At 37.3% G+C, this 1,037,979-nt stretch overlaps 3 protein-coding genes across 5 annotated transcripts; 2 read left to right on the top strand and 1 right to left on the bottom strand.

The window, feature by feature from the left end:
- The first annotated feature begins 9,405 nt into the window (after positions 1-9,405).
- Positions 9,406-11,152, top strand: HNRNPA0 (heterogeneous nuclear ribonucleoprotein A0). The gene has a single exon (XM_070933893.1). It carries the CDS (start codon positions 9,705-9,707, stop codon positions 10,644-10,646), a length of 942 nt encoding a protein of 313 aa, XP_070789994.1. The 5' UTR covers positions 9,406-9,704; the 3' UTR covers positions 10,647-11,152.
- A 10,335-nt stretch (positions 11,153-21,487) lies between these two features.
- On the top strand, positions 21,488-73,340 carry KLHL3 (kelch like family member 3). 3 transcript variants are annotated; one of them, XM_070937279.1, is made up of 15 exons: positions 21,488-21,550; positions 32,898-33,011; positions 37,570-37,676; positions 40,553-40,674; positions 42,731-42,893; positions 48,321-48,430; positions 50,324-50,440; positions 53,255-53,404; positions 54,296-54,413; positions 56,705-56,902; positions 57,505-57,606; positions 58,651-58,779; positions 60,423-60,563; positions 62,712-62,855; positions 67,795-73,340. In XM_070937279.1, the coding sequence occupies exons 1-15, from the start codon at positions 21,537-21,539 to the stop codon at positions 67,821-67,823; spliced, it is 1,758 nt and encodes a 585-aa protein (XP_070793380.1). In that variant the 5' UTR covers positions 21,488-21,536; the 3' UTR covers positions 67,824-73,340. The 3 variants fall into 3 exon arrangements, with proteins under 3 accessions (XP_070793380.1, XP_070793381.1, XP_070793382.1); XM_070937280.1 differs by lacking the exon at positions 21,488-21,550 and adding an exon at positions 22,064-22,137; XM_070937281.1 differs by lacking the exons at positions 21,488-21,550; positions 32,898-33,011 and adding an exon at positions 37,922-38,011 and having other exon boundaries at positions 37,611-37,676.
- A 162,931-nt stretch (positions 73,341-236,271) lies between these two features.
- SPOCK1 (SPARC (osteonectin), cwcv and kazal like domains proteoglycan 1) lies at positions 236,272-746,930 on the bottom strand. Its single transcript, XM_070933894.1, has 11 exons — positions 746,742-746,930; positions 584,787-584,832; positions 489,635-489,749; positions 434,847-434,979; positions 354,022-354,136; positions 333,357-333,467; positions 271,261-271,377; positions 255,111-255,332; positions 248,982-249,044; positions 239,232-239,369; positions 236,272-236,453 (listed from the first exon to the last, which is right to left on the bottom strand). Exons 1-11 carry the CDS (start codon positions 746,928-746,930, stop codon positions 236,272-236,274), a joined length of 1,431 nt encoding a protein of 476 aa, XP_070789995.1.
- Between the last annotated feature and the right edge of the window lie 291,049 nt (positions 746,931-1,037,979).

Genomic DNA, 1,037,979 nt, shown 5'->3' on the forward strand with positions numbered 1-1,037,979 from the left:
AAAAAAAGCTCTTTTTAACTAGGGAATTGTAATAATTGAGATATTATTAATTGTATACTATGTTGAAAGCAGAAATGGTTAAGTTGTGGTTTGGAGGAATATATGGGGGAAATTATTTGGTTTATTATTATTGGTAAGTATAATTAATTGATTTGTAAGAAATTGGATTGCATGGAAATAATTGGAATATTCATGTTCATATTGATTAATATACAAAAAAGATAGTTATATAACTAATTGATTTATATTAAAATGTTGAATTTGTATTAAACAACTGTATTACATAATTACATAATTAACCAATGTGAGGATGGATATAAAAATAGATGACAATGGGAAGGGGTATAAAATAGAATGGAAAGGAAAAATTGAATTTGATTAAGATTAGAGATGAGGATGAAGGGTAATATTGTTTTTTTAAAAAAATAGATGAGGAATAAATATGGCAAAAAGGAAATATAGAAATTGTAAATTTAATTGAAATGACTAAACACTGTTAAAATTTGTGAACCAGCCAAATATTCTGTTCAAAGAAAATACATTGTATGATGTGTGTTTCTAATTATTGCTATTTATTCATATTTGTTCTCTTTTATTCTTTAAAGTTTAACAATTCATTCTTTATCTTAATATCTTTATATTTGTTTGGGGTTGGCTTTCTTTCCTTTCATCTTTTTTATTGTACAGCAATCTTTCTCCTCAAACCTACCACCTCTCTTTTCTTTCCTTCTTACTTTCTCTTCCCCCCCTCTTCTTCTCCTCCCTACTTCCTCTTCCTTTCTCCTTCTCCTCCTCTCTTCCTCCCTCTCTTAACCGTCACTCCTACTCTAATTTCCCTTCCCTTCCTTCATCCCTCTCAATTACTGTATCCTTTTATGCATATGGACTACTCAGAGGGCTGAAAAAGTTATTTTTGACTGGTCCTCGCACTTTTGACCAGTCCTCGAACTTACGACTGTCCTCACATTTTACATTTTTGCCCTATCTTGTCATCATGGTGAAGAGAAGCAGTTGTGAAATGAGTGACATGGTTGTTAAGAATGCTGCACGGGCATAAATGTGAGGATGGTCATAAGTGTGAGGACCAGTCAAAAGTGCGAGGACCTGTCAGAAATGACTTTTTTCAGCCCTCTGGTTAGTCCTTTTGTGCATATGGACTACTCAGAGGGCTGAAAAAGTTATTTTTGACTGGTCCTCGCATTTTTGACCAGTCTTCGAACTTACGACTGTCCTCACATTTTACGTTTTTGCCCTATCTTGTCACCATGGTGAAGAGAAGCAGTTGTGAAATGAGTGACGTGGTTGTTAAGAATGCTGCACGGGCATAAATGTGAGGATGGTCATAAGTGTGAGGACCAGTCAAAAGTGTGAGGACCTGTCAGAAATGACTTTCCAGCCCTCTGAGTAGTCCCTATACACATAGCCATGGCCACCCGGTCACATGACCAGCTAGCCACGCCCACCCAGTCACATGGCCTCCAAGCCACGCCCACACAATAAGCCACGCCCACAATGGTGTCCCTCTTACCAATGTTAAAATCTGTTCACCTTACCCTATACACATAGCCATGGCCACCCGGTCACATGACCAGCTAGCCACGCCCACCCAGTCACATGACCAGCTAGCCACGCCCACAAAATAAGCCACGCCCACAATGTCCCTCTTTACCAATGTTAAAATCTGGTCACCTTAGTTTAGCTGCATGTTGAGCTGCACACAGACTAACGTGTAGTGGGGACAGAACAGTGAAACAGCGGCTACCCAGCAAGTGGGATCCAGGATAAAATTATAGAGACCGGCTACTCTGCTAATGCAGCTACCTGCATAAGGCCACACAACAGTCTCTAGACAGTCAAGCACCACCGAAAAACACTATGTCACAGAGCTGGGCATCTATACACGAGACAAGGTCTCAATTCTTCCAAACGGTCATCAGCTTGTGATACATTGGCCATTGCCAGTGCAAAAGCCGAAGCAGCAAAAGCTCAAGCAGCCTTTGCTGAGCAAGAAATAGAAATAAAAAAAGAGAAAGCCTTGTTAGAAGCGAGCCTGGATAATGACAGAAAAAGAAGTCACAGCTGCCACAACGGAAGTCAAAGCCTTAGAGGGAGCCATATATTCTGATAATGACAGAAAAAGAAGTCACAGCTGCCACAACGGAAGTCAAAGCCTTAGAGGGAGCCATATATTCTGATGATGAATGCAGTAAACGCAGCAATGTGAACCCTAAGATCTTCTACAATGCACTTCAGAGTACGTCTATCAGCACTTCAGGCCAAGCAGCAATGCCCACCTTGGTAGGGAAGACAATCTTCAAGAAACAAGCCAAAGATGCTACTCAGCACCACTACAAGCTAATGACAAGCCCCAAGCTGACAAACGAGAAAGCTTCAAGCAAAGCTGCACCTGTGATAGCAGATCCCTTACACCCAAGGTACTTGACCCTGCAATTTATCCCACAGGATAAGCCTTCATGCCCGAGCAGCATAGAAAGGGCCAGATGAAACCGAGACTCCTAAAAGGTATGACTACTCCACACCTTTTCACCACAGCAATGCACAATTGGCTAATCAAGTCACCATAGATCTTGCCAAGTTCCTTGCATGATGTGAGCTGGTCACACAAGGAATTGAAAAGTTTAACGATCGTCCTGAAAGCTATAGAACTTGGCGATCTTCCTCCAAAAATGCCATCAGAGGCTTAGATCTGTAGTATAGTGAGGAGATAGATTTAATAATTAAATGGCTTGGAATTGAATCTGCTGAGCATGCAAAGCGAATCAGGACAATAAGTATAAACTACCCTGAAACAGGCCTTAATACAATCTGGGATAGACTTGATGAGTGCTGTGGCTCAGCAGAAGCAGTGGAGAATGTACTGTTCGAAAGACTTGATAGGTTTCCCAGAATACCTAACAGAGCCTATCAGAAACTTAGAGAACTTAGCAACTTACTAATGGAACTTCAAGTAGCTAAGTTGGAAGGGGACTTGCAAGGACAGCCAGAGGTGTCAACCCCATTGTGCAAAAGTTACCCCATAACTTACAAGAGCACATGGCTCCAAATACAAAAGAGAGCACAATGTTCCATTTCCCCCCTTCTCTGTTTTTGTGGACTTTATGTGCCAACAAACTAAAACAAGAAATGATCTTAGCTTTGACTTCACATTGTCATGTGCTATTCCTTCAGAACGTAATCCTCGCAAGCCTCCAGTAGCAGTCCACAAAACTAATGTGGCTCCTCCAGATTCCCTTCACAGGTCTACCAGCTCCTCTCACATAGAAACGGAGATCCTGGTAAGCAGTGTCCTCTACACCAGAAGCCACATCATCTCCTAAAATGCAGAGCCTTCAGGGAGAAGTCCATAGAAAATTGCAAAGCTTTCGTGAAAACGAACATCTGCTACAAGTGCTGCTCATCAGTCTCCCACCTTGCCAACGACTGTAAGGTCAGTGTAAAATGTATGGAATGTGGCAGCACAGGCCACAACACAGCCTTACACCCAGGGCCAGCAACATGGACTTTACAGCACACTTACAGTGTCAGCGAACACAGCATGAAGAACACATAGCTACAACCACAGCAGAAATCAACACAAAATGCACAGAAGTCTGCAAAGAGATTGCTCCAAAATCTGTTTAATCAGAGTCTACCCAGCAGGCCAAAGAGACAAATCCATTAAGCTTTACTCCATTCTAGATGACCAGGGCCAGCTCAGCCTTCTTTGATGCCTTTGGCATTAAAGGCCCCAGCACACCATATTCCTTTTAAACTTGTGCAGGAAAGCGGGGAGAAGAGCATTTGGTTATCAAGTCAAGTCAGTAGATGGGAAAACATGACTGACTTTACCAACTCTTATCAAATGCAATCAGATCCCTGACCATAGATCTGAAATCCCTACACCAGATGCAGCGATTCATCACCCACATTTGAACTACATAGCACATCTGATACCAGAGCTCGATCCTCAGGCTCAGATAGTCTTGCTCCAAAGGAGATATTTTACGAGTCCACAAGGTGAGAGCTCGGATCAATGGTCCCCACAATGCCCTCTACGCTCAGAAATTAGACCTAGAGTGGTCATTATAGGAGATGTCTGTTTAGGAAGCATGCACAAACCAAACTCCGTTAGCAGCATGCTGACAAGCACATTGGAGAATAGACATCCTTCTATCTTTCAGCCCTGCCACAACCAACTCCTCTTAAAGGAACCACTGCACATTACCCATTTGCCTTGTCCTTTCATAGAATCCTTTAGTGACAACCTCACCTATGACAGTGACCAAGGTCATTTGAAATGCAGAGTCTTCCAAAAGACAGAAGATGGTAATCAGGTGGCAGCATCTACTGAGGACAAACTCCCTTTACAAAAGACAGGGCAGGGATTAGTCAAAAAAGATAGTGACAACTGAGTCATCCATCTTCCCTTCAAACCAGAGAAGACGCCTACTGAACAATAGAGAACAAGTGCTGAAGCACTTCTCTTCCCTTAAACATAATTTCCAAAGAAAGCAAGAAATGAGAGGCCACTTCTTTTCCATAATTACATAATTAACCAATGTGAGGATGGATATAAAAATAGATGACAATGGGAAGGGGTATAATATAGAATAGAAGGGAAAAATTGAATTTGATTAAGATTAGAGATGAGGATGAAGGGTAATATTGTTTTTTTTAAAAAAAAATAGATGAGGAATAAATATGGCAAAAAGGAAATATAGAAATTGTAAATTTAATTGAAATGACTAAACACTGTTTAAATTTGTGAACCGGCCAAATATTCTGTTCAAAGAAAATACATTGTATGTTTGTATGTGTGTTTCTAATTATTGCTATTTATTCATATTTGTTCTCTTTTATTCTTTAAAGTTTAACAATTCATTCTTTATCTTAATATCTTTATATTTGTTTGGGGTTGGCTTTCTTCCCTTTCATCTTTTTTATTGTACAGCAATCTTCTCAAACCTACCACCTCTCTCTTTTCTTTCCTTCTTACTTTCTCTTTCCCCCAACCTCTTCTTCTCCTCCCTACTTCCTCTTCCTTTCTCCTTCTCCTCCTCTCTTCCTCCCTCTCTTACCCTCACTCCTACTCTAATTTCCCTTCCCTTCCTTCATCCCTCTCTATTGCTGTATCCTTTTATGCATATGGACTACTCAGAGGGCTGAAAAATGGTTGTTAAGAATGCTGCACGGGCATAAATGTGAAGATGGTCATAAGTGTGAGGACCAGTCAAAAGTGCGAGGACCTGTCAGAAATGACTTTTTTCAGCCCTCTGGTTAGTCCTTTTGTGCATATGGACTACTCAGAGGGCTGAAAAAGTTATTTTTGACTGGTCCTCGCACTTTTGACCAGTCCTCAAACTTACGACTGTCCTCACATTTTACGTTTTTTGCCCTATTTTATCACCATGGTGAAGAGAAGCAGTTGTGAAATGAGTGACATGGTTGTTAAGAATGTTGCACGGGCATAAATGTGAGGTTGGTCATAAGTGTGAGGACCAGTCAAAAGTGCGAGGACCTGTCAGAAATGACTTTTTTCAGCCCTCTGAGTAGTCCCTATACACATAGCCATGGCCACCCGGTCACATGACCAGCTAGCCACGCCCACCCAGTCACATGACCTCCAAGCCACGCCCACAAAATAAGCCACGCCCACAATGGTGTCCCTCTTTACCAATGTTAAAAATCTGGTCACCTTAGACTTGAATCACACAGATTTTGCAGATTGTCAACCTGGAATTCAGTCATTCGGGCTATTACTTGCCAGACTCACATAGCTCAGTCATTTAAAGGAGCCACACACATCAACTTCAAAGGCTGGCACCACTGCCAACACATCTGTTCAGTAATAGAACGTAAGCAATCTAAAAATATCATCATTTGCACCGTGCAGTATGAAACTTATGCATGAGAAATTGGCTGTATGCTAAACAAGACGTATTTCTAGAGACAGCTCCCTGAAAAGCTGTACACATTTCTTGATCAAAATGGCCTATTGAGAGTAGGTGGTATCTACAATATCAGAAATGTCAGCAATGATGTCTGCTTCCATGGATAGATTATGTCCAAAAGATGTTAAATCTGATGCAGAAATACTAGAACCAGAAATACTGTATAATTATATTATAATTATACAATGATCAATGATCAGCATGATTTTGTAATGATAGAAATAGCTTGAAATGTTGTGAAATATAAAGCAAAAGGCTTGTTGCCTCAAATTTAAGACTTCCTTATTAACATTTTAAAAGGTGATATTTATAATTTTAACATGGCAGTCCAAGGCTCTTCTCTATCTATAAGATAACATGTTTTTCTTTTAGCCAAGGTCATTTCTTTTGGTATGCCAGAACTTGCCTTTTCAGCAACCGCACAATAGAAAGAGTATTCTGAAAGTCCTTGAGTGCACTTGCAACTTTCAAGAAAGATACTAACTTAGCTAAGAAAAAGTAATATAATCCATAAATTTATCACTTGTAGAATGCTATTTAGAAGCAATGTTTTCTATTATTCAAACTTCACATGCAATCAATGTATTTTGTTTGATCATTTAGTTACTGACGAATCACACATACTGGAAGTTATGTATCATTTGTTTCTGTACCCTATAAAAAGACTTGAACCCCCCTCCCCCCCAATAAATGCTTTTTGCTTTGCATGAATTACTTGGCGATTCTTATTTTCAGGAGGCAAAGAAGCCCCTTTGCAAAGGTAAAGGTATTTTATCTCTCAAATTCAGGGAATTGATCTTCAGCTCCATGTACACTTGGGATGCCTGAATTTTGAGGCAGGCCTAGGACTAAATTTATGGACTTGCATGTTGGTATGGGATGAGTTATAGAAGATATATTTCACCCTCATAAAGGGTGAAGTTATCAAATTTGTTTTTACTTTTTGTGATTAAGATTGGAAGTCACTTCTATACGAGTATATCTTTTTCTTACTTACTTCTTTGTACTTTTTATTCTTTTTATTTTTAAAAACTGATCTGCTTTGTGACCTATCAGGAGAAAATGCTGGTGGCATCCCATTTTTGTGAAGGAAGACAGAGGCTAATTAGAATATATTACTGTTGAGCAGCTATAGACCAGCTTTTCCTCAGAAGCTAGACTTTCATTTATTGCCATGTTGAAAATGATTAAAATGATGCCTGAAATCACTTTGTGTGAGATGGATGAATATATAAATTTGACAAAGACATAAATAAAATGGAGTTCTCCTGCAGGACATTTAGGAATTGATTAATTGATGCCATGAATGCATATATTGAGTAATGAATAGTTTTTTTCTTGTATTGAATTATTTTTTGTTCTGATACTCCTTTGTAAATTTAAAACTTCTTTCCTTCCTTTGAAACTTCTATGGTTTCAGTGATATAAGCTACCACTGTCAGATTTGGCAGCATGCAACTAAAATAAAGTTCTTTACTGAGGGCATTGGAATTTTCTGCTTTATGCATAATGAACGTTGGACTTTCAGAAGAAAAGAGAGGAATCTGCCCCACTTTACACTGAGGGGGGCTGTGTAGAGAGTTCCTCCTTTAAATTCCTGGGAGTCCATCTCAGCGAAGACTTCACCTGGAAAAACAACATGATCCAGGTGGCCAGGAAGGCCCAACAGAGACTCCATTTCCTTAATGTCTTGCGTAAGAACAGGGTAGAACAACAACTGATTACCTTCTTTTACCGGTCCACAATAGAAAGCATCCTCACTTATTGCATCACGGTATGGCATGTTGGTTTGACAACCGCGGATAGAAAAACATTACAGAGTGTGGTGAGTACAGCACAAAACATTGTGCGCTGTCCCAATATCACTAGATGAAATTGGTAGGGCTCGTTGCCTTAGAAGAGTGAGGGAAATTCTCAGGGACGACTCTTACCCTGGTCATCACTTCTTTACCCACCTGCCATCAGGAAGGAGATATAGAAGTATAGCCAGCTGCACAAACAGGCTGAAGAACAGTTTTTATCTGTGGGCCATCAGACTCCTGAATGAGAAATAACATCATAACTATATAGTATGATGGACTGCAGGGCTGGCACAATGTATAATATGTTCACACTGGTGCAATAGGACTGGGTGTTTTGTTAATATGATTTATTGGGTTAGGGATTTTCTGTCTTCACTGTGAGTTGTATTGTGTTGGGGGGGCACTGAGGGAGCTCAACCAATCTTATTGTACATGTTGTGCACTGACAATAAAGATTTGAAATTTGAATTGAAATTGAATGAATAGAAGATAAAATTGTAATTAATTGTGTGAACAAGAAACTTCCTTCACTATAAATATTTTAATCTGAAATATAAACTAATCTTTCTAACAATTTAGATAAATAACAGATTATCTAATAATTTAGAATATTTACATGTAGACATGTTAAACATTACTACCTTTATATTTCTTGACATGATTAACTGAAATGGAAGGTGAGTATAATCAGGTATCAGCCACGTATTTATAATAAATCTACAATATACAAGTATAAAAACTGTAGTAGAGAAATGCTATTAAATAAGCCGTTATTAGCTTCAATATACTGAAGTATTGCAAAGGAAGTATCTTTTTCAATATGTAATTTCTAAATAGACAAACTACTTTTGTTTTTTTTCTCCCTCTAAATTTTGGGAGTCTTTCTTTACCCTAAATTTTGAGAGATTATTTCTTTACCCTTGGGAAGAGAATTTGTATTGAGTCCTTCGGGAGAAGGGCGGTATAAAAAATTAAATAAATAAATGTATGCTTGTCAAATTCTACCATACTCTACTTGGGAAAGATATAACTCTATTCCTCCCGCCTCTCCCCCTCCCCCATGGAATTATTTTTTTCCGAAAAACTGAACAACAGTTGTACGTTAAGTATTTTTAACTGATCTAATACAGGCACGGCCTTAATATGGATTTTTGGGTCAATGGAGGTGCCTTCGCTTTCATTCGTGCTCAAGCTTGCTCTCATAAATGTTACTCAGAAGGAGCCTAGAGAAATGTAGAGCGCGACATCAGATAACGGCCAAACGAGCTCAATCTTTCAAATAAACCTCGTTATCTTTATTGCGCTATCAACCCCGCCCAAGGGAGAAGGGAGCTCTCCAAGAGAAAGCGCGCGCTTACAAGCGGGGCAGCCTATTGGCTCATGCCTTTGGCCATGGGCGTATCGGAGTGGCTTTTGTCTCCTTTGGACTTCGGCTCAGTACGTAACCGCTTGTTTCATGCGCGGCTGTTTAAAGCAGAAATGTGATAGGTTCCTTCCTGACGTCAATTAAAGGATTCACTCCGCCTCATACTTTTTAAAACGCACCTCGTCGCTCAGACGGGGAAGATGATTGGCTTTGGGATCTATCATTCAGTAGCAACGTAAGAGGGCAATGGCGGACGGTTGTTGGATCGGTCGGTATTCCAGGAAAGGAGGTGTGTCTCGCACTGCCACGGAAGGCGGGCCCTTTGGCGTTTCCTTTGTGTGTGGGCACCAGTGGCTGGCTGCGAGCGCGCCTGAGGAGGAGTAGAAATCGCAGACGCCATTTTGTACGTTTCCTTTCCCCACCCCCTTTTCCCCGTTCTCTGCCGGTGGACCTGGGCCGACCTGTCCCACGACGAACATTGCCTCGTAGCGCCTGTCGATTTTTATCCGGCGGCAGCTGCCCCCTACCGGTGGCAGCAGCAGCGAGGAGGAGGAGGAGGAGGCGTGTGACGGCCGCGGCTCCGGCATGGAAAACTCCCAGCTTTGTAAGCTGTTCATTGGCGGCCTGAATGTGCAGACGACGGAAGCTGGGCTGCGAGAATACTTCGAGGCCTACGGGACCCTAACCGACTGTGTGGTGGTGCTCAACCCGCAAACCAAGCGCTCCCGATGCTTCGGTTTTGTCACATACTCGGCTGTGGAAGAAGCCGATGCCGCCATGGCTGCCTCCCCGCACGCTGTCGACGGCAACGTGGTGGAGCTGAAGCGGGCCGTTTCCCGCGAGGATTCCGCCCGGCCCGGCGCCCACGCGAAAGTGAAGAAACTCTTCGTTGGAGGCCTCAAGGGGGACTTGGGGGAGAACGACCTAGTTGAGCACTTCAGTCAATTCGGCCCCGTGGAAAAGGCCGAGATCATCTCCAACAAGCAGAGCGGCAAGAAGCGGGGCTTCGGCTTCGTCTACTTTCAGAATCACGACGCCGCTGACAAGGCGGCGGTGGTTAAATTCCACCCCATCCAGGGCCACCGGGTGGAGGTCAAGAAGGCCGTGCCGAGAGAAGACATCCAAGCAGGAGGCGGCGGCTCTTCCAGGTCGAGTTGGGGCGGACGGGGAAGAGGAAGGGGCGGAGGTGCCGGCAACCGGGACCACAACGGTCTCTCCAAAGGAGGAGGAGGCGGCGGCGGCGGCGGCGGCGGCTATAACAGTTACGGAGGCTACGGAGGTGGCGGAGGAGGAGGAGGAGGCTACGGCTCGTACGGTGGCGGCTCTTACGGCGGAGGTAGCAGCGGCGGCGACTATGGCAACGGGTACGGCGGCTTCGGCAGCTACAGCCAGCACCAGTCGTCCTACGGCCCTATGAAGAGCGGCGGTGCGGGTGGAGGCGGTGGCGGCAGCTGGGGCCCCCGCAGTAACAGTGGACCATACAGAGGCGGTTATGGCGGGGGAGGTTATGGAGGCGGCTCTTTCTAAGCGGGAATTCCCACCGATCCTTCTGGGGGACGTTAGTTTTGTCTGCATGGAGTATGCTCTCCGTTTGTACCGGGCCAGGCCAGGCTTTCAATACTTCCCCTACACTTCGCCTAAAGGCACCTTCATACAAAAAGGTTCCAGTGATGCGAAGCAGATCTCGAATGTTCCTGGTGGGGTCGCTCTGCTGCCTGTGTCACTTTCTTGAAGATGTACTGGGTCTTTTCACACAACGATTTTGTGTTAGTCATTGATGGACTCTATTTTTTTATTGCTTGGACATTAGTCGTTTTTTATACTAGGAACAAGATATTGTTTTAATTTTGGTTTATTTGGGGTTGGGAGGGAAAGTCATGATTCTGAAGTAAAACTTGGGATGGGAAAGGGAATTAACTTTGTAAGGACTTGGAATATCTACACATTTTTTTCTACAATGATTCCATGGCTGTAAAAGGGGTTAAATCGTTTTTACATTTTTATTTTTTAAATAAATCATTGTGTTCATTGACCTTTACATGTCTTTTTTCCTAGGGTTCATTCCGTACATTTCAAACAAAAGTTTTTTAAGCCAGTAAAATTTACTGATGCTTGAGTACATGTGTTAAAAAAAAGATTGCTTTATTTCAAGTAAAGAGCCCAGCTCTTGCTGCCTCACTACATTGGTTTTCTTACTGCTAGAGTTTGTGCCAGTTTTTGAAATATGTTGGTGGATGAAGTTGGTTAAAATACCTTATTCTACATCCACAGTTTTGCAGTTGGGCATTTGCCTTGCAAACACAGTTGGTTTGTTCTTTTATATAGGGAGTTATTCATAAAAATGTTCTAACACATTTAAAGCATGTGCTTTTTTATATATACATGTTCAAAATGTCAGATTTCTTAGTTTCACATTGTGTTATTTATTGGCTTGTCTGTAACAATCCATTTTTAAAGGGGAGAATTATTTCCCTTATAAATATTTTGTTTGCATAGTGAAGTCATTTCAATTGGATACTATCTTAATTGTTCTTATTAAAAAAAGCCAAGTATTAAATAGAGTGCCATCTGCTGGCAGACTAGTTGACTTTTGTGTAAGTTTTATTAAAACAAATTGGCTCTCAGAATGTAGACCATTAGATCTTTAGATGGCAAGGATTAAATTAACATGCCAATAAAATATATTGGCAGAAATGAAATATTAAAATACAAAAAAGTAAAATTATTGATTGACCAATTTAAGTATTCAGTTTTTAAAATTTGCGCTCAGTGAACAATAAATGAGCCAATAACTTAGGCCAATTGTAAATCAAAATTTCTGTAGTCTGCTTGATGTATTTGTAGCCCTTTCACATAGTAGAATTAACGTTTGTTGTTCTATTAACAATGTTCTAGACAGAAACTGACTTCCTGAATAGAAATATAGAATAGTTATGAATATTGCAAATAAAAAATTGAATTCTTCACATGCTTCAGTGAGTATGTATGAAATGACTAAAATATTGATTTTTATTAGGATTTCAACCAAAGTATTTTACTTGAGCTGCTTTATATTTCAACATTTGCTAAATCAATATTTTACATAGAACTAAGGTGTTAAAGTCAAAACTAGGTTATATTTAAAAGTTTATTTGACCCAGTAGATTTTATTAAATAAGGTTTGATAATCTTTAATAGGTGATAGTTATGGTTGAAGATAGGAGCTAGCTACTGAATGTCCTGATACATTATTAGTGTCATATACTCTGGAAGGTTAGTTATATTAAATTGAAACATAACAATAAATTGGCTTTATTTATTTGTTGCCCTACACTTTTTATGTGTACAGTTATCCATTTGACTTCTACAGCAAATATTTGTTCAGTGTGGTGTGGAAATTCATTACATTATCTGCAGCTTTGTTCTACATAAGCCTTAGCAAAGTTCTAATTCAGCTAGAACTGTTCACATACTTTATCCATCAATAAGTTTGATTTTCTAGATTTAACAAAATATTACAATTTTTATTGGCTTGAAAATTTATGCTGCACAAAAACTTGGGTTAAAATGGTTTGAAGCAAATTGGAACCTGGAATAGGTGCAGTGGTGGGTTTCTACTGGTTTGCCCCAGTTCGAGCAAACTGGTAGTGGTGGCGGCGGGAAGCTCCACCCACCCATCCGGACGTTGTCATGGGTGCTCTACGCATGCGCAGAAAGTTCTGCACATGCGCAGAAGTGCCGCATGTGCACTCCCAGTTCCGAACCGGTAGCGAAGGTAAGAGAAACCCACTACAGAATAGGTGGCTTAACCATGTTGAATAAAAACTATTCTTGTTCTTTAATTTCATTAAATTTTAGTGATTTACTTGTGCCTTTATCTTTTGGGGGAAGATAAGGTACTGAAGTCAAATATCTGGGACTGTTACCATTGCCTAGAAAAAAAAACTGGCTTCTAATAACTATTTGCCTTGTAGCTATAATTTCTATAGTAACAACCTTATTTCTGACTTTTCAGGCCCTTAAAATGCTTTATTCTAGGCTTGATAAAAAGGTAGGCTAATTGTGCTAAATTTTAAGTGTAAAACAATCCAGTGAAAAATTAATTGCCATTGTCTTTGAAATGCATTTTGTTATCTTCAACATTAGAGCTTACATTACTTTTACACCTGGGGTATGTTTGCCTAAAAGAACAGAACTACACACAGCTCTCGATGTATATATGAATATTCCCCCCATAAAGGGTAAATTAAGCTGTATTAACAGATTTGCTAAAGATAATGCAGTGATGTTCTTAGAAATTGTTATGTGCAGACCTTTGCAAGCTACTTTTTTGGACAGTAAAATTTAATTGCTGCTTATAATGCTTTTTCTGTTTTCCAAAACCACATCATGGTGATAAAACACTGTTTGTTATAATAGTAAAAGCAGTTGTATATTGCCTGTAATGCTGTCCTCTCATATTATGACCTTTCAAATCTTCTGTGAGGTAATAATCTCATATAATGAACTACAAACTTTTAACAGATAGTGATTCTTAAATAACTGGTGCTATACACCCACATGGAGGTTGATTACTAGCAGGAAATACTTTTGAGTCCTGAATGTATAAAATCTACCTATATATTTGGAAATATGTACATGATTCAATCATACTGTTCATTACTGTTTGGTTAGGTCAGAATATCTGGTTTGGTCTAGTTTTCGTATGACAGGCAGAATTTGCCAATTTTTATACATTATAACTTGCTCTTGAGTATTGCAAAGATTAACAAAGAGTAAAAAGTTTTAACAAACATTTAAATTCCTCTATCTGAAACCTCAATGATATATTTTATTGCACATATTTTATTCTAACATAAACCTACCTTTTGTATTGGATTCGAGAAGCTGACTACCATAACATTTTGTACTTTATGAAAGAATGAGTTAACAGAACATTGAAGACCAACATTTGGCATTAATAATGACAAGTCTAAGAATTATAGCTAACTTGAAACTTTTTTTTAGTATGTGAACAGTATCATAGAATCCAATGACACTTTACTTAATTCTTTTTGCAAGTGTTTCAGGATAAGCTGTAGTAGGCTGTTCATGTATGGCAGTGTTCACTGCAATGAAGTCTTGTGTCTTTATTGATCATAAATTTGAACTGTTGTTCTTTTGGAAAATAAGCCTGGTGATATTGAAATAAATTTGCCAATCAACCTTAATAATTCTATTTTTAGGCCTGTGACTGTTAATGTCTACCTGGTGAATTAAGAACAGCACAATGTTTTATTTATCATGTTTGCTTTCTCTGTATTTTATTTTAAAGCTATGTTGAGAGAATATGCAAATCTTTTCACAATTTTGTACTCCAGATGTTGTGGACTTAAGCTCCAGTGATTTCCCAGGGCCAAAGTCCAACATATCTGAAGGCAGAAGGTTAGGTAAGTCTGGACTGCAAGCATAATTAAACTATAAAGATACCAGATTGAAATGCCTTATATGTCTAAATTATATGAGTCTTTATCATCTCTGACCATACAGTTTTGGACGCTTGTCTGTATTAGCAGACTGGTCAGCCATAGAAGTACTGTTTTCTAGTTTGAAACCCCAAATTTGTAATCTGCATATCTGTATGTATGAGAGAGAGAAAGAGAAAGAGTGCAAGTTTCCTACCCAATGAGTTATGCAGAAAAAGTTTTTATTAACAGTACATTGTGACACATTTCATACAAGATGATGTAATTTCAACATCCTGTCATGGCATCCTGAAAGAAAGGTACAGTTTAAGTTCAGAAATTACATGAAAATTCCTATTTAAAACTTACCTATGCATTATATGATGTGAAGTTGTATCTTTGAACTATTTATTATGTGTGATTAGCTTTTAGTATTTTTAGATATTTTAATTTCAGATCTAACATAACCTGATTGCCTCAGAGAGCATTCACAAGATTGGCAAATTTAATTGCTCAAAATCCTATGAGTGCTTGTATGTGTTAGTGTTGAATTAAATGTTTCTGCTTTTCAGAGGCTTGGTGAAATTGTCTGGTGCTTGTTCATATAGTTGCATTCTAAAATTCAGGCACCCTTTGGTCACATTGTATGTTTCAATGAATCCCTAAGTGAAAAGTGACACAGCTTCTAAATAGTGCAAACAACAAACCTCCATAAACGAGAAGACAAATATCAATGAAGAAAATTGAAGCCCAAAAAGTTCAGTAATAAATTATTTGACGTATATATGGAAATAACCGTGAAATGTAAGAAAGAAGGTTTTCAAATGGCCCTTGGATATTACTTAAATTCAGTATGGGGAGATCTCCATCTAAGGGAAAATGCTTCTGCAAGGAAGAGTGAAAAATTCCAAAAGCCATTACAGAGAGACTTAAATGCAGTGACATCTGTATGTAGAGAGTGTTTAACAAAAGTCAAGATGATTGCAGTAGGCCTATCAAAGGCCAGTATAAAATGCTGTATGTGTTGTGGTAAAGCATTAAGGTATGGTTTCATTTGTGTTGGGACTGTGACCTGGACTTGTATGTATTTATATTCTCTCCCCTCCATCCTCCGGCATTGCATCTTAACTGGCTACCAAAGACATTTTTATTAGATTTTTATTCTGCTTTTTTGTCTGCTTTTTTACTTTATAAGTAACTCAAGGCAGTGAGCATACCCAATACTCCTTCCTCCTATTTTCCCACAACACCTTGAGAGGTTGATTGGTCGGACAAAATGACTGGCCCAAAGTCACTCCAGCTGGTTTTCATGCCTAAAGTGGGATTAGAATTTAGTCTCCTGGTTTCTTGAAATTGTTATTTCTGCCAAAGGAAGGTGTTAGAGAGTATTGTCTAAAAGGATGTCCAGACTTTTACACCTGACATACTATTAATTCTCTAAATACAGTATTAATGCCTTCCAATTTGCAGAATGATTTGTTTAACTCTACTTCATAGAGCAGAGGTGACAAACTGGCAGCCCCATGGGCTGGATGCATCAAGTGCAGGCCATGCCTAACCCAGCTCCACGAATGGGAAAAACCACGAAACGTTATGTGATAGTAACGTGATGCTGCGAGTTTGACAACCGTGGCATAGAAGTATCAGCCTCTATTCGGTTAAGGATCACTGAAACAGAATTTTATGATGGTGCCTAAACTTTTGCCTGCAACTACATATGGAATAATTGAAAGTTATTTGGTTCACTATCTAAGTGATTTATATGGAATCTAAACCTGCAGGTAATGGGCATTTTAAAAGGAAGCAATACAGGCAATCTGAGGTTCCTGTAAAGGAATTCATTTAAGTTGTTTTACTAAAAATGTAAATGTATTATAAAACTTATTAGATTGTATAAAAGCAACTCATTACACAGGATGGTTATTGACAACTCTTTAACTACTTATACTAAATGCTGTGCTTGTATAACATTTTTAGTGCTACATAATGTACCCATATTCTAATGCTAGAAGTTAGTATAACCAGACAATATTTATTTATATCCTGTCTTCATTATATTTATAAGCATCTCAAGGCAGTGAACATATCCAACCCATCTTCCTCCACCTTCCTCCAACAACCCTGTGAGTTGTCTGTGAGGTGGTTTGGGCTGAGAGAGAGTGACTGGCCCAAGGTCACCCAACTGGCTTCCATAGCTAAGGCAGAACTAGAACTTAGTGTCTCCTGCTTTCCAGTTTACTTCTTAACCATTACACCAAACTGGCTGAATATGAGGACAATTTCAGTAAATCTTGATTTCAGTTGCCTTATCAGTAGTAATGATGTATTTTAAAAATTCAATATTACACAGAAGAATGGAATAAATCAATATTTATTTATTTTATTTTATTTATTTATTTATTTATTTATTTATTTTATTTTATTTTATTTTATTTTATTTTATTTTATTTTATTTTATTTTATTTTATTTTATTTTATTTTATTTTATTTTATTTCTATACCGCCCTTCTCCTGAAGGACTCAGGGCAGTGTACAGCCTAATTAAAAACACAAAGACAGACAAAATTTAAAAATAATTGAAATTATTAAATAATAGGCTCAATTTGTAAAACCCCAAATTTAAAATCCCATTTAAAACCAATTAAAAATCTTTACATTGATAGCCCAGCCTGGCGGAATAACATGGTTTTGAGGGCACAGCGAAACACACAGAGATCAGAGATTTTACGAATTTCTGGGGGCAGATCATTCCAAAGGGCAGGGGCTCCCACAGAGAAGGCCCTCCCCCTGGGTGCCGCCAGCCGACATAGTTTGGCCGATGGCACCCTGAGGAGACCTCTCTGTGGGAGCGAACTCCCACCGGTGAGTGGGAGTGGCTGGTGGGAGGTTACTGGTGGCAGAAGACGGTCTCGAAGGTATCCAGGTCCAATGCCATGGAGCGCTTTAAAGGTGGTAACCAACACCTTGAATCGCACCCGGAAGACCACTGGGAGCCAGTGCAGCTTGTGCAGGAGGGGTGTCACGTGGGCACAATGAGCTGCACCCATAACCACCCACGCGGCCGCATTCTGGACCAGTTGGAGCCTCCGGATGCTTTTCAAGGGGAGCCCCATGTAAAGAGCATTGCAGTAGTCCAGTCGGGAGGTGACAAGAGCATGAGTGGCTGCGCAAAGCGTCGCGGTCCAGAAAGGGCCGCAACTGGCGGATCAGGCGAACCTGATAAAAAGCCCCCCTGGCCACGGCCATCATATGTTCTAAAGACAGCCGTGCGTCCAGGAGGACACCCAGATTGTGGGCCCTCTCTGGGGGGGGGGTAAAGACTCACCCCCAATAGTCAGCGATGGCACCAGCTGACTATATGGCGACGCCGGGAACCACAGCCACTCGGTCTTGGAGGGGTTGAGTCTGAGCCTATTTCTCCCCATCCAGACCCGCACAGCCTCCAGGCAGCGAGACATCACATCAAGGGCATCGTTGGGGTGGTCTGGGGTGGAGATGTACAGCTGAGTATCATCAGCGTACAGATGGACTCTCACCCCAAAACCACGGATGATCTCACCCAGCGGCTTCACATAAATGTTGAACAGAAGGGGCGAGAGGACTGACCCCTGCGGCACTCTCCATGCAAGGCACCTCGAAGTCGACCTCTGCCCCTGTCAACACGAACTGCGAGCGATCGGAGAGGAAGGAGAACCACCGCAAAACGGTTCCCCCTATTCCTAACCCCCTCAACCGCTGCAGCATGATACCATGGTCGATGGTATCAAAAGCCGCTGAGAGATCTAACAGGACCAGGACAGAGGAGTAGCCCCTGTCCCGAGCATCCAGAGATCATCCACCAACTCGACCAATGCCGTTTCTGTGCTGTACCCCTGCCTAAAGCCTGACTGGTACGGGTCCAGATAGATCTATATGATCTATAGCCTGTTCTGCTTTATAGATTTTATTATATGCTTGTATGGACCAAACTCCACTGGCAGCTTAGAATTTCTACATCTGTAATCTGACTATTGGGCAGATGTTAACAACAAACAGCTTAAATATGCTTCTGCAGGAAGGAGCAGTATATTTTAGAAAAATAATAGAATATGCTTTAATTTACATTTAAATTTAATTTAAAAATGTGAAATTCGTAGGATTCTAAATAGCTTTATTTTATCCAAATCTTCCCATTGGAACCAGTAAGATAAAAGTAGGGCATATGTGTACTAAGCTTTTATTTTTCAAAGACTTAGGCTATTGATAATTCTATTGCTGAATTTTATTATAATGTATGTTTCTGCCCATGTCAAACATCTTAATGAAGATTTAAAAAGACTGAACACATAAGTCTGGTCAGGATCATATACTGAATAAAATTGAATGAATATTCAATGAACTTATACCAGGGTTGATAATAATTTTATACTGGTAGATATATATGTGACCTGTTTGCTGATAGTGTCTGGTGACTGTGGCGAACCGTTAACCAGATAGTTGGTGAGATTGCTCCCTGCCACCCCACATTTTCTTTGGTTTCTGGGCAGTTGAGCACATAAAGCACTGGGTTGTGCTCATTTTCTATTGTTATTTTTAAAGGGTATCTGTAGGGTACATGTACTCAGTGGCATAATAGCAAATGAAGATGCCAGAGGGCCGATGCTTGGTTGCAGTATGTCACCTTTCCTTAGTAAAAGAATAATAGGACAGAACCTCTCAATTACTAAGGTTCATATTTATTTCTGTACTCAGTTATATATATAAATACTGATTTTGGTTAATTCATTTGCTATGTTGCCAGAATGACATGATCCACATACATGTAATTGTTAGAAGGCAAGAAAGCAGAAGATTGCAGAAATGCAAAACAGAGTAAATTTGCTTGGGAGACAAGGTATAAATTCTTTCAAAAACTAGTGAGTAAACAACCCCACATGGAAGCATCATTTGATCATGCCTGACTTACATTGTCACTTTCAGGTGTGGTCATTAATTGAATCACTGCGTTAAGTGCAGTGTCACATGACCACAACTTGTGACTTCCTGTCAGCTTCCACATTGATTTTGCCTGTTGGAAATCAGCTGTGAAGGTTGCAAATGGCGATCTCATGATTGGGATGTTGCTACCATTGTAAATATGCACTGGTCGTCAAATCGTGACTGCAGGAGACTGCAATGTTTGCAGTTTTAACGAGCCATAATTCATCCTTTTTCAGCACCACTGTGAATGGTCACTGAATGAGTAGTTGGTAAGTGAGGACTACCTCTAATAGTTAAGGGATAAGGCTAGAAACTGAGAGGTAGTGCCTTCTAGTCCTGCCTTAGACTCAAAACCAACTGTGTGACTCAGGGCCACTCTTGACCCCTAGAATAAGGTAATGGCAATACACATTTGAAAATTGCCAAGGAAACTACAGGGGCTAATCTAGAAAATTACAAGAAGCCAAACTGATTTGAAGACAAAATAGAACAATTGGAACAGCTGGTTTGTTTGGCTGGCTGCAAACTCCAAAGTCTAAAAAATGCATGCCCCATTATGCCTTTTCTAATTCCAATAGTGCATTGATGAAAATCAACATGTTAATATAAATAAGGTCAATCGATATTTTGGTTCTGCATCCATATTTGAGCTGGTAACTAGTATATTTTCTAGTTTTATTACTGTTCAGCTAATACACTATAATCACTGCATGAGATGGGATTATGAGTGATTATGAGTTTCCATCTCTACATTTGATGCTGGCAATCTGCATTGAATATGAAAAGCATATACCAACTAGCAGTCTTGTTTATCATTTGTATGATCAAAGATTCAGTAAATATTTAAGCTATTTTTCAGTCTCCATTCCATTACTTTAAACCAGCCTGAAGTATAGCAAGGCATCTATATAATTTCAGTTGAACATGTGGCATTTAATCTCTGCTATGCCATGTCACTTGGAGAGTAAAGGAATTAAATAGCCTATAAACCCCATTTTGATTCTATGTCTTGGTGGGGCTGTGGTTTAATTGAGCTTAAAATGCACACATTCAACTTTTTTCTTTACTCCTCTGACAATCTATCTGAAATGTAAATTATGTGTATAGAGATTGGTACTTTGCAGTTGAAATAAGAGAATATGGTTTTTTTTAAAGGAAGTCCCTCCCTCCAATCCGTGCTCTATATTTAACAAGGTGTATACAGTGCTGACACTTTACGAACTCGAATGCCTTTATCTTGGTTGCCAAAAATGATTTTCCTGCTTTTACTTAAGCTGAAAATTGCCCCTACTAAGAGGGAAAATGGATGTGCAAGCTAATATTACTCTCACAATAGAGCACATTTTGCCTTAATAACCCTACCGGTTTTTAAAACCAAAGAATGCAAAGAAACAATGGAATTGTTTCCCTTTTTAAGACAACCTTTAAACGTATGGGTTAAATAGATTGTCCTAGAGCTTTGGAATAGGACGAGACCGAAACCCAAAGAAGTGCGATGTAAAGTGCGTTCTGAAGCACGCCTCCCCTTCCCTAGCCATAAACCACGGGATCAAGTCAAGACCCAAAAATCGTTCCCTTCCCTTTCCGCCCTTGGTGCATTTGCTTCGTTCCCTTGGTCGGTCTTTTTAAAACCGAGCAGAACCCCGCCAAAAAGATGCCTCGGGCAAATGCAGCAGCCGGGGTGGTGCAATGTACCTATCCGCACAGCTGGTGTTGCCAGGAGACCGAGTCGCATGCTCGGAGCGGGAGAAAGGAAGGCAGAAGGGAGTGGGCTGCCGAGGCTGGAGGCAGAGTAGCGGCGGCGGCGGCAGCGGGGACCTCTGGGAAGGGAGTGTTCTGGCTGCTGCAAAGTTAACCTGCCGCTGTTGCTTTAGGCGTGAGAGGAAGCGGCGCAGGGGCGATAAGGAAGGCGGCCAGCTGAGCGCAGCCAGATAAGGGGGCGCCGAGCGGTTCGCTGCGGCAGCGCTGGAGAAGCGAGCGGGCAGGAGGCGAGAGCGCATGCAGCAGGGCTCCGGCTCCGCTCCGGCGGCGCACAATGGACGACGAAAGGTTGGTGCGGTGCGCTCTTTCTTTCTTTCTTTTTTGTTGCTTGCGTCGGTCGGTAGGGGTGGGCGCGTGGGCGCGTGAGCCTGGCGGAAGATGTCGCCGGCCGGATTCGCTAGCATCCCCCGAAAGTTGGCTGCGGTAACCTCCAAGCGACGCCGTTTATTTGCGTCTGTTTCTGGGTCGCGGGCCCCGGAGGTTGCTCCGCCGCCGCCCCTTGTTGGGAGACGCTGCCTCTAGTGAATCTTCTCCCTTTATTAGGGGAGAGGCGGTGCCGTTTGCGCTGGGTGACTTTTTATTTTTTTTTATTTATTTTTTTAAAAATCACGGGTTCATTCATCGCGAATCTCTTTCATCAGTTTTACAAACCCCCTTACACACACACACAAACACACACATACACACACTTCCTGTCTCCGGTGGCCCTTCTTTGAAAGTGTCTCCTTCTCTCCCTTCCGTTCCTCTGGCGAGCCTCGACGCGCAATTTCTAGGGTCTCCTTCGAAAGCGGTAGTCATTTTGGCAAGCCGATTCCTTTCCGGCGGGGCAAACTTCGTGCTCCGAGTTTTAATACGCTCGTCGGAAAGATGGTGAGGTGAGGAGTGTATGTGCTTGCGTGTATGGGTGTGTTTGACCTGCGGGTGAACATCCCGGGCGTTAAGAGACAAGAGCAGTGATTAGATTCGGTCCTGCCGATTCGTGCAAGAACTCCGCTTTCCCTTTTGCCTCTGTTCCCCCCCCCCTCCACCCCGCCTTCTTTCCACCGTTCTGCAATTCGCTTTTTAATCCACACATACAAGCCTGCTTAGTTGCTTGCCACAGCAATTAAACATAGGTGAAAGGTTAAATTGTTTGGGTTTTTAATGAATCTCAACTGCAGGAAATATGTGTGAGTGGGTGCCTTTGCCGTTGCTATGGGAACATTTTTGTACAGCTACACCGGGGAGATTCACACAATCTGCTCTCTTAGTGTGGGATGCTGCTGCTCTTTGAGAGTTATGGTGGTAGTTGTTGACTGAATAATAGCTCCGAAGTGGGAAGCAGTTTTGTATATACGAATTCCCAAGAGAAGCTTCTATATGATCCATTGGAGAGTAATATCCTAATATTTAACCATAATGCTAATTTATGACAAAAATACACTGTGTATCACAGTGAGGGTTCTTGCTTTGCACACTACTCAAGGATAGCAAATTATGCAATTCATTACCTAAGTAAAAAGCTGAACTCTGGTTTCCAGCTGAGTGCCAAATGATGTTTTCAAAAACATTGTAATCTGTAATTTTTCTATTGTTTTTGATGTTTGGCGTTTCTTTGATGTTTATTTGAAATCTTCTTAACCTGCCTGTTTTTAAGAAATCTGAGAAAAGTATAATATGTTTACAAAGATATTATTGCAAACACAAAGCTGACACTAGTTATGACTTGTAAGATGCCAGGTGAAGACGCGTTAACATCTAATAAAAAGATGACTAACTTATATCAGAATGCATGAATTTTGGGGCCCAAGGCCAGAGTTATGAACTCAGAACTAAATCTAGAAGGTTGCCAGGGCCAGAACAATGACTAAATTTGATGTAATTTATGCTTACGTTTAATTACAATTAAATTTAATGAAGTGCTGTTCTTATGATGAACAGTACTTCATTAAATTCATTTGCCTGTATTTAACGTGCCCTGTCACGTTGCATTTTTGGAGGATCTGAAGTCTGAAGGATCCATTTAAAACTTTTGGGTCTGTATGCAATTGTGGGAACTTACGTTACAGTGCTATTAAATACTCAAGGTGTATGAAATAAGATGAGAAATTGTATTATTTCCTAGTAATCAAATTAGAAAAGTTCTTTCCTCTCAATGTGGGAGAATTCAGATTGATGACACAGTGGCCATTCCTACCCAATACAAACTCAAATCTTGCTCTCTTGGAGAAAACAGGATATGTCAAGCACTTCCTTTTTACATTGTTAACCGGACTTGTTCTGGAAAAAATAACACAGAGAGACCCCTGTAGAGTAAGGTAGAATAGCAACTGCTTGCCTTTGCTATTGTTAGTATGGGAAAATGCTGCTATTCAAGTTATTTTAATGCTTGGGAATTAGCTCTATTAAAGTGGGTGAGACATGCCCTCTTTTTCTCGCTTTCTGTGGCCTGGTTCACTAAGCCAAAAGGAGAGAGAAAATGTTTTGGGTTCAGTATATTTTTCAAACCTACACTTTTTTTACTTATAGTTTGTGACAAGGTACAGTGTGCGAACCCAATCAGTTGTGGTTTATTTGGCAAACTTATCTATAGTATTAAAACTATGGTTTGGCACAGGAGTAAGCAATATTTAGAATTTCAAAAGCATATAATTAGGATACAGTTAATCCTCGATTTACAACCATTCATTTAGTGACAGTTTGAAGTTACAACAGCACTGAAAATGTGATTTATGAGTAGTTTTCACGTTTACAAGCATTGCAGCATCTCCTTGATCACGTGATCAAAATTCAGGTGCTTGGCAAACTGGCATGTATTTGTGATAGTTACACTGTCCCGGGAACATGTGCTCACCATTTGTAACCTCCTCAGCCAGTTTCTGACAAGCAAAGTCAGTGGGAAGCCAGCTTCGCTTAACAACCGCATGATTCATGAACAAATGCAGTCATTTGCTTAACAACTATGACAAAAAAAGGTTGTAAAATGGGTCACAACTCATTAACAACTGTCTTGTTTGGATCAGAAATTTTGGGCTCAATTATGGTCTTAATCTGAGGACTATCTGTATTCATGAGACAGCTGTAGTCTATATAGCCATCACAAAATTCCCACTTAACAGAAGAGCCAATGTGGTATATTGGTTAAAGCACCAGGGTAGAAACGGGGGAACTGAGGGCTAGTCTTTCCCTAGGCACAGAGCCAGCTGGATGACCCTGTGTCAATTGGTCTCTCTCAGCCCTAGGAAGGAGGCAGCGACAAGCCACTTACAAAAAAAATATTGCCAAGAAAGTGACAGGGACTTGCTTGGACAATTTCCAGGAATCAAAATTGACTCAAGGGCCTGTGCGCACATACAGAAGGCAAACTGGCATCCTAAAGTGATCACTCTCAAAGAACAATTAAACATTAAAATGAACAATGATAGCTAGGTTGAACCATGCTTAAAAACCCCTAAAAGCTTTTGTGAAATGACAGGTTGAGGATTTCGGGTCCTGCTTCTGAGTCGGGAAGGGTGTTTATATTTATGGAATGATCTTCTCTGGAAATCAGATTGACCACACACATTGGCTTTCCCTAAGCTTTTAAAAATCAAATTGTTTTGGAGATCCTAAGGAGGAAGAAACTATCCCACTGATTTGTTCTTTGATTCATTTTATTTTATAATTTTAAATTTTATAGTGATTTTGTTAACTGTAAGTTTACAGTATTGTTTTCACATGGCTTTTGTTAACTGCTGAAAGTTGAAATAGTGGCAGGGATAAATCTACCGGTAATAAATCAATAAAAACCAAATAAGTATTTTAGAACAAGCAGTAATTTGACAGTTATACCATAGTTAACTAAATACATAATTAACATGAAACAATAGGCATGTGGGCACATAAAGAAAAAGCAGTTCTCTACTTCTCCCCATAACCTCAAAATCAAATTCAAATAGCTAAATGGATTGCTGATTTCAGTGATTAAAATAACCTTTTGCATTAGAATGATAACATTCATTTCTTTGAAAGTACAATAGAGGATAATCGTGTTTTAATCTGATAACTAAAAAACAGGTTCCTGTCAAATTCCGTTATGAAAGGAAATCCATACTTTGGGTATCAGAACTGGGGAATGGGGAAGAATCTTATTGTCCACTCATTTTTTTGTAGCTAGTGGCACTTTGAACGTACTCCTTCCAAAACTGGCAGGAAGAGCTACTGTATATAAATGGGCAGCAAACCCTATACTCATTTGGGAATTAAAATGTTATCATTATTTCTATGACTGGCAAGGTAAAACTATATAAACAGTCAGCAAACCACTTACTTATTTACACTGATGATGTTACCTGGTTGGGTAATGAAATGTCTGTAAGCAACAACCAAGCTGAGAATGCCACAGTTCAACCCTGAGCTACAGATATTCTTTTCTCTTGAAGTTTAATATCCTGATTATTTGACCTGGGTAGAGATTAGAGTGTATTGGAAATGTCCTTTCTCTCTCCCCCCCCCCCCCAATAACTCCTTGCCTTAGGAGCCTGTAGGTCATATTCACCGACTGGCTTTTCTGGTTTTGGTGGAATTGCTTTCTTATCCTGGCATTTACTTTACTGACTGAGGACAATTACTATAGCATGTTGCACCTGATTTTATATTAGCCTGCAGGTAGGGATAGATGACTTGTCCTCTAGCATTCACATTTTAAAATTCAAATAACATATTTTGTAATAAAAAAAGCATTATTAGGATACAAAAAACGGTTGCCCTCCAATATAACTTGACCTAGATGGACAAATGCTTGCAATTTTTACGGCAAGATATAGAATGGCTTGCCATTGCTTTCTTCCAGGATAACCAGGAGTGGGTGGGTGGTTTTATTTTTGTTTTTTACTCTAACAACTCTGTATTATCGTATTATTAATGCATCTTATTTTGAGTGCCCTATATGTCCATATATTGTTTTTTAGTGAAGCCACTTCTATAGCATTTGAGTAATTCCAAATGGGTTTTTTTTTTTCTAAAATGTTTTGGAAGAACTGAAAGAAGCTTGGCTAGAGAAGAAAGAACACACTTTTGTTTAATTTATCTGTTTTTTCTCCCTTGCCCATTATGCGTAATTCTTTTTTTTTTTACTAAATGGACATGTATGTGACTGCTGCTCTCATTCTGGAGGGGAACATATTCCATTATAGATAATATGATATAGATATAAATCTACATTTAATCAGTTCATGGCAAGAATCCTGAGCTTGTAGAAGGGTAATCCACTCTGGCTTCTACCATTTCATATTACTCTGATCTGACATTCTAGTGGAGTGTTTCTTCACATGGTTTATTCCAATAGAAGGTATGCATGGCATGTAGATTGTTTTAACACATCTGCTATCCTTGGAATGTGTTTAATAGCTATACACGCATAGATTCTATTCTTCATTGAATTTTCTGTTGATTATGCATTATGTAGTATAAAGTATATTTTAATGTTGTCATAAATATTGGCAGGTTCCCTGATTTTCAGTGTTGAAAGCAAGTTAATTTTGCTTCTGGCAGTTTGGAAAACTGACCAGTGCCTAAAGCTGAGATTTTTTCCTTTTCTGGTAATTAAGAATATATTGTGACTATTAGTGAATGCAGGAAAAAGAAACAACAACCACAGTCTCTTCATTTTTAATGAAAGCATTTTTAAAATTATTTAATGTACTTTAAATTTATTTATTAGATGCGTATCCTACCTTTTGTTCAGCAGCTCAGAGTGGTAACAGTAGCACTGGGGGAAAGATCTTCAGATTTAGATTTAAAAAAAATAATGATGTCTTCTCTAAATCTTTTTTAATCTATCTTTTCAGCAGCTTTGTTTTGGTTTTGCAATCAGTTTTTCCTGTCAGTCTCTTTGTATGTTTCTTGATTAGCAACTGATTAACTGAATTATACCAGTTAATCAGTTATATATTCCAATTAAAGGCAAAGTCATTAATATAACATGTATCGTTTACAGATTAATTCTATGATTTTAGCAAGATCTAGGACCTAACCTATTAAGAATCTCTTAAGAGAATGCAAAGCACCTACTGGTAGAAGCACATACTGCTTTTTCTACATACCCAAATAACACAACAGAGTACTCATAACTGTGAATTTCCCTTGATTGTTAGGATTTGTTTGCTAAAGCTTTCCAGTCTATGATTATCTAATGTCTGGGATATGTTTATTGTCATCCCACGTTACAATATCCCCAAAAAACATACATTTTCCATTGTTTTTTAGTCATGTTAGTTTGTTCAGGAGGAAGAAATCTGAAAAATTGTTGTAAGGTGGTATTTCTATTAGAGCTGATTAAATCATACAATGCCAAGAAACCTTTCAAGTTCTTCAGAAGTACATATAAAAGGAGAGGGGAGACTAATGCTATAGAAAGCCCTGTTTTTCCATTGGAGTGCTCAATTTCCCCTTGGTGCAATTAAATGTAGTTAAAAGGCAAATCTTAAAAAATATTAACAAGAGAAAGGGGCGGGGGAAGTTTGACCCAGCCAAGCATATATTACTAGTAGTTGAGAAGTATTAATGTCCTTGTGGTTTTAGACTGAAACAAAAAGAAAGCAGAAAGAAGGAAGGACAAGACTGTTAAGACTCAAAAAAATCCAACTACCCCAAAGCAGAAAACTTTCTTTTGTGGCTCGTGGGAAAAAAAGTTTACTAAAATGTATAAAAGCTTCTGGCCTTCATTCTGGATCTAATCATTTTAAATAAACAATAATACAATAAACCTTTGATTTAATGGACAATCTGTGCTAGATCAAAATTTTGTCCAAATTTCAGTCTGTAATACTATTCAAACAATGGATAAAGTCTGTTGTTTGGTGGATTGGTGTCCGTTTATTTTCAAAAAGTTATTAGTTTTTATCAGTAAAACAGACTATTTCAGGTAAGAGCATGTTTTGTCTTAACAGACATTTTAGTTTCTTTCCATTAGTCCATTATTATATTAGTGTTTATTTCTGAGTTTGGGAACTGAATGCTTCTCTTTGTTTTTTAAGTCCATTTCTAAAACAGCAGTGGTTTTGGTACACTATAATTTTTAATTCAAGTTATGGTTTTATTCTACTCCATTTCTTGTTATGAGCCTTGAATGCACTGTTAGAAAAGTATTTGAAGTATTTGGTTCTTTCTTTTACTTGATTTGAAATTCACATGGGCAGTATTTTGATTTGCTCGCTGCTATCATTTTTATATTTCCAAAAACATATTGAGAAAAAAATAAATCCTAATTAAGCCTAGGTGCCTATAATCTCACAGCATATGGGGATTTTGCAGGAGATGAGATTGTCAGAATCCTGCAAGTTCTGGACTATTTTAAAATTGGGTTATAGGAGGATTGGTACTTGTTAGCAGGAAAAATGTCTGACTGCTGTCGTAGTCAAGGCAAGGATAGGCAACTATTTTGTGGCAGCCATGAGCTATCTTTTAGTTAGTATTTTTTCTGCCTACATTGTTTTATGATGGAGTACATCATAAAAGAGTGTGAGGCTGATTTTTTTCAAACTTTTTATATGGTGTGTGTGGGAGTCTTGGTTCTTGTTTTTTAACAGTTGAAGCTTAAATCTTAAAATACTGGAATAATATTCAAATGATGGACCACCACGCTGCCAATTTTCAATGTTATCCAATTGCATTTCAGTAGTGTTTGTGAGCTGCAGATTGATTGAGATTAAATGCTTCTACTCCAAAAAGAGGCATATTTCTATTTTAATACCCTTTGTAGCATTGCTTCAAATAAGCCTTGGGGTGAAAAAGTGAATTGTACTGTAGTCGGCAATGGAACTGAGCATCCATTATGAACTCGGCAGTACATACATTAGGGCTGTCTCCATTCCTGAGATTACAAATAGTAAAGCATAATTTATTTTTTCCATTATTTCTTTTTGTATTTTCTTCTTATTTTTGTAGACTGTGGATTCCTGCTGGGTAGATCATGGACATAGGGTGGAGTCTATGAATTCCAATCCCACTAAAAAAAATCTCCTTGCTTTGTTAGGAAATGGTTATACTCTGTAAATCATTTCTTTTTTACCCATTAGGTGCTACACTTTGATAGGGAATTATGAGAATTGTGGGCTCAGAAAATATGTTGCTATCGAAATAGAACAAACTGCTTCACAATTAGTGTTCCAAAAAATTAAAAATATAGTGATCATATTGTACTTGGCATTTCTTATTTTAGAACTCATCCTCATTTGCTTCCTTCCAATTAGTTCATCTGTTCAGTTCTCTTTCATTTTATTCATGACCCACGAGAAGCTGTTGGGTTTGTTATGGACAAAGCAGCACACATTTAAAGTATGTTTACATTTGCACCACATAAACTGAATCCAAGTTCCTGGCATTGAAATGGTCACAATTAATTACAGGTAGTCCTTGATTTACGACCATAATTGAGCCCCAAATTCATGTTGCTAAGCAAGGGAGTTATTAAGTTTTGCCCCATGTTATGACCTTTCTTGACCCAGTTGTTAAGTGAATCACTGCAGTTGTTAAGTTAGTAACACAGTTGTTAAGTGACTCTGACTTTCCCATTGACTTTGCTTGTCAGAAAGTTGCAAAATGAGATCACGTAAGCCCAGGACAGTGCATAATTACATGCCAGTTGCCCAATGTCTGAATTTTGATCATGTGATCATGGGGATGCTGCAACGGTCATAAGTGTGAAAACCAGTCGTAAGTCATTTTTTTCAGTGCTGTTGTAACTTTGAACAATCACTAAACCGACTGTTGTAAGCCGAGGACTACCTGTAATGAGCAAACCTGTTAAGGAGATCCGTTTGAAGAAAAAACTTTTGCATGTTAGCTTTACTAAAACTTTTGGTCTAATTGGAAGGGTGTTTTACTTGCCCTTCAGGGAAGTGCTATAAATAACCTGAAAGCACATAAACGTAACTTTAAAGCTTTCAAAACATGAATTGGGGAGAAAGAGCTGTTTTTCTATCTAAGTGGTAACATTTTCCCCACTTTTCTGAACAAGCAAAATGTTCAGTTAGGCCCTACTGAAATATGTCCCATTTCTTCTCATGTTTGGGACCTGTGTATCAGTTGCTTTTGGACCAATAGCTGTAATTTTGCTTTTAAAATTCTACTGAAATTTTGCACTCAGCTCTTTGAACATCTTGTCTACCTTTGTTATTGGTGTTGCCTCACCAGCAAATAAGAGCCAAGTTGGTCTACTTATTATAAAGTGCTGGCCTAAAAACCACAAGGGTATGAGTTCTAATCCTGCCTTAGCAGTGGTGGGTTGCTACCGGTTCGCACTGGATCGTGCGAACCGGTAGCGGTGGTGGCGGGAGGCTCTGCCCACTTGCCCGGATGCTTCTGTGCATGCGCAGAAGCGCCACATGTGCACATGAGCACGCATGCGCACACGAGCGAACAGGTAGCAATGGAATATTATGCGCCTTATGCATGAAAAATCGGCTGGATGACCTTAGGCCAGTCACTGTCTCAGCCCAGTTCACTCCACAGGGTTGTTGTGGGGAAAATAAAAAGAGGAAGGAATATTAGGTAACTTTGCTAGCTTGAATTACTTATAAAAATAATAAAGGCTGGAAACAAACAAGGAAGCCAACAAATAAATGAATGCCTCTTTTCTAAAGGTTTGAATGTCCAGTTGCACTTTCTTTTTCCCTCTAATAAACCATGATTTTATTTGCCATTGCTTGCCATCCCTTTTTTCTCCAGTCCAAGACAAGACAATCATTCTAATCCTACCAGCCTAAGCATATAAAAACCACCTTGATTGCTTTTTTCCCCATCCACTGAAGAAAACTCCATTGTGGGGCATTTTGCCTGGTAGCCTGTGCTAATGCATTGCACAAACCTAGGAAGGGTGAAGGGTGAGGGTTGGGAGATGCTGTAGAAGTTACCTGATTGCCAGACTGTTTTCTCTGGTTAAGGAGAAGCCCTGAAGGGAATGCCTGTTTTTCTGTTGAGCCTGTGGGAATTGAATACATTTAGTCCTTGACTTACAACAGTTTATTTATCGACAGTCCAAAGTTACAGCGGCACCAGAAAAAGTGACTTATAACTGTTTTTTACACCCAGTGCAGCATCCCCATGGTCAGGTGATCAAAATTTGGATGCTTGGCAGCTGACTCACAATCATCATGGTTGCAGTGTCCAGGGGTCATGTGATCCCCTTTTGCGACTTTAAAGTCAACGGGGAAGCCAGATTCACTTAACTGTATTATTAACTTAATAACTGCAGGGATTCACTTAACAACTGGCAAAAGTTGTAAAACGGGGCAAAATTCAACTAAGGAATGTTTTACTTAGCAACAGAAATTTTGGGCACAATTGTGGTTGTAAGTCGAGGACTACCTGTATTGGAGGAGGGACACACCCCGTGGGATTATTTGCAGGGGAGACAAGTTTTGGAGAGCATGTGAAGTTGGATCTGAAAACTTCTGGCTGGATACGAAAGAGGGCAGAAAGCAATTGCTTTCCTTAAAAAAAAAAAACCCAGAGAAACAGCAGGAAGGGTTCCAGTATCTTGTATACATAAGCAAAATCACCCAGTTCTCAGCCTCTATTGATGGTGGCTAAGGGCCCAGTTTAAAAGTGAAAGCTGTCTTTGTGAGATGCTACGTGGGTAGGTTTGCTGCTTCCCCAGGCTCATGAGGCGGCTCTCTTTAGGGAATGGTTCAATTAGCCTTCTGTCTTTTCAGGAAGCAGTTTACCTACAGCTAAATTGGCCAGTGCTGTCAGTGAATGTGTTTTTTGTTTTATTTTGATGGAACTGGTTTGGCAAGTTTCTGTGTTTGTTTCTGGCCTGAGTGTAAGTAGAAATGGCCTTGCCATTATTAACAGATGCTTTCGGATTAGGTAGTACATTCATGCCAGTAGTCCTCTCCATTTGACCTTGAGAGTGTACTGAAATATTGGGAAACAATGTATGAACTGCTTTTTTTTATATCCGTAAATAAAGTGCTGAATATTTTATTTCAGGTTGTGGCTGCAGAGTGATTGTTCTTAACTGTATTGCCATTCAAATTTGGGGATCCTGGTTTCATACACTGGATGTGGGTATTTCATGGGGAAAAACAAAAACATTTCCTAATAGTGTGTTTTTTTGCCAGGTGCAATAAATAGATCAGTTGTAATTCCAGTGGCTCTGACTTTCTACTTTTTAATCCAGATGTCATACTGTATTTACCAAAAAGGATAATGACTTCATTTTCCCCAAGATTTAGGTAGAAAAACTGATCTGCCTTCATTACCTTATTCTTAGTATATCTAAGAGTCAGAGAGTTAAATACATAGCTTTCCACGTGAATATTTTTTAAAAAGTTACACATACATGTGCATAGTTCTTTAAAACCTCATGTGTGCTATTCACAAATGCTTGTGTTGCTTAAGCAAAGAATTTGTGCATGTGTTCTGAGCACATATTTCACATAGTTACATCAAAAGCATTCACTTTGGCATAGTTGAGATATTAAAATAGGATTCCAATTACACTAGGCAGACATAGTATGGACAGCTGGTTGTGTAAGCTAAACACTTGCGATCACTTATAACGTGATAACAAATGAGATACTGATTTCATGTTAATTTTTTAGGTCATATTTTATCTTAGATCTTGAAAATTAAAAGGAAGTGTTTACTTGCTTTTCTTTCTTGTCTTTAGCATCAAGAGGTGCCCCCAAACACCTGAGGCAGATGGAGATAAGGATCAGCGGACAGTGACCATCAATCCTTGTCATATGGGAAAGGCATTCAAAGTCATGAATGAATTAAGGAGGTACTTCTTCATGTTCAATTTGCCTCTCTGTGCAATTATTAGATGCTGGCTGGAATTGGAGGCATCTAACTTGTAGAACGCTTTGTTCAATTCAAGCATGATCTTCAAATAGGTTGCTGTACTTTATATGAAGTTCTTCATTTGGATCGCCCAAATTGTATGGTGCTTCACAATAGACACAATCGCTAGTGCTGTTGTACAAAACAACAGGGTTGTTTAAACAATTTGTTGGACATTGTACCTTAGCAATATAAATATATTTATTTATTCTATTATAAACAGTAGATTTGCTTGAGTCGACAACCTAACTTTGGGAATCTACAAACCAGGACTTACTTCGTTTTTACAGGGCCCTGATAGCCTCCTATGCCTTCCGTCTCTGCTACTGGATTTTCTTCCTTCCCCACTTCCATCTCGCTAACCACATATTTGCTTCTTCTCTTTTTTCCCTGTAGCTAGTTTGATGTTGGTTGTAATAAACTACAGAACCCTAGCAAAAGGGGCAGGGAGATGCTCATCTAGAATGCAACATGATGGCAGGAACAGATTTCTCAGGTGCTGAAAGGATGTGGGGGCTGTTGTGGACAGCAGCAAGCACTGACGTGGCTCAGGAGGATCTTACGTCTGACTAGGAAAATTCAAACAGTAGGACAAAAAAAAAAAATCAAACAAAGGACAGAAACTCTATAGCACTGCTTTCCATTCCGAGATAATGCAGTTAAACTTCAATAGTGTACAATTGAAAAGAGCAGGCAAGATAATTTGGCCAATAATGCCAAGGTAGGTACTCTACAGCAATCACAGGTGGCTGCCTTTATAGTAAAGTGCAGTATGTAGAATGTAGAACCATTGTAGAATGGTACTAACTGAATTGCTACATATTGTCCAAGAAAATGGCCAGGACATGGATCTAGTCCTTTCCAGAGGTACCTCTGTTGCATTCCTTGACTGTGTCACCCACAGAACCATTATCCTATGAGTTCACATAAAAATCAGGAATCTAACTCCCATACTTTTTAATAATATGTTTTTTAAAGAAACTTTGTTAGTAGGAAAAAGTATTACTGGGCTCCTGTTTTGTTTTTTTGCCCCGAGAGACTAACATAGCTCTCTTCCTACAATGAGTTCACAGACGTGCAGCTAAAATGTTTTAACAGCTCATCATCGGCCATTACTTATTGATACACAGACCTTGCTTTATAACACCACAGCCATGCCATGAACACACGGAAAAGCATTCACATGTCCTGTTTAGGAAGGCGCCAGTCCTGAGTGAATTACCTTGCCCGTGTCCCTTGGTAGCAAGTAGCTTTTGCCTCTTCTTTGCTGGCATAGCACATGAAAGGCTGGAAGACTGTGGATTGTTTGGTACAAAGCAGATTAGTATGATAAAATACTAGATTATTCTATTTGTAACTTAATGCTATGGGGGATAATGGGAAAAGACTGACAGCTTTCCTGTTAGGAAGAACTAATAATATAGGCTGCCTATGACGCCCTTCTAAACAAGTTACATTGCAGCTGCCCTGAAATCCCTCTCATTTCTTCCCTTTCCTGCTTACCGCTGATTTATTCTCACTGCTGTTGTTTCTGCTGCCGCTGCTAAGCCATTGCAGAATTAAGGTTTGGCATTTGTTGAATACTTTAAAGTGGTAGGTGACAGCTGATTGCCAAAGCAGGGTTATGTCGAAAAGGTGTTGAGGGGCCACTGAATCAGTGTAGGGACAGGAAAAAGAGAAAAGCCCGTCTGCCTCCAGTAACATTCTTTAAGAAAGGGATATACTGTACCCATGAAAAGAGGAAGAGTCTTAGCTGGCGAGACTTGATGCTACCATCTGCCCATAGAGTTTGGGATTCCTTAGTGCTGCTGACATTAAAAGTCAGCTGCAATCTGGAGTCTTCCCTGTCAAGCTAGTCCAAGAATGGATGGTTGATTTGACCTGCCATTTTGTTAGCTCTGGAGCTGGAAAATTCAGACATCATTAAATGATGTTTACTTATTGATTATTCTGATCTGTTAATGTTTGCTAATCCCCAGATGAGCCCACTCAAATACATGTATATGAAACAAGTTTTGATTTTTTTAGTGAACATTTGAGCCTTTATGTAGATATTTATTTGTTTGTTTGTTTGTTTGTTTGTTTAGATTTATATGCCGCCCTTTCTCCAAGAGGACTCAGGGCGGCTCACAACAATAAAGCAGAAAAATAAAACAAAAACTCTGGGTTAAAAATTACACATAAAAACCCTAAAATCAATTAAAATCCATTTAAAAAACCCCCATCAGTCCAGGCTGGCCAGGCTGAATAGCCACGTTTTTAGTTTGCGGTGGAAAGAGTGAAGGTCGGGGGCCATCTGGAGCTCCAGGGGGAGCTGATTCCAGAGGGTAGGTGCACCCACAGAGAAAGCCCGCTCCTTAGGGGTTGCCAGCCGACACTGTCTGGTTGACGGCACCCCGAGTAAGTCCTCTCTGTGGGAACGCACTGGGCGATGGGGAGCTGTTGCTGGCCGCAGAAGGTCCGCCAAATACCCCGGTCCTAAGCCATGTAGGGCTTTATAGGTAATCACTAGCACCTTGAATCTCACACGGAGGGCAACCGGTAACCAATGCAGGTCGCGCAGGAGGGTTGTAACATGAGAGCGTCAGGACACTCCCATCACTACCCGCGCGGCCACATTCTGCACCAGCTGAAGCCTCCGAGTGGTCTTCAGGGGCAGCCCCATGTAGAGAGCGTTGCAGTAGTCAATCCGGATAATTTAATTATAATTATATATAATTATATAATTATAATATTTATCAGATAAATAAGAAATTTGATCTTTGTATTTTAAAAGTCAAGCACGGGGGTAAATGGGCAATCGAAATAGGAGCAGTGCTAATTCTCTTTTAAATGAAGAAACTGATGCTACTTGCCACAAGCCTTGTAGGTTGAGTAACGGTGTCCTTGGGGTCATCCATTTTAGCTTGCAGCAATTATGCAATGCAAATTCAAAATAATATAAAAAAGTGGATGTTAACTATATTGATGGAAGTACAGGTAGTCCTTGACTTACAACAATTCATTTAGTGACTGTTCAAAGTTACAGCGGCACTGAAAAATGTAGCTTATGACCATTTTTCATACTTATGACCTTTGCAGCATCCCCATGATCATATTATCAAAATTCAGATGCTTGGCAACTGGTTCATATTTATAACTTGCTGTGTCCCAGGGTCATGTGATCACTTTTGTGACCTCCTGACAAACAAAGTCAATGGGGAAACCAGATTCATTTAACCTTCTTACTATAACTATCAACTTCAGTGATTAGCTTAACAACTGTGGCAAGAAAAGTCGTAAAATGGGCATTAACAAATGTCTCACTTAACAACAGAAATTTTGGGTTCAGCTGGGGTGGTAAATCGAGGACTATCTCTACCAGTTTAAGGAGGGTAGACCAGACAATCATGGAGTTGGATTAACTTCATCTTTATTTTTGGCCAATTGTCCTGCTCTAAACTAAGCTTTAAAAACAAAACTGGTAACTAGAAGATGCTTAGAGACAGTTGAAGGTGGCTAGTGAAAAATAAATCCAGAAAGACAGAGATTGTAGGGATTGGGAAACTACCTATTTTGGAGTGAGTTTTACACCATATTTTAATCTGGATTGTACTTCTGATGGGCCAAATACTGAGTTCTGTATTCAACACTAACTAGGAAGTCTAAGATAACATTGAAAGTTAGGAATGCTTTTTACCAGCTTAGATTGATTTTAGTTGTCCATGCTTTGTAGTGCAGCTCTCCAACCTGGAGTGCTTTCGATGAATTGGAACTGCTACATCTCAAATTCTTTGTTGAAAAACTAGAATCTGAGCGTTTTAGGAATTGTTCCAATAACTCTGAAATATTACCAACTTGGAGACTGCTTTAGGTTATCATTCTGTAACATGCAGTAGATAGGTCTATCCCATTCGGAAAATTCAAATGGTGCAAATGTTGTTTGCTAATGCATGCAATTACAATGTGTCACGTTATACCACTTTCAGATTCTGTACAACCACTCTCCAGCCCACATTAAGTTGCCCATATTTGCAAAGAGAAAAGCAGTTGACCAATCTGCGTGATAAATAGTTGGCACTGGAGTCCTGCTTTTGTAGCTCATTATTCGTTTCACCAGATTGAACAAGGGAGTACTATTTCTCAGTAGTGACTTGCTTGTGGCATTGTTTTCCATGGGATGTTTGTTATGCCTTATCTCTAGTCCTCTAAAAGCTTACATGACTACCTTAGCCTGTAATTGAAACTGAATTCGGTCAGGGGCACTGCATATATGACACTGACTCATTGGAATTGGGGATGGGTGGGTTACTGTATGATTGTTTTTCTTATTATTTTGTTTATATTTTTGTAATTTTTATTATTTGGGAAGTTTTATTCTAAAAGGTGGCATATACTGTAGATCCTAATAAAAATCTAAACAAGCATGGCAACTATTGCGTGCATTTACTTAACATTTATTTAATAGATCTGTATTTGACAGATTGATTCTGAAACCATCATTGTTGATATGTTCACAGTAAGCGGCTTCTTTGCGACGTGGTAATTGTTGCTGAAGACGTTGAAATCGAAGCCCACCGTATTGTCCTAGCAGCTTGCAGTCCATATTTCTGTGCAATGTTTACAGGTAACTTTGTTTTCTAAACAAATAACTATTCTTATTTTGGGAAGAGTAAAAAGAGAATGTTACTTGGTGGCGTTACATGGGATGCTGTTATATGGATGAGGGATGTTAAATGGAGGTACAGCTTTTATTAAAAAGTGTTTTGCTGTGGAGCATCATGTTATGGATTTGATTGTGGAGATAGTGCAAGTTAAAATCAATATACTCTTCTTAGTGTAGGGTGTTTTTTTTTTGTTCTTTGCATAAAGGCTGCCATTGGACTGGCTTTGATGGTAGAGCATAGATGTCCAACCTTTTGTCCTGCCTGGGCCGCATTGACTGAAGAGGAATATATACAGGTAGTCCTTGACTTACAACAGTTTGTTCAACATTACAACGGCATTGAAAAAAGTGATTTCAGTTACGACCTTTGCAGCTTCCCCATGATCATGTGCTGAAAATTCAGATGCTTGGCAACTGGCTCATATTTATGACTGTTGCAGTGTCCCAAGGTCATGGGAGCCCTTTTTGTAACCTTCTGACAAGCAAAGTCAATAGGGAAGCCAGATTCACTTAACCAACTGTGTTACTAACTTAAGAACTGCAGTGATTCACTTAACAACTGTGGCAAGAAAGGTCGTAAAATGGGGCAAAACTCACTTAAAAAGTGTCTCACTTAACAACAGAAATTTTGGGCTCAATTGTGGTTGTAAATCGAGGACTACCTGTAGTTAATGTATATAAATCACATAATATTAAAAGTTTACAATTTTTGAGTTGTAAAGAGCCAGGGTTGCACAGTAGTTAAAATGCAGTACTACAGGCTACTTCTGGTGACTGCTGGCTGCCTGCAGTTTGGCAGTTCAAGTTTCACCGGCTCAAGGTTGACTCAGCCTTCCATCCGTCCGAGGTCGGTAAAACGAGGACCCAGATTGTTGGGAACAATATGTTGATTCTTTAAACCACTTAGAGAGGGCTCTAAAGCACTGTGAAGCAGTATATCAGTCTTAAGTGCTGTTGCTATTGCTATCTTGTGAGACCACATAACTAGATGTCTAGGTCTATGGGCTGGAGGTAAGACCCTTATTTGAGCATCAAGGTGATGACTGGAACTCATTGATTTAAAACAAATACAAGCTCCATTAACTTTTGTCTCTCCTCCATTTTTTGCGTTATAGCCTCTTTATGGCAACTGAGGTTATGACTTCATCCCAAAAAATAGAAAAAAAATCATTTGGAGTGTAATATCACCCTTGGAGTAAATCCTCTGCAGACTACAATTCACTAAGCATCCTACTTGTGTTACTATGTTCCATCAGCATTATATTTTACAATTAATAATGAGCTCTTTTGACTTTTTGATCACAGTCATTAAAAAGGCATGGTTTCTTTTTGCTTGAGCAAATGAAGAAGTGGAAGTGTGCATGTGCACATGTATAACCCTTGATAGATATAATCCAGGTTTTTAAAAACATTTTGTTTGTATGAAGTGATCTTTAAAATACTTAAGTATTCTTTAATGGCTGTAACATTGTGATTGTACAGACTGACTTGGTTGTCTGCAAAGCACTAAATAAGAGACCAATCTCCATTTCTTCGTTGTTTGAAGTACATGAGTACACAAGTGTTAATAGATCTACTGCTAATTAATCCTAACTGCCCTATAATGTTACAGCATTTTGCTACCAATGGGGGGATGTTTATGAAAGCAGATTATATTCTTGCTATTTTAAGACATATCCTCACTGATAATGCTTGTAGTTCTTTCCAAATAGTATGCACCAATTTTATAAGGTCTTTTAAAAAACAAACAAACACTAGTTCCTCTTTTTTTGTGCATGTGCCCATAATGGCTGTGCAGATTCAAAGGGAGAAAAAGCTCTGAAGCATATCCAATGCTCTTGTACATTTTATCAGCAACTCCTTAAAGCAGGTGTGCTTTTTCCCTCTCGCCCATGAATATTCCCTATTGCCTTTTTCTCAAATCTACTGCGTAACATCCTTTGAAAATGAAAAAGCCTCCCCAGATAATTACATTAGATAATAAATTACCAATCTTCAGTTGTTGTTGTTGTTTTTTTCCAGATAAGGCAATGTTGGCTAGATGTTGCCACTCATTACTAGTGACATGGAACACAATAGTGAACAACAGGGATAGTTTCTGTGCTGAAATGCTTTGCTATGATAATACAAAGTAATCCATGATAATGCAGATTATACAACTGTATGGGCAAATATTTTACTACTCGGTGAAGAGCTAAGGATTTGCTACATATCTGAATGTGTGACAGAAAAAGAATAAAGTTCACATTTCATATATATTAATGATTTGGTAGAATATTTGCTGAGGAAATTCATTGCCAGTGATAGGTTGGAATTATGTTGTCCTCCATGATTAAAATTTACTAGTGATAAATCCAAAGGAATTATCTACTGCCCGGAATGCAGGGATTTTGTCTTATTCACGGCATTTGGCCTCGTTTTGAGTAATAGACAAAATCGCTTTTTGTGTAGGAGAGGCAAGAAAATATTTTCCCCCTTCCTAGGAATAAAAACTGTGTTGAGGGCATACAAAAATTACTCAATTTATCATTTCAGAAAAGAAACAGAAACATGTTGGTTTGGTTTTGTTTTTGTACAAAATTAGGTAGAACTCTACAGATTGTAAAGAGATGGAAGGGACTTGGGAGATTGTATAGTCCTAACCTCTGACCACTCAGGCATTCTCAAAACAATAGGTCCCTAATAATTGGTTCAAAAAGAAATTTGGTCACTTTCCCAAATGTATTTAATAAAAGGATGATAAACTGATGGAACCTAATGGGAACTCTCATTAATAATAACTCTCCCAGCTCAGACTCTGATTGCCTCTTAAAATAATGTCTAAAATTGCATTTCAGGAGATATGACGGAAAGCAAAGCAAAGAAGATAGAGATCAAAGACGTTGATGGACTAACCTTAAGCAAACTAATTGATTATATCTACACAGCAGAGGTAGAGGTCACGGAAGAGAATGTCCAGGTGAGGGAAGCTGAGTAGAATCTTTGGTTACTCTAAAATAAACAATGTGTCAATATCTCCTCGAGTATGAAATATGACAACATAAGAAAACAGTTAAAACTATTTAAAAGTATATAACATTCAAAATCTTAAGAAATAGAGCCATTTTAAACTTCCATATTCAATATTACTATGCAAAATAACAGGAAGCTTAGAGGAAGCTTATTTTCAATCTTACTGATATAACTAAAATGCAGAGATCAATTTTGAACAAGCAACATTTAACCGATAGTAGGGTTGAAATGAGGATTCTTGGTGCGCTCTGAGTTTGGTTGTTTTCTTGCAGATGTTTCTTTACCTAAAATAGGTAACATCATCAGAGAGTAGCAAGGACACCTCAAGCAATATTTAAAGAATATCTGAGGCCTCTTTGCTAACTCTTGAAAACCTCTCTTTCAGCCAATGCTGTTTCTTGTGTTGTTCAAAATCATTGATCTGAATATATGTGTATTTTAGTTCCGTAAAATTTTGTATAAGAAAATACTATAAGAAAAAATTATTGGGAACCGAGGTCAATAAACCTACAGTTTTATTACTAAATAAGCTTTTTAAATATTTTGTTTCTTTTCGTTATTTTGTTGCTCTTAGTGCATTTTACTGTGTTATCTTGTACACATCTCAGTCAAAAGATCCACTAATTTTCAGGACAATTTATCCAAAGTAGCGAAAAATATTACTGCTTTTCTTATGTAAGCCACTTTGGAAAGTTTTCATTTTTAATGATGGGCAGAAAAAAAAATAGCAAAGTACAGAATACATTTTAGGTTGAAATTTAGAATGAATCATTATCATTTTATTTATTATAATGTGTGCATGAATGTACACATACAGTTGGTATTGTCTTTTGAAATTGAGTATCCCCAAAGATATTAAAAATACAGAATGTACTTTTGGAGCATTACATTTGACAGGACAATGAAAATATAATAGCTTTGTCTAGTTTGGTGTTTAAGATTTCAGTTCAGGTAGCGTTTAATGAAGATGATGAAAGTTGAGAACTAAAGATTTGAAATTTACAGTCCACTCCAGTGTGATTATGGACGCCCAAAGGTTGGTGTTCAGTTCATATTATCTGGTTTAGTATATTCCACCACCCAGTGTTATATTCTAGTTGAAATCATTTTGAAACCCTCTCTAGGCATTATAAAATAGGAAGTATGGATAGGAGCATGATAAGAAGCTGTCTCCATCTCTTCCTTGAATTGGCAGGGAAAGTCTGTATTGAGCTGTAACTGTCTCCATCTTCTCAGAGTCATTATTCACCAGAGAGTCAGGAACTCGCATTTTAGGATTGCCAGTTACGTGGAAGACGATGAACAAGAGATGAAACATCTTTAAATCTTTCCTCTCAGTTTGAGGAGATCTGTGAAGGGGTTTTCAAAGCATAGAGTCTTGGCAGTCCAGTTTGCAAATTTTGAAAGTGCTGGCTCTTGTTCTATTATATCCCAATAATTTAACCATTGAAATGCAACATGGATGTGGATGAGCCTCTTCCTGGGAAGCGTGCTGTTAATTATATTTACATTTTGTCCTTCATTGTTTGAGGAGAATATTAAAACCTTGAAAAACTGATGTTAGCTGAAGAAACCCAATTATTATTAGTTTCTCTTAACCAATTATTATTTAGTTTCTTTTTTCTAATCTATTCTAAGAATCAAAGTGTATTGAGGCCTAGAGACTGATAGTTTAATTTTATTGATGCCTGTTGGGGTTAGTGCTCTCTAAAATAGTTACTGATTTGTAATATTCCCGTGTGATCCAGCTGGGTTGGATTATTCTTGCTGGAATAAGAGAATGAATGCACCCCAGGGTATATTGCAGTTTTATTGTTCTGTTTGGCTGAAATATGTTAAAGAAGTAGAGAAATATGATTCTTTTCTGGCTCAGGTGTGTCATATTATGGTTAGTCTTTAATACTTTTAAAAATCGTGCTTCAATATTGTTGTTTTTTTGGAGGAACCAACATATGGGACTTCAGTTGCTAATTCTTTGTTACCTTTTCTTTTTCAAATTTCAGGTTTTACTGCCAGCTGCCAGCTTGTTACAGCTAATGGATGTTCGACAGAACTGTTGTGACTTTCTTCAGTCTCAGCTCCACCCCACAAATTGCCTTGGAATTCGCGCCTTTGCAGATGTGCACACCTGCACAGAATTATTGCAACAGGCCAATGCCTATGCAGGTGATTGTAACAGCCCTCAAGATGTTCCTGGCTTTAAAATATGAAAATATTGATGTCATGGATATTAGTACACATCCTTCAAACCTAAATCAAAACAACAAAGGGGGAGAGAACTAATTTGCTGCGTAAGCTTGTAGGTGATTCTCTTGCATCATAAGAGGACTTTTAACATATATAAAATGCTAATTCTTACTGGTAAAATTCAACTGAATGTACACATGATCTAAATCCCTCAAGTAGAGAAAGGCAACATGGCATCTCTTACATATTTCAGAATGAATTTTCATAATTCTTGAATAATGATCATGTTGGAGGAAGTATATCAAAATTGTAGTTTGGAGGTCAGTATGTTTCATACTCTTAACCCAGAACAGCCACCTCAACCTAGACGCCTTTCAGAAGTTGGACTTCAGCTCTCCAAATTCCTTAGCCAGCATGCTGAAATGTCTGGAGGGACAAACATTAGAGAAAGTTGCCGTTAAGATATTATCTAAATCTACATCTGGTATTTTAAATACAACTTTTCAGGCTAGATGTTCCGAACAGACATGAGAATTACAAAATGCTTTCAACTTACAAGCAGGCAATTTTACAGAATCTTTTACAAAAGATATTATACCAATGTTTCGAAGCAGCAATGTTGAGTAAAATTACAATTACGTATTTAAGATATACTGAAACAACAATCAGCCTTATCCTTCCTAGTAGTAATTGTCTGCTCCTTAGCCAACTCTTAAGTTAATATAGCATTAACTAGAAAAGGATATGGGGGAAGTTAGGTAGAATATTGAGGTTCTACTTGGGCTCATATCTTTGCTCTCTTGGACATACCTTTCAGTACAAGAGTACCACTGAGTTTAAAAGTCAAGGAACATTTTATCTTTTGAATAGGAAGGTGGTGGAGTCAAGTTAGCATAGGAAAGAAACACCATGATGTGTTTTTTTGGAAATGGTCTAAAAACCAGAGAAGGTTAAGAGAGCTATGGAAGGAAGCAAGTTTATAACTAGGTTCTAATATACGATTAGAACCACTTGGAAGAAGAAAAGTGTACAATATCTAAAAAAAGAGAAGTAACAAAGAACAGATGTAAGTAGAGAGAGCTTATATAATGAATAAGCAAATATTGAAGGAGTTACAAAGAAGAGGTTTTTATCATGTGTAAGTGATTGTTTGAGTAGAAGGAGCTGAATAGAAGGAGTATTAGGAAAATATAAAGTCAGGTTGAAGGACAAGTTTTTAGTGAAAATATACTCTTCTTTTTCTGCTGCAAATTTGTCTCAGATATTTCGGAATTGAGAAGATAGTGTGAGAATAGGAAAGGGAAGTAGTTTTTGCCCCACTAGGGTGCCTTTTAGTTGACCTTACAACACTTGAAGCCAACTGGTAGCTTGCCACTGGCCCGTAATAGGAGTAAAAGATAGTATTTTTCTGCAGCTATAATATTAAAGTCTTTGTACTCCATTTGCTGGAAGTGAGCATACAGTATTTGAAAGAAGTTGTAAGAAGGTAGTCTTGTTCAGTTTCCAATTGGCAGGTTTCTGATATGGGGAGTACTTGAACCACACAATACTGTTACATGCTCTCAAAAGAATAAACAATTATAGAAAGTTATGAGTCAAATAGTGAAGAATACAGTAGTGAATCTTAAAGCATCCTCCCACTATTTTTATTTACTGTATAGGCCCTAAAGTCAAATACTTCAAGCAGATCTGCATAAAATGCTTTACACTGAAGCAAATTCTGTTTTTCTCCAAAGATTTCAGATATATTATGAATTGGTGCATTGGTTGACTGCTTATCAATAGGAATTCTTGTTCTGACTTCATTATATCAGTAACAAGACCTTACAAAATTGTATTCCCTAGACACACTGTAGCTTTCATCATAATTGTACTTACATGTAGTGCCTTACCTGAAGCTTTCCTTAAAGGAATGGAAGAGGTGTCCATATCAATGACACAATCTTCTTTTTTGATGATGATAACAGTAGTACATCATAGGATGATTCTATATAGCTGCAGTTCTGTTTCTGTTCTCTTTGTCCAAATAAAGCGGACTTGGCTGGTAAATAAGAAATTTTCAGTTTGAATCAAATTAATTTGCAAATCCAGGTACACGTCTTTTCAGCATCTCTTGAAGACTGACTAAAAAGGAGGACTTTGAAACATGACAGATTGATCTAGGCCAGGGGTCTGCAATCTTAAGCACTCAAAGAGCCATTTGGACCCATTTCCCACAGAAAAGAAAACACCGGGAGCCACAAAACCTGGCTGGGCATGGCCAACTTGATGTCACTCACTTCCACCAGTCACATGACACCTCGCCAGCCACATCTACCCAGCCGATCATTAGGGCAGAGAACCAGTTGTTAAAAAACACCGGGAACCACAAAACCCTTTTGACATATATCTCTCTCCCCTTCCCCCCTCCCCCTCTCTCTATATCTCTCTTATGTCTCTCTCTCTCCCCCTCTCTCTGTATCTGTCTCTGCCCTGACCACTTCTCCATCCCCTGTCACCGTTACCTTCTCAGGCCAGGCGAGGAGTGACTGGGAGGGGAGGGCGAGGGGCGGGGCCAGGCAGTGGTGGGATCACCCGACGGAGCCACAGCAGAGGGCCCAAAGAGCCGCATGTGGCTCCAGAGCCGCAGGTTGCTGACCCCTGGCCTAGACAAACATCGGTGCATTCTGTGATATGTGTAGAAAACAAAAGGCAAATTCCAGGCTTGGATGCATTAGGAAAGGAAGAATTGAAAATGAAATAGCTCGTACAGGAGTTAGCACAATTTGTTATCTGCACTTTTGTATTGACATGGTCACTAAACAAACCAGATCTAAAGGTTTTTACATATCTGCAATATTGATCTTGTATTTTGTTTCTTTACTTAAGCGCAGGCGACCTTTTTCACATGCATAAAATACATTTTTGTAAGGTCTTGTTACTGATGTAATGAAGTGAGAACAGAATCCCTATTGATAAGCAGTTCAGCCAATGCACCAATTCATAATATATCTTTGGTGATACTGTACTTAGTGCATGCTTACAACTTTTCATCAAACCTCGGCTAATTTGACACTGGGAAAGATATAACCAAGATCAGTTCAATATGATTATGGGGCTAGGGCAGCAGTTTTATGAAAGAAAGGTACAGTGTTTAGATTCGTTAACTTGCAGCAAGTTAAGTGAACCATGTGGCTTTTTAAGCAAATCCAAATTTCCCAGTTGACTTTGTTTGTTGGAAACTGGTTGGGAAGGTTGCAGACGGTGATCTCATCATCTTGGGATGCTGCATGCCGGTTGCCAAGTGCTTGAATTTTGATCATCTGATTGTGGGGACGGTGTATCGGTTCTTAAGAGTGAGAACTGGTTGTAAGAAGCTTTTGTAACTTTGCTAAACGAATGGTTGTAAGTTGAGGACCACCTATAAAAGATTCCGGGGAAATTATGGGTTATCGTTGCCAACAAAGATGTTTGTTACAACCGACCTGCCTTGAAAATCAGCGGCTAAGTTTAACATTTTTATTGAGTTATAAAATACTGTAAAATACAAAATACAAAAGTAAATAGAAAAACGGGAGGGGGGGAGGAGAAAGGGGGAAGAAAAGTGAGGATAGATAAGAAAAAATAAAGAAAAAGAAGCATTGGCTTCCGACTTTCTCTGTTACAGTAAAATAAGGCACTAACATCAAATCACAACTTTTTGCTTTTTCATAATAATATGAACAAGCCATTTCTGTAAAGATCTATCAATCTACTCGGTAAAACCCAAAATCAAAGTTACATTCTTTTCCACATCAAGCACTAAGTTCAGAAATGGTCTCCATGTGGAAACAAAAGTACTTATATCCTTTTCTTTAATCAAAGTAGTCAATTTTGCCATTTCAGCCAACTCCATCAAAATCAGTGGCTTAATGAAGCCTGTTGCTCTCTTGTCCACGTTTCTGAATTTGAATGTAGGGCGTTCAGAGCTTTGCTTGCTTTCTTATATCTGGGACAAATAATTACCTTTAAATGCTTGATTTTAAAAACCATTTAATCTTTAACCAGACCAGCACTGAACAACGTTTAATTTAAATCTGGTTTAATTGCAAGCTCTTGAGGTTTTGTTGCCCTTCATGAGGAATATATTACTTTAACATCCCCCTATGAAATGTTAATGAAAATATCCCAGAAATGCATTCAAGATTCTTTTGGCTATACATTAACTGTGTACAGTGAAATATTTTGCAGTTTAAAGCAGCAGAAAGCAACCTATGAGCTCACTGAATACCCTCTTTGAGAAATACCTAAAGCTGATAACTTGTGTTATCATTGTGATTTGTTTGATTTTGGTTTAGTGTGCTCTATGGTCTACAGTCTAGTTACCACTAGAGTGTAAATGTTTGGCTTCATACAATTTTAAATATTTCTTCAGAACATTACATTCTCATTTTAAAAATTGTTTCTGTAATAAGATATTGAATAACCTGTGATAGTTCATTATAATTATAATAAGTTGTGTTGAGATTTATGTTCTCAAGAGCCACCTGCTGGTGAACAGAAGTATTTTACAGAGCCACTTTAAAGAAATATTCAGAACTGATATTGTAAATGAAAAGAGCTGAAGGTAATATCTGTATTGCAGACATTATCTTGAAAACAAGCTAGATTCCAATCTATTATGTCTAAAGAGAAATTCAGTTTCTTTGTGCAGTTTTCCACACTAGTACCAGAAGTTGTCTTTCTTGGGCCTACCCTCAGAAAACATTATTCTATCAATGTAGAGTTATTATTTTATATACCGCTATGTAAACAGTCTTTACAATTACAGTTTTTACAAGCTTTTTCCAGCCAAGCACTTCCCAGATCTGTTGAACTACAGTTATATTACCTACAGTCAATGTAACAGATTGTACGTTGGTTGATAGATGCTCCTGCAAGGTTTCAGTTAAATGTTGTTTCTTGTTTTCTGCACATGACTGAATCTGAAACTCCTTGCATGTCAAGTATGCTGTAAGCCAGCGGATCCCAACCTTTTGGGCACGAGGGACCAGTTCCGTGGAGGTTTTGCCATGGACTGAGGGGACGTGGTTTCATGTGCTGCCTGCATCCCATGGACGGGGCTTTGCTTGTTTGCACAGTTGGTTTCTGCAGTGCAGGTCCACAGACCAGAGGTTGGGGACCCCTGTTCTAAGCTGTGGCTCTTCTACAGTATGAAATTCAGAGTTTCACACACTCATAGCAGTAGGTTATACATTTCCTGATGTGACAGTGGAGCTCATTTTCTTTATTGGTGTCATCTTTGAACACCAGTCAGTCTGGGTTTTTTTCTTCATACGCTGTAATCCCATTGTTGTTCAAGCTATTGTTGCTAGTCCTTCATGTTGAATGAAAGCTTGGATTTTCATTATGATCTTCCTTTTCTTAATTTCCAATTCTTTGGAACAGAGCAGCATTTTCCTGAAGTGATGCTTGGTGAAGAATTTCTTAGCCTAAGCTTGGACCAGGTTTGCAGCTTGATATCAAGTGACAAGCTCACAGTGTCATCAGAGGAAAAGGTATTCTTGATTTGTGTCTTCTGTAATATGGAAATAGAGCTTGACTGCATAGACAGAGGAGAAAAAGAAATATCTGAGCATTCAGAGAAATGGCAGCTTTTGCTAGCTGTCACATGGCTATGAAATAAATGCTCTTCTTTGAGAAGAGCCTCCCCTGAAGTTCTCAAGGCACAGATATACTGCCATAAATAGGGAATGATGCTTTTTTAGGTATTTGGATCCCAAGCTAATTAAGGTTTTAAAGATTGGCACAATTGTGTTCAAAAGCATCTGCAAATGGTGCTGTCCAGAACTAAGAAACATTGGAATAAACTCCAGCAGGCTTTGAAATTCTCTAACTTAAAAAAAAATAAAAAAAAAATCAGTGTGCCTAAAGGCAGAAGACTTCTATGATCCGGAAAGGGATATACCAAAATGGCCACTAATGAAGCTGAAAAAATAAGAAGGCATACAGATCAAGGCTCACAATTTAAAACATTGCTAAATGAGTATTTGATTAACCTTTTGTAGAAAGTATAACAAGCTGGATGGAATGCAATTAGTGTCACTTGCAATTTAATGTCCCATCTCTAATTTACACTGGCTGAAGGATTCATTTTTTTAAGCAACACAAGCATACGAATGTGCACAAGAGCCATCAGCACCTTTAATCTGGACATCTCACTGGCGACTTCTTCCTACTGCATATTCATTAAATGAAGCTCCTTTTTTCATTAACATTCTTTCTGATGCTGTCAGATGATATTTAGGTCTCCAGCCTGGAAGTTCCTTAATCAGGTACAACTCCCGTATTGAAAGAAATTTGCAGTTGCTGGTGATGGATGATTTCAACACAAACCAAGATTTGAGATGTACAATTGTTATAGATATGTGACTACATTTGTGAACTAGACTATTTGATTTTTTTTCCGTAACTCTCATAATCTATTCTAAACTAAAAAGTAGAATTTCCAATGGTTGATGTACATCTTTGTTCATTTCATAGAACTCCGTGATTTTTCCATGCTCTTTTTGTGTTGCCTGCTGTCACATACTCTAGTATCCTCTTTCCTATTGTCTTTTAGAACACTATAGTCATGCAAAAGACTCAAAACAGGCAAATTAAGTACAACGTTCAAACACATTTTTATTCTAGTGATGAAATCAAAATATGACTACATATTACTTATGATCACAATTCAGCCCAAAATTTCCATTGCTAAGCAAGACAGTTAAGTGAGTTTGTCCCATGTTTCTTGCCACAGTTGTTAAGTGAATCACTGCAGTTGTTAAGTTAGTAACATGGTTGTTAAGTGAATCTGGCTTCCCCATTGACTTTGTCAGAAGGTCGCAAAAGGTGATCACATAATGCTGGAAAACTGCGGTCATCATACATATGAGCCAGTTGCCAAGTGTTCAAATTTTGGTTGCGTGGCCACGGGGATGCTGCAATAGCCCTAAGTGTGATAAAATGGTCACCGGTCACTTTTTCGATATTGTTGTAACTTCATACTGTCTTTAAACAAATACCTGCTGTAAGTCAAGGACTACTTGTATTGCCCTTGAGGTTTTAAATTAGATTCAGAATGCTAACAGTTATAATGTATACTTATTGCACAACCTGTAAACAAATTGAGATGTCTCTGGATTGGAAGTGTGCTACACAATTTGAAGTCCAAAAGTGTGCAAGGTATGGCTTATTTAAACGACTGTGTTTTCATCCTGCACATGATCATCTTTTTTTCTGCATTTATAAATCTTATTATGTCACTATCCTCTGCCTTTTAAAAAGTGTTTTAAGTTGTTTCTGCAGACTTAACTGTTACATAATTTATGAAATCGTTGCTTGCAAATTTGGGTTCCGTAATGACAAATTAGGTCCCTTTTAGACAAAACAAGTTTTGCTGTTTGCAGGTCTTTGAAGCTGTCATTTCGTGGATTAATTATGACAAAGAATCTCGCTTGGAACACATGGCAAAGCTGATGGAGCATGTTCGTCTTCCTCTCTTGCCCAGAGACTACCTTGTGCAGGTTAGTAGTCATCAGAACTTTGCACAATTAAAAATAATACAAGCTCTTTATGACTTGACATCCATTCATCTATCTCCCTTAGGAATCATAATCTTTGCAGCCTTCCAATGCTTTTTTCACATGAAGGCTCAGTTGGATAGAACAGGGATTGCATTTATCTACAATAAATGGTGCAAGAAAGGCTGCCGTTTGGTATTCTAACGATACAGGAATTTTGAATTTTTAAAACCAACTTCACGTATAGACTTTTTTTACTGGTGTAATTACTGAGAGATTATTTAGGGTGACGCTGTAGCCATATGCTTGATGATAATTATTTCTACATCTCTACCTCTGGCTGAAGAGGCTATCAAGATTCAGTTCTAGCAAGCTGAAGTAGCTGTGGATTTAGAATTTTAGCATTGAATAGGGTTGTGTTTACAGTGGTTCAGTGGTTAAGACGCTGAGTTGTTGATTGAAAGATTGGCAGTTCAGCGGTTTGAATCCCTAGTGCTGCGTAACAGGGTGAGCTCCCGTTACTTGTCCCAGCTTCTGCCAACCTAGCAGTTCGAAAGCATGTAAAAAATGCAAGTAGAAAAATAGGGACCACCTTTGGTGGGAAGGCAACAGCGTTCTGTGTGCCTTTGGCATTTAGTCATGTCGGCCACATGATCACAGAGACGTCTTCGGACAGCGCTGGCTCTTCAGCTTTGAAACAGATGAGCATCGCCCCCTAGAATCGGGAACGACTACACATATGTGTGAGGGGAACCTTTACCTTTACCTTAGGGTTGTGTTCCTGTTCAAAACTCACCCATAATCTGGGGGTCCTCTTGGATTCATGGCTCTTTCTTGAAGAGCAGGTGGAGACCATGACATAATTTCATCCTGTGAACCAATTGTAGTATTTGTGGATTGAGATATTTTGAGGACTCTTGTCATTTCATATTTGGATTACCATACTTTGATTTAGATCAGGGGTGTCAAACTCACGTGATGTATTGGGACTTTTTTTCTCCTTTGCTAAACAGGGTGTGGGCATGGCCAGCGCGTGACACATTCAGCCCACGCCCTTGGAGTTTGACAGCCCTCATTTAGATGCACCAGACTAGAAAGCGGGAGATGGTGAATTCTAGTCCTACCTTAATCATGAAAGGCAGCTGGGTGACTTTGGGCCAGTCACACACTCTCGGCCCAGCTTACCTGACTGGCTGATGGTTGTGGGGAAAATAGGAGGAGAAAGATGTGTTAGATATGTCCGCTGTCTTGAGGCATTTGTAAAAATAATAAAGGCAGGATACAAACAAATAAATGTAGTAGCCTGAGTAGTAATGGGCACTGCCTGGTTGCCGTGTCCCTCCTTTAAGAGCTATACCTGTTGCCGTTGGGCTTCTCAAAACCTTTTATGCCTTAGAATTTTCATATCTACTTTGTTTGGGTGGAAACTTCCTGTTCAATAAGACTAAGTTGGGGAACCTTGCTGTAGGTTCGGGCTCCAGTAGTGTACTGTTTTTGAGTGGCTCACATACCTCATGTATATATGTATGAATGTACAGTACGTTGCTATTGTTCTTGCTGCTGTTAGTTGCTTTTCAGAGAAAAAATTTTCCAAGAGAATGTATAGAATAAGATAATGCAGATTTCAATGTTAATAAAGAGCAACTTAATCTTTTCCCAAAATTTGAATCATTAAGCAAACGCTGTTAAAAAAAATTAAGATCATGAACTACAAATTAAACTTTTAGATCTTCCTAAAGAGACACTGTCTGAGAAAGTTCGAATGTAAAAAAAAAAAAAAAATCCTCTGCCTTGTGCCTGCTATCTGGCTGCAGCTTACAATTTCATAAATAGTCATCGCACAGTTTATTTAGGTAGTTTTAGGATTTTGAAGGTAATTCAGTTCTTTCCTACTGTGCACAATTTGGCTTTCCATGCCTTTTTTTTTCTTCTCTTGTCCAAAATCTCTTGTGTATCCTATTTCAGTGTTGCCCTAAGCAACTTTTAAGATGTTTGGACGTCAACTTCCAGAATTCCCCATGCTGGGAGTTGAAGTCCACACATCTTAAAAGTTGCTGAGGTTGGCAAACAGTTAATGAGATAAGATTGTTGCACAATTTCATGCACAGAATATGCATCAGTGCTAACTTGAAAATAGAAGTAACATTGCAAGGAATGACAAATGGGAATCACTTAATGAACTAGATGTTGAATAGGCAGAATGCCCTATAGCTTCATACTGTTACATCTAAATTCTTCAGAACAAATCCAGCAAACTTCTTTTGGCACATATTTTTGTAATGTTCACTACCTAACCCAGAGATGCTAATGTTCATTACCCATTATCATTATCCTTCAACGCTGTCAAACTATTTACTAACTCTGCACTACTATTAATTTTCTCATCGTTCCCACCACCCATCTCCTTCCACTTATGACTGTATAACTGTAATTTTGTCACTTGTATCCTTACTATTTATATTGATATTGTTTCCTGATTGCTTATGACTATCATTAAGTGTTATACCTTATGATTCTTGACGAACATATCTTTTCTTTTATGTACACTCAGAGCATATGCACCAAGACAAATTCCTTGTGTGTCCAATCACACTTGGCCAACAAAAAATTCTATTCTATTCTATTCTATTCTATTCTATTCTATTCTATTCTATTCTATTCTATTCTATTCTATTCTATTCTATTCTATTCTATTCTATTCTATTCTATTCTATTCTATTCTAGTCTAGTCTAGTCTATTCTAGTCTAGTCTAGTCTAGTCTAGTCTATTTTCATTAGTGAAATGAAGCCATTGCGCTAACCTGTTTTGACATTTAGACAGTTGAAGAAGAAGCTTTAATCAAGAATAATAATACATGTAAAGACTTCCTCATTGAAGCCATGAAATATCACTTGCTTCCTCTGGATCAGAGACAGCTGATAAAAAATCCTAGAACCAAGCCAAGGACTCCAGTCAGTTTGCCAAAGGTAAATAATGTTTCCTTGTTGAAAAAATTCAACACCGACAGTAATTCCAGCCCAAGCATAAAAATATGTTGGCATTGTATTCCAGTAATTAACACTTTTTCTACCCAAATGTTTTTTCTATTTAGTATTGATATAATTTAGAATATATTTACCCTGTTATAGGATAGGTACAGTGCAAAGAAAGCACAAAGGAGAAGATTACATCTAGTCTTCCTATAGATGTTAAATGTTGGCATGTAATTGGATGACCATGAATATCAATTCAGATTAGCCAGCTTGTAGAGGAACAGTTTAGTTTTGGGCAAATGTGAATTTTTGAACTTCTTTGTTAGATATATTATTTATTTATTTGATTTCCATAGTACCTATCTCAACAAGTGACTTACATAAGAATGCAAACAAATATTAAGCATAGATTTAAAATGTGAAAATACTGTTTTTATTAACTTGATTTCATTCTGTCTTCTTTCACATTCTAAATTCCTGTACTACTATCTTCTGATATTAATCACCATTGCCAGGCATTCATAGAATTGTCATATGTTTCCAGGCTGTTAACAAAAACCTGTGTTTTAGATTCTAAATTACTGGCCTTTTCCAAAGCAATATAGTTTATTAAGCCAAAGTGCAGAGGCCTCATCCAAAGATAACAGCAGCAACTTTCTGGCCGTACTTTTAATTTTAATATTTTGCATATGTCAAATTGCCATGCTTCTATTATAAAACATTTTTTTTCTGGAGCAATTTTCTTTTACTCCGTTTAATGCACTCAGCTATTTTGGGAGATAACACAGTTTAAGAATTCTTTTTCTAAAGGTGTATTTCTATTGAAAAGGCTGTGATTCTATGGGATTTTTTTAAAACAATAATTACTTTTTCTTTCTCACCAAGATAATGATTGTGGTGGGTGGGCAGGCACCAAAAGCCATTCGAAGTGTAGAGTGTTACGACTTTGAGGAGGAGCGATGGGATCAGATTGCTGAACTTCCTTCTCGGAGATGCAGAGCAGGTACGTTTTGTTCTTTATAATGTCCTCAATCACTATTTAAATACTATTTGTTCTATTATTTATATATTCTGCCACCTGTAAGTAATTACGAAATATATCCATCACCTTACTGCCTTTCTGAGTAAGCAATATTACGCAAAGTACAGAAAAATGGTAAATTTTGTAAGAAAAGGAATTGGACACATGACAACAAGACAAACAGGGCTCGTTCATTCTTTCTTACAACTGAACCACTTGCTTCATTTTTTGTGGTGACTCATTTTTTATACTTAGTCTGCCTTCAATCAATATTGATTCATTGATTCATTCTATCCGTTTTACACACAGACTTCTTAAATAAGCAATTCTCAGTGCATTCAACTTCTATGTCGTTCATGACACGTCTAGCTATTGTTTCTTTATAATAAAACTATTTGCACTTGTAGACAGCAATCTTGTAGATTGCTTTTATCAACAATCTGCATACTACCTACACCTTTACCACTAGCATTTACACATCTTAAAATGTCTTTATTTATTTCCCCATAATCAGCATGCGAGGTACACAGATTCATTTACTTACTGTAGTGTTTTATTTTTGACTTCGTGTTCTCTGTTGAACACAACTATCTTGACATTTAGTTTCTTAATTCCTGAGGTTTTTCAGTCAGCCCCAGAGTGGAGAGAAACGTCTCTGTTCCGGAACTGAAAATCCTCCATGGCTGAAAATCTTGCTTGGATTTCAGGAGGGTTTTTTTTTCAGCTAGCCCCTGAGTCAATAAGTTTCCCTGTTATCTCTGGGAGTTGGCTGAAAAAGCTGCTTATGGAGTCCAGGCTTCTTATCACAGCCACCTTTTACCAGTTTCATTTTACAAAAAGTCAAGTTGCAAAGCCAGGCCCAGAGGTTCCATACCATTCTTAAAAAATAAAACTAGTAGTGCTTTATCTATTTATTTAAAGAATGTATGTGACTATTCACTTTAACCAAATAACTCTGGACAAGTAACAAAACAAGTTCATAAATCACACATTTATGTGAAACACTACAAAGCAATAGCAGTTAGACATATACCGCCCCATAGTGCTTTTACAGTGCTCTTGGAGTGATTTACAGTGTCAGGATATTGCCCCCAACAATCCGGGTCCTCATTTTACCAACCTTGGAAGGATGGAAGGCTGAGTCAACCTTGGGTCCCGTCAGAATCAAACTCCAGGCTGTGAGCAGAGTTTTCTTGCAATACTGCATTCTTGCCACTGTGCCACCAGGGCTCCTTAACATAATTACCTAATTACAAATAACCTTATAGCACAGAACACAACAAAATACACATACCAGGCTTCACTAACATCCTGGCCTCAGTGCCTGAAGGAAAGCCAGATCTTCAGGACCACTCAGACTTTGGTGGAAGGCGGTTCCATAGGATGAGTGCTGTGACAGAATAGGCAAAGCCATTTGGGTCCCACTGGATGACATTGCTTCATAGAAGGGACACTGACCCTGCCAGGTCTGATGGGACAGACAGAAACCAGGGGAAACAGGGAGTCTTACAAGTAACCTTCCCCTGAGCCATGCAGAGCATTAAAGGAGAAAATCAGCACTTTGAATTGCCTCTGGGAACCAGTGCAGTTCATTAACGGTCGTGTTATGTGAACATATCCACATACCCTAGCGGTAAACTCCAGATTACACATGCTGCTGCTTTTTGGACTAGTCCTGGATGATCATCTATTTGGTGAGGATATGCTTTTCAAACTTGCCTGCTGCCCCCCCCCCCCCCAATTTTGGGAACCACTGTAATGAACAATAATAATTAGAATTGAATTAGCCTTTGCTAATAAGTTCTCTAAATACATTATAGCAGCTGCTAAAAGCTATTTAATACACTGTGCTAAAATCTTGTTGAGTGTAACCATTGAATATGCAATTGCATATTACTTATACATCATTCAAGGAAAGTTCATCAGAAATTACAGGTGGTTGTTGAGACTACTTGGAGCCTAGTCCAGATTTATATTTGTATAATATTTGAAATAACTCATACTGGTTGTTATCAAAGGTATCTTTTGACTGGTGGATTACACCTATTGAATATAGATCATGTCAATGCTAAAAGCTGCCAGAAATTGATAATAGAAAAGGTTAACATGGTGAATCATGCAATCAGAAGCTGTTAGATGAACAGACACTCTCTTTTATTATTAGTTTTTTAATGATTCCTATACTTGCATGTAAGAAGTTGGAATAGGAATTTTGTGGTAGGCAAAGATTGATTTGCTTAAAGCTTTGCGCTCTCTTCATTTATTTTTAACAGGGGTGGTATTCATGACAGGCAAAGTCTATGCGGTGGGAGGTTTCAATGGCTCTTTGCGAGTTCGGACAGTCGATGTGTATGATGCAGTGAAAGATCAGTGGACATCTATAGCTAGCATGCAAGAAAGGCGAAGCACTTTAGGAGCTGCTGTGCTCAATGAGCTCCTGTACGCTGTTGGTGGATTTGATGGAAGTACTGGTAAGCTGATGCACAAAAGCCAGCCCCAATGGGAGAATATTCAACTCTTTATTCTTAAGACTTTCTTCTGGAGTAAGTTCCTCTGTTCATAAATACAAACTTTGGCATTCTGTACCTACTTTGTGACGTTCTCATTCATTTTAATAATGATCTCTCAGGAAAATGGATGGAGCTGAAGCCTAATTTTTAAGGGTGGTTAATTTTGGCTTGAACCATGGGAAGAAAAACTAAATGTTTACTTAAGAAAATTCATTGCTTCCAATTGCCACCATAATGGGTAGTTAATCAGATTCTACAAAAACCCTTCATTGAACTTCTCTTCCCTGTTAGGGAGTGGTTTTAGAATGCCCTGTTAAGCATAGATCAATAATAAGAACTGGGGTGTTATTCTCAGGGGTGACTTCTTATTGCAAAAAGCTCATGATGATTGCAATAGGTAAGGATAGTGTTAATGCCTGAAAAAGAAGCTTCCTGATTAGCAAAGGAGCTCTGGCTTGCTTCCTTCCCTTTGTTTGCCTGAAGGGAAATGATCATTATGAAATGAATTCTGTGATAGGAAAACACAGTGTTATGTGTTTCCCCTTTTCATGTTTTCAAACTAGGTCTGGCATCTGTGGAGGCTTATAATTATAAGGTCAATGAATGGTTTTTTGTGGCGCCTATGAACACAAGAAGAAGCAGTGTTGGAGTTGGAGTTGTAGAGGGTAAGACTTTTCTGTTTTGAAGTCACTCCTATTTTATTTACAGTGATGCAACATTGCAACGATCAATATCACAAAATCACATCCAGCCAATTAAACGAGTCAGAGGATGCTTGATGTTTTTTCTCTAAATACATCTCTGCCATTCTATAAGTACAACTGTCTCTGAAAGCTTAGTTGGTCATGTTTTCCATGTTCCCATATTTTCTTCTTATTAAAAGTGGCAATTGTTTTTTTATTCCATATCCTGGAAAGAAATCAAGAAATTAGTGAAAGAAAGAGTTTCTGAACTGGTTAATATGTGTCATTTATTTATTTATTTACTTATTTATTTATTGGTTCGATTTATATGCCGCCCTTTTCCGGAGACTCAGGGCGGCTTACAGTGCGTTAAGCAATAGCCTTCATACTTTTGTATATACCTGCTTAGTAGGGCTTTTGCCCCTCCCCCCTCAAGCGGTGTTCTTTTTTATACAAAGTCAGCTTATTGCCCCCACAAACTGGGTCCTCAGTTTACCTACCTTAGAAAGGATGGAAGGCTGAGTCAACCTTGAGCCTGGTGAGATTTGAACTTGCAGTAATTGCAGGCAACTGGTGTTACTTAACAATGCTTTAGTCTGCTGCGCCACCAAGGCTCTGTCGGTAGTCCTCAACTTAAAACCATTCATTCAGAAACTATTTAAAGTTACAACAGCACTGAATGAGGGGAGCTTAAGGCCCCTGAGTTTTGGCCGATTTTAAAGTGTCAGTAACTACTAATGCTTCCACTTTATAATAAGGAAAAAAAACCCCTGAAATGATTGCTGCTTGAAGCTGGAGCTTTTAAAAAGCTTCTTGCTTTATAAGAGTTTCTCATTGCCTTGATATTTCATTGGAAATGCCCAATAGAAGCATATTATAACTATTGCCACCAAATTTGTAGATATTCAACAAACTTATGTGTATTATGTGATAATCAGATGAGCAGTGATTAAAACCTGGTTATTAAATATTCGCCATATATTTTCCTTTAATTGATCCTGTTGACGGCTGTTGCTAAAATTCTAGGTAAACTCTACGCTGTTGGTGGATATGATGGAGCATCACGCCAGTGCCTTAGTACTGTGGAGCAGTATAATCCATCTACAAATGAATGGTCTTACGTTTCTGATATGAGTACTCGGCGCAGTGGTGCAGGTATTCTATCCCAAATTATTATTATTTGTTTACTTAAAGTGTTAGACTTCTGTAACACACAGCAATATTTCCTTTTATGTTGTTGTTTTCTCAGTTCTTTGTGTCAATCTCCTTATGGCCTGGTTGATAGGCATTCAAGTCAAAGCAGATAGTCTCATAACAGGCTGGAGTAGATAAATATGAACCATCTAAAGAAAAGTAGAATGTAATATTGATTAGCAAGTTGGTATGTTCAATGGACTTAGTTCTATAAACATCTGTCATGATTACTGATGACTAACTTGAAGTCTGCTTCAGATTGACAATTCAGTCTAGGCAGTATTATGTTCCAGTAGTAGCCAAGATTGACATATTGACATTGGACGTGGAATATTTATAGTTACAGCAATTCCTTTTCACAAATGCCCTTGCAGATATCATGAACATGGTTAGAACGTACAAGTGACTGTCTACTTGCCTCATGGCTAAGGCTGCTTCCAGAGAGTTGATTTTTTCCCCTATTACTTTCACATTTCATGGTACGCATTAGGAAATGGATTACTAAGGGAAAACCTCTAGTTGGCCACTCTAGGAAGCACAGCACTTCTGGCAGTAACATCTCTTAATGGTTAAAAATAGTTTTTTTTAAAAAAAGACAGGTTGTCATGCTATTTTGCCTCTTATTTCCCAGATTGGAAACATCAGCCCACTGTTGAGAGGGTTTGGGCAAGAGTTAAAGCTTCTACCTCATCCTTCCAAATGCCTAAAATGCCCCCGCAAAGAAATAAATAAAAGAAAAAAGAGGCTAAAAATATCAATTCCCAGAGCCTGGAAAAAGGGTGCTTAGGTAGCTTCAGATTTTCTCCCCATTCTAGGCCAATTTTGTAATCCTTTCAAGGGGATCAGACTAAATGTCTATGGCACGGGTATCAAACTCGATCGTGTCACGTGACATATCGTAACGTTTCACAATGTTTTTTCCCTTTGCGGAGCCGGGGTGGGTGTTGCCTGCGTGTGATGTATCTGGCCCGTAGGCCACCAATTTGATAGGCCTGGTCTATGGAGATTCTCAGTCATCCAGGTCATGGTTGTCCCAAAGGTGCTTTTTCAAGAGGCAACTGGACTTTCTGGTTTTTTTGATTTTGAAGATGTTTTGTTTCTCATCCAAGAAGCTTCTTCAGCTGAAGAAGCTTGGATGAAAAGTGAAATGTCTTCAAAGAAAAACCAGAAAGTCCAGTTGCCTCTTGAAAAAGCACCTTTGGGATGTGGACCAGACTAGTAAACTAAAGTTATGGATGCTAATGCTATTTTTATTATAAAAATACAATTACAGAATCTTGCAAGACTCTATGCGCTTCCCCCTCCCTCCCTTTATTTTTATGAGAACTAGAGAAAGTTAAATCAAATGCTTTCTCAGATTACATTTTTGCCCTGGACTCAGATTTCTTTTATCTGACCATTGTATTGATTGTGGCTCTTCCTCCTATTCCTCATGGTTATTCTTTCTGCCTCTTACAAACTCTTAATTTTGCGTAATAACTACCCTGATGGGTACTGGACTGTTTACTGTTCTGTCAGGGCTATGCTTTTGGCACAGCGATTTATCATCCCTGACTAGAAGTCGATTTACAATAGATCCTGAAACTCCCTGTTTGGCTTTTTAGGGGTTGGTGTTCTTAGTGGTCAGCTATTTGCTACTGGAGGGCATGATGGTCCTTTGGTGAGAAAAAGCGTGGAAGTGTATGACCCTGGAACAAATACATGGAAACAAGTAGCAGATATGAATATGTGCAGAAGAAATGCAGGTATTTTCCTCCCATATTTCTCTATCACTATTCAGGTATAAACAAAGTAATTGAGGGGAATATTAATACCAAGGATATACAATAATAAATGTGAGTCTTTAAAGCACTATAGCACTTTTAGTTACTTTAGTAATAAAAAGGTCATGATGTCTTATTTTAAATTAACGTTTGATTAAGTCTACGTACTTTAACTCCAGCAGATTTGAAAATATTAAAATCACATTTTAAAATGGCAGAATTATGGAAATTACAGTAAAATGTAATTGAAAAGCGACATGTACAGAGTTTGGTAAGAGAAGAGATAAAGCTCAAGAATAAATATATTTATTTTAAAGGGTTTCTAGATATCTGAAATTTGACCTTTTTGTCTTGTAAATCTCATCATTGCCAGGTCCCAGAACAAGCATTTTAAATAGGGTATTATTGCTTATTTTTAATTAATTAAATGTTAAACATAAGGGGGATATAGTTCAATTCATATTTATTGCAGATTAGATGTCATGATTAAAGCATATATATGTATATGTATATATATATATATGTATGTATGTATGTATGTATGTATGTATGTATATATATATATATATATATATATATATATATATATATATATACATATATATACATATATATATATATATATATATATATATATATATATATATTCTTACTTCTTCGTAGGGTTTATGTGTGTTTTTCTTCTAGCCAGGTTTTTCCTACGTAGCCAAGGTTTTTTTTTTTTTGTAGCTCCAGCTCAGTAGAATCTCATCTACTCGGTTCTGGGCTTTTTTCTTTTCTAACACCTAGCAAGCTCTCACTGCTAGGTGGGAGACCTAAATAGATCCATTTCTAGCTCGTTAGCTGTCATCAGTAGGCCACACCCATATCCTCCCTGTAAAGGCACAGTATCAATTTTCTTACTTCTTCGTAGGGTTTATGTGTGTTAAAACTTGGCTACGTAGGGAAAACCTGGCTAGAAGAAAAACACACATAAACCCTACGAAGAAGTAAGAAAATTGATACTGTGCCTTTACAGGGAGGATATGGGTGTGGCCTACTGATGACAGCTAAAGAGCTAGAAATGGATCTATTTAGGTCTCCCACCTAGCAGTGAGAGCTTGCTAGGTGTTAGAAAAGAAAAAAGCCCAGAACCGAGTAGATGAGATTCTACTGAGCTGGAGCTACAAAAAAACCTTGGCTACGTAGGGAAAACCTGGCTAGAAGAAAAACATATATATATATATATATATATATATATGCTTTTGCTAATAGTTTGTTATTTTAGTTGTTTTCCAATTATGAATGACTAGAATTATATAGATTGCTTTTGAGATCTCGTAAGTAACAAGAATTTTCAGATCCTTTTTTCATTTTTATTATTTTTCATTTTTATTAAGGATTACCATATTTTTCAGAGTATAAGATGCACTGGAGTATAAGATACAGCTTAATTTTTGGAGAGGAAAATGGGGGGGGTGGAATCTGCCTACCAGGTATTCATCTGGCTAGCGTCCTTAGTCTGGTCAGCTTCAGCACATTAGTTTGCTGATTTTTTATCCCCTGCTTGGAGATAAAAAACCGGCTTCTAAGGCACAGCTGAGAGGAAACAGCAATGAAAAAAAAAGGCAAAGCACAGGGTGGGGAAAACTCGGCTAGTGCCTAGTTAGGGCTGAAAAAAGCTTCTAAAGAACAGCTGAGAGTTGGAGCAAAGCATAGCAGGCAAAGCTGGGAAGATCACTAGCTAGTGCCTCATTAGCGCCTCGTTAGGGCTGAAAAAAAGCTTCGAAACAGGTACATTCGGAGTTTACGACGCACCCAAATTTTCAGCTCTTTTAGGGGGGAAAAAGGTGCATCTTATACTCCGAAAAATACGGTACAAACACAACTATTGATAGTCATTATTTGTTACGCATGCAGGTGGGCTGGCTTTTCACAAATTATATCTTCTTAATGGTTAGAAAAAAAGCAAAAAAAAAGGATACAAGCAGAAACCCATTAGTATGACTGACAAAATGTGTGTGATTTCAGTAAATAGTGAAATAACAGATGTTAATAATAAAAATCAATGTTAAATTTGCCCTTCTGTCTTGTCATGACAGCAGCCTATAAAAATTAGAACTTCTACTGTACTGTTTTTGTTCTCTGTAGGTGTGTGTTCAGTGAATGGACTTCTTTATGTAGTTGGGGGAGATGATGGCTCTTGCAATTTGGCCTCTGTAGAATACTATAATCCTGTCACTGACAAATGGACACTATTGCCAAGCAACATGAGCACTGGAAGAAGTTATGCAGGTAAGCAGTGCATTGGTCTAGACTGGCATAGGATGACCGGCAAGTTGATTATATGTTGTTTAACTTCTTTCTATAGCTCTTGCTGAGTATTGCTTTTCTTAACTGAATCGGATAGGATTCCAGATCTTTGCTACATGTTTGCTAATGCTCTTCATTAGATTTATCCATTGGCGATTTAGAGTTGTGCCATTGACATGTATGTAACTATGTAATCTCCACTAACAGGTATATTAAATTGTTCTGGGTAGCCTTAGAATGTATATACTTAAACTCTCAATGACATGACTTTTAACTGGGTCGAATGAGACACCATACGGCGCCAATTTTTGAACCAAGGTACTTCAGATAGGCTAATAATGTGTCCAAAATCTGGGACTCATGATTGCTGAGGGAATGAAATGTGGGTAAGATGTGGCTCCTTCAATGCTATTGGCTGCTGCAATCACATGATCTTCATTTTCAACATTAAGTGACAATTTCCCAGCCAGTCCTGCAATCCCTTTCTCCATCCCCCACACAGCAGCAGGCATTTATCTATTCACTAGAAAAGGAAGAAGGGAAGAACAGCGAGGAAAGAACATTTCCCGGCCCATGCCACCTTCTTGTGCACTTCCCCAATCTGTGCCAGCTCTGATCCATGCCAACCCCACACATCATCCCTGACTCCCATGTGCCATGGCCCATATGTATCCTCCCAAACCCACCTCACCCCATGCCTGTCCTGTGTGCCTTCCCTGACCTATGCAGCACCTCTTGGGTACACCACACACGCTTTCCAACTCAAATGGCACCTCTTGTGCACCCCCACATACCATGTCTTATTTGCACATACCCCAGATGCTCCCTCCCTCCCTGAGCACCAGCCGCTTACCTGCCTGTTGGCTTTTCAGTCTCACATGGTTCATATGAGAAATCTTGGAAATTCTATCTCTCAAAAACCATTAAGACAGGCTCTAGAAAATGCTTATGAAACTCATGATAAAGTACATGATCTTTTGATCTTTCAAGTCCTAATGGCAATCATTTTGGGAGAGGCCCTGTCAGAGCACATGACCTACAGTATATCATCTGACCTATAATTGTCCAATAATATTAATAAGAACCCAGTTGAAGTCTACTAAATAAAATGACAAGCCAAACTATAGCTTTTGACTTTCAGAAGCTCAGTTTCTGTGTCAGAATGTATTAGGGATACATCTAGGAATAAAATATATTATAAAATAAAATAAAATAAAATAAAACATTAGAAAAAGACGGCACTTTAAAAAAAAAAAATGAAATTAGAATTAAGGCCCAAAAAAGAGATCTTAAAAAACCTGACTGTAGTTTTTCAAGGGGATGAAGTTAAATGGCCTAGGCTCGGGATATTTGTCGGACCCCTTGCAGCCAGCAACAATCTCCAATTGCCCGGTGCATTCCCACAGACAGGGCCTCCTCAGGGTGCCGTCGGCCAGACAATGTCAGCTGGCGACCCCCAGGGGGAGAGCTTTCTCTGTGGGCCAACTTTGGAACCAACTTCCTTTGGAGCTCTGGATGGCCCCTGACCTTCGCTTGTTCCGCCGTGATTTGAAGACCTGGCTGTTTCGCAGCCTGGACTGATGGGGTTTTCTTAATAGATTTTAAATTGTTTTAATTTGGACTTTTAATTTTATATTGTTTTAATGTGCAATTGTGCATTTTATTGTTGTGAGCCGCCCTGAGTCCATTGGGGATAGGGCGGCATATAAAACTAAACTAAACTAAATAAAACTCTAATTGTACCCCATGCGGTAATTACAGGATGGCAGTTGGAATGAATAATAATTTGATGGCAGCTGGAATAAAATTCTCTCCTTGCATCCACTAAAACTGCTTGGGTGCTTTTGGGGTCATGGAGAAAGTGTAATTCATTGTAGAGGCTTGAAAAATATCTCCCACAATTTTTAAAACATCTCACCTGCTCAACAAAAGTCTAGAACCGTTCAGGTCTGTCACTAACACGTGGTGGAGATGTTTCTCAAACCTTTACAATGAATTACAATTTCTCCATGATCCCAAAAGACCAAATTTTTCTATTTTTATTAAAAATGCAAATTCTCAATTAAAACACAGCATTTTTTTTCTTAGTAACAGTATAATAGAGTTGGCAGGGATCTTGGAAGTCTTACAAAGTCAAGGTGCTGTCCCAGCCTAGCAGCATAGCTCAAAGAGGATTTGTGGTGCACCATAGCTGTGGGGCTGCCAGAAGCCCCTGACCTGCAATGCAAAGCCTAGTTCTGCCCAGTGCAAAGCTGCACCTGGCCCTGGAAACCACAGCTGCCACAGTCCAGCTGCAGTCACTCTTGCCACTCTACACTCGGAGGTCCCTGCCATCCTATACTTTGCCACCCCAGCTGACTACTTTCACAGTGTTTTTATTCCTGCTGCTGGCAAGGTTTGCCTGGCCTGGCCTTTCACAAGGCAACTCTGGCCACGTGAGGCCACCTTCTCCATGTTTCTTAAGGAAATTGCCGTGCATGACCTGGGGAAAAGCCTCCTGTGGCCAGCAGCTGCCTCATGATAGGCCATGCTGAGCAAAAAAATGGTGAAGGTTGGCTTAACCCTGGACCCTTTTCAGTCTGGCTTCAGGCCTGGCTACAGCACTGCTACAGAAACTCCTTTGGTCACACTGATGGATGATCTCTGGCGAGCCCGAGATGGGGGTCATTCCTCCATCTTGGTGCTACTTGACCTTTCAGTGGCTTTCGATACCATTGACCATGGTATCCTTCTGGGACGACTAAGGGAGTTGGAAGTGGGAGGCACCGTGTTGCGGTGGTTCTCCTATCTCTCTGGTCGGTCACAATCGGTGTTGGTAGGAGGACAGAGGTGACCCCTAGGCCCCTCGTTTGTGGGGTGCCTCAAGGCTCGGTCCTCTCTCCCCTCCTATTTAACATCTACATGAAGCCACTGGGTGAGTTCATCCGACGATACGGGGTGAAATATCAGCAATACGCTGATGATACCCAGCTGAATATCTCTACCCCATGTCAATTCAGTGATGCAGTGGATGTGATGTGCCGGTGCCTGGAGGCTGTGAGGGTCTGGATGGGAGTCAACAGGCTCAGACTTAACCCAGACAAGACCAAGTGGCTGTGGGTATTGCCTCCTAAAGACTATGTTGATTGTCTATCCTTGGTTCTGGAGGTGGGGGGGGAGAGAAATTGCCCCCTCAGAACGGGCTCGTAATTTGGGTGTCCTCCTAGACTCACAGCTAAGATTAGAGCAACATCTGACAGCTGTGGCTAGGGGGACCTTTGTACAGGTTCGCCTGGTGCACCAATTGCGACCCTACTTGGATTGGGAGGCTCTCCTCACAGTCACTCATGCCCTTGTCACCTCATGGTTAGATTATTGCAATGTGCTCTACATGGGGCTACCCTTGAAAAGTGTTTGGAGACTACAGTTGGTCCAGAATGCAGCCGCGCAAGCTATCATGGGTGCACCTAGATACACCCACATTACACCAATTCTCCGCGAGCTGCACTGGCTTCCTATTGGTCTCTGGTCACAATTCAAGGTGTTGGTTATTACTTTTAAAGCCCTACATGGCTCAGGGCCAGGTTATCTTCAAGACTGCCTTCTGCCACATAGCTCCCAGCGACCAGTAAGATCCCACAGAGTTGGTCTCCTCCAGGTCCCATCAGCTAAACAATGCCGACTGGCGGGCCCATGGGGGAGGGCCTTCTCTGTGGCTGCCCCAACTCTCTGGAACCAGTTACCTCCTGAGGTCCGGACCACTCCCACCCTATTGGCCTTCCGAAAAGTGGTGAAGACCTGGCTTTTCCGGCAGGCCTGGGGCCGTTGATCTCGCTGTTGCGATCTTGTGAGATCCGGCCATGAATGGTGTGAATGGGTTTTAATGTTTTAATTTGTAAATGTTTTTATAATGGTTTTTTAAATGTATTGTAAGCCGTCCTGAGTCTTCAGAGAAAGGCGGCATATAAATTGAACTAATAAATAATAATAAATAAATAAGGCAACAGGCAGCCAAAAAGGCATAGATATGGGAGAGTGGTGGATAAGGGTGAGTTGAAGAATACAAATTCGTGAAGGTGTTAGGGATAGGATTAGTGTAGGTGGGCTTCCAAGCACCTGAATTTTGATCACTGCAACAGCCATAACTTCAGGGACTGGTTTGTTAGCACTGGCATAATTTTGGCCGATCACTGAACAAATGGTGATAAGTTGAAGACTACCTGTATGGTTGTTTGTATTGTTTTTCATTTATCATTTTATAACCAAACAGTGTATTTCTCAAAGGAAGTGAATTAGCAATTTCTCATAGACTTTCTAGTAAATTACCGTATTTTTCGGACTATAACACGCATCAGTGTATAAGACGTACCAAGATTTTGAAGAGGTAAGTAAGAAAAAAAAAAGGGTTTTGCCCTCCCCGGCCCCCAGGAGCACTCTGCAGGCCTCCCAAACCCTTTGCGCGCCCCATTTTTCACAAAAATGGGGCCATTTTTCGAAAAATGGGACTAGCAGGGTGGGGCTTCAGGAGGCCAAAAATGGCTGTATTCAGTGTATAAGACGCACCAACATTTCCACCCTCTTTTGGGGGGTGGAAAGTGCACCTTATACTCTGAAAAATATGGTACTCAGTGATTAACAACTGTGTCAATTTTTGCTGATTACTTCAGGACTGGGTACAATATTATGCTTTCAGTCAATAATAACTCCCATCAATATTATGCTTTCAGTCAATAATAACTCCCATCGGTGGTATACATGTGACAGAATAATACGCCTGTTTGGAATCTATCTGCTGTAACAATGATAAGCAAAGGAGACTTCATTTGTGAAAGACTTACTAGTTGAAGGCTCAAGAGCTTGAATGTTTCATTGAAGTGAAAATTGGTCTCTAATCAACTTGAATAGAATACATTGAGTACCCATCTACTTTTCTCCCTTGCAGGTGTAGCTGTGATCCATAAACCATTGTGACACCCATTTGTGTGAATGCAACACAAGAAATGATGTCTGTCTAGTTGTGTTTTGGAAGACACGGGGGATTTTTAATTGCCATACTAACGCCGCACTTCTAGTCTGACAAGCATATATAATAAGAGCATCCCTTTCTTCTCAACATGCCACTGCTGGGAACAAATTCCAGAAATAAGGTGTTGCTTATTTTGTGGGTGTTCTGTTCTGTTTTTGTGTGAGCTGTTTTATGTACAGCCAGGATTGAGATTGAAGTGAATTTCTCAAGAAAGAGAAAATGTTTCTCTACAGCTTGTGACTGGGAGAAACTTTTTTAAAAGAATTCTTTACTACTGACAGTGAATTAAGTATTAGACATAATTTTTTACTTGGTTATAAATACTTAATTACACCCACAGAAACTAGAAAAACTGTCAGGGAAGCCGACCAGAAGTTTATTTGCTGTATTGTATCCAATCTGTGTACATATCCTATTTGACTACTGTAAATGTATAATTTTGGGTGCTGGAAGTATCCACTGTATGATTTTTCTCTTGTGGCAAAAACCCAGATTCATCAAATTGGCTTGATGAGCCAAGTAGTGTGTTTCTCTGAACTTCAAATGCCCAAACACCAGAAACACCGTTGAAATGCAGTGTTCCACTGCTTTTTGAACAGACTTTTTTTTCTCAAGGTTGACTTTGGTGGAGTGGAGTGATGGGGAAATGTAATATATTCGTTGGCAACAATTGAAAAACTAATCAGAAAAAGCAAGCTGAACCTGCAATCTGTTTTTGGTACTGTGATATTGTGTCATCTTCAACAGTGTAGAACAGGCCTGTCAAACTGGCGGCCTGTGGGCCAGATGCGTCATGTGCAGGCCACGCCCACTCTGGCTCTGCAAAGGCAAAAAAGTCACAATACGTTGCAATATATCATGTGATGCAATCGAGTTTGCCATCTGTGGTGTAGAATGATGGAAATATGCCACAAAGTTCCACATTGCAACTTTTATGATGATTCGGGGATTTCAGGTGGACCATAAGCCACTTAGGAACAGACGCAGTATTGTGCCAGGATGATAAGGTACTGCCAAGTACAAGAGCAGAGGTAATTTGGGGCAAGGTTTTCTATGGAAATGCATTTTCAGAAGACCAAAGGGGATATCAAGAAGACTGGGACAATCTTCTAGGAAATCCCAGCTAAGCTTTGATTAGAAGGAACTGGATTCCTGCATATACCTCTCATGCATTTGACCATACATTATCAGTTGCCCAAGATATTTAGAACTTTTAAATGTCTTTCACTTCATCATCGTTTAACTCTTCTAGTCAGAGCTATCCTTCCAAATGTTATCCACACGTTTGCTGTTCTATATGTAAAAACAAAAATGATTTGGAATTAATTTATTCTAAAAAAAGGAAAGGTAAGTGACTTCTCAGAATAGGGAAGATGTCCAGCTATACAACTTTATCTATATCCAATCCTATTATAGTTAAAAAATTTTTTAAAAAAATCAAAACTACCACCACATGGAAAATAATTCTGTTGCTCAAAAAATATTCTTTTTTTCTTCCAATTTTTCAGTCAGGTAACATTCCCCAAAGCATCTATTTCCCTATTCGTCACTATCTTTTTCTTTAATACATTTTCTGTTTTATTTTGATTTAAGAAAAGCATTTAAATCATTTGTCTTGCTTTCACTTTTTCTGTAATTAAAGCAACTGTGAAACATTAGTGAAGCAGAAAATGCAATTGAACATAATTTTCAATAAGTGTTTCTAAAGGCAAGACTGGATTATTTTTTTTTATAAGGGATTTCTTCTTTTTAAAAACAAACTCTTTACATCTTAATTGTTCTTTTTTGTATATTGGCAGAGAGGGTATAGTACCAAAGGGTAAGAATGCACATAGAATAATTATAGCTGCTGTTTAAAATTCTTTGAGCAGTAAACTGATTATTGTCTGTTTAACACATACTTTAAGGTAAAATACATGGCATTTTCTTCATTTGTCTTTCTTCCTTTTTACTAAGGTTGCCTGTCACTAAGGAATTGTTTTTTCAAAGCTGGGAACAATAACTACATTGCATCAATTGCATTTTCTATACTGAGTTTGAGGGTGAATAAAGTACAGCTTCCTTTTCTCCACATAGAAGTTCCATTCAGAGTCATTGAATATGGACCTCCTGTGGCAAATCTCTAGTCCTTCTGAGGAAGATTTCAGAATGCCATGGAGATTTTGACAGGGCTTAGTCAGGCCTGGCTTGGATGTTTATTGCTGAGCAATAAATGAGTTGAGTTGACATTTAGCTAAAAGCAAACAAGTCTCATCCTGCCTGAAAGTTAAACGTGAACTAGGGCTTTGCATGTGATGGTAGTAAATAACATTAAATGCTTTATAAACAAGTAGACATGGAACAGGATTTAAACTTCCTATTTTTCCCTCACTACCCACACAAACCTCCCAAGAAGATCTGGCCACCATAGTTTTTGCTCAAAAATCTCTAGGATGATGTCTGAGTATAAATTCTGTCATCCTCATTGGGGAATCATCTGGGTGTGATTCTGTTAATCCTGCCTGTAGCACATGTGAATCACTCAACAGGTGAAAAATGCTTCCAGTAATCTGCATGTGAAGACCACGGTATGTAAATCAGTCACATCTTTGAACTATGATGAGATTTTTTTTTCTTTTTGCTCTGTGATGCTAATTGAGGAATTTGCGAAGTAGTAAGATGCCATGTTTACCTCATTTGATGATGCAAGTATTTCTACAAATGTATATGCACTAAAATCCAACTTCTTATCAAAGCTATATGCATGCTACATTCCACCACTGATAGGCAATGTATGTTGCTGTCTAGCTTTACTATAAAGTGGCCCCTAGGTTCCCATGTGACAAACGGGGGTGGGTGGGGGAATTAGAAACTCGTGTGCTGGCTGTTCATAAATGGCATTGGTTTCAGCTAAGAGCCACTTATCACTAGCAAATGGTATGTGTCACTCTTCTGTGGGTAAACTTGCAGGGTTAATGCAAGTCAAGTGACCTCATTTCTCAGCTATGCAATATTAATAATTGTGACACAACAACCAGCTGCAATTGCCCTTTCAAAGCGCTTTTGAAATAACTTTCATTTGCACCATGCCAATTCTGAGCCGCAGCTTTTCAAAGATTGCCTTTTTATAGGGCTTGGAAATACAGCTTTAGAGCTGGCAAATTTAAATGTAATTATTTTTGTAAGATAATTCTTAATGAGTTCTTGGATCTCTTTTGATGTTGGTGGCAATTATGATTAGTGTCTAATCCTTACACCATGGGCCCAATTCTCACCAGCCATTTATTTATGATGGCTTATGGAAAGGACACAATCCTGCTCAATGTTAATTAACAGTGGACTGTTACCTCTATATTAGTAAGATTCTGAACTAAGGCACACAGCTATGACCACATGTTCATCTATTGGCTTTTTTCTTTTCTTAAGAAAATGGACATAATTTGGCTTCAACTTGTACATCAGGATTGCTTTATTTTCTCTTTGGTTCTCTAGTAACAATAGGCTCTGCAGCTCAATGCTAAAGACAAATTAAGAAGCAGAGTCTCTTTCCAAGATGGCTTTGAGAGAGCTAATCTTGTTCAAATATTATTGACTGAAGCTGTTTTACAATCTCTTGTCCAAAAGCTGACTCATTTGATTGTGAAATAATCTTCCATAAATCCGGATTATAGATGCAAAAGTTAAAAACCATTGCGAAAGACTGTTTTTATGTCTGTGCTCCACATATGCTCCTAAACATAGTGCAGATTTTCCTTCTTGGAAGCTTCTGGCAGAGAATCCCGTCCCTCCCCCACTATTTTAAAGGAAATCTGTATGGGATGGATATACTATTAATTTTCTCTTTTTCAGTTGCTGTTGTAGTTCATTAGATGGTACATAAGCGGGGTGCAAAAATCCAAAATTTTCATGTGTCTCTGTTGCCATCTAGTTGCTGCCTGGATTTTTAAAAAAAACCAGAGATCAATGAACAGCCCAACCTCATTGATATTTCAAACTTAAGAATTTCAGCAATTGAGGTTTGCAACCAGCGAACTTATTGGATAAGCTTATGTCTAGATATTAAAGCACAAAGTACTACTGTATTTAAAATGAATTCAGAACCAAGTGCTGTATTTATGTGGCATCTGTAAATGGGGCTAGTTTCTCTGCCCTAGTATTACAAATTAGCTGCTAGCTTTATTTGAATTTGGGTATCAATTGGCTTAAATAAAGTTCAGACAGGTTAGCTGGATTTCATTTTATATGTAACTAGCTTTAGCCAGATTCTGTCTATATATATATTCAATAGACCCTGAATAACACTGCATGGTTAAGCAGTGAAAAGGGAATTATTTTTATTTTTTGCACTATATGTATATTGAATACTTTGGATATTATATTATTTACCTTTTCAATCAAACGAATACATGTGTCCACTACTTAAATGGGCTTGTTTCCTGTTTATGGGTAGGAATCAAGAGTTACTTGAAGGCACTGAAGGAAGAAAAAAAACCTTTTAAAAGAATTCACATTTAGAGCATAACTGAATTAACAGATTAGGGTAATATAAATTGCACAATGTTTCTGAAAACATGAAATGATTACTTTTGATTGAATTTCAGGCATTTAGAGATTGTCTTTTGCAATCCAGTTTTCAACTGGATTCCATTGTTTGTTCCTAAATTATCACTCCAAGTTAGAGTTTAATCCTGGATTATGGATAGATGATTATTTGTTGCCATGCAAAATCAGGAGGGAGCCTGTAAGATGCTGCTGGTGCTTATAATGGTTTGGTTAAGGCTGACATCTGAATGTGCTTAATATGTGATAAGTATATCATATGATAAGAATCCAAAATACTTTGTTTCCAATATCCTAAATTATTTTATTTTTTTGTGTGGTAGCAATAAACACTAGGAGGTTTAATTTATAAACATAATGTTTAAACATAACGTTTAAGATACAGTTTAAGACTAACAGATGATTATAAAGGCAAAGCTTTTTTTTAAAAAAATAAAATAAACTAGACTGAGATACAATGTAGCTGTGATCCTGTACTATTTACAGCCCAATCCTCTGCATGTTTACCTCTGCATACTCATTTTAAACCAGGGTTGTCAAACTCTCGGCCCGCAGGCCGGATGCGTCACACGCTGGCCACGCACACACCTGTTTTAGCGAAGGGGGAAAACGACCCGATAAGTCACGTGACGCTGTGAGTTGACACCCCTGCTTTAAACAATGGGAGTTAATTCTAAAAAAACCTGCACAAGATTGCAGCTGTAATTGGTTCTATGACCCTTCAATCACATTGCCCATAATATTGATTTGATAACTCTTTATACCTGATTAATGCTGAAGGAGGAACTGGTTGGTAGTGCGATTCTATTTCCCCGCCTTTCTTTCGGCTTCAAGACTTCATAAAAATGTTAACTTGTCAACAGGAAGTTATATGTATTTTCTAGAACATTGAATTTTGGTTGAATAAAGTTGAGCAAATGAAACTGATCTTGCATTTCTTCTGATCCTGTCAAGGATTTCAGTGAGAGAAAATGTGTGGAAGTGTATTCTTTTTCTCCCAATGATGAAGCTTCAGTACTATCGCATTCATGCAATTACGATACATGCACATTATAACTTAGCTGGGTGTATGATTAAAAAGTCAGCCTTTCCTGTTCCTTCAGCTAGCTAATAGAAACATTTTTGGGGGAAAATTATATTAAAGGCTTTGGTAAGGTGCCTATTGCTTGGAATGAGTAAGAAAAGGCAATTAAAATGTTGGCTGAAGTGAATTCTGCCTGCAGGAGATGCTCAGGAAAAACTGCTTAAAGTTGTATGGGAAGTAGCAAGCTGTAACTGCACTGCTGTGGGAATTAATGGTTGAAAAACATGGATACAAACAGCCTGAGAAAGTTTACAAACCAATCTCTTGAGAGCCTAAGTTGCTTCAAATGTCATTGCTTGTGCAACTTGATCTGTAGACTTCCACAACTTCCCTTTGGGTACGTATTGAACTGCCTATGGCAATGAAAAGCAATTGTGTGAATTGAGCAGGATAACTTTTATACAGTATATTTACTCATGACTGATACCCACTCAATGGCTCTTATGCTCAGATGTGCATAGCACTGTGATCTAGATAAACAGTTGTGGAAAATAACATGTTGGGAAGTAGTTGAGGTGATCTCACTCTATATATACAGGTAGTCCTCGACTTACAACAGTTCATTTAGTGACTGTTCAAATTTACAGCAGCACTGAAAAACATGACTTATGACCGTTTTTCACAGTTATGACCTTTGCAGCATTCCAATGATCATATGATTAAAATTCACACACTTGGCAACTGGTTCATATTCATGACAGCTTGTTGTGTCCTGGGGTTGTATGATCCCCTTTTATGACCTAACAAGCAAAGTCAATGGGGAAGCCTGGTTACTAACTTTACCAGCTACAGTGATTCACTTCACTAACACTGGCAAGAAAGGTCGTAAAATGACAAGCAATATGTATACTAAACAATACTCTTTGTGGAGAGGCTCACAAAATTACCCCACCAAAAGGAATATCCAGAGGAATGTCCACCTGTTCGCAGCGATCTTGTTGATTAAATTGAAGGTGGTTGTCTCAGAAAAATAGAAGATATGCCTAAATGCCAAGACTCCCAGAGAGAGATGAATAAAATTCACCATTTAAAACCTTTTATTTCTTTAATCATTTTTAAAGAATGTTACAAAATTATTGGTTAAAAATAAAAAAAGGTCCTTTATCACAGATAATTTGAAAACCATAGGGTTAAGAGACACATACGTTCCTTAGTATTTTTTTAAACACATCAATGAAAAAGTGACTTGCACAACAGAATATATCCCCCTTTCTTACTATTGAAATTACAGTTATGTACTATGATTCCTTGGAAATAATGTTGTCAAAGGATAATATAATTTAGTACACTTTTTCATAAAGAAGGTGCAGGTTCAAGTCAAATACTTCCCATTTGTTATTTAAAATCCTTTTCCATTTCTGTGAATCCAGCTTTGTATATCTAATTTTAGAATTCAGAAGTTGTGTACCTAAACCTAATTTTGACAAGTAACAATTAGAAGTCAACTGGACAATCAATCAATCAAAATGGATCAAAAATAGCTTTTCCAATAAAAATAACTCACTTTCTAGCATGACAGCCAGAAGATTATAGTACTGTAGTTTTGCAACCAGACACTAGAGGTCGCTAGAGCCAAATAGAAAAATATGAAGCTTGGTGACTGCAAACTGCTTTCTCAAAATACCTTGCTATAGTATATAAGGTATTTGCAGAAATGTGAATGCTCTCAAATTGTGGGTTATCATAATAGCCCTGGTGTGAACTAGAATTATCATGTCCATGTTGGTTTCTGTGTCTGTATGTTTTCTCCAGCTAGTTCAAATGCCAGCTAGTGAAAGTGTGAATTACAAAAGAAGCACTTGTTTGCATTCAGTTCTGTCTTCAGTGCCAGTTTATGATTTTTCTAAAATTTCTATCAGATCAATGGGTAGAAAACTTCTGTTTTCAATCATTTCATCTCTTTACTGGCGTATGAGTGATTGAAAGCCAGAGGTGTTGTCTCTTTAAAAGTCTTGTATGTAGGCATGTATTTCATGTCACAAAGGGTAGAAGTCCTTTTATAAAATGTGATGCGTGTCTGTACATAATATGGCAACATGTGGAATAATGAAAGAAGAAAAGACAGATGCAGTCTCTGTCATCTCTCTATTAAGTGTTACACTTACATTATGCAACCAGGATGTCTTTGATTCTTTATGTGTACTTTTCTCATATTGAATTAGCACATAGCTTCCTGACCTATAAGAAAAGAAAAACACCAGCTAAATCAATAATTGGGAAAGTTTCAGATCCATTCAGAACTTTCTAATTTATGGTAAATTTCTTCCAGCCGGATTATAAAACTTGGATGGAGGCTAGCTTGCCTTTAAGAAGGGCAGCGTTATACTATATTGAAAATAATTTTTCTTTGATAAGAGAGGAGACATGAATTCTTGGCTGGCCACAGTTATTGAATTTTTTTTTTGAACTGAATATTTTGCAATACTATGCCAGACTGAAATGGCTGGCTTTTGCTCTGTATTGGATTTCAATTACTGAATCCATACCCTGTTCCATCATGGGAAGTAACTTCACTGCTATCAATGTTTGCTTGGATTTCTTTCTGATACAGGACAAAAAGCTGGGAAAGGGAGACAAATGAGCCAAGAAAAATAAATTATAATCTAAAGGGGAAAAAAACGGTGGTAGGAGTTTTTGGACTTTCATACTCTTGACATGTTGCACCTTCTCTCCCAAATGTAGAAGCAGGTTGGAACCAGTGGGCAGATTTTTTTTTTTTAAAAAAAAATACACCTAACTTCTGTCTTCCAAATTGGGACTAATGGACTGCTTACTCTGATAAATGGACTAAATACAGGAGCTTGAAACCATGACTGCATCAGGTTTTTTTAAAAAAAATATGGTAGTTGGGTTGAAAACAAAAGGAGGGAAGGCATTGCCTACTCAATGGATCAACCCATCTTTTGCCCCCTCTAGGTACTGAAAATTCTGTTTCCAGGAAATGGTTGCTAGACTGGAGTGTGGTTGTATTAGGATTTTGTAATATAAACCTGAGAGCCAATTTGGTGCAATGGTTAAAGCATCAGGTTAGGAACTGGGAGACTGAGTTCTAGTCCTCCTTAGGCACAAAGCCAACTAGGTAACCTTGGGCCAGTCATTTTTCCTCAGTTCTGGAAAGGAGCCAATGGCAAACCACTTTTGTAAGAAACCTTGCCAAGAAAACTGCAAGGATTTGTTCCAGGCAGTTTCCAAGAATCAGACACAGTTGAGTGGAAGGAAACTATAACTCCTCCCTCCCTCCCTCCCTCTCTTTCTCCTCCCCCCTTCCTCCCTCTCCCCCTCTCTTCCTCCCTCTCCCTCCCTCTTCTATCTATTGCCAAGTTGGGCAAGATCCATAGATGCTGCTCTGGTGGCCCTGAGAAGTCAACTTGTTAATTTGTTTCTGCCAGTTGGTGAAGGCTGGGTAGATGAATTTTCATTTAAAAGCAAGTGTTTATATTTATTTGCAACATATTTATTTCAGAAGTCCTTTACACTTCGACTTAGAAAAATCTTTTATCTTTTATTGCCATGTTACTCCTATAAGGTAACTACAGTAAATTAGGTAGGAAGGTAAATATAACTATTACCAATCATCATGTTTCCTTTTACTGCAATTCACTTAAAGGGTAAGAGAAACTTCTCTCAGGAATATCTGCAGATTATTGGTGGGGAGGGGGGAGAGACTCAAGGTGGAAGTCAGAAGGATGCCATCAGAGCATCGGCTTGATGGTGATCACACCTCTCTGGCTACCACCCTGTCTTTTTCTTTTTTCTTTTTAACATAATATCTCTGTATTTCATAAATGGGTGAAGAGAAAACTATTCTTTAAAAACAATAATGGAAGAACCTGTTAAAAAATGGAAAATACGTCCCGTTGCCGTGACTCAACCTTCAGACAATTTTACCTGAGCATCTTCATGGAAATAACAGGGGAACTTACTCTGGTGAGCATAAGAAAAATCCCTAAACCTAAACCTACAAAGTTCCTTTGGCATCGGAAGACAACGTGTACCATTTCAAGTGCAGCTTGAAGCAGCCTTCCAGGTAATTTTGGACCCTGCCTTCCTCCCTTTCTAAACATCGGTCACACTGACTAAGGCTCATGATCAGAATGTTTGTTCTCACTGAACAAAAGGAACATAAAGCTGCATTGCAGCAAATCTGCCCAGTAAGTAAAAAGTATTTGGTGGCTTGTGTCATAAAAGAATTTTATTCAAACATTTTGTCTGCCTCACCTTCTATGTCTCCAATTTAGGGGGCCTCAAATATTGTCTGGATCTATTAAATTTAATTGAAAAAGATGGTTTGAAATGATTGATGGTGTGTCCTAGAAATGTCTGCAGTCTGGCACTTGAAAGAACTAATGACTGAGAAGACACCAAGAGTGTTTTATCCTTTAAAAAAAAAAAAATGTGAGTCTAGGAAACTCAGAGTCTCTCAACTTCTCAGGATACTTGTGACTGGGGTAATTGAATATTGGTCCTGACCCTTTGCTTATCCATGGAGAACAACTTTAGAAATAATCTTATATTTCAGTCTGGTATGTGTGTGTGTGTGTGTGTGTATGTATGTGTGCGTGTGTTTTAATATTCCACCGCCAGAAACGAGATCATGCCTCTGCAGTGCTACTGACTATTTCTTCTTCTTTATAATGCAGAATTATTAGCTTGCCAGGTCCTGAAAGCTGAATATTGCAAGAAATAGCTCAGCATGTAAAATGCAGGGGTGAAATCCAGCAGGTTCTGGAGAACCAGTAGCAGAAATTTTGAGCAGTTTGGAGAACCGGTAGTGGAAATTTTGAGTAGTTCAGAGAACTGGCAAATACCAACTCTGGCTGGCCCCAGAGTGGGATGGGAATGGAGATTTTGCAATATCCTTATCCCAGGAGTGGGGTGGGAATGGAGATTTTGTAGTATCCTTCTGCCACGCCCACCAAGCCACACCACGCCCACCAAGCCACACCCACAGAACCGGTAGTAAAAACATTTGGATTTCACCAGTGGTAAAATGAGTTCTAAACCGGCCCTGCTTTGAAAGGGCTTTTTAAAAATGGCTTGACTAATTCTGTGCAGCCATTTCTACAGAGCATGGAACCAGCAGTGGTGCTGGAGAACCACGGTCCTGTAAACATGTAAGCTACTTCCTTCCCAAAGATGGTCATGCTACTGAGGCCTTTGCTTCTTCTGAAAATTAGACCGTATTCAGGCCTAGAGTGTCATGCCGTCAGTGAAATAAAATTTAGCTGTGGGTTGGACAGCTTAAAAGGCAGGATTTATTGTCCCTTTTAGAATACAGGTATTCTCAATTTACAACTGTTCATTTAGCAACTTTTCAAAATTGAATGTCTACGGAGATACTCAGTCATCCAGGTCATGGTTGCCCCAAAGGTGCTTTTTCAAGAGGCAACTGGACTCTCTGGTTTTTTTTTCTTGGAAGATGTTTCGCTTCTCATCCAAGAAGCTTCTTCATAGGAGAACAAACCCAACAGGGCTAGATTCAACAATCGGCATTTAAAAGACAAAGTCCGCATCTTGGGCAGAGAGGACCTCCGGTTTGAAAGGGGTTAAAAGAGTCCATCTATGTCAAAATTGAACAGCCCTCTCTCAACAGAGGGGGAGGCATACAACATCATCTATCTCCAATCTATAGCACAGTCCTTTCAACAGTTCCAAGAAAGCTACATACACATTTGCACTACTCAGGTGACCCTGATGATAGAGATAAACCTCCAGGTGGCCTCAATCAGAGGTGGTATTCAGCAGGTTCTGACCAGTTTTGGAGAACTGGTAGCGGAAATTTTGAGTAGTTCGGAGAACCGGTAAATACCACCTCTGACTGGCCCCGCCCCCATCTATTCTCTGCCTCCTGAGTCACAGCTGATCGGGAGGAAATGGGGATTTTACAGTATCCTTCCCCCGCCATGCCCACCAAGCCAAACTCACCAAGCCACCCCATGCCATGCCATGCCCACGGAACCGGTAGTAAATTTTTTTGAATCCCATCACTGGCCTCAATGACTCTAAAAGAATGCAAATCTTTATCTTTATTTGATTTGTATACCGCCCTACTCCCGAAGGACTCAGGACGGTGAACAGTCAAACAGTAAAATGCATAAATACAAAATTTAAAAACAGGATAAAATTGAATTAAACAATTTGGCCCAGACAAATTAAAACACCCCAATCATTTAAAAAACAGATTAAAATTTGCATATTAAAAAGAAAAGAGGGAAAAGATTAGGCCAGGCCCGCAAATGACCAGCTTTCTGCAAGGAGTATAAATCCTTCCATTGCCCGCCATCCAGTCAGAGCTGAAGAAGCTTCTTGGTTGAGAAGCGAAGTGTCTTCAAAGAAAAAAACAAAACAAAACCCCAGAAAGTCCAGTTGCCTCTTGAAAAAGCACCTTTTGGGACTTTCAAAGTTGAACTGAAAAAAGTGACTTACAGTCTTTGCACTTACAAATGATTGGTTGCTTGATCAGATGACCAAAATTTGGGTGTTTGGCAACCAGCCTGTATTTAGTGATGGTTGTGGTGACCCAGGGTAATTTGATCACTGTTTGCAACCTTCTCAGCTGGTCAACCGTGACAAAAACAGTTGTAAAATTGGGTTCAACTTATTTAACAACCGCCTTGCTTAGCAATGAAACTTCTGGTCTCAATTGTCATAAGTCAAGGACTACCTGTATTTAGACATATTAAAAGCCTTGCACTTCATAGTTTTGCTTCCTGTTTCTGATATATTTTTGATAGTTGCATGATACATAGAGATTCAGTAGGTGAGGCCTCATACATTTAATTTTGCGAACGTCTGACAAGCAAAGTCAATAGGGAAACCATTGACTTAACCAAATCACTTAACAATCATGTTACTAACTTAACAGCTGCAATGATTCACTTAACTGTGGCATGAAAGGTTGTAAAATGGGGCAAAATTCACTTAACAAATGTCTCATTTAGCAACAGAAACGTTGGCCTCAATTGTTTTGCATGTAAAATGTAGATGGAATTTCAATTGTGTCGGTATAGCCCCATGTTTGGTTTGACTTTCCATGGATGTCCTTGCTCTCCCCTCTTAGAGATCCTTTAAGATTACATTTTATTCTTTAGCTTTTAACATCAAAATTGAACAAGAATGTTGAACAACTGATAGATTTAACACACTTTTTAATAACAACCCCAAATTCAGAAAGAGCTAAAATAATTGTCCTTGCCCCTTCTAGTACCACTGCATCATTACCATGTGCCCTGTAGCCTTTCAGAACAACACATACGAATACAAACTGCATTCACCATACTAGTAAATTGTGGTTGTAGGTCACAAAAGGTTGACTTAATCTTCTTGTAAAAGGCTATAAGAACGATTTCTGTTCTTTGGATGCAATACAAATGGGTTGGCCAAAGTAATCTATATAGAGAGAGTGCTCAATCTTCACCAAACAAAAGAAATATGTCTCCATAAGATGTCCTTGTCTTTGAAAGATAACATTACAGGGGAGATTTTATTGTGATGTCATAATGACCTAGAGTTGATCTCTGCTCCTCTTGCCTTTAAAGACACAATTCTATAAAATAACCAATCTGATTAAAATGCCTAATTGGCTTGATAGAATATAAACATAAGAAAGGCTATTAAACAGAAAAGAGTTTATGATGAGCAGGAAATTAACTTAATGCTCGCCATTTACATGAACTTGTGATTACCAGACTGCTGGGAGCCAAAATGGGGGGCTTGCAAAGTAAAAAAAAACACCTAACAGCTGAGGAATGGAGAATTACTCGGGGGCATACAGACAAGATGCCACAGGCAAGGAACCTTTGTGATAATGACAACTTCACCATCTGCAGATGTGACTGTTAATCTTTTAAGTAAATGTCTATCATACTACCAGAACAGCTTTGCTGGAAAAATGATCCGCCCTTCTGGTGACTCTTTCTACGTTATCTCAGTTTGGATTTCTAGCTGGACCTCTTCCCATCTTCATATCTGGCAGGGGAAGCTATTGCCATGAGATCCAAGAATCTGGTGATGGCTAATGGTCCAAATGCAGATGACACATCTGGAAGCTAAGGGCAGTGAAGAAGGCAATCTGTTCAGGATATGGAAATTGGCAGGATAAAGTTGAAATTTTGCAAGCCTCATGGTCTGTAAATACCATTAGATCTGTTTGGAGCAAGATGGCTGAATTTTAATACAAGAAAAGTAGTTTTGAATCTGGAAGCTAACTGCAGTGGGAATCAAATAATATTTTTGCTAGGAGACATTACTGATTCATTGTGATAAATCATAAGAGACGTGAGCAGAATGCCTTTACCAGGGTTATAATTTCACAAAGTATCAGGTATAGTAGGTATCTTTCTGGTTTTTGTTTTGTTTTAAATGAATTTAATCATGGCCACAGGGTGGCTGCTATCTTATTTAAGCTTTGGTTAACAAATATAGACAAGCCTAAGAAAAACAACAAAATATTGACAGCTGGTAGTATTGACATCATATCCCACCTTCAGCTATAATTACGCATAATGCAGTTTGCTTCTTAAAAGGATCACAGAAGTCACAGATAATAACTTTACAGAGAGATCTCAGCAACCTTATTTGAAAGAAGCTTTCCTATTTATTAATGCAAATGTTCAGCCAAATGCCTTTATAATTCTATATTTTGTTGCATACATGTCAAACCCTTTGCAGCAGCTGATAAAGTGAGATTCTCGCAGATTCAGAGGAGACGGGATTATTGCAAAGCAAAACGAGTTTCAGTTATAGAAACTTGGAAATTGGCTAAGTGTATCTTGGTTAATGTTACCAGTGAGTATGATAGAGTGGGGATTGTGTGCAGATGGTTGTTGACTTACAATTAATCATTTAGTTCGACATTCCAGTGGCATTGAAAAAAGTAACTTATGGCCAGTCTTCCCATGATTCTCACAGCATCTCCAGGGACAAGCAAAGTCAATGGGAGAAACTGGATTTGCTTAATGATTGTTTGATTCAATTAACAATTGCAGAGATTTGTTTAACAGCTGTGGCATAAAAGGTCCTAAAATTGGATACAACTCACTTAGCAGCCACCTTGCTTAGCAGTGGAAACTCTGTTCCCAGTTGTGGTTATAAGCTGAGGACTATCTGTACTGTCTTTTTTTCCTCACAGGCTGTCTTGATTTAATGAAGAAGATGCCAACTGCTGATTTCATGCTACAGAATATCCATCTGTCCCTGTTCTGCAATACTTTAAAACCACTCATTCTCATTCCACAGAAGCTGTTGTGGTTGGGGCTTTGATTATATTTTTGCTTTTAGAGACCACACTTTTTCCTTTTATCTTCATATAATAGCAATGTTTCAGAGCTTATTTTCCTACACACACACTAAGCTTTTAAATAGTGTTTGTTTCAGCTGACACTGCTGTTAGGAACTGTATAAAAACTGCCTTGTTCTAAACCATTTTAAACCAGCAGATTTTAAAACAGATGCAGAAGCATAAGCAAGTAATGAAATGAGAAGAACTTAAGATGCTGACAGGAATAAGATGTCCTTCAGCAGAAAACAAAATATAAGATATCTTTAGGGTGAAAAACAAATTTAGATTATGAGTGTTGTTTTTTTCCTGTCCTGCACTACAGCATAATAGCTCTGCATACAATGTTTTATTGTGGGCCACACTAACCAACAACAGGCCCATTAATTCCATCCTTCTAGACTTTGCAAGTTGATGTTGCCATGTAAATAGAACTAATATATTTACATGGCAATTAATCAAGGAGAGAAGCAATCTAGAACTAAGAAGAAATTTCCTAACAGTGAGAACAATTAATCAATCGAACCGCTTGCCTTCAGATGTTGTGGGTGCTCCATCACTGGAGGCTTTTAAAAAGAGATTGGACTGCCACTTATCTGGAATGGTATGGGGTGTCCTGCTTGAGCAGGGGGTTAGACTAGAAGACCTCCAAGGTCCCTTCCAACTCTGCTATTCTGTTAATACTCAGTCCTATAAGCAAACAAAAGCCTCAATCTGTAAAGTGACATAAAACATTTTCCTCCCTCCAAAAGGTCTTGCATTTGTTTGCATGAGATACTGCCTCATTGTGGTTGGTCCTTTTCTGGTTGTTGCCAAGCTCCAGCTAAAGTCCCAAGCTTTGCTCTTAAGTGTGGTTGCTTTTGAACACTTCATCTAACCTCCTAAGCCAAGCTCCAGGCAGGAATCCCACCCGGATTTAGAGTTTACTGTAGCTTGTAGTTCTGGCAGTTGACTGATAACTCTCTTGCCTGCATGTAATAATTGTCAATCTCCAAAGTCACTTCTTGCTTCCCCATCTATTTGCTGTTTTCTTATATTATTTTCTTCTACACAACCTTACACGCACTGTCTTAGCTCTTGTTTTTATAAGATGAGGGACTCAGTAAGGTGAGGCTGCTTCTGCATGTCTGCACCTTCCTGAAGGGTGTGGCTGAATTAGCCAGTCAACTGGAATGATGGCAGGGATGTTTGTAAGTAGACTATGAGTAAGTGAATGAATGAGCCCATCTCTCAAATTTCTGGGTTGCAAACTTTTACAGCTCTCTTGGGGGAAAAAAACCCATGAGTTATGCTAAGTCTTGGGGCAGTGCGGGTGAGAAGCATTTCTGCCTATCTGCCCTTGCTTTTTCCAAACACAGACAGCAATCTCAGTTTCACTTCCTCACAGACACATGCACAACATACACAATATAGCTCAGAAGCAGTACATTGGAGAAGACCTTAGGTGTGGCCATTGGCAACAATCTGCACATGAATTGGCAGTGGGAGATTGTTGCGAGAAAGGGTAATATAATTCTGGGCTGCATAGAAGAAGCATTATATCAAAGGTGTATGAAGTCCTTGTTTCTCTTTACTCTGCACTCCCTGAGACCTGGAGTGCTATATACAAATCTAGGCACCACATTTCCAGAAGAATATTGACAAGTTCAGAACGAAGCAACAATGATGATGCAGGGACTTGAAGATGTGCATGCCTTCTCAGGACAGAGAATATTCATTCTGGAGAAAAAAAGACCATGGGGAGATTTCAGTGTTAAGGTTCGTAACCGAGAGCCACATGGAAGATATATGAAAAATAAATGAGAACAATTAACCAGTGGAATGGCTTGCCTTCAGCAGTTGTGGGTGCTCCTTGGAGGCTTTAAAGAAGAGACTGGACAGCCACTTGTCTGGAATCGTATAAAGTCTCCTGCTTGAGCAGGGAGTAGACTAGAAGACTTCCAAGGTCCCTTCCAACTCTCTTATTCTGTTATAGTCATTGTCACAGAAACAAAGGAACAATAATAATGAGTGCAAATTGCAGCTACTTAAATTTCATTTAAATATAAAGAACAACTGCTGGTAATATCTCCCACACCTCTTAAACAGTCTGCTCACAAAAGCTGTGGATTGTCTATTTCTGGAGATTTTAAAGAAGAGGGTAGTCAGCCACCTCTACAAGGATGATTTAATTGCTTTTTTCTGCACATTTCAGGGAGTTGGACTAGATGATCCTTTTGCTCTCTCTTCCAACTCTACAATTCTGTGATGCTGAAGAAGGAAACTCTGTTGTTGTCCGCTAGTAGAGTGGCATGTTTCAGAACTGCTTTGAAATCCTACAGTAGATGAGATTGCTGTATTGCTCCACTGGAACCTGTCTGCAGCAAGATTCAGGCTTTCTCTTACAACCTAAAGTCAGTGGAAAAACTGTTGTAGGAAGGCATGTATTAGTTGCATCCTTCAGTGGTGTGCTGGATTTTTTCAAAGGCTCCCCGTACAAAGGGGAAAGACCTCATTTGTTCTTGACAGAAGCTCTGGGGTGACAGGAGCTGCAGAGCAGGTTGAAAACTCACCAACTTCAGCTTTCTCATAAGGCTAAGTCTGGTTGCCAGATGGAGGTACAGCTGCCTTTGTTGCAGCTCTGGATGGAATGGTACTTTTGTCAGGGAAATTGGTAGGAACAAGGTTTACCCATTCTTTATTGGGAGGGTATATCTAAACTATATGTTCACAAGACTCAGTTAATGGAAACAACTGCTCTGCACCCAGTTTGCTGCCTGTTCCTTTTCTGTCATTTGGGCCACAGGCAATAAGAAACCCACAGAGATAGGAGACGCAACATAACTATGTAAGTGTACATAAAAGATTTTCATATGATAGAACAAAGCTCCTGGGTGGGTTTACTTTTGAAAAAAAAAAAACACTTTTGTACTGAAGCAAAATATACTTTTTAAAAAATGACTTCATACTTTCAAGGTTTTCTTCGTAATGGCAAAAAACATGCCCTAATTTGTGTATTCTGTATATAGTTCCATAAATCGTGTTTAACGAAGGCTTGGCATAGAGGCATGTTTTTCTTGGCCCTCTTCTTGTTATGTTCAAGGATCAAGAACCACCTTAATTTAAATCACATTTTCTTTATTAACTGGAATTGTGGCTTTGTCTTGTTTAAGAGGCTAGAAGTCTTCCTTTGTTAATCATTATTAAATTAGAGTTCCACTATTCACATGGGAAAAACTGGCTTGATGCAAGCCAGGATCTCCACAGCAGAAATTAAAGGGAGGGAAACCAACAAATGATCTGTCTACACATTGGCAAATAATAATAATAATAATAATAATAATAATAATAATAATAATAATAATAATAATAATATCAGAACACAAAATACAAGCTGGGCCGATACGATCTTGTAGACAACCCTCACTCTGTCAAGGACCTTGGAGTACTCATCTGAAATGATCTAAGTGCCAGAACTCACTGTAACAGCAATGCCAAAAAGGCATTAAGAGTTGTTAACCTAAACTTGCATAGCTTCTTCTCTGGTAATATTGAACTGCAAACTAGGGCATATAAAACTTTTGCTAGACCAGTTCTTGAATACAGCTCATCTGTCTGGAACCCTCACTGCATATTGGACATTAATACAATCAAACGAGATATTTGATTGAGATATTTCACGAGAAGAGTCTTCCACTCCTCTGCTCGCAACAGAATATCTTATGCCACCAGACTCGAAATTTTGAGTTTATACAATTTAGAACTTCGCCATCTTCGGTCCGACCTAAGCATAGTACATAAAATTATCTGCTACAATGTCCTACCTGTCAATGAATACTTCAGCTTCAACCACAACAACACACGAGCACACAATAGATACAAACTTGTGGTAAACCACGCTAAACTTGATTGCAGAAAATACGACTTCAGTAACAGAAGTCATTACTCTGTGGTTTCTTCCCCTAACCCCCAAAACTTTAACCTTAGACTATCTACTGTCGACCTCACCCCATTCCTAAGAGGTCTTTAAGGGGCATGCATAAGCACATCAGCATGCCTACTGTCCCTGTCCTAATGTTCCCTTTTATTCGTATCCATTTCATATATTCATAATCATGTTTATAGTTATATCTGTTATCTAATACATGTTTAACGAAATAAAAAAAAAGAAAAAACACATATGACTATACAAATCATGCACTTCACAGCCAGATACAAGTGTAAAACGAACACTCCTCTGACTGTAATTTTAGTTACATTCTCATTGTCTATAATGTGATATGTAGAGAGATTTGTGAACAATTTTCACTTCATTTATCTTGTCTGTAACGGCCAGGCAGTGTATTTTTTCAAAAAACACTTTACATAGGTGGATGTTTTAAACTTAGTTCTGAAACTGAGAAGCCAGCCTCCAAAAGAGAATGACATTGAGCACATCTGAACGTATTTCATGACTGAAAGAGCACAGCAAGCGGTGTTGTTTCCCGAGTGGAATATGTTCAGCCTTAGTGGACTTATAGCTTTTTAAAAAGCTTATGGGGTTCCTATATTTGCTGAAAAATAAAAATCCAGATATCATTTTGGTTTCTTAGAATTTGTTATAGTGTCGATTTTATATAGCCAGCCAGTCAGCTAGTAATTTATGTGTTATCTCTATATGTTATGATGTAGAACCTTGCAGTATTATGAATGTGAATAAAACGTAAGTTGTCAGGAAGAGCTCCTAGGTACTTGCTCTCAGGTATTTATTCTTATTGTCTGACAATTGCTATTATTTTTAGTCTGCCTCAGTATCAGTCCATCAAGAGGCGATATTATTGCTTCTGCTTCCTCACAGCATTTACTTCAAATGCAGAACATATTGCTTATATAAATGCTTTTCGCCTCATTTTGAATAGCTAACTAAAGGCATACTTTATCATGACTACAGAATTATGCACAGTATGTAGAAAAAGAGTTGATCATGTCTGGAAAAACAGTACTGGGATAGATGTTCTTTTCAGTTCTGTCTTCAAGCAAAACAAATACAGGAAATCTACCCGTTTTCTTAAGTGCTGCTGTCGGCCATTCCTGCTGTTTTACAAGTGAAGGTTGTGATTAATGAGTCACCAGTAATGAAGGTATAAATAGCAAAATGACTGGTAGGGCTGCAGGCTGATGATCAAGCGTTTCAAATATGGTCATGGTCTACTCTGGGATTCAGATTTTCTCAGTGGCATTTTTAATACCTATGTACAGTATACTCAAATGGATCTGTAGGCAATTAATTAAACAATGCCTGGATAAATCTTCATGAAGAAAGTCATATTTTATACACACACACTCACACACACACACATATACTAAGTGTTTTTCTATCGAGAATATATATATATATATATATATATATATATATATATATATATATATATATATATATATATATATTAGGAAAAGCATCTTTTATCACAATCACTGTTTATGGAACCGATTTTGATCTCCTATGTCAGATTATTATTAGCAGCTTCCTGATGGAGCAGATGAGATGGGTGCTACCATGGCTGAATTTTCCACATTTATCTTTGTCTCCTATGAATGAAGCAGCCACCACAATAGCTGCCTTGTGAAAAGCAATACACATAATGCTGGTAGTTCTGCTCCAGGAGAAATGCATAGATCTTAGCCATATGGGAAGGATATCTAGTGATAGCGAATAAAAAATTCAGCTCAAGTGAAATGCACCTAAGGAGAGCACTTACTGCCTGCACGCATATTTTCCTTGGCTTCATTGAGCACGGAGTGAATCAGAAATGGTGACTTGTGTATGTGAACTATCAAGGACAATACAATAGGTGAAATGCGTATATAGCAGGGCTGTTAAACTCCCGGCCCGCGGGCTAAAGGCATCATACACTGGCCATGCCCACGCCCTGTTTAGCAAAGGGGAAAAAAGTCCTGATATGCCATGTGATGCTGCTGTGACGATGTGAGTTTGACAGACAGAAACATGCCAAACTAAAGTACCCTACTATCTACAACAAGCATATTATCTGACAACTATTATGGAGGGGCTGTCTTCACCCTGTTTCTTTCACATAAACTTTCTGAACTGAGCTGCCTCTTACCCAGAATAACAGAGTTGGGAGGGACTCTGAGGTCTTTGAGGTCTTTTAGTCCAATCCTCTGCTCAGGAAGGAAATCCTATACCATCTCAGACAAAAAGTTGCCCAGTCTCTGGAGCGCATCCTCTCCCTCCTTGAAATCCAGACTACATTCCATCACAGATTGATGATTAAGTGATGAGTAAATCAAGTGATATTTAAAAGTCACAAATTAAGAATTTAAGAAAACCTAATACTAGATCAAACCTGAGCTGTAACTAGTTCAATGCTGTATTCGCATAGCAATGATTGTCTATGGAAAGGTTAGACAGGAGCACTATGGTTCCCCTCCTCCATCTCCTCCATTTTCTGATATTGAGAGGTATTTTGGATTTATGTAAGATTTATCTGGTAATTATGCATACTATCATAACCAATAAAAAAAACAGGGCTGAAGAACTATCATATATTAGAAGCATCTCTCATATATTAGAAATATCTCTACTAACTCTACTGGTGGAACTGGGTATGCCTACTTTGATGAAAAGAAGGACTCGGGTGACATGATAGCAGTGTTCCGATACCTCAGGGGCTGTCACAAAAAAGAGGGAGTCAAGCTATTCTCCAAAGCACCTGAGGGTAGGACAAGAAGCAATGGGTGGAAACTAATCAGGGAGAGAAACAACTTAGAGCTAAGGAGAAATTTCCTGACAGAACAATTAATCAGTGGACCAACTTGCCTCCAGAAGTTGTAAATGCTCCAACACTGGAAGTTTTAAAGAAGAAGTTGGATAAACATTTGTCCAAAATGGTATAGGGTTTCCTGCCTAACCAGGGGGTTGGACTAGAAGACCTCCAAGGTCTCTTCCAACTCTGTTATTCTATTTTATTCAACTGCTACCAACAGATTAAGAAAAAGCTAAAATGTCATAGTCTTTATAATACTAATTAGGGAACTCTTCTTCAAGTAGTCCTTGTTTAATCAATGCCTCATTTAGCTACCATTTGCACTTACAATGATGATGAAAAAGTAACTTTATCATCAATCTTCACGTTTATGACTTTCATAGGTCTGTAAAGAAAGGAAAGCTGCAGTAAGATTTTAAACACAGTCCCAGTTCTGGTTGCTAAATGAAGACTACCTGTATTTACATTCCTCTCTATTAGCACCTGGTTTCTATCCATACATGCACAAGAGGATCTTTTTTAAATATAAGACTACTCATTCTACTTGGAGGAATCCTTTCTGGATATCTCCATATCCACAACTGTTCACATCCATAGAACCAAAACTGACTAATGAAACCATGGCAGCACTATGCACCTAACCTAGTGCACAACACACAAATTTACTTAGGCAACTTCACCATTTACTTCCATTTTGATGGGCAAATACACAAATAAGTCAGAGGAACAGAAGTGGGATTGTCCATGTCAGGATTCTTAATAGAGCTAGTGATGTAATGTGTTCTTTTTTTTTTCCTTTTGTGAATCTGATTCAATGGAAAATGCTGTTGATGGTTTTCTAGGAGATGACCAGGCTGAGCCCAAGGGAAGGGTCAAACGCATCATCAGTCTTGAGTTCCTTCATGCCCACAGCAGGTCTAAGTCCAGTCTACCTTGAATTCCATTGACTCTTACCTACCGCCAATTTGCTACTGCCATTAATAGTTCAGTTTCATAGAGAGCATAACCTTGCAATAAATCTTTATGCCCATTTGAACTGCCTGGAACTTCTGATTTTCCCATGCTTGATAGGCTTTATGTGTATACTCTAGTTGATTTTTTTTTTGTTAATGATAAATTTGTCATTCACATAATGAAGCCATATTTGGTTTGTATCTATGGGAATACTGTTTTACCAGAACAGACTTACATATCAGCAGGGAAAATAGCAAACTAGAAATCCAAGTGTACTGCAGAACAAATCATACTGATCGAGGTGTTTTAGTCTTCATCAAATCAAGTAAATAATAAAAGAATTTAGAAGCCAACATTACAAAGCTGTATTTTAGAAACATACTCTGTTAGTGCGAGTTGGTCACTGGGCTAATAAAAGCATACTTGATCTACTATACAATTAAATATTGCTCAAATATTTAAAATATTAATTAAATAATATGTCAGTTTAGTATCCAGATTTGGGTTAATTAACTGAAGCTACAGTCCAAGCACAACTGCAGTCAATAATTGGCAACAACTAACAACATCCCTATAAGTGTAGATGAGGGTAGAAAAAGCAAAAAAAAAAAAAAAAAGCTATAAATCTAAAATGAAATCAAATAATAACTCACATACTCATTTCCATTTTACCCCTTTTTGGCAGCATTTGATCTCCCAGGCTCCTCTTACTTTGAGTTAAATACCATTGACTGTAAAAAGGCTTTCTTTAAGCAGAAATATATGTGTTTATATGTTGGTCTCTTGCCTCTCCACCACATGATGGCACCAGCATACAGGATCTATACCTGTCATATGAGTAGAAGTCTATTTTTTTTTTTTTCATAAAGAAGAAAATTGAAATAGACAATTTATTTATAATATGGATTTCTCTGTAAAACTGGTTCCTGGCCCTGTTATTTTTAATGACATGTTTCCATTAAAAATGCTTTTAAAAATCATATGATTGGTGTTTGTCAAAATAAAATAAGGGTGGACAGTCTAAAACACAGGCGTCAAACTCGGCGCATTACGTTGCTGTCACATGATGTATCATGACATTTTTTTGAGAAGCTGGGGTGGGCATGGTCTGCTTGTGACGCAGCCAGCCCATGGGCCACCAGTTGGACACCCCTGGTCTAAAGGCTGTATGAAGACTCTTTTCTTTGAAACCAAGTACCCTGAATTTATAAATTCAGCAGAAAAAAAAAGAAAGCAGAAAACTTCAGTGATCTGGAAATTTTAAATGTGGGGTTAACAGCAAGATGCCCCCTGCCATTATCAGTCTTAAGCAGGGGTGGATTCTACTTACCTCTGCTACCAGTTCACAACGGGAGCATGTGGCAGAGCCTCCCGCTGCCGTTACTATCAATTCGCAAGAACCGGAATGAACCAGGAGCAACCCACCACTGGTCTTAAGGCCTCCAACTGCCAAAATAAGGGATCCCAGTCACATCTTTTGGGGTGAGGATATCACATCTTGACATAGGCATCTGTGTCCTCACCTCTAGACTAGCTCATCCTACGACAGAATGCTATTTGTTTTGCAATAAAGACCAGTCATGCATTGTGGAATCACAACTAAGTGATATGAATTGCTGGCTATTCCTTCAATATTATTATTTCAATAGTATCTATTGGTATTGTTAAGATTGCTTCCTACTATGACACTAAGATTTGCTTCAGCAGGAGCTTTTTCATAATCATAGTTGCTCGTAGACAGGTGATGACACTAGACTGACAACACTTAGGCAAGAGATTTTAGATTAATGAGGCTACAAAAGCCAATTTTTTATGTTTGTTTTTAGAAAGTCACTAGTCAAAGAAGCAACTACTTTTTTTGGTCTTTCTTCAATCTTTATCCCAAGTGCGAAGGCTTTTTAGATCTTAGACCCAGGTCTTTCAGATTTCTTCCTAAAGATATTTTACTCTGGCTTCCTGGTCGACATGTTATCCTCTAATCTTAAGGGGTATTATTATCTTGGAAATGGTAAGAATTGTTTTAAACTTGTTTTACAGAGCCAGATTCTTACTGCAATACTGTTCCCTGTAATTAATCCTGCAGATGCTGAGAATCCATGAGGCATATTTACTGATTATCATGCCTCAAAATGTTTAGGCAATTTTGTGTTCATGCCACGAATGTAAATGTTTATTCATAAATATATGTACAGCATGGAGATAAGCTACTTTCATGGGCATGCTGTGCTTGCTTAATATGTCTATAAAAAGCTTAAAGAACAGCTTCTTGAAGTCTGTATGCTTATGTTTTATTTGCATTAAGGGTAAAGCTATTAGAATGTCTCTCGGTAAATACTAAGTGTAAGATTATTCTTGAAAATAAAACACATCACACAATCCAGACATGTATAGGATGATATGGTACCTTCTCCCCCACCACCATATGCTGATCCAGCTCCAACCATGAAGTTAACAATACATTTATCATGAAACGAGCTCTCCTCTGGGTAAGGATACATCTGGTTAACCAAAGGAAACGGATAAAAGTCTCCCCTACCATGATTATGAGATAATTACCCAGTATCAGTTTTGGATCAAGGGGAACCCAGAATGCAAATCTCATCCCTCAGAAGGGGTGCAACCTCATTCAGGATAGCATATTCTCCAATCGCTGGACACCAGACCATGGAAACAGCAATAACTCTGTTTGGCTGAATTCATCTTGTTCTATCACCTCTATATTTGATTCTTTACTTCCTGGAGGCCTAATCCTAAACTCCAAAGAAATGAGAATTACAGCTGAACATTGCGAGCATAACAAATAGTAGGTAACTCCAAACTTCAGAAAGACTATTCCCAGCAGCTTCTTACAGGTGTTAAATAACATGATAGAATGATAGACATGATAGAACCCACCAAGGCAATTCCCAAATAGACATTTTTCTGAATTATCTTTTGTTGAGTCCAAAGAGAGAAGAAGACAAAACTGAAATGGTATTCTAAAAGATTACTGAAGTCAATATTGTCAAAAGCTGCTGAGAGCTACAGGAGTTTCTCACATACCATTACAACGATTAAGACACAGGCAGACTCTTTCTTCTCATCTGATTGGTCAGAATAAGATACATACCTAAAAAAATAGGAAGTTCCAAAGATGGAGCCTGGAAAGTGAGATAGCAATAGCACTTTGACTTATACAGCCCTCTCTAAGCAGTTTACATAGTCAGCATATTGGCCCCAACAATCTGGATCCTCATTTTACAGACCTCGGAAGGATGATGGACCCTTTATGGTACATTTGTATGGGGAAAAATAGTCATAGAGTAGAAAATCTCAAGGAACAAAGACTGGCCTTAAAGTTTCTTGCCTTTCTTACAGCATTACATCATTTCTCTTGGTTACAATTTTACACATCTTTTAAGCTGAAACACAGGTTTTAGATATTCAGATTTGAAACAGTTTATCAGAATTATTGTTATTTGAAGATGACTAATGGCCCTTTTAGCTGCATATCCCACAATTGATTGGACCTTCTGGATAACCTTAAAAATTATGTTAAAGTTTTCAAATTACACAAATTGCTTCCAAAATAACTCCTATTGTCCTCACACTTAGCCTGTTTTGCAACAAAACAGGCAGAGAATATAGACTTCAATATGTGCATTCATTAATTCAGACCATACATTCATTGTAAAAAATAAATAAATAAGCAAAATCAAATCAAATCACCTCACAACATTATCATTTGAACATTGGTTGAAGTCTGGTGTGCTCAAACTAATAAGCATTTCCTCCTCAGCCAGCAGCAGAATAACAGAATAATTGGCATCAGGAATAGCACTGCTGTGTATCTGTCAAAAGGCACAGGCTAACAGATGATCCACTTGGTTCTGTTGCTGGCCATAAAAGTATGGAGAAAGAGCTGTATCCTCCACTGCCTTTGAATTATGACTCAGAAGCAGAATATAGATGGTGGCTTGGCCTTCCTGATGCTAGCATACCCCAAATGGTTAAAGTTAGAACTGGAAATCATTGGGGACCTTGTGACCCCCCCCATCTGTTTTTCCCTTTCCCTCTTAGATCAGGTAATGATATAAAATACAGGATATGACCCATTTTTCAAAGTTATGAATTCATTAATGACTGTCAGTGAAACAGCAGAGACAGCCGGGATACTTGTGATATGATCGAAAATGCTAAGGAGGATAGTTTAGTTCTCCTGTAACTGATAGTATAGTTGTATTGGACAGCCTGCTGAAGATGAAATTATCTAGAATGATAAGGAATTTGAGAAATGATTTTTTTTTTCATCTAGTAAAAGGGTAAACCAATCCTCAAATCTAACTTTTCCTATGCATTACAGTATTTTGTTGATTGCCCATTATGGCAACATGGTGAGCTATATATTCTGGAATAAGTGCAAAAATTAGAGAATTGGTAGATGCACGCATAAAATGCATGTCTTTCAGTGGGTTTCAAATTTTTTTACTACTGGTTCTGTGGGTGTGGCATGGTGGGCGTGCAGGGGAAGGATACTGTAAAATCTCCATTTCCTCCTGATCAGCTGGGACTTTGGAGGCAGAGAATAGATGGGGGCAGGGCCAGTCAGAATTTTTACTACCAGTTCTCCGAACTATTCAAAATTTCTGCTACCGGTTCTCCAGAACTGAAATCCACCTCTGATGTCTTTGATTTGTATGGCCAATGTTTTGCTTAACTAGTGAGTTTGGTTAAACTAACCAAACTCTCTCCCATTCATCTGAATCCTCTGTGTTTTTATCCAGCACTTATTGAATCTCAAGTACAGTTAGTCCTCAACTTACAACAGTTTGTTTAATGACAATTTTTCACATTTGCAACCATTGCAGTATCTTCATGGTCATGTGATCAAAATTCAGACACTTGGCAACTGACTAAGTCATGGGGTTATGTGATTCATCTTATGCTATCTTCTGACAAGCAAAGTCAATGGGGAAGCCAGATTTACTTAACAACCCTGTTACTAGCTTAACAACTGCAGTGATTCACTTAAAAACTGTGACCAAGAAAGATTGTAAAGATTGTAAAATGGGGCAAAACTCACTTAACAAATGTCTCACTTAGCAACAGAACTGTTGGGCCCAGTTGCGGTTGTAAGTCAAGGACTACCTGTACTGGACAAAGGCTTTGTTTAAGTTTGATTATTTTTCCTCTCTTGTTGAAAGAGGAACATTCTCTTATCAAGAATGTTAATGATATAAATTTTCTGTATCCTATATAACCTCTATACTCTTCAGAGTAGATTTTGAAGTTTCTCAACAATTTTATTTTATGAGAATTATCCTCCAGCATGCTACAGCATACTTTGCAACCATGGATCTGAAGGTTGAATAAATCATACTCTCAAGTCATTCCAAAAGCCTGTTCTGTATTTTGTAGAATTTCCATCTTCTAATTTAATGCACAAATTCCTTCACATCCACTCAAACATTCTCATCGCTTTGAAGTCAGCTGTCCCAAGTAAACAAACGTAGACAAACATAATTGTTTAAATAGGGATAGATGAGAGATATATTCTGTGTCCTTTCACCTGCTTTGGGTTCAAGCTATTTGCTTTCCATTTTGGTGCAAATTTCCTGAATTATTTCAGCTCTGTCAGTATGTGGCAATTGAATATGTAATTACATTGTTGGGAAACTATGTTTTTCATATCATCTTAAATTGGGGGGAGGGCATGCTTCTCTCATTGAAGATATACTGTATATATCTGGACTGGTCTCATATTTAAAGATGCTTAGAGAAAGCAAATCTTAATGGCCCTTTTAACCAAATGTAAAACTCTTAAATGACATTTCTAATCAAAGAAATGATTACGGGACTGCCTTAAAAAAGCAAAAGGAAAGTATTCTCTGTAAATTTTATGTCGGTGTATTCTAGATTGTCTAAAAACTAAGTGATGGTAAAACAAAAAGGATTAAGTGGCTAGAACAGAAGCAAATAATCAATATAAAACCTTGCTGAGCACCTGAATCCAATTAAGAGTAGCGTTTTGATATTATATAGATTGATTCTAGATAATAGTATATTCTGCTTTCTTAGCTCTGTATTCTGCCCTCTGAAAAATATCCTTTCCCATACTATTTCAGTATGCATATGAACTGAAGTGATTTGATAGGAATGGACTTTAATTCTTCAGCATTTTCCCTCTCAGTGGTCTAAATGCATTTGCATTAACCGAGATGGGCGTATATAATGGAGAGCAATGCTGTTTTGCTGTTAAATATAGCATTTTATTATAATAATATTGAAGAACATTGTATTTCATTCCAAAGCCAGTTTATAAATCCAGCAGTATCTTTTACATAAACTGTGAACTTATTTCTACCACCACGGGACTCACATGGCTATGTATTTGAGATAACAAAAAATAGTTTAATTGATTTAAAACCTTTAAATTTAATTCTTATATTTATTGTAACTTTTTGTGTGAACTTTATGCTTGAGTTGGTATATTTCTTCTTAAACTGATTTATAGGCAATGATTAAGAGCTGCTTTACACAGTCTGGTTTTCTTTTGTGGATAAGAAATTTCCATATAAGGAAAACATATATTAAATGAAAAATAGGTTTCTGTCATTATGAACGCAGGGCAGTTGATAGATACATAATTAGGTATATCCAGATGTGGTCTTCCTATAGTTCCTGTAGTACCACCCAGGGTTCCTGTTTGAGGGAGTTGGGTGGTTTAAAAAATATGAAATATAAATTATATATATATATCCCAGAAATTCAAGCCAGCTTCACTTATAATAGAGACACTGTATGCACACAGCAGACAGTGGTTAAGTGCCTTGATTTTTAGATAGCACAATAGAGATGTACTATTATAAGGCAGTCTAAACTAATTTAAATACACCATATGAGTCAACTATTTTATGGACAGTTTTTATGACATACTGTTTGTACTAAAAAGCAAAATGATAAACATTTATTTGAAAATAAAATTTCAGGTACATCTATGCATTTTAAAAACTTTACATAATGACTTTTGTCCTTTTTACTAGCAGAGTTTCCTAAATCTCTCCTATGGCAGATATGGTACCTTAAATCATCATCTTCCATTTCTCTCCAATGAACCATATAAATCATTTACCAATCCGCTCCTGCATGGTCCAAATCATTTTCAAGTTTATTACTATTTCCTCTTAAATTGACAACGATTTGCCCCTCCAGTTTGTGCCATTATCATGTTCTTTATCACCTTCCTACATATTTTTTTCCAGACCAGTGATACAAAAAAAATGAATAAAACCTGCCTTGATAGTAATCTTTATAACATTTTCCAAAAGAGCAACTTCCATCCCCAAAATGCACTGAAATGAATGTCAGTGAAATGAATTCTGTCATACATTTTAAAAAAATCTGTTTCATTGCCAGCAACACATTAGCCTTGGGTTTTACATGGCAATGTCACAGAAATTAGAATGACATAATATTAGAGACATTCACAAAAGGAAACATGGACATACATTTATATTTTCTAGCTAGGGTCAGTCTCTTCTGATCATAGATGATAATGAGTTCTCTTCCATTGGGGAGTGGGATTCTATGGACAATAGGAATTCTGTTGTGAATCAAGATCAAAGAATCAAAAAACCCTAAATAGATAAATAGATCATAGGGGGGAAATAAGGTAGGACTTTATCAGTTTGTGTGAGGTCTGCAAGGTCATTAACATTTGGGAAACCTACACAGGGCAGGGGATGTTGTCTTGAAGAACTGAGAAGAAAGAAATTAATTCAGGGTGGGAACATAAAAGTTGTACAGCTGTAGGTGCAAGGTACATTATTATATGTTGACAGACACATTGGAGAGAAAGAAGAGAAGCAAGCATTAACTGGGAAGCAATGGATACTAAAGAAAACCATTGGCCTTGAAGAAGAGACAAACAGTCAACACTCAAGGAGAGACAGAAAATCTTGCAAGTAAGAGAGAAAGGAGAGAAGGCATGAGGGTTTTGTATATAACGAATTGGATTTTTCATCACTGAGAGCACCCTGGACTTGTCATCTGGGAGTGAATGAGATGAAGAAGAAGTGGAGCAGATTGATTTGAATGGACCAGCAAGGAGGAAGTTTCAAGAAGAATCTAAAAGAGGCATGTAGGATATGATTCTGAGGGACATGGCAAGGGTACATGAATTAACAAAATGGGGTGGAGGAGAAGTGAGAATTGAATTTGTTTGGTTCTATACTGTGCTCTTGAATTGTACTGTCTCTTTACAAAATCTTTCTAGCCTATTGGCACTGGCACTTCGGATGAACCAGTTGTTAAATTGCTGGCTGGCCCCACCCCTCCATGCCCCATCCCTTCCAGAAGTCCCCACACGCCCTGTTTTGGCTCCCAAGTAAGTGCAGGGAGGCCTACTAGGCCCAAAAGGGGGCACAGAGGGGTATGATGCGCCCCCCCTGTGGCCCATTTTTGCTCCCAGGGGGGTGCAATAGGCCGAGTGCTGCCTGTCACACCCCCTGGCCACGCCCACCACACCCATGCCCACCCACCCAGTCATTAGGGGAGAGAACCAGTTGTTAAATTATTTGAATCCCACCACTAAGAGAGAAACTGATATCCCTGAAGCAACCATCTTCATGAATGAGTTTATTATTCATTCCCATTGAGTTCAATAGTTACTATTTGGTTAAAAAAAATTCTAAATCCCTGCAGTGATGAAAAAATCCTAAATCCCTGCAGTGATGAAAAACTAGGCTGCGTTCAAGTTAACATTTTGTTTATTTTGCCTTTCGTGTCTCATGGAACCCACTCAATTTTTTGCAGTAAATCCCAGGGTTCTTCAAAACACAAATTGAAAACTCTGATTTAAATAGACATCTCGATAGATATCTGATTTAAATTATATACCCTTCCTTCTTTTTTTTGAGATCCCCCCCCCGTTTATTGTTTTTATAAATAACTGAAAGTGGCAAATATACCTAATACTCCTTCCTCCTCCTATTTTCCTCACAAAAGCAATGAGGTGAGGTGTATTGGGCTGAGAGAGTATGTGTGTGAGAGAGAGTGATTGGTCCAAAATCACTCAGCTGGCTTTTATGCCAAAGGCAGGACTAGAATTCACCATCTCCTAGTTTCCAGCCTGGTGCTTTCACCACTAGACCAAACTGGCTTTCTAATAAATGTTGTTTTGAGAAAACAATTTTCCAGGTGCTGCAATACCTGTCAAAGATATTCCATCATACATGGATAAAGAAAACAGATTATTAACTTTATGATTAAGAATCTGAGATTATGCTCTGCTGATTTCATGGATAAAAGATAAATACATTTTGCAATGGATAAATTGTATCTAAAAATCCCCCACAAGGTGTAATAAATATAATTTTATTTTTATTAAATTTATATGCCTCCCATATCACCATCAAGCTACTCTGTGACTCTCTAATGCAGGGGTGTCAAACTCGCAGTCCCCGGGCTGGATGTATCACATGCTGGCTATGCCCACCACCGGTTTAGCGAAGGGAAAAAAGTTGTGATACGTCACAGGACAATGTGACGTTACGAGCTTGACCCCTGTGCTCTAATGCAATGGTTATAATGCAATCAGTGATTAAATAACACCAATTAGACTTTGTGAACTACTTTTTCATATAGTATCATTCAAATTTATGACCAACTGTTGATGCAGTAGAAAAGGAATGGTCAATGTTATGGTTAATTTCAGTGTGAAATAGACAGAACATGCATATAAGATGTGTTGGTTGTATTGACTGGAATGCCAAAGTCTAAAGTGCTATAGAGAACAACTTAATTGGATGGCATAACCTTTAAAAGAGAATGTAAGCAGGATAATGGTTTGTTAGTTCTCCTGATCGGAAAGAGAAGAGGATGGCCAGTAGCAAGGTGAATGGACTAGATTACGATGGCAATATTCATTGTTGGGCCAACCTGAAGGACCAACATGGGGATAGAGCATCTTGGAGATCTATCTATATCAGGGGTGTCAAACTCACATTGTCACAGTGACATCACATGACGTATCAGAACTATTTCCCCCTTTGCTGAACAGGACGTGGGCATGGCCACTGCATGATGCATGTGGCCTGCAGGTTGCGAGTTTGACAGCCCTGATCTATATGGTTGTTAGGACTTATCCACAACTTGATAACATAGATTTATTAAATTAAACTTATTTTGTTAGGGGAATGTTTTGTTATCACACAAGGAGGAAAATGGGGAACAGTAAGAAAAGGAGAGAAGGGGAATTAAATGTAAAAGAAAATACTAGCCTGTAGTGAAGAACAAACCCATAGCTAGATATTCATCATTCTATCTTTTATTTTCCATTCAGTCCTATATGATTGCACAATTTGATTGCACAATTAGCCAAGAGAACAATAGAACAAAGGATGCATTCACAAATTCAGTTCAGTATAATTGTAAGGTTGGCCGAAACAAAACCCAAATCAAATAAAGTAGCTCTTAAAGAGAGCTGGCATATTGACCATTAATTTGGTTGGAAGAAAGTTTTATGATAAACTTATTGAAACTCAAAGCGGGTGCTAAAATAAAGTTTCAGGTAGTTGAATTGCTAGCTTAGAAATATTATTACATAGTGGGCTGATGTTGAGAATGGAACATTTCCATCTCTGCAGCTAAGCATAACATGCAAGTTAGATTTCTTGGAATAATTTGCAGCAAATTTGCAAACCAGGTCATTGTTACCCCTTATTACATATTGAAGGGTCATTCTGAAAGAGAATAATTTGCTATGCCTTTATAATGCATGATAGATCTCTCTAGGTAGATATTCTTCCACTACTGAACCTGGGAGGTGACACCAATGGGCTACATTTAAAAGTACATTTTAAAATTTGAGTTCTTTCCAGGCCAAATCATGTTTTTAATTAAATGCTGTTTGGAACTCTAGCATGGTGCAGCGCAGACTGGCTGTAAGAGCTTTATTTACTGATTGATTGCATATGATATATATTAAAGCAAGGATTCCTACTTATGATGCCAATTGTTTTCAAGCTCTTTGAGACAGAGACTTGGGTTGTTAGCAGCTTTAGGGAAAGCTGAAGGATTTTCAGAATTGCATGTTAGGAGGTTTTGGGGTGTGTGTGTGGGAGAGACTGCTGTGAGGATAAAATACAAAATGAGGCTAGAATATTTCATGAGGACATGAAACACTGATGATTGGGGAAAATCTGCAGTATTGTTTAGAAAAGGAAGTGGAATGTAGAACTGGAACACTGGAAGAAGCGTATGACATTCCAAACTTTTGCTGCTGACCCCACATACTTTTTACAACTGGTATCAGTCAAATATTAATGTTTGCTCAACCCCCAATCTGTCCACCCGACTGTTGTAAATAATTTTGCAGCTGTATGCATGCCGAGAAGTCATTTTTCCGTTTCTCAGTGTGTTGTTGCAACAAAAATGATAATGCATTCATTAGAGTCTATCTGAAGTTTGTAGATGTCCATCCATGTAGGACATTCATTATGTATGAAGTGGTACTAATTGAATTAGTAAGTATGCCCTTATGTAAAGCGAAATTGCATTTATTCCGTAAATTAAGAATACTTATGTCTTTATAACGTTCTCATTTGTAACTGCAGGAAGAAAAAAAGATGGAAGTGGATTTGAATAATTCCCATTAAAGTTTCTTGCCTGGCTGTTCCTGTCAATATTGAAGCAGTTGTTTTTATGCCAGCTGAAAGATTCTGAATTCAGGATCCTATAAATCCTAAACAATGCATTTATTAAAAGAAGGGTATTTTTTATTTGTTTAAAAAAATGTAAGATTTTCCCTGGCCTCATTCTATTTTTCTCCTTTTTCTTTGGTTGGAAAAAATATTTTCTAACTCCTTGAAAGAAAACTAAACCACAAAAAGATATTCCTCTAATTTAAGCATTTCTGCTACGTAAACATCTTTGATAGCAATTCATGATCTGAAATGCATTTCAGCCATACTACTGCTTAGGAAATAACATTTGCTTATAATGATAGTAAAAGGGATACAGTAAGCTTTGACATTTCACATAATGCTGAGCTAAGGAAATAGATTATAATTATTTTAGAAAAACAGGCTGTAAGTGTTATGAGAATATGTAAAAAGAGGAAGCTAAAGGCTAAAAATATTGAGTCAGGAGGCAGTGTCAGAACAACAAGCAACAAGAACCAAAACAATACAGAATTTATTTTAAATTTACATTTTATTTATATACCAAATTTAGAGATTCCCCATCTCATTCACAGAGTGACTCTGAATAGTGCATAATTACCAGGGGTGAAATCCAGCAGGTTCTAACAGGTTCTGGAGAAGTGATAGCGGAAATTTTGAGTAGTTTGGAGAACTGGCAAATACCACCTCTGGCTGGCCCCGGAATGGGGTGGGAATGGAGATTTTGCAATATCCTTCCCCCAGGAGGGGAGGGAATGGAGATTTTGCAGTATCCTTCCCCTGGAGTGGGGTGGGAATGGAGATTTTGCAATATCCTTCCCCTGCCACGCCCACCAAGCCACACCCACAGAACTGATAGGGAAAAATTTTGGATTTCACCCCTGGTAATTATGTTAGCTATAGGAGATCTCAAAGAAAGCTAGCAGTTGTTAGGTTCCTAGCCATGTGCTCATTTTCAGAATGCATCTGACTCTTAGAATGAGGAAGTTGGTCTGTCCTAAGAGCATTAACACTTATAGACAATGAAAACTAAGAGACTGGGTAGAGGTAGCATAATTGTGATATGTCTGAAGAGATCATTCTAAAAAGTAGCAAACAAAAGTTTAGGGATAGGCAAAATGTTTCAAATTCATTTTGGGCTGTTTAGACCACTTTGAGATCAAAACACTATTGAGTTTGAAACTTTTCCAAAATGGATGAAACAATTATTTTCATCTGGAAATGATTGGAATTCAAGATGTTTGCCCACCCCTCAATATTCAACCTTATACAAAAGAAACACTGGAATACTGCATCCAGTTTTGGTCACCGCATTACAAAAAAGATGTTGAGACTTTGGAAAAAGTGCAGAGAAGAACAATTAAGATGGTTAAGAGTCTGGAGACAAACACATATGAAGATCAGTTACAGGAATAGGGTATAGAGAAAAGAAGAACTGGGGGGGGTATGTTCCAGTATTTGAGGGACTGACACAAAGAAGAGGGGGTCAACTTATTTTCCAAAGTATCAGAAGGCAAGACAAGAAACAATGGATGGAAACCAATCAAGGAGAGAAACAACCTGGAACTAAGGAGAAACTTCCTAATAGTGAGGACAATTAACCAGTGGAACAGCTTGCCTTCAGAAGTTGTAGGTCACTGGAGGTTTTTAAGAAAAGACTGAACAGCCACCAGTCTGAAATGGTATAGGGTCTCCTGCTTGAGCAGAAAGTTGGACTAGAAGACCACCAAGATCCCTTCCAGGTCTATTCCGATTGATTCTGAATAACTATATTCTTCACTCCTTTGAATTCATCACCTATCACTTGGCATTAGAAATTGTATTGATATAAAGTATCACACAGAGCAATAACAGAAAACAGGGAACTCTACTTAGAACAAAGAGCATAGAGCAGGGGTATCAAACTCAGGTCATCATGGTGGCATTACGTGACGTATCAGGACTTTCCCCCCTTTGGCTAAAAGGGCGTGGGCTTGGCCAGCGTGTGATGCTTCTGGCCTGCGGCCCAGGAGTTTGACAGCCCTGGAATAGAATATATACCATAGATCCAAACTTGTAAACACTGCCATCTACTGGCTGAATACTACTGTAGTTGTTGCATAAAAATACATTCCAACAATGAATTCCAACAGATGGGTGGACATAAAAGATTTGTTGTTGTTCATGAGGTCGCAACTCTTCACGTCCCCATAGACCACAGCACACCAGGACCTGTCCTTCTCTGTCTCCTGGAGTTTGCCCAAATTCATGTTCATTGTGTTGATGACACTATCTAACCACCACATCTGCTGCTGTCTCCTTCTCTTTTGCCTTCAATCTTTCCCAACATCAGGGTCTTTTCCAATGGATTTTGTCTTCTCATTTGGTGGCCAAAGTATTTGAGCTTCACCTTCAGAATCTGCCCTTCCAAAGAACAGTCAGGGTTAGTTCCTTTAGGATTGACTGTTTTGATCTCCTTGCAGTCCAAGGTACTCTCAAGAGTCTTCTCCAGCACCACAATTCAAAAGCATCAATTCTTTAGCTCTTAGCCTTTTCCTCATGGTCCAGTTCTCACAGCCATACATTACTACTTGGAAAACCATAGCTTTGACTATATGGACCTTTGTTGGCAAGGTGATGTCTCTGTTTTAAATATGCTGTTTAGGTTTTCCATAGCTTTCATTCCAAGGAGCAAACATCTTTTAATTCCATGGCTCCAAGTTACATAAAATATTGCAGAGCAATATTAAAACATTTTGTTTATCTTTTTGCATGCATTCTATAAGGTTATTGGTTAAGTTACTTGGAAAGTATGCAAACATACATTGTTGGTATGTTTATTTGTCTGAAAATCTTTTAGCTATCATGCTAAAAAGAAGTCTGTTAGGTTTTTTTTCTCTCCTAGTTTCTCAGCATAGCCAGTACAGGGAAAACATAAACTATGGAGAATACAAGGGAAAAAAGTATTTCACTATATTCTACCTCATGGGTTTCAGCCTCATGGGATCAGAACATTGTGGCTGGCAGGTATTACATGGAAACCCTCAAATACACAGAAAGACTTTTTGACAGAGGCATCCATACATTTGTGGGAATAATGTTTTTTCCTAATTTTTCTCCTAGTCAATAATCTACTTTAATATATCAAAGCTGATATATTTGCTTTAATATATCAAAGAGGACACATTTATCAGGTTTAAAATTCTGATTTTTTGAAATGAAATATATCAAAAACAGTATTCAGGAAGGTAATTATTTCAAGTATATGATGTAACTTATTAGTTACAAAAACTCCCTTGAAAATTGATTGTTTCCATTTCTAAATTGAAAGGACCAAGTATGCCGCAGTGCAAAATGGGTTCATACAAAATTTATTTCTGTTTCAGGAGTGCTGTTATATAAAAGAATATGGCCTTAAGGCAATATTATAGATTGCTAAATTATCTAATGATAGTGCATAGTTCATATTTGCTGGTTTCTTTGTATAATACAATAATACTGTAATATAACAGCACACACAATTCTAGGTGCATTTTCAAAGCATACTCTGCTATTAAATTATAATCTCAAATTCTGTTAATGCTGTCTGTAAGATAAATGAACAATTTTCAGATCTTTCTGAATCTTCAGACCTGAACAGGAATGTCAAAGGGAGTGGAGGAATACTCACCTTGAAGATTGGCAGTGTTTATGAAATACTACTACAATATTTGTAAAGTGTGGGTTGGATCCTGACTTGGGCTGATAGGATTGAAATAAGTCTTTAAAAAAGTCTTTAAATCTATTTCCGTTCAATCTGCATATCTGCTGAATTACCAAGTGTGATTCCAAATTAGTTGTTCCATGGCAGAGAAAAGCACGTGTGAGCCATTGTTTTCATCAACTATTGTACCCCATAAGCCAAAGTTAGCTCAGGTGAATCTTTGTATCAGGATGTTCTCAAAGTGAAGACATCAAAGCTAATAGACAGAACACTAGAAATTTCCATATTCCTTTGATTCTGTCACCACAACACACACAAAAATGTTGGGGGTCTAGAAAGAATGCAGAGAAGAACAACAAATATGATCAGGGGTCTGGAGGCTAAACCATGCAAAGAACAGGTGCAGGAAGTAGGTAGGTCTAGTCAAAGAGAAGACTAAGGGTGACATGCAGAAGTGGGTTTCAATTTAGTTTGCTACTGGCTTGCTCATGCGCACGCAGAAGCGTCCAGACAGGTGGGCGGAGCCTCCCACCTCTACCGGTTCACCTGATCCAGGGCTAACTGGTAGCAACCCACCACTGGTGACATGATAACAGTCTTCCAATACTTGAAGGGCTACCACAAAGAAAAGGGGGTGAACCTAATCTCCAAAGCACTTGAGAGCAGGACAAGAACTAACAGATGGAAATGTATCAAGGAGGAATTCAACCTAGAATTAGGAAAAAAATTCTGACAGTGAGAACTATTAAAACATTGGAATGGCTTGCTTGCAGAAGTTATGGGTGCTCTTATCACTGGAGATTTTCAAGAAGAGATTGGACAACCATTTATCTGGAATGCTATAGGGTCTCCTGCTTGAGCAGGCGGTTGGACTAGAAGGCCTACCAGACCTCTTCCAATTCTATTATTCTATGACTCCATTTTGACTTGGCAGAAAGTCCTGGTAATTGTATAATGTTGTTATTGTCCCTTGATTTTCAGTACAAGAGATTGAAACATCTTCAATCTAATTTCTTTCCTTTATAACTCAATTAAAGGTATGGTATGGAAGTATTGCATACCATAACATCAATATTCTTGTTAAAGTTCAGCAGTTCCCCCATCCAAAGGCTGTTTTTATTATCTGTTTTCATCATTATTTCTATTCTTTGCAGGAATCAATCTCTTTATATATGCTGGGTGAAGCTAAAGGGAAAAGTGAGGGTTTCACAAAGAATATATAGCCTGCTCAGACTGCATTGCATTATGCAGCTTAATGCTAGCCATTGTGTGGCTTGTGCTGCTTCAGTATTGGCATACACAATATACATACCGCATTGTAGACCTCGGGGACAATCAGACTGCTGGAGGCTTGATAAAGATTTTATTTTCTCCAAAAACAGAATATATACAAACTCTGGAGTAGTCCCCACAGATCTGAAGAGTATGGAATAAGCAACAGATGCTTATGTAAAACTGAAACCTAATTAAGCCAAGAACAATCTAATATGCCAGAAAACAGAAGATTCTGGATTGCCATAATCATGTGCTTTGGGTTTTAAAGTATGGAACACATGGTTTGTTTAGTGTTGTTTTTAATTTAAGATTAAAATGCTGATCCTTTTTGACTTGTAGAACATAGACAAATGCCTTGCTTTATAAAACAGCTTCATTGCATTAACTTATTCTATCAAGTTTCATTTGAAAAGCAGATATATGTTGCAAGCATAGAAGCTGGTCTGCTTTGTTCAACAAATGTAAAATAGCTGCATTAAAAGAGACCATGATGAACCAAATTCTGAAATATTTTTTGTAGAAAAGTTTACATTGATTTCTCTTAACGTGCAATTTCTTTAGGTTCTATTACTATTGTCTACATTCTACCACTATAACTGCATTTTTAAAATTCTGAAGTAGAGATTAATATGGCATTTCCATACCTCATTCCATTCCACCTATTTCTAGTTTTTTTCCAATTTGTATATAACCTAGAAGCAAGTGAATTTGCTTCCTCTAGTTGACAATAGTCTACTCACAACCTGAAGTAATGCTTTAGATCAGGGCTTTATGAATTTGGATGAGAAAAAAAAACATTACTTTTTTCACTAATTTCTTAATGAAATTTAATTGTTCATTCAATAATATACAGTATGTATGCAACAAAGTAATTTGTGACTTCTTGACTCCAAAAATGTTAGCTTTAATAATTCTCACTATCTAAAATTATTATAGCCTAAAAAGAGCATTATTTTGTTATTGATTCAATAGATTAATAAAGAAGCACATATATTACTACAATGTCATATTTGATAGCTGCATTTGAGCATAATTGGTCTTATTTGTAATATAATATATAACTATGCATTCCATTTTATGCATGTAAATATACTTTGTAAGAAGGAATCCATAGGCTTAATCAGATGCATAATTTGATATCTTCACATTTCCAGAATTTCTCAGAGGACAAATCTAATATGGAATTACATGGCATCAAAGGAATTGCATGCTACTAACAGAGGAAAAACAATCAATCAGAAAGTACAAATGACCAGGCTCATATTATCGTACTTCTTTGGATACATTATGCAAAGACCTATTAGCTCTCTGGAGAAAATTCTAATGCTGGGAAAGGAGGAAGCAAAGAGAAGAAGAGGAAGAGCAGCAGGCTATATGGACTCAGTTACAGTAGCAGCGAGTGTACTGTTGGAAGACCTAAAACAGGGCTGTCAAACTTGCAGCCCGTGGGCTGGATGTGTCGCGTACTGGCCACGCCCACACCAAATTTAGCAACAGAGAAAAAAGTCCCAATACGTAAAGTGATGCTACTGTGATGCTGCAAGTTAGACATCCCTGACCTAAAAGATCTGGTTAAGAAGAGAGCATAATGGAGACAATCTATGCATGTGTTGCTAGGACTTGATAATGATTTGATCGTACGCAATCAATAAATGGGCAAACAAAGGCTTGGAATCTCTAAGCATTTGTATGCTTTATTTATATCCTTTGCTAGTTAGCAACTCTTTGATAGCACCCAATCTCACATTTCCAGGCATTGATTATTTCTAACCATTTGACATAATGGTTAAACAAGAGAGGCAACTGTGAAACATTGATAAACCCATCAGTGTAACTGCTAAGGGGACAACTACTCCTCTAGCATCCTTTTTGGAGAGCTGTTCCCAAAGATGCCACTGCAAAACTTCATGTTTTTGCAGGATGCTAACAAGACATCTCAACAGGGATTGATTATTTATTTATTTATTTATTTATTTATTTATTTATTTATGCATGTATTTTAGGGCAGATACAAGTGTAAACATAATTATAAATCCATGAAAAGTATCCGAACAAAAAGTAAACATTAGGACAGGGACATTAGACACACCCCTTACAGACCTCTTAGGAATAGGATGAGATCAACAGTAGACAGTCTAAGGTTAACATTTTGGGGGTTTGGGGAAGAAACCACAGATTCAGGTAGTGCATTCCAGGCGGTGACAACTCTGTTGCTGAAGTTGTATTTTCTGCAGTCGAGTTTGGATTGGTTTACCTTGAATTTGTATCTATTATGTGCTCTTGTATTGTTTTGGTTGAAGCTGAAGTAGTCATTGGCTGGTAGGACATTGTAGCAGATGATTTTATGTACTATGCTTAAGTCAGACCAATACTGTGATTATTAATTTAAAGAACTATTAAGTGATTTATAGGAATCCATTCTCCTGTCTAAACTCTGGTTTAGTCATCCAGTAAAAGATCCAATTTAGTAATCAATGCTTGGTCTAAACTCAGATTGGAAATAATGCAAAATATGAGTATTGAATTGAAAAGAACTCAGATAAATAAGAGCTTCTGTTTCTATTTTTTTTAAATACAATTTTATTGATTTTTTATACACAAATAAAATATAATAACAATTCTGTTTAACATCAGATTCACAGTGTTTATACATATATACATGAATAAGTGTCTGGTGTCATTTGTACTATACATTTCTAATTGATTTCTGCACCTTTTGTTTCTTCCTTAATTCTATCATTTATCCATTCTTTCGCCTTTTTTTCTGTTTCTATTTTTATCTTAGCAGGTGGAAGCATCTCTCTGATTTACTTAAGCTGATAGTTCATAGTTAAGGTGTTGTGGCCAATTATTGCTTTCATGAGAGACTGTAAGAAAATACCAAAACTACATGCTAATCTGGGAAGCCAAAAAACGAAAAGAAGCAAAACCAAACAAATCCCAAAACCATCTTGGAAGAAAGCAATAGCAAACGGATTCCTTCAGTGATGCCAAGACAACTTCATGTCCAGGTCCATAAACTGCCAGAAATCAATATTGACTCCCAGAGTTGGGGTTTGGTTACTGAATATTTAACAAGGACAGTTAGCAAGTTTGAAAAAGCAGAAGTACAGATGGTTTTGGTCTAAACCAGATTAGCTATATTGTCTATTTTTTTGTATTGCCTTAGTTTCTTGGGTTTATTATCTCTTTTCTTTTCCACTGCTTTTTTTTAAGCACCAGTTCACATTGACCTTAGACTAGTGGATCTGCTGGCAGGACCCAGAGAGCTTTAAATTTCCCCAAATAAAGATATTTAGATAGTATTCTTATCAGGAAAGACTACACTGAGAACTGTAGTTCATTACTCAAGTAGGCTTCACTAAATGGAATTCCAGATGCAGATTCCTATCTAACAAATTGTTTCCTTCTCTGCTACCATCAAATTATTCGAATTGTATTTCCTTCAATGGAATTGTGAGGTGAGCTATATTGAAGCTGGCTACTTTTTCCACAGATGGCATTAGAAGATGAATGAAAAAGACCTTGTTTTTTGAGGCAAGTAGTTCTTACACTCATGGCTCAGAACTGAGAACTAATTTGATCATCTAACTGGCTTGAGCTCTTTAATGAAACTACAGAATAATTACAGAATAGGGTAAAGCCATCAAATAAACTAATTAGTGAATCTATGAGCCAAGCAGTTCAAACTGATTGAGCTGACGAAGCAAATTCCTGTTTGCAAAGCAAGACAGTAAGTCACAATTACTCACTCTGTTTTTCCTCAACTGTGCAAAGCATATGTTGAATTGAAGTTGGTGAAATTCATTATTCCTATTAGCAAAATGAGAAAAAAAAGCCAATATCATTGAAGAGAACTGGCTTACCTGGACAATTGTCTTTAAAATCATTCCTGGCTTCTGGGACTTAAATGGCCAAAGTATTAATATCAATTCAATTCAATTAAACTTAAATAGATCAATATATAATATATATAGAATGATCCCAAATCTCACTTCCTAAATAAGAACTATTTTGGATATTATTCATTTTCTATATGGATGTTTTTAAACATATTTTTGAATTGGACTCCCCAGTAGTGGGTTTCAAATCCCATCGCTACCAGTTTGCTTGGGGATGAGTGTGCACTTCTGTGCATACGCAGAGATGTCTGGGCGGATGGGCGGAGCCTCCTGATGCCACCGCTACCGGTTCGCCTGATCTGGGGTGAACTGGTAGCAACCCACCACTGGAACTCCCCCTCCCCCATGAATGCCAAAGGTGATTTACAACTAGTAAAGAAAGTGCAAGATCTATTTCACAGACAAAAGCCAGAAAAGCATCAGGCCCAGACAAGATAACTCCTTGCTTAAAAGTTTGTGCTGCCCAATTGTGCTGCCCATCTTCACTCAAATGTTCAATAAATCACTAGAGATGTGCTATGTTCCTTCTTGCTTCAAATGCTCCACTATCATCCCAGTGCCGAAGAAGCCCCCCATCAAGGAACTGAATGATTACATACCAGTTGCTCTAACATCTGTAGTTATGAAAACTTTTGAAAGGCTAGTGATGTCCCACCTGAAAACCATCATGGATCTGCTGTTAGAACCCCTGCAATTTGCATACCGAGCAAATAGATCGACAGATGATGCTGTTAATATGGCTCTTCACTACATCCTACAACATCTTGAATCTCCAAAGACCTATGCAAGGGTCCTCTTTGTAGACTTTAGTTCAGCACTAAATATCATCATTCCAGACATTCTTCTAACTAAACTAAACCAGCTAGCGGTACCTGACCACACTTGTAAGTGGATCATAAACTTCCTAACAAACAGGAAGCAGCAGGTGAAGCTAAGCAGAATCACATCGGAAACCTGTACAATTGGTACAGGGGCTCCCCAAGGATGTGTGCTCTCTCCACTTCTCTCCATATACCAATGACTGCATCTCAAAAGATCCATCTGTTAAACTACTGAAGTTTGCAGATGATACAACAGTCATTTGAGACAACGATGAATATGCATACAGATGGGAGGTTGAACAATTAGCCTCATAGTGCAACCAGAACAATCTTGAACTAAACACACTCAAAACTGTAAAAATGGTGGTAGATTTTAGGAGAAATCCTCCCATATTACCACCTCTTACAAAACTAGACAACACAGTATCAACAGTAGAGACCTTCAAATTTCTAGGTTCTATCATATCTCAAGATCTAAAATGGATGCTTAACATCAAAAATGTCATCAAAAAAGCACAACAAAGAATGTTCTTTCTGCGCCAACTCAGGAAGCTCAAGCTGGCCAAGGAGCTGCTGATACAGTTCTACAGAGGAATTATTCAGTCTGTCATCTGCACCTCTATAACTGTCTGGTTTGGTTCTGTAACCCAACAAGACAGACACAGACTTCAGAGGATAATTAAAACTGCAGGAAAAACAGTTGCTACCAACCTGCTTTCCATTGAGGACCTGTATGCTGCATGAGTCAAAATGAGGGCTGTGAAAACATTTACAGACCCCTCACGTCCTGGACATAAACTGTTCCAACTCCTACCCTCAAAATGACGCTATAGAGCACTGCACACCAGAACAACTAGACACAAGAACAGTTTTTTTTGCCGAACGCCATCACTCTGCTAAACAAATAATTCCTCAACACTGTCAAACTATTTATTAAGTCTGCACTATTATTAATCTTCTCATCATTCCCATCACCCATCTCCTTCCACTTATGACTGTATAACTGTAAATTTGTTGCTTGTATCCTAATGATTTATATTGATTGTTTCCTAATATGATTTGATTTCTTATTTGTTCCCTATGACTATCATTAAGTGTTGTACCTTATGGTTCTTGATGAATGTATCTTTTCTTTTATGTACACTGAAAGCATATTCACCACATTGTGTGTCCAATCACACTTGGCCAATAAAGAATTCCAATCTAATCTAATCTAATAAAAAACAAACCACCAACTTCTTGAAACAAATAAAGCACATTACAATAAATGGAGAACCCTTCTAAACTCCAAGAGTTTACATTACATTTTTTTCCCTAGCCATCTGAAGCCAATAATTCCATGCTCTGCTGCAGAGAAGGATTTTATTACAGTATATACTCCCAAACATGTCTAGGAATCAAATACAACAGGAACATACTTACTTATTCAGCTAAATTTGAAAGCATGTATGTTATGTTTACTAAAGACAAATACATAGATTCTTGAAGGAATAGAATAGATTAAAAGCAAATTATTGTCTCTCTGTGGAAGAGGGATAGCTTCCCTCCTCCCCAGAATTCATGCATACCCAGATGCCACCAGGACAGGGGTCTGTAGACCATAATTTACTCATCAGCTGAAAGGAAACCCATTTTTCGTTGGCAAACATCTCACCCTTCTCAAACCATTGAAGTGAATAAAACATAATGTTAGGAATATCAGGACAGCAGTAAATTGATACAAATGAGCTTGCCATATTCTAAATTCATTTTATTTTACCAACACTTGGGCAACAAATAATTCATTTTTTTGAGGGGGGTGGAAATAATACCCATAGGTTATTTATATTTCTCAGCATAGCATATATTGGAAGTACTAAGAAAATGTGGTCCTCTTCACAATTTAGCAGATCCATGATTTAAAATAGGTTGAAGGAACACACACACATGCATCTGCTATTGTGTGACATAGCATAGGCAGTGCTCTTTCATGCTTCACTGCAATCCTATAGATTGGTAGTTCAGTCCACCTGTGTTCCTTGGGGCTTAATGCCAGACTGTTGTCAGGTAAGATTACAATGAAACATTTAAGAAACATTTTGAGCAAACCCCTTAGTGGATGCCCACATTCCTAGAGTGCGTAAGGAGAACACTCAGTGAAATTAATTTTTAAAAGATCACAACATCATAGAGTGGAAAGGGATCTTGGAGGTCTTCTAGTCCAACCCATCACCCAAGATAGGAGTCCTCATAATAACCTTTGCTTCAAAATCCCTAGGCATGGAGCCCCATAACACCAAGAGGCAGGCTGTTCCATTGTTTAATTGCTCTCACAGTCAAGAAATTCCTCTTTGTTCAATTTTGGATTTCTCTCTGTAAAATGTCCACCCATTAGTCCTTACCTTATCCTTGGGTGCTCTGCAGAAGAATTTGGGTGCTCTGCAGAAGAATTTGATACTCCTTTCCCTGTGAGCATCCTTCAGATCAGGGCTGAAATCCAGCAGGTTCTGACAGGTTCTGGAGAACCGGTAGCAGAAATTTTGAGCAGTTCGGAGAACCGGCAAATACCACCTCTGGCTGGTCCCAGAGTCGGGTGGGAATGGAGGTTTTGCAGTATCCTTCCCCCAGGAGTGAGGAGGGAATGGGGATTTTGCAGTATCCTTCCCCTGGAGTGGGGTGGGAACGGAGATTTTGCAGTATCTTTCCCCTGCCACACCCACCAAGCCACGCCCACAGAACCGGTAGTTAAAAAAACATTGGATTTCAACACTGCTTCAGATACTATTCTATGATGACTATGTGACCTTTCAGTAGAGAGGAAGCTTATGCAGCAAAAATAGTAAAGAAAAGTACCTTATTATTGTAAGTTAAAGAGTTAGAGCATGAAACAAGAACTTTATGCTCTAACTCTTTAAGTTACAATATTAAAGTACTTTTAATATTTAATATATGTATATTGAGGTTTAGTGGAGGTTTTTTTATATTGGGTTTTTATTGTTTGCAAGCCACCCAAAATCACTGAGAACTTTTTATAACAGCTAAAGTAGAGTGTAGTTCCAGATTAGAAATAGAACCAGTTCTTTTGTCTTTTTCCAAAGCCATAGCATTATAATTCATAAATAGCACTGAGATTTGGTCACCATAGTATTGGCTTTCACAATTTGTGAAGATCAAAGCTTTGATTTATTTATTGGCTATACATTTTAGGCAACACAAGTCACTTAGCTTTTGTTTTCTATTCCCCTTCATGTATTCACATTTGAGATTTATTGTAATCAAAATGTTGGCTTGCAAAATCTTTTTTCAATAGAAGACAGCAGCTTTTAATAGCTTTTCTCCACTGAAGTCAAAATAAACAAAGGGTGCAATTCAGTACAAATGAATGACTAGGAATGGCCAATTCCCTTTTGACAAAGCCAAACTGAGACAGTCAAGGAACATAGCAAAGAATGAGAATTTTCTTTGCTGCCAGTAAATGATGGACTAGGTTTTTTGCAGCCCATTTCTGATTGATCACATTTAACTCTTCATTTTGAAACCAGAAGCAGAATCCCACAGAACCTTTCCATAACAAACTTGCAATTTGCAATAATAGAGAGAAATTTCTATAGCAAAGTAGCCAATGTATGAATGTCTAAACTTTCAATAATGGAAGCTATCACGCATGGAGTTGCTGTTAGTTTCCCGTCCCTATGCCTATAAATTCAATTTTAGCTTCAAGGCTTTGTTGATCAGTGGATTGCTTCTCCTACACCATCAGTAATGATGTTCTTTGGCTAAGTATTCAAACATTTGCAAAGGCTGGCTGATATCAAAGGACCTTCTGTTGATTGGCGTCTGTCATGTATCCTAATTTTTATGTAACATCTCATTATATGAGATTGTTTTGTAATCATGCTTAATTTTGGTTTACCCATGGTGGAGAAATCTAGCTGCAGGCTAGATGCTTCATACTCTCTGACTCTGTTTAGAATTCAACTCTTTTGCTCATATAACATTTGATTTAGCATTTGTGCAACAGAATCTGGCATGGCATTGTCAAGCGCTTGCCCTCCATTAAATCTGTTGATCCTCTGTTGATCTTGAGTAGAAAGAGGCAGAGATGAGAACTATGATCAAAAGCAGTGATCAGGATAAACATAGGGTTATAAAGAAACCTGGGGATTTGATCTGGGACCAATTAGGGTTAATATTTGGAGTGATATGGGATTGAAGCAGTGGTAAATTTTCTATGAGTTGATTACAAAAACAGTTTGTTAATAGAGGGTTTTGGATCTTCAATCTTGTCTTTCTCTTACTGTTCACAATTTTTATTACTTTTATACTTTTGTATAATATGTTTATTATTATTGTTTTTTTCTGTTAACCATTTCATTATTAATATCATTTATAGATGACAGGCTAATAATTTGTAAATAGATTTAGTAGCCTTAATAGTTTAAAATTCTTTTGGCCTGTTTCACAAGTGGTGGGAAACCAACATTGTTGTATTATATTAATCAGCATTCAACTAGGGAGGATGTTATGTGTATATGTGTTAGTTCTTTTTTCTTTTTTAAAATGACACTTTAAAATGTCTTCTTTGTGGTTTTTAAAAAATTCTTTTATCCTTTTTAAAAATATCTTGGTGTTTTGTATTTTAACTTTCTTTGAATAAGTTAAAAATTTCCCAGTTAAAAAAAATGAATATAAGATAAGCACACACATACACACTCTTTTCCATTATTGAATGAAAGGGCAATATAAAGGTTTTACCCATACTCATTCCTCAGCATAAGCAAAAGTTTTAAATCTATGTCCTTATAACATTCTGATTGCAACCTGTGAAAGTTTTGCAAAAAAATTGATTTTTTTTAATAGAGTTAAATACCATGCAGGAGAGGGTGTGAGAGAGGAAATATTGTATTCTGTGGCTGCCAGGTCTATCTGTTATGCTGCCTATCCTTTGGAATAGTGCCCCCCCCACCTGAGATTTCTATGGCTGAAACCCTGCTGATGTTCCAGAAAGCATTAAAAATGCAATTATTCTCTCAGGTTTGGGGGAAGGATGGGGACAAGCTCTTATAAGTGTGTTTAGTGTGTTTGCTACATTTTTTTTAAATGCACAACTCTTTGTTCTCTTATGTGATTTTTCAAGCTTTTAGAATGGTGTAAAGGACCCAGAGACACTAGGAGTCAGATATTTCTTAAATTTGTGTAAATAATATATAAAGCATAATCAGGTTAGAATGACCGCTGTGATCTGAACATTCTAATCAGCCCCTTGTGAAGAATTAGATCTTCTCTTTTGAGAAAAACTTGTTTTGCATTTGCCAAATATTGTTTTTCCATTTCCATTTGGATTAGTTGGTTCAGCTGTTCATTCTATCCCAACTCTACACATAGAAAAATTAAAGGAATTTTATCCTAGGATGGGGAGGGGGAGGAGGAAGTTCCAGTTTTCCGAATCCTACATTTGATTTTCAGAGGAAAATTAATTGGACTCCCATCAAGCTGACTCTAAGCAAATCAACACTTTTTGGAATTCTGAATCTCTCTTCAGGCATTTCCAAGGATTTCTGTATATAGTATATTTGCATGAAGTTTATATTTTGTTATCAACTGTCAGTACATTTTGCATAAAATGATGTAGATTTATTTTTATTTATTTTTATTTTAATTTGATTTATATGCCGCCCTTCTCCGAAGACTCAGGGCGGCTTACAATGTGCTCAGCAATAGCCTTCATCCTTTTGTATATTTATACAAAGTCAGCTTATTGCCCCCACAAACTGGGTCCTCATTTCACCTACCTTAGAAAGGATGGAAGGCTGAGTCAACCTTGAGCCTTGGCAAGATTCGAACCCTGCAGTAATTGCAGGCAGCTGGTCTTAAGCAGCTTAATAACAGGGTGCCTTAAACCCTTGTACTACCAAGGCTCTTAGATAAAACTAAGGACTTCCCAGCTATGTGTCTTCAGATTTTACCTCAATTTGAAAATTACTTCCAAAATGAATCCCAGAAATTCTTAATAAAAAACAAATACAAATACAATAAGCATCCTATAGTTTACGAACATAATTAAATGAACATGAAATCCATAGAACAGTGAAATAATACCAGATAATTTTTCTGTTTATCTAAAACAAATTAAGCAATTTGTTTCCCGGATTAATATTGTTCAACTCTTTCTATGTCAGTCATTATGACTTTGTCAATGGGGGAAGCTGAATTCACGTAACGACCACAGCAGAAAAGGTAGTAATGTGATGACTCAATTATTGCATTGCTTAGCGACGTAGCTTCCGGTTTAATTGTGGTCATAAGAGCCATGGTGGCACAGTGGTTAGAATGCAATATTGCAGGCTAATTCTGCTGACTGCCAACTGCCAGCAGTTCAGCAGTTCGATTCTCATTGGTTCAGGATTGACTCATCCTTCATCCTTCCGAGGTCAGTAAAATGAGGACCCTGATTATTGGGGGCAATATACTGACTTTGTAAACTGCTTAGAGAGGGCTGTAAAGCACCTCTCTAAGCAGTATATAAGTCTAAGGGCTATTACTATTGCTGTAAATCAAGGATTACCTGAATAGCTTTTTAAATGTAGTTATGTTACTGTTAGAATCCAACTGATATCTATTAAGTTCTTGGGTCAGAGGTAGTCATATTGTATTGTATTCTTCTTAAAGCCATAGATATGTGTGTCCATTGTCATGAAAGGAGGAAGTACTCCTTTTCTCAGTTATTATTTTGGCAACTTTAATTGCACAGCGTTATGTGCACTGCTTTAGAAGTGTGATGTGCAGGAACAAATAATATCCAACTATTATTCTATCTGAACTTGAAATCTACTACCAGAGGTACCAGAGAAGGTTTTCCTTCTCCATTGTTCACTCTCTCCTGGAAAGCAAGCTCTTCCTTTTCTTCTTTGACATTAACAAATTCCTATAAAAAACAGCTAAATAATTTAGAGCCCCCAAATTAATTGGGGAGTGAAACTTTTAAAACAATCTTCTTAGAAACTTCACCCTCGCTGCTACCACATGTAGTTACTTTTCCCCATTAACTGTCATTGATTTTCCCTGATTTATGGGAATCTTGCATCAGTGTTCTTCTCTGATTGACAAATTGCTTTCCGAAAATTCATTTTCAACATTTTTCTTTGGTGCTACAATCTTCTTTTGCCTCTTCCTCAATCTTTAATCAAACCCTTCTCAATCTTGCACATAGACCCTTTACTAAACTTTTCCCCAAAATTCTCCTCATTTTGAATCTTATAGTCCAAGTCAACGTCTCTTTCATCTACACAGATAGACCAACCTGAAATAGGCAATCGTTTGATTGTTGAATACATTATTTATTTCATATAGCTTTTCCCATTCTTGGACAATGCTATCAGTTCACTTTTCTTCAGTTCACTCTAATATGGCTCTTTGCTGATTGAGAATACTTTACAATGATAGATAGCTCCATCATAACTCCTACTTGCTTAAGGCCTGATAATATGCTTTAACATTTGACTCCAAAACATGATGTAGTGTAAGATAATTCTATTTTGTTATTGCTCCAGAGGATACATAAATCATACATGTAGTCCATTTCTAACAGCCTGCTTTAAAAGTAGTGATGATTTGCTTTACCGCAGTTAAAGCAATTAACTGCAATTAACTATTAAATTTGAAAGGGATGGAACATTGCAACTTTGTCTTATATGCAATTTTTCCACATGCATCTAAGCCTACTTTGAAACCATAAGAATAGGAAGTTAATGATGTTCGGTGGATTTTTGCACAAGAGGTATCAGAACTCTGTTTTTCATAAGAGATCTCACAACAGAGATATTGTGTAGTACAGTAGCTCGGTATGCCAGTAGTTGGGCACCAGTGCAAGAATAGTCAACCAAAAAATATGCCTTTTTCCAGCTGCTTCTAGGCAACTAAAGTGAACATAATCAAAACTTTCAGAAGTGGACCTGGATTGGGGAAAATGAATATGGACATTCCACCCCCCCTCCCATGATATTTGACTTTGGGGTAGTGTGATAAAATTGATTGAAAGAAGATTCAGGACAATCAAAGGAAAGTATTTCATTATATTCTACATAATATGATCAAGAGTGGGATTTTGTACTTAAATAAAATGAATGAATTGATGTTTTTATAGAATTTCTTTGAATGAGAATATCATGTTATTATCTTATCAATTGAAAAAATCAATTTATAGAAGATAAATCTGCAATGATCATTTTGCTTCTGGGCTTTGTGGAAATATTTTGTTTACTTTTAAAAAGCGATTTAACTATCTATTATAGGGCACTTACTTGCAGTGTAGTATTTATTCAGCTACCTATTTCAGATTCAGAAACTTCTTTCACGCGGAGTCTAGCTATTATTTCAAAATCACCTGGAGCTACACAAGAACAGAGCACATAAATCCTAATCACAGGTACAAATCTTCCTTCAGTATTTTCTGAGCACTAAATCAACTCACTATCTTTTCCTTTATTATTGTTTAGAACAGACTCAGAAATGGAAAGCAAGACAGAAAAAGATATGAATACTCTGACACAATCTACTGTAAGCATATTTGTCCATTTAAAGATTAAAGTCTTGCCTGAAAAAAATGTCCTTAAAGTTTATCTGAACCTACCTTTTTCAAAACTTTAAAATGGTTCAGAGGTGGCATTAAAGCACTGCAGTCAAGAGTATTAGGTTAACTTACATACTCTGGGCTCCATCTTTTTATCCTAATTAGATGCAACCAAAATTTTCAATTAATAGGCATCTTTGATTTGGACTCATTTTTTTATATTTGGGACAGAAATCAGCAACCAATGGAATCCTTAAGTCCACTGATACAAGATAAAGCCTCTAGAACAATCCTACTTGGCCTGCAACTTCCATTTCCAGTCTTTTGACGCGCTCTAGAAGTTTGAACCAATCTCTAAGATGAACAAGCAACAATCAGGTAAGAGGGAAGTATGTCTAGAAAACCAGGACAGATTATAGCAATAGCACTTAGACTTATATACTTTTTTACAGTGCTTTACAGCCCTCTTTAAGCGGTTTTACAGAGTCAGCAACTTGCCCCCCAAAATCTGGGTCATCATTTCACTGATCTTGGAAAAGATGGAAGGCTGAGTCAACCTTGAGCTGGTGAGGATCGAACTGCTGAACTGCAGGCAGCCAGCAGGCAGCAGAAGTAGCCTACAGTACTGCATTCTAACCACTGCGTCACCACAGCTCATTATGGTAAAGTAGCACCTACAATTTCTTCTTCTACAAACCTTCCATGGGTAGGTTTAGGAAATTTAATGGCAGTGAGATAAGTAGAGAGTATTGATACCCTTCCTTCTAACAGTCCTGAAGATGAATCTATTGATGGCCAACTTGCATTCCTGTTTTTTATCTAGCTGATTTATAAGTTTTAAAAAATCCTTTGTATCCAGGTCCCCACCCCCCATGGACTAGAAGCTCACTATGCCTTATTTTCCTTAAAACAGCAATATTGCTGAGCAAGAAATTCATAAGTAATATATACCCCTATCACGCTGATGGTTTCTCAGTCCACTAGTCCACTGAGGCTGACATACTGTAATTTGCTTGGGGCAAATTTTGACTATTCTATCCCAACTGCTTTTTAATGCTGATTTTTCTCTCCTTTAAAAATGGTAATTTTCTTAATGTTGAATTCTGATTTATTGCTCAAAAAGGTTTGATATCCCAGAACTATGCCTGTTTTCAACCAAAATGTTGAGAAAATAATTATTTCTCTTTTTAAGTCAGATCTTTATTGAGATCTTTGACTGACTTGAAAAGGCTTCAAAAAGGAATAAAAAACCCCAGTATTACTAAAATCTCAGGTTAAAACTACGAGATTAAAATTAATTGCACGGGACCATACATACTGTAGAATAGAATACATGGAATATAGAGCCATACAAAGAACCAGTTTGGCCTGGTGCTTAAGGCAGCATGCTAGAAACTAGGAGACAGTGAATTCTAGTCCCATCTTAGAATAGTGGTTGTGACTTTGGGCCAGTCAATCTCTCTCAGTTGAACCTACCTCACAGATTTGTTTTTGTGGGGGGAAATAGAGGAAGGAGTGTTAGGTTTGTTTTGGTGCCTTGAATTGATCAAATACTTTTTTTTAAAAAAAGAGGGATAAAAATCAAGTAATAATAGTATAGTGTTAATCCAGTTACAATATTTAATCCAATACAGAACTCGTCAACCATATTAACCAGAGATGAACCACAAAGGACTATCTACAGAACTATCCCCAAGAAGAGTCTCTGAGATAAAATCAGTTAAGGAATAGGAACTCCAGTATCATCCTGCAGCGCAACACTGGCTTCATTGCAAACTGAATTGGATTTTCCAAACTTTCATAAGGAACAACCCCAAAAAAGTCTCAGCAAACTTCAGAGGACCAGAATCTTGTGAATCTTGCACATCAAGCAATAGAAACAGAGGTTCTGTTTCTCTTTTTATCAACAGGCTTTTTATTTCCAAAAGAAGAGGTGTTTTCTTAAAAACTTGATGCGTTAAAGGAGAGTACCTAATTTTTTGTCTTTTGTCAGTTGTTTATTTATTTATTTTTTAAATCTGTTTTGGACTAAAACTCACACTTATATTTTGCATGCAAAGGAGAGTGTCACAATTTACAGCTTTCGGGAATTAGACTAGTATTTAAACAACGGGCCAAAAAAATTTTAAGAAATAAATTTAATGAAGGTGAAGGTTATACATTATAGTGATATTTCACCAATTCATGCTTCTCTTTGCCTTTGGCTCTCCACTGAAAGCTTTTCCAAACCTCATTGTGGCTAAAGAAGCAAACCTTGGACATCTGAATGGTGCTTTGAGTCTCATTAAGATGCAACAGAGGAGTCTCACTTAGAGGAATAGAAATCACACTTTCAATATTTTTCTCAGGACTATGAATGAAAAATTAACCACTTAGCAGGATACACATATTAAATTTGAAATTGCCTTACATGGGCTTGAATGGGTACAAAGCTTGGCAGAATACTTTGTTATACACTGTAATTGGTCATGGTTACTATAAGCATTTTGATGAATTTAGAAAGTGGCCCTCTAATGAAATTAGAGTCATTACTATAGCAGAGGTCACACTATATAATCATCTGAGAAAGCAGCCCAGCTTTATCCAGACCAGATTGCAGTCAGAGAAAAAAAAATACAGCATGCTCTGAAGAGAGACTATACCATGGCTGTCAAACTCGATCACGTCACGTGACGTATTGTGATGTATCATTATGTTTTTTGCCTTCACAGAGCTGGGGTGGGTGTGGCCTGCTTGTGACGTATCTGGCCCTTGGTTGCCAGTTTGACACCCCTGGGCTATACCACTGATGCAATGTTCTCTCTGTTACATTTCTACTTGTCACTAAGGTGGTGGCCACCTCCCCAGTCAAATGAAGACAACAAACAATTGCAGCGATATCCTGAAACCATGTTTGAAGACCTGAAGTAAAGACAACTTAAGGAAGAACATTTGATTTCACCTTGATGCAATGGTTAGAAAGACAGCTTGTTTGGGTTTTAATTCCCCAGACTTTCCTTTCGTAGGTTGTAAATTAATTTTTCCAGCAATACTGAGACTATTCTGAATTATCTTTGGGTCCAGATGAATTATCAATAAAGGAAGAACTGAGAAAACAATGCAAGCATGAAGATATTGCATTTAAAGAACCAAAAGGTTGCACAGATTTTTTTTTACTACAGCACAGCTCTGCCTGACTGTGAAGTCCATTGCAGTTCAGGAAGAATCTAGGATTTTTTTCTTATTGTACAGTGCTAAAACGAATCACAAGTCAATGCTTTTCTTTCTTTTTCCCTCTTCACCCTACATTTCTTTCTCTTCCCTTTTCCCTCTCCCATTTCCCATAATTTTCATTTTCTACCAAAGGAGCAATTAACAAACCTATTGATCTAGCTCCAGCATATGAATACATAAGAAACCAGACCATTCGAATAACCAATCAACAAGAGAACCAATCAGCTGCTCAGAATTTCAATATAGCTCCAAATGAACAACCAATCACACCACTGACCACACTGACCACACTGGCACACAACACATTTATAAATTAAGGAGAATTGGACAAGAAAATCCTGCTGATGATGTTTCCTAGTCTGGTAACGAAACGTTCAGAAACTAAATTGAAACAAGCTTGGAGAGCAAACAACTGCCAAAATCTAAAACCAGAGCTATGTGTTTTCTATTATTTCAAAGCTTTACAGCCCTCTCAAGTAGTTTACAGACCCAGCATATTGCCTCCAAGAATTTGGGCCCTCATTTTACCAATCTCAGAAGGATAGAAAGCTGAGTCAACCTTGAACCACTGAGAATCAAACTGCTGAACTGCAGGCAGCCGGCAATCAGCAGAAGTAGCCTGCATTCTAACCACGGTGCCATCATGGCTCACAATACAATTATTATTTTTTTTTAAAAGAATGAATCTAAGATCACTCAGAACTCCAGTTTAGTTGCACACTTGGTGTGCAATTAAAAATGAAATGAGGTTTTCGTGGGTGTTTGTATGTAGGTCTTTGGTTATTCGGGTTTTCTCCCACGTGAAATTGAAGGTGTCTTGGCAACGTTTCGACGAAGTCTCATTCGTCATCTTCAGGCTGGTGTTTTTGGCTTCGTGCTTCTAGGAGCAATGTGTGTGATCGCAGCTGTTTCTTCCTTTTAACTGCCAATGGGGGTGTGAACTATTGGGTGGGAGCTTGGCTGTGTTCTGATTGGGTGGAGGTGTGTTCTGATTGGTTGGGGGTTTGGCTGTGCTCTGATTGGATGGGGGGTTGGCTATGCTCTGATTGGCTGGGTGTGTGTTCTGTTTAGGTGGGGGCTTGGTTGTGCTTGGGTTAGTCTGAGTAGCAGGGGGATTTGAGCTGGTGAGTTGTGTTGCTGTTGTTTGGCTTCATGTTCGTGGCCGTGCCACCTCTTTATGGTGGGTGTTAGTCTGCTTCATGTATGGATTGGAGGGGTTTAAAGTGGCTAATGATGCAGCTGTGGTCTGGCTTCTGGTCCGTGGTCATGCCTCATCATCAGTGTGGGCTTGAGTCTGCTTTCTGCGTGGATGTGTGGTGGTTATATCCTGTGTGGCTCTCGTGAGTGTGGGTCTGGTGTCATTCTTTGTGTTAGGGACTCGTTTGTCAATAAGGGGGGGTTTCCAAATGGCTGGTAGATGGGAGGTATCATCTAGTTTATTCATGCTGTGTGGACGTTTTTCTATCTCGATGGCTTCTCTGATTATTCTGTTGTTAAAGTGTTCAGTTTTGGCGATAGTTCTGGTCTTTTTAAAGTCAATATCATGTCCTGTGGCTTTGAGGTGTTGGACCAGGGAAGAAGTTGGTTCTTCTTTTCTGACTGAGTTCTTGTGTTCTTCAATGCATGAACTTATTCTTCTGTTGGTTTGTCTGATGTATGTGGTGGGGCAGGCGGTGCATGGGATTTCATATACTCCTTGATTTTCTAACTCAATTTTGTCTTTGGGGCTTCTTAGGATGGTGGATATTTTTCGGTTTGTGCAGAATGCTGTCTTGATGTTGTATTTGTGGAGGATCTTGCTGATTCTGTCTGTGGTGCCTTTTATGTATGGGAGGAGGGCTTTGCCGTTTTCTTGTTCTCTGTCTTGGATTTTAGTGGGGGTGTCTTCAGGCTGGTGTTTTCGGCTTCGTGCTTCTAGGAGCAATTATACATATATATATACATACATACATATTTACATATACATATATACATATATACATCATACATACATACATACATACATACATACATACATATATATATATAATACTTTTTTAGTCAGGGTTTTTTCCTATGTAACTCAAGATGTTTATGTAGCCATAGTGGGGTGATATCTCAAATCACCACTTTCAACCTATGAATTAAAAAGAAATATATATATATATATACACACATGCAGCAGCATATTCATCTTTAGTAGGACCAGCTAACTCAGGTGCAGGAAAACTTGATTTGAGGCTTCTGTTTCTCTACAAATCATTGGGACGATAGAGCACAGGTAATAAAATGAATACAATTTGACTGATACTTTACATTATGCCAAAGTAGGAGTGGCATCTTCTATTTTTATGGGATCAATATTTAGTGGTTGAGTAATGAACTGATATTGCCTGAAAAATACAAATCAGCATATGCAGCTTTTACATGTCTGCATATATACTTGGTGTTTGGTAGAATAATTGTTTTCTCTAGATAAGGATGACAATATCCTTTATGTTGTTATTCCATGCTCTCAGTGGATTGAAAGAAATTACTTTGCGATGTTGCATGCATATAATGACTCCTTTCCAGCATATGATCTGACTTGGTTGATCACTGTGATTTAGAACCCACTATTTTTGTTTGATGGAAATGGATTTAGGAGAGACAAGACTGAGTGGCAATGTTTCTTGTATCCTGTTTGCTAATGAGAATGATTTATCTGGGACAATAGACTGTATGACACTCAATGACTGTGAATGACAAAATTATGTGGATTCAGAATTAGAAAGAGGGATTGTAACAGATTCCCTTGAGTAAACTTGAATGTATAATTTGTAGTTATTTAACTACAAATAAATAAATCCTTTTATGTCATTGGTGCTGTACCAATTTGTGATCATGGCTTTTTCAACTGGGGAACTCCAAACAGATTGTGTAATCTTTATCAGCAGTTTTACTTAACTTCACATTATACTAATTGTATACTTCCCCAAGTATGTAAATAGTAATAATTAATAATAAAAGTATTAGTAATAAAATTAATTGAATAATATATACACCAACTGCTTTTCAGTAAAGACAGGAGGGGAGTAAAAGAGCTCCCCCTGAAAAATTTAATTTGCATGACAATATTAGGGAATCAAATAAGGAAACTAAGAAAAAGCATCTGTGTACAGAGACCAATGTAATGAAAAAGATTCTGGGGATAATATACATTTATAGAGGAAGTTACAGAATAATTATTGAAGAAAACACTTTACAGATATTCTAGCTATGTGGAGCTTCCCCCCCCCTTTGGTAAATCTATTTTGTAAATATGCAGTATATGCCAAAGATTTAACAGAAAAACATGTTCAGATTTAACAGAGAAGAAAGACAGTGTTATCTCAAGGAACCTGTTCATAAATATCTGTCAAATGTGAGACATGAACTCTTAAGTAAATATGAGATTAGGAGAAATGTAAATGGAAAACTCATGCGGAAACTACTTTAGTTACCCTAACTGGATATTTCAATTCCTTTTTATTCACACTTTAAATTGACTGTGTAAACAAATCAAAATGAAACAAGGAAAATAACATATGAAAAGGGATTGTATGATTTTGTAAACCAGCTTCCATCAAAAGCCTTTATTTTTTCAACCCTAATTTTTCCATTTGAGAATTCAAAGGAGTCTATGCAAAAACACCAGTCAAGATCTTTTTGGTTTGTGGATTAGTTCCTCAAGTTTTGGGTTCAGGTAGAGTTAGCTTTTGGGGGAGTAGCATGGGAAAGACTGTTTCCAATTTTCTTAATATATTTTAGTAAATTCACTCCACACACTAATCTCTAATAAAAAATATACAATCTGCATCATTGCATGATATAAACAGGGAAGGAAATAACTGTTTGAATTCTTCTGAAAGCCAATTGATAATTGAATTGCTTTTCCAAAAAAGAAAAATACTAAAAGAAAATGTAAATCCGCTTCTCTCCACGCGTTCAATCTTGCCATTCAGTCTTATTTCTACAGGGAAAGATTATCATACAAAGTTCCCTCTTTCCTTGAGCTAGATTACAAAGATCGTTTTTATTTTCTTTGATAAAACGTGACTGTAACAAGCAAAGCATATTTAATCTAAAATCCCAAGCATGTTGCTATAAATAAAATGTGGGAGGTTTTATTTACAAACCAATGCAACACTTTTACTCTTGCTCATTTTCGTCTTAGCTGTGCTTTGCAGTTCTAACTGCTTTCCTAATTGAATTTAGCTGGCATTCTACTTATCATTGTGATTCATATTGTAACAGGGCCTGAGAATCTCCAATATTAGAACAGCGTCCATCAGTTTACACAACTGGCACTCCCACCATATCCTAAGGCTAATTTTCTCAAAATATGTTTAATAATGGGTTCAGGAAAGAAACAAAATACACTGCCTTGTGCATTGTGCATCTGAAAAGGGTTACATGACTAATTCATAGGTCTTTCACCAGTTCCAAATAACACCAAAAGAGTGGTTTCTTTTTTCAGATATACCCACTCAATGTCAGCGTTCCAGAAAACCCCTCAGCTCCAAGTAAAAACTCTGAAGCAAGCATTTTTCAAAATTGTATTTACTAGAATAGGTAAATGGCACATCTGGGAAAACCTGAATCTGAGAGGTCCGGATTTTCCCTCAGTAAATCAAAACCCCCAAAACCATCCCCTCAGTCCTCAGTCGATCACATGCTCCAATCACCATCTGTCCCATCCTGAGACAGCATTCCAACCACTCCTTCTCCAGATACAGGATTGGCCTGACCTTGACCGACAGGAAGAATGTTATTATGTATAAAGACAATCCCTCTACTAAATCCCCCCTCCTACTTTCCCACACATGAGAAGGTGGCAGCATGGAAGCTTCTGGCCTAATACGGCTTCCAAAGCTGACACTCACTGGATTTCTCTGAATGTGTATGTATCTGCTTTTTTATAGAGAGGCAGATGAGTAAATTGGAGGCTTGAAGTGGACAATGGAATTCCTTAGCTATCTTCCACTTCATCGTGTTCAGCAGATGTAACTGTCGTGGTAAAAATTTTCAGGAGTTGCTTCATGAGGGAAGTCGATCTCTGTGTCATATGTAATGAGTGCATTGGGAGAAGCTGGAAATGGACTTTAATTCATATCAACATACAACTCTTGGATACAGAAACGATAGGATAATATTTTGTAGTAACACTGGAGTCAAATCTAAATATGCATCCATCCAGAGTTTTATGTCTTGGGTCACATCAAGGAACATTACATCCCACATTTTTTTTCTAGTACTTGTTCCTCTAAGAACTGTGAAAATATAGTTTTGCTGAAATATTGGATGGAAATATGAGCACCATGATGCCTCTTCAAGGCCCAGGACACTTTAGACAGCAAAACAGAGATCAATACACATATCTTCCACTTATATTCTCCAATTGTGTTCCAGTAATGATGATATGAAGCTGCTGATACTGTATATATAAATCCAAATGGGAGATTCCACAGAAAGTCATGGAGAACATCAGAGCTAAGATCCTATGGGAATTCCAGATTCAGATGGACAGGTAGTACTGGCCGATCAACCAGATATTGTAATAGACAAGGACCAGAAGACAGCAATGGCGATAGGTGTAGAAGTTCCAAGTGTCAACAACATCTGGAAGAAGGAGTATGAGAAGCTGAAGTAGTACCAGGATCTGAAGGAGGAACTAGAGAGACTGTGGAATGTAAAGGTCAAAGTAGTTCCAATGATGACAGAAGCAGTCAGGGCTATGACTCCTAAACTGGGAGGGTGGCTTCAATAGATGTCCCTCCCTGCCTCCCTCTCTCCCTCCCTCTTCTTTTTCTCTCTCTCATCTTTCTCATCTATCTGTTCTCGCTCTCTCTGTTTCATCTATCTCTATCCATCTATCCATCATCTATCCATCTATGTCTCTGTCTATCCGTCTATCCATTTATCCATCTGTCCATCCATTTATCCGTCTGTCTGTCTGTCTGTCTGTCTGTCTGTCTGTCTGTCTGTCTGTCTGTCTATCTATCTATCTATCTATCTATCTATCTATCTATCTATCTCTATCCTCATTATCTATCATCTATCTATATCTCATAACCACATATATGTATATCTCCTAAAGCTTCTGAATGTTTCAAACCCTGATTGCAATAATAAGAAAAACCATATCAGGTCAAAGCCTATCTTATTTCAGAACTGTTTCTTATAGTGATCTTTCTGGGATGATTACAAACAAGAGATGGAGTCATATCCCTTTCCTATCTTTATTGCCCTGTGAGTATTATTTGGAGGCATGCCTCAGCTACCTTGGAGGAACACAAAATCTTCAAAAACAGCCATCAGCAGATCTCTCCTCCATGAAGGTATTCAATCCAGTTTTCAAATCATGAAGAACCTGTTAGGGAAGTGAACAATTTATGACTTGAGATCCTTGTATTAAAATGATTGAAAGTTTACAAATTAGTTTATAAACTCCTTGTGAATTTATTATATAAACAAATGATAAAGTCTTCCTAATTTTAGTAAGTTTCTAAACTTTTTTGGGGGGAAACTTCATGTTGACAATGAAGTCAACCAACAAACCAATATATAGCAAGATTGCCCTCTCCATACTTCATCCCCTCTCCCTCCACCATCCCCAATGGTTCTGATTTTTTAGTTTAAATTTGAATGTTTCTACTTATGCACATTTTTAAAAATGCTTTTTTTATCCACCATAAAACTTTCAAAATATATTCTCTTCTATAACCATCATCACATGGTAGCAACTAACTCTTGAATAAGCAAGTCTGGATAAAACTGGACAGCATAAAATCCATCAGTTCTTCAAGAAAATCAACTGTATCCACCTTATTTCAAAGCCCTCTATAAACTTCTGAGGAAACTATATGACAACGATATGCCCAGAACTAAGGAAGTAAAATTATTTTCTGTGCTTTGATAGCTATATATATTTTGCACTGTAGGATTCTTCTTAAATTTAGAAAGAAAAGCTAGAAGAATTGATAACTGCTGCTTAGATAATCTGAAAAGATGGAATGGTAGAAATGGCTCTTTGAACTCAGAATGTGTTTCTTCTTTTTTAAAAAAGAAATGGAGTTCTATTTATATGTTTACCATGTGGTATCTTTATAAAATGTACTTTTCACACAAAATACAATATGCAAAAGAAGAGTGGAAATAAATACCGTAAGTTTTTGGTATGCTTTTAGACTTGCTAAACCTTGGATCAGAGGCAGAAGTTTTCCATGTATTATTTTTTTCATCCTGTAATTCATCCAAGGAGCTCAGGACAAAGGCACAGTTCTTTCTCCTGTTATCCTGGTAAGAATGCTGTGAAATAAGGTAAAGCTTCCCCTGCACATGCGTGCTAGGCATTTCTGGCTCTAGGGGCAGTGCTCATCTTCGTTTCTAAGCCAAAGAACCAGTGCTGTCCGAAGACATCACCATGGTCATGTGGCTGGCATGACTAAACCGCGAAGGCACATGGAGCGCTGTTACCTTCCCACCAAAGTGGTCCCTGTTTTTCTACTTGCATTTTTTATGTGCTTTCGAACTGCTAGGTTGGCAGAAGCTGGGATAAGTAATGGGAGCTCACTCCATTATGCGGCGCTAGAGATTTGAACCGCTGAACTGCCAACCTTCTGATCGACAGAAGGTTGGCAGCGTCTTAGCCACTGAGCCACCGCGTCCCTTCCACTGAGCCACCGCAAAATAGCTAACAACTAAAAGATGCAACTCTCAATTTTTATTTTCATGGTTATTTTAAAATCTTCATGGGCTGTTTGTTCCTGAACTACTAAATTCTAAGAACAAGTACCTGGATCTTTTCAAATGATAGAGCTTTGTCTAGATGAACATATTTACTGCCATGTACAAATATGTTTATAATTGACTTGCTCCTCTCTTATAATCATGTTATTATTTTTAGAAAAAAAGTATATTACGTTCACTACATTGCAAGCAGCCTACTTTCTAAGTGAAAAAGTTAGATGTCCAAGTAAAACTCTCCTCTTCCTCCTTCTTTTTTTATAATCACTCTGCCTGCTTTTGACGTCATGACATTCTACTTTGACTTACCACATTTTAGTTGATAAGAGCAGATACAGGAAAGCTTGAATTGTCACATTAATTGCTGTAAATTGGCATATGGGTGAATTAAGCCACTGCATTAAGGCTAATACTGAATCTGACTAGTCAGAGATACTGCAGATAGATGGTTTTCAGATCTGTGAAGCCAACTAGGCTGGGTCTGCCATCTCCTTGAAACAATAAGCTTGCAATGCTTGCAAGTTTAACATGGGAGGCTATGTGACTTCAGCATCAGAATCATTTTACTACTAGCTGCCACCACTCCTGAAGAGGACTCAGCAGATTCTAGTAAACCATGCTCTTATAATCTTCCATCTTACTATTCTTTTAAAAATGGTTTATGTGTGGGAAAGCTTTTGAAGATGTCACAGATACTTCAATTAGGGAAATACATCTGAAAAATGGTTGAATATTTGACAGACTGATTCTGAGGTACCACATCAGTTGTAAGAGAAGTGTGTTGGCAGTGTATTCATTTCTGATACCAACTTCTGACTCAGTTTCTCTAATAACATAAATGCCAAAGAATCTGATTCCTTCATGGAGCATCTCTTTCTTTAGCAGTTAGTTCATAAGATCTATCCCTTCTTCGTGATATCAATTTATTTTGCAACTATAAAGCAAAAAGCTTTTTTCAGCAGGGTGGAATTCCCTATCTTCAGAGGGATACATGTGAAACATCGTTATTAGAATTATCCAGAGTTTGGCAGTCAAAAATATAGGTGGCCACACGAAGGCAGCAGAGTTAGTCTTCTTTATCTCACCTGGTGGTCCTTCAGATTTTTGCTGCTCTAATCTACATTAAGATGATAAATTTTCCTAATTATATTTTTGGTGCCATTTTACAACATTTGTATTTGGCTGAGCATTTTAATCTGCATTTGCATCTTGGGGATGCTTTGTGATTTCTAGTTGCCACTCTTATTACCGTCATTAATCCTACCGCAGTCTGCTGTAAATCTTGCATTATTTATATTTTGTAACACTTTGCCCTAAAATCCAAATAGGATGAAAGACAAGTATGTGAATGCATTAAATAATAAATACATGCAATTATAATGCCTCAATTGGGCTGATAGTTCAACACTACGGAATGTCTGAAAGAAGCACCAAATAAATAGAATCATAGAGTTGTAAAGGATCTTGGAGGGTAGTTAAAAGTTACTACAGTGGTGTGCTTCCTGGATACTCAGGTGACTGATTTACAAAAATTTCATTTATATTCAAGGTCCTTTTGGGCACCTGGATATATTTCAGAGACATTTTGGAAAATTATTGTCATAAAGCATAAGAAATAAACCACAAATGAAATTACTATACCTGGATTTTTAAAACTAAAATGGCTTGTTTTTTTTGTTTTTTTTGGTCTGAACTTGGTAGCAGCTCTTTCTCTTGTCCTTCAAGACCATCCCCTCCACCCTCTCCAAAACCCAGTAGGGCAGGGGTGAAATCTAAATTCTTTTGCAACCGGTTCTGTGGGCATGGCTTAGTGGTCATGTGACTGGATGGGCATGGCCAGTTTGACGTCACTCACGTCACTCACTGTTAGAGCCAGGAGCTCCACATTCTGACACAGAAGCACATTCTGTCTTTCACAGAATGTCACAGAAGCCAGGAGCTGCACAAATCACATTCTGCCTTTCTGAAGCCCCCACCGCTTTGAGTTTCCCTCTGGCTTGACTGCCCAGGCAAACCTCGGAGCCTTCTCTTGCCCTGCTCTTCATCCCGGAGGGCCGCACATCCCCCCCTTGCCAATCCTCCATACAAATCGCTCACCCTACTTCTGGAGGCAAGTGGTTTCACCAATTATTTGTTCTAACTGTCAGGAAATTTCTCTTTAGTTCTAGGTTGCTTCTCTCCTTGATCAGTTTCCATCCATTGCTTATTCTCATATATATTTTGCTTCCATCATACACCATTGTCACAACATTCAGCAATTAACCATCAGTTTCACATAAGCCTATTCACTTTCACATAGTTTTTCTCTAAAACAATATGGTACAATAAACTTTATTTTTCACATGTATACAATTCCCAATTACCTACTGAAGGCCAAACATCTGTTTGGCACACCAACACACATACAGTAAATGACACTGTATTTCCTATATTTGGCTCATTGTTTCTTTGCAGGATTCTGCCAAACATCTTCCCAGGTACATACATTTAACAAAGCAGTTCTCCCACAGTTTTTGCATGCACCCTTGGTACCCTTTTCTTTGTGTAGGAACAATAACAGCATTCTTCTAATCATCAGGCACAGATGTGCTTTCACACACATTCACTTAAACAAATCACACAACTATTCCATAATAAATATTATCAGTATTATTACAAAGACTTATGCAGTTAAAGAGCTAAGTCTTGAGTACAATGGCTGGTGATGGCTTAATTTATATCTAAAATTAGTCTCCTGGGATGCTAGAAGAAAGCCACTATTGTAATTAAGTCTTAGCTTTCTAAATGCACCGAGTTACAAAGTTTTATGATAATAGGCTAATAGGACTTGCCAAAACTCTATTTTGCCAAAAAGTCATTAACAACAATAGAGAGTTGTTAGCAGATTCTTCTTTGACTCTGAATGAGAAAAGAGGAATCAACTACTGCCTCCTCTCAACAAACACACAAAGGTTTTATTTTTTACAAATGGAAAACCATTTATGTTGATGCTGTGGAAGTACTTGCCATTAAACAGGTGGACAAATTACAGGCAGGTGTTCTTTCTGTTCTTTGGTTCAGGTATGCTAGAACAATGCTTCCTTGTTTGTGCCCTCCATGCCTTCTGCCGCTTCAGTGTTTGTGAGTAAGGTGTGACCATGGTAAATAATATTTAAAGTAGACTGCTCTGTCCATCTTCCCAGAACACAAGATTCTACCAATCTCTGTACAACGTAGAGACATTGAAATTATGGCTGGCATTTGAATGGACTCCCAAGAGCCCAATCTAAAACTTATGCTTGCACACCAAGCCTACAAACCTGCACTGTCCTGCATCTCAAGCAGGGGTGGGTTCAGGGTCAGTGGGTGGGGCCTCCCGTCGGTTTTACTACCAGTTCTATAGAACCGGTGTGAACCGGGGGCAACCCACCACTGATCTCAAGTGAGGATTTGTTTGCATGTACAGGTATAGTTTTGTTGTGACCCCGGCCCCGGAGGTTGATTTATCTTCTCATGCTGAGTCAGAGGATGATATGGAGAAGGAGGAAGCTGTCACGAGCTATGTGCCAGAGGGGCCATCTTCACTGGTGAGTCAGCAAGAACTGACAGTTGCTGACGTGCCTCTGGACCCCAGTCAAATTGAGGAGGAAACAGAGGCCAGTAACAAGGAGGGGGAGCCCCTATTGGATGCAAGAGAGAGATGTAGGAGACATCGTAGAGAACAGCTATTGCCACGTCCCAAGAGGTGTGGTCAGGAGATGTAGGGCCACACCCTACAAAGTATAAAAGGGGTGCGACTGGGCTGGAAAGGCGTAGTAAACAATTTGTTGGCGTTTTGGATGTAGTGGATTTACAACTGTTGTCTGGAGTTTTTTGACAAGAGTCTGCATTCCTGCAGTAGCCTGCTGGCCGTCTGCCAAGACCTTTGGAACATTGCCTGGTAACTATTGGACTGATAAACGCTTTGGAAGAGAACTATTTATTAAAGGGCCAGCTTCAGTCTATCTAGTCTGTATTTGTTACTGCCGGGCTATTTGAGCCTCTGCAAGGCCACTCGTGGGAGGGGACAGAACAAGTTTGTTCTCCTTTGAAATACTATGGGTTTCTAAACAAGCATGGCATAACAAATCATCTCCCAACTGAGCTGTTCCAGCATTTTGGATGAAGTTTCAGTGCCTGCTGAAACCCACCTCCCGAATGCAAATGCTTTTACTGAGCAAGTAAAAGGCAGTCAAGAGAATTGTCAGGACAAATGAACATCAGATATGTTCCAAGGCGGCATTCTTACTGGGGTCTGCAAAAATGGTCCATACCAACGTGGCACAAGTTTGAAAAGGGAGAGGGAAGAAATTGTCTTCTGGGTGAGGGAAGGAGGAGAGACAGGTTGCAAGATTGAAAAAATTATCACAATATTGTGGGGAAAAAATGGATTTGCCATTCTGTTCCTTTGGAAAGACGAATGAGGGCAGCTAACGTTTTGTCTTAAAAATCTGTGTTTAAAGAATGCTCCTTAATTTCTCTAGAGGAAAAAAGAGATTGATTTAGGAGAGAGAAAACAATCCTTCTAGATCTGGTAATTTCTTCTCATCTCTATTAGGGAAAAAGAATTTTCCTCTTCCTCAGACTTGAGCACTAGATGAAGTTTGCTCATTCAGAGCCACAGTCATTTGCTAGTGGGAGTCAGCTTCAATAAAACCATTTGTTTCATTTGTTCCTTAATTTCTTCTGCCCAAGTAATTTCAGTCTGATATAATTTTTCTTTATTTTTTTTTATATTACTACGTTTTTTAGGGCTGAATAAGCAATTGAAAACCCTGTACCTAGAAATGAATTGTTTGACTACTGAGGTTGAAAGCCTCATGTATGGTACATTGGGAATAAATCAATCTGTGCTACTGAACTGCAGTATTGGCCCCATCCACACAGCTGGGTCATAGTTCACTACTTTCTTCTCTTACAAGACTTGTTCAATCATGCAGGAAATACATAACGTACATCCAAGTCTAACCAGCTTACTATTTTATATGATACTGTAGGACAGGGATCATCAACTTACAGCTTGTGGGATGGATGTGGTCCATCATTCAAAATCATTTAGCTCATGGTTACAAAATAGCCCACCATTTTGGTGAAGGCTTCTCCAGTTGTCTTGGGTAGTGGAACAAAAGTGATCCAGAAATGAGGATGGCAATGGCATGTCTCTGGCTTTTATGCAGGAGAAGGTTGCCAACACCTACTGTAGAGGAAAGCTGTGTTAGTCTATGCAGAATGATTGTATGCATCAGGACTTCCCATTGGTTAATACCACTTTCTCAATAATGTGGGGCATGATTAAAGCACCACCCTAGAAAACAGGAGACCAGGAGTTCTAGTCCTTCCTTAGGCACAAATCTAATTGGGTGATTTGGGCCTCTCTCTCTCTCTCTCTCTCTCTCTATCTTAAGAAGGCAAGGCCAGCCAGTCTATCCAGTAAGGATGGTGGTGGAAAAGAGAAAGCTGCTCCATGTAAGCTGCCATGGGTTCCAAAATGAAAAGCAGGATACAAATCTAACAAGTAAATGAATACATGTATGGAAATTTAGCCCAAATGTGCCATTTTCAAGGAAGGTGACATTTCTAGACTCGGGGCATTTTATACCCTATTTGGAAAAATAAATGAATATTTTTGAATGTTTTTTGAATGTTCTTTAAGAATGTTCCTTAAAAATTCAATATTTTTGTTTTCTTCATTTTAACTGCATAATCTTGCTTCATTTACTACAATAAGTTTATTCACAGGAAAAAGGCACAGATTCTTGTTTCGGGGCTCAGCAAAAGGATGTGTCCATTTCTTGCTTGAAAGTATGCTAAGTCAGCTAAGCGCAATTGCTAATCAGTTCCCTGAGTTGACTAGAGAGCTGAACAAAATACTTCTTAGTATTCTTTCATACCAGCTGGGGAATTCTGGGAGCTGAGGTTCATACCTTTTAAAGTTATGAAGACTCAAGAATTCTCACATTAGCTGTGGTAAAGTGATTGGATCCAACAAGTCTATCAGTAGCCATGGGCAAATAAATAAACACAGATTCTCACACTGTTTTCTACTAATTAGTAGTTAAACTTATTTTCCTAAACAACTATTTTTTGAGGTAGGCTGAGCTGAGGATTGGTGCCTGGCTCAGAGTCACCCAGTGAAGCCTTGTTAGCGGAGAGTGGATTCAATCTGGATTTCTCTAACCCAATCCAGCACATTCACCTCTACATCATATTTTAACTGCATTGTTTCCCATGTCTCAGAACGTTGTGCTGGGAATTGGAGGAGGAAGAAAGGGTACCCTTACGAAATGTGGTGGAAAAGACTCAAGAAAAGCTGTCTTTTTCAGGAGAATAACAAGATAAGTGTTATTTTTCATGCAATTCCAGTATTTGTTGTAATCGTGAAATAATGAAATATGTATAATTCTGAATATTGGATATAGAGAAAATCTTTGTTTTTCCTACAAACAAAGTGTATATCTCACTTGAGTTGTTTCTTCCCCATTCACGATGTATTACAATATAATATAATAAAGATTGTGCTGCTGCTGATAATAATAATAATAATAATAATAATAATAATAATAATAATAATACACACATTAGAGAGTAAGTTATACTTAATAAGTGGTAGATATTTGGGAGATGAAAGTCAAAATGTTCCATCATTGCAACTTTGCTCAGTCACTCATAGAGTTATACAATCAGTCCATCTACTTATCCCTAAGTACATATGTAAGAATGATCATTATTGTTCACTCATGTAGAATAATCAGACTACATTAGTTGCAGTCCTATAAATACAGTCGGTTCTCCACACACATCACATGAATTATGGCCCCATAAACAAATAGTCATTGATTTCCGTAATGCCCCCTGCACAAAAGACACTGCAATATAAAAGGAAAGTCCCAGCGTTTTTCCTTCTCATGTCTGGTTATGGAAGATAAAGTCATATATATGAGTGCTGGTATATTGAGAGTGATTTTATTTAAGAAGCACCCATACATTTATATACAATGAGATTTATTTTTTTTAATGTTGCTGGGTTTTAATATACTGAAACTCTGTACAGAGTTTGGAAAATGGTGTTGAAAAATAAGTCCAAATAAATAAAATTCACAGTCATATGAGCACCATCTGAATTATTAACTAATGCTTCACAATAATTCTTCTCAAGAAAAATGGCATCACTTAGAATCATGCTGCATTACATTTGTTTACACTCTAAATACCCTGAATGCTTTGAAAACCAAATACATATAGGAGTCAATTTGCAATAACAATGGAAAAGCTTTGCAGAATTTGGAGGCTATAAAACCAAATCTCTCCTGAGATTTTATGGTGTTGTTTTCAAGATCCCAACCTACCTGCTTGTATCCTGCTGGTCCCCTGTCTGAATACAGGGGCACCAATTGTTTGAGTGTGATTAGAAAAATCAAATACAATAGACCTCAGTAAAATGGTAAGATACTCAGAAATTTTAGACGAGAAAGGAGAATTAAAATCAGTGCAAACATTGAAACACAAGGAATAAACACAGAATGGTGGCCCTATCTACAAATCAAAACAAGACTAAAAAAAGATCAAGAACAATTCAGCATATATGAAAAACAATTGGAGTTGGATAAAATTTTACTGGGAACAGAAGGAAAAATTATTACAAAATTATATAAATTTCTACTAAGACATAAAATGGAGGAGGAAGTTGTAAAAGAAATGATGATTAGTTGGGGAAGGAATTTCGACCACAGCATAGAATTAGAATAGTGGGACAAACTATGGGAAAGGAACTACAAACTCACAACAGCAGTTACCTATAAAGAAAACCTCTATAAAATGTTTTATAGGTGGCATTTGCCACCAGCGAGATTGGCCAAGATGTATCCCAATTTATCACCTAATTGTTGGAGATGTAACTATAAATCTGGAACATTCTACCATATGTGGTGGACGTGCCCCATCACAAGGAAGTATTAGTGTCAAATTCAAAAATGGTTAGAAGAAATTACAAAGCAAAAAATAGATATGAAAACTGAATTGTTTTTATTAGGAATACTGGACCTGAAAATGAATAAAAACCTTCAATACATTATATTGCACATACTTACCACAACAAGAATCATATTCGCAAAAAATTGGAAACAAAAAAATATACCGTCAGATGAAACTGTAATAAGGAAAATTCTAGAATGTGCAGAGATGGATAAAATGACTATGGAGTTGAAAGAGAAAGAGGATTTGGACTATTATGAAATATGGAATAAAATATACAGTTGGCTAGAAAATAGAAATCAGAACAAGAAATGTTTAACTTAATATTGATGAAACTTAAAGTAACTGAACAACATTAAATAAAGAGAGGTAAATATAAACGAATATAAATGTGTAGATAAGAACAAATGAATATTATAATGTGTATATATATATTGGAGTAATGCGATTATTCTACTATTGAGTAGTAAATAGAAATGATAGAATAGAGAACTACAAAAGCAAAGTACATAAGTTGATATGAAATGCCGTAAAATTACCATTCATGTTATGTAATGTTCAATACGTTACGTTTTGACATGTTTTGTTTCTATATATGTGTGATTGTTTTTTGTGTTGTTTTTAAAGACAAACTGTTTAATAAAAATTATTTTTTTTAAAAAAGAAAAATCAAAGTGGCAGATGTGACTATGTGATTGTTGCCCATTTGCTTGTGCATTGCAAATTTGAAAGAGTTGGATTTTGCAGTATGTCACATGCTACATTTGTTACCTTGATAAAAGATCTTCAAAACACCATGACTGCATTAAAGTAAACAGAACTGCTGGTCTTCTCATATAAAACAACACACACACACACCATACACACCATAGCCCCCTGCCTTTTTATCATGTGCCATCAAGTCATACAAAGAATTTCTCCAGGAACATTTGACCCCAACCTGGTCCAACAATTCTTCAACTTTGTTCTTATCACTGCTGTAATGGAGTCCATTCACCTTGCTGGTGGTTATCCTCTAATTCTCCTTGCTTTCACCTTTCTCAGAAATATAGACTTCTCCAGAGAGCTAAGTCTTTGCAAAATATTATGTGAGTATAATAATTTGAGTCTGGTCATTTGTGCCTTGAATCAGAATTCTGCGTTGTTTTGTTGAATGATCTTTTCCCTCCCTGGCTATCCATGGTATTCTGAGGAGTCTTCTCCAACACTAGAGTCCAAAAACATCCTACTCTTTCCATTCCATTTCTTCAAGGTCTACCTTACTTAAGAGGATATGCTGTATGTAGTACCTATAAAACAAATAAACTAAGTTTAGAAGTCCGTACTTATGCCCTTCATTGGAAAATGCCATCATGGAGTGACAGAGATAACTCCTGTAATAATTTTGTATCATTGCAACTATAGCACTTATTGTGGTTGTTGTCTGTTAGCTGTCATGCCAAAGTCCATAAAGACATGATATAGAATAGGGCAGGAGAATGTACTACCCTGCCAGTGTGAAGAGGTGAACCAATTGGCTAATTCATCTCATTAAAAATATAGGAAAAGAGAACTAATATAGTGTGAAATATTTTGCTGATTCAGAACCTGGTCTGTTTGTGAACACAGTCCTATCTAAGCAGATACTAATGATGATGGGAAAGAGTGTTTGAGCTAAATAGATAGTCTGAGAGATAGCAGAAAATAAGAGAAGAACCTATGTGACTATAGCCCCTTCCACTCCTGATTGTCTGATGTCTTTTCACAGATACACATAGGCTACAAATATACACCTAAGTAGGCAAGCTATTTTCAGACTTCTTTTGAAAGATAATAGTAGCCCAAGTCACCTTACTGAATTTGAGAAATAGCGGAAGATTGAATAGTCATGTCAAAGTACAGGTAATGTTTGACTCAGAATAGAACCAGCGTTCCAGACCATAACAAGCAATGTTGTGCATGGCACAGAAAATTGATGTGCCTTCAGAAATGAATTTGGGAAAGTGCAGTACTTCCAGAAATATGTATCTACACTTGCAAAATACAATCTTCATTTGCCAGGTGAAGTTCAACTCCCTCCAGAGCAAAAGGTATCAGTGTTACTTACAGAACATGACACCTTTCTTCTTAATAATGAATAATGGCGGTGGCACCAGCATCAATAACTGTTTATACCTGCTTTTCTGCAAGCTGCTTTTTAAGATTAATGTATGTAGTAGACCTTGTTCTTCAGAGCTCAAAGGTAACTGAGCTCTGGTGAAAAGATGGTCACTTCAAACACTATTTTCCAGCAACAAATATAGTTTCTATAGAACTGAGGCATGATACTTTGCTGGAGAAAAGTTCCCTGAGGATGGGCTCCAGCATGAATCTGAAAGCTTGGAAGACAATACCTCTGGTCCTGATGACTGACCCATATTGCAGGGTTGAAATCCAGCAGGTTCTGACAGGTTCTGGAGAACCGGTAGCAGAAATTTTGAGTAGTTCAGAGAACCAGCAAATACCACCTCTGGCTGGCCCCAGAGTGGGGTGGGAATGGAGATTTTGCAATATCCTTCCTCCAGGAGTGGGGAGGGAATGGGGATTTTGCAGTATCCTTCCCCTGGAGTGGGATTGTGCAGTATCCTTCCCCTGCCATGCCCACCAAGCCACGCCCACCAAGCAATACCACGCCCACCAAGCCCACAGAACCAGTAGTAAAAAAAATTTGGATTTCACCACTGCCATATTAGATCCTGCAAGATTGTTGATTGTTTTGAGAGGGGAGGGGTAAAGTGTGGAAATGGGAGTTGGGGAATCTCTGGAACATAAACTGCTAATATGCTTAGCTGTAATCTTTTTCCCAACTCCCCCTGCCCTCAATTGCTCAAAATTACATTGCTGAAACTTGGGCATTGGTCATCAAATTTAAGTGGTGCAATAAAAGGGTGCTTGTGGGGTTGATAGGGGTCTCATATAGTCCATTGAGATGTAGTAAAAGCTGCTGATTTTAAGAGTTATGATGATTTTTTTTAAAAAAAATTCCATTCTCTCCCCGCCCCCCATGCTAAGACTTAACAACCTTAACAATGAAAATAGACTTTTGAAAACTCATGCCATGATTTATGTTTGATAATATTGAGGAATATTATTTATTCTTTACACATCTAGGTAAGGACACAGGAAGAACTTCATCCATTACTGAAATAAGAGAAAGGTGGAAAATGTTCCTCCTGTCCCAAAGAGATTAATGTTTAGCCTCTTCGATGCCATGGAGAGAAGACAAAAGTGCACGGATTTGACCCTTGATTTCACTACATTTAAATTTTTTATTTAATGCAGCTGCAAAACATGTGAACAAGGAAATATGAAACAAACAGAAAGGAAGGAGGAATTTGAAGATATAGAATAATTAAATTATGTAAACATTATTACAGTTTATTTTTTAAGCAAAAAATTGACTACAACAATCATATTGTCCATTGTTTCCATTGCACCAATGACAAATGAATTCAATTGCTGAGAAATGACACAATTCATCAGCGAAACTTTGACACTGGGTACACAAGTGTCTTATGATGGACATATAATGATATTTTTGGCAAGATCTCAGGCATGGTTGATCCAAAATTTTTCAGAGATACATTGCAAATTTGAAGGACATGCATTTAGCAATGTATGAATATCTCTAAATTTAGCCAGAGGGATGGAAAGTGCCAAGTCCAGATCCAGGATGACTCAAAGAGTGAGCAGACTTTAGGAGCCTTTTTATTCTCTAAGGCAGTGGTGGGTTTCTACCGGTTCGCCCCGGTTCAGGTGAACCGGTAGTGGAGGCGGCGGGAGGCTCCGCCCACTCACCCGGACATCATCACGGATGCTCTGTGCATGCGCAGAAGGTTCTGCACATGTGCACAAGTGCCCCATGTGCTCACAGTTCCGAACCAGTAGCGAAGGTAAGTGGAACCCACTACTGCTCTAAGGTCCTTGTTTTGTTGATTTACAAATCTGGTAGCTGTCAATAGGCTTGATGGCTTTTCTAAATGCTCAGCATCCAGCCTCCTTTGACTGTCTTTTGTTAACATTTCTTCTTTCTTCCTTAACAATTCATCCTTAACATCTTACCTATCTCCTGAAAGAACCTTTTTGAAAAGATTCCCAGCTTTTGCCCTCTTGGCATCCACGCCTGCTCCATTTTTAGGGTATGGCACCTTTAGCCTGGTCTCAACCCCAAGAATGACTTATTTTTTTCATACCAAATGACATTACAGCAACATTTCTGAGTTTAAATAAAAATAATTGGAATTCATTGAGATCCTAATATTTTCAAATTAGTTAATACTGTGGTCAGGGCTTCAATGAAAAATATAATTTGTAATTCTACATACCACTAGAGGAAATTAGTTCCTTAGGAACTAGGAACTAAGGTGTTCTCCCTCTTCAATATATCACAAGCTAATAGGGAAAATGATTTGCCAATCGTGAAGCTGCAGCAATCCGGTGTGGCTGCAGGATTGTGCCCATCATCTGCATATCCTCCACACGTTCCTATTGTCCCATCTGATTATAAGCCAAGTTGCACACATAAAAAAATAATCAGGTTGAAATCATGAAGTGCTGAGTCACAAACAACCCTTTATTTAGCATTTCTTTCCCTTTTCTTTCATTTCTTTATTTAGGCACCAATATTGACTTTTTTTCCCCATGCCCTGTCTGGGAGGCAATGCAGTGGCAACGGGTGGTTTTTCCACGATGTTATTTCGTGCTTTGTTAAACCAGTAAGGGCCACAGAATTCAAGCAGGTACTGCCAATTGAACAGAAGTGCTACTATGCAATTCTGGTAGACCATCTGTGCATCCAGCTCTTTGGAGATGCAGATTGGAAGCTAACAAGGCTGTTCAGGGACTAGAAGAGAAAAAGCATGTCGCATTAGTCTGAATGGCCAATAAACTTTGCTCTGATCTCATCCAACATTAGTCAGCTAGTTTGCCTCCAAAATAATATGTGGGTGAAGCATAATCATTTTTATTTATTGAATAAATTTATATGCTGCCCATCTCACTCTGCAAAGAGATACACATTGCAACCATGTTTGGGTACTCTTGACTTAAATGGAAAGATACTCCTTTATTCATAGGACTCATGGGCTGGGAATAAGATAAGAGAATCTTAGAGACATGGCAGAAAAAAGATTGTCAGAACACTTTGTACCATTGTTAGGTTGTCAACAAAAATCCCATGCTCATTTATGCTGTACCTCTGCTGATCCAAACCATGAAAGACTAGGATATATGTGGTCTTCATCTGGAAGTCAAAGGTAGCATACAGTAGATTAAATATTTTATTTATTCATTAAATTTATATGTGACCCATCTCACAGTTCAAGGCAACTCTAGGTGCCTTATAAATTTTTTGGTATTTTAACAGAGATTAAATGTATTTTATCAAAGTTAGTAAAATAGGTAGGTCATAACATATTAATATTTTTCAATACACAAAGAATTGAGTAACAATCAATCAGAATAGATCTGGAAGGGACCTTAGAGGTCTTCTGATCCAATCCTCTGCTCAAGCAGGAGACCCTATACCTGTGATGGCGAACCTATGGCACGTGTGCCAGAGGTGGCAGACAGAGCCCTCTCTGTGGGCATGCGTGCCATCGCCAGCTGGTTTTCTGGGTTCTAGCGAGCGCATGCATGCTGGCCAGCTGGTCTTTGTGCAAAGACTAGCTGGCCGATGCACGTATGCACACGCTGGAACTCAAAAGAGAGCAGCTGTCTGGCGTGCATGAACGTTACAGAACCTGGAAGAGCAGCTGGCTGACGTGTGCATGCGCAGTGGCCAACTGCTCTCTTTTGGGTTCCGGTGTGTGCATGCTCCAGTTTCGGCACTCGGTGCCAAAAAGGTTAACTATCCCTGCCCTATACCATTTCAGATAGGTCGTTGTCCTGGTGTCCAGTTCTTAAAAACTTCCAGTGATGAAGTGCCCACAATGTCTGAAGGCAAACTGTTCCACTGGTTGATTGTTCTCACTGTTAGGAAGTTTCTCCTTAATTCCAGGTTGTTTTTCTCATTGATTAGTTTCCATCCGTTGTGTCTTGTCTTGTTTTCTGGTCCTTTGGAAAATAAGTTGACCCCCTCTTCTTTGTGGTAGCCCCTCAAATATTGGAATACTACTATCATATCCCCCTTAGTCCTTCTTTTCTCTACATTGGTCATAACCAATTCCTGCAACCGTCCTTCATATGCTTTTATTTCCAGGCCCTTAATCATCTTAGTTGATCTTCTTTGTACTTTTTCCAAAGTCTCAACATCTTTTTTGTAATGTGTGATCCAGGTGTAATCTTACTAAGGATTTATAAAGTGGTACTGATAAGGTAATAGTAAGGCAATAAATATATTCTATAGTGGGGGATCAGCTAAGATAAGAACTGAGACAGGCATATTAGTGTTAAGCTTTGAACTAAATACTGTAGCTTTATGACCTTATTTTGGTCCATACATTGTGAATCATTTGCATTGAGTGCAAAATGAAAAATGTTACCCAGAACAAATCTTTTTTTTTTTAAAAAGGGAGAGAAGAGAGCTGAAAACTAGAATCAGAAAATGTGACTGAAAGAGAACAAGTGATATGGTATTTAAGGGCAGAACTGGCATTGGTAACAAGTATTTAGAGATAGGTTTTCCTAATCTGTATGATATTTTTTAGATCCATGCAAAAGATGCATTCTGCATTCAAGCTGCAAAAGCATGAAGGGCAGAAATCAAAGCACAGGAACGTGCTGCCTGAGAATTTAATGGAGATCAATACGAGGAGGCCTTATATACAGTTGAGGAGCCCTCATCAGTCCCTTCAAAAGCCAGTTTATGAACTCTGCGCCTCTCCCCAACATCAGTGCATATATTTATAATGCATGCAATCACATCTGTCAGCCTAAGGTTGGTCTTCCATCTTATGAGGGAAGCCATAAAAAGGAAGAATTCAAGCTGACAATAGCTGTACATCTGTCAAAGAAATGGTGATAGAAAGAAGTGGGGGTGGAGAAAATTACCATTTCCCCTTCATTAGAGTAGGCTGGCAGCTGCATTAAAGCGAGCGCCAGATGCCTCTTGGTATGAAACCAGGAGGTAAAAGGCAATGTACCTACAAGACTTCACCACATGAGTTTCACAAACTGGTAGTTGGTGCAGCCATAGGCTTCATTTACATTTTTATTGGTATTAGACCGATTTAGCTTTCTGTCAATCATTGAATGACTTATGGCCTTTGCTACATTTCTCCTATTTCTTCTTATCTTCTTCTTAGATTTAAAATGACCTTCCTGGTGTGTAAGTCCTGAAGCAAAATTATATTTTATAACAAGGATTAGGCTGCTGCTGTTGCTACAATATATTTTGGAAAACACATCCTTGGAATGGAATACATACTTGTATGTCTGCCAGTCTTGGAAGTTGACTTGATTATTTCTCCTTCAAGCCTAATTGTTTTATTCATATGTGCTATATTTTGCGATGTGAAACCAAATAGGAACCCTTGCAAATTCCACTTAATTTTATGGAAATAAACTGATGAAGGGGTTCCAGGTTTGATAAGAGGACTTGAGGCAATAACAGCATTTCAACAGGATAATTTTGAAAGGCTTACCAGTTCTTATTTCCCCAAATGAAATTGTGTTTGGTACTTGATAAAAGAGTTCCTGTAAAGTTTAAAAAATCTAAATGGAAAAAAGTGATTCCAGCTGCCTTTTCCACAGCATTTTCCCTAAGTGATTCCTAAACTTGAGGCAAGTTATATTACATCTCTGAGATGACTTCACCTCTTCCTGTCACTTAAGGAATAATAAGCTCATCAAATAGTTGCAGAGATGAAACTTCCAGTTCCTAGCCCAGCTTGGCCTATTTGGCTTTATTAAATCGTTTTGTTAGGAGATTTCCGTTTTCAATTTTAAACTTCCTAAAAGGTATTTTCAGAGGAACATAAGAAGTTTCTGCACCTAACTTTTCTAATGACAGTAGAGAAATATTGACACTAGCTAAGCTTAGTTTTAAGTGAATTTTAGACAACAACAGTTATGGGATGGAGATAATTTAATCATTTAAGAAGAGACTGGATGGCCGCTTGTCTGAGCAGGGGGTTGGACTAAAAGACCTCCAAGGGCCCTTCCAACTCTATTATTCTGTATAATCACCAAGATACCTATAGATGATTGAAGTATCTTTCAACCAGTGGATATGAAAGCTGAAGACATCTGGTTAGCCACCATCTACCAGAAATGAACTTGCATTCATAGCCACATGCCCTTGCACTGGCATTCCATTGTATCACAACCTTGCCTAACTGACCAACATTGCTTTATTGCCTGGAAATCAGATGCGTGAAACAGTCATTCACTTTCACCAAAATGACACTATTCCTCAACTCTTTGCCTATAGTTTTGTAATACTAACACGTCTTTCTAGTAATTAAAAAACACAGAGAATAATTCAGTGAAACATTCTAAACCCTCTAGATTTAGAAGGTGGCTTGTTTTGTTTTAGAGTTGGTGCCAAGCCATGTTTAAACCATGGTTGGCTGAACAAATCGCAGTGGCTTTCTTAATATATAAAACTAAATCAAAAACTGTAATTGATTATGGCTTGAGTCACACAAGCTCTCCAGCTAAACCCACAATATAACATGGTTAGTAAATTGAGTGAATTTTCATACTGAGATTGGAAGCTGACAGTTCATTATTTGTCATCTTTGCTGCATTCCGTAGAAGAGGGCAGCTACCTATGAATGTAAACCATCTCCCAGTTTACAGTGAGTACTGACTGCAGTTTATTGTTTACATTATCAACATCTTTTTTATGCTTGCCCTGGTGTCAACTCTTTTGTTCCTTTATTTTCATATTTTCAAAATTAGTACAGTATTTATAGCTTAGTTAAATAAATAGCCTTCCCTCTCATTATTTCAGAGCACAAAGGCATCCAACAGAGCACCTTTTCAAGAAATTTGAGGAAACATTTTCAAACATTTTCTGCTTTATTATCTAGTGATATTTTAAATTCCAGGTTGCTGCTTGAATCTTCCCAGAAGCAGTAATTTGCTCTGACCTATCGGTGCTCCTCATTTTCTTTCAAGCATTGATTTTCTTATGTTCCTAAGAGAGCTTGAAATTAACAAAGCTGAACTCATGATTAAAATACAAACAACCTTAGTTACTGCCTTTAGAATTGGCAGCAACTATAGCAAAGATATGATGACCCTCCTTCTCCCATGAAATCCTTGCAGAAAGGCTGCTACTACGTACTGGTGTCCTGATGTCTGCTGCAAGCCGGTAACTTGGGTTTTTTTTTTTGCAGCATTTGCACTTTGATGGTTTGTCCCATTTGTATCTTCATTCATCCCTCCCCCCACCACAATACTGAAGTCTATATGTATACCTTGTTAAAGGTATACTGTACATATACCTTTATGTGCATACATGTACATAATTAAGTAGGGTTGGGATGAATAATTGTTCCAGGATTCCTTATAGGGCAGGTCTGTCAAACTCCCAGCTCGAGGGCCGGATGTGTCACACACTGGCCACGCTCACACCCAGTTTAGTAAGGAAAAAAAATCCCGATATATCATGTGACGTCCCCGTGACAATGTAAGTTTGACACCCCTGTTACAGGGTAATTCTTTGCACTTTGATAACTCCATTTTGTGGGAGGTCAAAACAGATGGAAGAGGGTCAGTTTGGAAGGAAGTTGTGTTAGAGAAAAGGAGTAGCAAATATCAAAAAAGAAGACTTCCCCACTTTCTCCATATCCTAGTTTGTAGTTAAACTGGGTATCTATGAAGAACTGAGGTTTTAGAGATTAATGGAGACACAACTGTTTTCTATCATGTGAAATCCATAGAAATCTGATGGGAGCCATGCTTTTGAAATAGTTTTAAGTGCAATGCGTATATATGAGTAACAACGTCTCCCCTACATTGTGAAATGCCAGTCTAGATGTTTCCAGAAAAGCATTTTATTGTGCAATTGCCCCATCTCTTTAATGATTTCCTTGCAGTGTCACAGAATTTCCTTTGTTTAGAATTGAAAACAAGAGACTGAAAAAGCTGAAGATCAGATCGGATCAGAACAGAATAAAATAGAATAACAGAGTTGGAAGGGATTTTGGAGGTCTTCTAGTCCAACCCCCTGCTCAGGCAGGAAACCCTACATCACTTCAGACAAATGGTTATCCAATCTCTTCTTAAAAACTTCCAGTGTTGGAGCATTTACAACTTCTGGAGGCAAGTTGTTCCACTGATTAATTATTCTAACTGTCAGGAAATTTCTTCTTAGTTCTAAGTTCCTTCTCTCCTTGATTAGTTTCCACCCATTGCTTCTTGCCTTACCCTCAGGTGCTTTGGAGAATAGCTTGACTCCTTCTTCTTTGTGGCAGCCTCTGAGATATCGGAACACTGCTATGATGTCACCCCTAGTCCTTCTTTTCATAAGACTAGACATACGCAGTTCCAGCAACCGTTCTTTATATGTTTTAGTCTTCAGTCCCCTAATCATCTTTGTTGCTCTCCTCTACACTCTTTCTAGAGCAGTGGTTCTCAACCTTCCTAATGCCACGACCCTTTAATACAGTTCCTCATGTTGTGGTGACCCCCAACCAGGGGTGGGTTCTAAATTTTTTTACTACCGGTTCTGTGGGCGTGGCTTATTTTGTGGGCATGGCTTGGAGGTCATGTGATTGGGTGGGCGTGGCTAGCTGGTCATGTGACCGGGTGGCCATGGCTATGTGTATAGGGACTACTCAGAGGGCTGAAAAAAGTGATTTCTGACAGGTCCTCGCACTTTTGACTGGTCCTCACACTTATGACCATCCTCACATTTATGCCCATGCAGCATTCTTAACAACCATATCACTCATTTCACAACTGCTTCTTTTCACCATGATGATAAGATAGGGCAAAAAACGTAAAATGTGAGGATAGTCGTAAATTCGAGATCTGGTCAAAAGTACGGGGACCAGTCAAAAATAACTTTTTCAGCTGAGTAGTCAATGTGCACAAAAGGACTACCCAGAGGGCTGAAAAAAGTGATTTCTGACAGGTCCTCGCACTTTTGACCGGTCCTCGCACTTATGACTGGTCATCATTTATGCCCATTGTAGCATTCTTAACAACCATGTCACTCATTTCACAACTGCTTCTCTTCACCATGGTGACAAGATAGGGCAAAAACGTAAAATGTGAGGACAGTTGTAAGTTCGAGGACTGGTCAAAAGTGCGAGGACCAGTCAGAAATAACTTTTTCAGCCCTCTGAGTAGTCCATATGCATAAAAGGATACAGCAATAGAGAGGGATGAAGGAAGGGAAGGGAAATTAGAGTAGGAGTGAGGGTAAGAGAGGGAGGAAGAGAGGAGGAGAAGGAGAAAGGAAGAGGAAGTAGGGAGGAGAAGAAGAGGGGGAGGCAGAGAAAGTAAGAAGGAAAGAAAAGAGAGAGGTGGTAGGTTTGAGGAGAAAGATTGCTGTACAATAAAAAAGATGAAAGGGAAGAAAGCCAACCCCAAATAAATATAAATATATTAAGATAAAGAATGAATTGTTAAACTTTAAAGAATAAAAAAGAACAAATATGAATAAATAACAATAATTAGAAACACACATACAAACATACAATGTATTTTCTTTGAACAGAGTATTTGGCCGGTTCACAAATTTAAACAGTGTTTAGTCATTTCAATTAAATTTACAATTTCTATATTTCCTTTTTGCCATATTTATTCCTCATCTATTTTTGTAAAAAACCAATATTACCCTTCATCCTCATCTCTAATCTTAATCAAATTCAGATTTTCCCTTCTATTCTATATTATACCCCTTCCCATTGTCATCTATTTTTATATCCATCCTCACATTGGTTAATTATGTAATATTACTGTTGTTTAATATAAATTCAACATTTTAATATAAATCAATTAGTTATATAACTACCTTTTTTGTATATTAATCAATATGAACATGAATATTCCAATTATTTCCATGCAATCCAATTTCTTACAAATCAATTAATTATATTTACCAATAATAATAAACCAAATAATTTCCCTCATATATTCCTCCAAACCACAACTTAACCATTTCTGCTTTCAACGCAATATACAATTAATAGTATCTCAATTATTACAATTCCCTAGTTAAATAGACCTTTTTTTCTTTTGTGTTTTAAAATCTTGAACTCTCCTCTTTTTCCCTAAATTTCCCATTGTTTGCACCTACCTTTTTTGGTGAGGAAAAAGAAAAGAAATCTGCATGCCTAATTTTCAGTTTCGTTTTTCAGCATAGATAGGGGAAAAAAAAAAAGCAAGCAGCAGAGCCCTGAGCAAAACAGCTGAGAGCAAATCAGCTGAGAGTCGGGAGCCGATCTAATCAAGGGCTAATTAGCCTATGCTGAAGCTCCGCGAGCCAATAAAATTACAAAAAAAACACCGAACCGTTTGTTAAATTGCTGGCTCGCCCGCCCCTCGCCCACCACTATTTATTGGCAATAAATAGTGGTGCGGAGGGGCGGGGCAAGCCAGCAATTTAACAAATGGTTCAGCTCCTAGAACCGGCAGAATCCCACCACTGGCTATAGGGCGGCCCTTTGAAGCCTCGCGGCAAGAATTTAAACAGTTTATTTTCCTCTAGCCATCAGCTGGGACTCAGGAGGCAGCAATAGATTGGGAGTGGGCAGGGTAAGTGAATGGCCGGCGATCCAACAGAGCAGAGACTGAGGGTGAGTGAAGGCATGGGGGGGCGAGAGAGGGCTTTGGTGACCCCTGTGAAATGGCCGATCGACCCCCAAAGGGGTCGCGACCCCCAGGTTGAGAACCGCTGTTCTAGAGTCTCAGCATCCTTTTTTACATTGTGGCAACCAAAAGTGGATGTAGTATTCTAAGTGTGGCCTTACCAAGGCATTATAAAGTGGTATTAGCACTTCACGTGATCTTGATTCTATCCCTCTGTTTATGCAGCCTAGAACTGTGTTGGCTTTTTGGCAGCTGCAGGATCACTTCCCTGCAAGATCAGATCCACAGATCTTGAGTTGGACAAAGCCTAAAGGACCACCGAAACCTAGGAAGCAAAGGTGTTTTAGGGAGCAAGTTCCAAAGTCCAGGGTAGATTTCAGTAACAAATCTTCTTAGGACAAGGAACACAACCCTATTTAAAAGAAGCAGTTTCATCAACAGCAGTTAAATAACTGGCAGTGGAACGAGTAGAAAATTTTGATGTTTCTTCCAATCCTAGAAATAACATTTCTTCACCTTGTTGTCTTCACTTATCTCCTAATGGATACTCTGGTACTTGAAACAGTGATGACTTTGATATTGGTTCTTTGTTGCCTACCTGCCTGAATTTCAGGCAGGAAACCTACTTTGCTGGTTCTGGTATAAATTACTGCTCTTCTGTCTTTCTGCGTTAACAATTAGCTTGGAAATTTACACCCTAGCCAGCATACGTGGAACTTCACAGATAGCCCAGATGTTATTGTTGATTGGTATTTGCAATCTTTGCATTTTCTTTACCGTTGTTTCTATTTTTTTATTTTGCATCAACATCCATCAACGAGGAAACATTTTAATATTTTTGCAATTTATTCTGCTTGATGGCAGTAGAAGCCATCTGTTGGCAGCAGCCATCTACTGACTGATTCTAGAGAGACCATATTCAGGGCAAAACTGTTTTGAGTTTTCAGCATTGAGAGTTTTGGGTCAAGCTTTTTTGATTAGAAGCTACTAATCAAAGCTAAACACACAGGGCTGTCTTCATAATTCTCATTTAGCTCACAGCGAGGATCACATTTGGTAGTGATTGGACCTGCCTCCAGCTTTAGTGTGACATTAACCACTGGCAATAGTTATGCTAGGACCTTCCTCATATATTTGGCATAAATGTACGCAGTGAGTAACGGGGCAGGAAAACTGGGCTGTTCATGCCACTGTAGCATCTTTCTTCAAAGGATCACAAGAGGTTAGTGCTTCCAAGGAGAGACAGCTCTTGAGTCAAAAGACACCACGCAGAATCCTTCCTTGCCACGGTTCACTCAAGTTCATAATGCTCAGGCAAAAGCACTCCACCACATGGGGAGAAACCTGGAAAGGATAATGGGGTCACGAAGGTTAACTTGATGGAAATTTTGAATCTCTATCATTGTGACACAAAATATTCATTTGCTGGCATTTTGCTAATTAGCTTTGAGCAAAAGGATGGCTTTGAATCAAGCTGCTTTCAAGAGTTTACACTGTTTTTTCTCCTTTACCCACTCAAGAGCGTTCATTGCTCAAATAATAATGTTTCTCTCCCCCTTGACATGGTGCAGTACATGAAACACCACCCCAGACAATCATAGTCATGCCTATTAGTTTCCAAGGCAACCATCTTGGATACGTTTGTCTGAACCAATTTTGGAAGGCTGACTAAAAACCAAATAAGAAAATTAAAGTTTCTTCTGCTTTGCAAAATTGGGGAAGCAGAAACCACCATTACACATTGTCTTTGTTAGCTCCACAGATTCTGATGGAAAAAGTAAGGGGAAGAGAAAATATACTTTCATGCAAAGAATCCAAATGCAGGAATGAAAGTGAAATAAATTATGTATGATTGCCAAGAATACAGAATTATGACTGAGCCAAAAGCAGATGAGCTGGTAAAATTGCTTATGGATTGATAGACTGAAGGTGGTGGAGGTAAAGTGCCTGAACTTTGCCCCATGAAATCTGTGGAGAAACATAGAAAGCTAACATATCTTGAAAAAGGCTATATGGGTAGTGTTTGTTTAGTTGTCCTTTTGTCTATGTTAGATATCTTGGCAAATTTGTCTTACATCCATGAATACATTGATACATTGATAAACCATCCACTCCCATTCTAACTTGAAGTAGCTGATCTCTTCTCTTCTCTTCTCTTCTCTTCTCTTCTCTTCTCTTCTCTTCTCTTCTCTTCTCTTCTCTTCTCTTCTCTTCTCCTCTCCTCTCCTCTCCTCTCCTCTCCTCTCCTCCCCTCCCCTCCCCTCCCCTCCCCTCCCCTCCCCTCCCCTCTCCTCTCCTCTCCTTTCCTCTCCTCTCCTCTCCTCTTTCCCTTATTGACTGGGGATAATAAAGTGCTGGAGTTAAAAACCTGGGTAAAAATATCCTGGGAAAGAATCCAGCTTGTGGAAGATAAGGCTATTAGGAGAATTATGACAGTAGTAAGTTTGAATTACAGTACCAAATGGAGAATAAAACAAGGCTCTGTTACTTGGCCACATTTGCCATGTCTTACTGAGAACATTAACCTATGAATTTATTCCACGCCAGTGCTTTTTTTGCCGTCGCTTGTGCCTTTTGTATCTCAGTTAGAACAAGCTGAATCTGTTCTTTGTTCAAAAGCGCACTCTCTTGACTGGATTCCTGACCTAGCAACAACAAGACCATGTATAACTGTGCACCATATTGCTCAGCCAGAGGGGAAAATCCAGTGACATTACAAAGCATTAGCTTTAATTAGGTGGTGAGGCGAGAGATCGTTGGCGCAGTGTGTGAACTACTGAGCGGCATGTTCAGCTTGTCCCAGTGAAGGTCACGGTGGCCCAAGTATGCCATTGATTTTAAGGCCGTACCTGATCAAGGCTAAAAGTTTTTTACGCTCTGTGAAGTGAATGCTGATTTTTCTTGAAAGGAAATGCTGCTCAGCATCTCTTCATTCAGAAAGTGTTTCTTTTTTCGTTAAGAACAGCAACTTTAAAAACAAAAAAGAAAAGACAAAACAGAACTTAGGGACTGGATGTTCTATAACCGTGATGGCGAACCTATGGCACACGTGCCAGAGGTGGCACGCAGCACCCTCTCTGTGGGCACGTGAGCCGTTGCCCCAGTTCACCTCCGCCGCGCATGTGCACGTGCCCCCCCCTGGCCAGTTGGTCTATGGGTCTCTGTTGCGCATGCATGGGGGCAGGGCACTTGCGGGGGGTGGGCACGTGTGAGGGGGCACTTGCACATGCATGGAGGGGTGGGGTGCATGCACATGTGCAGGGGAGGTGCATCCACGGGGACTGTGCGTGCATTGCATTTTGGGGGTTTAAGCGTGCACACATTTGCACGCACATGTGTGCACTTTGGGCACTCGGTCCGGAAAAGGTTAGCCATCACTGTTCTATAACTTAACTTGTTAGGTTTTGGTGGACCTGTGAGACAGAGGATTTTATCAATAATGGTCAGATCCCTACTTGGAAGAGGTTCTGCTTCCTTAGGTTATTAGGCACTTTCCCTGCTTTATTTTGTTTTGCCCCTATTTTCATCAACAGTGTCATGTTACCTACCAATTTTTGGAAGTTGTATTGTATATTACATTATATTTTATGTTACACTATACAGGTAGTCCTCGACTTACAACAGTTCATTTAATGATGGTTACAATGTTACAACGACACTGAAAAAAAGTGACTTATGACCAGTTTCCACACTTGCAACCATTGTAGCATCCCCACGGTCACATGATCAAAAATTCAGATGCTTGGCAACTGATTCATATTTATGTCAGTTGCAGTGTCCTGGGTGATGTGATCCCCTTTTGCGATCTTCTGACAAGCAAAGTCAATGGGGAAACCAGATTCACGTAACAATTGTGCTACTAACTTAATAACTGCAGTGATTCACTTAACAAATCTGGCAAGAAAAGTCGTAAAATGAAATAAAATTCACTTAACAAATGTTTCACTTAGCAACAGAAATGTTGGGCTCTATTGTGGTCGTAAGTCAAGGACTACCTGTATTACATTGCATTGTATTGAATGTAGAAAGGTTGGATTAACAGATGTTTGTCAGAGTATGAATATTCATAGACGGGAATAGGCAACGGATCAGCCAATGGGGACTGTTTGGATAGACATGGTAACAGGTCAGCCAATGGGAGACTGTTTGGTAACTGAAACATTGTAACTGTAAGAGACAGTCTGGAGCCTGGGCGTGGCTTAACTGTTCTGTATATAAGCTTGAGAGCACTAGCTTCTCTCTCTTCCATTTTTGCCTTCTCCATTTTGTGCTTCCATTATGTGCTGTGTTTGTACTTGCTATTTCTCTTCTCTACAACATGGAAAAACCTGCAAGGGTATTGTATGCCTTATATGTTGTTATGTATATAAAGGCGTTTTGAATCCTGCTTAATAGTCTGCTTGTGTGTGCTGCAACAAACTCTGACAATATTTAGTTAGGAATATGAAGACTTATCCCCTTTCTAGCCTCCCAGAGCTATTCTGAGCTGGGTGGCATCAAAACAGAAATAAATGAAACAATCTTATAAATGACAACTGACATATTTTAAAATGGTACAATACACTACTTGTGGCACTCGTACAATTATATTTATTCTTTTCTATAACATAACGCTGCACAATATTTGCAATGTTCATTCAGAAAAATGCTGTTTTGCTTTTATTTAATCCAACCAATTTCAGGGCTTTTCTCCCTGTGCATTCAATCTACTCCTAAAGCACTGCAAATAGACATATATGTTATTTTGGAAAATGTAAAGTAGCTGAGGCCAAATTAGATGTTATTGTTAATTGATTGAATACAATTAGTAATTTTTGGTGTTTTTTTTTTTAAAACACAAATAACAAGGGAGCCTAAGTAGCACTGACCAGGGTGTGTTTTACTTATCTTTACTACTGGTTCGCAAAGTAGTAAAGAGCTCACACAATCTTCTGCACATGCGCAGAAGCATTCTGATGATGTCGGGGCCGCTGGGTAGAGCCTCCCGCCGGTTTTACTACCGGTTCTATAGAATCGGTGCGAACCGGATGCAACCCACCACTGAGCACTGAGAATATCTGAGAAAGGGAGATGCTCATCCTTTGCTCCTTCATGTCTGAAAAAAGAATTGGTCTATTAGCAATATGTACCAGAAGCGATTCCCAGCTGGTATTGCATTTTTAAAGTACTGTTTTTGTACAGTCACAGATATTTCCCCTCCAAAAGGCTATTACATTATTTAGCTCCAATGTAGTCTTTCTTCCTGATGATAACAGCAGATTTCCTTTTCTGTGATATCACAAGGAAAGAGTTAAGCTCTTCTTCTCCATCTCCTTTAACCTCAGTATTGCCTAGGCTTGTCCACAGCAGCTACTAACAGAATAAAAATGTGTGTGTTGTTGCTCACTGGCATTAAGAAAATGAGCTGTAAGTTTTAAACTCCAAACTTAGCTCAGCTGTAACTTCAATGCTGCATGCTTTATGCAAGGCACCATCTGGTCTGGCTACAGGTTTGAGAAGGCCCTCAATAAATTGCTTTCAGAGGCCTCATCAGTAATGTCGGCAGAGGTCCCCAAATATGAATTTAAATCAAGGCAACAGGTAATGTATTTTGAGCAAGAATTATGAAACATTGATGGACCAATCAAGAATAGATGGGATTTGCTGAAAAATTGGAGATTCAATATTAAGGGGTGAAATAGTAACCCTGTTCCTACACTTTCAACCTCCAGTCATCTGCAATAAAGTAATAATAAGCTTCAACAACTGCATTGGGTGCTTGGTGAAATTTTTGAAAGTAATATGAGATATCACAGATGCGGTTTATTCCTTGCCATTCCTTTTATAGGACACTTTACCCCACATTATTTTACTAAGAAACACTTTCAGATGCTCTCTACAATTTTTGTTTTTTAGAAGTATATTCCTATTCAGGGTACTTTTATTTTAAATTGTTTAAAATTACCTTCAATCAGTGTGCCGAATAAGGTTGTATGAACCTAATAAATATAATTCCTTAGGAGCAAATGCCTGATCCATAGAATAAGACCTAAGCTAAGAATACTGAATAATGAATGTGGTTTTATTTATTTTATTTATTTTTTTATTTTGAATGGCCCTTTGAATTTTTGAAGCAAAAGAGCAATGACCACCTGGACAAATGAGATAACTTAGAGGCTTTTTTCCCAGCCATTAAGTTTTATGGCTCTTGTAAACTTTTGTGTTGTTTGGAGAAATTTTATTTTAATTAAAGCAACAGTCCAGCAGAGAGTGACATAGAAACAGATACAGTTACAAAAGAGGAAAAATAAGGCTTAAGAGTTTGTCTACTGGAAAATAACAGCTTTCCCACATCCCACATTCTGGCAAGCACGAGCAATAGCTTTGTTCCAGTATAATTATATACTTTCCCCACATGCTTTCCTTTCAATTAAGTTCAAGTGCATGGCCATTTAACTAGGTTTAACGTGCTCATTGATAGCGAGCTATTTCAGAAATCCAGAATTAGTGCAGCAAACCACTGTAATGCTACATGGCTTGTATGTCTGTATTACAATGCCCATAGCTTCCCCCCCCTTTTTTTTTTGCTGTTGCCTCTTTTGAAAATCTGTAACAATGGAATATTTCTTTTCATAGCTTTATAAAGGAATTGGGGGGAAAGGAGTTGGCAGAATTGAATGCACAATGACCTTTTAGAGATAGGCAGAGATGTGTTAATATTGAAAGACAATTATCTGAAGTGCCTGTGGCTACCAGCTTCCTGTTGATAACCTGCAATGCTAATTACCTCTAAGAATCCAGGGCTGATGTTTGTGACTTGAATTAATTGGCACTCACAAAAAAAATAAATAAATGTTTATTATGGTCACTAGCAGAAAAGAATGTAAGAAAGAGAACACAATGCTCAGAGATAGCACAGACTTTTTAGAATTCTGATCTTCTCCAATCTTGATTAAGCTACAATGATAAAATTCATTTTAGTGGATTGAAATTACTGCTTTAAACATTATTTAGAAGAAAGGCTTAGGCAAGCCTAGGATCTCTTTGCTCTTCATCAAAGCAGAGCCTCAAAGAGAGGCCAGAAAGATGGTAGGCTTGAGTCAGATCCAAAGGACTTCTTCATTTTGCTACAGGCTGCATCATTTCAGTTTAGCCGTGATTCCTAATGCTTGAGAGGGTTGGGATTTATTTATTTTTTCAGTGGGAAGAAAGGCTTAAAATGATGTGATAATCTTTTCCAAGATAGAAAGATGTGATTTCCAAATTAAAGAGGATGGTGTTATAAATCAGACTAAACAAAAGGAAGGCTATGGAAACAATGTTGTTTTGTGGAATTTTTGACTTGTAAATAGGGGCCAGTGGATTTGGGTGTCAGCAAACAGTTTATTTGACATATCATTGAGGGTTTTTTTTTCTGACTTGTTTTTCTGGCTTTTACTGCAAGCAGCTGGGAATATTGCAGTGCTGCAGAATTAAAAAAAAATGCAAATAAATGTATAGATCAATCAATCACAGATGTAAGCCTATGCAAGTTTAATGGAGTTAGTAAGTAGTCTTGGAACTTTTAACAAATCTTACCAGGGATTTTCACCTCCTTATTGCCCTAATAAAGGGAAGAGTGTGAAGAATGCCCTGCTAATCAAAATGAATTTCCATTTCAGTCAGAATACCCAGTATTTTCAGTATTTAATTTAATTTCAGTCTTTCTAACTGGGGTTTAAAGAGGCATAATTGAAACTAAAACTGGTTTAAGAAACAATGACAGAAAAGCCTAAAACAGCAACCATAAAAACAAAAATCAATGCAACTGCAAATAAAATGGCAAATTAAAAACTATCCAGCAGAGTTTTTAATAAGCCCAGTCATTGTAAAATTAGTAAGCACAATCCAATAACACTAAATTAAACACCAATAGTCAAGGAAAACATGAATGTAATTTGCCTGGCACCTAAAATAAATATTAGAATAATATAGAAAATATATTAGAAAAATAAAGATTAAGTGCCAGTTATTTTGGTGGGGGAGACAGAGAAGAATCCCACAATTGGGATCATGAAATAAAAGCCAGAACATTTTTTAGTAGACAAACGGGAGCCTGCAAGGAAAGTGCCATACTACTTTAAATACAATTTCATCTACTAACGATAAAATATTGTAGAGAGTAAGGAATATGACCTTGATAGAAAGATGCAGAAACCATTACCTAGAAAAGGTAAAACATTTTTTAAGTCCAAAGCATCAAGATAACATTCAGAAGCAATTCAGGACGATGCTGCCTTGACTAACTAGAGTAAAAAAGGGGGAAGAAAGTCCAACACAAATAGATTTGCTAGATTCTGTTAATGTAGCGAATTTCAATAAAGGGTACAAATATTTTATAGATGGTACATAACCCCATCAATTGCCTAAAATGGTCAAACTGTACAATAACAAATGTTAGGAAAATCAGAATAAACAAGTAATATTCTACCACATATGTTGGCTATGTAAACACACATGCACATATACCTATACATATATGTATACATATGTATATATACATAGGTCTTTGGTTATTCGGGTCTTCTCCCACGTAAAATTGGAAGTGTCTTGGCGACGTTTCGACGAAGTCTCATTCATCATCTTCAGGCTGGTGTTCTCGGCTTCGTGCTTCCAGGAAGAAACAGCTGCGATCACACACATTGCTCCTGGAAGCACGAAGCCGAGAACACCAGCCTGAAGATGACGAATGAGACTTCGTCGAAATGTCGCCAAGACACTTCCAATTTTACGTGGGAGAAGACCCGAATAACCAAAGACCTACATACAAACACCTGCGAAAACCTGAGAAAACATGTATATATACACATATACATATACACATATATACACATAGTATATTGGAAGGAAATACACCAAAACAAGTAAAATTTCCTTCCTTCCTTCCTTCCTTCCTTCCTTCCTTCCTTCCTTCCTTCCTTCCTTCCTTCTGTTATGTAAATAGGTTTTCTTGGCGGGAAGTTTGAACTAACTGACCATCAGCTGATTGGCTGACCACCACAGCTGCAAGGTATATAAAGGGAGCTGTTTCCCTAGGTCAGTTGCTGGGTTCTCACCCTACAATAAAGAGCTGTTGTCACTCACTGCCTGGCTTGCTGCGTCCTCATTCACCCAACTTAACATTGGCGACGAAGGTGGGATTTTGAGGCCAGAAGCCAAGGAAAGAGCTGAAGCCACAACCAAAAAGAGCTGAAACCACATTCCGAGAGAGAAGCGGAATGCCCGAATCCAGAATCCAGTCAGGCGAGCGAGCAGAGCACCGGAGAATCGCGAACGATGTCTGCCTACATCCTGCCAGCGCCTTTTAACCCCAAGGAGGAGAAATGGGGGTCTTACATGTCCCGTTTCAAGTGCTTCATGGTGGCCAACGACCTGCAAGGGCTACCGGACATGCAGAAGAAGGCCCTGTTCCTGAGCCACTGCGGAACATGGGTGTTCGACACAGCCGAATTCTTTTCGGAGCCGAATTGGGTCCACACCATATCACGGTCAATGCTACAGATCCTGCTGAAAGACCACTATGCCCCAACGCCTTCCAAGTAAATCCAGTGGTACAAGTTCCGGCAAAGGCTGCAGCAGGACGGCGAGTCGATCAGCGAGTACGTTGCTGCCCTGCGTAAGGCTGCAAACCAGTGCGAGTACTGAGACTTGGATGAAATTTATTTATTATTTATTTATTTATTTATTTATTTATTTATTTATTTATTTTATTACATGTATTTATATGCCGCCATTCTCCTGAAGGACTCAGGGCGGCGAACACAAGTTAAGAAACAAGTACAATAAAATCATAATTTAATCCAAATAATTAATTAGTAGTAAATAATAAAGCCCGGAATCAGTCTCAGCCTATTTGTTTGAAAAACCAAGTCTTCAAGTCCTGACGGAAGGAGCGGAGATCAGGAGCCATCCGGAGCTTAGTAGGTAATTCATTCCAGAGGGTGGGAGCACCCACAGAGAACGCCCTACCCCTGGGCACAGCAAGGTGACATTGGCTCGCTGTCAGAACCCTGAGGAGAGCGGCCCTATGTGAGCGAACAGGATGGTGAGAAAAATGCTGCTAGAGCAATTAATTTGCAGAGTGAGGGACGGCCAACTGCAACGGAGGCTACTTGCGAGATCGAACCTGACCCTGCATATCGCCCTAGATGAAGCAAGAGCACAAGAGTCGTCTATAAAGGCCGCCAAAAGACTGCAAGGGACCATCCATGGCCAGACAGTGCAGAGGTCGGTGACTGTGCACCGTGAAGCCGTAAGCACCGAGAGCGAAGGGGAGTCTGAGGAGGAAGTCTACCGCACAGAGCAGTCCAGGCCAGACTGACGGGGACCCAGGGATGACTGCGCCAGCTGCAGAGGCCCCCACCCCTGACACAACTGCAAGTTCGGGATGCAATCTGCTGGTTCTGCAAGAAAAAGGGGCACACCGCTCGAGTCTACAGAGCCAAGCAAGCACAAGGCTACAAACCACGAGGCCAAACCAGCCAATCCGAGACTGCGCTGTGCCAGAAGCCCAATAAAGATGGCGGAAGCCGGAAGGGCGCAAAAATCGAAGACATCGAGGCCTACACAATCTGCATCGGCCAAACCTGCACCTCTCCCAAAGAAAAGACCTACACCGCGGTCGAGATCGAGGGATGTGAGTGCCAGATGGAGATCGACACGGGATCCCCCATATCCATCATGTCGTGGGCCAACCTCAAGAAAGCCATCCCCAGCACACACAAGCGGCAGCTCCAACCACAGCGACGCCAGCTAAAGGACTATCAAGGGAACTGCATCCCCGTAGAAGGAATAGGCGAGTTCCAAGTGCGATATGGGGAGTTCAGCAAGAGACTCCCCCTCACCATTCTCAGCAGCAAGCTCCCAAGCCTCCTGGGCATGGACTGGTTTCAAGCCCTGGGCATGGGATTCACCAGAGTGAGGAACATCCAGAGCACCCTGAGAGACAACCTGATGCAGGAGTTCCAGGATGTGTTCAATGAACGGCTTGGCAAGTATGTGGGGACCCCTATTTTGTTCAATCTTGACCCCAACGTTGCCCCGATCCATTTAAAGCCTAGGAGGGTACCCTTCGCCCTGAAACCCAAAATAGACGTCGAGCTGGACAAATTAATTAAGCAAGGGGTGCTTGTGCCAGTCGACCACACCAAATGGGAGACCCCAATTGTGACACCCGTGAAACCAGATGGGTCAGTGCTCATATGCGCTGATTATAAGTGTACAATTAATAAGGCCCTGCAACAGAGCACTTATCCGGTCCCAATTGTACACCATCTGCTGCATTCCCTAGGTCCCGGCAAGATTTTCGCTAAACTTGATCTTGCGCAGGCATACCAGCAGCTGCCAGTAGATGGCACTACCGTGGAAGCACAGACTATCGTAACTCATAGAGGGGCCTTCAAATGCACCCGTCTGCAATTTGGAGTTAGCATAGCCCCCAGACTTTTTCAAAGTACCATGGAGCGGTTTTGCAGGGGATCCCAGGGGTGGTCCCCTACTTCGATGATGTACTCATCACAGCAGAAGATGAACAACAACTAGGGGGGAGGCTGAGAATGGTCTTAGAAAAATTCAGAAATGCAGGACTCCAGGTCAAATGCAACAAATGCATGATTGCAGTCCCCTCCGTAGAGTTCCTGGGGTACCAAGTAGACGGCATGGGCATACACACCACCAAAAGTAAAATTAGGCGATCCAAGAGGCCCCCAAACCTAAAGACAAGGCGGAACTGCAGGCGTTCCTGGGGCAGCTTAATTTCTACGCAATTTTCTTAAAGGACAAGGCAACAGTGGCTGAACTCCTACATAGACTGTTAGCCAAGAAGTCCACCTGGAAATGGGGGAAGGACGAAGACAATGCATTTGCGAACATTAAGAAATTGCTGTCAGCCGAGAGTTTCTTGATACAATACAACTCTACGCTTCCCCTTGTTTTAGCTTGTGATGTGTCTCCTTTTGGCGTGGGAGCCGTCCTGAGCCATAGACTCCCGAATGGCCTAGAGGCACCCATCGTCTACTACTCCCGAACTCTGTCAAGTGCCAAGAGAAATTACAGTCAGGAGGCCCTCGCCGCCGTCTCGGGAGTAAAAAAGTTCCACGAGTACCTATTCAGGAGGGACTTCGACCTGATCACTGACCACCGACCGCTCCTGGGTCTCATCGCAGGAGACTGACCAACATTGGCAGCCCTATCACCCAGGATGACACACTGGGCCATCTTCCTCGCAGCATACTCGTATTGCCTGATACATTGACCAGGGGCGGACATGGGCAATGCCAGTGCACTCAGCCATTGCCCATTACCAGACAAGCTGGAAGATCCCATGCCAGGCATCCCCATCCTGCTGATAGACATTTTGGACTCAGGGCCCATGACATCAGCAGAAGTCCACGTGATCCGGACGGTCGCAAGTTGGGTGATGAGGGGGTGGCCGGAAAAGACTGGGGGTGGGGAATTTAAACAGTACGCGAGCAAACGGGACGAGCTAACCATGCAAGGGGGGTGTTTGCTATGGGGCGACCGGGTTATTGTTCCCTTGTACCTAAGGGAAAAAGTCTTAACACTGTTGCATGAGGAGCACCCTGGGATTGTATGGATGAAGGGACTAGCCAGGAGCTACATCTGGTGGCCCAACATGGATGTAGACATTACCGAGTGGGTGGGGAGATGCCAGTCCTGCCAAGAGTCTAGGCCAGATCCACCGACAGCACCGGTGAGAGAGTGGAAAAGACCCAAGGGGCCCTGGTCCAGGATCCACATAGATTTCGCTGGACCGTTTCATGGACAGACCTTTATGGTCGTAGTAGATGCTTTTTCGAAGTGGCTAGAGATTAAGCTCATGAGGGCCACTACCACTGACGCGGTTAATAGGGAACTGAGACAGTTGTTCGCCACCCATGGGTTACTGGACGTCTTAGTGTTGGACAACGGCCCCAATTCAAGGCCACACAATTTGAGGAGTATTTAGTGGATTTGGGGGTCAGACACATCTTCTCGGCCCCGTTCCATCCGGCTAGTAATGGTCAGGCTGAGAGATTTGTAAGAACGGCCAAGGAGGCCCTCTCACGCCTAGGCCCCCGGGGACTGGCAGGAAAGAATAGATCGATTTCTAACAGCCCAGCACTCCACACCTTGTACAGCCACAGGCCGAAGCCCGGCAGAGCTATTAATGGGAAGGAAGCTCCGAGGGGTACCTGATAGGCTAAATCCCAATTATTCCCCCGAGGTTTTCAAAGGGGGGGGAGAGGAAGCTCAGGGAGTTCACCATAGGGACTCCAGTCCACGCCAGGAACTACGGGAAGGGCCCACTCTGGGAAGCAGGAACAATCACAGAAATCACGGGGCCCAAATCGTACAGAGTGGACATGGGGGATGGGAGAGTTTGGCGCAGGCACATAGATCAACTGAGAAGGCGAATCGCAACAGACGCTGAGGAAAACTTCAACGAACCGCTCCTTGACTATCAGCAGAGGACTATCAGCCAGAACCACAAACTACGTCAAGCCCGAGTGCAGCGGAGGACTTATCTGATGATCCTGGTGTCCGGAGCCGCCCCAGCGAAGAGATTCCAACGGCCAGAGAAGTCGCCACCCACAAAGAGATCTCGGAGGTTCCATTGGCGGAGCAGGGAGAGACAGGGAATCCCTCCAACCTGCTTGACGCTGCCCCTCCAACTGAACTGCGCAGGTTGACCAGGTTACATACATGCCCTGGTCACCTGAGAGACTTTGCATGCAAATAACACCCAAAGTGACTTCTCGGAGGGGAGGAGTGTTATGTAAATAGGTTTTCTTGGTGGGAAGTTTGAACTAACTGACCATCAGCTGATTGGCTGACCACCACAGCTGCAAGGTATATAAAGGGAGCTGTTTCCCTAGGTCAGTTGCTGGGTTCTCACCCTACAATAAAGAGCAGTTGTCCCTCACTGCCTGGCTTGCTGCGTCTTCATTCACCCAACTTAACACCTTCCTTCCCCATTGTCAAATTCTGAAAGCCTACTTCCATCTCATCAAGACTGAATTTCAACTTACTTGCTCCTTATTCCACACAAAACACTCCACTAATTAAAATGATTGTATATTCATTTAATCTTTCCTTAAATGGATATTTTTCTGAAAAAAACTCCCAAATTGTGGAAAGAGACAGAAAGGTTACTAATGGAGAACAGGGTCATCTCATAATATTCTCTGAACAAGGCAAGGCTAATTGTACAATCAAAGCCTTGTCAGGAAACATTTTTCTGACATCAGAATGTGTTCAGAAAAGCCACTGTCTTATATGGTTCATATAGGAAAAAAGTGTATATTGATGATATCTTATTCAAAAACTCTGGAAGAGTGTTTCTCAACTTTGGCAATTTTAAGATGTGTGGGCTCCCAGAATTGCCCAGCCAGCTAGAGGACTTTTCAGAAAATATGGAGACTTGCAAAGCATGAAGAACAAAAAAAATCTCCAATAGCCACATTTCATGAAACTATGGTACACAACAAAATTACCTGATCTTCCCTCTGGATTTGATTTAACAGAAAGAAAGCAAAATCACGAGATCAAGTGCTTCTTCCTCATACTCCTGATAGGATAGCTGGAAAGAGCACCACCAATTTGGCAGAATCAACTACTCTATTTGATAGATACATGTCTAAATTGTATCTATAAAATAAGGGAGGGAGATGTATCGTATCTATCAAATAGATATAAGGGAGGGAGATGTATCGTATCTATCAAATAAGAGGGAGATGGATAAAATTAACAGATTATATCCATCTCCCTCTTAGTGAAATCTGTCAGATATGTAGGCCACAATCCTGCAGAAAGATGGACTGATAAAGAGCTAAAATTGTCAGAAGGCAGCAGGGAAGCACAAGTATGATTGAGGTAAAAGACTAACCTGGATCCTGGGAAAACAATATGGAGGAAATTGATCTGACAGTTGAAGGGGAAGGTATTTCAATTTGCCTGACTCTTGTTCCTGTAAAGAAGTGTGTGAAACCAACCTTTGCTTAATTTGTGAGTAGAGCTGATGCGGTAAAAGTCAAAAAACTTTTTAACTTTGGTGATAAATTCCAGTGAGAAAATTGTATTTTTCAGTGGAATTTCACTGCGTATGTTTCTCAGTGTATTTCACAGAGAAAAGTTACATTGAATTGTCACTTTCCAAAGCAGGCTGTACTCTTTTAAGTGCTATGTTGTTTTTCCAACAGAAGATAAGCAAACCTACATTATATTGGAAGGTGCATCTCGATTTTGATTTATATAAAAATGATTTTTTTTAACCTTTTAAACACATAGACACATAATGCCAGTGGTGGGTTGCTACCGGTTCGCCCTGGATCAGGCAAACCAGTAGTGGCGGTGGTGGGAGGCTTCGCCCACCCACCCAGAAGCTTTTGCGCATGTGCAGAAGCGTCACGCACGCACACGAGTGCACGTGCATCCATGAGCAAACTGGTAGCGACGGGATTTGAAATCCACTACTGCATAGTGCCATATGCTAAATAATAACAACATGCAGAGTAAAGATAACTTTAGTTGCAAATCCAGTTTGAAAGGCAATTTAGAGTGAATCATTTTCATATATCACATTTCCAAATGTGGATTCTGCACCAATTTGAAAGCAGGCCTGGAATCCTGTGTTCCTATTACATCAAACTGCTTTATTCCCAACTGAACTGCAGTAGTTGAAAAGCAGCGTGATTATTATCAGGTTTCTCCAGGACTCTGAGCTTTGAGACTCAGGAAAAGAATAGTTTGATGATTCTATGGTTCCTTCTTAATATCATGTATTACTTTTCCTTTCTTCTTGCATGGAAAATGGACTTCAGGGTCTACGGTACTGATGAAAAATCACAAACTGTAATGATGCCAAAACGATGACACGCATGCAATGCAGGTCCTGCCATGATGAACTCAAGTCACAGTATCTGATGCAACAACATCATGACAGCTTGTACATAATAATATCATGATGTACAATTTCCTAATATAACTCCTGCCCCCTTGAATGTCCATGAGAAGGGGAAGGGGGATTTTTGTTCCTCTAGGTAGGGGGATCTAAAGCAGCTCAAGATAAAGCAGCAATTCTCTTTCCTTGTTTTCAGCATTTCAAATTGGGGGAAGCGAAGACACTCACAGAACTAACCATGTAGGTTTTTGAAGTGTTTGTGAAGAGTTAAACTCCACACTGGAGGCAATTGTGTTGTATCTCTGACTGACCAGCTGTTTGCTGATGTTACAGTACAACGTAGAAATGGGGCTGCTCACTGACCCTTGTATGTTAGGATCTAAATTTGAACTATTGTATTTCTGAGGATTCAAGAAATGAAAATTAGGGTGTACAATTGCTTGTACTATCCAAAAATATCTAAGATTGGACTGTCAATTTCCTACCATAGCATCTACAGTATTTTCCCCTTCACCTATTATTAATACTGCACATTTCACACAACTGGATTAGTGGGAAGATTAGTGGAAATATGCTCCTTTCTTTTTGCTCTTGCTACACGCTGTATATTACCTATAGAAAGTACTTAGAGCAGTTAAACTCTAACATTCTGTGGTATTTGGGAAGGACTGTAATGGCAAAAGAAAAAAAAGAACAAGAAATCAATTGAAACTCTCAACACATATTTCAATTAGGATGAGTAATTGAGCACAAGGTTAACTACCTGAGTACTGGTCTACTTTCATTTTATTTAGAAAGCACCATTGCCTCAAAATACAAATAGGATAGGAGGCAAATCTTAATCCATCAGATGACACTACCATTAATTTTTAATGGCTGTGAAAGAAAAACTGTTAGTCCTGGAAACTTTGCTGAGAACTGAGGCTGAGAAGCAGATGATAACTTTGTTCAAGCAATACGTGGGTTTTTTTTTTCAACACTAGAGAGCAGAGAGCTGCTTATCTCTCTAAATTGTTGGTGGAGAACATGAGTTTACTGTCCAGTCTTAGAAAGAAGATAATTAAATATCAGAAAAAAACAAGAGACACGTAATTAATCATGAAACAGTTGCAGTATGCAGAAAGGGCAATAATAACTTTATTTGTATATATATGTTATATATTTAATGAAAAGAAGGACTAGGGGTGACATGATAGCAGTGATCCAATATCTAAAGGTCTGTCACAAAGAAGAGGTGGTCAACTTATCCTCCAAAGCACCTGAATGCAGTACAAGAAGCAATGGATGGAAACTAATAAAGGAGAAAACCAACCTAGAACTAAAGAGAAAGAGACAGTTAGAACAATTAATAAATGGAATGGCTTGCCTCTAGAAGGTATGGGTGTTTCATCACTGGAATCCCAAAGGTGATTTTTCAAGAGTCAACTGGACTTTCTTGTTTTTCTTTGAAGAAGTTTCGCTTCTCATCCAAGAAGCTTCTTCAGCTCTGACTGGATGATGGGGAATGGAAGGATTTATACACCTTGCAGACAGCTGTTCATTTACATTTCAAAGTTCTAAGTTCAGAAGTTCCAAGAAGGCTCCATACCCATTTGCACTCCTCAGGTGACCCTGATGACACTGATAAACCTCCAAGTGGGCTCAATGACAAAGAATACAAACGACCAGTTGTCTGCAAGGAGTATAAATCCTTCCAGTCCCCACCATCCAGTCAGAGCTGAAGAAGCTTCTCAGATGAGAAACAAAAGTTCTTCAAAGGAAAAAAACAAGAAAACCCAATTGCGTCTTGAAAAAGCACCTTTGGGACAACCATGACCTGGATGACTGAAACTCTCCATAGACATCCATCATTGGAGATTTTTAGGAAGAGATTGGACAACCATTTGTCTGAAATGGTATAGGGTTTTCTGCTTGAGTATGACCTCCAAGATCTCCAAGATCCCTTCCAACACTGTGATTCTGTAACATGATATTTCTATCTTGAGAGACCCAGTTTAGTGTAGTGGTTAAGGCATCAAGCTAGAAACATGGAGACTTTGAGTTTTAGTTCCACCTTAGGCATGAAGCCAATTGGGTCACCTTGAGCTGGTCACTCTTAGCTTTAGGAAGAAGGCAATGGCAAACCATTTCCTAAATCTTGCCAAGAATACTAAGGAGACTTGTCCAAGCAATTGCCAAGAGGTAATACTGACTTGAAGACACAACAACAACAAAAGCTCCCTTTTGCTGCTTCTACTGTCATTGTTACACATTTCATACTTTCTTTATTTTTATTACAATTTCTTGAGAACCCCAGATTAGATGATTTCACAGCTGAATTATGGTTTGGCTCTGGCTTATCTGTCTCTCTTCACCAGTTTGATTAGTGGCCTGAAATCAGAACTCTGAACTTTATTGCACTTTGACTGAAACTTCTCCAGAGACAGTCAAAATAAAACCAACATTAAGCAATTAGATGTTTTCTACTCATCTGAAGAAATTGAACAGAGGACTGTATGAATATGAGGGAATTCATTCTATTAACAGTCTCTATCCTTCTGTTGTTGGAAGGACATTGGTGGATACTTCTCTCTTTTACATGATATGTTTAAATTTAGCAAAAATAATTTTGGAAATTAATTTGAGAGATATTACAACAATATTTGTAGCAACAATAGACACCACCACAAATCAGTATGTAAATAAATCCAATTCAATGCTTTGTAGAGATCAATAGTTTGTCTCTTTCTTCAAAGAAGGATCGTATCTCAGTTTGCAGATTGGGGAAGCTGAATCTAGGAATTAAGAATTTTATTTGGTTTGGACAAAACAACAGTTCTGATAACTGATGGCTTGTAGCCTGTTGCCTGCATCAATGAAGACAGAAAAAAAGAGAAAAAAAACGAATGTTTAACAAATATAAATTATCTTGGGTGGCTAGTGGAAGAACAGAAAACAGCATCAAAAGCAGGATTACATAGTCGGATTGGCCAGATCACTGCTGTTTTGGACAATTGAACTTGTTCCTGTGGTTCCTGATTTTGGCAAACTGTTTAAAGGGAATTTTAATTTGAATGAGCAAATTAAAACAATTTGGGTCATTAGCAAGTTTAATAAACAAAAGACAAAGATGTTAACAAAAAACAGAAGGACTGAATAAAATAGGTTTCAAGACTGAGAAGGTATATAGGTAGAAATATTTGGGAATAATTGTGACAATGTTGAATCGTTTGTTATTTCAAAGCAATTATGTTAAGACATGGAATGAAATTAAAAAAGATATGCCAAGACAGGATAAAGTACAATTATCACTGTTGGTGATAAATCCTGTGATTAACATTTTGCCCAGAATGTTATTTTTGCTCCAGCCAATATTTTGTTTTGACAACTGATGGGAGAAGGATATATCTAAATTTGTATGGCAAGGGGAAAAAACCTCCACACGTTAAATATAAGGATATGACAAGATGTGAAAGAAAGAGGGGGATTGGGTCTATCAGATTTGAAACTACTTTGCTTGCTGTTTTGTTGGGACAAAAGAGTAGGTGTTGTTAAGAAATAGAAGGTTACTGGATTTAGAAGGTCATGATTTGAGGTTTGAATGGCCTGGTTATCTATGGTATGATAATGTTAAGGTGAATGTAGACTTTAAAATCATTGTGCTACTAAAAATACCAAGAATTAAATATTGCAAGATACCAAAGAAGGAGGTGGGCTAGGATAAGCTGAATTAAAATATTACTTTGCCCATTGTTGTCTGGTATGGATGAAAGATTGGGTGAGTCTGAGGAATAAGAAATTACTGGAACTGGAAGACTTATGATCTGAGATTTGGGTGGTATGGCTATTTATGAAATGACAAAGTTAAGGTCAATACAGGTTTTCAAAATAATTTTATTAGGCATGTCATAATGATGATCTGGAATAGCTATAAAGCAAGACTGACTCCAAAATTCCTTTATAATTGTCACTCCTAGAAGTTTTCTTTAGAAGAGAAATTATAGCTTCACAAGCATGATTACCCTATGCTGAGTTACTGACTTTCTCTGAAGGAAACCTAAATTAAAAACCAGAGAAAAACTGGAAAAGGAATGTTACATTCATCAATGGTTTACTTATGCTCAATTGACAGATAAATTCAAATTGAATAAGAAGAATTTTGTTTTCATGAACGAAATAACTGATTTTGACTTAGATTTATGTACTACTGATGAGCATGTTATTGCTAAGATATATACATTCTTATTGAAAATGAATACAGAAGATAAAGATGTTAAAGTTTGTATGACTAAAGCAGGGGCCCTCAAACTTGGCAGCTTTAAGACCTGTGGATTTCAATACCCAGAATTCTGGAAGTTGAAGTCCACAAGTCTTAAAGCTGCCAAGTTTGAAGACCTCTGGACTAAAGGGACAAAAATTTTGGTTACAACACAATACTTGAGCAAAGGGTCAACTTGTGGAGTAAGGGTTTGAAATATAATACCAGATAAATTATCAACGAGTGTGTCAAATATATGTTGGAAATGTAACCAATATGAAGGTACTTTTTTATTAACTTTGGTGAACAATAAGAAAGCTAAGAATCATTCCAACCAGATTTATATTTTAATTCTTAAAATAAATGTACAATTGATATTAGAAGTTTTTTTCTTCTAGATGTGATGGACAAAAAGATTGGGATAAAATGGGACTATAAATACAAACTTGCGTTTTGCCACAAAACACCTTTATGATTTTGAGCACAAGAAGCATTCATAGATGAAAAATATTACGTAAACATAAACTGTTAAGCTACCAAGATTTATTAGAATTTTCTCATGGACACTGTAAAATAAAATCAAGAGAAGACTCAATAACAAAAGAATATTCTTGTCAATGGTTTTCTTATATATAATTAACAGAAAGGTTTAAAGTGGATAAAATATTTTATGGTTTTCAACAAAGTTAAGACTGAATTTGAAATAAAATTATGTACTAATGATGAACATGTTTATTTTTTAAATTTCTATAGCTGCCCATTTAAATCAGTGACTCTGGGCAACTTTCAATTAAAAAACTATGCAATTAAAAGAATAAAAACTTTTTAAAACAATACAAACAATAAATAATTGTTTAATGCAAAATAAATATGCATAAGAGCTGAGATGCTTGGCTACTTAACAATAATAATAATGGGGCCCTTAGCACATTCAACACCCCAGTCTTGGGACGACAGCCAGGTTTTTATGGCCTTACAAAAGACTAACAGGGTTGGGATCAGGGGTGAAATCCAGCAGGTTCTGACAAGTTCTGGAGAACCTGTAGCGGAAATTTTGAGTAGTTCGGAGAACCGGCAAATACCTCTGGCTGGCCCCAGAGTGGGGTGGGAATGGAAATTTTTCAGTATCCTTCCCACAGGAGTGGGGAGGGAATGGGTTTTTTTTTTTAAGTATCCTTCCCCCAGGAGTGGGGAGGGAATGGGGATTTTGCAGTATCCTTCCCCTGGAGTGGGGAGGGAATGGAGATTTTGCTGTATCCTTCCCCTGCCACACCCACCAAGCCAGGCCCACCAAGCCACACCACACCACACCACACTCACCAAGCCATGCCACAGAACTGGTAGTAAAAAAATTTGGATTTCCCCACTGGTTGGGACCATTCTAATCTCTGACGGGAAGATATTCCACAGAGAAGGGGCTACTGCAGTAAAGGCCCATCTTCAGGTCCCTTCCAGCAGACACTCTAATGGATGGGATCTGCAGCATGTCCAATTTGCTAGAGTGAGTTGGACAGGTAGAGACTCTTGGACAAAGGTGGTCCCAAGCCAATTTTAGCTGTATTGTTAAAATTTGTAAATTTTTGTTGAAATATGAAACAGAAGAAGAACAAGAGAAAGAATATATGATAAAATGGGCTAAAAGTTTTGGCCATAATATATAAATGGACCAATGGGAATAGATGTAGTTGAAAGGATTGAAATTTTCATTAGGTTCTAGCCTTTAAGAGAATTTTTAATAAAATTATGTATCCTTGGTATTTCTCACCAAAGAAATTGTCTAGGAATGTATAAAGGTATTTTTAAAATATTTTTTGAAAATGTGAATAACATGAAGGGACACTTTGATGGACATGTAAAAATCCCAAAACATTTTGGATACAAATACATGGACTAATTCAGAAGATCTTAAAGCTTGAAGTGCATTTGAAACCAAAGACTTTTCTTTTGAGACTTCTGGATAAGCAAAAAAAAAAAAGTCTCATAACTTTGTTTTTATTTTTATATATGACAACTGCAGCGATTATTATATGCTCAAAAGTAGAAAGGTTTATACTGCTTACATCAGAAGAATGGTTGGTGAAGATAATGGAATTTGTGCAGATGGTTAAATTAGCCTCTTTGATTAGAGAAACAGCAATATCTGCATTTATGGTTGAGCAGAAATCTCTTATATGGTGAATAAGGAGGAGGAGGAAAAAAAGAAAAAAAATTTGTCTGATAAATTAAAAGAATGAAAAAAAAATATATCCAACAGGCTTAGTGCAGAATCCCAGTAAAAAACCAATAACTTTTTCTTAGCTTTGCCCAATTGCCAAATAACAACTATGCTAATCAGTTCTACTCTTGAATTGTTTTTCAAATTAATATTCCAATACAAGAGTGGGAACAACATAGAGAAAATTCCCAAACGATATAAGGTACCATTGTCTTGCCGATGCCACCATTTTCCTCGATATTGCTTTCCTCATCTAATATAAATTCATTCTGGGGTTGCCAAGTTGTGTGATCTGTTGTCATCACTATTCCAGTGCAATAATCATTGTGTTGAGGAAATATCATAGGCAGGGGTGTCAAATTCAATTTCATTGAGGGCCACATCAGGGTTGTGTTTGACCTGGGGGAGGGAGTATGGGGGCAGGAGGGGTGTGGCCAGCTTGATGTCACTTGTGTCAGCGGTGCCTGTGGTGGCCCAAGCACCCTGCCAGCGAAAATGGGCTCCCAAGCTCCATTTTTGCCTGCGACAGCCTCCTGCAACCCTCTGCCAGAGAAAACGGAGCTCAGAAGGGCTGCATGCATTTTCGCTGGCAGAGGCATTGGTGGTCCAGTCCTTCGCTGTTTCCAGGGCAGCCCCTCAGGCCAGATCTAAGCACCCCACAGGCCAGATCTGGCCCCAGGGCTTTGAGTTTGACATGCCTGTCATAGGAGAAATGGCTGGTTTTTAATTTAAGCCAGTGTAACATAATGTGAAGGACTGAATGTGGAACATCTCACTTTGGATATTATGCTAAGGCAGGGGTGTTAAACCTGCAGCGTCACGGAGGCATCACGTGACGTATCGGGACTTTCCCCCCCTTCGCTAAACCGGGCGTGGACCGTGGGCGTGACCAGTGTGTGATGCATCTGGCCCACGGGCTACGAGTTTGACAGCCCTGCACTAAGGTTATTAGCTGGCTACAATGAGTTCTGTGCCTGCTTAAAGGAAAAAAGTCTATTTTAGTACACAGAGAGGGGGTACTTTGATTATAAGAATATTTTAATTCTAATGACTGTGAATCAGACTGTATTTTTACACTGAGCAGCTATGCAGCTTCATGAAAGCAAATATGCAGAATGTAATTTTGATTCTGGCTTTAGCATGGAAATAGGGGACTTTAAATTTTTGCCTGAGGTTGAAGTCCTAGTTTCCCAGGCCTAAAATCTGCATCTCCTGCCAAATTTTGTTGAAATAAATGAATCTATATAACAAAGGGTGTTTTAACTGATAAATAGAGTTCAGTTTCTGGGTGAAAAAAAATCTTAGAAATGCAGTGTTTAATTGTGTTAACTCATACACATACTCTTATGAAGTCAGTATGAATACGTTCAACAGAAAGCTGTATGGAAGAGAATATCTTTCACAATTAATCCCAGATTAATTTCTAGATTGATAAATTGTCCATGACCTTAAGGAAAGAATAGACAAAAATGTAAATGTAAACTCCATTTTTTTTCTTTTTAAATAAAATATCAGAAACAGTGTCCAAACTCATGGATTTTCCTAGACAGCTCATGAAATTATTGCCTTATAGAAGTAGCGACCCAATATCCCTGAACTATTTGTTATCTGAATATCTTGGATGTCCCCAGGGGAAGAGAATAAATGAGGTTGTGCCATAATTAAAATTTTACTAGATCAGTTATGCTTTCAGGTTACATGTGTGGCATATGCCAAAGTTAAATTGTAATTGAGAAGGATTTACAGTCCTTAGATTATATAGTCCCCAACTGCAAATAAATCCATCTGGACTCATTTTTACAGTTTATCCCACACAACTGATGAGTATTAACCCTGAAGTTCTTAATTTGACTGTATTTTTATCATCTGCAAGTTAAGATTAGACAAGTTTAAATAGAGTCGTCACACTAATGTGTGTAAATATTTACTGTTGATGTTGTTACCCAGCCAAGTGTTTACACAGTCCTCCTCATCGGGCTACATACATTTGTTTCTCTCCCAGGAACATTAACACGCGTCTAAATGTGTGTGTCCTGAATACTGAGCATTGGAATCAAGTTTGCATTCATTTTGACTATTCTGCTGTCAATGAAATCAGTTTCATATCTTTTCAAAGGTTAGATGGAGAAAATCTTTACATTTTGTTAGAGTGATTGATTGGTTGATTGACTGATTGATTGATTTAATACAGTTCAAGATCAGGGATATAACTGCTGGAAATAATTAATCCTGTCTCTTTAGTATTGTTATTTTTTTTACACTTCCCTGCAAAAAATAATCGAGGCCTAGAAGCCATCTTTTTTGTTGGATCTTCAAGCCTGCCACATTTACTACTGTGGGAAACTGGGAGGGGGGATTGTATTGAGCATGGGTAATATATAGTCAAAATAACATTCCTTTCTCAGAAAGTCAAGGACATCTTGCCCTGCACCTGGACGCCTGGAACTGGGAGGCATCACTAGATGGCATGGTGTTTGGATTGGACCATGTGATGGACATGTGGGTGTTGGGCAGGGACTTGAACTTTCCTTTGGGTGGGGAAAACCTGGAAGCTTTCAGATTCAGGTTTTCCCAGATGTGCCAATATGACATCTCTAATAAAATGTAACTTTGAAGAAACTCAAGCCTTAGCGTTTTCTTTCATTGGGGGTGTTACTTGGAATTTGGAACAATCTTTGGATTGTTGTAGCCTGTTGTCCCTGAAAAAAAAAAAACAGGATACTGCAGGATGGCCAAGATTCTTAGATCTGATACAGATCGTGTGATCTGCATTCCACAGTACACAGCTATGCTATGCTGCTTCTCTAAAAAGAAAACTTTGGTAAAATGTCCTTGTGAAACTTACATTGGAGCACAACAAGGCATTGGTCTATAACCCACATGGAAAGCTAATCTACAGTCTCATCCAATGTGTATGCACAGGAGTGAGCTACAATAGTAAGGTTGAACTTTAGAAGTCTTAAGCCTCTAAAGTGTCTCTTTTGGCCTGTTTGTAAGCACAGGAAACAGAGGAAACAATCTTGGAAGGAAGGTTAGACTGGAAAATAAGACTAGACTAGACTAGACTAGACTAGAGCAGAGCAGAACAGAGCAGAGCAGAGCAGAGCAGAGTAGAATACTTTATTTGGCTAAGTGTGATTAGACACACAAGGAATTTGTCTCCAGTGCAGAAGTTCTCAGTGTATATGCAAAGAAACAGAGTAATCATAATCATCATAATAATCCCAATTAGAGGGGGTAGACAGGAAGATAAGAAGGATAATAATAATAATAATAATAATAATAATAATAATAATAATAATAATAATAATAATAATAATAATAATAATGCTACAGTCATACAACATGGGTAAATGTATATAGATATTAGACAGTACTGTGAGAATTAGATGTTCAGCAGAATGATGGCATGGGAGACGAAACTGTCCCTGTGTCTAGTTGTTTTGGCATGCAGTTCCCTATAGCGGCTTTCCAAGAGAAGGCGTTGAAACAGTTTATGTTCAAGATTTGGGGGGGGGGAGGTCTGTAAATATTCTCTCAGCCCTCCTTCTGACCTGTGCAATACTTTTTCTATGGAAGTGAAGATGGTTGCAACTGTTTTTTCTGCAGTCCTAACTATCCATTGGAGTCTGTACCTGTTCTGTTTGGTTTCTATACTAAGCCATACAGTTATAGAAGTACAAATGACAGACTCAATAATTCCTCTATAAAACTGTATCAACAGCTCCTGGAGCAGTCTGAACTTCCTGAGTTGATACAGGAAGAACATTCTTTGTTGTGCTTCTTAAATGATGGCTCTAATGTTAGGTGTCCATTACAAATCCTGGGAATTATAGAACCCCAAACTTGAAGGATTCTACTGCTGATACTGTGCTGTATATATAGATATAGTAAGAGGTGGTAGAATAAAAAGGCTCCTCCTAAAATCCATTTTCATCTGTACATTTTTCACATGTTCAGGTCAGTGGTGAAATCCAAAATTTTTTACTACTAGTTCTGTGGGTGTGGCTTGGTGGGCATTGGTGTAGCTTGGTGGGAGTGGCACGGGAAGGATACTGCAAAATCCCCATTCCCTCCCCACTCCTGGTGAAGGATATTGCAAAATCTCCATTCTTCAGCCAGAGGTGGTATTTTCTGGTTCTCCGAACTGCTCAAAATTTCCACTACTGGTTCTCCAGAACCTGTCAGAACCTCCTGGATTTCACCCCTGGTTCAGGTCCACATTGTTCTGGCTATGCCACAGATTTATCACCATCTTGAATGAGACCAATGGCTGTTGTATCATCTATTTTGTTTATTTCTTAAAAAAAATAAACCTGAATAGAATCAGCCTGACAAATCTGACTGATTTCATTTGTTTTCGGTCTTCATGGTTGGTCTACCACGTGCTGGTTTTCAGAGTATTTCTTGATTGCTTGTTCTTTAACTCATGATAGTTAATCTTAAAAGGCTTGTTTCTTATCATACATGTTATAGCTAGTTGACACCATTGCAGAATAGTGTCTATATTATTCCAGGTGGCTGTTTTTGTCAACTTTTTGTGTGGAAACACTTCTGATTCCTGCCTGAAAAGCTGGATAATTATTGTAGTTCAGTGATGGAAATGCATGCAGAACCACTCAAATGCAGGTCCTGCTCCTTCAGGAAGGTCAGGGAAAACTATTTAAGTCAGGGCTGTTCAACCTTGCCAACATTGTGGACTTCAATTCCCAGAATTCCTAAGCCAGCATGTGTTGAAATTTACAGGTCTAAAAGTTGTCAAGGTTGGACACCCCTGATTTAAGTATTAAACAGTTGAGTAGACAGTAGATATAGTCCAGGTTCTTAAACTGCTGTCAGTTTATTAGAAAACTACATACTGCTTGGTAATGTATGATAAATATTAATGGAGTTGTCATGAAGGAGTGCCTAATTCTTGGCTTTGAACAGGGTACCGACTTTCCATTTGATTTTTTTAAAATTAATGTTGGCTTTTTGGTTCATTTTCAGTGGAAGTTTGTAGGGCCATTTTTCATTTTTCCCAATGCTTTGAGCATATAAATCCTTTGAATATGAGCAGTCATATGTGAACTCACAAAATAATAAATACTGGAGTGAAAAAGATTTAAGAAAATGAATGAGCTTTCAGTGGTAATAGGGCTATTGTGTTTTATTATTTTAAATAGATTACCAACAGAGGCTATTAGTGCCTTAGGACCCATCCTTTAGGCTGAGATGTTGAATTTTGATATTTACCATGGCATCTACAAATAAATTAATTGTTTTCCTTCACGTACCCATAAAATTGAATTAGCATTATGACAAAGTGAAATATTAGACCTTCAAAATCATTTAAGCGATGATTCCAAAAAGGTAGTAGATTATAGTATACATGGTGGACTATGAAGCAAATGTAAATGTATATGTGAATGTACATGTGTAGAAACCTCCTGTTGACTTCAAAAGGAGGAGAACTCTTCTTGCAATTAGTCTTTGGTATTTGATTTACAAATAACACTTCTATGTTATTCTAATTGGTCATTTGTCCAACTTCTAGTGCGAAGGTTTTGGTCAGCAATAGAGTGCAACTCTGCATGCTTAAATAAGAGTAACCATTGTCTCCCCTTCAGAGTGAATTGTTACTTATTTGACACCAACAGATGGTTCCAAGTGACTAGCATCTGCAGAGCTTAGTAACAGAATGACAACATTGGTAATGATTGGTTTTGGCAACAGATGGCTTATAGACAGATTTCTGTGTAAACTGACAATGGTACATTTGAAATGAAGGCGCCAGTGAACCTGCACATTATTTCTATGATTACAGCATTGCTTGGATGTTGAAAAATTAGGTTATGCTTTAATGCCTTGTGTAATGTCTGAGATGAAAGGTTAAGAATGATTGATTTCATAATTATCAGCTTAACACATCTGTAGCATTTTCATATACACATTCCCTACCTCAATTGTTGTGATGATTGTTTGAGCATTTATTAGGTGGATAGGAAAGCAGAGTGCTTGCCTTTTAAAATACATGAATTTGTGTTTCAGCTTTAAAAGCCTTGGTTAATAGAAAGATATCTCTTGTCAAAAGCTAAAATGTCAAAATGTTAGGTCCATGTTAGGATGAATGACACATTGGAGACAATTTTGGAGCAGATATTCCAAATACAATACAAGTAGGCCTTGCTTAATGACTGGTTGCCTAGTGACTGTTTGAAGTTATGGCAGAATCCAAAAAATTTAAGACCTGACCAACCAGACCTGTGAAGCTGGCCTACCTTCACAGCCATTTGAAGTGTCCCATGGTCATGTGAAACTTACTTTTACTTCCAGTTTACAGCAAAAAATGCCCATTGCGAACAATGGCTTCGCTTAATGACTATGATATTCACTTAATGACCACAGCATTTGTTTTATGATTGTCACATTCACATTCACCACAAAAAAGTTGTAAAGTTGGGTAGGTCATACAATGACCCGCTTAACAACAAGCATGGCTTATGAATGTAATTCCAGGCTCAATTATGGTTATAAGATGAAGACAACCTGTAGACTGAAAAATTGGCTTGTTACTACAGCCCGCTAACTTGGAGCCACAATTCCATAGTCAGATATCAGAACATCTATGTGCAGTTTCTACAGTGAACTCATAGTCTCAGTTTCCAAATAGTTACAACTACATTGTACAACACCTCACAGGCCTGGGTTATTGCAACCTAGAAGAGTTAAGATTAAACATGTATATTAGTTTGAATAGGTCACCCATGACTGGCATTGATTGATTGCTCTTGCCTTATTGTTCTTCATGACTGAAAACTGTTACAAGCCATTTTCAGCTTGTTTCTAAACTCTTTTCATTGAGGTGTAATGATTTATGTGTAGTTTCTATGGGATTAATCCATCTGATACCACCTTGAAACTGAAACTGTAAAATACAGAAGTGAATTTCCACTGAGCATTGTTCTCTCTTTTGTCAAACTGCACAAAATAATTGCCCACTTCAAGAAAGGGAAACATTAAAATCTCAAATTCCCTTAAACCAACCACTCATATAAATATTGTTGGAAATGACAGGTTCTGTGCTCTTTGACTTCAAGGTTGTATTTCTTGGAGAAGGCAATAACTGTTGCTTTCTTGCAAGATGTATTGCTTGAAAATCATTCTGCTCAGTTTTCATTTTTGTTAAACTGCTACCATTTACAGTACAAGAGACTCCAGTACAGCAGGAAAGTTGCACAGTAAACATGTATCAAAATGCTAAGCCTAGTTAATTTCCATAAAATATTCAATTCACAGTTTATTTTGGATCACTTTGCAACACAAATAATCTTTTCATGGATGCAGAGGGTTTTTATAACGATAGCGGAGGCTATTAGAGCATCAGGTTTTCACAGTGCTCAAATTGTACAGTAAAAATGTCATGTGTCTAACCCTTGCTGTAAAGACAACTGGTTTATTCTTTTGCTTGTTTTGAAGAAAAAGCGAAATAAAGATCTTCTTTTTCTTCAACTGGATTTTTTTTTTAAATAAGGAGTCTGGTGTTTATTGGATAGAAATGATTTTAAATGCAAAAAATGAGAGATGTCAAAACTGCAAGTTCGGGACTGAAAAGAACAAAGGAATTTAATGAATGTAATCCAGAAATTGTAGGATCTTGGATATGTATGGAATACATGCAAGTATTCTTCTGCATTTCAGCCACAAAAATGTTATGGTGATTAAATATAGTTCTCAATAGAAGTAGAAATTAATGTAATGGTACTAGATGAGGCCATAATAGGGTAGATATAGCAGCCTAGTCCTAAATCTCTCCAGTTGCCTTTAAATTTTTATAGACAAATACTATTTCAATAATTGTATGGAAGACTTACAAACTAAGTCTTAGTTTGTAAGTCTTACCAACTAACTCTGTATCCCTTTCTTTCATGTGCTCCCCTTGTGTTATGTTAACTATAAATATGACAGTAGATTGAGATTATTGTTTTCCCAGTCTAAGGTATCTGCAGTAGATTTTTATCTTCCCCATGAATTTTATTTCAACATTTTGGTATCGTTCAGGATGCATTAATTTTAACATACATGTAATTGCATTAAAGCTGGTAAATAACAAGGAAGGGCATATTAAAATAGGCATGAAAGTGCTTACCTAGTATATTAGAGCCTGTTAATAATGTCATAATGCAGGAATAAAATGCTAATGCCAAGGAATAGCAGCTGTGCACCTTATATTCTTTCTGGAAGCAACAATCTGTTTTGATGCCTGTATAGCAAGAATAATTACATCAAGGATATTACAGAAATAGTAGACTCTTTCTGTAATATTACATTAGGTAGCCAAAGATAACTATCTTTTTGGTTCTGATTGAATGAACATGTGACAGAGACCCAATCAAGTCATGAAACTGTAGCCAATCTTTGTTGGAAAATTATTGTGGATAATTTTCAGTTCAGTTTGTGTCTCACATAATCCCAGCCAATTCAGATCACAGAAAGCTTACACATTACTTAGTTCAGCCCACAAAAAAAGTTTATTGTTTATTTATTAATCATCAACAAATATAAAACATAATCAATGGGACAAAAAGCAGACAAAAGTATGGGGAGAAAGAAATGAATAATAAGAAAGAATCTATCTATCATCTGTCTGTCTCTGTCTATCATCTACCATATCTATCATCTATGTATCTGTCATATCTATCTATTGCATCTATTTATCATATCTATTGTATCTAGCTATCATATCTATCTAGCTATCCTATCTATTATATCTATCTATCTATCTATCTATCTATCTATCTATCTATCTATCTATCTATCTCATCATTATTATCTAGCCTCCTCCTCCTCCTCCTCCTCCTCCTCCTCCTCCTCCTCCTCCTCCTCCTCCTCCTCCTCCTCCTCCTCCTCTATTTATTCCTATCGCAGAATTTTCCAGAGTCAAGGGAAATAAGATTGTAGGCATGGAGACTTCCAAAAGGAGAGGTTGTTGCTCATTGCAGCTTTAACCTTGTTATGCACATAATGGCAGTAGAATAGATTTGGATGATGTATCCAACACCCTTGATAGCAATGGAGAGATGGATGAAGATTTTCTGGCAAGCAGTTCTGATTTAGGTTTTTACTCTCAACAACAGCTTAACATATGACTTCAATTGCGAATAATAAACTGGTGATTTTCAGCTGGTGGTGCCTAACAACTGTCAAGGACTATGTTAGGACTATTATACTAAAGAGCAACATGAGATTATCCTTGTTACTGCAGCAAAGATCCATAGAGCACCATAAAATCAAACCCAGCCTGTAACTGATATGAGGATGAGGAAATGTGCTGCATTTTTCTGAAGATGCAGAAGCAAACTGCTGGATTGATAATGCCCACATGGAACAATGTTTCTAATATAATGGTGTTTCCAAATTCATGACTATTTGGGGAAATTGCCTTTCTGTCCAACGCATGGCGACTTTCCAAGATGAATTCGACCAATGGATTTTAGTTTTCTAAACACACTTTCCTGCAAATAAAATGTTTGAACTCAGTGGTGGTGACATTTGAATAAATATGCATGGGACTGTGCTGCTATCTGGGCATGGTAACTCATAAGGAGCCTGATAAATGTCATAGCTTGTCAGTTCGTTGGGAACTGCCAAAAACTCAGGACGGGCACTGTATGGATCCCAGTGCATTGTTAACAATGCCTGCTGTGATGCAACTAAACTGAAGTATTGATTTTATTTAGCTGTTTAACTCTCATCCATCATTTTCAAAAGCAAAATGACTTGATTAAACTATTAAGCTATCTTATCCATTCTTTAATCCCTTATAGTCCTAATGATAATGAATGTTTTTCTTGGATTTTTAAATCTTACATGGACTCTTGATGCTATCTTGTTTTGCCTCATTGACTTGGGTGCTCCTCTCTCCCTTGAACATTTCAGGTTCGTGATAGAGCAGCTGCTACTGTTTCCTTTTATGTTTTCCTAATCAGCGCAGACAATGGGATTCCATATGTGAAGTCAAACAAGATGATCTTCTTTTTTTTTTACAGGAGTTATACTGCATTGCACCAGAAATAATAACCCAAAATTTAGAGTGGGTAGCACACACTGTTACCTGAGAATCAATGGATTATCTACTTAAATTTCAGCCAAAGTTCCATACATTTTGTCCACAGAAAATAAATGCTGTTGAATTGGAACACAATAAAAATAGTAACACATTTATGTGACACAGATCAAGTAGGATGAAATTACAGCAGCCAGTAACCAAGCGAAATTCGTACCATAATTTTGGAGTAAAAAGCATTTTTATTTCATTTGACTAAAGTCATCAATACCCATGAAAGTGGAAATCATGAGAATACAAACTTTACAGCAGTTGAGATGACAGGCCAGGAACCAGTCTGCAAAGTGGTATAAAAGATTTCCTATATTGTGTCTGTTGTTAAGACAACAATTAAAAAAAAACATTTAATTATGGTTTAGTTAGAACCCGGGGTCCTCATTTGTACAATACTGCCACTAACAAAACATGGACTAGATTTCCACCCCCCCCCCACATCATGGCTTGTTACAAGTAATACAAAACCATGAAATGGACTTCTAGACTTTATGTCTATAACAGAAAGAACGGTTTTAGGCCAGGCCACTACTAATATTGTAATTTTTTGTACTTACAGAACCTCAACTGTTTTGCATAGGAATATTTGGCTTTGTAATGTTTAATACTTTTATTACTCTCATCTTATTAGCCTTGGAGAGAATTGGATCTGAAAAGAGCAAGCTGCTTGGTCCCTGTCTTTATAGGGTAAAATACGCCTATTTGGTTTGTAAGTATTACTTCAATGGCAGTGAATGCTTTCTCATGCATTTTTCTTCTGTACAGAGAAAACTAATGTGTTACAAAGAAGGCTTGACTAGTATCTAGTCTGTACTCAGGAACGAATATATTTTCATGTAGGCAAATATTCTATAAGGTAAGTTTCGACCTTTGCAATCAGAAATTAGACTTTATTACTAGTACTTTTAACCTTTAATACATTAGTAAGAACTGAAAGAACATCCAACAGCCTTCTCTGCTGCTACTCCTGCCCTCTGGAACATTTTGCACCCAATCCCCATGTGAGTTGACCACAACCTTCTTATCAGTGGTGGGATTCAAATAATTTAACAACTGATTCTCTGCCTTAATGACCAGCTGGGTGGGCATGGCCATGATGTGCGTGGCCAGGAGGTGTGACGGGCAGTACTTGGCCTCCTGCAGCCCCCTCAGAGCAAAAGCGGGATGCAGGGGGGATGCGCTGCCCCCCACACCCCATTTTGGGCCTAGTAGGCCTCCCTGCAGCCTTCTGGGAGCAAAAACGGGCCACAGGTATGTGTGTGTGTGTGTGTGTGTGTGCACCGCACCCTTCCGTGCCCCATTTTGGGCCTAGGAGGCTCCCTGCAGCCTCCACGAAGTGAAAATGGGCCATGTGGGGATTCCTGGAAGGGGCGTGGCGGAATCAGCCAGCAATTTAACTATTGGTTAACTCTGACTCTGCCAGTTGGCTCAGGACCCCAATGGGGTAACTGCACAGTGGAGGTGGCTGATCTAGTAATAACCTCCCCCATTCTGCCTTCACTTGTCCTTAGCTTTTAATTTTTGCTTTTAATTTAATAACATTTTAATGTACATGTATAGACACATTTTTATGACAGTAAGCTGCCCGGAGTTACCCTATGGTAAGATGGGCTGCCAATAAATTTAATAAATGAATAAATAAATTTGTCATGCAGAGACTATAGAGAATAACACATTGAGAATAACCATGTGTTAGTTCTACACCAATATTTTCACTACCAGTGATTCCTTTTCCAACATTTCTCTACTAACTGAATATCTTTACAACCTATCCTGGCATTTCCTGCGATTGGGAACCATTCATTTGACAAAGACTACACATTTTCAGATATTCTGCTAAATCCTGAGAAAATAGTATTGAGCTCCTTTGGAGAATTTTAAGTTAGCAACATGAAAACTAAGAACCTCAGTTGCAATCAGAGTTGATTCTATTCTGTACGGTTATCATTAAATAAACAGCTCCAATTTCAACTTCACAAGTATAATATGATAGGAATACTTCCTAAATTCATTTTTAAATGATGGCTGATTCAGGGGTGAAATGTAAAATCTGTTACTACTGGTTCTGTGGGCGTGGCTTGGGGGGGTGTAATGTGACTGGATGGGCATGGCCAACTTTTTCTTTTTTAAACTTTTCAAAGCATTTTTTCTAATGCTTTGAAAAGCCTCTCTGCCGATCAGGGAACTCAGCTGGGATCATCAGAGAAATGCCTCTCTGCTGATCAGGAACTCAGCTGGGATTGTCAGAGACTTTTCAAAGCATTTTTTTTACCACCTCTTTGGCCAAAAGGTTGCAGAAAAAAATGCTTTGAAAAGCCTCTGATGATCCCAGCTGAGCTGTGCGATCATCAGAGCCTTTTTTTTTTTTTTTTACTTTTAAAAGCATTTTTTCCATCGGAAGAGGTTGTATAAAAAATGCTTTTAAAGGTAAAAAACAAAGCCTCTGATGATCGTGCGGCTCAGCTGGGTATGGTGGGGTGTGTGTGTGCAGAGATTTTTGCTACTGGTTCTCCGAACCACCTGCCGCCATCGCTACTGGATCGGGTGATCTGGTCTGAACCGGGAGCATTTCACTCCTGGGCTGATTAATAAAAATATCAATTTCACTTAAGATTCATGGAACTCATCAATATTGTCCTTTATTTCCTTTTATATTAATTTGATGTTGGATCCATTGGTCTCTCCTCATCAAGCAATTGAAGAACTTTCAGTGAAATGGCTAGAGTTAAACACAATCTATTATATGCCAATAATGTATTGTTTTATGATACTCATAAATACTCCAAACTTTGAGAGAGCCTGTTTGATGTAGTGGTTAAGGCATAAAGCTAGAAACTGGGAGACTGTGAGTTCTAGTTCTGTCTTACGCTCAAAGTCAGCTGGATGATCTTGTGCAGTATCTTTCTCTCAGTCCTAGGAAGGAGGCAATGGCAAACCACTTATAAAAACCTTGCCAAGAAAACTTCAGGGACTCATCCAGAAAGTCTCTAGGAGACAACACTAATTCAAAGGTACACCCCCCCCCAAAAAAAAACCCTTATAGATACAGTACAAAAATATGATTAACTATTAAGCTGCTCAATCTACTTAAAGACCAAGTTATGGACAGGTTATCATGGAGAAAATCTATGTAGCTGCTAAAAGTTGAGTATGTCTTAATGGCATACTTCTATTAGTATGCCATCATGATACTCCTATACTAATGCCATCCTATTACTCCTATCCATTATTAGGATGGGATAATCCTAATAATCAGAAACATGCCTTATTAAACTTAAACTCTATGTTAGTGATGAAGATTGCCAAGGCCCCTTCCAACGGTCATATTTCTTGCTATAATAGAGGAAATAAGGAGGAAGTTGAATTAGAGAGATTTTTCCTTTAAGGGAGGGTTTAGACAAATGTTTGGACTGCTGGGAAGCACTCAATTCAATGGCAAGGGATCTCTCTCTCTCTCTCTCTCTCTCTCTCTCTCTCTCTCTCTCTCTCTCTCTCCCTCCCTCCCTCCCTCCCTCCCCCCTCCCTCGCCTGCTCCCTCTTCCTCCCTCCCCCTTCTCTCTCTCCCTCTCCCTCCCTCTCCCTCCCTCCCTCTCTCTCTTTTCACTGAGATTTGTCTTTGTTCTGTCAAGCTATGCTAAGAACTTATTCTTCTGAGAAGTGATACCTTTGCCTACTTTTACAACTTGCATGCATAGTACTTTGTGCATTAAGGAACACATGGAAAACTTGCTAGATCTTATGTGAATGGATAAATAGAGAAAGAGAGTGTAGTTAAAAGAAAAAAAAGACTCATTGTAGCCCAACTCATCAATCTTAACTATTTTTATAGCAGCCTAATTTACATAGCCTTAAAACCACTGTATTTTATTTTAACAATGATAATTAGTGAGGAATTTCAGGCAACAGAATAGCTTGACTCCTTTGAAGTCATGGGCATAAGATAAAAACTTTCATAACTTTCATAGTATTTCATATATTCCTCCCTAAGCAGTGTGGAAGAAGAATCAAATACTCATAAAAATTCAGCAAATGCTACTTTGTGATTAAGTCTAGAATTGATGTTGAATGGATCATACTTTGATAACTAGAAACATTGGTCTGGCACCCTCCAATTTTGGCTCTAATAAGTTGAGGAAAGGAAGCCTTATTCTGGAAGTTACTGTTTCTCTGGAGCCTAGAGTGTTATGTAAATCAAGTGCTGTCAGGAATAGAAATGACTTCAAGACTCCAAAACTTTAATAGAATTCTAAGAATCAAGAAAATCAGCATTCATCATTATTAAGCAAACTCCTTTTCCACTGCTATATACACTGAGTGGGATTTGCTTTGTTATAATATCTTTTAGTTACATTTACATGAGATATTACTATAAAGCATAAAAATATCTTCAAGCTCTTGATGCAAATGAAATTTTTAGCAGGGGAAATCACACCCCACCGGCAAGTTTTTCACCATTAGATTGTAATAAGACACTACTGTTCACACTATCTTAATTAATTTCACCTTTTCAGGCCTTCAAGTGAGCTTATCAGCTAAATAGGTTTTGTTAAACCGATAAAATACTCCATATATTATTTGACTCTATGTGTTTCCATTTATTACCTAGCCTGCCTCATCTCGGTTGTATAGTTGTGAAGAATTTGCTGTATAACTTCAAGCACTATACATTTATTTCTGTTATCTTTGAATACCGTTGGAGACAGTAACTTTACTGGGTTGAATGGATATGATCTAAACTTTTATCAAGTAAGATGGTAAGTACAAAGCCATGGATATTTTCTTTCTAATAGAACATTCTGCTTGTCTTACTTAACCTTATAATAATCATTTATCTTGTCCACCTTTTGTCCTACCATCTTTTGACCCACCATTTGCATTTGACCCATCATTTCCATTACCAAATAAGGGATTTCTTTTGCCCACCTAGAAAAAGTAGAGATAACCTGATAAGGATTTCCTGTACCATCTTGAGTGAACAGGATCAATGCTCCGAATCAATGAGACTATATCAGATGCCTTGTGGCGAGATGGGCAGCAAATTACACAAGGATGAGCATCTTTCAATTTTTTATTTTATTTTATTTTTATTTATTTATTTTATTTTATTTTATTTGTCAAGAACATATTAGGTAATATATATATAAGTGTAAGCATGAATTGAATACATATAATGGATACGAATAAAAGGGAACATTAGGACAGGGACGGTAGGCACACTGGTGCTCTTATGCACGCCCCTTACAGATCTCTTAGGAATGGGGTGAGGTCAACAGTAGACAGTTTAAGGTTAAAGTTTTGGGGGTTTAGGGATGAAATCATAGAATCAGGTAGTGCATTCCAGGCACTGACCACTCTGTTGCTGAAGTCATATTTTCTGCAATTGAGTGTGGAGCGGTTCACTTTAAGTTTGTATCTGTTATGTGCTCATGTATTGTTGTGGTTGAAGCTGAAGTAATCATTGACAGGTAGGACATTGTAGCAGATAATTTTATGAGCTATGCTTAGGTCATACCGAAGGCAGTGTAGTTCTAAGTTTTCTAAGCCTAGAATTTCAAGTCTGGTGGCATAAGGTATTTTGTTGCAAGCAGAGGGGTGGAGAACTCTTCTTGTGAAATATTTCTGGACATGTTCGATTTTGTTTTTTTCTTTTGAGGTTAAAGTTTTAGGAAAAATCTTTGCCCTAAAAAAGGGCTAATTTGTCCAGGCTTTTCTTTTTTCAACAGATTTTGTTTTATTCCAAGGCTCAGATCAGAATGGTTTTACATGCATAAAAAGAAAAGAAACATGGCTGTGCACTCTTTTAGTCATGGTGACTAAAATGTGTTAAGGTTAAATACTCATAGACATAGACTCTTGTTACATTCTTGAGCCTTCATTTAGGTGCCTGACAATCTTTTTCTTCTGTATTATTTTTCACAAAGAGCTGAAATAGCAACAGCACTTAAACTTAAGTGGTTTACAAAATCAACATATTGCCCCCAACAATCTGGGTTCTCATTTTACCGACCTTGGAAGGATGGAAAACTGAGTCAACCTTGAGCTAGTGAGGCTTGAACTGCTGAACTGCTGGCAGTCAGCAGTCAGCAGAAGTAGCCTGCAGTACTTCATTCTAACCATTGCGCCACCACGGCTCTAATATTATCTTGCACAGGTACTCAACTTACAACCATTCATTTATTGACCATTTGAAATTACAACAGCACTGAAAAAAAAGTGATTTATGTCCATTTTCACAGTTATGACCTTGCATCATTCCAATGGTCACACAATTAAAATTCAGACACTTGGTAACTAGCATATATTTTTGATGGTTGCAGTCAGTGGTGGGATTCAAATTTTTTTCCTACTAATTCTGTGGGCATGACTTGGTGGGCGTGGAGGGGAAGGATACTGTAAAATCTCCATTTGCTCTCCACTCCAGGAGAACGTTACTGCAAAATCCTCATTTCTTCCTGATCAGCCAGTCAGAGGTGGTATTTACCGGTTCTCCAAACTACTCAAAATTTCCACTACTGGTTCTCCAGAACTGGCCCACCTCTGGTTGCAGTGTCCTGGAGTCATATGATCACTTTTTGAAGCCTCTGACAAGCAAAGTCAATGGGGAAGCCAGATTTACTTAACAACCATGTTACTAACTTAACAATTGTCTTGGTTAGCAATGGAAATTTTGGGCTCATTGAAGAGTTCCTGTAGCTGAAAAACAAGGCTTGGGAATTTCTGCATCTTTCACTTGATACTGTGGAGATGTTTTTTTTGCAGTTTCCATTAGCAACAGGTCACTTTTCAACATACTGGTTGATCAAGGCTAACAATGACACTGTTGTCCCAGGAACATGAGGTCCTTAGACTGGGGTGTCCATACCCAATCAGAACACATGAGATGTGCAGATTGTTTCCAAGTTCATTCTGTACAGAAGAAAAGTATCCTTGGAAATACTTCCACAAAGCAAATGCATGTGCTTGTCTCACAATTTATACATTGGTAGTCAGAGAATTTATACACTGTAGTCCGAGAAAAGCTGAAGTCTCATTGGTTCTCAGAAATTATTATTATTTATTAAATTTATTTGCTGCCCATCTTGCCACAAGGCATCTGATATAGTCTCATTGATTTGGAGCATTGATCCTGTTCACTCAAGATGGTACAGGAAATCCTTATCAGGTAATCTCTACTTTTTCTAGTTGGGCAAAAGAAATCCCTTATTTGGTGAATTAAATCAGACAGCATGAGTATAAATTACGGGCATTTGTGGATGACCTGGTTGTTACCTTAGCCCAACCAGCACAATCGATTACAGCCTTAATGGATGTAATTAACCCATATGGACAAGTATCTGGTTTTAAAATAAATACAGCTAAAACAAAGATAATTGCTAAAAATATGACTAGAAGCCAAAAAGAAGAGATAGAAAGGGTAACAGGATTTGAGATAGTAAAGAAGGTTAAATATTTAGGGGTTTATATTATGACCACAAATATGAAACTATATCAGCACAATTATGAACCATTGTGGCAAAAAATACAGGAAGAGATGGAAAAGTGGAAAAAATTACAATTGTCTTTGCTGGGAAGAATAGCGGCAGTAAAAATGAATGTCTTACCAAGGTTTTTATTTTTTTTTTCAAATGATACCTATACTTTAAAAAGATGAAAATTTGAAGGAATGGCAGAAGGGCATAAATAAGTTTGTGTGGGCAGGGAAGAAACCAAGAGTAAATCAAAAGATAATGCAAGATACAAGAGAAAGAGGAAGTCTTAAAATGCCCAATTTAAGATTGTATTACGAAGCCGCTGCCCTCTCAGCAGTTACTGATTGGATAAATTTAATGGAGGAAAGGATATTAAACATTGAAGGATATGGTCTGATCTATGGCTGGCATGCTTATTTATTGTATGACAAGAAAGTAGATAAGACTTTTAAAAGTCATATATTAAGGAATGCTTTATTGTGTGTCTGGAAGAAGTATCAATACAAATTAAACAATAAGTTACCAATATGGACAGTATCCAGACACGTGATAGAGAATATAAATGTGGAGCAAAAACAAGATAAGATTACATATAAGGAACTCCTTTATAAAGAAGGAGTTAGATTACAACTAAAATCTATGGAACAATTAAGAGAAGAAGGAATATTTAGAACTTGGTTTCAGTATGGACAGCTGCAGGCCAGATGGGGAGAAGATCAGAAAACTGGTATTTCGCAACAGGATGAGAACTTGATAAAACAAATAAGAGACAAAAGTCAAATGCATATAAAAAGGTTGTATAATGTATTAGTGGAAATAGATTCAGAAACAGAGCTAGTCAAGGATTGTATGATAAAATGGGCACAAAATATAGGAGAACCAATAATGATGGAAACATGAGAAAAGATATTGGTTAGAAATGTAAGATTTATGCAAGCCCAAAATTTAAGAGAGAACTTTTATAAAATGTTTTATAGATGGCATTTAGATCCAAAAAAAACTAGCCTGTATGTATCCAAATTTACAACCTAAATGTTGGCGATGTGAGTGGGAAGACGCTACGTATTTTCATATATGGTGGACATGTAAAAAAATTAAGGCTTTTTGGATAAAAATATGGTGGATTATTCAAAATATTTTAAAGAAAAAGATCAAATTTACACCACAGGTTTTTTTTTGTTGGGAATAGTTATGGATTGTACTGTGACAGAGACTAAGTTGGTTTTGAATTTAATAACAGCAGCCAGGTTACTGGTGGCACAGTATTGGAAGAAAGAAGATCCACCTACTATTGAGGAATGGACACTAAAAGTCGCGCATTTGGCAGAGATGGCGAAAATTTCATCATATCTTAAAGATCACTCAAACGAAAGATATATATCGGAATGGAGAAGATGGATTGACTATATTCAAAATAAGTATCAGACTAAGAAGTTTCATATAGCTTATAAATGAAACATTTTTAATCTTTATGTTTATAGTGTTTTGAGTTATAAGGAGTTAAAGACCTAGGGAGAATTTGAAGCCAACAAATTGTTAGCATATTTTAGTTTTATGTTTGTGAATGCTATACCCTGTGCTTGTTCTGGGAAGTTTAGGGAGGGGGGTGGGGGGGGAAGGGGGAGGGGGAAAGGGTAGGTGGGTGGGCAAGGGGGGTGGGATGGGATGAGGGTGGAGGGGTGGGAAGGAGGGAGAATATGTTTGTATTTTTTATAAAAATTTTCAATAAAAAGAAAGAAATTCCTTATTTGGTAATGGAAATGATGGGTCAAATGCAAATGGTGGGTCAAAAGATGGTAGGACAAAAGGTGGACAAGACAAATGATATTATAAGGTTAAGTAAGACAAGCAGAATGTTCTATTAGAAAGAAAATTAGAATCTTTAAAGTACATGGTAAAAACAAAACAATATTGATCAAAGACTAATAAATAGGAGGCAAATGCTCGCTTTCATTCTGTTGAAGTAGGATCATTGTAAAACAGTTATCTTCAAGAAAGCAAGGCAAGGCCAACAATGCTGGTTATAATGAAATTAACAGATCATTGTTAGTGTAAATTGTATACTTGTCAAGTACATTGGGTTTATGATCCACAAGTCATAATCTCACTTGTCTTTCCTAGAAGGAGGGGAAGATGATAGAAAGTATTAAGATAAATATAAATGCAATACTAATACCAGATACTAATACAAAATACAGTAGAAAATGACTGGATACTAATATGTAATACAAATATGAAATAACTAAACCCTGGCTCATCGATAGCAACTATTGGCTGCAAGTAGGATGAATATAAACTCAAGTCAACCACAGGTCTCATTATTTTTCAGGCTATGGATGGAAACTACCTAGAAGCAACCTAGAATTAAGGAGAAATTTCCTGACAGAACAATTAATAAGTGAAACCCCTTGCCTCCAGAAGTTGTGGGGGCTCCAATACTGGGAGAGTTTTTAAGAAGAGATTAGATGACCATTTTTTTTGAAATAGTATAGGATTTCTTGCCTGAGCAGGGGGTTGGACTAGAAGACCTCCAAGGTCCCTTCCAACTCTGTGATTCTATTAAGGAGGGAGACTTAAATATGCCAGATTTGCAACCTGCAGGTATTTGTGATAACTATGCTGGTGATGTCACTTCTGATCAACTTGTTGTCAACATGTTGCAAATATTTCAGCAGTGGTCTCTCTCTTCTGATTTATCACGAGACACCAACAGCTGGAACAATCCTATTTTTCCTGAATCGTCTGTCAGCCTGGGTGACTGCTGAGACTTAATAAGTTTTTCCTTGTGGCGTTTTTTTTTTAAAAAGGCTGAAGTTGACATAAACCATAATTATTCATTTCCAATCAAGCTTCTAGATTTTCTGAAACATTAGTCAGGAAACTAGGCACTGGCTCTGCCTTTCAGTACCTTAGATTACTATCCTAAAATCCTATTTAGGCTGTGTTGTTGATAACAAAGCAGGCAGGACTTGCATTTGCAAATACTATGGTAGAGAAGAGAGACAGGTGTTCAGCAATATCAAGCTCTAGTTATCTCTTTAATATGACTGTTGTAAACAAAATATCCCAATTTCAGGTCTAAGGAATAGCTCATGGTGCCCTCGTGATTTTTTTAAAGGATTTTTCAGAATGAATATGAGGACTAAATTAAGCTACACTCTGGAGAAGATCTGTTTTGTAAGTGCAGACAATTTTTAAAAATCCAATAGTTCCTTTTTATTTTTAGATACTATCTTTTTCTTTCCTTCCCTAAACAACAGATTAGAAAAGACTTCTGCATTCTTTTCAGAAGCATAAATAGTTTGCTTGCAGCAGAGTTTTGAAAGGCTATATGAAATTAAAGAAATGGCCTTCTAAATCCTTATAAATTGTCAATCCCTACCCCACAAACACATACATATAAGTAGATCCTTCCTAGTGTTACTATCAGATTTCATCCAATCAGGAACTCTCCTCAGTTGTCATGCTACTATGTTCTCTCACTACTAGTAGCCTAGGGTGATTATCCCAAGTAAGGGGTAAATATGTGTTATGCCAAAATCGACCATGTTGGCAAAGATGAAAAACATACCTAGGTCAATAAAGAAAAGTAAAAACAAATTTCTTCTGAGTCTCCTTGGTATGTTTATCTAGATATATGGTTTTTCTCTTTGAGTTTCCTGATTGTTCAGAATGCTAATGGTAAACAAAATTGTTTTTAGTTTGCCTAGGATATATTGATATGAAGTAATTGCTAAACATTCCTACACGGGCCTTCTACATTAAATCTCTAGAACAGTGTCTCTAGATCAAATATATTGAAGCCAGGGTAGTTGCTTCATTCATATCATTTCCTGTAATTAGTATGATTTGAGGCTCATCAGTTTCTTCAGTAGTTATGAAAAGACAAACTCACATTGGTGCCTCAACGATTCTGTCATTTGCTATCCAACGTCAGCAGCATAAACCTGAATATTCAAAAAAGGTACTCAGGGCTGAATACCAAAATTGAAAAACGCATTAAGCAAGCCATTTTTTGCTTTATCATGGTTTTACAGAATTAACTACAATTGGGTGAGTTCCCACAACACTTTTATCTATAAACCACATTATAGTTTTTTATAATATGTGAATCCAGTCAAAACAGTATTGGGTTGGTCACTAACCTACACCTGCAGTTTATTTTGACTACATGTAATGTATGAACTCATCCATTATGTCTCAGTGTTTTACTTAACCAAACCACTAAAGCTGGCTACGCCCACCACCATTTTAGCAAAGGGGGGAAAAGTCACGATACGTCATATGACAACATGACGCCACGAGTTTGACACCCCTGCACTAAAGCATATTCAAGAACCTATGCTTCAGAAACTTTAGCTTAAGCATTAAGTGAATGTCATCATTTAATTGTATGGGAATTTCTTTATTTTTCAATGAATATCCAGCTTAATTCCATCCAGGTTTTGTTTGTTAGTTAGTTTTAGTCAAGTCTTTTTATTGAAGTCTCATTTGAAAGTTGGCCAAATGTTAAGTAAGGCAAACAAGTTAGCCCAGAAGAGAGATAACAAAAAAGTGTCATTTTCTGAAAGAGTCAGAAAAATTGTATGTTTATTTTTCTTAGTTCTTGACTATTGTTCAAGCTAATGTTAGCTAATGTTAGTGCCTCTGTATATAAAACACAGATCATGAATATTATATATTATTTCCTAAACTAATAAAAATGAAGGTTTAAAAGGTATGATCATCTGAAAAATGGCACAAACTGATTCAAATGCTTTAAACACTAGAATTTTCAGTTGTGACACTGTTGTTTTAAGAAACAGATTATTAGTGGGAAATTGATTTAAACCTCCATTGTCCTCGATTAAATCAGTGATTTTAATCTTCTTGATTTAAATCAAATGGAGAACTTGATTTAAATGTAAATCAATAGGAAACCTGATTTAAATCTCCTGGATGTGAATCAAATCTCCTTGACTTAAGTTATATAAATGAGGATGATCAGTGAAGTAGAAACCAAATCGTACAAAAAAACAATTCAAGGTGCTGAGCTAGAGAAAGAAAAAGAGAGGAGAAGAGAGGAGAGGAGAGACAGGGGATGTGACAATACTTTTCAAATCCCTGAAACAACATCAGTGAGAAGTTCAAGACCTGTTCTTCAAGACCTACTTCAGAGGGTAGTTCATACAGCAATGAATTTTATATACAGGAAGACATATTGCATATTGGATGGGAGACAGGAAAATAACAAGTTGGGAGGGGGGAATGGCATAATTCAACAGAGGGAGATGGTAGGTTCCCTTGCACTGGATGTGTTCTAGCTGAAGATAGACTGCATCTATCAGGGATGCTTTTCTGCATTTAACAAGACTTTTGCCTTCTACTCATGTGGTCTGTAAAAATATGAAATCTCCACTCTGTGGACATGTCCAGGATAGAAATAATATGCAAAGCTAGGGAACAGACTTTATTAATTATAATGCTGTGAGTGTTAGAACTAAACAGAGCCTCATATATTAAGGTTAATATATGTTATTAAATGTCTTCCAGTTCAATGTAGAGTTTGTATGTGATGGATTTGGAATATAATGTAATGAACTTGGCATCATGGAACTGTGAGAGTTGATTAGCTATTTTGCAAGTAATTAAAGTAAGCTCCAAGCGTCTTGTTCAGATCTACTTTGATGAATGACATAATACGAAAAAGATGGTTAAAATAAAAATGTAAAATCTCATGATTTAGATGAGAGTGTGTGCTTGGCAGACATGATTACTCTTCCAGTCCATTCATCACCATTACAAAATCTTAGCCAAGAGAAAAATAATTACCAGTCAGGATCATACTCAACTGCTGTTCAGTTCTCTGTAATCCACATCTTACTATCATTTACAAAATTTGCAGCTTTTCTAGAACCAGATCTTCAAAGGCAGGCTTATATGTGTCATAACTACCATAGAGGAAATGCATGTTCCCAGATATTGAGTTCTTATTTAAATAAAGAAATTGTCCTTATGAGCTGGAATCTTCTATTTAGTCCTTACAAATTTACCTACTAAATAACATATTGGTTTGACAGGATTTAGTAACCTACTAATTCCAGGAGTTACTACCTTAAGAAAAACTTACAAAAATGCAACTAATCAAAATGTGTCACCCATAATGTAGCCTATCTGGAAGCACATGAGATATCTCAGAAATCTGCAATTCAAGAAGTGGCCATCATATTGTCTTGCAATTGGGATAGTATACTTTTGGTTCAAATGTGCCACTTTAGTACTTCAAGTAGTTCTGTGCTCAGGCAGCATAAAGCTTTCCTATAAAGGAGGAACCAACTTTGTGTTCTGCATCAATGATGGCTAAAGCTGTAAGATGTATGAAGCCCCCTAAAGAGACCTCTTTATGATGAACTGTATGATGAACTGTGGCTTGGGCAAGTCATGGGCAAGTGTGGGTCTGAGGCCATGAACAATAACAAAATGCAGCTGTTCAGTTTTCTGATGTTAAACTTCTGGCCAATTGCCATAGCTTATTGAGGCACAAACCCATTCATCTATTCAGCTGGTATTCAGAAGCATTAACTGCTGCTTCTATGGCTAATTATTTCCAGAAAGGCAAGCACTTGAAGGGCGGTGTTAATGATGACAGGGTGCTGAGCAGTACAGAAGTAGAGACAAGCCATCATCTGGTTTGGTACAAGATCAAATTGAAATTGAAAGCTGTGCCATGTTGCCATCCATCACTTTGACCTCATCTGAACTTACTGTACTCTCAAAAATTCCAAGCAGCATTTTAACTAGACTTGTGCAATGGATTTGGGGTTGTGACCAAATGAAGGTGATGACAATTGGGAAGAAGCAGTGGTCTGAAGTCAGAGACAGCATCAACAAGGAACCAGAAACCATCTGTCCTCACTTAGAGAAATGACAACTCTAAACACGAGTAACAGATGAACTGCTGACGTGATCCAAGAAAGACGCATGGCTAGGCTTGACAATGAGTTGTCAAAAGAAAATTGCAAAAAATCCTGAAAAGTGAAAAGGAGACCTTTGGGGATGACATAGTTGCAAAGACACTCTTCAACTTTGAAAGGCTTTCAGTTGAGCGCAGCTCACCCAACACAAGCATCTATCAAGTGACAGGGCAAGTTGCTAAAACCACAGCTGAATTGTTACAATGATGGAAGTAGCATGTTGGTTTCCTTTTAATCAAAAGTAGAAAGCACCAACAGCACTAGATTGGGAACTAGATTATCTAGGTGCACTCACTAACGTGCAAAACTGAACCAAGCAAAATAGAGATTTAACATCTTGAACATGGCAAAGCTGTAGGACTTGACCAAGACATTGTGGAGGCACTGAAGGTAGGAGGGCCTGTTGTAGTTAATTACATCATATTCACAGCCTGTTTTCAATGAATATGAACAGAAGAATGGGTTCCATTTGATAGGAATCTTGCTGATATTATCCCCAATTCAGAGAGTGATAAAGCGCAATGTGAAAGCTATGGTGAAATCAGCCTTAGCTCTTCATAGTTGTAAAGGTTCCTTCCTATGCATATATGCATAATCATCACTGTGATGGTAGATTGGGTAATGGGGAAAGCCTGGCTGGGCATGCAGGATGAGCTGAACTTCATAGGTGCAGCATAACCCTTGCTTTCCCAAAGGAATCAGCGCTGAAGGCACAGGAGCCATTAGATGCCATAAGCATTGACTATAACTGATGATTGCATGTTTTACCCTTTTGGTTGCGATATGACTTATGAGGTTTCAGATAACACACAATCACTTTGCAACAGTGGTGAAATCCATTTTTTTTACTATCGGTTCTGTGGGCGTGGCTTGGTGGGCGTGGTGTGGCTTGGTGGGTGTGGCAGAGGAAGGATGCTGCAAAATCTCCATTCCCACCCCATTCTGGGGCCAGCCAAAGGTGGTATTTGCCGATTCTCCGAACTGCTCAAAATTTCCACTACTGGTTCTCCAGAACCTGTCAGAACCTGCTGGATTTCACCTCTGCTTTGCAAACATTCTGACTTCTGGTTTCTAATTCTTATCCTTCATTGCTGCATCAGATCCAGAGGCCCCAAGATCTTTGTTTTCTCTCAAAGAAAGCTCCATCAGGCCCTAGGCAGGGACTGCTATTCTAGTAGGACTCTCCTAGGATGGTGTATGCCTACCTGCCTTGATAATAATAATTTGACACAGAATTTGGTTTGCATGCCGTGGGTTCCTTGGTGCTCTCTGAGCTTTGTTGTTTTCTTGCAGACATTTCATTACCCAACTAGGTAATGTCATCAGTTCACAAAAACACTCTTATTTGCAAGAAAACGGCAAAGTTCAAAGAACACCAAGCCCCACTGTCCAATACAAATATTCCCTTTTATTGATAAGTCTGCAGGCTTGCATCAAATTGTTCGGTTGGATTGATTTTCTTTTTCTTTTAGTGTCTTTCTAAATTGGAATCTTAGGGATCAACTCCTGACTTGATTTTATATGGAGCTGTCCCTTCCTTGTTCGATTCTTGACCAAATATAATTTCTTTTAATTATTTTATTTAGTGGGGTTCCCCTTTCAGTTTCAGTCCAACTGGGAAAAGTAATTCCTTTATTCCAAGAGTTGTTTGCAAATAAAACAAAAAACTACCACCTGCTATCCAGAATATTGAACAGATGTGTTTTGGCTGCAGAAGGCCTTGGCAGAATTGGTAATTTGAGGAGCAGATTTTCAGAAAGCATTAGTAAAAACCTCCCATGGAGCAATGGAAAGGGCTGTCTTGATGTAGCCCCCTCTGTCATGGAAGAATTTTCAGGAAAGGAAACTCTTCTGAACAATTCCTCTGTGTTCAAAGTCCCTTTTATCTTTATTTTTGTTAAGCAATTAGCTTAACACTTACCAGATAGGGTTTATTGAAGTAAATTGACAGACTTCCCTGGAGACATGTCTCTTGAGATTTGAAACAGACATTACTTATCTTTAAATCATTCTTTGAGGCATTTCTCTCTTTTTACTCAAACATGTACCTGTGACTTGTTAAAACTGGTGAAAAGATGTTATCTTAATCTCTCGGCTTAGATGCTTCTACTGCTTTCCTGTGTTGTGTTCGATAGTTAGACACAATGCACACCCGCGCACACACATATAGATATAAACAGATATACACACACATACACAATTAGTAAAATTAAAGTGTAAAGCTATAGGTTCCATAGTTTCTCTACAATAGCATGAAAGATCATTTTAGGATTATCTTTTCATGCTATGACAAAAGGTAAAGAAAATCTGCTTCGGTATTTAGGATTGTTAAGTAGAAAGTCTAAAATGGATCACTATTCAAGTGCCAACCAGTACAGACTCTTCAGCAGGGGAAACCTGAGAAGGGAGGCGGCTAACTCAAACCCTACGTTCTGTAGGATTGCAGCTCCTGAACTCTTCCCACCATGCTTGCAGATTTGACACTGAATGGACCTTGTGACCTCTTTCCTACTATGAGTTGTAAGTCAAATATTCTGTCAAAGGGATTTCCAGAATATATATGTGAACTTCCACCAGCAACTGATAAACCTCAACCCCTGAACAAGACAGTCTTTTTAAAAATCAATAATCAGCATAAACAAAATCAATGAAAGGTAAGGAAGAAGAAAATATCATTTCAAGCACCTTTTCTAGATAAAAGTATAAAATACAATGGCAAGGATAGGACTCATTTTCCAACTGTGTGAAATACATTGATGTAGCATTATAACTTACTCCATGTGCAGATAGTCCTTGATTCAGGACCATAAGGGAACCTGCCCATTGCAATTGTAAGTCACAATGGTTGTAAAGTGCTCTATGTAACTGACCTGATATAACAGTCTTTTTTTGTAATGGTTGTTAAGCAAACACTGCAGTTGTTAAACAAATCCTTTGTACTGGATGTGAAAGCCAATTTTCGGTAAGAATATTGTAAATCATGATCACGTGCAGTGGTGGGTTTCAAAAATTTTTACTACTGGTTCTGTGGGTGTGGCTTGATGGACGTGGCATGGCTTGATGGGTATGGTTTGGTGGGCGTGGCAGGGGAAGGATATTGTAAAATCTCCATTCCCTCCCCAATCCAGGGGAAGGTTACTGCAAAATCCCCATTTCCTCCCGATCAGCTGGAACTTGGGAGGCAGAGAATAGATGGGGGCGGGGCCAGTCAGAATTTCTACTACCGGTTCTCCAGAACTGATCAGAACCTGCTGAAACCAACCTTTGATCACATGACTGTAGGTCTCTGCAAAAAAGCCATAAATGCAGACTATTTGGCAAGCACCCAAAATGCAATCATGTGATTGTGTGTGGGATCTGAAATTGAAACTTTAGAATTGAGTCATAAGTATATTTTGGATGATCCATCATAACTTCAAGTGATTACTAAGCAACCAGTCATAAGTGGAAGGCTATCTATATGGAGGTGCTCACTCCTATGGCACTAATTTTCTGAATACCTCTGTACAGAACATCTATCTCTGTTTGCCAAATCCTTCTTGAAGATGGAAATATATGAAATGTATGCATGCAAAGCACATGTACTGGCTCTGACTTATGAGTTTTCCTTGTCTCTCAAGCTTTTTTCCCAGCTATTGAATCTTTTCCTTATACAAATCATTCTGATTAAGAAGCATAGATGCTTTTCTTGTATCTGCATAAGAATTCCATCAAGGTTATTAGTCTGAAAAACGTTAGTACATTCAGGCATTTATCTCTTATCTGCGAAGGCTGAAAAGTCGCTAAGAAGACAGAGCTATCTATGGTAGTCCCACTGTGTTGTTCTTTTCTCTTAGCTGCTCCATGCTTTGTTCTTCCTAATATTCAGGTAGGAGGTCTAAAGAGAAGCTATAATTATGTTCACAAGTGAGTATCACTTTTGGTGTGCTTAACCTCTCTTTATTAGTGTCCTAAATTGACTTCAATGCAAATGCAGCTTTCTGCACAATGCAAACGTATCTCTCTTTCAGTCTTTCTGAATAAATGTCCCTTTTTCTACCCAAATTCAAAGCTTCAGCAATTTAGGCAAATCAGTTAACAGTCCTATTTCTGTGCAAAATTTGAAATAGGTTGCTGAAGTAGATTCTTCAGCAACCTATTCTTATGTCCATAATATCCTATCTAGACTAGGCTAGTCTATATACCATTCAATGTTAATCAACAGAAGACTTTTCATGAAAGTGGTTTTTTATTCCATTCTGGCAGGGATGGAAGTATTTTTCACTCTCTATAAAAGGTCTTAGTGAGTGAGAATGAAGGAAAATCAAGTGGAACATGATTGGAAAGGACTAATATTTAAGAAAAAGGCAGGCATAGAATTCAAACAGAAAGAGATATTATGAGGAGTGATGAATGATATGTTTCTCATAATGATGTCTATTCTGAAAGTAGAAAAAGGTTCCTGGTGTATAACAAATGTTTCTCTTATAAATAAGCCTACATTATCACATTGGGGAGAAGCCATTTAAATGTGGAATGTGGGGGACAGAATTCAATTACCACCAACAAATTCACACCAAGGAGAAACATTAAATGCTCTGAGTCTGGAATTAACTTTCATTGAATGGTGAGTTTGTTTAGAGAACAAAATCTGCACACAGCACAGAAATCATCTATGTCTAGTTTAATGAAAAGAAGGTCTAGGGACAACATGATAGCAATGTTCCGATATCCCAGGGGTTGCCACAAAGAAGAGGAAGTCAACCTATCTCTTTTTATTTATTTATTTTAAAAGATTTTATTTTATAAACAAACAAACAATACAATACATAATCAATCATTCAATATATCTTCTGAATACATCTTTTGTGTCTTCTTTTTACTCCTCCAATATTTATCATATCTTAATATTATCATTTCTTTTATTATGACATTTCCCCCACTTTTCTTACTTCTCTATTAATACATTTGTCTATCTTTTAATTTTACTAAAAATTAGACAACTTTATCCCCACACAACCTTCAACCCTCCCTCCCCACCCCCACCCCCGACTTCCCAGAGCAAAAACAGGGTATAACATTAAACAAACATAAGCCAAAATATACTAACTTACTACAAGATTCAAAACTCCCTCACACTCTTTAACTCCTCTTTTAAAAATTATTCATCAGCCTCCCCTTTTAAAATTCTAATTTAAACATTTTAAAACTTTCTTTAAAGCATATCTTTTTAGAAAAAAAAATATTATTTTAAGTTAAACCTTTTAAAATCTCTTAATACCTTCAATAAGACATTTTTCAAGATACAAGTTTCAACCCCCCCCCTTTTTTTAAAAAGGCTATCCATTCAATTTTAAATTAGTCATTTTAGTATTTTAGTAAGTTTTTTAAAAAAACACTTCAATAAAATATTCTTCAGAATATAACCTTAAAGATATTATTAGTCCATTGAGTTAAATTATTTCTAACTCTTGAGTTCATTCTTCAAAATATCAATTTCAAAACTTTCAGAAAGCTATCCATTAACTTTAAAATTAACCATTTTAATATCTCAATAATTTTTAAAAAGCTATCCATTTTTAGTTAAACATTTTTACTTAAACTTAAAAAAATACTAATTTCAGTAGACTTTTCAGATTTATTATTAAAATCCTCCCCAAAAGAAATTAATCTTCAATTCTTCCTTTCTTTCTATATTTTTTCCAGTCCTTCTTCTTCAATAATACTTTCTTCTTCAGCATTGCTCCTCCGCCTGCTTTTATTTTCGAAAATTTTTGAATATGGATTTGAGGCTGATGTATCTTTGGAATTCGTTTGGATTTGTCCTTTAAATTGAAACCTATCTCTTCAAAGCACCCGAGGGCAGAACAAGAAGTGATGGATGTAAACAAATCAAGGAGAGAAGCAACCTAGAACCAAGAAGAAATTTCCTGAGAGTTAGAACAATTAAATCAGTGGAACAACTTGCTTCCAGAAGTTGTGAATGCTTCAACGCTGGAAGTTTTTAAGAAGAGATTGGACAGCCATTTGTCTTAATAGGATTTTCTGCCTAAGTAGGGGGTTGGACTAGAAGAACTCCAAGGTCCCTTCTAACTTTGCTATTCTATTCTATTCTATTCTATTCTATTCTATTCTATTCTATTCTATTCTATTCTATTCTATTCTATTCTATTCTATTCTATTCTATTCTATTCTACTCTACTCTACTCTACTCTACTCTACTCTACTCTAGTCTAGTCTAGTCTAGTCTAGTCTTTGTATGTGTGCCTATATAACCTATTATATTTTACTGAATTGTCACATGAATATAACTACAAACAGGACAGTGGATTTTTTTTTACCTTGTGCTTCAATGCATTTTTATATACTGTATGTCTGTGTATACATAAACACACACATATGCACTTCACTTTGTGAGTCAACCTTAATGAAATACAAGTGGATTTCTATAGTTCAAGCACCAAAGAGACATGTACCTACTGTAAATAGCTTAAGACTGGAACTGGGGTTGTTCCATAGACCTAGATGGCCTTCTGCACTTTTGCCAGTCTCCTTGAACCTTTGCCTGGAGTCCAACATGAAAACCTTGTGCCTATATCCTTACCTGAAAAAAGACGTTTTGGAAATTTAAGTCCATGATTGTTCCCTGTTACCATGAAAAAGACCTGTTTCCTTCAGGCTTCTGATTTGCACTGCCTAAAGACAGACGGTAAGAAATGGGGCCTCTGCTGGACAACCTGTTTAGTTTGTTAATGAATTTACTCAATTGGCTGAGAGTGAAAGTTACACCTGTAGTGAGGAAAGTACCAAGAAGAGAAGTCCTGTATAACAGCTCACCAAAAAATTCACCACATGAAAGATAGTACTTAAATGTTCAGAGCAGAGATGGGATTTCAATCACCATGCAAACCATGATAAATTTACACAAAGGGCAAACCATTTCCCATGTCCCACATGTTGGAAAAAAATTCAGATGCTGGAAGGACTTGGTTTCCCACCAAATAACTATCACAGTAGAGAAGCTATTAAATGCTTGGTGTGTGGAAAACACTTCTGTCACTCTTCAGACCTAATTAGGCACCAGAGAATTCACACCAGGGAGAAACTAATTAAGGGCTCAAAGTGTGGACTTGCAGAGAAAGCCTTATTGGCACAAGTGATCTCACACGGGAGATGGGAGAGGAGAGCCGTGTTAGCCTAAACCAGCAAAAATCAAAAGGCATAACCTTCAGGAGCTACACCTCCCTGCATCAGATCTATACACTTTCATGAGTTTTAGCCAACTTCAAATGCAACTTACAAAAGCTGATTGTTTTATTTGTTTACTGGGAAAGATGTTACTAAACTTCTTCAGATTTGTGTTGCATTGAGGAGAGAAGCGGTACATGAACCCGGGATGTGGGGTCAAAGACTTCATAAAAGGGAGAAGCCAGCCTTGGCAGATCACAAGTCATAGGTCACAAGTCAATCTGAGAATTCAACAGTGCAATGTCTCTCTGGCAGCTGATAAATAGCTAGACTGCTATCATTGGTAAAGAATACATGTATCAACCCTGAAACTGACCTGACTGTGGCCATTTTGGGCTTCAGGGCTGCCACAACTGGAGCTAAGAGATAGGGACGGGGGGAGTAGAGATAACTGGGGTTTGTAGCCAAAACAAAATACTTTATGTTGGGAACCAAAGACATTTCAGCAGGTGCTTGAAAGGATTGGACCATGTGACCGATTGTTTTGAGAAAGTGAAAAATGTTTACTTTCTCTTATGGGAATGGTTAGAGTTGGTTTTCACCAGCCTGTGCCAATATGGCATATCCAATAAAACTATTCTTTGAGAACTCTACCTGCCTCAGAGTTTTGTTTGCTGTGGGCATGTTACTTGGAACCCTGACAACATGACTGGTAACTCACTCTTCCATATTGCACAATGGGCTGTCAGTGTCCTTCTTAAATTCATAATATTTATACTGGATCTTAGTCCTGGTGACTTCAGGAATATGTCCACATAATTTCCTTGGCACAAAGATGGAAATGGATGCATACTGTTTCATTCCAGAATATTTTTTAAAGATACTATCTGGTGTATCTGTGTGCAAGGCAATGACAGGATTATTCATCAATCAGATGAGTTTCAGTTAGAATCAACTTGTCAGTCAAACAAGCAGATTTAGGCAATTGTAAACTGGTAAATTTCTTGTGAATTTTACAGCTTGCTGAAACAGACATAAAAACTTGTTAATTTCTTCTAAAATTAAGTTGGCAAGTTGGTTGGGGGGAAGAAAAAATGGTACAGCTAAAGCAGCCTCATCGACTAAAAGCTGTTATTTAGATTTACAAGTCCAAAACTGAAAATTGTAAGAGTCATAAAAGACCACAACCAGTGAACAATTTTCTGGGTTTTCCAGAACTCTATAAAGCTATCTGTTATACAAAGGGAAAAGAGCATTAAAACCTTATTTATTCTGATTTTGGATCCTGATTCTGGCTGATTATGACTAATGTTCTCACTGATCAGAGAATCAGAATGGAAGAAATACAGTAAAAAGCTTTCTAGTCACATCTAGAGATGCTAAAGCAAAGATTGGTTCTTTTTTTATTTTTGCAATTATAAAAAGAACTTGCCAATTATATTCATTACTTTATAATTATATCAAAGTTTTTCTAATTGAAAATAAAACTGAAACACATTCTCTCTTTCTCTCCCCCTCCCTCTCACTCCTTTTGCAAATCATCAGCAATGTTGTTAAAAGTTTCTACAGGTGGAACAGAAGAGAGAATAGAATAGAATAGAATTTTTTATTGGCCAAGTGTGATTGGACACACAAGGAATTTGTCTTGTGCATACGCTCTCAGTGTACATAAAAGAAAAGATATATTCATCGGGTACAGATAAGCAATCAGGAAACAATATCAATACAAATTGTAAGGATACAAGCAACAAAGTTACAGTCATACAGTTATAAGTGGAAGGAGATGGGTGGTGGGAACAATGAGAAGATTAATAGTAGTGCAGACTTAGTAAATAGTTTGATATTGTTGAGGGAATTATTTGTTTAGCAGAGTGATGGCGTTCAGGAAAAAACTGTTCTTGTATCTAGTTGTTCTGGTGTGCAGTGCTCTATAACATCATTTTGAGGGTAGGAGTTGAAACAGTTTATGTCTAGGATGTGAGGGGTCTGTAAATATTTTCACAGCCCTCTGAAGTCTGTGTCTGTCTTGTTGGGTTGCAAAACCAAACCAGACAGTTATAGAGGTGCAGATGACAGACTCAATAATTCCTCTGTAGAACTGTATCAGCAGCTCCTTGGGCAGTTTGAGCTTCCTGAGTTGGCACAGAAAGAACATTCTTTTTTTGTGCTTTTTTTGATGACATTTTTGATGTTAGCTGTCCATTTTAGATCTTGCGATATGGTAGAACCTAGAAATTTGAAGGTCTCTACTGTTGATACTGTGTTGTCTAGTATTGTGAGAGGTGGAAGTATGGAAGGGTTTCTCTTAAAGTCTACCACCATTTCTATGGTTTTGAGTGTGTTCAGTTCCAGATTGTTCTGGTCGCACCACGAAGCTAGTTGTTCAATCTGTCGTCTGTATGCGGATTCATCATTGTCTTGAATGAGACCAATCACTGTTGTGTCATCTGCGAACTTCAGTAGTTTAACAGAAGGATCATTAGAGATGCAGTCATTGGTATACAGAGAGAAGAGAAGTGGGGAGAGCACACAGCCTTGGGGGGGGGGCTGTGCTAATTGTACAGGTATCTGATGTGATTCTGTTTAGCTTCACCTGCTTCTTCCCGTTTGTTAGGAAGCTTATGATCCACTTACAAGTGTGTTCAGGTACCTGTAGCTGGTTTAGCTTAGTTAGAAGAGTGTCTGGAATGATGGTATTGAATGCTGAATTAAAGTCTACAAAGAGGATCCTTGCGTAGGTCGTTGGAGATTCAAGATGTTGTAGGATGTAGTGCAGATGTAGAACTTAGAGGAAGTTCTAAGGAAGAAAAAAAGAGGAAGAAATGCTAGAATGAAATAGTTTGGGATTGCCATCTATTACCCTTGAAATGATTAGGTAGAATGAGTCTTATCTATTTTTCTTCATGATTATTTTGCCTGAAAAGAGGAAGTTTTCTACCCAGATGAATTTATCTCTGATCCATGTTTTCTAACCGAATCCGCTCAGAGAAAGGAACCCTATAAAGGCCCACCGTTTAGCTGGCTTGCATTGGAGAAGAAGAAGAACCTCAAAGGGATGGGATCAGAGGTGGGTTCCAGCAGGTTCTGACCAGTTCTGGAGAACAGGTAGTGGAAAATTTGAGTAGTTTGAGTAGAGGACCTGGATTGTGGGGCAATAAGCTGACTTTGTATAAAAAAGAACACCGCTTGGGGGGGGGGCTGAAAGCCCTACTAAACAGGTATATACAAAAGTATGAAGGCTATTCCTTAACGCATTGTAAGCCGCCCTGAGTCTCCGGAGAAGGGCAGCATATAAATCGAACCAATAAATAAATAAATAAATAAATAAATAAATAAATAAATAAATAAATAAATAGTTCGGTAGTAAAAATTTTGGTAGTAAAAACCGGTAGTAAAAATTCTGACTGGCCCTGCCCCCATCTATTCTCTGCCTCACAATTCCCAGCTGATTGGGAGGAAATGGGGATTTTGCAGTAAACTTCCCCTGAGTGGGGTGGGAATGAAGATTTTACAGTATCCTTCCCCTGCCATGCCCACCAACCCACACCCACAGAACAGGTAGTAAAAAATTTTGAAACCCACCACTGGATGGGATCTTATATAGGGGTGAAGCCTTTAAATAGGTCTTGACTGATTGAAGAGGGGCAGGAAACCATGCTGATCAGGTGCAACTTTGGGGATGCTTTCCCCCTTTCCTGCCCTAGTTAAAACACACGACACTGATTTTTTTTGCAAGCCAATCAACAGAGTCTGTTTATGAAGAGAAGACAAGTTGTGATGCTCATTCCTAATGTCAGTAAACTGGTTTTGTTTCTTGGCTGGAAAGTGGAGAAAGTGAAGGAGGCTTTTCAATAGCTAAAGGATGGGAAGAGCTTTTCTCAGAGACCTAAGAACTCATTGGATAACTCACATGGCAGAGAAACTGTGCACCTACCTGGAAGACCACTCGTCAGGTTCTGGCTCAAATTGTTCAGCAATGCATTCATGCAGCCGAGCAACCATCCGCATGTGTGAAATGTGGAACGAATTGGAATCCTTGATCACAGCTGACTTGACATCCAACAGTTCCCCCAGACGAAAAGTAATATGCATGCTGGCCGCATGGAAAGAGTTTCAGGCAGAATACAAATCTTCCTCTACTTCAGAGAAATAATGTACATAGGGGAAATGTGGAAAAGAGAATAGAAGCGCTTTCAGGCAGTTTCACTCACTTAGGACAGAAGCAATGTATTTGCAGAGTGCTCAAAATATCACCCTTAAATTCACAGGGGGATATATTAGCAGAAGCTTTATTTTATATCGATAAGTTCATACAATGGTATAACAGTGATTTACTTGTGGTATTCTGAGTTTGAGAAGAGCTTTTGTATGACTTATTCCTCTCCTCTGTTATGTTATCTACCTGTGTCTGTCTGTATATCAAATCTATCCACTCTCTCTCTCCCCCCCATATCTATCTATCTATCTATCTATCTATCTATCTATCTATCTATCTATCTATCTATTTATCTATCTATCTATCTATCTATAGACACCAGCCTGAAGATGACGAATGAGACTTCGTCAAAAGGTCGCCAAGATACTTCCAATTTTACGCTGGACAAAACCCGAATAACCAAAGACCTACATATAAATACCTGTGAAAACCTCAGAAAACAACTATCTATCTATCTATCTATCTATCTATCTATCTATCTATCTATCTATCTATCTAATCGATCATCTTTCTATCTATCATCTATCATCTATCTTCTATCTATCAACTATCATCTATCATCTTTCTTTCTTTCTTTCTTTCTTTCTTTCTTTCTTTCTTTCTTTCTTTCTTTCTTTCTTTCTTTCTTTCTTTCTTTCCATCTATCTAATTGATCACCTATCTATCTATCATCTATCTTCTATCTATCAACTATCATCTATCAACTACCTTCTCTGAATAGTAGCTGAGGGCCTTTTCTTTAAATTCCAAAGATATTCCTATTCCCAAGAATCTATACACCAGTATATTGGTGATACTGTTCTTTGTTAGCATTTGAAATAGATTTTTTTTTAAAAAAAGGGGCACTGTCAAATTTATTTTGGAATTAATCTGACTATAACATAATTTTCCATGACATTTTCTTTCTTTTTTCATCTTTATATTATCATGACTATAAATATTGAGGTCACACTATACTAATACTGTTCTGTCTACTTTACTTATTAATTGGTTTAATAATAAGAATAAAATGAGATCCCAGGATTCCAGTTCTATCCATTTTCTAAGTCACAATTCTAACCTAGAAAGTTTTGGGGTTTTTAGGATATTGCTAACAGTCTGTCAAATCATGATATGTTGTGATTAAAGTAATGCTGTACTGTACATCAAAATTATACAATAATCTAATGACTCTAATAATGCCTATAGTAATTACAAATGAAACAAAGAACTAAATCTAAATAAATATGCCAGTTTAAATGTAAATGTACACACAACATTGTGTATATTTGACCCTTTCAAAAGTATTGACACTTTTGAACTTTGGAATTGGAGAAGACTCCTGAGAATACTATTGCTAGCGAAACAAACAAACAAATGGTTCATCAAACAAATCCACCCAGAGTTCTCACTCAAGGCACAAATGACAAGACTCAAATTATTCTACTTCAGGTACATTCTGCAAAGACACAACTCTCTGGAAAAGGCTGTAATGCAGGGAAAGATGGAAGAAAAGAGAAGAAGAGAACAACCAGTAGTAAGGTGGATGGACACAGAGTATCAATGTGGGTAACATTGTGAACAGATCTCCTGGAGAAAATATATCCATGTGATCATGTGAACATTTACTGATATTTATTAATCTGACAGATTAATAACTGACAGATGCTCTAGTTGCAGTTATCAAAAGACAGGATTTCTCACTCCAGGCAAGAATAATGTTTTAATCATGAAACTGTGGCCAGTCAAAATGGTCATTGACTCTTGATGCCTTCAAACAAGGATTTAATCTTTATTCTGAACTAATTTATTTAAAATTACAACTATATAAATAGGTGGGAAGCAGGCATATTGCAAAGCAAACTGCCGGCACTTTGATAAATTTTGTTTATGAGAGTGCCTCCAAGCATTTCTCCCTCCACTCCTGCGCTCCTTGCTAGGGTGTAATCTGTGTCTATTAACATCACCCCCTCCATAAAATGGAGTTATAAAAAGTATTCTTGGCCCTAAAAGAGATAATAAATGGCCTGCTCACACCTACTGTGTCAGCCATTTTGTAAAATCCCAAGAGGTCCAAAGATGGCAAAGGAAACTCTTACAAGACTCTAAACAAGCAACCACAGCAACCACAAACAAAGTCTGTGTTTAACAATTAAAAATGACCATACCTTGTGAGATTGACAGATTTTGTGAATTTTTAGCATTGTTTCATATGACTTTAAGAGAGAAGATTTCCAAAGCTTGGAAAATTTTGTAGTTGCCAAGGTTTGAGTTAGCTCCAATACCCACTCTGAAAGCAATAGCACTTAGACTTATATATCACTTCACAGTGCTTTACAGCCCTCTCTAAGCAGTTTACATAGTCAGCATATTGTCGCCAACAATCTGGGTCCTCACTGATGACTAAGAAGAATGCACCCTCACCTTAAAAAATAACTGATTGATGGCCTGAAATATTGGGCTAGGCTGATAAACTTGCCTCACACAATAATAACAGTTTGTTGCATTGCAAATCTGTATGTAAGATTTGCATACATTTACTTACTCCTACTTCTAAGGAATAAGCACAACTGGACCGAGAACTAGATCGAGTTGGCAGTCCCAATTCTTGTCACTAAATGTCTCTGTCTAGCATAGTATTTACACTATTCAGGACGGAGTGTTATCTGAATGTTGTAACAATCATTTTATGTAATAAGGTGACCAGTGCAGATCCCCTCAGAGTAAAGCCCTGTAGATCCATGAGATTCACTGCCTGAAAAAGAGGTAGGATTGCCGTCTAAAAGGGGCTCTTCCTCCATTCTCCAGTGTAAACACTACCCAAATGTGTGCCAATCTAACATCTTTACTCCTTTCTTTTCTGCATGACCCTCCCACAGGCCTGCATTGCCCCTTTTCCTTCCTTTCAATTGCACTTGTAATTGTGATGGCCTTCCTTACCCAAGATGTTTCATGAAAGACTGCCTCCAATGTTTATTTTATTTTATTTTATTTTATTTTATTTTATTTTATTTTATTTTATTTTATTTTATTTTATTTTATTTTATTTTATTTATTTTATTTTATTTAGTTTGTCAAATATGTACGAGAAAACAGGTATAAGTATAAACATGGACATGAACACAGGAAATAAGTACGAATAAATGGGGACAGTAGAACAGAGATGGTAGCATACCAGTGCGCTTATGCACGACCCCTTACAGACCTCTTACGAATGGGGTGAAGTCCACGGTAGACAGTTTAAGGTTAAAGTTTTGGGGTTCGCGGATGTAATCACAGAGTCAGGTAGTACCTTCCAGGCATTGACCACTCTGTTGCTGAAGTCGTATTTTCTGCAATCGAGCTTGGAGCGGTTTACTTTGAGTTTGTATCTATTGTTTGCCCATGTATTATTGCGGTTGATGCTAAAGTAATCATTGACAGGTAGGACATTGTAGCAGACAATTTTGTGTACTACACTTATGTCAGACCGTAGGTGGCATAGTTCTAGATTGTCTAAGCCCAAAATTTCAAGCCTAGTGGAATAACGTATTCTATAGTGAGCAGAGGAGTGGAGTATTCTTCTCGTGAAATACCTCTGGACTCACTCAATTGTATTAATGTTCAATATATGGTGTGGATTAGAGGCAGACGAGCTGTATTTGTGAATTGGTCTGGCAAAAGTTTTGTATGCCCTAGTTTGCAGTACAATGTTACCGGAGAAGAAGTTTTGCAAAATTAGGTTAACAACTCTTAATGCCTTTTTGGCAATGCTGTTACAGTGAGCTCTGGGGCTTAGATCATTTGAGATGAGTATTCCTAGATCCTTGACAGAGTGAGGGTCATCTACAAGGTCGTATCCGCCCAGCTTGTATTTAGTGTTCTGATTTTTGTTGCCAATGTGTAAGACAGAGCATTTGTTGGTTGAGATTTGAAGTTGCCAATTGTTCAACCATTCTGACACATAGTCAAGGTCACATTTGTCACATGAAGCATAACAAAATTTGTCACATGAAGCATAACAAAAGAAAAGGGAAAGCAGGAATATCTTCATTTCTGTTTCAAATGGCCACTTGAATCTCACCTCAAAGTGGAAAGGAAACTACTTTGTTGTATCTTTACAAGGCCTCAGAACTGAGCTGTTGTAGCTAATTTGGAACTAGAAATCATTGGGAACTGGAAATGTAAGTCGATCTCCTTTTCTTGAGTTGCTATGGTTTGGGTTTACTTTTCCAGTTTACTTCCACCTTGTTAACTTTATTAAAGTTAAGCTTGTTAAGTTTTATTAAACAACTGGTTTACAGCAGTATTTTTGAAACTTGGCAAGTTTAAGATGTGTTGATTTAAACTTCCAGAATTTCCCAGCTAGCAATTCTGGGAGCTGAAATCCACACATCTTAAAGTTGCCAACACTGTTATAGAGAAAACAGAGAAGACTGAAGTGACTAGATACCTCCACTTATTCAGGAGAATGAATGAGAAAATGCCATATCTCTATCCAGTGTTTCAATCCTTCAACTTTAACGGCAGCCACTCAGTTTGAAAGACTGCACTTGGTTTTGCTAATAATATATTTGGAAAACAAAAGATATTTCTCTATTTCTCTTGTATTTTTCCACTCTTTCCAGATAGACAAAAGCAAATAATAATGGATTTATTTCTCACTTTAGAAACATCTTCTCCCACAATTTCTCTCTAAATAACTAAGCAGCTTTGTACTGGTATAGACTCTTCAGAAATAAAAGAAGCTTACATACAGAGAGTATTTGAAGCATTCTTCAACAGTACATGGAGGAGAACCTTTGAGGTGAAGAGAGAGACTTGAAACAAGCTTTAGTGACACATATTGTGCTTCTTAACACTTGAAGTATTTCTTTCTCTCTCAGTATCTCAATGGTTACTTTTTCACTCTCAATTGGAAAGCCATCAAAGTTGGATAGGAGGACCTGAGCTGTAATGTAAATCTGAACAAATAGTTTCTTTGATGTTATGTACAATAGTCATTTTGAAGATTTTTTTCTCCCTAGTGTTGTGCTTCATAAAGGCTCCAGATCCATTATAAAGGGTCCAGAACTCTTCGGTGAATATTGGAGAAAAGAAGCATGTCAAACAAATCATTGCAATAATTGCCAAAGCCAGACTGCAAATGCATTATATCATCAGAGATATGTGATAATAGCTGGACAAGATTCGGTACTTTTCATCCTGACCTTTGCAGGCTACCAGGTCTTGCAGTGGCTGTTTACTCCATGATATGAGGAAGGGACAGTTTCTGACATAAATCTTGCCATTATTGCAAGCAGTCAGGCAACCAAGAGCTTTGGCACAATAAGAGTCCATATGGATCCTATGCTAGTTCAAGGACAACTTCTCTGTCCTTTTGTTTATAAGTAAAATCTCTTAAATGTCTTTTGTTATGTATAATAATTAAACTGTAGACCATATTATGTCTCCGTTTTACCCAAGTTAACAAAACTCTAAATTTAGAAGAACTTCTTGTTCCATAAAACTTCGGTGAGCTGTTAGTTTGGTAAACTTGAATGAAGCTAGATAGCCTTTTTCCAAGAGCAATGAAATACAAAAAGCATATCATATTTTCAGATTTTCAGATTATACTTAGGCAACAGAGCCTCCTGGTCAAAGAAAATAGTAATTTTCTGACAACCGTACATCAATGGTCTTGTTGTGGAATTATTGTTACTTCTGGATGAAACCCAATTGGGAGATACAATACAAAGTCATTACAAAAAGTGCTCACAGAACTAAACCTACCATGTAATTCAAAAATATAACAAAGAACACTGGAAGTCATTGAGAAGACCAGAAAAACTAGAAGGATCAATAGAAAAGACTATTTTTAGTTTAGGGCTGAATCCTTGGTGCTCTCTGAGCTTGGTTGTTTTCTTGCAGACGTTTCATTTCCAAATAAGGTTACATCATCAGTGCTAGTAGGGAGTGGGATTTGCTCTCATTTTATATACTAGTGTCTTGCCCTGTCAGTATTGATGGGAGTCAGGTCAGAGACCACCAAGCACCCCAAACTAGATGGACACAGATCTTTTTTTCCCAAGGTAACCATAAAAGTCTCCATTCTGAGTCCTGGCTGCAAACTCAGTATAAATGGCTCTAATTAATCAGGATCATCCATGTGTGGGATCAACTAAATCAGTGGTCCCCAACCTTTTTATCGCCGCGGCCCGCTGAGCGCGCGCAGGGGTGGGGCCGCGGCCCACTGAGCGCGCGCAGGGGTGGGGCCGCGGCCCGCTGAGCGCGCGCAGGGGTGGGGCCACGGCCCAGGAGCCTTTGCGCAGGCCCATTGCGCACGGCCCAGGAGCCTTTGCGCAGGCCCATTGCGCACGGCCCAGGAGCCTGAGCCTTTGCGCAGGCCCATTGCGCACGGCCCAGGAGCCTTTGTGCTGAAGCGTTCCTGTCCCCCGGCCGCTGCGCGGCCCGGTGCCAGGTACTTCACGGCCCGGCACCGGTCCGCGGACCGGGGGTTGGGGACCACTGAACTAAATGATATTTACAACTTTTTCCTATTCTACAATTCAGGAGTAGGAACAGTGGTTAGAATGCAGTATTGCAGGGTAACTTTATCCACTGCCTGGAGTCCGATCCTGGCCGGCTCAAGGTTGACTCAGCCTTCCATTCTTCTGAGGTCAGTAAAATGAGGACCCAGGTTGTTGGGGGCAATATGCTGATATTTGTAAATCTCTTAGAGAGGGCTGTAAAGCACTATGAAGCAGTATGAAGTCTAAGTGCTATTGCTATTGTTATTCAGCGAGCCAATTCAATGCAAAATCAATATGATGCACATCGGCAAGATATCCTATATATTTATTTTGCTTTCAACTGCATACCTGACTGACAATAAGCCATTTTAAATCTCTGTTAAAACCCAGCATTAGAAGCAAATTATTCTCACCAAGAATATGTCCTAGTGACATAATTGATAAACAGACAATGTGGAGATATAATTGAAACAAATGGAAAAGAACTTAGTGGAGAAAAAAGAAAAGAAAAATAGGAGAATAATGAGCTTTTGTAAATAAAACCCACAAACAATACATTCAAATTACGAAGTGACAAGCTGTAAATAATCAGTGTGACTTTGTTTAAGTAATGACATGGCTCTGCTTTAGGGAAATTCCATTTTAAAAAATGGGGAAAATGAGGAGAATGAGAAGGGCTTTCCTTAACTGTGAGGCATAAGTCAAATGCCTAATTTAACCCTTGGTGGTTTGTAGAATAATAATAAAAGTTAATTATTGTGCCTATTGAAATTCAATCAATCCTTTATGCCACTTGCTGCATAAAAAGTGCCCAGTAGTGAAATAACTGAGAGTTTGACTAGTCTCAAATACAATTTGTTGAGAATTGTTTGAGATGAATCAATTAGGCACAACTGAAGACAGAATGAGATGTAATTCAATACATGCAGCATAACATTTGCCCAGTAAGAATGTTTTTTTCCCTATGAAAAACTTATGTGGTTGTCTGCAAAGTTGATCCTACACATAGCTTGTATTGATTCTACAGCGCTCCTGTAGAATTATATAAAATTATATAATTTTAAAAATTATACAGGTGGAAACATCTGCACGTAAGGATCAGGTGTACATTTTGTTTGGATTGATTGAAACTATATACATTACTTTTAGTCATGTTTCTAGTTTAAATTTAGTTTGTTTCACTCCTTCCTAAGTAGGCATTTGTGGACAGGGAAAGTGAATTTAACCATGACTATTCCAATATAAGAATCCAGAGAGCTCGGTCCTCTTTCGTATGTATTTTAACTTCTATATGAAGCCTCTGGGGAAAGTCATCAGTTGGTATGGGATGGAATATTACCAGAGGTGGGTTTCAGCAGGTTCTGACCAGTTCTGGAGAACCGTTAGTGGAAATTTTGAGTAGTTTGGAGAACCAGTAGTAAAAATTCTGACTGGGCCCACCCCCATCTATTCTGTGTCTCCCAAGGCCCAGCTGACCGGGAGGAAATGGAGATTTTGCAGTAACCATCCCCTGGATTGGGGAGGGAATGGAGATTTTACAGTACCCGCCATGCCCACCAAGCCATGCCCACCAAGCCACACCCACAGAACTGGTAGTAAAAATTTTTGAAACCCACCACTGGATATTACTGTCAGGGTTTTGATCGATCCCATCCTGGCTATGAGATAATCACCCTGATTAGAGGAGATGGATTGTGGCTCTCTCCAAGTTGCAATATTCTGAAATAAAACCCGAAGAAGTATTCTCTAATAAAACTCATTTATTTGTTATAAAGAAAATAAAACACCTCACTAACTAAGAAAAGTAATTGTTACATTTTGAAAATAGTTCGTGCCAGCTGCTTTTCTCAGCAGCCGGACCCCTGGCAAGAGAACAAAGGAAAGAGGAGTAAAGGAATGTGGGTGGATGGACATGCGTGGTAGCTTTTGATAACAATTCTTGGCAAGCTACGGAAAGTCTGATAGTCCAGAAATAATGAGCTCAGCTGGTAAATAAAAGAACGCAGTGACAATTACTAAGTATAGTAACAACACTTGGCCACTCCAGGATGGATGAATGTCAGGAGGTGATAAAGATCTAGATGGGTCAAAACAAGCTTGGATGAAATTCTTGCAAGATGAAATTGCTATTTATTGGTGACTGATCTGTCTTGAGCCCAGTTCTAATATTGCTGCTGAATAGGGTCTCATTCCCTGAAGTTTATAAGTTGGGAGTTTCTGGGACTCTCAGCTCCTCTTAGCTGCTGGGGCCAGGGATGCCATTGCTCATCTCCTACTGTTTGGTTAATTACAAGGTGTTTTTTTTTTTGGTTTGAAATGCCTGACAACACTAATGCCCACTAATCTTATGTATAGACTACTGTATTGTAGTCTATACACAAGACTGTCCTGGAAGATGATTTGGAATTAGTTGAAAATGGGGTGATCCAGCTGCTAATTGGAAATAGATTCAGCAGAGTTGCACCCATTGAGTTATTACTTTGGCTACTGGTTTGCTTCTTGGTTCAGTTCAAGGGACTTTGCGCCCAGATACCTACAAAACTATCCAGAGTCAGCCCACCCTGTAAAGTCATTGAGGGAAGAATCATGAGATTTCCTACTCCTCACCCATGAGGACACCAAAGCCATCTCCTTGGTTCCTAACTGTTTTAGCCTGGTATTGTTGATGCAACATATATTATGGTAGTATAATATTTTCTAGTTAATTTTGCCCTCTGGCAGTTCTTGGGTCTCAGTAGCTGCTTAATTATATCATCTAGACTTATTTTTAGTAAGTACCTGTAGCTTTTTTTAAAAAAAATAAATGTGCCATGTCTGTACAGTACAAGTAATAAGAGAAAAATGTTATTTCATATTTTCCAGTAAGAACGTTAAAGTAGTTTTGTCACGTAGGTGAAATGAATAAGAATCAAATTGTTTATACCATATACATAGGAAGAATGAAAGAGTCAAGAGGAAAGAGAAATCTAAGAAAGTTATGTTATATAGAATTGATGATCTCTTGAAAAAGATTGGTGAGAAGTTTAAATAAAAGGCAACACACAGAGAGGTGTGAGGACACAAGGTTGTTTTGCAAGGAAAGAGAAATATTGTGAATGGTGTCGTTGATTGGATGTCAACTAATCTCACAATCATGTGAGATTAATGGTAACCTTTAATGCTGACCTGGAAAATATACAATAACATGATCCCTTATGGAGGAGAAGTATTTCTTTGATTCCTACAAATGGCTCTCTACATTTTAATAATTACTTTTAGTCAGAACCTATTATTTTGGCCCTTCCCTTCCTATAAAGGTAAAGGTAAATGTTCCCCTCACACATATGTGCTAGTCGTTCCTGACTCTAGGGGGCGGTGCTCATCTCTGTTTCAAAGCCGAACAGCCAGCACTGTCCAAAGACGTCTCCATGGTCTCCATGTGGTCTCCATGTGGCTAGCATGACTAAACACCAAAGGCGCATGGAACACTGTTACCTTCCCACCAAAGGTGGTCCCTATTTTTCTACTTGCATTTTTCACGTGCTTTCGAACTGCTAGGTTGGCAGAAGCTGGGACAAGTAATGGGAGCTCACCCCGTTATGTGGCACTAGGGATTCGAACTGCTGAACTGCCAACCTTTCGATCGGCAAGCTCAGCGTCTCAGCCACTGAGCCACCATGTTCTCTTCCCTTCCTATACTGATCTTCTTTTCTCTTCTTCAGAACAATCTCCTGAAGAGAGGGTAGAGGTAAAAGGATACTTGCTCTTAGTTTGCTTGAAAGAAAAGCCCCATTCCACACACCACCAACCAGGCATTCTGCATCTGGCAGAAATAGGGAGAGAAAGAGAGAGAAGGAAGATCAGAAGTTATGTATGGACACTATTCTTTTTTTTAATGCTACTGTATTCTTTCCTTTCTTTAGGAATGAGGCAATAAGAACAATAGGGAGTAGTACTAGCTTGAAGCACTGGAGACCTGGCTTCCCCACCCCACCCCACTCCAAGCGCTGGAATAATATGAGTTGATTGCACATTGAAAGCTTGACTTGGCACCAGTTTTTGTTTTTATAACTTTGGTTTTAATAGTTTTAACATGGTTTAACATGGTCATTTTTGATTGGGAGCTGCACAGAGCTATTTGTAAGTTGGGCAGCTGTATAAATGTTATAAATAAATAAATAAAATAAATGAATGCCACCTAGGAAACTGACCATTCATTTAAATATAGGCTGCCTTCTTGTTTACACAGTCTTTCCCAATTTGGTGAGCTTCAGATGTTTTGAGTTACAAATGACATCAGTTGCAGTCTGCATGGTCTATAAGAATTGGGACTGCTTCCATATCCAACTATTTTTTTCTAGATTTATGCTAATTAAGAGAGAGATGGCTCACAGTGTCGTGATGACTGCTGGTTGAAAAGAAGGGCAAATTCATAAACACCATAAATGTTCAATCAGCCAATTTGACAGCTTGCTGATTTGGTCATTTGCACTGGTACAAAAGGAATTAGCCACTCTAGGCCTGCAAACCTCATCAAAAAAGACAAATTAGATAGGCAGTTTCATTAAACATTTATCATTTTATCCTCAAAGAGTCTAGATTATAACATAAGGAGGAGGGAACAAAGAGGCTCAGCGGAGAGAGGGTCTTCCAATCCTTGTGACAGTTGGGAGACGCAGAGGTCGGGAGAGGGGGGGGCTAGGAGGGCGCCGCCACTTCGTTCAAGCGGTGGTGCCCTCCTGCCCCCTCAGCTCATCCTGCTCCCCCGACGGCGACAGAGTGCGGAGCCCTGGACTCCGACTGGTGTACTTAAATGCCAGGTCCGTGGTGAACAAGACACTCCTCGTCCGAGATCTTATAGACGAGGAGGACGCGGACCTGGCTTGTATCACTGAGACCTGGCTGGGGCCGGAGGGCGGTGTCCCTCTCGTGGATTTGTGTCCCCCAGGTTTCCGGATACTACACCAGCCACGACTCCAGGGGAGGGGCGGAGGAGTGGCGGTAGTTATTAAGGAAAGTCTTAGGCCTAGGGAGGTCACTGTTCCTCAGGTTGGCGGGTGTGAATCCCTCCTTCTGAGATGGGACCCTGGAGTTCAGTCTGGGCTGTTGATCATGTACCTCTCCCCCAGCTGCGTGGCCTCAGCCCTGCCCGCACTACTAGATGTCTTAGCCGAATTGACGGTGGAACTCCCCAACCTTTTGGTTGTGGGAGATTTCAATCTGCCATCGGCCGGTGAGTCATCTGAGTTGGTGCGGGAGTTCATGACCTCCATGACGGCCATGGACCTGACTCAGATTGTACAGGGCCCAACTCATATTGGAGGACACACACTCGACCTTATTTTTCTCTCTGGACAGTGGATAAATGATCGTGGGGAGGGGACTCTATCTATTGACCCTCTGTCATGGACCGATCATTCCCTCCTTAGACTCGACTTTTCCTCCGCCACCCCCCGTCGCAGGGGTGTGGAACCAGTAAGATGGTTCCGCCCCAGGCGCCTGATGGAACCCGAAAGTTTCCTGATGGAGCTTGGGTCATTTCCCGCCTCCTTAGCCCACGATTCATCTGAGTCCCTTGTCGCAGCCTGGGAACAGGCTGCGGTGGGGGCCTTGGATCGAATCGCGCCTTTGCGGCCTCTGATCCGACGCAGATCCCGGGCGGCTCCTTGGTTTACCGTGGAGCTCAGGGAAATGAAGCGTCGGAAAAGACGCCTGGAGGGTGGTTGGAGATCCTCCCGATCCGAGTCCGACCGAACACAACTAAGAACCCATATTAGGTCTTATCTTGTGGCGATGGAAGTGGCGAAACGTAACTATTTCGCCACTCTCATTGCATCTGCAGAAAATCGCCCAGCAGCCCTGTTTAGAGTGACCCGCTCCCTCCTTAATCAGGGAGTGAGGGAGGACCCCTTACAGGGCCGTGCTGAGGATTTTGCACAGTTTCTGCAAGATAAAATCACTCAGATTCGGACCGGGTTGGACTCCGACTGGACAGAGTCCGTTGAGGTGACAGGGCCTAGTCTCGGTGGAGTCATCTGGGTTGAGTTTGAGCCTGTTTCATTGGATGACGTGGACAGGATTATGGGTAGGTTGGGGTCTTCCACATGTTTACTGGACCCTTGTCCCTCCTGGCTTGTTTCGGCAGCCCGGGAGGTGACTGGAGACTGGATCCAGGCTATTGTCAACGCTTCACTAAAGGAAGGGGTCTTTCCCACTGCGCTTAAAGAGGCGGTGGTTCGACCCCTCCTTAAGAAGCCTAACCTGGATCCTGACGTACTTAACAACTACCGTCCAGTCTCCAACCTTCGCTTTTTAGCTAAGGTTGTTGAGTCCGTGGTGGCACAGCAATTCCCTCAATTCCTGGAGGAAACTGACTACCTGGATCCTTACCAATCTGGTTTCAGGCGTGGCCACAGCACGGAAACGGCATTGGTCGCCCTAGTAAATGATCTCTGGCGGGCCAGGGATGGGGGTTGCTCCTCCATCCTGGTCCTTCTTGACCTCTCAGCGGCATTCGATACCATCGACCATGGTATCCTGCTGCAGCGGCTCAGGGGGATAGGGTTAGGAGGCACTGTTTTACAGTGGTTCTCCTCCTATCTCTCGGGCCGTCTGCAGTCTGTTTGGGCGGGGGGTCAGGGATCCTCCCAGAGGCCTCTCACTTGTGGGGTGCCTCAGGGATCGGTTCTCTCCCCTCTGCTCTTTAATATCTATATGAAACCGCTGGGTGAGATCATCCGTGGTTTTGGGGTGAGGTATCATCAATATGCTGATGATACCCAGCTTTACATCTCCACCCCTGACCACCCTAGGGATGCCCTTTCCGTGATGTCCCACTGCCTGGAAGCGGTGCGGGTTTGGATGGGGAGGAACAGGCTTAGACTCAACCCTTCCAAGACTGAGTGGCTGTGGATGCCGGCATCCCGGGATCTGGAGGTTCCATCCTTAATGATCGGAGGTGAAACCCTTGCTCCCTCCGACAGGGTCCGCAACTTGGGTGTCCTCCTGGATTCTCGGCTGTCTTTAGATGACCATCTGACGGCCGTAACCAGGGGGGCCTTCGCACAGGTCCGTCTTGTGCGCCAGTTGCGCCCGTTCCTAGACCGGGATGCCCTCGCCACGGTCACTCACGCCCTTGTTACCTCTAGGTTGGACTACTGTAACACCCTCTACATGGGGCTGCCCTTGGGATGTGTCCGGAGGCTTCAGCTAGTCCAAAATGCAGCCGCGCGGGTAGTTACGGGGGCGTCTAGATACTCCCGTGTAACACCTCTCCTGCGTGAGCTGCACTGGCTACCGGTGGCACTCCGGATACATTTCAAGGTGCTGGTGCTCACCTATAAAGCCCTTCATGGCTTAGGCCCGGGGTACTTGCAGGACCATCTCCAGCCGTTCTCCCATCGTCCTGTCCGCTCTCACAGAGTCGGCCTCCTCAGGGTGCCGTCGGCCAAACAATGTCGGCTGACGACCCCCAGGGGGAGGGCGTTCTCTGTGGGAGCCCCGACCCTCTGGAATGGATTGCCCACTGAGCTCAGGACAGCCCCCGACCTTCTTTCCTTCCGTCGCGAGCTGAAGACGTGGCTCTTCCGCCAATTAAACTGATCCGGTTGGGGGTACACTGGTATAATTTTAAATCGTTTTTAATTGGGTTACTGATTTTAATTTGGTATTGTATTGTGATTTGTATTGAAGTTGTCATTTTGTAAGCCGCCTTGAGTCCCTAGGGAGAAAGGCGGCATATAAATCGCAATAAATAAATAAATAAATAAATAAATAACTATATAGCAGTCTTGATGAAGTCAGTATTATTCATAAACTTTATTTGCTAAGTATCTTGCTTCTCCTTTGCCAGCACTAGGGCTTTTATTTGCTATATACATGGCTTTCCATGACAAGAGAAATATAAAGTAATCCTGGGTCATTTCCCATCTCTGGAGTTTAGGATTCTTCATGCTGATTTTAATCTGCATTCACCATATAGGGTTTACAATAATCTGAGTGAGCACTAAATGGCAAACTAGAAATACTGAGGTTGATCTCTCTGATGGATGCCTGCAGAGCTGTCTTAATGCATGGGCCTGATGGGCACTTGCCCATGGGCCGGGGTGAAATCCAGCAGGTTCTGACAGGTTCTAGAGAACCAGTAGCGGAAATTTTGAGTAGTTCGGAGAACCGGCAAATTCCACCTCTGGCTGGCCCCAGAGTGGGGAGGGAATGGGGATTTTGCAGTAACCTTTCCCTGCCATGCCCACCAAGCCATGCCCACCAAGCCACACCACACCGCACCCACCAAACCACGCCCACAGAACCGGTAGTAAAAAAATTTGAATTCCACCACTGCTGTGGGCCCCATGAGCATAGGGGCCCCATACTAATCTGTGTATGTTAACCTTTCAATGCACCTTGTATCATTTAAATACAGCAACATATTTATTACAATTTACTGCATTTTTAAATTAATACTAACATGCAAATATATGTTTAATTTTATCGACCATTTACATTTTTATTCCTGTGAGTAGTTGTCGTAGGGGCCCTAATACACTGCTTTGTCCAGGGCCCATAATGCTGTTAAGATAGCCCTGGGTGCCTGGAGTTTTGTATGCCAGACACAACAGCTCTATCAGCTTTTAAGATGTGTGATGCTGACAATTAGAATATCAGCTTTAACATGAGCATGACAGTAAGGTGGTTTGGATAAATGTTATCTTATTTCTTTAAAAATAATAATAATATAAATTAACAAGCTTTCAGCTTAAAAAGAAAAATGTGAAAACCAATCAGGGAACCTCTATCTATCAAGGCATTCCTATCCTTTCTTTTCATAAAATGTCTAATGAAATGGAAATATTAAATAAAATCTTAATAATCCTAGAATGGGTGAAGTGAAATAATACTTAAATGAATTATCTAACCCACAAATCTTTTGTGCAAGGGGAAAGAGTGTATCAAGCATAAAGGGGAGGGTTAGTTTAAGGCACCTCTCAGATCTTACCTGACTGCAGAGCAAAGAGCCAAGTGCCTTCACTTCGCACAGCTTTTTTTCTTTGGCACACAGTCTGAAGGAGATGGTTAAAAATTTCTTTGCAGTGAAGGGGCTGGGATGCACTTCAAGATACTGTGAAGGCCTGTGCCATTATACTAAATAACAGTGATATTTCTCTCTCATCAATCAAGGAGGGGATCAAAACTCCAAAATCATTAAAATGTTAAATAAAACGAATAACACTCCTTGGAAAGAAAATGGGGGGGGGGGGGGAGGAATTCTGCCTGGTGCTTTTTAATGGTGTTGTGCCTTTCTCTCACACACATTGTCTCTCACACAGCTTCTCCCCCCCATACATTCATTCATTCACGCCCTTAAATGGAAAAAGCAATAAAAAAGTTTACTAATAGTGTCTTGACAGCCAAGTTATTCACAAGCAATTACACTGAAATGGGTAATGATCCTTTTAACTGTATTTTTTTTACCTTTGTGTTCCATCCTTCTTGATCAGCATTAGACTCAAGGTCATTTGATTCCTCATGTTTATAGTTATTTTTTCAATTTATAATGCCAGCCATCTTGACATTTACTGTCTCAAAATACTAGCATTGTCTACATGGAATGTTTCTACCTTACTGTATCAGCTTCTTAATTCTTTGGTTTTATGTTAAAATGCAAAGTGTTTCCATCCCTTTAGTTACTGCTAACTAATTTATTGGCCCAGGATTTTAATGAATGAAACCCAATCAATCAGAGTTTGGTGAAGGGAACATTTAAAGGAATTAGTGACTAGATGGGAATACTGTATTTAAAGGCTTCACATGAAGCTTTTATCTGCTCCCAAAGATGACTTCTCCATGACTGTAGGAACCCTCCAACAAATTATAGGAGATTTTAGTGGAAGACCATATAGCTAGTCGTCAAATTACAATAATAATCGAGTTGCCAATCATAAGTTGGGGCAGTTGTAAAGCAGGTCTCCATATGACCAGACCTGATTTTTATGACCTTTTGTGCCACAATTGTTAAGTAAGCGCTATGATGGTTAAATGAACTGGTTTAAAATCATTGTTTGATGAAGGCTGGTTTTAAATAGCAATAGCAATAACACTTAGACTTATATACCGCTTCATAGTGCTTTACAGCCCTCTCCAAGCGATTTACAGAGTCAGCATATTGCCCTCAACAATCTGGGTCCTCATTTTACCCACCTCAGAAGGATGGAAGGCCTTGAGCCTGTGAGACTCAAAACTCCCGGAGTAAGTCGTGAGTTAGTCCTGCAGTACTGCATTCTAACGACTTCGCCACCACGCCACGCATGGTCATGTGACTGGCGCATACTGAAAATGGCCATTAATGTGGGCCAGTTGCCAAAGGTGGTCACCTGATTAGGGAGGGTGACACTGAAACTTCAAAACTGGGTCATAAGTAGCTTTTGTGACTTGCTGTGGTAACTTCAAAAGGTCATTAAATTTACTAGTCATTTACTTGTATAGGCATCTGTTCAGCACAGGTAGTCTTTGACCACAATTAAGACCAACATTTCTTTTGCTAAGCAAGACAGTTCTTCAGTGAGTTTGGCCCTGTTTTATGACCTTTCTCGGTATAGTTGTTAAGTGAATCATTAGAGTTGTTAAGTTAGTAATATGCTTGCTTGTTAGGCGAATCTAGCTTCCTCATTGACTTTGCTTGTTAGAAGGTCGCAAAAGGTGATCACATGACCCAGGGACACTGTAAACTGTCCTAAATACCTGCCAGTTGCCAAACATCTGAATTTTGATCATGTGATCATGGGGATGCTACAATGATGGTAAGTGTGAAAAACAATCACGTCACTTTTTTCAGTGTTGTAGTAACTTTGAATGGTCATTAAAGGAATGGTTGTAAATCAAGGACTATCTGTAGTGCATGTATTCACATTTAAATAAAGCCCAATGTATATCTGTTGAAATTCATAAACAATATTCAACAATAAAGTTATCCCAAGTGGGTTCCGGAGAAAGGAATTGCTGTTATATACTGTAATCCAAGTATTGGTTGAAATATGCTTCCCTGCTACAGACCATCTCCTTTTGTGTATAATATATATTTGCAAAAAAAGTACAGGCTTTTTGCTAGATTTTTTTTTTTAAACTAATATAAAATCAGACAGTAAGGCATCTCGGACAAATAAAAATTTATTAAGACAGACAAAAATGCAACTACTTAGGACTACAATTCAGCATTTACAATTAACCAAGGAAATCAGCAAAATATTCACATTCCTTTTAAGTTTTCATAGGGAAAAAGCATTCAAAATTGACTATACTACTCTAACCATGGTATTTATACATTCCGTCTACAGTAGGGACATGAAACTGAAGCACTTAATATTTGGACCTCTCCTTAACAACGCTACACATTAAGCAGTAACAGATGTCAGCAGCATTGAGAAAAGTATAAGAAGACCAAGTACCATGCATGTAGAAAGGGCTCTTAGATGCTAATGACGCAGACATTCTGTGCGGTTAAAGCAAAGTGGATGACAGAAAGAAAGAAGAGCTGGGAAAGCAACAAACAGGAGGGAAAAAAAGAGGTGAGATTTCAAATGCTTTGATAACAGTGAGAATCCAGGATTCATTATGTATCATCAAGCTAAGGGTAAGCCTATTACTTGTAGGAGAAAAAAGAAAAAAAAGAAAAAACCCACCATACACTTAACTTTGCCATGTGCTAACAAGGTGTGAGTTATTTCTTATCGTTGGATTGTGCCCCATGTCATTTGCTGCCTAAAGAATATGAAATCATTAGCATTCAAATCTCTGGAAAAAAGTGAAACCAAAGAAACCAGTAAATGTATTATTCTACAGATGAGTCCTGTGTGGGAAATATAAACTATAAGAATAAATATGAAATGGATAGTTCGGCAAAAAGGAGCAGTTTGCTCCTGCACAGGCTTACTTAAGAAGCTCATGAGGTTCTATGTGACAAATTTCATCATGCATAGGCTCATCTCTTACGTATCATCATACTGAATTTTGTGTCATGGTGGCAATACCAGCTTCCCTTCAGCATTTTCTCTCACCCTCAAGAGTTATCCTGAGCAGAATTTGCAATTTGGCTTTCCCTTTGCAATTCCCAGCTTATTCCTCCTGTTTCCCGAGGAATCCCTCATCCTATTGCAACAGGGGAAGAAAGCAACTGTCAAAATATCCTTGTCTATCTTTTCAAAGGCGACAACTTGGTGTTAAACAATTCAGTCACTAAGTAAAACTGTGACTGTGCTTATTATCTTACTTCCGCTTTCCTTTGCTTTACAGACTTCTGGAGATTGTAAAATGTGATGCTTGGTCATAAAGTCATTTTTTTTTCATCATAATTCAAACAGTCACTAAATGAGGCAGTTGCTAAATGAGAATACCAATATTGGCATCCAAGTTTTTCAATTTGGATACAACCTATTGCAGAATTTCAGAGGAAGCCAATGAACAAAATGAACAAAAGCTCTATTTTGTAGGAACAGCATGTGAAATACAATGTGAAACCATAATGATTCTTTTAGTAAAGATAATGTAACAAAATTAGGCAGCAGCTCTAAAAGCTTCCATATTTCAAAATGGCTCCATTTACACAGAGTTAATAGGTTGGAGTATTTCTAGACTGCCCTGGTTCCTTTTTTATATGGGAGTTACCAGTTTTCTAATATTGGGAAGGTCAATGATTCGAAGAAAAATGGAATACTTTAAGGGAAATAGAAATAAAATGAAGCTGGAGGAAAGATAAAAGCTTTTTGTTTCCCAATGGGAGAAACAGAATACTTAATTCGCTCTAGGGTATAATATTTATGACTCTACCTTATACAGAATTAAAGAACTCATTTATTTATTATTTTAATGAACTAAAATCCTTTTTTTGAAGCATAGTTTCAAACAAGAGGGCAAAAGGCTACAGTAAGAGTTCTTATATCATGGCTTTAATGGAGCTTGCGTTAAACCATTTAAAAAGTAGGTGTTAATTATGAACAAATAGAGTACTAATAATTCTAATAATCAGTGTTGATGGTATATTTAATACCTCATAAAATAATTCAATTAGATTATGAGATTTGCTTTCTAGAAAGATTTTTCACTCTTCACTTTGCCAGATTTTTTTTGTGCTATTAGAAGTTTTTTTAAAAAATGAATATGGTTTCTAAATATTGTTTCCATACACATTGAAATACTGTAGCAGGCATAATCTTTATATGTCCACATTATTATACTGACTTCCATTCTGAGTGCGTATGAACCCATTCATAAAACCAGTTCAGTAGATGGCAATTAACTTGGGTTAAAAATCATACTCTTGGCTTTGGAGTACCAAAATGGTCATAATAATCCAGATATAACCTTAATAATGCAGATGCTGTTCTAAATATATATTTGTAAAAAACCATTTGCTTTCTTACGTGATTAAGAGTTTACATGAATGTAAACATCATGCAACAATATATAACATTAATTGTCTATAGCCATTGTTTACATTTCATTGTAAATCTTAAGTGCCACTATTTAGGCAAGGTTTCTATACATGCATCTGTTCTCCACTATATAATGTATTAGATTATATTACATCATGGTTTTTAAAAATTATTCTGATAATAATTACTGGAAAATTGCAATTAAAACTGCACCATTTAGAAGGAAAATCTTGTCACAGTGCAAATCAAGAATCCAATATGATTAGTGAAAAAAAATCTTTGGAATATCCTTGTGTTTTAAGTGTTGGTTGGAAATAGGGAAGGCCTAAAGTCACAAGCTTCTTTTTAAGAAGCAGGCTCCCCAAAAACATCAATGTGATGTCAGAGCTTCTTTTATTTAGTTATGGTCCAGCAGGTGATGCCAATAGAAGCTTCAGAGGAAAGTAAGCAACATTCTAATATCTGAGATCTAGTAGTTAACTATTCTTCCTCTTGTTCTTAGTGCTATAGTCTTTTAGAGTAACGAATACCACCTATATACCTGCAATAGTTCCTCCCTCCCAAGCTCACATATTGCAAGTATGCTTTGCCCTATCTCCTGGTGCAACCAAGTTCAGGACCTTTTAGGTTATTAAACATTAGAATAGAAGATTGTGGCTCTTCAAATACGTCTAAAGTTAGTTGATTTTCAGTACTGTCCCTCTATGTACATACACTTTGGAGGAAATGGTTATCTGCTGAGGTTAGAATTTCCTAGCTCGAAGGCAGAAAATATAAGAATTATTTGGGCAAACATGAATTTGTTTGTCCTGATGCAGAAATTCTGATAGGCAGCAACATGGAAGAGGTACAACTTTTGCAGATGAGAATCTTCCTGGTAAAATGATGGTACTTGGGCATCAACTTGTAACTGAGGTGGATGGAATGGGATATATGAGGTAGTAATGGAAACTCCAATAGCTAATTACAGGAAAAACTGATAGTGTCAACAATAGGTTTAGCATGGATGAGAAACAATGGGAATATTAAAAGGGAGCGTATAAATTTTCTAAAAAGATGATTCATAAAACAATGGAATGGAAGCTGCATGTTTAGAGACAAGTCCACAATATGGCTTGGTCTTTGACAAAGATTGCTCTTGATTATAATCTCTTTGAACCAGCTGCTGGTTCATATCACTGTATCAAAACTGAATATAATGTAGTACAAAATAACCCAATTTGTGTTCTGGTTATACGCATAGCCAAACATCGTTGTTATCTTTTGTCCGGTAGCAGTTCAATCCATGAAAAGCTATAAAGTATTATTATTTTTTTTAGAGAGAAGCTAGGACAGGAGGCCTATTATTGGCTTGATAAGACAAAATAGTAGTTACATTATTATTATGTTTTCCCTTAGAAGTTTAATGAGAAATGAATTGCTGCATTCTCTGGCTTGATAGGAAACTCAGAGATGCTGCCATGGCTTTGTGTTCGGACGTGTTCTAGTTTTGCACAGTTTTGCAGAGGAATAATAGGTTATAAGGCTTGCTTAGATTATCCTGTGTAGTTTTGCCCTTTTGTCCCTTTCCCCAAAGTTTATTTACTGTTTACTGTTTTTTAATGAAGCAAAGTATTTCTCATGACAATGACTGGGAAATTATGCTGCCACTTTTCAGTTCCTCCAAAGGCACAGTTCTATTCTGTTTCTTTGGCTCTGCTTTCATGGGGCTACCAAGGCTTGGTCTTTCTTTTACATACTCTTGATAAATTGATATAATTATAGTTGTAGTTGTTCCTGAAAGTTTCCCACCTGAAATTACATAAATCCATGGTGGTTTATAACACATCCTTGAAATCTTGCCCCCTTTCCAAGCTTAAAATGATTTCACTAATCAGGGTGTTCAACCTTGGCAACTTTAAGATTCATGAACTTCAACTGCTGGTGGCCTTCTGAGTCCGCTTCAAGGTGCTGGTTCTTACCTATAAAGCCCTTCATGGCATGGGCCCGGGGTACATGCAGGAACACCTCCTACCGGCCTCCCACTGCCCAATGCGTTCGCATAGAGCTGCCCTCCTCCGGGTGCCGTCGGCCAGACAATGTCGACTGGCGACCCCCAGGATGAGGGCATTCTCTGTGGCCACACCGACCCTCTGGAATGGGTTATCCACCGGGCTCTGGACAGCTCCTGATCTCTGCACTTTCTGCGCTGGCCTGAAGACATGGCTTTTTTCAGCAAATTCCCTGATCGGTTATGAGGCTTTTAATTTTGGGGATTTTAATTGGATTGGTTTTAGTATTTATTGATGATTGATGTTGTTTTTATTGAGTGAGCCGCCCCGAGTCCCACAGGAGAAGGGCGGCATATAAATTATAATAATAAAATAATAAAAAAAACCTCCCAGAATTCCTCAGCCAGCCATTCCATGAGACTTGAAGTCCACTAGTCTTGAAGTTGCCAAGGTTGGACATCCCCTGCTCTAGACAAACAGGAAATCAGATGAGAGGAAATCACAAACAGGACAATGATTATAGTTTGCAGGTACAGACAAAATGAAGATGGACCAGGGCAAATCCATAACAGTTTATTTTATATGTGTTCTTAAAATTAAGGAGGTTATCAGTTACACTTCATTTCTATTCAGCATATATTAAATGACTTTCTCCTTTATAACATTCACATCTTTTGCCATGGTTTAGTGTAGGATATTATATTTCAGGGAAAACATTTCAAACACCTCTTCAACAAATTGTACACCACCATGTGTTGGCAACTTTGAATGCACAGAGGTACCACATACAAACAAAAACTGTATTACCATAAGACTGTGGGATCAACAGATGGATTACAGATTTTGAAGAAACAAGAAGATAAACAAACTCTTTTTTTGTACAAGTCTATAATCAGATGAAATGTACTGTTAATATTACATTTAAACCCAACAGATCTCCCAATTTGGATCCCTCCCAACTTTTGGATTAGGGCTGTTTTATTCATGAAAGTAATCATGTCTGCTACATCCATTTTAAATCAGTGGGAATTTTATTGTCGGATTTAAATAGAATTTCCTGTGAGTTGCAGAGGTGGGTGCTAGTGAAGTAGGAGAAATCACTGATTCAATATTCAGCAACAGGGGGACACCAAACAAACATGCACATACACATATGCAAACCCCCTCAAAAAGCTTCTCTCATGTTACTGTTTGTGTTGAAAATGAAGCTAAATGTAAGTTACTTTCCAGTGTGCGACAGACAGCATTTCATTGCAACTAAAGGGAAGATGATTTCTAGGAGCTTTATTAAGCAGAAACCTCACCTTTAATCAGGAGAATGAAAAGTGGGCATTATATTACAGCTTCCAACTGGCTTTTGACTTTTCTTTAATAGCTCTGCAGCCAAATCTAAAGACTGCAGCCAGTGCAATTCATATTGTACATTGCACTTAACATCACTTGCCTTCGGGAGCAAACCTCATTAATTTTACAGAACTTTTAAGCACGAGTCCGGGAAAAACATCCCACAGTTTGGTTTTCTGAAGTACCTTACAAGTGTGATATGTTACAGCACTTGGAATGAGAAGATGATATCAACATGTAATGGCTTTGCAATGCTCCAAGGTTTGACCCAGTACCAGTTGCTGGATGTAGCCAGCAGTATAACTTTTACCATCAGCTGCTACTCATTTCTGTTGCAGCTCTTCTAAACAAAATTAGTTTCATGGCTTTTTTTTTTTTTTTTTTTTGAAAGAGGGTTAGGGCTTGGTAAGAAAATCAGGTAACAGTTTATATTCCTTTGCTTCGGAGTTCTGTACAAACCTCCAGTGTACATGATTGGCTATAAGTAGAGGCCAAATGGCAATTAGGGCAGAGCCCAATGGCTTCATTGTATGTCATATTAAATGTAATAACACACATCACAGTTTGGGTTGCTATAGATAAAGCATTCTTTTTTTTAAAAAAAAAGAAATCAAAGCGACTATATGAATTTCTTTATTGGGGCTCCGCAGTAGATGATAGATAGAAATTTGATTCCTTAGGAGTCAAATATCAAATAACCTTAGGAATCAAATATCAAAGCCAAACTGTGTATTAAGATATTAGAAACCTTTGTGGGAAAAAAAATTCAGAAAATGTTCTGTCTGGGAAGCACCTTTTCTGCCGACCAATTAATTTGGATTGCTCTCTCTAGGAGGAGTTAAACAAGATGAAAACTGCAGTATTAAGCTTTCACAAATTTGGTATTATTTTGAAGGATTCATTTTCAGGCCTTTTTTGTATAACTTCTGTTTAAATGCAACTTGGACTACATCGCACCAGAAACAAAAGGCATAAATAAGCCAAGTTCTAATAGAATAAGCAATGATCTATGGGTAGATGCCAGTTTTTAGTTATTTAGAAAAAGTATTAGAAATTTATATCAAAGAAGTAGCATCTTTAACATACACTTTTCTTTCTTTTTTAATTTGCATTCAAATACAAATATTTTTGTATTTGTCTTTAGTGTTAAGACTGAGGATCAAGACAGACTAGAGACGGCCCTTAGTTTTTGCAGAATTTAAAAGACTTATGCAGCAGTTGATTTTCTTGCATTTAATAAGAAAAAAATGGGCACCTGTTATAATGTCTGCAGTAGCACATTTATTTTCCCACAATGAATGGCAATTGAGCACAATAAGATGCTGCTATGGAGATAGAATAATTCAGGACCGTTTATGGGATAATTCTATTCCACACTCTTCTGGTTCATGAGTGTAAGTTTCTCTTGTGATGTTAACTAGGAGTGATATTAACCATGGAAACAACTGCCTAAGGATATTTTTCTTCTAAACTGGAGCAAATAAATACTAACAATTTTAAATAAAGGAAAGACAGCTTATTACTTTTGATGGTTAGTGCCTCTGACAGTTTCAGTGCTTCCCTATGAGGAATCATTAGACTAAATGGAAAAAAAAAAGCATTTTCAGCAATCCAATGGTATGCTATTCCGGAAGCAGAGAGAAGCTTGCATAGCATTAGCGCAAACTCGATTAAAACAAATTCGAGACTTGCAAGTCTGCAAAAAGACTAACAAGAAGCAAAGAAACGGCTTTGCGAAGCATGACTTCCTCCTATGTGTTGAAAAGAAGGTTCCTCTTTGTTAGAAGTCAAAAAGTGAGCCTCGTGTGTAAGCATGCAAATCAACAATTTATTTTTGAAGTCAACATCACTTTCATTAACTTAAACTGAACTGAAATTGATTAATGGGCTGAAAGGTCAACTGAGATCTTGTCCTCTACACTCCTAGTCAGCAGGGAGAACTTTAACGGAGTACTATTGGCATTCGGCTCTCCTTTCGCTAAACAACATCAGGCAAAGAAGGAGATAAAATGAAATAATTTGGCCAAACCAGAACGCTAAAGCAATTTGATCTTTTCTAACAGGTTCTGCATAGCAAGACAAAACGATCGCCTGCCTTAGCTGCTGAAAAGAAAAAAGAGTGGGTAGCTGACAGCAAATATCACAATGAAAAAGGACCCGCCATATGAAAACCATGGAAGCTATAGCGTGAAAGAAGTTTACTATGGACTATCTCCCCCTCCTCCCTTCTGTGGTCTCTATTTCATTCAAAATGATATGCTGCATGAATGGGTTAATTATGGAAAAAAGTGAAAAACAAATGAGAATAATGCATATGGTTATGCTGAAGAGAAGGAGAATTTGAGAGTGAAAGTGGTCTTCCAAATTAATACAGAACATACAAAATTAAATCAAGTGGCGAGAAAGTTGTCCTTACTGGTGGCATGATGGCTGCAGGAACCCAAATGCACATGTATGTATAAAGTTACCCCCTGTGTACAAGGTGCACCACATGCAAAAGGTCTTCCCAGTTCACTTTAGTGACAAATTCAGCAATGCATGCTGATCTCCAGTGTGCCTGTGGAGGTGAGGCTACCAGTAAAGTGAAAAGAAAGCTCAATTGGGAAGGAGATCAGTGTGCATACTGGGAGGCCCGTACAGTTATTGACTGAACTTCGTGTGTGATGCCTGATGTTTTCCATTATCTCTGCAGAGATACAAAATGATTTGTGACATTGTGCAAAACATGAGTCCTCAGAGTTATGGGAACTACCATATATACCCAATTTCATCATCCTTATCGTCATCTTCATCTTCATCGTCCTCATTAGTTGCTCTTACATGTATCTTCTGTTTGTCCTTTTTTGCTGCTTCATGTGCTTCTTCCAGGTCATCCAACAATAGCACTGATCCACCACTACCAAAATCCCCTGAGGTTTCTTGCTCTTCTTCTGCAAAAGGGAAGAAGTCACAGCTATAATTTAAGCCCAGTTTTCTGCCTTGGCACATCAACCATTTCCTCCATTAAGTTATACTCATTCTTCTTGTCAGTTTTATTTTTAGATATTTCCCCCCACAATGGACCATATCACAATGGGAACTCAAAAGTGCATACAGTTCTGGCAGAACCCCCCCAAACCATGCGTTTTCAGGAGGAAGCAACAGCTGAAGACAGAACCTTACATTTCTAAATAGTTGGTTCAAATCCATTCCAGGTCAATGGTGACTGAAAGACATCACCATCTGATGAGTATTCGAAGGTATCTGAAATGAGTTGGTGGTCTCAGTAAATTGCAAGCCTCAAAACACCTCCCCACAAGCATCATTAAACACTACTCTCAATCGTGATTCGACATCTCAAGAAATAATATAATATAAATGGAACAAGAAATATTCCAATTGTGATCCTATCTACCAAGTCGAATAAGAAGATAAAAGTCATTCAAAATAATTATGTGGTTTGTTTGTCGCTTTGGTTGTTGGGCTGCATGGTGTATACAGATTTGGCTTTCAACGTCTATGTGCCTTGAGAGCTGAGTGGATGTTCCCTGCAAAGATCAATAATAGCCGACAAACCTTCCTGACAGTCAGCCTGTCTACTATTCCTGGCTGGTTGCACTTTTCTTAATTGAAAGTTAAGCCTTAATAAAAAAATAAATAAATCCAGAGGTCTCTCCAACACAGAATGTTCCCATTGCAAATGTACAGGATGCAAAGAATATATTTGCAGCTAGGAAAAATGGAAAAGGGCCCTTGAAGTCTAAACTCCTCCACTTTCCTTATATGTAGTCATTTTACAATTAAATAAACTCCAACTCTGTGGCTGCTCATGCTTTGATTTTAAAGAAGAAATTCCAGACTCAGACTTTTCATTTATAGGAATCAATGCCTCTGAATAGACTGCCTTACAAAAATTTCAGGACTGCATTTCTCAAAAGTCAAAATGTGCCCTTTTCATTTTCCTCACTTGGCGCTCCTAGAGGAGTTTGTAGTGGCAATGTAGAAGACCATTATTATTTTGAGAGTTTGGTAACGTATTATGATTTTTCTTCCATCTTAAGAAAAGTCTAGAAGTTTAGAGCTCATTGTGCACTAAACTGCTTGTTTTTAAATCTTGCTTGCTGAAAAAAGGAAAAAGCAGGAGAATCCTTACACAGACTCTCGGTTTGCATTCAAGAGTCATGTGCCAGCCAGCCAAGGTCAGGTCCTGCAGTCTCATGACCACAGCAGAGCCATGAAGACAATGATGCCAAGCTTTGATAAAAACTATTTGGTTATCGAGCCACGGTAGCGCAGTGGTTAAAGTGCAGTACTGCAGGCTACTTCTGCTGACTGCCAATTGCCTGCAATTTGGCAGTTCAAATCTTACCAGGCTCAAGGTTGACTCAGCCTTCCAGCCTTCTGAGGTAGGTGAAATAAGGACCCAAATTGTTGGGGGCAATATGCTGACTCTTTAAACAGCTTAGAGACGGCTGTAAAGCACTGTAAAGTGGTATATAAGTCTAAGTGCTATTGCTATTGCTATTGTTGCTTGTTGCTTGTTGCTTGCCTCTGCACAGAACCTAACAATGGGTAATGTGGAATCTGGATGCCCTTGGGATATCACTGCTATACTTATTAAAGAGCTCCAGCAGTTTATGAGAGATTTGGGTATTATGTTGTTTGATGAGTATACTTTTTATATTACGCTCTTACATCTGTCTGCTTGAGTTAATAATACAGTAGAACCTCTGGTCACAAATGCTTCTGACCATGACCAAATCGGGATCCAACCAAAAAATTCACAATTTTTTTTTTTCACGGCCAATTTCCCCTTCCCCGCCATTTTTTTTGTACACGCCAAATTTCCAAAATTAGGTTCGGGTCATGACCAAATCGGTTTGCAACCAAAGTTATGGAACGAATTATAGTCGTGACCAGAGGTTCTACTGTATAGCTTGAAATCCTTTCATTCTCTGGTGTGCTTACTGCCACTGTATCAAAAAGAACCAATTGCCTGGGCACCTGCTCACTGTCTTGGCACTTGACAAACATAATTCCTTTTTGGTGTTGTTTGCATCTCATTTGACCGAGAATGATTGAGGCAGAGGAGTGAAGAGGACATGGCCAGCAATGGTGGGCAGTGGATTCTGGATTCTGCTTAAGGTCCAGTGAGCCTTTAGTGGGACTTGCTGGTTTGAGATGTCATATTTGCAACATGCAATATGTGCGGTTGCAGTGTTAGCAGCAACCATTTTTATGAAACTTCTGTGACGATGCTTGTGCAATGCTTCAGTTGCAATTCCAAAAATGTGCTTTGAATAGGGGTACCCCAGGAAAAGATATGGTTCCTTCAAAGCATCTTTTATGAATGATTTCTGAAGCATTGCCTAATCCTAAAGCAACTCTGATAAATTCCTTATTTGTATGTGGGTTCCCCTCCCCGGTATGGAGTACATCATATTATTTTAAACCTCAAACAAAACATCCTACCCCCAATAATCACTCCATCAGAATATTTTACGTAAGTATAAACCACTCTTGTCTTTTAAACTGACAGAAAAAGCAGACTGGATACTTTTACCAATTTTATATTGTCTTTCATGCTTAGAAAGATATGTTTACTGTATGAGCACATCTGCTCTGAATATGGTTGTCCTAATATATTTATTCGATGTCATATTGTGCTTTCCTAGTCAGCATTACAGAGTTAATTCCTATTTTCTTGCAGAAAGTATGATGTTACTCACCACAGCTTACGGTTCCTTGCTTCCTAGAGCCAGCAATCTCATTTCCATACTTATCCACACACCAGCACTGGCCAGTGCTTCCATGACACTGAGTTGCTTTGTAATAGCCTTCTTCATTGCAGCGGGGGATGAAGGCACCTGGAGGCAAGCAAAACAGAGACCAGGTCAGTCATAAGCCTGAGCCTGGCACTGATTTTCTAGATTTTTCCTTTTGGATTCTACATAGCTAGATCAAAATTATCATGCCTCCTATTTATGCCCGAATCAATACCTCTTAGGTAAATTAGATACTTTGATACAAGGCACATATTCAGGATGAATGGAGGCCAGAGCTTACCTGGAATTACTTTAGTTTATGAAGGAGCAAAGTTTGCCATCTTAAATACTCAGCCCAACCTTTGGCAGTTCTCTCCCAATACTTGTCTAAGAACAGTGTATTGGATACTGCAGATGTGCATCTCAGATTCATTTTGCTGGATATACTTAAGCTAATATTATGCAATGGAGCCTGTGCCATGTATTGCTAGCTAGTTATTCCAAAGCAATCACTAAAATGAATTTACACGTGCGCGCACGTGCGCACGCACACACAAATGCCGTGTATTCCATTTCATTATTAAACACAGCACAAATCAATGCAGTCTTTTTCAACCATAGATGTATGAAGTGCATGTTATCTTGGAAAGAATCAGAAAATTATTAAGACTTTAGAACTACTGCTGGAATTATTCACAAGAATGTTTAGGATGTACAAGTTTTGTCTGAGTGGAAGGGTCTACCATATTAGACCCATCAAAGTAAATCATCCCAGAATGGCATGACATAGGGGTGATCCTTCATCCTTACAAAGTCCCACTTCATTCTCCAGCCTCTCCACTGAAAGTTAGCTTCCCAAGAATAGTTTATTTGCATTTGGGGTGCCTGGGAAAATACTGGCTCTAGTATCTCTCCAGATTGGATCTCCATATAGTACTAAACTGACTCACCTCAGGGATGGAATAGTATTCACACTGAGTTTACTGAGAAAACAATTTACTGGAAGATTATTCCTGCCTTAGACTTTTTGACTCAATCTGGTTTAAAATTAAGTTTGATGACATGTCTCACTTTTCTACATATGAAACATGTGGATGCTGGGTCTGTCAGGAACTTTGCTTATAGTAGTATGTTTTATGATGAAAAATGTAGTATAATGTAGTATTTTTAGTGCTTGACATGGTATAAGACGTTGACTGACTTTAACCAGAATTCCTCTTAAGTCTGGTGAATATCTTGGGATGGTTGCTTTGGTACTTTACCATTTCCCCTGGCAGTCTTGAAGTAACCTCTTAGTGTCTTTCAAGTTTCTTAGCATCATTAGAAATGCTTGATCATAAATATGGTTGAGTAGTTAGCCATGAACTGTTTCAGTTTCATCAGTGTTTTGATTTCTCTAATTGTATCGGCTGTTTACATCAGGTATATGTCATGTCCATTCTATGAGTGAAGGCTTTAAAGGAATCAGACATCTTTCACCATAGAGCCTTGAAATTTCTTTTTAGGACTTTCAGGCATCAATTCTTGCAGCATTTTTAAAAATAGTGCATAGTTGTCCATTTCATCTCAAGCCATTTCATAGGCCTTACCAAAGGGTTCAATTTTATTTATTTATTTATTTTATTTTGTTTGTCAAACATGTACGAGATAACAGGTATAAGTATAAACACAGACATGAGCACATGAAATGAATACAAATAAATGGGGACAGTAGGACAGGGACGGTAGGCACACTTGTAAGCTTATGCACCCCTACAGTTAACACATACATAAACTGATTTTCCTCCATACTGGCCAGTCTTTTCTCAAACACCCAGTTTAGAGGATAGGACCCTCTCTTTTCCTGTATTCTGGATTTTCCACAGGAGCTTCTGGAAGTGTGGATTGGTTGCAGGAGTAATAATCCATTCTTTAGCCACTCATTTTTAGTTGAGAAAACTCTTATTCCAACACTGCTGTCTTTAATCTTTCCACTTGCTCCATTTCCAATGTTTAATGTTTCCCCTCCCTCTGGAATGCCATTTTTCTTAATTACAATTTCTTAATTTAACTCAAGTGGGTCAACAATGCTTAGTTCATTGTGTCCAGTTGTGCAGTTGAGTCATCTGCCCTTTCTTCAGGCACAAGACTCTTGGAATCTGGAATTTCAAGATGTCTTTGACTAGCTGGGCCTAGATGTCATCTCACTTTTCCATAGTATATGAGAGACTTCCATTCCTTAACACTAATCTAGCTATCCTGTCAAAGCCTGGAAACTCAAAATAAAAATAACTTTTTGTTATTTTTTGTCACTTTATATCTCTACTGAAAAAAACTGTGAAAAAGAAAAAAATATTTTTCCTCCATCTATGTGGCCCAGTTAAGACTCCTTCCTGTGTATCAGGCACAAAACAATCATGCCCCCACCAGCGGTAAAATCCTCTGAAGTCTGCTACCCATTCTGTGAGTTTCCTCCCGAGTGTGCGCTTTGCGCACATGCACGCCTAAGGCATACCCACGCAGCACTAAAAAAGGAACATTTTGAAGACTTCCGAGTCTGCAAAGGTAAGTGAGGGGGGGAATCTGCAGTGCCATGTGATTTAGATTAGCTAGAAAGCATGAAATCCGACAATTCTAGCTAATATAAATTGTGTGTCACAGTTGATCATCGGAAATACCAGTTCACACAAACTGGTAGCATTTTTTACTACCGGTTTGGGAGAACCTGTCAGAACCAGTACATTTCACCCCTGGCCCCCACCCAAAATCTTGGAAGACATAAGGAGAGGAAAAAATTATTTGAGGCATGAGGTTGGTTCTTAATGTCCTTTTTTTGTTTTTATCTACTGTAGTGGCAGGATGGAAGAACTGTTCCCAGAGGTCCTTTGGGTCTACACACTCTAGCTCTCACCCTGCCTTGATGCAGCATTTGGTGATTCTTGCTGTCTCCATCTAAAAATCAGGAAACACCTCACATATACTCTCCCCTTAGCCCTGGGGCATGAGTGAGACTAGGCTGCCATACCTCCTGCCTAATAGTATGGAGAAATCTAACTAGTGAAATTCAGCCCTCCTTTCCTTTCTGCTTTGTGGAAGATAGACCAAATAATTCACAAAACACAGAGACAATAAAAATGTTATTAAAAGGAAGGGGGGAGTATATAAAGTTCTTTTTAGCTTTAAAGCATCCTGTGGATAAAACATTCAGTAGCTAAGGAGATGAAAATAGTGCTATTTTAATGACAGACAGCATCTGAAAAGAACCTCTGAGAGAAAAATTTCCAAGCTAATTCAAGGCTCTGAGCAAATTACATGATACTACAATATAGAAGCAACTCTGACAGAAAATGGTGCTCACTTGTATAAAGCACACAAGGAATGAATTAGACCCAAACACCCACAGTCAAATTAACAGTAATCTAAGTCAATATTTCTATTTTAGCAATTTTTAAAATCCGTATTATCATTTTTTTTTCCTGAAATAGGTTTTCCCCTGAACGCTTCTCCCCAATTGTCAGGTCTGGGAGATGCCCTGAATTCCCTCCCCCCCCCAATTCTGTCATTGTATCTAAAATATAATGTGTCTTCTAAAAGGAGAAGTTAATCTGACTTCGTATGTGATCAAGGTCATATCAGTGAAGATACATATTCTGTATCTTGAGATGGTTGAAGATAAATTGAAACTCAGGAGTATCTAACAGGGAGAGGAGTTTGCTACATAAGCCTTTCTGTGAAAGAAAAGAAAAGAATTTTCTAGGCATGGTTTCATTTTATAACAGGGTTGCCCAAAGTGGTCAATACTGACCCCCAAGGGTTGCTAGGATTATCCAAGGGGTTGATAGGTGGCTAAGGGTCAAAAGGGGATCAGTAAATGTATGGTGGTCAGTAGGAGGCTGATAAATGATAGAAGATCAATTGGGGTCAATTAATTTTAGTTGGTGTTGAGATCCACACTAGTCCCTAGTCCTGAAGTTGAGGTGGCCGGCAGTGAAACAGCATTATTATTTATTAAATTTATATGCCGCCCCTCTCTGGAGACTCAGGGCGGCATTCCCCAGGTTTGGATGGTCAACCATCAGCAAGGCTTGATGATTGAGTTGTCTCTATTATGGTTGTCATTGTTCATAGTACTGTTAGTTAAAGTAGCATTTATTAAATTATTTTTACACAATATACTGTATATTAGGGGTTGACGAACAATCTGAAACTCAATGAAGGGGTCAGTGAGCTGAATAATTTGGGGATGACTCCCTGATACAAGCTCATTTTGTGTGCAACTGAATAGACAATGCTGGAAACTGGCCAGAGTTGTTCACGAAGAGATGGACGGTAGATAAATCCAATAAATAAATAAATCCAACAAATAAATCAATCCAATCAATCCAATCAATCCAATCAATCCAATCAATAAATCAATAACTGATGCTGGTCAATTAATTGGTCCTGCCTTAAGAAAATTGGCTTATTTCTGTTATCAGCTTCAGCAGATACAGCGATAATGCACTTCAAGGCATCCCTCCAACACCTGTTACTTTTCCCTGGAGATCAGTTAGATTCATTCCTCATGGGTGCCTCTGTAGTAATTTCCATTCTCAGCTTCACTTTCAAGCACAGAGAAGCAGCTTTTATTATGTCCAATGATACTGGGTGGTGGCGGAAGAGGAACCCTCACTCTTTTGTCAGATAGATGCTCCTTGATTTACTGGTAGTAATAATGAAAAAGGAGCTTCTTTCACCAATTCTATACATGGAGTGTGTCTGCAAAGTGTGAGCATATGTCAAAAGGGCTATTTTCACTCCATTTCCCATGGAAGGAAAAAAATGAAGAAAATGCATTACTTGAAATGCCATGCCATTACTTGCCTAAGAGACAGAGAAATGAGAAATCGCTCTAATATTTCATACATTATAAATAAATGCATTTTCTATCTCAGCTATTGCAGATATTAAAGTGACTGTCCAATTTTTAAAAGTTACAAACACAGTTTATAAATAGCTGTATATTACTCTTCCTATATCTGATCTGAGTCCAGCTTTGATAATAGTACCAAGCCAACTTTTGGAGGCTTTTTTAAAAAAATGCGAAGCAGAGTTGGATCTAACTAGTTTGTGGATGGGAGATCACCAGTAAAAGCCAAAGGTTTGTAGGCTAGAATGGCAAGTTGAAAAATCATCCCAGAAGAAGCCAATGAAAAACCATCTCTGTCATGAAAATAACACAGATGTCTCAAAGAGCTCCTGCCCTTTGGAACGATCTGCCCCCGGAAATACGCACAATCTCTGACCTCCGAGTTTTTCGCTGTGCCCTCAAGACCCTGCTCTTCCGACAGGCAGGGCTATCTTTGTAAAGGAGTTTTAAATTCGGAGTTTTAAATTTTTGGGTTTTAACGAATTTTGGCCCTAAATGTAATAATTTTAATAATTTTTAAATTTAATTGGGATTTGTACTGTGTTTTTACTTGGCTGTGCACCGCCCCGAGTTCTTCGGGAGAGGGGTGGTATAGAAATAAAATTATCTATCTATCTATCTATCTATCATCTATCATCTATCTATCTATCTATCTATCTATCTATCTATCTATCTATCTATCTATCTATCATCTATCTATCTAAATTAATCACCAGGAGTCACAATTATCTTAAAGAGTCTGTACCATTTTCTCTTGCCTAATTTTAAGCAGTTGTGGTGAAAATAATATATATTTTTTTCCTTTCCAGACACATTAGAGATCTTAATTTCATGAAGCAAACTACAAAGCATTAGTGGAAGCTGAGTATATGAGATTATGAAATTAAAGTCCAGAACCCAATAGACATGGAATGTTTAACTCCTTTGTGCTCAAAGCTCTCCAGGCTAATCCTCATTTATTATTCTAAACCAGGTAAATGTTGTTTTTTTATTGGGAGAGTGGAGGAGCAGGACACAATTCATTTCTTTTAGTAAGTAGGGGAAAATTACATTTAAGAGTCATATCGTGACATCACACCCATAAAAGAAAAAAAATCTCATTGTTTGTGGCAATGGCCATAGGAGTAGAGTTTGGCTTATTATTTTACCCAGAACACATGATGCTAATTGAATTATATGCTTCAATTAGCATGCTTCCAAATGCATGCAAAGTTATTCTGGCCACTAATTCTGCCTCAATGGGTTCAACTGCTTTTCAGGACAAACGTTATCGCTAGGTAATCTCACTTTGCAAAATTACAGTTTAGAATGGCTGGAGTGGATTTTCTTTTTATGGTCCTGCTTTGGTACTCACAGAAAACTGTGAGGACTAGTGGTATGGACCCCCTTGGCTCTTTACATATACAGGAAGTACTTGTGCAGAAAGGATTATTTAGACACATTGCATGTAATTTGGAACGCTTTGCATTGCAAATTCCTCCACAAATGAGTTTAGACTGTGTGGATTGCATGTTGTTAATCACTCTTGGCTGCTCCTTATCTGTATTCTTGCTTGTAACCATTTAGATAAAGAGGACAACGCCAACTCTTTAATCTAATAGCTGCCAAGGGAAGAGGAACAATAGCTGCCTAAGTACAATGTTCTCATTAACAAAGGTTCACATATCTGGATTTCCAAGGTCCTGACATTAGACCATCCCCTGGTACTATCTGCTAGAGACCTTGTCTTCAATTAAAAAAAAAAATTGTGGCAAGGGTTCTACTGTCTAAAATTATGATCAAGTGCCTGATAAGGTGTGCTATCAGATGCTTTTGGTTATATGGCCTGACTGAGAAGATGCCAAAAGCTCCCACACAATTTAAACCTCAGTGTAGACCCAAAATCCTGAAGGCTATTATGGAATTCCCAGTTTCACCATTCTTGGGATTTGGATCCTGCTGAAGAAATATGGATTGAAATTTCTCTGTTTTTTTTGGTATTCATTCCATAAATATCCTCTTTGGCATCTTCCCCACTGGGTTCCAGTGTATTGTCTTTGAATCCTAAATAATGTATTGGATTCCAGTTAGCCAATAGACATCAATAACTGTGCTTCACAGATACAAATGGGGAAGGGGGAAGATAAGAAAAGTGTACAAAGGGAATTGCAACCTGGTGGCCCAGTGATTAAGTGCAGTATTGCAGGCAAACTCTGCCCACAGCCTGGGGTTCAATCCTGACAGGACTCAAAGTTGACTCAATCTTTTCATCCTTCTGAGGTCAGTAAAACGAGGACCCATACTGTTGAGGACAATATGCTGACATTTATAAACTTCTCAGAGAGTGCTGTAAAGCACTATGGAGTAGTATATAAGTCTAAGAGTGCTACTGCTAATCTAAAGCTGCCTGGAAATGATAGCACACATTTTAAAGCAGTTTCACTCATCTCAATGAGTCCTGTTGATTCATAGTTTATCCAATTTCCAACGGTTCTAACAGAGTTGAAGGACCACTTATCTCCAGAGGTTTCTGCCTAGCCATCTTAGTGAGCCAACCAAGTCCCTTCAATTAAACATTGTCACCTGTTGGGATGATTCTATTGTGCTGCCTGCCCTTTGGAATGAGGTCCTTCTGAGATAGCAATAGCAATAGCAATAGCACTTAGACTTATATACTACTTTACAGCCCTGTCTAAGCAGTTAACAGAGTCAGCATATTGCCCCCAACAATTTGGGTCCTCATTTTAGCCACCTCGGTAGGATGGAAGTCTGAGTCAACTTGAGCCTGATGAGATCTGAACTGCCAAATTGCAGTCAGCTGGCAATCAGCAGAAGTAGCCTGCTGTACTGCACTCTAACCACTGCACCACCATAATCAGATGATTTCCACTCTGATGATACTCTGGAAGATCTTCAAGAGCTGACTGTTCTATCAGGCTTTGTGTTAGGTGGCTGCATTTTATATGTATTTATCTAAGATATTGGTTGTTCATCATTTACTGATTATTATCTCTAAGAAAAGAAACCTTATTTTGTCATATTGTGATTGTTCAAAGTCAATTTGGAGTTGGATGGTGCCAAAATCAAATCAAATCAAATCAAATCAATCAATCAATAAGCAAGACCAAAGCTTTAAAAAGGTTGGACTAGAACACTTCCAATTCTGTTATTCTGCTTCAACTGTTTCAATTATAGGGAGTGAGTTAATTAACTAAGGGGACAGTGTGTGGTTCCAAAATGATTAAGAAATTATTTCAATCACACATAAACACAGCATCTCTCTTCTATTCATTAAAGAAGTCCTTTTTCTCAAATTCTTAAGGCGGCTGTTTTTTTTAAAAAAATAAACTAGGTAGCTTTAAAGATATATATTAGAGAGATAATATGGTTGTGCAAGATCCAAAGTATTTCTTCTCAATTATTTACAAAGTGGCCACAGTGCTATTAACCATGCAACCCTATTTAAAAATAAATTCCATTGGCTTAAATAGGTCTTGATCCCAAGATAGCATGCAAAATAATCAGTGAGATTAATCAATACTCTGAAATAATGCAACAAAGGAAGGAAGGATTTCATGCCACTTTCATCTGAATCAATTAGTTTCAAATGATTTTCCTAATATATTACTTTATTTTAATCATGGATGATTAAACACAGAAGATAATGCAATTACAGATTTTAAATCTTCATTATTAGTATTAGTATCCTGCAATTTAACAGATGGATTCTTTGGCTTCCAAAGATGTTCCATCTATTTGTGTCTTGAATATTTCTATCATTATAATATTGTTAAAAAGTACAATTTAGACTTTAAGGAAGAAAAAGAATGAATAAGTACCATTCATGCATGTTGACTCAGAAAGATCAACTGAATTTAGTAGGCCTTATTTTAAGGTTAGTATGATTATGAATGTAGCTTTGGTTCTTTCTTATGCTTTAAATTTCTAAATCAGTAAAAAGAAAATATATCTAACTATATTTAATATAAATTTAATTTAATGGATCAGATTTGAGATTTTGGCAAGAAGGCAATGTTTTTTTTTTGTTACAAAGAAGATGTCAAGTCAGGAATCATATATATTACTCTTCAGTTCTGTTTGTGATTTTATAAAGTGGAAAAAAAACAAGGACCATTGCTATTTCAATCATATAATATATTAGATCTGGGTTCCATCAATTGAAGAATGCCATCCTGTGGAACCTAAGAACTGTGTCTTTTCTGACACAATCCTGCTCTCTAGAACACCTTGCTGTCTGTGTGACGAAGAGTAATGTAGCAGGTTCTCAGGAAGGAGGGAGCATGTTCCAAGGATGGGGTGAGACAAAAAGCAGCCCAGTACAGAGTTGGATTGTAGGAAGAGGAAGAGATGTAGGATAGCTGACCTATAGAATCTCCAGGATATATCAGTTGGGTGAGCACCTTATAGGTTTAGTCTGGCAAGATCCTGTCTATATGGTGTCAGGAAATAAAGAACTGAACTTTGTTCAGTTACTTTTGGGCCAATGTTCTTGGGCTATGTCTGATGTTGAGATCAGATTGGCTCCAACCCTCCTTGCCATCTGAAAAGTTTGGAAAACCTGGTTGTTTGCCCAAGTGTGTGAATTACGTACCCAAGCGGGTTGATATTATATTGTATATTATATTTTTTTATTCTGTCAGATGTCTTCCTTTTGAATTCAATATGTAGCATTTGTACTGTTGTTCTATTTTAACTTGTTTGCTGCTCGGATGAGAAAGCCGATCGTGTAAAAATAAATAAATAAATGTATGGTATTCTAATAATAATGATTTATTAAATAATTAATATATTGAGTGAATGAGTGAGAGGCAAATTGTTAAACTTACCCATCAAGTTCTTCCCTTTGCCCATCTTTTGAATTCTGTTCATCTCATTCTGGCACGGGAGGCCTAAAACATAATTCACGAGAATGAGTTTCCAGATGGTGAGGGACAGACCCTCTAATGATTAGCTTCACAATTGACAGGCAGTGTAGTCTATTGCTCACCTGGGAATGAATGAGCTACATATGCTTGTACAGTATAGCAGAACAAATGCATGGGATTAACTTTACTAATTAAAAAAGACACAACCTGCTATGCTTAAAAATAGTGTTTGGGGGCCATTTTATTGTTAAATACTTTATTTTCCCCCTTTCTCTTCATCAGCCTGATATAAACAGGATGCTAATTTACCACTGGCTTGTCAATTAATTTCCACATTTTAAGCAATTGCCTATGCTATAAACTAATAGCAGCTGAAGCAGTTCTGAAGATTTAATTGCAACTGATGACCAAGGATCTATATTTCTTGGGGTATTTATGGAGCATCCTGCTGCTTAATCAATGGAACAAAGTTCTCGTGTGATAGAACATGGTGTGTTTTGTAGTAGTTGAGTAGCAGACCATGCATGATTTACAAGGGCAGTTGTTTTTGGTGTGGGTATGTCAGATACATCATTCCTGAGCCTTCCTTCCCTGCCTTTAAGCTGAATGTCTACAAAGACTGAAATTCTGTTAGATTGTTTGCAAAAATCTGTATGGGATATTTCAGATGGGAATAGTTCTCCATTTCTCTCAGCAGCAGCCCCAAAGCATCTGTTATTCCTGCTTAGACTATTACTGAAACAGATGGGATGGAGAAGGTGTCATGTTGATATAGAGCTGTTTTTGAGGACATGGAAACAGATTCTCAGCCTTTGCAGAATACTCTAACATTTCTAATTCCATGTAACATTCTGAATGGATATCTTTTGCTTATGTAATAATAGCTTTGTTTATGATTATTCAAATATGCAGTGTAGCAAGAAAAATATGGACAAAGTAAAAAATAGAAAATTGGAAAAATGTGGATGAAAACTGAATATTTTGTTCAAAATGAATTATTAGGATTCAAAACATATAAAACATATTAACAGAGAGGAGAATGGCATGAAAAAGACATCATGAAATGGAAAAAAGAAAGATACAAAAGAATATATTAAATTTGATAAATTTATCCTTGAATGTATTAGAGACTGACTGGCTGGCTGGTATCTTTCTGAAGACGCCATTCAATCTTCCTTTGTTCTCTTTAAATGAAGAATGTAAATGAAACAACCATAGGAAAATAGCAAAACACTTCCATATCTGAAATTATGTTTTTGGATAGGAAAAAACAGCTCCAAAACAGACATCATGGCACTTACTGGAAAATAATCTTAAATTACTATATTATGCAAAACCTTTCTTTCAGCTGGGAAAAAGCTGGTCCTTGATCTCAAACAGGCTCTGCATATCAATAAATGTTTTTGTTCTCCCTCTCAGGTGGCAATAAGCAGATATGGGTACGGGAAAAGTCAGGTGTCTTCTATTAATCCATTTTACTTTGGGGGAGCAGACAATGTTATAAGTCAAGTGTCAGGGTTCCAAGTAACAACCCCAACAAATGGAACAGGCCTGAAGATCCAATGCAAAGATGGCTTCCAGGCCTGACATCAAGTTAATGAAAGCATACTGGTTACGGGACTAATTGCTATGCCATAAGATGGAGAAAAGGACTAAAGGAATTGGGCCAAGCTATAAATATTGACTTGATGCAAAAGTCCAAAATGAATCTCCATTGAAAACTATTTGAAAATATGAACTAGGAACCTATAGGCAACAGCGGGTGCTTCTATGCAGAAAATGGTAGGTTTTGTTGCTAACACATTCTTTCAGCAACCCAAATGACAGCTATATACCTGAATATATCCAAATGAACAACACAGTAATGGAATAGATTACATCTTATGTAGCAACATATGGAAAAATTTTCTGCTAACTTGTAAAACACTGTAAGGTGCTGAATGTGGATCAGACTATCAGCTGCTAATCATAGAAATATGCTTTAGACCGAACAAGATTAGAAAGAATCAAATCTCAATGAGATGTAACATATTTCTGAGGAATATAAGTTTGAAGTCAGGGGCAAATACCCTGGATCTTTGTGGGAAGAAATCAAAAGATAAAGCTGGAAAGTATATAAAAACGTGGAGTATAAACAGAAGAAAATAAAGCTGGAAGAACAAGGGATCTATTTAGGAGAATTAAAGAAATTGCAGAAATAATCCAACAGCATATTAATGTCATAAGGGACATGCATGAAAAGGATTTAATGATGGAAAAACCTATATACCACTAAAATTCTTCTGTTTATAACCTTAAATTGGGTGAAATGTTGTATCATGAGGGAACTTTTTTTGAATCAGTCTACCTCAAATAGGCTAACTGAAGGAGTACATCTCAAATCTGGGACCCGTTACTCCTGAAGCACTGAAATTTGGCAGAGTTGTGGTTGCATCAGTGCTGCATGCCTCCATGCTGCTGTGTTAACTGCGGCCACATGATTGTCATTTCCAATGCTCTCTGTCACTTTCTCACAAGGAAAGTCAATGGGGAAGTCAGCAAGAAGTTGAAAATTGCTCCTGTTCCCACTGCCTTTTTGCCCACCTGTGGTCATTCTGTTTCTCATTTAGGTAAGGAAATATATCTGAATCATTGTCTAGTACTGTTTAAAAAAGTGGAAGGAATAAATGAACAAATTGTATAAGACAACCAACTTGGATAAGATTGTATTGAAGACAAAAGAAGTTTACAATCAATTGGTTGTGTTTGAGAAGAAAGTCAGATTATTATAAAATAACTATCACTTAGAAAACCCCCATTGTGTATAAAATTGCCATAGAGTGCTTAAATGAAACTGGTATGAAAATAGTAAAGACTATGATAGCTCTCTGCTGACTAATATATAAAAAACATGGTAAAAAGACTGGAAAAGGCCAATCCCAATCCATAAAACAGGAGATTTAAAAGAATTACAGAATAACTTTAATACCACATGCCAGCAAGACATAGCTGAAAATCCTTCTGAAAAGATTAGCGCTTTATATAGAGATAAGTGGCAATTGAATAAGCAGACTTCAGAATCAACGATCTGATTCTTCTGATAAGAAGTCTCTATAATAATCAGGATGCCACAATGAGAATGGAATTTAATTTCAACAAATGGTATCTAAATCAATAGATGAAAATAAATGACCTGAGATAACTCTGAGGCAGAAACTGAAGAAGAACTAAGACTGATCATTCTAAAAGTAAAGCTCTGGTGGCACTGTGGTTAGAATGCAGTATTGCAGGCTAACGTTGCCCGTTGCCAGGAATTTGATCCTGACCATCTCAAGGTTGACACAGCTTTACATTCTTCCAAAATTGGTAAAATTAGAACCCAGATTGTGGAGGCAATATGCTGACATAAAGCTCAAAGAGTGCTGTAGAGCACTATGGAGCAGCATGTAAGTCCAAGTGTTGTTGCTATTGCTAAAGCAAGGGAGTGAGAATGCAGGGCTTTCTTTGAATATCAAGAAAATAAAGATCATGTCTACCGGAAAGTTAGAAGAATTTAAGATAAACAGTTAGACAATAGAAGTTCTAGGCTTCAAAGTTCTAGGCTCCAGAACTGATCAAATGAGGCGTATGTAAAAGAGAAACAGAGAATACTAATGATGAGCAAAAAGGTTTCGAATCCTATAACTCTCATGAAAAATCAGGACATTTCAAATAAATCAAAAGCTAGAATGGTCCACTCGCTGGTCTTCTCCTATATGAAGTACAGATGTGAGGGATGGCTTATCATGTGAGAGGAAAAAGATTAATTCCTCTGACCTATGGCGGAGAAAGAACTGCTTTGCATTCCTTTGAGAGCCAAGAGAACCAACGTCTTAGTACTTGAGTAAATCAAGCCTGAGTGTTCATTGGAAGTCAAATCACAAGACAAAAGCTATAAAACTTTGGGTGCATCATGAGGGCAGATATGTCTATGAAAAAGAAGATAATATTCAACAAGATAACAGAAGATAAAGAAAAGGCTGACAGAACATGAGATAGAAAGCAGAAAAGTATTTACTAGGATTGTGTAATGTGGTGAAAGATAGAACAGCTTGAAGAGTTTTAACCAATAAAGTCACCCAGAATTGGTTTAAATTTACTAAGATGTAACAATAAATATAACAGCATTGGTGGTGTTGGTGGATTATCTCTGGAGGGCTCGGGGTAGGAGTTATTCCTCTATCCTGGTCCTGTTAGATCTTTCAGCGGCTTTTGATACCATCGACCATGGTATCATGTTGCGCCGGCTGGAGGGATTGGGAGTGGGGGGCACTGTTTTGCGGTGGTTCTCCTCCTATCTCTCCGACCGGTCACAATCTGTGTTGACAGGGAGGCAGCGGTCGACCCCGAGGCGCCTTGTTTGTGGGGTGCCACAAGGGTCGGTCCTCTCGCCCCTTCTGTTCAATATTTATGTGAAGCCGCTGGGTGAGATCATCTGTGGTTTTGGGGTGGAGTTCCATCAGTACGCTGATGATACTCAGCTGTACATCTCCACCCCAGACCATCCCAACGATGCCTTGGAAGTGATGTCCCCGTGCCTGGAGGCCGTGCGGGTCTGGATGGGGAGAAACAGGCTTTGACTCAACCCTTCCAAGACCGAGTGGCTGTGGTTGCCGGCATCCCAGTATAGCCAGCTGGCGCCATCACTGGTTATTGGGGGCGAATCATTGGCCCCCACGGAATGGGCTCGCAACTTGGGCATCCTCCTGGACGCACAGCTGTTTTTAGAAGAGCATATGACGGCCATGCCCAGGGGGGCTTTCTATCAGGTTCGCCTGATACGCCAGTTGCGCCCTTTTCTGGATCGGACTCCCTATGCAGTCACTCAAGCACTCGTCACTTCTCGTCTGGACTATTGTAACGCTCTCTACATGGGACTCCCCTTGGGGTGCACCCGGAGGCTCCAACTGGTGCAGAATGCAGCCGCGCGGTGGATTATGGGAGCGACGGGGTGCTCCCATGTGACTCCTCTCCTGCACGAGCTGCATTGGCTTCCGGTGGAGTTCTGGGTGCGCTTCAAGGTGTTGGTGATCACCTTTAAAGCGCTCCATGGCTTAGGGCCGGGGTACTTACGGGACCGTCTTCTGCCACCAATTGCCTCCCATCGGTCAGTTCGCTCCCACAGAGAGGGTCTCCTCAGGGTGCCGTTGGCCAGACAATGTCAGCTGGCGACCTCCAGGGGGAAAGCCTTCTCTGTGGTGGCACCTACCCTCTGGAACAATCTACCCCCCGAGATACGAGTGATCCCAGACCTCTGGACTTTTCGTTGGGCCCTTAAAACCTACCTCTTTCAGTTAGCCGGGCTGCCCTGTTTTTATGATGGGTTTTTAAAATTTGAAATTGGTTTTAAATTGTAATGTTTTAAATTATGGGCCAAATTATTTAATTATTTTAAATCTATTTTAACTTTTGTATATAAAGTGTTTTACTTGGCTGTTCACCGCCCTGAGTCCGAAAGGAGAAGGGCGGTATAGAAATTTGAAAATAAATAAATAAATAAATAAAAATAAATAAAAACAAATTTAAAGAAATGAGAGGGCTCTGTACATTGTAGTGCACATGGGAAGGACATAACATTTGCTCTTTGTACCATTCAGCAACAGCCGCTATTCACTAGATTCAAATATTAGATATTTGGATTTTGGCATCCTTAGGCGCTTAACATGTGAACATTGCTCTCTAGGTCAGGGGTATCAAACTGGTGGCCCGCAGGCAGGATGCGTCATACATAGGCCACACCCACCCCAGCTCTGCAAATGGGAAAAAATGTCACAAAACATCATGTGTTGGCAACGTGATGTGGCAAGTTTGATATCCATGCTTTAGATGAATAGATAGATGAGGCATCAAATCATTTATGCATGAATATTAACATCAATACCATTCTTAAAGAATTAACTCCAGAATTTGCTTGTTTCTTCCATTAAATACCACATCAGTTGTATTGTGGAAGTATGGTTATAAATACTATACAAAGAATCACAACTTCTTTTCCTCTTAATTTTATTGGAAGTAAAGTATAGAATACTGATTTGTAATCCATTTTCTCTGAGGTTGAATTTGGTCAATTACCTCCAGGCTTCTGAAAGCAGTAACACCACTCATTGTTGGAAAGCTTTCCATCTTTGAAGGAATCACAGGAGTTGAAGAGAGGCTTAATGCATGGTTCATACTTATCAAGGTAAATAGCATTGATCTCAGAGTGATCAAGAAGAAGGTCATAGTTCATATCCAGTTTGTTGAACATCCAGCCCAATGAATCCTTACAGATGGGTAATATGCTAGTATCGAATCCTATAGAGGAAGGAACAAACAATTCCAGCTGAGAAGAAAATACAGATATCTAAAGAAATATTTAAAAATCTCTCTCTAATTCATTGTATTCTCATGTTTTGCAAATAATGGTTGTAAAATTGGATTTCACATTGTCTTTTCCTTCCTGAGTTGCTAGTAAATAGAACATGATCTTAGTTCAGAACTAAATGAAAATCAAATGCATGGGTTGAAGCTATGGTAAATACAATTTTCAGAGTCTGCATCATAGCATTATGATTGTTTTATAAAGATGCATGTAGCTCAAAGTTAAATAAATACTTTTTCAATCAGCCCTCAGTTTATATGTTCATCTATAAATGGAACACTCTTCAATAAATAAAGTGATTTTATTATACTTAAGGAATGTTGGTTTTCAAAGAACCATATATTTCTACAGTGATTCAAAGAAATCATTAAATTATAGTACAGAATGCTGATGGAATTGGCATTTATAATTGAAACAGGAGTCATATACATTCTCCTCCCTCATAATTTTAACAGAAGCAGCACTAATACCTTCAAATTATCTAAAAGTTGACAGCAAGAGCTACCATTAAGGACATCTTAGTTTTTGCATTACATTCATTAATATCCATAATTTCACATTCCTTAAAAACATTAGATCTCTGAAAACATTTGCTTTGGAAGCAAAAAGCAGCATTCAACCTGCTAGTGAGCATTTCTTTCTTTTTAAAAAGAAAAGATAAGTGGCGTGCATATATTTTGAGGCAGAATCATTTTAAAACTTCAGGTGTACATGGATGAGAATTAACTGTGATAAAATGATCCTGCATTTCTAGGAAAAGTATGCAATTACATTTTCTCTCTTCCAAACTTTTTAAGATTATAATCTGCAAATATGACAAGTTCCCCATCTTCCTTTCAAGACCTAAGTGTGCTAAAATTTCACTTTCTCTTGCATCTCTTTGCTTTTTCTTCTTTCAGGGTTACTGATAAGAATGACACACAATTTATCAAATGGTTTTCTGCGATAGTTACGTATCTAGGTAGGTAGGACTCAGTGATGGGTTTCAAATTTTTTTACTACGTGGCTTGGTGGGCATGACATGGCGGGCATGGCAGGGGAACGATACTGTAAAATCTCCATTCCCTCCCCAATCCAGGGGAAGGTTACTGCAAAATCCCCACTTCCTCCCGATCAGCTGGGATTCAGGAGGCAGAGAATAGATGGGGGAGGGGCCAGTCAGAATTTTTACTACCAGTTTTCCGAACTACTCAAAATTTGTGCTACCCGTTCTCCAGAACTGGTCAGAACCTGCTGAAACCCATCTCTGGTAGGACTTTTTGAACTCATGGTAACCAGGTAAGTAGGCCACTTCTCAGAAAATCCAATCAACAGATCCAAGCTGTTATTTTCTCATGACATATAAACAAAAGAGTTGCATTCCCATTTGTAAATATTATGTACAGTATCAGAATTTTCCATACGATGTTTCAGTTATAAAGGTCATTTTTATCACCTGCACTGAAGTAACCTGAAAACTGAAAAGGCACTATAATGTACTCACTATTCTAGATGTTAATTTTTAGAAACAAAAAGGCATTTTGCTAGAAGAATTAATGGCAAACCCAGATGAGGATTATCACTGACACTGAAGAAGAACCATCAAAAGAGGCTTTGGTAAAATACTTTGGCAGACACTAATGCTATTTTATAACAGGCTGCACTTAATAGATAAGCTAGAGATGTGACGGATGAGGTCTGAGCAACAGTTCCAGGATCTTCCTTTTTTTGGCAGCATGTGATGTGGTTGAGCAAAAATATATCAAATAGTGCAAATTCTTGTTCACAGTTAGCTAAACAAACTTCAGTAACTAGAGGAAAAAAGGTCCGATTCACTATTGAACATTGAACATTTTTTGAATCAGGTATAAGTGAGTCAAGAAATTGTTTATAAACTTATTTATTAATTTTAGACTGTTATCTGTTAAATATATCCAAAGCTCTATTTGTTTATTGATAAATATGCTTTATAACATCATGGCATACAAGCAGCAGAAGTGGTGGGAAAAAGGATGCTGAGCTGGCTAGTTTTTTGGGTGATTCCAACAGAGTTTTTGTTGTGCTTATTCTGAACCATTTACAACCTGATTCAGCCTGTGATGATGTTTTCTGCATCAATGTAACTTCATACATATGATGCACATTATATAATTTATTTCATTTATGTGATGATCACAGTCAGTGGTGGGATTCAATTTTTTTAACAACCGGCTCTGTGGGCGTGGCTTAGTTGGGGTGTGGTTTGCTGGTCATGTGACTGGGTGGGCGTGGCTAGCTGGTCATGTGATTGGGTGGGCGTGGTTAGCTGGTCATGTGACCGGTGGGCGTGGCTATCTGCATAGGGACTACAGAGGACTGAAAAAAGTCATTTCTGACTGGTCCTCGCACTTTTGACCATCCTCACATTTATGCCCGTTGCACCATTCTTAACAACCGTGTCACTCATTTCACAACTGCTTCCCTTCATCATGGTGACAAGATAGGGCAAAAACGTAAAATGTGAAGACAGTCGTAAGTTCGAGGACTGGTCAAAAGTTTGAGGACCAGTCAAAAATAACTTTTTCAGCCCTCTGAGTAGTCCATATGCACAAAAGGACTACCCAGAGGGCTGAAAAAAGTGATTTCTGACAGGTCCTTGCACTTTTGACCGGTCTTTGCACTTATGACTGCTCATCATTTATGCCCATTGTAGCATTCTTAACAACCATGTCACTCATTTCACAACTGCTTCTCTTCACCATGGTGACAAGATAGGGCAAAAACGTAAAATGTGAGGACAGTCGTAAGTTCGAGGACTGGTCAAAAGTGCGAGGACCAATCAGAAATAATTTTTTCAGCCCTCTGAGTAGTCCATATGCATAAAAGGATACAGCAATAGAGAAGGATGAAGGAAGGGAAGGGAAATTAGAGTAGGAGTGAGGGTAAGAGAGGGAGGAAGAGAGGAGGAGAAGGAGAAAGGAAGAGGAAGTAGGGAGGAGAAGAAGAAGGGGAGGAAGAGAAAGTAAGAAGGAAAGAAAAGAGAGAGGTGGTAGGTTTGAGGAGAAAGATTGCTGTACAATAAAAAAGATGAAAGGGAAGAAAGCCAACCCCAAACAAATATAAAGATATTAAGATAAAGAATGAATTGTTAAACTTTAAAGAATAAAAGAGAACAAATATGAATAAATAACAATAATTAGAAACACACATACAAACATACAATGTATTTTCTTTGAACAGAGTATTTGGCCGGTTCACAAATTTAAACAGTGTTTAGTCATTTCAATTAAATTTACAATTTCTATATTTCCTTTTAGCCATATTTATTCCTCATCTATTTTTGTAAAAAACCAATATTACCCTTCATCTTCATCTCTAATCTTAATCAAATTCAATTTTTCCCTTCTATTCTATATTATACCCCTTCCCATTGTCATCTATTTTTATATCCATCCTCACATTGGTTAATTATGTAATATTACAGTTGTTTAATATAAATTTAACATTTTAATTAGTTATATAATTAGTTATATAACTATCTTTTTTGTATATTAATCAATATGAGCATGAATATTCCAATTATTTCCATGCAATCCAATTTCTTACAAATCAATTAATTATATTTACGAATAATAATAAACCAAATAATTTCCCCCATATATTCCTCCAAACCACAACTTAACCATTTCTGCTTTCAACACAATATACAATAGTATCTCAATTATTACAATTCCCTAGTTAAATAGAGCTTTTTTTCTTTTGTGTTTTAAAATCTTGAACTCCTCTTTTTCCCTAAATTTCCCATTGTTTGCACCTACCTTTTTTGGTGAGGAAAAAGAAAAGAAATTTTCTCTTTTTTTGCCTAATTTTCCTACGTTGCAGCAACAGCAAAGCCAACAGCCTGCTTTACTTTCAGTTTCCTTTTTCAGCATAGCTAGGGGAAAAAAAATCTGCTCAAGCACTCTTTGCAAGCAAGCAGCAGAGCCCTGAGCAAAACAGCTGAGAGCAAATCAGCTGAGAATCGGGAGCCAATCTAAGCAAGGGCTAATTAGCCTATGCTGAAGCTCCGTGGGCCAATAAAATTACAAAAAAACACCGAACCCTTTGTTAAATTGCTGGCTCGCCCACCCCTCGCCCACCACTATTTTTTGGCAATAAATAGTGGTGCAGAGGGGCGGGGCAAGGGGCGGGGCGAGCCAGAAATTTAACAAAGAGTTCGGCCGAACCCCCTAGAACCGGCAGAATCCCACCACTGATCACAGTGCAGATGCTGTTTGTCCCTTTTTGCTCCTCCTGAGGATGCCCACGGGCATGGGTCAACCGTTATTTATTTATAAAATTTATTCCATAAAACAGATAAGTCCTTTCTTATAATGATCTCATAAGAGCATTTTATTTCAATAAAGAGGCTTATATGATTTCCTTCCCCCCCCCCTTTTTATGACTCTTTAATCCCTTTGTTTCGGGATGGAGTTGGGGCGATTGAATGGAGCTGAGTGTTTACTGGCTGGATGGTTTCCTAATGCCTACATGGAGTTCGCAGCAGATATTTTCTCTTTGAACCCTGATAGAGAAACATCTAGGATTGAATTCTCAACCTTCCGAGTGAGAGGCAAGCATCTTTACCTCTCTCTCTCTATGCATATTATAGAATCATCCTAGAATTTGTCTGTAGAACTTTGCATCCACTGATGTCAGCTGGAATTTCTAAATGGGCATAATTTCAAGTAATCTAAAATGAAATGGTCCAAAATGTGCAAACTAATTTCTATAACTAACATTTTAAACTTTAATAATAATACTCTATTAATTTATGTTTTTAATTTATCTAAAATGAATGTGTTCACATGTCCTCTCTCTAGCTTTTTCTGCCAAAGGAGATATTTTGCATATTAAAAACAAGGTTATTACATATCCCAAGTCCAATATTAACCTTCCATCTCTCTCTCTATAAAAATTCCATAATGTACAAAGTGATGTCATTTCCATTTCCTGCTCATTTTTTCCCATAAATACACACTAAGAGGATTAATTCACTAATAAAATCTCTTCGATTGCTATTAAATTAATCAGCTGGTTTATTGGATAATAAAATCAATGGCTACTATAACAGTAATTTTCAATTCTGAATTCTGTACACAGTTTATTGGTTTTCTAGTATGCAAGAGATTTAATATAATTATTCTATGGTGTGGCTAAACTATGAGAGAAATCAGAAATCTAGGAAAATTGAGTGATGATAAGACATAACAGCACATCTCTTAAATGCAGCCAAAGGCAATTTTATAGTCTAATCCAGTGTTTCTTAACGACAGCAACTTTAAGATGTGTGGACTTCGATTCCTAGAATTTTGGCTGACTGGTCTAATCCATTGGAATATGTATCAGCAAATCAAACCATTAAAAAAATCTGTACTATTTATGTCTCCTTTATGTTGAAGTGGGTAGTTCCTTTAAAACCAATAAGAACAGCTGTGATACCTACCATGAAATGTTTTTAAAGGGACTGAAATGGAAGGGGTTTCCTTATTACAATGTGGGATAAGAAGAAAGATGATAAAGAAACGAGCAGAAATTAGCTATTTCTGTAAGAGAGACATGTAAGTACATTCCATGTGAATAAAGCACCACCCTTATCTACAATGTTTCAATATACATTTTAATACATAGAATGGAAATATTGAGGTAAAAATAGGAGTCATGCAGGTAGTCCTCGGCTTATGACAATTGAGCCCAACATTTATGTTGCTAAGCGAGGCAGTTGTTAAGTGAATCACTGCACTTGTTAAATTAGTAACATGGTTGTTAAGTGAATCTGGCTTCTCAGAAGGTCGCAAAAAGTGATCACATTACCCTGACACACTAATGTAGGTAAATGCGGATCCAGCTGGATGATTACTGAAGGGCCCTCTTTATTCATAGTATTGTAAGAAAGGAAATGTGCTTGTTTAAGGGAAGCCAATTAACCAGATGAAAGGCAGAGAATTCCTTTGAAGTAGGAACATTCAGAAGAGAGGCCCCTCAGTTGTCAGAGATACAAACATTTGGTGATATACAGTTTGAAGGTTAAAACAGATCAAAGGATGACCACATGTAATATCAACAAGAGATAATTTGAATCTATGCTTCAGTAATTTACAAGAAGAATTATGACTTTGGCAAAGAATATGTAAAACTTAATAATTAGGAAATGTCAATTAAATATAACAAATGTATATGATCATATGAACTGCTGAGTTAACAGAATCCTTTGTTTGAAACTATATAAAACTGGAGACTAATGATCATAACCTTGCTCAGATCTTGAGGTAGCAATACCTATCTGAACCTTATTGCAATAATAAACTGACTCTGTCTGCCCCGAAGGGATGTCTCTTAATTCCTTCCTTCCATAACAACACTGCAACCATCATAAAAATGAGTTAGTTGTTAAGTGTCTGAATTTTGATCACATGACCACAGGGATGCTGTAACAGTGTGAAAAATGATCATAAGTCACTTTTTTGTGTTGTAACTTCGAACAGTCACTAAACAAATCTTGTAAATTGAGGACTACCTGTAATTCTGTTACGATGCACTGCAAAGATCAGATATGGAACAAAGATGTTAACTATATTTTTTGAAATACTAAATATTAAAACTCTTAATACAATGTCTATTATTTATAATTACAAGTTTTTTTATATCTTCTAGAAAATTTACTTTATTTTGATTTATAGACATTTTGAAAAGAATTAAGAAAAAATAGCTTAAGAAAAAAGAATTAAGAAAAAATGCACATTGCTGTTGAAAATGTTAATGCTAGGAAATGTTTCCAGGACTATAATCTACTGAGATACTTAAAATTGCAAGCGTGTTAAAGTGGATTTTAATGTCAACATTAGGCAAGGTACAATTTCCTGCACTTTTCTAAATCATCAAGAACAAAAATGGAAAATATATTTTCTTATTTCTTCCTAAACAAGCTGAATTTTAAGTAAGCAATGCATTCTACATATTTATCTGAATGTAAGCAATACCAGGAATGTGATGCACCCAAAGAATAACTCACTTAATGTAAGTTCTATATACTGTAGGAGAGTATTTACTTGTCTATGATAACGAGAAATACTGCCCTAAAACTTACAGGCTTTGAAAAACTACCTCAATTGCTAGACATTGCTTCCTATTTCAGGAACTAGGACTAATATAGAGTGTGTTTTTTGCACTAAAAACGTTGCAAGGTAATTTTAGATGAATAAAATCCAACAACAATTCTGCTTCATTTCATAGATCTTATAATGCAAATAGTAACTTAACTGATTGTACTTCTTAATCCTACAATCCTACAGAACAGTGGAACACTCCAGCCAAAGATACAATGAAAAAAGTCACATATTAGAGTTGTAGAATTTGTGGAATGTTGAAGCCTGGAATTTTTTTTTTTTATAGTAAATACTTTTTAAAAATACTCCTAAAATTTACAATTACTTTCTTACTTTGGGTATCATAATGTATGGTGTAAAAATTATAAACTGTGTGTTTCATCAAAACTGTTTGGCAAGTGTTGCAAGTTAGTAACTTCAATTATTGACACAAATTATAGAAATAGACCAATAAAATGAAATAGACCATAATGTGCAGAAAAGGGATTATTTTAGATTCTTTGCCTTGTTTTATTGTTCTAAATGTAAAGTTCACAAGGAGAGACAGAAGAGCCTTTTCTAGCCCAAACTTTTAAGACTTGTTATATTCTTTTGCAAAAAACAAAATAATATATATATATATTAAAAAAGCAGAGACATAACCCTGCCAACAAAAGTGCGTATAGTCAAGTCTATGGTTTTCCCAGTTGCAATGTATAGCTGTGAAAGTTGGACCATAAGAAAGGCTGAGCGCCAAAGAATTGAGGCCTCTGAACTATGGTGCTGGAGAAGACTCCCGCGAGTCCCTTGGACTGCAAGGCGATCAAACCGGTCAGTCCTAGAGGAGATAAATCCTGACTGCTCTTTAGAAGGCCAGATTCTGAAGATGAAACTCAAATATTTTGGCTACCTAATGAGAAGGAAGGACTCACTGGAGAAGAGCTTAATGCTGGGAAAGATTGAGGGCAAAAGAAGAAAGGGACAACAGAGAACGAGGTGGCTGGATGGAGGCACTGAAGCAGTAGACGTGAGCTTAAATGGACTCCAGAGGATGGTAGAGGACAGGAAGACCTGGAAGAATGTTGTACATGGGGTTGCGATGGGTTGGACACGACTTTGCAACTAACAACAACAATATTCTTTTGTGCAAGCACAATAGCTAATACCTGGTTTCTAATTTAGAAATAAATAAATGCTGCCTGCCTGCTATTCTGCCTTTCCAGTTCTTTGATTCCTAGTTAGGGTAGCTGAGGACAGGAAAAGATCCTCCAACTTATACAAAACTGCCCCAATAGAGCACTAAAACAAGGAAGCGATTGACAGCATCCTGAAAGCAGAAATGCATTTTTTTTTTCCTGGCAAGCATCACTTACTAGGAATTATAGGACTAATAAGATTTACTGTGATCCTCTGTGGAAATTCTTCCTGTTACATAGCATCATTCCTTTTCTTGAAGAAGGAATTATGTAACCAAATATAATTTTTCATTTTTTTCAGTTCTCAGGAAAAATGAAACAAAATTAAAAACAAGTATTTGGGGAGGGAGTTTTTCTTAAGTACAAACTTATTGCTAATAATTCCTGTTTTGATATCATTGATTCAGATTAAAATACATTTAAACAACATGATTTAATGAAGGTGAGATGTCAAAAACTTGCCCAGATATAGGATGCTAGGCAATATAAAAGTTATACCAGGAGACACTGTGACAAAATTCCATGCAATGCCAGTATTGGTTCAGTCTAAGAATTATAAGAAAAACATGGACAAGAAAATTATGGCTAGAACACAAAATTTATTTATTGATTTATTAATATCCCGCCTTTATTATTTTTATAAATAAGTAGTGAACATACCTAGCACTCCTTCCTCTTCCTATTTTCCTGAAAGCAACAACCTGTGAGATGAGTTGGGCTGAGAAAGGATGACTGAGCCAAGGTCACTCAGCTGGCTTTCATGCCTCAGGCAGGACTAGAACTCACAGTCTCTTGGTTTCTAGCCTAGTATCTTAACCACTACATACTCTCTATCTTCTCCTCCATTCCCACTGGAGAAATAAAAAAAACTTCTTCTGATGAGATAGGCAAGCAGGGTGAGATATTCTGATTGGGATAGAGTTGTACATTGGCCTCAAAGTTAAAGGGCTTTTTTGGGGGGGGGGTCTATTTATCAAAACCATGTAACATGTCTAATTAGGATATACCTGAGATCAAGCTCACCTGTCTCTTACGGAGAGTATATCAACAGGACAGATATATTAAGCAATAGAGGAGGTAGTTGGGCATTGTTAGTGTTTTATATGAGCTGTGTGGACTGGAGATGATGTATGAATCCAGGAACAGTTAGACAGAAATCTGCAACTGAGGACGTTTCAGGAGCAAGCAGAGATCTATCTCCTGAGCAGTCGGACTGATGAAAAAGACCGCTGGGACTCAGTGGTGCAAATGGTTTAGGAAAGAGATATTTCCCCCTCTTTTCCTCCTCCTCTCCAGGTTAAACAAGCCCAAGACATAACAAAGCTACCTAAGAGAGCGAGCATATCAAAGTTGCGATTTCCCTGTGTGGATTAGTGAAAGAATAAAGAATCAATTAAACTGTAAATTTTGTGTAGAAATGTATGCATAGGTTATTAAATTACATCTACTGAATACATAAGAGATAAACACAAATTATTGACTTGAAAAGGAACAATAAACCTTGCTGTAATTCAGTGAATTATTGGTTTGCATCCAGAAAAGTTCCCCATCCCCCCAAGCCTCAAAAGGGACTCTTGTGAATCAGCTCATCATAAATGAGTTGAACCATTATCTGGAATGAGGCCCACCCCAAGATTCTCAGGCACTATTGAAGGCTATTCAAGGACAATAAGATAATTCTGGAGAAAATCATTTTAGAGGAGACAAATTCAGTACAGAATAGGATCTTCTACAGCATTCGCAAGAAACAGATGTTAATTCTTATATTTCTAGTCTTATGACTAATGGAGACAAAAGTGGGTGGAGAAACACCTGATTTCTAAATCTGTAGAGAACAATTAGCACATTGAACTGCAGGCAATGAAGCTCAGTGTGTTCATTATAACCTTCACCACAGGATAAAATCACTAGATGAAAACAATAGGGAGGGAACAAACTAAAAATAAAATGGTAATACAATGATGGATAAAATAGAATAGAAAACTTTTGACTGTGGAATTTTAGACTCTGGACATATGTCTCACAAAAACAAAAAACAAAGCTAAAGAAAGCAAATATTAGTAAATATACTACAGTAACAGCAAAACAGAGACAAAAGGAATCTGAACTGATCTCACAACTAAATCTAGGAACAGTAGTTTAAGACATGACTTTGATTCTGCCAAGTAGTTGTCAGATTGGGCTACTTCTCTCTGGGTATCCAAAAATTGACTTATATTCTTTTAGTTGCAAAGAAAGAAAGAAAGAAAGGAGCTTTGTCTGTAACAGAAGAAGGCTAGTACTTAAATCTTTGTTGATATTCCCATTTCAAGTTAGAACATTTTTACTGTTTTGATTGTTTTTAATATTTACATTCATAGCAACATTTTAATATCTCATGTGATACACCCAAAGAAGGTTTTACCCATCATTTCCCATTATCTTTAAGTCACTTTAAAACTTTAATCCTCAATGTGGTATTCATGGGGCTTCCTTCTATGTCTCATTTTGTTAAAAAAGAAAAAAAGTTTGTTTTACTGATGTTATTATTATTATTATGATTATCACTACTCTGTTGCTTTGCATGTACACTGAGAGCTTCTGTACTGGAGACAAATTCCTTGTGTGTCTAATAACACTTGGCCAAATAGTCCTGTCCTGTCCTGTCCTGTCCTGTCCTGTCCTGTTCAACTCAACTCAACTCAGCTCAGCTCAGCTCAGCTCAACTCAATTCCTTTTTTAAAGAAAGGAAACAAAATATTGATCTCCAAGTACATCTTTATTTCAGTAATGTTTCCAGGTATCACATGAGCCCACAGACATTTTTAGAAAATAGAACTGATGGATGACAGCAGTATTTTGCTTGGATATGTGACGTATCTATGCAGAAAAATACAAACGTGACATGGATGGTAGTGGTTAAAAGAAAGCACTCTAGGAAATTAGAAGATTCGGGAGCATATCCTCACCAATTTTTGATTTAAAAAATAGCATCTCTGTAACTTCTCATTCTCAGCAAGGTGCTCTAACTATTTAATGATAATATCCATGACATACTCCCAACATTGTAAATGTTTGAACTTTGCTTGAAAACCATAAAGCCATATAAACAACACTTTATGGGGGAATTATATGCTTACTACAGCTTCATATGCATATCCTGATAACTCATGTCAGGGAGGATTGTAAAAGAAAGAACAAGTCAATGCTAAACATAAGAAGAAAGTGCCTTATGCCTAGTTCATGTAGACATCACTGAGATGATAAATGTACTCCTAATTTGTACGATAAGTGACTGCAAATCAGTTCTTCCTGTATGTATGTATGTATGTATGTATGTATGTATGTATGTATGTATGTATGTATGAAGAATCTGTATACATCCAGCAGAATAAGTTGAAATTCTAAATAAAAATTTTATCCTTAGTCTGTATGTCCAGAGGGGATATAAAAGTCCTTTGATCTACATCTGAATCAAGTTGCTCTGACCTGCAATTCATGCATTCATGCATGGAATGGAATGCAGGTTTTATAATTGTACAAATTTTGCACTGTGGCAAACATATCAAAACTTGTGAAAAAAAATACTATTTTAGACAAGCACACCTTTACCATGTATGCTGAATAATGTGATTCTGCTCTTTATAATCTCAACTTTAAAAAGTACAAAAATTGTGTGGAAGGGTCTGCTGAGTAAAAGGCTTGATATAGCTGTATGAATGTTTGAATTTCAAGAATTACAAATGCAATTCTTTTCATCTGAACAGGTGTCCAAAGGCATAGCAAGGTCTTATGGTACACCTATAGGTTCTAGATTAGATCACTGATTCAAGGGATAAGCCAACTTTTCTCCAATGCCCATCATTCCACAAAAAGAAACATTTAAAATTTGTTTATCCTGACTTTTTTTCATTTGTACAGAGAAGATCTCAGAGATAATTTGCTCACAGAGATGGGCTTGCACGCTTCATAATAAATGTATGTTTTAAAAGATATATTTTGCTAAGGTTATGTTTTCAATTGAGAATGTGTCAGGAACATATATATTTTTGTGATTTTTTTTTTAACCTTCAGACTGAATAAATGACCAAGTTTGATAAAGTCTATCATGAATAGCTCGGAAGTTGCTGACAGGTTCAGCAAAATCTGCTTCCCACCGCTGAAAGAAGGGAATATCAGACTGGCAGATTTATTTCTCTTCTTGCTGACATCTACCAGGCTGGTGTGAGAAACAGCAGGGCTGCCAAAGGCCTTTTTATGTTGCCCTGTGCTTTGGTTCATAATCAGGGTTTTGTGGGGCATTTGGCAGGTGATTATAATTAGAGCCTTACCTGCCCTTTCATCAGTGCTCTTTGTTTATGTGTAATTATGATTTAGATTTTTCCAATGACATTTGCTATTTTACTGAGTGCTATACGCCACCCAGAGTTGCTTCTTGTGAGTTGGGCAGCCATATAAATATGAGTAATAAATAAAATATTGAGACACTCTGTGGTATGAAACTTGGGCTTGTTATGTAGTGTACAGATTTGTCTTTATAAGGATGCCCTTATAAGCTGTTCAATCAAAGTTTTAAAGTTCCCAAAAAAACCAATATTCCATGTCATTGATGAAAATTCTCAGTCATCCAGGAAGAATTGTCTGGAAATTGAATCATGGCAACTGGACTTACTTTTTTGTTGGTTTGAGACATTTCACTGCTCATCCAAGCAGCTTCTTCAGTCTGAATAAGTTTTAGTTTTAGGAGGAGGCACATTTCAACAACTCTCTGTCTACTTAGATTTCCCCTTAACTATCTTGTTCAGATTGAAGAAGCTGCTTGAATGGGCAGCAAAACATTTCAAACCAACAAGAAAATATCTCCAGTTGTCATGACTCAATTTTCAGGCAATAATCCATGTCCTTCACTCAACCTGCTCAGTGAGCTAGAATTTGACTGAATTTCTTTTGGAGCCCATATCACACTTTGCTGTCTCAGATTTTGGCTCAAACAAATCCTTTGGGGTGAGTCTCCAGTTCATCTGTTTCTAGCAATAGCTATGGCTCACAGAAACAGGATGATATATTCTTCTACAATTGGTTCAGGCTTGTTTTTTTTCTTCTATGCTAAAGTTTGCATTTGTGTTTGATTGGGCTGGGCTTCAATATTATTCTTCATATGCATTCCTTGCATTAGTTATAGTCTAATGTTTTTAGGGCCACAACTCTTGCTTTTCTCATTTTCCTAGATATTTGCTCTGATTCCCACTGATAACATGAGTCCAAATCCTGGGGGTGTGAACTTTCTGTTTCCATTTTCTGTTCTCTTGGGGTAAACAGTATCTCCTGAATAACTATCTGGTTTAATGATCAATAATTCTGGGATAACACAGATGATTTAGAATAGTGTTTCTGAAAGTAGTTTTTCTCTAGGACTTTAGTCTCCTAGGATTCTTTAGTAATGGCCATGCTGGTTAGGGAATTCTGGGAGTTGAAATTCACCTATCTTAAAATTCCTGAAAGTTCAGAAACACTGATTAATAACATTTAGTATAGGTAATCCTTGATTTATGCCCACAATTGAGCTCAAAATGTATATTGCTAAGCAAGACAAGTTAAGTGAGTTTTGCCCCATTTATGACCTTTCTTGCCATTGTTAAGTGAATCTAGCTTCCCTATTGTCTTTGCAGGTCACAAGGTTGCAAAAGGTGATCAGGACATTACAACCATCATAAATATGAGCCAGTTGCCAAGCATCCCAATTTTGACCATGGGGGAATGCTGCAATGGTTGTAAGCGTGAAAAATGGCCATAAGTCATTTTTTTACAGTTCTGTTGTAGCTTCAAATGGTCATTAAATGAATGGTTGTAAGTTGACGTATACCTGTAATGTACTGTCAAAGCAATTGAGTCAATCACACCAATTAGTCACCTTTTAATTCTGTTCTTATACCAAATTCTCAACTTTTTTGTGGTGGCTAAATATCAGTTTAATCTTTTTATTAGAAGCTGTAGAAATGGTTGTTCAATACTCAATAGTTTTTGGAGACTGAGTAACTTGAGATAGTTTGTCTCCTTAAAATTCAGAATCCAGTGTTCAGATGAGAGGATAGCCTGTGCACATTCTGACTTTATAAAAACAAAGCACATTGTTTTCTTCTTCTTTACTGTGGAATGAACAATTATAATGCTGTCACTCTTTTCATTTCCTTGTCCTTGTCCTTTTCCTTTCTAAATCTATATATTTTACAAAATCTATATATTTCTGTCCACCAAAAATGTTGGTGGACAGAAATTAATATTTTTTTCATTTCTATGGAATGTTTTTCTATTTGTCATTTGGTGAACTCTAAACATAGTACAGTATGTGTAGGTGAGACATTGGCTATATAATTCCATCAGGATGCCTTTGAATTATTGCATTTTGAGTACAAGAGTTGGAGTGAAGTTGCAATTAAGGTGATGGAATATGGCTTGGGAAACCCCAACTGAAATCTATCCTCAACCATGGAAACTCAATGGTAATTTTAGTTTCATTTTCACTTAATTCAGTCAAACTCAAACACGTGTATCTGATTTTTTTAAAAATATAAACGATGCTGCATTTCAATGGTTAGATGACCTAAATATTGGTATTTGAACATAGATCTTTTTAACATTGATATTTTATTATGTACTACTAATCTAGATGAAATGTTAATAAATATTGCTAGTCCATGTATGATATGCCATATGCTAAATAAATAAATTGTGATAATAAAATGAAAGGAAAATTTCCATTCAGGAAAGATAATGAATATAACAAAGTAATGAACAATAGCATGGATAAACAATTCCTCATGTCCATCTTGTAGTCTTTCTATATGTATTTCATTAGCTGCAATGGGATCCATCAAGTCCTTTCTAATGCTTTTATGATAAAAAGTCCAGTAACTGCCTGTAAATTCGTCAGAAGCATCAACACCTAAGATTTTAAGATATTCTCCAGGATTTCAGGGCTTGATACTGTAAACAAAGTTATTTTCTGTTTTCTGTCCCTGCCCTACCAAATAACTCCTCATAACAGATTAAGAAAGAAGATTGGGGGAATTTCAGACATTGATCCATACCAAGACACAAAAGTATTTATGAAATATACTTATGCATCTTCCCTAAAACCTCAGTCCCCAAAACTATGTGAATTTGAAAGTAGATCTTAGATTAATTCATGCTTAGAAGGTTGAAAGTAACAAGTAGCAAGACAAGTTACTAAACGTTATACCATGAATTGATTGTCCTTCTGTTTTAGAATTCTTCCTCATTTTTGTTATAGTTTAATTTCTGTAAATTTCCAAGTTTAATTCAGCTTTCTCATTTAAGCCTAGAGAGTAAGAACCTGGAATCCCTAGGGGCTGAAAGAGAATACAATACCATTATACAAGAAACTATTTTATTTTCAAAATGTATTTAAAATGGCAGTCCTGGCTACATGAACCCTGCTTCCCTACATAATGAAAAGAAACAGTAATGAAAGGAATGGAAATATGTGCTAAGGTATTATTGGGTCACTTAAAAACATAGCTGTCATTGCTATTCTTGAACTTGTGAATATATCTCAAATTGTATTCTCAGATTTGTCATCTTACTGCCTTGTGCTGAATCTGAGCTTGTTGGCTTGATGACACGATTCGCATCTTCATGAAGACTGCCAAACCAGTCTTTTAGACGGGATGCAAGATTTCGCAGTTCCTTGTCTGTGCAAGCTGCAAAAAGAATGACAGCAATTACATGACAGATAACATCATAAATATAGCCTCATCAAAGATTATTTTTGTTTACTTCCTGAAGAATAAACTTTGATTCCAAGGCCACTGCATTTCAAACAGAAATTGTATAGCAGGTCAAAGGGTAAAAGTGCATCAAGAACACACAAAGCAGCAACACAAGATTTATTATTATGCTTGAATTTTGGCTAAATAGGAGACCTAATTTATGATGTACAATCTGGACACAAATCCATCTTCTGTTGCTTCTCAGTGATGTGTGGGATTTTTCTATTTTGTTTTTTTGGTAATAGGTATCACCTTTTAGATCTTCCAAGAAAGAACATCAATCAAACAGCAGTAGGGAAAAATAGCACTGCTATTAGAACAAGACCCTGGATATAATTTATAACCTTGTTTGGTTTAGTTTAAAGTTATTGCCATGCCAGTAGGAAATCTTTTAATGTAAGGTTTCATGTTTTCCAGTTCCATGGCATTTTTAAATCCCTTCTCTATTGTTAAAGTTTATTTAAACATGTAGCAGGCACTAAAGCATTTCAAATCTAAGACATTATAAATAAAGAGGTAGAAAAGTACACAAAAGCATACACACACTGTATGCATTTGTAATCTTTAATACTGAAACATTAAATAATTCTGTCGAGAATAAAATTTGTATAGATGGAAGTAATTCATTAGAAAGTGTGTTGTTGGTGTAATTAAAAAAGAGAACAAGCATGAACAAAGCAACCTTAAATTAAATCATTCTTCATGTGATGTTAATTTTTCATCCAGCGCTGAGAAGCTAAACTTTAGTTTTCCAGCCAGCATTGTTAAAGCAAAAATAGCAATTTACAACAGAAATTAATGTCTTATATTGCACCATTTTATATATCTTGGGAAAAATAAACAATAAGTTTATACTAACATCAATTATTAAATATTGTTTCTTAATCCTTCCAGTTTCCTTAAGATCAGTCAACATTAAGAACCAGCAGTTATAGAACATGTACTGATCTGACCATAATCCCTACAATGCAATCAACACATTAAAATAAAATAATTCTAAGGAGGCGTTCTATAATTAACTTTATAGTGAGTTCTGGATTTCCAAAATAAAAGGAATTTAAAAGGATTTTTACAGCACAAAGAATTCCTGCTAGGTGACAGTACCAATCTGCCCTTGAAAAACTAAGAAGTTGAGTAGATGTTGGATGGGGGACCAACCTGGAAAGTGTAAACTGTAGCCAAGCCCGGAAATTGGAGTGAGGGAATCCTAAAAAGCAAACTATTTCAATATTGTTTCCAAGAAAATTACATAGAATTTACCTTAACAGTTTACCATTTTATTCTAGATACAAACTATTCTTCAAACAGTGTTTATTTCAGGTGTAATAAATATTAGTTTAAGACAAAAACTGAAAACTGAGTTCTTAAACTCATATTAATTTTTTAAAAAGCCTGAATTTACATAATTTGAATTTCTGGTTGATTTTTCTTTCAAATATATTTCACAGAAATAACAGACACTGAAATAGCACAGAAACAGTAAACACTAAATTCCCAGTCAGGGGTCAAGTGTCTGTCTAATCCTGTAGTCCTCTATGTTCCCATTTCTTGAACACATATTTTATTCATGCCTTAAAACTTGGATGATCAAGAAAGGAGAGAGAAAAGGATCAATGATCAGAATTTTATTCCCTTTTTAAGTTCAAATTTCAAAAGGTAAGCTTTAAATAACAGGTTTGGGATGTCAATATGAATAACTAAACACCAGGGAGAAACTGCATCAGCTAGATGAAAATTTACTCAGTTAATTTGTACTACTAAATGTCTTTTGAATTTTGAATACGATGAATTCATGCATTTTAAATGAAACACATGAAAGCAACTTGGTGCATCTGAATCCCTCCCATACTTTTGCTTATAATTTTGGCTTATCATTTGCTTGGTCCTAGTTTCTTTAATTAATTAGGAAAGTATGCATGTATGTATACTCAAATAACTAATTCTTAGCTACATACAGCCTGAAGTAATAGGACAAATGTAAGTGTATGAAACAGGAATTAAGACTGTAGATTTAATAATTATATTAATTACAGGTATTCTGCCAAGCAATAATAAAGGAAATGCTGTCATGTTAAATTCTTGGATTTTTCAGAATAGAATGACAATTACACTGTTTTATTTGGTGACAGTCCTTTATAATAATTATCCCTCTGCGATCTCTTAATGGTTTTACTATTTTTTCATGATATCTAGATAAATGTATCTACTATTCATTTCTGTTATGTATGTTTATTGAAATATATAATTTTTTGTTATAAATTTCTGCTAAGCGATTAGTGGACAGCAGAATCCATTATTTATGAGAAAGGACAGAAAAGATGTTCCAGCTTTTCATTATCTTTAGTGATAGAATTCACATATTCAAGCCATTTTATTATTCTTCACATGAGTTCATTCAAAAAATTAAGTAACATTATTCAAATACAAAAGAAGATTTTCCTCCATGCTTCACACAGTAATCCATGAATTAATGGACATGCTTCACATAATAACTTACAATGTAATATCTCCGTTCACTGCATATTCTAATATAGTCCCTGAACTATCTCTATACAGCCCAAGGAATGTCATTGTGTTGTACAAAGCTAGGAAATTGGATTTTTATTTAGTGCAAGACACTTTTAAAAATAGTTTAAAAACTGAGCAAGAAGGAGAGATAGCATAGTAAAGGGCAGAAGTGGTAGTCACAAGGAATATATATCAAAATCAAAATCAAATTCAATTGCATGAGCCAATATAATTAAAAGATTGTATCAGAACATCCGGAAAAAGGGACTTTTATGTAGGAACCCAAAGAACAATCTTAGCAGCCAAACAGCAATCATGGCAGCCATACAATGTGTGTGTGTGTGTGTGTGTGTGTGTGTGTGTGTGTGTGTATGGCATATACAGTCAGGTCCATAAATATTGGGACATCGACACAATTCTAACATCTTTGGCTCTATACACCACCACAATGGAGTTGGAATGAAACAAACACAATGTGCTTTAACTGCAGACTGTCAGCTTTAATTTAAGGGTATGTACATCCAACTCAGGTGAACGGTGTAGGACTTACAGCAGTTTGCATATGTGCCTCCCACTTGTTAAGGGACCAAAAGTAATGGGACAGAATAATAATCATAAATCAAACTTTCCCTTCTTAATATTTGGTTGCAAATCCTTTGCAGTCAATCACAGCCTGAAGTCTGGAACGCATAGACATCACCAGACGCTGGGTTTCATCCCTGGTGATGCTCTGCCAGGCCTCTACTGCAACTGTCTTCAGTTCCTGCTTGTTTTGGGGGCATTTTCCCTTCAGTTTTGTCTTCAGCAAGTGAAATGCATGCTCAATGGGATTCAGGTCAGGTGATTGACTTGGCCATTGCATAACATTCCACTTCTGTCCATTCAAAAACTCTTTGGTTGTTTTTGCAGTATGCTTTGGGTCATTGTCCATCTGCACTGTGAAGCGCTATCCAATGAGTTCTGCAGCATTTGGCTGAATGTGAGCAGATAATATTGCCCAAAACACTTCAGAATTCATCCTGCTGCTTTTGTCAGCAGTCACATCATCAATAAATACAAGAGAACCAGTTCCATTGGCAGCCATACATGCCCACGCCATGACACTACCACCACCATGCTTCACTGATAAGGTGGTATGCTTAGGATCATGAGCAGTTCCTTTCCTTCTCCATACTCTTCTCTTCCCATCACTCTGGTACAAGTTGATCTTGCTCTCATCTGTCCATAGGATCTTGTTCCAGAACTGTGAAGGCTTTGTTAGATGTTGTTTGGCAAACTCTAATCTGGCCTTCCTGTTTTTGAGGCTCACCAATGGTTTACATCTTGTGGTGAACCCTCTGTATTCACTTTGGTGAAGTCTTCTCTTGATTGTTGACTTTGACACACATACACCTACCTCCTGGAGAGTGTTCTTGATCTGGCCAACTGTTGTGAAGGGTGTTTTCTTCACCAGGGGAAGAATTCTTCGGTCATCCACCACACTTGTTTTCCGTGGTCTCTCGGGTCTTTTGGTGTTGCTGAGCTCACCGGTCCATTCCTTCTTTTTGAGAATGTTTCAAACAGTTGTTTTGGCCACGCCTAATGTTCTTGCTATCTCTCTGATGGGTTTGTTTTGTTTCTTCAGCCTAATGATGGCTTGCTTCACTGATAGTGACAGCTCTTTGGATCTCATTTTGAGAGTTGACAGCAACAGATTCCAAATGCAAATAGCACACTTGAAATGAACTCTGGGCCTTTTATCTGCACATTGTAATTGGGGTAATGAGGGAATATCACACACCTGGCCATGGAACAGCTGAGAAGCCAATTGTCCCATTACTTTTGGTCCCTTAACAAGTGGGAGGCACATATACAAACTGCTGTAAGTCCTACACCGTTCACCCGAGTTGGATGTACATACCCTCAAATTAAAGCTGACAGTCTGCAGTTAAAGCACATGGTGTTTGTTTCATTCCAACTCCATTGTGGTGGTGTATAGAGCCAAAGATGTTAGAATTGTGTCGATGTCCCAATATTTATGGACCTGACTGTATATATACACACACACACATAAATCCACATATAAAAAGAGAGAGAGAGACATACATGCACCTGATGGAATCCCAATCAGCTAGTGTCTACAATAATTCTGTTCTGCATTCAGTTTGCAAAATATCTTTACAAGATTTGTAATGAGCTACAAGATTTGTAATTTACTCTCTACTCAATGCACGGTCTGGACTGCACAGGATAAGTGATAAGTGATCATCAGCATTAACTGGTGATGTTCGGACTTCTGATTTAAACACCTCTAACGAACACATCTGTACAGGCACTAAGTTTTGTTGTTTCAGGAACATTTCTTTCTAATTCTTAACCAAAAAAGCAATTTTCAGCAAATGATTCCGGCATTTTCAATAAGTATAGTTTCATTTGTTTCATCGGTCATCTTTTACCCTTCAGATTATTTAAAAGAATATAATTGTATCTCTCTTAATTTTAAGACACATTAATTCAAAACTGATTGCAATGATTTATGATGCAAATTGTGGTCCTATTTGTGGGCATAAACCATGGACTACTTATGTTCGCTTTTCAGCAACAACCCTGCGCTATTATTTCATTTTTAGACAGTTGATATTAAGGCGCTGGAACCATATATACACAAACCAGAATTTTTTTTCATACTAAACTTGGTCCTTTGACTTCTTGTACCTAAATGTATATACAACTTTATATTAATTTGTAGGCACCTCATCATCCACTTTAGTACAGTACTCCAATTTTCCAAGATAATCTTTGAACTATCACTTCTGAATGTGAAACCTTGTACTCTACGTATACTCTGTATGCTGTGTACAATATGAATCACTGGACGGCCCAGTACACACCTTGGATAATTTATTCTTTTATCCAAGACATTGGTAAAAGTGTTTAACTATTATAGACTTTAGGACAAACTGCTCTTTCTTTACAGCTATCACATCTGCTTAAGGGGGGGAATTCTGTCTCTGTATGATAGGTATGCTGCCTTTGGGAAGTAAACTCATGCCTTTGATTAAAAGACCAGAATGGTTTCCAGAAATAATAATTTAGAAACATGGGGAGTAAAGCTTCTTTGAAAGTATTTTTCAAGAAAAGATAAGGATTATTCATTATTCATTCCCTTTCTTATTAGAAATTATACAACTTTATATTTTATTTATTATATTCTACTCTTTTTTCAACAATAGAAATAAAAGACCTTAATTAAAGCATTATCTACGGACACCAAATCTTCTTTCCAAAGAACTGATAATGAAAAACTATTTTTCCATCTTCCATTACTTTATTTAACAGATTAAATAAGTATAGCAAGCCCTCCAGGGGTGGGTTCTACTCAGTGGTGGGATTCAAGTAATTTAACAACTGGTTCTCTGCCCTAATGATTTCTTCCAACAACCAGTTTGCCAAACTGCTCAGAAAGTTAACAACCGGTTCTCCCGAAGTGGTGCGAACTGGCTGAATCCCACCACTGGTTCTACTTACCTTTACTACCGGTTTGCAATGGGGCCACGCGCACTCGCTTGCTTCACATCTTTGTTGCTATTCTCTGCACTCTTTCCAGAGTCTCAACATCTTTTTTATATTATGGTGACCAAAATTGGATGCAGTATTCCAAGTCTGGTCTTACCAAGGCATTTAAAGCAGTTCACTACTAACACTTTACATGACCTTGATTCTATCCCTTTGTTAATGCAGTTTAGGATTGCATTGGCTTTTTTTGCAGCTTCAGCACATTGCTGGCTCCTATTTATATGGTTATCTACTACGACTCCTAGATCCCTCTCATAGATGCTATTGAGCCAGGTTCCACCTATTCTATACCTGTACATTTAGTTTTTCTTCCTAAGTGTAAAAATGCTACTTTTCTCACCATTTAATTTCATTTTACTAGATAGGACCCAGTATTCAAATCTGTCAAGATCTTTCTGGATCTTGAGTCTATATCTTGCCAGGTTGGCGTTGTCTGCAAATTTAATGAGTTCCCCTTCTATTCCTTCATCTAAATTGTTTATGAAACTATTGAAGAGTACTGGGCCTCAGACAGAACCTTGGGGTACCCCAGTTGGCAACTGCACAATTCTAGAGGAAAAAGATGTAATTGTTTTCAGATGATGCTGAAAGTTTGTACCCCTTAGTGCTGCAAAGCACTTTTTTAAAAAACTGAATCTAAAGTGGTGCCTCCTCCTACTTATCAAAATACCTATATTATCTTTTGGTGCTTAAAAGAAATTGAAATTATAATTTATGGCTTTGCTTTCATTGAACATTTACAACTACAGAACAATTAATGGAACATAAGGGAAAAAAACAAAAGACATTATTCTGCTGCTTTAATTTAATGCTAAAATTTGAGTCTGATGACAATTGAAGTTTCAGTAGATAGTCAGAACTAAGCTAAGGCTGCAGAGATGCCAATAAATTGTCCATATCTTTTTGAATAATATTTATGTAATTGTATAAATATTTATTGGTAGATCTGCCTCTCAGCAAAACACTACCATTATTCATTTAGTGAAATTAAAAGCATGACTTGTATCCTTAGGCACGGTACGTTTCTGGGTCTTGAAAATAGCTTAGAAGGCCAAATGAGCGGTATCAAATCTGTTAAAACTGCCTGCCAGGTTCTGTATGCTTATCTCCTTACCTGCATACTCAGTTTTCTTTTGGAAAGCTCAAGGCTCTTTGGCACACATATTAAATATTATAATGAAAAGTTGAAAGTTTGGAGAATTCAGATTGTTTTTCTCCATGCTGAACTGTTCATTAGTCTAAAGGAGAAAGTATGATAATCCAAGCTATCTCAGCATGTATTTTAATTATAATAATGAGGAATATTCGAGCAATCTGATTCTGAGATCCAGATGAAATTCAGATGACTTTAAACGATATGTTCCACGTGTATAAGAAAAGGACTGCAAATCAATGCTGTAATGTGTACCTAATTCAGAGACAGTGTATTTTTGCTATGTTATAGATCAGTGATGGTGAACCTTTTTGGCACCGGGTGCTGAAAAGGGAGTGCGCATGCGCTCGTCTAGATCATAACCTGGAAAAGGAGATGCCCAGGGCGCATGTACTTTCTCTAAAATGAACTTTTGGTTTCCAGAGCGTGCATGTGCACCGGCCAGCTAGTATTCCAGGTTTCTGGCGTGCATGATCACACCGGAAAACAGAAGACCAGCTCTTCCAGTTTCCGGTATGCCACATGCATGAAATCAAGTTGATTGTCATGCGTGCATGTCCAGAAACCCAGAAGAGGAATGGGTGACATCGTGCATGCCAGGTTCTGTGCCAGGCTCAACATGGCTCTGTGTGCCACTTCAGGCATGCATGCCATAGGTTCGCCATCACGGTGATAGATTAATGTGGTTGAAGGAAATGTTCTTTCAAACAGAGGCCCTTCTTTTCATAAAGGCTGGTAGTACTTCTTTTGAGAGACCCTGATGGCTTCAACTCTGATAACATTCAGGATGCTAATGAAGATATGGAGGTTCTCTCAGGACTTATTTATTTATTGTATTGGTTTGATTTATATGCCGCCCTTTTCCGAAGACTCAGGGCAGCTTACAATGCGTTAAGCAATAGCCTTCATACTTTTGTATATACCTGCTTAGTAGGGCTTTCACCCCCCCCCCCCAAGCAGTGTTCTTTTTTTTTTTATACAAAGTCAGCTTATTGCCCCCACAATCCGGGTCCTCATTTTACCTATCTCGAAAGGATGGAAGGCTGAGTCAACCTTGAGCCTGGTGAGATTTGAACTTGCAGTAATTGCAGGCAGCTGGTGTTACTTAACAGTGCTTTAGTCTGCTGCCTCACCAAGGCTCTTGACTTGGAGCAGGTTGAAGGCAGAGCCCCTGTTGAAGGGATTTTTTTTTGGTATATATTTTGTATATATGTAAATATTCATCTATAGTCTTCCAGCTATAGATGAATATTTAAAAATAACGAGAATGAGAAGACTGACATTGTTTTAAATTTTTGCAAATATCATCAATGTGTGGCAACTAATTTTGATTTTGCAGAGTGCTGAAAGGGTCTTGAGGGTCCCCCAGGAGTCTTCAGACCATACTTTGAAAGATGCTGTCTTAGACCAAATACACAGATCTGAAGCTTATATAAAAACTTAATTTTTAAAGAAGCAAAGTGCTGGATGAAACAGCACAAAGTTTGAGGGCTCAACTTTCAGAGTTGCATAGTTAGAAAGAACAGCAGTTTATTCTTTTTACATAATTCATGTCAGAAACTTTCAGTTAATTAATGCTGTGAGAACTTTGAAAAGATATAGCAATTTAATTTACTCAAATATCCCAAAATTTGAATGCTAATCCCAGGCTTACATCAACTATTGTAATATACTAGGCAGGCAGATTTATTTCTGTATATTATGCTACCTGCAAAGGTAGCAGATGTTCTATTCCCCTGAGATAGTCTTACTTTCTACAGCTGCAGTCCTACATTAGTGTTGCTTATGTTAGTGTGCAATGCATTTGTGGAATTTTCTGCCTACAATTTTAAGAAAGGTAGAAAATGCACTGTTGTGGGAAAATGTTGCAAAGAACTGTTCTGCCTGTTATTTTGGCAGGACTCCTGTGTCTTTAGTAATTTAAGGAGTGACCTTAGGGTTCTTCTTCTTTTTTCCCACAGATTGAGAAATATTTTACATGTCTGTGAGCAAACATAAGATATGAGGGTACCAGACATCTTAGGGCAGACTGTCTATTCCATTCACCTCTAAACAAAATAGAGGTAGAATATTCCTCTGTATTTGTTCTATGTTAAAATATAAACCCAAAGTAATTAGAAAAAAAGCAAGATAATAGTAAGAAACCCTGATATGTCTAAACAACCTCCAGTAAAAAAGTAATTACCACTCAACTCCCCTTCCCTTAATTTCTGTTGTTGCCCCATTTATTTTGCTTGTAGAAAGCTTGCACAGAGAAACTCAGTGCAGAAGTTGGCAGGAAGTTGCAAATTCAAGGCTTCCCTCCCTCCCTCCTTCCCTCACTCACTTGCTTGTTTGCAACAAATTGCAAAATGGTGGTCATGGTGCAGAAACTGATTAAGAGTGTGTACATTTTATTTTCCAAGAAATAGACACATTATGATTGTGCAAACATTTTTGTGAAAGTATAAACCTAATGTTCAAAAAACAAAAACATTGTTCTGCCCCAGTTCCGGATCCCAAGGTGTGTGACACAAACCAAGCTCCAAAAACTCCATTTATTACAAACAGACCCCTTTCAAAATGCAGGCTTTCAGTGCAAATGTCCTTATCAGCCTGCTATAAAGTAGAAAGAATAAACAAAGTCCAACAAAGGTTGGCAACCAGCCCAGAAACCAAGATGTGATAAGAAACTCACTCTCCAAAATGCTCTGCATAATAATTAAACGTTGTTTCCAGCAACAATTGCTAACTGCGTGCGACTTAAATAGGCTAAGAGTGTGGCCAATTAGTCCCAAGCTTTACTCTCGAGGAGTCCTCCTCCTCCTGAGTAGCCACTCCTGCCTTTTGGCAGCCCTGCGTGCTTGAGCATTGAGGAGAGGCTCCTCCACTTCATTCTCTGCACTTGAAGGAGCCTCTGGAGATTCTGAAGGCCCTGGCTGAGTCTCTGCCTCTGGCACCACATCCTCTTCAGCCTCCTTGCTGTCCGACGCAAGTACCAGCTGCACAGGTTGCTGGCGCGACAACACACCAGCCTCCTCGTCGTCAGGATCAGCCACAAGCCGCGCAGGCTGCTGGCGGGCCACAACAAACATGATTGTGTAAAGCTTACAGTTTTTATATTATTATCATCTCTTTTATTCATTAAACATGAAACTCAGTCAACTGAACATTTAAAAAATGTGTCACAAATACCCTTGACTGATGCTAATGGTTGATACGGGTTGCTGCTAGCATCCTAGGTATCAACCAAGTATCTTCTTAAAATATATGATGTTCCGAGTAGCACAGTTTTTTGCAGTTCCACTGGTGTTATTGCAGGAAGCTGCAATTTCTCGTGGGTTTTGTAAAATTTCTGGACATGGTACTAAGTGTCCCGATGACAATGGGTATCACTGTTACATGTTTCATCCATAGCCATGTAGTTTCGATGGCCAGGATTGTTGTTGTTGTTGTTTGTTGTTGTTGTTATTGTTGTTATCCATTATTTTATTAGTGAATCGTTATACTAAGCAATGGCTAACAAAATAGAGTAAAGAAGACAAATCATCTTCTTTCTGCATAACTGGGTGGTGGAGGGGATATCAGAATTTGGTTTCCACTGATAAGATGCTTTTTTAGAAGTATGGTATATGTCTTACTTTAAAAGTAACATGTATTTATCCTCAATTCTTTCATCTCTGAAATGGAAAAATTGTTGACAATAGCAGAAGTTCTTAATCCCCTCTTTTTAAAGTTACTATTTCAAAGTTATCAAAGTGATACAAATCCATAACTACCAATACGGACTTCTTGATATAGTATCATACTTATTTTTTTTATGTGCACCCCTATGCATACCTATTTGGAAGTAAGACTCACTAAAGTGAAGGAGACTGACTTTCAGGTAAATTTACATAGGACTGCAGCTTCAGTGCAGGAGTGCAGAAAATCATTTTCTGCTGTTTTTCATTGAATGCAGTTAATGAAGTATTCTGGTGCTGTTTAAGAAGGATGAAATTCTTCCGGTTTGCGAGCTTCGGCGACGGCGGTGATTTTCTAAGACCGCCAGCCCCGCCGCCTGTAGAGCCGCCCCGCGAACGAGGAGCGGCTCGAAAACTCCGAAATCTTGAAGATTGCAGGAGCAGAGACAGCAGGGCACAGGTTGAGCCCCTGTAACCCCCCCAGGGAATTGTTTCTGGGGGTGAAAACAGGAGCGGCTCCCTTCCAACCTGCGGAGACTCCGGGCGGCGTGGGACGATTCTGCCTTCAGCAGAACAAGCCGACAGCAGCAAACTCTTAAAGTGAGAGGAACTAATTCTAACAAATAGCGGAAATACCAACTTGAATCCAGAAACCTGAAAATTGCAAGTATTAGTGCTTTATTGACTTTTTAAATCAAGAGAAAGTGAGCGAGTGAAAGTGATTTGGAAAAAATATGGCGTCCAGCGCTTGAGTTAACGAGCTAGTGAAAGTGAATTTGTGAAGCCTCTCTGCTTTGCTACAAAGTTGAAAAGTTGCTACAAAGTTGTCTTACCTAAAGGAAAACATTTCTTTTTGCTAAAATTTGACTTTGCTTTACTTCAGTTTTATTTGACTAAATTTGGGGGACTTTTTTAGAAGCTTTTGTGGAAGAGGGAAAGGAAAAAGAACTTCCCTCTCTAGAAAAATTAGCCTACGTGGCACAATGGCTTCAAAGAAGCAGGAAGGGAAGGCATCAGGGGGGGGATCCCCCACACACAAACATCAAACGCAACTTCCCCCTGCTCAACAACTACAAACTCAGAAAAAAGAACTTGATGTGGGAGATTTAAAAGACTTTATTGCTAAAACTTTGGATGAAAAATTTCAAGAATCTCAACAGGAAATAGATCATAAACTTCAAAAATCACATGAGGAATTTCTGCAGGAAATTAATGAAGTTAAAGATATGGTGAAGCAGAATCAAAATATGGTGACCAAAAAAATATCAGAAGTGGCGTCTGGCCTGGCAAATTTTATTGGGAAAGTTGATTTTAAAGTTGAAGAACTCAAATTAGAAGTTAATGTTAGGATGAAAGATAATGACTATAAAATTGAAGAAGCTGATAATAAAATGCAGAGAATTGAAGATGAGATTGTCATGATACAATTCCGGGCGATGGAATTTGCCATACGGCTTCGGGGAATTCGAGAGGAGGAGAGACAGGATTTGAGACAAGTTTGCTCTGAAGCCCTGGCTAAGATCTTACAAGTTAACCCTGATTTGGTATTTCACAAAATAGATAAAATTTACAGAGTCAACTCTTGGGTGGCCAGACAAAGACAATTGCCTAGAGATGTGGTCATATACTTTACTGAGAGAGAAATTAGAAATGAAATCCTCCAAAAATCTTTTCACACCTCTGTAGAAGTGGGGGGCTCACGACTTGTAATTTTTAAAGAATTACCTCCTAAAATGCTGAAAGCTAGAAAAGAGTTTGGTTTTCTTGTTAAGGAACTGAAAGACTTACAGATACCCTTCCGGTGGGATGCACCAGCTGGGATAATTTTTAGATATAAGGGAGAAGGATATCGATTGAATACCGTGGAGAAGGCACAATATTTTTATAGTACTATTCTTAAGGAAAGAACACCATCTCCACGTACATCTACAGTTTTGGAGATTAAGGAGAGTGAAGAGAGGCAGTCGGAAGAACAGCCCAAGCAAGAATTAGAAAATGTGCAAGGTGCAGAAGGAGGTTTTCTGAGTGAGCCCTTGCTGGATTCTTCTCCAATTTTGGATTTGATTCAGCTGACTGAAGTTAAAGATCAACGTATAACTAGAGCTCAATCCAAGCTACTTAAACAAAAGCAACAACAACAACAGGAAAGACAAGACAAGATGGCAGCTAAGAGTACCCCACAAGAGAGTGGAGCTATGGGAAGAGCAAGATCGAAGCTTTTGGATGAACTTCAAATATTTTGCTCTGCGCTCCAGAAACAGGCCGATGACCCTTAAGTGTCTATCTTGGAATGTTAATGGGTTGAATTCAGCACAGAAAAGGAAGAAAATATTTACATATTTGAAACAATTTAATAATGATATAATTTGCTTACAAGAAACACATATTACAACTCAAGATCAGAAATATTTGATAAATTCAAAATTAGGAGTGCATTATATATCTTCAACTTCGCAGAAAAAGAATGGTGTGGTTATTTATGTAAATAAAAAATTAACAGCAAAAATTATAGAAGTAGATCAAGATGGTAGGTTTGTAGCAATTGAATTGCTTACAGCAAATGGTCAAATTCTTTTGATTGGAATTTATGCTCCTAACCAACAACAGGATTGTTTTTACAAGATGTTACATACTAAAATATTGCAATGGGACTATAGATCTATTTTATTTATGGGAGACTGGAATGGAGTAATTGATTCTAAATTAGATAAAAAGAGCTTGGCAAAGTCTAGAATTAGACTACCGCAGACTTTTTTTGATATGAAAGAAGATATGGAACTAAAAGATGTTTGGAGAATACATAATCCGAATGAATTGGATTACACTTTTTTTTCCGATAGACATAGATCCTTTTCTAGGATTGATTTTATTCTGTTGTCAAATGATTTACTTATTAAGACAAAAAGAACAAAGATTTTTCCAAGAACTTTGACTGACCATAGCCCTGTATGGATAGAAATTGAGATGGATAAGGTTGAGAGACGTTCTTGGAGATTAAATGAGAACTTGTTTAGATATGAAAAAAATACAATAGAACTTAAAAAGCATTTGAAAGAATTTTTTGAAATAAATTTGAATAAAGGTACCCCAATTGAAATTGTTTGGGACGCTAGTAAAGCTTATATGAGAGGGGTACTTATCTACATGAATTCTAAACACAGACTGTTCCGACAAAAGAAAAGATCTGAGTTGGAAATGGAAATAAAGAATAAGGAACAGTTACTTATTAAAAACCCAACAGATGAAAGAATAAGAAGTGCCATAAAACTTTTGAAAGACCAATTTCAAATGCTTATGGCGGAACAAGTTGCAACAAGTTTACAATACGCAAAGCATAATACATTTTGCAATGCTAATAAACCGGGCAGATGGTTGGCTTACACACTGAGGAAAAAACAAAGTATACGGACTATTGATAGTATTGACATTGGAGGGAAAGAAATTTTTCAACAAAAATTAATTAAAGAAGCTTTTGTGGATTATTATACTAAATTATATGCCAAAGAAGAGGTGCAGAATGGACTTATAGAAAAATATTTAAAGGATAAGAGAATTACAAAAATTACTGATCAACAAAAGGAAAGAATGAATTACCCTATAACAGTGGAGGAGATAATAGCAGCAATTAAGCAGCTAAAAACAGCTAAAGCGCCTGGCACGGATGGTTTGACAGCAGTGTATTACAAAACTTTACAAGCTGAAATGGTGGAACAACTTAGAGATTTATTTTGTAATATTCAACAAGGGGGTAAAATACCCCCATCTTGGACAACTGCTTATATATCTTTGATACCAAAGGAACAAGTTGGTCCTAAAAAACCAGAGAACTACAGACCAATATCTCTTTTGAATACAGACTATAAAATTTATGCGAAGGTATTAGCCAACAGGTTGATGCCAGTAATTCAAAAAGTGATTCATGAGGACCAAGCGGGATTTATTGAGGGCAGATATATGAAGGATAATGTAAGGCAAGTAATAGACTTATTGGAATATCTTGATAAGAATAAACAGATTTCTGCAGTGCTGGTTTTCTTGGATGCGGAGAAAGCCTTTGATAGAGTGGATTGGAACTTTCTACTAAAGACTTTAAAAAAGATGGGCTTTGGGGACCAATTTATACAGGCGATTTCAGCAATTTATCAAGAGCAAAAAGCACAGATTATTATTAATGGAAGTTTGACGACAGAGTTTAAAATTGAAAAAGGAACAAGACAGGGATGTCCGTTGTCCCCACTTTTATTTATATTAACATTGGAAGTCTTGCTAAATATAATACGGGACTCAAAAATCTTGAAAGGTATAGTGATAAGGCAAGAGGATTATAGAATAAAGGCATTTGCAGATGATCTGGTTGTTACCCTATCACAACCAATGGAATCAATAATCCTGATGAACGACATTATACAAGACTATGGTAGAGTTTCAGGTTTTAAACTGAACTCAAAAAAGACTAAAATGATAGTTAAGAATATGACACAAGATCGTAAACATGAGCTTGAAAGGAGGGCAGGTTTTGAAATTGTACCTAAGGTAAAATATCTTGGAATTCAGGTTGCAGAATCAAATATGAAATTGTTTCAAAATAATTACGAGGTGTTGTGGCGAGAGGTTCAGAAAGACATGGAGACCTGGAAAAAGCTGCAACTGTCTTTACTTGGAAGAATAGCAGCAGTTAAGATGAATATTTTGCCAAGATTTCTGTTTTTGTTTCAAATGATTCCGGTGCTTAAAAGTGATAAACAACTGAAAGTCTGGCAGTCTGGTGTGAATAAGTTTGTCTGGAACGAGAAAAAGCCGAGAGTGAAATTGAAAATTATGCAAGATGTTCCAGAAAGAGGAGGCCTTAAACTCCCAAACCTACAGTTATATTATGATGCAGCAGCTTTAACTTTAACAAGTGACTGGTTTGGAAATAAAAAGGCTGGAATATTGAATGCAGAAAGTTTTGATCTTGAATTTGGATGGCATGCTTATTTATTTTATGATGATAAAGTTGATAAAGTATTTAAAAGTCATATACTCAGAGATTCTTTGATGAGAGTTTGGAAGAAGCACCGACTCAAATGGGATTATAAAATACCGCTATGGCTGGATCTTGGTCATACCTTGTGGAATACAAATATAATGTCACTCGGGGGGTTTTTATACAAAGAGGTTCTTTTTACAGATGCGGGCAGATGGCAGCTGAAGACATTGCAGACACTGTTGGACGAAGGGATTAATTTAACCTGGTTACAATATAATCAATTACAAATGAGATGGAAAGAGGACCAAAAAACTGGTATTATGTTGCATGAGGAAGAATTGGTTAGACATATAAGAGAGAAAGGTCCAATGCATATTAAAAGGCTGTATAATGTTTTGTTAGAAAGAGATTCAGAAACGGAATTAGTTAAAGATTGTATGATTAAGTGGGCACAGAATTTTGAAGAACCAGTGATGCTGGAAACTTGGGAAAAAATTTGGGTTCAGAATGTTAAATTTACACAGTCGCAAAACCTGAGAGAAAATTTTTATAAAATGTTTTATAGATGGCATTTAGATCCTAAAAAGTTGTCATGTATGTACCCTAATGTTCAGCCAAAATGTTGGAGATGTGATTGTGTAGATGCTACATATTATCATGTTTGGTGGACCTGTAGGAAAGTTAAGGCTTTTTGGATAAAAATTTGGTGGGTCATGCAGAATGTTTTGAAGAAAAAAATTCAATTTTCTCCACAATTGTTTTTATTGGGTATAGTTAAGGGTTTTACACGGGGTGAAATAAAACTAATATTGTATATGATAACAGCAGCTAGATTGTTGATAGGTAAATATTGGAAGAATGAAGCTTTGCCTACTATCGAGGAATGGACTTTGAAGATGGCCAGCTTTGCAGAGATGGCGAAGATTTCAGCGTATCTAAAAGATTGTTCACAAGAGACTTACGAATGGGAATGGAAAAGGTGGATAGAATATGTTCAGAACAAATACCAAACCAGAAAGTATCAAATAGCTTTTATTTGAAAATAATGTATTAGAAATATTTTTATGTAAAGAGATAAAGAGGAAAAATTATATAGGGGGAGGGATGGGTTCAGGTTTATATATTAGTGTTATTAGTTATGAGTATGTAATAGGGAAGTCTGGGGGGGGAGGGTTAGGGAGGGTTAGGGTGGATGGGAAGTTTGGGGAGGGAGGTGGGGGGGGTGAAAAAAGGGGTGAAAATGTAATTGTAAAACTTTTGCAATAAAAAAAAAAAAAAAAAAAAGAAGGATGAAATTGAAGAACATAACACAGGCAACTCCACTCAAATGCATTTGACATCTGAAATTAATTAAATCCCTGCTGGTTATTGTTTTTGTTTTAATTTTTTTTTAAAAAAAATGATACGTTTTCATAATTTCTTCCCTTTATTACACACCCTGGGGAAACAGAAGTAAGGCCCCTTGTGAAAATCCTTAGTATGAAAGAACACAAATAAGAAATTATTAACTACTTGCACAGATTCGAGTGATTTATTTTAAACTGAGCCGTTTACTGAATGTAATCCTGTGCAAGGCATTATGAAGCTTTACTCATGAGCTAGCTAGGTTGGCTTTCAAGACATCTCACAACTGTAAGGTGCATGTAATCTGTTTGTTTTGTAAGAAGTCTTTCTGCTGTGCAGACAATATTTAAAAGGGAGAAACTGCAAGACAATACCCGTATCAGACACTGAAAAACTACTTTGTCTCTTCTACCAGGGTGAAAAGATTGATATGCTTAATTTGGCTGAAAAAATGGCTTTTTCCAGAACCTATTGTAGGAAATGATGAGAAAAATTTGATTAACTGGAAGATGACAGTAGAGACCTTGATGCTGTCTGATTTGGTTGTTGACTTGCAGATGTTTCATTATTCAACAAGATAACATCATCATTGCTTGCCACCAGTATCCACTGATGATATTACTAGTTTAGTAATGTAACCCAACAACCAAGTCAGACAGCATCAAGGACACTATGGTCCAATCCAGGGGTGAAATGCTCCCAGTTCGGATCGGATAACCTGATCCGGTAGCGATGGAGGCAGGTGGTTCGGAGAACCGGTAGCAAAAATCCCTGCCCCCTCCCCCATGCCCAGCTGAGCTGCACAATCATCAGAGGCTTTTTTTAACTTTTAAAAGCATTTTTTCTACAACCTCTTCGGCCAAAAAAAATGATTTTAAAAGAAAAAAAAAAGCCTCTGATGATCACGCCACTCAGATGGGATCGTCAAAGGCTTTTAAAAGAAAAAAACTTTTTTTTCTTTTAAATGCCTTTGACGATCCCAGCTGAGTTGCCTGATCGTCAGAGGCATTTTTTTCTTTTAAATGCCTCTGATGATCCAAGCTGAGTTACCTGATCAGCAGAAGTTTTTTAAAAAGCCTCTGATGATCAGGCAACTCAGCTGGGATCGTCAGAGCCTTTTGAAAGCATTTTTTTACAACCTCTTCGCCAAAGAGGTTGTAGAAAAAAATGGTTTTAAAAGTAAAAAAAAAAAAAATGGTCAAGCCCATCCAGTCACATTACCACCCCTCCACCAAGCCATGCCCACAGAACCAGTAGTAACAAATTTTAGATTTCACCACTGGTCCAATCCTGACATACATATATTCTCTTCTGTTAGAAGATGACTAACACTACTTTTGAAAGCTGGTACAAAATTCAATAAAAATAATTAAAACAGTTCTTTCCCCCCTCAGGTCTATTATAATCAGTACCCCCAGGCAGTCTATAAAGTGAGACTTCTGGTGAATATTTTTCCCCTTGGCCCTCCTTATAAGGCAATTAGGTTTCCCAATTGCTGTTGGAGATGTTCCTAATTGCTCATCTTTTTGAATCATCAGGAGTTTCTTACTTTAGTACTTCGGACTGAAGACTATTCAAACTCTTTCACTGCAGGAAAGTGCCATTATTGCCATATGAGCATCAGTTAGGAAAAGCTCTATGTAACTATTGTGGAAGCCTGGTAGAACAGGTAGAATCTGTGATGAAATGACCTACCCATGAGAAACAACATCTGCATGTTATTCCTATTAAGGCTTGTTTTTCATCCTGTCCATCAGTGTCATTGATGTGAATTTTATAGATGGAGAACAGTCAGCTCTTATCCAAACAGGGACGTTCATCTCAAATGCTTGAGGAAACCTCAAAACCTTTACGTTTTTACATATGTAGACTTTTCCAAACTGCCACTGTATGAAAATCAGCATACTGTAGATATTGTCAGCATATACTGTCATACCCTGAATAACGAGATTCTTATTGCACTTTGGCTATGCCATATGTATTAAAATTAAAATTCTTCTTGGTGCATCTAACACTTGGATGATACAAAATGGAGGATTATATCATGACTTTAAGAGAAAGCTAAATAATCTATCCGATAAATGGAAGAATTTCAAACTAACCAACATTCTTTTTTTGGCAATAATGCTACCACTAATTTTATTCCATTTTAGGTCTCAACCAGGTGACATATTTTGGCTTATATAATCTACAAGGCTTGTAGATAATGTGTTGTATATTTTGTTGTTGTTGTAATGTTTATCTAATGTCTTTTACTTCTGCTTGTCATCTTAAATGCAATAAACAATAAACAAACTGAGTTTTTCCTGGAAAACAAATGAATTGAGCATCCCTTTTAACATGGATAGTTTATTCATCTTGTTCCCTTTGATAACTTGCCTCCTACCCTATTAGATTAAACAAGAATTCAATTGTATTCTGTAGTATTCAGAAGAAATGCCCCCCCTCCCCCCCCCCCCCCCCAAAAAAAAAAAAAAAGTATTTGTGTGCACTTCCAAACCGGTAGGGAAGGTAGATTTCACCCCTGATTTAAACCGGTTTAACAGTGGTGAAATAATTTACCTTTACCTAATAGTGATAAAATAATTTACAGATTGATAATATATAAACAAAATTCTTTGAAATGTAAAAAAAAAAGATATTTTACAGGGAAAAATGGGGTTTTAATGTTCATATTAAACATTAATATGTTTTGGGAATTTAAAATAAAATAAAAAACCCAAAAATGTCATTTAAATGATTTCACTATAAATTTTGCCTCATTGCATGATTTTCCACAGCCTGTCCACTAAAGGCTTGGCACTAAGTTCTGTGACGATTGGAAAACTGAGGTGATTCATTTGGACTGTATGGTATTTCCCCAATTTTTCAAAAAGACTCTTTGCAGAACTGACATAAATCTAATTCATTCTGGTTGCAGCAAGAGGAAAATGTCACCTGCAAGTCAGCATTACATGCCTATGAATATCATTTTTCTCCTCCATTAATGTATGTTTTTGTATGCCCAACTGATTTTGGTTTTAAATAATGTGTGTCCTCTGGGCCTTATCTCTATGTTTCTCACTGAACGTTATCATGTCTTCTACCATGAGGACTTCATTAAAGTAGAATGCTGTCATGCAGGGAATTAGCCTCAACTGTGAAAAACAGAGTGGCTTCAAAAGGGAAATTAGGTATCCTGGAGCACCAAGGATTGCTTGTATTCAGAGATGTCCCAGAGGATCATTTCTGCAATTTTCAGAAAACTTAAAAGAAAGGTAATGACTGTGCAAATATGGAAAAACCCAGTTCCCCAGTGCGTGGCAGTGGAAAAAAAGTTCATGGAAAGAACAAAGCATCTTTCTATCCTGCTGTGTTGGCTAAATTGAAATGAACAAAACATGCTGGCTAGGTACTTTAAAGAATATTTTTTAAGTAAGTGAAATTCTGATTTATTTAATAATCAAGGCAGAATAGGCAAACTATGCTAAGAAGTTTGCATTCAAATCAAGGTGCATTCAAAGAAGATAGAAGGACTGCTGGTTCAGGCTGTCAACTTTTAATGCATAGAATTAATTCATACAGTGAGATGCCCTCTTACATATTATTGACAAAATAAAATACTACTATTTTTGGGATGAAACCTTGTGTATTTCATGGCTGAATATTTCTTGCATTCTTGGAGACAAAGGAAATGCTGTCACATAGACATTCTTTCTATATGCATTTTCAGAGACAAGTTTGGATAGATATATGAAGTATCGTGTAAGCCAAGGATGTCAAATTCGATTTCATTGAGGGCCGCATCAGGGTTGTGTTTGACCTTGGGCGGCTGGGATGAGCGTGGCCATGGTGGGCGTGGCCAGTTCGATGTCACTCGTGTTGGGGGCACCTGTGGCTTGAGTGCTCTGCAAGCGAAAATAGGCTCCCCAGCTCTGTTTTCAGCTGCAATGGCCTCCTGCAACTCTCTGCCAGCAAAAACTGACCTCAGGAGGACCGCCTTTATTTTCGCTGGCATAGGCACCTCGGGCCCGTCCTTTGCTGTTTCCTGGGTAGCCCCGCGGGCCAGATCTAAGCACCCCACAGGCCAGATCTGGCCTCCGGGCCTTGAGTTTGACACCATTGATGTAAGCAATTTAGTTACCAGTAAAAGTCCCAAAACATTTCTAGAACTCTGAACTAGTTCTATAAACACAGATTTCTTGCTTATTTTCTGATTGATTTGAATTTGTTATAATCCAAAAGTTTCTTAAAATCTGTAAAATAAACTGAATATAAAACGACAAAGCCTAGACAAAAATGATCTAAATGGAATGAAATGGTGGCCCTAATAGCTATTAACCCTAGGCTTTTAATTTATATTTATATATCATACTGTAAAAATGCAATGAAAGTACATTCCATTTTCAATGAAATACAACTCTCCTTGGTTAAAAAAAAAGCATGTCATTATATAATGGCTTTTAAAAAGTTTGGAAAAGCACAAAAACAAGAATCACTTCTGCTTCTATTAAATAGATTTATAGCATTAAAAGAAGTATAAAAATATATAATTTTAATAATGAATATTCAACTGAGTCACAAAATAATACACTTCAGATGTAAATATAAAAACATAATTGAGGATGACTCGGTAAACCAGCGTTTAAGGTTAACAGTGAATTTGAAGACATTTTTATGATGTACACACTCTTTATTTTTATATCTCTGATAAACAAGCTTTGGTGCTTCTTATTCAAAAGAAACAAACCAATCAACACAAATCTTCCAACTCAAATGATGTAAAAAAATCCTTCTAAGCTGTTTGACCAAAAGTACAGAGAAACAAAGTAGATGCCCTTATTACTGTTTCCCCTAAAATAAGACATCCCCTGATAATAAGCCCAATCGGGCTTTTGAGCACATGTGCTAAAAGCCCCCCAGAAAATAAGCCCTCCCTGAAAATAAGCCCTCCCCAAAAATATTTAAACACATAAGTAGGTGGTCCCTGCCATTTCCTCTGGTTAGGGCTAGGGAGACAGAGCTGGAAATCAGGTAAGACAACCCCCCAATAATAAGACATCCCTGAAAATAAGGCCGAGCACTTATTTTGGGGTTCAAAAAAATATAAAACAGGGTCTTATTTTTGGGAAAACATGGTACTAAAAGAAACAAAACATCTGTCCAACCAGCTACCAGATTCCTCATTCTTACTCTTTGCCACAGTTTTCTGGCATCAAGGGAATCTCCCCACACTATTCTTTCATTTCCATGCCACCAGTTAATACTTCCTCATTTGGAAGCAAGGTGACTTGGTTCCAATACCCAGCCTGAACTCTTAGCCTTTCTTTGCTCTACTTTCTTTTTGTGGCAAGAGCCTATAGTACAGTGGACTAAAGCACTGTTATTAACATCAGCTGCCTGCAATTTCTGCTGGTTCGAATCTCTCCAAGGCTCAAGGTTGACTCAGCCTTCCATCCTTTCAAAGGTAGGTAAAATGAGGACCCAGATTGTGGGGGCAATAAGCTGACTTTGTATAAAAATATACAAAAGTATGAAGGCTATTGCTTAACGCATTGTAAGCCACCCTGAGTCTCCGGAGCAGGGCGGCATATAAATTAAAGAAAAAAAAAAAACGTCTGGATTGCAAAATCATGAGCATTATTTAGCAGCACATGAAATAAGTGCTATAAAAAACCAGCAGTTTGAACATTCTTTAGCACTGCCCCTTTTTAATACTGGAAATAAATGGATCTTTCCCCATTGTTTGGCCACCCCTATCTTTTTTCATTCCTGTTTACAAACCATTACCAGCAATTAATGTCAACATCTTGCAAGCTTTTAAATTGCTCTACTGAGATTTCATCCATCTTGCAGCTTTGTATGTATCATGAGCTCTAGGATATTTTCAATACTGTACAGTTCTTCTGTACATTTATATAATCTATTCTTTAACCACTTTCTCTCTAGTTCAAGGGTGTCAAACTCGTGGCCTGTGGGCCAGATGCATCACACGCTGGCCACCCCATTTTAGCAAAGGGGAAAAAAGTTTTGATGCATCACGTGATGACAATGTGTCATAGTGAGTTTGAAACCCTTGCTCCAGTTGATCTTTCCTTCTTTCTCTTTTATCATACACATCTTTGCATAAGTTTCCTTTGATTTCTGTAAATTTTCTTCAATGTCTCTTATGCTTCCCATTGTTATTGTTATTAATTTCTTTGCATTGCATTGTAGATTTTTAGTTCCTTTGAAATCTACTACCTGTTCCCCCACAGTATGTGCTGTATTTGATCCACAATTTTCTATTATTTCTTTGTAGAACTGTTGAGTTGAGGGTTGTTGTGGCTCCGTCCTCCGAGCCTAACTTATCGGAGGAAGAAGGCTCCGAACATGAAGGAGAGGAGCCAGCCAGGCCTCCCTCTCCAGGCCCCTCCTCTCTGGCAATGCCTCAGGTGTCTGCTGAGGGAGAGGAGATTGACCAGGAGCCAGGTGTCTCTGATGACAGCGATGGGGGTGATAAGTCGTTCCTGGATCCACACCAATGAAGGCAAGATAAACGTTTGCAGCAGATGAGGAGGCGTGCCAGGGATTAAGCTGAGTCACTGGACCATACCCCACAGGCTATATAAGAGAGTGTGGTGGCCATTTAGACTCTGTGACGGACAAAGCTAACTTCTGGCTAGTCACTTTGTACAATGCCAAATCTGCTGAAGGTTTCATGTTTGAGCTGGACTGTTTTGAAAACTGTGTGTATTAGTTGGTGTTATCTGGTGGAGGAACATTCCCTCTTCTTGTAGTAAAGCACTTGGCAGACGGTTATCGTATTGCTGCCAAGTTCCTGATAACGAACCTTGTGTGAGTACTTCTTTAACCCCTGGCTGGCTGTTTGTGTGTGTGTGGGGACAGGGACAGAACAAGAGTATAGGGAGGAACTACAGGCACAGTATAAGCTGTTTGCAGTCACTTCACTATGCCAAAATAGTGCAACATATCAATTAAAACAAACAAGTAAAATCCCATATAAAAAAGCACCTTTGGGACCATCTCGACCTGGATGACCTAGAATCTCCACAGACATTTAGCTATGTACTTTGTGATAAAAACCCTTTGAATGGTGTGGGAATATGAACAGATTTCCAGAAAAAAATAAAAATAAAACCCAGACTACAGGAACCATTTGTGCTTCAGTTTGAGAGGCAGACAACACAGACTCATCCCCAACAGCCTGTGCCTGTGTTCAATAGTGAAGGGATGCAGGGCAGAGAAAAACATTCTGCAGGCAGCACAGGTCCACAACAGAGTCCTTTCAGCAGTTCCAAGAAGGGTCCACACCCATTTGCACTACTCAGGTGACTCAGGACACAGACGAACCTCCAAGTGGCCTCAATGACTCTAAAAGAATGCAAATGACCAGCCATCTGCAAGGAACATAAATCCTTCCATTCCCCACTATCCTGTCAGAGCTGAAGAGACTTCTCGGATGAGAAATGAAATGTTTTCAAAGACAAAGCAAGAAAGTCCAGTTGCCTCTGGAAAAAGCACCTTTGGGACAACCATAACTTGGATGACTGGAGAATCTTTATACACAAAAATCCCATACATTGAGACACTGCAAAGAGGAGAAGACTGATTTTTGCAGGTTCAAGTTTTGACTTTTTCTAAATGTATCTGTATGGAATACCCATGTGTCATTGATCTCTAGATTCCTGCTGAAACATTTGTAAAAGCCAATTGTAGCTATCAGAACTCTTTAATGTGAAAGATCCTGCTTTTTTTCATAAGGAAAACAACTGCATATCTGTTTCTGTTTTCCTTCAATAATATTTATATTAAGAAAAACAAACACTTCTTATCATTGTGTTCCTCTCCCAGAAGTGAAATATGAAATGTCACTCCAGCTATTTAATTAGGGTCCAGAAATTAGAAAAAAGATATCTATTTTCTGCTCATCGGGTTGTATGTCATAGGATGATTTTATAAGGTTAAAATAATCAATGTACATTTTGGGCTACACCAATGTTATTGATGAAAACAGTGCTTGTAATTGCCTGACTTCTTTGAAGACTCACAGGTCAACATATGTATTGATCTATCTGAAGTAAAATCTCTGCTGAAACTTGCTCAAATAATAAAGTTATTGCCTCAGGATCAACATGCAATTCTACTGCAGCAAACAGAAACTGAAAATTAAGGGAATTATGCAGAGGAATAAAAATCAATATTGAATCTGACACTTAAGCAACTGGATTAGCATCCAGTATAGAAAGTTTCACCACGTCTCTAATCCGCCCCTTCTATCTATACAGTAAAATAATTGTTTCCCCTGCTCCAGTTCTCTAACGGACCTCTACAGTTGCCAATAAACAAACAGAATGAATAAAGTAAACCACCTCAGATCCAAAATAGATTATGTGAAAATGGGAGAAAACCAATCCTATTTAAATTTTTACCAATTCTGGAGAAAAATAAAGTTACCAAAAAGAAATGCAAATAGGGAGCAATATTCTGGAAGATGGCAACAGCCTTCATTTATATTGAGATCTTATGTGATTCTTTCAAACCAGGCTCCTGTCTGTCTTCACAGTATTGTTCTAAATAATTATTTCATCAGAATGACTATGGATGAATGCATTCAAAATTTTAAGAAGTCTTGTAAAAGGTCCAGCCAGGCATTCTTTGCAACCAAGGATCTGAACTCTAGTTAAAACATCTATATTAGGCATACATTATCAACATTACAGCAGAGACAATTTAATTGCTAACAGCTTACTGATATATATATATATATATACTATATGTACTTAACAGGTTTCTTTTATAACATGAATGGACTTTTATAAATTCATTGTATGTCTAAATTGATGTTATGCCTGAACAGTTCCAGTTATCAAATTGATTCAAAACCTGATTAGGTTTCAGTTTTACATAATTTTCTCTATGTAAACTCTGATTTTATAACACTCTCAGCAGGAAGGGATATAACACAGGACTAATGGAAAATGGGACCCTATTGCTGCTCTAATAAAAAGCAAAATGGGCACAGATATGAAGATTTCAGGGATAGAAGAACTCTCTATATTAAGATGTGACAAAATAGGTTTCATAACATAAATTTTGGACAACCTTGTAATCAACTTTTGAATGCCAGCCTCTTTGCCAGCAACTGCAAGAGGTTAGACTTAAACATGATATTTATGGTACAATAGTGCAAGAGCTCAGGAAAATAAATAAGCTTACTTCAAGATTCATATTCCATGCAGGCAAATCCAAAGAATAAGAACTGAGAAAAATATTGTTTTCACATTGATAAAGGTCAATCAGAAAATTAGGTCCAGGATGAGGAAATTACCTGCCAATAGAAGTCTGATTTCTGATAACTTTTTAAAAGGTCTAAGTCAGGGATGCTGATTTTCCTAGTCATGTTTTCTTCTTTTGTGGAACATAATTGAATGTTTTTGTTCTACTCACGATCATTTTGCAGGTACAAGACCTGTTCATCTATTCCTGCTCAAGCTCCAAATCAGGTGATTTAGATTAGCTTCTGTGTCAGGTGACTCAATCTACTGCTATGCATCTCCAACAAGTGGCTGATTACTTGATTGCTTTGGAACTGCAGGGTCATTCTTTAACAGAGAAAACAGAAAGCAGTTCCTGCTTTTTCTGAATGTCATATATAAATATCTAAAAGCTCATCACCTCCTGAGTTACGAGGTCAAAACCTATTAAGTCCTGCTCTTCCATTCAGCCTCTGAATCATCAGACAGGCTCCTAACAACCACACAAAGAATCCAAGCTATATCTAGCTAGAATTGAAGTGAGTTGTAGCTTTGCAGCAATGCACACAAACCTTAACTTCTTCAAATAAAAGTAACAGTAACAGGAAAGACCCTAAAATGAAGGGAAAATCAGCAAGATTTCCTTGCAGTGACTGTCTTGTTACAGTGTTCCAATAGCTAAGGGGCTGCCATAAAGAAGAGGGGGTCAACCTATTGTCCAAAGCATGTGAAGGCAGGACAAGCAGCAATTGATGGAAACTAATCATAGAGAGAACCAACCTAAAACTTAGAATAAATTTTCTAATATTTACAGCAATTAATCACTGGAATCACTTGCCTCCAGAAGTTGTGGATGCTCTAGCACTGGAGGTTTTAAGAAGAGATTGGACAAATAATCTGAAATGGTATAGGGCTTCCTGCCTGAGCAAGGGTTTGGACTAGAAGAGCTCCAAGGTCCCTTCCAACTGTGTTATTCTAAGATAGCATGATAAATTATGTGAATGGCATCAGGATATCAGTTTACTATTTCTGTGGTCAGGTCAGCTAGCTAGACAATTGGAAATGCAGGTAGTCTGAGAACTTTTGAGGAAGAAATGATGAACTGAAGATGGCTCTGCTTATAGCAGAGCTGACAACCACAAAAGAAGGAAGAGTGAGTGAACTGTCTCTTTGTAATTCCTCTCCAGACAAGGAGAGGACTTGGCATCACCCACAAGTGCTTCAAACAGTTGCTCCTCATAAGAGACCATAAGATAGTCATCTCTATGGATTTAGAGCTCTGGGATGTGAGAGAATGTCATCTTAGTCCAAACTGTAGTTGATGCCTTTCAAAAGGATGAAGGGTGATTTATAAATTGATCTTGGAAATTACAACTGGGCTAAGGTCCAGATGGATTTGAAATGAGATTTTGAAATTAATTATAAAATGCTTCTCATGGTAAAGGTGTTATTTTGAATTCTTAAAAAAAAATAAAATGGATCTTTGAATATTGGACACTAAAGGAAATGTGAACAAACTAAAGATTACAAGTAAAGAATTAAATTTATCTTATATTTCATTTACAAATTCAGAATGGAGCAAAATACACTGAATGATAGGTGTGAACAATGGTTTAGGTATACAAATGAAACCAGTAAAGAACAAACCAAAATGTTATCTGAATAAGTCTTCTATATTGGATTTATAAAAAAGTCTTGCTAAAGTTTTGTGAGAAAAGATTTTTAAAAAATGCAAAATAAACAAGTTCTAAGATATTATTTGAAGGGATCAAAGATCAAGATTGTTAAAAGTTTAACAAAGGAATGGAATTAGTTTATTTGTTCAAGGTTAAAATATATATATTGTTATCTCTAGTAACTTTTAATGATTTACTGATTAGGATTGGACCATGATATTTTAAAGATTTGTTTATAGATAGGACATGAGATATGTGAAGATGAGACCATTTATTGCATTTTAAGAGAATGTAATAAGTTACTAAAATTATTTTTTGGGGAGAAGGGAAAAGTCATGTTTTTAAGATATTATACTTTTTTTTTTTTTGCTATGCTCTTATTTTTCTTTCTTTTGATTTTTTCCTTTTCTGTATTTTTTATTTTTACTCTTTACATTTGTGTTCTTTTACATTTCCAGACCCAGAGAGGAAGAGAAAAAAAATATAAGGAAAGAGATGATTAAGGAATGAAGCTGGGTGAGATAGTTACTAGCAGTTATCACACAGGAAAAAAAAACCTGATATGTCAACATAGATCAAGTGCCTTCCAAAAGGATAGCCAGGCTTTAATGGCTCATTAAAGTGGGAGAAAAAAAGGCTATAGTTTAAATTCAGGAGCACAGATCTATCTGTGGATGTTGATTCCTACGTACTGCAGTGGACCAATGCTTTGTGTTTATATGGCTTGGTTCTTGCCTGCAACAGATACTAATTTTGCTGAGCCATGCCTGTGAATCTTCTGTCACATAAGCTGAGAAAAGAAGTCTCTGGAGAGCTGAGATTTACTGCAGGGCAGCTTGAAGTCTGCAAGCGATGAAATCAGCTAAACTGAGTGAATTTCCTGGAGTGGAAAGAAACAGGCATCCTTATCATTATTATTGTCCTGCCTTTTTATACATTTTGATCAAGGGAAGGTAGTAAAGGCACCTAATATTTCCCTCACAATGACAACCCTGTGAGGTAGGTTGGACTGAGAGAAAGTGACTGGCCCAAAGTTGTCGCTCAGACACCTTTCATGCCTAAGGGAAGCCTAGAAAGAACTATATCCTGGTTTCTAGGTTAGCATTTTGACTACTACACCAGCTGGCAATCATAATAATCATGTCAGCTGCTAACATTTCACATATGAAATTAAGGAGCCATTCAGCATCTTGGAACTTACTGCTAGTTATACTTTATGAAGACTTCAGGTATTCAAAGGATCATATGGAAAGAAGCACTTCAGTACATTTTCCCTTCAGACAAAATGAGCACATTTGTGAAGAGAAGATGCAGGTCCAGCAGGTGTGCTATTACTTCACCCACCCTGAAGCCCTTATACACACTCAGGTGAAAGTTTGAGGAGGGCTTCTGTCATTTGATGTATGAAATAATTATTTAATTTTCATTCATTTGATTTTTGCAGTGGTTAAATTTCTTTTAAAAAAAATCTCAAAAGCTGTTATAAGAAATGCACATTTCACTAGCATAGATAAAATTTAAATATATTTTTGCTATTTGAAAAAGGAACTTTATTTTTGCTTTAAAAGAAAAACTAGAAGAACTAGAAGGACAAGTAGTTCTAAAATAAACAGTTTACTTGCTTATATAGCTTGCTTATATAGCCATAGTGGTGCAGTGCTTAGAATGCAGTATTGCAGGCTGACTCTGCTCACTGCCAGGAGTTCGATCCTGACCGGTTCAAGATTGACTCAGCCTTCCATCCTTCCAAGGTCAATAAAATGAGAACCCAGATTGTTGGGGACAATATGTTGTGGCCTACCAGCTACCAGCAGAGTTGGCGGCAGACTCAGACGATGAGGAGGTTGGAGAGGAACTTGGGCCAGTGCCGGAGTCTGGGGAAGGCTCTGATGGATGTTATGCGTTGGACACAGAGATAGCCCCAGGGCCGTCCAACATTTCCCAGCCACCAGAGAGGCAGCTGCCTTTGGAAGCTTATATGAATGAGGAGGAAGAACAGCTGGGGCCTGTTCCAGATGCAAGTATGCACAGCGCAGTTAGAAGAGGTGAGCAACAGAGGAGAAGGAGTCGACTCAGGAAGTAAAGCACATGTGGATGCTGAATGGCTGCTCCCTGGCTGGGGAATAAATAGAAGGGAAGGGGAGTGGTTGTCATAAGAGACAACAGTTCGTATTTCTGAAGATTTTGCTCATTGTGTTTTGTGCCACAAAGTCTGTTTGCCAGAACTTAATTTGCAGCCTTTCGGCTGAGAGCTCATGACCTTGCAATTATCACAAGGAACTGATAAAGTCTGTACTGCAGTTAACTCCTGGAAGGACTATTGCCTGGACTTTTTGATGGGTGAATGCAATTAATTCACAAGAAGTGAATAAAGAGAGTTTTTTTGTGACAAAAAGTCTGTTTCTTGTTTCTGCTAAGGCTGGATCAGAACACAATATGCTGACTTTTGTAAACATCTTAGAGAGGGCTGTCAAGCACTGTGAAGTGGTATGTAAGTCTAAGTGCTATTGCTTAGCTTGCACTGATCTATCAAGTCAATTAAGCCTATTCTAGATTACGAAATTCTAGCAGCCTTTAATGTTTCTTTGATTAAAATAGTATTACTTCAGCCAAAGCAAAAGGTTTTTTTTTCCAGAAATTGCACAGCATTTGTATTACATAGTAACTGAATAGCATTTTCTAGTACAGTAATCTATAATTTCTTGACTTGATAAATGGGACACTAAATTATCCATTTTATTTTTCTTTAATGTCTAGGTAAAACAGTACATTTATTAGCCTTAATGATAAAGATTGCTTTGATCATCAGTCACAGTGACTGACATGCCTGTTGAATTACTGTACACAGTAGAATTAGGCCCAGTATGATAACAAAACCACATGCTGTGGTTTTAAGAGGAAATGTGTGAATGATCCTGATTTCTCTCCTCTCCCTTTTTCTGCTTCTGTTGTGTTCATAATGAACAGTAAAGGATATTTGTTCCATTTTACAGGTTAGAACTAGTTAGTCTTACTCCATTAGAAATTCAAGCAAACACTTACTGGAACTCGGTCAGTATTGTTGAGGAAACAAGACTGGGGATCAAGTTTGAGACTATTAGAGATTAACAGAGATCTTGCTGTGTCATTAGTCATTCAGCTTTGTACTCCAGTCATCCTGAATTATGATTAAATTAGTATTTTGATGTAATTACTTTCCAAATTGGATCATGTGTTGTTTGCTGCTGTATCTGCAAATATTAGTTGTTTCTGCTCATTTGTACATTATCACTGTTACATAAAGAGTTCCTATTTAGCATGATTGTTTGAGTTTTCCCAATCTGGTGAAACATTAGGATAAAAGCTTTTTAGATGTGTGTGTATGTATATTCTCTGTGTATGTATGTATGTATATTGTAATCAAATTTACTTTTTGTTTGAGAATATCAGTAAAATCACTATCAAAATAACCTTGCAATTGTATATAAAAACGTCAACATGTTATTTGTAACGTTTTGTCAGTCATAATGTAAGTATGTGTATCTGTGTGTGTGTGTGTGTGTGTGAATCTGATTACAGATTGTGTTTTTTCTTGCAGCTTGCTATTTATATGCATGTGTTCATCCATAATGTAAGGAGAGGGAAAATACAAAATGAGACTGTAAAGAATGTAAAACTTTAGGAAGTGGGAATTTCCTAAATGGAATACTTTGCAAATCCTTTGCCAGCAGTGGCCATGGAAGGCTTCTCTCTTGTTTTCCATGTAATAAAGCAACATGTCTCTTTATGGGCTATATGTTGGCTACATAAAATTATCTGAAGAAAATTTCAGTGTTTTTTCTCCAGTGGGACCAATCTATCAGGGCCACCTGGTCTACCCAATTATGAGATGGAGCATACTGCTTCTGTAAAACATAAATTTAACACAAAAACTGAAGAAAAATTTGATTATTTTGGAAATATCCCTAGTATTTTTGTGTGTCTGCAGCTATACTGTTGCAAGCCTTTGTGTGTGCTGTCTATTACACATGGCTTATAGAACCATGAAACTTCACTGTATATTTTAAGAATAGTCTCATCTTTGTGCTTATGGGTGGATTTATTCAGGATCTCCACACATTTCCTTTTAAAAATGTTATTTCTCACGATTGAGTGCCTGTTCCAAATAAGTGGGCAGACAAATGACGTTCTAGTTGTAAAGCCTTAATGGAAATCATTACTGTCGCACTGTCAATTGCTACCCAAATCTGATTTACTACATAATTAGTAAGAAGTCCAAGCCCACTCAATAGAATCTCTATCTAATTGACTTTCAAACTGAATCTGAAAATTGAATTACAAAATTGGATTGAACTAACCTGATTCAGTGCTTTGCACTAAAGTGCCAAATCAAACTAAACTTTCAAATGGTTAACCTGAAACTCAGATTTGAGTTGATCCATCATTTGCTGTAATTAAGGGAATACAAATGACTTTCTTAATGAACTATCATATCAGAAAACATGGATCTATTTGTGGGAAAATAAAGTAATTTCTAGGGAGTTTTCCTGAAAGTATGCTCATATCCAGTTTCCCCCCCCAGCATTGCTTTCTATTTGACATGAATATTCTATTAAAAAATGGCAGATCATAGTGACATTTTGACTTTTTTACCACAATCAGTAGAATCCCTAATGAAAGCACTTTAGAAATACCTATCAATTTATAGGACAAAGGAACAAGACAGAGATTAAATAATTTAATACATTTTATTTGTCTATCATTCCACAGATACTTTCAAGTTTTCTTCAGAAGCAAATGGATCATCTAAGTGCATTTTTTTTCTACAGTACACACTGCAAACTTTTTTTTCTAATCTTAGCAATCCCATCACTTTGACTGCTATGCTTCACTGAGTGTAATGAGCATTAAAGGAGCAAAAATCCACAGATGTACAATCTTATAAAGTGTAAAGGCCCTTAGAACAGGTATACCTGATGGCCAATGTGGAAATCCCTCATTGCTTCTACATTGAACTCAGATTCTTATTGTGCTGATGCTGCAACACATGTCACTACCGTAAGTATCAGCATCTCCTACTTTAATTAGAAGTGGGGAAGAAAAATCTCATTGACAGTCAATCATGTCAAGCAAAAATGGATCCACATTTCCAAACAGAGAAACCACATATTTCAAATTAACGCCATTATCCTGAATTAATTCAAGACAGCTACTTGCTTTTCTGCAATAATACTTTATTATGGCCTGTCAATACAATCCCCCCTTTCAACTAAATATAATGGGATCTGTTTCTTCATGGAGAGCAAACTGTCATAAATGATTATTTTATGTGTGTGTTACATTCTTCAAGGGAAAAAAGTTAAAGAAGTAATAGCTAGGTCAGAAGATCATAAATAGATGGTGTCAGCCCATCACCACACAGAACATGGATAGGTAAATTACTCTGAATAACACAAAGGGCAATTTTAGACTTAGACTGCAGCCTAAGCTGCTTGTCTGTCATGCTGCTCTTGGACACTGCAATAGATTGGCAGTGGGACCAGGCTGCTACTTATACTGGACTGCTCTGACTGCAAGATTTGGTTGATTGTTCCCCTGATTTTTGCTTTTCCATAAAGGGAATGCAAAAATTACTGCTTGGTTCCTGCATGGATCAGTCCATCATGCTTGCCCTTTACTTTTAGGGGTGATTCCTTCCTCCATAGCCCTCCATCTTTCTTTTTCTCTCCAAGGTGTTTGCACACATGAATACCTTCACATCCCTTCCCATCTATCACTTTCCATGTTTCTGCTTATGATACTATTTTATCATACAGTAATCAAAACAAAGGGGAACAATCATTCTTTGATGCCTATCTTCCTCTCTGGGTCTATGAAAACTCTGTAGCAAAAAGGAGAGTAGAGCTTAAAAGGAACAAAAAGGAATCATTCCTATGTTGCAACCTAAAGATATTAAAATAGCAATAATAATAAAAGGAAGAGAAGCTTTGTAGGACTGTGGGTACATGGATATGGAGAAGCAGGAGGAGCATGCTTCACCCAGTCTGAAGAGAAACAGAAAGCATTCCCACTGGGAGATATGAAGATTGGACTTAATGGGACATCCTTGGATCAATCACAAGGCCATTAACAAACAAAACAAAAGAAATACCCATTGCCAACCAGCAGAGAAAACATCAGCAAATGATTGCCTAGGGCAGCAATCAGGTGCAGGAGGGCAGGGGGCACACCAAGCATTGCTGTCAAGTTGAGTTAGGGCTCATCAATTGGCCTTTCTTTGCTAAATCTGTGGAAAGCATGTGCTCCTTCAGGTGGGATGTACACAGACTAGTAGTGTAGTCAACAGTAGTCAACAGATTTGAATGCAAAAGGTTCAAAAGCTCTGGCTTTGGTGCACATAAGAAGCCAGGCATCTATCTCTCCCTCTGGGCCTTCTCATTGTCTTTCACTAGGTAATCTTTCTCTTGGGGCAACTTTCTATTTCCCCATTGAAACACTGCCCCTTCTGACATATTTGGCTTGTGTTTTGCAAATCTCTTTTTAGTATGAGCAACTACCACCTCTGACTTTACCTGTTGTTTACCTCTGCTTACTTTTTCTCTACCTCTCAACCTTAAGGGACAATAATAATCTCAGAAGGAAGAACAACTAAACCATACTTAAGATATAGGATAGTTCCCCATTCTAGAACCTGAATTAACAGGCAGCCATCAGCCAATCCATTGTAATAGTTAGGGGTTGTATTGTGACTGGGGACTGCCATATGTAAGTTCCCACACAATCATAGAGGTCACTAGATGATGTGGGGGCAGATTTTCTCTCTACTCAATCCACATCACAGAATTGTTATAGGGAATAAAGCAACCATATAATATAATCCAGCAATAACAATTTGACTGGCAGAAACCAATTTTGCTTTCCTTTTGCTACTGATGGCAGCAAACTAAAGCAGGTAATCATCTGGTAACTTAATTAGCAGAATCAATTGTTAGAGGATTGTAAGAGAAAAAGAGGAAAAGAGATATGGGATATATTATGAGTGTTATCTCTGTGCAAAGAGATGCACATAAATCTATGAAAATTACATGTGTGCAGCAACAATTGTGCTGGGAATGATGGTATTGCTTTTTTCTAGTATTGGTTCTGAATATAGAAACAGAAACTTAAATAAAATTGTATCATAGCTGACAGGCTGAGCTGCCTGGATCTGTAACAGGAACCTTGAGTGCACAGTTGAGTAAAAGTGGATTGAATAGGAGTTTAGGGGACCCACATCTGAGAGACATTTCACTCACAGATCAACAAGTGAAAGCTCATTGCATTACATTTTTCCAGGTTTGCAGAAGACAAGTAAGTGTATGTTTGTAGGACAAATTTATCTATCTATATACTACTAAAATTCTCTTGTCTGTTTGTCACCTTCAATTAGTCCAAAAAGTGTAACATAGCGCAAAAAAGTATTGACTCAAAGTACCTCACACCCAATTACTTAAAGAACGTGTACAGAATCTAGGTCTAATTACTCCCATGTAATTGAAATTTCAAGGATCTTCACAACAGTTGTATTCACAAAGATATGATTGTTACAGCATCACCATGAACACTCAAGTCATATGATCATGATTTCAGACATTCCCCACCAGCTTTCCACAAGCAAAGTCAACAGGAAAGCTGGCAGAAAGTTTATGGCCAATTGTAGAATTCTGCAGCCATATGACCACAATTTATGATGGTATTATGATAATTTTTTGCCAGTTTCTGGTCTTTTTGGCTGGTTTCTAACAAAATACCTGTAAGAATACATTGATTCACTTAATGACTGCAGCATTCACTTACTATCACAAAAAAAGCCCTAAAACTGAATCCAGTCACATGGGTGTTTCGACTTACAACTGTCATGACTTATGATGGAAATTCTGGACTCTATTACAATCACAAATTGAGGATTATCTGTACAAGATTGTAACATGGATTCATATTTAAATATGGATTAAATAAATTCAAGTTTCTAAAATGTAACTCAATACCCAGATATGGATTATAAATCTATTAGTGTCAATATTATCAGAACATATCATTTAGCCATTGTAATCACCATTGTAATCAGGGACCCGGTGGCTCAGTGGCTAAGACGCTGAGTTTGTCGATCGAAAGGTCAGCAGTTCAACCGTTTGAATCCCTAGTGCCGCATAACGGGGTGAGCTCCCATTACTTGTCCCAGCTTCTGCCAACCTAGCAGTTCGAAAGCACGTAAAAAATGCAAGTAGAAAAATAGGGACCGCCTTTGGTGGGAAGGTAACAGCGTTCCATGTGCCTTTGATGTTTAGTCATGCCAGTCACATGACCACAGAGATATCTTTGGACAGCACTGGCTCTTCGGCTTTGAAATGGAAATGAGCACTGCCCCCTAGAGTCAGAAATGACTAACACATTTGTGAGAGTGGAACCTTTATCTTGACCTTTAATCACCTTTATTTTTCTCTTGTGAAATTTCTTCAAAATTTGTTACAAGATATCATTTGCAGGATAGCTTTTTAAAATTTTCTCAATGTTTTACTGGTGAAATGTTTCTTATTACAGTATGAATTGAAAAATGATCAGAATGTAAAATGATACTGATGCTCATTATTGGGTTGTGACTATGGAGATTCTTAGTCATCTAGGTTATCACCCAAACTCACAACCCAATAGTCCCAAAGGTGCTTTTTCAAGAGGCATTGGATTTTCTGGGGGGTTTTTTGAAGATGTTTCACTTCTCATCCAAAGAAGCTTCAGAGCTGAAGAAGGTTCCTGGATGAGAAGTGAAACGTCTTCAAAGAAAAAACAGAAAGTCCAGTTGCCTCTTGAAAAAACACCTTTGGGAATATTGGGTTGTGAGTTTGGGGGACGAATAGTTTAGCAACAATTATATTTATACATCCTAACATAATATATTGAAAAGTTTGAAAGAAAATATACACCAAAATGGATTAATTCTGTTGGCATTAGATGCAGTTCACTTTATTATTCCTCCCTTCAACCCTTCATTTACAAATGCATCCCAAATTTCTCAAGACTACACTCTGTGAACCAAGACTTTATTTAAATCACCACCTAAATTCCTCCTTTGTTTATCTTGCTTTCAAACACCAATTAGCACATCATTGTATGGGGAGTTTTGCTCATCTGTTCAAGCAATTTCAATTTCAGGGTAAAGTGGAGTTATCACAGCCCCAAAGACTACATTTTGAAATCATTTGCATCAAAAGGTTTATGTGATGGCAAAGCATTATTCCCAACACTTCTCAAGAAAAGTGAATCTCTGAAATATGAACACAGGAGAGATGTCAACGGGAAGCAAGCTGAAGCTGCTGGACTTTTAAGGAGTATTGTCCATAAAAGCCAAGGGGAGGAGAAACCCAATTACTCTGGAATGACAGTGTTGGATAATTGAATCTCGGTGCCTTTTGCTGACAGGGAAACAGTAAAAGGGAGCAGCCTCTTCACCTAGAATTAGATTTGTCTGTCTAAGTGGAAACGAGGGCCTGAGTCCCTATTTCATACTATCCCAGCACTAAGATTTGAAGAGAAGCCTTGACACCAAGCAACCCCACCTTTTAATTCAAGCTAACAAGCCAGATTATTCTGACCAAATAGCATCTTTTCCAGTCTATAAAACTTTCTAATCTGCTTTCTATATTACTTTTTACCTTCCTTTGAAGGTATTTGGCACTGAATACCAAGACAAGCTGAAATCTGACGGAGAGAAGTAATTTTGGAAGCATTGCCTACTACTACTTTTATCACTGCCAAACAGTGCACTTATGAACAGATATTACATCTAAACAATTGTTTAGTTATTCTGCTCTTAAAGGACAAAAGAACTGACACCCTGGGCAGGTCTTTGTTTGACATGAAGCTGCTGGGAGAGGTCCTCCAGTAATCTGCGATGTTGGTATCACCAGTATGCTTATGAAATTCAATTATACATCATTATCCCTGGCCACCTGAGACAAGCTATTAACATCTTGACCCAGTGTTTGGAGGCTGTTAGGGTCTGAAAGAGATAAAAATGAATGGAATTTGTTTCTTCTCCGTTGGATTATTGCATCACACTCTCTATCAGCTACCCACAAACTCCAGCTGATCCAAAATACAGCAGTTTGAATAGTTTCGTGCACATTTCATCTGGCTGGTGTGAAACCTCTTCTACAAGAGCTGCAACTAGCTACCAATCTGCTTCTGCGTGCAATTCAAGGTCCTGGTTGTCACTTTTAAAACCCTACATCAGGGGTGGGCAAATATGCCCCCTTTATGATCTGTGGATTTCAACTCCCAGAATTCCTGAGCCAGTTTATCAACAATCATAAAGGGGATTGTTGTTTACAACAATCACAGGTTGTAAAAGGGCCACATTTGCCCACCCCTGCCCTACATACTTCAAGACCTCAGTATTTTGCTTATTTCTAATTGTATCTGCCTCTTCAACAAGATGTAGAAGGAAGGGCTCACTTTCAGGTTCTTATTCTAAAGTAGTTTTGCCATCAAGGGTCACAGGAGTGGGACTTCGCTATCACTGCCCCTTTTTTCTGGAACTCCGATAAAGGAGAGTATTTGTAGCTCAGGGTTGAAATGAGGGATCCTTGGTGCTCTCTGAGCTTGCTTGTTTTCTTATGGACGTTTCATTACTGATAATTTACCTAGTTAGGGTAATGAAACATCTGCAAGAATACAAGAAAGCTCAGAGAGCAATTAAGACATGGGAGCAAATAAGATTGAAATCTTTCTGGAAAGCTTCATGGAAATTTGCTTTGTTACATGCTTGGCATGCTATGATAGGAAAATTGTTATGTTCTACTATATTTATCGTTTCAACTTTTAACCCAGTTTGTAAATTGGGAATGTCAACTACTTAGAGCCATTAATAACTAGAATGGTCTATAAGCCTAAGCAAGCAAGCAAACAAATAAATAGAAGCCCAGCAGGATGGAATTGCTGTTTGTACAATGGCTTTGCTGTTTCTCAGTGGTGTGACACTTCTATTGAGAGAACGGATTTGTAACTTGATGGTACACCTGGAATCACAGCTAGTAGCTACAGCCCTACTGGTGTAATGGGACTTTACAAAATTACTTCATGCCATTATTGCTATGCAGTTGGACTACTACTATGCATTACAAAGCAGTGTACAAAGTACTTCCTCTGAGGACCCCTTGGAAACTTCAGCAAGCTCACAGAATACCTATGGCTTGGTTATTGCTTGGTGCATATCACCTCAAACATAACACATTGTGCTTTAGTTCCTGCATTGGCTTCTTCTTCTTCTTTTAATTTTTAATTTTTTAGTAAAATAGTTCCATCTTCCATTAAACAGTGTGTCGTCTGAGTACATGTATCTTTGTGCAGTAATAATCAAAATTTATAACAATATTCATTACATTAATATTACTTCTCTAATTTTACAATACTAATATTGAACATTATAAACATATTCACTTTTCCCTCTTGACATATCTTCTAATAAGAATATAATAATATTAAACATAATAATCTTAATGGTCATAAAAATAATAATCATAGTATTTACATCCTCTCTCTTAACATATTTTCTATATTTCGCTGATCTTTTGTTTCCCTATTTTTAACTTCCGTTTTTATTCTATAGCCAACAATAAATGCTTCAGCTTCTTATTAGCTAATGGTTCTAATTTTTAACCTTTAAACCCCTATAGCTTGATGCTGAGGAACCCAAATGAGCCCTTTCTCGAAGCTGGAATTAATTTACCTAATCTATATGTCCCAGGGAGCTGCTTATAGGCCTCTCACTATGACATTGTGAAGGAGGCTGGGCATATCTCATGGAATGACATCAGATTGTCAACACTTTGTTGTTCTTCTGAAAAATGTTACAAATTGAATTGTTTCAGAAGGTGATGGAGATGACACTGATGTATATACTAGGTGGTTCTTAGTATTTTATATCAGTGTATCATTTATTATCCATTTTATGTGTTTTTTACTTTGGCTGTCTTAATGCGTTATACTTACATGTTTTTTTGGGTTGAGATTCTGGTTGATTGCAATATAATAGGTAAAAATCATATTAAAGCATATATAACAGGTAGGCATAATTAATAAAAGAAAGTGCTTTTATCCGAGCATAGGATATAAAATCACTGTTACATCATGATTCACTTTCACAGCACAAGGCATTCTGTTTTTTGTTTTTTTTTCATTTACTCAATAGTGACTGAGCCAAAATCACTTCTATGATGTTTCATCTTTACTTTTGTCCTGTAACAGATGCCATAAAGTAACACCTTAGTCTGTTTAAGCTATGGCTTTATGAGATCGTGGCAAATGAAATATAAGGCCCTGTGTTCAAAAAGGCTGTCTACAACAAATCAGAAATAATGCAAAATTGAAGCGTGAGACATGCAGAGAGATTTGCAGAAAGACCCAGAAACACATATCTCCACAACCTTTATGGAATCTGTCAATTCCTCCTTCTGTCAGGTTATCTTTAACTGCTCCTATAGATTAGTTTCCTGGCTCCTTTAAGTAGCAAAAAAGCTGCATCAAGATTCAGTATTGATCCCCAGATGGTGTGCAACAACAAACATAACTGGCACATTCATAAGGAGGAGGAATTTAGCAGCAAAAGCAAACAATAGAAGCCTAAAAGACAAATATGATTGATTACGGCTGCAGTTAAAGCATACTTACTTAGAAATGCATCCCAGCGTATGCTATGTGACTCAGGTCCGCAGAAAAAAATGTCTGGTAGTGGCTCTAAAGTTGAATCCTGCCTTTGCCAATAAAGGCTACATCAAGCAAAGCTGGTCAGGCCTTTATTTTGGAAGACAGATTTTTCTGTCTTCTTCTTGTTGTTGATTTTTCATTGGCTTGCCTTGGCTCCTGTTTCTTTTTATGCTAAATGCATTGCTCAGACCATCTCATCTTCCAATTTGAATGTTATCCACTAAGTACTACAGCCCATCCAGGGTTTTAGGCAATAATCCTATTTGGGCCATTTGTGAAATGCCATAGGTTAAGTAAGCCCCAAATCTGTTACAAACAGATGACTTCGTAATTCTGTGAAACTGTAGAGCAGCCCATTGGCATTATCAGTGCTTCTGCCAGTTTATCCTATCCCTTGACAGGAGATGATACAGATGAAAGACAGCAAATTCTGGGCCAGACTTCTAGAATGAGGGCAGGATAACACAAATTAGTTAGACAGACAAAATAATCAGATGTTGTTATCTCTGACCTTGGCGAGACTACAGGAGTGAAGAAGCATATGCAGTCAAGACTCGATCTGTTCCTATCGTATTATTTCTGGGCAAGAAAATTCCAGCATAAAAATCTTTCTCTGCTGCACAAAACCTGGCTTAATTTTCCACTGCTTTAACTTAATATATTAGTACCTTTTGGCACTTTCTTGTTATACTGCCTAAAGTTGCAGTATTTTAGTTTCTCAATTTTTCATCAAGTTGCCTTAGTCTCATTTCTTCATCTTACTTTTAAAACCCATCTCTCTTCTATAAATTGCCTGAAATCTTCTCTCTTTGTATTTGTTTTGCCTTCTTACCAAAAATAGTTAAAATCTCTCTATAACTATATACACTTACTTCAAGTAAGACTTTATGATTGAAAACATCTGAACAACCTGCCAATGGTTTTCTGTAGCTCTTTGCTATCACTTAGCATGATCTGGATTTATGGGCCCAATATAGTAGCCCTACAGTATCTTTTACTTTTGAGAAACTTCCTCGAGTTTGTGTTATATACCCTTCTTTTAAAGCTAAGTTATAGAAAAGTTCATTCAAAATAACTGTACTGAATTTAGTGATGTTGAAGAAAACCTCCTATACTACCACCTCTTACAATACTAGACAACACAATATCAACAGCAGAGTCCTTCAAGTTTCTAGATTCTATCATATCTCAAGACTTAAAATGGACACCTAACATCAAAAACATCATAAAAAAAAGCTCAACAAAGAATATTCTTTCTGTGCAAACTCAGAAAGCTCAAACTGCCCAAAGAGCTGCTGATTCAGTTCTACAGAAGAATTATTGAGTCTGTCATCTGCACCTCCATAACTGTCTGGTTTGGCTCTGCAACCAAACAAGAAAAACACAGACTTCAATGGATAATTAGAACTGCAGAAAAAACAATTGCTACCAACTTGCCTTCCACTGAGGACCTGTATACTGCATGAGTCAAAAAGAGGGCTGTGAAAATATCTACAGACCCCTCACATTCCGGACATAAATTGTTTCAACTCCTACCCTCAAAAAGATGCTGTAGGGCACTGCATACCAAAACAACTAGACACAAGAACAGTTTTTCCCCGAATGCCATCACTTTGCTTAATAACTAATTCCTACAGCACTGTCAAATAATTTACTAAGACTGTATTACTATTATTCTTCTCTTCCTTACTAGTATCTATCTCTTCCCACTTATTACTATAACCATGTTACTTGTATCTTTCAATTATATTGGTTTTATTTATTTCCTAGTACGATTTGATAGCTTATTAGTAACCTTGACTATTACTAAGTGTTGTATCTTTTTATTCTTGATGAATGTATTTTATTCTCCTTATGTACACTGAGAGCATATACACCTAAGACAAATTTCTTGTGTGTCCAATCACACTTGGCTAATAAAGAATTCTATTCTACGAAAAAACATCTCTTCAATCAAGCCCACTGTGGTTTTGTTGAATATGAAAAGGGTATTATAAAATGGCCTGCTCATGAGTGCCTGCATTTAAGCCAGGCCTCTCACAGCCACTTCAGCATTTTACCTGGCAAATGATGTGTGTAGAACAACTTGTCAGCCCTGTTATCTTAAGTGATTTGCTTTCATTTTGTTTCCTATGTGAGTTATTTTTAGCTGAACAGTTAAAGGTAGCCAGAATAGATTTACATTTGGATATGGAAAAGATATAGCAAAGACAGGAAAGCTATCACATAAATTCTAGTTACAATGCAAATAAAGGCAATAAAAATCACTTAACCATAGCATGATACATAATGAACAAACAGGCAATAATTATCTTTCATAACATGCTCTCGGCCTTCTTTAGCAGTTGCACTTCTTTGTGACAAACATTTTGTTTGTCACAAAATGTTCTGCCAGTAGCTGCTCAACTGTCATATAAACACTTCAAGAGTTTACTTCTATCACAAATGCAGCAGCAGTTCAGAAAATCATATTTTTCCTCAGATTAGAAGTATGAGTTCCATTAGTTAATTATTTAAAGAAGCACTGAGGGAAAATCCCTTCCCTAATATGGTGACTTGCAGATAGCTCACAGACCTTTATTTTTTTACAGTATTCACCCTCTCAGAATGAAAAAATGGTAGGGAAGGAAGGTGAGTGTCATTAGTGGCTGATTTATTAGGCAGATTAATTCTACAAGTTTAAAATTCCATTACATATTTTTGTAAAAAATGTAAAACTTTTGTCCTTTGTCACTTCCTTGGATTCTCTACACTAGAGTAAAATTAGAGAAGTTAACCTTAAAATTAACTACAGTTGTTCAAAATTTCTTAAATCAGAGCTCTACTGTACTGAATATTTTATACAGAAGAACTAACAAGTGGAAGCTGTATCTAATAATAGTTTATTCCTTGTGCTATTTTATTGCACTTTAAAGGCTGCCTCTGCCCCTGTCACCCCATTCTAATATGGCTGGAAGTATTTATCAAATATTTAAATGGATTAACATATAATGCACATGAAAAATATACTCACATCTTGTAGGGTGCTTTGGAAGATGCCAAGTATCGACTGTGTCGACTTGGCAAGAGATCCTTTCCACTGTGGTGAGGGGACAGTGGACTTTGGACCTCGGATTCTGGATGCCCCCACTTTATTTGCTCCCTTTTGGACCTCTTATTTTCCATCTGACCCTTGGGACATGGGCACTTATCCTCTGTATACGGCAAGATGTATACGGCAGCTGACCTTCTTGTTCTGCGAGACTCCCCCCTCTCGCAGGATTGGCCCTCCACTCTATCGAGGGCCTACCTCGATGACGGATTTTGGAATCCCGAGAGGTGGCATGCGGCGAAGAGGGGGTTGAGGGGTTTTTTAAAATTGTCATTTGCCAATCTTTTAAGGGGTTTTGGGAGGGGGGAGGGTTGTTTGGCAAAGGATAGGGAGGGTGATTTGTTGGGGAGGGGACCAGGCCCGGCACAGGGTCGCGCTAGGGGAGGTGCGGAGCGGGGATCGGAGGGGGTTGGTGCTGGTAGGGAGGAGGGCGATGTCATCAGGACCGTAGGTGGGAGGGGCAGGTATGGTGGGAGCAGGGGGCCATATCATGTTGTGGGGGCACGTATCCGCTGTCTTCAAGCGGTGACGTGCTCCGGCCCCCAGTGCTCTTCTCGTTCCCTGGGTTGTCCGGAGTCTCAGAGCCTGGGTCTTAGGCTGATGCTGTGCAATGCCAGGTCCGTGTCTAATAAAGCCCCCCTCATCTGTGAGCTGGTTCAGGAGGGGGGAGCGGACCTGGCGGGTATTACTGAGACCTGGTTGGGCCTGGAGGGGGGGGTCCCCCTCGTAGAAATGTGCCCACCGGGTTTCCGCGCATTCCATCAGCCAAGGGCCCAGGGTAGGGGTGGGGGGGGTGGCGGTTATTGTAAAGGAAGGTCTTGATCCTAGGGAGGCCACTGTACCTCAGATAGCCGGTTGTGAGTCTCTCCTTGTGAAGTGGGGCCATGGGAGGCAGATGGGCCTGCTGGTTACGTACCTGGCTCCTTGCTGCGTGGCAGCGGCCCTGCCCGAGCTCCTCAATGTTATAGCCGGGGTGGTGGTTGATACCCCCAGGCTTTTAGTCATGGGGGATTTCAACCTGCCGTCCATCGGTGAAGCATCTGAGGCGGCTCGGGAGTTCATGGCTTCCATGACGGCCATGGACCTGACCCAGTTAATTCAGGGCCCCACTCACATAGGAGGAAACACGCTGGACTTGGTTTTCGTCTCTGGTCAGTGGTTGAATGGCTTAGATACAGGGGATATAGTTATTGAACCCTTGTCATGGTCAGACCATTCTCTCCTTAGACTTGACTTCCTGACCGCTATGCCCCACCGCAGGGAGGCGGAACCAATTAGGTGGTTCCGCCCCAGGCACCTGATGGATCCTGATAGGTTCCGAATGGAGCTTGGGCCATTTCCTGAGACTCTGGCACGCGACTCGACTGAGGACCTGGTGACCGCCTGGGATAGGGCGGCCGCTGGTGCTTTAGATCGGGTCGTGCCTTTGCGGCCTCTGACCCGGCGCCGAATCTGCCCAGCTCCTTGGTTCTCCGAGGAGCTGAGGGGGATGAAACGCCGGAAAAGATGCCTAGAGAGTAGTTGGAGGGCCAGTCGCTCCGAATCTGACCGTACACTAGTGAGGTCTTATATCAAGACCTACTTAGTGGCGATAAAGGCGGCGAAGTGTAATTACTTTTCCGCTCTTATCGCATCGGCAGAAAATCGCCCAGCTGCCTTGTTTAGGGTGACTCGCTCCCTTCTCCATCTGGGAGCGCGGGAAGACCCCTTGCAAGGTCGTGCTGAGGATTTTGCGCATTATCTGCACGATAAAGTCGCTCAGATTCGGGAAGGCTTGGACTCCGACTGGGTAGGTACGGGCGGGTTGTCCGAGGTCTGTCTTGAGACGGTTATCTGGGATGAGTTTGACCCTGTGACTCCCGAGGACGTGGACAGGATGCTGGGGAGGTTGAACGCAACCACATGTTTATTGGACCCGTGTCCCTCCTGGTTGGTGCTGGCTACCCGGGAGGTTACACGAGGCTGGCTCCAGAGGATTATAAACGCTTCCTTGAGTGAGGGGTTCTTGCCTCCCGCCTTGAAAGAGGCGGTGGTGAGGCCCCTCCTCAAGAAGCCCTCTCTGGACCCAGCTGTTTTAGCAAACTATCGTCCAGTTTCCAACCTTCGCTTTCTGGCGAAGGTTGTTGAGAGTGTGGTTGCGCGACAGCTCCCCCAGTACCTGGAGGAAACCGTCTATCTAGATCCGTTCCAGTCCGGCTTCAGGCCCGGGTACAGCACGGAAACGGCATTGGTCGCGTTGGTTGATGATCTCTGGAGGGCTCGGGACAGAGGTTGCTCCTCTGTTCTGGTCCTATTAGACCTCTCAGCGGCTTTTGATACCATCGACCATGGTATCATGCTGCGCCGGTTGGAGGGGTTGGGAGTGGGAGGCACTGTTTTACGGTGGTTCTCCTCCTATCTCTCCGACAGGTCGCAGTCTGTGTTGGCTGGAGGGCAGAGGTCGACCTCAAGGCACTTGGTTTGTGGGGTGCCACAAGGGTCGGTCCTCTCGCCTCTCCTGTTCAACATTTATGTGAAGCCGCTGGGCGAGATCATCCGTGGTTTTGGGGTGCAGTGCCATCTGTACGCTGATGACACCCAGCTGTACATCTCCACCCCAGACCACCCCAACGATGCCCTTGAAGTGATGTCCCGGTGCCTGGAGGCGGTGCGGGTCTGGATGGGGCGGAACAGGCTCCGACTCAATCCCTCCAAGACTGAGTGGCTGTGGCTGCCGGCGTCCCGATATAGTCAGCTGGTGCCATCGCTGACTATTGGGGGCGAGACATTGGCCCCCACGGAGAGGGTGCGTAACTTGGGTGTCCTCCTGGACGCACGGCTGTCCTTAGAAGAGCATTTGACGGCCGTGGCCAGGGGGGCTTTCTATCAGGTCCGCCTGATACGCCAGTTGCGCCCCTTTCTGGATCGGGACTCCCTATGCACGGTCACTCATGCCGTCGTTACTTCCCGCCTTGACTACTGTAATGCTCTCTACATGGGGCTCCCCTTGAGGAGCACTTGGAGGCTCCAACTGGTGCAGAATGCGGCCGCGCGGGTACTTATGGGGGCGGCATGGCGCTCCCACGTGACACCTCTCCTGCGCGAGCTGCATTGGCTTCCAGTGGTCTTCCGAGTGCGCTTCAAGGTGTTGGTTCTCATCTTCAAAGCGCTCCATGGCTTAGGACCCAGTTATTTACGAGACCACCTTCTGCCTCCGATAACCTCCCACCGGCCAACACGCTCCCACAGAGAGGGTCTCCTCAGGGTGCCGTCTGTCAGGCAATGTCGGCTGGCGACCCCCCGGGGAAGAGCCTTCTCTGTGGGGGCACCCGCCCTCTGGAATGAGCTGCCCCCAGGGATACGACTAATCCCGGATCTCCGGACCTTCCGCCGGGCCCTGAAGACGTTTTTATTTCAGCAAGCCGGGCTGGGTTAAAAATTTTTAATTGGTGAATTTTATGGGTAACGGGGTTTTAAATTGGAGTAGCCTAAGATAATTTAATTCTGTTTTAATGTATTTTAATATTTGTATTGTGTGTTTTTAATTTTGGCTGTTCACCGCCCCGAGTCCTTCGGGAGAGGGGGCGGTATAAAAATTTAATAAATAAATAAATAAATAAATAAAGTACATGTGCGAATAATGGAACAAAGATTAAGAAAAAAGGAGCTTTCTTTAGAATAGGGAAAAAACCCCTGTGTACATCAGTGGCCCTTTTTTTCACCAGGGTTCTGTGGAGAGAGTTTTTTCCGTGGACCAGAGGGGGCGTGGTTTCATGTGCTGCCTGCATGTCGTGTATGGGACTTCTCTTGATTGCGCAGCCCGGTTTCTGGCATGTCACAGACCGGTGCCACTTCACGGACTGGGGGTTAGGGACCCCTACTCTACGTTAAATAATATATGGCAGTCTCCACATATCTGCAATCACAAAAACACAAACCCATGCACCCACCCACACTTAAAACACACTTTTTCCAACTAATTGGAAGCTATGATGAAGATTTTGAAATTGCAAGTTTGTCTAATTAGCAGTTAAGATTTTCTCTGTGGTTTTTTTCTGCGAGGAAGCATAAAAAAAAAAAAGACCTCCTTTTAATTTTGATGCATGTAATACATTCAACTACCATGAGGATCTTTTCACCCGCGCAAAGCAGACTAAAATCATATCCTTGTACTTCTTGTGATTACTTAAAAAACAAAGAGTAGCACCAAATCCCAGAAGTACTGGCAAACCACTTTGGCTCAAGATCAATTGACAGAAAAGTTTCCATTTTATTCAGTTCATATTACCAGATATAAGGAACTGTGATCTCTTCTAGGAAAAAGATATGGACATTTCAATAAATGTGCCTTTGTTAAATGTGCCATTTCTTGGATGACTAAATTTAATTGAAAATAAGTCTTGCCTTGAATTTCATGGTGTGGTCAGTCTTCTACTTGCTCTTGTTTATTATAAAATACCTGACTATCCTCCTTGTGCCTTAGTCACAAACATTTTATCATCATTAAAAAATCTAATCACAGCAGTTCCACATGGCATGCTATAAATCAGTTGTCCTATTTATTTGTCAAACTTGTCTCCAGCGTCAAATATGCTGGCATTTCATGAGAAAGTTACCCTTTATCTTACGCATCAGTCTATGAAAATCAAAATAAGAAATAAACCGCTACATTCTTGTGGAGTGAAATATTAGCATCACATCTTTCATAAGCATGACCAATTAGTGAATGGATTATATTGATAACTTGAAGGAACAAAAGCAATGGCTGAATCTCACTGGTGCAAGGAATGGATTAAAATAATAAACTGAAATTGCATGAGTAAGAATTGTTTAATCTTGAAAATGGGAAATCTGAATGTAATTCAACTGAAAATAGGAAACAAAACAAATATTAGAATATTTTGGATTATTTATGCGAATACCTGTAATTTATATGTACTTGTCTTCAGGTTCTTTTGTTTTCTTAAGGAACAATGATTTAGTGAATAATCAATTATTTTTCCTGCTGCTTTGTAAATTTCACCAAAATATTTTACTGAAAGTTTTTGTTTTGTTTTAGCGAGTCGCTGAATGGCGATTGAAGGGATAGTATATTAATATACTTTCATATTTTCTGTGTCCATGGAAATGAGCACTGACTGGCATTGTCACAAAACACATCCTACTTGTGTAATGTTGCTGTGATCATGATAATCATCACAAACAGAAGCCATTTTCTCTGGTCCCACATTTGCAGCATTTCTGCCCAGAGATTGAGGAAATGCCACAGTTAAATTTTGTTTTGGTCCCAAACTTATTTAGTACTCTTAGGCAGAACAGAACACAATAACAGAGTTGGAAGAGAGGCAAGCCAATATTATGTAGCTTCTGTTTTTCCCATCTATAATAACTCCAAATTATTTTACAGGGTTGATGTAAATATTATGAGTAATTCATGTGCACCAGCTGAATCCAAAAGTACTATGAGATTATTTATTATTGCAATTAACAACAACTGTCATCCTATTGTAATAGATTTTTTCCTTTCAACCTCTCCATTGTTGATATACTCCAGGAGTTCTGCCTTGGATGAAATGCAGCATCAGTAGGGAAGGACTAATCTATAGCAATTTTTCTGCACTCTAGTAGTTGCTGATGTGGCTGTGTAAAAATACCGCCAGAGTCTGAATCAAGGGCTTTTATTTGGCCTTTGGCAGATTTGCAATAGCCCAGCATGCTAGTCAGTTTTTGTTAACAAACTCCATAGAAATCCATGTAGCTCGGGGCCAATTTGCACTTGAACTGTCTATACTTAATGCAGGTTCCAGACAGTACTGCTTGTGATGTGGGAGGGGGGAGGGCAGGGAGAAGGCATCTGCTGATCATATGAAGGGAAATCTTCCATGTAGGCTCTATTGAGCTCTTGGAGGAAAGGAAGAATGTACATGTAACAATAATTATGTGAAAAAAGGTAAGCCAGCTAGTGGCTTACCAGTCTTGAGGTGGTGCTCTTCAATAATAAAAAGAAATCTGTCTGAACTGTTGCTCTATCTATGGGGATCTCCATTCAAACTGAGCTTAGTAAGCAGGCAAATTCCAAACCTCTGCTTTCCCCAGCAGCAGCAACTGTAAAACAAACTGTCTGTAGGTCACCTGGTTTCTCATGATGGTGAAATATGGATTTCTATTAAAGTTGCAATATGCAGATTGGAACATTTCTTCCTTAAGAGCTGTTTTAATCATAGGGCAAGCAGTAAGAAATAGATGGATAAAAGGAACGGTTTTCATATGGTATCTTTATGACTTCTACTCTCCTCTGACCTATTGTTCAATTATTCTATATCTATTTGTCTGACTGTCTATTATGTACAAAGCTAAAAAAAAAAACCATAACAGTTAAAAAAAATAAAATTAAATAGGCAACTTAGTCTACAGTGATCTGATAAACAACAGCATCAACAAAACAAAACATGGATCTTAAAGAAATCATAAATAGCCAACCACAAGGGCAAGTTTTCAATGGTTTTCAGAATCCTACGAGTTCTGGAAGGGTGTGTGTGTCCTAACTGTTCCAGAGTGTGGCAATTGCAAAAGAAGAGATATGCTTCCTAGGTCCCACAAGATGGCAAAGTTTAATAAATGGAACCTAGAGTGCACCCATTCTGTTGGAATTTACTAGGCAAGCAGAAATGTTTGGAGACAGTATGTGGAAAGATATCTAGACCCTATGCCATACAGAGTTTTATAGATAATAGACCTTTTCTGTTCAGAAGGCAACAGTCTAATGGTTCTCATTTCCCCAGCTTGCTTTCCACACTTGATGTTGTCTTTGAAAGATTAAGGTGAGTTTACTATGGGTGGTGTACTACTCTGCCTTAAGAAACATTTCAGAGAGATCTCACATGACCTTGCCTTGCCTCTCCTCTCCTCTCCTCTCCTCTCCTCTCCTCCCTCCCCTCCTCTCCCTTCCCTTCCTTTCCCTTTGGTTAAAGCACAGAGCTTTATAATTATTTATTAAACATCAGATATTCAATTTTCTATTCTTTTATTCAGCTAAGTAAAGAGATAACAAAAATGCTAAATCTGGTCTAATTCTTAAGCCTTACAAAAATAGCTAATTTAAAGAAATTTAAAAGGAGTGTCTTTTGAATACAATAGCCTGGCCTGAGAAGCAATGAAACATAAGATGGATTGGAAACATATGTAGAGATCTCCAAAACAAACACTTGGGATCAGTCTCCTTGGAGGAATTCCTATGAAGGTTTGGGGTCATAATTGATAAAGGCCTCTCCAAAATCCTCAGGTCAATTTTGATAGCTATGTTTTTAGGATTATAGAGGTGACTTAAGGTTCTTAAGGTCCAGGATTCTACATTTAGGAAACTCAAGAGTGTATTCCTTGGTTCTAGGTTGATTGACCATGTCAAGTATGAGATCCACAATCATAAAAGGTATGTGACTGGAAAGGAAAGAGTATGTATATCCAACCCCAAAATAATAGCCACAAGTTTAGCCATCTATGTGAGGCTTTGCTCCCTGCTTTGTCCCCCAGACTAGCTGTAAAGCATGAGTGATGTCTGAGTACCTCTCATTTGTGGCAAGCTTGTTTCAGTTTTTTAAAAACATGTTTTAAACTACAACTCCTAAAACCTGAAATGAAATTATCTTCTTTTTCCTATCTAGTGATTGTTTCCCAGCAACCCCAAAGTTTGTCTCTGAAATGTGGAGGACTCTGGCAATTGTGCCAATTTGTGCTCCTGGAAGAAATCTTTTTCCTTCCTTTCTCTTTGATTCAGTATATCACTTTGGCCTCCAGTTAATAGAAAACACTTGTTTTTGCATTCCTCTTTTATAGTGTTCCGTCTTGTGAGAGAGTGAGAAGTAAGTATCAATACATTATACATCTGCACCATGAACCCAGAGGGAATGAAATGCTTAGCATTAGTTATTTGTTCCAAATTGGTGACATAAGTCATAATATCTTTTTCTCTCTTTGTCCATGTGCCTGTATAAATCTTACATGTATGAACATCAGTTATGAGCTTGCTGTGAGACTGATAAGAACTAATTTATGTAACTGGATTTAAATAATGTTTCAAGAGGATTTTTATGTAAAAAAGGTAATATTTACACTGTTTTCTCCGTACTTGTCACAACAATCAATTCATGTTTTGGTATTTTCATTCCCATAATGATCTTTGTCATGAGAGGTTTTTATTCTCAGCATAAATTCTGGAGAAGACACATGCATAATATAGACTAAATGCATTATACATTTGATAACGTGACCTTTTCACAGTTCTAGAGTTTGACTGGTTAGTCACTCCAGTTTTTTTTCCTTTTTCTTTAAACACTCCTGGCAATCTGAGGAAAACAGGTGGTAGAATGCATAATACACTAGCTCATTATGAAATTACCGTTATAGCTGTACTTGTTTTATACCAACGATTCCCAGTCTGTGATTCATGAGGACATAGCAGATAATCCCTGATACAGATGAAAACCTAATACATTTTCAAATGTCCAAAATCTTATATCCTATACCAGTGGTGGAATTCAATTTTTTTTTTTATTACCAGTTCTGTGGGCATGGCTTGGTAGGCGTGGCAGGGGAAGGATACTGCAAAATCTTTTTACTTTAGATTTAGATTTATATACCGCCCTTCTCCCTAGGGACTCCATTCCAATCTCCAATCCCCATTCCCACTTCACTCCAGGGGAAGGATACTGCAAAATCCCCATTCCCTTCCCACTCCTGGGGGAAGGATATTGCAAAATCTCCATTCCTACCCCACTCTGGGGCCAGCCAGAGGTGGTATTTGCCGGTTCTCCAAACTACTCAAAATTTCTGCTACTGGTTCTCCAGAACCTGTCAGAACCTGCTGGATTTCACCTCTGTCCTACGGTATATTCAATTGAATTATTCAACTGTCCTACGGTATATTTAATTTATTATTATTATTATAGTTGGTCACATAGTCAGCTAGATATTTAGACTAGATTTGCCATTTTTTCCACCTATAGAGTCCTTTCCCAAGGCTCTAAGTTAGGCAGATGTTACAGTTTAATAATATTAATTGTTATTGTCACAGGAGGTAAGCTGTTCCAAGTAAAGCTTCTCTAACACCATCAAATATCCATATCTGCCTATCCCAGGTCCTTGGAAAAGACTTGAAAGACAGAAATACCAAATCCAGTCTGAACATTTCGCTGACTGTGTGACGAACTATAATAATTAGAACCAATAAAAATAGGTGCCATGAGTACAATCCTAAAATATTTGGAACACCACTTGAATATAATTGGCATTGACAAAAATCACTGTAAATCAATTGCAAATAGTAGTTTTACTTGGAAGACCTTACATTATTCAATGATACAGTTAATATTATCAAACAACATTTCTCTATCCCAAGTCCTTGGGAATGACTCAATAGATGGATAAAAATGCCAAATCCAGTCTAAACATCTGGCTGACTGTGTAATGAAGTATAATAATAGTTTTAGAATAATAATAATAATGAGAAAATGTTTATAAAGATCAATACCAGCTAAAGAACTGGCATCTGTAACTTCATATCATTGTGAAGAGATAATAATTGTTGTTATTATTATGTATAAACAATGTGAGACCACAGCTGCCAGTTCTTTAGTTGCTGTTGACCTTCATGGGCATTGGGTTCTTCCCAAGAATCTAGGACGTCAAAATGTTTTGCCGTACTATATGTTTGGATCAGTGGTAGTATTCTGCTGGTTCTAACTGGTTCGGGTGAACTGATAGAGGCGGTAGTGGGAGGCTCCGCCCAGATGTCATCACGTCGCGTTTTTGACGCTCTGCGCATGCATTTGCGAACCGGTAGTGAAGATAAGTGAATACCACCACTGGTATGGATCCAAGCAGTGAGATCTTTTGCAACTGATAGAAGGAAAATCTTTTAATGTGCGTAACTGTCATCCAAGATTTTGGGGGGTATGGCACTCCATGTGCTAATAACCACTGAAACCTGGTTATTCTAGCTGGTTTATATCAGATTCATTCAATTTTGTTTTCAATTATTAATTCCATGGTTCTGCAGATGTCCTTAGAGTAATCCACAAAAGCTTTTGGTAATAGAGAAGTGGATTGCATTGAGTATCACAATTCTTCAAGTCAGTCTATTGTGTATGTTAAGATGAAATCTCAAAAACCTTTTGAAACTGGGGACAATTAAAGACATCTAAAATTAGGGGTGGGGAAGGGTTGTTGGAAGCAGTTATTGATGCGGTGCACCTACTGTAGGTACAAGGCATTGGTAGTGACAGCAGTGTTTTCCTTCCCCCTTTTTCCTTCCTCCAAAACAGATGACAGTGATGAATCTCCTCTGAAGATCATCAAACTTCCTCATATCAACAATTTGCCAAAATTTACTGCACCTTGTTTATAGCAGGAAATTGAAATCTAGATAGAGATAATATCACTTTAAACAGTAATTGCAGAGATTACTACTAAAATAAAACATATCCATTATGTTACTGTATACTGATTTAATAGCTATTGGTTGCTTTTTTCAAGCTTCCCTTATTTTCTCAGGAATATATTGTTGGAACCAAAGACAATTTGACTGTCGTTGCTTCTCTCTTTGTAAACAAGCAAATGCAGGAAAGCAACAACTACAGTGCTTTTTTCTTTTTTGCTAGAAGCAGAACCCCTGCCATTTTGAAAAGTTTGTAAAAATGAGGAGACTGGCAGGAATCCATGTTTTTTTTCTTGCTCAGCCTGCACAGTACAGTCAAAAGGACATTCTCCTCTCTCCTGTAACTACCCATGCAGATTCTGTAGAGACAAAGGTTTTATAAGAGAGGAAGGGAAGACACTCAAATGGAAGTTCATTTGCATGTCACCTGATGTCTTGCATACCTGAAGTTACACTTGACTCAGAGCTCTTAAAATATCAAGCTTCACATGTTCTGTTTTACATGAAATAAAAAGCAGGCTGTCCTTTCTCTCATGTTCACTTTCCCTCCTCCACCTGTTCATTTTAGCTTTTGCGCAGGTAAGTCTGTCATCCAGCATTTTGGGAAGTTGTCATTCATATGTGAGATAATACGAGGACTACAGCGGTAAAGTTCTACATTCATATGGACCTTTGCAGCTTGTCATTAAAATATGTAGCAGTTTAAAATGGCTCAAAATCTACCTTAATGAGATGAAAATTAATAAAATGGACTGCTTTTAGGGCTGATGAGTTAAGGATATTGTATGTCATTCTAATTCGCAAGGGCAGCTGTACTAAATTGTGGGTGCACATTAGAGCCTGCAAGCCTCAAGGTTTTGTAAGAATAGAATAGAATAGAATAGAATAGAATAGAATAGAATAGAATAGAATAGAATAGAATAGAATAGAATAGAATAGAATAGAACAGAACAGAACAGAACAGAATAGAATTCTTTAATGGCCAAGTGTGACTGGACACACAAGGAATTTGTCTTGGTGCATATGCTCTCAGTTTACATAAAAGAAAAGAATTTTCAGATTACCCTTAGCCTCTTTCAAGAATAATTAGGATGCTTCTCCTAAATTCCAGGTAATTGCAAGGGGTCAGCAGGGTTGGGATGAATAGTTTGGTGGATGCCAGAAACACAAGAAAGAAATCATCTCAATCGTTAGAAGTCATCTGATGAACAAAATAGATAAGAAAATAACTTTCTCCCACTTGTCTTTATCTTTGGGAATTAAGTATACAAAGGTTAATTCATTAAATAAGTAGAGTAATATGTAGTATATCCAATGAATGTGATTAAGTACCATTAATCCATTAATCATTGATTCTTAGAATGAGTAAAGACACCTTGTAGACCACTCCTTTGTTTGACATCCTGACACATGTCCATTCAGCCATATCTAAAAGTCTTCATGAAAATGAGTATCACTGATAAAAAAAAAACCTGTTCCACTGCTTTTATCATCAGAAAATTCCTCAGAATAGTCAGTCCAAATCTTTTTTCTACTTTCAATCAATTGGTCCTTGTCTTGATCTTTTTTTTTTTTTTAAATTTGATTTATATGCCGCCCTTCTCCGGAGACTCAGGGCGGCTTACAATGCGTTAAGCAATAGCCTTCATACTTTCGTATATTTATACAAAGTCAGCTTATTGCCCCCACAAACTGGGTCCTCAATTTACCCACCTTAGAAAGGATGGAAGGCTGAGTCAACCTTGAGGTTGACTCTCTTGTTAAAACAGAGATCAGTTTTGCCCTCTTGTTTATGACAATCTTTTTGTTATTTGCAGATTGTCAAAATATTCCCTTTTGGAAGCTAAATATGCTGAAGATTTTAATTGTTTACTGGGACTTGGTTTCCAGACCCCTTATTATCCTCAATTTTAGTTCATTTCTGTATTTCTGCTCTAGCAAGCACTTTATACAGTGCAATATTATCAGAAATCTTGGAGAAGAACTTTCATCCCACACATTTTTTTTTCTTTTTCTTTTTTTAAAGTTTAACACTACAGAATTTTTTGATAGCGTTGTGAAAATATACCAAAGATTCAAATTTATTCTTCTTACTTCTCTTCAGAATTTCAGTTGACAGTTTAAATTCCATGATGAAATTCTAGAGAAGATAATAAGCCCAGAGACACCTACTTTCTGTGCTTATATATGACATCTTTTCAGAATGGATGTGAGTATACGATAGCACTCCATCTGTACATCTACTCTATCTCATTCTAAAATGGGAGCCTGAGGATAAAAGCATGGTTCAGAACACTGGCAAAGAAGAGTGACAAGCCTACTCTTTCTTTGTCAATATATATTAGAAGAAGCTGTATTGAAAGAAGATGAACATGGTTTTAAAATTGGAGTATAACCTGCAGTATGCTGATACACCCTGCTATAAATGCAAAAGATTTTCAAGCTCTACTGATAAAAGTTATGGAGCAAAATGAAGCAATGGACTAAAATTAATTATAAAGAAAGCCAAAGTGACAATAACAGATAGAACAACCAACAGATAGAATTCACAATGAAGATATCAAAGCAGTGGATACATTCTGCCTTTTAGGATCAACCATCAACAGCAAAGGAACAGTTAAGAAATGTCACAGACTAGTAGTTGGTAGAGAAGCCATGTAGGTTTTGGAAAAAATATTGAAATGTCATAATGTGGTTTAGACTATGGTGGGTTTCAAATTTTTTTACTACCGGTTCTGTGGGCGTGGCTTGGTGGGTGTGGCAGGGGAAGGATACTGTAAAATCTCCATTTCCACCCCATTCCAGGGGAAGGTTACTGCAAAATTCCCATTTCCTCCCAATCAGCTGGGACTCAGGAGGCAGAGAATAGATGGGGGCGGGCCAGTCAGAGGTGGTATTTACCAGTTCTCCAAACTACTCAAAATTTCCACTACCAGTTCTCCAGAACTGGTCAGAACCTGCTGAAACCCACCTTTGATCTAAACCAACAAAGATCAGAATTACGCAAGTCAGGGTATTTCCTGTGATACTCTATGGAAGTGAAAGTTGAATTTGAAGAAGCAGAATAAGAAGAGTATTAAAGTTTGCTGTTGGAGACCTCTTCTGAGAACAATATGGACAGGAATGGATCATCATAAAAAAGCACAATTTTTCCTACTTTAGTCACATTATGCAAAGAGCTAGCTCTATAGAGAAGTTTTCAATGCTGGAAAAGGTGGAAGGAGCGAGAAGATGATAACTAGCAGCAAAGTAGAAGGAATCAGTTATAGAGGTATTAGGTGTACCATTGAAAGATCTAAAAACACAGGTTAGGGACAAACTGTTAAGGAGAAAAATCTATCTATGTGGTTGCTAACGGTAAACAGCAACTTGATGGCACATAATCAATCAATCTGTCTTTGCGCTCTATCCTAGTAGCCTCAAAAGGTTCCATGAATTGCTGCAAACAAGCTCAAAATTGTGAAGTGCTCTCTGAGTTTGCAGATGTTTCATAGACTAGGCAACATAATCAGTGCCAGCGAGTGTGGGTTATGTTCCTTGCTTATTCACAGAACCTTGGCCTGTCAATGTTTGTGGGAATGTGTCATCTCGTCTTCTATTGCAAGCTCAGATTGTTAAAGTACAGAATGATAACAACCCCACTACGTGGCTGCATTCATTTACTGTTACTTCAATCTCTACAGCGGCCATAAAAGAGGCATCCATACAACAACTAACTGAATCTCTATGACATCCAACTCTCTCTATAACACATCTGTTTAGTTTACATTTCGGATCCTGAACAGATTATTTACATTATCAATATCTACATCAAAACTATTCAAGACAGTATATTTCAGTGGCCTGCCTAGTGAAGCAGCAGGCATTATTATGGTCATGGCCACTTGAATCTGGCTAAACAGGATTGCAATCTGTTTTATGAGCATATGACATTTAAAAGTTTCACAACCCTAAATAAGAGAGGAAAATCCCCAGTCCTGCTTCCTGCAAATTTCCTCGGCTCATCCTCTTATCTATCTTTCCCACATGATTAGCCATTACCACCTCAGTAGTAATGAGTGGGTAATTTCTGGGCGTCCATTATTTGTCTGTCTGCCTATATGAAGGCAAAAGACTAGTAATATATCAGGGCAGATGCACAAGATCTGAGTGCTTTGCAATACTCGAATTATTAAATACATAAGCACAGTTATGTAGGATCAGGTCACTAATTGACAAGGAATGCTCACCTCAGTCAAAGTAGAGACAGATTGAAACATCATTATATATACATTTGTGTTGAGGGTTCAAATTTCCTATTACTCCTATACTATAAACTAATTCATTAAGGCTAAGATTTTCAAAGCAAAACGTGACCCAGTTTCCAAGAAATATGTAGCTCCTTTAAGCATCTTGGAAAGCTCAAACACAGGTCTTCCGGCACTGTTCAATATTGCAGCCCTGGGTCTGCTTGATTTCTCCTGAGTATTTCTTTGTATCTTGACCTACTGCTAAGGGCATTTTTTAATACTTCAGGCCCATGGTAAAGCCTCATAACATTCCTGTTAGAAGTTGGCACTCTAGGCTGGTAAAATAGAACCTTCTGCTTGCTTCCTCAGGGAAATAAGCATTTTTTTTTATTTTTTATTTTTAAAATTTGATTTATATGCCGCCCTTCTCCGGAGACTCAGGGCGGCTTACAATGTGTTAAGCAATAGCCTTCATACTTTTGTATATTTATACAAAGTCAGCTTATTGCCCCCACAAACTGGGTCCTCATTTTACCTACCTTAGAAAGGATGGAAGGCTGAGTCAACCTTCAGCCTGGGGAGATTCGAACTTACAGTAATTGCAGACAGCTGGTGTTAATCACAATGCTATCAGTCTGCTGAGCCACCAGGCCCTTCTTTTTAAAAAATAAGTCTGGATTTGTAGAATGACTTAAACAAATACAAAAGACCTGGTTACTAGTGAGTCATTGATAGTACAGTGGTTTAGTGCACCCTGTTATTAACATAGCTGCCTGCAATTTCTGCTGGTTCGAATCTTGCCAAGGCTCAAGGTTGACTCAGCCTTCCATCCTTTCTAAGGTAGGTGAAATGAGGACCCAGTTTGTGGGGGCAATAAGCTGACTTTGTATAAAATATACAAAAGAATGAAGGCTATTGCTTAATGCATTGTAAGCCGCCCTGAGTCTCCGGAGAAGGGCGGCATATAAATCAAATAAAAAAAAAATATCATTTTTTTTCTGCCCACAAAGATTACTACTAATGACTAATAAAAGAAAAAAAAAAAAGCAAGTGCTGTTCTATATGGTCATTTGTGGGTTTTTTTTTCTCCTTTACCATTCCCATGTTCTCCAGAAAGTCAATCCCGCCCCTCCCCCCATAGCAATAACTTGACAAACCCAAAGATCGAATTGGCAGCTGAAGTGACACTTCAGCTTTCATTGCTACAATCACGCTTTCCCTCAGTGGAAAGTGAACCACAGAAATAGTGAGACAGAAAGCCAATGCCAATTTTGCAAAGAAGCTGGATACGAATATTGGCCAAAATGCAAATTTGGAGTAAAGATATAAAGTTCAGTAGGCATGACACAACTGCAGAAGGGTACTAAATTGACAGGGCTTTTAATATTTTTTTTAAAAAATGCTTTAACTATCTTTTAGGTCCTATAAAATATTCAACACAGGACCCTGCCCCTCAAAAAGTAACATGACCAACATTAAAAATACAGTAAATATCAACCTTAATCTGTTATTTTAGATAATTAGAATGCAGCTGAGTACTAATTGGCAGTCTGACATGGTTATAAAAAAGAAAAATATAATTTCAGGTTGCATCTATAGAAATGTTGTGTGCAAATTAAGGGAAGGGAAAATTCCATTGTTTTTTCTCTACTGATCAAGCTCACTTCATCTATAGCCCATGAGCCTTAAAGTCCTCAAGGATGAACATGGCTCTATAAGAAGGGTTCACACAAATCAGAAAGGGTTCAGAAAAGGACTGCGCAGAGCATTGAAAAATAAATCCTAGGAGGAAAGTCTGTAGGAACTGGATATGTTTAACTTTGCTCAAGCTTTAGAAAAAAGTCTAAGAAGAAAGCACAGTTCTTGAAGGAATCCCAGAGGTGCTTTTTCAGGAGGCAACTGGAATTTCTTGTTTTTTCCTTTGATGATTTTTTTCCCCCCTCATGAAAGAAGCTTCTTTTTTTCTGGAAATCTGTTCATACTCCCACACCATTCGAAGAGCGTTCATTCCAAAATACATAGCTAAAAGTCTATGGAGATTCTCAGTCATCCAGGTCATGGTTGTGTCCCAAAGGTGCTTTTTCATGAGGCAACTGGACTTCCTTGTTTTTTCTTTGAGGGCATTTCACTTTTCATCCAAGAAACTTCTTCAGCTGTGACTGAATGATAGGGAATGGAAGGATTTATATTCCTTGCAAGATAACTGATTATTTGCATTCTTTTAGAGAGTCGTTGGGGCCACTTGAAGGAATGTCATCCCTTTTTGCAAAGTAATATTTTTAAGTTAGGTAAAGTTAAAGGTTCCCCTCGCACATATGTGCTAGTCATTCCCGACTCTAGGGGGCACTGCTTATCTCTGTTTCAAAGCTGAAAAGCCAGCGCTGTCTGAAGACGTCTCCGTGGTCATGTGGCTGGCATGACTAAACGCCAAAGGCACACGGAACGCTGTTACCTTCCCACCAAAGGTGGTCCCTATTTTTCTACTTGCATTTTTTATGTGCTTTCGAACTGCTAGGTTGGCAGAAGCTGGGACAAGTAACAGGAGCTCACTCCGTTACATGACATTAGGGATTTGAACTGCTGAACTGCCAACCTTTCGATCGACAAGCTCAGCGTCTTAGCCACTGAGCCAGCAAGTCCCATGTATTTTTAAGTTACAGGAAAGCAAATTCCAACTGAATGTTTAGAATGAATTTCTAGAAATGTGAGCAGTTTGACAATAGACGTAGATGCAGGGTGAAAAGAAAGTTCTCTAATAGCGTGAAAGAAAGTTTTCAAGCAGAGCTGAGGCACTTATTTATTAGGAATGCTTCAGTTGCATCTATCTCATGTAGGAGAAGATTGTCTTAGGCTATGAGACTCTTCACATCATTTTCCAGGTGACGAGACTATGTTCTCTTCCATTCCATTCTCTTTATTATCAACCTAGCATCCAAAATTAATGTTTCATTTTGGTTCTATCGTTTTCATTTTTCTCCCCTGAAGAATAAAGATCTAATGGCAGGAAAAGCTCTTTTATCACTCTGCACTGAATTATTGAAGTATAGCATGTGTAAATGTGACTGATTCCCTCTTTAATTTATGTCCAGAAGTTCATAATGATGGTATGTGAGTATCCAGCAATATCTCTGATTCTCAGGGTAGATTCTTATACTAACATTACTACAGCCAAAATCTAGGCTCTGTGATGACTGGTTAGCTGAATCTGAGACCTCTTCAATGGCACAACAGAAACATTGCCCCAGGTGTGAAGTTCTGACAAACAGCAATTTGTCAATATGTCAAAGCAATAGAACTGCACCATATCTAGTTGTATTAGCTGAAGTCTCTTCAACTTGAAGGAGAGCTTAACAAACCTTTGGAAAGTCTTTTTGTGCCTTTTGTGTTGCTGTCTTGGAGATTAGCCATAGTCACTCCTCCTTTCTTCTGCTTTAACAGAGGTGAAGTGATAATGTTGACAAAAGGATCTGAAAAGAATGAGGATTCTTACTATTTTATGACATTGCACTATAACATCCACAAATTCATAGTCCAGATGTTTGGTCAGAAGACAGGCTTGCGTTGAGAAAAAGTGACAGTGCTTTTGATCTTATTGATATTTGTTTACTCTGTCCATTTATGTAACAGATCAGGAAATAATTGGCTCTTCTTTTTAGCAATCTGGTGCCAGATTGAAGTTATTGGCCACAATGCTATGATGTGTGGTGAATTAGTTCCTAGAGATTTTTTGGGCTTAAGTATTTCTCATGTGTTTTATTTTGCCCTTGTTATTTATTGTAACATATTATATGAAGAATAATTTCAGGAACTGGATCTAATGAAAGGAAAGACTAGGAGACTATTGACATGATAACAATCTTCCAATATCTAAGGGGCTACCACAAAAAAGGACAGGTCAACCTATTCTCCAAAGCACCTGAAGGCAGGATAAGACATAATGGATGGAAACTAATCAAGGAGAGATCCAACCTAGAAATAAGGAGAACTTTCCTGACAGTTAGTATAATCAATCAGTGGAACTGCTTACTTTTAGAAGTTGTGGATGCTCCATCACTGGAAGCTTTTAAGAAAAGATTGGACAGCCATTTGATTGAAATGGTATAGGTATTCTTGTTCAAGCAGGGAGTTGGACTAGAAGACCTCCAAGGTCCCTTCCAAATCTGATTGTTATGTAAGGTGTTGCTTTTACCACACAGACTTTGCATATTTGTATTGTTTTATTAAACATACACAAAAAGAAAGAAAAGAGGAAAGAAAAAGAATTTTTTCACATAATTAAGCCCAAATCTCTGCTCAAATCAGGAATCCACATTAAAATACAACAGTAGGCTGCTCAGCTTAAAGGCAACTCTCCCTGGACAATTGGTCCCACTGCTACATTGAATTTACAGTTGATATTCAAGTCTTGTTATACAATTAGATTATTAACATATAAAATCTGTGTACCTAATATTAGGAAATAAACAGAAACTAAGCATACGCATGAATGCATGTAGTCTATATTTATATGCACATCTCCAATTGGGACTCTCAACAGTAAATTGTTTGTCTGATACATGAAATCAAATGTATATCAAATGAAGAGTGAGTTTTGGGGGAAAAATAATGGTAGTATTGCCACATAATGGCAATTTCCTTTGTTTGTTTGTTTTGCAAAACCCTGAAACCTAAATCTCCTCTTACCTGTTCTCTGTTGTAGCCAATAAATGTGCTTACATACTGTATATGCACACAACATATTTAAAAGATAATGCTAAGAACTTACAAATGAATGGAGCCATTCATTTTCACAACTTCAAAAATTACAGCTTTAAACACTAAAATCCTGAAATCTATACCGATAGATGCAATTTGCATTACTTTTGAGAACTTTACTAGATTTTGAATTGAAAATGATTGAAGGTTTACTATAAATGTATGTTATTACATACATTTCACTTCCTTCGAAGTGGTATTCTGGTATTTGCTGCCTGTGTAACTTTTTTCCTGACATTTCCCTTCCAAATTACAATTGAAATGTTTAATAATTCAGTACATGGAGATTTTATTCAAAATATTATAGTGACAATTACTCCAGCATTAAGGACCAGTGACAACTTCCTTCAGTTTCTCCTTATTTCCCTTGTGTTCCTTGAATGGAGTATGACTTTGCCAGTAACAGCAATACCAGCAGCAACAACAATAGAAAAATGAAAGTAAGATTGCTCCTTCCTGAAAGCCCTTTGCCAGACTTCTGGCCCATGGCAGAGATCTGGGTCTTCTGGTTTCACAGTTCACAATTCCCTTCTCTTAACTATCAAAACATTAACAGAGGTGTTAAAAGCCAGTACTGCAGTTCATGCCATAATAAATTTGGCCCCTATCTTCCAAATCAATGATAGATCTTCTCAAAAGCTCAGTTTAAGTGGTACAAATATTTGAGTTTAGTCGTTTTGACATACACTAAATCTCAGTGTCTTGCAAGACCAAATCCTCAGTCCAGAAGCTAGAATAATTTCAACCAATGCTGATTCAGTGTCGTCAATAAATAATAATTTGAGCATTTAGTTATTCATTTATCATAATTTATATGTTGTCCTATTGGATGACTCTACATGGTTTCCAATTGAGAGCATAATATTTTGGGTTCTAATATATGATTAGGAATATGGTCCCATCAACTACTATAATGAACATATGTGTTAATGAGGCTCATGAAGAATAATTTTCCAACTGCTATCTAATATTCAAATATTTTACTTGAATGGTTTTTCAAGCCTACTTACATCTCTCAAAGCATCTTACATCTCTCCTTTAGTTTATGTAGACTATTACATTCATTATGCTTCTTTCTTTCACATTAAAGACAGAGCCAAATGAGTTCTTTTCATATCTTTGTCAATCCTTTGGTTGTTTACATTTTTTATAAAAGTAGCATTAACAGTATTTAAAAGTTTTGAACTAAAAGCAATTCTCTTTTTACATACAATTGCATTGAATAGGAAGTTAGACAACTGCATTTTCTTATATTTTATTAGAAAAAAAGATGTCTCTGTAGTTTAAATTCTATACATACTTATCCTGAACTTAATGGCTTGTTAATTATATGCAGACCTCTATATGTGTATCATGCAAACAAGGGAGCAGCTAATTCATAAAACTATCATGTGTCAGTAAAAGCCCTACTTTCTGTCATTTCAAAATTAAGATTAAAGAAAGCCATAAGGTAAGGTTATTTCTCAGATAACAAAACGGGGGGAACAGCCATTCCTACAGTTTTCTGTCAGTAATATGCGTCTTCATAAACATATACCCACTGGGGTTAGAATTAGAGAAAATTCCTGAACAAAGATTCTGACCTAAGCAGGGTCTTTGAAGTTAATGAAATATTGTTTTGAATATCTATAATAATAATTCATCAAGACAAAGCTCTATGGATAATTCAACATTGTACACATTGCTTTGGTGTCCGTACTGTTCTTCAACTTTTCACACTTTCGTCTGTCTCATGCATATAATTGTTATGTCTTCAAACTCTTCTAAAAAAGAAAATTGTCATTGCCTAGAAAAATGTTAGATACTGTATGGCAAGGCACATCTCATCATTTGCCTCTATTAAGCTTCTTAAATTTTATTTTTATTCAACCCATATTTTCAGAGCCTGAGGCTGTTGAGTTGATGAACAAAATATTCCAAGGCCTGGGGAATAGATCCAATTGTTGCAGTACTGCTTCAGTTGTTAAAACATCATAACTGAAATAAGCATCTCAATGAAGATCTATGAAGTTATATTAGGATATAAGATCCATTGATCTTCCAATTGACTAATAACAAATGAAGGAAACTAAGTTTTCCTCATTCAAGATGTCATGGAATTGGGAGATGAAAACTTGCCTTCCTGGCAGGCTTATTAATCAGAGTTCTGCTCATCTGGTGGTTCAGTAGTTAAAGTGCAGCATTGTAGGCAAACTCTGCCCACAGCCTGGAGTTCAATCCTGAAGGGGCTCAGCCTTCCATCCTTCTGAGATTGGTAAAATGAGGACCCAGAATGTTGGGACCACTATGAAAATAATGCTTCTACATTGTAAACCGCCCATAGAGGTTTAGAGGTAAAGTGCTATGGAGGTAGTATATAAGCCTAAATGCTACTGCTTGCTATTTTTATTCTGTAAATCAGAATAGACTACCTTCATATACTGATTCTAGCTGGAGTAGTTTATATTTATACAGAGTTTTGAAGCTTCTTGTTCTCATAAACTTGGCTCATGAAATAGTCAACCACACCAAGTTCTGAATTTACCTTCCAAAAGCACAGAAGACACAAAATTTAGTGAAATACTGTGAATGATCTGAAAAGTATAAAGGCTATTATGATGCAGATGTCTTCTCCTCTCCAAACATATGGGAAAAAAATACTGTTTTTTAAAAAAATCAAATTGAGTTAAATAATTTATTCAGAGAGAAAAGAGTTGAAGAAGCAATAGGACTTTGAAAAACATCACAAAAACATGACATTAAAAATGCAATAAATTTAAATTGGTTATGATCTATCTGCGTTCATAATAATTCAGTTCTCACAGCATGTTGAGTATTATCTGCTAGAAAAATAATCTGAGAGAGTCAAAGGCTAATGGTTCCAAACAGCCAAGACTGAAGGTGCAGCTTCCCATATTTATGGGAAGCTGCCTGGAAACTGAAATGGATTGATGGATTGTTGTTCTGTTTAGTGGTGACAGAAATTACATGAGTAGATCACATAGCCAATCACATTTTAGGTTCACATGATTTATCCACTTTTCATTACAGCTGATCCTGACTAGCTTTGTAATTGTGGAAAAAAAATGATCAACCTTAAAGGGCTTAAAATCTGAATGTGCATCCATTCCTTTCATACTTTCTTTATACATTTTCTATTGAAAGACGAAATGTGGAAAAAATTATGGGAAAACGTGTTAAGATTACATGAAAATATAGCCTCTGAATTACATGTAAAAGTCCATATTGGAGTCAAAGAAACTACATACTATACTGTAATAAAACTGCATTTGAAAACCCCCAATTACTTTCCTCAGAGAAACTGGCTGAACTGTTCCTAGTTTAGTCTTGAATCCTGCAAATCCCACAGAATTTTGTACATGAATCCATTAATCAATGTTCCATAAAGTAATTTATATATGTTTCATTGGGCAAATTCATTATTTAATAAACACGGAGCTGAAAATACATACGTAGTGTTTGAAAGTATATCGTTAAGTAAGTAATCTCAGAAGAAGAGATAGGAGACCTTAGGTGCCATATGGCCTTTGCATAATAATTACTGCTGTCAGGCAGCAGCATACAATTTGTTTCTTCCCTGCTGCTTTTTGTTGTGGGTTTTGGTGCTATCACACATACCTCCTTGACAGCTCAAGCACTCTCTATTCACAGAGTAAAGCAATTCATGCTGCCAGTCTGAGGTGACTAATTAATGATTATTAATACTTAATCCTCAAGGTCTGCAAATATATAAAGCTGTCACATAGCTGGTTTAGGTGTAATCATCTGCTGAATAGCAAACTTCCCAGAAAGGCTATTTAAGTAACTTTGACTTCCATGATGTGAAAAAGATCATGTCTGCATAAACTGTTTGGGGTATGAGCCAAATTGTTTGACACCACGACGATGGTTACATGCTTTGATTCTGTATCCATTTTGATTCTGGCCAGCTCAACGTTGACTCAGCCTTCCATCTTTCCAAGGTTGATAAAATGAGGACCCAGATTGTTGAGGACAATATGCTGATCCTGTAAATTCTTAGAGTGGGCTGTAAAGCACTAAGAAGCAGTATATAAGTCTAAGTGCTATTGCTATAGCTCTATGCCCGGGGTGTCAAACTTGCGTCGTCACATGATGTATCATGACATTTCCCCCCTTTGCTAAACAGGGCATGGGTGTGGCCAGCACATGATGCATTCGGCCCGTAGGCCGTGAATTTGGCAGCCCTGTTCTATGCAATTTTGTGGAAGTATCTCCTGCATGTCTATAGGTATATTAAGGAGATCAGGAAAGGGTTCCAATGCATCTGCAATGAACCACCAAGACATCACCTCTTGGAATTATTGCATAACCCTCACATATATTTTTTAAAAAATCCATTTGCCATTTGTTACGCAACATTTGCCATTTATTAAGCTATACTTGAAAACCTAATGTCAACTTGCAAAGCTTTCAAGTTGCCATGAGCAGGAGGGAGGGAGAACTGAAGTGAATTCCATACATTATTTCTGACCACAATCAGAAGGAGGGTGTTAGGTTTCACAGCCAGCCAAAGTGGTTAATTGGAGTATGTAATTTATGACATGGCCAGAGAGGAGGGGAGAGACAGGGTCACAGGGGAACGTAAATCTACGTAGGATCAGTCCTAACTGCATCTGAGTATTGCTGGAATGGTGCTCCTAATAAATGAATATATTTCCTTTGAAGTGTGGATCATGGCTCATGAATTAATTAGGGCATCTTTCGGAAACTTGACACCTACTTCCTGAGAAAGGAATTTAAATATACTTCTCTGTATAGAATAGCACAGTTAGAAGAGTTCTGCTTAGGAAAAAGTTATGAGACATTCTAATCTTATTAACAGAATTTGCATGGGTAATCCAGTAATATATACTGTATATAGTCAATGGTACCAAGCCCACTGAGAGATCTAATAGAACTAGAAGGTATGCACATTCCCCATCAGTCCTGATGAAACTAATCTACTAATCTAATGCTGTTTCTATTTCCATTCAGGCCTGAATCCTGAACAAAAGGGATCTAGATAAATCTAAGACCTCTAGTAGATTAGTACAGCTAGATTAATATCTGATCCTCAACCACACTCTCATCAATCTTCTCCCCAAAGAGAAGTTTGGAACTTAGGTGGGAATTGTCAAATATGGCTAGATCTAGAGATACACCCATCCTTTTCATAGCTGGCATCTCATACTCTCTCAGACTTTAATGCCACAGGGGTCCAGCCCCCGAGTGGCTGAGCTATGAAAAACCCTATCTCAGGCTCCACACTCAAAGGAGTCCCACCTTGCTTGGATCTCCCAGTTGGTGGACCAATCCTGAATGAATACGAGCAATTTTATGACAAAGAATCAAGAACAAACTTTATAGATTCCATTTATAAAGGAATCTTATCTTCCCCAACCTTCTCTAAAGTAATGAAACTCCATTCACAATAAAATGGAGAAATACAGATGTTTCCTTCCCCTTATAGTTACTATATAGGCCCAAATGTGAGCATGTACCATTATTTGATCATGATCAGTTCTGTGGAGGAGAGAGGTTGAAAGAGGAGGGCAAAGTAGTTTTAGCTATCTTTTCACTAGTTTCATTATCTTCAGCTGTTCTGAAAACCAGGGAGTCACAAAGGATCAACAACTGGAGGGAGGCTTCCTAGAGCAACTTGTCTAGAACCCTGAGTGACTCAGTTGTCAGAATTATGAACATTTTGAATTACTTGAAATAAAAAAAAATGGTTTCAAAGCTATTAATAGATTTAAAACTTCGCATGAATACACACTGAGGTTTATTTTTCCTGGATTTATTTAGTTTCACTTGTCTTAATTTGTTTCCTGTGAAACTGTGGTATGACATTATAATTTTATTTATATTCCTCCCCTGTGCCAGCTGCCATTATGAAGTGGTTTCTTAATAATTATGTATATTGTTATGAAACCTAAATGGTAACTTGTTAAGAAATAGTCAATTTATAATCTTGTTTTTATTATGCCTTCAAGAAGATCAAGAGCTTTTCTCAAGGAAATTATTGTCTTAATGAGCAACACAATTAATTTTAGACATGGGAGGTTATATCCTGAGAGTCTAACACAATCCTTAAGAAGGTAGTTTGCTGGTACAGTTAAGGACCATTTTTTTACTTGACTCAGGAGTCTTGTTACCATTAGACAATCCTGCATACATTGATTACCATACATTTTTGAAAACCAAGATAAATCCCATTTGACCATTTTTATGTGCTTTTTCAAATCATTTAAATGCTTTACATGAATTAGTTAATTGTGAAGCAATTCTCTGTATCCTATAAAGACCATTTTGTACATTATACAAAAGAAATCCTAAACTTGTCTTGGAAGTGGAGCAATCGCACGTATAAAACACATCTTCTGAAAGAAACCTTTCCAAATTCCAGATATCTTAGTGCCCAGCAAAAAAATAAAATCTGAAATATTTGTAATAATATGTGTACATTTCAGATTCTTTTTCATTGCATTATATATTGGTAAATTGCTACATTATTTTGTTGAAATTATGTAGGCATTTTTGTCTTTTGTATGCCACCTAAAGCCACACAATTTGGGATGGGTAGCCATATAAATGCACAAATGAATAATACATATTTAAGCTATCTTTGTACCAGAATTAGTGTGTGATAAAATATTTTTGTCCACTGTTGGGAAACAAGTATTTTTAAAAATTAGGATTATTTCAAAGTTTGTGCATCAATCTTCTTAGGTTCTAGCTGTCCAGAATGAAATGCAAGAAAATAGACTGAAGCAAGGCGGCATATCTACATATGTTTAAGAGACTCAAGTTTATAGTTAAACCATGAAATTGTCCCTTTTTACATGTACCACATAGCATACCCAAAACGTACAAAAAAAAAGGAAAGACTTTTTTGACTCTTCCTTCACTTAAGGAAGCAGTATACAGTATCTGTTTTCTAATAAGCACGTTATCTGTTAACAACTTTTAGTATACCACTATTAAGTTTTACATTAGGCATGAAGTTATAGTTGCATGAAGAGTTGGGCAATGACATTAACGATATGCTAGATTTAAAAACTGGTGTTTATATTTTATGATTTTTAAAATCCACTCTTCATCCACTCAAAGAATTTGGGGCCTCTGAGATTTATTCTAAGCTCTTTGAAAAGTCACTAAAGATTACTCTAAAGCACAAGGCCAAACAAAAATTTGGAAGGAAAGGATTGCAAAATTAAAAATTTATATTACTACACGGTCTATTTATGCAATCATTTCAGGGTTTGCAGCCCTGTTTCAACTGGAAAGCCAAACAATGCCGGACTGATCATACTAATGAGTTAAGATTTCACTGTATGTAACATCAGTCATGATTATATAATGTTATTATTATTGTTTTTTTTAAAGTTGCAATATTTCAGGTCACAGGTATGCATAGGCTGGACTACCCATGATGTGACAGGAATAAAGATAATATGGCTTTGTTGTTCTTCATATAGCATGGCACAGAAAAGAGAAATAATCCAGAAACTACTAAGACTAAGGTATTGGAATAGCTTCCTCATTTCTCTGCTTCTCTGTAATAAAGCTATTGTTTTAAAGGCTGCCAATATTTTCCTAGCAGAAATCCTAAAAGCTTTGATTGTCTTGCAGTATTCTGGTTCGTGACATTTCAATATTTTGCCTGAAAAAAATTATTTCTCTTTTGTCCTTAAACAGCACAGCCACCCCTTGCACTCTGGCAAATTTTAGGCAAATGCTGCTGATTAAAGGATTTCCACAGAATTGAAAATTGCTTGGTTCATTAAATGTAACCATAGGTGGAAGCTCCACTTGACTGCATAAGAGTTAACAAGAGAAATTGTCGGTGTGAGCTGTTGCTTATTTCTTGCACGCCGGTCAGGCTTCTGGAACAAAACACAAGAATGCAATACATTTAATATCTCCTGGAACGCCCAGGGCCCTCTTTTCTTCTAATCCCTGTCATATTTAAAAAAGAGAGAATAGCACTGCAGGCACTTGTGCGTGAACAGTACCACACTGAAAGCCTTGAGCCTGACCAAATAAATAGATGGGGGACGGACGTGCTTCAAATTTATAAAGAACGGAACTGACACCCTCTAAATTTAAAACTATCAGTAGGTGGGGTGGCCTTTGCTCGCTTGGCAGCTTCTACCCACCTTGACACATTCTCAGCCCAGAATTCTTTATAAAGGTAGCTGCCTTTGAAAAGCATAGCAAGGCAAGACAAATCTGTGGTTGGGTTCACATATCACCATTTTAGGGGATTATTTGGGGGGGGGGGATTTTGTCTTCATATATGATGTGAGCCTGCAAACTGTAAGTGTTATCTCTGAATCCAGCAATTACATGCTTTTTCATTTCTTGCTTTTACAACGTGCATTAATACAAGCCATGGCTAGGTGCTGTACAAATCCAGCTGTGGTTTTGCTATTAGATCTTTTGCCACTATCCCCCTCCCCAACTCTGGCTCTGGCTCTAGGGGCTGCTATTAAGACTGCTATTACTAAAAGGAAGTGGGCTTCCCATAGGGGTCAGCTGGTTGTTTTTGTTTTTTGTTTTGCCTCCCTCCATCCTTAGTGCTAGGAATGGCCTTTCCTTCCCCTCCCTCTCTCCTTCATTGCCTACGGGCATCAGGAAATGAGCTGGCTTGAGAACAAGCATACTTTATGGCTTAGGACCTGGGCAAAAAGGAAGACCTGCTTCTATTGTCTGAAAGTGAGTGCTCTGAAAGTTTATGCAGTTCTTTGCAAGGGAGGATGGGAGGATGGACACGGACCCTGGATTCAATACTGTTAATTGAATATGCTTTCTGTTTCATAATGATTGATATTACTGATACAATTAATACTATGTTGCTGAATATTTGTTAACTGACATTAACTAATCATACTCTTATTTGAATGTTGGTATGCTTTATATAATAATACTGAAACTAATGTAGATTGCTAAATCCATATTTCTTATATTTAAATTGAACGAACCACCTTTAAACACAATCTACATGGGGAAAAATGTGGTGTCCAAATAAATTGACTATTACTTGGTTTATTTATTATCCTGGCATCAACACATATACCCGTCTGTCTCTTTCCAATGCTTAATGGAGGCTTACATTTTTCACAGTATAGAATATTTTGCTGCCCTAAGAGTGCATATAAATGGATGCCATCAAAATTCAATATACTGATAAGAACAAGTAGACCTGAGGAAATTCACAAGGTTAATGCATATGCCAATGAGGTTTGTAGAGATGGTTGAGGAATTCGGTTTTTATGAATTCTTATATGATTGGCATTCCCTTCAAGGTTAAGTATCACTAAAATATTTTAAACCCAATTTGACACAAAATATGTACTAAGTATCTAGCCACTCTCTATATTCCGTACGATACATGTTTCTGTATAACCTCCTTTGTTTTAATTATGTTCCCTGCTGTTTCTAAACAGCAATGCCCAAATTATGTTAAAGACAGATGGATTGTATGTACTGTGGTACAGATTGGAAGGGGAAAGGTGATTTGGAGGGTAGGTGGATGCACATATAGCACCTGTCAGCAACTCTTAAAAACTTATTTATTTAATTTACTTGTTAAAACATTTGTATAGCCACGTATCTTGAAACAATTATGGGTGGCTTACAACCAATAAAATGTAAAATCCAACATTGATAAAACTAAAAAGAGAAAATCTGATGGGACAACCAGCCTTTCTTGATGCAATCCACATTCTCATCCCACATTGACCGTGCCCTATCTCAACACCTGGAGAAAGACCCAAGTTTTAAGTGTGCTCTGGAAGGATAGAAGGGTTGGGGTCTGTCACATCTCAGAGGCAGGGTATTCCATAGGGTGGGGGTTGCATTAGAAAAGGTGTATTTCCAAGGACCCACAGGATGTCAGATGTCCTCTCTGGAATGGATAGATAGCCTAGGGGGAAAGTGGTCTTGCAGAAAACCCAGTCTGATACCATGTAAGGCTTTTAAAGGTAATAACCTGCACCTAAATTCTCCCTGGAGCTAGTGCATCTCATTTAACAGGGATATAAATGTGGGTATAAATCTAGGGATTTACATTGCTGCACTCTGGATCAATTGTAATTTTTAGATGGTTTTCAAGGGCAGCCCCATGTTGTAATCCAAATAGGAAGTGATCAAAATGAGCAAAGCCTCCCAATCCAGGAAGGATACAATTGTTGCAGAAGAGAATTTTGTACAACGGATCCCGTAGCCATGGCTGCAAACTTCTCATCAAGCAGTAGCTGCAAGTCCAGGAGAACCTGCACATTGTGTGCAGGGGAGGGTTCTAAATTTTTTTACTACCGGTTCTGTGGGCGTGGCTTATTTTGTGGGTGTGGCTTGGAGGTCATGTGACTAGGTGGGCGTGGCTAGCTGATCAGAGTCATTTCTGGAAAGTCCTTGCACTTACGACCCGACTCATTTATTTGCTTTTAACACTGATCAGCTGTAGGACGGCCCTTTGAAGCCCCGTGGCAAGAATTTAAACAGTTTTTTTCCTTCTAGTCATCAGCTGGGACTCAGGAGGCAGCAATAGATTGGGGGTGGGACCAAATAAAAGGTAAGAATAATGTGGGTGGGTGGGTGGGGGAGGGTGGTGGTGGGGAGAACCGTTTCGGTGATGTCATATCGTCACCGCTACCGACTCGGCCGAACCGGACCGAACCGGGAGGAACCCACCACTGATTGTGTGCCATCTCTTCCTGGGGACATGAAACCCCAGCGACAGTTCAAGATGACATGTCCCCACCACCAGCCATCAAATAGTGGTGAGTCAAAGTGCTGAGTCAAAGTTAGTTTCCTCCTATCCAAATTTTCATAAACTTCAGGCACTTGGTCAGGGTCCTAACAGCATCACAATGCAACATGGCTGTTAAGTGAATCTGGTTTCCCCATTGACTTTGCTTAGTCAGAAGATTGCAGAGGGTGATCACATGTTCATGGGACACTGCAACCATCATAAATATGAGTCAGTTGCCAAGTCTCTGAATTTTGGTCACATAACCATGGGGATGCTGTAATGGCCGTAAGTGTAAAACAATGGTCACAAATCACTTTTTTCAGTGCTTTTGCAACTTTAAACAGTCACTAAACAAACAGTTTTAAGTCAAGGACTACTTGTATGTGCTCATTCTCCAAATAATATTTCTTTAATAAATCTAGAAGAGCTGTTTTTTCAATTTGGAGAAATGAAGCCATATTAGCAGTGCTTCAAAGGGAATGACTTTGCATGAGATGGAAAGCCCATTACTCTCCAGATGCTTTCTACTTGAAATCCCATCCACCCCAGTCAGTATGACAAATAGCCAAGAATGGTGGGAATTGTGAAAAAACAGCAACAGAGGATCATACATTTTTCATATATTTCCAAAAATCTCAGCCACTCTCTACAGAAGCAAATCTAGGCTTTTGCTGAAAAGCTCCCTCTTTATAATTTTATTTTGTTGTTGTTTTCACAGATACAAAATTTAGAAGAAGGAAGAACAGGTGGTGGTAGTATAATAATACAGATGAATAAGCATTATTATGCTGGAGTGCTGGAGTATATTCAGATTTCTGTGATTGAATTATTTCATGTATCCATGAAACTAAAACCCCAGTGAAATATAGAAAAAGAGAATAATACAATATGTGGAATTACAGCATACTGCTACCTAGAAAGCAAAATCAGAAAGACAGATTCAGTCACATTATTCTTGTCACAGTGGTGATCAAAGGGCATAAAGGTAGATTGTTGAATACTCTGTCATTTAACCATTCAACACTTGTCAAGGAATCTTTCTTTGAGAATATTAGCTTTTGTATTGTTAAGAATCATTGTTTATGGGATTAAAAATAACTCTCTGGGGGAAGATGGATGGTTAATAAGTATGAAATTTATATAAAATAAAATAAAACAAAACAAAATTTATAGAACTAATGAAATGTCATTCAAAGGCATTCTCTTTCAAAACTTGGCACTTTGCATAAATATAATATATAGTGGTGATACATGTTGCATACAATACTTTTTTAAAATTGCCTTTGAATCACTTCTGATTCCTGGGGATTGCCTGGGCAAGTCAATATTGTTTCCTCGGTAACATTTTCAAAAGTGGTTTGTAATTGCCTTCTTTCTAGGGCTGAGAAAGAGGGACTGGCCCAAGGTCACCCAACTGGTGACTAAGTCAGGGCTAGGTTTCTAGATTCTAATTTACTAATCTTTACAATAAAAATTTCTGATAACATTTCTTTTGGTTTTGAAAAAAATCAATAAAACAGGTAAGAACAACAGACTGCAATTGTGCCACTTATTACGGTATTTTATTTCAGTTCAGCATTTATTTTATGATCCTACAAGACAAATATCTACTACTACTAATTGAAGTTATTTTGGGGTGTATGTTATTATTTTATTTTTAGTAGAAGCTATAAATATTAGCATAATGTTTATTTTACACTGCCTCTTTCTTTCCAGTAATTCATATATTGTACACTTGAAATTATTTATATATATCTATATATCTATATATCTATATATATCTATATCTATATATCTATATCTATATCTATATCTATATCTATATCTATATCTATATCTATATCTATATCTATATCTATATCTATATCTATATATATGTGTGTGTGTTTTTCTTCTAGCCAGGTTTTCTCTACGTAACCAAGGTTTTTTTGTAGCTCCAGCTCAGTACCTGGCTAGAAAACCTGGCTAGAAGAAAAACACACATAAACCCTACGAAGAAGTAAGAAAATTTATATATATATAGTGTTTTACCGAGACACCTGGTCTACTCCAACATATGGGAGGGGGCATTTTGCTCTCTTTCGCCTTTCAGTCCAGGAGCCCTCAAGCAGTCGCATTCACGACAAACCATTTTATATGTATGTATGTATGTATGTATGTATGTATGTATGTATGTATGTATATGTATATGTGTGTGTGTCTGTCTCTCTCTCTGTGTGTGTGTGTGTATATATATATATATATATATATATATATATATATATATATATATATATATATATATATGAACAGTAAATACTTTAGGGACACAGTTATTGTTGAAAAGGGCTGTGAGGATGAAGGACTTATGGGCCTCCACATTAAAGCAGCTCCAAAACACTTATTCTCATATGAGTACTTGAAACAATTTTGCTGTACTGCCATAATATGTAGAAAGATGCGGTGGCACTGGCTTGGGAACTGATAATCAAGCAAGCTTTGACTGATCCCCTTGGGCAAGTATTGCCCAACTCTAAAATAATAATAGTTTCTTGCTTCAGTCTTTGGGATTTTCTCCTTCTCATTGCTGAAATACTTAATGTGTTGGATTGATTTTAGCAAACAGGAGTTTGCTGGCTGAAAGGATAACATGTTTCAATGCTGATTACAAATGGGCATTTATCATTCCACATTTGTTTGGCATCATTACCAAATAGACAGTTGGGCCCATTGTTGTGAATAAAGAAGAATATTTTTATGAAGTTTAAGAACACAGGCACAAAAAGAAGATTCTCTCATTAAAAGGAGCTTCCTGTTCCAGGAGCAGTACACTGACTGGTCATTTATTGTCATTATATAGCCATTTAAGTAAAACAATACTTATATGAAGACATTAAGGGAAAAGCTGTGATTTTTTTTTTTTTGTGGGGTGAAATGACAGCAACTTTATTAAATGCTGTTCATTATGTGGGATGTGATTTTGCCAAGCCACCTTTCCTTCTTCCTTCTACATAGGGGATTTAAAAAAAATTTTTTTAAAACATTTTTTACTTTCTTCTAAATAATGGAAATAATAATAATACCATGTTTCCTCCAAAATAAGACCGGGTCTTATTTTAATTTTTGCTCCAAAAGACATAGTATGGCTTATTTTCTGATTAGGTCTTATTTTGGGGGAAATACAGTACTAAACGCCTCTGTCTGGTTGACGATCTTATTTTTGGGGTAGGGCTTATATTACGAGCATCCTGAAAAAATCATGCTAGGGCTTATTTTCTAGTTGGGGCTTATTTTCAGAGAAACAGGGTGATAACTGTGGTTGATAAGAAGAAAGTGTGGATAATGGATGTGGCAACACCAGGAACTAGTAGAAGGGGAAGACATTGAGTAACAGGTTCTGAAAAGCAAACATTATGGCATTAACCAACCATGGTGGTCCCAGTGGTTACTGGCACTTAGAAAATCTGTGCATTGACAAAATATCCACCTGTCAATTGCAAAGGCCACACTGCTTAGATCTTCAAATAAACTATATTGGTACATTACGACATCCTAAGATCCTGGGAAGAACTTGATGCATATGAAGGCCAACACCAGCTAAAAAACTAGAAGATGTGGCTTTGTTGTAAACAGATATTAATAATATAAGAGCCTTGATAGTACAGGGGTTTAGTGCACCCTGTTATTAACACAGCTGCCTGCAATTTCTGCTGGTTCGAATCTCTCCAAGGCTCAAGGTTGACTCAGCCTTCCATCCTTTCTAAGGTAGGTGAAATGAGGACCCAGTTTGTGGGGGCAATAAGCTGACTTTGTATAAAATATACAAAAGAATGAAGGCTATTGCTTAACGCATTGTAAGCTGCCCTGAGTCTCCGGAGAAGGGCGGCATATAAATCAAATTTAAAAAAACAAAAAAACAACAGAGTAGAAGAGAAAGAACTGGGGGGGGGGGGAGCACAAAATACAATGACCTGCAAATAGAAGTAGAACAATTGTGGCTAAAGATAATGAAGATAGTACTAATAGTAATAGATGCCTAAGTCGCAATGCCAAAACATCTGGAGCACCACCTGAACACTAAGTCAATTGCAAAGGGCAGCTTTACCTGGAGCATCTTCTATCCTGCCACAATACCTTTAACACCATCAAGCATCAACATCTGCCTATCTTAGGTCATTGGGAAGAATTTAATATATGGATTCAAATTCAAAATCCAGTATAAACATCTGGTTGACTGTGTGACAAATCATCATCATTATTATTACCACCACCACCATCATCCCTTTAACCCCATAAAACAAGAACATCTGCCTACCACAAGTCATTGAGAAGGTCTCAATAGGTGGTTAAAAATGCCAAATTCAGTCTCAACTGGTTGATTATGTAACAAACTGTAATAATAATGTCACATTACAGAAGAAATGTGCATCTGACACACTTATGAGATAAGTTTAACATTTTTTTCTATTATTAGCACACCACCAGCAGATAGCAATAAAATATACCCAATAGATATGCAGAGACGATACAGAATCATTGGTTGTGTTATATTCCGACGAAAACCTTATCAAATATCATGTCTAAAATTCTGTATGTATCATTAAGTTAATATCCCATACTTGCATGTTAAGACTTTGGAATGCAGCTGCAGATGAGTGAATAATGCATAAGTATCTTCTTTGTCATTGTTCTCTCGAGCTACTTTTGTCTATATTCCCCTTTATTGAACAAAAAGGTTGAACAAACAGGAAATTTTGCATAGCTTGAATCACAATAATAGAATGATAGTTTGGAAAGCAAGAATTATGTAACAACTAGTAAGATTGATCCTTGTAATTATGGGAGAGAAGAATAACCAGTAGGAGGTATAGCATTAATGCTCATCCCGGTTGTTGCTGACCTATTTTTGCTTCTTTCTAGTCAAGAGAAGAAATTTGTTCAAGATTTCTGTCAAAAATAGGGAAGAATGAGAAAAAAAGCTGCTGTCCTTGATTGTGATATGACAAAAACTTGACCTTCTCTTTGAAAAAGGAAGATAAGTAGCCCTCATATAGATAGCAAGTCAATTATAAACATTTACTCATTTGGGGTACAGTAACATAAGTACTAGAAATTCCATTTCAAAATGACCATTGCCTCAAACATCCAAGGACCATGAAGTGTTCTTGTAATAGTCTAGAATGTGGCCGTGTAGCAATCAAACCACAAAGAACTCTATTCTGCAGCATTAGCTGAATCAGAGATCCAGCCAAAACAAAAGATTGCTCTGCTGAATGCTACATGCTGTCAAATTTAGTTTATCAGCCTCATAGTTATTACAATTTATTCTGTTGTCTGAGCTTAAAATGTCACTGGGAATTTATTAATATGGTGCTACTTCTGATAAGGGCATATTAAAGGTTATAGAAATAATATATTATCGGAGACTAAGCGTGTACATCACTCAACATGCATTCTTTAGCAGTAATGGTTCGTTTATGAAATATAAATGATAATATTACCTAAATTGTTTCTTAAGAAGTGTGTATGTGTGCATACATGCATGTTTTTGAATATTCTGATGAACTTTGTGAATGGTGCATCCCAATTACATGTTGATTTTTATATCTGTGGCTGAAGAATGTAATTTTATTTGACCTGACAAAATGAATGAAGTGAACAACGTAAGTATTTCAATAAAAAGGTCTCTCAAATCTGTTTTATAGGCATAGTTTTTAAGCAATGTAAATTTTGAGTCTTTAAGTAAATTCTTCCAAGGCTACCTGGCTGTGGATGTTTGGGTCACTCAGATCTGAGGATATTCCATCTTTGATCTTGGAACAGGGTAGCATTTTGTCATTTAATCTTCTTAATGTGATCTTGGTGTCTTCCTGGGTTTGTCAGTCACTCATGCTTTAGTCAACTCATGGTTTGAGTACTAGACTAGACTATTGTAACAACCTCTACCTGGTATGTCCCTTAAAGATCACTTAGTTCAGAATATGGTGGTGGAAGCAGTAATGGGCATGTCCATTTAATACGTCTGCCTCACAAGCTGTGTTAGGTGCCAGTTTGCTTCCTGGTGAGATTCAAGATGTTGATTGTTACCTATAAAGCCCTACATAGCATAGGACCCAGTTATTTGAAGAACCACCTTATCTCCCATAACATCTACCCAGCTAAGTCAATCCTGCAGAGTTGGAATGTTCTGGATTCCTTCAATTAAACAATAGCAATAGTACTTAGATTTATATACTGCTTCATAGTGCTTTACAGCCCTCTCTAAAAGGTTTACAGAGTCAGCATATTGCCCCCACAAGCTGGGTCCTCATTTTACCGAAGTTGGAAGGATGGAAGGCTGAGTCAACCTTGAGCCTGGTGAAATTCAAACTGCCAAATTGCAGTCAGCCGGCAGTCAGCAGAAGTTGTCTACAGTTCTGTACTCTAACCACTGTGTCACCACGGCTCTCAATCTCATCTATTGGGACTCTGGAAGCATACCCTCTCTGTAACAGTACCTGCCCTTTGGAATGAGGTTCCCCGACATTGTAGATGCCCCCCCCCATTCTGTTGTTGTTTATAAGAACCATGAGGCCTTGGTTGTTCACTCTTTTTGGGTCTTCAATTTTCACAATTTTTCTGAATCTCTTCTCGTTCTGCATCCTTGAATATTTTATTTCTGGTAATAAATCTCTGTTAGTCTGCTAATTGTTGTTGAGTAATATTTAAGTCTGGATGAATTCTTTTCCAGTGTTCAAACATTCACTTTAAATATTCATGTTGGTTCCAGTTTATAATAGGAGGCTATAATGGTGCAATTTTCAAGCATGGTATACTTTTATCTTGTCTGTGATTGTTTTTCATCCAGTAATCCTACAGGCCCTGCTTACCCAGCCATATCTGTTGAGTCCTGCTGCCCACTTGTTGACAGATACCCAGGAACTAACATCTGTTCTGACCCAGCCTTAGCAAGTGATGATAAGCCGCTTACTTGCAAGTACAAACAAACCCTTTTTCAAACAGAGTAGGAGCAGTCTTGTATTCATGTGGATCAACAAAAATCAAATGTAATTAGTTCCAACAGACCTGGTCAAGAAATCTGAATTGCTTGCTGTATCCTAAAAGTGAATGATTGTCTGCCACTCCCAAACCCCTACTATTTATCTCCCAGCCAGGGAGGGCCTGGCTAGCATCCACATCCACTTTTCCTTGAGAGCTGTCTTATTGTTTTCCTTTGCTCAACTCTATTTTCCTCTCTAGGCATATGCACATCTGGGATGGGCCCCATCCGTTCCTTCCCCTCACTCAGTTCAGGCCCTGAAGACAGCTGCCTCTCTACCTAGGGAAGGATGGAAGACCCCGGCTCTGCCTCTGCCTCTGTTGCTGTTTCCTTATCAGAGCCTTCTAAAGGCTCTGAAGTTGCCCAGGCTTTCCATCACCTTCTCCGCAGCTAGCTCTGCTGGCAGCCAATGGCCACAACAACATCTGATGCAGTCCTTGTTGACCTGAATGACAACCAATCCAGTATAAGTTTCTTCTTTCTGGTTCTTTTTTTTTTCCATATTAAATGGGTTGACACATATTATGCTAAGACTCTTCTAGTAGGATACAAAGTGCCAGCATAGTTCTCAACCTCATCAGATTATTATGGTTTATCACACAGTCAGTCGGAGTGGCATTTTTATCCACCTATTGAGTTATCTTTAAAAAGCCCTTTCTTAGTTCCACTGTGAAGGAGGCATCTAAAGAACTATGCATTTCAGGTCATTGTGTTTTAGCTTTAGATTTTTTCTGTAATGAGTGGCTACTCTGGAATATAGGACAGGCCAATTCTGAATAAATCCTCCCAATACATATAATTGCAGGCTGAAATCTAGAGGTAGGAATGGAGGTAGTGACTAGGGCTGAATTGACTCATCCAGGAGCATTTTGTTTTGATCACTGTCTATCAGTTCAGAAGTCAGGTGTAATCCCTGGCAGATAAAATCTATTTGACACGCTAACCAGAAATCCAAGATAGGGCTTTTGACCAAAAGTCTTCAAATATTTCATTAAAGAATCCAGAAATAAACAGTTGTATTTTTCGTACTCTATAGAATCCAGAAATAAGCAGTTGTATTTTTTGTTCTCTATTGTTCACTTCTCAGTTTCTCACTAACAAGATAATGTACAAAGTATTGTCAAGTGCTTGTTCTGCACTGCTCTTAACATGAACTTGCATTATCATTTAACAAGTCAGCTGCAAGGCTCCAAGAGTTGGTCTGTATTTGTTGTTGAATCTGGAATGTTGCCTTGGTTAACAATCTTTTTAAAATTTCTCTTTCTTTAATTCCAACAAAAAGAACAATATGATTAACAACTTTTGTAACCCAAATATTCATTGTATTATCAACCCAATTCATAAATGGCAACCCTATTATTTTCTGGGAAATAATAGTAAGCTTACTGGATCTCACTTTTTTATCAAATATGCATAGGATTGGCCTGCTAGAATACTAGGATAGTAAAATTCATTAAGAAATCTGATACTTAATTGAACAGATTAAACTCACCAGTTTTCTCAGTCTTGTGTTTTGGACTCTCTTGTCCTGGAAGGCATGGGCAAGGCCCTTCACATCGAGCTATAATGTTTTTGCCAGATGTGCAGGCATGAAATTCCAACTTGCACTGTAAACACAACAAAACAAACACAGTTTATTTGATGTAAAATTGGAATGGGACACAGATATGAAAATAAACATTGTCATTAGAATAGAATCTTGAGAGTAAGTTTTTGTGGTCTGACTTTCAAGTTACTTGTGGTACTCATTGATGCTTCTTGCTATGCCCATGTAACACCAATACTCTGAGAGTGCCATTGGCTCCCAATTGCATCTGAGTGCAGTTCAAGGTGCTTAGTTATTTTCTCTAAGCCCTGCATGGCATAGAGTTTCATTACTTGAAAGGCCACCTTTTTTCCAGAGTATCTGCCTTCCCTACAAGGTCTGATAGAGAAGGTTTACTTTAGGTCCCTTCATTGAAACAATTCATCTTGTGGGAACCAGGATGCATGTCTTCTATCTTATGGAGCAACCTTCCTCTTAACATATAAAGACTGCCAAGACCTGACTCTATCCCTAGGAAATGATACTTTGGTGTCCTGATTGGAAGGTGGTGGTATTGCTGTTTGAATCACCATCTACTTCTGTCATTACTGTTTGTAAGATATCCATTATAACTTAATATTCTTTTCATTAGATTTTGTCACCTTGGTTGAGTTGGAGGGCTATATAAATGTTTTAAGAAAGTAAATGAGTATGTAAGTCACTAAAGTTGGTTTTAAGGGATTATTCAAATTCACAATCCAAAATATAGGCAAGGAACAGAATACACCTACTTACTTAGTAAAAATTTAAATACATCTGAATTGAATTAATTACAATTAGCTAGATTTAATTAGTCTCTCTTAAATATTTAGAAATCAGAATCCATCAACAAGTTTTGAAAGGATTCTTAAGGACTTGCTCACCTTGGATGACTGCATGAATTTTCTAGTTGTTGGTTTTACTTTTTTTCCCTAGATAAAAACTTTGTACAAGCTGTCTATTATGAACCCCCACAACAAATGACATAAATTAGCCACTTTTAGAGAAAAAGCATAGGTTAGAAAACTATCTGTGAAAGTGAGTAATTTAGTAATCTTAAAGCATGTCTATTTGAATTCCTAAACAAGATTCTATATCTTATTTGGTTGTGCAGGAACCAAAGCAAGGTAAGTACATGAGATAAATCAATCATTAAACTGGTGAAGCACCGTGTGATTTGCAAAATTATGTATTTTGCTTTCTATTCTACTACAATAAAAAGCAGAATGTTGCTGTGAGATTAATGCCTCCTACTTTGAAAATGCCAGAAATAGCTTGCTGCTGCTTGTGTGTATTTTTGTAAGCGAGTTCACCTCCCCAGGCTTTAATCTAGTAGCGGGAGACCATTTATTCTTTGACAACATTCTGTCCCAATGATATTATCTCCTAGGTGCTTTCTGGACTTCAGAGGACTCTGAGGACTGAAAACTCCATATGCTATTCTGCTCTTCAGTTTTAGAATATTTATGGATACAGCCTGCTATCTGCTTGTGGATAAATTCAGAGCACCTTTGATGCTATTTTCTTTTTCTATACACATGTAAGAACCACATGTAAATCCCACATGTGAATGTGGCATTGTGGGTACTTGGATTCTAGTCAAAAGAGGACGATAATTCAAATTATAAAACGACAGTGGCTGACAAGGTAAAGAGTGGATAGAAAAACTCAGATCCAAATATAAGTTAAAAACAGAAAGATTGAGATAAAATGCCTGAAGAATAATAAAAAAGAAGAAAATGAAGGCTCCTTCCCACCCTCACCTTTTCCCAGATAGTCAGTTACAGTGTCAAGATCATCAGTTTCTTTTATAATAAATTTTGTTGGATCAAAGCATCAGTCATATATACATTTCAACTGCACAACCATTCAAAGAATAGAATGGAATGGAATAAATTATTTAGCGGCCAAGTGTAACTGGACACACAAGGAATTTGTCTCTGGTGAATAAGTTCTCAGTGCACATACAAACAATAAAGTAATATAACCACAGGATACCAATAGGAGAAGGTAGTAAAACAAATGAGAGGCATAATAGTAATACAGCCCTACTGTCACCTTTGGAAGCCATATTAACACTGGAAGCTTCCACTCTGCCACCTTCTTGTGTGTGGAAAATTAGGAGGGGGGGGGGAGATTTAGTAGCAGGGATGTAGTTAGATAAAATGGCATTCTTCTTTTTGGTCAAGATCAAGGCAGTCCTGCATCTGGAAAAGGAGTGGTTGAAGTGGTGTCTCAAGATGGGATGGAATGATGGGTGCAAGGGCTGGATTTGGGGTTTTGATTTACTGAGGGAAAACCCAGAACTCTCAGATTTGGGTTTTTCCAGCTGTGCTGGTACACCTACTCTAATAAATGGGAACTTTGAGAAAATGCCTGTCTCAGAGTTTTTAACTGGAGTTGGGGTTTTCTGGAATGCTGACACCTACTACATAGGTAAATATTGTTAAAATTTAGGAAGGTTATCAGCTAAAATACTCCAAAACAAATTTTTAAGAATTAAAAAAATTGAGGTTCCAATATTGAATGAATTTATGAATTACAGCATGGTCTTTTGGTGGATATTTTGTATGGGTATTTATTTTGATAACTGCTACCAAATGTAGCCTTTCTATTCCATGAAATAGTAGCAAAAATATACAGAAAACTCTGCTGCCAGCTTGTGGTAGCCCAGAGTTTTTCAGTCCAGAAATGATATTTGGGTAGCTATTTAAGAATGATCTCTAGGTTTTGGAGAGATAATAATAGTTGTAGCTGCATGAGAAATAAGAGTTTACATTATTCATCATTAATTATAATGATATGTTATTGAAGCATATTTTCTTAAAAATCTTTGAAAGTATATCCGACTTACAATTACAAAAGTCTATGAATATGGTTAAAGAAATAGTTTGATCTGAAATAAAAAAATCTCTTTGTTGAAAACAAATTAGGCACTTCAGATATTCTGATAATGCTATGATTTATCTTTTTGGTTTGGCATGATCTTTTCTTGTTCTTGTTGCTATTAAAATTGTATATATTGTTTTATTAAGATATCAGTTAAAGTCTTTTTAATCGAAGCAGACTGGATCCTCATATAATATCTTGAATTACAGTCTCTTTGATGTGGCAGTAAGCTCCTGTAGAAAACCACTGGCTCTGTATTTTTTTAAAATGGTAAAATCCAATTTTTTTTACTACCGGTTCTGTGGGCGTGGATTGGTGGACATGGTGTGTCTTGGTGGGTGTGGCTTCATGGGCATGGCGGGGGAATGATACTGCAAAATCTCCATTCCCACCCTACTCCAGGGGAAGGATACTGTTGTGACTCTGACTCCAGAGCCTGTCTTATCAGAGGGAGAAGACTCTGAAGGTGAAGGAGAGGAGTTGGCCAGGCCTCCGTCTCCAGGACCCTCCTCTCTGGCAATGCCTCAGGTGTCTCCTGAGGGAGAAGAGATTCGCCAGGAGCCAGGTATCTCCGAGCAGTCGCAGTCAAGACAGTGACCGAGATAAGTCTTGGCTGGTTCCACGCCAGCGTCAGAGAGACAAGCGCACACAGCAGAAAAGGAGGCATGCCAGAGGTTAAGCTGAGTCACTGGACCACACCCCACAGGGGATAAAAGGGGGTGTGGTGGCCATTCAGGCTCTCTACTGGGTTGCTGCCAATCCTGTTATTGAAGGAATTTATTGTCTGCAAGTTTTATTTAACCCCTGGCTGATTGTTTGTGTGTGTGTGAGAGACGGGGACAGAACAGATACTGCAAAATCTCCATTCCGTCCCCACTCCTGGGGGAAGGATATTGCAAAATCTCCATTCCCACCCCACTCTGGGGCCAGCCAGAGGTGGTATCTGCCAATTCTCTGAACTGCTCAAAATTTCCGCTACCGGTTCTCCAGAACCTGTCAGAACCTGCTGGATTTCACCCTGATCTGGATTTGCTTATTCTACAGTCATGGCTTCAGATAGTAAAATGTACAGAGTTAATTCTAAATGTTCCTTTTTGCATGGAATGGCTAGTGGCACTTTATAAAAATCATCTCTGGAGGAAGAAAAAGTTTTCAAAGAAGATTACACCTTCACGAGCTGCAGTTCCAAACAAACTTCCTACCCATGCCACCACAGCTTTGTCACCAGGAGCGAAAATTTCACCCATGAGGCAGATGTTTCCTGCACTTATTCTGTTAGAACATCTTGTTTAGCCATTATAAACACGAAAGAAAAGGTCAGGATGCTGGCTTGGGTTGTCTATTTTCAGAGTCTAATTTGGTGCTAGCCAATTCTCAACCAAATTTAAAGAACTATAACAAAGTCAGATAATTGTGTGGAAGGTGGATGTGTGGGCACCAGGTCTGATCTCATTGTTTTAATTCTCCATGGATATATCCATCGAACATGTGTAATCAAATACTATACATTAGATTTTAATAGTTTGAACACCAACTACTAGAGTTTAGAATCCAGAAACAGACCCTTTTGAGGCTTACAGTGTCTTATTGAAATCAAGTTCGCAAGTCATTTTCCTTGGAGGCAGCACTGGGACCATATAGCAACACATGCCAGCCACTTGCCCATATTGTCAGCCTTACCAGGAGCTCATTTTTGCAGCCTTTACAGTGGCTCTTAGAGGTAACAAAAAATTATCCCACCTAATAAATGTACTCAATGTCTTTTGTAAAGATGTGGTCAATTTCCTTTATTATGGCAGCTTTCCTAATGTGTATTGTTTTCCTAGATGGTTAAATGCTGCTAGCCTGAAGCATAAATATGAACCGAGAAGGGAGTTTTTAATATGTATTCATTTACACAATAGTCAATAATGGTCTTATGTGTCAATCAACATTTAGTTACTTATAAAGTTGGTATTTCTAGCCTAATCAGCAGTAAAATTCAGAAAGGCAAATAAGACCCATTCCAGAAAACAAATGTAACACACACATTTCCCAGATGGCTAAACACATATTATATAGTAAATACTGAATGTCATTTAGGTGGTCTTGGCCACCACTACTGGCAGATTTAATGTTAATTAATATTAATAACATTATTCATATTCAACCAGAGCATCCTGCTGTTCATTAGATCATTTATTAAAAAGGATAATTCTAGTTGTATGGGTTTCTCCTTTAATGAAATGACATGAAGTTGACTGGCTAAATGTTTCTTTCTTTTGCAAAAAAGATAAATTCAGCTTCATCAATAACAATGAGGAACCAAGAGCAAATAAATTGCTGAGACCAGTTTATTCACCCTATTTGCCAGTCATTATTCCACAAAAATAATCAAGAAATCTGGACAAGTTAAAATTGACGAAACTATTACAGCAATAAAGTAGAAGGATATCAACTAAAAGCCTGGGATCAAGAAATTCAGTAAGAGAAGCATCAAAACCTTGGTGCTTTAAGGTTATTTGCTACTCAAATAACTCATGTTAAATTCATTTCTAAATCTTCTTGCTTTGAAATACATAAGTGAACACATAAGTGAAATAGCACTAGTTTTTTTTTAAAAAAACATTCATCCTTGTGAGTATATTGTAAAAACACTTGTTCTTTTTAATTCCGCAGTTTGTTAAAAAGCTAGCTGTCTTGTTTCCCTCAGTGCTGTATTCTATAAAAACCACCAAACCACATTGAAAGTACAAACACCATAACAGGGAGATTTATAATGATAAGTCCATAGGATGTTGGCAGACAATGCTTCAATACAAATCAACAAAATCTTCTCTAAGGAATGCCTGAATCTCTAAATGATTAGGAGAAGAAAGGTTTAGAGAGAAAAACATCCAAACATTGTTATCCCTTATTTCAAAATATTTTTTTTTGTTGATCAGATAAGATCAACATGAAAGCATCATTAATTTTTAAGAGAGGACAACTATAGAAAGCAGAAGTACTGTATATTCATAGAAACAAATTATGCATTCAGTGCAAAATTCTGAATATGAGTTATTTTTCAAAAGTTGGTTATTACTGTATTGAAAAATAAAGTACGTTTCATATCCTTGTGACATAATCTTTTTGTTATGCCTCTTAAGCAAATAAACTTAAAACTGAAATTCTACACTATAGTTTTAAAGAAATCTCCTTATTATTCATGTGAAACAATCCATTGCCCAACTACATGATACAGAAATATATTCAAGGAACCCACAATGGAGGAATGGAGGGTGAAGATGAGCAAAACTACTTGCAGAAATGGCAAAACTGATTTGCTTGATTACGATGGGAACAAGAACTACTTTTATAAAACACTGGAAATTTTTATATGGACTTATTGTTGAAGATGGATGCCATGACCATCCCAATTGACTCTATTTTGTCATGAAGAAGGTACCTCTTAAATAGGAGTCTAATGCCCAGTAAGCAGTCCACTTTCAGCCCATCGAGAATTGTTAATTAACCTTGGAAGCTTTATATTTACATTCCACTCCAGACTTAGAAGACAATTTTATCCTCTAGACATTTCTGGTGCATTCTTTGTGAACTCAGGTACTCACATCGATAAAAACAAACGAACAAACAAACAAACTAATAATCATTTCCAGACCAAGCTATAGATACAGTTAGTTCACTTTCTAAAATAGGGAAGGGGGGAGCCTCCTCCTTCTCCCATCTACATTAAAAGAGTGACATCTCATCCCTTTTAGACCACTAAGTAGAACTACTGCAGCAGAATGGAAAATAGTGATCTCCCAGTAAAGAAATACCTGAGGAATGAAGATATGTCTGATTCTGTGGGTGAGAGTGGAAAAAAATTCCTTTATTCTTTCTACCATAAGGAAATTAACTTTGTTGAGTCTTTTGCCATGCAAGCTAATTTTCTGACTTGTCTAGAAGGTGAGTTTTACAACCATTCTTATGGAGAACCTGGCAGTCCCTGGCAAACAGCAACAACAAAGGAGCACTGGCTAAAATTATTTAGAAGGATGTACACAAACCACAAATCCATATAGGTTTCCTACTATTTTTTTTATAAAGAAGTAATTACATTACAAAAATGTCTTCCCTCATCATTTTAATGAAAATTAGAACTATATCAGTGAATTAACCCTTGAGCCCACCAGTGCCTTATATGAACATGGTTTGTTTTGTTTTGTTTAATCAAACTGAAATATAGCAAATCAGTGGAATGTTTGAAGCTTAGGCAATTATTCTGTGTGGGAAAATGAAGAGCTTAAACTTTTCAGTGCTCCATTATAATTCATTTTTTTTTAAATTTCAAAGTTCATTTTAAACAGAGGCAGGCAACGTATTTAAAATCAATTTATGGATTTATTTCTATACCAGCATATTTGTGAAGTACGTCTGTACCGCAACTAATCAGACTCATCGTGTTTTTCTTGACACAGGAGTGATGTAGACAAAGCAGCCTAATTAGCAAGGGGAACTTGCACAAAGGAACATTCACAAGCTGTAGAAAAACTTGGACAAGGAAGATGGCAAAGCTAACATTGGCCTCCTATGCAATACTCTAATCCCAAGGGTTGGCATACTTCGGGAGTGCCAAATTCTACAAGATTATCTCTAATAAGAATACTGAAATTATGTATTATATCTGTCATGTATGAATGCCAAAACTGAGAAAGCTTTCACTGTTCTTCTGGGATGTTGATGCTTGTTAGATATTTGGAAATGATATTTTACTTATTTTGGGTTTTTTTAAACATTGAGTAATTATTGATTGGCAAGATACAAATGGAGTTCCTCTTCATAGGCAATTGCATAAATATACTTTATGCTTCAATATTCAGATTAGCAGAATTTGTGTTCCCAAAATGTGTTCTCAATTCAATATAACCAGAAACTCCTTTTAGACTTCTTATTTAATACAACAATCTGTCTGTCTGTCTGTCTCTCTCTCTCCCTCATAGCAGATGGGGAAAGAGACCAATCTTTTTATGTTGGATTACTGTTTTTAATATTTTTGTTGCTACAACTGAGCTTTTGACATAAAGTTTAAAAAGCTAATTTTGATTCTAAAATATTTTTCCCCTTTGGGAGTCCGCAGAGATTCTATTTACCTTACTGTATCTTCTTTCCATGTCAGAATCATCACAGATACTGTTCTTGTAGTTGAAGACAGAACATGAGGTTAATCAGAAAAAGGCATGCTTCTGTGCTGCTGTTCTTCTTCTCAAACTAATCTTCCTCCTGCTTGTGTATTTTATTGATTTTTCCCCGACTATACTTTCACAAATGTGGGTGGTTGGCAGAAGCATTCAAAATTGGATTGTGGAAGAATACATGTTTCTGTCACTCTCTTCCAGGACAAAAATAATAATTTCTAAAGTAGTGATACATACGTTTGCTACAGCAATCTTCCCAGTTTTCTTCCCATTCATGCAGTCTTTAACCATAACTGAAGCTACTGTAGCGCTTGGAAGCTGGTTTAACATACTGCACAAACCATGGTTTGCTTAATCATGATTTAATACAGCATGATAATCATGCTACACCAGTTTGATGTAGTGGCTAAAGCGCTGGCCTAAAAATCAGGAGAATTGTTCGTTCTAAGCCTCCCTTATATACGAAAGCTGGCTGGGGAGTCTGGGCCAGTCACTCTCTCTCAGCTTAACCCACCTTTGTTGTGGTGGGTAAATAGGAGGCAGGAGTATTAGGTATGTTTGTTGCCTTGAGTTATATATTAAAAGGCAGGATAAAAATGTTATAATAATAATCTTCCACTCATGGTTGGTCACACAGCCAGTTAGACAAGATTTGGCATTTTTGTTCACCCACTATGTCCTTCCCAAGAACATGTGGATAGGGAGATGTTGTTGTTCGATAATTTTAAAGGTGTTGTCACAGGTATCTGTCATTTAAAACTATAATTGGTGAACTCGATCCAGACACGTTATCAAAACATTATGGCCTAATGTTATATACAAACCTAAATCAGGTTTCTAATTCTTGTTAAGCCATGCTTTGCTTTACAATAATTCATTAACCAGTAGATGGGTTCACATATGCTAAATCTGAGATGGGCCACCTTTTATAGTCAAGAGCTCTATAACATTTTTTAAGGAAGAAAACACCATTCCTCAAAGATTAATTATTTAAAAAGTGGGGCTATATCAGACAAAGATCTTCTGTATTTTGTTGGTGAAAGTTTATAATGATAATAATGCATATACTACAATTCTTGCATTTCCTTCCTCAAAACAGCAGGCCCTCAATCTGACCTTACTTAAACAAGCCCTTAAAACCTGGTCGTTCCTCAAAGCCCTTGTATAGTGGACCCTTGTGGGATAATTAGTTGAATGGATGTTTTTATTTATTTTTTTTCCTAACCCTTTCCCCCTGCTTAGGTTATGTTATTGTTTTATACTGTTTTTAAATTCTGAGCCATTCAGAATTATAATGGAGTCAGGCCTATAACTCAAATAAGAAAAAATAGTAGGTAGGTAGGTTGGTTTATAGGAGAATATTAATTTTTCTTTTTCTTGTCCCTATTGTGGCATGTACCTTCCTGCTTAATATCTATGGAGATTTTCAATTATCTAGATCATGACTGACCCAAAGGTCTTTTTTCCAAAACTGGGCTTTCTTGTTTTTTTGCCCTTTGAAAATGTTTTGCTTATCATCCAAAAAGCTCCTTCAGTTCTAACTGACTGGTGGGGAATGGAATGGTTTATATTGTTTGCAGTAATCTGGTTATTAGAACTCTGAGGGTAGGTCATTAACTCTCTCAGAGTTGTTGAGGCCATTTGGGGTTTTATCTTTATCTTCAGAGTCACTTGAATCAGAGTGCAAAGTGCAGGAGGTGTGGGACCAGTGGTGAAATCCAAATTCTTTTACTACCAGTTCTGTGGGCGTGGCTTGGTGGGTGTGGTGTGGTGTGGTGTGGCTTGGTGGGCATGGCAGAAGGATACTGCAAAATCTCCATTCCCACCCTAGTTCATGGGAAGGATACTGCAAAATCCTCATTTCCTCCCCACTCCTGGGGGAAGGATATTGCAAAATCTCCATTCCAACCCCACTCTGGGGCCAGCCAGAGGTGGTATTTGCCAGTTCTCCGAACTACTCAAAATTTCTGCTACTGGTTCTCCAGAACCTGCTGGATTTCACCCCTGTGTGGGATCTTCTTGAGACTGATGAAAAGACTGTAGACAAGAGACAGGTAGTATTGTATTCCTCCCCTTCTGTTGAGAGAATGCTGTTCAGTTTTAACATAGATAGCCTCTTTTACCTCTCTTTCAAACCAGTCACCATCTTTGTCCAGAATATGGACTTTTCTGTCTTCAAAGGAGTGATCTTTGTCTTTCAAATGCAGCTTGAGTGCTGAATCTTGTCCTGATGGGTTTGTGCCAGGCCTTTGTGAAGTGGTTGTTATGTTCCCCCAATGTACAGGTCTGCATATGTTTCATTGCATTGCAGTGCATATACCACATTGCTCTGTTTGTGTCTGGGCATTCTGTCCTTGAGATGGACATGCTTCTGTCTTAATGTATTCCTGCATTTAAAGTATGAACATGTGTTATGCTAACTGAAAATCCTCCTGAGCTTTTCCCATATTCCTGCAACATATGGAATGACAATGTTACTTGATTTGTTGTTCCTTTCTTTGTCTGTTATGAAGGAGCTTCTGATGGATCTTTTTGTGGATTTAATGAAGGCCCAATTAGCATACCCATAAGTTCTGAGGGATTCCTTGATGTGTCCCTCTTTGCTAGCAGGCAAGCCTTCAGCCCAATGGTATAAGAGTTCAGATTACTCCCAGTGTGCTCCTTTTCTTCCAAAGTTGTTTTTTCAAACAATTTCCCAATCTCTGGCCTACAGCAGGGGGTTGAAAGAATTTGGAGAGGGGAGAGGGAGAAGTTGCATACATCCCAAAGATCATGCCTGACAGAAGATGCTGATTCAAATGTCTGGGGCAGCATGAAAGGCTGGCAGGCAAGTCCTAAGAATGAAAATGGAGGTGGAATTTGCTTTTTATTTATTACTTGGGGGCTGAATAATATAACTGACTGCTAATCTCTATTCTAAATTGCTCATTTGAATACTTGAACTTTCTTCCAACCTACTCATTAGGACATAATGCATGGGCAATGCATTTTTAATTCTTTCAACTCATTTGTTATTACCAGACTCTGTTCTGCTCTAAATTAACATTTGTAACATACCAGTTCTGAGAAAGAAGGATCCTATATTAGTTTTGTTCTTTGATGATAGCAATATGTTGCTATATTGTATATATAAAGAAATCACAACCATCCTTAGATTTTAAAAATGTCTCAATGGAATAACTTGGGTTAAGCGAAAGGCAGACATACTAATTGAAATGCCAAAGAAGGATGTGGTCTATTGATGATTTAACTCTATGTTTTACTGCTCTTAAAATGATACGAATCAAAACAGTAAAATCAATGGTTTAATCCCTAGCTATCTCATTGGGCCATAAAGTTGTATTTTGAAGTGCTCTTAACTATATGGGAACTAATAATCTTTAAATAGAATCCCAGTGGCTAAGTGGGTGGAGTTCACAAGTCAAGTTTTATTAGTCCATTAGCACACCCATCCCTCCTCACAGTGGTGTGATTATCTGAAGAAGAACAATGCAATCCCCCCTGTTTTATGATATGGGATAGATAAGAGATACATAAGAGGAAATTTGAGCAAACTGCTCTCTATTTATCTAGCAATAATAGTTAAAAAGTGCCAGTTAAATCCTTAACTGAGATAAACAGGATAAACTTTGGATAGGAGCGTACACGAGGCACAATTTAGGAGATTTTTCAGGTTACCAATCTGTGTTTCTTTGGCCCAATCAAACCAGTGGAACCAGGGGTAAAATTTACTTACCTTCCTTATTGGTTTTGAAGCGCGCGCACTCACCTGCACACACAGACCTTCTGTGCATGCGCAAAACCTTCTGTGCACGTGCAGAAGGTAAAAAACACATTACTTCCTGGTTAAAACCAGGAACTAATGACACCCAGGCAGGTGGGCGGAGCTTTGCACCGCCATTGTTACCAGATCGCCGAACCACTGGCCAAGATCACTACCGGATCGGGTGATCCGGTCCGATCCGGGAGCATTTCACCCCTGAGTGGAACCATCTCTGTGAATAAAAAGAATTACAAAGAAAAATAATGATAGCTGTCACATAGTCAAGCTTCAAAGGATGAGGTTGGATTTTTCTAAATGTGTAAAAATGCAAAATTCCTGCCCATTTTTGAAGATCTTTAAAGTGTTCATGAAAAGTGACTTTCACCGTATCTTTAAAAGCACAGAGATTATTCAATATGTCTATTTGTATTCATCAGTCAAATACATTTATGTCTGGTTTACATAAATAAGCAAATATTTTATTCTCAGGACACTACTATGCTGCAGATCTCCTGGCTGCTATTGAAACAACACACACTGCAATAAAACTAAGATATAACATATAGTTCATTAACCTATTAAATCTTCCTTTTTTAAAAATATCTTTTAAACATATCTGAGGCTGACACAACATTTAGATAATCTAGTACATTGTATATACTCCTCAAGAAGCCTTCTCTGGACCTGGATCCGGCAGTATTAGCCAACTATCGTCCTGTCTCCAACCTTTGCTTTGTGGCGAAGGTGGTTGAGAGTGTGGTCGCACAACAGTTTCCGCAGTACCTGGAGGAAACGTCTTATCTAGTTCCAGTCGGGTTTCAGGGCCGGGCACAGCACGGAAACGGCATTGGTCGCGTTGGTAGATGATCTCTGGAGGGCTCGGGACAGGGGTTGCTCCTCTGTTCTGGCCCTGTTAGACCTCTCAGCGGCTTTTGATACCATCGACCATGGTATCATGCTGCACCGGTTGGAAGAGTTGGGGAGGGGGGCACCGTGTTACGGTGGTTCTCCTCCTTTCTCTCAGACCGGTCGCAGTTCGTGTTGGCAGGGGGACAGAGGTCGACCTCGAGGCCTCTTATATGTGGAGTGCCTCAGGAGTCGGTCCTCTTGCCCCTTCTGTTCAACATTTATGTGAAGCCGCTGGGCGAGATCACCTGTGGCTTTGGGGTGAAGTACCATCAGTACGCTGATGACACCCAGCTGTACATCTCCACCCCAGGCCACCCCAACGATGCCCTTGAAGTGATGTCCCGGTGCCTGGAGGCTGTGCGCATCTGGATGGGGAGACACAGGCTCAAGCTCAACCCTTCCAAGACTGAGTGGCTGTGGTTCCCAGCATCCCGATATAGTCAGTTGACTCCATCACTGACTATTGGGGGCGAGTCTTTGGTCCCCTCGAGAGGGCTCGCAATCTGGGAGTCTTCCTGGATACGCAGCTGTCTTTGGAGGACCATCTGATGGCTGCTGCCAGGGGGACTTTTGGTCAGGTTCACCTTATCTGCCAGTTGCGGCCCTTTCTTGATCGGGATTCCCTGTGCACAGTCACTTATGCCCTCGACACCTCTCGCCTGGACTACTGCAACGCTCTCTACATGGCGCTCTCCTTGAAGAGCACCCGGAGGCTCCAACTGGTCCAGAATGCGGTTGCGCGGGTAGTCATGGGAGCCGCATGGCGCTCCCATACAATACCTCTCCTGCTTGAGCTGCACTGGCTCCCAGTGGTCTTCCGGGTGCACTTCAAGGTGTTGTTATCACCTTTAAAGCGCTCCATGGCATTGGACCTAATTATCTTTGAGACCACCTGCTGCTACTGATGTCCTCCCATCGACCTGTGCGCTCCCACAGAGAGGGTCTCCTCAGGGTGCCATCAGCCAAACAATGTAGCCTGGTGACCCCCAGGGGGAGGGCCTTCTCTGTGGGGGCACCTACCCTCTGGAATCAGCTGCCCCGAGAGATAAGGAGAATCCAAGACCTCAGTGCCTTCCGCCGTGCTCTTACAACCTTCTTTTTCCAGCAAGCCGGGCTGGCCTAACACTTTTTAAAATGTTTTTAATTGTTTGTTATTGTTTTTAATCATGGGGCCAAATTTATATATATCTTTTTAATTGTATTTTAATGTTTGTAATTTATGTTTTTATTTGGCTGTTCACCGCCCTGAGTCCTCAGGGAGAAGGGCGGTATACAAATTTAAAAAAAAAAAACATACACAAAAATGTCAGGACCTAATCCTCTTTGCCACCATAGCAGAACCTTTTAGCATAATCTACGAAATATCTTTCAGAACCAGCTCCTTGCCTAATTTATGGTCACTAGCCACTGTCATTCCTATCTTCAAAAAGTGTGATCGCAGCTTAGTTGAAAATTACAAACCAATTTCATTATGTTGCATCACCTGCAAAGTCATGGAAACAATCATAAACCAATCCATTACCCTCTACTTAGAGACAAACAACCTACTCTCTAAGAAACAGTTTGGTTTCAGAAAAAAATTGTCCTGCAATCTGCAACTCTTACACTGCAAAAACATATGGATTTCACAACTCAACCAGGGTAAAGCAATAGACACAATTTATATAGACTTCTGTAAAGCCTTTGATTCTGTGGTACATGACAAACTACTTCTAAAACTAAAATCTTATGGCATTTCTGGATCCCTGCATAAGTGGATAGCTGTGTCCCTATCAAACATGCAACAAGTAGTCAAAATAGGAAATGCTCTATCAAACCCTGTATCTATTAACAGCGGTGTCCCCAAAGTAGCATTTTAGGACCCACACTCTTTATACTTTACATAAATAATCTTTGCAATCATATTATAAGCAACTGCATTCTCTTAGCTGATAATGTAAAACTATTCAACACCACCGACAATGCTGCTACCCTACAAAAAGACCTTGACTATGTGTCAGAGTGGTCAAACAATTGGTAACTCCAAATCTCAACCAACAAATGTTCAGTCTTATACATTGGCAAAAAAAATCAGAACACAAAATACAAGCTGGGCAGATATGACCTCGTAGACGACCCTCACTCTGTCAAGTGCCTTGGAGTACTCATCTCAAATGATCTAAGTGCCAGAGCTCACTGTAACAGCACTGCCAAAAAGGCATTAACCTAATGTTAACCTAATCTTGCGTACCTTTTTCTCTGGTAATATTAAACTGTAAACTAGGGCTTATAAAACTTTTGCTAGACCAATTCTTGAATACAGCTCATCTTTCTGGAACCCATACTGCATATTGGACATTAATACTGTTATGTCCCTGTGAGGGACGAATAGACTGAGGCAAGACAGAGGAGTTAAAGCTAATAGGATTTATTAGTTAACATTTCTCCATTAACAGGTTAATGGCTAACAGGAGCAGCGGCTGTCAGCACTTTTGAATGCTCCTTATATACTCGCACTAAAACTTAAACAGCCAATGAATGCGAGGCAGCCCCTGCGGACCGAACTGAAGCCTGGACGCAGCAAATACAATTGAACGAATCCAGAGATATTTCACGAGAAGAGTCCTCCACTCCTCTACTCTCAACAGAATACCTTATATGCCACCAGACTTGAAATTTTGGGTTTAGACAACTTAGAACCTTACCATCTTTGGTCTCTAGTTGATAAGAAATGTGGTTGAGGTCAAAGAAAACAAATTTTACAAACACACACATACATATAGAAAATACAAGATAGCAGGAATGTAAAGATCAGCCTCAAGAAAAAAAAATTGCATTTCAGTGTTTGTTAAAGATCAGCATGTCTAAATAATGTGTAGCATTATACATGCAAGAAAACATGCATTCATTTACTTATGAGAAACAAACTGATTTAGATACTACAATATGTCTATCATGCGGTCATAATGAAGTAATTTAAAACCTATTGATTTTAATGGGAAAGATTCAAACAAGCATATGCAAAAATATGTTGTGTTGAAATAATGGGGCTTAATTTGGGCTTCATCATGTCATCTGACCATGATCTCACAATGTATTGTATTGTATTGTATTGTATTGTATTGTATTGTATTGTATTGTATTGTATTGTATTGTATTGTATTGTACTGTATTGTACTGTACTGTACTGTACTGTACTGTACTGTACAATATTATATTATTATATATTTTGGAACTATGCTGCCTTCAATCTGACCTAAGCGTAGTACATAAAATTATCTGCTACAATGTCCTACCTGTCAATGACTACTTCAACTTCAGCCACAACAATACACAAGCATACAAAAGATATAAACATAAGATAAACCACTCCAAACCCGATTGCAGAAAATACGACTTCAGCAACAGAGTTGTCAATGCCTGGAATACACTACCTGACTCTGTGATCTCTTCCTCAAACCCCCAAAACTTTAATCTTAGACTGTCTACTGTCCACATCACCCCATTTCTAATAGGTCTTTAAGGCGTGTGCATAAGAGCACCAGTGTGCCTACCGTCCCTGTCCTAATGTTCCCTTTTATACGTATACATTTCATGTATTCATAAACATGTTTATACTTATATCTGTTATCTAATACATGCTTGATGAAAAATAAAGAAAATAAAAATATTCTTCTGCTTATGCCTTTAATAAATCTGTGTTACAGGCTATAACTTTATTCACCATTTAATTAATGTAAACAATTTGTTTTTCAGAGCAAGGTTGCCACAAAACCTCAGTATTAAAGATTAAAAGAATTTTTTTTTAAGGGTACAGAAGGCTAACAGAAATTCCATCTTATGCTCTTACTGTCAATTGTCATGGATGTCAGTAATGTCTTCCTAAAAAGTTTTCAGATAATTAGTAGTTAAAGCTACTGTCTACCTTCCATAGAATTATATTGCCATGGCATCTTGAGTAAAAAAAAGAAAAATGATCCATAAGCAGGTGGGTTAAAAAAATTCATAAAATGCTGAGTTTTGATGACAGGGGCTGTAGAAATGTCAGCTGCATAAAACCCCTTTGATTCTATGGTATTTGGAACAGTATGAAGAGATCCAATCTATATTGATTTTCTCATCCCCGCCCCAATGACCTGACTTTTTTCTGTTAAGTATTTGATCTCACATATTGGAATATTAATTATACTGAAGATGAAATTAAATATCCTTAACTTATCCATGTTTTTCTCCAGTATTTGGTGTCATAAAAACACCAAAAGACAATTGCACATTTATTACAGTATTTTGTTTTGTTCAGGTAAACGAGCTACTAGGGAGCTTCCCATAAAATACAAGCATTTCTTTTATGTCAGTGAATATATAGCATTTACAACACTCTAAGGTCAAATTATATTACCTGTTTATATTATATTTATTTCTTGCTGTTGCTGTATGAGCTCATGGTGATGTACTTAGTTTCCCCGTTTTAGCCTCACACAATTGTTTGAATTACGATAGTGAATGTGAATTTCAGATCCAACTGTGCATTTCATGGATGAATGATGATATAAACTGTGGATTATCTATTTCTAGTCCAATCACTCTATTATGCTATACCAGTAAGAGGGAAGGCAACTTAAGGCCCTCATTTATGGACTTCAATTCCCATCAGACCAGGCACATAGTTAGATGATTATGGCAGAGGATTGTTGGTTATATTCAAATTTGTAGTGATTAATTGTTTAGATCTTTCAATAAATATGCTGAAAGGTTACCTATTAAAATTGTAAAGGAAAATTCTGTGAATGAGAAATTTTTATGTAATGGGTAATTGACAAGCACAAAGAGTGTGGAAAGGAAAGATACAGATACAGATGTCTCTAGAGATTCACCTTTGAGACAAAGGTATACAGATATACCCTGAGTTTCAGATCTGAGTAAAATCATAGCAATTTTACAATGATCCCTGAGGAGAAGTTGGCATGGTCAATCTACATACCATTATATTAACAAGAAAATTAATAAAGCCAGAAGGCATACAATACAAGCTGGATGTGTGTGTGTGTGTAGATATTGTCAGAAAGATACTGTCCCAGTCAGGAGGAGGGATCAAGTGAGGATCAGTCTGGAATTGCTACATAGACACAAGATGGCAAGGTCTGAAACCCCCCGCCCCCACGCCCCATGAATGCAGTTGAACCTTATCTAGTTTTTCCCAGGGAAAAACTGTGAATCTGAGAAGATTCCTGTGACATAGGCAATAGAACTAAAAGAAGCTGGTTTAAACTCTTCACACAAGGGTCTGGTTGTTTGAACCTGACAGATATTTTACATAATATTATAAAGGACAAAAGACACGGTGGCTCAGTGGCTAAGATGTGGAGTTTGTCGATTGAAAGGTTGGCAGTTCAGTGATTCGAATCCTTAGTGCTTTGTAATGGGGTGGCCTCCTGTTACTTGTCCCAGCTTCTGCCAACCTAGCAGTTTGAAAGCATGTAAAAAATGCAGGTAAAAAAATAGGGACCACCTCTGGTGGGAAGGTAACAGCGGTCCGTGCTCCTTTGGCGTTTAGTCATGCCACATGACTACAGAGACATCTTCAGGCAGCACTGGCTCTTCGGCTTTGAAACGGAGATGAGCACCGCCCCTTAGAGTCGGAAACATATGTACGACGGGAACCTTTATCTTTACCTTATAAAGGACAAGGGTAATGTTAGAAGTAGATTATTGGATAATGCCAGATGAAAAGGAGATAGAAGAGCTACAAAAAAGTTCATGCCAACAACAGTTGGAAAAGGGAATGGAATAGCGATGTTTCTTTACCAGTGAAAGAAGTTTTGAAGCCAAGGTAGAAGAATTAGAGTGTTTATAAGCAAGAACATAAATACAGAAAGCACAGCAGAAAAAGACTCAGTGGAAGACTGATTTCTTTCCTGAAAGAAATCAGAAAAAAAGATAAAAAAGAGAGTCCAGTCTTTTAAAATATCTTTATATTTTTTTCTCCATGTTTCAGAGGAAGATAGTCTTGGCTTTGAAGTAGGATAGAATTGTTTTTATCTTTAGTTTTCTATTCTATTTTTTGGAGTGGGGGGAGGTGTCTTGATTTTCTTCAACTCTCCATCTCCATCTCCATTTTATTCATACCATTCCCCCATTTTAAAAAAAATATTTACCATATGATGTGCTGCTTTTTCTATGTTTAAAATATTTCCTTTTAACCTACAGAAATACTGGTCTTTATACCTGGAGATCTTTTTTCAAAGTTTAAGTTTGAAGTTTGAGTTTAATGCAGGGGTGAAATCCAAATTTTTTCCCTACCGGTTCTGTGGGTATGGCTTGGTGGGTGTGGCAGGGGAAGGATATTGCAAAATCTCCATTCCCACCCCACTCTGGGACCAGCCAGAGGTGGTATTTGAACTACTCAAAATTTCCGCTACTGGTTCTCCAGAACCTGTTAGAACCTGCTGGATTTCACCCCTGGTTTAATGGTTGTTTCAGACAATTACAAGGAATATATGAATAGTCATATTGTTACTGATGCTTCATGGAAATTTTAAATATATAAATTTTGGGGAAAAAAACTTAAGAAACTTTTAATTACTGTATGTTTATAAGATGACCTATGCCAGAATCATGTAAAATATTTATAAGTATATTACTAAACTGGAACTTAATTCCCTTTACATACTTGAAACAGAGTATTCATCGAATTGTGTAAAGGGAAGGTACTGAGAAAGAGGTTAAAGACTTGGAAATTTATTAGCTTTGTTAAGATGAAATTGTTACAATAAAGCAGTATTATGTAATATCTATACTATTAAGGACAGATAGTATAAAACATATAATAATTCTGAGTCTATAAGGGAAATGTTTCAAATTTTTATTCTCAATAAAACTAAAGTCTAAAACTAAGTCCTAAATTTATACATGCTCAGGTTGCCTATTTAGCTGAATTTTTACCTTGGTAAGAATTATAGACACCATTAAATGTTTGAAAATAGGAAAAGGTGACAGGAAACACCTTCTGGACCTTTTTGTATAAAATGAATTTATGATCTATGATTGTGACCATTATATATGATAGATTATAAAAAGAAGAAAGTTGCAATGTAATTTTAGAGAAAGAGGTAAATCTATAATTGCACTTTTAACTGCTTTTAACTGCTCTATAGAAGATCAGAAGCTTTTTTGCTATTGCTATTCCATTTTCTATTTTCCATTTCTATTCCATTTCTTTATTTTCTTTTCTATTTTTCTTCTATCTTTTTTCTTTTCTGTTTTCACTTTAGCTTTCTCTATTTTCTCCCTTCTTTTTTTCCCTTCTTACTCTATTTAGTTTATCAATTTTCACTTAAAAATTTCAATAAAATTATGTCCTTAAAAAAAAAAGAAAATACAATAAGCTTCTGGTCTTCATAATTATCTAACTGAATGCAATAGCAATTACAGTACAATTTACTACAATATTGTCAGCAGCCTATTTTTAAATAATAAGGTTGCATACTCTCGCCTTATTGATTCAACATGCTGATGACACTAATCCAATAGCCCCAAATACAAAGAATCCGCAAGCTATAGTAATGAAATTCAAGGAGCACAGTGAAAAAATGATACTAGGATTAAATATAAAGAAGACCAAACTAATGACACAGGTAAACAGCCTTAGAATTGACAATGAAGGTAATGAATTGGTGTGGATAGTTTCTGCCTTGGGATCAATTATCAACAATAAGGAAACCAGCAGTCTGAAAATAGGCTGCAGACTTGCACTTAGTAAAGTAACAAGAAAGTTTTGGAAAATATGCCAGTCAAAATCATGGAAACTATGGTTTTCCTGTGACAATCTATGGACAAAAAAATTGAATTTAAAGAAGCATGATAGAGTACTGACACTTTGGAACCTTGGTGTTGGAGAAGAGTCTCGAGAATAGTCAAGAAAATAGACCAACAGGTAATTGAACAAATCTACCTAGGGTTATCACTTGAGGCACAAATGACCAGGGTCAATAATTTCCATCTGTAAATTATAAAAGGCCACAGTGCTTGAATCCATGTATTTACTTCACCAATAGTTTACAACACCCTAGATTCTTGAGAAGAGCTCAATGTGGATAAAAGTCAACACCATCTAAACAACTAGCAGCTGACATTTGAAACTGCTGTGCATTGGGAAGGATTCAGTGGATGGATAAAAATATCAAATCTAATCTAAACACCTGGCTGACTGTGCAATGAACAAATGATTAATTAAAAGACCTGAAAATACAAGTAGAACACTATGGCAAAAGAAAGCAAAGATAGTACCAATAGTGATAGGTGCCTTTGATGCATTCCCAAAACAACTGCATCAGCATTGATAAAATCAAGATCAGACAATTACATGGAACATTTACATCCTGTGAGAATACTTTTAATATTGTGAAACAACATCTGCCTATCCTAGATTCTTGGGAAGGATTCAACAGGTGGATAAAAAGGCCAAATCCAGTGTAAACAGCTGGCTGACTGTGTGACCAACCATAATAATAATAGCTGTTTGTTCTTGACCAGTCAAAGATATTCAAAGATCAGTTGGTCTTAGAATCTGCTGCAAAGGATGTAATTCTAAACGATAACCATAATATAGAATGATGTATAAGTATGGCATAATTGATAGGAAACACAATACTATTACATCTGATACAACAGCAAAAATTGCCAGTTGTCATATTTGACCACAAAAATAGAAAAAAAATGTGAAAAAAGTGACTGGTTAGTGAAAAACAGAGAAAAAGGAAAAATCAAAAGGACCAAAGCATGATGCCATGAGGTTACTTAAAATCCACAATACATGGACTTCAATTGGAAGATTTTCTACAAATAAGAAAGGGTCAACCAAGGAAAAAAAAAGTCTGACATGGCTTTCTAATGAGGTCCAGGAACACTATTATTAAAAGTTAAGACAGTTTACGGTGTTTCAGGAAATAGAAAGTCTGTTATAATGAGAACAAAAAGGAAGATAGATTCTGGCAGAAAACAGTAAAGTGGTAATAAAAGCATGGTTTTTAAAAAGAATTCAAGGATATGGCCAAAAATAAAATAAACACTTCAAAAATGTATTTGAAGTAGAAAACTAGTCACAAAAGCAGCTGGATTGTTAGTCAGCAAAGGAAATTGTCTATGGAGATTGTAGAGAAAGTGAATGAATTTTTTGCATCTATTTTCACTACAAAAGATACAGGAGAGTTACTTAGAATTGAAAAAACTTAATACAAGTGAAGTCAAAAAAGATGTTCTCTTGACAAAAAAGCTGAAATAATGGTCTTCATGAAAAAATGTTTTTCATCTTCCTTCAGTTCTTGAAGCTGCCCCTCATAGCTTAATTTACATAAGATAACTTCCCCATGGTGTATTACTTTAGTTAATATACTATATGTTACCACACAGGATACCTCTTAACATAGATTACTGTTTCTGAACCAGTTGTAAGACATGTGGATTTCAACTTCCAGAATTTCCTAGTCAGCATGGCTCACTGTGGAATTCTGGGAATTGAAGTCCATATTTTAAACATGCCAAGGTTGAGGAGCAGTGATCTATATTATTTACATTCATAATACAAGCTGTTACCAAACCAGGTATCCCTATACCGGGCCATTTCATTCTTTTTCCCAAGTGAAGAACTTCATTATATTTTATTCTGTTCTTTTATTTGATTTCATTTTAGGTTATATTTCTGCCTTCCCAAGTATTACCTACTTTTTCTTAAGTGAAGAAGTTTGCAATTGTCTCCATTACATATTATTCTGCTATTTTCAGCTTATTTCATTTTCAATTGTACTTCTGTCTTCCCATATATTACCTACTCAAAGGGATAGCTTATCTGTAAAGTTCACATTTTATCTATATCACTGATGAAAGTAATAAAGGTCAGGACTCAACCTACAGCACTGCCCTTGAGAACTTGTTCTAGTTTAATTAGGAGCCCCAGTGAGGGTTTTCAGACTATGGTTTTTGAGGGAGCTGTAGATCCAGTGGTGGGATTCAGCCAGTTCACACCACTTCGGGAGAACCGGTTGTTAACTTTCTGAGCAGTTTGGCAAACTGGTTGTTGGAAGAAATCATTTGGACAGAGAACCAGTTGTTAAATTACTTGAATACCACCACTGTGTAGATCCATTGAATATATATATGCATTCAACAGATCCATTCAACTGACATCTAACTAGCTTGCAATCAGAATGATATCAGGTACTTTGTTCTTGAAAAATCCATGCTGACTCTAATAATCAGCACACTACTTTCAAGGTGCTTACAGATCAATAAATGCATAATGTACTTTAGAATCTCTCCAGGTATTGATGTCAGACTGACTGATTTGTAATTCACTGGATTCGATGTCCATATTGAATATAGGAATACTTGCCCTCCTCCAGTTTTGTGGTAGTTCTCTAGGATTTCTAAAAGTTAATGAATAGTTTCAGTAAGTCTATCAATCTATGACACAATCAATCTGTCTCTGCAGATTTGAACTCATTCAAGTGAGAACGCATTCCTTGAATATGAGCCTATCATGTTCCTTATACCCACTCTCCACAGTTGCCCAGTCAAGACCTATTCTTTTCTCAGGGGAGACCAAACCCTATTTTTTCCTTGTAACCTGCCTCATACTACTTGCTTCATCTTAACTGACCAGCATATATACCGATATACTCTGTGTGTGTCTGTCTCTTTGGTTCTCAGCATCCTTCACTAACTTCAGTATATGCTGAGCTTTTAGCTTTCATAATGCTTTTGCTACACCCCTGGCCTACTTAAATGAACCATCTTTACAAATATACATTACCTTTTTTCATCTCATATAAATATCCTTTTTGTTTTTGAAATTGACTCCAGGCTCTTTGTAAAACAATATTGGTATCTTTTGCTGTGCTGACCTCTTTTTTTTCCCCCTCATAAGAATTGTTTGCAGTTGTGCTTTTAATATATGCTTGTTAAGGAATGCCTATCTTTTTTGCACTAGGCTGTCCTTTTAAGGAAGATGTATTCTTTACATATTGTAGCCCTAAATATATTACTTTCTGCTTTCTTGAAGTACAAGGGATGACTCTGACTATAATTAGTTTCTTGTAACAACAAGAATTCCAGAATTATATGGTTATTTTCCCAGAAATTCTCACTATCTGCTCTTGGTCTATTATTTTTCTCATTTCTTGGGGTCTAGTAATTTCAGCCAATCCTCTCTTGTCTTCCTCTGTCTCTGAAGGAGAAAGTTATCAGCCATGCAAATCAGGTATTTCCTAACAGGACCAATGTCTGGCAGAGATATTCCCCAACAGATGTCAGAAAAATTAATTTCTCCCAAAATACTATTTCAGGACTTTTTGATAGAGCTGCTGTATACTATTGGAAAACACCATCCCTATCTTCTTAATAGATGGTTGTAATAGGCATCTGGAACAGTACTATCTTTATTTAATCTTCCACTTCATGCTCTCAGCTGTCACCAAATTCATTATTTTGGATTTCTGTGAAGGAGTGGACATTTCTATCATACAGAGAAACTCCTCATCCCTTTCTTTATTTTTGTTCTTTTGAGCAAATGGTATCTTTCAGTTGCTGTATTCCTGTCAGAAGAATCATCCTATTAGATGAGATCCAGTTTGGTGTAGTGGAAAAAATGCTGGACTAGAAACTAGGAAACCAAAAGTTCTAGTTTATTTATTTGTTTTTAATCATACTTCTGTTATTTTTATAAAAAATTCAAGGTGGTGGACATATATAATACACTTTTCTCCTATTTTCCCTACACAATCCTGTGAATTGGGTTGGGAGTGATTGGTCCAAGGTCACCTAGTTATCTTTCATGCCTAAGGTATGACTAGAACTCCCATTCTCCTGGTTTCCAGATGAGTTGGGACAGTCACTCTCTCTCAGCCCAACTGATTTTACAGACTTTTTGTTGTTGGAAACTAAGAGGTGGGAGAATTATGTATATTGCCTTGAGTCATACAAAGTCTAAAAAAATACATACCCTATTTCTCCAAAAATAAGTCATCCCCTGATAATAAGCCCAATGCACTAAAATAAGCCCCCCCCGAAAATAAGCCCTCCCTGAAAATATTTAAATATTTAAACACATGCGCAGCCGGTCGCTGCCATTTCATTTGGTTTCCTCAATGCACCCAAAATAATAAGACCTCCCCAAAAATAAGGCCAAGACAGGGTCTTATTTTTGGGGAAACACAGTATCATAAAAGCAGGTCTCAATAATACTTATTAAACTGTATTTGCTTTCTTGTATTAGAAGTTCAACTTTTTATTTATTTTCCATACTCTGAGAATGGGTATATAAATAAAGACTATTAATTTTACAAAGTCCCTGATTTTTCATTAAATACTCTAATAGATCAAAGTACTCTCTCACTTACTTCTGTAAAACACAAGTTTATCTGAAGTTTTCCCTTATGGGTTTCCATCTCCAATTTTGATCTTCTACTTATTACTGATGAGGAAGACACATTTTCTCAATCTTTGTCAGCTACAACACTTTATACAGGTAAAGCAGTTCTCTTGTTGACACCATTTCTGAAATCATATTGTCCCCAAACTTATGATTTACACTTTCCATGGCTTCAGATAAAAAACTATTACAGTGGAGAAAGCAAGGCTTTGTGAAGCCCCACAGCATGCTCTCAGTTAACAGAGGAGTAATTACTCAATGTTTATTTCTGAGTCTGTCAAGCAGGAGTGGATCTACTGTGATAGCTCAGATAGATTAAATCCCAGTTTATACAATATCATGGTTGCCTATATGAAAATCTACAGAGCACTGCTTCCAATTTTTCCCTTGTAGCTGGTAATTTGCTTAAGCTGGAATAGGCAATCTATATACAATAAGACACCCCTATGTCCTAGCATTTCATTTGTGGCCCAAAAACATCCGAAACTGTCTTTCTGTCTATGGATCCTGAAAGAAGACACATATTTTCCTGGGCTCACTTGTTAGTACAGCATTATTCTGTCTATCAGGATAACAAATGGCAGAAGGTATTGGGTGATCAAGTCTAATTTTGTCCTCAACTCAGCTTGAACTAAGACTGAAAAAAGGGCAAGACATCAATAAAAGTCACAGTGGATTGCATATAATAGATTGCAGCCAACTCTATTGAGATTCGACATGCTTGGTCCATAATGTGCTTTCTTTAGACGACTGTCTTCATGTTCCTGATGTGACGTTGGAAGATAATGATTTTCTAAAGATTTCTAAAGGCTACCTCTTGGAGGAAAGATTTAAACTATTTTTCCTGCAGGCAGGATTGACTGTTAATCATTGTTCCCAAGTATTTTTCACAGAGATAACATAGTGATAGCAAACGGTCTAAAAATTTGTCAGAAAGAAATGTAGAACTGAAATGTAAAAGCAACTATTTTATAACATACATCAAAGGGAGATAGCATAAAGAACTAAAGCATCGCAAAGTGTTATGCTGCTGTGAAAATATATCGGTCTAATTCTGAGCACCGCTAAAGTAGAAATCAGGGCAGAGAAGTGATTAATAATGAATTCTGATTCTTTTAATTTCTGCTTATATTTTAGAAAGAAGGTTATATAGTTCTGATGCTCTCATAATATTGTATACTTTTTATAATTTGTATAACGACTGCTTTTAAAGCCCTTTTTTATAGAGTAAATCTCAAGGGCCACTAAAGACCTTTTTACAGTTTGAGAAGAGAATAAGCCTTTAACCAGTAGTTAAATAACAATCTCTCATATTCTTTTCAAGGCAAATACTTTGCTGTTTTATAGGAGAAAAGAAATTAACACATACACACACTTGTATCTTATGTGATATGGGCATCATAAAGGTGCTATGTTTTGCAATTTTTCTTTCTAATGATCTATACTCTTTTCCATACTGATTCTGCTACAAAAAAAGTAAAGCTCTCTAAATTACTAAATTTCAATTACACAAGAGTAATGGGTTCTGGATTTTGTATGCATTCCTTATGATAGTAATAGCAATAGCACTTAAACTTATATACTGCTTCACAGTATCACTCTGGTTTACAGAGTCAGCATATTGCCCCCAACAGTCTAAGTCCTCATTTTACCATCCTTGGAAGGATGGAAGACTTGAGCCAGTAAGATTCAAACTGCCAAATTGCTGGCAGCCGACAGTTAGCAGAAGTAGCCTGCAATACTGCATTCTAACCACTGCGCTCAGAGGTGGGTTTCAACAGGTTTTGACCAATTCTGGAGAACCGGTAGCAGAAATTTTGAATAGTTCAGAGAACCGGTAAATACCACCCCTGACTGGCCCCGTCCCCATCTTTTCTCTGCCTCCCGAGTCCCAGCTGATTGGGAGGAAATGGGGATTTTGCAGTAACCTTCCCCTGGATTGTGGAAGGAATGGAGATTTTATAGTATCCTTCTCCTGGAGTGGGGTGGGAGTGGAGATTTTACCGTATCCTTCCCCTGCCAGGCCCACCAGGCCATGCCCACCAAGCCATGCCATCCCCACCAAGCCACACCCATAGAACCGGTAGTAAAAAATTTTGAAACCCACCACTGACTGCGCTACCGCGGCTATGATAATGATAATGGTTTGAGGTATTTTGATTCAAAAAGTTTTGCACCATGTACCATTTGAGCTAATTGGGCAACAAAAAACCAGGAGAGTTTTAGTAGTAAATAGATTTAAGGTTTTCAAATTTTGACCTACAAACCTAGTTTTATTTTTGATTAAATACAAATTCGTAACCCCATTTTCTAGAAATAAGATATATTTATTACTTCTGGGACAAGTAAGTTCCTTGTTCCATATTAGACACCTCATTCAAAAAAGAAAAAAGCTTTCTTTAGAAGGAAAGAATTGTAGAAATATATTTATTCCCTCCCCTTTGCTAAGAGCAAGCACATCACTGGTCCTTACTCAAGAAAATATTTTGAAGCTTAATGATAGGGTTAAATTGATGCATTAGTAGCTCTATTTATGAAGGATTTATATTAGTGTGTGGGTGTGGGTGTGGGTGGGTGTGGTACTGTATTAATCTGGACTATTGCCAGGTTGATTAGAGTACATGTGCTGATTTCAAGACTTTTCAAATAATTAACAATATACTTGTCTTATAATGTATTTGTTCTGGGATAGAAATAGCCCAGGCAGGACACAAACAATGCCTTTGGTGAATAATCATGTTTATTAGCAATTGTGCTATAAAAATAAACGTAAATTGACAGTGAGGTGCATGGTTATTTACAGTATATTTCTATTTCTTCTATATTTTTATTCTCACATATCTGCTATCTTGCTAAGTGCAGTTATTGTTATATTTGCACTTAATTCTGAGTCCTCTTCTTTACATATCTCCTATGCACATTCAGCAGGTGCTACATAGTAATTCACCAACTCTCAAGTAGTCTTTATCTTTTTCTTTATCTGGCAGCAGCTTTTTTAATCATTCCTGCCTAACTTTAGCTTACTTCCTTACCCTAACAATTCATTCTATGGTTTACATGTGCATTTATCTTAATTTAATGGTGGCACATTGGTTAGAATGCAGTACTGCAGGCAACTCTGCCCACTGCCAGGAGTTCGATCCTAACAGGGCTCAAGATTGATCCAGCCTTTCATCCTTCCGAGGATGGTAAAATGAGGACTCAGATTGTTGGGGGCCATGTGCTGATATTGTAAACCGCCCAGCATTATGGGGTGGTATATAAGTCAAAGTGCTATTGCTATTATTTTATCCTCTTCCATCCTTATTCTATTATTATTTAGGTAATGCCACCAGGTCTATTCTACTGGTCTTTCTTGAAGTTGTTCTCTCTCTCTCTCTCTCAGCTGGCCAATAGTGATTGTCTTGGTAGCCTTCAGAGTATGTTTTGAACTCGTTATTGCTGTTCTTCTTCTTCTTTAACTGGCACTACTCTCTGAAGCTCTGACCCCATCTATAAATACAACTGGAAAGATGCCAGCTGCACTTTGATGGCGGGGGATAAGGGGAAAAAAACCCCCTACCCTTTTCTCTGCTATTTATTTATTTATTTATTTATTTATTTATTTATTTATTTATTTTTATTTGTATGCCGCCCTATCTCCATAGGACTCAGGGCGGCTCACAACAATTAAAATCAAACCAGATAAAAACATATTAAAATACAAATTAAACGTATGTTAAAACTCATTAAAATAATCAAACCCCATCAGTCCAGGCTGGGCGATTTAAACAGCCATGTCTTTAGTTTGTGGCGGAAAGTGCGAAGCTCAGGGGCCAACCGGAGCCCCAGGGGGAGTTGATTCCAAAGGGTGGGAGCGCCCACAGAGAAAGCTCTACCTCTGGAGGCCACCAGCCGACATTGTCTAGCCGATGGTACCCTGAGTAGGCCCTCCCTGTGAGAACGCATAGGGCGATGGGAAGCTCTTGCTGGTTGCAGATGGTCCGACAAATATCCTGGGCCTAAGCCATGTAGGGCTTTATAGGTCATTACCAGCACCTTGAATCTCACCCGGAGGGCAACTGGCAACCAATGCAAGTTGCGCAGGAGAGGTGTAACATGGGAGTATCGGGACCCTCTTATCACAACCCACGCAGCCGCATTCTGTACCAGCTGAAGCCTCTGAGTGGTCTTCAAGGGCAGCCCCAAGTAGATAGCATTGCAGTAGTCAATACGGGAGGTGACTAGCGCATGAGTAACTGTGCGTAGGGCATCTCAGTCCAAATAGGGGCACAACTGGAGCACCAGGCAAACCTGGGCAAATGCCCCCCTGGTCACAGCTGTTATATGATCTTTTAAACTCAACTGTGAGTCCAGGAGGACACTCAAGTTGTGTGCCCTGTATACAAGGGGCAAAACTTCACCCCCTATAGCCAAAGATGAAACCTCTCTATCGGACCAAGATGCCAGTACCCACAGCCACTCGGTCTTGGCAGGGTTGAGTTGAAGCCTGTTCCTCCCCATCCAGACCCGTACCGCTTCCAGGCACCAGGACATCATGTTGAGGGCATCACTGGGCTAATTCGGGGTGGATATAAAAAACTGGGTATCATCAGCATACTGATGATACCTCACCCCGAAACCACGGATGATCTCTCCCAGAGGCTTCATATAAATGTTGAACAGAAGGGGCGAGAGGACCGACCCCTGGGGCACCACACAAGTGAGGGGCCTCATGGTCGACCTCTGCCCCCCACCAACTCTGCTTGCATACGACCTGAGAGGTAAGAGGAGAACCACTGCAAAATGGTGGTTCTCCCACTCCCAACCCCTCGAGGCGTCGCAGCAAGATACCATGGTCGATGGTATCAAAAGCTGCCGAAAGATCTAATAGGACCAGAATAGAGGAGTAACCTCTGTCCCGAGCCCTCCAGAGATCATCCACCAGCGCGACCAATGCCGTCTCCATGCTGTATCCGGGCCTGAAACCCGATTGGAACGGATCAAGGTACTCCGCTTCATCCAGGGCCACCGGGAGCTGACGTATTTTCATCCCCTCTTGGGTGCAGCCTGTCTGCTAAGCTTCTTGTCCCTCCATGGCAATTTTTCAAAGTTTCTTCTTGTTCTAGCACTACCTTTCACAATTCAATATCTGGGGATAATCCCAAGATTAGTCAGAAATAATTTCATAGGCTTTGCAGATACTCTGCTACAAATGGCTTTCCATCTAACTTGTTTCTGCTCTTGATTTTTTTTCTCCAGCCGTTCTTTTCTTTTACCTCCTTTTTCTGATCAGACATCACAAAAGGCCCATATCTAAATCTTAAGTACTCACCCCTCCAATGTGGCCAAGCCCTGCAAATGACCTGAAAAACTGGGCAGAGAGCCTCAGTGCCTCAGCTCCCTCCCCGATAATTCTACACACTTATGTTAACCTTGAACATAGGACTTTGCTTTCTTATTATAATCCTACGTGGTGACAGGGCTTACTGCATACAGATATTGGAGTTCTCACAAATGCCTCCAAATCTAGGATTTTATTTTTAGTACTATTGTTTCTTACAAGAATCCCAGTGTGACTATTTCCAAATACATATCTAAAAAGATGTATGATGGCATTGGAAGTATATTTCCCAAAAGGAGATATGAGTTGTAAGCAAGTTGAACTATGGCTTGTTTTAGCTCCCTATAGATGCCATCTGGATTATTGCACATTATTTTTTACATTATATTTTTAGACTTCTCATTAACCTCCTTTTCTCAAGGTTGTCTCAGACATGATGCTAGTTTACTGTACGTCTCAGTGTTCCCTGAGCAATCTGACAGAGAAATGACAACTGAACAATGTTTGATGGGCTAAATGCCAGGAGTATTTTGTTTATTTTCCAATAACTTTCAGCCTTCTTAATTTTAAATTTTCCTGTGATTTAATTCCAAGTGACAACCCTAAGGAATTCTCAGTGATAAAAAGTTGATTCTTCTCCTTCAAGCCCTTCATCCAAATAGAATAGAATAGAATAGAATAGAATAGAATAGAATAGAATAGAATAGAATAGAATAGAATAGAATAGAATAGAATAGAATAGAATAGAATAGAATTCTTTATTGGCCAAGTGTGATTGGACACACAAGGAATTTGTCTTGGTGCATACGCTCTCAGTGTACATAAAAGAAAAGATACATTCATCAAGAATCTTAAGGTACAACACTTAATGATAGTTATAGGGAACAGTCAATATAAATCTTAAGGATACCAGTTTTGAGAATCAGATGCTCTCCATGGTATATTTCCCTTGAACTGTCACTACCCAGAGACAAGGGTGTATTAACTACACTCTTACCATGCAACTCTTCTTTTTAACTTAGTTATTAATTCAATTATTGACATCCTCTCTGTAATCTCTCATCTCATAATGGGAGTGCAATACTGAATAGGTATGCACTTATAAATACCTCACTTCTCTAAAGATAGTATTTTTTATATTTGGCTCTATATTATTACTACAGACCCTGTTTGGTTTTAATTAAGGCAGAGTTGAGAGCCAGTTTGGTGGTGGTTAAGGCACCAGGCCAGAAAGTAGAAGACCATGAATTCAAATCCCATCACAGTCATGAAAGCCAGCTGTATGACCTTGGGCTAATCACTCTTCTCTCAGTCCAAATCCATCTCACAGTGTTGTTGCGGTGAAAATAAGAGGAGGATAAATTTGCTACCTTATTTGTAAAAATAATAAAGACAGGAAACAAATAAATAAATTCCTCTCTCTGGAACTACTTCATAGTAGTTTTTTCCTCTGTTAATAACCAGTATGTGTAGCACTCTTGCACCTTTTCCTGTGATGTTTTACTTTGCTGGACCTCTATACTATTTTTTTTCTCCTTGAATTGTCTACTTGCTCTGAAGAAAAAACACCTTCTTTCTTTTGATTGCTGCAGATCTCCGTTTGCCCACTTGCTTGCAAACAAGCACCTAAAGGACTCTCAGACTGAGAGGAACAAACTCTAAGCAGGCTTTCATGTGTTTTGCACTGAGGAGAGGCTTCCATCTAGCAACTCTTCCATAAAGCTCAGATTGGTGGATGGCTGCAGTGATGGCTGTCCTTCTGGAACTGTGTCCCATCTCCACACAAGATCTCTGGAGTTCATTCAGAGTGACCATCGGGTTCTTGATCACTTTTCTTCTTAAGGCCCTTCTCCCCCGATTCCTCAGTTTGACCAGGTGACCAGCTCTTGGAAGACTCTTGGTTGTGCAAAACTTCTTCCATTTGAGAATTAGAATTATGGAGGCCACTGTGCTCTTAGGAACTTCTAGTGCAGCAGAAATTTTATTGTAGCCTTCCCCAGATCTGTGTCTTGCAATAATCCTGTCTCGGAGCTCTGCAGACAGTTTCTTTGAGCTCATGGCTTTTGCTCCCCTACAGTATGCATTGTCAGTTGTGACGCCTTCTACAGAGAGGCGTGCACCTTTCCAAATCATGTCCAACCAATTTAATTTACAACAGGTGGACTCCATTCAAGGCGCAGAAATGTCAGCAACGATCAAGAGACATGGGAGGCACTAGAGCTAAGTTTCACGTGTTGTTGTAAAGGGCCTGAATACTTATGCCAATGTGATATTTCAGTTTTTTCTTTTTAATAAATTTACAGACATTTCTAAAATTCTGTTTTCACTTTGTCATTATGGAATACTGAATGTAGATTAATGAGAGAAAAAATGAATTTCAACAACTGTAGAATCAAGCTGCAGCACAACAAAATTGACAAAAGTGAAGGAGGTCTGAATACTTTCTGAATGCACTGTATGTCAAGTTTGTTGCTTTATTGGCAACTCTGCTGTGCTGAAGCTGAGGAACAGGCTCAAATGGGAAGGAAAGAGAGCAGTACTGGTGCTGTAATTATGCCAAGTGGCCTCATCTTCCTCATACATATTTTCTGGTAGAGTGAGTGCAACCCAGGACCCTTCTATTTAAACTTCATCAACTTCCAGGCCTTGGGAAGCATCTCTTCTATGTTATGGCCTCCAACCTTCTTGAAAATCATTCACCCAGGGATAAGAATTACATCCTTTATCCTAAGATTCCAGAAAGTTCTTGAAACTTGGTTTTGGTCCCAAGCATGTGATTGATATATTACTTTGGCCAAGCTGGATGCATTCCCTTCTTCTCCTATTGAATTCCTATTTGAATTGCTCAAATGCCCAATTTTGCATGCTTATATTTAGACCCATTCTCTCATTGGGTCTGGATTTTTTTTTTTTTTAGATTTATATAACATCATTGTAACTTGTGTTATTTCTACCTGACTGCTGGCCTTAGGACTGTAATAAATATTTGATTTGATTTGATTTCAATAGAAGTGATGTTTTGTCACTTAGAGACTTTAGGCTTTCTTATTTCTTTATGAAACATACAGTATCTTCTGCTCCTCAACAGGGCAAACAGATTTTAAGAGTACATGGATTTGAACACCCAGGATGTTGGAGAAAATGCAGATTGAGGAATTTTCAAATGATACTACCTCCGCTAAGATGTTCGACAATATCAATATTATTGTGTACTGTAGCTGGCATATTTCTAAATTAAAGCCTTTTTTTGCAATTCATTTTTTTCTCCCTTTCCTCTTACTGTGGGTCAAGGACCTAAATCTGTTAAGAGATTCAATATTTCATATCATTTTTAATGAAAAGCTATCACAATTATGGTATAGCATAAAATAACTGTGTGAATGACAGTTATCAAATGTACTTTAATCAGCTTTGTAGAATTTTATATATTTTAAAAACAATTCATGCTAATTTTTCCATATTAAAAGACGAACATTAATCAACAGGTCTATTTACATATAACTAATATACTATATATAGCTCACTCTTGCTTGTTTTGAAAATATCATGCCTCCACAGAGAGCCCTACAGTGCTTCTGTATTTATTTTATTTATGCAATTTTTAAAGCCACCCATCTGAATCTGATTGATTTTGGACAGCAGAAAAACTTAGTTGCTTTACCCAATCTAATGTTCGCCAGGTATATTGGATTACAAAGTCTAGAATTTTCAGACAGCTTGTATTATGAGTACTGGGGATTTTGGGAGTTCTTCTCTAATAATCTGAGTGGCAGTCAGTTGGACAAGGCTGCTAGAAAGATCATCATAATAAAATAGTCATGCAGGATATGTATTATTTTAGAAAAAAATAATCTCCAAATAAAGTTACCACATAAGGGAAAGAAAACTACTTTTATTCCCACCATAGTCAGCTATTTGTTTATTGGCTCCTACCTCAATTAGAACTATTTTTTGCTGATTTCTCAAAATAGTTGATTTGAATTTTAAACTTGTAGAGTCAGCAACCTGATTGGATCGCCTTAAAATTGTGTCAGTAACAGACTGGGTTAATCAACCGATTTAGAAAAATAAGAGAATCGAATCCAAGAAGAGCAAGACACTGGCCAGGGAGAAGAATGTAATGAATGCGGTAAGAAAAACAAAACAAAACTGAAGGGATAATGCATTTAGAATTTGCATATAAACTGGAATAAAGTGTTTTCTGGACATTTTAATTTAAAATATAGTCTCCATCTGATGTAATAAGCCATTGTTAAGTGGATTACATTGCTTTAATATACAGTAGGGACTATATATTAGCTGAGAGAGTCAATATTGTGTATGAATCAGCAGTGACAGAGATTTGCAATTTCCCTAAACTGTAAGGTATTAGTGTGCTTGCTGAAGTTAGTGTACATATCTTTTTTTCTAATTTTTTTGAAAAACAGTCAAGAATTAGTAAAAAGTTATAAGATGCAATCCCTTGAGGAATTCCAATACTTAGAAGTTTGAAAGTTTTTAATTGCAAAAAGTTGTTTCGTGACTTCATACATATTAATGAATGCTTTGAAGTGGAAAAGACCAGTTCTTCTAGTTTAGTTAAAACACTATATTACCAAATGTGAATGAAATAAGGCAAACAAACCCTCTTTTAAAAATATTTACTATCTAGAAAGCCCCATCACAAGAATGTGCAGAACACATTTGCATAGTCTCTAGTTGATAAGAAATGTGGGCAAAGTCAAAGAAAACAAATATTGCAAACACACACATGCATACAGAAAATACAAGATAGCAGAAATGTAAAGATCAGCCTCAAGAAAAAAAATAATTGCATTTCAATGTTTGTTAAAATTCAGCATCTCTAAATAATATGTAGCATTATACATGCAAGATAACATGCATTCATTTACTTATGAGAAACAAGACTGATTTAGATACTACAATATGTCTATCATGGGGTCATAATGAAGTAATTTAAAATTGTTTTTAATCGGGAAGATTCAAACAAGCATATGCAAAAATATGTTGTGTTGAAATAATAGGACTCAAAAGTGCTTAATTTGGGCTGCATCATGTCATCTGACCATGATCTCAGAATATATCCACAGAACTATTGCAAAAAGGGCAGAGGAGTAAAAGGACAAAATATAATTCAGTGTCTTCCTTTCATTTTTTAAAAGATAACCCTTAAAACAGGCAGGAATAGCTATGGTAAGTAGAAGAAGAACACACTACATACAAAACCATTTGTTTCTTTTGCTGACATTCTTCTATTTCTCTTATCTCTTGTCCAGGAGTCTGATATATGATAAACACATTTGACAGAGGTGTGAATTGTTCACTTGCAAAAGCCTCAAAATCAGGCTGAGAAATGCTTGAAATTAGGCTTTGGGCCATATATGGCCCTCTAGCCACAGCTGTCCTATCTTTGCTTAAAATGGATTTTTCCCTGACATTCAAAAAATGACCATTTTCTGATGGAAAAATCACTATTTCTAAATCAACACATCAGTCTTTAGTTGATGACCTTGACTTTGATTTTTCATGGAGCACCTTGAATGATCTGTTGTTCCCATTTGAAGCAGTACTCATTCTTGAAAGCACTATGTTCAGCCCGGCATGTCTGAATTAATCTTCTTAATAAATACTATAAAGATCTATACGGAACCTTTGTGGCATCTTGAAAGGAATGAAAGGGTAAATATACAGTTATCAGGAAAAAGAAGCTATCACAGTTGGGGAGGCCTCTTTATGGTACAAAATCAAAGCTCCCAAAGCTCTTCCAGCAGTCAAGTCCTCTGGCCTCATTAATTAAAACCGCATGAGGTCCTCAGCCTGACTCAGTCTCTTTCTTGTGCAATGACAAGGGCAGGGAAGCAAATTATTAGAGACAGTCATCTATTCATTCCAGGTGGAAAGGAAGAAATACTGGTGAGAATGGCAGGGAACTGCATGGTATCATATAGTTCTCATTCTTGCAGGACTTCTGATGTCATTTGGAGTTCATGTGTCTTAACACAGGAATGAGATTCAGAAGTCCCAATTACAGAGAAGCAAATAAAACAGAAGTATAACTCATTCCCATTTATTTACAGTGCTATTGTGAGATATGAATTTTATTTATTTGTCCTTTTAGTAAAATAAACACCTCTTGTAACATGGTTGTATGTCCCAAATTCTACTATGTATAAAGGAAAAACCTTTGCAATAAATGGCTAAGCTCATATCCTGTTTTCCCCCAAATTAGACATCCCCTCATAATAAGACCTATCGAGCTTTTGAGTGCATGGCAATAAGGCTGAGCGCTTATTTCAGGGTTCAAAAAAATATAAGACAGGGTCTTATGGGGAAACACAGCATCTTTAACCTTATTTTTTTATGATTCATACATCACTATTTTATGGATGTATATTCAGCGCAGCAAGAAGGACTACTTCTCATCATATGAGTTGTGTTCCAAACATATTCAGATGGCACACGGTAACTCAGTTTTGTTTTGTCCGTGTGTGTGATTAAACACACTTCGAAGGCCCCAAATTTATATCTTATTAGAGCTACTGATTTGAGAGTTACTTTCTAATCTGTAATTGGAGACACCTGCTTAACTTCATTTTATATAATGGTCAAGAATCTGTAGCCTTCCAGAGTTAGACTCTAATGGCGAAAAATGATTGGAACTGTAATTTTCAAATGTGGTAATCTCAGGCTTCTCATCTCTGCAATACTGCTAATCTTCAGATAACTGACATTATTGTCAGGCTGAGAGTACTTGAGAGTACTACAGATTATAGTATTCTTGATTATTGGAAATAGTGACAGATGCCAAACTGAAATTTGGCTGAATTTTCTGAGTGAAAACTATAAATCAATGAAACATCCTGGAGTCATGGGGACTCCATCAGTAGAGGTTTTCAAGCACAGTTTAGGCAGTCATTTACCTGAAGTGGTATGAAGATTACCAGATTAGGCAGCTATTTATCTGGGTGGTATGAAATTATCATACAATGCAGAAGGCATGTTAAGATGCTAGAAGAGTGGTAGAAGAAAAAAAGTGAAAGGTTTTACTTCTTTTCAAAACTTTATTAAATGTCAAACAATATAAAATACAAAAAAAGAAAAAAGTTTTAAAGAAAGGGAAAGGCCTAGGGAAAAAGAATATTGGAGAGTGGAAATAAAAGGGGGGGGAAGCTATAGAAAAAAATGACTTCTGACTTCAATAGGATAAAAATCTAAACATCAGTCACCCTTTGAACTAGAATAAACCATAACAAACAGCACTTCTATTATCATAAACAAATCTAATCATCATAATCCAAGGTTAAAAATTCATTTATTTCAGTTTAAAAAAAAAATCCAAGAAAAGTTTCCAAGTAGAAAGGAAGCTACATAAAGCTTTTTTTTTTTTAAATCAAAGCAGTCAATTTCACTATCTCTGCCAACTCTATTAATGTCACCATCCATTTTTCCATTGCGGGTATATGTGAATTGTTCCATGTCTGAAAGGTTTTACTTGTGAAAGGATTATTAACAAGATCAAGGTCAGCTAACAGTTTGACTGAACTAAAGAAAGAAGAAATCTTACCACTAATGCACATAAGCACTTTCTAAACCTTGGAGTTAATAATTGAGGTAGAATTTAAAATAGAATATGTTATGCTGAGACTATAGTCTACATAGGTATACATGCTAAGGTTTGATCAGTGATGAAAACGGAAGTTCAGGAAACAAAAAGCTTCCGCTTGTAATTTTATACTGTCTTGTCCACAGGTGAGCCAAAACTGGTATGCAAAACAATTAGGAAGTTGTAAAGGAAGTTTTATCAGCTATTTGTGTAAAAAGGGGCAAAACAGGAGGCATTGTTTTACCAATGCTTCTTTCAATAATATCCCTCAAATACTTATAAATACTTATTTGGTGACAGTGATTGTAGAAGACAACCATATTTCTCTCTACGTATTAAAGTACTATGTGATATATTTCTGTGTATTTCTACTTTACCTTTGTATGACATCTGTGTGTATGCATGCAGTGCAAAGCACACAGGTTGGGTTTAAGTCCAGTTACCAATAAAAAGACAAATGAACAAGGTTCTTTATATAATTCCCTTTATTCTTTCTATTGGGTGGAAAAGAGTAGAAAATGGAACCTTGATAAGCACACATGTTTATAATATACAGTGATTTTTGAAGTTTAATTCTGATCAAAAGGAGCATTTTAAGCTTTTCTGTGAATCTTTGCTGTGAAATATTGATGTTCTGTTCAAAATGTGAAATTTGCTACAAAGTGACATTGCCAATTAATTTCATATAAGGAAGCTTCAGATAATCCTGACTGGGATCTTGAGTGCAGCTGTTGACAGGCATGCCCAGCTGATGGGAGACACAGCTAAAAACCTAGCAAAGGCAATTTTCTTCAAGGCTAAAGAGGCAGCCTTTCTCAAGACCAGCCAGGAATAGGAACTTCTATGGCTCTCTTCCTGTTCTGGGCCAGCCTTGAGAAAAATTTGTTTCTTTAGCCTTGAGGAAGATTGCCTTTGCTAGCTTTCTAGCTCCATCTTGCATTGGTTGGGTATCAACAGCTGCAGGGAAAGGGAAAAGTGAATGGACACAAGTGTGATGGGGCAGGGAGAAGGCCCAGGCCTCTTGAGAGTGGCAGAGGAGGAAGGAAGCCCATGTACATGTGGCTCCTGGCCCACAATTGCTGTTGGTGGAGTTGCAGCACTTCTCCTTGTAAGGGCGCATATGTTACCAGACACCCACATTTTGTTCACATGACAATGGAGGTGCTGCTCAGAACTTCAGGCAGGAGTCAAAGTCCTGGTAATTTTGAACAGTCACTGAATGAATGGTCAACAGTTAAGGACTGCCTAAGGACTGAACCTCTATCAATATTAAGCTTCCATCAGCTCTTCTGCTCTTTAAAAATCTTCAACAACCACCTAATGAGATAGAACTGTTATTTTTTCCTTCCTTACATCTCACTCCATGCCTTTTCTTTCTCAGTTAGCATTTTGAAATTCTATAGCTATTGAGGCCACATTTTCAGCTGTTCTACTTCATGTAGCTTGTCAGGTTGGCTCTGAAATATACATCTGACCTGATCTGCCTTTTAAAAAGCTTGTAATAGAGATTTTATCATTGCTAAAGATATGACTATAATGGAGCCTGCACATTACAGTCACATGTTGTGATGGTCATTAGGTGAAGCATCTCACCTAATTTCCAAAAGCAAGTGCAATGGGTGATGGGCATGTGCGAGCAGGCCCAAGCATTACAGGGTCCTGGGAAAAAAAGGAGAGAGGGCACTGTAGCATCTTTATAGTGAGTCGTAATGGCAAATGATTGTAGGAGCACTGCAGCAGTCATAACTTTGAAACAAGGTCATATATAATTTGGAGACATCTGTTGTAACTTTGAACATTCATTAAGTAAACTGTCGTATCTGGAGGATTATTTGTAGTTAGGAGAGCGTGCCAGGAACTCAACCCTTGTTAAGATTATTTCTAGAAATTATTAGAGCTGTAAATTGGCAGCCTTAGACTACCCACACACAAGAGAGCCAGTGTAATCATCATGAACAGGAATTTGTGTAACATTCTGAATATTCAAGAATGCCATGTAAATGACTCATTTATTAATGACTACAGTCCTATGCATATTTAGCATGGGGATAAAAGACTAACAATGCAATTTTAGATATATCTTCCAAAATTAATTCCACTATGCCCAATCAAGCTAAGTTGTATTTTCCAAATGTGAGACTGCCAGTTATGCTGAATTTCAACTAATGTTATTCCCAACCAGTATTCTAGCCAGTTGGGGAATACTGATATATAAGACCACGGCGTAACTGCTTATAATAAATTCGATCAATTTCTATTATTACTACCACAATAACCATTATCAGGATCCTTAAAACAACACAGGGTTGCTTTATATAACCATAACCATTCTTTTTAAACTGCTTTTTTAAAACTGTTATGGCACCTGTGTATAAAATACTTCAGCATGTTTCCCCAATCCACTAACCAACATGCAGTAGTATTAAAAGAAAAATGTTAAAAGTGGATTTCTGAAATTTGTTTGACAAGGTCAATAGCGCAGGTCAATGAAGAAATAAATTCTACAAAGGAGATACAGCTCCCCCCCCTTAGTAAACCTGTGTTTAAATTGAAGGCTAAGTATAGCTCTGCAACATTTGAGAGAAATGAAAATGAGCAACATTTTTCTGTATAACCACTTTGTCTTGGTAATAACCCTGTCTGCTGCATACAACAACGTCTGTGCTTTGTGCAGCCAGCTCTGTCATTTGCAGAAAAGGCAATGGGTGCCAAACTACATTAGCATGATGATATTTTAAAAGTTTATTTTAATTATTTTGCATTATGTTGTGTTTTTTTTAGCAAAGCAATGAAAAGAGATAGGCAAAATGTATGATGAAGTTACAATATTGCCTTTAAACCAACTCATTTACATAAAAATCTACGTATTAAAATACACAGAGGCAAATATTGACAGAAGGCATTTGCTTTTATAGCTTGTGAAGTAGGGAGTAATATGAACTGAACAATTCTCTTCAGATAGATTCTGGTTTGTGTAAAGAAAATAAAAAAAAGAAAAATAGTTTCATAGAAGAGAACAAAATAAGAACTGTTTCGGAGAGCTCCATTAACAAGTTAGTCATCCATTCTTGAATATAAGAATAAATTCCAAGTCCTTTTTGTTCAGGGATTCAATTTTTCTCCTTTGATAATGTTCCTTTGTACATGGAAAATATTTTTGCTTATTTTAAATTGTTACGTTATTTAATGGGATTTCTATGCTGCACAATTCAGCAGGATTGATAAAGAAAATAACACATCAAAGGAACAGGATTGTGACCACAAAGAATATAGATATAATTATTTTGTTAGCCAGTCCTGATTTTTCTAGAAAATGGTATGGTACTAAACAAACAAAGAAACAAACAACCCAAAAGGAAAATAATTTCTCTGGAGCTTTCTTCAGTATTGTATGGGCTGTGTTAAGGAAACAGAACAGAATGGTGCAGCACAGAAACCTCTTGGAAGCAGCCGCCATTTTTAGCATGGCAACAATTCTCTGCAGTTTTGCCAAAATGGTGTCTGCTTCCGGGAGGCTGCCATGCAGCCCAGGGACAGATTGCTCCATTCTGCTTCCCCAACATGGTCTGTGCAGTCCTGCAGAAAGCTCCAAACATCTTCAAAATGTAAAATATGCAATGGAGTGGAAGGTCAAGGCCTGGTGAGATCTGTTGGAGCGGGAAAAAAGCCTGTGGGGAATGGGGGCAAGGGAGGTGGAAAGCAGGCTCAAGGGCTATGGAGACCCCAAGCAGTAGGAGGCAGAGCATGAGTTGTCTCAGAGAGCGCTAGAGGGACTGAGAGGCCTGAGGCAGGTGGGCCTGGGCCTTCACTAGCCCCTCCCCCAGAGCCTTTCCCACCCCTGCTCTGCTTAATGTCCATATCAGAGGAGTAGGAGGTTGGGGGATCATTAAACAAAGCTGTTTCAGTTAATGGCTGTCACACTTTGAAACCGTAATGGTCAAGCTTCATGATGGCCACAAGTTGAGGACTCCTGTACATACTAGTTGTTTTAGTATCTTTAAAACAGGGGTGTCAAACTCAAGGCCCAGGGGCTGGATCTGGCCTGTGGGGTGCTTAGATCTGGCCCATGGGGCCACCATGGAAACAGCAAAGGACTGACCCGTGGTACCTCTGCTAGCAAAAACAGAGCTCATGAGGGCTATGGGCAGCCCTCCTGAGCTCTGTTTTCACTGGCAGAGGATCGCAGGAGGCCGTTGCAGCCAAAAATGGAGCTCAGAAGCCCGTTTTCGTTGGCAGAAAACTCAGGCCACCACAGGTGCCCCGACATGAATGATCTTGGGATGGGTGTGGCCAGCGTGGCTGTTGTGTCCATAGAGCTGCTGAAGAAGCATAGAGCGTGCTGACGAAACGCAATCTGATTGGTTTATTGCCACATCCCTTCAGGTGGGAAAATTAAGGCTTACTATTGGTTGCTGTTTTTGACAGCTCAATATATAAGAGCTGTCAACTCTTTCTAATGGGATTTTCTGTTCAGGAGTTGCCTTTGTTGTTAATAAATGGTTTGTATTACAAGCTGTCTTCTCATTCATGCAGATCCTTACTGAGTATATAATAGTGGCCATGCCCATCCCAGCACCCCAAGATCAAACACAACCCTGATGCAGCCGTCAATGAAATCGAGTTTGACACCCCTGCTATAAACATCTAGCTTACTTTCATGCATTATTTTCAAAGCATATGAATGGAAAATATATCAGTATGAACCAAGCAGAATGGAAGTCATGCCTACCAATTACATAGCAGTTCTCTAGAATAATGCTTACTTTGAAAACTCATAGAATGATAAAGTTGAAAGTTTATCAAAACTTTTGTCAAAAATCCAACTTCCTGTATCCAAATTAAAGCATCCCTGACAAATGATTGGCTAGTTTCTGTCTGAAGATATCCAGTGAATGATATTTAATTCAACCTTCCCTTTCTGTCCTCCTAGGAAATCATGGTTCTCAACAGCAGCTTTTCTCTCAGCTTTTCATGTCTTAATCACTCAAAGAATCTGGGTCTCACTAAGGTAAAAATCAAAAGCCTATGTTTTCAAAGTCTTCTATACATTTACAAATGCTCTGCTATTATATTTCTTAGTATCAGTAATTTTTAAGTACAGGAAAATTGCAGCAATACCACTGACAACTTTTACTGCTAAATTGTATTAAGAATACATGGTGATAATTCCAACTTATTAATGAGAACTCATTGGTTGCATTTCACTAAACCACATTTGAGTAAGACGAAATTCAAATCACACTTGGATAACACAGTACATTTGTCTCAGTCAAAAAGAAATCAGATCCTTATGAACTGGAATAATATAATACAATGACATTTGTGTTTGTCTCCATCAAAATAAAATTGCTACGCAGCTCTAACTTAATAACTTCCCCAAGACTATGCCTTTCTCCAACAGCACCTTCTAAGTCTTATCCTCTCTCCAACATTTGTTTCTCTCTAGCACCAAAAGATTCAGCTGCCAGTGATTGACTCTGTTTATTACAATCTAGTTTTTGGTACTTGTCAGCATTTTACTGCATGAAGGCATGAAGGCCTGTGGAGGGAAAAGTCAGGACAGAGCAGAGTCAGAGATGGATAGAATCTGGTGAGAGATGGCAGCCATGAGCAGAATCCAGAGGTTTCTCAGTGTGCTGTCATTTGAAAAAAATCTTGATGGGGCTTTATTAATTAGCTTAATATCTAATTAATCTACTAGTGGATTTCTGCCTTTGACCTATTTGGTACTGAGGAACAATTGATTACTTAAACTAAAAACTCATTCAGTGGCTAGAGTAAATGAACTACACATAAATATGTATTCTGAAGCAGAGAGCAATGTCTGCCTTTTCCTCTAGGCGTTAATTATACTGGCTATTGCTTTTACACTCCAATCTCTGCTCCAGGGAAAATGAAGGAGGAATAAGCTATTCCTGATTTTTCCCTCTTAAATATTTGGGTATTTCTTTAATTTGGAGTCAGTAATAAATATTAATGCATGAAAAAGACAACATGCAAGCTTTTCTACAGAGAGCTATTACAGCATTGACATTCTTCCTGGCCTTTTCACATAATTCTTACTTAATATGAATCATTTTTTTAGCAGAAACTGCCAGCTGTGCCAAATTGCATTCTATTACCCAGATAATGAAAAATAAAACTGTAGTCCTACCTTCTTCTGATGAGTTACAAATCTGGCTTATAAAAAAATGAAAAACCACTAGATAAAGAACAAAAAAGCATAGAAAATTCCAACTCTTTGCTATCATCTAGTAATTAACCTGATTTCTGCAGCCCAATTTTAGTACCTATCTAGTATCTATCTGTAAAACATATGGGGCTCTCTTCAGGCTGTTGATTGAATAATCAACAGAAAATGTAATTTTTTTCTTCATCTAATTTACAACAACCATGATACCCCAAAGTGTTCAGAATGAAAGGGAGAGTTGCTTGAAATTTATTGGCTTTAGCTCAGAAGTTTTGATTAACACTGCAAATTAAGATGAAAACAGTTAAAAAAAAACCCCAATATTGCAATGCGTTTTTATGGTAGGGAACACATCTTCCTTGCAGAAAAAAATGGAACAATTACTTGTTTTTCCTGTAAAGGAATAGAAGTCACTTCTCTTAACCTGATTCAGAAGGGTCTGTGGGAAGAGGGAGTCAAGATGATAACTGCATGACTGAAGCCCAAACTGTACTGTGGATATAATGCATCTGGAAAGAGCAGAACTTCAGTTGTGAAATCATTGCTGCATCTAGACTTTTTGTGTTTTCAGTGGACACCTTTGGCTCAATCTTTCTCACAGAATTGTTGATATAGGGAAAAATGAAAGGAGGGAATTCTTTGCACTATAGCTTGAGCTCTGAAGAAAAAGTAGCATATAACACATAATTCAATCAAATCAACACACAATATATGGTATATATGAAGTAACATAACAGAAGACAGATAATCTCAATACAACACATGCCTGTTAATGGCCTTTATATATACTGTAGAATCACATATATATACAGTATATTTATATATACTGTAGAATCACATACTATATATAAATGTAAAATCGACTAAGGTTATTTTGGATATTCTTTCTTCTCAAAGTGTAATTGTCTCTAAACATACTACTATATTTTTTGGTCTATAAGACGCACTCCCCTCTCCCCCAAAGTGGGTGGAAATGTGCATCTTATAGAGCATCTCTGCATCTTATAGAGCAAATGTTGCTGAAGCCCCGCCCATGTTTTCAGCCTCTGTGCATCCCATTTTTGACATGTTCCAGGCGGTGGGGATTGCCGCTGCTTATCACCGCCAGTGGCAATCAGCGGTGCTATGTGGCTGCAGTGATAGGCAGTGGGTGATAGGTGGAGGTGGTGGCCCCCGCCACCTGGAATGGGCCGAAAATGTGGCGTGTGGAGGCAGCGATGGCGATGGGCGGTGGCAATCCCTGCAACCTGGAACAGCTTATTGGCAGTATTCTGGGAGGCTAATCCAACCGTCAATCAGCTGTTCGTGCTAAATCAGGCTGCGATAACATGCTGAAGCTGACCAGGCTGTTCACTGTTTGCTGCAAGGATACTAGCCAGATGAATACTGATGGATGCTGGGAGGCAGAGGCAATTTTTTTTCTTGTTTTCTTCCCCAAAAGCTAGGTGCGTCTTATGGTCCAGAGCGTCTTATAATGCAAAAAATACAGTAAATATTTATTTAGTATTTCAGATTTTTTCTATGCATGCTTTATAATATTTCTTACTAACAATAAATTGTAACCTTGATTGAGATTACATCTTGCAAATAACTATTAAAATTAATGTGATTTATATTTACAAATATAAAGCAAGGCAAAACAACTGCCTTTGAACACTTCAACCAGTTACTGGCCTGAATAACAACAAAGCAGAAAAAATTCAGCAGCAGCTATCCCTGAGATAGAAGATGAAAAATCATATTTTGATTCCTGATTCTGGCTTTGTAAAGATATCAGTTTTACGTGCGCGCGCGCGCGCGCGCACACACACACACACACACACACACACACACACATATACACAGGATCTCCAGCATGGGTTTTCCCTTTGATGCATGCTTGCTATTGGCTGCCATAGTAACGGGGGGAGGGGGCATGGCATTGGGGGTAGGGAAATGAGCTTGTGTGATGAAGGCCTATGTGAACTAAAAGTGGAGGTTTGCTCTCAAGAATTACTGAGCTGCTGAATGGAGTTGTTTACACCCAGTCAAGGCCAACCATCCTAGAACTCCAGATGGACGAAAGTATCTGAATATGTGCTCCACATGATACTATGCGGGACATGGATTGGACATTCAGCATGGGTCCCTGGGGTGGGGGAGGGATTTGGGGAAACTTTCAATATGTAACATTCGTGCCTTTTGGATCAGATCCTGCTTTCATTTTGCCGCTATCATTTCAAACCTCTTCTCTACTTCAATGGAGTTGGGGATTTTCATTCTTGGGTTTTGAATGGAGGCATGTCTGACAGTAAGCAGGATCTGCTTTATCGGCCAACACGGAGACCTAGTCTACCGAGGGGGCTGAGCACACAATGTCAACTCATGGGAGCAATCAGGAAGACTGGGGAACCCTGGGGTTGACCTACCCCCAGCCACACTGCTGCCAGGAGGAGATAGAGTGGCTGGAGGAGCTGCAGCTCGACGAGAAACCAGTCCAAGCCAGATAGTCACTGGGTGTAGGGTGCATGGAAGACCAGAGATTCACCCCCTGAGGGTGACTGTCGCTAGACACTGGTGGGGAGGTGATACCTTGCAGGAAGCCAACAAAGAGGACCTCCTGCTGACCCATGCCCTGCAACTTCTTCATGAAGCACTCAACAGTCAGAGAGCTGGAGGGCCCTCGCACAGAAGCATGCCCTGCCAGTGCGTGAAGAAGTTGGAGAGGTAGCAGTGGGAGTCAGTGTCTCTACAACTCCAGCTGTGATTCTGGTAGCTCAGCAGGGGCCAGCTCCAGCTGCCACTGCTGCAGCTCATATTCCCCCCCCCCAGCAGGGAGACGCCAAATTCCAAAGATTCCTCAGCTGGGAGTAAAATACAGAGGGGATCCCAAAGCCATGGTATTCTTTCTAACTCAAGTCTGGGATCACATGCAGGAGTATGGGGAGGATTTTGCTTCAAAATGAAAAATGAGCCTACAGAGCCAAAATGAGATGTGTCGCCATGCCCTGGAAGGGGCCACAGCAGATTGGATGGTCACCTTTCACAACAATGATGCCCCCCAGCTGAGAGATTACAACCAGTTTATGGTGGCACTCCACATGCGGTTCGAGGACCCCCTAGCCGAACGCAAAGCTAGGACCAGGATGAAGACAATAAGCCGGGGTGGAGGTCAGTAGCAGAATACACCTAGGAGTTTTGCCTGCCACATGCATGGCTTTCTTGAATATTTCCTGCAGGATGTGTACGTCTGCTCAGCCAGTTTAGAGCCCCTTATTGTCTTTGAACTATAATTTCTCATTAATTGAATTGCAACTTGCTCTGATGTATTTTTCCAGCCTTGAACAGGACACCACAATGTCAGAGAATATCGGGGAACATTAAAGAACAAGCTGTAGTTTACTATGGAAAGAAAAATAAATCTTCTTATATTTCTCCAATAAATCTAACATTCTTTAAGGATACTTCCCCTATTTGTTCATCTTAATTAATGTTACAATGAGCATAAACCAATTTAGCAAGATAGGAAATACACTAGCAGCATAACAAAAAGGATTACAATTTCATTTAACAGCTGCAGGTGCTCGTTGTCCTTTTGAATTGTCTTATATCTGTCAACGTAGATTATTACAGCTGGACAATTTAGTGAACAGTTTTTATATTCTAATCTTGAGATTATCAGGCAATTTACCAACAATCCACTATGCTGCAAATCTGTATGAAGATTACTCTTCTACCCAGTGGTGGGATTCAAATAATTTAACAACTGGTTCTCTGCCCTAATGACTAGCTGGGTAGGTGTGGCTCGGTGGTCATGTGACCGTGTGGGTGTGGCCAACTCAATGTCACTCACGTCGATGGGCGCTTCACCTTAGCTGTTACAATGTAATAAGGGTTAACCAGAGAGGCAGTTTCTGTAAACAGAGCAATAAAGATTAGGCTAGAAACAACACCAGAATGTTTTCTTCCTGTCTTCCTTACAGGATTAGCCCTGTAAAGTGGAAAAAAACAAAATAAGATTTCTTCTAACAACCGGTTCTCCCGAATAGTTGAGAACTGGCTGAATCCCACCACTGCTTCTACCCCCCAAATCTTTATGGAAGTCTGAGACATCATAAAGAAAACTTTGCTTCATCATTCGCATGATTACATATAACATTGGGTGGGATCAAATTCTAAACTCCACATGTCTCTTTCAGAATGGCTATTTATAATATTTTCTGTACATAATATAAAACTGATTGCCTCATGAGACAAAAGCTACATCCCAGATGACAGTGAAGGGTTATTAATTAAGACTGAAATGTATAGTTTACACTTACTTTGAAATACCTGCAGTAATATTTATTTTTCTTTTCTTTTTCTAGCCTCTTTTCTCTCTCTCTATTAATATATCTTCACTACTAAAGGTGATAAGCAGACTTTTAGAAGTTAATAGTAGTGCTGATGATAATTCAACAATTTTTATTTATTTTTAGCAGAAGGTCATATATGCATTCCCCATTTGGTTTCTTTTATGCATGTTGCAAATTCAGAGTAAAATAGCCATTTCAACTGACACTGAAACCCATGAAGATACTTAGGGGAATTATGCATAATATATTTAAAAAGACACAATATTAGTGTCAGTCTTGGCAAAAAGTATCTACTTTCTATACAGTTTCAGAATAAAACCCAACTTCATAGCAACAAATAACTTATGAATTTTTCATTCCTCTATTTCCAGGGTTTCAGGGGAGTGCATTGAAATTTTGAACAGGAAGAAAAAAGTATGCAGCTTTTTCTTTTTGCATGATAAAAAATGTTAACATTATACCACCCCAATAATCTCATTTCCTACTTCCTCTTTGTTAAACTGCTGGTTGCAGCCAACTCATAATCATAACATGACAGGTCAAATTTTATTGTTTGTTCCATCCATCATTACTGACATGCTAATTCAAAGTAAGTATGGCACAGACTATTTGCTGCCACTTCTCCCTATGCAACCACTGTAATTTTAATGCAGAGGGTTATTAGGAAACACATTTGCCTGCTGTCATTTAGAGACATACCTCTTCCATGCCTTTCCAGACTCTATAATTATGCTTTCTCTCCCATAATATATTTAGCATTCCTTACAACTATCAGACAAATAACTCAGAGGCTATCACCAGTGACTGTCATGGGAAGCAACCAGTAATAATGTACACTACAGGTAATCCTTGACTTACAACAGTTCATTTAGTGACCGTTCAAAGTTACAATGGCACTGAAAAAAGTGAGTTATGACTGTTTTTCACACTTATGACCGTTGCAGCATCCCCATAGTCATGTGATCAAGATTCAGACACTTGGCAACTGACTCATATTTATGACAATTGCAGTGTCCTGGGATCATGTGATCATCTTTTGCTATTTTCTGACAAGCAAAGCCCATGGGAAAACCAGACTCACTTAACAACCATGTTACTAACTTAACAACTGCAATGATTCACTTAACAACTGTGGCAAGAAAAGTTGTAAATTGGGGCAAAGTTCACTTAACAAATGTCTTGCTTAGCAACAGAAATGATGAGCTCAATTGTGGTCATAAATTGAGGACTACCTGTATAGAAGAGTGTGTGTGTGGGAAAGACAGAGAGGAAAGTATGACAGAAAATATAAAACTCATAGAGTTTTATCATATGCTAGTATGAGGATCAGAGGCTTTATGCCTCTCAGCATCATTTAATGAACAGTAGCAGGTTGATTGCATTCATGCCTTGATTAGAGTGAACAAACTCGAGTAGGTCTTTGATCTGATCCAGAACCCTTTTTAAAAACACTGTAATAGTGTTGTGCCAATTATTAACAATAAAATGCTAATATATTAATACTAAGAGGTCCAAATTACATCCTGAGAAGCATGCATATATACTTTGTTTGTCTTCTCCCAAGTTCATTCTGATTTCTAGTTTTCCAGATGACCGTGTTTCTCCCTTTGTTTGCAACTATTTGTCCTTCTTCCAGTTCCTTTCTTTTGCAAAATTTTCTTGCTCGCCTTAATAGAGTAACAAAGTTGGAAGGGATCTTGAAGGTCTTCTAATCCAACTCCCTGCTCAAGGAGGAAACTCTATACCATTTCTGACAAATCACTATCCAATCTCTTCTTAAAAATCACCAGTGTAGGAGTACCCACAATTTCTGGAGACTAGTTGTTTCATTGATTGGAGATTCAAGATGTTGTAGGATGTACACAGAGAGGGCCTCCTCAGGGTGCCATCGGCCATACAATGTTGGCTGGCGACCCCCAGGAGGAGAGCCTTCTCTGTGGCGGCACTTGCCCTCTGGAACAATCTACCCCCAGAGATACGCACTATACCAGACCTCCGGACTTTTCGTCGGGCCCTGAAAACACATCTATTCCATCTAGCCGGGCTGGCTTGACCCCATCCTTGCGGTTTTAAATTTATAATTGGTTTTAATTGGGTTATTTTAAATTGATGGCCAAAATTATTTAATGTTTTTTAAATTGTTTTTAAATTTTATATGTTGTGTTTTTACCGTGGCTGTTCACCGCCCTGAGTCTTGTTGGAGAAGGGCGGTATACAAATAAAATAAATAAAAATAAAATAAATAAATAAAATGTAGTGCAGAGCCATATTAACAGCATCATCTGTCAATCTATTTGCTCGGTATTCAAATTGCAAGGGGTCTAACAGCAGATCTGTGATGGTTTTCAGGTGGGACATCACTAGCCTTTCAAAGGTTTTCATAATTACAGATGTTAGAGCAACTGGTATGTAGTCATTCAGTTCCTTGATGGAGGGCTTCTTCGACACTGGGATGATAGTGGAGCGTTTGAAGCAAGAAGGAACATGGCACATGTCTAGTGATTTATTGAAGATTCAGGTGAAGATGAGGGCCAATTGGTCAGCACAGACTTTTAAGCAAGAAGGAGTTATCTTGTCTGGGCCTGGTGCTTTTCCTGGCTTTTGTCTATGTTTTCTGGAATCTCAACATTTTTTTTATATCATGGCGACCAAACTGGATGCAATATTCCAAGTGTGGTCTTACCAAGGCATTATAAAGTGATATCAATGCTATGTCACGTCTTACTTATATATCCATTGCTACAATAGCAGTGAATAAGTGTGTATGTTTGTGTGTATATGTTTTATTTTTGCCCCTGAGTGGGAAGGGGACACTTTCAGAGTGCCTATGATTCAATACCATACATAGGAACGAACAAACAAACACCTTTGTAGCTGGAGATAAACATGACCAATAATCTTAAAATTAAAATTAGAATGCAATAAGGCTGCATGCAGTGCTTCAGATCTGAAGAAAAAAAATACTTTGGAGCATGTGCATCTCCTTAAGCCAAGTATATATTTTGGGCAACGGGATACATCTGAAAATGGCAGTTCATCCTAAAAGCTTAGAACCCTTTGCCAAAAAGTGTATGGAGATGGCAGGCAGGGGAACTTATTAACTAACAATATTTTCCATTTCCATATTTTCAGAGTCCATTTATTTTGTTCAACCTCCCATCTGTAATTTACCATTTGTTACCAATTTACCAATTTGTTACCAAATTACCAATTTAACATTTGTTGCAAAATATTTGACCTACATGCTGTGGCCTTACATTTATAATTAAATCTAGATAATTATGTGTAAGGGCTTACTCTTAAAGTAAAACGTTATGAGAAAGTAAGCATCAGTAAATTGAGAAAATATTTGGGAAATGTATCTAGAAATAAAAATCTATAATTTGGATTTTGATAATGTACTGCTGCTAGTAAAAAATTAAAGAAGAAAATAGAAGAAAATGAGAACAATTGTGTTCAAGGTGGAAAAAGATACATATTTCCCTATATTGATGTTTCATTTGCTTCATTAGAATTTAACCTACACAGCTAGATAAAGTTTCCAGGTAGAATTTGTGACAAGCCACATCCACATTTCCAATATAAGGTTTTCCAGCTTTATTGATCAATAATTCTGTATTCTGAAGCTGCTGATGGGCAATGCTGGATGCATTCATTCACATATTTTACTCAAACATGTATCAAACTAATCTGATGAAACAGTGGAAGTAATGAAAAATAATATCACTTTGTTAAGCAAGCATGCAACATTAAATAGACTGGAAAAAAACCCAGAGCCTTGCAGAATAGATTTAGATTTACTGCAAATTCATAAAGCCAACAAGCATTGCTCTTACATTCTTTAACATAGACTCCTGTGGCCAAAACTAACCATGTGAAAAATGTAACATCTGAACTGCAACCAGCCTGGGAATTTTTAGGGAATGATCTACTGAAAACAGCCATCATCTATTTGAAAATCCATCTGTGTTTTCTGTTTTAAAGAAATATTAAGTCAATGTGCAGTCTAGAGAATTTCTAGGGATAAATGTGTTAGAATCCCACCAAAAGCATTCTTGCTATACAAGCTGAGAAAATCAGCATTTTCACTTAGCCTGCAGTTTTGCAGCATATAAAATAAACTATAATGGCACCTTGGTTCTCAACTGCTTTGAAATTTGTCGAATTTGGTACTCGATGCATTTTGATGTGAAAGTTTTAACCCACTACTCAAAGTTTGTTTGGTACTCAACATGCAAGCTAGAACTTGGGGTTTTTTTCCCCCAAGGTTTTTATTTTTTTACAAACATATCAATGCATAACAGGGTGGCACTTGGGTATCATGCATTCTAATACAAATAAAACTAGTAAAATTAATCATAGTTATTACATTCAATCAACTTGTATATTTCTAATATTGATACACATTTATATTAAGTTGCAGTCTGTCATTATTCAATTATTCAATATTTTCTCTTGTTAATGCTTTTATTTTATTATATGAAAGTGTATACACTAATATTCCCCCTCTTATTTCTATCTCTTATTTTAACTTTTAATCATATCACCCTTTATTTAAAAAAAAAAACTTTTCTTTCTATCCTACCTAACTTCTAGTCATGCCACCTACCTAAAAAAAGAAAAGGAAGAGAGAGAAAAAGAAAAGCAAATCAGAACAACAATTAGAACTTGTTGATGTTAGTTGTCTTGCTACTAATACATTATACCTTATGGGAAAATTTTGTTTGATATTCGTCATTTCTGGTACTTGTTGCACCTCTTGGAACCAATTAATGACCAGTACTGAGGTACCACTATATTGGTGGAATATTTTACTAATATGCTAACAGGTTTTTCAACTTAATATGATTAATGTCTCTGTGTGCATGAACTGCTACATTTATAAAGGAAAATGTAAGTAGCAAGGTAATTGGATAGACTTGAGCTGCTCACCTGCTTAAAACTTTTAATTCTACATCCTGAAGTTTAATCAACTATTATTCTTATATACTGTTGTTTAAAAATCCATGGACATTTGTTTAAATTCTTCTTTATGTTTGTCTACTTGACAGATTTAGTAAATTATATAGTACAGTACATATAAATTGTTAGTGTTTCCTGCTGCCATTTTTTTACACACACAAACACAAACACAAACACAAACACACACACATTGTTGGTAGACAGCTATACAGCTCATATAACAAAGCCCATAGAGTTTGAATTAAAAAAAATGTTTTCTGGCTTTTCTTTGAAAAAGAAAACTATATCAAAGATACAGAGCCATTCTTCAGTCTGTGTGATGTGGCCATATTAACAGGATTATCAGTGCTTGCTGGATAACATAGTATGAATAATAGAAAGGAAAATGTACAGCTTTCTTCTAGGTGATAGATTGGTCAAAATTCTCTGCTAAATAGATTAATGTTGGTGTTCCAAAACTTAGTTTTTCTTAAGATAATTGCTGTTTCATCTTTATTATCAAAATACTGAAATGGTATATTAAGCCAGAAATAATTCATATAATCTAGTTAATAGCTCTCTGCTAAAAAAAATATTTTTTCTAAGGCCATATTCTTAGACTGTGTTCTCTTTGCCTTTTCATATACTGTTCTAGCACAAGGTACAGAATAGTTAAAGAACACAGATATAGTTTCAGAATTAATTCCAAGGGTTATTTTATTCCTGTTTCAATAAATCATACAGAGTTAGAAATCAATTTGTCTTTTTATATTGCTTCTTTGAATGTTCAACTTTTTTCTGAACCTAGGAACAATTTTATTTTAAGAAATCCCTTTCTAGGACAAAATTCTTTTTTCCATTTTTAAACTTCTCTTCTGATTTGGATTGTTCCTGATGGACTCATATGATTTCTTTTCAACCTTGACCAGCACAGAAGAATGGTGTGCCCTCATTGAAGATCAATATTATGCCTCAGCAACTTATCCAAGGACTGGTGCTATCTTCAAACATTAATGTGGGATGCTTAAAGAAATAAATTAGTAGGGCGATGGCTAACACCCCCCCCCCGCTTCTGATTTCCATGTGTGTTTGCGTACATGATAATATAGTTCTGTAGCCATTTGGCTGCAAAAGAACTATCTCAACTCAGCTGTTAAGACAAAATGCAGTCCTAGGCCACATTAAGAGAGGTATAGAATCAAGATCACTTAGTGATCTTTATAATGCCTTTGTAAGACCACACTTGGAATATTACATCCAATTTTTGTTGTCACAATATAAAAAAGATGTTGAGACTCCAGAAAGAGTGTGGACAAAAGGAACAAAGATGATTAGGGGACTAGAAGTTAAAACATATGAAGATAACATAAGATGAACATAAGAACGGTTATAGGAATTGGGTACACCTAGTTTAATTAAAAGGACTACAAAATACAAAATAATAGAGTTAGAAGGGACCTTGGAGGTCTTCTAGTCCAACCCCCTGCTCAGGCAGGAAGCCTTATACAAATGGTTATCCAATCTCTTCTTAAAAACTTCCAGTGTTGGAGCATTCACAACATCTGGAGGCAAGTTGTTCCACCGATTAATTGTTCTGTCAGGAAATTTCTCCTTAGTTCTAGGTTGCTTCTCTTCTTGATTAGTTTCCTATGGTGACATGATAGCAGTGTTCTAATATCTAAGGGGCTGCCCCAAAGACGACAGGGTCAAGCTATTCTCCAAAGCACCTGAGGCAGTGGTGCGCTGCCCCTGGCTCGAACCGGTTCACAAGAACCAGTAGTAAAACCGGGGGAGGCTTCGCCCACCAACCCCGACGTCATCAGGAAGATTTTGTGCATGCGCAGAAGCTTCTGTGCATGTGCAGAAGCACATGCGTGGCCCTGTTGCGAACCAGTAGTAAAGGTAAGTAGAACCCACCCCTGACCTGAGGGTAGGACAAGAAGCAATGGATGGAAACTAATCAAGGAGAGAAGCAAGCTAAAACTAAGGAGAAATTTCCTGACTGTTAGAACAATTAATTATGAGAACAACTTGCCTCCAGAAGTTATGGGTGCTTCAACACTGGAGGTTTTTAAGAAGAGATTAGACATTTGTCTGAAATGGTATATGGCCATGATGGCAAACCTATGGCTCATGTGCCAGAGGTGGCATGCAGAGCCCTCTCTGTGGGCACGAGCACTGTCGCCAGCTGCTCTTCTGGTTTCCAGCGACCGCATACTGGTCTTCACATGCGCTAGGGTGCTGGAAACCCGAAGATCAGCTGGTCGGCGCCTGCATGCATACCGGCCAGCTGGTCTTCAGGTTTCTGTTGCTCCAACACACCTGTGCATGCGCATGTTCCGATTTGGGCACTCAGTGCTGAAAAGGTTCACCATCACTGGTATAAGGTTTCCTGCTTGAACAGTGGGCTGGACTAGAAGATCCCTTCCAACTCTGTTATTCTCTTATTCTGTTAAAATGAACATTTTGTTGGCCAGTAAACTGGAAATTTTATATCACTGTATATCCAGTGCTTGAAGTGGATTAGCTTTTAATCTCTGCTTCTCCTATTTCCAAGTATTGCATATCCCATTTACCATATGAACGCAATATTCCATCCTATTTTGCTAATAACACTTGCTATAATGAGGCCATTTGGAGGCACCTCATATTTGTCAGTCCAGTTAAATTTTGTCTTCATATGCTAACCAAAATTTTAAAAATTGGAATTGATATAATTTCTGGTATTAATTTGAATAGAATGGATATATGTTGAAGGATGTGCTCTGTTGGGGCTAAAACTAAAAACGATGAGATAGCTTTACTGTCCCTTTCTGAAATTCCCAAACATCCATTGAGTTATGCTGAAAAAATGAGAAAATAATAAAAACCACAATTCTAATTTGCAGCACATATTTTATTCTATGTCAGGGTTGAACTAACGTGCTAAGTTATATATGAGAAACTTTGCTCCATTATCAGTTTTGTCAGTTACCAGCAAATATGATATTGCATAAATGCAGTAAGGTACTGAAATATGATATTTGAAAAATGGGGATGAGCGCTCTATGAAGCCCCAGGTTGTTATTTCTGAATTCAGTTAAAAGTAAGGATTTATAAACCACATATCTAGGTTCATGTAACACACTAAACCAAAGCAGCTATTGTACTATAAGTTTCTTTTTTTTTTAAAAAAAATGACTGAATCCAGCAAGATCTCTAAGAAAATGCAGAATAACTAGATGCAGGGGTGAGCTTCAAAAATTTTAGCAAGGGGTTCTCTGCCCGGTTGCTGGGTGGGCATGGTCATGGTGAGTGTCGCCTAGTTGGCCTCCTGCACCACAGTGTGTGGGGGGGTATGCCCTCCCTGGGCTCCGGAGGCTTTCCTTTAGCCTCAGGGAGGGTGAAAACCGCCTTCCCAGGCTCTGGAAGCCTTCTGGAGGCCGGAAACGGGTCATTTCCCAAACTTCCAGTAGGCCCATTTTTTGCCCTACCTGAGCCTCCGCGCATGCCGTGCACTTACCTGTATCCAATTGGGCTGCATGGGGACTCCTGGGAGGGTGGGTGGGTGGGGCCAGCCAGGAGTGGGATTTGGGGGGGGTGTCTCTGAACTGCACAGAATCTTAGACAGAGGTTCTCCTGAACTCCTGCAAACCCCCAGCAGTCCACCCCGACCAGATGTGATGATGCCATCATATATATATATATATATATATATATATATATATATATATATATATATATATATATATATATATATATATATATATATATATATATATCATCCCTTGCATCCCATCTTCCTGTGGACTCCTACAATGGACTCAACCACAGAGCAATATAGTACTAGTTCCTAGGCTATGGTCTGAAGGCAGAAATATATGTAAGGAGAAGATGCTCTGGGAAACCTTATTTATTTATTTTTTTATTTATTGGTTCGATTTATATGCCGCCCTTCTCCAGAGACTCAGGGCGGCTTACAATGCGTTAAGCAATAGCCTTCATACTTTTGTATATACCTGTTTAGTAGGGCTTTCAGCCTCCCCTAAGCAGTGTTCTTTTTTATACAAAGTCATCTTATTGCCCCCACAATCCGGGTCCTCATTTTACCTACCTCGAAAGGATGGAGGCTGAGTCAACCTTGAGCCTGGTGAGATTTGAATTTGCAGTAATTGCAGGCAGCTGGTGCTACTTAACAGCACTTTAGTCTGCTGCACCACCAAGGCTCTTATTCTTGGTGTCTTGAATTCTTTGGAATTAGAAATGAAAGCTGTGTGGTAAATAAGAGAAATATAGAAGGTATAGGTTTATCTAGCAGCAGTTGGTGCTTCAATTGCTTGTTGCTTGAGAAGAAATAGCTTCTAGCTTTTCCCTATTTGGAAGGATTAAACTGCTACCTATTACATGAGAGTGGGGAGGGGGGGAGCTATTCTAGCTGAAATTCCCTCTATATACGGTTAAAACCCTGAAGCTCCATTCACCTTTGCTTTTTAAATCAAAGAAATCAATAATTGTGATCAAGGACAAACTGAGTTGCCAAACTGTGTTATTTTGTGATATGTCTGTGTATTCACAAACTGCAATCACGGACAAAGCAAGGTCACTAGGTGAGTGTTATTCAGAAGAAAACAAAAGATTCCCATTCAAGGCTTAAACTTCTGTTCTTCCATATTGCCTAGTTTTTGGAAACTCTCTTTTTCCTTGTTTTTTTTTTCCTTGTCCAATTAATGGCTGCTATAGCTACTGACACTTTTTTGGTCCCTATTTTCAAGCCAGAAAGTTGATAATTGGATTAATTTGTTTATAATGATTTAATTAAATTTACTAAACAATGTACATACTTGCAAGCTTACACAATAATTATGTGTACCTTCCAATCACTGGAAGGGCTGTTAGTCACTAAGGAAGTATTTGGCAATTTAAGATTACCTCTATTTTCATTTTCTGATTAGTGAAGAACAGTCATTGTCATGTTCAGGTAATTGCTTTATTAACTACCTTAATTACACATCCTGTAAAACTGGCAGCTATGCAGTTACTCTGTTCAATGTGCTGCTGAAGAAAAAGTGTTAAATAATTGCTTGCAAAGTTTTTACAGGGGTAGAGGACTTACTGATTTAATTGTTTTCAAAGAAATGCTATGTATTTTTAATTACAGAGAATAAGATTGTGTCCTATCAAACAGGCACATTGGTGTCTATTTAAATAGATGTCCATTTTATGACCAGCTCAGGGCGGCTCCCAATCAAAATTTAAAACAAAATACAAAGCCATAGTAAAACTATAAAATTAAAAAACACTTAAGCGCTAAAAATAACAAAAACTGGTGCCACGTGAAACTTATTAAGTTCAGTCATTTAATCTTATCCCAGCACTTGGTGAAAAGCCAGCTGTGCAAGGCTTTGTGGAAGGCAGGAATTTAAGAGGCCTGCTGAAATTCAGGCAGCCAAGTATTTCATAGATTAGGGGCTGCCATGGAATAGGCATCCTTCCTAGCTGCCATAAGACGACAGAGTCTGCATAGGTATGATTCGGTCCACTGTCCTTGCCACCTATGAGACATGAGAGCCTCTGCTAAAACGTTTAACAGAGTTTTGGGAAAACCCCCAAGTGCCTTCTGAAACTGCATTGGTCCATCAGGTGCCTGGAGCGACCCAACTGAATAGGTTCCATTTTCCTGTGGTGGGGAGTGACTGTGGAGAATACTAGGGTCAAGAAAGAGTGGTCCATTCAGGGACGGAAATGTTAATATCCTCCAAATCCAGATCATGACACCACTTCCCAGAGGCAAACACCAGGTCTAATGTGTGACCCTCCCTGTTTGAGTAGACCCCTGAATGAGTTGGTTTAGGTCTGTGGCTACCATGGCAGCCATGTGCTGCCTCTGACCCTGGGCCCAGAGATGGCAGGAGGTCTACATGGGAGGTCAGAATAACAAAAGTAGCACTGTAATGCAAGCCCTGCCCCTTTGTGTATATATCAAGATGCTGTATGCATGTACAAAATGGGCAAAACTTGCTTCCCTGGATTCCACTGAATAGATATATTAAATTTTTTTAAAATCTGGCAGCCATATCATATAAACAAACAAGTAAACAAATGGTTCTAATCTTGAAGCAGAGGGCAAAAGACCAGACTGGGGATTCTGGTGTTTAGAAATTAACACATCTGGAAGGTATCAAGGTGAACACTTCTTGGATATAGATTACTAGGAATATTTATACAGAAGAATTAGTTGCCAGATGTGAGGCCTTGTTTTGCTGCAGTGATTTTATAAAGCAAAGGGAGAGATAAAATATGCCACTGTTTCTGCTTGTTGCTTATCTGATATAATTAATTATTACAGGATTACATGGAACTAACTTTAGTTAATCCAAAGGTGCTTTTTTCAAGAGACAACTGGACTTCCTGGTTTTTCTTTGAAGAGGTTTTGCTTCTCATCCAAGAAGCTTCTTCAGCTCTTCTTGGATGAGAAGCGAAACGTCTTCAAAGAGAAACCAGAAAGTCGAGTTGTCTCTTGAAAAAAAGCACCTTTGGGACAACCATGACCGAGACTCTCAATAGACATAAAACTTTAGTTAAATACATTGATTTACAACCATGGCCTTTAGATTTTAGCAAAATTTGTATACAATTGCAGCAGTCTGTATCAGTTCAGTTCATCTCCCTAAAATTAATAGCACTGCCTGTGAACATCTGCATTTGAATGTTTCTTGCAGTCATGCAAACACGAGACAAACAATTGTGACAATTTGTTTTGTCACATGTTTGTCTCATGTAACAAAAACATGAGAGCAATAAAAAATGACAAATACAATACAACAGAACAATGACAAGGACAGGAGAACAGTTTTCAACCAATCAGAGGAGCACTTAGATACCTATTCTCCCATTTTCAGCCCCTGTGTAACAGCACCATCACTAATGCCTATCTATCTGTTTTTACAACAGGTAACTTCAGATTTTACTACTTCTTATGTTATCACTCACTTTCATGATATGTGCACATACTTTTCTTCGATAAAGAAAAATTCTGAAAAATAAGCAGGTGGCCCTCTTGGTCATAACAGCCTATTATATCTATTTGGACTATACAAAAACAGAAAGAAGATGAATTTGGGGTATTTTGTTCTTTTGTACATTTTATAATATTTTAATAAATATTACTAAATAATAATTGTACAGTATGACACAAATTTAATCTCTGGAATCCAAACCTTATTTTTGTTATTACATCTTGTATTGGAAAATGCTTTAATTTTCATAAGTCGCCAAAAGCTAATGCCTGATTTACAAGTGCCCAGCAAGTTAAAATGTTCTCCAAACTATGTGAAGGCAGGACAAGAAGTAAGGAAGGGATGGAAAATAATCAAGGAGAGAAGCAACCTAGAACTAAAGAGAAATTTCCTGACAGTTAGAACAATTAATCAGTGGAAAGTCTTGCTTCCTGAAGTTGTGGGTGCTCCAACACTGAAGGTGTTAAAGAAGAGACTGGACCACCTTTTGTTTGAAATGGCATAGGCTTTCCTTCTTGAGCAGGGGGTTGGACTAGAAGACCTCCAAGCCCTCTTCCAACTCTATTATTTTATTCTGTTATTCTGTAATTATTGAGGTCATTTTGCAACAATAAAAGTGAGTGAAAACCATACAATCTGTCAATGCCAAGAAAGTTAAGGACATGAAAATGCATTGGACTATAGTTGATTATTAGTGTTATTGTTATCACCAACAACAGAGTTTCTTTCACCCAGCTATTAACAGTTTAAATCAGAAATAGTGCAAGAACGGCAGATGAAGTTGATCCTCCGCCTGATTCTGATCAACATCCTTTAAGAGTTATATCTGTGGAAACTGAAAGGAGTCATTGTAGGAAGAGTGATAAGGGATAATCTTTTTTTTATAGTGACTGAGTAGCAAATTAAATGGTTGATTTGTTAAAATAAAAAACAGGGTACAAGAAGCCATGGCACGGGAGGAGAAACATGTGTACAAGGGCCTCAGGTGGTATGTGAGAAAGAAGGGCTTCTTTGATGGCATAAAAAAGCACAACCAACACTGTTGTGAAATTGGAGTGGTGATGGAATTCTGCTTTAATTAAAGAAGTATGGATGGGGGTGGGGAAGACAGAAATAACCTAGGATACTGTCCTGTTTTATTCTTTTTGGATAGGAATATCTGTAGACCATTGCTATCACTTCTAACTTGTGTGACAGTATTCACCTGCAGCATCCTAATTAGGCAGACTGGCCTCCAGTCTATCACTTATTGTGACAGCTTTTGCTAGAGCCTTCTCTGTTGATATTAGATGAATAAAGGCGAGATAAAGGGAGTGGGATTGTGCATATGTATTTTCTAAGCCCCAAACTTCAGACTAAAACAATGATTCATAGTTGATCTCGCCTCCCTAAAGGCTGCTTGTTTGTGGCATAGAGCTGTGTTATTTGACAGAATGCCTGTCTCCAATCACATCTACCTGTCCTATTAGGTCCAGTAAAAAGGGCATGTTGTGGGTCGTCTCCATTAAGAAATGTCATCTGGCAGGACCTGGGAGGATAACCTTTTTTGTTGTGGCACCTCCCTGATGGAACATCATTCCCCCTGAGGTCATGCAGGCTCTATCTAGAAGACTTACAAGGTCCCTTCCAACTCTGTTAATCGGATTTTACTGACCTTCTGGAAGGGCCAGAAGACATGGCTTTGTCATCTGGCCTAGAGATCTAATAGTGGTGTTATGGAGCCTACAAAATGGCTGTACTGTTAATGTAATTGACTGTACTCTCCTGTAGATTTGGTTTTTTTTTAAAAAAAAATAGTTGTTATTGTTAATGTTTTAATAGTCTTGTTATGATTATTTATTTTTGATTATATGTTTTTATGTGTGTTTAATCTTGTAAGCCAACCAAAATCATATATAAGAGAGAGATGGCTAAATTGGTAAGAAATTTCTCTTATTCTGCCCGATGAAGAGTTTATGTCTAAAGAATAGTGTATGAGGTTTATTGGGAATAGAGGAAAATAACTGAGTTATAATTGAAAAGATCAATGCCAGTGGGCTTCTGGAAGAGTGGAACGATGATTGAATAATTCTAGTTATTGGCATATGAAAGAAGTTATTAATTTGGATAAAGACACAAAAGATTAGCCCACTAATCAAAATTTGATTATGTGCTATCAAGTTGTATTTGACTCTTACATAAGAACCCCATTTTCCCATAACAATCTGTCCCTAATATGGCCTTTAAGGACTTCTAATTACCGTGACTTACTCATCCATCTTACTGATGGTTGTCTTCTTTTCTTTCCTTCCACCTTTCCCACATTTGAGCCTTCTTTGCATTAAATCTTTGCATAATGTGTCCAAAGTAGAATAATTTCCACCTAGTTATTTGTGCCTAAATTCAAAAGCATTGATACTCTTCCTATCCTACTACTTCTTCAAGATCCAACTTTTGCTTCCATAGTCTGTAAGAGGGAATCTGGATATCTTTTCCATGGCTATTATTTTTTAACAATTTGATGGGTATCAGTTCAGTAGCAGAGGCTTTTTAGCTGATCAATAAATTTGACAATTTGTGACCAAGAATGTGGAGGCCAAGGAGGGATACTGTTTAATGAGGTAGGTTGGGATGAAACAAAGACAGGTTGAAGGGTTGATAAAACTGATTGTAAAACTCGTACTCATTTTTCTGGTGGAACCTTAGGTTCTGACCTATCGGTTGAAGTGCTTGCAATTATCTTCCAGAAGACAGCAGGTTTTTTATTTCTTGTTGCTAGAAAAAGTCATACATACTTATTTTATTTGTATATCTGCTTTTTTTTCTTTTTATAACTTCTTTTAGGATCTAGAAGTTGATTCCTAGCAACAGTGCAATTACTGAATTTATACAATTTGAAGGCTGCCACTAAATTTGCCCTGGTTTATATATAGTCCTGATTTAAACCAGGGGTTTTGGTTCAGAGGGTGCTGATGACATATTAATAATGACCTCTGAAATTTATCTGTCAATAGGTTATATGTAGTAAGAGCTTCTACAGAGTTTGAGCTCTCAATCAGGAGCTACAGAGCTCCAAGGTCTGATCTTGGGCAAGATATTAAACTGATCTCACCATTTTGTCAGTCAATCCAGTCCTTGGGGTGGCTGGGCCCATAATTTTAATGTTCTGAAAAGTTGGATAACACCCAAAGCCCAAATGGAATAGTAGTAGAAAATATTCTTCAGGCATAGTTTATAGTTCAACTGTAAAGAACATACCAAATTAAACAAAATAATTAGAAATTAGTATATTAAATGTAAAATTGAGTTTACTGGACCTACTCCCCAGTAGGCTTACTCCCCAGTAAAGTCATTGTCTATTCTGCCATTTGGTATGCAAAGCTTGAATTTTCTAGTAATACCTTGTAGGTGTCATTCTGTAAGGCTGATGCCCTGATCCCTAGAAGATAGATAGATAGATAGATAGATAGATAGATAGATAGATAGATAGATAGATAGAAAGAATTATTTATTGGCCAAGTGTGATTGGGCACACAAGGAATTTGTCTTAGGTGTATACACTCTGAGTGTACATAAGGAGAATAAAATATAGCTGGCCTCTGTGATTCTGAGGGTGTGAATGGGAATTATGGTTATTAATTTGGGAGGAAAGATTTTGACATCGGTACCAAATCTGACATTTAGGTCACTGAGAAATAGAACGCCAGGAATTGTGTCAGCCCAGGCAAACTGTGTCAAGTAATTCTCAAATTTATCCCAGGTGACATTTGTTGAGGAAACCAACCTGCAAGGAGGTCAGTAAATGTTTATAATTAGGAAAGCATATTTTGTTAAGTTGGCTCGAGAGGCTAATGCCATTTGCTCACATGTGTCCCAACTGAGAAATTGGAGACTACAGGTTACCTGCATTTTAAGATATTAAGTTTCCTGATATCGGCCCTTTCAGGACCACAAACACCATTAAGGGAATATACTGTACTATATAACCTTGCCACAGAAGCGGTAGAGTCCAGGTATCTTGCAACAAAATGAAATCATATTTATAAATCAAGTCTAAAAAATATGGAATATTTTTGTTCCAAAAGAACCCATTTTAGCTTTTATTCAGTCTGCAGATTGATTATTTTTTTTAATTTTTTTTTTTTAAATTTGATTTATATGCCGCCCTTCTCTGGAGACTCAGGGCGGCTTACAATGTGCTCAGCAATAGCCTTCATCCTTTTGTATATTTATACAAAGTCAGCTTATTGCCCCCACAACTGGGTCCTCAATTTACCTACCTTAGAAAGGATGGAAGGCTGAGTCAACCTTGAGCCTTGGCGAGATTCGAACCTGCAGTAATTGCAGGCAGCTGGTCTTAATAACCAGCTTAATAACAGGGTGCCTTAGACCACTGTACTACCAAGGCTCTTACTAAAGAGCAATTATTAAATTGTTCAGCTATTCTATTGGATAACTGTCTATGTGATGAAGACGGAGTTTATTGAACCATGTGATATTTGGTGAAGAAAGGGAGTCTCACAGATATTCTTCATTGATAGGGGAGCATTGGGTTGGAAACCTGCCAGGATCTGTTTGAGGAAAAGAAGAAATAGAAAAACCCAAATCATAATATGTCAGCTGAGAGACCAGGCTGAGATGGAAACATTAGTGTAGATCAGCTGGTTAATATTCCCCAAAGGACTCTTAATAAGGTCAGGTTGTAGGCTAACGTGAATATCAATTTGTCTAGGTTTGTAATTTGCTATTGAGCATGTCTCACATATGATGAAGTTATCCTTCATGCTTGACTGTAGCATATTTCCAATATTTCCAATGTTATTGACATGCTCACAGGGAAGGATGCTAGTATTCTAAAGACTTCAGTAGGGGAGGGGTAAGCATCTTCTGTGCAGGGGGGGGCATGCTAGTGATATGCCCCCTGTGATATATATATGAGTAAATCATAATTGTACTTAATACTGAAATACCCACAATAAAAGAATGGATTGTGAACAAGGTGGGAATTATGTAATATAATATTAAAGGGGGAAGACGGACAATAAGTTTGCTTATAACTGTTGTAAAGAAAACCCAAAGTCATTGGTTGGTGAGCTTTTCTCTGATGTCTTTAGTTGTTTACTATCGTGGACAGGATTAATATCTATGCTTAAATTCTCTGAAGCAGGAAAAAGCTTTGCTGTGTCTTGAATCAATTTAATTGCTTGTGCAAATCTTCCTGTTTTAGATAGAATCTTTGACTTTCCTCTTTGGCCTTTGAAGTATAAGAATTGGGTCATTTTCAAATGGGATAAGAAATGTTTTCTTAATGTTGGTTGAGCATTTGAATGTACCCTTTGCTGCCAAGGACGGAGTTAAGATAAAAAAAGTGTGGCAGTTGTTCAAATTAGACACAGTATTTTGGGGTGAGCTGTTACAAGGTCTCACTATTAAGATAATGAACACATAGGTAGGGGAAACTCCAAAATATTCCATTGATTATATTAATTGCTAAAAATAATCTTTTTTTCTCTCACCATATTGGGAAGCTAATTAATATGCAAATTAATAAGTTCATAACATCAACAGAATAAGGCTGACAGTGGAGTAATTGGCTTAAAGAGAAACAAATGGAGTCTCTAGTAGCCTATTTTCAAGCTACTACTACTTCAACTGTAGTAGCCTACAGTTAGTCCTCATTTTAGCAATCACAATGTGGGACTGGCAACTTGGTCATTAAACAAAGTGGTTGCTAAGTGAAACCACAATTGTGCTTATGATCTTACTTCATCCTTTTTCTTGTTTTACAGACCTGCAAAGTTGTAAATGTGAAGATTTTGTTTATTAATATAATCAAATTTAGATGGCCACCCATCTCACAGAAAATGACTCTGGATAGCAGGCAATAAAATAGGTCTGGTTGCAAGTTACTTTTCCATTAGTATGTAACTGTGAGCAGTCACCAAATGAGGATTACCTGTAGTTGATTGTATTGATAAATCAGGGAAAAATGGGCTTGCAGCAGCATTGAATTGGTTATTTTCTGACTCCCTTCTGGCATGGGAATTTGCTTAAAGTGTTTTACTCTCTTTATTTTTAATCTCTTGGGACGAGCCTATATGAACATCAACCATTTTCTTCAAGTTACCAGTTTTACCAGTTGCAGGTTGCACAAAGTTTTAACAATCTGAAAAGTCAACAAAACACTGGTAGTTCTTTACTTACAACCACAATTAAGCCCAACATTTCCATTGCTAGACAGTTATTTAGTGAGTTTTGCCTCATTTTACTATGTTTCTTGCCACAGTTAAGTGAACCGCTGCAGTTATTAAGTTGGTAATATGCAGGGGTGAAATCTAAAATTTTTCCCTACTGTGAGCGTGGCTTGGTGGGGGGGTGTCCTGTGACTAAGTGGGCGTGGCCAACTCAATGTCACTCACAGCGACATCCACTCAGTCACAAGACCCTCCCCCACTAAGCCACACCCACAGAACCTGGTAGGAAAACATTTTAAATTTCTATTCTCCCGCCCGCTCACCACCCGCTCTCCCTTCGCTTTGGGTCGGGGGCTGGGGCCCAGAGACGCGCCATTCACCCGAAGCCCCGGAGCTGCCGCTAGCTCAATGCCTGCCTCAACCAGGGCGGGGAATGCACCATTCCCCGACTCCAGCCTTGCCACAGAGCCGCCGCCCGCTCACCCTTCGCCACACAGCGTGTCCTACTCCTTACCTTTCTCCCGCGGCTGCTGCCAGGGAAGGCAAGCACCCAAAAGTTACCAGAGCTGCTCTCCTTCTTGAATGTGCCGCCACAATTGCTGTCCTGGTCCATGCGCTGGCTGCGCAAGCGCACACCTACCCTGCCACTGATGAATGAATGAAATAAACGGTGTGCGCTTGCGCAGCTGGTGCATGGACCAGGGCCGATCTGGTCCGATCTGGGAGCATTTCACCCCTGGTAATAAGGTTGTTAGGTGAATCTGTCTTTCCCATTGATTTCATTTGTCAGAAAGTTGCAAAAGGTGATCACACGACCCCACGACACTGTAACCATCATAAATACATGCCAGTTGCCAACTGTTTTGATTATAATTATGTGACCATGGAGATGTGTATAAATGGCAAGTCACCTTTTCCAGTGCTTTTGTAACTTTGAATGGACACTAAGTAAAGTTGAGAACTAAAGTAAAAAAAATTGAGGAAAGTTTTACATTTACATGCTTATTCAGCTCATTTGCTAGAACCTCATTAGACATAATTATAGATATCATCTTCATAGTGGATGGCACACTTATATAAGCTGATGTTTTCCTGAAAGCCATTCCAAAGGAATCCATTGTGTTCATTTAGGAAAGAATAACAATGAATATATCATTTATGTCTATCAAATCTAAATGACCGCAAAGTATCTTGTCTCTCACTGTCATGCCAGCAGCCAACTGAATTTCTGAAACACAGATGTGGTAGTCTTATAATTAGGGCACGACACTGGGGGCCAAAATAACATGAGCTGTAATGTTGATATAAGAATGCCTTTGGCTATCATAAACATACCCCCAGTGAGAATCTTTTTAGTATAAACAATGTACAAGACCTCAAAAGAAATTTGAAAGGTAATCTTTGCAGGTGAATGATCACCAAAGAAAGTTCTTTTGAATGCATATACTTTTATACCTATTTTGAGAATTTTTCACAGCTTATGTCAAGTTAGACAGATCTCTTATTATGGGGTTACCTTCCTTTAATTTAAGTAATATCACTCAAAGTACAACATACAGTGATACATACAGTGTTATTTAACTTAAATTAGGAACAAACAAACCCACACACAGCCAGAAACCAAACATGTTGTTCCCAGCAACACCTCCCTCCACCTGCCGTGATAAATAGCTTTCCGGTGCAGCCCATCAAGATGGCTGGGGCCTTTTCCTGAGTAATCTGGCAGATCTCCATTGCTCTAGTCTTTTCTCTGCCCTGTGTGCTTTCAGATCCACCACGGAAGTCAGCTTCTCCTCCTCTTCACTGATTGTCTGCCCCTAAAAGCTGATCCCAGCCAAAGCCCCCTGTAAATCTTTTGGCCAGCTGTTCAGAGTCATTAATTAACCCAGTTCCTGACATGCCAAGAATGAGCTCACCCTCCCTTGAGCTGACCTCCGAAGAAGAATCTGAGGAGTCGTCAAAGGGAGATCACAACCATCAGTGAAGCCATGTCTAAGCTGGGATTCTTAACCTTTTTAATATATGTATATGTATATGTATATGTATATGTATATGTATATGTATATGTATACGTATACGTATACGTGTATGTATGTATGTATGTATATGTATATGTGTATATACACACACACACACACACATATACATATGGAAACCTGCTCTCATAGATAGACGAATCTTAACACCATATATAAAACAGAGACCAAACATTAAACAAAAAAATCCCAACCAAATCATATTCAAACCAGCCACAAAGATGAAGCCCTGCCACCTAGTGGAGAAAAACCGACCATACACCCGAAACCAAGCCAATAAACACATACTGGGACTCCCAACCAATCAGAATGAAAAGGTGGAGCCATCCCAGAATACCAACACCAGATTTGAAATACCAATGGCAGTTAGTGCAAAATGACTGCTGACATAAGCCTGATGATGGCAGATGGGATTCTGCCGAAACGTCGCTTCTACCCTTTTAGGGATATATCCACAATTACACGGGAAGAAACCCGAAATATTAACTATACACACATACATACCCGTGAAAACTTACATAAACACATACATACATATATATATACACACATATATATACACACATATACATATATATACATATTCAGACACAAAATCTAGTTAATGAGTGTAAACACTATTGTTAGAGAACCAGTAACTCTCTAATCCCCTTTTTGTCAAAAACTCTCCATTTTCTTCTATGATGAGCAGTGTTTTGCTAGCATTGACCAATCTATTTGTTGCTTTTATTGTCCTTGGCAGATTTAAAAAAAATGCTTCGGGAGACATCTGACCATGCACAGAGCATCTGCCAGCAACCTCTTCAATCAAACAAGCCTTTGCCTAAGATCAAGCTGGAATAATGGAGGGTAGCCTTACAGCAGTTTGTAAGGAAAGATACAGTTTGTTTAAGAAGATGCTGACAGGACCTGCACATTTATATCCTGCCTTTTATTCAGGAACAGGAAGGGGATTTTTATGGGGATTTCTCATTTTACCCTTAAAACAAACTTCTGAAGTACTTGGGACTGAGAGAAATAAGCTGGTTAAAAATCACCAACAGGTTTCCATAGCTGAGGGTGGACCTGATCCTGGATCACTTGGTTGTAATCCAGTGCTTTGATTACTACATCACACTGGCTCACACGTTAAAGTACATGGGGAATTTCTTATTTATAAGGAAACCCATTATGTGAACCCATGATATTAGAAACTACATGAAAGTGGATGGCCCAGATTAATTTTTGTTTCTGAATATGGAATCTGGAGAACTTTATGCAATATTTTATATTAGAGAAGATGGAGTGAAAATCATATTTTATGACATCGTAGAAGAATTTCATTGTGACTCGAGAATTAATAGGGTTAAAAGACAATAAGAATATTCCTTCTTCTTAAGGTGGGAACTACAAATTTTAAAGAAAACCTGTCATATTAAACCTGTGGGACCTCTTCATATATACATATAAAAAGATCTATAAAAGATTCTGCACTAGAGTTCATATTAAAAATGCAAATACAATATTTTAAATCTTCTGATAAGATTAGACTCTGTGGGGCAACTAATTTTCAACACACCAGGTTTACATGGGAGCCACATTCACTGTTGATATTACAGTGTTATCTTCACCAGGTCAGATGCACTGCCTTTTCAGGGTTAGAATTCAAAACAGCAATAATCCATAAATGCCACTTCTACTGCTCTGAATTTTGTCAGGTTCATTAAGGTCTTCGTTTACTGAAGCTTAAAACATTCTCTGAAATTTTGGGCAGTCACTAGAATTACCTGATAATTACTTACAATCATCAACATTTTATTTGCTAGGACATTAAATCTTGACCTTTAGTTTCACAGCAGTTGTTTGAAACAATTTAGATTGCAGAGAAATAAAACCTTGTGTGAAGTCAAACAGCTGAAATAAATGCCAAACTCATAAAAGTTAGCAATTCTGAGGCTCACATGGGTAACTTCGAGGCGGGGGAGGCTGCATTTCCCCCATCAGCTTTTCATTTCTCCTGCTGCAGCTTTCCCAAAATTGTTTCTCTTCAACTATGTGATGTTTATAATCCTAGAATCCAAATTACTCCAGCTACAGGACATGGTGATTGGAAATTCTGTGAGTTGTAATCCAGTGGGAATTAAGTTGGTGAAAGTTGCCTTAAATATAGCCTTGAGTCCATTTACTAATGGACTCATTGCAATCTTCAAATGGCAAGTGACAGTTTCTGAGACTTAATAGAATTTACTCACCCAGAAAATGGAGCAGTCATGCCAATGTATGCACAAGTCCTTAGTAACCAAGCAAGAATTTTATGTTTTGAGAGAACCTGATGCCACATTTTAAAGTTCCTGTTCCAATGCACTGGATCATTGATAATCTGTGTGAAACCAGGGGCAATCTAGTTTTCATCTACTGTTTTATGATCTAGGAAAAGCTACTAGAATATAATAATGACTCAAAAGTCAGAATATGGAAGAATCACAGTAATCCTTCTGGAAGTGGAGGTGGTCAGGGAATCACCTGTTCTTGGGTTGCATTTGGAAAATACTGGAATTATGATGTGACACACACCTCTTGTTGAGTGTGGAACTGAGGAACAGGCAAGATTTATATATGCTTCAGTCTACTGCAGTGTTTCTTAACTTTAGTAGTTTGTAGATGTGTGGACTTCAACTCCCAAAAATTCCCCAGCTAGGATGGAAATTCTGGAAACTGAGGTCCACACATTTTCAAACTGCCGATTCGACCAGAAGCATCACGGCGAGACAGTCGGGGAATTAGTGGGCTCTGATGAGCTCCGCGAAAACCCGGACTGACGAACCGCTGCCGAGGGGTCTTCGGACCAGAACCATCCTGTAGGGATGGGGAAGAAGGAGAGGCACCTCGGAAGACCAAGAAGAACAGGCAAGTTCCTCGAAGGTCAGAGGAATCTCTCTCCGATTTGGCAGTGGAGGCACCAGCCATTGCGGCTGTCAAGAAGCTGGGGCAACCGGACTAAGTAAATAAATAAATAACTTTATTGTCATTTTACGTATATACACAGTATACCCATACAATGAAATTCACTTAACACCCAAAGACCAGGTCCAACACACATAACAATCCCCAAACACACTCCCACCCACCACAATTCTTCACCCCTAAACCACCCAAACATCCACACCACAGATCAAGTAATACTGTCCAACAGCTCACTGATGGTGGCCCTTTAGTTCATTGTTGAGTGCAATTATAGCTCCAGGATAAAAACTATTCAGAAAATGTGTGGTCCAAGTTTTAATTGTTCTGTATCTTCTGCCAGAAGGCAACAGTCCAAAAAGATTGTAAGCAGGATGGGAAGAGTCTCTGAGAATGTTATGCAATTTTCTCAAACAGCGAGTTTTGAAGATGTCGTCCAGGGCTGGTAGCTGGAGTCCGATGATATTCTGGGCAGTTTTAATGATTCTCTGTAGAGCTGCTACAGAGCTGCTCCCACACCATGCAAGAATGCTGTATGTCAGGACACTCTCAATGGTGCTGCGATAGTAGACAGAAGTAGATGCTGAGATAGATTTATCTTCCTGAGCATTCTCAGGAAGTACAGCCTCTTCTGTGCCTTCTTCATAAGCATGTTAGCATTCATAGTCCATGAACAAGAGCGGTGAATGTAACGGAGTTTTTGAAGCCGGATGAGCCAACCCACAGGCAAAGTAACAACAAATATTTTTTTAAAAAAACCTGAAACCGCCAGCGTAAAAATAGCGGCTAATGGGCATAGGGGAAGAAAAGAAGATGTAAGTGGAATTTAAAGGGACAAAAACCTGAAAAGAAAATTGATTTTTGAATAAAATTATTTGGAAAATTTTAAGAATTAGAATCCCAAAATTGGCTAAAGGATTGGAAAGAAAATAAATAGATCCTTTCTTTTTGAAGGCTAAGAAAAATTGGATATTAAGCCCTGCAACAGAAGTGCTGTATACCTAAAGATAAAATAAAGGAGAAAAAAAAAAGAGGGGAAAAGTATTGTTTAATTTGGACTGGACTATAAAATTGATTTGTAATTTTCAAAGAAGAAAAAATAAATTAGATTGTTAACGAGGATTGATACAAAATGGACACTTTGTTAAACAATTAAGAGAATTGTAGAGAGACATCTTCAGGAGAAAAAAGAGTATTGCAATTTGGAATCTTTGTTTTGGAAAATTTTGAACTACACCAGTGATAATAGTCCTGAGAACTTTTGGGGAGGATTGCTTTGTCTGCAAGCAGCTTGACTTTGGAAAAAAAAGAGGAAAACAACGGGACTTTTAAAACTGGAACAATATTAACCCAGAAAGAATAAAATGGCGCAGAAAATTAGAGAAATGATGGAAATGATATACTCGTAGAAAGCGGAAATAATTACAATATTACATGGAGAATCTTGAGGATCCAAAAATCGAGATAGAAAATGCTGAAGCTAACAAGGAAACAAAAACGGAGAAGCAAGACACAGAGATTGAATATAAAGAAGAAGACATAGACAATGAGATTAATTTTAGAAAAATAATTGAATATGTAAATAGTAATAATAAAAAGGAGGTTTTTAGAAATTACATTGGGATTAACAATGGAAAAAACAGAAAGGGCAGAAAGAGACAAAGAAGGGAAGAAGGGTGGCATAGAAAGAATATAAAAAACTTAAATGATTACATTTTCAAACTGCCAAGGTGTCACAATACATTTCCAAAGTCGATGGAGTATTTTCAATCCAGAACTCCTAATACCTCTAGATCCAACACAGACTAGAGCTCTGCAATTTCTCCTTGACAAACTGCACTTCCAAATTTTTTGCAATTCCCTGGAGCACTGTACTCTTGTCCATTCACTGAAAAGACATTGCTGTCTCCTGGAGACATCAGCGTGTTCAGTGCTGATGCACAGAAGGAGAAAACCTGTCTTGAATCAATGTATGTACAGCTACATGAATTAAGGTTTTCTTTTTGCAGATGCCTGCAAGATGCATGGGCTTTTGCAGATATTGACATTTCAGTGTTGTTGTCAATACACACTCAAATGTATGCCTCAATTTAGGTTACAATTGAGCCATGAATTTTGATCATGAGTTGTTGCAGTCGTAAACTGAGTTACCAGTTTGGTACAACTTGTTTACAACAGTTGTTAAGGAAGCCACTGAAATTGTTAAATGAATTGCATGGTTGTAAATCAGAATCCAGATTATCCGATGGGTGGTTTTTTGCCAGACAGAAGCAAAAAACAATTGCAAAACATTATCATGTGACTGCGAGCACTGCAACTGGGCAACAATGTGACTCAGTTGCCAAGTGCCTGAAATGCAGTTCCATGGCCTTAGAGATAGTGCAGCAATTATAACTCTGAGGATGAGTTGTAGGTAAGTCCTTTTGAATGCTCTGTAACTTTGAAAATTGAGACTACTGTTCATCATTAAGGTTCAGTTTGCATCATCTACAACCCATGTTATTAGAAGTTGTCATCAGCTTATGACCACAATGGAGCCAAAAATTTCTCTTCCTAAGCAAGACAGTTGTTAAGTGCATCTTGCCCCATTTTATGATCTTTTTTTGCCACTGCAGTTAATTGTTAATTGAATCATGAAGTCATTAGGCGAATCTGGCTTTCTCCATTGACTTTGCTTGTCAGAGGTTGGTCACAAATGGTCAGGACATGACCCTGGGAGAGTGCAACTGTCATAAATACATGCCAGTTGCCAAGCAGCCAAGTTGTTGTTGTTGTTGTTGTTACTGTGTTTCCCTGAAAATAAGCCCTCCCCTGAAAATATTTAAATGCATGTGCAGCTGGTCCCCACCATTTCCTCTGGTTAGGGTTAGGGAGACAGAGATGGAAATCAGGTAAAATGGCAAAAGGATCCCCGTCTTGCTCCACGCGCCCCAAAATAATAAGACCTCCCCGAAAATAAGGCCAAGTGCTTATTTTGGGGTTCAAAAAAATATAAAACGGGCTCATTTTCGGGGAAATACGGTATTATTATTATTATTTTATTGATTTTCTATCAAATACATTTCTTAGTGCTTAATAAACATCGTGTTGTCTGGGTACTTAATTTACATAACAACATAGATTACATTCTTAATTTCCACCTCTTTTTTCCAGCCATTGGTAAAATAAATTCCATGTTTGATAGTATTCTACATCCTCTTTCTGTTTAATTTTCAATGTCAATCTATCCATTTCTGTACAATTTAGTATCTTCTTAACTATTTTATAAAGTATTTAAAAGCACATTTTATCATTTGTGGTGGACTTGTAACAAAGCAAAAAAAAAAAAATGGGCAAAGATACAAAGGTGGTTAGAAAAGATAATAGGGAAATATATACATTTTAAATCTGAACTGTTTTTATTAGGTATAATATCAGAAAATCTTGATAAGAAAGGTATGTATTTAATATTACATGTCTTAACAGCAGCAAGGATTATTTTCGCACAATATTGGAAAAATGAAGATATACCGCGAGATGAAGAAATAGTTAAGAAGATAACAAGCAGCCAAGTTTTGATCACATGTACATAGGGATGCTACAAGGGTCATATGTGTGAAAAACGGTCATAGGTCATTTTTTTCAATGCTGTTGTATCTTCAGACTGTCACTAAATGAACAATTATAAATTGAGGACTATCTCTACAGGAACTCAGTTTACCATGCAAACTTTTTTTGATGCATTTTTTAAAATGTTAACTGTTGGAGGCTGCAGTTGAGATACCCATCAGGAGATTATTAGTCATTACATACTCGTTACAATGGGGAGAAAAATTAATTCCAAATTCTGAGGGAAATTACTGCAGATGTGACACAGAAGGAAAAACAAGTAACAACGTAAGAATTCTGTGTCTCATTACACTGAAAGCAATAAAAAGTACAACTGGCTAACAGATGGGAAGTAATATAGGGTAATAATAAGGAAAATAAAGAGATTTATCCTTGGTTCATTTTGCAAACACTGGTAATAAAACAAATGTTTTACCAAGAGTTTCTTAACAATTTTCATGGTATCACAAATCACTGAAATGAAATTAACTGAATTATATACTGATACTGAAAACTCAGCTGTTTATATATACCAATGCCTGAAGCCCCAGCCTTGTATTGTGATAGAAAGAGCATGCACATACTGGGATTTGCATTTGCTGGTTCCCCTTATTTTGAAGACATATATATTGCAAAGGAGGGATGTGGCTAAGCTCAGTGGCTAAGATGCTCAGCTTGTTGATCGAAAGGTCAGCAGTTCAGTGGTTCAAATCCCTAGTGCCACGTAATGGGGTGAGCTCCCATTACTTGTCCCAGCTTCTGCCAACTTAGCAGTTCGAAAGCACGTAAAAAATGCAAGTAGAAAAATAGGGACCACCTTTGGTGGGAAGGTAACAGTGTTCCGTGCGCCTTTGGCGTTTAGTCATGCCAGCCACATGACCACAAAGACGTCTTCGGACAGCGCTGGCTCTTCGGCTTTGAAACGGAGATGAGCACCACCCCCTAGAGTCGGGAACGACTAGCACATATGTGCGAGGGGAAACTTTACCTTTACCTATATTGCAAAGACTGTACAGAAAGAGCCTATAGCAGTGGTGGGTTGCTCCCGGTTCTGTCTGGTTCTTTAGAAACGGTAGTAAAAGTGGTGGGAGGCTCTGGCCACCTGCCTGGACGTCATAATTGATGATCTGTGCATGCGCAGAAGTGCTCCTGTTGCAAACCGGTAGTACAGGTAAGTAGAACCCACCCCTGGCCAATAGATATGTATAGGTGTAATGCTGACCTTCTGTTTCCACAATTATTCTATCAACATTTTCACCTTGCCAGGTAATATTCCCTACTTCAGTTACTAACATGCTAAATACAAAATGGGAGAAGAACATGAATTAATATATGCTTTATAATGATTACTGGATTCAAAACTAAGCTGAAGAAACGATATCATTGATTCTGGATTTTAAAAAGGAATTAAATCCTATAGTAAATAATCAGAAGGCTTTCTGAAATACCTGGCATTCATCCTGTTCAGTAAAGATCTACTCAGCTTGCCTGAGTGCATTACAAAAGCTCTGGATTTATCAAGCCAGTCTCAACTTGTTTATATGATTATGGACTAAGTGGCTCTGAAGATAAGAGAGATAGTTAAGGAAGAATAGAAATCTATCTTTCATTCTATTTTTTTTGTGGTTTGCTGGTGGGATTGCAAAAACACCTGCAATTTCTTTGGAAATTATGATTTATATGACAGTAATCAAAACTGATATGCCTTTCACAGTAGAGTAGCTATGATTTTTTTTTAAAAAATGAAGCTTTTTGAACCTGAAATTAGTACTGTATTGCCCAATAATGCAGATAAAAGAATAAAGTTTGAGGTAAGAAAGCTGTTGACAAATGTCTGAAAAAAATATTTTAAATAATCTTACAATAAGGAGTATGGGGCAGAAAATAATTTACTGGCTCAGAAACTAATTTCTTAGACATATTAACTGTTATCCAAAGCATATAAAGAAATGCTTGTATGTAACCAAAGAAGGGTAGGAGGTTGATAAATAGGACCAAGGAATTCTAAACTGATGGGCCAATTTAACCAAATGTGTTAATTAGTTCTCCAAATTAAGGTTTATTTGATTCTCTGCTCAGATAGCAATTTTTAATATGATTATTGTACAGATTATTTGTTCTTTCAGGTCTTTATTTTTTGTTTCTAACCAACAGAAAATTGCTTCGCTCCTGTTTCCTGACAGCCTTAAAGTCAGGGAAGTCTGGAGTTGCAACTCAGCCTCCCAACCTCAAGGCAATGAGTGTAATATTATTACTTCAGTGAAAAGAGTAGATTCTGTAATATTTACAAGGGATGAGGAGGTGGGAACTCAAAGCAGGCAGCAAGCTGATTGTGGTATCCCAATAGAAAATAATGCATTTGCACATGTTTCTGGGTCACACGTGTACAAAGAGAGCCTCAATTGTGCTCCAATCACTAACTTGCCTGTTTTGATTCTCCTCTGCAGGCACTTCTGGGTGAATTAGGTTTTTTTGTGGGGGCACGTATTAGATGTTTTCAGAGTGAGAGTAAAAACAGCAGGGAATTAAACTTTTGCTTGCCAAGCAAAAAATTTTACCTCTTAGTTATGGCTCATTTCCCAACCTGGAGTTCACACAGAGACTTACGGTGTGATATATGTTCTGGAATTAATCTTTTAGACAACCACTGATATTCAAAGATAGGGAGAAAGTAGTTTATGGAGGCATTCTGTATTGCTTGAACTTACCCATTTTACTTTTAAATCTGTGTTTTTATGGAATCCAAATTATTATTGCAAGGAACTGTGTACAACGAAAAGCTTTGTAAACGGGACAATCATACATATTACCTATTGAATACTTATCCAATGTTAGATACAGGAGAGAATCCAAAATTCCCCTTGTAAATAACATACCAGTGCATGAATTACATATTACTAAAAAAATGATTTTCTTTTGCTCAATCAATACCTAAGGCATGAATAATTTTGTTGTTTTTAAATAATCTACTCGGCAATCTGTTTGTAGATATGAAATTCCTTATTTGCTTAGCTATTTGTTGTATGCGTAACCGGAACCCTAATGTAACTCAAAACAGATACACAGTGTATACCAGATTGAATTTTACATTCACTATAAAGTTCATTTTTATTTATGTATTATATTTGTAAAGCTGCTCAACTCCATAGCAACTCTGGCTGGTGTACAATATTAAAAACAAATTTACAACCACAATGAAAAAATTATGTAGACCATGTGGATATTAAACAGGAAAAGGGACCATCACCCATTAGGGTCTCATGTCAATCTCTTGCCTGCTTCCATGGCTGATAGTATTAAAATCCACTGAAAGAACAGGGATTATCAGGACAGTAACATACCATTCTGGCTTTGCAAGAGGTCACCCATAAACTTTCAACCATGATGCTATCTGTGTACTATATCCTAACCTGAAATGAGGCTGAAACAGGCCTGAATAATCTGCTTCCCTCTGAAACTGCCTTTTTACCAACTCTAAGAAAAGGAAGGTTAGACTGGGTGAAAATTGTCCACAACTATTGGATCCAGCAACAACCTCTTAAAGGAGAAACATACCACTAGTGAACTAGGCCTTCCTTCTGAAAAAGTGATATTACTGAATGGAATCTGAAGGCAGGACAAGAAGCAATAGATGGAAACTAATCAAAGAGAGAACCTAAAACTAAGGAGAAATATCTTGAGAGAACAATTAATCAGCGGAACGACCTGCCTCCAGAAATTGTGGGTGCTCCAACACTGGTGGGTTTAACAAGAAGGTATTTGTCTGAAATGGTATAGGGCCGTGATGGCGAACCTATGGCATGCATGCCACAGGTGGCACGCGGAGCCATATTAGTAGGCATGCCAGCTCAGCTCTGGGGTGCATGCGTGAGCCAGCCAGCTGATTTTTGGGCCTTCTGGGCCCACCAGAAGTAGGGAAACAGGCTGTTTCCTGCGTCTGGAGGGCCTGGCGGGGGGGGGGGCTGTTTTTCTTACTTACCTGGCTTCAGATCCTCTCTATTTATCTGGGAAGGGTGAAAACAGCCTTTCCCACTCCCTTGGAGGCCCTACGGAGGCTGTGACTCCGACTCCCAGTGGGACAGGAAGTGACATTTTTTGCTGTCCACAGCCTCCATAGACTCCTAGAGAGGCTCCTAGAGACTTCTAGAGAGGCTCTGGAGTCTGGGGACAGCAAAAAATGTCACTTCCTGTCCCACCGGGAGTTGGGAAATGGGCTGTTTCAGGCCTTTGGAGGGCCTCCGAGAGAGTGAGAAAGGCTGTTTTCGCCCTTCCCAGATAAATAGAGAGGATCTGGAACCAGGTAAGAAAGAAAAATAGGCCTACCAGGCCATCATGTGCCAGGAGCGGGGGGGGGGGTTTCGCGTGCAGGCGCGTGGGCACATGCACGCGCGACCCTCCCCTGCCCCCCCATTCTGGCACGTGATGGCAAAAAGGTTAGCCATCACTGATATAGGGTTTCCTGCTTGAGTAGAGGGTTGGATGAGAAGACTCCAATGTGCCTTCCAACTCTGTTATTCTGTTATTCTGAACCAATTACACACCACCAGAAAGAACCTCACAAATCAAAAAGGCAATGACCAAGCAAACAGGCAGTCAGGTTAACAGTCCTGAGGATCATGTCCACTACCTAGGAGTTTCACATTCAAACACATACCAAGTACCCACATAAGACTTCCTTCACCTCCAATGTATTGGCTTAATGACAGTCCAATTCTAAGTGAATCTCAATGTTTTTATCTATCAGATGTCTAGAATATTCAAGCCAAGTCTGCCAAATACCCAATCCAATTGACAACTAAGACCAAGTGACAACTAAGACCTACCAGATCCATAAGAAATCCCAACTTTCTTATGGAACCCATTAGAGTTCATTTGTTACCTGGGGTCTAATTGCCTGGGTTCATTTGTTGCCTCAGTCTTAACCCACTGAATGGGTAGGGGGAATGTCAGTAAGTGGTATACTTATCAGAGACTGACTGAAGAATGGCAAAGTACTGTTGGCTATGTTCTCCACTACCAGATTATATTTATATTTCCAAGATTTTTAATTTTCAACGGCAATGCATATGGTCAGTGCGAAGCAGTACAGTATCATACCTTTAAATGCATTCAGCTGCATCAGAAAGGTAATGAAATGTATCACAAGACGAAGTTAAAGATTCCTGTAACTTGGACATTCAGTCAACTCTTCTTTCTTTGCATCAATATTATTCTTGTGGCATCAAATCTGGTAGTTTTGCAAACTCTCCCCTCTCCCCCCCCAAAAACCCCCCCTTCCAGTTTAATGTTTCCACTAGAAACATTAAAAATAGTGCGAAACGTTGACTTCACTCAGTGGTCTGGTAAAGGAGCAGTGGCAAGGTAAGTTTTTTCTTATCTCCAATCCTTCAAAAAAACAAATTATTCAAGTAGTTCAAGCCAAAAAGCTACATAAATATACTGTAAATTTAAATTTCTCATGACACTTTCATGGATGAATTATGCATGTTTTCATTATTAAATGTTACCTTGGTGGTGTAAGTGTGTCCATCGGAACCACAAACAGAGCTGGCATGCGTCAGAGGGCATGGCTTGCATTTTACTAAATTAGATGATCCAGCCCAATGCCTCTGGGGCAGATTTCCTTTCTTTTGCCGAAGGCTGCGAAAGATATGCAGAAGAGAGATTAGAGACTGAAAATGACTCTTTGAGGTATCAGGCTCTACATAACTGAAAACAATCCATATTTTGTGTAGGGTAATATTCATTTCAAATCCTGGCTCCTCCAAGTACATTCAAAAAAGAATTAAAGAGCTGTCGTTAATGTAGCCACCCCAATATTATTAATGATATTTCTGAATGTGACAAGATGAGTTTTCTAAACACATCACACAATATTCTGTTTAGTATTATCAGGCTGACCTTTTGGAGCAAAGTTAAAGATTTAATTGGTTGTATGCATCTAAATATGGATCAAACTCAATTTAATTTGTAATTTTGCTTATTACCATTACCATTGCAAAAGAGGGAATTAGAAAATATTGGTGGTGCAAGTAGTAGAGGTATAGTTATACATACGTTTTTATATTCTGATAAGATAAAAAGAGGCATGGGAATATTTTACATAATATATATCTAATTTGTCTTTATCTGTTATTTATTAATTTGATTTCAATGGTTGTGCATTTACCAAGCAAAAAGGTTTGAAAGCAGCTATCATTATAAAAAAGAAAATAAAAAAAAATGTTTCATTTAAATAAAAAAATACTATGATGCGGACAAATACATTCCAAATATACATTTTCAGCGGTTCACACAGCACACTGTCCATCCATAAAGAAAGACCAGGTCTACAAGTCTCCCAAAGGTTAGCATGCTTAGAGCTACCTGGATCTTTGCTCCAAACAGAATAGAAGGTTAGTTGTCTAGCTTATTTACTCCTTCTTCAGCACAGATGCGCAGAACATTTCATTTGTACTTCAGATTTTCCCATGATGTGATCAGGAAGGCAGTTCATGTAGGTAAACATTTTCTAAACAGGACACTATTTGAGATGTTTCTAGCGCTTGCTTGGAACTGGAATGGCATGTTTGAGATTTATCAGCAATTTACTTTCAGAAACTGCTCAATGGAACTCATAATGACACAGAGTAGAGGAGGTTCACCTTGGTAGAGAGAAGAAATGGAATATTCTAGACTTTTCCAGAATGTTCTATTCTTATTCTTAAGATTTCATAAATGTAAAAGAACTGCGTGGCTAAGGAATTCCTTTAAACTTTTTTTTCCTGATAATTTATATAATTTATACATATAATTTGCACAAATCTATATCATGGATTATGTATTCAATTCCATCATAAAACTCAATTTTGGGCAATTAATTTTCTCCTTTTTCCAGATCTTGAAAAAAAAGATTCCTTCAGTAACTCCTTAAGCCAAGTAGTTTTCTGGGCAGCCATAGGAAAGTGTTTGGTCATTGTGTCCTCCTGGAATATCCTTTTACCTTCCCAGTACCACCTAAAAGTTTAGGGCTCCAAGTAGCTCGCCATCCATCTACTAAAAAAAAACTTGCAATGACATGAATGATGAACTGATTGTCAATCCTTAAAAGGCAGTTAAATCAACAGTTACATTAAAATGCAGTAACTGGTGTTACTGGTAAAAAATTCAATTAATCAATTAATCAGACAGTCAAATAAGCCACTATTTACAATGAAAAATCAACTTTTAAAAACCATTTAAATGAAAAATAATGGGTTAATAATACATCATATAAGATTTGGATTTTCCACATATGTTAAGGCAAAGGAGCAAAATTTTGCAAATCCCTTTGACACATATGGACACTGATATAAAGCCATAAAAAGTGTTTCTGGCCTACTTGAATATATAATAATAAATGTTTGTATTATATAACTGCAAAGCCCTGCACAGAGTGCATGGTCTATTGTTTCAAGTTCCAATTATCTACATCAACACATTTTATCTGCTCATGGGATATTATGTTTTAGGTTGATCTAATCTGTGTCTTAGTAAAGGCATGTAATACATAATCATTTAATTATTTGCTCATATATTTAATTTATAGAATTACAGTTTCTATTTCTGATGGTGGAAGATTAAGTAATATATAGGGGCATGATGGCTCACGCTGACCTTTTTAGCTGGCAGCCCAATTCAAGATCTGAGCGCTGTGTGACAGGGTAAATTCCCGTTACTTGACCCAGTTTCTGCCATATATGTATGTACGTACACGCGCACACACACACACACACACACACACTCCTTATGATATTGGAAAGCAGCATATAACAATGGTTAATATTATTATTATTATTGTTTAGACTTCTATACCACTTCATAGTGCTTTACAGCCCTAAGTGTAACTTTACAAAGTTAGCATATTACATATTGCATTAGCATTAGCATATTGCCCCCAACAATCTGTGTCCTCATTTTACCCACCTCGGAAGGATGGAAGGCTGAGTCAACCTTGAGCCGGTGAGATTTGATCCGCTGATCTGCTGAACTAGCAGTCAGCTGAAGTAGCTGCAGTACTGCACTCTAACCACTGTGCCACTTCGGCTCTGGAGTTATGATATAAACATCATAACAAGCATTTGGAGGGGGAAAAAAAAATCTCAGTAATAGCCCTAATAGCTGATCAGAGTAATCTAGGATAGACAAAGACTTTATTTTAAGGTAGCAGTAAACTATTTCATAATTCTTTAGAATACACCCAGAAGGAGGTTTTCTAAAGCAAAATCACCTTGATTGATAAGGTGCAAATCATACCTGTACAATTCGCCTATATAAAGTAACATTGTATCCAGTGGCTGAAATAATCAAAATTCTAGTTTTTTTTACTTCAGTTCAGTTCAAGCTTTCCTCTATTCCAGCCTTTGTCATAGTGATAAATAGCACCATTAGAAGCTTGTGTCCGTATATAAAACCATCTCACAATATCATAAACTGCAGAAAGCTGCAATTAGAGCCGTTCGCTGTTTACTCTCTCAGTAGATGACACTAGGAATCTTTTTTCTTCATAAACCATTATTAATAAAGACATGACTAACTTTGAGGGGGGATCTTGTCAGAACAAAAAATCAAGGTCATGTGTTAAATTCCAGGCAAATGATTTGTTGTTCAAGCCAACAAGAATCTAGTTAACTACCAGCACTAAATTGATGCTAGGTAAGAGTTATAGTATTCAAAGGGGTGCTGGACTTGGATCACTTGTGGAAACATAATAATTCCAGGCTGATTCCTACCTTGACTCCACCTCCCCAGGTTCTGCCCCTTCTACAGATCTAAAGTAATGGAGTTTAGAGTGAGTTATTTTAAATCATTTTAGAATATATTTTCTCCCTGGAAATACCGATAAGGGATGTTTTTACAAATAAAAAAATAAAACCCATATTCTATTTGCAAGAGCATAAGTAGCTTTTTTGCTGGGGAAAAAAAGTGTCTACAACCCATTTGTGCAGCTCACATGCAGTTACCAAATCTAACCTGAACATTCGGTTTTTATTCAAACCACAACAACTTTTTTTTTTTTACAGTAAATATCAGCTCCTTTGATTGCAGGGATGGAATGAATAATATTCACAAAATATAATCGGGTGGTTAAAAAGTCGTACTCTCCAAATACTAGCAGAGCATTTTAGTTTTATGATGGAGTATTTTGAGGTGGAGGCAGGGAGAGTGTGGGAAAGGCAAATAGTCAAATGCACCTTGTATCTGCAAGATGTTCCTAATCTCTGATTGCTTTCTTCATGTGGTGACTTGGAAAAAAGAAGACTTTTATAGGTAGACCTTTGATAAACTAGTTGCATGTGAGCATACATAGATGTTCATCAGAATATGACCACATATAAGGAAAGTATTTGTTTCCAAACATGATTTAAAACTGGAAAAAATGCAATGGGTAGCCTCATATTAAAGAGATTAAAACTGAGTGCTTCTATCCCTTGAAATCCAGCTGTGAAGGATCCTGGCCCTCTACCTATATTGTCAATATAGGATTGATTGATTCTTACTGTGCACCATCCATCTCTTTCTCAGCATCACAATGGTTGCCATTACTTATATTGTCTGCTACTTATTCTCCAGTCTTTCCTTTAATCCATCATTTTTTATGTTAATGTGGCTGTCTGAACACCCAAGGATAATCAAAGATGGATATTGTCATAGCATATCTAAGATGAACGCATAAGGAAATGCAGCCAAATTGCAGTCTGGTTGCAGGAAAAGGGAAAGCAGGATGAGTGGCACCCTGCTGGGGAACAATTTGCATAGCAGATGCTAATTATTCTGTGTGTGCTTGACTAGATAATCAAAATTTCTGTTTTATTAAGAACAAGGTTTTTTTAAAAAAATAATTGAAGTAAAGCAAATGTTCTTGCATCCTGGACTACATCCCCCATGCTGTAGGCATTTTAATCCAAAGAGAAATCAGATGCAGAAATATAGGAAGAACCAGCTACAGTTGCCATACTAGCGTGTCCCCTGAGTCTCTTCACCGGAAATGTTTCATAGCCTTCTAGTAGAAATCCATCTAATCTGAAATTAAATATTTAGATTAAGCATTTTTATGTTTCAACACAACCAACCCTGCAGTGCTTGTGGCAGAAGATCAGCTCTTGACTCCCAAGAAGCTTCAGGCTTAAAATAATAACCCATAAAGCATCGACTCAGCTTAAACTTTTGATAGCACTTTCCTCAGTATTGTACTTTTTCCAGCTGTTAAACATTTTCTTGAGAAGCTATCTCAGTTCGCTAACGAGAGACTTTTATCAAGGAAAAATATTGCAAATCTTTTAATTAAAAATGGCATTAATACCCTTTTCAACAAAACTTTCAGAACTGTAACAGCTGATTTAATGCTGCTCGTATTATAAATGTTTTGTCTTTTCAGCTTGACAAAAATGTGTGCTCATTTTGCCTTTATCTTTCTGGCTTGCTCAGTTATAGTAATGTAAGTGCTTTGAGTCAAAGTATGACCTGTCAAATCTGAAACCCAGGGAGAGAAAGGATATTTTTGTTCTTATTATTTTACTTCTGTCTGTCTCTGAATTTTATCATCTTTGCAATGTTCACCTTGTCTTCCTGCTTTAAATTTTAGACTAGATTTTTAGATACCCATTGCAGGTTCCTACATGTTTTAACAAAAAGTTAGCACTGAACTTACAGTTGCTCTTGAAAGTAAGTGGTAGTATTATTAGGTACACATATGATCAACTTGATGCCTTGAAATGTTCACTTCTGTAATACCATAGCTCCAAGAAAGTAGAGAATGAGATATTGTGTAGCACTGAGATATGCTACACAAGAATTATCGGATTACAAAATGGAACTGGTTTTTTTATTTTCAGTTCCTTAATGAAACCAGAAAATCTGTAGTGATGTCTTCTCCAACTATGTTTCCATTGTCCTACTATTTGCCACTATGAGTACAGACTTTCTAATTACAATCAACTAAATGGGGGGGGGGGAATGGCTCAAGAATCTAACAATACCAACAATATTAAGAAGCAAAAAAAGCTCTAACTGTTGAACATCAAAATAAGAAGCCCTGTTCTGAGCTTAAAACATTTCAAGTAGGTCAGAATAACCTGTTTCAAACTTTGATCAACTGGTTCATATTAATAATGTTTCACATACCTCTACTGAAAATTAGACATTTGTAACAGACCTAATAAAAAAGACTACATAAATTTGCAGCCAGTCTAAGGTTATCAAAGTTACCCAAGTCAGACCTGGGTACTTATCTCTGAAGGAGGTGTTTTATGAAGAATTATGAGAGATAATAATGTTTACCCATCTTTAGGAAATTTTGAATTTGAACAAGAAATGAGACTTCCACTTTAAATCATAATATAATTCTTATTTAGAACTATGTTGACTTTTGACATTCTTCTCAAGTATCTCTAACATTAAATTGACGCTTAGAAGCATTGGTGAAATCTGGCCGGATCTATCTGGCTCACAACTGGTAGCGCCGGCAGTGGGAAGCTCCACCCACTCGCCGGGATGTCATTACACCCCATTTTTTACCCTCTGTGCATGCGCAGAAGCGCTTATGTGTAGTGTGCATGTGCTCCTGTGCGCTCCCGTTCCCGAACTGGTAGCGAAGCTAAGTGGATTTCACCACTGCTTCGAAGTAATTACTTTAGCAGTAAAAAAGTACTGCTCCAAGTTGGTCTAACTTCCAAACTCTATCCCTGATGACTCACTAGCTTACTTTTCATACATGACTTATATGTTTGCCTAAGACTGTGTTGTGGCTCGTCCTCCGAGCCTATCTTATTGGAGGAAGAAGGCTCCGAACATGAAGGAGAGGAGACGGCCAGGCCTCCCTCTCCAGGACCCTCCTCTCTGGCAATGCCTCAGGTGTCTCCCGAGGGAGAATAGATTGGCCAGGAGCCAGGTGTTTCTGAGCCGTTGGATAGTGACGAAGAAACATTGTGGTTGGACCCACGCCAGCGTCAGAGAGACAAGCGTGCGCAGCAGAAAAGGAGGCGTGCCAGAGATTAAGCTGAGTCACTGGACCACACCCCACAGGCTATAAATGGACTGTGGTGGCCATTCGGACTCTGTGACGGACAAAGCTAAATCTCTGGCGAGTCACTTTGCACCTTTGGACACAACGCCTATTTGCTGTGGATTTAATTACAAACTGGACTATTCAAACTGTGTGTATTTTTGTCTGTGTTATCGGAGTAAAAGTTCTTGGCAGGCAGCTACGGAGTTGCTACCAAGTTCCTTATCACTGACGTTGAGTGTTTGAAGAGTTTATTTAACCCTCGGCTGGCTGGTTGGGTGCGTGTGTGGGACGGGGACAGAACAGACTGTTGACTGTGCATAGATACTTTCACTTACTGTAGTTTCCTTTTATTTATATGCCAACTAAATTGTTTTGTTATGGAACTAAGCTATAATATGTTTTGTTTCGATTAGATTTAGTACATTGTGTAAACCCAGACAGTGTGGTTTAAAAAATATTGTTTATGTATGAATCCAAGCAAGAGTAGCTGATACAATAGATCATGATTAACGGTGGTTTAGAGTGATATATTAACTCAGCCACAATCTATGTAATTTACTGTACATAACTTCAACATTCTATTTCCATCTCATAAAAGTCTCATAAAAAGACTTTTAACAAATGACCAAAACACTATTTGAACCTAACTAAAATGATTTTGATTATTTCTACCGGTGATTTAATTAATCCTACACAGCCTCCCCATATGCTCTAATTTATAATTTATGCTCCATCTCGTTTATATTTCAGAAAGTACTCTTAATAGATGAACTTTAATCTAATAATATTTTCTCTCCCCTGGATTTCTTGTCATTTTGAAATACAGTTGTAGGAGTCATCTGGAACCATTTGAACAGTTTACTGAATTTGAAGATCTTTCTCAATAAGTAAGAGTGAATAAAGAAGAATGAAGAATAAAGGTGTAGGTTGAACTGCCTTTCTAAAGCTGTTAGAAAGAACACCTAAGAATATAGAAGCACCAATATTAACAGCAGAATAGCCCATCTTCTAAGATGGTTAGGTCACATAAATTTTTATTAAAGAGGATTAGTAGGGACTCACTAACAGGGATTAAGAATCTGCTCTGCATTGCAAGGAAATGTCCCAAAGGAAGAGGCTGCCATGAAACAGAGGTAGAAAGTCTTGTTAGTTCTTAAGGAAGAGTGTTTGCAGTAAGTCAATATTTTGCTGGGCACATGGTGTACAATTGATCCAGTCTCAACACTACCTCCATAGCTTAAAGAGATCAGACTTACTCTTCTCTTATAAAGGGACTTGAGGCATATTGTCTCTTTAAGCAACAGCACTTTGTTTCAGTGGAAACAAAACTGACACAGAGCTTTTAAAGTACTTATTTGACCAGAACAAGCCAGAAAGACCTTATTTAGGTAGAAAAATCTAAAGTCATTTCTTTTTCTGCTTTGTTTATTTTCTGTTTGAACTCCTGACTTATGAAGCTGTTTTTCTTCCAGATTGTGCTGAATTGCAGAATGAATCTCATCAGTTCAGTTTAGAACTGTCCATGGTCCTACTTCTTTCTTTGTGTCTACCTGGATAAACGTAGCTTTTTGTTGCTCTTTTCCCAAACCGCATTAGGAAACCTGAAACCAGGAAGGTGGTGCCCAAAACTGATGCATCATCCAGATCACGAGTGCAAATGACAATCATGAACATGCGTTTGCATTATAAGGTGAACTGGATTTCAGTATCATGCCACATATTTTTTTCATTTTTTTATTAGTCATAAATAAAACATATTTATTTTAGCTTCATGAGGTTTAATACACATGAATTTGGAAGGATCTATAATTGGGGGGACACAGTGGCTCAGTGGCTAAGATGCTGAGCTTGTCAATCAAAAGGTTGGCAGTTCAAATCCCTACTGCCGTGTAACAAGGTGAGCTCCCATTACTTGCCCCAGCTGCTGCCAACCTAGCAGTTCAAAAGCACATAAAAAATGCAAGTAGAAAAATAGGGACCACCTTTGGTGGGAAGGTAACAGCATTCTGTGCCCCATTGGCATTTAGTCATGCTGGCCACATGACCATGGGGACATCTTCGGACAGTGCTGGCTCTTCAGCTTTGTAATGGAGATGAGCAGCGCCCCCTAGATTCGGGAACAACTAGCACATATGTGCGAGGGGGAACCTTTACCTTTTATAATTGGCAGGCCAAATACAATATAGTTTGCTTGAAATATAGCCAATACATGGTGATTTACAAAGCTAGCTGCGCTTTCAAATATTAACAACATTTTTAAAGGAAATATATTTTTATTTTGCTTTACAGTTAATGAAAGTTCTTATAAATGTTATTTATTATTATATAAACAATGCAAAATCACAGCTTCCGGTTCTTTAACTGCTGTTGGATTGAATTTTTCCCAAGAACCTAAAATGTTATAATGTATCAGCATAGTATACTGTCTGTGTGGATACAAGTAATGTGGCCTTTTGTCCATTAAAAAATGGACATTTTGTTAATGCATAATTTTTTTAAGTGTTGTCCAAGATTTTTTGGTATGTCATCCAGTGTGCTGATAACCATTGGGACCATCATGGCCAATTGATGCCATAATCTTTCAACTTCAACTTCTATTCTTTGTGGTCTTCTCATTTATATCTTTATTTATAATTTATGTATTTATTTTACTATTATTCTTTCATGTAGAAACATTGAGTGGTTCACAAAAGGTAAATAAAATAGTCCTAAAACATTGTCCTAGGAAACAATAAAAGAAGCTTCTCAAAAGTATAATGGCAGTTGATTTAGAAAAGATCCATTTTATCAGGAATAAATGATATTGGCCAGATGCAGGTGCACATGATCAGATCATGTCTATGAAAGTAATCTGCACACAACATTAAACAATTATTCTCCATAACACATCATATAAGTCATTTTCTTTTTATGGCAGAAGACGTAAGTGCATGAAGAAGAGGAAAACTTCCTGCAATTTTTCTATAGTGAAAATGTATGTGAAAAAGTTATGGGGCAAGCAGATCTCTTTACAATATATAAATTAATTCTGTTTATCTTGAAGGTTGCCTATTGACTTTAGTACAAGGGCGGCAACTTTCTTGGAGCTGAAAGAAGACAACGGGAAAGTCATAGGACTTATCACTGAATTTCCTGACATGATTTGGGGCCATGGAAGGGAGTGTTACCACTCATTTACATTTTTTTTTTGAGTGGATAAAGTATAAAATAAAATAAAAGCTGTGCTTTTATTTGTAAAAATATTTATTTTATTTTATAAAAATGTATTTTTAACAACAAATTTCAGGATTCTAAGGAAGGTCAGGTAGAGAATTGGGGACTGCATATGAACCATCCCATATTAGTGTATGTTGGATTTTATACACAATGCTTGTTGAAGGTGATGTTATCTCATAGGAAAGCATTTATAGCTCGGTGTCAAACTCGCCGTGTTACTTTGCTCTCACGTGACATTTCATGACATTTTTCCCCTTTGCGGAGCTGGGTGGACATGGGCTGTATGTGACACATCCAGCCCGCAGGCCCTAGAGATGAAGTGCTTCCTGTTTGGCCCGGATCACCCGATCCGGTAGTGATGGCGGTAGGTGGTTCGGAGAACCGGTAGCAGAAATCCCTGCCCCTCCATGCCCAGTTGAGCCACGGGATCATCAGAGGCTTTTTTTTTTACATTTAAAAGCATTTTTTCTACAAATGCTTTAAAAGAAAAAAAAGCCTCTGATGATTACGTGGCTCAGCTGGGATCGTCAGAGTCTTTTAAAAGCATTTTTTCTACAACCTCTTTGGCCAAAGAGGTAGTAGAAAAAAATGCTTTTAAAAGGCTCTGATGATCCCAGCTGAGTTGCCTGATTATCAGAGCTTTTTAAAAGCATTTTTTCTACAACCTCTTCAGCCGAAGAGGTTGTAGAAAAAATGCTTTTAAAAGTAAAAAAAAAAAAAAAAAGTTGGCTACGCTCACCCAGTCACATTACCCCCCACCAAGCCACACCCATAGAACTGGTAGTAACAAATTTTACATTTCACCACTGGCAGGCCCCCAGTTTGACACCCCGATAGAGAAACAGAGTCATAAATATGTGAATTTCATTCAAGTGGTAAGTTCAGTTGTAAATCCAGTTTTAGTAGACATATTTGGTCTGCATTCATTAGATTGAATTCCAGGTAAATATGTAGTTAATCTGGGCCATCTTCATGCTGAATGTTCAGTTTCTGTGGAATAGTCAGTTGGAATGCTGACTGGAAAAAGGGGGATAGAAAAAGACCCTCTCAAATACACAGACCCCTTATGAAGACACAGCCAAGAGGAGACGAATGCTGGCAGTTTGAAACCAATCAACTGTGAAGTGGTCAAACACCAGCTTACTCATAAGAATGCTTCAGTTTCTTTAGCCACTTGCAAGAAGACCTTTAACAGAAAGCCAACTAATTTGTTGACAGCTGCTAACGAGGCTATTGAGGAACAAAAGGAAGGGGGAAATAAGCTCTGTATAGAACAGCTAATAGAGAAAAAGGAAGGAAGCTAGATATTAGCTTGGTACAGGAAGAGCCTCCTCTAGACTGGATGTGACAAGGCAAATACTGCTGTTATATTCAGAGTAGAGAAATTCTAGTCTGCCTGACTTTGCTGGTAAAACCTCTCCCAGATTGCTCCTGAAGAATCTGCCAAGCTCTCCTTAAGTCATAAAGTGTCCTAGTTGGAATCATAAAATTAAGTTTGCTTTCTAAAAGGGAGCTGTAGAATTTTTCTAAACTAAAGAATCTACTCCCCCCTCCGCCTTTTCATTCTTCTTGTTCTTCTATGATTCTCTGCTTTTAGCAGAGAACACTAAAAAGTTACCCAAACCTTGACTGTTGAACTTAAAGGACAGGATCAAATAAAAAGCTATTTTCAATGTTATTCCTCTTTGTATGGCTTTGTAAGAACACTTGCACTTACAACCTGATCCGTCACCCCTAGACAGGGAAAGGAGGCACCACTCTGAGCAGAAGGAACAAAGAAAAGGCAGTGCTTCTATAATTATAGTACATGTTTAACACCTACATCACATCACCAGAAATTATTTTTGTTAAATCTTTTGCTAAACTGTCTATAAGGAAGTTACTGTATATACAGTAACTGATTTATTTCTTTTTTGCATCTTGTTGTAAACAGGGAATGCTGGTGGTTAATATAATTAGGAACATTAACAGGCATAAATATAAAGTCATTAAATACAATAACAGCAAAGTAGTATTCCATCTATAATCACTTCTTCTCTGTCTCTCTATCTCTTTGTCTCTCTCTCATATCTATCTATCTATCTATTTATCATCTATCTATCTCAGATTTCTGTTGATGCATATTGACATTTTTTCACAGTATCCCATAGAAAAGCAAATATGTCATCAGTAGAATAAAATTAATTTAGGAAGTCTCTGGAGGAAGTTGTTACTGACAAAAGTCTGCTTCAGTATGCAGGGGAAATCGTTTCTCATCTTAACTAATTTATTTCAACTGAAGTCATATAGAGTTCAGTTGCTTATTAACTAGAAATTTAGGGGAGTGTTTTAGTCATATAAAAAAGGCAAATGTTCGGTAATACTTATTTTAGGTTTTTTTTGAGATTCATTAGAATTGGACTACAATGATCTTGAACTTCTATCATATTGGAAAACAACTCATTGATGCATAATTAAGGCGAGAATACTGTAATGAATATTAGTTTATTAGAATTTAATCTATTAAACCAGAATTGTAATACTTTTCTATATATTATTATATGTAATGAGCTAAAGTTCTTTAGGGGAATTGGGAGGAGTTGCACAGTATTCCAAAGGGCAATGTTATATATGTATGTATGTATGTATGTATGTATGTATGTATGTATGTATGTTATTGCTCCATATTTGCCATTAAGGTTTAATACAGTTTATAGGGCAAACGTATGACAAATTCTGAGAAGGCAATATCTGATCTCTCCATAATTCATACAATACTTAAGAAAGTAAAATTTTAATTATGGATTTTGAACAGTTCACTATAAAACTACTAAATGATACTGTTTCATTTCTTGACATTCTGAATGAACATTCTGTATTGTATGTTCCATTCTACAGTGCTGGGATGTCAACTTGAGGTAAATTATGGAGAAAGACTTCAGGTGTAAGCCATTAGTTATCAATTACGGGCCCATTCAATTACTTTTTTATGATATTTCTAATGTCACAGTGCATCAGGCAGAAATTCATCAGATGTGTTTGTAAGAAATCATTATGCTTTCCAGGCCTGAGTTTTTGAAGTAAAGGTAGACCTTGGAAAACCTTGAGTATTGCCTGATTTTTAATTTTTTCCCCTAAATTTCTGGTTCTAGAACATCCTTCATTAATTATATTATTTTAGAAAAGTGCAACTTTTTCAAATTATTGTGGTTTTTAGGTTGGGATCTATCAGATCTGGACTGAAATATACAGAAAAACAAACAAAAACACCTGCCCACCCCAAACATTGCTTGATAGTATCAAGAAGCAAAGGAAGCTCTATCTGCTGCCACCTATTGGTGGCCCAGATTTCTGCAACCCAGATAAGGCAAACTTATTTTAGTCAGATCAAAGACATGTGATCAAAGACATGTGATCAAAGACTGACTTGTCTTTTTGACAGCAACCAAATGCAGCACAGCCAAATGGTTTCTGGATGGGAGCAAATTCATTGGGGTCCTGGCTATTGAATTTTCACAGAAAGGGAAATGGTGACCTCCCAGATACCACACTTCATGGCAATGTTGACCCTCCCTCAAAATAAAGATGGTGGGTCCACATATATGATGATAGAAGCAGCTGTTGAAAACAAAAGAATAAGCAAGAGGTGCAAATATGTGCAGACCCTATTGATGAAACACAAGAATAGCTTTAAATATTAACCCAAAGTACAGTCTGTTTGGAGAGCCTGCTTATGATAAATTTAGCTTCTTTGTAATGCCTAAACACCACTTTAAGTCCTTTTATTTTCCATATATCTCTTTCCCTCATTTCACTTTTATACACTTTTATACAGTATGTGCTTCCTGCTTTTCCTTCTTTCTTTTTCTAGTATAGCTACTCTTTATCCTTCCTTCATCTCCATCCTCCCTTTTCTTCCCCTTCTGCTATTTCTGCTAGAAAGGGAGAAGAGTGTGTGTGTGTGTGTGTGTGTGTGTGTGTGTGTGTCAGAGGTGGGTTCTACTTACCTTTACTACTGGTTCGCAACAGGGCCGCGCACGTGTACGATTGCTTTGCTCGCATGCGCAGAAGCGTTTTGATGATGTTGGGGTTGGTGGGTGGAGCCTCCCGCTGGTTTTACTACCGGTTCTATAGAGCCGGTGTGAACCAGGGGCAACCCACCATTGGTGTGTGTGTGTGTGTGTGTGTGTGTGTGTGTATCTATATATGTGAATGGTCTCTATGAATTTATTCAATTTATCATCATAGACCAAATAATGTAAAATGAAAAAGCCAATATGCCTCACAGGTAGAGGATAGTGGAAAAGCCAGACAAAAAGAGAACCTCAAATCTGACTTCTAGTTTTGAAACCAGCATAATAGAATTTGGCCACTGTGAAGGTTGTAGAATCATAAAATTAAATATATGACTATTAGAATTCTGCCAAAACAGGTGCAATATACTTTTCACTAATATCTCTATACACGAGGCAATGTAATAAAACATTACTTAAGGATTCCATTATTCCTACAAAGGCATAATTGATCATTATAAGAAACAGTTTTGAATTTTCTCTTCAGGACTAAAATAGACAAGGTGTGATACTGTTACAGGGTGAAGAATCTTCTAATTTATTGTTACTGCCTCAATTATCTCCTTGGCTTCCACAAGAAAGCAGAAAAGTACCAATACCTTTCTTTAAAAAAAGAAAGGTATTGGTACTTTTGTATGCATGTTAGAAAGAGTATTTACAATGGCTTAATATATGCAGGTGGGTTTTGCAAATAATTCTGATAGATCTATAGATCTCAGGAATTTTGATTGAGCTGCTTCTAAGACAGGGATAGCTTTGCACACACATATGTACTGTGTACACGACACATAGCAAACACCTTGAGATTTAAATAATGTGATTGCTCCAGGCACATAATTATTCCCTTACCATTTAAAAAACAACAGAAGCTTTTTATGACTGCAGGGTATGGTTAGAAGCTCGGAGTTTCCAAGCGATACATAACTGAGTCACTGAAAGGTCTATTAATTTTATCACTAAAATATGACATTGACTTGACAATGCATAATCAATCAATCAAAGATAATTGGCAATAAATGCCTATATACTGGAAGCCTTTCATTGGCACAGTTTGGTTGCTGTTAATTTTCCAGGTATGACAGTGAATAGTGCACTCTCCTTGTAAAAGAGAGCTGAGGTGGCACAGTGGTTAGAGTACAGTACTGCAGGCTGCTTCAGCTGACTGCTAGCTGCAGATCAGCAGTTCAAATCTCACCAGCTCAAGGTTGACTCAGCCTTCTATCCTTCCGAGGTGCGTAAAATGAGGACCCAGGTTGTTGGGGGCAATATGCTGACTCTGTAAACCGCTTAGAGAGGGATGTAAAGCACTGTAAAGTGGTGTATAAGTTTATTGCTATTGCTAAATACTGTCCATTTGGAGTTTGCTAGCCTGGTAGAATAGTCTTTATCTTGTGCTTTATCTGTGCTTGGTATTTAGATAGGGTAGCAGACTGCCAGCATACATTAACATGGAGACTGGATTATGAGCCAGAGATGGAGGAAGAAAATCTATTTTGATGAGGGCCAGTATGATGTCATTAATATAGAAATGAAATATAGCAGGGAAGACAAACTTCTTTTAAGTTCCTGTGATCTAGGCAGCAATTTCTGGAGAAAGGGGGAAAAAACACCCAGTGCCTCATACTACATTCTCTTTAGAGAAGAAGAACAGATGTCTTGAATTTTTTTGGATGCCTTTCAAGTATCCAGTCTCTTATAGCAATTCAAAATTCCAAACAAACAAATTAAGATCTAATCTGAAATGCCAGCTGCAATAATCTGGGACTGCAAATCTCTTCTCAATGGAAGGGCAAACACATGCTGTGAATCTACTTACGTATGCCGCTCATGCTGCATATAAGCAAATGTACAGGAACATCACAGGGCATGGAAAATGAAGCTTTATTTTGCTGTAAATAAAACAGCCTGTAATCTTTACTTTAAAATCCACAAGCTGAAGGGCCTACTGTCATTCATTAGGAAGCACAATGGTGACTAGCAAACAGATCAAGGTATCAGATCAGATTAATCTTCAGCAGGAAATGCTTGCAAATAAGCAGGTGGATGAGCGGAAAAATTGTTTCAACAGCAACTAACACCTTCTGTGCATTTATCTCTGGTCAATCTATTTTCAATTTTATCAATATTGGGAAAATGTATTACCTACTATTCAGTATGAAAAATCTCAAGTGTTTAAAAAGAAAACCAAGGCCATTGTATTCTTACTGCTTTCCTGCCGCATGAAATGGGATGAGATTGTAGTACATTAGCTTCTGCTTGAATCATTAAAAAGCCATAGCATTTTTCGATTAGACAGAAAGTTTTGCTAATAGCTCATTCTGGCTCACATTCCACTGGCCACTATATTTAATTATTGAGGATTGACTCAGTCTTAATTATGATTCTCAAATCACAAATGAATGTGCAACACTATTCTAATGTCATCTTAAAAAGTTAATTTAATTTTATACAATTTCCATGCCTCTTTTCTAGTTGTTTCCTTCTTCTTGTCCTCATATACTCTTAGTGCTACAGTATCTTTTAAATATCTATTAAAGCATAAAGAAAAAGAAAAGATGAACAAAATTGGGCTATGATGTCTTTTTTAAACTCTGGAAGTGAGAATTGAAATGGCACAACATTGTCCCAAGAACAGTCAGTCATCATGGTTGGCAAGGGCAGCTGAAGGCCTTTTTAGGTTGTTTTTGCTCCTGTCAAATTTGCTGTCTTTTATTTCTTTTTTATTATGTTGGGGTTTTTAAAATTCTTTTTAATGTTGTTTATCTGTGAAGCACCAAGAATTGCTAGAAGTCAGGTAGCATAACATTTAATTAAATAATAACTAAATAATAAGAACTTGATGCATAGGAAGACCAACATCAGTTAATGAACTAGCTGTTCTGATTTCACATTGCTATATATAATAATAATAATAATAATAATAATAATAATAATAATAATAATAACAACAACAACAACAACAACAACAAGCACAACAACAGATTCTATCCAGCAGAATCTTCCGTCACTCATCTCCCATAATTGTCTTCTATCAGAATCTTCTGTGTAAGAGCCTTGGTAGTACAGTGGTCTAAAGCACCCTGTTATTAACACAGCTGCCTGCAATTACTGCAGGTTCGAATCTTACCAGACTCAAGGTTGACTCAGCCTTCCATCCTTTCTAAGGTAGGTTAAATGAGGACCCAGTTTGTGGGGGCAATAAGCTGACTTTGTATGAATATACAAAAGTATGAAGGCTATTGCTTAGCGCATTGTAAACCACCCTGTGTCTCCGGAGAAGGGCGGCATATAAATCAAATTAAAAATAAAAAAAATTAAATTATGTATTTATTCTATGATGCTGAATTATTCTGATTCTTGCCAGTTTATCATAAAATCAAATGCAATTAAAACATCCACCATAAGAAAATCAAACATAATGAAACCGTAAGAAAAAGTAATAATATTAATAATAATCCATAGTCATCATAATGCCCAAATCCAAAGCAGCTCAAACAACAGAAACCAATGATCATAATAATGGGAAGAAACAAAGTAATAATAATAAGGCCAAATGAAGAATAGAAAACTGATATGGCCAGAAAACAGACACACACAGCAAGCAAAGCAGATAGTTATAAGATCTGATAGTGGCTAAGAGAAGGAAAGTTGAAGAAAGAGGGAGAGGGGCTAATTCTGACTGCTAAAGAACAAATACATACAGTATATTCTAGCCTCAGCCCTTTCACTGCACAAAAATGTGGCAATACCAGTAACATCACCCAGGAGGGCCTCCTTGAAAGAAGTTGGTCTTGTTGGAGTAAGTAATCTATCTTGTTGCCAAAGTCATAGAGCATTCTATGTCAAAATGTAAATGTACTGGACCCACAAGAAAAAGATTAGAAAAAGGAGACAGACAAGAGGAGTTTTATACATGCTGTGGATCCCACCATGTTAAGTAGGAATATGATCTGTATAGGACAGGGGTGTCAAACTTGATTTTAATTGAGGGGCGCATCAGGGTTGTGTTTGACTTCAGGGGGCTGGGATGGGCATGGCCAGCTCGACATCACTCCTGTCAGGGGCGCCTGTGGCGGCCCGAGCACTCCTGTTGGGGGCACCTATGGTGGCTGCATGCAGCCCTCTCAAGCTCCGTTTTCACTGGCAGAAGATTGCAGGAAGCCATGGCAGCTGAAAACAGAGCTTGGGAGTCCATTTTCACTGGCAGAAGCACCACAATCCTTTGCTGTTTCCAGGGTGGCCCCGCAGGCCAGATCTAAGTACCCCGCAGGCTGGATTCGGCCCCCAGGCCTTGAGTTTGACACTCCTGATATAGGACAAATGCTCTTTCCCTCAGACTCTACACATATATGCTGCTGTGAATAGCGTGTTGCAGGCAACACGGAAAAGCTAAAGAAATCCATCTGCTACCTCCCCCCCTCAGTTAGCTCCCAAACTTAAGGATGAAATTGAACAGCATCTGAGTGAAAAATGAATACTTTTCAAATGTTCCATTAAAACTAGAAAGAGACAAATAAGCAAAATACACACATAGCACACTGCTGTGTACCACTTCAAAACTGCTGAAATATATCTGAGTGTATCTTTTCTGATGAGGATAGTGTTTCTCCTATTATTCCCCAATCTTCTTTTAAGTTTTAATTTTCCATTTTTATCTCCTGAACTTTTCCTCCATAAATAAAAGCTTCGACATATACCTAGAATAAATGAAGGACTGTATCAGCCTTGTGCAGATGTACGCCATTAATTTCCAATGAAATCAAAGGGAGGAAAGAAATAAAACTGCAAATTAAAAAGGGAAGAACTGAAAGTTGACAAGGCATTGGAAAAGGTTGCTGCTTCAGCTCCATCTCCTAGAGATAGTTATACCAGCAATAATGTAAGTGTTTAATTTGGGGGAAAATGCTTACTATGTAACATGAATCAATTATATTTTAAAAGGTGAATAATTTCATCCTCAATACAATGCTTCTGATCAATCAGAAAACAGAAATAGCTAATAATATCAAAAAAATGGAATTTCCATTATTCCTTTCCACTTCTTGACTTCAAAATAGCCAAAATATCAATGAACCAGCAAATGCAGGGTTGTAAAAATGCAATTACATTAGCTTTTTTTTTAAAAAAAATAAATTGAATCTACCTTATAAAAGAACATTTAAATGTTAATAAGCAAAAATGCACGTAATCTCAATATTTACAAATAAAGCGTAAACTTTTAAAGGAAGGAAGTTATTGTAGTTGTCCTTAAGTATTTCTTTACTGAAGTAATCCAAATGTTTGAAACTTGAAACACTATCAGCAAAGAGATTCAATGTTATAAAAGCAGCAAAGTTTTAAATCTTATCTCTATTGTTTGCACAGACTATATTCCTACAAGGAAATATATTTCTCTAAGAAGGAGTATAAATCCTTCCATTTCCCACCATCCAGTCAGAGCTGAAGAAGCTTCTTGGATGAGAAGCGAAAGGTCTTCAAAGAAAAACCAGAAAGTCCAGTTGCCTCTTGAAAAAGCACCTTCGGGACAGCCATGACCTGGATGTCTGAGAACCTTGGTAGTACAGTGATCTAAAGCACCCTGTTATTAAGACCAGCTGCCTGCAATTACTGCAGGTTCGAATCTCGCCAGGCTCAAGGTTGACTCAGCCTTCCATTCTTTCTAAGGTAGGTAAATTGAGGATCAGTTGTGGGGGCAATAAGCTGACTTTGTATAAATATACAAAAGGATGAAGGCTATTGCTTAGCACATTGTAAACCACCCTGAGTCTCCGGAGAAGGGCGGCATATAAATCAAATTTAAAAACAAACAAACCAAAAACAACAACAACAAAAAAACCTCCACAGACACTTCTCTAAGAACAGAATCAGCAGCCTGCATTATTTCTACCTTGTATAAATGGTTTCCTATAATTGTTTAAAAGGGAAATGATTGCTTTTGAACTTGCTAAAATAAATGTCAAAGCAATATTCTGTTGCTATATACATCACAAATTTACTGCATTAAGAGCATTTACTGGTGCAAAGATATTTTACATTCTTCTCTATTTTTAGCCCAAGCAGCATAGATCCATGACTGCTATAAAGGCTTTACCCTTGAAATTTTATTTTATGAGAAGAAAAAAAGGATTTACAGCAATATTTTGAGAAATAAAGCTTATTTTTTTTAATGAAACACACACCCTTCATCTAAAGTGAATCTTACAATGTGAAGGGTACAAATCAGTCATTACTTGGATTAAATATTAGCATTTATATATATATATATATATATATATAAAAGACTGGGAGGATTTAGTTTGGTTTTCCACATCATTCTAGACAATTTCCATGATTATTTGGGATAAATGAGTTTGCAAATTTAGAATGCTTTCAGGCAAGTGAATACCCAACTTGTATTTTCTCCTAGCCATGTCTAGTATAATAAACATTATGCATATTAGTGGGTACATGAATTACTTCCAATAACTTAGAATGGCTTTAACCAGAGTAAATCATTGATTAGCACTGTGGTTGCTCTTTCTAAGACGTGGCACACAGACCAAATGCATCTCTGCTGAAAGCTTACAAATGGGATTGAAATGACATGCTAGTCTAACATGAAGAGGATTATTCAGATGTCTCTCTAGCATATTTATTCAGTTTAACAGATAAGGGTAAGAGAAAGTCAAGCTCAGATAATAGCCCGAAGGAAAGAAGAATATATTTTTTTTAAAAAAAAATTAATCCAAATGAGAACACGGAAAGAGATGAGTAGGGTAGCCTTCCCTAGCATTCTCCCACTGTTCAACCATGAGGTCAAAGTTATATGAAGCATTGAGGAGGCAGCTTTAAGATGTTTAGATTCAAACTAAAGATGGAACTATGCACCTGTCAGTGGCCATATCACAAAATGTAATGATTTAATGTAAGTGATAGGGCATGCAAGTCCAGCTTTCTTTCTTTCTTTCTTTTTACACTGCACTGTACTTTTCTTTCTGCACTGTGAGATGTGTGTAGCAGGCTATTGTATCCAAGGTCTTCTCCCAGTAATGTAAATAACAAACAAATACATAAACCCCATATCAGGATGTGGTAGAATCTCTACAGGTTTTTTATGAGTCTTTTATGAGTCTAATTTTTAGTATATGTCAGAGAAACTTGCTTACATTTGCTTGGAATTGGATTCGGGCTCAGCAATCCAAAGACTGAGACCTTGATTATCTGGGAAGAGTTTGAGCCTCTGCACTGAGGAAGTGGATAGAATCTTTGGGACTGTGAGCCCTCCATTTGTGTTTTAGATCCATATCCCTGTATAGCAATAGCAATATCACTTTGACTTATATACCACTTCACAGTGCTTTACAGCCCTCTCTACGAGGTTTACAGAGTCAGCATATTGATCCCAACAATCTGGGCCCTCATTTTATTGATCTTGGAAGGATGGGAGACTGAATCAACCTTGCGCCAGTGAGAATCGAACCCCTGGCAGTCAGCAGAAGTAGTCTGCAGTATTGCATTCTAACCACTGCACTTTGCCTATCTATCTATCTATCTATCTATCTATCTATCTATCTATCTATCTATCTATCTATCTTCACCTAATTAATCCATACTTAATTGCACCAATTGGTTAGGTCTGCAGTGAAAAAAACCAACAGTCAGTTAGGCCTCCAGAGACATTTGATTAAGTTGGGCAGTTATATACATTCATATAGTTAGTTAGTTAGTTAGTTAGTTAGTTAGTTAGTAAGAAAGAAAGAAAGAAAGAAAGAAAGAAAGAAAGAAAGAAAGAAAGAAAGAAAGAAAGAAAATAACTTGGCTGACTATGGGCTGACTATGGGTCACTGAATTGTCACAGAGATTCTTTTGCCCTACTCAAGATTCAAAGAAAGACACCTTAAGGAAGTTAAAATTTTGAAGAACAACTTCCATCCACATCTTTTTCAATACTGACAAAATGTAGGATTCTACAGGTTAAAACAAAATAGTGGTGCATAAGTATAAGTATAATTTTATTTTTATACCGCCTTTCTCCCGAAGGACTCAGGGCGGTGTACAGCCTATTTAAAAACACAAGACAAACATCAATTAAAAATTAAAAATTATTAAATAAATTCGGCTCAATTTAAAACCCCAGAAATTTAAAATACCCCAATTTAAAATTATTATGTTGATAGCCCGGCTAGTGTTGACTGCTTTGGGCAATTCTACTGCAAAAGAAATTCCAGAGGCAGAGGTTGTGAGATTGTCCACCATCCTCTTAATAGGGGACCAAAAAGTCAAAAGTGAAGGCAAAGATATATTTGTGCTTTTTCCTCCTCTATTCAGATTGTTTTAAAGACTCTCCCACTGACTGTCCCAATATCTCATCTTATGTTTTTCATCACATTTTAAAAGAAAGGATTTTCAGATTCAAAGCTTCCCCCATCCCATTCCTAAAATCCATTTTGTCCTTTACCCAAAGTGTAGCTCTGACAACAAGGCAGCCTAGAATGCAGATATTTCCTCAAATAACTACAGTGTGAGCTTTTCTGAGAGCACAGCAGACTTCAAAGGATGAATACAAGTTATATTAGGAATTCAGGAACATTACCCAAGGAGCCACAAATTCTCCAAATCTTTTTACATTAAGCAAACTAAAAGCCACTGTTATTAGCATAGAAAAAAATAGACATATTTGTATTTCTGAAAGCTATCTTATAAAATCAACCCATCTCTTCCCATAATCAGCCCAACATATCTGTCAAGGTGAATGATAACTGCAACTGTTAATTTCCACAAAATTTTAATATAATTAATATAGATCTAACAGATGGCTACTTAACAAATGACTACTATCATATTTTTCTACACCATACTTCTGGAGTAATTTGTCTGTTATAATTGGTCTTCATAGCTACTTCTGTTAGTCTAGTTATAGTTCTGTCTTCTGGTCTAACAAAACATATATAAAATGTTTTTATTAAAAGGACTTTTACTTTGTTCAATTAACAACTCAAGCATTTTTTTTTTTTGGTTTATTGATCTGTAACTTTTAATGGATCAATTTATGCTCAGAAACTCAAAACCTTAAAAAGAGGTTAATTACTTTCTTCGCCCACACCAGATCTTGCCTTTTCATATCACTGTGATCCATTAAATATCCAGCATGAATTCACAACTTTTTTGGAGCTCATATATATGTTTTCTTTTCATCGCAACTTTTACAGTAACATAAAAGAGAATTTCAAACACAAAACTATTGAAAAATACCACACAGAGTTACAATTTCAAAGAAAATTGAAAGATCGGAGAAATATTAATAATTAATACTGAAATCTGTTTTAACTCCCCTTCTACAATAAATTCAAAAGACCATTTCATAACAGTGAGGCTTGATGTTATATCCATGGATGCATGCAAGGATATGAACCTATATTTTTCAACTTTCATGATAAAGGAGTGGCTGAGCAGATACGAAGTGCCAGCAGATATCTGGCTGTATAGGAATCACTATGGAATAAAGGCAAATATATGTGTCCCCAGATAATGTTGTAGCTTGCCTAGAGAGAAATTCCCTGAAGATGGGCTCCAGCATGAGTCTGAAAGCTCAGAATATAAAAGTTCTGGTATCCAGTGACCGGCCCAGATTGGATCCTGCAGGAATCACTATATTTCATTTCTAAAAATGAAATGTTATCCACTCTTTCCTTGGCAACCAGAAAATACATACATTTCCATTCTAATTTCTAGCTACTCTTCACTGATAAGTTCTTATCACCTTGGCTGGAATGACTTAAGTTAAATAATATAAGCTGTGTAGAATGGTGGTTGTCCCTATCACTACATGCAAAATTTCATGACGTATTGGTAATATAATATAAGATTCCATGTGGGAACACTAACTTTTGAAAATTTTGACTTCTTTATGAGTGTCCTGCAATCTTATATAATAATGCTGAAATTCTACAAGATTTGGAAATCATGTGAGAAATTATTTGTATTGGAAATCAATTGTGCAGTTGTCACATAGAGGTGTTCTAGTGTTCATGAAAATGCTTGACCAATGTTTTAAGTATTTTGATCAAGATGCATACTGACCTCAATATTAAGAAATTATCAGTTAGATCAGCGGCCTGTGGGACGGATCTGGCCCGTGATGTGGTTGGATCTGGCCTGCGGGGCCATCCTGCAAAATGTAAGGGGCTGGCCTGTGTCACTTCGGCCTGGTCTACCCACGTCATTTTGTTGTGACCTGTCAGCGGCCTGTGCAGCTAGTAGCTGATTCGGACAGCGAGGAGGCTGGTGTGGTGCTGCGCCAGCAGCCTGTGCAGCTGGCACTCAAGTCAGACAATGAGGAGGCTGGAGAAGATGTGGTGCCAGAGGCGGGGATTCAGCCAGGGCCTTCAGAACCTCCAGAAACTCCCTTGGGTGAAGAGGACAAAGAGGAGGAGCCTCTTCTCGATGCACGGGCGCACAGAGCTGCCAAAAGGCAGAAGTGGTTCCTCAGCAGGAGGTCTCCTTGAGAGTAAGGCTTGGGGCTAATTGACCACTCCCTTAGCCTATTTAAGAAGGAATGCCGACTGAAGCAATTTGTAGGGAACAACTTCATTCACATACCTTTGTGTCTTGTCTTGCTTATCTTATCAGCTTCCTGCAAATTGCTTCTGGGCATTCTGCCAACCACAGTAAGCTTTCAGTATTATTCTTTGAATTCTTGGTGGCTGTTAATGCGGTTAATTAACAGCCTTTGTTGTAAAAAACTGGTTTATTTAGTAAACTAAGGTTTGAACAGACTTTGTGTGTGTGCTACGTTCTTTGGGGTCCGTAGCTGGGGCAGAACACACTTTGTCCTTGTCTACCCACATTGCTTCAGCCCAGTCTATCCACACTGCTTTGGCCTATCTACCCAATGCGAAGAGGAAAAATTGGGCCAGCATGGCTTCAGCCCAGTCTACCCAGTGCGAAGAGGAAACATGCCAGCATATTGGGGAGTAGTGTCAAGCTGTCCACGCCCACCCACTTGGCCATGCCCGTCTGGCCCCCAAGGTCAACCACAGCCCTGATGAGGCTCTCAAGGAAATTGGGTTTGACATCCCTGATAAACCAAATGGCTTTTATTGTACTTTCTGAATTCATATAATTTGACTTCTAAGAATGAATGCAACAGAACTATGATTCAAATCTTTATCTAAGTGTTTGAACTGATCCAGAATAAGGGTGTGAGATCTAATCTAGAGCTTTACAAGTAGCTAAATCAAGCTCATGTCATGGATTCGTTTAGATGTTATCTGATTCAATTCAATGGTCAGATTGCATGAGGGAACAGGACTCCATTCTGTGATATTGCAATATGGGGAAAACAAAGGACACTTGTAATGATTACTTTTTCATTGACTGAAATCAACAGAATAGATATTCACAAACAGGCCATATTCCACAGAAAATGGAGGAGATGTTTTTGAGCTACCTTCCATTAAAAATGTTATTCTTAACATTCTTAAGTGGTTTAATTTTATTGTTTGGGAATAGAAGATGATGAAATTTCAAACAGGCCAATTGAATAGCTTTTATGCAGAGAAAAGTGGTACTTAAAAGAAATTATAACGACCTTCCTGAAAGCAGTGGAACTGATTCTCAACCTTTTGGCCAAATTCAAGTTTAGTGCAATGGAGCTGATTGTCAGAGGCTGAGTGACTTTCCTAGATGCTGCATTTGTGGGCAGTAATTGAATCCAGAGCTCCCCTTTTTTTCCATCCTCACACCATTGTGGCCTTTATTTAATTTTGCTGCTTTTTCCACTTCACCCTTTGTATCATACAAAACATCATATCAAGAGATCAGGACTGAAGTTCTGTGCAGCCAGGATAGGATAGGATAGGATAGGATAGGATAGGATAGGATAGGATAGGATAGGATAGGATAGAATAGAATAGAATAGAATAGAATAGAATAGAATAGAATAGAATAGAATAGAATAGAATAGAATTCTTTATTGGCCAAGTGTGATTGGACACACAAGGAATTTTTGTCTTTGGTGCATATGCTCTCAGTGTACATACACTTTGAATAAGCAGGTTCAGACTAGAGAATGTAGGGTTTGGTTGAATCCAATATACTGTATGCCTCTCCTAAGAATATTGGGAAAAATGTGTATTTGTTTTGTATTGTTTAGGAAATGTTACTGGTAGCATCAGTCCCTATGGCTGTTATGTCTCTTAATGAGGTTAATATGGTTGCCACTGGAACACATTTGCCAACAGTTTAAAATACTTTGTCCAAACATTTCTTGTTTAAATAGAGTCCATTTCCTATAAACTTTATCTTTTTTTCTGTTAAGGCAGCAAAAGATTGAGATTTTTTTTATCAACAAAGCACCGTGAATTATGAACAAAGATTTAAGAAGAGCTATGTATTTGCTATTAATTATTGCTATCTAAGACATATTTTTTTCCTTTTTCCTTTTCCTTTTTCCTTTTTTTCCTTTCCTTTTTTTCCTTTAATCCCTTGCATCAGGGTGGAGTTGGGGTGACTGAATGGAGCTGAGCATTTACTGGCCAGATGCCCTTCCTGATCCCTATGCACAATTTGCAGCAGATATTTTCTCTTCGTGCTCAGAGAAAGAAATATCTGCTGCTATCTAGGATCGAATGCACAGCCTTTTAATTGTGAGGTGAGAGATCTACCACTAGGCCATCATGCCAAAACATATATAATGTGCTATAAAAGGAATACTATCAATATGATTGCAAATGCTAACATTGATTGCCATCAACTGCTTCTTGTCTCCCCTCCCTTATTTCTTTAATTATAGGGTTAAATGGATAGGTTTTGTTGCCTAGTTCAATTTAGGAAACTAAAATTGTTTTTAGTTATTTATTAGTTCAATTTATATAGCTTCTCAACTCACCAAACAAGCAACTCTGGGCAACATACAACAAAGTGAAACAGTCAATCAATACCTAAAAACATTACCATTTTTTAAAACATTTAAAAACATTAAAATAATAAGAAAAAGTATAGAAACAGAGCAAGAATGAAGAAATAGCAGATGAAAAGATGTTAATAATAATGGAGTTCATCCGTCTCCTGACCAAACCAGGTCTTAAGAGACCTTTGAAAAGTCAGAAGTCATGAAACCAGCCTCACCTGAGGGGGAAGAAGATTCCACAGTGTCCCAACAGAAAAGACCCACCACACAAGACCTGCCAAATGTAGCTCACTAGGTTATAGCACTCATAACATGCCCTCTATGCTACATGGGTGGGATGGGTAACCCAGTCTCTATGTTATGATGGGCTTTAAGGTCAACACCAGTACCTTGAATTGGACCTGGAAACAAACTGATAACAATACAGTTTGCAAAGCAGAGGTGTAATGTGTGTTCTGTTTACTTTGTTCCATTTATCTCCATCTGAAGTTCACAGATACTTTTCAAGCTCCAGGTAGACCACATTGCAGTAGTCCAACCAGGAGGTGACCAGGACATGATTGACCTGAGTAGGGTCCCTTGATTTAGGAACAGGTATGACTGATGCACAATATGGCCCTCCTAGCCACAGCTACTACTTGCTCATCAAGCCGGAATTGGGAGTCCAGGAGGACCCCAAGATTGCATACGGATCTGTTGGGCAGTGCAACCCCACCCAGAACCAGAAACGGTACAATCCTAGAACCAGAAGGGCTTCAAAATCCAAAGCCACTCAGTTAGACTACAGCTGAAGCCTGTTGTTCCCCATTCAGACCCTCACAGTTTCCAAATACTGGGTAGAGGATGTCCACCACACTGCTTAATTCACAGGAGTGCAGATATCCTTTTGAAATTTGGAATGAACATGTATGAGTTTCTCATGCAATTTGGGTGGTGGATGGGTCATATTTATTCATTTATTTATAAGTTTTAAAGATCACCTAACTCCAATGTGACTGGGTAGCTTACACTAAAAAAGGGGGAAAAACAATAAAAAGAAAATTGTACATGCTCAGATAAACACACTTCTTATAAAATAAAACACAACCAACAGGAATTCTGTAGTCTGAAGGTTGCCTGCTCCTATGTTGCAAAACTCTAAAGCAGGTTTTTCAATCTCAGCAACATTAAGATATATGGACTTCAACTTCCACAAGTCAGATTTCAGGGAGTTGAAGTTCATATATCTTAAAGTTGCTAAGATTGAGAAATACTGGTTTAGAAGCATTGCTCATTTGAGAAGCAAAAAAATCAAGACATGCCAAATGCTAGATTACAGGCCCTACACATGATTCTCCATCAAATTAATTTAATTATTAAATTAAAAATCCAGCCATTTAAGAATGAGATTTCATTCCATGAAGAGGCTTCCAATGAAACAAAAGATTGAATTTAGATAGATGGCACAAGTATATATACATCCAATTATATCCTGTTCCGTAATTCATTTTTTTTAATTAAACAGAACTGGAATGCCACTGATTTAGAAATAATAAAGTACCGTAATTACAAAACATAACTGCAGAAACTATTTAAATTTACATCAGTTTCTATTATAATTACGTCTGCCATAATTCCATAGCCTATTATTTAGAACATTTATCAACATCATATAATCATGTTACATTGAAAGGAATCTGTTTTTTTGTAAAATGTAAAAAATACAAAATAATAATTTGCTAATTTTGATAACCTTTTTAGTTGTTAAAGTATCAAAGGCTTTGGCAGAAAAAGATTGGCATAGTTTTTCATTAGAAAACTGATTTTGCAATTTTCTGCAATTATTTTTACTGCATCCTACTAGTATAGGTGACAATATATTTGAAAATATACTGAAATATTTTCTAAAATACAGCTACAGTATGGATTTCCCACAAAAATGATATGCAATAGATTTGATTTACACTTCAAAGAAAGTTGAGCCAACATTAATCCCAAAGGTCCTATTTTATTTTGCTTTAGGGTGTCATGTTTCTAGCAAACCTGTGTATGAATCCTGACTATAAATTACTATAGCTTTGGGGAAAGGTTACACCTTCACCACTTGAGAATAGACGATGAAAATTTTAATGAGAATATTCCCCAATAACACAAAATTTCTATTCACAAAGTTAAACATTGTCAAACTATTAAACAGACTTTGACTTTGAAGTTAGGCATACCATGTTTTAATGCAGTATCATAACCATTTTATTATATGTGGCTACAGATGTCACTATAATTTTACAAATATTGTATCCTGTCAAAATATTATATTACCATATTTATGCACTCAGCATGTTGCTCTTTTTTAATAGCTTTCACATAGGCATACTTTGTTATACCAAAAGGAGCTATGAATTGGTGGTATATTTAGATAGAGTTTTCTAGTTTTCAGTACCACTTACTTCCAAAGATTGCTATTGTCAGGGTTCCAAGTAACACCCCCAACTAAATGGCTTAGGACCGGGGTATATACGAGACTGCCTTCTACAGCCGACAGCCTCCCACCAGCCAATACGCTCCCACAGAGAGGGCTCCTCAGGGTGCCGTCAGCCAAACAATGTCGACTGGCAACTCTCAGGGGGAGAGCCTTCTCTGTGGGAGCACCAGCCCTCTGGAACGAGCTGCCCCTAGATGTGCGTATGATCCCCGACCTGCACACCTTTCACCGTGCCCTGAAGACCCTCTTGTTTCAACAAGCCGGGCTGGCCTAACATGAATATGAATTTTAATGGGTGTATGTAAGGTTTTTTTATTTGTGGGCCAAATTTTTGTATATTTGATTTTAATGTTTTTAAATTTTGTAAATTTTATGTGTTTTAATAGGGCTGTACACCACCCTGAGTCCTTTGGGAGAAGGGCAGTATAGAAGTCTAATAAAAGTAAAGTAAAGTAAATAAATCTCCGAAGCTTGAGTTTCCTCAGAGTTACATTTTATTAGAGATGTCATATTGGCATATCTGGGAAAACCCAAATCTGAAAGTTTTCAGGTTTTCCCCACCCAAAGAAAAGCTCAAGCCCCTGCCCAGCACCCACATGTCCACCACATGGTCCAATCAAAACACAATCCTGAATCTGAAATTTCCAGGTTTTCCCCCACCCAAAGAAAAGCTCAAGCCCCTGCCCAGCACCCACATGTCCACCACATGGTCCAATCAAAACACAATCCTGAATCTGAAATTTCCAGGTTTTCCCCACCCAAAGAAAAGTTCAAGCCCCTGCCCAACACCCACAAATCCATCACATGGTCCAATTAAAATACTTTTCCCAACCGGAGATGCCTCCCAGTTCCAGCCTTCTAGGTGGAGGGCAAGTTGTCCTTGACTTTCTGAGAAAGGAATGTTATTATGACTATATATCACCCATCCTCCATACAATCCACCTCCAAGTTTCCCACAGTAGTAAATGTGGCAGGTCTGAAGGCCTAATGCAAAGATGGCTTCCAGGCCAGACAGCTATTTTAATGAGGACTAATAAGGCATCATAGTGATAATGAATGTCAGATGCTATTGACTGGTCCTGCACACTTAGGAATGAGCCAGTTATCAACTGTAATGCATATCTCTCAATAATGAGGTACTTTTAGAGGACTTCCGGCTGACATTGTGGCGAGATCGGACATGGAGAGTGGATCTCCACTCTTCCATGCCAAGTTCTCTCTGTTGGTGGGCTCAGAAAGGAGCCAAAGCTGCCTTGGAGGGGCAGTGAAGCAAAGAGTCGCAGCTCTCCTGCCTGACCTGGGGCTTACTTTCCCTCTCAGCCATGACGAGCTGGAGTGGACTTTGATGAACAGTATGGAACTGGGTGAGAGGATTTTTTTTACCCAAAAGTTAGAGAAATCTGGGATTTACTCAGAACTATTTGTTAAAGCGGCGATCAAACACTTTGAGAAAATTACCAGACCAGAAGGAAAGGTTTAAAGAGAATTAAAAAAAAAAAAAAAAAACAACGCAGGAAATTGGACTCTTAAATTAGGAAGACGTGACATTGGGGAAGGCAATTTAAAATGCTGAAATTATGGATTTAAAAAATAACACTGTTTCTATAATTGAATTACAATTTAAAATAATTAAAACCAGATTTCTAGTAACAATATTGAAAATTAACCTGAGAGTGCCACCTGCTGATGAAATGAAAAAATACAAGCCTGGAAATACCCATTTAAAGGACTGTGAAAATATTTACTGGACTATATACGTGTACTCTATGACCACTGGAGATTTTAATGTGAGAACAAGGAAGTCATTTAATTAAAGTGACCCCTGGACTTAACTTAATGTTAAGTTATATGACTGAATCTATAAAGGTGATTTAAAGAGGCTTAGATAACCCCCTGGATTATGTAAAGGGAACTGGCTGACTACTTATGGAACATAAAGAACTGTGATTAGGGTATACTTTGAAGAGTAACCTCAGGTTTGAACAAATGGTTCTTGGGCTATTGGCCAAAAGTGGAATTTATTAAAACAAGATAAGATGCAATATAAGGAGGAAACAAGCAGAACTTTGAACAAGATGGACTTGATGTTTCAAAGCATAAAGGATAGAACATACATAAAAGACAGAAAGAACATAAGACGATTATGGAATTAATGGATGGCATAGATCAAAAATTGGAAAATATTATACAAAGGACAATGAGTAATGACCAAGATGGCCAGGAAAGGAAGGAGCTAGCAGAACTAATAGAGGGAAAAACAGAATGGAAGAATCAATGAAAAGAAGATAATGAGGAGGCATCAATCAAATTAATAATGTTTGATGAATCAAACCAGGGGGAAAACATTCTAAGAGATCTGAAAAGAGCATGGGAGGAGCAGGAAGATACTTTGGGAAGAGAGACAGGGGTCCAGGCTGATAATTTCAAAGCTAGACAGTGGAGGAGGATAGGGATGGCAGAAACACTTAGATTGACTAGGCAGGATGTAGACACAGATACAGACAGAGATAAAGATTTAAGAGAAGAATATGGGAATATAGGAGGCAAGTTAAAAAAAGAATAAGAATTAAAGTATTGATAAGGACAAGAGATGATGGATAGAAGTCGGATAGGAAAAAGAAGAAAGAATTTTTTCTTTTTCTTTCCTTTTTTTATAATGGTGGCAGGAGGAGAAATTAGAACAGAGATAGGAATGTGTTCAATAAGAGATTGAGGGATTACTTGTATATATACCTTTATATGATGAAACAAAAGTAATAATAAAATGGGAAAATTAGGGATTGAATGATGGTATTATTAAATAATCTTAAATAATATTGTGATTGGTAAATGCCAAGCAATTAAATAACATGTTTATATTTTAATATAAACATGAGTATTAATACTAGAACTATATAGATTGGATGAAAGCAAAGAATATGAATAGAGTTATTTTTTATGTTTAAATAATATTGTGATTGGCATTAGAATAGTATGTTGAAACATTGAATAATGAAACAATGAAGCATAGTATTTTAATATAAATAAGATTCGAACAGTGAAATTTGGGAAATATGAATAAGAACTAAGTATTAAAAATGGGAAAATTAGAGATTGAATAATAGTATTTTTGAGTATGTTTAAATAATATTATAATTTGTAGTGGACTTAAAAAAGTGAAATAATGAATAATAAAATGATGAAAGAACATATTTTAATATAAACAGGTATATTAATAGTGGAATCATATAGATTGGACGATTGTAAAGAATAAGAATAGAATTAATTTGTATGTTTAAATAATATTGTGATAGGTATTAGAATTGTATATTTAAATATTGAATAATGAAATAATGAAGGATAGTATTTTAATACAAAAGGAACTTCTTTTAATATAATGGTGACATGAATAAAAGTTAGAATAAAGACAGAAATAAGAGAAAGGGGGAATATTAACATATTTTATTAACATCTTATTTTTATAAAATAAGATAAGTGAAATGATAAGAGGGAGGTTTAGAAACTGAACGGCGGTAGTATTATGTATGTTTAAACAACATGAAATAATGAAATATTATAATTTGATATAAATGTGTATTACTACTAGAAATATATAAACTGGAGGAATGTGATAACTATGATTAATAATATTATTTTATCTGTACTGAAATGTATGGCACCCAAGTGTCACACTGTTCACATATTGATATGTACATGTAATATAAAATAAAAAACTTGAGGGAAAAAAAAATAATGAAGTACTTTTCAGAATCCAGAATTTTCTAGTTTTCTTATGCATCCACCAACCACAATAAAATGTTCCTTTTTCCCCATGGGTAAAACTGAGACATCCATGCTAAATCAATCACAAGGAAACTTTGTAGGAGATCACAGGAAAAGATCACAAGATAAAAGAACTCTCTTGGAAAAGTCCATGGTATCAGAAGGAAGAGATCCCAGCACACCATAAATTATTCTAACTTTTCTTTTCATTTTTTTTTTAAAATTTGATTTATATGCCGCCCTTCTCCGGAGACTCAGGGCGGCTTACAGTGCGTTAAGCAATAGCCTTCATACTTTTGTATATTTTTATACAAAGTCAGCTTATTGCCCCCACAAACTGGGTCCTCAATTTACCTACCTTAGAAAGGATGGAAAGCTGAGTCAACCTTGAGCGTGGCAAGATTCGAACTTACTTTAATTGCAGACAGCTGGTGTTAAATTACAGTGCCTTGTCTGCAGAGCTATCCAGGCTCCCTGGATAGATTTACTTCAGAAGCACCAGTAAGAAATTGCATTTATCAAAGTTATTCAAAAAATCCAGACAAAAGGCAAAAACAGATATTTTTTGAAAATTAAAACAATAATCTTGAGAATTCAAAAATATGTTTAAGAAGACAGAATGCAAGTTCATCCATCCCATAGTAATGGTTTGGTAATATTATTGGTTGGCTGTCACTGGAAGGCATCATAAAGGTAGTTGGTCACTCCCAATAGTTAAAGGAAAAGAGTGACTGCGCGTTCAAAAGCCCCAAATATATTATTTTTATCAGATTCACTTCTATTCTAGTTCTTGTTTTTTTTGTCTACCCGCAAGAACAACTCTCAAGGATATACTTTTATCCCCAACCATAGGGGAAAATATCATATTCCCTTTTATACAGCTATGGTACTTCGTCTATGAAAACTGTCTTCCTGAAGCACAGATAGTCCCAATCCTATTAGTGAATAATGGGACTATCTGAAATAATGCTATCAAAAATGTCCGGAACACACTTCAGGGTAAGCTTTATATTACTTGATTATCTTCTGTTGGAGACAATCTAGATTTCCCCACTGCAGCTCTAACTTCTGATATAGTAGTGCTTATACTTCTTCACAGGTAACTGATAAGTCTCTGTGCTGATAGCCAATCTAAATTACTGTATTTTTCAGAGTATAAGATGCACCGGAGTATAAGATGCACCTACCTTTTTTGATGAGGAAAAGAAGAAGAAGAAATCTCCCTCTGCCTCTGAGAAATTTTGCCTTGTTGCAGCAAACAGCAAACAGACTGCTTTACTTTCATTTTCGTTTTCAGCATAGCTTGATTAGCACGAGGAAAAAAAAATCTGCTCCAGCAATTTATCTCTTTGCAGCAAGCAGCAGAGCTCTGAGCAAAACAGCTGAGAGCAAATCAGCTGATAGTCGGGAGGCCGATCCAATCAACTTGTGCTAATTAGGCTGTGCTGAAGTTGAAAGGAGCTGTTTTTTCTTGCTGTTTGCTTGCAAGGAGGAAACTGCTGCAAGGCAAAAGCCAAAGGGTGGGGGCCAGTGGGTGGGCGGGGCTACATTCAATGTATAAGACGCGCCTAAATTTTCATCCCCTTTTAGGGGTGAAAAAGGTGCATCTTATACTCCGAAAAATACAGTAATAGCCTTCAACATTATGAGAAACTGTAGGCATTGGGAAGGGAGACATGTGATAAAGAATATTGTTATCTTCAAAAGACATAACTGTATTCTGGAAGAATGTTATCTTTCACTGGATTTATGTGGTATTTTTTGTCCTCTTGTGTTTCTGATTCCTGTTTCTTTGACGGTTTTCCCGAATATGCTGTTTTATAACTCCTCATATCTGTAGATTCCCATGGCCATTGTATTTTAGTCATCTCAACAGTGATGAAGTATAACTTTTACACACCATGAACATTTTATATGCTTCAGTGATATATCAGTACCTTTTTGACCAAGTGTTTAGTTCCATTTCCATTTTTGCTGTTGTCAATAGCTTCTCTCCATTCAGTTAGTTTTTGGTTTCAACCCAATGTATAATTTTATTTATTTTTTGTTACAATTTTAAATAGATGGGGCTTACACCTCAAGGGCATTACTAATCCCTTCTAAATCTCCTCTTATGTTGGGTCATCAGGAAGAGCTCTACTTTTATGGCTCCTGAGCCTCAGAAAGTAACATAGCAGGCTTTGACAATTGAAACCTCATTGGAACTTGCTGCTTAAAATTCCAGGGCCACTTCTAGATAAACAGTCCTACAGTCAATAAATCATTGCCATGGTTTTCTACTAAAAGCAATAAGTAGAATGGCAATTGACTTTTCACAATACTCTAGGAACATTGTGTATTGTCAGACCAAAAATAGTGCATTCATATCCCTATTGTTCCGCTTGGTAATGTCTAATTTTACTGTGATTTCATAACTTACAGTAAAAATATACATAACAATATATGAAATATATACAATAAAGCTAATCTGAAATATGAAAATCACTCAGTTGCTAAATTGTTTTCAATCTCTTCATAGTTCAGAAATGAAAGTGATTGAAAGCACACAGGAGGCATAGTTCAGACTTCTTGTAATTCTAACAAAATGAATTAGGAAAGTAGAAAGAATGGAAATGGAAAATCATTCAACATTTCTAGCATTTTCCTTTTATATCTTTAAAATACTGAAGAATCCCAAACAGTTATTGTTTTATCAATGGGAAAATATAAATTACTTCTTAAGTAATCCATTTGGCATTCAACTCATTTGTCAAAAAAGCAATTTCATAATAAATTTAATATCCTCATTTGCTTCTGAAGTTAATTAATCTCTAATAGTTGATTTTAACTAATGGTTACTAGTAATTACTCAGGCAACCTCAGTTAGGTTGCATGGTAATCAAAATATGGGAGACAGAGGTCAAATAAATTAGCAGGACAACAATCCAAACTGTCATCCTAGCTACATAATGTATTTAATAGGTTTTTCTTCTGACCATTATATTAATAAAGTTATGATAGGCTTACAAGAACAAAACTATCATGACTAATTAATATATGTCCCCTTTTTAAAGAAAATTGCAATCCTCGCTAGAAATGTCTTTAGGAATACAAAGATGTATTCTATTATTCTATTCTGGGCTACAACATGGCTTGCATTTGTAGGTAATGCATTACAAAGTTCATGCACAGCATAAGTCATCCGCAAGACAGGTCATACACTGGCAACATATACTGGAATGAGTCTGATTTGCAGTGATTAGGACTAGCTCATAGTCTTCTTTACTGCCCTATGTATGTAATGGAGCCAACACAATGATTGGCATTTTGTTTCCTGACCCGACAAATGAATGAACTGAAAGGAGGAGAAGATGCACTCTTGATGAATGGATGGATGGATGGACGGACACACAAATTTGCTTTAAATGTTTGTCACAAAGGACAGCCCATCACTTTTCAAGGCAGAGTATTCCAACATTGAACAATTTCTACCATTAAGAAATTCTTCTTGTCCAGTTGAAACCTTTCTCATTTTAAGAAAAAACTCTATTTCCTTTTCTTATAACAGAATAACAGAATTGGAAGGGACTTTGGAGGTCTTCTAGTCCAATCCCCTGCTCAAGCAGGAAACCCTATATCCGTGATGGCGAACCTATGGCACACGTGCCACAGATGGCACGCGCAGCCATATTAGTGGGCACGCCTACTAATAGCTCAGCTCTGGGGTGCATGTGCACGCCGGCCAGCTGATTTTCGGGCCTTCTGGGCCCACCAGAAGTAGGGAAACAGGCTGTTTCCTGCCTCTGGAGGGCCTGGGGGGGGTGTAGGGAAGGCCTGTTTTTCTTTCTTACCTGGCTCCAGATCGTCTCTATTTATCTGGGAAGGGTGAAAACAGCCTTTCCCACTCCCTTAGAGGCCCTACGGAGGCTGAAAGGGCCCATTTCCTGACTCCCGGTGGGACAGGAAGTGACATTTTTTGCTGTCCCCAGCCTCCAGAGACCTGAGCAATAATTTTTCATCGTCTGCTACCATTGTCAGATATATATTGATGGTCGTGCTCATTTGGTTCTATGAGGAAGTTATTTGGTCAATACAGCTTCAGGTTCAAAAAGTTGTTTTATTATTTACAAAATATATACATGCATACAGTAATGAACAGGATGTCCTGTTGCACCTTTTACCCTAACTGTATGACTCAGATGTTGAGAGGAGAGATAAGTTCACGTGTTGTCTTGCTGAGAGATAGATGAGAGAGAGAAAAAAAACAGGGAAGATGTCCAAGTGGTTTCTGGGTAAGAGTCCAATAAAAGACTTCATTGGCTGATATAGTCACATGTGATGTCTGTAAAGACTTAACCCCTTCTAGTCTCTGGTGCATCATATGCAGGCAATATTCTGACAAGGATATTGTTTTCTGTTTCCTTGTTTGTTTGAGTTCAATTAAACATTCTATATATCAGCCCTAAACTGTAAACAAATCCATATATCACAAACACAAAGTAATGCCAGCATCCTAATATAAACAAAATAATAAAGTTTAATATAACAGAGAGACAGTTTCTCCTTTAAAAAAGATAAAAACAAAGATTAATCACTGAACTTTAATTTTTAAAAAAGTTGCATAAATTAGGATATATAGATTAGTCATAGAATAAAAAGTCTAAACTCATATTAAATACTAACAGATCCAGTATATACCACATTTTTCAAGTTAAGATATCAGTATATCCAAATGGAGTCAACCAGCATAATAACATACCCCATTTTAACCTTGGTAAAATAGACCAACTTTGTATTCCTTTTTATTCGAACAATCTTTCTCTATAATTCATTTAAATCCTCCGTATCTCCGGAGATACGGAGGATCCCGGATCTGCGCACCTTCCGCCGTGCTCTAAAGACCTTATTATTTCACCAGGCGGGCCTGGCCTAATTTTCTCTCTCTTTTATAAAAGATTTTTAATTTTTAATATCTTTTAGTATTTTATATATTCAAATTTTAAAATTGGTTTTAAATTGTTTGGGGTTTTAATTTGTCTGGGCCAAAACTATTTAATTTGATTTTAATTCTACTTTTAAATTTTGTATGTATGTATTTTATTGTTTGGCTGTGCACCGCCCTAAGTCCTTCGGGAGTAGGGCGGTATAGAAATAAAATAAAATAAAATAAAATAAATAAATAAATAAATAGTTGTTGAATCTTGTTTCAACTTTAAACAGCCTCTTTTGTGAATCAAGCAAAAAGGAATTGTGACTCAAGCAGAAAGAAATTGTTCCAATTGCTTTCTAGGATTGTCAATTCTCTTACAGTCTCTCATTCATGTTATTCTCAAGTGGAATTTGTTGCATATCTTTGTTCTGGACACAGCCTGTTCCCAAGAAAACACAATGTAGTTGACATAATTTATTCCTAGTTACTCAAAGATACCTTTAAGTGCCATTATAAGTTATTATATCTCCAATATCAAAAGCAATTTTTCCTTTCCATCAAACATGAGTTTATTCTTTTAAAATAATTTCAAAGTCTTAATATTGAAAATCTAATATTCCAATGTTTTCTGACCTCTTCATCAATTTAAAATTTTCTGTAGCCAAAACCTTGCCTTGATTTTTGTTGTTTATTTTAAATTCTGAAGAGTTGTAGAAATAGATTTTCATTTTTTTAAAAAATGAAAATCTCACTCATCCAGTGTTTGCAATTTTGTCCCTTTGTAAGTGCCTAACTTCTTTGCTGCAGTTAATATGCAATTTCTGAAGATGATTAACAAGGGAAGTGTGCAAATTTAATGTCCTTTGAAAAGGCTTTTTTTGTAGCTGGAGCAATTATGGCAAATTTCCTCATCTCTTGATTTCCTCCATCTCCAGAAACTGCTGTCATGTTTGTGAGGAACAACTGTAAATAGAAACAGCTTGGGTGATCTTGCATCCTCTCTTAACTAGATTGGTAGATCAGATCCTTATTAATGCCTAAAAATTTTGCCTCTGTTTTCTCAACACAACCATCTTCAATATGCCATCCTCCCCAAAGCCCTCTCTAATGCTTTTTCTATTCCTCCATCTTTGTGTCATCCAGAAAACTGATAATCTTATTTTTCAATCCTTCATCCAAATAATCTAAATACATTGGACAGCATAAGGCCAATAATGGACCCCTGCTGTCAGGGGTCAGGGTTTTTTTTCAGCTTGATGTGGAACCATCCAGAAGTTCAACTAGTTCTCTGTCCATCTAATGTTAGCATTAAGCCCTTTTCTTTATCAAGATTTCATGGGACTCTTTGTCAGATTCTTTAAAAAGGTTGTCCTACATTGTTTGCATTCTCATAAGTATCTGATAAAAAAAATATTCATTTCTGGTTCTAAATATATGATTTTTTAAATCTTACATTAAAACCAGGGCCCTGTTTACTGGAAGCATCTGCTCAAAAAAAAGGTTGAGCTTCAACTGCACAGTACTCCATTTTGACTTTTGTGAATCTTCTTCCCATGGTGCCCCTGCAGTCCCATAAGGCCAAACACCTCATTCCTAAGATTTATTCCTCAGAACAGAACATTGTGGAGAAGTTGGCTTAAGTATTGCCTAGGCTGCAACAGGATATAAAGTCTTCAAGAATCTCATCAATTGCATTTCTTTGAGAAAGGATCCCTCATAAAGTTTTTTTCTCAGAGTGCAATTAATTCATTATTGAAAATTGGATATTAACTTATATTAACCCAAACTTGGGTTTCTGTCATTCTGCCTTCTGCTCCTACATCTCATAACAAATAGGAGTTTGTGGTTTGTCTATTCTCCACTCAGGTTCATAGCTGCAAATGGTCAGAAGACAGAACTGTAATCCCCACTACTTCAGAGGCCAAGTGATGGAAAGAGTATGCAATTTTGATTTATTTGACACAATTTGTATTCATCTTTGTTTTCTTTTTGCTCCTTTTCTCTTCAGTAAGAAATACACTGTCTTTGTTTGCCTAGAATTCAGAGTGGATTATTTGTCTTTAAAAAAAAATAACATTTAACCAAATAATGCTGTATTAATCCATTTTTAAAGCACTCTAATGAATCTTCATGTTAAATTTAGACAAGCATTAGTGAGCCTGAAATAGGCTGTACTTATATGGCTGGCGCCCATAAATAATGTCATTCGTGGTTCATTGGTCAAATTAGGCTGATAGAAAATGACTAAATTGAAAATCTGTGGGTTGAACTCTTGATGAGTTTTGGCAGAATGCTAAGCAGGCAATTGTAGACTTATTAACGGAAAAGGGGAAGGATAGATTCTGAAAAATGAAAGCATCAGGAAGTGACAGATTAAGAAGTAATGAAATAAGATGACTTGCACTAAAAAAGAAAGAAAGAAAATGTTTATTACATTAAACCATTTGATTTTAATACAGATAACTCAACATTCTACCATCAGCTTTGTAATATTTGGTCCCTTCCAGGTATTATTTTTCTAGGAATCCCATCACATTATGAACATTCCCTTGGAACATTCCCTTGAAAAATAACAAACTGGAAAAGACCTTAAGCAATTTCTGGGGGCTGAATTTGGGGAGGGTGAAACAAAGACTCAGATCAGACAGGACCTTTCTCAAAAGACAAGGAAGATTTTGTTTTCAAGGCTGACAAACAAGTGTCAAGAAGATTGTTACTGCATAAGTGCAGGAGAAAAAAAAACAGAGAAGATTTAAACCCTGGGGCTGCTATCAGGCTTCTTTTATCTGCAATGAAAACAACTTATCTGTATGAAACACCGTCCTTGACTTTTCTCTGCTACTTCTGGAGTGGGCATTTGAGTTTTCGGAAAAACATTTATTGCTGAGCCGCCATAACCCCAAACCATAAGCCTGCTTTGACACTAACCCAATTTTTGCTGATCAAGCCTTCTGAGAGGGCAGTTACAAAAATTAAGATGTCCTTATCTTGCTTTACTATAATGTGCACATTGCAGAAAGCCTCAAATGAGAAACTCCACCTCTCCTTTGTATGGTTCCTTGGTCTAAACTACCCCAACATTTTATGCCACTCCTATCACTTGAAGACAATTAGACCAGTGTACAGAATTTGATTTGTCTCTCCTTGTAAGTACTGATGACAAATTTCCTTTCTGCTTTGTGTATATTTGAATTCTTGATCTAGAATAAGGGCAAAATTAGAGATTGTTGCATACACCCTAATCAATATACCGTAAGCACTTAGCCTTTTTTGGGGGGAGGTCTTATTATTTGGGGTGTGTGGAGCAAGACGGGGCTCCTCTTGCCATCTTACCTGATTTCCAACTCCATCACGTTTCTTGCCATTGGGTGCAGGGAAACAAGTTGTACCATGAAAAAACACTTCTCACGAGTTCAATCAATTAATTCCAACTTCTCGAATGCCCACTCCTTCACTAGGTCTTATTTTGGGAGAAGGCTTATTTTCGGGGGGGGGGGGGGTTATTTTAGCGCATGCACTCAAAAGCCTGGTTGAGCTTATTATCCAGGCAGGTCTTATTTTTGGGGAAACAGGGTAGGTATGGTAGTTTTTTTCATCCTATAAATGTGTGTGTGGTTATGTGTGTGTGTGTGTGTGAGAGAGAGAGAGAGAGAGAGAGAGAAAGTGATGTTTTATTCTACTGGCTGGAGATTTTGTAAGAAATAGTCCTAATACATCTGAAAAGTATCAAGTTAAACATTATGATGTGATCTCTAAAATAAACAAACAAACCAAAAATAAACAACCCAGAAATTATCTACAAATGATAGACCATGATAATTTTAATGAAATTCTGATGACTTAAGCACCTATTTAAGTCAAATGAGAAATAATGAATATTAATAGGGTTAATGTATAATAATATAATCAGGTAATGAATTCAAATGAATGGGAGCATACGTCCTAAGGGTCCAATAACAATTTTTCACTTGGACAGCATCATATGAGATTTAAAAGATACTGTGTCACTTGAGACTAGGGTCACCTTCAACCCTCTGCCTCCTGGATGCTCAGCTTAATCCCAAAATGCAGCAAGGTTTTTTCCTCTGTTATATATATGCTTGTTTTACCTTCCAATGAATTCAGACTTTGTTTTCATATTGTCCATAAGTTTTACTTAAAGAAAACTTAGGTACACTTTTTTTTGAAAATGTGTAATTTCCTTTTCTTTTTATGAACATTTTTATTAGTTATTCCTTTGGGTTATATTATTATGTGAATCTAATGGCTCACACTCCCAATGATAGTAAACAAGATAAAAAATACTTAAAAAATTTGACAACACTCAAAGTAGGTTGTAGCTTCAAGGATTTCTGTAATATACAAGTTTTCATCTATTTCCTGGACTCTAATAGAAGTGGAACTGATTTGATCTTGGGGGAAATCAAAGAATGGAGCAAAAAACAACAAGAAGAAAGTCCAGTTACTCTTGAAAAAGCACCATTGGGACAACAATGACCTGGATGACTTAGAATCTCTACAGACTTTTAGCCATACAATTTGGGATGAACACCCTTTGAATGGTTTGGGAGTAGGAATGAATTTCCAGAGAAAAATTGCAGACTACAGGAACCAGGAGCACTACTCAGATGTCCCTGAGGACACAGATAAACCTCCAAGTGCTTCATTGACCCTCTAAAAGTATGCAAACCAGCTGTTTGCAAGGAATATAAATCCTTCCATTCCCCATTATCCCCCCAGAGCTGAAGAAGATTCTTGGATAAGAAGCAAAATGTCTTCAAAGAAAAAACAAAAAAATCCAATTGCCTCCTGAAAAAGCACCATTGGGCAAAGAATGGAGCAGTGACAGAAAAGTCTACATATAGACAATACCTCATATTCCCATATGGCAACAGCCTCCAGGAATAAAGACAGAAGAAGGTAATAGCACTTATTGGAGAGATAGGTACCACTAATAATTGGTAGCAGTGGTAGGTTTCAAAACTTTTTACTACCGGTTCTGTGGGTGTGGGTTGGTGGGCGTGGTGTGGCATGGCTTGGTGGGAGTGGCAGGGGAAGGATACTGTAAAATCTTCATTCCCACCCCACTCAAGGGGAAGTTACTGCAAAATCCCCATTTCCTTCTGATCAACTGGGACTTGGGAGGCAGAGAATAGATGGGGTGGGGCCAATCAGAATTTTTACTACCAGTTCTCCAGAACTGGTCAGAACCTGCTGCAACCCTTCTCTGATTGATAGACTATGTAGATACCTCGGTCCTTGGGATTTACTTGCTATTGATTAATTGGCTACAAATTGGGGCAGCAAGGTATAAAATATTTAGGCCTTTTCCAGTTAAGCTGAAATATGCTACCTAAAATGGGCCATCATAATATTAAATTGCCATTCTGAAGACCCCAACCATAATATTTTGTTTAGAGTATTTTCCTTTTATTTTTCCTCAGAAAAGCTTGGTAAAATCAAGTTTTGTCTCCATTTGATTACATTAACACTGAGAGGCACAAATGTCTTCTAAATATTAGTCACTAAGGTATTTAATTAATAATGGTTGCAGGATTGCAGAAAGAATTTAATATACTAATCATTTCCAAATTAGCTTCAACCTTTTTAAAAAGATAATCTGAAAACATGATATAAACTCTTTCAAGTTTATAATATACTCTGTGATTGGAATTCATCCTATCCCTGTTAAAATTGCTATTTTACAAGGCTGCATATTTAACACTTTCCCCAAGTGAAATAGGGATACTAGAAACTGAAGAAAGGGTTTAATAAAACCTTTCCCCAAAAAACAAATTCTAGTACTATGAAAGCTTGAACTGTTATTAGTACTAAGGGCATTTTCCTATTCCACATTTATCTCCTACAGCCTTTACTCCAAATAGGGTATTATTTTTAGTGTCTTTGGTATTAAACTCTTATACATATACAATTAATTAAACAATATTATTGATAATTTGTAGATACTAAATAACAATTTCTGTTTGAATAGACTGCTCAGTTAATTTAAGATGCAGGTAAACAGGAAAAATAAAGGATTATTGTGGGAATTTAATATTACTTGCCCCTGTTCCATATTTATAACAATTAACAATTTGTTTCTTACGTAAGAAACAAATTCATGAATGAAGGTGAGTATACATGTCCCAGGATAAGAAACAAATTATATAACCAATAATGAAAAATTATATTGCCAGTTCTTTAGCTGATGTTGGCTTCTTACACATCAAGTCCTTCCCAAGAATTTAGGATGTTGTAATGTATCAGCATGGTATATGTACGGATCTAAGTGTTGTGACTTTTTGTAATTGACAGATGGAAATTTTATTAATGCAAATTTTTTCTAAGTGACATCTAAGATTTATTGTGTGTCACCCAGGCATTTTATGTCATAATCTTTCAAACTGCAATTTTCAGATCTTGATACTCTCTGATCTTCTCCAATTCATTTACTTCTATCCTACGGTCTCCAAGAATTGCCACATCAATTATCCACACTTTATTATGATTACATATTATGTTTATATACTGCCAGACTCTTGATGACTATTTTGCATACATTACTATCCCTCCTTTGTAGTAAAAGTAGTGCTTATATTCATAAAGATATGCTAACCAAGTTATAAATAAGATATTAAATCTCCATCAAACCATATCTAATAAAAACTCTTCAACATGCATTGATAATATCAAACAGCATGCTAGATTTGGCAGCAAAACTTGTATGTATAAAAATATATTTGCTGTCAGGAACATAAGAATTGGTTCCTCTTGGCAAGAAGATTCAGAATCCTGTGAACAACTGGCGTGTCTCTGGCAAGTATGTTTTTGGCTGAGGAAACAGCAAAAGCAACTTTTGATATCCTATCCTACCCTATCCTATATAAATTAACTTTATTTAATTAAATCATCTTAATTTTATTTGGGAGAATTTGGTTTTTCAAAAAACCTGGCCTTAAGCTGCAATGGACTTCAGAGATCAGGAACAGTACTTTGAAGTGTGCCTGGAAGCAAACTATTGCAATGAAACACCATGCTCTCTCTATAACTGTATCAACAGTCAAACTACATGATTCTGCACCAGCTGCAGTATTGCAAAGCTTTTCAAAGGTGGAAATAGGCAAAATGAATTCAGACGAAGAGTTATGTTTGCACCGCTGTCAATCTCTTTTTCCAGTGCAAATTTAGCTGCATTGCAGCCATCCAATCCCTGGATCAGGATTTTAATGAAGACAAAGAGTAAGGTCCATCTTTCTTCATGGACACTTAACCTAGCTGTAGATTGTGTGAGTGGGAAAAGTGAACGAGTGGAAAATGTTTAAATATGAAGGATAGATTTTTTTTTTTGCTTTAATTTATATGCCGCCCTTCTCCAGAGACTCAGGGCGGCTTACAATGCGTTAAACAATAGCCTTCATACTTTTGTATATTTATACAAAGTCAGTTTATTGCCCCCACAATCTGGGTCCTCATTTCACCTACCTTTGAAAGGATGGAAGGCTGAGTCAACCTTAAGCCTGGTGAGATTTGAACTTGCAATAATTGCAAGCAGCAGATGTTAATAACAGTGCTTTAGTCCATTGTATTACAGGCTCTTCTGTAGAATATATAGATATAGTAGATGGAAGTACTATACATGATAAATAATATCCAAATCTATTTTTGAACACCTACTGCTAGCATATGGTGTCTGATATATTAACCTCAATGAGATGTGACTTTTGGTGGATGAGGAAGTCTTCTACTCCCAATCCTAAACCATTAAACTCATTTAGAAATAATGTATTATGGCGTTGGAAATTAGTAAGGTGGAGTTCAGTTCCTGAGTATTGTATGTAAAAATTATTGCTATTTCAAAGTCTATTGAATAATAATCCACAGTTTTTCAAGGCCATTCCAATCACCTTCTTGATACCATCCCCCCCCACCTTCTTTTGAGGACAATAATGTTCACATTTTGGACAGGGAAGGTAGATGGTTTGAGCAAAAAGTGAAGAAGTGGAAGAAGTGGAAAATCCTTCCCTTGATAGAGGTGGAGGCCTCAGACATAATGTGTCCCTGACAGAGTGCGCACAGTGTGACTATTTTCTGACAACCCAGGAGCAAAATACAGTAAACAGAGGTTTCTCTTTCAAACAGTGGTTTATCTACAAGGAATATATACATACACGTACTAGGCAAAGTCAGGCAATCAATCATCAACTATAGCACAGAAGCACACATGGAGAGAGAGACACCCTCACAGGGCCTCTCTTACATAGGCCCTTATCGCTTCTTAAAGTGATAACTCTGCTGACTCATTCTCATTGCATCATCATTTCAGTTTACAGCCTTACAGCAGCTGGTCAGCTATTAAATCATCATTACCTTGACACTCCTCCCATTTACAGCTGAACAGCTGAATGCTTAACATAGTGGTGAAATGTAAAATTTGTTACTATCGGTTCTGTGGGCGTGGCTTGGTTGGGGGGGTTTAATGTGACTGGGTGGGGAGGGTCAATTTTTTTTTTTTACATTTAAAAGCATTTTTTCTATAACCTTAAGAGGTTGCAGAAAAAAATGCTTTTAAAAGCCTCTGACGATCAGGCAATTCAGCTGGGAGTTGGCTTTTAAAGGCTTTTAAAGGCATTTTTTTTTTTGGCCGAAGAGTTTGTAGAAAAAATGCTTTTAAAAGCCTCTGGCGATCCCAGCTGAGCCGCACACGATCATCAGAGGCTTTTTTTTTTACTTTTAAAAGCATTTTTTCAGCTGAAGAGGTTGTAGAAAAAAATGCTTTTAAAAGTAAAAAAAAAAAGCCTTTGATGATCGCGGGGCGCAGGGATTTTTGCTACCAGTTCTCCAGACCACCTACCGCCATCGCTATCGGATCAGGCGATCTGGTCCGAACCGGGAGCATTTCACTCCTGCTTTAACATAAATGATGCTTTCTATTTCTATTATATCTTCGCCTCCTGCTTCAGTTTCTACTCTCACTCTACAAACATTACTAGTACCATTACTACTACTGCTGCTGGAACTGCTACTTTCTTTTTCTATTCACTGTGTACACTCTGTCTCATTACTTTCTATTATGTCATGCTCACCATGTCTTGGCTGAATTCCTTCACTTTCCCTTTTCACTAGCTCAGTTTTCTCAGTTTGGTGTCTCTGCCTGCCTGACATTCTCTTTAAGTTTGACTTCCTCCATTTATCTTGTTTTTCCTTAGGCAATGACCATGACCACATCTCTTGGTACTGACATACCAAACACCACATATTCTAACCTCATTTGCAGTGAACTGCTTAGGAGGTATACCTTTATTACACCTGAAGAAGCTACTTGGATAAATAGTGAAACATTTCAAATAAAAAAGAAGTGTCTACTTGCCATGACTGACCTTCCAGATATCTGTTGATTACTCCTCGATTGGCGTATTGTCTATGTTTGATTGTTAGTCTGGTATTAATCTGATGTTAATTTCTGTTTATCTGGATGTTTATTGCTGATGCTGAGAATAATCAAATGCTGGGACAACTTGCATATTAGCCTGATCTTGCTCCTTGATTTCAAGCCTTGAATGAATTACTGATCTGAACTTGAAACAAGACTTTTGTGCTCTAAGGATTCTGGGCTAACTTTTGCCCTTGAATTGTCTGATTACAACTTGTGTAAGATTACATGTACTGTGGGACAAAATAAAATAAAAATCAAGTTAACATATTGAAGATGAGAATTCAAAAGTAATAATAATAATTTCAAAGTAACTGTACCAAAAATCTTAAATGTTTTAGTTTTTTCATTGTTATCCTTCCAGTTCTTGCAAATTTTGTTACTTTTTCTCTTCATCTTTTCCAGACCATGCTCTTACCTCAGATTAGCTACCAGCTGTCTTTTCATAGTCAATATGCAAAATACTGAAATTTGCATTACCATTAAAGCATTCATGAATGCATTCTCTGTAAATGGGGAGCTAAAATTCCATGCCTTAATGGGCATCACTTTCACTTGTTTACCCAGCATAACCTTTTTGCTAGTTTGCTCCTCATTTGTCCATTTGAAAATATTACTTTTAAGCTTTTCATAGGCCTGCTACTGTTACATTATGTGCTTAATATTGCAATCTTTTCTTGTGCCATTTCCTCTTGTTTTATTCTTTAATCCATTTTATATTAGTTTGTATTTCTAAAATTAACCTCAATGAGTCATGCCTGTCCAGCCTAAGTAATAGCCAACACTTCAGAAGATAGGCTTCAGACACAGAAAGATCCTGACAGACTTGAACACTGGGCCTTTTCTAACAAAATTAAATTCAATGGTGAAAAAAATAAGGTTCTACATTTAGGCAAGAAAAACAAAATGCACAGGTATGGAACAGGTTGTACCTGGCTCAATAGTAATAACTGAGAGAGAGATCTTGGAGTCTAGTGGACAATCACGTAAAAATGAGCCAGCAGTGTGCTGTCCAGCTGCCAAAAAAAGCCAACACAGTCCTGGGCTACATTAACATAGGGATGGAATCAAGATCACGTGAAGTGTTAGTACCCGATTTATAATGCCTTGGTAAGGCCACACTTGGAATAGTGCATCCAGTTTCGATTGCCCTGATATAAAAAAGATGTTGAGACTCTAGAAAGAGTGCAGAGAAGAGCAAAGATGATTAGGCGACTGGAGGCTAAAATATACAAAGAACGGTTGTTGGAATTGGGCATGTCTAGTTTAATGAAAAGAAGGTCTAGGGGTGACATGATAGCAGTGTTTCAATATCTAAGGGGCTGCCACAAAGAAGAGAGGGTCAACCTATTCTCCAAAGAACCTGAAGACAGGACGAGAAGCAATGGATGGAAGCTAATCAAGGAGAGAAGCAGCCTAGAACTAGTGAGAAATTTCCTGGCAGTGAGAACAATAAACCAGTGGAACGGCTTGCCTTCAGAACTTGTGGGTGCTCTATCTCTGGAGGTTTCCAAGAACATATTGGACAGCCATTTGTCCAGAATGCCTGAACAGGTGGTTGGACTAGAAAACCTCCAAGGTGCCTTCCAACTCTGCTATTCTATTATGTTTTTTAAGCAAGGTAGTACACATATAGGTATACTGGGAATGAATAAAATGTAAGATGCTATATTTCAGGATCAAATTTTGATTTGATTCGATTTGAAGCTTCAGGATTGTATTATGATAGTCTCGATATTTATCTTGGGAACTGATGTATGATGTTAATTTGATGATGATAATAGCAATGTTTTCAGACCATACAATAAGAAAATACGAAGTTTGTTCAAGATTTTATAACTCAATAAAATTTCTGTGTTTTTGCTGCAGTTGTAATATTTATACCTTTTCTAAAACACAATGAATCTGCAAAAAAAAAATAGTATACATTTAACAAAAAAAAACTTTTATTGTATTTTTGTGAAGTCTCACACTTTATCTGAAAAGAGACTAATCCATGTTTCACCTGAAAGGGACTTACATGGGTTTTTCTTACTACCAAAAGATGAAGTGAATAAGGCAGAAAAGTACCAGGAACATCAGAATTATAGAATACATTTATAGAAGTTTAGATTTAGTTGATTAGAATGTGTTTTCAACATTGTTGTGTACTTTCCATTGTCTTCACCTTCTCTTACACAAACTATCTGAACTGAGTTGTCTCTTACTCCTCTGGAATGCACTCCCTCCCTCCTGGGAATCCAGATCAGATTCCATCACCATCTGTCTGAACATAAATTCACCATGTTTCATTTAACAGAACATTCCCCCTCCTACAAATGTACATAGATTCTTACTAATAGCGTATGTTATCAGGTGACTCTTTCTCATAAAATCTGAAACTCCAGTGATTGTAATAAATCACTTGGCTGTCTTGTAAAATAAGTATATTTTACTCTAACACATTTGTGCTCTCTAAAACTTTTGACTTTGTTGCCTTAATTTATTTATTTTTATAGAACCAGCAATGCATTTTTTCCTCTTCACTCCAAAACAAAGTTTTCTTGATTGTATAGAACAGCGGCCCCCAACCTTTGAGTCAGTAGGGACCGGTTCTGTGGAGATAGGTTTTTCTGCGGACCAGAGGGTGCGTGGCTTTGCATACTGCCTGCATCCCACGGATGAGGCTTTGCTTGTTTGGATGGGTTGGTGGCTGGCATGTCCACGGATCGAGAGTTGGGAACCTCTGATTTGGAATATATTAGGCTGCATTTGTTTTACTGATAATGAGTAACACAACGTAATGCATAATATTGTATTTAGAGTCTAATATTAACTCCAAGTATAAACTTTCATTAGTTGCATTAAGTGTTAAACCAAATGGCAGATATATATCTTGTGTGTTTTGTCAATATAAGTATTTATGAGCTGCAAGAGACATGGCACAAGGTCAGCCAATGGGGACTGTTTGGATAGACACGGTAACAGGTCAGCCAGTGGGGATTTTTTGGAAACTGAAACATAGTATTTGTTTGTATGGGGTCATAAGACACAGTTTGGAGTCTGGGCATGGCTTAGACTTGCTGAACTGTATATAAGAGTTGGTTTGGCCTCTGTAATGGGAGCCTCTGTACAATATATTAGCCTCTGTATCTCTCTACTCTGTAATGACTTGCTTCTATGAATATTGCTTCTGTATTCCTGATATTGTATGCTGAATTCTCCTGTATAGTATTGTATATAAAGAAGTTTCTTATGTAATTTGAATCCTGCTGAAGTTCATTTAATTGTGTCTGATTGTGTGTGCTGCAAGAAACTCTGACATGTTTTGAATTTTAGAAGGATGATAGTAGGTGATTAAATAGAAGTGTCTTCTGTGACCATGATGTTATATCTTAAATGCACATAAAACCTGAAAATTCAGAAACAGTCTGGGATTGGTAAAGTAATGCCATAAAAACGATTATATAGATTATTAGGGTTTAGAGAAAGCACTTCAACGGAATTCAATTATTTTTCCCCCAAAATTTTATAACAGTGTCCAAATTTTATTGCTGAACAACGCTTTCAACCTTTAATAGTCATGGTGTTCTTAGATTCACACATTTTTATTTGGTTAATAATAGTTAATTCCCTTCCTGATGTTAACTTCTATTCACATGATCATGAATGATAATTAAATATATTCATTAATACCTGTTTAATACATTAAATTAAATATAGCATTATGCATGGTATGATGAAAATCCTCTGCCTCTCTGACATGTATTCAAAACCAGAATTAATGATACTGTATGGAATGAGAATTTGAAATATTAAAGAAACCATTTGAGTTGAATGCCTTCAAACAATGATTAGAAAATTTATGGGATTATAATTGCTAAAAAATAATTATGTTTCCATAGAATGTTTGGGTTCACAGCATTAAATCACTGGAAAACTATTGTTAGGAGCTGAAAAAATGACAATAGAAGGATGCTGCTAGAGAGATATATTAATGGGTTTCTGTAAACCTCTGGTTGTCTGCTTTTAGATAATGAATATTAAATCAAATTGACCTTAATCAAACAGAGATTCATGCCAAAAGTCTTTACTATGTCCTTGACAAAGGAATTTCCAAAGTTCTTGGGCTTTCACACAATCAAACACTTTTTGCTTTTCATCATTCTCCCCTCTCCCATTTTTATCATCTAACACATTAATTACCATTCTCAAATGTTACAGCATCAAGAAAAGAATATAGGTTCTTGTCATATTTGAAGTATTAGTGGCATGCTAGATATACTATTTAGAGAGGGGGAAAAAGAGTTGCTCAAGAATCACACTGCCTTTGATTTTTGTCTTGGGTATAAATTTGCAAAAATCAGATACTGAATTTATTAAAAATTATCCGCAAATGAATGATTATATTCAACCCAACACTTAATGTTCTCACAAACTCTCCTTCTAAAAAGAGGGAGACATGGAAATATATAGGAGATAAAAAGTAGGTGAGTGATGCACCTCTCAATTTTATAGGTTTTATGGTAATGAATCTTAAAAGAAAATGCAAATAAGACTTTCTAACAAGAAAACTGAATGCATGGAAACACTAAATGAAAACATACATTTAAAATCTGATGCAGAAAGGGATATAGATACAGCTTTGCAATACACAAACTCTTAGTTTTTAAAAGCAGACAAAGACTAAAAATGAACTCAACATTGTACTCTGTTGATGTTTTTTTTTTCAGATAGAGTTTTTTTTCAGATCGGGTAGCCTGAAGATTAGGAGTGATGGAAATATTTTGCATGCTCACCAATTTTGTTTGCCATAGGAAAGTAACAAGTAAAATGAAAAAAAAAAAAATAGCATGCCACTTTTCTAGATAAATGTAGCTGTCAGTGCTGCTGGCTGTCCCATCATAGATTCCATGAAGAGAGGGAAATGAAGAGTTATTTGCTTGCCTCTCACATAGAACAGAATAGAATATCATATTTTTCAGAGTATAAGATGCACCTTTTTCCCCAAAAAAAGAGGGTGAAAATTTGGGTGCGTCTTATACTCCAAATGTAGCCCCGCCCAGCTTCTCAAACAGAGGTTTCAGAGGCTGAAAAAAGCATCAGAAAAGAAGCTTCAGAAAAGACGCCCCCAAACAGAGCATCAGAAAAGAAGCCCCCAAACAGGCTTTTTTTCTGAAGCTCTGTTTCGGAGGCTTTCAGAGGCAGGAAAAAAAGTTTTTTCTGAAACTGTTTTACAGTGGTTCTCCTCCTACCTCTCTGGTCGCTTGCAGTCTGTTTGGGCAGAGGGTCAGGGATCCTCCCCAGAGGCCCCTCACTTGTGGGGTACATCAGGGATTGGTTCTCTCCCCTCTGCTCTTTAACATCTACATGAAACCGCTGGGTGAGATCATTTGTGGTTTTGGGGTGAGGTATCATCAATATGCTGATGATACCCAGCTTTACATCTCCACCCCTGACCACCCTAGGGATGCCCTTTCCGTGATGTCCCACTGCCTGGAAGCGGTGCGGGTTTGGATGGGGAGGAACAGACTCAGACTCAGACTCAACCCTTCCAAGACTGAGTGGCTGTGGATGCCGGCATCCCGGGATCTGGAGGTTCCATCTTTAGTGATCGGGGGAGAGACCCATACTCCCTCCGATAGGGTTCGCAACTTGGGTGTCCTCCTGGATTCTCGGCTGTCTTTGGATGACCATCTGACGGCCGTAACCAGGGGGGGCCTTCGCACAGGTGCGTCTTGTGCACCAGTTGCGCCCTTTTCTAGACCGGGATGCCTTCACCACGGTCACTCACGCCCTCATTACCTCTAGGTTGGACTACTGTAACACCCTCTACATGTGGCTGTCCTTGGGATGTGTCTGAAGGCTCCAGCTAGTCCAGAATGCAGCCACACGGGTAATTACGGGGGCTTCTCGATACTCCCATGTAACACCTCTCCTGCGTGAGCTGCACTGGCTGCCGGTGGCGTTCCAGATTCATTTCAAGGTGCTGGTGCTTACCTATAAAGCCCTTCATGGCTTAGGCCTGGGGTACTTGCAGGACCATCTCTTGCCGCTCCCCCATCGTCCCGTGCGCTCTCACAGAGTGGGCCGCCTCAGGGTGCCGTCGGCCCAACAATGTCAGCTGACGGCCCCCAGGAGGAGAACATTCTCTGTGGGAGCCCCGACCCTCTGGAATGGATTGCCCACTGAGCTCAGGACAGCCCCCGACCTCCTTTCCTTCCGTCGCGAGCTGAAGACATGACTCTTCCGTCAATTCAACTGATCCGTTTGGGTGTACACTGTTATAATTTTAAGCTGTTTTAATTGGGCTGTTGATTTTAAATTTATTTTATTGTGATTTGTATTGGAAATTTTCATTTTGTAAGCCGCCTTAAGTCCCTCGGGAGAAAGGCGGTATATAAATCACAATAATAAATAAATAAATAAATAAATAAATAAATAAATAAATAAATAAATAAATTGGAGTTGCTAAAATTCACCTCTGGGAACAGCTGATTGGGGGTATTCCGGGAGGCTGATCCACCTGCCAATCAGCTTTTTTCTTATTTTCCTCCCCAAAAACTAAGGTACGTCATATACTCCAGTGCGTCTTATACTCCAAAAAATACAGTACTTTATTTAGTCAAGTGTGATTAGAGAGACACAAAGAATTTGTCTCCGGTGCACATACAAATACATCAGGTTACAAGTACAAAAAACTGGATTTGTGTTGTGATGCTGCCACAAACATTTTGCCTTTTTTTTTTCATTGTTGAAGTTTCTAACAAATACCTACTTTGGTGTCATATGTAAACTGAAAGCTCTGATCTCTACTTTAAAGAGAAACAGATATTTTACCTTGGAACTTAGCCAAACCTTTTAACATGCCTGTGTGTACAACGTGAATAAATACACAGAACATCTCTTCAGTGAATTTGCCTTTTGGTCTCCAAGAAAGCCTCAGTTGTTTTGTATCAGTATAGGGAATAGGAACTACAATAGAAGTTCAGTTCTTGCAACCTCTGGCAAATGTCCCGTATTATGCCTAGAAGCCTCTTTCATTGAGAAAATATGCTTTAAAACAGAACTGAGCCAGAAGCTATGACATTTCATCGACTCCTCTGCTTGCTGCAAATAGCACATTCCATTGGAAATCATTTGTTGAGGGCAGAAAAGTTCTCAATCCACAGCTCTACTCAATACCCAACTGTAGCTCCAATCCTAGGAAAATATTTTTCATCCTCCAAAAAAGATCACTGCCATACTGTTTCTCTGTTTTTCAGAATAACACAGTACCGGGGAGGCGATTAGCTACAAGCCCAATATAGAAAACTTCAGCAGTGCTTAACACTGTAGCACTTTTCACAAGGTAAATTTATTTATTTATTTTATTTATTTATTAAATTTTTATACCGCCCCCTCTCCCGAAGGACTCGGGGCGGTGAACAGCCAAAATCAGTTTATAGTGACAGGGGAACATTCCTTTCTTCTCTCTCTTCCCCACATAATATTATCACTTAGAAATGTGAAATCTGGGATATTCTTCTGAACAAAGATACTTAATTGAAACCATAAATCACAGCTTCTTACCTGTGTACCAACTGTTTGCGGCTTACACAAGTGGCTGTCTCGTAGTCATGAGTGACACACACTTTGTGAGGGCTGCACTTTACCTTCAAACATGGGTCTTTAGATGGGTCAAGGGCTATTAAAAACAAGACACAAAGAAGTTGTTTAGAAGATTACCCCTTTTGTTCATTAGTCAAAATACTGAGTTAAAAATCAAAACCACTTCTCAGCTAATTTTGAAATGCTGTAAAAATATATAACCCATTTGACCTCACAATTCTGTGCGATGAAAGATATTCAGCTATTGTCAATTGGTCAAGGTCATCTAATGAACTTTTAAACTAATTAATTTTGACTTTAAGCTAGCCCTATGCTTTATATTGTGCTTTCAAGTCGGATTTTACTCCTAGCAACCTCACAGACAATTCCCTGTGAGCTTTTTTGTGTGTGGCAAAAATGTTCAAAAGAGATGTACCACTTGCCTTCTTCCTATGGCTGAGAGAAAGTGACTGGTCCAAAGTCACCCAGCTGGTTTCATGTTTATGGCTAGAAGGCTACAATTTAAGCCCCTTGGTTTCTAGCCTTTACTCTCTACACCAAACTTGCTCTCAGTTGTGGATTTCAGTAACTGCAACATCCTAGCTCCTGTCCTCCAAATATTACTCTTGAGGAACAACTACATGTAACTATTGCCAACCCATATGAAACGATTATGATTCAATGGTTATCTAGATTGCAACTGACATGGACAAAGATGTATTAATTCTGGTGGATAGACAGACAATGAAATACGTTACATTTTAAAAAATAAGGAGTTGGCCTGAAGAAAAATTCTCTAATTTTATCATCAACCTCAGCCAAAATTTCAGGGAGCATTTTATCAGTTCCACTGTTTAATTTTCTAGGCTTTTGCATCCTAGAATTGTTTTTAACTGATTTTAATAAAGATATTCCATGCTACATGGAATATCTCAAGCCTTTCATGCATAAAATATTGGTCTGATTTTTCTCCCATATCTGTTGAAATAACAATTTTACATGCCAAAGTATTAAATAATTACTATTGTATAATAGAATATACAGCAATTCCTGGGCCCTGTGTGAAGTTTAGCAATTTTGTGTTATTAAAATATATGCTTTTCCCTCTATTGAGCCAACAAAACTCTTAAATGAACCAAAACATAACATTCCACTTTCATTTAGTGCTAGAACCACACACAAATTCTAGTAAGAAGTGGACATACTATCCTTATTGCAAATACACTTAAAAATTGCCTTCATTTGCAAATAATCTTTGAAACTTTTGCATATATGTGTGTGTGTGTGTGTGTGTGTGTGTGTATTCCTGAATGATACTGCATTTATTGATAAAATACAATTACTTACTTTTGTGTTACAATACTATTTTTATGGTACATGTAGCAGTACATTGTTATTGGGTTTGTGTAATTAATAGTGGACTCCAGAAGATGGTAGAGGACAGGAAGGCCTGGAGGAACATTGTCCATGGGGTTGTGATGGGTCGAATACGACTTCTCAGCTAACAACAACAATTAATAGTACAGCAATATTTACTGAAACTTTGGCCTACTGTTTTAATTTTAGAGAAAGAAAAATAGCCACCAATTTGGATATTTTCTAAAACATGGTAATTAAAATATTGTCACATTTCAGAGGTATCATTTGGGGCTACCAGCAACCTACTGCTGTTTTGCTAATATTGTAATAGCAGGTTTAATATAAAATGGTTCATTTAGCTTATGCTACAAATTTAGGATATAGAGTACAAACACTAACAATAACAGAAGCATGTCAGCAGGAAAGAGGCTGAAATGAAAAGATACATTAGTATCTTCTTGAAATATGTATTTATTTTTTAAATGGGATAATGTCAAAGAATGGCAAAAGCAATAGACTTATACACCACTTCACAGTGCTTTACAGTCCTCTCTAAGCGGTTTACAGAGTCAGTATATTAGCCCAGGAAAAGATGCAATTGCTTTAAGAAGTTATACTTTGGTACCATGAATGTCTCTATGCACTCCAAAGCAACTTTTGTTCTTTTGATCCAAATATTGCACAGATCAACTGACATAAGGGATTATCTGGAAGACTTGGACATACAGAGGTTCAATTTTCAGCCATTGGTGGAGCATGTACCGATGTCAGCCAGCAGGTAGCACTATTTTCCTCATGATGAGTTAAATGGATTCCAGTAGGATGAACTAATAAAAAGGATAACCTGGTGGCCATCCAAATTGTAATGCAAACAGCTAATCCAGATTGGGTAGATTAAACTGTACCATTTTATATATATCAAAATAATCAGGCCTTTCAAATCAGGAATTACACATAGCTTAATAGCTGCTGGATCAACATAGTAACGAAGGTCCTAAAATCTGCAATACACAAATGTTCAAATTATCATTTAGACTAAATTCCTGTTTACTAATATTGGAAGTTAATTCAGAGGTCTAATAAACAAGAATAAACAAGGGAACTTTAATTTATGTATTTAATCATAAATAATTCTTATACTAATTCCATACCCCTTAGCAGCAGCAAAAGCAGCATTTAGAGGGTAAGCTGCTCTCATGTGCAGTATAATACCACTGAAATGGTAAGATGAAATTTCTTAAAAATCAGCTAGCTCAACTTGCTGTATTTCAGATGTGTTAGTTTTCTTTGTTTGGAATTCTGGGAGTTGGAGTCCCAACACATATGGAAGATAACAGATTGGGGAAATTTGAGTTAACATAATTGAACTACAGATTCATTTAATCCATTAGTCTACAACTGGGAATCACTATTAAGTTATACCCATTGCCAAGTCTGGCAGTTTTATACTTTAAAACATTTGCATTATTTAAGCAGGGTTGCATTCAATTCCACTTTTCAAATCATCTGCAAGTTTTTAATATATGCATTTTTCACTATTATACATGACAAAACATGGGAAGTTGTTAAAATTGATGCATTACTGTATCCTGATCTGTATATTAGTGTAGGAAGTAATAATAAAAATGCATTCAAATATTGTTAGTTCTTCTATGCTTGTAAAACTACATTCTGAATGAAGATACCTACAAAAACCTGAGAGCCTGGTAGTACAGTGAACTAAAGCACTGTTATTAACATCTGCTGCTTGCAATTACTGCAAGTTCAAATCTCACCAGGCTCGAGGTTGACTCAGCCTTCCATCCTTTCAAAGGTAGGTAAAATGAGGACCCAGATTGTGGGGGCAATAAGCTGACTTTGTATAAATATACAAAAGTATGAAGGCTATTGCTTAATGCATTGTAAGCCGCCCTGAGTCTCCAGAGAAGGGCGGCATATAAATTAAAGCAAAAAAAAAAAAAAAAGAGGAAGGAAGGCCAGGGAAGACAATCTCAGAAGCCCTTCTCAACTGGACTCTTCACTCTATCCCTGTTATGTCTACTGATAAGAATTTGGCAGCAATTCATTTACGCTGGTTTAAACAGATTCTAGGATCATACCTGAGTTAAGGATGGCGGGATCCTTAGTGCTCTCTGAACTTGGTTATCATCTTGCAGACATTTCATTATCAAACTAGGTAACAACATTATCAAACTAGGAACAACATCTGACGGCTGTAGTTAGGGGACCTTTGCACAGGTTCGTCTGGTGCACCAATTGCGATCCTACTTGGATCAAGAGGCTCTCCTCACAGTCACTCATGCCCTTGTCACCTCAAGGTTGGATTATTACAACATGCTCTACATGGGATTACCCTTGAAAAGTGTTCGGAGACTACAGTTGGTCCAGAATGCAGCCATGCAAGCTATTGTGGTACACCTAGATACACCCACATTACACCAATTCTCCGCGAGCTGCACTGGCTCCCTATCGGTCTCTGGGCGCAATTCAAGGTGTTGGTTATTACCTTTAAAGCCCTACATGGCTCAGGGCCAGGCTATCTTCGAGACCGCCTTCTACCGCATAGGTCCCAGCGACCGGTAAGATCCCAAAGAGTCGGTCTTCTCCAGGTCCCATCAGCTAAACAATGTTGGCTGGCAGGCTCGCAGGGGACGGCCTTCTCTGTGGCTGCTCTGGCTCTCTGGAACCAATTACCCCCTGAAATCCGGACTGTCCCCACCCTACTGGCCTTCCGGAAAGCGGTGAAGACCTGGCTCTTCCTGCAGGCCTGGAGCCGTTGATCTCGCTACGGTGATCTTGCGAGACCCGGCCACGAACTGGAGTGTATGGGTTTTAATGTTTTCTTTTAAACTTTTGTATGGGATATTGTTCAGATTGTTTTATTCTCTGCTGTAAGCCGCCCAGAGTCCCTCGGGAGTTGGGCGGCATAAAAATGTGACAAATAAATAAATAAATAAATAAATAAATAAATAAATAAACATCATTAGTACACTAATGATGTTACCTAGTTTGGTAATGAAACATCTGCAAGAAAACAACCAAGCTCGGAGAGTACGAGGGACCCCACAGTTCAGCTCTGAGCTACAAATATTCTCTTCTATCAGTGAGTTAAGGATCTCAAGACATGCAACACAGCACAGGAAAATAACAAATTTCACTCTATGCTAGGATGAAGCCACTTCAGGCAGTTATTGGTCAGCATGAAAATGCAGCCGCTTTTTATACCCACTGCAGTTTAATTCTGGCATTTTTTCTCCTCTGCACTTCCCATTACTTAATGGGATTTTTCTTGAAGTTTTGAGCCCTGAAGCTGGGCAGTTATTAGTTGTTGACATAAAAGCCTGCCCTGAGAAACTCTGGCTTTCACAATATAACTCCACAGGACCATTAGCTCAACTTCCTGTGGGATGTATGGAACAATGTTGCCCTTGCTGTTCTTATTTATGATTGTTGAAATTGATTGTAAAATGTTTTGATCAGATTTATATTACTGACAACGGAATATAAATAATTGTAAAATCACCATAGTCTTAAATTTACCATTATTGGCATATGTAGTAATAATGAAGTTAAAGAGACCTTCAATGCCTGATTGCATAATTAGTGGTTTCTAGGACTGAAAAGACTACATATCTTCTTCAGCACTCTGTTTCAAGCAACATGTATCCATATAAAACTTTGATAAATGCATAAGCCCTTCATTTATCTCTAGTATCTGGACTCTCCAGTGTTTAGTGTTGGGAGTATATTATTGGTAAATAGTTTCCATATGAGCCACAGTGGCACTGTGGTTAGAGTGCAGTACTGCAGGCTACTTCTGCTGCCTGCTGCCTGCCTGCAATTTGGCAGTTCAAATCTCACCAGGCTCAAGGTTGACTCAACCTTCTATTCTTCTGAGGTCAGTAAAATGAGGACCCAGATTGTTGGGGGCAATATGCTGACTCTGTCAACCACTTAGAGAGGGCTGTAAAGCACTGTGAAGTGGTAAATAAGTCTAAATGCTATCGCTATTGCTATTCAATTGTTTAACTAATAAATAACAAAAGCATGTCTACATAGAGACAGAACATTTATGTCGATTGCATGCTGGTTGGTACATGTTCTATTTGATTCCCTTTTCTGATTCAAAAGCACTATATCAAACAGGCATTTCCCCCAGCAAAGCTACACTGTGCAAAGAATTAGCTTCATACGGTGATGCAAGGCCTCCAAAGCAAGTCCATTTTGCTGGGATGTAAACATTTCTACTGTATAACTCCTACCAGGAAGTCATAAGGAGATGGTTAGGAAATAGAGCCATAACATTCACACCCATGTCTTCCAAAGAGTCAACTTTTCTCACCATTCAGCTCAGCTACCATGTCAAGTTAGTATCAAATTATATTATTGGTAAATAGTTTCCATTGCATGTTGGTTGGTACATGTTCTATTGCATAAGTAAATATAAAAACTGATTTGCATAGCAAAGAACATAAACTTAAATTATATCTCCTTAGCCTGGGATATGCTTTGACAGAAGAGTAATGTTCTACTTTTCATAGGATTGATAGTAACTGGTAGTTTACACCTTGAAGGACTATGCTAGGGTACAGATATATAAAACAATAACTTATACCCTCTTCCCCATCTATGACGGAACCTAAGATATATTTTATGGAATATGCTAATGATAAATTATTCTCCATTAATCAGTTTCTAGGAGCAGATGTTCATCATCTGTTGGGAAAGAAGATCTATGGGAATAAGATGAAAGAGAAACAAATCCTGAATTTTGCTATCCTAGTTCTTATAACTGAAAACAGTGAGTGTGAAAGTTCTGACATGAACATTTGAAAATTTATATGCAGAGTACGAAGTGGGAAAACAAGAGCTGAAACAATTATTCATGCAGGCCTTGCTCAGCAATGCAGATAAGTGCCATTATGAGATGGCATGGCAACCTATCCTGGGTATGATACATGGCTTGCTACACTTTCTTTACTATCTTTCACAATTACAAAAAAAAAAAAAAATGCTATCTCACACAAAAGAAATGCAATGCTTTAACATTGACTGGGATTTCATTAATTCATCTTCCCCACATCCGTAGAAGGTTCCCCCCACCCAATTGATATGTATATTGCCTTTGAGGAGACCATCATCCTCTATAAGGAAATTGTATGTGTTACCATTAGATTACATGATTAGTCAGATGCAGTCAGAACAGAACAGTTTTTTGATATCTATAGACAAGCATTTATTTGCAAAATAAAGGAAAGCACAAGGCAAGGTGGCTGAGAAATATTGCAAGTTTTAGTCCCAGCATATTCTAAGTGTGCATTGGGGAAGTGTGTTCAGGACATGGGACAGCCCACCCTCCACTTAATTAAATGTAGCCTGTTGCAAGTAGGCCAATCCATACTAATTTTCATGCCAATTTTCATTTCAGTCTCAAATAAGCAAGAAGTTAGAGCACTTAATTACTTCCTCAATATGGCAGAGCCTTAGACAAAAGTCCTTAGCTATACTGTGTTCTCTATTCCAGTATCAGACCTTAATTTATGACTGGCTTATTTCTGTTTAGTTTTCTCATTTCAGTAGCCTAAAGACCCAAAGACAACCCTGTACATGTATGGTATAGAAGACTTTAGGGACATGAAATAAATGTGCTAGATCAGGCCAACATACAACAGCGAAGCACAACAATGTCCTGCACTGCTCCTAGCAACTGATTTGTGAGAATTACTACCATAGTTATATCCATCAAGCCCAGTGCTCACCATTACTAGCCTTATTTTCATCAATTTTCATAAATTTTAAAATTAGTACCCATTGCCAACATCTTGAAGTAACACACGGCACAATTTAAATATGTAGAACTGCATGTTTTGTTATTCCAACTACTTGTACAGAATCTATTTTTCTGGTACTTTCTACACACATATATAAGTTTTCATATTAACATTCTTCCTCATCTTTCCCTCCCTCCCTCAAAAGCAAGAAGGCCCAACATTTTGTGGTCTTTCTTCATGGGAGAACTGTTTCAGCTTTCTGAACTATTTGGACATCCTTGTCTGACCACTTAAGCAAATCACGGGGATATAAGAAACATTTCATAGCTGGTTATGTATATATCTTATACAAGGAGAACATCTGTGAGTTAGCTATATACCCGTCATTGCATTTATCTTTTAACCAACTCCCGCCTGTCACAACAAATAGGCTCCTCACAACTCCACTTCCATTCAGCAGCTGTAGAGAAGTATTCATAAAAGTTCACAATAAAACCGTTAGTTTCTCTCAGTTTGGCAAGTACTTTGATTTTCTTTTCTGAGTCAAACATAAGACAGGTATTTTTCTCAGCAAAGCTACACTGTGCAAAGAACCAGCTGCATAGGGTGGTGAAAGGCCTCCAAAGCAACTCCATTTTACTGGGATGTCAAAATTTCTGCTGCTACCAGAAAGTCATAAGGAGGAGGCTAGGAAATAGAGCCACATTGTTTGTACCCATGTCTTTCAAAGAGTCAACTTGTCTCACCCTTCAGCTCAAATATACAGCTGTCATGTCAAGGAAATCTCACTGAATACAACCAGATAAATATCTAAAATGTTGTAACAGATGGCATCCACCAGAAAAAAAAAATCACAAATATGTCAGGGATGGAAGGAAGATCAACAACTCACCGAAAACAGTCTTTCTGTCTTCCCAAACCTACTGACTGCTACCACTGGCTCAAAGACAAGAAAAGGTCAGCTATCTTGCATGTGTCAAATTTCTCTCTAAAGTCAATTTATTCAAATTTTCTGACTTTAACATTAAAATGTGAAATTCACCCATTACTAGAATGTTTCTTCTTCATTGTTTTCTAGCTGACCTTTTATTATTCATAACTTCCTAAGCCTTTTATTAAACCCATAAATCCTCTGCAGTTCTTCCCAGAGCTCTTGAAATAACTGGGAAATAAAGACCAACAAGTACATATTATCCTCAGCAGCAGCACATAGAAATATGTATGTATGTGTATGTGTGTCCGCATGCATAATATACACCAGCTATATTACAGTACTGTCTTATGAATTCTTTTCCTATGAAGAGACAACAGACCATTTTGGTATAGGTAATCCAGATTCCTGTGTCCATTCCTCTTTGGACATTACAAAAAGCTATAACTTCACAGAACTGAACTCTGTGGAGAGTTGAGAAATTTTTCTATTGCATTTCATACTTATGGATAAGGACCATGAAATAAGACATATGAACTGAGAGAAAAACTCTCAAATTCAAATAGTAGAAATCCATTGGAGAGTTGGAACATTAGTCTATACTGTAGCCGTACGTCATGTGTTAAATGAATAACATAGTAAAATTTATTCTTCATTCATGTGAGGGTGATAATAAAAAAAATACTCCCAAAGGCTTTCTGGAATGGATGTCAGCAGAACTTTATAATGTACTTTCAAGGTGATTTATTTACTTGCTTTGGCTTCACAGTCACTGTTTTATTTATTTATTTTAAATCAGGGCAACCTCACAAACATTCAGTAAAGCTGCCACTTAAAAGGACTGTTAAAGATAATACAACATTATGTGAACACACTTTGTTTTCAATACTGGGCTTAGTACGTACCATGAATATTCAAAACCAAAAGTATTTTTATGTAGTATAAGGGTCTAATAAAATTGACCTCCCTGCAGAATTAATGTTTTCTTACAGGAGGCCAATTGGTTTTTAGAGACTAGAAATTGCACAGACACATTTCAGTTATTTACAAACATGTTACTATAGTACCACATAGCATATTTAATTCTAGCAACTGCGGCTACCAGATATTGCAGATAGTCCTTGATTTATGAACTGATTGACCCCAGAATTATAATCATAAATTGTACCCACATGATCTTGCTTAACACTATCCCAGCTCTCTCTACTATAGTAGTTAAGTGATTATGCAAGTCATTAAGCAGAGCAGGGAGGGTGGTTCTTTAGGGGATAAGGAAGACCTGGTGGAGGCTCAGACTGTAGCACCTCCCCAACTCCCAGGGCCTTCCTCACCCCAAGGTACCTCTTACACAGCTTCCAGCCTTGTGCCCCACATCCTTAAGCCTCCTTTCCCTGTCATGCCTTGTTCCACTTAACTTTTCCAAAAGTCACCTTTCTCAAGGAGAAGCAGCTGATGTGTCATGCAGCCTGCCTACATAGAAACTTTATGGTGCCATCCTGGAAAGGATTCTTGCGATCCAAAACCTGTGGCTATTCCCAAAATAATCCATGCTTACAGAATGACACAAAGCAGCTTCTGAACAGGAGAGCTGCTTCTCTTTGGGAAAGGTGAACTTTGGAAGACATAAATGGGGTGGGGGACCAAGGGAATGGGACCAGTGGTGGGATTCAGCCAGTTCTCACCGCTTCGGGAGAACCGATTGTTAACTTTCTGAGCAGTTTGATGAACTGGTTGTTGGAAGAAATCATTAGGCAGTTGCTAAATTATTTGAATCCCACCACTGAATGGGACCCAGTGGGATAGGAAGCAGGCCAAAGGCTTGTTGGATGGGAAATAGACCCAAGGAAACTAGGTGAGCAAAATAGAGGAGGAAGAGGATTGGTGGTGGCAGTGGCAGTGTTCCTGTGGCTGTTTGTGAGGGTGTATGGACTGCTAAGTACCCCAAATTTGTTGATATGATTGTGGGGCCACTGCAGTGCCCAAAACTTTAGGTATAAGTCATACGTCCTTTCAGCATTATCATAATTTTGAATGGTGGCTGAATGGTCATAAGTCTGTATATTCTCCGAAAAAAATACTTGCACACTAAAATGCTAGCTGTCTCTCTCTTCCTTCTATCTCAAAACACTTTTCCAAAACTTTAATATGCAGGCCTTAATAAACCTCCTTTATCAGGAAAAGTGATGGTAAATGAAAATTCATTTTTCCCAAATGGCTGTTGTATTTTAAGCATAATCTTTGAATAGTTGCTAAACATTAAGCTCCCCTTGAGGAACCATCTGAGCAATTGGCCTTTTTCCCAACAAAAGGTGAAATTTGCTTAGCACTCTTGTCAGAAACACAGAGATTCATGTATAAGCCATAAAATAGTAGTAAAAAGCAGTATGGAGATATCATTGTCCCTTATGTCAAGTAGAATAGATAACTGTTTCTGACAATTTGCTACTCTATTTCTTATGGTAGATTAAAGTTATAACAGGAATGGAAATCATATAAGGGTTATTGTCACATCACATACACGCTATAATATTCTATTTGTTTTTCCAATGTTTTTTATTTGTTTGTTTTTTTGATGAGGAGAATTAGGTGTTATCTTTACTTTGTGAACTCTGTTCTAAGGTTTATCCTATTATTCCCTTTCAATTTCTACCTCAGATTTTACAATTTGCTCAATCTTATATGGACTCTATAGCAAAAACATGCTATATGCTCACTAAATATTTTTTGCTTTCCAGTCCTAAATATCTCAGTCAGTTTGTCAACTGTAGTCCAAAACACCAAAATTAGATTGTTTCCTTGATATACAATGTATTTATTTAAAACATTATATAGCCACTCATCTTATATCAAACTATGGGTACCACCTAATCAAGAATTACAACAGTTACAGTAATAAAACAAAACAACAACCATAATTATATCCTAAACATTAAAACAAAAACCTGGCACTAAGGTAAGCTTCCAACATGCAGTTATCTTATCCTATCCAGGTAAGTTTTGGAAGGTTAGGAGGGGAGGGGCCTGCCAAACTTCAGGGTAAAGGATATTCCATAAGGCAGGGGCTTATGGAAAAGGGAAGCTTCCTAGCTCACATAAAGTGGAAATCTTTAAGGGAAGCGACTAGGAGTTTGCCCACCCTATCCAATCTGATGGGACATGTTGATGTCATTAGAGAAAGGCAGTCTGGCAGATAACCTGGCCCTCTACCATATAGGGCTTTAAAGGTAATAAGCAGCACTTTAAGTGCACCCAGAAGGAAACTAGAAACTAATGCACAACTGAGATGTTACATGGGTAAACCTAGGGGCACCTATCACTGCATGCACCAGTGCATTCTAGTGCATTGTAGAATTTTACATTCTACAAGGATGGCCTGAATTTTGTATACTCATGTATGTCCTGTGTTTTATCATATTATCCCTGTATGTAACTGATGCAAATAAATGTGTAATGGATGAAGAGACATAATAGAAAATGAAAATTATGGCTAGCGAGGAAAAAAAGTTATAAAAGTTGAATTTAACAGCATTTAGCTCCATTTATTATTCTCTTATGATATATGATTCAATAATATATTCATGATCCATGCAGATCCACCCTTCAGTCAATGTAGCTTTAAATTTCTTCATAGTAAAATTGTCATTTCTCTGATATATCATGATCCTAGAATAAGTCAAAATACATGCATAAATCTGCTTATATTATATATTATATTAATCTGCTCCTAAAGTAGCATAGACATATACATCAATGTATCCTGTTACAGAAGAGATAATCCTTTTCAACAACTTTTATGTGAGAAAACTCAGCGCAGAAAATGTTGACATAAACCTACTTATCCTTGAAAGGATTGAAGTTTTAGGCCATCAAGTCAGGGGTGGGTTCTAAATTTTTTTACTACCGGTTCTGTGGGTGTGGTTTATTTTGTGGGTGTGGCTTGGAGGTCATGTGACTAGGTGGGCGTGGCTAGCTGGTCAGAGCCATTTCTGGAAGGTCCTCGCACTTACGACCAGTCCTCGCACTTACGACCTGACTCATTTGTTTGCTTTTAACACTAATCAGCTGTAGGACGGCCCTTTGAAGCCCCGGGGCAAGAGTTTAAACAGTTTTTTTCCCTCTAGTCATCAGCTGGGACTCAGGAGGCAGCAATAGATTGGGGATGGGACCAAATAAAAGGTAAGAATAACATGGGGGGGTGGGGGGGGTGGGAGGGCGGGGGGGGAGAACCGGTTTGGTGATGTCATATCGTCATGCTACCGGCTCGGCCGAACCGGAACGAACCGGGAGGAACCCACCACTGCATCAAGTTCAACCCAGTGTTTGGTGCAAGAATCTAGATTAAACTATCCCAGGCACAAATGGCTGTCCAGTTTCCACTTCAATATTTCCAATAAATCCAAAAAAATCTCCTATATTACTCAGTAATTGGTCACATTGATAACTATTACTGTCCTTAGGAAGTTTTTCCTAAAATTCAAAGTACATCCTTCCTATCTGTAACTGACATTATGTCCTGTACTTTAATATGACTCATGACCTTATTCAGTCAAGTTCCCACTGAGATACTTGAATATTTGAAAAGAACAATCACACACTTCTTCAGTCATCTTTTCTCAAGGCTAAATACATCCAGTTTCCTCTTCTTAAATCCCTTGAGCGAGTTACTCTCCAAATATCTGAGCCATCTCATTTTGATTATATGCATCTGTTTGTATCTGCTTAATCTTTCTTAACATCTGGCATTCACCTGAGATGGATCTCATAATACAAAGAATACTGGAATTATTACTTTCTATGGTTTGGAAATTACACTTCTGTTGGTACACAATAATATCAGGGGTGGGTTCTACTTACCTTTACTATCGGTTCGCAATGTGAGCACATGCTTCTGCGCATGCGCAGATAGTCAATTATTATGTCCGGGTAGGTGGACGGAGCCTCCCACTGCTTTTACTACCCATTCTAAAGAACTGGACAGAACCGGGAGCAACCCACCACTGGATGATATGCACGTTGGAAAAAAAAAAACTTATTTTAGACAAATCCAAAGTGACTTCTACAACCATTGCATTATTTTTAAGGTGCTTATAGACTGATTTGTTACTTCCTCTACAATCTTTCCATGTAATAGTTCTCCAGATACTACCAGATACTATTTTACAGATTAAGAGAATATTTTCTCTCCTCTAGACATCTGGTACAACATTCAAACTTTAGGATTTTTCATGGACCATAAGCAATTTTCTTTAATACCTTGTACCATTTGTGCACTTTCACTCATTTCTTTCCTTTTTCTTTTTTGCTTGTCAGAGTTGTTTGTGTTTACAATTTCAGTATCATGTATTTTTACAAAATCCCAGTGGTCCTGAGTTCTTTCTCCCATGAGTTTTTCCTGCCACAAAATCTTGCCTTCCACATTATTATCCTGAGATTAACATATCATTTTTTTAAACCAAGGTACATATTGTAAACACATTTTAGTTTTCCTTAAATTCAAGACTCTAAACTAAAAGTTGACTTTCCACCACATTTCTTACAATTTCCACTTTGTTTGCTAATGCACCTTCAATATGTGGAACCTAATAAGTACACTGACTGCCTTACATTCTTTTCAGAGTTTTTCAAAGAATATCTGCTTGTTACAGACTTGGCTTTACATAAAGTACAGCGTATGACAGTGACATAGAAGAATTGTATTAAGGAAAATGTACTTATTATCATTCACACTGGCACTTTTCAAAGTCAACATTCAAAGCTGAAATACAATGGGACTAGTAGATATCCAAACCACAGGATACTGTAAAATAACTGCCCTTCAGGCCTATATTATAATAATGATAACAAGTTGAATAATGGCAGCCTCCTTGACAAAGGTTCCTAGTTAAAATAAATAATGTGAGAGAAGAAAAACCAGGCTGGTAAGAAATTAACTCATAATATGTAGTGACTCTGTGGCTATTATGAGTTATATTTTGCTGTTATTTTTATATTTGGAGTGATTGGGTTAATTTTTGTGGGGAATCGATGGTGTTGGTTATGGAAATTTTATATTACTGTTTTAAACTACTGGGCATTTGAGTATGAACAGTATATAAAGCTAATTTATAAATTAAAAATAAATAAGTTCAATTGTTCAACAGAACTTTCTACCAGGGAGTAAATTTCTGAAGATTTGGATACATCAGACAGGTAATCATCAATTTACAACCATTCGTTTAGCAATCATTTGAAGTTACAACAGCACTGAAAAGAGTGACTTACAAGTAGTCCTCATGGTTGCAACATTATAGCATCCCCACATTGACATGATCAAAATTTGGGTGTTTGGCAATGTATTTACAACAGTTGCAGCATCCCAAGGTCATGTGATAGCTATTTGCAACTTTCCCAGCCAGCTTCCAAGAAACAAAGTCAACCAGATTCACTCAACAACTGCACTGATACGCTTAATAACCACTGCAAAAAAGATCATAAAATTGGGCACAACTCAGTTAACAACTGCCTAGCTATGCAACAGATATTCAGATCCCGATTGTGGTCGTTAAGTAGAAGACTACCTATAATTATGTATCAAAAAGAGTAATTTTTAATCTTCTCCTATATGAAGAATGTTTTCTAGAAATTAGAATTGAACAGGTAGCCAAAGCCCATTCATTGCATCTTGGAAAAAAGTATTATGTAATAATAAGTTTTATTAGGTTGATACCTTAATTTTACTATTACATTATATAATAACTACAATTAATATCATGGTAGTTGATAAAAATAACTTTGTAGAATTTTTAACATAATAGCCTAAAATGAGGTAAGGTTATTTAACCAACCCCAAGTACTAAATGAAAACATTTAACTAATGGATGCAAAGATTATTCTTTTTAGTAATAATCTATAATTTGACATCTATAACATTTGGGTCCCTTAAATCCTAGTTGCTGTCTCTGAGAGTCAATTTATTCTTGGATGCATCTCTCTCTCTCTCTGGTAGCTATTCCACATATTCTGATAAGCTCAAGGCCAAACTCTGTTTGAAACTAAATAGCTTTGAATCAAGGACAGTGGTAGGCTGTTTACTCAATTATTAACTCTAGGAAGAACAGAGAATACAAATGAGAAATGATTTAAACTGTTGGATTTTGACTCTGCTTCTCATGAGAACAATGTTTATGCTACTCATATGTGTCATCTCAAAATGTATGTCTATTTTCCCATTTGCCATACATAACCAATTACAAAGCCAATTGTTTACCATAAAGAAAACAGAAGGGATTGCATCGAAGTCACAACTTTTTACTGCCTTTCCAAAACAAATATAGCTACCTACCAGTCTTTTTTTTCTAAGAATACCCATGGATTTTACATGGGCCAAATAGAAGTAATACCAGAAGTTCATACCTCATTTCTGCACTGTTATCAACTTTCATGATTCTTTTTTTTTTAGTCCAAAGAATCTTTAAAAATCCAGTGAGGAAACAAGCTTAGCATGTTTCATTTCTGATTACTACTGATTCGTATACTTCTGAGACTTTAAATATTCCTGTTTCTTTATTGCATGTGAAACTTATATCACAATTTGCTTAAAACTAAATATTTTTGGAAATCACCAGTAGTTAAATGCAGCTACTTTGGCTGGAAGTTGCCTCTAAACTCTATTCTTCATAGGGACTATTCTGAGAAAACGTATTCCCTATTATCTTTTATCATCTTAACAAAACAGAAAATTTGGATCAGAATGCTGCATATGAATCATTTACTATTCTTGGGATCCTATACCATACAAAGCCATAATGCGGTATCTGTGAATTCAGATATTTTACGGCTTATGCTATGTGTGAATCTAAATATATTGATAAAAATAGCTTAGCACAGTATCATTGCAGCCACTACAATTGAAATAAACTGCTATGGTTAGATAATTTCTAGCACTGTATAATGCTTTGAGTTTGATTTAGAAGATTTGCTTTGTTTTTGAACATGCATATGTCAAACAGTAGTTGACATCAGCTCATTAAACCAGCCACATCTGTCTCCAGGACTGCACAGCTGTTGCAGACGGCTATTATATGCCACTTGGCAGTCTTTATTTACATTGTTATATCTCTTGAAAATATATGAACAATTTGAATATTTAATATCCAGTCCTACAAGCAACCAGTGACTCTTTAAAATGTCCTTATTAATAACTCTGAGTCCATTATCATTTACTGAAAATTAAACAGCAGATTTATCAGGTTTAAGAATCTAAACTTCAGCAGAAATAATTAAAACTGTTACCTGACGAATATTATCCTACCATAGGTAATAGCTACAAGCGTTTAAAATTGATCTTCCAAAACACTGAGTCACACATATATAATGAAAATGCATGATGCACCAACAAGTATAGAGATTATTGTGGGCTATAATGTATGTTCAAAAAATCAGTCACATGCAAGAAGAACACACTGAATTTTACAAAAAGTAATTAGATATGATGATGATGTGTTATTTTCTTAGCTACATGCATATTAACAGGAGGAACTCACTTACTTGTAAATAATGAAATAAAATTGATCTGTAGTAACAATTAACATGTGAAGTCCATGCAAAACTTTCTATGGAATATCATAATGGTGTGTGTATGTGTGTCCGTGTCCGTGTCTGTGTCCTGGAAGCCATCTTTTACTTTGGATCTTCAGGGCTGCCACATTTAGTACTGTGGGAAACTGGGAGGGGGGATTGTATGGAGTTGGGGAGATATCTAGCCATTATAACATTCTTTTCTCTGAAAGTCAAGGACATCCTGCCCTGCACCTGGAGTGGTATGACTGGGGGCATCTCCAGTTGGGACGGTGCATTGATTGGACCATGTGATGGACATGTGGGTGCTGGAGCAGGGACTTGGACTTTCTTTCGGGTGGGGAAAACCTGGAAGCTTTCATCTTCAGGTTTTGCCAGCTGTGCCAATATGATATCTCTAATAAAATGGAACTTTGAGGAACTTCAAGCCTTGGACTCTTCTTTCATTGGAGGTGTTTCTTGGAACCCTGACATTAACTTGAATCTCCTTTAAAATTTAGCCAGCTCCCTGGACTCCAGGGTGCTGTCCGGGGTCGGGAGCCCCGAACATCAACCTGAAACAGATGGTGTGAAGACTCAGGGAAGATGAAGGAAGACAAAGCGGACACGGAGGGAGCCATAGGGGCTGGTTCAGTGAATGATGTTGAGACCATCTACTCCCCTTCCCAAGCTGTGGTGGAAGCAGAGGAGGCCGCAGAATGCCAATTGGGTGCCCGGCCCAAAGAGCTGGCACCTGAGCAAGCTGCACAAATGGATCTAACCTTGTGGGGCAAAGCTGCGGGAGCTGCACACTCCAGGAGATGATGACTGGGGCAATGATGTTGGAACCATGGCTGGGTGGAAGCAGATCCCAACCCTCAAATGGAGGGTATCAGGACAAGAGCGCTGCAAGCACTCCTGAGAATGGGGATTCCCGCTGCTATCATGCAGCCAGTCGCTAGCCAACCTTAAAGAGCAGTTTGGTCAACTCAGCATGGGCAGCGCCGCTCAACTCCTTGGGACTGAGCAGCCCAGATGGGCTCTGACTCAGCCTATGTTCCAGGAGCCAGGAAGTTGGACACCACTGAGTGGGATGTCTACCTCCTTTCACTCAGCATGGAGCGGTTTGTTCCATAACCCAGATGTGCCAATATGACATCTCTAATAAAATGGAACTTTGAGGAACTTCTAGCCTTGGAGTCTTCTTTCATTGGGAGTGTTACTTGGAACCCTCTGTGTGTGTGTGTGTGTGTGTGTGTGTGTGTGTGTGTGTGTGTGTGTGTGTTTCTGGAGCAATGAGCAAAGAATTATGGGTGTGTAATATACACTTCCAGAAAGGTCACACAGCTGTCCAGCTAAAATGTGCTAGAATATACTTATTTATCTTGTTTATTTTATTTGTTAATCAAATTTATCCCCATCTTACAAGGGGTGACCCTGGGTGGCATACAATATTCAATTTTTTAAAAAATAGACAGAAAAACAGGCATTTAAAAATATAAAAATTAGCATTAGAAATGGAGATAAATAAAATAAAAACCATATACTATAAACATATATCAATAATATATGAAGATACTGGGGCCAGAAATCACTGTAGAAAATAGTGATAATTTCCTGCTACACTGGAGAAGATAATGGTAATCATTCCTGTATTTTTACCAAGAAAACCACATAGTTAGAAAACGTAAAATGAGTGACACTATAGTGCTGGATGAATAGTCCCCTGGGTGAAATGGTACTCAACATACTGCTGAAGAAGAAATTAGGATGTTTTGAAGTTCTAAAGAGATTTATGATATGGCTAGATTAAAGCCTTCAGGACATCTACTTGTTGGTTCTGCCATGCAGGAAAAGAAAATGTGAATCTGCAAAGACAATTGTAGCTGAAATATAGAGTACAACAAGCATGAACATGGAAAAGCTCAACACAGAGAAAGATAAAATCAATCAAATAGACATTGTCATCTTAGGCATCAGTGAACTGACATGAACTGGAACTGAACATGAGATGAAAACTCATCTCATGTATACTGTTTGCTACTCAGGAATAAGAAGTAATGAAACAACTACTATTGCTTTCCTAGTCAGGAAAGATACAGTAAGGACAATAACCCAATACAGTGCAATCCATGACTGCATAATATCTATTAGACTTTGTGGACAACTCTGTAATGTGATGTTATCCAAGTTTATTTAACCCATGATGCAGAAGAAGAGATGATTGGCAATTTTTACGACCAAGTTCAATCTGATATTGATTGAACCTGCAAGGAAGATATACCATCTGTGATTGGCGAGTAGAATGTTAAAGTTGAGAATAACAAGAAAGAAAAGATAGTTTGATTATGGTCCAGAAAAAGAAATGAACACTATTGGTTTTGACGATCTTACAATGTCTTCATTGTTAATTCCTTTAAACAACCAAAACAATATTTATATTCATGGAGATCATTCAGTTGTTACAGCTAAGATATGTTCATTGGCTGACTAAGAAAGAAATCATGAACCGCTGATGTTCAAGTTCCAAGTCAACTGAAAGCAGAAGAAGAACACCAACTGGGTTCCATGATATGATCTTGAGCATATACCTCTCAGTTTCAAGGAGAACATCGGGAACAATTTTGAGATCCTGAACTTCATTGAAGAAACCAATCAACAAAGGAATTAGCAGAAAGAAATCTAAGAAGTCATTAGGGAAAAATATGAAGAAATAGAAGAAAACAAACTGGTTTCAGAAATTGCCCAGAAATGAAGAAAAAGTAAGCTCAGGAAGACAAAGTTCTCAGGCAGCTGTTTGAAGAGCTGTAAAGCACAATTGCCATGACATCTATAAAATTGAAAAACAAGGAAAATCTTCAAAAGATCCATGAACTCAGAAGAGATTCCAACTTCAGATTGATAGGCTAAAGGATGCCAATGGACACAGAGTAACTAATTGAAAGATGCTAAAACTTTAGAGATATACGGAAATGATTTTGGGAGATGAAGAGGGGAGAGGGGAAGAGACGCTGTCTAGGGAACAAGTATTGACTTGATATCTAGAACAGTAAATAGGGACAATATTATATGTTATTTTTATTATTTTGACACTTTGGACATGGCCGGTCAGGCTATGTAAATATTCTACTTTTCATTTTCAATTTTAGCATATCTTTTTTCTGTTTCTTTCAGCTTTCAAAACAGTAATAATAATAATTACTAGTAACTAATAATTACTTGTAGCTTATTTTTTCTCATAGGGTACCATGTGTTGCATATCCCCGTCTAAATTCTGAGTTACTAAAATCAGATAAAGAAATTATACAGTGCAGCAGAAACACCCACAGAGCTGAAAGCTGAGATAATATTCACATTTCCAAGGAAATGTGTGGAGGCATTTTATTCCTCTTATCAACAATTAAAAACTTGTTTCTGTATTATGGTAATGCTGGTCTTCACAGAAAACACTCCATGAAAAACTGATGTGGGGAATTTCAAAGACTAATCATGCTTCCATTTATATAGCAACAGAGCACAGTTTCAAAATCTAAATGACTAAATAAATCATTCATATATCTCAATGTCTCTTTCTCTCCCTTCCTGTCTCTGAGTTCTTATGAATCTTTTCCAGAAAACCATGACCATTTATTTCAAAGGATGAGACTGAAAGTCTGTAGAGATGCAAATTATCTTTTCAGCTACATGCCAAAGTTATTTTCTAGAGCAGAAAAATATCCTCTTTGCTTTTGTGAAGCAGTATACTAATATTTGAGTGCTAGTTTGATTTTGTCCATGCTTCAGTTTGTGGATTTCAGATAAAATTTCAATGTATGAACTGCTAAAATATGGAAAATGAGATGTGACTTAAAAAAAAAAATAGACATTTTCGCTACTTGTTTTAAAACATGGAATGCAAAACAATCAAATAGCCATCAAACTGTCATTATTCAACTCCTCCCTTTCAGACAGCACTATAGAATATTGCAGGCCAAAACAACTAGATGCAAGGACAGTTTTTTCCCTCGTGACATTACTCTGCTGAACATCTAATTCTCATAGTGCTGTCTAATGTCTATTGTATATATCCATCATACCATGCCATTTCAGAGTAAGCTCTGTTATGATTCTGAGGGAAAGATGTAAGAAATAGTAAGCCAAGAAATTAAAGGGATGAAATATGGAAGGGGGAAAAAACCACGGCTAAAACTAATTTATATAACACAATTTACTATACCTCTCTAGATCTTTCTAGCATTGCAAACTATCCACACTTCCACTACATGCATATACCACATACTCATATGTTGCCACTTAATCTTTAAATTCTCACTTATCCTGCTCAGAAAATTAACTGTCTGCAACCACAACTTCCTCTGTCCACCCAATACATTGTCTTTCACATGTCTATTTGTTTATTGCCTTGGTAACAGATCTTCCTTTTTGTCATCAAGGTCATTCTCTACACCCTGTTAAGATTTTATTTTAAAGAGAGATAGATTTATATTTTATTAACATAATTTATATCTCCATGAAAGAACTCCCAATATAGCTCTTATTAAATAAAATCTCTATACAAAAAAAATAATTCAATGAGTATGAATATTTTACTGTAGTTATCCATAAAAAGATAAATTGATCTTCATTTTTTTAAATGATAAAATTAAATATTTAACAATTAAAACATTAGGCATATTTGAGCAATAGTTTATACTATTAAATCTCAGGAAACAAATAAAATAGAACATTTAGTCATTTGTTACTTGACGTTTAATAATTTGGAACAGCTTACAGTATATAATGAAAACCACAAAATAACAATTGGAAATCCTGAAACATGTTTTAAATAAATTATAAAAGCCAAAGCAAATGAAAACTAAAGTTGAACTGTGACAAAGAGAAGGCTTGTTTTCTTTCCAAATGCAGTTTATTCCACCATATGGACCATTCCTGGAGAAAGAATTAATCATAAATTGATTGTCTGATTGTAACACATTAATGACACTTCAGTATTGCAGATTCCATACAGAAGTAAACATACCACAAGAACACTATTAAAACAATAATAAAATCTCCAGTTTCTGGAAGATCATGGCCTCTTGAGGCCAACTGTTCCATAGAAAGCAAGCCTCTTTTGCTGGTGGCTACAGAGTTTCAAAACACCTATCTCCTCCCATACCTGTATCAAGATTGCTACTTTATTGACAACTCTGCTGTACTGAGGCTAGGGGGAAGGCTCAAAACGGGATGGAAAGAAGACAACACAGGGTATCTACAATTTTGGCAAGCAGCCTGTCCTCCACACTACCCCTATCAGATCAAACGGGCACCGATTGCTATGATTTCTATTTCTATCATAAAACAATGCCAAAAGTCTATTTCTAAGCAAATTTCTATTTGTTTATCCATTGCAATAGGCCCTGTGGGAAAAAATTGTAGAAAAGATACTTTGATGATTAACACTCTTAGAAAATGTCTACAGGCAGCCAGTTTTAAAAGGTTTTACTACAGCCTTTAAGAAATTTGAATAATAGGGATAGATGGAGTTTGCATTTTTGGTAGGAGTGAACTTTAGAGACGGCGAGTTAATACAATGCAAAATGACAACAGGAAACAATATGACAGCTGATGCAGGCCTCAGGCAAGGGTGAAATATCAGATCATTTCAGAGGAATAACTGAAAATTCCTAAGGCAAATTTCCAATAAGAAACACAGAAATGGGCTAATTAAACAGCACCAACATATGCCAAGTTATTGTAAAGGATTTACAGCTTCAAAGACAGTTCTTTGCCAACCTCACTCTGAGTCATTATTTCAAAGTGGGATGACAGAGATTAGTAGAAATCAGCAATTAAAAGAAAAAAGTAATTGACATACAAAAAAAATTAGAATACCATTGTGGTGTGTGTAAAAGAAAGATATAGTAACATCTACACCTGCAGTCCTGAGGAGGACAAGATATCAACCCCATCCCACCCCCTTTCAAGGTCTGCTGCTGTCCCTCATTGCATTTTCATCCCTTGAGAATCACCATTCTGGCACATGGATAAGAACACTTTCCAAATTTGGCAAATCAACTCCCAATTTCACCGGTCACCTTCTGGGTACAGTTCAAGGCTTTGGTTATCGCTTTGAAGCCCTACAGCAGGGGTGTCGTCGTCACTGCGGTGTCACATGACGTATTGGGAGTGTTTTTCCACTTCGCTAAGACAGGTGTGGGCGTGGCCAGTGCATGAAGCATCTGGCCCGCAGGCTGGGAGTTTGACAGCCTTGCCCTACAAAGTTAGTCCTGGGATTGCCTCTGAAGGTTTCAGCCTGTCTCTCCAGATCCAATAGGGGGAACATACTCCAGATCCCTTTTATGAAATAGTGTCATCTACAAAACTTGCCTTCCATATTTCTGCACCTGCCCTATTAAACCTCTTTCTTACTGAGATCTGGGCTCCAATGTTCTTGGTCTTCCAGAAGGCCACAAAGACCTGTATTTTCTCTCAAGCATTAGGTCCAGGATATTAATGGAGACCAATATGTGGGATAGTTTATTATGAATTAGTTATACAGTTCCTTTATGATTGTATTAAATTATTTTGAAACTTTTGTTTTCTTTATATTTAGGGGTTTTATCACATTGTTTTTCACTTCTGTATTGACTGTAAGCTGCTCAAATTTACCTAATTAAGCTGGGTAACGATATATATATATATATATTTATATTCAAAAATAAACATAAATTCAATACTTTTATTAGACTTCAGAATAGAAAATTTAGGAATGCAGGTTTTTTGGCTAGTCCTTGGCTAGCTAAAAACTGATAGATTCAGATTCAGTTCCTTAAACTTATCAGGAATCTTAAATTTGAGGCTACTTAGTTCACATAAACATGCATTTTCTAAAAATGTAGGGATAACTTTCAAGGAATTAGATTCAAACTGCTAAATCATACTTTAAAAATTATTCAGAAATGTCTCAGACCTTGTGCCCTGTTATTAATTAATGAATCCTGGCTTCCTTCAGGCTTATACAAAAGCCTAAACAGTTACCACTCCTTGAAGAATTGCAGTAATTCTTGATTAATTCAGTGGATTCCTTATAATTAAGAATGTCAACAATAGCCACCAAGGAACTTTTACAAACATTTACAAAACTAATGCAAAAACCAAATTCACAGAATACTTTCAGCCAATAGTTTTTGCATTCGAGCGATACAAAGCCTGCATTTTGGTTGAAAACATCTGAAGATAGAAAACTTTGCGCTTAGGTATACCTACAATAATTTTACAATAAAAATATATAAATCTGAATTATGATACAACAGAAACAATCTGAATCTATTTTATTTGATAGATATTGATAAGGAGTTGAGAAAGGTGCGAGGCCTGCGACAGACCACAAAATGAGGGCTGGACATCTCATTCTCTAATTAAATAATAATATTCAGATGTGAAAAGAAGCTCTGTGTGGACAAATGACATGACTTTGTGGCAACCGTAAAGCACTGTAAGTACTTTATAAGTCTAAGTATATTGTGCTATTGCTATATACTGCTTCTTGAAATTAACTATCTAAATTTTTAAACATTTAAACCAAAGCATTGCTAATCCAACACCATATCTTAAAATATATCTTTTATATATATATATATATATATATATATATATATATATATATATATGTAGGTCTTTGGTTATTCGGGTTTTCTCCCACGTAAAATTGGAAGTGTCTTGGCGACGTTTCGACGAAGTCTCATTCGTCATCTTCAGGCTGGTGTTCTCGGCTTCATGCTTCCAGGAGCAATGTGAGATCGCAGCTGTCTCTTCCTTTTAACTGCTAGTGGAGGTGTGAGCTGATTGGGTGGGAACTTGGCTGTGTTCTGATTGGGTGGAGGTGTGTTCTGATTGGTTAGGGGCTTGGCTGTGCTCTGATTGGCTGGGGTTGTGTTCTGTTTGGGTGGGGGCTTGGTTGTGCTCAGCTTGGTCTGAGTTGCAGGGGGATTTGAGCTGGTGAGCTGCGTTGTTGTTGTTTGGCTTCGTGTTTGTGGCCGTGCGAGCTCTTCATGGTGGGTGTCAGTCTGCTTCATGTATGGATTGGAGGGGTTTAAAGTGGCTAATGATGCAGCTGCGGTCTGGCTTCTGGTCCTTGGTCGTGGCTCATTATCAGTGTGGGTTTGAGTCTGCTTTCTGCGTGGATGTGTGGTGGTGACATCAGGTGTGGCACTCGTGAGTGTGGGTCTGGTGTCATTCGTCGTGTTAGGGACTCGTTTGTCAATAAGGGCGGGTTTCCAAATGGCTGGTAGGCGGGAGGTATCGTCTCGTTTGTTCATGCTGTGTGGGCGTTTTTCTATCTCAATGGCTTCTCTGATTATTCTGTTGTTAAAGTGTTCAGTTTTGGCGATAGTTCTGGTCTTTTTAAAGTCAATATCATGTCCTGTGGCTTTAAGGTGTTGGACCAGGGAAGAAGTTGGTTCCTCTTTTCTGACTGAGTTCTTGTGTTCTTCTATGCGTGCACTTATTCGTCTGTTGGTTTGTCCGATGTATGTGGTGGGGCAGGCGGTGCATGGGATTTCATATACTCCTTGATTTTCTAACTCAATTTTGTCTTTGGGGTTCCTTAGGATGGTGGATATTTTTCGGTTTGTGCAGAATGCTGTCTTGATGTTATGTTTGTGGAGGATTTTGCTTATTCTGTCTGTGGTGCCTTTTACGTATGGGAGGAGGGCCTTGCCGTTTTCTTGTTCTCTGTCTTGGATTTTAGTGGGGGTTTCTTTTTGGATTAGGTTGGTGATCTTATTTCTTTGGAATCCATTGGATGTGAGTACGTTAGTGAGGGTGTGTAGTTCGGTTTTTAGGTGTTGTTCGTCAGCTAAGCGTTTTGTTCTGGAACAACACCTAAAAACCGAACTACACACCCTCACTAACGTACTCACATCCAATGGATTCCAAAGAAATAAGATCACCAACCTAATCCAAAAAGACCTACATACAAACACCCGCGAAAACCTGAAAAAACATATATATATATATATATATATATATATATATATATATATATATATATATATATATATATATATATAAAGTATACTTATATATACTTAAGCTGTGATGCTTGACATAGTTTGGAACTGGGGCTATCATGTACTTTTTGACATTTTAATTGTTCAAAAATGCCATGCAAAGCTTCAAGTGTACTATTTTATAGTTAAATAATTGCCTTTTCACAAATGCTCAATATTTTTTTCTTACTTCTTTGTCCTAGAACACATTTGCTTGCTTCAGTAATTTTATTCCCTAGTACCAGATAAATGTCTTGCCAGAGTCAAAAACTACAGCTGAAAATGGCACGTATTGAACAGATTCTTGTAGAAGCTTCAAAGTTTTAAATACTCTATATTAATGGCTGTTCCTCAGGAGATTTTCTTTCCCTTTGCAGAAATGTGAAGATCATCAATATTAGTATAGATAGATTGAACAAGAGAAAAATCTTTCCCAATAAAGTATTGCACGTTCTAGCACAACTTAATGTTGTTAATGAGTTCTATGTCATTCTTTTTACAATTACTCACCTAGATGACATCGGTAGAATTAAATACAGCCCTCCTAGGCTCCAGCAATCTTTGGACAGGTTGAGGAACAGCCATGCAGAAAATAATAAGAACTTCTGGATGACTATTCCATCACTTCACACTTAGTAGGACTCCACATACACTTCCAACCCTGATTGTTCCCTTCCTTTTCTGAATCCAATCAGATTGTTTAAAAATTATGTTATATTTTTCCAGGCTCATGATCTTCACAATTAGCAATAGGTAAAGTATCAGAAAATAATAATTTGCATTACAGATAGTTCTGACTTACGACTGTAATTAAACTCAAAATTAACAGTCGTAAGTTGTATGTCCTGCTGGTCTTTAAGCAGGTGACCATGACTGAATTTACATTGAAACCTTTTTTGCAACAATCATTAAGCAAAGGCTACTGAAATGCTAAATGAATAATTGTCTGCTGTGAACTCCGCATAGGGGTCAGTAAATGCTCTGCTCTATTCAGTCATCCCAACTGTAAACACCAATGCAAGGGATTACAGGGTCATTAAAAGAAAAAAAAGAAAAAAAATAAGCAAATGCTACTCTTATTAAATGAATGCCTCGGTCGTTTAGGAAACCAATTGAACCCCATGGAGATTTTTTTGTTGTTGTTGCAAATTACAAGTAAACACCAGTTTCCTGCAAAAAACATCATAAATCATGGTCATGTGAAGAGCAGCCATACGAACTTCAAAACCAAACCATAACTAACTGTGGGGAGGTCCATCATAATTTCTGGTCATAATCAAGGAGTACCTTGGAAAGAAGAGGTATTAAATGGGACTGGTCTGAAACAGATTCTATGGTGCAGATTCAAGGGAATACACAAAAACTGCCACTGCTTTCATCTACCCAACTATAGAGCTAGTCATGCTTGATGTATAGTATGTTGTATATCACAAAATGCTTCTTCTTAATATAGCTTTTTGCTGTGCATAAGGAGAAATATAGATTTAGGTTATATATTTTTGTTCCTCTCCCTCCAAAGTGGTGGTGGTGGGGGGAACAATGGCAACAGGTTGATTGACCAAGCTGGTGCAAATCATACATTTCTGTAACTTATTCACCCAGCTGCAGCAATTAATTAATTAATTAATCAATCAATCAAACAGTACAGATATTCAGGATGATAATTCAATTACTTCTCTCTGTGTATTACTTTTGGCTTGAGAATCAGTAGGGACTCTCCTAGTATGGTTCCACTAAGTGTACCAGACTATATTTGGAAAATTTAAAGATACATGCCATACAGTTAAAATTGGTAAAAATAATAATAATAACTAATCTTATAGATTAAAAGGTTTTTTTTGTCCTTTCCAACTTTCTATTTATGAGAGGAGACACAACTATTTTGACAGCTGCTAACCACAGAATTCCACAGAATTCTATACAGAATTACCTCTTGATATACTGAATAAAGGATGATTTTCTTTATTAATATAAATTGGACTCTATTCTTAATCAGCTCAGTTTCAGACTGAAAGAAGTCCAGAGCTTTTCCATCCCTCACTGAAACTGTTCAATAAATACATTCAGTCCCTCTTGAAAATCTACTCTTAATAATGTGGCCTTACTTTCTGAACTCAGGGTTTTGCTTTTCAGATATTATAAAAAATGAATGAAAATATTAATTAAATACTAATTGTTATTTGCAATGTGACAAATTATGAGTTATAATTAAAAGGTGGAAATACAAAGGATTAATTTCAATCATGCATTTTTTTATTAAGGGTGGTACATACAATTTAATTTATTTTTAAATGTTATTGCATCACATTTTATTAATTGGATTTCAAAGCAGTAAAGCATCTTGATTCTTATTTACATCAAGTGATGCTGAAACTTGATTGAGACTGTTGAGATCACAACAGTCACACAATGTATTACACCAAATCTGTGTTAACAAAGCACAGATCTGTTCATGTAATGTGCTCTGCCTAATTAAATAAATCACATTATGTCTTAGTCAAAGAACTTAATAACACAATGGCTAGGCTACCAAAATATATTGAGTTATCCAATGCTATGTTTAGTTGATCATAGGGTTATTTATAAATCCAGCCATTATATTTCTACTTGGAGATGTAAGATTTTCAGATGCGTAGCCAGGGAACAGAAATTATTTCTTCCCAGAAATTTATGAACGTTTGAAGAATGGAATCCCTTTATATCAACAGTCCCCAACCTTTCCTGCTTGGCAGACTGGTGGGGGGTAGGAGAGGGGATGGTTCCATGCAAGCAACAGGTGCACAGGTGGAGCTTTGTATGAGAGTGCCTGCCGCTTGTGTAAGTGGAGTGGCATGCATGTTCATCCACTGCTTGCGCAGCCTGGTTCTGGTAGTGGGCCATGGCCTAGGGATTGGGGACCCCCTGCTTTATATCTTTATAAACTGCAACAAGAAATGTGCAGTGTGAGATTATTCAATCATTTATGGATTGTTGTAATTTACTCTATTGACGATTGCACAGGAAATGCAATTTGTTCAAAATTCAGTTACCTGTGTGCCTATTGTTCATTCTTTATACTACCCTCTTCTGAGAGGTGGGTTTCAGAAGATTCTGACCAGTTCTGGAGAACCGGTAGCGGAAATTTTGAGTAGTTCAGAGAACTGGTAGTAAAAATTCTGACTGGCTCCGCCCCCATCTATTCTCTGCCTACCAAGTCCCAGCTGATTGGTAGGAAATGGGGATTTTGCAGTAACCTTCCCCTGGATTGGGGAGGGAATGGAGATTTTACAGTATCCTTCCCATGCCAGGCCCGCCAAGCTATGCCACACCCACCAAGCCACACCCACAGAACCGGTAATAAAAAAAATTTGAAACCCACCACTGCCTCTTCCCCTATTGATGCGGGAGCTGTATAAGTTACTGATGTATTTCTATGTCAAATCATGGTGCTGGTCACCATGTAAAATTCCAGCTTGTATGGGACTTGCATACTTAAGAGATCACCTTTCCCAAGTAGGCTCTACCCACTCATCTTAATGAAAAAGTATCTTCCTCTATTACAAGGATGTGATGGAAGGCAGCAAAATGGCTATTGCTTAAGCTGGAAAACTGGAAACTATAGAAAGTCTGACCAGATGCCATGTAATTGCAGGTAAAGAAAAGTCACTACTTCTTAGAAAATGGAAGGAGGCACATCAAACTTCTCAGTTTACTTTTTAAAATTTCAACAAGCCTTTTCTGTAGCAGAATAAAACTGATATGTTTTATTTAACAAGTTTGGAAAACCACATAAAGGATGGCTTCAAGATTCCCACCGCCAATTCCTTAATAGTAGTATTGTTCTAGATCAGGGATGTCAAACTGCCAGCCCACAGGCCGGATATGTCATGTGAAGGCCATGCCCACCCCAGCTCTGCGAATGTGAAAAATGTCATGAAACGTCACGTGACGGCAATGTGATGCCACGAGTTTGATACCCGTGCTCTAGATCATATAAGTGGGAAAGTAAGTTTTAGCAATGAGCTGAGCTGCTGCCCATCTGCCTGTCTCCCTAATAGGGGTGCTCAGTTTAGGATTTATATAATCCTTTACAGCAATCTGTTGTATTATAAAGAATAAGAATCATTCTCATTCTCTGATGCCAATTATCCTTTACGCTTAGTAGCACCGCAAAGCTATGCAGCTTTAAATATTGATAATGTTATTAAATTTATAAAATCTATTTCAGAAATTACATACAAAAGAACCCCCCTGTTATATAACCTATAGCAGTTAAAGATTGGATGCTTTTGCAATTTAATGAAATCCAAAAGGCAAATTTAAGAAGCTGAAACACCTGTGCTATTACATGGTAAAAAAAAAAAATCTTTTTTCTTTTTTTAAAGCAGATTGCTGCTGGTAATGGAACTTTGTGACATACTTAGATGAAATTATTTTAGACTTATCTTAGACTTTAAAAATGAAAAGATGTGGTGGCTCAGTGGTTAGAACGCTGAGTCTTAGACCGTTAAAGGTTTAAAGGTGGCAGTTCGAGAGATAAATGCCATGAGACGGAGTAGCTCCCTTCACTTCTCCCAACCTAGCAGTTTGAAAGCATGAAAAAGCAAGTAGATTTCCATCATTGATTCAGTCTGGGGCTGCTGTGAAGTTCTCCTCCGTTGAAGGCCTCTGGTCACAACAGGGGAGCTTCTCTCACAGGTTATTTTGGAGGGCATCTCGCCTTTTCAACAGCTCCTGGAGTGGAGTTCTGCTACCATTCCCTCTGCTGCCATTCTGTGGAAATTGGGATCATAGAAACACCCAGGAGCATAGAAGAGTCCAAAGGCAGATGCATGAATAAATGTGATAAATGTATTTATTCATATAACAAAACATATTAACTATATTCAAAGGCTGTCTTAATATCCATTAGGATAGGGGGCACATAGCATGTGTGACTACCCCTATCAAAGATCATGTCTCATGGAGAACAAACATAAAAGAGAGCTTGGTGGAAAGGTTAGAGGGGGTTTTATACTCAGTGTAAGCCCCTCCTCTCCACATAGGGGTGGGGGCACTTTCTGCCTCCACTAGTGTCTGTATGATATATGTGCCAATGGCTTGCAAATACTTGACATAGATGAACAGATAGGACATATAAGCATGCGGGAAGGTAACAGAGTTCCCTGTTTTGCTGTATAGTTTGTACTGTGGCATGATGTCATGCTAGCCACATGACCATGGACACATCTCCAGACAACACTGGCTCTTTGGTTAAGAAATGGAGATGGGAGATAAATCTTATTTTAAACAATATTTTATCAGGGAACGTGGATGCTAAATATCTTTAGCTACAGATAAATACTGATGTTTGATAGTGTATAACATGAAGTTATCTTAATTTGATCACATTAACAGTAGTCAAGGTTTTCTTGCTGTATCAAGCAGTTATCCATGGATAATAGAAAAGGAAGTAATCCTCTTGGAAACTCGATATTGGCACTCTCAGTTTAACAAATTTTGAAACTATTATTGACAGAATGGAAGTTGAAAATATGAGGTGTCACTGGGCAAATATTCACTAAAGCAATTCCCATGAAATTTACTGATAATAAAATAAACCTTGGAGGAGGAGAGGAAAATCAGGATAAGTTCAGCCAGGTTTCATATTAATATGCATTAGTTGATAAGTCAACAGTAAATATTAACAACATTTCCATGCTATCTTTGCTACCATGAAGTGAATCCAATTACAGAGCGGTTAACAGCATTACTTTTGCAGTAGGGATGAGAAATGAATAGGAATTCCATATGCCTTGCGGTCTAGATAACAATAGTAAGATGTTTTTTCTCATGATTCAGGTTTCTGTTATTAGTTGTGATTTTAAAAAGGCATACAAAATTAATAACTAAAGTCAACTCGAACTGCATGGAAAGACTGAATCTGGCCCTCTGTCTTGTATCTACCAACATTGGGTCCCATTGTCAGATAGGGAAAATAAGTTAAAATAATAAATTACAAGTATGCTAATTAAAAGGATTCTAGTGTGGTATCATTCTATTATTTGCTACCTGCCACTACTGTTTTGCTACATGTTCTTTCTGCTTGTAAATATTAGAAAACAAACCTAAGATTTTTTTATATTTTTTTGCATGGAGTTATGGGCCTTTTTGCATGGACCTTGTACTTTTCTTTAGGAATTTTAAAAGAGAAGTTTACTCATAGCATTTCTCTTTATAAAAGAAAAGTGCTATGGATAAATATTTTGATAAGGAGAATCCAAATGGTATTGGAAGGGTTACCTTCCAAGTTTTTTTTTTACTACATTTATTACGTTTTTTACTAACACTGACTCTGGAATCATTTATATAGAGTTAGTTAGTATGATTTGTTTTACTTCATTTACTGTAATTGGTATGCAGCTGTGGCCCTACTTAGAGAAATCAGAATGACTTGAATTATACAAGCATTCCTGGATTAAAAATAATGTATAAAATAATACATTATTTTTGTTGAAGCAAGTCAGAAAATTCATCTATTGAACAATACAATTGCTCATGTCTTTCTTAAGCCAAATGGCCATCTTAATGTATTCAATACTGTATTCTCTGCACTGGTGCCAGCATCTTTCAAGGCTTATATCAACAATTTTAATGTTCAGATAATAATACTAACATCTTTTTGAGCTGAGCCTGGAAGATATTAGGAAACAGGAAGATTGGCCTATTATCAGTTGCTTTGAAATGTGTCTGCTTTTCAAAACTTTTCATCTTCTAATTGAAGAAGCTTGATATTCATCTCATTCTACATGCTTGAAATTTTAACTGAATTTTAATAGTTTGAATTAACTGATTTTATAATTTAATACTAAAATTTGTTTGCTTGTACTGCCCAACTTGAGAGGTAGTTAAGACATATTAAATAAATAATTATATGAGAGATATATGGTTGACCACTGCACTATAATTCTCTAAAACCACAGCAGAATAGCTGATGGTATGTATGCAAATAAAGACCTTAATTAATGTAGTTTCAAAACTTGCTTAATTATAGTTTATGTCTTACCTCTCTACCCATATCTCTTTTTCCATAATGAAAGGCAAAATATTGAATTCTCCAAGTTACAATACAATTTATTATTACAGTCTTAGACCAGGAATTCTCCAAGTTGTCTCCCATCCGGGCAGAAATAACGTACAGCTCTACCTAGCCTCCCCTAGCTAATTATCCTTTATTTCAATTTAATCTTAATATATAGTATGTTATTCAGTTTTTCTTTTGCAATTAACTGACTCAATAATTGGAGTCAATGTTGATTTTCTCTTTTTTTGGTACAGTTCTTTAACTATTATGGGTTAATTTTTGTAACAAGACTTCTAAAGGACAGAGACCTGCTAAAACTGCTAGCGCCCAGGGTCCCAGCCTAATTTTATCAAGTGGACAGATGAGTAGAGTTAGCACTAGCAATAGCACTTAGACTTATAGATTGCTTCATAGTGCTTTACAGCCTTCTCTAAGCAGTTTACATAATCAGCATATTGCCTCCAACAATCTGGGTCCTCATTTTGGCTACCTCGGGAGGATGGAAGGCTCAGTCAACCTTGAGCCCAGTAAGAATCGAACTGTTGGCAATCAGCAGAATTATCCTGCAATACTCCACTCTAACCACTGTACCATAAATCAGGGTTAGTTTCAGAACTGCTTTTACTACTTCTACCATTTCTCATCTATGCCTCATTTTCCAGGGAACTAAATTATATGTGTGGAGGGCATTTCCTGTCTCTCATGATGAGGAATTCCACATGTGTCCCAAAGCCAATTCACAACTCTGAGACTGAATCCAGAGTTCTCAAAAAGGCTGAAACCTTCCAACAGTTTTTTTAAAAAAATCAGGGTAGTTTATTCATTGCTTCATACTGAGCTGAACCCAAGTAGAGGGAAGGAACCTTTGTACATTTACAAAGAGAGATGAATAATGTTGCAATTGTGACACAGTAAATGGTAAAGGAGGTGCTGACTGGATGTCTGAGATGAAAGCACCCTACTGATCAATTATAAAGATGTACTGTAAGGCAATTTCAAAGTGTGTCTTGCTCTGCCAGTCAAGCTGCAAATGTTACAATATAACTCAGTCAGACTTGAATTAAAAGAAAACAAATGCACATAAACTATGTTAAAAGAATTCTTATAAAATTGTAGCACAATAAAAAGCTGTAATAAAATAATAGCATTGCCAAGTTTCCAAATTTACTCTGAATCCTCCCCATCCAAAGAAATGAGTAATTCCTTGAAAAGGGATGCATGTTTTGCATTTGGGATATATTAACTTTTAAATTGATGCAGTAGATTACACCACCAGCATACTAAAATCACAAGAAAGCAACATGTATAGTAATATGAGATACGATTTAACAGCAGAGACTGGGTAGGTAGCAATGATTTATAAATAAATTATCTTTATTTTTTAAAAAATCAGATTAAAAAGATAAAATCCACTTCTATCCTTCTTATGTTGCTTTTAACAGAATAACAGAGAGCCTTGCCCCCCTCCCACCCGCTCAAGCAGGAGACCCTACACCATTCCAGACAAGTGGCTGTCCTGACTCTTCTTAAAAGCCTTCAGTGATAAAACTCCCACAACCTCTGGAGCAGGTTCTGACCAGTTCTGGAGAACCGGTAGCAGAAATTTTGAGTAGTTCGGAGAACTGGTAGTAAAAATTCTGACTGGCCCCACCCCCATCTATTCTCTGTCTCCCAAGTCCCAGCTGATCGGTAGGAAATGGGGATTTTGCGGTAACCTTCCCCTGGAGTGGGGTGGGAATGGAGATTTTACAGTATCCTTCCCCTGCCACGCCCACCAAGCCACGCCCACCAAGCCATGCCACGCCCACCAAGCCACGCCCACAGAACCGGTAGTAAAAAAAATTGAAACCCACCACTGCTCTGGAGGTAAGTCGTTTCGTTAATTTTTTTTTTATTCAATTTGTATACCGCCCTTCTCCTAGTGGACTCAGGGCAGTGCACAGCCAGAACTAAAACACATACCAATACAAAATTTAAAATTATTAAAAGAATTATATACTTTGGCCCAAATTTAAAACAATTCGAATTAAAACCCATTGACAGATTAAAACCAAACAACTAAAAAACTAAAAAAAAAAAAGGGGGGGGTCACGCCAGCCCTGCTTGATGGAAAAGTTTTCAGGGCACGGCGAAAGACCCAGAGATCCGATATCCTTCTTATCTCCGGGGGCAAATTGTTCCAGAGGGCGGGAGCTGCCACAGAGAAGGCCCTCCCCCTGGGGTTGCCAGCCGACATTGCCTGGCTGACGGCACCCTGAGGAGTCCCTCTCTGTGGGAGCGTACTGGTTGGTGGGAGGCTATCGGCGGCAGAAGGCGGTCCCGCAAATTGTTCTAACTGACATGAAATTCTCCTTGGTTCTAGGTTGCTTCTCTCCTTGATTAGTTTCCATCCATTGTTTCTTGTTTTGCCTTCTGATGCTTTGAAAAATAGACTGACTCCCTCTTCTTCGTGGCAGTCCCTCAAATATTAGAACACTGCTATCAGTGCTGTCAGTCCAGTCCTTCTTTTCACTAGACTAGACATACCCAATTCTTGCAACTGCTCTCCATGTATTTTAATCTCCAGGCCTCTAATCATCTTTGTTTCTCTTTTCTGTACTCTTTCCAGAGTCTCAACATCTTTTTATAAAGATTTTATATAATGCTTTTGTATAGCAACTTTGCATTATCTATGTAGAAACCCACACAAATGTAATCTACCTTTTGAAAGAGACAAATTATTTTGCTATAAGCATTTTACTGATAATTTTCCAAAACAACTCTCATGAACTGCCTTACATTATATAAGAAACCTCCATGGCAAGCACTGGAATAAAAATATACCAGACACATCTTTTACTATAAGAATTATTGTTCATTTTTGCATACATTTTACTTATTTAATTTTTATTTCAATGCAAGCCAAAACAACTCTCATTAATACCATACATTAGATAAGATACTTCTAGGACAAGTATTTAAATAAAAACAAACCAAATAGAAACTGACCTGATAATAAAATCCAAGGTATACCAAGATAAAAAGAAGAAAGGGAAGATGTCTAAAATTGGTGGCGCAGTGGTTAAAGTGCAGTATTATACGCTAACTCTGCTTACATCCTGGAGTTTGATCCTGTCCAAAGTTGACTCAGCCTCCCATCCCTCCAAGGTCAGTCAAATGAGAACCAAATTGTGGGAGCAATATGCTGACACTGTAAACCACTTAGCGAGAGCTGTAAAGTCATATGAAGCTGAATATAAGTCTAAATGCTATTGCTATCATATGTTGTAATATGGGTGACAGGAAAGATTGCTGCATTTATGCAGTAAATTAAATACACTTATTAAATAAATTATTAAAAGCCTTTCCTATTGTATATGATGCATACATGTTTTCACACAAAAAAACATAATTATCAGATCTGTTATATCCTAAAATATTCCTCCCACAGCCGTGTTACATATCTGTTTTAATGAAAACTATATTGCAATATTCTAAGAAATATTTCTACCTACACCTTGATCAGAGAACTGCAAATCAGGTTGTTTTCAAAGTACCTTGGATATATTTGCCACTTTGACATATTTTAAACCTAGTTGTTGTGATCCTTAACCTTTTTTCCATGCAAAATGTGTGCTTTACTACTTCATTAAAAATGTGATTGAGAAGCCATGCATTTCTAGAGACTGCAAGGACCTTTAAATGATAAAATACACCACATTTCTAGAAGTCCATCTATGAATTCAGAGTATTATTTTATGATTTTACTTTGCACCTGCAGTTCATTTACTCTGCATTTGAGAACCCACTCTTACAATTAAATTGCTCATTCAGGGATCCCCTGTAACATTTTGTTTATAGGTGGGCTTCTCTCTTTTGGTTAAATTTTTGGCAAAATCAAATTAAACATGCCAGGCAAAACAAACCATTTCATATGACTAAAACTACCTCCTTTGGAACATTATTCCCCCTTTGTGAGAGAGTTTTGAAGTCAAACCTAGATTGTTTAAATGAGTTAAGTTTGCAACTGCAATAGGCAATAGGCTAATTTAAATACAGGGAAAACATTGCATAGATGAAGAACAAAAAGTTATATATTAAAATTAAGAACATAAAATTTAATTATTGTTTCTTTAAATATTACACATGCCTTTCCCATCAATACATTTGTATTATTTTAGACAAGAAATGTTATTTAAGAATGGTATATGCATGGTCCTGCACCATTGTATGCATTTTCTTACTACAGTTAGGATTACTTTGTCTCCAAAATTCCACAAGCATTAAAATTCAATCGAAAGATAAATGATATGGATACAGTAGTGCAAAAAGAGGCAAATCTCTATGCTATTGATGCTATTTTTAATATAGTCACCATCACTTTTATAATGATGATGGCAAGGAACACAGTTCTTTCAATTTTCTTTTCCCAATTTTCTTGGAAGCATGCAAAAAAAAAAATGGGACTGTTCTCCCTTCTGAGAAGCAAACAACATGAGCAGATGATAGCCACAGGAAACAGCATTTTTTACTGACTAGCAAATAATCTCTATTTTGACACTAACCAACATGACTATGAAATATGTAAGCAGAAACAGCACACCCTTGACAAATTTTCTAAGATATTTAATTTCACTGTATGAAACGAAGAACTGTTCCTTTTATAACCACAGCTACTTTTCCTGTAGAAAACAATATTTAGCTCTCTCAGTATGTTTCTTCTCATATTTTTTATAGATAGCAGAGCCTTTCTTTTTTCCTGTTTGCTGCTGCTTAGCAGTCAGGTATTTCAAATATTTCCATACTGCTTCTAAAAACTATAAAAACAAATTCCCTTCAAACTGTAGGATATGCATGGAACACCGTATCTTCTGATTTTTCTCTCTATCTTTGGATACATTTCAACAAATAAATAAAAATTCCATATTCAAATTAATGGTCTGCCTTCCTTTATCCCTATTTCTGAATGGCCTACTCACAATGTTCTTTGCACCTGCTGCAAGGAATGGAAAGAGTCCCTCATCCCCCTTTCTTGCTATTCTTGCATTGTGTCAGCTGTTTCCAAACTGCTGAATTAACATGTTGCAAACTTTAACCACATAACACGGTTTCCTAATTCTGCCAGAATGATCCACTGAAGCTGACTGACCTCCCTTTCTTTCATCTCAGTGGGGTAATAAAAAGCTGAAGTACGTAGACTTCTTATGTTAGTTCCTCATAATTTTCAGCTTCTGGATTTCTACTGGGAAATCTTTTCTCCACTGGAAATATTACTCTCCTAGACATATTAACTGCAGATAGTCTCTATCAGACCATCTTAGATCTTGTTCATACTTTTCAGCACCTCCTTTCAATATACACTATACTTTTCATGCCCCAGTATTTTCATACTTTCCTCAGTATTTCTTCTAATTTTGCATTTTTACCAATGTTGCCAGACCCCTAAACTTATAAAAGGCTTTTAAGTCTGTGATATTAAATACAGTGCTGCCAAACCAAGCCTAGGAATGGCTTATTCACATTAGCCACCCTAAGTCTGCAGCTGTATTTTTAGGACTGCCGAACTGGAAATGGAATAGGAAAGGGTAACTTTGGTTACCTTTTTGATCATAAAGTATTGGTTACCTTTTTGATCATAAAGTAAGAAATGTATTTGCTACAAGGGGTATGTGTGTGAGAGAGAGTGAGAGGGAGGGAGGGAGGGAGGGAAGGAAGGAAGGAAGGAAGGAAGGAAGGAAGGAAGGAAGGAAGGAAGGAAGGAAAGAAGGAAGGAAGGAAAAAAGGAAAAAATATATCTGGAGAAATACTAGATGTAATAGAACACTACATATACAGTATCTTGGCCAACAGATCTCAATGGAAGGTGATACAAAAAAGAAAATTGAATAGTGTGTTAAATGTGGTTGGCATGCATTTGGCAAACTAAGCATAGTTTTCAAGAAAAACCTCCCCTTATGCTGAAGAGAAAAGTTTTCGAACAGGTGTGCTACCTGCTCTAACATATGCCAGTGAAACATGGACACTAACCTCACAATCGATACAAAAGCTACGAGTGGTGCAAAGAGCCATAGAATGATACATGCTTGGCATTCCAAGACAAGATAGAAAGATCTGCACATGGATTAGAGAACAAACAAAAGCATACAATATAATCAAGAGAGTAAAAGAATGGAAATGGGCAAGAAATGGGCATAGCAAAAAAAACTGATGGCAGGTGGACCAAGGCAGTCACAGAAGAGACCCTCTTGATAAAAAGCATCCACGAAAGAGACCTAAAAAAACATATTTGCTACAAGTGTGTGTGTGTAGAGAGAGAAAGAGAGAGAGAGAGAGAGAGAGAGAGAGAGAGAGAGAGAGAGAGAGAGAGAGAGATATGCTTTTCTAAATAATGCTTACATGAATTTAGCAATCACTTCCAATATTTTAAACATTACAGTTATGATTTATATCCTGTTTTTCTGTCCATGTTGTATAGAATTCTTGCAGCATTGTATAATAGTGCAAATAACTATGATTAAAAACTATTTACCTACTGGTTCAATACATCTTAACATTAACCACAATATCTAGCAATATCTTAAAAAATTCACTGTGTAACACTGAAATATAGAGCTAACCAGTCAATAAATAAGAACTCTGTAAAAAGAACTTTATTTTTTTTTTGTAAGCAATGGGTTGAACTGTTAAAGTAATTTTCCAGCATTGAGCCTCAAAGTTATTAAGAGGAGACAAAGAATAACTTATTATTTTGTGCAAATGAAAGCAAATAATTCCTAATTTTCTGTTTATATTTCACTTATTTTCACTTATAAAAGGTCCTTTCTCTCATAAATAAAGGGCACTACATTAAGTTTCTGTTACCAGTGTTTGCTATCAGTAGGTGATCTTATTTTCTCACATCCACAGAGGATTTGTGTTTTGATTTGCAATTACACATAGAAAAGTGTGTGTATCCATGTGTGTATCCCCAGGGGCTGGGAAAGATAATAGTTTGCAAATGAAATACCTGACAGGTAGTTTCTTTTTTCCCTTTTAAGATAATTTAAATTTAATCAATAAAAACTTGCAAGCTTACAATCCAAAACTCAGAATTCTATTTCAAATTTTCAAATTTGACTTTTGAACAGAGTTCAAGGGATAATTAAAACTAGTTCTCTTCAGTTCTAGTGACACACTGTAGCTACCAGGAAGCTCTGTTGGGGATAGAGTTCTTTAATCTATTTATATGCCTATATTTCGTAGCTGATTACAAAATATTGAAGGCACCAGAATCAAAACTAGTATCACCAACTCAGATATCTATCAATCTGCATCTGTACCACTTACAGTGACTGCAACACGTCTCCAGATTTTTAGACAAGATTTTCACAGTCCTACACAGAGATGCTGGAAACTGAATCTGGGAATTTTGGTATATACTCATAAGCAATATCAGAAATGATTCTACAATGTAGAAGGCTACTTCATTTGAATTCAACTGGAGGAGGTAACATCACTGAAAGGGGCTGTCAGGCTTCTCATCAGGACAATTGTAAATCTTGATTCTCCCATATTATGACTTTGATTTATTTGGCAGACGATTCACAGACAAATTTTGGCAAGACTATACTATTTATTATATACAAAAATAAAGCCACTAGAAAATTAAGACCTGCCTATTTCATTGCATAGAAGAATTCAAAGCCTATGTAAACAATAGGTGTACAGAGTGATTTGAAACCCTTATATAACTCCCACACTTGACTTCCTAAAGTCAAGACCATGCTAGGTAGCTATTAAATTAAGTCATGCAACTGTTAGCTGATCTGAGATTAGCTGATCTGAGAAGCTAAACAAAATGGGGCTGATGTGTAGTAAATGGGCAGGAGAACAACTGGAAATTCGAGGACTTTTGGCTAGATTGTGGAGTACAAAAAAAAAAAAAATCTCAGAAGAAAGCAATACCAAACTACTTCCATAAAAAAAAAAAAACCTTCATCAATGATGTTGAAAGGAGACAAGTTCAACTTTATGACATCTTTATCTTCTTTTTGAGGACAATCTTTTAAATTCAAGATCATCTTTATTTCAAATAAATCCAGTAGATATATGTCAATGCACCTTTCTGTTTCTGTGTATGTATATAAATATATATATGCATACATACATGCATATAGATATATGTGTGGGTGCTTTAGTGTAGAGGAATTAAAAACTGGCTTACTCCCAGGCATTAGGGATCAGCTGAAATCCCCTTTTGATCGTTTTTTATGGTATTTGCTCACCATTTGTCTCATATATTGTATATTATTATATAATTTTAGGATTTCTTTTGTTTTTGTATGCCATCCAAAATCGATTGTTCAAGTCAGGTGTTCTTATAAATGTAGTTTTATAAATACATAACAGAGTGTTATTGGAGAAAGACAAAGTGTTAACCTGACCAAGCACTACTCTTATTGTATCTGCAGATAGCAGACATATTTAAGGTACCTCATTCTTTACTGATGAGGAACAAGGCACCAGACCATCTGCTGTGAAGAATATTTTAAGTATCTGAAACATAAAAGTCACTCAGATTTGCTTGGTGTTGGACTCTTATGGGAAAGTCTTATTGAAGTGACTGAGGAATGGTCTTATGTCATTAGCTGGAATGAATTTGAACCTATAGCTTCTAAGAAAGTGCTGATGGTCCTGATCACATGTTTATTAAGTTATTAGGACCAGGTTATCTGAGGGACCATCTCTTGCCAGTCACATCTAAACGACCCACCAGAACAGAGATGCAAGGAATGTTGCAGGTTCTATCCCCTAGGGAGATACACCCGGTGGGACCCAGAAGAAGGGCCTTCTCCGTGATGGCTCTCTCTCTCTCTGGAACATCATTCCCCCAGAGATTAGAATGGCCCCCCACTCTAACACTCTTCCAGAAGGCTCTGAAGACCTGGTTCTGCCAGTGGGCCTGGGGAACCCAAAGCGGGATGAAGCCCATTGAATGGCTCGTGTAATGTGTTGTCACCGGGGTGAGGGGAGGGAGACTATTATAGTATTTTATTAATTTATTTTATTATTTTCTTTTATTAGTTTTATTTTGTATATATGATGTTTTATATCCCTGTAAATATTCTAATAAACAAACAAACATTAGGTTCATTTCCTTACTGGCTGGTAATAACTGTCCTGGATGTGACATGCAGTAAGATCTTTGCAGTTGTGTCAGTTTCTTTGAGGGAAGGAAATTACACATATTTTGAAAGATGTGGTAATGCGCCTCCTCTTCAAGAAGCCATTGCTAGATTCTACATCCCTGGAATAGTTTATCCAGTTGAGAAGGTAGCTGAGTTGCAGCCTTAACTGTTGTCTTAGAGGAAATAGATTTTTTTTTTAAAAAATTTTCAATTAGGTTTCAAACTGAATGAAGCACAGTACTAAAAGCATTGGTTGTGCTTGTTGGTGAGCTCTGGTAGAACTGGGATGGGGGAGGTACAACCATCATGACTGAGAAGGAAATCATGACTGATACTATCAAATATACCCACATGGTCTTATCGAGCCTGCCACCTGAATCAGATGTTGAAGGGAGTCCTGATAGCACTCCAGCTTTTCCTGCTCAAGCCATACTAACGGAAAAGGAGAGGAGCGCTGTCATACTCATTCCCATTTTGAGCCATATGTGTTCAAATTCATTTATCATTTAATAGAAAGTGAAGATTTGAGCTATAACAAAATCCCTCAGTTTACTCTAGTCCATTGTTTCTATTAACGGTTTCTGTTTGCAGATGATACCATAGGCTGGCAGGACAGAAGGCATCCAAATGTTTTGTGTGACACAGAAAATGAGAAAATGAAATGTGAGAGAACTAGTTGTGAGTTGACTTAGTATGTGCATGAGAACATAAGAGGAGTGACAATAGGGCATGTATAGATTTTTTTCTGGAGTAAAAAATAGGTTATTATGTATAGTAAACTGGTATTATAAGAGCTGATATGCAACATAAATAAAGAAAAAATATAGACCGTTACAAAATAATTCAAGGTTTTCATTTTCCATATTATATTTTGCCTGAGGTTATCTAGCTATGCTGACTACAGATTTTTAGAATTCAAGTCCAGCATCCCTGGTCAACAATAGATAACAAAAAACAGGTTTTTATGGACAAGCTAGACATCAGCAGTGTATCAGGCAAGGTATTTAGTAGATGCATAGATAAATCTAAAGTGTGATTTTAAAATTCCACTTTATTGAATAAACTCCAATAACTATGACTGTGGAGAAATCATAGGGGAAGAAACCGTGGATTAAAAGAAAGATGATGCAAGAAATAAGAGAAAGAGGAGGTTTAGGACTACCATGTTGGGAGAATTATTACTCAGCTGCTCTATTAACTTGGGTAAAAGAATGGATTACTTTAAGTAATAATCGTCTCCTTAAAATAGAAGGTTTTGATATACAACAGGGTTGGCATAAGGCACTCTGGTGTGATAATACCCCACAGAGTAAATGGTTTACCTGACATTATATAACAAAGATTTTAATCCGAAATTGGGAAAAAGTCAGTAAAAAATATTACATTAAAACGCCTTGTTGGTTAGCACCTTTAGAAGCAGTGACATATCCCAATCTTTACAACATGGCTAAAAAATTAACATATAAAGACTTGCTGAACGTACAAGGGAGATTAAAGTCTAAACAGGAATTAACCTCTCAAGGAATGCAAATGGATTGGTGGAGCTACCTGCAGATTCAGTCTAAATATCAAAAGGATAGAGATGGAAAAGGTATTAATAGCGACCCACAAGAGCTAGACAAAATCTTGATGGGCCAAGAAAAAGGCATGATTTCAAAAACATATAAACTGCTCATGAAAATAGAGATAGGTGCGGAAATAGTTAAAGATTCCATGATCGCCTGGGGGAAAAATTTTGGGTATCCAATACACTTAGATAAATGGCAAGAGATTTGGTGGGATAATATGAAATTAGTAGTATCCATGGCCTATAAAGAAAATATTTATAAGATGATATACAGGTGGCATGTGCCTCCCGATAGACTAGCTAAAATGTTCTCTGGGCAGTCGGTGGATTGTTGGAAATGCGGATGGGAACATGGCACCTATTACCATAGTGGTGGACGTGTCCGAAAGCAGCGATATTTTGGGGGAAAATAAAAAAATGGCTTAATGAGATCTTAATGTTAAAAATTGATTGGCGACCAGAGACATGCCTGCTCGGTTCTAAGCCGGAAAATATAAAAAGGGACTTATGGTATTTGGCATTACATATCATTACAGCGGTGAGACTCAACTCTGGAAAAATCAAAATATCCCAACAGAGGAGGCTATTATAAAAAATTTTTTAGAATGTGCGGAAGCAGATATGCTAACTAAAAAATTAAAGGATAGAGAGCAAACACAAGTAGGTTTAGCTTGGGACAAATTCTATAAATGGTTAGAAAAGAGGAAACTATAACACACATTAGATGAGGAATGGTATTTAATGAGAAATTTATATTATATAGGATAAGTGAGGTCGGATAGACCTAATTGGTGTATTAAGGTATATAAGCTGTTCTGTTTTCTCCGGAATATAATTTAGAGTTATAGTACCGAATATTTGTTCATTAAGGTACTATATGGAAGTATGTATGTTTATTGTTGTATTGTTTTTTGTGTGTCACTTTATGTTGTGTTGTCTTTTCTTTTTAACTGAAATGTAAATAAAGATTATTTTTTTAAAAAAAAATAAAGTGTGATTTTAAAATTCCACTTTATTGAATAAACTCCAATAACTATGACTGTTGACTTTTAAGTTAAAATTCCTATTAAGTGTTGTGGATATGTAGGACACAATTTAACTGGGAAAAAAAAAAACAAGTTCTCAACAAATTCTGCATATGTACTGCTATTATGAAAGAATGTGAGTTCAGTAAAAAAAAAAAAAAAAAAAACAGCTTTCAGCTTGAGGTGTGAGCACTCATGCTTCAAAAAGCCAGAAAACTGGAAGCAAGCTGTCATATTCATCTTGTGCAAGAGAAACTGGGAAAAGACTGCTCAGCCTTTATATGCTCTAATCAGAGTCAGACTTCCTGTATCCATAGCATATACTGGTTTTTCAGTTCATGTTCTATCCATCCAAATCAGTGTTCAACAACTGGGAAGTGATTGCATTTTCTTGGCTAAAAGTTCTGTATTTGGAGCAATTAATATTATATGTAAGCAAAAATCTTCTATACTAGCCTTGGCTTTTGTTGTTGCTGAATAGGAGAAAAAAATCTCAAGAATATTTTGTAAATCGTGCCTGGGGAAATTATCACAGTGAATCAAAGATGACTCATATTCTATTTGAATAATACAACACTGTACACGTAATAACAAGTCAAATCCCAAAATTGTTCTTCTTAAATTGTACCTTATAATCAAAATTGGAATTTTTAAAACTCAAGAGCTCAGGACATATAGCCAAAACAAGTTAAGCAACCTTCTCACACTAAAACATGGCACTTCTCCATGGAAGAGATACTACTGTACTACCAAGAGGAAGGAGAAATGGACCGTTACTGAAATAGAGAATGGTGCTTCTAGCAAGAACTCTAATTGTTTAAGTTACTCCAAGGAATATGTACCCTTGAACCAGTGGTGGCTCCATAGTTGCCAATATCATTGGACACGCTAAGTGTTCCTGTTTGCGGTAATAAGCATGATCCTACTTGGGAGGAAAAAAGCCATTATGATTTGCAAATATAACTTAGGTTTTTATCTTGATGGCTGTTGTGGGGGAGGAACAGAATATTGATTATCGTTATTTCTTTGATTAAACATACTAGTAATCCTGTATTGTTGCTTAATAGCCTTGGGCTGCCTGTGTACGTTGTGATTCTTGCATACTCCCATGAGGTTAGATCTTTTAGACATGTGCTAAAGCAAGCAGTTTAAAAATAAATCCCTGTCTTCTTGTTCAGAACTGTATAACAAAAGGGTGCAACATATGTGATATGATCTGCTGAACTGAACAATTTGATTAGTCTATTAATTCAAAAGTAAAACAGGGAAGAAAGCTTGGTTTTATTTTAAAATGAATACAATTATTTCAAATCCCTTTATTCAAACAAAGGGAAAGAAAAGAAGAGATAAAGGATAATGTCTGTGTTAGAATTAATATACATAGTTCCTTGGCTACTGTTTGTTAAAAGTAAAGAGTCTGCTTCAAGTAAGTACTCATATTTATATGTTTTGAAACACAGCCTTTATAGGCTCTCTTTATTCTAGATTAGGACATGTTAACCTTGAAAAAATAAATGGAAAAAAACTGAAGTCATGCTAACTTGTTATTATACCACTACCAATATATGTAGCACTTTACAAAGTGATGAAAGGAAAAAAGCATTTCAGACCACAAAGAATTTATAATCTGAAATTTAATAAAGATAACCTGATTGACCTTTGATAGGAGAGAATTTGGAGTTTCAAGAAAGATTCCTGAACTTTCTGAGATAAAAATTATTAACTTAAAAAAAACCCACCAATTTCCCAACCAGTATTTACTGGTATCGACGGAAAGTACGTAGTTACGTACTTTCCGTCGAGCCCTCAAAACCTTTTTATTTCATCAAGTCGGGCTGGCCTAATCTCTCCAATTGTGTATTTTAATTTGGATTTTTAATGGGGGATTTTAACTGTAGGTCCAAATTGTTTAATTCATTTTTAAATTGTTTTTATATTTTGTATTTGATGTTTTTTTACTTATGACTGTTCACCGCCCTGAGTCCTTCGGGAGAAGGGCGGTATATAAATTTAAATATTAAATTAAATTAAATTAAGTTGTCTCAGAACTTTTATAAATTTAAGTTACATAACAGCATTGCTTGACAGATTGTTCCCTTCCACTTTTTAACAACTTCCACATGAAAGATCAGGTTGAGATAAATTTATGCCAATTATTTGGGACAATTTCTTCATAACGATTTTCATAAGGATTTCATAAATTCTACTAGTGGAGCTCCTGACTTATATTGATGAGGTCTTATGATGCAAAACAGATAAATACTAGCGGTTAATAAACACCCTAAATCAGGGGTGTCAAACTGGTGGCCCACAGGCCATATGTGTCATGTACAGGCCATGCCCACCCCAGCTCCACGAAGGGAAAAAACATCGTGTGACAGCAACATGACACCGTGAGTTTGACATCCATGACACCACTAGTTTGACACCCATGCCCTAAGTCTATAACATCCTCATGATATTTCACCAGACATAGCTTCTGAAGGGCTAGAAAATATTTTTGTCTTAAAAACTGAGGAATACTCATTGTTGTATAAAATAACATTTGTCAGTCAGGGTTATAGAGAAGCAAAATTTTATGATATATATAATTCTGCATCATCAGAGACCATTTCACAACTGGAATTACATCGCTTTTTGCAACACAGTGTTAAGTGCTAACTGTAGCACAGAAGAAATCTCTCAGGCATCAGTTTTGATTCTGAACTTTGAGACAAGAGTCACTACCGGAAACAAAGAAAATTACAGCATAGGCAGCTCAGCAACATTCTGAAGCTTCTTTAATCACCAGCGTTTGTAACATCAAGCAAAACTGACATGTTGCCATCTCCCTGACAGCTCTGTAAGTATCCCTCCCTATTATCAGTGCTAAACAAGCTGTTCAGGAGAAGGTCAACCCTGAGAGCAAAAACGGAGTGCCAGTTCTGAATGCCCCTTAAACAAGGTCTCAAGCCATTCATCTCTCACTAACAAAGGAAAGGAGTAACTAAAGTTGAGAACTATAAACGATATCAACCTCTGTGTTTGCTATAGAGTTATCTGACTGATTGGGGTCTAAGCAATTTGAAGAGGTTGCAGACATATGCAGCAGAAAGAGAGGGCAGGAATGAAAGTTTTAGAACTGTCAGTAATATCACAAACTATAGATTTATTAATATCTTACCTTTCCCCAAGAGCAAGTATATAACACACCTCCCAATTATCCTCATAACAACAACCCCTAGAAAAAAGTTAGGTGGATGAATAATGACTTAGTGAACTTCTATGGCTACAGTTAATCTTCCAACTATTAGATCAAGTTTCATCATCTTCTTTTAATGACCTCATAATCCTTTGCAGGTTGGAGTCTGGGCAACTGAATGGAGCTAGCAGAGTGTTATAATGACTGGATGCCCTTCCTTTCACCAAACTATTAGATCAAGTTTGAATATTTTATATATTTAAAAAAGAAAACGGAGCTCTTGTATATACATAAATATTGCAAGGCAGGAAATCAGGTATTTATACCTTATTATCTTTTTTAAAAATAACTTCATTGCTATTGCCATCAGCCCTAATAAAAAGATCTGGAAACTACTATAGTCAAGATTCCAATAACAACTTTTGTTTGCATTGGGAAAACAAAAGAGAAATTTGTTCTGTTATGTTTTGCAGAAAGGATTACTTTTCCTCAAAAAAAAAAAAAAAATGTTTTTCTGATATACTCCACCCCCCAAGCCAATCCAACTTAATTTTTCCATTGCAACAATTTCCCCTGATGTTTGATAACAGAGATTTAGTAATGTAGCCTCTGTTTGTTTCCAATATGTGATGTAGCCAGCCTCGCCACAACCATTATGAATTGAATAGTTATTTTTAATTCTTTGAGTTGCGTTATTAAATAATGACAGAAAACACATCTCAGGATTTTAACTATTTTTTCCAATACTCCTACTATAATGTCTTTAATAATTTCTGACCACAATCTTTGTACAACATCACAGGATCATCTTACATGCATATAGCTGTCCTTTGCTTCATTACACTTCCAATGTTGGGACTATATGGGACTTTTCTAGTAATATTAGAATAGAATAGAATAGAATAGAATAGAATAGAATAGAATAGAATAGAATAGAATAGAATAGAATAGAATAGAATAGAATAGAATAGAATAGAATTTTTTATTAGCCAAGTGTGTTGGACTTTGTCTTGGTGCATATGCTCTTGGTATGTTGTTGTTGGTATGAATCAATTTTAAGTTATTTTCCCTGATTTTTGTGAATATTGATTGTAATGTAGTGTGGTAACATTCATGATGATGCTGTCATTTTATTAATTATACTTTAAGAATTACATTTTCATTCATTTATTTTTTATTTATTTATTTTTATATGCCGCCCTTCTCCGGAGACTCAGGGCAGCTTACAATGCGTTAAGCATTTGTAAACAATTAAGTCTTAAACATATCTATAGCTTAGTGGACGGCATCATGGCTCAGTGGTTACAGATGCTGAGCTTGTAAGCAACTGGTAAGTTGACAGCCCAAGTTTGATACCCGAGTACCACATGGGGTGAGCTCCCATTGTTTGCCCCAGTTCCTGTCCATCTAGCAGTTTGAAAGCATGCAAATTGCGAGTAGATCAATAGGTACCACTTTGGTGGGAACCTAACAGCATTTCTTAGCATATAGTTATGCTGGCCAAATGATCACAGAAATGTCTTTGGACAACATTGGCTCCCTCAGCTAAGAAACGGAGATAAGCACCACCCCCTAAAGTTGAACTCGAGTGGACAGGGAAAACATTTACCTTTAAAGTTTAGTATCCTCAAATGTTTTGGGATTACAAATTTCAGCTGCACAGTAGTTATTTACTTACTTATTATTTGAACACTAAGATTGCCTGACTGGGCACTTTATGGTTAAAAATTCAAAGAAAACAGAATTTATGTCTGCTACAAGATACATATATACATACATAAATACATACATACAGTCTCTCTCTCTCTGTGTATGTGTATACGTGTGTATATAGATAGAAAGAGACAGAGAGACAGAGAGGCGGAGAGGAAGAGGGAGAGGGAAAGGGAGACAGAGACAGAGACAGAGACAGAGACAGAGAGACAGAGAATATAGATCGAGAAAAGATGAAAATAACTGTCTGGAGATCAAAACCCATAAGGCCAAACAGCCAAAAAAAAAAAAAAAAAAAAAAAACAACCTCCCCCCCACCCCATTTTAAGCATATGGCCAGATTTTACAACCAGATTTTAACCAGTTTGCAGAAAGTCAGAAAGAGGGAAGCAATATGAATTTCTGGGAAAATATTATGTAGAACAGGAGCCATTACCAAAAAGGTGCCCTCCCCAGATCATGCAAGATGACAATGGGAGGGGGTTTCTCTCCTACCCCTTCCATGTTCCTCCCAGGCCAAAATATCTATTCACCTCCCTCCCCGTACACACATCACATACAATCAAACACCTACCACACCATTTAATCAGAAAATCCGGACACCCACTTCCCCTCCCCTTCTTTGGCCACAATTGCTTTCTGGCAGTTGGCATCCTATGGTTTCAATGCTTTGCTGTCTAGTGGCTTCAGCCATGTACACTTATTTACTAGGAAGTGGTTGAAACTGATAGTGGTGAATTAAAATGCACTAGGGTAACAAGAATAAACTTTGTATTAGGATAAAAATGCTGGCTAACAAATGGATGAGTGTATCAGGCTTGTCCATAAACACAAAAGCTATGAACTGTGTGTTCATTCGTTTCTCATCTTCATAGATGTTAAAAACATGTATGTTTTTAACATAGCACATGTTTCAGTAACAGTCTGAGGTCTACACTGGCCTTTTCCATGGGGCACCTATGATTGTATAGTTTAAAGGTACCAGTTTACTTTCAACGTGGCGAAGAAAGAAAATCATCACAGAATTCTGCAAAGAAGTAGACTTGCTTTAAGAAATTTTTTAAAAATTATTTAAAACCATTTTTTAAAGGCAATTGCTCAGGGATATATGCCTTTTCATTTCCCCCAGAACAATCAGTGGAAAAGTGTTCATCATAGTTTATGAAATATAAATGGGTCAGAGCTGTAATTTTAAAAAGTAATGGAGGATTTGCCTTACTTGTATGAAGGTTTCCAATTATGATGTTATTATTTTTATCAATACATAATGCATTGTTACTGAATTATTGATCTGTGGGTGGTTTTTGAGGTAGATTATTGAACTTTATGCAAGTTATGTTCTTTTTTGTATTACTATTAAATAAATGTGGGTCATTTTATTCCTAGAATGTGCTCATTCAACAAGCTCAAAATTAACTTTAATGGTATGTGCTAGAAATTCAGAGCCATATGTGCACCAATCAACCCATCTGTAGACCATGCTGTATGCCAGTAATTTTAGTCACAGTAAATTGGAAGAGGGACACATTAAATATCTGAATTTAATTAATAAACTTTTCCCCCTTTTCCTCTTTTCATTTAGGGAGGTTGCTGCTAAAGCAGCTGCTGATTTGGCATTAAATATAAATGGGCTGTGTTGATTTAAACACAGTTTTACAATCTAGTATTAAGAATTATTAGCTTAAAATGTGTTATTATCCCTTGCTTATCTACATGAAACTGGTAGGACAAATATTCACAAAAGGGAGAACTAGCCATTTCTGATGGCTAGATTGGCAGATCAAGGAATTATAATCACTGAATTAAATCTCTTGGAAAAACACTGTGGCACTCAGTCAAATATAATAGTAATGCTTTCCTATCATCCAAATGAAATCTGGAAAGATAAATGTATAATGGAATTGTCATAGGACAAATCTTAGAACTGTAACTAATACCAGTCTTTCCTCAAACTGATTCTTTTTAATTGTCAACATTTTTTTTCTTTTCTCTAAGAAAAACAATGATGTCCTGCCTCTCTCCAGTTTTGTCCTCTTTTTTTATTATTATTTTAAACTTCTCCTATGACTCTGGAGCCACATACTTGGTTTAAATTTCATATTCAACCATAATTTATTATGTTAGGATTTGATTAGTAAACCAAACTAGTTGAGCATTAAGTCATAAGCTTTGGTCTCTAAACACAATGACTGGTTCAGAAAATATAATAAGATAAAATTATTGATTGAGGTGATATTAATCACCTTAATTAAAATTAAGGTGATTGAACACATTGTTGCTCAATCACCTTAATGTGATCTTGATCACTAAGAAAACAAAAGCCTTCCTGGGAGAGAATGAAACCTTAATCAAATTACGTTTTCTACACCAAGCCACAAGCCACATTTGACCTTGGTTACTTTTCAACATACCTAACCAGGAGCAACTTAAAATTCAAGATAGTCTTCTAAACAAAGCAATGGGTTGCCCCCGGTTTGGACCAGTTTGCAAGAACTGGTAGTAAAACTGGCGGGAGGCCCCACCCACAACCCTGATGTCATCATTACCGATCTGCTCATGCGCAGAAGTAAGGCACATGTGTGAGCAAAGCAAGCAAGCGTGCAATCCCATTGCGAACCAGTAGTAAAGGTATGTAGAACCATCCCTGAAACAAAGGTAGGGAAAAATAGATAAACCAAAAAAGGAGAGAATGTAGTGCACAATCTATAGATAATTTCCCATTGGTTGATAATCCAATCTAACATGCCCTTGAATGATTATTCATATTGAAAGGGGAAGTTTCCATTGCATACCTAGCAGAGTGGTGCAGCAACAGCAATGAAGCTGCCAAAGCCAGCTTCATTTAGTAGCATAACACAGCTATGATTCTATTAATCATAGTCTTTCCAGCAAACTTTGGAACGGTGCGTTTCTGTTGCATAAATGTTTCATCTTGAGTGTCTGGAAAAAATTTTTATTTTATAAAAGAAGATAGTCCGCTATTGTCAATTCTTTGAAATAAACCAGATCAGGCAAAAGATACCATAGGAAAGATATGGGCTGCAGTAGCAAAACCTTAAAAGCCTGTTGACATGTCTCCTTTCCTACCACTTATACTAAAGAAAGTCAAGACAAAGCAAGTTTCTTCTGCAGCCCTTCCTATTTTTCCCAGACTAAATTCTAAATTCCCAAACTACATATATGGGAGCCATTGTTTTCACAATGGCTGACATATTTTACTCAAGACAATTCCATACTAATCTACAGCTACAGATATAGCTCAGATACCAGTCACAATTATTTGAATGGATTTTTAAACATTTTGTTTAATAATGAATTATTAGAAGCCAAAACATATGGAGTCTGTAAAACTTCAGTTGAGCTAATATTATTTCAATACAGATTTTAGCTTAAGTTTAATTTCTTGTGGTTGTCTCTCATTACTGATTATTTAAGATCCCACAATTTAAGCTACTTATATTTAAGGCAAATGCGGGGAGCTTCTATTTTGTTGAACAAGAATGAATTACTTGGGAATACAACTCATTTAGCTAAAATGCAAGGTTTTTTTGTCTTTATAAAAGCATGAATTTCAATATAATGTAATATAATGCTAATACAAGAGGTTATAAAATGTAAATTAACTGACTTATGAGTTAACTGAATTAACAACATAAAACTACACATAGTTTTAAAAGAAGAGAAAATATGTAACTATCTTGAAGAACCTTGGTGGAGCAGCAGACTGAAGTGCTGTTAAGTAGCACTTAGCTGCCAGCTGCCTGCAATTACTGCCAGTTCAAATCTCACCAGGCTCAAGCTTGACTCAGCCTTCCATCCTTCCGAGGTAGGTAAAATGAGGACCCGGATTGTGGGGGCAATAGGCTGACTTTGTATAAAAAAGAACACCGCTTGGTGTGGCCGAAAGCCCTACTAAGCAGGTATATATAAAAGTATGAAGGCTATTGCTTAACGCATTGTAAGCCGCCCTGAGTCTCTGGAGAAGGGCGGCATGTAAATCAAATCAAATCAATCAATCAATCAATACCTGTAGAGCATCTCAAGGAAATGTGAACTTATTAAAAAAAAATGTTTCTTGTATCCAATAAAACTTTGACCACAAAAAATCCCGTTGTAGGTCAGAAGTAATTTTGCCTTCCAATGTTGCATTGTAGATTTTGTTTTCTCATTAAAAGCTTACATTTTACAAAGCATAGCGTATCTGTTCCTTATTAGGAACAAAGAGTTTTCTTACCTTAATTTCTAAATATTTATTCATTTAAAATACGTGTATGTCACCCATCTTAATTAAAACTAGAAATCTGGCTGGCTCATAACCATAAAATAAAAGCAATAACATTTCTCTCTCTCCCCCCCTCCCCCCCCACAAAAAAACCCCCAAATTGAAAGCAAAAAATTCCAACAAAAACAGAAAAAGGAAAAACCTGGCATCATGCCTAGGCTCCTAGGCTCCCACAACATTCTCTTCCAACTCCAGCTTTACCCTATCACAGTGTTTAGTGGCGGAGTCAGCATTTCACATCTTTCTAAAAGGTTAAAAGATTGGAGGCTGCTAGATCTCAAAAGAGAGTATATTCCAAAGAGCAGAGACTGCCACAGAAAATGTGTACATTCAGATGTGGTCTCTTATCTTCTCTCTTTAAGAAAGACAGTATCCTTGAGGGCTACATCTAATTTAATGCAGCTTACCAAGGACTCCAAAAAGTATAACACCACCCCCCAAAATTAGAAGAAGCCATAAAAAAATTCTATATTAAAAATATACTATGTAGAACAAAACATTTTTATTTACCAAAACTTTTAATATAAAAAGGGAAAAGCATGTGATCACTCTTCATGAGAGTCACTTTAATGATTTTGATGAAACAAGATTGCTTCCTTCTTAACATGAATCTTAATGATCACCCTTTATATCAACTTATTCCCAACTTCATATTAATAAATTGATAAGTTATATCAACTTATTCCCAACTTCATATTAATAAGAAGTAAGAGTCATGGAGGCACTTTTTACTGACCTTCATTTGATTGTAACCAGCAATTTGTGGGAACCTGAAGTGCCAAGAGACAGCCAATAATGAGGTGCTATGAAAAGTGTTGGCAGGTAATGCTGAGAATATTTTAAACAGGGACTGAAATGAATGGAAGTGTTATGACTTAGAAACATTGCAAAATAGTTGTTTGAAAGGCATTGGGTGGAATGAGCGAGAAAGTTAAGAACATAGTTAGAAAACCATGAAGTAGATGAATAGCACCAGAAAAGGCACAGAGATACAACTGCAGAAGACAGACACAACTGCAGAAGGGACACAAAGAAGAAAGGACATGTTAGAAAGATTAAAGAAATATGCAAGAAGAATCAGTTGAGCTTTGGGAAGTTTTGGTCACCATGATATAAAAAAAGATGTTCAGACTCTAGAAAGAGTGCATAGAAGGCAACAAAGATGATTAGGAGATTGGAGGCTAAATCGTATGAAGAATGATTGCAGGAACTGGAGATGGTTATTTAATGAAAAGGATGATGGTAGCAGTGTTCCAATATCTAAGGGGTGGCCACAAAGAAGAAGGGGTCAATCTATTCTCCAAATCACCTCAAGGCAGCACAAGATGCAACAGATGGAAACTAATCAAGGAAAGAAGCAAATTTCCTGTCAGTTAGAACAATGAATCAATGGGATGATTTGCCTCCAGAAGTTGTGGCTGCTCCAACACTGGAAATTTTTAAGAAGAGATTGGGCAACTATTTGGTATAGGGTTTCCTCTTTAGCAGGCAGTTGGACTAGAAAACCCCTAAGATCCCTTCCAACTCTGTTACACTGTTATTCTGTTAAGAATGCATTATATACAAAATAGAGATAAAAAGCCAGAAATCACAAGTCTAATTAATGATGAGACAGATTAGTTGAAAAGTTACATAGATGGGGAAAAAGTGAAGACAAGGAGTGGATCAGGTAAAGCAGCAAGCAGATGGAGAAGACTGTGGTAGAAGCAAGGAAAGATCACTTCTTACCCTATTTCACATGGCCTAAAGACCACATTTTTGTACTACTGCATTACTAGTTCTTTAGAGTCCTTTAAGGAAATTTAATTAGCATACTTTATTATGCTATTAATCATAAGGGCTGATGCTTCCAAATGCTTCTATATGCTCAGGAGTGCATATAAAATTCCTCTCTTTGAATTATTCAGTCTCTTCTCTTTGAACCAATCTCTCTGAATCTTATTCTAGCTCCTATGTGCTGCTTCATAAATTTTGCTTGGCCTTTCCCACACGTATGTGCATGCACAACCATTATACAATATGATGGATGAGTCATCAGTTTCCCTAGACAGCATCAAAAGAACAGACTTTTAACAATTGTTGAGCAATAAAGATCGAGAGCAAATATTTGTTACTCTAAAGACCATCAAGATTTTCTTGACTATGCACATAAATATTGCATTCACAAGAAAATCAGTTGTACTCACTCCACCAACCAAAAAGTATGAAGGACCCTTGTTGTATGGAACCCTTTCTGAATTAATATATTTTCTTGCTAGAAATACAACATTATTTCAATTTCTTCCAATAGGAATGTTAATACAGTATTTCCCTTGTGAATATACAAAGCTTACCGACAAATTATTTCATGACTTTAGCATGCTGTACAGAATTATAATTTATCATCTGACAATTGTAAAAATAGCATCACGTTGACAATGCATTATTAGGCTGTATCTCTCTCTATTTATATTTTTTCAGCACAACAGGCATCAGGCTCATAACATTCCATCTCAGATGAGAGGTGAGTTTTTGAAACTGCTATGTTTGCCTCTGACAGTATCAGTAACAAAGCTGAAGAAAAATTGCTGGCTCCCTCCTCTTAAATGCTTGTGCAATGTAGAGGGCGATGTGAAGAAGTGGTATTTTGTATCTCAGGGATCAGCCTCATTCATTCCCATCAGATGCACCTTTGGTCCCAGCAGGTGATCAGTGCTGTGGTAGAGAGTTGTGTCTCTCTTTTCTAAAACCATTTTCTTGAATGAGGATTTGAATTAAATTTGTCCTTTCCCCCCTTGGAATCACTATGATTGTTTTAGAATTAATCTAAGGCACAGTAAGGAGGCAGAGAAAAAGTGTGTTTAGCTGGTGTTCTTGACCAGGTTTTTGTATTTTTGGTTGATTGTACCTTTGAGGAGTCAAGATTGCTGAAGTGGGATAGCCATATAAATACTTTGAATCAGCAAACAAAGTTTTAAAAAGTCATGCAACTAGTGAGAACTTCTTGGAATTTTTAGGGCAAAAGACATTTCCTTTACTTGTATAGAAACTTGAAGGAAGTATAATCCAATTGTATATAATGTGTAACATCCAAACAATTTTCAATTTTTCAAAATTTCAAATATAAAAAGTCAGGGGGAAACTCTCCTCTCTAAAGGCGGCTTAACACATTGTAAGCCGCCCTGAGTCTCCGGAGAAGGGCGGCATATAAATCAATTTAAAAAAAAAAAAAAGAGTGAGCTTTCGATTATCCAAGAGTTTATGGTAAAAGCTCATTGAAAACTCTAAGTGTGCATAGCCAGTGGGTGGTGAACTTCCATATCAATCATAAATTATTATGAAAGAGCTCTTTTAAACATTGTAATTCTCAGTGGGTGAAATAAAAACGTTGTCCTATATATATAAAAGATACATTGAAGTACAAAATTGTACAAAGATACTATTTCCCACACTGCATTATTAATAATGGTATAAGCAAGCATTATAGTTAGGGAGCCGGTTCAGAGAAAGGAGACAGATCTTACACGAAACACATGCTGGTTTGAAGGAGGCAGCATTTAAACCACAATTCTGTAGATTGCATATCATGCTAAGCATAGAAGAGCAGAATGGAAGGTCAAACTCATGGTTCATTTATATGCAAATCCTGGTTTGCTACTGCGTCTGAACAGGGTTTCTCTCTGAACTTAATTCAAAGATTAACAAAAAGCTAAAGGGATGACATCCATCTGAATTGAAATCTTAGAGAATAATTTTGGTAGCGGCTTACTTATTACTTTGGGACAAATATGCAGAAAAATACAATGTTTGCAGGCTAAATAATGGAAAAGTGTAAAGAAATATCAAGTATGCTTCATTAATGCATACACAAACAGGCTAAGAATAAGGCAACTTGATGTAAGCTCAAAATAAAGGATCTATGAATATTGATGAATTGTAAACCTTTAAAACTTGCTGGACAAGTAGTTTAAAAGAAATAAACCCACTAATCTGGATATGTTTGTTTTAGGAGCCTCATCCATATGCAGCAAGGAGAAGTTTAATCAGCTAATCAAAGCTCTTAAGTAATTGAATGTTGATTATCTAATGCACTGAGGGGAAAGCCAGCTCTTCAACCCTGGCTGAAGATGATTGCCAAATAACTAATATTATTTTCTTGTAGTAAAAGATTAAGCTCCTGAAAATATTGTTCTCACTTATTCTTGGTTCATCAATTAACCTTCACAACCCATCCATCCCCACAACATTAATGTTTTAAAGGTACAGAAATCATGACTCTATATTTGGTTACTTTAAAAACTTTTACCCAGGAGGGTATGTCAAGAAATTTTAAATGCTTCCAGGAAATAGGACTGTTTATAAGTTTGGGGTAACTGAATCTTTGAATCTTTCTCTACTCTATTTCTACTCTTTCAGATCTTTATTCCTGAAACAAAGCATAGAGTTTATATGAAAGTGCTATAGCATAGAGGCTCATATTATTTTATGATCTATTGAAAACCTCTACTTTCCTTCAAGCTTTATAGAATGATAGCTTGTTCTTCTCTTTACTGTGATGATCAGGGGATAAGAAAACTGAAGCAATCAATTGTTTTGCAGTCCAAAACTTTTATTTTATTTCAAACTTGAGGCAAGAGTGCAACCATTGGCATGGGCAAGATCATTTTTCTCTCATTGTTTGGTGAATTCAATATGGAAAGGGGTGTTTTAAGCCTTGTAGAGGATTCTAAGAACCATTGTATTCCCCCTTGCTTTTAATGCAAAATACACTGGCAACATCCATGACTCACCTACTGGATTGCAGAGACATTTTGACCATGCCTATGGTTTGAAGGACTACAAAACAGGGCTTAAGGGAATCAGCTTGAATGACTTCCTACATAGCATTTGGGTGCAACATGCAATACATGGCATAAGGTTTGGGTTCTTGGGGGACTGTCTCCTGTACTATCTGCCTGACTATTTTAATTCAGCTGATTTGGCATGGTTCAGATTCCTTTAATTAAACAATGTCATCCATCAGGACCCTAAAAATGCACCTGCTGTGTAGCAGTGCCTGGAACCAGGTTTTCCCTGACATCCAGATGGCTCTCATTTTGCTGGTATTTAGAAGAAAGGAAAGTAAAACTCTTTGATTCATTCCATACTTGCCATCTTTTGATTGTATTGCAATTTCTCTGTTTTACCATCAGGATGAAGCCTACAAGTATCTGGGCATTTTAAAGTTGAATAACATGGACAAAAAAGATTATTAGTAAAGAATACATCCAAAGGATATGAAAACTATTAAAGACAAAATTGAATGGTGGAAACCCCATCAAAGACATTGATGCCTGGTATACATATCTCTATATCATACAGCCCTGAAATTATTAACTGAACATAGGTTTGAACCAAAAACTTACTAATGTACAAAAACATGAATATATAAGTAAATTAATAAAAACACAAGCAGAATGCTGGCAAGGAAAAGCATTACTGTACATGGTCAATTTCTAAAAAAGATTGAAGTGGCTAAGGATAAAACCTGGCAATGGCCTATAACAGGAACATTAAAAAAAAAGAAGAAACCTGATTGAGCAAACTAATGCAATTAAGATCAGAACTGAAAAATCATCAAACAATCCAAAGAGCAGAATTAAACAACAGAATAACACAGTCGCCAAAATGACTCACTGGAGCATCTTGTAAAAATTACCATGTGCCAGTAATGAAAAATGAGTAGGAACACATAATTGATAAAGTAATAAAAAATAGTTAATGCATTTAGAAAAACTGAACATTGTCAAAAAGCCACACTGCTTGTATCAACACAAATACTACATTCATACCTTACAGTATACTAGTTTCTTGGGAAGAACTTGATATGAATGAAAGCCAACACAAGCTAAAAACTGGTAGCTGTGATTTCAGGTTGATGTCTGATGTAAATAAAATAATAACAACAACAACAACAACAACAACAACAACAACAACAACAATAATAATAATAATAATAATAATAATAATAATAATAATAAACAACTCAAGATCTTGTGGGACTTTAGGATTCAGACAGGCACTTGGTCCACAACACACCTGACATAACAATAGTTGAAAAGAAAAAAGTATGGTTCATTGACATTGCAATACCTGGTGATGCACAGATTGAAGATAAGCAGCAAGAAAAAATCACAAAGTACCAGGACTTGCAAATTGAAGTTGAGCGACTGTGGAAAAAGAAATTGTGTGTTGTCCCAATTGTAATTGGAGCCCTTGGAGGAATACCCAAAGGGCTACCCCGCTATTTAGAAATTCTAAATTTTCTGGACTTGAACATTTTGACTCTACAAAAAACCACCTTACTCGGAACAGTTTACATCCTCCGACGATATCTTAACAATTCCTAGGTCTTTGGTTAGGACTCGAGCTGCTAGCTATTAACCAGCCTCAAAGGCTGTGAATCTCACTAAAGATTAAATAATTAATAATAATAATAATAATAATAATAATAATAATAATAATAATAATAATAATAATAATAATAATTTAAGAAGATACTTGGATGATACCTAGGGTGCTTGCAGCAACTCATATCAACCATTAGCACCAGTCAATTGTATATGTGGCACATTTTTAAATGTTCAGTTGACTGAGTTTCACGTTTAATGAATAAAAGAGATAAAGAGATAATAATGATAATAACAAACAGTAGTGCTGGTAGTCAGTCTGGAAGACCAACTTGAATGTAGTTTGGATTGATTACAAGAAGGCATTTAACTCCCTGCCATATGATTGGATAATCAAGTGCCTAGAAATAAGAGGTGTCAGTAGAAACATCAGAAGCTTTATGCAAAGATCAATAGGTTACTTACGGGACCGCCTGCTACCACCAATAGCCTCCCAATGGCCAGTAAGCTCCCATAGAGAGGGGCTCCTCCGGGTGCCGTTGGCCAAACAATGTCGGCTGTCGGCCCCTAGGGGGAGAGCCTTCTCTGTGGGGGCACCTACGATCTGGAATGAGCTCCCCCCGGAGATACGTAGGATCCCGGATCTGCGCACCTTCCGCCGCGCGCTTAAGACTTTTCTGTTTCATCAAGCTGGCCTGGCCTAAATCTTCCCCCTTTTTAAATGTGGTAATTTTAAATGTGGAAATTTTAAATTTTAAATTTGTCTTATTTATAGGGTCATGGGTAAGGCGTTTTAAATTGAGGAGCCATTTTGGATTTAATTCTGTTTTAAACGTATTTTAATGTTTATATTGTATGTTTTTAATTTTGGCTGTTTACCGCCCCGAGTCCTTCGGGAGAGGGGGCAGTATAAAAATCTAATAAATAAATAAATAAATAAATAAATAAATAAATAAATAAATAAATAAATAAATAAATAAATAAATAAATAAATAAATAAAATAGCACAAGACACAGTTTCTAGTCAATAGTAATAAACTGGGAAAGGTTAATATCAAAAGAGGAATCTTTCAAGGAGATTTCGTATCACCATTATTTTTTGTCAGTGCACCGATTCCTCTGACAACAATATTGAACAAGTCAGACCCTGGCTTTGATACATATGCCAGGCTAGACCTGGGAGATGTCACTTTCGGTCACTGACTAAAGAAGCTGGAACGTGACCATCTATATCTTGAAAATTCTTCCTAAACGTGGAATTATTAGCAATCAAATGACAAATTTAACATTGTTTTTGTCTCTGATTTCACAGGAACTGGTTCAAACATATACCAAACTAGGATTTTCTTTTTTAAGTAGAAGAAAAGTTGGCAGCAGAAATAAATATATGTTGGAGCTAGGTCTCCAAGCCAGGCTATGGCAAGGATGGGGAAGCTATAGCATTCTAGGTGTTGCTAGATCTTTCAAATGTTATTTTCAGAAATCCTCACCATAATTTTGGTAGCTCACTACTTATGTATAGAGAAAAACAAACAACATTAAATGAACCAAATCTATAGTGGCCCCTGTTAGTTACATGATCACTGAGACAAACAAAATTGTGTATTACAGAAATGCTTATTAGCTGGTACAAGTTACATTATGCTGCCTGATTTATTCTAAATTGAGGAAAAAATTACAGGTAGTCCTCAACTTACAACAGTTTGTTTAGTGATCGTTCAAAGTTACGACGACACTGAAAAAAGTGACTTATGACCATTTTTCACAGTTACGACCTTTCCATCATCCCCACGGTTATGTGATCAAAATTCAGATGCTTGGCAATGGGATCAAACTTATGACGATTGTTGTGTCCCAAGGTCATAGTGATCCAGTTTTGCAACCTTCTGACAAGCAAAGTCAAAGGGGAAGTCAGATTCACTTAACAACCAGGTTACTTAGTTATCAACTGCAGAGATTCACTTAACAACTAAGGCAAGAAAGGTCGTAAAATGGGAAAAAATTCATTTAACAACTGTCTCACTTAACAACAGAAATTTTGGGTTCAATTGTTGTCATAACAATAAGTCGAGGACTACCTGTACGTGGAGAAATTACTATGGCCTTTATTTGTGAACTAGTCAAGGTTCTACAAGGTTTAGTCCTGGAATTTTGAAGTGTAATGAAATGATCTATTAAAGATATATGGAAAATGTGAATCCTTCATCTAATCCAAAGTGGTACATAATACACAAGATATATGCACAACTTAGTGTCACAAGTTTCCACCTTTTTTTAATATAGTTATCTATTATTTCCATCTGAGCAATGCTTAATTTTTGTCCCTCGTGTTTTTGTCCCAAGTGTTTATCCAAATTTAATGCATAAAATAAAAAGCCGAAAAGTCTTTCCAGTTCTTACAAGATTTTTATACCCATATTTCACAAGAATGAAATAAAAATATCTTATGAGCATTATGATTCACTGACTAGAGCTCTTGAATGGAATACAAATTCCATCTGTAATAAAAATAATAGTATTAATACTTGTAAAAGTACATTTACAGCAAAAGGTTGAGTAAACAGCAAAGCGCTCTCATATTGTAATGCCTCTCCCATATCTAATAAAAAGTACACATCCAAGAAATTTGCAGCTTCCCTGGAGCAATTAATTTCCTTTGTATGATTGTATACAATTCCAAGGTTCGTTATTTCATCGCAATTACTTCTTTCCTATCCTGCTCTCAGCTACCTAAAAATATTGCTATCACAGACACTACATTATTATTTTCCTATTGATTGATTTATCAAAATTATATGGCTACCCATCTCACAAATGTGATTCTGGGTGGCATAAAATGGTGGCATAAAATAAAACTAACAATTAAAACATTCTTTAAGAATATTGAAAACAATTAGACATTAATGGGAAGAAGATCTCTAATGATAAACCCCCAAGTGGCCTTCTCAGAGAGCTAACAACCGATCTTTAGAATGCTAATGACCAGATGACTGCAAACAACATACCGGTAAATCCTTCCATTCCCCACCACTTAGTCAGAAATGAAGAAGCATCTAGGACAGAAGTGAAATGTCTTCAAGGAAAAAACAAAGAAAGTCCAGTTGCCTTTTGAAAAGCACGTTTGGGACAACTGGTAACTTAATTAGCCTATGCAAGATTGAACTTGATAAATTAAAAAGATTAAATAAAACCAGTCATTTATATATATATTCTTTTTTGTAGGCTTTTATGTGCATATTCTTTCTAGCCAGGTTTTACCTACGTAAGCTAAGATGTTCTGCAGCCCTGGTTCTGTGAAATCTCATTCACAAGTCTCTGGGCTTTTTGTATCTTGCTGACAAACAGCAACTCTGTTTGCTGTTTTGCTGCTCATTGCTCTCCCAATGAGCAGCACAGAGTTGCTGTTTGTCAGCAAGATACAAAAAGCCCAGAAACTTGTTTCGACAAGCTCTCTAACTTGTCATCATCAGGCCCCTACTTTCAGTTTAGAAGCTGTGGGTATGTTGCGAGATCGGAGTTGTTGCTTTTCTATGTTCGCTGCTGTTGACGTATGCTGGTTAGGCTGCAACTCTGTGTCCTGACTGGAGAGCAGCAGTTTTTTCTCCTGCTTCATTATCCTAGCTGCAGCCTGACTGCGTGTTAAAGGCCCAGCTTTCTCTCGTTCCCTATTACTAACTGTCAATTGCAAAGAAGGAAGGATTCTGGTAGGCATCACAACACCGCTGACTGTCTGTTGAGATCTCAGCCTATCTTCTGGCTCGGTTCTCTCTCTCTCCCTATTTCTAGCTATCATCTGCAAAGAGGGAAGGACTCTGGCAGGCATTACAACACCACTGGTTGCCTATTGGGATCTCTGCCTATCCTCTGATGTTAAAACTCGAGTTTCCCTCAGTGCAGGTCTCCAAATACTTGATAACCTGGAAACGTCATCTTGTCTATTCATATTCTGCAGCCTCTTTTCAATTTTGAGTCTCAAAAGACCTCAAAAGCCAGTCTCAAAAGACCTTACAAAGTGCTTTGCTGGGAGTTTGGAGGATTTTAAGCTGGGATTTTAGCCAGGATTTTAAGTATTTCAATTAACAGACTTCTAATGACGCGGGAAAACACCCGAAATCTTAACTTTTTACATACACACACCCGCGAAAACTTGAGAAGACACACACACACACACACACACACCATTGACACATTTTATTGGAGGAGTGAATTGTTTATTACTTAATGTGATTTGTTAATAAGATGGTGTGCATGGGTGCTTGTGCATGTGGCTCTAAAGAACAAAGAATATATTATTCATATTTTTTAAATTTTGAACCAGGTTTCAGCTTTCTAAAACTGATATAGAAGTTCTATGAAGTCTCTCAAAACCAATAAATAAAGATAAAAACAGTGCTTATATTTTTCAGGCATCTCTTACAAATGGGTTTACATAACATTATTAAACTACTCCTTTCTTCTTTAAAAACAAAAGCAAAAATAAAACAAGAAAACCTATGAATTATTAAATGAACATGGGGAAGAAAGCTAATTGGAAAAAGATAAGGCATGTCCAATTTATATTAAATTCTGAAATGTATAAGCTTTCCTAATATTTCATGCACCAATCCATTCTTTCAATGGATTGAAAGATATGTCGGCTACCACTCACTTTGTTTTCTTCCAGTTAACCAATGAACCACTTTTCTATTTTAGCTATTTTTATGTCAGTGAAATGCTACATTTTTCATTTTTTTCTGTTTGATTTTTCTTTTAAACAAAACTTGATGCAAGATTTTTGTTCAGATGTTTGCAGAAGAGAAGTACACATATAATATTTATTCCATTTTGTAAAAATGTACATCTCATAAGGCGTAAGGCTCACATTTGGTTGAAAGTCACTTTAGTATCTAACGATTCAGAATCCCTACAATACTGACAAAATTGACTTCTATTACAGGTATCACATATGGAGGACTGGTCCAGTTGTAGCAAAAACTTGAAAAATTATATTCTGCACACATCGTTTAGGACCTCTAGGCTGCTTAAAATGTTATTTATTTATTTATTTGTCAAATTTAAACATTATCCACCTCACTGATAGAGTGAGTCAAAGTCTAAAGAACCTCAAAGTTGTGTGTTTCTCTGCCACCCGGAAGTGATTTGACAAAGCCTTTAAACTCTTCCAAAAGACCAGGAGATGAGGGGGCCCACCTAAGCTCGGGGGAAGGATTTTCCAAAGGACATGGGCAACAGCAGAGACGATGCAAAGAGGTTAGAAGAACTATAATTTGTTCTTCAGAAGTTGCAAGATGGAATTTTGCAAACATTCTATAGTTCCATATCCCCAACCTTCTGGATTTAGATTAGCACAAACTTGTTTTGAAAAAGACATGATTTTTTCCCCTCTTGATTGTTATTTATATGCAAATCATATTTTCCTTATTTCATTGTTCCAAAGATAAGTATATGGGACTAGTTGTTTCTCTAACTACAACAAATATGATTAATGAAATTTCCTCAGATATATTCTGGCCATTTGAAAGAGTGTATAAAGCAGTTATATAGGATTGCCAACATGATCGCCAACGTCCAATGATGGATATGGCACAAGAAGAAGAAGAAGATAAGGCAGTTCCTGAAACACTGCCTTTAGATGAAATCTACATTTAGGATTCATGGGTCTTAAATAGTCATAAAAGTTTCCATTTTTAAACATTTATAAATCTTCTCTAAGTATGAATTTTATCTACTATACAAAAATCTCATATAAAAGAAAACTAAGAAAGTTATTGTAATAAGCTTCCTTTCCACAAGATGATCATTATTAAAGTCTATACAAGTAGATCATTATTATTGACATGCATGTTTTCAGAGATCGTTCTATTTACATTTTATCTACCACAGGCTGAAGACAAAGGCAGACGCTTTCTGATTACATTTATTGAATCATATTTCCAGCAATAAAAGAAGAATTGCTGACAGAAAGTGTTTACTTCATATAGTGAATGTTTACTCTTCCCCCAACTCACAAAAATAAAAATATTTAAGGAAGCATGTTCAACATACTATAATACCAGTGGGGAAATATTTTTTTTTTTACTACTGGTTCTGTGGGTATGGCTTGGTGGGTGTGGTGTGGCTTGGTGGGCATGGCAGGAGAAGAATACTGCAAAATCTCCATTCCCACCCTACTCTTGGGGGAAGGATATTGCAAAGTCTCCATTCCAACCCCATCTGGAGCCAGCCAGAGGTGGTATTTGCTGGTTCTCCGAACTACTCAAAATTTCTGCCACCGGTTCTCCGAACTGCTCAAAATTTACACTACCGGTTCTCCAGAACCTGTTCACCCCTGTATAATACCATATTTTTGAATGTAAAGATTCCATATCTGCCACATCTTCTCAAATAGGTCACAACTCTTGAAAATGGCAAGAAGATGAAGAACAGTCTTTTAGGCAGTGAAAAAAAATAATTTTATAACAATTTTTAAAATTAAGTATCAAGCAACTGTATTCCCAGTTTGTGAGATAAATAATATACCTTTACTTCAGGGGTGAAATGCTCCCGGTTCGGACTGGCTTGGGCGAATAGGTACCGATGGCAGCGGGCAGTTCGGAGAACCGGTAGCAAAAATCCCCCCCCCTCTGCCTCCAGCTTGCTTACCTTCGCTCTTCGAATCCTGAGCTGCTGGTCGCAACGCCTGCCTTGCTTCATTTGCTGTAATCCCTGCAATCCATTGCATCAGCAAGCAACTGAATCTCCCTGCCTGCAATCAAGCTCATCGGTGAGCAGCTCTATCTGCCTGCCTGCCTTATCCCTTCAATTGGGTAAGTTTTTTTCCCCTTTGGGAGCTTTAAAAAAATAGTTAATTGGTATTTTTTTTTAGTTGTTCTTTTTTTAGACCTAGCCATTTAAAGTTTAGGAAGTTTTAAATTTAGCTGCTTTTATATAAAAATAAAAATAAAATAAAATAAAATAATATTTGTGCAGCTTTCTGAGATTTAGTGTATTTCCGTAGTGTTTCACTCTAACTACACAAACACACAAAATCTCACAAAGCTGTATGTGGAATTTTGTGTGTGTAAAGTGTGAAAGTTGGTTTTTGGGACTTTTTGTGGCTGTGTGAGGTTCCTGCTTGTTGCAGGGGCCATATTGGGTCTAGCACAGCTGCTTTTACATTATGGGTGAGCCAGTTGTGTTGTGTTGTGCATGTGCAAAGTGTGAAAGTTGGTTTTTTGGACTTTTTGTGGCTGTGTGAGATTCCTGCTTGTTGCAGGGGCCATTTTGGGTCTAGCACAGTTGCTTTTACATTGTGGGTGAGCCAGTTGTGTTGTGTTGTGTTTTGTAGGTTAAAAAAGGGCAAAGAAGTGACGCCGACTTGGCCACACCCACCTGCCCAACAAGCCACACCCACCCAGTCACCTGACCACCAAGCCCCACCCACTAATTAAGTTATGCCCAGAGAACCGGCAGTGAAAATTTTTAGATTTCACCCCTGCTTTATTTAATCTAAGTTTTAAAAAAAGCTTTACGGTACATAATGTACAAAATAAAAAAGCTCCTAAAGGGATTATCACTTACAATGTACATATTGATCAGAATACAATGAGATCCTTTTGCACATGAATGAGACACAGTTATAGATTCAATGTATACACAGGACTGGCAAAAATCCAACTGCCTATAACCTACTCCTGCTATCTAAATTGTTTTGGAGAATTGCATTTACAAGTACTTAAAAAGCATCCTCTGAAACTAATCTATATGTAATTGAATAGTATCTTTTTTTTTTCGTTTTTGAAACTAAAAATACTGAATATATTGTATATCTCATACACTTAAAAAAAGCAGCAAGACAATTTGTTGGGATGTGCTCAAAATATTTTAGCATCAGGATAAACAACTAGCGGGGTCACAGTATGTCAGAAAAACCCACTATCATTTACATTTGTCTTTGGTCCTTTGTGTCACATGTCTTGAATTATTATGTCATGTTTCTCACAATGACCCAAACTGTGGTTTGCAAACTCTCACATAGGCAAATATTATCATCCACTTATATGTCTTTCTCTGACTGCAAGTAACACAGTGATGGGTTAAGGGAAAAGGGCAGTTGCAGGGTGAAGAGTAGAGTACAGAAAGAGAGAAATATAAAGCATGATAAGGGGAGGGAAAGATAATGTAAGTGGATTAATAGAAAAACTCACTGTAAATACTGCCATTGGAAAGGATTAATTATAGTTAAAATTTGACTCAATACAAAATAAGCTACTTTAGAGCAACAACATTTTGTAATCATGTGTTCTACATCTGGCTTGGACTCCATTTCCCATCAGCCTCACTTTCTGGAGAGAAAATAGATTTAAAATCATGTCACGTTCAGAATGTATCCAATAGAGTTTAGGTATATTCCAGGCTTTAGCATAAACTGAATATTTCCAATTATTTTCACAAAAGGTTTCATGAAGTACGCATAGTGGGTACATTTACTAGCTCAGTCATTTTAGAATAATTATATTATAGCAATAGCACTTAGACTTATGTACCGCTTCATAGTGCTTTTGCAGCCCTCTCTAGATGGTTTACGGAGTCAGCATATTGCCCCCAACAATCTGGATCCTCATTTTACCTACCTCGGAAGGATGGAAGGCTGAGACAACCTTGAGCCAGTGAGATTTGAACTGCTGAACTGCAGCTAGCAGTCAGCTGAAGTAGCCTGCAGTACTGCACTCTAACTACTGTGCCACCTCGGCTCATTTTATAATGTAAATGATGCTATTTTGAAATTATATGTAGTAACTTTACTAAATGATATGAGAAAAGGCTTTATTCTATTCTAATAATAATCAAAACTTAATTTAAAACACCTCCAAAATATTTGATAATACCTGGTCAGAGTAGTATTTTTTTCAAAACAATCTACTGTACAATTCATTGTAAAAATGACTGACAATGTACAAATGCAAGAAAAAAATGCAAGGTGAGAATTAATTAAATTCTGGACTGAACAAATGTAGGATTGAAAAGAATTTATCAATACCAAGGCTATCACTGATCGCACACATTTCTGTTCTATTATGCCCACTTATACTTCAGAGCTATTATAATTCTGCAAAAAGAGCTTATTCCTTGTGACTGATGGACATGCTTCATGCTAATGCTTCCTACTGTTAGTAAGCCTTTGTGTTCTATGTCAAGGAAACAAAATGAAGAGAAGGAACCAGGCAGATAAATAACTGCACGTTTCAGAACATCAGAATGTTGCAGAGTAAATTAAAATGTTTGATGTACACATACAGACATATAATAGGGCCTTCACGTTTCTATCACTTGAGCTACATTGATAACACAGAGAATTTATTTATCAGGTAGAATAAAATGCATACCAATACTGAGTGCTGAAGAGGCTACATTTCTGTTGGAAAAATATATACCTCAGTTTCATAATGTCAGATGACAAGAACCTAAAACATGAGGGAAAGGTTAAGTTGAAATAAATACCTCAGTGCATATCTATATCAACATGTTAAATTTTACACCACAGGACTGGAAACAAGTGGGATTATGGACAATATTTGTTATTTAGCATTCAAATTAAAATGCTCAGGACCTTATAAAATCATATGCATGAGTTGTAATTGAGAGTTTGGGGAAAACAGACTAATTCTATCTGTAGTGTTCAATACAAGGAAATAAATAAGCACAATATTCATGATTTCCCTTATTCGAAACAAAGCCAAAACTGCCTTCTGTAATGAACTCAAATATAAAGCTTTGAATAAGTCACTTCATAAATGTTGTATTAAATTTTACAAGACATTCCATGTAATTGCTCAAGATCATTTAAAACCAATTTTCTTTAAATTTTCTTCTACAAAAATGTACAATATGCTCCAAAAATAGGAGGTAGATTATTCCATTGATTTCGTTTATAATTTGAAAAGCAGTTCTCAAACTGTAGTGCCTAACTAAATTTCTAAGATGCCTATCTTTATTGGTAGGCTCAAAACAGATATGGGTGTTTTTATGGGATTTATTTGCATAGAATGAAATGTACGGCATGTCCTGAAATTCATTCTGAATGGAAATTGGAGGCATGAAATATATATAATGATCAGTGAATTTCCTATATGATGTATTGATTACATAATGGCTGTTTAGTTTTATAGTAAAGTTCACAAAGTATTGGTTGGTCTAGGCTTAAATTGATGGTGGAGTGAAAATAACTGAAGATGAAACTTTGCAAGAAGCAGCTGCAATTTTCTTTGTAAACCCATTATGCTGGATGATTACAAAAATATAAACAATACAGATTGCTTTATATCAAATTTGGCTTTATAAATGGTTCAGAGAATGAACGAAAGGGAAAAAAAACTTAGGGGAAATTTCTAAGTGTCTCATTTTAGAAATGAAATAACATATTAAAACTTAGGCATTTTTACCACAGTCCTATTCATTATTATGGATGAATAACTATAAGGCTGATTGGGAGCATGAACATTCCCTTCGGGAAGCTCTGAAAAGGCATAAATTAGATAAAATTGCTCTTGTCATTGTGTTTGAATACAGAAGCAACAAAAAGTAATTTCGGTTCAGAGATGCTTAAGGTAAACAATTGTAATATTGGGTTTCATTTTCATTCCAATGTGTCCTCTCATTGATGGCATCCTTTTAATTGCTTTTCTAGGTATCTAGTGGAGCATAGCTGTGTGATAATATTCAAGCTATTTCACTTTGTTTTATTAGTTTCAAGGGGAGCCTGTTCCACTCCAGCTTGCAAAGTAATGTGTAATATCCAACACCAAATAACAAAAGGCTAATGTACTACTGACTAGATAAATTTGTCTTCTAACTATGTTAATTACTGGGGCTTTTCTTATATTGCCAGCCATCCCAACTTGACAAGTTCCAATATGATTTAACATCACCATGATCTTGAATAGTTCATAGTTGTCTATATTGTCTGAAACACTTCATATGCTACTGAGAGAAGGGAACCAGCTAAAAATTGCTCAGGCTGAGCTGATTCCCTCCCCCCCTCTCCCCCATTCTGTAGCCATCAGAAGTCTTTACAACATTGTTCCCAAAGTAATCATATCAAACCCCTTTCTAATTTCTTGAGTTCAAGTGTTGATTTGACCATTTGGGTGATAGGGTTCTCTGTTCCACTTTTGGGTATGGCTCTTTTATTGGAGTCCAAACTTACTTAAGACATCTTCTTGGCTCCCCATGCCTCAATGGTATAAAGCAGGGCTATCCAACCTTGGCAACTTTAAGCCTGGCATATTTCAACTCCCAGAATTCCCCAGCAAGCAAAGCCAGCAAAGCTGGGGAATTCTGGGAGTTGAAGTACGCCAGGCTTAAAGTCGCCAAGGTTGGAGACCCCTGGTATAAAGGAAAGCATTGCTAATAACACCAATCTACTTATTCTATCAAACCTGGAAACTAGAAAGAATCCTAATTTTTGTATTTTATGCTAAAAAGAATTTAGGGAGAAAAAAGAATAAAACAAAGGATCCATGTGTGTGAATGGTCTGTCTACCTATGGATGACTAGACACAAACAATCATTTCTGCAAATAGACAGAAAACTTGAAAAGAAAAAAAAGGTTGCCCTCTAGTGTCTACTTATCCCACTGTTAACACAATGTAGAAGACAGCTATACCCATAAAATAGAAGATTAGAGGTGTCAAACGTTCCCTCCCACAGCCCTACGTGATCCAGAGCATGGATTTCATCCTCATGGGAATGTGTACTGTGGATGTCTAAATCTCAGGGAAAGATACTTTATTTACAACAATCCCAATTACAACAATGTTCATTATTGACATTGCCTCTGGTATGGCAGGACTCAACTGTAAGAGTTAAGCTCATTGAAAATGCTGAGTTCAGATGATAAACACAACAATCTCTGTGGCTATTAATCTCTTATCGCCAAGTAATGCACCTACACTGGCACTATACCATCAACTAATAATATTGAAAAACAGTGTAAGATCATTTTTAAAAAAGCAATTTAAGCTGCAAGACTCAGATGAAGTAAACCCATGGAGAAAACACAAAAGACATGCAAAAGTCAGAATTAAAGTGAGCCAACTCATACACAGAATATACATATATTCTACAAACATTGTTCCTATGTCTGCTTACTAGAAAGGTCTCAGACTGTAACACAAAAGATTTAAACAGTGCTAATATAGCATGGCCATTGAAGCTGGTTGCAGAAGACTGTTTGCCCAACTCAATTTCTACATACCACCTTGGCTGTTGTTTGAAATATTCCGGAAAATCTTTTGATCCATCTCACTGCTAAGAGATTCAGGAAAACTGGAGTCAGACAAAATGTAAGGCAGTAAATTTATCTATTTCAAAGCTCTCAAGGTGTCCAATATAAACCAATCCTAATAGATACATAAATACTGTAGTATCTTACAGTTTCGAGCCACTGGATTTCAAAATAATATTCCTCCTTTTGTTAATCTTTTTTTAAATAAAATAGTTTTCTTCAGAAATTTTAGGCAATTTGTCCTCTGGCTACTCATTTATGAAGGAAATGCATTCTGACCTTTGGTATTCAAATATTCTAGACCAGAGCTACATCAAATGGAGGATTTGTGGTGTTAGAAGAATATAGATTGCAGCAGATCAGTGCTTTTAGATTAAAAAAATGTTTCAATATATGCTAATTTAAAAGGAACAACATTATTTTCCAACCTATTATTTTCAAAGTAAAAAGAAATATAATTTTAAATTATATTTTATAGACTATTATTCTCTTTTCATAGCGATGGTTGTGTTTTTAAGACAACAGTTCACTTATTTAAAAATATTATGATTTAATGCACTGATAGTGACGCCGATTAAATTTTCACCCTGCATAAATATTTTTAAAATCCTTATAACAGCAAAAGAAAGTTGTTCCTCAGTAAGCAGAACTAATGATTGATAACAATGACTAATATTCTGTCATTGATAAAGAACTCAATCAGCTATCATGTATTAGAGCATGCCATTGTATATGCATCAATTAGTAAAAAATCATTTAATAAGATAAGATCTATTAGCAGTAAACAGGATTAAAGGATTATTTTACCAGACAGGAGTCATGAGACTGAGATTATTTGAAATGATCTGGGAATTGCTTACTGAAAGATGAAGGTTACACCTTCTTACATCAATTATTATCTTGTAGTAGTGAAAGGGCTTGTGCAGCACTCCAATGATCTTGTGAGCTATATCACTCGGAATATACATCCCCAGATGGATCACTTATGATAGGTAGGTTTAGATGTGGGATCAGACTAAATATGATCCACAAGAAAAGATAATGACAAACAACTCCTGTATTCTTCAAAGAAAAACAAATGGACCTCTATAAACAGAACAATGTCTATGTCAAGGATTCTTAACTTCTTTAGTGTCATTGATCCCTTTGAGAATTTTAGGAAACCTATGGACATGAGAGTCTCATTAAGCCTATAAACCTTTAACCACTTTGTACTTACTTTCTATAGGAGAAACTGTTCATAAGTGTGTGTGTGTATACATATACACGTATACACAGTTTCTCCTGTAGAAAGTAATTAGGATATAATAATTTTACATACCGAGGTTTACTGATAGTAACAAATGTTATCAGAGTCTATATTATAAAGTACATGAATTACTTCACTGCCTATACAGGTAGTCCTCAATTTACAACTATTTGTTTAGTAACTGTTCAAAGTTATAATAGCAGTGGAAAAAGTGACTTGTGACTGTTTTTCATACTTATGACCATTACAGCATTCCCATTGTCAAAATTCAGATACATGGCAAGTTGCTCATATTTATGACAGTTGCAATGTCATAAATATGGGAACTTTGTCCTGGGGTCATGTGATCCACCTCTTGTGACCTTCTGACAAGCAAAGTCAATGGGGATTCACTCAACATCCATGTTACTAACTTAGCAACGTCAATGACTCACTTTACAATTGTGGCAAGAAAGATCATAAAATGAAACGCAACTCGCTTAACAACTGTTTTGCTGAGCAACAGAAATTTTGGGCTCAGTTGTGATCGTAAGTCAAGGACTATTTGTATATATTATGGAAGGAAAAGTTAAATCTTCATTAGAGACTGTAATTTTTGCCCCCAACTCAATTTTATAGGCTCCCAGAGTCTGTGGTCCTCAGGTTAAGAATACCTGATCTTGAAGCATCTGGAAAGTGAAAGACTCAAGGTGGAATATATCCAGTGAGCAACTGGACAAAGCAAAGGACAAATATGAGCAGCACTAGTGTTCATAATGTGGCTGATTTAAAATCTAAAGAATAGATAAGAAGCTGATGTGTTCAGTGGCAAAAGAAAAAATGTGATGCTATAAAGCTTTAAATACATGCAATGTCAGAACCAGGAACCAAACTTGATGTTGCCAGACTACCAAGAATAGCAATAGCACTTAAACTTATATATTGCTTCACAGTGCTGTACAGCCTTCTCAAAGCAGTTTACAAAGTCACCATATTGCTCCAAACAACCTGGGTCCTCATTTTATTGACCTCAGAAGGATAGAAAGGTGAGTCAACCTTGAGCCGGTCAGGATCAAACTCCTGGCAGTGGGCAGAATTAGCCTGCAATACTGCATTCTAACCACTGCACCACCACTGTTCTAAGAATGAATACTCCATGGTTTGGAATGGGCCACTTCACATCAGATGGGATACTAAATCATTTACTGTGGACAAAAAAATTATGTAAGAAACAGAATAGACATCATTATTAACAAATGAGTATAAAGTCAGTTCTTGGATGGAACCAGGGATGAAATCCAGCAGGTTCTGACAGGTTCTGGAGAACTGGTAGCGGAAATTTTGAGCAGTTCGGACAACCAGTAGCGGAAATTTTGAACAGTTTGGAGAACCGGCAAATACCACCTCTGGCTGGCCCCAGAGTGGGGAGGAAATGGAGATTTTGCAGTATACTTCCCCTACCATGCCCACCTAGCCACGCCCACCAAGCCACACTACACCCACCAAGCCATGCCCACAGAACCGGTAGTAAAAAAAATTGGATTTCATCACTGGACAGAAACTTCCAAATAACAAAAAATCTTGGTTGAAATAAAAAATAAGCCTTTCGGTCTCACAGTGATCCAAATTTATGCTTCAACCACAGAGTCAGAGGAAGCTGATACTGAAGAATTCTATGTCAAGTCACAAAACTATTGATAAAACACACAACAAAAATCAGACTCATCATTGGTGACCATGGAATACCAAAGTTGGAAATAAAATGCAATCTTGAATAACAAAATAAACTGAACCTTGATATATGAAACAAAACAGATAACAAGAGTATATAATTCTGCAAGAAAATATTTAATAAATAATACGTTAACATCAATAGATTTACAAGGAAAACCCAATTTTAATTGGGACTCCCATATTATTCATCTTCTTAATGAGAAAGAGAATACTTTCATTCATGTTAAATGAAGTACATCCCTTTCAGTCTATGACAGTTAAACACATAATACATAAACAGAGTTGATTTTAAACGTTCACAATAATAATGATCCATTTAGAAAAGAGATGCTTTAATTTCACAGGTTTTACTAAACTACTATACTCATCCATCATGTTCATATACTGAATATGAAGCAAAGGCAAGCTTGCTATATTCAGATAATGAAGTTATATTTCTTAACTGTGGTGAAGAGCGAGAACATATTCTCTTTTTCCCACCTTTTCCCCAGAGGAAATTATATACTAATATGTGGAGCTAGTTAAGCATCCTGATGGAACAGAGAACGTGGACAGACTTATCCAACATTAAATTTTTGTCAAAGAGTCATTCACTAATGGGCTGCATAGATGTGGAAGCAAAGAAAGTAATGCTTCAATTAACTCAGTCTTTTGACTGTATGGTAGTTAAGCGATGACCTTTCCCATAGATGAAGCAGCTCATATTCTAAGAACTTTAGTAACTTAAAAATGATTAGTTCAATTTTAAGTCTTAGATTTATATGTAATTTTTAAAGTTCCATTGATTTTTACTTTTTGTGAGAACTTTTTGGTAGGGAGGTATGGTATACACATTTCTAAAATAAAATAAGCAGTTGTAGCTCAAGTGTTGATGAGAGATCCAATATGATTGTGTCATCTTCCTAATGCAGTGAAATACCAGTGGACACTATGGAAATTAAAATGAGAGCTCACTGCCTAGCCATCTAGGTAAAAGGAGGTCAGGTTGGCTTTTGTGCATAGAGTGGCTTGTTAAACAGTAGCAGTAATGAAAGCAGCATAGAGAAACCATGTAGTGTGTGTACAGTCTCCTACTTAGTTCTTCTGATTGCCAATTTTATTTCGGAACAATACTTAGAAAAAGAATATTTACTCCAATTGAGCACAGGACTTGGTTTATGCCACAGTGATAGGAAATATCTACAATATTTCAATTGTTTGTACAACATGTATCCTTTTAGTACTGTCTCTCTATATTCTTCTACTACTAACTCATCAGAAAGTGAATAAAGGGAAGAGTGAAAGCTTGAAGAATACAAAAGTGTATGGATATTCTCAGTCATCCAGGTCATGGTTGTCCCAAAGGTGCTTTTTCAGGAGGCAACTGGACTTTCTTCTTTTTTTCCTTTTGAAGACATTTTGCTTCTCATCCAAGAAGCTTCTTCAGCTCTGACTGGATGGTGGGGAATGGAAGGATTTAAGTGGCCTCAATGACTCTTTAAAACAGGGATGTCAAACTTGATTTCACTGAGGGCCATGTCAGGGTTGTGTTTGACCTCAGGAGGCTGGGGGCATGGCCGGGGGCATGGCCAGAGTGTGAGTGGCAAGCTCGACATCATTAATCAAGTGACGCGACAGCCTCCTGCAGCCCTCTGTCAGCAAAAATGGAGCTTAGGGAGGCTGCACACAGGCCTGCCCAGGCTCCGTTTTCCTGGCAGAGGGCTGCAGGAGGCTATCACGGCCAAAAGCAGAGCCTGGGTGGGATGCGCATGGCCCTCCTAAGCTCAGTTTTTGCTGGCAGAGGCATGGGGGGGGTCCTTTGCTGTTTCCAGGGCGGGCCCATGGGCCAGATCTAAGCACACTGTGAGCCAGATCCGGCCCCTGTGCCTTGAGTTTGACACCCCTGCTCTAAAAGAATGCAAATGACCAGATGTCTGCAAGGAATATAAATCCTTCCATTCCTCACCATCCGATCAAAGCTGAAGAAGCTTCTTGGATGAGAAGCGAAACGTCCAGTTGTCTCAGTGGGGAAATCCAATTTGCTTTTACTACCAGTTCTGTGGGCGTGGTTTGGTGGGTGTGCCAGGGGAAGGATACTGCAAAATCCCCATTTCCTCCCCTCTCCTGGGGGAAGGATACTGCAAAATCTCCATTCCCACTCCACTCTGGGGTCAGTCAGAGGTGGTATTTGCCGAACTACTCAAAATTTCCACTACCAGTTCCCCAGAACCTATCAGAATCTGCTGAATTTCACCCCGGAGTTGCCTCCTGAAGAATAAACCATATCCTGGCACCAGTTATAGCTGATAAATGGAAACAAAGTAAAAGAAAATCTATATGCCTGAATGAGTGGCACATCATGAATGGCTGATACATCAAAGAAATAAAGAAAAAGGTACAAGGACAGAACAAAGTGTAAAAAGTTTTTGTGAGAACAAGCACAGATATCAAATCTCCGTATAGTGTAAAAAGTGGAAACATGTCATTGGAAAAGTCAATATTCTTCTCTACTTTGGGATCTCCCAATTCTCCTTCATCCATCTGGTCAGAAGAGGAAAAGGGTGCTTTCTCTTTCTCTATTTTTTTTTTCCCTTTTGGGTTTGCATATTGTATGCATGCAAATGGATGTGTGCATATGGTTGTAAAATATGTTCTGAAAACGTAATTACAAAACTGTTATAGGTTTGGCTTGATGGCGAGATGTTTCTATCCATGTTCTTAATACTGTTCTACACTTATATTTTAAATTAAAGACTGTTAATATACACAGAGAGCAGTCTTTAGTTTTGCAAAAAAGAAAAAGGAAAAAGAAAAGGAAAAGGAAAAAGAAATAGAGGACTATTTTGGCAGCTAAACAATTCTCCAGTGAGTGTTTTTCAAAGAACCCTTACATCCATCAGCCAGATAATATACATTTCTCTGAATCTAGTACTTTAATATCTAAAATAATTGGCTCCTATTTTGCATGAAGGATAGCTGTTTGGAGAAATAGTTCATGGGCAGATACGAATTCTTGAATCCCCAAGGAGGTTAATCTTATAATACCCACTTAATTGTGATGCATTTCAATGGGAACAGACATAATCATGTTTACTTGGCAAATGAAATGGAGTCACATAACCACATAACTGAAAAACAAATAAAATATGGTTAAGTTGTATTGCATGTTATTACCATTTAGGAAAAGGAGGATGTGTGAGTGATGCATTTTTTCAAAATATCATGTTAGGAGGAGATTGTAACCTTTGAAGTAGTGAAGAATCAGAAGTGTTAGGACTCCATTAAGTTATTTATGTAAATCACATCCTGCTTTTAAGTGGTATATGTTATTTATTTGCCTTGGCAATTCTACGAGAACAAATATCAGTGTAAAACTTGTTATTCTACATTGCTAGCTCCCCAGTGCAGTCAAGCATGAGATGTTCTGTCTGTGTTTTAATAGCAATAGCACTTAGACTTATATACCACTCCATACAACTTTACAGCCCTCTCTAAGTGGTTTACAATGTTAGCATATTGCCCCCAACAATCTGGGTCCTCATTTTACTAACCTCGAAAGGATGGAAGGCTGAGTCAACTTTGAGACACTCAGAATTGAACTCCTGGAGTGAGCAGTGAGTTAGCCTGCAATTCTGCATTCTAACCAGTGGTGGGTTGCCCTGGTTCGGACCGGTCTGCAAGAACCGGTAGTAAAACTGGCAGAAGGCCACACCCACCACCCCAGATGTTGTGATCAGCAATCTGTCCATGCAGAAGTGTGATCCCATTGCAAAACGGTAGTAAAGGTAAGTAGAATCCACCCCTGATTCTAACCACTGTGCCACCATGACTCTAAGAATGAATATTCTTTATAATAGAATACCCAATAGAACTGGATTATTTGTTAAAAACAGTATAATAAAACAAGGTATTTCCAATCAGCTATTATTTATCAAAATCTTAGTAAGGTTGGCAGGATGGTGCCTATAGCAGAGAGTATCCTGAAAGCATCTCTAGTTTTGATTTTGGAAAATTGGTGTTTGGTGAGAGGCTATGTCCATCATAAGAGCTATTTTGTAAATAAGCAAGGCTCACATAAGAATACATTTATGAGTGTATTCATCACATTTTCCCAAATTTCCCAATGTGCACCCAGCTTTAAAAGTTTGCCTATCCCTGCTTAGGTGGTACGGCAGCTACAGATAGTTTTGGGGAACCCAACTCTTCCCTAAAAACAGTGAAACAAAATTCACAAGAACTGTTAAAAGACAACAAATACAAAATTTAGGCAACCATTAACAGTACCTGGTTTTTTAAAAAGAACAACAACAGATCTTCATAATGTATTGTGTTATTCACCATATATTAAAACTAGGCAGGTCCAAATTAATGAATTGTGATTAATGTATTCCCATAATTTTAACTGCATTGAAGCTTTAGTTTAATTCACAGTGAGAATAACTGTCTTTTCTTTTAATTCAAAATCCAGTTGAAGTATCAAACATTTCACAGATTTTGCTGACAGAGGAATATTAGTTTATAATATAAGAATCAGCCTGGCTGAAAAGGGAAAATATTATTTGTATCAATTCTTATTGTGGTCATCTATCTTATGCACTTGATGCAATCGGTTATACCTAATGAAAAAAATCTACATAATTACAGAAGAACCTTTTTTTTTTAAAGAATATCCATAATTATATGGAAAGACTTAAATTTATTCAGTATGAATGAATCTCTCTTAATCTTTTGTTCCCACTGGACGCATTGCTTAATGTATCTTCCCATCTTTGCCTAAGTGATAAAAAGTCAATTTTCATGTGAAATAAAAGAGCGGTATCTATCAAAAGCTAATCTCTTTTTTGAACTATGCAATTTATGCAGGCCATACATTTTTGGTAACGGTTTCATATATCAAGCATGGCTTTTAGAAAATTCAGCCTAGAAAAAACATTTGGCATTCTAATGCAAGTTCTTATTTGTAAAGAATAAATCAATGCCCAGAGAGATGGCAGAAATACACACATCAAAATACAATTTTCACTATTCATTTTGTCAATGGATTATATTAATGAGTATGGATGATATTGCAGATAGTCATGCTCACAATCTAGATAACTGCCTAAACCAATGTGTTTTCAATAGATTGCTCTTCTACTTAGGTTGGTATTCTAAATTCTGTAATTCCCAGGCATCCAGATTTGTAACTCCAGATCTCAGATTAAAGCAACTACTTGGCATAAGAAAGGGGGCTATCTGAATGTCATAAAAATGTATTTGATAGTCTGCATTCTCTTATAATTGCCCTATCTCTTCTTATAGTGACCTTTACATCTATTGTAGAGAAGACTATAAAAAGGCCTTTTCACTACAGTTTTATGGGGCAGATAGGGGAGAAGTCACTTCTTTAGGCAGATGGTGTGCACTTATAACCAAGTAAAATACAATCAATAAATAAAACACAGTACAGGTAGTCCTCGACTTATGACCACAATTGAGCCCAATATTTCTGTTAAATGAGACATTTGTTAAGTGAGTTTTGCCCCATTTTATGATCTTCCCTGCCACAGTTGTTAAGTGAAAACCTTTTGCTTTTCAAAAGGCTGCAGAAGGCTGCAAAAGATGATCATATGACCTTGGGATACAGCAATAATCGTAACCAGTTGCCAAGCACCTGAATTTTGATCACATGAGCATGGGGCTGCTACAAAGGTCGTAAGTGTGAAAAACAGTCATAAGTCATTTTTTAAGGTGCCGCTGTAACTTTGAATGGTCATTACATGAACTGTTGTAAGTTGAAGGCTACCTATATCAACCAATATTAGCAATAAAACAAAGGAATATGTTTTTGACTACCAGCGTAACAATAATATAAATATATGCAGAGTAATGACAAAGAAAGTTCATATGGTTTTGTAAAGAGTTTGTGGATAGAAGCATTTTAAAGACCTTTTTAAATGTCAAAAGATCAAACATAATTTAAGGGGAAATTTATTCCAAAGGGAAGGAACAGTATAGCAGAATGCCCTAAAATGTGATTTTATCGTATGCACTTGATGCAATCTGTTATACTTGACAAAAAAAATCTACATAATTAAATAATTAATAATTACATAAACCTTTTTTTTAAAGAATTTCCGTAATTATATGGAAAGACATAAGACATAAGTTTATTCAGTATGAATGAATCTCCCTCTTAATCTTTTGTTCCCACTGGATGCATTGCTTAATGTATCTTCCCACCTTAATGTATCTTCCTACCTTAAAGTATCCACCCAGCAACCTAAACTGATTGGGACCAAAATCCCAATAAATATGACAATTCATGCAAAAATGAAATAAGGGTGAATTGAAAGAGAGCTAGGATCTCTAAGACCACATGAACCATACGATTCTGAACCTGGAGCATAAGGTAGGAAGGTGTCTCAACTACCTACTAGTAGTCAATGTGCAACATTATTAAGGCATGAATTAGGTTCCATTTCTAAAGTGACCAAATTCTCCAAATATTCAGTAGCTGAGCTTTATCAGTAAAAGGCTTTAAAGAAAGTTGCTCATCTATTAAGAACTCTTAAAAATGTACACCAGAAAATACCTGCAACTAGACAGTAAAGCATATATTATTTTTCTTACTGGGCAGTCATATAGCCTTTGGTGATCAGAATACTGCCATCCTTGATGCTTCATATATCTCCTACTCATATTCCAATCATCACTCAAGACTTCAGAATTTATAATGCATTATTATAAAATTTGGAGTATGTTGTTAGATCAACCCTATACAGTAGTTCCAAAGGGGCACTTATTAAAATATATTCCATCTTACACTTTTGTTGTGGCTATATTTTCTATTAGCACTACCTGGTTTGCCAGTTGCACCAGTAGTGGGTTCCACTTACCTTCGCTACCGGTTCAGAACTGTGAGCATGCTTGCACACGGCGCTTCTGTGCATGCATAGAGTGTCCGTGATGATGTCTGGGCAGTGGGAGGAGCCTCCCGTCACCGCTACTGGTTTGACTGAACCAAGGTGAACTGATAGAAACCCACCAGTGAGTTGCATCCTTTACAGAAAATCTTTGCCAGGGTAATGATCTTGATTATTTCCTTATAGCTGTATAGGTAGTCCTCAACTTATGACTATAATTGAGCTCAAAATTTCTGTTGCTAAGTGAGACAGGTTGAGTGAATTTTGCCCCATTTTACTACCTGTCTTGCCACAGTTAAGTGAATCACTGCAGCTGTTACGTTAGTAACATGGTTGTTAAGTGAATCTAGCTTCCCTGTTGACTTTGCCTGTCAGAAGGTCAAAAAAGCCTACAACCATCATAAATATGAGTCAGTTGCCAAGTGTCTGAGGTTTGATCACATGACCACATGATCACATAGGGATGCTGCAAGGAGCATAAGTGTGAAAAAAGATCATAAATCACTTTTTTCAGTGCTGCTGCAACTTGAACAGTCAGTAAACTGTTGTAAATTGAGGACTATCTGTAGTTTAATCTTCTAATAATCTAATCATTGGTCACACTGAATCTTCAAGGCCAATAGTTCTTAATATGAAACTGTCCTTAAAAGACATCTAAAAACATTAAATTTTGGCTAATGCTGCCAGCTGGGTTTCATTTTTTTGAAAAATAAAATAAAATAGTTGATCATTTTAGGATAAATTCAAGTGTGGCTTAGGACCCTAAGAGCACCCCCTGAATCAGTATGGCAATGCTGTTAGGTCTTAGCAGGCCTTGTTTGTCACCTCCATTGATAGAAAAAGCACATGTACATAATTTGAAATAAGATTTATTTCTAAATAGGAAATGGCCAAAGTATGTCACTAAATGTATTGACATTAAGCCAACTGACTATTTTGGGGGTGTTTAGTAATTGCATTGATCTATTGTAATGAATACAGGGGAATCCATGCTTTGCCTTTTTGTTAATGAATGAATACAATTTAATGAAATTTTACTAATATTTTATTACTGATCATTTAATATTGCTATTATGTACCCTAGGATTTTTTAAAAAAAATAGAGGATAAGTATATACTAGTGACACTGATTAAAGTAAAAAACACATCAGTCAATTTCCTCTTGCAATAGGTAAAACTCTGAAAGTCCTATCGATAGCATCTTATACCTGTCACACTAATTATGGTTTAAACAATTTAAAAAAAGTGAAATATTCTTTTAAAGATTCCTTATATTCCTTAATGTTCAAAAAGTGTTGCGGGCTGTATATTGTTTGAGTCACAGAAAATTATCTGTGGGGAGAGAAGAGCTATATAGCAATACACAAAACCAAACAAGGTCATTGAAATTGCAGTTATAAAAGCTGACCTCTGATCCTGAAACATAAATCTGTTCTGTCATTTGTTCATTGTATTCAATCATAAATCCTCCCTAAACGCATATCGGCTCCTTCAAGTCCACTCTAGATCATCACAAAGGTCATGTAATTCCATTTTTCCCCTCAGAATTTTATTTTACCTTTGTCTACTTTTGACTGAAAGGTAAGGCAATGTTCTTTAATAAAAATGACTAAATGTGATTGGAAGTGCACTTTATATTCTGGTGATAATACACATATTGGTCTTTTCAGTCTGTTTTATTGTACCCTGGCCAAATTTGTCTCTGAGAAATAGAAAGAATACAAAGAAAAGCAGATTTATTTATTTATTTGTCTAATAAAATGCTATTTAAACAAAGCACAAGTAATTTATTTTTCTTACTACAAGTTAGATGATAAATAAAATGAATTTATATTCTAAACACAAGGTTAAACAATGTTATAACAAAGCCTTGTTATAAACACAATAGCAATATCTATTACCTATTTTTTGTAAACAATAACATTGTTTATGAGGTATATGAATCTGCAAGCTAAAACACCTCATGGAATTAAAAGAATGTCTCTATTACGTGTCTATTCCTAAATTTTATTTTTTAGCGATTAGCTTTGTTTCCACTATTAAAAAAACCCCCCAAACCAGCAATCCATGGTTAAATAAGGTCGCACACTTAAACTTAATATAAAAACAAAAGGGAGTAAGACCTAGCAATAGAACAGAATATAGAAGGCATGAGACAATCATGTCAAAGTATTTTAATAGTCATTTATTTAAATGATAAATAAAAATGATGTATTGATATGATAAATAAAGAAATAATACCTACACGTGTACCACTGAAATCTCTAAGAGTCAAGACTGCAATTTTAATTGAATGACAGTATTATGTAATTGAAAATATTTGATTGTAATATTGTACTGAATGTTTATGGACACTAATATATCTTTATATTAAAAATATGTTAGAATTATAACCAGGGGTGGGTTCTAACATTTTTTACTACTGGTTCTGTGGGCATGGCTTATTTTGTGGGCGTGGCTTGGGGGATAATGTGACTGGGTGGCCGTGGCCAACTTTTTTTTTTTTTTAACTTTTAAAAGCATTTTTTCTACAACCTTAAGAGGTTGCAGGAAAAAAATGCTTTGAAAAGCCTCTGACGATCAGGCAACTCAGCTGGGATTGCCAGAGCTTTTAAAGGCATTTTTTTTCTACAACCTCTTCAGCTGAAGAGGTTGTAGAAAAAATGCTTTGAAAAGCCTCTGACGATCCAGCTGAACTACGGGATCATCAGAGTCTTTTTTTTTTTACTTTTAAAAGCATTTTTTCGGCCGAAGAGGTTGTAGAAAAAATGCTTTTAAAAGTAAAAAAAAAAGCCTCTGATGAGGTGGGTGAAGTAAGTGAGCGGCGACTGGGCCGGGGACCGGTTTGGGGGCGCGGCCAGCCAATGTTATTACCAGTTCTCTGAACAACTACACATTTTTACTACTGGTTCTTGCAAACCAGTGCAAACTGGGAGCAACCCACCACTGATTATAACCCATTTACTTGGAAATAAACCTTAGAAAGGATTTAATTTTCAGTAAACATATCTGCTATTTTATACTACTACATTCTGGCACCTAGAGTTGCTTTGGCAATTGAAGAATCTAATAAATTTCTAAAATAAAATTAATACTCATAAAAATTAAATATGAGTTAAAGAGATATGCTATGGTATAAGTCTTCAATTAATTTTAATAGCTAAAATATATTTAAAAAGTTTGACATTTCCAATAAATCTTCAAATTAACCACGGGATTTGGCTAATGACAAACTGCCTTCGTTATTACATGAATAGTGATCCACATAATCTAAAAAAAAGGCAGTTGAAAAAGCTGATATCAGTGGCACCTTCGCTACCAGTTCAGGAATGTGAGCCTGCGCGCCCGCGTGCGCTTCGCTCGTGCCTCTTCTACACATGTCACTAACTTAACAACTGCAGTGATTCATTTAACAACTGTGGCAAAAAAGGTTGTAAAGTGAAGAAAAATTAACTTAACAACCGACTCAACAGAACAATAGCAACAGAAATTTTGGGTTCAGTTGTGATCATAGGTTGAGGACTACCTTATTATATCAATTTATATACAATCACCTATCTCGTAGTCAGGATTCCAGTACAGTAGCAAATAACATAGTAACAAAAAAAACCCAAAATATAAATAATAATAGCACAATAAGAACACAGTGGCACCTGAGGACAGTCATTTCAATCATATAAACACAATAATGCCAAAGAAAACCATAATAACAGGCTCACCCAACCTGTGGGCCTGATGTTTCTCTTTGGGTAAAGTCTAAGGGGGATATAATAGCAAATACCTGAATGGATGATAATACAGAAAAAAAGTCAAACACGCTCTTATTCCACAACGCGGAGCATAGAATAATGGATTTTAGTTACATAAATGCTCAGCCTAAATGAATTTTATAAAAAGATTCCTAACAATAGAAGCATTTGGATCATGAAACCACAAATATCCAACTAGGAGTTGAACATTCTTCAAATGGAAACTTGACAAAAACACAGCTTGTCCTCAATTTATGACCCCATTTGAGTCCAAAATTTCATTGCTAAACAAGACAGTTTTAAGAGTTTTGCCCCCTTTTACAACCTTTCTTACCACAGTTGTTAAGTGAATCACTGCAGTTGTTAAGTTAGTAACATGGTTGTTAAGTGAATCTGGTTACCCTATTGACTTTGGCTGTCAGAAGGTCGTAAAATGTGTTCACATGACCCCTAGACAGTGCTATCATAAATATCACAACTACCATAACCATATAGTTATATCATGACTATCATAAATATGAACCAGCTGCCAAGCATCTGAATTTTGGATCCATGTGGATGCTGCAACAGTCGTAAAATTGAAAAATGGTCATAAGTACTTTTTCAGTGCCACTGTAATTTCAAATCGTCATGAAATGAATAGTTGTAAGCAGGGGTGAAATGTAAAATCTGTTACTATCGGTTCTGTGGGCACGGCTTGGTGGGGGGGGGGTAATGTGACTGGGTGGGCATGGCCAACTTTTTTTTAAAAAACTTTTCAAAGCATTTTTTCTAATGCTTTGAAAAGCCTCTCTGCTGATCACAAACTCAGCTGGGATCATCAGAGAGGCTCTTTAAAAAATGCCTCTCTGTCGATCAGGGAAATCGGCTGGGATCATCAGAGACTTTTCAAAGCATTTTTTTTACCACCTCTTCAGCCAAGAGGTTGCAGAAAAAATGCTTTGAAAAGCCTCTGATGATCGCAGCTGAGCCGCACTTTTTTTTTTTACTTTTAAAAGCATTTTTTCATCGGAAGACATTGTAGACAAAAATGCTTTTAAAAGTAAAAAAAAAAAAAGCCTCTGATGATTGTGCGGCTCAGCTGGGTATGGTGTGGGGGGGGGGACAGGGATTTTTGATACTGATTTTCCGAACCACCTGCTGCCATCGCTACCGGATCAGGCGATCCGGTCCGAACCAGGAGCATTTCACCCCTGGTTGTAAGTCAACTTACACACATATAGTCAACTTACTTACATACATACATATAGGAGGCTTTTGCATTGTACTGGACAAAGTGTTAGATTTGATAGCCTAAATGACACTCTCCATCTTTTAATATTCTATTATTGTATCCATTTCCCATCACGAATTGAACTTTGACTTCCCCTGGCAAAAAAAAAGCAAACCATCGCACCTCTAATTATACTATATTTTGCAATTTTATAATCCCCACCTTAAAGACACTAAGGAAATTGCAGATAATCATATACTGGGCCCATTTTCTTTTAATACTAGATCCATCTGCTTGCTTATTAGAAATAATAATAGATGTTCAGTAGGGCCAATATTTTTTAATTCAAAACATATATTTCTACACTCAAAAGCATCTCATTACTTTCCATGTTTCTGTCTTTTGGGTAGTGATGCTTTTAAAAGTGCCAGATGGCAAACAAATTATAAACTCTTCTAAACTGGTTCGCTGAATTTAAGAACTACCAATGTTTATTCTTTATCGGTGCACATTAACATAAAGTTTAACGACATCTGTTTGTATTGAAAATTTGCAAATCTGTTAGGAATGATGATGGGTCTTCTTTGCAACTGCGCATGAGATTTCTTGTGCTTGATTAGGTAAGTTCATTTAACTTAACAGTTCAAATGTTAATTTATTGTATTCTTATCCATAATTAATCTAGTGGTTTCTGCTGGTGGGTTACCCAGGTAGCATTTGCATGCTATTGTAGAAAGCAGCAGTGCTCTTGATGTGTCTCCACAGCCCTGCTGAGATGGGGCTGATTTTTCCCAGGTGAACTGTGTTGGGATTTCACTGTCATGCTGAGCACCAAAAGCATAAATGCAGCCGCCATCCTTCCCTCAATATTCTTCCCTTCCCTGTTCTACATTCCTTTCCCAGTATGCCTCGCCTCCCCGCTTAGTCAGTGTCACATTCACAGGGCAATCTCAGAACAGCATTTGAATCTGAGATGCTCTCTGGTGAGCCATGCTACTTTCTTCTGCTGGAATGAATGGCAGTTATTTTCCACACGAGAGAATATTTTTGCAACACCATTAAATGAGAGGCAATGCAACATTTGGATAATAAAAATAAAAGTGCTATTTACAAAAAGTTAAGCTTGGATCACAGAATCCTAAAATATACAAGTAATGCTCGACATGACCGCAATTGAGCCCAAAATTTCTGTTGCTAAGCAAGAGTTGTTAAGTGAGTCTTGCCCCATTTTATGACCTTTCTTGCCACAGTTGTTAAGTGAATCACTGCAGTTGTTAAGTTAGTAACAATGTTGTTATGTGAATCTGGCTTCCCCATTGACTTGGGGAACTGCCAAAAGGTGATCACATTACTCCATTGACTGCAACTGTTGTAAATACATGCCAGTTGCTAAGCATCTGAATTTTTGGTCATGTGACCATGAGGATGCTGCAATGGTCGTAAATGTGAAAAACTATCATAAGTCATTTTTTTCAGTGCCGTTGTAACTCTGAAAGGTCGCTACATGAATGGTTGTAAGTCTAGAATTACCTGCAGTATATTTAGACTATTCTAGGGTTCTACAAATATCAAAATATAACAAGAATAATTAGCTGTTACATTAAAATAATTTGTGGTGTTTTCTCTTTCCATCTACTCTAATAGTGAGATTCAAGGTGCTGGTGTTAACCTATAAAGCTCTTCATGGCTTAGGCCCAGGCTATTTGTTGGACCACCTGCAACCAGCGTCAACTTCCCATTGCCCGGTGCGCTCTCACAGAGAGGGCCTACTCAGAGTGCCGTTGGCTAGACAATGTCGGCTGGCGACCCCCAGGGGTAGAGCTTCCTCTGTGACCGCCCCCACTCTTTGAAATCAACTTCCCTTGGGGCTCCAGTTGGCCCCTGACCTTCGTACCTTCCACCGTGAATTGAAAACCTGGCTAATTATGTCCCCCAGCCTGGACTGATGGGGTAGTATGTTTTAAATTTTTTAAAACTTTTCATATTTTTGTGTATATTTGTTGATTTTAAGAGTTGCTTGGTCGATTGTTGTTGTGAGCCACCCTGAGTCCTTGGAGATAGGGCGGCATACAAATTTTATAAATAAATAAATAAATAACCCTTGCAAATAAATAGAAAATAAGGAATGCATGTGTTTTCTGTCAACTGAAATAATTGGAAAACACACATACACATTTCCATGATTAAGTAGACAATATATCTACAGTATTATGAATTGTAATATTACAGGACAGAATTGGGCTGAATATGTTACAATTTGGTACTTTTGAGATATACAGTCTTTAATATGTAATTAATATATTATACTAATATGCAACCAAAACTGGTTTACACAATCTTCACTTTGAAACATTGGATAATTTTTCAGTTCTGGCCTTTTTTTTGCATTTGTTTGAATAGCTTGCTTTTCACAACCAAAATCAAACATTTGTTGGTTTTTTTACTTATTCCAGTAATAAGCCATTACCAGTTTTGCCTTTATCCACTTTCCCCTTGACCTTTTGTAAAACTGACCTAAGACAGAACTACAACTCACCATCACCTGGCTTATAGCCTTAACTACTAGACCAAACTGACTTTATTAGCATTATTATTTCATTTAAAATAGCCATCCAGTATAGCCTCTTATTTTGCACAACTGATCTCAAAAAATCTGTAATAAACTATAAAATAAATAATAACTCAAGGGTACGAAACAATTTTTTTTCCAGAATAGAATGAAGTTAATACCTCCTTAGAACCTGTACTAGGGGAAGAAAATTAACAAAGTGAGAGGTTGTAAGTATAAACATATTTTCTTTACTGTATTTACTTGAAATTAAAACTAATTCCCCTGACATAATTATCTTTAACATGAGAAGTTCAACTTGGATTCAGTGAGTATATTATACTAACAAATATCAATTTTACTCTCTGCTTACTTCTGCGGGGCATGGGGCAATCTTAACAACAGGACTATATTCCCTCTCCATGAATTATGGCACTTTAAGAGCATCTCATCTACTTCATTAAAAGACAAGGTTCATCAGACAATCCTAAATTCTGCACGTAACCTTTTGGGATGTACTGCTGGAAGTTGTCCAGAACAGATTAAATTGGTCTTTTTACATCCTAATTTCCTTTCATACAAGAGAAATCCATAGTGCCTTATATTTCCTGTGTCACACAAAATATTCATATTCTTACAGAGCAAATGTAAAAACTTCAGATTTAATGAAGAAATATAACAAAACAAGGAGCATAGGGAAATTGCTTTTCTTATGTTCCCTATTCCAAATTATTAGAAAGTATCTTTATTCACAGCAGAAAAATCCATTGATAATTACTTTAGACAAGTACAAAAATTAAAACCGAGGCCATGTTCAATTCTACAAATGTCATGTTCAGGAACAAAATACATACAATGTTTTGGTTCATCAACTTCCAAATCTTTTCCTTTCTTCTCCCTCCTAAATGCGATTGTAAACCTACAAAGCTAAGAAAGGAATAACAATACCTTTTCATTCTTCTTTCTTTCGCCTCTGTCCTTGTTTGTTTATTCAAAGCCTTAAGTCTAGGGCAAGGATGTCAAACTGGCAGCCCGCAGGCCAGATGCATCCCACGCAAGCCATGCCTACCCCAGTTCCGCAATGGCCAAAAATGTTGTGATACATCACGTGACACCACGTGACATCATGTGACGCAAATAAGTTTGACATACATGTTCCAGGGGGGAAAAAACCCTCCTAACATGAAAGCTAAGATAATAAAAGGTAAAGGAGTCCCTGAAGATTTTACTTTGCTAGTCGTTGCCAACTACCAGGGCTGGTGCTCATTTCCATTTCAAGGCCATTGAGTCAGCGCTGTCCGAAGACATTTCTGCAGTCATATGGCCAGCATGATGTCACTGTTACCTTCCTAATTTCTATTTATCTACTCGCATTTGAATGCTTTCGAACTGCTACTTGGCAGGAGCTGGGGTGACGACGAAAGCTCGTCTTATTGCATGGTGCTCAGGTCTTGAACCTGGACTGCCAGTTTTATAGCTGATAAGCCCAGTGTCTTAATTGTGAGCTACCACACTGCCCCAATAATTAAATGATAAAAAATGATCACTAGGAAACAAAATAAAACACTGTAAAATTATTGTAATTTTAATAATGTAATTATTGGTCATACAATTTACTAATTCTATTTGATGCCAAAGCTACCCCTTATACTTTTTTTTAGGTATAGGTATAGGAAGAAGACTCCTAAGTTACATATTGCCAGTGCTGTTGTTCCTGTTGTATCCTCAAAGGTAGCACTAAAGCATTATACACATTTTCCAGAACTAAAATGTGTCTGGTTTATACAATTAGCAGCATTATGTAGAACATTTTCTCTCATCAGAACCTTGATGAATGCAGCAAAAAAATGGATTGGGAATGAAAAGCAAATGTTTCTGACTGGATTCACATATACCAGTAAGCCATATTTTGGTGTTGTGTGCTGTAAATAAATGGAGGATATAGTTCTTGATGTAATCTCTATAATTTCAGTGCTTTGATGACATACAATCTTTTTAGTTTTGTGGTAGACCAATCCAATATATATTAACTCACATATAAATCTTGTTGACGGGAACCTACTAGGTAAATGAATAGACAGAATGGAAATCAAGAACAGAATTTCTTTTCATTTTTTACATAAACTTAACATATGTACGTGAATCTAAAACTATTTTATGTAAAATACAAAAGTTAATACAACTTGACAGTGTGATTTTGATGACCGAATTCCAATTTAATTTTAATGACTAAATTTAAATGAAAATTGAACACACTGAGTCCCTAACTGACTTCTTTAGAGCAGCTTTACTCCATGTAAATCCCTAACATACAATGATAGGTTGGGAGCTTCATGCTGAATTTATTTCCCTAACAGTAAGAGTGAAAAGAAAGATAACTTCATGCTGCACTGTATCAATAAACCCCACCAGTTACAAAATGAATATACTGACTAAGTCAATTATCTAATGATAACTGCCCAATTTATAAGGTTCCTTTTATGTACAGTCTAATCAATAATTTTAAAAAGTCACTTTTTATATACCAGTATATATTCAATATATGTGTTGAGTAGCTTCTGAATACCTACATGCATGCACCCACACACACACAGGGAATGCGGACTGATTATAACAGCAGAGTGATTAGCATCTTGAAATTAAGGCAATTCTAACATGAAAAACAGAGAAAGAGAATTGGCATCATTAGAATGCAAATAGCACGAGAACATTAGCAACCCCCCAAATGCAAGTAATAAAAATAAGCAGCTAACACAAAATTAGAGTCAATAGTTCCCCTTAAAAAAAAAAATCACAGTTACATAAAGAATTGAATTAACTGTTAATATATTCTTTCAGGGTGAAAAGTTTGAGATTAAGTACTGAACAGAAAATTCTTAATTACAATAATATTTAACGGTGCACCTTAACATGATATTATGTACTAACAAATATGCATTAGAAATACCAAATCTCCTCTGCCAAATTACAAATTATAGCCAGCATATAAATTGTGGGGATAGGAATGGTTGTGAAGTACTGAAAAGATGGCTTGAAATTGTACACAAAAAAATTGTCTTGAGCTTCCAATATGAACAGAGATATATTTTAATTATATTCCAATACAAAATCTGAATCTGATATTGCTGACTGTGTGAAATCCTAGTTTAAATCTAGAAAGACAACATTTTCCAGAGAACACAGGAGACTAGGATTTTTATCTTACTCTTTTTCTTAGTGTATGGCTTGCTTAGTTATAGGGTCCACTTATTTTTGTATTGTGCTTGCCAAGTTCTTACACCGAAGCTCGTCCAAGCATGATAAGATGATGGGTTTCAGTCAGTTTGTTCTAGAGCCGTGATAGCGAACCTATGGCACGCGTGCCACAGGTGGCACACATAGCCATATCAGTGGGCATGCCAGCTCAGCTCTGGTGCGCATGCACACACTGGCCAGCTGATTTTTCGGGCCTTCTGGGTCCACTAGGAGTAGGGAAACAGGGTGTTTCCTGCCTCCGGAGGGGCTGGGGCGGGGGATGGAGAAGGCCCGTTTTTCTTTCTTACCTGGCTCCAGATCATCTCTATGCACCTGCGGAGGATGAAAACAGCCTTTCCCACTCCCATGGAGGCCCTCCAAAGGCCTGAAACAGCTCATTTTCCAACTCCCGGTGGGACAGGAAGTGACGTTTTTTGCTGTCCCAAGCCTCCAGAGACTCCTAGAGAGGCTTGGCCATCACGTGCCAGGAGCGGGAGGGGAGGGGGTTGCACACACATGTGCAGGGCAGGGTGCATAGAATTATGGGTGTGGGCACCCGCACGTGCGAACCTCTCCCGCCCCCCCTCTCCTGGCATGCGATGGCAAAAAGGTTAGCCATCACTGTTCTAGAGCCTGGGGTTGATTTGTGACTATGCCACTCCTTCCCAATTGGCTTCAATATCTATGGAAAGCTACAACCTAGGATCTTCCTCATTCTACACCCAGAGCCTTAATTACACCATCAAACTGGTTCTCAAACCTAGCATTTTTCTAATAACAAAAATAAATAAATAAATAAATTAAAAATAAAACAAAAAGAAACAAAAAACAACCCTCAAAGACCAGACTCAATGGATCACTGGGTTTTTTTCTGACACCAGTTTTCTACATTTGTATGTTTCAGTGGAAGAGAATACAACTTTCAGTATGATGCGGCCATAAGTTTAAATCAGTTATACAATCTGCAGGTTTTCTATTTGATGTAGTCTCTCTACTTTTTAATGAATAAGCAAAAAGTATTAAACCTGAAGGATCATGTACACAACTACAACAAAGCAGATAACATGCCTGGTTATAATTACTATGATTTTGAAAGAATTCTGCTGATCATTCTGTCCAAGTATATGTTGCTTCTTCTGGGAAGACAGATGTATTTAGATAAATTTCATAACTTTTCACAGAAGTACAGCATCCAATTTCTTTTTTCTCCCATCATCCTTAAGATTTCAGGATCAGATTTGTCAAATCACTTTCTTGATTGAAACAATAATAACCAGCATTTACATTACTGTAATAAACGGTCTCTACATGTTCACTTGCAAAAAAAAAAATCCTTTAGCAATAGATTTGGCATGAACAAAAGAGCTAGAACAAGTTTTTAAATGAGTTCACAATGTTTTGAACACGCTTCTATAGTTTCTATGGAAATACCATTTGTTACCAAAGAGACTATACAAAGTTGTAGCTGAGAGCTACAGGACTTGTCAAATTGCTTTCCTGTAATAATTATGGATCCTATGTTTTCGATTCCAGTTCTGAATCAAAGTTGTAACTGTGGTGAACAATTAGTAAGGCCAATAGAATATGTATTATCATGTTAACCTATGCACCTTTTTCTATTTTACCTTCTTTTTGCCAGAAGATTTCCTAGAGCTAAGTTGTATTTTTCATTAGTGTTTCCAGCATTTTACTGTCAATATAACTCTCACTCTTTTATGTGTACTGTATATGACACAAACATTTCTAGCAGATTGTTGTTTAGGTCCACTGAGACGTGTACCATTAATCCTGGGAGATTCTTGAACTCACAGTGAAATGAAAACACATTTATCAACATTATCTTTCATTGCTGCCATTATTGACCTTTGGAGAAATCAAGACTAATCCTAATTCCACCACATTTATTCAGTGCTAGAGTAAATTATTTCAGTTTTAATTTTGGACATCTGCAGCCATACAGCAGATTTTTATCCCATTAAACTTAGCAAATAATACCAATATGTTCTAATATAAGTCTGTTCTTTCTTCAAGAAACTGAAGCTGAATGTTAAAGAGTCAAATCATATATATTTTTTATTTCAAGAAGACCATTTCCAGGTCCTGAATAATTAACTCAATGTTATATTTCAAAACAGGATCCTAATTAAAATGCATGTTGGTGATGAAATTTAAAAACGTAAGAACAGGTAACTCTTGTTATATGAAAAAATGTCTAAAATGTCTACATTAAAAGATTTTAAAAAGTGATATGCTAAGTGTTTCTCAGACAGGAAAAAATAGCTTGATGTACACAACATAAAACAATTTCAGTCCAATATTTCTTTTACCTTGATCAAAAGGCTTGCTTGGATTCCAGTTTCTGAAATAATCATCCTAAATGAAAAAAGATGGATATAATTAAATTACATTTTAAGCATTCTTTCAGTCACATGCATGCCTGAACACATAATCTAATGCAGGGCTATCAAACTCGCGGCCACACCCACACCCGGTTTAGTAAAGGGGAAAAAAGTCCCGATACGTCACGTGACGATGCTGTGATGATGCGAGTTTGATACCCCTTATCTAATGTGTATATATGGAAACCCATTCACATATCTTCTTGGCAAAGAACTATATTTATCAGTTTTTATCAGATTTTGCCCTTCTAATGGGCAGCACCTGAATGAAGTTCTTTCAGACTATTCCATTACAAACTTTAAATGATTAAAAGGTATGTATTGAGTTATGAACAATAGTACTATCCTATGAAGGGATGAATCTGCTTTTATTTGAACTTTACATCATGAAGCCAGTATAAGCACGAGCCATTTCCATTAAGGGTATTATTAACTTTTTATGATTCTTAGTTATTACGGTATTTATCAGATGTGATCATGTTTGATTTTCCCTGACATAATTACTTGGGGAAGTAGGGATAGAGGTATGCCTCTAGAAGATAATTAAAAGGAGAAAACTGCTGCCGACATTACAATAGGTGTGTTGGTTATAAGATTAGATAACATGAGCTAACTTTGGAAGAACAGGGTTTTTAACCTTGCTGATTGTTTCATTAAATTTAATTTTTTTTTTGAATTTTTTTAAATTTAATTTTTGAAACATAAACATAAAATACATCTTTTAAGAACAAAGCTTTGATCCGGTCATGTATAGGTACAATCGCTTCTCCCTCTTTATCAAGCTCTTTCCCAAATCTCCACCATAATATCTTTTTAAAATAAAAACAAAAATAAAAATTTTCCCCCAATTATAATATCTTAATCTAAACAATTACCTTTCTATTATATCACCACAAATCTTAATTTCCAAATAACACAACTCAATATTTAATTAGATTTATTACCCTGAATTCTATCTATATACCCACATCTAGGACCCATTACATTAAATCTTTAAATCCTAATCTCTTTAGTTTACACCTATATTTCTTAAACTTATCGCACATTACATTCTTCATTTTACACAGAGTCATTTCATTTTTACAGTCTTATCATTTAATACTAATCCCAGCATAAAGATATTATTATCACCATCAATTCCATCTTAAATCATATTTATTTTAACTACTTGTCTCTTAATCATCTTCTTTTGGCTGATTCCCAGCATATTCATATTATTTGGCTGTTTCCCAGCATATTCTCTCTATTTTACTATCACACCCAAAGAGGGGGAGGGGGAAGAAAAAAGAAAAAAACAAACATCTCCATCCATTATTTTGACTGTTTCCAGCATATTCATTAAGCATATTCTTAATTTTACTGTTTATCTCTGTGTAATCCCCTATATCCCCTATGGGTACTTGCAGGACCATCTCCAGCCGTTCTCCCATCGTCCTGTGCGCTCTCATAGAGTCGGCCTCCTCAGGATGCCGTCGGCCAAACAATGTCGGCTGACGACCCCCAGGGGGAGGGCGTTCTCTGTGGGAGCCCCGACCCTCTGGAATGGATTGCCCACTGAGCTCAGGACAGCCCTCGACCTTCTTTCCTTCCATCGCGAGCTGAAAACGTGGCTCTTCCGCCAATTAAACTGATCTGTTTGGGGGTACACTGGTATAATTTTAAATCATTTTTAATTGGGTTACTGATTTTAATTTGGTATTGTATTGTGATTTGTATTGAAGTTGTCATTTTGTAAGACGTCTTGAGTCCCTAGGGAGAAAGGCGGCATATAAATCACAATAAATAAATAAATAAATAAAATAAATATATTTTAACTTCCGTGTATACATTAGTTATTCATATTTAATCATATTATCATTCTCAGCTTTATCTGCAACTTAACATTGAGACTTAATTCTTATATCAAACACATCCTCATGTAAATCAATAAAATTTCTTGGATTCTTCTCATATTCATATTATCAATACTATCAATCTTTACTTAATTTTTCTATTTTAATCACATTGTCATATTTTCCATCCTTATATGTCTATAAACAACTCCTTTTTATAATTAATATTCATGTAAACATTACATTTTCATTTTTAAACAAACTGTTTTATATTCTTTTTTCCCAACCGTGTAGATTTTATTTCTTCATTTCCTTGTCTGTCAATATATGTTCCATTTCAAATTATTCTCAAATTTAATTCTCCATGTGTCATTTTAATTCTTTTTGTTACTTCTTATTCAATACAAAGTATACCAACTTTCCTTCTTTTGTTCCTGAGCCATTTTCTTTTGTTCCTGAGCCAATTAGTAACAATTATAAAAGTTCCGTTGTATTTCCTCTTTCTTTCCACTGGCAAAGCTGTCTGTAGACAAAGAAAAAGCCTCCAGCACTAAAGTCCCACGGCTATTATTTGTAATTTCAAAGTATTCCAAAACAATCTACAGGTTACAGTGTCTCTTTTTTGAAGCAGAAGTGTATCCCTGCAATCCACATTTTCCCTTAGTCACGCCAGTATCCATTTGTTGCAATTATTTAACAGTCCAATTTGACTGTCTTCTTCTCTTGAATTTTAAAAGTGCTGAATGTTGAATCCGTACCTTTTTCTTTTTTCTTTTTCAAAGTCCAATTCTAGTTTAAAAATTTTTCCAGTCTTTTCAACATGCCTCAATGTTTAATTGTTCCAATTGAATCTATCCCAAAATAAATTTCCTAGCGGATCTTTTCCTCCTGGAGTTATTTTTCAAAATCTTCTATGCTCCTCTAATCCACAGCCGCTGTTTTAAGGCTAGGGGTTTTACAAGTACCAATCATTGCTCTTGCATTGTTACAAGCCTAGGTTGGTGTCACTCACCCGGCTTCAAAGAGCTTCATTCTTTCACTCTCTCCTCCTGCTCATCTCTTAGTTCGGTTTGTCCCAGCTTCGTGTCAGCTGCCATGGCTGCCGCCCTCCACCGCTGACTCACAGAGAGTTCCCTCCAACCTCCGAGGAACTTGCCTGTTCCTCTTGGTTGTCCGAGGTGCCTCTCTTCCTACCCTATCCTTGCAGGATGGTTCTGGTCCGAAGACCCATCGGCAGCAGTTTGGCAGTCAGATTTTTCACGGGACTCCATGGAGCCAGCTATTTTCCCGGCTCTCTCGCCACGACATCAAACCAGAAGTCCATTAAATTTAATTTTTGTAATTCCTAAATTACACTCTTTCCTATCCCTGCCTTTCAGGTGACTCCTTCTTTTCCCTTGAATCCATCCCAAGTTTTTTCTCACCCTCATTTTTCCTTCCTGGCCTGTTTTTTGTTTCTTCCTTCTCTTTTTTGTTGAATCTACTTTAGAAACAGTATGGGAAGCCTGTACTTGTATAAACAGTGCGTTTACCGGGTTTTCCTGAAACTAAGACATGTCCCAATAATTAGCCCAATTGGGCTTTTCAGTGCATGCGCTAAAATAAGCCCCCCCAAAAATAAGCCCCCCCAAATACTTAGACACATGTGCAGCTGCCACGCAAACAACACGATGTTAGGAGGCGAGGCCAGAGAGGGGGGAAAGGGAGGCGGAACATGCCCCACGCGTCCCTGCCATCCATGTGGAACAGCCTCATGGAGGCAGCTGCTCCCGCAAACCCTAGCTCCTGCACCCCTTCTCTTAGTGGTGAGCCGGACGCACCACTGCCCCTCGGGAGAAGAAGAGGAGAGAAGGCGCTGCAAGAGAGCCCATTTCTGATGTTCTTCTCCTCCCAGGTGGCGGCAGCCCGTTCAGCTTCCCGAATCTGGCTTACCAATCTTGGCCAGTGAGGGGATGTGGCAGGTGGGGAAGGGTGGGGTGGGGTGGTGGAGAAGCGAGATACATAGAGACGAGATTTCCCTTGCTATCCCCTTGCCCAGCATGGCAGGAGCTGGAACTCAGGTAAGACATGGTGGAGAGGACAGGCAGAGAGACAGACAGGGAGAGAAGCAACAGGAGTGAATATCCTGCCATCCGCTTTTATTTGGTAATGGCACACTGACCATTTAGCCAGATCTCAACTCTACATTCTTTGGAGATTTGGGAGGCAACTATTTTTTCTCCCTCGCTTTTCTCTCCCACCCCAACTTCATTCTTTAACCAGGAGGGGAGGCTGTGGAATGAGGCATTTCTTGCTTCAGCTGCACAAGTGGCCTTAAAGTGCTGCCCACCCACCTCAGCCTCGAACCCGACAGCAGAGTGAAGCCTCCCCCCTATTTCTTGGATTCAGTTCCAGACATTGAAGGCTCATATTGAAGGCAATATTTCGGGGGGTCAAAAGAAAATAAGACCCTGTCTTATTTTCGGGGAAACATGGTATGTCTATGTGTATATGGGAGAAAGAATGCTTGCTATATATAGGTTAATTCACATTTATAAAGGACTCATCTTATTTTATTAGCAATGAATTTTAATTACATGTATTAATTCATTTACTTATTTTTAAATTTTGGATTTTGGTTTTTGCTTTGCCATTACTCACGGGTATGATGGTAGGTCTGGATAGGCATACACATATACATTTATTGGAGAAAATTTTCCAAGTCAGTCTTAACCCAGAGTTAAAGTTGGCAGTTCTATATAGAAAACTGGAGAATCTGTATTGCCCTGAAAACATTTTCATCCATAGGAATGAAGAAATACAGTATGTATTAACTAATGTATTTGGCAATTTAAATATTAGAAAAGGAATACAGAATCAACTATGATAGAAAGGTGTGAAATAGTTTTAATTGACGAGGGGGCAATTACAGTGAAGAATATGCAGCTCATGCAAGTAGTTTACTCACACTGAGCAGTAAAGCTACCGAGCCTTGAATTCATCTTGCCATTTTCTAATTAAAGGACAAAATGAAAGAGTGATCTTAAGAAGGTTAGTCATCATAAAGTTTTACAATGCAAGAGAATAAATTACTTGCATGACCATACCAAAAATATCAAGAATAACTCTAATAAATTCTAATTTCTCCTCCATAAATTAAAATTATACATATTTATTACATCTTTTATTGCATAAACTATCCATTTCTTAAATAATCTAAACTGAGAATTGTAAAGGAATAAAAAAGCTTCAGGTTTTTATGGTTTCAGAGCATATGGAAGCTTATACATTTTAAGAAACACAGAAACAATGAATATTTCACCAGCCAAAGAACTGTAGTTTTGTTTCTGAAGAAACATTCATGCATACAAACTATAACATAAAGATAATTTCAGAGAAGTATCACCTCATGACAAATTTGAAAAGAATGTCATAACACGGAAAAAATTGGCACAGCAATAAAATATCCATTATTGAAATATTTTTTTTCCAAAACACAAATATTATTTGTGCTGACAATGAGAGAAATTATAGATGAGAATAAAATCATAGTAATAGGAAACATAGAGAATATAATAAAGTTAAAATCATGTCAAATATATAGCATTTAACTATTATATTATACAGTATCATATATTTCTCCAAAATGATTTAGTACAGCATCATTTATCAGCTCAGTTCTCAGTATGATCAGTTAATTGATTATATATGTATTTGAATACTATTATGATAGAAAGTGCTTATTCACAGTTGGGCCATGTCCAAATATTTCAGATAAGGAACACATGAATGCTACAAATGAATTACTACTTTCCATCATAATATCCAATCTATGGAAATGGAAATTGATTGAATCTTGTTCAACTGAATATTTCTATACTAAATATGACTAAATTAATATAGCTAAATCAACACCCAAAATTACAGGGTAGAATTCTATAAAGTTTCAGTTGCAAAGGTGTTACTCAAATTGTGAACTCAATCATCTTTGCAAATCAAATTGGGTATTTTATTCAAAACATTGAATCTGATGATTTGATTGAATTTTTTACAGTTCCAAAAATATTTTTTTTGAAGTTAGATGGCTGCAAACCAATTTAATAATAAATTATAGCAATAATTTAAAAATAGTTTATTCAATACCTTGAATTATTAATCCAAATCCAATTATGATTTTTTTTTAAATCAGAACATTTCTTCAGGTTGAAACCATGAAAATCTCACAACTACTTAACCATTTCAATCAAATCATACCGGTGACATATCCTTAGCTTAAATGTATCTCAAAGAAGCATGTTTTTGGATGTGAGAATCTTCCCTTGCAAAAAAGAAATGAGCATAGATAACTAATGCATAGCAAGTGTCACTGAGAAAGGTCAAAGGACTGCTGATAAAGATAACAGGATTGCTTATTAAGTTATTTGGCATTATATGTCCAGATACTGGGTTGAGTTTCCTGAAAACTTACCTATGCTAGATTCTGACATTTCTCTGAACTATGCAATGCCCAAAGGTTCACAAAATCTCTGACCTCTCTCTAAAATAAAGTTAGCATCCTCTAGCAACATGAACTTTACATCTAGAGTGCAGAGTTTAATTAAAAATATACACAATTTAAAGTAATCCAAAGCATATAGACATACAATAGTTTCTAAAAGTATGAATTAAATGTAGCAGATCTTAATTAGATGAGATTTTTTCAGGGGAATTCAGCTTGGTTGCTGAGTTACTGAATTTTGGGTTGAGCTACTGTATTAAACATGATCGACATAATAAATTATGCATGATTAATCACATGTAATCTCATTTATTTCTGTGGAAGAGTTGGAAAAATTAATTTGTCTTTCAAAAATATATAATAAGTATATATCTTTATCAGAAATGAGAATGCAAATTTAAATAAATAACAGTTTAATGTCACATATGCCCTCATCATTTCATAAAAGACACAGACAGGTGGGAGATAACAAATTAAACATTTTAGGACACCAAAAAGTAGAATAGAATGAAAACTTCAACACAATGTAAGCTATATTTTTAAAAAATACTTCAGTATTTATATAAATAAGAAAACATACCTCAACCTCCTGATCAGGTAAGCATAATAAATAAGAGGAAACAAAAAAAATTATATTAAATGATGTGAAACTTTAAGCCTTTTATCTAGCAATAATATACAAGCAGATATATCCCATGCAATGGATAATTTAAAATCTGAAGATGTAAATGTATTTAGATATACATTTAATACACATTTAATACATACACATTCTTCTTCTACACCAATTGAAAATATATGCTAGCTTCCAAATTCATGGCAAATATTGCATTAGGCGCAAGAAATCTGGAGTCAAGGTTAGGTCCAAAAAGGTTAGAAGTTTATTCCATGCTACCTCTATATAACAATCTGAACTACTAATAGTCAAGGCAAATTGGGAGTAGATAAGAGTCAACGGAATTCCAGGAGGGCTGGAATTAGATCTCTTGTGGGTGTGAAGGGACTCCAAACTGATGACATGTTTGACCCCTCCCTTGGGCTCAACCTGGTCATATCCTACTTCTTGTAAATTTTGCTGCCAGCCATCTAATATTTTTAAGGTGCTATTACCCAAGCATATATACTGTATATTCATATTCCTAAGCAAAATTATGTTGTACTATCACACAGAACTTTTAAAAGACCATACAACAACATAGTTGATAAGCTTAGAAAATAGCATAACTGAACAATTATTTCACATACTCAAGAATAATAAGAGTTAGAAAGAGCCCTTTAGACCCTCCGATCCTCTACTCAGTACAAATCCAAATTAAAGTTTTCTACGCAGAGGTCTTTGCTTGAACCCATAAGCATTCTAGGTAACTAGTTCATTTATTTATCAAATTAATATAGCTGCCCATCTCACTGAAGATGACTCGGGGCAGTGCACAACAAATGGGTAAATACACAAATAAAAACCACAGATACAAAAAATATAAAAATTGCATTAAAAGTAAATATACAAATCCTAGGTGAAAAGGGGTAAAAAATAAAGATAGCCAGATCAGCAATAGAACTAGCTAAACATGGAGCCCCCTGGGGGTTCCAAGCCTGATAACATAACCAGGTAGAGATATATAATTAGGTATTATCCACATACTGATGATACCTCACACAATGGCAAGGATGAGTTCACTCAGTGGCCTCATAGATATTTAAAAGGAGAGGAGAAAGCAGTGAACACTGTGGCAAACTGCAAAGTAGGAACCAAGGGTGAGACCTCTTCCCCCCCCAACATCATTGACTGGAATTGACCCCAAAGGAAGGAGGCAAAGCAACGTAGCATACTGCACCCACTTGCAAATCCATAAGTATAACATGGTCAATGGTATCAAAAGCTGCAGAGAGGTGAAGTAGGACAAGGGTAGATACAAAAATCCCATTCCACCCATATCAGAGGTCATCCAAAAGTGTGACCAATTTTCATCCCATAATTAGGTCTGAATCCTAACTGAAAGGATTCAAATAATCCATTTCCTCCACAGTCCTCTGAAGCTAATGTGCAATAACCTTCTCTATTACCTTCTCCCCAAAAGGGAGGTGAAATACTGGATGAAAGTTGTCTACTATAGTGGGATTCAGTGGTGGCTCCTTGAAGAGTGGGGGATGAATGAAGGTTTCTTTAAGAATGGAATACCCTTCCCTTAAAAGAAAAATTAATCATTGTCAGAATCCACTAACACACCATTCCCTGGAAGATCATGGATCCAAAGAGCAGGTGGCTGAGCTCACTATTCTAAGGACCAAGTCAACATTCTCAGATCAAACAGGTTCAGACCAATCCCAAATAACTGGGCAAAACTTCACCACAGGGTCTCCTCTGGATGTCTAACAAGGCCAGTATCCAATTGGGAATAAATCTGAGAAACGTTTTCTGACAGATGCTGCACAAATTCTTTCACATGTCCCATAAGAGATTCTCCACACCCACTTTATTCAAGAGAGTTCATATCCCTTGTTGAGTGCCAGTAAACCACTTGTTATTTTTCTCCCATTTCATATCCTTAAAGTTTTCTGTAAACCATAGAGAATGACAGGATACATGAGAAAAAAGAAATTGCATAGTTGCAATCTGATCCAAAGCCTCAACTGTCACCTTATTCCAAATGGCAATCAAGTTTTTAAATGGACCATATGGTAGATAGACAGGAATAACCTCTATCTCCTTCTGAAGCTGCTCTGGAATCACCAGTCAACAGAGGTAGATCAATCTAATAGTTCCAGTGTCCCTGCAATAGATGGTGGCAATAGAGAATCCCACAGAAATCAGGGCATGATATGACTATGACAAAGGAGGCACCAAAAGGTTCCCCATTTTAGATTACATTGCCACTGCCCTGACAGGAAGGCAAAATCCAGAGTATGATCACTGTCTCAAGTAGTGATCTGGATAATTTAGGATAGGTTCATGGCTCCAATGGGAACATCTAAGTTACCTCAGATCACATTCCTAGGGAAGGTAGATTAAAGTCCTCCACCCTCAACCCCAAAATGGAGTCAAGTAATTTAGGCAGGGATATTGCTGTGTAGCAGAGAGATTGGTAACAATCCCAAATGCTCTCTAGAGCTCACCTTAATGAATAGGCTTTCACAAATGAGGACTTATGGGGCAGGGCCCCTGAAAGTTCTAAGATATTGTCTGATAACAATCACCACACCTCCACCCCTGTCCTGAAGTCTCAGATGATGTCATACTCAAAACACGGCTGGGCAAATTTCAGAAAGGGCAACATCCCACATCCAGTTCTCACTAATATATATCAGGTTGGCCTTCTCATCCATGTTCAAATCATGAATGAGGGAAGCTTTGTTACAGATTGACCTGGCATTCAAAAGCAGCAGCCAGATGCCAGGACCATTGAAGATTAATTCAACCTTCAGGACTGATATCAAGAAGCTGGAACATGAGGCCATTTCAAGACAGCAGTCCCTCTGTCCCCAGGAGTGGCCCACTCCTTCTCCCCCTTCCCCCATAATTCCATGGTTGAACTGTTCTTCCTCCTAGAAATCTGTTTTCCTGTAACTTAAATTTATTATTCCACATACTGCACTCAGGGACCAAACAGTTCTTGACTTTCTTCTGTGTGACATACATTCAGATATTTGAATATTCCTATCAAATCCTCCTGTGTCTTCTTAATGCTAGACAGTTCCTTACATTTATCTTTGTAAGACTTCAATTTCTAATACCGTGATTACCCCCTTTGGCATTTGATAATCCTGTTTCAGTTGGTATAACTTGTTCTTGAATATGATGTTCAGAATTACACATAGGACTCAAGTCTGAATCTTACAAAAGCAGATTAAAATGAAACTTATTATTTCCTGTGATTTGGAAACTAAAGGTTTGTTGTAATGGCTTTCTTTGTAGCTGTAACACACTTTTTCATTTGCACTACTACCAAATCACATATTCTCCATCCTAGACCAGTGCTTTCTATTTCTCTTTTCTAACTGAAGAACATTGCTTTCGTTAATTTTCTCAGACATATCAAGTATGTTCTCAATTTTAAAAGCTGTTGTACAATTGTCTCCTGTTCTCAGCAACAACATAAACCTGAACATTTTGTAGAACTAAATCCTATACTCCATTCAAGATTTATACTTGAATGCGGATTGCTGTTTTTGTTATCAACCTGACCTTGCTAGATAGCCTGAAATAAACACTTTATGCATATGTACAGAGTCCATTATGGAATAAAGAAAAGCCAATGAATTTCCCACTGTCGTCTTTTCTGGACTACAGTGAAGAAAATGCATTGATCCCTATGGATCTTCTTCTTAAGGGCACACATTCCTTTTAGTCACCTATAGCAGGGCTGATTTAGAGAGCCAAAACAACCTTTTGACTTCTGCTAACCTGGAAGAAACCATAGTAACATCATAAGGAGAAACCTCTCCATTTCTCAGCTGAGGGAGCCAGAGTTGTCCAAAAGCATTTCCATGGTCATGTGGCCAGCATGACTATACACCAAGGCACCTGGAACACTAATACCTTCTGACTGAATTTTACCTATTTATATACTCACATTTGCATGTTTTCAGACTGCTAAGTGGGCAGGAGCTGCGGTAGAAACACTCTGCCTTCCAGGGGCATCTTACTCCCATTCCCACCCTTAATTTAGAAGAAGGGAAAAAAAAGGACTGCTCCCAAGTTCAGTGGCATGATCTTGAGCTGCTGGGGACTGCAACTGTAGAATTAGGGCCAGATGAAAACTTTTGCATTAGAGGAAAAGAGCAGGAAATAAATAAAAAGTAATAAATAAAAGGTTAAAAATCAAAAACACCCCTCCTGCCGTTTTCATTATTTCAGAGGAACTCTGGTCATTCTCACTACCATCATAATAAGACAAAATCAATTGATAAAAATCAATACTCTCGTAGGTAAATAATAAGGTTACCTGGAACTGAAAGCACATATGTTTAAGTTAACAATTCAACAGTGTTCTTAATAGAGTCTTTCCTCTCCCTACATTTCAAATTTAGCTCATTAAGATTTAGTCACTAGGTTAATGATGGGTAGTAGGTAGGTAGGCAGATTTCTTTTTCTTGTTTTCCTCATCAAAAAAGGTAGGTGCGTCTTATAGTCCGGTGCGTCTTATACTCCGAAAAATACAGTACTATATTACCTTAATGAATGACTCAACTGTCTGTCTGTCTATCATCTCTGTTTTTGGTAAATTAAGTGATACTGTGGTCATCCTATCTCAGGATCTTGAGGCTCTGAGAATCAGTATAAAGAACAACAGGTTTCAGCTGAACCTGGCAAAAATCAGTGACTTTGGGTTTGGGGTCTTTTTGGTTTTGGGACTATACCATCTCTGAAGCTAGATGAGTTGCATCTATTGTCTATTACTCTTGCTTTAGCTGTTTTTATTTATCTTTTCAATATTTGTTAAGGTAAATGATTTTTTTAAAATAGTGTTCTTGTATATTTGCTTGTGAGATAGGCAGCTATATAAATTAGATAGACAGATAGAGAAAAATTCTATATACTACCTTAGTACTCCTTACTAAAGGTTTGGAATCTCTCAATAATCTGCAATCTTTTAGAGTTTATCTTAACTTTATCCAGGTCCAATTTATTTATTTATTTATTTATTCAATTTGTATACCGCCCTTCTCCTAGTGGACTCAGGGCGGTGCACAGCCAGAACTAAAACACATAACAATACAAAATTTAAAATTATTAAAAGAATTATATATTTTGGCCCAAATTTAAAACAATTCGAATTAAAACCCATTGACAGATTAAAAGCCAAACAACTAAAAAACTAAAAAAAAAAAAAAAAGGGGGGGGGGGTCACACCAGCCCTGCTTGATGGAAAAGTTTTCAGGGCATGGCGAAAGACCCGGAGATCTGATATCCTTCTTATCTCCGGGAGAAAATCGTTCCAGAGGACGGGAGCTGCCACAGAGAAGGCCCTCCCCCTGGGGGTTGCCAGCCGACATTGCCTGGCTGACGGCACCCTGAGGAGTCCCTCTCTGTGGGAGCATACTGGTCGGTGGGAGGCTATCGGCGGCAGAAGGCGGTCCCGTAAATACCCAGGTCCTATGCCATGGAGCGCTTTAAAGGTGGTAACCAACACCTTGAAGCGCACCTGGAAGACCACTGGAAGCCAATGCAGCTCACGCAGGAGAGGTGTCACATGGGAGCGACCCCTCGCTCCCATAATCCCCCGCACGGCTGCATTCTGCACCAATCCTACCTGGGGCTTTCAATCAAACTGCTTCGGAGGAAGATGCTAAATGCAAGTGTATTAAAATGAACACAGATTAATGGTTATTGCAATGCTTGATTTCCTTCACATGATTTACCCACTTCTGATGATCTTGTTGCCAATCACTGGCTTTTGATTAAGGAATCTGTCAACTTCTAAAGTGATTATTAGAAACAATGGGAAGCTAAGGAAGTTTATCTAATTTGACCATGAGAGGAATTAATAAATCATTTATTTTGTTTTTATAAATGACAATCAGGTTTTGTATAACTCATCTGAACTCATCTTTTTTAAATCTGATACATCAGTTACCCTTATAGTTATCCTTGCAGGAGGAGGAATCGTGTTTGATTATTATCAAATATTAAAATGATATTTAAGGCAGTTGTCCTACAAATATCAGAATATAAAGGAGCTTAATCACAATTTTCTGTATTGTTTTTCTAAATGTTTATAATTTCATTCTCTGATACCCACAGAATAAGGTGTCCTATTTCTTTAGTTTAAGTTTTTTTTAAAAAAAATTGAGGAAAAAAAGTCAACCAACAGTTGATTAGACCATAGATAGATTTCTTCAGGATGATCTATCCCTAAAATGTCCTCCTGACTTCCGAAGTTCTATTCTACTTTATTGCCACTGAAATGGAATCAAACCACTGTGCCACTTATCATCCTCTTCTCTTTCCTTTCAGCATATAAAGTAGTTGTCTTCTGATTGCAAATGTGTTCGACGGAGCTTCATCTGGGTTCTGTCTTCCTGGCGTGAGTGAACAATAAGTCACACTGGAAGAGGAAAGCAAATTTCAGCTGTTTATTTCTGCAGAAATAGAAAGCTTCATGCTTGGATAAAAAAAGTTAAAGGTTTTCCCTGTACTGTTGCGTCTAGGAGATGGTGCTAATCTCCGTTTCTTAGCCAAGGGAACTAGCATTGTCCAAAGATGCTTCTGTGGCCATGTGGCCAGCATGACTATACACTGAGGTGCAGGAAGACTATTACCTATTTATCTACTTGCATTTGTATGCTTTTGAACTGTTAGGTTGGCAGGAGCTGGGGCAGGAAAGGAAGCTCACCCCATCACACAGTACTTGGGTCTCGAACTAGTACAAGATAGCAAACCTTCCTAATCCTACCATTGTCAGGAGTTTCCTGCTGCATGTCTGTGTCAGTTTTGCAAAGAAGCTGGCAGAGAGAGGAGGAACTTAAACAGTCCTATGGGTAATTTAATCAGTTCTAATATTTGACTTGTTTCTAAATAATTTGATTAATTCCTCGCTGATGTGATGTTGAAAATGTTATTTGAGAATTTTTTTTATAGAAGGTATCACTTTTGCTATTGCTCCTTCTAGGATTTAAAGGGGACTTTCCTTATATGAAGGATACCATTTTATATTTTATATTCATCATTATATATTCTTAAACTGTCATCAAGCTATCAAATGTAACTGCTTCTTTTGCAAGCTTGTACAGCTCTTCAGAACCTGTTCCTCATTGTTTTCATAGTCTCTTTGCTGGTAAAAAAAAAAAAAGGATTTCATATTTCATTGCATAGATTTTACAATGACTCTTTCCAATGATTTGCATAGCCCTATTGTTTTCTTTTACAGTAAGATAATATAAGAATTAATTTTTTCTGTTGTTACCAGTGCTGTGGAGTCGGAGTTGGAGTCGAGGAGTCGGAGTCGGAGGAAATTTTGGGTACCTGGAGTCGGAGTCGGAGTCGGAAGTACAAAAAACCGAGGAGTCGGAGTCGGAACATTTATCCCCCGACTCCACAGCCACTGCTGTGGAGTCGGAGTCGAGGAGTCGGAGGAAATTTTGGGTACCTGGAGTCGGAGTCGGAAGTACAAAAAAACTGAGGAGTCGGAGTCGGAGTCGGAACATTTATCTCCCGACTCCACAGCCCTGGTTGTTACTGTTTCTAGGTCTAATATGTAGCTAATATTTCTCAGCTACAGCCTTAGCAGCATCAAACAAAATCTCATTAAATGATACTGACCAGACTTCACAAGATTGAACAGACCATGACTTGAACAGTCTCATAGCTGTTTATTGCCCACTGTAGTACAATTAGGATCAAAACTTTTGTATCTTTTCTTATGTCATACTGACATGAGAGTTCTGTGGGACTGAGATAGGTTATAAGTGCTGTCAATTAATTAATTAATAACTAACGTAAAATATGAGATACCACCATATTACATTGGAGCCCCAAAGAGAGTTTGGTGTCACATAGTTTGATAGTATAAGCACTGAACTTCTTCGTGTCAGAGCAAAGAAGAAAAGCTTTGACAAGCAATGGTGGAATTTTTTTAAAAAAAAATCAGATATAAGAATTAATAGAAAAGGAGAGTTAGAGAAAATACGCCTAGAGGTTAGAAAGAATCTGATTTATCATGGAACGAAACAATGGGGAAAGACTTAGAATAAGCAGGAAATCAAATTGTTGAGTCATAGAAAACTGGAAAGAAATAAAGTTAAAGAGAAAATAATATTAATTGCTTAAAGTCTCAATTAGATAAGGAACTAACGGAATTTGCTGTAATTATATGTGCAAGTAGTATATTTTTGGTGAAATATATTATCATTACCCCAGATAATTATTATCTCTTTATATTCAGTGTAGAGTGCTGGTAGCTGAAAATTACACATTGGAATTCTGAATAGTAAGTACTTATCTCACTATCTTGCTATCAGAGGAAGAAGGGAGTTCTACATGAAAGGAAAGCACTATCTAAACAGGTCTAGGTGTGAATAAAAACAGGTGGTTCCTGGAAGTAAAGTTAAACGATAATGCAAGCACAGTCAGTTACGAGGGGGAAACAAATTCCAGAAAAAAGTGGGATTTAATTCTTGAGTAGCTAAACATCCATGGATGAAACTTAGGGAGTTGATTGAAGTTAAATGAAGTTAAGCACTCATTGCTTCATTACGAGATGCGCAGCAAATAAATTTAATAAATAAATAAATAATCATCCTCCTAATGTTTTTCCCGCAAATGCAGGGTCCACTTTTCAAGTCAACAAATGATTAAACACAGTATCTGGGTCCAACTGGACATTTTTTATGTCCACATTTATTGTATCTTGCCATCTTTGTTTTGGCCTTCCACATGGGTTCTTTGCCATCTGTATTAAAGTGGAAGGTGATGAAGGCAATGGTGTGGGGTTGCTCCCATATTTTCTCTGATATTCGTGTGGTGCACATTTTCTTCCAAACTGTGTCATTGCTGATATGGTCAGGGAGAGAAATATCTAATGACCATTGAAGCATGAGCATATAAATAACTGAAACATTCTTCCATCTACTGCATGTTTCTACACTGTCTGGAAGCAATTCTTCAGAGTTTTATAAGATGCCATCTGAAGATGACAAAAATAAAATTTGGATTCACCTCCATGAAAAATATTTGACCTATTACTTAGTTATGACCACCTCTTAAGTAATCCATTTTTTAAAAAAAATAATTACCAAGATAGACCCATCCTGTCATAATTGGCAAAGTTCTATCAGAAAATCCTATTGCCAAGTATACATTTTTTGAAATTAAATTTGCTGGTGCAAATTGCAGCCGTGCAGACAATTATGTGTGCTTTTACAACAGCACATACTACACCTTTGTGAAATGAGTGGTCAAATAAATTTGATGAATGAATGAATGAATTAACGAATGAATGAATGAATGAATGAATGAATGAATGAATGAATGAATGAATAAGTAATTCATAAGATTAGCTTTCCACTTTTGTTTCCTCTACCTTGTAATATTAGAGTTTAATCCAATATCTGGGCAATATGAGAGCAGCAACTGCTGTTTGTAGTATTTGCTAATACTAATCCAGACCATAATATAACATTCCCCCAAGGCTAAATGCCTACTGAAATAAATTGTAATGTCAGCAAATTATATATATATATATTTAATGCAAATATAGATTTCCCAGTTGTAACAACAGACCTGTTTTGTTAAAAAGCATAGTTTTTCAACCTTCTATGAACAATGTAATCTTTCTAGCAATCTTTTTCTATTTGGTTTCTTGGGAAATGTGGAATATTCATTCAATTAGTCTGGCTTCCACAATGAATGAAAAGTAGGTAGCAAGGGAATATTCCTTTCTCTCTTTTTTTCTGATGGCAGAAGGAACCCTTGAAGACATCCTGATATATTTCCCAAGATGGGTAGAATTCAGGCGATATTACTTTTGCACATGACAAGACAAATGGATAGAATACAAAAATTGAATGTTTTAAATATCAGCAAGGTTGGAGTGGCAGGTAGACTTATGGGAATTAGGAGGTTTCTAAGTCACTACAACTCAGCTGCTAATGAAATTAAATGAGGTGTTCTGCTTTGGAAAAAAAATAGTTGGTTTGTAAACAATGAATATAAACCCATCCATTCCTACAAAATAACGACAGGAATTTTTTTTTTTCTATTTGGTCATTCCTCTCTTTTAACTCATAGTTTTTCCACATTCGTTTAAAGTTTAGAGGGTTTTTTTTATTTCTCATAGAATGAAAACTTTCCTCACTTTATTCATGACAAACCTGACACAGACTACTATTTCTGCTTGTAAAGAGAAAATGGTGGATTCTACTAAAATGGAAAGTCTGTCAAACTAAACTCACATAAGTAGTAACTTTCAATAAGTGCAAGACCTTTTGCACTGTCACAAAACTAGATTGCCTATCTCACTGGTGTTTTTTTTTCCTTGCTACAGTTGGATGTCTGTATCCAATAGCACAATATAATATGAAATCTTCCCCAAATAGAATTCAACATCTAGGAGTTTATGGATGCATCCATTAAACAATAGAGAAGTGGTCTGCTATTATTTTCTTCTGGAATTTTTTAATATCCCAGTCTAGCTTATAGAGGTATCTCATTGAAGCATTAGCCAGGTATGAGTTTGCTTAGCTTCCAAACCCAATGAAGTTGGCAGGTCCTCTGTCAAATATGTTCAGAAAGCCACTCATAAATACCAACAACCCTGAGGCAAAACACATCCCTTTAGTGTGGTTTTTAAAAAAATCTGTAGTTTGAGTGCCTAAATGCCTCAGAGCCAAGGCTTGAGTGCTTGATTTTGAATGAAAACACATAGTATAAATGGAAACTTTGTAGAATGGATGGAACATACTGCATAATGTCATATCTAAGTACAAATTCTATAAAAAGGGCAGGAAAGAATATATTGGGAATGTCATACTACATACCAAATAAGAACTATCCACAGGAATTGGGAGGTAGTATCAGATCTGTAGGGTTCTCTTCAATTAAAAATAAAATAAGTGTCTAAATAAAATAAGGTTTTAGTAATGGATAGATTCAATTACCCCCTCACAGAATAATATAAAAGGGCAAGGTAGTTTTTTTTTTTTACAACTGTTTAAATATTAGATCTCGTAACAACTGCACTCTAGAGAATAGCCTCAAAATGGGAGGTCATATGTCTAGTTGTTCAAGATATCCAGTATCAAGAGAGAAGTGGGTAAATATTTAAGTTGAAAAATAGAAAAGATTCCAAACCATTCATGTTTAACTTCAGGTTAAAAAAAAGCATTTGAAGAATGAGGGAATTGGTAATTGAAAACTGAAAAGGAGAGTAAACAAGTACGATAAATTTGGCACCATTTATCAAATTTATATTCATCAAAATCAAAGCAAACTTTCAGCAATCTATATCGATATAGTTAACAGCAACCTCAATTGAGGCATACAAATTAAAACATTTAAAAAACAATGAGATAAAATAAAATTAATTAATTAATGAATTAATTAATCTCATGTGCTGTATGTCCAGCTGGTATGCTATCTTGTGGGACATAGGAAATGTGTGTTCTGTGTCATGGTGACTGCCCTTTGGAATGAGATATGGCTGGCTCCCATCCTGATCATGTTCCAGAACACTATTAAACATCTGATTCTTCTTTCAGATTAAGAAGGTTGGGTTCCATTGTTGAATGTTTTATGTATTGTGGTGTTGTCGGCTGGGTTTGGCAATTTGTTGTACACCCTTATTATTTTCTATTTTGCTTCTGTCTTGTTTGCAATGCAAGCCACCCATAGTCAGTTGGCTGGTGCTCAATTTTAATAAACTTCCTGTCATTTCTCATAGGTCTTCCTGAATAGCTCAATTTTCAAAAGTCACCAGATCTGGGTATATGGCATGATTTTCACTGGGAGGCTACTTCTTCAGATTTTGTCTCAGCAGTATTTCTTCTACTGCATGGTAAAATTCTACTTTTCCTAATGCCTTTTATCACATTGCCAGAAAATTCTTGTTGAATATATAGCTATAATAGAAATCAAATGAATAAATGAACAAATAAAACAACACCTTTCATGACAAACCTTCAGCCTACAGATCTCTAACTTCATTTTCTAGATTTTACCTCAAAATATGAAGTATAATTAAAAAAATATTTTTAAAGTATTAAAATGTCCCAAACAAATATCAAGGGAAATAATTACTAGTAATCAAACAATTATAGCTTTTGCTTTGTATCATAAAAGCAAAGGATTATTTTTATTGTCTTAATTCTTAAATTAGTAATTGTTAAATGAGTAACTGGAATCAAGTTAATACTGTAAATATGACATTATTAATCATAAATATTATCACCGAAAGGCAAAAATCACAAAATTTCACCTTGCTTATTTTATCATATTAGACAATCAAAGTCACTGGAAAAGACAGTTGTGTTTGGAATAGTCATCAGTAAAAGAAAACAAGGCTGCCAAAAACACATAATTGAATGGATAGCATCATCAGGTCCTGACACTGTTGTCTTTAATGGCAGGCATTAAAGACAAGATTTTGTCATCTGGATGTGTGGCAGAGACTATGGCATGATTGTGTTGATTTGCTGTTGATTTTTTTTTTTTACTTTGGCTACTGATTACCATGTGTGTTTGTTATATTGTTATATGTTGCTGTTTTTAACTGTTATTAGCTACCTAGATTTATGAATCTGATATGGGCAGCCATATAAATTGATATAATACATTTTGGAATTCTCCAAAGACAGTATTAAGACTTTTATTATATTTTCGTAACATCTAATAATATTGCTATTCATTCCTAGCTGGAAATGTCTTTGAATAACAGGACTAAAACTCAGAAGGGTTGATTGACTGCAATTTTATAAAATATCCTATTTGTGGCACATCTTGAAAAAAATAAAAGCTTGTTAATAAGAATCTTTGCAACATGCAAAATAAACATTTTTGTGAGTTTCTCTTCTCCTGGAGTTTTCAGGGACTACAAGAGGTTCTGGGACTTTAAGATGTATACCTCTTTTCTAATATTTGGTAATGATACCAGTAATTTCTCTAGTGAGTCTGTCTATTTCCATCCATAAATTACATTCCTATATTGTGCCTGTGCCATTCTCATTTGATTTACAACTTCAGATTCATGGAATTTGTCTGAATATTCCCCAGCAAAAAAGATAATAAATTAAGCAGATGGTTAAAGTATCAGCACAAATGGTTTTCACTTTGTTCCCATCAACCTTGGCTATACATCTATTTGATGGTAATAAAAGGGCAAGATTACATGAAGTCCTGATCAACAGGGATCTCCAGGTCTAGCTCAGAAATAACACACCTCACTGCTTAGCTCCTTTTATTAATTAAATATCAAATTCACCTTAGCATTGCTAAGGGCTCCTTGGCCTCCAGAAGCCTGCTTACTTTCTTCTTGGACAAATCAGGCATGACATTAATTGTAGCAAGGTACAATTGTAGCATGATTGGTTGTGCAAAGAGCAGCTCCAAGAAAGGCTATGCAATATGAAGGTTTCCTCCAGATGTGAAAGGAGTTTTATTTTTGAAAGCAAATGTTGATCTAGCTTTGGGAAGGAGGAAGAAGGCAATTAATCCATTATCACAGGAGAAAATATTTTCCTTAGTCTAGGAAGATGCAAAGCATGAGAAAGAAACTCAAAGGAAACTCCTCTCGATTTTGTTTGTTAAAAGGGGGAGGGATTAAGAGAAAGTCTGACAAATTTTCATTATTTTGTTATATTTTCTTACAACAATAGAGAGCATTCCTGCAATACCTTGATGCTGTTGTGTCTTGAGTTGCCTATTTCAAAGGGCTGAGTACCATTTTCCATTACCTCAGCCAAGTCTACCTTCTTTGAAATGGAAGTTGCAGTTTCTGAAGTCATAGATATATAAAACATTAATCCTATAAGTATGCATTTCTATACTTACAGCGTCTATTTCAATTTCAATATTAGTTTAGACACATAAATGCCCATTTTCATTTTGTACATATGGTGTGTAGATGCAAGAAAACAGCTTGATAAGGTTTTAATCACCAACATCATCATAATTAATTTCCCACATCAGAAATAGCTTTTCATTTAAGGGATTTGGATAACATGTTTTCTCCCTTTGGTATGTGCAGAAAGACATATAAATACATTAAAGCTACAAATGTATTATAGGTCAGCCAAATATAGTTTCTAATGCAAACATGAAAGCAAATGTATCCTTTATTCTGGATAAACAAGATATGAAAGCATGCTTTGTTGTTGCATTCTTATTGCTTGCCATTATGTGGCACTTTCATCTTGTACTAACACTGAAACAACCATTTCAATCATGGATCAACTCATGGAAAAAAGTATATTTCTTCTTTTTTGGCACTCTTTCCTATAACAAACTCCAAGTAATTAAAATAGGGAAAACTCTTTCTTGATTCATGTTAGTCATCAACTTCACCCTGGGTTTGAAAATGGGGGTGGAGGGTTGTTGAAGATAGAATGTAAATTTAGTTCCATTTCATTTCATATATTGCAGCCATGTATTATTTTCTATCATTTTTTAAAAAAACCCTTCCTTGTAGAAATCCCTCACTTGATCCTTTGGAGATATGAAGCATGAGCCAATTCAAATGCCTCTGGGTTCACAGATCATATTATGTATATTATAAGGTCCCAACAGGAACAAGATTAGAAACAATAATGATGTTCTAGTTCCAGAATGCAGTTGTACTTAAATTCTTAATAATATTGGCCTTATGATTTATGTTTAGCTTTCCATTATCTTATTCCTTCCAAAGTGAACTGTACTACAAATTACCATCCTTTGTTGCAATTGATTACTCCAAGAAGCATGGCAAAAATCCATATAGTTTATAGGATCTAATCCGAGATATGTGAATTAAGTGAAGTGGTCTTCAAATATTTAAGAATATCTTTAGACATGTCAGATACATATCTAGGCATTCAAGTACTAAAAGGAAATAACTAACATACATTAGCAGCAACTGTTGGTGCAGCTATGTGAGAAGACTGACAATGAATGAGAAAATGTTATAAGCCATAAAATTGCTTGCTGTCACCTGTTTGAGGTGATAATGTTTCCAAGATAAACTTTCTGTAAGCTTGAACAGCATTTGAATTTGAAAGAGCTTGCTAGACTAGTCAATAAAAATAAAAATATAAATAGGATAAGTATGATAAAAACACAATATACTAGTTCAGTGGAGGCACTACTAATCAACAATAATAGATGCAGTAAGTCAAGGACTGCAAAGTCAGTTAATGTCTACAGAGAATATCCATAAGGAGTGGATTCAATTTTGTCATAACAGGGGGAGGAGAGGGGGAAGAGCAGAAAGTAAAATATTACTGCCTATTTTTACCACAGACTATTCCTCATAAGCACTCTTTGCTATTCTGTATACTTTCAATCTTTTTAATTGTGTTTATAAAATGACAATCCAATCTGAGTTCAATGTGAAGAAGCCTGTCTAAGTGTCCTATTGATGCTGTTGACAAAGATTCACTAATTCTTCAAATAAGGATCATTACATTTTCTTTTTTGTTAAGATATATGAACAGACTTCTTGAAATTTGTCATGTTGAACACAACAATGCAATAAGGATATAGTCAATTTATTAGTAGAGTATGACGATTATCAGCAATGAGAGCTGTTCTCAACTTTTATAATAATGGTAAGATTAAAAAACAGAGATGTATTCATTTTGGTGTACTGATTAAGGCAAAGATTTGGAGAATCATGAGTTCTAGTCCCACCCTTAGCTACAATCCTGCAGGTTAATCTTGAGTCAATTAATCTGTCTCAGATCTAGAGAGCCAGCAATGGCAAGCCACTTCCAAGAAAATTTCAGGGACTTATGCAAGAGTCAAAAACTGATTTAAAGGCACCAAATATCCATATCCGTACCCAGAAGCATGCATAAACAATAGGATGTTTCACATTCCATAAATAAATAACTATATAGTTGTTGATGCATGAATAGGAAGGGTAATGCATTAAGGAATGAAACATTTCAACTTAATTTGAATATCCAAATTATCCAAAAGGTATATTAATGCAGAATAGCATAGAAAGTTAAAGCAAATTATGCCATTTTCCCATTAGTTAATATTTATTTGCTAAATTGATATGCTACCAAACAGAGGATTAAACAGAACTGATTAAAAAAAATGGGTTTTAAAATTGAGAGAAAAAAGCAAAACATATTGTTTTTTATTAACAATTATGTAATTATAACTGTATTATGAATGACATTAAAATGATATTGTAGAATGGTAGAAGCTACAATTGCCATTATTGGGGAGAATTTCTGTGATAAAGATGAATATTTTGCCTGGCCTAGAATAATGTTCTGTTTTAGACAATCCCTGTTTTGGCAAGTGATGCACCATTTAAACAGTGGCAAAAAGATGTATCTAAGTTTGTATGACAAGGGAACAAGCCACAAGTCATATACTGTATAAGGTGTTACAAGATGCAGATGAAGGAGAGTTTACCTTATTTGTAATTGTATTTTAAAGTTTGTTTAATTGGATGAAAGAGTGGATGCTGCTTAGAAATAGAAGACTTTTAGATTTAGAAAGATATGACCTGAAATTTGGGGGGATGGACATGGAACCTTGGTGCAAGATAATCAAGATTAAGTGGATTTCAAAAATCAGCATGCTTGGCGTGCCACACTGAGAATATCTAGGCTGTGCCCAAACTTTCTGGCTCTCAACACAAGAATCATTTTATAGATGAGAAATAATAGACAAACACAAATGATTACCACAATGTGCGATACTAGAACTCTTTCAAGGGAATACAGAATAAAATCAAAATAACTGATGGGAAAGGAACACAGTTGTTAATGGTTTTCCTTTTTACAGTTATCAGAAAGATTCAAACTAGAGAAATGAATGTATGGTATGGAATATTGTAAGACTGACTATGAAATGGAATTGTATACAAATGTGATTGCTAAAATGTATAACCTTTATTGAAATTTGAAAAAAAAGAAAAGAGACAGTATATATACTGAAGTGGACAAATTTTTTGGTTATAAAATATAGATGGAACAAAGCAAAAATATGTGGTTGAAAGGACTGCAATTAACACTATTAAAATATGAAAAAGAAATAAATAAAATAATGTATCATTGGTATATGACACCAGAAATATTATCTAAAATTATACCCAAGAAGGGTAATTTCATTATGCTTTGTATTGTGTAAAAAAGCTAGAAAATACAGTATCTATGTTTATTGGGACTTTCTGGGTTTGTGACTTTTTATGTAAAAGAAGAAAATGTATGATTTATGGTTTTAATGATTAGGTAGGATAAATTATTGGAAACATTTTAGAGAATGAGGTAAATATATAATTGTAATTATTACTATTTAAAGAAGACTGGAAGTCACTTCTTTAAATCTTTTTTTTCTCTTCTTTTCTATTTTTCTGCTACTCTTTTTCTTTCTTTCTTTCTTTTTTTTTGCACATTTAGTTTTTCCTTTCATTTTCTCCTTCCCCTTTTCTTTTCTGATCTATTTCAGTTTGTATTAGTCTTATTCTTGTGTTTAAAATTTTCAATATTATTATAAACCCTAGCTTTCCAAAAATGATTAAAGTAAATGAAGGGCCCCAAAAATGGCACTTTTCTTGAATCAAGGAAAGGCAAGCAATAACATGTGAAGTAAAGCAAAAGTTGTAATAGTTCAACTTGCCAGAACACATCACTGTGTGTTTCAGTGATAAAAGGTCAGTATTTCCTTTTTTCTCACCTGGGACAGGAAGACCAATGACACAAGGAAACTGGATTAAACAAAACATTATTTCATACTGTTTGGTGTTTTTCAGCTATGGCTCGAGAGATTATAAAGCTTCCCAATCTTCCAGAAACAATTTTCAGCTAGGTGAAAATAAACAAAGTATCTTCCTGGCTTTGAGAATTATTGTTACTACCTTTTATAGGCAGAAAATCATGAAAGGTTGCAGAAGCAAAAATAAAACAGATTGGAACCATCCAAATGAGAGAATGTAATAGTTACTTAAATGATGGTATTACACAGCAGAGGACTAGAATTTTGATCTGTTTAGCAGCTTCAAATATATTGTTCTCTTTTCTTTTTACTAATGTATATAATGTCTACATGCAATGATGGGCAACTGTCATGCTGTCTAAGTTCATAATACTGTAAATTTAAAACATACATGGATAAATCATTTTATAGCAAGAAATTTGCATTAAAATTATATTTTAGGCATAGCACTTCAAAAATGATGAATTCACAAGCAATTTTTTCTTACATATTGCAGGCTTAATATGCATAAATATTTAAATTTGAATGGATGGTTACAGATATTTGATAAAAACTTCAAAGTCATGCTGTATAATCAGTACATATGCAAATTTCTGGTCTGCAATTCTATCATCATGAACAATTTTCTCCCATTAGCAACTACATAAGGATTAACTGATGGGGGAATTTGATTTGGTGGTAATAAATTGAAAATCTGGAAATGAATTTGTATATATTATTTTGACATATCCCTCTCCCAAGGCTTTCTTCTGAAAAAAACAAAGCAAATAACACAACTGTATTTCACACAATTTTCAAAAGTAAAAATTAGCAAATAATATCAGTATTTCTTAATTTTAGTTTAAACAGTTTTTCCTCTATTGTAGAGGAAGCTAGCAGATCATAACAGATATATGACCCTCTTATGGAAGACCTTTGGAATTTGTGTAGAGTAGCTTTCTATTCTGCATATTTTATTTGTGCTTCTATGTGAGCTTGGAGCACGTAGAATAACTGAAGCAGTCACATCTCAAATTATTATGTAGAAAATACTATTTACATCATTTGCCTGCGCATTTTGTCATTCTATCCTAGTCTTTAAGGTCATAATTTTAGAGCTAAAGTTTCAGGAGCCTACAGAATGTTCAAAGGTAAAAATGTACTTCAGTTCAGACTTAACAAGTTTAAAGCTGATCCAAGCGAACTTCTCGTTGTCATGTCAGAACTGTGATATGCATTAATCAAATGTACCTAAAGGCTTACAGGAAAAGTCTGCCAGCAACACATTAGTTGAAATGTCCCATCAGATGTGACACTGTAAGATCTAGCTGCCTGTAATGCATGAAAATATTTAAAATGCAGATAACGCTGTGTGGATTGGCATAAGGAAAGGCTTAAAATGTGAACAGATTTGGAAAGGCAGTTTCCTTTTTCTGTCAAACTGCATTTCTTTTTTTTTTCATATAATACTTCTTTATTAGTAATTCAGCTTCTATTACTCCGATCAGTATCTATTTTCTCAGTGTTATTTGCTCTGTTCTAATTCACTGGCGTATAAAGAGGAAAGAGAAATTCAGCCAGGGTTTCAATATTGATACCAGTCCTTTGAGGTAGGCAAGGTCAGGAAACACAAGTTTATTGTCATAGGCCAGGGGTGTCAAACTCAAGGCCCGTGGGCTGGATGCGGCCCTCGCAGTGCATAGATCTGGCCCGTGACCTTGAAAACAGTGAAACAGTGAAACAGTGAAATAGCCCACAGTGCCTCTGCCAGAGAAAACGGGCTCCTGAGCTCTGTTTTTGGCTGCAATGGCCTCCTGCAACCCTCTGCCAGTGAAAATGGAGCTCAGGAGAGCCCTCTCGAGCTCCATTTTCACTGGCAGAGGGTTACAGGAGGCCATCATAGGCAAAAATGGAGCTCGGGAGCTGTTTTCTCTGGCAGAATGCTCGGTCCACCACAGGCACCAACACGAGTGATGTTGAGCTGGCCATGCCCACCCTGGCCATGCCCACCCCGGTCCCCCGAGGTCAAACACAACCCTGATGTGGCCAAATCAAGTTTGACACCCCTGATATAGACTGTAGAAACAGAATTTTGAAAGAATCTGATTGTTTTCTCTTCTCTCCCTTTTACACTAAAGTAGCCTAAGGGAGAGCCAATTTTAGCTTCTCTTTAACAACTTTGCTGCTTTCGGGACTTAAAGCACGTTTTACTTTGGTTATCATTTCAGCATAGTTTTTCCAAGGTCAGCTCCATGACTGTCTCCATGTCTAGGCTGCCACTGGGGTAATTGCAACAACCCTATCAGCTGAGGCACTGGGAGGAAGAAGCCAATGGAAGCTACTTCATGTATGCTCAGAATACTCATGGACAGAAACTCAACATAAAAGAACTTCAGGTGGCTGAAGGATGAGACTCCCAAGTTTGGAAATAATTATTTGATTATTGGAGAATAGCAAAGAGGTTTATCAAGTAGATCCAGGCAGGATAGTATGATTGGATCAAAAAAGGAAAGAAAACCTTTGAAAGAATTGAAGACATTTTGAATGGGAATGTCCACAGTATGAAGGAAGGAAACATGGGCATTATAAAGCTAGATTACAATAAAAACAATATAGTTTATGTTGCTTCAAATGACTCTACTTTACATGGGTCAGGTCTTGCTATTTTTTGAAGTCATATCTAGAATACGACTTGGTAAGAATACACCAGCAGCAATAACCAAATAATATCCATTATATGGAACTATTGTAACTGATGTAAACTGAAGATTAAAAATGGCCTGTTGGGGTAGACATCTAAATCAATTGCAGTGATTTACCACCTTTAAGTCACCGAGCTAGAATTTGCTAATGAAAAAGTGAGTTTTTAACGCTCCACTTTGTCAGAATGTTACTGTACAATTTCAGCTGTCTGGGGCTGGAAAACTGTAAGAAAAGAACAATGCAGAGCCAATTTAGTTGGCAAGAAGTGGCAATAAAAATTGTCTCTTGATTTGCCATAATAATGAACAAATCTAGAACTTTCAGTGATTAGAGATAATTGTCATCTCAAACAAGTTATTTCTTAATAGGAGTTCTAAAAATATAACCTACAATGAAGAAACAAAATGGTTAGCTAAATGTCTATGGAGATTGTCAATCATCCAGGTAATGGTAGTCCCAAAGGTGCTTTTTCAAGAGGCAACTGGACTTTCTGGTTTTTCTTTGAAGATGTTTCACCTCTAATCCAAGAAGCTTCTTGATGAGAAGCAAAACGTCTTCAAAGAAAAACCAGAAAGTCCAGTTGCCTCTTGAAAAAGCACCTTTGGGACAAACAAAATGGTTGTTTACTAGAACGGGGAATGCTAGTTTTTGCAAGTTCATATAACTAGTGAGATGAGTCAAAAGCCTCAGTTTATCTGAATTTGCTCCAAAGTCTGTATTTCTATTTATACCTTGTAAAGGGTCAAAGACATATATTCTGATATCAACCAAGGAGATCCTGTAAGATACAGTTGCACACCACTAGCACTTGCAGAGCAAAATATAGCAGGAATCTTTCCACAATCCTACACAGAATCTGGTAATATTTAGAAACTTCTGGGGATGAAAAGGCAAACTGAACATAGCTCCCCTAAAATTACAGTTAGCCTGAACAAAGAGTCAGTGAGTAGACTGGTTCTTCATAATTCCTTTTCAGAGAAGACTTGAGATCACCCACAAGTGCTCCAGACAGTTGCTTCTCATAAGGAATCAAAATTTAGCCGTCTCCAGCAAGTTTAGAGCTCTGGAAGACAAGGGGATAGCTATCTTGCTGTTGATGCCTTTAAGGACCCTTCACACACTTCCTTTTCTAATCATTTTAACATTCAACACATTGAAGGATATTTTTGAGCAAGGGACCCAGACGTTAATTTTCAGAGTGCCTACTTCTTCATATAGACTGTATCAAAGATGTTATAAAAGACGAACAGGATTTACCAGATAGGACCGATCTGAAAGTAGATTTTAAAATGACACGCTACAGAAATAAAAGATGCTACAATGGACATACAAAGAAACCATCTGATATATTAATAATTACAAATTACATATACAAATAACAGCCAAGAGAATGACCTGATCAATCTTGCTATCTTGGATTTAAAAAAGAGGTTTATTAAAGCTTTGAAGACTTTTGTGAGAAGGAAAAAAATACAAATAAATCAAATTTATTTATTTGATTTGAAGGGACTAAAGATCAAGAAAAGGATAGATAATAAAATTATGTAATGAAGTTTTAGGGAAAATATGATTGCAGTCTTTTCCATAGTTCTATATAGAAAATAATTCAGATTGTATATGAGGTCACTTTTTCCTGTAATATACATTTTCCTTGATACAATCCTGTGTGTTTTCATTAACAAAGTTATGATTGTAGGATTGATGTATGTCTTAAGAAATAAAGGGTAGTTAGGACATCTTTAGCATGTTAGTAGCTCACAATCTCAAATCAAATGTATTGGTTTGGTATTAGCTTTTTTATTCCTTCTGTCTTTTGTACAATTCATTGATAGTAACCAATGTGTCTAAACCCAGAGAAAATTTCTTTTGACTGAGGTGACAGCATTTACAGAGAGACAAGAAAAATAAAATTCTCTATTAAACAAAATACCAAATTAATCTTATAAAATCAATTAAATGAGAAACTCAGGTTCACTGAAAAGTAGTATTTATCAAACCAATTAAACACTATGATTAACAGTAATGCAAATTCAATAATAATGTGAATTATAGCAAAAACAGGCCTTCAGCGTTATTATTTTTTTGCTTCTTTTTACCTAAAGTGATAGATTTTTAATTCATCTCAGAACTTTCTGAGTAATAAGAGCAACTGAAAGCCAGTCTGCCATGAAAGAAAATTGTAGGCTTGTCTGCATGTGAAATGAAATGGGGAAGAAAAGATTTAACTAAGTTATTAAATGATCAGATTGATATGCTTTGTTACATTATCTTATCTCATAGACTATGGGAGAATTACTGAATTTCCCTATGCAATCAATTGCAGGCTCACAAAGAAAAACCCAACTTTTAAGGTAAGGTAAGGTAAGGTAAGATAAATTTTATTGTCATTTTTTTTTTATTATGAGCACACTGGCCCACATTAAAAATGAAATTCTGTTGCCTGCTCTCAAGACGAAGTGTGTATCTACCTAAAAACATATACACATGCCATATACATACATATATTTCTGCACCATACATATATGTATGTATGTATGTATGTATGTATGTATGTATGTATGTATGTATGTATTAATCACTGTCCAATTTGAATATGTAACAGAAAGAGGAAACTTGAGAGTTCACAAGGTTGATGCTATATGGACCAAAACTGTGATTGAATGTAGATGTTCTGGTTTGGATACCATGAAGCCTCCTCCCAAAAGGTAACAAGGAAAACAGGTCATGAAGAGGATGAGTAGCATCCCAGACAATCCTGCGGACTCTGATTAAGCATCGCTTATGTGCTATGCCCTGGATAGAAGGAAGTAAACTACCGATGATCTTTTCTGCCATTTTCACCACTCTATGCACCACCTTCCAGTCTCAAGCAGTAATGCTTCCAAACCAGATAGTAATGCCATATGACAGGATGCTCTCAATTGTTCCTTTATAGAAAGTGGTAAGGACAGGGGAAGGAAGATCCAACAATGCACAGTCAAATTTCAGTGTCAGCTTTCCTTGAATTTGAAAACTGATTACTGAAAGGACATTCTAGACATTATTCAGAAAGCAAACTAGGAAGAGATTAAAATTAACAGGGTTTTCCCCAAACTACTATAGAAATAGGTCACCTGTAGATTCAAATCTGGATGTTGGCAGGCTTTTCAAAATGCTGTGATCCACTGTTTAAAGTTATTCAGCCCTTCTGTTTTCTGAATTCTGAAATTCAATGTTGTGTAAATATTGTGTATTTCCCGTTGTGTAAATATTGTGTATTTGTAAATTACTGAGTGCAAAACAATTGCAAGAGATTTGAGGGAGGAAACGAGCTTGGTGTTTTGAATCAAATATAAACAATTGCTGTAGATTATAGCTCAGATTTAGCTTAAAGAATTCCATTGTCTAAAAATCAAATTTGAAAGCTAACAAAATGCTTTATGTGGAGAAACATCCTACTTCTACACTCTGTACTCATTTTTCTGCATGGCTTTGTCAATAATAGGTCAGATAAAAAAAAATCCCATTTCCTTCTTTGACAAGATAATGAGTTCAGTGGACAAGGGGAATGATTGGATATATAGCCTACCACAATTTCAATAGTTTCCACGTGAAATTCCCATTGAGAAGACACTAAGAATTCATTTGAATGACAATATAGTAAGATTAGTCCATAACTGTTTAGTAATTGTGTTCTGGAGTCAGCTTTGGTAGTTCTACTGGTATTACAAAGCAGTAGCCATTGTTGTTGTAGGGATGTGCCTTGGGCCAAAATTATTCATCATTTTTATCAATGACCTGGATAACTGGATTGATGAGCTACTTGCTAATTTTTTGTATAATCCAAAACTGGGAGATTTCACCCACACCCAAGATGATGGATTAAGATTTCAGTTTAATTTTTACAAGTTGGAAGACTTAGTTTAGAGGAACAATATACTCTTTAACAGGAAAAAATGTAAGTTATTATACTGAAGAAAGAAATCTAGGGCATACAAGTTTTTAGTTCCAAAAAAATTACTGCTAATTTAGGATATGTACAACAATGGTGACAGAGGTGGTACAGGAATTTAACAAAATGCTCCGGAGGAGAGGCCGGAGAAACCTGTAATATTCAATCTGGATAAAAGAAAACTGAGGGGAGATATTATATCACTGTTCAGATTCCATAGAATATGAATATATGTGTATGTGTGTCTCTCTGTGTGTATTCTTTATTTATACAATGTAAAATGCCTGTAAATTAAGTATAGCACCTTCAGCAGGATTATCATTATTATTCACAAAATAGGAGAGGATTTTTTTTAGGTTTCCTACACATACATTAGAAGCCCCATGAGACTGCTTTCAATTACTCAAAAGGTTTGTTGAGGAACCACTTAAACTATGGATCTGGTGATTTTTCTTTACACTATGCCCTTTAAAAAAATAATTTCTAATGAGAAACTACCAGAAAGCCTATCAAATGGTAATTTGTATGCAAACATACAACTACATCAAAAAATTCATCTAGGCATCTAGCAACCAATCAAAGGGAGAAAATTAAGCTTGCTATGACTTAGTTCCCAGACATTTCTTTTGCTTTCAAAAATGTAAGGCCTTTGAGAACCTGGGAAATGAAGTTTTCTGTTATATTTGTTATTCAGAAAGTGAATAATAGGGGCATTCCTAAACTAAATTTTTATTTTTTTCTACGTTAAGACTTTGCATTTTTCATATAAGTACGAACTTTTTCTAGATTAATTTTAATGACAATTCAAAAAGGGTATTTACATTGTCTTGTTTTTCCAAGGCTTTACATTCATAGACAGTTCCCAGAATAATCCTGTGTGAATGCTTAAAAGTTAATCAGAGAATAAACTATTTCTTTCCCCCATTCCCATATAACTCCTTCATGCCACATTCAAATCAAAATATTTTATTCACTTTGCAAATTGTTGATAAAGGGCTTTTGCTGAAGGATTTATAAAAATTAAAATTAAAATAACTATCATAATTGAATGGCAGACATCTTCTTCTATATTTGTACCAATAGTAACAGAACTGCTAAATAATAATATGTACAGTTAGAACCCCCATATCTTTTAAATTTATTATACCAACTCATTTGTTAATACATTTTATCTCCAGGTAACAAAAGTAACAATAATATCCAGTGTTCTTGATAACAGGAACCCATCAATTTAACCTATAGTAATTTATTTGTTTAAGAGTTATCATTTGCCCATAAACATTGTTACATCAATGTTACATCAATGAAGTTATTCATTATAACGGCACACACCACATTTTAGTGACAATGTGGTTTTAAAAAAAGCTATGTATCCCTGAGTGCATACAAGTATCCATATTAAAGACCCTGTTCACTTATTTTAATACACTCAACATAACCTTTACTTATAATAGTAGTCATCATTAACTAAAGATATGGCTGAATGAAATTATTGCTATTCTATCATGATGTACAAAGGTGAAAATGTAACCAGGTAATAGTAAAATATGATATTTGCATTAGGTTTTATTTACTAATATAAAGCTGTATTAAATAAATACTCATGTGACAAGAATAGATTTAAGTACAGACAAGTTTACGCAGTTTAAGTATGTACTGAATTTGACCCTTCCTTGCCCCCAAAATAATTCCAACATTTTTCATTATTATGATTATATATTATGATTTAGTGTTGTAGCGTCAAGATTTTTATAATGTGGCAACAACTTTAAACATCCTAGTCAGTCATACGATTTAAAAGTGGAATTTTAAAAAGGTCACAAGAGCTGCAATCCTACTCATGCATACTTGCCGGGCAGCTATTAAGAATAAAAAGACGTGGAAGCAGAGTGGTTGTAGCATAGATAAAATCCAATTTTAAAAGATCCCAATTTGAAACACTGGTTCCATAAAATATTAAAAGATCTTTTCTATATTTTTTAACTTTAACATAGAAGGTTACAATTTGCCAATTAATATGCATTATTTATACATTTTTTTAAATGTACAATTATTCCTACAAATATATATTTTTAAATCTTGGCTTTTATGTGTTTCAAATACTGGAATGGTAAAAGGTTGTGGCTATTTATTAAACAGAGCAGAATAAAGATACCGTCTTAAGGAAATTAACATATGATTTTAAAGGTCATATTTCTACATTGTTTCCAGCAATTTAAATAAGCTGTTATGATAAAATAGTTCATTACTTCTGAAAAGGACAACAATGGTTTATACAAAATGCAAAGATTATTAATTATTTTTATATGCATTGTGTCTATTTTCTTATAATTTTCTTTTCATATTATATAGACTACTGAATTAGTATATTAATAAATTTTCAATATTTCACATTACTTTACTTCATGTTTGGAATCAAGAAATACACATAAACACTTCTGATACCTGTCAAGCAAGGACATCTATAATTTATTCTATTTCATTTCATTTCATTTCATTTTGGGAGATATGCCGGCACTGCATATCAGCCATATTTTACTTAATTAAGTCACTGTAATTTCCTATCAGATGTAATTACCAATTAAATTGTTCTGCACATTTGCTTCCTTTTATTTACTATGCCTAATGAAAACAAATACAAGACACATATGCTTTAAAGTAGCTTTCATATGCTAACATATGCTAGTAAATCCATAATTATAATAATAGATATGTTAACATTCTTAATGTCATTCTTTGAATCACATTCTGATTATAGAAGTTGGGTGAAGAAATTGCTGAATGCAAGTTAAGCCAACAATATCCCATGTACTGTATGAATTGGAAGATGGTTCTTATGCACAATACCCCAAAACTAATGAGATTTGGGTCAGGAAAGACTGCAAAAGATGCCTGGCAGATCCTGACTGATTAAAGTAGTATCATTGGCTGACTGCCAATCCACATTGAGAAAAATATACACAAATGTAAAACTTGCCTCTAGGACAATGATGGCGAACCTTTTGCGTTGGTGTGCCAAAAATTTGGAAAATGCTTGACTGTGGATGGGTTATGTCACTTTTTGAACAAAAGAGTACAGGTAGTCCTCGATTTATGACCACAACTGAGCCCAAAATTTATGTTGCTAAGTGAGAAATTTGCTAAGGGATTTTTGCCCCATTTTATGAATTTTCTTGCCACATTTGTTAAGTGAATCACTGCAGTTGTTAAATTAATAGCAGAGTTGTTAAATGAATCTGGTCTCTGCACTGACTTTGCTTGTCAGCAGGCCACAAAAGGTGATCACATGTTCCTGGGACACTGCAACCATCATAAATGTGAGTCAGTTGCCAAGCATCAGAATTTTGATCACATGACTATGGGGATGCTGCAATGGTCATAGGGGTGAAAAATGGTCATAGGTCACTTTTTTCCAGTGCCGTTGTTACTTTGAACGGTCACAAAATGAACTATTGTAAGTCGAGGACTACCTGTAAAAAAATATCTATTTCCCCCCACCATCTAGGCCATCCTGCACTCAGTACAGCACCAAGGCTGGGCCTGAAGCAGAGGCCTAAGCCTTGACTTAAGTCCTCGTGACATTTCCCAAGGTGTATGAACCTTGGGGAATTGCACCATTGTTCCCATGGCCCAGCCCTCCTCAGGATCTGCCATATGCCACTTACTTTTATTCTATTTCTATTGACAGTAGCCTTCAGACTACTTGAGGCTGCTAGTCACGAGGCCTTTGTTCTTGAAGTGGCTTCCGAGAATGGTCTTCTGTGGTGTCTGCCGCTTCCAAAGACTACACAAACTACATCCTGTTCTGGTATGATTTTTGGAAGCTGTGTAAGAGCACAGTCCATTCTTGTGACTTCCAGATGGTCCAGAAGCTGCACAAGAGCCCACCCAATTCCTCCTCTCACTTCGAAATCATGTGAGCACAGATCATGCTTTCAAGATTAATTGTTGGATGTTGGTGAATACTGGCATGTCACTGAAAACATTGTGGCATGTCCTAGGTTTCACCAGACTGTTGTAGATGAAACTGTCTGTCAGCAGTTTACTGAGTTTATGGCAGAGGCAACATCTGGCTCTTCCTCTTATAGTTCAATATCATTTCTAATAACAAATGATATATGTTGACAGGAGAGCATTATGAAACAAGGAGATGTACTTGCAGAATCTGATAGTACAGTACCACAGAGACAATAAGAAACAGAGCAACCTCTTCTCAACAGAATACTGATAATTAAATATATTTAGTAGCCAGTAATGGGAAAAGAGATTATAGAATTGTAAGCAATGAAGGAAAAGAACGAGCATCCTGGATAAGAGCTTGTTGGCTTTCTTGAAGTCTGAATGAAAGCATTCTTATTAGATGGTAAAAACACACTGCTCACACTGCTACATTTTGTTGTGTGTGTGTGTGTGTGTGTGTGTGTGTGTGTGTGTGTGAGAGAGAGAGAGAGAGAGAGAGAGAAAGAGAGAGAGAGAGAGAGAGAGAGAGAGAGAGAGAGAGAGAGAGAGAGAGAGAGAGAATAAATAGTATTTATTATAAGAGCTGAAATGGAAAATTCATGTTCAAAAACTGTTATTGCACTAATAATTAATTAGTCTATGAATCAATTACATTAGGGCTTTTTTCTTTATCTCCAACCTGATCCTATATTACTTTGCATATTGACCAATAATATCAAAATGAATGTAATTTAGTCCAGGATTGTGCTCTTTTCAAAACTTTAATGAAAATAGAGCAAATAAGCCACAGCTCCAAAGTATTTCCCACCAGAAATTGGAAAAAGAACATTTTTGAATGTAAAAATGTGGAATTTTTTACCCTGTTAGTTTACTATTGGCACAGATTTTTTAAAAAATCAGGACTGCTTTGTTTATTCCAAAATGAAAACAGGTATATGAAACAATTCGTACTGTATCTTCCCGTGCCTTAGTTTTTGTAGAAAAGTATAAAATATATACATTCTTTAAAAAATGTACATAAAATATAAAAATCATATTTGGCTTTTTGAAAAAAAATATTTAAAGGATGCCTATGTCATATGGGGGCAACATATAACGTAGAAAAAACATGGAACTCACTAGTAAGTCAGGTTTTTTAAAAGTTTTGCATACATCTTCACTAAATATTAGAAATGGAATTCACATCAATCATACAGTTATTTGGAGATTGCATTTTGACTGCAGTGCCAGAAAAATCACTTTTTTTATTTGACTGAATAAAATCTTCCCCCACCATGAAAAAATGATGTATGGAAGAAAGCAATATTACCACATAACCACTATAACTAAATTTAATTCCCAGAAAAAGAAGAAAAAGAAAGCTTTGAGGATGCAGAGAGTTGATAAATGAATTTATAAAGAACTGACTTCCTGGAATGATACAGTAGTCTGTTACCTACTGGAATGTTCATAACATTCTTAGTCTTTGGAACACCATAAAATAACAGTGAAGAATGTTTCATTCTGAAGAACTTGAAAAAGTTAATGCTGCTATAGTTTACTACTTTGGAAGTAGTATTATTTTGTAAAAGCAATCTTTAAAAGCCAAAGCAATTCACTCCTATAGACAAGAATGTTGTAAGATTTATATACAGTGAACAACTGATCTTTCCTGCCAAACCTAATATAAAAGCTAATATCACCTTCAACTTCATTATAAAACCTAGTTTCTTTGTCTGAAAAATTACTGTTAAACTGTACATTCCGAGAACAGAATACACAGTAAAACCAGACATTTTTGTAAAAAGAAAAATTAAAAAAAAAAAAGAATATGTTCAAATTTGATTTCTCTTTGGCAATTTGTAATCACTCCCAGATAAACTACATCTTATAAAATACAGTTTTCTTTCAGCTTCTTCCAGTGCTTGATTCAATGCATCAAAAAGCAGATGAAAAATGACATCAGAATGATAGAGGGTAAATATTGCTTGAACAACCTTAAATAATATATTTGCACGCTTAAAGGTAATGCTTAAGCAGCAACATCAAGAGTGATTATATATTTCTTTTATATGTAAGCCTTTCTTCTCTCTCGTTTTTTTGTACATTTTGTTGCCCCAATCAGAGCTAAATATATAATCCTTTTTTAAGACACTATATTCGTTATTTATACCATATCTGCAGGATAGGGAAATTGTGATATATTTTTTTCTATTATGTAACCAATACATGTTTACGATGGTCTTGCATGTGTACTGCTAAGGAAGGGATGGACAACTATGGCTAGCTTATGACCTGTGCACTTCCAGAATACCTGAGCGGGTATTCTGTAAAGTTGCCCTTGTTAAGGAAAAGGAAAGCCCGGTGTCATTGTCACTTTTTGTCTACCGATCCTCAATTTTCTCTGTTTTTCTTTTCCATTATCTGATACCACCTTCCCCACTGACCCTTCCTTGGTAGTCGGTTTAAACAAATAGTGCAACGCAACCATCCAATTGGTATCATACCAATCACTCACGTGCATTTTAACATATCTCTCCCCCAGGAGAAGAACTGGGCATAAAAAACCAATCATACATTGCATTTTTCTGTGTGTTTGTGTGGTGGTGACTCAGCCAAATTGAAGAAGAAGTGACAGCGAGATGGCACTTACGTTACACTTTAAGTGCCTTCAAAAGCAGAAAACCTAAATTTTCAGGACTTTTCTAATGCTACTGAACATTTTACTGGTGGACCAGTGCAATGATGTATCACTATCACTAATCAGTGGTGATTAACTGTTCCTTGAATTGTTGCAGTGGACCAGTGTAACCCTAGCAATGCTACGCAATCAGGATTTCTATAAGCAGTCTAGACTATGATAATCGGTAACATGTATTTTTAAGAAGAGATTCAGAATGATGGGATCTAGGAAATTATTTGCTTAATGTGTGTTCTGAACAAATCACTAAACATGAATAGGGAGATGACTGTGTTTCCTAATATCACTTTTTTTTAACGTAAAAACTTTTAAAAAGTGAAAAATACTAAAATAAAGGACAACAATTGTTCATGAGCCAATAATATAAAATAGTTGCTAGAAGGGCAGATGCAACTTTGGGCTCCGTCTGAAAAAGTAGTGTGAAGTCCTTGTTGTACTCTGTTCTGCACAGGTGAGACTATACCTGGTATACTGTGTACATTTTCAGAGGAGATCTGACAATTTGGAAGAAAACTAGAGAACAGTGCCAAAGACTAGCGAACAAGTACCATCACTATATGCCTGATGAGACAGGATGGAGAAACTTGTGATGTTCAAGATAGATAAAAGAAGGGATATCAATATTCAGACTTTTAAAAGAATGCCATAAAGAAGATAGCCACGAATTATTTTCTACTATCACAGAAACTAGAACCAGAAATAAGGGATTCAAGTAAGTTATTTAGATTTTCTTTAAATATAAAGAAAAAATTCCCAATGTAATATCCGTAGAACAGTGGAAGTGTCAACATGTGGACGTTATGTATTCTATATCTCTGGAAATTTAATAAGAGCTAGATGGTCATTTCTCAAAATTGTTTAAAGGCCCACAGGGGTGGACTAGATGAACTTTGTGGTCTCTTCCATCTCCACAGCTCTGATTTCACAAACTATTCCGCAGTTTTCTCTGAGAAGTTTCAGTGGTATCCTCAACTTTTACATTATTTTGTGATTTTGATTTGATTTATGAATCTAAAATTGTTTATATAATTGTATAGTTCCTATATGAATATTATATTCTTAATTGAAATTTTTTTAAAGATTATGTTTTTGAAAAATTAGGGAACAAACCGATACTGAAATTATTTGCCTGGGTGGGTCATGCTTCTCCCAATTTTAAAGATAGAAACTGAGATCTGTAATAAATTACAGCATTCTCTTATATAATGTAGAAGCAAAATATTGTTTACTAAGTCCTGAAATTAATGTATTGAATTCTGATCATACTGGAGAAAGTGCAGACAAGGCCAGCAAAATTATTGAGACATAAAAAATCTTCTGTGGATAGATCTTTAAAAAGTTAAAAATTAATTTGTTAGGATATAATAAAAATTATTAGATATGAACCTTTAAGAAAAATAACATAAAGATGACCAGTTACTTTAACCATATTAATAGGAGAAAAAGCAATCATTAAAGGTTAGTGTGAAAAAATATTTAACATGGAAGATTTGCCTGCCAATGGTTGTAATAGATGCTTATTTCCCATATAAAACAACATAACTTTTAATTGGATTTCTATAATGTTGTATATTTTTCCACTTCATTTTGTCAGAAGTAGTGGTTCTTTAAATGGTCTGTGAACCTGTTCTGGATTTGCTTAAGAATTCTTGTCTACATCAATAATAACCCGAAAATAAATGCTACACTTGAAGATTTGAAGATCAAATCTGCAGGCAGCGTGTGAAGTGGGCATTATGCACTTCCTTTAGGAGTACCTCTGGAAAAAAATTGGCTCAACTTTGTACTCAGTGAATCGCTCAGAATTAGTTCTAAAGTTGCTAATATGAACCTGTCACATTTGCATATTTTTGCTCTCTGCTATGTCAGGAACCAGAAAGTTTTGCTTATAAAAAGTCTATGGGATTGATGATCTTTGACTAGTCCAAGCTGGAAAGAGAAATCCAAATCCGGCTGTAAAATGTAAGTTTACAGACGGATTTTTGGATTCCTTCCCCTCACAACATATATTTGTTACACCATAACCTAGCAGCAATATTAAAATTCTGTGTGATACACTGCTATTATAACTTTATGATGCCTCATCACATATCCATACTTTTCTGCAGCCACCCAAACAAATGCTTTGTGCTGTTTTTAATGTTTTAGTATTGCTGAGAAAAGCAAACAGTGATAGTTTGTGTCTCATAGGCAAGATTCTTGGAGAAGAAAAAGGAGAGAGAGCACAAAAAGGAGAGAGAGCACAAAAGAAGAGAGAGAGATGGAGTTTTAGAAATAATCAGGAAGGAAAATGAAAATGATTTCACCCGCATTTTCTGCATCGCATGAGAAAAGTACATCTTCTTCCCTATCCTTACCACTCTCTATAGAGGGATAATCGCGAGCATCCTGTCATATGGCATTACTATCTGGTTTAGAAGCATTAATGCTTCAGACAGGAAGGTGGTGCAGACAGTGGTGAGGATGACAAAAAAGATTATTGGCAATTCACTCTATCCAGGACACAACATATAAGCCCGTGATGGCGAATCAATGGCAAGCATGCCAGAGGTGGCAGGCAGCGCCCTCTCTGTGGGCACGTGAGCCATCACCCCAGTTCAGCTCCACCTGCATATGCGCATGTGCCTCCTGCCAGCCAGTTGGTCTTTGGGTCTCTGCTGCGCATGCGATGGGGGTGCAGGGTGCGGGGGCTGCGAGGGTGCGGGGGCAGGGACAGGGGGCCCTGAATGTTCATGCCTGGGGACATACACACATGCATGGGGGATCCCACGCACATGCACGGGGCGGGGTCCATGCATGGGTGCAGGGCACATGTGCGGGGCTGCATGCACATTGCATTTTGGGGATTTAGGCATGTGCCAATTCACACAGGCATGCTTTCAGCACTCGATCCGGAATAGGTTAGCCATCACTGATAAAAGCGATGCTTGAGCAGGATCTGCAGTATTGTCTGGGACACTACACATCCTCTTCATGACCTATTTTCCTTGTTACCTTCTGGGAGGAGGCGCCGTGTTATCCGAAGCACAACATCCAGATTCAGCCACAGTTTTGTTCCATACAGTATCAACCTTATGCACTCTGAAGCTTCCTCTTTCTGCTATGTATTCAAGATGGACAGTGATTAATATTGATATGTATTTATATGTTAGGGTGTAGGTATATACATGTGTATGTATGTAGCATATCTATATGTGTGTTATGTATGTGTATACTTTTATAATACATATAGAGTTTTAAAGTATCAATTTTCGCCTGGAGAAAGTACAAACTTCCATTAAGCTAACTCATCAAAAGAAAGGAAGGTTTAACCAGAAAAAAAAATTTTCAATCGTCATGCAGTACTCCTGGAAGTATTTACCCACGTTCACATTAAGGTTAATATTTTCGTTCTTCTTAAGATTTCTTTTTTTGCAGCCAAGCATACCATCTGTCCCAGCTCCTATATAACCCCGATTCTTGTCTATCTCGCAAAAGTCCAGTAAGCTTGTCTGCTTCTGCACAGTCCATGATCTTTGCAATTAACGTAGCCTCCGATGGGATATTTTTAGATTTCCATTCTTGCGCGAACGAGATCCTGGCTGCAATGATGATGTGGAGAGCGAGATACCAATTAGATTTGTTTAAATTCTCTGGTTTCATGCCTAGTAAAAACGTTTCCGGGTTCAAATCTATTCTACATCCTATGATTTCTAAAATCCATTTTTGAATTCTAACCCAATATTCTTTTGCTCGGGGACAGGTCCACCAACTATGAAAGTAAGTTCCCATAGCGGCGTTGCATTTCCAGCAAACCGGAGAGGTCCCCGGGAACATCTTCGATAATCTAGCCGGGGGCAGGTGCCATCTATATAGCATTTTGTATATATTTTCCTTATAGGAAACTGACATTGTTAATTTTAAGGTTGTCCCCCAGATTTCTTCCCATTTTTCAAGTTCGATCGAGTATCCCAAATTTCTCCCCCAGGCAATCATTGAGTCTTTGATGACCTCCTCTCCAATCCAGTCCATTAAGAGGAATTGATAGAGTTTGGATAATACCTTCTCATCCTTCCCCAACAAGATCTTATCAAGTTCCTGTAAAGAATTATAAATTCCTCCTTTATTTTTATCCTGAGCTGTCCTGGATTGGATCTGATTGTATGACCACCAATCTAGCTCATAGCCTAATTCCCCCAGCATATTTCGAGATTTTACTTTGCCTGAAGGATCCAACAGAGCTTGGTAGATTAGTGGTTTATTTCTGTTGTAAAGAGTCGGGTGTGTCATTGCCTCTAAAGGGGAAAGCCAAATCGGAGTCATCAGGTAAAATTTATTTCTTATTCGATCCCATATGGTCATCAAAACCTTTCGAATAAAGTGGTCCATAAAATATTTATGTTTTTTGGGCCTTTCCTGACTCAGATAATAGTGCCACCCCTGTTGCAAATTGTGGCCTTCCAAGCTAAGGATTCTCCTCCTCCTCAAGGCAATCCAGTCTCTGATCCAAGTTAAGACAGCTGCCTGATGATAAAGCTCCCATTTAGGTAGGCCAAATCCTCCCCTGGAAGGGGATTCTTGAAGCATTTTCAATTTAATCCTTGGTTTTTTATTCTGCCATACAAATCTATGTATACACTGATCTAAAGAATGAAAAAAATTTGTATCTACTAAAACTGGGGCTGTCTGAAAGAGAAAAATCCATTTAGGCAGGATATACGTCTTAACTACTGCAATTCTACCTAATAATGATAGCTGTAAACTTTTCCATCCTTCCAACATTTCTTTAGTTTGACTAAGTAGTTTTTGGTAGTTGTCTTCTTTAATGGTCGAGCATTTAGATGAAAGCCAAATTCCTAAGTATTTTAGTTTTTTGACTATCTGGATCCCTAGTTCTTCCTCTAACTGCGCTTTTTGATTCTTCGTCATATTTTTAATTAGGATCTTGGTTTTATCTTTATTTAATTTAAATCCCGCTACTTTCCCGTAAGCCTCCAATTCCTGTAGCAGGATTGGTCCCGATTCCAAAGGTTCTTCCAAGACAAATATCAAGTCGTCCGCAAAGGCTTGGAGCTTAAACTCTTCCCCTCTGTTTCTTAGCCCTCTAATTCCTTGATTTCTTCTGACCTCATTCAATAATAACTCTAGGGTTAAAATAAATAAAAGTGGAGATAATGGACATCCCTGTCTAGTACCTTTACTTATATCAATTTTTTCAGACTCCTCCCCATTAATAAGTATTTTCGCTGTCTGTTTTGCGTATACTGTCCGGATTGCCCTGGTAAAACTTTCCCCGAATTCCATTTCGCTCAACTGTGCAAAGAGAAATTTCCAGCTCACTCTGTCAAAGGCTTTTTGTGCATCCACGGAGACCAGGGCCACCTGTTTATCAGAATTACACTCATAATATTCTAATATATTCATTATAGTTCTCACGTTATCTTTCAATTGTCTATGAGGTAGGAAGCCATTCTGGTCTCCGTGGATGTACTCATTCAGGAAAATTTTTAGTCTCTTCGCTAAAATCGCAGAGAATAATTTATAATCGGAATTAAGCAGGGAAATCGGTCTGTAATTTTTAATCAGAAGCGGATCAGTGCCTTCCTTCGGAATTAGTGTGATATATGCTTCAGACCAGGAGGGTGGCATTTGACCAAAGACCAGAACCTCATTAAATACTTGAGTCAAAAATTCCCCCAAAGTCTCAAGGAGGGCCTTATAAATTTCTACTGGCAGACCATCCGTACCTGGGGTCTTTCCTCCCTTTTGTTCCCTTAATACTAACTCTACTTCCTTCAAGGTAATCTCTGCATTCAATATTTCTCTCATTGGGGGTGGGACCTTCCGGGGATCCGCTCTAGCCAAATACTCTCTAATCTCCTGGTCCTGTTCATCTCCGGCTGAATACAAAGCAGTAAAATATTCTTGTATTATTTTTCCTTTCCCTTCCTTATCCGAAACACATCTTCCCCTTTGGTCCTTCAAACAAACTATCCTATTTCTCTCCTGTTGCTTCTTCAGTCTATAAGTAAGCCATTTTCCTGCTTTATTTGCATGCTCAAAATGCCTTTGTTTTGCCCATCTAATTTTAGTAGCCAATTCTTCCTGATCTAATAGGTTTAACTGGTGTCGGGTTATTTTCTTCTTCTCAACTAGTTTTAAGTTCCCTGGGTCTGTCTGCAACCTCGCTTCCACTTTCTCCAATTCACACCTCAATTTACTCCGTTTCAGTCTTTGGGTCTTCCTCTTTCCAATTATATGAGATGATACTACTCCCCTGATCACCGCCTTCGCCGTATCCCAGATAATCTGTGGACTAGTATCCTCTTTCCTATTGACCCTAAAGAAAAAAACCATCTCCTCTTTTAGCTTTTGGAGTAAATCTTTGTCTTTTAATACTCCTACATCCATCTTCCATCTCTTTATTCTGCGGGCTCCTCTCCATACTATTTTCAACGGGTTATGGTCTGCCCAGTCATTAACCTCAATTGCCACATCTAACACCTGGTCACATAATCCTACAGTCATCCAGGCCATATCTAATCTGGACCAGGAATGATGTCTGGGGGAGAAATAAGTACCCTGTTTCTTTCCCGGATTTCTATCCCTCCATATATCTCTCAACCCTGTTACCTCTCTAATCTGTTTACAAATTTTTGGCAGAAGTTTCCTCCTCTTTTTCCCGGCTTTACCTCTCTCTGGTATATAATCCAAGTTTGGGTCTATAACCGCATTAAAATCCCCGAGCAAACAAATATTGGCATAGTTAACCTCTAATAGCTTCTGATATAATTTCCTGTAGAAGTTTACTTGGCATCCATTTGGGGCATAAATTCCAACCAACAAACATTTCCTTTGGTCCATTGTTACCTCTACCATCAGGACTCTACCTTTTTTCCCGGCATAAATTAATTTAGATTCTAAGTGTCCTTTTACATATATCACTACTCCCTTCTTTTTTTGATCTGCCAGGGAGGCATACAAATTTCCCAGTCTTTTATTCTCCAGTATCGCTTTCTGGTCTCCTTTTATATGAACCTCCTGCAGGCATATCATATCATAATTTCCTTTTACCAACCGGTTAAACACTCTCTTTCTCTTACATGGATTATTTAAACCATTAATATTAGCTGAAAATAAAGATACCCCCACCTTTCCCTTTATCATCCTCCTTACTACTTACTTATTACTTGCTCTCTGTTTTGTTTTTAGTCTGTCGGGTTCTCCTTGGGGAAAGGGGTTCTTTCCTTCCACCAACTCCTTCCCTCTCTATCTTTCTCTCCTTCCCATCTGTTCGTTCCTTAAATTCTTCATCCTCCTGTAGGTCTTCTAAGCTTCCATTTTCCGCTTCCCCCTCAGTCTCCAATTCATTCGCCTTAAAGTTTAGTTCATAGAAATCTCGTGCATCTCTCAAGTTCTCAATTTTAATCCTCTTATCTCGCAAAGTTATCAGTAAACCTTCCGGTATCAACCATCTATATAGAATTGCATTTTTCCTTAATTGCATCGTCAAAAATTGGTATCTTCGCCGCTGCTCTCTAACTTTCCTAGGGATTTGCTTTAAAATCATAATTTGTTGTCCTTTATATGATATCACCTGGTCCCTTGCCTTCCTATAAACTTCCTCCCGTATATCCTTCTTACAAAATCGAATATGAATTTCTTGAGGCAAATTATGTCGCTTTGCATATCCCGTAAATACCCTATAGGCCTCGTCAATGTCTTTCATTATTAACTCCTTATCTTTTTCCAAGATTTCAGTTAAAATACTTCCAACTACTTCTCTCACACATTCTTCTTTATCTTGAACCACATTCTGCATTCTTAGGAAAAAGGAGGAGCGTTCCATCTGTAAGAAAATTATTTCTTCTTCCATAATCCTCATAGTTGCGGCCTGTTCACGTTCCAGTCCTGCCAAGCGTTCTTCATATCTGTTAGTACGGGCTTCCACTTCGTGAAGTCTTCCCTCTTGTTTAACCATTACCTCTCGCACTTCTGTCAATTGTTCATTTAATATTTTAATGTCTCCCCGCACCGCTCCCATTTCACTTCTCAAATTCATCGTTAAGTCCTCAAAATTTTTCATCATTACCTCTTGCATCGTCTGCATCATTCCCTGTAAATTCTGTAATGAGGGGGACTTTCCCAATGTATTTGCATCTTCTATAGGTTTAGATGACATTTGGGATGATAATACCGGCGATGATGCCGAGGGGGGCAGTAAAACTTTCTTGTTCCCTTTAGTAACGGTTGTAACTGCTGCAATGGACATCTCTCCTTGAGGTCCTCCTTGATTTTTATTTGGAGACCAAAAATTCTTCCAACCCAGCATACACACTAAGTTCTCTCCAGTTTTCTGCTTACTTAATTTTCTCTTCCTCAAATTCTCTATTTATCAATTAATTTAAATCAGCTAAGTATATAGATATATTAATTATTTTCTACTGTAACAATAGTAAATCTTATTTAAGTTTCTATTCAGCCTGATATATCACTCAGGCCTGATCAGTAAATAAAGGTTGAAGAAAGGAGGGAGAGTACTGTCAAAGATTAACCAAAAAGGGGAGGAAAGAGGAAATGAGGAGGACCAAATCTTTAGATTTTAAATTTCCTCTAAGTACAGCACGAAGTTTCTTTTGGGGTTTCCAAGTCTGCCACTAGATGGAGTTGCTGAACTTATAATGCCGACAGTTCCAAGCAAAGACGTTTTCAGCTACAAACATAGAGTACCAGAAAGCTAGTGATTCAGTTTAATAAGGGAGATTATTGATAGTTTGTCCCGGATTTATAAGTTTATGATAGAAAAAGAAAAGTCCACAGCCAAATCCAATAATCCAATCAAGGAGATAGCAGATGCAAAGGAGAGAAAATTTACACTCCGTTACCAGCTCTTCCCCTATTAAATAGGCAGATTTCTTCACTGTCCGGGTTACTCTCACTCAGCCGCTGATCAAGTGAGGCTGTTTCGCCTCGCAGCTTGTCCCGGCAATTAGAGCTTCACCCTCTCTCTCTCCACGTTCCTCACCTCCGAGTTCAAAAATCAGAGTTCTCCAATTCTCCAGCTCTCTGCAATCGGCTTCCTATCCAACACGATGAGTCATTCCTTTGGGGCCGCCATTCCTCGGCGCCCTCTCCTTGACTTCAGAGACCGAAGGAGGATCAAGCCTTCAGCGCACGGGATCGCCACATCCACGCGCGCCCTGCACTCCTCACTCTCCCCGCTCCCTCCAGGGGCGGTTTCGGCAGAAAAAGAAGCCGTCTGAGTCAGGGAAAAGAAGATCAGGTCAGGAGTACTTTTCCTATCCTTCTTCTTCTTATGGTGACGTCACCGGAAGCCGTATGTGTATACTTTTGAGAGTAGGCAACAGAATTTCATTTTTAATGTGTGCCAGTGTGCCCACAGAAAAAAATGACAATAAAGGTTCTCCTCTTCTCTTCTCTTCTCTTCTCTTCTCTTCTCTTCTCTTCTCTTCTCTTCTCTTCTCTTCTCTTCTCTTCTCTTCTCTCCCTACCTCTCCTCTCCTCTCCTCTCCTCTTCCTCTCCTCTCATTTTATCAGGGATGGAGGAATAACTGAAATGAAAGAATGGGCTGACAATTACTAGACTGGCTCTTGAAGATCTTTAGTTTTAATTGCAGCCAGAGTTGAACTGGACAGTGTTTACCTGACTGAAAGTTTGTTAGTTCAAGGTCAAATTCAGCGAAATGTGCTGAAGAGAGTTGTTGAGCATAATGTGAAGAAGAACACTGAAGAACCAAAGAGGAAGCAGCATCATGGTATAATAAGCTACCCCAAGTACATGATTCCCCAATATTGAAGGGCATGGTTGAAAAATGGACTATCCAAAGAAAAGCCATCTGCCAGACGGACTAGACTCTAATCTCCGTGTTCTCAACTTTAACTCTTAAAAAGTAAGTTTGGAGAACTGCATCCAGATCTTAAGCACACACCGTAAACCACCAATATGTATGTATGTATGTATGTATGTATGTATGTATGTATGTATGTATGTGTATACACACACACACACACACACACACACACACACACTTAGAATTGCTTTAGATTGAAGTCTTGAGTACAGAAAAAAAAGTTCTTGCTTTGTAATTTAAAAGACAAATGGCCTCATTGCTGTTATCAAAGCTTTGAAAGAGGGAGCAATCTGCAACAGAATGCAGTGCAATTAGTTTTGTTTGTCAAGCGAGAGGAGGAAAATGGAACTGTTTCTGCTGTTCAGTTTATTACATTTTGAAATAAAAATATAAAAACATGTGGAGTCATGCACTACATTTTCTATCCTAGCCTAGAATCTACCTCCTGTAGTGTCTGGCCAGCCAAGTTGAGCTGACAGGGTTAGTGCGCTGCGGTTCCTTTGATTAAACAATGTCATCCATCAGGTTGGCTTCTCTGCCTTCTCTGTTGTAGTGCCTGCCCTCTGGGATGAAGTTTTGCCTACAATCCAGATGGCTTCCATTCTGTTGGTGTTCCGAAGAGCTGCAGACCTGGCTGTTCTCCCAGGTCTTGGCTGGGGTGGTGGATGCCCCTTTATGGAATGCCAATTGCTGGTGGGATGTTTTGTGGTTTGCCATATGCTCTTCTTTTTTTCTTTCTTTCTTTCTTTCTTTCTTTCTTTCTTTCTTTCTTTCTTTCTTTCTTTCTTTCTTTCTTTTTTTCTTTCTTTCTTTCTTTCTTTCTTTCTTTCTTCTTTCTTTCTTTCTTTCCTTTCTTCCTTCCTTCCTTTCTTTCTTTCTTTCTTCCTTTCTTTCTTCCTTTTTTTCTTTCTTTCTTTCTCTCTCTCTCTCTCTCTCTCTCTCTCTCTCTCTCTCTCTCTCTCTCTCTCTCTCTCTGTGTTTGCCCTAGTCTAAATTGGTGTTGTTTATCTTGTTATACTGTTTTTACAGTACGTTGTTTTAGTGCTTAGCTGCCCACAGATGTTTCAGAATGAAATGAAATAAAAATCAAAGGACGGTCGGGTCACAAATTTTTAACAATACTATAGGATTTTTACTATTTTACTACCAATAATTAAACTTTCCACTCAGAAACACAAATTTGACTCTAATCATTGCTTGACTTTCTCATTTTTAAAGTCAAGGACTGATGTGCTTGTTTTAATAGCAGCATAAACACCATTACTCTTTTTATTTTTCAATAGACTAAAACAGTTAAATATTCACAATAATAATAATAATAATAATTATTATTATTATTATTATTATTATTATTATCATTATTATTATTATTATTATTATTATTATTATTATTATTATTATTATTATTATTATTATTATTATTTTATTTCTATACCACCCTTCTCCCGAAGAACTCAGGGCGGTGTACAGCCTATTTAAAAACACAAGACAAATTATTGATTAAAAATTTAAAATAATTAAATAAATTTGGCTCAATTTAAAACCCCACAAATTTAAAATACCCCAATTTAAAATTATTATGTTGATAGCCCAGCCTGGCGGAACAACAGGGTCTTCAGTTATATATATTTTATATATATTATTATATATATTATTTATATATAATATATATAATGTTTTATATAATATCATTAATTATATTATATATAATTAATATAATACCATTAGTTGAATTTTAGCTGACAATGCTGGGAGAACATTGAAATAGAAGATGTGTTTTGCATCCTGCAATAGCAGCAACAAGCCACAACAATAGGATGGTTTATATACAGCATCTTCAAGCACTTCTAGTCCAAACCTCTATTCCAATGACAAGATGTCATTAAGATTGTTTAACAAGAAGACTCCAGAAGCACAAACTTTTTTAAGAATAAGGCATTACTAGCAATAAATGAGAATAAAACAAAAATATACTATATTGAATGAATTTGCTAGTATAAGTCTATTTCTTCTATTGGGAAGAAAATGCAGAGTGAATTGATTACTCTTCAAAGTGTAAGTTCTGTTTATGTATTTGGCATGTTCCCTGAGGAAATAAGTGTCCTGTAGTGAATATCTTATTAGGAAAAAAAAAGCATGCTTCAGTTCAACCTCAAAGACTGTGGGAATGCTTTAAAAGTTTTTATTTTTCTCGCTTTCCAATTTTTCCCCCCCAAGAAGAGCTGTTGCTTTATTTTGCAACTCATAACTCACTTTTAGTGATAAGCCCTTCTCTCTCTGACAGCAAATCTACTGTCTTCATGACTTACTCTAAACCAACTTCAGATTTCTCCTGAATGATTTATCCTCCCTTAATAGAAGGCAACCATCCTTATCAGGGTAACCTGGAAATGCACAGTTCAAATAATTTGTATCTGAATCTCACCAAAGCAAGCTACGATTATATCAGGTTATTTTAATGCTTCTTGCAGCGCTTTGAGATTAAACAATAAACCTGTGCAAATCAAATGGGAAAGAAGATTTATCTTACAAAGCAGTTCTATTGCTTTAGCACCAGAATTCATAAAAAATATAGTGCTAAAACTGAGCTAAATCCCAGCCTTTCTGATCCTTCCAGAAAACAGCTCAGGCTTTGAAACTTCACTCTATGTTCTCAAAAAGCCTCTGCTCAGAGTTTGATATGAATAATCAGCAATCCAAATTCACTACTACTCCCCACCTCCACAAGTTCCTAACTATCATCAGGGACCTCTCTTAGCTGAAAAATTCTATGCAAAATCACTCTGCAATGAAAAATGAACACTGATTGCCATAACTCAAATGACTAATATTCACTGAAGATGTGTAGGAAGTTGACAAAAATAAAACAAATATTGGGACTGGGAGAAAAACCACTGATCAAGACTGAATTTTGTGAACACCTAGTCTCGACTGACATAACACTGAACCATGTAATAGGTGTTCGTTTGAAACATGAACAGAAAATGAACAAAAGCTGGCTTGGAAAATGAGTTATGTATGCAAGTCTTCTCCCTGATCTTCTGAATCCTGGGTGTTCTGAAGGACAGTTATCCTGGTGTTTATTTGAATTCAAGTCCACTTCTTTGGTTGAACCAGACCCCCTTAATAAAATAACCCCCAACTATGTGAATGGTTGTTCATGTAACTATGAGTACAACTCTCCTTCAGACCTTGGTTGAAGAAGTGAAGCTCAGGAAAACAAGCAGATGGACCCCTGTGTGCACTACCCTATTTCTACCTTATTTGAATCTTCCTCGTGTTCAGCTGAACATCTAAGCAGGATGTGGATGAAAAAGTAATTGGAATGGAATGTTGTGAATAGAAAGCAGAAGCATGGAGCGCTGAGGCAAACTGCCCTCACAAGTTGATGAATGCTCCTATTTTATTCTGTGTAAGTCATTTAAGGTGTGTAAGTTGAGGACTATATCTAGTTCTAAGCAGCATCCTTGACAAAGGATGAAATTAAAATGGATTTTTTTTTTATGGAAAACAACCAAGAGGTATATGAAAAAAGCTCTATAAAAATAAAACCCCTTAAAATGGATATATTTAGCCTCCCAAAAGGAAAGGCTGAAAGCAGTCACAATGCTGCCACACTTACTATGAAAACACATTATTGTACAGCGCAGAGATCAAACAGATAATCCACTACCTTGGTTTTCTTAATGCATGAATTCTTGATCATCTGCTGATATTTAAAAGAATATTTTGTTTAGACATACAACATTTCAGTCTTGCCAAGAAATAAGATGTTTACAAATCTAATTCTCATGTTATTTTGAATGCTGCTTTAATATTCAATGGTCCACATTAAGAGTTATCCTGGCAAAAGTTTTAAGTTCTTAATTGCAGCAGTTTTATTGATACTTTTGAAAGGAGTCAACCCAAACTCTATTGAAATCAATACCTGCTTTTCACTTAATTTTATAAAACCCAAGGTCCATATTCCTGTACTTGTAATCCAATATTAAATATATTGCCTCTCTATTTGTATATAATAACAACTATCTGAAATATTGCTTATGAACAAGTCAATTCTCATTCTAGGTCACATGAGAACCATTAAGCATATTTTTTCAGAAATAAACTTTACAAATTGATAGATTCTCCTTATGATATAAATGGAGAGTCAAACACATTTGAGGATGTCTGATCCTGTTGCTTTGAAGAGTGCTTAGGAGTGCTGATGTGAATACTTTCAAAGTGTGTTAGTTAGAGTGTCAGATTTCAGGAGGCCATATCATTAACATTTGCAACAAAATATATTATTGATGTTTTGTGATGGGCAGGGTAATGGATTCAGCATAAATCTTTCTCAACAGTTAATAATACCAACCTGGCTAATTGTTAAGACTGGTGATTTCAATATAATTGAATGGAAAGAATGTAGTTAAGCATTTAAGACTTCAATAACCTTCCAGGAAAAAAAAATCAATATTTCTTTTAAACTAGCCTCCTGGGCCTAAGGTTTTACAAGCACATCGATAAAACTGAAAGCATTGCACTGCCCAGCTCTGCATGTTTGTTCCTTTGCACAGATCATTTACAGAATGAAAAAGAAAAGTTGCTGGGTATCTTTATAAAACTCTTCAAACCCAGTCAGAATCAATACTTCTCTAGGGAACAGGCTGCTGGATATTGTAACTGCTAGTTTGCATATGTATAACTGTCAGCATATGACTAAATACTGTACGTCTTTTGGTAAATATCAATGTCATCTTTATAAAATAACTAAAAACTCAAAAGACGTTTAATCCAAATAATTTATTGTACTTTTTAAATTCCTGTCTGATAAGAAGACTATAGAATTGCCCTATGCAGGTGTGTTTTACACACAAACACTATAGCACTCCTTTGTCAATTCCCATGTGAAAGTCTAGCTTAAAAATAAGAAGTTTTCTGAGTTGAGATGAAAGGAGCTGGGCTGTTCACAAGATAGAGAACTCCAACCTTTTGAAGTATTTTATTTGCAAAAAGAGGGGAGAAATTACAAGTTCATATACTAATTAAAGCTATTGATGTATTCAATCATGTTACATTTAAATTAGTTTTGGTTAATAAACTGGAAAAAATGGAAAATTAATAAAGCTACGGTATGTATATTAAGACCTAATTCCCCAACAGTCCTTCAACCAGAATTCCCCCACAGCATTGTTTAAATATAAAAATAAGCATTGCATAATTGAGACAGGATGGATATTCTTCTCATGTTGTATCATGCAATATTTATTTCCATTGTCCTCCTGCTAATTTTCAAAATACCCATACCTCTATAAAGATCTGAGTGTTTCAGAAGAAAATTAATATGAGAAACAACTTTTGTCCAAAAGAAAGATTCAAGAGTATGAAAACTCCTCATATAAATCAAAGTTGCATGCTAATTCTTCTAAAGAATCAGCTGAACCCATAAATCTCTTCCTACAAAGAAGGGTAAATAATCTACAAAATGCAGCCACCGTCCAGGGGCCGGACTGCGGCAGCCCCCCTCCGATCCCCACACAAAGCAAACTAACACATGTCATGAGCACATGACAAGACCTCAGACTCGGAGCCAAACCAAAACCCAAGATGTTGCATCACAGCCATCTGCTCAAGACAATACATCACAGAACTTAGGATATTACAACACTAAAGCTCAGGATGTTACAACACAGCTAACTACCCAGGATGTTGCAGTACAAGACTCAGGATGTCACAACACTGGAGCTCAGAATGTTGCCACATGTGTTGTGACTCCGACCCCCGAGCCCATCTTATCGGAGGGAGAAGACTCCAAAAGTGAAGGAGAGGCGTTGGCAAGGCCTCCCTCTCCAGGACCCTCCTCTCTTGCAATGCCTCAGGTGTCTTCCGAAGGAGAAGAGATAGGCCAGGAGCCAGGCATCTCCAAGCAGCCGCAGTTAGACAGCGACGGAGATAAGTCTTGGCTGGATCCCCGCCAGCATCGGAAAGACAAGCGCACGCAGCAGAGAAGGAGGCATACCAGAGATTAAGCTGAGTCACTGGACCACACCCCACAGGGGATAAAAGTGGGTGTGGTGGCCATTCAGGCTTTGTGATGGACAAAACTGAACAGCTAGCAAGTCATACTGTGTCTCTGGAACTTCACTATCTGCCTTCCTTGGATTTATTATGGACTGGACTTGACAATTCTTTGGCTTTGTGAATTTATTTTGGTTTATCTGACGGAGGAGGAACACCTCCCTCTGTGAGGAAAGTTTTTGGCAAGCAGCTACTGGGTTGCTGCCAATTCTGTTATCAAAGGAAATTATTGTCTGCAAGTTTATTTTAACTCCTGGCTGACTGTTTGTGTGCGTGTGTGAGACGGGGACAGAACAACATGGCCCATTACCCAGGTCGTTACAACACAAAAGCCTAATGGGTACACAGCTAGGACCTCGGCCACACAGGATGTTACGAAACAGCTGACTAATCTGCAAACATCAACTCCATCAACTAATCAACTAATATTGCTTAATGCATTGTACGCCGCCCTGAGTCTCCGGAGAAGGGCGGCATATAAATCAAATAAAAAATTAAATAAAAATAAAAATAATCAAGATGTAACAACACAGCCAACCAACCCGCTTACAATAACAAAGCTAGCACTCCACATCTCCCCACCAGTATTTATAGAGAGACAGCATCTCCGATCACGCTTTGCTCGCACATGCACAAAGCCGAAGACATCAGCCTGAAGATGACGAGTAGGACCTTGTTGAAACGTCACCAAGATACTCTCAATCTTACATGGGAAAAGACCCGAATACACCAAGAATAAATATATATATACATACATACACACACACACACACACACACACACACATACACACACACACACACATATATATACACACACACATATATATACACACACACACACACATATATATATACATATACATACATACATACATATATATATATATATATATATATATATATATATATATATATATATGTTTGTTTTCGTAGATTTTCACGGGTACAGGTATACAAGTCTTGGTGTATTCAGGTCTTCTCCCATGTAAGATTGAGAGCACTTTGGCAAAGTTTCGGCAGAATCTCATCTGCCATCATCAGGCTTATGCAAGGGGTCTTATGCAAGTTGCTGCAGAAGACCCCCTTGCATAAGCCTGATGATGGCAGATGAGATTCTGCCGAAACTTTGCCAAAGTGCTTAAAATCCTGGCTAAGATCTCAGCTCAAAATCCTCCAAAATCCCAACAAAACACTTTGTAAGGTCTCTTAAAACTCTGGCTAAAATCCTAACCAACACTTTAAAGGTTTGGCAACGTTTCGACAAGCTCTCTACCTTGTCATCTTCTGGCCTTTAATATCAGTTTAGAAGTTCTGGGTCCTATTTCTTTCTCTGGTTCCCTATTACTAACTGTCAACTGAAAAGAGGTAAGAATTCTAGTACGCATCACAATGGAAATACACACACACACACACACCCTGTTTTCCCCAAAATAAGACATCCCCTGATAAAAAGACCAATTGGGCTTTTCAGTGCATGGCAATAAGGCCAAGTGCTTATTATAGAGTTAAAAAAAGTATAAGACAGGGTCTTATTTTCTGGAAAACATGGTGTGTATGTACACTACATACATGCATATATATATATATATATATATATATATATATATATATATATATATATATATATACATACACACACACACACATATACAGAGAGAGAGAGAGAGAGAGAGAGAGAGAGAGAGAGAGAGAGAGAGAGAGAGAGAGAGAGAGAGAGAGAGGGGAGAGAAAAAAATTTAGAACCCAAATGTTATTTATGGCCTTCTTTTAAAAGTACTATCTCTGGCAGAACAAGGTCAACAGCACAGTTTAAATAGCCAGCTGAATGCAATGAAGCAGGTGATATAAGGACTTACAGGTCAGTGTAGAAAAGTTGATATTTTTTAAGACAGAAACATACCTAATCTGTATTCTACTGGAGAACCACTGAAGAGTTTTTTTATTCTATAGACCCTTCTTCCTAGAATGCTGGGAAAGGAAGACTCAGAGTTCTGCTTGGATAAATTCTCAGCTACACCTTGATTTAGCCAGCAATATTAGTGCAACTGAACTTTTGTTAGTTTTGATTATTTTTAGCTTGAAGATCATGAAGATGAGAAGTACCTGAAGACAAAAAGCCTGTTTACTTGACCCTTGCTCTCTCTTTCTAAGCTGACTAAGTGAAGACCACACTAGTCCTATCTGTGGTTAAACAGATGTTTTCTTGTGGCAATGATGTACTCCATGTTACTAAAAGGAAGAAATGGTGAGACTTTTCTTAATCCAGCCAGTCAAATTAAGGGGCTTGAATTAAGGTGATGAGTAAGAGAGTGATCTAACCAGCCCATCTGAAAGTAAGGATCATTTAAATTCATTTCGATCAAACTTTTAGCTATATTAACATAATAGCTCTTGCTCGTCTTGAAATTAACAAAACAAGATACAGCAAGGATAACCTCATATCTTAATGGGTAGTGGTTCCTATACACAGGATTCCTATATACAGGAGCTCTGGTGGCTCAGCAGACTAAAGCACTGTTATTAACATCCACTTACATCTGCTGCCTGCAATTACTGCAAGTTCAAATCTCACCAGGCTCAAGGTTGACTCAGCCTTCCATCCTTTCTAAGGTAGGTAAAATGAGGACCCAGATTATGGGGGCAATAAGATGACTTTATATAAATATACAAAAGTATGAAGGCTATTGCTTAACGCATTGTAAGCCGCCCTGAGTCTCCGGAGAAGGGCGGCATATAAATCAAATAAAAAATAAAAAATAAAAATAAAATACACAATGTTGCCTATTTTTCTACTAAGAAAGGAAAAAGTATGCTTGCATGGGTTTAGGGACCTCTCAAGATAGAACCAGAGCATCAACTAAACACTGATACATATTGATTTCTAGAATCAGAATTAGAATGTGACTTGATGCATTATAGCTGCATAATTGTTCTGAAGAGTAGGAAAGAAACATCAATACTTACTAATCTAGCTAATGGATATATGTAAATTTTGTAGGAGAACCTGCCTATGTAGCATAAACACTGTTGATACCATCACACAGGGACTTTTGCATTGGCCTTATCAATAAAGTCGACAAAAATTCACTCTCCTATTTTTAACATATTATAGATCATAATGAAACTCTTGATTTTCTCATTTTTGCACGATGGTTAGATTGCCTGGGAACGATTAAAATTCACAAACTTTTTGTGGCCTTCAGAGTCCATCCACCTTTAATCTATACTAAGAATCTTAAAGAGATTTTAGTGTTTTAGTACTCTGTTAGCAACCTTAGTTTTTGATGATCTTTCATCTTAAGTATCACTATTATTGAAATGGGTGTAATTTTTCTTGAAAGTATTTTACACTGGTCTGTGACTGAAATAAAGATTTGATTGACTGGCTGAGAACTGCAAAGAACAGCATCACCTACCTTCAGGGGGAACAAATAAGAAAGAGTCAAAACTGAAAAACATAGTGCTCAACAAAGGACAAACCCTTCTAGGTGACTGGCAATGAAACTTGGAAAAAATCCAAAGAGTTTTATTTTCATAAACTTCAGTTTCTAATAGCCAGAACTAGAAAAATGCTTCTGTAATGGCACTGGACTCTGTCCTCATTTCTCTTTGTAGGAAGTCCTTTTTCATCTTGTTCATTCTTGACCCAACATCCTTCATCCAACTTCTGACTACTTACAATTGAGTATGCTTGTTTTCAGTCATCTGACCTAAAGCTTGCTGTTGACAGAATGAGCTGGTGCTTCTGAGCCAGGACAACCCTTAAATAGAACACCAGCATGCAGAGTAAATGTTGCTGAGAGAGGAAAAGAGAGATATTGGCCTATTAAGACAAGATCTTGCAAAGCTGTGTGGTAGGTCTCTCTGAATTATGTGTCAGCATGGGAAAACATCTGATCCTAACATCTTATAGTAAGAAAACAAGCAAAACTGCAAAGTTATTTTGAATAACAACTTGCTGTGTTACTCTGGACCTCGGACTCAAGTTTTAAGGTTTGTATACAGTTGCAAGAAAAAGTATATGAACCCCTTGGGATTACATGGAGTTTTGCATGAATTGGACGTTGCTTACCTGAACGTCCCTTTTGTCCTCGCTGCAAAGACACTCCTCAACATGGGTACTGCTCACTCCTATTTGCATGGCTGGGTGTCAATCATATCCCTCTGGAGCTGGATACACCCCCCTTCCTGCTCCTTCCTCAGTCTTTTCATGAAGACATGTTGGCCCAAGGACATCAGGACGGATACAAAGGAAAATCACCAGATGGCAGGACAGGAACAAACAGCTACAGAGGGAAATAAGAAAAAAGACCCCCTCCAAGGCCAGACCCGGCGAAAATAAGGGAGGGACGGAGTGTCTTTGCAGCGAGGACAAAAGGGACGTTCAGGTAAGCAACATCCATTTTCCTCCTCGCTGCTCAGACACTCCTCAACATGGGACATACCCAAGTTCAAGAAAAAAGGGAGGGAACTAAGCCAAAGCCTGGCCTTGGGGAGAGATTACAGACTGTAAAACTCTTCTGCCAAAGGCAGCATCTGCAGAGGCAAACCTATCTAAATGATAGTGACTTACAAAAGAAGAAAGAGAGGACCAGGTGGCCGCCCGGCAGATATCATCTACAGATGCCTGGGTAGCCCAAGCCGCCGATGTTGCGGCACTACGGGTAGAATGGGGCAGGATACCTCCCGGGACAGGAGCCCCCCGCAACTCATATGCCCTAGAAATACAGGCCTTGAGCCACCTGCCTACTGTTGCTGAAGATACCTTCTGACCCAAGGAAGAAGGGAGAAATGACACCACCAACGCCTCAGTTCTGCGGAAAGAGGCCGTTCTCTTAAGATATCGTCTCAATGCCCTACGCACATCCAGGGTATGCCAGCGTCTCTCAGAAGGATGGCGAGGGTCCGGGCAAAAATTTGGCAAGACAATTTCTTGGGCCCGATGAAAGCATGTGTTCACTTTTGGAATAAATGCCAGGTCAAGTCGCAAAACCACCCGGTCGGGATAGAAGATACAGAGATCACTTCTCATAGACAAGGCCGCAATCTCTGACACTCTGCGAGCCGAAGTGATTGCCAACAAAAAGGCCATCTTCAATGACAAGTAGCGCAGGCTCATCGAAGCAAGAGTTTGAACGGTGGAGAAGTCAATGCTTGTAATACTAAAGTAAGATTCCATGTAGGGCAGGCCGAACCTCCTTGACAGGTCCTGGAACAAGCCGGGGTCCAGCCGCCACTTGGCGTGATCTATCTGGTCTCTGCTGAGCCAATCTGCTTCCCGATTCACAGTCCCAGAAATGTGTTCGGCTCTTATCGATAAGAGATGGAGTTCCGCCCATGACAGAAGCCGCTCTGCCTCCTGCATTAGAGTCCAAGAGCGGGTCCCCCCCTGCTTGTTGATGTGGGCCTTGGTGGCCACATTGTCCGTTAGTATCAAAAGGTCTTGGCGATACACAAGATGTTTGAAGTGTAGAAGAGCGAACCTGACCGCTCTGAGCTCTAGCCAATTTATATTGTGCAGTTTTTCCGTTGACGACCAGACACCTTGGGCTAACTGGGAGTTGAGGTGGGCCCCCCAGCCCCGCAGACTCACATCTGTGGTTAACACCATCCGTTCTGGTCCCAGAAAGGGAGAGCCCTTGCTGAGGGCTGGAGACAACCACCATCGCAGGGAAAGCTGAACTGGGGCCGGCACTGTCACCTTGAACAGAGATTCCGCTCGACCTTGTTTTTGGAAAGGAAGCAGGAACCATTGAAGGCGACGAAGATGGAACCGCACCCAAGGGACAATGTCTATGCACAATATTAGTTTTCCCAGAAGCTGGGAAAAGATCAGTAAAGTTACAGTCCGGTTCAGTAGAATGTGAGACACCAGTTGCTGAATGCTGACTCGTCTGTCGGGGGACAGGAAGACCACACACTGACTCGAATCTATCATTGCTCCGAGGTGCAGAATACGAGTCGTGGGGAACAGATGACTTTTGGTGAGATTCAAAGTGAACCCGTGGTCCTGAACTACCAACTCCCGGTCTTGAATTGCCAGTTCGGTTGATGATGACAGAATCAAAATGTCGTCGAGGTAGCATGCCAGACAGTCAGGCACCTCTCTGAGCGACGCCACCACCGCTGCCAGCAATTTTGTAAAAGTCCTCGGGGCGGACAAAAGGCCGAACGGCATAGCCCGATACTGAAAATGGTGGTCTCCAAACGCAAACCTGAGGTACTTTCTGTGCAACTGGTGAATGGGAACGTGCAGGTACACTTCCTTTAGATCTACAGATTGCATCAGATCGCCAGATGCAGCTGAGCAATGACTTGAGGGAATGCATTTTGAACCGACGGTATAAGATGTGTTGATTGAGACGTCGTAGATTCAAAATGCCTCTCCAATCGCCCGAGCTCTTCGGTACCAGGAATAGCATTGAATAAAAGCCGGTTCGGAGCTGGTTCGCTGGAACATGTTCTATGGCTTGTATCTGCAACAGATGTTGAATCTCGAGAGATAGTAGAAGTCGCTTGTCCAGTTGGGCCGGCCAGGGGCAATGAACGTAAAAGTCCCATGGTATGGAAGTGAATTCCAAGCATAGACCGTTGGTGACAGTTTGGACAATCCAGGCATCCGAGGTGGTAAGCGGCCACAGGAGGGAAAAGGCCTGGAGTTTCCCACCGATTGGCACCAGGGACGGTGAGTCACTTACCGCATCTGGCGTAGCGGGCAGAGGAGGACCTGAAAGGGCGTCTGAAGTTGGCTTGTCGGTGACCGCGGTCACGAAAGGACGCCCGATCTGACGCTGGCTGGTACTGGAACTGAGATGATCTGTGATAAGAGGCGCTGCCAGCGCCTTGCTTCTGGCGAAAAGGCTGCCGGTTATAAGGCACGTAACGCCTATCCTGGCATCGGAATGATGTGGGCAGCACCTTCTTATCCCTGTTCTCGACCAGAACGGAATCCAGGGACGGGCCAAACAAGGCAGGCCCTTTGTAAGGAGCTGCAGTTAGACGCCACTTGGACTTAGCGTCAGCTCTCCAGTTATGGAGCCACAGCAGACATCTTGAAGAAACTGTCGAAGCCAAGGCACGAGATGCAAATTTAGCAGCGTCCAAAGACGCGTCAGCCGAATATTCAGCCACTGCTATCAGTTTAGCCAGGTCTTGCTGCAAACGTGCGTCTTCAGGTGGAAGCCTGTCCCTCAATTGACGCAACCACACCAGCGATGCCCGGTTGAAAAAGGATGAAGAAGTAGAGGCACGGATGGCCCATGCCGCTGCCTGGTGCATCTTACGAAAGGCCATTTTGGCCCGTTTATCCTCGAACTTGAGGCCATCCCCTGCTTCACCTACCAGAATGGAAGAAGACGTAGCCACCAGATCATCGGATCATCAATCGTAGGCAACTGCAGAAAGGCATCCAGTACAGGAGCCGAAGTGTAAAGTTTCCGATCAAATGAATTTGGGCCAGAAAGCGAGGCGGGGTGGTCCCATGGCTTCTGAATGACCTGGCAGAAAAGGTCAGGACACGGAACAAAGTCATAGTCAGGTTGAGGCAGATTAAACAGATTACTGTTAGGGCCGGGTGGAACAGAGGCAGAACACTGATTAGTGTCGGTATCCATATTAGTGGCAGCTTTCGCCTTGCGTAGAAGAGAACGAAACAAGGAAGGCTTAAACAACCCTGGGAAGGCTGGCTTGTCCTGAACCTCCTCCTCGTCACCAGACATCTCAAAGTCTTCCAGGAAATCATCCTCCCGGGCAGGTTCAGCCACGTGACCATAAGAAACAGAATGTTGTTGTCCACAAGGAGGCTGCATATGACATGAAGTAGCAGGAACACAAACTGGAGTCGGAAAAGCACCAGTGGTCTGCTGTAACCCCACTTGAAAACTATGGGACATAGCCTGAGTAAATAGTGATTGAAAATCCACAGGCTGAACAAAGGCAGGGCCCACTTCAGGGCAGAGGCCAGCTGCAGTGGGAGTGAAGGTAGCTTCAGGGGCAGACCTAGAAGCTTGAGACAAGTGGCTAACAGCACTAGACGACCTTGACCTAGCTCTAACACCGGCCTGGTTAGTCTGAATCAATGGCAACCCTTGAGAAGTGGATGGACAATCCTCGTACAAGTCACTAGAGATGATACCCACATTATGGGAGACCTTTGGGTCACAAGGCTCCTCATGGCCCACAACCTCATCCACTGGCTCATGACAAGAAAGCAAGTGAGCCTGTTGTTTTGCCTTAGCAAATTGTTTCTCTAGGGCATTGTGCCTACGTTGGGCATCCTTATCTGACTTGGAAGACCTGCTAGACTTTGCAGGTTTGGAACTTTTAGACTTCTTCCCCTTGACCTGTTTAGGGGAAGGCACTGGAGAAGGAGAAGGACTCCTGTCAAGGTCTGAGGAAAGGGCAATGGCCTCCATATTATCCATAGCAACGTGGACCAATCAATAATTGTAATTAATTAATATAAAGTTTGATATGCAGAAATTAATGAAATTAATATATATACATACATACATACATATATATATACGATTCTGCCGAAACGTCGCTTCTACCCTTTTAGGGATATATCCACAATTACACGGGAAGAAACCCGAAATATTAACTATACACACATACATACCCGTGAAAACTTACATAAACAAATATATATATATATATATATATATATATATATATATATATATATATATATATATATATATATATATATATTGTAAAATGTCTATATATATATACACGTATGAATTCTTCTATAATGAAAAATCAGTAGCTCAATTCATGCAAAAGATCCTTTTTTTTTTTAAAGAAATAAAAGGTAGGTACTTCCCTGAATGCTGTCAATCAAGCGACTCCAGACCGGTGCCATACGCAGGTAAGGTCTGGGCAGCGCCCACACCTGCGGTCAAGCCAACAACCCTGGAAACCAAAGCCCAGGCCGCGGCGCCAACGAACAGCCAAAAGGATCGAGCAGCCTTTGGATAGAAAATGGCGGCCCGTGAGGAGATCCTGAGAAGATCGCAAGCCAGGCGAAACAAAGCGCCTACGGCCAGATTGAATCCACAATCAGTTCGGCTAATGAGTATGCCAGCCGGCAGGGACTCAAGCCGTCAGAACCGTATAGCAAAATAAGCGAAAAGGGTTGCTATCGGCTCAGCGACCCAGCGGCAGACAAATGGCGGCAAAAAATGCAGGAATTCAAACTGCCCGCCAAGCCAAGGCGCGAACGGTGGCCGGAGCCCCGAACTGCCGTTCCGCTCCAATTAGCTTCGCCTAATAAGGCTATGTGAAGCGCAAGTCTCAGTAAACGACAGGAAAGGTCCCAAACTTAAAAATTAACAAAATTAACCAAATTAAATAGTAAATTAGCAAAAAATTGAATGAGAACAGACACCCTAATGCACTTTGCAAATGGCTGAGTGAAAAGACTGGGGAAGGAGCAGGAAGGGGGGCATAACCAGCTCCAGAGGGATATGATTGACACCCAGCCATGCAAATAGGAGTGAGCAGTATCCATGTTGAGGAGTGTCTGAGCAGCGAGGAGAAAAATGGTCATAAAATGTGCTCTGAATTTCATCTAAGTCACAACAATAGAAAAACACAATCTGTTTAAAATAATACTACACAAACATTAGATGGTGCCATGGTTTAATTGAACATAACATGTAAACATTCACAGGGCAGGGAAGAAAAAGTATGTGAGCCCCTAGCCTAATGACTTCTCCAAGAGCTAATTGGAGCCAGAAGTGAGCCAACCTTGACTCCAATCAGTGTGATGATATTGGATGTGTTGCTGACAGCTGTCCTGCCCTTTAAAAACACACACATGTTTTGGGTTTACTGGTTTCAAGAAGCACTGTCTGATGTGAACCATACCTCGCAGAAAAGAGCTCTCAGAAGACCTATGATCAAGAATTGTTGACTTGCATGAAGCTGGAAAGGGTTACAAAAGTATCTCCAAAAGCCTTGATGTTCATGTGTCCATGAACAGACTGTCTACAAATGTTCCTACTCTCCCTAGGCATGGTTGTCCTGTAAAAATGACTGCAAGAGCACAGCGCAGAATGCTTCATGAGGTAAAGAAGAATCCTAGAGTGTCAGCTAAAGACCTACAGAAATCTCTGGCACATGCTAACATTTTTGTTGACACATCTACAATAAGGAAAACATTAAACAAGAATGGAGTACATGGGAGGACACCACGGAGGAAGCCATTGCTGTTCAAAAAAAATATTGCAGCACGTTTGAAGTTTGCAAAAGAGCACCTGGATGTTCCACAGCACTACTGGCAAAATATACTGTGGACAGATGAAACCAAAATTGAGTTGTTTGGGAAGAACACATAACACTTGTGTGGAGAAAAAAGACACAGCACACCAACATCAAAACCTCATCCCCACTGTAAAACATGGCGGAGGGAGCATCATGGTTGGGGCTGCTTTGCTGCCTCAGGGCCTGGACGGATTGTTGTCATTGATGGGAAAATGAATTCCAGAGTTTATCAAGACATTTTGCAGGAAAACGTACGACCATCTGTCCGCCAACTGAAGCTCCGCAGAGGATGGGTGATGCAACAGGACAATGACCCAAAGCATACAAGTAATTCAACAAAAAAATGGCTTCAACAGCACAGAATACGCCTTCTGGAGTGGCCCAGTCAGAGTTCTGACCTCAACCCGATTGAAATGCTGTGGCATGACCTTAAGAGAGCGATTCACACCAGACATCCCAAGAATATTGCTACACTGAAACAGTTTTGTGAAGAGGAGTGGTCCAAAATTACTCCAGATTGTTGTGCAGGTCTGATCTGCAACTACAGGAAACGTTTGGTTGAGGTTATTGCTGCCAAAGGAGGGTCAACTAGTTATTAAGGTTCACATACTTTTTCCTCCCTGCATCTGTGAATGTTTACATGTTATGTTCAATTAAACCATGGCACCATCTAATGTTTGTGTACAGGGTGGATTTGATTTAAATCGAGTTGATTTAAATCACAATTTAAATCATGATTTAAATCACTAGTAAAAAGGCTTGATTTAAATCAACTTGATTTAAATCATAATTTTTAAAGAGCAACTGTCATCTCTGCTACTCCTTTGACCCACTGTTGACTCACCGATAGTCCCAGTGTTGCAGAATATACAGCCTCATGTTACATAACTAAGCTCCATTTCATGCTGAATAAACTAAATTATTTATGTATCTTAAATAGAAAACTATCTTACGATAGATTTTTACCCCAACTTTTTTATTAAAATAAATTCGATTTAAATCAAAAAAATCCGATTTAAATCAAAAAAATCCGATTTAAATCAAAAAAATCCGATTTAAATCAAAAAAATCTGATTTTTTTTGATTTTTTTTAAAAAAATCATTGATTTTTATCCACCCTGTTTGTGTAGTATTATTTTAAGCAGACTGTGTTTTTCTATTGTTGTGACTTAGATGAAGTTCAGAGCACATTTTATGACCAATTCATGCAAAACTCCACGTAATCCCAAGGGGTTTACATACTTTTTCTTGCAACTGTACTTATGTGCCCACAAAAATAACATCAACATTTTAGCCTATTTACTGAGCATAAGATGCGGAGGGCTAGCCCTAATTCAAAACGACTTAAACTAATCCTAAATATAGCTTAAGGTTATGAAATGATCTTTAGGGATAGTGTTTCCATTCATAAAGCTTAAAAGAAATCAACATTCCTCGAAGTGTCTCACTGAGACCAAGCTACAGTATACTCTCTGCTGGAGGAAGGATTTCTGGCATCCGAACAAAACAACTGCTTCTAACAGTGTGTGCATATCACATCATATCAAAGGCCCTTTTGTTAACCAAGATGAACAACTAATGCCCACCTTTAATATATTGTTAATGCAGATGATGCATCTTGAGAATGACCTGCCTCCGTGAAATGAAGTGCTTCATCAAGGAGTATTGCTACTGATCCACTCTTATTTTCAGCTGTATAGATCAAGGGACAAGCTTAAACATGATTGCTAGATTTTTTTTCCCCGCTTCTTGAAATTATAGTCTGGTGATATGAACAAATGTGGGTTATTCTGTGAAATGCTTAAATTGTAGCATTCCTCTACTACATTACAAATGGTTTCATATTTCATTTTAATATCCTGCCTTTCCTCCAGGAGTTCAACACACTTTTTACATATGGTTCTCTCTTCATGCATTCTTATAACATTAAATCATAATAAGTCAAGTTAAAAATAGTGGCCAACTCCAAATCATCCCATGAGTTTCCGTGATTGAGGGTGAGCTTATTGCGACTAAGAAAGTGAATATATCGTGTAAGAACTGTTCCCATAATTCAATCACTGTTTTCAAGACTATCCCTGAGCTTTTCTGCTGGAATGGGAGAGGCAGACAACTGCTAATACTACAAATGAGGCTTTTGGAAGCTCTGTGTTGCACTCTATGTAATATCAGATATGTTTATCCTAAAGTTCTCTTTGCATATGAAGAATGTTCTGCACCTTCCCTTCTATGCATAGACCTTGGAAGAGTACAATCTGCTGACCTCTCACTTCCTTTTAATAATTTACCTAGTATAGTTTAAAAATCCACAATACCAGGATTTTTAAGAATTCTTGACACCAGATGATATACTGTATGTGCAAAGCAGAAAAATGTAAGTTATTCAAGCAAGGGTTTTTCAAACTTTGTAATGCTCCATAAAGTGGCAAGATGTATTTGAAAGACCCTCCCCTATAAATTTCATTAAGGTTAAGGTAAGGAAGAAATAAATTTATGACTTATTTTAATTGTGTTTTGATCCGCAAGTCAAAAATGACAAAATCTTACAACTTTATAAAAAAAATTGAGAATAAGCCAAAAAAAAAAAAAAAAAACCCTTTTAACCCATATTTTAAACAGAAAATATGAGCTTGTTTACTAGTGAATGATTCCTGAAATCTGGATTTCAATCTAATAACATCTACTGCAATCACTAAACAAAGAACAAGAAACTGATTTCTTTTATATCAGCTTGCTTAAACTATCTTGCAAAACAATGCCATAAATTTGATGTCTCTCCCCTAAATTTAGCTGCCCTGAGATCAAAATTATGGCCCTCACATTCCTTCCCTCATATTATAATTCCCTCGCATGGTAAACATCAGGACTTTGAACAGAACCTTTGTGCCCTCTAAGATGATTAAAAGGCCATCTTGGCAATAGTGGTTGTTGTTTTAAATATGTAGTCTCCAGGGGTGAAAGGCTTCCGGTTCTGACTGGATCACCCGATCCGGTAGCAATGGAAGCAGGTGGTTCGGAGAACCGGTAGCAAAAATCCCTGCCCGCCCCTCCCCCCATGCCCAGCTGAGCCACGCGATCATCAGAGACTTTTTTTCTTTTAAATGCCTCTGATGATCAAGCAACTCAGCTTCGATCGTCAAAGGCATTTGAAAGCATTTTTTACAACCTCTTCACCTAAGAGGTTGTAGAAAAAATGGTTTTAAAAGTAAAAAAAAAAAAATTGGCCACGCCCACCCAGTCACATTATCCCCCCATCAAGCCATGCCCACAGAACCGGTAGTAACAAATTTTAGATTTTACCACTGGTAATCTCTATTAAAGTTTTGGAATGTTGCATGGCTTTACATTCAATAGACTTTGGAGAAGATATTGATAATAATTCTTCAAATTTTGTGAATTTCTTCTATACAGCTTAGAGTAATATGAAATAAACTAGATCAGTTATATTTCCTTTTCTTTTTGTTATCATGTACCTTGATTTCTCTTGATTGATATTTCTTACTCAGTTTCTGTATTTTGTTCCTCAAAAAGGAATACAGTGGTGGCATGCAAATAATCTATGTATGTATAAACAGTAGTCTATTACCATTTCTTTGACTAAGACTTTTATCAAGTTTCTTACAGTGTAAGCCTAGAAAAGATGTGACCAAATGGTAGAGATAAGTTTTGCCCCTAATTTTTCATGATGCAGCTGATGAATTCAGTATGGAGAAAGATGGTGGACTTAAACAGATAAAGGGGTTTTTTTTTCTACATAGTTTCCCACTTTGGGAATGAATGAAAATAGGCTGGTGAATTGGCAGAAGAGATCCTGTGGGATCTTAAATCGTAGAGTAAACTAGATTATTTGTGGCTAAAAATTAAACTAGATTTAGGAAATATTGGTTGCTAAAGATTCACCATTCCAGCATTAGTGAAATACTCTTAAACAGACATTACGAGAATGATGGTAAGATAATTGAGTATGAGAAAGGACTTTGCTTTGAGGAATTGTGTCCACTTGACTAGAAATAGAGAAAAGGGTCAAAAGACAGAAACCTTATCTGCAATATTAGGAACTCATGAGTCTGTTGCTAGTATAGCTGGATGGCAATTTCAGTGTGATTACCAGACTTCACAATGTGTCCACTGAAATTTCTTTTAGCTTTTTCTTTTGACACCAGGCAGATTGTCTGTGACCAGACTAAACGATGGCTGAGGTTTTCTCCAATCCTATGGTTCTATAAGTTAGTTTTATATACTTCAAAAATATACAATCAAATAAATAATGGACTTTTAGATGGCTGAATGATGACACTCAAAGAATGCTCATGAATGTCTCTACTTCAGAATGGAATAGCATTGAATGGATTGTCAAAGGCTTGTCTGCTTAGCTCTGTGCTATCAATGACTTGGATAAGGGGGTTGAGGGACAAATGCAAAATTTGCATTTGACACAAAATCCAGCAAATTCAGGTATACAAAGGTATATAAACAGTATCTTCTAAATTCTAGCTGAGAACCTTCGTTTCTAAATTCCACCACCATCATCACATGCTCCTCCTCCTCCTCATTTCTCTTTCTCATCTATCTATTATCTATCCATCCATCCACCCATCTCACAAATTAATCAAAAATTGCACTATTATATACATATCTAACCTTTCAAAGAGTAATTTGAATTTATCTTATTTGACTGAAGCTGTCAAATTACATATTCAGAAAGAATAAACCTTCATTTGTTCCTCTGGAAGGATTATTTAATAAATTTTGAATAACAATAGCCTTCTTGAAATTTTAACCCACATTTGAACAAAACATTCTTTATTATCACCCTATTTGCTAAACATCTGTAAGATCAAATAGATTAAGTAATTATTAATATTTGGTGGCATTAACCCATGACAAAATATTTCACAAGAAGAGTCTACAGAAGTGACAGTAGCCCAAATTAGATCTGGAAAGATCATAACTCAGAGGAGCCTCCACTCTTAAAACAAGCAAATAAAAATAATTCATTACTCTTATTCTGTCCACAGTTTTAACTCTATTTGATAACCAGTAATTGGTGGGTTCATTCTTTTTCCTTTTTCAGTTGGCCACTTCACTTCTACACTTCATCTTTCATATATGCTACTTCGTATTTAATCATTTATTATACAAATCTCCAAACAAATTTACTCAAAAGTAAATTTCAATAAGTCAGATGCTACCTAGTCCAACCAATGAACCTAGCTTTAATAAACAATTCTGCCTATGAGCATAGTTAAATCAGAATATAAATATTTAGACAGACACACACCCATACACAAAACACTCTCCTTGCTTATAGAAAAGTCAGTCCAGTCAGATGTCCTAGATTGAGATTCATCTCAAAGAACATAAGAAATGTATTCATGCCCAGAGTTTACGTTCATGCCCAGTTTGTCCTTTTACAGATCATAAACCAAACTTCAAGTTAACAAATAGGAGTGCTGCGCTAGGAATATGTTTGATCATGGAACCTCTAAATAATGTCAAAAAGAAAACTCCAGTTGGCAGACTACTTATAAAATATGTCTTCAGTTTCTCCATGTATTTAATTTGCTTTTCATCTCAAAAACATGTTGGCGTAAGGCCATTTTGACAATTAAACCATCCTTTTCTTTAATTTTTTAATCATTACTGAATAATCAGAATTTTTTTATTCATATAGAATAAAGTTATGTCAAATGCTTTGGATATCAAAGTGACACTATGGAATAACTTGTTTCACATTAGTTGATACTAGTAACCATATATTCTAATCTTAAGGGTAACTTCGATAATAAAATTAGTTTAATTTTATATATGAGTACAATATATAAATCTGAAAGTAATGAAAAGGTTTACAAGTTAAGAAAATGGTTTATTTTGTACAACGTATTGCACGTCCTTTTGGTTAGAATTCTTGTGTTAATTACTCATTTCATGAGACTACAGTAATCTGTTCAATATTGAAAATTATAGGATTAAAAAGTTAAGTCACTGCAGATACAGTATTTGTATAAAGTATTTGTAATATATCTTTATGTTCTTACATACCAGATTTAAAATACATTTTTGCAACTGTTTTCACAAAACTATGCCAAAATAGACTAATAATTAAGAATGGAAAAGATCTGTCTCTATGTCTAGATTTTTCAAGAATTACAGGATCAAATCAAGTATATTTCCACCTTGAACTTCAATCTAATAGGCACTCTTGAGATATTCCATAATGCCATATTAAATGGAATTATTTTTTTTTGTAAAGCACAGACAATCTAGAAAACAGAGAAGTGCTGTTGGACATATAATGTGGGGACTGGGGATAGTTAAAAAATTCTATTATAGGCAGTTAGATTCTTATGAATACTATTTAAAGTTCATTAACTAGAAAAATGATGGCATGAAATCTATATTAGAAGCAGTCCTTGGGGAAAAATGGATGTAAAAAAGTTATATTAAATAGAACAAGCAATTTCAAGACATTTGGCAGTTAAAATTTTGTGTGTTATTACCTTAAAGTAACTTCTACTGACCTTCATGCAAATTACTTCTTAATATTTTTGTTATCTGTTACCTGTCATTTCCAAACAGGCATGAAGAACTTCCTATCTTAAAACTTAAAGAAACTGCTTCAACTCAGTTTCAATAGTATAAAGCAATTAATAAATAGCATATAATAGGCTATAGAAAGCACAAATGTGATTCATTGGCATAAGTAGTCTTACATTCTAACTTTAAGAAACAATACAAATAGCGCTAAAAACGCAACTTTAACGCAACTGTGCTTCCTTTAAGTTGCCACAGCATATAGATATAAAGGAAAAATTGATTTTTTTTCCTCCTTTCTCTATTTTTTTGTTTCATATCTCTTAATCTTATGATTTTGTTTTGTTTCTTTTCTGCAATTGTTCCTATTGCTCTTGCCTAAGGAATGAAAAAAAAAAAAAAAGCAAGGAAAAATGGCAGTGATGACCAAAACAGTCAAGATAAACAGAGAAGTTTCTGATTGGTAGAGAGAGATGGAAAATTATTTATTGGGTTATCTGATTCTACTGGATTTGAATGGTGTATAATATTAAAATTATTTCAAACACAGACTTGGGTGGAGGAGGGGGAAGCCATAGTACACCAAGGGAAGTGTTACCCAAGAGGAACCAAATATTAAGGTCTCTTAAAGAAATTAAGGGTGAAAGTCAAACAAATTCCTGGGAGAATGTTTTACCAGACCAGAAGTGCTGTGATAAGAGTAGACATGTTTTCTGGTCCTATCAGATGACCTTGACTTGTAGTATGGTAACCTTGCAGAAACTTCAGAAGATAAATTGTCCTTCAAATAACCAAGCAAAATGCCACAGAGGGCTTTATGGGTAGTAACACAAACTATGAATTGCATTCAAAAGCCTACAAGTAACCATTGCAGCTCACAAAGCAGAGAAGTTACATTGGCATGACATGGCATGCTGCATTCTGGACCAGCTGCATTTAAATGGTTTTCAAGGGCAGCCCATGTGGAGCATACTGCAAGAATCCCTACATGTCTTTGCCAGGGGATGTTATCTTCCTGTTTTTGCAATGAAGAGGAATTGGCAATCATGATGATAATGAAGTTTCATCAATTTGTTATAATGTTAGTTGCAGACCCTATGAGAACAGCCTTCATTAAGGAGCAGATAGCATACCCGCTCCAACTGCTGTCTTGTTCCCTCCTGTACTTTGAAATCCACAAACAATTTCACCACCATCCATCTTCTCTTTGCTTTTGTTTCTGCTAAGCAGTAACGCTCAGATGAGCTCCATCACAAATCATTCCAAGAATCGTCTTTTTCCTGGCACCTCTCTTTGCAGAACAACCTCTGCCTTGAATCTCCATGTCAAATATAATTAAAAGACACTTCACTCTTTTCCTATCCTCTTGTTAGTTTCTTGCAGCTTTACATATACACAGAACGTTTCATTATAGTCATAAGATTAAATTTTTTAACAAACACAGTTCTTGGAAATTTCTCTTATTTTTGTTCAGTTTCCCGTCACTTCTTAAAATCCAGAAGAAATCATAGTCAACTGCAAAATTATCTAGCCTTCCCCAAGGAGGGGCTTAACTACTGAAATCAACATTGCAAATCGTTAGGTCCTGGGAAACAAGAATTGCTCATACACACAATGTTAAACTCCTCCAACGATGTAGATTAGATGAGGATCTAATTGACTATGCTGAGTGGCTCTCTTTTTTACTTTCTGTATCGGGGGATGTTCCTGTATCGGGGAAATGTAAAATACAAGTTTGAGGAGTAAATTGTTGAACTTCTCCCAATGGAACCTTTATGTGACTAACAACTGCAAAACAGTCATCTCCTTGTCAACACTTGAAGGAGGACTGGATTGACAATAAACTAGGCATATCTTGCATCTTCTGTTTCAAATATCATATTTGTACCATTATAGGAATCTTCTCTTGTTTAGGTCTAGATTCCACATATAGAACAATATGCTTTTTGGTCTCTTTGCAAGCCCAGTCTATATTTTTATGTATAGTGCCATTTCCCCAAAATAGCCCCTTATCTCTATTGACAGTAGCAAAGGGAAGTATGAGCCAACAATCATCCATAGTTATTGATGGTAGATTGGAGACAATCCTCTCAGATCAGAACCATTGATGTTGGTGAAATTTTCAGCAGAAGGAAGAATAAACATTTGCATGTCTTGATTATATGGATACCCAATATTCCAGATATAGGTTTGACTTTAAGGCTTGTGTTTGTGTTTTAATGACCAAGACACATTATAATCGATGTTCAAGAACATCTGTCTCAGTGTTTATTACACTCCACTTTAGGGATTTCATTGGCAGTTGTGAGTTTCACCCATATATCAATTTCAGCTGATCATTTCAACCTGTTTTAGGAAAACTATGGTTACTTCTCAATCCACAAGGCATTCTACAGCTGCACTGTTCGTGAATGCCAAATACTGCCAAATACTTTGTTTTGAAGCTTTCCATTTTAGTTCATTGGCAGCCATCTGGCTTCTTACATTTCGCTTTATGACCTTCATTTTGTTCCTATTGAGCTCTTCCCTGCTAATATGCCCAAACTACGTACAATACCAATTCAAAACCCTCCCTTCAGAGTTTATTGGCAAGTCTTTGTGAAATGGACACCAAAAAACTTCCTGTTCCTCTCCAAGAACTTGAAAATAGTTTGAAAATTTCCTCTTCTTCACAACCATATGTGAAATTTGTGTATTGAAGGCACTATAAATTGAGGCTATAGTTTGCATGAACACAGTTACCTCTACTGTAATCTTCTTTCCTAGGTTAAAGTTTAAGCTACATGAGACAATGCTTATGCTTATGCTTATGCTTCTTCTACCTAATCACCTGTAAACTGAAGCAAGTGTGAAAAATAATTAGAGAGTGCTCCTTCATTGCCATGGATACCGTATAGTGAAATAAGTCTTCTTAAATGAATGAAATTAAACTGTCTCCTCTATAAGTGAAATTCTTTGTCATATCCTCTTTAAAACTTGGATAACTTGTTTTTTTTTAAGCCATAAAGAACTTTAATATGTATTCCCCAGATTCCTTGATCACAGAACTCTTAACTTGTTTCCATATGAGTAGCTTGTTACCATAGGAAACTTGGCTGTCAACGATAGCATTAGCCAGGTACAATTTCTTAGTATTTGTACCTAAATTGTTCAACGGTTGCATTATGTTCTACATTTGTCTTGATGTTCTACTATTTTCTAAAATCTTTGACAGTTCTTTCATTTTTATCTTCTTTGTGATGTCAAATGTAAATTAAAGGCAGAAGTTTATTTAAATGGTAAAGAAATTTCTACTAGAAATAAACCACCTTATTGCTAGTTCACAGGGATTCTCAAACACTCAATATTTCAGAAATGTAGAATGAAATCTATGTCTCTCCTAGGCAGAAGCATTCATTCAAGAACAGATGGCTGTTGTTCTATACCTTGACAGTTGTCCTAGCCCTTCTCCCCTCCAAAATCCACAAATTCACTGCTGTCCATCTTTTCTCAGCAATTTTTCACAGAAAGTAGCATTGAGCTACAATACAAAATACCACAAAACACTTTTTTCCCCAGGGGAAAATCCAGGGAACATAATTAAAGGCAATTGTATCCTTTTACAAATACATAGTTAATGTGTACACTCTGGTTAGATATCCTATCTTCAGTTAGAATATAACAATGATTCAGATTTAAATCAATTAGCCAAAACACTTTTAGAAGTTAGCATATTTTAGATCACTGAACTATATCTTTATTATAAAATTATTCAATATAAATTATGTATTTTAACAATGTCATATAAAATCTATTCTTACTAGTAATAATGTATCATGTTATTCAACAATGAACCATACCTGATGTCACTATCTTAAGCACAAAGAACGACTGCTGGAATTGGATATGTCTAGTTTAATGAAAAGAAGGACTAAGGGTGACATGATACCTGTGTTCCAATATTTCAGGAGTTGCTACAAAGAAGAGGGAGTCAAGCTATTCTTCAAAGCACTTGAGGGCAGGACAAGAAACAATGGATGGAAACCAATCAAGGAGAGAAGCAACCTAGAACTAAGAAGAAATTTCCTGACAGTTAGAACAATTAAGCAGTGGAACAACTTGCCTCCAGAAGCTGTGAGTGTTCCAACACTGGAAGTTTTTAAGAAGAGATTGGACAATCATTTGTCTGAAATGGTATGGGGTTTTCTGCCTAAGCTAGGAGGTTGGACTAGAAGACCTCCAAGGTCCCTTCCAACTCTGTTATTCTAATTTTAATTCTAAGCACATTCTTATATGGTAAAACAAAAAGTTACACATTTCCTGTAATATTTTTCTCTTTTGCCTTTGAATTTGAGTAAGAAAATTAGCTATCATTAGGAAACTTATTCATTAATTTTTTCATTTTATTAATCTCTGTCAAAATACGCATTTACATTTCTCAACAAGCCGATCAAATTTGGTAGCAATCCACAAATGGTAATTTATTTATTTATTTTTTATTTTATTTAATTTATATACCGCCCTTCTCCTGAAGGACTCAGGGTGGTGAACAGCCATAATAAAAACAATGTACAAAAATAGAATTTAAAAGCAGATTAAAATAATTAAATCATAGGCCGAATTTAAAACTCTCATTTTAAAACCAATTTTTAAAACCCCATTAAAACCAAATTAAAATCATTTATCCCATCAGAGCGGCTTGCTGGAATAACATGATCTTCACTGCACGACGGAAGGCGCGGAGGTCGGGGATCCTTCATATGTCCAGGGGTAATTCATTCCAGAGGACAGGGGCCCCCACAGAGAAGGCTCTCCCCCTGGGGGTCACCAGTCTACATTGTTTGGCTGACGGCACCCTGAGGAGGCCCTCTCTGTGTGAGCGTACCGGTCGGTGGGAGGCAATCGGTGGCAGAATGCGGTCTTGTAGATAACCAGGTCCTAAGCCATGGAGCGCTTTAAAGGTGGTAACCAACACCTTGAAGCGCACCCGGAAGACCACCGGGAGCCAGCGCAGCTCGCGCAAGAGGGGTGTTACATGGGAGCGACGAGTCGCCCGCATTATGCCTTGGTGGTACAGGGGTTTAAAGCACCCTGTTATTAAGCTTATTAAGACCAGCTGCCTGCAATTACTGCAGGGTTCGAATCTCGCCAAGGCTCAAGGTTGACTCAGCCTTCCATCCTTTCTAAGGTAGGTGAAATGAGGACCCAGTTGTGGGGGCAATAAGCTGACTTTGTATAAATATACAAAAGGATGAAGGCTATTGCTGAGCACATTGTAAGCCGCCCTGAGTCTTCGGAGAAGGGCGGCATATAAATCAAATTAAAAAAAAAAATTATTACTCGTGTGGCTGCATTCTACAGTGCTGCTAGGTCTTCTAATGTGGATTTTTTTTAAAAAAAAATTAAAAGTAAGCAATGTAGATAATATAAAGTTTCTCTCTGAACAAACACATTTAAAGTATATATTGATATGTCTGGAAAAGTAAGACATCTTAAGTAAAAATTTGGGGGGGGGGAACCCCATAGAATAAGTAAAAGGGGAAGGTCTGGCTATAATGTTCAATTTATGAATGGAAAATAAGAAAGGGTCACAATAAAACATACAAACTCCACTCACAATTCCTCTTAACATGCCATGGTTAAAAAGACTATCACATTCTCTTCTTCTGGAACTTATGAAATTATGCACAAAAAGATTTATGTTCTAGTTGTATTAGGGTTACAACCATGTTGATTAGTTGGGATTAATTGGAGTTATTCATCTATAACATGACTGTGCACACAAAATGCATAGTATTTTTTCCCACTTGCTTACACCAATGAGCTTCCCTATAGAGCTAGGGGACACATTTGAAATGTTAAGAACAGAGTGCTAAATGCCACCTCATCCATCCTTCCCTCCCCACCCAAAAATCCCACCTCTATTTTCTTTTATCTTTTGTCTAGGTCAGGTGAGCCCATTTTAAAACTAAGAGCTAAAATCCTGTCAATTTGGTTTGAGAAGAAAACTTATTAGACCCTTTCCACAGTGGTGGGTTGTTCCCGGTTCGTCTGGTTCTTGTGAACCGGTAGTAAAAGCAGTGGGAGGCTTCATCCATGCACCAGGATGTCATAATGGATGATCTGCATATGTGCAGAAGCTTCTGTGCATGTGGAGAAATGCACGTGCGCGCTCCCATTACGAACTAGTAGTAAAGGTAAGTAGAACCCACCCCTGCCTTTCCAAGCTCAGTGTTATTCTTAAAAATAAAAATCATAGTGGAGCTTTGCTGCATATCAGCTTCTTCACTTTTTAAATTAAAGTATTTTCAACCTAAAAGCTCAGGCTGCATATTATTGCACTGGATACCATGTTGAGAACTTGAGGGTTAAATATTCAGTATCAGAATATGTTTGATTGAGAGATAAACTCAAAAATTCAGAAATGAAAAAGGCACAGAATCTGAACTAGCATTTTACTTCTGACAGGTCAAAAGGTTTGAGGTCAGGGCAAAAATAATGCATGTAATTATACTTGAGAATAGAGTACAGGAAAAGATACTGAAAGAAGGAAGAACAACAGCTCTAAATTTAGAACATTGCGCAATAAAAAGGGCAGAAGACTGCCATGCAATAGATTAATACAGAAAAAGGTAAAATCTGGAACTGCTTTATAAATATTATCTGCATTTCAAAAATGCAGTTTAATCTTATGGTTAAGACACTAGGCTAGAAAGTAGGAGACCGCAAATTCAACTCCTGCCTTAGCCATGAAAGTCAGTTGGGTAATTTCAGGCCAGTCATTCTCTCTTAGTCCAAATCGTCCACACAGGATTGTTGTAGTAGTATGGAAAATATGATGTGGTCCGCAGCAGCTGTGGAGCTGGCAGCAGAGTCGGACAGTGAGGAGGCTGGGGAGGACAATGGGCCAGTCCTGGAGTCAGGGGAAGGCCCAGATGAGGGCTCTGCGTTGGAGGCAGAAATAGGGCCAGGGCCATCTGGGAATGATGTGCAGAGTCTGGAGCCTCCAGAGGCGGATAGCAGAGAGGCAGAGGAACAGGAGGAGCTTGTTCCTAGTGCACGCATGCGAAGAGTGCCAGAAGGCAAGAGCAGCTAAAGCAAAAAGGATGACTTAGGAGTAAGGCCAGGAGATGATTGGCCCGTCCCAGAAGGCTTAAAAGAGCAGCAACGGCTCTTGTGATCTTTGTAGGAAAGCAATGTTGCTACATTTGTTCATGTCAGCGTCTCTTGCTTCTGAACTTTTGCCAAGAAAAGCCTTTGGCAGGGTGCCAAAGTAGACCAAGTGATAAGGCCGAAGGACTGTTTACAAAGAATTTGTTTTGGACTTAATTTGGACTAAGCTGAGAATGAAGTAATTCTCAGCTGTTCTAATAAAATATGTTTGTTTAGGACTGATTGTGTCTGATAATAACTACTTGGGCCTAGGTCACAACAAAATAGTAGGAGGAAGATGTGTTGGTTATGTTTGCCGCCTTGAGTTATTTATCAAAAAATAAATAAAGGTAGGATGTAAAATAAATAAATAAAAATAGTACAGAATAAGTTTACCTGAACGCATTGTTTTTTTTCTTCACTTATGAATGTCAGTTAAAGATTATAATATCTTTCAGGTGTAATGTCATTCCACTGTACGTTATACTAAAAACTGCTGGTAAAGGAAAAAGAAAGAGGGTCAAAAGCAAATGGAGCTGATTACGCATATTTGGAATATGGTTCTTCTTTCCCAAAGCATTTTAGCTAGTTTTATCAGATTATTATATTGACATTTCAAGCCTCATCTACACAGAGAGTACAGAATCACTTGAGACTTTCAAGAAGAGCTTGGACTGCTATTTTTCAGAAATGGTGTAGGGTCTCCTGTTTGGGTGGGGGATTGGACTAGATGACTTACAAGGTCCCTTCCAACTCTGTTAATCTGAATACAAAAGATTCAGTACTCTCCACAGTTATAATTTTACAATCCCTAAATCATTGGATGTTCTCTGCTACATACTGGGATCCTCTAGTGATGTGGTATCCATTTGTCCTTCCATTGATGTAGCTCTTTGAAGTCCTGGGTATAGGACAAAAAATAGAGATTTTTAAACTCAACTCTTTGAAGAATGTTTATGTCACAGCAAGACAGAATAACCCTTTGTCTTCAAGGCTGCATAATGGCTTTCTAGGTTTGGCTGCTGAGTTGCAAATGGATTTTAATTTGTTTATGAGTACTGGGATACACGCCTGATCAATACTGGATAGAACTCACTAGCTTGATGCAGTAAATCTGAAGAAATGTCAATGAAGCCAAGAAAATATTCTGGATCAGCAAAAATAAAATATGAATGCCATTTGGTGAACGGGCACAAATCTTTAGTGGTATAAAGAATAAAAGACTCCAATATCGTCTTTTTTTTTAAAAGTCAATGAAACTACACTGACGTCAGAATAACTAAACACAAGTGTTGTTGCTAGCGCCTTTTAAAGACTTTTCTAGCATCTGGCTTTATATAAAGAATAGCTAATCTTTTTGTAACATGGTGAAGGCAAGGGACACCACCATGGGCAAAATGGACAGGATTGCATTGTATATGTGGTCAGGGACAAATTTTTCCATGTATTTATTTGGGTAGTTTTGTGGGTGTGGTTTTGTTTTTAAACATTATGAAATCTTTTCTTAAGGATTACACCATACTTTCTGTATTTTTCTGCAACAACCATGAAGCTAAAATTTGTCAATGTGATCAGAAGGATTGCATGAGGTTGTGTCTTATTACATCAATGGTTCCCTTATTGTATAATCCAAGCAGTCCTCTGTGCTGGATTATGGTCTGTTGCACTTGCCCTTCAGAACAGCACACTCCTCAAGATTTGATGACTGTCACCCTGATTCCCTTTTCATATTTAAGCTGGGGAGCCACAGAAATCTCTCTGTTCCTCCTTTCTCTCTCCCCTTATCCTCTGAGGCATCAATCTTCTTGCTTAAACGGAGGAATACAATTTCCTCTTCTTCATAAATCACACAAGATCATGTTTGCCTGTCATTTTAGACTTTACATCTTTGGCATATCAAATTTACATCCTTTGGCATAGACTTTACATCCTTTGGCATATCAAATTGCACAAATATAAAAATTTAAGTCCATGAACATGTTAGCTAGAAGAAAAAGAAGAGTTTGGAAAGCTACTAGCCATACTTTTATTGTGCAATCATCATGCTTTCACTCGCTAAATAGAATAGAATAGAATAGAATAGAATAGAATAGAATAGAATAGAATAGAATAGAATAGAATAGAATAGAATAGAATAGAATCACTATCTAATATTTATAAGATTCTCATGTTTTCTTTGTTTCTTTCATGTGGGAGTAAAAAAAAGGGTAGGACAATTGCTCTAAGAATTTTTATTGCTAGCAATAGGAGCTCTCCATCTGAAAGTACACTAAAAAAAAGAGGAAAAAAATATCCTTCATTGATGTTGAATCATTATTTTCTTTTTGTATTACATCGGCTGCTTCATTTACAATCCAGCAATGGTTATGTAATTAATTTTAGATTAGTAATATAACTAAGCATATACATTGTCATTCATGCAATTTAAATATTTTTTCTGCATAAATTCATGCAGCTTTCTAAACAACACTATAGCTGTGCTGATTAAATACGATGCGGCACTTCTATATGTTCATTCCAAACTATATCCCCATAAGCTGAACTTTCAAATAGTGCTTGGAAAGCATGAATCAGTACTAATTGCTTCACATTTGTCAGTTGAAAATATCACAACATGGGCAAAGTTCTCCAGTGAACATCTGTGTAGGTCTCTTGGTGATGTTAGTTAGTCACTCAAACAATTTTAAAAAGCAGGAACTGGAAAAGGAAAAGTCACCAAGAAGAAAAGCTCATTCCTATCTACCCAAAATGGATAAAATACAGATCATAGTATGTCCCAAAGTTGGGGGGGGAGGGAACCCAACACCAAAATATAAGTAATACCATGAATCTATCTATTCAAACTAGACTGTGCATGAGGCTAGCATCCATATTTATTTTTAAGGCAGGAATTCTTGTTTGTAATTGTTGTAATATTTGGACAGCTAAAATGTTCAACAAAATTTTATTGAACTGAAATAATGTTACAAAGTTATGCTGTTATTCTGTTGCTGTTGCTGTTTTACTTGCAGCCGGAGAAGTGCTTCTTGTGATGCCTATTGCCTATTGCTTCCATCAATCTTATAGAAATTTAAATTCTAACATGCGTAGTTGTATGAAAGCATTTATATTTGCTTCTACTATTTTATTATTCATTTGTTTAATCCATATCAAGAAAGCTTATAGTACAGAACTAACAGAATGTACTTTAATATAAAGAATTCTGAAAGTAGCAAGCTACAAAATATTAAGTGTCTGGAAACTAAGCTAGTCTCCTTGGTTTCTACTTTTAAAGTTGCATCAATTTTAATACAGCTGTCATAATTTTTCCAAGTGAGAAAAACCCTTAACTATTTAAAAAATTCTTTATCTTGCCTGTGGGATCAGCTGTTTCTTTCTCAGCATGGAATCCAATAGATAGGGGCCATCACTGAGAATAATCTATATCTAGCATCACCTAACTGAACAAATGGTATCAAATGGGCAAGAGCTTGTTCATGTATTCGGCGGCTGAGCTTTTTGCACTGCGAGACTCCCCCCTCTCGCAGGCCTGGTCCCTTACACTATCGAGGGCCTACCTTGATGACGGATTTTGGAATCCCGAGAGGTGGCATTGAATGCAGAAGAATATTAGGGGTTTTTAGAGGGTCTTTTTATTCGTTTTTAAGGGGTAGGAGGGAGGGCGGTATTTGTATGACCAGGGTGGGTTTGGGGGGGCAACCCACCTGGGTCAAGGCCGGGTCCGGCGGGGAGCTGTGGCATTGGGGGTACGGGGTTGGACGTCAGGGAGGGGGCTAGATCCCATACTAGTGAGGGCTGTTTAATCAGTACTGTGGGTGAGAGGGGCAGATATGGTGGTAGCAGGGGGCCATATGTTTCGGGAGTGCCCAGTCGCTGTCTTCGAGCAATTGCGCACTCCGGTCCCCAATGCTTTTCTTGTTCCCCAAGTTGCACAGATCCGCAGGGCCGGGCCTTCGGCTGATGTTGTGCAATGCCAGGTCTGTGATAAATAAAGCCCCCCTCATTTACGATCTTGTTCAGGAGAAGAGAGTTGACCTGGCGGGTATTACGGAGACCTGGTTGGGTTGGGAGGGGGTTCCCCTCGTTGAAATGTGCCCACCAGGCTTCCGCGCATTCCATCAGCCGAGGGCTCAGGGTAGGGGCAGGGGGGTGGTTGTTATAAAGGAAGGTCTTTGTCCGAGGGAAGCCACTGTATCTCAGATAGCCAGATGTGAGTCCCTCTTTGTGAAGTGGGGTCATGGGGTGCAGATGGGCTTGCTGATTGCGTACCTGGTTCCCTGCCACATAGCGGCAGCCCTGCCCAAACTGCTCAACGTAATAGCTGGGGTGGCGGTGGATACCCCCAGGCTTATGGGCATGGGGGATTTCAACCTGCCATCTGTTGGTGAAACATCAGAGGCAGCCTAGGAGTTCATGGCTTCCATGACGGCCATGGACCTGACCCAGTTAGTCCAAGGCCCTACTCACATGGGGGGACACACTCTGGACCTGATTTTTGTCTCTGGTCAGTGGTTGAATGATCTAGAAATAGGGGATATAGTCATCAAGCTCTTGTCATGGTCAGATCATTCGCTCCTTCGACTAGACCTTTGAACCGCTACCCTCCGCCACAGGGAGACAGAACCGACTAGGTGGTTCCATCCCAGGCGCCTGATGGATCTGGATAGGTTCCTGACTGAGGCTCTGGCTCACAACTCAACTGAAGAACTGGTGGCTGCCTGGGATAGGGCGGCCGCTGGAGCTTTGGACCATGTCGTGCCTTTGCAGCCTCTGACCCAGTGCCAATCCCAATTGGCTCCCTGGTTTTCTGAGGAGCTGTGGGAGATGAAGCACCGGGAAAGATGCCCGGAGAGCGGTTGGAGGGCCAGCCATTCCAAATCTGATCGAACACTGGTGAGGTCTCATATTAAGATCTACCTAGTGGCGATAAGAGCAACAAAATCTAATTATTTTTCCGCTCTTATTGCATCTGCAAATAACCGCCCAGCCGCCTTGTTTAGGGTGACCCGCTCCCTACTTCATTTGGGAGCGCGGGAAGACCCCTTAGGTAGGGTGGAGGATTTTGTGCAATATCTGCATGACAAAATCGCTCAGATTCAGGAAGGCTTGGACTCCGACTGGGTCAGTTCAGATGGGGTGATGGAGGAGGGTCTTGAGAGTGTTATCTGGGAGGAGTTCGATCCTGTGACTCCCGAGGATGTGGACAGGATTCTGGGTAGGCTTAGCGCTGCCACATGTTTATTGGACCCGGGTCCCTCCTGGTTGGTGCTGGCCTCCCGGGCGGTCACACGAGGCTGGCTCCAGGAGATTATTAATGCTTCTTTGAATGAGGGTTTCTTCCCCTCTGTTTTGAAAGAGGCGGTGGTAAGGCCCCTCCTCAAGAACCCTTCCCTGGACCCGGCTGTATTAGCGAACTATTGTCCAGTCTCCAACCTTTGCTTTGTGGCAAAGGTTGTTGAGAGTGTGGTGGCACGACAACTTCCCCAGTACCTGGATGAAGTTGTCAATCTAGATCCGTACCAGTCGGGCTTTAGGCCTGGGTACAGCACAGAAACAGCATTGGTCGCATTTGTTGATGATCTCTGGAGGGCTCGGGACAAGGGTCCTGGTCCTGGTCCTGGTCCTATTAGTCCTCTCAGCGGTTTTTGAGACCATTTACCATGGTATCATGCTACACCAGTTAGAAGGGTTAGGAGTGGGGGGCACTGTGTTGCGGTGGTTCTCTTCCTTCTTCTCTGACTGCACGCAGTGTGTGGTGGCAGGGGGCAGAGGTCGACCTCGAGGCGCCTTGTTTGTGGGGTTCCGCAAGGGTCGGTCTTCTCACCCCTCCTGTTCAACATTTATGTGAAGCCGCTGGGTGAGATCATTCGTGGTTTTGGGGTGAAGTTCCATCAGTACACTGATGATACTCATACTGTACGTCTCTACCCCGGACCAACCCAATGATGCCCTTGACGTGATGTCCTGGTGCCTGGAGGCCTTGCAGATCTGGATGGGGAGAAACAGGCTCAGATTCAACCCCTCCAAGACTGAGTGGCTGTGGTTTCTGGCATCCCGTTATAGCCAGCTGGTCCCATCGCTGACTATTGGGGGTGAGATCTTACCCCCCTCAGAGAGGGTTCGCAATTTGGGTGTCCTCCTGGATGTGTGTCTGTCTCTAGAAGATTATGGAAGCGACACGGCACTCCCATGTAACACCCCTCCTGCACGAGCTGCACTGGCTCCCGGTGTTCTTCTTGGTGCGATTCAAGGTGTTGGTTACCATCTTCAGAGCACTCTATGGCTTAGGACCTGGGTACTTATGAGATCGCCTTCTGCTACCGACAGCCTCCCATTGGCCAGTACGCTCCCACAGAGAGGGACTCCTAAGGGTACCATCGGTCAAACAATGTCAACTGGCGACCCCCAGGGGAGAGCCTTGTCTGTGGGGGCACCCGCCCTCTGGAATGAATTGCTCCCGGAGATACGGATGATCCCTGACCTACGCACCTTTCATGTGCCCTCAAGACGTTATTGTTCCAACAAGCTGAGCTGGCCTAAACATTAATTTTAATGGGTTGCTTTTGTTTTTTAATGATGTTGGGGCCAAATTATTTAATATGTTTTTAAATTGCTTTTAAATTTTATATATGTGTTTGTTTTATCTTTGGCTGTGCACCGCCCTGAGTCCTTTGGGAGAAGGGCGATATAAAAATTAGATTAAATATATAAATATAAATAAATAAATAAATAAATAAATAAATAAATAAATAAATAAATATGCATATATCAAATCAAAGCTCTATTAGGGTCCCAGACCAGCATAAGGAATGTGTGGTTCAATCAACTAAAAAGCACAGAAGATACCGGTAACAATAGCACTTCGACTTATATACCACTTCACAGTGCTTTACAGTCCTGTCTACGTGTTTCACAGAGTCCAAATATTGCCCCCCAACAATCTGGGTCCTCATTTTACCAATCTTGGAAGGATGGAAGGTTGAGTCAACCTTGAGCCGGTGAGAATCAAACTCCTGGCAGTTGGCAGAATTAACCTGCAATACTGCATTCTAACCACTGCACCACCACAGCTCTGAAACATCTACTATGAAAAACCGAAAACAGAAAATATACTAAAATGTTTATAAGAATCTAAAAGAAGGGGTAGAAACATTAATAATAGGGGAATATAAAACATTAATATGTGGGAGCCTATATCATAATTACAGAGCATTCTAATATGGCAAACTAGATGCTCATTAAACCTAGTTTAGGGCAGAGATCATCCGTCTGATGAATTTTGAGTGCTGCTGCATTGAACTTATCAATACTGTATGTTGTAACAAGGGTGGGATCTGAAAACAGAGGAGAGAGATATATTTTCTTGTGTGCCCTGGATATTTATATAGTAATGATAACATGGGGCTAGTGTGGACGTCTGTGTAGAAAAGGCACTGGAGAAGCAAATGTTCTGAAATTTCTATGTTTCTAGGGTCACAGATACATTATCTCTCCAGGTAAGGAATTTTCCTGTATTGGTCAACAGGGACAGCTGAGGGGATTGTGTCAGAGTAAAGATCCTCTGGTATTTAGTTAGGTAAATGCCATAGGTGATATACCTGTTGGATTCATGGGTGATAAAGTTTGGGGTCTTGGCTGGATCCAAATGATAATCTATATCTGTTTCATGCTTTTTAATGAATTCTTACTTACAAGAATAAAATAGGCACACTAATTCTAGTGGCTCAAAGTATCACTATTCAATAGAAGTTTTGACTCATGACAGCAAAAAATAACATTTTTGGACAAGGTGGTGGCATTTTGGCCATTTTTCATCAGAATCTACTGCTCTGAAAGAAAAACTAGCACATTCACCTTGATTCAGAAATTAGCTGAATTAACTCTAAACCTGAGGTTTAGAACTCTAAACTCAAAACCATCAAAATCTTGTTTTGGTGTTCCCACCATTACTAATTAGAGGCAAATGTAGGAACACAACCATTAATCAAAATTCTCCAGGTGGTTTATTTTGATTTCTCGGATTAAAGAATGAACAGATGACTGAACATTTAAATATTTAATATTTTCATTTTTCTCTTCATCAATCCTTTATTACATGCTGATTTTTCAGTAAATGATTGATTTTTGCAGTTTGGTGTTTCTTTGAATAGTTTTTGTTTATTTTCTCCGAAGTTTAAAATTCATCCAGGTTGCTTAAAATTTGAAAAGTAAAAAGAGGGTAAGAGGCAACACTTTGTCATAATGTGAACTACTTCCAAATACCCCAACATTTAATAGCCATTGTAACCACTTGAATTTATTATATTGATGTGTTTACAAGCACACACCTTCAAATCAGTCTTGAATCCTGCTAACTATGTAGTCACGTCCATGCAGATATCCACCAGACTTGTACAAGTAAATGTAATAGAAGGACATTCCTGTATCAATTATGCAAATAACTTCAGATAAGAAGTGTTTATTTAAGAGTGTGAAAAATTAAACATCTGAAAAATCAACCAGAAAACTTCATAGGAAGGTATCTCTGAGGGAAGAAGGGCTTTTCCTAGCTCAATAAATATATAAACTAAAGTAGTGTTCAATATTAAGTTTTAACAGGAATCAGAAAGTTAAAAAGGCAATGAAACAATAAAAAGGAGCTAGAGTGAGGGGAGTAGCAAAAAAAAAAAAAACTTGTAAAAAATTAAACAACTTCACCCTGAAGCTTTTTCTTCTCCTCAGAAAAAAGTATATGTGAAACATGTGCAGCAGTAATAAAGATAGAAGTTCATAACATGCATCTTTTTTACATTTAACTGATATGGTAAACTCACTTAAGCATTAAGAACAAAAGATATTGCATTTTTTCTAATATGGATAAACACATTATGTTCTATTCTGCAGTAATGAAATTCCTTCCATTATCATTTCTTCTAAAGATATAATATCAGTAGATGGACTGTTGCCTAGAAAAGTCATGCCAGTTCAGATATCACCTGAATTAACAAAGACCACATCAGATGTTGGGGAACCAGGACAATTTAATGATAAGTAGGCTACTGGGACAAACCATACATGGACAGGGCAACCTAATGAGAAGCGATATATGAAACATATGATGGAATTATGGATGGACAGATGACCTGCATTGATACTAGTTAGAAACAGTTACCCAATGCTTCAACACAGTGAAGGAGAAGCTGCTCTCATAACTTAAGGCAGACCAACTGCACATTACATCCCATACTCAGAAGACCCGGAAGAACAAGTAGATATGCAACAACACCTGAAACTAGAACAACACTACCATCCTCTCCATTACAGAACACAGCTATTGATATAAGGTGTTAGATCATGGATAAACTAGCAACCGTCAATCCCCAAGGCTCAATGGAGGAGTACCATCAGATAGTATGCTAAAACATACCAATAGAGCCCTAATTACAATCTCTACTACCACTACCACTATAACTCAAACCAATGAACTGGTACATGCTACAGCCACTGTAATCCTTGAAATGCTTGGCTACACAATCAAGAACAGCAGTACATAGTGCTGGAAAATGAGGTTAGAAGCTAGGATCAAGCCAACTTGAGAGACTTTAGCCTACTGGTGGAATTACAGAAAGATATGAAGATTAGGGATAAAATTCAGCTGCTGAAAAAATACAAGGGCCCAATTCCATCTGAAGCTAAACTGAAAAGACTGCTAAACAAGCTCACAACACTGCCAACTAGACTAAGGAGATAGAAAATAGAGGCCAAAAAGACGAATACCTTGTTCTCCTAAGAACCATCCAACATGTATTCCCAACTGGAGTGCAAAGAACAAAGTAACAGTAGAGCCAGTAACAGCAAAAACTGAATATTACTGGAAGAACATATGTGGGAAAAATGAAGACACCTAATACCAGTGGAAGGTGGTTGTAGGACCTGAGAGCAGGCCACAGCAATCTCTCAGAACAAGAATCAGTCACCTTCACAGTAGCAGACATCCAGCAGCTAGTCAAGAACACGATGAAATAACAGACCTTGGCCCACACAGACATTATCCACACTTGCTGGCTTAAAAAACAACAACCACTATCAGCAGTGCATGCACCCTTAGCAATAACAGGCTCCCATCCCTAGATAACATCAAACTGTTTGGCAAGAATGAACAATTCATTGACTTGCTTGATCCACCTGACACAGATCTACTGTGAGGACACTGGGATGTCATTTGAACTAGAAACATACGGTTAGATGGTAGTCAAGAGAGGAAAAGCAGTTGAGATGATGGGGTGGAACTACCATGGGAAATATAGCAAACATACAGACCAATTTCCTTGGAATCCCACAATCACATGGAAACTGATGAGGAGGCAAGAGATTCAACAACATCCAAGTACCACCAAAGGATAAGGCAAGAGCTAGCTCAAAGGAAAGAAGACACCATTAACACATATGATCTGTCAGTCATAAGATACTCTGCCAGTATGAGGACTTACAGCCTATCAATGTGAAGATCTGGAAGTTCCTCACAATTTTTAGAGCTTTCCATTCCAAATCCAACACTCTAAGATTGTACACTAGCCAGAAAGGTGGCAGGCAGGGTCTGGAGAATGTCAAAGCCACTGTCCAGAATGAAACCCAGAGCATCCAGGATTACATCATTTGGCACCCAAAGATGAGTGTTGAGAAAATGCCTGAAGCAGTTGCAGACTAGATTAAGCAGAGTAAATGCCATGGTAAAACAATATCTTACATGGGATGTACCATCAACAGATAGCTGCGGCCAAAACCGTTCATGCTGGTGAGTAGGACCTTAACTGGACAGCCAGGAGGTACCTGCTGACACCGCCCAGGCGGTCCTCAGCGGGATGGGGCATGAGCCCTTCGCACTGGAAAGAGAAGCTCAACCAGATCCCTGGGAGCCCTCCAGAAGCTGACAAACTGGAAACCAATATTTTTAAAAAACACATTGGAGCAAAAATCTTGCAAAAGCAGTCAGAAAGTGACAGCTCAGCAAAGTCTGCCCAAACAGATCAACTGAGTCTGAAATCTGGGAAGCAGGAGGAAGAGGAGGAGCTTAACAGATGGAACTGGGAAATCCTACCAATGGCTGGAAAGTACTGTACTGAGACACTATAGCAACACAAGAATAGGCACTAAGATTCACAGAAGTAGAGTTCAAAAAACATTTACCATGAATCAGTGGTGAAATGTAAAATTTGTTACTACCGGTTCTGTGGGTGTGGCTTGGTGGTGGGGGTAATGTGACTGGGTGGGCGTGGCCAATTTTTTTTAAAACTTTTAAAAGCATTTTTCTTTTTTCTTTTTTGGCCAAAGAGGTTGCAGGAAAAAATGCTTTTAAAAGCCTCTGACGATCAGGCAACTCAGCTGGGATTGTCAGAGGCTTTTAAAAGCATTTTTTTTCTTACAACCTTTTTGGGCGAAGAGGTTGTAGAAAAAATGCTTTTAAAAGCCTCTGATGATCCCAGCTGAGCCACGCGATCATCAGAGGCTTTTTTTTTTTTACTTTTAAAAGCATTTTTCGGCCGAAGAAGTTGTTGAAAAAATGCTTTTAAAAGTAAAAAAAAAAAAGCCTCTGATGATTGCGCAGCTCAGCTGGGCATGGGAGGGGGCTGCAGGGATTTTTGCTACCGGTTCTCCGAACCACCAACCGCCATCGCTACCAGATCGGGTAATCTGGTCTGAACCGGAGCATTTCACTCCTGCCATGAATCCTGACCAAAAGTCCAGGAAAATACTTTTTCTAGTTAAATTCCCCATTGCAATCTCTGGGGGAAAAAATTCTTCAGCTGTTAGGATATCTTGAAAATCTGTCTCTTTCTGTCTCTCTCTCTGTGTCTGTCTGTCTCCCCTCTCCCTCCCCCTTCTCTCTTTCTCCCCCCCTCTATACACACACACATACATACACATGTGTGTGTGTGTGTCTGTATCTCTGTGTGTGTCTCTGTGTTACTGAAGTCTTATTATATTATCTCATTTTCCTAATATACAGAGATCATTTTCAATTTTAGTTCTTAGAGAATATGAGGTATGCCACTCAATTTTCTATTATCTGCAAATATAAAAGCCATTGCTTTCATCTCTTGTCTAAGTAATTAATGAAAATGTTGCAAGACACAGAATTCACTTTTGCCATTTCACTTGGTATCTCACTCCAGTTTGATGAGTAACATAATTCAGGAGCACTCTCTGAATAGCATTTTCAAGCAAGCTATGTATCGATGAACAGTACTTGTAATGCCGTCCACCCAACACTTAAGTAGTTTGCTAATCTGAATGTCATGGGGGTATTCTGTCAAATTCCTTGCTGAAATGAAGAGATATTAGGTCTACGGCACTGCACAATCTACAAAAGAAATTACCCAATTAAAAAAGGAGATAAACATTCTGATAAGACTGAATCTTCACAAATTTATGCTGACTTTTGGAAGGAATCACACTGTTTTCAAAATGATTTCAGAATGATCTCTTTATGATGTGCCTTAGAATCTTCCCAAGTATTTACATCACACTGTGTGATCTGTAGTTCTCTGAATCTTCCTTTTGAAGATAGAATTATTTCTCTGGTCCACTGGCATGTTCTTAGTTCTTCAGGGTTTTTGAAAATTGTACATATAGTAAGGCACTTAAAACCACTATGATTAAAGTGGCACAAAAGTATATGAGAGAGAGAGAGAGAGAGACAGACAGTCAGAGAGAGAAAGAAAGATATGGATGGTTCAATAATGTCATAGTTATGTTCCTATGGTATCCTAAAATGGAAATTTAAATTCATTCAAAGAAAATGTTTCTATGAATATTAAGTTTCAATCCTGACTCTTCTGCTCTTCACAGTTGCCATTGAAACATCTAAACTCTTATTGGAATGGCCCATGTCTGACATTGTAAGTATTATATAATCCTCTCTAGACAATTAATTCAGCACTTGATAGATTTCTCTTCACAGAAAATACTTAGGCACAATTTGGCTGAGTATTTATAGTACATAAAACTGAAGCCTTAAACCCAACAGTTGATTACCTCTGATAGTGTAAGAAGTCAATAGAAGAAGTATCTATTTAAATTCTAAGCTTTGCCCCCTACCACCACCCTTTTCAATTAAAAGACATTTGTTGGTCTGTTGATGACTTTGGAAGGAAAGCTTTAAACTGACTTATGTGGTGGAATCACATCTCAAAAACTGAAGTTGACAACTGCAGTGGAGAACAAAGAGCCAAGAATATACTGGCTTTTCAAACCTCTCCAGATAAAGGAGATGAATATAGATTATCAACAAGTGCTCCAGACAGTTGCTTCTTGCAAGGAGGCCATAAGACATCTATCTCCAGAGCTTTAAGCATTGGAAGATGAAGGAATAGTCATCTTGTGCAAACCACAGTTGGTGCATTTGAAAGGATATTAAGTTAGTATATTTCCTTTTATAATTACATTTTTAAATTGCTAATTAGAAACCTTTAGATCAACAACTATGAAAACACTAGGTGAATCTGCTTTAAGTTTGGTTGAAATTTTGATTTTTGAAAGCTACAAATAGACTAAGGATCCATATACATTTGGAATAAGATTTTGGAATTAATGATAAAGAATCCTTCCCATGGGAAAATGCTTTTGTTTTTATTTTAAAAATAATAATTTAAAAACTGAACACTAGGGGGAACTAAAGATTTCAGTTAAAGGAGAACAACACATAAACTTGATTAATAGTTATAGAATGGTGCAAAATATTCTAATATTTGAAATATTGAGGTATACTTTTGAAAAATTGAATCAGAAATTAATATTAACAATGTAAACAAGAATGTCTGCCTCTATGAATAGACTGTGTTTAATAATGTTATGGAACACATTTTGCCTGACAAGACAGAGAAAAATACTGTATTTTTCTTAATGTTTTGAATATGGAAAATAAGTAACACAAGTTTGAATGTCTAGTACAGGAAGCAAAATATAATTTTAGGTATAATAAAGCCTCGGCAGCGAATTCCCATAATTGTAATATAATGATTGAAAGGTACAATTTGTTGAAAAAAACAAACAGAAGTAATAGAAAGGGAAGATGAGTTGTGGTATATGCTCAGCATTTTAAATGAATCCAGTGTGGCTCAACCTGTAGTTTAAAATTAACCCTAAAGTACCCAATTGGTTATTTACATAAACTAAGGATGATTGATTGAACTTTATTTCATCTTTCAGTTTCCTAGTTGATTTAAGTTTTGATTTGGAAAAATTTGATTTACTTTTTTTTTCTGGGGTGAGAGAAACTGTTCCATTTTTATATCAAATGACATTATTATTCACATCAATATAAGGTAAATTATTATTTAAATATAATACAAAACAAGGTAATACTTATTTTGATACAATCTTTTCCTATAAAAATTGAAAGTTAATGTAATGGGCTTCTCAGAACCTGGATATAGAATGGCACTAGCCAAATATTATAGGCATACAATAAATCTGCAAATTCTTTCCTTATCAGAAAAATGGACAGCCACGTCTTCAGTGTGTTTACTGCTAATAATAGCAAAAGCTTAAGAAATATTTGCCTAAGTACCTTAGAGATTTGGGTGCTAAAGCAAACATATCCAATATCTAAGATTTCTATAACCTTATTTTAGCAACCTATTCAATAAATGTGGTTAAAGAAAACTGTGAGAACTTTGTTTTTTGGTTGTAAATGGCTGCTGAGATCACAGACTGAACTGAATATTGCATTTGATACATACATGAATAGCTGATGGATTGGACAAAATAATAATAAATCATGTCAAGTACAATAAGAATCACAGCAAAAATTGAAATGCAAAATGACAGTCTGGAATAATAAGATCATCAATTTCCTCTCTAATCAATTATGATGATTTCTGAAGTGGAAATGTTGACTTTAATATGACTGAAAATGCATTTTGTGGATGTTCTTCTATTAAAAGTTATTTCATCTATCATAGCAATAAATGAATTCCTGTGTTCCCAGCACATATGGGCAGACTCTTTTATGCAACTCTCCCCCGCCCCAATGAATAGTGTCCAATTCTTGGAAAAGGTCTGAATAAGTCTCTGCAGTTTTCTTGATAAGGTTTTACAGAAGTGGTTTGCCATTGCCTCCTTCCTAGGGTTGAGAAAATGTGAGTAGCCCAACATCTCCTAGGTAGTCTGTGCCTAAGTTGGAACTAGAATTCATGGTTTCTATTCTAGCCTGATGCCTTCACCCAGTGGCCCCCAACCATTTGGGCACCAGGGACCAGTTCTATGGAGAAAGGTTTTTCTGTGAAGTGGAAAGGACATGGTTTTGTGTACTGCCTGCATCCCATGGATGGGGCTTCGCTTGTTTGTGCAGCCCAGTTTCTGGCATGCCATGAACAACTGCCGGTCCACGGACCAAGGCTTGGGGATCACTGCCTTAACCACTGCACCAAATTAAAGAGTCTGACTCTCAGGCGTATTTTTTTTCTAGTATAAGACTAGTCAACCCATGGTAGAAATACATCTCTTTACGATAAAATAACAGTTTTATATCTCTGACATTGGTACCTTAAAAAGAGCCTTAAAGGTATTGTAATATTTACTTTTTGAATTACAGTCAATATACATAGGCACAATTGGAGTTGTAGAACCAACTGTTCTCTTCAGCACCTCATACCTACTGATATACAAAGCCAATAGAATATAGGTAGAATAGAATAGAGCTGGAAGGGACCTTGGAAGTCTTCTAGTCCAACCCCCTGCTCAAGCAGGAGACTCCATACCATTTCAGACAAGTGTCTGTCCAGTCTCTTCTGCAAAGACAGCAAAGATACAACATCCAGTGATGAAGCATCCATAACATCTGAAGGCAAGCTGTTCAACTGGTTAATTGTTCTCACTGTTAAGAAGCTTCTCCTCAGTTCTAGGTTGGTTCTCCCCCTTGATTAGTTTCCACCCATTGTTTCTTGTCCTGCCCTCCGATGGCAGCCCCTTAAATACTGGAGTACTGCTATCATGCCACTCCTAATCCTTCTTTTCTCCAGACTGGCCATATCCAATTCCTGCAGCTGTTCTTCATACGTTTACTAAGGCTTTATAAAGAAGTACTAATACTTCACATGATTTTGATTCTATGCCTCTGTATATACAACCAAGGATTGAATTAACTTTTTTTGGCTGTTCCTACACACTGCTGGCTCATATTTAAATGATCATCCAGTAGGACTCCAAACACAGTTACTGTTTTTCAGCCAGGTTTCACCTCATCGAAAAGTAGAGAATTAAGGATTTATTTTGTGACTCCCCATTGTCTTTTGCTCTGTCTATCCTTTGCCTTAGTGACCGCTATCTGGGATCTTTTTGCCATCCTTCCAATCATAAGCTTATACAGGACATGCTACTTGACTTTTCTCCTATTAAGATATAGTTAGCTAGGCACTAGACTTTGCCTATCCCTAAACTGCAGTTCTGTAAATAAATTTCCTTTTTACAAGCATAAAACCTTGCTTCAACATTCATTGCTGAAATGAGATTTCCATTCTCAGGAAAATTCACATGCACATACAGAACAATTCAACCATGCACCAGTCACAAATAGCTTGGTAGTATCAGCTGTTTCATCAGAGTAAGGATACAACAAACATTGAGAGATTTTCATTATGTTAAACAATTGTTAAAAGATAAAGCAGAACAGAGAGATTCATCATCTCAAAGAATTCTCTGGATTCTCTGAGTGTTCTGTTAAAGGCTTCAACATTCAAACCTAAAGCATCAATTAAAATATCTTTATAAGGACATTTTTGTAAAAAATGTCTCAAGGGGCAAAATACATTAGTATGCAAGAGATGCAAGATTTTAAAAAAGCTTTTAGTCAGTAACAATTGAAAAGAAAGAAATTGTTTCAGCATGTGCTTGATTGTTATTTAATGATGCTACCAATCTATCCATCCTTTATCGTTTATTCCAGGAGTCCCCAAACCTCAGGCCATGGACGGGTACTGGTCCATGGCCTTTTAGGAATTGGGCCACACATCTGGAGATGAGTGGTGGACAAGTGAACGAGTGAAGCTTCATCTGTATTTTCAGCCACTCCCCAGCATTAGCATCAGTGCCTCAGCTCTGCCTCAGATCATCAGGCATTAGATTTTCATAGGAGCGAGAAACTACTGTAAACTGCGCATGTGAGGAAACTAGATTACATGCTCCTTCCCATCCCATCCCTAGTCCATGGAAAAATTGTCTTCCATAAAACCAGCCCGATGCCAAAAAGTTTGGGACCCCAGATTTATGCTAAGAGATGCTAATAAATTTAAGTAACCCTAAAACTTAAGTATGGTAGCAGAAATACTAAACATTATTATTGTTCCTCAAGAAGGTATGCCTTCTGAATTAGTTTGTATTGTAATGGATAAATAAAGTGATGGATGGGGCAGTGGTGGCATTCAAATAATTTAACAATTATTGGTCTGGTTGGTTGTTGTGTGAGGCGTAGTCCATCCCTGACCTCAAGCTCCCCTGCACATGTGGGATGAGCCTCCTGTGATGGCCAACCTGACCCTGGGTGAACCGGTTATTAAATTTCCACCCTTTGCCAAAAGGCTATTTCCAAGGGTGCTTGTCTGCACTTTGGTCTCATGGCTGTTTCAGCCTCATGGATTCTCCTTTAAGAGGTGAGGTTTCCGAGGAATGAGGAGGGGGGCTTTCATAGAAACAAGGAGTTGATGCTCGCAAGAGCTCGCATGGGAAAGGGAAGAAATGGGGGGGAAGTGGAGGGAGGTATTCCCCGCTCCCCATGGAGCTCCATGCAGGGGTTGTTCGTCAGTCTGTAAGTGAGTGGGGTGAGGAATTAAATTGGCAGCATGATCAAAGCTGCACAGGAGACCTGTTGTGGTCTGCCAGCAGCCTGTGGAACTGGCAGCAGAGTCGGACAGTGAGGAGGCTGGGGAGAAACATGGGCCAGCCCTGGAGTCTGGGGAAGGCTCAGACGAGGACTCTGCATCGGAGACAGAGATGGGGCCAGGGCTATCTGGGAGTTATGTGCGGACTCTGGAGCTTCCAGAGTTGGACATCAGAGAGGCATGCGCAGAGCTGCCAGAAGGCAAGAACAGTTAAAACAAAAGGGACGACTCCCATAAGACATAAAGGAAGAGCAAAGGCACATGGGCCTTTGCAGGAAGCAACATTGTGTATGGTGTTGGTTTGTACTTTGGAGCTCCATTTTTGACTCTGTGTTTCTGTGTGGCCTTGCCAAGATAATTGCCAATTAGGTCTTTGGCAGCGTGTCAAAGAAGATAAAGGTGGGTGTTTACCAGCCTTATCCAAAGGACTGTGGCAGACTTCTGTTGAACTATTTATAAACTCTTGGTGATTCAGCATGTGCTGTGAATGAAAGGAATTCACAGCCATTAAAATAAAAAAAGGGTTTTGGGGACTAATTGTGTGCTTTTTACTATATCAGGAAGCCTAGGTCAGAACAATACCCAGACCATAAAGTCTAAATAATATAGCTAATTTATGATTATTGAATCATCGTTCTGTATGTAAAACATGCAGCATTGTAAGCGGCACCAGAGTATTAGTCTGGCTTTGGCACAAAAATCTGCCAACACCAGTTTCTCTGATCTATTTGCCAAGGCCAACATTGGAACACATACTACAATAGCTACAGCTGTTATCCGGAAATTGAACACCTCTCCCCTAAAATGCAATGCAAAATAAAATAATCCATTATAACAAGTGCAGTGCTTATTCTACACAAATAGCGCCATTTTATATATATTCATGTTTTTCATGGAAGATTTTATTGTGATTTTGCTTTTATCTGATTCCTAGACAAAATTTTCTAGAATCCATGCATGCAGAAATAATTTAAGGAAAGAAATGCAAAAAAACTATCAATTTTTTTTTTTTTGAATGAGCAGATGGAGAAAGCAAAAGGAAAACTAAGCAAATGGTAAGAATTCAAGCTGACAAGGTAGGAAATAATCCTGGGATCCGGTAGGCCTTTTGTGTAAAAACCAGATATAAAAATGGATTGATAGTCTATGAGAAAACAGATTGCACCAGTCCATTACAAATGGGTCAGATGGAGGGGGGGAAAAGGATTTAATCCCTAAGGCCGTATAAATATACACAGAACCAAATTCAACATCTCATAGAAACTATTCTTTGTTTTATAGAAATAAAAAATATTTTCTACTCAACTTGAGTCCCAGAATTCCAATGAGAGCATCAAAGAAGAAATACTGCTAAGGCTGGAGGCAACATTAATATAATGTACATTTGCTTCAAATGTACATTATGCACATTATATGTGTGCACATTGTGCACACATATAATGATCACATTTCAAATTACTAAAATCAATTGATCAATCAGAATAGCGCTCGAAGGGATCTTGGAGGTCTTCTAGTCCAACCACCTGCTCAAGTAGGAGACACTATACCAGTGATGGTTAACCTTTTTGGTGCCGAGTGCCTAAAGCGAATGCATGCATGCCCCAATCCCCAAAATGCAATGCAAGCACCGCCACACACACATGCGCCCCAGCCCTGTGCATGCACGCATGTCCCCTGTGCATGCACCCCCTGTGTGTAGGCCCCCCTGCGCCCCGTTTTGGCTTCCAGGTTGGTGAAGGAGGCTTTCCTGCAGCCGCAGTGGTGCAGTGATTAGAGTGCAGTACTGTAGGCTACTTCTGCTGATCACCAGCTGCCAGCAGTTTGGCGGATCGAATCGCACCAGGCTCAAAGTTGACTCAGCCTTCCATCCTTCCAAGGTCAGGAAAATGAGGACCCAGATTGTTAGGGCAATATGCTCACTATGTAAACAGCTTAGAGAGGGCTGTAAACCACTATGAAGTGATATATAAGTCTAAGTGCTATTGCTATTTCCAGGTCCAAAATGGGGCACAGGTGGGCCTCACACAGCTCCCCCATGCCCCATTTTGGCTTCCTGGTTGGTGCGGGTGGCAGAAATGGAGGAGAAAGGTAGGGCGCACTGGGGGGAACCTATGGAGATTGGGGAAGGCCCCACCCCCACGCATGCACGGCAGAGACCCGAAGACCAGGAAGCCCGAGGGAGGCATGCGCGCATGCACAGTGGGGCTGGGCTGGGGCTGGGGCTGGGCTGGGGCTAGGCTGGGGCGATGGCTGGCATGCCCACAGAGAGGGCTCTGCGTCCCACCTGTGGCACGTGTGCCATAGGTTCACCATCACGGCCCTATACCATTTCAGACAGGTTACTATCCAGTCTTTTCTTAAAAACCTCTACTGATGAAGCAGCCATAACTTCTGAAGGCCAGCTGTTTCACTGGTTAATTGTCCTCACTGTTAGGAAGTTTCTCCTTAATTCCAGATTGCTTCTCTCTTTGGTTAGTTTCCAACCATTGTTTCTTGTCCTGCCCTCTGGTGCTTTGGAAAATAATTTGAACCCCCCCCCCCCTTCTTTGGCAGCTCCTCAAATACTGGAATACTGCTATTATGTCACCCCTAATCTTTCTTTTCTCTAGATTGGCCATACCCAATTCCTGCAATTTTCCTTCATATGTTTAAGGGCTAGAGACAAAAACATCATCTTGGTTGCTCTTCTTTGCACTTTTTCCAAAGTTTCAACATATTTTTCATAATGTGGTGACCGAAACTGGATGCAGTATTCCAGGTGTGGTCTTACTAAGGATTTCTAAAACTGTACTAATACTTCAGATTTTGATTCTATGCCTCTGTTTATGCAACCAAGGATTGTATTAGCTTTTTTTTTATAATTAATTAATTATATACATATTTTTGTATTATAAAGTTAATGCATATACATATATCAATTTTAAATAAACTTTAAATAAATAATTTTCATAATTCTTTTCTATATTTTACAAAATATCTTGTCATTTTCTCTAAAACTTTTTCCTGTCTTATTCACGTCTATAAACAAATCTTTATATCCTCACCTTTCAATTATAATCAAGAGGTACTAGAAATAACAAATTGAAAATATTAAATCAAATGCTGATGATCCATAAATTAATTTCTTATCATCTTCTTTTCACCTATCAATTATAATATCATAGCTTATCACTTTCTCTAAAAATGTAACAAAACTCGCTTCTTCCCATATCGTATACATAAATAAAGCTTTAAAGCCTTATCATTTAGATCTAGTAAAAAAAAAAACAAAGCTATTAGAAAAGAGGGTTATGTAACCTTGATCCACTATCCATTAGGTCCACTATCCAAACCATTTTTAAGGGTTTTTTTTTCTTCTTAGTTTTTTTAGGAGTCTTGATTGTTCCTTTTAGGTAATGTCCCAAAAGTTGATTTTTTTTCTCTCTCACTTTTGCTCTTCTCAAAAATTCCTTCATAGGTATAACACATCTTTTTATGAATCCAAAATAAAAGGCATCAACAGGCACATAGAAATAAACAACATCTACATACTGTTCAAAAGAGGCAATCAGAAAGCCAAAAATGGAAACAAAAAGAGTAAAAAACCCCTCTATGCTAGCAATCAATACCAAGGTAAATGGAGATTAACACCAAGATTAATACTTATTCTGTAGTATTAATATCAAGACCAACACTCAAGCCGTAAACAATACCCAGTCTATAAAATCTATCAAGTCAGACAAATAAGCCGATAGTAAATAACAGCCTAATCAAGGAACTACCAAGAACACTCCCACCAAAGCTGACAAGTAAAACCACCAGCGTATACACCAGGGAGCAAACCTCTGAAACATCAGCCCATTTCATTTGTTGGTCTTGTGTAACATCTTTGTCAATATCATTCTTACAGTCTGTCAGTTTTAAATCTTCAGACAAAATAGTCTGATGTTCAACAACATTTTCTTCTATCTCTTCTTTTAGGCGCATTTTTATTGTATCAGACAGTCTAAGGAGTAAATTTTCAATACATTTTTGCAAAATATCCTTAAATTCCTTTGGAGTTAAAAACTTATTCTCCATTCTTTATTAGTGGGAATTATTTTATTATAATCTTTAATCTTTCTGGTTGTCTCTAGTAACCAGCCTTCAAAGTCTCCTCTTATCATCTTTTTCTCTCATCCAGAACATTTTCAAGGAGCAGATATGTTAAACTCAAATCCTCATAATATACAGTATTTTAATGGGATTTTAAATAAACAAGAAATATTCTTATAACTTTTTCAAAGTCCTCTTTCCAGTCTGGCTCCTTAGTACATTTAAAATCTTTCCAAAATCAACAATCTAATCACAATTCTGCTGCATATTTCCAAATTAAAAATGTTTTTCTTTGAATTTTAAACTTAAAAAAACCTTCTTTCACTGCAGTCCACCAAGTATAATAAAGCTTGACTTTTTGAAGGTTCTTAATGTCCAAAAAGCAATTGATAAGCCATTTTCAGAATCAGTGATTAAAAAGGAAGGTGGGCGAACCCAATTTCCTCATGAAGGATTGCATTCATTGTTTGGGCAGTGTTGTTTCTCCCAACTCCTGGAGTTCTAAAACCCATTGGAGATTGCTACTTTACAATCCAGTCATGGGGAACATATGATTATTCTCTGGCAGAGGTGGGCTGCAAATTTTTTAACAACCGGTTCTCTGCCCTAATCACTGGCTAGGAGGCCGTGGCTGGGTGGGCATGGCCAACTCAATGTCACTTACGTTGAGGGGCGCTTCGCCTCGCTCACCCTCTCATGATCGTGGGGATGCTGTAACAGTCATAAGTGTGAAAAAGGTCATAAGTCACTTTTTTCAGTGTCCTTGTAACTTTGAATGGTCACTAAATGAACTGATCATTAAAAAAAAAACCTGACCTTACGAATGATTTCATTGTTATATATTCCATCCCCCCCCCCAAAAAAAGGGGGGATAAAGTATGACGGAGTTTTAAAAGGTAGAGAAAAGTATGAAGCCAGAAGACAAATTGCTGAAGTGGCCTTCAGCAACAAATATCTGTTTAAGTAAAAGTGTTACTACAAAGAGTCTACAAATAGCAATAAATTCAAAAGCACAATTTTTTCTCATGAAAACTAAATGCAGTTTGCATTCGACAGAGGGCAATATGAAAAAATTAGTCAATGAGCAAAAGTATTTAAAAAATTGCTTATAAACTACACTGTACAGGATTTTAAGTATTACTTACATGTCCTCATATTTACACAATCCTATTCAATGTTGTAATATAATAACATTCAGCTTTTCAACTGTGTATTGATCAGTACAATTGACATTGCTTTATGTACCATATCAAGCAGAAGTCAATACATTATAACTAAAAGAAATGCTTGAGATGTTCTTAAGGTTCATAATTATGTATTTGAAATAGAAATTTCTGTAATTCACAATACACAAGATGGATTACAAGTTGCATGTCATTACTCAAATACTCTTTTTACATTAAAACTATAAAACAGAATTTTGTTTAAGTCCAATTTTAAAGATTAAGAACTAAGCAATCATTGCAAAAATGATTACTCGGAAGTTTAGGCACATCCAGAAACTGTAACTTTCTTTACTTTTCTACATTGACAGAAAATTCAATACTACTTTTCCTACATTTTCTTCCAATTCAAAATTAAATCTATCCCTTGCTTAGTCTGAAAATGCTTGAAAACTGCATTAATTTAAACTTTTCAAGAAACACTGGCAAATATTCCAACTCCCCTCCCCCCCCAAAAAAAGAACTCATATCCTCACGTAGCCATAGATCTATTATTTCCCTGCCTTTCTGATCTAATAAAGATTCTAGAGAGAACTAGATAAAATTACAGTAAGAGAGCAGTAAGTGCCTAATGGAATTTGGAGAAGGAAAGTGTGATACAAAGTTTGTGACATTGGGAAGCGTACTTTCCAAAGATGCTGAATATGCCTGCAGAAAACAAGCAAGCTGTTCTCTTAAATAAAATTTATCAGTGGACCACTTTTATTTTTATTATATTTTTTGCCAAAATATTATATAAGATGAAATATTTTACTACAGGTACATCTACACACACATTTAATCTCATTGCTATCTAAACTGTGTTCTTTCTACAATATTTGTTATGAAGTCAAATATTTTTCCTCTATAGGCAAATTTAAATTTGGAAAGATTGCTATCAGAAAATACTCATGTAATGTCATGCCTTAAATTAACAATTAAATCTTATGTATGTCTAACCACTAATCACAAAAACTATTCAGTTTTCTGAATACAGTGGACAATTTATTTTGTTCATGCAACTATTGAAGTTAGGTGAGGTGCTTCTTCATTTCTTGAAAGATTTGACTTCTTCAATCTCAATTCAGAAATGCCATGTATTCATGATGGTTGCAGCATTCTGGGATCATATGGTATAATTTGTGATCTTCCTAGGGAGCTTCTGACAAGCAAACTCAATGGGGGAAGCTGACTTTGCTTAACGACTGCATGCCTGATTTAACAGCAGCAATGATTCATTTAATAATCATGGCAAAAAAAAATCACTTAATCAGCTTGCTTAGCAATAGAAATTCTGGTCTCAGTTGTGATCATAAATGGAGGACTATCTGTATATCAGAATACGCATCTTGGGGAAAGAAACAAAAGTTTTTTTGTTTTCTCTTTCTATTTCAAAGTGATAATCTATTCCTATAAAAAAAGTATATAAAATATGTACTGGAAATATGGATTCTTATCAGAAATGCATTGAATTCTGTAGCTACCTTATGCCAATCCTTAGGACAATTGTTCTCCCGACTCCTGATCCAACAAATGAAATATTAATAAAAGTCTGTTTGCAAACATAAACCTTAGATGTTAGTTCATTTTTTTATGTTTGTGAACCCAAGTCTTTTTTATCATCTACTGAAGTGCTTTATTTCATTTGGAATCAATAAGAAATTCCATATATTCACAATTTTAAAATATAAGCGTATAAATGAAGAATACATAAGTGACATAATATTGTTTATAAAACAAGCAAAGTTTTGGAAGAGAAATTTAGCCATTGCTTTTCATCAGTGCATCTTGGAAACAAGAGGATTATAAATTACACTCTTCCCTTATATTAACACAGCCTTTTGAACAACTTGAAAGATATAAAACAAACAATGACCAATAAAAGTAATCCTCTATTGCTAAATATTTTCAAGAAAATAAATAATGGAAAAGTTATGCACAGCTTGGTGTAAAATCTCCACTGGTCTGAAAGTTAGTTAGCCTTCCAGAGGTGAGTCAGTATCTGTAAGTAATCTCCCTTTCCTAAGCCTTATCCATCAATATTAATTATTTGGCTGTGGAGGAAAATACCGAATCTGTCCCTCTTTAATCAAACAGATCTATACCTCTGCATCCACAAGGAAAAAAAATGGTTTTTTTTAAAGTTTTTTATTAAATATACAGTTAAAAACATTGGACATAGTGCGACTTCTCTGGTTCCCACATTTCCATCAATTTTTTCCTTACAACAACTACAATTCATATTCAATATATACCTTTGTACAATCTATCAAGATTCAGCTACATAAATCTCTTCGTCTGTGGAAATTACATTCAATACCAATACATTTCCTATCTATCACATAATACTAACATAATAATTCTTCAACTCTCGATTTATCCATATTTCTCTATCCGGACATTTCTCCTCCTCTCCAACCATTGATACATTTTATTCCAGATTTCATGATATTCTGTTTCACTCTTGTCTTTGAGTTCCAGAGCAGCCTGTCCATTTCTGCGCAAGTCAATATCTTATTTATTTCTGCGCAAGTCAATATCTTATTTATTATCTCTTCTTCAGGGGGGTTCTCTTTACTTTTCCAATTTTGCAGAAGACCAGTCTTGCTGCCATTAATATATGCAACATTAGGTATATTGTTCCTTTATTATATTTTTCCTTTGTGAAGGAAAGAAAATGTTCAGAAGATTGAAGTTATGTAACCTAGAATATTCAGGAGAAAGAAGAATCTTCTTAACAAGCCAAAGTAAACTCAAAAATGTAAGTTTCCATTCACCAATGTTACATCCCTTAGGCAAAAATATTTTTTCACAGCAAAAGTTTCTGCATCTGGCTGCATCAGCCACTAATGACTTACAATATAGCATACAATTTATCAATGAAGTGAATCTCAAATGGCACCGAATTAAACTATTTATAGAACCCTGGTAAATTATTATTGCTTTTTTGATTATGCCTTTCTCTTTTGAAGTGGAAAGATCACTTCCTAAATGTTCTTTGTTAAACTATTTTGTGTCCTGAAATTACCATTCATGTTTACAGATGGTCAAAGCTTGTGCATTTTTGGCAAAACGAATTTTTTTAAATTCTTTTACTTGCTAGCTTGCTTGCTTTCCTTTAAAAAAAAAAAAAATCCAGCCTGATCTATGATGGGGTAGGGCAAGTTGATTAAAACAAAGTAGCTCTGGCCTATTTAGGAAGGACAAAATAAGATTAAAACTTTTCAATTGCCCTGAGCCTTAATATGAAAAACATCTTTTTCATATGATTTCATTGTTTCGTATTGATCCCAGCCTGGGGATTAACAGGTTTTCGATTAAAAGACAAGGAGGAGGAAGAAGAGAAGGAGGAAATAACTAAGAGTTCAGTACAAAATTCTTCTCACTGGATATCTTCCCCCCACCACACACACACACACACACACACACTTTTCTTCAAAAAGATAGCAAAAGGTTAATTGGGGAGGAGCATTTGGTTACGGAATTCCCAAAGCCATCTCCACATGGGCATATGCACTGATGTAGGAAGATATCTTTGTAATTATCCCACAGGACCAAGGAGGGTAGTGAATCCAACCTGGCCAAGATGACAGTCCAGTGAAATTTCAGAAATGGAATGGAGGAAAAACAGAAAGAAGCACATGCCCATTTGGGGGGGGGGATCCACGGACTGTGGAATTGTGTTAAAACAAAAAGTTTTTATTGTTTTTTAAAATTCAAACAAATAATATTTTCACTTATCTATTTAAACATTTGTAAACCCAACCTTCAACCCCCCCTTCCCTCCCCCCTCCCCCGACTTCCCAGAAGAAAAACAGGGTATAAATTTTACCAAACATATGCTAAAATATGCTAAGTTAATGCAAGACATTGAAACTCCCTAGACCCCTTAACTCCCCTTCTACAAATTATTCATCAACCTCCCTTTAAGCTCAAAATAACATATAATCCTTTAGCCCTAAGAATTTTTAAAAACCAATAACAAACACTAGTAGATCTAAAAATGTCATAATACATCTATAGAATATTCTTAATTCATGTACTTAATCATTTGGCTCTTCCTCCTACTTTTGTTCTCAATATTCAAATATTTTTAAAAATCTTAATACAACAATAACTAAGCCTTAATTAATCATTAATTGAACTCTTAATTCATTTAGTTAATCATTGTAATTAATCATTAATACATCAATAGTTAGACCAGAAAAAGTTAATCTTCCATTCTTCCTTTCTTTCTGTATTTTTTCCAATCTTTCTTCCTCCCTCCTTCTTTTATTTTAAGGAGGTTTTGAATTTTAACTGGGGTTGATGTATCTTTAAAACTTGTCCCTTTCTCAGAACCATTTCCTCTGATTTAGAGCCCCCATTTCGACTCTTCTTGCTTATATAGTCAGTCAGTTCATAGAACAAAGAATTAACTCGATCAGTTTGCAAAGAAAAATCCAGTTGTTGCATTTCAATTAATTGTGTGAAAGCCTCTGCCAAATCTGCTTTATCCTCAGAAACCTCGTAGGGCTGGTCAGTTTCTTCTTCTTTCTGCTCCAAATTATATTTTTGAAGAGATCTATCAGTTAATTCCAAAAGGGCAGGAAGAAAGTTTGAAGATTCTTGAGGATCAGCCAGTTCCAGCTTCTCTGTTTTGGTCGAAATATCTCCTACATTGCTTTCCTTCAAAAACATCCTCAGTTGCTTTTATATCCTCCACCAGTTCTATAAATTTTTGTTCTATGATTGCTGTTAGGTTATTAATAATTACAATTTGGTTATTCATGGCTTCCTTTATAAATTCTGCAAGGTCTCTAAAAAAAACCTCCTGGCTCTGTGATTCAGTTCTCTGTGTCATTTCTGACGCCATTAGAGAGCCTCCACCACTTTCAGAAACTCCTTCCTTGGAAGCCATATTATTTTAAAAGAATTTTTCTTTTCACAACCATAAAGTCTCTTGAGCAGCTTTCTCAGATTTATTTGTAGTTTATCAAGCAAGATAGTCTTTTCTAGACCCAGCTCCCAAATCCAGCAGTTTAAATCCAGTCTCTGAGCACAAATCTATTAACAAGCACTTTCATTTCTTACTTTCACTTTCACGCCCACAACGAAGACGCCATTTCCAGCTCCAGCTCAGCAAAATCAAATAAAAACAATGTATCCTAGGAGTTAAGCATATACTTACAAAAGCTTGTTCTCCTGCTTCCGATCTGTTTGCTTTTTGAAATCAATTTATCTTCTTCTTGAGAGCAGAGTCGGTCGCCGGCGTCTGGCTCCGTTTGAATGGAGTCGCCACGGATCCGGAGCTTCAGTGGGCTGAACGGGGAGCTCTCACCCTCCAAGGCCCTGGAATTACTCCAGGGGCTCCCGGGGAGCTCTACCCTTGCCCACCAGCTCTCCTCTCCTTCTTCTCCCGAAGGAGAGGTTTTTAAGCCGTCTGACAGCTGATTAGCGCTGTCAGAACGGCTCCAACGGAATCGCGGGGCTGGCGGTCCAAGAAGACCGTCCGCGACACCGGCGGTGCCAACCGGAAGTTGACTGTGGAATTGTGGATTTAACAACCACTTGTTAACTGTCTGGCCAAACTTGCAATGGTATTGAAGAAGTGATAGTTATGCCTGCGTCTTTGTACTTATGTCACTCACAGCATATCCACAGTCATGGCTCGCAGTTACAACAATGCAATATCCCATGGTCATATGAGAGCTGCTTACAACTTTCTTCCCCGGCTTCCTAGAAGCAAAGTCAAGGAGGAAGCCAGCAAGAGATCACAAACAGCAGTCACATAATGTCCTTCCTTAAGAACCCGTGGTGATTCACTTAACAACAGCAACCAGAAGTGCTTGAATTTGCATCTCTAAGCATCACAACTGTGTTCGTTAGCGAAGGAAACTCCATTCCCATCTGCCACTCTTAAAAGCCTCTATACTAGCCTTAGACTGGATTAGAAACCAGTGTTCCACATTTGCTGCTTAAACTGATTCCTGACATTTTCACACTCTAATGGGCAGAGATTCTCCTAAGAGAGACTCTGCATTAATTACAAAGAAGTGCATAAGTAAGGATGCCTCCTTGTAAGCCACCTTGAGTCACCATGTGCAAGTGGGCGGCAATATAAATTTTCTAAATAAATAAATAAAATGTACAGTACATATCAATCTACATTTGTTCAGTTTTTCATTCAATTAACTTTGATACTATTGTCCAATTTTTTAATGTATACATATAATTGCAATAATTTCTTTTACTCTCACATCCACATTTCTCAAATATCTTCATTTGATACATAGATTTTCAATAATAAAATCCAAAGCAGTACAAAATCTGAAGGATAAATATTTCAATCTCCACAGAAGTCCTCAAAGAATAGATTCCTTTTAAATGCAGACAAAACAAACTTAAATTCCCCAATCAAATATTGTTGCTCTCATGGCTGATACACTGAGAATAAAAGGAAAAAGACATGTCTGGGGGACCTTACCCATGCTTGGAGAAGTGCAAAGCTTGAGATATGTATCTGTTTGTCTGAAACTTTCCCATCGCCATCACTGTGTCCCTGGCCATTGCTCTATGAAACACTTACACTTCTCTATATCTCACACAGGAAGATATCTGTGCCAGACCTCTATACAAACTAAATCATCTCATTCCCCAATTGTCCAGATGCTTATTAAATATGCGATGAAAGACTCTAGACTACACTACAGATTCCTTCTTTTTTATTTTTATTTTTTATTTTATTATCCTGTTATAATTCTTCACACATTGATGTTTATATACAGGTAGTCCTCAACTTAAAGCCATTTGTTTAGTGACCAAAGTTATGACACACTGTTGAATGTTATATTGGCACTGAAAAAAAGTGACTTTTGACCATTTTTCATACTTAGGACCACTGTAGCATCCCATGGTCATGTAACCAAAATTTGGACACGTAACAACTGGCTCATATTTATTACAGTTTCAGTGTCCTAGGGTCATGTGATCACCTTTTGTGACTCAATGGGAAAGCCAGATTCACTTAACAACCATCTTACTAACTTAACAACTGCAGTGACTCGCTTAAGAACTGTGGCAAGAAAGATGGGCCCCATTATAAAATGGGGCAAAACTCACTTAACAACTGTCTTGCTAGCAGCAGAAATGTGGGCTCAATTGTGGTTGTACATCAAGGGCTATCTGTAATGTGATTGAAAATTATTGTCTTTCTATTATTTAGATAGCTGAGAGCAGTAAGCTGGCTGGCTTGAAATCCATATATCCTGAACCTGAAAAACACTGGCTTAGAATAACAAGAATGGAGAAGAAAAAAATATTAGTTACAATTAGACTGTCAATATTACAGCATAAAATTGTTTGGTATTTTTCATCCAGAGTTTTAGGCATAACAAGTCACATCAAAATATCTGTTATTTACTAGGAGTTTTGATCTTAAGCTGATTACTTAATAACTCTACTGGCTCATTCTGACTGTTTTTGCTCTACAGATCTTGATACTACCCCAAACTATACGTACAGCAGATGTACCATAATTTAAAAAGTAATTACCACTACTACATGATGTCCAGACCTTAACTTTTATAATAAACCTTTAATTAAAAAAGGGTATCAGGTTAATCAGAAAGTCTACTTAATCCGAATAGAGTTTTGCATACATATATTTTATTTACATAAAATAGCAAATGGTATTTTATACATTTTTTAGAAACAAAGGTATAGATAATTGTTTTTCCACTGCATAAAAATTCTGTTAAACCAATATCTATTAAAACAAGGGATTACCATATATGTAGAATAAAGGATACAAAACAATTCTGTTACTACTCAAGTGAATCCATGAAATCTTTCAAATTTGGTAGAAGATTTGGTGCACGTGCAGATTTCTCCCTTATTTTTCCTAACTGTCGTGCATTCAGCTGGAGGACTTAAAAGAAAAGGTAGCTAAATTTGTTTCATATGATTTCAGCACCAGGGGTCCCCAATCCCTGGGCTGCTGCCCAGAACCAGGAGGTGGCCTGTTTGGACCCAGGCCACACAAGTGGTGGGCAAGTATGTGGAAGTGCATGAAGCTCTCCTCCCTAGTGGTGGGTTTCAAAAATTTTTACTACCGGTTCTGTGGGTGTGGCTTGGTGGGCATAGCATGGCTTGGTGGGCTTGGCTTGGTGGGCATGGCAGGGGAAGTATACTATAAAATCTCCATTCCCTCCCCACTCCAGGGGAAGGTTACTGCAAAATCCCCATTTCCTCCTGATCAGCTGGCACTTGGGAGGCAAAGAATAGATGGGGTGGGGCCAGTCAGAATTTTTACTACCGGTTCTCCGAACTACTCAAAATTTCCACTACCGGTTCTCCAGAACTGGTCAGAACCTGCTGAAACCCATCTCTGCTCCTCCCACTATTCGCACAAAGGAGCATGTGCACACGTGCGCACCCACCTGCCACTCACAGGGAACTATTCCTTCTCCCTCCTTCTAGGCCACCAAGCTTGATAGTCGGGGACCGCTGCTCTACATGATCCAAAACCCTAATAAAGAGGGTTCTATATTACTTTTTATTTACTATAATTATCACCTTTTTATTAAACACATTTATATGACCACCCATCTCACTAAACATGACTCTGAGTAATATACAACCAATAGTTAAACAATATCACAATTATTAAAACAATAAATAAAAACAAAATAAATAAGATAAATAAAAACATCTAACGTGATGGTATATGAGAAACACCGAACAGAGGCTACCTTGATAAGAGAGGGCATAACCCACAGCTGCAGAATGGGTGGAGAGAGAGGCTCAGAAGGAAACCCTCCCTAGCTTTTCCAGCTGCAAAAGAGGCAGCAGGAGATTTAGAATAACAGAGTTGGAAGGGACCTTGGAGGTCTTCTAGTCCAACCACCTGCCCAGGCAGGAAACTCTACACCACTTCAGATGGTTATCCAACATCTTCTTAAAAACTTCCAGTGTTGGAGCATTCACAACTTCTGGAGGCAAGTTGCTCCACTGGTTAATTGTTCTAACTGTCAGGAAATTTCTCCTTAGTTCTAAATTGCTTCTCCCCTTGATTAGTTTCCACCCATTGCTTCTTGTCCTACCCTCAGGTGCTTTGAAGAATAATTTGAGTCCCTCTTCTTTGTGGCAGCCCCGAGATACTGCTTTCTGATTTGTGCTTTCTGATTTGTACACTTCCATTGAAACAAATGCAACTTTCTCAAAGCCTAGAAATCAGTGATATAATGAAAGGACCCAGTTCTCCAGTCAGTTTAACCTTTCGATATCATCAACCGAATGGCTGAACTGGAGTCTTGGATTCTTGGGCCTATGTTGCAGCCCTTTTCACCACAACTCCCATACATTTATTATATATCTAAAAATAATGAACAGGATATAAGGTATCCTTATCTAATCAAAGCTTGATGCAACAGACAAAAAAAAAAGATAAATGTAATGCAACTATTCTAGGCTGCTACGCAAATTAAGTAATAGGAATTGATTACATTGACTTTCTCTAAATAGAGAAGAGAGTCTGGATGTTTATTGTGGAGAAATGGGGATAAGGCTATTTAATCTCTCTAAAACCAATTGGTACATTTGCAATTGAGGAAAAAGAAGCTAACTGTTAACAGAGGGGAACTTTCCCTAACTTTATTAGGGATAGGTCTCTGATTAGAGATAGGTCTCCAGGATTCCATTGTCTAATTACAAAACTTCTGACATAAGAGGACTTGTACCTATTGACCTCTTTCTCCAATCTGCTCTGGTACTCTAATAGATTTTTTTCTGAAACATTTGAGAGGTGTAAAAGCCAGAAAAAAACTTGTCTTTTACTCTGATGCTGCTGTATTAGTGCAAGAACATCACTGAAAACAGCATAAGACAACATCTATTCACACTGTGAACAAAACACTGTAGACAGATGGCTTCTCCCTGACTGAAAGAAATAAAATTAGATATAGCCCAAAAATACCATTTGGATCAAAGAGCTTATGCTTTCAAAATTCTGATAAACAAGTGAGCATTCAGGTCAGATACCTGAAAAATGTATCGTATATTTAATGTATTTGTTAACTGGCTACAACTTAAGATAATGTTATAGTATCATCTCATGAACATACATTATTGGAAATAATAGGATTTTGGTCTACTAATCATATCCCAGTACAGTGCATTTACTTGACAACTTTGGCTAGTTATATATTTATTTTATCTAAAAATCTGGTACTTAAATAAGAAGAAATTCAATTTATGGACTAATTATGTATTCCTTGCAAGAAGATTTACAGTTCTAACAACTTATGTTCTACCCAAATGACCATCTTTTATAAAATTTCTGATTATGCAAAGAGCATTCTTTTGCTAGGTTTCATTGAATACTTTCTAGAAATATTCTTTATCTATTTATTAAAAACGTATAATCTAATCAGTTATTATTTTGTTTCATAACAGTCATACTTTCCCCCATTATCTGTTTACTCTTCCTTGATGAAAGAAATTAGAGAAAAAATGTTTTATTAAATTAATAGTAATTGGTTAGTTTGTCAAATATAGCCTTTGTTTTAAAGAATTTCAACATCTTGAAATTGTCAAACATGTATCTTCCAAAGTTCTCAAAACTACTTAATTTTGCTTATATTAAGGCAAATAGAACCAAAATTACAACTTAAATAAAATATTATCTAATTATTCCCAGAAAGATCGTGACATCTATTAAACAGAATCTAGTGACATTATAAGAATTTACATCACAGCTAATTGGTAATTAACATAAAAAAGAGTCAATGCACTCTGAGAATTTGAGTTAATAAAGATCTAATAAGTTTGTGTCACAATTTGTGGAAGATTGACAATAGAGTAATCCATGGGCCATTGTTTCAATTGCTCTTCATTTGGAGTGACAAACATGTTCATTATATGAGATTTTCTGGAATCTCCCTTCAGAATATCTAAGCATGCAGATATTAGAACTCTTTGAAATGTTGGCATAGCAATTTGATTGAGAAATCAATCTTATAACGTATGGCTGGTGACTTGATCACCTAAATAGACATCAGCAGAGATTAAGCTGCTTTTAATGTTGCTTTGTACCAAAACACACTTGTTCTTCCTAGAAACTCCAATATGGTCAAACTATGAAGGGAATAATGCTGCTTCTCCAGCCCCTTTTTTCTATTTTGTAATTAAAGAGTCATCATGTGGGACTAAGCCTACAGAAGAAAGTATATGATTTCAAAAATACTGATATATAGATTTATTCAGCATGAAATTTGAAGGGCTCTCAATTTTAAGCATCTCCTCCATGAAGTAAAGATGCTTCAAGTTCTCCAGCCTATGCAGAAGAATAGCCCACCAACGACATACAGAATGGTACTCCAAACTAAGCAGTTACAGTGAGAGTGAAGGGCATCATTTTGCACCACTCATTTTATCCTTTGGCAAAAGCAAAACAGAAAGCTTTCATGCTAGTTGGCATCCTGCAACTACTGGCCAGGTTTTAGTTTTAGTTTAGTTTTAGTTTTATTTGATTTATATACCGCCCTACTCCCGAAGGACTCAGGGCGGTGAACAGCCACAAGATAAAACACATAAATACAAAATTTAAAAGCAGAATAAAACCGAATTAAACAATTTGGCTGAAGACCGATTTAAAAGAGCCTTGGTGGTCTAAAGCACCCTGTTATTAAGAACAGCTGCCTGCAATTACTGCAGGTTCGAATCTCGCCAAGGCTCAAGGTTGACTCAGCCTTCCATCCTTTCTAAGGTAGGTAAATTGAGGACCCAGTTGTGGGGGCAATAAGCTGACTTTGTATAAAAATATACAAAAGAATGAAGGCTATTGCTTAGCGCATTCTAAGCCGCCCTGAGTCTCCGGAGAAGGGCGGCATATAAATCAAATTAAAAAAAAGAAAAAGAAAAACACCCCAATAATTAAGAACAGATTAAAATTTGCATTTTAAAAAGGGAAAAAAGGGGAAAAAATAGGCCAGGCCAGCCTGATGGAATAAAAAGATCTTGAGAGCGCGGCGGAAGGTGCGTAGATCTGGGATCCTCCATATCTTCGGGGGGAGCTCATTCCAGATAGTAGGTGCCCTCACAGAGAAGGCTCTCCCCCTGGGGGCCGCCAGTCGACATTGTTTGGCCGATGGCACCCGGAGGAGCCCCTCTCTATGAGAGCGTACCAGCCGGTGGGAGACTACTGCTGGCAGCAGGTGGTCCCGTAGATAACCAGGTCACCATGGAACACTCTAAAGGTGGTAACCAAGACCTTGAAGCGCACACGGAAGACCACCGGAAGCCAGTGCAGCTCACACAGGAGAGGTGTTACATGGGAACACCATGTCACTCCCATAATCACCCGCGCGGCCGCATCTGCGACAGTTGGAGCCTCCGGGTGCTCTTCAAGGGGAGCCCCATGTAGAGAGCATTGCAGTAGTCCAGGCGGGAAGTGACAAGGGCATAAGTCACCATGTGTAAGGAGTCCCAATCCAGAAAGGGACGCAACTGTCCAATCAGGCGAACCTGATGAAAAATCCTCCCGGTCAGGACCATCAAGTCCTTTTCTAAAGACAGCCGTGAATCCAGGAGGACGTCCAAGTTGCGAGCCCTCTCCGTGGGGGCCAGCGATTCGCCCCCAATAGTCAGTGATGGCACCAACTGACTATATCTGGACGTCGGAAACCACAGCCACTCGGTCTTGGATGGGTTGAGCCTGAGCCTGTTTCTCCCCATCCAGATCTGCATGGCCTCCAGGCACCGGGACATCACTTCAAGGGCATCGTTGGGGTGGACCGGGGTGGAGATGTACAGCTGAGTATCGTCAGCGTACTGATGGTACTTCACCCCAAAACCACGGATGATCTCACCCAGCAGCTTTACATAAATGTTGAACAGAAGGGGCGAGAGGACCGACCCTTGTGGCACCCCACAAGGGTGCCACAATTCCTTCTACAAGTGATCCTGTAGAAGGAATTGATACATTTTTTCCTTGGAATTGCTCTTCTATTGACTGTTGGAAAGCAAGTGCACAAAACAATGAAAAGAATGTAGCCACACAGCATATGGGAAGAAGTGAGAAAAGGAATTAGCACAATTCAAAGCATGCAGCTTCCGGCATTCTTGGTATCTTCTGAAAGTTTTGTAACTATGCAGTTTTGTTAAACATCACAGGCAATGCCCAACCTACAATTTTTTGGGGATGCTCTTGGCAGGGCTGAGAGAGCCTTCCCCTAGAATACTGGGCCAAAGTTATTTGAGACCTTTAATATTGTTTCATTGAGTTGAATCATGTGACCTCTTCATTTCACTGAAGAAAAGAAGTGGTCTCCAGAACACGGATCACTGCACAAGCAAATTTGTCACATTACGTGGGGCAAAATGTAACAGTACTCTAGGGTTATGAATTCATAACTTCTTACAATAATTCCTAAAAATTAATTAGTATTTGATTTTTCATAGTATTAAAGAACTACAGAAATGTTGACATGAATATTTTAGCAAGGACATGTGCCGAGTGATAAGGATGAAGGGACACATTTGAAAAAAGCTTTGCAGACAAAGTAATCTGAATAATGTAAGAGAAATGTTATGCAAAGCCAGGCCTATTGATGCAAATAAATAGTTCCTGGGCAACTAATATGAAGACAGCTTGCATGGACACAGTGTAATCATAATTGTGATTGAAGGGAGATGCTTCAAGATTCTAGAAAATACAAAAACATGGGAAACAGAGGAGAGACCAACTACCAACTTCCTAGCTTTAGAATTTAGAAGCATTACTGCAATTTCTTTCAGGCTTTCAGCTACACTATGGTAATGAATTTGCTTTGATCGGCTTTGTAGATAACCCACACCAGAAATGAGATGTGGTGAGCATAGCCTTGCTGTATTCTGTAACTCTCCGTAGGTTTCAGTACCATTAATCATGTTAGCTTTCAGGACTGTTTATTAGACTTAAGACTTGGGAACAAAACTTTTGTTGTATCCTTCATGTCAGCAAAATGTAGATAATATCATAAAAGATACAGTACAATACCAATGATGCCCTACAGTGTTTTCATCTGATGTCCCTATTCAACATTGGCATGAAACCATGCTCCTTCACTTTCAAGGAAGTCATAAGTAGCATTTAAATTTTTGAAAAATGGACTAGAGGAGGAAGAAGAACCTAAAATTAGATCCAACTAAGACAGAATTGTTGTTGGTAGACTGACAGAAGGACCCAGGAATTGGCTCATCCTGTTCTGTACTGTTCTATATTCTCCTGACATTATATTCTCCTGCAGATTAAAGTCTGAGATTTCCTTGGTCCTTAGCTGTGGCAAAGAGTGCTTTTCTTCACATGCCTGGTGGACATAGTGAAGATGACTTGGTTATGTTCTTAACTTGGCTACTGCACCATGTTCTCTATGGACAGTCTTTGAAAAATATTTGACCATTTCAATTGGTGGTAGCTAAATTAAGCTGCTAAGTAGTACCAAGAATTGGAATCATGCAAAATTGGTATTAAAAGGCCTGCACTGCTTAATCAATTGTTTACCAAGAAAAATTGATGAAATTGCCAATGTCATTTAAATTCCTAAGTGGACCAAAGAGGGACTGCCTTTCAAGTTATAAATAACCAAATGAAATATAAAAAATAGAGCTGGGATTGAAAGTGTTTTCACCATCAAAATCTCTTTTCCTGGCATACCTTTTGTTAGAGAAAAATTATTTCTCTATAGCTGTGCCTATTGATGGCTTTTGGAATGTACAGATGTGCGGACCAATCAGAGGGCAGCTAGTGTGTTTGAATCTCCAGGGCCATCCCCTAACTGTCACAGTTAACAGTAAAAAAGAGATTCTTAATAGAAACCTTTGCTCTTCAGTTTGGTATTAAGTTTTGCTCTTCACCTTGCTGTTCAGTATGATCTTCTGTCTAGTATTGTATTGTATTCTAGGATATTCCTTTAGAGAACTGTGAGCAGTCTGGAAGTCTGTTAGAAGAGCAGTTCTGTGGTATATTGTGGTATTTCTTCTGAGGAAAAATATTCATAGATAGCATAGCTTAGATAGAATAGATATGTATATAGATAGATAGCTGACAGTATAATTTATAATATTAACTTAGTGATGTTTATTAATTGTATATATATTATTATGTTTTCACTGTGTAAATAAAAACATTTGCTGTAGGCTGCTTCAGAGGCTCATTTGTTTAAGTAGAGTTTCATAGAGATAGAGGTTCACAGTTTATTGATTTAATAACCTCCACAACACCTTTTCCTGCATTTTTCTTAGGTGCAGAAGGCTATAGTCTTGTAGAAGATATCCAACAGCCATTAGGTAAATATTCAATGCATTGTTTTAATGAGCAATGAAGTCAACATTATGGTTGAGCATATGCTAGCACAAAGAGCCTAGTTCCCTCTCCCCTCTCCCCTGCACTGCATGGAAAGGAAGTGTAGCCCTTTTGAGAAGACTTTCAAAGTCCTATGGGCAAGAGATATTACTCCCTCTTATTCCTTGAACAGCCAATGGTCCATGGAAATATGGCGCTAGATGCTACCTTGTATTTGAAGCTTTTAACTAAAAAGACATCAAGAAAATGCAAAAAAAAAAAAAAGTGTTACCAGTTTCAAATTTTACACAAAACCTTTTTTTAGTACAAAAAAAATGAACCTCCTTCCCTGTTAATACATGGCTGATTATATGGATACAACTATGCAGTTCTCTTGATAACAATAACAGAAATGATTTGTCACTGCCTTCTTAACAAAATTCTATAAAGAAAGCAAGCTAATTACACAATAAGCAGCCCAAGATTTCTGACTGTTGCTGCTCTTTAAGTGCAGAAAACAAATCTGGCTTCATTTTGCAAAATGTAAGGGTAGCATCTATGTGTGTTGTTGCTAATGGTCAAGAAATATCAGAGATGCTATACAAATATAGAATTGTACCAGTTTGCTACCATGAAAACAAAAAAAGGTGAGTATTCCTAATAATAATTTGAGCCTTTTAAGGTTTATTGGGTTTTTATTTTTAAACATATATCAGCATTAATACATGAACAGTGTGGTCTCTAGGTATGGTTCATAGTAATACAAATAACGACAGTCAATTATTACATTAATCAAATTTATATAATCCTAATGTTAATGTTCTTGATTATTTTAAGTAGCTATTCAATATTTTAATGTTCCATTCTAATGTCAATGATCTTCTTGAACATACAAAGTAATACCATCTTTCAACCTCTCAACTTTCCATCTAAGTATTACTTATTTTCAATTTATATAGAAATTATAACTACTCATATTTCCCCTAATTCTTATTTCTACCTCTATTCTGGCTTCTAGTCAGGTCACTCTTACTAATCCTTCATATAAGGATGTATAGGGTGTATATTCTTATTTCTACCTCTATTTCTAGGTTTTAATCAGACCATCATTATAGTAAAAAAAAGAAGAAAAAAAGGAAAAAATAGCTCTATTCTATCCATCAACGCTTGCCTGTTTTAATACTTCAATTCTTATTCGTTTTTTGGCTTTCCTCCCATACTCCTCTCTTGGATCTTTGTCTCTGTCAACATCTGTATCTTCATTATTCCATCTAAATATTTCCCCTATTTCTATCCTCCTAGGCTGCCATATCTCCAGAGTATCCACCCATACTCCTATCTCCCTTTCAAAAACATCTTCCAGATTATCCAATTCCAATTCCATTTTTATATCTCTCAAAAAGTTTTTCTCATCCTCTTGTTTTATTTGGTGGTTTGTCTGTTCTATCTTTTCCTCCATTCTTTCTTCCACCTCCTCTCTTTCCTAGACTCTTTGATCTTCATTCATTGCCAGTTGTATCATATTTTCTACTTTGTCACTTATGCCTTGGCTTAAGTCTTTTATCTCTCTTTGTTTCTTTATCATGGTATCCCTGATGCTTTGAAACATCCACACCTTTTCTCTTGAAATCTCACTCATTTTCCCCTGAAAAGGCATCTTGCTTTAGTTTAATAAGTCTACTTTTAGTCAGGGCCACAAACAATATATTCAGTTCCAGTTTTGCTCATCAAAGAGTTCAATAATCATAGCTCTTTACATCTCAGGGTTATTAATCAATTCCATTTAAATAGTCCAGACAGTTTCCACACAACAAAAGTCACTTTACTTTACTTAAAAGTCTTCCTTATCACAATAGCAAAGTAATTAGTTATAGGACAGTTAGTATCACCACAATCCTTCAAAAAGATGTTGCTTATTTCTTCTATCAAAATTTTCCTAGATTTGTAAGAATGTAGTATATTCCATTCACCAGTAGATGGCAGCATCAACAGAGATTTCAGCATTGTTTCAAACATGAAAAATTAAAATCCAAAGTTAATTCAGTTTACAAAGTTTACAGAGACAAAATTAAATACTCAAATCAATTCAGGTACATAGTTCCAACATATTATAATGCCTTTCCATAACAATGCTTACCCAATTTAAAATCCAATTTTCTTTGATTAAAAGATCTTTAGCTTTTCTCCCCTCAGTTCCTTTCATTCGGGTCTAGGACTTTTTTCTCAATGGTTATTCGCCACTTTATAAAAGATAATTCTAAGAGTCTCTTTTCTTCTCTAGATTTTCTTCTTTTTTCCTTTAAGTTTGGGGACTAAATGCAAAAAAAAAGGGGGGGGGATCTTCTCACCCAGCTCCAATCACTGTTCACTAACTCTGCTCCAGCACCAGTCTTAGGGGTTTCTCAGCTGCCCCAGCTTCATGGCAGCCATGTTTAGGTTGCCTCTTCTCCTCTTCGTAGCTAAGAGGGAAAGAAAAACCCCGGGTCAGGCAGGAGAGTTGTGACTCTCTGTGACCATGCAGGGCACCCCTCTTGGCTTCGCCTTCCCTACAGGGAAGCTTTGGCTCCTCTTGGAGCCCACCAATGAGGAGGATTGGGCATGGGAGTGCAAAGGCCCACTCCTTGTATCTGATCTCGCCGCAACATCATCCAGAAGTCAATAACTTGCAGTGGTTAGAGTGCAGTACTGCAGCTACTTCAGCTGACTGCTAGTTCAGCAGATCAGCAGATCAAATCTCACCGACTCAATGTTGACTCAGCCTTCCATCCTTCTGAGGTGGGTAAAATAAGGACCCAGATTGTTGGGGGCAATATGCTATTTAGTATACTGTCTTTGGTGTAAGCCACCCAGAGTCCTCGGAGAGTGGGCGGCATAGAAATATGACTAATAATAATAATAATAACTGTTGCTAACAGTCAATAAATATCAGAGATACTATACAAATATAGAATTGTACCAGTTTGCTACCATGAAAACCAAAAAAGGTGACTATTCCTAATAATAATTTGAGCCTTTATACTGCAGGCATGAATCTTAGCTCATAACATCTGAATCAGAATAATTAAGGTTTACAAAAAAAAAAAAAAAAAAATTGCCACTTTTCTTTCTGATTCCTGGCTAATGCCATGAGGTTATTTTCTCTGACTCTATGTTATGTCAGACAGTAATTCATTTAGATGAGTAATACCTGGCCCATATTTCAGATAGGATAGTCCTGCTGGAATTGATATCAGGAGCCAGTCATAGGCTTTATAAATCATGTCTTTTCCTATTAAATTATGACACTTTTCTAAAGTGCTCTGATATAGAGTATGAAGGATTTCTCTTCATTTCTATATAAGTAGTAGCCATTATGTCTAGAGTGTATGGTACAACACAGCTGGATTTTGATCTACTTTAACATATGAATTCTCTACATGATTGTATTCACACCAAATTTCACTTGGGGGGGGAAGTGTATTGGCCCTAAAGTAGTTTGTAATATTTGTAACTCTGATTGACTATTTAAGAGAAGTTATTTTTCTGCATTTCTAAAGATTTTTAAAGAGTCTCTTACTACTAATGTCTACTATTTTCTAAACAGGTAGTCCTTGACTTACAGCCACAATGGAACCCAAAATTTCTGTTGTTAAGCAAGACAGTTGTTAAGTGAGTTTTGCCCCATTTTGTGTCCTTGCCACAACTGTTAAGTGACTCACTGCAGTTGTTAAGTTAGTAACACGTTAAGTAAAACTGGCTTCCCCATTGACTTTGCTCATCAGAAGGTCTCAAAGGGTAATCACATGACTTCAGGGCATTGCAATCATCACAACAGTTGCTAAGCATCTAAATTTTGATCATGTAGCATGGGGATGCTACAACAATCATAAGTCACTTTTTTCAGTGCTGTTCCAACAGTCACTAAAGGAATGGTTTTAAGTCGAGGACTTTTTATTTATTATTTATTTTATTTATTTATTTGTCAAATGTGTATAAGGTAAGTATACATACGTATAGTTATGTAGTGCATAAATCAGGATTGTTTCCAAGAGATAGTGACTTAAACTAATCATCTAGCATGCCCATTGGGGGGGGGTGTCAAGTAGAGTGGCAGATGATGGCCCTACAATGGTCCTATTTTATCCAGTCGCCTGATGTGTTCTGGTTTTATTTTTAAGATGGACTTTGGGGAAACAGGGCTGAAGGTTCTAGTAGCATGAGAGTGCATACTACATTTTTATTTTTTCTTATATCCTGAATTGGATATTTCCGTCTGTAAAGTAGACTATGCTGTTTAGACACTTTAGCACACCTTTATTCACAAATCAATGTACTTCATGTCTTATATCAAATCAAATCTCTTTATTGCAGTCATTAACCAGCAGAATCCATGTATTATCAAGAATTATACTATGAAGACAATTATGTTTTAGTGTGCTACCTAGAAAGTACAGCTAAGTACAGCTGGTTACAAGCTAAGTCAAGCAACATTATTACCATTGAAGGAAGCCCCAAAAAATATTAATTTATTAGATGTGTATCATGTCTTTACATCCAAAGGTAAAGGGTCCTCACAGAAATTAACTTTCTAAATTCTTTATTTATCTTTTGCCAGTCCTCCTCATCTGAATTAAATATAAGATTGCTTTCCTTCATGCTACTGCTTTAACTCTAGATAATTTTAAACACAGGGAGAAAGATATTGTCTGGATTCCAAGTTTATCCACTGAAAATGAAAGGGCGGGTCCAGAAGAGGTTTATTAAGGTCAGGCCTTCCTATGTTGGCAGATGTATAGCACAAGCTTCTTACTCACACAAGGAACAAAATTTGTAGTCCTTCCTGAACAAATGCCGTAGGCACAATATATATTGTTCCAGAAAGAAACATAAGGTTTCAACTGCATTTGTGCAATATTATACTAAAATAATGGGGGGAGGATATCCTTTCTCATACCAATAGTTTAAACAGGTAGTTAATGAACAATTCATTAACAAATTCTAATGCAAATTATCAAGTTCTCCCATCTCCACTGTAAAAAGTATTCCTTATAAATTTTACTTTATACAGAGAGCTATCCTATGCAGAGTGGTCCCCAGTGACTCTAAAGTGAAAAGGAGGCAGAAATTCTGGAGCAGATCCTTTGTTTTATATGAAGCACTCAAGTTTAATCCACAGAGCAGCTACAGAGTTATAATGGATAATGGATAAGACAGAGGTAAAGGATTCAGGCAGCGGTGGACAGTTATGCCCCTTTTATAACCCATGAAGTTCAACTCCCATAATTCTTGAGCTAGCCATGCTGGCTCAGAAATTCTGAGAGTTGAAGTCCACATGTTGTAAGGGGGAGGGGCACAGTTGCCCACCCCAGGATTAAGGTGTAATTTAGCATAAGGAACTTTTTTTACATTTCGATTATAGAATATGACACTTTCCCCTGACCAATCATAAGAAGCTCTCAAATTTATTAAATTTATGAAAATATTGATGAAAACCATTTCATAACAAGGAAAACCAGAACAGTAAACTGTGGTAGCAGGCTATGCATGAACATTATAATCACATGCTATTCTGCAGATTTCTGCTTCCTATCATCACAACTTTATTGTTATAAACTTCACAGCTGTTTTTTCATTACACCAACACTACAATTGCTTAGCAAAATAGCCTGAATCTACTGAGAAAGCTTCTCAGATACAATTTAGAAATTAATGCCATCTAGAAGAATGCAATATTTGGTATCTTAAATGATACAGAAGCTTGGAGACATTATACCCTAAACAGTAATCTTAATTCTTTCAAAGCTTTTGTAGAGAGATAAAATTAATGAAGGAGAGGGAAGAAATGATTGTACGGCATTAGATAGTGTAAGGTACTGCATTTGTTACATTAACAACACTTTGCTGGGAAATAATTATTGTTTCCAAGTAACAGCCTGCAATTGCTAAAAAAAATAATAGTTAAGCATTGAACTGAGACTTAAATAATACTACTGATGAAATGCATAGAAGAAATTTGTTTTAAACTTCAACAGGCTTACAAATTATTTTACAAAAAGTACTATTTTAATGTTTTAATTTTTTTCACTATGTTACAGGAAGTGTAACATTATGACTATAAATTTATTGCTGTACCTACAGGCCATATAACATATAATGTATTCTAAAATATAACAACGTAACAGTCAAATAGTAAGATTATAAAATAAAGTAATAAAAACAGTATTAGATGCAAAAATGTGACAGCAAGAGAAAGTCAAAGCTACAACTATGAACTTAATTCTACATTTAAGTGACAGGAGAGCAAAAGTAGCAACTTGGTTGCTGACAGATGAGAACATGTCTACAAGACAGTTCAGTTTTTTTGACGTCGGAGCCCTTGAGTTCCCGTACCATCAATAATTTATCCCAATCTCATTATAAATGGGGAGGTGGAGGACATGATGAATTATATCCTCCACTTAACCAACACCACAAAACAGAGATGTTGTTTGACAGGGAGCTTGCAATCTCTCAGTTTGAGGGAGGTGATGTAGTCTGCAGGTTAAGGGATATTAAAGTCCTTCTAAGTGAAGCATTAGAAATATTAATCAAGTCGGGGAGGGGTCTTCTATGCTTTTTATAGTAATGTAACAAGGTGAAAAGTTGGGCAACTGTACAACAGTGGCATCTTTATTGGCATCCCTTTCATAAAAAACCTATCTCTAATCAATTATGTCTGCTCATATTCTTTTTTCAAACTATGTACAAAGGGGTATCATATTTTATTAAGGCCAATAGTAATGCTTAATGTTGAGCTTATACATCCATATAACTTATGTATTGATTGGTCTATATTGCTTTTTTCTGACTGATACATTCTATTCAACATTTCATTTTGGTGTACTACAATGGATTTGTTCACCCAGGAGACTTTCATTTATTACTAATGTTTTTATTGATCTGGATTTTGTCATTTGTTGCAATCCTATATAAGTTCTCACCACAGCAAAATTGATCAACATGAATGTGCCAGGAAAAGAAATCCAACATAAACCTTTATGTAGCATATCTTATCAAATGATCAAAATCAAATTTGCCTTTTAATATGAATCACCAAGAAACAGAACATAATTTAAGTTTTAGATATTTAGTTCATTTTTGATATCCACTTTAAGAGCTGTGTCACAATAACCATTTGTTTTTAGCTTGTGTGGAAAAAGGCTCATACACTAAACTAATATCAGTGCCAAAATTTACATAAATAGTTGCTTTAAAAAGTAAACTTCTTTTATGATTGGAAGAACAGAAGATTCAAATTAATTTGAAATGATTTTGCCGCTATCAAAACTTATTTTTATCATTTCTCCTTTTACCCAAATATACAATATAATATTATTCACAAGTGAAAAAATCCAATTCCTTTTTCTCAGATTTGAAGTCAGATCCCCCTAAGTTCCACTGTCCTAAGATATAGTGGAAGTTACTTTAAGAATTCTCTAAAAGCATGGTTAAGCATCATTTATCCAACATAGATTTGGAATAAAATTAGACCCTATAAGTCAGGGGTGTCAAACTCAGTTTCTTCGAGGGCTGAATCAGCACTGTGGGCTGGCTGAGGGGGGAGATGGGATGGATGCCTCCTGCTGCACCTGCTGGCCAAAATGGAGTGTGGGGGGCACGCACAGCCCCCAGACCCCGTTTTGGCTGCCAGAGGCACCGCAGGCCGGACTTTTGCTATTTCCAGGCCAGTCCCACAGGCCAGATTTAAGCACCTTGAGTTTGACACCCTGCTATAAGTATTTCATTAATACCGGATATGTTGTGGAATATTTATTGACTCAGGTTCACATGTCAGAATCATTAAGAAAAAGTGTTTACTTTGCTCATCTCTTTCCCTGCTCTTTCTCTTTCTGTTTGTCCCAATCTTATTTCAAAGATTTACATTAATCCTATTCGGAGAAATTCCACAGTGCAATAAAATGGGGTATGTTCTTGATTGTTTTAGTGTACAATATATCATTTTTTTTCTCTTCAGACATGTCCTTCTTTTATATCCTGAAAGCTTCCTCTGCGGGAATCTACAAGTGTCAAACATATTGAACCTAATAATCTTATGATGGTGGAGACCATGCAAGAAATTTTTTCTAAGTGGGACAAGATGCTAGAAGTCAATTGTTGTAGCTGGAACATGCTAAGCTTCTACAAAATATCATATTTGTGCTACCATCTGAGACATACTCCCTTGGCAAGAAGTGTTAAATACCAGTTTTCTGTTTTGCCTTTTGTGGGTCACTCTGTACTGCTGCATATATACTGTTTTTTATTCCTAATAACCAGAAATTCAACTTAGAACAACACATCGTATTTGCAAAATAGAAGGTTTGCTCTTCAAGATAAATAAAAAAATCAGAGTGACAATTTATTCTATTTATAAAATTGTATATGCCACCTACTCATTAGATTCTCACTAGTTTACAAAAATAAAAATATAAAACAGTATAAAGAAAAAAACATGTAAAATCACAATTATTGCTCATCTCAGCTAGAAGAGACATACAATTACCACATGCAAATGAAAATGTAGATTAGCTGGATTACTATACAATGCTTTTATCTCTAGAAATGCAAATTCATTAACCTATACAAACAAAACAAAACAATCTTCTACCATGGAAAGTTTTTAACTCACTGTACATATTATTTGATTATGTGCCATCAAGTCAATGTGACTCATAGTGTTCAAAGATAGATTTTCTCAATCATTTTGTTCCTGATACATTGGTGATGGAATTCAGATTTCAGTCCTTTAGGTTTTGTATCCATCACCAATGTAATTGAGGCTCTCCTCTTTGCTACTTCTTCTCTTTCCTTCCTTCTCTTTCTTTCACCTTTCCCAGCATTACACTTTTCTCCAGAAAGGTAGGTGTTCGAAAAATGTATTCAAAGTATGATAACTTACATCTGGTCATTACATGTCTCAAATGAGAACTCTGAGCTGATTTGTTCAGTGATCCATTTGTTTGTTTTCTTGCTTACTGATGGTATTCCCAATAGACTTCACCAACATCAAAGTTCAAAAACATCAATGCTCTTTCTATACTGCCTCTTCAAAATCCAATTTTCTCTTTCATAGAATGTCACAGGGAATACCATTGCTTGTACTACTCTGATTTTTATACTGTAGGTACAGACATATGACAGCATCTGAATAGCTATTCCAAGGCCTTAATTGCTGGCCTATCAAGTGGGAGTCTGCAATGTATTTCTTGACTTGTTCCTTTACTGTTCATAGTAAAACCTAAAAGGTTTTAGTAAAACCTAAAAGGTATCTACCACTTTGATATATTTACTATCAAATTCTAAAGCTGGTTGTACCACCTGTTAATTTTTTATTTATTTATTATTTATTAAATTTCTGTGCCAATTTCTCAATAATACAGTGACTATAACATTTAGAATAACAGATTTGGAAGGGACATTGGAGGTCTTCTAGTCCAACCCCCTGCTTAGGCAAGAAACACTACACCACTTCAGACAAATGGTTATCCAACATCTTCTTAAAAACTTCCAGTGTTGCAGCATTCACAACTTCTGGAGACAAGTTGTTCCACTGATTAATTGTTCTAACTGTCAGGAAATTTCTTCTTAGTTGCTTCTCTCCTTGATTAGTTTCCAACTATTGCTTCTTGTCCTGCCCTCAAGTGCTTTGGAGAATAGCTTGACTCCCTCTTCTTTGTGGCAGCCCCTGAGATATTGGAACACTGCTATCATGTCTCCCCTAGTCCTTCTTTTCATTAAAACAGACTTACCCAGTTCCTGCAACCGTTCTTCATATGTTTTAGCCTCCAGACCCCTAATCATCTATTTTGCTCTTTTCTGCACTCTTTCTAGAGTCTCCACATCTTTTTTACATCGTGGCGACCAAAACTGAATACAGTATTCCAAGTGTGGCCTTACCAAGGCTGTAAGGCATTAGTTTGATCTTTTTTATATTTAATTTTAGTCCAATTTTTTCAGTGTGCTCCTTGACTTTTTTTTTAATCAGAACTGGTAAGATCCTTTTCATGTTTAGGTATTCAAGTAATGGCATTACCATACCACAGGTTATTGATGTTTTACTTTCCAATTTAGAAAGCATATTCATTGTAATCACGTTTCCCTAAATATATACATTAATCAGAATATATGTTCAATAAATAAGGGCATGGTATATAACTTAGTCTCACTTCATTGACAACCTGGAGACAGACTACCTTGCTTTGTGTGTCAATACTATGATTTCACGACTTGATACATTGTAATATACTAAGGCGACCAGATTTTAACATTGGTAAAGAGGGACATTGTGGGCGTGGCTTATTTTGTGGGCGTGGCTAGCTGGTCATGTGACTGGGTGGGCGTGGCTAGCTGGTCATGTGACCGGGTGGCCATGGCTATGTGTATAGGGTAAGGTGAACAGATTTTAACATTGGTAAGAGGGACACCATTGTGGGCGTGGCTTATTTGTGGGCGTGGCTTGGAGGCCATGTGACTGGGTGGGCGTGGCTAGCTGGTCATGTGACCGGGTGGCCATGGCTATGTGTATAGGGACTACTCAGAGGGCTGGAAAGTCATTTCTGACAGGTCCTCACACTTTTGACTGGTCCTCACATTTATGACCATCCTCACATTTATGCCCGTGCAGCATTCTTAACAACCATGTCACTCATTTCACAACCGCTTCTCTTCACCATGGTGACAAGATAGGGCAAAAAACGTAAAATGTGAGGACAGTCGTAAGTTCGAGGACTGGTCAAAAGTGTGAGGACCAGTCAAAAATAACTTTTTCAGCCCTCTGAGTAGTCCATATGCACAAAAGGACTAACCAGAGGGCTGAAAAAAGTCATTTTTGACAGGTCCTCGCACTTTTGACTGGTCCTCACACTTATGACCATCCTCATATTTATGCCCATGCAGCATTCTTAACAACTGTGTCACTCATTTCACAACTGCTTCTCTTCACCATGATGACAAGATAGGGCAAAAATGTAAAATGTGAGGACAGTCGTAAGTTCGAGGACTGGTCAAAAGTGCGAGGACCAGTCAAAAATAACTTTTTCAGCCCTCTGAGTAGTCCATATGCACAAAAGGACTAACCAGAGGGCTGAAAAAAGTCATTTCTGACAGGTCCTCGCACTTTTGACTGGTCCTCACACTTATGACCATCCTCACATTTATGCCCGTGCAGCATTCTTAACAACCACGTCACTCATTTCACAACTGCTTCTCTTCACCATGGTGACAAGATAGGGCAAAAACGTAAAATGTGAGGACAGTCGTAAGTTCGAAGACTGGTCAAAAATGCGAGGACCAGTCAAAAATAACTTTTTCAGCCCTCTGAGTAGTCCATATGCACAAAAGGACTAACCAGAGGGCTGAAAAAAGTCATTTCTGACAGGTCCTCGCACTTTTGACTGGTCCTCACACTTATGACCATCCTCATATTTATGCCCATGCAGCATTCTTAACAACTGTGTCACTCATTTCACAACTGCTTCTCTTCACCATGATGACAAGATAGGGCAAAAATGTAAAATGTGAGGACAGTCGTAAGTTCGAGGACTGGTCAAAATGCGAGGACCAGTCAAAAATAACTTTTTCAGCCCTCTGAGTAGTCCATATGCACAAAAGGACTAACCAGAGGGCTGAAAAAAGTCATTTCTGACAGGTCCTCGCACTTTTGACTGGTCCTCACACTTATGACCATCCTCACATTTATGCCCGTGCAGCATTCTTAACAACCATGTCACTCATTTCACAACTGCTTCTCTTCACCATGATGACAAGATAGGGCAAAAATGTAAAATGTGAGGACAGTCGTAAGTTCGAGGACTGGTCAAAAGTGCGAGGACCAGTCAAAAATAACTTTTTCAGCCCTCTGAGTAGTCCATATGCATAAAAGGATACAGTAATTGAGAGGGATGAAGGAAGGGAAGGGAAATTAGAGTAGGAGTGACGGTTAAGAGAGGGAGGAAGAGAGGAGGAGAAGGAGAAAGGAAGAGGAAGTAGGGAGGAGAAGAAGAGGGGGGGAAGAGAAAGTAAGAAGGAAAGAAAAGAGAGGTGGTAGGTTTGAGGAGAAAGATTGCTGTACAATAAAAAAGATGAAAGGAAAGAAAGCCAACCCCAAACAAATATAAAGATATTAAGATAAAGAATGAATTGTTAAACTTTAAAGAATAAAAGAGAACAAATATGAATAAATAGCAATAATTAGAAACACACATACATACAATGTATTTTCTTTGAACAGAATATTTGGCTGGTTCACAAATTTAAACAGTGTTTAGTCATTTCAATTAAATTTACAATTTCTATATTTCCTTTTTGCCATATTTATTCCTCATCTATTTTTTAAAAAAAACAATATTACCCTTCATCCTCATCTCTAATCTTAATCAAATTCAATTTTTCCCTTCCATTCTATTTTATACCCCTTCCCATTGTCATCTATTTTTATATCCATCCTCACATTGGTTAATTATGTAATTATGTAATACAGTTGTTTAATACAAATTCAACATTTTAATATAAATCAATTAGTTATATAACTATCTTTTTTGTATATTAATCAATATGAACATGAATATTCCAATTATTTCCATGCAATCCAATTTCTTACAAATCAATTAATTATACTTACCAATAATAATAAACCAAATAATTTCCCCCATATATTCCTCCAAACCACAATTTAACCATTTCTGCTTTCAATACAGTATACAATTAATAATATCTCAATTATTACAATTCCCTAGTTAAAAAGAGCTTTTTTTTCTTTTGTGTTTTAAAATCTTGAACTCTCCTCTTTTGCCCTAAATAATTTTCCATTGTTTGCACTTACCTTTTTTGGTGAGGAAAAGGAAAATAAATCTGCTGCCTAATTTTCCAACGTTGCAAGCAAACTGCAAAGCCAACAGCCTGTTTTACTTTCATTTTCGTTTTGAGCTTGGTTTGCACAAAGAGGAAAAAAAAACTGAGCAATTTAGCAAGAGCAGAGCCCTGTGCAAATCAGCTGAGAGGGGGAAGCCGAGCTAGTTAACGTAGGGCGGCCCTTTGAAGCCCCGCGGCAAGAGTTTAAACAGGTTTTTTCCCTCTAGCCATCAGCGGGGATTCAGGAGGCAGCCGGGAACCAGGAGGCAGAATGAAAAATCGGGACTTTTTTAAAACGCCGCGGGACGCGGGACAAATTGCTCAAAAGCGGGACTGTCCCGCCAAAAGCGGGACGTCTGGTCACCTTATAATATACTGCTTATCATATTTGCAGGAAACAAACATATTCCAGGGATTAATATAATATTTAATACTTGTTATTCTTGATATATCCCACATATATAGACATTAATCCACATTTTTATATTACTAAATATATCTAGACAATAAATCCCAATTACCAAAACTTTGCATATAATTTTTAAAATATCAAAAATCTAACTAAGACACTAATATGTTCAGATAAAAAGTTTTGTTTTTCATACGTTTGCTAAATATCTTAGTGTTCAAAATCCTTTCATTAGTGGTTTTCAAGATCAGCAACCCTAAAATTAAAAGTAACCCAACCATTAAAACCAACTTTTGAATAGTGTTTTTTTTAATTGTATCACGCAATTACCCTTAGACTTTTATATAGAAGTAACCATATACATTGGTTTATCACACAGTTTCTTTTCTTAGCCGAGACACAACCATTATAAAATACATACCTATTTTACTAAACTTTTAAATTTATCTATTAAAACCATTATTGTATCAAAAATGATGACTTCTTGTAATGTGTTTTGACTAAAGTGTGATGCATTCCATGGATCAGGGTTTGAAGAATACTTTAATTTCTGAAGAGTAGACAAGGAAATGTATTAACATATGACAATGTATTATCAGTTGTTGGTGATCCACTGATGCTAATATCTATAATTGCACTGGGCTATTCCTGTAGTGTCTTTCATAGATTGACTGAAATATATCATGATGATGATGATCATCATCATCATCACCCCTACCCACCAATTAATGGTATAATTATTAATTAATTAATGGTATAGTGTTTCCTGCCTGAGCAAGGCATTGAACTGGAAGACTCCCAAGGTCCCTTCCTACTCTGTTATTCTGTTAATAAAGATAAATAGCACAAATATTCTTTAAAAATCAAAAGTTATAGCTGTATCAAAATGTGTAAATGAATCCTCTTTTCTACAACAAAATTCTCTGATCCATTCCAGAGTCTCTCAATCCCTTAGCAGAGTTGTAAGACTACAAAAAAGAAAAACATCCATTCTCTGATGGACAGAGTCGGTGAATGTTAATCTGTATTGCACACTGTATGCAAAAATGACACCTGTAATGAATGAGAAAAAAAGTAACCATAACTGCCACATTTCGTTCTGTATTATAAATATGCACAGTATAAAAGAGAATATCAATGTTATTTTCTTATGGGTCAACAGTATACTTTTTGAGACTTTTCAAACTAGCATGAATCAATGGTTAAGGTAAAGATTAATTTTCAAAAATGTATGGCTGAGTTTCCTTGTCAACATTACAGACATGGCTTGCTACTGCCTTCTGTGATTTGGGGGGATTGAGATGGGGGGATGGCAACTCAATAAGGACCACAGTCCTTACATTCTAATAGCGGTTTCCCATCCATGAACTAACCAGATCTGCCCTATTTAGCTTTAAAGATTACCTTTAAATCTTTAGCTTTTAAAGCTTTAAAGAGTCTTTATGATATTTCAACAGAACATGAAATGTGGGTAAGCAATTTAGGCCATTTTTTCCCATAGGAAGGCTATCATTCTATACGTGACATACTCAGAAAGGTCTTGTTGAAATTTTTGAGAAAGAACAATGTAGGGGACAATTCTTAACATGTGGTATTGTTAACTCCAATTATGCATACGACTTTAATTCCAGTTATGCAAGTAAAATGACCAACTGAACAGTGAACTCTTTTCCCCACAATAGTAAATGGACCATTTTAATTGCATAAATTACTCTGAAAGCCAAGATCTTAATTACATTCCTGATAAAGGCAGTTGGTTAAGTTTCTGTTAAGTAGCACAGGAATCACCACAAAGTAAGAGTAGCCATATAACTAGGACCTGAAACAGCAATATAGCAGTAACTGCTTTAAAACAGGATAAAATAGCAAAGTATAATACAAATGGAAAATGGAAAAAAAATAAAGTAAAATAAAATAAAGCCAATGTAATTATATAGAATTGTTTGTAATTTCTAATAGCTGTAAGTGAGGAAACAATTCATGACAAATTCCAATTATAAAAAGAAATTATCTGTTCTGCAACAGCAATTTTAGTGACATTTTTAATATAGAGAAATCATGAACCTTAATTATTGGAATTTACTTGTGCTACAGATGCTCTACTGAAATCTAATTAAATAGATCTGATAGTACTTCCAGAGAGAAGGCTTTAAATGGGAAATTTGCTGATCCATGTATTGGCTTAAATACCAATTTTTGATGACATCTGAAACAAAAGAAAAGCCACTTTATCCAAAATCTTCAATCTGAATGGGGAGGGGGGAATGATGTATTAAATTTAAGAGGCCCAACATAAAAATCATTTCACTTGTTTGGATATTGTATTCTCCATAGACTTATCAGTGTCCCTCTACTTTCATGTTTAGTTAGTTAAATATTAACAGCAGCTTAAACTAATTTTTTAAAACTTACTGTGATGTTCAATGAGCATCACAGTGTCTTTCAATCCATTTCTTATTCTGTTCTGAAAAATACTGAGTGAATTACATTTATTCTACCAGTCAACACTTCACCAGATTGTATCATTGGGACTGGATACCAGAATTCCTTATGAATTTGGGCTTGGTTTCTAACAGAACCTAAACAGTTCTGAATTGCTTTGCCTTTTCCCTAACTCCTAGTGCCCTAACTCCTTGCCCAAAAGTAGAGTATATTTTCATCAGGGCTGAAAGTTCTACTATAGTACTAAAGAAAAGAACACACACAAAAAAAACATAGAATGCAACTTTTTATATCTTTCTCTTATTATGTAACCACAAAGAAAAACTGGAAGAAAGAGGAAAAAGGGGGACTTGCAATGAAAAGACAATATATCTGTATGAATATAGATATATGTAGATGTAGATTCAGAATTACTTTTGTTGTAGGGTGCCAGAAAAATCTTTTGCACATGCTCATTGAGCCTAGTGTTTCCCCAAACGAGATCAATGTTTGTAGGAGTTGCAAATATTTTTTGACATAGACCCAAAAGGACATTTTGCTCACATCTCATCAAATGATCTGCAAAATCCTAGTTTTTATGTTCAGGTGTCCCAGGATTTGATTTTACATACTACTGCCTAAAATTTTTGCATTACTGCCTAAAAGTGAGTTAAAATATACTAATTTAGAACAAGATTTCAGTACTACAAATTTGTACATTTTGAATCATCGACACCCTTTAACATGGGAATCCTGCTATAGATGCTGATATTCAGTCAGTCACCATGATCAGGGATAGAGGCATCACATCTGTATTCCTGAGGCTGACAGTTTTAGCCATTAGTTGATAAAAAAAGTCCAACTGCCTAATTTCAAATTCCACTTGAATATAATTATATTTAAATAAATGTTATAATGAATATTCATTCCCTAACTTGTTCTGATAGCACAAAAGGTGCTATAGGTTATCCAAACTCCATTAAAAATGAATCTGACTTTAGGTATGTTTCTAAGATTTTCAGATGCCTATTCTCTGCGTTTGATTTAACAGTTATAATACATTTTTAAAAATTACTAAAAATAATTATAAGTAAACAAAATATCAGGTTGTCTTCTTAAAGATATAATTCACTATTAAGTTTTTCTTGGAAGCATGGCAGTTATGCTTCTAAGAATTTATTGTGAAAGAACATAATGAATTTATTACAGATACAGATTCCAAAACAGAAAAATTCTAAATTATTATTATTACCAAACTGCACTACTTTTAGATATGTCTATAACCATGAAACCTGAACCAAGATCCTCTCAAATTCAGAGATATTTGAGAAAATAAGATTTCACTGGTTAAAAAAAAAAATTGATCAAGACTCTTTTGAATTACAAATCCAGAATTATCTTTATAGACTGTGGAACAACAATAATCTCTAGCTACTGTAAATCTTGGTAGTTTTGCTTGCTTCTCGATATTGTGAACCGTAGTAGAAATCTGCTCTCCTCTGACTACTACAATACTGCATCAATAATGTGTTTCATCTGATAAACTTCTTTAACTTATTTTTCTGCCAACTATTTTGTTTGCTATGAAAATTACTGAAATGCAATTTTATTGCATGTCAGCAAAATAAAAATCTGAAAACAGTCTTATACAGACTGCATACTAAATTACATGCTGATGGGGAAAATTACAGGCCATAATCATTGTTAATCCATGTGGCTTTAAGAGTCAATTTTCTCCTATGATGACTGGCAAAAAACACAGAAGATGCCTTTTCTGAAATGTTTAATATTGCAATCATGCACTAAGGTCTAGAGCTTTAAACATCTGTGCAACTCCAAGCATTGGAGGCACTATTGGAAATCAATTTTGAAGGCTTTGTACCAAACGACGGAAGCCAGTAGGCAATCTGCCTTTAATTTCAATAGAACTGTTAAAACTTAAGGTCAAGCCTTAAGTCTTTTAAGATGATAACCATGTCTTTTCAAGACTCTACCAAACAAAGAGACAAGGAGCTATATTAACTTACACAAGTGGAAAGGTGGGCTAATATGCACCTTTGCACTTCAAGGAAAATAAATAGGAACGGTAAAATTGTCACTAACAGTTTTTCCTTTGATCTAGGTATATAAAGTAATAATACACACACATATACACACACATTATACACACACACACACACACACACACACACACACGAAAGAGAGAGGGTGGGGGGAGGGAGAGAGATTTTCTCAATATATCCTAACAACTAAGGATTCCCCCCCCCCTCCAAGATCTCAATGGCGAATTTAACCAGAAAAAGTATTTTCCTGGACTTCTGTTGAGGATTCATGGTAAACCAGCCATCCTCTCAAAGTGGAGATGACACTGTAGTGGAGTTTAGTAGCCAGTCAGCAAATTCTAGCCATCAAAGTGTCTCCAGAAAAAGTAGAGATCATATGATCACTCACTTGTATTGCAAGTAGGTATTTGTGAACAATGGACCCAGAAGTTAACTTTGAGAATGTCTGCCATTATAGATTATCTTTAAAAGATGTTATGGAAGAGGAACAAGTCATACTGGACCAAAATAAGATTGATTTGAAAGTGTATTTAAAATTACAGGCTACAATAATTATATAGAAAAAGATGCTACACTGATCATACATACATATGAAATGGGCTGATGTCTTAATAATTAAAAGGGTTATACAAATAACAAACCAAAAATGTGGTCTGGATAACTTTGCTATATTGGATTTACAAAATAAACTTTTAAAACTTTTGAAGATTTTTCTGAGAAAGGACAAAGAAAACATGAAAAAGAAATAAAACATTATTTTAAGAGGTTAAAGAACAAGATGTAAAGTAAAAAGAAGAAATGTAAAGTTACTTTATTTGATCAAGGTTAAAATAGCATATTGTTAAAGATTAAAATTAACCTCAGAACATCTATATTAAAAAACTGATTTACATCCTCATTAGTACACAAATCTAGTTCAATTTCTGTACTAATGAGGAATATGTTATTGCTAAAATATAGAAACTTTTACTGAAAATGACTATGGAACGTGAATATGTTGAAGATCAAATGCGCACAATATTTTGCATATAATATAATGCTCGACCAAAGGGAGAATATGTGGTGCAAAGGACTGAAAACTTGTCAAAGATGTATAGGGGAATGTCAGATATATGTTGGAAAGGCAATCAATGTGAAGGAGGGTTTTGTTTTGTTTTTTACCATCTTAGGTGGACATATAATAAAGCTAAGAAATGCTGAGACAGATATGTATCTTGATCCAGAGAATCCTTAAGATAAATATACAACTGAAACCAAATGTTTTCCTTCTAGGTTTGATGGATAGATAGATTGAAAGGAAATATTGTGTCTAGTTTCTCTACATCACAGTGAGACTCTTGTATGCACAGAAATGAAATGATGTACAAATTCCTACAATGGAAGAATGGATAGTAAAACTAGTGGAATTTGCTAAGATGTCAAAACTGACTACTCTGATTAAAGACAAGACTTGGACTAATTTTGTTTTTACTTTGAAACCATTGTTGGACTTTGTGCTGAAGGAAATAAAAAATAAAATAAATTTTGGGATTGGCTATTAGAACTGTTTATCATTATAGAAATACCGTGTCTTATTGTTGATTTTAGAGTAAGAAGTTAACGTATTTTATATCTGTTAGAAGTTAAAAATTATTCTTTTTTTTCCCTTGCCATTTTTCCATCTTTTTCTTTCCTTTTACACTCCTGATTTTGTGTTCTTTAACCTCTCTTTCCCCTAACCTTTTTTTGCCTTTCTGTATTTTATCCTTTCCCGAAACTTTTTTTCCCCCAAAAAATAGTTATAGTTATCACTGGTAACCCTTAATGGACTTTTACTGAGCAGGACTGAACAACAAGGCTTTAAGGATTTGTTTGTAGATAAGAAATGGAATATAGAAAGGAGACAATTTGTTGTGTTTTAAGGGAACATGATAAATTACTACAATTGTTTATTCTTCTTGCGATGAAGGGAGAAATCATTTCTTTATATTCTTCACTATTTCTATTTTTTGTTTTTCTATTTTTCTTCTTTTCTGCACTTTCTATTTTTACTTTTTTTTTTTTACTTTGTATTAGTTTTTATCTTTTTAATTGTAACATTGAATACAATTATTACATAAAATAAGAAAAAAAAAGGATTTCTCCCTTGCGGATTTTATGAATTTTGCATGTGAAGAGATCTATCCAATCCATCCATCTAAATGATAAACTCTCCATTTAACTAGAAAATTAAACCTTAAATAGTGACCATCCACTATAATTGCTATGTACCTATGGGATCACTGAAAATAGGGAAAGCATTATTGTCTTCAATTGGGAATACCAGCTTTTCCCAAGGCACTAAAGTAATATTCACCTTTAACAAAAGCTAACCCTGTATGCAAGGCCAGGGGCAAATTAGATGAACTCACTCTGCTGCTCATTGGCTAGGAAAATGTTTCTCTTCAAAACTTAATATTACTCCAGCTGCCACAACTATTATGAGTTTCAGCCTCAGTGCACACTGTACCTTTTTTTTTTAATTAGACATTGATACAAAGCCAGCAGAGCATCTTAAAAAGTAAAATATGAATTATACATGGCAAAGCAAATACGAAACGTTTTCTTAAGCATTGTTCTCTGTAACACCTCACTCAAGAGCACTTAACTAAAGGTTATAGAAAAGCCTTTGGATGTTTTGCTTTACGTTTTAACCATCTTTCATTACATAGCACCATATAATTGTACAAGGTGTAACAGCACATTATTAATCACACCCGACAGCAAGTTATTTTCACTGTCATGAAGGATAATTCATCAGCAAACACCACATAGTATTCTTCGTATCAAAAGAAAAATCCATAGGAGTTCTTCAAATGAAGCCAAATGTTCCCTTGTAAATGATACTCCAGAACTGTGTAATGGAAAATGTCACTCATGTCACCTCATCTTTAGCTGTTATCTGTTAACACCAAGAAACAAGCTCACCGCACACTTGAATGACCAAGGATGACTGTATATCAAATCAGCCACCAACAAGAACAAAAAATGCATTGCCATGTGAAACAAGAAATGGAAGTACATCTTGAAAAAACTGGGCAGTGAGTGCTATGCTTAGTTAACGCCACTCATGCTGCTAACATTTGGCAAAACAGTCACACCCATTTTTCATTATTGTACTATAATTCAATCATAAATATATAGAGGTGAGTCTCTCTACTTCTGTTCCTTATCTCTGAAGTCTGGAGCCTGCTTTCAGCGGGGCATTAGCTCTTTGTCATTAGTTCTGATTTCTATTTATCAGATTCATAATATTCAGGTTGAATTGTGTTCAAAGCAGCAGACCAGCTGTTTTTGCTTCATCTAGTGCAGTGATGGTTAACCTTTTTGATGCCGAGTTTCCAAAGAGAATGCACACATGCATGTCCCAATTCCCAAAATGCAATGCGAGCACCCCCCATGCATGCGCCCCAGCCCTGTGCATATACGCATTTCCCCTGCGCATGCACCCCCTGTACATGCGTCCCCCTGCACCCCGTTTTGGCTTCCAGTTGGTGAAGGAGGCTTTCCTGCAGCCGCAGTGGTGCAGTGGTTAGAGTGCAGTACTGCAGACTACTTCTGCTGATCACCGGCTGCCAGCAGTTTGGCAGATCATATCTCACCAGGCTCAAGGATGACTCAGCCTTCTATCCTTCTGAGGTTGTGAAAATGAGGACCCAGATTGTTGGGGGCAATATGCTGACTCTATAAACCGCTTAGAGAGGGCTGTAAACCACTATGAAGCGGTATATAAATCTAAGCGCTATTGCTATTTCCAGGCCCAAAATGGGGCACGGGGGGCCTCACACAGCTCCCCCGCACCCCGTTTTGGCTTCCTGGTTGGTTCAGGTGGCAGAAATGGAGAAGAAAGGTAGGGCGCTCTGGGGGGAACCTATAGAGATTGGGGAAGGCCCCACCCCCGCACATGCGTGGCAGAGACCCGAAGACCAGCAGGCCCGAGGGAAGCACACAGGCATGTACGGTGGGGCTGAGCTGGGGCGATGGCTGGCGTGCCCACAGAGAGGGCTCTGTGTGCCACCTGTGGCACAAATGCCATAGGTTCACCATCACGGATCTAGTGCCTTGGTGGTACATTCTCTTCCTATGTTTCTGCAACCACAGATAGTTTTGCATTTTGCTTAGGGATGCAGGAAGATAATCTAACCACCATTTCTTTCTTTTCTTTCAGAACTGAAAGATAAGATTGAGAGCAGACAAATATAAGGTGATGAGCAGTAGAATCTGCCTTCTATATATCAGATCTATTTTTTTCAATTGCAGGGCACATCAGCTTTAACTGTTTATGTATGATGCATTAGACAACAAGACAGAACAAACACTTCTGTAGGTGGGAATGTTGTTTCTGCTTTAGTTGAATAATCTCATGCTAGTTTGGGGCCCCAAGAAGTCATTCAGATGATGATGACTACTTTGCTAGCCAGACATAACATCAAGACCCTTGATAAGAAATATAGATCATGGTATAACTATCATGCCTTTAAGAATATTACTTTGTATAATAACAGGGAACAGTCAATTCACAACTTGCATGACTGTCTACTTGCAAGCAGAAACAGAAAGGGTAAAGAGGTGCAGTAAAAAAAATCCAGGGAAATCTCATATGATTAGTGGTCAAATAACCTTCAATACTGTCTCAGCTCTGAACCCAATGTAGTGTTATCACGCAACGCAAACCAATTAAATGTAAAACTGAGAGCAGACTGCATTTTTCTTTCACTTTTTAAGCTCTCCTGTGGAGCACATAAAAGCTCCACGCTGTCTTGTCTGCAATTAGGCCAATGATAACCATCAAGATAACCATCAATTAACTTGTGCTTCTTAAGACATAAAATTATATTATGTACTGTTTTAATAAGCTGCTTCATTTGTGTTATGCTAACAGTGAGTGCAGCCTAATCTTGTTGCATAGGATAATGTAACATGCAGTACATTTAAAGCTCCAGGGAAAGACTTTCTCTGTACACAGAAAAGGAACTAATTATAGAGATTCCTTGGAGAAAAACTGGAAACACAGAAATGAAGCTTGCTGGAAGGTCCATCGCTGTTTGATCATGTTTTCTATAAGAACAAAAACTGAAATATGTTTTTGGATAACCCATATAAACATCCTCTGCAATCCCACTCCCCAAAAGAAAAAGAACGGATAAATTACAACCACAGCTTTCATCATTTTAAATGCGCTACTTTGCACATTTCAGAAATAACAACAATAATAACAACAAAATCCTTTGGGTTTCACTGAGGGGAAAAGAAAAACAAAAACAAAACAAGGTCACGCAATACAGCTTTCAAAACATTCCGATGACTCTAAACGAAAACATTGTATGAGATGTTTAGAAAAACCCATACCCCTATTTTCTTTTTCCCGTCTCTCATCTTTTTATTTCCAACTAAATGTGAAAATCACACAATTAAATAGAGCAGAGCTACAGCAAAGAAGTACAATTTCAAAGTCAAATCTTGTCACTTACAGGTGATCCTGTTCTTTCCCAGCAACCTTTCAACAGATGAAATAGAACTTCAAATAGAACTTCTGGATCAAATAGAAGCAGTGCCAGAAAGCATCTCTGAATGTTCATATACCTTTAATTGTACAAAGCTGGCAGATTTTTTTTTTCCCAATTATGAAATATCTCCCCTATTTTCAATAAGATTTTGCTGGTCTTGCATTACACTATATAAATTTTCCCACCCAAGGATTCACTGAAGATTTTACTATTGTAATGAGATATAGACAGAAGTTATGGTGCATTTCTAATGTAACTGGGTAAATGGTGAAACTGTCATTCAGCTGCATTACTTTGTGAGTACAGAATTCAGCAATAGATTAACTTGTTTTCTTTCATCGTGTAAATTAGGTAAGCACACCTTTTCTTTTCAGATTTTGCTACAGTGAGGTATCTGCAGCTTTAGTCTATAAACTAAGGATTCAGTTAGAGAAGGCTGTAAAGCACTATGAAGCGGCATATAAGTCTAAGTGCTATTGTTGTTGCTATTCTGCAACTGTGGAATGAGATTCCCTGGGGATTCATGAACAAATCTGAAGGCAAACAGATTAGGTTCCATTCTGCTTGGATGTAGCTGACCTTTATTGCAGTGCCAATGTAAAGAGCTAGGCCCTGGAGCTATCCTTATAGAGCCTTTCTACTTGCATCAATGTGTCCCATAAGACTGGTTCTAAGCCTGCATGTTTGTTCCAAAACAGTCTAAGCATAGTGGCCTCTCATCCACAAGACAGTGTCCTCTTACAAGAAGTAGTAGATGCATAGATCTTGGGCTGCCTGAATTAGCAATACAGTCTCCTTAAGAAGAAACTTGGGAAGAGGGAGCTGTGACTGGAAAGTCTACCTTGAATCAGGCCAGACTACCTTAGACAGCACTCAGGAGCAGGTTGTAATAGCAAACATCATGGTGAACACAAAGGCCATCAGAAGAGTGTCTTATCTCTGAAAGAAAGTTCTGACTGCAATCCAGCTTTGGATGTGGAACTCTAGCTTGCCAGTTTATCCAGAGACAGTAAGAACTCTAAATGAATCTATTATCTAAAAACCACCTTGAAGTTTATTTTGATTTCTAAAGATGAAATACCAAGAACTTTGCACTCATCCAGCCACAATATAGCTTCAAAAACTCCTATGTCATTAGATTTGATGATTTAAGACCTACAATTTCCTTTGAGACTGGCAACAGCTACTGTACTCTCTCCGTCTAGGTACTCAGCACAATCCATGCATTTGATCCAGACTTTGCTTGATCTCCAAAGCCATCTCTCACAATTCTAACTGTACATTTCTCCCACAAAGCAGTTCTTTCTCTCCCCCCGCCTTTTCCTTGCTGTATAAATTGCCTTGTGAAATCCATGCACTCAGAAAAAATGTATCAAGTTGCAGTGCTCAACAATCCAAAACTAATTACAAATATAGCTTGGCATAACCTCTGACTTTCTTGTTTCTGTTTGTGGTATCTTGCAAAGAGAGATAGCCAAATTTATGTTTATCCATTCCTGGCAAGCTAGGCCACGAAGGTTTGCATAAAAATAAATAGCATTAAACAGCAAGTAACTTCAGTTAAAACGGCATCAATAAAATAAATAAATAGTATGAGAATGAAGATATACATAAAAAATAAAACTTTTTAAGATTAGAGAATGCTTGCTTATATGGGCAAGTATTTATATTTGTATTACAATCAGACAGTGAGGATATCAACTCCACCAGGGATAGAGAATTTCACAAATTTATTGTCCTCTCTGAAAAGGCCCTGGACCTTGTTGCTTTAGCTGGACCTAGAGGGTAAACAGAACTCATATTTGATTACACAACTGGGAAGTCATTCCTTTAGATAATAAATATTTCACTTATAAACTTCCTGTAATTTAAGCATGATTTTTAAAATATTCCTTTGCTAACTGCATTGTCAATTAAAACAAGACCTGTTTTCTGTGGAAAAAAGAATCAACATAGAATTTGTTACTGATTGCTTAAAAAAAAAGAGAGATAGAACTCTCATCAGCTACTATCTCTATCTATCTATCTATCTATCTATCTATCTATCTATCTATCTATCTATCCATCCATCCAGCCAGCCAGCCAGCCAGCCAGCCAGCCAGCCAGCCATTTAAATAAATCCCATTCTGATACTATACCGCACAGAATTTTGAGCTAAATTACAAACATTTCAACAAAGATGAAACATACCTTATGTAAAGTTTTTCCTTTTTTAGAAATTCTTTCTCCACTTACATTAAACGTGAATGTGGCTGCAGGTGTATATTTCTGATTGTCCCTTTCAACTGCAGCAATGTATTATTTCAAATAAGCTATCAGCAAAGGAGCTATCATGGAAAAGGCATGCTTCCTAGCTCCCATAGGGTGGCAAAGTTTAAGAGAAGAGACTAGGAGCATGCCCACCCAATCTAATATGATAGGATGGGTAGATATTTTTAGGAATAGTTCTAGCAATCTACATTTTCAAAATAGCAAAGCAGATGTATAGCAGAAATTAAAGGGAACAAAAGTGATTCAAAACCACTTCGGGTATTTTAAAAAACATGTATATGTAGAAACCCTAGACATTAGATCAGAGGGCTTAGACAAAGGGGAATTTTATGGCAAATGAGCAGTGCCTCAATCAATCACCAGGATCTTTCCCTCAAACTCATGGCCCGCGGGCCAGATGCGTCATGTGCTGGCCAACCCCACCCCCAGTTTAGCAAAGGGGGGGAAGTTGCAATGCGTCACATGAGGACATGTCGTCACAGGTTTGACACCCCTGCTCTAGAAGGATCCAAAGGCTTACTAATGCCATTAACTGATTTACCTTATATACCTACATAGACACACACGCACACACAGACACACACACGGTGCACATATATTGATTTCATTCCCAGCACTCCATTATAGTATTTAATAGGATTCATATAATAATATTTTGATGAGAATTATGTTGCACTGAGTTATATTATTAATAACTAAAGCTTAAAAAAGCACTATTATAAATTTTAAAATAGCTATTAACAATTTAAAATTCAAATACTTGAAAAAATACCAGTACATTTTCAAAAGAATCACCACAACAGGATAAGAAACCAATTTTTTTTAAAACATTCTAAAACATTCTTAAGTTTTTAACTGCCTGAGGTTTAAAAGAATAGAATAAAACTTTATTACGGCCATCAACCAGCAATAGACATACAATAAATTAAAATTAATTCTGACATTAATCGTGAATAACATCTCTGTTATAAAAATACATGATCTCAAACCTAATTTACATGCGTGTAAGTACTGTATGTGGGTAAATGTATTGTTATAGATCTCAAAAAATTGGCACCAGTTGATATTATAATTCGGTAACCAATTTTTTTCTTGTGGACATTGCAGCGACACAGAATTTTGCTACTGTACGCGTGGTAGCCGGATTAGAGTCTTGGAGGAGAAAGCCTACATAAAAGTCATCTGTCCTCCCTAGCAATCTCTCTAGTAAGGGGAGAATATATATTGACCTACATACTCTGTATAACTCACAGTACCTGAGGTTTAAAAGGAAATTGCAAAGAAATAATTAGAATAAAATTGCTCTTTTACATTATAGGCCACTATAGAACAAAAAAAATATATCAAAAATACTATTGCTATACTGTCTCACAAACAATGTTGAAACTATAATGAAAAGAACTTGTTTCCTAGGTAGTTTTATAACTAGCCGCTGTCATGCATGAGCTCAGCTTGCCCTGACACATATTAAGGAGGGAGAAACTAAATTAAAAGAATACTGAAAGAAGAAAAATTGAAGAGGAAACACATGTTCTAAAAAATGATATTCTTAGTAGTCAGATATAAACCACCTTGTAGCCTTTACCAAAGAGTTATTTTGTTCGCAAACATGCTGAAGTAATAATAAGCACACTGAGATCAATATAAAGGTCATGACAATGACAAATCCTCATATTGTTGCTGACTGTAAAGTACAATGTTGGTGATGTGGGAACCAGAGGTTCCCAAGCTAAAGAGAGATGTTATTGTAAACATTTACCAGCTCTCTCTCACTGCGACCAAGATTTTGGCCAAATATGGCGGCAGGAAAAAGCCTAGAATTTAAATTCTGTTGCACAATATAAATGAAGGCATTGATTTCTTTGCACTGCACTGAGCAAATCATTTGTATGTATCTCCAGCTTCATTCTTAGGTGCAACAGAGCCTAATTTAGCTGAGATGTATCTGAGAGTTTTCTGTCAAGTGCCACATAAGAGGTTAAGTGTGCAGAGAGCAAGATTTATTGTTAGTTTTGATGTGAACCCTGGCATTTTAAATATTAAATATAATATAGTTTACAAGAAACTTGGGATCAGGGATTCATATGATAAAAGTTTCTTCCCGATTTATTTATTTATTTACATTCTGGATGTGTTTCTACAAGAGCAGAATATTGTGCTTGCCTTGTTTTATGCAGTAATAAAAGGAAATATTGGAGTCAATACTCCCAAAGGCTAAACTGTTTAAGTATTCCAGACTGAGAATTCTAAAACAGTTCTTGTTTGCAAATAGTATGAGACATTTATTATTAGACTGAGAAATTTAGCTGATAGGAATGCTGTACTACAGCCTGGTATTTTTTAGTCATAACCATTCTATTTTAAGGTTCCTTTATAGATAATTACAAGTGTAACTGGGACCAGTAACTACGTCACTAAGCATCATGGTCATAAGGCAAAAAAATCACCTGACTATGCTGACTTACAATAGCAGTTCTGGTAATACTGGTTGTAGTTGTTAAGTGTGATGTCACGCAATGGCAACTTGCAACTTTTTGTCTGCTTCCCCACTGACTTTGTCAGAAGCTGGCAATGAAGGTCACCAATGGCAATCAAGTGACTTGGGATGCTGTGACTCATAGATGTGTGCTGATTACCAAGTGCCCAAATCATGTTTATATGACCTTGGGGATACAATGGCTACAATTTTGAGGACCATCCTAACTCTCCTCATTTAGCATTGTCATAACTTTGAACAGTCACTACGCCAGTGGTCACTAATTGACAATTATCCATACTTATTTTCCTTTCTTTTTTTCAAAATTAAAACCAAAATTCCATTAAACCAAGAATATTTCTAAAATATTTGTTGGTTTTGCTATCGTCCTCAAACATTTTCCTGATACGGTAATTCTTTGTTATTTGTTTCTATTTTCCTCTACTTCATTTCTACATATGAGGCAGGATGACTAAATGGAATATACAGTAGGAAACATAGGGTTACACATCATTCCCACTCTGTTAGCAGGAATCAAATCAAGTTTTAGTAAATAATTTAAAATGGGCTACAAATAGATTTTCTTAATATTACAAGGCATCTACAGGCTATAAATTTTTGCCAACTTTCTAACATGAAAGATGCAGCCAGATACTCATATCTCTAACAGATGGAGATTTTCCTAGAGCTAAGCCTCTGGGCTTTCTTCAGGCTCATCCCCCCCCCCACCCATGCTACCCAACTCTCAGAATATAAACAAGAAAGAATACCCTGCATTCTCTGATTACCAGTTCTAATGCCCAGTGCTCAACTGCATTCTCTTACTCACACAGAGCTCAGACAGATTGTTATAAAATATTTCAATAGCTATTAACCTAAATGATGCATCCTTATTTTAGCCTCCCTATTTGGATACCAACCTTTAACAACCTAGGCAATATTTATCTATACTAACTATATTTTCATGTATACCAGTGTCATATTGAAATTAATTGGGAAAGTTTTGTTTGTTTATTTTATTCATTCATCAATTTTCTTAGCCATATGATTCTAGAATGATTCTGGGCAGCTAATTAGCAAACGTAATGGCACTTCTTTGAGGGTATCGGTGTGATGAAAGAACACCCACTGATGGTTACAACATTCATACTCAGCTATATGAATAATGTTTCTCTGCATTGTATATAGATAGAGAGAATAGAATCCCATTGTATGGGATAGAGAGAAAGGAGGAGGTAAAATACAGAAAGAAAGAGAAATTCCTAACAATCACAGGAATTGGGAAATGGAACCTATTACATGGAGACATAGCAGAATCTCTCTCAGTCATTGTGTTCAGGAAAAAGCTGGACAGCCACCTCACCTTATTGCATCTGCAGAGAACCGCCCAGCTGCGCTGTTTAGGGTGACCCGCTCCCTACTTCAGGTGGGGGTACGGGAAGATCCCTTAAAGGGTCGAGCTGAGGATTTTGTACAATTCCTGCATGATAAAGTCGCTCAGATTCGGGAAGGCCTGGACTCCGATTGGGTAGATCCAGGGGAGGAGACGGGGGCAGGTCTTGAGAGCGTTATCTGGGAAGAGTTTGACTCTGTGGCTCCTGAGGACGTGGACAGGATTCTGGGCAAGCTTAACGCTGCCACATGTTTATTGGACCCGTGTCCCTCCTGGTTGGTACTGGCCTCCCGGGAGGTTACACGAGGCTGGCTCCAGGGGATTATAAATGCTTCCCTGAGTGAGGGTGTCTTTCCCGCCGCCTTGAAAGAGGCGGTTGTGAAGCCCCTCCTCAAGAAGCCTTCCCTGGACCCGGCTATATTATCAAATTATCGTCCAGTCTCCAATCTTCGCTTTGTTGCGAAGGTTGTTGAGAGTGTGGTGGCGCGACAACTACCCCGATACCTGGATGAAGTTGTCTATCTGGATCCGTTCCAGTCGGGCTTCAGGTCACGATACAGCACAGAAACGGCATTGGTCGCATTGGTGGATGATCTCTGGAGGGCTCGGGACAGAGGTTGCTCCTCTATCCTGGTCCCATTAGATCTCTCAGCGGCTTTTGATACCATCGACCATGGTATCTTACTGCACCGGCTGGAGGGGTTAGGAATAGGGGGCACTGTTCTTCGGTGGTTCTCCTCCTTCCTCTCTGACCGTTCGCAGTTTGTGTTGGCAGGGGGGCAGAGGTCGACCTCGAGGCACCTTATTTGTGGGGTGCCACAAGGGTCAGTCCTCTCACCCCTTCTGTTCAACATTTATGTAAAACCGCTAGGTGAGATCATCCGTGGTTTTGGGGTGAGTGTTCATCAGTATGCTGATGACACACAGCTATACATCTCCACCCCAGACCACCCCAATGATGCCCTTGCTGTGATGTCCCGTTGCCTGGAGGCCGTGCGGATCTGGATGGGGAGAAACAAGCTCAGACTCAACCCCTCCAAGACCGAGTGGCTGTGGCTTCTGGCGTCCCGGTATAGTCAGCTGGTACCATCACTGACAATAGGGGATGAGATCTTGCTCCCCACAGAGAGGGCCCGCAACTTGGGTGTCCTCCTGGATTCACGGTTATCTTTAGAAGATCATTTGACGGCCGTGGCCAGGGGTGCCTTTTATCAGGTTCGCCTGATCCGCCAGTTGCGTCCCTTTCTGGATCGGGACGCCTTGCGCACGGTCACTCATGCCCTAGTTACCTCCCGTATGGACTACTGTAATGCTCTCTACATGGGGCTCCCCTTGAAAAGCACCCGGAGGCTCCAACTGGTCCAGAACGTAGCCGCGCGGGTGATTATGGGCGCAGCTCATTACGCCCATGTAACACCTCTCCTACGCGAGTTGCACTGGCTCCCGGTGGTCTTCCGGGTGCGATTCAAGGTGTTAGTTATCACCTTTAAAGCGCTCCATGGCTTAGGACCTGGGTACCTACGAGACCGTCTTTTGCCACCAATAGCCTCCCACCGACCAGTTCGTTCTCACAGGGAGGGACTACTCAGGGTACCGTCAGTCAAATTATGTCGACTGGCGACTCCCAGGGGGAGGGCCTTCTCTGTGGGGGCTCCAACCCTTTGGAATGAACTGCCCCCGGAGATACGGAATATCCCTGATCTCCGTGCTTTCCGCCGTGCCCTCAAGACCCTGATGTTCCAACAGGCAGGGCTAAACATACAAACATGCAAATGATTTTTTAAATGTTATCAATTTCTGGGTTTTATTTAATTGACCAAACTAAGTAACAATTTTAATTAGCAATTTTATGATGTTTGTGTGTCTATATTTTTCTTGACTGTACACCGCCTTGAGTCCTACGGGAGAAAGGCGGTATAGAAATATAATAAATAAATAAATAAATAAATAAATAAATAAATAAATAAATAAATAAATAAATAAATAAAAGGATGCTTTGAGTTGGATTCTTGCAAAGATAATAATATAATTGTCCCTTCCCACTTCTTAATTCTATGATATTAGGTACAAGACAGAATCTCATGATGGCAGAATCTTTCTCCCTAAACCTAAACAATTCTATAGCTCTTACATTTTTGCAGTCTTTTGTTCTGTTTCTTACAACTCCTACTGGAAAAATATATAGCATTCCAGGTAGCATGCAGAAGATAAGAGTTTGCAAAATAGCATAGAGGTGCACAGTTTGACATGCAGAAAAGAAAGATACGCTATAAAAGATTAAATAATTTGAGGTTACTGATGCCATGTTAAATAAACAGAATACTCTTAGAAGTTATAACAATATAGTTGCATACAGTTAGAAATGTCACCTATTTGATTAGAACTTTCCCCCCTCTATATGTACTTCAAAAGTCCAAGAAATGAAAATACAATATAAAAAATGGCTGAATTATCTAACATGGCATAGTATTCATTGTGGTGTTAAGATAAATATAAGCCACCTCACGTAGATAAGCATCCAAAATATTATGTATGTTCTTTTTAAAGCCAGCTGAACTTAAACCAAGAAGAAATTGGAAACTGAAACCAACTGATCCAGACAATATAAGACTAGATGCAATAATCCATTCCAGCCTCTTCGGGATACAAAAATAATATATCTGTTAGATTAAAGGAATAAAGTGCTCTAGAGTGTTTTCAGGCACTTGAGGAAAAAGACAAAAGTTCCCTTTTTTCATTTAGAATTGTGGAAAGGATCACTTCATAACTAATTACCAGTCAGGTTTTGTATCTAAAATCTTATAGTGCTGAAGAGCTCACACAGACCTTAGCAACAGTGCCTCCAGGGCAACAAACTGCTTTCCTAGGTAGATTACACGGACCAAAGAAACTATTTTGTTTTGCCCTCTAGCTTCCTATGTACAATTCGTGTCATGGTGAAAGGCAGACAAAATCATCTTGCACTTCCTGACTTTGAAAAGTTAACGTGAAACTGGAAATAGAAGAAAAGAATAAACTTCTTTTTTGTCAAAGGGGAATGTGCAAGTATTTTAAACCATTTTAAAACCAAAGAGGCGAAGCCAAAAGCTTTGTTCTATACTTGGATACTTCATTAATTTTTCACTTTTGAAAACAGCACTGAATTTTATTATGCTATGGATGTTTAAAGTAAATTTAAATAGAACATTTGCACGTACCTATAACTACTTTTAATTAAACAAGTGAAAGAATACCATACTCTAACAGTAAAATTTCTCCAAGACTTCTACACCTTCAGAATGCTTTGTATCTCTGAAATTGTTTAAACACAAAAATCCCAAACACAGCCTGATTTGTCCAAAGATATTTCACTTCACATCCTAAATCTATGTAAATAAAATAAACTAATAACCTTTTAATTCTCAATTTCTTCCCATTTCTCACAATGCTTCTCAAACATTAAATGTCTAAACATTTTTCAGTTTCTTTTACATAGCTGAACAATTAGATTTTAAAAATCTTCAATATAAACCTAATAAAAGAAACTAAATACAGTTAAATATTACTTGTAATGTTTTAAAATCAGGTCTATGCCATATGTTCCATCTGTGATTATGAATGCAACAAACATTTTGTATTAGCTCAGCGAAACTAAATTAGTTATGTGTACTTTTTCAGCAAACTAACCTATAGTTCTTTCAAATGAAATTGATACTCAAGACACACAATGCAATATCAAAATTAAAATTGTCCTACTCCTGCTTTTTTAGACAAAATTTGCTTTTAAAAAAGTGAACCTATTCAAGTAAGTGCCTTTAATAAATGTATGCTTGTCTCTCTCCTAATTATTAACTTTAATTTTGTAACAATGTTAGTGATCTTTATCTACTTTACTACTTTCAGCACAGAAGTTTTTATCATTTAAAATGATCTCTGCATACATAAAAAATATGTAGCAAATTTTCAATGGAAAGGTATCAGGTTAAGGTTGCATAGATACAGGTAGTCTTTTAATGACCATTCAAAGTTACAATGGTTTTGGAAAGGATGTATTACAGCCCATAAAGTACTTCCAGCCATAGTAAACATCATGGCGTCCCTCCACTGCATGGTCATGAGATGACTGTTTTAGTTATGACCAGTTGCCAAGCACTCATTGTCATGGTCAGGTTTATAATCTTCTCTGCTCGCTTCCCCACTGAGTCAATGGGGAGATGACAAGGAAGAGTGCAAGCTGCTGAGAGGACTCTCTCTCATCTCTGAGCGCTGGCTGAAAAAGCTACCTGCTAAAGGAGCTGAACTTCTTTGCCAGGGTAGAGAAACAGCATTCAGATCTTTAGATGTTTCTGCACCCTGATAAAGACATTCCCTTCTACATGCAGAGGGAAGCTGAAATTCTTTAGTAGGCTGGAGAAATGGAGCATTTACAACTAAGACTAACATTAAGACTTTTAACATACTTCACCTCCATCTGTTTTATATGCCATAGTTGGATTTTCTAGATCTTTTTCCTTTAGAGTAAAATGCTACTTAATCTATTTTTTTCCAGCTGAAGTAGCCCCTCCATATATAAACTTTGGCGACTTATCACCAAATTTAACCCATTAGCTAAATATTATTTAAATATGCTTATCAAGCCTACCAAGAGCTTGATAAACATATTGTTTCTGTTGTTTTCGGGAAGATATCAAACTAAACAATTTATGAATTCCATTGATAGTAAAAAAAAAAAAAAAAAAAAACAGCACAAGACCTACCTGGAAAGTCACTAAATAAAAGCCAGAGAAATGTGAGAGGGCAGAAGAGGTAAACTGAAGTCCCATGTGTCCAATTAAATTAAAAGTGCAGAAAAATAAGGAAGAGTAAGATAATGACATGAGTAATTGTCAGATGTCCAAAATAACTGGGAGGGAAATCTGACCTGGAATAAAATTGCTTAACACATTGTAAGCCGCCCTGAGTCTCCGGAGAAGGGCGGCATATAAATCAAATTAAAAAATAAATAAATATGTGAGGTGGAATATCTGATCTCAACTAAAAAATATGGTTTTCCACATCAAAACAATGGTGATTTCACGAAAGTGAAATCAACGTTAACTGATACCTTGGATATCAATTGTCAAAGGAACAACAGTAGCATTAGGAAAAACTTCTAACTGAAGCTCTGGAGCACTGCTTCTTAAAGTAGACATGTTGAATGATGTCTAAAGCTCTCTGCTACTATTTATGTAAAGGTAACAAAAATAGAACTATTTGAAGTCTGTAAGCTGTGGTCACATTTTGAATACTTTAGAGTCTGCTATGTGGATCAAAATTTAAAACTATCTGAAAATGTCTTTCTTATTGAATCATTTTTAAGATTTACCATAATCTGTGATACAGAGACAGCACAGCAAATAAGTGTTAATTTAATATAGAAATAAAAACTTTCCATTTTCTTCTTACAACTGCAATGAAGGCGATGGGATGAAGAAGCCAAGAGAAACACTAGAAATAATTAAGTATTAAATCTTAGCATAATTGTTTGTTCCCTGGTGATAAAAAGAAAAAATAATTTCCAGAAAATACTAATAAAAATGCACACTGCTTTACTTTTTATAAGAATAAAATCCAAGCTCCAGAAACTCATATCAAGGTGTGTATGGTCAAGTTTGATTACTAAGATTTCCAAAAAGTTGCATAAAAAAATATATGTGCTGTATTCCTCAAATATGAACTTCTGTCATGGGAACTGCAATTAACTGCTCCATTAAGTTATGCATGCCTGGCACCATGCAAAGCTGGATTAACTCTCACTCACCTTGGCTAGAGAACATACCTTCTGGGTGCAGAACGTCAGGCAGAAGTTCTCCTGTTCCATTTGAGGGGACTATAAAGGAAATCCTCCACACACACATGCCATTCATTTGCTAGTTCTAATGAAGCTTTCACTAAAACACTTGAGATGCAAGACCTGAGAATTAGCCCTTACAAAGGCTTGGAGACAGCAACCAAGACAATATGGGCAACATTAGGAAGAGATCTGCTAAGAAATTAGCAGCATCAGAAGGTATCAGTAGCATAACCCAATAAAAGCTTTTTCTTTTCTTAGAAACCAAGCGAGTCTTGGAAAAGTGAGTCAAGAAAAATTGTTGGGAGAATCGGTAAGTGTCTTTACCAAGAATGAAGCAACACATGTGAGGAAGGAAGTGGACCACTCTAATACATTCCAACATTATTTGTTAGATGGCAAATCTGCATCATGCTTGAAAAAGACAGCAATAGTACTTAGACTTATATATCTCTCCATAATGCTTTACAGCATTCACTGGGCAGTTTACAATGTCATCGTATTGCCCTCAACCATATGGGTCATTTTACCAACATCGGAAGGATGGAAGGCTGAATCAACATTGAACTAGTCAAGATCGAACTCCTGACTGTGGGCAGAATTAGCCTGCAATACTGCATTTAAGCATTGCATCACTAGGGCTCTTATTGAGGGATGACAAACAGAAAGTTCTTATGCATAGAAATATCTTACACCTGGTTCTTTTTCTTTTTGAAAGAGAAAATGAGAGATCATTCGAATGGAGCAGTAACTTTCCTTCTTTTAATGCCTGTACAAAACTAGAAATTTTGTTTAAAGGCAGTAAGGAACTGTGAATGCCAATATGTCATTTGACATCTTTTACAGAAACTACCTGAGAAAAACACAGTCTTTCTCAAAAATCAGCAAGACATACTAATAAATACAATAATGAGTCAGAAAAATTAAAAATGGAAAGATGGTGGATGTATTGCAAATACTATAAGAAAGCAAGAAAATAGGAGACTCATTTTCTGGCACATTTCTGGGAGTTCTACAACCCTGAGGTAGAATATATTCTTTGCATGCAAGAAGGCTGCCTCTCAACTCATCCATACGATTTTTTTTCCAAACAGATTTCCAGTTCAGTTCAGTTAACAAAGCCACATGACAACTTTAAGGAGATGTTTCAGATCATTAATAACTGGCCTGAACTGCAATTCTGAACTTTTAAAATAATGTTTATTATTCAATTATATTTCATATTTAACTTTCCATTCCTACAGTGCTGCAGCCAATCCATCCTTGTTTTCTTAGAAGCCAGTGGGGTACCAAACACTTAGTTGTAAGAAAACTAATGATGCTGCAGTGATCTTGGCAATTATTTATGGTATGCTATAAGAACCACAGTTTTCAAGATTCCTATAACATTTTTACCTATCTATGGCATCCTTGCTTTGGCCATATCAGAAAAGACTCATATCTACCAATACCATGCAGCTGAGCAATGATATAACACTTATCCAACTATTAATACACATAGTTTAGAGCTTGGTGAAGGTTTTTTTTTTTTAAAAAAAAAAAGACTTAGGTAAATAAAGTAAGTAAAACCATTATTTGAAGCTCTTTTACAAATGTGGTGGCCACATGGTTTAATGATTTATATTCTGCATCATATTGAATTCTAGATCATTGTTCTGGCATAAACAGAACTCTTCCTATTGGTTGCTACTATTAACGCATATCAAACTGCCTCATCAAGATGAAGCCTGCTGTCTCCGTAGCATTAAATGTTAAAATGCTTCAGGACTACAAAGTGTAATCCTTTCACTTACACTACATCTAATCCTCCATGGCATTTAGCATCTACATGGAACTTTTAGGAGGCTAACTAGAATTTTGGTGTGCAATGTCATTTGTCCATTCAAACAGAACCACAGAGTATTTTATTTTTTTTATTTTATTTTATTTTATTATTTTATTTTATTTTATATTTATTTATTTTATTTATTTATTTTATTTTATTTATTTTACTTTACTTTCTTTTATTTTATTTTATTTATTTTTTATTTATTTTATTTTATTATTTTATTTTTTATTTTATTTTATTTTAATTTGTCAAGTACGTATTAGATAATATATATAAGTGTAAGCATGAATTAAATACATAAAATGAATACAATTAAAGGGAACATTAGGACAGGGATGGTAGGCATGCTGGTGCTCTTATGCACGCCCTTTACTTATTGGTAAGTAATTCACAGTATCTTAATAACAACAACAACAACAACAACAACAATTTATATATTATTATTATTATTATTATTATTATTATTATTATTATTTATTTATTATTATTAAAAATAAATAATAAATAATCGTATTAATTAGTAAGTCTTATTGGTAAGAAATGGAATAACCAACATTCTAGCAGCCGTGGACAAGTGAAATTTGTTAAGGTGGAGTCTCTGAGAGCTGTTTGATCGTCTTTTTCCCAGAATGCAAAATCAAGGACAAGACCCAATCCCTTTTCTAGATGTGACTAGAAAATTTTCATCTCCTGATTGTTAACTGTGTTTTGAGCTACTCTTTTTTTCTCCCCTCTTCTCCAAGATCTCTTTTATACTGTGTATATGCCATTGACATCTAGCTCTATTTCTCTATGCTGCCTTTTCAAACCCAGTCCTCAACTGTCTCTGCACTGATTTGCTCTTGTCCCCATTCCACAGAGAAGCAAAAAGAAGTTTTTGAAATCTAAAATAATTATTTCTGAAAAGAAGGGGCAGGAAGGAGAGAGAGATCGCTCAGTATTTTATACTGAAAACGTTACTTTAAATGTCATCAGAACCCTGTTTTGCCTTGTATGTACAAAATATATTTTTTTTCTGGGTTTTATGATTAATACTGGTTGCGCATGAAAATGTTTCATAGAACAGTGAATCAGCTTTGCAAAGCTTCATCAAAATCAAATAACCCATGTACTTCATCCTTCTGCATATGACAGCACTAGAAAATAATAGAATTCTTCTGCGAGTCAGGCTGTTCACAGTATAACAAGCTTAGAAATGTGAACTATCACTATGCACAGACAAATTATCAGTCCTATTTGAACAGGGATTATTTGTGCGCTACCACTGGGAAAAATGCCACTACAACTCGTTTTCTTTTTATAAGAGTATTTATTTGTTAGATTTTTATTTCACTTTTCCACCAAGTGTGCAAGCATACACGACAGGCATTTTTTTTCCCCCATTATATCTGCACAACCGCAATCTCATCAGGTAGGCTTGAGTGTGAGAGTGACAGGCCTAAAAACCCCATTGCATTTCAATGGCCAGACTCTCCCTGATCCTAGCCTTAATCTCTACACCATACAGAACATAAAAGCTTGTTCATCTGTGATGCTCACTATATCCAGACAGCAAGCTAATCAAGATGCGTATACAGATATGATTCCCAAGTATCTCCAAAGTAACATTCTGCCAAAGTTATCTAAATCTAAATTATTATTTTATTATCCCATTAAATATTGAGCACACTAAGAGGCAGAAGGGAAAGGCAGAATTGCACAAAATTCAGTACTGTCACCAAGGACATGAGGAAAATCAGCAAAAAATATGGGAAGAAGTCACTAACTTTACAAAACATCTAGATATTATTTCTTTTATGAAAAGGGGGTGGGATAATAGTAACTATTGGAATAAATAAAACAGCTTCTTGCTTAGAGAAATTGACATTTTAAATATACAGATTATCAGTCTCTCTGCTAGCATATAAACCAGTGGTGAAATCCAACTGGATTTATCCAGTTCGTGCGATCCAGTAGGGGCAGCAGTGGGAGGCTCCGCCCACCTGCTTGGACATCATGACATCCTGTTTTTGACTTTCTGGGCATGTGCAGAAGGCTCTGTGCATGCGTGGAGGAGGCTCATACACTCACATTTGTGATCCGGTAGCAAACGTAAATTATTTTACCCCTGATATAAACCCTGTTTGATTCTACAGGACTTTCAACACTGTAAAATGTTTTCTCACACTCTTGAGCACGTAGATGTGACTGGACTCAAATGTGGGAACTCCAAGTTTAATAACTCAGAAGATGACCATTAATTAAATATGCTGAAATTATGAACTTGACTGATAATTGTTTGTAAATCTCTAACTGCAATATAACCTTATGGGAGACCAGCTAAATGACAATTAAAGGATTGGTGCACTTTTGCATTACTGGTTGAATCATCCATATAAAAAAGAAGCAGACAGTTTGGAAGAGTGACAGAGAGTGGGAGAAGAGTAGTCATGAAAAATGATTGGTATTGCTGTAGCATATACAATTTGAACCTGGCAATGCATCCTCTGTATAAAATAGCATCACTGAAATTTCTGAAATTATGGTATTCCCTTGTATAATAATGTGTGTGTGTGTGTGTGTGTGTGTGTGTGTGTGTGTGTGTATGAATGTATGTAGGTCTTTGGTTATTCGGGTTTTCTCCCGCGTAAAATTGGAAGTGTCTTGGGGACGTTTCGACGAAGTCTCATTCGTCATCTTCAGGCTGGTGTTTTCGGCTTCATGCTTCTAGGATATATATATTTTTTGTACATATATTGCTCCTAGAAGCACAAAGCCGAAAACACCAGCCTAACGAGCTAGAAATGGATCTATTTAGGTCTCCCACCTAGCAGTGAGAGCTTGCTAGGTGTTAGAAAAGAAAAAAGCCCAGAACCGAGTAGATGAGATTCTACTGAGCTGGAGCTACAAAAAAACCTTGGCTACGTAGGGAAAACCTGGCTAGAAGAAAAACACACATAGACCCTACGAAGAAGTAAGAAAATTGATTATATATATATATATATATATATATATACATACATACATACATACATACATACATACATACATACACACACATATATATATATGCAAAAAATTAAAATCTCAGGTGTTTTCCCACGTCATTATAAATAAGTTGGTTAAAATATTTAAAATCCTAGTTAAAATCCCAGCTTAAAATCTTCTAAAAATCCTTACAGAGCACTCTGCAAGGTCCTTTAAAACCTCAGCTAAAATCCTACCAGTGACTTTAAAAGTTTTTCTTAAAGCAACGTTTCAACAGGCTCACAACCCTGTCATCTTCAGGCTCTGTTTCATGTAGAAGCTATGGGTTCTCTGTTGCGGGGCCGGAGCTGTCGCTTATCTATATTTGCTGCTGCTGACGTATGCTGGCTAGCCTGCAACTCTGTGTTCCGATTGGAGGATAACAGTTTTTCTTCCTGCTTCCTCCTCCTAGCTGCTTGGCTTCGTGTTACAGGCCCAGCTTTCTCAGATTCTCTATTATTATCTGTCTGCTGTAGAGGGGAAAGGATTCTGGTAGGCATCACAGCACCCTTGATTGTTAGTTGAGATCTCAGCCTATCTTCTGGCTCGATCCTCTCTCTCGATACGTATCCTCGCTCGATACGTCTGCAGGGGTCCAGCAGTATATTTAACAAGCTTGATTCCAGCAATTTTCTACTAGTTGAAGTATTCCCTGAATATAATTCTGCTTGGCATATTTTGGTTTATAAGAATTGAAAAACAATCTTAGCCAATGTTGTCTTCTTTTACTATACTATATCCCATCTTGTTATAGTGGATATACCACTATACCTTCCAGAATAGGTGTTTTTGGTTTTTTTAGCAGGAGGGAGGGAGGAAGAGGACTTGCAGGAGGAACAGATCAAAGCTTCTCTTCTCTTTGATCCATAGTACAAATACTTTCTGCTGGAAAGTATTTGCACTCACCCAAGCCACACAAATGGAAGGAGCCTTTCTGTTTTTACAAAACATACCATCAAATTCTTATGTGTTGAATAAAAGCACTATTTTCTTTGTTTTTAGAGGTTTCTATGATGGTCTCATGAGTTCCTTCTTCTAGTGGAAAACACTTGTGCAGCTATTTTTCTACAGTGCTTGGAGCTTTCCAGTTCAACTGATTACCTTTTGACTCTGCTGTGACACAGAAAATAGACTTCAAGTACAGAGACCAGTGTGGAAGGGTGTTTGTGGCATTAAAGACTTGGTTCAAATCAATTCTCGATTATGAAACTCACCGAGTGCCTTTGGGTCAGCTACTTTCTCTCAGCCCAATTACTCAACATGTCTCTTTTAAAAAAAGAAAAGAAATGGAGAAATCCTATGAACAGTATACTGACCGCTTAGAAGAAAGTTGGATATAAATACATATAATCCTACAAAAACTTATTTATATTTCCTATTTCTAAACCATCCATCTCCCTCAGAGATTGTGGCTGGACTGGGCAGGATGTAGATTCCCATAGTCCAAAACTTTTGTCTTCGTTCTACTTGATTCTTCTCCAGTCCAGCTAAAGTCAAGGTAGTTGGGAACTAGATGGCATAGGTTTATTAAATAAAGAGTGCCACTCCACTATGTCCCAGTCATTTTTATTTTGAACAGTTCACTTTTCCCTTTGCAAAAATTAAATTGCCTCTTTCCCTATTTCTCCATGTTTCTTTAAAATGGATTGATCCAAGATTTTCCCCTACTCACTATGAAAACAAAGCAAGGCAATGTTGAGGACTGACTGAAAACTGGCTTTTTAGATTCCCTTTGTTCAAGAGAGAACATTGATCAATTCATGGGGAGCATTGTTAACTTCAAAAATGGCAACAATAAGGACCCTGGCGGGGTACTTTTGAGGTTTGATGGGATAGAAACAATGACTGTGTTGAGGCAGCCTCTTGCTAAATTGAGATACTAAATAAAGCTCCAACTTCTCTCCTACAAGTAACTCACGAGTGGTGAGATCCAAACTGGCCCATGGACTTCCAAATACCAAAAAGCAAAAATATCTGCAATGGGTTATAGTAGTGAATGGAAGACACTACCATCAATCAAAGCCCCTTTGTATATATGGGTTGGACACTGCAGCTCCTTTTTTGTTGAGTGGTGAATGACTCTGGATGAAGCACATGCTTTTAGCAACATGGTTTCATTTTGCTTTATAATTTTTCCCAGAAAATATTTTGACCGCTGGGTCAGGATTTCAATGTCAAGATGTAATTTTCCATTTACCTCTATCCATCTTTAAAGGCTTATCTCTTCCATGTAAAGAATGAGCTTGCACATTTTGTCAATTCACCAAAAGCCAAAGTATTTTCCTTTTGTTCAATTGAAATAAGTTGAAAAATTATAAATATTTCAACTTATAAAAAAGCTGGAATATTGGAATTCATTCCAGAGATCTAAATTCTTAAACTATTTTCATTAAGACACAGGAAAGTAACAGCAAAAGGCTACAGCATTGTATTAGCTGTGTAATGGTTACTTCCAATACGAAGCCATATTCCACTGAGACCAGAAGAATGGTTGTTTCATTGTCATGTGGCACTACCTTATTTCAAAAAGCTAAGTAAAATCAGATCTACTTTACAATTGGAGGGCAGAACATTGTGAAATCCAAGGGAGAAAAACTAATCTGGGAGGTCAAAAAATATTCTGAAAGCAATGAAAAACTACATTTGTTCAGGTGGTCAACAGGGGTGACTTTTACTTAATGGAGACTTTAATTTTTAATATTGATGATAATTCACATGACTAAGTGAAAACACACAAGTGTGATGGAATGTCAGAATGTGGAACTAATTAAAAAAAAACATACCTCAGACTTGGGAAAGTAGAAAGCTCCAAACTATTCTATTTTGATTGGATTAAGTACAAATTGAAATAGAGAGTAGCTTTGACAGGCCTTCAAGATTCTGTTACAGCACCCCAACTCAAGTATTTTCCAAGACATTTAGAGGTCCAGTACCATTTTTGCTTGATTGTTAAGAAAAACACTGTTTAACTACAAATGGAATGAATCAAATGGTCATTAAATGAATCCGGCTTCCCCACTGACTTTGCTCATCAGAAGTCAGCTAGGAATGTTGCAAATGCCGATCACATGACCCCCAAGATGCTGGATGCCACTTGCCAAAAGCCAAAATTTTGATCACATGACTGTGGGGATGTTGCAACAGTCATATGTGTGATGACCACTTGTAAGTCACTTTTTGCAGTGCCATTGTAACTTTGAACAGTCACCAAATGAATCATTGTAAGTCAAGGAATGCTTGTATTCATAAGAACATGTCTGAGCTCAAATTTTCCATCTCATTCTACAGTTGAGATAAAATGTAATTTAACAATGGGATCAATGTTGTAAGAATATTTGGTACATAAGCCCCAGTGAAATGAGTTGGGGTTGCTCAAACTATTGTTCATTTTAACTGGCCAGAAGTCATTACATTTTTCAGGAAATAATGTCTCTACTATTCTTTCCAACCCCAAAAGAAAAATTGCTTCTGCAATCACAAGAAAAATAATACCCAGCTTTGCCATTATAGCTTTGCTCTACCATTATAGAAGAAGCAGTTGAGACTACAGCTAACAGTAAGCACTGTTCAGCATATTAGCATATTCTTCATATGTGTAATAGTGAATTATTTTCCATAAACTGTGCAGACCATTTTACTGAAGGAAATATAGTGGCTTATACTGTACCCATTTTTAAATATGCTTTGAAAAAGCACCTTTCCTTGGTACCATTTCAGAAGGCATTCTATGCCACTGCAATCTGGAAGCCTCTCTCCCAAATTTATAGTGTCTGGCTGGTTTACACAGATGGCAAAGCAGGCTTATGAAACAATCTCAGAATCTTTATTTTACCAATTAACCTCATGCAGGTTTACTTCTTGATCTGGAACTGGAAAAATGCAAAAGGATTTGCAAACTAGAAGAAAACTGAATCTGTTTCTTCTTGTTGTTTAGGATACAGATAAGCATTCATGAACAGATAAATTATGAATTGATTACTGAAAAATAATATAGTAGTGGAAAGTTTTATTTACTCCTTCCCCATATTTACCTCAACATACTTTTTTATGTCTGCATCCTGATAAAAGCTTAAAAACACTGAAGTATGTTGAACCTATTGCTGAGGTTATCTTCTTGTTAACTCTTTGTCTATATTTGTTTTCCACGTTATTTTATTTATTTATGACTAAGTAATCATGGCTAAAGAGAATTGAATCATTGAAAACTTTTATATGAGATTTGATCAATGACTCCTTTGTAACTTTCAAAAATAACATTTCTGGTGAAAAGATACCCCTATATTGTTTAAAGCTGCTTTCAATGTCATCGTGTTGTCACATAGTAGACATTTGATTGTATGTTTCAACTTAATACTGTTATTTCAAAGATGGACATCAAAGCATATACAGTAATCACTTTCTACTGTATCTTTAAATTCAATTTTTCTCAAAGATTAAGGCTGCAATTTATACTTCATGGACTTTATAAAAAGAGTATTCATGTCCGACTTTATGGACTGCACTTGATACTTTTACCTCTAATACATCCTGAAATGTATCATACATTTAATATATACCCAAACTGAAAAAATATGACCAGGGGAGATTGAATTATATTGTAGCTCAATTCAATTGGAAAATAATATGGTAATTATGGTAATTTAAAAGTAGAACTAGAAAAGTTGACTCCATTTTAATATTTTGACTGGGCCTCTACACAAGATCATGTATGATACAGATAAGTGGAACACCTAACTACTGCAATCCAACACAATCACTATTGTAGTCAGAATACTCTGTGGTGAACAACTACTCAACTACTCTTCTGTTGTTCATCTGACAAACCATCTCACCTATAGTGGATACATAACATTACAGACTTGACTCTTCTAGGGAATTATAAGTGGTTAAGATCATACTGTTGTTAATGGATAGTCAATACAAACAAAACCCATCCCATTTCATTCTCTTCCCAGGCTCTTCCCAGGCAGATATCTCATTTTCCCCTAAAGTTTCACTTAGAATATATTTTGCTGCCCTGCCACAAAATGATATGCTGTGTCATAACATAACTTATAAATGAAGATATATTTGAAAGTGTTCCTGAATTATGATCATACTTGATTTGAAAAAAAATGAAAAATGAAAAAAACTGAACCCTTTCACAACTGCCCGGAACAGCATGCTTCTGGTCTCCCTACCACCACCCACAGCAACAGAAAGCTTCACCAAGATGGGGGTTCTGTAAATAGTTTTGTAGGTAACTGGCAGGATTTCACAGTGATTAATTTTGCAAACCAGCAAAGTTCCTGGAAGTCTTAAATGGAAATGGAAGACCAAGAAAACTAATCACTTATCTGAAAGCATACCATAGCGCTCATGCTTGTGTGCGTGAGCACACACATACAAGCGTGCACACACACACACACACACACACAGAGTAAATAAATAAATAAAACCCAGGTGATTTTTAAAGGGCAGTCAACCTCCTTCCAATCCTATCAGCCACAGCAGATGTAACCATGTCTTCTCCCTGGAAGAGCCCCTTGCAGAGAGAAATATATATATATATATCCCAGGATACGTTTTGAGCAAGGCACACACTGTACCTATAGGCACAGGAATACAACTTACATCTCTGAATTTGTTCCAATATTTATCTTTGTCATATTGGGACACGGTGCTCAGCCATTTGTCATTGTCCAAAAAATTGCCATTGTTGTTGTTGCTGCTGCTGCTGCTGCTGCTACGAAGGGTGATCTCTGGATGCCTGCCCTCTGCTTGCAGAAAACACCAAAGCGCTACGGCTAATATCCTGTACATCTGGCAAAAGAGGAAGAAAGGATGAGTGGAAGGATGCGGAGAAGGGAAGCCGAATATCCACCACCACCACCACACACACACCGGGCTCAGTCAGCCACTTAAAAAAACAAAAAACAAAACCCAAACAAACAAGTGCTTCAAAAACGCAGCGGGGAGAGTAACCATAGGAGGGACAACGTGGGTTAGTCAGGTATGTTGGGCAACGGAGCTGGCTCTCTCACACCAGCCCACGCCGTTGCGCAGAGCCACCGAGCGAGGGGAACCGAAGTGCCAAGCAAGCGGCAGACGCCTAGAGGCTACCAGCGGTTGGATTCTCTGCAAAGTTTGAGGCGACCAGGTGGGATTCCTCCTCCCAATCCCGCCTGGTCCTCCCGGCTAAAAGCTCGGAGCAGCCGCCCCTCCGCCAAGTGTGAGAACGTGACCAAAGCGAAGCGGGCGCGCGATGCCCCATCCGCCGGCCGAAGCCACCTGCAAGTTTTCCAGCCGGGATGCTCTAGTTCTATACTCACCTTCAGCCGAAATGCTTCGCCGTCAGGGGCTGCGTCGCTCTTTTCCGGCCGTCTCGGGGTAAACCGAGTCACCCTTTAACCCCCCTCCCGTCCCCTCTCCTCTTCGGCTCGGCTCGGAGTAAAAAAAAAAAAAAAAAAAAACACCACTGGGAAGCTTGCTCTAAAGCTTCGCCCAGCTGCTTTGTGCGTGCTTGTCGAAGTGTTGGGCTTGGGGTTGTGTGTGTGTGTGTGCGCGCGCGACTTTCCGACGAGCTCGGCGGCGAAGCGTCGAAATCTGGCGCCACTTAGTGACCGAGTTACGGCACTGCCGCTGCTGGGAGCAGAAAGCGAGCGGGCTCCTTTTCCCGTCTCTTCCTGGGACTGGCTGGCTCTGCCTTCGGGGGCCAGTCTATTTTTTTTTTTTTTTTTTTTTGGAGCTCCTGGGAGCATTTGGCCTCGGATGATGCGCTTTTCATCCTCGGGTCCGGTTCAAGGATTCCCGAAGCCGTGGCTGTTGCTTTATTGAACAGGTTGCAGTTCCCTGGATTCATGTGTTGCGTTATAATATAAACCATCCTTTGCAAAGCGCCGTAGCTGGTTTTGTATATAAAAATAAATTACTGAGCAAAGTGTACAAACCTGGCCTGCGTCTAACATTCAGGCCATACTGTATTCCTCCTTAAATAGAATCTAAATAATTTTAGGTATCTGTTAGAAGCTCTTATGATGTCATAAAAATAATAAAATGATGCAATTGCATCACGGCATCTAACACGAGTAGATACTATTCTTACTATAAGTAGATAAGTAGTATGTAGTAACTACTTAGAAAAGTATACTATCTATACTGTATACATCATTTGCTTGATTATATCATCTGGACCCCTTTCTCCTCCTCCTCCTCCATGGATGCTAGTGGTACCAATTATCTTTCAGGTTTGATTCACATATTCCGTAATGTGACTAATTTGATTTTGATTTTGTGCAGTGTTTGAACTGTGCAATCTATTATGGCTCGGACTTGCAAATGAAGCAGGCCACCAAGCTGGTTCCATAAAACCCAATAAAAATTCTTGGCTTAGAGAGTATATGAATTCAGCCAATATAAAGTCCTGTCTGGAACAGTCCTCTTCTGATTGCAGTAAACCACCATGTGATTTATTTTGTGATTTTAGCATTCAAATGAGAGTTAATTGTCAAAACGGGAGGGGGGGTAAAAAACACATTTGGCAAAATTCTTTAATAAAGAAAGTAATGAATTGCCTTGTTGTATTAACATTTATTTACATTACCATGCAGTCCATTGAATTCAGCAGCTACTTATATGCAGATGTGATTTCTCTATAGCAGATGTCCCCAATTTGATGATCTTCAGAAATGTTGGAGTTTCCTATTTAATGGATTTTTTAATAAATTAACAGAGTTGGAAGGGATCTTATAGGTCATCTAGTCCAACCCCCCCCTCAAGCAGGAGACCCTATACCATTTTTGACAAATGGCAGTCCAATCTTTTCTTGAAAGTCTCAAGTGATGAAGCTCCCACAACGTCTGAAGGCAAGATGTTCCATTGATTGATTGTGCTCACTGTCAGAAAGTTCCTCCTCATTTCTAGGTTGAATCTTTCCTTGGTCAATTTCCATCCATTATTCCTTGTCTGCCCTTCAGGTGCTTTGGAAAACAGCTTGACCCCCTCCTCTCTGTGGGAGCCCCTCAAATGTTGAAACACTGCTATCATGTCTCCCCTGGTCCTTCTCTTCTCTAAACTAGCCATGCCCAGTTCATGTAACTGTTCTTCATATGTTTTAGTCTCCAGTCCCCTAATCATCAGCCAAACAATGTAGGCTGGTGGCTCCCAGGGGGAGGGCCTTCTCTGTGGGGGTTCCCACCCTCTGGAATCAGTTGCCCCCAGAGATCAGGATAATCCATGACCTCAATGCCTTCCGTCATTCCCTGAAAACCCATCTTTTCCAGCAAGCCGGGTTGGCTTAAGAAGAAATTTTAAAATTCTTTTAATTAGTCTGTGATTTTTTAACTTTCGGGCCAAAATTTATATATATTTTTAAATGTTTTAATATTTGTATTCTATGTTTTTTATCTTGGCTGTACACCGCCCTGAGTCCTCAGGGAGAAGGGCGGTATATAAATTGGAAATTAAAATTAAATTAAATTAAATTAAAATCCTGGTTGCTCTCCTCTGCATCTTTTTTATAGTGTGGTGACCAAAACTGGATGCAGTACTCTAGGTGTGGTCTTACTAGGGCTTTATAGAGTGGTATTAGTACCTCACTTGATCTTGATTGTATCCCTCTGTTAATGCAATTTAGGATTGCATTGGCTTTTTTAGCTGCTACTGCACACTGCTGGCTGATTGTCCACTAAGACTCCAAGATTCCTCTCACAGTCACTGCTATTAAGCCTGGTTTCCCCCAGTTTATATGTGTGCTTTTGGTTTTTCTTACCTAAGTGTAAGACTTTACTTTTCTCTACATTGAATTTCATTTTGTTAGATAATCACAAACAGATAGTCACTTCCATAAGTCATAACTGCCATGATTGACATATTGAAAATGTGGCATTAAGGGCCCTGTTACTTGGCTTTAACATTAGCTAATTAATCATCACAGCTGCTCTTTGTACTTATTTATTTTGTTTTAAATGTTTTTTAATTGTTTTATAATTTGTAACTCAAATTATAAGTTACTTGGTTGAGTTAGGTGACTGTAGAAAATGAATGAATGAATGAATGAATGAATGAATGAATGAATGAATGAAAATTGCCTACCCCAGGTCCCTGAAAAGGACTTGATAGGTGGGCAAAAATGCCAAATCCAGTCTAAATATCCAGCTGACTGTGTGATTAATAATAACAATAACAAGGAGAAGGAGAAGGAGAAGGAGAAGGAGAAGGAGGAGAAGGAGAAGGAGAAGGAGAAGGAGAAGGAGAAGGAGAAGGAGAAGGAGAAGGAGAAGAAGAATGTGTTTAGTCCAACTTCGGGTTACATCCAAAGATGTATCCAAAGAGTTAGAAAATGGCTGAAGAGAAATTTGAACATGGAAACATCAAAACCATCAAAATCTGGGCCATGCCTGTGATATAATACTGACTGTGAGACCAACCATAATAATAGTAATACTTTATACTGTATCATGAACTATAAGTATTTAAATAGATTATTTTGACTGCAACAGTTTGGATTTGATTCAAAAATGTACTTCAAAGACATGAATGCTTTAAAGAACTGCAGAAAAGTTCTCTTGTTTCTGCTCCTCTGAATGCCAATACACCTTTTTCATACTGAAGATTACTGTTTTTAGGGTTGATGTAGTTAGATCTTATGTTGAGAATAGTTCAACACTAGGTGTCCTCTGAAGTACCCTCCAGTTCTAAATAATATGAGTATAGCATAATTCTAAGCTGGAGTAACAACTTCTCTACCAAGAACTTTAATTTCAGAGTCAAGATTGTTGCCCAGAGGATTCATTATTTGATTATTTGTGGTGCTGAGAGTTTTGTGCACTTTATAGTGTTTTCCATGCTAAATGCATGTCAAAAAGATTATGAAAATTGATGGAAAGGTAGCTTCACATTACAGTATTTTGATCATTACTTAGTGTTATTATACACTCACAACTATATTGGTCCAGAATTTTTCTCTTTACTTTTAGTATAAATGCCAAAGGGCTATGTCATTCATAGATAAAACATGTAAAACTTTTTTTAAAATGGTACTCTAGTACATCTTCAATGTAGCAATAACTATAAGGTTATACTGTTGTTAAATCTGTATTTTCCAAGAAGACACTTTAGTTGTTTAGTCTAGATACTGTAATGTGGATAATGTTTGCAGAAGACAGTTTTTTGTGTATTTTTGTGTTTACCCAATTATGACATAATTCCATATTTCAAATACTACTAATCCCTTCTGATCCTACTCAGCCTGAGATCTAAGTTTAATCTTTGACAGTAATTCACATACTTCAGCAGCTGCAGAACATCACAGCTATTTATCATTCACAGTAGTACTAAAACATTTTTGCCTGTAAATGTAAGAATGGATTTATTTCCAACAACTGTGTCTAATTCCAGTGCTGAGATTTGAGCAGAATAAAATCATCTGATGTATAAGGGAGTTTCATTATTAAACCAGTACAGATCCTAGAAATGTTTGACTTCCGCTGTCCCTGGGGGTTCTGTTGAATGTATTGTCAGCAGATTGAATGGTGCAGCAAAGATTTCGGTATTAGTGAGAATCTTTGTGATGGCAAAAATATGGGACTGCTTCAACAAGTGGCAAATTTTAAGGCTGCAGTATGGTAATGACTGAAGTTGCTTCTTGGTAGATCCAAGATATTCACTTGCTTTGTTTTAGGTTAGCAATATACAGATTTACAGGTTGAAGGTTCCCTAGGCAGTTCACACTTTTCTGGTAACTGTTTATAAGAAAAAAAAAATAGAAGAGCAAAGTTTAAATATGTTAAAAACAATGAAAAAATAACCACTGATATTATAGAGTCAAAAGCTCATGCTTACCCATTAGTTATGTGTAGTAACAGTTTATGAAGTATGATTAGATTGTGGTAATCTATTGATGATAAATTAAATAATTTACTCAGTTATAAATATGACTGCAGAATCACAGATTGTCAGAAAAACATCTTTTCCTGCTGAAGGCAATTTCATCCATCACCTTTATTCGCTAGCCACTTAGCTTTTACAAATGGCTCCCATTTTTTTTCTTCTAACCAGCATTGCTGAAGATGATATCCGAATCTTAAAGTTGGTAAGATCAAAAATATTATCTTGTCTCCTTTCTACAACGGTGTAGCCACGGATTGAGTCTTGGACTGAAGTCCAATTTTCATAGCCCAGAAGTATCAAAGGGTTCAGTAATAAATCCAGGGTTCAGTAATAAATCTTTCTCTATAAACTTAAACCTATAGTAGCAGCAGAGTTAAGGGCTTGGCCTAAATAAGTTGTTTTTATTGCCAAACCAATTTAAAAAAATAATAATAACAGTAACATAGATTGGCTACTACAGAATGAAGCAGAATCAAGCTCCTTATTTATAAAACCCCAAGGTTTTAAAGCAGGGATCTTCAAACTCTTTAGCTCATCAACTTCTTCATGATGTTTCAGACTGACCCCCAAATATTTGAAAATATGAAAATATATGAAAATAATTTAAAAGATATAGTACAAATAGTAATGGATTATTTGAATAGGTCTCATTGTCCCTTGCGGGTCAATGTTGGCCACTTTGGAAAACCCTGATTTAAATTATGTGATGAAGACAGTGTGAACAAGTCAGGTGTTTGTTCAGGAGTTGGCTCTGAACAAAGTTGATATGGCTTTCAATACCATAGTTTCATATTTTGATAAACATGTTGTTGCTTGTAAATGTGATTGCATATTCCTATCTAATCATTATTACTTTAAAAAAGGATGTTTTCCAAGTAAATGGGCATAAAGCATAAAGTAAAAAAAGCAAAATTTTGTTTTAACTTTACAATCTTTATGGTGCTATAGTTTAACTGAGTTTAAAAAATGAAATTGTACAGACTCGAGTAATATACCACACCACATTGGCATGCAATACTGTGCATGATTTGTATTCTATGTGTGTGTGTGTGGGTTCAATAAAGTCTCTAGAGTAATGCATACTCTATATGTATCCTTCTGTTATATTCTCTCTGAATCCTATCATGCTTTAAGTGTATCCTCCCATTACTTGCTGACTAGGAAAAAAATGGGGGAAAGGGTGGGGAAGGTGAACAAGAGGAAAGAAAGCTGAAGAATACAGATTAAAGCATCAACTGGGAGCATTAAGAACTGATAAATGCAAACAAACTCAACATCTCTCTTTCATTATTTAATGACAGGTACAAGTAAACAAGGGCTTTATTTCCTGGAGAAGAAAACAGACACCTCAAAGAAAGAAAAGAAAAAAAGAAAGAAAGAATGAATGAAAGAAAGAGAGAGAAAAAGGAAGAAAGAAAGAAAAAGAAAGAAAGAAAGAAAGAAAGAAAGAAAAGGGAAGGGAAGGGAAGGGAAGGGAAGGGAAGGGAAGGGAAGGGAAGGGAAGGGAAGGGAAGGGAAGGTCTGAAACCCAGACAAATGTGAAATCCTATTGTGAGAATCAGCACAGATACCATGACCTGTGTAGGCTATAAAAGATGCAAGCATGGTGCTGGAAAAGCTGAGTTTCTCCCACAAAGAATTATTTGAAATCTTCCAATTCCCTTTCATCCACCTGGCCAGTAGAGGAAGAGGGCATTTTCTCTTTATCTCTTTCTGTCTTCTTTTCAATATTTGGGGTGTATGCATTCTGTATGGGAATGTGGATGGGTCTACCCTTGCAGAAAAGGTTTTAATGAAGTGGTTATAAAGTGATTGATTGTGCTCCTGGCTTGTTTGGGAACTTCTGCTGTCTGTTCTCAGATACTCAAAAAATATTTCTAAAAGCTGTGTAACAGCATCAGAACTGGCAAACAGCATGCCCATTCCCCATCCCCCCCAAAAATAGTAATATGAAAATATACATATGTCATGGATTGGTGCAGACGGAGAGGGAAAAATTGTTATGTACATAACTGAAGGCTCTGTCTTCCCTCCCAGCAAAAACAAAACAAACAAACAAAAAAAACTATAATTAAGTCCAAGATATAAAATTATGTAGCAGAACCAGTGCCTCTCTCCTAAAATGCTCATTTCTGAAAAACAATTTTGTGCAAGCAAGCTGTCTTTTCTTTTTCTTCTTCTTTCTTTCTTTCTTTCTTTCTTTCTTTCTTTCTTTCTTTCTTTCTTTCTTTTTCTTTCTTTTTCTTCCTTCCTTTCTTCCTTCCTTTTTTTCTTCATTAAAACAGAATGCAAAATATTTCAAAAACCAATTAGTTCAGAGATAATTCTAACACTTTTTTTTTTTTTTCATTAGTAAGAAAAACAAGATTACTACTAGCTGGGTTAACAGACCTAGAATGGAGTGTCACCCAGCCAAACCAAGAAAGCCACATGATAGGCCAAATAAGCCCATTTTTTACCTATGTTTCTTCAGATAAAATATGTGAGTGGCCACTACAAAAACAAACTTTCAACTTTAATTGTGAGTTGACGTATTATCTTCCTATGAGAAAACTAAAAACAAATACATAGTTAAGATGCAATAGAATAGTTTCAATGATGAATCTGTTTTATTTTTTAATATAAAAGAAGTGGATAGGATAGTCTATTTTACCAGAAAGACAATTCAACTCATACATTTCCTTTTCCTCTTCTGTTCGCCATTTCCCAAGGCCACTTAGGAGGCATTTTTTGAAAATTCTTTCCTGAATGTTTAGTTTGTTTCTAATTGACTTTCCCACAGCATTTTGAAGGAACCAGGAAAGAGAAATCTGCTTAACAAAACTCTAATTTCCCACAATTTCTGCAGCCTGCTTAAAATCTAAATTTTAGCAAAAAGCAATTTACATGGAACAGTTATTGTAAAAGAAAATAGTAGGAATAAAAACAGGAAATAAAAGGAAGGATTTCTAAAGCATCACCATTGATTCAGCAAGAATCCCTGAAATGGATGTAATTGAACTCCAAAAAATCCAAGTGTAATTCACCAAGCTGCTCTGTTGAACTCTTCTGGATACTGAATGGACTGGTATATATTTGTCTCAGGTAGGACATTTTGTATTAATTCGAAGGATTCTATTACTGAAGGAAAGAAAAAGAGGAACAAATTTAATTGAAAGAAGAGATTGTGAAAGTACTGTAGAGAAGGCATTCAGGTACACAGCTGCAGTTTCATCTACTGTTCCATTGTATCTTTTCGACTTCAGAGAATAAGTGGATACAATTTTCTATTTAAAAGCAGTTTTTTTTTTCACTAGTACAAATGCTTCAGAAATAAACGTAAATGAAGATCTGGCTGGCTGGATACTGGAACATGTATGTTCCCATTCAGAATACTCAGAAGATCATATTTATTAAACTGATTATAGTTTGTTCTTTCTCTGCATTCCTTAGATTTCTAAGGCTGTTGCTCTGGCATTCTTAGCTGTGCTGTAGAATAATGGAGAACACTATTTTATCCACTGGAAATGATTTTCTGCTTAGAAAAAGGTTTCTTAACTAGTCTTCCACATTTCACTGAACGACAATTCTTTCCTTATCTTTCTTTTGCTCGGAGGCAAGAAGAGCATGTTAAACAAAGGAACAGACAGTGAGTATGACTTGAACTCTTAATTCATAGCTTCGGTATTATTAAGGCAAGCCTTCTTCCAACTCCACAGAGTTGTGCAAGGATTTTACAACCAAAAGGCTTGATGAATGCTGTCCCCACCTGCTGTACATTCCATAATTAAAACAAAATTAAATTAAAATGGGTATTCAACACAAGGAATTAATGCACAGATAAGACAGAGCAGCATAGACTGTATTTCATATGTTTCAGATTTCTGAGTAAGATTAGCTTCTTACTGAGCAGTAAAGGTAATCTTATGTTGAAATTGCATAATCCCAGGTGGGAAAAATCTTTCTGACTTTAAAAGGAGCAGCAAAATAGGACTCAACAAAATTAGCAGATTCTGCAAGTAGTTCATTAGTCTTAATGAATTATAATAACCTGAGTTTTTAAAAAAGAGTCAATTTAAGGTTTTACTACAGCTGTCAAGTTTAAAGTTAACATAGGTGCAGGGTACAAAGATTACTTGGGAGGGGAGTGCTAGAATTTAAAATCAAACTCAAGGTCTTACATATTAATGTAATTTCTCCTCCTCCTCCTCAGGATTGTTTTGTTTTGCTATGCCCACAATATTCATATTGTTCCCGAGATGTTGAAATGTGATACAGACCTAAATCCCGCTAGTTATTACAGAATTGCAATACTATTTACCCTGTTTTTCTAACACTAACCAGTGACTGGAAAAGAGGCAGGAAACATTTTAATTTTTTTAAAAAAGTTTATTAGCTTATCAGAATATAAAATACAAAGAAAATGAAAATAATGGGAAACTAGGGGAGGAAAAAGGGAAAATGGAAAAGTGTGGGGTAGAAAGGGAAAAAGAGAAAAAAGACATTGACTCCAGACTCTTTTTAGCACAGTAGAAGATAATAACATCACAGCCTCAACCCTTTTACTTTTGCACAATAACATAGGGTAGTGATTTCTCTACCAACAAATCTATCTAATCAGCAAAACCAAAACCAAAATTTGATTTTTTTTTGGAAACCAGAAGTGGTTTCCAAATGGAAACAAAATTAGATACGATCTTTTCTTTGACTAAAGCAATCAATTTAACCTTCTCTTACTTTTCTACAGACAGCAATTTCAAGTGGGCACTGTTTTCTAATGACTAAAGTACTATCATGCTTTTGTCTGGCATTATTAAATGAAGGCACTTCAAATCAGGATTCTAAAATTAGTTTACTCAGATGCAATTTAGCTGGCATGGACACGTTATTGAAGACAACACTGATGCCAATTAGAACAAGTCTATGGCAGCAGGCACAAGTAATGGGACAGAAGGGATTGTTGTGATCTGTATTCCAGAGTCTAAAGTCTCTAGGTCATATATTCAAAAGAAACAGACTTCAGTCTAAACCTAAAAGTGGACAATATCAACCCCCAAGGATCAAAGGGACTATCTAATATTATTGTTGCTGCTATTATTATTCATAGTACTATTAATAATAATAATAATAATAATAATAATAATAATAATAATAATAATAATAATTTTATTTCTATACCGCCCTTCTCCCGAAGGACTCAGGGCGGTGTACAGCCAATTTAAAAACACAAGACACAACAATAATTAAAAATTAAAATAATTAAATAGATTTGGCCGATTTAAAAACCCCAAAAATTAAAATACCCCAATTTAAAATTATTATATTGACAGCCCTGCCTGGCGGAACAACAGGGTCTTCAGTGCGCAGCGGAACACCCGTAGGTCGGAGATCTTATGTATTTCCGGGTGCAGTTCATTCCACAGGGTTGGGGCTCCCACAGAGAAGGCCCTCCCCCTGGGTGTCGCCAGCCGACATAACTTGGCTGATGGCACCCTGAGGAGACCCTCTCTGTGGGAACGGACTATTAAAGTAGTATTAAATTATTTCCATATAATAAATGTTTGGGAGCCTTGTTTTAAACAAACATTGCATTGTCATTCAATAATTTTTCTGTATTCTCTCACTACATTCCTTTTAAGTACATATTGTTTCTCTGATCTCTTTCACTCAGAATGTTGCTGCCCAAAGTCACTTGACAGTGAGATGGGCAGCATAAAAATGTAATAAATCAATAAAATAAAACGTTGCACAGATTTTTCCAGAACTAAACTCTGGTTATTCTAGTATGCAATTGTCACCAAACTATGGATAGCTAGTTTCATATATAGCTTGAACAATCTAGATAATACCCAAAGATGCTTTTCCAAGAGGCAAATGGACTTTCTGGTTTTTTCTTTGAAGACGTTTCACTTCTCATCCCGGAAGCAGTTTCGGCTCTAGGAAATACAAATTCCTACTTTTAGACCTACACCGAATATTTTTTCTCTTTATTAAAACTATACCTATATTTTTCTGAATATATTCCAGGTCCAATTCAAAGTATTGGATAAGATTTTAGAACCCTACATACAGGTAACCTATGGAACCATCTTCACCCCATCCCATCTGCCCATCCCACCAGCTCAGGCAGGGAAGGTATGTTGCAGACCCCCATTGGTTAAATAATTCTGAATTGTAGGTCCAGGAAGAGAAACTTTGTGTTGTTGCCCCCAACCTATTGAGCCCAGAGGTAAGGCAGGCCCCACTCTCCTGGCCTTTTGGAAAAGTGTTAAAACATGGCTCTGTGACCTTGCTCAGGCCTCATAGAGGAGCATGGAGCCATTGGGCTGGTTAGGAACCTGAAAGCCCCCCCCCCTCCTTTGCCTTTTAATTACTTGACTTTTAACACTGATTTTTAATTCATCCTCAGCTTTCTAAATTTTAAATTTTATATACTGTTTATATATTTTAATATTTTATTTGTACACTACCCAGAGTCCTTTTATGAGAGAGATGGATAGTTTTAAAATATGATAACTCAATAAAATAATAAAATAAAAATTCATTAATTCCACTCCAGAAGTTCAGTTCACTTTCATCCATATCTATGATCAGCTTTCTTTTTCTCTTAGTTTCACAGTCACACTCTATTTTTTTCTTTTCATATCATGTGTTATAACCTATGTACCTTATTATTCATAGTTATCAAAGATGGTTCATAAATACTACTCTCCATGATTTTTCAATCCTTCAGTTGAGAAGTGCATGGATTAGATAAAAAGGTGTAGACTTTGTTCGAGAGCCAGTTCAATATACCAGTTAAGACAACAGATAGAAAAAGGGAGATTTATTTATTTATTTATTTATTTATTTATTTATTTATTTATTTATTTATTTATTTATTTTTTCAAGCATGTATTAGATAACATATATAGGTATAGAATACATGAGATGGAAATAAATAAAAGGAAACATTAGGACAGGGACGGTAGACATGGTGGTGCACTTATGTATGCCCCCTTATAGACCTCTTAGGAATGTGGTGAGGTCGACAGTAGACAGTCTAAAGTTAAAGTTTTGGGGGTTTGGGGAAGAAACCACAGTGTCAGACACCTGGGTGACCTTGGGTCCATCATACCCCTTTAGTCTAGGAAGTAAAAATGGCAAACCACTTCCAAAACACCAGCCAAGAAACCTTCAGGGACTGACTTGAAGACACCAAAAAAGAGACCATGTTACTACTCTTAATTGCATATATCCCATATGCAGTATCGCATGTTAACTGTAAGATTACTGCTGATCAATTTGGGCTCATTGTGATCAGTAGCTACAAATGCAAAGAAAGATTGGTTTTCTCATGCTATTTTATGCAAGGTAAGATCTCTACTTCGTAAAACACCAACCTTGGAAGACAACATGCCGGATTTTGACATATTCTCAGGCTGGTGCTCAGTCTATTGATATTTAATAAATCTGATTTCATATTTCAAATATCCAACTATTTGAATAATACATTCATTAACCTGTTCCTAACTGATGTAGATATTGATTTACTGGTTTAAAAATTATAATGCTTGAACCACCAGTAGTTTCTTACGTACTAAACTGATAAGCCTATTCTTAATTGCTATATATTTTAATTTTCTAATTTTAATTTTCATCATTTAAAATATGATGTTTAAACTACCTTCTGATAAACTAAATTGCTTTTTTATTTTACACTATTGTAAATGTGATTTGGATAATATTCAGTCTATTATATATGCAAACAGATTTTTACACTATTGTAAAAATTTGATTTGGATAATATTCAGTCTATTATATATGCAAACAGATGTTTCTTAATCATCATTACATAGGAACAATCTTCCTTTTTTTTTTTTTTTTACCATTTTCTGATTTCCAATTATAATGATGGAAAGTATATGTAGGACAGTTATTATATATAGTTTTATCAAAAGAATGTTCATTAACTGTTATCCAATATATTTAAAGCATGGAGTTAACCATTATAGCTTCATTGTTCATTCTGTGTGTATACATTACACATAATTTCTTGTTTATTCAAGTAATTGTTTTAAAGCTATTCTCAGTGCCAGAAGACATTAATATACCAAGATAAAGAATAATAATTATATGGCAGTGCTTATTATACTGGATTATTATGTAAAGACTTTTGCCCAGACTACAGTTCCCCATGATCCAGATCATCCATGCATTTCTTCCCCTCCAGATGAAGTCATTAAGGACAAGATAAGTCAATAGCATCTTCTCCACATTTGTTATAAAGATACCTCTTGCAGAGAGTTTGGATACTGCTAAATGGAATCAATTGTAAATCATTCAGAACCATGAAACATTAAAACAATATGCATAGAGTCAGGTTTTGTTCCACTGTAGGATATAGGAAAAAAATCTGATTTTATACTGGTTTATCAGTCAGGCAGTGTTAGCTACACTCTTTGAATTTATTGTCTTTGGTTCTGGATGAGATCACACTACCCCAAACAGACCTGGTGCATCTGGGAATCCTCCTGGACTCACAGCTCCTGTTTGAAGAGCAGGTGGTATTAGTGACTTGGAGGGCCTTTGCTCAACTTGTGTTATGTATCTCCTGAATAAGAAGGTTCTTCGTTTGGTCATTCATGCCTTGGTCATCTCCCATCTCAACTATTGCAATGCAATAGAAAAACAGGGCTGCCCTTCAAAAGTATACAGAAGCATCAGCTGATACAGAATGCAGTTTTGGATGGGCAAGCTGCATTGGTGACCAGTTTGCTTCAAGGCCCAATTCAAGATATTAGTTATGACTTTAAAGCGCTACATGGCATAGGACCAGGTTAGCTGCTGAACAATCTTCACCCCATTACATCAGCCTGTCCCACCCAGTCAGCAGGGAGGTATGTTGTGGACCTCATCAGTCAAAGATTTTTGACTGTCCAAAAAAAGAGCCTTCTCTGCTGTTGCCCCCACCCTTTGGAACATTCTCCAAAGGCTGGGGGACAACCTGGATCTGTGAACTTGCTTGGGGCTCATAGAGAAGCATGCAGGTGTAGTTAGTACCTTGAAGGCCAACCCCCTAATTTTTAATACTTTAATTTCAATTATTCTATTATTATCTTAATAAGAATAATTGCTTCCAAAGACAGTATTTAGAAATAATTTGTATGTTTTAATTGTATGCTTCCCAGAGTCATTCTCTGAGTGAGATGGGCAATTTCTGAATTTGATATACTTTATAAATACAAAAAAATGAATAAAAATAAATTGTAGACTTGTTCTATAGAGCGGTGAGCTTTCATACACATCAGATGTTAGATATAAGGAGATGTAAGTCCTAGAGACCGATCATCATGCTTTATTGTAATATTTAATTATTACAATTAAATATTACAGGTTGTTTACTTAGTTATTCACTGTCTATCTTAGCTTCCTTTGATTTGAATGTTTCTATTCTAAATATAAATATATCTGACTATTTCTAGAATTAAATCCCTTTATTTTGAAACAAGCCATAATTTCTTCTAAAACATAATTAGAGCATTCTGTGTGGAGTTTGAAATTAGTTTAATCTCATTAAAAGAAATAAAGTGTAAGCAGGCAATCTACATTTGGAGTCTTTTTCTCCATTTAGTGGTCCTGAGACATACATAGAAATATGCAGATCTTATCTGTATGGAGACATACAATGCTAATTAAAGTTCTAAAAATACTACAGGACCTTGGAGAGAATATATAAAAAATATAATGTTTAGAAAAGAAATATAGCTGATTTTAGAAGTGATTTTGTGACACATAGGCAATAAATGTGGCCTAAATTGCTTTTCCTTCTCAACTTCCATCTGAGATAGCCTATCAAATTATTTCCATTATTTTCAGCTATCACTTACTATTTCCCAGTGTTCTCTCAGATAATTTATTTTTCCTTCAGTATGTCAGACAGAATGAATTAAGATCGTTCTCTTAGAAGGTGCAACGCTTATGAAAAACATAAATAAAATGTTTTAAATTTTTCAGTATTTCTTTCTAAAGGTCCTGGCTATTTTTATTCATTGTCTCCTACCCAACAGCATAATCACTTTTTTTTTAATGTTTTAGAATTATTGCTTCAGTTTCTTGCCATGATCAGAAATAAGCTGGATTTCAAGATAGCCTTCCATTTTTAAATGAAGATTATTAATATATGCATAGGAGAGGCATATATAACCCCAAATTTCCCACAGTTGCTACAGATTTATACATACAAATATTCTATTTATGTTTAGGACTTGAATATATAAGTGTCTGTCTGTCTGTCTGTCTGTCTATCTATCTATCTATCTATCTATCTATCTATCTATCTATCTATCTATTTATATAGCAACCCATCTCCATAGGTGACTCCAGGTTTTTAAATCCTGAATCATACACATACATTTTCTTACTGTATGATTCTTTGATGTTACAGTCTTTCAATAAGTAATCCTGATCATTATTTTTAATTCCATTATATAGAAGCAATACATTATTGATTTTCAGCAATTGCAACAAAACATCGTTAGCTTCCCATTCTGCTGGTGCACTTTATAGAAACCCAAGGCTGTCCATTGTAAGAAACGGGATTTTTGGAATTGATTCAGCCAACATCTTTTTATTTATTTTGTTTTCCAAACCATGCCTATTCAATGACTCTTTTTCTTTTGTACAACAATACCGTGGCCGTCAGCGTTCCAAAGCACAGGTTTCAGCTACATTAGAGCACAGGTTTTAGGATAACTTTATTTTATTCCTTTTTCATTAATAGCAAAAATAAAAAAACAAAACAAAACACAAAATGATAGTGAGGGTAATATATATATATATATGTATGTATGTATGTATGTATGTATGTATATATATATATATATATATATATATATATATATATATATATATATATATTTTCTCAGGTTTTCGCGGGTGTTTGTATGTAGGTCTTTGGTTATTCGGGTCTTCTCCCACGTAAAATTGGAAGTGTCTTGGCGACGTTTCGACAAAGTCAAAACTTCGTCGAAACGTCGCCAAGACACTTCCAATTTTACGTGGGAGAAGACCCGAATAACCAAAGACCTATATATATATATATATGTATACATACATATATATGTTTTCTGAGGTTTTCGCAGGTGTTTGTATGTAGGTCTTTGGTTATTCGGGTTTTCTCCCGCGTACCTCCAACTTTACGCGGGAGAAAACCCGAATAACCAAAGACCTACACACACACACACACACACACACACACACATATATATATATATATATATATAGTCAAAGAAAAAAAGATGCCTTAACAAAAAAAGTGAAAAAAGTATGACAAAGAAAAAAGAAAATATAATATGTCATTATAATAATTAATATTCACAATTCTCTCTATATATTAGTTTGATTTATTTATTTTTATTAGTTTGATTTATATGCCGCCCTTCTCCGGAGATTCAGGGTGGCTTACAATGCTTTTAAGCAATAGCCTTCATACTTTTGTATATACCTGCTTAGTACGGCTTTTGGCCCCCCCCAAGTGGTGTTCTATTTTATACAAAGTCAGCTTATTGCCCCCACAACCCGGGTCCTCATTTTACCTACCTCAGAAGGATGGAAGGCTGAGTCAACCTTGAGCCTGGTGAGAATTGAACTCGCAGTAATTGCAGGCAGCTGGCAGCTAAATACTACTTTAACAGTAGTTTAGTCCACTGCACCACCAGGCTTCTGGTGGTATTGGACAATATATACTTGTCCAATAAGAATATTCAAGTACATATAATTTCTAATACATTTATGCAACTATCTTTTTTTAACCTACTGTATTCTGTATAAATGAGTCCCAATAAAGGAGAATATTTGTAGCTCATGGTTGAAATGAGGGGTCCTGGGTGCTCTCTGAACTTGCTTGTTTTCTTGCAGACGTTTCATTATCCAAACTAGGTAACCCAATTACTCAACTAGTCCAGCACTGATGATGTTACCTAGTTTGGGTAATGAAGCTTCTAAAAGAAAACAAGCAAGCTCAAAGAGCATCCTGGACCCCACATAAATGAGTCCCTTATTTCATTATACCTGTCACTCAGCTCATAAAGGGCAAGTGCAATCAAACCTGCAATCTATTGAATAAATGGAGCCAAACATTTCTTTCCAATGCTGCTCTATCAGTCTTTAGTTGTAGTAAGTGCATGGAGAATCCATTTATTTTGTCCAATTGTCAAATTCCATGTACTAGGTATATAATTCAAAAGAATATTATTTTAAAATGTTAGCCTTGATTAGTTCATAGAATATAATTCATATAATCTACTACCACTTCTCCCAAAACTTGGTAACTACAGAACTTTGTAGAAACATGTGTTTTCAAGCAGCATTATCCTTATTGCATCTCCAACTGGTCAAAGACAGTTTTTTTTCTACATAAACGATCAATTTGATATGCAAAGATAATTTTTTTCTTAGTGCCAAAGAACAGATCAGTTTAAAGATGTACCTCATAATTATATATTTTTGTTTGTTAAAATAAATAAGTAAAATGAGACATCTGGATTGGGATCTTTCATGGAAATCAGTAAGACAGACTTATTCCTAATACATGCGGATTGGGGAATTTTGGGAGTTGAAGCCACATAATTTAAGGTTGCCAAGTTTGAGAAAACTAAGACTGAAGTCTCACTTTGCCTTGACTAAGGCAAAGTGAGATTTCAGAACTTCCCCAAAGCATGCCCTTATTTCTTTAAAGATCTTCCACCACTTCTCTTTTTTTGAAAGGATCTTTTTAAAGATATTAGTAGTGATTTATTTTCATTTTCAGAGAGCTGTTTGAAATCATTTCAAACATGGTCATCAGAAAGACCATGAATCTTTCTTCTTTATTTTTTAATGGCATTCAGGGCAGCCTCTCTCTCTCTCTCCCTCCCTCTCTCTCTCTCTCTCTTTTTAACCCTATGGTAAAGATTGGCTTAAGCATGTTAACTGTTGATCTTCCATAGCTGAGGCTGGACTTGAAACTAGGTCTGCCTAGTGTTACAGTACTCTCTTTTATTCTTTGGTCTGCTTTGAGATCAACATTAAGAAAGGTGATGAATAAATGCTGTATGTATGAATAAATAAATAAATACATCTTAATACTTCAGTATATAGATGCCAAGCCAAGTCACCTGCATTGTAGGCATTCAAAACACATTTGCAAAAACAAAGAATTATTGCAAGTTTAAGTTTCTTTCATCTGAAGCTCGATAAGCACGGTAAAATCTTTTGTTATTTTTATACTCAGCAATGCTGATATTGTGATAAAGTCCTCCCTGTAGGCACAATCAAGATCAGAACACAACAGCATTATGATTACTAAAGCCACTTCCAACTGCAGTTTTGCCTCTTATGACTGAAGCTTTAACCACAGAGGACTACACAAAAACAAAGACAATTGAAAGAAAGCCAAAGAATACAGATGAGCCAATCAAAATACCATAAACAAATCTGAAGAACTCCAAGGCTAGAACACTTAATTTACTGACAGCATGGAGATCAGTGTGTATCATTTGTTACATTACAGAAAGGCATGATTAGAAGGGATTTTTAAAAATACAAAATCCAGATAATATTTAGACAAGCAGGCATAAGAAAAAAAATTAAATGATTGAAAAATACAAACTTGAAAAGCTAAAAATTCACGAGTCCCTTTTTTAAATCTGAAACAATAATATTCATTTACTTGTCCTAAGAATTAAGGGTGCTTTTTCTATTCCTGAGAGTAAAATTTGTTTCTACATGCTAATGAATGCTAATCTCTTAGGCATTTGGCAGTGGATTTGCAGAGCAGGGTTCTCTGAGGTTATAAGAGGCCTTTGTGGAAAGTTGGGAGCCCCAAAACAACACTTGTATGTCAAGATTGGGATGATCTCCAGTGTTCTCAGGCAAATTATTTGAGCTCACTGCCTGTTTGAGCTATGTTCAAAAAGTGGAAGGGAAGGGAAATATTTCACTAGGGGAATTATACTACCTGGGTATACAAGATAGTAGATTTTATAGATGCATGCAAAGGAAACAATTTCCTAACGAGATTAATTAAAATGTAATATGTAAATAAAATGAAAGATGGACTTCAAGAGCAAACTGTAAATTATTTAGATTGACTTAAAATGGGATAGGGAGAAAAGAAACACTTCTTTGGATTGCTTGAAACTAATGTGCGATCTGATGGAAAGAAGAAATGAAAGACATATACAACAGCATGATTGCTGCCAAGTATGATGGACAGACAAATATCTAGGGCGCACACAGAGAAAAAAGAATGGAGTCAAAGAATGTAAGGGATGGTTAAAGTTAAAAGAGAGAGAAAATGCAAAGCAATTTTGAAGGAACTGAAAATGCATTGTTTGAAAGAGAATGAAAAGGGAGCCTCCAGCACAGTGAATGGAATTCAAAATGAAAGCAGTATATGAATTGGGATGAAACTGATGTGAGAAGAAATATTTTACAGATCCGTAAGGGAATGCTAGTGGAATTCATACGTGTGCTATAAATATTAAAGTCCAAAAAGATGTATGAAAGGAAGTAATTAACACTGTCCGAATGGTCAGTAAGTAACCGAAGGAATGTTAAAATATGGAAGTACTTTGCTTGCAATATGGCTCAGCACTTTGTTAAACAACTGTGTGTGAACACTGGATCAGTGCTGGACAACTAGAAGAATTCCTTTACTGTTTCTGCATACCAACCAGAGAGATTTCAATAGTAAATTGCAAAAAGTGAAGTAAGATCATTTTATTAATATGCCTGGGAAGAACTTTGGTAGATTTTTTTTATTGAAAAAGAGATACTTGTATAGGAAATACAAGAAAAAGTACATGAGCGAAATTTAGATAATACAGCAATCGTGTTTTCATATTGAGCAGATGATGGGAAGGTTAGATTTTTGCTCTTCAGCAAATCATTCATTGAGAAATATAAATGTGATTGCATGGTGGGGAAACATAAATGTCAAAACGACTGAGGATTATTTAAAGATCCTACTTAATATTACTTAAAACAATATTAGCAAAATGTTTTCCATTTTATTTTCCCCATCCTTCCCTACATTTTCTCCTTTTGTGGTCTGTAGAAAAGTTTGACTTTTCCCCCCAAGTTTGATTAACATTAAAAAGGAACATAGTAAATTACTATCCTGTCCTAAAATGTATAAGAATTAGCAGTTGATATGATTAATAGGGATGTAGCATTGAAAGTATATTTTTTAGCAAAGTATTCATTCTGAATGAATGAATCTGATCTTGGTTTGTTCAGTAATAAATAGGAATACTATTTGTTATACATTACAGATACACAATAATTGATTCAAGTAGCAATAAATGATTTCTGTTATCTATCATTGTCTATCTATGTAGTTGTTCTACCTCACGTTTTCCACCTTTAAATCTGAATTTCATAAAAATATCTCAAAAGAATAAAGCTGTAACTCAAAAAAGACATCTACCATCTATCCTACAGTTACATAGTTGCTTTTAGGAGTAGAATCATCTGCTTTGCTGCATGATTCACAAGACTGAAAAGGTTTTTTTTTTTTTTATGTAAAAAGGTGTATTAAAGAAGAAATGCATGATCAGAATTGCATTCTTTAAAAAATACGTTTCAATTCATTTTGCTTAGTCAAAAAGAATGCAAGCCCATGGGCCTGATTTCTATTTTTGAAGTCATTCTGTCCCATAATTTTTAAAAAGTAGACTGAAAGCACACAGACTATTTCAATCCTGAATATACATTCAAAGGAAAATGTAGCTTTTGTATATCACTAAAAGGAAAATTCTCTACAGTTCCCTATATGGGCTTATAAAAATTAATCATTGATTTCAAAAGAAAAACAATGAATTATTCCATTCTTCATGGGAAATAGTTATCTATAAATACACTTAAATGTATCTTATAAAGTAATTAGAACTGAATCAATTTCCATCAACTCCTTTAAAAAGAGAGGAGAATGGTAGGGCAAAAACAGCTGAAATGGTATAGCTGTTCTTTCTGTAATTTTTGCTATTCAAAGTTTGGATATTGAACTTTGTCCAAAGTTCAGGAGAACCTATACCATTTCAGATAAATGACTGTCTAGTCTCTTCTTAAAAACCTCCAGTGATGGAGCATCCACGATTTGTGGAGGCAAGCTGTTCCACTGGTTAATTGTCCTCACTGTTAGGAAGTTTCTCCTTAATTCCAGGTTGCTTCTCTCTTTGGTTAGTTTCCAACCATGGTTTCTTGTCCTGCCTGCTGGTGCATTGGAGAATAATTTGACCCCCTTTTTTTGTGGCAGCCCTTGAAATATTGGAATACTGCTATCATGTCGACCCTAATTCTTCTTTTCTTTAGACTAGCCAAACCCAAATCCTGCAGCTGTTCTTCATATGTTTTAGTCTCCAGGCTTTTGCTCATCTCAGTTGCTCTTTTTGGAACTTTTTCTAAAGTCTCAACATCTTTTTTGTAGTATGGTGACCAAAATTGGTTGCAGTATTCCAGGTCTGATCTTACTAAGGTTTTATAAAGTGGTACTAGAACTTCCCGTGATCTTGATTCTATGCCTCTGTTTATACAACCCAGGATTGTATTAGCTTTGATACAGCTTGAATACTATGTTCAATGATACACTATGACAGATCAGTTCTATTTTCATTAAATCCTGATTCTAAAATACACAATTTTAAAATCAATATCAGGACCCAGTTAATTTTGTGTGGCAGCTTAAACTGCAATGCTGTTTAACAATGCTGTTTATGGACATCCTGAACAAGTATGTATATAAATAAATATAAAAGAAAAAGAACGCCATGAAACATTCTTGCTAAATAGTTATATAATCACTCAATTAATTAAATCTCCTTGAATGCAGTGTCATCAACTTTGTCTGAAAGAGTGGAAATTGTTCCTATACTATTGCGGCTTAAGTTGACCCTCGGTTACAGTTTTGTCCATCTTTTTTATCTATTTAGTTTGCTTGCTTGGATGTATGTACAGTATGTCTCTCATCCATTTTGGGCTCAGATTGTAGAGAACATGAAATTAATCAAACCAATCCAAACTCACCATAAAATGATAGCTTCAGAAAAATTGAAAAAATACATACAAAAATACATGTTCATGAAGACAGGGACCATCTGGGAAAGAGCCAGGATGGGAAGTAATCCACATATTCTAGTTTAGAGACTTGAAGACACTGGCCAGCATTTTGTTTGACATGCTATATTTCTTGAGTTTTCAAAACCTGAATCATGTGCTCTGATTTCTTTCACTAAATATAACTTTTTTTATTGACTGGGAAGAAATTGTGGCTTTATTTCAGACTTTTTAAATATTTCTTTTACTCTAGTCAGGCAGATATTGAAGCTAGGAGTTGAGGATGTTCACATTTTTATTATAATGAAACAGATGTATTTTTTTTTTAACATGGGAATTCTCTAAGTGTAGATAACTGAATGCTCTTACTGAATCTTTGCAGATCTTTTGTTCTGAATTGCAAAGATTTAGCGGATAGCTGAATATGAGGGGATAGATATTTAGTGGTGGATCTTACCTTCATTCTCATATCCCCCCCAATTTAAGTGAGTAGACAGAGGCCAATTTAAGTGAGTAGACAGAGGCCAATTTAAGTGAGTAGACAGAGGCCAATTTATAACTTCTGAAACTAAATCCACTAATCTCTTAAAATCATCATAGTGAACATCTAGTTATCCAGTTTTCAGCACTCATTGGAGCTCTTAATTTATGTGTTGTCACCGCAATTCTTGCTAGTGAAAAGCTATCAAAAACAGAAGATCTGAAAGTGGACTGAAATGAATAAGATGCAATTTAACAAGGAGAAGCATGCGACTGATGGAAAATGTAAGGCAAAAATAAAGGATGGGGAAAACCTAACTGGGCAGAAATACACGTGAAAGTAATCTGCGTATTTTTGCTGTCCCAAGTTAAACCTGAGGCAGGAATGCACTGCTGCTGCCAAAAAGATAAGTGTTCTCCTGGGGTTCATTAATGTAGTAAGATCATGGGAGGTTTCTAGTATATTCAATTTTATCTTGCCCTGGTCAGACTCCATTTGTAATACAGTATCCACTTCTGAGCACTACAGTTCACAAATGACAATGCTGAAGTAAACCATATTCTCAGGGAAACTACCACGAAGATGAAGTATATAATGTAGAGAAGATGATGGATCGGTAATGGGGGATGCTGAGGACACAGAACTCCTTAACTCCTATTTTATATGTGTCTTCTTCCAAAAGGAAATGATTAATCAGAAGGGAACTGCAGCTAAGAAGAAAGGGTAAGAGAGAAGTCAGGTAATTAAAAGTTGTAGGTCTCCCAGTTCTTCCATCTTTATTTCTTGTGATTTACTTGTTTTTAAATAATTTGTAAAGTGACCAGAGTATATAAATCATCATCATCATCATCATCATCATCATCATCATCATCATCATCATCATGCAAACTTCAAACTGTAAAAGCAAGGACTTGAAAAACATGATCTATGCACAATCTTGAGAAAAAATAAAAAGGAGACTTCCAATGAAGAAAAAACTGATCCCACATAACTGTAATGGAGATTCAATTTCAAGAAGGAATAAAAAGAAAATATTGGCAGAATTAGAGAAACGATTATAAGAAATAAACACCGCTTATTGTAGTTCTTGTGAAGGCCCATTTTGAAGTTACCACACGTCTTTCTTTTACTTAAGTTGGCTTTTGGAAGTTGCAAGGCAGAGAATGTAGTTAAGCTCAATAGCCCTAGCAGGATTGTTTCCAGAGAAATGGCAAGAACAGGATTCTTTACAACATGTATTTAATAGCAAAATTTGTGATCTTACAAATCCCCAAACTTATGGTTTTGGAGATCAATCGGACTTTAAATCTACCCTGCTCTTATTATGCAGTACATTGTTAAAATTAATTATTCTTTTTTAATACCAGTAAAAGAGCTATGTCTCATAGGCAGCTCTAGCCAGTATACATGATTGGAATGTGCTGCAACTAAAGATCAATATTCTTGGTGACTAGTGCAACTATACTATTAGATTACCTGCAGTGGACAAATGTCTCTTTATGTGGCAAAGCAATTTGAAGCAATTATCTTTTGGACATCTTGAACGATTAAGTAGGCAAGCTGGAGACCTTAATTTGCCCGACTTCTATTGGAGAGTGTAGGACCTCTATTTCAAAGAATGATCCTTTAGCTTGATTAGAAGCTGATGCAAACAACTGCCAGCTGAAAGTCTTACATCTATGGGCATAAATCCATATTCAGGATACTTGATTCTCAATTTTATTCTGAAAAAGTAATGAAAGGACCATGAAACAAGTTTTCCTATTTCATATGGTTTGAGTATCTTATGCAGGACATTTCTGAATAATGAATGTGTCAGATATTTATTTTATGTATACTATATTCCCATTCTAGGAGTACTCCAGAATCCCTAGCCATTATGACTCATAGACATGCTGCTAGGAATTGTAACATCATGCACAGAAAGCCAATGCATTGGAGAGGGTTTAAGAAGATAGCCTTCATTTATTTTATGTAGACATAAGTGCTGTTGTGATTATTATTTTTTTCTTCTCTGCCTTTCGTCTGTAGAATAGCACTTACATGAAACCCTTGACCATATTAACAGTAAAAATAAGTCTTTAAAACAAAACTACAAATAATTATATAACAACAATAATCTGATGAAGTACTTGCAGATCATATTTATTTATTTATTTATTTATTTATTTATTTATTTATTTATTTATTTATTTATTTATTTTATTATATTTCTATACCGCCCTTCTCCTGCGGGACTCAGGGCGGTGTACAGCCAGGATAAAACATAGTATATAAAATTTAAAAACATTTTAAAAACAATTAAATAATTTTGGCCCGAATTTAAAACAACCCAATATATTACCCTATAGTTGCATGTTGCCCCCAGTGCTGAGTTATATTGCGGTAACTAGGATGCAAAGGAGTGTATCTGATAAATTAAACATTGTTTAATTTTCAGTTAAGATGGTATATATAATTAATAAAATAAAAGTGACATCGCTTTGGAAATCCCAAAAGTGCTTTTTCAAGAGGTAACTGGACTTTCTTGCTTTTCTTTGAAGATGTTTCTCATCCAAGAAGTTTCTTCAGCTCTGACTGGATGCTGGGGAATGGAAGGATTTATACTCCTTGCAGACAGCTGGTTATTTGCATTCTTTTAGAGAATTATTGAGGCTACTTGGGGGGGGGTTTGTCTTTGTCCTCAGGTTATCTGAGTAGTGCAAATGGGTGTGGAGCCTTCTTGGAACTGCTGAAAGGACTGTGTTGTGGAGCTGTGCTTTCTGCAGGATGTTTTCTGCCCTGTGTCTCTTCATTGTTGAACACAAGTGCGGACAGTGGGGATGACTCTGTGTTGTCTACATCTCAAACTGAAGTGCAAATGGTTCCTGTAATCTGCTGTTTTTCTGGAAATCCATTCATACTTCCATACCAATCAAAGGGAGTTCATTCTAAAGTGCATAGCTAAATGTCTATGGAGATTCCTCAGTCATCCAAGGTTGTCCCAAAGGTGTTTTTGCAAGAGGCAACTGGACTTTCTTGTTTTTCTTTGAAGATGTTTCACTTCCCATCCAAGAAGGTCACCTGAGTAGTACAATAGGCTCATATTTAAGTGAATGTCCATTGGGATTCCAAGATCCTTCTCACAATTGAACCAAGTTTCACCTAGTCTGTATCTGTACAATTAGTTGTTCTTGCCTAAGTGTAAAACCTTACTTTTATTTACATTGAATTTATTTTGTACCATGACATATGCTTAAATTTTTATCTAATAATAAAATGTTATTAAAATAAAATGTAATGATGTTATATTTTATCAAACTATGCAGCCCTTGATGATACAGTGAACTGACACAGTATCTATTAACAACTGTAAGGATTTTGTATGCCTTTTTCTGGAAAAAAATTGTTGATTGCTTTTTTGGAAGAATAGCTTAACAAACTGTGGGTGGATGCTCAATGTCTAAAATAAAATAACTTTATTTTAAAAGTAAAATCTGAACGAGGGTATAATCCAAACTGAAACACTTCTTGGATCATAATCTCATGCATAAAATTGTGCTGCACCTAAAATTTGATTTCTTGAGCTCATATTTTAATTAATATTGCTGCTTGTAGGTTCTCTTAATGATTTTTACAAAGTTAATCACGTTTTTTGGTTTAAAGTTCAGTAGAGGATGATTGGATTTTTTAATAGAAAATATATTATGAATTATCTCATAAGTTTCTAATGATGTATTAAACATACTAGTTTCATTTTTGATTGATGGATGATAGATAGGTAGATAGATAGATAGATAGATAGATAGATAGATAGATAGATAGATAGATAGATAGATAGATAGACAGACAGACAGACAGACAGACAGACAGACAGACAGACAGACAGATAGATAGATAGATGATGGATGGAGAGAGGTGATTTTCCAAAAAATTCATCCAAACAGGACAGCCTCTTCTGTTGGCCTGATACAAATAATTCTCAACAAATTTACAAGTTTTCTGTTCTAATCTGGTATATTCTATAATTTGAATTTATTGGGTCTTTACAAGTCACACTACATGATCTGCATTCCTTCAGATACTTTAAGACTGTTTCACATCTCACAGTATCATATCTGCTCCCCTTTCCAGAAAATTGCCTATTGTAATTAGGATATTAAGTTTTCCAACTTTCACATGGAAAACTTTACCATCACTGTAACGTATGCCTCATCTTCAAAACAATGCTCAGGATGATATTAAACTTCATTTGAAATTATATCATTCAATTGCGATAGCAAAGCTCACTGATTATAAAAGCTATTGTACTTCAAAGTATCTTTAGTTATAGACTGGTTATAGGCAATATACTTTCTTATTACTGTTTGATCACCTCAGGTGTGGTGTCCTTGGAATAACTACATTCAAATGGCTTTTTATTGAACGTTCAATGGGAGTAGTGGGAGAATTTATTTAAGAATGACCAGATGCTGCCTGTAAAATTACATTCCTATTTATACTTCCTTGGGAGTACTGAAATCATAGACTTGCATAGGTTAGTTGATAGGGTGGAATGGAAAAAAGGTACCTGCCAGATGTTGTTGGACTCCTAATAACTAGATCAAATTAACACTTTCAGTAGTCACAAACAGTAGACCACCAATATCTTTAAAGCTAATATTCTTTAGCCTTTCTCCACAGCTTTTTAAAATGAAGATGTAGAATTGAGACCCAATTAAAATGATGCCCGTGACACATACTCTATGAAATAACTTTTCATATTGAATCATATATGCACCTAGCTTTTACTCACATGCCTTCCTCAACTTTGGATGTTCTTGACCCATAACAATCATAGATCCATAATATATCCATTATTCATCTGACTTCTGAAACATGGGAAGTCTATCAAGGAAGGAAAGGAAGGAGCAAAGATTAGTCTCAGTGGACTAAAATATTTTAGAGAATTGTAAAAAATAAGTCATACTTCATTATTTCTATAACAAAGAGATGCTTGTAAGAGCTAAGGACTATATACCAAGCTAAGGACTATTCAACCAACTCTTTAGACTATATTTGCATGTCAAATTCAATGGAAGACTTCAATAGACTTCTTGCTTTGCAATGACTCTGTATATAGTATAGTCCATGAAGGAGATCTGGTATCAGATGGCTCCCAAAAGTTTTTATCTGAGGTACTCAAATACAAGGAAGAGTCCATGAAGGAGATCTGGTATTAGATGGCTCCCAAAAGTTTTTGTCTGAGGTACTTAAATATTCACAAGGAAGAGGAGAGTTCAGCACTCTCATCTTTTTGGGGGGCCTCCCAACTATGCTAGTTCTTTAAGTTATTTCAGGAGGTTATGGAGAGGAAAACCCAGATATTTTCTTCTCTATTTAGGCAAAACCTCAGGAGTTTTAAAATGTGTCTGCCTAATATGGGTTGTTCAGAGCAACTTCTGTGTCATTCCCAGAGGCAAATTCACTATAAGCTATCTAATTCTGATTATCATTAAAACATGTTGGCATCTTCTTGTTGAATTCACAGTGGTCAGGATTTATGGGTTCTATGCAGGGGGTGGATTTTACTTACCTTTACTACTGGTTTGCAAGCGGGCCGTGCATACACAGAAGGTTCCTGATGACGTCGGGGTTGGTGGGCGGAACTTCCCACTGGTTTTATTACCAGTTCTTGCGAACCGATCCAAACCGGGGGCAATCCACCACTGGTTCTATGATCCAATCTATCTTTCAACAGAATACAGTACCTATTTGTTCTATTTGCCCACAGTGAAGTATTTACCATTTAAACAGCACTGAAACAGAGTAAAGTGTCCATTTGTAAGATTCCTCATAAGCATTGTTTTTAGTAAAAAATGTTTTAAAGAAAAAGTAGCGTCTTATACACGGAAAAATATGGTATATAGAGCCCTATGGATGATCCCAAGTCCTATCCTTCCTTCAGAGAACCATTCAGGGTGCTTAATTCTTTCAGCAGCTTGTCTGTCCACCACAGTCTTTGCTCCGCAACAGCAGAGTTGTCTTTAGTTCACCGTTACTTTTCCAGAAGTCTGAGAGCTTTATTTATTGTTAACCATTTTTAGTAGGCTAGAATGGCCAATCAGATAATAAATAAATATTTTTTTTCAATTAGCATATTGAGGAATAAGTCAAAGATCCCATAGCGCACATTATTTCTCTAATATAAAATATGGAAATATATATCTTTCTAGATAGCAAATTCTAATGAATTTATTATTTCACTGTGATTTTTGGAACTGTTTATGGATAAACATTATAGGTTTTTATATTGTAAGCTTTCTCAGAAATGTTACAGCCTTTAAGGGGAAGCTAAGAATTTAAATCAAAATAGCCAACATAATATGCCTTCTCCCTTGCCCTAAGATGTGACCAATACTATATGTTAATATACATAAGCATTGTACACAATGGTTAGGAATTATGAAAGTTGAAATCTATGAATTCCTGGAGAGAGTGGCAATTCCCTACAGTACAAATAAATACACTTCCAAATAATCTAATACAGGATTCTGTAGTATATATCAGGTGTTCCTTACCTGAAATAACCTCTTGTGTGAAAACTAAGAAGCTCTTATATTTTAAATCAAGCTGTAACTGAAAATAGCCTTTATAGTCTAGATTGGGCTCTGAGAAAAATTCATCATGAATATAAATTACCAGGATTCTTAGATAAATATATTCATAGATCTTAATGCTGGAAAAAAGCCATCATTCTGTTTGACCTCATTTCTAATAGAGGCCTAACACATTCACTTAGTAATTTCTGCATCCTAACCAGAAAAATCTGATATTAGCAAGTGCATGCTCAGAATATATATTTCAACAGCAATTCTCTTTAATATTTCATGGTAGTTACCGTATATCTACCTGACTAGCTAATTCCAGTATTAAGAATGTGGTTAAGACATTAGCAGAGGGGAATTAAATTAGTCCTTTTAAGGTACTGAATATATATATTTAAGTCCAAAAATAATTTTAAATATTGAGCTGCATTTCCATAATGTCATTTCAAGTATAAGCAGAATGATCTTTTGCTCCACAACTGTAGTAATCACAACTGTGATTACTAGCAAGCAAACATGTTTCAAATGCTCAGTCTCAAGAACAGTAGATGAAGTTCTCTTTTAAACTTTCCTTTTGTTTTAGTAGTTTACTGTTTAATTGTCAGTAAAAGATGCTTTAGAGATAGTCCCACCAGCATGTTGTTTTTGTTTTAGCAGCTGATGTATCATTCTAACAATGGCAAAAGCATATATTTAAATCTGTGTGGAAGGATAAAAATAAAACTTGAGTTAAATGTAAAGTACTACAAGATATAAAGGAAAAAGCTTGATGAACTGCGAGATGGGTGGCAAATAAAACTAACCAAATAATAAACAAACAAACAAACAGACGGACGGACGGACGGACAGACAGACGGACGGATGGATCGATGGATGGCTTAGCCTACCAGATTTGAAACTGGGTTTGGCTACCTATAATTTAGACGATGAAAGAGGGGTGGGTTGTTAAGAAATAGAAAGTTATTGGATTAGAAGAACATATCTGAGATTTGGTGGCAGGAATGTCTATGATATGACAAAGCTGATGTAGATTTCAAAAATCATTATAGCAGGTGGACCATTCTTAAGAGTATGTAATAAATATAAATTTAGGTTGTGCTTGAAAACACCTTTTTGGTTTTCAGCACAAGAAACATTTTATAGATGAGAAATAATAAATAAACATAAATAGTTAACTTACTGCAATGTAGTAGAATTTTTTGAAGGGGATTGTAAAATAAATTAAAAGGAAGATTTGACAACAGAAGGATATACTTGTCAATGGTTTTCTTATGTACAATTATCAGAAATGTTTAAAGTGGATAAAAGATTGTATGACGTTGAACAATTTAAGACAATTTAAGAACCAGAACTATGTGCTATTGCTGAACAAATTATTGCTAAAATATAAAAACTTTTGTTGAAATATTATATATTCCGGCAGGCCTGGGGCTGTTGATCTCGCTGTTGCGATCTGGAGAGATCCGGCCATGAATGGTGTGAATGGGTTTTAATTGTTTTTAATGGTTTAACTTTTAATGTTTTATATATGGTTTTTAAATGGATTGTAAGCTGCCTTGAGTCTTTGGAGAAAGGCAGCATACAAGTTGAACAAATAAATAAATAAATAAATAAATAAATAATAAATATAGAAGAAAATGAAATGAAATATATGATAAAATGGGGTAAAATTCTGGTTATAATATACAGATGTTGGATTTGTTGCCAGAAAAATTGTCTTGAATGTGTAGACAATATTCTACTTTGAATATTTGCTGGAAATATGAATATCAAGGGAGATTTTAATATGTTTGGTAGATGTGTAAAAAAGTAAAAATTAATTGGGATACAAATACATATACATACATACATTAATTCAGAATATTTTAAAGATTAAATTTGAATTTGAATTGAAATTTGAGGCTTGAATTTGAATTGAAATTTGGGGCTTTTGCAGAGGGACAGGCAATTAGAAAAAAAATCATGGAGCTTTATTTTTATGTATGAAAAATGTAGCAATAGTTAAGGTGGAAAGATTTGACACTACCCAGTGAAGGTTGGTGAAGTTGATTGAAATTGCAGAGATGGCTACATTAACTTTGATTAAAGGTAATATCTGCATAACTAAATGGTGAGTTCAAATATTTTCTAGACTTTTTGCATGAAACAGAAATAAATGTATTTATGGTATTAATGTTTAGAAACAAATTGTGTAATAGAAAAAAAGTGAGCTTTCTTGTAATCATAAATTAAGAAAACCCTTTGTAATCGTGCTAGTATTTTCTGCAAAGGAGATCAGAGCTTCTTCTTTCTATCCTTTCTTTCGGAATCCTCTCTCTCTCTCTCTCTCTCTCTCTCTCTCTCTCTCTCTCTCTCTCTCTCTCTCTCTCTCTCTCTCTCTTAGTTTTCTTCTGTATTAATTTGTGAATGTGTGTGTGTCCAAGCATCATGAGATTTCATAGTTAATCATGCTTGACTGAACAATAGGCAAGGCATTGCTGGTTGTATCTTATTATAGGAAAATCCACTTAACTAAGAAAATTTTATTCATCTCAGACATTTTTGTGCCAAATGCTGGCTACCACAGTCTTCTACCCTATCATTAAGATAATGGCTTCAGACATAATGTTTATGATATAAAGCAACATCAAACAATTTGCTTTATGTTTTAGGAATGAGCAAGCATTTAATTGTTATTAGTTTGCCCTTGAAAAATATTAATTAGACTGATACATTAGACATTTATATAAAGGGATTTTGGTGCAGCCCTGTGATTCTAAAAGTAGTAACATATGAAAATGAACCAATAAATCCTCTTGTTATTAGAAAAGAATTGTGTCCATATGCACATATGCTTACACACAAAGAGAACTGTTTCACTAATGGAGAACTTTTCATTGAATAACGTTTTAACTATTTTTAAAATTAATATTATTCTTTTTCCGCAAATAGGAGACTCTCAAAATATGTCAGTCTTGTGACTTCATAGCAACATTTGATTCACTCTGAGCAATTAAGATAATATGGAACGGTAACTGTATTCATGTAAACATGATACATTGCGACATAATAAGAATGCTTCAGTGCTTTTTGTTAAAAAAAGGCCCTAGCTCCAATATCTGTATTATGCTCTTAGGTGACCATCTTGCAAAAACCTATTACAGGTTAGTCCTACCAGCTTAATTAGCACGAAAACAATTCCACATAATTTGTTTCCACATAATACTATGCCTATGTTTTTATGAATCTTCTACAACACTTTAATTACAGGTCTATATCAGCTTAGTAACAAATATATTAGTTTACGCAATATACAGAACATAGACTTACATTCAGATTCCACAAAATTCAATATAGTTTAATTCTGCCTATTATCTGTGATCCTTCATCTTTATGTGACTGGACGCCTGGCTATTTTATGTAGTATAAGAAGTAGATATAAATACTAAGTAAAGGGGGATGACTGAAGTACTGAAGTGGCTTCCCAACCTTTGACATCTATCTATTATTCTTTTTTTAGACTGTTTTTTTTATAATTTTTAATGTCTTTAGTAATTTTATTTATAGCTCTGTTGTACACTGTCTGGAGTCTCTTGTTTGGGAAATGGGTGGCTATGTAAATTGGTTTAATAAATAAATGTAATAAAAGTGCTCTTGATACTTAAACATTCATTTTGCTTTGAAGTGGGAGAAAATAGTAAATTTGAAATAAAAATGGCATAGCATATACTTGAGACTAGTGTTTATGCTAGCAGAGCAGTGGTGGGTTGCCCCCGGTTCGGACCAGTTCGCAAGAACCAGTAGTAAAACCGGTGGGAGGCTCCACCCACTGACCCAGACACCATCAAAGTTGATCTGTGCATGTGCAGAAGCTTCGGGCACTATGCAAACCGGTAGTAAATAGAATCCACCCTTGTAGCAGAGGTCTGTTTATGTCTGTTCTCCCTATGCCTATCCACTTCTGTTCTGTCTGCTACAACTGTGTCTATTACAACTGCACTAAATTGCTAACATTATGACATCTTTCCATCCCACATAATGATAGGAGAATTATATTACCCACTAATCAGCATGTTTAAAAACTCTAGATTTCTAGATATAATAAGAAATAGTTCTGAGAAGATACTAATACTGTATTGCAATTTAAGCCTAAATATATTAAAAATATTTAATTTGATAGAATCAGCAAGATTTGTTGGGAATGTTTATCATCAAAGTTTATGCAAAACATAAATAAGGTGACACTCTCCATGCCTCTCTCTAGCATTCTGTGATATAAACATCCTAGCAGATGTATTATTATTTTTTAAGCTGATAAATAGGATTCCAACAGCAAGAGACATATTGTCCCATCGACAATAACTTTCCCATAGGATGATGGGAGTACAGCTGGCAGGGAGATAGGTGGAAATAGAACATATAAAGAAATCTAGGAAGAAGGGAGGAGAAATGAAAGTGTAATGAATCTAGACAATATTTAGTGCTGAAGGATTGTTATTTCCAGGAAAGAATAAGACTCTTGGAAGCAGCTTGGGAAGTCCAGAACAAGATCCACTGAAAAATAAAGGAGATCACTAACAATCAAAATGTACCATTTGCTTTTGGGGAAATCTGACTTTAGAATGAAAAAGGTGAACTGAATATTAGGGCATGGGACACCCTGCAATCTCTTTCTCTCCTGCTTAATATATATATGCCTAGTATAGGTAAGGGAATGACCCATAGATGAGAGAATAATTCTGCCCATATTCAAATCTGATCCTACCAGTTCCTGATGTGCAGCTTCTGACATCATTCCAGGATGATGTCCACATTAATCTTTTATGGATTGTTGTGAATAAGATGAAAACACACTTTTAATGGTTATTTGATTATTTAATGATTATGAGGGTAGAACAAGAAGCAATGGGTGGAAACTAATCAAGGAGAGAAGCAACTTAGAACTAAGGAGAAATTTCCTGACAGTTAGAACAATTAAAAAGTGGAACAACTTGCCTGCAGAAGTTGTGAATGCTTCAACACTGGAAATTTTTAAGAAGATGTTGGATAACCATTTGTCTGAAGTGGTGTAGGGTTTCCTGCCTGGGCAGGGGGTTAGACTAGAAGAACTCCAAGGTCCCTTCCAACTCTGTAATTCTATTACTATTTCTATTTCTTTTTCTAACTAAGCCAGCTATTTAGTTTGGTTAATTATTGCACAAATAATGACTCTTGCCACTCATTTATTTGAGGTCTTACCATGTGTTCATGGCGTGTATCAGTGTCAGCGTATCACCGCTGGCATAGAGAGGAGAGAGATAAACCCTGAACTTTTGCCCCCAATCCCTCCCCTTTCCCCAATTATCTGCTTCTCATTGGCTATCTTCCAAGTCACTCTACTGACTTCTGGTTTCGTCATTTCACAGGAATGTTCCCCCTCCCTTCATTTCCACGACGACCCAGCTTCAAAGGGATTTAGCAGGCAAAAGTTCTAAAGTTCAGGGCTTATCTCTCTCCTCTCTATGCCAGCGGTGAGACGCTGACAGTCAGTTTGCTTTGTGTGGGGATCGGAGGGGGGTGCAACAGCTGGTGATGCCGCCGTGGTCTGGCTTCTGGATGGTGGTTGTATTTCGTCTATGGGATGGGTTTGGGTTTGAATCTGGTGAGGATGATGTCAGGTTTCGGTTCTGTCTTAAATGAGTTCCATTATCAAGCGCAGAGTCTCTAATAAATCACTTTTTATTAAGAACAGAAATAGCCGACATTCCTAACTCTAATTGCTGCCAAACTGGCTCCTCCTCCCAACCCCCTCCTCTTCCGCTCTCCAGCCCGATGTCCCATTGGCCATCATGCACATCCATCTCTGCGTCCCGGCACGTACTTCTCACAGGAATGTGGCCCCCACCCTCGTTCCCCAGGAAACCCTATCTGTTGCATGCAGAAAACTAGGTAAAAGTTCATCTCAGCAATAAATCAGCGCTTCTGGTCTTTGCTTCATGTCTTCATGTCAGAACTGGAAGAGAGCCTAATTTGGAATGCTGACATCCGGCCCCTCTCCCTTCACTTCTGCGACATCACCTATCCCATAGGGAAAACACAAGAAGATTAGTCCCATCAGCCCGTCCCTGGCTGTGCACCCCCCCTCCCGGCTTTCCCGGGTGGTCTGCATGGAATTTTGCTATAAGGCGATCAGCTTGGATGTTTGCACTCTTCACCCAGGAAGCCTCTGACAATGGGTAACCCTTCCATTTAATTAAGTACTGAAGGCGCCCCCTGTGCCATCTTGAATCAAGAATCCGCTGCACTTCGTAGTGCGTTTGGCCCCCAACAACCAGGGGTCCAGGGGGTTCACGTGGTGTTGGCCTTAAAGTAGACCCCACTATAGGCTTTAGAAGGCTACTGTGAAAAACGGGGTGAATTTTCCCCAAAAGCCGTGGCAACTGCAATTGCACTGTAACGGGGTTAATTATTTTTATTATAGGAAATGGTCCTATAAATTTTGGGCCCAATTTCCTGCTCGGGAGTCTAAGTCTCAAGTACTTGGTGGAGAGGTAAACTTTCTCTCCCAGCTGAAATGGTCTTTGGGGAGTTCGGTGCTTGTCTGCTTGGTCCTTATAGGATTGAGCCGCTTTTGCCAGCGCCCTCTTAACATTTTCCCAAGTTTGTCTCAACATTGCCATCCAGTCGGTCAAACTGACTGAGGAAGGGGGCTCCCTCGGGTATTCTGGCATGGGAACAAAATCCATGCCACTCACTATTTTGAACGGGGTTAGCCCTGTGCTGCTGTGGACAGCATTATTATATGCAACCTCCGCAAAAGATAGGAGGTCTGCCCAATTGGACTGCTGGTAGTCGACGTAGCATCTTAAATACTGTTCTATCATAGCGTTCAGTCTTTCTGCCCCCCCTCTCATCCTGGGGTAGGGAGGTGCTGCCTCATCTAGGCTTTGCTGCTTTCTGGGAGGGGGGGGACCCATGGATGCATCGTTGGGCTCCTTCTCCTCCTGCTGTGAAGGGGGGAAGGGCTGCGCCTTGGCCTACGTCCTCTCGGGTCCACAGCCCAGACTGGTTCTCTCTTTTCTTTGGGTCTGCAGGATGGTTCCTCCCCCTGAAGGGCGGCACGGTCAAATTTTTCTTTCAACTCATCTATGGGGCTTTCGAGTGGCTTCCTTAGAATTTCTTGGCGCTTACTTTGTTTTCTGGCTTGTTCCCACTCCCATAGCCAGGAAGCTCTGCCCAATTCACTTAGAGGTTTTCCCTTATCTCTCACGTTGGGAAAGGGGAATTCCGCCTCTGAAGCTTTGGCACAGTCCCTGGGTACTTATCTGATTCAGGCTTCTTTGTTTGAGGTTTTTCCGAGAAGGAAGGCGGGGAGAGTTGAGCCTTCATAGTTTCCAAACTGGCTGGAGTCACGACCGCTTCTCCTCCACTCATTGCTTGAAGCAGGCTTTCCTCCGAGAGCTTCGCTTCAGCCATAGTGTCGGGGGATAACCTCCAATCCGACCATACGTCTGGGAGGGAACGGGATGATTTAAACTCAGCCAGCCTGGCTTTGAGAGAGTTTGGCAGTCTGTCAGGTTTCGGTTCTGTCTTAAATGAGTTCCATTATCAAGCGCAGAGTCTCTAATAAATCACTTTTTATTAAGAACAGAAATAGCCGACATTCCTAACTCTAATTGCTGCCAAACTGGCTCCTCCTCCCAACCCCCTCCTCTTCCGCTCTCCAGCCCGATGTCCCATTGGCCATCATGCACATCCATCTCTGCGTCCCGGCACGTACTTCTCACAGGAATGTGGCCCCCACCCTCGTTCCCCAGGAAACCCTATCTGTTGCATGCAGAAAACTAGGTAAAAGTTCATCTCAGCAATAAATCAGCGCTTCTGGTCTTTGCTTCATGTCTTCATGTCAGAACTGGAAGAGAGCCTAATTTGGAATGCTGACAGATGATTGGTGGTGGTGTCATGTGTTATCTTGGGTCTGGTGTTAATCTTCGTGGCTGGGACTCTTCTGTTGACTAGGGCTAGTTTCCAGATGTCTGGTAGGCGGGAGCTATCGTCATGTTTATTCATGTTATGGGGGTATTTCTCTATTTCGATAGTTTCCATGATTATTTTCTTGTTGAAGTGTTCAGTTTTGGAGATTAATTTGGTTCCTTCAAAGTCAATTTCATGTCCTGTTATTTTAAGGTGCTGGAAAAGGGAGGAAGTTTTTTCTTCTTTTCTGATTGCATTCTTGTGTTCTGCAATGCGTACATTTATTCTCCTATTGGTTTGTCCAATGTATGTGGCTGGGCAGATTTTTCATGGTATTTCATAGACTCCTTGGTTTTCTAGCTGGATCTTGTCTTTGGGGTTTCTTAAGATGTAACGTCTTATCAATAAATGTTAACTTGTATACAGGCTAAAGGAACTGCAATTTAAGGCTTTACATTATATGGGGGCTCTGAATATAAAATATGGCTGAATTTTAAGTTTTACACACTTGGAAAAAAATACAATTTGAGAATATAAAGTTTAATTTACAATAATTTTCCAGAAGTGTTGTTTTAGGAAATGATGTTGGATTTAGGAAGGGGCTGCCAGTCCACCAGTGCTGCTGTAAAATGCTCAGTAGGTTGAAACAACAGAGAAGCTAACAGTTTGTAATCTGGAACTCTAATAAAGTCTCTATAAAACAAGACAATTAGCACACAATCTGGTATGAAGAGGATTGAAGTTCTGTGTGTTTCATTCAAGGATATAGGAAGGTTGAAATGGGAGAGGACAGAAGGGAGAGGAACATTTTTGGTACAAGTAGAACAGAACAGAATAGAATAACAGAGTTGGAAGGGACATTGGAGGTCTTCTAGTCCAACCTCCTGCTTAGGCAGGAAACCCTACACCACTTCAGACAAATGGTTATACAATCTCTTCTTAAAAAATTCCATTGTGCAGCATTTACAACTCCTGGAGGCAAGTTGTTCTACTGATTAATTGTTCTGTCAGAAAATTTCTCCTTAGTTCTAAGTTGCTTCTCTCCTTGATTAGTTTCCACCCATTGCTTCTTGCCCTACCCTCAAGTACTTTGGAGCATAGCTTGACTCCCTCTTCTTTGTGGCAATCCCTGAGATATTGGGACACTGCTATCATGTCTCCCCTAGTCCTTTTACATCGTGGCAACCAAAACTGGATGCAGTATCCCAAGTGTGGCCTTACCAAGGCATCATAAAGTGGTATTAACACTTCACATGATCTTGATAATGGTCCTCAACTTACAACCATAATGGAAGGCGGAATTTCTGTTGTATTTCATGATGATCGTAAGTCAAGCCATCCATGTGACTGACCAGATTTTACAAATTTTGATGATCATTAAGCAAGTACTGTACAGTGGTTGTTAGGCAAACCTATAGTCTGCAGTGAGTGTTTTCTTTGCTGGAAAATAGAAATCAACACTGGTTTCTGAAAAAAAAAATTGCAAATTGTGATCATTTGACAGTGGGATGCAACAAACACTGAAAATTCAGATAAGTTTTTGATTGCCCAAAATGCAATTGTGCGACCATGTAGGAAGGGACAGTTATCAGAACTTCAAATCCTTTTGTTCAATTGTAACTCCAAACAGTTTCTAAGTAATTAGTTGAGGACTACCTGTATTCCCTTTCATTCAAGTATGATGCAAATAATGTCATGGACTTGCTATACTCTGATCAATAAATCTGATTTACTCACTTGTCTCTGAGATAGGAGGGAAGAATCAAATGCTGCCTATTTTGCAGCCAGTGAAGGGGCTTGTGGCCCCAGAGATAATTGTTCAGTTACGATTACTTCCCAGCTGTATATATCCCAGGTAGTATTGGGATATATTACAACACTGTGTTTTTTAACAAAAGCAATAACATTTAGACTTATATACCACTTCACAAGGGTGTTTATTGTCGGCCTGCCTATTTAACATATATGCAGAGCACATCATGAGAAAGGCAGGGCTAGATGAATCAAAAGCTGGAATTAAGATTGTCGGAAAAAAAAATCTACCTTTGAACTATAGTGCTAGAGAAGACTCCTGCGAGTCCCTTGGACTGCAAGGTGATCAAACTGGTAAGTCCTAGAGGAGATCAACCCTGACTGCTCTTTAGAAGGCCAGATCCTGAAGATGAAACTCAAATATTTGAATACTTAATGAGAAGAAAGGACTCACTGGAGAAGAGCCTAATGCTGTGAAAGATTGAGGGCAAAAGAAGAATGGGATGACAGAGAATGAGGTGGCTGGATGGAGTCACTGAAGCAGTAGGCGTGAGCTTAAATGGACTCCAGAGGATAGTAGAGGACAGGAAGGCCTGGAGGAACGTTGTCCATGGGGTAGTGATGGGTTGGACATGACTTTGCAACTAACAACGACCACAACAACAACAACCGCTTCACAGTGCTTCACAGCCATCTCTAAGTGGTTTATAGAGTCAGCATATTGCCCCCAACAATCTGGGATCTCATTTTATTGACCTTGAAAGGATGGAAGACTGAGTCAACTTTGAATGACTTATTGTTTTTAAATAATCTCCAGATTAGCAAACTATGGTCCAGTTGCCGTGATTTAATCTGTTTAGATACTTTTGGCTGGGATAATTGAATCTTCATTGACATATTAAAATGCATTTTGGGGAGAAATCCCTGCAGTTGGTGTGGCAAGAGATAGTACATTCCAATGACTCTCTAACTCTCTGCCTAACTAATTTTTTATTTTGATGAAGTTACTTGGATGAGTAATGAAATATCTTAGATTAACAAACTTTTGTCCAGTTGCCACAATTACTCTTTTTAGATACTTTTGGTCTGGATGATTGAGCCTTCATTGACATATTTTCAAGAGAAATGATTTGAATTATTTGAAATGAAGAGAATTTTTGAAAGTGGATGTTCAAAACATATGTATACCAAACCAAGCAGGAGAACAGAATTGATACTTACTTCGCTGGAGTAGACAGTAGAATTGGATTCTCAGAATAATCAGTCAGGCTCACTGCACTCACAGACATCTGCCTCTCCTTGTAGTAAAGATTATACAGATGTGAATATGACTTCTAGACAGGAGAAAATTACAGAGCTGAAATCCCAGTAGAAGCAAATAAATATCCAAAGTCAGTCAAGGACCCTAAGTCTCTGGGGTGTCTTGACTAAAAAAGGGATTTCATTTGAATAGAAATGGGCCCCCAGAGTGTCAGTGCTTAGGATGGCTTATTAAAAGCATGCATTCAAAAACCAAATTAGATATTCATAAAAATGGTCTGTTTCATTCAACAAAATGTAGGGAAAAAAAATATAACAAGGAGTGGTCAATATACTTCTACCTACCTACAACTGGTCCTGTTTATTACTTTTCCAGCATCTTTAACATCTACTACATGTGAAAAGAATTGGGTAATTTGGACGATCAAAAATGAAACTGTGTTTATGGCCCACTATATTTCACTTTGTTTTATATTCACACCTTTTATTTTTCCTATTGAAATTTAGGACTGTGTATTTGTTGCTAAAGTGATGTCTGTATACAGGCATTTGAAGGTCTGGTGAAATGAGAAGTATCCATGTTTAAATAGAAAGATCAATATATTTTTTTTCAATTACTAAGTCTAGGAACGAATTCCTAGTTAAAACTTCCTGTTGAAATTTTGTATACATTTACCAGGAGGGTTAGAATTCTACATTTTATTGCTTGTGACAGAAATCTTGATTCAGTTAGATGGAGGAAAGAGATAATACTAGGGCACGGAGACTGTTAACCAGTTATACTAGGAAGGGATGGTAAGCATTCCTGCATTGACAAAATGTTATCATCAGATAGCAAACATTGCTATTGGATTGTGTTTTTTTTTTATTTACAATAATTGAAAACTTGGATAGGCTATTCAGAAGGTCCATTCGTATAAAAGAAGTAATAGCACAGATATGTAACCAACCGGACTTTGGAAGGAGGGACCTCTGGAATTTAGCCAGGACTTTTGGGGAAATAAAAAGCACAAAGAGAAGAATCTTATCATGCATATTTTTCCTCAACCTTTTTCAACAACATTCTCTTGCTTCCAACTTCTAATCATTTCTTGTCTCAGAAGGTGATGGCTGGTTGATCTCCAAGTCTTCTGATACCTGCTTCTAAAGTCATCTTTGCTGTTTTGATCACTCTGAATTAACAATTGAACAGTAGCTTTAGAGTAATTATATTTTATATTCTAAAGAATTGCATTTCATTATATGTGATACATGAGTTAGAATTAGGAAAATGGGAGGGAAATCACAGGATTTACTATGTCTACCATATTCCCATGATTTTATTTATTTTATTTTATTTTATTAAATTTCTATACCACCCTTCTCCCAAAGGACTCAGGGCAGTGAACAGCCACAAGATAAAACACATAAATAAAAAAAATTAAAATAAAATAAAAACGAATTAAATAATTTGGCTGAACAAATTTAAAATACCCCATAATTTAAAAACAAATTAAAATGCTGATCATTCTATTAAAAAGATCAAGTTGGTATGATATGATTTGTTGATAAACCCATGTTGGTTTTTTTCCACAGAGATGGGTTATTTCCTAAATGCTTACAAATTGATGCTTAACAATACTTCCAAGACTTCTACCTGGTATCAACATCAAGCTTCTATTTGGGTACTGACTGCACTTAGAAGTTAAAAAGTAGGTTAAAATAATAGCTGGAAATCAATTCCTGGAGATATGTTCATACATTCCTTATTCTTAGAATATAAGTGTTTGCATGTATGTGTGTGTAATATATAGAGATATTTCTAGACACACACAAACACACAGTATGTTTTTGCCTTTCGATCTTTCCAAGAAATCTGCTCTGAGTTTTGTAGTTTTGTTGTTTTCTTATTATAGTGTTCTAGTTATAGATTTATCATTGGCTTGCTCTGTGATTTGAGCCAAGTGGATTTTTAAAATTCTACTTCAGATTTATCAACTGTAGCAAGAGAAGCAGAGGGATCATTTACCAAGGAATTCAAGTGCTGCTTCGTCCAACCGCAGCTAGAGCTTCCTTCCTCATTTGATTCTGCCAGTTATGTAGATGTACAGCTGTGCCTAATAACCCAAGGTGCTTTTTCTCTATGTAATAGAAAACTTTCATTCTCACTTATGTCACTGAATCACTGCAATGGGATTTTAAAAGGGTGTATTTAATTCAGGAGTGCAGGTAGGGAAAATGTGAAGAAAAATGTTACTTGAACAGTATGATAAAAATAAAGAGACACAAGAATCAGTGCCAGTACTGTTGCTTAATCAGATCAGAGGCTACTCAGAAAGCGGTGCACTTCATTCTTAATTGGTTCTTTAATTAATTTCCAGCATATTTGCATTTAATCAGGACTAATCGTTAGTTATAATTTTGTTTGTTACCACATCTTTCCCAGAAGCCTATGGCAGGGTATGGCTGTGTGTATGTATTTGTGTGTGTATCTTTTTCTTTTATCCACACAATTCCAAAAGAGAGACTGTCAGTCTCCAAGTCAGTTGAAGAGCTTTCATGGTAAATGAGGGATTTGAAACTGAGTCTTTGTAATCATAGCCTACTAACCAGAGATGGTATTCAGCTGGTTCGGACCAGTTTGGGCGAAATGATACCGGGCGCAATCCCGTCCTATATTGCTGTGTTTTTGATGCCTTATGCATGTGTGGATGGCACGTGCATGCAAATTGCCATATTGTTTGACATCTCTGCTACTAACTTAAGTATTATGTCACACTGGCTATAAAGTGTCTTGTTTGTGATGTAAATCCAAACTGGTGGGAATCATCGATGCGATCAAAAAGCATCACAATCACACTTCATATTCTTCAGTGACATTGTGTTGTTGTTGTTTTTTAATTTGATTTATATGCCGCCCTTCTCCGGAGACTCAGGGTGGCTTACAATGCGTTAAGCAATAGCCTTCATACTTTTGTATATTTATACAAAGTCAGCCTATTGCCCCCACAAACTGGGTCCTCAATTTACCTACCTTAGAAAGGATGGAAGGCTGAGTCAACCTTGAGCCTGGGGAGATGCAAACTTACAGTAATTGCAGACAGCTGGTGTTAATCACAATGCTATCAGTCTGCTGAGCCACCAGGCCCTGGTTAATTTATTTACAGTATTTGTAGACTGTCTAAGTTATGAGACAGTGGATGGTGTACAATATTGCAAAAAGGAGCAAAAGCAGCAGTTTAGAGCCTTACAATATGCACAGTACATAGCACAATAAAATATCTACTTGCTTATCAATGTCATGCTTATCGACACTGATATTTTGGAAATCATGGTTAATATTTATACAAACTTTTTCTTTATTTTTAAAGTTTATTTATTTTTTAAAAATATTTATGTAGCTACCATCTTATAACAAAACTTGGGAAGCCATCTAATAAAAAAAACATCAAAACATGATGAAAACCATATTAAAAGTATAAAAAACAAATTCATTCAAAACAAAAATTTGGCGCCAAGTCAAGCTTCCAATGTGCAGTCACCCATCTTATTTTAGCTCTTGGGGTAAAAACCTTTATGGAAAGCTAGGAGGAGAGAGGCCTGCCAAATTTCAGGGGGCAGAATATTCCATAGGACAGGGGATGTCATGGAAAAACATGCTTCCTAGTCCCATAAGATAGCAATATTTTTTTTTTTTTAATTTGATTTATATGCCGCCCTTCTCCGGAGACTCAGGGCGGTTTACAATGCGTTAAGCAATAGCCTTCATTCTTTTGTATATTTTATACAAAGTCAGCTTATTGCCCCCACAAACTGGGTCCTCATTTAAGGGAAGATATTAGTAGTGTGCCCATTTTTATCTGACCTCATAGAATGGGTTAATGTCCTTAGGGAAAGGTGGTCCTACAGATAACCTGCCCCTGTGCCATGCAGGGATTTAAAGATAATGACCAGCACCTTGGATTGCACCTGGAAAGAAACTGGAAGCAAGTGCAGCTGACATATTCAGATCTGACAAGAAGAAACAAGTTTTGTTAAGTGGTACCTCTTGTAGCCAGGTGCTATGAAGTGTAGCGCTTTGTAAGTGATTACTATGTACCATATAGACCAAAGTGCAGCAATCATCATTCATTTCACAAGAAGTCCCAGCTCATTCACTTGACTATTCAAAGAGAAAAATGATCTAGTAATTAGAATAAAGAGATGATGGTAAGAAGTCAATAATTAAGTAGGGGAAGAAAAAGAGAAATAGAAAGACGTTTTGTTTCAGCCGATATATAGAAGTGTTTAAATAAATATTTCATTCACTCCAGGGGTGAAATCCAAAATTTTTCCCTACCAGTTCTGTCAGTGTGGCTTGGTGGGCATGGCAGGGGAAGGATATTACAAAATCTCCATTCCCATCCCTCTCCAGGGGAAGGATACTGCAAAATTTCAATTCCCTCCCCTCCTGGGGGAAGGATATTGCAAAATCCCCATTCCCTCCCCACTCTGGGGCCAGCCAGAGGTAGTGTTTGCCGGTTCTCTGAACTACTCAAAATTTCCTCTACCGGTTCTCCAGAACCTGTTAGAACCTGCTGGATTTCACCCCTGATTCACTCCCCTAAGTATCGTATTGGATTCAATAACATTCCCTTCCAAAAAAAAAAAAAAGGTTTAAATTGTAAATTATGGACTTTCATCTTAGTCCATAAATTCCCTTAGTTTGCAACTGTCATAAATGAGGTTAATTTGGGTTTAATTCTACACTGCTAAAGACCTCTTGCTTTTAGCAACATTTCCAAAATTATAGTGTGTGAAATGTAATTTTTTCTCTTTCCTAACCCATTTTTGTGAGAGACCAGTTAAATAAAAAAAAGTTCCTCAATTTCAAGCTTTTTACACAGAGTCTATTACCATATTTAGGAATAATTGCTCTCCATAGACGTGACTGAACATACAAATACCTACAGCCTGGCAGAAAGTCTCATAGCTTGTATTTCAAGCAGAAAGAACCAGAAAAGCAATGCAGCAGCCAAGAAAAGGCAAAAAACAAAAACAAAAACAAAAAAAACCCAACAACAACAAAAAAAACCCCACAAGTTGAGACATGTAAAATGCTATGTTCTCACTATTTTAATAAAATAATGTTCTTAAATTTTATCTCATTGTGAGGTGTTAATTTAAAAACAAATAGTATCTCTGACTATTAAATTGTATTTAGTAAAGGTTTACGAGGCTAGTTAATTGGTATTGTGATTTGGTACCATAATAAAATTATGAGTCACATAATGTAAGCAACATGTAAATATGATAAATAAATAAAATGAATCAATTCACAGAAATTTGCCACTCCATTTATTAGTGACATACGCATTATACAGCTGTCTATGACTAGGCAGGTAGTTTTCTAGCGTAATACCTTCATACTGGTTTTAAATAAAATGTTAGGCAGGATCTTAATAAGACGTTTCTTTTAAAATGGTTCATGATTAATAAATATTCTACAATTTAGAGAATAAGAAGCTCTAGATTAATTCTAGCTTAATGTTATGGCCCCAATGTTGTTGGAAGTTTCATTTTCTGCTTCCAAGATGAAAGTGAAAATGCAATTGCTCCAATGCCAACTTTCTTCCTTCATCATCCTTTTCTCTTTGTGTACAATGACTGAGCCAAAGAACAATGGAATAGTAATGTGGTAAAGGAAAGCAAAGGTAGCACCAATAGTAATAGATGCCTTGAGTGCAATCCCAAAACAACTGGAGCACCACTTGAATATCATTAACATTGACAAATTCACCATCAGTCAATTGCAAAAAGGCAGCTTTACTCAGAACAGCTTACATTCTGCGACAATACTTCTAACATCATAAAACATCAATATCTGTCTACCCCAGGTCCTTGATAAGACTCGATAAATGGATAAAAATGCCAAATCCAGCCTAAACATCTGGATGGCTATGTGATGAGCCACAGTAATCCAATGAGTGCTTTCCTAGAAGATTAGGACACACTAAAATGTACTGATGATTTTCAGTAAGAAGAACCACTCTGCAGACAATTTCCACAATACCGGTAGTACTTTTTGTTCTACCCTGATGATTTTGTCTTGTTAATTCTACAGGAGTTTTTTTTTTTTTTATAACTCTAGCAACCCAGCTGTCCAGGTTATTATTCATTCATCACAGAGTAAAGAACAAAATTCTAAGGCACAGGCATGGATAATTAAAAGAAAAAGCTGGCTTCTTACTTGTAATTATATATATCTAATCAAATAGGTTATACAATTTGTCATTATATAAGCAGATAAAGTGAGTCATTCTCAGTAAAAGACTATGACAGTTCTAAGCTGGTGAACTCAAAGGTAGGCTCCAAAAACAGTGGGCAAACATGTTTTAGCTGTAAAACATTACTGATAACTTTGAAGGGTTGGAACATCTGCCAAAAAAAGAAATCATGCATCATTTTAAGGTGCTTGACTAGCCCAGGTGAAAAGTTTTTATACTACCAACCCTCATTTAAATTTAAATTAAATTAAACTCATTGGCATTGATTAATGCTGCAATACATATGATAAACAATACTTCCCTGAATAGATCATAGCAGAAGAAAGGGACATTACAAAGATTATTTTTCAGAAGTTGTGGGAGCTTCATCACTGGAAGTTTTCAAGTTTTCTGACAACCATTTGTCAGAAATGGTGTAGAGCCTTGATGGCAACCTATTGCATGCGTGCCAGAGGTGGCATGCAGTGCCCTCTCTGTGGGCACGTGGGCTGTCATCCCAGTTCAGCTCTGCTGTGCATGCGCACATGCCTCTCGCCAGCCAGCTGATCTTTGGGCCTCTGCCGCCCATGTGCGGGAGGTGGGATGAGTGCAGGGGGGCCATGCTTGTATGCACAGGGGGTGGGGTGCGTGCACAGGGCCGGGCATGTGCATGGGGGTGGGTGTGGGGGTGCATGAGGGGCCACACACGCATTGTATTTTGGGGGTTTGGGTGTGTGCACGCATTTACGCACACGCATCTGTGTGCATCCACACATGCATGTGTGCACTTTGAGCACTTGGTCTGGAAAAGGTTAGTCATCACTGGTGTAGAGTCTCCTTCTTGGGTGGGGGACTGGACTAGAAGAACTACAAGGTGCCTTCCAACTTTGTTAAACTGTTAAATCTGTTACTATCGCCATCAGAATTGGTGCCATAGAGGAAGCCCGGACTTCTCCTAGCCTTATTGTCATTCTTGTTCATATCTTAGACCACTTCTTGTGGTCTAATTATCTTACCTTTAAATTCTGGGGCTATAAATGATACACCTGCAGTTTATGAACTAGTCATCCCCTTTTGGATTTTCTGAATCTTTGCATATCTTTGGCAGTGATTGTTATCAGAGCTTTGTGTGGTTCCTATTGATATATAAAAGAAGCTGAATAAAAAAAATTAATATCAATATGTATTTATTTATTTATTTATTTATTTATTTATTTATTTATTTATTTATTTATTTATTTATTAAATTTGTATACCGCCCTTCTCCCGAAGGATTCAGCAAATGTCTCATTTATTTCATAAACCAAATAATTCAATATTCAATGGGCCATGTTGAAAAAGTAATTACGCACTAGTTCAACTGGTTCAAGAATAACTTTGGGTAGCTATGTAAGTATTTATTACACATTCAGGGCCAATTTGGGCCAGCCCCATGCTTACACATATTGACTGTTTTGTTTCCTGTCTTCTTTTTCTTTTTTTTAATACAAGAATAAATAAATAAAGATTGTATAGACTGATGAGTTAAAAAAAGAAATTTGCAAACTTTATGGATGTTGTTCTGGTGAAAAACAAACTGTATTTGCTCATTTAGGAATCTGATACTTAGGGTCATGGCTTGGAAATGCTTTGCTGCAAGATAATCTGCCATTATTGAAAGAAATGTGAACTTCGTTTCATATCAAATTTTACAGAAAAACATCATGCTCCTAGTCTGTGATTCTGAAGCTGAAGAGTAAGTGGGTCATGCAGCAAGGCTGTGTTCCCAAATATAGAAGCAAGTCCTCAAGGTAATGAAAAAGAGCAAATTTAGTGTTTTTGAATGGTCAAGTCAAATCCAGATCAAAAGTTCATAGCAATGTTGTGCTAGAACCTGATTCATGCTGAAAAAGCCTTAAATGCAATACGTTGAAGAGGTTTGCTATTGAGGAATGAGTCAAAATCCCCTGCTATAGGTTTGCTATTGAGGAATGAGTCAAAAGTGGTGCAACTGATTCCTGAATTGAAGTAGGCAATTGTGTGGCTGGGTTTTTTTTTTGTTTTTTTTTTTGCCATTGGTGCAGCACAGGTTGGATGTTTTCATTTATGAAATAAAAGAAACATGCAGCAAATTTCCATGCCTTTTTTTCACTGTGTCCCTTTATATATTATTAGAATTTCATGAAGCTCTGCTAAGTATACAATAATATACAAAACAATAAAAAATCAGAAAATCCCAAAAGGAGTGTGTTTCACAGAAGTGTAAATGAAACCTTTTCCTAATGGTGTCATGGACAGAGATGCTCTTTGGCCAGTGCGTTTTACTCATAGAAAGATTGTGTCACACATGATATATGCACATTACCATCATAACACCACCTGAAAAAAAAAACACTTGTGTTCTATGCCTGCTCTATGGAATTTGGACAGAATGATACAGCTACAACACATCAAATCTATTACATTGATTCTTTCCTTACCAGCTAAACATCTTTTATGTACAATTTTAATTTGAATGTGAATACCAGTTTCCAGGAGGTCTCAGTCTTTTTTTCCCCCATAGAACTTGATGGCTTCACAATTAAGATCCTCCAGATACATTCATCCTTGGAATTCTCTCCCCGTATCATTTATTAATAAGGATGATTTCTTGGTTCTGCTTGAAGGTTTTCCTAACAATTTCATGGTACCTTAGAAACTATAAAACGCATGATGGAGAAGGGGGGACAGATCAAACCATGAAATACATTTTCTCAGGAGTCCTGCTCTCTCCCATCCTCCCCCCTTTTTAGGAAAGGCCTTTTTTTTTTGGTCAGATGTTTTCAATTTGTGCTCCTTTGATTGTAATGGTCTGTATGGTTGTTAACTGCTTTGAGTTCCCATGGGCTGCATGATGGGATACAAATCAGAATCATCCTGTGTCTCTTGTGTTGCCTCATTAAATCTTTCTTTGTGGCTTTGGCTTCAAGCAATCAATATATGCAGCTACTGTTCTGACAATTATTGCAAAATAGTTATTTCAATTAGAAATGTGTGTTTGTGCGTGTGTATTATATTGTATTGGGCACAAACACACATACATTTGTCAGAGCTTAATTGAGAAGTATAAGCAGCAATAATTAAGATAGTTTACCTGATATGGAAATGTAGGAAATTTATACCAAGTCAAAGCTATGGACAATCTAACTCATTTTCACTATCTACAATGGCAGCGGATTTCCAAGCTTTTAGGCAAAGGTCTTTTTCAGGTCTATCTGAAATTGCCAGAGACTGAATCAGTGCCTTTCAGGATATAAGATGTATTTTCTGTAACTTCAATTATAACTTTTATTGAAAGGTAAATTGTACTAATCTTCTACCCACTAGTACTCTCTGATCCAATGGTGATAAAACTAGATGGGATGTCAGCCTTTGCTGACTTCCACTTATTACCCAGACTACAGAAAAACTGAGTAACGTTTTAGTTTAAAAATAAAATTAAAAAATAGAAACAATTAAGCAACCTCGCATTATCCCCTCTCTGCTAGTGGCCAATCCTGCTATACACGGGATTGCCTAGCAATGGGGAGGGAAAGGAAGAAGGGGATGGCCGCTAGCACAGAGGGGAGAGTGAGAGGTTGCTGCTTCTGGGACGAGGGGACCCGGGAAGTGTCTGGGTCTGGCTCAACCAGCTTCTTTTCCTCTCGCAGCCAGCTTTCCCATTTAGGGACCTGCAGTCTCAAAGATCAGGAGAGCTGCGTGGAAAGAGAAAAGGCAGTGAAACTTGTAAGAGCGGAGATGGGACAGCAAAGCAGGTGAGTGAGGGAACCTTTGGCCTGCCGGCTGGCCTCTTTATTCCCCTCTCACTCCGAAGACAGCCCTCAGGAACGGCAGTGGCAGCACACATGGCTATGACAGGAAGAGGTTCCCCTCGTCCCATAAGCAGCAACCTTGCACTCTCCCCTCTCTGCTAGCGACTCTCCCCTTCACACAGGATCACCTGCATTGTTTGCATTTTCCCCATCTTTTTATAGACACATCACAGTATCTGAATATCTTTTCCAAGGCCCTCACAGCTGCTCTACCAAGTTCTAGTCTGCAGCTTGTTTCTTCATTGCTTGTTTCTTTACCACTTATCCTAAAAGTCAAAAGCTATTTACCACTTGATATTTTCACTGTCAATTCTAAAAGGAGCATAAACATCATCTCGAACTTAACCACATTATGAAGTGAAGTGCACATTTGCATTTTTCCAAAGCAGTTCTAGTACTTGCTCCCTGTATCATACAGAGGGCATGTCATTTTTCTGCAGAAAGTTGCAGAGATTTCTTCATCTACTATGGCAAGAATGATTGGAAGCTCAAACTGCCCAAGGAGCTGCTGATACAGTTCTACAGAGGAATTATTGAGTCTGTCATCTGCACCACCATAACTGTCTGGTTTGGCTCTGCAACCAAACAAGACAAACACAGACTTCAACGGATAATTAGAACTGCAGAAAAAACAATTGCTACCGATCTGCCTTTCATTGAGGATCCGTATACTGCACGAGTCAAAAAGAGGGCTGTGAACATATCTACAGAGCCCTCACATCCTGGACATAATTTGTTTCAACTCCTTCCCTCAAAAAGAAGCTACCGTGTTTCCCCGAAAATAAGACCCTGTCTTATATTTTTTTGAACACTGAAATAAGCGCTTGGCCTTATTTTCGAGGAGATCTTATTATTTTGGGGCATGTGGAGAAAAACGAGGCTCCTCTTGCTATCTTACCTGATTTCCAGCTCTGTCTCCCTAACCCTAATCAGAGGAAATTGTGGGGACCGGCTGCACATGCGTTTAAATATTTTCGGGGAGGGCTTATTTTGGGGGGAGGACTTGTTTTTGAGGGAGGGCTTATGTTCGGGGAAACACGGTATAGGGTACTGCACACCAAAACAACTAGACACAAGGACAGTTTTTTCCCGAATGCCATCACTCTGCTTAATTCCCACAACAATGTCAAATAATTTACTAACATGGTATTACTATTATTCTTCTCTTCCTCACTAGTATCTATCTCTTTCCACTTATTACTATAACCATGTTGCTTGTATCTTTCAATTATATTGTTTTTATTTGTTTCCTAGTACGATTTGTTAGCTTATTATTAACCTAGGCTATCACTAAGTGTTGTATCTTTTTATTCTTGATAATGTATTTTATTTTCCTTATGTACACTGAGAGCATATACACCTAAGAAAAATTCCTTGTGTGTCCAGTCATACTTGGCCAATAAAGAATTCTATTCTATTCTATTCTATTCTATTCTATTCTATTCTATTCTATTCTATTCTATTCTATTCTATTCTATTCTATCCTATCCTATCCTATCCTATCCTATCCTATTCTATTCTAAACATCCCTAATGTCAAAAGACTTCTGTGATGGTCCTTACCTTTGTTGAAATATGAGTGAATAACATAGCATAAGTTTCCAAAGTTGAAATGATGTCACATTACATTGCCTCTGGGCTACGATGTGCCCATTTCTGTGTTGGGGCTGCTAGAAGCATCAATTATGGAGTTGGGTTTAGGTAGAGATAGCTCTCCTATCTCTTTATTTTCAGCTCCAGATTGTTAACAGAAAGAAATTAAGCCTGATTAGGTGGCTCAGCGGCTAAGACACTGAGCTTGTCGATCAGAAAGGTAGGCAGTTTGGCGGTTCGAATCCCTAGTACAGGTCTCCTGCGTGAGCAGGGGGTTGGACTAGATGACCTGCAAGGTCCCTTCCAATTCTTTTACTGTTTCTATTATTTTTTAAAAAATGGACTGCCTGGACCCATGATAAGCACTATGACATCTTTTGCTTGCACTTGGCCTGCACCAAGTTCTGTCTTACTGAGAATGACAGTCCATAGGTCAGCGGGGTGTTTCAGATTTGATCTCTCAATGATGCTTTAGGACCAGAGGAACACAAACAGAACATCTGTCAGCAATATCTTAAAATTGCTGCACAACCCTTTCAATTGGTGGTATCACAGCAGGCTACATACTTTCCCCCTGCTTGCTATCTAACTAGAAAAGGATTCATAAAGACAAACTCTGATTTAAAACAAAAGGATTCAATTAATATGTATATGTGCAGCCTTTTAGAAGGAATACAAACAGATGTTGGGAAGAATTAATCTTCCCAGATAAGCAAGAAAGCCTATTTTTGGGGCTGGGTAATTTTGTTTAGTGGAAAAGAAAAATGTTCTGTTTGTTTTAAAAGTGATAAAATGAAACAAAATGGAGAAGGAGGATTGTCTGTTTGTTTGTGCTCTCTAATTGAGTACCGGTCACTGCACTGTGTTAAAACTAAAACTAAAGCACACACATATAACCACCCTCCTAAAATGACCTTAGGGAATGTGGGAATTTCCTGAAGCAAGCAAATAAATAGATGAAGTAAAACACTGGTATCAATAACAGTTCAGTCACAGTCAATTTCAGTCAGTTTTGGTCCTCTCTCTTTAGTAGCAGAAACTAAAATGGTTATTCAGGACCTAAGACACGTCCTTAAATAACTGCTGCTTTCTCTGGAACCCATTTCTCAACTCACCCAGCGTAAGCCAATAGTAGCAGGAATGTTCCTGCTTTTCGGGAAAGAGAGGCATAAATTATAAAACAGACTAGTCACTGTTGTGGCCCGCCAGTGGCCTGCACGGATCGTGGCTGATCCTGACGATGAGGAGGCTGGTGTGGTGTCATGCCAGCAGCTTGCGCAGCTGGCGCTCACGTTGGACAGCGAGGAGGCTGAAGAGGATGTGATGCCAGAGGCAGAGACTCAGCCAGGGCCTTCAGAACCTCCAGAGGCTCCTTCAAGTGGAGATAGCGAAGTGGAGGAGCCTCTCCTCAATGCTCGAGCATGCAGGGCTGCCAAAAGGCAGAAGTGGCTACTCAGGAGGAGGAGGTCTCCTTGAGGAGACTTGAGGATAATTGGCCACTCCCTTAGCCTACTTAAAGTCACACTCCATTAGTAAGTTTCTTGCTAGAAACAACTTGTAATTATCATCAGAGCATTTTTGGAAAAGTCTTATCTTGCTTTCTGGGCTGGTTGCCAACCTTTGCCGGACTTTGGTTTATTCTTTCTACTTAATAAATTTGATAAGGACCGTTGGTGTGTGTCAATATCCTCAGGAATCCAGAGCTGGGGCAGAACAGTCACAGGGCTCAGAACTTGATGGAAAACTGAAACAACCAAAGAAACATTTGAAACTCAAAATATTTTTCAAAACACATTATGGATAAAATGCACTATTACAGCTTCAAAAGTGTTGATGTGTTGCTTCCATATTGTTATAAAGTTTATTAGAAAATTATATATCTTGGAGGTAGAAAGAGCATGTCAGGTTCAAGGAACTGATGGCAGTGCTTTTCAGAAATATATGGATTCTAAGGAGGCATTAGCTGATATTCTGCTTATTTTATTTAGTTTTCAGAGATCACACAAGACTGCCAGATATACACAGTAAGTCCACTTGTTAACATCACCACCAACAGGAGCAGAAAATTGTACTATTTAGGCACAGTAAACTTTAATTATTTTCTACCTGCTGTAATCCATAGAAAATCACAATTAAAAGAGTTACGGTACTAATTTCAGAACAGCATGCAATTTATCCTCCTGTGATTTGGAAATAATGAAATAGAGAAAATCACTAGAGGAACATGAACCATTTCAAAATAAATAGTTAAGCTATGATTTAAAAAAACCTAAATTGAACAATTATGATATATTCTTGCATTATATTGGCCCCCAAACTGTGTGATCTCCTAACCATATGAGCAATTTCTTGTATAAGATATCTCTCCTGCTGATCACACAGATGAATAATTTCCTTTTCATATGGTTTTTATAATGGGAAGCCTACAACAAAATCTCCACACAAATCTCTTCTGATATGGACATCTGTTTTATGACATTGTCAGTCTAAATACCAGTTTATGTAAGGAGAAGTTTTCTTTATCAAGTATAAGGACATTATAATAAGAAACTAACAACAGATTGAAGTCATTTCACCTTTATATTTCATATGTAGTACTGGTTAGGGAATGGAGAAAACATAGGCAATGTTACAAGGGAAGGAAACTAGAAGATAAGATACCACCATTGTTCACCCTGATGTTTTTTCTATTTCCCCCCAAAAAGTATACCAGATACAGAATTTGCTTTAAGTGGCAGATTTATTGATTAGACTCAATTGTTTTTCCCCTGGTGGCTTTTTCCACCATAAGAAAAGGACTAGCTGGCAGAATTTGCTGAAAAGCACACATTTAAGCCAGGGATGGGTTCTAATTTTTTTTACTACCAGTTCTGTGGAGGTGGATTATTTTGTGACGTGGCTTGGAGGGGTAATGTGACTGGGTGGGCGTGGCCAACTTTTTTTTTTTAACTTTTAAAAGCATTTTTTCTACAACCTTAAGAGGTTGCAGAAAAAAATGCTTTTAGAAGCTTCTGACGATCAGGCAAATCTGCTGGGATCGCTAGAGGCTTTTAAAGGGATTTTTTCCCCCTACAACCTCTTCAGCTGAAGAGGATGCAGAAAAAATGCTTTCAGAAGCCTCTGACAATCCCAACTGAGCCACGCGATCATCAGACGCTTTTTTTTCTAACTTTTAAAAGCATTTTGTCAGCTGAACAGGTTGTAGAAAAAATGCCTTTAAAAGGAAAAAAAAAGAAGCCTCTGATGAGGTGGGCGGGGTAAGCGAGCGGCGACTGGGCCAGGGACCGGTTCAGGGGCATGGCCAGCCAATGTTATTACCGGTTTTCCGAACTACTAAAATTTTTTACTACCGGTTCTTGTGAACCGGTGCAAACCGGGAGCAACCCACCACTGATTTAAGCATCTGAAAAAATCTTTCAGATCTACATATAATTCTATTCATGGAAAGAAAGTTAAGATTCAAGCCAATCTTTTACAACCTGGTGCCTTCCAGATACACCTCGCTACAATTCTCATGCCAACCAGAGTTAACTAGAGCATATAACATTGGAAAAGATTGATCTGAGGCAATTGTGGAATAATTTCCTGAAAGAATTCAAAACTCTGTTTAGTAGTTTGCACTCTTAAATGTTATATACTTGGGACTTTATTGTTGTTTTAAACTAAGGAACGGTCACAATAAATGATGATAATGTTAAGTTTTAAAGGTAGCAATAGCAATAGCACTTAGACTTATATACTGCTTTACAGTTCTTTATAGCCCTGTCTAAGTGGTTTACAGAGTCAGCATATTGCCCCCAACAATCTGGGTCCTCATTTTACTGACCTCGGAAGGATGAAAGGCTGAGTCAACCTTGAGCCTGGTGAGATTCGAACTGCCAAATTGCAAGCAGCCAGCAGGCAGCAGAAGTAGCCTGCAGTACTGCAGCTAACCACCGCAGCTCATAATAATCAAGAAAGATCAAGAAATGTTAAAAGTTTTGTAAACATTTTGCTAAGACAAGGGGGAGGGAAGGAAGAATTGAAGGAGGAGAGAAGAAGAGGCACAATATGTGTTTGAAAAAGACATAGTGGCTAAGGTGGTGGAATTGAAATTGAAAACTCTAGATTCTGACCCTTATTATTTGTGAAGTAAACCCTAAGTGCCATCTCATGGCTTACCTCAACAGAAAGGTTTAATGCTATGTGGAAATTAGAAAAGTATAAATAAGAAAATTCAGTAAGTATCTACTTACAGTGCATCCGCTAGATCTTCACAGAATTAACAGAGTCATTTGCAAATGAATAGTGAGCATGTGGTACATGGATGAATCCATCACCTTGGGACATGATCGGAAATATGTTGCTTTCCTCCTGATCAGTACAAAGAGAGAAAACCACAAAGTAATGAGACACATTTCTATCAAAGCATTGTTTCTATCCAGCAAAAGTCCTTCACACTGATGAAGATTTTAGGGATTAATATTAAGACATGAACAGCATGAAATGTTAAGTCTGCTTTGCTATGGTCAACTTATCATCTACCTCAATACATCTTTTGACAATTTGATTATGATTCTTTGCATTGTTTGCCTATCAGATGAAAATTGCGCATGGCAGCTTTCATAATAGTAGAAGTTCTGGGTCTTACTCCTTTCACAGGCTCATAGTGTTTACAACAGGGGTGTCAAACTCGTGGCCTGTGGGTCAGATGCATCACCTACTGACCACGCCCACCCCCATTTTAGTGAAGGGGGGAAAGTCATGATATGTCACGTGATGACAATGTGAAGCCATTAGTTTGACATCCCTGGTTTACAACAAACTCAAAACTCCTTTTTGAATTTTAAAGTGATTTTTATTCTAGTTAAAGCCTTTTTTTTTTTGATCTTCCAAATATAATTTTTTTATAAGAAAGGACTCCTTTAATTATGCATCTTTTGTATTTTGTATAGCCTATGACCTATATGACATCACTTATTAGCTGTTGACTCTCTAATAGATGGATTTTATTAAAAGTGCTCATTACAAAAATGACTAGCATGTCTATGTGGGAAAAATAAGGGCTGAGATTTCCATTTTATTCCCAACTGCAAACATGATGCTCACACATCGGCTTTAGAGAGGTCAGAGAAGTAAGATGGTAGGATGCAAAATCCTACCAAAATCAAGATTTTATGGCATTTTGCCTTTTTTGAAGCAACTGATTTATGTCTTTTTTCCAGAAATTCAAAACATTGTGAACTGGGTCTCATCCGTGTAGATAGCAAACTCTGAGGATACCAAAATGATGAGCAATGTGCAGTGATGAAATCACACAAAGACACACTTAGTCAGAATTATGACTCAAACACATAAGTGAGGCATTTGCATATTTATGTCAATGATATCAATAACAATCACACTAACTGCGTCAACAGTTGCTTTACCTGCTTTCTTCACTGTATTCCTAGCCCCTTCTCATTGATCAGGCAACATCAATAGGCTTGACTTGAGTTGTGTAGCCAGTCTTTAAGAATCATATTCTTTGTTGCTAAGTCTTGAAAGTGGGCTCTTTAAAGGGCAGTTTTATATTTCAGTAGCTCCTTTTTTCCTGTTCTTTTACTCAGAGAACTAAAGAATGCAAAACGGGCAACTGGGATTAATTGTTCCCTCAACCAGGCTTTCTGGGTCAAGTTCATTTTACTCTGTGCATGCCTAGGTCTGTTCTGAAGTAGATGCAATCTCTTTGAGTTACTTCACCAAGTCAATTAACCAATTTTTGTTGATCCCGTAGTGCACTAATTATACCATTGACGGTTGACCCAATTAGACATGATATGAGAACAGGTCAGAGAGATTTTTTTTTCCTGTTTAAAGACATATAGAGGGTTGCACTGAATCTAAATCAACTTTATTTAGAGATAAATTGCATTTTTTGAAATATCAAATTGTGATACTTTTCTGCCTGAATACTTATATTATTATTGTATATTCCTTTTCTCTTTCTCTCCCCACCCCACCAGTTAGACTGTGCTAGCATGAGCAAGAAATGAAAACAGATCTTATGTGAATAAAAAATAGTGGATTAAATAAGTAGGGAACATAGTCAAGGTTGTATCTGTGTGCATGGGTGTGCACACCTAGAATAGCACTGATGATGTTACCTAGTTAGGGTAATGAAACATCTGCAAGAAAACAAGCAAGCTCAAAGAGCACCAAGGACCCCGTACCTAGAATAGTTTCCCTAACTTGGTGCCCATCAGTTTGACCAACAAATACCAATTCTGAAAATTTTAATCCTAAAATATGTGGAGGGATCCAGATTGGAGAAGGTTGTTGCTCAGCTGATGGAAAAAAAAATGTTGTTTTAATTGATTTTGATATTTCCTGAATATTAATTAATGAATAAATAATTATTTATTTATTAATGAATAAATAATTATTCATTAATTCTCCAGGTGAAAATAAAACACTGCTCATTTATGAAATGAGTTCAAATTTGTTGCCTCCCTACAGTCTGATCTAGGTCTTTGATCTTAACAGATTGACTTTAACAGATTGCACATTCATGTACCAGTGTATCTATGCAAGTGCATAATTTCCCTCAGTGATCCTTACACTATACAAAACCATCCTTTATGCTTTCTACAAATTATAATGTTTTTTTTCTAATACACAATACATTTCAGGTCTTTGGTAATGTATTTTACCCAACCAATCCAAATTTCAAGTAAATTCCATTAGGGATGTGTAAACTTGCATAGAGACATTTTAGTTAACTCTATAAAAATTCTTATTGCTTATTTTGGAAAACTTTACTTACAGATCCCTAGTTTAAGAGAACTTCTCTGCCCTTTATTTCTTTTTAAGATAGTAAATAATTTCTGTTGCCTAATAAAAGATTGTGGAATTATAGATATTGGCATTTTTCTTATTAACTTTTTTTCCTTTCTAATTTCACATAACAGAGTAAGATTTGCCAAGAAATGGCAAATCTCACTTTTACTGTATAATACTTTAGTGTGACTTGCATTGGTGTGAGTTCTCGGGCCACTGAAGCAGCATGTCTTTCCACATCAAGGAAAAGCATTAACACAATTGTCTTCAATAAACTTTTTGCTTCAACCATCAGCTCCAGTAGTCAGATAGGGGTTTCTGGTACCTGACTAGCAAGAATGGAAAAGGATGCTGAACACAGAATGGGACAACTCACCGCAGCCAACTCACAACATCCAACTCAGTGCAACCAACTAGGTGCGGCCAACTCATCATGGCCAACTCATCATGGGACAACTTGCAGGACAATTCAACAATTCAATTTAAGTATTTAAAATAATTAAATTATTTTAATTATTAAAATAAATTTATTAATTAAATTTAATTATTAAAATAAATAATTATTTTAATTTTTGCAATTCACATTTCATTTTGTCCCTCCCTTTGCATCCTTTCTTTAATTATTCTACTCCACCTTTTCTTTGATATTAGTGTAACTTATTGTTGTCCTGTGGCAAGTTGGCCATGGCAAGTTGGCAAGTTGGCTGTGCCGAGTTATCCTAGATCCTGTCGCACATGTGCAATTAATAGATAGATTCCTGTTCTAATTGTTCTAATTGTTCTAACATCCTATTCTAAGGTACTATAGTGAATAAATGCAACCATTTATTATGCTTCACTGTCTCTTTCATTGAAACCTATGCCCCCTTGAAGACATGTATAGTTGTACCACACATGGCTGATTTCCAGTATGCATCAGGAAAACAGCTTTATAGCAGATTGCAGGGTAATTCTTTGACCTGTGTTAATTCTAAATTTATCATTTTGTAGACTTGACATTGAAGCGGGAAAGAAATTGAAAGCACAACTTTTCAAGCCAGTCCACATCAAATTTAAGTTTGGATTTGACTCAAAATTACTTTGAAGTTTGCATTGAAGTTTATCTGCATCACTGTACTAGTTTAATAGCACACCGTGTACCTTGGAGTTGTTTCTTCCACTTAATTCAGATAAATGATGGGACTGATTCATTTCAGTCATCTTCGTGTCTGTTTAATAAATGAGTGAAAAATTTCACTAATATTATTAAATGATGCCGTATTCTGGATCGTTCTCTCTGTACATGCTTGCTCAGTTAGGCAATTATTGCATCCCTTAACTGTCCTCTGCCTTGTTTACTTTCTGACATTGAAAGTCAATTAGTTTCTGGCATGGTATGAAATGTCATAAAAGCAATAAATATTGCAGGTGGTAGTTTAGGTAGTGTTGTGCACAGCACGAAATGCAGTAAACATAAAAATTTACCAGGCGCAAAACTTGCACAGAAGGTCTGAATGAAACTGACCAAATAATGTTACTGCTATTAGTCCCATTATTGCTGCATAAAATTACATTATTTGATATTCCAAAAGGAACAATAACAATCCATTCCCTCCATCACAATAATCAAAGTGAGACATATTTTTATGGTACTAATCAAGTACTTTTCACAGTGGAGGCTTTGTTCTTTAAAAAAAAAAAACACTAACTAATATTGGCACATTTATTATTCTTTTTCCTTTTCATTCTCGTTTTTCGTTTTTCACACAGTGATAAACTCCCAGTCTAATGTATGTATTAAAAATAACAGATTCACTTCCTATATGATCACTTGCTCTGAGTTCCTTGGTGAAAATAAAAAAATTCTGATGTGAACAAATAAAAATGCTGAAGCAGGTACAAGCAGAAAAAGAAGATATACTGAACTATTCAAGGCATTTGATGAGCAAATGGTGATCTAAAATGTATAATTACTGACCTTTAATTCATAACTAGTTATGGATGGCAGCAAACTAAACAATGTGTAATTTAAACATTATACAATAGTTTACTGAATGAAGAGAAAGGAAGACATGGTTCCTCTTGAATGTTCTCTTCATACTTCTTTTTTTTTAAAAAAAAATATGATTTAAATTTCAAAAACATGAATAAAAAGAAAACAAGCAAGAAAAAAGAAAGAAAAAAAGAAAAAAGTAAGATAAATGTGCGAAGAAAAATAGAAAGTAAAAAGAAAGAAAGAAAGAAAAATAATGGCTTTCAGCTTTCTTTGGTACATGTATAGATAAAAAAATACATCCAATTCTTACTGTAAAGTTAATAAGTCTACATTAATCCTGTAACCTTATATCATTTTAATCATCAATTCCCAAAATCAAACATTCATTTCTGTCAGTTTCTTTTTCAAATGAAATGGAATCAATTTCTGTTTCAAAATTTCTGTTAAAAGATATAAGCTTCCCTTTTACACAAAATTTTGATAGAATGTCTTTTAAAACAATTATGGTAACATTGTCTATCTTAAATCTTGAACTAAGTGACACTGCAATACTTGGTCCCTCATTCTCTTCCACAAAAAATGAACTAAAACATTCCTTGGAATATGTTATATTGCAGCATAATATGAATTTATCCAATATACTTTGTCTAATTCCTGATCCCTTTTATCTTTCTCCCATCTCAGTAAGGCAGTCAATACCTTAACAAGTGTTTTCCTTATGGCTACATGAGGGCTTTCAGGAATAGCCTTAAAGCACAGATGAAATTCTTTTTCCCAAAACTCCAACATAGCAAAATTGTCCAGCCCTCAATCTAAATCCAAATTTGTTTTATTAAGAAGTCCATCCTATTACTAACTGTTTGATGTCATCTGAAATCTCATCCAGTTTTTCATCCCATCTTTCCTCCAGAGTTGCAAATTTAACTTCAAAAGATTGTGCCAATTTTTAACTCAGGTCATTAAATAATATTTTGAAAATGATTAGAGAGACAGGTCAACTCCAGAGCCTCTTCTCATACCTTTATGTGCAGCCATGGTGTAAAGCACACTTTTTTGGTAGAAGATAAAATTAGAAGCAGTGTATCAAAAAGAAACCCTTTATTTTATAAATCCATCCAATCACTAGATAAAAAAGAAAAATATTCCCATAAAAAATTTCAGTCCAAAACTTTGGACTGTAATATCACAATATAGATTTGTTTTAAAAAATAATTTTCACTCCTCAAAAATTACTTATAAACAAAGAATGTTTCTTCCATTTAAATATTTTGGTCCCTTTAGTCTTAATTTTTTTGTGAGGCAAGCAGAAATCAGTAATGTTCTTAGATGTTTCTAAATGTTTTAATCACCAAAGAGAAGGACTTACAGTATCTATATCCTACAAAAATCTCTCTTTAACTGAAAGGGTATTTGTAATCCATAAAGTGTGTTAGAAATGAGGAAAGTTGGTTATAATATTCACAAAATTAGCTGTATTACAGCTGCAATCTACAGAGATGATCTCACCTTCCTGTCTCTCAATTTGTAAGCTGATTGGGAAAATCTCTGTTTCCACAACCTACTTGTGACGAATGATACTGCAGAGAGGAAGTAAATTGATTTTAAGCTTTCTCCTTGAACCCAGAGGAAGAAAGAAGTCCCTCTAGATTGCTTGGGCAAAACAAATTGTAACACTTTGGAGATCATTAAACCACCATTTTCCCCACTAGAAGCAGGAACCTCTTCACATTTCTATCTGTTGCAGAGCATGTGGATATCTCCCAATTTAATAGAATATATAACTGTTTGGTCTGGAAACTTTAGAAGGCATCTGTATCCCTCTAAACTTCAATGCCCAAAGATAACAAATTCCTAATTAGAAAAAAAAAATCTGTTTCCTTTTTACTAAAAAAAAAAAAAAGACTTTCCCAGAATGGTCAATAAATATCAGTAACTTGGAAGGGAAATTTATATAGAGTTCAAAGTGATAAATTGAGTCAGATTTCAGATCTCTTTTGCATACTAGTAAACTTTCAAGATATTTGTTGTATGTAACATACAGTTTTCTATACCATTGGGGGCGGGAAACTGATTTTAAAAGAAGCAGATGTGTAACATTTTTCATAACCAACAAAATTGATTTGATAAGTTGAATTAATTATACTACTGAGGTACATAGTTGGACTTTTTCTGGGGAGATGGCAGTTTCCATACTTGCACATTTTTCTTTCAATAAACACAGAGCTAAATCTGAAAGCATATTAAAATTTAAAATAATTAACAATTCAAAGCCAGTTCAAAGAGACCTGTTTTAAGGCCTTTGAAAAAGCTGGCAAAGAAGTTAGTTACCCCAACTCAACAGAGCAGATTTCAGGAAAAAAAAACTTGACCCCGGGCTACTGCAAATGGAGCTTTGGCAACATTAGGTCAATTTCCTCAGATGACCTCAATGAGCAGGAGAAATTGCATAGAAAAAGGCCTGATCTCAATTAACCTGGACCCGAGTGGCACAACGTGCTAATAAAAAAGTATTTTACATCTTGCTCAGAAACAAATTGGCAGCCAGCACAGGTATGAGATCATCTCTTTTCATCCTTTAAGAGATCAACTTGGCTGTAAGTAATTGAAGTGTTCTGTCTAGGCCCAAAGGCCATTCTATGCAGTTTTCCCATGAAGACATAATTGGCATAAATTGAATGAAACCTGCTCCTGAGGCTTGGCATATTTTTGGAAATCTGGAAGACTTCCACATCCAATAAAGCCCTCAAACTGCATACTCATTCTTCTGGAAGAGTGCTACTATATCCAGAACAAAGAGGTTTTTCAAAATTATAATTCACTATGAACATCACCATAAATGTGATTTCACAAGGATTTTATCTTATTTAGACCATTAATATTTCCAGGGAGACATTCAGGGAAGCCCTCCATTACTTAAACATGTTGTAAATAAATAGACTTGAATGTCATGACTATAATAATAGCAGCAACAACAAATCTGATGATTCCCCCCACCCATTCACTCATTTTAATAATGCTCTTCAGGAGCATTAAAGACAAAATGAAACTGTGAACAACCCCATATAATAAGTCTCATTTTAAGGAACAGATAGTACCAACTAACACCATTAGGAAGCTGCTTGTTTGGGCAACAAAATAAATACAAACCAGTGTCTCGTGAAAAAAAAAATGTTTATAATACTAAAGAAGGCATTTCTAATAAGTTCTAATTTTCCTGTCCATCAAGGTGCATAGCTAATCTTGTCCAATCTTGGAAAGCTAACCATATTTGTCTCTGGTTAGCAATTGGATAGAAGAACACTAGAAAATACCAGCCCTGTACTTTAGACAAAAAATGAATGTAGTAATAATAATCCCTAAAATAATCCCAGAAAAAGAAATCTGTATAAATGGCAAGAAAACCAGAAGATGTTTGTTCCATATTTATGCTAGAAGTTGTAACTATAGAAAAATATGGCGATAACCTGAACAAAAAAACACAAGTGCAGTTGCATAAATGTCAGCTAAGCTTTGAAAAAAGAGAAAGATTGAGAAAGAAACTCAAGACTATGCACTGGCTTATTCCTCCAATTAACAAATCGGTTTTCAATTGTTTCTTTTCTTTTCTATATTCAGCCTTCATCTTTGTTGTTTTTAAGAACTTTCCTTGATTGACTTCCTTCAGCAAGGATTCTTGACTTTTCTTAATGTAGTTGTTCAATCCATGCTGTTCTTCCCTTACAATTTGTTTCCCTGTAGTAGACCTCTATTCCCTTCACCAATGCAGCCAATCAATATCACATTTTGGGTTCAAATCATGGTGCATTGTCATTAGTTTGCTTGCCTTCCAATACAAGTTACCAAGTTCCAGCTGGGTCCAGTCAACTATCAATAAAGGAGAATATTTGTAGCTCGGGGTTGAAATGAGGGGTCTTTGGTGTTCTCTGAGCTTGCTTGTTTTCTTGCAGATGTTTCATTAGCCAAACTAGGTAACATCATCAATGCTACTAAGGAGTGCAGTTTGCTTCAGTTTATATTCTGGTGGCTTGCCCTGCTGGTGTTAGTGGGGATGGTCTTAGAGATATTTTGGTTGGGCTGCTTACTGTTGGCTCTTTGACAGTTTCTTAATTTGGGTATTGCTCACTTGATTGTTGGTCTAATGTTAACCTTGGAGTTAATCTATGCTGATCTGGGTGCTAATTGCTGGTGGAGTGATGCTTGGGTCATTTTGTTCCTTTTTGGGCTGGTTGATTGTCTCTTTTGCATAATCTATAGATGTTAATGTTGATGAGTCTTTTGATGGCTAATTTGTCAGGACTCCAGACTTTTTTGGACTTGGTGTTTTTGGACTTGGCCGGGTCTAGAATTGTCACCATTTCCCAGTTGAAATTATGATTAAATCCATCTATATGTTGTGAAATTAAAGAATTTTCATCGTATCTTCTGACTGCTAGTTGGTATTCAAGAACTAGCAACTAGTTCAATTGATATTCATAGTTTTTGCACTGTTCAAAATTGTTGTCATTGGGGCCATTAATGGTATTAATGGTATAAAAGTGATAAGTTACCTTGAAAAATTCCATGTTTGATTCTTCTAACTCTTCCCATTAGCCATTATTATATTTCCTGTCTAACAAATTCCTTGCTTCCTAAATTGTTATACTGGAATAAACTCTGGCTATAGATTGCTAGATAGAACTTTAATATTTGTGATTTGAAAGCTGCTACTGTGTGATCCTTTGCAATTCCAATAAATGATGAGAACTAAAGTAGAGCTTTATGACCAAGTATCTTAGCAAATGGATAATTTGCTAATGTATTCCCTGCTGAGACATTATCAAGCTGTAAAAAAACCTCTCACTTCATAGGATTCCAAGAGAATAGGCTGTAGGAACAGTGTTACCAATCTGCATTTCAGTTGAATCTCACTAGGATTTCACCTATCTCCTCTCCCCCACCCCCAATTTCTGGTGATCTTAGAAAAAGATGTGTGAAGTCTATTTCATAGACAAAACATCCAGGCCCAGGCAGAGTAACTCCTTCCTGCTTGAAAGCCTGTGCTGAACAACTGACCCCATCTTCACCTGCATCTTTAATAAATCACTAGAGATGTGCTACACCCCTTCTTGCTTCAAACATACTACTATAATCTCAGTTCCCAAGAAACTCTCCATCAAGGAGCTGAATGACTACAGATCAGTTGCTCTGACATTTGGCGTTATGAAGATCTTGGAGAAGATAGTGCTGGCCCATCTGAAAATCTTCACGGATCCACTGTTAGAGTCCTTGCAGTTTGCCTACCGAGCAATTAGATCGGCAGATGAAGCTGTCAATATGGCACTGCACTACATCTTGCAATATCTTGCATTTCCAGGGATCATTTGATTTTTCACAATAAATGCTTTATAACATACTTGATTGCTTATGTTAAATAACAGAATAATCTCACTGGCTTTAGTTGCATTGCTTTTGTAATACTAAGAGTTTACAAACAACACAACTAATGTTGGCAGGAAAAAACAATTTAGTGTCCAACATAAACTGTTTGCATTTATTTATTTTGTTGATGTGATTACAGTTTGCTGTTTTTCAATGTTTTGTGATTATATCACAAAACATTCAAAAAGTCACTTGGTTGAGTTGGGCAGCTATAGAAATTGAATAAATAAAATAAGTAAAAATAAAGTCCCTAAAAACGATTGACTAACCAATTCAGTTTTATGCTGCTGTATTGCTATTTTGGCTTTTATGTAATAATGGTGAGTGAGATTCTTGAATGTCACATTTGTTTTTGCACATGCAGTATAGGAATTGATTCTTTCTTAGGGCAACTGCTGCATTATATTTTGCAAAGCAAAGCTGGATACAAATTTTCCCTTCTGTTAAACTTTAAAACCCAACTCTCTAGACTACTCATTTAATTCACTGTTCATATTCTAAACATATCTCATACTGTAGTTCAAATTGATTTTACTGCATCCTCTGCAAGGCTTGGTGTGCTGCTGAGCACAGTATTGAAAATTTACTTAAAAGGATATCAATTTTTAATTGTTCAGCGTATATTTCCTAGTAAAATACAACTTCAATTAAAGGCCTTTATGCAAGTTTTGTTGAGAAAACCTATTACCAATCTTGGCATCTGCTGGAATGCTATTGATCATCTCTACATCATGTCAAAATAATTTTAGAATATTTTATGGACGTGAATGATTTTTGTGAATATTTCCAAGTTGTAAAATGTGACCATGAGTTTCAGACCAATGCACATAAAACTGGAAATACATTTTCTGCAAGGCCAGTATTTTTTATACTTAAGTAGATATTTTTTACTTTATAACTTACTATGATACCACAATATATCATATTCTTTCTAAGGAATATAGATGGCTAATCCTTTCTAAGGAATGTAGATGGCTAAAACCCTTCTCCTATCCTGATATTGTACTGGGAGAGGGGCAGTGGTGGGATTCTACTGGTTCGGACCAGTTTGGGAGAACTATTTGCTCCGACTTTCAGCTGTGAATGAACCAGTTCTCTCTTTCTTTAAAGTGGGCCTGCCCGCCCACCCCTGCATTATACTTAACTATATATATGCTTCAGAAGTCCAGCTGATTGCGGCAGCAGAGTGGATTGCCGCTCCTCAGCTGTTTTTCTTGCTTGCAGCAATACGGAAGTTCAATTTTCTTCAAAGTGCACACGTGCATGTGAGCAAAGCACACACTCATCAAACAAGTTGTTAAACTGGTAGGATCCCACCACTGGAGAGGGGAGAATGAGACACACCAGTATGATACTGGTAAATATAGTTGTTGCATTCCATGACTGTAAAGGCCAAAATGGAAGGGCACCCATAAAATAAATGTGCAGTGAAAAATATGACTGCTACAAAAACACATCCATGCAAATCAGAAGCCACATTGAAAAGATGGCCCATATGAATCTGGAATGAGCCTGCAGCTCAGATCAAGTTAGAGACCTGACTGTTTTGCTTCCACATCACCTGAAATAAGAATACAGAAAGCAATGGATGTTCATCAGATGCAGATAAAGGAATGATGGTCCAAAACATATATGCTCTAAGAATCATTGGTTGCATCTTCACAAACATGGAGCAAACTTGTTATGTACAAAGTTGCAGTACAGGTGGTCCTTGATTTATGACTAGTCCATTATGGTAGTAAGTTGAGGACTATCTGCAGAATAACTAGAAGGGTACATGGTATGTTCTGTACCTACTTACTCTCTAGTGATGATTAACTTAATACCTACATAAAACAATATCTCCACTTTCATGCACAAAAGAGTGGATCATCAACATGAAATAAAAAGAAGCTAAGTATGTGAGCAATACAGATTGACAAAGTATATGGTTCAATTTAAACAGGGAGTTCTACCTCCCTTCAAAAACACTAAGACATAATTTACTGAAAGGTTTGTAATATTTTTACAAGATCCAGGAAACCTAATAAAGCTGGAGAAGCATCTAATTCTGTGCTTACACAATCCTATGTTTAATTGATAATGGCATGGAAGAGGTAGGACAAGAGTAGACAAATGAACACAGGGAATTAACAAGGTGAACTATCCTGCACTGATTCCTTTCCTTGTAATGGCTGAGATGAAACCAGAAAGCAACATGCACCTGAACTGTGTCAATCATAACCACATAAGACAAGATGAAAAAAACATATGTATAGTTATGTAAGCATGCAAAACAGTGGAATGATTGGCAGCCTTTCTCACCCTTCCTTCAGCCCAGTTGCCTTTCTACTAGCCTCTACAGTTGTAACAGGTTCTGGACATATGACTCTACCTGGTCATCTCTGCCTCCTAATTTTGCTACACTGTTCCATCACTGATCTTACTAGCTGCCTGTTGTACCTAATGAACACACACAAGCCTATTTAAAAGCTCTTTAGAGTATGAATACCATAGGAATCACATTCACATTTTCTCTTGAGCTCAGCTTCCCACCTTTGTTTGATGGCTACCAAAGCATTAACATATCTGGGACTGATGCATATTGCACTTCTATGTCCTGGTGGAGGATATCGACAAAGATGCTAAATGTTTAATACTATATTCAGGCCTGAAAGCCATCTGAAAGGGATCCAGACAATTTATTTCATCCAGGACTTTTTGGAGCTGAAGTCTGAACCTTATCCAGTCCATTTCCCCCCAAAGTTTTTGGGCTAAAATAGTCTCTTCAAGAAGGGAGTATAACACTGTTTCCATCAAGGCAAAAGCCCAACAGATACTCTTTGAAAAACACTTACTCTCTCTCAAATCCAATTGCACTGCCTCAAATCCTGTTTCATGGTCTCAAAGAACCAGCCAACTCATAGGGTGACAGAGCTCATAACTACTAAGAATTCTCTTCACATAATCAGAATTCACATGATCAAAAGAATGTCAGATAACCCTAGACATTGCTTTACGTTTTCCTGTTAATGTGGAATCTAAAATCAATTATAAGTGATTTGGCCAGCAAAATACCTTGCAAATATGTCAGAAGACTATGATTTAAGATTATCCTGTCATCCCTCATCTATAAAGTATAAGCCATCTTGAGCAGTGCTGCTGGCTGAAATTCTGCCAATGCAAAGAGGACAGAGGAGGATTGACATTTCATTGCTCTTATTGCCACGGTGTAGGCCCAAATGTGAACTCATACTTGTACTAATTCCTTATCTTCTTTCACTTCCCATTCCAGAACTTTTCAGTAAACCACAAAGCTCTCTGTGATATGCAGTTCAAGAGAGGTCATGTGAGTACAAGAAGGTCAAGCATATTTGTCTCCACATTCTAGAGATGCACAAAATGCACATGGAATTCATAGGAAAATATCATAGCCTCCTAAAAATGACTGGATCTATCAAATAACTGGAGTAGGTCATCTTAATTGATCTGTCACCCTTGCAGAGTTAAGAAGTATCAATGAGCAATAAGCTGACAAGAAAATAATTTGACCATAATAAAAGACTGATCACAATGTGCTTCTCCATCAGATCACAAGCTAACTGCTTGAGGTGAACTTTTGATCAAACAAGTGATCACCTCTTTGCACTGGAGTCATAGTTTTCATGGTATCCATAAACTGCAGAGTCACTCCAAATCCTGTCCCCAGAGCATGGAGTCAAGGAGAATCCAATATTAGCCCCACAGTGGGACTGAAAAATTCAAATAAGACACCTTCTGGACACCAGTATGAACATTCTTAGCTTTTCTCAACAATCTTGGATAGAAACGCTTGGAACCAGATGCCTGTGGAATAGATTACAGGAACATCTTGAAGGTGAAGTTGCTGCAACTCCCAAAACCCAAGTGGCAGGATCATTGATAGGACTGTATCCACCCTCCTCACTGCCCCATCCAATAAGGCATGCCAGGTTCTTCTCTACAACCAAGAACTTAGTACAAGCAGATCTATTCACTAGCACTAACCTGAAGCCAAGGAACCATTAATAATCAATTTAAATTGGTGAGCTGGAAAAGGAATTTTGCACCAAATTTATGATCCCTCTTCTTCTAAAATAGCTGGTCCAGCGCCTCCCGTTATATTTCTTCTGTTGGTTACTGGGATAATCTTTTACAGCTCCCATTACTCCCTACAATATAGGATAGGATAGGATAGGATAAGATAGGATAGGATAGAATAGAATAGAATAGAATAGAATAGAATAGAATAGAATAGAATAGAATAGAATAGAATAGAATAGAATAACTTTATTGTCACTTTAAATGAACACTAATCAGCATATAGAGCCTTGATAGTACAGGGTTTAGTGCACCCTGTTATTAACACAGCTGCCTGCAATTTCTGCTGGTTCGAATCTCTCCAAGGCTCAAGGTTGACTCAGCCTTCCATCCTTTCTAAGGTAGGTGAAATGAGGGCCCAGTTTGTGGGGGCAATAAGCTGACTTTGTATAAAATATACAAAAGAATGAAGGCTATTACTTAACGCATTGTAAGCCGCCCTGAGTCTCCGGAGAAGGGCGGCATATAAATCAAATTAAAAAAAAAAAAATGACGTTTCATTGCATACAGTTCTTAAAGGGTCACCACTTCCAATATAAATTACATAAATATGACAAAAAATTATGCATATACCCACATATATTCTATGACACAGAGAAACAACACAGTCTAGTTGGGATGTATACATGTACATATTTCAAACCTCTTTAAAACACATTCAGATTCTGAGATGTCTTTCCAATTATCACTATTAACCAGAACTACCACAGTATTTGGCCTAGTTGAGAGGGTCTAATTTTGCCCACTAATATTACTCCTCCATCCCTTAGAAAAATTAGGGCAAGAAATACAAATCTGCTTCTCCTATTCCTCACAACAGTGCTGTCCTCTGCATTTTCATGCCCTTCCACAATGTCAACCTTATGAGGTAGACCCAGAGGTGGGTTTCAGCAGGTTCTGACCAGTTCCGGAGAACCGGTAGCAAAAATTTTGAGCACCCCCATCTATTCTCTGCCTCCCAAGTTCCAGCTGATCGGTAGGAAATGGGGATTTTGCAGTAACCTTCTCCTGGATTGGGGAGGGAATGGAGATTTTACAGTATCCTTCCCTTGCCATGCCCACCAAGCCACGGCCACCAAGCCATGCCCACAGAACCGGTAGTAAAACTGTTTGAAACCCACCACTGGGTAGACCAGACAAGAAATACAATCAGACAGCTAATTGTACATTATTTTAAGGTTTCATCAATAGAATCTTGCAAGTCTGAATGTACTTATCTTCCCCTATACTCTTTAAAGCCCCAAAGCTAGGGAGGGTGTTTTCTGAACTTCTTGCCCTGCCCATATCACTGCTGCAGATTAAGCTGTCTTTTACCTGATTGTTCCCTTGGTTCTGTCTCACTGCCCTGTTTCCTAAGGCCATTCCTACACACCACACCACAAAATTATTTTAGGTAAAGTGTTGTTCTATGTCAAGGGTGTCAAACTCGCGTCATCACAGCAGCATCACGTGATGTATTGGGACTTTTTCCCCCTTCGCTAAACCGGGCGTGGGCATGGCCAGTGTGTGATGCATCCAGCCTGCGGGCTGCAAGTTTGACAGTCCTGTTCTATGTGATAGGTACACAGCTGCATGCTACCTTAAGAGGACCTCATCTCATTTGTAATGCGTAAGGGAGTCTTACAACCATGATCCTACGAAGTTAGAGTCTATTATTTTTGAAGTGACTTATACCTGAGTATCTATCAGGTATGGGGATAGGGTATACATTTCTTTGATTCCATTGTTATCTGGCAGCTTGGTTTTGGAAGGTAATACAATTAAGGAATCTCTTCTATGTGAGATTTATGTAGTTACATTTCATAATAATTGCTGTCATGAGGACTACATCTTTAATGTAGTGATATCTACCTTTTTCAGATTATAGGTTTCAGACAAATGTTAAACAGCATGGAAGATAGCACAAATTTTTATGGAATGTCACTACATAAAGGTAAAGGTAAAGGTTCCCCTTGCACATATATTCTAGTTGTTCCCAACTCTAGGGGGTGGTGCTCATTTCCATTTCAAAGCTGAAGAGCCAGTGCTGTCCGAAGACGTCTCCATGGTCATGTGGCCGGCATGACTAAATGCCAAAGGCACACAGAACATTGTTACCTTCCCACCAAAGGTGGTCTCTATTTGCATTTTTTATGTACTTTTGAACTGCTAGGTTGGCAGAAGCTGGGGCAAATAACGGGAGCTCACCCCATTATGTGGCACTAGGGATTCGAACCGCTGAACTGCCGACCTTTCGATCGACAAGCTCAGTGTCTTAGCCACTGAGCCACCGTGTCCCTTCGTCACTACATAGATCCCATAAAAGAAAGATTCCTTAATCCTGTGGATATTATCCAAGGATATGTTGTGAGGCATGTCAGGAAAAAGCTGCCAATCCTAAACATGATTTATCAACATAACCATAACATGGGTTTATGGAAGAAATTGAATAAGTGATCAGAACTATTCTCTGCTGAGTAGCATCAGCATATTCCAATGCGTACGGTATATTTTTCCATTTCTTAAATTATTTCTTCACTCAGTTGCCTGCTCAGTGGGACATTTTACCAAATCAGTTTGTGGCCTCGTATCATAATGAAACATTGGCTGCTCAGTTAGGGATGAACTAAATTAAACAGAGACAAATTAATGGGCTCATCCTAGAATCCAGTAAAGCATTTGACATCATGAAACAGAGCTGCCAAAGCTGAGCAATGGGTGTTGTCCTGCAGCTTTTATTTCTATATATGCATATCAACTGTCAAACGATCCAGTTTTCTGTCTGTAGATATTTGGCATCGTTTGCTGGATGACTCTTCTAAGATTGCATCAAGAGGGATAGTTGCCATGAGTTTTCATAATCACATGCTCTCGTATATTCAACTATAATCTGATGAGTTGTGAAATGTGTATCTGCCTTTGGCAGAAAACCCTGCCATATGGGATGAATTTGCAGTGACATCTACAATGTCATTTTGTGAATGTATCAGAATCATAAGATCTGATACAGTGAAGATCTTAAGAATCACTCCTCTTTGAATTGGAGCCTCTTGATGATTGAACGTCTAGTCCTTACTTTAAAAAAAATCAAAACAAAGCATCACATCTTCATTTGTTGCACATGCGAGCAGAGTACTGCCAAAAAGGTGATTTTATATTCTAGGATGGATCTTTATGCACTAAAACTCTAAACTTTGGCTCAATGAAATACACCAAATCTCTGCTTCTGAACTGCTTTTGAATCAATAAAGAGGCAAGATTGGACAATATGATTCCATATAGTCTATGGATTACTTACTTAAAAATGAAATTGTAACTACTCATATAAATATTATGTTGATATTGCAGTAAAATCAATTGTATTGTATTGTTAGGATTTCTTATTTAACTATTTATTTATTTATTTATTTATTTATTTATTTATTTATTTATTTATTTTCTTCCTTATTTCATTGTAGATGATGGCGATGATAGTGATGATTTCAATTTATTATAACTGTCCACTCAAAAAACAAAAAACAAAAAACCTCTTGGTAGTTTCCATTGGTAGGTAAAGCCTGGTGTTTCCATGACTTTGGTGCTGATGGATAATCTATAGTCACATCTGTGCAAAAAAAACACTTGACAGGGTAGAAGGGAGAGTAGCCCAAACTTTCTAATGTTCTAATTCTGTACATTTTTGTTTGATGATAACTGTTTAGGACAGTTCTCATAGTAGAAGGAGCAGCAGATACAAGATTGGGAAAGGGTGAGGGTGAGCTTTAAAAAGCATCCAAGCTGGTATATTAAGATCAGAGACAATATTGATGATAAAAAGCTGAATAATGAAAATTTGGACTAGCAGATATAACTGCTCACACTGGCAATGTCAGCAGCTCTTGAAGCTAGATTGCTGGTCCGTTTGTGTCTATCCAGAATAAGGTTAAGTTTGCAAATCCAAAATGGACTCAGCAGTTTACACTAATAAGGATTTTTGGATGTTAGACAAGACCAGCAGAAGACTTGCCAAAGGAATGAGGGAATGATCTTGAGAAAAAGACTGCTGGAAAGCATTCCATATGTTGCAGGAATATCTGAAAAGCTCAGGAGGATTTTCAACCAACAAAATATACATACATACTTTAAATCCCAAAATACACTAAGGCAGAAGCTTGTCCATCCCAAGGATAAAAATCCAGACACAAACCGAGCAATGTGATATATGCAGTACAATGCAGTGACACATGTACAAAACAGTGCATTGGAGAAACAAAACAACCACTTCACAAATGCATTGCACAACATAGGAGGACAAACCCCAATGGACAAGATTCAGCAGTCTATCTGCATTTGAAAGACAAAGGTCATTTGTTTGAAGACAACAAAGAAGGAGTGAAATCCAGCAGGTTCTGACAGGTTCTGGAGAACCAGTAGCGGAAATTTTGAGCAGTTCAGAGAACCGATAGCAAAAATTTTGAGTAGTTCGGAGAACTGGCAAATGCCACCTCTGGCTGGCCTCAGAGTGGGCTGGGAATGGAGATTTTGCAATATCCTTCCCCTGGAATGGGCTGGGAATGGAGATTTTGCAGTATCCTTCCCCTGCCACGCCCACCAAGCCACGCCCACCAAGCCACGCCCACAGAACCAGTAGTAAAAAAAATTGGGTTTTACCACTGCAACAAACTCCACATTCTGGACAGAGAGGACTGCTGGTTTGAAAGAGGGGTCAAAGAGACCATCTACATTCAACAGAAGGGGAGGGATATTATGTCACCAGGCTCCTGTTTATAACACAGTACTTTAAGCAGTTCCAAGAAGGCTCCACATCCATTTGAACTATTCAGGTGAGCGACTCTCAGAAGGAGTGTTAACAATCAGATGACTACAAGAAATAGAAATCCTTCCATCCTCCACCATTCAGTAAGAACTAAAGAAGCTTCTTGAATGAGAAGCAAAATGTCTTCAAGGAGAAACAAACTCCAGTTGCCTTTAGAAAAAATACCTTGGAGCCATGAGACTGTTGTAGAGATAAGTGAGCAAGAGGACAGATGAAAATTTACCAGCCAGAAGATCATCAGTCAAGCACATGTCAACTCTTCAGTTTGAGAGTGGATGGTGAAATGCTAATTTCAGAAACCCTTTCTTCACACTTAGAATGATAAAAAGAAGGAATTAGCACAAAACAATGCTTACATACTAGGAATGCATGTATGTTAAGTTTTTGCCACAACATATTAAGATGGGTTTAAAATGTTATTCAAAAACAAAATGTAGTCTATATTTAAAAAAATGGATAAAGTATAAAGTATTTTGTTATGCTGTACTTGGTTAGAGAGGAAGAACAAACTGCCCACCTAAAGGAATAGAAACCCCATTAGCAGTGCTGAAGCTGGAAAGTGAAAGTGCTTGTCTGCACTAATAAGGCTCAGACTGCTTCTTCTTGTCTCTATAAATTGAATTAAAAGAAAGAGGAAAGGCTTGGAAACTGTGGAAGGCCTCTCTGTTTCAATCAGATCCTTGAACCCCCTATATGGGTACCCCATCATGGAGAGGGGGATATCTTTATTTAAAAAAACCCATAAGCCTGTTTTAGGGTTTTTATTACAATTGTTAGGTGTTTTCCATCTCAAAATCAAAAGTAAAAGATATTACCAACTCTCAACAGTTGTGGTCAGAGGTACTTACAAAATTGGGGCTCAAGAATTATGTGTAGCCTCAGGTTGGTCTATTGCCATATTTATAAAGTAAATTAAACTTCATGGTGGTAGTAGATTTTGTAAGTTGTGGTTTAACATTAGGTTCCATTCTGTATTTAATTTGCAAAGTAAAACACAATTTCTTGGAGCCAAAGTAAAAGTAGTAACAAGTATAAATGCTCTTAGACATTTGTAACAGGAAATTGTTCTAATGTTGCCATGTTTTTTTTTTCTTTTTTGCCCTTAAAGGGACGATTAAAGCAGAAACACAAAGTGTTTGATTAATATATGCTAAGGAGATGGCCACTACCGATTCTCGGGAGTTTTGGAAAGCGAGATGATATGCCCATCTGCATTATGAGATTTTGCTTTTAATTACGGTGATGTAATTATGGTGAGAGTACAGCCCCCAGTCAGTTTCAAGCCATTCCATTTTACATCCATGTGAAAAAGTATATATAGATTTAGAAGTGATATGTTCAGTTCCCTTAACTAATTAAAGCAAAAAGAATTGATCTTCATTTTTCTGAACGATCAATAAGGAAACAGGTATTTCTGTGCTAGAGAAGCCAGAGGTTTATTAGCAGAGTGACAGAGCTCTACAATTTTGATAGATGATAGCTTATTTATGGGTCCAGAAGGCTATTAATGAATAAACAGCTCCCACTGAAACCCTTCCAAAATGCAAAAGACAGAGGTAAATCACATGCTTATTTTTTTTAAAAAAAGAAAATGAATAATTGTGCTACTACTTTCTTTAATTAAGTTTTACTTTCTTTTAAAAATATTTTAATAAGATGATGTGTTCTTCTATCACTCCGAATCATTGATCATCTGTTTCTTCATTGTTCTCACTAAAGAGAAAAGTAAAATATGTCAAGCTAAGGAAAGCTGTGAAAGTGTCATTTAATTTTCAAACTTAAAATTTGGTTTTATATTGAAAGTAAATGTGGAATTCTGTATTTTGTGGAACCAGTTTTGTTTACTTGATTAGTAAAATAGTAATTATATCATGTTTTTGCCATATGACACAAGAAATATAATAAAATATATATTATTATTATATATGAGCTGTGGTGGTGCGCTGGTTAGAGTGCAGTACTGCAGGCTACTTCTGCTGCCTATCGGCCTACCTGCAATTTGGCAGTTTAAATCTCACCAGATTCAAGGTTGACTCAGCCTTCCATCCTTATGAGGTGGGTAAAATGAGGACTCAACTTGTTGAGAGCAATATGCTGATTCTGTAAACCGCTTAGAGAGGGCTGTAAAGCACTGTAAAATGATATCTAGGTCTAAGTGCTATTGCTATTATTTATTAATTTTGCACTATAATTTAACATTTAAGGATTCCTAAACCAATTGCCCAAAATAAATCTAATGTTGATGAGGTGACATTAGAGGACACACACACACACACACACACACACACACACACAGGGAAAGGGAAGGGAAAAAAAACCACTCTAGTGCTTAAATTACAGAATTCAGCAGATTTCAACAAACCACAGACATGTATATATTGAAATCAAAGAACTTGTGGCTTGAATAATGGGAACTGGAAGGTGAAGAATTCACAGTTTCTTTAATTATCTGAGCTCTCCTTCTGCAACACAGGAATTCAGAGTCAAGTGGTCTCAACACATCTCAACATTTAAAAAAATATCATGAGTTGACTGTACAATATAATGAAGTGCATTCATTGATTATAGTTGAAACTTTATATTCGATAGGCCATCTTGTGCATTACTGTGATAAGCATCTGAACTACTTCAAGGCAAAATTGGTAACTTGAATAGAAATTTCTCTTTATGTTTTAAAGTTGTCATGAATTCATCAAGTAGGGAAAAATTTCTGTTTGAGCATGGTATGAGTTGAAGAATTTCAGAAAAATGTCATGATTCTCAATTCAGGTTGCCAGTGATGTACAGTATAAAGTTACAGCATCTGATTTAAAAATAGAGTCAGGTTGTAATCCCCACTTAGCCATAAAACACTCTTGTTTGTGATTGCCTTCTTTAATCATTATCAGCTTAAATTAGAGTGGTAGCAGAAGTTTGGTATGCTATCTTTTCTGCTGGAATCAATAAGCAAGGTTATAGATTGTTTAACAGTTGCTGTCTCCTTGTATTGATCCAAAGATTTTACTCATACTTCTGCTAGTGGAGTCTTGTGAGAATTCAATAAGGAGGTGGAGATGCTGTTTAAGCTCCCTGGAGGAAAAAAAAAGAATAGCAAGTAAGCATGTAGTAAGTAAATAAATATGCCATCAATCTTTATTTTAAACATAAACACAGAGATGGAATATCAGTTCAAAAGGACATGCGTTATCAATGGAGTTTGAAAACCGCCAAACAAACAAATTTCAGTTTGAACGTAAATGCTTTACAAAGTAGGATTTAGTATATTTCCATATTTATACCTAGGATGTATTTCCAGCTCTCATGTTCATCTTTACCTAGCAGAGTGGATTCGACTCAGCTAGAAAATATTGCTGTGATGATAAATTTGGACAGCAGCGTGCAGTGCATAACATTTGATGAGAAGGGAAGGGTTTCCTGTTCAGCGGAAACTCAAATGGACTCATTTCAAAAGAAAGACTTCATGTGGTTTGGTTAGAAGCACCGTTTTCTAGGATGTAAGAAGGGTCTTGAGGAATCATATATAAAAATGATACACATAATGTACATAATACTTACATGATATACTTACGTGCCATATCTATGCATGCTATCATTTTCATTACAACGTGACTTAAATTAATCGGGATTAATCTAATTCATGCTGTTAATAGAATTATTCTAAGCATGATTAAATCTACATTTAACCTATATTAATTCTCTTTTCCCTGTATATATCTATGTAATGAAGTAATTATCACAGAAAATTAGCAGTCATACAGAATAGAAAGTGGGGCAGGCTGAATTAATGAAAGAATATAAAAAGGGAAAAAAAGAAATAGGCTTATCCTATGTCCTGTTAATAAAAGTATATATGCACCTATGCAAATTCATACCATTGCAAAATTGATACACAGGACACCCAATTTGAGCTATAAAATTAATACAACAGTTGATTTGATGATTCATTTCAAAATAGCGATTTGACTGAATTTCTTTTAAATCAAATATGTGGAACAAACTCGGAACAGATTTGACTTTAGGAGTTCCATTTTCCCTTCCTCCATTAAAGCCCATCAAAGTTATCCCAGACTTTTTGCATGTCAGTGATAATGGCATAAATATGATGGATTAGTATGTTGTGTTTTCAGTTCAGCATCGTGACTACTCTTACCTCTCTTGATGCTGAGAATGGAATAGGAAATTTTTGTTGCTGCAGGCTATAGTAATGCAACCAGCTGCTTCAACACTGTTCTTCATTTTTTGATCTTACAAGTATTGCTAATGGAACAATAGCTATGACCATCTTTGCTCCCGGTTTTTTTTCTTATGCTAGTCTCAATAACCAGCTCTAGCCCACCTGCTACACAAAACATAATCACATGCATAACCAAACAGGCTTACAAGAAGAGGGATGGTAATGATAAGTAAATGATTTATGTGTGGCAAAATGAGTTCCCTAGGATATACTATAGTGTGCATTACAAAATGCAAGCCGTATTCTTTCTTGTGATGATCCAGACCTAGTAGCATCTTACTAATTGCTTTATGCTTCAAGAGTTCCTGGAATAGTACTAATGCCAGCCAGTGTCCATTTTCTTCTATGAATAGAAAATAGAAATAGAAAAATTATTGAATAATATTCAAAGTTTTAATGGTTCCACTGGGAAATGAGGAGACATAAAAGAATACAATATGGAAAGTTCTGGTTTATTTTCTGTGCACTGCAACAGTAGAGAACAGCTAATGGATAAAATTCACGTTTCACTTTTTCTCTGTTCTTTTAAGGAAAGACAACCTGCAGCTTCTCCATTTCTTCTGCACACTTAAAAATAACCTGGGGTGAGACCTGATAATTAAATAATTTAAAGGCAGGGAGAATGCAGGAGGATCAATTACTGTCCAACTGGTTTTATTAACTCTCTTGCTATAAACTTATGGAAAGGTTCTTGTTGCATAAATGTGTTTTATATGCTTTTAACGTATGTTGGTAGAACATAGACATATAATTTTTGTGACCACATATAAAAGTGGTTTGCCCCTCCCTTCTTCTAGAAAGCTTCTTCAACTTTGCCATCTATTTTATGCCATAGGGATTTTCTGATTCCCATCCAAATAACTTCTGCTTAAATTTAACTCCAGTGTGGTTTGCAGGGGTTAAATTTCCATTTTAGGACATGGAGCAAAGATGGATATAGTGTTGAAAAGTTGGTTGGCTGACAGATTTCATCACTGCTGACCACCATAAAGGAAGGAAGAAGGGCAGTTGTGAAATGTAAAATTTGTTACTACTGGTTCTGTGGGCGTGGCTAGGTGGGGGGTAATGTGACTGGGTGGGCATGGCCAACTTTTTTTTTTACTTTTAAAAGCATTTTTTCTACAACCTCTTCAGCTGCACGGCTCAGCTGGGCATGGAGGGAGGGCAGGGATTTTTGCTACTAGTTCTCTGAACCACCCACCGCCATCGCTACCAGATCAGGTGATCTGGTCCAAACCAGGAGCATTTCACCTGTGAAGAAGGGGATAACACATCTGAAAAGCAACCAGAACTGGAAAGCATTTAGTGAATTGCCTCCCTTTTAGCCAACCAGAGAGAGAGAAGGAAAGATACCATTTTGATTTTTCATTCCATTTTCAGCTGAAGCCATTCAAGGGCAGAACTAGACAGTCAATTCTGAACTGTTCCCTTTCTTTTGAGTGATTGCTTATCCCCAAAAGAAATTTCTTTTGGACCATCTGAAGTCAGATCTCTTTATTGGACTGTAATTGAGCACAATGTGCTAGAAATCTGTTGAATGTCTCTCCTGAATTGAACATACCAATACAGGACCCTAGGAGGCTGTTAGACCTTCCGATACATTTCTTGACTTAATCCTTTCAATCCATTGCTTTATTAAATCTCAGAAACACAGTCTTCTCTTAAGCAGTCCCTGCTGAGTTGGATTTCACGGCCTGGTGGAAGAGCTGACTAGCTTTGCTTGATCAGACCAGTTAAAATCAGAGAAAGAAGTTATATTTATTTATTTTATTTAATTTATATGCCGCCCTATCTCCAACGGACTCAGGGCGGCTCGCAACAATAAAATCCACAATAACCACAGTACAAAGTTAAAATACCTAATTAAACCAGATAGAAGTTAAAAACCCATATAAACCCATATAAAGTCCAGGCCATATACTACTGATTTCTGAAGTAGTCAGTATACTCAACTCCATTTGTACCTTGAGAAATTCAGCTGAGTTCAATGCATCAAACTGATACAGTCAAACAACATAGAGCAGAAACTCCTACAAGGATTTTTTTTTATTCCCCCCCCCCAAAATGAGGCTGTTTACCAATAGTCCTCAAAATGTGAGACCAAAGCACTTCAATTCTTCTTCAACTCTTTTTCTTCTTCCCATCTTCCTATTATCTGTTGTATATTTGCTGGCTGCCTCATTTATTTGTTGAATATATGCTGCTTTAATATCCCTTTCCTTTTCTTTCTCTCTTACATTAAGTTCGTGTTTCCTCAAAAGGAAGGTTATGTCGGTTATCTGCCCTTCCTAATTTATCCAGTGTTTTCAGAGAATACAATGGATCTGCTCTCTTTTCAAAAATACTGGTCTGTACACGAGCTTCCAAGGGATTGTTTATCGCTATTAGCTCAGTATTGTTTAAATGTTTTTCATTCATGAACTTCTGTGATTGTTGCTTTCCATTTCTATTTCCCATTGACACACGTATGAGGGTTTCATTGTAATCCACCCCCTTTCTCTGAAGCATATGCGGTTATCGATTTTGAAGTCCAGATACACTCTGGCATATTTAAATACTCTTTATTTAAAGGATTGCCTTTACAATCTGGTCCCTGCAAAAAATAATAATAATCCTCTGACAGCATGGCAATTTCAAAATCCACTGTGTTTCATGCATACTAGGTTCCTTTCTGTTACTGAAAGTAGGAAGTTGGCTTGCTGTTGCACGCTGTCTTCAATCTCCTGGTTCTCCCCCCCCCCCCACCAATCTGATTAAAATCTTTTAACTCTTTCTTCTTTTAAACTCTGCTGCTCTCTAGTGATCAAAAGGCATCTCCTTAGTAATTTTAAGTTAAAGCCTTATACATTGAAACAAAATCTCAAACAGGGACCTAATCTTTTAAGATGTTACAGTCCTCTGCTCATTCAATTTGAGTCTAAGGTTGTTTGAGAAAAACCTGTCCAAAATGAAACACTGGCAACAGTTTGCCTGAACTGCTAGCTAACATCTCCTCCACTGGTGGGTTTCAAAAATTTTTACTACCGGTTCTGTGGGTGTGGCTTGGTGGGTGTGGCATGGCTTAGTGGGCATAGCTTGGTGGGCGTGAGGGGAAGGATACTGTAAAATCTCCATTCCTTCCCCAATCCAGGGAAAGGTTACTGCAAAATCCCCATTTCTTCTCAATCAGCTGGGATTTGGGAGGCAGAGAATAGATGGGGGTAGTGGGACCAGTCAGAATTTTTACTACCGGTTCTCCGAACTCCTCAAAATTTCCATTACCGGTTCTCCAGAACTGGTCAGAGCCTGCTGAAACCCACCTCTGATCTCCTCCCATTGGATGCTTCCTCTACTACTCTGCCCTTCCACCTTTCTCTACTCATAAAGCTGTTGTCGATCACATTCCTTTCTGTGGAAGGGGTTTCCTGTGTATGTGTGGGTGTCTATTGTCTATCTTTTCTGTACACATGCATCAAAATCCAGCACAGGTAATCCTTGACTTACAACCATTCATTTAGTGACTGTTCTAAGTTACAATGGAAGTGAAATAAGCGACTTATGACCTTTTATAACACTGACCTTTTTTAACACTTACAGCCATTGCAGCATCCCCATGGTCACGTGATCAAAAATCAGTTGCTTGGCAACTGGTTAATATTTATTGATTGATTGATTTATTGATTTATTTGTTTGTTTGTTTATTTGTCTATTTATTTCATCAAGCCTGTATTTTATGACAGATACAAGTGTAAACATAATTATAAATACATGAAAAGGATACGAATAAAAGAAAACATTAGGGCAGGGACAGTAGGCACACTTATGCATTATGATGGTCGCAGTGCCCCAGGGTTATGTGATCACAGAAGTTTTTGTGAACTTCTGACAAGCCAAGTCAATGGTGAAGCCAATTTCACTTAACAAACATGTTACTAACGTAACAACTGTAGTGATTCACTTAACAACTGTTGCAAGCAAGGTCGTAAAATGAGGCACAACTAACTTAATAATTGTCTTGCTTAGCAGCAGGAATTTTGGAGTCAGTTGTGGTCATAAGTCACTTTTTTCACTTGTACATGGTAAGTACAACAATCCATTTTTCCCACTATGCACTTAGTTTGTATTTCACTTATTGTTCTGCTACGGACCCCAAAGAACGCAGCACACACAAAGTCCGTTCAAACCTTACTAAATTTACTAATACGGCTGTTAATTACTGCATTAACAGCTGCCAAGAATTCAAAGAATAATAACTGAAAGCTTACTGTGGTTGGCAGAATGCCCAGAAGCAATTTGCAGGAAGCTGATAAGATAAGCAAGACAAGACACGAAGGTATGTGAACGAAGTTGTTCTCTGCAAATTGTTTCAGTCAGCGTTCCTCCTTAAATAGACTAAGGGAGTGGCCAATTAGCCCCAAGCCTTACTCTTGAGGAGACCTCCTCCTGAGGAGCCACTCCTGCCTTTTGGCAGCTCTGTGCACCCGTGCATTGAGAAGAAGCTCCTCCTCTTTGTCCTCTTCACTTATAGGAGCTTCTGGAGGTTCTGAAGGTTCTGGCTGAATCCCCACCTCTGGCACCACATCTTCTCCAGCCTCCTCATTGTCCGACTCAAGTGTCAGCTGCACAGGCTGCTCGCGTAGTACCACACCAGCCTCCTCACTGTCGGAATCAGCTCCTAGCTGCACAGGTCACATACGGGCCACAACACTTATTGAACCATGCCGAAAGATCAGAATAGTTTCTTTCCTTTTTTATTACAATTTTTCTTTTCTTGATTACGTCATTTCCCTCTGGCTTTTTTTTTTTTTAAAGTAAATTCAAAAGTTTACCATTTTACCAGTCACCTAAAGTGGAAAAGTTTCACTTTCAGGTCTTGTGTGGTGCAAATGAATCCTAGCATATCAGAGGCAAAAGGTGAGTTAAAATTGTGGGTAGAAGTGGTATTAAACATAGTCAGTTGAGCATGAACTATTGATTAATGTAGCAAGTCAAAACACTAACAGCCAGCCTTTGACAGCAGAAGACACTCTTTAAAGTAAACTGACTGAAAATGAGCAGAATCATGTGGAACAAATAAAATTCCATAAGCAACCTCTTGATCCTCTTGACAGGATCAGTTGATCCTGTCCATCTGATTGCTAAGTACAGTTTATTTTTGTTTGTAGAGACACATCATGGAAACTGAAGTCCTATACTCCCTTCATTTCCTTTTTGCCCTCATAATAAATCTACCATGTCCAAATCTCCAGAAACACAAATTAGGACCAGAGATTTGTGAAGAATCTGTTCTGGACCAAATTTTTCCTGTGCTTGATTTGAGGTTCCTTTATACCTAGAGCAGGAGTGAAATCCAGCAGGTTCTGACAGGTTCTGGAGAACCGGTAGCAGAAATTTTGAGCAGTTTGGAGAACCGGCAAATACCACCTCTGGCTGGCCCCAGAGTGGGGTGGGAATGGAGATTTTGCAATATCCTTCCTCCAGGAGTGGGGAGGGAATGGGGATTTTGCAGTATCCTTCCCCTGCCATGCCCACCAAGTCACACCCACCAAGCCACACCACGCCCACCACGCCACCCCCACAGAACAAGTGGTAAAAAAAATTGGATTTAACCACTGACCTAGAGCATAATCTTTAGGAGGCATTATTGGCACTAAAACAATTTTCTCTTGCAAAACAAAATGTAGCTTTAGGGATGTGAATTTGATTTTCTTTCAACTTGCAACAATGAAGAAGGGATTAACTACCTTCTCCTGTAACATCACCCAAAACCAAACAAAGAATTTATTGCCAGTTACTTTGAAAAAAAAGCAAGAAAAGGCACATGCAAAAATACATTTAATGTATTTAATGTATAAAGCATACTGTACATAGTTAAACAGAATAGAAGATGAGTTATTAATGCTGTTGGGACAGATTGGACTACAGGAATGTTGAAGTAGGAGTTACACTTCACAAGGACAAGATATTGTCAATCGAAAGACCAGGGAGAGGTAGCAAAGGAAAATTTTAATTTATTATCAGTAAATAGCAATTATATTGTCCATTGAAGTTAGGTGGCTATAATAAATTTGAATGAAGACAAACAAATGCCATTTGAACATGAATCAACACTTGTAATTTTGTTTATATCTGCAGGAATTGTTTCACAATTGTATATCAGATAGTTATACAAGGGGGAAAAGGTATGCACATAGCTATCCTGATTTTCCTGGTCTCCAAGATCACCACACATAGGGACTACAGCCAGGGAATTAAAAGACGCTTGCTCCTGGGGAGGAAAGCTATGGCAAAGTTAGACAGCATTCTAAAAGCAGAGACATCACCCTGACAACAAAAGTGTGTATAGTTATGGTTTTCCCAGTTGCAATGTATGGTTGTGAAAGTTGGACCATAGGGAAGGCTGAGCATCAAAGAAGTGAGGCCTTTGAACTATGGTGCTGGAGAAGACTCCTGCTAGTCCCTTGGACTGCAAGGTGATCCTAGAGGAGATCAACCCTGACTGCTCTTTAGAAGGCCAGATCTTGAAGATGAAAATGAAATACTTTGGTCACTTAATGAGAAGGAAGGACTCACTGGAGAAGAGCCTAATGCTGGGAATGATTGAGGGCAAAAGAAGAAAGGGATGGCAGAGAATGAAGTGGCTGGATGAAGTCACTGAAGCAGTAGGCATGAGATTAAATGGTCTCTGGGGGATGGTAGAGGACAGGAAGGCCTGGAGGAAAGTTGCCCATGGGGTCGTGATGGGTTGGATGCAACTTTGCAACTAACAACAACAACATCCTGATTTGCACAGAGATGACTTCATACATACCATTACCACTCTTTAACAATAGCACATCAGTATGTGAACCTTCCCTTTTGGTGAGCCAATAGCAACTCTATCTATACCAACCTATGCCAATCAGGTGCAATTGACTTCTACTGCCATTATCCCTCATACAGAATGATTCTGCATGTCAACTTGTCCTGAAGCCAGACAAACATGCAACACCTAATGTATTTCTGTTGTTCACCTCTTATTATTTTTGAAGTTCAAAGTTCTACTGGCAAAGTTCTACATGCTCCAGTATCTGTAGTGGTGTTTCTTAGTTGTTTTCTCATACTCTTTCACCCTTTTCTCATACTTCTGAAATAGGAAGGAAGCCTAAAAATATTTGAGATTTCCATATCAATTTTTCCCAGCCCAGAAATAGCCTTTCTTTCAGTGCTCTAAATCAAGTACACATAGAAATCCAATCAAGAAATGGAAAAGCTCCAGTGGCTTCTATTTGCTGCCTTATATCTTATCAGAGAATACTTCCACTTCCAGAATCGTTAATACTTCTTAAGGTCATTGACTTACAAGTTAGCTTTAGTACTGAAGTTATTTTGTTTCTTCTTTTGAAAGGAAGTGATATGCAAATAAATAAAGAATCTAATGAAGACTGCAGTCATTTTTTGCCTGCTGCATATATTTTAATCTGACTCTATGTTTTGGTATAAAAATGTAAATTCTTTAAGGTTGGTTTATGATCCAAACTTGATTTCAGCATTCAAGCTGTCACTCCAGCTTCTTTAATGTATCCCTTAGGAAGGCGACATCATAAATTCTCAGACAAATTTGGAAGGTCAAAAAAGATGGTTGGATTGCAGAGTTTTCAATAGCCATCATGGCAAAGTAGGATAAGGTCAAAACAATGACATGCATACATTGACATAATCACACAATTTCAGACTTGGATCAGAATACCTCACTCAAATACTTAATTGACAGCATTTATAGGATTTACATAAACATGTTTGTTGTCATTTGCCTGTCTTCTCAATAGATACCCATGAGAATTTTTATATGAAGTCTGCTTTACCTATATAAACCACTTGAAAATCCATAGAAAGCCAGCCATTGTTTTCTCACTGTCAATGAATACACAAAGAAAATCATTCAGCTTTACCGTAAAAACCATGTGAATTTAACAGAGAAAAATGTGATTACAATACTAGTGAGAAAGTTCCCCAAATATCATTTAACAGAACTGATTCCCAGCCAAATAGGAAGAGTGCCCTCTGCTGTTTTGTTCCCTTAGATTTTGCTCTTTAGAAGATGTCACTATGGAATTGTAAGTTGCTTTTTACTTCATATAAGATGATTGTGTATCAATTCACAATTCATACATCTTTAAAAATAAAAACATGGTAACATTGGCATGTGAACGTTGTCACAGTTAATATGACAATCTGATAAACAGATTAGATTTCTCCAGACTTGGTGCTCAATGAATTTAAATTAAAAATATTAAATGTAGGGAATTGAAATGAGTGTAACAAATTCTAAAATTGCAGGTTTTCTAGGATAACCTCTAAAAAACCTTTAGCTGAACTGGTATTTATTTATTCATTGAATTAAGTTAATTAACATTCTTGCAATCAACCCTGACCGATTTAAATAAAATGAAAGGGAAATGACGTCTTCAGGCAAGGTATTTTCATAACTAGACAATAACTTGCCTAGACATAATTTAGGTTGTCATATTTCATTTGTGAAAAATGAATTTGGCATGGATTAGTTAGAAAAAGTTCTTCCTTGCCATGTTCTTCTTTGTTTCTTTGAGGTTTCAAAGTGCTTCTCAAATTCAGATAGCATACTGAAGATAATAGCTATATAGTAAATTCTAAAGATAATTGAAACAGTCTGACCAATAGGTTAAAAAAGCTTAAAATTTGTGGTCACCCCATTAAAATCTTTCAGCAGACCAAATATAATGTCTCCTACAACAAAAAAAGTGTGGAAAGAAAGAGATAAAAAAAACATATTGTTTAAGGCTAAACAGATCTGAACTGCAAAAATACAGATGATCAGTAGGTGATACTACCAAAGTGATATAGAAAATGCTAATTATTTTCTGCCATCTATTGGTCATCAGGATTCCTGCAGTTCAGACCTGATAACCCTAATACATACATATTAAGGGGTACCATGTTGACATTGATACTGATTTATTGTTATTTTATTATACCTATAATAAGCCACCGAAGGAACATTTTATTACATAGAATGGTGAGTTATACTTTGATTAGATATAAAATCTATTATTGTTCCTTGACATGATCTTTTTGGTTGAGCTTCCAACCATTGATTAAATTGCAGATTAATAAAGTTGTCTGGTTTGTATGACCAGTTTTGTTGGACAAGGAGAGGAAGAATCAATCTGACCCATTTGTCTCCCTTCCTGAAGTTTCCAAGGGCTTCATCATAGAAGATTTTCTTGGTGGTATTCAAGAATTTCATCATCCATTCTCTTAGTAGGATACACTGGGCATTGAGAAGAGAAAGTATGCATAAATATCATTAACATATAATGCAACAATATCATTGTTATTTACAAAATCTACAGATAGTCAAAAGCACAGAAGTGAGTGAGAACTCTTGGATACATCCTAAGGATCTAGGACAGCCTAAAGATATTGTTGCAATATGTGCATTATTCCAAGTTTACAACAACAATAAGTAAATAAAAATAGGAAAAGGGAAGGAGGAAAAAAAATTAAATGCCATTTTGATTCGTTTCCTTGCCTGAAATAATACAGGTATTCAATTTTCTTTCCCGAAGGAAAAGACACAGGGTTGACTATCTGAATTGTTGTAGTCAACAATGATTGTGGGATTCATTTGCAGCAGTCCTAGATGAAAATGGCAAAGGATGGGAACAACAAAGACCCACATTTCACTTGATGGAAAAGGATGAGTTATCAACACAAAGAAATGAGCTTGTATAGTAAAAGTGATTGTGGAAACAATTCTGCGTAAGAAAAATAGACAGAAGAGCAAACACAATAGATGAGAGTAACAATCAGAAGCAAGATACTAAGGTCTCTGCTGCTAGAATTTAAGCTTTGAGGCCCTTCAGATGAGGGTTTAGAGGTAGAAAAAGAGACACTGAAAACCAGTCAATGAGACCTTTAAAGGCCCAACCAACAGGTTGTAACTATGCTCTATAAAGAGACAACAAGAAAAGTCACAATTCACTACTACAATTCCTACTACAAAGAACTACTGAGTAAGCAGCAGAGGATTTCTTGAATGACTGTATAGAGGCACTTCATATGCGTGTTCAAATGACAAAGGTCAAAGAGACAGTCATCAAATTGGTACCTGATGAAAATTGCAAATGTAGCTGATGCATCAAGATGTGTGCGTTGACGAAAATACGATTTAATGAAAGCTTAGAAAGAACATTGGCTCATAAAGTTCATGACATTCATTGTTTACATACTAATGCTCAGGGAATTGACAACTAAACAAAATTAGCTTGAACACAGAAAGAAAAATATAGTTAAGGAAGGAAGGAAAGAAAAGAAAAGAAAGGAAACCGGTTATAATGATTCCTATGACTAAAATAGAATGTGTTCAAAAGGAGCAGAAGCAGTAGAAAAATGACATTCCAAATGAGTGAACTTAATAATAAAGGTAAAGGCAAAGGTAAAGGTTCCCCTCGCACATATGTGCTAGTCATTCCTGACTCTAGGGGGCAGTGCTCATCTCTGTTTCAAAGCCAAAGAGCCAACACTGTCCGAAGACGTCTCTGTGGTCATGTGGCTGGCATGACTAAACATCGAAGGCACACGGAACACTGTTACCTTCCCATCAAAGGTACTTGTCCCTATTTTTCTACTTGCATTTTCACGTGCTTTCGAACTGCTAGGTTGGCAGAAGCTGGGACAAGTAACGGGAGCTCACCCTGTTACGCGGCACTAAGGATTCGAACCACTGAACTACTGACCTTTTGATCGACAAGCTCAGCATCTTAGCCACTGAGCCACCGTGTCCCTACAAACTTAATAATACACCTGGGTTAAAGTAAGTTGAAGATCAACTAAAAGAAATAATGTGACTGGCCTCTCCTTTAATGTAACCAGCTAATGAGAAGAATGATGTTTTAATGGATGCTTTTGAAGGTTAGATGCCTTTGGGACTTTTTGCAATGACTCAGCAAGGTTTTTTCCCTCTTTTTCCTTCTCATCTGATCATCTCATTCCCTGTCCTCTCTTCTCCTCTGCCCTCCCCTCTCCATTCTTTCATGTTCCTCTTTCCCTTCCTCTTCCTTTCCCCCCTCCCCTCCCCTTCCCTTCTCCTCCCTCTCTGCCCTCCCTATCCATCTCCCCACCTCTTGCCACTTACTCTATCTTCATTCATTCTATTTTTATTTCTTTTTTGCTATTTATTGAGGAAAGCGGAAGATGCCCCCCTCTCTCAGAGAAGGCTCTGTGCATGTGCAAAAGACGCACACACGCATGGCACGTGCATGCTCGCGTGTGCTCCTGTTCCCAAACCAGTAGCAAAGGTAAGTGGATTTCACTGCTGGTCTCATACTGTATATATAGGTGTGAGTGTGCGTGTGTGTGCATGCGTGCATGCGTGCATGTATGTGCATATGTGTTTCTGTGTGGGGAAGTGTCTTGTATATGTGAGAGACAATGGTTAGTCCATGACAATGGGAGTCACATAAAGCTTCCATCTAAAAGGGTAAGTGGATTGAGAGTGGAGCCTATTATCACCAATGTCCCTTAAACTGGAATGTATGCTGTCTGTAGAAATTTCATTATACCAATGATGCAAACCATGTCATTTGCATCATTCTGTACCATTTATCCCATTATGTAAACTAAGGTAAAGGCAGCAAAATTTCATATACTGCCAAATTGAAGTTTCACTTGTAATTCTATGTGCAAAGTTGGAATTAGTTTTCATTAAATTCATGGAGACTTTCATTCCAGCTTATTTTAACTCTAGCTAAATAAATAATGCTATTATGTCAATGGGCAAAGCATTTCACAAATTTGTATGGGCATAATTCACATCTCACATAATACCATGTGACTTCCTCTAGGCTTTATAGTGACTGTATAATTGGGATCGTGTCTGAATCCAAGCTTTTCAAATATCTATCACAGCTTCATATTTCTCACTAAGGGATTTGTTTTCCCAATAATAGATTGGCATTTTCAAATCAGGAATTTCTTCACATTTGAAGTGATTGAAGATACTTGAGGTTTTATATCCCTGTGAAAGATTAAACTTTAATTTGAAGACAATGAAATTGTGTGAAGAGTGCAAGCTAAGAACAGCAATTGTTCTGAGGCTTAAACAATAAAATATTAAAGCTTACTTTGTCTGACCAGCCCATTGTGGAAGTACTTAATTACCAATACTTTTAATTTATCTTAAGTGCTAACTTCTTGGAAGCCACGAAGATCAGCCCAGTCATTTAATGGATATGGCAGCATTGCTGTTAGTAGTGATTGAGAAAAGGAATGATTCAAGGATGTGTTATACTTTTATTAATGTAGTGACCTTATATTGTTTAAAAGAAGAGATATTTTAATTGTTGGCCTGATATCTCTATTGGCTGGCGTTCTCACTACTGGAGAATGATTAATTAGAAGAGTTATACTACTCTATTGCCTTCTATTAAGGCAAAGATAATGGTCTAACTGGATGATATGTGTATGGGGTGGGGAGAGTTAATGGTCTATCCCACAATCATTGTCTTCTCCAATATGTTGAAGAATATCTATGATATGTATCTGCTTCACATACAGATATAGCGAGATGAAAATGTACGTATCTCTGGCATTATTGTGAAATAGTTATGTGCTCTCCCTCATATGTAAGTGGCTTCTTACATGTTTTAAGGAGCACAACTATAGTATACATGGCATAAAGTTAATTTTCATTATGCTTATACATTTGATCTGGACACAGACCCAAACACATGTTTTTGAATACAGATGTTCCAAGATTGGAGAAACAGAACACCATCAACAGAACACATCAATGGTAGTAGATAAAGAAAGATGAAGCTCTGGAAAGGTGCAAGGAGGGAATTGGGTACTCTACTCTTGGATTCATTAAGGAAGATATGCAGATGAAGACAATACCAACGATCTTGCTATACTCAACCTGTAAGACTCCTCTATAACATTCAATAACTATAATAAACAAGAAGCTCCAGTGTTCAGATTTGCTGATCTAAGTGTTGGCTGAATTCCAAGCCATAATCCATTTGTTCTATGTCCAGGTGAAAATACATTTTCCATATCAGACAAATCTCTGGACTATATTGAATAGTAATAAAATTGTGTAATGGTTTTTTTAAAATTTTATGAGCACTTTTTTAAAATTTAGAAATATATTAGTTTTTATAAGTGGTAATTCTATCTAATCTGATTCAATAAAATAAAAAAAAAACTATTTACAGTCCATATAATTTAGAGAAAACGTGTGGGGGAAGGGCTCTTAGAATGGCTTACTGAGCATAGTTGAAATTCAATTCAATCTTAGCAGAGACAACTTAAGTTCATGAGGACCACCAGATCTGGGGTGCAAAAATCTGGGTAAACATTAAACTTTAGATCTTTGGTGTCATCTACTATTATGTGGTCTAGATCATGCTGATGAAAGAGAAAGATTGGATGACCTTTCTATCCTTTCATATATCATAACAATCTGTTCTGAAAAGCCCTCTTTAGACAGATTTGGCTGTGTGTGACAACAATGTAGATAATTATAAGAAGAAGAGGTAGCAGCAACTCACAAATGCAGCTCTGGGTTCTATGTTTGATAGATTTTTGGCCATACTCTCAAGCCATTCCTTTCTCTACATCAAAAACTAAATAGAAAGAAGAAAATTTGAGTTCACCTTTGGAATTTTCTAATTAACTTGCCAAGGGAAGAAGAGTCATTACAACTAGTGTTACATCTTCAACTGTGGACATATTAGATGTCACCCTTATCTTTTAGAATGAATATATAGACAAGTTTTATGTGTGCACATTTGCCCAAGGATCTGGCTGCATGATACATTCTACAGGTAGATATTGTAGGAGAAGAGCTGTCTTAGTCCACAGTGGTAAAATATCCGAAGTTTGGTAGCATCTAACTAAGCAACTAACTAACATCTGACTAAAAAAATATTAAAAAGCATAAGCATAAGTTTGGTAGCTCACTTCATCAGAGGCATTCTAAATTTATATAACTATAGTGAAAGAAGCATTCTATTCAATATATCATGGATGTTGACTGAATGCATGCATTGAAAAAACAGCAACTAAATATGACTTGGAAAATGCACACATTTAGTTATTATTTATCAGCAATAATTCTGTGCTGTCCATTGTTTGGTTAGTGAAGTAAAATAAAAATAAAGTTTAATATTCATGTTTTCAAAGGAAGAAAACCAAAATAACCCAAGCATTCCTGACATACAAATACACAATATTTTTTTCAGACTAGGGATTAAATTTGGCCTTTAAATGAAATGTCTGCTTTTCATTCCAGCAACATAAGAGAACAAAATCTAGGCAGCATCAGGATAATAACTACTCTGATTTAATCAACATTTTATTTAAATAATTATATAGTTAACAGGATTCCTTCCAGTAAGTAATTTTTCTTCCATCATGTTAAAAACTATGATTATTTTGGAATTGCTCTTGAGTCTCTAAGATTGTGTCCTTTGTCTTTGAGGCCGCTTTGCATGTTCCAAATAAGCCTAATAAAATAATTAAAAAATTAAATCATCCTGAAATACCAGTACTAATACTTTGAAGTTAATATTTGCATTCTGCTTCAATTTAAACTTATAAATTAAGTTAATTTTTCTGGTTTTTCATTTTTTATCTTATTCAAGATGTACAATGCAGCCCGAAAGCTTGCTTTCTTGTAGTAATGTATAGTGATTTTGACAGCTAAAGCAAAAGAATCACTTTTAATTAGTTTTAAAACTACAAGAATTTTTGTTTCTGTACAAGTCAGGCAGAAGTGGTGCTTATGTTTGTTCCAATTATTTCTATTGCTAAAAAGAGTGAAACTGGAACAAATGCCATTGCAACAGTTCATTTAGTGACCGTTCGAAGTTACAACAGCACTGAAAAAAGTTATTTATGAACGTTTTCACACGTTCGACCACTGCAGCAGCCCCATGGTCATATGATTAAAATTCAGATACTTGGCAATGGATTCATATTTATGAGAGTTGCAATGTCCTCGGGTCATGTGATCAGGTTTTGTGACAAGCAAAGTTAATGGGGATGCCAGATTCACTTTACAACTTACAACTGTTTTACTAACTTAATCATTGACATCCTTCAGTCTCAAGAGACTATGGTATCGTGCTCTGGAAAGACATCCTAAAACAGCATCTAGTGTGACTAAAAAGGCCAGTTCGAGAGTGGCAATCCCTTCCACACTGAGGGCAGATTCATTCTGTCTCCTGCCCAGCCCCCAGATTTCTCTGGTTCCGGGACTGCCTCTTTGCCTCAGCCTGCCAAACAAGTGTCTCTTCGAATTGGAGAAGGCCATGCTGCATCTTTAGCCTCCAAGCCGAATGATTGGAGGTCAAGATTTCCCAGTTGTTAATGTCCATTCCTTATCCTTATATCCTTATATTGCAGCTGTGGTCTCCCTCTGAGGCACTTTCCCTGCACTAATTCTCCATACAGGAGATCTTTCGGAATCCGACCATCAGCCATTCTCACGACATGCCCCAGCCAGCGTAGATGTTGCTGTTTCAATTCTGTATACATGCTAGAAATTCCAGCACATTCCAAGACTGCTCTATTTGGAACTTTGTCCTGCCAGGTGATGCCAAGAATTCGTCGGAGACAGCGCATATGAAAGGTGTTCAACTTTCTTTCCTGCCATGCGTAGAGGGTCCAAGACTCACTGCAGTACAAGAGTATGCTCAGGACGCAGGCTCTATAGACCTGGATCTTTGTATGTTCCGTCAGCTTCTTATTAAGCCACACGCTCTTTGTAAGTCTGGAAAATGTGGTGGCTGCTTTATCAATACGTTCATTCAGTTCAGTATCTAAAGAGAAAGTGTCAGAGTGATTCTGACACTCAGTCAGAACAATTGCAGTGATTAACAACTGTCATAAGGTCATAAAATGGGGCAAAACTCATTTAACAAATTTATCAGTTAGCAACAGAACTTTTGGGCTCAATTGTGGTTGTAAGATGAGGACTATCTGTATTAACAAAGCAGCGAGGCACTAAACATCTCAGAGAGACACTTCCATAATTCATGGGATGATAAGAAATGGAGGTAGCAAAGCATAATCAGACTTATAAGATTCTGCTTTTTCCCTTCTGCAGTTTGGCAAGCAATTTCGTCCAGGTAAAAGAAGGTAAAGGAAAGGGAACAGCAGTTGCCGCAACCATAATTTCATTTAATTCTTTGAAGTCATTTTCCCAAAGTAATAGAATGCTGTAAATATGCAACTAGCGCAGTAGAACAGTGGCAAATGGAGAGTTTCAAGTATTTTCAACAAATGCCTACAGAAAAAATCTATTTAGTCTGAATTATCATCAGAACTGTTGTTAACATTAGAGGGCAGCAAATACACATGCTATACTTCTGGAAGGCTTATTAGAAAAAAATTTTTTTTCATTTATTGCAGGAAAATGAAAGTCACAAACTCCAATCAAAATGCTTTTCAAAGTTACCTTTTTAATGTTGCAAATCGAAGATTGAAATGCATAAAATACTGGCCACTTAAAATTCATAAATGGTGATTCTTTCAATTATAATCAGGTTTGTGAAAATGAAAACTAGTATGCATTCCCCCTCTTTCTCTCAAGAGTTTTCTCCAATTTAACAGAATACTTTGACTAGTCCTATTCATTTTTATATACCTTGTCTAGTACGACTAGACAACCGTGCAAAAGAGATTGGTTTCATTTAATTACAGATGTTGTCACCAATACAATTTTACTACTGTATTTTATTGACCAATCAGCTTAATGTTATATTGAGCAATTTTATATGCACCTTCAGAACATATCCAAGCTTCTGGATGGCTCCTGGATAGCTTGCATTTTGATCTATGAAACAGGCTGAAGATATCCTGCTTCATTTTTTCATAGGTCCCCCTTGTATACTTTGAATCCTGAAGTGATGAGATTAGCATGCATACACTTTTGTGCACCATGCAATATTCAATATTGGTTTTATCTAAGGTGATAAAACTGAGTAACAGAATTAAACTTGAGTAAAAACAGAACAAAATTATATGGAAATCAAAGAGGATTTATATATCAGCTTTGTCTCTAAAATATTTTTTAAAAAATATCCTCTGATTTTCTGATACATGGAATTTGTGGCTAGGCATGGGGTATATAATATTACAGGAAAGAATAATTAACTTCTCCATGCTGATGCAAAATAAAATTGCTATTGGGAACCTAGTTCATTGTGCAGATGTTCCTATATGCCATTTGGGGGTGCTGGAAGACCTTGTTTTGTTCCTCCATTTAAAGTTGTACAGCTAGCTAGCACTGTTGCTTTGCATTAATTTCAGATACCTTAATACTTACTTGAGCAACAGTATATATGTATTTACTCATGTATGTGTGTGTTACATTACGTTACACCACATTACATTATTTCTGTCCTTGTGCTAGTTTTGACATATGACTAAAACTGCCTTCTAGATTCCAATATTTTGTTAAGCTATAATGAGGTTGATTTTTGTTATGTTTTGTGAAACCAGTTGTTATGGTTTGAAATTTATTGTTTATGGCTTAGATTACTATGAAAAGTTTGTGGTTTTATTGAAACAAACTATGATTAAGTAAACAATAACCTTATGTGATATGCAAACTTGCTCAAAGGAAATGCAAATTAAAAATAAAATATTTAAAAACTCTTACCCATAATGCCAATAAAAACTATTAAAATACATCAAAAGTGCAAAATCAAAGAAAGAGAGAAGAAAAGAAAGATTATTTGCTTTAAAAGAAGTATTTACAAATCAAAGGAAATTTAACTTCTCACTTCACAGGTATCTGTGAGGTGATATTTTCACCTATTAGAATCTGAGGCAATTTATATGGATAAGAAATAAAATTTGATACTTCATTGACAAATTGAAAACAAATTACTCACTAGGCACAAATAGTTACCCAACTAAGAATTTTTGAAGAATTCAGCTATGAAACTAATAATTTTATAATAACATTAATTTTATTTTTATAATAAAATTTTCATAGAAGATTAGAAAGAAGCTGGTGTAATCCCATTTTCTTTTTTAAAAAATAGAAAGAGAGCCAAGAAATTATCATTTAAATCATTTAATGTCTATTATAGATAAACTGGTACAAAATATCATCAATGATAAATAGGGAGAAATTGGATCAAAGCAATAATAAACTGATCAAACATTGTAGATACACTAAGATTAAGTCCTTGCCTATAGCTCCTGAACAAATTTAGCAGTTATCAGTCATGACAGAGACATAAGCAGTTTCTGGTCTTCCAGATATTCCTTAGGTGTAACTCCCATAATCCTCTATTTGCCAAAATGAATAAGGATCTGGAATTCAGCAACATCTGAAATGCAACAGACTGCCTATTCTTAGTTTAAAAGGCAAAATCTTTGTAAGGAAAGTTTAAAGAACAGAAAGCAAAGAATAAAAATAAACACAAAATATGGCTGCCAATTTGAACATTGAAACTCTGGTTGGTGTACAAAGGACATGGAACTTAAAATATTTTTTAAAAAAATCTAAAGCATTAATAGGTGACCTGGAACTCACAATCATACCCCTCTCTATTTATCCTGGCCTTAAAACCTTAGGACAAAGCCAAGTTTTTGCTGTGTTTTTGAAAGCCAATAGAATCAGGGTCATATTATAGGGAATAAGAACAAAAAACATTCCAAATGGCATTCATCATAATAGAAAAGTTACACCTCCTTGCTCCCACTGGAATGTGTGGATGTCCTTGGGGAAAGAGGGAAAGAGAAGTTGCCCAGGAAACAATCAGGCAAGAGAGGCAGACATCCCCAGGAGTTTAACAGTTATGGGGGGGGGGGGGAACGTAGGAATGATCCACCCTAATGAATCAAGCAGTTAAAAGTAGTGAGAATGTTATGCTTTCAGACTTGCAAGATTCTGTTAATGTATTCGTACAATAAAGTAGAATTGGTTCATCCACTTGTGTTTCTCGCCCAGTTTACTCAGGGCTGAGAGATCGCAAATGTTGCACTTTATTGCAGAATGAGGGATGAATAGCTATTGTTTGGGAAACATAATACTACAGATTTATTTATTTTATTTATTTATTTTTATTTTATTAAATTTCTATACCGCCCTTCTCCCGAAGGACTCAGGGCGGTGAACAGCCACAAGATAAAACACATAAATACAAAAATTTAAAATAAATTAAAAACAAATTAAATAATTTGGCTGAATTTAAAATACCCCGTAATTTAAAACAAATTAAAATTTACATTTAAGATTTACATTTAAAAAGGGGAGAAGATTTAGGCCAGATAATCTGGTCCTGGGCTATCAGGGTTTCATGGGTGATAACCAGCACCTTTAATTGCATCCAGAAACTGAAAGAACCAGTACAGTTTATGAAATAATGGTGTTACATGGGTATCCCAAGAAGTGGCCATATGTAAGGTGACCAGACGTCCCGCTTTTGGCGGGACAGTCCCGCTTTTGAGCAATTTGTCCCGCGTCCCGCGGCGTTTTAAAAAAGTCCCGATTTTTCATTCTGCCTCCTGGTTCCCGGCTGCCTCCTGAATCCCCGCTGATGGCTAGAGGGAAAAAACCTGTTTAAACTCTTGCCGCGGGGCTTCAAAGGGCCGCCCTACGTTAATTAGCTCGGCTTCCCCCTCTCAGCTGATTTGCACAGGGCTCTGCTCTTGCTAAATTGCTCAGTTTTTTTTTCCTCTTTGTGCAAACCAAGCTCAAAACGAAACTGAAAGTAAAACAGGCTGTTGGCTTTGCGGTTTGCTTGCAACGTTGGAAAATTAGGCAGCAGATTTATTTTCCTTTTCCTCACCAAAAAAGGTAAGTGCAAACAATGGAAAATTATTTAGGGCAAAAGAGGAGAGTTCAAGATTTTAAAACACAAAAGAAAAAAAAGCTCTTTTTAACTAGGGAATTGTAATAATTGAGATATTATTAATTGTATACTGTGTTGAAAGCAGAAATGGTTAAGTTGTGGTTTGGAGGAATATATGGGGGAAATTATTTGGTTTATTATTATTGGTAAGTATAATTAATTGATTTGTAAGAAATTGGATTGCATGGAAATAATTGGAATATTCATGTTCATATTGATTAATATACAAAAAAGATAGTTATATAACTAATTGATTTATATTAAAATGTTGAATTTGTATTAAACAACTGTATTACATAATTACATAATTAACCAATGTGAGGATGGATATAAAAATAGATGACAATGGGAAGGGGTATAAAATAGAATAGAAGGGAAAAATTGAATTTGATTAAGATTAGAGATGAGGATGAAGGGTAATATTGTTTTTTAAAAAAAATAGATGAGGAATAAATATGGCAAAAAGGAAATATAGAAATTGTAAATTTAATTGAAATGACTAAACACTGTTTAAATTTGTGAACCAGCCAAATATTCTGTTCAAAGAAAATACATTGTATGTATGTGTGTTTCTAATTATTGCTATTTATTCATATTTGTTCTCTTTTATTCTTTAAAGTTTAACAATTCATTCTTTATCTTAATATCTTTATATTTGTTTGGGGTTGGCTTTCTTCCCTTTCATCTTTTTTATTGTACAGCAATCTTTCTCCTCAAACCTACCACCTCTCTTTTCTTTCCTTCTTACTTTCTCTTCCCCCCTCTTCTTCTCCTCCCTACTTCCTCTTCCTTTCTCCTTCTCCTCCTCTCTTCCTCCCTCTCTTAACCGTCACTCCTACTCTAATTTCCCTTCCCTTCCTTCATCCCTCTCAATTACTGTATCCTTTTATGCATATGGACTACTCAGAGGGCTGAAAAAGTTATTTTTGACTGGTCCTCGCACTTTTGACCAGTCCTCGAACTTACGACTGTCCTCACATTTTACATTTTTGCCCTATCTTGTCATCATGGTGAAGAGAAGCAGTTGTGAAATGAGTGACATGGTTGTTAAGAATGCTGCACGGGCATAAATGTGAGGATGGTCATAAGTGTGAGGACCAGTCAAAAGTGTGAGGACCTGTCAGAAATGACTTTCCAGCCCTCTGAGTAGTCCCTATACACATAGCCATGGCCACCCGGTCACATGACCAGCTAGCCACGCCCACCCAGTCACATGGCCTCCAAGCCACGCCCACACAATAAGCCACGCCCACAATGGTGTCCCTCTTACCAATGTTAAAATCTGTTCACCTTACCCTATACACATAGCCATGGCCACCCGGTCACATGACCAGCTAGCCACGCCCACCCAGTCACATGACCAGCTAGCCACGCCCACAAAATAAGCCACGCCCACAATGTCCCTCTTTACCAATGTTAAAATCTGGTCACCTTAGCCATATGTGTACAGCTGCATTCTGGACCAATTGTGCCTTCCAGTTGGTCTTCAGAGCCAAATCCACATAGAATGTGTTGCAGGAGGCCAGTCAGGTGGTGACTAAGGGATGAGGGTATCACTGGGCTTTACAATCACTAATTCAAGGGTCTCCAGCCTTTCCAGCTTTATGGACCAGCAGGAGGTGGGGAGGAGAGGGGATTCTGTGCAAGTAGTGGAGGCATGTACTCATGTTTTTAATTTGTTGGGTCATGAAATTCCAATTGACTCGGTCAAATGCCTTCTGTGCATCCAGAAAAATCAGGGCTACCTGTTTTTCTGGATGTTTTTCATAATATTAAATTACATTCATAACTGTCCTTAAATTATTTTTAATTTGCCGGCCTGGTAGAAATCCGTTCTGATCTACGTGTATTTTCCGGTTTAATATTATTTTATTAAATAATATTAAATAATTAATTCTATTAGCCAATAAGTTCATAAAAATTTTATAATCCAAATTTAATAACGAAATCGATCTATAATTTTTAATCTGGGTGGTGTCTGCCTCTTCTTTTGGAATCAATGAAATATAAGCTTCTCTCCAGGTATCTGGTATTTTTGCTTCTTTTAAAGCCTCATTGTAAACTTCCAAGAGGATTGGGTTCAAAGTTTCACCTAAACTTTTATATAATTTTACTGGGATCCCGTCCGTTCCTGGTGTCTTATTATTTTTCTGTCCTTTAATTGCCTCCTGCAATTCTTCTTTGGTAATCTCTCTATTTAACATCTCTCTATCTTCTTCCGTAATTACTGGGAGCCCTTCTTCTTCCAAATATTGTTTTATTTTCCCATTTGATACTTCCTCTTGGCTATATAATTCCTGAAAATATTGAATTGCTATCTCTTTTTTCCATTCAGTACCATTTTGTAAATTGCCCTGTTTATCTTGTAGTTGGTGTATAGTCCTTTTCTCTTTTTCTTAATTTGTAGGCCATCCATCTCCCTGGCTTATTTGCCTGCTCAAAATAGTTTTGTTTTATATATTTCAAAGAATTAATAGTCTTTTCCTGTTCAAGCAGGTTCAATTTGTGTTTGGCTGTTATCCAGTTAGTTTTTATTTTATCGTCTCCTGACGACGCTAACACCAATTCTAACCCCAACACAAACCTTAAACTAACACTAGCAAAAACCCTAATCCTAACCCTAACACTAGTTTAATTTTAATTGCCAATTGAATTTTAACATGAATGTTATTGTGGTCGATCAAAAAGGCCAAACTTATATACTGCTTCACAATTCTTTACAGCCCTGTGCTGTAAAGCAGCGACCCCTGACCTTTTGGGCACCAGAGAACAGTTCTGTGGAGAGATGTTTTTCCATGGACCAGAGGGGCGTGGTTTTGCATGCTGCCTGCATCCTATAGATTATGTGGCCCAGTTTGTGTGGCAAGCTATGGCCTAGTGCTGGTCTAGGGAACAGGAGTTGGGGACCCCTGCTGTAAAACCAAACAAACAACTAACCCTTGTGTCAATTTCCAGCCCTGATGTCAAGGACTAACTCTAACTCTATTCTAATTCTAGTTTAATTTTCACTGAGAATGGAATTTTATCATGCATTTTACTTAAATTCCAAGCTGAAATTGCTAAAGTGACCACCTTAATAAAATTATCAAATAATTACCATTCTCTTTCATTTTTAGTCATTGAAATTGTGTATAGATATTCATTTATTTCACCTAGTGGAACAGCTAAAGGACAGCAGTCTGATATAATGTTTAGTCCTTGTATTCATATGTCCTTTCCCTATCAATATTCAGATCTGTAAGACCAGACTAATTTCATTGAGATGTAGTGCTTCCATTCTTTTTGTCCTAATTTAGCCTGCATATCACATATATTTCATTTGTTAATTCATACTTTTTCTCATTTGTTTCTGTTACTTTTCAAGTCACAATTTTCTATATGCTGTGGTTATTGTCAGATGGCCTACTGATATCGCTCATCATGGAATTGGACAATTTAAAATTTCACTTCATGTTTTCAAAAAAATAGCAATTGCAATAGCAATAGCATTTAGATTTATATTCTGCTTCACAGTGCTTTACAGCCTTCTCTAAGCAGTTTACAGAGTTAGCATATTGCCCCCAACAGTTTGGATCCTCATTTTACCGAGCTCAGAAGGATAGAAGATTGAATCAAACTTGAGCCGGTGAAAATTGAACTGCCGAACTGAAAAGATAAACTAGGTTACCAATTTTAATTATTTGTACTAAGAAATTGGTGCCTGGATGGAGTCACTGAAGCAGTCAGCATGATCTTAAATGATCTCTGGGGAATGATAGAGGACAGGAAGGTCTGGAGGAATGTTGTCCATGGGGTCACGATGGATCGGACACAACTTTGCAACTAACAAGAACAACTAAGAAATTAACTCATGGACCTTTTCACTACAGAGGACTATATGCAATTCATTACCTAAGATACTTTTTTTTTTTAACAAAAATCATTTATTAAAAATATCTGAAGTATCTGCTATCTATAAAAAACCACCTTCCAAGAATCTAGTGCTCTATATACTGCATGTATTTCCCAAAGAGAGAGAGATGGCTTGGTCATGCAGATAGAATGAATGCAAGTTTTAAAAGAAAGTTCATTATTGGTTCTGACAATAGGGAGAAATATTGGATGAAGTCCTGAAACACCCCAGAAATAACAGTTCTTCCTACTACAGATGGGAGAAGAAACAGGTGCTCTAATCTTTCTCTTGTACTCATTTACATAGAAATAAGTCTCATTACATTTAGTCAAGGATATCTCTAAGGGAACATAGAGAGGTTTGTACTGCTAGAGAGAACGAGCTGCACCATTTTAATTGCATGATGTGGGATGACAATCCTGAACAAGAATAAGAAAATAGCACTCATAAAACCTCTCTGCAAATGAGACAAGACTTAGCATGTGTATGAAAATGTTGCCAATCTGACTATGAGTTTTCTAAAAAAAAAAAAAAAAGGAAAAGGTGGGCTTGAGGACTGGGGTATTTTTTAATGATCACTACAAAATTGATGTTTGAAACAGAAAAAGGAAATTGTCATCTAAAATCTTATTGGTATTCTACCTCTTTTTTTTCCAGTAAGTTTTATTTTATTTTATTTATGTTAAAATATAAACTTCAAAAAATGGGGGAAAAAAACAATACAAAAATAAAATAAAATCAAGAGGCACTACTGCAAACACTCTCCGGCAGCCTTCCTCCCCAAAAAACAATATCAGAACAGAGCAAAACTAAATGAGACATAGAAATAAAATGTGCATAAAGAAAAAAAAACACATACAGCTAGATTGTCCCCTTAGTTGAATACTGATAAATATACTGCTCAAAAAAATAAAGGGAACACAAACAGAAGACATCCGAGATCTGAATGAATGAAATAGCCTTATTAAATACTTTGTTCTTTACATACAGTGGTTTATACACTGCTCAAACACCTAAAGGGAACACAAAAATACTGTATGTAATGAACAAAGTATTTAATAAGGCTATTTCATTCATTCAGATCTCGGATGTCTTCTGTTTGTGTTCCCTTTATTTTTTTGAGCAGTGTATATTTCAAGGATAATAGTTTCCTTCCCATGCGAAACAGCCAGGCCCATATCCGTGAGCTTCTACATCTCTGTGTTACCTAACTAATTTGACTGGAGCTTTTAAACATTAATAAAATATAAAATCACTGTAGTAAAAATATGATGTAAATGTAAATCACATCAGATCCCTTTCATTATGCAGGAAATCAGCATCAACTTCCATACCCGAAAAGCAAAAGTGATTATTTCGCAGCTCCAAAATAAAACAGTAAAAAGATGCAAAAAATTCACATTAAAATCCAGCAATGGGTTAGAATAAAACAGTATTCAACCAGTCCATTAACAAATAAAGATAAGCATCAAAATGAAAAAAATAAACTTCAAAATGTGCAGTTAAAACCAAGGCATACTTAAAACAAAAAAACAGTTGAAAGGAAAAGATGGAGATCAAATCCTCAGGTTGCTCCTATCAAAAATTGCAACTGTTGAGATTCTTCTTTCCAGATAGGTATGCAGTCATTTCATTTTGGGTCATTCCTAGTTGCCCTTGATCAAATCTGGGGAACATGCCACCAAAGAACCAGCTTTGGTGGCAAAATCAGCTGTTTGTTGACAGGAAAAAAAGATTGTACCACCGCTTAACATACCATTTTCGGAGGATTCCAGTATTCTACCTCTTTAAAAGGCTACCACCTCTTTAGTACTTCATTCTACTTTCCTGAACTTCTATTTTCTCTTTACTAATACTTATTTTTACTAGGAAATGATACAAATACAACCCTGGAACATGAGGGACAATTTTTGAAATATTTAAAATGTTGATCAGAGCTATGCTGCCTACTATTTCAATAGACCTCTGTATGAAATTTAAAGTCCCATTGCCCTCTCTTCTTTTTATCCATTGTATATTCTCATTCTTGTCCCACTCTCTAAATTTTATGGAAGCCCAAGCAAAGTGATAATACTGTATACATCATGTATAATTATAATCCAGAGTTGGTTTCTAGTTCTTTTATGTAATAAAACGTTGGAGTCTGATCTCATATTAACCATCATTATTGTATTAATAAGGTCACATAATGGCTAGAGTGAAATAAAAAGACAAATGTGTCTTTGACATTTTCAGTTAACATCTTTTGTACTTGCATTTTGATGTTCAGTCTATGCCACCCTCCTATCCTTCTATGTAAATTGCCATTCAGTGTAGCATGAAAAATTCCATCCCTTTCATGTACCTTTGGATAACAAAGAATCAGAGAAAAGAAATGAATATATATAGGACATCATTTTATATCCTTTACTCATTTATTTATATCTTTTACTCATATATATATATGAATATATATATATAGATAGATAGATAGATAGATAGATAGATAGATATAAAGTAATAAGTGGAAAACAGTAGAAACTTTTTATTTTTTACTTTTTATTTTTACTTTTATTTTAACATTAAAATAATTAAAACAATGTCCCTTATTTTGCAAAATAAAAATGAGGGAATTTAGAACAGAAACCAGAAAACTAGAATTCCACTTAAGTTCACAACATCTACTGTCATAAACTGCAGGTTTCATTTAAACATGGAAGACTGTTGAACATGCATATAAATATTAAATTTACACAATGTTTACAATGTTTGACAGTGTTCAGCATTCATTGACACTGATTGCAACACAATGTATCAGCATAATTCTCAAATAATTGTTTCATTTTTTTAAAAAAAAAAAATCACCCTTTTATTTTATTTGCTTTTTTACAGTGTGGGATCTGTCATCCCATGAAGAAAATGGGATTTAAAATATAGAAAGCTTGTCCTAGAAGAGAAGGTAATTGGCTTTAAATTGCCAGTTGATATCATGCCCCTCCATTTTCTCTATCTGGGTTTAAACAAGCCAAACCAGAATACCTCTTTATTATTAATTCAAGCAATGACTGTGAGCTAGAATCCAACATAGCAATAAGTTGATGGCATTTTTAAACCTATGGATGATTTGAAAAATAGGGCCCAGCATTTATTTCTGCTATCAATTGAAAATCTAAGGGGCTATCATCAGAAACGAAATGCATGGAGTAGGGCAGACAGCCAAAGTAAAAAGCTAGGAAGAAAGCTGTAAGGAGTGATTGGTACACCTGCATTTTGCTCAGCTTTTGTTAGGAACATGAATATGCTGCAGCTGGTCTTTCCCTATTGCTAAAGATAGAGTGGGGAAATTGTTCATTGTATTTTAAGATGCCAATTAAGAGAAATAACCTGAATAACATGCATACACACAGACTCCTCAAGAGGCAGGTTACATTTTTGTCTTCCTGAGTGGCAGTTGAAGGTTCTTCATGAAGTTCTAGGAATTAGCAATTTTCAGATATGTTTCTTGAAAGACTTTGGAACAGAAAGGGGAACAAAATTCAGAAAACTTTTTCAAAAAAATGCTTGATAGTTCTTGTTATAGACAACTGGATCTAATTGGAATCAGGTTTGTGGAATAACAATCATTCATCCTTGACTCCTAAGAAATAGTATTTGTGAAGGCATGTTTAAATGCAATCTTCTGATGTGTCAGCTGTATTACCTTTTCCTTTGTTTGATAGAAGGGAAAGATAAATTGGACACTTTTAAATTTCTTTTACAGATTCTTTGTTGAAAAGCCCATTTCCTTTATCAAGAACTATCTACCATGCAAATATTCTTCAGGAAACTGAGTCTCTAGGGCAAAGAATAAGTCAGTGGAGACAGAAAAGGAATGCACAAAATTCAATTCAGAAATCAGACAAATAGTTTCTGAGAAACAAGTGGGAAATAAAAGGGCAATGTTGTGAGCTTGAAGATAACGAGAAATCCAGCAATAAAGATGTAATATAGCTGGAACATGGAAATCACATTTGTACTATGAATTATTCTTTTATTGTCATGGACTTATGAGTGGTTCAGAATGTTTTTGGTATGTATATTGTGGCTAGAAAACACCATCTTCATCCTCATAATTTATTATGTTGCAAGATCAATACAATACAATGTAATATAATACAATTCTAGTACAGTCCAAAAATATAAGGGCATAAGAGTTTAATATATATTGTACTTCTATTAATAAGTGGATATGATGTAGCCTTATGGCTAAAGCATGAAAGTTAGCAATTAAAAAAGCCATTTCAGGACACCTGTCATTTAAAGAAATTTCTAGATAACATTGATTAGGGCAGACAGGCAATCTTTCCATTAGAGGGTGAATTAGTTGAGAGTGCAATTCCTCATAGAATTTACACCTTTAAAAACATGTTTTAGAATTTCAAGTTCACTGGAGGCAAAAGAGCATTCATTGCTGGAGCACGCCAGAGTTCCTTAACAGCTGTCATCCACAACTGCAGAAAAGAGGGCATTAAAATGTGCTTTGAGGGCATTAAAATCAGTGATGGCTATAAAATAATTTAAATAGATAATGTACAGGTTTCCTTGAGTTCCTGGAGAGTTGATAGAACCTGTTGCTATGTTATGTCTTCTAGTCTTTATTTAGTAAGCTCCATGGCTTTATTTAGAAGAGAGTCAGGCCATGCTCAAGTGAAACCGTTTGTTGGTTATTGCTATATACCAGTGATGGCCAACGTTTTCGGCACCGAGTGCTAAAAAGGGAGTACACGCAAATGGCACCAAGTGCCAAAAAGGGAGCACTAGGCATGCTTGTCTGGGCTGAGACCAGGAATAGGAGTTGCCCAGGACCATGCACACCCTGGAGAATGTACTTGCGGTTTCTTTTTCTTTACTGCGGTTTCTTCTTCTTTACTGCCGGCAAGATTACTGCCGCACATGCACCAATTAACTGGCAAGCACACACAGGAAAATGTACTTCTGGTTTCCTACGTGTGCATGTGCACCAGCTGGCAAGTCTTCAGTTACTGCGCCAATAAACTGGCCAGTGCACATGCTCATGCCAGAAAATGGAAGACCAGCTCTGATGCAAGCATATAGGCCAGCTGATCGTCACACGCACATGTGTGCCAGAAACCCAGAAGAGGAATGGGTGCCACCATGCATACCAGGCAACATGGATCCATGTGTTGTGGTCCGCCAGCAGCCTGCAGAACTGGCAGCGGAGTCGGACAGTGAGGAGGCTGAGGAAGAACATGGGCCAGTCCTAGAGGCTGGGGTAGGCCCGGATGAGGGATGCGTCAGAGGCAGAGATGGGGCCAAAGTTTTGAAATCCACCACTGCCTCCAGAGGCTGACAGCAGAGAGACAGAGAAACAGGAGGAGCTTCTTCCTAGTGCATGCATGAGAAGAGCTGCCAGAAGGCAAGAGCAGCTAAAGCAAAAAGGACGACTTGGGAGTAGGGCCAAGAGATGATTGGTCCCTCTCATAAGGCTTAAAAGACCAGCAATGGTTCTTGGGCCTAGGTCACAATACCATGTGCCACTTTGGGCATGTGTGCCATAGGTTTGCCATCACAGCTATATTCCATTTAGATTTAAAGTTACTGCATACTAAGAGAGACAGAAGCCAGATGAGAGACTGGAATATGTGATTAGTTGCCAAACTCCTTTTTTAATGCTAACCAGGCTGTATTTTTAGTATAGCACTGGAAGCATTTCTAGGTGGAGAGAATATGGCTCTCAGAAAGTATGATTGCATTCTTTCATATTGGAATTTGGTTGGAATTTTATGCTGAGTTCAATTACATCTCATAGAAAAGCTGTGTGGCTGATTTTGCAACTAATAAGCTAACAGCTTCAGGTATACTGCATAACACGGCCCCTAGGCCTACAAAAATTTAGGCTGGCTACCCTATTTCAAGCCATAATGGTGCAATGGTTAGAATGCAGTATTGCAGGTCTAACTCACTGCTCACTTGATTAGTTCAATTCTGAGCTGCTCAAGGTTGACTCAGCCTTCCATCCTTCCAAAGTCGGTAAAATGAGGACCCAGATTGTTGGGGGCAATATGCTGACTCTGTAAACCACTTAGAGAGGGCTGTAGAGCACTGTGAAGTGGTATATAAATCTAAGTGCTATTACTATTTCTCTGAGCTTAGTTGCAGTGTTCCTATGCCAGGCTCTCCAAAGATTTGACTTTATGCTGCTTTCAAGCGGTTTGAAAAAAATACCTCCAATATTTAAAGCAATTAACCTGTTTTATTGCCTATCTAGACTACATATTATCTGGGTTTTTTAAGATTGTTGGAAAATATCATTTTTAAAAAATGATTAGTGGTAAAAAAAAATTGACTCTCAAGGTCTTCCTAAGGCATGGTTAGAAGGCAAAGATCACAATGCCTACTTCTAGACTAGTGATTTTTTGATTTTTATTTCTAGTGATTTTCTTTCTAATAGAAAACTTTAACTTTTGCTTAGACTATTTATTTGTTGCTTTCTTTGTTTGAAATCTGTTCAGAGCAGGTTAGCCTACTCTGTTTTGCTGTTTGGGGTATGATTTTTAGGAATATAGACTTTAATGTTAGGTGGCCAGTTCCAGTGGTGGGTTGCTCCCGGTTCGCACCGGTTCTTGAGAGCCGGTAGCAGTGATGATATGACGTCACCGAACCGGTTCTCTGTCTTTGGGAGCTGGGCCCTCCTGCCTGCCCCGGCGTTATGCCGACCTTATATTTCTTCTTTTTTTGCCCAGCTGAGAGGTGCGGCAGAGCGGATTGCCGCACCTCAGCTGGGCAGATTCGCAACGCGCTTGCGCAAAGTGCAAGTTTGGTGTGCAGGCGAGCAAAGTGAGCATGCGCAGGGCAATCACACGCAAAGCGTGTGACCGAAGAGGCAATCATGCACAAAGTGCACGCACAAAGAGAACCGGTAGTAAAGCCAGTTAGAACCCACCCCTGGCCAGTTCCCAACATTGTTTAGCACAACATTTCTCACACTTGGCAACTTTAAAATTTGTACAGCTGGGAATTTTGGGAGTTGAAGTCCACATATCTTGAAGTTGCCAATGTTGAGAAAACTTGATTTAGCATTTTTCATAGCTCTTAACTAAGAAAAGACATCATGTTCTTCTGGCTTTATACTGTGCATAGAACTTTCTGGACTGACTTAGTCCATTGTCCCCATTTGATTCAATACTGATTCTTACAGCTTGGGATATTTTCCAAAATAGGTTTTTTTTCCAGAATTAGTAGTGACCAATGAGTCAACATGTCGAAAATGAATTTAGAATCTTTTTTCTCTATTATTAACTTGAAACAAAGTTCCTACATTTTAAGTTTTAAATTTTGACTTTGAAGGACATTTATGGCTTGACTGTCCTCCTCAAAGGACTTACTGGATAAAATGCTTTAGAAACCTATCTCATGGGACAAATAAACCTCTCTTTCTATTTACAATTTTTGAAGATATTGCTTCACTTTCTATAAGGATTGCACAGCTAAAAGCTTTTATCACATTTTGCTGCTGTGTTCTTTTTTGTTGTTGTTTTGTAGTTTGGCTATATTTTTTTATAACTTATCTATATTGGCTATTCATTGGCACAATGTAGCATCAGAAGTTCAAAATCATACTTAAAACATAAAAAGTAAACATTACTGGCAAAATTAATTCACGACTCTCTTTTAACATGTGGAATTTCAAGTCATTAAAGGTGGCTATGTAGGAGAGTACTTATTTTGTGTCCATGCAAATTGAGTAGTTTGGCACACTAGCCTAATTTTGATGTCATTTGTTTAACAATTTAATAGAATAAAGGAGTATAAAATAAGGAAATGGGAATTAGAATGGAATTTAATTAAGACAGAAGTAAATGGGGGGGGGATATGTGCGTGGAGAAAGAGCAAAAACTAATTTTTACAACCCCATGTACTCATTCAGAAATAATATTTACTTTAATACATGACTAGGTTAAGGCTTCCCTTCTGTAACATTCACTCATGATGACATCTTATTGAACAGAAATGAATGTAATAATACTAATCACTCACATTTGATAAACATTTCTCTTAAAATAGTCCTGAATGCTCACAAATACCCAAGCTGAATAAGATTTAGCAAGATTTAGCTGTAATGTATGAATTCAGAAAGTTTTCTTACCACTAGTGTTACTCCAGTTGACTTGTTTATTGTGGACAAGAAGATTAGGAAACCTTCAACATCATCACTCCTTTTAACTCCCCTCTCAACAACAACAACAATAAAAGCCAAAAATAACAATTAAGCCATTTTCATGAGGAATCTCAGCTTCATAATCTTGGGGTGGGGTGATTACAATCAAGAGTTGAAGTCCGCATGTGATCTTTCAGCTCTGGGTTGTCTATCCAATACTACATCTTCAAGAGAAAAGTTTCCCCAATGGTTCATGAGCACTTAAAATAGGGCTAGGGCTTTGATTAAAGGTATTAACTGCCATCTTGGGATTTATTTATTTTTTTACCCTGCTTTGGGAACACCCTTGTTTCAGGAAGAGTCTTTCTCTAAACATAATTGGTATGCTCTGCCTCATTTCTGGGGGTCACTTCAGTTCAGTGAAGTTCAGCCTACTCAACTTCTCCCACCTTGAAAACCAACATTTCCCATTAGCACTGTAATGCGTTTGTATGTTTTATGTGTGACATTAGAAGCATGGTAGGCAGAGAAAGAATACATGAGCAGATGTGGATCAATAGGGAGGTATATAAATTTATAATAAATATAAAACTGCATTTCTGCGTGTTATACAGAAGTACTGTTTCTGTATTCCTAGGAACACTAGAAAATTAGATGTAAGGCTGCAGGTCACAGAAGCAGAATGCTTGCAGTTCAGCAGAGTGGAATTGATGTTCAATATCTCAAAATCTCTGCTGCCCTGAATATCAAGGAAGGAGCTATTTCTGAATGCAGTTTCCTCAAATGCCAAATGGGATCTATAATTCCCCAAGTGTTCAATAGGGAATGATGCTGCCAAGTGACTGAAAATACTGCTTTGATTTACCCAACTATTTAATTGAAACTCCTTAAAGCTTGTGCTAAAAGGTATTGCAATTGCAATAATGATAATAACATGTCCTTTAAGACAGTCCTGCTGAATTAGTCCCTTGTGCATCTGTCTCATATATATATATATATATATATTGCCTGTATTGGTTGGATTGAGATTAAAGGATCATATAAATTAGAGTCAATCTCTTGAAAGTATCCACAGGCAAAAGGAAGTGCTGCCATTATGGAGATTGGAATATATTACAGAAGTAATCAACTAAAAGCTTAGCTCCAGATTTGAGTGTTGCTTTTTAACTTTGGGTGACTTTTGTGAAACATCAGGTTAGAAATCATATGCCAAGGTCAGAGAGATGAAATTACATATTTATATCCAGCAGCAGTTCAATATTATGCCCCTGTGGCCAATCACATTTTCTTGCCCTGTGCAAGATAATCCACCGATAAAGAGGAGTTCTTCCTGGTACTTCTACAAAACCTTTTCAACTGCTTTGCTTGAATCCTAAAATACAATATCATTATTCAGGGAAAACTTTGGAAAATCACCAGAGTGCTAAATATGAATGCTAGATGAACAAGTAACAATTAAGTGCTCTTATCACCTGGTGTAAGAAAATCTGAATTAGTACATAAATACAGCTGAAATCGGCAGGACTGGGGCCAATTTCTACATTCTTTTTATTTGCAGTTATTATTTGCAGTTATTATTAGGCTTTTGATTTCCAGCTCTGTCCTAATAACTGGCAGCCACAACTGCTGTCTAGTTTCTGGGACTAGAGTTTGATTTGGGGGTTGGGGTTGCAGAACAGTAATTCAGACTTTAATGAAAAGAATAACTGGATTCTCTGGCCACAATTTTTGCAAGCATATTGGAAGTGCATATTTGGCTATGGTCCAAGAGGAACTATTAGTATGCTATGTGTGTTTGTGTTTTTGATTTTGTTTTGCATAATTGTATTTCTGACTGAAGATTGTTTGTTCTGCTTAAATGTTTAATGTTCCCCCCAAGTAAGCCTCCTAAAAGATGATGTTCCAGTTCATTAGAGGCACTAGAGGAAGCCTTCTGCTACTCTGAGCACTATTTCCTTCCTTGCTTCCTTCCAGTGGTGAAATTCAATTTTTTTTTACTACCGGTTTTGTGGGCGTGGCTTGATGGGCATGATGTGGCTTGGTTGGTGTGGCAGGGGAAGGATACTGCAAAATCCCCATTCCCTCCCCACTCCAGAGGAAGGATACTGCAAAATCCCCATTCCCTCCCCACTCCTGGGGGAAGGATATTGAAAAATCTCCATTCCCACCCTACTCTGGGGCCAGCCAGAAGTGGCATTTGCCAGTTCTCTGAACTACTCAAAATTTCCGCTTCTGGTTCTCCAGAACCTGTCAGAACCTGCTGGATTTCACCTCTGCTTCCTTCCATCCTCTGTAGAGCACTGAAAGATTAGAAAAAGGATGAGACGAAAGTATATGAGATGGAGGTGGACATAAGGTATGGCCTGCTCTGATGAAGAAAGAAAGGTGTTGTTAAAGGAATCAAACTTCACTCTCCAAGCCTGCCCACAATGGAAGGATGAGATACTTCTAGAATCTAATTTTACTTTCCTGTCCAGCCTTAGACAGCAAGGTGTGTTTTTTTTTTAACATATCAGGAAGAGAATTGCTAGAAGCAATATTGCTCTATTGCATCAAAGGAAAACTCTGTAAAAGCAGTCTCTTTCGCAAAGTATAGAATATGTCTTATAGCATATTGTTAAAGGAAAGGTTGGAAATGAGGTGCCACGCAATCCCATATCTTTCTGCTCAAGGAAGAGGAAATAACTTTGATGCATCCTATCTTAGTCTTAGAGCTGTCGCTATCTGCCCACATTTTTTCCCCCATTTCTTGAATTTCTTAGGACATTAGAGAGAAATAGGTCATTTCTACTCTCTCTAGTTGCCTAATTCTAATTTCTTTTGCTCAATCTTTCACAGCTGACACAAGCTAAGTTTTATTTCTTTAATTCTCCAATGTTGGAACAAATAAGCTTTTGGCAAAGTGGCCAACACGGGCATCCTTCCAAACTTCCAAACAAATGTATGCTACATGGCATTAATAGAAAACACATTGTCTTATTTAGACCCATAAAATGGCTTGGAATTTTTTTTTTCTATTATAGATTTAGTGCTAGTGTAAAATAATATAGTAAAACAATCATAAACCCCCAAAAATGGCTTTCTACCAGAAGATATCAGATTTTAGCCTAAAGCTAACTTCAGAAAATCTTTTTTAAAAAAAATAAGCACACACACACTAAGCAAGGTCAGACCTTGTTAGTACTTGGATGAGCAACACCATCATCACCATGGACCTCAGGGTTAAAGTACAGACCAGTTTAAAAGATAAATTCTCAGAAAAGGCAATGATAAATCACTTCCACAGTCACCAAGAGACCAACACAGACAGATCCTTCTAGCCAATGTGAGTTGAGCACAAATGAAAGAAACATCACTGTTAGAAGTTGGTTTCCCTGAAAAATGTCATAAAAAGTGTTTTATTTCACTAGTTTAATATTAAAAAGGACAATAAAATTAATCAATGGCAAAGATGCATATATTGCTTTGATAATTGGGAAAATTTGCCAGTTATCGTCAGCCTCTTTCTATAATTCTGCATGCTGAAGTGACAATTCCTCTAACGTTTTGACGACTGGTAGAAAAGTTTGGAATTGTAGTCCCAATATATCAAAAGGACTCCAGGTAATTTCTCCACTTTTTTAAAGCATTTCTTTTATCTAATCATTTTTTTTTTGAGATGTGATTATTCTAAAGTACTTTCCCCCCCATGAATTCTTATTCTTGCATTTAAATTTTCCTATCTCATGGGTCTCATTCTTTATGATATAATTTAACTTTCAGATTTATATTTGCAATGTCTTGCCAGGGCTGAATCTGATTAGATACCTATTCAAGTGAATTGAAGGGTACATTTTTTTCCCCCTAGAGTTGTTGGATGGCTTTCTTGCTAGGCTGAACTACCCATCTTGAGTTATTTTTATTTTTCTTAGCGTAAATACTATCATAATGCTATTTGTTAGGCCAAGAGCTTGTTCATATATATTATATTTTTCCTGGAGTAAATTTCTTTTTATGGGACATATTTGCCATCTGTCATGCCTTAGGGATTCCTCCTTGTTATTACTCCAATATCTCCTACAGCAGATATACAGCCTCTTATAATCCAAAGCAATAATTGTCTCTTTGGATAGCAACCCATAAGTAAAGATGAGTAATGTGTTTATAAGCAATAGGTAATTTAATGATGTACACAGCACCTTAGGCTAACATTTCCAGCCTATCTGCATTAAAGTAATCAAAATTGGCATCCAAGCAAAATCAGTGAAATAGTTTCCTGAAATAAATTATTTTAAAATCTCAAATGGATTATTTTAAATAGAGGTTGTTAGTATTTAAAGCAGGGATAACTTAAAAAATACATGTGCCCACTTAGATAGCACATAAAAACATTCCTTTTTTAAAAAGCGATTTCATTAAAAACTTACATTACAAAATAAAAATAATACAAACTAATAAAAAATAGAATGTGCAGAAAAGAAAAAAATAGAAAAATAGAAAAGAAAGAAAAAATATAAGAAAGAAAAATAAAAAATATAGAAAGAAAATACTTGCCCCTCATTGCAACAAGTATGAACAATTGTCATAACTTACTTTGTTGTTGTTAGTTGCAAAGTCATGTCTGACCCATCGCAACCCCATGGACAACATTCCTCCAGGCCTTCCTGTCGTCTACCATCCTCTGGAGTCCATTTAAGCTCACGCTGACTGCTTCAGTGACTCCATCCAGCCACCTAATTCTCTGTCATCCCCTTCTTCTTTTGCCCTCAATCTTTCCCAGTATTAGGCTGGGAAGTCCTTCCAGTGAGTCCTTCCTCCTCATGAAGTGGCCAAAGTATTTTAGTTTCATCTTCAGGATCTGGCCTTCTAAAGAGCAGTCAGGGTTGATCTCCTCTAGGACTGACTGGTTTGATTGCCTTGCAGTCCAAGGGACTTGCAGGAGTCTTCTCCAGCACCATAGTTCAAAGGCCTCAATTCTTTGGCGCTCAGCCTTTCTTACTGCTTTCTCTCAAAATGCAACAAATTATCTCTTCTTCTAATATACCATCTCTTACCTATAAATAAAGCCTCATTCTGATTAGCAAAAGGCCATTAAGAGTTACCACAGATAACAACATATCTATTTTAACCTTGATCAAATAAACCAATGTTATATTCCTTCCTTTTACTTAAAAAAATTTGATCATTAATCTTTTTTTTATTGAAAAAGTTTTTCAAATACAAATTTCCCCCCCTTTCCCCCCCTCCTCCCTAACCCCCCCTCGCCCTCCCCTCCCCCCATGGCTTCTTCAGGGTACAACCCAAATTCACAACAGATTATATAATACTTTACCATCCCCTTGCTCCATCCCCCATATACTGACCCTTTCTTTCTAATAATGTTATTATATCCCCCTTATACTATACATTTCGAAATAACATTCTACTATAAGATTATGTAATAACTCCTAATTTAGCATAGTAATATTATTATATCCCCCAATTTAACAATTTCTACTCATGATCTACTCTTTTACTCCTCCCCCATACATATATCTCTTAAATCAAATCTTTTTTTTGTATATGAATATAACATTTCAAAGCAACCTTCCACTATAAAACTATATAATAAATCCTAATTTAACATTTATTCAACTCATAGTCTGCCCATTTCCTCCACCCCCATAGATATATCTCTTAACTCAAATCTTTTATATATATTCATATCTAAACATAATATCCCTTTTCTTCAACTAAACAATCAATAAGCTAACCTATCTCCACCCACATTCCTACAGAACTACCATACATAATAATTCTTGATCTCTTTATTCTTCTGCCCACACCACTAAGAAGTATTCCCTTATATAAATAAAATCCTCAAATGACTTTAAGCTTGTAATCCATATAATATCTTCTGTAGTGTCTTTCAGCTGGATTGTTAACTCCATCACCCATATTAGGGTAACATCACATCCTAATTCCAACAGTATGTTCGGTATCTTCAATTACCATCTGCCCCCATCAACAATAGATGACTTGATATATAAAAAACAACCACCCGAGTGACTTTATATTTGTATTCCATATAGTGTCTATAGTAGTGTCTTTCATCTAAATTATTAATTCCAACACCGTAATAGGGTAACAACCAGATCTTCTGCGTGCCCCAATCCCATAACTCTCTTGCCTTGTAGCTCAACATAAATGTAATACATTTATCAAAGAATCCAAAATAGATAATTCCAATCCATTCAGTTTAAGGCCCTTTTCACATCCCAAAAGTACAGCACTGCAGAGGTCTGTCACTGTCCTCAGGATAATATAAATCAATACTTTGCCTCAGCTATCTTGTCATATATTCAATCATCTCTTAGATAACTGGCATTGCACTGTTGTTTAGTTTAAAAAATTTTGTTTTTGTAAGACCTGCTTCTTCTTTTCTTGACTTTTTGTGGGTTAGATCTCCATCCTGATTTCCTTTCTATAAATTGTGTATCAACTATTTGGTTTTCATGCTGATCTATAACTTGATCTTGTTGGTTTTGCTTTTGTGGCTTAAGTCTCCATTCTGGTTTCTTTTCTTTGAGTTGTATGTCAACTGATTGATTTCTATGCTGGTCTGTAACTTGATGAATCATCACATTAGAATCCAAAGCCGCCTCTCTTGTATTTATAAATAGTCCAGCTGTAACCTCTGAAGGAGAATCCAGAAGCTGCTCATCTACAAAGTCCTCTGTAACTTGTTGTTTTTCCATTACTTCCATCTCTTTCTGCTTATCCTGAATTTCTATCTCTTGTTGATTTTGCTTTTCTTTATTCCACTCATGTATTATACATGAAGATGTTGAGCCCATTTTAAGAACCTTATAGTAAAATTCTTCCGCTTTTTCAACAGAATTTAGTTGATATCTTTCTCCTTGATATCTCAATATTATGCCAACTGGGACATCCCACCTGAATGAGATGTTTTGTTTGTTTAGCTCAGTCACCAAAAATCCGAATTTCTTTCTATCTTTTAATATCTTGGGCGGCAACTCTTTATATATCCAGATCTTTCTTCCATACAATTGTAGAGTAGAATTAAAAGATTTTTGCACAATATCATTTCTTATTTCTTTATCTGTAAAATAAATCACCACATCTCTGGGCAATTGCCTTTGCTTTGCAATCCAAGAATTTATTCTATAGGCCTTGTCAATCTTACAAGATACCTCCTCTGGATGAATCTTTAAAATTCCAGCCAGAACTTCAGCAGATATTTTTCTTAAATCATCTCTATTGTTTTCCTGTAATCCTCTCATTCTGACCGCAAATTCTGTGAGCCTGTATTGCATCATTGTAACTTCTCTTTCAATCTCTTGTTTTATATTTTCTGTATGGTAAGTCTCGTGATCAGCTTCCTTTTTAGACTTTACTTCAGAACTATTGTCTTGAATATTTATCAAATCATTTTCCATTCTTTGTATTTTATTGTTCAAATTATAAATCTTATCATCAACTTCCTCCATTTTAGACTCTAATAACTTGATATTTGTATCCATCTTTATAACTATTTCTGAAAAAGCATTAGTCACTGTTACAATCTTTCTTTGTAAGTTATCATACTTTAATTGTATGAATTCTTTAATTTCCTGCTTAAATTTTTCAAAATTCTGGTTCACAATCTCGTCATGTCTTGCCATTTCCTTCAAAACAAATTCTTTTAAATTAAAACCATCCTTCTGAGTCTGTAAACTAGAAACTTGCTCACACAATTGTAAATGGGGGAACCCCCCCCCCCGCTGCTTGTTTGTCTGGCTTTGTTAATTGTAACGCCATCCTGCCACACAGACAAACTCTTTTTAAAGAAAGAGGACTTCTCTCCAACAAGATCAATATCAGATCTCCAAAAAAAAAAAAAAGAAAGAAACTTAGAATAGAAATTTTTTCTTTTCTCTATTCTAGCCAGCACTGTTTGCTCCGTTACTTTGTATCTTGTTACGGAAGGACTTTCACTTTCAGCTACTTCTCAAGCCTCAGCAGTCGCCATTTTAAGCTTTTTTTTCCCTTCGCTTAGAAATGCTTATAAAATCATTAAAAATACTTGCAGTTTAGGGTCCCAAGTCCAGATGCCATCCTCTTTAATTAATCAATCTGTTGTTTTCATTGAAAGACTTGATCTCGTTGCCTGGCTCTGCAAGAAGCAGAGGTCTCCCGAAGCACGGAGCAGCGGCGAATAATGTCAAATAATATTCTAGAACTTGATTTCTTTCTTTTTTCTTTTAGTGTCCAACGTTCAGTGACTCACCCTATCAGTTTTTAAACATAATTCAAAACAAAAGCATTTTCCCACAGGAAGAATTCTTACAATTAGTTGCCAAATCTTATTTCAAATCCATCTGGGTCATTTATAACTTTTCAAAGTTCTTTTTGTTCTTTATTTTTAAAAACTCAAATTTATATTTCAAAGTGTTTTCTTTAAGAATTGAAAGAAAAATATCTGGCCCTGTAAAACTTGTTGAATAAAGGAAAATGAATAAATATAAAAATACATTAAAATAAATTAAAAATATACTTGTATTGTGAGTTCTCTTTTTAAAATTCAATGAATACAATTCAATTGTTCTGGATAATAAGGTAACTGATCTAGATCATATATTTTAAACAGTACATAAGTAGCAGTAGGAAAGAAAAGCTAGACAAAATAGCCAAAAGACAATTATTCTCAACCCCATCTTCTTTTCAAAGTGTTCCCGGCAAAATGTGTGAAAGAGTTAATCTATCACTTTTCTACTTTTATCATTGCCACAGGACAATGATAATGACAGCTCCCTTGAATTTCAGTTTGTATCTGAGACTGGGATGGGCTCTGAAGCTCTTTCAACTCTATACCTTTGTTGACATTTTCATTCTTATAGTAATGACTTTTAAAATGAATTGTTTGACTGGAGGTTATTGTATGCATATGCTATTATGAAACTCTTTTGTATTCATTGAATTTTAAAAGGAGAACTCACAGGTACAAATGTGTAGTTAATCTATTTATATTTTTATTATGGCATATCTTCTTCTGAACTGCTTGGAAAATAACAATTACTGAAAAACAAAATACCCAGAGTGATTAGAACATCCTTCCTTGCATTATGTTTAATTTCACTAATATATAACATTGTTCTGCATTTTTATTATATTACAATATAAACTTATTGGAATGGATTGGACAAAATTCTTATCCCAAAAATTATTCATATGTTCTATTGCTCCAGGAAAGATAAATAAGAGAAGAAACTGCTTGCTGGCACCTGATTATCTTACTTGGCTACCATTAAGGAATATGTTCAGAATGAACATTTCTCCAAGATTATATCTGAGCAAGGTAGGGATCAAACAAGAGTTGAGGTTCTTGATGGGAAAACTCTGGCAACCAGATGTTAACATACCTATCTGCTCTGAATTTCCTCTTGGCCCACTGGATCTCAATTAATCTTAAATCAGTTCTGACTTGATTATAACTAGATAGAACTGCTTGAGTGGATCCTTATGCAAACATATCTCTGCTACCTGAAGCTATCATGAACCATCAAGTATTCATTAATTCAAAAAAAATATTTGTGTGCTTAATGATTTTAAATGCTAGATATATGGAAGTTCTGACTTCTGTGGACTGTTGTGGGCAATCAAATGCTTATGTTCAACCTTTGTTATGTCTGCAACAAAAATTCTAAAGTAGCTAAACTGGATCTGGGTGTCTTGCCAAGTCTAGTCAAATGCTGAGCTAAGTATTGAGTGTCTGTAAATATGTGATTTATTGCACATTCCTGGTGTGAAGTTTGTCAGTAGGGATTCTTCCAGTAACTCTAACAATTCATGACAGGGAGAGAAGATGAATAAAGTGTTACCCTTTAGGTAATACTGGAATAGCAAATAAAAACTGACTTTCATATTATTCTCCCAAACTTTGGCTTAAAAGACCCTCAAATAATGCTCTTTCTTTTTTTTTTCTTTAAAAAAAAGATTTTTATGGTCTTAAAAAGATGCAAAACAGAAGAAGCAGAGGTTTGGTGCAGGGGAAAGGACTGCAAAGTGCAGCATTATGTTAATACTGATTAGTATTAACTATTAGTATTAGACTAATAGTTTTTATAATGAAGGTGAGATGGATCATGAAGCTCAAATGATAGCGTTAGCTGTAGAAAAGATGGTCCATTCACTCAGTGCAAGAATGTCTACTACAGGGCAGCTGATAATAAGAAAGAAGAGGAATTACGAGTCCAATTTGATAAACAACTGTAGTGAACAGACTCAATGTTTCTTTTTGTCAGCTTCCTCTCTTTCTTACATGATGGTTTACAGATGTTATGAATAATGATGGGTTAAGAATGTGTTTTCCAAATCAATTAACAATAGCACTTAGACTTATATACCACTTTACAGTGCTTTACAGCCCTCTCTAAGTGGTTTATAATGTTAGCATATTGCCTCCAACAATCTGGGTCTTCATTTTACTGACCTCAGAAGGACGGAATGCTGAGTCAACCTTTAGCCTCTCAGAATCAAACTCCTGGAGTGAGCAGTGAGTTAGCCTGCAGTACTGCATTCTGATCACTGAGCCATCATGGCTCTTAATTAGTTGGCTTATTTATTAGTTGGTTAGATTCATATCCTGTCTTTGCATTCAGAAGTTTAAAATAGCATGTATGGCAGATCTTGTTACTATCTTAGCCCACATTAACAACCCTCTGATGGTTGGGAATAACTAATATAGTATCACTCAGTGAACAAGTACAATCCATGTATTTGATTAAAAGGCTACATAAATTGCCTATCAAATTCAGCATGTGTGTCTATGTGTAAGCAGGAAATCTTTGTACAACAATAACATTTTGGGAGACAACAGGGAGTGTTTGATTTTTAGGATGGAGATAATACAACTATATATTTTTTAAGTCCTTTTTTTAAAAAAAGAACTTATAGAATTTTTTTTTTTTTAAATGTGATTTATATGCCGCCCTTCTCCGGAGACTCAGGGCGGCTTACAATGTGCTCAGCAATAGCCTTCAATTTTAGCAGCCTATGTTATTTAAAGTGGAGACTCTAGGCACATGTTAAACAAGATGTTGAATCCAAATTTCTCTTACTAGGTGTCAAGGTTCTGGATCAGGGCCATCATATCTGCTAGCCTGGATTTGGTGTTAATATTTTTTGCCCACTGAAAGAAGTATTTTTCAAAAAAGTTGCTTGCTATTCATAATAAGAGAAAACACAGTATAGATCTAATACAAACAGAGAGACATACAGACACAAATTGATGTACTACAAATGTAGAAGTCAACTGATAAAATCCAGTCTAATAGTCTGTGGGGGAAGAAAGAGCTGACAATTCATGTCAAGATGCTGAAGTCAGTCGTCAAATTTAAGCTTTCATCAGTAAACCTTTCCTTCCCTTTCTACATCAAAATCACCACAGACCTGTCTCAGATCTATTTATGTTTGTGTATCAAGTTTGAGATCAATCCACAGAGCTGTTGTCTAACTGCTTCTTTTAATAAAAACAGGAGGAAATAGTTTTTCTGTCTTGCCTTTAACACAGAACCAAAGCCACAATTATTAGTACATGTAAAGGAAAATCCTGTGCTCCAGGAGAGTGTGATCATATACTGATGGATGTTGTGAACTTTTCCCTTACATCAGAAGAGAGACATTCATAAGTTGAAGACTCCACAGGGTATCATGCCATGTTCTGCCCATTGGTGGCTCTTGGTGGGGAGACTGAAAACAAAGTATCTGAGGAAAACAACTGAGGAAAGCATTTACTGAGGGGTGTCTTGATGTTTAAGGACCATTTATTGCTTGGAACAGGTCCAGACAGACAGAAAAACTATGTTAAACATGGACCTGGGAGACTTATGTGCCTTCTCCTTGGTGTCGGTAACATCTGAATGGTAGGTGGACAATAGATCTGCACCCTCATAGTTGCCATTACACCAGGTTAAAAAGAGATGGTTTGTCCATCCCAAAGTCTCAGAATTGCTCATGTCAGTTGCAGAGTGGCACTTCCTTATTTGGAAGATCACAAGAACTCCTGCACTAGAAATTCTCTTCCCACAATCTTCTTCAAATTTGCCTTAATCAATGTGTCTGCCTTCTTCCTTCTCTGTTTTAGACATTGCTGTAATAGCCTCTTAGAAATTAGAGATCCTGGGGAATGCATTTTTCTTACACTACTTCGGTCTTTAGAATATCTGTTGTTCAGCAGCATTACAAAGACAAGAATCGATTTATGCCTTTCTTTTTGACCATCAGCATCCTTTAAAAGGCTTACAAAATGTGGAGGTGAAGTGAAATAAACAGAAGCCATCTGCGATCATCTGGACAGAACCGTTGGGGTGTAAGCAAAGCTAGAAATCTCTTTAGTTAATTTAGAGATGGACGCAGTGGTAGGTTGCTACTGGTTCGCCCCGGATTGGGCAAACCAGTAGCGGTGGTGGCAGGAGGTTCCACCCACCTGCCCGGATGCTTCTGCACATGTGCAGAAGTGTTGCATGTGTGCGAACCGATAGCAACGGGTTTTGAAACTTGCCCCTGGAAGGATGGATTTGCCAAAGCCAGTTGTAAATTGAGTTATGGGGAACTTATATATTGCTATTGCAAAAGGTCCTTTGATACTTGATTTTAAAACTGAATAAATATTTGCATGAAAATATAACAATACTGGATAGAAACTCATATTTTTCTGTTTAATAACTATAGCTGTCTACAAAGCAATACATTTTTCATATTTTCTCTGTAAAACTTTCATCGTAAACATCTGTGTATCTAAATGAAAAAGAAAGAAGTTAATGATTTTCTCAGACTTTTCTGTACAGGTGGTTTACAAGTAGAAAAATACTTATCCCTTGATATTTGTTCAAGCACTTTTTCAGCCTTGTATTGAGACATTTATGGTTACAAATTTCATTCTTTTTCTTTCACTTTTTTTTTCTGGGAGATAGGCTGATAGCTCGGCAGCAAATTCCTTTAATGTGATTTAAGAACATCCATTTGGAAACCTAGATATATTTTTTTTAAGTTTCTTGTTTTAGTTTTAGTCTTATGACTATGTTAGGACTTTTGCTTGTTTCTTACCAAAAAAATAAAATAAAAATAAATCAAATTTTTCTTTCTTTTTGGTTTAATAGAAGTTTGGTTCTATGAATGTATTTATGTGGATGTGGGTGTTTATGTTGGTTCATATATTCTTTGAAATGTATTTCTTTTACTTCGAATTTAAGATGCTATGGCTACCCAATCATACATATCTCTGGATGAATAAACTATGTTTTAGTCCATTATGATATTCAATATGACATCTCCATGTTTATTTTATTTATTTATTTTTATTTTAATTTGATTTATATGCCGCCCTTCTCCGAAGACTCAGGGCGGCTTACAATGTGCTCAGCAATAGCCTTTATCCTTTTGTATATTTATACAAAGTCAGCTTATTGCCCCCACAACTGGGTCCTCAATTTACCTACCTTAGAAAGGATGGAAGGCTGAGTCAACCTTGAGCCTTGGAGAGATTCGAACCAGCAGAAATTGCAGGCAGCTGTGTTAATAACAGGGTGCACTAAACCCCTGTACTACCAAGGCTCTTTAGAAGTAATATACTAATCAGGTTGGTCAAACTGAAACCTGAAGTTGCTTTTAGTTGGTTTTCTTTTAATGAAACCCCCTAATATACTTTCATAAGAGAAGGACTCAAAGGTGCTTTTCAAATAGCAACTGGACTTTCTTGGTTTTTTCCTTGAAGACATTTTATTTCTTACCCAAGAAGCTTCTTCAGTTCTTGCCTTTTGAAAAACATCTTTGAGACAACCACAAGACAACATTTTGGTAATTTGATTTTTTAATTTTTTTTTTTACTAAATTGAATATCCCATATATTTTCCTATAGATGTTAATTTTCCGATGAAAATTTAGGAAAAAAAGGCTGAGTTTCTTGAAGATTTCTTGAAGTCTTTGAAATTCAAGAGAAGAATAATTCTAAGGAAATCTTTATTTATGGATGTAAATTTATCATTTAACCATATATTAATATGGTTAAAATCTCACTGACAAATGCTTTAAAATAGTACTACTTCAAGTTTGCTATATTCATTTAACAGATATTCACTTAACAGATATTCCTATGCTAGTATATTTATTTTGAACACATAAATAAGTAATTAAAAATATCTTATGGAAAGTGTTTACTTCCTAATTTTTCTTTATTTAAATTATGATTATTATGCAATGATTATGCAATAATTTTCTTTATTTTTAATTTTGTTTCATTTGGAATATATTTTTGACTTCATTTTCTTAACACATGAAAATGACAATGAAAACAGTATAGCAAAATTCAAATGTTATTATATGGTTTCTCTGATATTATGAAAGAGAATTGGCTCTACTTTTACTAATAGTTCTGTTGTATTTCCTGCCTTGAAAGCTGGAAGACATATTTGGAAGATGGAGTAGAAATATAATTCAACCCCTGTTACTGTGGAACTTGGAGCCAAGTAAAATATCAATACTTCACATCAAGTTTTAAAATCATCTGCATTATTGCAAGAATTTGGCCTGCATAAAATTACTTTTTTTTTTTTAATTTTGATTTATATGCCGCCCTTCTTCGGAGACTCAGGGCGGCTTACAATGCGTTAAGCAATAGCCTTCATTCTTTTGTATATTTTATACAAAGTCAGCTTATTGCCCCCACAAACTGGGTCCTCATTTCACCTACCTTAGAAAGGATGGAAGGCTTCTCCTAATTCCACAATTTGGGCAAAATGTATTAGCAGCAAATAGAAAAAACACAGGTGTTTGAGTTATCATCACTATTGGAATGTGTTCTGAGTAATCTATATTTTTGGTATTTTTGAAAAACAAAACTTTTGATAGAGTTTCATGAAGTTGGACATTAGTTATTTTCAAAAGCTTCAGAATAAAAATAATGGAATCTCTCACATTAACACATTAAAAGTTAGTTTTTAAAGAATATAAAGTATACTATAATTATTAATATTTTAAAATATTAACTGAACATTTTTTTCTTTCATGTTTATTGAACATTTTTTTAAAGGGATGATTGTCAACTTCATGACACTGGGAGTATAAAAAGGAAGAAGGAAATTCCAACTATTGTCCCATTTTAGTTTGATATTAAAATAAAGAGGCAGGCTTTCCTTGTCAGTATTTTTTTTTCCACACATCTTTTTTTCCCTAGTCTTATAAATTTATGGTCTAACTAAATTACCTATTTCTCATAATATTCTGGCATAATTCTATCACAAATAATTTGTTCCGCTTTTTAATAGTTTTATGTTTTGTCTAACATTAGTCTCCAATTATACCACAAAATACAAAATGACCTGCAATTGTTGCAAGATTGTTATAATATGCAGATTATAATTTTATTATAATCTGATTCTGACTTGAGGCATAAAAACAAAACCATCGTTTTTCCTCATGAGAAAACAACCAATTTTCCTCTCTTTTGTAAAAGGCAGCTGGCAAACACATTTCTTTGTTGTTTTGGGTTGTTATTTAAACTTAAACCTGTCAGGAAAAAAAATACCCTAAAGGCTAAGCTATTCATTTTCCTTCCAATTTCCTTCCCTCCCCAATTATCTTATTACAGAAAAGACTCTTAAAATTCTGGTGCACATTACGTTCACTATTTAATTTAAAAAGTGCTAAGGAAGATTAGTTTGGGGAAAGTCAGAGATTTTCAGGAACTTCGCTAACAATAATGATTGACACTCTAGGTAGTCCTTGATTTACAATAATTCATTTAGTGACCATTCAGTTACAATGGGCACTGAAAAAAAAGTGACTTATTACCATTTTTCATACATATGATCATTGCAGCATCCCATGGTCATGTAATTAAAATTCAGACATTTGGCAACTGATTCCTATTTATAATGGTTGCAGTGTCCTGGTCATGTGATCACCTTTTGTAACCTCTTGATAAGCAAAATCAATGAGGAAGCCAGATTCACTTAACAACCATGTTACTATTACCAATTACAGTGATTCATTTAATAACTGTGGCAAGGACAGTCATAAAATAGGGCAAAACTAGAATTAGTATGATTTTAAAATTCTTCCTGTAAAGTACAGGTAGTCCTGACTTACAACTGTAATTATATATAATTAGAGCCATAGTGGCCTAATGGTTAAGGTACTGTGCTAGAAACAAGGAGGCTGGAGTTCTAGTCCCACCTTAACCATGAAAGCTGGTTGGGTGACTTTAGGCAAGTCACACTCTCTTATCCCAACCCATCTCACAGGGTTGTTGTTATGGGAAAATAGGAGGAGAAAGGAATATTAAGTATGTTTGCCATATTGAATTACTTATAAAAGTGATAAAGGTGGAATAAAAAAATCTAATAAATAATAAAATATATTTGTTCCAGTCAGGTTTCAGGTCTGGGCACAGCATGGAAACAGCATTGGTCGCGTTGGTTGATGATCTCTGGAGGGCTCGGGACAGGGGTTGCTCCTCTGTTCTGGTCCTGTTAGATCTCTCAGCGGCTTTTGATACCATCGACCATGGTATCATGCTGCACCGGCTGGAAGAGTTGGGGGTGGGAGGCACCGTGTTGCGGTGATTCTCCTCCTTTCTCTCCGACTGGTCGCAGTTTGTGTTGGCAGGGGGGCAGAGGTCGACCTCGAGGCCTCTCATCTGTGGAGTGCCACAGGGATCGGTCCTCTCGCCCCTTCTGTTCAACATTTATTAAAGCCGCTGGGCGAGATCATCCGTGGCTTCGGGGTGAGATACCACCAGTATGCTGATGACACCCAGCTGTACATCTCCACCCCAGGCCACCCCAATGATGCCCTTGAATTGATGTCCCAGTGCCTGGAGGCTGTCCGGATCTGGATGGGGAGGAACAGGCTCAAGCTCAACCCTTCCAAGACTGAGTGGCTGTGGCTCCCGGCATCCCGATATAGTCAGTTGACTCCATCACTGACTATTGGGGGCGAGTCTTTGGCCCCCACAGAAAGGGCTCACAATCTGGGAGTCCTCCTGGATATGCTGTCCTTGGAGGAACATCTGACAGCTGTAACCAGGGGGACCTTTTGTCAGGTTCGCCTGATCCGCCAGTTGCGGCCCTTTCTTGATCGGGATTCCCTGTGCACAGTCACTCATGCCCTCGTCACCTCTCGCCTTGACTACTGCAACGCTCTCTACATGGGGCTCCCCTTGAAGAGCACCCGGAGGCTTCAACTGGTCCAGAATGCAGCAGCGCGGGTAGTGATGGGAGCAGCATGGCACTCCCATGTAACACCGCTCCTGCGCGAGCTGCACTGGCTCCCAGTGGTCTTCCGGGTGCGCTTCAAGGTGCTGGTTATCACCTTTAAAGCGCTCCATGGTATCGGGCCTAGCTATCTTCGAGACCGCCTGCTGCTACCAACGACCTCCCATCGTCCCGTTTGCTCCCACAGAGTGGGCCTCCTCAGGGTGCCATCAGCCAATCAATGTAGGCTGGTGACCCCCAGGGGGAGGGCCTTCTCTGTGGGGGCACTTACCCTCTGGAATCAGTTGCCCCCAGAGATAAGGAGAATCCAAGACCTTAGTGCCTTCCGCCGTGCCCTTAAAACCCACTTTTTCCAGCAAGCCGGGCTGGCTTAAGAAGAAATTTTAAATGTTTTAATTGGTTTGTATTTTTAATTTTGGGCCAAATTTATATATATTTTAATTGTTTTTTAATATTTGTATTTTATGTTTTTTAATTCTGGCTGTACACCGCCCTGAGTCCTCGGGGAGAAGGGCGGTATATAAATTTAAAATAAATAAAAATAAAAAAATAAAGTATGTATGTGTCCTGTATATGTAATACACACATATATATCTATGTACCTATCAATGGATCTAGTACTCTAAATATAGATACAGAAGGTTAACAGCCATTTAATTTCCTTCATTTCCTTCAATTTCCTGGAAAAGGGTGCTTTTTCCATCCTGTGGAGAAATGTTCTGTCTGAGACCAGACATGTACCACCCCTAATTCACAAGAACCTTTACTTATGCTTTAGAAGTACTAATAGCATAATAGTATACATTTAATACTAGATTTTATAATACATCCCCCAGAATAACTTCATGTGAAATGGGCAGCCAAATAGAACTGACAAATAAAATGCATAAAATAAAATAGCAGCAGGAAGGACATGTGTACAAATACACACAGAGAAGCAAAGTCCCTAAAAAGTTTGGCTGCAATGAGTTCCAGTGCAGGCAGAAGCATAATTGATTATAAACCATAATCCAAATATGACTAATCAGCCAGTCTGGGTTCCAAGGAATGGGCTTTTCTCAGACAACAGATTCAGAAATCAAATGGACACAGAGCAGATGTTCCTAATTGAGAACTTCTAGGCAGTGATGGTTCTTAATTGAAGTATGGGTCAGATGCAGGCAATTAAGGTTGGGAACATCCTTGTCAAGCAAGAAACTATACAGCTGTCCTGTGTTCAGCTCTCTATGGTGCAGGGCTGGGGAGGAAGTCCCAGATAAAGTTTCTCATCTTCTTCTGCCTCCACCTGTCTCAAATTTGATTGGCCAAGTCAACCGCATGTAGCTGGTTGCTAGGGTTCCCTTGAAACTGGTATTCATCTAGGGCATTTTGAGCAGCTTCATTTACCTCAGACTCTTCCGAGTTTGAACCAGGCACCAGAATAAATATACTGAGCTTTGGACTTATTGACTGAGGGCTTTGGGGAGCTAACCTTCTGGCACAATTGGAAAGCAGTGGGTCATGGAAAATAGATGTAACGATATTTCTCAGATAAAACTAAAAGAGCAGAAAAAACCCCATAGTTTCCAGCAGTAAAATCTTTCTGATTATATATTGCATGGGCACATATGAAAGATTCAGAGTTCCTAAACACACAAAGATAAAGCAATAAATAGCTAGGTATGCACACACAGGTGTATTTTTCTCTGTCAGGCATAAAAATGCAATCATAATAAATCTTTAGAAATGTTATTTGCAATCCTTTTTTGAGAGCTCAAATAAGCTGCCTAGACCTATGCTACTTTACATAGTATTAGGTTGGCTGAAACTTAATTCAGTAAGTAATTGCATGTATCACTGGAAAAAATACACAGAATATGCATATTTACTAATCTTACCTTCAATAATTATGCAAACTTCCATAGTAATGAAGAGATATCAGAAATGTGCAAATCAAATCATATTCACCCTGGATCTTTTTGACTCATATTTGACTCCGTTTGAAAAGAATTTTTTTGCTTTTAAGCACAGATGTCTGAATCACATGCCTTTTTTGGCAGTATCTGCCTTGAATTGATAATTTTAGTTGACTTGCCAATTCAGAAATCTAATTTAAATTAAACATCTAACCATATTGCCATTGCCATGAATTTTATTGTCTCTTTTGAATGGTGTGGAAATGTGGCTTACCTCTCTATGTCTGTTGACAACTGATTTTTTTTTTTTTTTTTGTATGCCTGTAGTGGAATGTAGTTCAGATTCTCAGAAGGGAGGCAGTGCATTCCAGAGGAACAAGAAACAGCAAAACCTAGATACAGTAGTTTGATTGGGAGAAAGTGGGTTGAGAGGTTCTCTAGAAGTTCTCAGAGTATATTTTTAATGACACAAGTACTTTGCTTTAGTTTAGCAAGATTTCTTTCTATAGGTGAGGAACAATAAAAGAAACTGCTTAGAAGAAACTGTGTGTCTTTCTTGGTCTTTGAGCATGACAATGAAAAGCTTCCAAGAATTCCCTAGCATTTTTGAATATAGCTTTGCTAGGATGCTTACTCAAAGTAAGCCTACATTCATTATGCTAAGTATATGTTGTGTAGGAAAATTATTTTGATAGACTTTCAGCATTCAGGATTCTTTTACATTATAGAGTCCCATCTCTCCTTACTTTCTGCAAGGCTGTTAAGATATTTTGATCCCATTGCCTTTAACCCAATCTCTTTGCCAATGTTCATTTTAGTATGTAAAATTATTTTATTTTTATGTTATTATTATTATTTATGGTTCTTTTTTCTTGTTGTATACTGTTCAGAATGTTATAACTGAGTTGGTTTTAAAATAATGTTTAAATAAATAATAAAAATCCTGTATCAGCATTAGATCGGAAAACATCACTGATGCTTAGTCATGTATGAATTTTAAATTGGTTTTGTTACGAAGAAAGGCTTTGAAAATGTTAGCTAAGCTAATTTCATTTATTTATTTTCCTTATTAATTGGAGTTGAAATACAAATGAAATAAAAAAGAGGTACCCTATTTCTGAACATTAAACATAACGATAATTTCCTATGAATTTATAACATGTTCATTTCCAAATTAACATGAACTTGAAAAACAGTGATTCTTCCTTATATACATGTTTCAGGCTCTGTAGTCCAGTTCTATGTTTTTAAAAAAAGTTGCATATAAAATATATTGGAGAAAAACATTTAACCTTTAATTCTCTCTCTCTTTCCTACAGATAAATTATATTATGATAAATATATTTTGTTTTGATTGATTTGTTTCTTTTTTAAAAAAATCTTAATTTGTGTTAAATTCAGAGTCCAGAGCTTTGATTAGGAAAGTGCTGTTGACAAAATACTAAGCTCTGAAAAATATCAAATGATATGTCACTTGTGGTTAGTAGCATGTGCTATCCAATGAGTCGATGGAAAATAATTCCTTATCATCTGTGCAACTGTGAAATGAAAGTTAGAAGTGTAGCTATAACCTGTAATACATTTTAAGATTAAATTTTTTAAGGGGTGGGGTTATTTTTTAAAAAAGTTACTTTTTGATTCATTTCCAAATGAAAAATAATCCTCAAAGATATTCTAATGTTAGCCTTAGTATCATCACTACATTGGTTTCTAGCTGCCTTTGCTGTTCTGCTCCGTAACACTCTCAAAGGAACAATAAGTGCTAGAATGATTCCCAACATTTAGGAAGGTGCATATTATATAAATTTATATAATTTATATAAAATTATTATAAAATTACAATAGATCAGTTTCTTGCTAGGAAAGAAGAACATGATAGAAGGACTAGCAGTGTTCTGATATCTCAGGTGTTGCCACAAAGAAGAGACAGTCAAGCTATTTGCCAAAGCACCTGAAGGCAGGACAAGAAGCAACAGATGGAAACTAATCAAGAAGAGAAGCAATTTAGAACTAAGGAGAAATTTCCTGACAGTTACAATAATTAATAAATGGAACAACTTGCCTCCAGAAGTTGTGAATGTTTCAACACTGGAAGTTTTAAAGAAGAGATTGGACAACCATTTGTCTGAAATGGTATAGGGTTTCCTGCCTAAGCAGGGGGTTGGACTAAAAGACCTCCAAGGATTCTTCCAACTCTGTTATTCTATTATATTTAGTAATGATTAAAATTTGAATCTTTGAATAAATCTTCAATAAACTAGGCCAATGTTTTTCAACTTCAGAAACTTTAAGATGCATGGACTGCAACTTCCAGAATTCCCAAGCCAGCATGCACAAATTGAAGTCCACACATCTGAAAGTTGCTGAGATTGAGAAACCACCAGTCTAGAGTAAGTGTTCCATTGTGTGAAGTTGAGTGGAAACCTGTCTCCTCCAAATAACCCAGAACCTCCATTTCTGAAATCACTTTGTAGCAGTTATAGCAAAAAAGATGAACATAATTCAGTGGTGGGTTGCTACCGGTTCGCCCCAGTTCAAGCGAACCGGGAGCAGCAATGTGGGAGGCTTTGCCCACCTGCACAAATGTCATCAAATACGCTCTGCACATGTGCAGAAGCGAGTGAATCTGTAGCAAAGGTAAATGAAACCCACCATTGACACAATTAGAATCCCCAGTCATTTTTGTTGTTGTTGTTTGTTTGTTTTACAGAAAGTAAAGAAATGGATGGAATGACTCGATTTATCCTATACTTCAGCTACTTCATTCTTCTTTATGTTCCTCTAGAGAACAACAAAAATGTTTTATTTCAAGAAGCAATAGTTGGCTCCAGGGAAAGGTATACACCTTTGAATGCAATGTTCTCTGTTATAAGGGAGTACAATGGTTTTGGGCAATTATCTGGGAATCTGGAGTTATCAGTACATTGCTGTCTGGCCAGTAAAGTTATCACTTCCTACTTATTAGAAATAATCTGTGATTTAGATCCTTTGCCTTCCAGGGTGACATCACTGGATGTCATAAATCCTGAATCATAGCAAGGAGCTCAATTTATACCGAAGTAAGGAGCTGAAGATAACTTGTTTTGAGGATCCTTCCTCTATTTTAGTATATAGGATGCTATTAATCCCTCAGTGATAGAATTGCTACCTAGTTATTTGCAAATCTCTATCTCTAGAAATGGAACTTCAGGACCACAATAATTTGATACTTTTCTGAAAATAAACTCAGAAGACAAAGCAGTATGTGAAAATAGTTTGATAGTGAACTACTATCAGGTCACTCCCAATATGGCCAAATCAGAATGGTTTGGAAAAGGAAGAAAAGAATATTTGAGGATTCCTAGAATGCTCCATATAGGAATATGAAATATTTTGCAGAAGTTACTTTCCAACTCTTTCAGGGGGCAAAGGAAGATGCAGTCCCAATTCTTGCAGCCAAAGAGGAAATGAACATTCACTTCAATAATATCTTCCTCAGGCTTCTGAGTCCAATTCAGAGTACTGTTTGCGAAAATAAAAAAATCTCCATGGATTCAAGGTACCTTAGGGACAGTCATCCATGCCCAGCACCCTTCCTATTAGCCTTCTGGAAGGAAAGAGTGAGTGAGTGAGTGAGTAAGGAGAGAAGGAAGGAAGGAAGGAAGGAAGGAAGGAAGGAAGGAAGGAAGGAAGGAAGGAAGGAAGGAAGGAAGGAAGGAATTCACTGAGATCAATGAGGCTTATTCTAAAATAAATATATATGGAACTGCATCTTATATGGATTTATAATACTGTAGTTAAATATGATCTTGTATCATGTATTCCTTCACACATTCTGAAGTTTGTTTAATGATGCATGTTGGTAGAACATAAGCCGCCGCCCCTTTTAAGAAGCAAGGTATATAGAATTGGTAATGTTTTTTTTTTATTATTATTTCCCTTTATGCTTTTATCTGTAAACTTTGTTTCCATATGAAACCTTACAAAACTATTATGTGTGTCTACCTAAGCACAAAATTAGATTTTAGATTTTATAGCTAATATGTTCTTGCCCAACAAAGCCATTACAGATCTACTTCCCATGTAACAAAATTTCCATTGCTTTTTAAAATCACAATATTCTGCAGCAAGAGTGGAAAAGTCTGGTTAATACCCACAATGGAGGAATGTTTGGTGAAGAACATGAAGAGATGGCTAAATTAAAATTGTTACTTAGAGACAAAACAACATTACATTTATGGCTGACTGGAAACCCCTCATAGATTTTTTTTTTTTTTTTGCATAAAATGGAATAAAAATGCACTTATGATTTTTAGTTTTGACGATAGGGGAAAAAACCCTGGATAATAGAAAAGAATGAGTTTTTCTTTTGTAACCATAGAGTAAAAGATAATTTTGTACTTGTATTTATATTTAGTGCAAAGGAAATCAGATGATTCTTCTATTGTTTTCTTTCTGCACCCTCGTCTTCTTTCTTTTTTTTTTCTCATTTCTTTTTTTCTTTTTATTAGTTTGTGTTAGTTTTTATATTCAGTAACAGCGTTCTCTGCGCCTTGGTGTTTAGTCATGCTAGCCACATGACCATGGAGACATCTTCGGACAGTGCTGGCTCTTCGGCTTTGAAACAGAGATGAGCACCGACCCCTAGAGTCAGGAACGACTAGCACATATATGTGAGGGGAACCTTTACCTTTACCTTACAACATATAATCTCTTTGTTCTTTGAAAGATACATATGTTAATGATACTATGGAAGTTTCTTTTTTACAAAAAATAATGCTAATTTGAAATTTTACAAATCAGATCTTGAACCAAGTTGTTAAACTTTTCAAAATTTATCCCTGAGTTTCTCTGGTAAATTATTCTATTAATAGAATCAAGTTCATCTAGGGACCAACAATTGTAAATTTCTTCAATGTGCATGAACAAAATTACTTTAGGAAATTATATTACCAACATTCAGCAGTGTTTCCTCACGACATTTCTCCAGTCTGCATCAGGGAAAAATGACAAAGATATGAGAGGTATAAAATTTGGCATGTTTCATTATAGCCATTTTTATCTCATCTGGAAGCCATATGAATTTAGTTATGGTTCTCTGATGACAATAAACCTGCACATTAAACCTGCATGTGATTGTTCCAGTAAATGTAATTTGCATTTGTACTGCCGTGATACCTCTAACAAGATATTGTTTGTATTAACTAAAAGAAACAGAGAAAAATAGGGAAAAAAAGCTAGAACTAGAAAGCTCAACAATTGGATTACCTTTCAAACAGTATCTGAATGAATTACAATGGAGATAGGACATTTTTTTTGCATGGGATCAGTGCAAGCTTGGCCATTTACTAGAGAATTTGGAGGCTGTTCTGCTGTCATTTTTGTGACATTTTTGTGGTGAAACCCACCAGAGGAAACTAATTCCAATTAAATCCTCTAAAGTATCTACCATTCCTACATTTTTTATTCATTTCAAACACACAAAAAAGTTTCTGTATTCATTTTGATGCTTCCCCATTATACCTTGTGAGTGAAATCTTTTTTAACAAAATGTAATCTCAGTCTTGAGGATGCTCAAATCATTTTACTCTCACATCTTACTCACAAAGACTTGAATTAAATTGTGCGTTCTTTGAATCTTGTCTCTCTAAGTTAGATTGAATGAGAGTCAATTTTTCACAAGCCTAATAGGGCCACTTATACATAAAACATAAATGATTTTCCAAAAAAAAAAAAAAAAGGAATGAATAAAGGCTAGAAAAGATGCTTTACAATGAAATAACATCCGGGAAATGCAAAAAACAAGAAAGGCAGTGTATAAAATTCCAAAGAAACACATGAAATAAACCCTGGCTATCTAGAAATCTTTTACATACAATATGCTCCATAATTTGATAAATGAATAAATTTATATTTAAAAACATATGTCATCCATCTATTGAAAGAGGAGGAGGCAATCTCTGACCCATACACTTAATCTGGTCCACTAAATTCATCCAGTTTATAGGACTTTGTGTGAGACTATTAACTTTTCTTGAAGGTTTATCACTACTATTGTCCTGATTCTCCCACCTTCTTGTATTTTTCATTTGAGAGTAATGATAGAATGTGGACAAAGCCAGTAGGAACTATACCTTCTCACAACTTCCGCTTGAGAGAAATTGATGTTTTCATGATCTGTGACTGAACTGGGGCTACTAGCTAATTTGTGTTTTTCTTCTTACTGGGGAAGCTGAATGCCTCTTCAGATAATAGCTTCCATGTCTCTTCCCAGCTCTTCCTTTCCTACCAGGGCCACAAGGTCAGCCCCTTCATATGTTTTGTGCATTGTGACAATGTAAATGAATACCACCTTAGTCAGGCTTCGATCACCCTTTGACTCAGTGGTGGGTTTCAAATTTTTTTACTACCGGTTCTGTGGACGTGGCTTGATGGGTGTGGCATAGCTTGATGGGCATGACAGGGGAAGGATACTGTAAAATCTCCATTCCCACCCCACTCCAGGGTAAGGGTACTGTAAAATCTCCATTCCCTTCCCAATCCAGGGGGAGGTTACTGCAAAATCCCCATTTCTTCCCGATCAGCTGGGGCTTGGAAGACAGAGAATAGATGGGGGCAGGGCCAGTCAGAATTTTTACTACTGGTTCTCTGAACTACTCAAAATTTCCGCTACCGGTTCTCCAGAACTGGTCAGAAACCCTACTGAAATCCACCTCTGCTTTGACTTCAGAGACCTAATGTGTTACAGCTATGTACAACGATGCTGTTTATCAACTTTACTATCCTTTCCCAGTGGGGGGGAAGCAGGCCCAAGGGCTGTGGTAAACCGAGGTGGGGGGCAGGGTGGGAGGGAGATAACCAGAGGACACTGCAGCTCCCTGCAGTTAGTCATAAGAGCAAATGCAGCAGCTGTAACTTTGAAATTGGGTCATAAGTAGGGTTTTTTTTTTGATGGGGGATGTCCATTGTAACTTTGAACAGTAACTAATCAATTACTGGTCATAAATCAATTACTACTCACAATTGCCACACAATATCTTGAATTGATGCTATATAGCTGCAACAATGGAGAAGTATCCTATAACTTGTAATTGACCATATTTTCGACTGCACTTTGACTACATTTTTTAGCGATAAACATTTATTTGTCTGGATTGTGGGTGAAATCCAAAATAGATATTTGAATTTCTGCCTAACTCTTTTTATTAGGCACTTTGGTAACTTCCACAATGATGCTCTTTTTAATACCTGGCCAGGCAGTTTGGGCACTTTCATTCAACTACTAGTTGTAAACTTCACATTTTTTTCCTCCAAACATTCTTTAACAAAAAAGCAGTGAGACTTAAAATATTGCTACTGTCTGTCACTCCATCAGCATGCCACTGATGTCCTTGGAAAGGTACCAGGAAATAGAGCAGCAGCTGCTAATGGATCCTACTGACATTTATATGCACAACATGTGCTTTGACAGCAGTGATCAATTCACGTGGGAAAGGCTTTACTCCAAAGCTCATGACCCACAAACTGCATTCAGCTGAAATATTTCAACTACTTTCTTTATTGTAAGACTAGACAGCCTAGAGCTCAACAACAACAAAAAAAGATTTTCACCAATGGGATTTTGATGATAAGATTTTTTTTTTAGGCACACAGTTTTGAAAAGTCTATTATAAAAAAAAAAGCTGATAAAAAGCTTTGGGTTGGTAAATTGCAAGTTCATGCATTAGTTAAAAAAAAACATTTTAGTTTAGGTTTGTTACTGGAGGATTTGATCATATAAATGGCAAAATTATGCGTATTGACATTTCTCAGTTTTAAGAATGCTGCAAAAATAAGTGGAGTGCATGTCATCTAGCATATTGAGTGCATCTCCTCGGGAGCCATGGTGATAATTCAGTGTTGCTGTGAAAGCACCACAAGGATGCTGCTGAAGTGCTTTAAAATGTTTTAAACTGGGGGCCCTCAGAGAACCTGCTGCTTAATAGTATGAACAAGCTGTTAAGGCACAATAAGTAATGTCAAGGAGCAACAATTTTAAGCATCTTAAAAAAAAAAAAACCAACTTGCACGTCTGCAAAGTCTTTGCATACTTTGTAGTTTGTGCAACTAGATGCTATTAGTAGTGATGTACTGTGCTTTGGATCTGAAATTGAAAAGGGGCTCAGGAATGGGTATGAGCAAACACATTGTACCTGCATCTTTTCTTGGGTTTATATGGTAGACATTTACAAGCCCAGAAAAATGCACGTACAAATTAAGGTACATTGTATCCACACCCATACTTTGTTAAGTCAAATGTGAATTTTCCTTAGGCAAACTGAGTGTGGCTCCTTTTTTTATTGTAGTGATCATATTTCAGATTTTACTTGTTTTCCAGCAGGAAATTAAATTTGAGGACAAGTTACGATTTGCATGACAGGAATTTAGAGACCAAATGAAAGTCTGAGGCCCAACTTCCCTGCCTCTTTATCAAATGGACATTTAAAAATGCTTTAAAAGGTAGGAAGGTACTTAAGAGTTGGCACTGAATGGGAGAAAGGAGACATCACACTGTCATTCATTTTTTGCATACTTTGCAAAAGAGCCGTGGTGGCACAGTGGTTAGAATGCAGTATTGCAGGCTAATTCTGCATTCCACTGCCTGCAGTTCAATCCTGACCAGCTCAAGGTTAACTCAGCCTTCCATCCTTCCGAGGTTGGTAAAATGAGGACCCAGATTGTTGGGGGCAATATGCTGACTCTATAAACTGCTTAGAGCAGGGCTGTCAAACTCGCAGCCCGTGGGCCAGATGCATTACGTGCTGGCCACGCCCACGCCTGGTTTAGCAAAGGAGAAAAAAGTCCCGATATGGTCACATGATGCTGTGATGATGCGAGTTTGACACCCCTGGTTTAGAGATTGCTGTAAAGCACTATGAAGTGGTATATAAGTCTAAGTGCTGTTGCTAGTGCTATTACTATTTTTTAATATAGAGAGAGCATAGAGTGGCATATAAAGTCCAGCCATATGTAATCCTTTTGCATTCTCACTGCTTTTGGCAACACATTCAGCACACAATAACTTTGGTTGTTTCATCAATCTCAATATTTCTCATGAATAATGGAACTGTTCATATTAACCTCCTCTCCCTTTTATATTCATTCCTTTTAATCAAGCTTTCAATAGCAAATAACATGATAAAACAATGAGCATGCTGAACTAGGAAGCAATTATGGCACTTAAGAAAACCAGAACAGGGGGTTTAAATTAAAGAAAATGGGAAATGAGACAGCAGGCTTCTCAGGGTAGGTGAGCCTCACGTCCATAGCGGTTGAAAATCATTTTATACTATTCAACCAGAAATTGGTTTTGTCGGCTGGCAGTATCTGGCTGAAAATAAAGGAACAAAATTGGCCTTTTGAGATTCAGGACCAGCACTTACCTTCAAACTATAGTGGAAGTGATCACTGACAGATTTTTTTTTTTTTTTATGAATGTGAAATTTAAAAAACCCTCAATATATCTGAGGAGTCAACTCTCCCCAATGGGACTAGCCTGCCCTACCTGTTCCACTGAAAAAGGGCCAGCTGCAGACCTTGGTTTTTGGTTTAGAATGTAAACGTTTGTAGCTTTAAATTTTTTTAAAAGTGGTGACTATAAACCTTTTTAGTTTTCAAAACTTTCAAAATATAAGTTGTTTTTGTATTTATCTTTTTACTCTTTGTAAGCCACCCAGAGTCACTTTATTAGGGGATGGGCAGCATATAAATTTAATAATAAATAAATTTAATAAATGCTAATGGTAGCTACGCCCTTTGTTCAGTAATAGAATGTGGTTTACTATATTTTCTAAGAGGAGAATGATCAAAAATTTAAATCTATCTTTGCTTTAAAAGGAAGAATTCTCATTTAATCTAGAACAATCTTACCAATTTAAAGATGAATTGTTTCAGAAAAAAAGCTTAATCTTTGTTTTAATCAAATGCAATACTTATGGTGGAAAGACATAATATAAGAAAGGAATAATACTCTTTCTTGAAATAAGCAATTAATTGAAATAGAAACGTGTTAACTTGAACCCAGAGCATTTTCTTTCTTTTCAAACAAATGTTCTGTGATCACTGCTGTAAAAGCATATCAACAAGGATAGAATTGGAAATAAATTCTCCTATTTCATTATGCTATCATATCAACAGCAGAATGGATATTACACAGGCATGACAAATTCAAATATTCATCTTTGAAGTATAAAGTGATTTACACAGCTTATTAAAGAAGCTAGTGACAGTCAAATTTAATACAGCTACTTTTTCCAGAGATCACTAAAATAAAGTAGATTTCTTTCCTTGTTCATTTGAAGGAGGCCAGTGGTGATATGTTGTAAAAAAATATGTAGTGAACAGGGCAAGGAGATCTATTGTATATAATATTGCTACCTGTTCACATCACATTAATTCATTCATTTGATTTACCACCTGTATCAACTATTCATGGTGTGCTTCAAAATAAATTAAAATAGAGATAATGAACCCATATAATTGTTCAAGAAAACAATTGTACTAAAAGCAACTGGTTAAAAACAGTACAGTCTAAAATCATTGGAAACATAAAGAAGAGAGAAAGTAGAAAAAAGACTATTAGCAGATCTATTTCTAGTCCTATACTAACTGAATATTACAATTTTAATTTTATTATTTATGCTTTAAAATAAATGTATACAATTAAATGCTCTCTTATGGTTAAAGAAATATTCAAGTTTTCTTGCAATTTAAATCTATTAAAATCAACAATTAAAAACAACGTCTTAGCAGCATCTTCTCACTCTTGCAAAATTTCTACTTGTAAGGAATTTTCTCCAATAAAGAGCAAATTACACCAAAGCACTTTGAAAGGGAATGCTATTTAGTGTTAATGTAACCAGCAGCCCATAGAAGTAAATATAAATACTGAATAGGAAAAAGTCAGAAAAGTCTTCTATGAAAACATATTTTAAAAAACAGATCAAAATCCCAAAACAAGAAAAGACAAGGTATTCCTGATACATGGTGGCATTATTATCATCCAAGGAAGGATTATTTATTTATTTATTCACTCACTTTATTAGCATTTTGAATTCTTGGAGTGAGTCAATGATCATGATAATTTATTAAACTTGCATGTCACCCATTCTTAATAACTCTGGACCACTCACAACACTCAAAGAAATTAGAATTAAAAAAATAAAGATTAAAAATGGTAAGTGCAATGAAGTGAGAGGTCTGACTCTCCCTTAACAAAGACCTGTTTGACAGGTTAACAAAGAGCCAGATCTTCACAGCATTTTTAAACAATAACAACAGAGTGGGAGTCATCCAACTCTTGTGGAGGTACCGGAGAACCTCATTCCAGAGGCCAGGTATTACTACAGAGAAGATGCACTTCTCCGAACTCTATAGATCAGGGTGTCAAATTTGCATCATCATGGTGGTGTCAAGTTACATATTGGGACTTTTTCCCCCCTTCGCTAAACCGGGCGTGGGTGTGGCCAGCACATGACATATCTGGCCCGCGAGCCACGAGTTTGGCAGCCCTGCTATAGATAATATGGTCTAATTGAAGGAACTCAGAGCACGCCAATCCCACAAGATCAAATTGGTCAGGCAGATGTTATGGGAGACAGGAAGCACCTCTTCAAGGAACCAGGCTTTATGCCACAATAATATATATATATTATATTAAATAATGCACGATATATATATAAATAAAGTAATAAGATGGAATGCATCATTTTAATGTATTTCAATAGATAATTTTTTTGTCCGAAACAAAGCTAGCATAGTCCCCTTCTGACTTTATTGCAACTGGAACATTAAAAGCATGAGCTGATCTGTCCCCGTACCCACACACACACAAACACAGCCAGCCGAGGGTTAAGGAAACACTTTGGAACGCACCCAGGTCTTATCTCCCACTTGGCAGCGATAGACACACCGTCTGCCAAATGCCTTTATTTTCACAGACAGAAAGATAAGGTACTTAACGTGCAAAAAGTCCAAGCAGAAATAATATTTCTCTCCGCAGTTCCGGATGAGGCTTTAGTGACTATCCAAGGTTTACTTTTGTTCGTCACAAGGATCACTGACCACTACCCTCTATTATATAGTCTCTGGGGTGTGGTCCAGTGACTCAGTTCTAATCCCTAGCACGCCTCCTAAGCTGCTGCAAACGTTTATCACTCCTTCGGAGGCGTGCGTCCAGGAATGATGTTTCTTCGTCACTCTGATCCGAGCCAGCTGTCTCCCTACTGATCTCCTCTCCCTCGGCCGGCACCTGAGACAATGCCAGAGGGGAGGGGCCTGGAGAGGGAGGCCTGGCTGACTCCTCTTCCTCATGCTCGGAGCTTTCTTCCTCCGATGGGACAGGCTCAGAGGGCGGGGCCACAACATGAGCATCCTCATTAAATCCTTGAATCCCATATTCACAAAAATTGCCATGAGAACAGCTACATTGGCAGGGGTTAGAATAACATCAAGGAAACTCATTAGTAGAGTCTTCAAGCTACAATCAATGTTTAGAAATGTTTATGCCAATTCCTGATGAGTATTTGCCTGGAAATAATTCACATTTACCTTGTTTTGTATAGTCCAATTTACTACATGCTGTAAAACAGTGGTCCCCAACCCCCGGTCCGCGGACCGGTGCCGGGCCGTGGAGTACCTGGCACCGGGCCGCGCAGCGGCCGGGGGACATGAACGCTGCAGCGCAAAGGCTCCTGGGCCGTGCGCAAAAGCTCCTGGGCCGTGCGCAAAAGCTCCTGGGCTGTGCGCAAAGGTTCCAGGGAAGAGAGCCCTGCGCAGGTACGCATGTGTGGCCCAAAGCCCCCACCCCTGCGCGCGCTCAGCGGGCCACGGTAAAATTATCAAAGGCTGATTGGTCCGCGGCGATAAAAAGGTTGGGGACCACTGCTGTAAAAGGCTCTATAATTTATTGGCCACCTTACATTAGAGATTTTAGGTGGATGCCTTATAAAATTAGAACCAGAACTAGCTAAAATAACCACAGTAATACAATAAAATGTTGTGTATATTAATCAACATTTGTTAGGATAGAGCTGTTAAATTAAACCAAAATTCATACAAGTCATCTGGCTTGGATGGTTTCAGAAAGACTCGGCCAATAAGAACTTCCTTATAAATGATCTCTTTCACTTTAAACCATGTACATAGAAGCACAGGTGAAATGCTACTGGTTCGGGCCGGTTCACCCAAACCGGTAGTAAAAAATGCTACCATTTGCCCTAACCGGTAGTAAAAAAATGCTTTAAAATGTTCTGATGATTAGCTGTGTGACAATCAGCTGTGCCACGTGATCATTGGAACTTTTAAAAACCTTTTTAAAAGCATTTTTTACTACCTATTCGCCCGAACCGGTAGTAAAAGAATGCTAAAAAAAGTAAAAAAAAAAAAAGTTCCGACGATCAGCTGTGAAAGAATCAGCTGTTCTTGATTGTCTGTGAGGTTCCTGCTTGTTGCAGGGGCCATTTTGTGTGAAGCCCAGCTGCTTTTGCATTGTGTGTGAGTCAGTTGTGTAGCTTTTGTGTTATTTTTGTGTAAAGTGTGATAGTTGGTTTTTGTGCTCTCTGTGACTCTGTGAGGTTTCTACTTGTTGCAGGGGCCATTTTGTGTGAAGTCCAGCTGCTTTTGCATTGTGTATGAGTCAGTTGTGCAGCCATGCCCACTGAGTCACATGATCACCAAGTAACTCCTGCCCTGTCACATGACCACCAAGCCATGCCCACAGAACCGGTAGGGAAAATTTTTGAATTTCATCACTGCATAGAAGTCTATGTACTATTGTTAGAATTTAGAATCTACTCATGTATGCTGCAGTTGCCTTAAACACAATTTGCAAGTAAATAAAGATCCATTCTTTATTAAATGAATATATTAAATGAATCCACTTGGCATTTCTGAGATTGTCCTTTAGATTTTTTTTTAATTGCTTCTTTCTCATAGGGAATCATTTTTTTAAAATATCTGGCCAGTTTCAACCAAGATCAATCCAAAGGTAAGGTGGTTTACATGGGCTCATTTGAGAAATGTTCACTGGACAGTTTTTAAATCAATTTGCTTAATAGCATTTAAACTCATTTGGAATTGTCGATGCCATGTTCCAGCTGATACAAGCAGAACACAGATCAGGCAACCTCACTAGAGGATTCAATTACCTTTCATTGCTGTAACAGCACACCAGATAATTTTTCACTATGGACTTTTTTTTAGCAGTGTTATGTTCAGTCAGCTGCTCCCTAATTTAGTTTATTAAAAAAAATCAGACAGACAGGATGCCGTGTTAATGGCCCCAGGATAACCCTTCCAATCCAGCTATTGACCCCTATTTACTGCTGCCTCAACCCCTACATGGTCATTTGGGCCTCCTTTTGATTGCAAAGCCCTGGACCTACATTCCCGGCTTTGATCTAAACTACACCCTGGCCTCTCTAATTACCAAAAATAACCACTGTAGCATTTCAAGCCATGGACTGCTGTACTTTTTCTTCGAACATATCATGCTTTCTTTTTACTCCCCTTTGGTAACAATAGTGATGAATGAGAGATGAAGGGGAGAAGAAACTCCTTTGCCACAAGGAGCCTTCAGTTGTGAGGCTGCAGCTTATGATGAACATAGGCTGCAGCCTCCAGATGTGTTGAAAGAATTCTAGCACAGCAGCAGCCAGACTTGTTGAAAAAAGCCCAGTCCAAACCTCCTTGCACTCTAGATACAGTTGTGCACATTAGCTGCAGTCATCAAGCTTCAGTAATAATCTGCTCAACATCTGCAAAGTAGTAGTAGAAGGAGAAGCAATTATATTAGGTGTATTTTTATAACACATGCAAATGAAAACAATAATAAAATATATAGCTGTTCCAGAGTTTGATATAAGATGGGTGGCTATATAAATGTTTTAAATAAATAGTACTATTAAAATAATATGTCAACATAAATGAATGTTAACAATAAAACAATAGACTAATCAATATGGGATAGTTCCTAATATTAGCACAATAAAAAACAAGAACATGGAGCTGTGATGGCGAACCAATGGCACGCGTACCCAAAGTGGCACATGGAGCCATGTTGCTGGCACGTGTGGCATCGCCCGTTCCTCTTCTGGGTTTCTGGCACGCATGTTTGTGCAATGATTAGCTGGCTTTTTTGCATGCGGCAGTGCTGGAAACTGGAAGAGCTAGTCTTCTGTTTTCCTGTGTGAGCATGCGCTCACCAGCTGATCGTCATGTGCGCATACGTGCCAGAAACCCAGAAGACTAGCTGGCTGGTGTGCATGCGCGCACCAGAAACCAGAAGTTCATTTCTGGGCATGTGCATGCATCCTGGGAAGCTCCTCTTCTGGGTTGCGGCCCTGACAAGCATGTGCACGCTCCCTTTTTGGCACTTGGTGCTGAAAAGGTTCGCCATCACTGCCATAGAGGGTGGTTCCAGCTTCAGAAAGGTTCTCTGAAAAGAAGTGTTTTAAAATCTTTACTTTCTATGGACTGGACTACAGATTATGTTTGAGAATAAATTAATTCTGGAAAGTTGGACTGATGGGAAAAAGCCTTAACCCATGATATGGCCATTTAAATACAATGGAAAAGTAACCAACTAATCAACTTTGATTGTACAATTGAACTGAGTGCATAGAAATGTGAATTATAATCAAATATTTAAATAATTGCAAAATAATCAGATGTTCCAAAATGCATAGACCAGAAGGGCAGCACCAGGAACAGAAAGAAATGGCACACCTTTCTGTATTCTTTATCAATGTCTCATCTGAATTCCAAGTTCATTCACTGTTTCATTATGGTTTTAAAAGTTGTCAAATGTAATGGCTGTAGATTGGGGTGAAATCCAGCAGGTTCTGACAGGTTCTGGAGAACCGGTAGTGGAAATTTTGAGCAGTTCGGAGAACCCACCAAGCCACACCCACCAAGCCACACCATGCCCACCAAGCCACGCCCACAGAACCAGTAGTAAAAAAAATTGGATTTCACCACTGCTGTAGATGTTTACCTATATGAGCAGTGATGGGTTGCTGCCAGTTTGACCGGTTCAGGCAAACCCACCAAGCCATGCCCACCCGCGCTGGTGTTATCACGTCCTATATAATCGCCAGTTTTTCGATACTACGTGCATGTGTGGAAGGTGCACACGTGCTCTCACATTTTTGGTTCCAGGCGAACCGGTTGTTACCGTATGTGACGCCCACCTCTATGAGGGAAGACTGAAAACTGAAACAGTTCAATTCAGATTCGGCCTAAACTCATTCTGGAGTTTAACAGATGTTCATGTCTCACCTTTTACTAAATCAGTGTGAAAATTTAAGGAACCTGATTGTTTCTCCCATTTTCAAAATCTAATCAGCCATTCCTTAGTATTGCTCTATTAGCTGTTTTCCCCAAGGCACAATTTCCACTGATTATTATTTTCTCCAATTGAATGATATTATCTAGCTAATATGCTACAGCTTTTCTGAATGTTTCACAGATTGTGGAGGTGGGTATTTCATATGGAATTCCTAATGAATACTGTATGGCAAATGTTTCCTCTTGTATATGTGAATGTGTAAATTTAATAATTAAATGTGGAGCATTTAGCATCTGAAATTTCTATTGTAAAGTCTGGGGACCGTCTTGTTAAGAAAATTAATGTTCCTGAAGAAATAAATATATTACTTTTTTGTTTGTCTTTCCATTCTTCCCTTTCAAAATGTTTTTAAGCTTTCCCATTTAAAACAGTTTTGTATGTTAGAAGTTTTACAGTTTTTGTATGTTAGAAGGTATGTATTGTATTACCTTTTCTAATTTACAAAAGAAAAAAAATGCTGGCATGAGTAATGAAATCTTATGGAGCAGAAGAAAAGGGCAAATTTACTTACTGTATTATTAATGTAAGCCTCTAACCTTTTCCACCATTTTGTGTGCTATTTTATTTTTTCCAGTTGTGAGAATTTGGGCAACACACAGCTTTCCCAGAAAGAGGCCTGGATTAAAAGATTGCAAGGTACTGAATTGAATGGGGGAGAGGGGAAGAAGTTCAGGGGAACCACACCGTAGTATCTCTCAGGATATATCTAGTTCTAATAGGTTAGAAAGTTATAGATTTAGTTTGGCAAGATTCTGTCCGCTAGGTGTAAGCAGATAAGGAATAAAACTCAATTGGATTTTGTCGTGTTGTCACTAGGTTTGGGCCGGACATCCAACTTAAAATTTAAAATAGGTTTCTAAACCATGTAAAGGAAATGTTATTTCCTTCATTAAATTCAGTGATTTTGCTTAAATAAAAAATTAAACAGCCAAAGATGTCAAACTAAATCATAATCTGTCAAACCTCTGTAAACATAGCAGTAACTGGAATTTAATTAACTCCCAAAGAAAGCATCAATAATTGCATCAATCTTTTCATGTTCTAAGTACGTGCGCAGCATCTTTTGTGTTGTTATTGTTTAAAAAAAAATAAAGAATTGCAGTTTTGTTAAAAAAAAGTAGCAGTACATGTTTGGCTAGGAGGTTTGACGCAGTTATTTAAAAACTAAGTGTTTTTTACTGGTGATTTTCTTCCAGTATAAAGATGTAATAAATTATAGACTTGCAAATTAATTGTCTAACCTTGAGAGGACCTGTATCATGTGTTTCAGTTTCAATATTTTAATGTTTGAAAAACCACAAAAGAACACAAAAGGATCTGGTGTGGGCCGCAGCCTGCGTGTGACACATCCAGCCCATGGGCCACCAGTTTGACACCCTTAATCTAGAAGATCGCATGGCAGGTTACAATCCATTAGAAAGAAATAAAAACACTTTCAAATATTTTCAAAGACAATAAAGATGTTTTTATCAGTGTCAGCCTACCTTTAGGAGTGATATTTTGAATGTTTAACTACTCTGTGATTTTGTTGAAAATTAATTTAAGTTGTAAGATATTTTCTAATCTTTTACTGTTATACATTAATAAAAATTCTTTTTTTTGAAAAAGTTTTTTTATTTTATACACAAACATTTATTATTATTATTATTATTATTATTATTATTATTATTATTATTATTATTATTATTATTATTATTAATTGAATTTGTATACTGCCCTATTCCCGAAGGACTCAGGGCAGTGAACAGCCAAATAAAATACATATAATACAAATGTTAAAAAACCATTAAAATACAATTAAATAATTGGCCTGGAAAATGAAATTTAAAACACCCCAAATTCATAAGACAAATTTAAAATTTAAAAATTTTTAAAAACAATTTAAAAGAGAGGTTAGGCCAGGCTGGCCTGCTGGAATAGAAATGTTTTGATGGCACGGCGGAAAGCACGCAGATCCGGGATCCTCTGTATCTCCGGGGGGAGCTCGTTCCAGATGGCGGGTGCCCCCACAGAGAAAGCTCTCCCCCGGGGGCCACTAGTCGACACTGTTTGGCCGATGGCACCCTGAGGAGCCCCTCTCTATGGGAGCGTACTGGTCGGTGAGAGGGCGGTGAGAAAGTGGTCTCGTAGATACCCCAGTCCTAAGCCATGGAGCGCTCTAAAGGTGGTAACCAAAACCTTGAAGCACACCCGGAAGACCACCGGGAGCCAGTGCAGTTCACGCAGGAGGGGGGGTCACATGGGAGTGCCACGTCGCTCCCATAATCACCCGTGCGGCCGCATTCTGGACCAGCTGGAGCCTCCGGGTGCTCTTCAAGGGGAGCCCCATGTAGAGAGCATTGCAGTAGTCCAGGCGGGAAGTGATGTGGGCATGAGTGACTGTATTTAACGAGTCCTGATCCAGAAAAGGACACAACTGGTGAATCAGGCGAACCTGATAAAATGCCCTCCTGGCCACAGCCGTCAAGTGCTCTTCTAAAGACAGCTGTGAGTCCAGGAGGACCCCCAGGTTATGAGCCCTCTCCATGGGAGCCAACGACTCACCCCCAATAGTCACTGATGGCACCAACTGACTATATCAGGATGTCGGAAACCACAGCCACTTGGTCTTGGATGGGTTGAGCCTGAGTCTGTTCCTCCCCATCCAGATCCATACAGCCTCCAGGCACCGGGACATCACTTCAAGGGCATCATTGGGGTGGTCCGGGGTGGAGATGTACAGCTGGATGTCATCAACGTACTGGTGATACTTCACCCCAAAACCACAGATGATCTCACCCAGCGGCTTCACATAAATATTGAATAGAAGGGGGGAGAGGACCGACCCTTGTGGCACCCCACATACAAGGGGCCTCAGGGTCGACCTCTGCCTCCCTGCCAACACTGACTGCAACCGGTCGGAGAGGAAGGAGGAGAACCACCGCAGCATGGTGCCTCCCACCCCTAATTCTTCCAGCCAGCGCAGCATGATACCATGGTCGATGGTATCAAAAGCCGTTGAGAGGTCTAATAGGACCAGGACAGAGGAGCAACCCCTGTTCTGAGCCCTCCAGAGATCATCAACCAATGCGACCAATGCCGTTTCCGTGCTGTACCCAGGCCTGAAATCCGACTGGAACGGATCCAGATATAAGAGATCAATCTTCCCTTCCATGTGACCTCTCTGTGTTTTCTCTGTGACTTCATCTTTTTGTTGTTATTGTTTCTTCTGTCTTCATTTTTATCTTTCTCCAAAAGTACAATATTTTAATTATACCATTTTTTTACATAGCTATTAATTTACTTATCTATATACATTAATAAAAAAATCTGTTTAAACATTTTCCTTGCCCATTTCCATCAAGCTACCCTATGAATAGTGTGAATTTGAATAATGTATCCAACACAGTGGATAAATTGTGAAAGACCTTGGGAGATAGGAGGAAGAGACACAAAAAGGTGAAAGTTTAGCCCTCAAAAGGACTGTTTCATGGCAGACTGTCAAAAGGGACCCTAGTTTCTTGGGCTGTAAAGGAGATAGCAGATAAATGTACTTTCAGACTTTCAAGATTTTATATAACCTTACTGTAACCTTACAGTAAAATAGAACTAGTTCATCTGAATGTGCTTCCTATCTAGTCTACCTCATAAGGCTGATATAATGTGTCATTTTGTGGGATTAGTGATTATCAGCACTAATCAAGACTTACCTGTATTGAGAGCTATAGGGCTAATTGATTTGTTTCTGGGCAATTGTTCTAACTGGTGTTGCAATATTCTTGCATAAATAGTACCCATTTCATTTCTCAGAAAAATGCAAGTATTAGAATGAATTTTCATTGATTGTAATTGAATCCTCTTGGTGCCTCCTGGTATTAAAATACAAAAACAACTTTGTTCTCATTTTAATTACTTTTAAGACATCGTCTTTCTTTATAACTGCTCACTATATTGATTCATGTAAACTCCTGTGTTTAAGTTTATGAAAGCAGGGTAAAAAAAAAATAGCTAGATCTGTAAAAAAAAAATAAAGCTAAATAAAAAGGAAACATTTTGATTTGCACTCCCCTTTGTTATGAAAACAATAACAATTAATAGATTATTTTCAAGGAAAATAAACTATGTAAAAGTATTAACTCATGAATTATACATAATTTTCTCACATTAGATTAGCCAAATTAGTCAGAGTATGGGACTCCCAAAAAGGTATGTAAGAAGATAAATTTGCTGATTATTGTACACTATTGAACAATTATACACTAGAAATTTTTGCTCATATTGCCACTCATTCCATCTACAGTATCTTTTCTTTAGTCTTCTGCATCTCCATCTGGCTTTCTAGGGCTTCTTTAATGTTCTGTAGCATGCTTTCAACAGAAATCACGAGAGAGAAATAGAGACCATATTTATTTCTTATATTTTAATCTACATTGATTTAAGAGCACAGTAAGCACAATTCAAAAAGCATATGGCTGATTAAGTTACATGATGCAATACAATGGATATTGGATTTGTCCTAACCTTTTGATTCCAATTGAAACCTCTACTTCATTAGAGTTCCTTGTAGGCCAGCGATGACAAACCTTTTAAGCACCAAATGACAAAAAGGGAGTACGCATGCTCGTCTGGGTCACAACCCGGAAGAGGAGCTGCCCAGGGGCCATGTGTGTGCCTGACAATAAACTTCTGGTTTCCGGCGCGCATGCATGCATGACTATCAGCTGGCTGGCACACATGATCACGCAGGAAAACGGAAGATCAGCCCTTCCAGTTTCCAGCACTTCCGCATGCACGAAGGCCAGCTGATGATCGTGTGCACATGCGCCCCAGAAACCAGAAGAGAAACGGGCAATGCCGCGTGTGCCAGACAACATGGCTCCACGTGCCACTTCATGCATACGTGCCATAGGTTCGCCATAACAGTCTTAGGCCAACCTAATGTATAATAATAGTTGTTGTTGTTGTTATTATTATTATTATTATTACAAGGTGGAGTACAAAACAAAAAGACAGTAATTACAAATTAATTTAATAAAGTTAGCTCAGAACTTTATAATAATACAATTGTCAGATTCTATCATTAAAGCCATTTGTTTTGAACTACCAAGAGACAGGAAAATTTGGAGATTATAATATTGTGTAGTCCAGGTTTAATTCCTTAAAATGGTTTTGTTACCATTTCTTGCAACCATTTGTAAGTGATTTGTTTTTTGATTTCTAGTGTTTTACCCTTTCTCATTTCTTTTTTATTGTTTTTTCCTTGTTAATTTGTACTGCATTTTAAAAATATATAATAGTAATAGCTAAAAGGAAAGGAAATTTATTACTTTTGCTCTTACTCATACCTACTTGTAAAGCATTTGTATTATTATTTGTAATGATTTGTATATCATTAATCATATTGGTTTCAAAATGCAATGAAAATTGCCCTCTTAAGAAAATGCATCTCTTTTATAAACAATTTAGTCTTTTTTTTTGTTTCTTTCTTAGTGAAAGAAACATCATTTCAGTGCCGTTTTTGTATTACTACATATCAACAGATATTGTGATACTACATATCAACAGATTGCTTCATTGAATAGATTAAAGTTATTTATTGACACAAACCAGATAAAACTATGATAATATTGCAGTTTTATCTCTGAATTTTATATTCTGCTCTTTATTTTTCTTAAAAGAAAAAAAAACCTACAACACATTTGAAAACAAACAGTTTCAGCCTCTTTTTATTTGTTTCAGCTTCAAGTATCTTTTTATATTTTTAGGCAGGGATGCTTAGACCTGAATCATAATTTCCTAAGATACTTATGCTTCACTTATTTATAATGCTCTCTTGCTAAGCAGGCATGTGTGATACAAAGAGCAATTCACATTTGAAACTGCTCCAAGTGACTTCAGAGAACATTTTCTTAAAAACCCTGTTGTAATTATCTTTGCATACCTGATTAGTTCAAGGCATCCCTGTGAAATACATATTGTAAGAGCCATTTACTGAAAGATAAAGAATCTGGGAAATCAGTTATATAGCAGAAAATTCTGCGGATCATTCTTTACACATTTTAACACAACTGATTTAACTTTAGCAAGTGAGGGAATGTTAAACAGGAATGACGGACCACTAGACTTTCAGGATTCCTACCCATTTTTGCCCATCAATCAATTGGGTGGTAGAAGACAATAGAAAGTCTTTAGCTTTATCCTTTCTGGCAGTCATCATAGAGTGAAGTTGCCCTATTTCAGGGCCATTCACAACCGTCTTGATCTATTGGCAGCCAAACAGAATTACTGTGGCAAAAAGACTCCAGTCCTCATCAGTATACACGGTTATGAATACTATTTCAAGGCATTTTGTCCTTCCATCTTTAAGTCCCTTCTCAGGTCCATCATGATATTTCCACCTTGTAGGTCAGCAAGTGAGTTGAGAGAAGCACTCTACTGTTGTATTGAAAAGAAATTGTCAGGTGCAAGAAATTGGATAGTGTTCAAAGGTACTACAAGTTTATTTCATGCTACCTATACACAAAACTCTATTAACCATCAAGGAAAATTGGAGCTAGATAAAAGTCAACAAGATTCATGGGAGACTGGACTTATGTCTCTTGTAGAAGCATAGTGACTCAAAATCAATGACACATTTGACCTCAGGTTCAGTCTGGTCTGGTCATCTCCTACATTAATATCATTTTTGCCACTCTCACCATGTAGAAAGAACAAATTCGGTGACTGACAAACTTAATACAGAAACAGCTAAACTGTCAGACTATGGTATGACTAAATGTCTAACCCTATTGCTTTATTGGCTTCCTTCCTCTCCCATTCTGCTTCTCAGATGGACATTGATTTTGCCAACAGAGCAAGGGAGCTCAGCTGAAGATCTAATTGTCTAACAAGAACATACTGCACAGGTTTCATTATTGTATATGAAGATTCTCAGTCATCCAGGTCATGATTGTCCCAAAGGTGCTTTTCCAAGAAGCAACTGGACTTTCTGGTTTTTCTTTGAAGACATTTAAAAGAGGGGTCAAAGAGGCCATCTCTGTCAACATTGAACAGCCCTCTCTGTTCAATGGATACATCATCTATCTCCAGTCTACAACACAGTCCTTTCAGCAGTTCCAAGAAGGCTCTGCAACCCCATTTGAAATACTCATGTGACCCTGATGACATAGATAAACCTCCAGGTTACTTTAATGACTTGTTAAAAGAATGCAAATGACCAGCTGTCTGCAAGAGTATAAATCCTTCTATTCCCCATCATCCAGTCAGGGTTGAAGAAGCTTCTTGGATGAGAAGAGAAATGTCTTCAAAGAAAAACCAGGAAGTCCAGTTGCCTCTTGAAAAAGGTTTAATTATTGTTGGAACTTGAGTATTACCTGTACTTGAAGTCAAAAACCATATTTATATAAGAGCCTTCTCCAGCCTGAGAACCACTGGTTCCCACCTCACCATCTTCAACTCTTATGAGGTTTAATACAACTGATTACAAAGCCTGTCAGGCTCATCTAAAAGATTGCTTTTGTGTTAATCTGACTCTAATTTAACTGGAGTTTAAATAGAGCCTAGAGATGAATAGACAATTGTTTCAGACTGTCGGGTATTTTGCTATTGTAGTTATATGACTTATCTTTAACAAAATGCATAATTTAAATTGTATTTTTAAAAACTTTTTATTACTTGTTAAGCTATTTTTATAAAAATGAAGCATATTTCTGTATTTTAGCAATGAAAATGCAGAATATTGATTTTATTAAATAAATACATTTGCTCCGGGCAGATCTATTATACCAATAAGAAATGGTTTGATGGCTAGGACTTGCACTTAATACTTTTTGGAGACCCAAAAGTCACAGTTGATCTGGCTATTTATAGGAGTACTGGGTTGAAAAATTAAAACAGGTGGCCCTTGAATTACAATCGTAATGGAGCTTACTTGGAAAGGAGGTTGCACTGACTGCCTCTGAAGCAATCCCCACTTTCCACCATTAAATTGAACAAATTAAGTTCAAGTCTGCTGCTTTTCTATTTTGGGTTAAGATTATTTTTGAAGAAGTATAACAGAGTGAGTGGTTAGAGGGAAGAAAGAGAGAGCTTCCCCTCTTACAATCGCCACTGGTCAATAAACTCCTGTCAACTTTAAAACATTGTTTTTTTCTTCTCCCTCATCCTGTCCATCCCCCAAAACATTACATCTTCTTATTGACTAGGGGGAAGTAATAGGACCAGTAATACTTAACCAGAATATTAACTGATATTCTCCAGCTTTGTTGTTTAATTAGTATTTAAAACTAATCAAAAATCAAAAATTATCTGCAATCACTACAAACTGACCTCTTCTGGGTTGCGGTAGGGTAAATCCTTGATTTGTTACAAGACTTATCAGATACCTTGAGAAGAATGCAGATTTCACGCTTTGTGTTGTGGTGCAAGCTAGCATCAGGAATACAATCCTTTCCACGGTGAGGAAGTCCCATTGCTATAATTAGGTAGGTAGGAAAGCAAGCAGGCAGGATGTTTCTGTTCACAGCTTTTGTAAAAGTAACTGAACAGCAAGCAACTTGACTGTTTCAATAGCTACACTAGAATGATGCCATATTGATTCTCAGCTAGCTTCTTCTTCTAATCTCTTTCCATTGCCCTGTGGTTATTGTTTAGTCCCAGAAGAACCACTGCCTATAACTATTTTTTTCACAGAATCCCATCTTTAATCTTTCACAGGTGGTAAGCTTTTCCACTATCATTCTTGTATCCTTCTGTTCTGTAAATGTTTATAGAATAGAATAGAATTGTTTATATAATTCTTTATTGGCCAACTGTGATTGGACACACAAGGAATTTGTCTTGGTGCATATGCTCTCAGTGTAAAAAGAAAAGATACATTCATCAAGAATCATAAGGTACAACACTTAATGATAGACATACGGTCAGTGGTGGGATTCAATTTTTTTAACAACAGGTTCTGTGGGCGTGGCTTAGTTGGGGGTGTGGCTTGGCAATCATGTGACTGTGTAGGCGTGGCTAGCTGGTCACGTGACTGTGTAGGCATGGCTAGCTCATCATGTGACCGGGTGGGTGTGGCTATGTGCATAGGGATTACTCAGAGGGCTGAAAAAAGTCATTTCTGACTGGGCCTCGCACTTTTGACCGGTCCTCACACTTATGCCCGTGCAGCTTTCTTAACAACCATGTTACTCATTTCACAACTGCTTCTCTTCACCATGGTGACAAGATAGGGCAAAAACGTAAAATGTGAGGACAGTCGTAAGTTCGAGGACTGGTCAAAAGTGCAAGGACCAGTCAGAAATAACTTTTTCAGCCCTCTGAGTAGTCCATATGCATAAAAGGATACAGCAATAGAGAGGGATGAAGGAAGGGAAGGGAAATTAGAGTAGGAGGGAGCGTAAGAGAGGGAGAAAGAGAGGAGGAGAAGGAGAAAGGAAGAGGAAGTAGGGAGGAGAAGAAGAGGGGGAGGAAGAGAAAGTAAGAGAAATCAGCTGAGAGCCAGGAGGCCAATAGAATCAAGGGGCTAATTAGCCTATGCTGAAGCTCCGCGGGCCAATAAAATTACAAACCCTTTGTAATTTTGTAAAAAAACACCTTTGTAAAAAACACCGAACCCTTTGTTAAATTGCTGGCTCACCCGCCCCCATTGGCAATAAATTTATTGCCCCCATTGGCAATAAATAGTGGTGCGGAGGGGTGGGGCAAGCCAGAAATTTAACAAACAGTTCGGCTGCACCACTGGCTATAGGGCGGCCCTTTGAAGCCCCGTGGCAAGAATTTGAAGTTTTTTTTCCTCTAGCCATCAGCTGGGACTCTGGAGGCAGCAATAGATTGGGAGTGGGCGGGGTAAGCGAATGGCCGGCGATCCAACAGAGCAGAGAGTGAGGATGAGTGAAGGCGTGGAAGCTGCTTTCTCCATCCTGCTCTCTTGCGTCCGGAGCCGGTGGGGAACCACGTGGTAGCCCATGTGGATCCCAAGCAGCGGAACTCAGGCTAGGGAAGGGGTGGGCAATTGTGGTTCTTTTACAACCTGTGGCCTTCAACTCCCAGAATTCCTGAGACAGCCAAGCTATCTCAGGAATTCTGGAAGTTGAAGTCCACAGGTTGTAAAAGAGCCACAATTGCCTACCCCTGGCTATGGTAGGCTGGCGCCGCGCGGGTGGGAGGTGAGGGGCGGGCGAGCCAGCAATTTAACAAACGGTTCGGTGTGCTGCGGAGCCAATAAATTACAAAAAAACACCGAACCGTTTGTTAAATTGCTGGCTCGCTCGCCCCATTTATTGGAAATAAATAGTAGTGCAGAGGGGCGGGGCAAGGGGCAGGGTGAGCCAGCAATTTAACAAAGGGTTCGGCCAAACCCCCTAGAACCCCCAGAATCCCACCACTGCATACGGTACAAAAAGCAATCAAATCATACTAGGAAACAATCAATATAAATTGTAAGGATACAAGCAACAAAGTTACAGTCATAAGTGGGAGGAGATGGGTGATAGAAACGATGAGAAGATTAATAGTAATGCAGACTTGGTGAATAGTTTGACAATGTTGAGGGAATTATTTGTTTAGCAGAGTGATGGCATTCAGGAAAACACTGTTCTTGTGTCTAGTTGTTCTGGTGTACAGTGCTCTATAACGTCATTTTGAGGGTGCTGCTGGAGTCAAGGACCAGAAGAAATTTTTCTACTGAGCAAGGGAATTGGTTTGTCTTAGGCTCACACTTCATCTGCTAGTAGAAAGAGAAGATTCTGCTAAGTACAATATAACATATGCATGGGTAAATAAAAACAAATCGCCATTATTTTAAAAAGAATCACACCAAAGGGCACTGGATATTGATGATCATGTGGGTTGGGGAGGAATGAGTCTTCCCCATGAAGACTTCTAGAATAATGATGGCTTTCTGGGCTCTGTCTTCAGGAAGATTTCCAGCAGAACAATTGGTGGAATGCATAATGTAGATGCTTCAGTTAAACAGACATCAGGGCTGGCCTTCACCTGCCCTTCTCCCTCTCTCTTCAAGAATCGTTTTCCTCAATCAGAGAATAGAATGATCTATTCTCAGCCTGGTCTTGTTCCAGAATAGCACTGAGCTTAAACTCAGGGAACTTTAATAGAGAGCAGTCTCCTCAGATGGGGAATACTTTTGTTAATATATAGCCAGAAGGCATTAGAGTAATCCAATTGAAAAATATTGGCTTAAATCAACCCTGTCGTTTTCACAGCTGATTTCATAGCACTTGCTTGAGGAACATCTCATGCTAATTAGCTGATCAATGTTGATGTTTTATTAAAATATTGAGATACAAACTAACAAAGCATTATTAATTTTAAAAAATTAATAAAAAAAAACACATCCCTGAAGTATTGGTTTTAAACAACAAATCATAGAGAAAATTGTACATCATATATTATAATTAAAGCTTAATTATATGTCTGGTATTGTTGTTTATTAAATAATATAAATTGATTCCTATGTTTACTTAAGAAAGAAACTGTTAAATGACTGACACCTAAAATTCTGGTGAAAAATTGGCCAGCTATTATATTCATAATCTAAATATTTTAATCTGATAAATTTTGTGCAGAACATATTAATACCTTGCCATAAGCTTTGGTCTCTTAGAAATGACAACATGGAAATATATGACCAATCATATTTATGTAAATTTCAACAATTAAATATTTAAAATCACAATGTGAATCTATCTGCTTCATACAATGCATTTTCTATGTCAGGCTTCCAGAATTGAAATACATTATGATTATGATGTGCAGTCATTTCCATTTCTCTAGTAAATGAAAATATTGTTTTTTTAAAAAAAAATGTTTTCAACATATATATTTGAGATAGGACGCTCTTCCTGATTCGTTCTGTCTGCTGTAGAGGTAGCATACATCTATTCCCGTGATGGCGAACCTATGGCATGCATGCCAAAGGTGGCACACAGAGTCCTCTCTGTGGCCACGTGTGCTGTTGCCCTAGCTCAGCCTGCTGGTCATGGGGCTTCCGGTGTTCTGGTGTGCACGTGCACACCTTCCGATTTGGGCACTCTGTGTCTAAAAGGTTCACCACTGATCTATTCAAATGCTTCACAGCATTCTAAATCATCCAAATTCATTCAAATTTTCTATGATAAATACAGTGGTGGGATTCAGCCAGTTCGCACCACTTCGGGAGAACCGGTTGTTAACTTTCTGAGCAGTTGGAAGAAATCATTAGGGCAGAGAACCGGTTGTTAAATTATTTGCATCCCGCCACTGGATAAATATCCCTATTAGAAAGTTACACAATGTGGCAAACTGTTTTAGCATCTACCTTCCACTAAAGTCAGCTGCTGTGTTTCGGGTGGCTGTGCAAATGGAAAGAGATGCATTGCAAAGCTTATTGTGGTGATAAAACATGGCTCCTCAAATTCTTAGAGCTGGCTATGCTCAGAAAGGGTCATGTAGCAGTCTTGAAACTTTCTCTGGATGTGTTTGCATGCTTGGTGTGGATTGTTGTATGCACGATCATGTGCATTTTTGCAATATTTATATTTCCTAACCTGTACATATTTTCCCCTAGTTCCCCAGATAAAAATAAGTATACGGGGCTGGGACAAAAATTTAAAAGATTTAGTTTACTTAAAGTTACACTAAATTATCATTACGTTTAACCATTTAGAATATGATTATTCTTTACATAATGAAGTAATACCTAAGAATATGCCAGTAATTTTTTTTTGTTGTGAGGGAGATTGTGATGACATTTTCAGCAAGAATCTAGTGGAAAGAATATTAGTAATACATTTCAGACCTAGATTGAGGAGGGGTGATGTAAAATGATTGGTGGTGGCAAGAATAACTTCATCCTTCCTGAATATAGTGTTAATTATAAGGGGACTGGAACTGAAATACATGTGCAGACGATGAATTAGCACTTCATTTTCTCTTTTTTTGTGGAAATATTGGCCAGGGGAGAGAATTTGAGTGTTATCACCTCTTAATATGAGCTCCCAACATGCTTATGAGGATGTGTTTTGCTTTTATTATATATTTCATTATTATTAGCCAATGCATTTTTAAAGAGAAGCATATTATATATGTTATAATGTTATATAATGATATATGTCACCACTAAATGTTTAACCTTTTTATCTGGGTCTTCTCTCCTGATGATTTTTAATGCAGTTGCAGAGCATAAATATTTAAGGTGAATATCATTTGCATGAACTAAGAGTCCAGATAATATGCTTAACAGTTCAGCCTTTGGGAAGATTTTAGATATGGGAACCATAAGTATATAAAAAGAGCTCAACTCAAAACACACTGACAATGTCTCCTCGAATAGTGACAAAACATTTGCAACCAAATTGCCAAGTTTGGAGCTCAAACCAACAGCCCAGTGGTGGGTTCAAATTTTTTTACTACCAGTTCTGTGGGTGTGGCTTGGTGGGCGTGGCATGGCTTAGTGGGTGTGGCTTGGTGGGCATGGCAGGGGAAGGATACTGCAAAATCTCCATTCCCACCCCACTTCAGGGGAAGGATACTGTAAAATCTCCATTCCCTCCCCAATCCAGGGGAAGGTTACTGCAAAATCCCCATTTCTTCCGATCAGCTGGGACTTTTGCCAATTCTCCAGAACTGGTCAGAACCTGCTGAAACCCACCTCTGCAACAGCCTAAGTACCAGCCTGGCTACTAATATTCAAACACATTTCATATAAAAAGAAATCCATGCTCACACAATTTTAAGCATGTAATAGATAGCACTAAGCATGAAATGAGATAATCATATAAAATTTATCTTAACAACTCCAAATATACACTGAAACCTACTTTAAATGTTGTCTGAGAATGGAAGATGGAAGTTGAAGTCCTGGCAGGTTAATGATTCTATTAATGATCCTAACCAAATTTTGAGTGGCATCCAAGTAATTGAAGATGAATCCGTAGGAGACCAACTTGATCCCATTGCTAGATAAAATTGTGTTTCATTATATTGAAGTTCTGATTTATTAAAATGTTGTTTCTGAACTGATATTTAAATAACCAGCTAATGGAGAAATTATGCTTTAATTATGCATCACTGACATTACATCACAGCCATAGTCCCCTGTCACTCTTAGTAACCATTTGTCTGTTTGGTATAGGATTTCCTGCCTAGGCAGGGGGGTGAACTAGAAGACCTCCAAGGTCCCTTCAAACTCTGTTATTCTGTATTAGTATTTTGGGGGTTGTAAACAAGCTTAGAACAGAAAATAGTTATTTAAAACTAAATATCTCTATATAACCTTGATTTCTTGTTACTCGCATAGGTCTCTATTCACTTTCAAGAAATGAAATTCTCTTGTCGCTTGATTTGAGATTTGCTTACTTAAGCACACTTGGAGTTCAATTATTAAAGTTAATATACTACAAATTGTCTCATCCATGGTTATACCAAATACTTGAGAATATTTAAATGTTCCTTGGAGATAACTTCATAAAATGAGCAAGATCAATTTATACTTCACAGACAGCAGAAATAATTGTTAAAAGGGATCTAACAAAGCTTTGTGAGAGCCAAAAAGGAATAAGACAAGGAGGCCCATTATCTCCTTATCTGTTTATTTTAGTCCTAGAAATATTAAATAAATATATAAAACAAAATGACAAGATTGTGGGAGTAAAGATTTAAAAATAAAATTCTAAGTTATGGACTTTGACAGATGACTTGGTGCTGGTTTTGGAAAATCCTTTAAATGGAATTGAAATCTTAATGAGAAAACTAAAATATTTTGGTACAATAGCAGGTTTTAAGATTAAGAAACTGAAGATGAATATGTCAATAAAAAACTCTATGAAAATAGAGGAATAAGCAGAATTGATGAATACAACTGAGAAGAAAGTAAAATATCTGGGTATTACCATGACAAATATGAATTGTAAGTTATTACAAAATAACTATATTAGGACATGGAATGAAGTTAAGACAGGAGAAACTACAATTGTCATTGCTGAGAAGAATTTCTGTGATAAAAATGAATGTCTTGCTGTGAATGATATTTTTGTTTCAGACAATACCTATTTTGATAACTGATACACCATTTAAACAGTGGCAAAAGGTTATTTCCAATTTTGTGTAGCAAGGGAAAAATAATGAGTTAAATATAACTCATGTGTTATATATGTGTTACAAGACGCAAAAGAAGAGGAAGATTGGGTTTATCTGATTTGAAATTGTACAGTAGTGGCCAAATAGTGGTCTGCAGATGAGAATTTCCAGAAGAGAAGCTTCTCAGCTCAGTCAAATCTTCCACTTTAGAATAGCTTTTAGAGAGGTGAATTTTAACTCATTCAAAGGATGAGCCATCTGGAGCACTCAAATACATATGATTAATCCTGAGAGGGCTGCCATTGTTTAAATAAATCACATTCTCAATCATCAGTCATTGCTGCAGAACAGAAACAAACCATGCTGTGACCCAAGCTCGTTTTATCTTAAATAAGGTTTAGGACAGAGAAACATCATTTCAGGCTGGCAGCAGTTGCATAATAAAAGATTTCCAAAGACAATGTCCTGGAATTTGTGGTAGATTTTTTATCTTTCCTCGTTATAACCAATCTGTTTTTCTACCTAACTCAAAGCAGAATGGACCACTGTGACATTTAGCTTTAGCTATGGAAATGAGGCCTACAAAAGCTTTTTGCCAGCAGAAAAAGAGAAAGAAAGACTTGTTCAGAATAGAGGATCTTAGTATATGCATATTTTAAAATAGTGTGCTAAAATGGTCATATTTTATTCTATCTATCTTGTATGCCACTCCATTCCTGAATAGTCTCTGCAGTTTCTCCCAACAACCTAAATTAAAACATAGAAAATTAGTAATATAATATAGTGGACACAATACAAAGAACTTTGGCTACAAAATCTTCAGGCATCCTTAAATGCTTCTCTGAAAAAAACATGGTTTGATAGGGCTTTGAAAATATAGCAAGGACAGTCCAAACATCTGGGATAAGTTCTCCAGAACTGAGGATCCATTACTTAGAATTCTCAAGCACAGGAACCTGGTAAATTGCATTTGACAGGTTGTCATTTGTGATAGATTTCACAAACGGGCAGATTCAAGTTAAGGAAGGTGGTCTGAAGATATCCAGACGCTAAGACATGTAGACCTGTGAAAATGATAATCAGCATCTTAAATTGTACCCAGAAATGATAAGCAGTCTGAGAGCTCCCATGAGGCATCTGTCAACTCAGTTGCACCTGCTCAGCTGCCACATCTCTGAACATATGTAAGCAATTTTATCCTCTAGGATGCTGTGTGATTTCTATTGTACCAACCCAACAGGTTGGTCTCGTTCTGGTCTCGTTTTCCCTTATAGAGATTATCACCTGAAATGGTTTGTCCAGGTAAAATAAGAATGAAGAAAGCATGTTTTACCACTTACAGTACAGAATGCAAGTTCTCACCTATGTTTGGGCACATTCACTTTTAGTTTTAATGCCAACTATTCTAGTTACCAAAGAAATGTTTAAAACTCTAATTGATTACTTTATAAGCACATACATGCTGAATTGCAGCTCTTGGATGTACTGCTGATTTGCTTCACTGGCAGTTGATGATGGTGATGACAATTTCCACAATAATAACTATCAACAAAATAAACCAAGGCTAATAAATTTGTTACTTCACGAAAGTTCTCAATCAATCTTCTTCCAATATTTAATGATAATAACATGAAAGTCTCAAAGTTTTCCCTTTCATTAATATTCCAAAATGATTCAATGTCTTGGCAGAAAGATATACAAGCACATGTTCTGAGCAAGCAATTGTACCAATGATATGCAGAATTTTTAACAGCATACAGAAGGACAAATGCTTACCATATATGGTTTATAAGTTAATATTTAGCATGACTGTCTTTGGGCAAGGCAGAATTTAAGTAATAAAAAGACAAAAACACTAGTGCACAGGTGTCAAACTCAATCACATCATGGGCTTGATCATGGTGTATCATGACGTTTTTTGCCTTTGTGAAGCCGGGGTGGGTGTGGCCTGCGCATGACATATCCGGGCCGTGGGCTGCCAGTTTTACAGCACTAGTGGATGGGGACAGAAGGGGCAAACAGGGAAATAATGTATACCATATATACTTGCGGATATCTCCATCTGTGGATAAACCAACCCTTGAAATTTTCACCTTTTCATTCTCACAATTGGCTTATCTACAGATGGCATATTTTTCCATCAGATTTTAATAATAATAAAAAAGGTTCAATTTATCTGTAGATGAGAAACCATTTATATGGCAACCATTTCAATCACTGGTCTAGTTAAGTTGTGGCCAGGGTCACCTGCAGGGATGGGGGATGTCAAGAAAATCAAGATTTGCAGGACCATCTCCTACCCGCCTCCCACCGTCCTGTCCGCTCTCACAGGGCTGCCCTCCTCAGGATACCATCGACCAGACAATGTCGGCTGGTGATGTCCAGGGTAGAGCGTTCTCTGTGGGCACCCCTGCCCTCTGGAATGAGTTACTCACCGAACTCCGGATGGCCCCTGATCTACGCTCCTTCTGTCGAGGCCTAAAGACTTGGCTGTTTCAACAACTGGGCTGAGTCTGATTCTTGGGTGGTATTATTTATTTATCCTGTTTTAATTGGTTTTTAATTAGGATTTTCTATTATTGTATGTTTTTAATTTGTGTTCGCCATCCTGAGTCCTTTGGGAAAAGGGCAGAATATAAATAAATGAAAATAAATAAATAAATAAATAAATAAATAAATAAATAAATAAATAAAGATGGTGGCCATGACCATGCATTCAAAATCCTGTTCCTGTTATAGTATAGTTCCTTTATTTTGTTATAAATAGTACGTTAACATAAGTATGGAACTTTTAGATTATGGTGAACATTTATTATGCAGATCTATATATGTCTTCTCAAAAGTAATGTCATTCAATGAAGCACGTTGATTACATCCTGAATGGATTTTTCCAGAAGTATTTCTTCAACATCTTTTTGACCGAATTTATGTTTGATTCAACCTTAGTAAGGTTGTTTTTGTGTGTATATGTGTGTGTGTGTGTGTGTTAAACTTATTTTATTACATCTTAAAACATTTTTATTGAAGCAGAAATATATGTATTGGATTGCCATATTCAATACTGCTGCGCTCAGATTAATTTCAAAAGATAAGGCTCATAACTTCAGCTGGCATAAAATTGTGTCAGCAGGGCATTTTCTCTCTTAACTGATAATCTGATACAAGGGAAATGGAACAAACATTCTCCTCCTTTCAAGTTAATTGTTTTGTATCTTTCATTCATTGTTGGATGAAACATGACATTTACTTGCCTCCTTTCAATCACTATTAATCTTCATTATCAGAAGAAAGCAAAATGTTTGCAATCTGGCAAAAGGTGAAATGTGTTCCATGCTCTTTTGTCTTAAGAAAATAATATGAAAAAAGAAAAAAAAAATGCAGTAAAGGTTAATAAAATTTATACTATATGTGAAAGAAAGAGATAAGAATTCTTCCATTTTCATAATATCTCCATAACAGACGTGACCCTGCAAAAAACAAAAGGAAAAGAAGTCATCACATATAAAAGTTCCTTCTCAGAAGAAAATGTGCTTGTTCAGGTTATGAACACATGAAAAAGAACTTATTTTGCATGTGCTTTAAATTGCATACGATGAGATTGGCTTGATAGTTCCCATTATGTATTCATAATGTATCCATGAACAAATTCATGAATTTATTATGAAACTTTGATTTTAGGTTTTACTGAGTAGATCAGGGGTGTCAAACTGGCAGCCTGGGGGCCAGATGCGTCATTTGCAAGCCATGCCCACCCCAGCTCTGCAAAGGGGAAAAATGTCATAAAACGTCATGTGACATTTTTCCATGCGAGTTTGACACCCGTGGATTAGGTAGATCTGTTATTATAGAAATGGCTAGTTTATACTACTTTGTAAAAGTAAAAAGTTGAGGTTTGATGTTACTATCTCATTCTACTGCACCAAAGGGAGTCAGAAGTCTATGCCTTTTCTTTCTTTTTCCTTTCTTTTCTACATTTTTCTCTTCCCTTTTCCCTCCCCTATTTTCCCTATTATTTGCTTTTGTATATTATATTATAAACTAATAAAAAGGGTATATCAGACATATTCATGAATTTATCGTGTGTAATTTTTGAGCAAGTGGACGTGCCAGATCAAGACTGTGAAGTCATGTAAAGTCAAGTACTCTTAATAGCAGCTGCATCCATACTTTTCTGTAGAGTTTTTGGGTTGAAACAGCTGAGTCATAATTAATCAATCTAATCACCCATTGAAGCTATGTATAGATTGGCTTTCAAATAAACTTTCCACAGAGAGCTAGGTTTTAGCACATGCTTCACACTGGTGCTTTATAAATAACAATAGACCTGGAACCTACATAACAAACAAGCAAGAGTTATTTTGAATATGTGACTTTGAAAAGTTCCCTTTGGTCTCACCATTTCTTTTGCCTCAACAAATGTGTAGCAATTATTCTGATCCTTCTTTTTCACTGAAAATTGTCTCACAAATTGAATTTTTACTCCAGCTTTAAAATGTTATGAATTTTCTTGGTCTTCTGGTCAGTTTGGTGAGGTTTATTTTCTACAATTTCAAAGTATTATGACTGGACCAAAGAAAGAGTTGGGGGGAGAGGACTTTTATCCTCTTGAAAAGAAAATTAATTAATATTATCAAGACTTTAATAATTAAAATGATTAAAATAATTAATGACTGACTCTGGATAAGGCTTTATCATTTAAACACAAAACCTCCCCACTTTTTAATCCTTGCTGTTTTTTCCCCCCAATTAGGAAAATGTTCAGGGATCCTTAATATTCTGTATAATCTCTCCCTACCTATTTTATTTGTTGCATAGATTGTTCATTCATCTTACTTTGTTTCTTTTTGTATTACCACTTATCCTTTACTCTTGTGCTGTTTTCTGTTCCTTATATGCCATCTCTCATTTTTACACCTTAATCCTTTTTTCTCACTCTTTTCTACCGGCTGCCTTGTGTACACCTCATTAATAAATAGTCCATGCATCAGCCTTCCCTACAATTCAGCTTCCTCTCATTCTCTTTAAAACCATTAATTATTTTCCTTTGGCTGCTTATTATTCATAGCAATTCCATGCCAGAACAATGAAAACAGACTCTCTTACTCAGGACTGCTTTGAATCTGGAACAAAAGGATTCCCAAGATAAAAACACAACATTATATCAACATGTTGCATTCCAACTGTGACTGGACCAAAGAAAGGAAAAAAAAGGAGGGGGGAGAACATTTATCCTCTTGAAAACCACCACAGGATATGAGCTCTTAATTCACATTTGGGTTTTTTTGCAAACACTGCTTTGAAGAGGACACCTGAAATGCCATCGAAAAAGATCTACCTGTTTCTTCCTTTCTTATCAGCTGAAACTAATTAATATTCTGAAATTCTCTCATTTCAGCTGTTTTTCACTTGTAATGTTGAATAGATGTTCTTTAGAAGCTCTTCATTCCCATCACCATTGTTACTTGACCCTGGATGCATTCTGTAGGGATGAGGATTTGAATTTTGCATGAATAGAGAATCTAAATTACACAAATTAAAAAGAAACGTTTTGCCATATTAATGATGCACAGTTTTTGAACGATCAAATTATTTTACTTCGATCTGGAATACAAATTTCTGGAATACAAAGAGATAATTTTTTAGGATTTTACTGTCTCATAACTTCATCTAATTAAGTTTTGCATAAAAATTTTGTAGTGCCTGTTTTATAATATATATTTATTTTAATTATAACAGACAAGGAACCATGTATTAATATAAATTAGAATAAGATGATTCTGGTTTTCAGTGGTCTTTAATGATGTACATAATAGATCAATAGATCAGATACCATTTCTTGTGTATGAAAAGAAATACATTATAACTATGATGATCTGAATAGTTTACATTGAAGTCATTGGGTAACATTTATAAAAATTAGTTTTGGTCAACTTATATCTAGTTTCTATTACCAAATAAAGTAAAATGATGAAATGTAATCATTTCATATTTCAATCGTATTTCATATTTCATTTCAATTATATTCACTGGAATATGAAATGTGTCCTCCCCCCCCCCCCACTTAGCCTGGTTGCATAGCAGACTAAACTACTGTTAAAAGTAGCATTTAGCTGCCAGCTGCCTGCAATTACTGCGAGTTCAATTCTCACCAGGTTCAAGGTTGACTCAGCCTTCCATCCTTTCAAGGTAGGTAAAATGAGGACCCGGTTTGTGGGGGCAATAAGCTGACTTTGTATAAAATAGAACACCGCTTGGGGGGGGGACAAAAAAGCCCTACTAAACAGGTATATACAAAAGTATGAAGGCTATTGCTTAATGCATTGTAAGCTGCCATGAGTCTCTGGAGAAGGGCGGCATATAAATCAAACTAATAAATAAATAAATAAATAAATAAATAAATGTGTCATCTATCAGTGTGTTTTTATTTCATTAAAACTTTTCAGAAGATGGAAAATCTGAATATTACTTTCTTCTCAGTCTGTACTATAAACTATTTATACTTTATGTTCCACAGCCATAGGAACACTTTTATTTACGCTAATTTAATACAAATTAGTTCTGTATACTTGGAATTTATAATTTTAGTTGTAAAACTGTATGTTGCATTGGTCAGGGACCAAAATAAAGGCTACTCTGATTCAGAGTGTAATCTGTTTTTTAAAAAATTTCCTATATGCATGATTTTGTATTACAACTTATTGTGCATTTGTGCACTGCGGTGGTGTAGTGGTTAGAATGCAGTACTGCAGGCTACTTCTGCTGACTGCCAGCTGCCGGGAATTTGGCAGTTTGAATCTCACCAGGCTCAAGCTTGACTCAGCCTTCCATCCTTCCGAGGTCGGTAAAATGAGGATCCAGGTTGTTGGGGGCAGTAGACTGACTCTGTAAACCGCTTAGAGAGGGCTGTAGAGGAAGGTACCAATTAAGTAAAAAAATGAAGTAAATGAGTGGTTCTTCAGCATTTGATCTATCTTGTGTGTGATGCTTTCTTGGCTGGTGCAATTGGATCACCCTTCTCTGGGCTCCAAATTTAACTGCTAGAACCTGTAAGGTCTTGAATTAGCCTTCAAGTCATACCTGGGTTGTGAGCTAGACTAGATAGTGAAAGGAAAATGGAATCCTTAAGAAGGCAATGACAAATTATTTCTGCAACGTTGCCTCTGAAAAGTTTGTACTATGATTCCTATAGATGGAATTGCTGTCTTCCTGCTTTTTAAAGGAGTCCTTCTGAATTTACGTTTGGCCCTTCCCCACCAGCGATGTCGTAGTTAGTGATATTGGGATCAAGTCACAATTGCCTAAGGATTACCATTTTCAAACTTGAATAATAATGCTTTAATCTAAACTTGATTGCTCTTAATTTAGAACCACCTCTTATCATTTATCATACTTTATGTCATTTGCTTAATTGCTTAAATTTGATTATTTTCCTTGACATAAATCAAAGAGATAATAAGACGTCATTTAACAAAGCACAGTAAGGGAGAGACACAGTAAGAATGGATTAGCAATATATTAGCTATAAAGCCTTAGCCTATTCTAAAATTCTCAAAATGTTTTTCAAGACTCCCAGAGCATCTTGAAAATAACTTTCTAAGTTGGTGCTTTTTATATACTTACTATAGTAGTTATCTGAGTTTCCCTTTCTCAAATAACATATGTTTCTCCTTAACTATATGTTGCTAATCCCTTGGTCGTGTTAAGCTATTAGGGATCAATTGCAACAAGACTTGATAATGACTTCTTAAAGACAAACATTGAACCAATTTGTAAATCATGCTTCAATGCTTATAAGATTCAGCCTTAAAGTAAACAATCAAGAAGAGGTCCTTTTTTGGGGCGGGGGACTAGGTTAGGTATTTGGATTACATAATACATAAAGAAGGATAACTTCAGGTTATCATAGAGGCAATTGTCTCTATATTCATTCTTAACATAGTATTATTCACAGTTTATTCTGAAAATCATCCTAATGAAATGCTTTTATGAATTACTGGTTCAAAGAACAGCTTGGCTTGATTCCCAGTTTGTCAGGAGGCAGTTCAGTGAGATCTCACCAGTGCCACCTTTTTGGAGCACTTGAATTTTTCTGCTATGATTCTTCTAGTCTATATAATATGTACTCATTTGTCAATTCATGTCTTTAAATATTTTTAGCTTATGCATTTTGACTATGGTGCTGGTTTTCTATAGATAAGGTTTCACATTCAAACCATTTTACATAATACACCAAAATGTGTAAATTGCAGGCCGGTAAACCCCCCCCCATTAATGTACACTATCAAAATGTGTTTAGGGAAACATTATTTTGTCAAGCAAGAAACCTGCTAATGCAACATGCCTGGAACTGAACATATACTTCGGCCAAAGAGAATTGACCCGCTCTTGATGATAGGAAGCCTGTTTGCACAAAGGAAAATGAGAATTGCTGGTTGAGTGATCCAGAATAGTAATTCTTGAAACTCAGAATAAGAAGTAATTTCCTGATCATAACCAATGTCAAAAATATAAGTAGCCCTCAACTTACAACAGTTCATTTAGTGACCGTTCAAAGTTAGAACAGCACTGAAAAAAAGTGACTTATGAACATTTTTCACACTTATGCCCATTGCAGCATCCCCATGATCATGTGATTTATATTTGGATGCCTGAACACTGATTCACATACAGTATCTGACGGGTTGCAATGTCCCAGAATCTTATGATCCCCTTTTCTGACCTTCTGACATGCAAAATCAATGGAGAACCCAGATTCACTTAGCAACCGTGTTACCAATTTAAGAATGCAGTGATTCACTTAACAAATGTGGCAAGAAAATGGGTCAAAACTTGCTTAACAAATTTTTCACTTAGCAACATACATTTTGGGCTCAATTATTGTCATAAGTTAAGGATTACCTATAATAAGGATGTGCATACCATTAAACCAGTGTTTCCCAACCTTGTCAACTTTAAGATGTGTGAACCTGAACTCCCAGAATTCTGGGAATTGAAGTCTTCATCTCTTAAAGTTGGCATGGTTTGGAAACATTGCATTAAGTAGGGAAACTGTCTGCCTTCTGTAGCTGTGAGGGATCCATCCAGGATATTTTCAAGCAAATGGAGGTCTACCATTTGACTGGGATAGCATGAGGATATCTGCTCTGGAAAGATCACCAAGTGTTGTGGTCCGCCAGCAGCCTGTGGAGCTGGCAGCAGAGTCGGACAGTGAGGAGACTGGGGAGGACAATGGGCCGGTCCTGGAATCAGGAGAAGGCCTGGATGAGGTCTATGCATTGGAGGCAGAGATGGGGCCAGGGCCATCTGGGAGCGATGTGCGGATTCTGGAGCCTCTAGAGGCAGATAGCAGAGAGACAGAGGAACAGGAGGAGCCTGTTCCTAGTGCACGCATGCGAAGAGCTGCCATAAGGCAAGAGCAGCTAAAGCAAAAAGGATGACTTGGGAGTAAGGCCAGGAGATGATTGGCCCCTCCCAGAAGGCTTAAAAGATCAGCAAAGGCTCTTAGGATCTTTGTAGGAAAGCAACATTGCTACATTTGTTTCTTGTCGGTGTCTCCTGCTTCTGAACTTATGCCAAGAAAAGCCTTTGGCAGGGTGCCAAAGTAGACAAAGGTTGGTGATAAGGCCGAAGGACTGTTTATGAAGAATTTGTTTTGGACTTAATTTGGACTAAACTGAGAATGAAGTAATTCTCAGCTGTTCTAATAAAATATGTTTGTTTAGGACTAATTGTGTATGATAATAACTACTTGGGCCTAGGTCACAACACCAAGATCCATTCCAACTCTCTGGCTTAGCCGAATGTTTTTTATGTTCTTTGGCATAAATCAATTGGCAACTTTAAGATAAGTGTTCAACTCTAAGATTTTTCCCATCAGCTTGTCAATCCGTCATATACTTTTTACAATAATGGGAAAGAAGAAGAAAAGGTACATTGCCTGTTGCTGGGAAATTTAGTTTCTAACCAGCAAACTCCCTATCTCTAGATCAGAGCAAACACACTACTGAGCAAACACACTACTCACTACTACTCACACTAATGAGTTCACATATGAAAAATGTAGCTTGATGTTCATTTATTAGATATAAAAACAAGGAAAAAGTCATGAGGTACTTAATAATAAACATCTTCATTCACACATCTATAACTATCAGAAGAATTTTCCAGAGACACCAGAAACAATACTGTGACTAATTAGAGTCATTAACTCTTTTAAGTACATAATAGCAGCACAATAGAGATGGAAAGTAGGAAATAAGTGATGCCTGCTCTGTTCTGAACCATAAAGGGAACAAAGTGATGGATAGAGATGATGTATCCAAGGACCATAATGGATAAATGTTAAGCATATTTCACAGCCTGAAATGTCCATTCAAACTATATGCCACAGCACAAAAGATGTACACCAGCATTTTGATAAGAAGCTGCCCACCATTTCTCCTGTTTCAGAGTTAAGGTTGCCAAAAGGAACAGGTAAATATCTCCTTTGATGATCCAGTGTTTCAATGTAGAGACCATTATTTTGTAAACCAAGGAGTGCTGTTGCTATTGATGCTGGACAAAATAATTGATTGACATGTGAAACAAACCTTACTGAAAGGTTTCTGTGCTTTATAGCATTGATAATCAAACTAGAGAAAGGGCAGGGAGAGGCTTTCTAAGGATGTAATTATAGAGAAAATGAAATTAGGCTTTGTCTAAAGTTGGAAATACTCAAGATGATTTGGCAATGTTGTCCTGACTTATTGATAGCAAGTTTAATCAAAACTGTTTAATTTGATCAGTTTCACTACTAAATTTATCCCTAGATTAGTGCCAGTATTCTAATAGTTCTAAATAGTGTATTTCAAAAACATTTGCAGCTGCAATGCATTTTTATAATCGGTAAAGAGATCCAGAGAAAGACAAGCTGTTAATTTAATTGAAGTGTCAAAGTACTGTGTGCCCCGTGGAGTTTGTGAAGGATTTTTCACACCAAGCTCTTCTTCAGAAACTATTCCTGCTGGGTGAAATATACTGGCAGGCCTTCATCAAGAGAGTAGATTCAACAAGACAGTTAGTTTAATGTGGTGGTTAAGGCATCAGCCTAGAAACCAGGAGTTCTAGTCTCACTTAAGGTGCCAAAACCAGTTGAATAACCTTGAGTTTGTCACTCTCTCTCAGACCTAAGAAGAAGTCAAGGCAAAACTTGCAGTCTCTGCAAGAAAATTGCAGGGACTTGTCAAATAAAAAATAAATTTAAAAGAGAAATGGTCATTAATTGCATATTTGGAGAAACTTTTGTAATTTTGTTTTTATTTTATTTTAAAATATGAATATTGTCTGTGGAACTTTGTGGAACTTAATTAAAATATTATCAATGTGGTTTTGTCTATTAATTATTTATTTTCTCTGCAGAATTTGATTTTTGGTAAAGAATCTATTCTTATAAAAGAACAAGGAATGTAAGTCAAAGAACTATATTAAAAGTTCAGGGTTTTAGTCAATTAACTAACTAATTAACTAATTAAACTAACCCTTTAGTTTAGACAGACACTTGACACAATTTATTTATATTAAGGTAAGAGTAATTCCAATGCTTCTTCCAGCATAACAATAAAACCATATAGTATAGACTCAGTAAAACATTGGAAGTTTATTTTAAACAATAGCTTTTTGCTTCATTTTTCACACTATCAAACTATGAAGCATTAATAATTTAATAGTTAATTTACTAATTTAATAGGCTTTTTGTATTTCATGGTTCAGCTATCATGCGGTAGTACAGAGCTATTAATTAGGAAGCTTTGGTTTCTGGATTGTTAAAAGATATACAGTGAGGATTAAAAACTGGAGGGGGAAGCACTTCTGGCCTATGCTACATAAGGTGAAAATGAAGATGTAGGATGTAGAGCATTCAGAAAGGCTGCAGTTGGGGAGAAAATTGCATTTTTGTATCTCAGCTATGATGACAGAAATATCATGGGAGGTCTCATATTTCCTCCTGATACTGTCAACTATAAATCCCTGCTAATAAATGACTATGAATAAGAAGAGTTAATTAACAGATGATTGCTCAACTGCTCCAATGGAATTAGCCTTGTAATCCTTAGAGATGGAAGGCATGTGCCTTTTTTTTTAATTTTTCCAAGTTTTAAAATTTAATTCTTTGCATCTTACTTATGAGGAAATCTGGAGGATTGTAGTAAATTTCTTTGTAAATAAAAACAACTTCCATATTCATCAATGCAAGTGTTCCTAGCATTAAGAGGATAATGGTATACTTGCTTGGCATTTAGAAATCGGGAGGGAGGGAAGGAGGGGGGAGGAAGGAATGGAGGAAGGGAGGGACGATTTCCACTGGAAGTGATTCAAACTTTCATATTCAATGCCATTTGATTTTCTCCCAAGTCTCATCCTATATAATAGTGGAGAAAAGAGAAGTTTAATAGGTTCTCTTCAATCAGAATCAAATCAATCTGAATTCTCCTATCTGTCCTTTTGCAGCATGATATCAGGCCAGAGGCAATTTTACCTATAGCTCAAGATATAGGTAATTTCAGGCAAGATGGTTATGTAGAACTATACACAATGTAATGGATTTTTGCATTTGTAATAGTCTTTGGTTAATGCTCAAGTGTGGTTGCTTTTAGGAAGCAAACCTAATCACTCAAAGTCCTCCTCCCCCAACCCATTCTTCCTTTCTAGGAAAGCTTGACTTGATTATCTGAAAATAGCCAATTTAGTGGAACTGCGCAAAGGTTGGTATGAGTTTTCCCAGGTGTAAGAGCAGCTGAGCCTGACAAATGAGGAAAGGTCATTACAATTTGTCAAAACGTATGGCACTTTGCCCAGGACTTGCTTTTGTTTCATTCCCCTCTTTTTCTAAATTAAGGCAGTTAATTTCATGGATACAGACGGAGAGGATCTATGAAGAATTCCTGTTGTGGTGGACCATTTGATTTTATGCTCTAATGTTGCATTTGCCAGAATTGCCTTTTCCTATTTTTACTATGGTTGTCAAATAAAGAGCAGGTATTTGTCACCAGCATAACCATAAAACTTTCTGAGGTTTTTCCCCCCAAAGTTTTGTGCCTTTTAAAAAAATTAGTTATGAAAATTCTTCTTGGATGAGCAGTATAAAATATCTGCATTATTCGTTACATTGAAAATGCTTGTGCACATGATGTTCAAATATGTAACTGGTAACTCCTGAATACCAAAATTCCTTTAAATTTGATTTATGTTGAGTGTGTTTATGAGTGCAGGCACTGCCATGGAGCAGAAAGGGTTGGGATGAACAAAGATTTAGTCAAGTTACCTAACATTAAATGATTCTGGATGATGAAAATCCATACAGATTGTGCAGAATCATTGGAGAAATGAGATTCAGTATATATATATAAAAAATCCTTGAACTTTGGAGACAGGCAATCAATGTCACAGATGGACTTTGATAATTTCCCAGAAAGGGATTAGGTTATTATTTCATTTTTCATCTTTCTGCTTATTGGAAATTTCGAGTATATTAAGAGTGAAAACTAACAAGCAATTTTAGATGAAGGATTTTTATCATATGATAATATTCTTCAAGGAGCTGTTGAACTTAAAATACTAAAGGTAGCTCTTGGTCAGTGATGAATTAGGAAGTTAATGTAAATCCACAGCTGTTTCCCTATTGAGCCTTGCTAGCAGGTCAGCAGTTACTTGCCCTAACAGTCCTGTTACTACCTAGTAATAGAACCTGCGAGACTGGGAAAGGGAAAGCTCTGGTATCTTCTTGCCATGTGCATGGACTTCCTGGCCACTTTTAGGAACAGATGCTAGAGGGCCACATGAACCTTTTCTCTGATCCAAGTGGATTTTTTTGATGCTATTATCTTTACTTAAATTGATAGAGCTATTGGCAATTAACTGACTAATGGTCTGAAGAAACTCACATTTCATGAAATTAACTACCACTGATATACATTATTATGACTTGTGTGCTGGTGCTTGGTGGTACATCTTTTCTGCACAATTACTCTTGATTGTACCTGGTTTGTTGACAAATCACAGGGTTAATTAGAGTTTGTAGGATGAAACTGACTTGTCACAGGCCTCACAACAGTAATATGAAGAGATATTCAGTGACATGACTGGGTTCCCTAAATGTATTGGAAATTGAGATACATATACCTTTCATTTTATTTATCTGACAGTCCTTAAACTATCTATAGAAATGGAACAGACATTTTCAGGCTATTTGCATTGACATACCTTGATGTGACTTGATGAACTACAACATCAACTTCTTTAATTTTTGATATTCTTTTGGCTATTTATTGTTCAGCACTGGGCTGTTAGCTGAGGCTGACATAATAAAAATATAGAAAATATTAAATATTAAAATATTAAAGTAGGTGTCTTTTAAAGTTAATATGCAATGTAAAGATTACAGAACTAACTGACAACATTTATCCACAAAGTTTGGAGAAGCTTATGTAAATTTTAGTGTTGGGAGAATTCTTCAAAAGGTTGCCAGTAAAAGAAATGATCATAAATAATGTTTTATCATTATACTTAAATCTGAAACATTCATTCATATTTAGAATCTTTTTTCAGTTCTAAAAATTTAATGATTCAGAAATATTTAACTGAGCAATACAGAGCATAAGAAAAAAAATCAACAAAAAAATAGATTTGGGTCATATATATACTGATGAATAAACTATAAATAAACTTGGGATGGAACATTAAATTTGTGTTATTAAACTGACACAGAAAACTCAGTGGTTAGGGCTTAAAGGTAAAGGTTCCCATTGCACCGGGGTGAAATCCAGCAGGTTCTGACAGTTCTGGAGAACCGGTAGTGGAAATTTTGAGTAGTTTGGAGAACCGGCAAATGCCACCACTGGCTGGACCCAGAGTGGGATGGGAATGGGGATTTTACAATATCCTTCCCCTGGAATGGAGTGGGAATGGAGATTTTGCAGTATCCTTCCCCTGCCATGCCCACCAAGCCACACCACGCCAACCAAGCCATGCCCACAGAACCGGTAGTAAAAAAAATTGGATTTCACCACTGCCTCGCACATACATGCTAGTCATTCCTGACTCTAGGGGGTCATGTCTAACTTTAAACACTTTATTAGGATATTTTTTAAAGAAAAAAACCAATGAAACCATGAAGGAAGGATGAACAACTTAGTAATATTAATAAACAAAGTACATTTGATGTATGAAATTCTTTCTCAGGGACAATTATTTCAATACCATTACATAAAGAAAAAAATCTCATATTCAATGGTTTCCTTTACAGTATGGACTGAAGTTTTTGTTGTTTCTTTCTCTTGCTTTGGATGTTGTAGTCCATTATGAAAAAGTATGAAACCACAGTGCGCTATTGTGCACATAAAGCACAATGCTGTGAGGGCGCAGAGGTTAGAATGCAGTATTGCAGGCTAATTCCACTGACTGCCAGGACTCCAATCCTGCCCGGTCAAGGTTGGCTCAGCTTTCCATCCTTCCGAGGTTGGTAAAAATGAAGATCTAGATTGTTGGGGACAATATGGTGACATGGTTGCTTAGGGCTGTAAAGCACTATGAAGCGGTATATAAATCTAAGTGCTCTTGCTATTTACTCAAAGCTAAGAGCATGGGTTCCATCCAAGCTTAATATGGAGACACAATGTGTTCTGTCAGCAGCCTGATTTGCTTCATGCCCAGCTTCCTGCTACTTGTGAATCTCTGTCCCTAGGGAACATAAAAGGCCAATAATAAGAGGGCCAATGATATAAGAGACAAACTGGCACAAATCTTTTGAAGAAGTACAATAGCCACACAATGTTTAATTATTCATAGCTTAAAATTGGTTTTATAATGTGTTGCGCTCTGGAAATTTGATTAGTTTGTTTCAAATGATTTCACAGAGGTTGATTGAGGTGGAGAGTCAGATTTCATGGTCATTTAGCTCTTATTAAAGTTGTTGCTAAGCCTGGCCATCTTTAAATTCAAATGCAGTTGAAGTTTATGTATTGAAAGATTGTTGATAACAGAGCTTTGATTTACTGATATATTGAGAGGACCATAAAAAGATAGGTCATTCAATATATGTATTAAGGGAGGTAATAAGAGAGCCTCTTTATTTTAGCAACAACAGCTGTAGTGCATTCCCCTTGTGTATTATTCCACTATACTCTGAAATATATATTAGATCAGAGAAATTATTTTTTCAATGAATCCTAGCCTGTTTATTGGAGTAACACGGGTATTGGAATGAGTAGTTTTACAGGCCTTGCAATAGTTGGGGAGTCCTAAGAGGCTTCATGTTATAGAGTATAATTCAGCCAAAAGAACTTCATAAGGTACTGTAACATATTTTTGGGAAATATCAAAAGCACTCCACACACCTTATTTAGTGTGCATATACAAGAAGGACTGCTTTTTACAAAGTTTATGGTGGCAAAGTTCCCTGGAAAAGAATGGCAGACTGAAGATGTTGCATGAAAGTGAAAGCAATGACTATGGTGAAGAATGAACTGATGAGTAAACCAGCTCTTCTCAGCATCTCCAGTGAAGGAGGGGATGGGAGATCAATCAATGTGCTCCAGATGGCTGCTCCTTGTGAAAATACCCCAAGACAGCAGTCTTCTGCAAGTTTGATCATTGAAAAACAATGGAAATAGACATCTTGCTTATCAACTAGTTTAAGCTATTAGAATGACGTTTGGAAATGCTTTGCAGGAGAATATTTGTAGCTTACAGTTGAAATGAGGGGTCCTTGGTGCTCTCTGACCTTGGTTGTTTTCTTTGGAGATGTTTCATTATCCAAACTAGATAGTATCATCAGTGCTAGTGGATTTAGCACCAAGAACCTATTTGTGTTAAGTTAACTGGAACATAAATATGATGAAAAAATGTAAACATTAAAACTACTATAGGAGACCTTTGAAGAATGGAATCAGAAATTAATAGCCACACCAGTGTCAGTAATGATGTCTTTTACTATGGATAGTATGTATAGTACTATGGACCCTTGAGAGATAGATTATGACCAAATCTATTATCTAACAAATTAGAGGGGGTACTGGAAATGGATTTACAAATGATAGACCACAAGAACAACTTAGAAAAGTAGTCTCACTGGATATACAAAAGAAACTAGCTGATGTTTTAAAAAATAAAAAGGGAAATACAAATGATAAACTAAGAGAGTGACCTGGATAATTTTTTTCTTATTGAGTTTATTAAAAAAAAGGCTTTTTAAAGACTCAAAGAACTGTGTGATGGTATGAAGAAATGAAGACAAATGAAATCCTATGACAATATTTGAACGAACTGAAAATTAAGACCACTAGAAGTAGTAGGAAATTATATAAACTTGGTTTATTTGATTAAAATATATCTAGCAACCCTTTAGGACTTTCTACTGATACTAGGTCTGAAAACATGATGTTTTATGTATCTGCCTATAAATAAAGAATTTAATATGGAATCTAGAGATAATTGCTTGTAACTTTAAAGGGGTGAAATGTCACTAGATTTATTTATACTTGTGATGAAAGTTGAAAGTCATTTTTTTATATATTTCCATTTTTTATTATATTCTTCTTTTTATTCTCTCTTTCCCTTTTGCCTGCATTTTATTCTTTTCCCTTCTCTTTCTTTACGTTTTGCTTGTATTAGATTTTACTATTATAATAAAAATTCTTAATTTTATATATATATATAATATGTGGCCTACTGATGACAGCTAACGAGCTAGAAATGGATCTATTTAGGTCTCCCACCTAGCAGTGAGAGCTTGCTAGGTGTTAGAAAAGAAAAAAGCCCAGAACCGAGTAGATGAGATTCTACTGAGCTGGAGCTACAAAAAAACCTTGGCTACGTAGGGAAAACCTGGCTAGAAGAAAAACACACATAAACCCTACGAAGAAGTAAGAAAATATATATATATATATATATATATATATATATATATATATATGTGTGTGTGTGTGTGTGTGTGTGTGTGTGTGTGTGTGTGTGTGTGTGTGTGTGTGTGTGTGTAGTTAATATTTCGGGTTTCTTCCCGTGTAATTGTGGATATATCCCTAAAAGGATATATTTTTTTGCAGGGGCTTTTATTTTTGAAACCATTCAAATGATTACTTGATCAACTTCTTCATTATTTTTTCCTTACAATTACAATTACTTTCAAAACTATGGTGCATTCACCAGCGAGCTGATATTCCTCCACAAATCACAAAGAAAAGGCTTTCAGATCTTCTCAAAAATGTCAATATCTAAATGGACTGGGTGAAAAGAAAATTAAGAACATCCCAAAAGGGGGGGGGGACATAAAATCAAAGTACTGTGAAGTGCCCTCTACAAATATTATTAACATCTGAAGCAACTGTTCTTGGTATTTAAGAGTTGTCTTTTGTAATTACTTTGCTTTTTGAAGTTCAAAAAATATGAACTTAGGAGCAGCATGTACTTTTTAATACTCTACAGTCACAACATAAATAGTGAGATGTGTTGACTTACATAGAATTGAATTTATATTTAAATAGTGGCTTTTAAGTGTAGTACTTTATAAATACAAGTCATAACTGTAAGATTATGTCAAGATACATTTGCCCTTTAAACATAATACAACCTTACCGAACCTTACTCTACTCTATGAACTATATGGCTATTGTTTAACGTCTGTAATGAATGAGTCATCTGTGTATCAAGATTCCAATTGCTAAATTAGCTTTCCTCAATTTGATCCCTTCCAGATGTTCCAGGACAGTATAACTGGATTCTGGAATTCTGACTTACAGCCCCAGCCAGGCTAGGAATAAGTATAGTTAAAATTCTCTATAAGCAACAGATGCTGGTAAGACTATGATGGAATATATGAAATACAAACTGAATTCTATAAAGTAATTTTGATGCTGTATAAACCCACACTCATTACTTTCCTAATATGCTTAACCCCATGTATTTTCATATTAAGCTCATATTGGTTTTCTTCCATTTGTTCACTAAAATATTACAACTAGTAAGATGTAGTCATTAAGGTTTGGGAATTGGGAACAGGATGACAGCAATGTCTACAATATTGTATCTTTAAGATTCACTTTTTTGAGCTCTGCACGCAATGCTGTGATCCATCTAAAAATGAATGGGGAAGTGCAGTCCCATGACATTGCTTTCATCAGGTTGACCCTCTGCCCACTCATAAACATTGCTGAAAGGAGATATAAATTTAACTCTACCACTAACTATAGAATCAACAGCGGACTTACCTGTAGAACTTACCTTTCCAGTGGCTGAAATTTTTCTTTGTCAGTGGAATAGTCCTCAGGCACATATGCTTTCATTGTTTATCTATCCTTATAAAGAACATAGAATTATCTTAACAATTAGGTAACTAACCTTTTACCACTCTTTCGTGATGTCTGTTTCCTCCATCCCTAAAGATAGCTTGATCTCAACCTGTCTTTCCCCAAATCTAAAGGCTTCTACAGCTGCCTCCCCTTTCTGTGGGAGTCCATGCCCCAGCAGGTGTACCACTGGAAGGAAATAAATGGTTCATTTTTCAAATCAACAAGCTGATATGCAAGCCCTGTGATGAGTCCGTGAAAAATGGATAATACCAGGATATTTTCCCATTGCATGAAATATTTTAGCTTGATTTGGATGACTGAAATTTATATGTCCTGCTTTTATTTAATTTTGAACCTTTTGTGGAAATTGTTTCCCCTCGTAATGTATGCCTTGAGAAGCTTAAATTTAGGATTTAGCATGCACAATAAATAAGCAAACCTAGCATAAAGGATCAAAATGATAGTTATTAAGGTCTATTAAAACAACACAGCATGTTCACCTTAGGAGATGCATTGTGGTAAAAATGCTGTTCAATAGACATCCCATCAAGAAAGAGGTACTTAATCATCACATTCATACTGTGAACTCCACAAATGGATATTCCAAATGAATGCCTTTCAAGCAGAATAATGCTGGTTTGCCTAACTCTTGTATAAACCATTTTTTCCCTTTCAAATAAAAGAACAATGAAAATTGAAAACTCATATTTTTTCAGAATCAAGAATATCAGTAAAATCTGATGATGACCTATAATACATAGATGTGAACGTCCAAAGTTATTTGGTCACATAAGCAACTTTTTATTGTCTTAGCCAAACAATAAGAATTCACAATAATGATTTTATTATTTCTGGGATCCTCAGTTATAACATGAACACAATGCAATAATAAAACATCCAGGAAAATGCAGAGTTTTTACAAATTATGAGTTTATTATAACAACTTGGACAAGACTCATACTTGGATTCATTTGACTATAAAAATAGAGAGAGAAAAAGTTCTAAGGAAAAAAACCCAGTCTGGATTACTACAGATTCTGAGACATTTGAAGGCTTAGGAAAACTGGGAGAAGGTCCTAGAGCAGTGATGGCTAACCTTTTTGCCATTGCATGCCAAAAGTGGGGGTCATGCGGGAGGGTCACACATGTGTGTGCCCACACCCATAATTCAATGTGCTCCCCCACCACCCCAGGGATGCGCGCATGACCTCCCATGCTCCCCTCGCTTTTGGTATGTGATGGCACAGTGGGTATGGTAGGCCTGTTTTTTGTCCTCCCCAGGTTCCAGAGGCTTTCTAGGAGCCTGGGGAGGGCAAAAACGGCCTTTCCCACCACCCTGGAGGCCCTCCGGAGGCCAGAAATTGCCCATTTCCTGACTTCCGGTGGGCCCGGAAGGCCTGAAAATCAAGTGGCTGGCACATGTATGCATGCTGGAGCTGAGCTAGGGCAATGCTTGCGTGCCCACAGATATGGCTCCGTGTGCCACATGTGGCCCGCGTGCCATAGGTTCGCCATCATGGTCCTAGAGTGTTTCAATAATATTGTCCTTCTACAGATCTCATTTAGCATATGAATCTAGTTTTTTTTTTAATATTTGCAAAAGAATCGGTTCTGAGATTAGGGATGATTTCTTTTGTTTTTTCAATTTAATTTTTGAATGTTGTTGTGTTAATGATTACAGGAAAACGCAAAGGACAAGCAACATGTTGGAGACTGCATTATCTCCTTGCATCTAGGAGAAGTTTTTCATTTTCAATAATAAGCCAACCATTTGCTGTTCTTACTTAAATTAAATTTCTGAAACAGTCAGTATATTCTTAAGTAATATTAAAATAAGTTGAATTGTGTGCTACAAGATGTGTGTAAACAAAACCACAAATGCCATTGTATAAACTTCACTTAATGATGGGTTTCAGGAAAGTAATTCATGTTGAGAACAAAAATTGTGGAAAAGAGTCATCTGATGGAGGCATTGCAGAAAAAAATTGAACATTTTATGCAGATCTGTATAAGCTATGAATGAAATAGCTATTTTATTTCCATGCATTTTCTTAAAATAAGTATGGTCTGATCTTCAAAGAGATTATCAAAGAGGTTTATCTTTATCTGAGGTAAAAGCAATTTATAAAAAACAACCTCCAGCATTACAATTTAAAGTACTATCAAATTGCACTTCTTATTGATTTTATATTTTTTAAAAAACCGTTTAGATGGTTATGCAAATAAATATGTCATTGAAATCTCATGACTATGAATTTACCAATTCTTGTCAGTCATTTAGATTAAGAATGCAGAAATTATCAAGATCCAGTGCAGCATTATGTGTTGCTGGAATTATAGTTTCCTTGAATGGAAATCTCCCCCAAATAATGAAGCTATCAACTAGACTGGGAATAGTATGTATGTATCAGTGGTGGGTTGCCCCCGGTTCACACTGGTTCTATAGAACCGGTAGTAAAACTGGCAGGAGACTCCATCCACCAACCCCGATGTCATCAGAACGCTTCTGTGCATGCACGCACGTGGCCCTGTTGTAAACTGGTTGTAAAGGTAAATAGAACCCACCCCTGGTATGTATGTATGTATGTATGTATGTATGTATGTATGTATGTGTGTGTGCATAGATAGATAGATATAAATGACAGATGACAGATAATAGATGATAGATTGATGACATAGATATAGATGATGTAGCTATAGATAGGTATAGGTATAGGTATAGGTATAGGTATAGGTATAGGTATAGGTATAGGTATAGGTATAAGTATAGGTATAGGTATAGGTATAGGTATAGGTATAGATAGATATCTATATCTATCTATCTATCTATCTATCTATCTATCTATCTATCTATCTATCTATCTATCTATCTAGCTAGCTAGCTAGCTAGCTAGCTATCTAGCTATCTAGCTATCTAGCTATCTATCATCTCCTGGAAGAAGTTAATGAGAAATAATGTTTTTACTGTTGCTAAGAAAAGTAAGATGGACATGTCCATGAAATCGCCAGTAAATGTACTTGATTTTTAGGAGTTTTTCAGTAAATCTTGAATGTATTTCTTCAGTGTGCTCATCTCTGCAAAGGTTTCCCATGATACACTGTTACAAGCAACTATGGTGAATGATAATTAAACATAGTGACACACTTTATTGAAGGCTACTATTGACCTATGAGGCACCATTGTACAAAAAGATTTTTGCCACCAGAGTATCAACTGAGGCAGCTTTAGTTACTGGTTGTTCATTCTCCCTTTTCTTCTAAAATGTATGCATAGACAAGCAAAATAAGTAACTGAATGGACTTCTTATATCAAACTGGCATCATCCAATGTAATACTCAGCTATTAGCATCCCCCATGACATGGCACCTTTGTACAGCGCACAACTTACACACCCCAGCTTATGGCAGCCCTGACATTATTATTTAGTAGGCCTGCACAAAGAGTGAATTTGTTTATCTTTGATTTGTTTTGATATCTTTCCTGATTTTGTGCCACTATTTGTTCTCTTAGTCTATCTACAATTCACGTTTAGTACAGATTTGGGTGATTGCCACTGTTATCTGTATTGTTGTTACTATATCAATTTATTTATTTCATTTATGTCCACTTTTAGTTTCATTCATATAGTTTTATGCATTTTTATTGTTGTATTGTCTGGCCTATAATAAAAGTTTTGATTTGTAGTTTCAAGCAATCCATCTCTTGAAAATAATATTGCAGAGCAGTGGTGGGTTGCCCCCGGTTCGGACCGGTTTGCAAGAACCAGTAGTAAAATCGGCAGGAGGCTCTGCCCCTCAAACCCAACATCATCAGGATGCTTCTGCGCATGCGCAGAAGTGCTCACAGCCCCGTTGCGAACTGGTAGTAAAGGTAAGTAGAACCCACCCCTGTTGCAGAGTTATATGACTCTCTTCTTTTACAGTACAAATATGTCTTCTTGCTTTTGGGACCTCCTTTGCCATTACTAATAGCCACATGCGATCAAGGAAATGACTCATATCATCGTTATATCTCAACAAGATATACCACCCGCATGACATAAAGCAATTCGGCAAAGTGCGTAGTATCTCTTTTGTAGTGCGAGGCACCATGCAGAGATCATGAAACAATCATTTTGAATGCCGAGTAATTGAAAATACACAGCTATCAAAGCAAATGCTCAGGATTAGTTATGCAAGCTCTGAAGAATATTTTACTTAATTCTGTACACTTAAAAGCTCTCTAAGCTTTGTATTTTTGCATATTTGAATTTGAATTTTCCCTCTCTTGCTAAGGCCTGTTCCAGGGGTAGGCAGCCTTTGTGTGCATGGGACAGCATCTCAAGCCTTTTAGAGGGGACCTCAGTGAACATAATGCAAAATAATTAGGATACGTTATAGAAACAAGATGGGATCTCTCCCCCCAACCCCTCATTTTTAAATTCCTTTGAATGGTTTGTCTTTTCTTCTAACTTTTGAATTATGTTGGGCGGAATGTTATGGTGTGCACTAAAGAAATACATTTGGGAGAAATACACAATGGCTGTTGTGCTGCTAATTTTTAGGGGTAAATTAGAGAGGATTCTTATTGCTATAGCATAAAATTTCTGGCTATTGTGGGCACATAATCCATCATTCGTTTTTTAAAAGCTAGTCAAAAACTCCTTGATCGTTGCTGAATTTTACAGCAAAAATATTCAAACTGTGATATCCTGCCAATTTTCAGCATGGAGCAAAAGCATTTCAAAGTATAAAGCATCAGATTTGTTTAAAATAAGTCTTTTTTTAAAAAAAAATCCCACAGCTAAAACTAAATTTCAGAAAATCCCAATCTTAACATTTATATAATGACATGGGGGCCATTATTCTGACTTTTGCAGTCACTGGTTGTGTTTGGAAATACCAAAAAGCCTTAAGGTACAAGTCACAGCTTCTGTTTCTAGTGGTTTCCCCCTTGTGTTAACCAGGCTAACGATTTAATCCAGTGAACACATACTTTGACTACTAAGAAAGACTTCCAGTATTCTGAATTTCTCTAGGGCAAGGAACAGCAGCTGGCTTTTATACATTTTCAATATGCTTGTGATTCTGAAATACATTCAGGACCATGACATAAATTTTAAAATTGGATGGTTGAAGAACAGTGAAACAATATTAAGCTAAAATTCTTGGATGTATATAGTTGCTGTGAGGTTTCCCACTTCTAGTACACAAAGTAAGCTTTTAAAAATTAATAATTTAATTTAAAAAATTAATGGCAAATTATCCATCTATCCATCCATTTTTTTTGTTTCTTTTAATTAAGGGTAATAAGTTTCTAAAGTTACACTTTTGTTATAGCGTTACTAGAAAGAAAGGTGATAGAAAATTGACCGCACAGAATCTAAAAAAAATATTAATATTCAAAGTTGATACATGCTTACCTGTGTAAGCTTTGCAGATAATGTGTGCACTCTTTCACTTTAGGATTTTTCTTTTTTCTTTCTTTTTTCTTTTTTTTTTTTTTTGCAAATTAAAAAAATGCTAGCAGTTTATATGATGACTTTTAAAATTATTTATTCCCCAAATTTATGCTCATTATGGAAACTTTTGAATGGAAAATAAGAGGTGGTTTGCTGCCCCTCTATCTCATTGACCTGAGTTGTTTGGGTGGATTGTACCATGTCACATCATTCCACTCCCATTCAAATATGTATCAGGCTGCCAGCTAGGGTCATTGACAAGAGGATATTTCTAACCTGTATATAAATATAATAAAGATAGTAAGTTTGGCAGATAATATATATTGAATATATATTGAAAATGTAATAAAAGCTAGGGAAGCTACTTTCACCAATCTTGAATTTGATTTTTGTTGGCCATTTTAGGATGAGGCTCAATTTGTGACTTTTGGTGATTTGTGCTAAATATCACCTGCCTAGATATCTGCCTAGATATCTAGGCAGATGATATTTCAGAATTTAATCATCATAAATAAAACCAAATCAAATTAAGATCAAATTTGGATAGTAACTTGAAGAATTATCTGTATAATTTCTTCTGGAATGTTTTGACATATAGAATATCTCTGAAATTGAGAACTTTTCCCTTTTCTATGTGAAAAACTTTGGTTTTACCATCTTCAAAAACTGGTGACTTTGTAAGTACAGGCTTAGATGTGACGTTCAACCCAGAAGATGGCAGAATGACCTCAGGTAGTAATATGGGCTTCTAATGAATTCTTAATCCTTTGATCATGATGGTCAATCTGGCATTGGTTGTGGCTGTGGAGTGCCTTTATTCATACAATTTTTCATGTTCACCTTGAGGTTGTGCAATCTCCATTTTGAACAGTTTCTTTTAAGCAGATTTTCAAAGAGAGCAGAAGTAGAGATGCAGATATTACTAGCAAAAATAACAGCATGAAATAGTAGGATAAATTCTTGTAGAAGCTAACAAGTTGATTATGATACTAGGTTTTTCAATTTGTAGCATATATTTTCAGATTCATGGAATGAACTGTGACTACTATAACTGGGTTTTTATTATTTTGGAAAATAAAAATAAAAGTAAAAAATAATGATGATATAAAATCTTAGCTGTTCAAACCAAACAAATAAAGCACTTCTTATAAATATCTGCTATACATACTACTACATAATTTTTGGAACATTAAATAGCATTTATAACATGAAATGGTAGACAATGATCTTTCATTAAATAATACAGATCGTGCTATAGATTAGACTGAATCTAAACAATGAGAAAAGAAGAGAACATAAAAATTGATTTCTGAATCAGATAAAAATGGTTCCAGTTCTATCTTCTGCAACAGCCATTTAACTATCTAAGCTCACAAAGCAATGGAAAGCTAATGATAAGGAAAACCTGAGGACTAGGAATTTGAGATTTCAAGTGCAAGCTGACCTGATTCCAACTAACATGTAAATAAGGCTAGAAATCCTCACCCAGCTTGGTAATGAATTAACTTTATATTGGATTTAATTACTCAAAAACATATAAAAACACCTCTGAAGATAGCATATTAAAATTAAGACATAATTATGCTAAACAGGGATATGTTTTTCAAAGCTGCATGTAAAAAGCATATTTTGCTTTTGGGAAACCTGTTCAAAATAAGTGTTCAGAAACAGAAGCAGAAAAGATGAAGGAATTTACGTATATACAATAGATATGCATTGGTTATAAGTAGCAGATACAGTTCCTGTTTGTAGTGATTGTTCCCGACATCTGGATTTCTTGATGTCGGGAAGAACATCAGTGAAGGCTAGTACTAAAATATTTTTATATATGTTAAAATATTAACATAAGAATATGTCAGTTGTATAATACTTTGTCTTTCTCTGGGCTAATTTTTTTTATTTAATTAAGATTATTCCTAAATTAATAGATTAAAAACTGTAATCTCACCAGAGAAGTTTTTGTTCAAAGTTCTGTCAGTTCTGTGCATAAAATATAGCCTGTATTAGACAGTCATTAGTTGTGACTTGGAGTTAAACTGTTTTCTTGGAGCTCAACATCTTCAGAATAAATAGTTTTCAGAAATATTCAGTATATCCCCAGGGGATTTGGGAAGAGATCGCAATGTGTTCTGTTGATGTTCCTTGTCAACGTACTATTTCAACCTTGAAGCAAAACAGTTCACTTTATTACAGCATCCCATGCTTAACTGAGCTGATGAAATCTGACAGTGTTATATGAGCCCTGAGTGTATGAGTTTTAACAACATCCTCCTTTATCTGTTTGTAGCTGTTATTAATCCCTCTTTTTCATTTAAAAACATTAAACACACTTCATAAAATGCATAAAATAAAAGATCTAAAATGTGATCACAATGCACCATTATTGAAAGACAATCCAATTAATTTACATGTATTAGGAAGTTCCCTATAATAATTATTTCACTGCATCCTGAAAGTTGATAAGAGGTGGAATTAAATAAATTTCCCTTGGGAAAATCCTTCATTAGGTTGACACTGTATCATAATGTTCTTTGAGAGCAGAGATCTGATCCTCAGTGGTAAAGTGGTATCTGTTTAGGTTAGTGCAGAGTTTATGGTTTTGAACATTATAAAGCTGAATTTGTAATAGAATTGCACACAAATAATGAACATGTGATTGCTACAATATATAAACTTTTATTTAAATGTGAAACAAGTAAAAGAATGTATGATAAAGTGGGCCAAAACCTTTGGTTATAATAAACAGATCGAGCAATGGGAAAATATAGGGTTGAACCAGTGGTGGGTTGCTCCCGGTTCGGTCCGGTTCTTGCGAACCAGTAGTAATAGTGGCGGGAGGCTCCGTCCACCTGCCCCGATGTCATCACTGATGATCTGCGCGCGCAAGCTCCCGTTGCAAGCCAGTAGTAAAGGTAAGTGGAACCCACCCATGGGTTGAACGGACTGAAATTTACACTACATTTTTCATACTTTTTTTTTCACATGCTCTTTCTTTTTTCTTGCACTTTTAGCTTTGTCTTTGATTTTTATCTTTTTTTTCTTCCTTACTCTTTTAGTAAACACACACACACAGAGACAGTCAGACACACACACACACACACACACACACACACACACACACACACACACACACAAAACCCATATATAGTGGGTCATTGTTTCAGAGGTATTTCTTTACCAAAGCAGAGAAATAGAGTGACCAAAGGCAAAAAAAGAAGCGAGAGCAGGAGCAATTTCCAACTTCCTGCTAGCTAACCCCAGCTAACTGCCCTCTGGCAGTTAATGATGGAACCAAACTACTCGGTTTCTCTAGAGACCTATGGCAGGACTGGTCTACCTGATCTCCAGCAGCTAAAGGAGAGCCAGCATACCCAACCTCCAAAGTGATGACTAATTAACCAATTTTAATCCCACGGGAATCACAGATGCTGAATTTTGGATGCATTCTGTAAGTTAAGTTTTGGTTTAAAAATTATCACTCTATGATATAATGTTTCACCCAATTAAATGTTACAAACACAAGACTTTTAGTGGTGTACTGGACAACTTGTTCCCTGCTGGGTCATCATTTCAGAGATATTTTCTTACTTAAACAGAGAAACAGATGGGCAAAAAAGCAGTGGATGCAGGAGTGACTTCGAATTTCTTGCCAGCTTCCCCGATGAGTTTGTCAGGAAAACTGGCGGGAGCATCTGAAACCATCCTTCCTTCCTTCCTTCCTTCCTTCCTTCCTTCCTTCCTTCCTTCCTTCCTTCCTTCCTTCCTTCCTTCCTTCCTTCTTTCCTTCCTTCCTTCCTTCCTTCCTTCCTTCCTTCCTTCCTTCCTTCCTTCCTTCCTCCCTCCCTCCCTCCCTCCCTCCCTCCCTCCCTCCCTCCCTCAAATTGCTGGTTTCCCCATTTATTTTGCTGCAGGCTTAGGGTTAGGTTTAAACTTGCAGGAAGTAAATTAGTGGGGAAGCCAACAGGAAGTTGCAAGTCCAAGGCCAGCATGCAGTTAATTGGATGCTGCTGGGTGGGGGAGGTGCATGGGATTGCGGGTCAGGGATGGTAAGCGGGAGTGTGTAGGAAGTGCCACAAGGTTTGCAAAGGGTGTGCAAGTGTGCCAGAGATGCCATGTACTACAGGGAGGGTGTCTGGGTGGATGGCATAGATCAGAGGAGCTATGGGGTGGGGGGAGAAAGAGTGGCATGGTCCAGAAGAGGAAGGAGAACATTGAAAATGTTCATTCATATATTCTAATATTCATACTAGAGTAAATGTTTTCCATTTGGTCCACATAACTCCCAGATTTGTTTCAATCATTCTTTCGTCTTCCCTTTCCCTTCTTCTGCACCATGAACTATTAATTTGTTTGCTTATTTATTTATTTAGCTTTGTGCCTTGCTCCAATCATTTCTGACAATAAGCAATTTAGAGACCCCCAGAACAGTAATAAATTTAAAATCTAAAGGAATACAATATAACTGTAAAGATTCCCTTTGCTGAACAAGAACCATAACTCACACACATGATCAGCCAAGAAAGAGAATAATAATTTCTCAGACTTCACAAACAAACAAATGCTAAAAGATTGTCTGATTTTGGGGGAAAGCTTTTCCAGAGAAGGAGACAGTGACTGAAAAGGGATCCCTTGGGATCCCCAGGTGACATTCCACAAAAGTAGGGATCTTTCTCTTTCAGGTTTTAACAGATGGAGAGAGATCACTGGGAGCTAGTCGAATCGTAAGCAGATAATGAATACAGTTTAGTTAGTAAAAACATAAGATGTTTCATTAAATAGGATGGGTTCAGTAGCCACCAGTCCCAAGGTTGTGTACACTTATTGGCAAGATTACAAACAAAAATTTTATCCAATGTTAAGGATGGAGCTACAGGGGTTTTCTCAGTGACTATGGCATTCTCCTTTAGAAAAAGAGATTTCTATAATACATAGCCATCATTGCAGGTTTAAGAATTAAATAGAACATAAAGGGATACTATATATTGTTGGATATGTTTGAATAAAAACTAAGAAGGGCAGACATTTAAATCTGACAAATCCGAATAATTTGCCAATGATGGTATCTCAAGTACAAAAGAAACTTGGAATATGCATCATGAGATATTAGGAAGGCAGATTGCTTCAATGTATCTTTTTCCAAATCAGGTTTTGATTTTACTCTCCCCAGGTGTACACTAGCTTGACCCCCACATCTGCAGAAAAAGCCACATACTTTGGTGGCAGAAATTACAATACCTGGAGGATATAGATATATATACAAAAGAATGCAAATGATCACCTGTCTCTTCTATGGGTTCTTTGCAACCGAATAGGTCCTATTTATTGCATCTCCCAACCAGATAATGCACTTCTACAAATGCCAAGAAAGCCTGTAGTTTGTTTGATGAGTCAGTCCTGTGTGGAAGGTCATTCAAATGGCTTGGAGATGTCTCATGAGCATGTTTCAATTTAAGCTCATGAAATATGCAATGGGAATCATGGAGAGAAAAGGCGAAGTGTCGTGTTCACCAAGATTATCAATAATAAAGGTATTTCAAGGGTAAGGAGGAAAACACAGATAAAAGGAAGAGGTCACAACACTGATTAGAATGGTTGATTTCTATGGCTGGTTTCATATTTTCAGGATGATCAGCAGGTTTATATTTGCTACTGACAGTGCTGTCAGCTGCAGAGGTTCTTCAAAGAGCTAAATAAAAACCTTGGCTAGAAGGCCACAACTTTTTTTCATGCAAACCTAGGCTCCAAAGAGATTCATTAACTTCTCACTGTGCTACATTACAACTGATCTTTTCTATTTCTGCTATTTTCACTGCTGTTAAATCATTTTGTGGAGTAAATGAAAACTTGCAACCTGTTTGCCTTTCTTACATTTTTCATGACTTCAGAATTCCAACCCTGTTACTTTTCTGTTCTCTGTTTTTTCCCCCTTTGCTTTAAGTTTATCAGAGAAACTATCTTGAACTATTTAACTATAACCCATGTCATCCTTTAACAAGAAGCAAAGCACAAATCTAATAGGATGGTAGTTAGAGAATACATCATCTTTTCTATCGATACAACCGACTTAATACTTTAAGCATTTAAAATAAATACTGTAGGATTTTAATAAAATGATGTAACAGTACTGGAATAATAGCCATTAATGAAATTTACTAATTACTTTCATGAAGTTATTTTACTGCAGAACAGCTTAATATATTTATTTACTCTCTTGCAAACATATACCCTTAGCTTTAAGACTACTGTATTTTTTATTTATCAAATTTAGAGACTGCCCATCTCATTCAGAGTGACTCTGAAGCTGTATTTCTGACATGACTAATCCTGTTGAAATTAATGGAACAAATTAGTCTAATTCATATATTGAATAACCTTTGCCTGAATATTGTCCCACAATAAAAATTAAAGGTTAAAGTAGAGCTTATAATCACAATCCATATTTCACAAGTGCATATTTTATTAATTTAAATCTTTATTATAGAAGTGGAAAAATAATGGAAGTTATGAAACTCCTCCCCCCCACCACCCTTCACATTCATTTGCCATTAATTATCCTGAAAAGTTGGGCAAAATATATCTTGTTTTTTCTTTTGATTGTATCATAAGGATATGCACTGGGGAAAGGAGAACAACTCATGAAATAGATGTTGCAATTTTGTTACACAAACCCTGTCCCTTACCTACCTTCACATGATGTCAGCATGAACTAATGGTCAGAGCTTGCTTTGTGAGATCAGAGCACACATTTCATCATTTTGGTGTTATCACAGGAAGAGATGCTTATTATGGTATGGGTCACATTGCTATGTGTTTAGCATGCCCAGACAAATCATAGCATAACCAGTCTTGCCCGATTTGGAAATTTAATTTCTAATTTAAATGTGGGTCACTGTGAGTACTTCGTAAGGGAACTCTGTGGATAATCCAGATATTTTGGAGATAGATGAGAGAGAGGTGGGGAGAGGGAGGGAGAGGGAGAGAGAGAGGGAGAGAGATGGATATAGGATATAGGTTAATTGTTGTGAGCCGCCCTGAGTCCTGTGGAGATAGGGCGGCATACAAGTCCCAATAAATAAATAAATAAATAAATAATAGATATAGATATATATTAGATGATGATGATGATGAAGGATGATAGAGATGATAAATGATTGATGGAATCAGCTAATGACATGTTCCATAAGAGGATCTTTGTTTTACTTTGTGAATACTTGCCTTCCATCTGAATTTCTAGCTCTTTCTTTGCTGATATTATGGCTTAACTGATATACTGACTGAATATTTTTATTCAAAGAGAACAATCAAACCACAACAGAAACAACAAGTCTTTCAGCCTATATTTAACGAGTCCAATGAATCATTATGCTCTGGCCAGTATCTGAGGTTAATGATTGTGGCTCCATCTGGGGTTAATGATTGTGGCTCCAAACTCAGCCATTTTCTCTGATGAAATCAATAACCATAGACTGAATATATGCTAAGTATTGTTGAACTGATTTCTTGCTTTCTTCTGGGAGACACTTCTGCTTACTCTTGCATGTACAATTACTTCTGACTTTCAATTGATTGGGGTTCATTACCATCTCTCATTTTTTTTTCATTGTTTCTTTGCAAACCTCTTTGAAGGACTATATTTATCTGAAAAAATAAATGAATCTATATTGATTGCTTGTCTTTGCTTTCTTTCCTTATACAGATTAGACAAATTGGATAGGGCCAATTATTATTTTTTTTCTCATGATGAAGGAAAATTGTCAGTTTAGAAACAGATTGTGGTCTGGAAATTCTCTCTATATTTTTGAGGCTTACTACTACAGTGACAGTTCATTTAAAGCTGATCAGTGTTTTCTTTTTCCTTTTCCAATAAACCATTTTATTTTAATCCCAGATAAAAACCCTCCTTTGGCAAAATGGATTATTTCTATAACACAAAATGCTTTCAAGCATCAGGACGCAGCTAAGAGTTTACCTAGATGTCAGAAACATTTATTTTACCTTTGGATCTGTAAAGAAAGAGATGCCACTTGGAAGCCCAAGGCTTTGTTACTTCACATTCTTATTTATACATTTAGTGCAAACCCGGGGTGGGCTTCAGATCCTTTAGCAACAGGTTTGCTGCCCCACTGCTGGGTGGGCATGTCCATGGTGGGTGTGGCCTAGTCGGCTGCCTGCACCACAGCAGGGGGGACATTTTTTGTCTTCCCCAGGCTCCAGAGGCTTTGCTCAAGCCTTTGGGAGAGCGAAAACTGTTGCCCCCGGGATCTGGAGTCCCTCCAGAGGCCAGAAACAGGTCTATTTCCGGAATTCTGCAACCTCCGGTAGGCCCATTTTTTGCCCTCCCAGACCCTCCATGTGGCCCCTGCACTTACCTGGAATGATGAATGGGCCATGTGGAGACTCCTGGGAGGGGCAGGGTGGGGTGGGAGGAGCGGGGAGGGGTGGGGTGGGCATGGCCAGCCAGGGGTGGCATTTGGGTTTTAGCCAAACCCCGGCAATCCTTGGTTAGAGGATCACCTGAACCCTGCCGAATCCTCAGGGCCCCACCCCTGGTGCAAACACACCATAGAAGAGAAATCTGCTGGTTTATTACACTGCCCCACTAGTACAAAATTAGAACACCCCAAACAGAGGGGGGAGGAAAAGAGAGAAAGGAAGTCAATCACCTAAGAAAGAGGTGTAATGGGAATGATAAGAGAATATTTAGAAACTCACAGAGCAGGAGAACCTCAAATGCTGGTAAAGTATGAAAAACCCTACGGAGGCTGAAATGAGAAATTCAAAGGAGAAGAAATCAGAGATACAAAGCAAGATAGTCTTTAACTTACATCCATACATTTAGTAACTGTTCAAAGTTTTGACAGTGCTGAAAAAAGTTCAGTCCTTGCACTTACAAAACCAGTCCTCACACTTACAAATAGTTCTTCCACTTACAACTATCTTGACTCACATGGCCCCATCATTTAATTGCCATTTGCTATCTTCCCTGCTGGCTTCCAACAGTCAGTGGGGAAAGCTGAATTTGCTTATTCACTTAATGATCACACAATTCAAAGCAAAAATAATAATGATCATAAAATTGGGTGCAACTCACTTAATGACCATCTCACTTAGCAACAGACATCCTAGTCCCAATTGTGGTTAGAGGTCAAGTACTGCAATTCCAGATTGAAAAGTAACTTGAAACAATATTGATGACAAGTGGCAGCACCTTATCAACAAATATTTTAGAGGAAGGTTTTGGGTGGATAATTATAGGAACTCACACAGAAGCTTACTTACTGTTAGGAAAATACTAATTCAGAAACATAAAATGGAATTATCAGAAGATAATTTGGCAACAATCTGTGTTAATATCTGCATTTTTAACAACTCTGTGGGTTACAGGATAAAGATCTGAAGCTCTTAATTTCAGGTGAAACAAGTCATTTGAAAACAAAATACCTCTGAGTAAATCAGCATTGATTTGATTTGAATTGGAGATTTAAAACTTAAAGAAAGCAAGATGTGATTGAAGTTTACAGTTCAAGAGTAACCTTGATTCAATGCAAGTTGCTTTAAGATTTGATTACGAGAGGGGCAGGGGACTTTGATGTGAGAGTTTCAAAATGTTAAAAGGTGTGATTTTTTGCAGAATAGGGTGGGAAATAAAGGGATAGTAGATTTTTTAAAAGCACATTAACCCTTCCATGGTTCAACTGGATATCATCAAGGTTTTCCTGAGACAACAGGAAAATTGACACTGCTGGCTGATAAGGAGCTTCCATCTCTGGCTTTAATGAGATGCTTATGGCAAAACATGTCCGCTTTGGGGCATGACTCAAAATTATGAGCATTCTTGCTATTATGGGATGGTGCTAAATTTGGACATTTCTAGAAAGAAACAGGATAGAATTTGGGTCTGATAGAGTTGTAGCTTGCCAACAGTACTCTGTACTGGCTAGGTTAGTTAACAATACAGCAGAAAGTAGACATACTAGTGTCACAAAGACAGCAAGCACGGTAAAAGAGGTTGGCATGGAGAAAAATGCATTCTTAAATCTAGCATCCCATGTTCCTTTTTAAAACAGTAACAAGCTTAGGCCAACACTTACAAATGTTAGCTTTAAAATAGAATTTGTAGAATTTAAAAAAATCACCCTTGCAGATTGTTAAGAACCAGTTATATCTCAGTTGTATTGGAAGAACTACCATAGAAGTGAAACATTTCATTAACAAAAGAGCAAGCAAAATGAAAGTTTGTATTCAATTAAAGATGAATGAAGACATAAATAATGTCAAACCTCCCACCCTGAAGGAACTCCAGTAGGCAGACAGTTTAATGAGGCATTACTCTTATGTCTGAGCCCATTGCATCATGCAAGTCTGCCTTCCCTGTATGTAGACATTGCAGCACTGATATTGCCTGAACTCCAAAAGCAATAGGAAAGCTACCAGACCTGTGAAGTACTCCGAAAGGCTATGCTATAACTTCTTTCATGAACATTCTTGGTTTGATTGATGAATTGGTTTCAGTGGGGAACTTCGGTTGAGAGTGTGCTGAATGGATTGTTTGGAATTGGAATTCATTGGAATGAATGTTGAAACTTTGCACAGACCTATAAGTAATGTTATCTTTTTTAAAAAAATCTTCAGACAGAAATCATTTTTTCCTAGTACAAAGAACAAATCAATAAATGATTAAGTAGCATTTAATAACAGCTGAAACTTAGCATTAATTAAAAGATATTTGAATAAACCTCATCCTAAACCTCATTCTGTCTTCTAAAACTCTTGGCTATTTCAGATTATTCTATTGTAGTAGGCATCAAAAGCAAATAACCTATTTACCCAATCAGTTTTGTGATAGGAATGCTTATAACTGAGGCATTCAATGCATATGGCAAATTTGGAGCGAATAGGAATTGAAAGGAAATGACACAAAGGAAGAAGATATAAAAGTGCTAAGAAGTAGAATTGCTCATTTGTTGTCACTTATGTTAATTAGATAACAGATCCTATATGTGACCATATATCATACCCAGCCTTTAATCTATTTAATAGCCGGTAGTAAGCACTATGCTGAGCAGAGGTTTGCACAAACTTTTCAGAACATTATTTCCAACAATCAATACTGTGTACTATTCTTTCTTTTTTTGCCTTTTAGTACCTTTAGTACCTTTGCCTTTTAATATCTTGTTAAATGTAATGTACATTATTTATATTATTAGCAGAAATGTACATAACCAAGATCTCACATTAGGCATCTCTATTCATGGAATTTGGACCACCAATTTCACTTCTCACCTATTCCCCCATCCTAATTCACTGCACTGTTTTGACACTGCCATGGGAGTATCCTCACCCATCACTATGTGATTGATGACTAATTTATTTGCTTTATTAATTGCCTCTGCTTTCCAAAACTGAAAGCTTCATTGCATTAGGGTAGCTTGTAAGCAGAGGTATCCATCATGTCACCACCTACATGACAAAATCAGAAACACACCTAGTAATGCATACACTGCCTTTTTCATACACCGAGGTTCAAGATACATGTTCAGAAGTGGCAGAGCCTGCATCACGACACTGCAATGCTGCTTTAATCATTCCCCCCACCACTACCTATGGATACCTCTGCACATAAGAGCTGCTTGATTTTGTATCAGCATGTCCCTTGTGCTTCACATAGCAAAACTTCTGGAAATTTATACAAAACCAGAGGTTTCGTTTGTCATCTATCTTCATCATGGATATTCTACAGTAGTAGTGGTTCCACTTACCTTCACTACCGGTTCCATTTACCTTCACTACCGATTCGGAATCGGGAGTGCGTATGTGTGTGCTCACTTCACTCGCACGTGGCACTTCTGTGCATGTGCAGAGCATCCGTGATGATGTCTGGGTGGGCGGGCGGAGCCACCGTCACTACTGAATCGGGGCGAACCGGTAGAAACCCACCACTGTGGGTGTCAAACTGGCGGCCTATGTTGTGGTCCGCCAGCAGCCTATGGAGCTGGCAGTGGAGTCGGACATGGGCCAGTCCTGAAGGTTGGGGAAGGCCCGGATGAGGGCTCTGCGTTGGAGGCAGAGATGGGGCCAGGGCCATCAGGGAGTGATGCGCGGACTTCGGAGCCTCCAGAAGCTGATAGTAGAGAGGCAGAGGAACAGGAGGAGCCTGTTTCTAGTGCACGTATGAGAAGAGCTGCCAAAAGACAGGAGCAGCTAAAGCAGAGAGGACAACTCGGGAGTAGGGCCAAGAGATGATTGGCCCCTCCCATAAGGCTTAAAAGACCAGCAATGGTTCTTGGCCTCTTTGCCGGAAAACAACCATTGAGAGATTTGCTTCGTGTTTGGATGCTTTTCTTTCTTGTCAGCATCTTCTGTTCCTGAACTGTTGCCAAGAAAAGCCTTTGGCAGTTTGCCTAATTATCCCAAGGTCAGAGATAAACTTAAGGTGTTTTGAGAACTTTGCTTTCATTTAATTTGGAATAAGCTGAGAATGAGTTAATTCTCAGCTGTTTTAATAAAATATGTTTGTTTTTGGAACTGTTTTGCATTTAAATTAACTACGTGGGCCTGGATCACAATAGCCCATGGACTGTTGTCATATGCCACCCCAGCTCTGCAAAGGTGCAAAACATTGCAATACGTCACATAACATCAACATGACATGGTGAGTTTGATACCCGTGTTCTAGAAAGTACCCAGTTCATTGGTTTCTTAGATCTAGGAAAAGAACTCTGGCAAGTCTTACCATAAAACAGGCTGCAACCCACTACTAGGCCTTGAGCCATTTGGAATCAGGCTGCAGAAGTGGCGGGTGAACGTGTGCACATCCCCACTCCTGTGAGTGGTGGGAGAGTGCATGCCAACCACTCATGCAAATGGAGCTGAGTGTGCATGCACGTTTGCTCGCAATTCGCATGGAATCATCTCTTCTCCCCCCACCCCACCAGTCCACAAAGCTGGAAAGATTGGCGAACTCTGCCATAAAAGAAAACATTTTCATGCCTAGGACAGAACTGTACCTCCATTTGAATCCCCACGGCAAAATTTATACACTCCCTTTTTGTCAGTTGCAATACATGAAATTATACATATAAAGTTGCAAAAAAGATAAGGACTAAAATTATATTAAATGATTACATTTTAGAAAAAAACTTGCAAGATTCCACCATGATTTTGGTCTGTGCAAAATGCAGTTGTTCTGCATAAATCCCTCTACACATTTTGCCAACTCTTTATTAACCTGTTATTTTGTTACATTTTATTTCCCAATAGGACTCTCTTGGGTGTATTTTGCACTATCATTATCATCCCTAGAAATTAATTAAAATTAATACCTTCTTTGAGTTTATGCTGAAAGGAAGAATAATAATTATTTGGAACATTTGTTGTACAACATTTCCTCTGCATTTGTACTGATTAGTAGATGAGGCAATGAACGAGAAAACAGAGAGATGAAATTGCTTCCGAATCTTCCCTTCCTGGAGTTTTGAAATCCAGTGAATAATGATATATATTCAAAATGAAATACAGGACAATGGATTTTGTTCTAAGACGTTTTGTAAGAAATGCTTGCATGTCTGTTCTAACTGTGGCTTTCAAAACCCTTAAAACATGTAAGAAACCTATTAAATAATTTTATCTTACTGGCAAAATTTAATTTGATCTAATTTTAATTCAGAATGTGTATAAAATTGGATCTACCTGCTCCCCCCATCTTCCTTGTTTTTGTTTTTTGCAAAAAGTTTTTTTATTTTTTTCCAAACATACAAATTACATCCTTTCGGAACAGAGCTTTGATCCGGTCATCACTTTGTTCAATTTTTAACAAAATCTTTAACAAAATTTTATCTATTCCATTTTGCCATAACACTTATTTCTAAATCTTAGATCACATATACAACTACTACGATTTTTAAAAAAATTAACACATATTTACTTAATCAAAACAATAACCCACCTTAATTCTTAATTCAATTAATAACTCATAATACAACAATTCTTACCCTAAATCCTCACTATTAACAATACAATTCAAACATATTTATGTTTCATTATGCTCATTATTCCATTATTAGTTTGTCAAATTTAAATCTTATCTTTTCAATTTTAGAAATATAGCAATTTAACATTTAAACATAGTTCTTAGTTCAAATAATGCTCTTTAACACAATTTCCCAATTATCCTAAATTCTATCTATCAAGCCATACCATTTATATAACACCAATTAAGTAGTTTTTGTTTATAAATCATAATCATATATTGTTTCAGTTTTCTTTTCTTTTTCACTTAGGTAATAAATGTTCAAATTATCACAATTGTTATACATATTTAAATAATATCTCAATTATTATAGCTATCAATTTTCTAGTTTAACCTTTTCTTTTATCTTTCCACTGTTAATCCCAATATAGAAAATACATCTTTATTTCACTGTTAATCCCAGCGTAATCATCTTTATTTTTCTCACTGCTAATCTCAGTGTAATCATCTTTATTCACTGTTAATCCCAGTGTAATCCTCTTTATTTTTGTCACTGTCAATCCCAGTGTAATCATCTTTATTCCACTGTTAATCCCAGTGTAATCATCTATATTTCTCTCACTGTTAATCCCGATGTAATCATTTTAGTTACTGTTAATCCCAGTATAATTATCTTTATCTTTCTCACTGTTACTCCCAACATAAACATCTTTTACTTTTGTAATTATATTGTTAAAAATATTCAAATTATAACAATTGTTATAGGTATTCAAACAATATCCCAATTATTATAACCATCAATTTCCTCAAGTAGTATCTTTTAACATTTTAATAAAAAATTGGTTCATTATATCCATTGCTATATTTCTTTTAAAGTAATCTATTTTCCATGTATTTTAGCTTTAATCCCTATTTCATTTCTAAATATCTATAACATAATTCTTCTCATATTTGTTTATCTCAATATGGTCATTTTATAAATCCAGGTCCTGGACTTCTTTCAATTTCTTATCATCATTATATTATTGTTAATCTTAATATAATCTCTAGAGACCTCCTTTTTATTATTAGTATTCATATGTTCAATTATTTGTTCATATTTAATCATAATATCTTTATCTTCTTTATTGTCCACTTCTATGTCTTATTTCCCCATCTTCATTTTCTTGTCCACACATATATACTCCATTTCGATTTTTATATCCTCAAATTTTGTCCTCTGTGCAATATTATAGTTATTTCTTTTATTTCCATTCTCCAAATCAAATAATTGCTCCAATTATTAAAGTTCCATTGTATTCCCTTCTATTTCTTTTTTTATTCCTCCAAAAATCAAGCCTCTTGTAGACAAGAAAATCCTCCTCCACAAGTTCCCACGGTTATTATCTGTGAAGTTCACAATTTTCCAAAACAAAGAACCAAGTTGCAATGTTCCTTTTTACTCCAGATGGTGTCTCTCTGCAATCCACAATTTTCAAATGCTTAATAAGTATCCATTTTGTTTCCATTACATCACGATCTTACTTGACTTCTCTTTTTTCTTTTTCAATTTAAAAATATCAAATCATATTCAAAGTCCAGTCCAAATTTAAATAGCTCTTCTCACTTCTTTTTTTCTTTTTTCCCCTTTTATTTATACATCCCCTTTTTTTCCTTCTTAAAGCTTATTCTCCATTCTTTTTATTTTCCTTGCCATTTAAAAAGGAAAGGGAGAAAAAAAAAGAATCTCTTTATTTCTTTCCAATCCTTTAATCATGTCTAATTGTTTAAAGTTTCCAATAAGTTTTCTTCAGAAATCAATTTTCAATTGGGTTTTTGTCTTTTCCAAATTACGTTTCAAAATCCTCTTTGCCTCCATGCTCCTTAGCCGCTATTACACATTAGGGATCTTATAGTTGTAAGATGTTTCTCTTGTTGTTATTCAAGCCTGAGTTGGCTATCACTCACCTGGCTTCAGAAAAACCTTTGTTCCGTTTCTTTCTTCTTTCCAGTTCTATACTTAGCCCGATTGTCCCAGCTTCATGGCAGCCACCATGGCTGCCGCCCCCGCCGCCAACTCACAGAGAGTTCCCTCTGACCTCCGAGGAACTTGCCTGTTCCTCTTGGTCGTCTGAGGCGCCTCTCTTTCTTCCCCATCCCTGCAGGACAGTTCCAGTCCAAAGACCCATCGGCAGCAGTTCGGCAGCCGGGGTTTTCGCGGCACTCATCAAAGCCCGCTATTTCCCCGGCTGTCTCGCTGTGAGGCCAAACCGGAAGTTCATCTTCCTTGTTTTTGATTGATTGATTGGGACTCTATGCACAGTCTTCCAGCCAAAAGGGGAAAAAAAAGTTCTACATTCATGCATTATACAGAACGCAGCTTCACTGTGCAGCAAATCTGGGCTGTCAAAAAAGGTTCCTGAAAGTTGGTTGTTTGCCATCATTGTATAGCAGGGCTGTGCCTGATTCAAGGATCATTTGGGAGAAGCGCTTCAGACGTCATCTCTCTTCTCTTCATTAAACCAGCTTAGCCTTTCTGAGGCTTCAACCTTAGGCAAAATGTCAACATTTTAAAGGATCCATACATTAAAGTTAATGTAGATATTTAGAAAGCATAAAATCATCAATGTTGAGCCGAGTCAGAATCAACCCGGTGAAGTATCATCTCCACTTCCTGATTACGATTTGATAAATAGGAACATGTGAACATGCAACCTTAATTGGTGAATTTGCAACTCCAGATGCTGTGGAGCAGCTTGTTCTAGTGAGCAGAGACACCAAGCAAAAGATTCCCTCTTTGTCCACCCTCTTTCAGAGAACTGACTTCAATTATCACACACAGTACAGCTAAGCCCTTGCCTCTCAGAATCTTTTATCTCTGGTGCTCTATTCCTACATGTTTGTTTATTTATTAAGAATGCTTCAGTCATTTCACTCTGTGAAAGCAATCTCTTCTGCAAGGTACAGTAGCAGAGGTGGTTTTACTGGTGGTGTAATCTGTGAAACGTTTTTCAGATGCTGCCAGTTTTTCCACAATCAGAAAAAGACCCAGTGGAGGGAATTTTCTCAACAAAATCCCTAAGAATTTAATTGCAACAGGGCAAGCCAGGAAGGACATCTGTAGACTTTTGAAGAGTTTGTTGCACAAAAAAAGACAGGGCATTTACACATCTGTAAATAAATAAAATCCCTTTGCTATCTCTTTCGTAAAAAAAATATATATGCAAAAATAACATGACTAAACTTTTCAAAAGCAAATTCTCTGTCATCAAGTTGAGTGATCGATAATTTTTCAGCATAGAATTGGTAATATAATAATGATATTAAGTTTGGTCAATCCACAAAGTCCTCTCTCCAAATCTGGAAATTGGTCAGGTCTTATTGCCTTTTCTGTATCTTTTTTACTTGTTTGAGAAGAGAACAGTTACCAAGTGTGGTATTAAAAGATTTGCAGGAGCTCACTTGGAGAAATCATATTCCAAACCTTTTGCCCTAATGTCTTTTTATCTGGTTTGTGGATAGTAAAAATGATGTGTTTGGGAGCCTAATGAACTGTTCTTCTGCACTCTGCTCCCTAATTTGCTTTGCAGATGCATCACCCATTTGTGGCTCCAACTGCTGCTGTCATAGTTAATGTAATCACAGAAGGAAATTAGTATTACAGCAAGCAAGCTTACTGTTGTTTCCTGTGAACCTATTTTCTTAATAGCATTATGCTCCTGTTGAAAAAAAGGGGGGCGGGATTTGTTCTGTCTTTTTCTTATTTTGCAGTAAGCAAGATCATACCCATCATTTTAATATACCATGCCAATTATACTTACAGTAGGAACTTCACTTTTGGTATATATTTCAATTTTTATATGCTATATGCAATTTTTACATAGCTACATGCTATAGGAAGACTGCTTTTTTTTTGAAAGTCAAAGATAGTTCTGTACATTGTTTAACTAGTCAAAGGGCACTGTGTATCCTCTTTTTTTGAGTTTGCCTATCATACCTCATTGTGAATCTAGCTCAGTAAGCTACCTACGTGGTCCACACCATTGCTACAACCAATATGAGAGGGGTTTTTTTCATATATTCTTATATGTTTTTCCTCTAGCCAGGTTTTCCCTACGTAACCAAGGTTTTTCTGCAGCCCCAGCTCAGTAGAATCACATCCACTATATATTATTTGTTTTTAAACATCTTAAACATAAATACATCTTTTAAGAGCAAAGGTTTGGTCCGGTATTAAATAAGTACAATTGCCCACACTTCTTTAATCAATTTGATTCCAAATTTCATCCATTTACATCTTTAAAAAGAAAAAAGACATCAAATCACCAATTTTTTAATCATACATTCTAACATCTTATTCTAAATACTTGGCATTCTATTGTATCACCATAAATCTTAAATCACAAATAAACACAGCTCCTTTTTGTTACAATCTTTCATTACCAAATAAACACCATTCTAAATTTTTATCATTTTATCAATCAAAATTCCATATATATTCCTTAATCTTAAAACCCATTTCATCAAGTCTATATTTTAACCTCTATTTACCTCTAATTTCCTTGATCTTGTCATGAAATACGCTTCTCATTATACATAAAATCACTTCAGAATCGGTTCACATTATCATTCATTCCACGTTTCCATCCATAATTTTATCTAGTTCCCAATCTACTGCTCGGGGGGGTCGCATAACTAGTTTTTTTCATATATTCTTGTGTAAATAAGCTTTGCTCTCAATTTGAAAGGTGCACATCATTATCCTGGATGCTAGTTTTCTCCTTAAGCAGTATTCAAGGTGTTATGCAGTATAATAGTATGTGGAAATGCCCTTAGGACAGGGTGTCAAACTTGCAGCATCATGTCATCACGTGACGTATCACGATTTTTTCACTAAACTGGGGGTGAGCATGGCCAGCACATGATGCATTCGAGCCATGGGCCACAAGTTTGACACCCCTGCCTTAGGAGATAGTAGACACAACTGCAATGGAGGACTTGTGCCACTGATTCCACAGAAAGAATGGGGACATCCCAAAAGGAACGATCTCTAATATCTTGGACTGTTGGGAGGAAAGATCTGCTTTCAGATATGCAAGACATTATTAATGTAACCTTACAATAAAGACAGGGTTAGTAGTCCTGCTTCTTGTCTGGACTACCTTATAAACCTGATAGGCAATCTCATGAGACAGAAAATGCAGAGCCTTGCTCATGAAAGCTAGTTCTCAGCTAATAAAGACAATAACAATTACCAAAACAATGTGCAAATGGTACTTTAGTTTGCTTTTATATAGTTTTCTTAATTGATAGGAATGTATCTGCTAAACTCCTAGACTTGGGACAAACCAAAGCCAATTTTCCAATGGCCAGCTCAGTGGCAAACCAACCACTGCTGCATATATTATTTCTCTCTTTGACTGGAACACAGACAACCTAAATATTATAGCTTTCATGGCTTCATCAGTTTTCAGTCTATACCATTTAGTTATAGTCTGCATATGAATTTGGTTGCTAGCTGGTACCAATCAGCTGAAGTATAGCTGCTAGGTTGATCAACCATAGCATATTGACTACTGTAGAACAGTTCAAAAAAAAAAAACATCCTGAAGGCAGCAGAAGTACAACATCTGCTGGTAGACACGAAAATTACATGGATATAACCAGGGGTGAAATCCAGCAGGTTCTGACAGGTTCTGGAGAACCGGCAGCGGAAATTTTGAGTAGTTCGGAGAACCGGCAAATACTACCTCTGGCTGGCCCCAGAGTGGGATGGGAATGGAGATTTTGCAGTATCCTTCCCCTGCCATGCCCACCTAGCCACACCCACCAAGCCACACCACGCTCATCAAGCCACACCCACAGAACCGGTAGTAAAAAAAATTGGATTTCACCACTGGATAAAACCATGAAGTCACCAGATCCTTTACCTTTTAATTAGTTTTCACATCAGAATGGAATCATTTCTTACTCAGCCCATGGACTCTTGTATGTATTAAACTTTGCACCTGCTTTGTTTTCTAATGAGCTACTTTAAATCCTTCAAATAAATCAGTAGATTATGTATAAGAAAAGAAAGGAGTAGGAAAGTAAGATGTGGGGCAGAGATGGAAGATTGTATTTCGCAAAAATTGATGTTATGTCCTTCTCTCCCTTAGTGTAGATGTGATTTTAGATGAGTGCAGGGATGGGTTCTAAATTGTTTTACTACCGGTTCTGTGGGCGTGGCTTATTTTGTGGGTGTGGCTTGGAGCTCATGTGACTAGGTGGGCGTGGCTAGCTGGTCAGAGTCATTTCTGGAAGGTCCTCGCACTTATGACCAGTCCTCGCACTTACGACCCGACTAATTTTTTTGCTTTTAACACTGATCAGCTGTAGGACGGCCCTTTGAAGCCTCGCGGCAAGAGTTTAAACAGTTTTTTTCCCTCTAGTCATCAGCTGGGACTCAGGAGGCAGCAATAGATTGGGGGTGGGACTAAATAAAAGGTAAGAATAACGTGGGGGGGGTGAGGGGTGGGAAGGCGGGGGGAGAACCGGTTCGGTGACATCATATCATCACCGCTACCGGCTGGGCCGAACCGGACCGAACCGGGAGGAACCCACCACTGGATGAGTGCTTAATGAATAAGAGGCCAGACTTTTCTTAACATCCTGAGAGATTATCTGGGTCGTCCAGCATTTGTGGTTCACACTACAGCTCTATAGTTCACAGCTGCTAGTTCATAACTGGCTGATACTATGATATATACTTTTTGAACAGCAAACCTTGTGATTATCATCTTGGTCTAGAAATGGACTAGTCTACCCTACAATTAGACTCAGACTGTACACTGTAAAAAGAACAATTACATAAAGATAGTAAGAAGTGAAGTCATGAAAACGTAAATATAAAAAAGTTTTTCATGGTAATTATACAAATGGGAATAACACTGTGTAAGATCATGGATCATTGTCAAAAATCAAAATTAAATGGCAAGCATTCCATAAAAAAGCAATGGGAATTCATTGCTACAATGAAATCCCAGGGGAAGAAGGGAATTCTACCAGTACACTCTTAAAAAGGATTAGATAATTTCTAACTGCAAGATGGGTGGAATATAAATTTAATAATAAAATAAAAAATTCATATATGATGCATAAAACCTGGTGGCATAGTGGTTGAAATGCAACATTGCAGTTCAATCCGGATGGGTCTTAAGATTGACTCAGCCTTCCATCCTTCTGAGGTTGGTAAAATGAGGAGCCAGATTATTGGGTGCAATAGGCTGACATTGTCATCCATTCAGAGAGTGGTGTAAAGCATTCTGGAGTGACATAGAAGTCTAATTGCTATTGCTATAAACCATCATATGCAATAAGAAGACATTTTCATGTTTGTAATTTCTCTAATTCTATGGCTAAACTATGCAATAAGATGTTGCATAGTTTGCCAGAAAAGAATTGGTTAAAAATCTTATATGCAGATCATCTCTATTTTTTAAAAATAAAAATAAAAATATGAGTAGTGACTTAAGTGGCTACCTAAGATACAGTAGTAGGAACTGGGCAGTTCTTGAGATTCGTTTCCAAAAGGAGTTTCAGAGTGTACCAATATCTGCTTGCATCTCTTTAAAGCAGTGGGCTGGGAAATCACTTCTCTGCTTAAGAATTGCATATTTGCTCTCTCCTGTGCCCCTAAGCATCTTTTTGGAATGAGTTAGGGTGGCACAACCCTATGATGTACTTGTTTCAGTTTCAACTTCAACTTCAATTAACAGTGAATGATCTAAAAACTGGTAAATTTCCTGCAATCTTGCAGCATTATTTATTTATTTAGCATATGATGAGAACATGACAAAGAGAGGTAAACATATATACAATCCATGTAATTATATACAAAACTTTTACAGGGGTATGGTAGTGGTTTCATAAAAGTTCAGCTATCCAAGCGGTATCCTCATGCAGATCTTCTAAGGAACCAGAGAACACAAGTCTTACATAATATGCTTAATAATATGCATATCAGCAGTACATTTGAACCAAGGCAGATCTTTCTAGCCCTATTGATACAAGACAGAGGCAGTGTGTTCCAGTGGCACATCTAATTCTGTTCAGTTTTGAATCTTGCAATTGAAAAACAAAACTGTGCTGTAGCAGCTCTATGCCACCTTAAGTAGCATTGCCTGAGATTGCATATTTTGGAGCAATTCAATTCAATCCCCACCTCTGATGTATGCAGGTCTTTACTCTGGCCAAAGAGCTAGCAAAATCTTTCTGAGAATGTTTGGCCTTGGCCTTGATTTCAGTAAGCCATAACACTTTGTCATGATTGTGCAACAATGTTCATATGATGTTTGTAATAATCAAGTGAGCTAACTTTTTATTTGTTTAATCAAATAAAAGGCATGTGGACAATTATTTATATTTTATTCCATATATTCTGGTTTTATACTTATGGTAATAAGCAGCATGTTGAGAAGTCTCCTACGCCCTAGGCTCTTTATCAACATGCATAGCATTGCAATCTTTACAGTCTAATTATATTAATAGTTACATGGAAGTAAATCCCACTGTTGGGATTATTCCTCAGAAAGAGAGCTTCATATTGCAGAGTTTGGTTGAACATCCTTCCCAAGTCAGAGTTCTAATTATTTTTTACTGTGCACTGTTGTGATAGCATCAGCTCCTTTTCCAGGGAGAAGGATTCAAAAAATTTCTCATCCATCTCCATTTATAAACAGGAAGGATTTTTATTGATTTTTTTTTTTTCAAACGATAGAGGCTTGAGATAGCCTGGTCCTATTTTCTAAGGAGATGGTGAAAGATTCCTGCTTATCTAATGACATTGTAATAGCTTACTTAGCCTCTTTGACTAATTAGGTTTCTTAAATGCTAATTAATAGATAAAGTAGACAGGTAAGATATTGATGCTCAAAACAATCAATTGTGTTCTGCTTTTCCTCTCTAGTCCAGTTTGATCTGGCCTTAGTCCTGTTTGTAAAGTGATTGAACCATTGCCTTATTCTCCTTTGCTGTAGAAAACACAGGGGTGTGTGTGTGACCTACTCCCTGTATATAATTCCATATTTGGCACTGATGATGTGACCTAGCCTGGTCATGAAATGTCCACAGGAAGAGACATACGCTCAGAGAACAAGAAGAACCTCACATGTAGTTCAGCGACAGAAGGTCTTTGAATGCCTTTGGACCAGTGTGTTGTGGCCCGCCAGCAGCCTGCACGGATTGTTGCTGATCCCGATGACGAGAAGGCTGGTGTGGTGTCGCACCAGCAGCCTGTGCAGCCGGCGCTCGAGTCAGACAGCGAGGAGGCTGAAGAAGATGTGGTGCCAGAGGCAGGGATTCAGCCTTCAGAACCTCCACAGGCTCCTTTAAGTGCAGAGGATGAAGTGGAGGAGCTTCTTCTCAATGCACAAGCACGCAGAGCTGCTAAAAGGCAGGAGTGGTTACTCAGGAGGAGGTCTCCTCGAGAGTAAGGCTCGGGGCGAATTGGCCACTCCCTTAGCCTATTTAAGTTTGCACACAGCTTGTAAAAAGCTGCAGGAAACAACGTGTGTTCGTTCGTTCGCTGATCATTGAGTTTGAATTATCTCTGCAAACCTGGCTTCTGGGCTTTCTGCCAACTCTAGTAAGACTCTAACTTATATGTGGAATTTCTGGCACATTGTTAAGAATGTTTTATTAACAGCCTGCATTTGCAAAAGACTGTTTTGAAGTAAACTGAGTTTTGTTCGGAGTTTGTGTGTGCTACATTCTTTGGGATCCGTAACTGGGGCAGAACACAGTGGCAGGATTCAAATAATTTAACAACCGGTTCTCTGCCCTAATGATTTCTTCCAACAACCAGTTCACCAAACTGCTCAAAAAGTTAACAACTGGTTCTCCCGAAGTGGTGCGAACTGGCTGAATCCCACCACTGCTTTGGACTCATCACATTTCTCACTCAAAGTTGCAGGGATAACACTGGAGAAAAAGTGCTCTATATGTTACTTTGGTCTGTTAGAGGAAAATGGAATATAACTATGAGAATAAAAATAAATCAGGAAGAAGGGAGGAAGAAAAATATCAGTATTTTTAAAATGCATTTGTTTTGAAATAAGGTATTACACCTAGACATTTGCAAAACAGGCAGGAGAAAATCAAACCAGTGTTACAAGTATTATATACTGTTTTACTCTCAGCATCCTGGTCAATTAAGTTTAGACTAGATCAATTAATTTTACTTTCACTGAATTACTATTTTTTTCTAATATGTTCATTTTTGGAAATATCAAAATCACATTTCCAGTTGATTAATATAAAAACAAGGAACATATTTGCCATTAGTGTAAATAGCAAGATGTAGAGTTGTTCTCTCCATATGGGAGAAAATTGTGTTCTGAAATACATCTGGCCCAACTGGATGGCACTTAATTGAACAGATGTACTTCTTGTGCTTGTTCTTTAAATAGCACTTTTGATTTGGTTTGGGCATCAGGAATTCTTTTACCCGCTATTTTGACTGGAAGAAATAGTGAGTCATGAGGCAGCTGATGTCAAGCAGGTTTTTCCTTGCATGTTGACTACCAGGAGAAAGCTGAATGCCAGGACAACATTTCTACTTCAAAACACATTGAATACCTAATTCAACGAGTTTTGAAGCAGTTGAGTATCAAGGTATGACTGTATGAAAAAATGAAATGAAATAACGAATACTAATTAGTTTTTTTGGTTTTTATAATTTTGTATAAATATACAAAAGGATGAAGGCTATTGCTTAGCGCATTGTAAGCCGCCCTGAGTCTCCGGAGAAGGGCAGCATATAAATCAAATAAAAAAAAAAAGTCTAAAGTTACAGACTTTACATTTAACAAATATTTTCTCTATAAAATATAAAAATAATCTCTGTTAATGCTTTATATCTATCCTCTATTAGTTAGTTCACTATATTAGCTGCAGTAATATCAGAGAGAGAAAGAGAAATAAATCCATTGAGAAGTATAGAGTTATCCTGGAAGCCATTGCAAAAAATCAGCTTAATCCAGAAAGACAGGAAAGGATGAAGAAGAAACTCAAGATTGGCTTATTTTGACTCTTCTTGATGTAAGAGACAGAGAGAGAAATCCACGTCTTCTGGTGTCTGTTTCCTGACTTAACCTATCTTGAATATCATAATGAAAGTCATAATGAAAAAGAAAGAAACAGTGAATTCCTTCATAGAACAGTCAAATAAATTATGTCCCATGATACAGTTATGTACTGGTATTCAAAGCATGCTACATCATGAGGTTGCCCAGATAATAATTTTAACTAACTGGCTTGTCTCAGAGATCAGGCATTTTTTGACCTGCATAGGGTAGGAGATTTCATTTAATCTTTTATTTTATGTACACTGAGAGCATACGCACCAAGACAAATTCCTTGTGTGTCCAATCACACTTGGCTAATAAAAATTCTATTCTATTCTATTCTAATCCATAAAGGAAACACACATAAGTATCTTTAAATTTATTAATATATACATTTAGATAGTATCTATTGTAGCTTCTCCTGGAGAATTATTCTTGTTCCTTCCTACAGCCAAAAATCTCTGGCTTTGCTGTTTATTGTGGAACAAATTTGTTGTGGAACAAATAGGATTCTCAGGGTTTCAGGACATTTATTTATTTATTACACTTTTTCTCCCTTTGCAATTTGTATCACCTCTCGGCTGTTGATGGAAAATATAAGCCACAAGGGCAGGTGAAAGACAATATACCTACAAATAAATCCGCATACAAATAGCAGCACATGAATATTTGTATTGGCTGTGCACATCTATTTTTATTTACACAGGTGATATATTCTGTCATAGACTTCTCTAAATTGATGTATCTACCTTAGAGGGGATAATCGCCATGGCATGGCTAGGTGTATGCATTTTGTTCATAACATTTAAGACACTTAGACAAGGTTTCAACCCTTGAACCACAGTAAACGTATTTCCTTTCATGCTGAAAGTGTAACAGTGATCCGAAATTCTAGAGATTTTCTGGTAAGAGGTGATTCTTGGTGGCCACGGTTGATGGCTGCAGCTGTACTGTCAGTGGAATAGAAGGATGGTTGGTCCTATATTGTTTTTAAAAAGTAGTTGATTAAAAGAAGCATTCATTTTTTAAGCAAGAAACTGCATCTTTCTTAAAAGGAGCCACGGTAGTGCAGCAATTAGAATACAATATTACAAGCTAACTCTGCCCACTGCAGGAGTTTGATTCTGACTAGCTCAAGGTTGACTCTTTCTGAGGTTGGTAAAATGAGCACCCACATTGTTGGAGTCAATATGCTAATGTTGTAAACCACTCAGAGAGTGCTGTGAAGCCTTCAGCATTATATAAGTCGAAGTGCTATTGCTAAATCAATCAATCAATCAACCAACCAACCAACCAACCAATCAATCAATCTTATAGCCCTCCCACAGCCATTACACCATGCTCATGATTACTGGTGTATTAAGTGATATTAATTCATTACATCAGAACTCTATGATTTTCCTCTCAGAACTTGAGATACAAAGGCAAGGAGCAGGAAAACTGTTATATTTTTGAAAATAAAAACTGTTAATGTTGAAGTATATACAGTATATACAGTTGAAGTATATACAGTATCCAGAAGGTTACTGTTCATATAATGATGGGAGAAATGGATGTGGGCAAAAGGTAACACCATTTCACATAGAAAGAACATTTGGAGAAATTGGAGGACAATTTTCAGAAAATTATCTTCAGTTGGGAGATTATTTTATTTATTTATTTATTTATTTATTTATTTATTTATTTATTTATTTATTTATTTATTTAATTTGTATACCACCCTTCTCCAACAGGACTCAGGGTGGTGTACAGCCATGGTAAAACACAACATATAAAATTTAAAAGCAGTTAAAAAGACATTAAATAATTTTGGCCATCAATTTAAAACAACCCAGTTAAAACCAATTACAAATTAAAACCGCAAGGATGGGATCAAGCCAGCTTGGCTAGATGAAATAGATGTGTTTTCAGGGCCCGACGAAAAGTCTGGAGGCCGGAATGACCTACCCCCTACTCTGGGAGTAGGTCGTTCCAGAGGGCAGGTGCTGCCACAGAGAAGGCTCTCCCTCTGGGGGTCACCAGCCGACATTGTCTGGCCGACGGCACCTGAGGAGGCCCTCTCTGTGTGAATGAACTGGCCAGTGGGAGGCTATTGGCGGCAGAAGGCGGTCTCGTAGATACCCCGGCTCTAAGCCATGGAACGCCAACACCTTGAAGTGCACTCGGAAGACCACAGGAAGCCAGTGCAGCTCGCGCAGGAGAGGTGTCACATGGGAGCGCCCCATCGCTCCCATAATCCTCCACGCGGCCACATTCTGGACCAACTGGACCCTCCAGGTGCATCCCAAGGGTGCACTCCCCATCCAGGGGAGTATAAGTATAAGTTTCAGCACCTAGCCATTAATTTTCAGTTGGTTTCTGCAGACTTAGTTGTCTGATGTTTCATTCTAAAATAGATTCCAGTCTGACATCACTTATTTGTGTCACCTAATATGATATTAGGAATGTTCTATTATCTTCAAGTTAGCTTCTTCATAAAGAAAAGTTCATCCACCCATATGAAAAAGAAATGTTTGTTAATAAAATGTAGATCTGATACTAATATAGCAATACATTTTGTCCTGGAAATGATCTCATCTGCAAAGTATAATAAATATTTCTGCCAATTATGATAAGTATTTCTTTTTCATATGGATGAATATCTTTCTAACAATGAAATGAATAATCATGATATCTTGATGTTGACCTTAGTACAGTAGTATCTATTAATAATAATATTAATAAGCCTTGGTAATTTTTTTTCAAGTGTATTTAATTGTAGCTTTGATCTGGAAAAAAAAATCTTATAGCATCAGTATGTTCTTAACTTAATTAAAATTCCTAAAAATTTATATTTGAAGAAAATATTTGGGGTTAGCATCAATCTCCCAGATTAAAAAAACAAGGTCTCTGTAGCTCAGTGGAAATCATATCCATATAGTGGACTGTTACAGGTGGGCTATTATAGCTACATGTAATGTATAAAATATTTTTCCTGGTATTGGAAGCTGTTGCCCATAAACAGTTGCCTGGTAGCAGCCAGACAGCTACTGCATGAGCTGCCTAGACCTCATTATAGAGTTCTGATAGGCCGATAACATATAAATAGTATCTGGAGCTACCCCCATGTTGTTCACATAATTCGGGCTTCATTGCCAATTCTATTATTTCTATGCCATTTCAAAATGCTGTATAATACAGAGTGAACAATAAAGAATCTGTATTTTATTCTTACACATCTATGCAGGATTTTTTTTTTTTTAAAAAAAAAAAACACCCTGTATTGTTTCAGCAAAGGATAGATAAAGTTCTCTTTAAGCTGCTATCAACTATAGTAGCAGCTGTCTCAAGGCTGATTTAAAACTGAATGAAGGGGCATCGACGCATGATATTTCTTTCAGCAGTTCATTTCCGTCTGTTTTGGGGTTCCTTTAGTATAAGAGAAAAAGTTAAAAGGCTTATAATAAAAAAGCGAAAAGTTGTTAAATCTTTGAAATAGCATATATTTGGGGCTCCCTCTACAACCTTAAATCTCACTGAGGAAACAGATTTACGCTAATAGCATAATAAAACAGAGAAAGAGAAGAAATAATTTCTAACACCACTGCCAACTGATTAGAATCAATGTACTGACATTAGCCATTGCTCCTGAATCACTTGATTGGAGTGAGAAAGAAAGCAGGTCATCTGAGACTTTTTATGACGCTGGGAAGTTGAGAAAGCAATTTTGTGAACAATCAATAATATTTTTATCCTCTTACTGAGTCATAGCTCTTGTGCATCTAGATTCAAAAGTGGGCATAAGTACTGTATTAGCCCCTTAGCCACTGGTGGGATTCAAGTAATTTAACAACCGGTTCTCTGCCCTAATAATTTCTTCCAACAACTAGTTCACCAAACTGCTCAGAAAATTAATAACCAGTTCTCCCAAAGTGGTGTGAACTGGCTGAATCCCACCACTGCCCTTAGCCTGACCACATAAGCAAGTAATCCCTGGTGATAATATGTCTTTCAAGGTCCATTTTCATAACAGAATTTCCAAACTGCACATGATCCCCATCAGAAAGTTCAGCAACGTCTGAAAATTTCATCTCATGCTGTTAAACAATTAGAGAAACAAAGAACAAGGGGGGGGGAGGGGGGGAGGGAGGGAAGAAGGAAGGAAGGAAGGAAGGAAAGAAGGAAGGAGATTATAATGAGAGGGAAGGAGGGTCTGAAGGAAGTTCTGCCTTAGCACTTGGTCACCAGCAGCCCTGCTGCCCTTTCGCCATCCCTTTGTCTCCTTCTCCTGACCTCTCCTGGTGGTCTCCCATCCTATCGCTGAGGATGCTTTGGTTACAAAGTCAGGTCTCTCTGCGTGGAGCCTCCCTCTGATCCACATACTTTGCACTCCTGCACACACCATAAGTAACCTGGCCAAGGAGAGCGAGAACAGTAGCAACAGCTTTGAGGAGGAGATAAGCGCAACCAAGCACCCCCTTGGGGAAGCAGGCTGGGCTGGGCTGTGGGGTCCTGGTGCCTTGGGAGTTTGAGGGCCAGGCTGGGTGCTTGCCCTCCGCTGCCTAGGGCTCTGGATGCAGTTGATACAAATGAAACTGGATTATTTCCTGAAATGAAGTCCAAACCAAATATTGTGGTTGAATCACCCTGCCCAGATTTATTTATCTAGGATTAAAACTACCCAGCCAGGAGCATGGTTTCTACCCAGGATGGCCACAAAGAAAGCTGTATCCATTTGTTCTCTAGCCTGAATACTATTTATGGAAATAAACATTTTAGAAATCAGCTGAGATCATTTCTATCTTCAGGAATATCAAGAAGTACAGAGTTCAGCTTATTTTCTCCACTTGTATTCTGTTCAGGCAAAACACAAAGTATATACTGAATCACTACATCAGGAAGTATATGGTGCTTTCCTATCTGTTTAGCTTTCTGTATCTATGACGAACTTTGATTTTTACTGCAGCTAATAAGCCAGACCAGTATTTATTAAGGAAATTTGTCTGTGGGAAAACAGATACACAGCCTTATTTATGTCTTATCTCTTAGATACACACTAAACAAACATGTTACTATAAAAATACAGTCTCATAATTGTTTGATTGGTTGTATTTTTTACTGTTATCAGTTTTACAATTTTACTTTATAGAAAAATAACATGTGCAGTGGAAATTGCAAATTATATCTCCTACTGATGGAAGAAAAACAAATCCATAGTTAATGTTTTGATTTATATCTTAAAAAGCCATACATGATGTCTTGAAATCTATTAGAGATTTCAGAATATCTGGCTATATTAGATGACTGAATCTTAAACATGTTTAGACAAGGAATTACTAAGCAATATATAGACAATGAAATAGGCTTTTTGTTTGCTTATTTTTATGGCCTTTTGCTTTATTTCATTGAATCTTAGCACTGTTTATCTATGACCAGCTATAACAGATTTAGATCAAAGCAATGGAAGCCCTTTTATTTATATCCTGAAACACAGGTTTATGTGATGTGTTTACAGTGTATTAATACCAGTTATGGGCAATATATAAGATCTCATATGGCAGTATTAAAGTATTTGATTGTGGCTATTGTCTGATTGTTAGAAGGTACCTTTGAATAAAACAGCATGAAATACTTTGCAGGCATCCAATTCAATTATTTCTTTGAAGCTGCCCTACTTTAATCTACCAAACTGCTTTGAAAGGGAGAAGATAGGAACTCTGACTAAGCAAAGCGACTGTCTTGGGCCTATGGGAAATGTTAAATGTTTTTGGGCTGGAAGTTAGATAAGATGGCAAAATTTTAAGGGTCAGCAGGGGCTATAAAGAAGATTGCAAATCTGTGGGAGTCAGGCAGTGGTGGGATTCAAATTTTTTTTACTACCGGTTCTGTGGGTGTGGCTTGGTGGGCGTGGCAGGGGAAGGATACTGTAAAATCTGCATTCCCTCCCCACTCCAGGGGAAGGTTACTGCAAAATCCCCATTTCCTTCCGATCAACTGGGACTCGGGAGGCAAAGAATAGATGGGAGTGGGGCCAGTCAGAGGTGGTATTTACCGGTTCTCCAAACTACTCAAAATTTCTGCAACCGGTTCTCCAGAACTGGTCAGAACCTGCTGAATACCACCTCTGGAGTCAGGGATTAATCAGGACCAATTAATGGGAGATACAGGCTGGTAAAATCCTTCTTCCAGGAACTAAAGACAAAGATTTGCTATCAGATTCCTTTGTTTTAAATGTTTGCTGCTTATATATTTTGACAGTGCTTGTTATCTGTTTTAAAAAATTTTCCTGCTTTGTTTTTTTAAATCAGAAGGTTTATTTTTTGTGTATATTAATTCGGGTCTTTGAACCCATAGGTTCCATCTGTTCAAATTTGTGTTCAGTATTCTAATCTTCCAGTATGAAACAAACAGAAAGGGATATCGTAAGAGCATTGGTCTTGCAATCAGGATAAAGCAGTGACAAAAACAAAGAAAGGAAGTCCTTTTTTTTTTTTTTTTTGCTATTTTTCCAGTTCTATTTTTACAGCCTCTAGTGATCAATGGCTAAAAATTCAGTGTCAATGCTCCCTGGAGTTGCATCTATCAACAGCCATTTTGGGCTGATGGGCCAAGTTTAGGTTTTTACTGATATGCCATCATGTAAGGAAAGGAAAGGAAAGGAAAGGAAAGGAAAGGAAAGGAAAGGAAAGGAAAGGAAAGGAAAGGAAAGGAAAGGAAAGGAAAGGAGCAAATGGTGGTAGAGTGTCATAGTTGAGATAATAGAAGTTCCTGTCTTATTATCACACTGAAAGAAAAGTAATATGAGCTTGCTGTAATTTTTAATATTTTAAAGTGAGAACTGACAGTATCACGCAGTGTGATCTCAGAATTGCCTTCAATGAACTATATTGCTAAACTCAGTGGTCTTTAATATCTTGAACTACTGATGTTATTTCCTTCCCTATTCTCCCCTTCCAGTTATTGTTTCTAATCATTATGTCTTACCTATCTCTATCCAAGTTTTTTATGGTATCCTTAATCCCTTTAAGTGCAACCTTGATGAATCTCTTTTGTATGACTGTAGTCATCCATCTCCAGAAGAAGGATAAGAAAAAAAACAAAACACAGCAATTTAAGACAATAATCTGTCACTCAAGGTGGCAAAAGGCTACTGGAAGGAATATATTACCATGTCAAAGTTATCATAGTAAGAATCGCTGACTGTTGGAAATTGATCCAGGAAATTGTGCTACCATTATAGAATTATATTGCTTATGTGATATGTTTTATTGCAATGGGCATAAGGGCTATCTAAGATAATGATACAATATAGCACAGTCATCTATGTGTGCATGATTAGGCCAGTGGTTCTTACATGCACAAAATAAGAGCAAAACTATATGAGCCAAAAATGAGAAATTTAAAATTCTGGAAAAGAAGTTGAAATAATGTAATTAACAGATGAGGACTAGTAGCAGGGGTGAAATGCTCCCAGTCTGGTAGCGATGGCAGCAGGTGGTTCTGAGAATCGGTAGCAAAAATCCCTGCCCACCCCCCCCCCCCCATGCCCAGCTGAACCGCGCAATTATCAGAGGCTTTTTTTTATTTTTAAAAACATTTTTTCTACAACCTCTTCAGCTGAAAAAATGCTTTTAAAAGTTAAAAAAAACCCATCTGATGATTGTGTGGCTCAGCTGGGATCATCAGAGGCTTTTAAAAGCATTTTTTTCTACAATCTCTTCAGCCGAAGAGGTTGTAGAAAAAATGGTTTTAAAAGAAAAAAAAGCTTTTGATGATCAGGCAACTCAGCTGGGATTGTCAGAGGCTTTTAGAAGCATTTTTTTAAACAACCTCTTCAGCTGAAGTGGTTGTAGAAAAAATGCTTTTAAAAGGCTCTGATGATCCCAGCTGAGTTGCCTGATTGTCAGAGGCTTTTAAAAGCATTTTTTTTACAACCTCTTCGGCCGAAGAGGTTGTAGAAAAAATGGTTTTAAAAGTTTTTCTAAAAAAAAGTTGGCCATGCCCATTCAGTCACATTAACACCTCTCCCACCAAGCCACACCCACAGAACCGGTAGTAACAAATTTTACATTTCACCACTGACTAGTAGATGTATTCATGGCACAATTAAGGTACTATTGCAATATACTCCATATGAAGCTATCCTCGATGAGCCTTAACAAGGCTCAGAATGCAGATTCATGGATAGTAAATAGTGCTAGTTTATTGGCACATATAACACCACTACTTTGTGAGCTGCCTTGGCTGCTGGTGGGCTACCGGGTGGAATTCAAGATGCAGCTTGTCACTTTTAAAGCCCTGACTTGGGACTGGTTAAGTGAGGGATTGTCTTTCCCTGGTTGTTTCTACCTATCTGAACTGGTCTGGCAGCATGAGCATGCTTCATCCCATTGGCTAAGGAATGCTGATTGGTGAAGCTTAGAAAATGTACGTTGTCTTCCCACCTTATGAAACTCTGTCCCTTGGAGATTAGAATCACCCCAATCCTGCTAGCCTTTCACAAGATTCTGTGCCTTGGGTCCTGTCTTGGTTGTACTAAGAACTATCAATTGTGATATCTTTCTCAGCTGTTGTAATGGTATATGGGAAAGACCTTGGGAGATTAGGCCAAGAGGCACTGCCTAGGGAACAGTCAGAAAAAAAACCATCATAGCTTACTGCTGGATAATGGATGGGCCAAAAGGCTCAGAAGAGTTCCTCCATAGTTTCTTGGGTTGTACAGGAGATGGAGGTAGAATTGTACTTTCAGACTTGCAATATTGATGCAACCAGACAGAAAACACAACCAGAGGAGTTAATTATATTTAATGTACAGGTACAGTAGTGACCAAAATTGTGGAAACCTTTTGGGAAAAGTGTATTTTTGAGGTTTGATGGCTAATAGCACCAATTTTTTTTTTTTTTTTTTTTTTGGAGTTTCAAGATAATCATATTCCACTGCTGGAATGGCCTGGGAATACCCAGATATTAACCCAATTGAAAATCTATGGAGCAAGCTAAAGAAACTTGTTAGTCAGAAGCGACCCAGCAATAAAACCCAGTTAATAGAAGCAATCGTGGTTTCACATTATAACAGCTGCAGAACTAAAAGACTTGGTTCACTCCATGGGAAGACATTGTAAGGCCATAATTCATGCTAAAGGTTACCCAACCAGGTATTAACTGACATGATAATTTTTGTATATCTTGTTTTTTCTATGGTGATAATTTTTGTATATCTCATTTTTTCTATGTGTTTCACTTTTCTTCTTTATAATGTAACTGCTATTCTAACAGCAAATCCTTCATAAAAGTTATTGCATTACATTCTTGATTAAATTATCTTTCCATTGATATATAATTTTATGGTGCTACTCCAAAAAAAAAGTAGTGTTATTAGCTAGTTTTAGAAAATACATTTTTCCCAAAAGATTTCCACAATTTTGGCCACTACTGTACATAAATAGAATCAGAGAAACTAGGAAAGGTGTCGTCTCTCTTGTCCCATCTACTATGGAATTGCAGGCTATGCAGGCTTATCTAACCATTCATTAGGCAGCCTTGCCTCCCTTGCCTTGTCTCCCAAAGTCTTTCCCACACACCATTTCAAACTGCTGTATATTTTAATTTTTTTTATCTGTATTTGGAATTGTCCTTACTTGTTTTAAGACTGTTTGCCACCCAGAGTTGCTAGTTGAAATGGGCAGTCAAACAAATTGAATGAATGAATGAATTTCTTCTGCAACCATTAGAACTTGTTCAGCATCCCACTTCTTTAATTTTTTTACCTTTCTAGTCCTCTGTCTTTAGTCCACTATATCCTGCCTCACTATTCAAGCATATAATAATCTCAGAAGCACTGAATGCAGTACGTTTTTATTTCCTATAAGAAACATTTGGCCATGATTGAAATATTTAGAATGTCCTTATAGGTATTGTATTACACAGCTGAAAAAAGTATTAGATACCTCCCGCTTTATTAATTATATCAATAAAAGTGTATATAGACCAAATTCCCACAAGCCAGTTATGAATTTGGTCCCTGGAACTGATCTCCTTCTCCTTAACTCCCAGATGAACTATTGTGTACACTGAAAGAATGTGCTCAGGGATTCAGCAAAGATCTATGAAATCAAGTCTATAGAAGAACTTTATACCTTCTGACATATTACTTTATCTGGAACTAATTTAGCTACTAGCCTCCAAGGAGTCTTTCCTCATGAAAGGACATAAGTCTTGACTTATGTTCTACTAAGAACAGAAATGCCAAATGTATAATCCAAGACTCTCTTTTTGACTCAAAGGTGTTCCTTTGTGATTGATGATAGCAGCATTTGGGGTCGGGGAGATTATCCAAACCAAATGAACATGGGATCAAAGGATTGTGGACCTGAAGACTCCAGGCCTTAGAACCTAAACTGAGATGGTCTTAAGTATGTATTAGATATTGGGTATATGTTTACTTCTACTGTTGTTTTCCTAAATTTCTAAACATCAGAAAGGGGCCCTATGTTCTAGAACAGAAACATGGAAACCTGTCTTACACAGAATCAGATCACTACCATGTCTAGCTCAATATTGTTTATTTTGATTTTCGACAGCTTTTTAAGGGTTTGGAGTGGAATCCAGGGGTGGGTTCTACTTACCTTTACTACCGGTTTGCAGCGGGGCCGTGCGCGCGTGCTCACTTCACTCGCATGCATGCCACTCTTCTGCACAAGCGCAGAAGTGTTTTGATGATGTTGGGATTGGTGGGCAGAGCCTCCTGCCAGTTTTACTACCAGTTGTATAGAACCGGTGCGAACCCAGGCCAACCCACCACTGGTGGAATCTATATAGAGAAAACTGATATGAACCCATAACATTTTATATGCTGCTATACTTGGATTTTACCTTTATTTACAAATAGTAGAGAACACTTCATAGAGATTAACAATGGAATCAGTGTAGATTGACTTTGGCACTGGGGAAGAGAAAAATGAATATACTTGGCTTAATATCGTTTTTATTTTAGCAATTATTTTTCATTAATTAATCAAAAACAACTTTTGAATCACTTGGTCTTTATGCCAACATTTAAGATTTGGTACATTATAGCAACCTACATGTTAACTGGGATTGTAGTTCTAGGAGTTTCCAGCCATTAGCTATGGGATCACCTCCAATTTGGCTGAAATCTTGATCATTTTGGATATATTATGCTGCAAACATAGCAATCTTCTCTTCACTTACATTTCCAGTGTAAATAGATATGGGGAGGGCTATTCAAACTCCTTGCATAATGGCAGCAAACATCCAAAGGTTTAGCTTAAGCAGGATTTGTTGGTTTTTGATTGATCAAAGGCAGGTCAAGGATACGCTAGATATCCTGAGCACCATTTTGATGGGAGAGATAGGATGTAATCAAATACATGAATATTTTCCCCCAGTTTCTTGGAATTGTATAATACTATCTCATCTGCTTCAGGAATCAGGAATCTTCAGAACAGTTTTTGAGGGGGGAAAAAAACTGTGCACCCATATAGCACATTGCCTCAGTAGAGAGGCTTGATCTTTTCTTCTTTTTTTCTTCTTTAATGAAAAAGGGGCTTGACCCATCCATTTTCCCTTCTACACATGAGTGTCAGGCCTGGAAGCCATCTTTTATATTGGGCCTTCAGGCCTGCCACATTTTCTACTGACAATGAGTATATTGTCAGTAGAACCTTCTCTTGTTTTCTGACTTTTAAACTGCTTCAGATCATTAAAACTGAAACTGCTTCAGCTTATTTAGATAGACCAAAAATGGCTGAAATGGAGAATAAGCAATTTAATGTGAACTGTTTTAGAGTTCCTAACAAGTAAAAATGAAAATGCCTAGATACAGCATGGGAGATATTAAAATAAAAATAAGAGTAGAATAAAAGATATAAAAAGGCACCCTGCCCAAGCACTAGAGCAGGGGGTCAGCAACCTTAAACACTCAAAGATCCACAAAGGTCCTAACCGGAAGCCCCCTGTTCAATTCTGGAGCCGATCAGAAGTCCGGTTCCCCCACCATAGAGTCTCCTCCTAACATGGTGTCCTTCGTCCTCTGCCGACCGGAAATCTGGTTCCCCTACCAAAGAGTCTCCTCCTGTATGGCATTCTTTTTCCTTTACCTGTCCTAACCAAAAGCCTTATCAATTGTGGAGCCAACTGGTGACAGGGAGCCGCAGCAGAGGGATGAAAGAGCCACATGTGGCTCCAGAGCTGTGGGTTGCTAACCCCTGCACTAGACTGAATGATCCATTTTGGGTGACTCGCTGTTTAGTAGTTCCTTGTTGGTGAGGAGACTCATTGAGAGCTGTCTAAGTAGTGCAAAAATGTCATTTACAGCAGGAGGGGGGAGGAGGAGGGAGCAAAGCTAGCAGTTCTATGGAATGACCTTGAAAAGAATTAATTGAGATGAAGCAACATAGAGTTCCAATGAAACCAATTTTTTACTGCAACTTCTAGCTTTCCAGTATTAACCTAACCACAGTATGCTTCAATTAAAAAGTCACTTTAATTTTAAATAAAAAAATGTTTCTTCTGTCTTCTGTCCAATCTTTAAAAACGGGAAAAGATACAATAATAAGAAATTGTACTAGATGATGGGACAGATGGATCAAACTTCATTTTAAACGAGCTAACATTGTCAATAATAATGTCAATAATAATTTCATGGACACTCAAAGTACAGGCATGATTATCTGGCTCGTGTTTTCAAGAACAACTTAAAATAGTAAATGTTGTGCTTAATAATTTGTGTCCATGATTCATTCCATTATTGCTTTTCCCAACCAACAATTTGGAGACAAAAGCTTTATCCCATTTTTCCTCTGTAGTGTTGTCGAATTTCCATATTGTAATGGGAAAAAAAAGAATGTTATTGTCAGTCTCATTTTGAAATTTCTATTACACACAAAAGAGAATGAAGAAAATTTCTATTAACAAAGACTATTTCTGGAAGAATAATGCACTTCTACATACAAAGCATTTACTTGGGAAAAATCATTAACATTTTCTCAAAAAATCTTGCCATCAAATGGCAAAGGCATCTGTCTAATAAACAGCTCAATTAATTTATCCTGCCTTTTTTCTCTCTTTCTATCAAACTGAAAAACAAATGAGTTGCATGTAAAAAAAAAATAATAGAAAGAAAAAGAACCACCAATCACTGAGCAATCTTGCATGCCAGAAAGAGCTAATACAAAGAAATTATACCACTAAAGATTGACAGAACTTTGGCTTTATCTTCTCTGAAAAAAACCTCCCAGATGTATTAGAATCATCTAATCTTGCAGATTTTTAAAAATGTGTAGATTGCTGAAATTTATAAGTAAACCACTTGAGATATGCTGTATCCTGTTACAGCCTTATAATTAATCGTCCAAAATACTGATATTGACAGTTTTTCATGACCTTTTCTACTTTCCTTACTGGGATTCCTTAATGATTTTAGATACTTTAAAGCAGCGGCTACCAACCTTTTGGGTACCAGACCCAAACCATGAAGAGAGGTTTTTCTGTGGACTGGAGGGGTGTGATTTTTTGTGCCGCCTGCATCCCACAGATGGGGCTTCGCTTGTTTGTGTGGACCGGTTTCTGGCATGCCGCGGACTGGTACCGGTCCATAGAGGTTAGGGACCCCTGCTTTAAAGTATGGGCTCAGATCCATATCACTCATTATTTTCAAAAGGTAATCAATATTGCTAGATTTTCAATGAATTTGTAAGTCAAATATGCATGATACCCTTTGTGAAACATAAGCAAAGGAAATAGGGATGACAGACAAATTTGTTTGTATTGTATTTCCTATTTACAATCTATTTAAAACCTGGAACATTCTTATTCTTCAATACCTGTTTTAGTAATAGGGATACAATTGAAAAGAGAGGTTTAGAGAAAAAAATTGTTGGTGAAAATAATGAATACAAATATATTCTATTAAGGGAGAGTATTTATAAACTATTCATGTTAGAAAACTTTGAAAGAATTTGTTGTATTTATCTTCAATTGCAAATATTATTTTAATCATATCCCTTTTGAGTTTTCAAGCTAGTCTTAAACTCTTTGGAATTAGCCTTCAAAACTGAATCCTTAATTTCTTAACAGACTGGAATTGGTTGACATCCTTCAGTTTTCTAAAGTTTCTTCTCTTTGTAAGCTTCTTTGCTCCATAATTTTAAGAGCCTACCCTTCAGATCTTTGCATATACTTACCAAAGTGTTTTTTTCACAGCTTACATAATATTTACACAGCGTACGCCTTAGTCCACAAACACTTTAATCTTCTTCTGGAGCTGCCCACAATCTTACCTAGCACAAACCGCCATGAATTGCCTATTGACAAAAGCTTAGAAACTTTTCAGATACAACCAACATTTTTCCCTCTCTGCTTAGGAGATAAATAAAAGTGAGGACCTCTTGCTTTCTGAATTGTTCCTATAACTTTCATGATCCTGCTCCAGAAAGCCATCTTGACTGTATAGGAATTATTAACGTTCAGAGTTTACAGGATTCCAAGCCAACCCAATTTATCAGGTTTTCAAGATGGTTACCATGGTGGAATGAAACCATTTTTCTTAATCAGATTTGGTTGATCTTTGGAGGGGGGAGGGTGTTAAAATTAATTAGCTTAGCTGATTGGCTAAACAATTTCAATATTTATTATTTGTTCAATTTTTCTTTATTTACTTATTATTTACTTATTTATAGCATTTATATAGCTTCTCATCTTTTAACAACTCTGGGGCAAAACTCAAACAAAAATTAAATCAACATATAAAACCATATTAAAACAGTAAAATTAAACCCATTAAAACATTAAAAAAAATAAAAACCTGGCACCCATTCCAACATCCAATGTGCAATCATCCATCTTATCCCAGTGCTTTGGGATAAAGCCAGGTTTTCAAAGCTTTACAAAAAACCAGGAAGATAAAGGCCTGCCAACCAGCGGTAGGTTTCAAAATTTTTTACTACCGGTTCTGTGGGTGTGGCTTGGTGGGCGTGGCATGGCTTGGTGGGTGTGACATGGTGGGCGTAGCAGGGGAAAGTTACTGTAAACTGTCCAATCCCTCCCCAATCCAGAAAAATCCCCATTTCCTCCCGATCAGCTGGGACTCGGGAGGCAGAGAATAGATGGGGGCGGGGCCAGGTGGTATTTACCGGTTCTCCGAACTACTCAAAATTTCCACTACTGCTTCTCCAGAACTGGTCAGAACCTGCTCTGGTCAGAAACCCACCTCTGCTGCCAACCTCCAGGGGAAAAGTAACTGTCATGGGGCAGGAGCTGCCATGGAAAGAAGCAGAAGAAAAGGCCCTGCAAAAATATACACCATTTGAAGCACATCTGAAAACCATGGAGAGTGAAAATAAAATATTGCCACACACCACCCCAAAGAATAGAGGCTTTAAAGTGCTTGGGGGATGCTTTGAAGATAAATACGTATGGCACAACTACGGGCTATATGGCTGAAACCTCTAAGGAGTTACATTTAATTAGTTGGACTGGTAGAAGTTTAGATAGATCTAAACTGACATTGTAATTATAAATCTCAAAAGCTGTTAATTTCCTTTGTTGGAATTTTTGCATGTTACATTTCACTGGAGCATACATTTCACAGTGGTTTAGTTAAGGTTAAAGTTAAATTGTAGTTGCATATCTACAATTGTTTTTGTTTTAAGGCAGTGGTCCCCAACCCCCGGTCCGCGGACCGGTGCCGGGCCGTGGAGTACCTGGCACCGGGCCGCGCAGCGGCCGGGGGACATGAACGCTGCAGCACAAAGGCTCCTGGGCCGTGCGCAATGGGCCGTGCGCAAAAGCTCCTGGGCCGTGCCCCCACCCCTGCGCGCGCTCAGTGGGCCGCGGCGATAAAAAGGTTGGGGACCACTGTTTTAAGGCATTTAATATTATTTAACATTCCCTTTTTTAAGTTAATTTGTACATCATTTGCTTTCATGTCCCTTTGATAGTGTTTCTGTATAATGCATTTTTCTTCTGTCATATGGAAAGTATTAATTAATTCATTGCTTTGAGTTTCAAATCATTGTTTTTCAATATATAGTTCATTTCTGGACTATATAGTTCATTTCTGGACATTTCTGGATTTGATCATATATTCTTCCCTATCAGGTACAAAGGAATCTCATTTTCAGCTTTGCTTTCCTAGTTGCTCACAAATTGTCCTATAATATGGATGATCAATCACTAGATAATGGCAACTTGTAGCAAATTTGACTACTTTTGAAAACCTGTATCTCTTGTAATTTAAACTGTAATATAGAAACACCAATTCAAAGGAAATTATAGGATTCTTTCTACTACAATAAATATGAAATAGATGAAATAATGGCATGTCTTCATCAAAGGCACATAATCACTAATATAATTATTTATATAATTATTAATTCTGAAGTTCAGGAACTTCAGGTGCGTTACAGCTTGATCATCTTTTTCTCTATGCTTGATAGAAAAATTTGCATTTTCATGTTTACCTTTGATAAATTAGTTTATTGTGTATATTTTTTTCGGAGAACCTATTATTTTATCAATTGAGCAGCATCTTTTTTCATTTGCACCATGATATCTGAAAGACTTGATTCCCATAGGGGCATTTTTTTTTTTTTTTGAAAGTCAGAGCTGATTTTCATGTGGAACACTCCAGAGATTGTGGCTGACACTTTATTATGTATCAGGCAAGTGACAATTATAAAAATACAAGTCATGGGTAAAGAACAAAGAATGACTAATTCTGTAATTAAAAATATATAATTAGTCACATTTTGTGCAAATTATCTTTTTAAACTCTCTGTAAAATCATAGTGCTTCTTCTGATTTCAATTGTTAATTGCATTACCTCAAAATATAAAATTAATTGATAGTGTTAACTTCTTCACTCTGTGGTGCTTACAGGAATTATGTCTTTAAAGCATTCTATGGTCCATCAGTGTTTCACCATTAATTCACTATTTGATCAATCCAGTCAAGTGTCTATTTTAGTCATTGACCAACAAAACATAGGTTTAAAAATAAGATCACACTACAGATATTATATTCACATAATAGTGTAAGCGCTATACTATAAAAACGATATGTAATTTGTAAATCACTAACACAAACTAAAATCAAAATGGCAATGCCATTAAAATTATGAGTTTAAGGTTTTAAACACAGGAGTGTGTATAGTAAAAAAATAACGTTTAGATAAAAGAATAGAGTGGTGACTTAGAACAATAAAAATAGCTAGCATAAAATAGCTTTTAAAGCACCCTGTTATTAAGACCAGTTGCCTGCAATTACTGCAGGTTCGAATCTCGCCAGGCTCAAGGTTGACTCAGCCTTCCATCCTTTCTAAGGTAGGTAAATTGAGGACCCAGTTGTGGGGGCAATAAGCTGACTTTGTATAAATATACAGAAGAATGAAGGCTATTGCTTAGCACATTGTAGCACATTGTAAGCCGCCCTGCAGCAGACTATTTGATAACAATTAACCTTCTTGCTTTATGAAGGAAATGGGTTCATCACCAAAACACTAAATGCTATAATAGAAAAATCTCATAGCACCTATTGCAGCTGTGAAACATCACATCAATCATCTGATCTGCAGCAGAGATAATTTGGAAGAAACAACCCAAAGCAATGGCAAAAAAGAGACTCGGTGAACATTAAAATACAATAAAAGCCATAATCGCGGCCTTGAAATTGAAACTGGAATAAATATGGTTTTATATAATAACCAACATGGTTTTGCTAATTGGAGACTGTATTTTCCAAACCCATACAGATCACTGAAACATAATCTTGAATAAGATATGCTTGAATACTCTGTGCAAGCTGCCCTGAATTTTAAGAGGCCAGTTTTAATGTGTAGTTTAGAATTTCATCCAGTGTATTAAAACGTCCACGTTCTATAGAATTATGTATATTTAACTCCCAGCAATGCTGAGGATTGTACTAGCTGGTTCTGAAGGGCATCAAGTTTTGGAAGGCTGATCTAAATATATATTTCCAAAGTGTAAATGGTGCAGTATTTGGGACCAGCAAAATCCCTACAAGCAGGATCATTTTTGAAAATAGAATCCTGTAATCTATATATTAGTGGCAGTCCCACCATTTTGAGGCAGAAAATGAAAATGCTTTAGTATAAATGTTAAAGTGGGATTAAACGCAGTTAAAATGCAAAGAACTCCCTCAGTTTGTTCTTTAAAAGTGTAAAAGAAAAATCCTAGTTTGCCTCTTGAATGATGTGGCAGGGTGCACTTTGGATTTTCCAAGTCAAATTTTCTGTTTACTAACACCATCTCTATTTGTGAATTTAATGTCAGTCAACTATTTCTTATCAAGCCTATTATCAAACTTAGCCAACATTCCAAGGAATGAGTTGCTTCCTTGGATTGAAGATAAGAAGCAAAAGAATAGGTGTCAGAGAAGTGGGAGCAATCTGCTCTATGTAGTAATAAAATTCTTTTTATTGAGGGAGTCCAACATTTTTACTCTGTTGCTCTGATCCTGTTCAAGGAGTAGTGCCTAATCCTCTAATAACCCTGTCATTGGCAATCATAAATATAATAATGTGTAGATAACCTCTAGGTCTCAAAACACATTTCACTGGTACTTGGAGTCACCTCTAGACATTATTTCTGAAAATTGACAGCAGTTTCCCACCATCTGAAGTAAAAAAAAAATCCACAAATATGTAGTATCAGCCTTGAGATGAGTATGTAAAAATTCAGTTCAGTTACCATAAATATTAAGTGTTAAGCAGTTTTTCACAGTATACAATTTATATGGGAGAGACAACATATTTTTCTGTTTGTGTATATTTTAAAATATATTCATTTTTTCTTAAGAAAATCTGAGAAGGTAGGGGTTTGCAATATGATCTGAACATAAGTAAAACTCTATTTTTCTTTTATTAATCTCTCCTTTTCTGCTGATTTCTAGTGAATAGACAAGACTTTAGCTTTGTTAACTGAAAAAGCAGGACTGGAAAATAATGTATTTATTGAAATAGACAAATAAAAATGTGACGGTCCAATTCTTATGCCTGTCTGCATATTATTATGCAAAGATTATGATAAAAATAATATTTCTGTGAAGCTTTGGTCCAGGTAAAATGGAATTTGTGGGGGCATGAACAGTCATATACTTAATGGAGATTGCTCTAATCCATCTCAAAATATACCTGAGGTCAGAAATTACATTCAGAAAATATATTTGGGAAAGAAAATTGTTATTCAGAAAAGCTGCAGAGGAAAAAAAAATCTATATGCAGAAATTCAAGAAGGGATTCAGTTTTCAGGAACAAACTTGAGTCCTGGAATATGAAAGAAAAATAACATTTTATCTGCAGGAGGCCTTGGCTGGGATTTCTGACCACTGTAAAGTATAAAATTACAGCTTAACACCTGGATAGAGACTTTCCAGTTGTCCTGTATGTCAATTGGACTAAATACAGTTTACATGACTGTGCTTATGTGTGTGTGTATAAAATCAAGTTCCAGAGGACTAGTTTAGTATAACTGCCTATTATGAAAATAAAGGCTAACTGCAGGATTTTTTAAAGATGCCATTTCCCATTTAAATCTAAACAGTTGTCCCCTATAAGCTTCATACTTGATTGATGTTTTTTCCTCTTGTAATGCTCTGGTCCTTTTTAAAAGCTGCAGAGAGGCACTGTTTTCTGTCTAGATCATTTTGAAACTACTTTTAGATTCGTCGTTTTATTTTCTTCTTAGCAAGCCCCAGGGGAGCCGATCTCCAAAGCCACTTAGGATGTCTTTCCTAAGATAATGCTAAGTCTGCTTCATATATAACTGGGATGCTATATTTACTCAGTCTTAAAAAGCAACACTCGGTGGGTAAATGTCATCAAAGCAGTGCCAAACAGGAAATATCAGTGTCCTATAGAGACTTGGTGTGTGAGTTCAGCCATGAATCCAGAGCAAATGTTTTCTCAGTAACACAGCAAGGTTTCTTATTCTCACCCACTGGTTTTCCAAATACTGGGGAGCATTCCTGAAATGTCCATGCAGTGCAGGGTCCTTGCCAGGTTAATTTTCAGCATTCATTCAATATAAACAATATCAGTAGTTTTAGTAATATGTCTCTTCAACCATGATCTCTCATTGAACAGAAGTGAAGGGATGTGTCTGCAATCTCTCCTGTCTGTCTTATATTTCAAAGGATATGTACAGTAAGCTATATGACCTCTGGCTGGGCCTCTTCTTGTAAGAGAGATCCCAGGAATGGTCCACATAGCAATTATATGCACAATATTTGATGTAAAGGCTGCTGTATCATTATTTCCCAAACAACAGTCAGAATAACAGAGTTGGAAAGGACCTTGTAGGCCATCTATTCCAACCTCTTGCCCAAGCAGGAGACCTATACCCGTGATGGTGAACCTATAGCACTCTCTAGAGACTCCTAGAGAGACTCTGGAGGCTGGGAACAGCAAAAATGTCACTTCCTCTCCCACTGGGAGTTGGGAAATGGACCGTTTCAGGCTTCTGGAGGGCCTCGGAGAGGGTGGTGAAGGCTGTTTTCGCCCTCCCCAGATGCATAGAGAGGATCTGGAGCCAGGTGAGAAAGAAAAATGGCCCTACCAGGCCATCACGTGCCAGGAGCGGGGGGGCAGGGGGGTTGCATGTGCATGCGCAGGGCGGGGCGCATAGAATTATGGGTGTGGGCATAGCTTTAATAGCTTTACCTCCTCCTCTCTGTGGCAGCCCCTCAAGTATTGGAACACTGCTATCATGTCTTGTCTGGTCCTTCTCTTCACTAGACTAGCTGTGCCCAGTTGCTGAAACTGTTCTTCATATGTTTTAGCCTCCAGTCCCCTAATGTCCATTAGGATGTTGTTATTTAGGCATTTCATGGAAACCATTTGTAGAACATTCTTGATTTTTATAAAGACATTTATGTAAAAAGCAAATATCAAATTCCATTTTTTCCCTAATCCATTTTGAAATATGATTTTCTTTTTCCATTAAAGCAAGACATAAGATATGGTTGATTAAATGACAGGGATAATCATGAATAAGTGGATCACATTATTACTGAAGGCTTTGGAGAGTGGTGAGGGAGTAACAAAGTCTACCAAGATCCATAATGTTGAAATTAAAACAGACGCTATTTGTAAAGAAAAGAAAAAAGAAAAGAATTTATTGTATTTGTTTTTTAATTTTAATTCACTATGTAATGTGCTTAATAGATACAGAAGAATCAACCTGAATGAGGATTTTGTGTGCCACAACTTCAATATATTTAAATAACACTGAGTTTCAAAAGAAATTTCTACTTTGACATTCATATCCAGCCCTCTGCCACATGTTGATTATGCTATGTCCCAACATGTTTAGGCTGCAATATTTAGCTCCACTGGTATTATCAAGGGATTGATGTTTGTTGGGATGTGATTAGCAATGAACTGGGTTCATGTCTATGCATGGGTGCATTAGTATTAGTTGCAAACAATTTCTTTTTCTTTTTTTAATTTAATTTTTTTAAAAAAAAAACGTTTTTATTAAACCATGTAGTGTTGGCACATTTTCTTAATACATGTTCCCAAGCAATTTTCTTTAACATAATATGAATATAAAGTATGTGCTAGAGTGAATAATGTTCCCTGCAGTCAGGAAAACCAACCTGCCTGCAATGTTCATTGAATGACTTTGGGCCAAGCAACATCAAAGGATTTATGCTGTGAATTTTAAATGAGGTAGAAACCCCCAGTTCATTGCCTTGATCTCTTACTTCAGGAATAGCCAATTTCCCTATAATAAAGTTGGGGAATGCTGATACTGATAACATCACCAGGGAAGTGGCAACCTCACAGGAAAGGATAGGGCTGATTAGATTTTCTTTTCTTTCTTTTCTTTCTTTTTTGTTTTGTTTGGACAGTCTTAAAACAAAAATAGGAACATGAAATACCTGTGAGACAACTCATCCCATTTCTATTCTTAATAGCCTTCAACTATACTAACAGTATATAATCCAGTGGCAAAAGGCCCAAATTCCATCGAGCAATTTCAAGGTTTTGGAAAGCCTCTATATGTATGTGGGGAGAGAGACAAGTTAATGATGAAAATTGGAATTGCTTGCCTCTTGGTGGCCTTCCAGTTCTAATTCTATTCTTTATTGTGGGGAAAAAAACCAGTCCCCAAACATCAAGTGATTTTTCCTTTTCACTGTGAAGTATCACAGTGCTGCCTCAGTGTTCTTGGGAGTTGCAGATGGGTGGTTACATCCCCTTACTCCACAGACTACGTTTTGCTTACCCCATTCTGGCAAAGTTATGAAATAATCAGTAAAGAGCTAAAGAAAGAAAGTATGCAAACCTTTAAGACTGAAAGATTGAATTGAAAAAAAAAAATAAGGAAGCACCCCCTCCGTACATCATGAAGTACTTTCTAAATCAGTGCTAAATCAATATTTAGTTTCTTTATTACAGAGTAAGAATGTTTCATGCGGGCTGGATTGTGAATTCATATTCTAGCAATTCACTGAAAGATATTGAATTCTGGATGTTGTTATATTTGTAGAGCTGAACAAGCCTTATTCAAATAGTGCATACTATTGACACCAATATATAATAGGGAAAGATTCCATCCCAGTGGTAAAAAGGTTAGATTATATGATACTCAACACTCAAGTTTTGGTTAAGTTTATAATTTAAAATTAGGGTTTGAAGGAGAGACCCCAGTAGCAAAGTCAAATGATTTGGTTTAAAATCTCATTAAATGGAATACTCACTCATGATGGAAGAAAAAAGCATAACCTTAGAAGCATTTTAGGAATCTTATTCCTTGCTTTTAGATCTTTGTAATTTCTCAGTTAAGAGATAGTTTACAAATATCAGGAAGTTATGAATTTATTAAATTATAGGATTTGTTTTTATAGATTAAGTTGATGGTCGTTAACATAAATAGCTTGAAAAGAAAATTTTGCAAATAGTTTAAAATGGGCTTCTGTTTTTTTTTTAAAGTTAGATTAAGCACAGGTATGCTAGACAGGCATCCTAGAATTGCCCAAGAATGATTTCAGACTGAATTGACATTTTGCTTTCCAGACAAAAATCTTTCTTCTGGAATGATCACAGTTCAATGAGAAGTTATGATTCTGACCTGCATTCTTCTATGAAGAAAGTTAAGTTTTAAATGTAATGTAGAAGTCTATGGAGATTCTGAGTCATCCAGGTCATGGTTATCCCTTGAAAGTACCTTGAAAAAGGTACTTTTTCAAGAGGCAACTGGACTTTCTGTGTTTTTTTTTTTGAAGATGTTTCACTTCTCATTCAAGAAGCTTATTCAGCTCTGAATGTAGAAGCAGCAATTAGCTTCTGATTTAACTGTGATAAAATATAAACCTTGAATAAACATGAAACCAAAATTCATTAGAAAACAGATCTTCTTCTAAAGAAAACATATCTTTAGCAGGCTTTTCTTCCCAGTTTCATTTTTGCCTTGGATTTTTAAAAAATAAAGTAAACACTATAAGATGTCTGAAATAAAAATGACTCATTTGTCATTTATCAGCATGGTTAGGATATGATATGACATACATGTAGGAACTGGTGATTCATAAAATAATGTGGTGTGGATAGTAAGGGGACAACCTTGTATAATCAGGGACATTCTCAATGGGATAAAGGAAATTAAATCATGCATCTGAATCATGTGAAGAACTTCTATTGACAGAAGAAACTCTCTGATAAATACTTGTCCTTCCTGAGTGGAAAGTGAGAAAAAGTGATATGGTAAACTGTTCTCCTTGACATTCATTGAAAATGCATGCATTGTAACTACATCTTATAAAGTGCAAGATGGTATCCAAGATGGTTAAGATATTCCCATCATGTTCACATATTAGACAAACTATTAGAAATAGTTTGAGAAATCTGTTCCCATCAGGAACATCAAGAAGGCACAAAGAGTGGTGGTGGGGGAGGAGGAGGATTATTATTTATTATTGTGTAAATGTCAGCGTTCCAGAAAAATCCCAACTCCAAGTAACGATGCGGAAGCAAGCATTTTCCAAAGTTCTCTTTACTAGAATAGGCATATATATGAAATGGCTGCTATAATTTGATATTACGAAAAATGGTCTGGGCCTGCTCCTTATTTCTTCTAATTAAATTACTAAATTTAATAATTACCACTTGCAATTTAACACTTGTAAACCCTCTTGTAAAAGCTATGCTGTTTAGTGTCCATTCAAAGTGCTTAGAGTAGTTCTTTCTCGTTATCTCCTCTATAAATCTTTATAAATTGTACCATTCTGACCTTTCTGATCTATTTGTAGGACAAACGCTTAGAATGAATAATCATTTATTGACAGGGTTACCTACATATGTTTATTGGAGATAAGGATTTTTTCCCCTTCCTTCCTTCCACCCACCTTTGAGATTTCATATCCTGCATGCCAGGAATAAGCTATCTTTGACAATCGATTCTACTGTCAATCTCAGGAATTCCCAAATCAGTCTGACCTTAAAGTGGTGACATGGCCTGAGGCAAAAACAAATCAGGGTTTGTTTGTTTGTTTGCTTAGTAAAACTTGTCATAGAGCTTACTTTGGGTGATTTTCTCACTTTAAAAGCACCCTGTCTCGTCTTTTAATACCAATGTAAAAGAATTCAATCATTGATTCATTTCCAGACAAAGCTGGCATTCCACAGAGACCTCAAGCTCCTACTTGAAATATTTGTTGGTTTAAGCATTATGTAAATTGAAAATACACCCAAAAGACGAAGAATGCTGATTTTTTAAAAAGCATATTTACGGTTGTTGTTCAGAAAAGGACAATTAAGTACAAAAATAATTAAGGGGAGTTGTCTACAAATGTGCATCCATTAAGAAAATATAATAGGGAAAGCGATAAACAACTACTACAGTTAATAATTTGCAGCAGGGTTTATGTATTTATTTAAGTTATATCTTTCTTTCAGTCACCCCAGGCAATCTACATAGCATACTTTTCTGCTTGTCTGCCTGTCCATTTGTTAGCACCTCAACAAGACAGGCACCAAGAAAGGCTGACTGGACCAAAGTCATCCAGTAAAATCCTATTGCTGATGTTAGACTTGAAGCTGTCTCCCTAGTTCTAACCCAGTCCCTTAATTATTAGCTGTCATTCAAAGTTGACTCAGCCTTCCATCCTTTCAAGGTAGGTAAAATGAGCACCCGGATTGTAGGGGCAATATGCTGAATTTGTATAAAAAAGAACACCGCTTAGGGGGCCCCCGAAAGCCCTACTAACAAGGTATATACAAAAGTATGAAGGCTATTGCTTAATGCATTGTAAGCCACCCTGAGTCTCCAGAGAAGGGCGGCATATAAAATTGAACCAATAAGCAATAATAAACAATAATAAATTTCTGAATTCATGCCATAGAGAGCAGAGTGATGGAGCAGTTAAGTTACTGAACTAGGAACAGAGAGAACTGGGTTCTAGCCCTCCCTTAAGAACAGGGACAGAAGACAGCTGGGTAACCTTGAAGCTGTCACTGCTCTCAGCCCAAATCAACATCAGACTTTGGGACAAAGCAGCCAATAAATAAAATCCCTTGCCACATCATGCATTGATTGCTTTGCTGTTAGAACCAGACAAGCATAGGACAAAACAAGCAGACTCTATAGATGCTAAAAAAAAACAATAACAACCTGAATGTATGATCTCCATGTTCCTCCTTTTAGTGAATACCTTTAAAAACTGTACATAATGACAGAACAGCAATGCATGCTAGGATAGAACACTTTTTTCATTGATTGCATCTCCAAGACCACTTTTGATTTTAAGGTACTTACAGAATATACATGATATACACACACGCACACACACACACACACACACACAAGCCTATGCACATTTTCAGCTAAGCATCTCAATGCTATGATTCTCACTGTTTTGTACATAAGAGAACAACAGATAATACCCATGCCACTGCATCATGCACTAGTTGAAACTTCCAGATACTCTTCAAGCGCAACCTCATATAGAGCACATTATAGTAATCCAATCTGGAAGTAACTAAGGCATGAGTGATTTGAACAGAGTTCCTTGACCCAAAAGATGTGTACAACTGATGCACAATTAGAAGCTATGCAAAGGCCTTTTTAACCACCATTGAGCCTTGGTTGCACAGTGGTGGTCTCGGTGGCACAGTGATTAGAGTGCAGTAGTGCAGGCTACTTCTACTGAATGCTGGCTGCCTGCAATATGGCAGTTCAAATCTCACCAGTCTCAAGGTTGACTCAGCCTTCCATTCTTCCGAGGTGGGTAAAATGAGGACCCAAATTGTTGGGGGCAATATGCTGACTCTGTAAACCATTTAGAGAAGGCTGTAAAGCACTATAAAGTGGAATATAAGTCTAAAGGCTATTGCTATTGCCACCTGTTCTTCAAGTGGAAGTTGTGATATGTAGTCTATCTTCCATCTTAAGCTGTTACCATAAAAAAGATTTCAACCAACTTTCACTGAAAATTCTCTGTAGAGTTCAATAAAACTATTTTTAAAAAAGCTGATTTGCAGCAAGAATTATGACTCACACCCCCTTCCTCCCACAAAAAATTGTTTCAAATGACAGGTTCCTATGCAGGTCTCCATAGAACTCCATAGAAGTTCAGTTCCATCCAGTTCCAGCACAAGTGGCAAATATGAGAACTAAAAAGAGCCTTTGCAAAAAGTTTTTTTTAAAAAAAAAAAAATGAGTGCATCGTTTCTAAGACCATTGTATTGTTATAGGCATTTTCTGCCTTCTACAGAATAGAGCTTAGCATATTGGCTCTAAATAATGTAACTGCTGCAGGGACAAAGTTATTATTAGCAAATCTGATTATAGCACTAAAGGCCTTTCTGGACACATGCTATAATTTCTCAAAGCTGTTGTTTCTGAGGTGAAAAGGAAAATCCTAAATATTTGAAATCTTAATCTGCTCGCTTTGGATGCCATTGGTTTTCCAGTTTCCATTTGGTACATCTCCTGATGAATATGATTGCCTTCATTTTAGAGTAGTTAATTTCTAGTTTTCTATGATAGTAGATGGTGTTAGACCCTGGATTCTATGAGGAAGGCCAACATTCAGAGAAAAAGGGATGGCATTGTCAGTATAAAAAAGGAATGGAAATAGATTTATGATCTAGTGACAAGGAGGTGGAATTACTGCTTGAGAGAATCTAAACTAAGGAATCAATATAAAAGTTAAATAAAAAGGGACTGTAGATATACCCCTGTTTGATACAGAGAAAGGTCTCCACTGGCTTCTGCATTAAATCTCAATATAAGTAATATTTACTGTGATGTCTGATGGCCCTAAACACATCAACGATCTTAGCCTTGGCTAGAACAGATTCTTCATCAAACCAAGTCTTGGAAAACGTCACCTTCAATTTTTGAAATCTGATTAGACAGTTACCTCTCTTTGCTTCAATTCTGTGGACATAATGACTGATAAAGATTGCTGAATGGTGTGTGATTTATGCCCAGCTCCCACAGTTTAACAATCTGGATACAACCTTATTTCAACAAAATGTCTTATGCAATGAAGAAGACATCTTCCCCTCAGTCACCTAGATCCAAGGGCTCAATTCCAAATAATAGGAAGTGAGGAAAACTGGAGAAATATATGCGGTGTATTGACAGGGTGGAAGGTATGCGTGTAAGAATGGCCACTTCCCGGTTTATGTCAAATTAAAAGAAATACTATGGAACTGGAAATGAATTATTCAGATATACCATTTCAAGTGTTAAGAAAAGATTTTGATTCAATATGTACATTGGCAAGGAACAAGACAGTTAAACACTTTTTTGTATGCAGCAATCTTTTATCTTTCTCTTAGAGAAGAGATCAAAAGGTTTAAGACCTGAGCTGCTACTGTGGCTTACAAGTTCTATCCTCATCTGAGGTGTAAAAGCTTTGATCCCTCACTTCCTCTTCCTCCTCTCTTTTCTTTAACTGGGGTTGATATTATATGAGTATGGATGCCTACTTTGGTAGGTGGTATTGTCAGGTTTGAAGTGGGGAGTGGGGGAGCAAGATTTAAAGTGGAATTACTTTTTTCTTCTTTTTTAAAAAAGAATATTAGCAAAGCTGATGTGGCTCTTTTCTATTTATCATGCATCTTTGTACTGAATTATTTTTATTTCAGGTCCGTACTTATTATTTAAATGGTTTCTCTTCATATTTCTGCTCCTTGTTAAGCTTTTTATAGGGTGAGGTGTTTGTAATGTTGGGAAATTGTCCTGAAGAAATATTTGGTCCATATCGATGCATAGCACTTATGGTAATCAGTTAGAATATAAACAGACTAATATTTGTTTTTTTTTTAAAAAAGGAAATGTGTAAAAATCACAGTCAACCAGATAATATTAAGTTATAAGAAATACATATTATCCTCCAAGAAACAGCTTTCCTTGAGATCTAGGAGCTAGAATAGATAAAGGAAAAAATTATATTTTTTTCTGCGGTGAGCCGTGGTGGCGCAGTGGTTAGAATGCAGTACTGCAAGCTACTTCTGCTGAGTACCAGCTGTATGCAATTTGGCAGTTCGAATCTTACCAGGCTCAAGGTTGACTCAGCCTTCCATCCTTCCGAGGTGGGTTAAATGAGGACCCAGGTTGTTGAGGGCAATATGCTTACTCTGTATACTGCTTAGAGAGGGCTGTAAAAGCACTGTGAAGAGGTATATAAGTCTAAGTGCTATTGCTATATTACCTAGGGTAGGTATTATTTTATTAGCAATTTCAAAATTGATGTCAAATTTGAACATTGTGATAGTGAAGGATACTTTTTTGATAGTCAATAGAATAATAGATACTTGTTTTATATAAACCAACTAATAACAGAACGCTTGTTTTATGGCCTGACAAAATACACTTCTGAAATATTTCATACATATTTTCCTCAAGTATGAATTCATGGATCCATTATTACTATTGTCTCAGCAAAACAAAAAAAAAGATACTTAGAAATATTAATCTTACACCATCCTTTCTCTTAGGCTATTCTGCCCACACTAAGATTTTTGAAAATAGCTTGATTTTCAACCTATACCATTGAATTATCATTTTAACAAATACGTTTTTCTGGAACAAGAATTTTTTGAATATTCTTCACTTTGGAAAACAACTGTGCATCCCCTCTGAAGGCATGACAAGTTTTAAAGTCCAAATATATTAAGCAAAGATCTTCATGTTCATTCTTGAAAGCTACTAGAAATGTTTGCTTGATAATAGGTAATCAGTTTGGTTTTTGAACCAGTATTAAAAAAAAAACACAACAACAACAACAACTCTGATATAAAAACTAACCATACATGAAAATAGTAGGGAAATGTTGTATTGGAATGCCAGCCCAAATAAAGAATAAATCAGTTGATTGATAACAGTAAATAATTTCCCGTGCCTCTTGAATAATCATTCCTATATATATAAACCTAACAAAGTTGTTTCTTGAGTCTGTTTTACCATAAAGCAATAGGTATATTTACATAAATATGTAAATATGGGTCTTTGGAGAGGGGCGGCATATAAATTGAATAAATAAATAAATAAATAAATAAATAAATAAATAAATAAATAAATAAATCTGTCATTGTAAATGACAGCAGAGATCCTTTACTGAGATCCTCCCCATCAGCTACCTAGCGGAAAGCTACAGGAAGATGATGGAAATGCATCCAGGTTTTAGGTACCATTAATTTTTCCTTAGAAGCCTTACTTTCTGATTGAATTCTTCAGCTGCTGGTAAATTGGCAAATGCCATTTTCTTGGTTACTTATTGGGCAGCACTTATTATTCTTATGGGCTATGTTATGTGTTACTAATTTCTTTGCTGCAGGCTGCCTTGAAAGCTGGAATAAAAAAAACAAAAACAAAGTATAACTTCAATAGAAATCATCCTTTTTGTGTTTGCAGAATTTAATTTGGAATATGCAAACCCCTCATGCCAGAATTGAATTGTTGAGAATAAAACAGGAGCAATGTGTGTCAACTACTTTCAAATGCAATATGGGCAAACTTTGCTGTATTAAAGATGAGGATATGAATGAACTTGCTGATTTGATTTTCACTATTTTGGAAATAGTTCTAGATGGCAGATTGGTATTAATATCTCAAAGAAAATGAAGCTTCAGATTCTTTTCTCTTCTCTGATTTACTAATACAACATGATGTTGTATTTCATATGATGACTTATTTTTTTTAATCTCTGCTAGACATGACCAGACCTGCAAGACAGAACACTACGTTTGTAACAAGTTATCAAAAGGATAATTATACTATCACGTACTGCATTGTCTCAGCTTGTTGTGAACAGAGAAAAGTGTTGATCACAGCATTACAACTGAAAGCTAAATACTGACCTAATGAAAGATATTAAAATATTCTAAGATCACAATATAGGTCACAAAATAGCCAAATTTTAAGACATCCTAAGATATCTTCATTGACAAGCACTTTTGTGTATCAGGTGAGGATAGCATTCCATAAACCCTTGAATGAATGAAATAAACCGTACACCAAGTACAAGATTTGGTTTGGATATTGATTCAGATGTTCACAAAACATACAGGTTTAATTTATACCAAACTGGTAACTCTCTGATTCAACCTGTATGCAGCTCTGAAGATAGATTCAGAGCTTTATGTGTTCTACTGACCAGCAGGGCAAAATGGAAAATAGATACCATTTTAATCATTCTTTTTGAAGAAATTGAAGGAAATGTGTAAGCACTATAATAAGACTACTAGAGAGGTAGATACAGTAAGTAGCTACAATTCTTTCTGTTTTGAATAAAATTATATGAAATTGCATTCTTTCCTATTTCCTATATTGAATTTCCATTTCCTATTCTAGAAGAAGGCTAGGAAATTCCAGGAATTTATTTAGTGGATTTAAGGGATGAAGTAACATTTGTTAGCCCATTGTTTCATTAATTGTTCAACATCTCTAAATCCTCAACACATGATTGTAGATGTGCACCTTAACAGGACTGCAATGTAATTGAAAATTATAAAGTTTTGGAGTAAGGCACCTTCTAAAAGAGAAAGACTCTCTTATTTGAGACAGCATTCAATAGTATTTGAAAAAGAGAAAAGGAAATGATATACAGATTTTATCAAGATACAAGAGCAATAGCAGCAGTAATAATAAATCTTCCATCTAAAGTATGGGTCAAACTCATGTCATCATGGCACCATCACGTGACGTATAGGGACTTTTTCCCCCTTCGCTAAACTGGGTGTGGGCGTGGCCAGCACATGATGCATCTGGCCTGCAGGCCGGGAGTTTAACAGCCCTGATCTCAAATAATGTTTCTCAATTTTGGCAAATTTAAGATATGTGGACTTCAACTCCCACTATTCTGGCAGCTGAAGTCCACACAGGTTAAAATTGCTGAGGTTGAGAAATGCTGGTCTAAAAGGAGGATCAAAGTGGGAATGAGTTACTGAGAAGCTAAAATAAATAGAAAATGTGGGTTAAAAACATTGGTAAGAAGAAAGACAAGAAATCATTTGCATATAGCTATATGAATATGAAATCAACTTTGAGTCAAGCTAAACAGTCCTGATGACTTACAGGGAAACCATCATACTTCCTGAGATTCATAGAATCCTGATCCTGCTAGCATTTTAGATCCTGCTTGAAGATTTGGATGTTCCCTCAGCATGGGATATGGAGTTTAGGGAAACCTGTCCCTGTGGCTTTGTCTCTTTTATTATTGGAATTGAGGTGGTCTTCATCCTTTACCACTTTTTTCTTGTTGTGTCTGCTTGATATGATTTTAATGCTACATGCATTGCTCAGAGTTGCAGTTGTGAAATATATGGCTGTATGACTTGATTAATCCCTGCATTTTTTAGCTTTCCAGTCTAGGCTACAAACTTGAATGTCTTTTATTCATCTAGTGACAAGGGCTAGCCTTGACTAGCTTTCTAGATCAGTCAATCCCACCTAGTTACAGCATATTAACTTTCCATCAATAACACCAAAAGTAATCTTTTCAAAATGTACTTTTTAGAACTTGTCCAAACTCTGTGATTAGAGAGCACTTGATGAATGTATTCACTTTGAACAGACAGGAAGCTAAAATTACTTTCTTTGTCAGATGCAGTTTCTGCTTTTCTGTAGCTACTACTTAAGTTCTTTTAACTTTGCAGGATCCCCCTATAATACAGGAAGCCCTAGATTAAATTTGTAGTAATATGGTTGTTATGCTTGATTGAGGACCTGTTTATACATGATACTTTATCATACCCAGTTCTGGGTCACACTGGGACATCAGTTTATTTGTTTTACTGTGACGAAGGCTTTGTGAATGAGAAAGTGAATATGCGATGGATGAAAAATAATGAATGCTTGCTCCAAAAATAAGGATGAAAGACTGTATAATAGGCATGGTGGGAAAGTTTGTTGCAGAGAGCATTATCGGAGACTGCCATGGATAGATAAAATTAAAAGAAAATGCAAATGCAAAACAGTGGTGATGAAAGAGGGCTGGCATGTGCTTGGGTCAAAGTATTGTTAATATTTTTTTGTGGGACTGGGTGGTCCTGCCTGGCTTGGAAGAGGCAATGACTCATTTTCTCCTCAAGATACCATTCTGGGGCTCCAGGGTTTTGGATAAGATCTTTTCAGTAGCCACTCTTTCCTTTTTAGGGAAAATAGCCAAAAGAGTGGTGGGTTCCAGGCTTCAGAGTGCCCTGAATGAAGCAGATTATTTGGATCTTTTAGTTAGGATTCAGTCTGGGCTATATTATTGAGGTAGCATTGGTCAAACTTCTGGATAACCTCTAAAGGGTTTGGGTATATACCATCAGGACCAGGTCATGTATTATAATGTAGTCTCTAAAGCATCCCATATTATTTTCTTGTCCAGATTTGTTTCTGTTTTAAAGAATTTGTTCAGTTTATTTTCAGTCTCCCTGTCTTTCTTGTACATCATCCATTGACTCTGGCATCATTACAAACTGAAATGTTATTCCCAAAACTACTATTCTGCATAGTATTGTCCCTTTTTGGGAGCAGGGGGAGGAGTGGGTTAATAGTTTATTGCTGAAATGTTCTGGTAATAAAATTCCCCTTATGCTGGGTCTGTCTCCAGATCCCAACCTTCACTGTCAAATTTATTTACTTGGTCCAATAAGATTTTTATGGTTGGTTTATAATGCCAATGTAGCTAAGATTATTGAAACAACATTTAATCTTCTATTTATTCTGTGGCGTAAATAAATTCTGCACAATTCCTGCTTTTTGTATCAAGTAAATGAGGTGTAACTTTATACTGATTTACACAGTAGTGCCCATTAAAATGAAGCTCTCTGAAAGTATTTCTAAGTACAATTGATGAAGCTATGGAAAATTGCCAGAGAACTTTCCAAACTTACCCCGAGGACTGAAATACTGTACTGACTTGCACTGTCTGACAGTACATGTTTGTTTGCTTGTTTTTAACCATTTAGTCATGTCACCAACTCTTGGTGACTTTAAAGGCAAATGCTCTCCATGCTACCCTGGCAAGCACAGCTTATTTTAATGGTTGTATGTTCAACTTTGATGTTTGATGTTATCAAGCCAGCAAATTCTTTTGCTTCTCCCCCCTTCTTCTTGATCCATTAACCATTCCCAGCATCATTGGCTCATTCAATGAATTTGAATGCATAACATGGCCAAAATAAATCATCCAATGATGTGCCTGGTTTTATGTGCTTTAACACATCCCTGTTAGTTACTCTTGATGTCCATGATATATGCAGTAACAGTATATACATCAAAACAATTTTTGAAGACTGGTATGAAAATGCAAATGATTCATAGAGCCTGAATCACTACACTTTTTCTGAATCTGGAGATCAATGGGCCCTTTAGTCTAGACTGCAACTCCTTTATTATGGTGCAAAAAAAAAAATGACTCTAGTCTAAACCATTTCCCCACTAGTGATTTACAACAACATCATAGCATTCCCCCAGCCTAAAATCTGTCCTCATTACTCTTATTTTAGCACAGTGATGATTTGACTACCCTAGAAGACAATAAAAGTGGCTAGTGGAAAAGACCTTCGATTCAAGCTGTAAATTGTACATGTGGGGAATTATTATTTCTTTTTGTTCTCTGGGCTTGTTACCGAGGTCTTGTGATATTTGTTACAGCTAATCAGGTGCCGTCTTAACAATATTCTGAAAAGAAAGATATTGGCTCAGGTTCTTCTCCAGGGAGATTGGATGTTAGATTTTTTGGGAATCTGAGTCTTCTATATTTGGCCAAGAACTACATCCATAGTTCTTTGTACATAAGCAGGAGACACAGCTGGTGGGATTAAACACACATATACACACACATACACACACACACTAAGATTCGGACACATTAATTCCATGAACAATAGTAGCCAGAATTGTTGTTAGGGAATGTGTAAATGTCTCTTTCTCAGATATCCTAAAAAAGCAACTTCAAGCAACATAAAGTCCCCCCATCTTATTAAAGCAAAAAGGCATCTAAAAGATCCCATGCAGTGGTGGTGTTTTTAGCAAAATCAGTGGGAGCTCTTCATAGAAATCTACTGACCATATTCAGAGTGTTGTGGTAATGCTGAGTAATTAAGTAGCAGCAGACCTCATTTTTAAGGGATGCGGTGGCTTAGTGGGTAGGACACCTAGCTTGTCAATCGAAAAGTCAGCGGTTCAAATCCCTAGTGCCACATAACGGAGTGAGCTCCCATTACTTGTCCCAGCTTCTGCCAACCTAGCAGTTCAGAAACACGTAAAAAATGCAAGTAGGAAAATAGGGACCACCTTTGGTGGGAAGGTAACAGCGTTCTGTGCACTTTTGGCATTGAGTCATGCCGGCCACATGACCACCCAAATGTCTTCGGGCAGCGCTGGCTCTTTGGCTTTGAAATGGAGATGATCACTGCCCCCTAGAGTCGGGAACGACTAGCACATATGTGCGAGGGGAACCTTTACCTTTACCTAGACCTCATTTAACCATAAAAGTAAAATATGGGTAACATCTTTGCCTTAGATGCAGAATAAGAACTACCTATGAATGAATAACAGAATGACAGTGTTAGAAGGGACCTGGAAGATCTTCTATTCCACTCCACTGCACAAGCAGGAGACCCTGTACCAATCTGGACAAATGGCTCTCCAGTTTCTTCTTAAAAAACCTCCAGTGATAGATCACCCACTACTTTTGAAGGCAACCTGTTCCACTGGTTCATTTTGCTCACTATCAGGAAATGTCTCTTTAGTTCTAGGTTGCTTCTCTCCTTGATTAGTTTCCATCCATTGCTTCTTGTCTTGCCTTTAGGTGCTTTGGAGAATTCTTTATGGCAACTGCTTAGTTATTGGTACACTGCTATGTTCCAATATTTGCAATGCTACCAGACATTTGCTGCATTTAAAGTAAAAATTAGACTGCATAGGACTGGAAAGTCTCAAAGCTTCTTCTTGATGAAAGGGAAACACAATGAAGAGAGGAAGTTTCTTCTCTGTTAAATAGTCTCTGATGACAATTCATTCTGACAGGAATCAGGTATATGCAGATGTATAATGACAGCATCATCAGTCCAAGCCAGGGAAGATCCCCTTTCTAAGTTCAAGGACAGTCTTATTTTCATCTATGGTTTTGAAATAGGTTCAGTTGCTTGACGTTGGTTGAAATAAATCTTTGCTATGGGTAGATTTTAATCAACAAGTGACTTGAACTTTCTGGGTAGATTTTAATCGACAAGTGACTTGAGCTTTCTATGTGCACTGCGGTTATACTCCATGTTTAATTGTAAATTTGAGATTTCAAAGTAAGTGTCATAACAAGGCATTGCCTCGGGGAAAAATTTACCCCTCTATTTTAGGCCTTTGACTTTATTTCAGTCATGCAGATTTCTCACTCCACACTTTGAACTCACACCATTTTTTTTCTTGTGGAACACAGAGTTGAGTCACAGTAACTGTGATTTGTGTCAGCACAGGCAGACGTATTTCAGCAAAAAAGAAAAGTGAAGAATTAATTTCTTTCCTTCTCTTATGACAATCTTGTTGGAAGTACCGTGGTATAAAATAGTGGCTTCAACTCAGCTATATGAAACTGAATGGGAGTTTTGTTACCACAGTTATACCGAGATCACATCAGAAATTACTGTATGTATTCTGCACTTCAAAGCTGCTGCATTTTGGAAAATGCTCGAGCTATATCCTTTATAAACAAGCAATGGAGTTTCTCAATAATAGGCCAGGCATAGTACTTTTCTGTTTTGGTAAATACTGATATTAAAAGGCAGAATTACACAATTGACCCATCAGCAACAAATAAAACAAGGAACAATAAGATATTTGGTTTCACCAGCCAATAGTTCACTTCTTTAGCCACCCAGTACCCTTTACAATCAAGTTGTTCAACTTAACATTGTTTCTGTATTTTATGGATGAGGAATTTTATAAAAGAAAACTCTCAGTAAAACTACACTAAGAGATTTCTCTGAGCATGTCTTTCCTCGGTCCATCATTACCGGTATTTCATCTTTTAGCCTTCCATTTTCCCCCAGGTTTCATGGTTCCCTGATGTTTGCTAATCAGCTTCCAAAGATGGATTTCACAAGAAGAACCCAGCTTGAGGTTTGTAACGTCTCCATTAATATTTAGGGCAGACCCTAGAGATTAGATTATTTAGTTCATAATTCTGTTTTCCCTGATTGTGATGGCAAGCTTAGTCTCAGAGAATTTGAGATGGAAGAAGATGCTCAAGGTACCCCTGACAAACACTGGCCTCTAAGGAGTCTAGCAATCAGTCAACTGAGATGGCCAATGAATACTTAGGACAACTGGAGGGAGCAGAAGGTGAAGGGCAGGATCCAGGACCTTGTCACAGCCTTAGAGTACAGAGGAGGTGGCTTTTTACACAGCAGAAGTGTTGCAACACTTGATTGACTGCACTCAGAAAGGGCTTCATTTAAAAGCTGGACCTGCTCAGTGGTTTTAGGAAAAAAATCACCCTTTTTAACTTCTTTATAAACCTGTTGCCTGAGTAAATTTTGCTGCTTGGAGCTGTCTTTGGACTATTGGACTATGATATTATGATGCTTTTTTGCCTTCTCCTTTAGATTTGGACCAGTGGTGGGTGGCTACTGGTTTGCCCTGATTCAGAAAAACTGGTAGCGGTGGCGGCAGGAGGCTCTGCCTACCTGCCTGGATGTCTCTGCTCATGCGCAGAAGCATTGCGTGCACGCATGAGCGCCCACGTGCCCACAAGAGACCAATAGCGACTGGAACTGAAACCCACTACTGATTTGGACCAATTGTATGCAAGTTGCTTAGATTTTGGAACTTTGTGATTATGTGTGCATGTGAAATCTATTAGGCCTGCTTCTGAATAAAACATGCAACACTCAACCAGTGTGTGTGAATCATTAAGGCAGAACATTGACAGCTCAAATGCATTATTTTCTCTTATAAGCCTATTTCTATAATACTGTTAAGTACTTTTTGTTTTAGGGGGTAAGAAACAAATTAGGAATTGGAGAATTGTATCAATAAAATCCTTGTTCCTTAAAGTAATGTGCTTAATTCTTGGTGGGGGGAAGGTTATTCCAATAGCTTATATGTTAACTTTCAAAGATCAAAGATCATACTCATGGATTTTGTATTCTACATGTAATTTGCTATTTTCAATATTCTTTATTGACTCTCACTCAACAGTTTTTGATCTATTATGTTTTATTCAAATCAATTAGACTTCCTAACTGGTTTTCATTTAAGTTTACAAGACAGTGCTGAGGACCACGGCAATTATTTCCAGTGTTTAACCTCTAAGACACCTGGTCAATTGTGCCTAGAAAATCAATGGCAAAAGGACACAGTGGGCTTTAAAATTATAGAATGAGTTCTTCCAAATCACCAAGTAGCATATGACAACCTACTTTACATAATACAATTAAACAGTATCAGTTGAAGGTGATAGCTGCATCTTTGACACTATTGTTTAATGTTCTCACAGAAGTTGAACTGTAAACATTGTTTTAATACCACCCGTTTCCAACTAGATAAATCTTTGTTCTAAGTACCTTTGATTTGAAAGAAAGGTAATCTCTTAGCAGATGTGCATTGGAACATAGTTAATCAACCTATATTGAATTAGTCCCTTGATTCATCTAGTAATACTATTACAGTGGTGCTCTAGGAGTTTCTCTTTCCTATCCCGAAATGTTGACAACTGAACTAAGGACCCTTGTTATGGCTTCAAATAAAGTAGTTTAACTGCCCGCTGGCAGGAATCAAATTAATGCAGGACCTTATTCATTCAGAATAGTCAATGAAATATATCTAAGGTAGTACTGAAATATGAGCACAGTTGTCTCAACCCAAGCCTGAGAATGCAGCAAGAATTCAGTGCTACTTGGATAAACAATGTAATAATAATAATAAGAAACTAATTAAATACATCTGAGCAACTATGTTTATAGCACGCAAGGTCTCCTCCATCTAGCATAGTTCAAACTGGTGTCAGTAAACAAGGCATTTTCTACTGTGTAAATGTGTATTATACTCAACATGAAGCAAATCTCAGAAGGCAGAATCATATTTCCCTTTGTAAACACAATATCATCTGGTCTTGTGATAAAAGTCTGATATGGCCTTTGGGCACCTAATTTCCTCTTAGCTATTTCATCTTGTGGCAAACAACCCATAAAGCTTTCATTGCTGTAATAATGCCAGCTGCCTCATATTTCTGGATCACATGGTGTACTGGAATATAGCAGCATGAGCTACCCAGAACCTTTCATTTTCCAGTGAGTCTCTGCAATTCATCAAACGATATGTGCATGTCTTCCAGGGGAGACATAGTTTTCGACCAACTCTACTTCTGAATGGTAAAAAAGTTCTGCTATTCCTCCAAATGTTTCCCAGCACTTGTCCCATTAAGCCATAGCAGAAACATGAGCTCAGATGGAAAATTGGGAGTTTTCACTTGTCCTTCTTTTGAGTTCCCATTTCAACTAATTGTGAGAAGAAAGCAGTAATATCCAGTCAAGGTGAAGCTACATTACAGTTGGGTGCTATAAGACCTATGTAGCATTAAGGAAGGGATTCTGAGTTCCTTCCTTTCCTTTTTCTCTCCTTTTCTCTTTTGCTCAAGTTGAACATCAAAAGGTAAGGGAAAAACTACTTTTTATTATTGTGTAAGCCACTTCGGGATTTTTTTCTGAAGTATAAATGCTATAATAAATAAATGAACAATTAGACACAAGTGTTCAGATTTACCTGAATAACTGTATTGGAGTTTTTATAGCAATATCCAATGTAATTTGTATTCAGGTAGACTCAGCAGTATTGTATTTGTCTTACATATTTTTATAAATTATGCTTGCTGTAAATAAGGTTAAGTGGGATTGTATTAGTGGGTGGGTGTTTTTTAAATCCTAAGTAATGGCTTATACTAAAAGATGTTTAAAAATAACCTGCACATTATGTATAAAATAGTTGATGAGCAGAGTACCAAATAGACTGTGGAATAATATTTATTCCAAACTCTTCCATAATAATGATATAACATGTATAACACAAAATGATCAGTGTTATTTGTTGCTTTCTGTTCGCACTCATTTTCATTGTATAGTATCTATTATCATCACAGCCTAAAAATTCCACATTTCCCTTGTTGCACTGCTTTGGAGTAATATGCAGACACTCACATGAGTGGATGCTTTTCCATCCAAGGAATTAACATCTAGGAAAAGTGTAGGCAGAGCCCATCTTTAGGTGTGGAATTCATTATAATAAGGTAAGGGCAGGCAATGGTTAGATACTTAAATGGGGTTTTAAAAGGGATTGAAGACATTCCTGGAAAACAAGAACATCAAGAACTTTTCATCTTGAGGTTCAGATATTACCTTAGGAGTGGGGACATAGGTCTCCAAATTGCAGGAGAAATTCTTTAGGAGAGGGCCACGTATCCATCTACTGCCTTGCATGTTCAGAGGTATCTCGTTAGCCACTATGAGAAAGAAAAGGCTGGGTTGTAGACCTTGGTCTGAGCCTATGTGACTATTTAGATTCTTTTTCTCAGACCAAGCTAGTTTTCTATGGGAAGGAAATTCTTTTTGCACATGCGGCTGAAGTGATACAATTAAGATCAATGTGCCGCTTAGCTGAGATCTCTGCAGGCATTGCCCTGCAAAATAATATCAAGAGATATAGGGATTCACACAAACTTTAGGACACAATTTGAAAATCAACAGATTTGTAGCCCTAAATACCTTCAGCAGTATTCTAACAATCTTGAACATGACCCAGTTGCTTTCTTCAGTTGATAAACTGCATTAGTGTTACAAGTTGCTTTAGTTGAATAAATCTATTTCCCATGTATGACAATGGCTCATCTCCTCCATATACCTGCAACACTAGACTATAAGTAATCATGTTTAAGTAGTTTATGGTAATCTGATATTACTTGTGGACTCCAGCTTCTCCAGAATGATTCTTTTCATAGAGCATCCAAAGAAAATGATTTGCGATAAGAAAGATTGGGGGGGGAGCAATAAATGCAATGAGGAATTATTAATAGCACTATTAGCACATTGACTTCAGTTTGGTGGCCTTGCTAATATAGTGGCAATATGAGCAATAAGAGCCATTGCATTCAGTAAGACATCATTCCAACAGAAATATATATGCTGTAATAATTCTTCAGTATAGGGTTTCTTTTAAAAAAAAATCCCTAGTGCATAGAATAAAAATGTTGTTTTAAGGATTTCCCCCAGTGTTTTGGGACTGTTGGAAACATTTGGACTTTTGAAAGCACATTGTGGATACTTTCACAAAAGGCTGCCATGGGGGAGCTTCTTCACTCAGTCACAATCATAAAAGATCATTGTCTCAAAAGGCTGACTGATGAATCTGCTCAAGACTCCCTGCGTATTCTTTATAATTCCAATTTACCTTTGTTCTATTTTTTCCCCTCAACAGACAGGAACACTTCTACTAAAAGCACTGAACTGCAGTCATCCAACATTGGGGTCTAGCGATATTGTTGTAAATAAAAATACTGCTTGGAGCTGGCATTGCTTTATAGCAATGAACTTCCCATTTTATATGAATTATTATTTAGAAGGTTCCTTCAAATAAAAACCCAAGTCAGAAAAAGACTGGTGGACATCAAAGGAGACAGCCTTTATTCAGTGTGGAGCGCAGGTCCCCTGTTGCCTCTCCTTGCATAACAATGTTACCAGATTCACCTTTCACATTCATCTGAATGTAATCAGTCCAACTTTACATTCACTTGGGAAAAATATTTGCTAAGGCTGAAATAACGAGGTGCATATTTTAGTTATAATTTGGCATACTTTGCTTATGAACACATTGACATTTATGTTTAAATGAATATTTGCTTCATCTTTGGATTGCTCTTTGGAATTGAATCTTTGGGTTACCTTATTTTTCGGAGTATAAGATGCATCTTTCCCCCCCCCCCCTAAAATTTGGGTGTGTCTCATACACCAAATGTAGGCCCATCCAGCCTCTGAAAGGGAGATTTCAGAAGCTGAAAAAAGCCTCTGAAACAGGCTGAAAAAAACCTCTGAAATGGAGGTTTTAGAGGCTGAAAAAAAAGCCCCTGAAATGAAAGTTTCAGAGGCTGAAAAAAGCCTCTTAAAGGGAGGTTTCAGAGGCTGGAGAAAAAGCAATGTGCAGAGCTCAAACCAACAAACCTGTTGCTAAAGTTCACCTCTGGGAACATCTGATTGGGGGTATTCCGGGAGGCCATTCAGCTGCCAATCAGCTTTTTTCTTATTTTCCTCTCCAAAAACTATGGTGCCTCTTATACTCTGAAAAATACGGTAGTTGATTCAGAGGCCTTCCCTCCATTTCCTCACCTGCAGGTATCCTTCTGTCATATCTATACACCATTTTATATATTACCATTAAAAAAAAACCTTCCCCAGTTTTAAAGAATTCATCAGGTCTATCCAATCACAATTTTCTCAGTATTCACCCTTCTTTCAACTTACTCATTTTTCGTTTATATATTTCTTTTGCAAGTTAATCTTTATTCATTTTTCGTAAACATGACAAATCATTGCAATGCCCTCATTCATCCACAGTGATCTGCATGCATTCATTCATGAATTTTGTTGTTTTACTACATACAGTTCTCAAGAACCACATTCCCACTGCATTCAGTTCAACGTTTATACTTCCTCTGACGTATCCAGATATTATTTCATATAAATTGGACAACATGTGTCCTGTTACTGTTCTATTCGTATTTGTACATCTTAAAATTCTTCAAATATACTTGACATATTTTATTCATTTGTTTTGTTTTGTTCTCTTTTTGTTTGTGCCTTTAAGTCAGAGCTGACTCCTCTGAACAAATCCCCATAGTTTTCTTGGCAAGATTTCAGAAAAGGTTTGCCATTGCCTGTTTGCTAGGGCTGCGAGAGAGAGTCAGTGGAGTCCTAGTGGACAATCAGTTAAATATGAGCCAGCAATATGTGGCAACAGCCAAAAAAGCCAATGAAATCTAGGTTGCATTAACTAGTACCGCTCTATAGCCTTAGTAAGGCTACACCTAAAATACTGCATCCAGTTTTGGTCACCACACTTATAAAAAAGATTGTGAGATGTAAATGCCTTATTCCCTAATGTGTAAATAATGTATATATGGGACATCGGGGGTTAACTTATTCTTTGGTTCCTAATGTATTCATAATTCACCACTCCCATTCTTGGCTCCACCCCTTGTATATATAAGGAGCCACCTTCACCATTTTCCTTGCTTCTATCTGTGAATATTCAGTGAATATAGAATGCCTGTTATAATTAAAGAGAAATATATTTAAACCTCTAACTCTTATTATCATTATTGAGTCTGATCCTGAAAATATTGCAACAAGCTGGTAGCAGAGGATGGTTAATTGACTCAATAAATACTTAAAGATGTCTAAGAAAGATAGGCTCAACAACAGGGCCTACAGCAAAGAAATAGAAACTGAACAAGAAATAATCAACGAATCCACAAACGCGATTTCGAGAGAATCCGAAGAATATACCACTGAAGAAGAAGAACTAATAAATGAAAATAATGACCAGGAGGAAATCGAAATAGAAAATAACGAACTCAGGTCAGAGATATTAAAACTATTAAAAAGCCAGAAGAATGATGAAAGCCTCATCGCGAATCTCCAAGAAATGCTGAAAAACAGCGGAGCAGCGAGAGAGAAAAACATTGCTAAAGAGAAACCCAAAGACCAAAAAACTGTGAGTGATATGACTACAGAGAAAGTCGTTATGAAAAAGAAAAGATGTGATCCCGCGCGAAATTTTGAATGGCAGCCATCTTGGTTCCAACAAGCCTCCAAAGTGAGCGAAGCAGAGCCAATCAAAATGCTCAGTTCAAAATTTCTGGCGCGAAAAACGTTATCAGACAACGAAAGTGAAAAGGAAGATTCAAACTCTTCAGAAGAACCAGAATCAGAAAGCGAAGACGACTTAACGAAATCCCAAGTAAAGTCAGCAATGAAGACGCTTTTTGCTGCATTTGGGCCAAAATTAAAAATTTCCAAAGCGACAACGAAGAAGCTAGAGAACAAGCCGATACCTCAAGACCTGCACGCTCCCATCCTGACTTCGAGAGCGACGACGCCCGAGCCCAGAGAGCCATGTCGATTCCGCCCTACACCGCAGACCGGATCAAGTACCAACGTACACAAAAGAAAGAAAAGAGCAGTCGCCGCCATCAAAACTCCTAAAACCGAGCCAGAAACCGACTCGTCTGAAGAGGAGCGGAGCGAGCGAGCTGCAATGGAGAGAACCTTCCACGACGACGCCAAAGAAGAAATGAGCAACGCGCATGTGTGAAACTACGTAGACGGTCCGGAAAGACTTGAACTGGCCAGAGAACCGCGCAGACTCGTTGCGAGCATCCCCATGCCGTTTTGCAATTTCCTGCACTTGCGAGACCACGGACTACCTCAGGTTGTAAGTAATGGACAAAATAATGTGGGAAACTTACCCAGTGACTTCCCAAAACTTAGAGTTGATGGCATTAATTTGCAAGAATGGTATCAACAGCTCCAGGTTGTCTTTATGAAAGAAAATTTACTATTCTTTATCACTAGTCCTCCAAGAAGACCTTGGACTTTAAAAATAGATTGTTTACATCATAGAGCATTTTTCTTAATAATATCTAGCGTGTCTCCTGCAATGTATCATAGCATCAAACCAAACCTAACTGTTTCAGAAATAATTCAATGCATGTTTAATCTGTTTCACAGCGATAGTGTAGCTACCACTACAAGAATGTCTAAGGATTTCTTTTCTTCCAGAGTAAAACCAGGGGTTTCCATAAGTGAGCATTTGATATCTCTAAACAAAATAAGAGCTGAGCTGCATTTGAGGGGGGAAGTGATTTCAGATCAAACAATGAAAAGTGTTATTATCAATTCACTTGATTCATCATGGGATAGTTTTATGTCACACTTAGACACCATCAATCTAGGATATTTATCCATAGAAAGTCTATCTAACAAATTGATAGCAGAAGACAATTCAAGAAAAAATCGTTCCAGCAATCACACAGAACACAAATCTTTTAGGAAGGTAGCTTTCCAGGAAAAATACAATGAAGCTTTTAAATGCCATAATTGTGGGTCCAGGGAACACAATAGAAGAGACTGTCCCAAAATCTCAAAGGAGAGACATAGGTCAGAGTATAGGAGCAAATACAATTATAGACAGTCTTCCACAGATAGACATAAATATAGAAGCCCACCAAATTACAGAGATAGTAGAGGGGGTAGAGAAAATTCAAAAGAGAGAAAATCTGGTTCACTGAATGGACTAAATAAACAAGACAGCACTAAAACACAACAAAATGAGAACAATAATTGGCTTATTGATTCTGGGGCAACCAACCACACCACTAATAACAAAAATATATTGTCTTCATTTACAGAAGATAAATTTGTAATAAAGGTAGCTAATCAAGAAAAGGTTCAAGTATTAGGCAGAGGAAATGTGACCTTGCCTGGCCTAGGAAAAATAGAGGGGGTATTGTTAATTCCAGAAATACCTCATAACATACTAAGTGCCATAAAACTAAGCAGAGATTCTGACATCAATATAGTTTTCTCAAAGGGGAAAGCAACTTTAGAGAAGGACAAAACAAATGTAGGCACTGTGATGATTAAAGGAGGCCTACCCTATCTAATAACAAAAGAAAGATGGTTACATAACATTGATTCAAATATGGAAGATTGTATTGAGGCAGATGATGAAAATGTTAGTAACAGTGACAATGATGAATGTAAAATATCTCATGATCACGCAAATACACACAATGAGAAGAAACCAAGAATAGGTAAACCAATTCATGATGAGTGTGCTCACATCTTGCATAGGAAGTTAGGACATGCAAGTTTTCCTGTAGTACAAAAAATGACTGAACACGCAGAAGGTGTCAAAATAAAAAATTGTGAAAATTATTTGGAATGCTCAGTATGTAAATCCACTAAACTAAAAACTAGTCCCAGACCAAAAAAATCCAACAGATCAACTAACAAAATTTTTGACTTAGTACATATGGACCTAGTTGGTCCATTAACTCCATCAATCACTTATAGAAAACGTTACTTCCTAACAATAGTAGACGATTACAGTCGCTATGGTTTTGTTTACACATTAAAACACAAGGATGAAACCTTTCAGAAATTTAAGGAATTCTACAAACGCATAGAAACACAACATAATATCAGAATAAAACAAATTATGACAGATAGGGGATGTGAATTCATGTCTAAAGAATTCTCCCAATGGTTAAAGGATAGAGGAATGCTACATTTCACGTCTAGTCCATTTTCTGCGTTCCAAAACGGGATTGCAGAGAGAAAGAATTCCACACTACAAACCATGATTAGGTGCACATTAGAGGATGCTGGTTTAGGCAAACAATTTTGGTCAGAGGCCTTACATTATTCAAATTACACTCAAAATAGAACCTGGTCCAGTATTGTGAATAAAACACCATATGAGGTGATGTATAATAGGAAACCCAAATTAGCACACATGCACATATTTGGAGTCACTGCAGACGTACACATACCTAAGCAGTTGAGAAGAAAGGGAGAAAACGTATCCAGAAGATTAAGATTTATGGGATATGAAACTGGCACCAAAGGGTACAGATTCATTGATAATAATAACAAATTTATAGTCTCCAGAACAGCTGTGTTCCATGAACAGGCCAATTGGTCTAAATTACATCTTAATGAAATATTTCCAAATAAATGCAAAGATACAAAATCTTGTGAGGAAGGGACAATAGAAAATCAAAATATCAACAAAAATAAAAACAAAACCAAAACTTGGACAAATAGTCAGCACAAAATAAAGACAGACACATTAACAAAAAAGGAAGCAAGATATTTGCATGATAACCATAGCAAACCCGAAAGAGCTATTAGAAACAATAGAAATCAAGTACCAAATAAATACAGAGATTACATAATGCATATGGATGGTGAACAAATGACACCTAATACATATGAGGAAGTATTAAAACTCCCTCGTGAAGAAAAGGAAAAATGGGAACTAGCTATGAAAAAAGAGATGGAAAGTTTGCAAGGATTAAATGTGTTTACACCTGCGATTGCACCTAAAGATAAAACGATTATAGGTACCAGGTGGATTTATAAAATTAAGAATCTAGAAGGAGGCAATACTCTATACAAAGCTAGATTGGTTGCACAAGGTTATGCACAAAAATATCCGGAGGACTACACTGACACATACTCCCCCACAGTGAGAACAGAGAGTGTTAAAACAGCTCTAGTAGTGGCATCTGCACTCAATCTTGATGTATTTCAATATGACATACAGACTGCGTATTTACACGCAAAACTAGATAAGGAAATATATGTAAGAGCACCACACAGTCAATACACTAATAAGAATGAAATTTGGCTATTGAACAAGAGTCTATACGGATTAAAGCAATCTGGCAAAAGATGGTACGATTGCTTGGTAAAAGTACTTAAGACCATGGATTTCAACGCTACCACTGCTGATAACTGTTTCTTTGTAAAAAAGAGTGATGATCACATTGAATTTGTGTTAATTTATGTAGATGATATTTTATATATAGGAAAACACAAGGAGAGAAGAGAAACCTTTGTAAATAAGCTAAACGAACATTTCTCGTTGAAATCTCTAGGTAAAGTAAACAAATACCTTGGTGTACAAATTAACAAAACTAGAAGGGGATTCAAACTTACTCAGAAAGATAAAATCATTGAACTTCTGAACAAATGCAATTTAAACAATGCCAAACCCTGTGACACTCCTATGCAAACTGATTTCCTTAGAAACACTGATGAATCTTCCCCTGAATTCAAGGATAATACATTTTATAGATCAGTCATAGGTTCACTTCTTTATATATCTAATTGGACCAGGCCAGATATTGCATTACCACTCAATTTATTGTCAAGATATGTTAGCAAACCAACAATGTATCATTGGGAAGCGGTCAAAAGAATTCTAAGATATCTGAAAAGTACATTAGACTTTTGCTTAGTATTAGAACCTAGTAATGATAAAGAACCAAAACTTACATGTTACGCAGATGCGGATTGGGCTGGAGATATATCATGCAGAAAGAGCACTTCTGGTTATATTTTTCTATTAAATGACTGTCCAGTTTACTGGTACACTGGTAAACAAGAACTGGTAGCCACTTCGACCACAGAAGCGGAATATGTTTGTTTGTCCAAAGCTGCAAATAACCTTGTATGGTTTAATGATTTGATTTCAGATGTTTGGAAAAAACCTGCTTTGCCTTTTGTTATGCATGAAGATAATAAAGCAGCCATTGAAATATCCAGATCCGATGCCATTGGACAAAGGTCCAGGCATATAGATATAAAATTTAAGCATGTGAGACAATTGTCTCAAGATGGATTTATCAAAGCAGTGCATTGTGATACCTCTGAACAATTAGCTGACATATTGACGAAGCCTTTACCTTCTAAACAGCACAAATATTTAACATCAAAATTATATGTCTTATATTGTCCTGAATCTGAATGTAATTGGTGTTGTATAGCGAACCGGCATTTAGAGGGGGATTTGTGAGATGTAAATGCCTTATTCCCTAATGTGTAAATAATGTATATATGGGACATCGGGGGTTAACTTATTCTTTGGTTCCTAATGTATTCATAATTCACCACTCCCATTCTTGGCTCCACCCCTTGTATATATAAGGAGCCACCTTCACCATTTTCCTTGCTTCTATCTGTGAATATTCAGTGAATATAGAATGCCTGTTATAATTAAAGAGAAATATATTTAAACCTCTAACTCTTATTATCATTATTGAGTCTGATCCTGAAAATATTGCAACAAAGATGTTGAAAGAGTGCAGAGAAGAGCAACAAAGATGATTAGGGGACTGGAGGCTAAAAAAGATAAAGAATGGTTGCCGGAATTGGGCATGGCTAGAAGAGAAGGACCAGGGGTGACATGATAGCAGTGTTCCAATATTTAAAGGTCTGTCACAGAGAGGGGGGGGTCAACCTATTTTCCAAAGCACCCAAAGGACAGACAAAGAACAATGGATAGAAACTGAACAAGGAGAGATTTAACCTAGAAATAAGGAGAAATTTTCTGACAGTGAAAACAATCAAGCAATGGAACAGCTTGCCTTCAGAAGTTTTGTGGGTGCTTCATCACTGGAGGCTTTCAAGAAGAAACTAGATAGCCCCTTGTCAGAAATGATATAGGGTCTCCTGCTTGAGCTGGGGGTTGAACTAGATGACCTACAAAGTCCCTTCCAACTCTATTCTGTTATCACTCAGCTGATTTAGTGCCTAAGGCAAAACCAGAACTCATGGTTTACTCAGTTTCTAGCCTGATGCTTTAACTTCTAAACCAAAGTGGCTCTCCAATATTCTTATAAGATTTGTAAATTATTATTTGGTCTAGTTTTTAATCATTCATATATAACTTATTCACTATATATTTTTTCAAACTAATTACATTGGTTTTTGATATTTTCATAATGAGATCCATTTTTCTTGCTGCATCATAAAATCTTTGCTGCAGATCATTCAAATCCTTAGCTAATTATAAGCACCACCTGCATACAAAATTACAGAAGCTTTCCTATTCCCAACTGTCTTCATAAGCATTCCTTATACATTTAACCATAAATACATTGAGCAACCAATGGGACATAATAGATCCTTGTGTTGCTCCCTACTCAATATTGGATCATTCCATTCATTCATTTTGCTTTCATCCTTATTGTATCTAGTAGCCAATTTTCAACTTCATATCTGTGCAAAACATTCCATAATTCAAGAATATTCACTTTATCATAAGCTTCTTCTAAATTGTCAAACACACTATACAATTTCTTTTTTAACATTTTTGATACCTCATTTAACAACATCTCTTGTATAGCATTAAACCCTTTCAATTGGGATTATGCTAATCCCTCTGTAGGTTTTGCATTCATTCTTGCTATTCTTTTTGTATTAGAGAATAATGGCATTCTATTATTCTGTTATTCTTCTAATTGTCATGCACAAATGCAGTTTTCACCCACAAATCAAATAAGACCCAGCCTCTGCATAATCAACATTTGAACATTTCTGCAATTGCACCAACTGCAGCTGTAGTCCTACCATTTTTCGACATTTAACATTCACATTTATGAATTCTATCTTATTACTTGTTGGAGACACTAACCTTTAAAGCATTCATTTCAATTCCATACTTTGGCATTTATTTATAGTCCTATACAAAATTCTAAATAAAAGTTCCAGCATCCAATCATTCATTCATTCATTTCAATTTCAACCCAAATTATTTATTAATTCTTAGTTTTAATTGAATTAGCTCTGCTGGAAGGTCTTACTCCCCCTCCCTTTTTTTTTGCTTTAATTTATATGCCGCCCTTCTCCAGAGACTCAGGGTGGCTTACAATGCATTAAGCAATAGCCTTCATACTTTTGTATATTTATACAAAGTCAACTTATTGCCCCCACAATCTGGGTTCTCATTTTACCTACCTTTGAAAGGATGGAAGGCTGAGTCAACCTTGAGCCTGGTGAGATTTGAACTTGCAGTAATTGCAAGCAGCAGATGTTAATAACAGTGCTTTAGTTTACTGTCTACAGGCTCTTTCCTTCTTCTTCAATCATTCTGGAAGCCTTTAAAAAGCCCATCAAAATTGTTCTGCATTTACTGATACTTTTAATGGTTTCTTCCTGTCTGATCAGATTGTTTGAATATATGTGTATACACACACACACACACACACACACACATCATTCTACCACACTTTAGCATAACTCCTGATATTCCCAGAGTCCTCTGTCCCAAGCAGCTTCTGCATTCTCTTTGTTTATGTCTGCTTTCCATTTATTCTAGTTCTTTTTTCATACAGGCCATGCATTTTTACTTCCTAAAACCATTCTACTAGGACTGTAGTTCCTATCATAGTTTATCTTTTTTTTCTGGTTACCCCTCTCAGTTAAACCAGACATGAGCTAATTCCACTTTATGGTAAGGCTACATTAACAGAATCTTGCAAGTCTAAAGGTACAAATTCCCATACAAACCACCTTATCAGTTGGGGTGGGTCCTTCTTAAATTTCTTTCTCTGGCCAATATAAGTCACTCTGACCCACCAGAGTGGAGAGGCAGGCAATGCCTATTCCAAAGAGGTACATCTAACAGGACCAAGAAGAAGAGCTTTCTCCATGGTAGCTTCCTCCCTATGGAACATGCAGAGATAAGATTGGCCCCTGCTTTGATACTCTGACCTGCAAGGACCTGACATTTTGCCAAAGGGGCTTTGAAACCCAGAATGGGATGGGGCCCATAATGCAGTTTATTTCATAGCCTGATTGTTGTCACCAGGAAAGTAAGGGGAATCATTGCTCTTTATTGTCTTTTACAGTGGGCTTTTATCTTTGTAAGCTGCCAAGAGTCATTGAGAGTGAATTGGGCGGCCATATAAATTTCTTTAAATAAATAAATTAGAGATCCTCACTTTCTTCTCTGATCCCTTGACAGTATCTGATTCTCTTGTCCTCCAAAGTCATTTCCTTATATCATTACCTTTTCTTTCCTAGCCACTGCTTCCAAAGATCCACTTTTGACACAACAAAATAATAGTCTCTGTCACATTCAATTTCTTTTTTAATTGAGGGTTTTTTTGTTTTAATTTCTTGTTATCTACATGGTGTTGCAATAGGAAAATAGGTGATTATATAAATTGTTCAAGTAAATACATACATTCCAAACCTCTTACTTTTGTTTCTATCACCAATAGTGTCAGAGTTTAATCTTGTGTCAAATCAATTATGCTCTTAGATTTGTATTCATTCCACTGCCATGTGTATGCATGAATAGATGATGATTATGATGATAATGTGCCATCAAGTCAGTGTTGTTGCTTAGCAACCACATAGATAGATGTTCTCCAGGATGATCTGTCTATAACTGGTCCTTTGGGTCTTCCAGCAGTGTACCCATCAAAAGTGTGATTGAGTACATCCACCTTGCTGTGGAAATCCTCTTTTTCCTTTCACTTTTCCCAGCATTATAGTCTCCAGAGATCTCTAGGTCTTTGCATAATGTGTTGAGGAAAAAAAAGATAATTTAAGCCTGATTATTTCTGTTTTTAATGAGAATTTTGGTTTAATTTTGTTCTATGAAAGAAATATGTGTTTTCTTGGCTATCCATGGTATTCTCAAGAGCCTTCTTTAACACAAAAGTTCAAAAGTATCAGCATTCTTTTTATGGAACTTTTGATTCCATAGAATATCACAGAGAAAATTATTCCAAGCATGATTCTAACTTTTGCAGGTACAGACATGTCAAGGCATTAGCAATAGCAATAGCAATAGCACTTAGATTTATATACCACTTCATAGTGGTATATTTACAGCCCTCTCTTAGTGGTTTACAGAGTCAGCATATTGCCCCCAACAATCTGGGTGCTCATTTTACAAACCTTGGAAGGATGGAAGGATGGCTGAGTCAAACTTGAGCTGCTCAGAATCAAACTCCTGGAGTGAACAGTGAATTAATATGTTTTCCAAGGCTTTTATTGCTACTTCATCAAGTGCTAGCCTGTGTCATGTTTCCCATTCCATGTAGTGTTGGAGGATGGTAGTGTTATTTTAAAAGCATGTGAAATTAAGGTTGTTGTTATGGTTTGCACACAGATGTTTTCTTCTTTAGTATTAGTATATATTCTGACTTCTTCCAATTTGTTGACTGGTGTATTATTTTGCTACAATAGTTTGGTTGGAACCTTTACCAATTCCTCTTCTTAATAAGAGAATTATAATGGAATAACAGAGTTGGAAGGGATCTTGGAGGTCTTCTAATCCCACCCCTTGCTCAAGCAGGAGACCCTATATCATTTCAGACAAATGGCTGTCCAATCTCTTCTTAAAGTCCTCATGTGTTGGACCACCCACAATCTCTGGAGGCAACTTCTGTTTCTTGCCATATTTATGGAGATAGTTCATCAATTCCTATAGCAGTCTGACTTGGTAATGATCTACCTTTTTCTTCTAGAATTAAGGTTCTTGTAAGTAGGGAATATTGTTGATACATTGAAACAATTTTTTTGTACAAATTAATCTTTTTCTAAGCAAATACTGATCTATCTTCATGCTTCATGCTCTTTCTTGAGTCTCCAAATGGCCCAGTCGCTTTTCCTGCCTTTTTTTCCCCATCTTGTTCTCACCCTTTCATTCATGTCACATAGTAGAATAATTGTTTTCCTTTTTTGGACTGAATTCATTCAGAATGCTGCACATTTTTTTTTAAATCAGGACTCACTTCTGGTTTTTTTTCCCCCTTTATCATCATTTGTTAGAGCATAACATGTAAATACCATCAACAACCTATGATTTCCTATTTTGATATGTTCCTATGACAATCTAGAAGACAACAATTCATATTTTCTGACATATATTTTAGCCCTTTCATCTATTATTAAATCTGCACCTTGCCTTCTCTGCATGTATTCTACTCCACAAGATCAGTCAGGTTTCTTACACTCCTCCTATTTCTCTGGGCTTCACAGACACATAATGTCTATTTTTCTGTCCTTTATTTCAGTCATTCATAAATATTTGGCATTTACTCTTCTTGTTTTCAATTTCATAATCCTTTATACACAACCACTAGAAAGACCCATAGATATTGACTTCTAATACCCATAATGGTATTTATCTCAGCTGATAGATAAACTATATTCTAAGTTGTTAACTTTGGTTGCACCTATGCTACATACAGCATTCCTACTAATAATAAGGACAATCTCAGTAACTTTTGCACATTGTGACTAGTCGAAGAATGAGAACTCAGTCTTACCCCATAAATTTTACAATATTCTATTTACTATTTTCCCTCTGGATACTTCAGTTTTATTTTATTTATTCACACATGCTAATACAGAAGAACAATTCTTTCAGTATGCTTTCTTTACTTCTAATATTCCAATCCAAGTACTAATGAAGCCTAACCTAGCATAGTCCACAAGCCCAAGCAAAATTGACCAGGTGCTATCACCTGAAAAAGGAATCATATTTTAATAGAAAAATAAATACCAAATAAAATCCCCAGACATAGTTTTGAGTTGGGATGATTTTATGAATCAAACGTATAAATGAATAATAAAAATAATTATCTTTTCGAGCTCCAATTGTATTCATAGTTGGCCATAAATGTATTTACCTTTACCAGGAAGATTGTGGTGAATGGACAGTATCAATAAATAAATTATTTTGTTACACCAAGTGAAAAATAATGAAAATCAAGGGTGAAAGGAATTGCCCATCTTTGTCATCTTCGAATAAGGCTTCCTTTTGTCATGTTTGTTTTATTAAAACGTGTTATATGCCAAACTTTTGCAAGCCAAGCTAGAAGAGAAAAGATATTGTTATTTTCCATCAACACGCTATTTTCCCCTGGACTCTATAGATATTGACTTCTGCTCAGTTTTGTTATCTGTCAAATGTGGATAAAAGAACTGACAAAGAATTGGGCTAAAAATACTAGTCATGGTGTGCCAAAAGCATAAAAGAAGTGGGGGGGGATCCTTTTCTTGCCTTAATGGCCTGTACATTTTACATAATCTTCATTATGTCTCTGACTTGTTTCCTATCACTGAGAGGATAATATAGATTGTTTTTGACAATAATATCGTCCTTTCCTTTCCTTTCCTTTCCTTTCCTTTCCTTTCCTTTCCTTTCCTTTCCTTTCCTTTCCTTTCCTTTCCTTTCCTTTCCTTTCCTTTCCTTTCCGCTTTGCCTTGCCTTGCTTTGCTTTGCTTTGTTTTGCTTAGCTTGTGCTTAGTAACTGCATTTACTATCAATTAAACTATCATGTTATTTGGATCCTGTCTATCTTGCTAAATAAACTTTTAAACAGAAATTTTAGTGGCCATCTAAAAGAGTGGTTTTCTTGCAACAATTTGAGGTATTTTTTGTTCTCTGTGAGTGAGTTTTGGCTGCTCAGAAATGGCAGGTTCAAAGTATATAACTAAAATATTTGAACAAACAAAATATGAGTCACAAAATGAGATACAATTGATTTTATAATACTGATAATTACCAGAACCTTCCCCAAACTGTTATGGACTACATCAGTCATAATTTTCAGCCACTGAGAACTGTTTAAATACTATCCCACTTATAAATATTATTTCAATGCCATTTATTTCATTAATGTGAGAGAAAATACTGTATGTTTTAACAGCTTTCAGAATATGTGGGAACCTCCAGAAGCACTTCTCGTGTTATTCAAAAGAAGAGGAGTTCAGGAAATCCATTTCCCCTTCACAGAGGGAAACTCCAATTACTAGATTTTACTTATTATTTTACGATCAATGGCTTATGTTCTTTCCTTAAAGAAGAAATTTCCTCAAACTACATTGGCACGTTAAATTTTGGAATTTACTCAAAAGGGTGTGCATAACTGGGTCTTAGTTATTATGGTGGGTAGTCACTGCAGTTTTGTCCCCTCCTAGTAACTGGGCAGCTGTGAACTTTGCAAGGTAGACCAGTCTGAATATCCAACCAAATGAGCTAAATTCTACTTCATTGTAAAGTTACAGGAATCTTGCAAGCCTGAAAGCTCATTTCTCCCCCCGCATCCCTTTACAGCCCAAGAAAATAAGGATAGTCTCTTCTGAGCCTTTTGCCCTGTCAATATTCCTACCGTGAGTAGGTTGCCTTTCATCTGACCTTTCCTTTTCTTTGCCCACTCTCCCAAGGTCAGCTCATCACAACAAAATCAAGACAATTGCAATAAAATCAATTTTAAAAGAAAGGAGATAAAAGATGGCAAGACTTGACAGATTGGATGAAAATGAAGCAAAGGGCAGTGGTAGGTTGCTCCCGGTTTGGTCCGGTTCTATAGAACTGGTAGTAAAACTGGTGGGAGGCTCCGTCCACCCACCACAATGTCATTGTGGGTGATCTACGCATGTGCAGAAGCTTCTTTTCAAAATTTCAAATTTTTTTACTACTGGTTGTGTGGGTGTGGCTTGGTGGGCGTGGCATGTCTTGGTGGGTGTGGCAGGGAAAGGATACTGTAAAATCTCCATTCCTACCCCACACCAGGGGAAGGTTACTGCAAAATTCCATTTCCTCCCGATCAGCTGGGACTTGGGAAGCAGAGAATAGATGGGGACGGGGCCAGTCAGAATTTTTACTACCGGTTCTTCGAACTACTCAAAATTTCCGCTATTTGTTCTCCAGAACTGGTAAGAACCTGCTGAAACCCACCTCTGGCTCACCCCTGGCAAAGGGCCTTCCAAGGCCTAGGTGAACAGCTGGGTCTTCATGGCCTTTCTGAAAAATAGCAGAATGAGCATAGGAGATGACTAGGCTGAGCCTGAGGAGGAGTCAAATGCATCATCAATTTTGAGTCCCTTCACACCCACAAGGGATCTAAGTCCAGCCCACTTTGAATTCCATTGACTCTTATATACCACCAATTTGCTTTGGACCATTAGTAATTCAGATTTTTGTAGAGAGCATTAGCATACAATAAAGCTGTATTCAATTGAACTGCCTGGACTCCCGATTTCCTATGCTTGATGGTGGGGGCCATCTGGTTTTTATTGGGAATCTTATGCATAGAGCAGGTGCTGCTACAGAAAATGTAAATTTCTGGAGTCCCAATATGTTTAATCAAAAGAACCCAGAGTGTGCCGACTCTGCAAGATTGAACCAGCCCAGGCTGATACTTTGGGATGCAGAAGATCTCTCAAATAAACAAACCTTATGGCATGATTGGCTTTACAGGTGATAACTAGTATCTTGAACCACACCCAGAACACTGTTCGTCAGTGGAACAGTTACAGGGAGAGTTAGCGGTTTCCCTTAATTTTCAAAAGGAGGCTAGAGAATAATGGATTATTTAATCAGGGCTCCTGCATTGATCAGGAGATTCAAGTCAATAGCTGCATCCAATTCTATGATTCTAAACAGCTTTGTGGCATATTACATTGATAGAAGAAAGATGCTTCTTCCCAGACTGACCTTGTTCCCTGTAAAAGCAAATTAGTGTCAAAGCAATACAGGTGTAATTGTAGCTGACTTGATGACATAGCAGGTTATAAAATATAACCACCAGGGTTGTTTGCTGTTTCACTACTGCAGCATCTAAAGTAGATGTATCTGATTTTTAACATTGCAGGGTTATTCATGATATAAAAGAAGTTCACCTTTCATGCCATCTCGCTTAATTGATAATACTGGCACCACTCTGAGAATGCATACATGAAACTACTTCTAATAAATTGATTCTTGTTGAAGCTCTTTACAGTAAATTCTGCTGTGGCCATTACAGATCTTTAGAGCCCGTCACAATTATTAATAATAATAAAAGAATTTCCCTTTATGGTAACATTTTCTACCTGTCCTGCAGCTTTCACATGTGTGGTGCCAGAAGTGAACTCCCGAACTTAGAAGCTGTATGTATCCTTGTAAAAACATTTTCAGAATTGAACTAAAGCTGCATTCTGTCCCTTTTAGCAGAAACAGGTTTAAAGAAATGGCCTTTCAAAAAGAAGGTTGAGGGAGAGGTGTCTTTTGATTCCTCCTTAAATATCAGGGAATGTGGTAGGTTTTTGAACATGTGTGATTCACTCATTCATAAACTACTGTGTTTCCCCAAAAATAAGACCCTGTCTTATATTTTTTTGAACCCCAAAATAAGTGCTTGGCCTTATTTTCAGGGAGGTCTTATTATTTTGGGATGCGTGGAGCAAGATGGGGCTCCTCTTGCCGTCTTACCTGATTTCCAGCTCTGTCTCCCTAACCCTAACCAGAGGAAATGGCGGGGACTGGCTATGCATGGGTTTAAATATTTTCAGGTAGGGCTTATTTTCGGGAGAGGGCTTATTTTTGGGGAAACACAGTAGGAAAAAGAGGGCATTTCACCAAAATGGCAAAAATATTTAAAATTGATGATGATATTTTTAATTCACATAATAAACATAATATGGATGTAATGTAATGTGGATTTGGATCCAAAAAGGTTATTATTAGCTATGTCTACTCAAACAAAGGTGCCAATGGATATTCACAGATGTGTGTGTAAGATTGTACTCTAAATTAGTTTAAATTCTTCATTAATGAAATATGGAATATATTACTCTGACATCAGTGTTATTAATTCCACTGGAACTAATTAATTATAACTTTAATTTAGTATTTATACAACCTCTATTATTTTTAATATCTAGTACAATCAGCTCCATACCAGATGGTACAGCTATGTTAAGGAATTCTCTTTTCTGTGCCATTCCTTTCCTTTTTTTCTGTTTCATCCTTGTGGGATTTCTTTTTCTTGACTCCTGATTTTTGCATCATCTCCTTTAAGTTGTTTGCTCCTCTGTTCAGGCTTTTATGTCCTAACATTTTTTGCTGATGTTTCTTCATCATGAGAAAATCTAGCAGTATTAACTAGTCGCTCAGTAACTGACAGGCTATGGACTGGTGAGAAATGCCATTCAACCAGTAATGGTTTTCAAATCCCGCCACTACCAGTTCGCTCATGGATGTGCGTGCGCTCATGTACACACCTGACACAGAGACATTCAGATGGGTGGGCGGAGCCTCCCACTGCCACCACTACCAGTTTGCCCGATCCGGGGCAAAACGGTAGCAACCCACCACTGCACTCAACAAAGGAGAAGTTCAGACAATGCACAAAGCTAGGAAATGCTTATTTGAATTGCAATTATCATGTTATATGAATCTAGCCATTCTGCCTACCAGGCTCTCTCAGACTAAATAGCGGCTCTGTCCTCTCAGATTAGGGCTACCATAATCTGGGCTGCAAAGTTCTATATGATTACTAGATGGCAGTAAAGCAAAATAGACAAATCTAACCCTTTGCTGCCATCTAGCTGTGAACCTGAGTTTTGCAATCTCAGGTATGATAGCCCTATCTGACAAGTACATACAGACACCAGCCCTGGAGAGTGATTGATAAATTGAACAGAAATCAGCCTAGATCAGTAGTGGATTGCTACCAGTTCAGCCCGGATTGGATGAACTTGTAGAGGCGGCGGTGGGAGTCTCCGCCCACCCGTCTGGATGCTTCTGAGCATGCACAGAAGTGTCGTGTGTGCGTACACGAGCAAACTGGTAGCAAACTAAATTGAAATCCTCTACTGGCCTAGGTTATGTCTAGTCTCCAGACTAGAAAGTAGAATGTAGACAGCTATAATGCTATCTTTTCTTTCCAAAAATAAAGAATTTTAAAAATGAAATATAAAGCATCAAAGAATCCTAGAACTATACAATTGGAAAAGACATTGGAAGTCACCTAGCCAACCCCCTGCTCAGTGCACACTCAGCATCCCTGACAGGTGACCATCCAGCCTCTGTTTGAGGATTGCTGCTAAGAAGAACATTTTTTTTAAAATTTGATTTATATGCCGCCCTTCTCCGGAGACTCAGGGCGGCTTACAGTGTGTTAAGCAATAGCCTTCATACTTTTGTATATTTATAGAAAGTCAGCTTATTGCCCCCATAATCTGGGTCCTCATTTTACCTACCTTAGAAAGGATGGAAGGCTGAGTCAACCTTGAGCCTGGTGAGATTCGATCTTACTTTAATTGCAGACAGCTGGTGTTACATTACAGTGCTTCTCTCTGTTGAGCTAAACCAGGCTCCTAACATTTGTTGTGTAATATCCTGTTCCACTATTGCTAGTAGTTTGTACAGTCAGGAAGTTCCTCCTTGCATCTAGTCTGAAGCTCATTGGCAACAGCCTTCCCTTGTGGAAATAGAAAGTAAATCCATTCCATCTTTGTATGACAACCCTTCAGATAGGTGAAGACAATTATAAAGGCTATTTATTTATTTTTTATAAAAATTCAAAGTGGGAACACATATCCAACATACAGTCATCCTCCTACTTTCCTCACAACAAACCTGTGAGGTGAGTTGGGCTGAGAGAAAGTGACTGGTCACCCAACTTCTTTCATGCCTTAGGCAGGACAAGCAAGCTCCTGGTGTCCAGCCTGGCATCTTAACCACTAGAACAAACTGGCTAAGGATAATTCTTAAGTATTATTTTTTTCTGTAGATCAATCTTACCCATATCCTTTAAACTTCCCTCATAGGGCTTGTCATATTTTCCTCTAAAATTGCTCCAATCGTAAAAACTGTTATTTTGAGTTGTGATGCTTTGAACTGGACAGAGGGTTCTAGATGAGAGATTATCTAAAATTAATTCCAATATTCTGGAACTTATGTTTTTGTTAACACATCAGTGGTGGGTTGCCCCTGGTTTGGACCAGTTCCCAAGAACCGGTAGTAAAACTGGTGGGAGGCCCTGCCCACCACCCCGGATGTCATCATCGGTGATCTGCACATGGGCAGAAGCTTCTGCACATGTGCAGAAGCAAGGCGTGTGGGTGAGTGAAGTGAGTGCGCGTGCACGATCCTGTTGTGAACCGGTAGTAAAGTTAAGTAGAACCCGCCCCTGTAACACAGCCCAATATAGCATTTGTCTTTTCAACAGCTGCATCCCTTGTCTCTGATCAGAGGTTGTTTCTGTATCCCTGTAATCTTTCTGAATTTCAGGCCATTCTGCTAACAAAAACTAAAACAAGATTAGGATTTGACATGCCAATCAATGGGAAGCTTCCAGTTTCAGAATTCTCATTCACTTCTGGAGCTCAAGCTTCATTAAAGTCAAATTTATTTTCTTTTAATTATGATTTACCAATGCACATGGCAAATTATGATCCAGCTGAATACTGATGGCTCTGGAGAGCCAATGACATCACCATTCAAGGCAGCCAATGAAGTCATTGACAGTGTGATGCAATCGTTATATCTTGTTACCATAGTTTCTCGTGGATTGGTTCATTTTTTGTTTCCACTTATTTAATATATAAAGACAAATTAATATAAATTGAAGATCAGAAAATAGCGAATGTAGCCAATGCAGAGGTTTGGAATTTTTCCATTTGACTCAGAGATACTTTTTTATTATTATAAAGTTATTAATAAGACCCCCATAAGGTTGACAAACTCATGAGGTCTAAAACTAGCCAGAAGATGAACATTCTTCTGTTCCAATCAATGTTTTGATAATTTCCACTCTTAGAACTTTATTGTTTTTCAATCTACTTTCAACAACTCTGGCTCCTCTAAGCAGTTGTCTAAGCATTTGAAAATGAAGCTAATCCACTCCAACAAAGCAGGGAAAAGCTATAAAGAGATCTCTAATCACTTTCAAGTAGCAATTTCAGGGTTTCAGCTATGAGAAACATTATTAAGAAATTATAGTTACGTAGAACAGTTGAAAGAAAAGCCAGGCAAAATCTGGAGATCCATGATAAATCTCTGCTAGAAGTCCCTAAATTTGTCAAATGTGCAAAACAGAACCCACAGATCTGCTAACTATCTTCTAAAACATTTGGCTGCACATAGGTCTAAGGTTGCTTATAAAGTAATCATTTCCAAAGAGATGGAAACTGTTTATTTGATCACATCCATAAATAAATGATGGATAAATGGAAGGAGGGAGGAATGGATAGATTTCTAGGGGGAGAGGGGAAGAGAGAGATATCAGTATTTAAAGTAAGAAAAAAGAAAACTTTGGCCACCTTGAACTAACAAAAGTGCTTTGGACTGATGAAACACAAATTGATCTCAATCACACAAAAACCACTTCAAGAAAAAAGAGTGAATTATTTGGTCAATAAAATACCTTGACAACTGTTAATCAGAGAAAAGATTCTATTATAATTTGGGGTTATATGACAGCTAGTAGTCCAAGAATATTGGGTAAATGGAAAGAAAACTGCATTCAATTAAATAATATATCCAGAAGATAACATCTTCTGACTGAAACTGGAAAGAGATTGCTATTGAGCAAGAAAATGTTATGAAACATACCTCCAGATCAAAAAAGTACTTACAGGAAAGAAAGATAAAGAGTTTGGAATGACCCTCACTTTATCCTAACTTGAATATTATCTTTAGGGAGATCTCATTAATGCAATGCTTGCAAGGAGATATAAGAATATTTCTAAGCTAGAAGAGTTATGCAAAAAAAGAAAAGAAAAAGAAAGCTAGAATTGAGAGACTCTTAACTGCTCACAGGAAATATTTGAAAGCTGATGTATTTGACTTCTATGGGAGATATCCCAGTCCTAGTGCAGAGTCAGGATCCTGAAAAAAATCTGACAATGAAATCACATGCATTTATTTCAGCAAATCAGGACTCCCTAGGACAGTGTTTCTCAACCTTGGAAGCTTAAAGATGGGTGAATTTCAACTCCCAGAATCCCCCAGCCAGCGCTGCTACCAAGGTTGAGAAACACTGCCCTAGGACAACCACAAAATGCTGAGTGGATAAACAAAAAAAGAAAGCCAGTTTGGTGTAATGGTTCAGTCATCAGGCTAAAAACCAGAAAACTAGGAATTCTGGTCTTGCCTTAGACACAAAGCTGCTGGGTGATCTTGAGCCAGTCTCTCTCCCTAAGTCCTTGGAAGCAGGCAATGGCAAACCATTTCCAAAATCTTGCCGAGAAAACTGCAAGGACCTGTCCAGGCAATTGTCAGGAGTCAAAAAGCAAGTTAAAGGCACAAATAAAAATAAAAGCAAAACAGAAGAGATGAAGCAGAAGATAATACTACAAACTAAGGTAACTGCATAAAAAGATAAATAGCTAAACTAGGAGTGCAGAACATTGTTCTATGCACCTCTAGTCCCAGGTAGATATTCAATCTGTCATTCCTTCCGTTAATACCCAATGTAAGGTAGCAACATAAGTGAGAGCAGAAGTTATCAACTATACTTTTCTTGATACTAATAAAGCAGTGCTCAAGTTTTTACAATCTATGAATTAAAAGTACACAGAATGAGAACTGACAAGCGTACTACCTGAATTTGGAGTTTGGACAAAGGCATCAAGATCCTAAATGCTCACAATGGATCAATACTGGAGAAGACAAGGGAATTCCAAGAAAGTCCTTTGTTTTTTCTTGTTATTTGATTATACAATGATTTTTATCTTTTCAGATTGCCACTTTAAACAAAAAACTGAAAAGATAAATGTACAGATAGTCCTCAACTTACAACAGTTTACTTAGTGACCATTCAAAGTTATAATGGCACTGAAATGAGTGACTTATGACCATTTTTTCAGACTTATGAACCATTGCAACATCCCCATGGTCATGTGATTTACATTTAGATGCTTGACAACTGACTCACATTTATGAAGGTTGCGTGTCCCTGGCTCATGTGATCCCCTTTTGCCAACTTCTGTCAAGCAAAGTCAATAGGGAAACTGGATTCACTTAACAACCGGGTTACTAATTTAACAATTGCAGTAATTCATTTAACAAATGTGGCAAGAAAAATCGCAAAATGGAGCAAAGCTCACTTAACAAATTCCTCACTTAGCAACATAAATTTTGGGCTCAATTGTGATCATAAATTGAGGACTACCTGTGCTGGGCTCCCTCACCTGCCAATTATCTGAAAACAACAGTACAGAATATGAACCAACTATATGATTCAAAATTGGAGAGGTACACCAAGATTGCATCTTATTTATGTAACCTTTAGCAGAATGAGAAATGCTATAATATAAAAGACTGAAATTGGAATTATGTTTGCTAAGAGCAACGATGATAGTCTTAGATATGCTGGTAATATCACTTTGACGGCTGGAGGTAAAGGAGACTTAATGAATTTCTTACTGATGATGAAAGAACAAAATGCAAACTTGATCTTCTGGTCAGTATGAAAAATAATCCTAAATTTATGTTAACAAGTAATGCCAGTTTAGGTGTGACTCACTTAATAACTGTCTTGCTTATCAGTGGAAATTCTGATCCCAATTGTGGTAATAATTTGAGGAATACCTGTAAGTGGAGGACAAAGCTGAAACGTATTCAAAAATTCACAAGGATGGAGATTGTAGCCATAAAATAAGCAGGCACTTCTTAATTGATAAAGAGAATATGACAAATATTAAAGTGCAGAGATATCACACTGAGAACAAAGTTGTGTGTGTGTATGTGGGTGTGGGTGTGTATACCGGTATATATAACCTATTGTCAGCAACTTATTACTAACCCACAATTCAGAGGGGAACATGTTTCTTTCCAGAAAATATGCCTGTAAAAGCTGAATCATCAGAAAAGCTAAATGAAGAAAAATGGATTCTTCTGAATTGTGGGTTTAGTAATAAATTGCTGAGTTTGGGTTTCAGGAAGAACTTTCTGAACTTTCAATATTTGAGGAATTAAAAAGATTTATCATAGAAAACACTAGCAAAACAGTTAAAGTTGAAATACTTTGGACATGTAAGACAAAAGCAAGGATCAGTGGTGTTCTGATGCTTGAAACAGAAGGCTTCTTGGAAAAACTGCAAACAATGACTAGATACTGTCACTGCTGACTCAAGCATGCGCTTACAATAACCCAGAAAGTAGTTGCTGGAAGACACTCCTAGCAAACATTATCCATGGGTCACAAAGAGTGACTGAACAATTGAACAAAACCAAACCAAAAAGTCATCTGAATTTTATGGCTAAATTCAACAGTCAAAATGTAAGAAAATGTATGGGATCCATTCTAGCATTTGGCATACCTGGTAACAATACCGAATCGAATCTTGCATTGCTCATGCTTACAGTTGCTCTGCAGTCATAGCTGACGTGTCCCCTAAATTGTATTATGTGTATTCTAAGCATGCACATGTCCAAATCAAACATTTTTGACTATTCTGTATACCAGTGTATGAAATAACAATTAGTTTCCTTGCTTCTGAGACATTTCACTGCTACTATTATTATTAGCATTAATTAAACATCTAAACCAGAGGTGGGTTTCAGCAGGTTCTGACCAGTTCTGGAGAACCAGTAGCAGAAATTTTGAGTAGTTTGGAGAACCGGTAGTAAAAATTCTGACTGGCCCCGCCCCCATCTATTCTCTGCCTCCCAAGTCCCAGCTGATCGGGAGGAAATGGGGATTTTGCAGTAACCTTCTCCTGGAGTGGGGTAGGAATGGAGATTTTACAGTACCCTTTCCCTGCCATGCCCACCAAGCCATGCCATGCCCACCAAGCCACACCCACAGAACCAGTAGTAAAAAATTTTGAAACCCACCACTGATCTAAACTAACCCTAACCCTCAAAATCTGCTCCAGTTAGAAGTAAGCATACACTGAAAATAGAAAGAACAGTTTTCCACAGCTCTAGTGCAAGAGCAATTATTCACCTTTAGTCTATGTCAGAGAACATCTTTCTTTTAAGTAATTATGTCTTCTACTTAAGCAGCAAAGAAGTGTGTGTATGAGGGGTTGTTTTCGGGTGGCCTGAATGAACAGTGACTGGAACCGACTCACTTCCTTTAAACTGTAGTGAATGTGCTTCAGGCTACCTGAACAAAGGACAAAACCAATGCATGAAAGATTAAACAGATGAGAAAGATCAGTACAAGGAGTAAAGCAGAGAAGAACAGCACTTCTGTAAAGGGGTTAACCGGGAATTCTATTTCTTAAAGGTAAAGAGAAGTTTTAATGCTTGGTGCCCCCAAGGTTTTCTTGGCAGCATTATTATTGTCTTGTGCTGGGATCACTTCCCACTTCCCGGTCTCTATTAGATTATTCAAATTTAGTTCAGCAAACATCTGATTGCTCACAGGTGGGTGAGGGCCTTGCTATTAGCTAAACCAGGCAGAAAAACTCAGAGGATGAATTTTTCATGGATAAAAGTGAGAAACACCTGCTTGTTCTGCCTTACTGGATTATTACCATTACATTTGAGATGAACTTTACTTGGAGAAGAACACCTCACATTTATTGTTCCTTGTTTTATAAGTGCAGAAAATGGCCAAAGCTTACTGCAAGAGATGCTAAACCAAACTGTTTCAACCAAGTTAATAATTTTGCAGGCAGTGTGTGTGTGTGGGGGTTTACGATTGAAGCAAATGGAAACATATCATATAATGAATATTTTAATAAATGTTTTCAATTGATTTCACTAACCCAGCAGAGATGAATGTGTCAACATAGATCATAGCTTCAAAACTCATATGCTATTTCAGCAAAACTGGAATTTCACTATTGCAGTGAAGTAAGATGATCTAAATTTGTACTTAACGTGCAATACAGTGTTTTAAAAGGAAAGTTGTGGTGGGGGAGAGAAGAGTTAACATATTTGGAAGTAGTTAGAAGTTGGAAATACAGGTAGTCCTTGACTTACAACCACAATTGAGCCCCAAATTTCTGTTGCTAACCGAGATAATTGTTGTGAATTTTGTCTCATTTTATGTCCTTTCTTGCCATAGTTGTTAAGTGAATCACTACAGTTGTTAAATTAGTAACATGATTGTTAAGTGCATCTGACTTCCCCATTGACTTTGCTTGTCAGAAAGTTGCAAAAGGTGATCACATGATCCCGAAAACTGGTCATAAATATGAGCCAGTTGCCAAGCACCGGAATTTTGATTACATGACCATGGGGATGCTGCATGCGGTTGTAAGTGTGAAAATTGGTCACAAGTCACTTTTTTCAGTGCCGTTGTCACTTTGAATGGTCACTAAATAAATGGTTGTAAGTCGAGGACTACCTGTACTACATAAAATCTGATGACCAAAAAGCATTGGAGGAAAGGACACAGAAAGGTACTGAAAAAATGTTCAATGTTAAATTAATATAAGTATAAGAACAAGATGCAATATATCTGTTCTTTTCTTTTAGGTAGGAGCTTAATAGAACAAGGAAAATATTCTTGGTTATTGAAGAAAAAGAGGGAATGAATATTTACATAGAAATGAAAAGCCAACAAATGGCTATGAAAGCAAATAAAAGTAAACAGACTGTAATCTGATTTTAGTCAAATATTTGCAAGAGGTTTGCCATTTTTATGAATTCAAACTATGAGCTCATTTTAAATTATCAGTGTTCATAATAACAATACAAGGGGGGTAGGGGAAATGCATAGTAAAAGGATATCAATCTTTGGTCCTGCTTATAACACTGGATCACATGAATGCACAATTATTTGGTAATACTGTGAAGTGACACACAGATGCAATTTCTGAGTGAGTAATGATACATTCATATGATCTCTCTTAGGCAATATAGAGATTAGAACAGCCTACAATCTACTCTGTGATTAGTGTTGCTTATAGCTGGACAGAGTCCTTCTATCCAATCCTGCTGCATTGAATAAAAAACTGTTGCAATGATCATTAGATATGAAAGACTTTTTTCATATGTAGTACTGCTACATTTACTCCTATTGTTCTGACCAAGCAAGACCAAAAAGTTATTCATTATAAACAAGCAGTTAGAATTATTGGTTTTTCTCTTAATATTTTGACATATACCGCATTTTTTGGAGTATAAGACATGCTTCCTCCCCAAAAAAGTGGGTGGAAATGTCTGTGCGTCTTATACAGTGAATGTTGCCAAAATCCTGCCCACCTGCCGGCCCCCACCTGCCAGCCGTTTTCGGCCTCCACGCATCACATTTTCGGACTCCGCACGCTCCATTTTAGACCCGTTCCAGGCTGCAGGGATTGCCACAGCACATCACTGCTGATAGCCACCTCTGCGTGTTGTATTTTTGGCCTCTGTGCATCTCATTTTTGGCCTCCACATGCTCCATTTTTGCCCACTGTGCGTCATGTTTTCGGCCAGTTCCAGGCAGTGGGGATCGCACATCACCACTGATCGCCGCCTCTGCACGTTGCGTTTTTGGGCTCCGCACATCACATTTTTGGCTTCTGCACACCCCATTTTTGGCTTCCATGCATCACATTTTCGGCCAGTTCCAGGCAGCAGGGTTTGCCACAGCACATCACTGCTGATCACCACCTCCACATGTTGTGTTTTTGGGCTCCGCGCATCATGTTTTTGGTCTCCACTCCAATGGTGGGTTGCCCCCGGTTCACACCGGTTCTATAGAATCAATAATAAAACTGGCAGAAGGCTCTGCCCACCAACCCCGACATCATCAAAATGCTTCTGCATATGTGCAGAAGAGACGTGTGAACCGGTAGTAAAGGTAAGTAGAACCCACCCCTGCTCCACTCGCCCCATTTTTGGCCTCCATGCATTTTTTGCCTCGGTACGTTACATTTTCAGCTGGTTCCATGCAGTGGGGATCACCATCATGGCAATTCCCTCCACCTGGAACTGGCCAAAAACATGACACACAGAGACCAAAAATGGGTCATGTGGAGGCCAAAAATGTGACATGTGGAGGCCAAAAACGTGATGCACGGAGGCCAAATAGCGACACGCGGAGCTGGCAATGGGCTGTGGCAATCCCCACAGCCTGGAACAGCTGATTGGCTGTATTCTACAAGGCCAATCCAACTGCCAATCAGCTGCTCATGTTGAATCAGGCTGCAATAACGTGCTAAAGCTGACCAGGCTGTTTGCTGTTTGTGCAAGGATGCTAGTCAGATGAATACCGATGGATGCTGGTAGACAGAGGCAGAATTTTTTTCTTGTCTTCTCCCCCAAAAACTAATGTGTGTCTTATACTCTGGAGTGTCTTACGCTCTGAAAAATACGGGTAGTTCCAGTAAGTTTTCAAACTCATTTTACATCTTACATTGCTACAAAGTTTCCAGACAGTAAAAACACTACTGGGAGATACCAGATTCAGTGTTACATGAACCAATTTCTCCCCTTCCTTCCAGATATCTCTGGAGAAATTTTACAGAAATACCTTGGAAATGTACTGTATAAAGAATGGAAAAAGTCTTGGAGACTGACTTCCTTCCTCAGAATGAACCTCATTGCATAAAACCATATCCCAGTTAATGTTCATCCATTTGCCTTTTTATTAACTAGTCAATTAATAAACATTACTTATAAGTAATGGAGAGTTTGGTAAGAGGTGCTATATAAATATAATAGTTGTATAGATCAGCAGTGTTTGCGAATTGCATTTTGGAATAAATTTCATTATAATAAAGTGACTATTAGGAAGACTCTTTAGGGGGATTCCAGCTATCTTGCCTATTGCTATGCCTAGAAAGTGAAAAGTGCCTGGCCAACCTCTAAATTTGGAAGCTACACAGGCCCAAGTGTGGTTATAATTTTGATAAGGAAGCAGTCAGATATTAACATCACTGTGTGCCATTCTGAATGCCTAAAACATCTGGAAAGTATGGCAAACTAATTTACTGTTGTTGCTAGTAAACTCACATCGTTTCTCTCATATAGTAAGCAGAAATAGCTTACTATTTGTAAACAGTTTGTAAATGAATGCTTTTTTAAGAAAAATAAATAAAAATAAATTGCTGTCTATAAATTGGTTCCCCAATTTTTTTTTAAAAGAAATTAAGTTTTTTAAAAATACTTAATAATTTTTTTTATTAACTTCAAAAAAAGCATTAAAAAGTTAAAATTATAATATTTAAACATATACTGATTAGCATTATAGCTGATCAATTGGAAGGAACAAATACTTTTTTTAAAAAAGGGCATTATGCAAAGCTACCCCATGCCTTGAGCACAGAGAATCAGGAACCCTTTAAATTCTAATTAGCTTTTATGCCTAAATACAAACATAGTGTGAGACAGTCATTGGACAAGAAGACTCCTTCAATAAATCAAGTTTAATGAATAATAGGCTTGCAGCTTTATTTTGCAAGTGAACAAAAAAGAGAGATTAGGAATCTCCTAATTAGCTAGCTAGTTTACTAAGAAAGAAAGGGACACACATTCATTTATAATTAGATATATTTCACACTTTTTGACAATTGGACATAAACTTTTGCACATCATAACCAGTAAGCAGCAATGTGACTCCAGACTGGGACTTTGCGCAAAGCATTTCCTTCTGGGCACCTCTTTTAAGACTGTTTTGCTTTAGATACTTCAAGATGAATGACATGAAATGTTTTGTCTCACTGATACTTTTATTACTGTATCATGAATGCTTCCTCTGTTCAAAGAAGAAAAATGGGGGGAAATATCACAAAAGATAATTGATGAAGGATATTTCTGCAGTGCAACATATGTGAGAGATAAACAATGAAGTTATCCCTTGTTTTGTATTCTTAATAGATATGTTCCCAGAAATCATGTGTATATTTCAGCCCTGCCAGGAAAAATAGATCACTGAATGGGATCTTACTGAATTAGATAAAGGAGATGAAGGGGTCTCCTCCTCCTCTTCCTCCTCCTCCCTTTCCTCCTCCACCTTCTGATATATTATAATTGAAAACAAGAAAAAAGTAGAGGGGTATTACACCTAATTCCCAAGCACACATAGAGGAAATATAAGTCAGGAGCCCAGAGTGGGAGGGAGGATGAGATACCTCATTACCAAAGCAGCAAGCAAAAGAGCAAGGCGTGAAGGAAATCACACAAGAGTCATGCATGATTTAATCCTTTAGATTCCCGAAGAATTTTTCTTTAGTCAGTGAAGGTGAGAACAATGTTGCTGTATATCCATAGCTCAGTATACTATTGCAGCATGAGGGATAAAAGCGCTCAACCTTGTCCTTTCTGCCACTGAAAATGAAAACTGTCCAGATGCAATCACGTTTTCAGCACCACGGACAGCAATTCACCAACATGAGCGACAAGAATGGAGCTCGCCGATCCTGCAGTTAAACCTTGGATTCCAGGCATCTAGAAAGGAAGGGATTCTACATCTTTTATGATAAAAGTAAGCGATTCTTTGATAGCCAGGCATGTTTCATAAAGATCTGGGGGTGTCTTGTGTTTTGTTGCCTCTCAATGTACTGTTGTATTCAAGTTGGGACTTCTGTTGTTGTTTTAAATTTTCCTTCATATAGAAGCCTTCTAAAAGAGTATGTTTTATTTCACTAGGAAACTGGTGCTCTCTTTGTCTGAAATGAAAGAAGCCATGCTAACTTTGTGTGGATGGGATGAAACAGAATTGTATGTTAGCTATACACAGGAGATAAAGCCAAAAGTAATTTGACACTTTTTTGTAATGTCTGGAAGTTTCCATGTTTCTTCTTTGTGGCTTTTTACTTTTAAAATAAAATGATGTGAGCTACATTGGCTAAAGAGAAGAAGTGCAGTTATATCCATAGCCGTATTTTGCCAGCATTCTTATACAGTACTGATTTTTTTTTTCTCCTTGAGTATAGAAAAGATCATTGTTAGCTAGTTACATTAGCATACCTGGTTAAAAAAGAAAGAAAGAAAATGATTCATAGAACTATCTAATCTTTATTTTGAATGTTTGGAATATGTAGAGAGCCTGGTGCAATGTCAAAATTATGCTGCCATCTACTGGAGAAGTTATTTGCTTAGCATTTCTGTGTATGTGTTGTGCATATGTGTGCTATATGTGTTGTGTGTGTGTGTAGTATATGCATGTGAGATATCTATAATATACCATCTAAATAACAGATATTAAGCCAAAACATTAATTTTTAAGGACAATATTTATGTAGTTCTCAATTTGAAGAATTTCAGCTTTATTTGTATTAACATTACAGTTTAAAACTTAGTTTGAAGAAGAAAGGAGATTTTGGTTTTGCATTAACTTTCATTTTATATCCCACCTGAAACTCCAATAACTGCACAACCCTCTAAATTTTCAACAAGTAGTCATGTAACAAGTAGGATATTTACTTTTATGCTATCCTTGGAAAACTATGTATTTAGATTTTTTTCATTCTGTGTTTTACATAACAGTGAGAAAATGTGGAATGAATGAAATTCAGAATGACAATGTCATTAAAATAAATTCTTGCTGAAAATCCTTTATAAAGTCTTATTTTCAAATAAAATGTAATTGTTTATTAAAACAAAAATCGGAGACAGGTTCCAGTTGACTTTAAATAAAACAAATAGCAGTTTGAAAGATTTATGACAATGTATATATGGTTAGTTTTAAAATAATTATTCAATCATCATTTACTTACTGCTTCTGAATGGGTATGCTAATATGGAATAAAGACATCCTGATACTTCTATTTATTTCAGAAGGATATGAAGGATATTCTTGAAAATTCGTGAAAATAATGGAAATTATGAAAGTTTAAGAAAAGACAATTCATTCCTGGTAATACCATGACTGTAATCACTTATTACTAGTATATTAAGTACTTAGTACAGTCAGATTGCAATCCTATCCTCATTTGTCTGGAACAAATTACTCTGAATTCAGTGGGACCTATATCTGAATAAGCTTTAAATATTAGAAGGATTAAGTTATAAATTATTTTGACATAAATCAGATAGAAGTGGAACATAAAAGTAATGACTAAATGGTAGTTGACAGACTCATCAGTAGATTTAAAGTTCACATGAATCCTCATATGATTTGTGAATATTGGGTCTTTTTGGAAGACATACTTCATGCAATAGTAGAGTTGAAAAAGAAAAAACAGGATTAAAGAAGCAAAGGGTTCATAAAGCTTATAAATCCTACTCATTCAGGAACCTTCTTTCTTTCCTTCCTTCCTTCCTTCCTTCCTTCCTTCCTTCCTTCCTTCCTTCCTCTCTCTCTCTCTCTCTCTCTCTCTCTCTCTCTCTCTCTCTCTCTCTCTCTTCTTTCTTTTTATTGCATATACTTGGAAGTAAAGGGAGTTCTTTGATATTTAGTCTGACTCCTTGGAAAACCTTGGTTTCATGTGAAGTCTAAACAATGAAATACAGTTAGCATAATATGCATATTGTACATTGGAAGGAATGATAGAGAACTTATGGTGTACATTTTTTAAGCCAAATATTTCTCTAAATGTTTTGAACTATTAATACTTTCAATATAATGTTTGAAATCAACCAGACTGCCTGTCTCCCATAATATCTGCCCGCCCATCCTATAGTATCTGCTCAATTCGAACTGGCAAATTGGTGTGTTCCAGGTTCCATTGATTAACCAAACCAAGCTTATTGGTTCCATGGAAGACATGCCTTCCCTGTAGCAGCTTTTGCTCTCTGGAACAAGATTCTTTCATGAAAATTGAATGACCTACTATACTCTAAAGGCCCTTAAAGATCTGGCTCTTTGTCCAGGCCTTTGGGGAGATTGACTGATGATACTTTCTTCCCTTTTGTTCCCTTGTGGGTTTATTTTCTTAGCCACTGCTGTTCTTTAGTCTCGAGCTCTTTGGATTTTTACCCCTATTGTTCTTTGTTTATAACTATTTTCCCTATAGTAAGCTAATTGGCAATCAGAGGGCACATGTATTTCATAAATTCTTACCCATACTATTATTATTAATACAGGATTCAACAATTTGCACTGCTCCCATCAAAAGTAGTTTTAATATGAAATGAGTCTTTAATTTTTTTTTCTTCTATCCTTTATGAAACAGCTCAAAATGAAGTTTTTTTTTACTTGAACAGAGTAAATCAAGTTTGCATACTTCTAATATAGTAGGAAGAGAGGAAAAGTTCACTTAAAATAATATAGTTTCAGAAGGCAAAAGTATGCTGAATTAGAAATGTTTAACAAAACTTTCTATAAGAATGGAATATAGTTCAACATTAAAAATTTATCTAATTAAGCAGGAATATTCAGATATTGACAAGTCCATATTGCATAATTCATTGCATTATATAATCCTATAACATAGTTGGATTTAGGAACTACTATAATAGTTAGGAGATTGGTATCTAAGCAGTAAAGATTAAGATGGATACAACCACAGCAATAATGATAACACAACATGCACAGTAATCATGCATGCATTTTTCAAGCAAAACATGTTTAATGTCTAGAAGTAACACTGGGAAAGTTTTCTTTTTGAAAACTTTATGATTGTTGTAAGCATATTATAAGCAATATTGATAAGCTTGCTGGATTCAGTGAACAAATGTTAAATTCAGCATTGATATACAGTAAGTAAAATATTTTAGTACTGTGTAAGAGACAGTCCAGTCATTGGCAAATATAAAAAAACCCAACTGTTTTATGCTGATGAATATATTAATGTATGGGAGGATTATTAAAGAATTAATAATATGTGGTTTTACGAATTACTTCTCTTTCCTTTTAATCCTCATATGTATGCATTGAACTTAATTGCATTCTTCATAGTTACTGTAAATTTGGGAGGAAAGAAAATTAAAAAAAATGTTTGGCCAACTGCAATCCTGTAATTGATATGCTACCTAATGGTTGTGATTGAAACATAATTTGATTCCTTCTAACATAATTCTCTTTTAAAAAAATAAGTCTTCAATTTCTCAAAAATAAGTGTGGATAAATCATATGCAGAACTGAACAATGTTCAGTTCAATGCTTATATTATTTATTTGTATTTATTTATTTTTCACATTTTTAAACAGAGAAGGATACTGGGTGGTGTATAGCAAGTGCCAGTTTTAAATCTAGAAAAAACAATGTATTCAATTTAATCATATTTTTAAAGCACGGTATATTAAATCTGGCAAGGAAGGAACTATTATTACAAGATAATCTGATACACATATTTTAATATTTCCTCTTAATCACATCACTGTGGTAATAAAGTAAAAATGTGACTATGGGTACAACCTTTTCATTTTACTTTCTTTAATCCCAATTCCCCCCCCCTCCCATTTTTGTTAATGGAAATATATGGTCTTATTTTGTATATATATGTTCAATGTTATAAGTGCTTCACAGGAAACATTTTTTTTTCATTCAACTATAACAGGGGCCCTTAAACTCTTCCGCTCATTTACCTCTTCATGAAGTTTCTGATTGTTCATTGACTCCAAATATTTATTATGTGAAAATAATTGAATAAATACTACTTTACCTAATAATGTTACAAATTATAATAACAACATCAATATCAACCATCCTGGATGGACAGACAGACAGACAGACAGATAATAGATGATAGACAGACAGACAGAAGTCAGACAGACAGTGAGAGAGAAGACAGAGAGACTATCTGATTCCAAAACAATTTTGGGTAATTCACAATTAAACCAATACAATTAAAATTGTTGTACAGTATAAATAACCAAGATGGCATCTAACCAATCCATATGGAACATATACAAAATCTCATCCATCCATCCTTACATAGTCTGTCTCTCACACACACATATATTGCGTGTATACACAGATGAACATATTAGTGGTGGGTTGCTACTGGTTTGCCCTGGATCGGGTGAACCAGTAGTGGCAGCGGCAGGAGGTTCCGCCCAGCTGCCTGGATGCTTCTGCGCATGCGCAGAAACATCACGCGCACAAGCATCACACGCATAAGCGTGCAAGGACCCACGAGCGAACAGGTAGCGATGGATTTTGAAACACGTCCCTGAAACATATGGTTTGCTTGCATGTAATTTCCAGAAATATAAGCATGTATGCATGTTTATGTATACCAGAGAAATGAAACTGGGTAATGTGATATGCATTCAATGAAAAAAAATATTCATATAATTACAGAATGTCAAGGCAAAGGAGATTCATGGTTTTTAACTAGATTTGTACCAGAGGTGGGTTTCAGCAGGTTCTGACCAATTCTGGAGAACCGGTAGCGGAAATTTTGAGTAGTTTGGAGAACCGGTAGTAAAAACTCTGACTGGCCCCACCCCCATCTATTCTCTGTCTCCCAAGTCCCAACTGATTAGGAAGAAATGGGGATTTTTCAGTAACCTTCCCTTGGATTGGGGAGGGAATGGAGATTTTACAGTATCCTTCCCCTGCCACGCCCACCAGCCCACACCCACCAAGCCACACCACGTCCACCAAGCCACACCCACAGAACCGGTAGTAAAAAAGTTTGAAACCCACCACTGATTTGTATTGTTCTAGGCTTCTTATTCTCTTGCTGGATAATGAAGTCCTTTGGGTTTGGTTTAAAGAAAGTTCATACTAAAGTCAAAACTTGATTGATGGTTTTATGTCCACATAAGGGACAATCATGATTGATATGTATTATATGAACACATATGTTGATTTTCAGGAGGAATCCTGCCAAAGATATCGATATCATCTGGTTTCTTTAACAACAAAACACAACAAAAAGCAGGATTGACAAGCTAATTCTTAATCAAAATATTGTTCTTCAATGCCACCAAATGTCAACACGTTATTCCCATAAAAGCACCCTTTCTTAAATGCTTGGCTAACGAGATTGATCACTAGCAGTCTTCATAAAATATGCAAATACAGAGTAATTTAAATGCAAAGCATCATTAAACAAAAATGTTAAGATGGGTGCAATCAAGGCTCATAATTAGACTTTAAAAAGAATGCATCACTTTCACTATCTGTACATGGGATTAATTCCCAAAGCAGAAAAGAAGAAGAATGGCAACATAAAGATGTGCTGTTATTGACGGGTAATAAGCTTTACTATCCCTGCAGTGATAGCTAAATATTATTCTTGGAAATATTTAAAGTTGAGAAAAACATTTTCTACTGCAGATTTATTATTGTGGAGTAGGAATGAGGACACAATACTTGGTCAAGTTAAAACCATTTAGCTGAAATTGATCTCTAAATATTCCATTTCTATGACCCTTGCACTTAATTTTCTGGACAATTTTCTATTTGATGTAATTTAAAATTCAAATATTAAATTCAATACCAAAATATTGAATTTAATAATTAAACATTTGATTTCATTTTCTTTCTTGTTTTTAAAATGTTTTATTGTAAGAAATTATAATAATACAATTTTATCCATCCGGTTACATAGTATGGAAAAAGAAATAAATACAAATTGTACATATTATACATAAGTAGGTAATCTTTGCAAACCAGTTACATGGTAAAAAACAAACAAAAAAAATGTGTTCACATATCATTTTTAGTGCATGTATATATGATAATCTTTAACGATAAATTAGTAAATACATAAGTTATGTCTTTTGCTTATCCATGTAACCTTTCCTTGCCTTATTATATTTCCTACCATCCACAGTACATCTTCTCTTACTATTTCATTTTTCTATTTCTTGTACTTGCTCTGGTCTCTTTCCTTTTTATTTCAATTTCCTCTTCTCTAACCACCCGTACCACTTATCCCATACGCTGTAATAATCCAAGTCTTCTCTGTCATTAATTTCTAATGTTAATTTATTCATCTCGGCACATTCCATTATTTTGCCGATTACTTGTCCCTTAGTTGGTATATTTTTCTCTTTCCATTGTTGAGCGAAAGCGATTCTTGCTGCTGTTATTATATGCACTGCCAAGTATTTCTTCTTTTTTGCCATTTCCGTCTTAAGGATTCCCAGGAGAAGTGTTTTAGGGTCTAATTCAAAGGTTTCACCTATTATTTCTGAAAGCCAATTGCAAATCATCTTCCAATATTTTTTTGCTTGAGAGCAGGTCCACCAGCAGTGGTAAAAGGTACCTTGCTGGTGTCCACACTTCCAACACTTTGGGTTTGAGTTAGGGTAAATCTTGGCAATCCTAGCTGGTGCTAGGTGCCACCTATAAATCATCTTATACTGGTTCTCCTTGTAAGTAGTTGCCTTGGTAAGTTTTATATTGTTGTTCCATATTTGATCCCATTCTTCCAGATTTATGTTTTTCCCAATGTTTTTGGCCCATTGGGCCTTTAACCACTTCTTCCATCAGGTCATATTCTACTAAATAGTTATATATTTTAGCTAATAATTTATTATCTGTACCCATCCAAATTTTATCAAAATCTTTGCTTCCCATTTCTATACCGTATTGTTCTTTATCTTTTTTGTATCTTGATTTTATCTGTGCGTATGTCCACCATTCAACAAAAGTGCCCTGTTCTTTTAATTGTTCTAATGTTTTGAGGTTCCCTGCCTCATCTAGGATTTCTTTATATTTTACAGTTTTACCATGGTCCAGGACATTTGGGTAAATTATCGCCTGATTGATTTCATTTTCAATGATACTTTTTTTTTAACTACAGAAGTGTAAGCACTTTGGGTATATGAACCTCTAAGAATTAATTTTCCTTAATATTTGTCCTTTTAATAATTTCAATCTTCCAAGGCTATGGATGACCAAAGAAGCCTGGTTTCTGGCATCCCCAAATTTGTAAATTCAGAGAAAATAATTTCTTTTTGGAATATCTGCTTAAATGTTAGAAATGTAAAGAAACACAGTAGAGTTTTCATCTGTAAAAAGTGCTACATAATAAAGCTGCCATCTAGACTTCTGCATAAAGTGGGTATCTACAAGTATTAAGCTGTTTTATCATAGGAATTAGACATTTTTTTTCCTCTATACCATTACAAATTGCCATAAGAAAAGTAAAAGACAATGAACAATTGCTTAAGTTTTAAGGTGGCATAGAATGGTAATTACCACATGAAAAAATATAAAAGAACATCTGCATAGCAATTATAATTATGGAATTATATTCTGTGCCATAGTGCAAAGGGTATTTTTTTCTGAAATTCTATCTCATTCAAATGCATTGCTGATTTAATTAATTAAGTGCATTTTAGATCTTGCATTTTATTTGAAACCTCAAGACACCATTCATTCATTCATAATTTCATTCACACGAGCACCTCGCAGTCAAATAGATTGAACTGAGTGAAAAGGGATGTCTGTACAGCAACAGTCTCTGATTTCAAAATGGTGTCCTGTCTGGTGCTGAAAACTGCCCCTTTTAAATATTACATGTACATAAAAACCATCTAATATTAGTTTTCCATTGTTAAGGTTGTCCCTTTGAAAGATTAATTGATTCAAAGTTACACTGTTAGTTCCAGTGGTTGAGAGGAATTTTGAACCAATATCCAAGACATCAATATTGAAGATATTAACTGGTGCATCCTGTATTGTAGATTGTGCACTGAATAGAAGACTAGACTAATTGATATTGATGACTCTTCTAAGCCTATGATGAATTATTTTTATCGGTGTTTTCATACTTTTGCTGCAATTATTTATATCAAAGCTCTTATTGTATTCATTTTTCACTCAACTGAAAAGCACCATTGTATCTGTTCCATTCCAGTCCATCCAAAAGAAAATAGACCACTATACGTTTCCCTGCCTCTGTTGACTTGCAATATATCTTGATTATGATATATGTTTAACATGAATAAATATTTGGATTTTTCATGTGTGTGTTTAGTAAACCTCTTTGTTTGTTAAAACATTGTTAAAAGATAAGGGGATGGAATTAAATACAATTAAAGGATGTCATTGGAATCAATTCTGAATTCTATGAAGTATACTCCCAAATTCTACATGATAAGAGATTGTAAAACTGTTGATAATTTTGGACAATTGGACAACTAGCCAATGCTTTTGTTCGTTCCTTTTTTTGAACCCAGAGTATCAAAGGAAACAATAAGCTTGTTTCTCAGAAGTGAAGGACACATATAGAATTGGCAAAAGAAAGCAATTGTTTATGAAACAGCCTCTCAATCTCAATTAATATGCTTGTTATTCTGATACTGCCAAGAGATGATTCTATCAGCTTTTGAGAAGCTTTGATTTTGGCAAATATCCATGATATTCTATAGTATTCTACAACATTTCCATACTTTTCATTAATGTTATGCATGTCTTGAAATTTGTGTTTTAAAAATAACATTAGACAAAAGAAAAAAATATACAGCATATATCTGAAACTACTTTAATTGCTCACATACACAAAGAAGCGTGCAAACATCTGTATTAATATCAATAAAGTAGTAAAACCTGAGCTTCCATTTTTCAAAGGTTTTCTTCATCTACAGAAAAGAGTTTCTGCATTTCTGTCTTCTGTTTGTTTGTCTGGGGATTTGTTTTAAGTTATATTATTTATGATTTTATTAGTTTCATTTTACAACATTAATAGCCCTCTGCAGTCTTTATAAACCCTGGATAGAGTATAATAAAGTCCAAAGGATGTATTAAAAACATAGAAATCATAGAAAAAGAACCTTTCACCTAACTAAAAACCAAATGCCCATTGGGGTCTGTCTGTCTGTCTGTCTGTCTGTCTGTCTGTCTGTCATCATCATCATCATTATCATCATCATCATCGTATCAATCTATTATTTGTTTGTTTGTCTATCTATCATCTTAACTTAATATCCTGCCAAACTCCAAATAAGTATTTTATATTTGCTAAATACTGCTTGGCTGCTCTAGTTAATGCTGATTTATTTTTTTCATTTATACATCTTTCTGTCACCTTGTGCTGCTCTGGTTGTTCGTGCTTTTCAAAGTTAAAAGATTCTTTTCATGGAATTAATTCAGATCTTCCCTTAGGGTTTAAATAAGGCATGAGATACCAGAGACCACTAGAGAAATTATTTACTCTGGATG

This window comes from Pituophis catenifer, unplaced genomic scaffold, assembly GCF_029215685.1.
Source record: "Pituophis catenifer annectens isolate HBS135680 unplaced genomic scaffold, rPitCat1.0.hap2 SCAF_2, whole genome shotgun sequence".
Taxonomy (NCBI): Eukaryota; Metazoa; Chordata; class Lepidosauria; order Squamata; family Colubridae; genus Pituophis; species Pituophis catenifer.

Bases quoted from the DNA above. Each gene is read 5' to 3' on its own strand.
- SPOCK1 (XM_070933894.1), bottom strand. From the start codon at position 746,930: ATGTACAGGATATTAGCCGTAGCGCTTTGGTGTTTTCTGCAAGCAGAG. The intron at 434,980-489,634 runs GTAAGAAGCTGT...TATCTTTCGCAG, and splicing joins CGCAAACAGTTGGTACACAG to CCTTCGGCAAAAGAAAGGAA. The intron at 271,378-333,356 runs GTTTGTTAAGCT...TTCTTTTTGCAG, and splicing joins CACAAAAAGACTTTCCAAAG to CTTGCACAGACAAGGAACTG.
- HNRNPA0 (XM_070933893.1), top strand. From the start codon at position 9,705: ATGGAAAACTCCCAGCTTTGTAAGCTGTTCATTGGCGGCCTGAATGTG.
- KLHL3 (XM_070937279.1), top strand. The intron at 42,894-48,320 runs GTGATTGTAACA...TCTTTGGAACAG, and splicing joins ACAGGCCAATGCCTATGCAG to AGCAGCATTTTCCTGAAGTG. The intron at 50,441-53,254 runs GTTAGTAGTCAT...TTTGACATTTAG, and splicing joins CCAGAGACTACCTTGTGCAG to ACAGTTGAAGAAGAAGCTTT.